A 1,056,349-nucleotide genomic window follows, 5' to 3' on the forward strand; every position below is an offset into this window, starting at 1 on the left:
AATGTATATGATCCGGCCCTGGCTTAAAATGACACTGTTAGAACGAGAAAACAAGGAAATCTTTTGTAAGTAACCAAGAATTTCCAATTCTTTCCTCTTTATATTCATCTATACTCCCAAAGAAGGCGACCTAATGTATACGATCCGGCACTGGCTTAAAATGACACTGTTGGAACGAGAAAATAAGGAAATCTTTTGTAAGTAACCAAGAATTTCCAAATCTTTCCTCTTTTATTCATCTATACTACCAAAAGAAGGCGACCTAATGTATACGATCCGACCCTGGCTTAAACTCACACTGTTAGAACGAGAAAATAAGGAAATCTTTTGTAAGTAACCAAGAATTTCCAATTCCTTCCTCTTTTTATACATCTATACTCCAAAAAGAAGGCGACCTAACGTATACGATCCGGCCCTGCCTTAAAATGACACTGTTAGAACGAGAAAATAAGGAAATCTTTTGTAAGTAACCAAGAATTTCCAATTATTTCCTCTTTTTATTCATCTATACTGCCAAAAGAAGGCGACCTAATGTATACGATCCGGCCCTGGCTTAAACTCACACTGTTAGAACGAGAAAATAAGGAAATCTTTTGTAAGTAACCAAGAATTTCCAATTCTTTCCTCTTTTTATTCATCTATACTCCCAAAAGAAGGCCACCTAATGTATACGATCCGGCCCTGGCTTAAAATTACACTGTTGGAACGAGAAAATAAGGAAATCTTTTGTAAGTAACCAAGAATTTCCAATTCTTTCCTCTTTTTATTCATCTATACTCCCAAAAGAAGGCGACCTAATGTATACGATCCGGCCCTGGCTTAAACTCACACTGTTAGAACGAGAAAATAAGGAAATCTTTTGTAAGTAACCAAGAATTTCCAATTCTTTCCTCTTTTTATTCATCTATACTGCCAAAAGAAGGCGACCTTATGTATACGATCCGGCCCTGGCTTAAACTCACACTGTTGGAACGAGAAAATAAGGAAATATTTTCTAAGAAACTAAGAATTTCCAATTCTTTCCCCATTTTATTCATCTATACTCCCAAAAGAAGGCGACCTAATGTATACGATCCGGCACTGGCTTAAAATTACACTGTTAGAACGAGAAAATAAGGAAATCTTTTGTAATTAACTGAGAATTTCCAAATCTTTCCTCTTTTTATTAATCTATACTCCCAAAAGAAGGCGACCTAACGTATACGATCCGGCACTGGCTTAAAATTACACTGTTAGAACAAGAAAATAAGGAAATCTTTTCGAAGTAACCAAGAATTTCCAATTCCTTCCTCTTTTAATACATCTATACTCCCAAAAGAAGGCGACCTAATGTATACGATCCGGCCCTGGCTTAAAATTACACTGTTAGAACGAGAAAATAAGGAAATCTTTTGGAAGTAACCAAGAATTTCCAATTCTTTCCTCTTTTTATTCATCTATACTCCCAAAAGAAGGCGACCTAATGTATACGATCCGGCCCTGGCTTAAACTCACACTGTTAGAATGAGAAAATAAGGAAATCTTTTGTAAGTAACCAAGAATTTCCAATTCCTTCCTCTTTTTATACATCTATACTCCCAAAAGAAGGCGACCTAATGTATACGATCCGGCCCTGGCTTAAAATTACACTGTTAGAACGAGAAAATAAGGAAATCTTTTGTAAGTAACCAAGAATTTCCAATTCTTTCCTCTTTTTATTCATCTATACTCCCAAAAGAAGGCCACCTAATGTATACAATCCGGCCCTGGCTTAAAATTACACTGTTAGAACGAGAAAATAAGGAAATCTTTTGTAAGTAACCAAGAATTTCCAATTCTTTTTCCTTTTTATTCATCTATACTCACAAAAGAAGGCGACCTAATGTATACGATCCGGCCCTGGCTTAAACTCACACTGTTAGGACGAGAAAATAAGGAAATCTTTTCTATGAAACTAAGAATTTCCAATTCTTTCCCCTTTTTATTCATCTATACTCCCAAAAGAAGGCGACCTAATGTATACGATCCGGCCCTGGCTTAAAATTACACTGTTAGAACGAGAAAATAAGGAAATATTTTCTAAGAAACTAAGAATTTCCAATTCTTTCCCCATTTTATTCATCTATACTCCCAAAAGAAGGCGACCTAATGTATACGATCCGGCACTGGCTTAAAATTACACTGTTAGAACGAGAAAATAAGGAAATCTTTTGTAATTAACTGAGAATTTCCAAATCTTTCCTCTTTTTATTAATCTATACTCCCAAAAGAAGGCGACCTAACGTATACGATCCGGCACTGGCTTAAAATTACACTGTTAGAACAAGAAAATAAGGAAATCTTTTCGAAGTAACCAAGAATTTCCAATTCCTTCCTCTTTTAATACATCTATACTCCCAAAAGAAGGCGACCTAATGTATACGATCCGGCCCTGGCTTAAAATTACACTGTTAGAACGAGAAAATAAGGAAATCTTTTGTAAGTAACCAAGAATTTCCAATTCTTTCCTCTTTTTATTCATCTATACTCCTAGAAGAAGGCGACCTAATGTATACGATCCAGCTCTGGCTTAAACTCACACTGTTAGAACGAGAAAATAAGGAAATCTTTTGTAAGTAACCAAGAATTTCCAATTCTTTCCTCTTTTTATTCATCTATATTCCCAAAAGAAGGCGACCTAATGTATACGATCCGGCACTGGCTTAAACTCACACTGTTAGAACGAGAAAATAAGGAAATCTTTTGTAATTAACTAAGAATTTCCAATTCTTTCCACTTTTTATTAATCAATACTCCCAAAAGAAGGCGACCTAATGTATACGATTCGGACCTGGCTTAAACTCACACTGTTAGAACGAGAAAATAAGGAAATCTAGTTTTCTCTTCTTTGAGGACCACTCTATTTATAAATAGCAGACTTAGAAAGACCTTCTACATCTTACTCATTGTCAGTAACCAAGGATATCTTTGGAACAGCTTTTTTTGCTGCATGAACGATTTTTTTTTTTTTAATGAGAATGGTGCTTCTTGCCAGTTAGTATTATTAGATCTTTTGTTCTTAATAGACTCTTTTCTTCTTTATGTCTTAAAACAAAGGAAAACTTCAGAACTATCAGCTATTTTGTCCTAAAATTGGGTGTTAGTTGGTATGGACTGCTGCTTAAATCTCCAAATAATATTTGAACGACGGTGGACCTTCCTCTTAGCGCACATTGCAATACACCTTTTTCCTGGACAAAATAGTTAATATTTCCTAAGATTCTATTCGATTTTAATGAGTAGTAAGAAGACGGTCGGTAATGTAGAATAAAAGATAAGAATGTTAAATAAAGGTAAAACATCTTTAATAGAACTTAATGGACGTTTCATTTTTAGCAGGTACCGTACTTTTATCTGAGCTACATCGAGACGTCATTAAATAAAGTATTGTGAATAAAGTTCTAATATTAGCTAACATTTCTAAAGTTTTCCTTCGTTTTTCACTATGAGTGGAAATAATATAGTCCAGTCTAGTTCTAATATTTGGTACTGGACTTGGATGCTCTTCCCTAGTTCTAATATTTTGCACACTTCAAAACATCGGTTCTCATTACCGAAGAACACCCTTTTCCTGTTTTCCTTCGTCTTTTGCAGTGAATTAAAAGAAAAAAGGAACCATAGGCATTAATTTAATAAACAGTATATTGTTTACAGAAAAAAAAGATAAACAACAATGCTCTCTCTCAATGAAGCTTTTTATTGTAAAACTATTGTAAATTACGACTGGACACAATTAATGAAAATAATTAATATAACAGGCAAATCGGTAACACTTTATTAATAATACATGGTATTTATATAAAAAGGTATATTACTTCAACTAGACAATACCTGAAAATGGAACTAGCAACAACGTTTACTAGTTATGTAGTTCCTATATACAAGACTATTTGGATTTTATACATAGTCTACAAAGTAAATGTAACAAAAAAGTACATAGTAATTTAAGAATAATGTAAACTAGAAAATAATTAAACGAAAAAAGAATAAAAAAGTGAAACCATCTTACATCTTCATTCTTCTTTTTAATTAATAAATTATGAAAAAAATATAGGGCAGGAATGTAAAATAAAGATAAAAATCTTCAATGGAACTTAATGCATGTAGTTAAACTTCATTTTCAACAGGTACTGCACTTTTACCTGAGCAACATCGTATACGATGTATCTGAAGAGGTGTGATTAAAGAAAATATTGCGAATAAAGCATTAAATGTGAATATACAAATATAGATTAGATTAACAGGACGAGACCTATGCCCCAAGGCACCGCAACCAAAAGAGACTTATTGTACCCTCCCCTTAGCAATAAGTTAACGAAACCTCTCCCAACTATTACTTGCATAATAGAGAACAATTGTAAAATAATCGGAATTTGTAAAATTTTGAATAAATTTTATTTTAATCACACAGCATTATCATGTGTCTGAGAAAAATAGTAGTAAAATTATATTTACAGAGCTTCCTTAAGATCCAAACGAGATATACTTGAGGAAGGACGTTGATCTACTACGAAAAAATAATATTTAAACATTTCAGAATGTATTTTCCAATTGGAGGGGAAAAAAGCTGTAATTTCTTAATCTACTTTTGTCAGTTGGGGAATAGTCATTAATGATGAAACTGCCTCATAGATCTCTTAGCATATACAGTCGACTCTCGATAATTCGAATTTTTCGATAATTCAAATTCTACAGCTGCCAACTTCGGTAAATCGAAAAAATTCAGTGTATTTCGATACGCTCGATAATTCGAAATCCTTTTCTTAAGAACAGAGGGAGAGAAGGCTCTAAAATTCGAACGAGGCCGCTTCCCCTCTTTATAATTCGAATTTTCCCTAGTAATGTTTACTTCTCATTTTCCGCTTATTGTTCATTTTCCCTTCTTTCAGCCCAGTTTAACTTTCCAATTCTCTTTCTTTGTTTGTCACGATGGGAAGTTCGTCTCCCTAACTGTGTCCGACAAAAAAGAAAAATTATCGCGGCCGTGAAAAGTGGTTCGAAAGAAAAAGATATCGCCAAAACTTTCAATATTCCACCATCAACGCTTTCTACAATTCTAAGTCATTTGACTAAGTCAAGCCACATTGAAACAAAAAACTGTTCTTCATTTTTTTAATTAGGTACATATGTATATTATTATTTATTGAAATGTTAATATATATGTAATTTTTTTGTTCTTTTTTGTCGTTTTCATTATTTTTACTTTTTTACTTGAGGCTATATATGTCTAAAACTTAGGTAAGCTCATACGTATTTTCAATATACGTATGTACATACCTACATACATAATAAAAACTCTTAATAATTCGATTTTTTTCCCCCTTCTTGATAATTCGAATTTTTCTTGTAGTCCCTTGGATTTCGATTTATCGAGAGTCGACTGTATATAGAAGTAATATTCATCAATAAACATTATGGCACTTTGTTTTTAAATTATAACAAAATTCAAAGGATACTCGTTATACAGCAATGTACCGTGGTTTATGGAAGAAGTTCCTTTGCCTAAAGGAATCTCTACACCTTCAGAAGTTATGACTGCCTGTTTTGGGTCAGGAGTTGTTGACCCAACACCTTTTGTACTGTGTTTTCCGGGAGGAAGTTTTTCAATATAATCAGCTTTTGTTCTTTCATACCTAGAAATTAAAACGTGACAGTTTTCCTACGTTTTTATTTGTAAAAATAAATAATATCACTTAGTTCACTGATATAAAGGTCAATTTCACATAGATAATTTTTAAACGTTTATGTTAAAACCAGCACTTACATATCTCCTAAAGCTACTTCACAAAGCAAAAGCAATCCGTACGGATTTAAAGTTGATGTCATACAGTAATTTGCTGACTTAGACACCATATCTGCAAAGTAAATGCCCTTACCAAACATATAACCAGTAACTGGTGCTTCTGGTGGTGCTATCCGCAAACCCTTAAAAAGAAAACAAAATCTATTTTTTACTGTCTAAAGGGCAACAGTCTTTCAGATAGAAATATACAAGTACTGCAGAACAAGATGCTCAGATTATAAAAAAAAGGATAATGAATTCCCAAGGAATAATTTTTTCAGATATCCTGGCCCCTCTATGGTTCACGCTACAGGTAATGAGACGACAGCCTGGTTGGTGTACTCTAAAGGAACTTAAACCATTTAACTTGATTACGAAATGCTGCACACATGCTTCGCTAGGTTCTTTTAATGGTTAGCCTGTGAAGGTTAATCCGAAAGAAGGGAAAACGGTATTTAACGTAACGAGTATCTATTTACAGGGTGAGTATAGCTAGGAGTTCGACTCTTTGGGAAAGAAAATTCGTCCCTTTAAGTTTTTCTAAAAGTCCCTCGCAATAATTAAGCTATCTACTAATAATTTAAATTATGTAAGAAAATGTGAGCAGAAATCTGTGAAGATTTCTGTGGTTAACTGTTGGGTAACAATGTTTAGCCTCAAGAATAGTGGACTTCTAATTCACATACTTAGTGCACTTTTTTTCCCTTTTACTTATATAAACTATACCTGCGATAAAATTCCAGCAAAATTGGTAATTCTAGATCCGTGCCACAATAATTTTCTATTGTGTAATTTCTTAAATGGTTTAAACCGCTTTTCTTCTCCATTTCTCTTAGCTTTAAATACCTAGAAAAAAAAAAAGTATTCAGTCATTTCTCATGTCCCTTAATCACTCAAGTATCATTAAATTGAAATATCATGAGAGATCATTCATCAAAATAATAAATTGTTATAGCCTATGAATGTTATTTTCTTTTATAACTTTTACAAAACTTCGGCTGACAAAAATTTCGTTAGTCAAATAGTTTCGATAGTTTAAATCCGTAGTTGTCTTGTTCTGATTAAACGTATAACTAAAATTAATTTAAAGTGCGCGCAAACATACTTGGCACTACTTTCGAGAAAAAGGAATATAAAATCGTTCTTTAAGATAGGCTTCCAATAAACTGATTTTACTAATAAAAAGTATCTAACTCAAAAATTAAACTTTCTTCATCCTAAATCTTTCTTAAGATCTACATCTAAGAACAATACAAACCTCAATTATTTCCAAAGTATAATTAGAATGAGTTGCTGCATGGGTATTTTTAACATATTCTTGAATTAATTTGAATTCTTCTGACGTTCTATCTAATACTTCAATATCAGTATTCAATTTAGCATAATGGGCGTCAATAGGATTCAGGCTTTCGTCTCCTTCATTATTGGTCTCTTTTAGTAATGAATATGCTACCTCCATCTCTAAAAGACTCTCTAGCATTTCTAATTTTGTCTTAATAACAAGAAATAGTTCAAGATTACAATAGGAACTTCAATTAAGTAAAAGTCTGTTAATAGTAAAATTAGCATTGCTGAAAATAAGCAAAACTCAACGTAACAAAAAAGACTTAATATTTATGGAACCCTTTTATAAGTAGCTAATTCAATCTATAGTTACTTGTATAATATTTTGGTTATCCAAAAGTGGAGGACTTCGCACTCCAAAATCATGTGGAATCAGAGTATAGAACCTATTTGATGCATCAACAACCATCATTGGTTTAATGTCTCCATCACTTTTCTGAAGTTCAGACAATACGCTATAAGCTTTCTGTATCTGTTTTTTACTCAGTTTTCCTAAAGGCATTTTTTCCAAATCGAGCTGGAAAACAAAAGTGAATATATTATACAAACTGATCATTTAATAAATAAAAGCTTAATAATGAAAGGATACCATAATACCTTTGGCATCAAATTATTTTTTTTTTTGTACAAAATATTTACCTCGAATTCCATCATTACTTTCTGCATTATATCTACATCAAACAACATCTTTACCAGATCTTGAATTGGCTGAGCCAACTTTGATTGTATTTTAGATTCAGAAGTCAGTTTAATTAGACTATCCGACTGTAAAATGCAAAATCACAAAGTGAAGGCAGATAATAAACAGAGGCCATTAAAAAAATTAAGCTCATACGCTCATTTCTATATAAACTCATAAAATATTAGTGTAGATGAAAAATAAGTGAATATGTTTTTATTACTTGTCCATAATCAATATCAATTGGGTACATGTGATCAGGCATTTTAACAAATTCATCTCTATTTCTAAAATCATTTCCAGTTTTTTCCAAATAAAGGGCTCTAAACTCAGCCTTTGCTTGATGTAAATCAGACATTACGTCTAATTTAGATCCACCAATTTTCGTACCTATACGTCCCCATGATCTGAACAACCAAGTTCTGCAAAGAATTACATTTAATATGTAAATAATTCCCATTATCTGCAACTACCTAAAATCATTTTTTAAAAATACCAAAAAATCTACGACTTACTGTTTAGTGTTGTCTGAGACAAGTATCTGCAATTTATAAAAACTATTCTTGTTAGACTTCACATCTGTATAGCCTAATACAGAAGAATAAATATCTTTTCCATTAACATATACATGTGCAATATCTTCTAATCCTGATTCTGGATCGACGGCTAAACCTCCTTTCAGTTTCACTGTGACTTTTGACGCCCCACTTTTTTCAAATCTACCTATAATTTGCAAGAATCTTAATTAGCCTTTTAAATCTAAGCAAAGTGATGAAAAATATAAGATAAGTTTTACTTACTTTTGGTGTGAGCCGATTTACTTTGAGCAACAGACTTATTAACCATACTCTGTATTCTATCTTTGGGCTGGTAAAGATTAATTATTAAAAACTTAAAAGAAATACGAATTCAAATTTAAAGTAAAAAATGTAAAAGACTTACATTCAATCCCCAGGTACTAATAGCCAATTCGCTAATTTTATCAATAGCATTGCCGGTAGAACATTCCTCTATATAACTTTCAGGAACAACGGGAATATCGAGTTTTTGGGCTAATACCATTTTTGAATCATTTTTCTCCATTTCAGCTAAAAAAGCAGATAAATCAAAATTATTTTTATCAAATGGTTGTTTTAGATTTGAATTATTTTGTTAAAACTAAAACATTAAAAAAAAAATACCTTTGGAAGAAATAATAACAGCTACATTAGACACAACTTTACTGGCAACACTTCCGCCCCATGTCTCGATTTTTTTTTTTAGATTAGATTTCTTTTCTGTAGTTTTTCCAAGAATAAAAAATGACATACCACGAAATGGTGCAAAACGTTCAACTTTGGTGCTGAAACAAAATATTAATAATAATACAACGGATTTTTAGTGTTGTCGTAAAATTATTAAAATAAGAGTACGCTAGTGAACTATATGCTGGATGATGGTATCAACGCTAAGGGCACATTACAGTAAAAACAAAACATTTTCACTATTTATAATTACGATTGCTTTTATTAATGTTGTTATTCTACTCTCTTTCCATATAAACGTTCTTACTAACACTATACGATACATGTGTTTACAAAAAAAAAAACTTTTATGTAAATTTAAATAAAAAACTGACAGCCAAATGCTGCCTAATATGCTAATTTTAAAGAAAAATTATAATGAGGAAATCCGAATAAAGATTTACTTGAATCATTTTTGCTAGATGAAAATTTTCAATTTTAAACTAAACTCCAATTAAAAATAGTTACTTTTACAAACCTTGTACTTGGACCATCAGAATTCTGGGATGCACTACTCTTCACTGCAGGAATAAGACGTACGCCAACTTTACTTTTATACTTGGCTCTGAAACCATGTTTCTATATTACACAAGACCATTACTTTTAACATTTTAAATCAACTTAATTTGGAAAATTAATTAAAAAGATAATTAAAGTATGCAAACAAGGAAATTAACAACTCACTGCATTGATTTTATCTGTCATATCACGCATGCATTTCTATCAATAATTTGTTTTTAAGAAATCATTATTACATCCCTTAATACTCCGTAAACAACACTACAACTTCTTCAAGGAATTTCTGGGTAATCAGGCACATTGATTAGGATCAAATCTAGAGGGATGTTTACATGTTTAAGGATTGATCCATCTTCCTACAGTACTTTTATGGTATAAAATTCTCAACTCAAGAAACATAAGAAAACAAATAGATTCGTATTAAGTTGACTAATTGTACTGAACAATATAAATGATTTTGTCGAGAACTAGCGAGAAAAAAGAGAGACAAACATGTTTATTTAGGGTCAGCTAAATATATAAAAAAAAGCATTTATACGTAGTTCGACCCTGTTAACAGAAGAATGGCTGTGACGTTACAATTTCGGAATTTTCTCTTTGAAAGTGTGAAACTCTGGAGTGAGAAAAGAATCATCTTCACTTCTGACCTAGAATTAAGCCTTCTTTGGGAAAATAACCAATGATTGTAGCCTTCGACATTTAACAGTCACTAACAAATTTACCGTTCCAACTGATTTCATGGTAGACTAGGTATAGACTATAAAAACCGGATTTCTTTCTAACACAGCTACGATGGCCAGGATTGTTATAGAATAAGAATAACTTACAAAAATGAAAATTCTTCTTGAAGTGATTCTGGTATCTTAAACTTGGTTCTTTTAGGTTCTTTTTCAATATTCGGGCATTTAGTCCATTCAGTTAGGTCACCGGTACATTGGTATCCAATTCCCGTATGATAAACAAATTGGCCTGTTTTGCACTGTGTACAGGGCAGAAGTGCGCCAAATGTCATGACATCTGCTAATCGGTCGAGTTTCTAAATTAAAAAATATGAGAATACTGTAAATATTTATTTATTTTTAAGAAACTATAAGGAACTATAGTTAATAAAATTGTATTTTACAAACTTGTAGAAGCTTAAATGAACAATTATAACTTACTCTATCCACACCAACTGGATCTTCTTGATCATTGTGCCTGAGTAGTTCCGTTAACTGTGTCCTAGTCAACTGAGTTAAAGAATCCCGGTATTTAAACATCTTATCATTTTGTTTCTTCAATTCGATATCATCGATCTGGTTTTCTTCATTTTCTTCTTTTTTTATTTTCTTTTCAATAGGAGCTCCATCTACTTCATCTTTCTTGCTAAATAAAAGAAGGAAACTAACTAGTAAAATAAGATCAGATATTATTTGCATATAAGAGAAATTACTTGGGAATTGTTATTTTAATTTTTAAACAAAAAACGAATACTGATCAACACTAAATTCCGCCCTGTTAAAATGTTCTACAAAACACAATTTACCCTCAAATTCTTCACTGACAACTTTTACAGAGTTGAACCATTTAAAGTCATTTTAAAGAACTAAATATTTTTTTTTGCCATTTTTAGGAAGTTCGCACCTAAAAGCATTCTCTTAAATGACAATAACATTTAACACATTAGACTAGTAGGCAAAAAGGCTTATTGACTCGGAACTGAAACATCCCTTTAGAAGCAAACTCCCTTACCATATTCAGGCAACAGAATTTTCTGTTATTCCTACTTAATTTAAATGTCTTGCCATCCAAAGTATCCTTTAAAACACCTGCCAAAAATATTCAAGCATCACACTCAAGGAAAGTGGATAACCGTATCTCCTTGTCAAATCCTTCGGTCAATCTTTTAGCATGGAGTCAGCCACAGTCCCTTTATTGATGCTCTAGTTTCCAATTTCTCTATCACTAAGCGGAAACACAAGTCTCAGGGCAACCACCATTTTGGTGGACTCAACCTCAATTAAACCAACCGTTCCCTGGTTGCCGAAACCAATTAGCTAAAACACTGAAAATATCTAACATACCCATCAACTTTTGGCAATGCTTTCTTCACGATTTCTTTATCCTCATTTTTTAAATGATCATAGCCTGGTAAATTTTCCCCAGATTCGAAAAAAGCTAACTCATCTCGGAGTTTGGTAAAACACTCCACATGGTGCCAACGATCTTGACCTCCATACATACGAGCTCCTTCACTTTCATAATCTTTCTTTGAAATTCTTATCTCTCCCTAAAACGAACAAGTAATTGATTTATTTATACTAAGTTTTTACTTTTTTTAAGGAATAATTTGCTAAATAAATAAATAATAATAATAATAATAATAATAATTATTATTATTATTATTATATGTATGTATACAGTGATTCAAGGAGGAGCAACAATAATAATTAAAACTTAGAGAACTAGGAGATAAATCGGCTGTCTATAATTTCACCTTAGAAATTTTAACTTCACAGCCACGACACATAGCTCTGGATGATTTAGCATACTCTACACTAAAATCTTTTAACAAAGACTTCACAGCTTTGTCAATTGCCCGCTTTGATGCTTTTTTATCGCCACTTTTTAGAGCTTTCAATACTGTCTCAGGATTTTGACCTGAAACACGAATTTAAACGTTAACTACACTTAGGACTCACACAAAATTAACAAACAATAAACTTAAATTAAATTGTATGGAACAGTATAAGAAATAAATTGAAATAAGTTTTCCGAAATAATTAAATTAAAAGCAAGAATCAAGTTTGTGTTGGACTTTACATCTAACTTTAGAGAGCTGTTTATCAAAAACTATTCAAGCAACACAGGCGAATTGGTATTTACTGCTTTGATCAAAATTTTCCAAATCTATAAAAGCTAAATTAATTTACAATCTACTCTTTGGAACTAGTTTTAAATGCTAGCTTAACTGCTGCACTGTAAAATAATAAAACTAAAACTAGTTAGATTTACAAACTCGTCAGCTCCACATTGATGTCAAAATTATTTCACTGTTACTTTCAATTATTATTTTTTATAAATTACCTATTTTTCCTTTTATTTTTTCTTGATCTTCCCACCTCAATGAATCAAAATGTGCGATATCACCAACTGTTTTAGGCCTCTGTTTTCCGAAAAAACATTCAAAGTGATACCAATTTGGCACCTTCCCATCAAAAACTGGCGACTATATAAAAAGAACAAAAAAATACACTAATTTATCTTGATAAGCTGAATGGAATATAAGCGATAAGCTAAATAGGAACAGAACGGCTTTGTTTAGGAATAACTTTGTTAGATCTCGAATAGATATCTCTTTAGGAGGGATTAGGATTATACTTAAATTGTTATCTTGAATAAAATGTTTTTATTACAACTTAGTTTCTGGAGTAACTAATTATACTGAAGTAGAATTTTAATTCGATAAAACCTAAAAATCAGCATTTTCTAGTTTACTAATTCCGAAGGACCAGTAAACCAGTCTAGTCTTAATGTTGAGTAATTAAGAAAAACGTTTTATTATTTCGCTATCTTACTTGAAATTCACTTTTTGAAACAATCTTTCTCTTGAAACTGATTTCATTGCCCTAACCAAAAGCTATCAAACATGAGGAGAGAATCAGCTAAATTTTGCAATGAGATTGCTCACCAATCCGCTTTCGTTTTTTGTTAGAATTCCAACCATAACATTAATAACACATTAAATCTCCAATAATTACTCAACATTCACGGGGTCCAAGAATTAAACTGATATGTAAATACATAGTTTAGCATACCGTCAAGCACACTCCACTTTACTAAATAAAACTTGCTAGATACACCTTAAATAAACACCTAAGTACAAAGAAACACGATTGAAATTTTGAGCATTCTACATATCCATAATCCTTAAAAAATCAAAGACAGCTCATCAATGATCGATAATAATAAATAGGAACAAAACGGCTTAGTAAAGGTATAACTTGGTTAGATCTCGAACAGATCATGTCAACGCGCAAATGACTATGACAGACTACACGTAAATCTATTTTAAGGACAATTTGCCTGTATCCTTTTGCTTAAAAGCACAAATAAAATCGACAACAAAGTTATTCACTGACAAATATTTTATTACTTTACTTGTTATGAGACGTTTACCGTCATGGAAATGTAAATTAGTTATGATTAATTATTTTTTATCGGTTATAATTAAATTTTGTGCGAGAAATTTACATCAAAACTAATCTCAAGCAGTATGTATAACTGATTCATCACGAAAGCGCCCTTCGCAAGGACCATTCATTAATATCCTTTGCGAAATGATTTCTTTACACAACAAAAGTGTAAAAAAAAGCTTTCTTCAACAAAAGAAACAGATAGCAGTTATTGTCATCAATAAAGTTTAAAAAATTCTGAATATACCTGAACTAATACCGCAAGCCTTAATGAGTCCTTTATAATTTGGGTTTTACAAGCTTTGCAGCTAGACCTATTACTTTTGGCATACTCTGCTCTAAACGGCAATTCATCACTCTGATCGTCTTCCATTATAAATTACTAATAAGAAACCAATATTAAATTTAAAACCTTCAGTAATACAATGTTATTGAGGCGATGTATTTACCGGTTAACTAAAATACAACTTAACTCACAAGCGCTCTCATACGTCACGACTAACTACATTTTCCCTCGTAAGAGTTTAAAATTCGAAAACCTAAGCCATTTTTTTATACTCATTCAAAATTATTATTATTTTAATTTATACTAAGCGCCAAAAATATGGATGTAATTAATAAATGGAGAGCTATATCTAAATTTTATTTTTGCTTAATACATTCACGTTAAATATAATTAGAAGTAAAAAATTAGGCACTAGGTATTAAGTTCAGTTCAATGTATTGAGTATGTTTAGAGATAAAAGTTGATAGAAAAGTGATTCTGAAACTACTGAGATCTGTAGAATAGTGAGCATATTAGATTGTTAATAATAAAAATTAATAGTGCGGAGTGGCTCAATTACAGATTGATTTTTAGTGTTTGAAATCTTCTTTTTGTTATAAAGATATGATTTCGATTCCTTCTATTAAAAAACGGGCTATTCCAACCCTATAAAAATTTGCTAATTAAACTTGTAATAAGTAAACTTTTCATCTGAACCTCATATCTTATTTCGTATCACTAGAAGTTACTGCTGCTTGGGTCATCCCAAGCTATAACTCTTAAGTTTAGTTCCAGCACAGGGGAAACTGAAGGACGTCTTTCGTTTCGAATTATTTTATTCTATAGCCTTGGTTGCCCGAACGACACTTCTGTGGCAAATTGGATTGTAAACAGCCAAGGTAAGCGTACAACAAAGCAGAATCTTGTATCCAACCTAATATGGCAGACATTCTCACCTTTGCAAAATTGACCAATGTTAATTGTTTCTACATTAAGTGCAGAACAAAAAAAAAATCATCTATTATTTCTTGCCACCTTTATTGAACTCTACAACTTAGCGCCCAAAGATAGGAGTTTGGGCGCTAAGTTGTAGAGTTCAATAAATCGTTTCCAACTTTAAAGATTAAAAAATCACTTCAATCGAAATTTCTTATATAATGTTAAGAAAGTATAAAATTGTATAGAAGTTCCACACACAATGGTGGTTACAAATCAGTGAGAATTAGAATAATAATAATTAATTAATTAATAAAACATTAAGTTTTTAAAAGAAAATTTTCTGCAGAAAAAATTGTTTTATGCCTAAAACAAATAACACATTTCTTGAAACGTTGGCAATTATAATGTGGGTCTTTCAAATTAATTATTTATTTGAAGACCACTACAAATTAAAAAAAAATGTAATTAATAAATAACTGGTAAATGAAATTAGGAAAATATGTAAACAAAAAGTGTAAAACGAAACAAAACGCATTAACTTTTATTTGTGTTACATTGTTCTTGAAAATGGTATTTTGCGAAGGTTTCTCCCACAAGAAGTGGAAATACAAGCGTGGCATCCGCATAAACCTGAAATTCATAAGGGTTAATACAAATTTAAAAATAATTTCAGAATTCAAGTTAATGGTTTTTTTCTCTCCCTCTCTCTCTTATGCCAAAAGTAGCCTAAATATCATAATAATTCACCTTGACAGGGGAAGCAGACTTTTTTATTTTACCCCAAGAAACAGCTTCATCTGGTCGAGCTCCGCTATCGCTGCCATCAAACTCGGAAGATGTATTAATAAAAACTGAGAAATCAGCTCCATTTCTCTATTAAACAAATAACAAAATAAATTACTTATAAAGCAGAAAAATATTTTTATTTGAGAGAAATTCATCGTTTACTAATTAACAAGAAAGTGAGATTTTTTTTTCGGTCATCTCAATGTTCAGTAACACCAAACCAACTCCATTTTCTATTTCAAAATATTTTTCGGCAATCTATTGTCAATAGTCCTTTACGACACTTCCGGGACGAATTGGATTCCTAACAGTGAAAGTGAGTGTTCAACAAAGCAGTATCTTGTACCCAACCTAATAAAAAGTACAGTAATCGCTTATTTTTTCAGGTGAGGCTTAACATCCACTACCATTTAGGTGTCGAGGACCTCACTTTACTATAAACAATTTTTCCAACAAATAAAAAGCAAACTTTTTTTTTTCTTTATATTGAAAGTTTCTGCGCTACCAGGTGATATTTAGATAGTTTATAGCGTTCACCGTTTTTCATTATGAGAGCAATAGCCAGGATATGTGAGATATTAATTTTTTTACTGATTTATTTATCAATATGGTAAATAATAATATAGTGAATTACAGCAACTGTAAATTATTGACTAAATCCAGTTTTGTATATATATATCTTACACGCGGCGGAGCCACTTGCAAGCAAGGAAATAAATTCTTAAATTACATTCAATCTGTAGGTGAGTTATTCTGAAACCTGGGGAGCAGCATCTATAATTACCGCAAAACGTGCTTCTTCTCTCGTTTGTCTGTAATTATTGGCTTTCAAATATCGCTGTATGTTTCGAAACCAGGTATTTTTCTGCCTTCTACTAATTTCTATCGAACCATTTTCTTATTATTTTAGAGCTAGGGTTTCCGTCTTTTTCCCCAGCATCATACACTAGGACCTCAAAAATATATAATGAAGAGCAAACCGAAGAGGAATAGATTAAAAAATCTGGTACTCTCACGAGCAATTTGCGTATTTGTGTAAATTATTTGGGCGTTAAATAAATATTACTATTATTATTTCTCACCATCAAATTAGCATTGCATATGTGATGCTTAACAACGCCACCTCCAATAATTATCATACCACTATTAACTGCTTTCACCGCCATTGAATTCAATCTTCGTAAATCTGTATCAAATACAAAGAATGTTAAAAATTCTAAAATTAAGTTAATAGAGAGAAAAAAAAAAATGGGAACAATTAAATCTTGAGAAGTGGTCAAACTTAAATTTCCCATAAACGTTACAAAAAGAATAGAAATTTGCTCTTCAACCAACGGACAAAGTGAATGAAAAGTTCTAAATGCAGAATTATATCAGCAGCACTTCAACGCTTTTGCTGATATAAGCGCGAAAAATAAAAGTATTGCAAACAAATAAGATCGTAAAACAAATATTCTAAAGTTAGTCTTGCGGAAAATAGGATTGATATATTAAAATTAAATAAAAATAAATAAATCAGATGTGGTTACAAATCAATCAAAAAATAATTAATCTATAAATGTGAATAAATTATCTTATTCTGGCAGAAAAAACTTAAAAGTAAACCTTGCAAAATATCCACGATGAATCCAGGATTAGCGTAGGAATGGAAATACATCATATCGCCTAGACTGCCATCTGTAAGAGCAGGGCTAAAAATAGGTATCTCATTCTTTGCGGCCCAGTAACATATAGAATTAACATCATTTATTTCATGGCCTAATCTTGCAATTATCTTTGAAGGACTCCAGACTATACCCTAAGACAAACATTAATGAAAAAAATTTGAAAACATGTGCTAATCAATTCATAACCACCAATCTCTACTAATTTACCTTAGTAACTTGTTCCTGTAGCATATCATTAAGCTTAGGTGTTACCCAATTTTCAAATTTACAGTAATTATCATTGGGTACAAGAAGATTTCCGATTCTATTGATTCCTTTATCTCTTAAAGTCGCTCCGGAAAGAGAAAAGTCACCTATGTAAGTTGGCGCTAAGCATTTGATAAGGTCTTCCTCTACTCCACCTGCAGTAGTAACTATACAATCAACTAGTTTATGTTGTACTAAGAAACGAATAGAGTCTCGTATACCACATGAAGCCATGTTCGATGTATAACCAAGAAAAATTGTACAGTTACTTTTCCGACGTATAAATGGATCATCCTCTAAGCGATCTTCTTGATCAGATGTAAGTGGTTTTTTGCGCAACTTCAACTATTCAAATTTTCAAATTAAGAATAAGTGAATGAAAGGTTAAAAAAAGGAGAAGAAAATAACAACTATAGAAATACCTATACGGTCTCAGCGGCTCACCATTTTCAAGATTTCTTCAACTGCCAAGCCAAAAGATGTAGCTTGGAAGCCACTATGTTTATAGGTTTCAAGTAGTGCATAATAATTAATGCCTAGGTTCCAATCATAACCTGCAAAGTTACGGTGTTACTTAAGGAAATTTGGCCAACAAGTAGGAAAGAACTGTAAAATACCTTTCACTGTTGGTGTATCCTTTGGTAATGGTGTACTTTCAAGCAATACAGCTTCCTTAGCAATATTAGGTGTTGCACTTTTGGTTGCTTCTTTATGACACTCCTGATCTTTTGATTCGTAAGAAGTCATACTAAAACAATGATAAAATGAACTAAACCTCTGAACGCAATTCTGATCTCGCAAATACAAAACACACCAAACGAGGACGTAACCCTCACTATAACCTACCTAATTTAAAATGGCTATTCTAAAATCCAGTGCTTCAGGACACACTTCGAAATGGGATGTAATATATGATTATAGAATGATAAATATTTAATAGATTCTGAGTACAACTGTAGATACTAGCACAATGATCTAACATTAAGTGTTTTGGGTCCAGCTTACATAATAACATTTCATTTAACTCTAGAATATTTTTCTTTCAAAAAACGGACCTTTTCTTACTTTCATGCTTGTACTTGTGTCTATATTCTGAAGACTTTTGCAACTCTATATTTTCTATGTATTTACCTCAAAGTAACAATTGGTAGGTGTTAAATTACTGAGTTTCCAAAAACAGTAATTTGGATAAGGCAAATGGGCTCCTCCCCAGTAAAATCAACTTTCACAAAAAAAGTTGAAGGTAAAATTGTCCTCACTTAGTATGAACTTGTTTAAAAAGTTCAGCTTGCTTGGTTTTCGTGGCTTGGAGTAGCGAAATATTCACCAAATTCTTCTACTTGAAAATATAATACTTTTGGAAACGCCTTTCTTCAGTCAGAATTAATACCCTCATTCTCCATTAATCCTCCATAACTTTGGAACATATGTCATGTCGATAAAATTGCACTGTACATGGAACAGACCTCCTACCCTAGAAGTGATATAAATCTGATTTTCCTTGAAAACATTCCAAAATAAGATTTCAACTTGGATGTGTGTAAAAAGAGTGCCTAGTTTAAAGAAAATCATTTTCTAGTTGCAGGATTTTTCAGCGCTATACGAGCAAGTTTACTCACTTATGTTCAATGTTAGTAAAATAAGCCTCTTAGCTGCGGGGGCTTAAGAAACTAGATCGATCTCCCTTGTCCCAATAATTGTGTTAGTACAAGATAATTTTCTAAAACTATTATAAACTCAGGGAACCTTAAAAACATATTTCTTGTGAAAACTCAATTACGAAAATTTCAATACTTCCCTTACTAGAAGTAACCAAGTAAAAAAGATCGATTAAGATGTTAAATATAACTCAAATAGTGCCCAATTTTTCTTTACACTAATTACAAAATAATAATAATAATTGTCAAGGTAGAGTAGTTCTCAATTATTATAGACTTAATACTTTAATAATTTTTATAACTTTTCCCTTGGGATTTATAATAAATAGCTTATATAACAGATGTTTCAAATAAAAAAGAAAATAAGATTCAGTTTGTGCAAGTTAAATATATTAATTCAATTGAAATACTTAAAAAGAGTTAGTACATATGCAAGAAGGCAACTGACAATTGTAAGTAACATATACACATCTCTCTTAACTTGAGGCAACTTGTGTGATTGAAGTTGCTTTAAGTTATTGAAATTAAAAATGACCAAATTAACCATTACTGAGAGTAATTTAAGGAGGATACAAAAAATATTAAAATGAAAACATCAATCTTTAATGAGCTCATAATACATGACGGAAAAAAAGAGTAAAGTTCTTTTAAAAGAAACCATTATTAAATTACAACTGTCTATATTTCGCGATCTTATTTTGATTATATGAACGCACCGTTTTTGTATATCTACAGAATATCACATTATCCACTTAAATTACTTTAAATGCATAATGCAAGTGAAGGAAAAATGAGACTTCCTACAAAACAACTGAACATGAACCTTCTACTGAAGAGCAGCAGCTCCAGAGATGATTTCAATCAATTCTCTGGTGATGACGGCTTGACGAGTCCTGTTGAATGTTAGTGTCAGCTTATCAATCATTTCACCGGCATTTTTAGAAGCATTGTCCATAGCAGTCATTCTTGAAGATTGTTCACTGCATGCTCCTTCTTTTAAAGCATAAAATAACAATGCAGCGGTTGAAAATTCCATATAGCTTTGAATAACATCATTATCAAGTGAATCATACACAGTTAATTTGGGAGCTGCAGCAACTGCACTCTGACTAAAAAGTGGTAGTTCGGTCGTTGTATAAGATACAACAGATTTAAATCTATTGTATATAATCTTTCCAAAAGTGAAATCGAATTTACTTGCTTCTTCTGCAATTTTGGCAGCATCTAGAAAAGTAGGTGGTCTTCTGCCTACTTCATTCGCCACTAAAATGATATGCTTACCAAAGAGCCTCTGGAGAATAGCTCGAGATTTATCACCAATACATATTACTTTTGTTGACTCGGGATTTTCAGTTATTTCGGTTCGTATCTGTCTTGCAACCTGAGTGTGTACTGCTCCGCACAAACCTCTGTCAGAGGTCACTGCGACTATCAGTTTTTCAGGTTTTTCAGTAGGAGCTGATACTTCTGCTTTTTCGTAAAACGTTTTTGCTCCAACTCCGATTGGTCTGGCTTGCCTCAAGTCCCTTTCTGCTCTAGAATATTTAGCCGCAGAAACCATCTTCATGGACTGAGTGATTTTCTGAATATTTTTTACGGATTTAAGCCGTAAAGAAATAGCTTTAAGAGTGGCCATACCACGTACCTGCTGCTGCTGGTTTCCATGATGTAAAAAAACAGTTCCTGCTCTTCCCAACATTCTTGAAAAAAAATCTTCAAACTACAAAGTATCACTATTCTAACCCAACCTTGCAGACAGCTGAGAGCTGTGACCTTCTTTGGTTCTTCCGACTATTATAGGATGCCATGATGGCCAATAACAAATACCTTGACTTGACTATTTCTCTTCTGCTTCAAATAAATTTATTGTAAATCATAGAAAATGCAATATTATTTGAATTTCTCAACGGGAATTTCTTTGAAAAAATTTTAAATTTAATACGCCCCCTCCTATATTAAAGGCATTTATGCTAAAGTAAGCTTTGAGCTGAGCAGTAGTTAGAAACATTAAAATTCCTTTTTATCTCCTTAAAATTAAATTTGGTTCTTATTAATTGTTCACTTCAAGTAAAGTAGGTATTTGACTATTGTTGATTATCATCTTCACTATTTTTTTTCTTATTGTAGATTTGCTTTATTTTTAATAAATACTGCTTATGAGATATATTTTATGAATTAAATGGGATGCTTTATTTATATATTTCGTAGAAAATGGGGGTAAAAAAAGTAATTAAAGGAAAATAAGGCCAATAATTTCAACTGGGCAGCTGTCACGTACTGCTATCTGTCGATTTGTCTTCGAACTTTAGGTATAAACAGTTTACTTTTGGCTTATATTTAGTGCTCGTATCTGTGTTTGTGCCAATTGTCCAGTTGTAGTGAAGTGATGTCTCCGTGTTTTTGAATAGAGTAATAATTATATGTTTTTATTTTCATTTAGTGAATTGATTGTTATTTTATAAATTCTTAGTTTACGAATGATGCATGACTTAGTTCAGAATGGTAGAAAGTTTATCAATCCCCACTTTAGTTAGTGAAAAAAATTCAAGGCAACGTATTTCTGCACTACTGAAGATGAAGTGAAGGAGGAATGGCACGTGCGAGACGCACGGAAGAAAAATTATGGCTCTTTGGAAGTCTGTATCACTGCTAGGCCCTATCCACAGCTACTGCTTCAAATATTTTGCATCGTAAGATAATTTGTCCTTTGTACATTTTCGCAATTTAGAAATTTTTCAAAATTTTTATTGTCTCATAAACCATATTTGTTTTTGCTTTAAAATTTATGACGTCTTAGTTAGTTGTATTTTACTGAAATGAATCAATGAAAACTGAGCTCGATTAAAATCAAAATAATCGTAAAAATGTTGCAGGATACAATGGATGAACGAGAGAGCAACTTCAGACAAAGCTTACGTTCCGACTTCTGCGGAACATATCGCAAATATGATAACCCATGGGGTAAGAAAAGAGAAATTTATATTTGTATACATCTATTTTTGTATGTAAAAAAATTTGATCTAGTTTTTTGATCTAAATTTTTATATATATATGTACAGATGTGGGTACTTCCTAGTGCGTACGGGAGCTTCCATTTAGTGACCAGGTCGACTAGTTGGGCACATTTTTGGGCAGCTTTTGTTTACGGCCTCTCACTTATCCTATGCTTTACAGTATCAACAGTGTTCCATTCAGTATTTTATTGTGGAAGAAATTGGTTTGTGTTCAATCTTCTTTCAAGTATGCCGTAATCAAACTTTTTTTTGTTATGATCCTGTTGTAATTTAAATTTTCTTACAAAAGGCCATTAAAAGAAATGCTTCATCGTGGAGATCGTGCCATGATCTATGTGTTCATAGCTGCTTCCTATTTTCCGTGGTTAGTGCTAAAGCCTCCGCCTTCGGATACATGGCCTTCTCATCTCTGGTGGTTAATATGGGTAAGATATTATATATAATAGTATATAATATAATATGTATAAGATATAATAATTTTATACCAAAATTAGTTCTTAATGAAGGGAAGTTTAACAAAAACTAAGAGTAAGATTTGAAATTCTCTCGACAGTGCTATTTCTGTGGTTTTAAGATTTAAAGTCTGTATATCAATGTGAAATTCGCTTAAATTGTAACCATGGAATCCTAGAGTTGGCTTTCAGATATCAGCCATTCGTACGTGCTTTGCTTAATCGATTTTCATTTTTTTTATCGTAAACGGCTACTAAGATTGTCTTTAAAAACATTAATTACTTATTTTTGAATCTGTATTCATTCAATTGAAACAGTTTTCTAAAAAATAAAAATAAAATTTAAGATCACATCTGTAGGAGACGTCCTGGAAACTTTCCCCGAAAATGTCGGATTGTACAAATTTATTAACTGTACATTGTTAGACTTTAATAAAATACTATAACTAATACTTTAATACAACTTATAAATTAGAAATGTGAAAAGTCGTGTCAATTTTTTTATTATATTTATTTATTTATTTATTCATTAATTAAAATTTGTAATTTAATATTATAATCTTCAGTATTGCTTATTCATGCATGAGAAATTGAGCAAAACTTTGTACTCAGTTATAAACGCCTGTTCAGTTTCTTACCTCCAAATTCATGCTTAGTTCCACTTTAATTTATTTCCAAAGAAAAAAACGCTTCTTAATGTTTAATACAGTAATTTATTGGATAAACTCAATAATTTATTATTTAAGAAAAGTAAAGATGAAACCAAAAGTACTCATGTGAAATAAATTTAAGATTTTTTTTTTTTTTTTTGTAGATTCAGTTCTATTTGTTAGAATTGTTTGTCGGATTTAAAAGTCGGAAAAAAAGAAAAGATAGTAGGAGGTCAATAATACATTGTCAGATTAGAATTGATGTCTGGAGCATTTATTAATTACACAAATCAAACAAAGAATTTGAAGAGCCTTTTTATAATTTAAATACACTTGATTAATTCAAAAGAGATATATATATTGTTCACTGTCCAAGAAGTTAGATTGTATTGCTGAAATCAAGTATGATTAAAATTTCTCGACTGGGATTATCTCTTAACTCTCCGTGGATGAGATTTTCACTTCCTTGATAATGGTTCTTAGCTTTTATTTAAACTTCGTATTTAAACATTATACACATAAATTTATAATTTTTTCTTCTATCATTTTTGTGGAAAAATCGTTTTTAAAATCGTTAAAAATAGTTTAAAGTTAGTTATAGATACAGTTTTATAAACTTTATGATTTTATGAGAATTAAATGTGGCTTAATTCTTCCAAGTCTGAAGATTATTTATGAGTAACCTTCAAATTAGAGAAAGTTGTGTGACTGCTCACACATGTTTTTTATTACGTTATGGCCCAGTTAAATAAATATTCACAAGTTGCGAAAAGTTATTATTGCAATTGAATAATTTTTTTTTTTTACTTTCTCTTATACCTCCTAAGACAAAATATTTTCATTCTGCAGATTTTTTATTTTGAGATTTATGCCAGAAATACACACGGGTGTCTTTTTTACAAATCATACAAGCAAGTAAATTTTATGTTAATAAACGATTAAGATGTATTGAAGAAATTTAATAATAATTATTCCCAAAAAAAATGTTGTAGAATGTGGTGTAGTTTTATTTTGCAGTGTCGTTCATTTATAATTTAAATTTATTGCAAATAATTTATAAAGGATAAGGTGTTTTCTCTTCATGCCATATTAAATTCATCCATCCTCTTCTGGTTCTTTTTGTAGATATCGTGATAAAAGGCCAAAACTATATAGATTTTTTGTGTTAGATGTTTTGTTTGACTATAATTTCTATTATTTTACAGGTTTTGGCCTTCTTCGGCATTGCTTATCAACAGGTGTTCCATGAAAAGTACAAATCATTAGAAACATTTTTTTACATATTAGTTGGCGTCGGTCCTTCAATAGTCGTAATACATTACAAGGTTTGTAAATAAATTTTCATTATAGACTAACTTAATTTGAAAAAATGGGAACTAGGCTAACAAAAATGAAAGTTAATTCTAGTTCTGGTATATTAAAGAATTTTACAATAATCTACACGATTAATATTTCCTAGATGAATAAATCTACGAATACACTTTTTACATGGATCGAAGAAAAAAAAAATTGTGCAATTAAATTAAAATAATTTAAAAATAATTGATTTCTTTTAATTTATTGAGGAATTCATAAATGATATCTAGGGTTATTATGTGTAGATCAGTATTATTCAATCGTCTTCTTCTAGTTTACCAGTTCGTAATTTACTAACTGAGTAGTTTTTATTCAATATTAAAACAATATTCTGGTGAAAACTCAACACTACTTTCGTGTTACCAAAAATTAGGTAATGAACTTTTCTCTAAACTATTGATGCAACCAAAAAAAAAAAGGTAATCAAAAAAATTTATTTAGTAAAATGATACTTCCGTGACACAAAATCTCTTTCTAAGAATGTGTATTATCGGAGAAATTATAACAAAAAATTGTATGTGACCGCAATACTTCTTATAGCAAGGTGCAAGAGAAAGTATTACATGAAAATTACCGAATTGAACTTTGAAATATTTAATAGATCTCAAATTTTTATTTGATAAACATTTTTTAAGATTAACATTAATCTCTCACCTTATCAAAGTAACTAAGAAGCCTTTGTATGATTATTAATTGACACGTTTAAAGTTATTATTTTATTAAATTTATCAGGTTCCCTTTGTTATAATGTTATCAGTATTTTAGGATATGAAGATAACTTATGATGAGTTTTTATTTACGATAGAATATGTTGCAGTGCTAAACTGGGTCCATTTTCTTATCGTAAAAGCAAAATAGCCTAGATGTTCAGCCATTCAAAAGCTCTGCATTGTGACATGATTTATGTAATGATAGTCTTCTATTGTTGGTCTCTGAACAGGTCATTCATTCTACGTACATACATATGTTGCTGTACGCACAGAATATTATTTTCGGCTTTTCATTTGTTTGTTTTTTTAATAGTTTTAGCCAGGTGCTTTATCGTTTTCTAATTTTCATAATTTCCTGTGATGACATAATTTCGTAAAGCTGTAGTGCTGATAAGATATCTACTATGAATGAACCACTCAAGAAACAAAGAAAGATAGTTCAAGAAATAAGCCATATTTCTTTTATTGTAATTATCTTATCTAATTTCTTCTCGTGACCTCTAGAATTCACTTTTCAAATAAGAAAAAATAAATAAATGTTTCTGAGTTGTATTTATTTAATCTTTAAATGAAGATTCTTAAGAGTTAGGTATCTGTTCTAATTATCTGGTTTTTTGTTTTTTATTTACTGGAATTTAATACCTTGAAAGAAGAAGAATTGCTATATGTTAATTTTTTGACGCGTTTCCTCATCGGAAATACATGTTTTAATACATCTTTTTCTTACTCTGAGGACTTCGAAACGGATATAGATTCTCAAAATCGAACTCTGAATGATTACAATTTCCTTTTTTAAAAGTTGAGTAGGAGAAGAAAAATTTATATATTCATCGCTTGGTTTGTAGGGTATGATCGTGCAAAAGTAGATATGAAATGTAAATTATGCTTTGCCTTAAGGTGTAATTTCTAAGCTGTAATTTACTTTTTTCATCAAATCAACTACAAATACTATCCATTCTTCTATTAGCATTCCGTTAAAGCAATGTTATTTTTGCTCATGGCTTTGACAACGGTTTTACAAAGTATGTGTTTACTCAGAATGGAATAGTTTTGAATAAAATGGTTAGGCTGAGTACTTGAGATTAGTGTAAGAAAAGTTAGTATGTTTTCCTATTTCTTTTTTTTTTTTTTTTAATTCGAAAAAGTGCAATGACATGATTAATTACACTAGACAACAATTTTTTAGTTATTTCTTTCAGTAGAATTTTGTTAATATAATAATTATGTTTACAACTTTCTGAAAATATGTTTACTTATTCCTTTTTTTAATTTTCAGGCATTAGGAGCAGGCGAAGAACAATTAAAACTTGGCGGATTGTTCTACATGATAGGTGTATTCTTTTTTAAAAGTGATGGTAAAATTCCTTGCGCTCATGCCATATGGCATCTTTTTGTAGCTGGTGCCGCATTTATACATTATTTTGCAATTCTAAACCATCTTTATAGCTAAAAAAAAATACAAAGAGCAATAATTTTCTCTTCCTATATAGGACAAAATAATTATTATTTTTTTGTTATTTTGTAACATTTTTTCAATTTTTTTTTTCGCAAGGTCATTTATTTAATTGACGTGTAATTTACGAGGGTAATTTTACCCTTTCCTTCCACGGACATTTTTTTTTTTTATCCTTCCTATTTTTGTTTGTGATTGAGTAAAATATCTTCCTAATATATTCTCTCTAATATTCTGTATACCCTCTTTAAATTTAATTATATTTAACAATATTTTAATTACATATCTTCCTATTCGTGATTCCAGTTCATTATTTTGTCAGTTTTTTTCCATTTTTAAGTGTGAGTATTAGATTTTTTATTACTATTAGAAAATAAAAAGATTTCACAGCTGCACGTAATAAATTTTATCGTTGATTTTATCAACACGTGTATTTATTTTATCTTCTATCTTGTTTTGAACTTTAATCTATCATTAGAGGTCTATTAATCAGTATGGCATAGAGATTACGACTAAGCATGAAATCTCTATAACAAACCGATAAATCTATCTCTGATGGTGAATGAAAGTCCGAAACATGTCAGAGATATAATAAACGTGCTTACTATGTCGGATAAAATCAACGATATTATTCAGAACTGCTTACCTAATCACATTTTTCATAATATGTTTCGAGTTTTATGGGAAACATTTTATCTTATTATAAATTAATTTCACAACTCACTTAGGTACAAAAATGACTTAGAATTTTATTCATCTTATACAAAAAAAAAAAAAGTAAAGTTTTTTATTAAATGTATAAATAAAAAATATACTCTTGTAGGTACGTGTGCTTTAAAATTTTCTTGTATAAAGTGTTACTCTGTACATTATTATTATCAATTACGGCAAAATTAACATCCTTCTTATTCTATTAAATTTAGCTTTGTTATAAAAAATAGATTTAATAGCAATCGCGAAGAGTTTAGATGAGTGGAAGCACTTAGATCAAAGGCTCTTTTTCCTACTTGCTCTTAGATTTTTTTCTCTTCCCTAGCCTCCACAGCTTGCTGTCTCTGAAACGAGAGAATACTGTCCTTACATCGGCAATGCTTTGGAAAGGCTCTGGGTGCCTATCGATCTTAGATGTTGACTCATCATAAAACTAGAAAAAAATAATAATCTATATGGAATTGATTACATTTTAGCGCTATATAAGCTTAATTTTTTTAATGTGTACTATGATTTTGTAAGTTACTGATATTTCGTTTCCTCTGAACGACATAAAAAAAAAGAAGACTTTTTACCTTTATTTGCCCACCCCCTCACAAGAGAAGCTGTAGTTAGTTTTTGTGCTCTAACTTGTGTTGCTTAACATCATGAATATATCCACTTCCTTAAGCTCTCACTCCATCATCGTGGGTTAATTAATGTTTGTACCAATGTTGCCTCTATACCTCTCGTAATCTATTCCAGAGTTTCTGTAATGATTTCCAAACTTTTTACGGAGGAATCATTGTACCACACACTTTTGTCAACACAACGGTTTCCGTCATCAGCCCTTTTAGTTTATTATATTAATAAATTATCTATTCGAGTCTGCAGTGAAGTTCATTCTCGTTATAGCGTTATTTTTGGGCATAGATCTGTTTCACGGGCTTTCACTTTTCTTCAAATTAAGCTGAGTTAATACCTTGTGAATCCTGCAATTAGATACAATAATAATGTTTACAATCACACAGTTTATCGTGGAAAAACATCTCTGATAATTTCTTGTTTGTTAACGCTAGTTTGTTGAAAGTTTACCGAGTAAATAAGAATATTAACATAACTTCCATGTGTTCTTTTCATCTTGCGACGAATTGTAGTCTTAAAATTGTTTAGGAGCTTCTAAACAGATCTAGATGTTCCAGTTTTCTTATTTTTCACATAGTGGAAAGTTATGAGGAATACTGGCACATAAAAAAAGAGAAATTTCAAAACACACTTTTTAATTTGAATTTTGTTTAATTTGAAAATTTTTAGATGGTTTTTTATATTATTTGTAATCAACTTAAACAGTTTGACTTTATATCCAAAACAAAGACATTAGCACCATACGTCCTTAAAAAATATTAAATAACCTATTAGGAAATAAAATCTATTCATTGGTATATAATTCATTATATATATTTTACACAGTACATCAAACATTTTATTTATTAATTCATATATATAATCTTCCAAAGAAATATTTGTTATCTTCACTCTCTTTAAATATTGTTAAAAATTATTTATTGTATGATAGGCTACTGTTTAAACACATTCTTCCTTCATAGCTACTTCACTGCCCTTCCTAACATCAAAACTGGTTTCTTAAAATTGGCACATAACTGTTCTCCTTAAGTATCACAATCTATACGTGTCTCTAACATCGATGTGGCAATTATTTTAAAAAAAGAGAAAAGAAATCGATAAAAGTAATAAGGATATTTCATTAGCGACTTGATTGTATGCTAAATAATATATAATTATTAATATTTGGAAGATTTATTATTACGTTATTATTAATATAGCAAAATGAATACCCAGTGATAATCTAAAATTTTTAATAATAATTATAAAAATAATGCTCAAGGAAATATTTTTATTTTAAAGATTATACAGAATATATGTTTATTAATATTCATAATTTTCTTTTCTAAATTTTATGCGAATTATAGTTCATAATAATCTAGTTTAGATTTTACTCCAATTCAGTATTCATGTTTTTCTTTTAAGTTATTATACGAAGTACTTTATTTATTGATGACAACTTTTTGTAAGGAATATTTGAATACTTAATCTTAGATTTTGAATTATTTATTAGTATATTGTATCTAGGGCCTTAGATGTGTAATTAAAATGAAGACTTTATTTGGACAAAGATTAATATAAATATTAATTTTATTTATTTCATGAAAATAGCTAAAGAGAAAAGACCAATTTATTTACTTATTTTTATTTTTGTAAAAAATACAAACAAAATAACTATAAAATGCCGAAGGCAGTAATTAAAAATTAGTGCTTCCATCCATTATTTTTGTCAATAGCTCTCTCTAATTTTCCGCTCAATTTTATTGTATAAAAACTCCCAGAAAATAGAAATAAGTTATTTTTTTTTTAATGTGATATGATTAAATTTTAAATTTATTTTTTTTACTTCAGTTTTAATTTAATGTTTCAAGAGCGGGATATTGCTGCAAGTTGGCTTTTCATTTTCATTCATTAAAATTTATTTAAAAGTATGCTTCTTTTTTTTTTAATTAATCAGTTTTTATCTGTGATTGTTAGATTTTGTTTTATTTTATGTTTATTTTTTATAATCTTTATCTCAAGGGTTGTTTCAAGAATTATTTTATTTTATGAATGCTGGAGGGTCCAGAATACAAGTAATACGAAATGAAAGTTAACCTATCCGGTACACTGATTTATTATAATAAATTATATTTATTAAATTTACAGGCCAGAGCAAAATGATTCGGAGTGCTCGTAGTTGTAGCTGTAAGTTTGGTAGCGATTTTAGAGATGGTGAACGAATAACGTATCTTTTTTTTTTTTATGTGTTCGATAAGTTCGCGAGCGGTTAGAAAGTCGGTTGAAGACTATGTAAGGTGAATGTAGACGTAAGAATTGTTTTTACGAATGGCTCCAGCATTTACCTTTTCTTTGCTTTATCTAACCCCTCCACTTTCCTCCCCCCCTTAACGAGTGTTAAGGCACTGCAGTTGTGGACCCTCCGACCACTGGCGTCAGGAAAGTCGCATTCACACAGCTTTCCTAGGCGATGACACCAATCACCCCGAGGTACTTAAGGAAAGTGCCAGGAAGAGCCGGGACTATGGATAACCACTCCTTGTGCAACCAATCCTCCCAAATATTCTGAAAAAGACTTCTCTTTGATTTGCTTTAAGAGAGTTTTGCGGAGATAACCCTGTTCCCTGTCTCATGTATTAGAGATAAGCCTTTAATTTTTGTCGTTTTTCTCTTCCGTAAGTTTGCTACTTCTGATAACCACTTATTCTTCGGAAGTTTTTAAGTCTCTGTTTACTGTGACGCTGTGTATTTAAGTAATAAAAATTATCAGTGGATGTTCTTCGTTGATTTTTATGTATGTTTTAAAAAGTATTAGGATAGTGCCAATAGTTAATATTAACCCTTTATCTGACTTAGTGAAGCCAAACACGTAATTTCGTCAAAACAATGTTACTATCTCGTTAATAAAAATGTTGCATTTAACAAAATATATAAATATATGTATGGATTATATAAAGTCTGAATGAACAGAAACTATATCGCTCTAAATATTAAATTACTTTTCTAAATTTTGTCCCCAACATAAATTAAGCCAATTAGATTAATAAAAATGTACGCTGAAAATAAAACATTTTTATATACAATCATTCACACATACATGAAATCAACTCAGTACTCGGAGTGTTTATGAAACCTTGAAAATACGCGTAGACGTTTACGTTTCAATATATTTGTCATATATATATATATATGTGAAAAGTTAATAGGTCAATGCCTAACGTTGAACATTTTAATAAATTTTGCCCAATTCTTTAGTCACTATTACAATTATTAATTAAAAATACCAAAGATTTTTCTTATCACGGTTGACAATGTCAAGTTAACATGACTGAACTATATTGATTGGGCTACTTGTATTTTATTAATTGACACATTACAAAAAAGAATTCTTACATTCATATTTTAAAATTAAAAAAGAAGAGAATTTTAAACGTAACCAGTGTATGTAACTAGTCAGTTTCTTTTTAACTTCTCAAAAACAAAAAATCCTTTGTTAAAATAGTTATGAAACAAAAATAATAAACGGGATTGTCTATTCGACTCTTTCCTCTTCTTTTTAAATTTGAAAAAAGAACGCAAGTCTATTAATGCTCCAAAAATAAATGTTTATGGAAGTTATGTCAAAGGATGGTTAATAGCTATATTAATTGAAAGTAATGGAAAAAAGTACTAAGAAAAAGTGTCAAATTTTTACTAAATATATTATTATTTTACGTAATAAATAAGATAGAAATGTAATTAATTATAAAACCTTAAAGAATATTAGCGGAATGTGCAATGAAAACTTTATTGTGTGTTTATCTAAATGTAGAGTTGTAGCAACATGTAATTACTGTTCATCTTCCCAGAAAGAAAGTATTTTACTGAATGTACTGCGCTATTACACCCATCTCCCGATTTATAGGGAAGATAGGTTGTCTGAAAACTGTGTGTATAAATCAATGTGACTTAGGGAACGAAAAATTTAGCCAAATTTAATAAAAACAAAATAAATAAATAATGTGACTAATTCCTTCACTCTACAATGTGTGAGGAGCCCCCTGAGTTTATCGTCCGGCCCGTTTAATTTAGGGCTAGTTTGGAAGAAATTTTGTACTCAATTTTCGTACAATTCAAGCACCTAGCGGATGAAAAATTGCTGTACTAATGGTTTTTCTGAACCAGACCCCTTATTATTCTCAAAATCTTCATACAGTTAACGATGTTGGTTGAAGAACTAGATTCTTATTGTTCTACAGTCTTCCTGGCTGAGTTTTCTAAACCTTCTCCTGCAGAGTGGATCATCTGAACTATCTGAGGGTATTTTTTTTTTATTCAATTACCTGTACGAAGAAGGTATGATGACTTACAAATATGTACGAATAAATATTCTACTAGTAAAAAATTGAATCGGACGATGGGTATAATAATTGAACTTTTTAATAAAGAAAAGAAAAAAAAAATTGATATAAACGATAGTAGTTAATGATGAGTGTTTTTGAAATTGCTTTTCTTTTTTTCTTATCGCCTTATGCAATCTTGTGAATTTTTTTATTTTTACCGTTGGTTTATCTTGTCCTTTTCGTAGATTAGTTGAATAAAAAAATTAAAATAAGATGCATTTGAATTATTTTTTTGTATTCATAAGAACATTTGAAAAAAAATTAAGAAATATTTGATATTATATAATTAGTATCGTTAAAATGTTACTGAAGAAAATTCTTAAAATTTTAATATTTGTTTTTATTTATGTATCATCATAATAGTTATTTTAACTACAATTTCTTTGTTAAAGGTTTTTTTTTAAATAATAAAAATATAGATTTATATAAAAAAAAAAGTCTTTCACAATATTCATAGAAACTATAAAATGTAGACTTTTAGGATTTAGAAAACTTAATATAAAAGATGATTATGTGTATTTGTGGATAATATATTAGATGTGGAAAATTGAAAAAAAAAAATTGCTTCATTTGTCTTTGTTTGAGTATCATATATTATCTAACTAGCAAACGGAACGCCAAGTTTAAGCTTCCTGCGATTTTTGGTTGCAATTCCAAATAAGGTTTCGTTCTTCCCCACGAACAAATAAATCACAGTAACAAAAAATAACATACGTCTGGAGGTTATATTACTTATTATAATCCGTTCAGAACAGAATTTACTGAGAACAATTTTAAATGAATAACTTTGACAGAACAAAGAGGATAAAATCGTCTGGGAGTTCAGCTGATGATTATCATTTATATTTATGATTTAAATAGAAGATTCGTATTCAAAAACAAATTTTACAGCCCATGATATTAATTATGTAAATATATATATATTTTTTAAATTAAAATACAGCATTTTTTTTTTTTATCGTGAATTGTGTGTCCATAATTACAGTATTACAATTGTTTTTTTACTTTTTTTTATTCCGTTTACAAATTGGCCGAAACAGAGTTTTTTATTTTCAAAATTTGATTCATGGCCATTTATCCATTTATTTATTTTGTTAATACTTTTACTTGTTCCTTCCTTAAACATTAATCATAAATATTTTTCCATTGCAACATATTTGCAAGAATAGAAAAGTGAATATAATAAACTATACAGATCACAAGAATATATATAAATAATACAATATTCTATTGTTTTGTTGTGCAAAATTCAAGCCTTCCGATAGGAACGTAAGATTTTTTTATTTTTTTTTTATGATGAACAAAAATTTTATTTTGTCATAGAATACGTCTATCAAATAGAATGAACATATCCATGGTAAACATAAATGCCGCTCAGTTCCTCTTTGTTTTTTGTTAGAGTGATAACTGCATTAGAGTTAAACCTACAATCCTCTAGAGAGCATGAGTATTCTCTAGACGCAATCCTTGGGGTGAAAACGGTCTATCTAAGGCAGATATTTTAGTATATTAGAGCGGATAAGGTACTGCACAAAAAAAAAAAAAATAAATAAAGATAAAATCGTAAACGATTAGGAGATTGTACCAATTGTCATCTTGATCAGCACAAATCATTTGCAAACTGGAAAATAATATTCTAAAGTTTTGTGATGAACAGTCCCTCAATTATATAAAGAACGTCTACCTCACCATGAGAAGGGCTTCAAGAATCTGTCAGATCCGAAACTGACACTAATTCGTCCGTCACTAAAACCGAATTGTCTCACCGTTGAATAATGAAGGTGAAATCCCAAAAAAAAATCAGGTAGGAAAGATTTATATTGTATTATGGTAGTAACTTTCGTTTTTTACTAAATTTATTATTATTAATTCTGTAATTCTAAAGTATAAAATGAATTACATGAGGTTGATGAAGAAGATATAATATAAACAGTATTGCTGGACGAAACGAAACAAAAAAATCACTGAATACGACTAAAATATTTGTTTAAAAAATAACAAGTAAACGAAGCATATCAGAGAGAGAGAGAGAGAGAGCCTTACCCCGTTTTTATAAGGGGATATTTTGGGGGAGTTGAGGGGGTAATTAATTTTGAGTTCTATTCGCGTCGACGTACTCTATGCCTTTAACAATAATTACCACTGTAGTTCTCCGCTGTCTACTTCTATGTTTTAAGTCGGCGTAAGAACATATTATTTTTTTTGAAAAATTAAAATGAAAAGAATATTAATTAATTTATTTGTATAGTAGTTTTGTTCTTATTTATAAAAAGTTTACCTAGACAAAAAATAGTCATCAATTAATCACAGAACAAAATATTCCGCTAAATCATTAAATTATTTGGACTACACTATTATTATATTATACATACAATAAAATAAAATTATACTTTAAGAATATTATTTTAATATTGTATATATATATATTATATATATCTATATTGCGTTTTTTAAATTACATATTATTGAAGATTGTTCCTTTTATTTTTGTATACATTTTTAAAATATATTTGACATTTTTGTTCTCTATTAACATTTTTACAATAACGATTTAAAAAAAAAGAAAGTTACATCGAGAGAGAGTCTAACCAACACCGACCAGGTATTTTTAAGCTTCCTACCATTAAGATATTTTTATACAAATATTGTTTATTTAAAATTTAATGTTGAAAATTTTTGTTTTTGTTTTTTAATTTTTGAAAACAGAACTCCTTTCAAAAAAGAGAACAACTTGCATATTGTAGGAAAAAGAATTAATTAAAATATACTGAATAAAAAAAGGGCTCATTATTATACATTTGATTTTAAATATATGCTGATGTGCAATATAAACTTTCTATTTACATTTTTAATTTATTTACAAAATCAAACATGAAAAATTAATTAAAGAAATTAAGGGAGATATAATTTATAAAAAAAAATATAATTGTATATTTTTTTTAGCTTTTTTTTTCCTAAAAATATTATTCATAAATTTTGGAATTTTAATAATTTAAATAAACTTAGGTCTTTGAGCGCCCAAGACCGTGGGTAGATGGAGTTGAGGTTGCACGATTTAGCCTCCGTCTGTGTAAAACAAAATATCAGCAAAAAAAAATGAAAATAAAATAATTTTAACTGACTTTAAAAGAAAAGAATATTTTATTTCAAACTTAATCACAAAAAATTAAATAATAAAAATAAAATAAAACTTATAGAATCGCCTGAGTTTGGACAAAAATTTGTACTTTTCAATTATGAGGGGAAAACAAAATAGCGGAATAATGAAAGCCCATTTATACAGATTGTACAAATTTTCTGAACTTTTTTAAATAAAGTACAACTTTCAGGGATAAATTAATAACATTTCAAGGCAGTTATATTTTAAGGGATTTGACAAAATATCTTTTTTATTTATATTGAACCGTTCCTTAATTGATGGATGTTTTACAGATAGAAATAGACATTAAATTCTATGAGATAAATATCAATTATTAACAAAATTTTTACTCAAGCATTTTTATAATTTGTATATATTTATTTTAATCTGCCATATATATATATTTTTAAACATTACAGAAGAAGTATTATAAAACGTCTTCCTTTTTAAGACGAAGCTCACTTTCTCTCAAGATACTGTGTGATCACGCAGAGAAAACTAGAGTGTGATGCTTGAACTGTGCAAAACCAAAAGTATATACAACTTACTTTCTCTAAATTCAAGAGATCTCCTTGGATAATCTATCGAAAAAGATAAGTTAATCAAAAAATCATATAAAACTGCATAATTACGCAGAAATGAGTATACGTTATTAATTATAAATAATGAGAATGATGAATGTGTACTTAATTAGACGAGGAAAAAACAAAAATCATATATTACTTATTTTTGTATAGTAATGCTTGGAACGAGATTCTAAGGTAAATAATTTGACGATTCTATAGCAAATACCGTGGTGAAGATGCCAGCTGAGAGAATCCCCAAAAAATTATTGGAAGGTAAGTAAGCCTGTGCAGGACGTAGAAACCGAGGACGCCCACGGTGTAAGACTTGGTGTGAGGCGATGAAGGAGAGGTAGTGGAGGAGGATCGTAGCGCCAAGGGGCAGGTTGGTAGGGCAAATTAAAAGAAAGAATAAAAAAAAGGAGGTTATTGAAATTCTTATTAGATTGCTTTCTTTTAAAAAGAGAAGTATCTTAATCTAATCTAATTCTATTCAAAACTATATTCTTTCCAATTTTCGCTTACTAGTCCTGGATCCTAAACATTTAGACCTCTTAAATGCATTATCTTCACCAGCAAGAGTGAAATAAAAGAAAAAATGCAAATGAGAATCTAGCAACTTCTCTAAAAAAAACAATCAAATACAATGTACCTTCGAAGAAAAGAAATTAAAAGTGGTTTTTCCATTTATTTAGAAAGCAAGAGGGCCATATTTGAAAAAAATGTTTTCATAGAAACGGAGTGGGGAAGTCCCAGTATAAACATGTCAAGAAAGAATGATGGTAGCCTCGAGAAAACAAATATTGGAGTAGGTAAGCAGAAAGAAACTACCAACGGATAAGGCATGTTGTCCTTCTTTGTAGATACGCACCTCATGATGTCTAGGAATTATCCTTTATGATGAACAAGTTCACTTTCATTAACTTAAATTTAAAGAAATTTAATTAGTAAAAAATTACCAATCACTTCTAACATAATGGTTATGTACTGGTTTAAAAAGTATCAGAAGTGGTACCAACGTTCTGCACATATAGGAACTATTGTGACAATCTTAAGAGTTAAAAAAGCACTTCCAATAAAGTGATAATTATTTTTAATGTGGTTTTTCATGTTAGGAAATTTCTGCCTCTTAGTGATAGGAACTAGAAATGAAATTTGTCCGATGATTTTTTTTTTTTTTTTAATGTACTTAATGCTTAAACTGCTAACCTGTAATAACCATCTCCTGGTGACAGACTTAAATCTCTGTAACTGTTCGTTTGTAGATCTCGTGGACTTGTTCGACATGAAGCAATATTTGTTTCCAATACCTGTACAAAATGAAAACGAATAATAAATATGGAATTAATATTGGAGAATATTTTAAATGCAAGAAGATAAGTTTAGATGGACTCATATTTTGACGCATGACGTGGAGGAACTGCACATTTTCGAGGATACCTAAAACTTATAGCCGAATGCAGGTAAAATTAAAACTAATCTTTTAATAAAAACATTATGTGAGGGGGAAAAATGAGTTCAAATAATCAAGGCAATATTATTTTTATTACAATTATTAAAATAAAGATATTAACTAGAGAGAACTTATCCAGTTTTAAAAATTATAAAACAACAATAAGTAATCATCATCATTATTTTAAAATTTGTACATTGAAAGATTGCTCTCCCATTATTATAAAATTCCAGCCAGCTGATTTGATCTTATAAATTTACAATCCAGTATATGATATGGGTATTCAATAAGTACTCCATAATTTTCTGTCGTTATTAAGAGTATGAATTTGTATTATTTTTTTAGTAACCGTAAACTATAGCGTGAATTCAGTAAAATAAAAATAAAAAAATAGCAACTCAGTCTTAATGCCAACGTTTCAACAAATTTATTGTCTTTCTCTAGGCTTGTTATATGAGTTACAGAAAAAAAAATTATTTTTTAATAAATTTAAAAATTAATAATAGCGAGTTGCAAATGATCATTGAATATATTTTGTGCTTTGTTATCTATTATTTTATGCTCTTTGAATTTATCCCTTATACTACTTAAATAAATTGCCAGGAGTGCAATCTTCTTTGCAGCTAATGACAACACCGGTGGAAAGAAAAACTGTAAAAATATTATTAACGCTTGGTTTTTCCCTTCCAACAATTAATATCTTTGTCAATTTATACTTCTTATAAAGTTGTTATTATTATTAGATAATGCTGGTCTTTTTAAGGCCTTAATTGGGGACCAAGAAGGCAATTGGTATTGGTTACATTCTCCATGTAAAGTCACTAAGTTATCAATCTTTATAGGAAAAGAATATATATCTGTACCTCGGAAGGAAAAGGCACCATGTCACAAAAAGTAAATTTTCCAGGGGAGCCAAATGAAGATATTTTTCCAAATTCATTTTTTGTTCCACTTTTCCGGTTATACTCTTTCCTGTACTTCTCACCGTAATTATTATAGTTGATATGGCCACTTTAACTCCCATATTTTAAAATATTTTACTTTCATCTCCATTGTGAAAAAATTTATGCCCATGTAGTGCCTTTTACCCTTAAGTAATGAAGTATCATAGCGCTTTTTAAATATACATAAATCGCTTAATAGTAAACATAGGACATAGTGCTTTACACCTGTAGAAAGAGCAACAAAAAATGTGTAAAATGATGCCAAAATCTGAAAATCGAAAAAAATGGACATGGTGCCTTTTCCCTCCGAGGTACAGATATATATCAGGAAGGATTTTTGGAACACGAAGAAGAATATATGCTTGTTATTTCTATTTCTAGAAGCTCAAAAACATTTCAAAGACTAATTACTGCGAATAAAAGAAGCATTAATTTTAGAATGTTAAAAAAAACAAATTAATTAGTATTAGGATTAATGAAATTACTAAACACTATCATACAAAGCAAATAGGTGTTATTAATCTATTTATAATGAGACTAGAACAAAATATTATTTCAAGTGTTACAAATTTATGCTTAATCTTTCACCCAAAAAGTGGTTAAAAAAAAAAAAATAATAATAATACATATTTGATTTATTATAACACAAAAATAATGACAAATAAAAACGGACCTGGATAATAGCAACGAGGAATATAAGTCCAGAATCTTCATAGCATCCCCCAAATCCTTTTGGAAAAAAAAGGAACAGAAAGGAGGGTACAAATATAAAGGGAAACAATTAAAGGATATAAAAAAAAAAAAAGTTTCATGCTAGTTTAATTTTTATGATTAAAGAGATTGCATCAAGTCAGAATGCAGTTTTCCTGCAGATAAAAAGGAGAATATACATTCAATGTACGTTTGGAAAAAATGATAGTCCAAAATTACTGAAATATTTTTTCAATATAGTACTTTCGAATGAAATCATCAGTCAGTATTTTTCATGAACAGCACTTTAGGTGAACACAATATTATCTTAAATATATTTCTAATTGTAAGTTCAGATTTTTTTTTTAATTTATGGAATTGCACAAAAGTATTAAGTTTAAAAGAGCATTTTTTTTAGAATTATAGACTGAAAATTGAAAGAAGGCACTTTAAAAATTAGAAAAGAACCGTAGCTAAAAAGCAATTCTTGCTAAGCCCGGTGAATGCAGCTGCCAATGTCGAAACTGAAGACGTATAGGATTCGAAATCCAGGCCCTAAATCTTTGGAGCTCAGTTACTACTAAGTATATACAATATATAATTTTTTTTCCCCATGAGTTCATTTCCCAATATTAGGCAAGTCGTGAAATAGGGTTAAACGAAAAAAAAAACACAAACAGGTTATGATAAACTGTAGTAGGAGAATTTAATAAGGAAGAGAAATTCGCGGACGTGTTTAACTTATTAGTTAATATTTAATTATTATTTTTCATTAAAAAAAAGAAAAAACACGGAGTGTATTAGAATTACAATTTTAGTAATACAGTTGCCTGTTAAAAGAGGAAAAAATATTAATAGTTTAAAGCTTGCTGTAAAGATTAAAACAATACATAAAGAGCGATATTAAATATATTAAAATTAAAGCAGCCAACTCCCAAAAACGTTCTATGATTTCAGATCAAAAAAAGGAAAACATAGCTAATGTTCTGGCTAAAATAAATGTTTCAGCCTAAAATGGGCAGACTGAGAATTTGGTCCTCGGCTTTAAAAAGGATAAAAAGTAAATGTGAAAAAACTTTTTGAAAGTTTATCGTTTTAAATTAAATCTTATCAAGTTTTATGTAAAAGAAGAAGAAGGAGAAGAAGAAATGAAAATAAACATGCAGAAGAAAATGACTAAATTACTTGCTAAATAGAAAACAATTTTTCCCCTAATTTCATTCAGGTACACTCAATAAGAATAGTATTAGTAGTTCTTAAATCACCATTAACAGATTAAAAACTTTTTTTACAAATATAAAACACACTGACTTTACATTTATCATTGAATTAACGTTAGATTAGTTTTAATTATTACTGGAATAAGAAGTTCATACTAAAAAAGAGATGAAATAATAATTTAAAGAGAGAGAGAGAGAAAAAAAAACAAATTGGTTAATGGCTAGATTGCTTTGTATGAATGTAATTAATAACTACTTGTTTTTTTAAATATATATAAATAGTCGTCAAATAAATAATAAATGGCATCATATCACAGCAATGGATTTCTCTTGGAAAAACTAAAAGTAGTTGGCTCATAATGGATCAAGGATACTGAAGAGGCAAAGGATGGATGTCAATCGTAGGATGCAAGGATTGGGGTGGAGCAGATGCACCTGATCCTCTCGCAACGTGCACACAGCAACCTTTCAAGCTGCGCATCAATATAACCCAATTTTACATTTATACATGCATGGTGCATATAAAAAAAAAAGTAAAAATAATATTAACAAAAATATAAACTAACCAACTTAAAATACAAACTGAAAATAAAAAATAACTGAAACAAAGATTTCAAACCACTTATTCCATTTACTAAGAGTAGGTCTTCCTAAATAAAATAACAAATACTGGTAATATTGGTCTGAAATTGGGACTGCGAATAAAACTTTCAGACATATTTCAGTACTACACCTGTTGTTGCTCTAATTTTCAGCTTTTCTTTTGATATTGAATTTTACTGCACTTATCTAGTTGAACTGTTTTTTTTTTTTGTTTTACTTGACTTCTTTTATAGACTCAATTAATATAAGCCTGCTAGATATTATACTCTCGAATCTTATGACGTACCAAGTAATTGTATTAGGATGGTTGAATTGCATAGCCACTAGTTGTTTTAAACGCTTCCAATTTTTAAATCTACAGCCTCTAAAAACCCGTATTTAGAATATCAAATTTGAGATTCTTTCTTATTCGCTAAACATACTTGCCGTACAGAAGTATCTCAAAACACGCATTGAAAAATTAATTCTAAATGCAATATTTGTTCTCTTCAATTTATAGCAATAACAGAAACGAGTGCATAATTTACAAATTGTATACTACAAAAATAAATAAATAAATAAGCAAGAGCCTAGAAGCATTTAAAAGTAAACAAAATAAATAAGAGTACTTACTCCAACTCTCCTTAAAAGATCGTTCACAATATTAGTTGCAGAGATCCTAGTTGGAGAAGTCATGCCATTGGTTAGAGTATGATTCATATCTAAAACAATATTTTATAAAATTTAATTACTTTATTACTTATAATAATTAACTAAAATTTAAAGTAAACTGTAATTGAAATACTGACGATTAAAGTGGGTAGTAAATCTCAAATAGATAAAACCGTATTTAATAAGGTATAATACTATTTTAATTTCGAAAGGCAAACAACTAAATTTCGCTACTCGTACATAGCAAAAGGTAAATTTAAAATTATTGAATAAACCTTATTCTTTTTGCTGAAAAGTTTTAAAATTTCTTTTGAAAATCAATTTTAATTTTGGGTGAATTTAATGTTCCGACTTCATGGCGAGAAGTAGCTGCTCCAAGCCCAAGTTTCTCCTTTTATTTGCTTTGATTTTAGTAGAGTAGCAAAACGGTAGCAAGGACTAGGTTTTGGAACATGGTTTCTGGACTGGAAGGCCTGGTCTGAGTGGAGTTCAATTTTGATATTTAGTTTAATTACCGGATAGGTCCCAATAATAAGCTTAGGAATTATATTTAAGACCAATTTTTAAAGCAAACCTAGTCAGAAATTTCCGAATTCAGGAAATAAGGGCTACGAAAATCTAAAAAAGATAAGAACAAAAAATCATTAATACGGTTTGGATGGGAAAACTCCCAAATGCAATCTTTGTATGAGGTCTAGAAAGAGGGAGAGGTAGCAGAAAATCCAGTACACAGTGGATATAAATGAAGTACGGATAGTTAACGCGCAACTTTTGGGTTTAGATAACTCTAATTCAGCATCCACTGACTCCCTGCAATAATGCATAAAGACGTTGTTAGCAAAGAGCAAATCAGCCCTCCTCTGAATCTCACAATCTCAGAATAATAAAAATAATGAAAAAAAAAAGCTAAAGCTAAACATTGTAAAATCATAATTAACTTCTTTTTTGCCCTAATCTTGAGTAAAACATTCAGTAATTTGTTGCTCAACTAATGGTTTTGGACCCAACAAATTTTCTGAATCCACCTTATGTCTTAAAAAGATTTGTAATTGCACAACTGTATCATTCAAATTTTTGTAGCCTTGTGGTACTTCATTTTATATAAATTACATAAAATGTAGAATGCAGAGTGAAACGAAACCAAATTCAATGAGACTTAAGTAACCGCTCTAATTGGTCATTGAATAGAATTAATTTGCATTGTACATAGCCACTCTAAAGAACATGGTACACTAAACAGTGGAAAGCTCACACTTCTAATGCTAAGATTTCGTCAAAAATTCATCAATCAGAAACGCAGTCAACATTTGAAAAGTGGTGACTTAACATAGGGTTCTGAAGAGCCAACGTTACGCACCTCTTATATTCATTCATCATGCTCAAGAAAATTTGTTTACATGCATGATTGTTTTTTTTTTGGAAGGAGTGGGAGAAATTGAGTGATGAACTTATTTTCATTAATCTAAATAAGCCAAGGCCAAGATAGAGAGGCTGCTATCCACCAATTAACTAGCCGCTGACTACCTACAAACAGACTTGTACCGCATCGCAATCACCAACTCGCTATCTGTTCTCTGTGTCTGCCATGACGTAGAATGAACGCTGATCATCTCTATATTCATACAACCCACTCGTTGTTACATGGGCAGCAACCGAACACTGCGACAAAATAAAGCAGTAATGTAAACCTTTATTGAGGTAATGATCGATTTGCAAAGGGCACGTATTGTAAAATTGTTCTTCAACTTTAATAGCGTACACAAATTTTGCATAAATTTATATTTCATCATAATTCCATACATCGCCAATTTACACAGTTGGCTTGTGAATGAATTTTACTTATAAAATCAACTAGCAAAAATTATTTTCCGAGAATATAAAATTTTTAATGTGCCACGATTATTTGTTCTCAAGTTATAAACATTTTTAAACAGCAAATCCGCAATAATAATATAAAGGAAAACCCAGTTCGTGTGCAGTATTAATTCTATTTCACTATATGGCCTGGGTTCAATAAATTATTTTCCGATACAAGTATAGTCACAAGTATTCTTTAAATACTCTTATGGTTAGCAAGTTCAACTGTAACAAAACCCAAGATATTAATAAATTAATACCACTTAGACTCTACAACGCCCAAAAGAATCTGTTTGTTACCAGCCTAACATAAAATAAAATTGCACAAAACCCCTCAGTTTTTTTTCAAAGTGCTATGTTATAAAAACATAGATAACTTTTTAACAGAATTAAAGAATTAAAAATGTTAAATTCTTAATTCTTGTATGGTGCATTTTATTGATGTATTAAAATTAATGTAGCATTCATGTTCTTGGTAAATTGATAGCTTTATTGACCATTAATTGCATTTAATTTATTGTGCAGTTTATATATATGTACATATATAAAGAGTAAATTTACAACAATCACCAGATAAAATCTATCACCAGTCACCAATACTATGATAGAAGAATTTGTTGCAAAGAATTCCCAAAAATGAAGTAGAAAAGACCTTTTTTTTAAATAAATTTTTCCCATTAAAAAAAAAATAAATAAATAGAAGAGTATGAAGCCCAATTCATGCATGTTAGATAGCGTTTCATCTCGGACACCCAGTTTAATCCGTATAAGGAAATAAAAAGGCATTCCATTAAAGAAAATAATGAAGATAGTAAACAAGATTTTTTATTAGGAATTTTATATTACAATGTTATAAATTTTGGAATTTATGAAATAAACAATTTGAAGAAATATGAAAGCAAATAGTAATACAAAAAATATAAGTTAGTTATTTGAAAATTATTCTTCTAGTATAAAAACATTTTTATTCAAGAAGAAGAAAAAAAAAAATACAATCAGAATTTGAAGTAAATTAGCAGAATTAGATTAGCGGAAGGATTAAATGATATGTAATCATTTATTTTTAAACATTAATTTGAACTATAGGAAGACTGATATAAGCAGTTAGTTATATTTTATCAATAACTATATTTTTCTCTGTGTCAAAATTTTTTACACATTTCTAGAAAATAGATGTGTTAATATATCGTCATTATTTTCTCTAAAAAATAGTTATATAAAAGACAATTAAAAATAAATAACATGACCAAAAAAAACAATCATGCAATGGAACATTTTAGCCAATAAAGATTTCTATTTAAGATCATGAACTGCTTTTTTTTTTTTCTTCTTTTTTTTTAATCTTAAAAATATACTAAATCTAAGGCGATATTAATATTTACTATTTATTAAGCTCACATTTTGAAAAAAAAAAAAATTGAATGAATTTTTCCAAAATATAGTTTTAAGTCCAAAAACAACAAATTTTGTAGATAAAATATTTAATATTGCATAATTTATTAGCATCTATTTATGATATATAACGGTGGATTCATCGATTATGGTCAGTCTTATTATAATTTACCTGAGTCTAGTTTCTTTTTAACTAACAGATCTAAACTTTTTTTTTCATTAACAAAATTTTGAAGACAAAATAACTAATATTGCTATGTAAATGTATTAATAAAAATAATATTACTCTTTTTTTTTTCATTCATTAAAAAGTAAAATTCAGTAGATTCGATTGCCAACAAAATTTTTAGGCAAGTAAATCATTTGTAAAATAGATTTCTCTAAAGAATGCACTTTAAAAAAATTATCAAATAAATAAAAGTAATTATTGAAAAAAAAAGAAGAAGAAAAAGAAAATTCTAGATAATAAAAGAAAATTTACAACGGAAAATATTAGAAAAAAAAAGAAGTATCTAAAAAGGGGAAAAAAAATTAAGTTCAAATGCTAGATCTACATTAAAATATTACTGGTATTTTCTTTCATTGAAAGGAAGCGTGCACAACTTAAGGAATTCGGTCTCATTTGATATTTTATAAAATCTTTAATCAAAATTTCCTGAATTATTTGAGACACTACAAACTGTCGTGACAAATTTAGTTAAAGAAGCCACAGAAAAAACAAAAAAATCTTCAAGTCTAATTAATTAGCCAGTGTAAAAGACATAAAAGTGAAAAAAAATAATAGACTTTTAAGGATAGTTTTCTAAAGGTGAATTATAGCACTCATAAATGCTAGATAAACTCTGTATTTTCTCCTGAGTGGCTGCAAAGGTACCCGATAATGGTTCGGCATAGATAACCTACTGTAGTAATTTAAAGAATGGCAAAGAACTGCGAGTTTTAGGCCCTCTTGGTTTCAATACTATAAATTTTGAAGGAGAAGTTAAAACTATTGCATTGATTTTACGAATAAAAAGAAATACACGATTCTTGGGTTATGATAGAGGACTAGAACAGTGAAAAGATTTAAATGCTTTTGGAAAAGCATGTAACGTACTTCTGTGTACTATAAGAACGAGCAGGCTGACGAAGTAGGCTCTAAGATAACAGTGATGCCACAACCGTACCTGCCACCACACGCTTCAGCAAAATCCATTATAAATTAACTCTCCAAGACGCTAAGCTAATGGTTGGAGCTGTGGTTATCTTTTATCATCCACGTGTAGCTGAACTGAGATTGCGGGCTGTATACAGAGTTCTAAATTGCCCTCTCAGTCTGTAGAAACGCCCAAACTCACGAAGTTAAGTGATTTGTAGTGTCTCAAATTATTAGGAAATAAAAACAATCAATTTTGCAGGTGCACTCTACCTCTTATTGCGAAAGAAGGATAAAAAAAAACAAAAAAAATAGGTAAAGACTACAATTAACGCGAAAATCAAGTCAGTTCTATCAATTTTTCGCTAACAAACAATAAAAGGCATCAAATTTACTGAAACTGCATGAAAGTGGACGAATAATTTACTTGTGCTTTTGCAAAGTTGAAAAGAGGTTATTACTATGCAATATAAATTAAGAATTCTATTTATTTTAAGTTTTTTTAAGCCTTAACTCCTTCTAATTGAAAAAAAAGAAAATTTTATTAAGTGAAATGTTATGGTTTTCTGCTTTCTGATTTACTTCATAAAATGAATAAAAATACTAATACTTAAAAGAAAAAAAAAATACGAATTATTATTTGGAATGCTAAAACAAATATGGCTTTTTTTGGAAAATAATTTTACTACTACAATAATTTATATGAATGAAAAGGAATGTTTTATTGACTAGAACAGAATATAAATAAATGGAAGCCAATGGAAAGTTAATAATGCCCAAAATAAATTAATAACTCATGCTTGCTACATGCTATTTTATAAATTATAAAATTGGAAAATAAAATAAAAAGAAAAACATGCAAGAAAAGCAGTGAAAAAGTAATTTAGATTTTCTTCGCTTCTTAGTATCTATTTAAATCTTGAAGGCCATTGTTAGTAAAGACAAACCGGTTGGCTGAGAAGGACACAAATTAATCCTGGGATGTTCAAAACTCGCAAAAACTACATAAAATATTCTTGGACGATTCCTGGTTGTGATCCTTTCCCTTGTAACTTTATTACCAGAACTTGTAGTAAGACAGGGGGGAAAAAACTTTACAGAACTTCTAATCTTGGCGTTAGTTCTTGTAGCAGTAAACAGAAGAATACCATTGAAAATACATTCATTATAAATTTCAGCTTTTCCATTTGATATTCCATCTTCTGTTTACTGCAACAATGTAATCGTTGAAGTTGCAATGTTCTCTATAAATTTCACCGGTAATTTAGTCAGTAAAATAAAATAATCGCCTATTTTTTTAGAACAACGCTTAGCGTTTACCAATTATTTAATTTAAACAGTAGTAAAACGCTGTACTCGAATTGGAAATCTCCCTCTTACCAGCCCGAATTTATAATCACTGTACCAACCAGTTCCCTTAATATGATTAGTATTTAAAAGATATTCTTAACAAACTTTGTTTGTTATATCGTCCACTCATATTATATTAAAGTCGAACATCTGTTCTTGACAAATGACATTGTTAATTGAGATTAATTTGTTCGACTTCAAATTTAAAATTATTCAAATATAGACTTATCGTACTTGATCTGGAAAATAATGCATGTAAAGCAGAATGAAATCTCAAAATATGTGATACGTTTAACTTTTTGTTTGTGAAGTCATTTGTAATGTCGAATCTAAAATAAGTTACAATTGATAAGAACATATCCTCAGAACTGTCCTTATCTTACTTGATTACCCCATCAATAAGTAAGACTCTAATACCATGGTACTTTTATCAGTGTCCATCCCAGGCTAACCGGCTTATCTTCCTAACAAGGACAATGAATAAAAAAATATCTTCCCATCAGTTAAAAGAATGGAAAAAGTGAAAGAAAGCATATTTGAACTTTCAAAAAATATATTTAAAATTTAAATTTTTTATAAAAGAAGCGTAAATATATGTATATTTACTTTTTGGGGCTAAACTGTTGCTGAAGACATTGAAAAAGCTGATAAGGGATAATTAGGATCCAACGAAATATATTTTCGTCTTCTTTTATTTTAATTTAAAATTTTTTTTTTTTTGTCAGAGAAAGTTCGATATTTTTACCTTTTTTTAAAAAGTTGTTAAAACAAAATAAAAATAAACATATAATTTCGTTTTTTCGTTCCTTTGAAAAAATATTGTAAATGCTGAACTAAAGGCTGCTAAAACAGGTTGATGATATTTTACAAGATAATTGGAAATATCGAATTAGCTCGGATGTTTTATTAAAAAATTATTTAGAAATTTTCTGGTGTCTGACAAAAGTTTAATCTAAAAAATATAGATTTAATTTTTTTAATGAATTTTTAAATTATTCTTTTAACTTTTAATTAAATAATAATAATAATAATAGATGTTGCCTCTAAATAAGCGGACAAAAAATTCAAATGATATATCTCAGTCTAGTCTTTGAAAGCAAAAGATTACTGCTCTTAAGACATATTACCTAGAAAAATAGGCCATCAATAAGAACCATTTCGTTAAGAAATTCTTTTCTGTGGACGGAAAGTTTTGTGCAAGTCTCTTCGATTTACCCTGAGATGTACATTTTATTATTTATTATTTAGTAGTGATTTATTACTTATATTATTATAATCGGTTAATTTCCTAAAATTCACAATTCTAAACATTATAATGATTAATATTGATAATATTTACGCAAAATGAATTAAATTTAACTTAAGATCTAGGTATAAAATAAAAAGATGGGAACTAAAATTTCTTACCAAGGCATATATATAATCTCGAAGAAAATTGCGTCTTAGTATGAAAGGGAAAAGTGAATATGCTTAAAATTGTAAGAAGTATATCTCCTTCTTTAGAAAAAAAAGAAGATTTAAGTATATAAATTTACTAAATATATGTACAGAAAATAACATGAATCATTTTTTAAAAAATGACAATAACTATGTTTCTTAAGTATATAGGAAAATAAATTATGACCACATTTTCTTTTTGTTAGTCAAAACCCCCAAAAAAGTGAAATTGAAATATTAAAAAATGAGAAACTTCGTCAGTTTATGTATATTAATCTCTTCACTTTTTTGAAGGTTTTGAACGACCACTTTTATTACCGTGCAGGCGCATGCCAATACAGCTTAATGCAAGAGACAAACTGCGTGATTTACTGTTAATTGTCTTACTTTTAAGAGGCGGTTGTAGTGCAGACGGTGATTGTGAACAAGACAGTGCTATATCTCCACTACCTTCTTTTTCACACATTTCCATTTTGTTTGAATCCACAAGGCGTAGTTTATCGTTTTCCGTTGTATGTCGACACTTTTCTCTTACTTGTATTTCCTGCTTCAAATCTGTTAAAGAAACAAAAATAAATTGAAAATAGATATCAATTTCTATGAAATTATAAGTTGAAAACAAAATTCAACTGCCACGTTAAACCAATTTCCCTTACCTCTTGCTTCATCTTTCAACCTCTGTACCATTGTTTTTAATGACTCTTTCTCATCAAGTTCGGATTCCAAGAGAACGTTTCTCTCAAGAGCGTAATTCAATTTTGATTCAAATTCGCCTAATGATGTGTACATAGCCCTAAAAAAATTATCATTAAATTAAAATCATAACAAAAAAAAACATTTGTTTCCAAAATTCTAGTATGATGGGAAGTTTCGTGTTAGTATTTTAGTTTAGAAATTAGGTTTTTACCAGACCACGAAAAAAAATTGTACAAGTGAATAACTTGTGTTAAATATCAAACTTATTAATATGTTTTGTACTGTTATCCCTTCCATTTCTAACAATAACGTTTACTGAAACTGACGCGAATTTTTAACACTATTTTCTCAACGATTTTCCATAAACTTTATATGTATCTGATCAAGCACCATCATTTGAAATATCTCCCTTCGAAAATTAGAAAATTTAAGGAATTGGCATGTCAGGATTTCCACTAAAAGGCCTTCAGTACAACTTCAGCTATGCCCGCAAATTAAGAAAATTAGAAGCATTGCGGGAGTTATGAGTTTGAGGAATAAAAAAAAAAAAACTAACCGACTGGGCGATTAAACAAGATAGAGTTTTAGAATATTTAGATTTTTGAATTTTCTCTAAACTTGATGAACTAAAGCACACGCGTAACTCTATCATTTTATTTGAAACTTTATTCTAGAATAACTTGTGGAGTTCTGGAGAAATCTGAAAGCACGGTTTGTTTCTCTACTGGACAGTAATAAGGTGGAAGAACTTAGGGCATTTTTTGTTCTTAAATAAGTTAACCATTCCGATTAATAGAGTTCGTCACCTAAAGATAATAAATTGAAGGAGAAAAATGTTTGTTTTTAAAAAAATCTTCAAACCAAATACTAATTTAAACTATAATTAAGCAACTTCATATTAAGTTTTAAAAGAAGTTTTCTCTTATAGTAAACACACCATCCATCCGAGCATTATTTCAACAAAAGAAAATATCAACATTGAATCCATTAAAAAACCTCTCAAAATGTGAGAATTACAATATCACCTCCTGTGTAAGTGTGAATGATTTAAGTGTTAAAAAAATCTACTGGAAATAATGCAACGGAAATATTTAGTACATCACAAAGCTATTAGGACCTTAAAGAAGCAAATTTAATTTCATTACCTTTGTGATCTTTCAAGGTCATCATTCTTTTGTTCAAGTTCCCTGATATATTTGACATAATCCTCTTCTCTTTTGTGACCCTGAGTGATTTCATCAGCTAGTTCTGCCAACTGATTTTCTGTCGCTCTCTGAACTTCCTGTACAAGTATAACTTAATTGCAATATTATTCAAGTAGAAAAACAAAATCTGTTGTATAACACTCCCACGACTTGATCTTATCCCAATTGTCGTAGTTTTGGTAAACGTTTGCGTATCTTCTTTTAGGGCATATAAAATCGCCAATTTTTTTTTTTAGGTGGGGCTTAACGTCCAACTGCCAATTAGATGCTGTGGACGTGGGCGGAAGCTAATACTTTACTATAAACAATTTTTTCTACCAAATAAAAAGTTAGTTATACGTGGGATTCGAACTGGGAATGTCCCACTTACAAAGCCAGAATCAACTAACCCCAAACCCTCCTATTATTATTGTAAAATCTCAATATTTGACACGATCACAACTCTTTTTCTACTAGAGTAGAATTAAAAAACAAAAAATCTACGGCTACTATTTAATTTACTAAAATGGTAGTAAAATAGCTACTAGATTAATTTGAAGTCCAAAATTAATAAACATCTAATTACTTTAATTCTATCATTTTCTAATTGTAGAGTGTTACACTTGAGGCTTAATTCTTTTATTGTCTTATCAGCCTGTTCCAGTGAAATTTCCATCTCCCTTTCCAGCATCTGCGAATTTTCACGGAAATCTTCAAATTCTTTTTCAATTTCCTCTGCTCTATTACGCCAAAAAGAGACATCTTGCTTAATGTTGTTCATTTCTTTATCTATGAAAAAGATTAACATAAAATTATTAGCAAGTAAACACTAACTATGAACACTAGAAGATATATCCTAATTGAAGAGCTAAGTTTTTTTTATTAATTATCACTTTATTTTGATTTACCACAAATGGTTAGGACCAAACCCAATCCAAAGGAAAAAACGGGATGAATAATTATTGTTACATAAAGCTCTAAATAAAACAGGACTAAATCTGAGAAAAAACAGAAACTAAAACTCACAAAAACAGACTTTCATTTTAGAATATGTAAAGTTTTTCGGAATCATAAAATTTTAAGAAAAGAAACTCATAATTAAGTGAACGTTAAAATCATCAGAGACCTGTGTAATATCTGTTAACCCCAATGTAGTATGGACTTTAAACTTTAAGGTTAATAACTTTTCATTTATTTATAATTACATAATATTAATGAATGGCAAGTCCACAAAAAAAATAAAATGAAAAACCAGTGGCCAAAGCACAAACTTAGGTAAGTTACATCAGAAAAGGAAAGTACCTACAGTTCCATTTATGAAAACAAGAAAATTCTTACTTTAAAGACGCCTTTACTATCACTAACTTCTTTTCAGCAAGTCCAATTTTGGCACTACTCTTAAATATTCAAAAAGACAATTTAAAAAAACAATCAATATATTTTTCTATAAAAATGGGAGATTATAAGAATTACAGAACTTAATTAGAAGACTAAGCAAACAATATTTTACATCATCACAAAATAAATTCTAAGTATTAAGATTGATTCCAGCTACATAGTAGTAAATTTTTTAACGTTAATACCAAAAATGACTACGGGACGTAAGCAACTATGAAAACTCAAAACGGGAAATTTGCCTTCATTCTGAAGTGGTTTATTGAAATCGATGGTTAATTAGGAAATATGGAATGTCAATACATATAATAATGATACTAAAAACGTAACTTACCTTTAGAAAGTTTTTTTTTATTTTACATAAAACGAATAAAACAGGGTGACATATAACAGTAGTTGTTTTCTTTTAAACCTATTACCCCAAATCCAATATGGCGGAACAACTGATCTGACAGTTGTTCACATTAGTGCTGCTATCTAGAATCGATATCCCTGTGTTGATTGGTTTTTTTAACTGTGGGGTGCAATTTAAATGTGTGTCATTTATTTAAAGTTAACATTTGCTTCAACAAACGTTTTTAGCATTAATTTAAAATATCTGCCTAGTTAAGACAGCATGTTTTTCGTTAGGCTCACTATTAGCAGCTTACAAAATTTGAAAGTGAAAGACATTTGAATTTGTTTGACCCTGACTTTTTTAGTCAGTTGAGAAATAACGAACGACCTGTTAGTTTTCAAAGTAAAATTTAAAAAAAATTCAAACAGGTATTAACCTTCTAAGGACTGATTTATTTAAAGTTAAGCTAATTATTTAAAACTATTTGCTGACAAACAAGAGAATAGTATTACTTTTAAGTTCCATTCTTCCTTTGTACTCAAAACATCAGTAATTTAAAATTGCTTGTTTTTTAACTCACAATTAAAATCTGTATGTAACTTAAAAAGTTGATCATTGATTCTGGTAAAAATTTCAGTTTTCTTGTTGCAGATGGTGACGATGGAAGTAAGGCAAACGAATTTTTTTTCCAGAAAATGTACTATCTTAAGAATGTCTCAAGAATTTATCTTTATAGAAGCAATTAGATCATAATGAAGACTACATTCTCTAGTTAAGCATTCATATGGTAAGTTGTTATTTAAATTAAGAAATAGGCTAATAAACTTTAATTATCAACCCAGGAAATATGATTTTCACTGTTAATGCTCAACATGTAACTTAAAAGCTATAAAAAAATTTTTTTTTGCGGGGGTTTGAATTCTTATATTACTTAACATCTTCCTGATCCGTAAAAGAATTTGGTCATTCATAATTGGAAAAATTAGATTATTCATATATAAAAATATTTAAAATCAATATCTCTTTCTCGTGATTATAACTGCATGTTGTACTGGCATTTTTATGAGTCAATTTTCTGAACAGACTTATTGTTCAATGTCTATTATAAATTAATATTAACTATTTCTATACATCATCTCTGTTATTGTATAGCATTAATATTGGGTAAACAATACGTCTCTAACAGTCATTAAAAACCCTTTAGATGAATAACGGAATTTCATTTCAAATTTTGTTTGTCTTTAGAATTCCATTACAAGAGAATATATAAAAGATTTTAAGTATATTAAACATAAATTAACTAATAAAAATCAAAACCAAAACATTATTCGAACCATCTGGCGCTGTGTGTATTGATTGTGTGTTTAGGGAGTTACTTTAAGCATTTTTCATGTTACATCAGCTTGTATACAAGGTATACTGGTATAACAGCAGAAATGCCAAATGCTCTGAAGAAGTGGCTAGTCCTATTCCCTTAAATGATAAAATTAAATGTCTTATTCAAAAAAAAAATTGTTTTGAACAAATTGGATGAGTTATGCCGTCGTTACAGTACCAACTACAATAGTTGGCTGGGGCAAAAAAAAATTATACTCGGCGTTTTGGACACCAAAGGTGTTTTGTTTTGTTTTTTTTAATCAATAAATTATTATTATTTCCTTTGGAATACATGATTGTTCTCAGTTTATTTACAAAAACTAGAATCTAAATCTGAAACAACCTTAATGTAGTAAAGAGTTTCACAACTTATTATAATTTTGATTATCAAAGCGTTCCTCGAAAGCAATTGAACTTGAGATTCAATTTATTGGTAGGTGTTTGTAAAATTTTAACAAGTATTAAATATTATTCCACGGATAACTCCTTATTTGGGCAATATTACTGCTTTTGAAAGCTAAATTTGTCATTCAATACTTCTGTTTTTTAAGCTCTATGTCACAGCTTTTGATCCCAACAACCGTTTTTCATTCCTTACATTATTTTTATTTTGTTCTAGCATATTGATTTTACTAATACCATTATAAATAAGTAACACTCGCAAAAATTAATCAGATATTATTAAAAAAGAACAAAAATTATCACTACTATGAATTAACATTAATCATTTTTAGACATATAAAACCTTTTCCTGAAATAAGTAGTAAATCATTTTTCATTTAAATTATTTTTAACTTTTTTCATCTTCTATTGAATCGCTCTCCTCACAAATTTAATCTTTTTTAAATTATTGAATTAAATTTTAAACAAATTTTTACTTGCTTCTTTAGTTTCCTGAAATTACTTCAATTGAATGATTTATTTATTTATTTTTAAACAAAATTTGAACCACTTTTACTCAAATTTAATGTTTTCTCTGATGCTTTTATTGAAAGTTAATGCATTTTTGACTCAAATTAAACGTTCCTTTAGTATGAGTCTACTTTCTCTCATTAATTTTTTGAACAATGAGTAATTTATTTTATTTGAATAATATTAAATTTTTCTCAAAATAATTCATTACATTTAAAATAATTTATTAGCTTGATTTAAACTTCATGACCTAAGTTTTACTAAATATATACCATTTAAACTGTCTTTTCAACTTATTTTGAATAGTATTTTGTCAATGAGAAATAAAATAAGATGATGAAAGTTAATTCATTTTAAATTATGTAATTAATTTTAAAAACTGTTTTAGTTTGAGTGAAAAGCTTTTCGTAATGTTCAAAGCGCAATATTTATAAAAAGTATTAATTCAAAAGCCAAATTTGAAAATATTCTCAGTCACACTGAAAAATAATAAATTAGTTAAAATAAAATTATTTTTATGGAAAAAAGATAATATTGTTTAAAGTGTGGTGATAAGATGATTAAAAATGTATCACTCCAAACAATTCACCTGTTCAAAATTTCATTAATAAAATAAAAATATCAGTAAAGGTGTAATTTCAGGAAAATTGTTTCTAACATGTCAAAATAAGATATTGTTCAAAACTCATGTAATGAAATGTATTTTAATTGTTTAATTATAAATATTTATATTTTAAATGTACTTTTCAAAGAAATAATGATGGAAAAGGTAATAATTTGGTGGGGAAAATATTCAGTTTCATTGAAAAAATGAAGTCAAAAAAACTTCAATCATAGCACTGTAAGAATTCAAACCACTTGGCAATAGCAACAAAAACAAAGAAAGTTTTTTTTTTTGTTATTATTTTCAATTTTAAATTAATGTAATTATTCATTTTCTGGGTAAATTTCGTCTAATGATACTTTTTGATATAATCTGTTTGTAATTTCTTTGAAAATTTCTGATAATGCTTCTTCAAAACTTGGTTTCAATTCTTTCAACACTTCTTCCCAGTTGTCATTTAAAATTTTATTCATTCCATCACCTGTAACAAAATGAAATAAATTAGATACGTAACTGAAGAACATATTTTCTATTACAAGAAAAGAAAATTTTTGATAATTTACATAATTGAAAAAATAAATAAATGGAATTATCATTAAAAAAGTTATAAATTTTTAAAAATATAATTTAGGATTGTTCTTCAACTTCTAAAATTGTTGAATGTTTTCAATTGAACATATATATGTATATATAATGTTTAAATAAAGACGAGTTAGTGATTCTCTTTTGTGATTATCAAGGACGACAAGATTATCAAGACTGCAACTTTCATCAAAAAACAAGTTAATTTCTTTGAAAGGATTGTAACTTAAAAATAAATTAATTTAGCTATTCCTATCATGTTAATTTCTTTGAACGGATTGTAACTTTAAAAGCCAGAAAAAAAACTTTAAAAGAGATTATTTTAGCTGTAACTTCAATTTTACCAAAAAAACAAGATGTTATATCAATTTTTCGTTGATAAATATGTTTAAATTATTTAACAAAAAATTTGTGTACAACCTTAAAAGGGTTTGTATAAATGAGAGATGAATCTTGCTGATGATATGAAATAATTCTCTTATATTAAACTTTACTTTAGTAAGCCTTATAAAAAGAAGAACGTTTTGGCTAGGCAATTTAGAGCAAAGAGAAAACTAGAGAATAATCAAAGGAGTGTTTCTAGGTGTCCAGGCGGAGATACAGGGATGAAAAGGACTGAATGCTTTTACGGTGAGAAGATGAAGAAGAGCCGCCCAAGAGCGAAATGATTGAGTTATATTCAATGATGGACCAAAATCTTCTTGGCCCCTTAGCACAAGCAATTTGTAACTGATAAAAGGCCCTCTTACATGTTTCGCTTTCATAGCTTGTTTCGTTGTTATAAAAATAGCTAGCAACAAACCGGCAATAGCAAGCTGCAATTTGTAACTGATATTTAGAAACTGTTTTTATATGCTGATTTGTTTTTTCGTGAATTACTTAAACCCAATTAGACTGTTAGTTAAGTCTTTTATTCAGTAGACCAGCTATCTTTGTTAAAAAAGTGTCCTACTCCAAAACATCTCTTTGGAATTATTGAATTCCTTGGTTCTTTTTTAGGAGGAGTGGGGCTATATGTTTCCTATAATGATTTTGGTTTTCCTGAGGGTTCTTAAGTGAAAAATAAGAAGCTCTCATTAACTCCCTTTTTCTTAAAATACCAACGGAGGGCGACTATAATACTACCAACTATTAGGCAACTCTACAGAGATCTACATTACCACCAAAGACATAAAATGTACATTACAACAGATTTATTTTAGATCGAGAGTTTTATTGATTATTAGGTGAAGATCGTTTAATCTAATTACTAGATGTGATCCACTTACTTAATGCTTTTTCACCATTAAATAAATTATCTAACTGAAGAGTCATTTTTGATGGTTGAAATTTATAATCATATTTTTTCACTTCCAAAAACTGTTTACTTCGTTTTGTTTTAGTCTCTCCCGTAATAATGCTATAACCATCCACATTGTCTGTAAAATAAAAGCAACATTTTTTGTTTTTAATGATTAATCCAAGGATTATTATTCAATATTTTGTGTGATACTTAATTTCAAAAACAAAAACTCACCCAGTACAATATGAGCTTTGCCTTTACCCCTAATTGGCAACAATAATATTTTCCCATCTGTCTCATAATCACCCTCTAGAACCAATTTTTTATTCACACTGCGACATTCTAAGCGGATCTCTTTTAGATTAGTCCTGTGGAAAATTGTGAAAATTGTATCTTAAAGTACTTTTATTTTCATTAATTAGTTCCATTTGAAAATGCATTTGCGTATATATTAAATTAATTAATTACTTTTGATCCATTATTTTCACGTTTGTAACGCCATGAATTTTTAAATTTTTGAATGTTAAATCCAAACTAATTGGCCCTCTCCCTTTTCCAATGCTTAACTGTGTAATAGACAATGGCTCCAACGCTAATAATCCTAGTTTAGGTATGCCTAAATTAAAATATAAAAATTATCTTTTTATAAGAAAAAAATTATTAGTATTTATAATATATAATTTAATGTCTAACCATTCGCTAGTTTTTTAATAGCATCTTCTACAGCATTATTTAGACAAGTATCGAATAGTGGATCTGTTCTAGTGCATCTGTGAAATGTGGTCGCTGAAACATTTATTAGTTAATCCTAATTTTTTATTTATATAATCTAATTAAAAATTTATCGCTATCTTTTCTTAAAAGTTTAATAAACTACAAGTTAACACAATTGAATACTATTGTATATGGAAATTTATTGATATATTTCTCTTCTTTGTGGAAATTATGGTCGGTAAATTACACAGAGGTTTGAAACTAGTCCTGATCACAACTTGAGGGTATAAAGAGGTGAAATGCTGTAAAAAAGAAAAAGGATTTTAAAAAAAAAAGGGGAAGAATTAAAAAAAAAGTAAATTTTTTTTAAAGAATTATTAAAAGGGCAAAGGACATTGTTGTTGTTTCCTTTAAATAAGCAAAAGATATTATTAAAAAACAGAAAATGTCTGTTGCGAAATAAATCATCTTTCTCCTACTGCAATTTTCACAATATTGAGGAAACTTTTTTAAAAAAATCTGAAACGTTCAGTTCCTTTATTTCTCTCATGTGTTAAAACAGTTGTGAGTATTGAATTTGTTTATTGAAAACAGACCCTAAATGTATTGAACTTTTCAGAATTCCCTCAATTAATTTTATCAGATTTTTCGTTTAATTATTACTTATAAGTTTTTGTATTTGCACTAAATATGCCAAGTTCAAAGAAAATCTTTTGGGTACGTTTCATTAAATTCACTAAATAACTAACCGATTTTGAAAATTTACATCTCTTCATAACTCTTTAAAGCTTATAAAAATGGTACTGCATTTTTGATAACAAAATTTCAGATAGATTTTTTTTTTGCAAGTTTTAATAAAAGATTAATTAACAAAAATAATTCTTTTTTTCAGGAATTTATTCAGAATAACAATCATAATTTTAAATTATGTTTGTACGGCTACCAGGATGCGATTAAGAAGTACCAGACGAACGTTCATCGGACCTTATATTTTGCTCTAGCTGTAAGAAAGATAGCAAGCTTGGATTTGACAGATATCGTGTAGTCCACGAAGTAGGAATTGGCAACAGGTAAGATATTTGCACTTTCATGCATTACTTAAATGTTTAAATGTGGGTAGTGTAATTTAAATTCCCTAACTAAATACAGAAATTTTAATACAGTTTAGTTCTTCTTAATTCTGTCATAACGTAAAAACACATTCAAATAAGATTCACCACCGAAATTAGCAGTGAAACAATATACTGTATCTTTAATTATTTTTTGAAATATATTATTTATTTTTTAGTTATTCAAAAAAATTTTTCCAATATATTAAAATTAATATTAATCATTACCCAAATTTGGAAATAAATACATTCTGTAGAGGAACATAAATACAAGAAATATACGTTAAGTTTTACAAACAGAAGTTATTCTAAGAGCGATGTTTCTATAATTCGTGTGAAATATTACAATTAAAAAATTACAAATTTCAATCGTATAAGAATTTAATAGATTTTTGTTCAATTTAAGTAAAAATATTTACTTATATTAAGACATCTTTATATGTAATTTTTTGTGTGTAAGAGAATTGCATAATATCACTTTCTACTCTTCATCCAATATATGAAGTTTAATTTTTATGGTGTTTTTAGGTTTTGAAAAATATCGGTTTGGTCAGAATTCTCAATATGTTTACATTATTCTATTTATAGATTATTTTTTTTCTAAAATTTATATTTGGTACTTTCTAGAAAGCATGTTTTTTGCTTCTTTGATGAATAGGTTGTTTAAAGTATGATTATATGTGTTTTTCCCCTCACTATTAAAAGAATATTAAAGAAAAATATATTTTTAAAAAAAATTCTAAAACTTTTTGAAGTAAATTTACGATGATTGTTAATTTGTACTTTTTAATTGGTGGGTACTAGTACCATGTACTAGTTTTACTTTTATAAACGCGACCTAGGAGTGGATTTCTTAATCCAGGAAGTGGCGAAATATTTAATTAATAGAAATACAATTTTAACAAAAAAATTACAAAGTTTTGTATAAATGAAAATTTAGAAAATAATAAATAGTCTCATGCATATAAAACTTAAATAAGGTAAAATAGATTGATCATAATAAAAAAAATTAATTAATAATAAAATACAAATAAAAATCTATGTAAAATTACGCAATTTAGCTCCATAATATGAAGATGGCAGCAGAAAAATGATCGCAAAATAAATCACAGATAACATTTTTTTAGCATTTAATAAAAAACTTGTATTATTAATATCTTTATCGTTAAACTTATCTTCAACTTTACTTGGCAGCACCAATCTAGACACATGGGGTCAAACGCACAAACTGAAAGACTTCCACATTAGTCTACAACTTGTTGTACTGCATCCCCCTTTCTATTTGATCCAAATATATAATGAATTTCATGTTACCTCTTTTTTACTTTATAAGAAGCAATTTTCATGAAATCAGAAATTTTCCAAATCAAGTTCCTAAATGTACTAATTTTTTTTTTATTTAAATTTGCACAAATTTTGAAAAAAATACTTATTTTCATTCTTCACTTTTAGCCTATATTTTTATTTAAGCAAGATATGAAATCTAATCCTTATTTTAAGACCTTGGCACAGATAAATGCTATCTTCGGAAGAGTACGTTAAGAGTAGTTTCTACTTAATTTAAAGTGGAATATTCACCCCCACTTTCCGAACCAGGTAAAATAACCAAGTCGCTAATATTAAGTACGAGTAGTCCTGGTTCATCTAGAGCCAAAGAGACCATTCACCCTTCTGCATCACCCTGCTTTATTAGGATATCGAGAAACATCAGAATCTGGGCGCCTCTAGGCATGAAATAACTACCCCAGGTTCTGGGTGAAGATTTCAAAACAAAGAGCCAGTAATCAGGGATATACTTTATCCTAGATAATCCGAGGATGGTTCCCTTCGCTCATCTTTCATCGTAGGTAGGAGAGTGTAGGATTGAGGTTTTCCTCAACCTTGGCTGTAGGACAAGTGTTTTCTAATTTCTATTAACCAGCTCCTGCGAACAGTTCCTCACAGCCTCACAATATAATATCAGAATAAAATTTATTTCCGAAATTTCAAGTTTGCAGGCAACTGCGCATAAGCCCTATCTTTATGCACAGTTTGTGTGAGAACGCAAAAAAAAAAACACCGTGAGTTGGTAAACAAAATTGAATACTTTTATATTCCGAACTTGAAATTATTAATTATAGTTTCTATAAAACCATTTTTTTCTTAATACATAATTGCCAACCAGAGAAACATTATCAATTATTTTTCAAGGTCTAGGTAAAACAAAAATTAGGCTCAAAGGATCCGACACTCTTATATTTGTTTATTTGTACCACTGTTTTGATACTTATTTCTAAATAATATTAAACGTGATTTCCTTTAAGCAGACTATTGCTGCCATTCTGAGCGGCCTGCGGCACTCTTTTTGACAAATGACTATAGCAATTCAATACATTTTTTTAAAGATATTTTTTGTGATTCTATCAAGAGCCAAGTATTACTTATTAATAGGTGGGGCAAACTCCCCTCCTTATGAGGCACGGCGTTGAGACTTTTAAAGTGCAAATCTGTACAAAATTTCGATTCGAATGACACTTCATTCATGAAAATCGGTTCACGTGTCGATAATTTGAAACGATTGCTATACTTCCCCTTAACAAGTGTAAGAGCAGATCGCCGCTTTAATGTTACATAGGGGAGCCCTAACTCTATCATCCTACCAAAATTTTATCAAAATCGGGGCAAGATTTACAGAGTAATTAGTAATAATAATTTTGGAGGGGGCCTTACATAAAAGGGGGTAACTCCTCTCCCATTCGATGTACAGCGTCGAGACCCCCAAAAGGCACATCTACATAAAATTCCGAATCGAATGACACCTCATTCATGAAAATCGGTTCGCGCGTTTAGGCGCTACGTTGTTTACAAAAAAGGTAACAACAACAACAACAACAACAAGAAGAAGAAGAAGAACAAGAACATTTTTTGAAAAAGTCGTTTTTGCTCATTTTTGGCAACTTTTTTCTCGAAACCTATTAGATATGGGTTGTTGCAAAAAAATTGCAGTCATAAAGGAGGGTTTGCCCTATATTTTAAAGAAAATTTGGGAATTTTATCTTTTATAGAAAAAGAGAAAAAGAGAGTTTTTCAACGTTACGCTTTTTCGTGCACTTTTTGACGATCAACCCTTATACAACTGTCCTACCGAACAGTTTTAATCTTCTTTTTTTAAATTAAAACTGTGTCAATGATATTTTTATTGAATATTCATTCAAACAGCTTATTTTATGCACTTGAAATTTCATTTAAACATGAAATGGTGTCAAATTTTGTTTTTACCTGTTTTGTTTTCGGTTTCTTTATTATTAAAAAAATATGAAGTAATTAAAATATATATATAATAAAAAGAAATAAAACATGAATGGAAAATACGAAGATGAATCCATTAAATAATTACTGCAATATAGAGAGTGTACATTGTTATATAAGCCAATGTGTAGAATTCGCAGTTGTATAATATGCAAGTTTCGTTGAACAGGTTTGTTAGCTGATTAATCACTATTGATCCTTAGTAGAATGCTCTGATGCTGTAAAATTAAAAAAAAATACTTCCGTCTTAAAATAAATATAAGAACCTTCAAATGATAAATTAAAAACAAGTCAGTTAGTACAATTTTAAAATTGATTAATTACTTTATAATTACCAAAGTAAAATATAAAGTAATGTTGATTTCCTCCTTTGAAAGCTGTAACTAAAATCCTTGTAGCTGTTCTCTAAAAAATGTTTCTGTAAAACAGGTTTCAAGGAAAGAATAGAACAGATTATTAAAAGTCATCACCGCGACCTAGTAATCTGATCGAGAGATCATTGATGGGACCCTTAACAATTTTTTTTTTTTTTTTTTCTAAGGGACTTCTCAAGTCCATTTCCCGCAACTCAATTTGGAAACTGTCGCAAATTTTGCACGTTGAGCACACAATGAAAGTAAAAAAGAAATCAGACATAGTAGTTTTGAATTACCACTTCATTTGATTATTGGCGTCCAATTGTGCGGTCACACCCATTGTCATTAGAGTGCCGCCCAAAAAAGGGGGTGTCTGCTCTTAGTTTACAAGTGATTTGCATACAATTTATAGCCAGATATGTTAAGGATAATTTTTATTTGTGATTTGCATCAATGAACTCCGTTATTTTCGTTTCGTAATTATTCAACCTGAATTGATTCAACCCTTAACTCATTACGGCCAAATAAGAAGGCCCCAGTCTGATTATACAGATTGACTGAGGTTTGCGGGAAGATGGAAGAGGTGGTACGTCCATTCTTTTTAAATATCACTATATGTAATAACAAAGCCCTTTCATGGTGATAAGTGACGGCTCAACTAAAACGTTTGGTGGAGAAAGAGAGACTCACTAGATAGGAATGTCTATTCTAAGTAGTAGTAAAGATAATTACTCTAAGAATGAGACACGTCTCGGTTGCAGTAAAGAAAGAGGATGTGACAAAAGAAATGAAGGGTAAAGGCTTGAGAAAAGAGATTTGTGTTAACAACTAGCAAGATGGATCGAAAGCAAAGAGAAAAGTACCCATAATTATGTAAATATAAGTTTACAAGAAATATTGATGTATCAAGTATTAATTAGGCTCATGCGCTTATTAAACAAAAACAAAACAAAAAAAAATATCAATTTTATTTGCGCTCTTAGGAGGTTATCAATTTACGTTCCGTACGCACACCCTTGAAAACGGATTTAAAGATTACTCAATATGTGGGAGAGAAAAATCCTCCGAAAGGTATGTGCACCGATTAAGGTTGATAGCTTCTGGAAAAGGGAGATTAATGCCAAACTTACGAGACTGTAATATAGCACAGCCAAATCAAGATGGCCTTAGATAGCCAGACCATTTAAAGAGAATGTCATGTGCACGTAGCTCCAGGAGGCGAAAAGATAGAAAAAGAAGCATAAGACCGTAATAGATGGATGGATTATGCAGAAGTTGATTCCGAAAAACCATATGGTAGAAGGTGTGTTTGTTCATAAGAATACATGAAATCATTTTGCAATGAATTCCACTTTCATCATATACCACAATTTTTGAAACAAATAACAAACTTCTTTAAGAGAGTTTATTAAGTGATAATTGTAGTAACTTTAAAAAAAAAAAAAGTGCACACGAAAGCAATTTTCTCTTTAACGAGTAATGAGAGAAATTGAAAAAGTACTGTCTTAAAGAGAAATGAAGTATGTTTTTAAAAAAAAACGGTGTAAAAGTAAAAAAAATCATTGGAAATTACTTCTTTTTTGTAATTAACTTTAATTAATAAAATAATATCAACTAAATGAGAAAAGAGGAAATCATTACACATTAAATTTTTAATGTAAATATAATTACAGTAACAGAATTGAAATAAATATTTCTCTGAACAAAATGTCTTTAACATTAAGAAACTGCTTATTTGGGTGAGCTTATTTGGCTGAACATATCACAGAACCGTTACCTAAGGCTGTTTTTAAATTTGTATCTAAAGCACTCTGAATTTGGCCTTTTATTACTGTTTCCGTGTAATAAATCAATGTGTTAGTCACACTTGCAATAATATAACTTCCAACCGAACTCATTCCCTCATAGTTTACTGTAATACCTTGAAATTCATTAATTGTTACATTTTCTATTCTAACTACACAAGTTGAATCCATTCCTACACGTAACGTGATAGTTAAACTATTGTTTGCAATATTTATAGTAAAACTTCCAGAAATTAGATAAGAAACCGTCACATTCTTATAACCGACTTCCATTTGCTGAAATCTCATTGGAACTTCAATTAAAGCTGAATTTGAATCTACAATGGTGACTTTTATTTTCGCACTTTTTTCTAACGATGATAAAGATCTGAAGTACCCACCTGTGGCTGATATACTGTAAAATCGACCTGGAGAATCTATATCAGGTAGAGGTATTTCATTTCCTACACCCGTAGTTCTGGCTATAAGTTTGTATTGTAGAAGTAGTAGATCTACCCCAACATTTGCCGATGTTTCCATTGTGAATCTTTTCAGTTCAGAAACTGCGTATCTGGTACCAGTTATAACTGATACAACGGTATTCTTCACAATACTTATCATATTGGTCATATAATGGCCTAAGGTTCCTTCCGTAAATGTTGGTAAAGATTGAGCTTGTTTTGTGCTTTTGTCTTGTAACTCTTTTCGCTTCTCTTCCAATTGTTCATTGGTTCTTGAATAGACTTCAGGAAATACATTACTAGAAGATGGAATGAAATAGCTAAACCAATTTGCTTCTGCTAAATTCACATAAACTAATGTAAAACTTAATAAAATGATGAATTTCATTATAATTAAAAAAAAAAAAAAACTTAGAAAAATAAGCTTTTAAAAAGCGCACTAGATTCAAACAAATATTGTTCAAAATGAAATAAGAACGTCTACTTTAATGTGAAATAAAATTTACCTATAAATTACTACCTAACGATTCAGCTTAATGTAGTCTATTTACTCAGTTGTTTCTGAAAGATTTTATTTAAATATTTGTAAAAATAATAAAATTTAAAAAATATGATGTGAACACAGCAATTAACGTTATAAAGATTTGTTTTCCAACTACTTGCTACGTGAAAAAATAAAAATAAAAAAATTATTCGGCAAACAGGAACTTTCGCTTCCAACGATTTCCTTAAACTTGAAACTTTCCTACAAATTAATATAACTACGTGATGAGGTTGCTCATTATGACACTTTTGCTTAACTCACCTCTTTCCCTGAACTGTCTTGTGAAGCATTTTTCTTGCAAAATTAGGGTATATCGTCATTAGCTGAGTTCAAAAGTAGACTTATTACTTTAATTTGAATCTTTTCCGAGTGAAATGGGCGCAGCCAATGCCCCATTAGAAATTTTATTGTTCTGACACTTACAATATGTTACATCAAGACATGTTAAAGCGCTGCTATAATTATTTGTAGAAAATTGATTGAGTGAAATTGCGTTTTGTAAATAATAATTATCTGAATTCCTAAATTTAAGTTGATTGAGTAGTTATTAAAAGAAAATCTACTCTTTATCTACTATTTATGTGAGTACATGTAATGCTGTCTAGAATGAGTATGCAACAGCTTTATGAGGAAAAGTTAAAAGATTAGGGAAGGAGTTAAGATGGTATGGATGGATACCATAGAAAGAATCTTCGGATATTGTTCAGAGAAGGAAGAAACTGCATTCCCCAGAAATTGCCAGAAGAGGAGATGACTGCTTGAGCTTGAAAACTGTTAAGGTACCTTTTTTTTGAGAGAGTTGTCTTGAATGGTAACCCGGAGCGGAAAAATCGAAAGTAAAGTTCTGTGTTTTTGAAAATTTATGGAAACGTTTCGATAAACATGTCACACTTAATGCACAGTAATAAATAAAGCTGCTAAATAAAATATAACCCGTTGCCTACACGTTGAGAAATTAAAATAAATACAAATTTAATTAACATTATTATTTCTTTTATTTTTAATTAATAATAAAAAAAAAAACTTTGTGAAATGAATTAGATGAAAGACAAAAATTGCTAATATTCAGCTATTTAGGTCCTTAATCTAAATTTGACTGGAAAAACTCAATGAATAGTTTTGACAAAAGTTCAGAAGAGAACGTGTTGAAATTTTTACTTTGTGCCCTGACTTTTGGTCGAAATCGGTACTATCGAATAAGCACTACTAAAAATACTTACAAATATTATGTAAATTGATTTTTAATTCTTTAATAAAAGTTGCATGTATTGTTTAGTGTGAATTAAGCCACACTTAAAATGTAATTATTACCTTACACATGTATTTAATTTGAAGTTACGCTAACTTTTGTTGTATTTTAATATATTAGGCTTCTTTTTCTTGAAAAATAATTTTTGGGGAATCTAAGTGCTCGAATTATTTTTGATATGTAAGGAAAGGGGTTGTTTGTATAAGTTCTTAGAGGAAATTAGTCTGATAATAGCTACCTCATTTCGAAACCTTATTTAAAAATATGGCTAGAAAATTTCCAACCAACTATAATTATGTGATTGTTTAATTTTTGTAACTTTTTTTAGAATTAGAATTATTTTGAATTTATTTTATGATCATCGTACAATAATTGAATACCTAATAGATATTCTAATTAAAAAAAAAACACTAACTCCAAAACAGTTTAAAATATTATTCAAAAGTGACACAAAAAATTTAAACTAAAAACATTGCAACATTCAAGATAAAACCTCTCTACAGATTCATCTTTCGTTGTAATCTGCATTCTCTAATTCTAATTTTATCAGAGGCAACATTCCTCACTGGTTATTTCGAAATAAGTGGTGAAGCTAGATTTAGTAGACCCCACTTTGTTATTTTCTATCAATTATTTCCTATTTTTAAAAAGCAATATAATATTGATTTCGTATTAACAAACTAAATTTCTTTTTAATGTTTTTTTAATTATTTATAGAACAGTTTATAGAAGTTTAACTATTTATCATTTATTCAAAATTTATGTAGGAAAAACTGGTTAATTAATTTAAAGTGGTTTTATTTTTAGCTGCTTTAAATAAAAGTTAACATTAATTAATAAAGTTAATAGTAAAATTAACTAAACATAGAATTTCAAATATGCAGTAACTTATGTCTACTGGTACTAGATTATAAATTCTAGAAAGCGGAAAAAGTTAATTTCATAAATTGATAATTTTTTTATTTATTTAATATCTTAATACCTACCTTTCAGGCGGCCTTGCGTCTAACTACGTTCAAGTGCCGTAGACAGAGGCAAAAAGTAAAAATACTTTACATTATTTTTATTAAACATTAGATAAAGTCCATGACCTAGAAGGGGAATCGAATCCAGTACCACCAAAATACAACATTAGATAAAATCCATGACCTAGAAGGGGAATCGAATCCAGTACCACCAAAATACAACTAGATTTGTGATTCCTCCAACCGCTCGGCCACTGCGGCGCCTTAACTCAGTAAATAACTCTTCGAGTTTTTGTGTTAACACATAGCGGAAAAAAAGAAGAAGTATAAATTAGATATTTGTTATAAAGCAGTGTTCTGCAAAACTGGTAATCAAATTCTTGGTTGAAAGTGTAGCGCCGATTTTAAAATAATTATTTAAAAAAAAAAAAAAATCTCGTCAATGTATGTAAATATCAGAAAACGACCACTTAATTTCTTGTGCGTCAAAGGAGAGATTTCCGAAGCAATATAACATTTCTGCTTTAGTCGAATAGCAAAACATGGTAAAAATGAAGTGTTTTAGTATATGAAAATTTCTTCCTGAATTAGTGAAAATGAATGTTCTTGTAATACGCTTACAAAACAGCGATGCGCCAGACGCATCAATTCAAATCTATATATATAAAAATGAATGTGTGTCTGTTTGTTTGTACGCGATAGATTCAAAAACCATACATCCAATCGCAGTGAAAATTTGGGAAATTATTAGGTATATCCCCGGGTAGGTTTTTGCAATTTTTTTTAAAAATCAGAGTTGGGGTTCTAGGTGCTCCCGAACAAATATCCCAAAAATATCAAAATAACATTTAATTAGTAATATTTGTTAAAAGTGTAACCATGAAAAACAGTTTTTTGTAATTATTAATACGAGAATAAATTATACCGAAGATGGTGGAAAATCCATTAAACTAAAAGAACTCAACAATACTATTGATGTTGATAATCGTTGGGTAGTACCATATTCTCCATTACTACTAAAAACGTATAACGCACACATAAATGCTGAGTACTGCAATTCAATGAAAGCGATAAAATATATTTGCAAATATATGAACAAAGGAAGCGATATGGCAGTGTTTGGAATGGAAAATACAACTGCATCTAACGATGAAGTCACCCAATATCAACTGGGACGCTACATAAGTAGCAATGAGGCCGTATGGCGTATTTTATCATTTTCCATTCATGAGCGATATCCAACGGTTGTTCATTTAGCAGAAAATGGACATCGTGTGCACTTTACATCAGAAAATGTACGTGCAAGAGCAATGTCACCACCTCCAACAACATTAACTGAATTTTTCACATTATGTAGAAATGCTACCTTTGCAAGGACACTACTGTACTCTGAAGTAGGGATAATTTTATTGTTAATTTTCATTTCGATGTATTGTATACATTTGATCATTAATAAATTATGTTTGAGGTATCAAAACTGCCTTTTTGTTAAACACAGCAACGTGTGAACGGGTACAGCTAGTTAAATATAAAAGTTGGTGTGTCATGGTTGGAAAAAATTACTATTTAACTTTCATTATTTTTTTTTTTGACTTTCTTCGTAGCTACCACCTTCATTTACAGTCCACGTTAATTACAATTCTAAACTATTGGTCTACCAAACACTCAAGGTAAAATAAGCAGATAAATAAAATGCTTAACTTTTAAGAAAATATATTTCGCAGTTCATTTTTTTTTTGACAAATTTTTCAACTTTGTTTTTGTCATCCTTTTTGTTTTGTTTTTTCTTTCCACAGTTGTTGCACAGTATCATCTGTACTTACAAAGTAATGTCAACTATCACGAAGTGATATATATTTATTTTTTTTTAAATATAATTTAATAAAGAAATAATAATAAAACAACATACATTATTTAAAAAAAAAAATGTAATAGTCATAAAGCAATAATAATAAAATCATTAATAATCTTGATATAATATAGATCACATCAACATTTTATAGGAAAGTATTATTAATTACAATAATTTACATTACTAATGAAACAAAAACGAAACATTTTTATTATTTTTTATTTGATAAATATTATAAAAAAAATCATAATTGAGTTCTTTAAAATAGGTTTTAAAAAAAATTGATTATAGTTTTTTTAAATTGTTAAAGAGCAAAATTGAAGATACCAACCAGCTGGGACTACATAAATAGGAATGTATTAAATGCGATATACTAAAAATTGGAAAAAAAAAAAAATCCTGTTAAGGCATGACAAATGTAACATATTTAATATATTTATTAAACTATTTAAAAATAGACATAAACAGAAAAAACTAACCTACGGTAGGACTTTTTTTTTCAAGTTTTAGTGAAAAATAGTAATTTTTATTAATTTTTTTTATATAAAGGCATTTATTTCTTTTTTCTTAATTATAAATTTAATCAATATAAAACTTTTTTCTTTAATTATATTTACAAATTTGTTTTATTTTTAAGAATTGATTTTTCTTTTCTTTTTATAATAGTGTTCCCTATCTTAATATATAATAATGTTATCTCACATTACACGGATAAATATTTAAATAATATGCGATTTAATCATCTGAAAAAAACAAAAAAAAAAATGTAGGCTCGTGCTACTCGCGAAACTAACTAAACATTCGTGCGAAGGGAAAGAGAAAAATCAAAACAATCCAAAAAAAACTGAGGCTTTGACTTTATAAACTGTAAAATCTGTGCAATTAAAACAAATTATTTGATAATAACTGACTAATTGCAATTAGGTATAAATATGGACTGCATAAAGAAATGTTTTAATCCATTCTTTACTTTTTTTTTTTATTCTGCGTATGTTATGTATTTTTCTTTAAGAAAAATCCATGTACAGATGAGATCTTATAAAGATGAACATCGATAATTCCGGATCTATGGAAGTTATTTTTATCATAATGGAATGTTCTTTTTTTCTATAATGGCTAGTAACAATTTCTATTGTTACCAAAATACGATCAGCCAGTCTTTTTTTTACTTGTTCTATATCCTTAGATGTCAATTGGTTTGGAGCTTGATCCATCATCGGAAAGGTCAACTTGTACAACTTCAACCATATTGTCTTCGCACATATATGCCTCAATAGCTTTTACTTCTTTCTGATCTTCTGTTATAGATCTTGCTCCTTCTTCATCATCTACTTCCTCTTCAACATCGCCATCATCGTTTTCATCTTCCTCTTCTACTTCCATTTCTTCACCTTCTTCTCCATCATTTTCGCCATCCTCAATGTCACCGTCATCCACTTCGCCATCTTCTTCTCCTTCAGCATCTTCTGCTTCAGCTTCTTCAGTTTCAACCTCATTTTCCCCATCCATTTCTTCACCGTCCCCATCCATTTCTTCTCCATCACCATCCAATTCTTCTCCATCCACATCCACTTCTTCACCATCCCCATCCATTTCTTCTCCATCACCATCCACTTCTTCTCCATCACCATCCACTTCTTCACCATCCCCATCCACGTCTTCACCGTCCCCATCAACTTCTTCACCGTCTCCATCAACTTCTTCGTCTTCATCTACGTCGGCTACCTCATCTTCAACAACTTCGTCATCTTCAACATCTTCATTTTCTTCATCCTCCTCTTCCTCTTCGTCGCCAGATTTAGTTTCATCAATTTCCTCGGTTTCACCTTCAAGAGATGATTCTACATCTTTAGATTTATCATCAATATCAGAATTATCTTCTTCGTCCTCATCTTCTTCAACTTCTTCTTCTGCGTCTACTTCTTCTTCAGCGTCTACTTCTTCCTCGTCCTCATCAACTTCTTCTTCATCATCATTTTCACCGTCTTCTTCTTCTTCAGCGGATACCATCAGATCAGAAGTTTCAGAAAGTTGTTGCCTACCTTTTGCCTTACATATTCTATTATGTTCTGTTAACTGGGAGTAGGTTGAAAATTGAGCTTTACAATCAACACATACAAATTCAGCGCCTTGATGACGTTGCAATTTATGCGAAGAGAGAGCATCAGCTGAAGAACACACTTCACCACATTGGCCGCACTTGAATCGATCAGAATGTTCATGTATACGTCTATGGTTGGCCAGTCCTATTCCAGAAGCGAACACCAGTGAACATATTTCACAAGAAAAGAAAGGCAATTTTTCTGTTCCTTTGGGTGGTAGAGGTGGTTTCCGTATCTTTTCTTGAACCATCTAAAAAAATTAAATAATATTAAAGATAATTAAAATTTAGAGAAATATGTAAATCATATTATTTCATTTGACCATGAAACTTCTCTATAACACATAATCGGGATTACTGTCTATTTTCGCAATGCGGGGAACAAATTAAGTACTTTAAGTGCCACTATTACTTTCTTTCTGTTATATAAGGAAATATTTTATTTGAGTCAGCCATGTCTTTACTTTACAGTTGGAACATTTTTAAGTTTTATGAAATACGGGTTTGGAAAAATTAATTTTAAAAATCTGAGAGCAAAAATTAGGTAACTAAGAAAAGTTACGTGGTAAATACGTTTTGACTACCATTTATTAAATTACCTCCTTCTTATGTTCTACTTCCATGTGACTCCCCAGTTGTGGGAAAGTATGGAATGTTGATTCACAAATTAGACAGCAATGATACGACGACTGAGCTCTTTCTTCATCTGAATCGTGCACCGTCGCATGGTTCAACAGTTTGGACCTAGCGTTATGGTATTTTCCGCAAACTTTGCAAGACAAATTAGTACCATCACCTTCGAATATATCTGGATGTTCCATTACTAAATGAACACTTAATTTTGCAAAAGTAGAACAATATCTTAAGCAAACTCCACAAGTTGTACTAGCTTCTTTACGATGGTACCTAGAAATAAAGAAAAAGACAAGTGCTATTAATTACAAACAAAATATTGTTAATAAATAATACATATGAGCAAGGATGGATTAACCATTAAGTGAAATAATCATGCGCATAGGACTTCAAGTGAAGGTCACATCACAGAAACCATGGTCTATAGTTCATGTGATGTAATACTTCAAATAGAGCAGTAGAAGTAGGATATATGCGCATAAATAAAGAAATAACATCAATAATTAATGCAGAATTTACCTAATGAGATGTTGCCAAAGATGTCTCTTTGCAGGCCATTCTTTACCGCACATTTCACATTTACTAGGTGTATCATCATTTATATACACTTTTCTTACAATTTTTAATTTCGAAATCGATGATGGCGTTAATGATGATTTATCAGTGGTGTCAGGCATCAGTCCCAGCTGATGCATGAAATTCCTATCTGATTCAGTCTTTATATTACTACTGGATACCCCGTTTTCTTTTCGATTTTCCGTAATTTCCTCATCTTCTGATTTTACACGTTTGCCTTCCGATAAAACAGATTCTAGAATACTTGTTTTATTTGTATCATCTTTGTGCTCAGATTGACAATGTTCTCTCAATTCTGTATCAGTTGTAAACGAAGCTTCACATTTGTCACAAGAATATTCAACTTTAATCTTTTTAATTGGAGGTTCGTTTTCACTTTTTTTCTCTTCTTCATCTTCATCTTCAATGTTTCGTTTTACTTTAACGTCAGTCTTAAAAAAAAAAGGAATATTAATTAAATTTTTACTTTTTACTAGCACTAGTAAATAAAAATAACGAATTCATTTATATCAAAATAGGCTACTAACTGGAGCTCCAATTATGTCCATTATACTATCTGGATCTAGGGCAGCTTCATCAATCTGGAGGTCATCTTCATCCGCAGAATCGGTTGGATGATTATTCAAATGTGCTTCCAGATCAGCTTTTGATGGCAAAATTTTCAAACAGATACGACATGGATGGAACGTTGGACCGTGATACTTTATATGCTCCATCATTTTTGATTTATTGGAACAAGGTTTTGCACATATCGGGCAGGTATTGGGCCTCTCTAGAGCTACTGCGTGCGCACTTACTATATGTGCCCTGGAAAAAAACAAAAAAATTAAGAAATTAAATTGACATTTCTTAAATTTAAACGCAACATAATGATAATAAGGAAATTTAGAGAAATAAAAAAGGTTTTACTTCTACTTAATCTTCTAGAGATAAATTATCACTATTAAGATTTCTCGGAAATATAAGTTGGCTTTGAAAAAGATCCATGTGGTATAGACCACTAGATCAAAAAAAGAAATTATGATAACCCTATATCGGATTTTTTTTTTCACTTTTTTGCAAGATCTCGAAAACGACTAAAATGAGTTAACTTCTAAATGCCATTTTAGTCTTAGCATGAGGATTAAATGGGCAGTTAAAATTTCGCTATTGAAGAAAATGTCATTTCAATTACTGATTTAAAGTGGCTGTACGGGGAGAGAAACTTTAGTCTAAATGTTTTAACACTCACCTCAAATCCTCGAAACTAGCAAGTGGTTTTAGACAAAGGAAACATAAGAACTTCGATTCCTGGGCGTGAATGGATTTAAGATGGCGTTTTAATTTAAATTTGCTAGTAACCAACTCTGCACAGAATTTGCAAATATGTAGCTGGGAATTTTGTCTATGATCTCTTACATGTCGATCAAGATCAGCTTTACATCTCAAAATCTGTGTACAATCTCTAATTGCACATCTAACATTTGGATGATCGCCGTGCTCTTCTTTAACATGATTGTACAGATCTGCTTTAGAGCTTTTCTTAGCTTGGCATAATTCACATTTATACATTATATGAGAACTTCGCATGTGTTTATAAAGTAAATTCTCTGCGGCGAAAGTTTTGTTGCACCTAAAAAGTAAAATAGTGTAAACAGTACTTTTTTTCTCAATTTTGTTTGGTAAAGGTCATAGTTTTTAACTGACCTTTCGCAAGTATACATTCCATCAACCGGTGGTGGTAAGGCCATTGGTTCAGGGCGTGGACCTTTACAATGTTTCACATGTTTTCGAACTAAAGACTCTTTTCTAAATACTTTTTTACATTTGCTACACTTTGTTACACCGTTTTCTCCTCTCTCGTAGCAATCAGAGTCTGCAGAAGATTTGTGATGTTTAGCAATATGAGTAGCAAGATGAGATTTAGACGCTGAAGTACGATGACAAACAGGGCACGTTACATCTGGATGACCCTTATGAATTTTATTTACGTGTTTCCAAAGATGAGATGTTCGACCTGCAATAAAAAAATAGGAATGTTGAATTCTAAAATCAATGAAATTAATTAAATATAAAACTAATGCTTCGTTAAAATATTACCATAATATTTCGGACAAAGATCACAAGGCATAACATTATGCTTTTCAAATCTATGTTTGCCTAATTCTTCTAGATTAGCAAATTCTACACGTTCTTCAACGTTTTGACAAAGATCACAACAAAGTGCTGAAAAATCATTTTGTAAAAAGTGCCTATCGTTGCCCACTTTAATTGATCCAGCAACTCCTTCAATCTTGGGATTATCTAAGATAGCCCTCATCTCTGGACAGTTCGTTGGCACATAATGAACCTTTCGATGGCGAGTCATCTTCGAGACTTTAGAATATGGACGGCCGCAGATGTCACAACAAAAATCGCCTCCCAATAAGGGCCAATGTGTACTTCTTACATGGTTGACAAGTGGAGACAATTCAGTAAACACCTAAAAATATTAATGTTAAATTAACTAATTACAGATCTTTGGATAAAAAACAAAACTATTGTTGTAATAACTTGTTATTTGTAAATCCTATTAATAGCAGAAGATTAATAGCAGAGGGAAGGGATTAGCTATGAGGTTAGCATACTGGACTCCCACGCGGAGGTCCCGGGTTCGAATCCAGCAGCTGACCCTTAGATTTTCTCTTCCTAGGAGCTTCTTACAGCTCACTGTCCGGTGATGGACAGTGTTGTCTGTAACGAGAGAACACTGTCCGGAGGCCGGCAGTGCACTGGAAAAAGCTCCGGGCGCTAATGACCTCAGCTGTTGATGCGCCAAAAAAAAAAAAAAAAAAAAAAAAAAAAAAAAAAAAAATAGCAGAAGATAATTTCATGATAAAGGTTTTAATATTTTTAATGAACCCAAAATGTATAAGGAATAAACATTTATCAATGAATAGTAAAGTAACATTTACAACAATCCCACTAACTGCTCAATCTTCAAGTTTAGAGCTGTAGAAAATAAAAAAGTGCAAATCTGGTCTTATAAAACAATTTATGATAAAAAGAACTGTTCACGAATAGGCACAAATTTAATTGAGCAGTTTTAGTTTGTTCAATATAATTAGTTCAAATTATTTCAGATTATTCCTTATTCTTGGAAAACATGTTCAAGAAATTAGAATTAAAATAATAACTTATAAAAGGCGCCAATAACCTTAGATGTTGACGCGCCTTAAATCATTAAAAAAAAAACTTATAAAAACTTTAAAGTTCTAATTTGAACATTGACTTTTTGCATTTGTAATTTCAGAAACTTCGGGTCGTATCAACACGAGAGCAGTTCAATTCAATTCAAAACAAACCTTTAAACAAACTCCACAAACAAAAGGTAAATAATCTGGATGGACGCCCATCATATGCTTCCAATATTCTACTCTTGTTTTCCACATCTTTCCGCAAACTTCGCAAGTATTTGGATACTGGCCCTGAGTAGCATGATGTGTTTCTTCATGTTCACGTTTCACAGCAGATGTTGGAAATACTTTCCCACATTCTTGTTGTTGACATGTTACCGCTGGATCTCCAGAATGTAACAGCACCATATGGCGCCACCGTTCCGAACGAGATAGATGTGATAATCCACATAATTCACAAGCGAAAAAGAAATGATATGGACTGGCATTATTTGATGAATTAAGATCTTTATGAGCCGTACGCTTATGTTTACTTAACTTCGCTTCATTTTCAAACACTTTAAAACATATCTGTAAAGTGAAAATGGAAACGTTTGAATAACAAAATATGAAAATAAAATATTTATATTGTGGTAAGACAAAGTACATTTAATTGAAACTTGAAATAAATAAAATAGAGCTTATTACTTCGCAACTGGATAGGAAGTTGTTATCATCTGTTTGCATTGGAGGCATCCCCGATTGGCTAACAACCATGTCATGTGGATAGTAGTCACTATTGAGCACCACCACTGATTCTGGATCAACTAAATTGCCATGATTGTCAGTTAACTTATGGATTTTAGCATGAGTTACCAGTTTTTTCCTAGAATCATGCTGCCTGGCGCAAACTTGACAGCTATACCTAAACAAATTGATTATTTCTTTATTTAAGTACTGCACAAAAAAAACCTCTTAAGCAAAAAAGGAAAGAGCAAAATAATAATTGAAAATCTCATTTAGATGTTATCCCTGTAGTAAACCTCAGAAGAGGAAAGAGATGAATTATTAAAGCCGTAAGGTGCCACGGTTTGGCTACCGTGGCTTGGGCCTGACCGATAGTTAGATATTAGAAAAACATGCATTACTTCTTTAACTTTTTATTAAAGCAGCTTACCTTCGTTGATCGGTCTTGTTTCTCGGATGACATGTTTCAACATGTTGTGCCAAATTTTCTGTATCGTCACATATTTTTAAACATATGCCACAAGCCTTGGAAGCCTCCTCTCTGGAAATTTGAGGTTTATGAAATGGAATAAAATTGAATGGCTAATTAAGTGAGATTCTATAATATACTCATTTTATAAAATTTAAAGCACCGAGAAAACTGCCAAAGTTTAAGCGGAGTTTCATTCCACAAATGGAAAAATTATCACTTTCTTGTAAGTACTATACTGCATTTAATAGTAATAAAAGAATATACCTGTGAGAATAAAGCATATGAAGCCAGAGTGAAGCACGGTCATTAAATTCTCGTATACATATTTCGCAACAAAAAACCGTTTCAGCTTCCATCATACTGTCAACATATTCATTTTCACCGTAGTCTCTAAGATTATCAAAATCTAAAGGTCCTTCATAGCCATGAGCAGAATGAAGATGTTCATTCAATTTCACATGTTCAGCAAACCTGTTCAAAGGAAATTAATTAATTTATGAAATAAATATTACAAGTACAAGATTTTGTCCAAGGATATTTGAATTAATTATGATCGCAATAAAATAAAAACAGGTACTAAATTACAAGTAACATCTATACCTTTCTCCGCACACAAGACATGAATAACATACTGGTCCATCTTGATTCACCCTTTGTGGCTCACTTTCACCGTCACATACTGGAGCTCCTGTGGAATCCCTTTCGATTTTTCTCGGCTTCGTGCTTTTCCTTTTGTTAGATGTAATATTTTCGTCTTGATTTTTTATCTCACTGGAATCCTCTCCAGCTATGGTGACGGTAAGTTCATTGGGTATTCTAACATTCTCAAGCTTTGGATGTGATGGAAGTGGATTGACCTAAATCAGAAATAATTTTGTCAGATCTTCTAGTAAGACTTTAAAACATGAATTAATTTTAGTTGTTAATTGTTTTATTATTATTTACACTACTATTTTATTATTTTTCGAAGATCAATTTTCCAATAAACAAAACTAACATAATTGCTTTATAAGAAATCACTAAAGCAATCAAGAATAAAATTTTAAAAACTTATTTTAAACATGAAAATAAGTAGCGACCAAAAAAAATCCTGGTAGATCATCACTATTCTTTGAAGTATTATAATAACTTGTTAAAGTCGTATAGTAGATTCAATTTATTTTCAGTTACTTAATTTCTGATAATACAATGGTTTTATCTGCACATAAACGACTCTAAAGTTCCAAGTAAATCAGAACAGTTTTCAGAAGCATTTTTTGTTTATTAGGTGTGAGCAAATCAATTTCGAAAAACAATTTATTCTGCTAAAAAAAAAATAAATAAAATAAAAAACTAACTGTTCGTTCAATGATTTCGTCCTTGTGTTTCACCTTTCGATGGTCTTCAAGGTTGGATATTGATGAAAATGTTCGCATACAAAGTGCACATGTAACTAACGGGTCACCCTTATGACATGTACTTACATGACCCCATAGATGCTTAGCCATTGAATATGATTTACTGCATAAGTCACATCGATACAGTCTGAAATAAAGTAATAAATACTTCAAAGACTTTATAATAAAAAGATATTAATATTGAAATATTTTCCTCTTTTCAAGACCTTGAAACACTTTTGGAAGCTATGAAAATTTATCTAATGCTAAATTTATTTATAATGTCCGAAAAAAAAATATGCAAAATTATTTTTACTATGTGAATTTAAAAATATAATGCCGAAAACCTTTTGCTTTCTTCTTTATAAGTCAGGTATTTACTAGTAGTAATTGCAATGAAATAAGAATATTTTACATTTTCGAAACCAGACTTATAAATAAGTAGATTACATTAGCTCTAGAAACGGCATCAAAGCCAAAACTATGATCACCTAGAAGATCTATTTTGGTTCCCTCTACAGGCTACGTTTGTTTATAGAATGGAGAGGCCTGCTTTTTACATTTTTCGGAGTCCCTTTACTTACGATAGCAACATTTATGGCAATGAGAAATGGGGGATTCCTTAAATAATCAAATTGGAAAAATATTTATATACACTTTAAACTTAAGTATCACTAGAAAATAGCTAAATAATAATAATTGTTTTAGTATTAGTACATATTCTTTTTATTACATATGTACACGTTCCACCCAAATAAACATGGGACTTGGTGAGTCAGTGCCGCTTTAACTTAAGCATCGCTGATGGTTGCAGTGGGTGGGGGTGGTAAGAATTCTAACAACCTAGATTAGGGAAGGATATACCCAAAAATAAAAGTGTAAAAAAAACGGACCTTCAACAAGTACTGTGCTGTACTGTTTCTAATGTGATGTAGGGAGAGAAGGAGATGAAATAGAGCAATGGCGAGAGGATATAATAGAAAACATGCACGGTCGAGACTTAAGAAGTGAAATAGGAGTAGGATAAGGTAGATGAATAAAGCCTAGAATCAAGGAAAAAAAGGAAGAATTTACATTAATAGTGCACTAACTTGATTTGAGGGCTTGGTCCTCTAGTGATTGTGAGCGCTGGTGTATTTGTTTCACCAATATGAACTCTTGAATGTAATGCCAAATGACCTTTGCTTGAAAATACTTTTTCACAAACAAAACAAGAAAAAACCTCTCTTTCAGCATCGCTCTTTTCTTGATGAAATCTATCAAAAAATAGAAAGAAATTAATCACTTTCAAGCAAAAAAATTAAAGAATTTATATTATTGCTCTTAGGGTTTAAGAACCATGCCTACTTAATTTTTGGAGCCGAACAAATTAGAAAATCAAGAAGTTTCGAATGAATTTTATTTTTTTGGCGAAAAAAATTGCCAACTGACTTGTAATTTATATTTTTATAAAGAAGCCTGGATTTGATTTATTTTTTTAAATTACAAACTTACGAAAGATAGGTGTAGATAAGAAAAGTCCAAACATATGTACTTTCAAATCCTCTACAAAACTGAAATATATTCTTCCATAGTGATAAAACGAGATTTTTGTTAAGGCTAGAAGTTTTTATGTTTTTAAATTATTCATTATTTATTTCTGCTGTCAAAGAACCCTTGTTAATCTTTTTTTTTTTTTGTACTTACAAGATAACAGGGTCTCACTAAGTGATTGGAAATTCTGTTTGTTATTTTTTGTATGAAATCTTTTGACCAAAAGTAATGAAAATATGAGGGTATTCTGATTATATGTAGGTAGTTAATATAGGAAATAACGATTTAAAAATTTACTTAGCGTGAATAGTGAGAGCGCTTCTTGAATTGAACATACGCCCACAAGTCTTACAACAAAATGGCCCCCATTCCTCATCTTGCTTCGTTCCCAAGGAATGATGTGGTGATTCGCCCTATAATCGTATGATTATAAAAATTAATCTCGAATAAACACTATATATAGGTCGTAAAAGTACTTTGAAAGATAAAAAAATTACGAAAACTCTAACCAAACAAGCTTCAAGAAAGTCGGCTGGGTTAGGTTGCTGTTCGTCATCTGACACTATAATTCCTTCTTCATTTTCCTGTTCAAAATTTAAGTAATACGTATCATCCATTAAAACATAAAATTCGAGGACAAACACTTAGTATAAATACTGGATTTCACAGGCCGACTCCACCACTTTGAAAACCCAGATGTAACCACAAGCAATGTTATTAAAGTGTTATTAAACAAAAGAAAAAAGATAAAAACCTGAAGATGATTAGCAGAAAACCCACGCATTTTTCCCAATAAATCATTTGATGTCACTTTATCCCTTATAATCTAAAAAAAAAACAACAAAATTTTCGTTCAGTTTTTATTTAAATTAATTATAATCTGAAACTACATAGCACCAGTCAGTTACCTTTTCATTAGCTCGTTTAATCACGGTTTCCAGCTTGGCCTTTGCAGCTATACAGCCTCGACGAAAGTCATAGAATGTTTCCAGATTATATATACAACGATAACATAATGATTTAGGATACACATCGTCTTCTGAAACCTGTGATTAGGCACAAATTTATGCTCATTAAGCAGCACACTTATCAAAATGTATACAACTACGTATTTAACAGTGAGAAGTAACTGAATAATTAGTAACAGGTATTTCAACACATACCTCAAAAGGAAGACAAGTTGTTATTTTATCCACAAGCCTTCTCTTTTTTCCCTTGTCGCTGAAAATATCCATTTTAATTGCATCATAAGATGCACACAACCTACACAATTCTTCATAATTCTCTACTTCTGGATTGGCCATGGTTGCTCTACTTAAATTTAAATTATTAACACTACGAGAAAGTCTAGAGAGAACTTGCAAAACAAAATAGAAATACTTTTACCCTGAACGACAGTAATATCACTTAAAATGAAATAAAAAGTCAATAAATTCATGTATATCTAATTCTGGTCACATGGAACATTCCACTCTCCGTAAGGAAGGACATCCTATAAGCACACCCAGTAAACGCCATTTTGGATATCTCAATCTCCGATGTAGTAAAACAGCTTTTCCTAAGTTTGTTGCTATAGCTACAAATGTTAAAGAGACTCTTTTAAAAAGCGTTCATTCCATAAGTGAAATCACCTTATTACCTTCGCAAGATCATAAAAGAACGAAATAGGCAAACACTGGGTACGGGAATGTAGGACAGCACCGCCTACGTTACACAACGAATACCTTGCATGACGAGAGGTTGGCGTCGAACTGGGAGTGGAGATGGAGCTAGGGGGTATCCCCTTGTGGCTTGATAGCCCCAGGAAGCAGAAAATGGCGTCACGATACTCGACTTTACGATGTACGTTCACAGCCATTAGGTGCCGCTATTTCTACTGCAAGTCGAAAAAAATCCTCCGGCACTAGTTCTTAATTAAAAACACACTTTTATTAACGAGAGTTTTCATAATTGTTGATTCTACATGTATCATGTCTTAAACAAATTTTCTAATTCCAAAAAAGAAATTGGATTAAAAGCGACAGGTGTCAGCTTAATGAGTACCAAAATTCAGCAACATAAAGTGCAACTGTTTAGAAGCATTACTAATACTTTTGAAAGAATTTTAATGATTAATAGTTATTAAATTCAGATTGGAGAACTCAGGATTAGGGTATACCGAATTGATTTGAATGATACATCCTCTCACTGCTAATGACACCAATTTTTTTGTTTTATCATTTTTTTTTTAGTATTTAGGATTAGAAAGTAGAATGTTTTAATGTGCCACGTTGCGTTCGTGATTTCTTTGCCCTTTGTTTCACCAACAGGTTCACTGCACGTTGTTACATGATTGACATGATTATATCTACAATGTCTAGCATCGACTGCCCCTCACTAATGAACGAGGAGATTTTTAGTACCAAAAATAAATTAATACAAAAAATTGAAAAATAAGTGACGTCACGTATTACATCATAAATTGTCAGTTTGTCTATACTATAACCTTTCGAGTTGTTTATTCATTATTCTGTTATCGTGTAAATTGGTTTGGTTGGTTTCCTCTTCTTGAAAATTCACTATCCAAAGTTTTTTTCAACTATTTTGTGCAGAATGCTGGTCAGGCGAAGTCTACAAACATTTTTAGAGAAAAAATAATTTTCAAGATCTCTACGTACAAGATTTGAGATTCATTGATTATTTTACTCCTACTCCTACGGCAAGAATAGTTCTAGTTTCTTGTGTAACTATCCTATTCTTATAAACATGTTTGTAATCCAAAGTAAGTTATAAAAAAAACACTAAACATTTTAATGAAGTAAAAATTTAATTTGTGAAAAATTAATGAATGTGTTTAAAAAATGTTGGTTTAAAATGTTTTTTTCTAGAATCGTAGACTCGATTACTCTTTAAAGTAACAAAAAATGTCAGGGTATAGAAGAGTTAATTATTATGAATTGTGTCGCCTTTGTACCTCTAATGAAGGTACTAAAATTCATATATTTAAAGAAGAAGGCAAAAGGAGACAGATAGCATCTAAGATACAAAATTGTTTACGTCTGCAGGTAGATTCTGCCTAATACTACTACACCATGAAGAAATATTTATTTCTCGCAATCATGTGTTATGGTTGTAGGTGAATGAGCAAGATTCTTTGCCAAAACTCATTTGTAACATATGTCTGGAAAAGCTGGAGAATTATTTTGACTTTAGAACAAACTGTGTAAACGCTGAGGCTATGCTTGAAAGCTATGCCAGAAACCTGCCTCTAAATAACGATTTTATAATGGATGGGAAGGTAAGTTAAATTTCATTTAATCTTCCAATAGTTTATATTATGTGTTTAAAAAGAATGGATTTTTATTTTAGGTATATATCAAGGAGAATAAGCTAAATGTTGATGAAGGAAATCACAAAGAAGGCTTATTAAATAATATAACACAAAGAGGCACTATGCAATTGAAAGAAAGTGAGATAAAAATTTCTAGTCAACAAAATGAAATCGTAACATTACCTGTAGGCCTTAATAATCTTGGTCGATTGGTACAAGCTGCTACAATTCATTTTTTCCCCGAAAAAGAACTTGCCAAGATACAGAATAATATTAAAAATACAATACAGGTAAATTTATTAATATGAATGTTTAAAGTTTTTAGCTCTTAGACGTAAACAGAAAAATTATTAGTAAACAAAATACCATCTTAACAAGAAATAGACACTCGTAATTTTGATAGCCAGCAGTTCATTGTACATTGTTATTCCTAGGTACATCAAAATGCTGAAAGAATTACTGGGGAACACAGTTATTGTTATGGAATTCAAGGATCAGTCGTTGATGACAGTGGAGATCAGAATGAAAATAAGAGTATAAACTCTTGTACACAAATGGTAAGTAATTAGGAATAATAATAGAGAGTGGGGTAATGTCCATTTGCATAATAGGAATTATCTTTTTCATTGGGTAATGTTCATATTTTGTTTTACTTCATTTAGAGCTCGAGTTTATTTTCAGGAGAAAAATGACTTTGTAACACATTCTACTGACATTGACACTGATGAGTCGCAAGAGAAGTGTAGGTAAGTAATAAATCTAACATTATTTGTTCTTACTTTGCTTATAATATACTTATAAATACATTGTATGGATTTATAAACTGGAAATTGTTTAATGGAAATAGGACATGCCCTAAATTAGTAAGCATAACATCTAATAGTGGAAGCATTATGTTTTTATAAATCTCTCATTGTTATTCGGTGGGTAAGGGTCAACCTCTCCGATACCCTCGTTCCTTTGCCACACTTAGTTAAATTAATTAAATGTTTGATTTAAAAACAATTCAAGCTAATCTAGGACAATATTTTAGACCTGGCTTGACTTTACATTCTTATGAATCAAGCAGATAGTAACCTTAAAGTATGGACAACCTTGCGAGCGATTAATATCGAGAATTTATGGGGAACGATGAAGAAGCAAGCGACAATTGAAAATTAATATTTATTCTGCAAAACGCTGCTGTCCAGTTTCCAGAGTCCGATTGTGTTTTTCTCGATCGATTGGAACCTATATCTCTCAGTGATCAAAATTTATTAAAAACAACGTTCCTTGCTTTAAAAATAATTATTATTGTACTTATTCAAGTGTAATATGTTCCAATCCCTTTTTTTTTTTTATTACTCCTATTTTGTTTATTTTCTCTTGAATTATTTTTCTTCCTCTGCGTGTCAGCAAAATATTTGCATCATCTGTGTCCTGTTCTACCAATATTAGTAATGTCTTTCTGTTTATTACTAGTACTTTTTTGTTCCTTTTTTGTTTTAATTTACTTTTTCTTTTTTTTTAAATGACAAATATGGAAACTGAATTGTAATTTACAGATTTATATATCTGTATTTTATATTCCTTAGCTTTAGGTTATTGTTTGTATTTTATAATCCGATTAATTTATCCAACATATAATCCAATTATTTATTATATTCGTTAATATTATTGTTTCTCTCCCAGCAATAACTCAATTAATCAAATTGGCGAATTTCTAAAATTGAAGAATGATTCTGTTAATGAAGAATCTGAGGAGTATCGCTGTGAAAGCTGTGGTCTAATATTTTCTTCGATACTTGAAAAAACTTCGCACAGAGAATCGTGTAATAATATTGACGATCCATTGAAAATAAGTGAACCTGTAGTCATGGTAGATGTTGAAGAAGATAAAACTGTTGCAAATTGTGGCCCGTTTAATTGTGAAGAATGTAGAAAAGTTTTTAAACGAAAGGAACACCTTCATCAGCATAGACGGTTGCATACAGGTAAGCTTGCCCATTGGTATAATATTTTGTTATTGCAAGTTACATGGAAGATATTTATTGTATATTTGTTGTACCATTTTTAAAAATATAGAAAGGTGTAAGTTATTTTTTATTTAATATTGATTCTCTATAGATTTTATATTGTTGAGCCATTTTTAATTTTCTTTTTAAAGGAGAGCGGCCATTTCGATGTTCCCAATGTCCGAGTGCTTTTTCTCGAAAAGAACATCTAGCTCGTCATATACTTTGTCACACAGGTGAAAAACATTATTCCTGTGGAGTTTGTGGCAAATTGTTTGGACGTAAAGACAATGTTGGAAAACATATGCGTACACATCAATTCAAAACTACGTGCATTGCAGCTGACAGGTGAGCGTTTCATTTCTAAAGAATCACATTGCGTGATTCATCTTACAAATTTAACTTTTAAGTATTACAATTTGATTTTGTTTTTTAATTTTTTTAGTATTTTGTAAAAAAGAACTTTAATAAGATTTATATGTTATTGCTTAAAGTTTTAATCCGCAAAGTACTTTGTACTTAACAAAATTCCTTCATTACTCTGGTCCACAGAATAAAGAGTTTGGCATTTCTGTCCCTAATGTAATACTATTTTTGTTTAGCAATACTGTTAAAACAACTTGTGATACTGAGGGTACTTCAGCAGTGCGTCATAAATGTGTTTTATGTGGTAACGATTTTCCAACTGAAGAATGTCTGAAGATGCACATATCATTGAATCATACAGAAACTTCAGATAAATGTGATGGTATTGTTATGGTATTAAACGCTGAGCAACCAGTAAGTCTTTTGGAAAAAGCTTTGAAACAAATACCAGGTTAAATTTTTTTTTCGCATTTTTAATACAATAATAATTTAAGTTTTATTGGGCAGTATTATTAAATAAATATGACAAGGAGTCCATGGTTGCTTAATGTGTACCTGATTTTTTTTTTAAATTTTATTTAAAATAATTGAGTGGAAAATGAATTAGATTATCGAATTTTAAGTAAGAAAAAAAGAAATATCTCTCTAAATTTTAGGGAGTTGTAAGATCATTAAAAATCTCTTAAGTGTTCATGATAAGTTTTTTGTTAATATTAAAAAAAAAGGCTCACAATGTGAAAGAAATACACATTGTTGACGTGCTTTTGAAGAATGCCATTGAATACTTTAATAAAAGGAAAATTTATTTTCACTAGTCTTTTAAGAATAATGTTTTTTTTTTTTTTTTTCAATGATAAAATCATTAATATTGTTTTATTGGTCATTGCTTTTAATGAAATTTATAGTCTGCAAAGCCTTTTTATAAGTAGTAATATTCTTAGATAGTGATATATGTAAGCAAATTATGTGCAATGCATTCTTTTTTTTTTAATTTTTCAATAATTACCGCAAAGAATTGATAGAGTTTCATAGTAGATAGATTGAAAATGTTGCTAAAAATCTTGAAACTTTAACCATAGAATAATTTTTTTTAGGAAGGCTAGGTATGAAATGAAAAATATGTCCACTTTTTAAAAGTTTTATACAAATATGTCCACTTATAATTGTCATCCAGGATAATCAACTATTTTATCTAATGTTGCACTCACACGAATTGGTAAAATGAAGATTTCGTATTTTATCATGGTATTTTACTGTTCTTAACTAAGTGTTGATCTAGTGTTTATATTATTATTATTATTATATCCTACTTTAAACTTTAACATATCCTTATCGCATTCAACTTGTCTTTTGGATTTTCTCTCTCTCTCAATGACGCCTGTATCGTTGAATCAAAGGTGGGGTGAAGTGACTACTTCTAAACGCTCCCTGTTTGGTATATTTTTGCATTCAGTTGCATACAAAAAGTGGTAAGCAAGTTATATTTTGTGAGTGTCTGTTTGTATATAAACTTATATACTTTATTGATGGGTTGAATATGTTGTCAGTACAATTTTTTCAAAATATAATTTTTACGTTAATCACTTATCGAGGAAATTTCGTTTTAAGGCGGTTTTTAGAGAGTGCTTCTTTGTTAGATGAATTTTTAGTTTAATATACGGTTTAATAACTTTAGATATCATTCCAATATCCGGATTTAGAAGAAAATATATTGTTTTAATCCTTGAGAATAGTGATAAGGGTAAGCCGTGTGAGTGTAATCATTTTAAATTATGATTTAGGATTCCATATTTTTGACGTTCATTCGATAAAACCAAGTTAACAGTTGAAATCCCAACTTTAAACTCAATTAAACTCTTGCTGCATTCCGTTTCCCTTCTCTCTCTTTGCCATAATAAGCAATTAATTGTGAAAAAAATAATTAAGAAACTTTTTGGCAGAAGGTGGATTGATTCCTTTCTAAATTGTTATTTCTGTTTAATTTTAACTTGTTCTTTAAGATGTTAAAGTGGGTTAAATGTGTTGCCGAAAATCTATTAAATGAACAAGATACTGAAATCGTACCGGTACAAGTTCAGATAACTAACAAACGGCACGATATTGGAAAAGAGAGTAGACCTCGGAAATATGTGAATGTAACTTCACAGTCTCTAATGGGAAAATATATAAGTTTTTACAGCATTAATAAACACCTTAGACATTGCATTTAAACACAAGGTAAAAAAATAACCTGTACTAGTACTTTTAGGAGCTTATTAACAAAAGATCAAATTTGCTTGTAAATTTTTCCCAAATATTTTGGCATTAAAGTTACACATTTGTCCGCAGCCTCTAAACTAAAACGGGTAGTGCGTTGCCATATCTCTTATCCAAGTAGTTGAATGATAAGAAACTCGATGCCAACGGTATTTCGTGAATTACAGTTGAATTATTTGAGTGGCAACTACCATTTCGTTTACGTTTGTGTATTTATCCCATGTAAACAGGCGTGGGATTATTATTTTTATTGTACATCAAAATGAATCCTAAAATAAATGAAAAAAAATTATTTTGAAGTGTAATGATGCCCAACTCATTATACAATTTTTGACATTCTACTGAAAGTATTCTTCCATTTTGAAAGAGAATATCTCTTTATAAAATTTTCTGAAATGCATAAAATAGAAAAATAAATCATCAATTACAATTGTGAGGTAATAGCAAATTTAAATATATTTGGGCATTGTTTATGTCTGTTGGAAGGGAGGGCTAAAAATATTTTTAGTTTACTTCACTGCTTCTAGTCATTAGTGCAAATTTTTTCATTTTTAAGCAACGACAATAACGATGGTTTTACTAGGTGAAATCATTTATTATAAATAAATAAAATTGAAACGATTATATCGTATACTATAGTCATCGTGTGCATTGTAGTCAAAAAAGTAAAAGAAAATTTATTTTATTTTATATTTTAGCACTTCGTACATTTTGAATAAATGTTCACAGTTTACCAATTTTAGGTAGTTATTATTTCTCATGTTAATAATAATAATTTTTTAAAAATGAAAGTTGCCAAATAAAATCTTTTATAAAAGAAAACTGCTTATGTAAACTGGCTGTTTAGATCAAAAACTCTTGGTATAATAAAATGCTTATGAGTTTTAATTAGAAGTGTGCTTATTATTTATAAGATGTGAAATTATATTTGAATATAAATATGACATTATATTTGTCATATCTCTAAATGTCAGAGTTATATTGTTTGCAATGTTATTTTTCTTTCCATTAGCATAAATTTGTTTTCCAAGGCCAAAAAGCAATCTTAAACTAGCATTTCTACTTATTGTCATGTAAAACTATTGTACTTTATGCAGACTAGAGATCAGAGTTTAAACTTTAAATGCTTTCGAATTTAATTCGTGATCATCCACGGCAAACTAAAATGATGAAATTGAATAGTATTAATTTGAAAAAAAAAATAATCCATAAATCAGTTCTGAAGCTTTGATCTCAATTATTGTTTTTTTTTTGTTCTCTCTTCGAGACATCTGTGAATTCTACTTACTTTTCTACGGCTCAGAACATAATATTTTTTGCCATTCGGTTCTCCCTCCGTATGAGAGCTCCATCGTCTGACTCCTAGTTGCCTCGTCTCACATTCATCCACCTCTATCATGGACGTCCTTTTCATTCAATCATTTTACTGTTCTTTTTGCATTTCTTCTTTGCATTAATTTTTTTTTTTTAGATGTGACATTGCTTAATTCATTAAATGTATGCATGCATCCTTTCGTATCTGCTCTTTATTGAAACAATTTTATTTTTGTTTGATGTTATTATTCATGAGCACTTCATTTTTTTTATTCTGATATTTGGTGGCATTGCAGAGAAAAGGTTAAGTGCTTATCTTATCAGAGTGTTTGGTGGTAGTTTAGTGCCATCAATGAGTTTTTTAATTTGAAATTATTTCAATAATTACTGAATTTATTGTTTAAAATGCACTTATCAGTTATATGGTCGGAATACAATGTTGTGTAATGCATTTACTTATATACTTAATTAATACATTTTTACATTGAATTAAATTTTCCTGGTATTTAAAAAAAAATATTTTTCAGTAAGAATTTCCTATTTTTATTATTACTTTTATAATGGCCGCCCTTGGCGAATTAACCATTCAGTCGCCGTGTGTCATATTAAGGGCGAATTGCTGCTTCCTTACTCCGTGCTCGGTGTACCCTTACGTACAAAGGCTTGCTAAGTAAGAAGTTAGAATCTGTTGGAAGGGAGGGCTAAAAATATTTTTAGTGTACTTCACTGCTTCTAGTCTGGACAGATTTCTAGAAGTGGGTGCATCACAAAACGTTTGCATTGTTTTTTTCTCCCATTTATGGTAATGTGTGATTGACTAAATTGAGTTAATTAATCAGATTTATTTTAGAGATAGAGACACAAACGGCGGCAGGAGTAATACTTTCACTTAGGTCTATAAGTCCGCCCTACCGTTTACCGGAATCCCTACTTGGTCAGAATCCACTGAGTAAAGAGTCATTCTTCACAAACCCAGACAGTTTTCTTTTGCAAAACGGAAAGTTGATTACCATAGACACCCTGGAGCCCACCTGGAAATTACCTCCAAAGGTTGAGGATCAAACTACCGCTTTACAGTTGCTGTATTAGCTGATATTTCTCCATTCACGGCATCAAAATCATCATATATTCCAACGCCAGTCTCTCTATTTCAGGATATAAGACTGACGTACTATGAAATATGAAGTCACTTTTCCTGGATATCTTTCGTACATTTTCAACAAGTACATGAATCTCTTTTTCTTCTAAAAAAAAAAATAGAAAAGAGACAATCCAGCCCTTCAATATTTCAGTATCTACGGTTACCATGTTTTATTAATTTTCTTACATTCTTCACAATAAGTACAAAATGGTACCTACATGTATTTTAAGTTACTATTTCTAATTACTAAGTGGCAGTATTTAGTACTAACATAAGTGCTTACTTAGTGAGAAAAGTTGGAAGGTCAAATCTGTTTAAAATTAAAATCTACAGTCTGACTAATTCCACAGATTACAGATTTTATTCGTTTAATTCTTTCGTATATTTTTATCGGGAGTTTCAAGATGTTGAAACTTCTCACTTTCAGTTCGTAATGTTCGTACGAAAGTTGTAAGAATAAACATTTTTCTCTCAATGTACGAGTACTTGCTCTGGACAATCTCGGTTTTCGTAGGCTTTGTTGAGAAAAACCTAAAAAAAAAAATAATAATAATTGTACATTATCTTTAGTTATTGTATTAATTATATTATAATTATTTTTTCTTTCCTATCATTTGTGATAAAAATGAAACATGTAGTAACCCTAACTTCAGAGTTGGTCACCTTTAACATATTTGTTATTTACATTTATTCTTAATTCATTTCGGGATAAGTAAAAAAAATATAGCGCATTCCTTTAATTTTATTAATTAAAAAAGTTTAAATATTTTATTCCCATTTTATTTGAATCAAATAAGTAATATGTTTCTTTTTATTAATGTAAATAGAAATAATATTGTAACATATAATTGAAACTGAATGTTCACTTAATTAGCAAACACTAAATTAAGCAAAATAAATACGTAATAAATTTTTATTTTTTAAAAGTTTATTATTTCTTTTATTTTTAAATTACGGAACGTAAATGACTCAAAGGAAATTACGTTATTGCAATTATTTTTGTTTTCGACTTTTTACAGAATGAGTCCATCAGTTTTTGTCTTTACTTTTTTATTTTTCACGATAAATGTTTAGTTACCTTTTTCTTTGTTACCACTTCACATTAAATCATTTTGTTGTGAAAGAACTCGTTCTTTATAAATGTATATATATAATTTTTTTTTAAATTTAAGAATAGCCAAAATGAATTTATATTGTGAACTTTAAAAAAAATACATTGTTGCTTTAAGATAAGAAATTTATAAAATAAGTTTTAGAAGAAGACGTAGAGTTTTTTTTTTTATTCTCCACAATTCGAAATCTTTTAGGACCCAAAATGCACTTTTGCAAATGAGTAGCGTTACATTATTAGTTTCTAGCAACAATGTAAATATTCTTGTTATATATTTTTGTAATAAATTCACAAACAATATATTTGTATTCATTTCAAAGTTTTTATTTTTCTTGTGCTATATTTGTTCGTGTGCTTTTATTTCCTATATTTTTAGTATAATTTTGAAGATTAGGCGGTACGAGGGTTGACAAAAAAGTCTACACCACTGCAATCCAGAGATTCTATTTTAATTTTGTAAGTGGAACTAAAGTTGCTCTTCTCTCTTTCTATGTGTGCAGATGGGCTGATTAGCAAGCCTTGACATATTTAAAAAAAGTACTAAACGAAAAAACTTTATATAAAGTTAGAATAGCCAAATTTTCTTTTAACTTATTCAAAATTTATATTATTTGCATTAGCCTCAACATTATATTTTAGTTTCAATTTTATAAAATAATACTTTTGAAGGGAGGGTGAATTCTCTTTCACCCAGAACCCTTCTGAAATCAAACTTTGCTTTAAAGTTTAAACTTTTGATTAAATAGGTGATTAAAAGTGTACGAGGTAACTCACCTGTAGGTGTATAAGAAGAAAGAGTTCGGGTATGTTATTATGAAGTATGAGAAACCTTGTGGAATATGACTGCCTCAGTTTCAAAATGCAGACAAAAAAAAAATTCGCAGCGATTTCTGAACAGTTTTTAAAAACATTCTAGTAATTTTGTACCTTAATAGTTACAGGGCTTAAGAAGTAGACCACTAATCAAAGCAGTGGGTCGATTTCATCTTCCTGAAATTTTACGGCCAAAGGTTTTTAGGTTGCAAAACAAACTCCCACTAGGACAATGCACCTATCCACAGAGGCGTTTTGGCATTGCGAAAGCTGAAGGATTTAAAGTACGAATTGTTTGTTCATCCACCACATTTTTTGGATTTGATTGACTCTGACTTTCAACAATTCCCAAATTTAATGAAATTTGTAGAAAAATATGGTGTTAAATGAAGAGGTGTTGACTGCCGTAGATGTAGTATTAATGAGCTTATTTTAAAAGAGTTTTAGATACTACATTGCGTCGAAGAGGTGTATAAAAAGATTGGCCACTCGCCAAATCCGTTGTTCTACGAGATATAATGTTGTGGCTTGCTTGTTTGTTTGTGTTTGCGTATTGTGTGTAGCGTAGAGTACCAGAAATGCTGAATGCTTCAAAGAAGAGCATAATAATGGTGCAATTCTGAAGTGTGGCGTTGTGTGACACACATATGGGTTCGATAAACCCTATCAGTTTTATATCTGTCCATCGGTATCGATTCGCGTTAGGTCAGTCACCGTTTTACTGCAGTACCATCACCTCATTAGAAAAGCTAATAAAACTACAAAGTGATTATGAAATAAATGGTATACAAGTCGTGTCGATTTGTTACATTATTAGTTTGGCCTATAGTCACAAGATGGCATTATATACCTTTAATATGAAAATAATTGCTGCAATTGATGCGAGGAATTTCGTACTAGCGACAGATCAGTAGAATTGAAATATACATTTTTTTTTAATCGTTGATTTTATCCAGCTCTGCGGCCCTAACTACATTTTCAATACTTTTTTCTATCCATTTTACAAACTTAGGAATACCTAACACAATTCCTATATTGTATCTAATAACATGTTTTATATTGTTCAAGGCAGCATTTTATATGTGGAGTTTTTCCATTTTTATATAGAAGAACTGTTTATATAAATATTTTAGTCCACATGCAAGAAGAGAGAAGAAAATCTAAAAAAGTCAGAAAAAAAGGTATTCAAAGTGTACTCCTGTTGGGGGATTTCCATCCTTAAATTATTGACAGGACCAATAGAACTACCGAAATGTAATTAATTTAAAATTCCCTGCTATTTTTTGTTTTTGAACTTAAGTCATGCATGCATCCATACATTTTCTTATTACTTTTTTTTTCGACACAGGTGACTTCAAAATGGTGTGTTTACGATAAAAACTGGATATCAAAAATTTGGCTAAGTCGCAATATTTTATTTCCATTTGTAATATGAGGAATTAAACAAGGTTTTGCTGTAATATTTTATTATCAAAGAACATTCAAATAACATTGATAGTTACAATTAAACGTAAATTAAGCAAGTTTCACTAAATATCCTTATTTCACAAAAATAAAAGTAAACCATTGGTAAAAAAAATGTCCAAATGTGTTTCTGTTGAAATCTGACTCGTGGGAAAGAAAAGGACTTTCTGTTTAAAGAAATATCTTTAATCATTTGAAATTCAGAAGAATTGAATAAACTTAAATCAATTTAGTGATCTGAATTGGAAATCTGATAAATTGATTGCAGTAATTAAGGTGATTAATTAAAAATACTTTATATTCACCTTTAACTTATGTTAAAAATAAAATAAAATTGATTACAAGATGAACAATAACTTTCCTCACACCTAAAATAGTGATGCACTTGCGCTGTTTTTTTGGGTATAATTATTCGTTAAATAAAAAAAAAAGGTGAGCTGAGCAAAATTGTAACGCCCCAACCTTGGAGGTGTTTCCTCCCCCCCCCAGTTCTTGACCCCGTACTACTCAAATTCACCTAGTCGCGTACAGCTCACAATAACTTCAGTAACATGCCAGCGGTCGTGCTGTAAACTGTTAAAAAGCGCTGTTGAATGTCTTACGCTTGATAAAAAAAAAAATTCGCCGACTTTTTAAACGGTCAAGTGAGAAATTTAGAGTGTTCTTTATTTTTTGTGAGTGATTTTTCTTTTTCTTTGGGACATTGTTTAAAAAGTATTCTTGATGAATTAAATGCAGAGAAGGTCAGTAAAGATTAAATTTAATTGAATCATTTTTTTAATTTGTATATTTTTAAAATTAAAATTGTTTGTCTTTTATGCATATATGTATTAAAATTGATGGTATACAGTGGAATGTGTATTATTTTGTAGACACAGTAAGAGGAGACAATAATTATAAACGTATTTTTAAACAATTCTGTGTTAGAAACATTACTATAATAAGAAATAATAAAAAGAATCTATCTTAAATTTGTTCGACACTAACAGCACATCTAAATTTTTGTACAAAAAAGTTTTCTTTTAAAGAACTACAATGTTTTGGATTTTTACAGTGTGATTACTCATATTCATTATTTGTTTTAAAAATACTGCCTTATCTTGTTTATAATTCAGAGATTTTTATTACAGAAATCGAAGTATTGAATGAATAATGCTTCATAATTGCGTTGTTCCATTATTATAATCTTGAGAATTTTTTTTTTTGCCCAACACCCCTTTCTGGGCTGTCCCAAAGCAAATTGATCACGTTATGCCCTCTAAGCACTTCATCTTCCGCATGACATTTTTAGCTTTCATCTAAAATACGAAAGACCTTGAAAATTTTAAAGAGTACTTTATTTAGGTAGATATCTTTTACTTTTTTTTAAAAAAAATGAAAACTATTTATTTATTTATTAATACTTTAAATAGTAGATATTTGAGTTTTTAATTCTTCTCTTTAAGAAAAAAGTTTTCAGTTTCCAACATGGTGTTTTTTTTTTATAGAAAATAGCAAAAAAGTTGCTTTACAAAAATATGTTATTTAAGGGTTGAGTGTTTTTAGGTAATATGTACCTAAAAAACGATTGAAATCGCATATTGATAGATTACTTTCTGATTCCGCTTGTAAGAGGAATTATTGCGTTCGGGGTTAATTGATGAAATTGAGTTTTCGCTGGTAATTTATCATGTATGTGGAAAAAGTTCATCTTAACAACAAAAAGTAACAGAAAGCTTGACATTTTTATCCTGTTTGGAATTATTGTCATTTCTTACACTAAGGGTTTGGCTAAAATCGTCAAGCAAAAATCGCAAGAAGTGATTTTCAAGTTTGTCGAGATTTTCTTTAACTTGGTACACTATTTTCCCATATAACTATCAGTTTTGTTTAAAGCATTTTCTCTAGATTTTTTTTTTCTAGAGGGAATCTGCAACTTTAGGCTTCTTTTTTCTTTTTTTTTAAATCGCCAAAGCGAGTTTAACTTTAATTAACTGGAGGAAAGCATTGATAAAGAAGGCTGAATATAAAAAGAAATTAACCATAGAGTAGCAAGTTGTAGCGCTGTAGTCCACAAAAATACTATATGGCAACTGTTAATACTCCCGCAAACTCGTCATCATAATTTGTAGCTATCTTGCCCATGACAATTAATGACTGAAAGACTTCCTGATAAACTTAACCACCCGAGGTGCATGTCTTGCATCTTGAACTAAGCCAAACTGGGAGCCTTTACGATGATGGGCACCGATATAAGAATCATTTTCCAAAATGACGAAATCAAATTTCTCCACACAAATCTGATTATTCAAATAACAAGTAACGACAAAAAAACAAGCAAAGCCAGGTACAAGGAATGAAATGTGGAAATTAAATTTGCAATTGAAGTGAATATTTAAAGTTCCTTGAATATGAAAACAGTGATTTTATCGCATGCATGTATGTGTATGTGAGGATTGGTCCTAGAGCAAACGGAATATCTCTTGAAAACTAAATGACAAGTTTCATTAAATTTGGTAAACTCATTGCACACATGTGGATTTACAACAATTATTTGTAATATTTCTCTAATAGTCGTCAATTGAAGGAACTTCTTGAAATAGGGAGTCGCTAGACTTCCTTCTAAAGTATAATTACAGTGTATTGTCTGGTCCTACATCTTATTATCAGTGTAATGGCCGATCTTTAAAAGGTGTAAATAAAATAATAAGAATAAATATGTTTCAAAAATTCAAAATCTAAGTTATAACCTTACAATCATGTAAGAGAACAATAATTTATTATTATTAATGTTACAATAAGTTAGAAAATTGCAAATAATTGTGGTATTATTTACAAGTGGAATGAGGAAATATAGCGAAATTTACTGACACGTAAAGTTTCAAAGCTCTCAAAATACATCTGCCATGACTCCTTTTTTGGGCTCTTTGCCAGCTGCTGCTGCATACCACTTGCACGTGCCTTCCCGTCCACTTCCTTAAAGTACCACACTGTTCTCTCGTCTGGTTTCCGTGCTCCACATAACAATATGCTAACTACCATTGTCTCATACAATCACACACTATTTAAAAAGAAGAAGATTGTTGTGTGTGAAGGGATGGCTTACAGAAGAACATCAACTATGGACGACAGAGAGACTAGAATGAATGAAATACAAACAGTATCATTTCTTTCTTTTATATTGACAGGACATTGTCTCCTGGTACTTGGTGCCAGTGAAATTATCACATTTAAAATGTTGGTCTCTTTCTTCCTTACACTTACCTGCCTAACTTGTGGACAATGTCGTAAACATCAGCATTCAAGAAGTGTTTCATAAATGACACTTTTTCATTGACACTTCATACCTTTCTCATTATAGTAACTATTAAAAATGTGAGTCATCCATCCCTAAAACGAAAATAAATGAAAGAAAAATTAAATGAAATATCTTATATGAATACAATTATGGCTTACTCTAGCATCGTCCAAAAATATTACTGATGTGAATGAATTAGTTGAAATTATTCGAAGTTTGTAGAACATAACTTGACAGCAAAGGTGAATTTCTTAAAAGATTATTTAAAGATTCCTTTTATCGTTATTGGTTAAAGACGTATTGATTTTACGTGAAATTCATTTCATAACGTTCACTTTATGAGTATTTCCGAACTGTAAAGCTAGCTAACATATATTTATTTCGGAGAAAATATACAACTCAGAGAATATTGAAAATTGCAGTCTCAGAAAGTAATGTAAGTTTTCCACAGTAGACTTATTAAATTTTTGTAGTTGATAAACTATAAAGCACAGCAATAAACATTCATGTTAAATAATAGAAAACTTGTTAAAAATTATGTGCTATAAGCGTGGTTTATAATTTTTGGAACGGATGTAAATTCATTGTGCTTTACTAATTGTTCAACTTAACTCAAATATGGTATTTAATTGTTTCTTAATATTCTTTCTCGTATTTTGAATAAAATGCTATCTGTGAATGTATTCCTTGGTTTTGTTTCAGCTTTGGTTTTGTATCAGTAACATGTAAAAACATTTATAATTATTGATCATTTTGTATTTTAGGTCTTAGGTTAACTAAGAATTCGTAAAGTCTATTTTTTTTCAGGACTTAAGGGACTCCCAAAACTTTTAATTTCGGTGGAAATTTATTCAGAAATTTGACCAGAAAATGAAAGTATTAGATTCTCTCATAAATGATTGCTTTTTTAGACCATTTTAATTAAAGTTTTATTAATTTTTTTTTAATGACTATTTAATTTAATCTCACAGCCGATTCGATTTTGTAGTCAAGAAATTGATTGATTTTCCAGCTTGACGGTAGGAGTATTCTAAAATACTCTTCTTCAATGGGTGGTATAGCTAGCAATGACTTTTGTGAATCTGACAGCAAAAATATATTTATATCCGCGCAGCCAATGAGTCTAAAATGCTCATAAAATATTTATGGTACACATAAGAGTAAACACATTTATATGTAGGTTGAATATATAAGTAGAGTGGACAGTTATTTCTTTTTTCCCCTCTAAAGATTGTGATGTGCGACTTTCGAAATTGAATTCTCAACATAATTCACGTTTTTAGATCCGCTGAATCCGAAAAAATGTGGAGCAAAATAATTCAAAAATGAAAAATCAACAATTGGTTACCTTCATTAGCCCAAACTGCACTCTAGTGAGGCAATTCATTATTCAAATAATTGATGGGATTACATGCTAAGTATTCAACGAATTCCCTGAATGCTTTCCAATCCCTGAAATCACGGTATTGTATTGACCGTGTATTGATTGCGTCTTGTTCCTGGAGGAGTAATACCGAATGCCCAAGCATTTTAAATACCGTTCGCTTAAACCGACTTTTAAGAAGACCAAATATTAGTCAATTCAGCCCAAGCTTCTATTCTAAATATAATCACAGATGAGGTATTTCAAATCATTCCAGGAGGCGCGGGTAATTTGTCGGTCATCGCAAAGATATTTGAGGGACTAATCAATATTTATTGAAGTAAATGTTTGAGCAAAAATGGACAAATAGTATTTGGTGGACGTAACAGATACATATTTCCTTATCAAAAAGCTAGCAACACATTAAAAAGATATTTTGTTAGTTAAAACTACTTAACGAGGAAGTTATTGTTAAAACTAAAGGAGAATAGTGATGGAAGTTGTTTGACATGGATAGCTCCTTTGGCAGTTCTGTTGGGTGAACAGAAGCAAGCTTCTGACGAAATACCTTAAAACAGGGTCTGACTTTGTCCTAAATACCACAGACCTTACATTATTCTATAAACTTAAACAGTGCTCCAGCACCCTAAAATGTTCTTGCAAAACTGAAAATCCCCTACATTGATTTGTATGAGCAAATATTGAATTGAAGAAAAGAGGGCTAGAAATTATGATTTTATTACTTTTTTCTAAATCGTCACACAGAATTAAAAAAGTATTTAATCAGACAGTTGATATTATATGTGATTGAGTATGATTTTTTTGGGGCTCTGTGCAAATCATAAAAGGGAAATCGCAGGAAGTTACAGTTCCTTTAAGTGCGGACCAAACAATAAATTTAATAAAATAAATAAAAATTTTACAATTTGTTTTCATTACATTCTCCCTTTTGTAATTTCTAAGTAATTATATGAGAACATTCTTAAGATGATAATTATGTGGTTTAGAAATTAATTATATGAAAATTCATTTCAGGGGGTTGCTACTTTTAAAAGTACTGTTGATTCAAAAAGCACTTTGGAACTAGACAATAAAAAATTAGACACCCATAACTTGTTTATACATTCCTATAAGAGCTTCTATTCTCTACAAGGCAGAGTTGATCAGCTGTTTTTCTAAAAGGACCCCGAGCTCACTAGGATTAGAAATAATTTCAATGGCAGAGCAATGCAATACCACTTTATTGATAATGATGAATTACAATAGTTTTTTAATCTGACTTGGAGGTAATACTTTATACAAGGATGATTCTCAGAGATATGAATACAAGCTTTTGGTGGCTTCGAGATAAAGGGCACTCCTCTAACTGGTTCCGTCTTTAACTCAATATCGCCTTGTAGCTTATTTCAGGGAACTGTGGGATTAGACAAAATTCTTTACCTGACTTTAGGTCTATTGTCTCAGTGTTTCTGGGCAGATTATGCCAGGTTGAAATGGTTTTCTTACAATCTTTTTTATTGTTTGGCAGTCATTAGTTCGTGATATGAAAGAATGCTAATAGCGTAAAGCCTGTTAGTAGAGAGATTTCTCCTTCTAGACCTTTCATAAGTGACACTATAAACTTCATCTGGCTGCAACGAGTGGAATACAAGATCCATACCATGACCGAATTCATCTATCCAATTTTTTTTTCAATCATAACAATAAAATATTGCTTCATCATTTATTTAGCGTATAATTTCCGATATAAATAGTCGCCAGAAAGAAAGTATGTTGCTAGCAATAAAGAAAACGATGTACAAATATTTCTACACCAGTTAAAACTATTTGCAAATGTAGTTTATTGATTTCATTATCACTTTAAATGATAATAATGGATCGTAATAAAATTTACGTTAAGATAATAAATGCCAGTCATGAGGTGGTGATCCAGTAAAGATATTCTATTCAGATTGTTGTTTCATTGATAAATATCTTTTGCTAGTCCTCATTTACATACAGCTTTTAGTTCTTCATTGCTTTCTAGAACGTATCTAGCTCATTTGCATTTTTTTAAGCTATCAATGTTTTGATATATTTCAAGTTACTTTGATGGTGTTTAAGTTGCAGCTGAACAAATATTACCTAATTACTGTAAAAAAAGTGTCTACAGCCATGAGATTTGCTCCCACTGCAACTATGCGATGTTGATGGTGGAAGTAGACTATAATCCTCAATATATATTTATTTTTTAACCCAACAAGATTAAAAATAATAACAAATTTGGTTAAATATTCCATTTCTGATATTGTAAAACTTCCTCTTACAGAAAATTTGTAAATTTAGATCGCTTGCAATAGTTACATATAGTCCACATCTAAGCTTCTTGATTTCACTTTCGGAAAGTACATAAAGAGGAAAAAGTAATTTAAAAAAATGGCCATTTTCGGCAAACTTCAATTGAAAAAAGTTACACGAAGGTACCAAATTTATTATTTTTAACTTAGATAAAAATCATTTTGACTTTTTATTTTTATTTTTTAAGAAAGTAATTCAACAGCATTCCAAGGTGACCAGTCGGTGACGGCAGAATGGGTTAAACTAAGAATGAGATTTGTGTCCGGTGAAAGGCGAAACTCAGAAAAATGTGAATCATAGCGAAGCATTTAGCGATCAGCCCCCAGGGCAACTATCCTTATTTTGTGTCCATTCAAGAACTGTTTTTAAACATGCTTTTATACGTTTGTTTGAAAAATAATTTTTTACTTTTATTTAGTAAATCGCATTGTTTAAAAGGTGGATTTCCTTGCTTGATGAAAGGAATTTGTCTACATATATTCCATCTATTTTAGTTAATTTCTCGATCTGCTAGAGATCGCTCCCATCAATTTTCTGGTTGGTTTCTTCATACGTCATAGTATTCATTTCAGATTGTTACTTCGAGACGAGCATATAACACAGTCTTCAAGCAGCAAGCAATAAATTTGGGAGTAGGTTATATTGTTTACTTGTACTCATAAATATTTGCAAAGTATAATTAAAGTTAAAGTTATAATTCCTAAATAGGTTGTCATGAAAGGAAATCCCATACAAAAGCGAAAAGCCCTAACATCTATCATTTCCACACGTGAATAGGATCTCTTATTTTGTAAATGCGAGAGATGAATACTAAGTGCCTGAGATATACCACAATTATTCTCTGATTGAAAATAAATAACCGTCGGACTTTCTTCATAAGGATGTAATAAGATTGTAAGTACACTTTACAGTAAAAGTTCTATTTGAACTACATACGTATAAGAGGGTTGCTATGCAAAATCATAAAAGCTATTTAGTCAGCTTCTTTTTTTTCTTATATACCGTAACCAGGGGTTTCATAAGGTACTCGATGAAATCAGAATTGGAATATTAGCTTTTAAATCAATAATAACCACATAAGCATCGTAAAAAGGGAGGGATAAGCGAAGACAACGAAAGTAACTAAATAGACTTTCGGACTAAGGAGGTGCTTTAGAGCCAGATACGAGATCAATTGTTAATAACTCATACTTGAAAGTAGATATACGGGAACAGATCTGTGTACGCTCCGTAAAATCTTGCGTGTACAATCGATATAATGTACAATCTAAAAGTCCAAAATTGCCTCTAAACTTTTGCCTTATACTACGTAGTCAATAATTTGTTAATTAATTAGTCTTTTCCTGCTAATTTACTTTTGTGACGACTCTATTTTTCGTCATGTGTCCATGTTTTCCTGTTTCTCTAGTCGCAAACCCGCAGGCCTCTGTTAATCATTTTTTCTGAAGGGACCTTCTTCAGCATGCCTCCCCTTTCTCTTTGACCTGACTGGATCATTCTTCTTCCTTCATCTTCTTGACAATTTTTTTTTTAACACATCTCCATTTGGATTGTTACTACTTCAATTTAATTGTACAGCCTTTGTGACATTGACGAGGTGGCAATCGCATAGAATGAAAGGCTTCTTAAATTAGGTGAAAGGATGTTTATTTATTATAACCAAATGTAGAGTTGAAACTGCCTTCCTTCTCTGTTTCTAGGACTTAACATTTCCCTGTACCTTATTTATTAGAGCGTCGGTTTAAACATGTATAAACGGATATTTATGCAATCTCTTCCAACTCTCCCCTTATGTACTTGGTTTTATCATAATTTGTATCTATTCCCATTCCTAGAATTCATCTTTTTATTGAGTTGAATTAACATTAGTAGAAATAGAGTGAGAGAGGGCAGATTTAAAGTTCATTTTGCTCGTTAACATTTGAAAAATTTATATGATCGCAATTTTCTTTTGGCAATAAGTGAAAATAGAAATATTCGATTACAAACGTCATTTTAATATTTTAAGTTGCTAAAAAGTATCTATAGCTTCATTATCAAATTATTTTATTAAGATGCGACCAAAAAGCGAGATGTATACCCGATTAAACCCTTAATGACTTGTTTCTCTACTCTTAATATTAAGAGTGGAAAAGTTTCTTTAGCTTTGTAATAAAAAAATTCAATAAGAATATCTAAAATTTTGTTTAAAAATCTCTAAAATCTTGATTGTTTATGTTGAATAACTTGACATACAAAAGTTTTTGAGTTTGCTAGTTTTTTTTTTCTGATTTATAAATTTAATGATTATGCTATGTTGATTTGTTATGCTGCTTGAACCAACACAGAATTAGAAAAATAAATAAATTTAAAATAAACAAGTTTCCGAGTGCATGTTTTCTACCAAAATTAGGATCTTATATAAATATTTTTTCATTCTTTCGTTTACTAATTGCTTGTTTACTAGTGTTATTCTGGATATCTGTTTTATTTCTAGGCTGTTTGTGTAAGTGGATAGCTCTTCGTAGAATGAAGTATTACTTGTTAGTTCTTTAATAATATGAAATAGTAATTTATTTACTCACATATTTCTTGTAGAAATAATATGACAATTGTGACAAAAAAGGGCGATAATAAAAATTGTTGCAAGGTGAAATTTTATGTATAAGTTTAAGAAAAAGATAAAATTTAATAATAAAAATATTGGTGAGTCATATGATTTTTCTCTAACTATAATTTGACTTGCTCACTAGTCAGTGCGAGACGGTAAAGTAATTGAAGTTCAAATCTCTATTAACTGATTAATCTACCTCTGACCATGGATAAAAGTCCAAATCCGGTTTAGGGATAATCATGCGTGCAACGATGGATATTGCACTTATATAATTAATAGTATGTATTCAGTTCTCGACAAACTGAGTCGATCATTGTCTGTATGTTGTGAATTGTACCCAAGTCATATTTCGATTTATTAGAACGGAGTGCAAAATTAGCTTTCACTTACTTCGAACCGTTTTATAAAATGTCCCTGCAATGCCGCAGTAAGAACGAGAAGCTGCATCAGGAAATGCAGCTAGTACAGAACCTTGGAAGGTATCGCTTCTGAGGGTATTGGCTGATCTCGCTGTGAGAAAATTATATTTTTTTTATACACAACATAACACCATTCTTTTGTGTATACTCTGCATATTTTCCAGAATATCAGTTCCACATGCATGTATGAGGTAGGAAATATTGATGAATATAAACTGAAGAATTTTTTTTTTCACAGCCTTCAGGAGGCGGTGCGTGCAGCGGAAGACCGTCGGCGCTCACTAGCCCAGAGAGAATGTCAAAGAGTGCAAACGACTGGCTACAGATATGGACCTGACCAACAACGGAACAGCCAACTCGACAATGATGTCCAACAGCAACAACGGTACCACACATACCCTACCACGAAGATGTGTCCGCCTGCGAGAAGAACGCCCACACAGCCTATACGACAATCTCGGCGACGAGGTAGGCCGATCGGGCGCCGGAGGTGGCAACATGAACACTGCTGGTACGTTGAGCGATGACCAAACAGGGCAGCAACATTCATTGACGGCTGGCATGGTCACCACCGTACCGCAAAATGTGGCAGCTCCTAAAATTGAAGGCAGGCATGTGCCTACCAGATCTTCTTTGAGGCATAGTCGTATGATTGTGCTGAATAAGCAAGGAAAAGGTACTGAACTTTTATTAATTATCTTATTCTTCTTCTTTAACTAAAATTCTATTTCGTAAGCATCGTGATGACACTCACCTCCGTCGATCAATCATCATATTATCTTTATATTTCGCCATTGTTACAAAGAATGATCACGAAGTGACGCTTTCTTTTGTATCAGTCCCAAATAACTCGGCTTACGTCTTGGTATGCGGCCTTCCGATTTTTATCTCTCCAAACTATTTCAACTGTTCATTCTCCAGCTTAGATCCAAAGGATTGAATTTTCCATCTATTCCTTGTCGTTCTAGTTGCACTCTTTTTCCCCCTTCGATGCGAAAGAGAAGTTTCATTTAGGCAGTCGTAACATGACTCGTACGTTTATCAAGATCCACGATGCTGCTTCATTATTACTGACCACATTGACTGACTTATTAAAAACTTATAATGTAACAAATATAAGTTTTAAAAAACAGATCTTCCTTAAAAATTCCTATTATTTCTTGAAGAATAGAAATCTAATAACTGATATACCCTAACATAATAAAATATCAGCTTCAATATATAAAAATTTTCTGTCAGAATAGCAAATTATCTGTCAATAGTTTTTTATTTTTATTTTTAGAAATTATAAAAAATGATGAAGTTTAAATTCTGCAATAATGTATTGTTCTTTTCTTTCTTTGTTTTTTCAAATATTTTTTTATGTTATCGTCTTTTTATTTTTGAAAAAGATTAATTGTAGGAGAAAATGTAGGTACAATCTTGACATTTTATTTGATAAAGTGGCACTGCCGATTTTGGTCTATTTTGGAAATTCAGTTATTTTGAAATTACTTAAATTTGATTAGTAGTATACAGGTGGCAAGTGAGTTCAATAAACAGTAACGTCTAACAATGAACCCCTTTAAAGGAAGACTAATCACTCACTTTCCTAAGAAAACACGAAGTCGAAAAGCAGCACGGTTAGAAAAACGAGATTAAATAGAAAACTTTGATTTTTTTTCCTAATCCTTTCTCATAAAATATGAAAAACTTGAATAATTGAAAATTAGGCAAGAAGAGGTGCTTATGAGTTTTTGAGATGTTCTTTCACCCTCTCTCTCATTAGTGTTTTTGTTTGTGAGATTGTTTAGTAATAGAGGTGCGTTGAGTTGGAGTATACATATGGAGGGAGAGAAATGTTTGATCTGCAAAAGGGAATATTTTACCAGCTACCGTAAAGACTCTTTAAGGCTTCTTGTTATATTCTGTATGGATGAAGATGTATACGTACTTCTTTCTTCAAATGTAAGACTAGGACATTTTCAGGGACATGACTTCTTGAAAGAAGTTATGACCGGTTTTCTTGTTACTAAGTTTCTGTGAAATTGTCACCAGCAGATTGGATGGGTAAAGCCGATACCCACACAGTCAGTTAGTTTCTTGTGTGGCAGAAACTTTTAAAGTGGCAAACAATTGTCCAGAATAACTAACTTTCTTAACAATAGAAGAAAATCTTGAACTGGTCAGAATTAAAGAAATATTGCTAGTTACAACAATTTTTTTTATAAATTTTTTTTTTTTTTACTTTTTCTTATTTTTTGTTGCGGTCTTGTCTTTTATTTCTGTATGTGAATAGTGTTCAGAACATTGCAAAAATGAAAAGGCCCAAAAGAAGTTTTCACCGAAGTGGCGATATTTCTGTTTTATGTGTTTATCTTGTAAATAGCTCCATCACTTGTCCTTGACTTCAGTTTTACTTATTGAGTCTTTTATTTTTATTTACAATATTTTTTAGAAAAAAATTACTTTTTGTGGGGCGTGTATGAGCTTTTCCACTAAAATGTCGCCATAGAACATTATATTGTTTCAGCAGCTATTGTTAAAAGCGTTGATTGAAAAAAAAACTAACACAATTTGTGAAGAAAGTTAGTTTATTTTGATTGGTAGTATGATGTTACAAATTAGATTTCCCAACTTTACATTTATTTTCACCTGCTTAACTAAACTGCAAAAGTTTTATTTGAAATAACTGACGCTTCGGTACAAGCTGCTGGTGAGATGGGAAGGAAGTAGACAAAGAGCACTTGCTACCTGACATAGACCCTTCCTTAAAAAACAAAGTAACGAATTAAGCAGGAAGACATGTAACTTTTTGTTCAGTTTTAAAAAAATTTGGTTAACTCGAACTGTAACGGCTGTAAAAGAGAAAGTCCGTTTCACATCAGATTCTTTCTCAAGTTCTGCCTGAACGTATATATAAATATATGAATATGTATAAAAGTAGATTATTGATAGATTAGCCACTATATAACAGAAAAAAAAATTATTTTCTCCAACTTCTCGGTCATCACAATCGATTTAACAACACTATAAAGACCTTGAGCAAGGTTCGTGACCTCTTAAACGCTAAGATGTGTCCATAGATTTCACAGGTAGAGGTTGTCCTAGTTAATGTTAAAAGAATTCATGTTGTTCAAACACCAAAGTAAAAAGAAATAAAATCAACTTTTTACGTTTGTTTCTCTACAAGTTGTGATTGTTACCAAGTTTACCTTGAAGATTATTTTATACAAATCTATGAGTATACCATGTAATCAAAAATTTAATTAAAATCTTTAATCGAAAAAGAAGTTAGTAATGATATTGAAAATATTTTGAACCTCATCTGAAATTGTCAACTATCTCTTATAGAATAGACAATTTTCTGAAAATGCTTTTAAGATTTAGTTAATTCAATTAATCTTGGTGTATAACTTTTCTTATTACAGCCAAATCTTTTTTTAAAAACATTTTAAATAAAAAATTAGATTAAGAGTGTACTAAGCGAATTGCGTTTTTTATCTCTAAAATTGAAAGTAAACTTCCCAGATCGATGATGTTAACTTAATTTATGATAGGACTGCTATACCTACAAGTACAAGTGTACGTTTAGCAAAATTCAAAAAAGAAGTTTGTCAATTAAATTGTAATTGCTGCTATAAGAGGAAGTGGTGAGAACGTGTCTGGCAAACTGGCTCACCAATAATCATTCACCCTACACATTACATTTTTTAGATGAATATGTATTCTGAGAGAAAATTGGTTCTCACCTTTTGCGGGTTGCTTACTTTTTATAGGTATAGGTCCTTGTATATTTTTTGTTTTAAAAAGTGTTCTTAGATCTTGATTTTTATTTTTTGTAAAGTTGAAAAAAATAAAGTTTTGAAAAAAAAAAACTAATTCTATCTAAAGCAATAAGTAAAAGTATTAGTTAATTGTCCATTTGGCATTGAAAGCTTTTATTGTTATTTGATAACCCTAGTAATTTCTAGTTTGTAAACTTTTAAACTGTTGGAATTTTAAACTCATTAATATGGCAAAATAATTACTCCAGTTATGTACGGCTTAAAGATGACGATATTATGAACTTTATTTCTACAAAGGTCGAACTATATCACGTATCACAATGTTATAACATGGACAAAATACTAAAGTGTAACATTACAAAAAAAAAAAAAAATACGCAATTTTTCCACCCAATAATTAACAATATTTTCGTTTCATACTTGTCCAAATGTCCAAAAAGACTTATTAATGAAAAGATGAAACTATTTCTCGAATGACCTTTAAAACAATTAATAAATGTCCTTGGAGAACGACCTTGGAATAAATTATGAATCCTAACTCACTTTTACTTCCATTTATGATACTTATTCATTAGGTATTTTTACCTTGTGAGGAAAAGTTCCCACTTGCTCTTTGTAACTGCTGAACAGCTCTTGTTGCCTTCCTTTTTTCTTTTTTACTCGTTCAAGTTTTATATATTCCTTGCCTTGTTTTTATTAGTACTTCAAAGAGGCAGTAGATGAAAGAACGTTGAGAGCTCCTTGTAATAGAGAAGAACCTTGACATTGTTTATTGTGATGTAAAATGTGGGCAACAAGAAAAACACTTATTATAAATAAATTGCGTTTAAGCTAAGAGTTAGAGTTTTAATGACTATTTTTTCAACAATATCTACTTCAGTAAGCAAGTGAAAGAGTAAAAATTCTTTTCAAAAGTTTATTTCAATAGTATTATTTTGCAGTCGATGCGCTAAAAATAAATAAATAATAAAAATTAACAGTATTATTTGAGGTAACGATAAATAAATTGTATTTTTTCAGAAGTTGAATTAATAGGTATAATGTGGTAAACAGGTTGTATTGTATCCTTGGATCAAGTTGGATAGCCACTTCTTTAGAAGCTCAGCCTAACACGGACTTGGGAGAGTATGAGTCTCTTAGGAATGTCTGTTCAGTAATGAGGATATAGTTTTGTAGATACCTGGAAGTAATTGTCCTATCTCTTCCTGGGGCTTTTCTGGAGAACATGGATATTTACCGAGTTTGGAGAACAGTACATCTACCAAGCATCATCTGCCCTTTTTAATTCGAAGAAGTCTTCTGCAGAATATCTATGGTTTGTATTGTAATAGTAGGGTGATTTATTATCAAGGAATATTACGCCGGACGCTGCTTCAAATCGTAAATTTCTTTTATGGTGGCTTTTTGTTTCGAGATTATGACCAGCATGTCTGTATGTTTGGTACGGTTATTTAAGTTATCTTTTACTGTGCTAGGGTTCGATTTGAATTAGTTGATTGAGTCACGCCTAAATAGATTATCTATCCGATTCTTGTTTTTATGTTCACTTTAGATTATTACTATTTCAGACAAACACTTTCACAGACAGGGAAAGAAAATAAAGTTGATTAGTCAGTGTTACTCGCAAAGCGGGGTACATACGAGGTACTAGGTTGAAAGAGTCAACAAAAGTACTTATTGTTATTCCTTCAGAAACGGGAAATTAATTCAAAATATTTACATTTTAGATAACAAAAATCCTCCAAAATGTCCCTGTGGTTACGGATTCGTGAAGAGCTAACCAATTGAAATTGTAACCGATTGAAAAGAAGAAACGAATGTAACCCATTTCATCATTGTGCTTATTGCGTTCAAAGCACAATGATAACGATAAATGATATTAGAACCTAAAGTTACAAATATTATTGAGAAAATGATTTATTTCATGGCAGTTATTTAAATCATCTTTAAAAAATAATTATTTGTAACTTGGTTATTTGAAATATTATTTACCTGCTTCACATGACGATTGGGTTATTGTAGTCATGCCAGAATTAATTCGCAAAACACATTATCTATAAAACTTTAGGAGAATTTATGACTAGATGTAACGACAACTAGGGCTATTTTTACTAATTGCAAAATGTGAAAGCTGCTAATTATATATGAATATGAATAATATGTATATATATATATGAATGACTCAATTTAATATATAAAATTATTTATTTATATATAAAACTTTCATAATATATTTATAAACATCTCTTAAACTCTCTTGTATCCAAGTAGTAAGTTAGATGGCCAAAAATCTAAGGTGGTTTGTTCTCTCATTGGAAGGAACAGCTTCTCCTTTCTCAGAAATTAGATGGGAAGAACTGCAGCTGCATTTTACAAACATTTTCACCTGCTGGGGCCCAGGTGCAACTAACTCTAACAGTGGTTAGTTGACCTTGCCGTGTTCAGCAGTAGTGAAATTAGGAAGCTCCATAATCAGGGAGGGACTAGTTGGACCAGCAGAAAGACATGTCGTCCCATCTTTGATTCTTTAACTCTATACCTTGCCGAATAAATTGCTCTTTAAAAAAATTAATAAATAAAAATTAAGTAATTTTTTAACAATACATATAAAGAGCAAACCATCTTACGCTAAGGGGTTTTGCAAGAATGTTTATTTCATGGCATTTATGGGATTTCGTGAGGAAACCCTTCCAAAATGGACGTTTGTTATAGAGAACTGTATTGAAGCTAATATTTTTTTAAAAATTGAAGTATGGAGAAAACCTTGATGAAAAACGTGTGAGTTTTCATTGTATTTGTAGTTTAGAAAGAAGCTATCCATGTTAAAATAGAAATATTAATTTCAATTTTGAAACGCCAAAGTAAGATTCATAATAATGTTAGCAATAATAATGAAAGTTACGTTAAATATTAATAAATATTAATGTAAAAGCATTTAAAACGTACTCAGTTGGGTTTAGTATAGTTATGAAACAGACCATATAATGTGTACACAGATAAGAAATGTACCTAAAGACAAAGGAATAATTTTATAAAGTTAGTACCAAGTATAAAGCTTTACAAACAATCCTCTAACAACATAACACAGACTCCAAAAAAGACTCTGATGATGTGAAAATTCATTTATCCACCATCCGTCTACTCGTTTTCTCATCTTCTTTTTTGATTTTCATAAAACTTTTACTCTCTGATATTTCTTTTAGAAATCTATTTGGGAATGGTAAACTTAATTATATTCTTTTATAACTGATTAATCATTTTTCTTCTCCCTGCAATCTCTTAATATGGACCATTGTACTAAATTTAGTAAAGGAAATTCAGTTTTCAAAATCTAATGGTTTTGAACACTTCACTATGTATGCTTGACAAGTTTTAATTTTTACACAGAAAATAATGTATTATTATAAATTTATTTGTTCACTCAAATATTTTTATTTTTTCTTTGCTACAAATTCGTTTAGAAAAGAGTAAAATTGAAAACAAAATACTGCAATGAAAATGTGTAATATACGAGTACAAGTTGAATTTTTCTGTCATATCTACAGATGAATGAGATTGAAAAGAAAAACTGAATAAGTTATCCACACTTTCCCTTTTAGCCATAATATTTTGTATTAGACACGTTCTACAAATAAAGAAAAATAGAACACCTATGATGCGGTTAGAAAGATGTGATTTCTGCTATATTTATTTACTTTTGTGCTCATATTGTATACATTGAAAAAATAAGCAAACATATTTCTTAAGTTCAATTAAAATTATGTTTTAATAGAAAATACAAACTATTCAGGGCTCAGAATTAGAGAGAAAGAGGTAGTTATATGTCTGAATAAATAGAAAAAATCCTAGTGTGAACATTCACTAAACAGTTTCATACGGCAAAAATTTCAATTTTAATTGACAGATTTTCTTCTAGCATCCAGTTTTAGCGGTCGTTCATTGCCCTTCGATACTAAACTAAGTGATGTAGCAAACCTGCCATTAATCAACATTTGACATAATAGCTGAGTGGGTCAGGCATGGTTTTATAAACATGTTAATGTAAGAATCAATTCTGAAATTATGGATTAAATTTTAGAGTTAACTATTATGTATTATAGAACACTCTAAAACCATTTGTTTAGGAAATACCTATGGAAAACACTCACAAGTCTTTCTCTTTGCGATTTATGTAATGGAAATTCCTTAAAACATAGAATGGTGTAAATATATAATAAATATCACAAAACTTCAGTAGAGTAAAACTGCCTGTTTACAGATTACTTTCAATTTGTTTTAATTTTTTATTTTACTTATTTATTGAACTCTTTATAGTTTTAAATAGATAATAAGTCCTATACTGAACTGTTTAGGAAAGCTAAACCCTAACTTAAAACATGATTCATTTAAGTGGCCCTTCCGGTTTTTCCGTACTCAAAGTTAAGGTGACCACAGCTTAGTACTGAGTCGCTGAGAGAGCGAGATCAATTTGTATTAAAGCTATGCTAGTGAATATGAATTAGTAATTGATTTAGTTTACACATTGTAACGCTTATATGTAAATAATTGTAATTAATTACGTGTTGATAGACAGCAGTACGTGATCAAGAAGTTAGTGTACATATAAAAAGCAGCACTCTTCTTGTTCTAGTTTCAGTTATGTAGATACAACAGCAGATGGGGACAGATTAATTAAATTAAATGCTGTCAAAATTTGCCCTCTAATTAATTCATTTTTATTAAAATTTATCTTTCTTTTTAACACGTACATAAATACAATCAAAGCTAATTATAAAATAAATAAAAAAAAAAATGAATTTCATGTTCAATATAAAATTAATTAAATTGTAAGGTATACAAATTACTAGTCTATCATCTTTTAATTAAAAAAGTAATTTAGACTGCCAGAGACGAGAGTTTCCTTAGTGTATCTCTTCTTACCTATAAGCAGAGATGATTAAATCCCAACGACTTAACTGGAAAAGGCTTTGAAAATTTCTCAGTAAAGAAGTTAAAGATTGTATTTTGAGAAAAGAAAGTGATGGTTGATGGCTTTACCCAAATGAATTTGCCCGTTCCCATAACGGTTCAGGTTTAAGATTATTTTTTTTTACTTTTTCTTATTCCTTATAAAATCCAACAAGATCCCACATACAAACTACTAGTCAACATTGTCAGAAAGACTAACTTAACAACGTAAAAGATTGACTTTAATGACTAAATAGTCACGTATGATGGGCAGACTTCACAGCATTTTGAGAAAAGAATGAAAGATCAACAAATGAAAGAGAAATAAGGATAACAGAAAAAAAAAAATTAATTATATGTTTAGTATTCCACGCCGAAACACTCAACCATATTCTCTATACCAATTACTGGGTCTGTTTCTGATGATCGGACTCGTACTTTCCTGGTAAAATGGGTTCGCATCCGTTCGGACAATCGGCTCCATTGGAGATGATAAGCTCTCGTGTTTTCACCTCCTGATTGGTGTTGGAATGAAAGAGCTTCTTTTAAATATGGTCTTCTAGATTGGTTGCCTAATCATAAGGGGATTTCGGAAATCAATTAGGGGGCAAATTAGTCAGATTTTTATTCTGGAGCCTTACCCCCTCATTAATCCCGAACTACTATTAGCGATATGATTCTCTTTAAGAATTCATGCATTTGGGATTTTCAGGCGTTGACAGCCTCGAAGTATTCATCCTTATGGATGAGCTCTGCGAACTGTCGACTTTCCATTATGTTGATTAGAGGGCCGTCCAAAGTCGTTACTGAGATGCTGTGGGGCCTAGCTCGAACCCCTCTCGATTGCTTTTGTAAATTAAGGAAACATCTCTGTGAAATGGGGCTCATGACGGTTTAATTAAGGAGGGTAGGTTTAGGATCTTAAATCGAAATAGGTTGATAGTGGAGGAGCCAAGTAGTTTCCCATTAAATTGTAGCTCGATTATTTTCTGACAGTTAAGAATCTTATATGGATCAGGCGCCGGATTGGATTTTTAGCCCAGAATTGGTTGCTCGGTTTGATGCTGTTCTTTTTTTCGTTAGGATAGCTGTATGTGCCCAAATTGGCTTTGAATAGCGTAGGGTTTCCCCCTCTCAATTGACAAATAATAATATCATCTTATAGGCTTATGAACGAATAAAATAGCAAAAGAAATATTTGAAGTTATACACACAGTTAAAGATCCTATCTCAAATAACAGAAAGACAAAATTAACAACTCAATTAAGAAGGCAGTGACAATAGTCGCCATTACTGTACCTAATTGTAACCAAATCGTAGCATACGAGTATCTTCCACGGGAAACATAGAATCATGCCCAATCGACACAAGTCTCAAGTAACACCGCACAGTTTCATTCATGACAATTGAGACCACATTTGACAAATATAAAAATTCAAGTTGTCAAGACACGCCCAGCAAACCAAAGCTCAAACATGGGGAAAATAAAAGATCTAAACGTAAGCAAAAAAACATATTTAAATTTGCATGTCATGTAGGATAATAATAAGATTGGTGTAAAAACTAAAGTAAAGTGGCATAGTGGATGAAGTGATATTCGACTAGAAGCAATTGTCATGGGCTGGTGGTTTTATTGTTGTTTCTACCCCTTTCTAATTGTAGTCCCTTGGGAAAACAGAGTTGCTAGAGGGTTGTTATAATAGTTTGCAGTTTGAACTTACTGTTTCACTAAGTATTTTTTCTATGATGAGAAATTCGTTATAGTTTCCTTTTCTTTTTTTGAAGTTCTTCCCAGTCAATTCCACTATTCTTCAAAATGAATGAACGCAGGGGAAAAATTATTATTAAAAATGATTTGAAGACTGTTAAATGTTAGTAATTTTTCCACAGAAATTGGTTTTACGGATTGTAAGAAATCATAGAATTTACTTTACAAGTTAAGGCAAGGAATCCAGGAGATCCAATTTATGTTTAAAAGTGCTCATTAAAGACCTACTAAGATTATGTACCCACCTACATTTGTGTTGATGTTATCAAATGTTGGACTTAACGAAAGAAACCAGTCAGTGCTATCAATAATAATCGCAGTAAGAAAAGTTTTATATGTTTTACTCTTTATACTAGTTTAATTATTTCACAATAATTTTCTGATAGTGCATGAATTCGAGAGTTTTCCATTTTCTGTGTTTGTTCATGGAAAACAGTTAACCCTTCTCGCTAAAGCGATTTAATTTATGAAGCATATTGTCCTGTAAAAATATAAGGATAGAAATGGTAGTTCTTACCATTTCTTAGCCCCTAGAGTTAAAGGTTGTCGAAGATTACTAGGGAGTGCTACTGCATTTCATAACTGTAGGTCCCCAAAGAGATGGAACATATACACTATACGATAGATTGAAATTTACTGTGAATGACTCACAGCGATCCGTTAAGTTCTCTTAAAAGATATAAATGTCGTATGTTCCCTGATTAATGGGTGGGTCGTATGGATTCGTGGAGATTAGGTTTTGTATGATTCACATTTTGTCTGGTATTTTCTCAACATTTTCACGTTTCTGGTGCCCTAATAGTGTTATCAATTTCCAAAGTTTTCCATTATAAGATTACGTGTTATTAAAGTTGTAAAAACTAAGGTTGTGCATTAATGTCGGTTTGAAACAACATCTTAGTCTTCAGTGAAACAACCGTAGCAAGTTTTTTTTCTGAATTGTTAATATGTCTCCCAAAGAGCATTTCTTTTCTCCATTCTTTGTTCATTTTCTAGATAATGACTCCAGTTTATTTTATTTTATTTTTTTATTATTTTTTTAAATTAATGGCTTTAGGGAGCAGTCTGAGTTATTAGCATTTCTCCCTTCACTTAATAATATTCTTACGGTTCCTTTAGCATAGTTTCACACTCTGACTGCTTTTTCTGTTAATCTTCGCCAATCAACACTTAAATTCATTACATTTTATTAATAATTTAGACGACAAATGGGTCATTAAAAGTAAATTGCAAAATACAGTAATCATCCATCACTGTAACATTACCATTTTTTTTAAAATTACTTTTGTATTAGAAACGTTTACTTCCAAAATCGTGTACTTCCAGCAAATATTATACTTATACAAATTTATAAGGGCTTCTAATTTTCTCTTGTGAAGAACGATCCATTTAATATTTATAATGTACAGAGATAAAGGTATTACAGCAGAAAAATTAACTGAATAAACTAGTGACTAAGGGAAGGTCCAAACTGGACAGGCCTAACATATTGTAGTCCTTCATTGGTCAGAACGACCCCTCAAATATAGGACCCCCTCAATAAAAACCAGGGTGAGCCATGGCTAGTTAACGAGCTCTTCAGGACATTAAGTTACGCAAGTCTGCAACCCAAAAGTACTTCAATAACAATTATTTCCCTTTATTTATTTTTTTTTTCATTATTACATGATTTGTCACTTAATTGTAATAATAGTTTGGGATTGACTATTTTTAAGTAAAAATTAAATAAAAATAATTAACACTAATAAATACTTCGTCAGTATACGATTATAATAAAATTTATTACGCATAGAACTCGTAGCTTATCTGCATTACAACTTAGAAGTAGTTCTGTGAGTGTGGAATATGAGGGGAGCAATTACAATGGGAATGCCGGTATCTACGAGAGGACTGTGATGCTGTAATATCTGCCGTTCCTGGGAGAGTATATTTATGAACTTGTTCACTCTCTTTCTCTGGTCGGCCGGTACTTTTAAGTGTTCGTGTGGGTCTTATCTCTCCTTTCTCATATTATTGTCACATATGTCTAATATCTCAGTTCACATTCTTATTCTCCTCTTATCTACTATTAAACTGATTTATTTCTGTTTCTCTTTCTGTACACAAAAGTAATAATTGTTTTTATGCTTAACAATATTCTATTGTTATGGGAATTACGACTTATACTTCATGGATCAATTATTATTGTTTATTTTATTTTATAGTATTTTTTTTTTACAAATTCTTTATTTGAAAAATTCATTTGTGTCCAACAACTTTTTTTTTTATAGTTTCAGTTGAAGATGTCTGTTAATAATTGGTCTACGAATATAAAAACATAGTAAACCACTGAAATTTCAAGATGAGTACTCACTTTTCCAGTAACTTCCTTGCAAGACATGGTTAATACAAATGTTCATAGTACATTTTTTGGGATTTAGTGCGTACGTAAGTTCTTGTTTATGTTTAATATTTTAAACTAGATGAAAATAGATAAGAATAGAGCTAAGTGTACACCATTTGAATTTATAATAGTGACGCTTTGCCTTTAGTAGTTGGTTTTCCTAGAGGTGACTGACTTCAAGCTTAGTTAACACTCCCTTCCAAGGCAAAATTTGTTTACATTATTAATATGTTGGTGGGAGAAAGAATTATCGCGTTTTTCATTTGTTCAGGGAAACAAATTATTTTTTAAATTGACACTTCGTACAGATATTTCTGAAAACTATTTACTAGTAATAATGTAGTTCCGAAAAGAAAGAGTTTCTTTGTTTTTTATTCATTCTACGAAAAGGTAATTAATGAAAACTAACACTACTGTAGACTTCGAATTTTTATTATATTTTTCTAATATAATTTCATTAGGAACATCCCAGCAAAACAATAATGAAAAGAATTTATAGATAAATTATCTGAGAAATACAAAGTTATAGAAGATGGTGGTTTTTAGTTTTGACCTGCTGAAGACTCTGCACTCCGGTGTGTTCCCTTGTTACACCCACGTGGATTTCAGACACTCCTAGCATTCTGGTCTCCTTTTTTTTAAAAAAAATGCGCATCTTTAGAACATCAACAGTCTATAGCGTGTTCCCGAATGATTTGCTGTTTTGTTTTCAGTACCGTTATGCTTTTTTTTTTCTCTCGTTTATTAGTCGCATAAATTTTAGAGGCTAAAGTATTTAAAAAAAATAATAATTGCTCGCTCTATGATGTGTTGATAAAGAAGAAAAAAACTTATTCCAAGCTTATAACACTAAGCTTTTTTAAGCCTGTTCCTTACCTTTACACCGATGAGTAGACGTGACATAAAAATTATTACAAAATTTATTAATTAAAGTGTTAAATGAGTATTTGAATGTTGCTAAAACGAGCTATGATAGTTTTGGTTTCACTCATTGGTCTATGGAGTTGATGATATTGTCCCCAGCTTCCGTAATTCGTAGGTTAGCTAGGAATGTCTGTGATGTCCTGTTGCAGTCTGTCTCCCCCTACAACAACTGTGTATCGTATTATTTCTTTAGTATGACAGGGGGGGGGAGGAACAAGTCATGGACCAATCCGGACCGTTACATTGCTTTGTATCATTCCTGCGCTGATGACGCTGATCCATTGATGATCCAATAATAAGAAATTGGGGATATGATATGTCTATTCGTTAAAAATGGATTTGTGACTTAAGGCAGCGACGACTAAGTTCATTTGGAAGCCACAGGCGATTGAAAAAATGTCAGCACTGGAGATTTAAACTCACTGGTATTGAATCATTCATTCAATCAAATTTTAAACTCAAAATTTTAAATTTCCTTAAATATTAAATGAAATTTTTGATTTCTAACTTCGTGACTAACTTTAGGCGTTATTTATGAATATTTTGCTTAAATTAAATAAATTGTTGAAAACTTATAGACAACTTACTTGCTATTAAAATGATTAGTTTCATAAGGATTTTGAAATAGTCTGAAGAAATATACTATCTAATAAATACAATTGGCAATAATTCAATGTTTTCAAGATTCTAATTGCTACAAAATAAACTGTTATTACGACTAAAAATAATAAAATAATGTCTTGCTAAATGGATACACATTCTTTTAATGAAATTTCTAAATGCAAGTACGTTTATTTATTTATAGTAAACTATGTATGATGCAACATAAGTTTATATCGTTATTTTTTAAGAGATTATTGAATGTTAGGGTTTGTTGGAAATTAAATGACCAAATCTGCTAAATTCATTTTATTTTATTTCTTTTCTTTTAAGTTTTCGAATGAATCAAAAATAATGTTTATTCTAGCGTATAGTAGGATCTAGTAATGAAGCTGGTAGAAATGATTCAGTAACTCTTGAGTTATGTTTTCAGTGCAGATTTTCCACTTACAAAAACTTTTACTGTCGGGTTATAAAAACTTTTAACAGCTTCCATTAAGAGTTTTCTCTTTTTTTTTTCTTTTTTTTTTTGTTATTACTTACCTATCCTTCTTAAGCCCAAATACTCTGCAGATTATTTAGGGAAAATCTCCTGTTGTATTCTGGATACAGTATTTAAAAGAGAAACCGGGCCTGGAGTACTCACCTCTAGGAGTGTTGATGGTAGGTTTTCTTCGAAGTAGCCATTCAGTTTATTGTACTATAAGCTGAATTATATTGGCTATAATTAAATAGATTCCAAAAAAATTCGGCAATGAGAGAAAATTTAAAAGAAGCTGATAATTATAATGAGAAAAAGGCGTATTCGGAATAGAATTTTTAAATTTAATGAGATGTTCCGCGGAGAATGTTTTTCTAAAAACCGAACAAAAAACATTGATTATCTAAGAAATATTGTCTTAATTGACTACTGCATGTTTTGCTATAAAACAAAAGCCTGTAGCTCCACATCCTTAGGAAGAGTATCCAGTCTGGGGGAAACTGTTCTTTCAATCCTTCTCTGGACGGACAGGATTGTGCCCAGTTACTAGGGTATCTATACTACCCTCTTCAAACACACTTTACCCACTCTTTGGCTCTTATATATGTAGGTTGCACGTCACAAATTTAATTAACTCTGCCGCCAGTGATAGTAGTGAACGCTGTACCTGTAATTTAGCTTCCCAGGTGTGGGTGAAGTGCGGTTATTGTACTACAGGAGATAACGTTAGCTGCAGCCCTTCCGTGTAATGTACTTGGTCACCACTTCTAACCTGTGATTGCTCTTTTCCATTTACCAGTTACTGTCAGTCACTTTTTAAGTGATTTTTTTTTTTGCAAGGTTAATTTTTTAAATAACCTTTCAGTTTATATATTTTTTTTAAAAAAGTTTGAATTTCTGTATCATTACTACTTTTTTCCTTCTCTTTTTTTCAAATTTTGAAATTGTATTATCCAGCCAACAAATGCGGACCGCTTAATAAGAGTCCTTGTTATGTGGTAATGTTAAAAAACACCACCAAAAACTGAAATCGCTGACATCACTCTCTTTAATATGAGTACAATTTCCTCAAAAATTACTCTAAAACAAATATTGTGATGTCTACTTTGATTGACTTATTCCCCTAAAGAAAAACTAAAAAATGTAATGTTATGAATAGCTTGTTCGTGAATTTTATTGTTTGTAAGATTACTGACGTATTAAAATGTTTGCAAAACTTTGTTAAACAGTGGCTTAATTAAACTAGGCGAATATCTATTCCAGGAAGTTTCTATTAATCAAGGTAACTTAGACCATGAGGGCCAATTGTACTAAGTTCACTTGTTATCATTACCAGACTTCTTAGATTCTAGTAGTGTAGAGATATCTGAGATTTCAAATTAAATAACCAGAGAAGCGTTTATTTTTTAAAACTCTGGATTCTGGTTCACGGAGTAAGAGGTTCGAAACCACCGAAAATGACACTCTTTTTTTTTTTAGCCCTGTGTTGGCCGATGTTAAATCTTTACATCAGCTGTTCTTAGAACTCAGGACACAGAGTCCAGCCTTGTCCCTTATATTTTCTCTTAGGGTAGCCCCTGCAGCTCGTCGTCTGAATAGAGAAAATGTAGTTTTACAACCTAGAAAATAATCCAAACTAATTCTCAAGAACCCTTTGGTGTTGACGAATACCAATAATAATATAATTCTTATCATTTAGCGGTGCGTAAGCAGTTTCTGATCGGGGATACACTATTTTTGCTCCGCTACTAACACCAGCAGTCCACTTTACTCACCGTGCTTGTCAGTAAAATTGGAAACCCTCACTGGGAACATATTCCGAGCTCAGGTAATGATAATATAAAATAATAATGATAGTGTTTATTTTTAGAAAAGTTACAATAATTTTGGATGTAGGTAATAATAAAAGATTTACAAAAAATATTGATAAATTAATTTCTAATCTCATAATGCGGAAAAATTAACAGATTTATTTGTAGTAGAAAACATATTTTTCTTTTTTTTTATAAATCTCTATTTTTTGTTTTGCAATAAATGCTGCACTTATGTTTTTTTAATAAACATTCTCTTATTGTCAGAATTTATTATAAGGATTAAATAACAAATTCAATTGTTCAATAAATCAATAGACCACCTGTCCACATATTTTGTGGTCTAAATTCCAAACTGATGATAGGACAGCATCCATGGTTGTACAGTCACTCGCATAGACAGTGTTCAAACATTTATTGAATATTGCCGACATTGGATTATACATAGTTGGTAATCTTAGTTACATTATTGTTCTCTAACGGTTATGAGTAGCTTGAATTTCTTGCGATATTAATGCTCAGCTGGAGATTTTTTTTTTTAATATTTGTATTCGTTCAGTGTAACCTAATCCATATTTTCTACGCGAATCTGAATATTTAAGTGGAAAAAATGAATGTCACTCCTAGAGATATACGATATTAAGTCTTTAAATTATACGAACAAATTTTATCCTGTCTTAACTTTGCAGTTTAATCCTTCAGTGGCGCCCCTAGTAGGGAGCTTTTAGTAATTTAAAACTCCTTAAAAAAAAAGATTTCTTTTCAATAATACGCTATAAAAAATTTAATTGTTTTGGAAAATTCTCACAAATACGTGATTTTAAATTCCCCAAATCTATTAGAAACTTGAATTCTGTATTCAAAATACAATTTCATAATTAAAAAATTGTTGGAAAGTCTACAGTTAGATTAGGTTCCATAACTGTAATAATTGGAGAAAGAAAAAGTCGTCTGAGTGTTCACAGAAAGGTTTACTGTTTATATTTTTAATTGTAAACAATCAGGTTATAAGTTCCACTATTAACCAGAACTAGGTGTGCACTAATCCGGTGATATTGCTGCTGAAAACTAGTACACAATCAGTATTGCAAGCATGTAATCACAATCGAACTATTTATGGCAGTCATATGTACGACCTTTCAGTACACATATACTGTTCGCCATCACCAGGAGGTCAGATAACAACACATACCTGTGTCCAAATATGTACCTCCTCTACAGCCAAGTTCCGCTAGATTGTGTTTGTTCAGCCTACATATTCTTCTAAGTCGTTCTTCTTTTGGAGGAGTTCTACAGTGTTTAGTACCGTATATACGAGGGTCGTTTGAAAAGTCCGTGCAAAAATAAAAACTACTTAATTTTTTGGGGTAAACTTTTTTTATTTTTCAACATAGTCTCCTTTTAGGCACTATATACACTTCGTCCAACGCTGCTCTAGTTTGTTGATCCCTTCCGAATAATAGGATTTGTCCAAGTCTGAAAAATAGCCATTCGTTTCTGCAATCACCTCCTCGTTTGAATAAAATCTTTTTCCCGCCAGCCATTTCTTCATATTGGGGAACAAATAGTAGTCCGAGGGAGCCAAGTCTGGAGAATAGGGTGGATGTGAAACGAGTTGGAACCCTATTTCCATTAATTTTGCGACCACAACTGCTGAGGTGTGAGCTGGTGCGTTGTCGTGATGGAAAAGGACTTTTTTGTGGGCCAATCGTGGGCGTTTTTCTTGCAGCTCGGTTTTCAAACGGTCCAATAACGATGAATAATATGCACCTGTAATAGTTTTACCCTTTTCCAGATAGTCGATGAGGATTATTCCTTGCGAATCCCAAAAGACAGTCGCCATAATCTTTCCGGCCGAAGGAACGGTCTTCGCATTTTTTTGGCGCAGATTCCCCCCTTGGTAACCCATTGTTTAGATTGTTCTTTGGTCTCAGGAGTGTAGTGATGTATCCATGTTTCATGCACAGTGACGAAACGACGCTTAAAGTCGTGCGGATTCTTCTGGAACAGCTGCAAACCGTCCTTGCAACACTTCACACGATTTCGTTTTTGGTCAAGCGTGAGCAATCGCGGCACCCATCTTGCGGATAGCTTTGTCATGTCCAAATGTTGATGCAAAATATTATGTACCCGTTCATTCGAGATGCCCACAGCACTAGCAATCTCACGCACCTTCACTCTTCTGTCATCCATCACCATATCATGGATTTTATCAATGATTTCTGGAGTAGTGACCTCAACAGGGCGTCCAGAAAGTTCAGCGTCACTTGTGCCCATATGGCCACTCCGAAAATTTTGAAACCACTTATAAACTGTTCTAATCGAAGGTGCAGAGTCACCATAATGTTTATCAAGCTTCTCTTTAGTCTCCTGAGGCGTTTTGCCTTTCATAAAGTAGTGTTTAATCAACACACGAAATTCTTTTTCGTCCATTTATTGAAAATCACTCGACTTCCTCGATTCAAACGAATGCCAAACACAAAGAAATAGACCGATCTGGCTGAAACTTGGTGTTTGTTCTTCCAAGAGATGCTACTAACTAAACGAAACCTCGATACGCGCCAGTAGTGCTATCTCTCTGACTTTGCACGGACTTTTCAAACGACCCTCGTAGAGGAAGGTGCTCTCCACTAAGTGTCGTTCATTCATTGTATTGAACGGTTTTCATCATCAGTATGGTATTTATGAATTTCAAATTTATATCCATAATTCCAAGTTAGAAGAATTTCAGGCCAACGAAAAGAACATTTTAAGTTTTATATTATAATAGAAACAGAAGAATTTGAAATGTATTAAAAAGTAAAAAAAAAATAAGTGCTATTTCTGTTTATTGAAAGGTTCTAAATCTTGTGGAATATTAATAAAAACCAAATTTTAAATCTCTCGTAATTCCAGTAGTTCTTCCTTTTCGAAATCATGTGGAATATACTCTTTCATAAACTACTCGTTATTTCTCTAACTTAATATATTATTTCATTCCAGAGGTTCTGAGAAATTTTATACATATTTCGATGGATGACTTATTCAAGCAACTTGAGATAAACGCAAATTGGATACTGACAAAGAGGCGAAAGAGTCACGCCTAGCTTGCCCGGTTCCTCGATTTTCTGCGGTCCGCCCACACTAACTCAGAATGTACTGACGTTATCTGGTCTCATTAGTAGCGAGACAAGGAAAGTCTCTTGCAGTTTGGAATCAATATAAGATCAGTCAAACATGTTTCTTGTTTTTTTTTTCATTACTGACTGATTGAGCAAAAAGAAATCTGAAGTGCATTTAACGATCATTAAAGGGAATTCGTCTGTACTTTTTGTAAGCTTCATTTTTTTCAATAGTTTCTAATTTTAATTTACGCAGTAAGGATTGGGTTTTTAAGATTTAAAAAAAATATTTCAAATAAATTTCATTTTTTATTTCTTAATTCTACTCATAAGAGGAAGTTTCTTTACTAATGAACATGCAAAAGGCTCAATATTTACGTAGTACGTTTAACCAAAAGAATATTTTATCTCTTCACATGCCAGTCGAAGTGGTTGACGCATCATTCTTACAATTCTCTATTTTGCTTAAAACTGGAGTCATTTTCTTATTTCTTATTTATAGTTTTCGACCCATCTGGATCCAGAAACGGTATTGTTTAACACTATACTTCCATTATATAAATTACCAGAGAATTTGCTATCCGTGTAATGATGAATATTCATAGTTTGACATCTATTGGAATCGCATAAGTAGTCCATAATTCCAGATTTAAAGGAAATCTGTTGATTGGAACACAATCATGAAGTTTTTTGCCATATATATGTATATATATTTTTTGTTCTACAATAATATAGCTTGTACAAACACCACATAACTTTTAATTGAATCATTTTTACCGGAAATTTTATGGTTTAATATTTAATATGAATGAATTGAATGAGTATGAAATATCTAACCAAAATTTCTGGTTGGAAGAATATAGCTGGTGGATGTATACAGAAAAGCTTTTACAAGTTTTTTTCATTTCTTAAGACAATTGCTAAACTGTTTAATTTAGTCAATAGTTTAGTCTTAATGTATAATCCCTGGAGTTTGAAAGTATTTCTCCTGTAATATTGCTTTCACTGTAATCTGTGAGAATTATGATGTCACGTACCCTTTAACAGTTTCTTTTTATCATACTGAACATTGAAGTCAATTATCATTTTATTACAGATTTTAAATTTAAAGAAAAATTTAATTATTAAATAAATTGTATAGTGAGAAAGTCTTGAAAGTATTCAGACGAGATTTCCTTTATATCTTCAAAATACATCAGGTTTTTTCAAATTGATATAGAATTTCATTAATTTAATCCTAAATATTTAATTATTAAAAGAAAGAATTTCATGAAAATTAGTTTTTCAACTTTTAAATCCTTAAAACTGCTTTTAAAACTAAGGAAACTCTTTTCAAAGAGTTTATAATTTTTTTTTTTTATATTTAATATTTTGTTATGAGTTTTTATCAAAAGGCTTGTTGGCAAAAATACTTTTCTAGTTTAGGGCATACTTCTGGAAACAAAGTTGTATTTCTTTTAATCATTTGCTCAGTATTGTTAGCGAAGTTTAAGAGTTGTTGATCTTTTTAAAACTTTTCATCATTATTATTCTTTTATTTTTAAATTATTTCGTTTTTAGTTAATTTATTGGATCCTGAATGTTCTTTTAGAAAGTCGAATTTTTGAGTTGAGTACTTTTAGTTTTTTTAAAGTTATTTTGTTGTGGTATTCTGTTCACCAGCACAAACTCATTCAGTTGCTTACTCGCAAGGCTTGTGCTAAAAACTTTTCTCGAGCTAGGAGACGTCAAAACATCTTTCAACTTCGTCAAAAACAAATTCGTCGTCGCGAACATTTGACGCAAATACTAAAATTAACAGTAAGAGGAACACAAGTGAAGAAAGGTGGAACATATAATGAGTTCTTAAAATCTGCCCATTTTTACCGCTGATGATTACAACTCTCCTGTTTCTATTCTGTTCAGCTTATTTCAGATTGCCTCATCATCTTTTCTGAGTTTTAAACTTTTAAAGTAATTGTAGAGTTCGCTTAATTTTGTAATAAAAGATATTTTACCAAAACTGTACTTAATTTTTTTAACAAATATTTTATTCATGTTCTTAAGTATTAAAGCACATATTTCAGTGGAACTTAATTTTACCTTATTCCACAAAAATATTTTTTTTCTTTAGTTTTTCGGCAAGCTTCCTAAACTAAGCTACTATTAAGAACGTCCCAAAAAGAAGCATTTGCTCTTTCGTACCTTTCGCGAGGAAAGAAATATCTTCACCGAATTTCACATATTTTCATTTGACTTTTCCCCATTATTATTTCCTTGATAATAGTATTAGAACGCCCATTATAAAAGGGTGGATGGTAGAGAAATCATGATAATAATCAGCACTTGTTACTGTCTTTCGCTCGACACTCCGAGTTCACCTCATTCTGTTTGCTATACCTGAAGTTTTGACAGGAATTAATTCCAACCATATCCTCCAATTAATTAGCTTTTTAATTGAAAAGAAAAAAAAATCAAATACTTTAAAATTAATCTGCAAACACTAATCATAACCTTAACTGCCAAAAGTATGGAAAGTTTGTATGGACTACTTGGACATCTACCCGTGTGTGAACGTCAAACCTAAGATTAAATAATATTTTAATCAAATATTGATTAAACAATTAATTTTGTCTTTGGTTTCTTAGAAAATTGTGTAAAGCCAAATTTATCAAGAGACCTTTCTTCATTCCTGTACTTTGAAATGATACTCAGGAGTTTATGTTTAATGACGGAATCCAATTCTCTGTTTGAGAATTGTGTCTACGTGCAAATGGTCGCATTACTTTACGATTATATCTTCTATTTACTTTTCAGGATACTTCAATACGCGATACTGTTACTTCAATTTAGGTCTCAGCTCTAAAACTCATCTAAAACTATTTCGCTTTTCAGCTTGCTGTTCTTGGTAAAAAAAAAACTTCTACTTTTATTTAATTTTTTTACCAGTTGTTTCGTATTTTTTTTTTTTTTTGGTCGAGGTGTGTAAAAAACAAAAAATGCAATTGTAAATTAAATTATTGGAACTTTTTTCTAATTTATTTATAGTTTTTGCTGGAAAATAAAAATCTTCTAAGATTTAACAATATAATCCATACTTTCTTGCCTTCCGATATCTCACTTGTCTTTGCAAATACTTGCGGTAAGTTATCTTAAAATCATAAAAGTTACGTTTGTTTTCGTTAAGTAGTGTGGGCTTTTTATCTAGTCACTGAATAAAGATACTTCTGCAAAAAGTTTAGAATGTACTGTACGGCTTTAAAAAAAGTACCTAAATTAAATCTTAATAAAATTTATAATATAATGAATCGTATATAGTAAATATAGTGTGATAGATGCAAATAAATACTCATTTATGAGTCAACACAAATGGCAAATGTAAATTTGTTTTTTCGTAATACTGAATAATTCAAGGATGTATACGGTTGACTGCTTCTTGAAAATAGATACCATTAACTTTTTTTAAACAATTCTATTTAATTATTATTTCAATGAAAATACAAAATTAAATTCTACATTGAAATATGTATCATGGCAATCGATATTTTCATCGTATTACAGTTTTACATTACTATTTCTTATCATCCCGCTTCTATTATTTATCTAAACTATTTTTAGTGAGAGGAGAAAATAGAGAAATTTGCTCCCAAAACTGTTTTGTTTTCTCAAGGATGACGATCATTACCTATTGGTTTGTTTTTTGTTTTTTAAGTAAGCTTTCAATTTCCTCATGTCAGGAATTTGCTATATCTCCTCCATCAATAGATCCAGAGATATTAATTATAAAATTCTATGCAGCATGTGGGTTGTGCCATGAACTGGGTCACATTTGTTGGCTGTTCTGTTCTTGTGGAGAGGTAGTATATAGTGGAGAGATAGGTTTGGGTTGATGATGTGAACGTTCGTGAGCAATGAACTGTAAGATCAAAACGAAGCTTACTGAAGCGACATCGCTCACATCTTACTCTCGTGCGCATCAACTCCTACACATACTGTCAATCTTCTAAACACAGTTCCACAAATACTACGACAACCATCTTTTTCTATTCTACTCCACATTGTCGTCATCATCTTTATCTGGTCCTTTTTCATTGTCGTCATCGTTCTCCAATAAAGTCAATATCCATCATCCCTTGAGTTGGAACAGGGACAAGAAATACTCCAGATCGTTTCTTTTTCTAGTCTATTTATAGACTCATTTACCTGTTAATCAGTATAAAATAAAATTCTAGGACATCCAAAAATAATTGTTACTTTCTTTGAAGATAGATAATGTCTTTACTTTCTTTGTATTTTATTATTTAAAAAAAAAACAATTTAAATGAGTCTCGTTGCAAACAGGTCAACTAGAAATTTAATGCATTATTAAGAAGTATTAAATTTGATTTTAAAATAGTGTGAACAGTAAGGTTACGATTGAGGCATCAATGATCGCCTTGTCCCAGATGTTTTGTCATTGAATGGGTACCTCTCTGAGGTTATAACAAAATGGCTTACATAAGTGTAAGTGGTAGAGCTTTGAAGAACAATGAGTTGCAGGATTTTTAGCTAGAAACCGTCGAAAAAGCTCATCACTCAACAACAGCATCCTTCTCAGACGTGGAGAAGCAAATACATAGTGCTCAGAATTATAGTATCATGATGGACTCAAGGTTTGTGGAATCATAGATAGATTGCCCAACTTCTACGGAATCTAATGGCAGCTTCATTTACTCGAAGCCCAGAAGCTTTGGCCTGGATCAATAGAAAGGTATTCCTATAAAGAAATCATTGTCTGTCACGTACGTACACTTTTTAGACGTTTTGTCTTTTATCGAGAAAACTATAGTAAATACATTTAGTAAATAAATACAATTAAAGGAGAGTAAAATTGATAAGAAATAAAAAACTAGAACAATAAATTGTACGTAATCTTTAAATGCCGAAAATGATGCTATCAAAATAGGCACAAAGAAAATTCTAAAGTAAAGTTTTAGCACGAAATGAATGAAACTTTAAACTAATTTTTTTAGTTAAGAAAAAAGATAAAGAATTACTGCTTAATAGTAGAACAATGCCGCTTTGGGAATAATAGTAGACATCACAAAATGAATTGTTTCACTGAAAAGCCATCACTAATTTTAGTAATTCCCTAGCATTTGTGGTGAATGCAACCAATGTGTCGAGAAATGTCTCAAAACCTAACCGTTGGCCAGAAAAAATTCAATGAACAAAAATTGCAAAATTAATAAAATGCCCAGCTGAGATCATGGAAAAGTTAAGATTTGCTACGAGGAATACAAGAGCTTTCTATGCATCAATACTGAGGTATGCTTGTACGTTTCCTCTTCTACTTACTTCTGGCGGGCATGTGATAATAGTCTAGAAATCGGATTACACTTTCAGTTTGTCTTTTATAGGGTAAGCTGCTTAACTTTTCTTTCTTTCCTTTCAAAAGAAAAACTTAGAAGTAAGTAAAACTTATTTTTACTTATCTTGTCGTGCATCCTTTCATATATGTGTGTATGCTTTTATCAGTATTACGTCAAGAGATTATAACTTGATCGATTTTCTTTTATTTCTCTGATAAGTATAATTTTTTTTAGTTTATTTAAAAAATGTATAATATATATTTCTATTGTAGAAGCTTTATAACCTTTTCAAAAATTTATGTAACATTTTTAAACTTAAATCTGACCAGTAATATGATCAGTAAATTTTAGATATTAAGTAGTTGCGGACTCTAAGCTGAATCGTGACTAATTTAGAAGACCTACCTTTTTAAATCTATATTAGTATCAACAATATTTGACACTAAGCTGACTTATCGTTTTTAAATTTCCTTCTGAAATGAGGGATCTACTTTGTAATGTCTCTTGAGTTGATAGGAGAGCCGACATTAATTAATGTCGACAGGAATATCTCTAGTTTTCTTAATTATTTAAATAACATTAGATACAATAATCAAGTATTACAACTCTACCAAAGATTATATTCATAAGAAAACATTGATAGAATCAAACCATTACAGGTCTTTTTTTTTGTACGATTAATAAGTAGATTTTAACTTCTACTTTAAAAATTATTGTGCTACAGAAAATTTGAATGATTATCTATTCAGGTATCTGATGCTTTAATTTATGAAGTCCGTCCGTCTAAAATAAATAAATAAAAAAAAACAAAAACATGACAGATTAACAGAACTTGTGCTTTGAGTACATTAGTTTAAAAAAATATAATTTCAACTGTTTTCTTATTGAAGATGAAGATGTAAGAGTTAGATTGTATGTTTCATAATCTATCGGCAGGAATAATCTCGATATGATGATCTAACAGTCATTCTTACAAGTACATCATCTGGTGTGAAATACACCCACTCTCTCTCTGAAAGCGATTCCCACAGTTCTAAGTGACAGCCCAAGAAGAATGTAAATTAAATACTTATAAGGCCTTAAAAAAGTGTTGATAACTTCTAGCTTCTGTATTAAAATAGTATTGGGACAAAATTCATTTAGATTTTATTCAGATTCGAAAGTTAGCAAAGTACGATCGTACTAATTGTCCTCTGAAGAATCCCAGCTAGTAGTTTTTTTAAATAATTTAAAAAAAAAAAGCAATTAGAAATTGCAATCGTAAAATAGAAACCATCATAGAGCTCCCACTCTTAAAGTAAATTAAACAAATCTGATATGAAACTCACATTACCTTCCTTCACTTGACAACAGTGAGCTTAACAATTCAAGCGTTTCATTGGGTTAAAACATTATTTATTATTATTATTATTTTTAATTAAAGCTATTTTCAGCTATGGAACTGGCCATAATTTCTGAGATTAAATTAGTAGACTTGTTTGGTTGTACTGAACACCACACTTGCAGCGCCAATAAACTTAGGAATTACGGTTTTAATTTAGTGTTGAATCTGTGGTTGAAGAATCCAATAGAAGCAATTTTACAAATATAAGTGATTGTTTAACGTATAAAGTGTTAGTATATTATATTTAAAAACTATTATTGCAATCATTTCGAACCAAACAAAAATACACAGAAACTTGTAAAAGCTCAGCTTCTTAGCTGATTTTCTTCAACTTTGGAATTCCAGCAATGCTTTTAGAGAGTCTTCATTTATATAGATGGTAGAACAGTATGTAGTCCATGACGTGGCTCTTTAGTAGATCTTATTCAAGGAGAAATTGTTCCGATATAGTATCAAAACGGAATTCCTCGTGTAAGTTTCAGCGACTTTCTTCGTCTATGAATTATAACAAGTCCATGCCCAATTTTTTAATCTTATTTCTTTATTTTTGTTTGCGGTAATTAATAAAGTGGTAGTTTGGTGGTAACTCAGTTTCGAAAACCTTATATAATCGCAATACTTCCTTTTTTTTTCAGAGTAGGAGAAAGCTTAAATGTAAAATCTGACAGGTCAGCTATCTGTATGTATATATAAAAAATGAAGTCTACTTTATTCGATGAATATGGTAAATCTTGTGGCATTCAATAAGTTTACTTTTCAACGTCACCCACTTGGATATATATGTTGAGATGGAGTATGTACGAGTAAATGTAAAATTGGATCAGCTGGATTGCACAAAAGATCCATCATCGGGACTTTCCTAGTTTTTATTTTATTTTATTTTTTGAAAGCCACTCATCCTTCTCCTGTTGGATGAATTTCATTCAATTCCTTCTATCGCTCTCAGTATCATATATAGAGTGCTATGTATTCATGTTGAAATGTTCAAAGAAGTATGGTATTGAATATAGAGGATGAAATTGAATTAATTTTACAATATACAGTTTTACATTTTTGAAAAAAAAAGTATAATTTGCTTCACTTCCATTTGATCAAATATCTGAGAATTACTAATTTTCCTTTAAACCTTAGAATTATTTCCTCTGTAAGGTGTGTAATCGATATAGCTTTTTTTTGTGACATTCTACACTTACATTAAATTTCCCCAATATTAGATTGAACCTGGAAGAGTCTTCCTCAGGTATTATTTTGTTTTTCGGCTTATTGAGCCGACCTCTTGATCGTCTAGATCAGGGGTGAGCAACCTTTTTAATCAATGGGCCAATTTAAATTTAAATTTTTTTTTGCGGGCCGCACATAGATTAACTCTTACTAATAATTTACGAAACGTCCGTATTGCATGTTTGAACAAGTCACCGACAAGTGTGTATCTCGTCACAAAAAAATCGCGCAGACGCGGCGCGTTCGTATTGCATGTTTAAAAACGTCGTCGACAAGTAACTCGCCATAAAAAAATATTTCGGTTTAGTATGTACTACCATTTTATTATAATTAATTTTATAACAATATATTGATGGGAGAAAGTCGATAAAATAAATTCAATTTTAGAAATGCTTGGCGGGCCGCTTGTTGCTCATCCCTGGTCTAGATGGATCCTTTCCTGTTTACAAAGCTTTCGCAAACAATTGATTGCAACATACTCAAACAGGATATTTCTATTGCTGAAGAAGGCAAAACATTTTTAATTCTATGAAAACCACTTTTACCTAAGTAGAAATAATAGAAAGAAAATGAATTTAAAAGTTTAAAAATTTCTTTCTCTCTCATTTCGAGCTAAGATAAGATTAGTTTAGTTTAACCGGACATTCGTGTTAAATATTTCCATCGTGAAAAGTAAAGAAAACTAAATTCATTAATTTCGGACAATAGGATATTAATCATTTCCCCTAAACGTGACACTTAACTTCACCGGTAGTAACCTTATGTGACATCCATTTCCAACAGGATAATACATGTAGGTGTGGCTGGCCATTCAGCCGGATATGGGTGGGCCCACTTTGAAGGGATCTATTGATATGTACGTAGTTCATGCAAGTCCTATATCAGTCATTCTATCTTTTGGTTGTCAGAAGGTGGTCTTCCTTTTCTTTTCTTTTTTAATTTTCTCTTCAGGATTATTTTACGAATTTCTTATTTCTGTGTCTTATAAGAACTTTTTTAAAGCAATGAAGGTATTTAGTAATGCTACATAATGCAGGTGAAACTATTATGCTAGGCAAAATTACTTTTCAACCATAACCTTTATTTTCAGGAACCATGGATTTTTTTTTCTGCAGATAAAAACGATGATGGATTTCTTTGTGTTTCAGTGCCCCGAAAGTACCTCCCACACGTGGTGCACCGACACAAGTTAGCGACTAGCGTTTTAATACTACAAATACTAGTAGGCATTGCAATTACTACTTTGGCAGCTTGGCTACTTCTTTGGGCTCCAAACCTACCACTTTCAGACATTCCATATTGGAGCGGTCTTCCGGTAATTTTTTATTTTTTTTACAATAATAACTTTACCTGTTTTGATAATTTATAACTTTTACCTAATAATAACATGAATAACCTATTATTTTTTTCTCCCTCTTTCTTTCTTTTTAGGTCCTCTTTTCTGCTTTCATCGGCCTGATGCTTCTTTGTTGGTGCCGAAGAGAATATCCAGGAATGCCGGTGAAATATCACGTTTGTGCATTTCGGGTAAGAATAATTTTAACTAATTTAAATGAATGAAGTAATTCCAGATAAGTTTAATATGATCAAGTTATTAGTAATCTGATCGAATTTGGCCAACACTATAAAATTATTAAACATTATATTTAAATTTTTGATGTTCCTGGAGTGCGAAATGTTTTTGCTAATGAACTGTAAAGCCCGTACAACACCGGTTAGACAAGAGCATACCTTTCCCTTCACCAAGAACAACGGTGAAGTATATTTTCCTAGAAAAATGGTTTAATTAAAAGTAATCGGCACCTTAAATGTATATAATGTGACTGCAAAGTTTAAAGAAAAAAAGCATTAACACCATTTTAGAGTAAAAATCACTAAAAAGTGAAAAATATTCAGTAAATCTCCCACTACTGGTAGATGTTCTTCAAATTTGATGTTTCGGTTACATGTTTAATTCTTAACAATATTATTCATAAAGGTAATAAGAGTATACATTACTCTGCGATTGCACTTAAAGAGTTTGAATGAAAGTTAAAAGATTCTGTATGGCAAAAAGTATGGCAGTTTAAAAGAAAATCGTTGAAGTGAATTTTGAGAATATATAGTCCCAAAAACTGAAAACCTATTCAGTTATAAATAGTATTTCTGGTTAGCAGATATTTTAAACAAGGTTTCAAACCTTATTTGGAGCCTGAAAAATCAATGGTGCAACAAAACCTAGCTGTTAAGCCGTACATGGTTTTTCATGACTACGAGATCTGCTGTACAAAACTAGAAGACGTTGCATGGCATAAAATTACATAGTATAATAGAAATGTATAATATTTCTATAAAATGATGAGCTTAGCCGAGGAAGTTTATCAATGAGATTAAAGCTGACGGAAGTATCCTGGTCTTAACTTGGGTACTCCATTTTCAGATTATAACAAATTAGAATTCGTTAGTTGCATGCATTTATTTTTGCTTGCTAATTTTCAGTCAATAATGAACCCATTTTATAAATAGATGAAATTAATTTTGCATTTGCTTTATTTTGAAGGTATTTAGCGTATTGGCTTCATTACTGGCCGGGATTTCAAGTTTTTGTGCTGGTGGGTTTGCCCTGTCACATCTGATCAGACTGTACAATGGAATTTCCAGCTGTCAGCCGGCTCATAGCCTGGATTCTACTTGCGTTTGTAGGACGCATCAGCACCACAATATTACATATACAGATCTCAGTTGTCCTGAAGTAAGATCTTAAATGTGTTTAAGCTGCATTTCTCATTGATATTTTTTTGAAACGTGTGATATAGGGCACTGTTTTCAACGTAGGCCCTATTGGGCTCCATCCTCAGGTGTCAGATGGGACCATTTTTGCTAGAGCATTTCATTCAGTGTTGAGAACACTCATCAAGGCCCACTCCTTAGCACCCACTCTAGGATGGTACATTCTCGTTCAAGTTTCATATAATCTCAGACTCTCTAGGGACGTCCAAAGAAGAACAAAGGGCTGAAAGTTAGGGTTTACCACTTTCTTAACCCAAAACTCCCATTTACAGTTGTTCTAAGGTCAGTCCTCTAAAGAAGTAAGACACAGGGGGGGGGGGGGGGTCAGTAGTAGTGCTCTCTAGTACTAAATACACACCTGGCCTCCAACGCATTCCCTTGATAGATGTGTGATGGTAGCTTGTCGAAGATCAATGAATCTGAGAAAGTAGTAGGTAGCGTATACTTCTCAATACTTTGTAACGACTCAGACTCTCTAGGGTATCCCCGGAAGAGCGGAGTATTAAGAATCGGGATTACCGCTTTCAGTTCCCGATTCTTCCTCTCCTTTTTCGGATTCCTCCTCCCATATCTCAGTCAATAAGTGTAGCATAAAGAACTACCCTAGTCACGGTTGTGAAACAAGCCATGTTGTTTTTAGAAGCGAAACCATGGGAACTACCATTAGAAGGTAGAGTTTAGATTTTACCCATTCCCGCTTGACATAACATCAATTTGAAGGCATCCCTGGGGAACCTAGCGATTAGATGCAAGATCTACAAAGCAAAGGAGAAATGTGTTAAGTTCGTTTCCTGATATTGGTTTTTTTATTTTAAGTGTTAATGTGAGAAATTTAAGTATGCTATCTGTCCTCCATCCTTTACATTACATCCTTTTTTTAGTGGACCTTTTGATAATTAGGCATTTCATAATTTTACTTTACTTTGCATCGTAGTTGATCTTTGAATCTACGTATGAATTTTCTTTTCATTTTCAGGTATGGAATATTTTGACAGTACTTTTGATAGCGTCTACAGCAGCTAACTTTTTAGCTGGAGTACTGACCAGCACTTACATTTACTTACACTGGTCAACAGGCCGTGGTGGACACGTCTACACCAGAGTAAATCAGCCATTATTTGTTACTAATAAATTATAAACAGGATGTGTTTTTTTGATTAATTTGCATTAAAAAATAGTGAAATCGGAACCTCTATTTTTTTAAGTGACAATACTGTTTATCTTTTTGTGTTTTGGAGGGATTGACGTGAATATGAACTTGAATGGATAAAGAAACCGCCCAAATTTATATATATATAATAGTGAGTATTAATTAGTAAGTGTTATCATGATGCAACTATTTTCAAGTGCATTTCAGACTTCCTTTTATTAATATGTATCATGTTCTTTTATGTGGCCTACAGTTCCCATCTGATCTTACTGTTAGTCATTGGTCTTAGTTACAATGATAAACTAAGTCATTAAATATTTGTAAACATGTCTTACAATGTTTACAAAACGTTTTAATTTGTAATTTAATTTAACGTTTTGATTTCTGATTTTTTTTGTTCCACGAACTGCATCACACTAGTTGTGCATACAGCCAGTATTATAATATACAGAAATAAGTTATCTATTAGTATAATCACACAATAATTACTGTGGTTGATCTATATTTAATTAATAAGCTTCCCAATAATAACAATTAAAAAACTAAATTTAAAATAAAAGCCGTCAGAAAATTAAAAAAAAATAATTTGTTTTTAAAGTGTTGTACAAATATTTGGATATAGAAAACATGTATATGTATAATTTATAAAACCAACAACAAATTAGGAACGATTTGCTGTCATTTTACGGAATTTAGTGTTTTTTTGAGTATTTATAGTATTATTATTTATTGATTCTTTCTCAAAGAACTATCAGAGAGAGAGAAAAAAAAGAATCATGTATATTCTACAATATATTTGTATTAATTTTATTGAATTTCATTATTTTATACCTGATTTTAATTTTTCTTATCAGAGTTAATTCACTTCGGAAATAAACTATTAACTCATGAATCCAATTTGATTACATCTGAATTTTTTCAGCATCGTATGCATTTATTAGTTCATTAAATGTTATTTTGTGATCTTTAAATTATTTTATCATCCTGAATGAAAAAATGTATCATCTTCATTCTCCAGATAGGTAAAAAAAAAAAAAAAAAAAAAAAAAAAAAAAACGAAATTGTAGTTTTAACAGAAAAAAGTAATTTATATTGATTAAATCATTTTACAGGAAGAGTGTTCCTCACAAGAAGTATTAAGGTAGCTTGAATCTATATACCGAAAACCTGTGCGGACTAAAAGTGGCTTAATTTTGAGTTTGTATTATATTCTAAATGGACGACTCTCTATCCAGTTATCTTAATAATTACTTAATCTTAAATCGACTTTAAATAAGCCATTCCTAACTTAACACCCTCGGAAGCAGCCTTCCAGTCTGCCTGAAATATCTATACACCTACAAGTGAAATATCAAGTGTCTCCTGTTGTTTGTTGCCTTCATAGACCCTATGAATATTCTCTTGTTTTGTAACAAGGTTTCTTTAGCAATTTATATTTTATTTTATTTTAAATAAAGGACTTATAATCCAAGAACTATGCACATTCCAAGGATTTCTTGATGTCACTCCCTCTTCCGAAGAGTGATGGATCCAGAACGTCGTTGAGAAAAGCTGAAAGGAATAATCTATAAGGAAATAAGGTAGTCTAGGGACGGTAAGCGGACACCACGCCATACATATTATTGCCAACATCTTTTCATGACATTAATATATCAGGAATTGGATCTATATTTAGGGTGAATTTGCATTATGGAATGGAGGTTCGAAATTAAGGATACTATTCTGAATATAGAAGGAATGAACGGCGTGTAAATGAAAATGTTTATTATCAGTGTTAAGTCTATAATTATCACAAGGTCAAAGACACTCTATCGTCTTTATTTAAACCACTGATGAGACTTGCAAATCCTAAGCAAACGGCTTTGAGAAACTATTCATTGGCATAGGAGCAGAGCCCATGGAGCCCCCGAGGCGAGCATTAATACTAGATAGATAGAATAGCGACTAGTGAGGTAAGCTTCCCTCTATTGTGCCATTTCAATTTAACTTAAGGTCTTATTATACAATATTGCATAGCTGAAATATTTCTATGATTAAGAAATTGGCTTGTCCAAGAATTATCTTGAACGTTTTTTTCTAATTTTCTGCGATTTTCTTGAAAATCACTCTGTAAATTTTTACTAAATCATTAAATAAATTTAACGTACAAAAAAAGCAGCTCAACAATAATACTTTATCAAATTAAATTCTGTAAGTTATTCTTAATTTCTACCAGAATTGTTTGTAAGTACAGACTGCAGATGTCGCAAGTGCATCAAAGATGTCCAATTTAGTTATCAACTTAGCCAATAGATGCCTACAAGTGAATCTATTTGCAGAGCAAAGGTTCATTAGTAGGTTATATTTATAACCTGCACTTTAACCGACCGAAGTAAGAAAGTTGTCAACAAGAAACAGTTTTATCCGTCAAGAAACGAATTTGATTTCAATATGTCCGGAAAACTTACAGTGAGTCAAGCTGGATCATTTTTGCTTTAAAATAATTATTACTATTCATTAATATTATATATTATAGTCATTAAAGTTTTGACTCCATCCAAATTTCATAAAATTGTAAATAAGTAGTACTTATGATAAGTACATACATACATTATTTAAAAAACACATAGGGCGATATATACATTAAAGTTTGAAATTTCTTATTACTGTGGTTTCCGATTGAAGTAATTTCTGCTATACTGCTAATCTTTGATCAAAGATAAGCTGACCTTACCTTCCATACTTATAAGGTAAATTAATTATACTTTATTAATCTTAATTTTAGCAAGAACAAATTGCGAGACAGTTCGAACTTCCTGAGAGGAAATCAAAAATTGCAACTCTACTTAAACAAGATGGACAAGCTTACTGTATTTGCAGATCTTCCGATTCATCCAGATTTATGATGTAAGTAAAATCTAAAATTTTTGGTAATGGAAATATTTTACTTTAAACTGTTTTTTGATGGCTTTAGCAGCGTAATTTACGATTTTGGTAGTTTCTCTCCAAAATTAGTGTTGGGTGTTAAAAGGAAACACATGTCAATTTTGTTTTTTACTTTCATTTCATATTCATTCACAAAAAAATAGAATGTCCAAATAATTTTGAAAAAAAGTATTAATTTTTGTTATTGTTTTTAACGTGTTCAGTATTCAAAACTGTACGTACTCCTTTTCAGAGGTTGCGATGCATGTGAAGAATGGTATCACGGCGATTGTATCGGCATAAATCAAAAAGAGGCAAAACACATTAAAAGATATTTTTGTGATGTAAGAAAATTTTTAACTAGTTTAGTTTAATTTAACTAGTCTAGATAATCATTTAGGGTGGAAAGGCTGCTAACTTACTCCTCCAATTTGTTTAACATACTATTTTGGATACAGAGATGCCACGAGGAAGATCCATCTTTAGTTACGGTGTTTAAATCTTCAAGCAAAAATGTGGATTCCGATTATGAACCACCGAGAGTTGGAAGAAAAGCTGATGTAAACTACGAGCCACCAAAAGTGGGAAGGAAAGCTGACAGTTCACGCCATCATATTTCAAGTATTAATTTTATTGTTATTTAGTGGTTTATTGTTAAAATTAGCATTAAAAGTCATGGTGCATCTGCTGACCGGATACTGTAGATAGGGTAGAAGCCTGCTTGGTCGACATAAAGAAAATTTTGCTTGACTAAGAAACAGTTATAAGACCTCAGCCTATCCAGACACAGACTGGGGTCTACTTTTAAGCGTTAGGTTTGGGTAAGTTCTGTAAGCCATTGGTTTGTCCACCGAAAGTTGTTTTAGAGCATGAAAGGCCACCTTCCTCTATTTTATTGCTTTCTTTTAAGAGTTTAGGAGTAAATATACTTCAGGAAGTAAATATTTTCAAAATTGTGGATTGATCTGAATACTGGTATCTGAATATTTCTTTGTATGTTTTCGTTTATGGATGCAAGTGTTTTTCTCTTCAGATCAAATCTGTTTTCTATTATTTTCAGGGTTTATGCAGGGATATTAACTGCCATTATCATAAGACAGAAACATAGCAAAAATGAAAGTATAGTCACTGCAATTGTGATGAATCTATCTTCAAAGAGGGAGAATCCTCTTGCTGGTTTATAACTTTCATGTTTAATACTCAGTGCTCAAGTATTTGTATAGGTTTTTTTATTCGTTATTTGCTACATAAAGTAATGAGATGTGTCTATCTATCTAGGGTACTTTTCGTTTTGAATGAGACTTGAAGTATTAATATATTTGCTTTACACTCTACGTAGGCATTAATAATTTGAATTTTAAGAGTCAAAGTTGATAATGATTAGTACAATAACTTCCATATCTCTTAATTAAGCGCCTCAAAAACAGAGATGATTGGACAGAATAATGCCGGCCTCGAGACCTGTCTATTGTAGTAACTGTTATATATTATATATTTGAATTTCATGTTGAAATATTGTAAATTTTTATTAAGATAAAGGTTACAACGTTACCAAACCACGCTGCGCAATGTTATGAATTGTTAGAAAGTAATAACTGCTCTTTAATGTTGTTCAAATTTCTGAAATATATATTTTTTCGTAAATTTTTTAAAAGGAAAAAAATTTTGATCAATGGTTGGACTCTCAGTGTTAGACAATATTCATGATTTTATCTTCCCAGTGTGCTTTCCTTCCATTCTGATCGGTTTTGGATTTTCATCCATATTTAGAGATTGTTTCAACAGGTTAGTGTATATCGGTAACTTTTTGAGACGGAGTCATTGTATTAACGTCAAAAATGATCTAGAATGTATAAAATTAAGAAACCGCAATCTCTAATCAATTTCATTCATAATGTATTTTATTGATTATGCCTAAAAAAGTTTCCACTCTTAGGAGAATTTGTTTTATTCATTTCAATGTAATGAAAAGTTTCTTCAACTGATAAAGCTAATAAGCATTTTATCGTGAAAAAATTTTGAGAGTTCACTCAAGATTTTTATTTTAGATAATATATCTAAAAAAGTCAAAAAAGCAGGAATTCAGCCAGATTGTGGGCATTGCACGGCATGCATCAGGACCAGTGATTGTGGTTCTTGCAGAACTTGTAGACAAGCTGGTAAACATTCACGAAATAAATGTCTCTACAGAATTTGCAAAAAGAAGGTGAGAGTAAATGCAAGGAAATTCAAACTCATTATAATTCCAAATTGTACATTATGGAAATTTATTTCCAGAAAAATAGCAGCAGTGGAGGGAGTGGTCGTTACAAACAGTCGTCTACAGCTGATATGCACAGCAGTTGTGAAAGTGAAGAAGGTGCTTCAGCTGCTCCAGTAGATACAAATATTCCTCAAGTTCTAGGAACTACAGTTAAACCTGGCATGCAGTGTTATGGTCCAGGTTGTGTCCAAGTTGCCAGGCCAAATAGTAAATATTGTAGTGATAAGTGTGGCCTTGCATTAGCAACTTGTAGAATACTTCAGGTATATTAGATCTTCTTGTTCTTGGAAAACTATTAGATAATTGAATTTTTTACATCTTAAACGAATTTTTATCATATAGGTATTACCACAACGTGTTCAAGAATGGTCAATGACCCCTACTCATGCTGAAGAAATGAATAAAAAAGAATTAGAAATCATTAGAAAGAAACAAGAGGAAGCCAGAGCTGCTTTACAAGAATTAGACAAAAAATATCAGGTATTCAAATAAAAACAATCCAATGCTATTTTAGTAAAATTTGGAAAACGTTTTACTTAAAATCGAAACATCTGACACAAATCTTTATCTAACATAAAAATGAAACTTCCAGATAAATAAAACTCAGCCGTTTCTATCCTTCGTTTGTTATTAATGAAAGTGGGAAATTTGGCAATTTTACCTACTTTATGGAAAGGAAGAATAATAGTCTTTCGGGAATAAACAACCAAAGATGCCAAGTGGAAGCGAAATTTGGCATGTCATCAGCATAGAAAATCATTATTTAATCTTTATATTCATTGATACCACTAATCTCATTTGCAACAAAGTATTCTAAAATACATCCGAGATGAATAATTAAAATAAAGCAGGACTTAAATTTCCGCCTTGCTGTACATCTTGAGTGACTAGAATTTTCTGAGAGAGAGAGAGGATACGCTACATATTTCAAAGGAAGGTCACAGAATACATCTTACTAAGAAACCTAATGACTTAAACAATGTGTACCTCGAGTATAAAAATACTGTTCTACCCATAGTATATGTTTTATTCAGTTTTAAAGAAATACCATAAAATCGGTTTAAAAGCGGGTAATAACTTTAAAAAGCCTTTTAACGAATGGTAACCCAAAATTGAGACAAGCTTTACAAAGCAAATTCTCGAATCACTATTTCTATGTAGAGTAGCATTTTTCCGAAGTACTTGTTGTAAAAGTGAATACTATGTGTAACGAATTGTAAAAACAGTTTACTTTAAAATTAATTAAGATAAAAAATTGTCTCCCAAAGCGGAATAGCTTAACGCGCTAGGGCGGGTGGGAACGTCAATATATTATTTACAGTTTTGTAATTAATATATTATTATTCTTTAATTTCTGTATTTTCTGGTAAACTAGGAACTGGATGCATTAGTAGAACGAGCCAAAAGAACTACAGTTCCCGAAGAATATGGAGAAGAAGTGGAAAAACCCAAACTTCCTAAAGGACGTCGAAGAGCTGAAGAAGGACGTGCAGACGATGAGTCTAGCATTTATTGTGTAACTTGTGGTCATGAAATACATACCAGTACAGCTATTAAACATTTGGAAAAATGTTTTAATAAGGTTAGAGCTGATTCTTCCAGTCATAGATCTAAATTATTTTTCTGTAATTGCTACTAAGAAAATTTCTCAACTTTTTAAAATTATTTATTCAGTTTCTATTAAAGCTAGAAAGTTATGGCAGTACAATCTAGGAATTATTGCAATCTTATCCAAATTTACGAAATTGATTTTTACTGGAATTACATCCTTTAAGGTCCTAAAATATAAATTAAAATGTTTTAGGACATGTTCATGAAGGAACGCGAGAACAGAATATCTCAAATTCAAAAATTAAGAAAGCTCAAACTTGGTACTCCGTTTTGGTTAAACTGTCTCTTCTGATACCGAGTTTTTGCCCAGAATTTCAGTCGTAAGGCGACTTAAATTAAAAAATCTTTGTATTCATTAAAATTTTATGAATTTTTCAGTTTCCTTTTTTGTCATTACTAGAATATTTGAATAAGTAAATGGACCGATCTGCTTTCAAATCTGCAATTATTTGCTCTCAACAATTATTTGTTTTCTATATTAGGCTGTGCCATTATTATGGCAAACCACATATTTTATCCTGCTGATTTTAGAAATGATTGTACATTGATGAACAGTTCTAGTTTATTTATTTGATTGTTGTAGTATGAAAGTCAAACATCGTTTGGTTCAATATATAAGACAAGGATTGAAGGTAACAACATGTTTTGTGATTTCTACAATCCAGCAAACAAAACTTACTGTAAACGATTGAAAGTACTATGCCCTGAACATAACAAGGAACCGAAGATTAGTCCAACTGAGGTAATTTGTATTTAGATATGTATTATTATTAATTTGATCGGATATACCACTTCAGAGCAAATCATTATTGAAAATATGTGGTTAGGTCCACCGTGCTAGATTATATCTTTAATTTTATCCATCATAAACCCATGTATATTATATCCCTGTCCGGTTTTAGACTTCTATCCACCATCAGAGGTTGTTTAATCAGTTTGGTAAAGAGAATTTGACTATGCGCGCCCCCTCATATGAAATACAACTGCAATTTTACAATTATAAATTTTACTAATTCCCAGAACATAGAGAAAACGTAAATACATACTGCGTTTATTAATTTTATTTCAATGTTTTGACAAAAAAAAATCTTTGTATTCATTAAAATTTTAAATGACATTAACCTCCACGTAACCTCCTTCACTCAGTCAGCAAGAGTAGTGTGAGGTGGGAACGTAATGAAGTCGAAACTTCTAAACCAAACTGATAAGTAAAGATCTAATGATGGATGCTAGTCCGAAACCAGTCAGGAATACGATCTACATGCTTTCGAAGACTGAGATAATAAAAAAAAATCAATTCATATATCAAGTAAATAATAAATCAATTCACATATTGGCAGATTTTTTCAGGTGAGAACAGCTAACTACCAATTTATTGATTCTCATGTTATTTCAGTTATTGTAAAGAATGTAAATAAACTACAATCAAACCTATTTTTGCGGACTTTTTTAATGCGATTAATTTTTTTGGGCGGTTTTTTGATGCGTTATGTGAATATGGATCGAGGTTCTACATATTGCATCAGCCAATTTCATTAGGCATGCTCAATGTATAAACGACGCTACTGCAGCAATTTCTCAAATGAAACAGTACTCTTTAAATTCGTGCTGGAAAGCCTGGATGTGTCATCGATAGGAATGTAACCGAAACCACATCCACATTATCAGAAATCGTCGCGCTAGCATATAACATCTGCGAAGAAGGTTTTGACACTTATAGCGAGAATAATCTTATTGAAATGATTAAAGTCGAAACAGTGAATGATCGTGATATTATTGATAGTTTGTACGATAAAAAAATTAATATTTTCTTTATTCAAGGTTTGTGGATTCCCATTTGTAAAGAACGTATTCGAAGAAACAGGAGAAATTTGTAAATATCCTAAGAAATCTTGTTCTCGTCATCATTGTTGGGAGAAGCTGAGAAGGGCAGAAATTGATATGGAACGGGTTCGACAGGTAGAGTACATTTTTGGTATAATTAAATTAGCGAAGTGATCTGCAAGCCGATGATTTGGAATCGAGTAAAAATTTTTCGGTGGCCAGCTCGAGTGTTCTCTTTCCTGAGGATGGTCTCAGCGTAAAGCAAACTAGTGAGAAAGTTTTATACTCAAACCTCAGGTGTTTCCCGCCGTATTTCCATAGTTACTTGCGATTTTTTGGATTTGTGGGCTCTCTTGTTTTTTTTTTTTTTCCAGTGCACTGCCGGCCTCCGGACAGTGGGCTCTCTTGTAAAATATTACTACTAAATAACTTCAAAAATAAATTTTATTTTACACTTGTTATCTAAAAATGAGTAATGTTCTCGTGTTTGTACATTTTATATACTGTTTATCATGGTTTCGTAATCAAATTTCCCCGTCGCTACCTCTCTTTATTCGGTGGAGTCTTTCTTTATTCTAGTCATTGCTGGTTAGCATTGTGACTAATGTTTCCTTTCAACACTGAAATTGTGGTTGGGTCCGCATTACTCCGCTGTTTCTATCCGTCTCAGCAGGCAAGTTATTTTGAAACCATGATCGTTTCGGACTTTCATCTATCATCAGAGGTTGATTATTCAAACTTGATTATTAAATCAAATTTGGTCTAAGAATTTGACTTCAACTATGTTTACATACATTATCCAAACCAAGATCAAAACAATAACACACCCAACATATTCTAAGAATTTACTTTACTTTTACTTATGTTTTATAGAAATTAACACTAAATATCGCGTTTAGGTTCAACCACAAACTGGGAAACAGAGTGCCCAAACAATCCTCACGACAAACTAGTTTGTCCAGACTATGGCCGTACCTATATCGGCCAGAGTCGAAAAAAATCAAAGACAAATACAATATAACAACTCCTCACGAACAAAAACAACAAAACAGACTCCACTTACGCTAACAACCTTAGCAAACACAATCACCAACCGGTAGGTATAAACATCACATTGCCGTTGTTACATATAAGAAGGAAAGAAGGACTAAGACATAATTGTAAAATTACAAAGCTATTCACAAAAACATTATGAACAATCAAATTAACTATAACCCTAACTCGCCAGATTTTACTTATTTACGCATTATTTATTGAGTGAATAGAATTAATATTTCATTTAACAATGATTATTTCCCAGTACAAATGAATTAAGTAATTCAGTGATTTCTGCTTAAATACGCGCGCCCCCTCATGTAAAATATACATAAATGCAATTTTACAATTGTAAAATTATACCTATGCACAAAACAAAGTTGAATACATATGTACCAGGTTTCATTAATTTTATTTAACTATTTTTACAAAATATATTACTATTCGTTAACATTTTAAATACACATGTAACCTGTATGTTACCTCCCCGTCAGCAGTTCTAGACAGAAATTGGTCCTTTCAACGTGTTCTTTAGTTTAAATTATTTTTTTTAGTTTCCTTTCTCTCAGATGTTGAGTTTGAATGATAAAGAGTTTCGTGGGTACTATTGTCGGAAACTTTCAGCTTCGTCTGGCCAATTATTGCAAAGGTGCTTATATTTTCAATATTGTAGATGTGTTTGTTTTAAAAATTTAAATCATACAGGGTGTGGCAAAAGGTATGAACCGGTTTTAAAGGGATGTAAAACAAAAACAATTCAACTTACAGAAATTATGTTTATATTGTTTAATTCAGTACAGAATCTAGTTTTTTACATTAAGTTTGAAAGATGATATCACGTAGGTGGCGGCCGTCAGCCGCGATGCACTCTTGAAGGCGAATTCTGAAGTTTTCAACCGCTCTTCTGCACATTTCGATGGGTAATGAAAACCCAAGGGAAATTCACCAGAGGCCACTTCACTCCCCTAAAGTGACTGTATGGTGTGCAGTATCCCAATTTGATATTATTGGTCCTTACTTTTTCGAGGATAATGGGCGAACCGTCACTGTCACCGCTGAGCGCTATGTGATAATGTTGGAAGAGTTTTTTGAACCTGAGCTGGCAGAATTGATTGAAGCAACTGATCTGGGAGACATCTGGTTCCAACAGGACGGGGCTACATCCCACACTGCTAGGATTTCAATGGCGAGATTGAGGCAAGTGTTCCCCCGCGCTTCGTGTCTTTGAGAGGTGACGTGGAGTGGCCTGCGTGCTCACCAGATTTGATCATTTGTGATTTTTTTTTTGGGGGGTACAAAAAAGGAAAAAGTTTTTAAACATCGTCCACATACCCAGGAAGAACTTAAGGACAGAATCAGAGAGGAAGTTTCGGCAATACCCATCGAAATGTGCAGAAGAGCGGTTGAAAACTTCAGAATTCGCCTTCAAGAGTGCATCGCGGCTGACGGCCGCCACCTACGTGATATCATCTTTCAAACTTAATGTAAAAAACTAGATTCTGTACTGAATTAAACAATATAAACATAATTTCTGTAAGTTGAATTGTTTTTGTTTTACATCCCTTTAAAACCAGTTCATACCTTTTGCCCCACCCTGTACTATTAATTTCGTATTTTCTTTTGTTGCTTTGAAACGAGAGCGTTCATTTTTATTTTTAATTATTTAATTGAAGGCGTGTTAACATCTGAGATCATTGGGGTCCAAAGCCTTTTTCGGTGCATTCTGGCCTTCGAACAACTTTCTCGTTAAGTCATTTCCGGCTTTTTGCGATTAAGGAGATAAATGTCTGTTGTAAATGCTTTTTTTTTTCATGTTAGTGCATTGCAATGTCTTTTCAATGCACTCTCTAATTCATGGATAAGTTAGCTAAGAAAATTTATTCTCAATCAAAACATATAAGTGCATTTTTATTCTTCTAGTCTTTTGTTTTCTATTTCTTTGCAGTGGTTAAAAATTGACGAATTACTAGAGCAAGAGCGTCAAATAAGAGCAATAATGTCGTCTAGAGCTGGCGTAGTAGCGTTGATGTTGCACTCTACTTTCGATCATGAAGCAATGGTCAGTTTATCTGAAGCACAACAACACGGTCAACCAGAAAGCGGCCAGGTAAGTGCTGATGGAGGTGCTAATATAGCTAACAGTCGTCACCTTTCTAGTATGTATAATCAAGCTGGCTAAATTAACTTTTATTAATTAATGTCTATTATACGCCTTAGTATTATTCAATCCTATTTGAATTATCTCAAATTTATTTAAAATTGTGTAAATAAAAACATTTTTTATTTCGTAATAAACTATATTTTATTTAAGTACTGATGAATAAATTTAATACGAATAACATTTTTTCTTTTACTGGAAGCGAGTTTAATGTCTATGGTAACCCCAAGCTAAATCATTTTTACCAATAAAACGTACTCATCAAGCTGTTTATTTCTCGATTACAGAAGAGGGTTCTTAATTAACAGAAGTTTATTTTATTTAAATAACCGTTTAGTTTTTAAGGATAACTTTCAAAACCGTGTACTTCAACTCTTCATTGCTCCTTTAGTGATATAATACCATATTCTTGGCTACCTGGTTGCTGTTAACAAAAATCTTTTGAATGATGAATGTACATTTCACAATAGTATTTTTATCCTAAACATTCATACCAAACCAAGATTTTATAACCTTTATTTCTCGTGCCCTCTTTGCTATCTTTTATCAAAGTAAAACTTTTTTTTTATATTTTTTATCTACTTCGTTGATTCAATACTGATCATTTGCTGAAAGTTCGCTGTTATATCGTACACTTATTTTTTGTAAGTGGAAGTCGTATTGCGTATAAACGCTTGATGACCTGAGAAGTGTAACCGATTAAAATTATTTTGTTGAAGGGAATTGTAACATTTCCATTTTACTTAACCCTAAGCTCATTCATTTACTGATATGAAGGTAGATAGAAAGAATTTCGTATTGGTTTAGGTGGTAATATAATTTAAGTATTATCATTTGATTTAACTGATAAACATTATGGGATAATTGTAAATTTCCTATATATTTATGGACTTACGCGAAAACTTCCATATGTGCTTAAATTAAGTATTGGATTATAAATGGGGTGAGGTAAGGTGAACCTATCTATACAGGGTGAACCAGTAAGTATTGTCCATAGGCCTACTGTGTGTAGTACATCTAAAGTGGAGTTCAATGACTTATTGGCCAACTTCATATTTTCCACTGTTCTTGAGTGACGTCACTTTAATTTTTTTTTCTAAAATCATTACTTTTTTCCAATAAAAATGTTATTACTCAGAACGTTTTAGTCCGAATTCGATTCTGATGACACGGCTAGAAAGACAGATAAATTTTCTAAAAATTGACACTATTTCGAAGCATAAGTCATTCTCCAAGCAGCCTCAATCTTCTTCCGAATGCTGGAAAAATAAAAGTAAAAAAGTGGAGTCACAGTAAAATAAGTAACCAACGTCGGGACAAAGGGTACTTGCAAAGACACTACCTGAGAGAGAATAATGAAGCTAATATCCTACAAAAATAAGGAAAACTTTAAGTGCAAAATTGGTTGAAAAACAAGTAAGTTCTTAATCTTAATCTAAATTGCATGTGCATGGCTGGAACACCTCCAACTTCACTGGTTTTCAGAACTCATTATTTCTATGCAATATAAAGTACAATGATATACTTTTAGCTCCTACGTTTTCCTCTTTATCTATCTCCCCTTCCTCTACAGTCTTAAAGTTTATTTATTATTTTACAGAAATATTAAGATGTTTAAAACAATTTTTCTCCTTAGGTATTTGATAAATTATCAGATTATGCAATTAAAATTATATATAAAAGTGATAATATGTTCGGTTTGTCTTATATATGATCAAGGGAAGTGTGCTAAATTACTTTTGTCCTGGCTTTACATTATGTAATACGAACCTGTAACGTAATATTAATTATGAAGCTTACTCAGATAGATTAAATCTCAGATTGACAGATTTTCGCCAAAAGGAGCCATTTAACTAAATATCAAAATTTACCAATCAAAAATCTTTAGAAAAATAGTATCGTAAATGCTCTTCGGTTCGCATTGATCTTACCTTCATAATGACATAATGGTGAAGGAATGAATGAATGGTTTTTACATACAATAAGTACTTTACCTTCTATTAACAATAAGAGTTTTTACATACAATAAGTACTTTACCTTCTATTAAGAATAAGAGTTTACGTACAATAAGTACTTTACCTTCAATTAATTATAAGAGTTTTTACATACAATAAGTACCTTAGCTTCTATTAAGAAAAAGAGTTTACTTAAAATTAGTATTATAAAAAAGAATTGCTTAACACTGTGAAGTATTAAATAAATTGAGTGTAACCTAACCTAACCTTTCTCTGCAATTGAATGTTTTAAATTAAAAATGTTTAAAAAAAGTAGTGATTATTGTTTGTGTAATGTGAGAAAAGATAAAGTATGAAGTTGGTATTAGTTTTAAAAGTGTCCACTGTGCAGAACTGTAATACTTGATGGAGGGGGGCAGAGCGATGTGTTCACGACAAAGGTTCTCCCCACCCTGCCGCGCCATTTTAACACAGTTAGGCAAGATGGCGGCGTAGCATATTGTAAAGTTTTTCTCTTGTCCTTTTACTAAGAAAGAACTTTACTTACACAACTAGTGCCTGCCACTAGTTACGTTAAATATGTGGGTTTGATTAAATAATAAAACTCGCTAAAGTTTGTAAGTAATAACCTGATTTATTAACACATTACCTTTACTCACATTAACATTTACTAGCAATTAACGCTATTCATTACAGTCACCATTTACAACAGTCACAACAGTTTACTGTTACTCACTACGTAACGCCACAAAACTGTTCCCCGACTGACCACTGGTCCGCACTGCACCGAATTGCACTAGTCTCTGCTACACAAACAAAGCTCTACTCACTAACTGACTAACCGCCTGACTAGCTAACTTTGAAGCACTCCGCAACACTGACTCTCTCCAAACTAACTCATAAACTTGACTAATAACTCTAAACTCTAATAACTCCTTAAAACTGATAACAACTGACTGAGAACTGACTTCTCCAGCTGTGTCTGCCTCCTTTTAACTGCGTGCCACCCTCCAACTGGGACTGCTCTCCTCCAACTCTCTGAACATAAGTTTCCACGCCCTCCTGACGTTCATTGGCTGGAGAAAACATACTGCCACCACTCAAATGTGAGCCGCCTCCTCCCATTCTCTGTTTCTCTCCAACTCCGTCTGTCTCACTCTCACCTGTCAATCACTGGCTGGGAAACACATATGCCACCACCCCAACTGAGGCCTTTCTCTTAGTTGGCTTTTACACAGGTCACAAACTCCTTGAACAATCTAGCCCTTTCCTTTCTAGTTCAGGTAGAGACCGGCCCTTTTTGTCTACACAGTGGTGGCCTGTTACCGGCTTTGGTCGCTTAACCCCTAGAACAATCTAGGCCTTTCTTCTCTGCCCAGGTCAACTTCGTTACAATATCATTCAGTACATGTGTTCACCTGATCACCTGATTCATTGGATGAATCGCTTGTTGCGCTGGGCTCTCATTGACCGGATTCAGCAGGACTTCTGGAAGCGCTGGCGGTTGGAGTATCTCCATACGCTTCAACAACGCTCCAAATGGTTACTCCCCGACACTGAGATACCCCGGGCCTACTCGTCATCATCAACCAGGAGCACCTCCCTCCACGCCAATGGCCTCTCGGACGAATTACCGCGGTGCATCCGGTCGTGTGGCCGACGTGCGCACCGCTACGGGGGTCAGTCGGCGACCGTTGGTCAAGCTCTGCCCCCTCCTCACGCAGTAACCGCTGAAGCCAAGTCTTCAGGGCGGGCGGGATGTTCGGTCGTAAACGAGAATAGATCTGGCAACACCGGGGAGTGCCTGGGTGGATGTGTGTGTTTGTGTGTGTGTGTGTGTGTGTGTGTGTGTGTGACCCCTCGCCGAGCTGGGCGCTTGTACGAAAGTCGGGGCTCTCCGCCTTGGCTCGCTCGGCCTACTAGCTGGGCAACTAGAAGCCAGTCAGTCTGCTCTCTGCTGTAATAGAGACAACCTGCGCTGCTTCGTTTGTGCATTCGACGCCCACGCTGTGGTTACAACGCAACTGCTGCCTTTCGCTTCCGCTGTCGCTACGCTGTTGGTAGTTAGCTTCCCGCATCCAGCGAACATCAGAGAAGTGCCCCCAGCTAATTTACATCTGAAAACACCCCGCTCTGCTTCAGAGACGCTGTCTCCGTACCCACTTCCGGATCCTTGCTTTCCCTTTTCTCTACGCTTTTCCTGTGCCCGTGCCTTTGTTCCCCGCTACGCTTGCCACTTAACTGGCCCCCCCTTTCTCATTGGCCCCCTATACCTTCCTTACTCCGCTTTTCCCCCTCTCCTCTAGCTACCTCCCTCGCTCTTCCGCCGCTTTCGATCTGACCTCCCTCTTTGGGCTCTGCTAGTGCTCTTCCTCACCCCCTGCCCTTCCCTTTCCTCTTCCTGGCGATTTCGCTGCCCCCCTCCCCCGCTACGCTTCAGGAACACCACTTCCGGCTACTCACCTGTCAGATTCAATTTCAGTGTGGGGGGGTTTTGTGTGCTTGAGGTGAGGGAGCCCTCGCCCTTCGCAAGGTGAAGACTAAGTCAACACTTCCGCTTCGCTATCAGCGTATTCCGCGCTCTCCCCGCTTCGCTAAGGAGTGATTACGGTTCAACTAAATTTTCTGCAAACATTTTTACATAACTTGACTGACTCAGAAAATACCATCTCACTAATTTGGGTTCAGGTCAAAGTATTTGTCAATAAGTTGAACAAATAACTGAATAAATCGTGCATAAAGTAGATAACAGTAAGTACACAGCAGCCATATTTCTTTATTTAGCTGATATATTTGACAATTTTGGCATATTGGACTGCTATACAAAATTAGGTAGACTTATATGCTATTAATTACATTATTCAAATCATACGATCTTTTTTAGAAGACCTAACTTTTGTAAATAAGAATAATAAAATTTTAATTTATTAATTACATTTTATTGTGGTAGATTACCATATGTATGAAAATAAATAAATAAAAAAAAAACCAGCTGGAATCAGCTGCTTAGATAACCTTCACTTACCAGCTGATCAGCCTGGCCAGTTACCGTCGGCCATCTTTAACACGTACGTGGTGTCTCTTTATTAACATGATTTTTTAAGTGAATATTAGTGCGTGGCAAAGTGAAGTTCGATTTTATAAATTGAATTTAAGTTATACTTAGTGCGTGATATACAGTTTTAGTGTAAATAGTATTGTGAATTATTTTAAAAAGTGACAAGTGCTGTTGGACTGGTGATCTATTGAGATGCTGATGAACTTGGATATTCTTTAAACAAGGTAAGACTTTATTATCAATTATTTAATGATATTTTTATTATTCTTGCATGAAAACAGCATGTCACTTAAATACTGCTTCATCTTGCTTCGTTCAGTTTTGGTTAATTCTTTAATTTTTTGAACACTACAAAAAGTATTTAAATTGATTTCTAAACCTTTTTGATGAATTCTTTGATCTTTTTTTTTTTTAATCGACTATGAGTTCAAAATTATTATTCTTGGTTTACACTGGGTCAAAATAGACTGTAAATTTTATTACTTTTATCTTGGTAGAAACTTCTTTTTTTTCTCGCTCAAATGAAATTATACTATTCGCTAGAGAGAAACCAGGGTTTTTTATTTTATATAAAATCTTTTTTTTGTCAATAGGAATACCATAATGAAACGTTAAACAAAACAACACCACACACAAATGTAAAAAAAGTCTGTGAACACCATGAACATAATAAATTACATATTCCTTCACATTGTACATGTATTATAAATTTTAAAAACTTGTAGGACCTTCTTTGTTTCTAATCACTTCCAACTAGCGAGCTTTTATCGATCCTACTAATTTTGTAGTCGTCAACGTTTGTATTTTTTCCCAGTCTTCTAAAATAACATTTTTTAATTGTTCACAGTTTCTTAGTTCTCTTTTATTTATTTGGCGACTGTTTAAATGTTCGATTGAGTTTGGGAGGGGGTGTTTATTTTGGTATTGGCTTTCGCCATACAGCCAGCATCGTCTAGGTGCTAATTCGATTAAGTTAAGGTGTTGGTGCGTCGGGTTGTATCACGTAAAAGCCGTTCTTATGTTTTTAGTTCGGTGTTTCGGGCCGTTTTCTTGTTGGAAGGCAAACGTTCCATCCAACCCTATTTTTTTTAACTTTCACGTAAATTGTATCTTAACATTTTTTTTGAGCACTTGTGTTGGGTTCTTGTCGAACAGTCTTCAGAATTTCCCGTTTATGAACGGAATTAAGTTTTGGTGGATGTGCACTGCGTGTCCTACTAGTCACACTTCCGAATTTTTCGCACTTGTTAATTATGTTCTGTTAAGATTTTTTTTTTTTTTTAACTATCTTCTAATTTAAACAGTCTTTGCGAATAACGGAATAGGTCTTTTAGAATTACGGAATTAGAATAGTTAAGTAGTAATAAGAGATTCATCAATCTTTAAATTATGTATTTTTTTCCTGATTAGTGGAAAGTTTATCAACTTATTTGTGTACCAAAATTTTAGGAAGCAGAGACCCAGCTAGAAATTCCGTACTTTATTTAAAACTTCAGAGTGTTTTCTAAGCAGTGAGGTTCCATTCCAGTTCGATCAACTATTATTATCGTGTTGTTTGAAAATTACTTACTTTATTGCTTGATTAGGATTAAGCATCGACTGTAGTGTTGATGTTTATCTTATCGACATCACTAATGCATTTCATTAAGTCAACTTACTAGTTCATAAGACTAGACATTATAGATGTACGTAATAGAAACCTTTTAAACTGAATTTTCGATTGCCTAATGAATATAACGATTTTAAAAGTAAATACTTACACTGGGCCAAAAAAGTCTGTGAACACTTGGCAGACAATAAGTCATTCTTACACATCGTACGTGTATTATAAATTTTAAAAACTTGTAGGACCTCCTTTGTTCCTAATCACTTCCAACAAGCGAGCTTTCATCGATCCTACTAATTTTGTGGTCGTCAACGTTGAAATTTTATCCCATTCTTCTAAAATAGCGTTTTTTAATTGTTCAGAGTTTCTTATTTCTCTTTTATTTATTTGGCGGCTGATTTCATCCGACAAATGTTCAATTGGGTTTAGGTCTGGCGATTGTGGAGGGGTGTGTAGGCGCCGGGGTGTATTATATAAAAGGCATTCCCGAGTTTTTAGTGCGGTATGTTTCGGGTCATTGTCTTGTTGGAAGACAAACGTTCCCTCCCCAACCATAATTTTTTTGAACTTAAATTAGGTAGACTTATATGCTATTAATTACTTTATTCAAATCATACGATCTTTTTTAGAAGAACTAACTTTTGTATGTAAGAATAATAAAATTTTAATTTATTAATTACATTTTATTGTGGTAGATTACCATATGTTTGAAAATAAATAAATAAAAAAAAACAGCTGGAATCAGCTGCTTAGATAACCTTCACTTACCAGCTGATCAGCCTGGCCAGTTACCGTCGGCCATCTTTAACACGTTCGTGGTGTCTCTTTATTAACGTGATTTTTTAAGTGAATATTAGTGCGTGGCAAAGTGAAGTTCGATTTTATAAATTGAATTTAAGTTATACTTAGTGCGTGATATACAGTTTTAGTGTAAATAGTATTGTGAATTATTTTAAAAAGTGACAAGTGCTGTTGGACTGGTGATCTATTGAGATGCTGATGAACTTGGATATTCTTTAAACAAGGTAAGACTTTATTATCAATTATTTAATGATATTTTTATTATTCTTGCATGAAAACAGCACGTCACTTAAATACTATACAAATATTATTGCTTCATCTTGCTTCGTTCAGTTTTGGTTAATTCTTTAATTTTTTGAACACTACAAAAAGTATTTAAATTGATTTCTAAACCTTTTTGATGCATTCTTTGATCTTTTTTTTTTTTTTTTTTAATCGACTATGAGTTCAAAATTATTTTTTTTTTTTTTTTTTAATGATTTAAGGCGCGTCAACATCCAAGGTTATTAGCGCCCGGAGCTTTTTCCAGTGCACTGCCGGCCTCCGGACAGTGTTCTCTCGTTACAGACAACACTGTCCATCACCGGACAGTGAGCTGTAAGAAGCTCCTAGGAAGAGAAAATCTAAGGGTCAGCTGCTGGATTCGAACCCGGGACCTCCGCGTGGGAGTCCAGTATGCTAACCTCATAGCTAATCCCTTCCCTCAAAATTATTATTCTTGGTTTACACTGGGTCAAAATAGTCTGTAAATTTTATTATTTTTATCTTGGTAGAAACTTCTTTTTTTCTCGCTCAAATGAAATTATACTATTCGCTAGAGAGAAACCATGGTTTTTTTATTTTATATAAAATCTTTTTTTTTTTGTCAATAGGAATACCATAATGAAACGTTAAACAAAACAACACCACACACAAATGTAAAAAAAGTCTGTGAACACCATGAACATAATAAATTACATATTCCTTCACATTGTACATGTATTATAAATTTTAAAAACTTGTAGGACCTTCTTTGTTTCTAATCACTTCCAACAAGCGAGCTTTCATCGATCCTACTAATTTTGTAGTCGTCAACGTTTGTATTTTTTCCCAGTCTTCTAAAATAACATTTTTTAATTGTTCACAGTTTCTTAGTTCTCTTTTATTTGTTTGGCGACTGATTTCATCCGACAAATGTTCGATTGGGTTAAGGTCTGGCGATTGAGGAAAGGTGTTTAGGCGCCGGGTTGTATAATGTAAAAACCATTCCTAAGTTTTTAGTGCGGTATGTTTCGAGCCGTTTTCTTGTTGGAAGACAAACGTTCCATCCTACCCTTTTTTTTTGAACTTTCACTTAAATTGTACCTTAATATTTTTTTGAGCACTTGTGTTGGGTTCTTGTCGAACAGTCTTCAGAATTTCCCGGAATTAAGTTTTGGTGCATTGCGTGACCTACTAGTCACACTTCCGTATTTTTTTTTTTTTTTTAAATTTATAAATCTATCTACTCTATTTCACGAATACTTTTTCTATCATTTCACAACTACACAATAAGTTCACGAACTAGGAACTAGGTCTAGGAAGTTCCATATTAGTGGTTAAATAATACAAATTAGATTATTTATTCTCTAAACTGACTGATATGATTTTTACAATTCAATAGGGTTTTTTGGAACTATATTCATCTGTTTTTCTGATTTTTATCTGTGTAAAAATTTCGATTTGTGCACATTTATTCGCTTGTTCACAGACTTTGCATTCGTGTGTGGTGTTGTTTTGTTAACGTTTCATTATGATATTCCTGTTAAAAAAATAAAATAAAAGATTTTATATAAAATAAACAACTCTAGTTTCTCTCTACCAAATAGTATAATTTAATTTGAAAAAAAAAAGAAGACGTTTCTACTAAGATAATAAAAATAGTAATAAAATTTAGGTAAGTGTTCAGACTTTTTTGGCCCAGTGTACCTATGTTGTTTTATGGATTGATTTGTAAAGATTCCTGTTCTCAAGGGTCTTGATTTTAATAATTCATTTTATAGGACTTTAAGTAGAATATTTAAATCCAATCTCAGAAACTCCACATCGTAACTCGCCCCTTATTAATTAAATCCTTGGGGTAGATTCAAAAATAAATAATTGATACCTACGTTAACTTTCGTTAAGAACAAACGAAGGTCTTCCCCTTTCGGTGAATGTTCAGACGGTTTTTCTGTTGGGTAAAAATATTACGAGCACTAAAGCTTGAATCTCCTAGACATGAGTAATAACTTCCGATGTTTTCAAAATGTAGTATCTTTCCACAATTTGGGTATAATGTATTTCTTTTGTTTTATTCTATCACAGGTTTTCTTTAATATTCACCACTATCAAATCAGACAAAAACCCCACAGCATATCATGAAAGCTTGAATCTCCCAATAGTTTTAGTACTGAATCTCTGCTAGGACACGATGAAGCCCCTGGGCTGGTTCTAGGTTCAAACCTAGTGATTGAGGCTATTCTATTAATGTAACTTCCAAATACTTCCCTAACCTGTTGGTAAGTAAATTTACTAATTCTCCATTAATGTAAATTATAAAATAAGCGTTGGTTTTTTTGTTAACTCATTATAAAAAAAAAAAAAATTTCTCCGAGTCAAGAAAATTCATTTGCTTTAAGAAAATGAATTCGTTAATGAAATTTTTCTACTCCCAATGCTACTTTGTTTAAAATGTTTTATTGGCAATCTATTTCATTATACAAGGAAACTAACTTGAAAAGCAAATAAATTAGAGTTGACGCGGAAAAAATAATTAGAATGTAATGAGTATCTGAAATATAAATAAATAATAACATACATAACGTGCAAATATTACTTCATTTAAAAAAGAAAAAGGCCAACTCATACTTAAAACATCAAGATTGCCAAGAAAAATGTATTAGGAAAGGATGGGAGCAATTTATTGAAGTGCTCAAGATTTCAGTTTACTCAATTTTTTTTTTGTGCTAGCTAATGGTAATTAAAAAAAAATGGAAATTGAAAATTGCAGCCCGTATAGTAGAAAAAAATTCATTTATTTTTTAATTATTTATTTTTTTAAATAAAGTAACTTAATCAGTAGGTGTAGGGAAACAAACAGTAAGAACGAAGTATTAGTTCATTATAGATTTTATTATAACTTTTTTAACTACAATAAATTACAATTAGTTTTACATTATCATTTTTCGTATAGTTAAAAAAATGGAAACTAATTTATTGTTGTTTGATTATTCATAATGTTCCTGAAGACAAGACACCGAACATGGATCAGGGTAGAAACTGATGTAGAACTGGATCCAACTAATTCCTTGAAACAGAAGAGCACAATTGGCCTATTATGCACCGTTACAGGTATGATAAAGTATCTAAAGTAATGTAATTGGTTAATCTTTTAACCAGTTAAACTAGCTAACTGTTTCACAGGTTAAACTGGTTGTACTTGTTACACTGTTCTGGTGTACTGAATAAAGAATCAAATCGGTTATACTGGATCACTGCTTTTACTAATAAACTAGTTAAAACAGTAACACCAGTGTAACCAGTTATAACAGTTATGCTCGTTTAACTGGTTAAACTAACTACTTAATCGGTTTTCGGTTGATACTGATTAATCGGTTAAAATGGTTTTACTGGTTGACTGGTTAATCACTTAAACTTGTTACTAGTTTAATTGGTTACCATTGTCACTTCGCTTCGCCTAGCAACTTATTTTCTTCTCCTTATAATTTATTTTCTTCATTTATCCACTTATTTTACCTATCCACTTATATATGCTGGTAGGTAGATCTACACGTAGATAGATGAATACAGTAAGTTAATAGGTGAAGAAAATAAATGATGGGTGAAGAGAAATAATTTGATAAATGGCAAAGGTAACCAGTTGAACTAGATTAACCAGTTTAACGGAATAACTAGTTAAACTAGTTAGCCTGTTAAACCGTTAAACCGATTAAGTACTTAAGCAGTTAAACTGGTTAACAAAGTAACTAGCCGATTAACTAGTTGACTAGATAAACTAGTCTGTTACCAGTAAAAACGATTACCAAGCTAACCAATTTAATTAACTGAACCTGTTAGGAAGGTTAACCGATAAACTGATCTAGTTCACCCAATGAACTATTTAAACAGTATAACTTATTTAACGTAGTTATCAGGTTTAATCGGCTAATGGGTTAACCAGTCAACCTAGTTGACTAGTAATCAGTTAAACTAGTTTAACTAGCTTATTGGTTTTACTGGGTGATCAGTTAAACTGGCTAAGTGGTCAAGGGTATACCTGGGTAACTAGTTTATCGGTCAAACTAGCAACTGGTTAACTGACAACTGGTTAAACTAGTTCAATTGGTTACCTTTGTCATTTATTAAATTGTATTTTTTTCACCTATCAATTGATTCTTTTAACTGTCCACTTCTTGATCCTCCGCTTATCCTTCTATGTTAGAGAGGTAAGTGGATTGGTAAGAGAATAACTGGACAAATTAAGAAAGTAAGTTGTAATGTGAAACGAAATGACAAAGGTAACCATTTGAATTAGTTTACCAAGTTTAGCCAGTTAACCAATTGGCTAGTTTGACCGATGAACAGTTAACAAGTTTAACCGATTAACTTCCTACCCAGTTATATCCTTAACCAGTTAGCCTATTTAACCGATTAACTAGTTAAACCAGTAAGCTAGTTAAACTAGTTTAATCAATTAACTAGTAAATCAGGTCGACTAGTTAAACCCATTAGCCGATTAAACCATTTAACTAGTTGTTAGATAATACTGGTTAATTTGTTAATTGGTTAAACTGGTTAATTAGTTTATCGGTTAACCTGGCTAACTGGTTCCATTAGTTAAATTGGTTAACTAGGTAACTTGTTTTACTGGCTGGCTAGTTTAACTGGTAAATTAGTAAATCGGCAAAACTGGCCGGCTGCTTTGTTAACCAGTTTAACTGGATAGGTTAGTGTAGGATAGGTTAGATTAGGCTAGGTAAGTTAGGTTAGGGTAGGGTAGGTTAGATTAAGTTAGGATAGGTTAATTAGGCTAGAGTAGGTTAGGTTAAGTTAAGTCTAGATTAATTAAGCTAGGGTAGGTTAGGTTATGTTAAGTTAATCTAATGTAACCTAACCTACCCCCCCCTTTTACATAGGTTAAGTTAGGCTAGGCTAACCTAACCTAACTTAACCATACTGATTTACTAGTTAACCAGTTAAACCAGGTTCCAGTTTAACCGGTCAACTATTATTCAGCTAAACCGGTTACGCAGTTCAACCGATTTACTAGTTAACCAGTTAAACTAGTCTACCAGCTTAACCAGTTAACTAGTTAATCAGCTGAACCAGTTACCCAGTTCAACCGATTAACTAGTTAACCAGTCTGCCAGTTTAACCGGTTAACCAGTTAATCACCTCAACCAGTTAGCCAGTTCAACCGATCAACTAGTAAACCAGTTTAACCAGTCTGTCAGCTTAACCAGTTAACTAGTTAATCAGCTGAACCAGTTTCCCAGTTCAATAGATTACCTAGTTAACCAGTTTAACTAGTCAACCAGTTAACTGTTAATCAGTTTATCTGATTTACCGGCTAAGAGGTTAAAGTATTCAATCCGGTTAACTAGTTGATTGGTTAACCTGACAACTGGTTTAACTACTTAAATTGGGTAACCAGTTAATCGGTTTTATTGGCTAACTAATACAAGCCAAGGTAACGTATTACCTAGTTATCCTGTCAACCAGATAAACCATTAAACCGATTAGCTAGTTATCTATCCAGTTCAACGGTAAACTATTTTACTAGTTAAACCAGTTAGCCAGTTTAACCCAATAAACTAGTTAGCCGCAAAGCCGAATAACGAATTAACCAGTTATGCAGTTTAACAAATTAACTATTAACAAGTTTAACAGATTAACTAGTTTAATTGATTAACTAGGTAACCACGTAGCCAGTTTAGCTGATTACATGCAACATGCAAAATAATTTTAAAGAACTTACATGAAAGGTGGAAGTAAATATTTAGTGCAACGTCCTGAGAGGAATCCCTCTTTTTTACTCCCAGTACAGTTCTCAAATGTAATGGTTTTCCTCTTGCTACCTAAACCAAAATTTTTTATTTACTGTTACATGAACTATTTGAATAAATTGAATAATAAGTATAATAAAATGTACTGCTTTTTACTTTATTTAATATTTATAATAATTTCTATTTCTTTTTTAGTCTCTGTTCCTTCTTGTTTTCGTTTTTTATTTTATTTTATTTATTTATTTTTGATAAACGAAACATTTCCTAATAAGTGATGCATTTTCAATTGATCTGTTCTTACTAAGATACATGGAAAATTTAAATAAAGTGGAAAAATAAAGAAAACAAATATAAAGAGACTGATCATGCATGATTTTTATCTCATTGTGCAAATTTGAAAAAGAGATTACAAACGTTTAAGAAAATTTAAAAAAAAAAAACTGATTTTAAAAATAAAATTTCACTAACCTTTGTCAATTGACTGATCATGCATGGTTTTTATCTCATTGCGCAAATTTGAAAAAGAGATTACAAACGTTTAAGAAAATTTAAAAAAAAAAAACTGATTTTAAAAATAAAATTCCACTAACCTTTGTCAATTATCTTTACAGGTATTGCCATCAACGTAAGTGGAGTCAATTCCCATCCAGAAATCAATGCTGTGCAAAGTGTTGCAATGAAAGAGATAGTTGTTATCAACACGAGCACCTCTATCTAAAACCAGCAGCCTGAAATAATGTAATATTTACTTATGTAATTCAAATTACTAATGATTATTCTTAAATTTTGTTAACTTCTTAAACTGTAGAATGTATTATAATCATTTAATCTAAAATAAAAATATTTATTTCCTAAGAACTTAATCAGCTCTGTTTTCTTCTCCTTTCCCTTAATTTACAGTAACCTATAATTAAAATCCCAACATTGGGTATGTTTTTATATCAGCTGATTCTCAATTATCGATGTTAAATAAATAAATGCATTATCCATATTAAATCTACAATAATTGAATCTTTATAATTTAATAATTGAATCAGCTAAATTAAAAACATTCAAGCATATTGGACATAGATAAAGAGTTAAGTGTACTATTAACAGGATGCAGGGAGACACTACATAGTACCCAATAATAAAATCTAGTTAGGATATCCTGACGAGTTATACATTTATTTAAGGTAGAAACTATAGCGTAGGTAAGAAAAGTTCAGAGAATATAGAAACAACACTGCTAATGAACAAAAAGTAAGAAATGTTCCAAGGTGTCAAACCACAGGAACACCTGAAACAACTTCATTACTGCAATAACTATACAGGGTGTTCAGCATAAGACTACGGTAACTTCGGGAGGCGATTCTGGGCATCATTTGCAACAAAAAATTCCATATAAACTATGGCTCGATTCGGCTCCGTTTTATAGATATTTTTAATTTTATGTTTTTTCAAGGTGTTACTACTTTTTAGCAAAATGTTGTCTATATTTCTCAAACTATTAAAGCTACAGTTATTTTAATAAACTCATTAGAAAGAAGGTTAAATTTCCTTTTAAATAAGCTAATTTGTATTTCAAAATAATAATATCAAGTATTTCACTTTGTGGCCCAAACATAAGAAATAGCAAGTTTCTAATTTTTTCCAAAAACTTTGACTTCATTTTTCTCAAAAACTTTTTATATGAAAAAACCGTGCACTATTTAGGAAAAACATCTACATACGATCACCTTTCGAACGGTATACAATAATTGGGGTTATGTTAAAAATTGATGCAGAAATCTGTGATTAATTGCAAAAAGGTAGGCCTCAAAACAGTGTCGGCATTATGAAAGGAACTTACTTATCGCTCTAATCTCCAAGTTAAAAACTGATATGTTTTATCCTAATACGGCTTATAAAAACAAATAAATACGGAAGTGTGACTAGTAGGTCACGCAATGCACCAAAACTTAATTCCGATCATAAGCGGGAAATTCTGAAGACTGTTTGACAAGAACCCAACACAAGTGCTCAAAAAAATATTAAGGTACAATTTAAGTGAAAGTTCAAAAAAAAAGGGGTAGGATGGAACGTTTGTCTTCCAACAAGAAAACGGCTCGAAACATACCGCACTAAAAACTTAGGAATGGTTTTTACATTATACAACCCGGCGCCTAAACACCTTTCCTCAATCGCCAGACCTTAACCCAATCGAACATTTGTCGGATGAAATCAGTCGCCAAACAAATAAAAGAGAACTAAGAAACTGTGAACAATTAAAAAATGTTATTTTAGAAGACTGGGAAAAAATACAAACGTTGACGACTACAAAATTAGTAGGATCGATGAAAGCTCGCTTGTTGGAAGTGATTAGAAACAAAGAAGGTCCTACAAGTTTTTAAAATTTATAATACATGTACAATGTGAAGGAATATGTAATTTATTATGTTCATGGTGTTCACAGACTTTTTTTACATTTGTGTGTGGTGTTGTTTTGTTTAACGTTTCATTATGGTATTCCTATTGACAAAAAAAAGATTTTATATAAAATAAAAAGCCATGGTTTCTCTCTAGCGAATAGTATAATTTCATTTGAGCGAGAAAAAAAGAAGTTTCTACCAAGATAAAAGTAATAAAATTTACAGACTATTTTGACCCAGTGTAAACCAAGAATAATAATTTTGAACTCATAGTCGATTAAAAAAAAAAAAAAAAAAGATCAAAGAATGCATCAAAAAGGTTTAGAAATCAATTTAAATACTTTTTGTAGTGTTCAAAAAATTAAAGAATTAACCAAAACTGAACGAAGCAAGATGAAGCAATAATATTTGTATAGTATTTAAGTGACGTGCTGTTTTCATGCAAGAATAATAAAAATATCATTAAATAATTGATAATAAAGTCTTACCTTGTTTAAAGAATATCCAAGTTCATCAGCATCTCAATAGATCACCAGTCCAACAGCACTTGTCACTTTTTAAAATAATTCACAATACTATTTACACTAAAACTGTATATCACGCACTAAGTATAACTTAAATTCAATTTATAAAATCGAACTTCACTTTGCCACGCACTAATATTCACTTAAAAAATCACGTTAATAAAGAGACACCACGAACGTGTTAAAGATGGCCGACGGTAACTGGCCAGGCTGATCAGCTGGTAAGTGAAGGTTATCTAAGCAGCTGATTCCAGCTGTTTTTTTTTATTTATTTATTTTCAAACATATGGTAATCTACCACAATAAAATGTAATTAATAAATTAAAATTTTATTATTCTTACATACAAAAGTTAGTTCTTCTAAAAAAGATCGTATGATTTGAATAAAGTAATTAATAGCATATAAGTCTACCTAATTTAAGTTCAAAAAAATTATGGTTGGGGAGGGAACGTTTGTCTTCCAACAAGACAATGACCCGAAACATACCGCACTAAAAACTCGGGAATGCCTTTTATATAATACACCCCGGCGCCTACACACCCCTCCACAATCGCCAGACCTAAACCCAATTGAACATTTGTCGGATGAAATCAGCCGCCAAATAAATAAAAGAGAAATAAGAAACCCTGAACAATTAAAAAACGCTATTTTAGAAGAATGGGATAAAATTTCAACGTTGACGACCACAAAATTAGTAGGATCGATGAAAGCTCGCTTGTTGGAAGTGATTAGGAACAAAGGAGGTCCTACAAGTTTTTAAAATTTATAATACACGTACGATGTGTAAGAATGACTTATTATCTGCCAAGTGTTCACAGACTTTTTTGGCCCAGTGTAAGTATTTACTTTTAAAATCGTTATATTCATTAGGCAATCGAAAATTCAGTTTAAAAGGTTTCTATTACGTACATCTATAATGTTTAGTCTTATGAACTAGTAAGTTGACTTAATGAAATGCATTAGTGATGTCGATAAGATAAACATCAACACTACAGTCGATGCTTAATCGTAATCAAGCAATAAAGTAAGTAATTTTCAAACAACACGATAATAATAGTTGATCGACCTGGAATGGAACCTCACTGCTTAGAAAACACTCTGAAGTTTTAAATAAAGTACGGAATTTCTAGCTGGGTCTCTGCTTCCTAAAATTTTGGTACACAAATAAGTTGATAAACTTTCCACTAATCAGGAAAAAAATACATAATTTAAAGATTGATGAATCCCTTATTACTACTTAACTATTCTAATTCCGTAATTCTAAAAGACCTATTCCGTTATTAGCAAAGACTGTTTAAATTAGAAGATAGTTAAAAAAAAAAAAAAAATCTTAACAGAACATAATTAACAAGTGCGAAAAATTCGGAAGTGTGACTAGTAGGACACGCAGTGCACATCCACCAAAACTTAATTCCGTTCATAAACGGGAAATTCTGAAGACTGTTCGACAAGAACCCAACACAAGTGCTCAAAAAAAATGTTAAGATACAATTTACGTGAAAGTTAAAAAAAATAAGGTTGGATGGAACGTTTGCCTTCCAACAAGAAAACGGCCCGAAACACCGAACTAAAAACATAAGAACGGCTTTTACGTGATACAACCCGACGCACCAACACCTTAACTCAATCGAATTAGCACCTAGACGATGCTGGCTGTATGGCGAAAGCCAATACCAAAATAAACACCCCCTCCCAAACTCAATCGAACATTTAAACAGTCGCCAAATAAATAAAAGAGAACTAAGAAACTGTGAACAATTAAAAAATGTTATTTTAGAAGACTGGGAAAAAATACAAACGTTGACGACTACAAAATTAGTAGGATCGATGAAAGCTCGCCTGTTGGAAGTGATTAGAAACAAAGAAGGTCCTACAAGTTTTTAAAATTTATAATACATGTACAATGTGAAGGAATATGTAATTTATTATGTTCATGGTGTTCACAGACTTTTTTTACATTTGTGTGTGGTGTTGTTTTGTTTAACGTTTCATTATGGTATTCCTATTGACAAAAAAAAGATTTTATATAAAATAAAAAACCCTGGTTTCTCTCTAGCGAATAGTATAATTTCATTTGAGCGAGAAAAAAAAAGAAGTTTCTACCAAGATAAAAGTAATAAAATTTACAGTCTATTTTGACCCAGTGTAAACCAAGAATACTAATTTTGAACTCATAGTCGATTAAAAAAAAAAAGATCAAAGAATTCATCAAAAAGATTTAGAAATCAATTTAAATACTTTTTGTAGTGTTCAAAAAATTAAAGAATTAACCAAAACTGAACGAAGCAAGATGAAGCAATAATATTTGTATAGTATTTAAGTGACGTGCTGTTTTCATGCAAGAATAATAAAAATATCATTAAATAATTGATAATAATGTCTTACCTTGTTTAAAGAATATCCAAGTTCATCAGCATCTCAATAGATCACCAGTCCAACAGCACTTGTCACTTTTTAAAATAATTCACAATACTATTTACACTAAAACTGTATATCACGCACTAAGTATAACTTAAATTCAATTTATAAAATCGAACTTCACTTTGCCACGCACTAATATTCACTTAAAAAATCACGTTAATAAAGAGACACCACGTACGTGTTAAAGATGGCCGACGGTAACTGGCCAGGCTGATCAGCTGGTAAGTGAAGGTTATCTAAGCAGCTGATTCCAGCTGGTTTTTTTTTTATTTATTTATTTTCATACATATGGTAATCTACCACAATAAAATGTAATTAATAAATTAAAATTTTATTATTCTTATTTACAAAAGTTAGGTCTTCTAAAAAAGATCGTATGATTTGAATAATGTAATTAATAGCATATAAGTCTACCTAATTTTGTATAGCAGTCCAATATGCCAAAATTGTCAAATATATCAGCTAAATAAAGAAATATGGCTGCTGTGTACTTACTGTTATCTACTTTATGCACGATTTATTCAGTTATTTGTTCAACTTATTGACAAATACTTTGACCTGAACCCAAATTAGTGAGATGGTATTTTCTGAGTCAGTCAAGTTATGTAATAGATGTTAGCAGAAAAATTAGTTGAACCGTAATCACCTAAATTAATAAATAAGTAGATTTTTTTGTTAGATTTAAAATGGCGGGGCGGAACCCTATCCCCACGGCACCGCAGCCACAAGAGGCTTATTGTGCCTTTCCCTTAAGTTTAATAGGTGAAACCTCCCCTTCTAAAAAGGTCAAGAGCTTTCCCTACTAGTTCCTTCTACGCTATTATCTCCTTTGGCCTCAAAGTTCCAAAGATGTCGTAGCGCACTCTCTCAATTGCAACGCAATCGAACAACAGGTGAGAGGCCGTTTCCTCCTCCTCCTGGCACAATCTGCACAATGGTTTCGAGCTTATAAACCCTATCTTGTTCAGGTGCTTTCTGAACCTTCCGTGCCCTGTGAATAGGCCTGTAATCAGAGTAATCTGATTCCTGCCCAAACCTAGAGTCACTTGTTCTTTGTTTGCACAACAAGGGCATGATTCTCTGCTGTGTTTGACCCCAGGAAACATCACCCAGTACCTTTCATGTTCTCTACAGATCCAATCTCTGAGAGCCTCACGAACTGCAACCCTAGTGATCCCCAGGTCTGGTTCCGGACCAGTGAAAGGAGTACTAGCTCCCTTCCTGGCCAACTGATCAGCTATTTCATTCCCCTTAATCCCCACATGGCCCGGCACCCATTCCAATCGGACTTTGTTGTGCCGAGCCAGTTGATCTAGTCTTCCAGCAACAGTTCTGCACAGTGGACACTTTTAAAACTAATACCAACTTCACACTTTATCTTTTCTCACATTAAACAAACAATAATCACTACTTTTTTTAAACATTTTTAATTTAAAACATTCAATTGCAGAGAAAGGTTAGGAATACTTCACAGTGTTAAGCAATTGTTTTTTATAATACTAATTTTAAGTAAACTCTTATTCTTAATAGAAGGTAAAGTACTTATTGTATGTAAAAACTCTTATTGTTAATTGAAGGTAAAGTACTTATTGTACGTAAACTCTTATTCTTAATAGAAGGTAAAGTACTTATTGTATGTAAAAACTCTTATTGTTAATAGAAGGTAAAGTACTTATTGTACGTAAACTCTTATTCTTAATAGAAGGTAAAGTACTAATTTTATGTAAATTCTTATTCTTATTAGAAGGTAAAATACTAATTTTGTGTAAAAACAAAATTAGTAAGCAAAAAACAAAATTAGTAAGCAAATCAATATTTTTCTCTACAAAATTAAAGGTTTTTATTTATTCTCCTAATTTGATGAAGTTTTATGAGTTCATGTTGCAATATTTATAAACTATAAAATAGTAGATAACATTACCTTAAAAACAATCCTACACAAGTAGAGATTTCCTTGGCTTCTTCATTCTCCAGAATAGACTTAATGAGGATCTGCTAATATTTTCGGTTGTTGGATGAGGCAGAGCCCACAGAGATAATCATTTCCTAAACAACACTACACAAGTAGAGATTTCCACCATGCATTTGCTTACATGTAGAGGAATGTTACAGTCAGGTTATACTAAATTTCTAAATCACTTCATACTTTTAAACAGTTCTTATTTATAATAGGAGGTAAAGTATTAATTTTTTGTGAATTCCTATTCTTAAAAAAACGTTAGTTAAAATGAAATATCAAAGGGAATTTCAAAGTATTTTATTCAAATATAACTACCTAGATAATAAGGATTTTGAAAGTTTTTTTTAAATGTACCAGTTTATTGATTATTTAGTTAAAATATTCCTTGTATTTTTTTATTTTTATTTTTATATCACCGTATTAAGCATCAAATTAGGTACTTTTGCAGAACTTGTACCTTTTCATATATTTTGTTATTCTTATTCTTGATTATAAGATATTGAATGCATTTATGAAATAAATATTGACAACTTGAAGACAGCAAGTGAAAGTGGTATTAATTACTCTATTGTCAAATCCTTCATAATTTAATTGACAAATATAAATGTATATACATTTACCTAAAATTGGGGAGAATAATTGCTTTCCGACCGTCGAAGCGACTTCTCCCTAACCATCAAGATTCTTTAGGAGAGAGGTGATGAGACTAGTCTAGATAACATATGTTTGGAGCGACAGAGCAACCTACTCAATTACTCAAATCTTACTGAATGAAAATGGCTCTTGCACCAACCAGTATATACATATAGGGAGCGTTCCACTAAGCAACCACTACGACCACGCTCACGACCGCGGTTTTGGCCGTTCCAATAATAATAATAATTATAATTATAATAATACGTGGCCTAAGTTTTCGCTTTTTATCATTGCGATTTTGTAAAATTGCATTCCACTCTTCATCGGAACTAGATAAAGAACATTCTAAAGCATTATTAATAAATATCCAACTGTTGCCACAAAAGACATTTTAATTTTATTTAAACGTAAATTTTATAAATACTCCACTAAAATGTAATATAAAAAAATAAATACCTAATTTAAAAAAATATTGACTACAGTTACGAAACAAATATTGACCACTGAAGACAGCGAGTGAAAATGGTATTAATCAAATCGTTGTGTCAAATGATTCATTAACTTAATAGTCATTTAATACGTATATAAATTTATATATATTTATCAAAAATTGTTTGATTGGTTCGGTCACTCTTTGTTGAAGAAAATTTACTGACTGAATAAGTAAGTCATGAAAGATAAAAGATAGGAATGAAACTGTCACTTTCATCACAAGAAATGTTCAAATGTATTGAAACATTTTATTTTCAAAGATTTAATGAATTAAATGGTAATTAACCTGTTTCCAGTCATTTAGTTCGTGTATAAAAGTGTTTCTGAGAATATGAAACTTCTAAGGTTTTTGTAAAAGTATTTACTACCTAACAATTTAGTAATGGTATGTTCACGCACCTAGAAATATAGGCCATCATTTTGTTTTAGAGAAAAACTCAAAATGTAGATCTTGGGTTACAGAAGACGTTAGTTGTGTCATGGAATCGAAGAATTAAAAAATATTAGACCGACCGATTAAAAATGGTTTTGTGTGATTAGAAAATGATACAGAATAACATGCACATTTAATGTTAAACTTAAAAAAAAAGAAAGGAAAGATTTTATTTATATGAAAAATAGTTACTATATGATGTATTACTTTGAACGTATTAAATAATAGATAAGATTACCTGAAAAACATTTCCACAGATGGAGTGTAGATAGATTCCCTTGATTAGTTTATTATCGGAAATGGAGAGTGGATGCCAATCAACTCATTCAGTCGTGCTGCTGGAAGTATAGAGGGACCTTAGGATAACCATTTCATGTGAAAGCTGAGTTTAACGGGGCTGCAAGTTGACAAGAGTTCGAAATGGCCGAAGGATGAAAGCACTGGATAAAAGGAAAAAATACTACTTTAAACCTTCGGTCCCAGAATAACTTCAGTTGATAATTCGAATTTAATTTACATTATTGTAATCCGATTACAAACGAAGGATTTTTCTGTTAAAGTAAACCTTTTTTCAAGAAGATTAAACCATTCTACTATCATTTTTTAAAAAAATAAAGATTCTAAAAATTTACCTATAATCAGATAAGATAGACAGATCACACGAAATTCTGTAATAAACTAATTGGAACGTGGTTAAAAAATTCTACTGAATATTAGTAGTACAATTAAATCAATTTTCAACAACTTTTTGTTTATCAATAAAATCGAATTAAATTTTCAAAAATTGTGTTGGTACATCTAGTATTAATAATGAACCAAAACAAACAAATGTAAACGATTTAAAAAAAAGTTTACTTCCCTAAAACCACTCTAAAATTTTGAGGAGTTTGTTTATAATAAAAGAAAGTATTTTTTCTAAAATAATACCTTAAAACAAGCTTATTTTAAAATATCACTAAGCATTAACATTTGTTATTTGAACGTAAAATGTATCGTTGACTTTTTCTATCGAAGAGCACAGTTTGTTGAATCCCTAACAGGTTTTGGAATTTTATCCATTATAAGACGATGTCAGTTTAAAAATAAATTGGTTGGTGTATTCTAAATCAATATGTTGGCAATCACACTACACTTGATGACCGAGTGTGGGAGGTTACATACCTGTTATAAGATATCACATGGAATGTTGATACTTAAAAATTAATCAGCTGTTAAACATTTTTTGTAAAATACAATAGTAATGAATTTCACGATGCGTATTATATATTTGTGTATTTTTGTTTCATAAAAAATGTTTTAGAAATGGATTTTACATGAGGGAGCGCGCTTTATGTAAGCAGAAAACCCTGAATTATTCATGAATTTAATGTAATGAATTTAATTACTAAGAATATAATCCGATTTTATTGTCAGTTCGTTGTATTTGTTTACATTACAATTTTTATTTACTTTTCATATCACCGTTCTTTTAATTATTTTGGAGACACCATAATTATTTGAGAAACAAAATTCATTGGATGATAACAGTTTCATACATTAAACGGGGATACTACAAGTAAAATCTACTGCGAATTAAAATACCTATTGCGACTAATCGCCTAAAGTCTCTGTGTCTGCAGATCCGAATGAATGTAATGTGTAAATCCCAATGAATTTGTGTGAGATGTGCAAGATGAGATGAGTTTGCAAGGGGGTTCGATAATCCCAAATATGTAGATGCAAGCAAACATCAACTGCTCACTGAAGGCATAAAGGTATAATTTGAGTATTTGTGATGTCGATGGATGGTGATAGTGAAAGATTAGATAGTATTAGATTTATTTGAAAAATAAGAAATTATTCTGTTAAATTATTAATATACCTTTAAACCTAAAAAAAGGGAATCTTATTTATCCCAATTCAGATACGTACCTCAGTAATTTATTAAAAACAAAAACCTGCTGAAACTAATTGAAAGTTATTAATGTTAATATTAATACTGTTGATTTTCAGAATTAAAACAGCTAATACTGGAGTAGTGCTTGCAAAACGTCTCATCAAATTTTGCCAAAATTAAAATTACAGTGGAGTACATCTATCCAATAGAAAAATACAAAACGTTTATTTAATAAATAAGTTATAAAAACAAATACATAAAATGTAGTTGTATTGCAATTTCGAATCTAATCCAATTAGTTGTATATTTTATTTTAAGTTTGCTGACGACTATAAAGTGAAAACTCATTAATTCAGAAAAGTCTTCCTTTATTTACCTATTTTTTAGTAATCTTTTAGTTTTAAATTATATTTGTATAAAAAAAAAATTAAAAATATTAAGTGATTAAAACGCCAAAATAGAAAAAACAAAAATCAATAATAATGAAGTTGGAAAGAAATATAAATAGAATTAAAAAATAAATTAAAAATAGTTTTAAAAATGGTCACTAGGTAACAGCACTTACTGGAAAAGTAATAATTAGTACTTTTTAATAGCGCCACTAGGTAGCAGCACTTGCTGGACTTCTATATATAGAACTAAATAAACATTTTTCGTCAGTATCATCTAGGTAATAAAGGGGAGAGGATTCTCTGTCAGTCTCTAAAAATAGTAGTTCTAAAAAGCGTCACCAGAGGGCAACAATAATTGGACTTTTAAAGGTAACTAAACATTTTTCATCAGTATCATCTGAGTTATCGAAGGGAGAGGATGCTCCTCTCGGTCTCCAAAAATAGTAGTTCTAAAAAACGTCACTAGAGGGCAATACTAACTGGACTTTTAAATCTAAAACTGTAATAAATTTTCTTCAGTATCATCTGAGACATGAAGGAGGGAGGACGCTCTGTCGTCGGTCTCTTCAAATATGTCTAAAATATTTAAAAATAAATTTGTTATAAACGAAAAATGATTCATCTAGAAGATGGAGGAGACCACAACTGCTCTTGTAGTCGAACTCTCCAAATATCTCAAACTTATTTGTAAATATGATAAATGTTTTGTTGAAGAAAAGTATATATTATGTGTTGAAAGAATCTCCTAAAATGTCCAAAATAATATTTTATGTTGGTTAAGGTTAAGTAAAGGTTATAATATGAAACTGTGGTAGATAAGATGTACTAAAAGAATAACCAGGTTGGTTATAGAGAAGGTACAGAAAACGAAACTAAAAACGCCCCACCCTCCACACCCTGCGGATTTAACTTAGCTATATACAAGCCAAGTCAAAATGGCCACTATCGAAGGAACTTTCATTTATTGCTTTTTTTCAGCGAATACAATTTATTATAACTTCTTGTTAATAAAATCTATTAATAATAACATAAAACCACCTAATTATAATTTTTTCTAATTAAAAAAAGTTTAGGAAGTAAATTAATTAAAAAAAAACAATAAAGTACAAAACAGTTCTAGATTAGTTTTTGTGATTGGCTCCAGATAGCAGCACCTGTTCTAAAAAAAGTAGTTTTTAGCTTGTACAACAGCTTCTATTTTTAAATTAAAATAAATCCGTTACCTACTACTTTTTTCACAAAATTAATAAAAATATCAAATTAATATAAAATATAGGTAATTTAATAGACAAATGTTTAAAATTTATGTTTATTTAAGTTTTTCTTCATTGTATTATTATAAATTATGCAAAAGACAAAATTTGCAACTTTCTAGCATAAATCTTACAATTAACTAAATAAAGGAATAGAATGCATGCATTTTTTAAAAATAATTGATTCACAATTGTAACTATTTGTTTCTTTACAGTGAGAATAATTTTTTTTTTTCTATCATCATGTAAGTCTCTCATATTACATATCGAGCTATACTTCTCTCTGTTGAACTTTTTAATATTAACTCTAACATCCCGGTATAATTAAACAGAAGTACAGCTTAAAGGTGTCACGCTATCAGATGCCTCAGATAAAATTTCAGACGATCAATGCCAACTTCTTTACTAAACTACAGTTTCAAACTACTTCGGTTTCACCACAAGCAAAATAACAAAGATCATTAAACTTTTTCTCCGGGATTACTCAATTGGAACTTTCATTAGTATATAATTTTCTAATTTAGAGATACATTCAGATGACTATCTAAGTCAGGAATCAGGCAGTCAATAGCGAAACTATTTTAAGATTTTTTTGGAAATACATCTATCGAAAAAAGTACCCCAATATCAAAAATTTAGCGAATAATTCATTCTTGTTTGGGATCAACATACATTTTTGGAGCGGTTTTTTCATATTTTAAGCTCGCGAATCTAAATATCGTTCTCATTAGGCATTATCAATTATTTTTGCCCAGATCAACACGAAATTATGAATGATCGGTTAGTTACGTGCAGAAGCACACTTGCGGTTATTTCTTTGAAATCTTTTATAGACCCAAATTTAGGTCTTAGGCGGCTATTCACAAGCTAATACTGATCTGGAATTCCCAAAAACTTGTAATAATGCATGTAAAGCATTACAATTTAACAAAAATTAGTATGTATTTGGTTAGCGTCTTCTTGTCAATTAATAAAAATTATTTCTATAACATTGTGTTGGTTTAATCCCTCTACTGTCTTATGAGACAAATGCAATAAGTCTACATTTACTTGACTTCCACGTATAACACAATTATGAATATCAATTTTGGAAGGCGAAAACAAACATACGAATATCTCTTTTTCATCTCTTGTACATTTACATACAAAATAAACATAGTAAAATAAATTTTTAGTTTTACTTGAAGTTCCTATTAGAATAATCATTTGAAATATAATTTAACAGCTGATTGGGCTCTTCCAAAGTCAAAGGCAGTTCTAGAATTCTCAAAAATTCAGAAAGAAAGACACCTGTGCATTAATGCTACAATGTTTATTCAGAAAAATATCCATCTTTCTAAGCAAGATCTTTCAAGTCACAGAATGGTGTACACTACAAAGCCCTCTCCTTTCTTTTCCTCTTTTCTCATTATATATGGTAAATACTTTATGAGAAGAGGTGCAAAGGGCATTCATGATTACAGTCATCTACGAAACTCTGTGCAGATGATACGTCTTACTTTTAAGCAACTTAATGCTTACAGTTTTCAGGCGCACAGTTTTTTTTTGTTAGAACCTATTATTAATAGTGCTTTATTTAGTTTTAAAGCCGTTCCAATCAACTTCTAAAAATCGATCAGTTGCTCCTCATTATTGGTTTATTGTGACTAAACTTAAATCGCCTGCTAAAGGACAATATTAATTACTTAAAGTTAAACAAGATCTTTAACAAAACTATAAAATTTTGGCTGAAGCTTTTACAGATGGATTACAGTTCACTTTTGAAGATATGTTACAGGAGACTTATGAGCTTGTCGGATAATCCAGACATCCCTTATAACTGGGTGGTTTTCATTAAAGATATGCTTTCTCTATAGGGGCAGAGGATGTCTGGGAGCTACAGAGTGTTGAATTTCTATTTTGTAACCTGAAAAATCTCAACTCTAAATTTTATAATAACTGTTTATCTAAAGACATTAGTGAGGTACTCAATTCTACATTTAATACCAATTATAGATTAATATGTCCTTTGGCCAATGGCAAGTCATATGTTAATCTCAAGTGTAATATTTCAAAAATCAGACTGATAGCTCAGTTTAGGGTAGCCAGTACTAAGTATCCTAGGATTTTTCACAAAGGAATAAACCATGTATTTGTCCATGAAAGGGTTTGTTTTACTTGTGCTGAAAGAAAAAGAGACAATACTATTCACTTCATGCTGGAATGTCCTTTCTACAATTCACTTAGAAAAGATTGTTAAATAGGTACATAAGCTCTATTAACTCTGAGGTTTACACTAATCTACTCGATATCGACAGCAAAGATAAATTAAACAGTCTGTTTTATTTTATTTCTGGTGCTCTAGATGAGAGGTACAGATTTGTAAAACTTATATTCAACAGCTATAAAGAAATTCCGCCGCCGAATCAAACTTGAGTTAATTTTTGTAAATATACCGTTTTCATTATTTTTTCTTTGTTTTTTTAAAGAAATAATTGTAACAAGGGGTGATCTTAATTTTGTTTCATACTTTTAGTTTGTATTTATCTTTTTAGTGGAAGTTGCTATTTCTTTTTATTGTTATCACTAGCAGAGGCTAAACTCTTGCTATAGAAATGTAAATATATTTCTTATAAGCAATAAAACAAATAAATAAATAAATACTTAAAGTTAAACGCTAGTAATCTAAAGTTGGACCATGAATTGCTAAAAGATTTGACAAGAAATGCACAAAAAAAGAAAGATTCTTGAAGAATTATAGAATAGTTGGTCCATTATCTCCTAGTATGTCTCATAACTTAGGAGATTCACAGAAATGTAAACTGAAATGATCCTCATTAATTTTATAAAAATTTCAACAATTTGATTTTCTAAATAATTACCTCATAAATAAAAATTGTTAAATTTCATAGTAAATAACGATAATTAAATTTAAAGTCATGTTAAAACTACATATATTCCAAGAACAAAACTAAAAAAACCGTTTAATAGAAATTTATACTAATGTACAACTAATGATAGTTGGCCATAATTTATAAGAAAAGTTTACACAAGTACGACGTCTTCAGATTAAGCAGCAACATTTCAGATGGACTTCATTAATAAAGCCATTAATCCTCTTAAATACTTCCTTCCTTCGAGAATTGGGAAAGTTTACAATATTAAACTCAAGAGTGAAATGTTGGCTAAGATTCAGAGTACTAGGTCATATCTAATTACATCCGGATCACATTAATGGACAGCTATTTAATTGTTTCATCAATATTAGCGATGATACTGCAGTTATATACAGTATATAAGAGGATATTAATCCTCTTAAATACTGCGATGATAATAGTATTACCAGTTATTTCTTTCAAACATCTGGGTTTGGATTCGCAACTTGTGACAACGTAAAACGACAGATAGTTGGCAATAATAATTTGCTCAACTTACAAAAAAAAAAAAAAATTAGTAGCTAAAAAAGTTAAAGTACTAAATTCAAAATCTCCAGCTACCAATTTTTAATTTTATTTTTCTTCCCTCGTAAAAGGAGATGTAGCAATTGTATCAAATTTTGGAAAATGAAGTTCTCACCTGGAAAAACTTGTTGTCTAAAGTCGCATTATAATGAAAAATTCTGATATTAATCATAGTTTCATCCTACAATTGACACGATGACAATATATCCGTCATTATCGTAGTATGTAAAAAGTATTGAAATACTTTTAAACTGAAGTTCCCAACAAAAATGTCTAGTGCCTAAAGTTAATGAAAGTAAAATGCGGAATTTATTGAGTTCAGTATTAATTTAATAAACAAACCAAGATCTAATTTGGTTTGTTGTAAAATTTTATTTAAACGATTAAATTAATATTACAACTGTAGAACCCCTTAGATGGCTGCTGATGTGGTTTATTTACACTTTACTCGAGGGAAATCTGTAGGTAATTAAGATGCCCGGCACGGTGAAGTAAATTTGGTGGAGTTTCTGACTGTCCAAGAATAATGAGCCACTCTATCAGACGTCTGTCTGGCAGATTAGCGGTATTCCGAGAGGGTATTCTACTACCTACGTGAGGATTAACAAGTTCAGGCTAAAACACATTTCTGCAGCTATTGTTTATAATTTTAAAGAAATTATTTTTATTGATTACCTACTTTAACTGATGTTCCTGCTTTCAGATGTTCAATTTTGAACAACAAAGACCAACTAAGTTCAGTCATCAATTTGTCACAGAACAAATTTTAAACGTTACTGTTATTTTATTAGTACATTTAACTAATACTAAAGCATTATTAAGGCTTAGTTTAACGCTAGAACAGTTCATGTTCAAAATGATATCCCCAATGCAATATGATCTCGACAATTTAATATTTTGAAGTTAATCACATACTTTGGACAAAGCCTAATCTCCTGGGGCCTTGTTGTTTCCATGAAAAAAACATTTTAAACATGTTTATCATTTCTTAAGGGCTAAGGTCTACTTCTCCAAAATAGTACTAATTAACGTCTTTTCCTTAAGATGTAATAAAATTCTGTTAAACCTATTACACATGAAACGTTCAGAATCATACGTCGCGGCTGAAGTCTTGCAATTCTTTGTCAGAAGATCCAAAATATGTTGGTGGTTAAATGTACAATGTACCATCAAGTTAAATTTATAGTGTATCTTTCTTAGACTGTAAGTGTTCCACAAATGCCTTAACAACATCTTTAAAAAAGGTGTAAGATTATTGTCATCGTGATTCCCAAATCATTAGATATTGAACGCCTTGTAGACCTAACTGGTTTAACAAGCGAACGATTTTCTCTTGTATCTTTTTCGCTGTTTCTTTTGCTTCCAGCACATATACTTCATAAAACTGGTGCCAAATGATCCATTTTTGTGCTAGTTTGTGTTGTCACAGGCTGGTGGTGCCCTCACATCTGAGACGTTCGAATTGGTTCAAATAACATTCTTGCACCATAAGTTTTTGAATCCTAATTTTATTATGAATTATTAAATATAAGATTAAATTTTTTTTTTTACGTTCTAGAAATGAAAGCATCTGGGAAACATGAAGGAGATGAGCATGAGATAGGCGTAATAGGAGGAGATATAATTATTCAACGCCTTACGAAGAAGATATGAAAGTTCATATCAATTCACCAGATTGTTTCGCTTCTAATTCTTCTTAAGAGGTTGAGGGAACTTCAGCTTTCTACTCACCACGTTTGTATTGATTTCGAACAAAATTACGTCTACGACTATGTAAACCAAGAAAATGTACTATATATATAGACACGTTTGAAACCTCTTAAAGTACGTCCTTCTTTAAGAGTAGACCACGAACAGTTTGAGATATAATATGGCTAAAGTATTAAGTAGCCAAATTGTGTTTTAATATTTATACAATGTTTTGATGTGTCTAATTCAAATTATTTATTTGATGGAAATACTGAGAGTAAACCATTTATAATTAATTTTATTTCGTTTTGTATTATTCAGATACCTTCAATAAAAGAGGCTTTCTTTATTTACTGCTTTTTACTTTTTTGATAAAGAATTCAATATCTGAAGATGAAATCTAATTTAATTTTCTTATTTCTTCTTTCTATTCCCATCTACATTCGTAAATATTATTCTTAACATTTCCCTTCTTTTTTGTTTTTAAGAAATTACAAGAAAAAAAATTGTATAATTCCTTCAACATTACCTTGTTGAGAAAAATTATTTTCCTTCTATGTTATATTCAGTACACAGAGACCTTTATACTACGAGTATTAAACCTTTTAAAGCTGATAAAACGTTTAGCACCAAAGAGTGACTGTTGAGTTTCAAGATTTCATTAAATATTATTTAATGGATTTTCTTAAAAAAAGAATTTAGAGTTTTCATCAATTTTATTTCACTATTTTAAAAAAAAACAAAACTTACACTGTCCATTAGCATTTTAAAAAGCACATCTTCAAAATTTACTCAGAGAGGAGAAATGTAGCGTGAATCGGAAACTTAATAGCAGTCAAATCTTCTACACTAAACTGATCTACAATCTGTAAGAAATAGAAAAAAAAAACAAACATGCATAATGGATAAAATCAGCTACACTATTATCTAGCACTGCGGAACTAACCACATTTTCAATAAAACGAACGAAAAATGCTCATACACACTTTTATCAATCTAATTTTCTAAGAACTGAATTCAAGCAATATTCCTCAAGTCATACTTGATTTGAATTTCAAAATAATACTTACAGAAAAGTTGGCAAACGTTGTGGGTACACTTCATTTAAAAGGGAAGCATAAGATTAATATGTAAGATAGCCTACAAAAACAAAAATTTATTGGGAGAAAAGTTTCGTATAAAAGTTATTAGCCTTAAAAACTAGGCTTAAAGGCAATCATTGGAGAAATTGTCGGGGAAGATCGCATAGTAAAACTTACGTTTTCAGTGGCCGTATTTCGACCAGAACAATAGTATTGGAAGTGTTAAACGCAAAAGAAACATACAAGTTTAGCCTTCTTTTAATCTTCATTTTCAAGATAATAGAAATATAATTTTTTACAATTTTTGATTGAAATAGGATTCAATGAAGCGTGACAACATCAGATCACAGGTTTGTTACAGCTCTAGGTTAGATACATAAAGAGTTGCGTTAGGCTTTTAGATTAACTGAATGCATTTATTTATTGGCATGCAACATCTATTGATATGAATATAGTAGTAGCTTCGGGATGTGTGAAGAATAATTGAATTCCTCAAACAAATACTAAATAAATCAATAAGAACAAATTTTCATTCCCTGCAGAGACTCCAAACAAAAACTTCAACCGTTTACTGCTTCTGATGGCTGCTCAACTATTATAATGAATTTTCTTTTTAATTAAGACTAAGCAACTTTCTTAGGTTCCATTATTTCTACCATGATAACGGTAATAATTTGTAGCAATCCTCTAAATAATTTCATTACTTACTCAATAGTTTACTTGAGACAAAAATGTTTGTAATCAAGCATAAGTTCCAAGAAGTCAAAGTAAAAAACGAATTCTATTTATTGGTCAAAGAATGCTAATGAAGGGCATTAAAAGAAGAAGAAGAAAGAAAAGAAACATTTTTATACATTCCTGCTCACTATCTGAAGTATAACAGTTCAATTATTTATTTTTAGTAAGTAATTACCCAATTAAGTGGTAATTTCCAGTAAAACTGAAAATATCTGGAACAAAAATAAAAAAGTAATAAGAAAATTGGTGGATTCTTAACAATTGCAGAGATTAAGTATGAAGATTTGTAAAAAGTAACATCATCCAGAAATGGCATGGTATTTAGCTTTTATCTTAAATCTTAATTACAGTTTAAGATGTTCAAGCTTTAACAGCATCATTATTTAAGGTCCAAACAATTTAAAACAACCCCTCCCACCCCTCCACCAAAACCGACTTCGTTCTCTGGTTAAAACATTAATTTGAAATGTCTTACTTTAAAAACATGCAACGCCCCTTCGTCCAGTTTTGCCACTTCGGCTAATTATTAAATTTTAATTAGATAAATGGAAGATTTTATTATTAAATTTATTATAGGGGAATAATTCAGCAGATTTGTAGTCTTGTCTCGAGCTTTTTTTTTCTACAACTTTAGGCTGTGAACCACAAACAACCACTTACCACTATTTTCAAAGTTAAACATACTTTTTTTTTGTAAATTCTAAATCTCAAAATTGTTAATTCTTTATAAACATTATGCAGTTTTCGTTCATTGCTTCATTAATCCAATAGGCAGAAAGAATCATGCCAATTTCAGTCATTATTTTTTAATTTTGCCAAGCTTTCGACCTTGAGACAAGGTCATCTTCAGACAATATAATATTTTTACATTGTTATTATAAAAGTAGGTGTATCTTCTTTCCTGTCTGCTTACGATCTCCTAAAAATAAAAACGTATTTGAGAAAGATACTGCCAAAAGGGCAAAACAAGACAAAGGTTACATTTTGATTAAAATAAAGTTTAAAGTACACTAAGAAGAAGTAAAAATACTTCCATATTAGGTAACTTGTGTTTGTTGGTATGTGTGGATGTAATAAGTAGAATTAGTTCACACAAAATGTATGGAGCCACTTTCGAAAGAATATAAAAAACAAACTGAAAAATTTGATACTTCTGCTGGGGTGATTTTAGTCGAACCTTGTTGCTGCGTCCCCTAAAAAAAGGCACCTAAACTAAATTAAACCTGCGCTTTTCCATTTTTGATTTATGGTGGAATTCAGTAAAACACACACACAAACACACCGGACGGTTTTATGTGTAAAAACTATTTCTTCTTTTTCAGGAAACCTCAAAGAGTACATTTCCAAAATCCAAAAAGATAACCGATCGAATATACCTCTCTAACAAGGAAACCTCTCAAACGAGGATTACAGAAAGTCAAAACTGATGAAAATTGCAGGATATTTAACATTAAAAGGAAAACAAAAAAAAAAGAAGTTATTCCTTATTAAGAGGAAAATTCATAAGATAAAGTTTCTACTTTGTATGTTTGTCGAGGCTAAATATAGTAGGAGACAAATGGAGGATGTTTACCACCTCTAATCTCCAGCACGCTTCACGCTTCTTCTTAGCGCTTAACTCACATCCTGGGGATCTGGCTCATGGGCTTTAGGTTAGGACTGATGGATGGGCATACGTCAAGCCCAGCACCTTCCCACGAGATTTTCTCGTACTTCCTCATGCTGGCATTCTCTACCAAGAGTTCATCTTCCTTCCTAGCTGCCATGGTCGTCTACACTAAGCTATGGCACCGTGTATTCACCTTCCAAATTACCTTTCTTACCGCAACCTAACACAATGTACACATTTCCTCCATTCTCTTCAGGCTCTTTAAAACTTTATCCTTCCTGCATCATCTTAAAACAAAAGAGATTAGGTAAATATTTGACGACCCTAATAAGCAATAAATATTTAATTGCATAATTAAATAGGATATATTACGTACCACTATGACAGTTTTTATGAAAACTATTCCATATTTTTTATAGTTACAATGTCTATGGCAAAGTGAGAAGCTCTCGGTCATCTTTCAGTTGGTGTTGCTATCAATGAAATACGCTATTGGTACACGTATTGCATTAACGTAATACAATGGTCAACTTGATATGTTTCCAATATACAGACTTGTTGGGTAAATTCTGTAGATAAACTGGAATATCGTGCTGTAATAAAATTCTTCGTTTCGGACGGTTTCTAACCAATGAAAAATCACCCCATATTGGTGAAAGTTTCATGAAGAATCGATTACTTAATTTTCACAGTTGAAGTATTTCATTATTCTTTCATTTTCCATAAAAAAATATTATTGTATAAAATGCAATGAAAAACAAAAGCGGACTATGTAAAATAAATATAAGCTTGAAAAACAGTCTTTTAGTGCCAAGCTGAGCAAAACCCTACGAATATTCAAAAAAAATGTAGAAACTGTAACGAAATAAAAATGAATCCGTAAATGAAAACATAACCTTCAGGAAATGTATGGGTTTACAATTTACATGAAAGGGGCTTAAACGGCTGAAATTAGAATCTTAAATTGAGTGGTACATCAAGTTTGGTTATCGTAGTAAACACCAAGTTACAATAACGTTCTCAATATCCTATAAGTAGACTTATTTGTTATTTAACTGCTCATGTTGCTTACAACATCTTGATAAAAAATAACTAACTAAAAATATAACTAAATAACGACTAACAATAGAAGTATTGTGTTCTAGACCCTTTACTTGAATAGTTTTAGATGAAACTCCTACAGGATGGTTAGTAAAAACAATCTAGAACGACGACGGTGCTGTAGATTCCTCCCTGGAGGTTTCTACCCAAACTGGAATGTCTATAACATGAAACCAGTCGATTAGAATCGATCAACTTGACATATACCACTTTGCCAAAGTGTTTTTATAAGGATGTTTCGATGGTGGAGGAAGACGATAAGTAAATATTCTCCCAGAAATGGCATCACCTATATACTACACTATATAAACGTAGGTAAATTTATAATGCTAAAAAAAGATTTCATGTTTTATAGAAATATCTAATAACACCATCAGAATTTAAATGAGAAGAAGACTTGTAGCAACGTTGCGTAGTGTAGTGTTACCATCTTTTGCTTTAAATTATTACTACTTTTTAGTATTGAACCAATTTAAAAAAACATCTGCCTGTAATTGTAAAAAAGATTTGGGAATTTGAATACCTTATTGAATTGTTGCCTGAAGTTAAGATAAGTTTGTAACTTGGGTTTTATAAGTAGTTCTGCTGGTTCTAAATAACTCGAATTCTAGTATATAATTGATACATAAATATACGTGCGTAACTTACTTGTTCCTTCCTTTAATTTCAATCTTTCGTTTTGAATTCTAGATTGTAGTGTTCAGTCTTGAAATCTTAAAGTACTGTTGCAGAAGAGTACCATGATTGTAGAAGTACTATCCGTGCACTACCAATCTACGTTGTGATTACAATCAGGTGGCTGCAATGGCTCCATATTGCCGCTGCCTTCTGGAATAAGTTTTGATTATTATATTTAGTTTAATTATTTGTTTCTTTTATTTTAATGTGATTCGAGTTTATGAAAATGTTTCTTTGGTTTTTATTATTCTGAAATTTTTGGTGTTGGTGTGGTTGAGTACAGAGCAAAGCTGAATCTTTGGGGGGGGGAACTTATTTTGAGCCTGCTACAACAACATTAGATTAACGGAATAAGAGCCCTAAACAAATATATACGAAAATCGAAGAAAGGACCTCAAAAAACCAACAGACTAACTTAATACCCAAGATTAACTGCAACGACTGCAAAGCCACTTACAACAGACAGACTTCGCAGCGTTTGCAACAAAAAAAAAATGAAACATGAGAGAGCAAGAGTTTGAGTAATTGCTCGCAACTGCACTGGCACACGCACCAACAAACTCTAAGGTTATGGAAAAAAAACAAATCAAGTTATAATAAAAACAAAATAAAACTTACGGTTCAATCATTAGAAGAAGCTTTATTATTGAAACAATTAGTGAGCCCAGGCAAAATAAGCTACGCTACTCAAAAGCACCTACGGGGTGGTTAAGTGTAATTTGATCAAGTACTGTGCTTTAGTGCCGTAGGTTTGGCTTGCCCGCTGACAAAGGGTGTGTATTGGTACGCTGTATATGAACGAATCCAAACTAGGCCACTCTTTAAATTTAGAATAATAAACTATTCGAATCCTAATCATCATCATCATCATCATTAGAAATAAGACTTCCGGTCAAATTAATTTCGTAAAGAGCCAAAGAAATTAAAATAAAACATTCCCATCCTTCCAATCAATGGGGGGGTGGCGGCACTGTTTAAGGGTGGATATTATTTGCGCAAGCGTATTTTCAGAGGCGGCTATATCTTTCCCCCTCGAGCGGAGGTGGGTGAACACTACTACATAGTCGAAAACTTCTTAACCACCAGTCACCCTTCGGTCTTTGTATATATCACGTGACTCATTCAAACGTAGTCCTTTTTACAGAATATAACCTAGACGATACGCGAGATCGACAATATAAAGTTAAGATTACGGTTATTTATTTTTTATTTTATCTTAATTTTATAAAGACGAATGAAATAAAATTTAAAAATAATTTCAAGACAAGAAGGTGAGTACTATTCTTTCTGTTTATGTTCATTAAGCATTTTTTTTTTTAATGAAAAAATATATGTTAGTCTAACTTAATCGTAGTATTTCGTCTGGCAACACTTCAATAAGGTACTCAAATTCCCAAATCTTTTTTACAATTACAGACTTATATAATTCTATTAGATAATATCTTTATTTAAATCTTTATAAACGTCATTCTACTTAAGACTTTTCGACTAATGACTATAATTCTGAGAAACAAAACCAAACCATTTGACGAGGTAACAATATTAGTATTGTTTCTGTAAACGGAAAATTTTGTTCCCAATAATTTTACACGTTACTTAAAGAGTTTCAACAGAATTTATATAATAATCGTAATAAACTCACCAAATTATTGTTCGTAAAGTTTTAATGCTAATTAAGGTAGTATTAATTTCTTTAAACAAATTTTAAATATTTAACTTTAATTATGAAACAAAAAGTTTTAATAATAATTATTGTATTAAAATACAGTCTTAACATAATAACACCTGAAGTTTGTTAAAGTAAGCACTTCGTGCAAGCTTTAATTACAAAGGAAAATTCATTTGGAATGGTATTTTGTTTTTTTTCACGTTCTTTTATTCCTCTGTAACATTTTCGAAGTGAGAGTTTTCAGTGGTAATACACGTACGAGATTCACTGAATCAGATAAAAAGGTTTTTAAAAAATAGCTCTAAAAAAAAAAGAAAAGCAAAATGGCAAAAAGCTGAAAGTTTATATTACATTTAGGTACTAAAATGGGACCTCTACTGTAACTTAGCCAGTAAAATCTCTCAACTGTAAATACCAATTTATAAAATTTTTATTTGTTTCGAGATTTTCTCTTTCAACATTTTAATTGAATTTATTCCACAAGGAAAATCCATTTAATGTACATCTTATCACTTACAAGAAATTACCGATGACAATGAGTCGACTCTGAGAGCAAATTTCCCATTTTTATTTATTTTTCCGACTAGTTTCTCATAAAACCAACTGAACTGAACTCTTTAATTGAGGAAAAACTATTCATAAAAAGAAATTATTAGTTTTGTTTAAAACATTTTTTTTACGGATATCAATTTACGGAGGTTTCCAGTAAGCAATATCATAAGCTCTTGTTTGTTAGCAAGTGTAGTGAGTGACAAAATCATTTTGTACAAAATTTTCGTACCAACCTATGATGATGGATGAAAATCCGATACCGGCCAGAAATAAGCAAAATGTCCGTGTTATGACCGGTTATAAGATATTCAAGTTGATATTACTATACGTAAAATTTTTGCCAACCTGATCAACGCCTCTGATTGAAAGATTTTGGTTAAAATCTATCAATGGATTTTCGTCCGAATAGAAAACTACGCATCTTCAATTCCATCAATTCAGAGAAACCTTGGACGTCTTCTCCTCGGACGAGTGCCAAGTAGGTTTCTTTTTTAATAAAAATATTTACTTATTTTGTTGCATTCCCATAATTACGGGAATAACTTCAAATTGCACCCCATCCTCCAATCCTGATCAATTCTCTAAGACCCAAATTTACTACTAAAACATTTTTCTTTCATAAATTGAAAGACTGCTTATCTGGTACTGAACTAGGGCTTGTTTCGGACTCTTTCATGAATATTGGACGCAATAAGATTCTATACAGCACCAACTTCCTCATTATTTGCCTTGATCAGATGATATTATAGGCAGATAGGTAAATACACTCACCAATTAAAAAATCGGTAAGAGCCAAAGCTGACTTTTTCACCTCTCCTTCAGAGATTAAAGGCCTCTTCCACTACCGCTTTAGAACTTCTTATGGTATTCAGATCATCAGCGTAGTCGAGAAACTAAACAAGGCAATTAAACATAGAGCTATTATTATCTTTTTTTTTTTTTTTTTTTTTAAGAAAAATGGTTCAACCAGTATTATATTAAATTAAAATTTTAAATATTAAATTATTATTAAATATTTCATACAGCTCTTTATCTCTGACAATTCACTTAAAAGTTGACGTTGGTAAAAGAATAGGTCATGAAGATATTTTTCTACTGAGTATTTAAGGTGTTTTATAAAGAGCACACATGCATTAAGGCAGCAAATCGTCTAGTGTAGTCTAAACAGTTCCTAGGAATCTAATTAGACCTTAACTTTTTAGCGTTTAGCTAGCTGCCTTGTGCAGCCATTAAGTGGGTAACTTGCAGGCAACTTCAGGCTAAGTAGGTAAGCTTAAGATATCTTTTTACCTCCTTCAGGGCAATGCAGATTTAGAAAGTACATGCATCTTTAGAGGCTTAGCAATGGAAACAGGTGTTTTTAGTAACTGTCCAAAAAGATGATGACGCGACAGCCAAGTACCGGGTCAGCTGAAAGAGCTGATCTCTACGGAGCTTCCTCAAGGAGAAGTAAAACTGGCGACATCTAGCCAGAAATGGAAGCGCCTATTACATTAGTCCAATATAAATTCATAGGATTACTAGATTATCATTAACTAGTCAAAATGGATCTTGAACTTCTCTTGATGCACTTCACAACTTATAATCGACATACTTCAAATTGGAATCCCACAAGCAGGAAGATATGATAAAATTATTAATAGTGTACTTGGTTGCACAAAAGTTTTCCATTAGTCAGTTAGGAGCTTGATTTCCTTCTAAAACGTTTACTAATAAACAGCTCGATGAACATTAATACGAGTCTTCCGTACAAATAATAAACATTAAAAAAATGGTTAAATCAAGTTACAATCATGGAGATATCAGTCATGTTTGAATCTCTTAAAACAGTGGGAAATAGGTGAAAAAGGTTGGAAATCCTTTTAACCAACTGTTCGATAACTTCAGCCGGAAAGCGAATTTTGGCCACTTCAACAAAGGAGAGAACTTCTTCCCGAGAAGAAACTGGATTATAATATCTGAAATCGTTAAATGCTGCAAGCCTACCTCGCTTAGAATTTATCAGACTTCCTTTTTTAATGCGAACAGTGATTAGAGTTAATTCAAAACGTTCCAATGACAACAGAGTTCCAGCGAATTGTTCTATTATGGCACACTAGCAAGATGTCTTGTCTTAGTCTTTTTCTTATACCTAAAATCTTCGCTGAATAGTCTGAACTTGGGATCTAGTAAACATGCATCCTCTTCCATGGCAGAATCACCATGAATCTCTTCCATTTCTAGAATAATTGTCTAGTTTTGAACTCTTCGCCACTTTTTCCTTCCTGATAAAATTTCATACAGCGAATACATTAATTTGAATTTAAAAATCATTTTAGAGCCTACTGAGAGATTCAATTTGCATCCCTTTTTTAAAGGTCTAAGCACCGGCATGAGATCCAAGCTTTTTATCCACTCTCAATAACTTGTGGAGTTATAGACTAGATCAATAATTACAATACCAAAAAAAAAAGTGACAAGGGGACCGACCGTTCGGCAAGAAGAGAATTAGAGAGACGGTGTGGCCAATTTTCAATTTCAGAAATGAGAGTATGTGATAGAGCAAAAGGGCGAGCGAGAGAAGCTGAACTTGGTTTCCACACCAGCTATAGCAGATTGATTTACCGTCAGTTACCAGTGTGGTAACTATATAGTAGCAACCCATGGGATGGCCGGTGATGTCAGCAAGAGCATTGCTATTTTATTTCTTCTTTTTTTTTCGCGGGGTGACAGCTAAAAAGCGAGGGATATATGAGAGGGGGGAGAGTAAATGTCGGCTGAAAATATAGTTTGAGTGAAAATAGCACTATTTTAACGCTGACGGTTTTTCCATCTATATGGTACAGTTTTGCCAACAGTAAAATATAAAACACTTCTCCCATGGGGGCTTTTTTTTTTTTTTAAAGAAAAGTCTAGAGTGAATTTTTCTTTTTCAACGTGCGAATATTCAAGAACATTTTTTTTTTTGTTATTGTATTGTAATTCATTATTATTTTCATTCAACTATGTTTTTTTGAAAGTGATGAAAGATTTATGAGGTGGGTTAGGAGTTAAGATTTGATTAGAACTCGGAGCGAGAGTCCTGTTCCCCAAAGTGGGCTTATCGTACCTGAATCTCGTAGTAGGTAAAGCCTTCTCTCTTAACAAGATCCAGGAACGTATTCACAAGACGATAAATGTTAAACCAGTTTTCATTTTAATATAAAGGGAATAAGCAAAGAGATTAGTAGATAGGAAAAAAGTGCATTAAAATAGGAATTTAGAAAAATCTGGAGTTCGTACAAGTTAAGCTCCTAACATAGTTCGGACATGTGAATAGAGTGTGAAACCTGGAAAGAATACCCAAATTGATGGTCGTACAAAAAGCGGAAAACCTGAGGGAAATGGAGGGAATACTAGGCGAATAGGGGAAGATGAAGAGGGACTTGGAGGCAAGGAGTACATAAGGCAATTAAGGGTAGTTCAAGCACAAAAGCTGAATGATACTCTTCAATAGCGGATATCTTGAATAATAATAATAGGGATTACCTCAGTGGTTGGTGGTATACCTGATTCCAATGCGGAGATCCCCGGTTCGTATCTAGCTGTAGACCCTTAGATCTTCCTAGGTGTTCTCTTACAGCTCCGGTGATGGACAGTGTTGCCCGTAATCTCTCGAGATACTGTCCGGAGGCCGGCAATACACTAATAAAGCTCCGGGCGCCAATGATCTCAGATGTTTATCGCGCCTTTAATTAAAAAAAAAAAAAGAAAAATAAATAAATTGAATAATAACTGTTTTTCTTATTTAAATTTTTATATTAATTATGCCTCAAGCTTCGTTGTGTTAACCTAATTTTCTTAAAGCGAAGCTTTTCTCAACTACTAATCTCTTTGCATGCATCCTTTCCTTAAAGTGAAAACTGGTATTATATAAGTTCAATTTTTAATGGGACATCCCTGCTGTACATTATTTAAGACCGCATTTACCTCAGCAAACTTCTTCTGCTTAATTAAATATTGATCAGGGCTTCTCTTAGTTTTCTAGCTGGAATTTTAATGGAGAAAACCAAGGGATTTAATGTGATGGATTAAAACTTTTTAAAATTTACAGAATTAACTAAGAATACTTATTCTTAAAAAAAAAATCTGATGCCGAGGTCTATTTTCTATTTCTGTTACGAATTTCATGATGATCTAGGTGCTGATAGATTATATTTTCCTAACACGCCCATACGCTATCAACCTATCACTTCAAAGACATTTCCTGAATGTTATATATAGTTTCGCTTACCATACAAGAATGTTGGAATTCCTTCCAATGGTAACTAGCTTCTTCAGTTCTCTTGAGTTAGTCAAACCTCCCTTTAAGTAATCCTAGTAACTTTGGTAAATTTAGTTCCGTTCAGACCCACGCTATCCTCACGAGAATTACCAATAATTCAGTAGCAAATAAGTAATGGCTTACCACCATTCATTTATTAGTTCTATTTGTAAAGTCGGGTTTCAGTTTTCGGAATTGGGTAGTGGTATTTGAGAGTGGTTTTATTTAACTCTCGGTAATCAACTGCCATTCGGATATTTCCGTCTTTCTTACAATCGGGCCTTCAAATTGAGAATTGCTTGGTCGAATTATAACTCTGTTTAGTAAGTCATTAATAATATTAGCAGTTTTCCGCATAGGAAAGTCTAAATGTGTTATGGGCTCTTTAGATTTTACTACGTCATTATAATTTTCTTTAATAATATTTCTAACTTTATTGTGAATTGCCTATGATAATTTATAATTTATACCTAATCAGTTTCGTTAAGTTTTACGTTATTTGAAATAATACTTAAAATATCAACAATACATTCACTTATCGGTCCTTTATCTAATGTACTTTTAACATTAATATAAACATTATTACCCTAAAACCTAACCTGCATTCCATAATATGATAGAAAATTCCCGACCTAACAAGCAGACAGAATTCATAGTATTTTCTGGAATAACATAGAATGTAATTGGAATGAGTGGATGAGAAGCCATCAGTAAAACTGTAACGGTAGTATGTGAATCTACTAGGCTAACTTATGCTGGCTAGATAGATGTCTCCTTCTAACATAACAAAGGAAAGCACTGATTAGGGTAGAGGAGACATGTTGCAAATCGTCCCATAGACAAAGGAATATAGAATTATAGTTGTCACTCAGTCTACATAATGGAAACTAATGATTTACTCTCAATAATTATTCACTCTAGCGCCATGGCTAAGCAGCGTACAGGTTACTTCCCGAAATGGTTGAACGATCTGAGTTGTAAAGTCAAATGACAATCAGAGTTAACAGTTAAATATCCCTTCTAGTTTAATCAATTAGATTAAAAACAAAAAGGCACGGGAATGGGTGAATAAAATGAAGCATACAATTGTCAGTTCTCTAACGATGGTGAAAATAGAATACCACTCTGTACCTGATGCATCAGCTAGACACAATAAAACTATCTCTATAAATCTTTAGCCCACACCTTTGTCCATTATTACAACAAAAAATGTCTGAAAAAATTAAAGCTAGTGTTTTTACTTTCAACTACCCTCTTCACATCAATCATGGTCTTTCATGCAGCTTTCATTTTGAGTTTTCAAACATGTTTTAGGAATCACCATTTACTACCCTCTCCTCTATCACTCGTTACATCAGCATAAATAAATAATAGCAAATAGCAAAAAGTATTTAATAACTACTGCTAAGTAAAAATTATTCAATGTTTTGTAGATAAATGTTAGCAAGAACTTGAGATCCTCCCCCCTCCCTACGAAATGTTACTTCCACATTCATTCTAATGAAAAGTTTAAACGTAGTGCATCAAAAATGTTTCAAGCTTTCTCATGGCAGCAGATAGACTTCCTTGTGCTATTTTTTTTATTTTTAAATCTATTTTCAATTTGACGTGTGCGATGTAAAGAAACTTTTACTATTTTTTACTTTACCGATCAAATAACTTGTTCAGGAAGTCTCTTGCAGTTACTTCTCTTCTCTTTTTTTTTGATGATGTAAAACTTTATTGAAATATTTAATAACCTTGGGGCTTGATAACTTTTATTCTTAGGGTTCACTCACGCCTGAAAAATTTATAAAGTTCAGTCACGCGAGAAGAAAACTTACTTCCTTTTTTCGATAATGATAATATAAATATTTTTTTAAACTTTTTTTTTTTTACATAGATAAATATTAAGATAAAGATATTTGTCTTTTGAGGGAAAAAGTATGTCAATCGGTTTTGAATTCTTATCTAGTTGAGGGGATGTAGCCCCCTGCTAGCGGTAAATACGTGTGAAAACAAAGAAATCGATTCACAAAAAAAGTGGCACGTGTACTGCGTGTATTAGGTTGTTATTAGACTCGAGTTTATACATTAGTTTTCTCCCATCATGGTGGACTATAACAAAACGTACTCGAAACCCAAAGCACCCTTCATCTAATGGTGATGAAGCGTGTAACTTGTAAAGGCAAGATCTACTGTTAAGAGTTTCAACATTTAACTAATTTTTATTTGTTATATAAAATTTTAATAGTTAAGTACTTGCTACCGCTCTGAATAAATTTGTTTATTTTACTTAATATAACGACTGCACTGCTACGGAGAATTGGTCTAAATTCATAGCAGTTAGAAAAGTAAAGAAAAACTTGTAAGGAACATGAAAAACAACAGTGTGCTTAACACTCATGTACACAACAGCATTCTTAGAATTAAAAACTAAGTAAATACAATAATAATAACTAAAGAAAAGTTCTATACACTGTAAAGGATCCTAACTTAATTAAATACAGGTAGTCCTCGACTTGCGACGTTGATCCGTTCCTACGCGGCGTCGTAAACCGTTTTTTCGATGTAAGTCGGAACGTACGTAAACTGTATCATATGCAGTACAGTAGAGTACTGTATTACCATAATAACAGTACAGTACTGTAAGCACTTAGCCTATTCTAACACAGTACCCACCATAATTATCAAAAAACACATAAAATACTGTACAGTACGTTTAATAATGAAATGAAACAGTAATAAAAAACAGTAGTGTACTGTAATAAAAAAAGAGAGAACAATTCCTTACCTTTATTTCTATGGTTGGCTTGCACACTGCCATCAGAAGAGTCTGCCTTATGTTTGGAAGCCCTAATGAAAAGGCAAAAAGTGATCGTGACAACGATGTTAATGGCGTACTGGGATGCTGGTGACGCCGACTTCCTTGGTCCCGTGGCCGCTGTACACCAAATCACGTACAGTAGTTCGCGGGCTTTTCATTGTACAGTACTGTACTGTAAATGGGAGTCGTAACTCGAGCCCGTCGTAACCTGAGGACTACCTGTATAATACAGAAACAAATAATTCAAATAAAATGGCTAGCATATTATCAAACTCAGTCAGATGACAATGAAAACTGGCCACCAATGAAGCCACTTATAATATAATAACAATAAATGATAACCTACGTATATATACACCATCGAATTTTAGCGAAAACGTTTGCCAGCTATAACATAATAGCGATTTTTAAAAGCTCTTAATCTAACAAAACGGAGATCAAAACTCACTTTACTGAACGTTCGCGACTTTTGACAGATGTAAAATATAAAATGCCTGAATGCAAATACTCACTCTTGCAAAAGACAAGAGAAAGTAAAAAAACTGGATAAAAAATACTTCATTAATAAAGTAAAACTAAATATTTATAATTTCTAATGAATTGATCTTTAAATACCTTAATTTTAGAAAAAAAAGGATGCTGTAAATCAGAATTACAGTTGAAGAAAATGAATTCCTTCTTGAACTACCACAGTCGAGGGCATTTCACCGTGTCTGCTTCACCAGAAAAATTAAACAGTAAATGTTACGTTAAGTGCAATGTTAAAACAATCCTTATCTTTTTTGTCCCAGTTATAAAATTGCCAAAAAAAAAAGTTATAAAAATGAAAAAAGAAAGGATGATATATGAAGACATATTTACAATAAATCAGATATGTGCTAAAGCAATTATTCGTGGCGTTCAAAGTGGTTTGAATTGTATGAACCAACTAACAATACATATAACTGAAAGGTTCGTTCTTTTTTTGCTCATTTCTGACATAATAAATTAATGTAATGTGATGGTAGAATGTACTTCTTTTTTTTCCCTCCCAGAAAATAGATTAAGGACTTGCGGGCTGATGAGTAAGATGTACGGTTCTATGTACTTCACATTCTAAAGAGAAATTAAGATCTTGCTAAAATTCCAAATATTAAAAAATAAAACCCGCTTGAAAAATAAAATACATTTACAAATAGTATTTGGGGCCGAAATTTAGGCTTCAGAGACCATCGTGGAATATCTCTTTTTCTCCATTTAGGAGAAAGTGAAAGAGGGTAAGTTAACTATACATAACCAAAAAAAATTAAAAGGGAATAAAAAAACATGGACAGAAAACAGAAAAGTTTATTAAGGCTTCTTAAGATATTCATTGGTGGAGGAATAGAGACCGTGGATGAAGAGGGAAAACTGCTGGCATTTCCGTCTATAACAACGAAGAGACTGGGAGTTTTTTTTTGAAGAATAAGAAGTCTTGGAAGAAGTTTATTTTTTTTTTTCTTCTCCTCTCTAGAAGGCCGCACTCTACGACATCCGTCTCAAGCATTCAAGCTGTTCTCGCTGGCCTTTTTCTTTTATCATCTTTGTAAATTTTTTCATATCCTCATTTTTCTTCCATTGACTTTTGTTTTCGGTTGTCCACTTGGGATACAGAGTTTTTTTTCTTTTAACTTGTTCTCCTAACTTCTCTTTTTCTCCTTATTTATTATTTCTTTATTTGATTTGATTTACCAAGAGTGAAAATGGTTATAAAGCTGCAGCTCTTTCACTGAAAATGAAAATATAATGGACCAATTCTTTCTTTCAGTACTTTTTTTATTCCCTCCTTGTGAAACCGCTATTTTGTGGACCAAAGATAAGGCAAAACAAAGGAACTTTTATAATGAAAAAAGCTTCATGAAAGACAATAGATGTATCTTAGTCCTCTTTCTCTAACACACATTCTCTCTCTCTCTCTTTTTTTTTTTTTAAATATTGCGTACATTTAGTAGTATTTTCTTGGACTATCCCACGGTTACATCTCCTTTTGCAAGTAATAATGAAATTAAAAAATTTAATTGAAAAAATTCCATTATTGTTATCTAAGTTTTGATATGAAGTTGGTTTAGTTTTTAATTTTTGGAACTTATGTTGAATCTTTAATTCATTTATCTAAAAATCTGGTGTAAATTCACATACAAACACGAAATGTTCTTTTTCCAATAATTATAGTTCTTACTGAAGAATTTTGTTCTAATATTGGCTGATATTAAGCATGTTTATTTAGCTGTTTTAAATGATTTTTTTTCCAGAAAAATGTCTCAAATAAAAGTGATTGTTTATAAAAACAAGCAACTGCAACAATTTAATGAAAATTGTTCGCCATTTCGAGGAATTGCCAACAACTTGAAAATTGTTCTTTTAAAACCTGATTTCTTGCATTAAACGCCTCTTAATTGTTAATGTTTTGTAGTTGGTGAAATCAACTTTAAGTTGCATTTCACTGAGAACCACGACTCAGTAGAAATATTTAGAGTACCCTTGGGACAAATGCATATAAGACTAATTTGGTTGGCTTCCATAAAAATGCTTCCTCACCTCTTTGCCCTTATATGGGTTAAATAAAACCATTTGCTTTAGCAGCCACAGTTCGATCTCTCGCCACCTTGTTCACCACAGGCCGTCACGCCAAGGATTCTGCAGCTCGTTGGCCAACAATAATGGATCCAGATGACGCTGCCGTCCTGAACGCATGTGCACGACATTCGTGGGGTTTATGGTGCATGACTTGGCTGAGTTGTTGCTAGGTTGACATGATAACGATTAATCTGAAATTTAGTGCAAATTGATTTTTATGTATCATAATTTTTTAAATAAAATTATAAATTTTTACACCACCATCGCAAACCGCATCATCACAAGCGATAGGACTATAAATACTTCCCTAATGCATGAAATTGATAAAAAATAGATTTAACATCTATTAAATATCTTTCTGAACCTCTACTATAATAGATAGTGGAATCCAATGAGTTAAATAGCAACATTTTATACTACAAGAAGTTTAAAAATAATCGCATGAGTAATATATCGAATTAGGTTGAAAGATTACATAGTTTATCAAAATCGAATTTAAAGTTAAGCTTTCTTACAATTTTTGTTTTTGAAATATTCTGAAACAACCAAATACACATCACGCCAAAATATTACAAGAAAAATTCAGCATGAGTTAAGGTAAAAACAAAAAATAAACAGTTTACAGCCGACAGACAATTAATATGTACTGCCCAGTTTTATTTAATAAAGGGCCAACAAAGCAAACCCTAGTTATGATATTACAATGGTATAGGGCGAGTCCCTCTAGACTGGTTGAATAACTAGCCGTTCATCCACTATGTAAGGGGGATCAGCGTTACATTTTCTTATGATGAATTTCCAGACATCAATCATTTATTTAAACAGAACATAATGTATGCTTGAATACTATACATTATATATTATGATAACAAAGGTAACAATTTTATTAAATATTTTGCGGAAAATAAGAATGAAAATTATTTATAAATAACCTTAGTTCACTGGACACATGTATGACCCAGGAATCTTTTGAAAACGCCCAGGGGCCTCGTGAGTACGAAAACAATGATTTTTGGAAATTTTTCTTTAGTTTTGAGATGTATCTTTAATCAAGGTATCTGTGAGCAATCAACCCCTCAAGAAACTCAAACAAATATCTCAAAGAAAAAGTAAAACAGCAACACAAGCCCAGTCTTAAGTACCAGACTTGGGTCTTACCAGCTGTGTGTACAACAAATAGGACCACAACGTTTCAAGGCTAATATCCTCAGGATATTAATGACTGTTTCCTCTTCAACCACACAAATTCTATAGGGTAACATAACTTAGCATCATAACATGACATAACTTAGCTCAAAATTGTTTCTACCTCAAGAAGTCTGATTGTGCGAGCTATTTTTTTCCAGTTCGGTCAGGATATTCTACTTTTTAGTATATTTTGATTATAACTCTTTCAATGTTACAAAAGGCTTGATAAAGATTTACCATTTTATTAGAGTAAGTTTTTTTTTGTACTGTATTCTAATCCTTAATCTTCAATTCGGTAGCAGTAGGGTAAACATTTCATTCAATGACTCTTTCATTTCAAGTAATCTGGACTGTTAAAGTAGTATTTTCAGCAATCCAGAATGTATCTTCGATCCATATCACCCAAAAAAGTTTTCTCACACTTTCTGCACTAAAACAAAAATAAATAAATAAAATAATAATAAATTTTAATAATTCTTGTTTCCTATAAACACCTTTTCTAAAATAAATTATTTAAAATTTGGGGACATTTTACTAGGACCGATTTAACAATTAAACTTGCGAAAACATGATACGTACAAGAAAAAGTGAGGTACAAAAATATAAACAATGAGCTGAGGATTTCGCACCGTTCACTCCCAAAGGGATAACTTAGTTTTCCAGGTCGGTAAAGCAAAAATGCAGGGGCAAAAGTTGGCGCAGATATATAAAATGCATCAGCCGGTAAATATGTATGTAACACTGACACCCTAGGGGCGGTTTATTCACAAAAGAATGAAAGAAGTAATTCTACAATATTTCTCCCTCGATGGGATAACGAAAAGAGTTGAAGATGATGAAAAAATAAGTTACCATTTTTAAATAAACAATGTAAAAACAAGGTAGGTTTTACTACAGGTTATACTCGTACTAGCAAAATATCCCGGATTGGTATCCCTTTTTACTAACTTACTTGCTCTACTGACAATTCCATTGAATATGCTAAGAAGGTTTAGACTGAAAAATGTTTTTTTTCTTCAGTTCTTTTCTTAATACTTCACAAAGTATGTTCTCATGCATGTAATATCAACTATCAAAAAAAAAATTTATTTTTTTAAAAAGGATAGTTCAACCATGAATTACGAGTATGTAGTTGAACGATGGATTAAGGTATTGAGAATGCCAAAACGATCGCTCGGTATGCTGGGGGACTGAAGCTCATACTATACTATTAATAATCTTTCTAGAAAAAAAAAAAAAAATAACCACACGCGGGATTCGAACTGGGGATCTCCCACACGTTTCATTACTACTAAACATACTTAATTCTCTGAAAAACAGCTAGCTGTCAAAGCTTTAGAAAATTCTACAAAAGGTAAATTTAACTTAAGTTGTATCGTTTGATTTTTGAGATCATAAAGAAAAGACACCTATACTATGAAAGAACACTAAGTTGTGCAAGGCAAACTGTCCATAAATACAATCTTTTGTCCAAACGCTAGAATAACGCTAGTCCCTTATCTTTTTTGCGAAGGGTAGAGTTCGATTCCCGTGGAGATATGAATGGTATTGTCCTTCATCTAATGGGGATTTAATCTTAGTAGCAAGCCAGACAACAAAGAGGAAAACTAAACTGTGATGGGAAAGAAGGCATATCCTCCAGAATAATCACCATCAGGTTGTTGCACCAAGTTTTCTTTTTTTGGTAGATAAATCTTCATTAAATGATATTATCATTCATATAAAATCATGCACACAATTTCCTCTACAGTATGCAAGAGGAGAACATCTGGATATGATGTTAAACTGGCGGATATAAATTTTGTTGATATCTCTGGAGTTGCAAGAGTCGTGGAGAAGAGAGGAACTACTGTCAGAACAGTTTTTAATTAACACCATAAATCCATCTAAACCACCAAGAACATTAAAAGGTATCATTTTTCCCGTCCTACACTTTTTTAAATATTTTAAAAACATCCATTTTTCGTTTCTCCCTTTAACCCTCATGTAGACAAACACACAAGAGAAATATTATTTACAAAAAAAAAAGAAAAATTCATATAAGATATATGTACAACTACAGTTACATCCCCTTTTTATGAATACAGATTAGTTAACGGCAGTAGCGACTGAAGCGGTAATGGTGGTATATACAGGACCAACAACAGCTCTTCCGGCGGGATGAATAGGGGAGGAGTAAGGGAACCAGAGAGACAACAACGCAATCCTTCAACTTTTCCTTTTTGTAATGCAACACTCTTGTCAGGGGGCTATTCACAGTTGACACAAGTGTTTGTGGGACCTTCGTAGTTGCATTAATTATTTGTACCGTACCAAGAGCAGGAAATAGGAGAGAATAAAAACATGCCCTTAGAGAAAATATTTTTATTTTTTTTCTTTCATCTAAGAAAAAGAAAAAAAGTTCAAATATAAGAACATTTTTCTTAAGCTACCTATAAATAAATCTATGTCAAAAAAGATTAATACAACTTTGCCTCGGATTTTTACGAGTTTAATTTTGCATTTAAATATCTCTTTTTTGTTAAGATGGGGTTCCTATTCAACAAATACTGTTTTGTTCAGTTTGCGAAGTCCAAAAAAGAAAACTAAAATCGCCGGCAGCTCATAAACTTGAGTCAATCAATTAAATGTTTTATTGCACGCAATTATAATTAACAGCTGTTTAATTTACAAGAGAAAATCAAATTATAATAAGGTTACTATTTACATTTTGTTTCCTCCCAACAAATAAAAAGCTACATCACGCTGGATTCGAACTGGGGATCTTCAACTTCTCCAAAAAAAAAAAAACACGTTTTGTAACCACTACACCAACACACTGTCCAATAATAATCCCAGTTTTGAGCTGTTGCAGTCTCGATTATAATCGATCCACTTTTCATTAAAAAAGAACTCGATTAATAAAAATGATTTCCACAGTTCTTGAAATGAAATTAAACTTTTCCTGAAATCTATTTATGAAAAACGTATCTACTTGCCAATTTTGGACATTATACCGAGATTGGTTGATGCAGTTTTGTAGTAGAATGAGATAGTTCCAATCCGTATGACGGTACTCGGGTATAGATTTCACGATTCAGCCGGGGTACACAAGAATAACCTACCCTCTTTCTTTCCAAGCAAGAATATTCCCAAGCCAAAATTGAGTACAACGTACATCTTTCACCTTTTCACATATTTTCCAGGTAGTTTCGATCGCAGAACGTCCCTTTTCTCAAATAGTTCCATAGAATCACTTAAATTTCGAATTTCACAGTTAATTGAACAAAAGAATAAGGACAAGACAAGAAAAGAATTGATAAAAATTAACCATTTTTTTAGAGTAAGTTTTTATTTGTACTGCATTCTAAACGTCCCATAATATTCAATTCGGCAGCAGTAGGGTAAATATTTTTCTATTTCATTCAATGACTCTTTCATTTCAAGTAATCTGGACTGTTCAAATAGTATTTTCAGCAATCCAGAATGTATCTTCGATCCATATCACCCAAAAAAGTTTTCTCACATTTCCAATCAGAATTTCATGTCTGTTTTAATGAAACTTGGAAAATAGATTAAGCTCACAGATAAATTAAATAGAACAAATTACTCTTCCTATAATTTTGGTTGTTTTTTTTCCGGCATTTCCTTGCTCACTTTCATTTTTGGAATCACTTTTCCTTTCACATACAAACCCAATCAGGTTCTCACAGTAACCCGTACTAATTCATCACCTTCTCAGGTTTATTTCCTCTCTCTTGTAAAGAGATTTTGAAGTCTTACAAGCAGCAGAAAAACGGTTTAGCAGGTAACATGATCTTTAGGAGATTAAAACAAGTATTTTGAGTTGAGCGGTAATCTTTCTGTAATCGATAATATCCTTTATCCCTGTAAACAATACCAAGACATGTTCATTTAGCAGAAAAGATTTCCTACATTTAAATTTTTTCTCTCGTAGGTTGTCGAAATTAGGTGCTTTTTTTTTTATTGTGCAGTTTTTGACGACCAACCCTTATACAACAATCCTGCCGGACAGTTTAATACCGAGGGCATCAGAGTATGATGGTAGCTTCCAAGCGTGTTGAAATATCGTGGAATCTATTGACCTCTTGACTTTTGCTATTCATCAAATTGAATACTGAAAGTCCCAAGACAAAATAGCAAAGATTAGATCCCTACTGAGAGCTGGCCTTGAGACTAAGGGTACGTTTACAACGGAGCTGTGAGTATAGATGATAGCAGAGATGATAACTGATAGAGTAAAATATAATCGCTGATTAGTGTGCACAACGGAGCTGTGATACATGCAACATGTCGAGTAGTGAAGAAGAGTTTTCATGTTCACCAGCAACGAAATGGTATATTTAAAAAAAAAGATGTAGAAAATATCATGTACATACCATAAATAGAAAACGAAGTACTTTGGGCGAATTTCACTATTTATATAAGGAACTTAGAAATTATCCGGATCGTTTTTTTGAATATGTGAGGATGGGTCCACCCACATTCGACAATATTTTAGAAAAAATAAGGTCAAAATTAAGAAAACTGGAAAAATTGTCATGGAAATCCTATAACCATAGAAGAAAAACTAGTGATTACTCTTAGGTTAGTAATGATTTTATTGAAAAAAAAAAAACAAATAAATACACATGAAAATAATGTAAGCACGATTTAAAAAACAAAATATTGTTTAAAAGTAAATAATAAAATAATAACCAAAAATAATGAGTAAAGACAGCACTAATTAATTTTTCTACCTCCATTTTGAAGCTCCGATACTGGAGTTCAGCTAGCAGAAAAATGAAAAATTCAATTCTATCATCTATGCTCGTTTATACCAGCGAGTATGAGTCACTAGTCGAAGCTTCGTTGTGCACGCTCACATAAGAATGTACTAGGTTATTCTATAAGCGCTGATGCATCACTGCTATCATCTCCGCTATCATCTATGCTCACAGCTCCGTTGTGAACGTACCCTAAGATTGATGAAAGCATCTCCTCACCACAGTTCAATAGAGAGATTGGTCTACATTAATTTCAATTTTGTATTTAAAGAAATCTTTTATCAACTGTTTGCAAACGTCTTCACAAAAATACAAAATCTTATTTATTATCCGCCAAGATGCACAATTTTTAATAGGCTTTCCGTTAATGAATCAGGTGAAGAATACCGGAACAAGGGACCGAATCCTGGGTTCTGGGAATATTATTTACCTCAAAATTCAGATAAATAGATATACATTCATTGATTTCAAATAATTGCCGACAAAGAGAAAGACTGCTAATTATTACCTGAGTAATCAGTCAATATTAGGCTTTCTAAAGAAATCGTTGATCTCCGGAAAATTCAAGTACACAAAATTTTCTCAAAACTTTATGATCCTAGCCTAGCACAGCAAAAAACATGGATCGATTATTTAGAAGAAAGTCTTGCATCCAACTCCGCATTCCTCAAATAATATCAGTGCTTTTACATCTTGGCCCAAAAAAGGTGCTAAGGCAAATCGGCAACAAATTAATTTTTGGGATAACTTTTTATTTTGTTTCTTTTGTCTAAACTAAAAGTTAATTACTAATAAAGGAGTTAATTAAATCTTAATTACCAAGCATCTTCTATAAAACCCGCTCTCCTAATTGGAAGTTTACTTTGTCCTAAGCCGTAAGAAGAATTACAGCACACTTATGAATATTTTTAGAGTTTTGCAGGAAATACATTTTTGAAGCCCTAGAACAGTGGTTCTTAACCTTTTCATAGACGCGGAACACAACGTATATATTTTTCTCGCGGAACACAATTATATGTGAATATTTTTCTCGCGGAACACTAACATTAAATAATTTGAAATTCGGTATTTAGCAAGAACTTAAAATTAAATTCAAATTAAAAAAAAAGGAACAATTTTTTGTTTTCGTATCTTTCCTAAGTTTCTAAATTTCAATACATTTAAAATTGAAATTTCGCGGAACACTTGGACCATATTCGCGGAACACCGGTTAAGAACCACTGCTTTATATCTTTTAAAATCATAGATCTGTGCACAAATTAACTATAGTTTATAATTGAGAAAAACAAAGTGTACAAGAGAACAAAATTCCATATCAATACGTGCTTCACAGTGGGAGATATAGAACGGCCATAATTTTACAGAATTTCATGACCCAAAAAATTTTCAACCCTTTATATCTTCTACCTTTTTAGGTCTGTGCACAAAATAACTATAGTTTATAATTGAGAAAAACAAAGTGTACAAGAGAACAAAATTCCATACCAATACGTGGTTCACAGTGGGAGATATAGAACGGCCATAATTTTACAGAATTTCATGACCCAAAAAATTTTCAACCCTTTATATCTTCTACCTTTTTAGGTCTGTGCACAAAATAACTATAGTTTATAATTGAGAAAAACAAAGTGTACAAGAGAACAAAATTCCATACCAATACGAGGTTCACAGTGGGAGATATAGAACGGCCATAATTTTACAGAATTTCATGACCCAAAAAATTTTCAACCCTTTATATCTTCTACCTTTTTAGGTCTGAGCACAAAATAACTATAGTTTATAATTGAGAAAAACAAAGTATATAAGAGAACAAAATTCCATACCAATACGTGGTTCACAGTGGGAGATATAGAACGGCCATAATTTTACAGAATTTTATGACCCAAAAAATTTTCAACCCTTTATATCTTATACCTTTTTACATGTGTGCACAAAATAACTATACTTTATATTTGAGAAAAACAAAGTGTACAAGAGAAAAAAAATCCATATCAATACGTGCTTCACAGTGGGAGATATAGAAAGGCCATAATTTTACAGAATTTCATGACCCAAAAAATTTTCAACCATTTATATCTTCTACCTTTTTAGGTCTGTGCACAAAATAACTATAGTTTATAATTGAGAAAAACAATGTGTACAAGAGAACAAAATTCCATATCAATACGTGCTTCACAGTGGGAGATATAGAACGGCCATAATTTTACAGAATTTCATGACCCAAAAAATTTTCAACCCTTTATATCTTATACCTTTTTACATGTGTGCACAAAATAACTATAGTTTATATTTGAGAAAAACAAAGTGTACAAGAGAACAAAATTCCATACCAATACGTGGTTCACAGTGGGAGATATAGAACGGCCATAATTTTACAGAATTTCATGACCCAAAAAATTTTCAACCCTTTATATCTTCTACCTTTTTAGGTCTGTGCACAAAATAACTATAGTTTATAATTGAGAAAAACAAAGTATACAAGAGAACAAAATTCCATACCAATACGTGGTTCACAGTGGGAGATATAGAACGGCCATAATTTTACAGAATTTCATGACCCAAAAAATTTTCAACCCTTTATATCTTATACCTTTTTACATGTGTGCACAAAATAACTACAGTTTATATTTGAGAAAAACAAAGTGTACAAGAGGAAAAAAATCCATATCAATACGTGCTTCACAGTGGGAGATATAGATAGGCCATAATTTTACAGAATTTTATGACCCAAAAAATTTTCAACCCTTTATATCTTCTACCTTTTTAGGTCTGTGCACAAAATAACTATAGTTTATAATTGAGAAAAACAAAGTGTATAAGTGAACGAAATTCCATACCAATACGTGGTTCACAGTGGGAGATATAGAACGGCCATAAATTTACAGAATTTCATGACCCAAAAAATTTTCAACCCTTTATATCTTATACCTTTTTACATGTGTGCACAAAATAACTATAGTTTATATTTGAGAAAAACAAAGTGTACAAGAGAGAAAAAATCCATATCAATACGTGCTTCACAGTGGGAGATATAGAAAGGCCATAATTTTACAGAATTTCATGACCCAAAAAATTTTCAACCCTTTATATCTTCTACCTTTTTAGGTCTGTGCACAAAATAACTATAGTTTATAATTGAGAAAAACAAAGTGTACAAGAGAACAAAATTCCATATCAATACGTGCTTCACAGTGGGAGATATAAAACGGCCATAATTTTATAGAATTTCATGACCCAAAAAATTTTCAACCCTTTATATCTTCTACCTTTTTAGGTCTGTGCACAAAATAACTATAGTTTATATTTGAGAAAAACAAAGTGTACAAGAGAACAAACTTCCATACCAATACGTGCTTCACAGTGGGAGATATAGAACGGCCATAATTTTACAGAATTTCATGACCCAAAAAATTTTCAACCCTTTATATCTTATACCTTTTTAGGTCTGTGCACAAAATAACTATAGTTTATATTTGAGAAAAACAAAGTGTACAAGAGAACAAAATTCCATACCAACACGTGGTTCACAGTGGGAGATATAGAACGGCCATAATTTTACAGAATTTCATGACCCAAAAAATTTTCAACCCTTTATATCTTCTACCTTTTTAGGTCTGTGCACAAAATAACTATAGTTTATAATTGAGAAAAACAAAGTGTATAAGAGAACAAAATTCCATACCAATACGTGGTTCACAGTGGGAGATATAGAACGGCCATAATTTTACAGAATTTCATGACCCAAAAAATTTTCAACCCTTTATATCAGTGGTTCTTAACCTTTTCATAGACGCGGAACACAATTATATGTAGATATTTTTCTCGCGGAACACTAACATTGAATCATTTGAAATTCGGTATTTAGCAAGAACATAAAATTAAATTCAAATTAAAAAAAAAAAGGAACAATTTTTTGTTTTCGTATCTTTCCTAAGTTTCTAAATTTCAATACATTTAAAATTGAAATTTCGCGGAACACTTGGACCATATTCGCGGAACACCGGTTAAGAACCACTGCCCTAGAAGATAAAAAATATTAAAGTGTCTAAAAAATAATCTCTAAATGGGAATGCGAACAGAAAGCTCAAACGTGAAAAATTATTTCATCAGGGTTATATACCTGATGATGAAACTTTCACCCAAATGCCATGGAACAAAAACAGCAAGTTTTCACTTTAGTTAAATTAAAATAGACGTTTGTTTAAATATGCAGTAACTATCATGAAAAGTTAAGATCAGGTTGAAAGATATTATCATTACGATTAACTTACTGAAAGGAACAGTACGCTATTCTGCACGAACAACACATCCAGTGTCCCTTTTAACTACCTATTTTCTGTATTATTCCATCCGACGGGCCGGGCTTAGTGTACATACTGAGAGGAGCAGCAAACAACAACTGCAGCAAAATCACACTATTAGGCAATTTCCGGTCTCTTATCTGTGCGCCTACCACAACGAACCATTTCCACAACCTCTGGCCACAGATACCTTACCTTTCCTCTTTCAGAATACATTCACTTCCCACCAGCTACCTACTTCCTACCACCAACCTGCCGACAATATAACCGCAATTTCTTTCACTATGTTAATAAAGTTTCCAAGTATATTCACAAATGGAATGGGGTAAAATTGTTTTTCTGAAAAATGTTTCCAATAAAATTAAGCTTACCTATTTAAGAATTGGAAATTCCATTAACTATTAGTATTATAGTTCAACAAGAACTCTGCCTCACAATATCATTTGCAGATCTGTTGAAGTCTTGGATGTAAAGGTGTCTTCTATCACCTTCTGTCACCTTCTATAAAAAGAACCTCTGCCAAAGATATACCTGACAAACAAATCGGATTAGATACTTGTTTCAATATGTCACTTTTGAAAACTATTTCATATCACAAGCTTAAAGTTTACTATGAGCTGGATCATAATTGGCGACAAACTACGATATTAACTATTAGTATTATGGTTCAACAAGAACTCTGCCTCACAATATCATTTGCAGATATGTTGAAGTCTTGGATGTAAAGGCGTCTATCTATGTCTATAAAGACTAATCTCTATCGAATATCTTTATTTTTTCGCCTTCTATACGCACAGACTAGACATTATTACGGTGTGAGAGGGGGTAATCTTCTTAAGTGGTTGTAATAAACAAAATATTAGAAACAAAACAATAAATAGAATTCCTCCCCAAATTTGTAGAATTGATCACAAATATATTTCTAATTTGATAGTTTTAATATTAATTCTTATAATTAAGAAAACTTGTCAGAACAAGAATTAGCTTTTAACGTTTTACTAATTAAATTGACGATTAAGATACAGGGTTAAGGCAAAAATTAAATCATCTTTCGAAACACGATCTTTCAATAGACGTTTGTTTCTGATCTGAGACCAAATACTTAAAATTTGGGCCACATCTTATAATTTTATTCGCATTCAATCAATAACTTGCTCAATATCTAACTTGGAAATCAATAAATAAAAAATCAATTTTAGGAAACAAAACTCTTAAAATAATTGAAAAATTACACGTCAGTTTTGTTTTTAATAAAACAACGATTATATTACTTCTCACTTGTGCTAGCAAGAAGTAAACAAAAAATAAATACACACACAATTGCAAAAGATATTTCTCTTGTACAAAAAAAGGCCTTATATTGCGATAAAAAAACTCTCCAAACGCTGCATATTGGTTATTAAGCCGGACCAGACTTTTTTATTTAGAAATCAGAAACAATAGAAGTTTGGTTTTTTGTTGCGAGAGAGAAGTGAGAGACAAGAAAGAACAAACAAATGAAGATAATTACTCTCGGTTAACAGGAAAACAGAAATCTAAAACTGAACATTTTTTTATTTTTTTTTGTTGGCCTCCAAGAGCTCAACTACGAACTTTATCCTAATAAATCCAATTATTGATCTCTACAAATCAACGACCACTATTCTCCAGCTAATTTGGCTCTCTTGTTTAAAAAAACAAGAACAATCAACCATTATTAGGCTCTCCAGCGATAGAAATGAAATTCAGTGCTCGTGAGTGGGTGAAAGGAATAGATGGACTACTGGTTTATTTTGTGGTTTTGAATATTTGTCTGTTTATACGCTGGTTACCACCAACCATATGAGGGGGTGTATATTGGTTGTACACAATCTCAATACTTTCCATAGGCAAACATGGTCACACAGAAAACAAGTAAATATAAATATGGTGTTGTGTAGCAACTGGCTGGTATTTGGTTTGTGAAAATGACGTTTTATTGTGTCAAAAACCAACACCATAAAAGAGGTTAGGAACAGTTATGAATGTGTGCTGCTGCTACGCGTGTACGTAGCATGGATTGTGGCGGACAAAGCGTAAAGCATTATGCTATATGATTGTGACAATCCTATACTCCACAGTCCAATCAATTAGAATCAAATAAACAGAGTGAAAGAGAGTAAAAAAAAAAGCCGATCAGAAGTTTCTAGAGTGTGAAGCACTTGTAAAATGAAATAGGGGGAGAGATGTTAACTGGATTCCCAACATGTTATCGCTAGAAAAGCTGGGATTGGATCAAAAAAACAAACATATGCTTTCATTAGTTAGCAAAAAACGTAGCTCTGAAAACTAAGCTTCACTTTTTTCTTTTTTAAATAACAGAGTGAATATTTATTTAAAGGTGCTCGTGAAGCCACTGAAAAATGGTTAACGCGAAAACAAACACTCCACTGGAGAAATAGATACATGGATGAGACACTCCAAAAATCTTTCTGAAAAGACCTGGCGAAAACCCGTTCTCAATGAAGTAGAGCTAAGGAAAACTTCTGCTAAGTTACAGAGCATTAATTAATAGGAAGCATTAATCTTAAGGAAGCATCTGTATAGGCTGCAGAACCGCTGAAGTTGGAAGTGTAGTCCAGGAGAATGGAACTCCCGTATAACTACTCTTTGCACGTTAATTTGTATTCCAGCAATACTTATAGTTCCTAAATCTACAGCTGAGATAACCATACATGGTACCCATTTTCAAGAAAATCACAATAAGTGAACATTGCAATAGTAAAGTATCATCTGCGAATCGAATTAATTTGATAACAGAGAGAGAGAGATGAGGACTATAGCTAAGAGGTTAAGCACTGAACCTTAAGATTCCAGCAATGCGTCACTCACCTTTCAATCTAACAACTTACTGTCTGGTGATGGAGGACAATAACACGAGATCACTGTTCAAAGCCGCGGTTCAATGCACTGGAAAAAGTCTCCCTCTGAATGCCTATGCCCTAAGTTGACGCACTTCAAAAATTAAAAAGTGACACAGTATCGAAACCAAACACTGTTTGAACTTGCTACTTGTTCTTAAAAAAATAAAGTGCTACATCAGAACTTTTTATCCCAACGACGAACCAAAAAAAAAAAATACAACTTTGTTGCAACTAAAATTGCAAATACCCCACCCAGTGCAAAAACTACCAATTTGCTGATTTATATATTTACTGCTGAAGTTAGGTAAAATAAAAAAAAAAGTCATAGAATCCAGAAAAGGATAATCCTATTAAAAACATAAGGTACAATAGTACTAATATGAATATTTGATATCCCCAGCCTACTGAATTACCCATGCTGCGCAGTATTAATAGAAAATGCGCTAGTATAAACATGCTAAGAAAGTAGTAATGCATAATTATAACATTATTAATGCATTAAGATCGTTCAGATTTTCCAATTTGAGTTTCCGAAAATATCCATTTTGAGATACATGAATAAAGAAAAGAAAAAAACTTTACAAAGTACAGTCGACTCTCGATAATTCGAATTTTTCGATAATTCGAACTCTACAGCTGCTAACTTCGGTAAATCGAAAAAATGCAGTGTATTTAGATACGCTCGATAATTCGAAATCCTTTTCTTAACAACAGGGGGAGAGAAGGCTCTATAATTCGAACGAGGCCGCATGCCCCTCTTTATAATTCGAATTTTCCCTAGTAATGTTTACTTCTCATTTTCCTCTTAAAGTTCATTTCCTGCGTAATGTTTCCCTCCTTTCAGCCCACTTTAACTATCCAGTTCTCTTTCTTAGTTTGTCACGATGGGAAGAACGTCTTCCTTCGAAAACAGTATCGCGGCCGTGGAAAGTGGTTCGAAAAAAGAAGATATCGCCAAAACTTTCAATATTCCACCATCAACGCTTTCTACAATTCTAAGTCACTTGACTAAGTCAAACCACATTTAAAAAAAACTGTTCTTTATTTTCTTAATTAGGTACATATGTATATTATTATTTATTTTATTGAAATGTTAATACATATGTAATTTTTTTTGTTCTTTTTTGTCGTTTTCATTATTTTTACTTGAGGCTATATATGTCTAAAACTTAGGTAAGCTCATACGTATTTTCAATATACGTATGTACATACATATATACATAATAAAAACTCTTAATAATTCGAATTTTTTTCCCCCTTCTTGATAATTCAAACTTCTTGATAATTCGAAATCTCGATAATTCGAATTTTTCTTGTAGTCCCTTGGATTTCGATTTATCGAGAGTCGACTGTACTAGTATTTTTTTGCCACCTAAACTTGAAACCAGCAGCTAAACCTGGTTGATCTCGGTTTCATCATAAAACGCTAATTGTCGATTAATCCATCATTAATAAAGTAAAACAGAAAATGTCAAAAATGTAAACTGAACTCCTTTTTTTTTTTAATCGAAAAACGGCAGCATACTGAAATTAGTTTATTAAAATTCATTCTAGAAAGTGAAGTGCCGCCATTTTTTTTTGGTAAAACCCTGACCGGGTATGAAGTAGGGACTCAATCAATCTACTGCGATTGAACATCGAATCTATCAATCTACTAAATGGCTCGTCAAAACCTAATTCTCAGCTCTCTCTCATAATTCAAATATTTGTACCATTAAACACCAATCATTTCATAAAAGCCATCGCATCGAATTAATTTCAGAATTAGATTAACTCGTTTAGTGCAATTAAGTTAAAATGATATTTCCAACAGAACTGCCATCTGAAAAAAAAAAAGAAAAACAAAGTTGTACTAAAGTGGTTCTAAAGTATGCGAAATTTTTAACGTAAAAAACAAGAACTGCTATACACACAGAAAATTAACTTTCCTGATTAATATTACCGTCAAAACTATTTACTTGAAAATTACTCACTTGATGCAGTAAAAAAAAAAAAAATATATACTTCGAAAAAAATTCAGGAACAGATTACCACTCAAATACACGAGATAAAAAAAGCATATAGCCTAAAAAAAGTATCTCTTTCTAAAAAAAAGTAATAAGAATGCACAGTTCATTCAAACCAAGTCAATTAAGCAAATTTCAACATTATTAAGTGGCTACTCTGGTAAAACCGGCAGCAAATCTGCTTTCGCCTACACAAACCTCATCTTAGGCGCTTTTGAATTTATTATCATACATAATCAAATTTCAACTGCTGCATATTAATAAATTCACATAAATATTCATATTAAGATTTTTTTTTTTCATATGAAATATTTTTGAGTTATCAATCATTTTTGGGAGATACTGAAATTATTGCTTCCATTGTAGAGGCAAAAAAAAAGTGGCTTTCTAATTCCAATTTAATGAAAATCGTTAAAACCGTCATTAAATAATCAATAATCGATTAATTAAAAAACTATATTTCATGTTAAGAACCCATAAAAAGAATAATGTTTGCACGCTTTACAAATAAGATAATTCTTATCAATTAAGTGAAATGACTCAACTGATCTTTTACCAAATATTAGTAGGCAACAATAAATGTTCCGTTATAAAAAGGGCTATTTATTTTTAGCGAAAAACATGTTGTCCCTGAACTCTAGTGAAAAATCAATATTCAGTAAAAGAATTTCCAATAAATGCGACAGACAAGTTTATATAAGGAAACTACTTTCGAAACCTAAAAAGAAATCGTTTAAAAAATAATCACTAATATTTGATGTGACGAAGGCACTCTTGGCTAAATCGAATACTGATGCTGATCAAGTGTAAGAATATATTTTAAATATACAGTTCTTCAGTCCACAACAACATTGGAGAATAACTGAATAAAATGTGCCGAATAAAAATTATTTTTAGAAGCACTGACTAAAAAACAGCATGGCCATAAATTTCAAAATTAAAACAACTCAAGAGATACAATGTTCTCCCAATTTTGTATTACGACAGACTATGGGGTTTGGAACTAAAGAAATGTGAGTGAATATGGGCAAGGCAAGGCATATCTTGCCCTGAACGTTCAAACATTGCCACAAAAACAGCAGCTATTTTAAGGACGAAAATGAAATTAAGTCAAGGCAAGTCTTTAAGCCGTAAAGGAAAGACAGCTGTTACGTGCATAATTGAACACCAGTTGCCCACCACTTAAAACAATTTAAGACGAGATACACCTTAGTACACCTAGGTTTGATCGAAATCTCTTTTTCAGATGTTAAATAAAGGATTATCCTGGGTATTCCTAGAACTAAATAACTACATTAAGTTCGCTGAAGTGTACAGATGGGAATAAAACAATTTTATTTCCATTAATCAAGGTTCAGAAGCTTTTTGAACTTTTCATTCCACATTACATTAATACTTTTTACTAATATTCATAATTTTCTGATTAAAGGAACTCTTTTCAAAAAAAAAAAAAAACTAAGCTTAGTGAAGTAGTCAGTCAATTTCCTTCAAATAGAATTTTAGTTACACGTTTAATTTACTAGGTTATAAATCTAACACATTACACGAAATAGCACTTAAATAAAAATCCTAACATCGCACTTCCCTTCAATCTAATTTTTACGACGAAATTTTTCAAATAAAAGGTTCATTACCTGCTTAAGAATACAAAAATAATAAGAAAATTGTAGAGGCAACTTTCGGATGGATGATTTTGTACTAAAGCTTAATGTTGGGTCCGAAATCTGGCTATTAATTTACAATTTCCTCTGATTTTTCGTCTTTGAATTATGAAAACACCTTACAGAGAAAAAAAAATAAAAAATTACAAACAACTATTCAATGAAGTCGTGCTTAATTATATCCGGTAATTTCTCGACCATTTAGACTCTCTTTAATTAAGAGAAAGTAAAAATAAAAACTTAATAACATAAGAAATAGAACTGGTTAAAGGCTTTGCCAAAAATGTTTGTTTTGATTTGTTCTTATTAAGCGTTGGGCTGTGTTTTTATAATTGATAAATAACTCGTATGAAGTGCTTGTGGAAATGAGGATCAACTTGAAAAATGCCTGACAAAGTACATTCAACCTATTTTACATCTTCAGTTTAATATCCCGGACTTCTATTTAAGATGGTACTCGGGGAGAGCACTTACAAAATTCAGGATTTTTTTTTTTAACTGATCATTTGGCTTGTAATATGTAAACATTGGGGGTGTACATCATTTTGTCTCAGAGTCAGAAGGTCAATCGTACGTTACTTAGTCTCAGAGAAAGTACGAAGGAGAGGTAAGAGAGTGTAATAAACAGTACCCGCTAACCTGGTTGGTCTCACGAGGTAGAATGAGTTTTACACTTTGGTCCAATAGTAAAACTATGTGCAACAAGAATTTTCGAACAAGAGATGCTTGGGTGGGTTCTTCTAAATGGAAGCTAAACGGGATTATTTTAAATGGTGCACAAAAATACTGATTAACATTCTTTCAATGGTAAAAAGACATGGTGACTCCCCACCTAACCAGTTAAAACGTGCTAACAAACCCAGAAATACCTACCTAAACCTTGTAACACCCATTTAAAATCCATCTACACTTGAAATAGCAATAGAGTTCAAAGTTTGATATGAAACCAATCGTTTTACCCTAATTTCTATTAGACTGTATTTGATGCTCGTAATTTCTTTACATCTATTATCGCTCAGTAAACTAAGCTCAGTCTGCAAACATTAAGCGTGCCTTCTGGGAAATCGAATGATTGATAGAAGAGTAAGAAATACAAATATCAAATGAAACATTTGAGAAAAAACAATTTTGAAAATTTGACATCAAATTCTAAAATATATGAACAAAAAAGACTTACTTAAAAGAAAATTACACTCTTCCTCAAAAGAAGTCTTTTTCAGCCACTCCTAATCTGACGTCCAACACTGAAAAAATAAAATAAGCAGTTAATTAGACTGTGTTGATCTAAACAGGTAGAAAAAGCAAAATTAAAACTAAAGGTTATATTAAACTGTTCTTTTAGATTAGTTTTGTACGAAAACGATACTTTAAAACTAAAGATATTTACTTAAAAATATTAATTAGAGAAAATACAAACAAAAAAAATTAAAACTTTGCCTAAAATGTACATTTGTAAAAATAAAAATATAAAAAAGGTAGTTTAGTAAAATTACTTAGGAGCCCATTTTATTTACAGTAAGAAAAGTTTTGTAGAACTTTTCAACGCTAGTGGGAATACTTTAGTAAAATTCTTTCCACAAACACAAAAGTCACACTTAGTTTTCGTGAAAAAAGAAACATTCTTTGAATAATTTTTTTTGCTGCAAAGTAAGTTATTTTCTTCTAATTTATATTGACGGTAACGTTTATATACTAATATGACGAAGCGTTACACACCTTCTAAACAAGTATACATATACATGTATAAAAATATGTTAATAATCCGCCACGTAAATAACTAGTTTATTTTTGGAAATGTTTCAATTTTTAATTATAATTGTAACTCATCACTGACTTTCCATGTATTGATCTTATTTCGTCTCGCTTCTGTCGAAAGAGTACTGCGGGGTACTTTCTTAGTATAAAATTATACATTATATAATAAATTAGTACGGCAGATGAAAATACTCTGAACGTAAGAAACGATAAGTAGTGGAGTAAACTAACATTTCAGGAACCTATCCAATTGTGGGTTAGATTCGCCCTGCACAAGAATTTCCAGTTCTTTATTACCTGATTTTACCTGATAAAATATGCAAACACTACTAAGTAGAAATTAAGAGGGCGTTAATGATACTATGATTATTCAATTTTGTATAAAAGCAGAAATACGTAAGTATTTCATTAAGACCAAAGAGGGACTAAAACAAATTCGAGCAGAAATCTTGACTACAAAGTTAAATTTAATGTAACGTGTTTCTTTTGACATTTATAATTAGAATTTTAAGTAATCATATGTCACTTAATGGAATCATACTTCAAATGAATGTTACATTTTCAATGTTGAAATTTAAGTAAGAGAATAAATAATTTTAAATAATAACTGTAAGTGTACTCAAACGCAATAAAACCCATTTTCTTTATAGAATATATCTCGGGTCGGCAGACTAAAGCCCATAAGTCATCTTATGTAAATTAGTACATCATCCTTAAGTGTTAAACATTATGGAAAGTGATAAAGAACATTTGTGGTTTCGGTGACACATACAATGGAGCTGAGTTATTGTGAGTTAAAGTTATTTCAACAATAAAAATTAAATTCCATTACTTGACAAATGTGCCGTCCCTGTATGTAGTTTTTATTATGATTATTAACTAGAAAATTAATTTTTTTCAATCATATTCTTGTTTTAAATTGAGTCAATAAGGAGAAGCCATAAAACCTATCGTATCCACTACTAAAGAGTCAACATTTCTTTGAGAGAGAAAAGCGATGGTTAGTAAGATCAGCGGGACTCAAGTTAGGGAACTTAAGGTCATACCAAAGAAATGAATTATTGTATATTAATGAATATATTCTACTAACTGATGAGTTTTCTGATTATACATTTTGTTAAGTTTGCTACCATTACACGGTTGCCAGAATTCAGGTGAAAATATTTAGGTGAATTGATGAAACTTTGAAGGAAATACTAAACGATCGCAATTGGTCCCCTCTCCGAATACACTGTTAATAATTTTAAAACTATTAAATTATTCCGACTTCAACTGTGACACTGTCATGTTTACTCATTTGCTAAGTAATTTTCGACGACCTATAAATAACATGCATGAATAAGAGAAATGAATAAGAACATTCTGTAAAATTCAGCGCAAATAGAAAATGAAAGATGAGTGCGTTTTCACCGCGTTGCTTAGGAGCTACATAACATATACGTACGGTAATCAGTTAGGCAAAAATAAGACAGATCTAATTGAATCTATGTAAGCGTAAACAATTTTCGACAAATTTAAATACAAATCAATGCAATAACATTAACTAATCAAAAAAGTTATGTCTATTATTTAAAGTTGAATAAATTTCGATTATATTCGTTAACTCTTTCAAGAACCTTGTAATTAGAAACTTTGTGTTAAACGAGAAAGAGAAAACTGGAAAGAGAGTTAATATACCCAACTTAACTAAATTTCTCCAGTTTGCTTCTAATTTACTGATAACTGGTTACTCACTTCTCTTTTTATTCAAGCCCTTTCTTCATTTTATCTAATTTAACTACTTTTTTTTTATTTAATGAAAAGCACTATGTAATATTCAACCGATTAATTCTTTTATAAATAAGTTTAGAACAATTCATGAGAATTTTATCACTAAAATCTTTGTTTTGTTCATTTCTACTTAAGATAAGAATTAAAGAATATTTTTAATTTACCTGAGATGTGCGTAGGCTATTTATTGCTTCGAACTTCGATTTTCTATCACTCCAATTAATGCCAACCTAATTTGAATTAAAAAGTTACATTTTTTAGGCATAACTTCATAAACGCTGAGAGTTCCATCCTTGCCACTTGCGAATTCCACATGGGAACCTAATGAACAAAATGGTGCACGAGGAAGGTTACAGTGTGCTGCAAGGTTAATAAGATCTTGATTTAGAGAAACTGCCTCCCCCTCTACGAAACTTGTATTCGATGTTGCATTTGCTTCAATTCAAGGATAAGATAATTAGGTATTTGTAAAATTGGAACCTATGAAATTTAATTGGAACCTACATGAGAAGATAACCCTGATTATCTTCTTAAAGATAAGAGGACCCTGCTTTGTTTTAGAAATACTTTAATTAAAGGCTGCCTGTTTTGTCGAACAAAGGTTTTCGTGTCTATACTGACTGAGCCTGTATGTGAATTACTTAACTGAGAGGATCCATCTTATTTCTATCAATAACAGTTATCATTTATGCTCAATTTAATTTATTAAACCTTTTTTTTTTCCAAGCGGTGTGTGCTTTAAAAAACACGCTTGGGGACAGAAATGTCTTTGAAGAAAATTTGTCAGAATGGATGTCTCACAGTAATCTTCAGAACCAATTCAAGAATAAAGGGGGAAACGTGTCTTTCTATTTTTAATCCCACTCAAGTGAATATTCTTGCAAGATATCTGATTGTTCCAGAAATGTAGCGAGCCATTTTCGCTGCAATGTACCCATCCAACAAGCACCTGGCTGATCCCACTAGAAATGTACGTTTTGAGATATAAATATTAAGAGAGCGTTTGTTTTTATGTAGAGACTTATCGAATCTCAAGGTTGTTGGCCTTCGAGTGCATTGCCATCCTCCGAACAGAGTTTTCTTACTACAGACAACACTGTCCATCCCTGAACAATGAGCTGTATAGGTCCCTAGAAAAAGAAAATCTAAAGGTATATTTTTTTAGGAGAGCGGGTGACTGAAGCTGGCAGAGTTAAGCCCATGACAAAGCCGGGGATAGGTTTGGAAGCAGATTGAAGAAACATCCGTAGACTGAGAAGAGAATTCTGTCACCAATTTATGTCAAATATAATTCAATAATATTGCATCTTGTTTAAAAAAAAAAGTAATTTCCATGTAAATAAACTAAATAAGCAACTTCAAAGGATTTCGCCTTATTTCTCACATATACACTTAAGTACTGGCGTTCTGGTTTATAAGTTTTCCTATCTATTTTATTATTAATTTTTTTTCTTTTACTTGCTTTCAAAAACCAAAGCTATTTCTTTTATTACCTGTTACATATTATAATATGAATAATGTAATAAGTTCGTAAGTAGTCAGTCATACACTGCGTATGAAAGAAAAGTAAATAAAGAAATGCATCACTCAAGTTAATAGAAGTCTTAAAATCATTCATTATTAACTGACATTTACCAAAATCGTAAATTATTTTAATAGAGGAGAATAAAAACAGAGATAGATAAATAATGCTTTACAACAATTCCTTCTCGAGAAGGGACGTGCTTCGTACGAAAGATCAATGCGCTTCTGAGTTATCTCATCCAAGTCTTCTTTACAGATACAGATGAGGGTTGTTATCTGAAGAACAACTTTCACTTTTTACTTTCCTTCTTTTTTTTTACTGGGACGAAAAGTATTGTGATATAGTCAAATGATCGGTATCGAGTTCTCACTAGATATACAAAGCTAGCTACAAGCCCTTGGATGTGTAGTTTATGTGCCTTGGTATGCTTGTTTACGTGAATGTAGCGTAAGAGTATTGGGTCCCTTTTGTACAGTAGAAGTGCATGGAGTATTATGCTATGAACCCTTAGAGATTGCAACACCCAGACAGGTACATGCAACAGCAGGAGAATCGTTATTTTTACAAAATAAATAAATAAATAAAAATAAAAATTTAAAATTTTCATGATAGCAAATGCCATAATAAGTATAAGATTATACATGGCAATATCAAATGTAAAAAAGAAAAGATAAACAAAATATTTAAATATATTTTAAAATAAATTTACAAGCAGAATAAAACTGTAGCAGCAAAACATTTCCACTAAAGGACCTTGAGGTTATTAAATATATAAAATTTATGGGACGGGGCGCTAAGAGAGAAGAGGCTTGGTAAATTAGATTTCTGCGGTGTCCTTTCTAGTCCTGGCTGTACGACTGTAATAACTACCTCCAGTCAAACACTTTTCTGTTTGACAACACTGCACTTTCTAATCTAACTGTACAAGAGAAGAGATTTTTATACATAAAATTATTTTTTTTTTAAGTGAAATCATTATTATATGACTTTAACAGAAAATTAATATATAACTTTGGCATTTACTTTCTTAAATACAATTAATAGCTATTTACCTCTGATTACTCCAGTCAGAGCTTTTCATGCAAAAAAGCTTTCAATCAATATTGATTCCATAGAATATTCAAAGCTGGAATTAGGCCAATTTCGATACACATATAAATGTCCGCTGCTTTCTGGTACAGCTTGATTAATCACCATCTACGTTCTGGTTGACTTCTTGGATGCGAATCCATTTTTTATTTCTGCAAAAGAATTTACTACTATTATTTATTAACTATTGAGAAGATGTAAAAAGGCTAAAATTTAACCATTTTGGACGAAATATTAAACCTTTTCAAGATCAGAACAAAATACGTTCATGTATGAATATTCTTAACCCATAGAACTAATTTTTTTTTATAGGACGTTACATCTGGAGGAATGATTCCTAATGAATGTTTTGTATGGAAAATTAAAGTTTAGGTTTGGTATAATGGTCAGATGTTATCGCTGTGAGGATGCAAAAATCGAGCATATTATTTGGCTCATTCGTATTTAGTAGGTCCACGGTAGCGCCGAGCGTTAAGAGGCGATGCCCGCAAAGCTAAGATGTATGGTGGTTCTGAGTTCGATTCTCGATCTGGGCCTTGGATTTTGTTTAATTCTTAATATATTTGCTTGTGTCCTCCGTCCAAGACATCTAATTTCGGTAGTAGAACATTAAATCCACCTGAAAAAATAGGCATTACTTTATTCATTAGTATATACACCTGTAGGACACTCTTATGGGAGGATGTAGAGCTATCATACTGAATGCCTTCCCCTTCTTGGTTGAAAATGAGACAATTTACGGTGCTTGGGGTATCCCTGTTAACGGCAATCTGGTAATGCAAGACATTTAGTCCTGTTATGATAATGACCCCTCACTGAAACTAACTATATTTAGCCAAAATAAATAAGTTTTATAAAAAAAGAAAGTCTAGTGAAGTCTTTTTTTTTTTTTAAATAAGTTTTTGAAACTGTTACGCTGCAAACTTCCTTAACCTATGTAGATTTTCTTAAAAAAAAGATGGCACTGTGCTGAATGAAAGATGTTGCGAAACTTGCGTTGCAAAAAAATGTAAAGCTTGCGCAGGTGAGAGGGTGAACTGTTTCATATTTCCAACGCCAACTCTTTATTAGTTCACATGAAGGGTAGGCGAACATTTCAAACACTTTCAATCTGGAGCCAAGTTTTCCTAAGAAAGATTCTCAGCGGCTTAGATAATTAAGTAAGTTTATCCAAGGAGAAATGTACAGAGAAGTTAGGAGACTAAGTGTAGCCTGGCCTCTTGTCTCCTTAGTTACCGGCTGCTCATCATTCCTCTCCGTATTTGCGGCTCGCTCCTCTCAGACTGCAGCTTCCATCTATAAACTCCTTTAACACCACTACTCGGCTACACTCTTACTTCCTTTTCTAACAAGAAATTACCTGCGTCCAGCCACTTTTATGACTACCCTTGCCAACTCACAAGTATTAACAACTACTCACTAGTTTAACTGGACGATAACTTCTTTCAGAATGTACAAACGCAAACATTTTACACCTTGTATTTCTTACTATGACTTGGAGTTCTGAATATTACCTGTATCAGATTAATACTTAACAGTTTTTCTTCAATTATTTCTTAGTTACGGTACAATGTTGACGACTCAGATTGACTAACTAGGTTGTTAACTATCTTCAAATTTAGTTCTTTTCTGCTGTTGCAACTCTTCGATGTGGTCAGGCTTTCCACAAATTCTCGCTTCTTTTAAATTACACAAATTCTGGAAAAATAAAAAACAAAAAATATATTATCAAATAGAAACAAAAATAATAAAAGTAATCTATTAAGGGGAAAAAGACGAGTTCCAAACTGGTACTAACTTATTCAAAAAATCAAGCTGAAGGTGGGTAAGAAAGGCCGAAATATCTTGAAAATGAAAATGGAAAACTTAAAACTACAAAAAAAGAAAGTTTGGAAAAGGCTTTTTTTTTTATCCGACAACCAATAATATTACACAAAACATTGCCAAATCAAACCAGCTTATATTGGCTAAAAATATGATTTATATTTATGAAAGGTAAGAGATTATAAGTGATTTGTAGTGTGTTTGTGCAACAAACGATTCGTGATTTTGTTATATTTTTCAGTTCATTCTACTATGAAAATAAAGTTTTGTAAATTAGAATTTATTTTGTGCAATAAAGTATTGTTATTTCTACACTCTATTGTGTATTGAAATGAGATCACCTTTATGTATTATTTTTATACTTTTTGGTTAAACAAAAAAGAAGAAACACCCACTGTTTTATTGCTTCTTGCCCGGTAAGGTTATGACATATAGCACACAAGATCAGCAGTAGTACGACCTGACGCTTAAGGGAGGACTTGTTCGTAGAACAAGCCGTAGAAGAGGTGTATGTTGTTTAACTTACCGCCCATTTGCTGTTGGCAGGAGATGTATGATGGGCTAGAGAGGGTATATAACCGTGGGGGGATTGGAAGGGAAAGGGCCTTGAGAAAAACCTCTAGAGGAATGTTTCCGTCTCAATATATAAAATATTGCCACAGTAAATGGAGTTGTATGGTCCATATGGTGGGAAGGACAAAGCTTGGCCCTTATAAGAAAGTGTATACACCCACATTACTTATGTGCGCTTCTTCTTCCATAATATAACCTCTTCCCTTCCTTCATATTCCACATCTGGAGACACTAGCTACATAGAGTGCATCGTTAGGTGCACTATAAGTCTTTTATCTCTTTATTCTAAATATTATTCTGAAAACATAACATTACCTTTCTTTTGGTTATTTACAGTTCAAGGAAACAGTCAGGTTATCATACTGTATATCTCCTTTTTATCCTCAATAACCTCGTCTCATCGGCATTTCCAAAAAAGGAGTTATGTACAGAGTGCATCTTATTACTTAATCTCAAACCTACTCCTTTAATCTCATTTTTTCATTGTAATACGTAAAAATAATAAATTTCTTTTAGTTGCTCGTAGTTCAAAGGTATAGTTTACCAAGCCTTTTGATATTAATATGTTAAATCTTATCCTGAGTGGACAATTCCTAATAAAAACAATCCTAATCCTAATAAATTTATTAATTTATTAATTTATCCTAATAAAAACTATTAAGCAACGCTAACCACTTTTGTTATGCCAATTTTTATTTTACATTTTTTACGAGTATGTCCACCATTATTATTTTTCGCGTACCAACAATGGTGAGTGGCTAATGAGCCACTCGCGTAACACAGGTTGAGAAACGTTGCTCTAGAACATCGCAATTTGTACCAGTTATACACCTAACTGTTCCATACATTTTGGAAAAGAAATCATAGAATTCTGATAAATATGAAAAGAGATATAAATGTTTGAAAGTTCACCGAATTCGAAACGAATTTGAAGACGCCCAAAATTTAATCCTTAATATCTCATGAACTATTAACACTAAAACATTGCCAATCATATCACATATAAAGCTAACGTTTCTCTATATATCAGTAAAAAAATAATAGAAATCTAACAAATACAAAAAGAGATATAAACGTTTGAATTTTCAAGGAATTTGAAAACCCCCAAAATTTAACCTTCAATATCTCGTTAACTATTATCTCCCGAACATTGCAATTCGTGCCAGTTATACACCTATGTTTTCTCTACAATCCGGTAAAGAATTCATTAAAATCTGATAAACACGAAAAAAGATATAAACGTTTGAAATTTGAACGAATTCGAAACGAATTTGAAAACGTCAAAAATTTAATCTTTAATATCTCATGAACTATTATCACTAAAACATTGCCATTCATACCACATATAAAGCTAACTTTTTTCTATATATCAGTAAAAGAAATCATTTATCTCTGGCATATACAAGAACAGATATAAACGTTGGAAATTTGAATGAATTTGAAAACCTCCAAAATTTAACCTTCAATATCTCGTTAACTATTTTCTCGTGAACATTTCAATTTGTGCAAGTTATATAACTATGTTTTCTCTACAATTCGGGAAAGAAATCATAGAATTCTGATAAATATGAATAGAGTTATAAACGTTTGAAATTTGAATGAATTTGAAAAACCTCCAAAATTTAACCTTCAATATCTCGTTAACTATTATCTCCCGAATATTGCAATTCGTGCCAGTTATACACCTGGGTTTTCTCTAAAATTCGGTAAAGAATTCATTAAAATCTGATAAACACGAAAAAAGATATAAACGTTTGAAATTTGAATGAATTTGAAAAACCTCCAAAATTTAACCTTCAATATCTCGTTAACTATTATCTCCCGAACATTGCAATTCGTGCCAGTTATACACCTGGGTTTTCTCTAAAATTCGGTAAAGAATTCATTAAAATCTGATAAACACGAAAAAAGATATAAACGTTTGAAATTTGAACGAATTCGAAACGAATTTGAAAACGTCCAAAATTTAATCTTTAATATCTCATGAACTGATATCATTAAAACATTGCCATTCATACCACACATAAAGCTAACTTTTCTCTATATATCAGTAAAGAAATCATTTAGATCTGACAAAAACAAGAAGAGATATAAACGTTTGAAATCTGAATCAATGAGAAAACCTCCAAAATTTAACCTTTAATATCTCTTTAACTAATATCTTTACAACATTGCAATTTGTGCCAGTTATACACCTATGTTTTCTCTAAAATTCGGTAAAGAATTCATTAAAATCTGATAAACACGAAAAAAGATATAAACGTTTGAAATTTGAACGAATTCGAAACGAATTTGAAAACGTCCAAAATTTAATCTTTAATATCTCATGAACTATTATCACTAAAACATTGCCATTCATACCACATATAAAGCTAACTTTTCTCTATATATCAGTAAAGAAATCATTTAGATCTGACAAAAACAAGAAGAGATATACATAAACGTTTGAAATTTGAATGAATTTGAAAATCTGGATAATTTAACCTTGAATATCTCGTTAACTAATATCTCTAGAACATTGCAATTTGTGCCAGTTATACACCTAAGTTTTCTCTACTTTTCGGTACTGAAATCAGAGAATTGTGATAATTCACATCTGTGATAAGGTGAAAAGAAATATAATTACGTAATATAATTAATATAAGAAATATTACTTAATTTCAACTATTCTGATCGAACTGCTGTTACTTTTAATGCCTTTAAATCTGTAAATTGAATTTATGATCAATATTGACTAAATTTTTCTTTGGTTAAAATATGAAGACCAGTCTTAGCTTATAACTGATCAGAATGTTTATTTACCCATGTTTTCAGTTTGCTAAATAAATAACATAGGAAGGCGGGAAAAAAAAGTTAAAAGGATTAGCGCTGGCAGCTTAGTTAAAGGATTAAAATGTCCAACTTATCCTGGAGGGACGAGATGTTAATAATGTTTACAATAACACACACACCCACAAAAAAAGAGAAACATTAATCCCATAATCTCTTAAGAGTTCTCATTGAATATTTTATTATTTTGCGCATCGACTGCTACAAAATATTATTAAGTACGCACGAGGAGGGTTGGTAACAACAATAAGTAACAGAGTTAGTTAGTGACAACAAATATTATACTCACCAAATTTGCTGTAGATAAAATAATATCATAGGTGCCACGGTAGTCGAGGCGAGACCTGCGAAGCTAATATGTATTGTGGTACTAGATTCAATTCCCGGTCTTAGGCCTTGGATTTTATTTAATGTTTATTATGAGAAATCTACAGTAAAGTAAGTTTGATAATCGCCTCCGTCCACGTCACCTAATTAGGTAGTTGACGTAAAGCCCGACCTGAAAAAAAAAATAAAACAATATCATAACATAACTTCATAAAGATTAATCTTTTCTACGAGTTATGAAAACGTAATTTATATATTTTAAAAAATTTCACCAGAAATTGGACTTAAATGCCTACTCAATTCATCCTTGTAGTTGAGTTCATTGAGTAGTTGAATAAATCAAAATACTAAATAAATGAATACTTCTAGTTTCTAGCTCATGTACAAAATTGATAAAAAGACACAACCAGGAAGCAACTCTGAATTCAATAAATACGGGAAGAAAATCCATGTATAAATCCATTTACAAATTTATTTACGTGATTTAGATCGACAATGTCAATTGTATGTTTAGCCCCTCCTACAGATCGATTTTAGAACCCTTTAATTTGGTTATCCTCTTTTAATGCCTTCATCCATTTTCCATCTTTCTCAAATCCATTTTAAGATCCTTCCTCTTTACATTATTTTCTGTCCTATTTACGTGTTTCTTTCAAAACTACTCCAGAAAGAGATACGAGTATGTATTTGTCTTCCACTTCCAATTCCATGAAATGTCTAAGTAAAAAACAAAACAAAAAAAACAGAAATATTATTTCTTTGTTCTCGCCCGTTTGGAGATAACCTTTTTTAACCTTAGAGTGCAGAAAGTACTCATATCTTGTAATATTTTTTTAAAAATAAATTTTCTAATTTTAGCGTAAGTTATTATCATGTAATTGTGTATAATAGCTCTCTCTGAATAGCATAATTTAGGTACTAACCATAATGAAGTTATTATACAATTTTTTCCCCTTTTTTTTCCTTCATTGCTTGTGCATGAATCCATTATAGCGTTCATGCAAATTTACATCAGCACAAAAAACAAAAATGTTTTTATTAGTGCCAAGCTGTTCTTTCGTGGTTGAAAAAAAAAAACGCTATCTCAGAATTAATTAAAAAGCAAAAAAAAAGGTAGGGTAGCAAAAATGCGTACGTATAACCTAAAACCGGTTAAAATGAAGAGGATAAACGGGGCGGTTGGTAGAACTAGACAGTCGGCATAAGTCTTCAGTTTAGTGTAAAAAAAATCCACTCATATTAAAAGCTCTACAGAGAAATGCCAAGTATAAATTTCATACTAGACACAAGTATGAACAATTTTTGTTTCATTTCTCTCTCTCTCTTTTTTGTATAGCCAGTAGTATCTTTTATAATACTTTTTTCTCTTGTAGAGTGTGCATGCGTTGGAAAGATTAACAGACCTAGTGGGATAATCCACTCGGGTTTGCTAGCATTCGCTTCTTTACATTCTTTTGTGTGAATAGAAAAAAAAGTATTATGAGTAATATATATTTTCAAAAACATTTTTATAAACTCTTAATGAATTAAATATAGTAAAACAAAACTCCAACTTCTTACGTATAACTTTTTTTTTTTTTTAAACCGAAATATAATATTTTACATTTCATATTGTTCTACCAACTTTGGAAATCATTAGATTAAATACATGGACGTGCTAGAAAGCTTTCAGGCACAAGCAAGAAATGAAAGCAAAGAACTAACCTTAGATCTTTTCAGGATTCGTTCTCTCTTTATTAAGACGCTTTTCACCCATGAGCAGCAAGTATGTGGCTATGGTTAGGTAATGTTTACACCTAGAACCTTGTGAGAAACATTACGTTACAACGAAATAAAATATGAATGAAATAATTCAGGAATTATAAATTCTTTCAGTTCAAAAACATTAAGATAAGCTGTACGGATTAAAATCCTAATTAAGTTAAAAAGCTACAAATTGAAATTCCTCTATTATACAATAAAGTATTAACAAATATTGCACTTACAAGTAGATAAATGTTGTTTTCTTGTATGATAAGAAGTTAGTGACTGTAGATACATAATGAATGTAATTTTAGTTCAACACACTTTGGTAAGATGAGCACAGTTAAATGCTATACTGTTACAAGGTAATCTTCACTTCTTGGGCTGCTAATGCTCTAGCTGTCTGTTAAGCTATGCTATTAGTACAGTTGTAATAAGTAAACTATATTCAAAGGTACAAGGTCACTTGACGTTACATCTATATATCACTAATATATAACTGAGAAACCTCTTCATTAAGGGTAATTATACTCACTCATTAGTAAAGTTAACCAGAGACCTGAAATAAATGACATTGTTAATGCTAGTCACCTCCTTTGAGGAGTTGATGCACTACACAATATGTGCCAATGAACGCTACTTAACCTTTACCCTCGTAACCTACACTTGTAACAATATGGTACCTACATATATAAGATTAATGAAGTTACTTTAAAATATTTAATTGTTTAATTGAGAAGTCTAGTCAAATGTGATACTAGAGGTAACTGATTTTCCTAAAATTTGGTATTATTGTATGTTTGTATAAATAGCCCTTTATAATAAAGCAGTTAATAATCCGTTGACAGCTGTGTTGCCTAGAATGTTTATACCTATTAGGTACTTGTATTTACACTGAAATTTTAGATATCCCGTTAGTGCTGCTCCTTTTAGACTTTGCTAGGGACATTTTTTTTATTTAAAAAAAATAAAATAATAGACGAACTTCAACATTTTGAATACGAACATGTTGTTACGGTCTTTAACAAATTTATTTGTTCCTATTATTGCTGCATAATAAAATTTTTGACCCATTGAAAGTATTTATTTTATATTTTCATCTTTCTTATGTAACCTTTTTAACATACTCTGTTTTTACAACGATATTCAGTATACCTCTTGGAGTACGCCAATTTTTTATTTCGGATATTTGTAGAATTTTGTTTTTATCTTCTTTGGTATAAGGTTTGCCCTTATTTCCCAAGAAAACTCAATTTCGAAACTTTGAAGCATTCTTTATATGTACTTCCTTCTTCAAGCAGCTAGCAACAGTGCAAAGAGAAGAAGAAAGAAAAAATTCAAAGAATGAAAGTGGATTTCACAGTATTGCTAGCACACCGAATTGCCCAAAGTATTGTGCTGTAGATTTCATTACCTATTGTGACAACATGTCAGTATAAAGTCGTGTTTTGTGGACTAAAATTAACTCTTTCTTCACTTACCTTATATAGTTCTCTGCCAGAGTGCTATCCGTTCAAAGGGAGAGAAAGTGCGGGAATTACTGTTCCTGAGTTACCCATTCAAAGAGAAGAAAAGCGGAAGTAAAAGAGCGAAGTAAGAGAGAATGAGAAAGACTTATTTCCACATGTTCCCACTTGCCTATTTTTTTTTTCTCGAGATTGAAGCACAACAAAACACGTAAGGTTTGTTTTCTTTGCGAACTGAGTCTCGTAAAATAAAAAGAGAGAAGAGAAGAGCTATTGGAAAAAGAGAGATAGAATGGATAACAAGCTGGGAGGGTGGCTCCAGCAACTCTATTGTAAAAGAGAGCCAGCTTATTCTTTCTTGTATTCTATTTCTTTGTCAGTTTTGTCTGTGAGTCTATCTGCTTATGTGAAGTTATAGTAGCACAACCCCCGTACAGGGCAACCACTTCCGTTTCTACCGGTATATGTTAGGTCATCCTTTTCTTCATGTATTCCTTCTACTCATTCTTCCTCTAACATCCCTGCACATTTCACAATTTCCTCACTACATGCCCTAAAAAAAAGCCCACATACTGTAACTCCTAACACACTCGGACATTTCCTACTTTATTCCTGCATTTCCCCTTTCAATTTGAGATACTGCCACACTACTTCTTCCTCTTTAGCGTCAGGAATTCTTTATGACTATAATTTTACTCTTTATTTTTAAAACAAACTTTTTTTTCCAATTCTTATTCATTTATTTATTTTATTTTTTTTTTACTCTGAATTGTCTTCAGTCTTTCAGTCTTTTACAAAGGAAATTCATTAAGATCCAAGAAGGAAATTCTCGCAGAGAAGTGGATTAGACGTTTACTTCAGAAATCTTGGCCGGTATCTCGGTCTAACACAAACAAAACACCATACCGACATTCATAGAACTTACAAAACATACGTAGGATCTTCTGAGATAGTTGATACCGACAAATATCTGGATCTGGCGAACCCACCCAGGTAAACTCTAGCTAGCCCAATTTAAACTGTTAGAAGGATAGGTGGCTGCGACAAGAATGGAGCCTCCTAAGGTGCCAGGAGCCTCCTTGGAGGTAAGTATTTTTCCTAACTAACGCGGGTTTGGAGTGGCATCGTGGCTTCTTCTCTTTTCCAGGGCTTTTCTAGAAAGCCTGGGTAGTTTCCAGGTGATGAAACGGGATGTATCAGCCCGGCAAGTGTTGGAGTAGGAGATATCAGTAAGTCGGCTTTCTGGTTGGTTCCAGGACTTTTTTGTTTTTTTAGACAGCCTGACCACCGGCTCCTCTCTCTTCCGAAGACTTCCCTGGTCCTGGTCTCCAAACATATATGGGCATTGGTTTGAGGTATTGGAAGGAATTATACTCTACCTAGAATTCTCGTATCTTTAATTTAGACGAGCTTTGTTCAGAATATTTAAGGATGGCCAATGAGTTGGTACCATGGAGCGGTTATCCTTGACTGCCAGCACGCACCCCACTTCCTAGAACTTTCCAAGAAAACTTGGATGAATAGTTTCATCACCAAGTCTCTTGGGATTGGTTGGAATCAAGATAGATCTATTTGATCGCGTAGCAGAATGACTAGTCAACAAGAAACCTCTGTTTACACAGATTGGTTTCTTTTACTTTACAGTAAAATCTATATTTTATAACTAATTTAATCTCTAGACATGGAGTTTTCTCTGGAAACTCTTGATTCGAGATCCCCTGAACCTAAACAATTTGTATTTATGGCTACAAAAACTGATAACAACTAATATCTGAACATGTCAGATTGTGTTCCAAGATGGTATACATTCAGTGCGAAATGCGCACGCCTGACCTTGAAAAAATCGAATGTGTTGTGTGCGTATGTCTTCACTAGAGGTTGGTACCCCTGGGTGGGAGTATTTTAAGCTTTATAGTATCCCCTCTTTTTTTAGTTGAGTTCAAGCCTTTGCATAGAGCGGATCGTTATTAATTGAAGTTTTCTAGCTTTTTTTTTTATGGGGTAAAAGCTTTTTTAATAGCTCATACATATTGGCCGATTATAAATAATTTCATTGTTACAGTTATTTCAAAAACTCAATACCCATAACAGTTAGTAAAAGCGTATAAATGAGGTAAATTTGAATTTTAGTGAAGAGAAAATTTATAAATTTTAAATCTATATTGTGCAAAGGCATTTATCGGCTGATTATAGTTTTGCAAAGACGAAACTTCATTCATAAAGAAATTAATCTTGATTTAGAAATTAAAGAACAAATCGGTCATCATCCTCCAAATTATAATTTTGATTTTAGAAAATGGATAGCAAGTCCCATTCATCAGGACTGCAGGGGTCAGGTGGTTCGCAATTAACGGAGGCTGACATTTCTGGTAAGAAAACCCAATTTATTTCAAATGTTTCATTTGCATTAATAGTTATATTATTAATGTATTATACTTTATCGCAGATAACGAGAACCTATATCTGAGATTGGATAACCCAATAAAAGTGGAAAAGTTCGAAGAAGATCAAGTCCCATTTTTAGTAGAAGCTTGTCTATCTTCTGAAGATGAATTTCTTTTCTCATCATTCTCATCTGAAGATGAGGAAGAGGTTGTAATTTACGGTCAGAATCCCTCAGATAGCTCTGACAATATTACACAAGCGTGGCCGTTCCCTCAATTACGCGGTAGAGGACAATTAAAGTGGCAACCCCAGCCAACAAGTCATCCGTCTATACCCTTCACGGCCAAGACTGAACTGAAAGTACGCCCCCTAGAAGAATCGCCAAGAGCTTACTTTGATCTGATTGCCAATAATGAATTTTATGAACTCATCAGATACCAATCGCCAAGCACAAAATGTTCTCCAGAGCGATAACGTGACGCCTAGATCTAGGGCAAACAGCTGGAAAGCACTTCAAGTGGAAGAATTTCAAATTTGGCTGGCTCTTCTGTACCACATGGGTCATGTACAGATGAACAATTTGCAACACTATTGGAAAACGGATCAACTTTTTAAAAATGAAATCTTCTCACAATTCATGAGTCGAGATCGTTTTCTCGGTATACTGCAAGCTTTACACTTGTCAGAATATACGACAGAAAATGTCAGGACTTCAGGTGATCGTATGTACAGGATAAGACCTTTGATTGATTGGTTCAACGCTCGTATGTCAACAATTTATTATCCTGACAGGGTACTTATTGTAGACGAGCCAATAATGTTGCATCGAGGAAGACTTGTTTTCCGACAATATGGTGAAAACGTAGGTCATAAGTCAAATGTAAAACTGTGTGTACTCCATGATACTAAAGGAGTTGCTCTTAGAATGGTAATTCATGCCGGTGATGTTGCTGGAGGCGGCCATAGAAGTAAAGTGGTCAAACAATTGTTGCGGGATTTTCTAAATCATGGCCATTCGATCTTCATGAGTCCTTACTACAATAGTGTCCAGCTGACACATGAGTTACTGCTACTTAAGACTTATTCCACGGGCACTCTTCGGCCAAACTACAAGATGGACATACCCAGCGATGTATTAAAAAAAAGTTTAAAAAGTGGAGAAATCGTGTCTCGATACAATGGCTCGATCTGTGTTGCCAATTGGAAACACAAAAGAGATGTGCTGTTCGTAAGTTCACAATTTGAAGATGACTTAGTTGGAATTCCTACCGGTAAATCTATAACATTCAAACCAAGAGCTTTGGTTGAATACCACAACCACTTAGAGGGTGTTGATCACGACCAACTATTTGCCTATTATTCTTGCGAAAAGTTAACCCTAAAATGGTTTAAGAAAATAGGTATCCATATTTTTCAGATCATACTATCGAACAGTTACTTATTGTATAAAAGTAACTGTCCTTCAGGACTTAACACTACATTTTTCGACTTCCGTATGGAAGTGATAAAGTCATTACTAGAGCCTTTGATAAATAGAAAACGCCGACGATCTGAAGTGCTAGCAAGTTATGGCTCCCATTTCCCTGATTTAAGTACTTTACCGGAAAATTCTTCACGGAGAATTCAGAAACGATGCCGAAATTGCCAAAAGAAAGGAATTAGAAAACAAGTTACCTTCATCTGTCCGGATTGCCCTGACGAGCCTGGACTATGTCTACGGCCTTGCTTTCAAGAATATCACAAAATTCTGTAGCAATTTTTGCTAGATTCTTTCTACAAAGCGTGATATTAGGAATTGAAATGACAATTTAAACAGTTATTTTAAATCTACCGTTTAAATCGACATCATGGTGACATTTGGTGGAATTATCACTTCATTTAAACATAGAGAGATGCACTTCGCTGGAATTTCGCCATGTGAACGAACAATCGAGTGGTATGGTTGGTATATCAAGGACAGCCCATCTGATGACTCTCCAATTGCAATACTCGTAACACTTCTGGTCGATCATTTCAAAAGGGCGAACCCATTTAACCGATTTCCGGGCAGAAATGCGTGGGAAAATTTAGTCTCTAAAATTTATAAATTTCCCATCAAGAGAGAATAGAAGATCTTCTTGATTTAATTTTCACTTTTCCTCACAATTTTTTTCCTCGCGTGAAGGAAGTCGGAGATTATACGTATTTCCATTTTCGTTTAATTGTATTTTTCAATTAAAGTCATAATCTCTAACGGGTTTTTTAATTATTGAACTTTTTATAGGTTGTAGAAAAAAATTTAATTATCTTTTTCTGTATGAGAAACTGTTAAAATTCATTCAAACAATATAATAGTTACCCGGAAAAACAAATAGGTATAAAAGCAAGTGTAGCGCGAGTTGGTAAAGTAAAGGAAGTAGAAATCTCTACACCAAATTGATTAGTCTACCTCTGACGCTGGATGAATGTCTGAAATGCGTGTTACGACAGGATAAAATCAAAGATATTTAAACATGGTTTATAAGATAATGTAAAAGATTTATAATAAATTAATAGCAGATTAGATTATCGTAATGCTACTGTAATTTTGAATTACAACGCTGTATTTATATTTTTTTTGGGTTTATGTAATCTGTTTATATGTAAATAAATACTTTCATAATGTTATTTTCCTTTGCTAATGCCTCAAAAAATGGAACAAAACAAATATTCTACTCTTTGATTCTAAAAAAAGATATGATTATTACTCTAGAACAATGGAACGGGTTCTGTGATTTAAGTTACTGGAGTTTTTTCGTCTTACTCGATATCCTCTAAGAGTAGAAATGAGATAACTAAAAACAGTGTTGGACATTAACTTGGAGACCCCAGGGTATACAAACCCAGAGCAAGTAAAAGAAATGCGGAAGAAGCTGCCCAAAATCCTGTAGAATGAGCTTTGTGCAATGCAGTATGACCAGAATTGTTAGGATTGCTGAATATAAAGAAACAGTTAATGTTTTATACAGTTTTTAAAAAAAAATTAGGTTTGTAATTTTATAAAACTACGAAATTTTATATATTTTGCTTTTTTACCTCATGACGTTGAAGTCAGTATCAATGGATACGTCATCCCTATACCGGAGAACTTTCTGTAATATAGACGTTTTATTATACGTCATATTAGGCTCCGCTCATATCAACGATAATATTTAAGATTTATATCCTGTTCCTGCTGGTAAAAAAAATCTTTATACATTTCCTGCAGCGGCACCAAGTTGATGACGTAATACTTCTTGGCTGATATACCCTACCACTTTGGTTGCTGCCCATTTCTTTCAGCTGTTACCACCTTCTTTTGGTATTCCACTTCATTTCTCCAGCAAATCGTTTGCCTTTATTCAATCCACCATCCCTTTAACTTACAATATTCAGTTTTTTCATTTCGCCTGTTTAAAATTTTAAATGAACTTTACCATTGAAACATGTAAATGGGAGAGTTCATTCTCTTACACTTTTCTGTTTCCGCTTAGGGATGTGCATAATTCCCTCCCCTCTACCAAATTACTTTTTATGATATCACAATGTATTCTGGGTAAAGGAAGTAGGACATTCTAACTTTCTCTAGTAAGAGAATAAGGCAAACTCGTTTTGACACAATCGTAATAGTTATTGTTACTAGTTAGTAGTAGTAGTGGTCAGAATAATAACAGAAGTAATTAAAATGATTTAAAAAAAATAAATAAATCTGCTTTAGAGGAGGCAATCCAAAAAACCTAATGATAACAAAATCGGGGGATACAGTTTGGCATTATAGTTTCGAATCTATCGTCTACATCCAAAATTAAATTAGACCACTGGTTAGCTAAAGGATCAAAGAATTCATTACGATAAGCGAGGACTGTGGAGGGGGAAGCGCCGCCATTTTGAGATCATTTTGCTGCGTATCGAGATTTGCATTTAGTATAACTAGCTACGATGTTCTAAGTTTTAATCGTCAGCTGTCGTCACAATCTATCGATTGTATATAATACATTAGTGTAAAATAGTGACAGTGAATATAATAAGGTGTTAGAATAAAAAAATATTATCAAAAATATACGTATAATGTCGGCCTTTACGCGTCGAAAAGCCAAAACCAAATATAGAGATCGTATACGGTTGGAAAGAGCTTCTCAAGAACAATCAAATGGTAATAATAAAACACCATATGACCGGGAACGTAAAACAATGAATGCAGCCGAGCGGATCAACGACGGTGTCAGTACATCTGCAGCTGGGGCGGTTGAAATTATGGAAGTGGATGATGAAATTGCTTCTACATCGACAACGGACTGTATAGGCATAGGTTGCGTTCGATCGTCGATTTGTTTCCTTGATTTCATTCTAAATACATAAATAAAAATATTTTATATAAAAAATATAACTCGTTACGTAAACGTATTCACGTACAACACACGGCCGTGTCCATGTCACAGCCACAGTATTTTTGTTTTCAATATTTTTGGGAGTCACAGCCTTGAATTTTGAAGTGTATTTATTGGATTAATATTTTGAGTGCTAATGAGACCAAAAAGGAAAAAAGAAATGTTTTTGTGATGTCATCAAGTATGGTGGAGAAATGGTGTTTGGTCCAGTTTTATGAGAGTCCAGAATGAAGAATTGCGACGGTCTGGCAAAACGAAGTGTTCACCCAGCTAAAAGGGTGGACATGGAGAGAGAGAACACCATTGTTGTGAAGGCTGGGTGAAGGAAGTGGAGTGAAAACCCAGCGGCGTAGTTGTGGAGGTCTTAGAGCGAACAACACACAGCCTAGAATGCCATCTATCTTGTCTTGTCAACGTCTAATCCGTAATAAAGAACAATCCCCTTTCTGGCGCTCGCCATACTCCTTAGAAATATTACTCTTCTTCTTCTTCTTCTTCTTCGGCTGGTTAACGTTTTCTCCTAAACTCTCCACTACAATGCTCCATCCAAGCAGTGGGAGGATGGCTCAATGCTGGGCTACACATTTTCCCCGCCCGCCTCAGAGTAGCGGTGGTGAAGATGCTATAGTTGACAGTGTAAGACTTCTATCCTGGCGGGCTGCAAATGCGGCGGCTAAAAACTTTTAACGAACATCCATTTAACCAGATCTTCATCGTCATCATCCCATTAAGAACATTTTTCTTACAATTAATTTTCATTAGATGTCTTGAGGGGTGATCATTAAATCTTTCAAGCGATAATTAAAGTTGTATTAATTGTATGGATACGTAATACCGCAGTAAACACAAATTTAATACTGTTTAGCTGTAATTTTAACTATCTATCCAAGATTGCATTTATGTACTAAATTGCCTATCACTTTCATTTCAAACTTTTTCTTAGAAAAAAATGTATTTTGAGGAAGAAAATGCAACTGATTCATACCGTTATATGTTTATAAAAGGCCCTACGCCTTATTAGTAATGACTTTATTATAAATGCAAGAGATAGGCAGCGTTGCAGTTTCTTATTCTCGTCTAGCACGAAGGAATTGCAAAAAACGATAAGTTACGGCTGTAATTTTATCAACTGTTAGTTGAACTGGAGGATAACATACTCCATTATACTTTAAATTTAGTTAGTACTTAAATTTATTTTTATTTATGGCGTTTTATGGTTGAAGTCTGCGAAAATTAAAATTTTATTTTTCAGTGTCACATGCGGTACGCGACCACAGGCCTGCGTTTTTTAACTTTTGAAAAACTGTTTTAAATTTAATACTTGATTTTTGTGTATTTTTGTGTGCTAATTTCCAAATATGAACTCCATTTTCCACCATCACGTAAGAATTTTTCACAAAGTCGCTTCACATTTTACAAATATACAGTAAAATACTACTTAATTCTTTAAAAGTCCTTTTAGAATCTTTTCCTTTTCATTTCCATGCTCCTTTTGGTGCTTTGTCTTCGGTGGCCTCGAAGCAGATCGACCCTTTTCAATATCCAACAGTAGTGAGCTATCATGCTATCTTCCTTGGTATCTTCTCTCCATTTCTTTTATATCTTGATGGAATCTTTCCCCCCTGCTCCTCACTTACTGCACCAAGATTTGCTGGGAAGTAGTCAAGGTGCGAATGTAAAAAAAATGCACCTTTAAACTCATGTTACAGCCTAAATTTTTAAATTTTTCTAACATATTCTTTACAATATTTTTTATAATCTTCATCCTTTTTTGTTGCCAAGAAACTTAGTAACTACTTCCTTGAAGGCTTTTCATGCTTGTTTTTCTGCTTCCTCCATTTTAAATTCAAAATTTTCTTTGTTGGTTTTTTTAACCGTAAAGTTACCACAAAAATATAATAAAAAGAGTCAGGCGCGTTGACACAACCTTATTGAAGCCATTGCAATTTAATTTAATGAACACTTGTACAACAAAGAAATAAATAAAATTATGGTGGCGGGAGGAAGATGCGCAGTAACAGGATCAGACGTGTCTTGACGTGTCAGAGGTTGTATTTATAGTTATAACTATGGAACGGATTCGTATGTATTTACATATTTTTTTCTAGGCAATTTACAGACGTTTTTCAACTAGAAGTATTCATACTGACACTCTTTAAGCCGTTTGAGCCTACTTTTATTTCACATATTTCCAAATATTTGGATGTTATCGCATATTTATATATATTTGATTATAATAAATAAATATTTCTACATATTTAATCAAAATATGCACATATTTTTCATTTTGGGCATATTTTCATAATTGGAAGGTGGTTGACAGGAACTGTGAACCACAGACTGTGAATCACAGTGGTTAAAAAAGTGTTTTTAAAAGCACCAAGTCGCATTAAAATGCTAAAAGATCTCTATCCAGACTTGTGCCTTCCACCAGAACCAATATTGACAAGATGGGGTACTTGGCTGGAAGCAGCTCAGTATTACTATGTAAACTACAATAAAATCAAGAATGTCCTTTCACATCTCGAAGACGAAGCAGTAGCGATAAATACAGCCAAGTCCTTATTCGAGAAACCTAATTTAAGGAACGACCTTGCATTCATTTCTGACAATTGCGTATTTCTTGCACAAGCCATTACCCAACTAGAGTCCCAAAATGTTCGACTGACAGAAAACGTGTCCAACGTTAAAAAAGTCATCGAAAAGGTGGAAGGAATACCTGGGAGTAAGGGAGATCTGATCAGATCAAAACTGGTAGAAAGTACTGAGCAAGAACAAAGGGTGGGAGACCATCTGCCAGATTTCTGATATTATCAGTGGAACAGAAGTCACCTCAGAACATCGTGTACCCCTTTTACAACCAACGAGATAACTTCTTTCAGCAAGGCACCTATAACATCTGTAGATGTTGAATGATCTTTTAGTCGTTACAAGTCCATCTTACGCCCAGATCGTCCGTCACTTTACGTTCCAACATTTGAAATTTCATGTGGTTGCAAACAATTTCGAAGAGTGAAGTTTTCAAAATTGAAAATTTAACACATCTTTTTATAAATAGTAAAAATGTTCTTTGTTGTATAAATCATTATAACTTGTAAAAACAGATTATTTTGTTCCTAATAAATTATTATAAATTGTAAAAATGTTCTTTTCTTGTATAAATAATTATAACTTGCCCCCTCCAAAAAAAATTCCATTTTCATAAAAAAAAAAATGTCCATTTTACTTAAAAATTCCAGAAAATATTTTAAGAAAATCACATATTTTCCACATAATTGACGAAAATAAATGCATATTTTAATTAAATATTTGGCATTTTTAAATACATAAAAATCCGTTCCTTAGTTATACAGGGTGGAACCGGATAAGTGACGAAAATTTTTTTCCGTTAAACTACATTCAAAATGTAGTACAACGCCGTCTGAACGAGTGTCCTATCTCTATCTATTAGAGAGTTATGATTTTTTCAGGTTTTTTTCGACTAAACCCAACCTTACGTCATAAAAACACTATTTCTCATCTTGTGCCTCACTTATTTACATTTTTCAACTCATTTTCGGATTCAGCATTAAATTTCCTATAATAATAGATCATTTTCGTAGTTATTTAACTTTAATCAGATTCATTTATTACAATAAGAACGTTAATTTTTTTAGGAATTTAGAATTTTCATGAATTTTCAAAAATTATCCTCTTCGACAAAATTGGTCTTTTCGCATTGCTCCCACTGTTGTTGAATCTTTCTCACGTTAGCAGAAATTTAATTTATCAACAAGACGGAGATCCACCTCATTATTCGTTGAACGTTTTCAGCAACAGTGGGAGCAATGCGAAAACGCGCTCGGTTATGCGTCAAGAATCGAGGTCGGCATTTTGAGAACATGATACATCAATAATTACTAAGTAATTATGTATTTTACATGCTTAAAGAAATGATTTTGTTAATAAATAATAATTTTGATATGCGAGTACGCTTCATCCAGTCCCCTTTGCTTCCTTCGCTAACACCGTGTTTTTCAGCACTTTCTCAGTAATAGACCAAAGAAAACAGCTATTATTCAAACTGATTATTATACCATTGGAAAGAGTATTAAAAGGAGCAGTTTTTGAAAAATTTGACAGCCTCTAAGACCAACTTTGTCGAAGAGGCTAATTTTTGAAAATTCATGAAAATTCTAAATTCCTAAAAAAATTAACGTTCTTATTGTAATAAATGAATCTGATTAAAGTTAAATAACTACGAAAATGATCTATTATTATAGGAAATTTAATGCTGAATCCGAAAATGAGTTGAAAAATGAAATTAGTGAGACACAAGTTGAGAAATAGTGTGTTTATTACGTAAGGTCGGGTTTAGTCTAAAAAAAACCTGAAAAAATCATAACTTTCTAACAGATAGAGATAGGACACTCGTTCAGGCGGCGTTGTACTACATTTTGAATGTAGTTTAACAGAAAAAAATTTTCGTCACTTATCCGGTTCCACCCTGTATAACTATAGTTAGCGATCGTTGCATTCAAAGTATTGAACATAAAAATCGATACACCGAATGTGCACTACAAGAAAATAGGTTTTCAGAGATTTCTTAATTTTTTTTTTTATTGCATTTTCTCAAAAAATGGTTTACGCGAATTTAATTAAAATTTGATTACTACCATAGAGTAATAAAACTTCTCAAACTTGGTAAAAAGAATAATAGATAAATAAATTAAATACATAATTCTTTTAAAAAAAATCAGTTCCAAATATCTGTACAATCTATAATTTAAACTTTCACATAAAATTTATAGGCAATCAACAATCATGTGCGAGGATTCAATAGCAAAACAACGAATAGAAAACGTGATTTATGATTGCGAATGTTGGTTGCCAGTTGAGTTTCATGGGCACAGATGGCACCACACCCAGACAACTAAATTTGCCCTTATAGTTTACAACCTCAAGGAATTCATTATTGTTTAATAATTCTGTTCTGTATTATTTATTATGTATGATACAATAAATATTATAACTTTTTTATTGTTACTGTTCAGTTTTATTCATTTTTTTTTTTTAAAAAAAACGAGGAATTGTGCTTATTATTTTTTTGTCTTCCACAATTTTTTGTTTTTATCTATTTGAAACTAATAGCAATTATTTTTCAATGGGTTACCAAATATTAAAGACAAACTAAAATTTCATTTTTTTGGGGCACAAAATTTGAAATGATTTAAAAGAAAAATTCATTGGAGGCAGCAGCTATTTTCCATCAAATCCACAAAGTACTTTAATTAAGCAGTGAACCAATTTAAGCATTTTTTTTTTTTTTAAATATTGACAACCCGAACATATACAGGGTGTACACAGAGGAGAGGTCGCGAAACTTCAGGAGGTGATTCAACAGCTCAAATGCAACAAAAAATATTGACAACCCGAACATATACAGGGTGTACACGGAGGAGTGGTCGAAACTTCAGGAGGTGATTCAGCAGCTCAAATGCAAAAAAAAATATTGACAACCCGAACATATACAGGGTGTACACGGAGGAGAGGTCGCGAAACTTCAGGAGGTGATTCAGCAGCTCAAATGCAACAAAAAATATTGACAACCCGAACATATACAGGGTGTACACAGAGGAGAGGTCGCGAAACTTCAGGAGGTGATTCAACAGCTCAAATGCAACAAAAAATATTGACAACCCGAACATATACAGGGTGTACACGGAGGAGTGGTCGAAACTTCAGGAGGTGATTCAGCAGCTCAAATGCAAAAAAAAATATTGACAACCCGAACATATACAGGGTGTACACGGAAGAGAGGTCGCGAAACTTCAGGAGGTGATTCAGCAGCTCAAATGCAACAAAAAATATTGACAACCCGAACATATACAGGGTGTATACGGAGGAGTGGTCCAAACTTCAGGAGGTGATTCAGCAGCTCAAATGCAACAAAAAATATTCTCTTCCCTTTGGCCCGATTCTCAATACTGTCCAAGATATTTGTATTTTTAACTTTTCCATCGATATTCGCGTTTTTCACCATTCCTATTTTATTTTTTACTTAAGTTTTATTAAATAATGATTGTTAAAAACCAAAATGGTTACTTTTCTTTTTGTTCCTTCTCCAAAAATTGACATTTGAGTAAATTAGTAGTGAAAAGTCGGTTACGCAACATCCTCAGTTTTCTGCATTTACAACCCTCTGTTCGGGGTAGGGTTTTATTAAAAACCAAAAAAATCCATATGGACTTGAAGCTCAATAAATGCGCAACTTTTTCTGCAATTGGGTGTGACTCCTTGATTGAAAAAATGTAGTTGAAAATTTTAATAAGAAATCATCGAGAACAAATTTTTTAGACATTAAAGTAAAACTTTCCTTGTTATAAGAAACGTTTTGAGGTTCCGTATTGGGCAAATTTATAGGAAATTTAATGCTCTTTCATTTGGAATAAACAGATTTGTTGTAGGATAAAGGGTAGAAAAGTTACGGCCGTTTTTATGGTAAAAAAACGCGAATGTCGACGGAAAAGTTAAAAAATGTAAATATCTTGGCGACACTATTGAGAATCGGGCCAAAGTGAATAAAATATTTTTTGTTGCATTTGAGCTGCTGAATCACCTCCTGAAGTTTCGCGACCTCTCCTCTGTGTACACCCTGTATATGTGGCCTCCAGTGTGCAAGCTCTCCTATGAAGGTTGTTCTATCTCATAATGACGATTTTAACAAATGGAGGGAGATGGTTGTAACAATCTATGAGGTGTGTGGCTATATAAGAAAATGTATTCTTTTTTATATTTTGTTTTATTTATGTAGTTAAAGTTTGTTTAAAAAAAATATATTCATTTTCGTCTGAGCAAATTATATACATGTGGTTAATGGTATGAACCACATATATTAAACACACTTAAACGCACTGAGCTAGGCTTAGCAACTCGGATACGTGATGGAAGGATACCACAGCCAGAGCTTAAGGATGAGATTGGGGAGGGTGCGGAATTAGACCTCGTCAGGATGTGCCAAAAGACTATGCCAGTGGATTAGGATGATCCTTTCGGTTGGTATGGACATTTTTGGGAAGAAGGAGGGGAATGGATTAATTTGATAGACTAGATAGATATTAAGAGCGCGGTTTAAGGATATAATAGGGTGCATTTAACTATTCTGCGGAGGTCTTTGGATGGAAGGATTTTATGATGAGATTTATTTCTAGAGGATTTTGACAGAGCCCTAAAATTCTGCTCCATTATCTATAACAGTCTGAGTAGGTTTTCTAGAGTCAGTTAGTTATGAACTACAAATGGTTGATTTAGATCCTCAGAGTCTCTGGAGAAATTCAGTTTTCTTGAAAAGCAAGTTTTGTTCTTTTTTTCTTGAGATTTGTGTGGGGGGGTTCCGCGTTGGTTGGCAGTCTTAAGTAAAACCCGTGGTAAGAGACCTGTGCAGAAGTCCTTACTTGTATCCAATCTTTCATTTTATCCCTCGCATCATCAGAGGTAGATTTAATCAGTTTGATGCTGAGAACTTGTCTTAAACTATATTATCGTCTCACACCTATACCTGTTGTCTTGCTGAATCAGCCCTTGATCTTTATTAGTCAGTGAAAAAAAAGTTACAACTCTGGAGTTTAATTATTCTTCTTTTAAAACCTCAGCCGCAAGCACAGATCTATTGCAGCTAGCTCTAGCTGGAAAAAGACTGCCCCCTAGCTTGCCGTTATAATTGCCGCATCAAGATTAGCGCCGTTCACCCCCGGCTATACTTTCTTAAATCTTGAAACAACCGAAAACCTCAAAGAGCCAAAAGGTTAAACAAATTACTGGATTCTTTTGAATAAATGTTTATTTATTGTTTAAAGTAATTCTGATGATTTTGGTTTTTTTGCTTATTTTCTCCTATATTTATTTTCACAATTGCAGTATATATTTCTGCAATAAGTGAAGCTGATACAACATGATACATTGTATAAAACACGACTAGCATGAGAGATGAATTCATCCAATGGTGAAACCTCCCAAAGAAAAACAGTTCACTATCGTCCACTGGTCCTTACTTCATAGAGAAGATCGCGTGGCCACCTGCGCTTCCGTCTTGGAGTATTTCCAGGCAATGCAGTAAGTTGGGGATACTTAGAGCATTAGGATGTGAGGTAATTGAAGCTTGGAATTTCATGTAACAGGATCTTGCAGCTTCTGAAACATAAAGAACAAGGGAAATCTCAGTGCAAGGTAGAGTTTGATACAAAGTAAGAAAAGCATTTGCGATTAGACAGAGCCTTTTTAGACTGGAAAGATTAGATTCTTGTAGATATTCGAAGCTTTAGCTGAGCCCCAAAAGCTTCCATTCCCGTAAGTCCAGACAGGTTTCAGTATCATTGTGGTAGATAAGTCGTTTATTGTTTAGTGGTAAACTTAGATCGTTTGTCAAGAAGTCTAGAGAAAAGTTTGAATCGTCTGTTTAGTTTGAGTCTAGTTTCTGGATTCCAGGTTTGACGTTCTGATGTTAAAATTAGAAAAAGTAATGGATTTAATTCTCAAATCAAAATCCCTTCTGAGTGTTCCCATTTTTGGCAAGATTCTTTTATCGATTTAATCGAAAATATCTCCAACAGTTTAAATTTACATTTCTTACATCAAATACACATGCCTACGTTTGGTGTGTTATCTACGAGGGTCGTTTGAAAAGTCCGTGCAAAAATAAAAACTACTTAATTTTTTGGGGTAAACCTTTTTTATTTTTCAACTTAGTCTCCTTTTAGGCTTATACACTTCGTCCAACGCTGCTCTAGTTTGTTGATCCCTTCCGAATAATAGGATTTGTCCAAGTCTGAAAAATAGCCATTCGTTTCTGCAATCACCTCCTCGTTTGAATAAAATATTTTTCCCGCCAGCCATTTCTTCATATTGGGCAACAAATAGTAGTCCGAGGGAGCCAAGTCTGGAGAATAGGGGGGGATGTGAAACGAGTTGGAACCCTATTTCCATTAATTTTGCGACCACAACTGCTGAGGTGTGAGCTGGTGCGTTGTCGTGATGGAAAAGAACTTTTTTTGTGGGCCAATCGTGGGCGTTTTTCTTGCAGCTCGGTTTTCAAACGGTCCAATAACGATGAATAATATGCACCTGTAATAGTTTTACCCTTTTCCAGATAGTCGATGAGGATTATTCCTTGCGAATCCCAAAAGACAGTCGCCATAATCTTTCCGGCCGAAGGAACGGTCTTCGCCTTTTTTGGCGCAGATTCTCCCCTTGGTAACCCATTGTTTAGATTGTTCTTTGGTCTCAGGAGTGTAGTGATGTATCCATGTTTCATCCACAGTGACGAAACGACGCTTAAAGTCCTGCGGATTCTTCTGGAACAGCTGCAAACCGTCCTTGCAACACTTCACACGATTTCGTTTTTGGTCAAGCGTGAGCAATCGCGGCACCCATCTTGCGGATAGCTTTGTCATGTCCAAATGTTGATGCAAAATATTATGTACCCGTTCATTCGAGATGCCCACAGCACTTTTTTTATACTCAATGACAATTTGATTTTACAAAAAAAATCTGTCAGAAAAACCGATTAATTTTCTCGCCTAATTAAATACAGAAAAAGTAGCAAAGTAGATATTATTTGTCAGACAATAATAAATCACTTTCAAACTCTAAAAGTCAGATCTGATCAGAAGTAGGTAATCAACTAATTCTTTTCAAAAAAATACTTTGCGCATTTTATTGGATGAGGAGTCATCAATCATACTAAGAAAATCAATCAACTTGGCCTTATTTGTGTTGAAGTTTACTGCAGCTGATTCATCCATTCACCCCCAAGTTTTTAACTCAATAATAAATATATTGGTATTCTTTAAGAAAGTTGAAATTTTAAAGAAAAAGTTGTATTAATTTTGATTTTTATACTTCATTTTCATATTTTTTTATACTAAAAAAAGACTTTATGAGAGTCCTTTTTTTTAACCTAACTAGGCAGTTAAGGATAGCTTTTCCAATGCGTTGTGAAAACGGAAGTGGCTCTTATTATAGGTAAACAATTTTCTTCTAAAAGAAAACAGACTTTAATTACCAAAACAAGTTAAAGAAAGTAAAGTAACCACCAAATTATGTATCGCAGGAATGACGTAGGCGACTAGCAATCTTACTTTACTATGAATTTTCCATATAATACCATTAAAAGGCGCCACGATAGCCGAGAGGTTAGAGGCTAGGCCTGCGAAGCAAATATGTATTGTGGTACTGGGTTCGATTCCCCGGTCTTAGGCCTTGGATAGTGCTGCACGAGACCGAGACGAGGCGAGACTTTATGCAGTATCGATCTCGGTCTCGGTCGCTCAAGTCTCGATCTCGGTCTCGGTCTCGTCGAGATATCTCGGTCTCGGTTTTTTGAATTTTTGTTTAAGTATTAAAAGCGGTTTGCTATTAATAATCTTTTCAAAAAATGTTATTATTTTCTAATAATTATTTTAATTTATATATTGGTAATGAAAATGTGTGTAAAAGAAGACAACTACTTACACTTCAATGCATCATATATTACTATTACTGTTATATATCTATATATAATTTCAAGAAGATGTTAAAAACGCGCCAAATAAAAGACCCAAATAACATATCTGCCTGCTATAACAAGTCGATTCGTGAAATAAAAAATACACCTCCCAACAAACTTCCCGCTCCATTAGTTATGGCTGTTGGTGAAGATAAAGAATCTGATGATTCACCTTTTGACGACGACGACGACGACTGCATCAATATTTTTGCACCATTTGCTCAAAAATCAGCAAATATCACCGAAGCATGGAAGACAGAAATAATTAATTACACCAAATTAGACCAAGCACCAGTAGACGTTGACATTTTAGAATGGTGGAAAACACTTGAGAATTCCTTCAAAAATTTGTCTAGAATGGCGAAAGATATTTTTAGTATCTGTGCAACTTCAGTGCCATCGGAAAGATTATTTTCGCAAGCTGCGATTGCTTGGGGGGCAAAGTGTATCTTAAAAACGAAAATTTGTGGCAATATTTTTTAGGTGCATAGATAGTCTTTTTTTTCAAATTCACTAATTCCAAAATTCTAAAATATAATTCAAATAATATCAAAGTTCAAAGTATTAGATTATTAATAGTGAAATTTATGAAATTGAATGAATGAATGATATGAATAGTGAAATTTAGTGAATTTATGTAAAAATTATGTAATTCGAAGGGAGCCGCCACGGTAGCCGAGCGGTGCGAGACCTGCGAAGCTAATGTGTATTGTGGTACTGGGTTCGATTCCCGGTCTTAGGCCTTGGATTTTATTTAATGGTTAATATGAGAAATTTACAGTAAAGTATGTTTGCTAGCCGCCTCCGTCTGCGACACCTAATTGGTATTTGGACGTAAAGCCCCGCCTGAAAAAATAGGCGATTACTTTACTTTGCTTACTTATGTAATTCGAAGTCAAATAGATGTAGTAATATTGAACATATATAATAAAATCGTATCTTTTAATAATTAATTCAATACCCGTAATGATTATTTATTAATAAAGAACACAATTTTATAATTTTGTAGCTAAAAATTAATATTTCAAAAACCGAGACGAGACCGAGATTTCTCGACGAGATATATATCATGTCTCGATCTCGGTCTGGGTTGCTCAAGTCTCGTCTCGTTGTCTCGTGCAGCACTAGCCTTGGATTTTATTTAATGGTTAATATGAGAAATTTATAGTAAAGTATGTATGTTAGTCGCCTCCGTTCACGACACTTAATTGTGGTAGTTGGACGTAAAGCTCGCCTGAAAAAATAGGCAATTACTTTACTTATAAACCATTAAATAAAATCCTAGGTCTAGGCCGGGAATCGACCCGGGTGCTACAAGACATCTTAGTTCTTCAAGCATCGCCACTAACCGCACGGCTACCGAGGCGCCTAATTAGGCAATAAAATTTGAAGGAACTTTTCTTTTTATAATTAGTAGTCGAAGGATCATTAAAGATGTATTTCCGGGGCATACTCAAGTTTGGAAACTTCATCTGAACCGCATTATTATTAAGAAAATATTCTTATTTGTAGCAGGAAAGATTAGAGCGAAGAACCAACTACGAAATTCCAGAAATTTGTAAACGACAACTTAGATTCTTATAGATATTAGATTAAAACATTTTTTCAGTGATCCTCCTCAAAAAAAGAGGAAGGAAAATGCTCAGGGGCAGAGGGCAATAGACTGAGAATATAAACCTGCAAGGGTCACCTCGATTGGGAAAGCGTATGGTTGCGCGCGTATGCAGATATCGGGGTCCATTTGCAATTCAGTAATCATCTTCATATGCATATTTACTCTAACGAGGACCAGTGAGAGAGAGAGAGAGAGATAGATAGAGAGATCCAATCTGGGCAGGAGAGTTTGACGGGCTCTGGGCTATATCTAGTAATCCTGGCAACTCATCAACCAGGATATAGGGGAACGCGTTGACCTGGCTGTGGACTGGCCTTCCATTTTAGAATCATTACAGACCGAGTGACCGCATAACCATTTTGCTTTGTAACTTAGTCACTCTCCCACCCCTAATGCAATGTCCACTGGACTTAGATAAACTCATGAACTTATCAATGAATGCACCAACAACTTGGAACTGAATCCCCATAGTTTTTCCCCTTCAAATTAAAGTAACAAATAATTTTCAAAGTTTCGAGAGATGAATTGTAATTTCTCTTCACCGGAAGGGCATAAATTGATTCGATTTTTGTCCAGATTTAACATCACGTATTTTTTTAATGACCAAAATTCTTGCTGATTGACTAATTATAAAAAAGAAAAGTTCCTTCAAATTTTATTGCCTAATTAGGCGCCTCGGTAAACAATCGCCTGCAGGAACATGAAGAGTGAACATTTTTCGAAATTAAGTTCTGGCCGGAAACATATGTCCTGATAGTTCCGGTAAAATATTTTAGCAGGTGATATAATATAAATATTGATGTGTTTTTTCTTCTTCTATCAGGTATTTAACATCTATTAGAGCGAAAAGCCGCAGGCATAACTCAAACTTGATATTCTGTTCAATACTACTGTCGCTTTAGATACTACAAAACCGGATATCTTGCAACTAACTGGTCATACGTACGGTCGTATGTCAATATTGAAGCAACAAAAGCAAATGCTGTTCATGTTCTCTATCCATTCTTATCTTAGACCCACTTTAGTCATATTTTTATTTGTAGGGATTGCCAGTTTTCTTTAGGCGATCTCGAAGCCTAACTACCAAATTAGGTATCCGTGGATGGAGGGAACTAGCAGGCAGAACTAACGAGGTGTGGCTATTAAATAAAGAGACTATTGCTGTAAAACATTATAATTTTAAATTTATACATATTTAGTTATTATCACCTTCAATATACACCCCTCCCCTATCCCTACAACGCTCCATGCGAATTTACCATTGTTCGGAACAGTGCTGGAAGTCTTTTTCTGTCAGCTCCTGCATGACGCGTGCCGCTTTTTCTTTCACAGCTTCAACGGACTGAAATCGTGTTTCTTTTAATGCAGATTTGACTTTAGGGAACAGATAAAAGAAGTCACATGGGGGCCAGGTCAGGCGAATAATGCGGTTGGCCTAAAACTGGGATGTTGTACTTGGCTAGAAACGTCGTCTTGACAGACAATGCAGTGTCTTGATGGAGAACACCGTGACTTGTTCTTCCACACAAATCGGGGCGTTTTTTTCCTTACTCTTTCACGGAGTTGAGCAAGCACCTCACGGTAGTAATGTTGATTAATTATAATCGATATTTTCATCCGTTTTGGTCGTGGAAGGGCGCGACCCAGGCGGTCATCATCTTCGAAGTCTTCTCGGCCATCTTGGAAACCACTTAAACCACTCAAAAACTTGCGTACGTAATTAACATTCATCGCCATAAACTTCTTTTAATAAAATATAAGTTTCAGTAGCGGTTTTACCAAATTTCATGTGAAATTTCACGACAATGTGAAAACCAGGAATACTAATTTTGAACTAAAGTGATTAAAAAGAAAAGATTAAAGAATTCATCAAAAAGGTTTAGATATCAATTTAAATACTTTTTATAGGGTTCAAAATTAAAGAAATAACCAACACTGAACTTAGTTAAGACGAAGCATTAATATTTATTTGTAAGTAACAATTAAATGATAACATGCGGTTTCATGCGAGAATAATAAAAATATAATTTAATAATTGATAATAAAGTTTTACCTTGCTTAAAGAATATCCAAGTCCATCAGCATCACAAGTAGATCACCAGCCCAATAGCACTTGTCACTTGACACAATTTAAAATAATTCACTATTCGCACTAAAACTTGTATATCACGCACTAAGTATAACTTAAACACAGTTTATAAAACCGTACTTCACTTTGCCACGCACTAATATTCTCTTAAAAAAACACGTTAATAAAGAGACACGAGTAACGAGTTAAAGATGGCCGCTGGTTACTGGCCAGGCAGATCAGCTGGTAAGTGAAGGTTATCTAAACAGCTGATTCCAGCTGATACTACATGTAGTAGTATCATGTTTTCGGCAAAACAAAACTAACACCTCTTACACAAACGACGGTTCCGGTCAGACAGATTTCTCTATAAAAACACGTGAGACGCTGCAATCGAAAGAGAAGGCTTTACCGCTGCACAGCTGTCGCGGTCGTTAGGATTAGTTCTTCTGTAGCAGTATCTCAGTCTCGTTATTTAATAGCAACACCTCGTATTTACTATTTAGTTATCAAAGAAAGCATTAAATAAAAACCCAAGTCCTAGACCGGAAATAGTACGCAGTACCACATTTGAGCAGTGCGGACCTTGCCTAGAACCACCACCCCTAGGCTATCGTGACGCCTAAAGCCACTTAACTGTTCAAGATTTTCCTAGAATATAGCTTTTAGTGTTTCTACTTAAAATTTTGTATACTAAATACAAAATACAGTATTTTAATAACTTCTGCACTTTGCGCCACCCTCCGGCTGTCTGGCGAACCAACATTGAGTCTATCTCTGGGGCTTTATTTTTACACAGATATTTCGTTGGATGAAAGTCTCCCCCTTTATCCTCTATCTCTCTCCCATTTCCCAGCATCACTTTAAGTATACAGGGATGTTATTCTAGCGGAAAATAGAGCATGGCTGGGATAAAAGAGTTCTTACATTTAAAATGATAAATATTAAAGTTAGTCTTCCAGAGCCTTGACTGCTACATCCTTCTTTATTCTCTTTTGGCAAACTTCACTTGTGTGTGTGTGTGTGTGTGTGTGAAGTAAGAACAATGAAGAATATATCTAAAGTTCTATATATAAATATATGAATATAATACATAAGTATAGTGTATCTTTTAAGATGATCTCAAAGTGTAATGTGGTAGTGCCCCAGTATATAGGAAAAACAGTAAATATAGGCTAACCTGAGCATGTAAAGTGGAAGTCTTCTAAGTTTGAGTGCTATTCTAAAGAAATCTAGTGATACCACTCATAAGACTTCCTCTTAGTACTAGTCTCATGGTTCGAACTCAATAATATACCCTCAAACTCGAAATATTTTATTAATTTTAAATTTAATTTTATTTATTTAATTAATTTTATTAAATTAATTAATCTATTAATGCTCACCAACATTTGTAGTTAGTAAAAACCGTACATTACACTGAAATTTAGCCTTACAAATTGTGCCTATCTAAATACGAAGTTTACAGAATAGCCTAGGTGCCTTTTTTTTCAATAAATGGAGTCTTCCGGTAGGGGTACAGCCTTCTCTTACTATAGTAGAATTAGATAAAGAAATAATCGATTACTAATGATGGTGATTCAACAAAATTTAGACGCGGTACCTACCAAAAATAAAACTTCACATTAATTTTGATAATGTCAATAATTTGATGCCAAAATTTGAGTTTTTATTGAACAGAATAGGTTTTCCCTTGACTGAAATTGACATTAGCTAGTTTAGACAAGATAAGTTTAAAGTGGACTGGAATTTTGTTGATTTCCTAAGTTTTGGAACAAAAAGACTTTTTCTGCGAACAACGATAGATTCTGAGGAATCAAATATTGTTGACCAATTGGTCAATCTCCCCATTTTTCCATATTTTAATCTTATTAATATTTGAACTAATTCCAAAAAATTTTTTCTTTTCAGTTAGAAAAGCTGCCAGTGTCCTTTGAAGACGACCTTTCTGCTGCTGAATAGTTTTAGGCATGCGATTTTGAAGGTAACATACAAAAAATCAGGTTTCTTTGTTTGCTTTTACAAATAATAATAATAATAATTATACAATAATATAAAACAATAATAATATAATGTAGCATTTTGCCACAATAGTAATCTGTATATGATTTATTAATAATTATTGGAAAATTATCACTTTAGTTGGCCTGCGAGTGAATTGAAGAAGTATTGTGCACAGTATCCCGTCTAGTTTGGATTAATCCATTCGTCATCATCAAAGTATCATCAGTATCCGGTTAGGAAGAGAGAGAGAGAGATTGATTAGGATACTGTTACCGACGGTTTGGTTGTTGAATCGTCCAACAGAATGGAACCGTTACTGCTCTTTATTCAACGACAATAATTCTGCCAGAACTGTCTGTATATAACCTATACAGAGATAATGTGTATAGATGTTGCGCCTGATACAGCCATATATATGTATATAAGATTCTCTTCCTATTCTATCGAATCACTAGATATAATTTCCCATAAATTGTCTTTGCTACGCATATTATTTGGAATCGATCATAAATGGTGTATTGTTATGCTAAAAAAAGATTGCCTAGTGCACGCAACCTCAACTTATTGTCTCTCTTAACACTCCTCCTTAATTCCATCCCATTTCTTAGGAATATTGTGTCTTCACTAAAAACTTCTCGTAGATTATATTATAAAAAGGATAAATTTAGGCCAGCAATGAATCACAAAATTTTATAACCTTTAAATCATAAATGTGACCTGGAAAATTATTTTATAGGTTTAGCCCATCGTTTAAGATCCTAATCAATACAGAATTATGGTTTGCAAATTTTTCCAGGATCTTGAAAAAAAAAGTTAAGCAGAAAAACGAGGAAAATCTAGCCAATATCTCGCATGATTTTCTCTTATTGCAGTTTTTGTAATTAGTAAAGAATGCATATTTTTTAGGCAGACTTTACGTCCGCTACCAAATTAGGTGTCGTGGACGGAGGCGATTAGAAAACACTACTATAAATTTCTCATATTAACCATTAAATAAAATCCAAGGCCCTAGACCGGGGGAATCGAACCCACTAAACCAGCAATACATCTCAGCATTGCGGGTCTAGTCTCTTAACCGCCTAACATACTTTACTGCAAATTTCTCATATTAAACCATTAAATAAAATCCAAGGCCTAGAGACCTGGGGAATCGAACCCACTAAACCAGCAATACATCTCAGCATTGCGGGTCTAGTCTCTTAACCGCCTAACATACTTTACTATAAATTTCTCATATTAAACCATTAAATAAAATCCAAGGCCTAGAGACCTGGGGAATCGAACCCACTAAACCAACAATACATCTTAGCATTGCGGGTCTAATCTCTTAACCGCTCGGCTATCGTCGCATATTTTTTAATTAATTAATTTAATTAATTTTTTTTTCAATAATTTATATGTTCACTTTAAATGGAACATTTTCGAAAATAAATCGCTAAAAAATTATATTCTGTCCAATGGCTTTCTCAAAAGTCTTTTTTTAACAATAGTAAAATTGAAGTAGTTACTTCGTCATCACTTCGGAAAATTCATGTGTGTCCCAACACTTACCCATTCTTTACTAACTTACTTCTTCAATTTAACAAACAAGAAAAGGTAGATAAAATTCAAATTATCTAGAAGATTGTAGCATTGGGAAAAATACAGAATTTTTTCAGTACAATAAAAGAGGAAGAATGCCCAAACAAATATGGTAGGGGCGAACCAGAATGAAAATGGGAAAGGAGAAAAAGGTCGACGACCTATAGGATCGATGGTTTAGACAAAGTGCAGACTGCAGTCGATGGGCGTCTAACTGGAAAGCTTCAGAACTGGACCGTACGCACGTTGTCTAGGGAAACTGAAGTCCACCCAGTCCATTGTGTAATGAACTTGTTGGTAATAGTAGCATGGATGTACAATTGTACATATTTGTCATGATTTCGCTTTGTTGTGGAAATTAACTCATGATTTCCTCTCTCCCCCACACCCACCCCACTCCAAAAACTTGTCGCATCAAGTAAACTTTTCAGTTTGAGTTATAATACATTCATTAAACAAGTTTTGCGGTTTTGTTCTTGTGGCTTTTACACAAATACATAATGTAATATGTACATTAACATCATCTATATGTTTTGTCACTTTTGTGGCTTCATGTATGGTAGCTTACATTTTGTTTTGTTTTATTTAAATTTATGCTTACAGTCTCATTCATAAAAATATTTACAAGAAAATTAATGGCTGTTTTTAATGTAATTTTTCAAATTGTATCATCATATTTTGCTCTCTCAGAGATGCTCTCAATGTGAGCATGCCCTCTCTCTCACACACCCTCTCTCTCTTAATGTGATTTATGCCCCCTACAAGGGAGTGCCAAAAATTTTGTCATTACAATAAATTTAAATCTATATTATTTTTATTATTGGCTAAAGGAAATATTGGGCAATATCATTTATTGTTAAGCGAAGGCAAATACCAATCTTGGTTAGGAAGGAATCCAAATAAACACCAAACATTCATGATCATGACGATTCTGGAAATGATCAATGGATGTCAAAATGATCAAACAACAGCTGAGTATGTAGAAAAATAACTTTTACCAAATTTGTGAAACCTGGGATTTCCTATTATGACAATCACAAGATTTGAGTACAAAAAAAATTGAGTCTTTCCTCTAATATCTAGCCTCTATTCTACCTAGAGGACGTATAAATAGATGCAGATGGGCAACAGGTAAAAAAAAGAAAAAAAGGAATGTATTTAGGAGCTTCTTTTCTTCCCCTCAACAGATAATCCCCAATAAGAGCCTGGAAAAGTATAGTTAACTGTTGATCCTTTGAAATCCTTATATTTTATAACTTCTATTAAGGATTTACTACTGGTTTAGTTTCTTTTCCTTTTTTTTAGATCCTTCTTCTAGATCGTTTGGCTTTCTTCCAAACTGTTGTGAGAAATTATTTTTACCGCTAACTGTATCTCCGTTCTGTTTTATGTACATCTTTACTAACAGATTTCTTTCTTACTGATGGTAAGGAGAGAATTGAGTTCATCTCAAATTTTTTGGTAGTTCCCATCACCAGTTTTGAACGAAAATATCCGTTTCATGGTTTTCCGGAGTATATATATAAAGGGTTATTTTATTTATTTATTATTAATACTTTAATTCGTTTTATTATATTTAAAAATTTTCTTTGCAGCGAACCAGAAAATTCTTCTTTACTGATTTTTTTCCCCCAACGTTTTCTTAAAAAACAGTCCTTCTAATTTTTCTTTTAACTAGGAAAATTCTTTGCATTTGAAACATTTTTTTAAAAAAAGGAAAATTAGCTTAAATATTTAATGGCATGATAGTGAAAATATTCTGTGACAGATAATGAAGACACTTCTCTGCCATTTCCGGTCTTAAATATGAACTTAAACGGAAGAAGATCTTCTTCACTAAAAGAATATTTTATTTCTACAAGATTTTCTTAGTGCTTGGTATTTCCATAGCACGTAGTATGCGTATAATTTCTATTTGAAAAGTGGTTCTAAGAAAATTCGTCTTAAGCTAGTTCGGACGCGGGAGAAAGAAAACTAGTTTTCTTTATAAAGTATCATATAGGTTACAATCATATTACTAAGAATTAAGTATATTCCTTAAACTCAAATGTATTTAAAGAAAATGTTTCAAGTTAGAAGCTTGAGAATATAAATAAGGCGCTCATGATAGGCTAAAACCGCAACACAGAGGAGTGTTGCGTGTTAGTGAAATCTCATATACTTTGTAGTTTGAAGATAAAAATAAAATATAAATAAGGCGCTCATGATAGGCTAAAACCGCAAGACAGAGGAGTGTTGCGTGTTAGTGGACCTCTATTGAGACTTGAGTGTACACCTTTTGGTCAATGTAAAAATGGAATTAAGTATATAGCCGCTCAAAGACCGACTATTTGGTAGTAAAGGAGATTCTATCTGTTGAACACTTTTTCTCACAAATAGTAGAAAATACTTTCTTTGGTAAGAAGCGTATGTCTCCTAAAACAGTACAAGAGAATCAAAGTCAGGACCCGAAAAAACCATTAGACTAATACACAAGATTAACTGAAACGACTGCACAATTAACTTATGGAGGACAGATTTACCAAAAATTTTGGAATAGAGAATAAAACAACATGGCAGGGAGAACAAAACACAAAACAATACGTAGCCTTAGCATTTGTACATGCTATAACGCTGCATCATACATTCCAAGGAAGTTATGGACATTGAAAATAACAGAAAAACCAAAAGAAATTGGCGGAAGCTGTAAAGTGCACCAATTTTTAAGGATTCAGAAAGTGAGAATCATGATTACTATTGTCTAATGATACCTATAAGGCATTACTTCACTTTATATCATGTATGATGAATCTATGATTAATATGATATTACGTAGTAGATGCCAAGTGTGGAGTTGTGGCTTGAATTGCGATCGCTTGATCACTGATTTCTTGAAGAATACTGTGGCCGTTCTTTTTTTACATGATTTCTAGAAGTCGGGGGGAAGAGGAAGAAAAATCTTCCTCTTCTGATTGCGAGATGTTTCTCACAGTCGTAAAAAAAAATTTCTTACCATTGTAAGAACATTGCCTGCTCTGTACCTACTACTACTAGATTTGATTATTTATTTTAATTCTTGGATCGAAAGTTCGTGGAGCCTTCTCAGTGATTTCAGGTAGAGCGTTCTCTCGTCGACACTATGTATGTGGGTGTGTGTAGAAAGGATAATATGTTTTGGGCGTGCTATGTATCTGTATGCTGAAGAGCAGACAAAGAGAGAGATGATTGGTACGTATGTATCCACGGTGTACATGTTTTAGCTGGTGTAAATACAGGACATGTATCAACAGGAATAATCCCCACTCTCAACATGATCACAGCTGCTGGCATCCTCCAGCGCCATGTATTGTAGTTCCCTCCACATCACCTCCGCTAGTGTTGCTAACACTCTCTCTCTCTCTATATATATATATCTAAATCATTGTTTATTACCTTAACAGTTATCCTGATACTCCAATATCACTATATACGCATGCGTAAATATATATATAACTGTAGGTACCGCTTTACTCCTATCATACAATGCACAGATTGACAAAGCACTAGCACTTGAATTTTTAAAAGTACAAAATCCATAATATCTCACTCGAAATTTTCCGTTCCGTTGTTTTTTAGAGCAGTTTTTCACTGGAATTACATAAATGTGGAAATGGGGTACAAAAGATATGGCAACAATGATCAAGAGGCGCGTTTTGGATAACCTTACAGCAATATAACAATAATAAATAATAATAAATAAATAAATAAAATATAAATACAGTATTTGATTTAAAGAGGGTTTTTTAAAAATTATTTTTAAAATTGAAATAAGAGGCCTAATTTTTGTTCTAAAGGAGCTAATATGGAGTTAGACTAACATGGAGCTAATGCAGGACTCTTCTAAGTTAAGGGAGTTGTTTCAAAATACATAAATGAAATCAACCAGACAAGCTGAACTGTTGAAAATCTGTGGTAAGATCCTGTTTCGGTTGATTGATTTTAACCAAAGAATTTTTGTGATATTTGCTGTTAGCACATTTATTGAAGGTTGTTGCAAAAAAAAAAAAATTTACAGTTATAAAGGAGGATTTGCCCTATAATTTAAAGAAAATTTGGGAATTTTATCTTTTATAGAAGACGAGAAAAAAAATTGTCAAAGTTGGGTGTTTTTGAACGTTACACTATTTTCGTGCACTTTTTTTGACGAACAACCTTTATACAACTGTCCTACCGGACAGTTTTAATATTAAATTTGAATTTGAAGTAAGAGAGAGGGAGGTAGTGAAAGAGAGAGAGAGAAATGAAATATCTTTTTCTAAAAATATTGTTATAGAAATAGTTCTAATTGTTCTAAAGTTAAATAATATATGGATTAATTTCACGTTGACACCTCAAAATAGTATTTCTGGGGGTTGAGGGATCTGCCCACAAATTAACGAGGGACAGAGGCATTTAAATATAATGGTTCCTTGATGAAAGGGCCTAGTTCTGGAAGACAGGCCGCGAGAGACAGAGAATAAAGGCCAAGGATAGTTGGTATATACCTCTGGTACAAACTAGAGGTATATACCAACAGGTTTAATGTTACTCCACGAATTATGTAAAGTACACCATAAATTAGCTGTCTCCAGTTCCACAATGTTTGAGGTTGAGCTTGTGTTAAATATCTTAGAAAGTGTTAAATACAATCCAGTGGTGTTATTCTCCAGTAATAGCGGAAGTTTAATAAATTTTAAACATTTAACAAAGTTTATTTTATTGAATTAACTAATAAAATAAAAGACCAGATATCCGGTATAAACATTCCCATGACTTCCTCTCATTGTAATTCTCAAGCTTCTTGGCATTTTCAAACATGTGTAATTTTTTTTTTTTATGATTTAAGGCGCGTCAACATCTATGGTTATTGGCGCCCGGAGCTTTTTTCAGTGCACTGCCGGCCTCCGGACAGTGTTCTCTCGTTACAGACAACACTGTCCATCACCGGACTGTGAGCTGTAAGAAGCTCCTAGGAAGAGAAAATCTAAGGGTCAGCAGCTGGATTCAAACCCGGGACCTCTGCGTGGAAGTCCAGTTCGCTAACCACTCAGCTAATCCCACCCCTAACATGTGTAATTGTTATACAGTTTGTAAAATCAAAACACTATACAGGAATGGTACTTGAAAATGGAAATCTAGCCCTAAATCTGTCCTAAAACATATAATTCTCCTAAACAAATAATTCAAATCATGATTATAGGAATAAATGCTTGAAATAGATAAAGTTTAGAAAAACTAACAGTGGAAAAGTATCAAAAAATTGAGATTTTTGAACACTCGATGTTGGTCTAGTACCAAGGGGACCTAAAAACCTAAAGAGACACTCAGGAAGAAAGAAAGATTAGGGGACGGAGAGAGAGATTGGGGGATGGAGAGAGAAAGAGATGGGAGAACGGAGAGAGATATTGGGGACGGGGAAAGAGATTGGGGGTCGGAGAGAGAGATTAGGGGATGGAGAGAGAGATTGGGGGATGGAGAGAGAGATGGGAGAACGGAGAGAGAGATGGGAGAACGGAGAGAGATATTGGTGACGGGGAAAGAGATTGGGGGACCGAGAGAGAGTGATAGGGGGTTGGAGAGAGAAAGAGATGGGAGAACGAAGAGAGAGATTGGGGGATTAAGAGAGAAGAAGAGAGATCTGGAAGGAGAGAGAGAGAGACCTCCACAATTTCTAAAAAATAAACTACTTTTTCTAAAAGGGGGAGATCTGCAGAAGTTTACCACCGATGATTATCACTTCCGGAATATTTGGCAAGATCTAAATAAAACTAAGCAACTCAAATCCGGTATTTTTTTTTTTTATTATTATTTGAAATCTACTTCGCATAAAATATTTAACAAAATTAAACATACCTTGTTCTTATAGAGAAACTAATACAAGAGGCTGAGAGTTGTACCTAAAAACTCCCTTTTTACGCTCTTGGGTTTTTAAGAACTTGGATGTTTTTGGGCTGTCGCAACTTACCTGGAACAAAAACAAATATATCAATCAATAATTTGATAAACATTAGTTCTCAAATTACGAACTAATAAAGGGTCATTGGTAATTAATAAAACTATAAATAGGTTCATGGATCCATTGGGTCTTTTTAATGGTAAAACTTATGAACTATATAATAATTTATATAAACTGAAGGCTTATTTTCAAAAATATAAAGATTTTTATTTATTGAAAACGTAGTCAAAAACTTTTCAGACTTTCCAATAAATTAACAATTAACTCTTCTGGTCTCAAAGTGCCAATTGTTAAAGTTCTCTCGTAACGCAAACTGGCAATTGCAACGCAATCAAAATGGTTATAAGTGGCGCTTTAAAAGTTTGGCTTTTCCCCAATACTTCCTAACATAAGTAAAGTAAGTTAAGTAGTCGGCTATTTTTTTCAGACGGGGCTTAACGTCCAACTACCAATTAGGTATCGTGGAAGTAAAAAATTAGTTTTTTTTTTCTAGCAAACAAAAAGTAGCTTCACGTGGGATTCGAACGGGGGATCTCCCACTTTCAAAGCCACGCTTATAACCACAAGACTAACACCCGCCGCTTTCTTAGAACCTCCTTAAAAGAAAGTTAAGCTTGTTAAAATGAGGCTATTGAAAGCCATTAAAAAAAGAGTAAATATGTACATCATGACTACTCGACAAACGATTTAAACTTACTTTATAGAAAACTTCGCTGCGACCTGCGAATTAGAGGAGTAGGGGGTACCGCTATGGATTCTAAACTTTACCGAATCCAAACCAATCAATCCAAAATCCATTGAAATTTCACCAATACTCCTTATTATGGTCTCCAATAAAACCCTTTTCAATCAATAATGATCTATCCATTTCCTTCGTTTCCGAAAAATCCGCAATCAAAGATTCCACAACTCCTTATCCTATCATCATAGCTTTCAAGCCTAACCTTACCCACAATGATGTCTGTGAAGTGCCAGTGGCTTCGTGATCATGATCTTCTTCAAAAGCCATTTTATTCTAGGATTTTATTCGCTCGTTGTAAATAGATAAAATTTGCTTGTTGTAACTTGCGAATAAATGAATGAATGATATAAAAAAATAAATGGATACCGCGTTTGTGCGACACAAACGAGACAATAGAGAATTTAACTAGTTTAAGAGTAGAAAATTGTAGGTACTTTAAAATAATCACTAAAGAACAAAGACAATAAACAGATAATGGGGAATTAGGTGAATAGCGATACAAGTTACACTAAAAGTACCTATAATTTCACAATATAGAGGAGGTTATGTTTTAGTGGGCAGTGAGAGAGAGAGAGAGCTAGTGATCTAATCAAGAAAGATATTAGGGAGGCTGTGGACTCTACGACCCTGCCGCCATGTGTATGTGTGCAATAAGCCCCCCCCCCTGTGGGCTTCCATTCTGGCCAGCAGTTTTAATAGCCTGGGATTTAGTCCTGGGCGCTCGGCCAGGCACAGGCACAGGTCGCTCTCTCCTGTTCATTTTCATCATCACCAGTGTGCTGCTATTCATTTCAACACGATTCACTTGTCGCCCCCCCTCTTCGCTTTGCCACCAGGCTTTTCTCCGCCCCTCATTTTAGTCCCAGCGGGAGGGGATTTAGTAAAAACTAAATTGAGGCGAATCTCTGAATGGTATTTGTTGGCACTCGGAGATAATTATAGTTGCTAGATATAAGCTATTATCTACTAGATACTGAGTGATGCTGATGAATTTAAGTAAAAGACACGAAACTAAATTGGGTCCAAATTTAGTCTGCAGCTTCCAGCTGACGTTTCATTGTGTAGTTACTACAATTCAAAGAATTGTATATTTAATTTTACTTTCTTTTTCTTTTGACGTGAATACGTCTTTAAATTTGAATCATATGGTGGCAATCCAAAAAAACCTAATGATAACAAAATCGGGGGATACAGTTTGGCATTATAGTTTCGAATCTATCGTCTACATCCAAAATTAAATTAGACCACTGGATAGCTAAAGGATCAAAGAATTCATTACGATAAGCGAGGACTGTGACGCATCGCGCGCGGTGGAGGGGGAAACGCCACCCATTTTGAGATCATTTTGCTGCGTATCGAGATTTGCAATTAGTATAACTTTTGACTCGGAGAAGCTACGATGTTCGTTTAAGTTTTAATCATCAGCTGTAGTCACAATCTATCGATTGTATATAAAACATTAGTGTAAAATAGTAACAGTGAATATAATAAGGTGTTAGAATAAAAAAATATATACTGTCGGCCCTAGACGCGTCGAAAAGCCAAAACCAAATACAGAGATCGTATACGGTTGGAAAGGGCTTCTCAAGAACAATCGAATGGTAATAATAAAACACCATTTGACCGAGTCAAGCTGTGCCGGAAACGTAAAAGAATGAATGCGGCCGAGCGGATCAACGACGGTGTCTCAGTACATCTGCAACTGGGGCGGTTGAAATTATGGAAGTGGATGATGAAATCGCTTCTACATCGACAACAGACTGTATAGGCATAGATTGTGATCGATCGTCGATTTGTTTCCTTGATTTCTTCCTAAATACATAAATAAAAATATTTTATATAAAAAATATAACCCGTTACGTACAACGTATTCACGTACAACAAACGGCCGTGTCCATGACACAGCCACACGTTAATTTTTTTAATTTAAGGTGTGTAACATCTGAGATTATTAGGAACTCAAGTTTTTTACTGTGAAATGCCTGTTTCTGGAGATCGTTCTCTCGTCACAGACCATCAGCCCATTGCAGTGGGCTGTAAGAAGCTCCTAGAAAGAGAAAATGGAAAATGGTCCATTGAGAGGTAATCACCCACCCTCTCTCTAGAAGTACTCTTAATAATTCGCTCCTCCCGAAATGCTCAAGAAATGGACTCACTTATCTAAAAAAAATTTGTGCACATTCAGTGTACAAAGTTTAAAGAACATTTTTCGAAGTTATTTTCGTGAAAAGCTTAAAAAAAAAAAGGAAATCCATTCAGCGGAGGAGTACTTCCGCTCCAGGGATTCTGCTCGCTAAGTTAGCTGTGTCAGGTCTCATTGAGTTACTCAAGCGAAATTAAAGTCTGAACTTCTATTAAGTTTTGGTATGATTTTTTAGCTGACACACGTATAAATAGAACATTTTTCTTAACATCACATTTCCGGCTTTTGAGGATCTCAAAATGGTTATTTCCGTGAAAACTAGACGGCGACAATTTGACATAATCGAAATACAAATTTTGTTAGAGGTTGAATTTAATTTTTGTCACAATTTCAATTACAAGTTTTTAATACACAATTTACAAAAGTCTCTGAAAAGAGACGATTGCAAATTTGTTAATAAAGTTCACATTTAAATATTTTAGTTCCCATGTACATTATAATGATTGGCTAAAACCAAGAAAAACAAATTTTCTTGTTCAACGTTTCGAATTCCAAAGTTGTTTAAACCAAGTGGCGAAAAGTAGGAAGAAGTACAAAGCCTCGTGTAGTTCGATGAAGCGACGTAGAAAATGGTGCCACCGTAGTCAAGTATAACAAATAGAGAAGGTATTTGTGCTAATCATTTTTTTTTTTTTTTTTTTTTGGTGGTCCCTGAGCGCTAGCTTACACCCGCCCCACGCTTACACTTCAACCGTTACAAGGTTCAAAATTTCAAAAATTCAAACAATTTCAAAAATTTTCAAACAATTGCCAAAAACACGATAAAAAGAATAAAATAAAATATCAACAATTAACAATTAACAAATATAAATAGATAAATAATTAAATAAATAAAATACAAACACAACCCCGTAGCCACACACACAACAACATTCCTTCAAAAACATCATCCGCTCACTATCGAGGCCATCCGTCTATCAAAGGCGTCCCACGCAAAATCACGGAGGGCCGAATACGCAGAAGTGTTCTCTAATAACAGGGGGAAAACTTCCCCGTCCACGCTGAACGGGAACCCCATCTTCCTCCACATAACAGAGCGTAAATCATCGTAAAGGTCACATCGCAAGATAACGTGCTCCGCCGTCTCCGGCTCTCCGCACGCGCAATATGGATCTGTAGCTATGCCTATTTCAAACATTTTAGCGCGCAATATGCCGTGCCCCGTGACCAGTCGCGCAACCGCATATGGCATATCCGTAGGAACCAGTCTTCTACCTCCGACAGCGTGGTTCTGCCCTTCGATGAAACTCGCCATCTATTCCTCCATGCTCGGTTCACCTCCTCTTCCACCTCACCATACATTCTTTCCCTTAACCGTACCCAATAATCGTTACCGACATATCAGTCACCGATACTCGTATGGCTCTAACCAGGGGGACCCTCACCTCTATACCCCTGCGCAACCCATAGCGCACCGCGGCCTTAACCACCTCCAGGTCCATTGGTAAGCACCCCGTGAGCACCTGCAAAGCCTCCGTAGATGTGGTCCGGCTATAATGCCCCATCAGCAACAGAATAGAGCGCTGCATGGCCACAAGGTGCGTCCTCACTATCACGGTCCCCACCCGATGGGCCCAAACCGACGCGCAATAGATGACCTGAGCGACCAAAACCCCACGGTATAGAGTACTCACACTCTCCTTTTTAATCCCCACTCCCTCCTTGTTACCGTACTCAACTGTCCGACAAAAGAACCAACCTTCCTTCTTAAGTCCCTGACATGTGGCACAAAGTTTAATTTTGTGTCCAAAATCATCCCCAAGTATCTCACCTGTGATACCCAACGCAGCCTATCGCCACAGTATCTGACTACTGGCTGACGAGTAGGGGCAAGCGACCCCGTCAACAACATCGCCACCGTCTTATTTGGAGCAATCCTTAGTTTATTATGTTTACACCATGTGCAAACATAATTCAATGCTGACGTCGCATTAGCCTCCAACTGCACCCTACTGTTACCTCCTACCACAAGAACTAAATCGTCCGCAAATGCGACCTTACCCAGCAATCCCGGAATGTCACCAGCCAACAGATCGTCGAAGACGACATTCCACAAGACTGGCCCCGAAATAGAGCCCTGCGGACAACCCCGCGTAACGACTCGAGAGACCCGTTGATAATCTGATCGCACAAAAACCTCCCTGTCTCGCAAAAATGACGCCACCATACGAAAGATATACATCGGACAGTTCATCTCCCTTAGTCTTTCCAGGATTCCCTCCCCCCATAAACAATCAAAAGCATCAGAGATATCCGTAAAAATACCCGCGATATATTTATACTCCGGGATTGGTGCTAATCATAGAGATAATTAGAAAACGCTTGAAAGAAGGTTATTTCCTAATAGGTCTGATGAGTTTTTGCAGTATAGTGACCCTAAGGGGGCAGCCATTAACTAAAAAAGGGTTGCGCAAGGATTAAAAGTAAACTAACAAAGTATTGCCTAATTTTTCAGGCACGCTTTACGTCCAACTACCAAATTAGGTGTCGTGGACGGAGGCGACTAGCAAACATACTTTACTCTCATATTAACTCATTTACTCTCATATAAATTTCTCATATTAACCATTAAACAAAAATCCAAAGCCTAGACCTGGGGGAATCTAACCCACTGAACCAACAATACACCTTAGCTTTGCGGGCACTCGACTATAGTTGTGCACGGAATTAGGTTTGCGTACAAAAAAAATTAGCCTCTAAACTTCACTTTCTACAAGCCACTTTCTGTTCACCTCTCCGGCAATGGACAGTGCTGTCTAAGAATAGTAGCAGTTGACCTCCGGCCAAGAAGTCGCCTCTATGGAACTTAATTTAAAATAAAAAAGTTAAATATAAATCCAGAGTTCAGTTATTGGAAAAATAAAGTATATTTTATATCATATTTAAGTTTATATAAAACCTTTTTATTATTTCTTGAGAAAAACTGCGACACACTATCTTTCAGATAAAACTATCTTTGCATGATTTTCACACTGTAGACTAATATTTTCCCTGTTATATATTTTTCCGAAGGGAAAACGACACACTATGATCAAATTTCAGACCTTATTTTCCACCTATTCCCACAAGTAATCAATAATTTAACGTTAACCCTTAGTATGTTAGACTAGAAATATATTTTATAAGTCCAGCAGAGGAGAGGAAGAGAGACACTGCTCAGAGGTGGTAGGCCGAGGGATAACCTGGGCCCTTAATTCAGCACTGGACCTTTGATTAATGTTCAACATAAATAACACTTACCACTACCAGAAAAAATAAACCCACACTACTTCTTACTAAGTGCCCATAGTGTCAAATAAATAATAAACAACAAAATTTAGCTTAAAAACAAAAAAAAAAAGAAGCTAATTTATAATAAAGCCACACTTTCGAGTTTTATCGTCAATTCAACATGGGTAGAATAATGCGGAAGTTGAAACACACAGAAGGAATAAGTGGGCAGAATTTAGTAGAAATCGAAATCTTTGTGGATCCAAAAGAATACAAAATTTGGCCACTGTACGTCCATCTGTCAGTCTATGTGCAGATTTTGAGATTGGAATAACTTGAAAAACGTGAATGCGCAGTAAGTTTAAATTGGCATCTAGTTTATTTGCCACAATAGGTCCCTACAATCAGGTTTTGGGACAAATCAGCTGACCGAATAGAGTAGAATAAATCTTTATTACACTAAATAAATAATAAATACACGAAATATCAATGTACAAAACATTGTAACCTTCATCAGCCAACTGTAAGTACCACTAAACTGAACATATGTTTTTTGTCTAGTACTTCGCGATAGTTAAGTCAACCAATTTTGAATAAAAAGTTCTAGTTTCAAGAAAATTTAATTCTGTAAATGGCAATGTGTAATAACATAAATTGCGATATGTGTTTAATTACATAAATGTTCGATTTAAAAAATTAAATAAAATCCAAGGCCTAGAACGGAGAAATCGAACCCATTAAACCAACAATACATCTAAGCATTGCGGGTCTACTCTCTTAACTGCCTAACATACTTTACTATAAATTTCTCATATTAACTTTTAAAAAAATCCAAAGCCTGGACCAGGGGAATCGAACCCACTAAACCAACAATACATCTAAGCATTGCGGGTCTAGTCTATTAACCGCCTAACATACTTTACTATAAATTTCTCATATTAACTTTTAAAAAAATCCAAAGCCTGGACCAGGGGAATTGAACCCACTAAACCAACAATACATCTTAGCATTGCGGGTCTAGTCTCTTAACCGCCTAACATACTTTACTATAAATTTCTCATATTAACTTTTAAAAAAATCCAAAGCCTGGACCAGGGGAATTGAACCCACTAAACCAACAATACATCTAAGCATTGCGGGTCTAGTCTCTTAACCGTTCGGCTATCGTGGTGTATGGACTAAGTTTTGCGTGCAGAGCAATTGGTCTCTAAACTACTCTTCGTATGAACCACTTTCGTTTTGAGAGAAATCTTTTGCTTTATTGTTGCCAATTTTAGATTTCTTTGTGATTATTGGTGCCCCGGCCATTTTCCAGTGCATTCTTCACGGACAATATACTGTTCATCCCCGGAAACTGGGCAGTTAGAGGTTTCCGTGGAGCGAAAAATCCTAAAATCAGCCTCTTTATTTGAACCTGGAATCTCCGCTCAGGAATGCTGTGCGGTTAATCACACAGCTAACCCTCACCTAATGAATTACTAGTATTGTTTCAATTCAATGACTACTAATTATGAGCTTATATTCACATTTAAGTTTACCAAACCCCGAATCTTGTATTGCTCGACCACTTCATGCCCTCTTCTAGGTCAGAGACGACTTACTACCTTGGGACCTCTGCATTATTGGAGGCAATACTGTGTTTAATCTTACAACATTAAAAAAAATCCATCATTAATCACTTTACATGCACTCAAAATTAGATTATTTCAGAATGTCAAACTGTAGCCTTTTAGGAGCTCTAAAACGATTCTATCGTTATTAGTTAAAACACTTCCCTAGCATTACAGACAAGTCCATTAGCGACAGTATTATAACTGAGGTGAATAGCCAAATGGATGTTGACTGCTTGACATCTACAACATGTTGCTTACAAGTTTAGCCGAGTGAACACAACCAGGGAATTTACTGGACCTGTGGGAATGTACCTAAGGCACTGTCACCATGATAATGGATGACAACCAGTTTTGGTTATTCGTACGAAGTAACCCTTACGACCTCTCTTTTATTGGCCTGATGGTAACCAATGAAGTTAATTTAAATTTTGGTCATTTGGTTGGTAGAGAATTGTAATTAAATTAAAATTTACAGCCTATTAGAATTCATTTAGATTATCTGTCTTCGATAAGGTAAATTGTGAGCTTTACAAATGGTGAGCAAGAACTGTTATTTAATAAAGGGTTTGTGGGCGTCTACCCTTATTACAAGATGTCAGGAATAGAGACGTGACGTACCTAGGTAACAGGTAATGTCACGTGATTTGCCCTTCAATGACATTGGTAATAAAGAAAGCCAAGAATTCTCATCTCCTAATCCCTTTCTTCTTTCTAGGGCTTCTTAAAAGAAAAGCCGAAATACCGCCTTTATTCTGATAATCTTTCATTTTCAGAGGTAGATTGAAGAAGGATTAGTTTAATAAAATACAAATCCTTTGCGAGTTAAAAAATCTTTAGTGATTTACTTTATTGTCAGCTTTAGGAGTCTTAACAATGTTAATACCAAAAATGTGAAGTAAATCCCAAAATTTAGAAGTAAATCCCAAAATTTATTTATTTTATGGCGCATCTACTGCCACCGGTCTTTTATAGTTATTATTTGTAAATGTACTCTTTGTATCCCCTGATTGTATCCGTATGTATAATACGAATATGTACATATACAGAACATATAATATAAATTGTGTGACCGAGCTCAACGGAAGAACCGGATGAGAGAAACCGCAGCCAGCGTTCTGGCTCTCTATAGCCAGCAGAAAAAGAGCTTGAGGTCACCAGAACCAATGTCATTTAAAAACACGATATTGCAAATTATCAGGATCGGAGTTCGTCATTATCATTTTGGACGAGAGGAATCGGGTGAATCACTGAATTGGGTGTGGTTCGCCAAATTGCAAAATACAGGTTACCATGCCCAGTTCAAAGAGTACTGTTTGGGCTCATCTACGATATAAAGACCCAACTTGCGGCCAATCAAAATTTCTTCAAAATTTTGAACTATAGCAATTCTTTTATTGCTTCTAATATATATAGTGAAACGGTGAGTAATATTAAGTGACACTTCAGTCGCGATTCAATCAATCAATTTCTCTGGAACAAATACTCTGAATATTTATATTAGAAGACAGGTATTTAGACAGAGAAATAGTAAAAAGACGTTATGAGAAAGTCGTTGGCACATTTTCAAGAAAAAAAATCGTAAAAAACTAAAAAAAATCATTTGAGAAAAAATCGCATTTCCGTTTGACGGAGTTTGAGAAAACCTTAGCTGGAAAGTCTAATAAGAATCATAACAGAAATGCGGTAAGACGCAGTTCGTCATGATCACCATACTTCTTAATTGGGATAAGAAAAATTTTTAAAAAAAAGTAGATTGAAGAAGGAAAGAAATATCCCGGAAATATAAGAGCTTCACCAGGAGGAATCCGTAGAAACTAGGTATCTTCCATACACATATAACTGGGTCCAGTTAACTGAATGAGAAAAATTGAAGAAGAAGAAGAAGAAGCAGTAAAAGGGATGGGAATAAAAAAAAGAAAATAAATAAGGGAACGAACTGTCATAATATAAATGGGGAATGGTCAGCAAAGATCGGTCAGAGTACAAACGACCGGAAGTAATACAGTCTGGAGGGGGTGGAGCGGAGCGGAGCGATAACATTACATTGTCTAAAGTTTTCTCCACTGCCTCCTAGTTCGGTGTTGGCTGACCTCTTTTCTCTGGTCTACCACTTCCTTGTTTTCTTTTCTTTCCCTACATAACAGGAGGCGGTCCAGAGTTTTTCTTAAAAACTCTTCCTCGTTCAAATCCCCGTTATTCGCTTAATGTAATGGACTTATTAATCGGGAACATTTCTTACAGCAATTCTTTATTTTTATAATCATATAAACTGTAACATTTTACCTTATTTCATTAAATTTAATGAGTAATGATGATGTATTATGAAGCTAAGCTTAAGCGCCTCATGAACTGCTTCATAAGATTTATTTTCAGCATTTCCAGAGACTCTCGCATTTCGCACTGCTACGATGAGTTGAAGTGGCTTTTTCCTGTCTATCACCGCCAATATTTTTTGGCTTCTTTCCTTTTTCAAGTCATCCAGTCTCAAAGGCCTTCCTATATTTTTCAACTCCTTAATTTTAAATCCTCCATCCATTCCCGTAACACTAAGCCTACATGAGCCTACAACTTGAGCTTCACGGCTCCAGCTTCGAGGGCTATAAGGTTCGAGCTCTGAAGCCTTAAGCCGTAAAGGCTCGAGTCGAAGCTCGACTCGGTTGAGCCTTCAGTTCGAACCTCAACTGAACAACACTAATTGGACCTGCCTTCTAAAGCACCACTGCAGAACAATGTACGGTCTTGTTCTTACATAGAGGAAGGGTTAAACAGGTTGCTGAAATTCTAAGCTTGAAGAACATTCTACCACCGGATATACCACTTTACTGAAAGAATTATTCATCCCCCCCCCACCTAAAGCTGGAGGTAGAGAGTCGCGTAACAATTTCCGGCCATAGAATGTTCTATTCAGGGTTTACCTGAAAAGTATAAACTAGCTTTATTATTATTTCAAAAGAAAACCCAAATGAAAAGACTCGTAGCATTTAATTTTCTAGTTTTCCTACAATGCATGCTCATAAACCATAAAAAATACGTGTATTAAAACAATAAAAATAAAATAAACGTAAATTTTTCTGAGCGCTAGTAATTGCGTGCCGACAAACTGTAGAGTATATTACTCAGAAAAAAAAAATGTTCAGCTCACGTGTGTGCTGCGGAAGTTCATTTTGGTCTGGTAGGATTTGTATTTTTCTTCCTTTTTTTGAGGAAATGGCGCATGTAAGGTTATCCTCTATACGAGTTTGCCAACCTCTATATATGTTCACATAACTGACTCATAAAAAGTTGTAACCACGCTATTTACCTCATAAAGAGAGAATGAGAGGGGGGAAAAGGTTTTTTGTTCCACTACGTTTATTGGAGGTTACATTTAGTGGTTTCTATGGAAATATTTACAGATTATTATCCGTGGCTATTTACAAAAAAAAAAAAAATTATGGTAGACAATCTAGAAAGTTCCTATTCCTGAGAGCGTTATAAAAAAAGTAAATTACGAAATATCAATTTGCCTCTTCCCAATAGAAGAAATCCTCGTGCAGATCCTTTACGTGAGGTATGAATATAGAGTAAGGAAGATAATAGCAAAAAGAGAAGTATAAACCTATAATTGGATTGGCACAGATTTCAACTGATTCCTTAGGCTGCTTGGAAGGGACAATAATATGTGATATCATGTATCAGCTTCCTGTGGAGATTTGATTTTGAAAAATCCTGTCTAAACAGAAAAACTAATCTAGATGGGTTAGATGTAAGGGTTTAAAAATTTGATCGTATTTGCAAACCACCAAAATTTAACCTTTAACATCTCATTAACTATTACTACTAAAAATATTGCAACTCATACCAGCTATAGAGCTCACTTAACTCTAAATTTCGGTAACGAATTCATTGAATTCTCAACAATACGAAGAGAGATATAAACGTTTGAAATTTGAACGTAAATGCAAACCACTAAACTTTAACCTTCAATATCTCCATAACTATTATCACTAAAACATTGCGACTTATACCAGTTTTAGAGCTAACCTTTCTCAATAATTTGATAAAGAATTCATTGAAATCTGACCAATATCAAGAGAGATATAAAGGTTTGAATTTTGAACCTATTTGCAAACCACCAAAATTTAAACTTTAATATCTCATTATCAGTAAAACATTGCGTTTTATTCCAGCTATAGGCTAACTATTCTCTACAATTCGGCATGGAATTCATTAATATCTGAACAATACAAAGAGAGATATCAAGGTTTGAATTTTGAACCTATTTGCAAACCACCAAAATTTAAACTTTAATATCTCATTAACTGTTATCACTAAAACATTGCGACTTATACGATTTATAGGGCTAACTTTTTGCTACAATTCTGTAAAGATTTCATTAAAATCTGATCAATACGAAGAGAGATATAAACGTTTGAAATTTCAACGTATTTGCAAACCTCCAAAATTTAACCTTTAATATCTCATTATCAGTAAAACATTGCGTTTTATTCCAGCTATAGGCTAACTATTCTCTACAATTCGGCATGGAATTCATTAATATCTGAACAATACAAAGAGAGATATCAAGGTTTGAATTTTGAACCTATTTGCAAACCACCAAAATTTAAACTTTAATATCTCATTAACTGTTATCACTAAAACATTGCGACTTATACCATTTATAGGGCTAACTTTTTGCTACAATTCTGTAAAGATTTCATTAAAATCTGATCAATACGAAGAGAGATATAAACGTTTGAAATTTCAACGTATTTGCAAACCTCCAAAATTTAACCTTTAATATCTCATTATCAGTAAAACATTGCGTTTTATTCCAGCTATAGGCTAACTATTCTCTACAATTCGGCATGGAATTCATTAATATCTGAACAATACAAAGAGAGATATCAAGGTTTGAATTTTGAACCTATTTGCAAACCACCAAAATTTAAACTTTAATATCTCATTAACTGTTATCACTAAAACATTGCGACTTATACCATTTATAGGGCTAACTTTTTGCTACAATTCTGTAAAGATTTCATTAAAATCTGATCAATACGAAGAGAGATATAAACGTTTGAAATTTCAACGTATTTGCAAACCTCCAAAATTTAACCTTTAATATCTCATTATCAGTAAACATTGCGTTTTATTCCAGCTATAGGCTAACTATTCTCTACAATTCGGCATGGAATTCATTAATATCTGAACAATACAAAGAGAGATATCAAGGTTTGAATTTTGAACCTATTTCCAAACCACCAAAATTTAACCTTCAATATCTCATTAACTGTTATCACTAAAACATTGTGATTTATACCAGTTATAGAGCTAACCTTTCTCTATAATTTGATAAAGAATTCATTGAAATCTAACCAATACGAAGGGAGATATAAAGGTTTGAATTTTGAACGTATATGGAAATACCTCTTGGGAAACTCAAGCACTATCCTCCTGCTATCAAGAAGTCGTAGCATAATTAACCACTGGTATTTGAATATTTTCAAAATACGATGAAAATCATCACCTAAAGGTGCAGGTGAAACATAATTTAAAGATTTTTGTTTGTATTCAGTGGCCTCTAGAAGACGTTAATCTCATGAACTCCATTTCGAAAATTTTAACCCGATCACAGTCTAGAAGAATAGAATTCTTATCGTTAAAGCTCGTACATATAAAATTGGTAAAAGCGATAACTTTATCGAGAGTGTTCTTAAAATTATCTCGATTTTTTTTTTCAATCGATAAAAAAAAAAGGAAAAGACTACCTACAGATAGTGTATTCAATGTAAATTCATTAAGTGTGAATATTTTATGAAAGGCGTAAAGAGTAGTCTAAAAAGAAACTAGAAGAAGCCAAGTGTAAAGAAGAATGGGAGGAGGAGGAGACAAGAGGAGGAGGTTTGCGGATCGATGCCTGTCAGGCCGAATACAAGAAAAAGGCAAACATTCACCTGCCCCCTCCACTCATCTTTCTCAGGCTGTTGTACTCTGCAATAAACAGCCTTACAGGCTATTGCTTTAATGTTATCATTATTGTGAGGCTTTCTATTGGATATTATCAAAGAGAAAAACTAAGATTATTTTTTTCTATAATCTCATATCCAACCTATCCAAGTAGAGATTTTCAATTTTAAGTTTTCTTCTAGTTTTCAACACGAAAAAGCGGTTTTCAAAAAAAAAAAATTCTCTTTGCCTGTTCTTTTGTATCTCTTTGGAAGAAGGTTCTAATTAGGTTTTATGTATATTTTAGGTTAAATCCATTAGACCCGTCAATAAGCTTCTAGTCAAAATAGATCAGCCTCTTAACTGAATATATTTTTATTTTTATCTAATCTTAGGGTTCAAGATTGGCAAGGAATCGGTCAAATAAAACAACTCGTCTTTTTGCCAACGTTTCGACAAATATTTTGTCCTCTTCAGGGCGTGGCTATGCGGGTTGGTTGAGTTACAGAACTGATCAGTGTGATCTATGACTCTAAGATGGTTTATCTTGTGAAATATTTAACTAAAACTTCGAACCTTGGTTAGAAAACTGGCGTATAAAAATTAACCCAACTAAGTCTAAATACATAGTCTTCACACTCAAACGACAAACTCCACCCACCTGTCTTCTTACATCATACACCTATCCCACCAGCCGACCATGTGCGGTACCTTGGAATGTACCTAGAACAAGAGACTTACCTGGAACCCCCATACGAGACTTAAACGTACCGAACTAATACAAACGATACAAACTTCTAGCCAGACAACTTGACAAACGCTCAAAACTCTCACTACAGAACAAACGACGACTCTATACAGTTCTTCTCACCACCAATATGGACTTACGGACTCGGAACTTTACGGAACAGCTAAAAAAATCCAACATCAATAGACTGCAAACAACTCCAATCCAAAATACTCCGCCGCATAGTAGACGCTCCCATTCTATGTTAGCAACCACACAATACATACAGATCTCCAAATTCCATTTATCTCCGAACTTGCCAAAATCCGATATAAAAATTTTCATTAAAAAACTCTCACTTCATCGCAACCCTTTAGCTGCAAACTTGTCTTCAACTACACTGCCCTCCAATCCTCCTCGAAGACGGCTGAGGCGCCGTTGGCCCCGTGACCAGCTGGGTGACTAATGGCGGCCATCATTGGATGACCATCATTCACTGCTGACACGTTACTATATACATTTATTTCATTTACTTATTGTACCCGGTACAGGTGTAAATTTCAATAAAAGGATTATACAAAAAATATATATATATATATATATATATTTTTTATTTTTATCTTGTACTTATATTCTGGGAAATGTATCCTGTTTTATTTGCCACTCAACTCTGTTTTTATGAGGGATTCCTTAAAACAAATAAATAAATAATAAATAATTAAATAATTAATAATGGTTTTTAAAAAAAATCTATCGTTATAAGGGAAGGAATCAGCGTGTACACTGGAGATCCCGGGTTCGAATCCACCTGTTGGCGCTGAGATTTACTCTTACTAGAAGCTTTTTAACAGTTCACTGTCCAGTGATAGACTGTAACGGGTGAATACTATCAGGAGGCCGATATTGCACTGAAGAAAGCTCCGGGTACTTATTAAAAAAGGTGTTAAGGCGATTTTAGTTGGAAGAGTCAAAGGACTAATTTGGGGCTGAGATAAGAAAGAGAAAATAAAGATAAAAAAATCTAATCAACCCAACAGGTGTTCATTCAGAAAAGTCACTCTTTTGAAAACTAGATAAGTAAGAACCCATAAAATTTTACTTCCAATCTTTTATACCAAAATAATATGCACCATAAATTATAATAAAATGTAAATGCATTTATAATTTACAATATAAATGCGTACAACAATAAATGCCATCGTAAATTTTCTATGCAACACTATTATTCGTAGAACGTAATCATCCATAAAGTGGGGGTATGCATGGGTGAATTTGATGGATAGCGAGAGATTGCTTTTGGGTTCGCTGAATCCTAATAATAATTGAAGATGGCTACCTTTTCAGGTGTTGGAAACAGCGGCCTTAAAATGTTATTAGTGTATTTAACTATCCTAGCCCTTAAAATCAAAGACAGCAAAGAAATGTAAATAAAATTAGAAGTTCTGTCTAAAGGGTTAGTAACTAACTAGTTAGTTTCCTGTTAGCTGAAAAAAATCAGCTAAAATTAAATAAATTAAAACTCTGAATTTTGTTTTTCTCTTGCGCGTTTTGCTGGAAAAAGACTTCGCACACACTGGAATATCTCAATGTTTACTTCAAGTAGTAATTTCTAATTTAATAACAATGCAGGAAGCATTGATGTCGTTGATTCTAAACGACAAGAATATATTGACGTCAGAGACAGAAAGAGAGAGAGAATATGCTTTAATATTTCGTAATAAGGACGCAGATTGAATAATGAATACGTAAGGCTCGGGTATGTTTCCGCCAATTTCCGTCATTATTATAACTATAGCATGTCACAATTGTGCAGGTAATATCTAGCACAATGGCGCCGTTCTATGGAACAGACAAGGGTATCCAAATTTGTTCTCTCTAATGAGAGCCGTTCATTCATCGTGTTATTGGAGAATTTCGTTCTGTGTATATTACCACTTGTGCGAACAAAATTATTTCTTTCTTTTGCTACAACAGATCCTTCAGATATTCGCATCTCGCTAACAACTACAATGGTTCTTTTATAATGATGTACTTTAATTTTATTTTTTATAATTTTATTTTTTAATTTTTAACTTATTACACTAAGTAAGAGACCAGCAATGAGATCGTTTTTTTAAAAATTTTGGACATCAAGTCAGCACCGGAAATATCTTTTAGGCCTAGTTTACGGGGGCTAAGCCCATTCCTTGTGCTGCTTCATATGAATGTTAAGGAACCATATTTGCGTCACCATGTTTGCGTCCATGAGTTAAGCGGTGAAGAGCAAGCAAAAAGAAGGAGCTGTCGAAAATGCTCATTTTTCTAAACTTGACGTACCATTTTAATGATCTGAATATTAACATACATTAACTCGAACCATAAAAACAATAGGTTCTGGTGAAACAAAACATTTTTGACTGATTCAAAACATTATGTTAAAATTTTAAAAAAACAATGGGAACTTAGTTGCCAACCTAATATTTAGACCGTCGACCCACCAGGAATCCTTCCTCACATCAGACTCGCATCATTGCCCAGTTGGCAGAACTGGAGAAGAGGAAGGAGAGGGGGCTCCAGCTTGTGCCTGGGAGTTCGAGCCGAGTTGCCTGGGGGCTTCTCATGGGGAAAATCGCTCTTTGGGCTACTCAACGGAACTGTAGTCTGGGTCACCTTGTATGTCATATTGCCGCCAAGTCCAGCCATGATCAAGATGTCGTCCTGCTACACCAGCGTGTAGGACCCCTGTCATGTATCTCTTTAAAGACTTTAATATAATTATTTAATGGTCATTAATATCGCGAAATCTATGTCTATTGTGTCAAGGTGTGAATCAATGTTTTAATAACGAGGGAACATAAATTGTAATAAGAAGCACATACTAATTGTAATTGTATGACTCGTAAGGTACCAAATTGTAAGTCTTTTTAATATATATTTTGTAAGGTCTAAACCACATTAAGTGTATTTTTGTACAACTGAATTATCTAAAAATAAATGATCATTTTCTATCCAATCTCTGTTAGTATTCTGAGTGTTGGTGGCGCCCCCTACCTTTCCCAATATTTTATGCTATTTTACTTTAATTTTAAGTCTTGTCAATTGCTCTCCCAAGTTGTCCAGGAAGAACCATATTAGTCCTTATTTTCAAAATTTTTTCAGCTTTACGTGGAAAAAAACAACTCCAAACTAACGCTACAAAACAAAAGACTGATTTACTCGACTTATCAGGACGTACGGAATTTAACTATGGGTTTAAATCAAATCTTCCTATTCGCATCGTCGCATCCAGACAATCCCAATTCCAAATGCTTCGCCGAATCACAGACGCTTCATCTTATGTTCTCCAATCTAACCATTCGTAATAACCTCAATATCCCTTTTGTTCCCAATTAAATGACCCGGAAAATTCCAGCCTAGAAGGTACTAAGATTTTCCTCTTACCTGGCTTTTCCAGTCAAAAAAAATAATGAAATTTTTCTCCTCGGCCAGACCAGATGAGGAAGGGAGGGATCCCTTATAAGTGCACCAAAAATCACTCTAATTTTTCCATAAGCTATATGTATTGAAGGCAATTTCAGAGATATGTAATACAGTATGTGCAATAGTTTACTATAAGAGATAATAATAATAGAGACAATAATTTGCTATACTAAGAGAGGAGATACTCGTACATACACAGGGAGCGGAGTGCTCCACCTTGCTCTCCGCGGGTAGCTTTATTTTGACGGACTTTACCCTGTCGGATTAAATCTACCAATCTACCCGGTGTTAATGCTATATTCTTTGATATTTTTAAGCTACCCTGATTACAATATTTATAAAGAAAACTCCATTCCAGCCTTATCATATCATCAATCACCACTAATATCATCTACCACTCTTCCAGATAACCCTAGATGTTGCTTGAACTGCAAGTTTTATTTCTGCGATCTAATTTACATGTTGCACACTATACAAAGTGGCAAAGAAATAGACAAGAAAACAAAATATTTATAATATAATTTGAAATTTAGTAAATTTATAATGATATTGTTATATTGTTATTAGTTTGTACGAGGAACAGCGACTGCAAGAAAAATACTGTAAGTCGATCTTCTATAACCCAGAGTTCAGTATAATTGGCTCATTATTTGATGTTTACTTTTTTCTCCCTTTTCTTAAATAATTCTCTCAGAAATTTTCGCAGTAACAAAACGATTGTGTTACAGAGAAATTTGATTTCTTTTATCTTTACACCACTAATGAAATAAGGCATTTTGTCTTTAAAGCGTCAAAGAAGAGGGGTGGTTAAACAAATTCTCCATTTTTGATAGGCCCAAATGAGTTACAAATTTGATTCTATTATGTAGTGAGTGAGATAAAAGTGGAAGTCTTTTTTTTTAGAAAAGGAAAGCTTGGAAAAAGAGATTAAAGGGAAAAAAGGAAAACGTTGTGAAAAAAGGTGATCCATCTCGTTATTCAAATTGGATGCAACGCTTAAACTTCTACTTCTTAGCTGGCTGATAGCGGAGGACTTAAAGGAAGAGATGACAGGTACTGAGTGGTGAATGGTAAAAGGTAATGAGAAAAGGAGTGGGATGGGAATCAACTCCCAGCCGATCAGGTTTTAAGAACTAAAAGGGAGCTCTAAATCCACTTGGAGGCGGAAGTTTTGAAAATGTACTAATACTAGAGTAGTGGAAGGAGGATTTAATGAGTTTATCGAGGAGAAAGAATGAAATCAAGCGAGAGAGGAAGTGTCAGGAAATCAACCGAACGAAGGCGGGGCGAGAGGCGGCCAGCCGAAGGCAGCATCTCAAGGTCGTATATACTTCTCTCTAGAGACTGCAGTGGCGGCGGCAAAAACTTGGATCAACTTATAGCCAAAAAACCTAAAAAGTTTTATGGCTGAGTTCCGTTCTAATAAGATGAAGAAAGGTCCTTGGGTGATCTAAATCTTGCCGGGGGGCATTGTTACGCGACGGAAGTGGAGGAGGCAGAACGCAGAGTGGTGAGATGGAGAATGAAATCTGAGAACGCCAGCTTCGTTATATTTCTACAGTAATGATGTTAATGAGATATAATCTAATTGGTTGGCGCAAAAAGTTATTTAATAATTTTTACAAAAAAAAAGAAGAGTAGTTTGTTAGTTTATTTTGCAAATTGCGGCCAGTCTTACCTCTCCTCCTCCTCCTCATAATCGCTGACAACGTTCTCAAGTACGGCCAACTGCTTCGGATGATTTGGCTTCCAAATTTTAGGACATTACTGAAAACGTAATTAGCTTAAAAAGCCAGTTTTGACTTCTTCTGAAGAAATATATACATACATCGCCTCAAATATTATCTTTGGCTCTTTATTTACACAGCCTAGTCTTGCTAGACTACCCAGGACGCATCTCCCAGTTCTTTTCATGCTCTTTCTCCAGATCCAAACTCTGGAGAGCCACACGAACGGCACCCTTGGTGACTGGTTCCAGGCCAATGAAAGGAGAGTGTTAGCTCTATTCCTGGCCAGTTGATCAGCTCTTTTCATTCCTCTTAATCCCCCCCCGGCCCCCATTCCATCCGAACTTTATCGTGCTGAGCTAGTAGTTCCAGGACATTTTTACACACCCAAATCAGGGAAGAGGTAGTTCTCAAGGAAGTAAGGGCCTTCAGTGCAGCTTGGCTGTCCGAAAAGATGCAAATCTCCCTATTTCTATGCACCAAATAAATTTTGTACACCGGCAAAATTAGAATGTGCACTGGTCATGTAAAAACGTTAGGGGATCTTTGCAGTAAGAGAAGTTGCGTAATCAATACATAAATGTATTTAATTTTGCTCGTTTAAAAATGCAATTTAATATTAACATATCCTGGGTTTAGGTCTGTACTTTCTCTTTTAATATTGTGTCTTCTTCTTTACCAAAACAATAAGTAAAGTAAAAAGTAAAAGTAAAGTAAAGTAATCGCCTATTTTTTCAGGCGGGGCTTAACGTCCAACTACCAATTAGGTGTCGTGGACAGAGGCGACTAGCAAACATACTTTACTGTAAATTTCTCACATATTAACCATTAAATAAAATCCAAGGCCTAGACACCGGGGAATCGAACCCACTAAGCCAACAATACATCTTAGCTTTGCAGGTCTCGCCTCTAATCGCTCGGCTACCGTGGCGCCTACCAAAACAATATTAAAATCTAAAGAACCATTATGAGTTTTAAGCAGCAGTCTTTTTATTTATAAAGAGTTTGTAAGCGAGATAATTTTAGACTACTTTGCGGGATTTCAGTTGGTACATTTTTGGATTTTATGAATGAACTTTACTAATATGGCGATGTTTTATTAAAAGTGAATGAACTTGAGCATTGTAACAGAACAGGAGAACATGAAAAGAGACAGTTGAAAAGTGAATTAATATCACGAACTAGAGGTTAAAGGGTGACCACTGACTGGAAACGCGAGTGAGGGGGATGCGAATCCACAAATACAATCCCAGCATCCAAGTTGACTCTTCCACGACTAAATACCGCGCCATTGCTACACTGTTGAGCTGTATAATACAGTTTACGTTCTGTTAATGTACTATCTAGGACGACAGTTTCCACTGTATATGTTAGTTTCGGTGATGTAGATCTGTATGCTGTGTGTTTGGACGGAGAGGTGAGTGCTAAGTGTGCAAAACTGGTCGAACTGAGCGAGAGTGGAGTTTCTGGTCGGAACATTAGTAACATCCCTTCTCCTAGAGGAGGTTACGCCCAAACAACCTCCGCCTCCAATGGGTAGCAGTAGTCTTGCCGCCCGTAGCCGTTCCAACATGTTCATGGGGATTAGTACCATAACAATACCAAAACCATTTTGGTAATACTCTCGTAGGAAGGGGATTAATGGGCTTTAAAGTGGCACATAACCTGTACGCCTCTATATCTGCTACTAGTAGTTCCTCATATCCTTATATAGTTATATAACTTTATAGGAGCTATTTAATGTATATAGCAGAACATAAATGGAGTACATGCAATCCTAATATCAAGAGCAATGTCCTGATAGCTTTAATATTTATCAAATGGTGAGTGAAGTAATGCTTTGTTGCACTTGAGTGCAGCAATGATTTGGGCTATTGAACGTGATTGTAAAAATACTTTATGCACTTTATTGACTAGTATATTTTTACTTTGTTTTTAATCCCCGTAAGAAGAATGTATTTTAATCTGGGATAATTTTGGATGTTACGTTATGTCCCGAATTATCCTTTTTTTTGTATATTGCTGAAGAATGGTGGGCAAAGAGATGGTGCGGAAACTCTACAGACGGATATTAATGTGTACCCTTAATTAATGTGAGGATGCTGCAAAATGACATCTCAAGAAACGCATATTTAAAGAAAGCCCGATTGGACTGAGCCGTGTATAGGCTTGAAATAGCTTGAACATAATTTGAAAGAAATTTAAAGTGAGTGGTTGACGAAGAAAAAGCTCAGGTAAAAGAGCAAAATTGGTAAACATTGATTTGAGGCGACTAAGATCCCTTGCAGGACTGTAGCGCCAAGGGGTAACTATGTCTGAATATAGCCCCGATTTTAAATGGTTTTGTGCAATATTGTAACCTTCAGACGGTTACAAAAACGGTCTTTATCGATTTGCCTTGAATTGCAAAAACCGCAGAAACGTAACGATTCGATATTTCGCTTAAGTGCCGCAATTATATTCGCAGGGTACAAGCTTTTCATTAAAAACGGACATCAGAAGAACCATTTTACTAAATCTTTTTTGTTTTTTTTCTTGAGATTTTCACCATTTCCTTCTTAAACAAGGAGTGCTTACTAATACCCACAATTAGTTCTATAATTTTTTTGTGAAACGATCTCTAGGAAACTTCAATTAAGGGTTTTCTGAGTGAGAAGAGCCGGCAACACTGTGGTATTTTGAGAGAAAAATATATTTTTTTTTTTGCGCTACAATCAGCGCGTTAGCGCTATAAGTAACAATGATAACAGTGAACAGTAAATCAGTGGTAACTCAGAAGTAAATGAGTGGAGAAGTTACCTCCAGTGGTAAAACTCAAAAACATTAGGCTGTTTAGTCACTCTCTTCACTGGAGAGGAGATCACGAGGCCACACTGTCTTTTAAGACGTCTTGTCCGGGTTATCAGGAAGGGTTCCAGAAGAAAGAATTTGAGCTAGGGGATTTATATGAGATTGCAGGCTGAAGTGGAGTTTTCTGTATCGTGTTTTCAGCGACTTCGGTGACAAAAGGAATGGTTAAGGTCAGTGTGTATAGTCCAGGTTGGGAGACATAAAATGGAGCGTTTACGATAGTTCGAAGTATTTTAGATTGTATTATTATTATTGTGTTCTTTTTAAAGGTGCTTAACAACTAAGGTCCTTCGCACCTGACAATGTTGCTGTAAGACACTACACTAGCTCATTCTAATCTAAAACTATCATTCTAACAAAAAACACTCATGCATATAAATACATTCACCCAAATAAATACAATCACACACATTAAATCTAATCGCGATTTGTGATGGAGTACTTGATATTCCTCGCATCACATTAATAACCTAATCTAAGATAAAAACATATTTACATACTTTCATAATTAGAGACTAGCATAGTGTCATATGAGACTATATAAATCTATATCTTTAAGGTATTGCAAGGCTTTCCTTGCATTGTCTTCATTATCGTCCAGGATCTCTTTCATGCTATTACCCATGTTTAACTTCCGCCTAGCCCACGTATATCTGGTACATTCTACGAAAATATGATGGACGGATAGCATTACATTGCAGGTTCCACATATGGGTTGCTGCTCACCTCTAAAGATATAGCCATGGGTTAGCATCGTATGGCCTATTCTTAGTCTTGCAAGTATGACTTCTTCGTGGCGGGACTGTCTACTTGAAGTCATCCATTTTAATGGTGTGGATTTAATACTTCTCAGCTTATTCATTAATGGAAGTGTTTCCCATTCCCGTTTCCATAGCAATAAGGCTTGGGTGCGCAGATAAGCCCTCCAATCCAACGGCAGAACATTAGATTGTAGCGATTGAATCCTTTGGAGATTGGAGCGTTTGGTTGAACCCTACAGCTCCGTTCCATACGCCCAGATGGGTTTCAAAGTAGAAGTATAAATCAGTCTTTTGTTGTACAGAGAAAGTTTTGATCTATCGTCTAAGAATCTTTTAAGTAGTCGATAGCGTCTGTTTAGTTCTGTTCTTTTAAGTCTAGTGTAGGGTAAAAATAAATTGAAGTCAAATTCTCTACACCCCTGATGATGGGTGAAAATCCAAAACCAGTTCTGGAATATAAAAACACGAATAACATCAATGATATTTCAACCACTTACACTTCATTCTATCGTTTTGTAAAGTTCTCAATTTTATTTTTAAAGAACTAAAGATAGCAAAATTTGTTCATGTTGTAAACAGTAATTTAGGTTATTGTCTTGAGCTGTACAAAAAAGAAAAACCCCGGGATAATTAGATTAACTTCTTCATTGTCCAGTTATAATAGAAAATTTTAAACAAAGAAGAAAAAGAAACCTATAAGAGTATAAAAGAAACGGAAATAAAAGCTAGTGTTCAGGGACGATGCTTTCATTATCCTTTTATTGATGAAGGGTGCGGCTGTAATGTTGGCTATAACAGGAAGGAAAGGAGACCAAAAAAGAAAAGTGTAATAAAGTGAGAAAAGTAGAAGAAAAGCTTTATTGTAATTGGTGGACAATATCTAAATTCAAGGTACGCTGAAGCCATTACCAGTTTAAAGCTTTTATATACCAAATACGAGCTCTTTAACGTTTAATGAAGGGTTACTTTTTTTTGAAGGGGAGGTTACGAGAGGAAAGGGTGGGAGAAAAAAAGATACTTTTATGTGTAGCATCACTAACCCTCACTTAGACACCAACCAAAATCTACCATTCGGGATGGAAAACACTTTTTCGTACTTGGAAGAATTTAAAGAGCAGAAGATCTGAAGTCAAGGTAGATTTCTTTCTTTTTTTTATCTTTCTTGGAGTATATCCTGAAGGAAGTGGGAGAGGCAGTGATGAGAGTAAAAAAATTCACTGAACACTTTTCCATCCTAAAAAGAGATTATAAAGAGAAAAAGACGGGAGGGACTTAAGTAACCCCGTACTTTGTACAGATAAAGATGGACCTTAACTCTGGTGAAGTAAATAAAAGTTTGATATAAATAAAGAATGAATGTCCAAAGCGGAAAGATACCAAAGAAATAATAAAAAAACCTTGACGACTCCAGAGGCTCTCCAGTAAACTATGATAACATATCTTTGTACGCAGAAATAAGAAATCATGGAGAAAAAGATGCTGCGCTCAATAGAGTAAAAGATTATTTGTAACCCTTCCCAAAAATGGCCCAGAAAATAAACGGATTTTAAGATATCTCTTTTTTTTTTTTGCATTCATTCGTATTTTTGCTCTAATCTCTTTGGTTAATGTAAAAACGGAAGCAGCTTCTTTTGGCTCTTGAGAGAGGGAGAGAGAGAGAGAGAGAGTACACTCTCGAAGAGAAGAGAAATCTGATGTGAACGTCCTGTTATGACTTCCTGTATAGATCCTCACAGATCTTTTTTAATTCACAATATTTCCAGCAAAACTCCGACCGTTATAATTATAATTATTACCAAAATTTGTACAACCGCAAGGGGGGGGAGTTTCATGTTTAGTTTTCAGGGAGTATTTGTGGAAATACATTTTTAATAAGTATGGGGCTAGATAGATGAACACCCACAGTCTTCAACCATTGGACCGTTCCTTCTTTTTAAATCACTTAACGAAAGCACATCAAATTGTTAAGAACAAATCCTGGCGAAAAAATTAAACAAAGTACCGTTTCAGAGTTACTGGGATAAAGAATACCCCCAAAAGCTGTTCGTACGGATATCGTCCATAAACGGCTTTAAAATCTACAGGATTGTGGACATGTCTTTCAGGAATGAAGACTTCTCTGCTTCAATAACGAGGACTCATTGTCCAAATACCAACTCCAGAAGAGAGAATATTGAAACTGCAAAAACTCTGAAAGTCCCGTCTGCCGACCCACTTCCATCGACCTCTAGGATCTACACACCTACACAAGTCGGAACAAATACAGGGAAATTGTTAAACTTGTTGTCGATATCATTGTCTCAGATTCAGTCTCCAACTTATCACGTCAAGACTTCAAGAGAATTAATGGCATATTTGAATTTGCTGGCTCCAGTTCTAAGTCCAAATATATTTATTTGAAAATAAACCATACATTTATTTAATTTTAGCTTGAGATAAAACATAAGCAGTAGGCGGTACGACTTAAAGTACTGGTTTCCTTAGTCTTATCGATTTCAATTGCTTTAATTTTAGGATTTTAAGGAAAATGTGCGCACACTATTTACTCTTTTGTGCAATAAATAAGAGCAGGGCTTACTAAAGTTTCTAATGAGACCCATAAGTATGTTATTTACTAATATATTCTCTAATTTTTGAGGACACTTTTTTAATGGGTACAATTTGAGCAACCTTACCCTATTGCCCCTCCCCAAATATTTAAAAAAATTCTGGCTAGAACATTCTCATGAATTCTAGGCTTACTTAGGCGCCACGGTAGCCGAACATTTAAGAGACTAGACCCGCAATGCTTAGATGTATTGTTGGTTTAGTGGGTTCGATTCCCCTGGTCTAGGCCTTGGATTTTATTTAATGGTTAATATGAGAAATTTATAGTGAAGTATGTTAGGCGGTTAAGAGACTAGACCCGCAATGCTAAGATGTATTGCGGTTTAGTGGGTTCGATTCCCGGTCTTTAGGCCTTGGATTTTATTTAATGGTTAATAAAAGAAATTTACAGTAAAGTATGTCTGCTAGTCGCCTCCGTCCACGACACCTAATTGGTAGTTGGACGTTAAGTCCCGCCTGAAAAAATAGGCAACTACTTTACTTTACTCTCATGACTTCTATTTACAGTTTTTTTTTTTTTTTTTTTGGCATTGGCTTTCGCCCATACAGCCAGCATCGTCTAGGTGCTTCTCAAGGTACTGTATAATCCATCATCAAATTTGTAATGATTGTTCCCTGAGCTATTATACTGTAAGTTATTTGGCTTCACTCTCGGTTCGTTGTAATAAAAGGAATTCTTAGAGCAGCGAGACCACTCCCTTGACCACTTTTCTTGAAAACCAATTCTCTCTCTCTCTTGAAAAGAATTTCAAACCAAAAGCAGCGGAAAGATCTTTAACTGAGCAGACATGTAAGAATGCAACTGAAGAAAAAAATCGTATAAGATGTTTCCCCCTCATTTTAAATCTTTTCTTTTTATTATTAAATACAAAAAAAAATGTAGTAATTTTAATAATACTCGGAATAGATTTACTCATTTCAATGGTATTTACCCCAAACAATCCTGTGAAATAACCTTTGTCTTCCGAGATAGTCACATCAAGAACTTGATGACACATCAAGATGTCTTCCGACATCTAAAAATCAAGAACCATTTGAAATCGGTGCACCCCAGCAGGAGTTCTGTGGATTGCCGAGGTTAGAACCCAATTTTTTTTTTTTAAGGAGTTCCTTAAAAGTTCTAGGACATCATTCTCTCCCTTAAGATACTACCATTTTATTCCTTTAACCATTATAATACTGAATCTTCTAGATTCCAATTTTAGGCAAAATGTAGATTGATTAGATTTTGGATGTTTTGTTGGTTCAGTTTTTTGATGATGAAAATCTAGATGCAAGATTTTTATTATGTACTTTTTTTTTTTTTTTTTTTAAGTATTATAAACTTGATGAATATATGAACTGTATTAAACAACATTTACATATATATCCCATCCATTTTTAGCGTCACAATTCCCTGTTTTCCTGTTCATTAAATAAAAATGTAAATTTAAAACCGGGAGGAAAAAATAATCCCCGTTTTCCTAATTTTATTTTATTTTTATTTTTTATTATTTTTTTTTTATCGAATTGAATTTAAATTAATCGATTTTTTAATTTTTTATTTAGTAAGTTCAGCTCACTTCTCTAGGGTGGTTAAACAAGATTAGAAAAACATTGCATTTTTATTAAATTCAAAGATGCGACAATTGGTTTGCGAGCAAACTATTATTAAACCAGTTAAGTGGGAAAATTTAAAATATTTTTTTTCCCGAAATCGATGGCAACATCACCAACCTTAAAACTCTTAAAACTGTCACTTCCTGTTCAAAGAAGAAAGTATTAGGACCGTGTAAATATTTCTGTATTGAGTTTTCAGAGTATATCCGTTCTTGTGCGAGAGAGAGAGAGAGAGAGGTGGAACCTCAAAAATGGGGGAAAAAAATTACAAAAAGTCCATATTTCACAAGAGGTTTAGATGCCATAATCGAACGTCAATCACAAGTGGTTAAACAATATCTGTCACTGAATCGATTTCTATTTCCCCCCCCCCCCAAAAGTCTCCTTCGATTTTCTTTGAATACGCCCAAGTAGTTTGACTTTATTTAAAACATTTTTCCAGCGGCAATTTTATTAAGGATAATTCTGGATTAGGAGTCAGGTTGGTTTTTCGTTTAAAGTAAGATTTCAGTGCAATTTATAGATCTATGGACCAGTTAAAATTTTTATAAGAAATAAATTTGTAAACAGAATGAAGAAAATTGGAAGGACCGGAAATAACAGTTTACAGAATAAAAATTTTTTAGTTAAAGAAAAAAGCTGTAGGGTTTAACCAAACGCTCCAATCTCCAAAGGATCGCTACAATCTAAAATACTTCGAACTATCGTAAACCCTCCAACCTGGACTATACACACTGACCTTAACATTCCTCTATTATCGCTGAAGTCGCTTAAAACAAGATACAGAAAACTCCACTTCAACCTGCAATCACATGCAAATCCTCTTTCTCCAAAATCTTTCTTCAAGAACTCTTCCTGATAACCCGCGGACAAGACGCCTTAAAAGACAGTGTGGCCTCGTGATCTCTCCTCTCAAGTGAAGAGAGTGACTAACCATCTAATATTTGGGAGTTTTACCACTGCAGTAACTTCTCCACTCGTTACCTTATCATTTGTTACTCTGTTATCACTGTTACTTATAGCGCTAACGCGCTAATTGTAGCATAAATAAACGCAAAAAAAAAAAATTAAGAAAGATTTCTAGTTCGCTAGGAAGCCACCAGGAAGAGCTAGCATAGGAGGAGGCCTAGAAGGAACTAGTAAGAACTGGGATGCCTACAATATACTGCAAGCTTCTAACTGATTCTATAGGAATATAAAAAAGCGAAAGAACGGCTCCAGACAGTCAGTTCACTCAGAGGAAAAATACAACGCCAATGGGTCTGAACTTATTCACATTCCGGAATTTTGACATAAAATTGAGGAGGGTTTCTTCCCTCATGTTTGGCAGTTTCTAGTTCCTGATCTCCATTACCTCTCCCCCACCATCATACCTGAATGTACACCCTCGAAAGCAGTACTTGCTGTCGTGGGATATCCATCGCCTAGTTAAAAGGGCGGATACTTGGGATTGCCGTACTTTCCCGTGACTTTCCACTCGCAGTACAGTGCAGTAGTCGAAACAGTCTTTATTAGTAGTCTTTATTGTGAATTTATGCAATAAGTGTTTATTACAGTGAACTATTTTGACTTTTAATGAATTAGTTCAGTAAATAGTCGTGCTGTTAGTAAAGGTTTATTCATGTGTTCTGTAGTAAATCAGGTCTGCTTTCAAGTTTAGCGTGTTTTTTCATTTACGAAGCTACTTATTAACTAGTTGTAGTTTTTCAAATAAAATGGAGGAAGAATTTTACAGTAACATTAAAGAGTAAAGCGGAAATACTTTCTATGAAGGACCTAATAAGTATTTGTCAAGTATTCTCTATTTTCGAATTGATTGATTATCAAAATTTTACTTAATTTTTTTATATCCATTCAATATCCTAATTTATTTTTAGCCTTTTCTTGGACTTAAATTAAAATAGCCTAAAGAAAGGATAATAGGAAGGAAGTGGCTGCTTGATGTGAATGGAGGGGCGCAAGTTAACTGTCAGTTGCAAAAACATGTCCGACGCAGGCTTGGAGAGGGGACAGTTGACCAATTCTAAACCAGTTTACAGCAATGTTCAAATAGCTAGAAAATAAAAGATTCCCTTTTATTCTCCTTTATTCCTTCTTCCCTTTTCCTTAGTTTTTTGGCTGGGCTGTTCCTTAACTTGAAAACATTTTATTCAGATTTCATTTTATAAAATAATTTGCCTTCTGAGAGAATTTTATTATTATTATATAGTCACGAGAAAGTACGGCAATCCCAAGTATCCGCCTTTTTAACTAGGCGATGGATATCCCACGACAGCAAGTACTGCTTTCGAGGGTGTACATTCAGGTATGATGGGGGAAGGGAGAGGTAATGGAGATCAAGAACTAGAAACTGCCAATCATGGGGGGAAGAAACCCTCCTCAATTTTATGTCAAAATTCCGGAATGTGAATAAGTTCAGACCCGTTGGCGTTGTATTTTTCCTCTTAGGTTGTTGTCAGCTTTTGATAGGATCCAGAATTAGTTTCCTATTTTGAAAGATTATCAAATTAAAGAAGAACAAACAAGATGAATACGTACTACCCCACAGGACTTCAGATACACTTGGATCCCCATCATTAGAGCGAGACTATCGCCATTAATAAGCGCTCACTGTAGATTAGATTAGATTCAACTAGGGCGGCCTCAAGGCCTACGCCACTGCGAACCCCTTTGGATCTATTGTGGTTCCCACTACTCTAGAGCTCGTCCTTTTGATCAGACTCTTAATTCTGGGAGAGTGACACTTGAGTAAAGCTCACCAGGCCTTGGGTTCACTGTAAAAATGCCTTCAAATGAAATAAATTTTTGGAACAATTTGGCATTAGTACGAGGAATAAAACGCTAAGGAAGAGATAGGATTACCACGCGGAGATCTCGGGTTTGAATCTAGGGCCCTTAGATTTAGTCTACTCAGGAGGAGCTTCTCACAGCTTACAGTCCAATGATGGTCAGTGTTGTCTGTAACAAGTGAAGGTTCTCCGGATGCCAGCAGGGCACGAAATAAAGCTTCTTACACCAATAACCTTAGAAGTTGACACGTCTTAAATTAAAAAGAAAAAGATGTAAAGTTACAATGGAGTACTGCAGCTTCATAATTTTTAATAAACTGGGCTGACTGTAGACTGGGTGAATTTTCAAAAATCCATCAGTAAATCTTTTGACATTATTCTTCTGATTGATCTGCATCAAGATCATAAAAAAATACAGGAACTTGACTGAGGTGGCTTTAGATAGAGTAACTCTCTGTTAAAAATTTTAATTTAGCTGAGAAATCTAAATAATATGATTTCTATTCTTGACAGAAATGCAGAAAACTGTTTGTACACAGAGAAACGGTTTCTGGAAATGGCCAGTAAATTTTCCTGAAAAATAGATTGCTAGATCTTTTAGTAATAGTAATAGATCTTTTGTTATCAGTTAGTGGTGGGGGAAAGATGAGAGGAAGCCGGAAGTGCTATTAAAGTATCCGTAAATTTCTCTTTTTTAATTAAAGCAACGATCTGTGCCAGAATTATTATACTAATTCAGCGAAATGTTAAAATAATTAGATAATAATTAAAATGATTAGTTTCACGATCAGTTACTAAAAGAAGACGAGAATTTCAAATGCAAATTTATCTTTGAAAAACTTGGTAACAATACCAAAGTTACTTACAAATTTAATGGGTCTAAAATCTGAGGAGTACGTAGTACGACTCACTTAATAAATTACTCCATAATTGGACTAGTTATGAATGATTCACACGTATTGGCAAGAATCCTATTCGTAGCCAGGATTAAAGGAGAGAGAGAAGAGGTCACGTTCACGTTTCGATCTAGTCGAATAGATCATCCTGCACTCTTAGTGGAGCTCATGATGTGTACGTGTTTCTATTCGTACCTTTAGAATTACATAGAAGTATGCCAGTTGGAAATGCATTGAAATACACTTTGACTTTGACGCCCAAAAAATTACGATAAAAAAAAAAAATCTATGGCTGTGTCATGGACACGGCCGTGTGTTGTACGTGAATACGTTTACGTAACGGGTTATATTTTTTATATAAAATATTTATTTAGGATGAAATCAAGGAAACAAATCGTCGATCGAACACAATCTATGCCTATACAGTCCGTTGTCAATGTAGAAGCGATTTCATCATCCACTTGCATAATTTCAACCGTCTCCAGCTGCAGATGTACTGAGACACCGTCGTTGATCCGCTCGGCCGCATTCATTCTTTTACGTTCCCGGCACAGCTCAAATGGCGTTTTATTATTACCATTCGATTGTTCCTGAGAAGCCCTTTCCAATCGTATACGATCTCTGTATTTGGTTTTTTGGCTTTTCGACGCGTATAGGGCGGACATTATATATTTTTGATAATATTTTTTTATTCTAACACCTTATTAAGTATATTCACTAATTTACACTAACGTTTTATATAAAATCGATAGATTGTGACGGCAACTGACGATTAAAACTTAAACGAACATCTTAGCTAGTTATACTAAATGCAAATCTCGATACGCAGCAAAATGATCTCAAAATGGGGGCGCTTCCCCCTCCACCGGGCGCGATGCGTCACAGTTCTCGCTTATCGTAATGAATTCTTTGATCCTTTAGCTATCCAATGGTCTAATTTAATTTTGGATGTATGTAGATGATAGATTCGAAATTATAATGCCAAACTGTATTCCCCCGCTGTTGTTATCATTAGGTTTTTTGGATTGCCTCCAAATCTTTTCTACTATTTCCTGTAATACGTCGAAATCACCACACCTAACTCTACACTACCTCTGATGATAGACGAAAGCACGAATCCGATCTTGGTTACAATTAAATAGTTTGTAAACAAATTGTTTACTTTTCATCATTTATTATTTTTATTGCCATTATCCCCAACTTAATTAACTCAATTTTTTCAAACATACAGTAATTAAAACTGTTTGTGTAGAATTAATCATTAAATTAAAAATCAATTAATTAGTAAAAGTAATTTTAAGATTTTATTACTAATAAAAAAAGTATCAGAACGATTGATTGTGTAAATTTATTAGATCAGCTCTCCGATTGGCAGTAATAAAACTGCATGCCAACAGAATTTAAATTGGTTAATTTATGTCCAGTACTTTTTTATTTTTTTTAAATTTTATTATTGGCTATTAAAACGATTTTGATTTTATTTATTGCAATCAGCTGTAAAAAAAAAGCTATGAATATTTTTTAATCATAGAATTTAAACTAAATTTTGGCTCCATGTTTATTTACGATTAGAAAACGGTGTAAACAACCGTTGATATGATTCAAACCTCTCACTTGGAAAATTTCTTTCAAAGAAAAACGAAAATCGCTAAAAATCACAAAATTTAATAAATTGTAGACTTCCGTTAAACAGATATTATTATTTTCATTTATTTACTATTCAAAATTTCCTATTTGATGTAAATTTTCTTGGCCGGAACAATCGGATTGGCAATAACTTCTCGCTGGAGTTGAAGGCAACATTTTAAACCATAGAGTAAAGTGCAGGAAAGAAGTTGGTCGAAGAGTATTCAATATCTGAATTTCGATGCTCCAGTTAGAATTGAAATTTTCAGAGGGTAGCCTCGGGGACACATTAAATGGAGCATCCGTAATCTAAGTAAAGATTTCGTAACAATTTGACAGATTTTAACTTAACTTATTGAATTCCTATAAAGGTAATAGTGCTGCACGAGAAACGAGACAAATCTCGGTCTCGGTCTCGGTTTTTCAAATATTAATTTTTAGCTACAAAATTATAAAATTGTGTTCTTTATTAATAAATAATCATTACGGGTATTGAATTAATTATTAAAAGATACGATTTTATTATATATGTTCAATATTACTACATCTATTTGACTTCGAATTATATAAGTAAAGTAAGCAAAGTAAAGTAATCGCCTATTTTTTCAGGCGGGGCTTTACGTCCAACTACCAATTAGGTGTCGCAGACGGAGGCGACTAGCAAACATACTTTACTGTAAATTTCTCATATTAACCATTAAATAAAATCCAAGGCCTAAGACCGGAAATCGAACCCAGTACCACAATACACATTAGCTTCGCAGGTCTCGCACCGCTCGGCTACCGTGGCGGCCCCCTTCGAATTACCTAATTTTTACATAAATTTGCTAAATTTCACTATTCATATCATTCAATTTCATAAATTTCACTATTAATAATCTAATACTTTGAACTTAGATATTATTTGAATTATATTTTAGAATTTTAGAATTAGTGAATTTGAAAAAAAAGACTATCTATGCACCTAAAAAATATTGCCACAAATTTTCGTTTTTAAGATACACTTTGCCCAAGCATTGATACATAAAAGAGCTTTTACTGAGTCAGAAGTTAGAGAAGATCTTCTATTGGTCATTATCATCGCAGCTTGCGAAAATAATCTTTCCGATGGCACTGAAGTTGCACAGATACTAAAAATATCTCTCGCCATTCTAGACAAATTTTTGAAGGAATTCTCAAGTGTTTTCCACCATTCTAAAATGTCAACGTCTACTGGTGCTTGGTCTAATTTGGTATAATTAATTATTTCTGTCTTCCATGCTTCGGTGATATTTGCTGATTTTTGAGCAAATGGTGCAAAAATATTGATGCAGTCGTCGTCGTCGTCAAAAGGTGAATCATCAGATTCTTTATCTTCACCAACAGCCATAACTAATGGAGCGGGAAGTTTGTTGGGAGGTGTATTTTTTATTTCACGAATCGACTTGATATAGGAGGCAGATATGTTATTTGGGTCTTTCATATGGCGCGTTTTTAACATCTTTTTGAAATTATATAAAGATATATAACAGTAATAGTAATATATGATGCATTGAAGTGTAAGTAGTTGTCTTCTTTTACACACATTTTCATTACCAATATATAAATTAAAATAATTATTAGAAAATAATAACATTTTTTGAAAAGATTATTAATAGCAAACCGCTTTTAATACTTAAACAAAAATTAAAAAAACCGAGACCGAGATATCTCGACGAGACCGAGACCGAGACCGAGACTTGAGCGACCGAGACCGAGACCGAGATCGAGACTGCATAAAGTCTCGCTTTGTCTCGGTCTCGTGCAGCACTAAAAGGTAATGAGGCTGTAAATGACATTTTAAATGACACACGCCTCTACCTTTCCTTCAGCACTAATTTATCTAAGAAAGCTCTTAAAATAAAAGTTACCCACAGATACACGTTAAAGAAGATCATTTCTTACATACAGACAGACAGACAGACCAATTTGTAAAACCCAATTTTCCGCACTTACAAGACCCTATTAAATAGTATTTATTCTGTTAAAGGATAAGTAAAAACGTCAAATAATATTATTTAATTGAAGACTAGATTTGAACCGATATGTATATACGTACGTCCTTAAATTTATAGGCTTATATACACACATATACCTTAAGAAATAAGAGGATGATATATGCTAGGGATAAATGCAAGGAACTACAGTAAATACTGACAGACATACATAGATGCAAATTCTAGCGTGAAATTCAATTTTACACCAAGATGAACCCTTATATAAAAGAAAAGTGTGGCAGTGAGAGATAGAGTGAAGCGGGGGTAGGTGGAAAAGTAGCCTGCATTTTCTTTTATTTCCCCTATAATTTTCATTCAAACAAGGTAAAGTAAGAAAAAAAAAAAATTAAATTGTGAAAGTGAAAATTACATTTCTTTAAAGGCTTAAGATGTTTTCCATTATAGGCTGTTTAAGTGTTACTTAAATTCACAGTTTGGAGGGTTGTTTTTCCATTTTGAAACAATGACTAAGCTCCTCCAATCACGTGTCGAGAACCCTTTTTTTTTTTATTTAAATTTAGGGCGCGAGAAGAAGTTCAAAATGGCTCCCAACTGCCAATTTCGAATCAGAAACAAACAAAAAATTGCGATTTTTAAAAACAAAATAGATCTTGAGAGGCAGTAGTAAAAGCTAAATTTTCCATTTCGCTAAATTTAAGATGAATTTCATTCAAATCTTTTACAATAAGCTTTTAAGAATTTAAACCGCTAAACTATCGTATTATTTGGGCAAGAAACATGAATAAACCAAAATTTCAAATCAAAAGTCTGAAAAGAAATGGATTTACTGGTAAATAAATTTCAGAAAGTTTAATCTTAAAACGGAAGTCGCCGAAGATTATACGGATGAGGTAACTTGCAAATCATCATCATCTGAAAATCTACTTAGAATAATTGCGTAAAGGACTAATTTGACAATTTGAATTACCACTATCACGAGTTTCCTTGGTCGCAGAACAGATTTAAGTACAGAACTAGATGTCCCGAAGAAAGCGTACAGAACTCCAAAGTAACCGGCAGGAGCACATAGTTCCTCCATTTTTGGGACTGCAGATTTTATTTATTGCAGAGTGGAGAGAAACGTCCTGGAGATTAGAGAGGCTAAGGCAGCCACTTGGTATGGACATGTATGGAGGATGGGTCCAGAGAGATTGTCTCTAAGGTGGTAATGAACAGCGAGGTGGATGGCCGGAGGAAGAGAGGAAGACTCAAAAGTGGGTGGAGGGACCAGGTGAAGGAGATGATGGCGGAATATGGTCTGACAGAGGTACAGGCAGAGGATCGTGTCATTAGGAAGAAGGCATTTACTCGCGATGACTGAAGGGAATCACAAGTTCTGGAGTACTTCTTTACTAATAAAAAAAAAAGAAGATTTTATTTAGGTATTAAATGTAAATTATTGTTTACAGTTAGTTCTGGGTGCTGTCTAAATATCAGAATGTAACTGCCACTTACGATTAAGATTAGATTATCGGGGGTGGGACCTACGCCCCACGGCACCGCAGCCAAAAGAGGCTTATTGTGCCCTTCCCTTTTGGATCTAGTAGACGAAACCGCCCCTTACTAAAAAGGTTGAGGACTTTCCCTACCAGTTCCTTCAGCGCTAAAATCTCCTTTGGTCTCGCAAGATCCAAAGGTTTCATAGCACAATCAGAAGTTTTAATAGCGAAGACTTCGGCCTGGAAAACGGTGGAGTATCTATCCTAAAAATCTCTCAGTGAGTCCGAAAAACCACACGCCTCCCTTCCGGCACTGTTCTGTCCACAGTTTTTACGCTTCATTCTATCCTCGGATCTGAGGAACACCCTTTAATGGATCTCCAAACTGTTTCTGTGACAGATACTGTCCCTCCAGCCATAAACCGTCCCAGGGTCACCCTAACTGCCACACACTATTACATTACAGGAATGGATACAGACAGGCACTAGCACAACCTATGAACGCCAAAACGCGAGCGCACTGTGTGATCTGTTATCATTTCTACATTAATTATCGCTATCTTCATATCGCCTCATTAAATATCTATACCATAATTCTATCTCCGCCCTTTCGTAGGGACCTGACTCACCAATAGTTTCTTACCCCTCTCAGGATCACTGTTTTGCCAAATAGGAAGGTTTTACTTTCTGACACTACACTAGTTCAAGGAAATGATTGGTGATCGTATCGACGTAAGTCCAAAAAAGTGGTTTTTAGTGAAAATTGGTCTGTATGTGCGTTTGTATTCCATAGAAGTATAGTTTAAATTTTATATCTAGATTCCCATCAACAGGCCCGAAGCTTATAAAAGGAAATCAGATAGCCGGAAGTGTCATATTACTGATTGATTAAATTATTTTTGAAATTTCCTTAAAAATAGATTTCGAGGAAAAAGTTGCTGAAAATGAGCAAAATCAGCATTTTCAAAAAATTACCCTTTTTTTTTGTAAACAACGTAGCGCCTAAACGCGTGGATCGATTTTCATGAATGAGGTGTCATTCGATTGGGAATTTTATTTAGATGCGACTAAAGGGGGGCAGGACGCTTTACATCGAATGGGAGAGGAGTTAGCCCCATGTATGTGAGGCTTCTTCCAAAATTATTATTACTAATAACTCTGTAAATCTTAGTCGATTTTAAATGTAAGCAGTATTCGAATATCAGTTAAAGTTCCATTATACTAAACCAATTTTTGTGATTTTTGGAGTATTTTTTAAGAGAAATTCGAGCGTTTTAAAATAATTTTTTTAAATTTTTTACTGTGGGGAACCTCAAATATGGTAGAAGTTCAATTGAATTTGCAATATATAAGTATATAAAGTTAGACAACTTAACTAGAGATGCTTTATATGAGCTTAATGTTTTTTCTTTTTCTTTTTTATAACTAAGTATCATTTTGACATTGTTCTGTTACAATAAGAGTAGATTGCAAACAACCATTGGATACATAAGGATTGAATGAGAGATTTATATTTCCAAATAAATAAACAAGGCTCTTCTCCCCCCCTCTCTCTTTGTGTATCTTCTAACCCTGACAACAACCAGAAGGACATGGTAAAACAAAGGATATAAAAAGGGTAAAACCAGAAGAAAAGAAATCCCAGGATTTACAGCAACATTCATTCATCTTGTCCTTTAGGTATGCCTTTTTTCTATTTGTTCCACACTGTTAGACTTAGGGATTTTGGGGGGGGGGGGAGGAGGTTATATTGACCTCAGTTGAAACAAGGGAAACCAAACACGCCTAAATGGTAGGCGTGAAGATCTGCTCATCCTGCTTTGCACAAATATGCATATAAAATATAAATACGCTTACCGCGGCATATATAATGTTAATATTTCACGTAGAATGTATTTTTCTTTTTTACTGAAACGGAAGATTTACTTGAATTCTGATTTATTAGCACCAACAAACGCTTTAGCGTACTTCGCTGAAACTACCTGCCTGTGCAAACGGCTCTTCTCCTATTTTCATATTATATAGATGTATATGTATTTTTAAATGTTTGATTTATATTTCCGCTTTCTATGACGTTTGCTTATGATTAATTTCAGTTACCACAGTGTGCCTTAGAAGTCTGTTAATTTCCTTAAAATGTTATATTTATTTTTTTATTTCTTTCGTAAAAGTATGGTAAAGAAATGCAGCGGGGCATTTTTACTTTATACCGGTTTGATACTGTTTAGAACTGTACCACAAAACTAGGTCGAATCTATCCTTGTTAAAGATTGTTAGACTGACAGACAAAGTGGTTGGGAATACTTCTTTTGTAAATTAGATCTTTGGTTTGCTTTCTTCCTCTTCACTTCTTAAAATTCTTATTGTTTCCTGATTTAAGGAGTAAACTGCTCTGGTAATTGAACCTGTCATGAAAACTGACGTCACAAAGAGAGCAGTGATGTCATTATGGAAATAGTTCATATGAGTTGAATGAATAAATATTTATGACTATAAATATGTACATAAAATAAATACAGTTGTATAAATATATTATGCATTTTAATCTTCTTATTTAGTGAAGAAAGAGAAAAGTTAGGTGAGGAGGATTGGATTGCAGGGAAAAAAGGGGAGGAAAAACCTGCAGCTAGTGCAGAGAGTTAGAGTAGGATATGCTTTAGTCTTCTGTGTCTGTATGTTGTAGAAGGCTAAGTGGCGGCAGAATGGATTTAGGATGGCAGTCTAGAATGGAAAGGAGTTTGAACAGACGATTTTGGATCGTAGGAGTGTACGGGGGGATAATGGACGCAGTCTCCGGTGGAGTGAGTCAATTCTAGTGCGAGTCTGCGTGGTGAGTCTGTTGCGAGTCTTAAGACATTTGTTTTGCGTTATCTGGAGTTTCTTGATGTTGCTACTACAAGACAGATGGAACAGGCGTAGAGCAACATCTGCCGTCATGTGAGAATAGAGGAAATAATAGTCTTGTAGTCCAGTTTGCCTGAGTTTACTTTGTCCTGAACGTAATTGAAGGGGTTTTCAAGATCTGTTTCTGCTAGAAGTCACACAGATATAGGGTGGGGATTCTTTTAATAAGTACCACTTAATTAACCAGAAAATTAAGTCTTTGAAAATTGAATTTATCAACACTGCGGGTATCTATCCAGTCTAACAACATGAACATGAGCAACATATACTGTTACTACACCCCAATACATTTATACAGTACACATAGGGGGCATAGTCATCTGTACAAGGTGGGGGGGGGCTTATTAGCTCGGAACCGTTGTGCAGATTGTTGTGTTCAGGATGAGGAGGAGGAAACGGCCTCTCTCACTGGTTGTTCGAGTGATTGCGCTATGAAACCTTTGGAATTCTCTGAGAACAAGTAGAGATAGTAGCGCAAAAAGAACTAGTAGAGAGGAAGTCCTCCACCTCTTTAGCAGGGGAGGTTTCGTCTACTAGATCCAAAGGGGATGATAGAATAAGCCTCTTTTGGCTGCGGTCTCGCCCCGATAATCTAATCTAATTGATTGTATTATAAATTAACATGTTAATTAATCTTTTTGATTACTTTTTCTAATCACTCGTAAAAGTATTGTAATCGTGTTAGAGGTTCCTATTTCGAATTTATCTATCTATCTATAAGTATTTATCCACTAATACACAAAAAATGGAAATCTCAAGAGGATTCAAATTTGATACTTCGCTCTGGTGATACCACAACACTTGACAATGAGCTTTTAGATAGATAAATATCAGAAAACCGGAACTGTCGTATGATCGAAGAGATTATTAATTAATAATAAGAGATATTATTTTTGCGTTTTTACAGCTTCAACGATTTATTTATTTATTTTTAAATTCAATTGCGCCTTCCAGTTTTCCTCTGGATATTGATTCTTATCGCAATTTTCGGTGGGAAGAGAGAGATGGGATTGAGCATCCCACTAATGTGCTATCTAAGTGTTATGTACGAGCTCATGACTTACCGCAAAAAAAAAGGGTCTTTTCTTACGAGACCAGGAAAAAGAAGTTCAATTCAATTTTTGTAACATACATTAAGTCAGACAACTTAACTAGGGATTCTTTTATATGAACTTCAAAGTTTCAAAGAAATTAGCAGCAGAACTTTGTAGTAGCGTGTCATAAATATGAATGTATAGGTGTGCAAATTCATGGTACAATCTTGCCATATTGAAAGGTACAGAGTATGCGAGGTAGTTGGGTAATAGTATGTCTCCGGTACAGACAGCCTGGTAGGATGTGGCGGCAGATGATGTATTCGGCATAAGATGTAACTCCTATCATCTTCCCATGTCTTCTACATATATGCGCGTGACCTCCTCTCACTCTTTCACGCACAACCTCCTTCTATTGGACTAACATCACGTGACCTGGCTGCATGATTTCCACGAAACCTAGGCTGAGGTTTTATGTAAACGGCAGGGACTGGGAAGAATAAAGAAGAAGAAGAAGAAGAAGAAAAAAAAAACAGGTGGTGTTTTCTAAGCCACCCCGGAGCGACAGGAGGGACTTTGCTTCATTCTGCAGGAAGATAGTACTAGTGGTGGGGATGAGAAGGGTAGTAGAATCCTGCAGGGCAAAGATCCTGGAGTTCAGGAACTTCTCTTACCACAAACTCTTAAGTCACACATGCATAGTTTGGGGGCGGAAAAAAATACTAATGTACATCTTTTTCTTCCACTCAAGACAGCCCCTGGGCTCTTCTTCTTTTATACAGCTTCAGGGGGGGGGGGATGGTAAGTATCACTCGTATCGTTGTCAAGGTGAAAGCTACTCAAGAGGAAATGATGTATGAAGATAGCAGTTAGCAAGCTCGTTTTAAAAAAATAAGTTATACGTACGTATTTGAGCGTTTCCAGAGAACTCAGAAATGTAAAATTCAAAGGAAGTAAAGGTTTTGAGCCCATGAGTGTTTTTAGAAAATGGCGATGTAAGCATGAAAGCGATCAAACAATCGCAGGAAGCTAAAACTATCGATTAAAAAATCCCTGAACAGGAAATGACAATTTGTAGATATTTGTCTCCTTTTTAAACTATTAAAGAAAATGATTCCAAGGTTTTTCTTTAAATTCACCGCATTCATGGTGCCCATGGGTATCTAGGAGGATCTTTAATTAAAACATTTCCCTTTTTCTTTCCTTTTTTTTGCTCTTTTGCAATAAAATTTCATTAAGGACATTCCTGTGGGTTAGTGGGTGTGGTTAGGGACTTCCTTTGGTGAAGTGGTAAGTGATTCGTAAGTTGGATAATCCTCAGTTTGAAAAATTTAGATTAGATTCTTGTAAAGATTAAGTCCGTTCAGGAAAACTTAATTAGTTTAGACTAAAACTTGATTACCCTTTTTTACTTTTCTTGCTTTTTAAACTTAGACGAATATCAAAATTTTTTACCAATATTCAAACAATATTAAAATAAGCCGTTCAATTTTAGGACAGCGTAAAAAAAATTAAAAATACCCACATTGAATCATCATACTAAACTTCTAAAACTTCTCCCACCTAATAAATAAATTTACCCCCCCAACTCTGGAATATTTATATTTTCATTTTTGAATGGCCTCTTGAGAAATAACGGTTCACTAGAAATTTAATTCTATCAAGTGAGTGCGCAGAGTTGAATTGGTGCGTTGAATACATTCCCCATTCGTAGTACAAATACATATTTCACGTCAATTTTTTTGTTATTTTTTTTTTAATTCAATTTTATATTCTCGCCATTTTCTTTTTTGTTTTAAATTATTATCTCTTTTTGTGGAAAAAAAAAGTTTACCTTTTGCAATATTTAAATTAATCTCTTTTTTTTATTATCATTATTTAAATATTATTAACTGTATGTAATTTTTGCTATCGTGTTCTTTTACAATACGAATTCATTGCCAAAACAACGTGATTCAAATTACGTCAGCAATAGGCTAATTCTACTTTCTCTTTTAGGCTGGAAACATAGTGGAGCGGCGAGCAAAGCGGCGATGATAGCGAAGAGCAAAGCGGCGAAATCAAACACAAGTAAGGCTGGAAACATAGTGGAGCGGCGGGCAAAGCGGCGATGATAGCTGCTTCAGATCAAAGAGAGCGCGACTAGCAGCGAGCAAAGATTCGCATGCACACAGTGACGAGCTTAGTCGCGTTCTCCTTTTGACAAAACAAGATGGAGGAACTATTTTTATATGAAAATTCTTCGTTGAAACTTTGGTATTTGCAGCAGCTTAGTAGTAGGAGCTGCAGTGTACATGACATAAATAAGTTTAGAAATGAACTTGGTGAATTTCATCACTTGTACCAACAACTTCGGGAGCATCCTGCCAAGTTTCATGCGTATTTTCGAATGTCTATATCAACATTTGATTACATACTAGCCCAGTGTAACCCCATTAATCAAAATCAAATTTTATTGTTTTTGAGTAATACAGCTCATAACATGAGTTAGGCACAATATAGAAAAATTAACTATGTAGGTTATTTACTAAATACTAATCTGTGTAACCCCATTAATCCTAGCAGTTACTTTAAGATAAGAAAATCAAAATAAATAAAAATAAAATAGAAATATATGCAGATAAAAAGAAATTAGTCAAGCTCTATCTTCGCTTTGCTCGCCACTATGCGCGGTCCCGTATGTTTACTTGTGTTTGATTTCGCCGCTTTGCTCTTCGCTATCATCGCCGCTTTGCCCGCCGCTCCACTATGTTTCCAGCCTAAACATATGGGACCGCGCATAGTGGCGAGCAAAGCGAAGATAGAGCAACGCTATCTCTAGAGAGTAGAGCAAAGCGTTATGACATGTTTGATTTCTTCGCTCTCATCGCGCTCAATTTGTAAAGGTTATTTTTCAAAGGTTATGGATATTGATACATTTATTGGTTTAGTTTGTTTAAAGAAACCTCTGTGGGGCCATAGTATTTGTGAAGCTACAATAGTTTTTAATAATTAATAGTTTAAATTAATTAACAATTAGTAGTTAATGGAGAATTCAGGTAATTTTCGCTACATTTAATTTGGTTCTCAATCCCTTAATGCTAACTTTCATCTAAATACTAGGCAAAATTAAATTACATTTTCACGTCCTACTACTTCTGATCAGGACGAATTCTCCAATCCTTCTTCTGTAGCGTCCTACTACTCCAGTTTTTCAGATGAACAACATTAATTTACGACAAATCATGGTGTAGTGATTTAATAAAATTATTGTGTTTTTTTAATTGACTAATTTCTTTTTATCTGCATATATTTCTATTTTATTTTTATTTATTTTGATTTTCTTATCTTAAAGTAACTGCTAGGATTAATGGGGTTACACAGATTTGTATTTAGTTAATTTTTCTATATTGTGCCTAACTCATGTTATGAGCTGTATTACTCAAAAACAATAAAATTTGATTTTGATTAATGGGGTTACACTGGGCTAGTATGTAATCAAATGTTGATATAGACATTCGAAAATACGCATGAAACTTGGCAGGATGCTCCCGAAGTTGTTGGTACAAGTGATGAAATTCACCAAGTTCATTTCTAAACTTATTTATGTCATGTACACTGCAGTTCCTACTACTAAGCTGCTGCAAATACCAAAGTTTCAACGAAGAATTTTCATATAAAAATAGTTCCTCCATCTTGTTTTGTCAAAAGGAGAACGCGACTAAGCTCGTCACTATGTGCATGCGAATCTTTGCTCGCTGATCGTCGCTCTCTTTGATCTGAAGTAGCTATCATCGCCGCTTTGCCCGCCGCTCCACTATGTTTCCAGCCTTAGGCGCCACGATAGCCGAGCAGTTTAGAGGCTAGACCCGCAATGCTAAGATGTATTGTTGGTTTAGTGGGTTCGATTCCCTGTGACTAGGTCTTGGAATTTATTTAATGGTTAATACGAGAATTAAACAGTAAAGTATGTTTGCTAGTCGCCTCCGTCTAGGGCTCCTAATTGGTAGTTGGACGTAAAATTTGACTTAGATCATAGCACTGCATGAAGAAAACAAAATTAAAAATTGAGGAAATCGCCTCAGATTGTGCGTTTAAATAACAAGATATGCTTTTTTTTTCTTTTAGGGCTGAACTAAATTTCAGATAAAGGGTGGAGATGTGTATAAGCATCATCAACATCTTCAGGATTAGCCGCCAGATCTTAGCCTAGGCTAAAGTCACAAGCTATTTGGGGAGGAGGGGGGTTAACGCATTATTATTTTTTTTTTTTAAGTTAAATTTATGGATTTTAATAAAGATTTTTGCAAAACTGTTAAGCAATATTTGCAAATTTAAAATTGGACCAGTAAAAACTAAATTAATATTCTTGTGGCAATAACCTTCTTAATATCAACGAGACAAGTTTTAGTTGGAAGACTGGAGCGACTGGAGTGGACTGGGTGGCGGTAGGGGGTAAGTTAATTTTGGAAATGGCTGCAATATTCTCGAACAGTTTTCCATTACTTGGAAAATAGGCTATAATAAAAAGGTTACATTTTCTCAGCATACAAGATGTTATCCACATAAAAAAATAGTTCACCACTTTTTTTTTTACTTCTTAATTAAAAGAGGAAATTATTATGATCGGAGTAGATTTTCGAAATCATCGGATTTTTACCGGAAGTCCATATTTTGAGGTACAAAGTTTGCCCGGAAGTCATGTGCTTGGTAATGTGTGCGTTCTGTACTTAATAAATATTTTGAGAAATTATCTTCTTTTTTTTTTTTTTTTTTTTTTTTTTAAATTGTAGTTAGAGACCGGAATTCCTGAAGTTCCCGCAGAATAATGGAACCTTTAGGTAGAGATTAACATCGGCTACTACGTTTCAAATCATATTTTTCGCACAATGATTTTAATTTAATACTTCTTTCATTGATCTATCTAATTATCTCTAGATTTAGGAAATTCAATTCCAGCTTTATTACAAACATACCAATCCCCTGATATCTCTTCATTACCAGCTACAAGTCTCCTCCCATAAAGCCCAAAGCGTTGCCCCTTAAGTATCCTTAATCGAATATTCCTGCAAAAAGAATATGTTTCAAATGAAAGGTATAGGCCTACTTAGTCCACTTTCTTTGACTCAGAGAGTCTTGAGACCCATTTTTCCGGTGTATATTCAAAATATGAAATCTGCACGATAACAGTACTTCTCTCACTAGTCAGAAAATTCTCTTGACTATATTGATTTCCCGATTTCCAATCTTAGTTCATCCTTTGATCGCCGATTATCCCAGATATACTACAAATAGAAAATAGTATTTCTTTCTTTATTATCTATTACTATTAGAACTCCAATCGTGTGCAGGTAAAAAAAAAATAAAGACATTAAATGAAAGCACAGATAGTGATGCCAACCTATTTTCTGAGAAAAAAGGTGGGAAAAGAAAATGAGTATAGGAAGTTTTTCGTTTTTTTCCGAGTCGTGTATGGGTAATTTTCTAGAGTATGTATATTAAGTTGGTTTCAGTTGGTGTGTATATATCTCTGTGTGTGTGTGTGTCTGTATTAGGGCAAAAATTCCCATTCAGAGCACGTACTGGAGAATACCTTATGATTTCAGCGGAGAGGTTTTTTCCCTTTTTTTTCTCTCTCTCTTTTATGAATGGACGTCCTTGACGGGATTTCGCTCGGTGACAAGAAGTATTATTGTTATCCCGATTATTGATATGATTGTCACGAGAATCAAGGCATCTCTAGAGATTCGAGGAGATCTGAAAAACTCTTTTATGAAATTTACATTTCCGGTCTCGCTATTTCCTTTAAAGCTGGAACTTTTTTTTTTTTTTTTTTTTTTTTAAATGCATTTCATTCTTATTTATATTGTGAAAGTAATAGATGGATAAATTATGTTCAAGTTTTACTTTAGAGAAAATACACTTTAAACTTTATCCTTTAAGTGACCTAATATGAATTTTAATGTAAAAAGATTATTAATTAATGTCATAATCAGTGCAAGTTGGAAAAATAAAATAAAATGGCTAAATGTTGCAGGCGCCACGGTAGCCGAGCGGTTAAGAGACTAGACCCGCAATACTAAGATGTATTGTTGGTTAGTGGGTTCGATTCCCGGTCTCTTAACCTTGTATTTTATTTAATAGTTAATATGAGAAATTTACAGTAAAGTATGTTAGGCGGTTAAGAGACTAGACCCGCAATACTAAGATGTATTGTTGGTTAATGGGTTCGATTCCCGGTCTCTTAACCTTGTATTTTATTTAATGTTTAATATGAGTTTACAGAAAAGTATCTTTGCTAGTCGCTTCTTTCCACGAGTCCTAATTGGTAGGCTAACGTAAAGCCCACCTGAAACAATAGGCAATTACTTTAATTTACTTTTTTTAGTTAAATATCGTAGATAGGAATCGATAGACTTGATTTGGAGTGGAAACCAAAAAACGAATCCAAGATGAATGTTAACGACCATTTTTTTCAGACTAATACGAAACTTCTTTACAGGCTACTTGGACGACGCTCAAAATCGCGCCTGTAGGACTCAAACGATTGATATACTCGTATAATACGAGTATAATATTCGTACTATCGTATAATACTCGTACTATCCTCAAAGCTATGTGGACTAGAGCTATGGGATTTCAGTTAAACCTACAAACATACGGACTGTACAGTGGTACTCCAATCAAAAACTCCTCCGACAGATAGTTGACACTCCTTTCTACATCAGTCTTCATAACGACCTCAACATCCTATTCGTACAAACAATTCGCCTACACAACAAATCACCAGTTCTCTCTTTAATTGCTCTAATCTCTTCGTCTCCCCTACTACTCTCCGAATACCATTCATGCCCATTTGTTGAATGATTTAGAAATGAACTATGTGATAAAGCGTTAACCGTTGAAGACAGTCTGTGAGACAGACCGACAAATATAGAACTAGGCGAATCATGTGGAACGTCTAAAGCATTGTCATCTAGATCGCGTTGAAATTGATGAGATGTCACTTCCAATGGAAATATGTGTTTCTTTATTTAGGCCAGCTCTGAGGAAGCAGTGAGACTTCTTTTGGAAGTGTCATTTCAGTATGACGTAGCTGATTACAGACTGAATAATTTGGTGAGCTTCAGAATGTGGGTAGTATTTCTCCAATTAACAAGGGAATAAAATTAGCTTAATTTATCCAAAACTCCTAGAATATAACCGCCAATCGTTGAAACAAAGATTTAATTAAGTCTTTGTTGTATGTTAATACAGAGCGTTCATTAGAAATTTAAAAGCACATTCGTGTGCACAATAAATGTTTGTTCTGGTAAATGGAGAAGTTAAGGAGTTAAAATTTTGTTTACGTTTTACATCGAATGAGAAATACAATCTAAGATCTTCTAACAACTTACTTCGGATTGCCCAAATAGTGGGGGGCGAGTGAAGCGCAACAAAATATTGTCTTTATCTTCACCACAAATTCGAATACAATATCAAGTCCCCATTTGTACAAAGTGTACACAAAGCAAGTCAGTGTTGTTCGTCCTTCTGTCATGTCTATCCTGGGGGATTCTCACCCCTGGCGTCCCACCACAAACACTCAGTCAACTTAGTTCGGCTAAGTTTCTCTATTCCTTTGTACAACACCATCGTACTTCCCCTTTAGGCTCCTCCACGGCTTTAGAAAGTAAAGTTCCGCCTTCCCAGTGTATAGCCTCTCCGTCCCTAACAAGAAGATGATAGATATATATATGTATACCATCGTTTTCCCCTTTTGCTTTAGCGTTGTTCCTTATCCCTAGTGTTGTCTACATTTGCGTGGGCGATTCACCCCCCCCACAATCTTCTGAGGCTGTTTTCTCAAAGGTAAAGCCTTTCAGCTGTTGGTTGTGCTTTGCACATTACCTTACTGCTAGTTTCTACTGTAGCCATAGTCAAAGCTTATCTACGTTTTCAAGCATTAGCTACAGGAATAAATAAATACTCTAGTCTCCCCCACCACTATACTATTTCTTTGCATAGAAAATAGTGCTAATAAGTAACACCAGATAGTTTGGTTGTATAGGTAGGTCATTATCACTTGGAGCACGGGAATGTTTTTGATGTGGAGCTTTGTTCTAGTAAGTGCTTAAATTAAATAAGTTAACAAGAGAAAAAGGAAGATTTAATCTTTTTGCTGAAGTTTTGACATTTATTTTTCCACAGCATTGAAGTTGAACAACAATAATACCATCAAAGAAGAAGAAGAACAGATTGAAGAACAAATTGATTAACCTAAACGAGATTCAGTTCTTGTTTCTGGTGTAGAATTTTTGGTTAGACTAACTTTACAATTTTCACCAAGGATTGTGCAATGAGCTTCTTTTGAGTGTGATAGTTCACAGTGCCGGCACTACCAATTTTTGTAGTAAAGTAAAAGCAGACTGTAATTTGTCACCCAGTTTTTGTGGGAGAAAAAGATAAAAACCAGTCATACTTTTACCGCTATTTACGTAATTAAATTCTCTTTGACGTCATACCCAATTAATGTAATGGAAGAGGGCGGCCGCACCCCTAGAATAGGAAAAAAAAAATTGAGGGGGAAAAACCGACATTAGGGAAACAAGAACTTGGGTACTGGTGATTTGAAGTTTAGAATTTTGGAGTATTGAGAAATACAATAAACATGCAAGTTAAGACGGATAAAATCAACGACTTACAGACTAATTTGTAAGAAAACACCTTTTTGTACTTAGATCGAGTATTTCCGGTGTAAGTCACGATCACAATACTTCCTTTTAGCTAGAGTAAGAAAAGGAAGTCAAGAATACAAGATGAACTATTCAGCCGAGTCAATATTTCATATTTACATTTCATATTTATATAACTAGTTACATTCAAATATCCTTGTCAACAGAGATGTGCGGATTTAGTTGCGGTGGGAGGGGGGAATACATTTGATGACGTGAAGGAAGTAAGGGTGGGTGAAGTTCGTCCAGCACAAACGGAAGTATGTGCCAGCCGATGAAGCTGGACAAAGCAACAGGTGAAGTTGTCGTAGGGATTTAAAGGCTGAATACTTTCCAGAGGGTATTGCCGTACACTTGGAGAGCCTGTTAAGTAAAAGGGAGGACATTTCTATCCTGCTAGGTAATCACAATGCTCCAGAAACCTTAATTCAATTAATCTTCTTCAAGTTTAAAGCTGGATAGCGCAAGAGTATGGGCCTTTGTTCAGAGATCGAAAGCCTCTGTCTTAGATCTTCAGGTTTGTCTTAAAGTAGGGATGAGCAACCCGCGGCTCACCACACTTTATTTTGTGGCCCATTAAGAGTTTCATAAAATATTATAGTAATTTGTAACTTTTTAACATAAATATCTCAGTGGGAGATTTTGACCAAAATACAAAACTTACTTAAGAAATTTGAATCGCGATTTTAAATATTCAGATCGGAAAAAATAAGTTCTTAGTTTCAAAATTTTTTCTACACCATTTAATGAAGAGGTAGAAACAGTTTGAGATGATTTGCAAATGGAATTAATTGATATTCAAAATGACAGAGCTCCCAAAAATAGAAAAATTTCAAAATGTTAAACATTCATCAATTTTTACCAAAATTACGTCAATACAGAAAAATTCCCAAGATTAATCGCACATATACAGCAATAGATGACACTTTTTGAGGAGCCCATATGTTTGCGAATAATTATTCTCCTCAATGAAAATAATTAAAAGCTATTGCCGATCCTAGATTAAGCGATGTTCGTTTAGAAAGCTGTTTGCGAGTTACTGTATCGTCTATATCACCAAATATAATTAGTTGCAAAAAAATCAATGTCAAACTTCCCATTAAATATGTAATAACGTAATCTTTTACGTAAATCTTTTTCAACATAGTAAAGTAATGCCTATTTTTTCATCAACGTACAACTACTAATTAGGTGTTGTGGACGGAGGCGACTAGCAAACGTACTTTACTATAAATTTCTCATATTAACCATTAAATAAAATCCAAGGCCTAGACCTGGGGGAATCGAACCCACTAAACCAACAATACATCTTAGCATTTCGGGTCTAGTCTCTTAACCGCCTAACATACTTTACTACAAATTTCTCATATTAACCATTAAATAAAATCCAAGGCCTAGACCTGGGAGAATCGAACCCACTAAACCAACAATTCATCTTTGCATTTCGGGTCTAGTCTCTTAACCGCCTAACATACTTTACTATAAATTTCTCATATTAACCATTAAATAAAATCCAAGGCCTAGACACCGGGGGTATCGAACCCACTAAACCAACAACACATCTTAGCATTGCGGGTCTAGTCTCTTAACCGCCTAACATACTTTACTATAAATTTCTCATATTAACCATTAAATAAAATCCACCTCTAACCGCTCGGCTACCGTGGCGCCTATTTCTACCATATTCCTATATATAGGTTATAGATAGGTTGCTCATCCCTGCCTTAAAGGTGTAGTGTGTCTTCTGATCTTACTATTGAGGTACTTGAGTACTGAAGTTGATCTAGCCCTTAGATCTAAAATCTTGGTCTTAAAACAGAAAAAGAAGAAGGCAACAATCTTTCTTTTCCCTTAAATATAATCACTATCACAGCTACAAAACTGTTTAATTTCAGAATTAAATATTTCCCACTAACATTTCGTTCACATTCACAATACTTCTTCAATTGCCAGTAAAACAATGAATTTTTTTCCAGTACATTTGAACCGATAGCATTATTATATAAATATCCCATTTAGTTAAAGAAAGCTTGGGTTTGAATTGATGTTAAAAAGCATTTGGGAGAAAAATTCCGCTCCAAGGACGCCGGTTGCTGTTGCATTTAGCAATCTTTTAAAACTTGTTTTCAGTTCCCCTATTTATATGGGTGTTGTTAGGGAGTAAAGAAGTAATTGTGTTGGAATTTGGTCTCTGGTTTCTCCTAAATACATAATAAATTACATGCAGATTGCTTTTACTCTTCCCCCCTTCCTCCTCCTTTTTCACAGATCCCCTTTTTAGTTTACTTGGTTTTCCTCCATCGCCAAAGAGGATTTCTCTCTGATTCCTTCCACTGGAACCACTTCTCTTCTCTTTTTCTCTTGTTAACTTCTCTTCTCTTCTCTTGCCACCCTTCGCTTTTTATCCATACCCTCAGCCATACCCTCCACCCACACGCACAAGACTTCTCTATTTAAGACTACGACGTGATGGATCCTTTCCTTGACAGTTTCCCTTTAGTTACTTCATTATTACGTAAAGAGGCCAAAAGAAGAAAGTAATAGACGACTGTACTCATTACTAAAGGAAATTACTTTGTAACTTGCCTCCTACCAACTTTGTTTTTTTGCCTACCAAATATCCCCTCTAAAATTATAAAGTTTATTAATAATAATTTTCTAAATAAAAGACACTTTTCTCCGTAAAAGTGACGAAGCTTCTACCATAATTTTTCCCAAGATTTGATCAAATAAGAAAATTAATTTTCTTAATTAATTAAGCGCAGAACTTATAATTGAGTGGACTTTTCAATGTTAACAAGTACAAAGGTAGTTGTTGTTCATCTGGTAAGTCTTCTTAGAAGGGAAAAAGAGATGAAACACGTGGACCAATCATTTTTGCAAGATAATCTTCGTGTTTTCTGCCACAGGACTAATTGTGCTGTCTACTACAAATCTCTGATTGTTATAAAATTGTTTATCAAGAAAAGATTGGCATAGGTATTGGAGTCATGGGTTGCCTTGATTATGAAATAGAACTGAACATTCTAGGCCAGTGATGGCGAACCTATGAACCGCGCAAGCTTTTTTAACTGACCCACAATTGCTAGGCAACCATTTGTTTCTTTACGCGGGTTTGATTTAGATTTTTCTAATTGTGGTGGATAATTTATATTCTATCTGTATTTTTTTCAATCACGCATTGACACAAAAGCAATTTAAAATGCTATCTATAACCTTTAGTTTGATCATTACAGTTCTAAAACGTAAATGACGGCAAATGCTTTTGTAGTATTTGAAATAAAGCAAAAGTGTTTACAAAATATCAAATAAAACGTATTTAATTTTACTCATATTTTGTTTGGTTAAAAAAAATCGGACAACCCAAAGCAAATAACCATATTTAGATTTTTGTCTTCAGATAAAACACACTTTTGTTCAGGTTTTGTTCAGTTATGTTTGTAAAAAAAGAGACTTCCATAGCCCACTTGTTTCGTCCCGTTTTACCCCCGTTAAGCCAACTGAATTTTTAAAGATGTTTAGTTTTGAAAATATTCAGTTTAAAATTTTTAAACTTAACTCTTGTGCAAATGGGCATTAGTGACCCAAGAGCTATGTACTAAAAAAAAAAAAAAATTAACGTGTGGCTGAGTCATTGACACGGCCGTGTGTTGTACGTGAATACGTTTACGTAACCGGTTATATTTTTTATATAAAATATTTTTATTTATGTATTTAGAATGAAATCAAGGAAACAAATCGACGATCGAACGCAACCTATGCCTATACAGTCCGTTGTCGATGTAGAAGAGATTTCATCATCCACTTCCATAATTTCAACCGCCCCAGCTGCAGATGTACTGAGACACCGTCGTTGATCCGCTCGGCCGCATTCATTCTTTTACGTACCCGGCAAATGGTGTTTTATTATTACCATTCGATTGTTCTTGAAAAGCCCTTTTCAACCGTATATGATCTCTGTATTTCGTTTTGGCTTTTCGACGCGTATAGGGCCGGACATTATATATTTTTGATAATATTTTTTTTATTCTAACACCTTATTATATTCACTGTCACTATTTTACACTAATGTTTTATATGCAATCGATAGATTGTGACGACAGCTGATGATTAAAACTTAAACTAACATCGTAGCTTCTCTGAGTCAAAAGTTGCAAATCTCGATACGCAGCAAAATGATCTCAAAATGGGCGGCGCTTCCCCCTCCACCGCGCGCGATGCGTCACAGTCCTCGCTTGTCGTAATGAATTCTTTGATCCTTTAGCTATCCAGTGGTCTAATTTAATTTTGGATGTAGACGATAGATTTGAAACTATAAAGCCAAACTGTATCCCCCGATTTTGTTATCATTAGGTTTTTTGGATTGCCACCATATGATTCAAATTTAAAGACGTATTCACGTCAAAAAAAAAAAAAAAAAAAAAATGAACAAAATATAATATAAAAATAAAAGAAAAAAACAAATCAAATAAAAGCAATCCGAGAAAAGATACTTATAACGCGAAATCTGAAAAAAAAATTACCCTTCTTCCCGTCTTTTTAAAGTAATAGACATAATTGTAGGCAATATAACGAGATACCAATAAAATAAATAAAAATAAATAAATAAATAAATCAGCCCTACCTTTATTGCTGCCACCTTTTGATGAACATCTCTTGATGGCAGGATGATCCTTCTATTCACACCGTTTAAGAAATACGAGTAAATGCGCACCAAATTTTTTCTTAACGAATACTTTTTTGAAAAACTAATTTTTAGCGCGCACTGGTTTATGTATAAAATTATATCTTGCATTTTTTTTTTTAAATTTTTTTATGCACGTTAAGGAAAACACACTTCCGGGACAAAACACTACCGGAACTTTAACACTTTCACACCAGTACCTGCAAAGTTAAAAGGGAAAAATTTTAATAAATTAAAAATAATTAAAAAAATTTTCCATCTCTAATTAGTTAAGTTTTCTTCATGAAAAATAAAATTAATAATAAAAGACGGCGCTATGGAGTAATTCAATAAATTCAATAAATTATAAAGTTGATAAATGACAAAAAGTTAATGCAAAATTCTTGTTCAATATACGAGGGTCGTTTGAAAAGTCCGTGCAAAGTCAGAGAGATAGCACTACTGGCGCGTATCGAGGTTATGTTTAGTTAGTAGCATCTCTTGGAAGAACACCCACCAAGTTTCAGCCAGATCGGTCTATTTCTTTGTGTTTGGCATTCGTTTGAATCGAGGAAGTCGAGTGATTTTCAGAAAATGGACGAAAAAGAATTTCCTGTGTTGATTAAACACTACTTTATGAAAGGCAAAACGCCTCAGGAGACTAAAGAGAAGCTTGATAAACATTATGGTGACACCGCACCTTCGATTAGAACAGTTTATAAGTGGTTTCAAAATTTTCTGGAGTGGCCATATGGGCACAAGTGACGCTGAACGTTCTGGACGCCCTGTTCGAGGTTACTACTCCAGAAATCATTGATAAAATCCATGATATGGTGATGGATGACAGAAGAGTGAAGGTGCGTGAGATTGCTAGTGCTGTGGGCATCTCGAATGAACGGGTACATAATATTTTGCATCAACATTTGGACCATGACAAAGCTATCCGCAAGATGGGTGCGAGCGATTGCTCACGCTTGACCAAAAACGAAATCGTGTGAAGTGTTGCAAGGACGGTTTGCAGCTGTTCCAGAAGAATCCGCAGGACTTTAAGCGTCGTTTCGTCACTGTGGATGAAACATGGATACATCACTACACTCCTGAGACCAAAGAACAATCTAAACAATGGGTTACCAAGGGGGAATCTGCGCCAAAAAAGGCGAAGACCGTTCCTTCGGCCGGAAAGATTATGGCGACTGTCTTTTGGGATTCGCAAGGAATAATCCTCATCGTCTATTTGGAAAAGGGTAAAACTATTACAGGTGCATATTATTCATCGTTATTGGACCGTTTGAAAACCCAGCTGCAAGAAAAATGCCCACGATTGGCCCACAAAAAAGTCCTTTTCCATCACGACAACGCACCAGCTCACACCTCAGCAGTTGTGGTCGCAAAATTAATGGAAATAGGGTTCCAACTCGTTTCACATCCCCCCCCTATTCTCCAGACTTGGCTCCTTCGGACTACTATTTGTTCCCCAATATGAAGAAATGGCTGGCGGGAAAAAGATTTTATTCAAACGAGGAGGTGATTGCAGAAACGAATGGCTATTTTTCAGACTTGGACAAATCCTATTATTCGGAAGTGATCAACAAACGAAGTGTATAAGCCTAAAAGGAGACTATGTTGAAAAATAAAAAAGGTTTACCCCAAAAAATGAAGTAGTTTTTATTTTTGCACGGACTTTTCAAACGACCCTCGTACGAGTACTTTTCTTTTTTCTGCATCGGTAAATAATGAGATCGTTATAAATAATTAAGTTTAATGAACCCTCACAGGAGACTTAAACGAATTAACCTCAATCTGGGATACAAAATGTTTTAAAAAGGCTACTCGACAAACGTTCAACACTGATCGCCCTACTTGTCCCAATTTCAAGATTAGGGAATAACATCCAATCGAGTCCATCGATGCCCACATCTTTTTCCAATCACAAGAAAGTTCAACAGTAAAAAGCTCCTCTAGGAAGGAGAAAAATTTAAAGTGCCACCAGCTGGATTCGAACTCACAATCTGCGCGTCGGAAATCGCGTACGATAACCACAGAGCTATTCCCTAGCAATGCCATATAATTTGTACGTCAAAAAAAACAAAAAAAAAAAACAAGGTAGAGAAACCCTACCCCATTATTGAGGTTTAATTCTGGCTTAAATTATGAAGGTAAGCACGGGCCAATAGCCTGCTTCTGAAATCTCCACAGGTGTAATTAATGACACCACCTCGGCACTTCTCCCAACCCCCTTATTACCGTGCTATCGATTACATTAAATGAGTACCAGATGTTTTCGTAAAGCCATTAATCATTTCTTGACTGTTATTTATAATGAAAAAATTTCATTTTAACTTCCGACATCTTATTAATTATTAAACGATTATAATTGTAATACACTTAAATTGTTTTTATACAAAACCAGAAAAAAGGAAAAATCCCTTTGAAATCCTGTGCTAAAGTATCTGCGATTTAGGGCTGATTTTAAACCTTAGTTCTAATGGAAGAAAAGCGTAGCCTTTTGCGGCCATTAGAGCTTAGTTATGGTTATCTAATGGACTTGGATTTTCTTCGTAAAAGTGTGAGCTACAACATTTAGCCCTTTTTCGTGAAAAACTTCAACAGAAGCTGCGCTCGATTCAAATACTTCAACAAATAAGGAGAAAGAGATAATCTGAAGTATTATTTGATCTAAGTTATGAAATAAATAACATTTTGAATACGATTTAACTTTGAATTTGAATAAATAAATGTTCATCTGATTAGATCGAGTCACCTCACATTTAATGTTATTCGTATTTATAACTTAAAATGACATCATATATTCAATAATAATAATAATAATTATTATTATTATTATTTCTTTTTTTTTTTTGGCGCATCAACAGCTGAGGTTATTAACGCCCGGAGCTTTTTCCAGTGCACTGCCGGCCTCCGGATAGTGTTCTCTCGTTACAGACAACACTGTCCATCACCGGACAGTGAGCTGTAAGAAGCTCCTAGGAAGAGAAAATGTAAGGGTCAGCTGCTGGATTCGAACCCGGAACCTCCGCGTGGGAGTCCAGTATGCTAACCTCATAGCTAATCCCTTCCCTTTCAATTATTATTATTATTTTATTTTTTATCGCTATGGGCCATGGAGATCCCTTAGGCTTCCTCGACCAAAACCTCCCTGTCTTGCGCCTTAACTCGCCATCTCCTAATACCCAATCTGTTCGTCCTTCACATCCTCCAACTATCTCATACTCGGTCTGCCTCTCAATCCTCTACCATCCATTGCTTTCTTGGGCATTCTCTCTTTTCCCATTCTTCCTACATGCCCAGGAGACCCTTGGCTTCCTCGACAATCTCCTTCCAAACCTCTCTGCCTTGCGCCTTATTTCACCATCTCCTAATACCCAATCTTCGGATATCCTCCTCCACATCCTCCAACTATCTCAGCCTCAATCTTCTACCACCTGGGTGACCATCCATTGCTTTCTTGGGCATTCTCTCTTTTCCCATTCTTTCTACATGCCCAATTCACCTCAGTCTCATTGGCTTTTACCACTCCCACTATATCCGGTTCATGGTATAGCTCCCTCTCTATTCAGAGTTGGATCTCATTTTCCGTCCAGCACCACTTCTTACAGGACCACATATTTTTCTTAAAACCTATCTTTCCCAGGTATTTAATCTTTTCTCCTGCTCTCTCGTTAACACCCAGGTTTCTGCTGCCAGGGTTTTGTAAATATTTATTTTTGTTTTCACTCAAAACCTTCTTGCTTTTTAAAACATTATGAAGTGCTGCATAGACACCTTATTTCCTGCCATCAACCTTGCTCCAATCTCCTGAAACACTCTCCTCGGGGGGGAGCTTATATCCCTCTAAAGGACGCAAATGGGGAAAGACCTCTCAGATATGAGAGGTAGGAAGTAAATCAAGTAGTTCTCGCGGACTAAATAGACTGGGCAGAATAGGCTCATTAGTTATGGTAGGTACAACTGTTCTAGGGGAAGGTAACCCTGAAGTAACATCCCTGGTCCTCCAGGTTGGGGGTTGGGCGTAGGGCTAACAACGCCAGCTTTAAAAAATGCAATATTTATAATCCAGACAATGAAAGAAACCGGTCTGTCTGGAAAACGACTTAGGCGATCTAATGGACTAAAAGCAGAAAAAAAAAACTGTACATTCAATACTGACGCTTAAAATATGTATCTATATAATAAATAAGAGTTTATTTTATATAATATAATATCTGTACAAAATAATGATATTATGAGAAATACAACTCCCAATGTTGGAGTAACATTATACCAGTGTTTGTAATGGCCCAGTGTGCTACAGTTGGAATGTAATTGTCCCTGAGTGTGTACTTCAAATTACATACACTACTGTAATCTACATTGTTAAACTAACTCTATGCATACATACAATTACACATACACTGCATGCGTAGTCATTGCTAAATATGACCTTTCAACAAAAGGCTGATGTACTATCTGTCTACAATCGGTTACCGTAGTGGTGTTACATAGTTACATATGAAGTGTTCATGTCTTTAACTATTACATCATGAATCTCTCTCTCTCAATTATGAGCAAATGGTTGGGTAAAGGGTGGTAACTGTTTTCGAAAATATGGTGATAATCCCCGGACATTTATGGATACCGATTCAGTTCTGAAGTTACGTTCGAATGCTAAGTTGTGATGTTTTAAGAGGCTAATCACCTGGTGTACAGATTATAACGCTTTCTTTTCCCGAAGAAGATCGTGGGTTCGAATCCAACTGCTGGCCCTAAGATTTTTTTTCTTCCTAGGAGCTACTTGCAGCTCACTGTGCGGTGATGATGTACAGCGCTGGAGGATCTGGGAGCGCCAATGATCTCAATATGGTATCTGGCGTTGGTTTTAATGATTCTAACAAGCACATTCTTTTGATCAACGATCTGAAGCGGTAGATGAGTAGAAATTGGTGCTTAAGATTTCATGGGCAAACTGCACTATAATGGTGCTAACGTGAAACAAAAGTTTTTGACTATCCGGAGGCGATTTGATGGAACTAATATAACAGACTAGTCCACGTTATTGACCTAGGCTGATATTAACAGGCTCATGTTATTGCCTAGAAGAAAAACAACTGGATTTATGATCATTTGAAATATTTATTTGTTATGCTTTGCGGATAATTGATAATTTTTTAAATTTTGTTCGCGTTTACTTTTTCGTACAATCAGCGCTTTGGCGATATAAGTAATAGAGATAGAAGTGAATGGTAGTGGATACAAACGAGTGGAGAAGTTACCGTAGTGTAACACTCCCAAAACATTAGACTACTGTCTAATGACAGTAGACTGTTAGTCCCACTCTCTTCACTTGAGAGGAGATCACGAGGCCACTGTCTCTTAAGGCATGTTGTATCGGGTTATCAGGAAGAGTTCTTGAAGAAAGATTTTGGAGCTAGAGGATTTATATGAGATTGCAGGCTGAAGTGGAGTTTCTGCATCGTGTTTTCAGCAACTTGTGTGACAAAAGGAATGTTAAGGTCACAGTGTGTATAGTCCAGGTTGGGAGACATAAAATGGAGCGTTAACAATAGTTCAAAGTATTCTAGATTGAAGAGATTGGAGCGTTTGGTTGAACCCCACAGTTCTGTTCCATACGCCCAGATGGGTTCCAAAATACAAAGTCTTTTGTTGCCTAGAGAGAGTTTTGATCTATCGTCTAAGAGTCTTTTAAGTAATCGATAGCGTCTGTTAAGTTCTATTCTTTTAAGAATACCCAAATTTTTTAATTGAAACATAGTCACTAGAATAGATTTTGAATTGTTATTTGGCGCACAACTTTGGTTAACATGTTTACAAAATTTTCTGTTATTCCATTAAGACTTGCCTCAGAGTTATTGGTAATCAATAATAATATTATTAGAATCAATATTTGCTAGAAATAATCAGATTTCGTGTTAACATTTCGTGAATAGTTAGGTGAAAGTTGGTGTGTTTGTTAGTTTATATGCTGTTAGTGGAATACAATATGGATAGTTCTCGCGTTGTTAGTAATTAGCATCTGGATTGGTTGGCCAACTGGCAGACTCCATTTCTGTCTCTGTCTCTCTCTCCCCAGCTATTGGCTAGACACAATTATCCATAGCACTCATACTAACTCATTAGTAAGCAATATATTGTAGCCTAACCAACAAATCTATTTATCTGCCACATACGACGGCTCCACTCTGTTCCTTCCAATTTATAGACGCTAACTTTAAACATAATCGAGTTATCGTGCTTTAATCATAATAATTAGATCAGTTTCAGTAAAAATACAGAATCTTCAACAAGAAAAAGTGACAATTAGGCTTCAGAATGGTTGAAACACATCTAGACAAGACCGAACGTAACTAGACATCTAGGAGAAATTAATAGAACCACATACAAACTAATAAATATGCTAAGTTTACAGATAATCGTAGAAAGCATTTTTGAGCAAATCTATTAAAAGATCGATCGAAAGAACTAAAAAAAAAATCGATTCCGGTTGGCTAATTTAATACAAAACAATCGAGTCGGATCCGATAATTGAATTTAAATTAAATATTAATTACTTTGTTTAAAGTTCATGCAATTATTAGACAGACGTACATTTTTACAATTTGAGTAACTAATTTTTTATTAGTAAGAATAAAATGAAAGAGAAAAATTATTTTTTTTCACTCTTTTATAACAGACAGCACAAAAAGAAAGAAGACAACAATTCAGGTATACTATAATAATATATTTCCAATAAGTAATAATATGATATAATAAAGTATTAACGGTCAATTACCTACTATAATAACACCAAAAGTCCAGCTTAGCCGGCCTTAGAGAAACAATAATATAGCAGGCACCCCCAAAGCTACCCTGATCTCTTTCTCTCGATATCCATGGCAACCCACAGCTTACTATTTCTATACAGTATCTATCTCTCTTACTAATCTGACCTCACCCTCACATACGATCCACAAATCCATATATATATTTTCTTTTCTTGAATCCACTTCCGTTTTCTTACGTTTCACATCCGTTTCCTTTTTTTTTTTTTTTTTAGGTCTTTAGAGTTTTAATTTTACACATTATAGAAAGCATTATTAAATAGCTTTTTTATTGGAGCCGTAGAATTTATTTTAATTTTCAGACCGATTCAATATTAAAAATAATCCATATTACTAGTAATTATTAAAAATAAATAATTAAAAATTTTACTTTCACTTAATGGGAAATTGTTGCAATCGGTTATCTAATCGATTTTCAATTTTTACCGGAAGTACACGTTCTATAGTCTCCTGAGTACGGAAAAAAAAAAAAATGTTATTTTAGAAGTTGATCTGTGTGTAAGTCTGTAACATAAAAGTAAAACCTTGAAAATCGCAGCAAGTTCAAGTAAAATGAGGGGAATCTGTTCTGATTATTCTTGGATTTATAATAAAGAACGCTTGATGAACAAAATCAAGGAGTTGCAGCAGGATCTGCGTAGGTTGTAATCTAGTTTTTCTGGATAGGTGGTGGAATATGAGCGACGAAAACCGTGTATAAGACTGGAGTATTGAAGTTAACAATTTATTTTAACACTCATAATAAAAAGGTTATTACTTAAACTGTAATTTAAAATCTTGTGAATCTAATTCACATAAAATTAGAATATATATTCTGATAAGTATATTCTGTTCGAAATGGAAACTGACTGGCTAGAATACAAAAAAATGGGGACCAATAATTCAGCTTTTATTTTTTATTTTTAGTCCTTGCAGACTAAAATTCTTCGCTCTATAGTCTTTCTACGTCACCAATCAAACCATTCACACAGACTTGAACATTCCTTTCGTGCAAACACAAGTTGCTGAAAACACGATACAGAAAATTCCATCTTAACATTCAATCACATCACAATCCACTTGTACAACATCTATCTTCCAGAACATTTCCAGACAACACTTCTAGGACAGTCTTAAAAGACAATCAGCCTCGTGATCTCCTCTCTGATGAAGAGAGTCAGTAGAATTTAGAATGTTTTTTGGGAGTGTTACCGTTGGATTTTTTTTTTTTAAATTAATTAATTTCCACGATTTTCCGCTGATTATTAGTATTTGTACCGCCGAATCGAGTACTCCACTGATTATAACTTTTGATTTTTCCGCTCTACTCAGAAATCGATCTTCTAGGAGTCGAATCAATCCTAGGAATTAAAACAAACAATTTGGTAAAACTTGACAAGTACAAAAATTCTAATTTACACCTGAAAACGGAAGTTATTATTAAAATAAATAAGAAAAGGAAACAGTTTGTTATAAATACTTGAGTGTAAAAAAAAAACAACTTCAGATTTAGCGATAGCGGCCAAGCTGCTGGCCAGCTATCACCATGGAAACGTCCCAGCAGAACTAAAGAGAATGAAATCCGGATAGAGATTATAAGCCCAAAAGGGAAACGAGGCGAAAATCCTGTAATAGTAAGCAGAAATTTCTCCTGCTTTTGTATCAATAACAAACAGGCTAATATTATGGCCTGAACCATTGGTTTTATTTTTTAAAGTTTTATAAAATAGTAAAAAGTGTTTATAATTTTTTTAAAAATTAAATATTTAATTGAAAATTTGATTTAGATTCGCAATGTTGGATAATATCTTTGATTTTTGGACTTCCTTCCAAGACCAGAGAAATATCAATTAGTTTGGTGTGGAAAATTTTGACTTCACTTATGTTTCCATCTCATTCTTGCTGACTCCGTTTAATATACCTCAGATTAATGAATGAAAATCCATTCCGGAATACAATAAACATACGTATAACGACAGATAAAATTAAAAACCTATTTAATTATTAATAAAACTGCTTTTAATAATGTCTATTTCTACGAAAAAATGACGAAGACTGAGCGGACCCCAAAACATCGATAATTCCATCGAAAACTCAAAAATCGGAAATCTGTCCGATCACAAACACTTTCTCTTATAGTACGAGGGTCGTTTGAAAAGTCCGTGCAAAAATAAAAACTACTTAATTTTTTGGGGTAAACCTTTTTTATTTTTCAACATAGTCTCCTTTTAGTCTTATACACTTCGTCCAACACTGCTCTAGTTTGTTGATCCCTTCCGAATAATAGGATTTGTCCAAGTCTGAAAAATAGCCATTCGTTTCTGCAATCACCTCCTCGTTTGAATAAAATCTTTTTCCCGCCAGCCATTTCTTCATATTGGGGAACAAATAGAAGTCCGAGGGAGCCAAGTCTGGAGAATAGGGGGGATGTGAAACGAGTTGGAACCCTATTTCCATTAATTTTGCGACCACAACTGCTGAGGTGTGAGCTGGTGCGATGTCGTGATGGAAAAGGACTTTTTTGTGGGCCAATCGTGGGCGTTTTTCTTGCAGCTCGGTTTTCAAACGGTCCAATAACGATGAATAATATGCACCTGTAATAGTTTTACCCTTTTCCAGATAGTCGATGAGGATTATTCCTTGCGAATCCCAAAAGACAGTCGCCATAATCTTTCCGGCCGAAGGAACGGTCTTCGCCTTTTTTTGGCGCAGATTCCCCCCTTGGTAACCCATTGTTTAGATTGTTCTTTGGCCTCAGGAGTGTAGTGATGTATCCATGTTTCATCCACAGTGACGAAACGACGCTTAAAGTCCTGCGAATTCTTCTGGAACAGCTGCAAACCGTCCTTGCAACACTTCACACGATTTCGTTTTTGGTCAAGCGTGAGCAATCGCGGCACCCATCTTGCGGATAGCTTTGTCATGTCCAAATGTTGATGCAAAATATTATGTACTAGTTCATTCGAGATGCCCACAGCACTAGCAATCTCACGCACCTTCACTCTTCTGTCATCCATCACCATATCATGGATTTTATCAATGATTTCTGGAGTAGTAACCTCAACAGGGCGTCCAGAACGTTCAGCGTCACTTGTGCCCATATGGCCACTCCGAAAATTTTGAAACCACTTATAAACTGTTCTAATCGAAGGTGCGGTGTCACCATAATGTTTATCAAGCTTCTCTTTAGTCTCCTGAGGCGTTTTGCCTTTCATAAAGTAGTGTTTAATCAACACACGAAATTCTTTTTCGTCCATTTTTTGAAAATCACTCGACTTCCTCGATTCAAACGAATGCCAAACACAAAGTAATAGACCGATCTGGCTGAAACTTGGTGTGTGTTCTTCCAAGAGATGCTACTAACTAAACATAACCTCGATACGCGCCAGTGGTGCTATCTCTCTGACTTTGCACGGACTTTTCAAACGACCCTCGTACAGTGACAGAAAGTGAACTATAGTTATTTATCGTAAGTCAAAGCACGCATATAAATTTAGACAAGGGAAGATCAGTGAAATTACCCTCTAGAAAGAATTATATTGCCCGCTATTAATTCTATGATGCATCACTTTCCAACAATAGTTGTCTGAAGGAATTGCACTGAAATTATTTGTTCACCAGTATTTATGCATGTAATGGAGGAGTTTGTTTATTAAGTTTCATTGATAGTTCTTTTGGGTTGTAAAAGCCTGTGTTGGCATAATATAATTACCAAACTATTAATAAAGTTGGGTGATTTTGTATGTTTATGGAAATAATTGTTTAATTTGAATTATAAAATAAAAGTATGGAACTCGCCTGACGATCATTCGATCAAGGCGCCAAATGTATGAAGAAAAATAACAAAAACATTATTTTCAAATAAAACATTTATAATAATAATAAATAATTTATCGTAAGTCAATCGAAAGCTCCTATCGATAAATAATGCATAGATAACGATACACAGTAATAGTGAAGGCAAATATTATTTTTTTCTTATTTAATCAATCGAATGTATGATTGTGTTACAAACTTTTTTCGATCTTTCTGTGATTTTCAAAAGCGAAAGTTTCATTTAAATCGTAGTATTTTGATTTGAAACTTCTCTGAGAATTTATTGGGGGGGGGGGGTTCTGGGAGATTCTGGTTATGATTTGCTTTCATTATCGATTTTATTACAGATGATCTTATACGATATTGAAGCTAATTATTTTTTTTATTAAGTTTAAGTTAAAACAAATAATTAATTACCAAAAATTTAGGTAAGAAAATCTCATGTCAGTTTTCACGAGAATTTTTTTTCTGAACTTTCTCTTTGAGGTAGTTGTGCTTCATCAACATTTTGTACTGTTAATCAAAGAACAGCAAGAGTAAAGCGCATATTGTTAATTAAGCAATAAATTACAACTTTATTAGCATTTATAATATGAAAGTGTCCCTCATGTTTTGGGGGGGGCAAAGATTTTGTGCTCGTTGTCGTCCATGCAAAATGTAATTAGAATTTGATAAAGGCAAAGGGCCCCCCATGGGCAAGAATGAGAGCCGTCAGTGTAGGCTGTTGCTTTGCCAGCCCTTGGGGTAAAAGAGTCTTATACAACCAAGGGTAGTAACTTTAAGTACGCCTATTGAATTCCAGATGAGTGACCAGGTTTGGAACCATGGTTTCACCAAACCAAAACTCTGCCCTTACAACATCCCTTTGCCATTAATGGCGTCAAACTCCTTCCTGTAGCCACTCTTTCATCCTGGGCCCGGCTACACACTGTTTTCCTATCCTACCCTGTATGTTGTGGGGGGAAAGCCAGGAAGTAGCAAGCAACCTTGATAAAATATGCAACATTCTAACTCCACCCTGTGAACAGTGAGCCCTTCCTTCACGCTGTGCAACCTAGTTAGCAAGAGGGTAAGTATCAGCTGACGTGATGGATTTTTGTCGGGTAGCCTAGCAACAAGACAGGTAAATGCATCAACCAAGTCCAACGGCCAGAATGGACCAATCCCATATCTCTCTTTTCAATTATGCATCTCCTAGCTTAGGTACATTAAACTTTTACGCCTTATCAATCGTAAAATTTCCCCCATATCAAAAGATTAAAAATTTAATTAATTTCTGAAGTTTCCTTAGTCGATTTGGCACATTAGAGAAATGGAAAATGTCATGAAAACTGTTGGAAAGAAAATTTTACTACCTTAAAGCTGGGAGCTAATTTGGTTAGTGATCAGCGCATCTGGATTCCCCAGATCTTAGGTTAGAAATCCATCAGCTAGCTCTTAGATCTTCTCTTCTGTCCAGAGTCTGTAACCAGAGAACACTGACCAGAGGCCGGCATGCGCTGAAAAAAGCTCACAGTACCAATGACCTAAGAATCCAAAAAATTACGTAAATTGCGATCAGAGAGAGAGAGTCAGTAAATGTTTCACATACACACGCGCGCCTTATTTTTAATTATAAACAATTTCAATTTAATTAAATTTTAGGCTGAAATTAATAAAATTTCAGCAATATGATGGTGAAAAATGTAATTACTAATTTTTTGTTTTAATTAACCGTACTATCTTTATTTTCATTTACAAAACAAAACAAAAAAAGACGCGAATATACGTGATATTAATTAAGCTAATTGTGTGATTCATCATGTTGTTTTATTAAAAATCGAGATACGGGTAAATGAATCGATAATATTTTCGATGGTTTATTGGTGTTGACTTTGGCTTTTTATTTGTTTGGCTTCTTTTTAGACTTGTGGTATCCGTTTCCACATCTTTAGCTAAATAAATAATAGTGAAGGGATTAACTCAGTGATTAGTGAGCTGAACTACCCAATTGGAAGTATCGAATTCGAGCTACTTGACCTTACATGTTTCTTAGACTTAGGCTAGTTCAATTAATGTTCGATTAATTACAGCAAATCGTTATTGGGACATTTTGCTCGCAATTGTACTGTCACAGAATTAGGAAAATTAAAAGTTTTAAAAAGTGGTTGTGAAAGGTTTGAAGGGTTTAAGCCAGGGTAAGCTCAGAACAATGGAAGCTACCTAAGCCTCAGAGTATAGAGAACATAAAAGAACACTGCTTAGAACATAAAATTACTGACTAAGAGTAGAATGACTAGCATTAACACTAACCTAGGAACTAGCGTAAATTGCAATAACTAACTGGGGTTAAACTAGGTATAAACTATTTCTAAAAGAATTGGTCTAAACTGGATGACGAGTAGAGTGACGTCGTGAAGAGAGTGTGAGAATGAATCCACAGCGAGTAAATGCAATGGCTGAATGCGATTGACTTGGAAACGAGAGTAAATTGCAATAATTAACTGAGGTAAACTAAATACAAACTATTTCTGAAAGAATTGGTCTAAACTGAATGTCGAATAGAGTGACGTCGTGAAGAGAGTGTAATATAAGAATGAATCCTCAGTGAGTGAATGCAATGGCTGAATGCGATTGACTTGGAAACGAGAGTAAATTGCAATAATTAACTGAGGTAAACTAAATACAAACTATTTCTAAAAGAATTGATCTAAACTGAATGTCGAATAGAGTGACGTCTTGAAGAGAGTGTAACATAAGAATGAATCCTCAGCGAGTGAATGCAATGGCTGAATGCGATTGACTTGGAAACGAGCGTAAATTGCAATAATTAACTGAGATAAACTAAATACTAAATATTTCTAAAAGAATTGTTCTAAACTGAATGTCATGTAGAGTAATGTCGTGAAGAGAGTCTAAGAATGAATCCTCAGTGAGTGAATGCAATGCCCTGAATGCGATTGAGTGTCCCGAAGCGGTATATACTCTGATGGCTTTGGGCAGCTTCTACTGTTCTCTGAGCCCTACCTGGGCTTTAACCCTTCTAAAAGACTTGGCCTAAACTGAATGACGAGTAGAGTAACGCTGTGGAAGAGAGTCTAATGAATGCAATGCCCTGAATGCGATTGATTGTCTGGCGCCCTTAGGTGGTTGTTCTGAGCCTACCTGGACTTTAGCCCTTTAAATCTTTCATAGCCACTTTTTCCATCATTTAAAATTTTCCTAATTCTGTGATTACACTAATAGCGGTGTTTGCACTAAATATCAAATTTGAGCTCTTTATGGTTTCAATTCATGGCAGAGTGTTCAAGTAAACTATCCTATCATACGCCACTCAAATCATTTAAGAAGAAAATGCCGCAGAAAACACGATATGAAAAATTGGACATGATCATAATACGTACTTTTACTTGTCAGTTAGAGGAATCTTAAGAATTACGAATAAGAGTGTGAAATCTGAGAGTTTGAAACTAGATTTTCCAGTTGAAAGTTCAAATACTATTTCCTGTTTTTGGGTGAAAAAAAAAACAAAAACCTGATAAATAATAAATGAATTCTTGTGTCATAGACTTGATGATGAAAATGAATGAAAGATTTGTATGTTGTGATAAAGTGGCGCTAGTGAGGGAGGAGGTAAAGTGGTATAAGAGGCGTAATATTAGTAGCAGTGTTGTTACTGGTGGTGGTGGAAACTATAAGGTTGGCAACATTGCCGGAGATTGAATATGAAAATTTAATAGCATACGTATGTGTGTGGAAGCGGAGTAAATCACTTGCCACAGCCGAGTTATGAGTTATATAAGTTACGCTAACGTGAAACTTAGCAGAAACTCCGCTATATCAAATATACCAGAATTATTACATCGATATCGTATGCATTTGTCTTAATATTGTTTTAATTACAATCTGTGATACGATATTTTCAAATTTTTTTGTTAACTTAAGGCGCCCGAAGACACAGACGCCCGAAGCTGTTTTCCGTGCCAGGGAGAGAAAAACCGATAATTTTTCTTTAAAAATAAAAATAAATAAATAAAATAAACAAAAATAATTGCTATTGGTTGGTGAAAGAATTTTTTTTAAAAAGTTTTTGAATTTTTTAGCCCCCCCATTACTTTCTTGATTTTTTTGTAACGTCTTTCTCTTTAACCTGTGATTAATAGTTTGATTATTATAGATAAATAGATATTAAAGTCAATCTAAGTTAAATGGTGGGCTACTTGAACAAAACGTTTGTAGATGAAAACAGTCAGCAGCATAAGGATTGTGACAACTAATAAATTCTAAAAAATATTAGAATGGAATAGAATAGAAAAGAAATTTATTATTCTGGGACAATTGTCCCCTAAGAATAAATACAGGTACAAATAGAGGCCTTAATAGTTTGGCCTGTGATTAAACAGAAAATAAATAAATAAATAAGTATTTACAAAAAAGTGAAAATAAAAATAACAGCAGAAATTAAGGGAATAAATTAAAACGATTAGAATTTCGGAGGAAGCTGAATAGAAAGGAGATAACTGAATAGACGGGATTGAAAGATGGATAGGGTAGGAGCATGGCGGACAGATGAAGGTAAGGAGTTCCAGAGAGAGGTAGCACGTATTAGGAAGGACTTGTCAAAGGATGAGGTACGGTGTGAGGGAATATAGAGATCGGATGAGCGAGATCTGGTATCGAGGGTTTAAACATAAGAAGTTGAAAAATATAGGAAGGCCTTTGAGACTGGATGACTTGAAAAAGGAAAGAAGCCAAATGATATTGGCGGCGATAGTCAGGAGAAAATTCACTTCAACTCATCGTAGCAGTGCGAAATGCGAGAGTCTCTGGAAATGCTAAAAATAAATCTTATGAAGCAGTTTATGAGGCGCTTGGGCTTAGCTACAATATCACCAGAAAGACTGGCCATACACTAAGCAACCATAGTCGAAAGAAATGGGGGAATATTAATAAAAATTTAAAGCATAAAAATTACTTAAATGATACCAATAAATTATTAATGAAATGTTGGGTACTCGCTGATGTGTGAACCTTTTGGCGTTTAATCAACCCTTATACTTAACTTTTTAAACTGTAAGTTTTCGGTTAAGGTATTTTCTACCCATTCAATGCGAAAAATGAAAGAAATATAAGGAAATGTGTGCTACTTAGGCTAAAAAAAAAAATCCGGGTCACTTCCGGTAAGTAGAACGACTAAATCGGCCAGCAGTAGATGTTACAACTAAAGGAGATTTTTTTATTTCTTCAACTTCAATGTCTATAACAGGGGGAATTAAAAGGAAATGTGGGAGAAATAGTCCAAGGTAAAGGGTGCTTTCCGGCAATGAAAACAACTATGGCGCCTAGAAAAGATGTTACAATTAATGTTGATCTACTCGTATTTCTACACAATAAATGCCTAAATCAAAGGAAATATAACAGAAATGTGAGCTACTTTGGACAGAAAAAGTTTTTCTTCTGGGGTTGGAGAATCACGATTCAAGCCAGCAATAGATTTTGGGTAACCAGCAACTACTACAACCAAAGAAGGGACTTTTCATTTCACACATTCCGGAAATTGTAAGGAATGGAGGAATTATCAGGAAGTATAAAGACAAAAAAGACAATATGAATACCAGTAGTATATCTTAACAGTTGTAGACCTAATTCAGTTCACCTATTACGAAAAACTAGTGAATACTAGGGACTATCAGCTAGTTTTAACAGGGAATAGTGCGCTTTGTGGCAGAAACAACACCTATTTAGGGCAGCACTAAATATTATAACATATGTTGTCCTTTTTCGCTTCATTCATTGCGAAAAATGAAGGAATAATTAAAAACTATCAGCTAGCTTGGACAGGAAATTAGTGTAAGACGGCGGAATTTAAATCAAGCACGTTTCAAATATATTTTAACACCTAAGCATTTAATAATTGAATCATATATTTTCTTTTACCGTCAGAAAAACCACAATACATCTTAAATATACTCTATGCTTAAGTTGTTTTTATTCAAACATTCAGATTTCTTAACATTGGTTAATATTAACACCGATCTATGCTAAATAACATTTTGTCGATTTTAAACAAACGCCAAAGAATAGTCTAGTAGATGAAAATCTTTACGAAAGTTTGTTGCTTTTCTTGATATATCTTTGGTCTTACTTGTAATACAATTTTTTTTGGGAGAATTTTGAAAGATAGGGAGGGTACAATCTGGCTACATTCAGTCGAATCATAGTCGAAGGAGAAGATCTACTCTTGGTTAATAAGGTGACGGCATGATCTCCTTAACGGCTTTAAAAACCTTTAGAAAAGGCTACAAAGATACCTTAGAAAAATTGAGAAGATTTAGGTACTGGCTCTGTTAGCCTGCTCAGAGGAGCAGTTGCCCGGGGGGCACCACGTGGAGGTAGAGCTCAGAATTTGGCCCCCCAATATAATACCATTCTTGCCTTTATAAAACCGCATTCCAGCCAGTTTTGACCCCCTTATAAAGCAGGCTTATTAGCAAATGTCAATATTATATTGGCATCCATCGCCTGCGAAGGCAACGGGGTGAAAACCAGTGATTTTGGAATGCGGTTAGCCGCGAAAAAAATTTGGCATGAATGGCGGAAAAAAGATTTTTCGCGTTTTGGGGGAAACAAAAGAAAATAGAACAATGAAAACCAACAATACAACCAACAACAACAACAGCAACAACAACAACAACAACAACAAACAACTGAAAATCGAAAAACGAGAGGAATGAAACAACAAAACAACTGAAACAAAACCAACCAACAAAAACAAAAAAAACAATATAAAACCTGAAAATACATAGTAAAAATACATAGTTTATATAAATACATAATATATAAATAATATAAATATGAATAAATATTTAAAATAATCATGCAGAGAAAGAAAGCATGCTTAGTAACAAAAGAAACAAACCTTTGCTGCTCTACTTGGACTTGAAGTTCCGAAGAAGGATATTAGTAGTGGCCATATAAATGAATAATTATGATTCTATTTATTTATAAAATGACTAGTGTCATTTTGTCATGCACTAAATATATATCATGCACTAAAGAGTGGCTGGTTGATGTGTAGCTGAAAACCCTAACTTAAAAGCAAATTATAAACTTTAATTTTGAAATTACTTTAACTATCTAATATGTTGTATTGGTCCACCTGAAAACCCTAACTAAAAAGCAAATTCTAAACTTTAATTTTCAAATTACTTTAACTATCTAATATGTTGTGTCATCCTTCTTCTTGAAGTCCTTAACATGCCCTAATAAATGGAATCATAATTATGGATAAACTCGAAGTATTTATCGTTGACGGAAAAGATAGTTCGCAAATAAAATTTGGCCAAGTGTAAAAAAATAAATTTTGATGAGGAGATTTTAGAGTGCCACTCGCTGTAGGCGAGCCTAGAGCGAGTGACACGCTACTAATCGCGCCCGAACGTCATCGATATAACCACTATAATTCCCCAGTCTACCTTTTTTTGCTGTAGGTTGGGATATGTAACAATATCTTGCAGTTACATATCCATCGATGTTGCTTCTTCTTCTTCTGCACCGCATCAGAGTAACGCAAAAATATAACGCAAAAAATGATAGCGCATTACATTGCGGAATTTAGAAAAATATAAATAAATAAATATGAAAGAAATGAAAATGAAAAAGTTGAAAGCAATCTCCGATAAAAGCACTCCCGGAATTTTAACACTCCCGGAACTTTAACACTCCCGAGCTGAAACAGAGAAAAGAAAAAAAAAAAAACATCCTCCCTTTGGAGGAGGCAAGTGGTTTTTGTTACGTCTGCATGTGTTTATTGCTTGTGTTTTAAAGAGTGCATGGTATTTTGAGCTGGGGTAACCGTGGGGTCGCTACTCCCCAGGTAGCTGCATGCATCAGCTACCCCTTGCGGCGTTTATTGGCAATGTTACCGGAACCACTAAAAAACTGCCGGAAAACCGCTTTCTGAATAAAAGAAAAACTAGTCGCAAATGAAGAATACATGCTTTTTTTTTATCCACTATTTTACCGAAGAACAAATAGTAATGTTTTTCGACCTAAGGATGGAAGAAAATACGAAATTAATATTAAAGGAAGTCTATTCTACTATTTCCGGTCTGCAATAGTTGGTTTAAAACAGCATAGTGGACAATATAAGTATGAACCTGGAAAGCTGGAGTGAAGTATGTCCTTTGTCTATTTACAGCTCTTCCGTTTGCAGTCTAGGTTGAAATTCCAGGACCAGGACTTCAGGACTGTACCCGGTTAAAAAAATATAAACCATTCCATTAACCCATTTCACCAGAACCACCTAATTCAGATCATCATCCTAAGTAACCCATTACTTAGTAAAGTAATCTATTTACGATCTCACAACTGAACTCTCCGCTTTGAAAAACACAAGATACTAACAATGAAATTCCTAACAAGTTAAATATCAATGAAATAATAATAGAACATATATTTTTTTTTTTTTCATTTGTAAGGTAATTAAAATTATAATGTAATTTTTTGTTTATAACAACTTCTAAATTATACATTTACTTTTAATTGCAAATTTAGGGTACACGTCGAACAATTATGGGTTTAACTGCTAAATGTTTAATCTTAGTTTGAAATGTGAAAAGTGAAAACGGCTTTTAGTTTGATACCAAAGCATCAAGATGTTAAATGGTAGTAAAATGAAATAAAATAGTAGTAAAAAAGTGTTTCAGGAAATCTGTTACAAAAAGTGTAAAAGAATTGGATAGAATTCAGCTTCCTCTAGAGTTAAGTTCAAAAGAAGAAAAGAGGCACCAAGTAAAAAATAAATGAGGTACCATTTTTGTACTACTACAAACACAACGATTGAACGATTATTACTATCCTATCTAATCCGGTTCCTTTATCCCATCAAATCCAGTTCATATATCCCATCAAATCCAGTTCATATATCCCATCTAATCCAGCTCATCTATCCCATCTAATCCATCCCATGTAATCCAGTACATCTATCCTCTCTAATCAAATACATCTATTCCATCCAGTTCATCTATCCCATCTAACCCAGTTCGTATATCCCATTTAGTCCTTCATCTATCCTACAAATCCGGTACATCTATCCCATCTAAACCAAGGCTTCTATCCCATCTAATTGAGTACATCTATACCACCTAATCCAATACATCTATCCCATCTAACCCAGTTTATCTATTTCTGTACGATCTCTAATCTCTAATCATCGTATACTTCAAAATAAAATTTACCAGACGTAACAAATGATTATTCCAAATTACTTGCAACTTGAATTTAATATTTAGCCTATTAGGATGCAAATCTTCAGCCTTAAATGTGTGCTCTAATAAAGCTTTCTTTGTAAAAGTCAATAATGATTAGGTATAGCACAATTAGGTCTTGCTTTTCAAAATTAATGAAGGTAAAATTAAATGAACTCAAATTCCAAATTGGAATGCACTTTCGTAAATTATGAGACTATCACAAAACCATAAATAGTATATTTAGTTACAGCATATTTATATTTATGTATATATTTATGGTTATAGTATATTTCCGGAACAGTGTTCGAGAGTTTTCTGTTTGAATGTGTAAAAATTAATAACGACAGAATTTGTAGGACAATTTTTGCATAGATATCTTTTATTGACGTGATCTTTTATTTCATATATAAACCAAAATTTATGATTGCTACCAGATAGAAACTTGTATTTCTTTTAAATAAAAAACTTTATAGAATTCTCCTAATATGCCTTCTAATTAGGCCGGGTCTAAATGAACAAGAACTAACGCTACCAATTCAATACGGAACGGAAGAGCGCAGAACGCCGTATAACGGTAGCATGCTACCTTAGAAGAATTACGAAACCAATAAAGCGACTAAATACGTGTAAATCGAGCGGCCCCTATTCACGAGCGACGCGCTTTTCTCCGACGAGCAAAAAGCCGACGCGATTTAAATTCGTCGTTGTTTTAAAAGTATCGACGCGCGCAAGCAACAAATCACAAAGTACGCGCCGTATCTCGTCGAACGATAGACCCAGCTTTAAGTTTACAGAGATTTCTCAATTTCATTATCTTTGAATTCGATCTCAAAAAATAAGATTCTCAGAGTCTTATTGGAACCTACAGAACGGGTAAATCAGATCATATGTGAAGTTTTAAGACATAGTTTTTCTAAAAGTTACTGCTTCCATCCCACCTTTTTGAAAAACTTCAGTGTATAACAAATTCATCAATTCAGAACCACATTTTTAAAGGAACACAGCTTATGAACAAGATGATACAAAGCACAATTTTATCTTTTAACTATTTTCCCATTTAGAGCCTTAAAAAATTATCCATTTATTTTTACTCGCAAAAGGAGTAACAAACAGCTCGCGAGTAAATCTGTTTCAGCAGATTTTCCGAATAGAAAAACCTTTTTGAGCGAACTTTCAGCCCAAGAAATAAAACTGATTGAAAATTACCATAGATACGGTAGCTAGACTATTATAGTTAATAACTATTATTGTTAAATTATTCCTTCCTATTCTCGATTCTAGATACGAATAAGATTAAATTCACCAAGATTACAATTCCCGTTCATTAATATGCACCTTTTGTACTAAGTGCAATACTTCATACATAAAATATAGTACTTAATGGTGGTTGTCCTTAGATGGAAAAACTACTTGTCGAATTCAACAAAATATTTGTTTCCATAATCAGGACTAAAATAAACAGTTCAAAGATCAAAATACTGAGCAAGTGATACATTACTTCAGAAAATATTATTTTGAAATAGTTTCTTTTAAATTAAAATATTTGTCTCAATTTTATTAACTTAAACCACAATAGTTTTTTTTTAATTTAAACTTGAAAGTTTATTTTTCGAAGTTATATTGCAAACTATACTAATGCCGACTTCTAATAGCTTTTCGAAGAATGGCAATTCTAGTAGACTGACTTTAAGATTAGAATAAAGTGATCTTTATTTTATTGAAAAGTAGAATAATATTCAATAAAAATTAATAAGAAAAATGAAATTTAGCATCATTGAAAGAAGAGTTTGCTTATAAGCCAAATAAAGATAATATAATATAGCATTTTGAGATACAAAATTAAACTTAAATTCAGTTAAGTTTCATAAAACAGAAAAGTAAATGATAGTAATGAATTTTAATAAAATAAATTGAGCTCATTTCATTGGCATAAAACTTAAAATACAAAATTAAATAAATAATTGCATTTTATCAAGAGAGCTTTGTTTAAAGTAAGGGATTATAACTTAATCTTGAATGAGCAAATAATGGATGGATTTTACAAAAAGTGAAGGTACAAGCATGAGCCATCTTATTCCGGTAAACTGTTAAATGATTGGCTCAATGTTTTGTATTATTTTAGATCAAGTCGAGTAAATTCTACTGGATATGTCCCAATGACTTGTTTAGTTTTTTTTTTAAGAATTTACTATTTGGATAAATTGTTTACCACTGTTTTATTGGTGTAGTCTTGAGTTCATTCAGAATTATAGATTTATCGGAAGTGAAATTGCGTGCCCAAAAGGTTATTTTAAATCACAAATTTTGTGTTTGAATATTCTAATTTTTAAATGTTGTGACATCTTACCAACGTATACTGTGAACAATCAACAGATCCTTTTATTCAACAATCCTGATCAACTCAATCGTACTGCTTTGATTTCATGTTACTAAAGTCAAATATAATACATATTCCTTATTTCTAAACTCCTAACAACAAACATCACCACAATCTGTCTTTTAGCTAACAATATCCATAATTCACTTTCTTTTTTTTAAACAAAACCTCGTATCTGAGATGACTCAGGGCTGGCTGCAGTCCAGCTTCTGCAGTTACCTCGATACAGGTCTTTTGTTTTGTTAGCAGATAAAAAAAAGTGATATTAGATTTTTATAGCGTAGACTATAATTTGTGATGCTTGCTGTTTAAGTTAAGTTAAAGAAATTTCTCATTAAGTAACATGAAATAAAGAAGTCCAATCGTGTGAGGAAGTTAACATGTTATATCCTGATTGTTCTAAAATATACAAAGGTCACAAATAATATCTATTTAAAAATAGAATATGTGATCACAAAATTTGACTTAAAAATAAATAAATAAACCTTCTATGAAAGCCACAACTTACTTTCCCTAAAATCTGTATCTTAATGAACTCAAAACTAGGATATACGTGTCAAAGCAATGGTGAACAATAACCAAACAGAAACACAAAACAAGACAAAGACAATCATCTCAGCAGAATGTATTAATCGACTATTTCCCATTTAAGTAAGACAAAACATAAATCCACACTTTTTCAGATATATAATCTCTCGTTGCTTGCACATTCCTTTATCAAAAACCCGAAATATACCATTATTAATTTTGCTCGAGCAAAGATTAAGCAAAACTCTTTACCTAAATCACAGTTCTCCTCTTTAAAATGTAATTTTTGTAATTTCAATTTAGTATTTATAGTTTTTACCCAATCTAAATGAACTCTTTTTTTTTCAATTTCATTTTATTAAAATTTATTTTTGTTGCGTCATTTAGTTTAATGTAATTTTGTAATTTAACTATATTATCAAAACATTTTTACAGATATGTTATCTCAATTTCTCGAAGCATATTTTTCTTCCATGCTAAATATATTAATTTATTGAATGTAAATAAAATATCTACTTGACATAAATGTAAGATCATCTAATTTTAATCTACTGCCAAGTCAGAAGAACTGACAGTCTGTACTTAAAAGTCTATAGCTGTGTAGTTCAAAGCAATAACCTCAAGTAATAAACTTTTACGTTAAAAAAAAAGTTATTAAGTTAACAACGTTGACAAAAATTATTTTAATTTCAAAATAAATTATTCAAAAAATTATTATTGCCTCATCATTCACTGCACCGCCGAATAAAGTACTAAATAATGTAGGAAGTAATTAAACGGAAACTAAACCATTAGTGAAATTAATCAAAGGCGATCTAAATATTAATTTGATTACAAGTATGGAATCGAATAACGACAGAAAACTAATAGTAATACTGCAGTGTATCAGCTGGAAACTATGCAATATTTTATAATCAGTCTTGATTGAAAATTTCTAGCAACCTAAACTATGGAAACCAAATTCTAATCATTTGGGCAACATTTGGAATTGAAAGTGCCGCTTTTTATTCAAGAAATACTATTTTGTATCAGTAGAACTAGTGAATATAAAGCAGTTGGTTACGATTTGAAGCAAACTAAATGCAAAGCTCTAAATGTGAAATGTTGAGAGACAAAATTATTCATCTCACTTCACTAGGCTGGTTGTTGGACCTCTGATAGGGCCTCTATGTCATAGAAATGAGTTTATGAATTGAGAAAATCGACTTTATACTTTAAATACCGTAGAATTGGAAAAGACTAAGCTAAGATCAGTTATAAATTCAATCTTTAAGTGTGGATGAAAAACAAAGAGATAAATTATCCCCACAAATAATCTGATTTACCATTCTGTTAGTTCACGTAAGTCTATGAACCTTTCTACGATTAAAAGTATAGTGAAATTAAGATTTCTTCCTGCAAATTAAGAAGGCAAATAGAAATTCTATGTTTATTATTTAAAACTGAAGTTTCAGTCTGTAAACGATTTTAAAGTTTGGTTTACTGCTGAAAAAGATCACATACTAAATACGCAATAAGGCCTACTCACAACTTAGAAATTTTAACACATAAAAATAGAACATCTCATGCAAAACAAGACCAGCTGATTTAGATAGTAGTAACGGAGCTCTAACTGACAAGTTGAACAGATAATAAATTTGTACTTAGTTTGTAAGAACATAAGCGCAAGGTTTGAAATATTAGTCAGTATGTGTTCAACTTTTTTTTATTCCTGTGTAGCCATTAAGTTATTTATTGTGTAAGTTTGTTAAAAGTTCTGTTCAAAGGAAATAATATTGTTCAAATCAGAGAATGAAGGTTGCATTCCTAATTGGTTAAATATAAATTTAAAACTTACCCCAGTTTTGGAATAATCCTTTAAAATTTACCAATTTGCCACACGTACTAAAGAAAACTTCACTTGAAACTTGTTGATTCGGGGGTCCAAAAGTGGCATTGAAATTGATTGAAGAAGTTGGCTTAAGAAAACTGGATCTTCTAAGGAAGTTGTTAATGATAGAGGCAAGTTGTAGTGCAGCCATTTGGATCTTGCTTTCTTGATCACTTCAAAATTGGTAAGATTATGGCATCGAAAATAATCCTCTCTGATTGAAGAAGTAGCCTTGAAGATAGTTGGATCGTGTAAAGATGGTATTAATGAACTGAGAAAGGTTGCAGTACAGCCATTTGGATCTTGCTTTCTTGATCACTTCAAAATTGGAAAGTAAGATTACAGCTGAAAAATGAAAGTTCTCTAGGAGAGCAAACAAGCTTTAGAAAAGATGAATCTTGACGGGATGACCTTAATTTGTTGAGTGGGGTGCGGATAAACAATAGAATAAAATAGCATGTAAAAAGTGTTTCTCAGAAATCTGTTATAAAAAGTGTCGAACAATTGAAAAGAATTCAATTCCGACAAGAGCTGAGCTCAAAAGGAGGCAAATATATCAATTCAATCAAATTTAATAAAAGAAGCTTTCTTGTAATACGTCGAACAAACGATAGTCTAACGAATATTACCTATCTAACAGAGTACGTTTATCCCATCTAATCCAGTACATCTATCCCATCTTATCTAACACATCTGTCACATCTTACCCAATTCAGATGTCCTATCTTATCCAATTCATCTATCCCATCTTATGCAAGTCAGCTATCCCATTTTGTCCACTTCATCTATCTTTTCTTCATCAGTTCTTCTAACCCATCTACTCCAGTTCATCTATCCCATCAATCCAGTTCATCTATCCCATCAATCCAGTATAACTCTCCCCGTCCTATCCAATTCAACTATCCCATCTTATCCAAGTCAGCTATCCAATCCACTCCAGTTCATCTATCCCATCAATCCAGTATAACTCTCCCCGTCCTATCCAATTCAACTATCCCATCTTATCCAAGTCAGCTATCCAATCCACTCCAGTTCATCTATCCCATCAATCCAGTTCATCTATCCCTTCAATCCAGTATAACTATCCCCGTCTTATCCAAGTCAGCTATCCCTTCTTTTCTAATTCATCTACCTTTTCTACATCAGTTCTTCTAACCCATCTACTCCAGTTCATCTATCCCATCAATCCAGTATAACTCTTCCCGTCTTATCCAATTCAACTATCCCATCTTATCCAAGTCAGCTATCCAATCCACTCCAGTTCATCTATCCCATCAATCCAGTTCATCTATCCCATCAATCCAGTATAACTATCCCCGTCTTATCCAAGTCAGCTATCCCATCTTGTCTAATTCATCTATCCTTTCTTCATCAGTTCTTCTAACCCATCCACTCCAGTTCATCATTCCCAACAATCCAGTTCATCTATCCCATCAATCCAGTTTATCTATCCCATCAATCCAGTATAACTATCCCCGTCTTATCCAATTCAACTGTCCCATCTTATCCAAGTCAGCTATCCCATCCACTCCAGTTCATCTATCCCATCAATCCAGTTCATCTATCCCATCAATCCAGTATAACTATCCCCGTCTTATCCAATTCAACTATCCCATCTCATCCAAGTCAGCTATCCCATCCGCTCCAGTTCATCTATCCCATCAATCCAGTATAACTATCCCCGTCTTATCCAAGTCAGCTATCCCATCCACTCCAGTTCATTTATCCCATCAATCCAGTATAACTATCCCCGTCTTATCTAATTCAACTATCCCATCTTATCCAATTCATCTATCCTATCTTATCCAAGACAGCTATTCCATCTTGTCTAATTCATCTATCCTTTCTACATCAGTTCTTCTAACCCATCCACTCCAGTTCATCATTCCCATCAATCCAGTTAATCTATCCCATCAATCCAGTATAACTATCCCCGTCTTATACAATTCAGCTATCCCATCTTTTCCAATTCATCTATCCTTCTACATCGGTTCGCCCATCCAATCTAATCCAGTTCATCTATTCCATTTAATCCAGTTCATCTATCCCCAATCCAGTACAACTACTCCATCTTATCCAATTCATCAATCCCTTGTACTCCTGTTAGTCTATTCCTTTTTATCCTGTTCGTCTATTCCATCCTAATCCAGTACACCTAACCCATCTTATCCAATTCATCCGTCTCAAGTAATCCAGTTCATCTATGCCCACCGACCTAACATCTAATCATTATATACTATAATACAGGATTCGCCATTTAAATAAGATACAATTATCCCTAACTACTTGCAGTTAGATGTAATTTTTAGCCTTGAAAGTGTACATTAAGAAAGCTCCTTTACACAAGACAAAGCATGAACTTTAACAACAAAATCTTGCTGCATAAAAATAATAAAGAAAGAATTCAATGAACTCAAATTCCAGACCAGATATCCTTAAATAATGTGAAGTTCAGGAAAACAAAATACTACTACATTGCAACAGGTAGTCTTGGGTGTTTGTGGAATTTCAGTTCAAATGTCTAAAATTTTCTACTGACTGTAAATGTAGGGTAATGTTTACATAAATACTAGTCGTGATCTTGTTATTTAAACCAAACCTTATGATTGCTATCAGACTAAAACATGCATTTTGTTCTCTTAAATAAAAACTTTACAGAATTTTTCCAATATGTCTACTTGTTAGGCCAGGTCTATAAGAACACGAACTAACGCGATCAATTCGGTAAGGAACAGAAGATCGCAGAACGACGTATAACGGTAGCATGCTACCCTAGAAGAATTACGAAACCGATACAGCGACTAATACCGTGTAAATCGACCGCCGAAGAGCGAAAAGACAACGCGGATTATTTTCGACGTTCTAAACCATCGCCGCGCGCGGCAAATTACAAAATACGCTCCGTACTCGTCGAACGATAGACCCAGCTTTAAGTTTACAGAGATTTCTCAATTTCATTATCTTTAAATTCAGTCTCAGAAAACAAGATTCTCAAAGTCTTATGAGAACTTTTAGAACGGTTAAATCAGATCATATGTGAAGCTTTGTCTTTATTTTTTTTTTAAGTTATTACTGTTCAAGATTTAGTGATGTCCAACCCACCTTTAAGAGAAACCTAGCTGTATAAAACGTTTCTCAATTCAAAATATTTTCAAAATTTTAGAACAACTTTATCTCTCACCGATTTTCCCATTTAGGGCTTAAAAAAAATTATCTATTTATCATTTCTCACAACCTAAAGTAAAAAACAGCTCTTGTGTAAATGTAAATCCATCTATTTTTACCATTGTTCTATTGTATAGTCTTGAGTTCATTCAGAATTATATATTTATCGGAAGTGAAATTGCGTGCCCAAAAGGGTATTTTAAATCACCAATTTTGTGTTTGAATATTCTAATTTTTAAATGTTGTTACATCTTACCAACGTATACTGTGAACAATTATCAGAACCTTTTATTCAACAATCCTGATCAACTCAATCGTACTGCTTTGATTTCATGTTACTAAAGTCAAATATAATACATATTCCTTATTTCTAAACTCCTAACAACAAACATCACCACAATCTGCCTTTTAGCTAACAATATCTATAATTCACTTTCTTTTTTTTAAACAAAACCTCGTATCTGAGATGACTCAGGGCTGGCTGCAGTCCAGCTTCTGCAGTTACCTCGATACAGGTCTTTTGTTTTGTTAGCAGATGAAAAAAGTGATATTAGATTTATATAACATAGACTATAATTTGTGATGCTTGCTGTTTAAGTTAAGTTAAAGAAATTTCTCATTAAGTAACATGAAATAAAGAAGTCCAACCGTGTGAGGAAGTTAACATTTTATATCCTGATTGTTCTTCTAAAATATACAGCGGTTATTCATAGTTGTATTTAAAAATAGAATATACAGTCACAAAATTTGATGTTAAAATAGATTAACATTTTGTGAAAACCACAATTTTAATGTCCCCAAGTAATGAACTCAAAACTACACAGGAAGTACAGAACAATGGTGAACAATAACCAAACAGAAACACAAGGCAAAACAAAGACACTTGAACGTCTCAGCTGATTTTTTTTTCAACACTTTCCCATTTATGTTTCTTACGTTTAGAAGTGATTAGAGTAAAGCTCTAAATGTGCAATGTTGAGAGATGAAATTGGTCATCTGACTCTATTGAGTTTTTTACAAATTGTTGGACTTCCGGTAGAGCCCATTTCTATGTCATAGAAGTGGGTTTATGAATTGAAAAAGTCGGCTATAAACTTCAGTTTCTCCCAAACAACGTTCTGCTGGAAACAATTAAACTAAGAACAGTAATAAATTTAAACATTGCCTCGATTAAACTTCACATATTTGATTTACCGTTCTGTTAGTTCACGTAAGTCTATGAACCTTTCTACGATTAAAAATATAATGAAATTAAGATTTCTTCCTCCAACTTAAGATGACAAATAGAAATTCTGTAATGTTTATTATTTACAACTGAAGATTTAGTCTGTAAACAATTTTAAAGTTTGGTATATTGCTAAAACAAGATCATGTACTATTTATGCAATAAGTCCTGCTCAGAACTTAGAAATTTAAACAAATTTAAGAAGAACATCCAATGGAAAACAAGACCAGCTGACTTAGACATAGCAACGGAACTGACAAGTTGAAAGATTCACTTTTTTATGCATTATATGTGCAGTTGTTAGAATATGTATGTACAAGATAACTATTTCTTATTCCTATTTAGTAATTTTGTCATTTAAGTAAGTTCGTTAAATGTTTAGTCTTTTTTTGTAGGGTAAAAATATTTCTCAAATCCCAGGGTGAAGGTTATCTTCCTTACTACAAACATACAGAGCTAACTACGAAGTTTCAGAATACTCGATTAAAAATTGACAATTTGCCTTTTACCACACATAGAACAAGGAAAACTGAATTGGAACTTGTTGATTGGGGCGGTTCAAAAAATTGAATTGAAATTGATTGAAGAAGTAGACTTGAAAGTGGTTGGTTCTTGAACGAATGTTGTTATGAGTTGAGGGTAGAGGAGAGCGGTCATTTGATTCTTGCTTTCTTGATCTCTTCAATATTTGCATGGAAGTTGAAATGAATCGTCTCTGATTGAAGAAGTAGACTTGAGAAAAGTTGGATCAGGTACGGATGTTGTTAATGAGCTGAGGCAAATTGTAGAGCGGTCATTTGAATCTTGCTTTCTTGATCTCCTCAATATTTGCATGGAAGTTGAAATGAATCGTCTCTGATTGAAGAAGTAGACTTGAGAAAAGTTGGATCAGGTACGGATGTTGTTAATGAGCTGAGGCAAGTTGTAGAGCGGTCATTTGAATCTTGCTTCCTTGATCTCCTCAATAGTTGCATCGAAGTTGAAATGAATAGTCTCTGATTGAAGAAGTAGACTTGAGAAAAGTTGGATCAGGTACGGATGTTGTTAATGAGCTGAGGCAAGTTGTAGAGCGGTCATTTAAATCTTGCTTCCTTGATCTCCTCAATAGTTGCATCGAAATTGAAATGAATCGTCTCTGATTGAAGAAGTAGACTTGAGAAAAGTTGGATCAGGTACGGATGTTGTTAATGAACTGAGGCAAGTTGTAGAGCGGTCATTTGAATCTTGCTTCCTTGATCTCCTCAATAGTTGCATCGAAGTTGAAATGAATCGTCTCTGATTGAAGAAGTAGACTTGAGAAAAGTTGGATCAGGTACGGATGTTGTTAATGAGCTGAGGCAAGTTGTAGAGCGGTCATTTAAATCTTGCTTCCTTGATCTCCTCAATAGTTGCATCGAAGTTGAAATGAATCGTCTCGGTTTGAAGAAGTAGACTTGAGAAAAGTTGGATCAGGTACGGATGTTGTTAATGAGCTGAGGCAAGTTGTAGAGCAGTCATTTAAATCTTGCTTCCTTGATCTCCTCAATAGTTGCATCGAAGTTGAAATGAATCGTCTCGGTTTGAAGAAATAGACTTGAGAAAAGTTGGATCTTGTACGGATGTTGTTGATGATAGAGGCAAGTTGTAGAGAGGTCATTTGAATCTTGCTTCCTTGATCTCTTCGTAATTGGTGATGAAGATTATCGCGTCGAAATTAATCTTCACTGATTGAACTTGAGAAAAGTTGGATCTGGTACGGATGTTCCTTAATTTGTTGAATGTGGAGAGGATAATTTTTGCGATATGATATTTGAGTATAACAAGGATTGCAAAAAAGAAGCATAGGAATACTTTGAAAACGATGGAAATCACTGCCATACTACTTCTTGATGAAGCGTTGTGGACAAACTAACTGGAGTTTAGAAGCAGAAAAACCACACTTGCTTGTATGCCTTGTTTTGGATTTTTACAGCTGGAATCGCACTAACATCCTTGGATCGCAATAAATAACTAATCTATGTACATCTTCCCATAGATTAAAGAGAAACACTAGTTTAAAATATTATTTTATCGCAACTTTACGTTGGCAAGATTTATTATTATATAAGTTTTTAGACCAACATTCAAACTATGAAAAACAACAAACACCTAAAACCTAGTCATTTCAACATGTGCCCTAAATTTACTGGAATTTAATGTACAATTTGAAAAGTATTAATTATTAAAAAAAATACTTTAATAACTTTCTGTCCTTTATATTTTTAAAAATTCTATTTATAGTACAGTGATATAAACAAATGTTACTAATTTCAATGAATGTGTATGCAGCATAGAAGGCTCAACAAATTTCGATGAAATCCTCTGAACTTCTCAAAAAAGAATCCTGACACAATCTGCACAACAGTTCCGAGAAAATAAGCCCCTCCTTGTACAAATGACTATGCCCTATGTGTACTGTGTAAATGTATTGGGGTGTAACAGTATATATTGCTCATGTTCATGTTGTTAGGCTGGGATACCCGCAGGGACGCCAAGTTCCCTGAAGAAGTGGCTAATCCACTTCCCCCTACGGGGATCGGATTAGGAACTGGCAAAGAACTCTTTTCTCCCACTGAAAATATTTTGTCAGAAACCAACTTTGCAATAATTTAGAAAAAAAAAATCGCATTATCACAAAGAAGCTGTTAAAGTCGCCAAAAACACTGAATGTTATTCAATGAGCTTCGACCAATACACGTGACGTACTGCCAGAAGACACTACCAACATCCTTTTAACTCGGCACTTAATACTATTTCGTATAATCCTAACACACCACGGAAAGTACCACTACGTTAAACAGTGAGTTTTATAACAGCCACGAAAAAGAAAGAGAAAAAAAGAGTTACAACTAAAAATCAAATGAAATCTTAAAATGGATTTATATTGGAATGCAGAGTTGTTTAGTGTAATGTTGTCACACTGTGTGATTGTTGATTTGGTGTCAGTGTATGAGTGTTGTTTGTGTAAAACAGCTAAAGCCTGGGAACCTGAAAACCCTAACTAAAAAACAAATTCTAAACTTTAATTTTGTAATAACTTTAATTATCTAACTAATATATTGTATTTATCCACCTGAAAACCCTAACTAAAAAGCAAATTCTTAACTTTAATTTTGAAATTACTTTAAATATCTAACTAAAATATTGACCATTTCCAAAGTAGCGGTTTGATGTGTACCTGAAAACCCTAACTAAAAAGCAAACTCTGAACTTTAATTTTGAAATTAATTTAACTGTCTAACTAATATATTGTATTTGTCCACCTGAAAACCCTAACTAAAAAGCAAATTCCAAACTTTAATTTTGAAATTACTTTAACTGTCTAACTAATATATTGTATTTGTCCACCTGAAAACCCTAACTAAAAAGCAAATTCTAAACTTTAATTTTGAATTACATTAAATATCTAACTAATATATTGTATTTATCCACCTGAAAAGCCCTAACTAAAAAGCAAATTCTAAACTTCAATTTTGATATGACTTTAAAAATCTATCTAAAAATATTTTCTGCTGTAAATAGAAAAATAATCAAGCAAAGAAAGCGAAGATGCTTAGTAACATGCAGAATTGACTTACCCCTCTGCTCTACTTGGACTTGAAGTTCCGAAGAAGGATATTAGTAGTAGCCATATAAATGAATAATTATGATTCTATTTATTTATAAAATGACTAATGTCATTTTGTCATGCACTAAATATGTATCATGCACTAAAGAGTGGCTGGTTGATGTGTAGCTGAAAACCTTAACTAAAAAGCAAAATATAAACTTTAATTTTGAAATTACTTTAACTATATAATATGTTGTATTGGTCCACCTGAAAACCCTAACTAAAAAGCAAAATCTAAACTTTAATTTTAAAAATACTTTAACTATTTAATATGTTGTTCCTTTCCAAAGTAGCTGGTTGATGTGTAGCTGAAAACCCTAATTAAAAAGCAAATTCTAAACTTTAATTTTGACATTAATTTAACTATTTAATTCATTGTATTGGTCCACCTGAAAACCCTAACTAAAAAGTAAATTCTAAACTTTAATTTTGAAATTACTTTAACTATCTAATATGTTGTGTCATCCTACTTCTTGAAGTTCCTAACATGCCCTAATAAATGGAATCATAATTATGGATAAACTCGAAGTATTTATCGTTGACGGAAAAGATAGTTCGCAAATAAAATTTGGCCAAGTATAAAAAAATTAATTTTGATAAAGAGAGTTTAGAGTGCCACTCGCTGTAGGCGAGCCTAGAGCGAGTGGCACGCTACTAATCGCGCCCGAACGTCATCGATATAACCACTATAATTCCCCAATCTACCTTTTTTTGCTGTAGGTTGGGATATGTAACAATATCTTGCAGTTACATATCCATCGATGTAGTCCTTTGCGTCTTCGTCTTGGTGGAGGGAGAAGAGCAGGAGTCCTCGTCAATTGGCACTGGACACTTGACACTAGTTAAAAATATATCGCACACAAATACTTCGCAGGCTTTACTTTAGCGGAATTTGGAAAAATCCGAAGCAATTACTTTGTTAAATACGCACAGTTTAAAATATCAATGATAATAGTTAATAAAAGGTAAAAAAAGTCCCGAAGCAATCACTCCCGGGGAGTTTAACACGAACTCGGTTCCTGTAACAATAAGGAAAAAAGATAAGTACAAATATAACTTAAATGAACACATTTTTTTGAACTAAATTTTGACCAAAATAATCAAAAAATAAAACTCATTCTTGTTCGTGAATTCATCAAATACTTTTGATACAATTTACAGGCATCTGTATTAATTTGTTTCTTCAGCTAAACGGACCAATAGGCCCAAAATTAATTTAGAAAAGTTTAATTCAAACCTCATCAAAACGTTCATACTAGTTGATATTAAAATATATTTATATTCCAGGCATTTAGTAAAAGAGTTTAGAACTTATCTGTACAGCTTAATTTTTCACCGAAGTCAAAAACATTGGACTTAGTCTGAATTCATTCTTACTAATTGTAGTGGTATAAATCATTCAAAAATCAACATTATTTAAATTAATTAACGCTAAAAATGTAAAAAAAGTAATTTTCAGTTAATACCTAGCACAGATTCATTAAATACCTACCTATACTTCAATTCATCAACTACCTAATGTCTTAAAGTTCACCTATTTACTTAAATTTTTTTAAAGAAAAGTTGAATTACAAATTTACTCAACTATTGAAGATAGTTTTATTCAACAAAATCTACTTTTACCATGCATTCAATAGAATGTGAGTTCAGACATGTCTGAACTGGTCAATTCTATTTCTTCTTAATTTCTTTAAATTAAATTATGAATAACTATAAATATTTATGTATTCTTCTTTCTTTCTAATACTCTATTAATAAATAAAAAAAGTTGATGGAATATTAATTTAAATTAAGAAAATGTACTTACTGCGTAGAAGTGATGTTACCTCTACCAGAACACGAGTTGAAATGATAACCTACTTGTAAAGGTTATAATGGCCGTTACAGATGCTTAGTGTTAACATATGGTACCTTTTTTTTTTATAATTATTGGAAATAATTAATTATATGTAGATTAAAAAAAAAAAATTCTAGTATGTTGAATCAAAAATCAGTTTTCTACGGTTGAATTATTTTTTAAATAATATTAATATATATAATCAAGTTGGGAAAACTTTTATGACGTCACACGCAGATGGTTACTACGTGGTATTTAGAAAATAAAATAGAATTAATAAATTCTCCAATAATTATAGTTTTTTTTTCTACTTAAATTAAAAGATTAAAGTAATCAAAATTTTTAAGACGAAGTTAAACAGCTGATTCTTACAACCTCCTTTTAATATTTTGTTAAAACCAGCTGGAAAGATTTTCTAAAATTATGGAATTTTTTAATTAATATTAAATAAATAGGTATATTTAATATTTTACCAATAGTTTAACCGTAATTTATGGTTAAGGGTCTAGAGATAATAATTCACTAGAATGCAGCTTTTTCTGCATTTCATAGTTAATATTAAGGGCAATGATAGATTGTACATCTTAGATCGATCTATTTAAAAACAAAAAACAAAAAGCAAAAACAATTTGAAAAAAGGTGGAAATAGTCTCCTGATTTCACTGCAATACACCTTCCTCATCATTTGATAGTTGATATTAAAAGCAATACTACGTTGTAACTCTGAAGACGATAAATTTTGGAAAATGAGAAGTAAAAACCAATGGAAAATGTGGAATTTGTTCCCTTAATTTCCAAAGAACCTTTTTTAAAAATTGCTTCCACCACCATACATCAATGATTTGGTTTATTTTCCTTAAAGTCGGTTCGCTATACCAGGTGATCCTCCAAGGAGATTGAAGAGAAGATGGCCCCGCGATCTACTCTCGTCGTAAGAGCAGTATAGCAAGAGCACGTTAATGGAGTGTCGCCACTAGGTGCCTTCTCCAATCTTCATTCGCGACATTATATTATATCACATTTGCTTGTTGCAACAATTGTTGCAGCTGCAAATTTCAATAAAAGATTTAAAAAAAATAAATAGAAATAGAAATAGAAAAGAGATTTATTATTCTGGGACAATTGTCCCCTAAGAATAAATACAGGAACAAATAGAGGCCTTAACAGTTTGGCCTGTGATCATACAGAAAATAAATAAATATATAAGTAATTACAAAAAGTGAAAATAAAAATAACAGCAGAAATTAAGGAAATAAATTAAAACAATTAGAATTTCGGAGGAAGCTGGATAGAAAGGAGATAACTGAATAGACGGGATTTAAAGATGGATAGGGTAGGAGCATGGCGGACAGATGAAGGCAAGGAGTTCCAGAGAGAGGTAGCACGCATTAGGAAGGACTTGTCAAAAGGATGAGGTACGGTGAGAGGGAATATAGAGATCAGATGAGCGAGATCTACTGTTACGGGAGTGGATGGAGGATTTAAACTTAAGGAGTTGAAAAATATAGGAAGGCCTTTGAGACTGGATGACTTGAAAAAGGAAAGAAGCCAAAAAATATTGGCGGCGATAGACAGGAAAAAGCCACTTCAACTCATCGTAGCAGTACGAAATGCGAGAGTCTCTGGGGAATGCTGAAAATAAATCTTATAAAGCAGTTCATGAGGCGCTTGAGCTTAGCTTCAATATCACCAGAAAGACCGCCATACACTAAACAACCATAGTCGAAATAGGGGAATGTAAGAGAGGAAACTAGGAGTTGCCGGGTCTTAACTGGAAAAAGATGACGGGAACTATTAAACTGCTTAAAGATATTGATGGAACGACGAGAGATTTGGGAAACATGGTTATTATTATATAATTATACATATATTATATATATATAATATATGTATAATTATATAATATGCGACGGGCCGGATTTTGAACCTTTCACCGGAATGCAGTTTGCCCATCAATGGTGTAGACTAATATTTTTTTTAAAAAAAGGATATCTAAGTTTACTGGAGCCTAAGGCTTTTTCCAGTAAACTATCGGCTTTCGGGCAATGTTCTCTTGTTGCAGACAATACAGTCCATCACCGCACTAAGCATGAACAAACCTCGTAAGCATTGTCGAGTGACTCTACTGGAAGCCGGAAGTTATGATCTGTATTACTTATTCAGTTTTTAATAATTTAGAAACATCCCTTTTACAGTCTAAGGGCGCCCACTTCTTTTATTACAATCAATTCACCATCAGACATCACCATAAATATTTACAGTTTACTAATACCACCTCGTATATGGTGCTATGAATGATTTATATGTAATAGCCTAAAAATAAACGGATGAGCTAAAAAGAAAAAGCTAAACATTGTGAAGTGAATTAAAGGAAAAACCAGAAAAGGGAAGATAGTATAAATCATAATGAAATAGTGGCCCTTTAAATGCCCTAGGAAACACAATACATCTTGCTAAAAGTACATACATACACTGGTGTAATCTCCTACCACATACCTAAACCCATTCATCTATAATGGAGGAAGGCTAGTTGAGGTAATATAACTGATCTTCCATTGAATCACAAATAAGATAGTAGAATTATACCTAACGTTAGAACGGCTTTTCTTTTTGTTTTTCTTTTCTTTTAACTTATTTATGTGGAGGAAAACTTGCAGATCTATACAGTTTTCCTTTCACCTTTCTGAAGAAAATAAATTTTCATTATTACGCATTCAGTTGATTTCACGTAATGAAAGTCTTAATTTTTAAGTAAATTAAATTAAAAGACGACTAAAGATGATTCTTTGTATTAATTTTTCAAGGTTTCATGTTTTGGATACAGTTTTGTTAGTTACAGGTCCTTTAATGATCGTTCTTTGAAGTATAATAATAGAATATTATGTGCTTTCTTCATTAGATCTTGGAAAAGAAAAGTGTACTTCGAGGAATATTTGGACCCTATCTGCGAAAAAGGGCGCTAGTTGAATTAGGGGAAAAAAATGAAGAGCTTCGGCAGGAGTTAATGGGAGACCCAGAACTGGTATCTTTTTGTAAGAAAGAGCCAACGTTAAGGTTTTGGCTTTGGACATGTTGAAAGAATGTGCCAGAAAATAGGAGCCAGGAGGAGGAAGCCGTAGCAGAGGGGAGGCCTCGTATGAGATGGTTAGATGGTGTGGAGGGGAGTTTTGATGAGTGGGATGGGTGGTGTTAGAAGAAGATGGCCGAGGTACGCCTATGATAAAGACGAATGGCCAAAAAAATACCTGGAGGAGGCCCCAGATCCTTATTGGCCCGTAGCGCCATGGGTTATGTAGGTAGGTTCTTCATTAGCTCTTACTGCGACAGAAAGATGTGCAGTGTATGGGGGAGGTTGTACTCTAGAAACGATTTTCTTTAGACTTGGTCAACCAAAACGTCAGTGGTAGATGAATCAGTTTGGTGCAGAGATTTCGCCTTCACTTGAGTTACCATCTTGCATTTACTCTTGCTGACTGGGTTATGGAGATAACATGATGTTTATGTGAGTTAGTTAAAAAGTTAAATAATGAAATATTTCATTATTTAAAAGTTTTAAATAATGAAATAAAAAATAAATGAAAACTAGTAATTATATAAGAATTCTGCACATTTAGTGCTTGTGTTCTGTTAACATTACACATTATTATGACAATACGGTAGCCGTGTGGTTAAGATACTAGACCAGCAAAGCTAAGATGTATTGTTGGTTTAGTGGGTTCAATTCCCGCTGTCTAGCCCTTGGAATTTTTTTAATGGTTAATATGAGAAATTTATAGTACGAGTACAGTATGTTAGGCGGTTAAGAGACTAGACCCGCAATGCTAAGATGTATTGTTGGTTTAATGGGTTCAATTCCCGCTGTCTAGCCCTTGGAATTTTTTTAATGGTTAATATGAGAAATTTATAGTACGAGTACAGTATGTTAGGCGGTTAAGGGACTAGACCCGCAATGCTAAGATGTGTTGGTTTAATGGGTTCAATTCCCGCTGTCTAGCCCTTGGAATTTTTTTAATGGTTAATATGAGAAATTTATAGTACGAGTACAGTATGTTAGGCGGTTAAGAGACTAGACCCGCAATGCTAAGATGTATTGTTGGTTTAATGGGTTCAATTCCCGCTGTCTAGCCCTTGGAATTTTTTTAATGGTTAATATGAGAAATTTATAGTACGAGTACAGTATGTTAGGCGGTTAAGAGACTAGACCCGCAATGCTAAGATGTATTGTTGGTTTAATGGGTTCAATTCCCGCTGTCTAGCCCTTGGAATTTTTTTAATGGTTAATATGAGAAATTTATAGTACGAGTACAGTATGTTAGGCGGTTAAGAGACTAGACCCGCAATGCTAAGATGTATTGTTGGTTTAATGGGTTCAATTCCCGCTGTCTAGCCCTTGGAATTTTTTTAATGGTTAATATGAGAAATTTATAGTACGAGTACAGTATGTTAGGCGGTTAAGAGACTAGACCCGCAATGCTAAGATGTATTGTTGGTTTAATGGGTTCAATTCCCGCTGTCTAGCCCTTGGAATTTTTTTAATGGTTAATATGAGAAATTTATAGTACGAGTACAGTATGTTAGGCGGTTAAGAGACTAGACCCGCAATGCTAAGATGTATTGTTGGTTTAATGGGTTCAATTCCCGCTGTCTAGCCCTTGGAATTTTTTTAATGGTTAATATGAGAAATTTATAGTACGAGTACAGTATGTTAGGCGGTTAAGAGACTAGACCCGCAATGCTAAGATGTATTGTTGGTTTAATGGGTTCAATTCCCGCTGTCTAGCCCTTGGAATTTTTTTAATGGTTAATATGAGAAATTTATAGTAAAGTATGTTAGGCGGTTAAGAGACTAGACCCGCAATGCTAAGATGTATTGTTGGTTTAATGGGTTCGATACTCCGGTGTCTATGCCTTGGATTTTATTTAATGGTTAATATTAGAAATTTACGGTAAAGTATGTTTGCTCCGTCCACGACACCTAGACGTAAAGCTCGCTAGACAAAATAGGCATTACTTTACTTTTGTTACACATGACTAACACAACATTACAAATGCACTAAACGTACCAATTCAGGTTATGACACTCACCATCACTGACCAGCTGAAAGGAGCTCAGAGAGAGAGAGAGAGAGAAAACAATCTAAGGCCACTCTGAACTCGAAACCAAGTTATTATTTACCATTTAATAACAATAAATTCTGTAAAGACTAGTTTAAATAACTGCGGCCATTTCACATGTGGAATAAATTTACGAACTGTTTACTGTACAATTTAATGTAATAAATTTAAATGTAATTTACGTTTGTGAACACATTGCATACATTACATATATTCTAGCGAGAGGGCAGCGTCAGCTCTATGTGGGTTATACTCGTATAATACTAAATGGGTGTTAAATTGTAAGCACGATCTGTCGGCATTTAATTTCTCTACAATCCATTAACTTAAATGTACTATTCAAGTTTATACGATCTTTTAACTTGGAGAATTTAGGTAGCCATCTTTTTTTTTTCGGTAGTATTTCTAGGGTTATTTCGTGGGAAAAGAGGATCTTATCGATAAGTGAAAATGTACATATATTGTACCATTTAAAGGGAGTTCCGATTTTTTCTTTTAAGATTTTGGCTATGGACATTTAAGGTATTGCAGTTACTTCTAGATTTACTTAAAGGCAGTTCATAAGTCGTCCGTAATAAATGGTGTGTTCAAGAACAATCTAAAAGCTTCATTCTTTGATTTTTATTCGTCTTGGCACTCATATTTAATGTATTTCTGATAGATTTCCGGATTTCCTCTACTATCAGAGGTACAGTGGTCAAAAAAGGTAATCATACACTAAGTTTTCTTACTTTATCTACTGAACTTTTGTTTCTAGGATGACTATTTCTTCAGCACTGAAATCGAAGATAGTAACAATGAATTTAATGCACTCATTTTCTTTTATAAACATAAAGAATTGATTAAAAAGCAGAAAAACAATTGTATGTAAAATAAGTATTCATACGAGGGTCGTTTGAAAAGTCCGTGCAAAGTCAGAGAGATAGCACCACTGGCGCGTATCGAGGTTATGTTTAGTTAGTAGCATCTCTTGGAAGAACACACACCAAGTTTCCGCCAGATCGGTCTATTTCTTTGTGTTTGGCATTCGTTTGAATCGAGGAAGTCGAGTGATTTTCAAATAAATGGACGAAAAAGAATTTCGTGTGTTGATTAAACACTACTTTATGAAAGGCAAAACGCCTCAGGAGACTAAAGAGAAACTTGATAAACATTATGGTGACTCTGCACCTTCGATTAGAACAGTTTATAAGTGGTTTCAAAATTTTCGGAGTGGCCATATGGGCACAAGTGACGCTGAACGTTCTGGACGCCCTGTCGAATGTCTTTTGGGATTCGCAAGGAATAATCCTCATCGACTATCTGGAAAAAGGGTAAAACTATAACAGGTGTAGCTCGAATCACTTACTTTACCAACATGAAGATGTGTAGTAGATAAATTGACAAAAAAATAGACTAATTCATAAATAGGTTACATGTAATAGGGTAAAAACTAAGTTAAATGTGAGTGTAAGATAGACCCATACGAGTCTGGTGAGTCGTCAACACGGTTAAATGTGAGTGTAAGATAGTACTATATGAGGCTAGTGTGTTTTCAACAAGGTTAAATATGAGTGTAAGTTGGTCTAATATAAGTCTAGTGAGTCGTCAACAAGGTTAAATATGAGTGTAAGATAGAAGTCTAGTGAGTCGCCAATATGGTTAAATGTGAGAGTAAGGTAGACCTATAAAAGTCTAGTGAGTCACCAACATGGTTAAATGTGAGTGTAAGGTAGACCTATATAAGTCTAGTGAGTTTTCAACAAGGTTTAATGTGAGTGTAAGGTAGACCTATATAAGTTTAGTGAGTCGCCAACATGGTTAAATGTGAGAGTAAGGTAGAACTATAAAAGTCTAGTGAGTTGCCAACATGGTTAAATGTGAGTGTAAGATAGCCCCTATATAAGTCTAGTGAATCGTCAACATGGTTAAATGTGAGTGTAAGATAGCCCTATATTAGTCTACTGAATCGTCAGCATGGTTAAATGTGAGTGTAAGGTAGACCTATATAAGTCTAGTGAGTTTTCAACAAGGTTTAATGTGAGTGTAAGGTAGACCTATATAAGTCTAGTGAGTTTTCAACAAGGTTTAATGTGAGTGTAAGGTAGACCTATATAAGTTTAGTGAGTCGCCAACATGGTTAAATGTGAGAGTAAGGTAGAACTATAAAAGTCTAGTGAGTTGCCAACATGGTTAAATGTGAGTGTAAGATAGCCCCTATATAAGTCTAGTGAATCGTCAACATGGTTAAATGTGAGTGTAAGATAGCCCTATATTAGTCTACTGAATCGTCAGCATGGTTAAATGTGAGTGTAAGGTAGTCCTATATAAGTCTTGTGAGTCGTTAACACGGTTAAATGTCAGTGTGTGGTGGTCTTATATAGGTCTAGTGAGTCGTCAACATGGTTAATTATGAGTGTAAGATAATCCTATTTAAGTCTAGGGAGTTTTCAACAAGGTTATATGTGAATGTAAAAACTGCATTTATGTTTACAGAAATTGCCACTAGAGTTCTCCACCGGATGGAGTATTAAGTTGTGCTTACAGCCTATTTAATGGCGGCTCACTAGCCTATTTCTCTTTTATCTATTTCACGATTAAACAATACAAATTATCAACTTTTTGATTTCTGTTAGCGATAATTGTATAAAACATGAAGTATTATTCCAAAAGAAACATTATTTATCTTATTTTTAAGGAGAAATTTTTTTTCTTGCTTTATTCGAAAGTTTATCAAATACCTATGGGAGAAATGTCGAGAAAAAATTTTTAAATTAATTATTTCATTGAAATTATAACGTTCAAAGTAGTGGCCAATCACAATGCAGTACGGTTGCAGACTGTGGGCGGGCCATGCCCACCTCTAGTGTAGTCACGCCCCGTCCAATGGAAACCAGTTATGGGCTGGTCAAAGCGTATTAACAATGGTGATTCAATACGTTTTACTTATTTTCCTAAATCTTTTATTATTTTCTCATCTTTTATTTACTTATTTTGGTGATTTTAGAAATAATATTAATCTTATCGTAGATATTGAGAAATATTATTCGAAAATAAAAAATAATTCTTAATTTTCAAGAAATTTTACATAAGTTAAGATTATTTTCGAATAGTTTTCGCCAATATTCGATAGTTTCACTTTACTTTCTCATGAAAAGAATCTCTTACGGACACTCACATGACTTTTTCTAACCATAATTTACGAATATAATTGAATTTACTTGTAACTTAGAATTGCTTAAAAGAAAAATCCGTTTAATAATAATGTTGATAGAATGCGACACATTCCCTCTGCACCAAACTATTAATTAAGAAAAAATGACAAGTCAAACTGACATTTAAGCTTAAGTACGCCATTAGAACAGCTTCAAATGAATCCGTTTGGGAAATTCAAAGTAAATTACTGAGAACGTGAAAAAGTTTTTCTTTAAAACTTCACTTGCGGTATATTGATTTTCTTTCTTCTTGGAAGTTTGGTTAGAAATTTAATAATCAAATACTTAAGAGGTAGTAAAACTCTAAAATATCTAAAATGAAAGTTTAGAAAACCCCTTATTTAATCCCTAGTGAGAGCATAAGGAGGTCCTACGTAGCTCTAGTGTGTCACAAACATGGTTAAATGTCTGAAAGCCGTCTGTGTATAAATATTCTTAATAAAGACAAATAGGGGAAGGGATTAGCTACTGAGGTTAGCATACTGGACTCCCACGCGGAGGTCCCGGGTTCGAATCCAGCAGCTGACCCTTAGATTTTCTCTTCCTAGAAGCTTCTTACAGCTCACTGTCCGGTGATAGGGACAGTGTTGTCTGTAACGAGAGAACACTGTCCGGAGGCCGGCAGTGTACTGGAAAAAGCTCCGGGCGCTAATGACCTCAGCTGTTGATGCGCCAAAAAAAAAAAGAAAAATTTATTAATTTATAGGTGGAAATCCGATTTCTAAAATGTTAATGAAAATTTAACATTTTCTTTCATTTTTCATTAATAAGAGTTGCGCTTTTTACCATATTTAATATTAACAAACTTAATAAAGAAGTTTTCCTTCTAGAAATAAAGAAAATCCAAGAACAAACATGCTCTTAAGGCTTACAATTCTTAAACTGAAAGATTTTTCATGATCAAAGAACTTGACTAGAAAAATAATTTGGAATCTTCTTAAAAAACAGGCATATGGTGGTAAAATCTAAGCAGAATCCAAAAAAAGATTTAGCAAAATCCATATTCCCTTTTAACTTTTAATAACCTAAAGTAGTGGGACACAACCAAATTTTCAGGGAGGATTACATCATAGCATAAAAAAGGTAAAAGTTAAAAAGGGATTTCGGGACTTCTTTTTTTTTTTGAAGGGGATTTTCTTGATCTTAGTTGGATAAAGCTCTCTCTCTCTCAACTAGAGTAAGGAAAGGGTTAATGTATAAGATCTGTTTCTTGCTAAAAAAAATTAATCACTAATAAACTCATGCATTAATAATGTGAATTGGCGTTAATAAATTGCCAAAGAACAAAATTTCATTTATAATAATTATAAATTTGCATCAAACTTCAACAAATCATGAACTAATGTTAACACAATTATTTTTTATTTTATTTTTATAACTTGTTTTTGGTAAAATTTGTGTGTTTAGGTCGTGATGATTGGCGGAGAGAGATCTGTATGATATCAGCCAATTGGTGGTGGACGTTGGGTTGATAGGAATCAACCCATTGGATTAAATATAAGGTAGAATGAAATATTCATTTCAGTAGAATGTATGTTTGTAATGTTACAGTAATGTAATCCAATTTTTTCGTACAGTATTATTTAATTTCAGTAATTTATTAATGAATATTAAATGTATTATTAGTTACGTATTTATTGAACCGAAGAAATTAATTAACTCTTTTTAGCATACGAGGGTCGTTTGAAAAGTCCGTGCAAAGTCAGAGAGATAGCACTACTGGCGCGTATCGAGGTTATGTTTAGTTAGTAGCATCTCTTGGAAGAACACACACCAAGTTTCAGCCAGATCGGTCTATTTCTTTGTGTTTGGCGTTCGTTTGAATCGAGGAAGTCGAGTGATTTTCAAAAAATGGACGAAAAAGAATTTCGTGTGTTGATTAAACACTACTTTATGAAAGGCAAAACGCCTCAGGAGACTAAAGAGAAGCTTGATAAACATTATGGTGACTCTGACACCTTCGATTAGAACAGTTTATAAGTGGTTTCAAAATTTTCTGGAGTGGCCATATGGGCACAAGTGACGCTGAGAACGTTCTGGACGCCCTGTTGAAGTTACTACTCCAGAAATCAATTGATAAAATCCATGATATGGTGATGGATGACAGAAGAGTGAAGGTGCGTAAGATTGCTTAGTGCTGTGGGCATCTCGAATGAACGGGTACATAATATTATGCATCAACATTTGGACCATGACAAAGCTATCCGCAAGATGGGTGCCGCGATTGCTCACGCTTGACCAAAAACGAAATCGTGTGAAGTGTTGCAAGGACGACGGTTTGCAGCTGTTCCAGAAGAATTCGCAGGACTTTAAGCGTCGTTTCGTCACTGTGGATGAAACATGGATACATCACTACACTCCTGAGACCAAAGAACAATCTAAACAATGGGTTACCAAGGAGGGAATCTGCGCCAAAAAAAGGCGAAGACCGTTCCTTCGGCCGGAAAGATTATGGCGACTGTCTTTTGGGATTCGCAAGGAATAATCCTCATCGACTATCTGGAAAAGGGTAAAACTATTACAGGTGCATATTATTCATCGTTATTGGACCGTTTGAAAAACCGAGCTGCAAGAAAAACGCCCACGATTGGCCCACAAAAAAAGTCCTTTTCCATCACGACAACGCACCAGCTCACACCTCAGCAGTTGTGGTCGCAAAATTAATGGAAATAGGGTTCCTACTCGTTTCACATCCCCCCCTATTCTCCAGACTTGGCTCCCTCGGACTACTATTTCTTCCCCAATATGAAGAAATGGCTGGCGGGAAAAAGATTTTATTCAAACGAGGAGGTGATTGCAGAAACGAATGGCTATTTTTCAGACTCGGACAAATCCTATTATTCGGAAGGGATCAACAAACTAGAGCAGCGTTGGACGAAGTGTATAAGCCTAAAAGGAGACTATGTTGAAAAATAAAAAAGGTTTACCCCAAAAAATTAAGTAGTTTTTATTTTTGCACGGACTTTTCAAACGACCCTCATACACTAAGTCTGAATGTTACAATTAACACTAAACTAAAGACCTAATATTTTGTAAGCAATCCCTTTGCATTTTTTATTGCCTGAAGCCTCCTTGGCATAGATTCCACCAGGTTTAGTGTCTCTTGAGATGTGATTTCTGCCCATGATTTCTTTAAATTGGTTATGAGCTCTTCTCTGGAAGAACAATTTTCAATTTTCGAATTTTCCGCTCCAAAGAAGACCATAAATTTTCAATAGGGTTTTATTTTTCTGCTTTTTAATCAATTCTTGTATGTTTATAAAAGAAAATGAGTGCATTAAATTCATTGTTACTATCTTCTATTTCAGTGCTGAACAAGTAGTCATCCTAGAAACAAAAGCTCAGTAGATAAAGTAAGAAAACTTAGTGTATGATTACTTTTTTTGACCACTGTTTATTAAACAGTTTTGGTGAAAAGATTTCGACTACAATTTTGTCTCCGTGAATAGGCTCAGTGAATATAATAGAGTAAATAGATGAAGAACTGTTTTTTCATTCTTCATTTATGGCGCCTCAACGTCTAAGATCATTAGCGCCCTGGATTTTTTTTTTGTTTAACGAACTGCCTCTCAGCTAGTTTAGAGCGAGACGGGAACCTAAGTGATGATGGCTGTAAGTCCGAAATCGGTCAGGGATACAATAAACATGGCTGCCAAGGCTAATAAAATCAAAGATATTATCCAGTAAGGGTGAATCTAACCACATTTTCAGTAAAATCTTTTACACTGCCGTAAAACTTCTACGTATTTATCCATGCGACGAGAACTGGTATCTTAAAAATTCTAATCAGATGTGCGCTAGCCACTTTTCCAGAAATCTTGATAACTTCGCCGAAATCTAGTACCCAAATAAGAAAGCTGAAGACAAATAAAAAAAAATTCTCTCTTCAGATAGTACAAAATGAGGTCATATCCTTAGCTCCTACCAAACGTCTTTACGAGTCACCCTCAAGAGGTATGAGCAAACAAACGTATGACGTAAAAACAGAGCAAGATGTACCCTCTAACAATCCCACTGGCAGCAAAAGAATTTTCCTCCAACGGAACTTAAAACATATCTCATCTGGACATTTTCCTTTCTAGAAACATTCATCCCAGGTATTTACTACCCCTTAGGATTCCTGAAATACCTCATCGCTTTCCTAGAAATAGACTTACATACTTTCACTTAATTACATAAATCATTGCTTAGTATTTACACATTGTTTTACTAATCTCTTACTCTTATATAATTGGAAGAAGTATTGTGATTGTCCGATTTAAGATTTAAGAGCCTATTATACAAGAGATATCTTTTTTTTGAAGGCCGATCAGTGCACTGTGAAAAAGCTCCGGGCGCCAATAACCTCAGATGTTTGGCGCGCCTTAAATCATTGAAAATAATAATAATATACATAAAAACTGTGTAGATTTTAATTTGCTACAAGTAACGAACTATTTAATTTTATATTAAAACCTCTTATTTTATATAATATTATAGGCACATATGTGCGTATATTACAATTTACTTACATACAAACTAATTACCTGTCACCATCAGGTGTTTCGTTGAATGCAATTATACAAATATGAAATTGTTGGTGGAAAACCCCGGTTGGTGGAAATTCAACATCTCTATTTCGGTTACATTGACGGGAAATATTTCAATTTGTTTTCTTTTTTTTAAAACCGTTTTACTGTGTATTTTTTAATGAAACATTTATTAAACAAAATTTAATTCAAAGCAACACACAGTTTCGAATCCAGCTGATGGCCTCTTAGATTTTTCTTTTCTCTCTCGAGCTTCTTTATAGCTAACTACTATCCGGTGGATGGGCAGTGTTGTCTGAAGCGAAAGAACACTGTCCAAAGGCCGGCAGTGCGTTGGAAAAGCACCTTAAAATAATTTTTTTTTTAAAAAAAAAAAGAAGAAGTAATTGTACGCCCACTGGCAGCCCAAATAGGTAAATTAAAAGGAAAAAGGAAAGAATAGGAGAATTGTTCCACGTTTTTTGGTGACCGATTCAGTGATCCAACAGGAAGAAAGATTATGGCCAATTTCAGCCATTAATTTTGTTATTTCATTTTTGCCAAGCCTTCGATCTAGGGATTAGGTCATCTTCAGGGCTATGGGAAATATTTTACAGTAATAGATTATTATAATACGTATGTAACAGATTATATTATGTTACTGAACGAGGTGTGGCTATTAAATTACGAGTCTGATGCTGCTACAGAAGAAATAATCCTAACGACCGACAGCTGTGCAGCGTAAAGCCTTCTCTTTCGATTACAGCGTCTCACGTGTTTGTAGAGAAATCTGTCTGACCGGAACCGTTGTTTGTGTAAGAGGTGTTTCGTTTTGCTGAAAACATGATACTACACATGCAGTAGAGCAACGAATTGTCGTGAAATTTCACATCAAAACTTGGTAAAACCGCTACTGAAACTTATCTTTTATTAAAAGAAGTTTATGGCGCTGAATGTTTATCACGTGCGCGAGTTTTTGAGTGTTTTAAGCGTCCGGGTCGCCCTTCCACGTCCAAAACGGTTGAAAATATCGATTATAATTAATCAACATTACTACCGTGAGGTGCTTGCTTAATTCCATGAAAGAGTAAGGAAAAAAACGACCCGATTTTGAGGAAGAACAAGTCACGGGGTTCTCCATCAAGACAACGCGCCGGCTCACACTGCATTGTCTGTCAAGACGACCCTCGTATAACCGCTAATAGAAATAAGTTACAATATTGTGTGCATCGATAAGGAAACCTTACGACGAAAAAATGGTCAGGAAATATTATTGACCGAGTACACTAAATACGACATTGTCGACACCGCTCAAAAATCAAACTAAATAACCGAAGCCTTTTTATATCTACCATAATCTGTTTGGTCATTTGACATCGAAATATGGTGAATCGATTTACCGTTCTACGCTTTACAGTCATTAAGTCATTATAGTCAACAAAAATTTCTTTTAAATTTTTCTTTGTATCTAGACAATAATGACTTCAAAATCCCTTTTGTCATTGATCTGGTGAAAACTATTATTTATGTGAAGCGAATGTATTTATAAGTAAGAATGGAGAGTGAGTGATATTCTAGTGAAAAGCACCTAGACAATGCTGGCTGTATGGCGAAAGCCAATGTCACAAAAAAAAGGCAAAAAAAAAATAGTTATACAAATCAATAAATATGTATGTAGAATAAGAAGGAAAAATGACAAAACAAACATTTAGTTAAGCACGCAGAGATGGGCGAATAAAATATAATCGAATATTACAATATTCACACGATATGATGAATTATTTAATTTGGGACATTTTCCAGGACATATATTAATACGGGACTCGGGGGATTTTAACCCCGAGACTGCCCTAGAAAATCCAGGACGAATGGTTACCCTAACTGGTCAGAAGTTGTCAAAGTGGTCTATATAGACCCCTAGGGATCTATTTAACAAAACTGGGGGGTCGATCTTTGCCAGGGGGGGGTCGAAGGAAAAAACAATTTCAAACCCAATATAGCGAAACCTTGCAAAGAAACACCAGGAGCACACCCATCTCATTAATTAAGAAACAATACTGTAGTTACTTTACTTATTATAAGGTATTTAAATTTCAACAGTAAGATATTTTTCATAAAACTATTTGTAACAAAACGTAAAATTACTTTAATAAATGTTTAAAACCATAAAATAAATGTACAAACACAGTACCTAATAGATAAGTTTTATTTTAATTAACTGAAAATTACTTTTATGTGGGGGTCAATAGAGGTTTCGAAAAATTATACAGGGGTCCATGATCAAAAAACGTTTGGCGATCCCTGCCCTAAGTATATTGTACATGTTCACGATAATGGTGCGACACAAATAATCCTTATACTTATCATTTAACACTTGATACTTGTTCCAACAACTATTCTTGCAGTTTTGCAAATTTACATTAAAGTACTTTAATGTAAAAAACATATTAATACATTAAATTATTAAGATTGAATAGTCAAAATTGAAACTATGGACCCGCAAGAAACTAGCCAAAGATAATGGTGGGCTGAAAACTGCTATGAAAATTTCTACGATAGTTGGTCAAAAAAGCTTCGACTTAGTATCTACTTCTTCTTCTTCTTCTTAATCATTCCTCGTATAACTTTCAGTGTCGAGGTCTTTCTTGTTTTGTTTTTTCCTTCCAAGTTCCTAATCCGTTTTCCTCGCCTAAAGACTGAACACTAACCGCGGAAATTATACACTGAAGAAAATTTGAGATCGTATTAACCCCACACCCAAAACTGTCGTCTCTGCAAGAAAACTAGTCAAGTCTGTTGTCACTTTATTAACTTCTCTCGAGCACATTGCTGTTGTGAAAAACAGAGTTGCAAAGAAATCCAAAACAACAAGAAATACCATCCCCAAAGAGAGACAATTCTGAAAGAAAGGATTGTCCGAAAAAGAAAACGCTCACCTTCCCCAAGTTCCGATGAAGAGGACGAAACAGGAATCGAATTTGAAGAGGAAAAGTGATGCCATTTTAGAAATCGATTGAAACTGGAATGTACAGGATATGGGGAAAACTACAACAAGACCAGAAAAAAAAGGGATTGGAATGGAATGTATAATATGCCGGAAGTGGTTCCACGAAAATTGCTCTTCTTTTGCAAACGCTTGCCAAAATTGTAGTAAAAGCGCATTTAAAAAGAAGAATAATAAGTAAATATTAAGTAACCATTCATTTCTTTCTGATATTTTTACGTTTTACTGGTGCAATTTCATTTACAATATGTGGCCATCTCTCCCAAGTTGCATTGGCCAACTCACCCAACCCAGTGGGGATAGATGGCCAATTGCTAATTTTTTTTTTTTGTAAGAATAAGAAAATGTTTCCCTCAGCATTTTTTCTGAAAGTTTTTCCTTATCTTATGTTTGTGAGCGTATGAGGTTTCCAAAAATAATAATAAAGTAAGCCTAGCCCTTACCAAAAATTTGCAGGCACCCTCCAAATAAAATGGTGGCCATCTCATCCTATTTTACCCTACTGTCTGTACCTTGTCTGTAGTGTAGGGAGTGTTTTTTGGATATGTTTAGTTTACTGTTCTGGTGAGTGTGCATGATGTACTGTGAGCTCAGGTTACCCGTCAGGTTGCTACTCCTTGCTGGATAGAATCCATTTGAAACCCATAATTAGTTCTCCCAATCCAATGGCTATACTTTGGAGTCCATAAATAAGCGAATAACCTTGAAAAAATGTTTTTCTATTTATTTATTTTTTTAAATAAATTTTGAAGCCTCAATAAAATGGTGCCTTTTTGGAGGGGTTTCTAGGTTTCGAGTTTTATTTTGGTTGTAAATTAGAAGTTTACTACAAACAACTGAGGGGGGTATAAATATTTTAAAGGGGAGCAAATGTTTATTTATTTTGATTTTTTTTTTTTTTCTTTTAGCTAGAAAGCTTTTATATCACTTTGAGAGAATTTCTCCGAGAATAAGTAATATCCAAACTCTCGTACAAACCGAGGAGAGCCGCCTAAAAGAGCAAGAGAATTGTGGAAATGGTACAGAGAACTCCTTTTGAGTAGTTTTAAGTTGCGGAGGTGGGCACAGTATGTTTCATGGATTAATACTGTATATATAGAGTGGGCTGAAGAAGGGATGGAGTGGATTGGTTGGCAGGTACAAGATGGGGGTAGCAAAGGTAAGTGGCAAGTTTGGAGTTCGTCCAGAGACTGAGAGAGAAGTGAACTTAGTGTTAGAGCTCCTCTCTTCAGAGCTCTTTCTATTTCATACACTACACAGACGACTTCCTTCCTTTTACATTTCTCAAATTCTCTTCAAACTTACCTGTACACTTCTCTTTCTCTCGCTATAGGATCTATACTATCTCTCACTTACCATACGGCTGAGCAAAGAGCTGTCTGTTGCCGACATTCAACTCAAACCAAACACGCACCCACGTACGTACATGCGACTTCTCAACTTCACCATAAACTCTCTCATCTTTACACCTCTTTCTCTTATATACACACACACACACACTCACACACTGAACCATATTTTAAGTGAATGAATGAATAATAATTAAAAACGCACAAAGTTATGGTGTATATATATGGGCGTGCCACCAACTATCCTCTAATTGCAATTATGGCCAATTATAAAGGAAAATTTCTCGTCTATATATACTCGCAGGACTTCCTATTTGTACTGTTTACGTAATTGAAATTTACTAGAAAGGCAAGCAATTCGCACTTGAAAGTTAATTGGCTTCAGTGTAATAATAGATTCAGTACAGGATATGAGCCACCAGAATATTGATTTCCTCTCAACCTACTTACTGAGGCAACGATTTTTTTTTTTTACTCACAGTTATTTTGACAAATTTATACAATATCTGTTAATGACTTAACCATAATTGGCTTTTTTGAAATAACAAAAAAAAATGATGCAAATATGTAATCTTATTACAATTTACGTATTCAAGTTTTCTAGAAACACTTTTGTACCAAAACATTTCACTGAAAACACAACATTTATTCAGTAAAATGGAAGAATTAGGTGTCATAGCAACTAGCAAACACTTAACTAATAAATAGGATGAAAAAATAATTGCCATTTCAGTCGTGATACATTTATTCTGCCCAGGGACTAGGGTCATCTTCAGGGGCTAGTTTACAAAGTAATATTTTTACATTACAGGGTTGGTGTGCCCTTCTGTCTTGTCTGTTCATGGACTGAGTGTGATCGGTCTGTGTTAGGTTGTGTGGAAATCAGTGTTGCCAATTGTCAAGTATTTTGTCGTAAGTTTGCGTATATGTTCTTTAAATTGTTCGTGTCTGTTTTGAAATTTAAACTGTTTTCTGTCTTAGATATGTATATCATTTCTAGACAGAAGACACACCAACCCTGTAATGAAAAATATTACTTTGTAAAATAGCCCTGAAGATGACCCTAGTCCCTTAGGTCGAAAGCTTGGCAGAATAAATTTATCACGACTGAAATGGCAATTATTTTTTCATCCTATTGAAAACTATGAATCAATCCGTAAATGTGGGTCAATCCCACTGTCACATACATGTTTGTATCAAAACAGTGTATTAAACTCCTTAACAAAAACTTACAGTTTAAAAAGTTAAGTATAAGGGTTGATTAAACGCCAAAAGGTACACAAATCAGCAAGTACCCAACATTTCATTCAAGCTTAGTTGATATAATTTAAGTAATTTTGCTGCATTAACTTTTCCTTCACATTTTTTAGAATTTATTAGATGTCACAGACCCATATGCTGGCCAGTTCGTTCATAATATTATTTGGTTATAATTATGATAAAATGTATATTATATCTTCGTTTTTAAATAGGTACTTTATTTTAACTCTATTCCAAAATATTCTTCTGATTTATCTTTAATATGCCCTTTATTCTGAAGTTGTCACATCTTATACATGCATGTTAAAGTAGAAAAAGACAAAGTTAGAGTCGGCTACTGTTTAATTTTGAATCACGGAGGATTTAAAACAATATTTCAGACTTGAATTCGTCTTACCGAAATATTCGTGAGCACAAATAACACACAGTTAATACCAAGTAGATTATTCAACAACAATTATTCATTTCTCAATTGTAATTTAATTTTACTTACAGTAAAATACTGGAATAATTAGCTGTCCTAAAAGTATGCAATACTTATTTATTTTATATTACATAACATATATATAACATTGTGAGAAGAACAGCTACATTGAGAGTGTGATTGAAGAAAACTATATTATTTGCGATAAAGCCAGATAATTATTACCTATTATTATAAACGTTTGACTACTACATAAAATAACAATTACTTTAATCGAAGAATAAACTTAAACAGACGATTTTTATTAAAAATAAAATAATCGAAATCATTGATGTATGTTGGTGTAAGCATTTTTTTTAAAAAGTTTTTAAATTTTGTAGCCTCGTATTTTTTTTTATTTTTTATAACGTTTTCTTTTTAACCTGTAATTAATAGTTTGATTATTATAGATTAATAGATATTACAGTCAATCTACAGTGCTACTTGAACAAATTTTTTGTAGATGAAAATGGCCAGCATAAGGGTCTGTGACATCTAATAAATTCTAAAAAATGTGAAGGAAAAGTTAATGCAGCAAAATTACTTAAATTATATCAACTAAGCTTGAATGAAATGTTGGGTACTTGCTGATTTGTGTACCTTTTGGCGTTTAATCAACCCTTATACTTAACTTTTTAAACTGTAAGTTTTTGTTAAGGAGATTTTTGTACCTTTTGGATAGATTTTCATTTTTGTCTATTTTGCTAAGTTACATATCTGCTTTACTGTTTTTTTTAAATTTGGAATAAGAAATTCTATCATTATAACCTGATAAGGTGTTAAGTAGGAACCGTAACTACCACTGGAGAGATCTTTTTAAAGAATGATTATAGTTGCGGTCCCCAAACCATCCTCAATAACAATTTTTTTGAGAAAGCCTTTTTATATAAAATAGGAAGGTATTTGTACGTAAAAAGCAAATTTAAACTGCGATTTCAGACCTTCCTTTTAAGAGGAGTAAGAAAAATAAACGGGCGATTACAGTACTTCTCCCTAAAAGGCAAAGAGGCAAAGATTTTGAATCGAACGACAATTCATTAATGTAAATAGTTTCACCCATTGATAATTTTAACGATTTCAGTACTTCCTCTTAGTAGGTGTAAGAGCATGATGGCACTTCACAGCCACGTAGAGGAGCTTTAATCACTTCTTCGTGCTAAATTTTATCAAAATCGGACAAAGCGTTATAGAAATATTGGTAATAATAGTTTTAGAAACGGCCTTACTTGGGTGGGGCAAACTCCCCTCCATATAAGGCGTAGCGACGAGACTTTTAAAGTGCAAATCTGTACAAAATTTCGATTCGAATGACACTTCATTCATGAAAATCAGTTCACTTGTCGATAATTTGAAACGATTGCTATACTTCCCCTTAACTAGTGTAAGAGCAGATCGCCGCTTTAATGTTACGTAGGGGAGCCCTAACTCTATCATCCTACCAAATTTTATCAAAATCGGGCTAAGATTTACAGAGTAATTAGTAATAATAATTTTGAAGGGGGCCTTACATACAGGGGGCTAACTCCTCTCTAATTCGGTGTACAGCGTCGAGACCCCCAAAAGGCACATCTACATAAAATTCCGAATCGAATGTCACCTCATTCATGAAAATCGGTTCTTGCGTTTAGGCGCTACGTAGTTTACAAAAAAGGTAACAACAACAAGAAGAAGAAGAAGAAGAAGAAGAAGAAGAACAAGAACAACAACAATTTCTGAAAATGCCGTTTTTGCTCATTTTCGGCGACTTTTTTCTCGAAATCTATTAGGTCTGGGGGGTTGCAAAAAAATTACAGTTATAAAGGAGGGTTTGCCCTATATTTTAAAGAAAATTTGGGAATTTTATCTTTTATAGAAAAAGAGAAAAAAATTGTCAAAGTTGGGTGTTTTTTAACGTTACGCTTTTTCGTGCACTTTTTGACGATCAATCCTTATACAACTGTCCTACCGGACAGTTTTAATAAGTAAAATAAAAAGATAAAATAAAAGAAACTATGAATCAGTCACCAAAAATAATGATCAGCAAATAACTAATTTTCTTATATTAACCATTAAATAAAATCCAAAGCCTAGACACCGGGGAATCGAACCCACTAAACCAAAAATACATCTTAGCATTGCGGGTCTAGCCTAACATACTTTACTATACATTTCTTTTATTAACCATTAAATAAAATCCAAAGCCTAGACACCGGGGAATCGAACCCACTAAACCAACAATACATCTTAGCATTGCGGGTCTTGCCTATAAATGCTCGGCTTCTAATTTGGAATTAAAACTGTCCGGCAGGACAGTTGTATAAGGGTTGATCGTTAAAGACACGAAAAAGCGTAACGTTGAAAAACACCCAACTTTAATCATTTTTTTCTCTTTTTCTATAAAAGATAAAATTCCCAAATTTTCTTTAAAAATATTGGGCCAATCCTTCTTTATAACTCTAATTTTTTTTGAACAACATAGCCTTAATAGATTTCGAAAAATACGTTGCTGAAAATGGGTAAAAACGGTATTTTCAGAAAATGTTCTTGTTCTTGTAAACCTTTTTTTGTAAACAACGTAGCACCTTAACGCGTGAACCGATTTTCATGAATGAGGTGTCATTCGATTCAGAATTTCATGTAGATGTGCATTTTGGGGGGGATCTCAAAGCTGTACATCGAATGGGAGAGGAGTTAGCCCCCTTGTATGTGGGACCTTTTAAATAAATATTGAATTTCTGATCTTACAAAAAATGAAATATTGCAAAAAATTACATTTAGAAGGACATTTTAGAGAAAAGCTTAACCCACCTGTTGCTAGAAGTCTCGGAAAACTAAAAAAAAAAAAGTAGCGGTACTTTTGATTCGAAATATATCAAATTGGAGCATTCTGAGATTTTCCGTTTTTTTTTTGTTAATAATGCAGCTCACAGTGAAAATCAAAATGGATATTTGCGGGTAAACCACTCAAAGTAATAAAAATTAAATAATGGGGGGGTTTTCTACAGATGAGAGCGTTTCAATATGTTTTGTGAAATTTAAGGAGACAGGTAGCAAATTATGATAACAGTTTCTCTTGTTTCGAAACTATAAGACGTTTTGGATTCATCATCAATTATCGAAAACAGTTCCTGAGAAGAACAGATGTACATAATTACGAAAAATGTTTCACATTTAATTTAAGACGTAAGGCCAAAAAACAAGCAGTTAAGACTTTAGTTTTTCATTCCGCCCTATAAAAACTTATTGGGAACAAGTCCCAGAAACAGATAATTTTGTGATTTTCTTTTTATAATAAATTTTATAAAATTTATTATAAAATTTAAATCAAATCATAAATTTGATTAGTTTTTTATCCACAAAAGTGGTAATATTGCAGTTTTATTGCCTCGTGGTGTTTTTGTAAGAACATCTAGACCTCCCATTCTCTTCCCGGGCCGTGCAAAATTACTGCCATTCTTGCCCTTTTAAGTTAGAACACCTCCTGTATTTTATATCATCCCCTACCTGTACATTACTCAATGTCCCAGCTAGAGCTACCATCTTATGTAATTAGAACCGGCTGTCTCCTGAGTAGTTTAGGGCAATGTTCCACCAACTATTTAATATAGTCTATTAACGTAGAAGCTTGACATATTTTATGTAACAAATTTATTATTTATTCATAATAAGTTTTATTAATAATAATTAAATTCCCTAAATATTATTATTTTTTGGTTTTTGTTTTTGATTAAGAACTTTACTGTTCATCACGAGCATAATTTTAAATGGACCAATATTCTTTTTTTAAAAGAATAAGAATTACCCTGTTAGTGCTTTGGTAGGATCCCCAAAACAACATCTTGGACCTCTGTCAATCCAAAGTTTTCATCTATAAGGATGTAGCCTGTCCTAGGCCAGGAAACCCGTCTTACTTAGTACACAGGGTGATCCAGTAAGTATTGTCCATAGGCACTATTGTGTGTAGTACATCTAAAGTGGAGTACAAAGACGTATTGGCCAACTTCATATTTTCCACTGTTCTTGAGTGACGTCGCTTTAATTTTTTTTTTTCTAAAATCATTACTTTTTTCCAATAAAAAGGTTATAACTCAGAAAGTTTTAGTCCGAATTCGATTCTGATGACACTGTTAGAAAGGCAGATAAATTCTCTAAAAATTGATACCATTTTGAAGCATAAGTTATTCTCTAAACAGCTTCAATCTTCCACCGAATGCTGGACAAATAAAAGTAATTGAAATTTTTAAGAAAACTCATTAGGTGATCATTATCAGACCTAGGTGCTGGCACTTTTTTAAAAAAAGTTTCCTTGTTTAATGGGCTTTCTAACGGTATATCATTTTCCAGGATTCCTTTTATCTTCGTATGAGAAATTACGTTTGTTTTACAAGAAAACGTGTTCACGAGCACTCAACAGTGTTAGTTTATCAAGTTGTTTAATTCATTGAAAACTCTTTTAGATGGACCGGTAGTCAATTTTTAAAGTAGGCTGTCTTAAAATAAGGAAGTTGAAGGTTACAAATTGCACTTTAAAAAAGAAAAAGAAAAAAAAAGTTAAGGTTTATTCACATTTATTTCTTTTTCAACACTTTAGTTGTGTGTGAAATTGTAATTTGGAGTAAATACAAACTGTATGAATTTTTTTTTATATAAATAGTAATTGTTTAAAATATTTCCCAACATTTTCTCACAAATTTCAGAGAGATCAGAAGTAACTTTCTTTCTTTTTTGCAATTTTATTAAGTGTAAATTTTTAGAAAATTTATCTGTCTTTCTAACCGTTTCATCAGAATCGAATTCGGACTAAAACTTTCTGAGTAATAACATTTTTATTGGAAAAAAGTAATGATTTTAGGAAAAAAAAAAATTAAAGTGACGTCACTCAAGAACAGTGGAAAATATGAAGTTGGCCAATACGTCATTGAACTCCACTTTAGATGTACTACACACAGTAGGCCTACGGACCATACTTACTGGTTCACCCTGTATACACCATAAGACACTCGCAGCAGATGGTTCAGGATCATTAAATAGGAGTAAAGCTTCCGATTTACTGGCCCATCTACTAACTAACCCTAAATCCTCCAAAGACGCCCCCCCCCTCGCACCCAGTCTTGAGAAAGTCTTTAATCGAAGCCTAAATCTTTAGTCAGCAGAAAAGATGTTTTACATTAATCTTTTTTTATTTTATTTTCTTTAAATCTAATTTAATTGCTCTTATCCTACCAAGAATCTTGTCAAGTTTTACGACCATATTATAAATCCTCTGTCTATCCACTTCGTGCCTCCTCGATCACAATCTTTCTCTCTCTCTTACACACGCACAAAATCACAATAACATTTTTTTTATTTATTGCCAACGATTTATTACCGCTATCATAGTTTCCATCGACTTCATTGCTAACCCATTATCGATTTGTTACCTTTGTTTCCATTGTTTGGACCTAGTGCTATTTGCCGAACTCATAAATCGCCATATTTCATCAGAAATGATAAAACGAGCAAAATAAAAGTAACTGAAGCCTACTGAACATTACTGTTTCTTTTTAAATTTCTCTTTTCTCGTGATAGATGCAGCATTTCGCTACGAAGACATAATATTCTCCACCCAACATCTATGTGCTTAAATCTATAGCAGAGCTAGCAATGGAATATGAATGTATTTAAAAGTTATAGAATGAATGCAAGAAAATGATTAGAGAAGGATTACGTGATTTTAATTTTGGTTAAGCTATAAGGATGGCAGGAGCACAGAGTGCTGCTCCATCCATTAGCAGTAGTTTATGTAAATAGCAGTATATAGTAGAATGATGAATGTGTGAAGCGAATGTATTTGTAGGTAAGAATGGAGAGTGAGTGATATTCTAGTGATAAGCACCTAGACGATGCTGGCTGTATGGCGGAAGCAAATGCCCCCCAAAAAAAGTTCATAATTGTGTTAAATTTTCTAAATATTGAAAATAACATTTCCGGTTTTACGAATAAACAAAATTGCTTCAAGAAATTGATCGTTCTAGATTAGAAAAGAAATTTAGCAGCTCTCAGAGAATAAAATTAATAATTGTATAATTCAACTAATTATTTGCACAAATTTAATGGAAACTGGAATTCATTAGAATCAGCCCATCTTTACCAACAAGGAAACAAGTCAATTTATGCCATCATTGTGAAAATTAGGCCTTGCTGATTTGACGAATGCCGTGGGACCTCAGGAAAAATCAACAAGAAGGTTATCTATTCTCTTGAAAAGATGGTTTAATCCTTTGACGAGTGTTCTGGAAAGAGAGGCGATCTACAAGTCACACAATTTTTGGACGTCGATTTGAATGAAACTCAATGAAATGGAGGGTCATTCATGAATGTCCTTCAATCATGATTACCACTCTTCTTTTTTTTTGACTGAGTTCGATAAATGATTCTATGGTATTGGAGGGGATGTTGGGGGAGAATAGAATGTCTGTCTGTCTGTCTTGCATAAGTAGATAAAGTAAGTAAAGTAAGTAAGTAAGTAATCGCCTATTTTTTCAGGCGGGGCTTAACGTCCAACTACCAATTAGGTGTCGTGCACGGAGGCGACTAGCAAACGTACTTTACTATTTCTCATTTAACCATTAAATAAAATCCAAGGCCAAGACCGGCAATCGAACCCAGTACCACAATGCATATTAGCTTTGCAGGTCTCGCCTCTTAACCCGCTTGGCTACCGTGGCGCCTGCATAAGTAGATAATGTCGCTATGCTAGCATAGTCTAGGTCAGAACAAACTGTGTTTCTTAAGAGACATACAGGCTCCATAAACGTAGACTAAATATAGCGATCAGGCTTTAAGATGAAACTGCTCTTCTGATTTGTGAATGAGGACGTGGAGTGTGTTCATGGATAAGTGGGTGCACCAATCATCGGCTTCTGATTGCCCAACTTTTGGACTATTTGGATTTCTTCTTGTAAAAAATTTAGTGGTGAAATATTAGAATTCAATATCAACAATACAGTATCCGATTTATTTTCCAAAAAAATTATCATATTCTGGCCATGCTAGGGTACTCTATTTTTGGTATCATTCCAAATTGAACGAGTTGAAAAAGTGAGGTGGTCATTCGAGAGTTCTTTTCTCTTTTTCGCAGGGATGCTATAAAAAATGACACTTGTTGGAAGACCGGAAGCACTAGAGTAGAAGATACGTGCTGGTGTACTCTGGAATGACTGAATTATTAGGTTGGGGAATGTACGATTAAAAGAAGTGCCGAAGGCAATGTGTTTTGTAAGCCTAACGACAGAGTAATCCAAAGGCATACGCTTGAGTGCGTTTATACATATATACATACATATGTTGTGTGTACTGTTCCAGTGTGTACTGTGTGTAGGCTATAAGTTATCTCACTGTGTGGGTGCTTAGCTTTTTGACTCTCACAATAACTATGGCAGGGTGTAGTAGAAATGGAAAGGGTTTGGCCCATAGGGAGGCCAAATGGGTTTCCAATAGTGACAGACAGTGGCCAGAGTAAAGGGAGTTTGACTTTCTGTAAGGCCAAATATCCAATATCCAAACTAGACCCACCAACACAAGAAGAGGAAGAATCTATGGGTTGCCTCTGGGGCGGGGATCTCTCTTTTCCTCTCTCTCTCTCCCACTCCCACTCTCTCCTTACTACACACGATCTTTTGTCCCTTCTTCTGTAAGCACAAACCAACCCATCGTTAGCTGGAAAGCAACTGGAGAACTGGACTATTTTATTTTGGGGGAGAAGGATGATCCCTCTCTATTATAAATATTCCATAACAGACCCTTGTATAATCTAACCCCGTCCCCATACCGGAACATCTCCCATACACACAGCCCAAACTACGCACTTATTTTGATGGAGAAGATTTGTTTGGCCAGCGGAAGTAAGGGGACCACCCACTTTCTCTTTACTTCCTAGTTCTTTGTACCGCTTTGTGTTTGAAGAGGATACTTATCAGTAAATCGAATCTAGATTGCTCTAAGTGTGTAGACCTATTTTACATATAAAACATCCTACATATAATATATCTATTATGATAACAAATTATTATGTAACTTTTTAAATGACAGTAGAAAGATTTATAATATTTTTATAATAATTTGCGTAAATAATTCAAGTTTTTATATTAACACAACTTAATAAAAAATCCGCGTGAGAGATCAGGAAAGCTTTCAAGCTCTCATTCCAGCGCTTTTATTAAAGCGTACGTGTTAACGAGAGGACCAAAAAGAGTTATGACGCAAACAGTTTGACTGAATGAAAACAGAACTTTATTCTCGCATATAAATGATTATGGATGTTAATGTAATTAAAATATTATTAAAAAATTTATGACGCCCAAATTAACATACTCACTCTGAAATATGTGAACAACAAAGGACTGAATAGGAATTAAGACTGGCAAGAAGAGTTGGTGGAAGAGATGGAAGAAGAGGATTAAACAAAAAAATCCGGAAGTGAAGAAATGTGAGAAATGGATAACAGTAAATACGTCAGTCACAATTGAAGGTCTTCCACTCCTCTGATCATAATGCACAGACGTAAGACCGTTTTTAAACTCGCTTGACACCACTTGAACACACTCGTACGATTCATAGCTTTATCCACCATATGCAGTTTTTACTTCATTATAAATCTCAACCGGACTTTTACCCTTCCAAACGAAATAACGGATGACGCCCACGTATTTCCCGCACTTGGCGGGAGATTGGATTGACATTTTTCACGAAACCTATTATCGCGTCGACAGTTCTCAACGTACTGGACCTCGTACCGGTCTCGTTGCGGAGGGGAGGAATCAGGCTACACGGCAGTGTAGCCAACATGTCGAAAAAAAAATCCCTCCGGCCGTGAGAGCCTCAGTACACTTACTTTATGGACATGCCTCGTAGTTCCAAAAAACAGTAGTATGCTGGCAGGAATGCATAAAGGAGTTGAATTGAGAAGCTGAAGGATGTAAGGGAGTTTGGGGGAGAATTTAACCGTATTGAAAAGGATAGCTTCAAGTAAATGTTGACAACGACTCCAAGGAAAATGCTAGATTATGACTGGGGTGATGTAAGAATCCCTGGGGAGCCTAAAAATATATCTTAATAAATTACTGTTCATCAAACGCTTTCGTGTCAATTTTGGGAAACCTTTAAAGATGCCCCCAAAATTGAGGCACCCATAATTAAGAAATGTGGGGGATGGGAAATTAGAGAGGAAGTTAGCAGATTTTCCATCTAAACCAGGCGATTTAGATTAGACTAGATTAAGGATAGACCACTTGAAGATTTGTGCAACATTTGAAGCTTCCGAGATAGGGGACAATCTAATACAACTCGCAAGATTATTGTCCGAAACTATTTCAAACGAAATTAGCATCTAATTAACTATTAATGATATTAAGTAGAGGAGAGTGTAGGACTATTAACTGGCCATTGCAGGCTCAGAAAACATATGCATCGCATGGGTTTGGCCGATGATAGCCTCTGTTGGATGTGAATAGAGTCATTAAGGGAGAAGCTTCCCTTTAGGAGTTAATGGAGTACTACAGTAATGGCACACTCTGCTGTTATCCTGATGGATCCGGACAGAGTGAAATTGGCCTTACTGGAACTGTGAGGCTTAGTTAAGTGGGATTGTTCCACCAATAGGAGGAGACAGAGACTATGGCACTTTCTCGAGAAGGTGATCATCAAAATTGCCTGATAAATGGGTGACTGGAATGGGGTAGTAGAGGTGAGAAACCTTCGGTTATTCAAGTTGAACTCAAGGCTGGTTCCGCTGTGGGTTGGTTCTCCCCTGGTGGAGACTACTAGAAGGAGGAAAACTTTCCTTCACCCAGCCAGACATCCTGCAATCACTAATTTGCTAAAGAAGAAACCATTATCACTTGGAGAACCCAGAAGACTATTTGCAAGAAACAACAGAGAAAACCCTGTAGATACAGAAAGATTTTTTGCCACTTTAAGATTTCCACCAATCATACATGTGGTCTCAGGTGTGGTGGCTCGCCACTACTGGGCAGAGACAGGCGAAGGAGTTCATTAGAGGCTATTCGCCGAGGCTGACTGCAGAATTAATCCGTCAAGGCCGTGGGGCTGTAAGGATAATTGTAGGACTATTAACTGTGGTCACTGCAGGCTCAGAAAACACATGCATCGCATGGGGCCTGGCAGATGACCAGGCTTTGTAGGTTCTGTCAGGAGGAGGAGGAGGAAACGGCACTGCACGTGTTGTGCCAGTGTGAGGGGCTTGTCTTGGCTAAGGATGTTACTTCTCGGGGAGGAAAAACTAAGGCCTGTGAGCTTTACTCAAGAGTCGCTCTCCAGAATTAAGAGTCTGATTAGAAGGACGAGCTCTAGAGTAGTGGGAACCACAATAGATCCAAAGGGGTCACAGTGGCGTAGGCCTTGAGGCCGCCCTAGCTGAATCTAATCTAATCTAAGTAGAGAAGAGATGAAAAATACGAAATTTTAGACACAAATGAACCAAAATTTTATAGCTAAATCTTAGGAACTTAATAAAAATTCTGCTTCATAGATTTCTACACGCTCCGTCCAATTAATTATAAGGGGAAGCCAATTGTGTGATAAACTTATTCCTGATGGAATAACATTAAAATGTTATTTATTGAAAATTAGGCGAGTAAAAAAATAATTGCCAATTAAATTCAAGTTTAGAGTTGAAAAAAAATGCTCTCATTATAGAATGAATACAATTTGAATAGAAAGCGGTGCTAAAAAGCTAGAAATACAATATTTTAGAAGCATAATAAACAGTAATAACTCACGAGTAATTAGACGTTCGGCGATATATTTTTTGAAAGCCTTTCACTCACCTGTAACAAAAAAGAATACAATTAAAATTTGACATCGAATAAAATTAGTTCGTTTAATTATACAGTGATTAAACGAACAAAAGTTTTGTAAATATATGTTAAAGTGCTGTATAATACAGCTGATTTTTTACTCTAGTAGCATGCATGGTTTTGACAACGGAAGTCTGTGAGTGTAGTATGAAACGGAACTTCTAAACCAAACTGATTAATTAACTAACCTCTGATGGTGGAAGAAAGTTCGAACCGGGGTGAGATACAAAAGAAAAACAAATTTTATTAATATGCTCACTCATTTCTATACGATATATTAAATATTATATTTTGTAAATAACGAATAGTATTATTTCAATTTTACACCAACCAAAGCGCAGTCCTTAAGTAATTGTTAGCAAACAGCTGAGATATTTATTGCACGCATCAAATTGATGCAAGACATATCTCGAGCCCAATCAGGAAAGAATGATAGTCTTATTTATTCAGCCATAGGACTTAAAGCCGTGGCACTTTTTAAGTTAAAGAAAACCCCAATTTCTTCACAGTATTATAAGCTTTCAGGTGACCCCCAGATAAAGAGTTGATGCCCTAAGAAGTTATTCATGCATTTCCACAAAGATAGATCACTTAAACAATAAAATTCTATAACAAGACTTAGCAGCATCTATTCTCCCCAGAAGTGATCTTAATCTAGGAACTTGTAAATTGAAGTAATTGAGAGAAAAACCTTTAAAAAGTGGCCCTGTTAAAGTCAGGTTCTTTGGGTACACTCAAATCAAAAAATAAATTTCAGTTTCCTTTTGTGAATATATAAGTTTCGTGACCGTAAATTGTTAAACTTAGAATTCTAGGTTAGCGAGGATAGCCACGTAAGTTTTCAATAATTATAAAGAATTTATTGTATTGTATTTGATTTATATTTTATTGTATTTTTATTTTTATATTACTGTTTTTTTTACTGATTTTCTGTATTACTGAATTGTTTGTATTTGTAATATCCAGGCCCTGAAGAGGACAATATACAGTCGACTCTCGATAAATCGAAATCCAAGGGACTACAAGAAAAATTCGAATTATCGAGACTTCGAATTATCATGAAGGGGGAAAAAATTCGAATTATTAAGAGTTTTTATTATGTATATATATGTATGTACATACGTATATTGAAAATACGTATGAGCTTACCTAAGTTTTAGACATATATAGCCTCAAGTAAAAAAGTAAAAATAATGAAAACGACAAAAAAGAACAAAAAAATTACATATGTATTAACATTTCATTAAATAATAATATACATATGTACCTAATTTAAAAAATGAAGAACAGTTTTTTGTTACAATGTGGCTTAGAATTTGTCAAGTGACTTAGAATTGTAGAAAGCGTTGATGGTGGAATATTGAAAGTTTTGGCGATATCTTCTTTTTTTCGAACCACTTTCCACGGCCGCGATACTGTTTTCTTTGTGGGACACAGTAAGGGAGACGTACTTCCCATCGTGACAAACTAAGAAAGAGAACTGGAAAGTTAAACTGGGCTGGAAGGAGGAAAACATTACGCAGGAAATGAACAATGAGCGGAAAATGAGAAGTAAACATTACTAGGGAAAATTCGAATTATAAAGAGGGGCATGCGGCCTCGTTCGAATTATAGAGCCTTCTCCTCCCCCTGTTGTTAAGAAAAGGATTTCGAATTATCGAGCGTATCGAAATACACTGCATTTTTTCGATTTACCGAAGTTAGCAGCTGTAGAGTTCGAATTATCGAAAAATTCGAATTATCGAGTTTCGAATTATCGAGAGCCGACTGTATTTGTCGAAACGTTGGCAAGAAGACGAGTTTATTTTTTATTTTGACTGATTTCTCGCTAACCTAGAATTCTAAGTTTCCTTTTGTTTTAGATATTTTGTAAACATACACACACACACCCACACACGACTAGCCATTTTCCAAAACTACTTTTCCGAACTCAAAGGACCACTAAATTTCCGAGAGGCGGTAAAAAGCTCGATACGTACAATTTGGACACGATTACTATACTGCCTCTAACCAAGTAAAGAGGAAATGAATGATAAAGGAATCTCTCTAAAAAAGGGAGCGCACTTTTTTTAATAAGCATTTAATATTGAAGTTTATTTTAATGCATTTTCTTTGCTGAATGGCGTTGAGATTAGATTTAAAATTGCAAATTAAACTTTGAACAATAAATAGCCTGCATACATTTTCCAATCCTCAAGATCTCTTCCCAAGAAACAGCAACAAACTTTCCCTTTAGTTTTCTTATCTATCATTCTCCTTATCTTCAAGAAATGGTAGAATGTAATTTCAAGTTCGTTTTTTTTGCTTACATTTGAAATGAATAATAAATTCAAAACAAAGAGATAAGAAGAAAGAGAAGAATGAAACAGCCCTTTCAAGTAAAGGGTGGGGATGAAACAATATCTTTGTTGGTCCAATCATTTTCTTGGCAGAATGAATAATTGCAATATTAAGCTTTAGGCGTACGTAAATCATAATACGTAATTCCGGTAAACTTCTATTTCTAAAATTATGGTAAAATCTTTTATCAAAGTCTTTGTCTTTTTTCAAAGGCGTGTCAGGCAGGACATTGGCACCCGAAGTAATTTTCATTGCACTGTATAGGTCTACGGATAGTATGTTCTCTTGTTATCAACACCGTTCACTGGGACTGGCAGATGATAACCTCTGTAGGTTCTGTCAGGAGGAGAAGGAGGAAACGGCACTGCACTGTGTTGTGTCAGTGTGAGGGGCTCTCGTGTGGCTAAGGATGTTACTCCTCGGGGAGGAAAAAACCAAGGCCTGGTGAGCTTTATACCCAAGAGTCGCTCTCCAGCATTAAGAGTCTGACTAAAAGGACAGGTCTGGAGGGTGAGCTTTAGAGTGAGAGGAGCCACAATAGATTGAAAGGGGTCGCAGTGGCGTAGGCCTTAAGGGCCGCCCTATTAGAATCTTCTCTTAACACTGTTCATCAGCGGACAGTTTGCTGAACAGAAATTCCTAAGAAGAGAAAATCTAAGGGCGATCCAGATGGATTCGAATCTGGATTCACCGCGTGGGAGAATTAGAACCCACTAAGCTTCCTTCCAATGAAGAATGTTTATTGACATTTTTACGAAATAATTCATAGCGGAAGCAATAAAAAGATTGTAAAATAGTCGGGAAATAAATACATAGTTTTTTCCCACTTAGAGATTAGATTTACACGGCGGGACGGGACCCATGCCCCACGGCACCGCAGCCACCAAGAGGCTTATTGTGCCTTCCCTCTAAGTCTAGTAGATGAAACCTCCTCCTTCTATGAAGGTTGAGGGCTTTCCCTAACAGTTCCTTCTGCGCTACAATCTCCTCTGGTCTCAAGGTACCAAAGATATCGTAGCGCAGTCTCTCCATTGCAAAGCAATCGAATAACAGGTGAGAGGCCGTTTCTTCCTCTTCCTGGCACAATCTGCACATCGGTTCCAAGCTAATAAGCCCTACCTTGCGCAGGTGCTTCCTGAACCTTCCGTGCCCTGTGAATATTTGTCCCACCTTAAAGGAAGCGTTTTTAGTTTTAAATATGTGGCCTGATACTAAAAGATCAAGTCAGAGGCAGATAATTATATCTGTAGATGATTTCGGCAGAACCAAGTCGCGGTCAATCAATAAATTCGAACACAAATTTTGTACCATCTCACCAAAGTTTCAGTAAATCTATTACCATCTTCAGGGCAGTGTAAAATTAGTGGATTTTAACTTTAAGCTACATCATCATAACTGACCGCACCTCGATACTCCCAAAATCATCTATTAACCACGGTCAAAATCCAAAACTATCATATCTGTTAAATGTTGTCCTTTCTAAGAGATGAATCAACTTAAAACTGAATGACTTCTTTAGGCTAGGGCATGTTCCTGAATCGCTAGACGAGAAAATCCCCAAAAAAATCTTGATGGATCAGGACGTGCCTGGTGCAATCACGAATTAGATTGATTGACAGCATGACAGTAGAGGACAGGGAAAAAAAGTTGCAGAGATTTTGTTCTGGTGTTGCAATTCACGTAAAAGCAGTAGATTTTTTAGCAAAGTTCATCATAAACTGAGTCCTCATTCTGACTGAGTCAGAGCGCCTGAAGCTCCTTACAATTTCATCAACTGATTGAATTAATTTTCAAATAGCTCAGCAACCGAAAAAGGATTTCCCCTCAGGAAATAATTATTGGAAATGGATATGAAACTTTCCAATCAATTAAGCAACGGGATAAAATGACACATCAATAAATATCTGATGTAAAATCACTCACGCGACTATTTCTTTAAAAAATTTTTTTGAAGAATGAGATTTTTAACTTACAAATCAATTCAGACATTTCAATCTAAAATACGATCAATAGATTGGTGGCACAGATCAGAGCCCTGTGCACCTGACAATACACAACGATCCTGCTAACTTTCCTTTCGTAAAGCGGCTAGCCGAGGAAAAACTACCAGAAATACCAACACGACTCTTTCTCATTATCCTAATCCTTTAGTAAAGGAGCTAGCCTAGGAAGAAGTACCAGAAATATCAACACTACTTCTTCTCATTGCCCTAATCCTTTAGTAAAGGAGCTAGCCAAGAAAAACTACCAGAAATACCAACACTACTCCTTTTCATTATCCTAATCCTTTAGTAAAGGAGCTAGCCAAGGAAAACTACCAGAAATACCAACACTACTCCTTTTCATTATCCTAATCCTTTAGTAAAGGAGCTAACCAAGGAAGAAGTACCAGAAATACCAACACTACTCCTTCTCAAAGCCCTAATCCTTTAGTAAAGGAGCTAGCCAAGGAAGAAGTACCAGAAATACCAACACTACTCCTTTTCATTATCCTAATCCTTTAGTAAAGGAGCTAGCCAAGGAAAACTACCAGAAATACCAACACTACTCCTTTTCATTATCCTAATCCTTTAGTAAAGGAGCTAGCCAAGGAAAACTACCAGAAATACCAACACTACTCCTTTTCATTCTCCTAATCCTTTAGTAAAGGAGCTAGCCAAGGAAGAAGTACCAGAAATACCAACACTACTCCTTTTCATTATCCTAATCCTTTAGTAAAGAAGCTAGCCAAGGAAAACTACCAGAAATACCAACACTACTCCTTTTCATTATCCTAATCCTTTAGTAAAGGAGCTAGCCAAGGAAAACTACCAGAAATACCAAAACTATCTTTCTCATCATCCTAATTCTTTCGTAAAACAGCTAGCCGAGGAAAACTACCAGAAATACCAACACTACTCCTTTTCATAGGATCCTAATCTTTTCGTACTGTCACTCGCCTCTCCTACCATTCCTACAATCCTCGCTGTGGCTCCGAGATCTCCATCGGGAAATAAGTATATGGATATAATATCAAGAGTGCTACCAATGTATCTGCTATTCACGACTAACAGATTCCTACTGTTCATTTGCTTCACTCATGGTTTTCTTAACTTCATTAATAATGAATTTCTAAGTAAACTAAAAAATTAAACAAACTTCAATACTTTGATTATTTTCACTAAAATATAATGACAATAATTGAAGGAATTGATGAACCAGCTCAGCCAGAACCCAAAATAACAAAAATACCACAAATATTTGTCAAATAAAAAGGCTGTATAAACTCCAAGAATTATGAAATATGTTCTTCTTCATTCTTTCATACTTAGAAAATATTCTAGATTTCCTTAAAGTTTTGTCATGGTTACTTCAAGATATGAAACGTTGGTTGCTAGGCGGATGATCGCTAAGGTTTAGAGAGGAACTAAAAATAATGAATAAAAAACAAAAAAACACGAGTTTCTGTCCCCCCCCTACTGTGATGAGTGAAGCGGTAACTCACCCTATAAAGCTTTGTACCGGAAGTAACTCACCAGTTCAATCACTCTTATGTTCCGAACCAACAACTTATCTATCTAAAGACCACTGAAGAGAGTAGATTCGAATAGTATGAGAAGCGGAAGCGGAAAATGCTTTTCATTCTCGTAACAATCACTTTCAATTTTGCTCTTCTTATCAACATTGCCAGTTTTTTTTTAGGTGTTTCAATCCGGAAACGATCCAGATCTTCGTAGAAGTGTAGTTTGGAAACAAAATTCTAACCTATAGTAATTGCTCATTAGTAATTCATCACTGTTTCTATGAATAATTATCTCAATTTTTATTAAATCAATTTAACTATGATCATTTCTGCTTCGGTCTAAATGTCTATAATGGACGTTGAGTTGTTTGGCTTCCAAAACGTCGGATCCTTCTAATGAACGGTTTTCCCATATTGGTGGGAATTTAGTGGAACTAAATATTAATCAGAAATAATATAACAGAAGGGAAAAGACAAACCAATCACTACGACCTGTATAATTCTATTGTAGCATCCTCTGATTAACCAAAATTAAACCACGACTCAAACCGAACACGAAAGCCCAATGCGCTAAAAAGTAGTAATAGAATAGGTAAACGCTGTAGGAGTTTTTACGCTCAATGTGAGGAACCTTATTGCTCTTACCAAACTCGCAAGGGCTAAAAAAGTGAAGCGGTATCAATCAACAATGACCACCATCGACCCCAGAACATAATACTAACTTTAAACTGTCGGTCCCTTATTGGATCTGGTCTGTAACGTCCAGTTTTGGCTAAATTAATGGTATTTACTTTAAATCTAGGAATTGAAAAAGTGATTTGATCGCTTCAGCCATGTAGAATTCCAGCAGAAGCATCAAGGAACCATAAAAGTTCGCAAGAACCTAACCGATCCAATCCGATCAGCCTTCTCATGCTCCTAATGACTCGTACGACTTTATTAGAGCCACCTATCCAAAGAGAGAGACTAAATACAAACTATTATCTAAACTTGGCAGTCCTTGCTAGCCTTAAACTTATCTTAAAAATCTCCATGACTCAGTAAGTAGTCATTGCCTCAAACTCGACAGTAAACCAGGAAGAAGATACATCATCCTGCAAGGGTACCATCTACACCACCCACCATTTTACTGTTATGAGTTTTCGGTTATAACAGCAATACTGGAAAATATCAAATTATCCGTGCTTATTTTGTCTAATATCCTGATGCTTCCGGATATTTCAACTATCTTCAAAGATTAATGCATCAGTTTTCAATAGAGAATTTTGATTTGACACTATTTCTGTTCCAAATCACTACACTATCCGACTGTCAGAAACTTAGTTGTATGAGAGTTCAAACCAAATTTGACCAAGTAGATGGGAAAACAATGGCGAATTATACAGGGTGATCCATTTAAAACATACCAATCGCTAATAACTTTTTAGGAAAGCGAAATTCCGAAAAAAACCCACGAAGTAAACTATAAGTTTTTTTTTGGTCTAGTTTTCAAATTTTTCACCCCCGATGCTGTATCTTCATTTTCTTCTGGATGCTGGATCTTTCACTTACCAAGCCACGCTCTTGACCACTAGACCTTCCTTGGGAAGATATTCTTACCGTAATCAAAGGTCAAGAAGTCTTGCATACAGGGTACATTAAAATGATGTGATGATGGCTTTTATTTGATGTTAAAACAAATTTATCCTGATTCACCCAAAACCGTCAAATTACACTACATTCTTTAAAATCTTCAATTATCATTAATTTTTTCTTCTTTGCGTCACAAATAACATTTCTTTGCAGCCAGAGGACCTCCCAAAACGTGTATTTCTGGTGGAAAATTAATATTGAAAACTGATCAGGAATATAGAAAATTGTAACTTTGATCTTAAATATCTCCACAAATATTAGGGATATCGAAACCAGATCAACGTCATTTTATATGAAGTTTTCATAATCATTGTCAAAACCAGTGGTCCTTATGAAACCTTATGTTTTTGGGGGTTTAACTCCGCCAAAAATAAAGATACAGCATCGGGGGTGGAAAATTTGAAAACTAGACTAAAAAAAAACATATAGTTTACTTCGTGAGTTTTTTCGGAATTCCGCTTTCCTAAAAAGTTATTAGCGATTGGTGCGTTTTAAATGGATCACCCTGTATACAGAAACATTCATGCTTTTTGAAACCGCAATTAAATTGACTATTTGGCGGGGTTATATTTCTCCCCCCCTCCAAAAATACTCCTAACCATCTTAATATATTGTGTTCTTAAAGAATCATTAGTTTGCATGCTGGGTTTTAGCCAATCACAAACGAAGGGACTTCCGTCGTTAGTAAACCTTAATTAGACCACCCGCCTCAGTCACCTAAGACATTCACTCGATGCATAAAAATTACTTTACATTTAATAAAGTAGAAAATAAAATTAAAACTTGGACCTATTAAAAAATATAATTAACTCTTTTAATCAATAAATATAATCAAATTATAAACTAGACGACAACATTGTCATTTTATTTCATTTTTTAAATAATTGCATCGAAGCAGCTGGATAAAACGGGACTAGAAGAAGAAGAAAAACCTGAGATCGAAGAAGTTACCGTAACTAGTTTAGAAAAGATTCGCTTTAAAACTTTATCCATTTTCAAGAAGTTTCCACTCATTATATTTCCCTTCAGTTAGCCTTTACTTTTTCTCTTTCTTTCTTTTCCAGATTAAGAACTTTTCTGTGCTCCTTTCGTTAACTAGGTTCGATTAGCACAAGGAGAGAGAGAAGAAATTGAATAAGACAGCGAGAAAAAACTAATGCACTTTTACAGAGAGAGTGAGAATTAGAATTATTAGATCTTAAATTCTATTGCGTATTCATGCAAGTAGATTCACCAAGGATTTCTCATTCTATTTCTTTTTTTAGAATAGAATAAATATTTATTATAATAAATATATATGTTATATAAAATAATTTTAATTATTATTAAAATATGTGCTGAGGAAAACCTGCGGATGGAACCTAGAAATAGGGTGATTCGTATCTTTTCGGACAGCCAGGCTGTACTGAAGGCTCTCGTATCCTTCAGAATGACCTCTTCCCTGGTTTGGGAATGCAGGAAGGCCCTAGAACTACTGGCGCGGCACAACAAAGTTCGGTTTGGAATGGGTGACGGGTCATGTGGGTATTGAAGGGAATGAAAAAGCGGATTATCTGGCTAGGAATGGAGCTAACACTCCTTTCATCGGTCCAGAGCCTGTCCTGGGGATCACTAGGGGGGGTCGGTTCGTGCGGCTCTCAGAGAGTGGATCTGGAGGGAGCACGAAAAGAACTGGGTGATGTGTCCTTGGGTTAAACACAGCAAGACCTTGATGCCTTGGCTGTGTAAGCAAAGAACCAAAGAGACCCTGTGTTTGGGTAGAAATCAGATTACTCTGATTACAGGCCTATTCACGGGGCACCGTAGATTTAAGAAGCATCTGCGCAAGGTGGGGCTTATCAGCTCGGAGCCGTTGTGCAGATTATGTCAGGAAGAGGAGGAAATGGCCTCTCACCTGTTGTTCGATTGCGTTGCAATCGAACGTTTGCGCTATGAAACCTTTGGAACGTTGAGGCCGAAGGAGATAGTAGCGCAAAAAGAACTAGTAGGGAAAGTCCTCAACCTCTTTAGGAGGGGAGGGTTCGCTTACTAGAACTAAGAAGGGGCTGGCACAATAAGTCTTTTGTGGCTGCGGTGCCATGGGGCATAGGTCCCGTCCCATCTACTATCTTAATCTTAATCTTACATAAAATAAATATAGAAGTATAAATGTATAAAACATTTCAACCTTCTTAACTAAGTGAACTAAGAGAAAAGTTAGGTGAGGAGGATTGGAATGCAAGGAAAAAAGGAGAGGAAAAACCTGCAGCTAGTGTAGAGAGTTAGAGTAGGATATGTTTTAGTCTTCTGTGTCCTGTATGTTGTAGAAGGATCTGTAGGAGGCTATGTCTCGGCATAGTGGATTGAGATGGCGTCTAGGATGGAAAGGAGTTTGAGTAGACGATTTTGGATATAGGAGTGTACCAGGGATAATGGACGCAGTCTCTGTGGAGTGAGTCAATTCTAGTGCGTCGTGGAGAGTCTGTTGCTAAGTCTGAGAAATGTGTTCTGCGTTGTCCTGGAGTTTCTTGATGTTGCTATACTACAAGTCAGGGGTTCCAGGCGGAGCAGGCGTAGAGCAAAATCAGCCTAATGACTACTTTGTAAAGAAGTAGTTTGTTAGTCACAGTCATTTTGGAGTCACTTGGAGAGTAGAGGAAATAATAGTCGTGTAGACCAGTTTGCCTGCGTTTACTTTGTCCTGAACGTGCGTAGTGAAAGTCAGTTTGTTGTATAAAGTTAGCCCCAAGTACTTCCCGTGGGTAGACCACGGAATGAGAATGGAATTCTATAAGAAAAAATAAGTTTAGGTGAAACAAAAATTGGTGTGTGTGTGTGTGTGTGTGTGTGTGTGTGTGTGTGTGTGTGGGTGGGTGGGTGCAAGATGACTTTCTAGCACTCAATACTGATAAATAGGCTCCACGGTAGCCGAGTGGTTAAGAGACTAGACCCGCAATGCTTAGATGTATTGTTGGTTTAGTGGGTTCGATTCCCTGTGTCTAGACCTTGGATTTTATTTAATGGGTTAATATGAGAATTTAACAGTAAAGTATGTTTGCTAGTCGCCTCCGTCCACGACACCTAATTAGGTTAGTTCGATTTCAGTATAATTTGACCTCGTTTACTTCTTATTCTCCGCACACAACTTGTTCTAAACTATTCTGTCTCGGTATCACTAGATCGCAGGATAGAAAAAGCGTATCCTTCGAATTCACTTTATCCTTATCCTACATTGGATGGTCCTTATTCAATTCTTTCAATTTATTATCCTTTGCTAATTAATTATGGCTTTTAATTATTAATAGGCAGCCATAAATTAAGTAGACTAAAAAAAATTTTTTTTTTATATCTTAACAAAAAAAATTCTTGGCAAAAACGGGTCCTATTTTCATAATTTATGGATGCCTAAAATAGGCATAACTTTTACTCATAAATTGACTTTCATCGAATTCAGAATTTTCAGCAACTAAATAATTTTGAAGATAGATTCTATTTGTGATAGTAAAACCGAAGATTGGAGAAGAAGTCTCCAATAACTCACTCCCACGTAAACCCATCAAAATCCTACGTAAATAGTCGTAAAGTTGGACCCAAAAGTACCCAGAATACATTCAAAGTAAGTCTTGAAAGGTCTAAGTCAGTGAGAGTGATAGACTTAACAAAGAATAGAAAGTAGATATTTGTCAGAAGTCGATAAAGTTAAAGACAATGTACAGTACTGAAGGACAGGTTTAGATGTTAAGTCCCACTTGACTATTTGCCTACTAAAAAAAAAAAGCAGTAGTACTTCTTTAGGGACTTAACAGCCTTCATTCTTCTACCTTGTCTAGTACTTCTCCAGATGTTTGTCCTTTTTGCTCCTGTTTCTCATCATCCTTTTTGTTCCTATCTTTTTTTCTTCGTAAATAAAATAAACAACGAACTTTTACTTTTTTAGTTTTCTTCATCTTCTGTTATATGTTTGTGTTTCTTGTACTATTCTTTCTGTTCTATTTGTCGTGATAATGTAAAAGAACTAAAACTATATCATTATCTTCACCGAATTAGGATAAAGGTATTAAAATCAGTCATAATTTCAGACCTAGGTCTAAATTCCTTCAATTAAAAAAAAAACTTATTTTACGTGTGAGTACACCACGATACCTGCACAAAACATGGCGGCCAGAAAAATAATTATCTTTACAATCAATACCAGGTTATGATTTCTGAATTGGAAGTTATATAGGTCTCTCTATATAACTCTCCTAATCAAATACCTAGAGATCAATAACTTAATACAAAGTTATCTCCTTTCAACACCGACAGAAATTACCAATCAAAATAAACTAACGATATTTAAGATCTTTTACACAGCATCTTCTAGGCGGAAATTCACATACAATGAGAAGATGCGTCTAATTTAACCAGATATTATCATTTTTATGAAAAAAAAAAAAAATCAGACTCATGGGGGCCTCAAGAACTCAAAGCTCGATATAAGCTTGAGTATAATATTTTCCTATCTAGGATTTAGAGAAAGTACAAATTATGAAACTAGAACGTTTTACTAACTTTTAAGATCAAGCTAAAAAAGAGTTGTATCTCAGACAGACATACACTACCCAAATCTTTCTTTATCAAATCTATCTTTTTCGCATTCATTGATGAAAACGGAAAATCAAAAAACAACACAATTGCAGTATTTCGTCTCTTACGGCAGGCGGAAATAGAGTCAACAATTTTCCAGTATAAATAAAATGAAAAACAAAGCAATTTCCTTTTTATTAAATCATTTGAGTGGAACAGAATGTTTTCTTTTAATGTGAAAAAAAGAAAAAGATCTTATTATCGGATATAATGATGTTATAGTGGAAGCGATCGGATACCATCAAAGAAGATACAATACAATGTCAACATCAATCTTCCAGCGCACCGACTCCGTTTGATAAAATCCGCCATGGGGATATACTCTTATCTCGATCTAAACATAGGTATCTTTCATCTTTCTAATCCACAAATATTTGTATTTGTATTATTATTATTATTATTATTATTTTTAAACACATTTTGTTTTTACTTAATACTTGTTGATCTCTTTCTCTTACTAATTGCAACAAAAAAAAGAAGTATTGCAACCATACCGGATGTGCAACTTTAAATTTACTCAGGAAATAGTCCTGGCTAAAAACATTATTTTAAACATTTTTATGGCGTTTCTAAAGGAGAAATAGTACAGGCTTTTCTTTGAGGAGTCATTTTACTGATTTGAATGGTATTACCACTTTCTGTGTTATACTTTAGTGAGAATTATAAATTTTTTCTAAATATTTGTAGCATTTTAAACGGAAAATCAAAATTACTGGCAGGACAAAAGTGACCATACAGCCGTAGCTTTCAAGACAAAAAAAAGTACAAGAAACGAACTTTGAGATTCACTGGTAAAGAATTAATTCTTTTTAAAATAGTTAATATAATTTTTTTTAATTAATGTAATATAGGCATACATAGATTACGAAAATAGGACCCGTTTTTGCCAAGAAATTTTGTTGCTAAGATTAAAAATTAGTTATTTTTTTAGTCTATTTAATTTATGGTTGCTTATTGACAGCAGCAAAGGATAATTAATTAAAAGAATTGAATGAGGACCATCCAACATAGGATAAGTGAATTCGAAGGATGCGCTTTTTTTATCCTACGATCTGGTGACACTGAGGCAGAATAGTTTAGAACAAGTTGTGTATGGAGAATAAGAGGTAAAAGAGGCCAAATTATACTGCCATAACCACTTAACCTTAATCATATAAAGTAATGCCTATTTTTTCGGGCCGGCTTTACGTCCAACTACCAAATTAGGTGACGTGGACGGAGGCAATTAGCAAACATACTTTACTGTTAAATTCTCATATTCACCATTAAATAAAATCCAAGGCATAGACACCGGAGTATCGAACCCACTAAACCAACAATACAACTTAGCATTGCGGGTCTAGTCTCATAACCGCCTAACATACTTTACTGTAAATTTCTCATATTAACCATTAAATGAAATCCAAGACCTAGACCTGGAGAATCGAACCCACTAAACCAACAATACATCTTAGCATTGCGGGTCTAGTCTTTTAACCGCCTAACATACTTTACTGTAAATTTCTCATATTAACCATTAAATGAAATCCAAGACCTAGACCTGGAGAATCGAACCCACTAAACCAACAATACACTTTAGCATTGCGGGTCTAGTATCTAACCGCCTAACATACTTTACTGTAAATTTCTCATATTAACCATTAAATAAAATCCAAGACCTAGACATTGGGAAAGGAACTTCTAAACAGCCCTCTAATAGCCCCAATTTGCACATACGGACTTGGAATAACTGGAGAGGTACTGCTGAAAAACTCAACAAATTTTCAACGATTTAAGCACGTTTTAGGATTTTTTATTTATTCAGCACGATGTTTTTACTATAAAATATTAACCAAAATGGCCAAAAAAATATAGTTCGTGTTACAAATTAAAGTATTTCTTTTCTGGGTCTCTAGGAAGACCACTAAACGTCACGCCTAACTCCCCCCACAACTCGGGACCCTTTCCTTGTAACTGAATTCAATTAAATTTTCACGGCTTTTCTGACCTCTCAGCATTTATTCCTCTGTTTTCCCACAATTCATAATAATGGGAGGAAAAAAGCAAATCAATCAAATCAGTAAACCAGTTCATATTGAACAATACGTTTTATTCAAGTAATTTCGTTCAAGCCTCACACCATACTTGAGACAGCTGAAAGGTTTCATTCCCTTTCACGACCCAATAATGAACCAAGGCCTTCTAAATGGTTTTCCGTCTCCGGTTTTGGTATTTTATTCCTATTTCTACCTTCTTTATATTGCTTCTATACAATTTTCTAATTTCACTTATTCAAAAGATGACATTGAAATTGTATTTGTCATTCATTATAACATTGATTTAGAACTCTAAAGAAAAGTAAAATCTCGTATCTTTCTCTGAAATAAACTTTAAAATAAGCCTGATCGCGTTGAATAAAGGTGAAACGTTTTAAACCACATTTACCGAAAATCATGCTTTTAAAAAATTGTGTTTAAGGTAGAAAGGCTAATACTTGGGGGGGCCATATTATTCCATAATAAAAGAACAGGATCCCAATTACATATTTCAGAAGTAATAATAATAATAATAATAATAATAATATGCTTTATTAATTTTTTTTTTATTTTTAATTTACAAAAACACACATCTTTATTTCAGAAGTACAGGTGTCCTTGGGTGACCACCCTGAGCCTAAATCTTTAACTCTGAGACAAATGTGGCTTTATAAGAAACTATGAAAGTAGTATTCCGCCCTGCCTACAATATCTTAGGATATTACTGAGCTCCTAGCTTCCCAAGATACCCTGAAGAATATGCTTCTTCTGATCGCAGTAAATCTAGCATTGACGAAAAGTGGTGATAGTTATTACATCATAAACATGTTCATATATTAATACACATTTTAGACATAGGCAATACAGACATAGGCAGTAGTAATCTTCATCCCTGCTAGACAACTGAGATGCTGGCAAAATAACTTCTTTTTTTTTGGCGTTTATTTATGCTACAATCAGCGCGTTGGCGCTATAAGTAACAATGATAACAAAACTATCAATAACAGAAGTATACGAGTGGAGAAGTTACCTACTGGTAACACTCCAAAACATTAGGCTATTAGTCACTCTCTTCACTTGAGAAGAGCTCACGAGGCCACACTGTCTCTTAAGGCGTCTTATCAGGAAGAGTTCTTGAAGAAAGATTTTGAGCTAGAGGATTTATATGAGATTGCAGGTTGAAGTGGAGTTTTCTGTGTCTTGTTTTGGCAAATTGTGTGACAAAAAGGAATGTTAAGGTCAGTGTGTATAGTCAGGTTGGAGACATAAAATGGAGCGTTTACTTATAGTTCAAAGTATTTTAGATTGAAGGGACTGAATCCTTTGGAGATTGGAGCGTTTGGTTGAACCCCACAGCTCTATTCCATACGCCGAGATGGGTTTTAAAATAGTAGTATAATTCAGTCTTTTGTTGTCCAGAGAGAGTTTTGATCTATCGTCTAAGAGTCTTTTAAGTAGTCGATAGCGTCTGTTTAGTTCTATTCTTTTAAGTCTAGTGGGGGGGACAAAATAAATGAAACTAGACAACCTCGCTGAAATTTTAAAGAAGTAACGAAGAAAGAAAACTAGTGGGTGAAAAAAAGCAACAAGAATTTTCGGCAGAGCTAACCAGTTTGTCTAGGAGCTACAAGTCTCAGTTCTAATAACCACCAAAATAGATATGTAAGCTAAAATTGAGCAAAAGCAGGACTAAGCAGGCCCCTGAACCAATATAAGAACTCAGGTTAGCCTTGAGTAAATGGCCTTGCTTGCTGGTTCACGGAGCACCTCTACTAATTGGGTTTAACTAAAAATTGGGCTCCCGGACTGATTATGGCAGAAAATACAATCGCTGGGTACCTTTAAGAATTTTTTTTTTATCCCTTCAAGAACAGAGGAGATGGTTACAAGGTGAAGTAATTCTCATTAAGCCGTATTTTAGCTCCAGCTGCCATGGGTAACCAGTCCATGTTTAAATCTTCTCTTATCCAGAAACCTTGTTCCCTAATCAATTAAAATATCCCCTATTTAAATAAATACAAGCGTATTTACAGCCATAATTTTTTACATAGTCCAGAAAATTCAGTAATTAGCTTATTACTTAAACTAATTACGTAACCGATTGATCAAACTCTCTGAATTAGAGCAATCTGAATGGCTTTTAACTCAACTCTAGGATGTAGTTGAAGGTTTTACTGGTAACAGTGGCCAGGAGTGTACTGGAGATTATGAGCTCTTAGTAAATTGAATTTTAATCTGGTCTTAAGGAGGACAAGAGGACAAGAGCAATGGTCAGGAGTTATAAGGACCAAGAGGCTGTGAATGATATGGTCTCTATCCCCCTCCCCCACTGTGAAGAAGGGTTTGTGTTCCCATCCTGTATTACATCCTGTGGTCCATTTTGTATACTAAACAAGATTCACGCTTCCACCAACTTAATTTATAATCAATCCTAAATTCGTACTTGCCCTAAATAGAAAACTATTTACAACAGTCTTCATTAATTAAAATTATTGCTCATTACTTCCGGTTTTATTTTCTCCTTTCTCATAAGAGGAAGGAAGGGCGATCATGTTTTCATTTTCAATTTTCACCGGATGTAAACGTTTTGAGGTTTTTTTTTTTTTAATTACAAATAAAAGAAAAATCCAATTTCACTTTTCCCTAAATGTTTTTTTAGTCATTATAATTCAAAAATTGAAAATTGCCAAAAATGTTCGCTGTTGATATTAAAGTTTAGGTACCCCACAATTAGCTTTTCAACGAAGTTGATCTTTCGAAGTGTAACTTTGCTGAATTGAGTTTCCATTTTGTTTGTTTGTCGTACTAACCACATTTTCAAAAATAACACAAAATCTTACACTATTCTGATATTACCTTTTCCAAACACTCAGTAAAAAATCAGGAAAAATCAGTAATTTTGTTAAAATCACTAGCAGTAAAGAAAATACTTTGATCATGTAAAATTTTCTATTTAGAGTTTCCCAGAAAAATATACATGTTTGAGGCTTTTCCTGAGTTCGGAAAAGTGTTTGTTAAAGAAAAATTGCTGTGCGTATTAATTACATAATATTAAAAAAATTAAAATCCCAGGAAAGCTAAAATTTTCTATTTTTTTTTTAGATTGAGAACTACCCCCCCCCCCCACACACACACTAGACTTAAAAGAACAGAACTGAACCGACGCTATCGACTACTTAAAAGACTCTTAGACAGTAGATCAAAACTCTCTCTGGACAACAAAAGACTGATTTATTTTGAAGCCCATCTGGGCGTATGGAATAGAGCTGTGGGGTTCAAACCAAATGCACAAATCTCGAAAGGATTCAGTCCCTTCAATCAAAAATACTTCGAACCATTGCTCCATTTTATGTCTCTAACCTGGACTATACACACTGGACCTTAACCATTCTTTTTATCGCACAAGTTGCTGAACACAAGATACAGAAAACTCCACTTCAACCTGCAATCTCATATAAATCCACTAGCTCAAAAATCTTTCTTCTAGAACTCTTCCTGATAACCCGTGGAAAAGACGTCTTAAAAGACAGTGGCCTCGTGATCTCCTCTCCAGTGAAGAGAGTGACTAACCATATTAATGTTTTGGAGAGTTACCACTGGGGTAATTTCTCCACTCGTTACCTTATCATTTATTGCTCTATTGTATCATTGTTACTTATAGCGCTAACGCGCTGATTGTAGCGCAATAAACGCAAAAAAAAAATATTGATAACTATTTTTAGTTTAATTTTTTTAGAATTAATTTTTCACTTTTTTCTTGCAAATGTCTCTTAGGATTTTTTTATTCAGGAATTCAGGAAATAATCCTTGATGTTAAAAGATAGTTTTATAAAGGTAAAATTGTTAAGAGATCAGTCGGTACTCTAAAGATGACCTAGCAGACCCTGGATAAAAAGCTTGGCAAAGATAAAAAATAGAAAATAGGTCCTAAAATAGGCAATTATTTCTATTCCCTTTGGGATGATTCAATCATTAATCAATAAAAGATAAAAACCATTCAAAATTTTAAGTTTATCAAAAAATAAAGAAGTTAAAACCATGTGAATTATAAATAGAACGAGTGAATGTTTCACACGAGCTATTATATTATTAAATTATCTTTAACACTAAACCTATCACGACCGGTCAATTGACTGTTTTTTAAATTTGATTTAAATTTTCTAATTACAGCGTCATCATACCGCCATTAAACTTCACGACTTTTCCTAAAATATGTATACAATTGTTTTTTTAATATTCACTTCTTTTCCTAATATTTGATTTTTGAGAAAAATTTGTAGTCCGTCTTAACTACCGCGACCGGTCATTTGACCGGCTGAATATTTTCATTTTATTTACTTATTTTAATATTTTATTTAATTTATTTATTTATTTATTTTTGTAACAGAATTCTCTCAAAAACTCAATTTGATAATGCATTTATCGGATTATTGTTTGCATGTGGTGCATATGAGGCGAAAAATGTACGATTTTGCCCTTTTCACTGGAACAAAAATAGGGACGAGCATTCTTCTCAAACACTGTGAGCAGAAACGTATAGACGGAAATTTTCGAGGCTTATTCGAGTGGATCAAAGATATAATCGTTTACAAACCGATAAATTTGCTTTGATTTCTAAATTTTGGAACAAATTCGTAGAGAACAGTCAAAACTGTTCTAACCAAGAGCATATATCTCTTCCAAGGACATTTGTTCCCAACAAAGTCAAGATGCAGATTTACTCAGTGCATGCCAAATAAACCGGATAAATTTGGTATCAAATCTTGGCTAGCGTTCGATGCAATAAAAGGCTTTCCATTTTTGGAAAAACGTGAAAGCAGAGAACCTATAGTTCCGCTTGGGGAGTTTGTCGCTCTGAAATTAGCCAGAAATGTATACAGCTCGTGGAAGAAATAAAACCGTAGAAAATTTCGGAGATGGCCTCAACAAATAGTTTTCAATATCCTAGACTTAGCCCGGGTTAAATGCATGGATTTTGTATCAAAAACTACCGGAAGTGAAATTTCAAGGCAAAATTTGTGTTACCATTGCAAAAGCATGACAAATACTAGTACAAGAACAAATGGTCGGAAAATAGCCAAATAAGATACTGCAAAGGCAATAAGACTAAAAAATGCTGTCTAAAATGTAAAAAGTAAGTATGCGAGAAATTTGCAATTGAGAAGCCTGTAATTTATAAAAAATGATGCAAAAAAGAGTAAAATCTACGAGATTTATTTTTAAACAAAAGAAACTATGCTTTTTCATTGTTAACTAATTATCATCTTCATTCTAAAATAAGAAATTTAAGTGATTTTAAAGTGCGGTCATTTGACCGGTCACGGTAGGAATAGTTATGCATAAATGTCGGTAGGTTTAGTGTTAAACAAATATAATTGATAATAGCATTAATAATTACAATCATAATAACTAAATAGCAAATAATTATAAATAAGCAAAGGATCCAATAAATTAGTATGCGTAGTTTATATAAACGGGTAGTAGTAGTTCAATTCAATTACAGTAACAGCTGACCTAATTAATGAAATTTAAGCTTTAGAAATTCCACAGACCTAACTAATTTCTATATAACCTCGCCTGGCCCTAAATGGCCGCGACCTTTTACCTCTAAACTTTAGAAGAAAAAATTCTCACAGGTGTTATAATTTAAATAAATAAATAAATTAATTAATTAATAAAAATTATTTCAAATAATTGTTTTTTAATTTATTTAGTAATTTACAATCTGCATACAGTTGTATACCATCCGCAAATATGGAGAGAGTGATGAACTGGTGTGGGAGGAGAGCAGGAGGAGAGCAGAAGGAGAGAAACTACCCAGCGGTAGCACTCTCTATAGGAGAGAGGAAAGTGTGAGGAGGAGAATACGAGGAGGAGAAGGAGAAATAAGAGAATAATGGCGTTTAGGTCTTCAGCCTATAAGGAAGTCGCGGGGCCTCTGGCGGTTCACTCGGCGAGGATTGTTAGGGATGTCAGAGGAATCGAGAGACAGTACAAGAGGATTAGAGCTAGTCGAGAGAGTAGTGTGGAATTTTTGGTATTTAGTCTTGACGAGTTGGTCTGTGAAGGGAATGTTGAGGTCGTTGTGAAGAGTGAGATTAGTCACCGTAAAAAGGAGCGTCAGTTATCTGTCGGCAGTAGTTTTGACTGAAATGTCCTGCACTGTCCTGTATGTTTGTAGGTTTGGCTGAACCCCACAGCTCTAGTCCATAAGTCCACATATGCAGGTTTGAGGATAGTAGTGTATATCAAGCGTTTGAGTTCAATGGGTAATTTGGAGCGTCGTCCAAGAAGTCTGTAAAGCAGTTTCGCACGTTTTGTCATTGCTTGTCTTATACAATAAGTAAATAGGAATATAAGGAATAAATTGAAGCGTGAGAGCAGGAGGAGAGAAACTACCCTACGGTAGCACTCTCTACAGGATATGAATGATGTTTATGGTCCTCAGACTGCAAGGAAGTCTCAGGGCCACTGGCAATTCAGTCGGCGAGGAGTATTAGGGATGTCAGAAGAAGTGAGAGACAGTGCAAGAGGATTAGAGCTAGTCGAGAGAGTAGTATGGAATTTTTGATATTTAGACTTGGCGAGTTGGTCTATGAAGGGAATGTTGAGGTCGTTGTGAAGAGTGAGGTTAGTCACCGTAGAAAGGTTGCGTCAACTATCTGTCGGCAGTAGTTTTGACTGAAATGTCTTGTACTGTCCGTATGTTTGTAGGTTTTGGCTGAACCTCACAGCTCTAGTACCGTAGTCCAATTAGGTTTGAGAATAGTGTTGTATATAAAACTTTTCAGTTCTATGGACAATTTGGAGAGTCGTCCAAGTAGTCTGTAAAGCAGTTTCGCACGTTTTGTCATGGCTTGTCTTTGAAGTCTAGTGTGTGGGGTTCCACGCGAGTCGTTTGTCTATAAAGAGCTCAAGGTAGCTAGCAACAGATTTGTACAAGGAAAAGGATTGCTGTTGAAGGTGGACAGGTGGACAGGAGACCCACCGGAGAATAAACGTGGCATGCTGGCATTTCTGTGAGTTCATTTTAATCCGCCACTTCTTTGCCCAGGATTCTATTTTATGTAAGTGTGGCTGTAACTTGTATGAAGCTGATGAAGGATGTGTACTTGTGGCTAGTATAGCTGTGTCGTCTGCATATGTACAGAGTAGTGTAGAGGGTTGTACAGGTATGTCAGATGTGTATACTGTGTAGAGAACGGGGCCAAGAATACTCCCCTGCGGCACTCCCGCCCCCCACTATGGAGAAATTGAAACCAAATTAGGTAGGCAATGAAAAGACGCTTTTGAGAAATTATGTGCAGTTGGTCATGAGAGTGTTTAAAGCAGTGTTTTTGGTCTCTAAATCTCAATATTTTGAGGCTATTTTTTTGCACGCATTTGCCTTTATTGGTTGGAAAATTGTGAATCAACTAAAAAATAAAATAATGATTAAAAAAATTGAGGAGAAAAAGTTTAACACAATGGGGGATTAATAATTAAGAGGGTTAATAATTAATAATTATAATTAATAACTTAATTAATTAGTAATATTAACAATTGGCTCGTTTTAAACACCAATCAATGAGAACGATTATACTGAAACTACGCATCTAAAATTTTTAAAAAAACTCAGCAAAATGCCTTTATATAAAAGTTCAACAATATAACAGTCTCGAGTAAAATGATTAATTACAGAAATAGATTTTTATTTGGAACAAACTTTGGGCATAAAACACCTGTTGACTGTTAGGAAAAAATTATGTAGCTTTAGATTCGGTTAGGGTTTTTTTCCCCCCTAAATTATTAGTCTACAATTTTACTGTTAACAACATCACTGGTTAGGCTAGATCAGAGGTCGCCAAACTTTTTTGATCATGGACCCCTATATAAGTTTTGGAAATATCCATCGACCCCCAATAAAAGTAATTTTCAGTTAATTAAAATACAGTACAGCCTCGATTAACCGGCCCTCGGTTAACCGGGATTCGGATTAACCGGAATCATGTTGAGTCCTTCATAAGAACACCTCAGATCGGCGCCGAAACAAAAGTTAATTTTCGGTGGCGACAGGAAAAATTTTTTCCATTTCTTCCGACTAAAAGACATTTTAGAATGGTTCGCTTGTGATAGAGATGCACCACAGTTTGCATGCCTTAGTCCTGAAGAAATCGTCCAGAACATCCGAGAAGACGAACCGGAAGAAGGAAATGAAATCGACGAAGAAGAGAATGGTCACCCAGGAATATCCCTGGATGCAGCATCGAATTCAGTTGCTGAATTGATTGTCGACCCCTACTTTTGTTAAATAAACCTCTGGTGGTCTATATAGACCACTTTGGCGACCTCTGGGATAGACAGATTGATGGTAATAAATCAAAAAAAGTATGGATAGATGCAATTATGTGGTTGGGAGGTGATACTTGCAAAATGGGGGGGGGCTTACGTAATATTTTCTGATTTTAAAAAAAAGTAAAGTAATTGCCTATCAGGCAGTATACCTTTTCAGGCAGGCTTTAAGTGGCGATTATCAAATATACTTTACTGTTCAATTCTCATATTAACCATGAAATAAAATCCAAGACCGAGACCAGGAGAGTCGAACCCACTAAACCAACAATACATCTTAGCATTGCGGGTCTAGTCTCTAACCGCCTAACATACTTTACTGTAAATTTCTCATATGAACCATTAAATAAAATCTAAAGCCTAGACACCGGGGAATCAAAACCACTAAACCAACAATACATAATTTCATTGCGGGTCTAGTCTCTAACCGCCTAACATACTTTACTGTAAATTTCTCATATTAACCATGAAATAAAATTCAAGACCGAGACTAGGGGAGTCGAACCCACTAAACCAACAATACATCTTAGCATTGCGGGTCTAGTCTCTAACCGCCTAACCTACTTTACTGTAAATTTCTCATATGAACCATTAAATAAAATCTAAAGCCTAGACACCGGGGAATCAAACCCACTAAACCAACAATACATAATTTCATTGCGGGTCTAGTCTATAATCGCCTAACATACTTTACTGTAAATTTCTCATATTAACCATTAAATAAAATCCAAGGCCGAGAACAGGGGGAATCAAACCCACTAAACCAACAATACATAATTTCATTGCGGGTCTAGTCTCTTAACCGCCTAACATACTTTACTATAAATTTCTCATATTAACCATGAAATAAAATCCAAGACCGAGACCAGGAGAGTCGAACCCACTAAACCAACAATACATCTTAGCATTGCGGGTCTAGTCTCTAACCGCCTAACATACTTTACTGTAAATTTCTCATATGAACCATTAAATAAAATCTAAAGCCTAGACACCGGGGAATCAAAACCACTAAACCAACAATACATAATTTCATTGCGGGTCTAGTCTCTAACCGCCTAACATACTTTACTGTAAATTTCTCATATTAACCATGAAATAAAATTCAAGACCGAGACTAGGGGAGTCGAACCCACTAAACCAACAATACATCTTAGCATTGCGGGTCTAGTCTCTAACCGCCTAACCTACTTTACTGTAAATTTCTCATATGAACCATTAAATAAAATCTAAAGCCTAGACACCGGGGAATCAAACCCACTAAACCAACAATACATAATTTCATTGCGGGTCTAGTCTATAATCGCCTAACATACTTTACTGTAAATTTCTCATATTAACCATTAAATAAAATCCAAGGCCGAGAACAGGGGGAATCAAACCCACTAAACCAACAATACATAATTTCATTGCGGGTCTAGTCTCTTAACCGCCTAACATACTTTACTATAAATTTCTCATATTAACCATGAAATAAAATCCAAGACCGTGACCAGGGGAGTCGAACCCACTAAACCAACAATACATCTTAGTATTGCGGGTCTAGTCTCTTAACCGCCTAACATACTTTACTGTAAATTTCTTTGATTAACCATTAAATAAAATCTAAAGCCTAGACACCGGGGAATCAAACCCACTAAACCAACAATACATAATTTCATTGCGGGTCTAGTCTATAATCGCCTAACATACTTTACTGTAAATTTCTCATATTAACCATTAAATAAAATCCAAGGCCGAGAACAGGGGGAATCAAACCCACTAAACCAACAATACATAATTTCATTGCGGGTCTAGTCTCTTAACCGCCTAACATACTTTACTATAAATTTTTCATATTAACCATGAAATAAAATCCAAGACCGTGACCAGGGGAGTCGAACCCACTAAACCAACAATACATCTTAGTATTGCGGGTCTAGTCTCTTAACCGCCTAACATACTTTACTGTAAATTTCTTTGATTAACCATTAAATAAAATCCAAGACCTAGACACCGAGAATCGAACCCACTAAACCAACAATACATCTAAGCATTGCGGGGTCTAGTCTCTTAACCGCTCGGGCTACCGTGGCCCCTTTTTGTGAATTTTTATTTGAGTGGCTTTCAAGTCTTTATGAATTATAAATTCGACGGCTTCATTTATTTCAGCTTTTATTATCCATCAATGGGCACAGGATTTCGGTGGTAACAAATTCCGTGTACTTTTAATGCCGTCTTCTATACACATGGTGCAAGCAATGAATAGGCTTTCAATTTCGGAATTTGAAAAGATTTGTAAGAGTTAAAAACTTTGGGGAATAACAGTAAGAGAATGTGGTGTCAGTATTTTCATTTTGTTAAAAAAATAAATAAATATAAAAAGTTTCAAAGTCATAATGTTCAATTTTTTTTTTCATAGACCTAAAAAAAAAAACAAAATAAAATGAAGTTTTATTCCAAGAAAAAAATAAAGGGGCCCCAAAAAAAAGATGACATATACAATGATAAAGACAAACCGAAAAAGTTTAGGAATTTATTTATTTATTTATTTCCACCTCCCCTTAACCCCCACCAACATAGCTTCTTTTTACATTCCACCGAGAGGCCATTATATGGTGAAAGAAAGTAGGAAAAGCTTTAGGAAAACCTTTATAAGAGGATTTATGCCAATTGAAAAAATTTTTCCCTTAACAATTTCACAAGTATTTTTGTAGTCACTCTCTCTCTCTCTCTCGCCGCTTTCTCTTTATTTTCCTTCCTCGCAGCAAAAAAAATAAATAAATATATATATTTATATTTTGCCAGAAATTTTTCTCTCAGTTCATTTTTTTCCCCCCGTTTATTTAATTAATTAATTTCCTGTAGCCCGGATGTGGTAAAAACGATGTTTCCTCTCTTTGGCCCAAATAAGAGAGATAAAAAAAAGTCATGCAAACTAGGGAATTCTGTGGATGAGTTAGTTAGGCCTTCCCTCTAGCGGCCATTATAGTTATTAATTTATTGCATTACTAAATGAGAATGAAATAAATTGCAAAAACTTAAAAGAAAGTAATCCGGAAGTGTGAATTGCCAGTAAGGTTTATCAAGTTTTCCACTGATTCACGAAATGTCAGAACTTAACATTTATCCTAATCAAAGAAGCGTTTTTTCTTTCTGGTTTTATTAAAAACTCCTCCCGTTCCGGTAAAGATAGATGGCTGGATGCAATTAACCAAGCAAGGAATTTAAATATCTTGGGTACTGGCAGTCATCTGCAGGAACAAATGAGACAGACATTAAAAGTAGATTGTAGATTGTATTAGAAGGGCAGTTCCATCAAAAAGGGAAAGGAAGGCAGGCAATCCAAAAAGCCCATTGTTTCCCGCCTAAATAAAAAATAAGAAGTAAAAAAGAAGTTCTAGCTGATGTCCCTAGATTGGGCTAATGTTGAGAAACCATTGCACTTTTTTTTTAATAGTGGGATTTTCTGGCGCAATATGAGGTTAAAGTGAGTTTGCAGGTTATTTGCTCTATAAGTAGTGAAGTGTTTTTGAATTTGTTTGTTAATTGAATATTAAAAATATATTAATCATAAGCATTCAGTGCCTTAAACGAACGTGATAACATCTTAGACATTGTGAAATCAATCTTAAAATGTAATTCAGGCAAACTAATTTGTAAATTTGAAATGAAGAGTTAACCTTAAAGAGGTAACAGCACGTTTCTTTTAAAGTTTAATAATTAATTTTGGCTGCAAAAATGTCAATAATTACATGAAAAATGTTTTTTTTTAATTATTAATTACCTTCAGTTTTATGGAGAAAAGTGGATACCGTTGCAAATTTGAAGAAAACTTTTACTGAGAACACTTTTGACACTCATCTGTAAATAAGAAGAATTTTATTAATTAAATTTCTGGCATTTATTAAGAAATAAAAATCTATTAAGACAATTTTAAGAGACAAGGTATGCTTTCAGTTATGAAATGTTAATTTGCGATGTAATTGTTCTTTCATATTAAGGAAGAAATCTTGTAATTAATATGCAATTTGTTTTCCATGCATTTTAGGGGTTTAAAAAGAAACTGGAAGAGAGTTAGTTGGTCTTTATTTTACAGACTAAATAGCTGTGCTTTTATCACAACTCAGACTTAAGAAGGTTATTGTGAATTAACTCGTAATCTAATAACAAAGAATTCTAATCAATTTATAATATTCTTTACAATGAAAGACTGCATTTAAATCCAAAAATAAGGACTAGCCCAAAGTGGCGAGGTGATTCAAATACTACAAAAGAAATTGTTCAGGTAATTGAATACTACTTTTGTGTGCATCTACAGCAATTGTTGGAATAGAAATTCTGTAAAATCTAGTATTTATCTTTTACATCAAAGCATGTTTTGTTTTCTCTAGAGTCTGACCTGTTTCGTTTTCTCAGACTTGTGCTTAATAAAAGGTTAAATAAAACGCAACACACTGACTGTGAAGTTACGATTAACATATAATCATTTCAAGTCAAACTTAAACACAAAACTTCAAGTCAATGAAGTTGAATAATAATATCTGAAAATTGATATTTGAAGTATTTAGAATCATGTACAGATAAAAAAAAAAAAAATGTTATTTAAGATGTTAATCTCGTAGCTTTGCTGGAAGTGAAATGAAGAGTAATTAGTTTGTTTTAACTAAGACCAAACGTTAGAATCTTGGTAAAGTGGATTAAGCTCTTTATTTTTAACAAAGTACTATGTAAAAGAGAAGTTAGTTTCAATATAAGTGTTGGATTCATTCTCAAAATATTCTGATTCATACTCAAATCATATGTGAATCCATCACCAGTCTCTGAATTCAATATCTAAAATACCGAATGTAAAACGTAAAGATTTAAAATTTATTAGAATAACCATTTACTCGAATTATAATTATTCTTAATTCCAAAATTACAATTTATAATTACCATTCTATCACTTTTGAAAGTAACTTTTCTTGTTACAATTTAGGAGCAAATGGTTACCCAAATTATATTGTGAATAATCTTGTTATTTAAAATAATATAGAACACGTCCTAATCAATTTATAGTTAGGAGCATTAAAATTTCTAATAGTTAACACTGATATAATTACCTAAATATGCCATTTTGTATTTAAACAGTAGCTTAAAATCGAACAGTACAATCTTAACAGGAGATTGTTATAATCGAAACGATTTTCGCACACACGAAACAATATGTTATTTTTGTGAAAACACCATAAAATTTACACCTTAATCAATAATTTACATTAAAAGTACCTTAGTGAATTGAGATTGATTTCCCAGCATCCCACCGGTTTAGTAAAGGGCAACTAAATGTCATGATCTAATTAGTTTAAACCACTGTATTAATAATGAAAGATGCAAAATATATTTATTTGTTTAAAATTAATTAAAACAGGATTGTTTTATTATTTTCTAACATTAATTTAAATTATTATTTAATTTTGTATTATTTTTTAATTATGATTTAGAAAAAAAATTGGTCATACAATTTTAATGACGTCATTCTTTGTCTAGATCCAAAAATTTCTGACCAGTGCTGCCATTATGAGGGAATTATTTTATTTGATTACGAGATTTTGAACCAGTGAGCCATTCCTTTTCTTATTATTCTTTTATTTATTTATTATTATTTTACAAAAATTGCATTACGGAAGTAATTATTATTTGATTTTTACCAGTGTCCATTGATTTCCTTCAGTTTTTAATTTATTTATTTGCAACTGTACAAAATATAAATTTAGCAAAAGTGTTATACGATCGTATGTGGCTCAGTGCCACAACCAGGATGACGGGATGAGAGAAACCAGCCAGCGCTGGAACTGTCTAGGAACTTATTGAGGTTAAGGAGGCAACGAGGTCACGTGGCCAGCGCCGTTTTAAGCTACATGGAGGATTGTCAGGATCGCGACGATGTGGATAGTGATTGAGCCAGAGGATTTTGGGTGATCAGAGAGAGTTTGCTGTGGAAATTTGTCAGTTTTAAGAGTCTGTTTTGGAGGAAAATCGGTCAGTTTTTATTAGTTTGCTTCTTTTATCAAAGATTCCTTTACTGTTCTCTGTTCCTGCCAGCATATCCTCTTTTCCTTATTAATCAGTATCGCTCTTGGAATATCTCACTTCTTCACTGTTCCTAAGAAAACTTTCCAAGCCCATCCTCTTCACATTGGTCTACCATCTTACAGTTTGATTTCTTTTGTCTTCAGTACGTTCCTCTCTCCTTGGCTCAACAATTATAGTGGTCGTAAGTAAAGTAATAGCCTATTTTTTCAGGCGAGCTTTACGTCAAACTATCAATTAGGTGTCATGGACGAAGGCGACTAGCAAACATACTTTACTGTACATTTCTTTTATTAACCATTAAATAAAATCCAAGGCCTAAGACCGGGAATCGAACCCACTAACCAACCATACATATTAGCTTTACAGGTCTCGCCTCTAACCGCTCTGCTACCGTGGCGCCTGGTTCAACAATTATAAATTTTCTCTTCTGCTAATCTCCACCAAAATTTAAATTCTTCTTTCTTGAAGGATCCATCCTATTCTGGTTTGTTGTTACAACTATTCTATTCTATTATTATTTTAAAGGTTTTCATCCTTCACTATTGATTTGTTTACTTCAGACTTTACTCTATATTATTCTCTGAAAGTTGGGCATCTTGGGAACTGTTAATTTAAAATATATCCATCAAAGATTGATAGAATCAATCACAATTGAGTATTGGAATCGTTTCTCTCATATTTGAATCCTTTCTTGAGTCACTACCCCAACTAGAAATCTGTTATCGACATTTTTTTGTAAAAATGTTTTAGACAGATTCTGCGCACATTTATTATAGATGCATTCTATTATTATTTTTAGTAAATTATTTTGAAGAGGTACTTTCGAAAGAAAGCTTATCAAAGCTTATCCGCTGGGTTTTCTAAAAACTTTCAAATATGTAATGGTACATCTTTGTTTGATCTGCTCTCTTTCTATTTCTATTTCTCTCTCTCTCTCTCTCTCATACACACAGAACATACGAAGCACTAAGAGGATCTCGAAAACATATATTTAAGATGAACGACTCAGTTTCAAAACTCATTCCTGTGGACAATTGGAAGTGAAAATTGTCTAGGAATGCTTTACAACAATAGATGCAGCTTGAATAAAATTGTAAAGTTGTGACAAAACAATGTTCTGTCAATTCGTGCTACACCGTACAGATTAAAAAATTCCAGGGAATGCGTCCGATCCCTTGACACTACTAAAAGCTGTTACAACTTTAGCTCAAACCGTGTTTCAAAACTTATACGAGGGTTAGGCACTGGTATTGATAAATTAAACAGCATGTCTTAAAAAAGTAAAATAGCCAAAAACGGAATCACGTTGGTTTAAGTATACCCCGTGTGGGGTTGCTAAAGCCTTCATCGGGCACCTCCTTAGATGGCGGACAAGGGAATGCCTCCTCTCTGGATGGGATACCCTGAGCGGACCAAAATCTAGCACAAACAGAAAACTTCACTGTACTTCGAAGAAGCGACTTCGAACGGTCTGTTTTTTATGTTAAGGGCGGTCTAGAACTAGAAAGAAAACTTTTTTTTTTTTTTTTCTAATGCCAAGTCATGATTGGCGTTCAGCCATTCGACTTCGAGCAGTCCAATATAAAATAGATTGATACTTATAGTTATCAGTCTGCCTAATTGGCAGTTGTTGAATGTCTAAAAGAGCTTGGCACTCATCTAGGTGAGAGCCAGTCATGCTCCCAACGCCACACAACACACAGGTAGGGCTGTTCACGACTCCAATTCGGGCAAGATGAGCCTGCAGGTAATCGTGTCCAGTGGCTAGTCTGAAACAGGCAACTAATTCGTTTCTGGGGAGGTTATGGGGAATTCGTCCTCCCTGTTCAAGCAGAACCCTCCACTTTTTCCCTTCTGCCTGCCTTTCAAAACTCTCTATCGCCTCGGATTTAAATTTATGACGTAGGAGTCTTTTCGTTGTCGCGTAATCCAGGGGAGCTTGCGGTTGATCTTTTAGCAATCCAGTTTTTGCAAGACGGTCTGCTTCTTCGTTACCCTGGATACCACTATGGCTGGGTATCCACTGCAGGCATATTTCCCAACCCAAGGACAAAAGTTCTCCTATAAGCATTTGTGCTTCTAAAACATCGTACGACTCACTACTCACAAGGCTGGTTAAAGCCTGAATGGCTGCTTGTGAGTCAACGAACAAAACTGCTTTCTTTACTGCCTCATTTTGGAGCGTTCTTAGTGCTAATAGAACAGCTTTTACTTCTCCGTCAAAATTAGAACAAAAACGTCCCACCGGTTCGGCGATCTGGAAGTCAGAAGTAAAAACACCTGCGCCAGCATTCCCACGTGCATCCAAGGCAGAGCCATCAGTATAAACGTGCTTCCAGGGTGGTGTTGGGAAACGAGTATGTATCGTTTCGAGAGCAGCGGCCTTCAGCTCCAATGTTGTTGTTTCATTCTTGCGCACCATATGTAAGAGGTGAAGATATCCCTTGGCTCTATAGAGAGAGTAGGTGTTTGTTGTTTGTTTGGGGAAGCGAAGCCTTTTTTAGTGAAGTCCAGGCAGGACCTGGTGATTAATTCCTCTGCTTTGAAGGTGAAACATTTCTGTGTCTTTAATCTCTGACAGGCCGGCCAGTATACTATTCCCAAACGTTTCACTCTCTCATAAAGATCAATGGCAGCTTCCTCTCTTCTCACAGACAACGGGAGCACGCCAGTCTGGATTTGCATTGCCGCTATAGGGGTGGAACGGGGTCCACGGGTAATAAGCCTCAACGCATGATTCTGAGTCCTTTCTATTTGTTTCAAGCTAGCCTCAGAGGCTGTGATAGTTAATTCTCCTCCATATTCAATCACTGATCGTACATAGGATGTGAACGCCTGTGTCAGAACATCCTGCGTAGCACCCCAAGTCGTACCAGCCAATCTCCTGAGTAAGCCTAATTTTCTTTCGCCTTTAGTTTTTTGCTGGTTTGTCCACAACAGCTTTGTATCAAGAAATACTCCCAAATATGTGGTACAGGTAGATCTCGGCAGTGGATGTGCGTTGTAATTGAGTGACAAAGAGTGCTGCTTAGTTGAGAGGGTAAATAACTGGAATTCTGACTTTTCAGGGTTAACCATCATCTCAAAGATGAAAGAAAACTCAACAATTATAAATTTTCTCTTCTGCTAATCTCCACCAAAATTTAACTTCTTCTTTCTTGTAGGATCCATCCTAATCTGGTTTGTTGTTACAACTATTCTATTCTATTATTATTTTAAATGTTTTCATCCTTCACTATTGATTTGTTTACTTCAGACTTTACTCTATATTATTCTCTGAAAGTTGGGCATCTTGGGAACTGTTAATTTAAAATATGTCCATCAAAGATTGATAGAATCAATCACAATTGAGTATTAGAATCGTTTCTCTCGTATTTGAATCCTTCTTTTTTGAGTCACTACCAAAACTAGAAATCTGTTGTCCGACATTTTTTTTGTAAAAATGTTTCAGACAGATTCTGCGCACATTTATTGTAGATACGTTCTATTATCATTACTAAAATTTAACTTTAATCCGGCTATGCCTTTTTATTATATTTTAGACGACTAGCGCTTAGAGACATAAAGAAGCCAGCTTCACACAAAAGAGGGGCGCCTTGTAAACGAGAGACTTAACTGGGTAAATTGCTTTAAAATAAATAAGTAAATAAATAACAAAATAATTGTAAATCAACAAATGTTTCCCCAGTCAGAGTTAATATTTACCCAGAGATAAAAGCTTTTACCACCTCCGGGGGCTGTAAAAGGCCCCGAGAAAATTGGAACTGAGTCTCGTGATTTGTAAACCGGTTTATCTGTGCCTTTTTTAATTAGTACTTTTAACGATTGTTTCCGCGTTATTAGAACTGGCACTGTCGCTGTCGGTTTTATTTCATCAGAACTTTTACCACCTCCATATATACCCCCTTTCACATGCTGTACACTTTCATTAATTTAAGAGATTGGGTGCTTTTCTGTGGCCTAGTGTGTGTTCGAAGAACATTTGTTTGTGGGCCTGGTCTGGATTTGTTTGTTTCACTTTGGAAATTCTATTAATAGATTTAGTAGCTATTTAATTTAAATGAAGTTCATGTTCATGTTCTGAAATTGCTTAAACAAAATAGCTACAAAATTTTAATCAGTTGGAACCGGGGAATCAATAGTTAAGGGCACAGGATAGAGATGAATGAAATTTTAAAAAAATCATTTTCAAATTAACTTCCGTCAAATTACTTTCATCTCGATTGTAGTACTCATTGTTGCATTGATGCATTGTTGTACTCCAACGCTTACAAAAGGTCGTTCAAAATCATTAAGTTTGCTCACATTTAGCCCTACCATACGAGGTGTGGCTATTAAATAACCAGACTATTGCTGTAAAACATTTTATTTTAAATTTATACATATTTAGTTATTATCACCTTCAATATACACCCCTCCCCTATCCCTACAACGCTGCATGCAAATTTACCATTGTTCCAAAACAGTGCTGGAAGTCGTTTTCTGTGAGCATCTGCATGACGCGTGCCGCTTTTTCTTTCACAGCTTCACAGCGGACTGAAATCGTGTTCCTTTTAATGCAGATTTGACTTTTTGGGAACAGATATAAGTCACATGACGGTCAGGCGAATAAGGCGGATGGCCTAAAAGCTGGGATGTCTTCTTGACAGACAATGCAGTGTGAGCCGGCGCCGGTTGTCTTGATGGAGAACCCCGTGACTTGTTCTTCCCACAAATCGGGTCGTTTTTTCCCTTACTCTTTTCACGGAGTTGATCAAGCACCTCACGGTAGTAATGTTGATTAATTATAATCGATATTTTCATCCGTTTTGGATGTGGAAGGGCGACCCAGGTGGTCATCATCTCCGACGCCTTCTCGGCAATCATCTTGGAAACGCTTGAATCACTCAAAAACTCGCGCACATGATTAATATTCATCGCCATAAACTTCTTTTAATAAAAGATCAAGTTTCAGTAGCGGTTTCACGATGTTTCATGTGAAATTACACGACAATTCGTTGCTCTATTACATGTCTAGTAGTATCATGTTTTCGGCAAAACGAAACTAACAGCTCTTACACAAACGACGGTTCCGGTCAGACAGATTTCTCTACAAACACGTGAGACGCTGCAATTTGAAAGAGAAGGCTTTACGCTGTACAGCTGTCGGTCGTTAGGATTTGGCGCATGCATAGTACTTCTGTAGCAGCATCAGTCTCGTTTTTTAATAGCATGCACCTCGTACATTCTTTACTCCTTTATACATCCCAATAATTTTGAAAAAATAGGGAAACAAAAATAGCTAGTTTGAAACGCACACATCAAAGTGTGACAACATTTGAGGGCATTGGTGGTACCTGGGAGCTTTTTCTAAATGGTATGGCCAGCTTTGGACAGTTTTCCACCGTTACAGACAACACCGGACAGTGAACTAGAGAACAACTATGGGCCAACAGCTGGATTCGAACCCGGGATCTTCGTGTGGAAATCCAGGACGCTGACTAACCACTCAGCTAATCTCTTTCAGACCTATTGAATCACAGTTTTTGATCAGAAATTTATTGCTGTACCACTCCATTCTTGGTAAAAATATCGAAAAATCAAATTTGAATTTCAAATTATCTGTTACAGGCAAACATACACACACACAACTGTTCGAAAAAACCACAAACTGCCCGATACTTCCGCTAACGAGAGATTACGAGCAAGTAAAGATATTTAAACAAAAATTTATGAATACATTTTATCATGAATGTAATAATCGATAAATTTGTCAATCATTTACATTGAGACCAGTCTTGATCATTTTTTTTATATATAAATATTCTTTTATCAGAAGGTTATTTCTGTCAGGTCTATTTTTCCAAACAGACAAATGATTCATTTTTTTCTTTCCAATCATCTTTCATTTCCGGCATGTCTTTACTATCACCAATTTTCTCCTATAGGTATTCTTATTTCCTTTTCTGTTCCGTATACAACTCATCATTTCCTATTCTTAAAAAAAAAAAAAGAATTTATTATTTGTGTCATATCAAGAAGAAAGGGAAAAGAAGAATGGTCAGAATGAAGATGACTGGAGACGTATTGGTAGAAATAGAACCGGAAGTATGGGTAAAAAAAAAGTGGAAGAAGATGAATAGAGTTGAAAGAAGGTGAGGGATAAATAAGTAGAAGATGATAAGATTGATTGGAGAATATACAGTTTGAGGTAAAGGCGTAAAATATTGATGGATGTTGGTTTGGAAAAGCTGTCAGGGCGGACAAAAAGAAAATAGAAAATTAGAAGGACTAAGTAAGGAAGGAAGTAAAGGATACGATAAGCAAGGAAGAAACAAATTTGGTGATTTTTTTGAATCGCCTTTGACTTGTATTGCGAAATCTCACTCATAGCAAAAATCCTTTTACCGCGTTATTATACAATTAATTGTTTTTAATTTAATGAATTTAAAATCTGTCTAGTTAACAGTATAATGAGTAAATCATATGAACAGTGGAATCTGTTAGACGTGAGTAAAAAAGTCAAAACAAGCACAGAGATATCACTTTCCAAATAAAAAAAGCAAAAATACACTTTAGGCAAAGATGGTTTGAAAGATACGCAAGAGTTTAATTTTTTGTATGTTGTAGGTTGACAATGCTGTGGGTAAATAGTCTGTGGGCATGGAATCATCGTAAGTTTAAAGTCATGGAACTAATGGGAGAATAAAACATTTCCGTTTTTTTAGTGGAGGTTGACGAAATCATCTATTAAAGCCGTTACTAAATTGAACGGGAGATCTACATCTTTTCGGACAGCCAAGCTGCACTGAAGATTCTTACATCCTTCAGCACTATCTCTTCCCTGATTTGGGAATTTAAAAAGATCCTGGAACTGTCTAGCTCGCCACAATATGTAAAATTCGGCTGGAATGGGCGCCGGGTCATTTGGGGGGGAATGAAACAGCCGATCGACTGGCCAGGAATGGAGCTAATACTCCTTTCATTGGCCCGGAACCAGTCCTGGAGAGCACCAAGGGTGCGGTTCGAGTGGATCTGGAGAGAGAGCATGAAAAGAACTGGGTGAGTAAATGAATGTATGTAAGAATATGATTGGTAATTTACATCTTTAGAATTATAGAATTGTTCGCGTCAGTGTGTTTAATTTTTGCTCTTTAAACTATTAATTATTTTGAAGTGTTTTAAGTGACTAATTAATGTTAAATTGTTTTTGTTTTATTTACTGTTATTGGATCTTTTGTTTGACATTGAAGTGAGATGAAAATTTGACAATTTTGTAAATAGTTTAGCTTTAATTAATTTAATTTTTTCTTAGGTTAGGTAAGTTATTTTGAATTTAAAAAAAAAAATTTTTTTTTTTTTTGTTAAACACCTACTCTTGCAGAAGAGGGAAAGAAAGTGATTACAGTAGAGCTTAGACTATGGGTCTAAGTGATACTGATATGGCAGGGTTTTCTACCTCAGGAGACGAATCCACCGCTTCCTCTCTTAATAAAACTAAAAGATCGTCACAAATGGCGAATTTATCTCCTGGGAAAGTTAAATCAAAAAAGCAGGGTAAGAAGAGCTCTCTAGTAGCTTCAACGGCTCAAACTCGTCTGCGAAGCTCACACCCCTCTCAGGCTTCAACTTCGCAGCAACAATTAGTACCACCACAACAAGAACAACATCTTCAGTTACAGCATCAGCACCAACAGGTTCAGCAACAACAAAACCCCCTACAACATCAACAACAAGGCCAGCCCCAACCACAGGAAGTAGAATTTGTCTCCGATTTCGCTACCCATAATAAGTTCAGTGTTTTGCCTGAGGTTGGTGACTCATCTATGAGTGACCACAAGCCACCGCCCTTATATATCTATAAAATCAATAATTATATTGGTCTGAACAACGACCTCAGAAACCTAATAGGTTCTGAAAATTACTCTTGCAAATCGAGGCTTGAAAACATTTTGGTATCGACAAATACATCTGAAGCCTACAGGGCAGTTGTTCACTATCTGAACCAAAATAACATAGAATATCACACCTACCAATTAAAGAAAGACAAAGCATTCAGAGTAGTCCTGCGACATATTCACCATTCTGTTCCCCCACAGGAAATTCAACAAGAACTACAATACATAGGATTTAAGGTTAGGAACATCACCAACGTTCGTCACCCCTTAAATAAAAATCCATTACCTTTATTCTTTGTTGACTTGGAGCCAGACTCCAACAACAAAAATATATTTAATGTCACCAGGCTGCTCAACACCGTGGTTAAAGTAGAAGAACCGCACAAAACGAAGGAGATAGTACAATGCAAAAGGTGCCAGCAGTACGGGCACACGCGGGCTTACTGCCATGTGGCGCCCAGATGCGTTAAGTGTGCAGGACCTCACCTCTGGGATCAATGCAACAAGCCACCAGATACCGCTCCAACATGCGCTCTCTGCTTTGGGCCGCACTCCGCTAGCTTTCGTGGTTGTGAGGTACACAAAGAACTCCAACGAATCCAGCGAGAAAGGCAGATTGCTCGTGGCCAAAGGACTCCCTCAAGGGCACCTGCTCCGATCTCGAAAATACCAACACAAAGGGATTTTCCTACACTCCAGCAGACTACAGTGCAAGGGCCACCCCTACAACAACAGCTACCTCAGCAGCGCCGTTCTTACCAACCTACTACTCGAGGACTACCCTACTCGGAGGTCGTGAGGTCACATCCTTCACATCAACATTCACTTCATACTCATCAAAATTCACTTCCTTCTCAACTTCCAAACTCACAGCCTGACAACATAACAACAGTGCTAAACTCATTTTTCCAAAGGTTTGAATCACTTCTTACTCCTCTAGTTAGCTTACTAAACACTCTTATAACTCAACTTCTACCATGCCTCAAACCTTAAATATCCTTTCTCAACATTCATTAACTATTCTTCTCTGGAACGCCAATGGCTTGAACTCCCACAGAGACGAACTAGACACTCTACTACACGACAAACGTATTGACATAGCTTTACTCACAGAAACTCACTTCACTAGTAGATCTCACTTTTACATCACTGACTACAAAACGTACAGGACTGACCATCCGGACGACACAGCCCACGGAGGTGCGGCGATCCTAATTCGCAACAGCCTTTCACACTACAGCCTTCCTTCAACAGCAACTGACTACCTCCAATCCTCTGTAATTTCCTTAACTGCTCTTCCATACAAGTTCAGTATTGCAGCTGTATACTGCCCACCAAACAAATCAATATCCCGAGAGCAATTTGCTTCCTATTTTGGCACCATCGGTCCAAGGTTTCTCTCCGGGGGAGATTACAATGCAAAGCACCAGCAGTGGGGATGTCGCACTACGAATCCAAGAGGTCAGGTACTTCTTAATGTCCTATTATCCAAAAACTACAGCAGCATCTCACCTAATCAACCTACATATTGGCCGACATCTTTATCTAAACTTCCTGATATTCTCGATTTCTTCGTAATTTCTCACATATCTCATCACTTTGACATCTCTACACTTTCTGAACTCTCCTCAGACCACAGTCCTGTTCTTCTTACACTTAACATAAGGCCATTTCCTACCATACCTAAGCCTTCTCTTATATGTGGACAAGTAGATTGGGAGCAATTCCAATCAAAACTGGAAGACAAGTTGAACTTACGGATTTCTCTTAAAACGACTGAAGAGTTGGACAATGCAGTAGAACATTTAACCACTTCTATACAGACTTCTATCTGGGAATCCTCGACTCATTCTGTAGCACAACGAACTCACATGACTAACATACCATTATACATTCGGACACTCATCACGGATAAAAGGCGTGCGAGAGCGAAATGGCAACGCACCCGCTATCCATCTGACAAACGAGAATTCAACAGACTGACTCACCTACTTAGAAACCAACTTAGACAACTAAGAGAAGAACGCTTTGAAGAATACACTTCATCTCTATCGACTGAAGACAAGTCTCTATGGACAGCCACAAAAAGGATCCTTTCATACAAGTCAGTAGCATCTCCACTTCGTCGTGATGACGGCTCGTGGGCCTCCTCTGACGAAGATAAAGCTTCCCTATTTGCATCTTATCTAACTTCTGTCTTTACTCCTCACTCTGAATTAGTCAATCCTCAGTTCCAAGAATCGCTCTTAAAAGATCTTGATACTCCTCTTCCTCTCTCGCTTCCTCCAAAGCCATTCACCCCTTCAGAGGTTAAACATATTATTAGATACCTTCCTTTAAAAAAAGCACCCGGTTTTGATCTCGTTACTCCAACCATCCTTCGAAAACTTCCTAAAAAAGCTCTAGTTTTACTCACCTCAATCTACAACGCCACTCTCCGCACCACCTACTTTCCGCTACTATGGAAATTTTCCATTATACTTCCGATACCTAAGCCAAATAAACCTTCACAACTCCCGACGTCACATCGTCCCATTAGCTTACTGTCAGGGCTAGGAAAAATTCTTGAAAAACTCCTGCTAAAACGTATTCTTCCAATAATTGAATCTAATGACATTCTCCCGGATCACCAATTTGGATTCAGGCGACAGCACTCCACCATACAGCAGTGCCATCGAGTTGTAGATGTAATCTCCACCTCCCTTGAGAAGAAGGAGTGTTGTTCTGGGGTGTTCCTTGATGTGAAGCAGGCTTTCGATCGGGTGTGGCACACTGGACTTCTCTGGAAGCTCAAGACCATCCTTCCAGCCACCTATTTCCTCATTTTGAAATCTTACTTGACTGACAGACATTTTAGAGTGAAGGTAGGAACTATTCTTTCTCCATTCAGCCATGCTGACGCTGGAGTTCCGCAAGGCAGCATACTAGGCCCCATTCTGTACACAATCTACTCCTCAGACATACCTACTCATCCTCAAACTACTCTTCTCACCTATGCTGACGATACTGCCATCTTATCTACTGACAAAGACCCAATAATAGCTCATAGAAACCTTCAGACTCACCTCACCTCCTTAGAAAATTGGTTCAAAAAATGGGCTGTCAAACTGAACGAAACTAAATCTCAAAATATCACCTTCACTCTTCGACGCATCACTCTTCCTCCTGTCTTTTACAATCTTATTCCTTTACCAGTAGTAAATGTAGTCCGCTACCTTGGGCTTTACCTTGACAGAAGACTCACATGGAACCCTCATACTCGACTTAAGAGAACAGAACTTAACAGACGCTTCCGACAACTGAAAAGACTACTCGACAACAGATCAAAACTCACTCTGGACAACAAAAGACTAATATATGTAAGTATACTAAAGCCAGTCTGGGCTTACGGCATCGAACTGTGGGGTTCAACCAAACGCTCAAATCTGCAAAGGATCCAGTCCTTGCAATCTAAAATTCTTCGCTCTATAGTAAACGCTCCTTTCTACGTCACCAATCAAACCATTCACACAGACTTGAACATTCCTTTCGTCACACAAGTTGCAAAAACACGATACAGAAAATTCCATCTTAACATTCAAACACATCACAATCCACTGGTACAACATCTATCTTCAAGAACATTTCCAGACAACACTTCCAGACGTCTTAAAAGACAGTGGCCTCGCGATCTCCTCTCTGATGAAGAGAGTCAGTAGAAAGTAAATTGTTTTTTGGAGTGTTACCGCTGGGTAACTTCTCCACTCTTTTATTCTGTTATTTATAGTTATCATTGTTGCTTATAACGCAAAATGCGTTGATTGTAACTAAATAAATGATTAAAAAAAAAAAAAAAAAAGAATTATAGAAGAAAAAAAATTCCGTCAGATTCTATTGCTGAGAATGAAGATGCAAACAGTTTGCAATAATTTCTCATAAAATAATGAACAGCAATTTTTGTATTTGAATAGAGGTAATTGAAACAGCTGTGAGTAATACCTACAGACATGTTCTTACTCATAAAAAGTAAAGTAAAGTAATCGCCTATTTTTTCAGGCGGGGTCTAACGTCCAACTACCAATTAGGTGTCGTGGACGGAGGCGACTAGCAAACGTACTTTACTTTAAATTTCTTTTATTAACCATTAAATAGAATCGAAGACCTAGACCAGGGGAATCGAACCCACTAAACCAACAATACATCTTAGCATTGCGGGTCTAGTCTCTTAACCGCCTAACATACTTTATTATAAATTTCTCATATTAACCATTAAATAAAATCCAAGGCCTTAGACACAGGGAATCGATCCCACTAAACCAAAAATACATCTTAGCATTGCGGGTCTAGTCTCTTAACCGCTTAACATACTTCACTATAAATTTCTTTTATTAACCATTAAATAGAATCGAAGACCTAGACCAGGGGAATCGAACCCACTAAACCAACAATACATCTTAGCATTGCGGGTCTAGTCTCTTAACCGCCTAACATACTTTATTATAAATTTCTCATATTAACCATTAAATAAAATCCAAGGCCTTAGACACAGGGAATCGATCCCACTAAACCAAAAATACATCTTAGCATTGCGGGTCTAGTCTCTTAACCGCTTAACATACTTCACTATAAATTTCTTTTATTAACCATTAAATAGAATCGAAGACCTAGACTAGGGAATCGAACCCACTTAACCAACAATACATCTTAGCATTGCGGGTCTAGTCTCTTAACCGCCTAACATACTTCACTATAAATTTCTTTTATTAACCATTAAATAGAATCGAAGACCTAGACCAGGGGAATCGAACCCACTAAACCAACAATACATCTTAGCATTGCGGGTCTAGTCTCTTAACCGCCTAACATACTTTACTATAAATTTCTCATATTAACCATTAAATAAAATCCAAGGCCTAGACCAGGGGAATCGAACCCACTAAACCAACAATACATCTTAGCATTGCGGGTCTAGTCTCTTAACCTCCAAACATACTTTACCATAAATTTCTCATATTAACCATTAAATAAAATACAAGGCCTAGACACCGGGAATCGAACCCACTAAACCAAAAATACATCTTAGCATTGCGGGTCTAGTCTCTTAACCGCCTAACATACTTCACTATAAATTTCTTTTATTAACCATTAAATAGAATCGAAGACCTAGACTAGGGAATCGAACCCACTTAACCAACAATACATCTTAGCTTTACAGGTCTCGCCTTATACTGATAATATAATTTTATTTTTATTTAAAAAATTTTAGGAGAAATAAAAATACGCTAGTAGAAAGTTGCAGAAGACTATCTTTCTTAGGGCTTTGCTAAGTTTACTGTGAGGGCTGCCAGATGGGCAGTTGTGGCGCAGTACGGAAATGGTAGGAGGGAATTTTGGTGTTTGTGGTTACCATGGCAATGTGATTGCGTGCAACACGAATCATCCTGTGTTCAGCTCATCATCATCATCATCATCACCACCACCAACTTCTCCACCCAACTCCTCATCCAAACATCAAGGAACTACCAAGAACTCTGCAAGTTTTTCCCCCCCTATCCTAACTAAAACGCAGGCGTTGTATTCACATGTCCCCAGTATATTTTCTAGGCCATGAATTAGAAAAAAGAAAAAAAAGTTTCACCAACTTAGGACAGGATTACAGACTGCAGACCAACTGTTTGAGAATTGTGGGTTTGGGGATAGACACGGATAGGACATGGACATGATAGCCCTGCTCGTTGAATACAAGACACCGCATTGCGGCCTAGATACTATGCTGTTCGTCTAGGCCACAATGTTTACTAACTCGGTGCAGGTTATTCAAATAGAAAAGCTAAAGTAAATCTCACTAGTGAATCAATATGGATTGCATTTCCAACTGCCATATATTCTTATCAAGTTTATGTGACCACTCTCAGATCAACTCTGTAGTTCTTAAACTTCTAACCCGTAGATTTTTTTTTTATTTTATTTTCGTACTCCGAATGTATTTAATATACAATTTTTAAAACTGAACATTAAAACTAAAACGAGCAGTAGTTCATAACTTGGAGAGAAGTGCAAGAAGCTTCATCAATGGTTGCAAGACGTTTCGGTAAGTTTCATTGGAAACAGAAATATATTTAAATTCGGTAATTTAAATTAAAATTAAATTCTTATTTTCGCTTCTCATTATTTAAAAAAAAAAAAAAAACAAAGAAAACAGTACTTCTTATTTTACAAAATCTCTTAGCAATATTTACATGTATTACTTTGTGGTCTCTGCATTAAAAATTAGAGAATATATTATTAATATTGAAAATTAAAGAGCATTTTGTTATTTTTCTTTAAATTTTAGTTCTTTTAGTTGTCTTTTATTTTATTATGTCTTTTATTTTATTATGTCTTTTATTTTATTATGTCATTTGTTTTTTATCTTTTATAAGAAATATTCAATTTCATTTTTAGTTTTCAGTTATTTTATGTTATGTAATAATTTTGTACCAATACTCCATTTGTATTAGTTTAGGGTAGAGCCCTGAGAACAAATAAATATTATACTTATCAATATTTACTAAGGGTCCTTTGTAATAAATGCAACACAAAGTCGGCAGCAAGCACTACAGTGTTGAAAAACACCCAACTTCGACTAATTTAATGCGAAAAGAAAAGCCGATTAAATAGATTTCGAAAGAAACGTAACCAAAAATGGGTGTATCACACACTATATAATAAAATTAGAGAACCTGGAACAACTGGCTCGGTTCAATAAAGTTCGGCTGGAATGGGTGCCAGGTCATGTGGGGTTCAAGGGGAATGAAATAGCTGATCAACTGGCCAGGAACGGAGCTAGTACTCCTTTCATTGGCCTGGAACCTGTCCTGGGGATCACCAAGGATGCGGTTCTTGCTCTCGGAGACTGGTTCTGGAGAGAGCATGAAAAGAACTGGGTGATGTGTCCTAGAGTCAAACACGGCAAGACCATGATGCCCTCCTTTTGGCTGTGAAACAAAAAACTAAAGAGACTCGACTCTTTGCTTGGGTTTGAAATCAGATTACTCTGTTTACAGGCCTATTCACGAGTTATGGTGGGTTCATCTTAGATTGTGACAAAGAGAGGTTGCTCCAAAAGGGGGGGGGAAGGAACACAGGAAATCCAAAATGCCCATTGTTCCCCGCCCACCCCTCATCTCATTAGAGGCACCGGGGCTTCAAAACCAACGAATCCGGCTAAAAATTACCGGATAGCATTACAATAAACTTATAAAGTACTGACAGGACATCAGGGAGCATGGCATCTCTATCGCCTCAGTGCACTGAATAAACCTAGAGAGTTCTGGTAAAGCTTACCAGATGTCACAATCTCCGAGAGGGAAACATTTAACCTCCCCGAAGGCAAGGAATCTAGTTCAGGAAGCTCCTGTACAAGGTGGGGGCTTATTAGCTCGCAACTGTTGTGCAGATTGTGCCAGTAAGAGGAGGAAACGGTCTCTCACCTGCGGTTGCAATCGAGTGATTTGCTATGAAACCTTTGGAACGTTGAGACCTAAGGAGATAGTAGCGCAAAAAGAACTAGTAGGGAAAGTCCTCAACCTCCTTAGTAGGGGAAGTTTCATCTACTAGATCCAAAGGGGAAGGCACAATAAGCCTCTTTTGGCTGGGTTGCCGTGGGGCATAGGACCCGCCCCTCTAAGTTAAAGCTAGAGATCATAAATTTTTTCTCTTTATCTCAGAAATTTAAAACGGAAGAAGTTTCACTATAAATAATTCAAAATTATATTCATATAATATAGGTATATGAGTAGAATTCTTAAATTGATAATTTTTTTGAATCAAATATTGACGACTTGCTTCCCAGCAAAACTAAGCAAAATATAGACCTTTTGTAATTTGTACTACAAAAACAAATTTCTAATATACAATTGGTTTCGATTCAGTAAAACCTTTAAAAACAGATATTATCGGTTTTAAAACTCTTGAAGGAAAAACTGCACAAATAGAAAAATTAAAGAAAATAAATTACTAGAGAAGAAAATTATTAAAAGTAACTTTCAAGTACTAACGAGATGCACTTTCTATTTATGTAAATTTAGCTCGGAATTAATTTAAATTTTTCATTAAATACTTAGTTTGCAAGTTTTAAAATAAATAAAGCAGCTACTTCTTTACTTTGGTTTCAAGTGTAAACTTGCCCTAGATTTTCTTTAAAGGGCTTGAAGATAATTAGGATGCTGTTTGGCGAGGAATCTGGCTTAGTATATTATGCTAAAATGAGCAAGTACTTCGAGCATAAATTTGTCTAAGTTTTGAGATTTCGCTAAAAAAAAGAAAATTAAAATGCTTTCGAATTCACTAAATTGGAAATAAAATCTGGCATGAACCCTAACATTGGCTTCATCTTAAGATAAACTTTACGCTTCGTTGATTGTCTGATAAGAGAAAGCGGGTGAGTGATTGCCCTTGACATTCTCACAATCATCCCAATCATTTCTCTCAAGGCTAAGATTTGTATTGATTGACTTATTTATGGGATACTACTATTATTGGATTGCAACTTTTTTTATAACCTTTGACCTTTTTTTTTAGTAACCGATCATGTCTGAACAGGAAAAAAACTTCGAATTTGCAACAGTTTTTCTTCCCCTCTTTGATTACCATTATTGCCATCTTGTTCTGAAGAGTTGTTATCACGAAAACGTTGCAGGGAAGTTATGTTTCCAGTCTAGGGATATCTGCTACGTAGGATTGGGGCAATGTAGGGGTGGGGTGGGCCTCTTAAATTAATTCTTAAATCAAATTTTAGTTTTTAAACTCTTAAGTTGAGCGGGTTTTCTCCCCAAGGACTTCTAGTTTTGGCTAATATTTTTGGATGAATCGAAGTCAAAATTATTTTACGTCCTAATTTAACTCACAACAGATTCAGGAAGTCAAACTAAGTGGGAATTCTTGAATTTAAAACAATCAAAAAACAAGTTTTTTTAAATTAAAAAAATAATAAATTTCCACGGACCACCTAATAACAACGGGAAAAATCCTCTTAAAAATAGGAAAGAGATTATAATCCTGACACATGCAATAACATCCCCCTTTTTTTTCATTTCCCCCCCACACCAACCAATTTAAATTAAATTTCCTTCCTCCATATTTGGGATTGGCCAGCGCTGCATATCCACAAATTGCAAACTAAAACAATTTGTTCATGAGAAATTATTATTTTCCTCTTGCTAACGGAAATACTGGAATCAATTTAATAAAAATAATACATCCTTTATATCTCAAAAATTATTTAACATCCTTGAAGCAAAAAATATTTAGTTCCTGTGAATTATTATTTGTAGATTAAGTTTTCAAAGTAAGAATAAAGAATCACGTAGTTTTTGTGATAATGGTGTTACGATATTCTCTAAGAATAAATGGATTATGAATGAATTGGAAATTATAAAAACCAAATCATGGGAATCCATTAAGCAAACAATACATTCTAGTAATTACAGATTACAGTAATGGTAATAAAGGGAGATTCCATAAAACTATGGCAGATCAGTTACCTAGACAACCATAGTTTAAGGGGAACTGTCACTAATAAATGGGTAGTTTACGACAATAAGCAGGCTGAGAGCGAACCACGCGGTGTGCGGATCGTATCTTCATAGGATCAACAAAAGGTCCTCTCTCCTCTTTGCGTAGATTGCAATGAGGAGGAGGATTTCAAGACAATATAATAATGATATGTCCACGTTATGTACGTATAGTAGAAAGGAAACGAATGTTTGACGACTTATACAGGTGATTTAGATGCACCATTTCGCTACGCAGACATAATATTCTCCACCAACATCTATGTGCTTAAATCTGTAGCGTAGCTAGCAATGAAATATGAATTTATTTAAAAGTTATAGCCGATTAGAAGGAATGCAAGAAAATGATTAGAGAAGGATTACGTGATTTTAATTTCGGTTAAGCTATAAGGATGGCAGGAATATAGAGTACTGATCCATCCATTAGCTGTAAGTTTGTATGTAAATAGTTGTATATAGTAGAGGGATGAATGTGTGAAGCGAATGTATTTATAAGTAAGAATGGAGAGTAAGTGATATTCTAGTGATAAGCACCTGATGCTGGCTGTATGGCGGAAGCCAATGCCAAAAAAAAGGGGGGGAAAAAAAATAAAAATACGATCCCATTCATTATAAATTTTTAAATTTTATGCTGGCCTATTTTTAAGTAATACTTAAACAACCCAAAACGTTATAAAGTCACAGCAAAAAGAAAAATCAATTTAATGTAGATTATCAATTAATGTAAAAAATAGTAACACAAAGTGACACTTTAAAATTAAAGAAAAGCGGCCATTTTCTGAAAAAAAAAAATATCAGAAAAACGAAAAACCATGTTCAGTAAAGAGGTGCTTTTCTGAATACATCGAAAACGGAAGTTGGTTTTCCCCATTTAACGCAACTTGGAAGAGCATTTGATCGTAAATGTAGCATTCAAGAGAGGAGAGAATGTACTCTCTCTCTTGAAGGGAAACGGTGTTAAGGGTTTTTTTTTTTTTTTAAAGAAAATACTCATCCCAATCTACCTGTTTTCCCTCTCTTCTTGGGGAAAACCCAGTAAACGTGGTTAATCAGGTGTTGTGGCGAGTTAGTTCTCCCTCCACCACCACCAACACCGCTTGAAGGGTTTCTACCGCCAAGAAAATGATTATCCCAATCTCCGACCGGCTCCTCCGTGCGCTCTTTCTGAAGAAAACCCAGAAAACTTGAGAAATCAACAGGTGTTTGGAGAATTATATTCTCACTGAGGGAATTATAATATATAAAGGGGGTCTGGAGTTAAGGAAAAGCCTGGGTCTGCTAACAGGCTTGGAGAGGTGTATTATCCTCTTTAGAACAACTCCTAGGCCTTTAATTTGGAATCGATTTTGGAATATCTAGGAAGGATTTTATATGAAGGGCAGCATGAGATATCAAGGAGATTGTACAGATTCCATATTCTTCCTAGCACTTCACTAGGATTACTTGGTTCCTTTTATATAACAAAACTTTATATGGATTACTTAACTTTTATTTCATCCTATCTAATTTTATCAAAATCGGGCCAAGATTAACAGAGTTTATTAGCAATAATAATTTTGGGGGGGGCCTTACATATATGGGGCTAACTCATCTCCCATTCGATGTACAGCATCGAGACCCCCAAAAGCACATCTACATAAAATTCCAAATCAAATGACATCTCATTCATGAAAATCGGTTCACGCGTTTAGGCGCTAAGTTGTTTACAAAAAAGGTAACAAAAACAAGACCAATTTTTGAATATGCCGTTTTTGCTCACTTTCAGCAACATTTTTTCTCGAAATCTATTAGATCTGGGTTGTTGGAAAAAAAATTATTGCAGTTATAAAGGAGGATTTGCCCTATATTATAAAGAAAATTTGGGAATTTTCTCTTTTATAGAAAAAGAGAAAAAAATTGTCAAAGTTGGGTGTTTTTCAACGTTGCTCTTTTTCATGCACTTTTTGATAATTAAATCCTTATGCAACTGTCCTATCAGGCAGTTTTAATTTTAAAGATTTTTCAAGTATTATTTATTTATTTATTATTTTAATTCTTGCAGATAAATGGGAATACGCTTCGCCCTAGTATCATTTCAAAATAATGATCTGTTTTTAAGAACTGCATAGTTTTAGTAAAAAGTAAATATGTTCCATGAATTCCAAGTTAAAAAGGAAGTGTAAGTAAGAACTTCCAGTGTTCTAGTAAGAGGAAGTGGAGACAGTGTTCACTCAGGTGTTCTTTAGATCTAACCAGCAACAAGGGAAGAATAATAATAAATATTTACTATGATAAATATATACAATACATAAAATAAATATAGAAGTATAAATGTATAATACATTTCAACCTTCTTAACTGAGTGAAGAAAGAGAAAAGTTAGGTGAGGAGGATTGGAATGCAGAGAAAAAAGGAGGGGAAAAACCTGCAGCTAGTGTAGAGAGTTAGAGTAGGATATGTTTAAGTCTTCTGTGTCTGTATGTTGTAGAAGGATCTGTAGGAGGCTATGTCGCGGCAGAATGGATTAGGGTGGACTGTCTAGGATGGAAAGGAGTTTGAGCAGACGATTTTGGATCGTAGGAGTGTACGGGGGTTAATGGATGCAGTCAATTCTAGTGCGTCTTGGAGAGTCTGTTGCGAGTCTCCAGAAATTTGTTCTGTGTTGTCCTGGAGTTTCTTGATTTTGCTACTACAAGTCAGGCTCCGCAACAAGGGGAAAAATCAATCAGTCTAATTAGATCTTCTACATGCATGAATATGCTGTCTCACAAATGAGGTCCCAAAATAGAACTAATTGATGTCCAGAACATCCGAAACACCCTCTATGGGACATTTATAGAATCCTAAGGAATCATGTTTAACTTTTCCTGCTTCCTTCTAATGTAACTAATTTTTATTTTTTGCCTTGACATTGACGGGTATTACGGCTGCTAGAGTGGAGAAAAATCTAAAGACTGCTGCTGATATCACTGACAGATAAGTAATAGAATAAAGGAATTTTAGGAAACTAAACCTTTTCCTTTTTAAAAGATAGAACAGTATGAAAATAAAAATATATATAAGAGGAAACCCTCACAATCCTTCTCTCATTATTTCAGCAAGTTATAATGGTGGCGGGTGTTGGTCTAGTGACTAGGGATGGCGAACCTTTTTTTGAGACGTGGGTCAAATTTTGTTCATTTTTTTTTTAGTACTAGCTCTTGGGTCACTAATGCCCATTTGCACAAGAGTTAAGTTTAAAAATTTTAAACTGAATATTTTCAAAACTAAACATCTTTAAAATTCAGTTGGCTTAACTGGGTAAAACGGGACGAAACAAGTGGCTATGGAAGTCTCTTTTTACAAACATAACTGAACAAAACCTTACAAAAGTGTGTTTTATCTGAAGACAAAAATCTAAATATGGTTATTTACTTTGGGTGGTCGATTTTTTTAGCAAACAAAATATGAGTAAAATTATACATTTTATTTGATATTTTGTAAACACTTTTGCTTTATTTCAAATACTACAAAAAGCAATTGTCGTCATTTGCGTTTTAGAACTGTAATGATCAAACTATGAAGGTTATAGATAGCATTTAAATTGCTTTTGTGTCCAATGTGTGATATGAAAAAAAATACAGATAGAATATAAATTATCCACACAATTAGAAAATCTATATCAACTCGCGTAAACAAACAAATGGTTGCCTAGCAATTGTGGGTCAGTGTCTGACCCGCGGGTCATAGGTTGCACTGGCTCTAGTGGCTTTGTAAGTGGGAGATGACCGGTTCGAATCCCGTGTACGACTACTTTTTATTTGTTAAAAAAAAAATTGTTTAATAGTAAAGTATGAGCTTCCGTCTCTCGTTAGTTGCAGAAAAGAAATTGTATTAACTAAAATGATGCCCCACAGTAATCTTAATGGAAATAACTTCATAAACAATACTGTAGAGAAACAAAGTAATAATAATGATGTGGATAAACCAAGAAAAAAATAAATAAAAAAGAATATATGATAATTAAGAGCGAGAAAGAGGAAAAAAGACTACTAGTCTACTGTAAAGACTTTCCTTGGTGGTAGATTTAACTTAACCAGTAAGTAATGTTTTAGTGACTTCAGTGTTACTAAGAAAGCCTGAAGTAAAGTTACCAGTGTAGTAAGTAGTGAGAATTCAACCGTTTGAATGAGAAAATTCTTCTATACTTGGGATAAAGTTGACTTTAAGAAAGTTTATTTTCTAGTATTCTATTACTGCCCGAGTTTCAACTACACTTATTTGACCGGGAAAAACTGCTAAAGCGTTTTCCTTTTTTTGATAATCTCATTACCCTCTCACAGCTGTATGAAAAGCAGCTAACTTCTATCATTTGTTGATTTTCTTTAGCTAACAGTTGTTTTCGAAAGTTATTTACATTTACATTTCTAGAATGTTGTAAATTTTATCACAATTTTTATTTTCTACTTTCTCTTAGCTCCCAGCTAGGAACTCCATTTGTGTGACAACTTTCTGTCACAGATTGATGGCCTCCAAGACTTAGTCAGGATTGGGAGCAGGAGTATGGATGGCGCAGTGAACGGTAATAATGTCTTAATTAAAAATCAGAAAAATATCCACCAAAATATTATCTCGTACAACTTGTTTCTTCTACTTCATCTGCCTATCCACACCATTGGATGTTGGCGATCACATTTCCAAATGTTTCATGGTCTACTGCTTGTATGTACCAGGCCTCCGATAGTTCTTAAACCTGTCCATGTGATTTTCCATGGGAGAAATAGTTCAGGTGGTTTCCCCGTTGCCTTCTTGAAGAGTTAAGCAGTTTTCTTTCTAGTTCTAGACCGCCCTTAACATAAAAAACAGACATCGTTCGAAGTCGCTTCTTCGAAGTACAGTGAAGTTTTCTGTTTGTGCTAGATTTTGGTCCGCTCAGGGTATTCCATCCAGAGAGGAGGCATTCCCTTGTCCGTCATCCAAGGAGGTGCCCGATGAAGGCTTTAGCAACCCCACACGGGGTATACTTGAACCAACGTGATTCCGTTTATAGCTATTTTACTTTTATAAGACATGCTGTTTAATTTATCAATACCAGTGCCTAACCCTCGTATAAGTTTTGAAACACGGTTTGAGCTAAAGTTGCAACAGCTTTTAATAGTGTCAAGGGATCGGACGCATTCCCTGGAATTTTTTAATCTGTACGGTGTAGCACGAATTGACAGAACATTGTTTTGTCACAACTTTACAATTTTATTCAAGCTGCATCTATTGTTGTAAAGCATTCCTAGGCAATTTTCACTTCCAATTGTCCACAGGAGTAAGTTTTGAAACTGAGTCGTTCATCTTAAATATATTTTTTCGAGATCCTCTTAGTGCTTCGTATGTTCTGTGTGTATGAGAGAGAGAGAGAGAAATAGAAAGAGAGCAGATCAAACAAAGATGTACCATTACATATTTGAAAGTTTTTAGAAAACCCAGCGGATAAGCTTTGATAAGCTTTCTTTCGAAAGTACCTCTTCAAAATAATTTACTAAAAATAATAATAGAATGCATCTATAATAAATGTGCGCAGAATCTGTCTAAAACATTTTTACAAAAAAAATTGTCGACAACAGATTTCTAGTTTTGGTAGTGACTCTAAAAAGAAGGATACAAATATGAGAGAAACGATTCTAATACTCAATTGTGATTGATTCTATCAATCTTTGATGGATATATTTTAAATTAACAGTTCCCAAGATGCTCAACTTTCAGAGAATAATATAGAGTAAAGTCTGAAGTAAACAAATCAATAGTGAAGGATGAAAACCTTTAAAATAATAATAGAATAGAATAGTTATAACAACAAAGCAGAATAGGATGGATCCTTCAAGAAAGAAGAATTTAAATTTTGGTGGAGATTAGCAGAAGAGAAAATTTATAATTGTTGAGCCAAGAAGGAGGATGTTAGGAACGTACTGAAGACAAAAGAAATCAAACTGTAAGTTGGTAGACCAATGTGGAGAGGATGGGCTTGGAAAGATTACTTAGGAACAGTGAAGAAGAGAGATACCATATACCAAGAGGGACATTGTGTAATAAGAAAAAGAGGATATGGGTTCGGGAGAATAGAAAAAGGAATCTATAAAGCCTGCCTGGAAAAATAGGCGTCTAGTTACATTAACGAAGTAATATTATTGCACTTGAACTACATTGCTATAGTTCTAACTTTGTGGCAAATCTTTTAAGAAATGCGCATTTCTTAGAATAGATTGTGTGAGATTTTTGGAAATTTATCCGCAAAGGTTTGTAGGGATTTCCCGATAAAAAGGAAAACCTCCCCCTCTACCTTGGCAATAGCTTAGCATGAGCTCTATTCGTCCTAAAAGGGGCATTGAATCCTTGATTGAATGAATTGAATTGAAGTACATATGTATTTAAGCACTAATCGTGTGCAGAACTAGACTTTTTCCCTTGCGTCTGAACAATCAATCATCATCTTGAGACCAGATGCTTTAAGTCCACGGTAATCAGTGGACCACTAAAGTGTTTCCACAAAGAGGTAGGGTACATAACAGAACTAAATTTTTGCAATTTATGTAGGTACTGTTTTAAAATAGAATTAATTTATGTTTAGCTGTATGTAAATTAAAAGGATTAGATTAATACTTTTATTCTAGTTGAAAACTCCTTGATTCCAATTAATTAAATATTAAAATAATTCTCCTTTAATTAATTAACCTCCAGGTAATTGCCAGGAAGTTATGAAATTCCTTTGAGTATAACTCTGGAACTCCTGGCAACAACTCCAGTTCAGCCATCTAACGCCCAGTTCAGTTATTATCTAATAAAATTTGCCCCCAACACAATAAATTAAATGAAAAACTTTTCCCTCATTTTCCTCCCTTGTTTTAATAGTTACTAAATCCGTCGTTCCTTGATGATGTACTTTTTTCTTCTTATCAAGACAATCATCCAACAACCTTCGTTCTATATTCTTCTTCTCTCTTCTCCCCTTTCACTCTTTACATAATCATCATCTGCATAGTCATGTTATCTCTCTTTCCACTTTTGGGTTTTTTTCATTGTTTCTCTAATTGGGCTCACTCTGTTTCAAGTGTAATGAACTTGTTAGGGTGAGGGGGCATAAAGTTCATTGAGATAAATCTTAATTCTAAATGTTGTATCTAAAAACTTTTGAATTCACAGTTTCAAATTGGACTCATTTTAGAGCCTTCTAAACTAAGGGCCATTTTATTATGTCATTTTTAGGGATCCTATCTCTTATGTTCCTCTTTTTAAAGGTATTAAATGTATTAGCTAAAAATCTGAATATCTAGAAAATTCCCGAACTAAAAGTACTAATATCTAGTGAGGATTTTTTTTTTTTGGTTACGTAAGTTTGTCGAAGTGTGTTAAGTCTACGGCCATTAACCTATGGGTGCAGAGGAGGTCTCAGGAAGGTCTCAGGAGTGGTGGTGAGCCACCACTGGGCAGAGACAGGCGAAGGAGTTCATTAAAGGCTACTCACCGAGGCTGACTGCAAAATTAATCCGTCAAAGCCGTGGGGCTATAAGGATAAGTGTAGGACTATTAACTGGCCACTGCAGGCTCGGAAAACACATGCATCGCATGGGCCTGGCAGATGATAGCCTCTGTAGGTTCTGTCAAGAGGAGGAGGAAACGGCACTGCACATGTTGTGTCTGTCAGTGTGAGGGGCTTGTATGGGATGGGGCTAAGGATGTTACTTCTCGGGGAGGAAAAACCAAGGCCGGTGAGCTTTACTCAGGAGTCGCTCTCCGGAATTAAGAATCTTATCAAACGGACAGGTCTAGAGGGCGAGCTTTAAAGTTGAGGAGCCACAATAGATCCAAAGAGGTCGCAGTGGCGAAGGCCTTGAGGCCGCCCTAATCTAACCTAATCTACATCTTGTCAGATTGCACTGCTTTCGTTAGCTTACGTTTGTGAAGTCTATGGCACATAAAGACCACCTGTACCTTACTTAAGTTTACTTGAGTAATTCGAGCAACTAGTTCCATCTGTATTTTTGAATCTATTTGAGAATACATTGTTAGCTTCTAGAAATCTGTCGTATAGTTTTCTAAGAAAGACGGGTTTTATTCAGATAGGTTTTAGACCATTCATCATCATCTAATACACCTGAAAACTCTTTTTACCCTGCCATAATTGTGACTTGCTTCCTCTGAGTTCATTACCAGTCACCGCTCGAGAAGCGGGTATTCAAAGAAATACAAATCTAGAAGTCGGCATAATACATTTTTAGAGGAGCTACACAAATAGTGAAGGGACCAAAACGATCAGTAAGTCTAGTTCGTTGTGTTTTTATAGTTCCCAAAAATTCATAGAATTTTGGCCACTTTCTATGTTATGTATAAGGGGAGAGGGTGATTTCATTTAAATAATTTAAATTTAACGACTAAAACTTGTATTTTTTAAAATTTACCGCCTAAACTTTGTCACTTGTGATAGTCATCATTTCAGAAAACTGTAAATAATATTTAGTAATAATATAATCTGGTTGTTTCTGACTACAGAACTGTTAGTATTATTAAAAACAAAGCCAATTCTCTACCAAATGTTTCACTCCTAAGTATGAGTAAGTCCTAATTCGATTTCAATTCAAACTCATTTCTTTTAACCTAACCAAGTCGGTAGAGAGGAAAAAGTATATTTTTGTTAATTTCTCAGCCAACATCGGCGCTGTTATCAGTGAAGCTATTCAATTAGGGCACGACAAGTGAGGTTAGGTTTCAAACTAGGTTGCACGTGTATTTATGGTTCACATCTATGCTGTAAGTAGAAACATATTACTCTCTGAAATAAAAACTAATTAGTATTCATCTAGTAATTTCGTAAAAAAATAAAGTGCATGAATAAAAATAATGATTATTGTTGTTACGTCAGTTTCTCATTTGTAACTTATGAAGCAAGGTTACTAATTGTTATTCGTTTTTTTGACATATTTATAAACGATTTTGATCTATTTCAAAACTTTCAACAGTTTATGAAATTTGTTCAACAGTTAATATATTAATTGTTAACCTAAATTACATTTTAGCAAATTTTATTTTATATGTATAATCTATTCCTACCTGTATGTTTTCTGGAGCAAAGACTGTGAAGATTTTGAATTCCCTCGGGCACTGGACACTAATCACTCGCGTACCTGTAATTGACAACAAAACTGAATGAATATAGGTAGGTGAAACAGGAAATTAAAAAAAAGTGAGTAAAAATAAGATTGAAAGAATCTAGGTATGTAATAGAAATATTTACTTATTTATTTAATTTACTTCCACTTTTTTTTTTTTTATAAAAATTGTGTGTAAATAGCACTTTTTACTACTTTTAGGCAGTGCACACTAATAATGGCCAATGGTTTAATGGATTTTTAAACCCAGTAGTCCCTGTTGTCTTTACCCAGAATCACTACTTGGAACAGATAGTTTTTTATTAATGTGAAAATCATTGACATCGTTTGCTGCATAGGGTTCTATTTTCCAAAGGAATTTTCTATTGAATAGTGAACGCAAGTAAAACCAGGTATGGCTTTTTTCTTATTGAAAAATGAATGCTAGAACTAATAATGATTATTCAAACCTTGTTTTCCCTAGTACTGGAAGTCCCAATTCTTATACTAATTTAGAATTTAGATTCCCGTACATCCTAAGTGAAATCTCAAAAGTACTTAAAATTCAATGAACATAATTTTTAGTCTTACAATTATAATGGTTGAAGAAGTGAAAAAGAAAACAAACTTATAATCACCAAAAGACTTAATTAACACACTTCGCCATATTTGAATTCTGTAAATCCCATTAATCCTGATCTTCTTTAGCAAACCAATTAATTTCAATAAATAAAGTTGTAGTTTCTTTTAAGTGATAATTTCTTGTTTAACTAACGCTTAAAACAAAGATTCTATGTTCTACCCGATGAATTATTAGAATTATTTCTTCAGTAATTTGTAATTAAAAATCACTTACGTGTTCAATCTGAGTTGGGCAGCAGGCATCACTGATTAGATTGATCATGCAGGCGAAGGAAGTAATTATATTACCCTAATTAATTATATTTTAATTAAACAAGAAAAATAGAATTAATTTTATTTTTATTTTTTAAATTCAATTTAAAAAAGATTTTTGAACTTTAAAAAATTAACATTCTCATGAAAAAGATGGTCTCTAAAAAAAGTTATAATTAATAATAAAATTAAAAAGTGTTTAATTAATTCTTAGTTATTATTAATGATTTTTAAAGATATATATTTTTTTATTTGAGTAATAAATATTTATTTTTTAAAATAACTTATATAGATTAACCAAAGGTAATCTCATTAGAAAGAGGCCATCTTGTTTCTCGGTTATGACGTGGAATGTGCCAATTTGTGAATTCTTATCTTTATAAGATTATTAAGTGTAATTTGTTCTTTGTGAATCGTTTTAATTGTGTATAATTTTTATCTTAATGTGTCGTATTAATTGTGTATTACTTTCCGCAAATAGATTTAACTAAGTTTCTGTGCAAATAAATAAATAATCGTTGGGAAAGCTGTGATGCATTCTAGGCCTTCATCGAATGTGGTATGTTGAATTTTAAATTAAATTTTATAAGTAATTCATATATTTTATTAAATTGCCTAGAATTAACAATCAATTTTCATTTTTGAGAAATATAAGATTTTGTTATGATAACCAAATTTGGTTGTAGAACATTATGCAATAATTAATCGTTGGGCTACAAGTGGATGTCGATTGAATTAGTTTCATCTTTTTTATTTGATTGATATTTCGCCAAAGCTATTGTGAAGGGCATTTCCAAGTTTGTGGTGTGATACTTAATCTTTATTCTATAAGATGTTCTATTTGTTGGAATAATTTTTAATATTCATTCATCATGTACAGTTAGGTGTGAACGGTTGAAATAATTACAAAGTTTTAAACGTTCTTTACAACTGTAATATGATTTTAATTCGATCTGTTTTTTCAATTTAGTTTTGATTTTCATAAATTAAACATGTTTATAATTTGTTCGCCATTCAATTAATGGAAAACAAAATTACTGGAACAAATTGCAGCTGCAAAATCAATTATTTAAGTTCTGGAAATTCTGTACTTTTAAAACATAGTACCTGTTCTAAATGTTTTTTTATTTGCATATTTTGATGTAATTACCTCAGCACAATAACAAATTTAATATTATTGCTAAGAATTCTTGTAAATAAAAACTACTTAATTTTTTGGGGTAAACCTTTTTTATTTTTCAACATAGTCTCCTTTTAGGCTTATACACTTCGTCCAACACTGCTCTAGTTTGTTGATCCCTTCCGAATAATAGGATTTGTCCAAGTCTGAAAAATAGCCATTCGTTTCTGCAATCACCTCCTCGTTTGAATAAAATCTTTTTCCCGCCAGCCATTTCTTCATATTGGGCAACAAATAGTAGTCCGAGGGAGCCAAGTCTGGAGAATAGGGGGGAGGTGAAACGAGTTGGAACCCTATTTCCATTAATTTTGCGACCACAACTACTGAGGTGTGAGCTGGTGCGTTGTCGTGATGGAAAAGGACTTTTTTTGTGGGCCAATCGTGGGCGTTTTTCTTGCAGCTCGGTTTTCAAACGGTCCAATAACGATGAATAATATGCGCCTGTAATAGTTTTACCCTTTTCCAGATAGTCGATGAGGATTATTCCTTGCGAATCCCAAAAGACAGTCGCCATAATCTTTCCGGCCGAAGGAACGGTCTTCGCCTTTTTTTTTGGCGCAGATTCCCCCCCTTGGTAACCCATTGTTTAGATTGTTCTTTGGTCTCAGGAGTGTAGTGATGTATCCATGTTTCATCCACAGTGACGAAACGACGCTTAAAGTCCTGCGGATTCTTCTGGAACAGCTGCAAACCGTCCTTACACGATTTCGTTTTTGGTCAAGCGTGAGCAATCGCGGCACCCATCTTGCGGATAGCTTTGTCATGTCCAAATGTTGATGCAAAATATTATGTACCCGTTCATTCGAGATGCCCACAGCACTAGCAATCTTACGCACCTTCACTCTTCTGTCATCCATCACCATATCATGGATTTTATCAATGATTTCTGGTGTAGTAACCTCAACAGGGCGTCCAGAACGTTCAGTGTTACTTGTGCCCATATGGCCACTCCGAAAATTTTGAAACCACTTATAAACTGTTCTAATCGAAGGTGCAGAGTCACCATAATGTTTATCAAGCTTCTCTTTAGTTTCCTGAGGCGTTTTGCCTTTCATAAAGTAGTGTTTAATCAACACACGAAATTCTTTTTCGTCCATTTTTTGAAAATCACTCGACTTCCTCGATTCAAACGAATGCCAAACACAAAGAAATAGACCGATCTGGCTGAAACTTGGTGTGTGTTCTTCCAAGAGATGCTACTAACTAAACATAACCTCGATACGCGCCAGTAGTGCTATTTCTCTGACTTTGCACGGACTTTTCAAACGACCCTCGTATACTATATTAATACATACATATTAATTACAATATCTGTATCATCCACAGCTGTGGCCACAACTCACTCAAAATTAGACCTGAAAATTCTTACAATACTCTTAATGTACTTTAGTTATAGTTTAATAGTTTTCGGGGGCTGGTCCTACCCTCAGGAACTGCTGAGCCATAAAAAGGTTTATTATCCCGTTCCCGTGTAGTACTAGAAAGTTTTCTTTTAGTAGACTTTTTGCTTTATAATCTCCAATGTTCTCAAAACTGCCAATGGACTTATATCGCTAAGTAGTGATTGCAATTTACGTCAGACAGAATACAAGAGACGTGCATGAGATATGTACACTATGCAGGACCCACTCTCTTGAGGAAGTTCATGTTGAGATATCTTCTGAGCGTGTTGTGTCTTACATAAAGGATTTAAAGCCAGCAAAAGGCGGCATGGGCATATCCTAAATGTGTGTTGATTCCCGAGACAACAGAGATTAATAGGATGGATTGAATGTTGCTGGTTCTAAGTAACTAGTTCTCCAACTTAAATTCTGTCATGTGGTGTGTTGAGAATAGTCTGATGTTCATGTTACTAACCTGATGTCTCCGCCACTAAAATCGAAGCATGTCCTTACCCTAGTACTGGGTAATTAACGATCGTCCATCTCCTCACCCCAACATCGGCCCAGTATTTAGTTAGCAGCCATCCCAGACTGGAAACCTAGCTCTAAAACCCTGTTACGTTTTCCTGCCTGTACTATTAGTGTCTGGAAATGAAGGGATAAACTTGGACAAGGAGAAAACTGCTACCTCCTTCCGCCCTTTACTAAACTAGGTAGTTATAGCTCTGCCACACAATCATAGAGCGGATTCAAAAAATCAGAAACCTGTACTTAAAATTTGGGCATTCATTTTCACCAAATTTGAAATTCTAGCAATGCTTACCCTAACATGCTTTACATTTTATTGGGTTGAAGCCTGTATAATGGAAGGGACCAGTTGATTGACTTTGTCAATGGCTCCTATTTAATAAATCGATTCCGTACCACATATTTATAAAACTCCCGAAGATCAACTGTAATAAATCATTCAAACCCTAATAGTTATTGCTTTTCTTTACTGGCTAAATAGGCGATTCGATTGTTTGGCGTCACCGAACTAATGGACGCTGGTAATTCAGGCCCGTTGAGTGACAGTCTGCAGCCGTCAGATGCACACCTTCGTCAATTAATTCTACAGTGCAGCATTAACCATTGTCATGAGTTTAGTGTTTTGGCGTACTATCTCTCTGTCTCTCTCCGCGACTGTTATGGTTGATGCTGCAGTTTCACGGTCGCGTCACATTGTAACATGTTACTCTGTCGTCTAGGTTATCTCTCCTTCTAAAGTCTGCTGGAGCTTTATTGTCCACTCACGATGTAGACACATACATAGATGTAGACGTAAGCGTGTAGTATGTACCTCGGAGGGAAAAGGCACCATGACACAAAAAGTAAATTTTACAGGGGAGCCAAATAAAGATATTTTTCCAAATTCATTTTTTGATCCACTTTTCCGGTTATACTCTTTCCTGTACTTCTCACCATAATTATTATAGTTGGTATGGCCACTTTAACTCCCATATTTTAAAATATTTTACTTTCATCTCCATTGTAAAAAAATTTATGTCCATGTAGTGCCTTTTAACCTTAAGCAATGAAGTATCATAGCGCTTTTTAAAAACACATATATCGCTTAATAGTAAACATAGGACATAGTGCTTTACACCTGTAGAAAGAGCAACAAAAAATTTGTAAAATGATGCCAAAATCTGAAAATCGAAAAAAATGGACATGGTGCCTTTTCCCTCCGAGGTACTATTTTAACAAAATTCTGGTAGGAATTCTGGCGAAGCTTCATATGCATTCAATGAATTTCCTACAGATAACTTGCATGCTTCTTTAACTCGGTGTTCAGGCAAGATATCACATGAACAGTCTAATTGTATAGATTGGTTTCCTTATACCAAACTGATGTTTTAAGCAGGTTTCTTGTCTACAACCTGCACTTGCTGATTTAGTGCTCTGTTACTAGTCACTGTCGTGTAGTGTTGTCGGCTTCATCGTTATCCATCTTTTAGTTCTTATTTTAATTTTTTTAAAATGATATTTCTTTGACATTGCCAGGCACAAGAACTAGTTGGGAAATTTGAGTGGTGATTGAATCTTTTCCCATGGGATTTGGGAATTAGTTTTTCCACTCCCTAAAGTTTGAAGTTAATATTTTTCTTACTATATTTTTAATATATTAGGTATTACTTTGAAGACCTGTAAATTATTATATAGTTTTATTAATAATTTGTTAAAAATCCATTTATATCTTTGTTAGGAACTTGATCCTTGCTTTTTGGGCTTACTTAAAATTGTGAGTTGGCCATCTCAGTTGGGGAATAAAACCCCACCAGCATGTTCTGTACGTACATATTTTATTTTTTGAGCTTTTAAACTGAATAGTTCATGGACCAAAATCAAGCTTTAAGTTGTTAGTTTTCCTATTTGCCATTTTTACCAACTTTTCTATTTTCCGATGATGGAAAAAAATGCTTTTTTCTTTTCTTTTTTTTTCCAGAAAATAATGGACTGTAGCAAACTTCGTTTTTGCTTTAAACCTTTGACATCCTGAACGGGCCTGAATGGTTTTACTTCTTTGTATAATCCGAACTTTTTATTAGTAGAATCCTCTTCAGTTGTTAACCGGTACTTTTTATTCGGCGTTTTTTGTTTTCTTCGCCCAGGAAGAACTCAGCTCATTTTAGTAAGGGGATTTAGTAGGAGCAATGAGGAAGTAAGTTCAAGGATATTTGTGCCATCAGTCTACAAGAGGTAAATACTTTAAACCCATTGCAGTCTCCGAATCCATTGTGAATTTTGTACGAGTAATTTCTATTTTTTGGAATTAAGTTCTAATGATTTGGGTTTAAAGCTAGTTTAACACTGTGCTAAACTAGACATGCTTATACTATTTTAAGCACCTTTTCCTTGGTTAATACCTTAAGCTAATACATCCAAGAATTTGGAATGATATTTATAGATTGAAAGACAGAATATTTCTTCTAAGATCTTGTTAGGAAGGTGAAAACTGTCTGGACGGCAGCATCGCAATTTGTCAGTAAATGTATTAGCTGTCCGTGAGGCTCCTTAAAGGATTCTGTATGTACCTAGACGTTCTAGGTCCTACTTTCCCAGCTGCTTACGATTCTACAATGCCATTGATTTAATCGCTACTGCTGTCTGATAAAAAGAAAACTCCTTTTTCTGTCGAAACTGTCCCTCTATTATTGTCTTATCCTGTTTCAGCCTCCAGAGCTCCTCCATTCTATCATTTAGGGAATAACGATTAATTTTGCACATTTTCCATCATAATTAAGTTTACTTGAGTGTAAAGCTTTACACCCATCATTTGATCATAAGGTTCAAAATTGTTATACATACATTGCAATCTCATTATAAACAGCATCAAATAGAATCAATGATGCAGCAATTAATTGTTGCATGACTAGTATACAATTTTAGATACAATCAACAATAGCCATTCTTTGTAAATTGTGATCCTATTGTGCAAACAATTGTAAAATTCATAGTAGCACTACGCTTTAATGTGAGGTTATTGTTTTGCTGGAATTGCAAACAATAATTTACTCCTTTCATTGTTTAACGTTGACTGAAGTGAATTTGAAGTGAACTTTCCATTTTACCATCATTTTGAAAGCTTACTGAATGGAATATTTTTACATTTTCCGCTTGGGACTCAAAATTGCATCAAGTAAATAATATATTTTTTTTTTGGGGGGGGGGGGAACTTGCTTATTTAAGGAAGAAGTAAAAAGAGCTGTTCCAAAGCTGTGGGGTTCAGCCAAACCTACAAACATGTACGGACTGTGCAGGACATTTCAGGTCAAAACTACTGCCAACAGATAGTTGACGCTCCCTTTCTACGCTGACTAACCTCACTCTTCACAATGACCTCAACATTCCCTTCACAGACCAATTCGCCAAGACTAAATATCAAAAATTCCATACTGCTCTCTCTATGTTACTTGCTCAAATCCTCTTGTACAGTCTCTCGCCTCCTCTGACATCCCTAACAATACTCCTCGCCGACTGAATCGCCAGTGGCCCCGCCGCGACTTCCTCGCAGTCTGAAGGCCTAAACGTCATAATTCTTCTCCTATAGAGAGTGCTACCGCTGGGTAGTTTCTCTCCTCCTGCTCTTTTCCCGCACCAGTTCATCACTTTCTCCATATTAACTGATTGTATATGTGTAAAAAAAATTAAAGTAATCGCCTATTTTTTCAGGCGGGGCTTAACGTCCATCTACCATTTACTAGGTGTCCTGTACGGAGGCGACTAGCAAACGTTCTTTACTATTTCTCATTTAACCATTAAATAAAATCCAAGCCCAAGACTGGGAATCGAACCCATATTCGCTTTGCAGGTCTCGAGAGCCAAAGTAGTGCTTAGAGCAAGGGAGGAAATCTACGTTTCAAACTCATCGAAAACTTTAATGCTTCTGTTTTTGAACTCAAAGAGAAGATGATTACGAATCATGAAATATAAAATCCAGCCCTAATAATTGAATTTATTTGGAAAAAAGTGTTCTATAACCATTCACTGGGGAAATCCATTTCCCTATCTGATTTTTTATTTTATTTTTTTATTTATAATGGAAAATTGAGAAAAAAATGGTGGAAAAAAAACTGAAGTATAAAACAATTTTCTGCATGAAAATTGAGGGCTGTTTTTTTATATTTTTAAATACCACAATACTCCTGATAATCAGGATTCAAGTAATAAATCCACCTGTAATCGTGTTGCCGTAAAATTGTTCACTCAGGAGTGAAACTTTAACAAGGGATTGTGTTGATTTTTCTTTTTTTGCTTCCCAGTCCAAATAATATTGAGTTTCATTTTTCTGAGTAAATATTACGTGATGTTTTCTTAGAAGGAAAAATAAAAAATAAAAATGTTTTATGTAAAATATTATTGACTTTTGAAGGTGATTCTGATCTCATTTATTTTTTGTTATTGTATTTTATTCTCTTTTGCCATCATCAGTTGCCTTATTGGAAGTAGCGAGCTCAGACTTTCTGGAAATCTTGGTCGAACTTAAAGGTCACATTAACTTCGAGAGAGACGGAGACTGGGGATGACTAAATCAAACCTTTCTATCTCTACCCAGTGTGGGGACCCCCTAATCAACATTTTAGATTGCCGGACAACCCACTGAGCTCATCCATAGGGATGAATTGCTGAGGATGTTGTCCATTCCTGGAAACTAGATAGACACAGACCAGATTCCTGGACCAATATAGGAGTGAGGCGTGCGTAATTTAGTCCAAAACTATCTCCTGTAATACTCACATGACCTAGGGGCGCCACGGTAGTCGAGCGGTCAAGTGACTAGATCACTCGCAATGCTAAGATGTATTGTTGGTTTAGTGGGTTCGATTCCTGGTGTCAAAGGCCTTTGATTTTATTTAAAGGTTAATTTGAGAAAGTTAACAGTTAAGTATGTTATGTTTACTATCAGCTTCAGTCCACTACACCTAATTTGGTAGTTGGACGTTAAGCCAGCCTGAAAAAATAGACATTACTTCCGTTTGAGAGATTTAATTGCTAGTATCCGGTTCCATGATGGAACTCAAATTAAAATTATAAAAGCTTTAGTTTCCTGCGATTTTTAGTTTCACTCTTACTAAATTATTAGGCGTCATGGTAGCTGAGCGGTTAAGAGACTAGACCCGCAATGCTAAGATGTATTGTTGGTTTAGTGGGTTCGATTCCTCAGTGTCTAGGCCTTGGATTTCATTTAATGGTTAATAAAAGAAATTTACAGTAAAGAATGTTAGGCGGTTAAGAGACTAGACCCGCAATGCTAAGATGTATTGCTGGTTTAGTGGGTTCGATTACCAGTGATTTTATTTAATGGTTAATATGAGAAATTTATAGTAGGGTGAAGGGACCAGTAATTGACTGCTTAAGAAAAAATTCGAGTTTAAGATAGAATAACTTCCGTTATTTTGGCTCCAGGTGTAGGTTGTAAAATTGTACCGCTCCAGTAGGATGTACTTTATTTTATTAATATTTTAAATGCAGTAAATTCGATCTTTATGTCAACCAAAAATGACTTTTTTTGTAAGTATGTCAATGACCCAGTAATTGACATAGCGAATTTTCGGTGGAACCAGTGTTTGACATGGAGTGGGACCAGTAATTGACATACAAATATGCATTCAGAATCACTTTTAAATCTAAATAAATCACTTAAATCACTTTTTCAATTGGATTTATAACAAAAATCAGTCTATTCATAATTAATTACAATCAGTTCTTAAATAGGCAAACCTAAATAATCTAATATTTTTTCATCGTTACTCTTTTTTATGCAGTTTTTGACGATCAACCCTTACACAACTGTCCTACCGGACAGTTTTAATTAAATCTAAACCAAGACAGGTAATTTGAAGAACAGCCCTTACTTTCAATAGTACCAAGGAGATATTAGCTAACATGCTTGTTAGATCGTACACAATGTCTGTCGGCTCGCTTTTATCTCTTTCTCTCAACCCTTCCGCTTTCTTATCCTTTCAAGTTTCCGCTAAATATTTTGTTACTTAAACCTTTTTTTTTTTGGTTCTCACTGTACCAAACTCTACTTCCGATTGGACTATGTGGTCACATCCTTGTTTTATTCATTCCGCCTATAACGCTGCTACCGATCGCAACTACGCGACTTTGTGTTCGAGTTGTTGGTGCTTTCTAGTGAACCAAATTTCTCCTACGCTTCCCTTCTTTTGGAGCGCTTCGCTAATATTTTCCACAATCTGTGCTGCCAGTGTCATTTGCTTCGAAACCAAACTATCTGAATGTAATTCATTCTTACTTTCTGCATCTATTCAGTATTTTATTGTTTATTATTACTGAGTTACCTCTTGGGCACATGTCTATATACATTGTGTGCACGTTCATCGCGTCCCGCCACAGGTTGCAAGCATTCGCATTTGTAACAGTAATAAATAAATGAAACGTCAATGAAAAAAAAACTAGATTAAAAAATATATATCTGTTATTGACTCTTTAACTTGGAAAGGATAGGTATTAAAATACACATACCTACAAATAAACCACTGATATTCACATAACTAGGTAACCAATTGACAAAAATATGTGTTATTAAAATAGGCACACCAAGAAAAAATGAATAAAAAAACAATATATTCTTTCGGAATACATAGGAAATGAACATCATAATATATCTTATGTAATTGATAATTAGCCACTTGAAATCACAAGCCATTTGAAAACCTCACACATCAACGGTTTTATTAAATTGGTATCGTTCTCCATAAAGTAGTATAGGGCGATCCAACCTTCACGTGTTTAGGAATTAAAAATGGTTTTCATACCGATTTCATTTTTTTTTAATACAGTTTAGCCTATTTAGCCTTTGGGATGCTATATATTCGTCTTCGGACAACATAACATGTCTGTCAATTGGTAAATACAATAGATCTTACAATCTTTTTTATGTTATTAATGTGTAACATCACAAAGTCACCAACTTCTCCACGTATGTTTGATTTCGCACCTGGTACTTCTCTTGAGGAAGCTTCACTTTTCCTCTGGCAGTTTTCTTTGATGGAATTCTATGGTTCAGCCATTTCCTCGCTTTCTTCTTTGCCATGTGGCGAGGACCCAAAACTGAGGGAGAATGAGAGATTTTCCAACTCCGATAAGTGGGCGTCGTTTTTATTAGTCACGTAGGCCTCGTGAAGCTGTTCGGCGATCACGATTATTCCAGTTTGTTGTTCATACATTGTTGTTCTCTACAGAATAATCATTCTGCATGCCCTCTTGAAATAAGGCGTACATTTGCTAATTCATTAATTTAAACATATTTTGTTGGAAGTTTTACTATTTATTTTGCCGATTTTTATCAATGATTTTATTTTACAATGTATTGAATTTTTAATTATAATAAAATTTATCAACCTATCTTACCATTTTCCCAGGAAGTCAATCACTGGTCTCAAACAAAAAAGCTGTAGGACTAGTAATTGACATACATGTCACTTACTGGGCAGATTGCCGTTTCACGGACCAGTGATTGACAGCCCCATTTTAATCCTCAGCGCTTCTTATAATTAAAAAAAAAACTACATAAATGAAATCTACAAGTAATACTAATTATAACAGAACATTGATAACCACACGAATATATGAACAAATAAACGAAAAATAAGAAAAAAGAAAAATTATTTTCTTATCAATCCTCCTTAGCAACGGCTTGATTTTTCCTTGATTTTGAACTTTTAACACAAATAACCTTCCACTGATACCAAGGAACCTTCCAATAATTAATATTTTTCTGGAACTGCTGCCCAAAAGCTTCTCAATAACGAAATTGAAAGAATCACCACTAAAAACGGCTCATATTCCTTATAATACCACTTTATTTCTGGTATGTCAATTACTGGTGCCCAGTCAATTACTGGTCCCTTCACCCTAAATTATTTTAGGCGGTTATAGACTAGACCCGCAATGCTAAGATGTATTGCGGTATAGTGGGTTCGATTCCCCAGGTCTAGGCTTTGGATTTTATTTAATGGTTAATGTGAGAAATTTACAGTAAAGTATGTTTGCTAGTCGCCTCCGTTCACGTCACCTAATTTGGTAGTTGGACGTAAAGCCCTCCTGATATAATAGGCTATTACTTTACTTTTACTCACAAGACCTGGTACCCAGACTCTTGAATTACTGCTTTGTTGGTCCTAGCAGATTCAAATATGCACAAACCTGAGACTGGAACACACTAGTCTGATTAACCAAGAATGGGTCTGAACCCATTCACTCGCATTTCTTTTCTGCGATAATGACCATGCACTAAAGTTAACGTTTCGTCTAAACTGAGCCCATAAACATGAAAAAAAGATGTTTCTCTATTTTAATTCGTGGTTTTTACGATAAAAACCATTTCAAAGATGGCTTTTTTTTCATCATGAGATCCATTTTCTCTGTCTTTCTCTCTCGCTCTCAGTTTTAGCTTTCTTTTATATCTTGTTTTAGAGATCCCCTAGGGCTTCTCAGCCTTGCATAGCTCTCTTTACTATTGAAGCGCCAACGTTAGACGTACATCCTCACCAGTACTATATAGTCTGCAGAGACATTGGAGGGTAACATTTACACACTTGGATCGAGTAAACCCTGAGGCAAAGTATAACTTCACGCGCACACCTTCTTTCTTGGTCCACCTGTAGTTTCCACAACATTCTCCCCAGAAGAGTGTAACGTACCACGCCCTGGGACTGAAAACGGTTCTTTTTTTCTTTTTTTTTCTAGACAGCTTACGATATAGACGCTCGTGTTTCTTCACAGCTTAACTTTGCAAACCTCTGTTTCACACTTCAGTTCATTAATGTTAATTGTTGAAAAAAAGTGGTAGGTTCGTACTACTGGATAATATCCGTTCATTTTATCCGTTGTAGCAATCAAATTTATTGAATCCCAGACCCATTTTGGGATTTTCATCCATCATTAGAGATAACACCAATCAGTTTGGGCTAGAGAATTCGACTTCACTTATTTTCACTACACTAAACTGATACATCTAGCCCTGATGGCGGGTCAAAGTTCGAATCCGGTCAGAAATACAATAAACATGCGGTATTACGACGAATAAAATTAATATCAGCAATAATGTGAATTTTATTCGACTCATGTATCCGGTGACATTGATATTCTTTTCCGTAATTAGGGAACAGTTATCAGTAAGGAGGTTGTTTTCTTATTCGTACTTTATATTCCCTCAAACGAAAAAATATTTTAACATAGGTATAGTCTAAAATACAGTCTAAAGCATAGTACATAGTACAGTCTAAAATCCTACGGAAAATCCTGAATACTCCATACTGCATTTCTAACCTTACCATACATAGAATAGAATAGAAAAGAGATTTATTATTCTGGGACAATTGTCCCCTAAGAATAAACACAGGTACAAATAATGGCCTTAATAGTTTGGCCTGTGCTTGTAAGAAAATAAATATTTACAAAAAGTGAAAATCAAAATAACAATAGAAATTAAGGAAATAAATTAAAACAATTAAAATTTCGGAGGAAGCTGGATAGAAAGGAGATAACTGAATACATGGGATTTAAAGATAGATAGGGTAGAAGCATGGCGGGACAGATGATGGCAAGGAGTTCCAGAGAGAGGTAGCACACATAAGGAAGGACTTGTCAAAGGATGAGGTACGGTGTGAGGGAATATAGAGATCAGATGAGCGAGATCTGGTATTACGGGAATGTATCGAGGATTTAAACTTAAAGAGTTGAAAAATATAGGAAGGCCTTTGAGACTGGGTGACTTGAAAAAGGAAAGAAGCCAAAAAATATTGGCGGCGATAGACAGGAAAAAGCCACTTCAACTCATCGTAGCAGTGCGAAATGCGAGAGTCTCTGGAAATGCTGAAAATAAATCTTATGAAGCAGTTCATGGAGGCGCTTGAGCTTAGCTTCAATATCACCAGAAAGACCGCCATACACTAAACAACCATAGTTGAAATGGGGGATTATAAGAGAGGAAACAAGGAGTTGCCGGATCTTAATTGGAAAAAGGTGACGGGAACTATTAAACTGCTTTAGGATATGGATGGAACGACGAGAGATTTGGGAAACATGGTTTTTTCCAAGATACATACACACTGGACCTTCACATCCCTTTTGTCACTGACCTAATAAAGTCTCGCTACCAGCAACTTTCACAGTCTCCTAGTTCTCCATCCTAATCCTCTTATCCAAACAACTCTCCTCTCCTCACCTTCCAGACAATCCTTCTCGTCGTTTGAAGCGGAAGTGGCCTAGAGATCTATTGCTGTGATTAAATCATTGTGAAAGAGTTTCACCACTGGGTGATTGCTCTAACCATGACATTACAAGTGAATTGAACCAGTAAGATCAAATCTACTTGATGCAACATTTGCTGCAGTTGTAAATGTGGCAAATAAAGTGTTAAAAAACAACATAAATTTTCAAATATACATTAAATATGAAGTTTTTATTATTTGAGATAATAAAATTTATTTAATAATAATAAAAAAATATCAGGTAGATCTTGATTTAATAAAAATTTCGTTCTTCAATTATTTTTATTTAAAAGAAGAGGTTCGAGGAAATTCTGGACAGGATGTCCTGTTCAGTTTGTTAGTGGGGAATTTGGAAATAACCAATTATTATTTCTTTCTTCCATTCTATTTACTTTCTCTGGAACAGGAAGTCTTGCATCAGTGTTAGATTTTCATAATACAATCTTCACCGGATATACATCTTAGTTTTGTTGACGTCAGTATTGAAATGGGAATATCGTAGTATTTTTGACCATCGGCACCGTCTTCCTTTTATTTATTACCCTTCGCTCAAACACTGTTTTTAATTAACGTTTTAAACGTCTTAATTGTGGTACTGGGTTCAATTCCCGGTCTTAGGCCTTGGATTTTATTTAATGGTTAATAAAAGAAATTTATAGTAAAGTACATGTGTTAGGCGGTTAGAGACTAGACCCGCAATGCTAAGATGTATTGTTGGTTTAGTGGGTTCGATTCCCGGTGTCTAGGCCTTGGATTTTATTTAATGGTTAATATGAGAAATTTACAGTAAAGTATGTTTGCTAGTCGCCTCCGTCCACGACACCTAATTTGGTAGTTGGACGTTAAGCCCCGCCTGAAAAAATAGGCGATTACTTTACTTTAACGTCTTAAAATAATATGTTGTTAAAATTTCGAGTTTTCAAAAATTCCTAAGAATTTATTATTATTATTATTTTTTTCAATTGCTATTATGGGAGGTTTAGGCAAAAAAAGTTGTGTGAATATTTAAAGATCATCTAAAAAAAAATTCAAAACAGTTTCGATTTTCTGATCGATTCCTCTAACGAAAAACTTATTTTCATCTCATTCTATATTTCTGTTGAGTGTAATAATAAAAATTGAAGATTATATGGTATTCGATGATTCTAAAATAAACAAGAGAATCTACAATCGATTTTTTTTTTACTGTTGAAAGGTTCCGTTTTTATTGGTTGAGATAGTGGGTATTGGCTGGCTGGCAATACTCTGGGAACTAGATTTTTTTTCATTGGTCGTTTGCATTTATATTGCATATAAAAATATGTGTTCGCATGAAAATTGTACTTTCAGTTTGACTATAATGGGGGGAGAGAGAGAGAGAGCGAATGTCAGTGTGCCGCCTCCGTAAAAGGTTTTGGACAACATTGTCAAACAGAACTCTGGGTATAATCGTCTAGTCCTGGCTCTGGAATGGAACACTGGTGTATTGTTCATTGTGATATTCGACCCTTTGAGAAGATTGTACAATCATGCAAACTATAAGGTGGTATTCAAAATAGAAGCGGTGGAAATAGACGATGCTTCCTTGTCTAGTATTTGAAGTACAAAGATTCTGTGGCAGGGGAGTATTATCCCAAAGAAACATTAAGATCTTTCTAGATATTGGGATCAGTTTTTTGTTATTCCAGGATTGGGAGAAGGGAAAAAATTTTTAGTGTCACACAGCTTCTTTTAAGGCAATTTTTATTGATTTCTTCAACTAATAAATAATTAAAATGATTCTTTAATTTTTTAATTTGCATCATATTTTAAGTTTCCATTCCTTGTACAGATCTGGGTGCGCTACCTTGGGCTCTTTATAGGACAAAGGACTCACGAGGAACCCACACACTAGACTTGAAAGACAAACAATGACACAGACGTGCGATACTGCTTTACAGACTACTTGGATGACGCTCTAAATTGCAGCTATAGAACTCAAACGCTTAATATACATTCTCAAACCTATGCGGACTTTTTAGGACTAGAACTGAGGGATTCAGCCGAACCTACAAACATACGGACAGTACAAACATTTCAATCAAAACTACCGCCGTCAGATAGTTGACGCTACTTTCTACGGTGACTAACCTCACTCTTTACAACGACCTCATCATCCCCCTTCATGCAACCAACTAGCCAAGACGAAATACCAAATATTCCATACTACTCTCTCGACTAGCTCTAATCCTCTTGTACTGTCTCTCGCCTCCTCTGACATTCCTAATACTCCTCGCCGACTGAATTGCCGATGGCATAAACACCATTAATATCTTGTAAAGAGTGCTACCACTGGGTAGTTTCTCTCCTCCTGCTTATCACGCATTCATTTATCGTATATATTCCTATTTACTTATTGTATACATGTATATACAGATTTAGTAAAAGGTACAAGTCTGGAACAATCTGTCCCATGTGTCACTCAATCAAGTCTTTAATGTCATCTTGCTGGGATGTTTCTATTTCGAGAACTTGAGATAAAGTACCTATTACTAGTCAGTTCTCCTCTTAACCCATCTGGCCCAGGTTATTCTCACCAAATGGTTAGCCCATATTGTCACTTTAATTCTATAGTACAGCCATTTTGAAGGATATTTCGTGCTCTTGACATCCTGCGCAGATCTACATTTTAGATTTTGTCCATAGAATTTTTTTTTTTTTAGTGATAACAATGCTAAGTAACAACAACTTCTATTTTTATCTAATTGGCTTGTTAATTTTGAAAAATTGATTGAGAATATCTTAGCTTAATTATCCGGCTCTTTTCTTGCAAGCGTTTTATTTCAAACTTGGGCTCTTTACTAAATAAATCAAGGTTGTTCTAGTGATACTAAAACAGTCCGGTAGGGCAGTTGGTATAAGGGTTGATCGTCAAAAAGTGCACGAAAAAACGTAACGGTTGAAAAACACCCAACTTTGACAATTTTTTCCTCTTTTTCTGTAAAAGATAAAAAATTCCCAAATTTTCTTTATAATATAGGGAAAATCCTCCTTTGTAACTGTAATTTTTTTTTGCAACAACCCAGAACTGATAGATTTTGAGAAAAAAAAGTTGCTGAAAATGAGCAAAATAGGCATTTTCAAAAATTTTTCTTGTTCTTCTTGTAAACCTTTTTTTGTAAACATCGTAGCGCCTAAACGCGCGAACGGATTTTCATTAATGAGGTGTCGTACGATTCGGAATTTTATGTAGATGTGCCTTTTTGGGGTATCGACGCTGTATACATCAAATGGGGAAGCAGTTAACCCCCATCTATGTAAGGCCCCCTCCAAAATTATTATTACTATTAACTCTGTAATTATTGTACGACAATTAATTCAAACTATATTTAATTCTTACAACTGTTACATTGATGATAAATGTGACGATTTGTTGAAGTGGCACTTTAGAGAGAACTTTTCTCTAAATTTTCCCTGAAAATAAAAGAAGAAAATGTAAGTAAATCAGCCAAAGTGGGTTGGCCTTTGGCGCTCGGAGCTTTTTCCCGTGCAATTGCTGGCCTGAGGAAAATAAGCTATAATAAGCTTCTAGTAAGGGAAATTCCAAGAGCCACAGCTCGATTCGAACCTGGGATTTCACGATGGAACCCTGCACCGCTAACCACTTAGCCAACCCCCTTCTAAAAAAGTCTCAATCCATTTAGTAAAATAGCTATTTTTAAGGAATTTTGAACACGTAAGTTGTAGTCAGGTAACAGATTTTTAAAAAGCTTGTTGGATTTTTTTTTGGTTTTTGTGATATTTAGTTCATACAGGATGTACCCTGTCTGTTTTTCCTGAAAAACTACTTCTTTGTTCTTGTTCTTGGACAGAGTTGACCTTAAACTACGAGGGTCGTTTGAAAAGTCCGTGCAAAAATAAAAACTACTTAATTTTTTGGGGTAAACCTTTTTTATTTTTCAACATAGTCTCCTTTTAGGCTTATACACTTGGTCCAACGCTGCTCTAGTTTGTTGATCCCTTCCGAATAATAGGATTTGTCCAAGTCTGAAAAATAGCCATTCGTTTCTGCAATCACCTCCTCGTTTGAATAAAATCTTTTTCCCGCCAGCCATTTCTTCTTATTGGGGAACAAATAGTAGTCCGAGGGAGCCAAGTCTGGAGAATAGGGGGGATGTGAAACGAGTTGGAACCCTATTTCCATTAATTTTGCGACCACAACTGCTGAGGTGTGAGCTGGTGCGTTGTCGTGATGGAAAAGGACTTTTTTGTGGGCCAATCGTGGGCGTTTTTCTTGGAGCTCGGTTTTTCAAACGGTCCAATAACGATGAATAATATGCACCTGTAATAGTTTTACCCTTTTCCAGATAGTCGATGAGGATTATTCCTTGCGAATCCCAAAAGACAGTCCGGCCGAAGGAACGGTCTTCGCCTTTTTTGGCGCAGATTCTCCCTTGGTAACCCATTGTTTAGATTGTTCTTTGGTCTCAGGAGTGTAGTGATGTATCCATGTTTCATCCACAGTGACGAAACGACGCTTAAAGTCCTGTGGATTCTTCTGGAACAGCTGCAAACCGTTCTTGCAACACTTCACACGATTTCATTTTTGGTCAAGCGTGAGCAATTGCGGCACCCATCTTGCGGATAGCTTTGTCATGTCCAAATGTTGATGAAAAATATTATGTACCCGTTCATTCGAGATGCCCACAGCACTAGCAATCTCATGCACCTTCACTCTTCTGTCATCCATCACCATATCATGGATTTTATCAATGATTTCTGGAGTAGTAACCTCAACAGGGCGTCCAGAACGTTCAGCGTCACTTGTGCCCATATGGCCACTCCGAAAATTTTGAAACCTCTTATAAACTGTTGTAATCGAAGGTGCAGAGTCACCATAATGTTTATCAAGCTTCTCTTTAGTCTCCTGAGGCGTTTTGCCTTTCATAAAGTAGTGTTTAATCAACACACAAAATTCTTGTTCGTCCATTTTTTTGAAAATCACTCGACTTCCTCGATTCAAACGAATGCCAAACACAAAGAAATAGACCGATCTGGCTAAAACTTGGTGTGTGTTCTTCCAAGAGATGCTACTAACTAAACATAACCTCGATACGCGCGCCAGTAGTGCTATCTCTCTGACTTTGCACGGACTTCTCAAACGACCCTCGTATATTTCCCGGTGTTAACGTAATACATTTTTAAAATTTCTGTGTTACTTCTATGTTCTCCTCCTCATACTAAGAGGAGTAAGTGAAGGTAAAAAGCAACTGGAGGAGGGTTACACGAAATGAATGTGTAACATACAAGGGCCGACTCTCGAAACGGCTTCTCATAAAAGCGGCTTAGTAAAAAATAGATGCTCCAAAATGGAGACGTAGACATTATTGATGGTAAAAGTAGACATCAATACCAGCCACTTTTAATATCACTTCCTCATTGAGATGTGCTCTCCTTGCCGCCCTTATTGCCTTTCCTACTTCCGTTTTATATTTTATTCGCACATATCCACCAACGTCTATGTAAATATTATCATCTCACTTCCTGTACTGCCACATGCCTGACTATATATATACATATATCTGGATCTTTTATTACTCTTCGGGGCTGTATTACTTTTCAAAGTCATTGTCACGGAGCTTCAGAGAAACTTAACAATTTTATTGGGAAGTCTTTGCTTTCGGCTACCATTTATTGTTGATCAAAAAATTTACTTTAATCATTCTGATTTTATTGATTAACCTTTAATACATATATATATATTGAAATTTTTTTTATTGAAATTTGCGTCTGCAACGGTGGTTGCAACAAGCATAAGTGATACAATATAACAATGTCTTGAATGAAGATTGGAGAAGGCACCCAGTGGCGACACTCCATTAACGTGAATAGATGCACTATACTATTCTTAGGAAGAGAGTAGATCGCTAGGTCATCTTCTCTTCAATCTCCTTGGAGGATTACCTGGTAATGTGGAAGAAGATAGATGTGTTCTATGAGAGGGTTAAGATGAGCTGCTGTAAAGGAATGAAATTTTTAAGAAACGAGTTTTAGTAAGGTCTTTAATGAAAGGGATGTTGAGATGATTCTGGATGGTGAGGTTAGAAATAAAATTAGAGTGGAGCGTTAAGTAGTTTTCGAAGTATTTTTGACTGTAATGTCTGGGAGGCGTAGAGGGTTGGAACGTTTAGTCGATCCCTAATACTTCGATGCCGTATGACCAAATAGGTCGCAGTAACAACCGGTATAAGAGCCTTTTGTTTTGTAGGTTAAGTTTCGAACGTTTGCCTCAAGTAGTCTGGCGAGAAGTTTTATAGCGTTGGTTAGTTATCCTTTAATATGAACTTAAAAATTAAAATTTCATTAAATAAAATAAAATTTTTGCGAACAAACAACTAAAAGACAGAACAATTAACATATATATTTTAGAATATTTGCACAGTTTAACTCCACTTAACCATGAATTATTCTATTGCTTACGTCAGTTAATTTTTAAAGTGGCCGAAGCGTAGCGCTGTTTAAAAATTTTATACTTTAAAAATGGTGTCCTCATATGTAACCCAGTTAAATTCATTCTGTCCTGAATTATACCATATGTGGAATCCACCATAACTGGTTGTCAATTTTAAATGCATTAAACTTTGTTTTTAAATTTCTGAAAACCTCTTTCCACCTTTTTTCCAAAATTAAGATTAGTCATGCCCCCCTACCTAGAGAAATAGAATCGTGTACAAGTTTTTTTGAAAAGAAGATTCTAAGTTTGTAACCAAAATAGCAGTTTTGAGAAAAAAAATCTATGAACACTAGGCTGGAAATTGAAACAATAGGCTAAAAAATTTGTATTTCGTTTGTGAACTTCTATAGTCACCGGATGTAAGTTAACGTTGTACAATCCTTCAAAGGGAAGTAAGGATTTAAAAAAAAAAAAAAAAAATTCCTATTTCCCTTCACACTAACAAATCATTAAAAGAATGTTATCATTCAAATATTGATGGATTTATTTTTTTTAGTAGTGATATGATTATATCAGATGCAGGGCCGGATTTAGATGAAAAGAGGTCCTAGGCTATTCCACTTATGAGGCCCTTTCACCTCCCATTTTTAAGTTTGTAAAATACATGAGAGATAATAAAATAAATCACTACTGTGATATATATACGAGGGTCGTTTGAAAAGTCCGTGCAAAGTCAGAGAGATAGCACTACTGGCGCGTATCGAGGTTATGTTTAGTTAGTAGCATCTCTTGGAAGAACACACACCAAGTTTCAGCCAGATCGGTCTATTTCTTTGTGTTTGGCACTCGTTTGAATCGAGGAAGTCGAGTGATTTTCAAAAAATGGACGAAAAAGAATTTCGTGTGTTGATTAAACACTACTTTATGAAAGGCAAAACGCCTCAGGAGACTAAAGAGAAGCTTGATAAACATTACGGTGACTCTACACCTTCGATTAGAACAGTTTATAAGTGGTTTCAAAATTTTCGGAGTGGCCATATGGGCACAAGTGACGCTGAACGTTCTGGACGCCCTGTTGAGGTTACTACACCAGAAATCATTGATAAAATCCATGATATGGTGATGGATGACAGAAGAGTGAAGGTGCGTGAGATTTCTAGTGCTGTGGTTCATCTCGAATGAACGGGTACATAATATTTTTCATCAACATTTGGACATTACAAAGCTATCCGCAAGATGGGTGCCGCGATTGCTCACGCTTGACCAAAAACGAAATCGTGTGAATTGTTGCTGCAAGGACGGTTTGCAGCTGTTCCAGAAGAATCCGCAGGACTTTAAGCGTCGTTTCGTCACTGTGGATGAAACATGAATACATCACTACACTCCTGAGACCAAAGAACAATCTAAACAATGGGTTACCAAGGGGGGAATCTGCGCCAAAAAAAAAAAAGGCGAAGACCGTTCCTTCGGCCGGAAAGATTATGGCGACTGTCTTTTGGGATTCGCAAGGAATAATCCTCATCGACTATCTGGAAAAGGGTAAAACTATTACAGGTGCATATTATTCATCGTTATTGGACCGTTTGAAAAACCGAGCTGCAAGAAAAACGCCCACGATTGGCCCACAAAAAAAGTCCTTTTCCATCACGACAACGCACCAGCTCACACCTCAGCAGTTGTGGTCGCAAAATTAATGGAAATAGGGTTCCAACTCGTTTCACATCCCCCCTATTCTCCAGACTTGGCTCCCTCGGACTACTATTTGTTCCCCAATAAGAAGAAATGGCTGGCGGGAAAAAGATTTTATTCAAAGGAGGAGGTGATTGCAGAAACGAATGGCTATTTTTCAGACTTGGACAAATCCTATTATTCGGAAGGGATCAACAAACTAGAGCAGCGTTGGACCAAGTGTATAAACCTAAAAGGAGACTATGTTGAAAAATAAAAAAGGTTTACCCCAAAAAATTAAGTAGTTTTTATTTTTGCACGGACTTTTCAAACGACCCTCGTATGTATATCAATATGTTAAATGTTAATATATAATATGTTATGTTTTTAGAATAGTGTAATTTTAATTTTGCTAACAATTTGAATGTAGATCAAACCTCTTGATCTTGAGGCTGTAGGCTGAAGCCTAGTTAGCCTATAGGAAAATCCGGCCCTGATCAGATGGCTTGAAAGACAAATCACTGGAGCCATTGCTTCCTTCTTACAGAGATTGGGGGCTGTAGAGCACCGTGGCCCACAGAAAGGAAATAACATCATATACTTACGTGTTTCACTTCCGCTACCGCGAATTATCAAATAGAAATATAACTATTTCAACTGGTCGCACAGTGTTTTCAGCATCATTTGTTGGACATCTTGACAGTTGATGTTAGTAGGGGTACATGCCAGTAGAAGAGACTGGCATCAGATATAATGATCTCTCTCTCTAAGACAGCGCCTACGTCTTCACGTTGTGAATGTTTTCCATGTCATTATAGAAATGACAAGTCTATAAACAGTATTATTGTATTACCAGGCAACTCTATTAAAGGGTTGATGGTGTAATAGTTGCCTCTTGCTGGTGTCGACAGATCAGTCAAGAGATCAACGCTTAGATCTTAGATGAAGTTCGTTCAGCTAATTAAAACCGCCCGGAATGGGTTCACTAAATTTTAGAATTTATCATTTCCTTTATTATTTTGAAGATAGATCCACCTGTCAATTAATTGTTTTATTCAATAAAATCCAATCTTAAACTAAAAGGCCAATCATATTTCGCTAATTTATGATTTCAGCCAATACTGTGAATATTACAGAGTTTATATACATGTATGATTAGATTAGATTAGGGCGGCCTCTAGGCCTGCGCCAATGCGATCGCTTTGGATGTATTGTGGCTCTCCTCACTCTAAAGCTCCCCCTGCAGACCCCGTCCGTTTAATCAGACTCTTAATTCCGGAGAGCGACTCCTGGGTAAAGCTCACAAGCCTTGGTTTATCCTCCCCGAGAAGTGACATGCTTAGCCAGACAAGCCCCTCACACTGACACAACACGTACAGTGCAGTTTCCTTCTTCTCCTTTTGACAGAACCTACAAAGGCTATCATCAGGAGTAGATTAGATTAGATTCCAGTAGGGCGGCCTTAAAGGCCTACGCCACCGCGACCCCCATGGATCTATTGTGACTCCCCCCACTCTTAGGCCTTGGTTTTTTCCTCCTCGAGGAGTAATATCCTTAGCCACACAAGCACAACACGTGCAGTGCCGTTTCGTTCTCTTTCTGTCCTTTTAATCAGACTCTTAATTCTGAAGAGCGACTCTTGGGTAAAGCTCCTCAGGCCTTGGGTTTTTCCTCCCCGAGAAGTAACATCCTTAGCCCAGACAAGCACAACACGTGCAGTGCCGTTTCCTTCTCTTTCTGTCCGTTTAATCAGACTCTTAATTCTGGGAGAACGACTCTTGGGTAAGACACAACACTGACACAACTCGTGCAGTGCCGTTTCCTCCTCTTCCTCCTCCTGACCAATCCTACAAAGGCTATCATCTACCAGGCCCATGCAGTGCATGTGTTTTCTGAGCCTGCAGTGGCCTGGTTAATAGGCCTACAATTATCCTTATAGCCCCACGCGGCCTTGACGGATTAATTCTGCAGTCAGCCTCGGCGAATAGCCTCTAATGAACTCCTTCGCCTGTCTCTGCCAAGTAGTGGCGAGTCACCACTCCTGAGACCACATGTATGATTGGTGGAAATCTTAAGGTGGCAAACATTTTTTTATATCTACAGAGTTTTCTCTTGTGTTTCTTGCAAATAGTCTTCTGGGTTCTCCAAATGACAATGGTTTCTTCTTTAGGAAATTAGTGATTGCAGGATGTCTGGCTGGGTGTAAGAAACGTTTTTCCTCCTCCTCCTCCTCCTGTCATAGTCTCCACCAGGGGAGAACCAACCCACAGTGGAACCGGCCTTGAGTTCAACTTGAATAACCGAAGGTTTCCCACCTCTACTACCCCATTCCAGTCACCCATTTATTAGGCAATTTTGATGATCACCTTCTCGAGAAAGAGCCATAGTCTCTGTTTCCCCCCTTTTGGTGTAGCAATCCCACTTACCTCAGCCTCAGTTTCACTCTGTCCGGAACCATCAGGATAACAGCAGAGTGTGCCATAACGGTAGTACTCCATTAACTCCTAAAGGGAAGCTTCTCCCTTAATGACTCTGTTCACAACTATACATCAGCGTATGGGGACTAGACCACAGATGACTCACCGTGAGGGTGTGATTCAGTTCTTTATCCCTTTTTTATTATTATTTTAATTTTTTTTGCCTTTTTTTGGAATTGGCTTTCGCCATACAGCCAGCATCGTCTAGGTGCTTATCACTAGAATATCACTCACTCTCCATTCTTACTTATAAATACATTCGCTTCACACATTCATCCCTCTACTATATACAACTATTTACATACAAACTTACAACTAATGGATGGATCAGTACTCCTATATTCCTGCCATCCTTATAGCTTAACCGAAATTAAAATCACCGTAATCCTTTTCTAATCATTTTCTTGATTCATTCTATAACTTTTAAATACATTCATATTTCATTGCTAGCTCTGCTACAGATTTAAGCACACAGATGTTGGTGGAGAATATTAGAATATTAGAGAAACCCCCGGCAAAACTAATGTTTGGAAGAGAGCTTCTTGCGCGTTTGGGATGCTTTGTAAGCACACAAACAAGAAGCATCCCAGTACAATTTTTTTTAATTTCCTTCCAATGAAACTTGCATGAATGTGCTTATTTATTTTTTTTTACAAATTTTTTTAATTTTTTTTTCTGTAAATTATTGCAAAATAAATTTCGTATTTATAACAAGGTATTTTCGATCTATGTTAGAAAATAGCCGTACTGTCGATTTTGGTCAACTACAAAATTATTCCATTGAGTTTCCTTATTTATTTTACCCCCTTTTAAAGTTAATCACTTAATTTGATTTAAACACTTCTGTCTCTTCTTGAATTCAACTAATGCTTAACACGACCCCCATGTTAATGCTCCTCCTGTATATTTAATGTTTGAATAAGTATTAACAGAATCAGCTACTGGCCTTTTCCACTAAGTTAAAATGGATTAATCCCTTTTACCAGTTGATAGAGTAAGGGTTCTGCTGCCTGGCTACCTGGACACCCGGGGGTAGTTTGGTTTGAAATGGAAGAATTGTGTCCTAGCATCAGAGAATTGGCTCTCCTGAGGGAGCTTTAGTCGAAGTGAGAGGGAAGAAGAGAGATGCTTATTTGGTGAAAGTGGTACTCAGATCTCTCTCTCTCTCACTCACTCTCTCTTTGTGTATACATATATACATCAGCATCTCCCATTGTTGGTGAGAGAAGTCCACGAGTTTGTACCCAGGGCCATTTAAATAACAATATCTACCAACCTGGCGGGGTTCTCAATCCCTCTTGTCTACCCTCTCTCTCTCTTTCCCGCTTCCATCTTATCTGTCCCCCATGGTTTTCCTGGACCACCCTGTCTTTTCACGCTGTACAACGATCAATGTATAGGCAACAACTACGGTTAAAATGAAAACACTCAAGTGAAAGTCAAGGAAAAATAAACAACTTTTCTTTTTCTTTTCTTCTTTTGGAGGTGGAGAAACATTTTGTTTATTGGGTACTACACTATTGTTTTTCCGTTCCAATTTTTCCTAAGGTTCCTTCCCAATTTTCCTTAGAATTTCTATTTTCCGATTCAATAATTGTGAATTGACCTAGGTATCAAATTCTCTTATTCTCAGTTTTGTATCAAAGCTGTAGACCCCCATCTTTGAACTTTGAACTTTCCCAGCTGTCGTAGAATTATTACCGTTTTATCTACTTCATTCCTATTTGGCCTAAATCTCAGAATAGTCCCTGTATTTTATTTTACTTTTCTTTTAGTCTACAGTACCCTTCAATTGTTTAGTCAGATCTCGCTGTTGGGCAGTGGCTAGGCCCCATTATCTTGAGCACTATTATTGCAGTACTTAATCAAAAATGTGGTCTTGATTGCGGTTTTAAGGATCTTGGCACAAATTATCTTCCGTTCATTGAACAGAGGCTTGGCTAGATTTGTGACAATAAACTTTTGAGTTGATCTTTCTGGTGATCTCAAAGCTAAGCTCTCAAGCGTCTCTCATGAACTGCTTCATACGAGATTTATTGCCAGCATTCCCAGAGATTCTCGCAGTTCACGCTACTACGATGAGGTGAAGTGGCTTTTTCCCTTTCTACGGCCGCCATTTTTTTGGGGGGGGCCTTCATTCCTTTTCCAAGTTATCCAATCAAATCCTCGATCCATTCTCTCGTAATACAAGATCTCGTTCCTCTGATCTCTACCCTCACACCGTACTTCATCCTTCGACAAATCAATCCTAATACGTGCTACCTCTCTCTGGAACTCCTTACCATCATCTGTCCGCCATGCTCCTACCCTATCTTTAAATCCCGTCTATTCAGTTATCTCCTTTCTATCCAGCTTCCACCGAAATAATAATTGATTGCATTTATTTCCCTAATTTTAATTCTTATTTTTTGTAAATACTTACTAAATTTTTGTATATAAATATATTTAAAATGCAGGCCAAACCAATAGCCTCCAAGCTGTACATGTATTTATTCTAAGGGGGCCAATAGTCCCAGGATAATAAATTAATTTTCATTCACTCATTCAATATTTATTTTACTAATCGATTCTGATTGAATTTCAAATTGAAATAAAGAAATAAATTCTATCAATGAAACCTTACTAAATATGTAATTACTACTGTGTAAAATTATAAAGGATGCTGTGCTTGCATCCTTGGGGAGAATATGTCCCAGCACCATTTGCGGTCACCATTAAACTGTAATTAATACTTCATATTCGATTCCTAAATTTGGAATTTCTATCGTTTTCACACATATAACATCTTTGATGTTCTGGTGATAACTTGAAAAGTTTCTTAATAAAACTGCGGTAATTTACGATCTAGTTAGCGCCTTACAATAACTACACTGCTATGTTAATTTTGTTTTGTTATGGAAGCAATATTCCATCTATAATGAATCTATAATGAAAATCAGAAACCCTAAACAGGATAACAGGAGTTATTGCCTGCAGTTATGATGATAAGTAACATATCTGTATGTGGATATGGCCTAAAAGTTAATGATAATCGTGTAAAACATTACTTGAAGGGGAGAACTTATATATTACGTAATTTGGTCAGGTTACCCATCTTTTAACCTTTCTTCCCTCATAAATAGATTTACCCATCGTACCATCCTGCACTCCTGTCCATTATGAAGAAGAGTTAACGATGAAAGTTTATTAGCTGAACTCCATCCATCTTTTAAGAGTGCTTGTAAAATCCTGCTTATCCTGTTACACCATCCGCTAACTCCATAATCTTTTCCCACAGTTATGCAGTTTATCAAGATTTTTTTTTACCAATATTGGGGTAGAAAGTCTCTCTCTCTCTCTCTCTCTCTCTCTTGGGGTTAACGTATCCCATTCTAATATGAGTTCATTACTATCTGGGACAGAAAATATTTATGCCGCGTCCATTCATATTTATTGTTTTCATTCAGATCTGTAAGTTTTGTAAGTTTTTCAGCTTTCATTGTAAATCTTCCTTTTTCAGTATTTCCTGCTAAAATCATTTTATTTCTTGTAAAATCCATCACTTTTCTGGTGCTATTTTTTCGCTGTGTTAACGAATTTGAAAGGGTGTTAAAACAAAACACTTTTCTTGGATAGCAAAGTTTAGATGGATGGACTTATATGTCCGAAGCTGTGACTCTAATTAGGTATACCTCCAACTTAAATTGAACGCATAAGGCTTCCACCCGCATCGGCCCAAATTTAGGCTATAGACACCCCAGCCTGGCAATCTAACTAAAAATTAGTACCACCAAGGGTGATAGATATGGAATAGGAAATCAAACAGGTAGAAGAGCAGCTATTTCTTCTTACCATTATCTGATTGTCTGGTAAACTTCTGGGTAATAAATGTGGTTAGATCCGGAGGCTGGATAATATCTTTGATTGTATCGGCCATAGCACGCTAGTTTATTGTATCTCTGACCGGTTTCGAACTCTCGTCGGATTAATCAGTGTAGTGCGGAGATTTCGATTTCATTTACGTTACCATCTCGTACTACACTTGCTGTCTCAGTCAGCAAGATGGTAATATTTTATTTAAAATAATACTTATTGTTTTAAAGCCCTGCTGGGATCCGATGGTTCGGCCCAGTTGATTGACTTAATTTGCTGTCAATAGATCTTAATTAATTTTGGTTTCTAAAGATTATTAGTGGTTATCACCTGAGTACCTTCCTAATATCTAATACAGTATCGGAGTATTCCATTCATATCCTCACCATTATTGCTTTTCTTTACTCGTTAAATAGGCGATTCAATTATCTAGCGTCATCGAACCAATAGACGCTGGTAATTCAGCCCCGTTTGAGTGACATACCGTATCCGTCTTCTGCACACCTTTGTCAATTAATTCTGCTCTTCAGCATCAACTATTGTCATGGTGAGTATTGTGTTTGGCGCCGTCAGCTCCCTCTCTTTCCCTTGTTTCTGTTGTGGTTACGTGAGAGAATAGGGCCATGGTTGAGGCTATAGTTCACATTTGTCACATTGTGCCCATTCATCTAACTCCCTGTAATCTAGGCTATTTCCTAATCAAGTCTTGAGGGGTTAGGGGGGTCTTCACCCTTTAGACATTGTATGATATGTCTATAAAGGTATGAGGTAGCAATGTATGATCAAAAAATCGGTTCAGGCTTTCTCTTCAGGCTTTCAGATTTTACAATTTAGGCTTTAATAAATAAAAAGTAATTATAAATTGTACAAGTCAATGGCAGATCAATAAATTTGGAAAAGTAATTAAATTAATAAAGTGCCAGAATGATTAGTTTAATCATTAACATTAATTAAAAAATTAACAATAGAAAATCTATCTGTACAAATATAAAACAATTTCTTTTCTTAAAAACATAAAAAATTATGTCTTTGGTCTTTATTTTTCAGATTTCTGCTAATCCAGAACCTATAAAAGTCCTCAATTCATTAGTAAGATGAGCAGCAGAAGTTTTCTGGGCCACCTTAATAGATTACCTAATCGAGCCAATAGTTGATGCTTCATTCTCGCTTATAGTTGACTTGATTAGGCATTGATGGTCCTAATTTTGCGCCCGAATACGGATTTCTTCGTCTTCCGGTCGATTAGAAAGATTAGAAGCGGACGTAACCCACGCCTCACGGCACTGCAGCCACAAGAGGCTTATTGTGCCTTCCCTTTTTTGTGTCTATTAGATGAAACCTCATCTCTAAGAAGGTTGAAGACTTTCCCTACCAGTTCCTTCTGCGTTACAATCTCCTTTGGCCTCGAGAGTTCCAAAGATATCGTAGCGCAGCCGCTCGATTGCAACGCAATTGAATAACAAGTGAGAGGACCGTTTCCTCCTCTTCCTGACACAGTCCGCACAACGGTTCCGAGCTGATAAGCCCTACTTTGTGCAGGTGCTTCCTGAACCTGCCATGCCCCATGTGAATAGGCACTTCCGGTCAAAGTACAGACTCATAAAATAATCCTGTGCTTTTGTGATTCTTCTTTTTTAAAACTTTAAGAGTAAATACAAGAAACAAACCAAAATCTATTTTGTATTTGGATCACAGCTTGAAAGTGATAAAATAAACCACATCTATTAACAATACAACGTCGGCCATTGATTTTTATTTGTTTGTTATAGTACTTCCCTTGGAGAGATCGGGGTATTCCTTACACTGCTCCTAGAAATGTAGTAAAAATAACAACATGGGATGGGAGGAAGCAAGCTCCGAAGAGTCTGCTTCACTGAATACAACATGTACATCACGTTTTGCTATGTCACCAATCATTCCCTTCCACGCTTACTAAACGTGAAGGATAAATTCAACTTTCAGCTTTTAGTGCTAGTCTTAAAGTAACCATTGGTAACGAGTCCAGCGGGGATTGGAAAGCGGTGGTCGATCCCTCCTGTTAAAGGATATGATGATGTTGGTGAAAAAGTTCTATCCTTCCATATCCCTGGATGACAATAGGCTTGTTCTTCTTCATCCTATTCTTCAGCTTTCCCTTTTTTTCCCAGATTTCTTCTACAGTGCCTATACCAAGTATCCGCAACTTTCAAGTAACTTCCGCCGAAGAAAACGAAAACTTTAAATTCCTACAACTATCATCGTTCTCCATAAAATTAAATTCTGTTTTAAATGTTGGTCAACTTATTAAAGTAATCATTAACTACTGTTCATTATTTTTGGTGACTGAATAATAGTTTCAATAGGATGAAAAAAATTAATGCCATTTTCAGTCATGACAAAATTTATTATGCCGAGCTTTCGACCTAGGGCAGTGATGGCGAACCTATGACCCGCGGGTCAGACACTGACCCGCGCAAGCTTTTTCATTAACCCATAATTGCTAGGCAACCATTTGTTTGTTTACACGGGTTGATTTAGATTTTCTAATTGTTGAGGATAATTTATATTCTATCTGTATTTTTTTCAATCACGCATTGACACAAAAGCAATTTAAAATGCTTTCTATAACCTTTAGTTTAATCATTACAGTTCTATAACGCAAATGACAACAAATGCTTTTTTAGTATTTGAAATAAAGCAAAAGTGCTTACAAAATATCAAATAAAATGTCTAATTTTACTCATATTTTTTTTTTTTTTTTTTTTTTTTAATTTTTATTTTTTGGCATTGGCTTCCGCCATACAGCCAGCATCGTCTAGGTGCTTATCACTAGAATATCACTCACTCTCCATTCTTACTTATAGATACATTCGCTTCACACATTCATCATTCTACTATATACCGCTATTTACATAAACTACTGCTAATGGATGGAGCAGCACTCTGTGCTCCTACCATCCTTCTACGAGCTTAACCAAAATTAAAATCACGTAATCCTTCTCTAAGCATTTTCTTCCATTCATACTAATTCGGCTATCGCTTTTAAATACATTCATATTTCATTGCTAGCTCTGCTATCGACTTAAGCACATAAATGTTGGTGGAGAATATAATGTCTTCGTAGCGAAATGGTGCATCTAAATACCTGTATATATCGTCAAACATGCGTTTCCTTTCTACCCCATAACGTGGACATATCATTATTACATGTTTGAAATCCTCCTCCTCATTGCAATCTACGCAAAGAGGAGAGGACCTTTTGTTGATCCTGTGTAGATACGATCCGCACACCGCGTGGTTCGCTCTCAGCCTGCTTATTGTCGTAACAACCCATTTATTAGTGACAGTTCCCTTAAACCATGGGTGTCTAGGTAACTGATCTGCCATAGTTTTATAGAATCTACCTTTATCACCATTATTGTAATCTGTCTGCCATTTTTGTAGTGCTGCTTTTGCAATTATACCCTTGATATCGGTGTGTGGTAATTTATAATTAGCCATTTCCCCACTATTGGTGGCTTCCTTTGCAAGTGTATCAACAATTTCATTCTCTTTTATACCACAATGACCCCTTACCCACAAAAAATTAATGCAGACTCCCTTCTCTTTAAAAATGGCAATAGTTTCTACAATCTCTGCGATAATGTGATTCATTCCTGCAGACTGGTTGTGTATATGTGATAATTTACACAACGCACTCTGGCTGTCACTAATAATGGTATATTTTTTCTCCGACAACGAATAAATATATTTTAAAGCCGTTAAAATAGCAATTAGCTCCGCTGTATAGATGGATGCCTCATCTTCTAATTTAATTATCGTAAAATAGTTCCGAACCGGATCATACACAGCACTTCCGACTTTATAATTGATTTTGGACCCATCTGTAAATAAACGATATGAGCCCGGATAATGGGAAGAAATGTAATCTTCGAAGGCCGCGGTTCTCCTCTTTTCCGGTACCTTTATCAAGTCGAAGGAAGTGTTAACACTTAATTCGCTCAATAAATGTTCGTATTTTAAGTTGTACACATCTAACTTATTATTAGAATATACCTTATCTCTAAAGGTAGAGATTCTAATAAAACTTTCTGTGTAAATGGGGCCTTTCTTTTTTGTCCAATATTTGTGAGTGAGGACTTCGGTATTTAATTGGCTTATTTTGTTATAAATTATTCGGTTCGTGGCTAATTTTTTTAAGACGTATCGATCGGACAGTACTTCTATTCTATAAGCGAGCGGTAATTCGCCAGCCTCTGCGTACATTACGTCCACAGGTGTGCTGTTCAAGAATCCGAGACACATTCTGATACATTTATTTTGTAGTACGTGAAGGGGTCGCATAACATACTTGCAGGCCTGACCATACAGAAAACACCCGTAATCCAGTACCGCTCTTATTGTGGCCCTGTAGAACATTAGGCCCTGTTCATGGACCTGAAGATGACCTAGTCACCCCAGGTCAAAAGCTCGGCAGAATGAATTTTATAATGACTGAAACTGGCATTAATTTTTTTGTAATCATTAATTTTAAAGGAAGCTGTGACCCTATGTATCTCCAGTTTGAAATGAACGCTCATTACCCCCCAAAAATGGCTCTTTGGATCCAGTCTACCGTCACCATACTTTTCCAAGTGCTCTTAAATCAATTTTCCGGAGAAAATGATTCAAATAAGAGTAATAGATCTTCATGTGTGCAATAATTTATGTAAAATGTTTAAAACAATTAGGAACCACTTAAGTAAAAATATAAAAATATCCCAATAATTTTCACTTTTTCTTATTGTCCTGAGAACAATATGCAAAAACAACTTGTTTCATACTGAAGGACTTAACAAAACGTGCATTTCCGTCTATACTTAAAAATCTACATTCTTCACGAATGCGTAGTATACTTCCGTGTTGCAAGAGGAAGTGAAAAATTCAAGTATGCTTGGTACTTAAGAGAAAAAGAAATACTCCTCAGCGGGATGGATGATAAATTCTAATTATTGTTACCATATACTGCAAAGCCTCGTTACTATGCTAATGACTTAAGTCCAAAGGAGTGGAGGGAGGGATACATTGTGTGGTTATTAAGAGAAATGGGTCACGTGATTCCAGGTTTGTGTTTTCTCATTAGTGCTAATGATATGATGTTTTCGTCACAAATTATCACTTCTCGGTCAAGTTTATTTTATTTTTTTATTTCTGGTTTTCCTACGTTCATTTCTTCCTGTGATAATCTATAATTATTCTCCTCCTAGATTAGATTAGATTAAATTAGGGTGGCCTCAAGGCCTGCGCCACCGCGACCCCTATGGATCTATTGTGGCTCCCCGGCTTTAGAGCTCACCCTCCAGACCCGTCCGTTTAATCAGACTCTTAATTCTGGAGAGTGGCTCCTGGGTAAAGCTCTCAGGCCTTGGTTTTTCCTCCCCGAGAAGTAACATCCTTAGCCATACGAGCCCCTCACACTGACACAACACGTGCAGTGCCGTTTCCTCCTCTTCCTGACAGAACCTACAAAGGCTACCATCTGCCAGGCCCATGCGATGCATGTGCTTTCTGAGCCTGCAGTGGCCCGTTAATAGGCCTACAATTATCCTTATGGCCCCACGGCCTTGACGGATTAATTCTGCGGTCAGTCTCGGCGAATAGCCTCTGATTAACTCCTTCGCCTGTCTCAGCCCAGTGGTGGCAAGCCACCACTCCTGAGCCTTACTCTGCACCCATACATTGATGGCCGCAGACTTAACACATTTCGAAACCCCAAAGCAGGGCTCCGGGCCGACGAAGTGTCCCGCAGGGCCTTCCCGGGCCAATAAATCTGCCACTTCGTTCCCCTTGTGTCCTGAATGACCAGGTACCAAAACTAGAAAGACCTTATTCTGGTCACTAATTTCCTTCAGGGCACCCAGACAGTCCCAAACCAGCCTTGAATTGACCTGGTAGGAACTAATTGCCCGTAGTGCAGCCTGACTATCCGAGAAAATTACGACCTTAGAGTTAATAATTCTTCGCCCTTTAATCTCGGTAGCACAGAACCTAATTGCAGCTAGCTCAGCCTGAAAAACTGTAGCTAGTTTTCCTAGGCTAACCGAAAAGCTACATTTCGGTTTCGCCCCGTACACTCCCGCTCCTACTCCCTCCTCCATCTTGGAGCCATCTGTGTACCATTCTCCTCCTAACTGATAATTGAGTTGTAAAAAAGCCAATCGTCTATCAAGTAGCCAGGCTACTTCAAATGATTTAGACGAAGCATTTTTTTAAATAATAATTTTAAACTCCAGGAATTCACGACTTAAGAGAACAGAACTCATCAGATGCTTCGGAAAACTACTAGACAACAGATCAGATCTCTCTCCAATACTTTTATGGCATCGAACTGTCGGGGATTCAACCAAATGCTCATAATTCCAAAGAATGTATCCCCCTTTTTTGCTGTCTAAAATTCTAACGCTCTTGCCTAAGTGTCCACCAATCAAACCATTCAAACCAGACTTGGAATATTCCTTTCTTAACATAGGTTGCCGTTGCCCAAATTCGTTACAGGAAGTTCCACCTAAACTTAGAATCTTATCACAATCCCCAAAGGTATACCCCAGCTTTCCCTAGAAGACAGTGGACCTCGCGATTTCCTCTTTGACGATGAGAGAACTAGGTAGTGGAGTTTGGTTGAACTGTTTCATTGAATTGTTTATAACTTCTTTACTCTCAAGTGCATTTAAAATATTCCACATTATCTTTGTTGCTTATAGTGCAATGATGCGCTCATTGTAAATAGATAAATAATTAAAAATTAATAATAGGATTTTTTTATCGGTAGGTATAAGAAGGTGAAAATGAAAACCTTCCCTTTTTTGCCTTCATCAAATCTATTTTAATTTTTTTCAATTAAAAATTCGATCTCGGAGAAAATCTTTGAGAATTCTAGAAAGGGAAAGCCAAAATTTTTTTTAAATTAATTTCCAGCATTTCCAGAGACTCTCGCATTTCCCACTAGTACGATGAGTTGAAGTGGCTTTTCCCTTGTCTACTGCCGCCAGTATTTTTTTGGGCTTCATTCCTTTTCCAAGTTATCCAATCTCAAAGAGACCATCTTATATTTTCCAAATCTTCAAGTTCAAATCCTCGATCCATTCTCATAAAACTAGATCTCTGATTCTCTGATCTCTATATTCCCGTCACACCGTACTTCATCCTTTGACAAATCCTTCCTAATACGCGCTACCTTTTTCTGGAACTCCTTTAACTTCATCTGTCCGCCATGCTCCTACCCGTTAATCGTGTTTGACGTGTGTACACGTCAAACCAAATCTCTATTACGTTGCGTTCAACGTGTATACTCGTTGTGAAAAATATAAAATTGCCATTAACTATAAAAACTCGAAATTTTAATAAAATACAATAAGAATATTATTTGGTGGGGATGTTTCCTTTATCTTACCAATAGAACTGCTGAGTATTTTATACGGAGGAAGGTGGAGGGAGTCAGCCAAATGATAAGTGGTTGGTACATGTTTGGGTCTCCGCATTAGAGATTGGGGAATTACGCACACAAATAGAAGCTCACAACCCTTGTGCAATGGCCGTTTTTTACCTTAGATAGAGGTTCAGACTTCTCAGTACGAGCATGATTTCATTTTGCACACAATTCAAAGCTCTCTTTTCTTCCTTGAAAAAGCTCTTGCGCGTCTCTAGTTAACTGGGAAATGCATACGTGAAGAAGCGGTGCAAGATTTTTGAATGAGCACAGAATGCTCTTGTAATCTCAAGCCCCCCAGAGATTGCAGAAAAAGTCGCTTGCAGTGACTATTACGACTATTGCCCTGCCTGCGTTCGACGTTTATACACGTCATTGTCTGATTTTAATTCCGCACACTGTGGGTTCTTTTTTATAAACTAAATTCCACGCTTAACTGGTTAAATCCCTTCTGCTCAGTTATCTCCTTTCTACCCAGCTTCCTCAGATATAATAATTGAATTCATTTATTTCCATATTTTTAATTCTTATTTTCTGTTAAATACTAGCATATTTTTGTGTACATAAATATCTAAAATACAGTCCAAACTAATAGGGCCCCCAAACTGTACATGTATTTATTCTAAGGGGACAATAGTCCCAGGATAATAACTTTATTTTCTTTCTTTCAAAAATAGGGAACCTAGCGGCGTATGAAATTAATAAAACAGTAGAGTATTTTCCTTAATAATACGTCACTACTTAATGCTAAAGGAAAAAGCGGTTTGAATAAATGGTTCAACTTTTCTCACTTAGGCCTCTTGCTTTATCTTCTCTCTCTCTTTATATATCTATACATACAGAACATGGTTAAATTGTAAGTGACATTCTCTTGGGCGTTCTGTAATAAATCAGACATTTTCTCCATCGTAGCCCCTTTTTCTTTCTTTTTGTAGGGCTTTATCACTCCTTGGAGTTTTATCTCCCAAATACGCGCATTTGTGCGCGGTGTTACAACAAGTAGATTGTTTCTGTCCAATAATATAACTTGCCATTCAACAAGTTATCTGTCTGTAGTTATTTTTTTTTATCCTCGCATTATGTAAAATCTAGTATTTGTTTGAATATTAACTTTTATATATATGTATACGTACACTATGTTGTAATCTTATGCTTAAAGAAAATATTTAGTTTGAAATAATCACATGAATTTTTTCATCATAACAGATTTTAAGGTTTTTGCAACCACACCTAGTAAGACGGAATCGTAGTTGAAGTTGAATTCTCTACGCTACACTGATTAATCCACATCTGAGGGAACCGACAAATCAGATGTTAAAACGCTCTCATTCCGTGGTCTACCCACGTGAAGTACTTAGGGCTAACTTTAGCCAACAATCTTACTTTCACTACGCACGTACAGGACAAAGTAAACACATGCAAACTGGACTACACGACTATTATTTCCTCTACTCTCACGTGACTCAAAAATGACTGTGACTAACAAACTCCTCCTCTACAAAGTGGCCATTAGGCCGATGTTGCTCTAAGCCTGCTCCGTCTGGAGCCCCTGACTTGTAGTAGCAACATCAAGAAACTCCAGGACAACGCAAAACAAATTACTCTGACTCGTAACAGACCCTCCACGACGTACTAGAATTGACTCACTCCACGGAGTCTGCATTCATTATCCCCCGGTACACTCAAAACTCCTTTCCATCCTAGACTGCCATCCTAATCCACTATGCCGCTACTTAGCCTCCTACAGATCCTTCTACAACATACAGGACACAGAAGACTAAAACATATCCTACTCTCTCTCTACACTAGCAGCAGGTTTTTCCTCTCCTTTTTTCCCTGCATTCTAATTCTCCTCAACTAACTTTTCTCTTACTTCACTTAGTTAAGAAGGTTGAAATGTTTTATACATTTATACTTCTATATTTATTTTATGTATATATTTATTATAATAAATATTTATTCTATTTCTAAAAAAACATCTGAGGGTGCCTGAAAGTCTGATGCCGTTCAGAGCTTGATAAGATAAGATTCTAACAGGACGGCCTTAAAGACCCACGGCACTGCGACCCCTTTGGATCTATTGTGGGCTCCCCTCACACTAAAGCTCGCCCTCCAGACCCCGTTCTTATAATCAGACTCTTAATGCGGCTCTTGGATGAAGCTCCTCAGGCCTTGGTTTTTTCCTCCTCGAGGAGTAATATCCTTAGCCTCACAAGCACAACACGTGCAGTGCCGTTTCGTTCTCTTTCTGTCCTTTTAATCAGACTCTTAATTCTGGAGAGCGACTCTTGGGTAAAGCTCCTCAGGCCTTGGGTTTTTTCCTCACCGAGAAGTAACATCCTTTGCCCCAGATAAGCCCCTCACACTGACACTACACACGCAGTGGCCGTTTCCTCCTCCTCCTCTTCCTGACAGACAGAATCTACAAAGGCTGCCTCATCTGCCAGGCCCATGCGATGCAAGTGTTTCCTGAGTCGGCAGTGGCCCAGTTAATAGGCCTACAATTATCCCCTTATAGCCTCACGGCCTTGACGTGATTAATTCTGCAGTCAGCCTTGCGTACTTGATAACTTCATTTATCTTTACTTCATTTAACAACCGACAAAAATTAAGTACGATTTTTCATTCATGATAATGATTCAATGTCAGATGGTGGAGTTCTGGTTTTTTAAACAATATTCACAGTAGGTCTGCATTTTTAGAACTAGGAATTAGCATTTTTAGAACTTACTAAAACTTCTTAATTGTTTTTAAAAAGACAGGAAATAAAAGTGAAAAATCCTAAGAGAGAAAGAAAATAACTGGACATAAAAAACTTAGGGTTAGAAAAGAGATCCCTCATTTGTAAAACATGTATCAGCTTGCTGCGAGACGTGCGTTAGCTTAAATTCCTAAATCGTTTGTTTTTTTTCCTTTTAATTAAAAAAAAAGGGTCACAGCTGTTGTTTTTCCAGTCGATAACCAGAATAGAGGCGATTGTGTTGGTCGTGGACACGAAAAAAGTCGAAAAAACCGCCCCCATCCCCCTACGGAGGAAAAAAAAAACAAAAAAAGAACACCATCGTTTCATGCTCAGCATTAATTAAGCAGAAATTTATGTTTTGTGTACATAGTGGCCACCGAGAGTGAGATAGAGAATCAACAGAGTTAAAATGAAACTCGCCAAATGAGTTAAACCAGGACGAACCCAGGAGGACAGATGCTGCGGGATATGGTGTAACTTTGGTTGGTTGTAGATTCCTCTTTAGTTTTTGTGTTTGCACTTTGACCAACCTTCCAATACTCTGACGGGTTTTTTATTCTCTCCTTTTTCTTTGTTCACTCTCGCTTCCTCCCCCGGTTTTTCCGGATGTGAAACGCCAGTTTAGGTTTGGGGCTACAAAAGAGAGAGAAATTGATTCTCACTGTTTGGACTTTTGGGAAGCCTGCGTTGTTTTAGAGTTACTTGTGTCGCAAACCATGAATTACAACTCATTTAATTATAATTATAATCAAATACTTTTACACCAACACACTCCAACTTGCATTCATAAAAGCAAGCTTTGTAAGGAATTGTGTTTGTATTAAAGCCCTATCGGCTTTCTAGAATTTAGTACCATTCTTGAGCTCAGTTGAATTTATTATTTTTATCTTTTTACAGTATTTTTTCTCTAGAGAGGTGGAGGTACCTTGACCATGTAAAATTTTCTATTTCATTTTTGAAATCTATAAGTGAGCTAGCTCGTTGAAAATTCTAGTAACAATTATAGTAGACGTTAAATAATGGGGCCCAATATTGTACTAAAATTATTATAAAATTAATAATTTTTTTTAATTTATCCTTTTATTTAAATTTACACCTGTACCTACCTGCAGGGTACAATAGGTAAATGCGATTAGTGTACATAAATAAATAACGTGGCAGAATGACGGTCATCCACTGATGGCCGCCATTATTCACCCAGTTGGCCTCAGCCGTCTTCGAGGATTGGAGGGTAGCGTAATTGAAGACAAGTTTGCAGCTAAAGGGTTGGAATGAAATGAAAGTTTTTGATGAAAATTTGTATATCGGATTTTGGCAAGTTCGGAGATGAGTGGGGATTTGGAGATGTAAGTATTGTGTGGTTTGCTAACATAGAATGGAGCGTCAACTATGCGGCGGAGTATTTTGGATTGGAGTGTTTGCCCAGTCTATTGATATTGGATTTTTTTTAGCTGTTCCGTAAAGTTCGAGTCCGTAAGTCCATATTGGTGGTGAGAAGAGCTGTATAGAGTCGTCGTTTGTTCTGTAGTGAGAGTTTTGAGCGTTTGTCAAGTAGTCTGGCTAGAAGTTTGTAATCGTTTGTTTAGTTCGGTACGTTTAAGCCTCGTATGGGGGGTTCCAGGTAAGACTCTTGTCTAAGTACATTCCAAGGTACTGCACATGGTCGGCTGGTGGGATAGGTGTATGATGTAAGAAGACAGGTGGTGGAGTTTGTCGTTTGAGTGTGAAGACTTTGTATTTAGACTTAGTTGGGTTAATTTTTATACGCCAGTTTTCTAACCAAGGTTCCATTGAGTAAAGTTGGGACTGTAGAGAGCGTACTGCGAGGATAAAGTCAGAGTGTGTGGAGAGAATGGAAGAGTCGTCAGCGAAGGTGTAAATAATAAAAGTTCTAAATTTATATTAATAAAATAATATAATAAATTTAATAGATTATTAGAGGAATTGGTGGAAATGTGGAACCCAATAATATTTAGGCAGCAAGTGATCTTGTGTTAACAGTATCCGGCTCAAACAGTAGCTAGATAACGGTAGTGTGCAAAGCAGGTGGTTGGCTCAAATTGCTACTGTAAGTTCATCTTGAAATTTTCAATTTTGTTCTTATCGATTCTTGAAAACTTTAAGAAGGCAAGTTCAAACTGTTATTTTTTTGTTTTATCAAAATAGTGGTAGTTTTACGCACTATACAGGGTGAACCAGTAAATATTGTCCATAGGCCTACTGTGTGTAGTACATCTAAAGTGGAGTTCAAAGACGTATTGGCCAACTTCATATTTTCCACTGTTCTTGAGTGACGTCACTTTAATTTTTTTTTTTTCTAAAATCATTACTTCTTTTCCAATAAAAATGTTATTACTCAGAAAGTTTTAGTCTGAATTCGATTCTGATGACACGGTTAGAAAGACAGATAAATTTTCTAAAAATTGATACCATTTCGAAGCATAAGTTATTCTCCAAATAGCCTCAATTTTCCTTAATTCTCATAATCCTTCTTGATTTCTCATACGAAGATAAAAGGAATCCTGGAAAATGAATACCGTTAGAAAGCCCATTAGACAAGGAAACTTTTCTAAAAAGTGTCAGCACCTAGGTCTGATAATGATCAGATAAGGACCTAATGAGTTTTCTTCAAAAATTTCGATTACTTTTATTTTTCCCAGTATCCAGGAGGAAGATTGAGGCTATTTGGAGAATAACTTATGCTTCGAAATGGTATCAAATTTTAGAAAATGTATCTACCTTTCTAACCGTGTCATCAGAATCGAATTCGGACTAAAACTTTCTGAGTAATAACATTTTTATTGCAAAAAAAGGTAATGATTTTAGAAAAAAAAATTAAAGTGACGTCACTCAAGAACAGTTGGAAAATATGAAGTTGGCCAATACGTCATTGAACTCCACTTTAGATGTACTACACACAGTAGGCTTATGGACAATACTTACTGGTTCACCCTGTATAAATTTCGGTGAGTAGCGTTTTTCATCTTAGTGTAGAATTGATTTTCTTTAATTATTGGAACGATTGCACCAAAAAAAATTTAATATTGAACCTAAACTGACATTTAGGATTAACACCCACATTGTAAAACAAACTGTAATTGTTCACACGTAACAAGTATAATGGAATTAATAAAAAAAAGTATGAAAAGTGGCAATAATCTTTCCTCTGCTTGAAAAATTTAATAATAGGAGGGATTGTTTTTCACATTTCCACTTGTAGAAATGACTGCTTTTATTACAAAATGAATAATGAAAAAAAACATATGTACTTTGGTTTTATTATTTTTTACGTCATAACATTTGTGACGTATCCATCATAACGATGACTTAATAACTAGGCTCAAGACTTACTGTGTCAGCTTAATTTCACATTGAATTTATAAAAAGCATTAATATCAGTAATATTAGCATTAGTGTCGCTTATATTTAATTCGGATTAACTAATAATTTGGATTTCGCATGGAAATGTTGATTCGAACGATTGACATTAATAACAGTTCATGTACCTCATTAATGGAATACATTCATAGTGGTTTACGGGTGAAGAGGGACGCTTTAATCCATGATGTGTGACGTAATAATGAAAAGCCTATCATTGTAATGGTCAAGTATCTCTCGAATAACATTGGAGTGGTGCGTAGCGTGGGAGATAATACATTGTTTCTCACCTGACAGGGTTCAAATTGACCAAAAATTAAATTAACTTTTAAATTTATTTGAATTTATATTAGCTGGTTTAAATAATTTTTTAAAAAAAATCATTTATTTAATTAAAATCAACGCATTGCGTTATAAGTAGGGAACGGATTCGTATGTATTTACATATTTTTTTCTAGGCAATTTACAGACGTTTTTCAACTAGAAGTATTCATACTGACACTTTTTAAGCCGTTTGAGTCTACTTTTATTTCACATATTTCCACATATTTGGATGTTATCGCATATTTATACATATTTGATTAAAATAAATAAATATTTCTACATATTTAATCAAAATATGTACATATTTTTTCATATTTTTCATTTTGGGCATATTTTCATAATTGGGAGGTGGTTGACAGGAACTGTGAACCACAGACTGTAGGGCTGTGAATCACAGTGGGTTATTGTAATTTATACAGAATGCTGCTAAACAGTGACGGGCACTTGTTAGTTCTTTGAAGTTGTCTGACGTTGTCTGTTCTTTCAGCTCGTTCGTTGAAGTGTCCAATTCATTTCGTTCGGTCACTTTCTTTTTTGGGTGAAATGCCACGAACATCGGCCTTAAACAAACAACTGGTTGCTAAATATCTTCGCGAGTTTCCAGCAGAACTTTTTCGAAGTGGGAGACATTTTGTACTGTACAGCTTGTGACAAGCGCGTTTCTTGCTCTCAACGTTCCCAAGTCACCCAACATATTGCCACCGGATCGCACATAGAGAATAAAAACAGAAAGAAAGAGAGGACGTCCTATCAAGCCTTCCTTACATCTCCATCATCAAGTAAGTCTACTCTGAGTACAGATCTGTGACGGGCTTTGGTTAGAGCAGATATCCCTTTCCACAAACTTAAAAATCCTCATTTCAAAGGATTCTTAGAGACCTACTCGTATATTGGGGAAAAAATGCCTGACGAGAGCGCTCTGAGGAAAAACTACCTGGAAGATATCTATAAAGATACACTAATCAAAATTCGAGAACATATAAAAGATGGACAGATTTGGGTGTCAATTGATGAAACCACTGACGTTGAGGGCAGGTAATATTGCCAATGCAGTTATTGGAAAACTTGACAGTGATGCTGATGTGGATTCAAAGCCATTCCTTTTGAACTGTGAGGTTCTCGAAAAATGCAATCATTCCACCATTTCACGATTTTCATAAAAAAAAATGTCCATTTTACTTAAATATTCCAGAAAATATTTTAAGAAAATCACATATTTTCCACATAATTGACGAAAATAGATGCATATTTTAATTAAATATTTGGCATTTTTAAATACATAAAAATCCGTTCCTTAGTTCTAAGCAACAAGGGTAACAATAATAAGCAACATATCAGAGTGGAGAAGTTACCCAGAGCGGTAACTCTCCAAAAACATTCTAAATTCTACTGACTCTCTACATCAGAGAGGAGATCACGAGGCCACTGTCTTTTAAGACGTCTGGAAGTGTTGCCTGGAAATGTTCTTGAAGATATAGATGTACAAGTGGATTGTGATGTGATTGAATGTTAAGATGGAATTTTCTGTAACGTGTTTTAGCCACTTGTGTTTGCACGAAAGGAATGTTCAAGTCTGTGTGAATGTGTTTGATTGGTGGACGTAGAAAGGAGCGTTTACTATAGAGCGAAGAATTATAGACTGCAAGAGGACTGGATCCTTTGCAGATTTGAGCGTTTGGTTGAATCCCCCACAGTTCGATGCCATAGGCCCAGACTGGCTTTAATATAATTACATATGTTCAAATAATTAAAATGGAAAATTTAATTTTTTCCTTTTAGTATGAAAACTCTGTCCTTCAGCGGATGAGTTTTTGGATAATCAGGCCTTGCAACAATTGTTTCCAATTTTCTCATAGCTTGGATGATTCTTGCTAGGAATGACTTAGGATGATCTCTCTTCAGTGCTTAATCACTCAATGTACCCCAGATTGCATCATATATTCTCGGTCTACTCCTAAGGTATTCCAGGTTAGAACTTCATCAAGTGTCACAGTTCATCTTTTTCTTCAGGCGGTTAATATCCTTTTTACCGGACCTACAGTGCTCCTGATCAGAGTTTAATCTTTCTTGATCAACTCTATCCTCTGGCTAATCACAACTTCCTAGTAGTTCTGAACTCCTTCACCTGTCCCATTAATGTCGCTTGCCATTCTATCTGATAAGATTCCAGTGATCTGCATTGTTTTATGTTTGCTGATGTTTAACGCTTTAAAAATACCATTTTATTCCATTCAGTAATCGAATTCTGTGTTGCTTTTTGCAGTAAGGTATTAGGATCTCATCCGCTTATTTGCGTACCAAAGCGTTAAGGCCTAAACTAGTCTCATTTTAGAATCATAACTTTTTTAATTTTGCAGTTGTTCTTTTGCAAATTTAACTTTTTCTTTTTGACATTGGCTTTCGCCATACAGCGAGCATCGTCTAGGTGCTTATCACTAGAATATCACTCACTCTCCATTCTTACTAACAAATTCATTCGCTTCACACATTCGTCCCTCTACTATATACAACTATTTACATAAGCTACAGCTAATGGATGGTTCAGTACTCTATATTGCTTGCCATCCTTATACGTAGCTTGAACCGAAATTAAAATCACGTAATCCTTCTCTAATCATTTTCTTGCATTCATTCTATAACTTTTAAATACATTCAAATTTCATTGCTAGCTCTGCTATAATAGATATAACCACATAGATGTTGGTGGAGAATATTATGTCTTCGTAGCGAAATGGTGCATCTAAATACCTGTATATGTCGTCAAACATTCTTTTCCTTTCTACCACATAACGTGCACATATTATTATATGTTTGAAATCCTCCTCCTCATTGCAATCTACGCAAAGAGGAGAGGACCTAATTTAACTTACTTTTTCTTTAAGTTTATTGAAAGCATGTGCTTTATTTAGAAGTTTAAACGGATTCGCTACTTCCCTTTATTCAGAAGAACTACTGACATGGTATCTTTGTTAACTGACTTTAATAGCCCTTATTAGGTATGTAGTTGGAGATAAGCCCTTCCTTCCTACCCAGAGTTATCTTCATAGTATTTGATCGTGAATAAGTTTCGCTGGTTCCCCTAGCTCGTCCAGCAAGTTCGCTTCTATAAGTTGACTAGAAAGGGTATATACCCCGGGAGTATAAGGGGGTCACCATAGCTTTTTATACTGGGCAATATCATCAGAGAAGTGTATAATAAACTTACACTCTATCATTCTAGGACGACTATATGAGACACTTCAAGTTAGAGCACCCATCTTTTTTTTGAGAAAAATTAGGTAGAAAAAGATTTATACCTGTTGATAAACCTTTTCTGCTGCCTCTAATGCTGGAAACATAGTGGAGCGGCGAGCAAAGCGGCGAAAACAAACACATAAGTTAACATATGGGACCGCGCATAGTGGAGAGCAAAGCGAAGATAGAGCAAAGCTACCAAGAGAGAGAGAGTGGAGCAACGCGTTGTGACGTGTTTGATTTCTTCGCTCTCATCGCGCTCAATTTTCAAAGGTTAAAATGGGATATTGCTGCATTTATTGGGGTAGTTTTTGTTAAAGAAACCTCTGTGGGACCAAAAGGATCTTCTACGTCTCAACCGATTTGTGTTGGATAAGGAATGGGACAGGATTAATGGGGTTAACATTGAAATTCGTCCTTTTTCTTGATTAACATGCCTTCAACTCTGGTTAGTATAATCAAATGTTGGAATAGACATTCGAAAATACGCAGGAAACTTGCCTGGATGCTCCCGAAGTTGTTGCCTACTAGTGATGGAATTCACCACGGTTCATGTCTAGTCCTGTTTATATCAAGGAACACTGCAGCTCCTGCTGCTAAGCTGCTGTAAATACCAAATTATCAAGGAAGAATTTTCATATAGAAATAATTCCTCCATCATGTCTAGTCGAAAGGAGAAACGCGACTAAACTCGTCACTATGTGCATGCGACTCTTTGCTCGCCGCTCCACTATGTTTCCAGCCTAAGGCGGAATGATTAATCTCCTGATTATGATTAAAAATTGATTATATTAATCTTCATGAACATTCAGTGAGTGAGTCACTGTCAAACTTATTTTATTAAAGTGCACATTCATAAAATTGAGGTCAACTTATTAGTATAAATTTTCTTTTCGAGAAAATCTAATTTTGATAAATTGTTGCAAAGTCGTGAGAGTGTTATTGTTAGATTATTTATTTATTTAAAAAAACGGCCGACTGCCATAAAAGTTATTGTTAAATAATAAGAACAGTCTTTATGCCATAGAGGAGAAATCCATACACGTTTATGCTAGTGATTGCGTGAACACGTTTATTTGGTTAATTATAAATTCGCATACACAATGAGTACAAACATTTACTTTTGCAGACAACCTAGAAATAGTATGTCGGTCCCCCAGGTTGTGATCATGCAAAAAGGAGTTATCTGCATTTTTTCAGAAAATGTGTCCCTATTGTATGTTCAATTCTACATCTTTTAGTGCATAAACGAGTCTTTATGCAGACTCGTTTATTATTACTTATTCTCTAACCTAGGTTAGATTGGGAGCAAAAATGAGTTTTCTGCTGCAGATAACTATCTTTTACATTCTTTACATTCCTTGGGGGAAAAAAAATTATTAGGTTTATTTAATGTTTATATTAGGTAGATATTATTATTTTCTTTTTGACAGGCATAATAATAATATATCTAACATTCGCTTCGACAAGACACAAAATGCCACTTAAAAGTTCAAAAAAAAACAAGAAATCTGTGGACTAAAGTACTTAATATGTACTCAAGTTTTACTGAAAATTATGATTTTGGTGCAAAAAAGAGTTAGCTACAAAATAACTTTTGCTTATAGCAAGCTTAAAAAAATGCCCTAGAAAGTTCAAATTGAGCCCTAAATGACCCCATCACAATATATTAACTAAACCTTACAGCAGACACAACATAACGAATACATCTTGAAGCGTATTTAGTTTTTTGTCCCTATTAAAAATTTTAAAAAACTGTAGATAACTCCTTTTTGCACCAAGCTCTTCAGTTGAAAATTTTAAAAAATGTGTCATGTAATGGTTGTGGGTGAATCAGGATAAATCTATTTTATAATAAAAGCAACCATCACATCATGTTAATCTACCGCGTACGCAAGACTTCTGATTAGGGTAAGAATATCTTGCCAGGGTATTGGTCTAGTGGGTCAAGAGCGTGGCTTTGTAAGTGGGAGATTTCCAGTTCGAATCCCGCGAATACAGTCGTTCATAATACTTAATACATCATTATACATTTTTAAAAAAATAAAATGTAGCCATACGATTGGTGCGTTTCAAATGGATCACCCTGTATAAAAACGCAAAATGTTCATGACCAGGTAAAAAAAAAAAGAAGTGACAACTACGGGGGGGTTTTCCTCGGAAGTTATGGGTAGTTAAGTTTTATTAAATTTTTATCTGCCCAAAAGTGCCTCGCAGAACATTTATGGGAATGATGGGGATACTATTTCCGGGCTGGTAACTGGGTAAGATGGTACCATTTGTTTTTTTTTTTTTTTTTTTTCTTTTACCAACTATTTCCCAACTTCCTGACCATAACCAACTATCCACAGCCTTCCGTATTTAAGGAGAATGTGCTTGTAGACGGAAGTATAAACGATTATGTTACGACTGCTTTTACCATTTAACAAGTCTTGAAATAAAATATCGTATATATAATATATAATGGCGTTTCTCTAGTTGGAGATATGTTAGTGTTAAAGTACATCTGCAATAGTACCACCGGATATTGCATTTTATCTTGTCAGTTTATATCTTTGCACGAGGTGGTAATGAAATATTTTCTCTTGATCAAAATTTTATTCTATCGTAAACCCCTCACCCTCTCAAAAAGAACTTTTCAGACTTTAGTTAATGGTTTTCCTCCTGAGGCTAGGACTATTTGTGTGAATAAGGGTGCGCACACAGGATTTCGCCAGTTATTACTATAATTGAGAGATTTTCATATGAAATATCCGGTTTGCGAGGTCCTCTGTGGTAGAAATGGTCGTGATTGTTTGTGTTAACAAAGCCCTCTCTTAGAAGAGTTGAACATAGGATGCTTGTAAACAGGAAACTGTAAATTTCGATCAGTTCACTGATTGGTAAATTGAGCTCTCTTACTGACTCACCCGGAAGTACCAATTAGTTGAGTTTTGATCTAATTTTGGGCCACTTCTGGGACAGGATAGTGGATTAGGGTTCTCTTTTTTTTAAAAGTACCATATAAACGTTTGGACTACTACATAAAATAACAATTACTTTAATCGAAGAATGAACTTAAACCGACGATTTTTATTTAAAAATAAAAATAAATAAATGAAATAAACAAAATCATTGGTGTAAGTTTTTTATAAAAAAAAGTTTTGAATTTTTTAGCCTCATAATTTTTTTTTATTTTTTATAAGGTTTTTCTTTTTAACCTGTAATTAATAGTTTGATTATTATAAATAACTAGATATTACAGTCAATCTACAGTGCTACTTGAACATATATTTTGTAGACGAAAATGGCCAGCATAAGGGTCTGTGACATCTAATAAATTCTGAAAAATAACATTAATGAAAATTAATGCAGTAGAATTACTTAAATATTAATGAAGTATTAATGAAATGTTGGGTACTCGCTGATTTGTGTACCTTTTGGCGTTTAATCAACCCTTATACTTAACATTTTAAACTGTAAGTTTTTGTTAAAGATTAATAATAATTATGAGCAGTGGTTCAAGAGATGGGCTATTTTAGCTTAATGAAACCAAGTCTCAAAACATCACCTTCACTCTTCGTTGCATTACTCTTTCTCCAGTCTTCTATAACCTCTACCAGTAATGCCCGCTACCTTGGGCTTTACTTAGACCGAAGACTTTCTTGGAATAACCCACACACTAGACTTCAAAGAAAAGATCTAAACAGACGCTATCGATTACTTAAAAGACTCTTAGAGGATAGTTCTAAATTCTCTCTGGACAACAAAAGACTAATTTATACTTCTATTTTGAAACCTGTCTGGGCGTATGGAATAGAGCTGTGGGGTTCAACCAAAAGCCTCCAATCTCCAAAGGATTCAATCTCTTCAATCTACAGAAAAACGCTCCATTTTATGTCTCCAACCTGGACAATACATACTGACCTTAACATTCCTTTTATAGTTGCTGAAAACAAGATAAAGGAAACTCCACTTCAGCCTGCAATCACACGTAAATTCCTCTAGCTCCAAAATCTTTCTTCAAGAACTCTTCCTGATAACCCGGACAAGACGCCTTAAGAGACAGTGTGGCCTCGTGATCTCCTCTCAAGTGAAGAGAGTGACTAACCATCTAATGTTTGGGAGTGTTACCACTGCGGTAACTTCTCCACTCGTTACTTATCATTTCGCTGGCTCAATGTTACAAGGTTGTATGTTACATTTTCAGTATCAAAGTTATATGATGAAACATATTTAATTAAATCTAATCTAAATAAGATGAAATGGGGATTATTCAGTTTTGTTTTTTAGTTTACACATTCGTAAGTAACAGTTAGACTCAATTTAGCAGCGCTAACTTATCTAAAAATTGTAGAATAAAAATTATAAATTTGATTTTCTCTAAACCTGCCTCTGGTCACATAGAACCTTGTAATATTGAGCCAGCGATTTGTTACTCTTTTATCACTGTTACTTATAGCGCCAACGCGCTGATTGCAGCAAAAATAAACGTTTAAAAAAATAAATAATTAATTATCATAAAATCAATGACAATAAATTGTTAGGATGAAATTTGAGAGCTAATTTAAATTGCATAATAGTGAATGGCTATCGAAAATCGTTGAACAATCGACCACGATCCAGGATACATTGCGCCTAATTAATCGATATAGTGTTAGTGTAGTTGGCAAGGTAAATGATCAGAAAATAAAAAATCAGACATCGCCCCCCTCTAAACCGTTTCAACAACCCCCAAATTTTCTCTGGACCTTTTACCGCCCCCCCCGTGTAGGGCCTCCGTCAGATCATCCGTAGATCTTGTTTAGAATGTCAGATGCTTCCCTTAAATTTATTCGTTCACATATCAAACTTTAGCTTGCACAAGCGTCCCATATTTGTAATTTTAATTCTTCCTGGTTTAGTCATCATCCGGTTTTAGTCAGCGCCGTGAGGAGAGCTAACACTGATAAATAAATACAAACAAATTTAGAAAGACCAATTTCCCATTGGAGTAAATCTAGCTGTAAGTCAATTTGGTTACCCAGCAAACTTATGTATATTATTATGCTCTTATATGTATATGGAATATGCAAACAAATACAATGTACAATAATGGGGATATACATAACACTTGGTGGTATTGTAGAACCTAGAAAGTTACACAATGAATATACAAACTCTCGCGCTCATGTTGGGGGGAGCTTTTTGTACTTAAAAGTCTACTAGTAACTTTAATATTGAACTTAGTGGGTAAGTTTAAGTAAGTTTTACTGGTTTATAGCATTCTTCCCTTCAACTTGAAATTTTGTCTCATCTTGAATAAAGTTCTAATAAAAAACTTATTTATACATATTTATATTTTGTTATATATACATATTTGAATTGGTTATGTGTGGTAACTTCTGGCCAAGAAGTTGTATATGGATATTATAACAAAGTTTTAGTTAATTTAAGATGGACGTGTACCATTGGTATACTCAGGGATATTTCCCCATTCTGCAGACCAAAGGGTTTATTCTTATATATCTTCTCTTCTTGTATGATCCCAGGATCTGGTCCGAATGACCCTGGTTCTCCAGATAGCCGAATAACTCATAAAGCTAAGTCACAGTAGCCAAGACAATTGAACTGGAAATGGGTATGCCTCTGACAGAATCATTGAGGTTGTTTATTGTACTTTAATTTGCCCTGAAAGAGGCCAAGAACCAGAACCTGAAGTTTGAACCTTTAATGGTTCTGAGAATATGAGCTGGATAAAGGTCTTAGTAGGATGAAAAAATTAATTGCCATTTCAGTCGTGAGACATTTATTCTGCCGAGCTTTCGTCCTAGGGACTAGGTCATCTTCAGGGGCTAGTTTACAAAGTAATACTATTACATTTCAGGGTTGGTGTGTCTTCTGTCTTGTCTGTTCATGGACTGAGTGTGATCGGTCTATACGATGTGTTAGGTTGTGTGGAAATCAGTGTTGCCAATTGTCAGGTATTTTGTAGTAAGCTTGCGTATATGTTGTTTAAATTGTTCGTGTCTGTTTTGAAATTTAAACTGTTTTCTGTCTTAGATATGTACATCATTTCTAGACAGAAGACACACCAACCCTATAATGTAAAATATTACTTTGTAAACTAGCCCTGAAGATGACCTAGTCCCTAGGTCGAATGCTCTGCAGAATAAATGTATCACGACTGAAATGGCAATTATTTTTTCATCCTATTGAAACTATGATTCAGTCACTAAAAAGAATGAACAACAATAAAGATGTTAGGTTTTCTTTCAAAGTTCTGTACCATTGAAAAGATTGGTTTTATTACCTTCCAATGTAATACTGAAGATATTTTGCTAGCATTTTGTAAATCTCTGGTATGGACCAACTAATACCTCTAATAATGAGTAGTAATTCCAAGTTGGAAGCAAAAACCAAAATATTTGCAGTTTGCAAAAGGCAGGTGAATGTCACAACAGATGTTTTTAAAACCGTGAAAGTTTCGTTAGTTCATATCGTGTAATTTTTAAGCCGAGCTGAACTAGACTAAGCTATTAAAAATAATAAATGAATAGGAATAATTATAGTTATAATTTGTAACAAGAATTAATATGAATTACCTGATTTTTATCAATGAATAAACTTTATAACTATTAGAGGAGGACTTATTATTCCAAACAAAACATTTAAAAGCTGATTTTTAAAGCTGAAGTTGATCTTTAGCATAACTCCTCAAAAATACTTCAATATGATGTCATTTCGGTAATCATAGCTCGCTTCTGCAATTTCTAACTTTGACTTATTTTGAGAAGCATCACTCCCTTTACAGTAAATAACTTTGGCCATCTACGGGTAGCATAAACACCTCTATAATATTTAAACTATTGATTGTAAAAATAAATGATTTAAATATTATCATTTAAAAACAAATTGATTATCTTTTCATAAAAATCAGCTGTTTCAATGAAGTAATAAACGATATAGTCAACCAACCTCTCTATTAAGTGAGAGAATAAAGTGATTGGCCATAAGAGAATGAGGAGAGTGGGTGAGGTCAATTCTCTCACAACGTGCAAACGGGATAAAGGTCCCAGGACCTTTGGGAATTCCTCTAATAGTTTCCTTTCAATCAAGGAACCAAATACCTTTTGAAGCAGTGGGTAACGGGGTGGAGTATCCTGCTATCCAGTCGGATGATATATTGTCATCATCTGAATAGTTTATTGGGTCGCTCAGGAGCGGATATCCTGAATTAGTGGTTTTAATGGAGATTAGTTTCGCATCCTGGAATGTTGCTTCCTTAAATAAGGTTTTTTTTTTAATAATTAGTTTTACTTTTACTATTTGTAAAAAAAAGTTAACAATAATACGTCAATTAAAGTAAAAAGTAAAGTAATCGTCTGCGGGACTTAACTAACGTTCAACTACCAATTAGGTGTCGTGGACGAAGGCGACTAGCAAATATACTTTACTGTAATTTCTTTTATTAACAATTAAATAAAATCCAAGGCCTAAGACCGGGAATCGAACCCACTAAACCAACAATACATCTTAGCATTGCGGGTCTAGTCTCTTAACAATTGACACCTTACAGAAAGAAATAACATAAGGGGCCGTACTTAAATTACGTAACGCAATTTAAAGAGCTTTTTAATCCCTCCCCCCCCCCGATGTAACAGATCGTAACAAAATGTCAACCTCCCCTCCCCCCCTAGCCAAATGTACGTAATTATTATTTTCGTACACTCTGAATCAAAATATATTCGTTCAAAGACCACCAACTGTAAGCTCACTTTTTTACCGACCTTATAAACTTGTACCATAAGTTAAATGATATAATACCAATAACTACCGTATAGCGCTAGTATCAAGATGTATGAAGGTTGGCTATAGTAGAATTTGGCGCGAAAAATATCGTTAGTATTTTTCCATTAATGACCAAAAAATTATAGATTCAATTGGAAAAATTACGTACAAGCATTAAAAAAACCCCTCCCCCGAACCATAACGAATGGTAACAATCGAGCCTTACCCCCCTCCCCCCTTGCGTTCGTTACGTAATTTAAGTACGGCCCCTTATGTTAATATGATATACTCTATTGTTACATTTCGTAACACTTATAATGATTTTTAAATCATTTGTCTCTTAAGTTGCTGTTGCTCCTATAAGTTGAAATGGTAGGATACATGGTTTAAGGTTAGACTGAGTAACATAGAATTAGATTTGTGTTCCTGATAATATTAATACCCGTTTAATCCAGTGTTGGCTCACCCAAGTCCATGGATTTCACACACACTAATTACTCTCCATGGGCACACATCCGGTGGACCGTTTGAATCAAGATGAGGAGCTCTCTCTATTGATTCATGAAATTCATTACCCTAATCTGGAGAACATTTTGATTTGGATGTTCTTGCAAATGAAGGGGAGCGTGAATGGTTAGTCGATTGTGTAGGTCAAGTGGACCTCCTCGTGTCCATATTCCATCTGATTGATCGGCTGCCAATTTTTTTTTTAGCTCCAAACGGTTAAAAATTATCGATTAGTTTGGCTATTGTATAATAAATAATTTATTTCGGGAGCCATGTTGATTAACTTCAGTATTCTAATGTACTAAATAGTTGCATTTAATTCAACTCAAATTCACTAATTGATCCCTCTAAATTTATTTGAATTTACCAATCAACCGCAATACTAACTGTGGGCAAAGTGCGCTACCCTTGGACTGTACCTGGACAAACGGTTCACATGGAATCCCCCAGACTAGACTGGAAAAGACAAGAAACTAACCAAACGCTACAAAACTTCTCGCCAGACTACTTGATAAACGATCTAAACTCAATTTACAAAACAAAATACTCTTATACCTGTTGTTACTGCGTCCTATTTGGTCATACAGCGTCTATGTTTTCTAACCTCCACCTCCATAATGATCTCAAAATCTCTTTCGTTAAAGATCTCTTGCTAAAATTCGTTTCTTCCAAAAATTCATTCCTCTACCGCAGTTCATCCTAAAACCTCTCATAGAACACCTATCTTCTTCCACATTACCAGGTAGTGTCCTCCAAGGAGGTTGAAGAGAAGATGGTCCCGCAATCTACTCTCATCATAAGATCAGTATAGCAAGAGCACGTTAATGGAGTGACACTACTGGGTGCCTTCTTCTATCTTCATTCGCGACATTACACCAAGTGTCACTCCATTAACGTGCTCTTGCTATGAGAGTAGATCGCGAGGCCATCTTCTCTTCAATCTTCTTACCTGGTAATGTGGAGGAAGGTAGGTGTTCTATGAGAGGTTTTAGGATGAACTGTGGTAGAGGAATGCAATTTTAAGAAACTGGGTGCCTTCTCTTATCTTCATTAACGACATTGTTAAATTATATCACATTTGCTTGTTGCAGTTGCAAATTTCAATAAAACATTGAAAAATTAATAATAATTTATATTATAAACGAATTTAAAAGAAAAGTGCATTATTTCATCGCATGTCTCCATTTTTTTGGATTTTGTTTTATGAAGTTATTCGTGTTGCGCAGTGATCGTCAACTACTTAGCGACCCGTTGCACTGCCATCGATGATGGTTTTCTTTAAAAATGGCATTTTTACTCCAAATATCTTGCCTATTCCATTACCTATGTTCGTCCTGCTGCCAAGAACGTAGTTGTTGAAAGTTTGACTTCAACAACCCCCATACACACCCAACTTGATTTGCCATCTTGTATCCAAGTTAGCTATTAATAATAATAGATTTATTAATTAGGAGTCAGCTAGCTTCTCCTTGACTTGACTAGTTCCTCCCCACCCTCTTCTCCTACTCTAGCTAAAGTTTAAACTTGATGGCTGTTCGGTGAACTTTAGCCAAGAGCTAATAGTTACTAGATGTGTACAAGATAATAATAACCCAGTAGAAACACTCTAGTTTCTCCGCAGAGGCTGTGAGGAGGTCTTCGTACTCCCCTCCGTTGTGTCTGTGTTTGCTTTAATATCTTCAGCTCCTATTACCTCTACATCTCCTCCTACCCACTTCGAGCTCCTTCTACCAACCACCACCTGCATCTACGGTGCTGTTTTATATGCATAAATCTAATAAACGGTACTGTTTTAGTAGTGCTTATATACTTAGTAAGTTTAATTTGGTTATTGCTGTGTATGAGTGTCCTCTAGGGGTGGCGGAGAGGAAGGAAGGGTGGCCAGATGTTCATGCTTGAATACATTCGCCTAAAATTTCTTGCTGTTATTTTGAATTTCTAAATGGAATAATAGTCATTTATCTCCACTTAATTTTAGTGGATGTGGCTTGAATTCAAAATTAGTTGCGCCAATAAGACTGAAGGCTTACAAATTTTATTTTTTAAACTTTTAACGACATTCTTGTTATTATTATCTTTAATCTATGGGACATTTAGAGTTCATGGCGATTCCGCTTATATGGGACGTTTTAAAAATCGACTTTTATGGGAGACTTATACGACTACAGAACCCAAGAATATAACCAAAATTTTATTTTTCTTAACCGGTAAAAGTAAAAGTAATTTAGACTTCAAATAGCTACTTAATCCTTCACTATCCACTTCTTCAAGGTACTTGGTGTCCCTGCGGGTATCACCAGTCTAACAACATGAACATGAGCAACATATATTGTTACACCTCAACACATTTACACAGTACACCTAGGGGGCATAGTCTTCTGTTCTAGGTGGGGGAGGCTTATTAGCTCGGAACCATTGTGCAGATTTTGTCAGTAAGAGGAGGAAACGGCCTCTCTCACTGGCTGTTCGAGTGATTGCGTTGTGAAACCTTTGGACCTTTCGAGACCAAAGGAGATAGTAGCACAAAAAGAACTAGTAGGGAAAGTCCTCAACCTCTTTAGTAGGGGAGGTTTCGTCTACTAGATCCAAAAAAAAGGGGAAGGCATAATAAGCCTCTTTTGGCTGCGGTGCCTTAGGGCGAAGATCCCACCCCGATAATCTAATCTTAATCCTTCACCGACAAACCAGTGCTCCATCTTATGCCCTTAATACCAGCCATTCATAACGACCAATCCAGGATTTCATCTCATTACCTCTCTCCTTTTTTTATCCAATATAAACAAATCGATTTGACATCTACATCGGTGCTGGTCACAACGTGATATCCTCAACGATGGAGGTCAGTGTAAATACTGTAATTTGGAAATTCATCCATCACTAGGTGATAATTTGGGAGATGATTCTTCTGACGACACTCTTCTTGGCACTATTTATTCATTACATTAGTCTGCAGCTGTACATTTCAAGTAAATTGGGGGAAAACATTTGATTTTGATGAAATTTAGTGAAACTACCTGGATTTTTTCTTTAAAAGAAAAGCACTAGTTTTTTTTATGTGTTATCACTTTTCTTGCATGTAAAACGGAAAAGGCTTACTTTATTTTCCACCAAATTTTCATTTAAAAAAAAGAAAGAAAACTTTTACAGCTGTCGATGGTACACGAACTCTGCTGGTTTACACCTGGTTATATTGCAATTCTCAGCGTTTATATAGTTGTAGGTTGAAAATCCTGCCACTTGTTGAATAGCTAGGGCATTTTCTACAGTTTTTGGGGAATTTGTTTTACTGTTCGGCTAAATAAAGAGGGCGCTGCATTCCCACTGTTAACCTTTACTTTTTGGGGAATTTTTAAGAAAAAGTAATGAATAATTTGTATTTTTTTACTCGACAGACTTCGTCTTTACAGCGTTTTCATGGAGAAATAGTTTTGCTTTCTCGTTTTTTTGTTTTATATTAGAAAGTTTGTACGTATATGTTTCGATTGCCTTTATTTGTGTGATTTAGATTTAGAAACGGGATGGGACCTACGCCCCACGGCACCGCAGACACAAGAGGCTAATTGTGCCACCTCCCTTTTGGATCTAGTGTACGAAACATCCCCTACTTAGGGGACCTAGGTTGAGGACTTTCCCTAGTAGTTCTTTTTGCGCTACTATCTCCTTTGGTCTCAACGTTCCAAAGGTTTCATAGCGCTACCGTTTGATTGTGTCCGTTCGATAGCAACACAATCGAACAACAGGTGAGAGGCCGTTTCCTCCTCTTCCTGACCATAATCTGCACAACGGTTCCTAGCTAATAAGCCCCCCCCACCTTGTACAGGATGCTTCCTGAACCTACCATGCCTTGTAAATAGGCCTGTGATCAGAGTAATCTGATTCTTATCCAAACACAGGATCTCTTTAGCTCCGCTTACACAGCCAAGGCATCATAGTCTTGCTGTGTTCAACCCCAGGACACATCACCCAGTTCTTCTCGTGCTCCCTCCAGATCCCAGATCTCTGTCCTCACGAACTGCACCCTTGGTGATCCCCAGGCCAATGAAAGGAGAGGGTTAGCTCCATTCCCCTTAATCCCCACATGACCCGGCACCCATTCTAGCCGAACTATGTGCAAGATAATAATACATATAATAATTAAAAATATTTGAATAATAATAATATCCTATTATTTACCTGGACTTTTCTCGTACCCCCTGGAATATCGTCGAACATCGTGCGAACACCCCAGATTTGGGGAACCCCTACACTAGCTCATCATTTCGAGTAACCATGGTTTATTATTTATTACCTTCCATTCACTAATAGTTATTAATTAAGTTAGCTCGATTAATGAAAATATATATTTGAATACAGTTTTGTTAATATTTTATAAGAGATCATTATTTATTATATTCATCGTATCATCAACACAATTTCACAAATCATCATATAGATTCCCACTACAGTTATAGTTAACTGAAAAGTGCGAATTTTATTGAACAGTTTTCTGCATTTTCAGAAATTTTCTCTAAAACGACTTTTAACAATTTTCATTACGCACACTAACTAGTTAAATTATATTCAATTTTATTGGAACAATTCCCCCCCCCCCAAAAAAAAGGTTAATTGTGGTTGTGTCCCACCAAAAGTTATACGAAATACTAAATTTTCTATGTAATATGGTTTTTTTAAAATAATAAATAGAACATTGTATGTAATAAATGGTGTACTATAAATCATTTAATAAATTTTCCATGTATTTATCTATAACATACACTTCCTCCTCCTTGTCCTATTGATGACGTAGTAGAGAAACTATACATTCCTTTAGGAGCGGAAGTTCCTGTACCAGTTTGGTATAATATACGATATAAAGAGCTGTATGACATCATAGCGCATTCCTATTGTTTGTTACAGGATGATGGAGGGTAGCTGGTGGATCCTGGCAGTTTTACTACCTGGAGTACTCAGAGGACAACAAAGTCCGCCATGTCTGAACTGTGAATCCTATGTTCAAGATAATCAGGATAATATTATTGTCGATGAATTTAATCAACAGGTCGGTGCAGAGAAAATTTTTATATTGATTTATTTATTTATTTATTTTAAATATTTAATTTTAATAAATTATTTATGAAGATAAATTCAAATTTAAACATGTGTACTTCTTAAATTGCGTGGGATATAAAACTGGAAATTAGTTGAAATTTGAAATTTGAAAATAATTTGAAAACAAAGAAAATGAAAAAGATAATTTGAAAATAATTTCAAATTTCAAATTATCTTTTTCATTTTCTTTGTTTTTTTCTATAGAATTTTTTCTTTTTATGTTCACTGCGCTCGGGCGGTTTACCTGAAAGGTAACCGATACACCCGTAATCCTGAGAAATAAGTATCTAAAAAAAACAAACTTTATCTAAAATTTTTGCCTGGAATACTGATAAAACTCTTTAAAATTATTTATCACCTTCATGAGAGCTTCTTTCATGAAGAGTTTCGAGTTCATTTCCCCCCCAAAATATATATATACGAGGGTCGTTTGAAAAGTCCGTGCAAAGTCAGAGAGATAGCACTACTGGCGCGTATCGAGGTTATGTTTAGTTAGTAGCATCTCTTGGAAGAACACACACCAAGTTTCAGCCAGATCGGTCTATTTCTTTGTGTTTAGCATTCGTTTGAATCGAGGAACTCGAGTGATTTTCAAAAAATGGACGAAAAAGAATTTCGTGTGTTGTTTAAACACTACTTTATGAAAGGCAAAACGCCTCAGGAGACTAAAGAGAAGCTTGATAAACATTATGGTGACTCTGCACCTTCGATTAGAACATTTTATAAGTGGTTTCAAAATTTTCGGAGTGGCCATATGTGCACAAGTGACGCTGAACGTTCTGGACGCCCTGTTGAGGTTACTACTCCAGAAATCATTGATAAAATCCATGATATGGTGATGGATGACAGAAGAGTGAAGGTGCGTGAAATTGCTAGTGCTGTGGGCATCTCGAATGAACGGGTACATAATATTTTGCATCAACATTTGGACATGACAAAGCTATCCGCAAGATGGGTGCCGCGATTGCTCACGCTTGACCAAAAACGAAATCGTGTGAAGTGTTGCAAGGACGGTTTGCAGCTGTTCCAGAAGAATCCGCAGGACTTTAAGCGTCGTTTCGTCATTGTGGATGAAACATGGATACATCACTACACTCCTGAGACCAAAGAACAATCTAAACAATGGGTTACCAAGGGGGAATCTGCACCAAAAAAGGCGAAGACCGTTCCTTCGGCCGGAAAGATTATGGCGACTGTCTTTTGGGATTCGCAAGGAATAAACCTCATCGACTATCTGGAAAAGTTGTAAAACTATTACAGGTGCATATTATTCATCGTTATTGGACCGTTTGAAAACTAAACTGAGCTGCAAGAAAAACGCCCACGATTGGCAAAAAAGTCCTTTTCCATTACGACAACGCACCAGCTCACACCTCAGTAGTTGTGGTCGCAAAATTAATGGAAATAGGGTTCCAACTCGTTTCACATCCCCCCCTATTCTCCAGACTTGGCTCCCTCGGACTACTATTTGTTGCCCAATATGAAGAAATGGCTGGCGGGAAAAAGATTTTATTCAAACGAGGAGGTGATTGCAGAAACGAATGGCTATTTTTCAGACTTGGACAAATCCTATTATTCGGAAGGGATCAACAAACTAGAGCAGCGTTAGACGAAGTGTATAAGCCTAAAAGGAGACTATGTTGAAAAATAAAAAAGGTTTACACCAAAAAATTAAGTAGTTTTTATTTTTGCACGGACTTTTCAAACGACCCTCGTATATATATATTATTTACAAAAAGTGTTTAAAAAAAATACATCATTTAATAATAAATTAATGGATTTTAATTCATAACTGCAACATTTGTGAGGTTTATTAGTGGTGGCCATTCTAACGAACTAAAGCCCAGGTCTGTTTATAACCATAGTTAGGTCTAAAACGGTCGTTTTGTGGTTTTGTTTATGTATTCCATCGTTTGATATTGTTTTGATAATACCAGCCAATTACTGTTTTACTAATTATCATACAAAAACATTCTCTCTCTCTCTCGCTCTCTCTCTCTCTCTAATAAATGCAATGTACGTTTACCAAAACATAGTCTAGTTTAATGAAGATGAATATATTTGGTTTCAAATAATCTGTATTCATCATCCAAATATTTCGACTTTCTCTTAAGAAGTAAAGTGCTATTTTGTTTATTGAAGTATTACGATCGCCTCTCGACTATTTAAGTTATAGATTATAACTTTAATAAGAAATAAATAAAAAAGATCAGAATTTAGAACATTTTGCGGGAAAACAATTTCATTCGGATTAAGTTTTTTTAAATTTTTTGATGTATTTAGTTATTTACAATCTGTATATATAAATATACAGTAAGTAAATAGGAAGAATGTAAGATAAATGAATGCGTGAATGGCAGGAGGAGAGAAACTACCCAGCGGTAGCACTCTCTACAGGATATGGATGATGTTTATGGTCTTCAGACTGCAAGGATGTCTAGGGGCCAGTGGCGATTCAGTCGGCGAGGAGTATTAGGGATGTCAGAGGAAGCGAGAGACAGTACAAGAGGATTAGAGCTAGTCGACAGAGTAGTATGGAATTTTTGGTATTTAGTCTTGGCGTGTTGGTCTATGAAGGGAATGTTGAGGTCGTTATGAAGGGTGAGGTTAGTCACCGTAGAAAGGAGCGTCAACTATCTGTCGGCAGTAGTTTTCACTGAGTCCATATGTTTGTTGGTTTGGCTGAACCCCACAGCTCTAGTCCGTAAGTCCACATAGGTTTGAGAATAGTGTTGTATATTAAAAGTTTTGAGTTCTATGGTTAATTTGGAGAGTCGTCCAAGTAGTCTGTAAAGCAGTATCGCACGTCTGTGTCATTGCTTGTCTTTGAAGTCTAGTGAGTGGGTTTCCACGTGAGTCACTTGTCTATGTAGAGCCCAAGGTAGCGCACCAGATCTGTACAAGGAAGAGGATTGCTGTTGAAGGTGAACAGCAGCTCCGCCGGAGAGTAAACGTGGCATGCTGGCAGCATTTCTGTGGGTTCATTTTAATTCGCCACCGTCTTTCCCCAGGATTCTATTTTATGCAAGTGTGTCCGTAACGTGTATGAAGCTGTAACTTGAAGTTAATTATTCGGATTAAGTAAAATTGCACAGAAAAGAACTGAGTACTATAATATTAATAAAGTAGTAGAACAAAGTTTAACCTACCCATCTCCCTGGGGAGATCGTTAAATGTTTCCCCTTTTAACGCACAGACAAATTATGGGAAATTTTATTAGTGATGATCCTAACTGGTTGATACAGTGTAAAATAGATGTAAGTCATTGAAACAACAGCATGGAAACTCAGTTTCCATAGCACTAGTTACATCTAGCTAGCAGGAAAGAAAATATGGTTACCTTTAAAGGAGATTGAATAACAATAACTTATAGTAAGAATGATGTTATAGTACGTAATAAAAATTAGGTTTCAACCAGCATGAAATGCCACGCTATAATGGGATTTTGGAGGGAGGAATAAGATTCTATAGTTGGTAGAGAAGTGGGAGCTGGTAGTAACTGTATTTCTGCAGCTACTGTAACTCGCGATGGGTTCCGGAGAGACTTATAAAGTAGATCTCAATTCTCGATATAAGAAGAATAATAGAGAATGATATATATATATTCTATTGGGAAGAGCGAAGGAAGTTTCAAGCAGAAGGCGAAGGTGTACATAACGAGTAAGGAGTATGGAGAATCAAACCAAAGAAAGGAGTTGGAGGCTGTTGTCTCTCTATACCCAGGAATAGAATAGTGCAAAACCACCCAGTTTACACCGTACCATCATATCAGGCAGCATGTTCCACACCCTCTGATAATCAGACTCTTGTGGGGAGATAACAAGATTTACCGTTCTTTCCCAGACCGGAGGACGTCTCATCCTCAACCATCTTCTTAAGTATATATCTTCTTGTACGTTGAGTTCATTCCTTCCCCCCCCCCCACCTAGCTTCGCTTCCTGGGTTATGTGTGTGATAATGGTTGAAGAGGGTTCATTCACCGTTTCCTTCTATTAGCTTAGGAACTCTGGAGCTGGAACAGCTAGATAAATGCGCAGCTTCTTTTCCAAGATTTTTTACGTTAAATTCTGTAAATGTCTTGTTTAGTTTCATGTCAATTTAGAGCCTCTTCCGTTTAAAGTAATTAAAAAAAAAGTAGTCCCAGTAAAACTACTGACACCCCCCCAAAAAAATATAGATTTGATAATTAACGGAGGAGGATATAAATTTTGTAAAGGAATAAGTAAGAAAGTTGCGGACTTTGTATAATTTATGTGTTTAGCCAACTTAAGAGGACTTTTTAAATTTTAAAAATTACAGTGGCCGTGGTTTGTTTTTTATTAGCTTGTCTTAAGTAATTACTTCGTTTTACATTCATTCGCCTTAACTTTGTAAATAGAATTTTGAATAAATAAATAATTCAAGCTAATTTTCATAACGTAAGGGAAATTATTTTAAAATTTTATTTTCCTTTTTTAAAGTGGGAAAACGTTCAAAAAAAAAAAAAAAAATTGTGTGGCGACATTTATAAATATTTAAAAATATAATTTTAAATTCAAACTTCTATTTATTATTTGTGTAAACATTGTTGTTTATATAAAGATTTATGACAGTTTAATTACTAGTATAAGGGTAATAAAATGGTTTAATTAATTAATTTTTTTTATTAGGCTTTGATTTGAGAACAATTAAAAAAAAAAGTGAAAAGAACCCATTCAGTTTAGAGTAGTACTTCCGGCACTTCTTTGGTAATCAAAATGTAAACTTCCAATTTCCTGCGTTTTGGGAGGGAGAGGATATTTGGTAACCACTCGAACACATACACACTCACACACTTAAAGAAAACAAATAACCTTTTTTTTTCTGTTAAATTCCACTTTTTCTAATTCAGGACTCCTGAAAAGTAAAATTACTGTTGAAATCCAAGCCAGTCAGAACATTCAAATCCATTTAAATTTTTTCGAAACCTGGTTCCGAAAATGGAAAATAAAAAGTAATGAGCAAAAAATCAGTGCACATTACTTTTAGTTTACGAAAATCTGCGAGTTCACCAGTTTACAACTGAACGGTGTAACGATTCCTCCAGCTGAAGTAGTACGGATACTTAGGACTGTACATTGACAAGAGACTTACCTGGTGGAACCCTCATACTCGACTGAAACGACAAGACGTGAACAGACGCTACAAGCTACTTAATACACTACAAAGTTGACTTGACTCACAAAACTAACAATCTACAAGACACTATTAAGACCGATATGGATATACGGAGCAGAAGTGTGGGGTCACAATCACAAACCCTTTAACTCCAAAACGCCTGCAGACACTGCCGTCCAAAATCTTACGGTATATCCTTAATGCTCCATATTACATTTTCAACCTTAACATACTACGAGGGTCGTTTGAAAAGTCCGTGCAAAAGTAAAAACTATTTAATTTTTTGGGGTAAACCTTTTTTATTTTTCAACATAGTCTCCTTTTAGGCTTATACACTTCGTCCAACGCTGCTCTAGTTTGTTGATCCCTTCCGAATAATAGGATTTGTCCAAGTCTGAAAAATAGCCATTCGTTTCTGCAATCACCTCCTCGTTTGAATAAAATCTTTTTCCCGCCAGCCATTTCTTCATATTGGGGAACAAATAGTAGTCCGAGGGAGCCAAGTCTGGAGAATAGGGGGGGATGTGAAACGAGTTGGAACCCTATTTCCATTAATTTTGCGACCACAACTGCTGAGGTGTGAGCTGGTGCGTTGTCGTGATGGAAAAGGACTTTTTTGTGGGCCAATCGTGGGCGTTTTTCTTGCAGCTCGGTTTTTCAAACGGTCCAATAACGATGAATAATATGCACCTGTAATAGTTTTACCCCTTTTCCAGATAGTCGATGAGGATTATTCCTTGCGAATCCCAAAAGACAGTCGCCATAATCTTTCCGGCCGAAGGAACGGTCTTCGCCTTTTTTTGGCGCAGATTCCTCCTTGGTAACCCATTGTTTAGATTGTACTTTGGTCTCAGGAGTGTAGTGATGTATCCATGTTTCATCCACAGTGACGAAGCGACGCTTAAAGTCCTGCGGATTCTTCTGGAACAGCTGCAAACCGTCCTTGCAACACTTCACACGATTTGAAAAATCACTCGACTTCCTCGATTCAAACGAATGCCAAACACAAAGAAATAGACCGATCTGGCTGGAACTTGGTGTGTGTTCTTCCAAGAGATGCTACTAACTAAACATAACCTCGATACGCGCCAGTAGTGCTATCTCTCTGACTTTGCACGGACTTTTCCAACGACCCTCGTATACACACTGACCTTCACATCCATTTTGTAACCGACCTAATAAAGTCTCGCTACCGCAACTTGTACAGCATCCTAGAGCTCTCCATCCTAATCCTCTTGTCCAACAACTCTCCTCTCCTCATCTTCCCGACAATCCTCCTCGTCGTGATTAATCCTCCGTATGTCCATATAGATTTTAACGTGTGATTAAATCACTGTGAAAGAGTTTCACCTGTGGGTGATTGCTCTAACCATGATATTACAAGTGAACTGAACCAGTAAGATCAAATTTACTTGATGCAGCAATTGTTGCAATATTAAAGTACAATTTTGGGGCAAATCAATTTTTTTTTGAGCACGAATAGCCTATAGTGCCTGTATATTCCCAAAAACGTCATTCTTATTATTTATTTTATTGAGTTCAACTTTTGATCGATTCTTTTGTCATTCCTGATTTTTTTTAATGACTGAAAAGATTATTTAGTTCGATTTTTTTTTTGCGAGCATTCAATTGTGATTAAATGGTTTATACTTAAAGAATTATCGATTTTATCTATTTTATTCCTTGAGTTAATACTACTAGAATAAATAGAAAGAGAATTACTCGCTTCCGAAATAAATATTTTTCTTTGTGTCAAGAAAAGTATAGTTAAGGAATTAAAATTGGACTCGGATTCATTGTTATTTCCTTTTTTCTTTTTTCAATTTTCTTTCGCTCCTCCTCCATATCTGGCTCTCCGGAGTGATTCCATTTGAATCGAATTGTTCTTAAAGAAAAGAGAATTACACACGCATTAGTAAGAGGGCGGTATTTCCAATTCTCCTCTCACGCTTCCTTTTCCCAGGTTTGCCTCTTTTATTTTATTTTCATTTCCACTTTATTTTTCTCCTTCTTTTCTAATTCAAACCATTTTCCAGCCTTCAATTGACCGAATCTACTTTTATTGTTATGGCTGTTTTCAAAGTTTTAATTATTGGATGTAATTGGTGGTGAGCTTAAGCGGTAATTGTTAGTTTATAGTGCACTAAAGTCTGCGAAGAACTGTTATTGACCATTGTTGTTGGGGGATGAATACAAATAAGGTTATTTTCATCTTAGCTGCTCTTTATATAGAGTAATCAGAGCAAGCACCCAAAATTTATCTAGTTTTATCAGCTTCAAATTTTTTTATTTACCTGTTAATGAGGTTGCTAGGGTGGGGATCAGCCAAGTATGTACAGAATAAGTTAACTCCATACAAGACACTGTTAAGACCCATCTGGACCTACGAAGCTGAGCAGTGGGGCTCTGCGAATCCATCCAACATCCACAGAATCCAATCCTTTCAATCTAAAGTCCTTCGGCATATCGTCAACTCTCTCCTTATTATGTATCCAATTTAACCCTCCATACAGACCTCAATATCCCTCCTGTCAATAACCTTAATACATTTTCGACTTCCTTAATTTCCATAATAGCCTAACCATACATCCTAACCCCATAGAACAAGCCTTCTCCACAACACCCCATCCCGACAGTCCTCCACGTCGATGCAACTTACAGAGAGTTCTAGCATTGGCTGGCCCCTCTCAACATGTCTCCCCGATTATGGCGCTGGATCCACCAGGATCAGTGGTTAACTCGAGATAGATTACTTTGCATGCTGTAGATTATAAAGGTTGTAAATAAATTATTAATAATAATAAATTATTAATGAATATTAGTATAACTCTGCTATCTAGTTATATCGCGACAAAGTCAAATACGTACAATAGATCCATTTTAATACAGAAGGCATATTTAATAAGACATTTATATACAGGGTGATCCATTTAAATCGCACCAATGGCTTATAATTTTTTAGTAAAGTGGAATTTCGAAAAAAACCCACGAAGTAAACTATGTTTAGGCAAGATATTTTTTTACCGTAATCATAGGTCCAAGAAGTCTTGCATACTGGGTGCATTAAAATGTTGTGATGATTGCTTTTATTTGATGATTAAACAAATTTATCCTGATTGACCCATAACCATTTACATTCTCTACATTCTTTAAAATCTTCAGTTATTATTATTTTTGTTCTTTGCGGCAAAAATAATATTTTTTGTAGTCACAGGACCTCCCCAAACGTGTATTTGTGGTGGAAAATTATTATTGAAAACCGATCACGAATATGATAAAATTGTAACTTAGACCTTAAATATCTCAACTAATATTAGGGATGTCGAAACGTGGTTGTCGTCATTTTTCTCAGTTTTTTATGTAGTTTTCATAATCATCGTCAAAACCAGTGGTCCTTATGAAACCCCAATCGGGTTTTTGGCCGTAACTCCGCCAAAAATAAAGATACAGCATCGGGGATGGAAAATTTGAAAACTAGATCAAAAAAAAAAAAAGTATAGTTTACTTCGTGGGTTTTTTTGAAATTCCGTTTTCCTGAAAAGGTTATTAGCGATTGGTGCGTTTTAAATGGATCACCCTGTATATATCTGTCTTTTTGTCTGTCTGTGACTCAAAAACAAATTAATAGCAGGAAGTTCAAAATTTCATGTCCGGTTTTGTTTGTTACCTTCTTCGGAACTAACAGGAAGTGCCACTTGTAGTGAACCAATGAGGGAGTAGAATAAAATAAAAAAATGGCTAAACGAATGGGTTTTCTATTTTCCATTTAAAGAAAAAGTATGTTGTTGGTTCCTGTTCTGGACAAAAGGGCAGAAAACGAGACTTCACCTGCACTCCTCAAAATGTGATTTAAAAAAAAGCGCTCCCTATTATATAACCCTACACTTGGAAAACATCTCTCTTAACAACGGAACAAAGAATGAATGAATGTGCGTCCCTCTCAATTGAATCTGATAAAAGTTCCAAAGTACTCAAGTGGGGGAAATGCGTTCACACAAACATACAAACTTAATTTCTCTTTCTGGTTAGTCTTGGTAAATAGGTTCTTGGTCTTTACCAAACACATATACGCCGGAACACTAGCCGAGAGTAGGGCGAGTAAAACTGCCTTTAATTTCTTTACAAAACTTCCAGGTTGCCGCCTCCACCAACTTCCGCACCACCACTTTTACTACCTTTTCTTTCAGTTTCCACTGAAACCGTTTCCAAACATTAGCATCACGCCTCCCATTCTCTCTAGGTGCCTCTTTCCAGCATCCTTATTGCACCCTACTCCAGAATCCTAACGACTGATTAGAGATGTTAAACCACCACCCCATTGGCTACTCCTATTTCTTCCAGACATCTTCTTTTCTCCAACTCCAATAGGGAGGAAGTATTCGCTGTTGGAGAGTGGCCGCTACGTGATCCGCACTACTGATTAAACCTGTGATTATCTCACTATTTCTCCTTTCTCTTCGCCTTCGTCTTTATCTTACTTCTACCCTCCTTCTTACTAGGTTTGTGGTATTTTATTTTTGTTGTAAATCTTTAAGCCGTGTCTAAGGGTGTCTTATAGAAGTAAATGAGTGATTTGTGTTCTTTAATTTCTCTTGTTTTTCTTTCTATTCTCTGTCTTTCATGTCTTTCAATGGCATAATTATCAAAAAACCTTTTTTCTCTTAAATTTCTTCCCTCTTATGTTACAACGTCTTACAAGAAGCCTCCAGATATTTTTATACAAGAAAGCCACTGCCTTTTTAAATAAATAAGTCACCTTCTTTGGATTGATCAATTTTGATTAAAAGTTTATTTTCCACGGGATAGGTCGAAATTTCAAATTTTGAACTTTTTTTTTCACATTAATTCCCCCATACGCACACAAGGGAGAGTTTGTAGAAACCACAATTTTTGCGTTCCCGAGACTTAGGAGAGAGGAAAAACAAAAAAAGTCTGCTAGTTCTGCAAGTCTTTCACTTAATCTGGTGGTAGAAGAAAGAAAACTTGTAATTTCTTATAAAACTCACCACCACCCTCAAACACTAAAAGAAAAGTTTTCCAGAAAGGAAAGAAGGAAATTAAAAAAGAAGAAGAAGAAGAAGAAGAGTAGATATTGAAGACGATAGATGAAGTTGAAGGAGGAGGTAACTAACTCCGATTGAGAGAACTGATTATGGCAAGAGCCAAAGAGGGAAGATAACAGCCAGAGTTGAACGGTAGCCAAAATCTTGTCGCTGGTCCAGCCGAGGATCTCTAAAAATAGCCTTAGTCAAGCCAACCAACCAACTTCCAGTTATCTGATAGTAGGCCTCTGGCCTCTTCCCTCCCTACTTGGAAGAAAAGATTTTATAAAATGATAAAAAAGAATAAGTGAAAAGGAAATTAGAATTTTAAAAGTCTTATGCTTATTTTTATTTTTTTTAAATCTAATAGATAAAAAAGAAGTGAAAATATATAGGCAAAACCAAATTCAAAAAATTGTTTTTCATTGTCCATTATTCATTATTAACACAATTGGGAAAATAAATTATGTTTGTCTGCGGAAAAAATTAAAGAACTTCTTCAAAACTCAGTAATTTTGATTAATAATTTACTTTTAGCAAGTAAAAGTTTCCAATTAGTAATTATTTATTAAAAAAATTAAATTAGCTAGGCGCCACGATAGCTGAGCGGTTAAGATACTAAACCCGCAATGCTAAGATGTATTGCTGGTTTAGTAGGTTCGATTCCCCAGTGTCTAGGCTTTGGATTTTTATTTAATGGTTAATATGAGAAATTTAGCAGTTAAGTATGTTTGCTAAAGCCTGCCTAAAAAATTAGGTATTTCTTTTTTTACTTTTAGCCGGTATTAAACTGTGAGCAGGATCTTTTCTTCTTCAATTAATCTTATATTTGATGGTCTCAATTTTCATTCTCCAATATCCTATTTCCAACTAATCGTAAACCTCCACCTTCATCATTTAACTACCTTGTAACTACCTTGGGAGCTGGCTATTTTGGGGCCTACTAGTCTCGGTCCGCGATTCGTTTCTCTTTGTCTGTCAGTCTAGCTTCATACGGTGTAGATATCCCAACCACTAGATCCTAGCTAGCAATATCCTCTTTCACCACAGATCATCCTCTTTTAATGTACTCTTTCATACACACTTCAAACTCCCTTTAAGTATTTCTGCAACAGTTAGGATTTATGTCTCAGATGGATCAATTGTTTTGTAAATAATTAGTTGAATTAGCGCTTCGGGTATCATTTCTATTGACTTCTTTTACACATCAAATTAAGCCATATTATGAGGGATTTTTATCTATTGAAATCTATTTAATACAATTTTTTTAAAGGTCCTCCTCTCCTCTTTGCGTAGATTGCAATGAGGAGGAGGATTTCAAACATATAATAATGATATGTCCACGCTATGTAGTAGAAAGGAAACGAATTTTTGACGATTTTTGCACCCTTTCGCTACGTAGATTTAATATTCTCCACCAACATCTATGTGCTTAAATCTGTAGCAGAGCTAGCAAAGAAATATGAATGTATTTAAAAGTTATAGCCGATTAGAATGAATGCAAGAAAATGATTAGAGAAGGATTACGTGATTTTAATTTCGGTTAAGCTATAAGGATGGCAGGAATATAGAGTAATGATCCATCCATTAGTTGTAAGTTTGTATGTATATAGTAGAGAGATGAATGTGTGAAGCGAATGTATTTGTAGGTAAGAACGGAGAGTAAGTGATATTCTAGTGATAAGCACCTAGACGATGCTGGCTGTATGGCGGAAGCCAATGCCAAAAAGAAAAAACTTTTTTGATGTTTAGAATATCTTTAATTTCATTAACATCCATGCGTTAATCTAGTTGCTCTTTATAAAGATGTATACTCCAGGTAGAGGTCGATGTCATCGTGAGCAAGGATGAAGGTCTAATAAGTTATTGAAATGCTCTATACTAGCGCGTTATAGATATCTATTACGGGGGCAAGACTCGATAAATGATCGTAAATAAATGTGTAAATCGTCCACCAGAATGAATGGATGATGATGGAGACAAACAAGACATTTGTGGGTAACTTATTACCCGATTCGGCTAATTATTTCGAACTAGAAATGTTGCTGCTACTTGTTCAGATACCACAATGTTTACTCGGCGCAGAAACCATAAAGATTCTCCTTCCCACTCTCTCTCTTCACCGAAATAACTGTTAAACCACATTTCCAGTAATTTCCAACATTATCCCACAATCGTAGCCCTGGAAAATTTAAATTTTCATTTATTTGATTAATTGTTGGTAATTAAATACAATTTTAGATTGGATTTTCTAATATTTAAGAGTTACATTTATTTGTAGCTGCCAATTATCCATATAATTATCTTAGTCTAATAACTTGACCTGCAAAGCTACGAAAGTTTTGAGATGTTGGGTTCGATTCCCCAGGTCTAGGCCTTGGATTTTATTTAGTGGTTAATATAAGAACTTTGTAGTAAAGTATGTTGTTACTAGTCTCCTTCAACCGCGATACCTAATTTGATAGATGGGCGTACAGCCTGCCTGAAAAAATAGGTATCAAATAACTTTACTTTTACAATCTGATTTAGGTAAAGTAATGCCTATTTTTACTGTTAAATTTCTCATATTAACCATTTAAATAAAATCCGAGGTCTAGATACCGGGAATTGAACCCACTAAACCAGCAATACATTTTAGCTTTGCGGGTCTAGTCTAACCGCCTAACATACTTTACTATAAATTTCTCATGTTAACAACCATTAAATAAAATCCAAGGTCTAGACACCAGGAGTCGAACCCACTAAACCAGCAACACATTAGTTTTGCGGGTCTAGTATCTTAACCGCTCGGCTACCGTGGCTTCTAATCAAACTGTAAATCAGGCAATTAGGTGTGACTTGTTGGTAGCCTTCCCTAGTAATTCTAAAAATGGCTCCCTTCACTCTCAACCTATTCGCAAAGAGTTCTAAGATCTAGTATCTCCAGCATCCCGGCTGTTGACCTAAACTCATTGTACCCATTACCGAAAAAAACAAATTAGCTTTAAACATAATTTTGGCGGTTATATAATTTATTTTTTCAATTTTTTTTCTCTCTGTACCGTAAAGAACGTAGTAAAAAACAAGAATGAGTAAGAAAATGAATCTATTTAGAAGCCTAAACCTTTTTTTTTTTACAGCCCATAAAGTCTGAGCTGTGTAGAGCTTAATTTTAAACTCAACTTTCTCTGGTAAAAGCTATAAAGTTCAAGCTGATGCTATTCTGCCAGGAAGATCTCCTTCTTTATATTTAGCTCTCCTCCAAAAATTTTGTTTCTTTTAATAATGTTCTGGTTGAATTTTTGATTTTATCTTATAAATTCTAAACGGATCTTGCGAAGCTCAGTTCCTTAAAAGAGGATTAAAATAAATTTTTAATATACGATATATTTGCTTTGGATTCGTTCTCATAAAAATTGAATAATTTTTTTAGCATTGAAGAAACAATAACTCTTCGAAGATCAAGAAAAGAACGCCTGATAAATATATCGTGTAAATTTGAGACCAATGAAAGATATATGTCCTCTCTGTTGTGAGGAAAAATAAAGAAAAAGTAACTTGCTGTTTTCTGTTGTAAACAGCATCAATATACTGTTAGATTTAGTGTGAGAAGGCACATATTTTCCAGGCCTTTATCTAAGCATTATCTTTAGTTTTGTATAGTCCATTTATTTCTTATTCAACCGGACGGGCTCCTCTCTATTCTATCGTAAGTGAGGTGATGTCCTTATAGATAGATATAAGCTGTGAGAAAGCTTTACTTCCGTTGTCATGTTGAGAAATCTGTACAAGAGATTGGGGGAGCTTGCAGCTTTCTCTCCCCCCTACCCATGCATAGAGTGAGAGAGATGTTACCTCTCCCAGGGTATCCCCTCTATTCAGTATGTACAGGCGCGAAGAGTTTCTGGTATAGAAAAAAAAAATAGAGAAAGTGAAGAACTTGGCGGGAATAAGTGGGATGGAGAGTGCGATAATATTAACAACGCGCGATGGATGCCAGCGGAAGTGGCAGTAAGCAGCACAGTGATGCCGTCGCGTGCTTTTTTTTGCTCTTCTTCCGGCGTTTTGTTGTTGCTGTTGTTAAGTAAAGCTGCACAGCTCTGGGTTTTGGCTGGAGGTGGTTGGACGGGAACGGGGAATTTATTGGATTTAGTGCTGTTTGAATAAAGTCTCTATCCGTTAGCCAAGACTGGAATAGTAAAGTGCGATGAAGAGGATGATGCTCCTTTTTCTCCTGTTTTACTCTTCATCCTTCAGCATCTTCCACTTCTTCCGACCTATGTATCTTCCACTTTCTATCTGGCACTTTTCATAGCAGCTACATGGGGAGCTATAGTTTCTACTTTCTTTCTGCTTCCCATCATCTTTATCCGTTGCTTTCCAATCACCTGTGTCAATTCTCTTCAGCATTTTATATATTTATATACAACTTTGTTTTTCACATTCTAATTTATCTTTATGGTGCTTATTTTATTTATTTACTTTTGTATACAAAATATATTATACATAAGGCTTTTCTTGATTCAATATTCCAAATAAATAGAAACAAAATAAAACCTAATATATTTTTCCGTTTACTTCTGTTTATTGGAAGCATTTTAGTTTATTTCCATTCAATCTTAGTTTTATGCTTTCATAAATCATGGATGTATCATATCTAGTGTCACCGCCTTCTAAAGGGGCGAGAGGAACTTTTCGGCTCCGCTTTTGAGGACGATGATAACCCTGTTTTTATGGTGCCAAATAGCAGGAGCTTATCCGCGTACGAGTAGTCCTCTTAGCCAGTTCCAAATTCAAAATACTCTTAAGGGTGTCTCAGATGGAATAACTTTACGGCGAGGAGGGCGGGGTCACCTGTATCTGGAAACGTTGGCGGAAGGAAGGCTATAGTAAGGAAGATTTTTATAGGATGAAAAAATAAATGTCAGTTTCAGTCATGATAAACTTTATTATGCCGAGCATTCGACCTACGGACTATAGGGACTAACAGTCCATGAACTGACTAAGAGAGAAGACACACCAACCCTCTAATGAAATATTACATTTCATCAATTAGCCCTGAAGATGACCTAATCCCTAAGTGGAAAGCTCGGCATAATAAAAATATATTACGACTGAAATGGCAATTATTTTTTCATCCTATTGAAACTATGAATCAGTCACCAAAAATAATGAACAGAACATTTTGTGTGTTCATGCTTCTTATATAATTTACAATTTGGAGTTTGATTTGATTTAATGTCATTATATTTATGGATTATTTTTTTTAAAATAAGATTTATGAAATCCATCAACATTTAGGTAGATTACTTATATAGCCATTCAGCAAATACAGTATAACCTCGATTAACCGGCCCTCGGTTAACCGGGATTCGGATTAACCGGGATCATGTAGAGTCATCATAAGAACACCTCAGATCGGCGCCGAAACAAAAGTTAATTTTCGGTGGCGACAGGAAAAATTGTTTTGTGTTCCGATGTAACATAATTGTAGGCGTAGGGCAGCAACTCTTTTATACCTGATTTTCTTGAGAGTCATTAAATAAAATAAAAAGGATTGCCGTCTAAGATAGGAGTTGATCTCTGGGACGAAACGGCATTTTAATTTATAGATTTTCACATAGGCCCTTCTGAAGCCTCCACATATGTCCAAGAACACCCTGACCTCATTTCCTCTTGGTGCAAAAAATGGAAAATTAGACTAAACGAAGACAAATGCCAACAGATAACATTCACCTTACGTAGACAAACTTGCCCCCCACTACTCATACACAACTGAGAAATACCGACCTCCACACAAGTACGGCTACATAAGACTGTATTTAGACAGTCGACTTACATGGACCCCACACACTAGACTGAAAAGACAAGAACTCAATAGACGATACGGACAGCTACGAAGACTGCTAGGGAGGAGATCAGCCATGAACGTACAGAACAAACTGACTCCTACACAAGACACTACTAAGACTCACCTGGACCTACGGAGCTGAGCTGTTAGGGCTCTGCGAAATCTTCCAACATCCAAAGAATCCAATCCTTTCTAATCCTAAAGTCCTTCAGCATATCGTCAACGCTCCTTATTATGTATCCAACTTAACCCTCCATACAGACCTCAATATCCCTTTTTATCAATGACCTAATCCATTCTCGGGTTCCTTAATTTCCACAATAGCCTACATCCTAATCCCACAGCACAAGCCTTATCCACAACAACCCATTTCGACAGTCCTCCACGACGCCTGAAACGACGTTGGCCCCGGCGACCTTTTACCAATTTCTGCGTTCCAGCAATGGCTGGCCCCTCTCAGCATGCCTTCCCGATTGTGGCGCTGGATCTTCGGATTCAGCCTACAATCTGTGCATAACTACATGAAGATCATATTTACTTGATGTAAATGTATATGTACAGGCTGTAAATAAATTAATAAATAACTAAAAATTCACATAGGCATCTTACTTACTGATGAGTCTACCTAGGCACCCGTATAATACATACATACTTATATACATATGTACATTCATAGGTAATAATGTACCATGTAATACTGGGTATTCGATTTAACCGGGATTTCAGTTTTCCAGGGTGGGTATAGCCCGGTTAATCGAGGTTGTACTGTAAATAAAACAAAGGGTACCTAGATCTAGCCTATAAAGTGAAGAAATGATTACCATTCGACTATAATGTTCTTTGACCTTTATTTAAATCCAGAATAAATAACACACAACAATCTCGACTAGCGCTTAACTTGAATGTTAATCTCAATAAAGGAGGGGGAAAATCGTAAATTTCCCTGATGGAAAATTGGAAGGGATGTAAGTGGAGCCGAAGGGCAACGGGGAAGAAAAGAAGTAACCATTTTTATTGCATTATATTTAGCTGATATGGTTTTAGAAAGGAGATTAGACAGTACTGGAAGCAATGTCGTGCCTCGGTTATACAAGAGTTCTCTCCGGATATTCTTAGCCTCGCTACTGCTTCTTCTCATTGTGGGGGAGATGCTGGGAAGGAGATATAGCTGGACCTTCTTAATGGAATTGAAACTCCACCCTCCTGCTATCTGCGCTCCACCACAATACTTACTCTTCTTCTTCTTCTTCTCCTTTACTGAGGGGCGGTGGTGGTGCTGCTATTTCACTTCCTAAATGTACATCACTTTGGTGAAAACGTTGGGAGGCGACAAAGAGTTACATTTAGTAAAACATCTGGTACCCATTGTTTTAGCAATCTCCATAAATTGTCAAATAAGTTGATTTTATTGGCCATTGCATTATTAGAATACACTTTTCCGTTTGATTGCTTTCTTTTATGTCTTACAATAAATTATTGTGGTAGTTGAAAATATGGTTAGTTCCCGCTGAACTGGATAATATCGTTGATTTCCTCATCCGTTGCATGTTACGCATGTTACTTTGTATCTCTGATCAGTATCGGACTTCATCGATCGTTCAGAGGTTGATTAATGAATTTGGTCTAAGACCAAAGTGGGCGATAAAGCTTCCCCTGTAGGTGCTGGAGGTCTACATGGGGGCGGTAAAGGGTCCAGAGAAAATTGGAGGGGTATTAAAGCGGTTTAGGGGGGGGGTAGATGGCTGATTTGTGTTTTTCTAATATTTTAAACTAAAATCAAAACCTTGCCTACTACACTACTTCCGTTTATTTCGTTTTTTCGTTAATTTATGGGACCAAAAAGCGTTGCCCAAAAAATCTACGGCCCCTTTGTAAATGAACGGTGAATGGAGGATCCGAAAGAACGAAGAACTCAAGAGACTATACGGAGAACCCGGACATAGTTTCTTGTATCACAAAAAAGGCAGGCTGAAGTGGCTCGGCCATGCCTCATCATCCAGTTCCAAGAAAAGTATTAAATGAACGCCCGGAAGGGGGGGCCCAAGACGTAGAGGTCGTCTCAGAATAAGATGGTTGGATGACGCAGAAAGTGATCTGAGAAAGACGGGTGTTAGAAGATGAGGTCTCTCTTGAATGAGATCCAAGTCTTACTATAGGACTGTAGTAGCACCAGGGAAAGAAGAAGAAATTAATTTTGACCAATCCCGCAACTGTATCCTGGATTGTGGGTCAATTGTTCACCGAATTTTGGTAGCATTCCCAAATTTAGTGCTGAGACAACGCTGCTCAACTAGAAAGAGAAATCGGTTTGCATGTTACCTAACGTGGGTGACTTACGGCTGTTTTTTTTAAAAGTAAATTCGAGCCTGATATTAAACAAACTTGTTAAAAATCATCAGATTCATCCCTTCACATTAGATTAGTTTAATTTTTTTTTTTTTGCGTTTATTTATGCTACAATCAGCGCGTTGACGCTATAAGTAACAGTGATAACAGAACTATGAATTACAGAGGTGTACAAGTGGTAAGGTAACACTCCAAAACATTAGGCTATTAGTCGCTCTCTTCACTTGAGAGATTATGAGGCCACAGTCTCTTAAGGCGTCAGGGTCATTCGGGTTAACAGGAAGAGTTCTCGAAGAAAGATTTTGAACTAGAGGATTTATATGAAATTGCAGGAGTTTTAAATTATTATAATTTTTTTTTTTTAATCTTTTATTGGAATTTACCACTGCAACAGTTGTTGCAACAAGCAAATATGGTCACGAGGCCATCTTCTCTTCCATCTCCTTAGAGGATTACCTGGTAATGTGGAGGAAGAAAGGTGTTCTATGAGAGAGGGTTAGGATGAGCTGCGGTAGAGTGGAATGAAATTTGAGAAAACTAGTGTTAGCAAGATCCTGTAATGAAAGGGATTTTGAGATCATTATGGATAGTGAGGTTAGATACATAGAACGGAGCGTTAAGAAGTTTTCGAAGTATTTTTTTTTGTGGACTGTAATGCCTGGAGGCGTAGTGAGTTGGAACGTTTTTAGTCGGATCCCCCGTACTTCGATGACACCAAACAGGTCGCAGTAACAGTAGATATACGAGGGTCGTTTGAAAAGTCCGTGCAAAAATAAAAACTACTTAATTTTTTGGGGTAAACCTTTTTTATTTTTCAACATAGTCTCCTTTTAGGCTTATACACTTCGTCCAACGCTGCTCTAGTTTGTTGATCCCTTCCGAATAATAGGATTTGTCCAAGTCTGAAAAATAGCCATTCGTTTCTGCAATCACCTCCTCGTTTGAATAAAATCTTTTTCCCGCCAGCCATTTCTACATATTGGGGAACAAATAGTAGTCCGAGGGAGCCAAGTCTGGAGAATAGGAGGGGATGTGAAACGAGTTGGAACCCTATTTCCATTAATTTTGCGACCACAACTGCTGAGGTGTGAGCTGGTGCGTTGTCGTGATGGAAAAGGACTTTTTTGTGGGCCAATCGTGGGCGTTTTTCTTGCAGCTCGGTTTTCAAACGGTCCAATAACGATGAATAATATGCACCTGTAATAGTTTTACCCTTTTTCAGATAGTCGATGAGGATTATTCCTTGCGAATCCCAAAAGACAGTCGGTCTTCGCCTTTTTTGGCGCAGATTCCCCCTTGGTAACCCATTGTTTAGATTGTTCTTTGGTCTCAGGCGTGTAGTGATGTATCCATGTTTCATCCACAGTGACGAAACAACGCTTAAAGTCCTGCGGATTCTTCTGGAACAGCTGCAAACCGTCCTTGCAACACTTCACACGATTTCGTTTTTGGTCAAGCGTGAGCAATCGCGGCACCCATCTTGCGGATAGCTTTGTCATGTCCAAATGTTGATGCAAAATATTATGTACCCGTTCATTCGAGATGCCCACAGCACTAGCAATCTCACACACCTTCACTCTTCTGTCATCCATCACCATATCATGGATTTTATCAATGATTTCTGGAGTAGTAACCTCAACAGGGCGTCCAGAACGTTCAGCGTCACTTGTGCCCATATGGCCACTCCGAAAATTTTGAAACCACTTATAAACTGTTCTAATCGAAGGTGCAGAGTCACCATAATGTTTATCAAGCTTCTCTTTAGTCTCCTGAGGCGTTTTGCCTTTCATAAAGTAGTGTTTAATCAACATACGAAATTCTTTTTTGTCCATTTTTTGAAAATCACTCGACTTCCTCGATTCAAACGAATGCCAAACACAAAGAAATAGACCGATCTGGCTGAAACTTGGTGTGTGTTCTTCCAAGAGATGCTACTAACTAAACATAACCTCGATACGCGCCAGTAGTGCTATCTCTCTGACTTTGCACGGACTTTTCAAACGACCCTCGTAAGAGTCTTTTCGTTATGTAGGTTAAGTTTCGAACGTTTGTCCAGTAGTCTGGCAAGATATTTTGTAGCGTTTGGTTAGTTTCTTGCCTTTTCCAGTCTAGTATGGGGGGATTCCATATCAAACGTTTGTCCCAGGTGCAGTCCATGGTAGCGTACTTTGTCCACAGTTGGTATAGGAGTTTGGTTCAAGATGGTAGAAAATAGGATTTAACGTCTGAGAGTAAATACTATAAACTTTGACTTCGTAACGTTAGTTTTGACTCTCCATTTGAAAAGCCAGTCCTGTAAGTGGTTGATGTGTGTTTGTAGAGCTCGTGTAGCGATAAGAGGATCGAAATGAAGAGATAATATTAAATTGAAATGTTTGTTTTAATTATGAATAAAAGTTTTTCTAAATATTATTTATAAAATTGCAATTTATTGCTCTAATTAGAACAGTCTCATTTAAGATGTACGTCTGAACTTAGAAACAGGATAAGACTCATTTAGCACGTTATAATTAAATTAAAGTAATGATTGCGATTATGATTTTTAAGATTTGGTAAAGTTAAAAATTTTTGGGGGGCCGCGAGGAAATAATTGGTTCTCAAAGTGGGGCGGTAGACGAAATGAGTTCTAAGAGAATTCTACATCAACTATCACTGTTTTTACCGTAGAAAATGGAGCCCCATTAAAAAGAATACTGATTTAAATAAACGTTAAGTACTAAAAATAAATCCACATTCATCCAGAAAAAGATCCAAAGTCACCAGCAAGCAATTCGCGCAAATGGTAAAGTTAAAACGCGCAAATGCGGTTGCATGTTCAACCGCAAATCTATGTCAATAAATCAAGCGGTTATTGCCGCCGGTCACGCATTGGTTGACATACATCTCCTCCATTCTAATATGTCCTTCAAATATATATCACTCACACAATGTTCTAGCCGTGTGCGGGCGGGTGGTGACAGAAGGGGCTACCTCCCCCGGGGACAGGATGAGAAGAAGGGGTAATTGTATTAGCATGAGCATGCTATGGCCATTACGATTTCTGGCTTGCTGTTTTCCTAACAAGAGGGGGATTTCTCCTACCACGGTTCTGGTGTGAACACTCACAAAAACCTTGCAGTTCTAACTTGTACATTTTTTTAAAAAATACTCAGAATTTTAAAACGTATATTTAATTCTTACCGATTGAAAAGCTGCACATTTCACCGAAATGAGTCGTAAAATCCATCTCCAACCTTCTCTTCACACGAATTCCCCCCCAAAAAATATATACAGGGTGTTCATTTTAAGACGGCTCAAATGCATTTCATGCTTTAACGGTTAATCTAATCAAAAAATGGTAGAGGAAAAATTTGTTGCCCGACACCTCTAGTTTCAGAATATGTGACTTCATTTTAGATTCCTGCTCGCATACGCGGCTGACGTGCGACCAAAAGTGAGGGTTCGCAGTTGACCCCCATTTTCATATAACCGTTTTAAAGAGTATAAAAGTTATGAAAGAAACCGGAAACCGCAATTCGATATCTTCAAAATTAAAGGTGCTAGGCCATTTCAAAATCTGGTATTTATTAATCATATTTCAATTTTTTTAATTTGCTATCAAAGAGAAAGAAGAGCACGCGATAGGTCATTTTTATGTATTTTTTCATCCCCTTTCTACTAAAAATATTGGCAAAGCAGTAAAGGTAGTATTTTTCTTAATATCGGGAAATAAGTCGTTTTCCGAGTGATTTTTCTAAGAAAAATCAAATATTAAGAGCTTTAGATGTTCTCAAGCGTACACAAAATGGCTAAAAATTAATTTTACATCTGTTACAAACAAGAAGGTTTAATAATTATTTGGTGATTTCGGGAGGGTTGCGTTTAATTACCAAAAAAAATGGAAACCACCTGCCCCATATTTAAGTGATCAATGTCTTTCAATTAAAGGATCAAACTTATTCCCTAATTAATCAAATAATGCACTTTACTCAACTTGTGAAGCATTTACTATGCCTTCAAAGGTGCCTCCTCAGGCTCGCAAGCCAGGTTAGCCTTGCTTAGCGTTGTCTTGCTGTCCTCGCTTTGCCCTCTTTCTATTTAATTTCGTGGCGTCTTTTGAAGTTTGTCGCAGTTTCTGAAGACGAGTTGTTGTTTACAACCTCAAGTTATTTACATACATACCACAAGTGGTATACGATGTGATAGCTATCTAAAACAAAAGAACTACTTATCGATTGATGATGTAATGAATGATTGTGTGATAATATATCAACATTTAGTCAAAATATCAAATGGCCTGAACTACAAGTCAGGCAAAAATGGCTTGGCACAGAACGTGTTAATAATCACAATAATTCCAGATTATGTGTAAAATTATGTGGCTGATTTTTTGAATGGTAACACTCATGGTTACTGCATGTCCGACCGGTTTCAAAACCTTTATCCATTATCAGAGGTACATTAATTAGTTTGTTGTTGAGATTTCAACTTCCCTTATGTTTTCTTCTAATAATCTACTTCTGGTGATGGCTGCAAGTCCGAAACCAGTTAAGTGTATAGATAAACCTGCATGCTACGACGGAGAAAATCGAAATAGATTCATTTCCGTTTAGTTTTACAATCAATACAATGCCATTCTAAAAGCCCGATCTTTGGTGGTGGGTTGAGAATAATAACTACCGGAAGTCAAGTGAGTTGTTCACACCAGATATTTGCCTCAATTTTTTTTTTTTTTACTTTTTTCCGGTTTAATCAAAACTACCTTTTCTCTTCTTTACACCGGAAAGTTCAGCCGTCGGCCACGCCCCCTATCATCATGATAACCGTTCTTGATTATAAATCTTTCTTGGAGGCCCCCGTCTATACAATACTTTATTCATGAGCGGCCACAATATTTCATCTTCATCTTTAGGAATAACCATCAGGTTATTGTGTATAACCCTCTACGTATACACGAGTATATGATGGTATATTTGATGGATATCAAGGCGCCATATTTTATGTTAAACTTCAAATAATGTATTACATTATGGATTATGTTTCTAATATTAAACATATTTGAGTCTAAATATAACCTTTCAATATTGATGTTAGTGAATGCATATCTTGATTATATTCAAATACATTGTATTGAGGAGCTATTGAATTCATGATTTCTATCTTTATCGTACAGTAAGTGTATTGATTTGTTATTAGGCTGGGGTTGAAAGAGGTAAATTTTAATATTTTTCCTATTTTCCTATCCTTGAATTCGTGTCCTTCTTTGACTTAGTTTATAATTAATTTAATTTAGTTGTGCTGATTTCTTTATTTATGCTAACAGCCCTCATTTCCGTTGGTCTTTCGCAAGAGGTACTGTTTATTCCCTTTGTACTAGCTAAGGGATGATTTAAGTAACCTTTTTTTGATGTAACAGCAAATTAACCTGGCCAACATTGTCACTAGACTGGTCAATTACTCGATCCGAAAAATGTCTGTACCCAAATCCTAATTCGTGACTTTTGTGATCAGTGCTGCTTTTTATTATTATTATTTTTAAATAATCTAAGGTTATTGGCACCCGAAGTATTTTTCCTTGCACTGTCGGTCTCCAGACAATACTCCCAAGGAGCGGGTTGAGATCACGCTCAACCAGTGTATGGGACTAACATTAGTTGGCCACCACTACCAGATCGTAGAGAATGTTACTCAACTTTAGCTCTGGTCGGCCGCACCACCTAGCGAAGGGCGATAGCGGAGTACTCACTTATATTGCGGTGTTCCCTTCCGCTCAGCTCATGTCCGGCCACTACGAGTTCTACCTCAATCGCAATCGCAATTGGGCTTGCGGCCGTAGTTCAGTACTTCGCAATTTTATCAATAGCAGTGTGACTGATCGCACGCCCGATGGTCCTACCACTTACCATCTACTGATTTGACCCCTAGCCTCAGGGGGATCGGGAATACAGTATCCCAGGAACCAAGAATCAACAGAAACTGTTAGTCCTTGGGGGGATGGAAAGGAATAGAAGGAAAGGATGTGGGAGGGGATAGGTGGTGTCTCCCTGATCTGGGGAACCAGCGGCTGATTGTATCTCACTGAGATGGGCGATGTTATCGCCACACACCTACGCCAGAAAAGAAAGTGAGCTGTGAGAAGCTCCTAGAAAGAGAAAACTCTAATGGCCGGAATTCAAACCCGGGGTCTCCGCGTAGGAATCCGAATCCAAAATGTTAACCATTTTTCTAATCCAGTCCCTATTATTAATATTTTATTTATATTTGTGCCAAAATTTGATAATACAATTGTCGATTTTCTTGACTAGTTTTTTGCTAACATGCAAAAAAAATTTCTGAAATGGGATTTTCATTTGTAAATATTCATTTTGGGGTCCCTCGGGACTCTGTTTGAGTATATATTTGAGAAGTGTCTCAAAAACAAAAATAAAAACAGAAGATTTACCTTTAAATTTTATTTGATCCCAACTTTAACTTAACTATCTCAATTTCTCTACCGGAAGAAATTATTATATTGGTAGTGTGTACGGAAATGTTAGAATTCGTTACATTGGTATAACTTTTACTTCCTCAGATCCCCTGGTGACATCTGATCAGAAATAGGTATCAAATTTTAATAGTACGCTGAACACAGGATATTATACGAGTATATGGTAAAAATATATGGGAACATATCGAACTATATTTGGTACTGATATACGAGTATGATATACCAAGTTCCCTGGACTAATATTATTTAGTATAATTAATTTCATTAGCCAATCATAACGCTGATATTAATTTGGTTATATAACCTGCAGACATCTAATTGTGTCACACATATCCTGGAAATTGGTCGACCGAATCCACAATGGATCAGCAATTCTGCCCAGTTTCTCCACTCCCCCACACATTCTATTTCTCCAATCCTTGCTGATGAATCCAATCTACTCGTTCACCATTATGAACTAATCACTGACCTATTTATCCAGGTGATAAACTGAATAGGCATTATTTGTATGATGATTTATACCCTTAGGCAGGTATTTTGTTTATTGTGACAGTTCCTGCATCAGTATACTGACTCATTTGGGAGGTATAATTTAGTCATCTCCACATTGCAATTCCATTTTTCAGTTATCACCTTCAAGGGAAACCTTTAAGGATAGGAAATTTAATTTGGGGTAACGCGTCTGTAGAAGCGCATAATTGTGAGAAACGGCACGTTAGAGGATAGCTTGAATACTTCACTTTCTGCAAGGCACTGGAGAAAAAGTTGTAGAACCTAAAGTTGTAAATCTACTCGTGGTCTTCCACTTCCGTTTGAGAAATTTTATTGCTAGTATCCGGTTCCATGATGGAACTCAAATCAAAATTATAAAAGCTTTAGTTTCCTGGATTTTTAGTTTCCTGCGAATTAGGACTAAATGTGACTAAATTATTTATTAAACCCCATTTTTTCTGACTCATGGCAACATTAAACGAATATTTTCCGTGTGGAACTCTAAACATTTAAAATAATAGAACAAATTTTCTTCCAAAATAAAGAAAAAGAGAATTTATCGATAAAACAATTTAATCAGAATAAAATATACTCGTAAATTTAATTTTTTTTTAGATTGGCCAATTTCTCTTTGTGGTTAATAGTGTAATAAGTGAATGATCGATATAAAGAGAAAGAGTAATGACTTTTATAGTCGATCGATAATTTCTATCTAAGAGTAACTCGTCGGTAAGTTTGCGTGTCCAAACGCTTTAAATCGAAATTACTATTACCCCCTCCACACGCTCACCAATATTGACTTGGTGGCCATTGTTGTTATTACTTTGTACAGCATTTATAGTTGGCTGGGCCAGGAGAATGAACGATGGTAGTGCTTATAAAAGCATAGTTTGTTAATGAAGAAATTCCATTGTACGTACTTGAAACGTTTTATTGAAATAATTTCAATTATTTAATTTAATATCATTTATTATTTTTTTATTGCGTTGTTTTTAATTTAATTAATAACGTGTTGATTCTTTACCATTACTTCTTTTGTCTACCTACATCTAGGCGCCATGGTAGCCGAGCGGTTAAGATACTAGACCCGCAAAGCTAAGATGTATTGTTGGTTTAGTAGGTTCGATTCCCGGTGTCTAGGTCTTGGATTTTAATTAATGGTTAATATGAGAAATTTATAGTAAAGTATGTTAGGCGGTAAGATATTAGACCCGCAAAGCTGAGATGTATTGTTGGTTAGTATTAGTCTGTGAAATAGAAAAATAAAGGGACGATTCAAATTTTATATTTCATCTAGATTTCCCCTAATCCAATAAAGTATCGTTTCTAGGACGCTGCAATAAATTGTCAGAACATATGACGGAACTATACGCAACAGGAACCAAAAATACTCTTCTTCGTACCATTAACTCTGGTGCACCCTATTATCTGAGCAACCACATCAGCCACACGCACTTACCGGCGAATCTCATTTATTCCTCAACTCTCTCCCTGACAAATTGCACACCATAATCTCCTTAATCCGCTACTTGTCCCATACTAAACTCTCGTCAAATCCTTCTTGTTGGCTGAATCGCCTATTGGCCTCGTGACCAATCTTGTCGAACTAAAAACTGAGCATCCATCGAATTCAATTCATTCGGTTGTCGACTTTCATTTTTAATTTCTTTAAATGATATTGTTTTATTATCATATATATTTTAGCCTCCGTCCACGACACCTAATTCGTAGTTGGACGTTAAGCTCTGCCTGAAAAAATAGGCGATTACTTTACTTTACTACATTTTAGCCTGGAGCTTTTATCAGGTGCACTTCCGGCCTGTGTAAAACCCAGTTTTTGTTTAAAATAAAAGGTCACAGTTCCGGTGTAAGCACCAATTGTAGAAGATGCACTTTCGTAATACTTCCTCTTATGCGAGAAATAAATTAAAAATCGATAAAATAATTTCGATTAATTTTGAGCATATTTTCAATCATATTTAATTCTCAAAAAAAAAAAAATCACAAACCTTTTTAGTCTGATAATATTTCATTAAATATAATGAGCCCATTTAGCAAACCAATTTTGGTCCCTCTCCCCAATGTAAGGTAGTTACAGTTTTCGTCTTATTTGGTCGGCTGAAAATCCACCCACCACATGTCTTACATATAAAAGGTGAGCACCAGGTGTTCCGTCTATAACAAGCTGTGCCATCTATTTTGGGGAGCTTTAAAGGAAACAAGCATAAAGCTCAGCTTTTATATTTATTTATGAGATTAAATGGGTTATTTGTTCTGCCAAATTGGTTCTTCATCCATTTTTTTCTTGGTTTCTATTTAGCACTATCTATTGTGAACTAAATGAACTAAAAAGAAAATGTTGCCGGAAAGTGTAATTAAAAAAAAATTGAATTGTCACCGTCAAAAGAAATTTTTCTAATAACTTGTAATGGAAATCTTTAGAAGTTTAGCGCTATAAGATTTTTAAAAACATCTTTTATTGATATTTGCAACTGCAACGGTTGTTGTAAACAAGCAAATGCGATATTATATAAAAATCTCGTGAATAAAGATAGGAGAAGGCACCCAGTGGCGACTCTCCATTAACGTGAATACGTAGGTGTGGCTATTAAATAACGAAACTATTGCTATAAAACATTTTATTTTAAATTTATAGATATTTAGTTATTATCACCTTCAATATACACCCCTCCCCTATCCCTACAACGCTCCATGCGATTTTACCATTGTTCGAAACAGTGCTGGAAGTCTTTTTCTGTCAGCAGTCTGCATGACGAGTGCCGCTTTTTCTTTCACAGCTTCAACGGACTGTAATCGTGTTCCTTTTAATGCAGATTTGACTTTGGGGAACATATAAAAGTCACATGTGGGGCCAGGTCAGGAGAATAACGCGGATGGTCTAAAACTGGGATGTTGTAGTTGGCTAGAAACGTCTTGGCAGACAATGCAGTGTGAGCCGGCGGCGCGTTGTCTTGATGGAGAACCACGTGACTTGTTCTTTCACTAATCGGGTCGTTTTTCCCTTACTCTTTCACGGAGTTGAGCAAGCACCTCACGGTAGTAATGTTGATTAATTATAATCGATATTTTCATCCGTTTTGGACGTGGAAGAGCGACCCGGGCGGTCATCATCTCCGACGTCTTCTTGGCAATCATCTTGGAAACGCTTGAACCACTCAAAAACTCGCGCACATGATAAACATTCATCGCCATAAACTTCTTTTAATAAAAGATTAGTTTCAGTAGCGGTTTTACCAAGTTTCACGTGAAATTTCACGTCAATTCGTTGCTCTACTACATGTGTGTAGTATCGATGTTTTTGGCAAAACGAAACTAACACCTCTTCACTAACGACGGTTCCGGTCAGACAGATTTCTCTACAAACACATGAGACGCTGCAATCGAAAGAGAAGGCTTTACGCTGCACAGCTGTCGGTCGTTAGGATTTAGCGCATGCATAGTTCTTCTTTAGCAGCAAAAGATCTATATTATTTAATAGCCACACCTCACACCTCATAGATGCACAATACTGCTTTTATGAGGAGTGTAGATCACGAGGCCATCTTCTCTTCAATCTCCTTAGAGGATTACCTGGTAATGTGGAAGAAGATAGATGTTTGTTCTATGAGAGGGTTTAGGTTGAGCTGCTGTAGAAGAATGAAATTTTGGAGAAACTAGTTTTAGCAAGAGTTCTTTAACGAAAGGGAATAAGGATAGAAACATAAAAGAAGAAGTTCAACAGTTTCCGTAGTAGTTTTTGACTGTAAAGTCTGGATGCGTAGAGAGGTTGGAACGTTTTTAGTCGATCCGCCATACTTCGATGCCGCATTACTAAATAGGCTGCAGTAAACAGAAGTTATAAGTCTTTTGTCATTTAGGTTGAGTTTCGATCGTTTGTCAAGTAGACTGGCGAGAAGTATTGTAGCGTTGGTTAGTTTCTTGTCTTTTTTCAGTCTAGTCTGGGGGATTCCATGTCAACCGTTTGTTTCTAGGTATAGTCCAAGGAGAGTGTACTTTGTCCACCAGTTGGTCCACAGGAGTTTGGTTCAAGATGATGGGAGGTAGGATTTTTCGTCTAAGGGTAACGTTAATTTTGATTCGCCATTTGATAAGCGCTATAAGAAGAATACATTTTCAGAATTTTATTTATTTATTTATTTAAAAAATAAATATTTTAAATTGTAAATACGAACATCCGTTTTCGATTTCATGTAGTAGCATTTCCGTCCTCGATTTCCTGTTGTAGCTGAATGCTTCTTTAAAACCTGAAGGATTAATTAATTTGGTTTTAGCTTATATTTTAATATAAAAATGACAAAAAATTCAATGGCAGGAATATTAACATATATACGCAGTACCTAAATGAGACGAGAGATTAACATTTCTCATGTTGGCATAATAATATTCAGATATATATTTACATAAATACTCGTGCGGACATAGCATTTACATGTTAATTTGGTGAATGAAACGGAAGCAGCGACTACGTTCTACCCTCCGTGGTCACTTTTCAAAATCATCATTAATTTTTAGTAAATATGCTAATTTGGTTCTTTTTTTTCTTTTTTTGGTGTGGAGTTTTCACTTTTTAGCCACCATTTCCTGTTTCATGAGCTTTATGTCCTCTATTTTGTTCATCATCATCTTTTTTTCCACTTTCTCATGCTCATTATTTCTGAGAGAATTAATTTTTGTCTCGAGATACTCTGGACTGTGATTCTTTAGAGTTTTTATGTTTTGAAAATCACAAATACTTTACGCTTGAGGAAAAGTGTTTTTCAATTTCTCTCGTATAAGCTCGAGCAAACTGGACTTGATGAATGAAATGTCAACTTTCCACACACTTTTTTACAATAAATATCCTTTTGACTTGGAATCCATGCTCTACATGCGCAGATATTAGCCATGTACTACAACAAGGCCCTCCATTGCGACCTTTATAACTTATTCATCCGAGGGGGGAGGAAAATTGGTGGCAAATTTCATTAATTTTAATTTTATTTTTGCTCCCAACTTTCGGACATTGATTTGGGCCACCATATTTAAAATTGTACTTTGACCTTTTGACTGTTTATTGATAGAAATTTGCTCGTTAAAAAATCTGTATTAATCTCTCCTCCCTTCTATTGCAGTACCCTATAAATCAATCCAATATTTCGAGAAAACTTTTTTTTAATTAAAAATCTTTAAAGTGGGTGTAGAAATTGTAGATTGTATTAAAAGGGCGGTCCCTCCGATAAGGGGAAGGAACGCAGGCAATCCAAAATGCCCATTGTTCCCCGCCCACCCGTCATCTCATGAGAGATACCGGGGTTTAAAAACAACAAATCCGGCTAAAGATTGCCAGATGCCAATACAATAAACTAAATAAAGTAGCAACAGGACACTAGAGAGCATGGCGATTTAAACGCCTCAGTGCACTGAATAAACCTAGAAAGTTCTGGTAAAGATTAACAGACGATGACACAATCTGCGGGAGAGAAACATTTAACCTTCCGAAGACGAAGAATCTAGTTAGTTTTAGAATAAACGGGACGTACCTCTACAAAGTGCCGCACAGTCTCATTGGACTCCATCAAAGCCAGCGCAGATTGGCGAGACTGGGTAAGGCCACATTTGAAAAGATGGTACGCTAAATTCGCATGTCCACTCAACCAAAACCTGAACCAACTGGCGGATCCGGAACCTGCTAGTAAAACCAACTATAGCCGTTTTTGACAGGCCAAGAATTTCTTTAGCCTGACGGCAGTCAGCTCGGGATCTCCACCGTTTCTGATGTTCCTTCAAAATTCACTGCTCCACTTCGGTTCTACAACGTCAATAGGATATATAGGGATAATGGGCTGAGGAGTCATTGCTTTCATCGCAGCTCCTTCCTTTGCTGTTTCACTAGCACGTTCGTTACCCGGAATCCCGGAGTGACCGTGAGGACCAAGCAACCGAAACAGTATTTAAAGCTCCCAACAAATTGAGAGCAGGGTGAAGAAATTAGAAAAATTGAGTCATTTTTTAGAAAATCTACCCAAAAAAATCAGTACTTCCGGTTAAGGAAGGGATTAACTGTGTGGTCAGCGTATTGGATTCCCACGCGGAGATCACGGATTCGAATCCAGCTGCTAGCCCTTAGATTTTCTCTCTTCCTAGGAGCTTCTTACAGCTCACTGTCTAGGTGATCGACACCTAATGGACACAGGAGTCACTGAAGAAAGCTCCAGGCGCCAATAACTTCAGATGTTGACGCGCCTTAAATCATAAAAAAAATTGACTTCCGGTTGAAGGATTTAAAACGCTGATCAGTTCCCATTAGAGTCTTGTTCCCGGGTTTTCGTTTTTGAGGTTATTTGGGACACGACCCCCAATAATTTCGTAATACTGGGGAGCTGAAGACGTTCTAAAAAAAGAAGCTATTTGATTACATCTCAAGTCAATGTAATATTACCCAGTGTATTTTGTCGTCTAGAGCATATCACATTCAAGAACAACTCAACAATGGGCTTCACCTGTATTCTATTAAATATTGATATGAGAAAATTGATTTTCCGCTGAAGCATTTCCTTTTTATCTCCCTTTAGTTCAATTCAATACAATCACTTCAATTTTTCATATTAGAAGTAGTGGAAAAAATAATAGAGAAATGGGAAAACTGTGCACTTGAAGTCAAGGAAAGCTCCTTTTCTTTTTTTAACACAACTGAGCGTACTCCACGTCTAGGGAAAAAATTTTTCTTGAAAGGTACTTTTTAGATTTAGAAGCAAATCCATCTCTTGTCCTATTTCTTGATCTTTTTTTTCTTGTTAATCTTTCGAGGCACTCAGGTTGTACAAATATTAGGAAAGTTTTTCTTAACATTGTGGATGTTAAGGAAAACTATCAACTAGAGTATTTTGATTTACAAGGAAATTCAATTGGTTCTTATCTTGATCTCTAGATTATATTTTATTTTTAAACGGAAAAAAGGCTTTTTAAGTTTCTGTCAAGAAACATTAGGCCAAGGAATAAAGAAATAACATTAATAACTAACTTTAGGGCAGGAAGAATTTGGAAGTATTTTATAAATTTAAATTTTTACCAAAAGTATCGTGTTTTAGAAAACGGAAAATTGGAATTTATGTACTTTTTCCCTACAGTTCCGGAAGTGCGGTCGAGAACCGAAACAATTTATCCCATAAGAAATAATGTAAACTATGTAGTTTATTTCGTTTCTAAGCCCCAGAAATATGCTGTTTTACTGGCCTAATTTATATATTTTATGTAAAATCATAAAATGCATTTCATATTTGGTAATTATTTCTTTATTGAGTTCAATACTTCTTCTCGCAGCTTCTCTCTTAACCTCTTTACTATCACTGCTGGCTTTCTTTGGTCCCCATGTCTAAGGGTTATAATACCTTAGTGTAATGTAAAGGTAAACACTAGGCGTGAATCTTCCTCCGATCGGAGATTGACTCGTGCTGATGCTGCGGCCGAGGCGCGCCGGGTCATACGAACGCCATTCGGCTCATCAGAGGTTTTGGAGTTCCGAATTTTTTTTCGGATTTCAGGACAATATTTCTTAGTCGAACACCGATTTGTTCGAAAGTCAAGTCGTTCGAAAACCGAGGTACCACTGTACTTGTATATGTTTTCAGTTACGTCAAAAACGAAAAATAAAAATCTCATGCAATTAAAGTTTAATATTTCGGATTAGGTGCAACCGAAAATATTGTGAATTAAAATAGTTAAATAGTTTTTTGGATTAATTCTAATTTGATAAAACAATTAATTAAACAGTAGCTTGTCTTAGCAAACGGAAAAGCCTTTTTTCTTTTAAACTTCCGCCTAGCTTACTTTATCTGTTAAAGTTAAATTAGATTGAAAGTAAATCCATGATTCACAGGACTTCATTTAAGTTCTTAATTAGTGCACCCTTGAATTAAGAACGACTATTGTTCTACTGTCCGAATTGATTAATTATTGTATAATACACAACTATTGTTACAACTTGGTTGGTTAGTTTTATCCACTCTTCTTCTTTTGTTGTATTTTTTTTTTTTTTTTAATTGAAACTCATTACGCTTATTGTCATCAATCTTAGGTGACACGATAGCCGAGCGGTTAAGAGACTAGACCCGCAATACTGAGATGTATTGCTGGTTTAGTGGGTTCAATTCCTGGTGTCTAGGCCTTGGATTTTATTTAATGGTTACTATGAGAAATTTATAGTAAAGTATGTTAGGCGGTTAAGAGACTAGACCCGCAATACTAAGATGTATTGTTGGTTTAGTGGATTCGATTCCCAGTGTCTAGGCCTTGGATTTTATTTAATGGTTAATATGAGAAATTTATAGTAAAGTATGTTTGCTAATCGCCACCGTCCGCGACACCTAATTGGTAGTTGGACGTAAAGCCTGCCTGAAATAGGCAATTACTTTACTTTCTTTTCATCAGCTATCTCTCAGGCCCTATCTGTGTTTTATATTTCAGCAGTATTACTAACAATGCTGAATAATTCTCATTTTTTGATGATTTTTTGTTTATTTTTAAGCAATCGATAATAAATGGGCCGGCCCTTATTATTTATACTTAATTTAATAAAAAATATTTAGAATTTTATTCACTCAATAAAGGTTTTTTTGCACTATTGCTGTTTGTTGCTTAATTAAAACTGTCCGGTAGGACAGTTGTATAAGGATTGGTCGTCAAAAACTGCAGGAAAAAGTGTAACGTTGAAAAACACCCAACTTTGACAATTTTTTTCTCTTTTATTATAGTAAGTACCCATTTAAAAAAATCAATCATTAAAAACTTAAATTACAACCTTTTCCTCTAAGTTTGAAGTTTGTTCTCTGATTGAGGATTTCTCCGATCCCGGTTATGGAATAAAGATCTCTGATAGTCTGTTTCTGTTCACACTTGTACTAAAGAAAGCGCGTACAGGTTTGGCCGCTATTTAAGAAGTAATATTGTTCATTATCTCTTAAATGAACTATTTTCCTCTTGTTCAAATTAATGGTTAACAATTAAAAAATGGTAGCAAGTATGCAAATATAAAAAAATAAATACAGCAATTAGTGCAGCAGACAAAAAAAAACTTAAGTGCAACGAAGTATAAAGTTTAGTTTTAGCATGTGCAACAGAAAAAAAAATGGTAAAAGTGTACGTGTGTTTGTGTTCATGTTTCAAAGGATGTGTAGTAACATTTTCCTAATAGTAGGAGAGAAGGTGATCATCATGCATACATGCATGCATGCATGCAGTAACCATGGTGATAGCATGAAGTGTAGGAAGGTGGTACGGTGATGATGGGGAGGAAGTTTGTTGTAAAAGATATAAGTTGTGTTGGTAACAAGCACCACCGACAACATCAACAACAACAACAACAAGAGCAGTGTAACTAGATAGTGTTAGAGTGTTTGTGTGCTTAAAGCGTAAAACTATGCTCGTGAGCGTAAACGTGAACGTATGAGCAGAGAGTGTGTTTAAAAGTGTATTGTGGCGTTAAATAAATCAGCGTAGAAGTGAGAGAGAGACTGGTTAAGTGTCAAGCTGTGGATATCGTTGTACGAGCCGGTGTATTTGGCGCACTCTAACCAACAACTTCACTCACAACTACATCACTCCTACATCCTGGGCACTTCCTGTTCCTCCTTCTCCTCCCGGGTGCGCGTGTGAAGAGGAATAACCCTTTACCAACTGACCCATACCTGGAGGGTTACATCCACTCTCCTCTCTGGCTGTTTCTCCTCGCATCTATTGACCATTGACCCCTACTAACTATAAAAGTTTTTCTTTCCTCTCTGTGCTGCTCCCTGCTCAGGACGGTTTCGCCTTTCCAAAACACTAATTCTCTGCCGAGAAACAACTTCCAAGTGTGTGAAGCGTAAACTTCCTTCTCTGTACATGGGGCTTTGACAGAAGTGCTCTACCATTCCTACTTGTACTTTGGATAGAAGAAAATCAATATTGATTCAATTTTATTTTCTGGTTTCCGGCAAGACTCCATTAAAGAGAAAGAAATGATTACCACCGTTACTTGCCACTGATCAATTTTAATTTCCGTCCCAAATTTGCCTCAAAATGTTGGTAAGCTGAGAAAGGAAATATATACACTTCATTTTAAAAATAATTTTGACGTCATTCTACTGGCCCTTCCGCTAGGGCTAACTCCGTTCGTAATACTGACGACATGTTGAAGAGTTTGGAGTAGAAGGAAATGTCGCTAAATATTTTATTAAAAAAAGTAAATTTAATGCAAATAAGTAGCATCCACGACGCATGACGAGTTCGTGGGACCAGATGGAAAACTACTTGAGCGTTTTCATTGGCCAAGATGGCAGGATAGACCAGATTATACTTCTTAAATTGGTACTCTTCAAGTGTATTTAAAAGAAATGATTTCTTAAAATACTTTTAGAGTTTTTAGCTTTGGTGTTTACGTCTAATAACGGTAGCCGAACGGTTGAGCTACTAAACCCGCAATGCTAAAATGTATTGTTGGTTTAGTGGGTTCGATTCCCGGTCTCTTGGTTTTGGTTTTTATTTAATCGTTATTGTGAGTTTATAGTAATGTTTTTGGCGGTTAATATACTAGACCCGCAATGCTAGGATGTATTGTTGGTTAGTGGGTTCGATTCCCGGACTAAAGGCCTTGTATTTTAGTTAATGTTTAATATATGAGAAATTTATAGCAAAGTATGTTAGGCGATTATAGGCTAGACCCGCAATGCTAAGATGTATTGTTGGTTTAGTGGGTTCGATTACCCCGGTTTAGCCCTTGGATTTTATTGAATGGTTAATATGAGTAATTTTCAGTAAAGTTTGTTTGCTAGTCGTCTCCGTCCACGACACCTAATTGGTAGTTGGACGTAAATTCTGACAGAAATAGGGAATTACTTTACTTTCTTTCCATCAGCTAACTCTCAGGCCCTGTCAAATCAAAATCAAATCAAGGATCAAAATAAAAAAATCAAAAATCAAAGACGTATCCATTTCGCCGTAACGCTTGCTATAAAAAGTTCTAGCCTAAAGTATGGAAAATAAAATTTTTCATTGAAAGAAGTGGCCACTCCACAAAACTATATAAAGTACAGTTGATATCCATCTATCTTCACATCATGCTCGTTTCTACTTATTTCTGATTGGTTTTGGATTTTCATCCATCATCAGAGTTTGACTTCCATTTATAATAATGCTTCTGTGAGTGATGGTTTACTAATAATAGAGCTGATCAGCTGAGTATGATAACAGATCTTTGATATCCAATTTTATTTTATTCTTAATAAAGCACTACCTATTTGAAAATCCGTTAAAGGAAGAATTCCCCAACAGTCATCCTTTTAGGTCATCCTTTTTTTAAAATGTAATAATAGGGGGAATTCTTTATTTTCATTTGGGACAAAAGAACGTGTGCAAAAAACAGTGAATGAAAGACTAGGTTTTGGAAGGGGTTGCGGAGGGGAAGGAGGCAAAATTTAACCTTGGTGCCGGAATTCTCTATGTTCTTCCAGCAATGGTGAAATAGGCTCAAAATTAATGGATGAAGTGTGGTGGAGAATAGAGGATCTACCTCTGGTTTGATTGATAACCATTTAAACGGTAGCGGATGAGGTAGAGCCCCATGATGTCATTGCTTCTGTCTGCTCTCTTTCTCTCTCTCTGCAGAGTCTTTTGGTGTTCAGTCAGTCAATTCCTCATCGAAGCCAGGAATTTTTTTTGAGGGAAAAAAAGGAAAAAATTACAGTTTGGCCGAGAAAGTCCTGAATCTCTTTTTGATATCGTTCCATCAGTAGTTCATCCTATCGCAAAGTCTTGTAACCCTTTTATTTTGGCTTTTTGTTTCTTTTTTAATCACACAGTCACTGATGACAGTTGATGAAAAGTTCTATGACGTTTCCCCACAATCTTTCATCTCTGTATGATGTGGAATTTGTCCGTGTGTGTGTGTGTGTGTGTGTGTGTGTGTGTGGAGTCAGATGTTCGCTTAAATTTACAAATAATAGGTCTTTCCATTAACATCAAAGAGTTCAATTACAGTTTTTAAAAAAATAAAAAATAAATAAATAAAACGAGAGAAAAGAAAGAAAAAAACAAAACGGAAGAGAAAAAGTGGATTAAACGGAAAACAAAAAAATAATTGGTGGTCTTTTGGGGGTGGGGAGGAAGTCTATTTCGTTAAAAATAATTACAAAAGTCAATTTCCGGTCTGCTAGTGATGTTGATAAGAGAATACGTTTTAGCTATATATATTTTTTTTGAAAAAAAGGTTTTTTAACTTCCGCTTCAAATCGATATTCTTTAAATAAATCTTTTTGATATAAAGAGAAATCTTTCTCTTACTGTGAGAAATACGCTCATGATTTTCTCATACAATAATAATACCATTTAATTTTTATTGAATGAATTAAGGAGTTTTAAGGAGTAAATCGGCAATAAATTACGTCTCTACCATTTTCTGAACGACTTCCGCTTTGAAGAACCCTTTGAGCGAATTTTTTTTTTGAAGTGATTTATACTTCGCGGAAGGGTAACTTATTTTATTTAAATATTTAAATTAGCCCTTTAAAGATGTTGAAGGCATGGAAGAGCTTTCCGTAAAGCCCTTATACCTTAAGGCTCATTTTAAAAGCCTCATTATCAATTTAATATTATTAGGAATTAAGTATATTATTAAAATTACAAATTTGATGAAAACCACTTTAGCGGAAGTACTTATTACGTCCGTTCCTATAAGGCGAGGAAGTCAGGTGACTTTTCGCGCAAGATACGTATTTTTGTTTAACGTTTCCATGATTTTGAGTGCTCTTCAGTCACTTAAACACAATTATTATTACTATTTTTTTTTTTTTTGTTAAATAGTAAGTCGCGCCCAGCATCTGAGGGTGCCCGTAGCTTTTTCTTTACAGTACAGTGCCGGCTTCCAGAGATTTGGTTCTCTCGTAACAGACAAGTTTTAGCAAGGGACAGTGAGCTGTAAGAAGCTCTTATAGAAAAAGGAAATCTTAGGGGGCAGCAGCTAACCACGGAGCTAATTTCTCCGCTCAAATTAAATTATTTATGAATTTTTGTTTAAATTTATTTTTTATTTATATTTTACTGATGATGAAGAATATTTTTTAAAAAGAATTACGTTCCTAGGTCTTAGGTCCTAGGTCCTCTTCTTTAATCCTTACAACACCCAAATACCATCCACTCCACCTTTGCTGACGATACTGCTATCTTATCTCCTCATTTCGATCCTCTTATCGCTACACATAGCTCTACAAACATATTATACATCCACCACTTACAGGACTGGCTTTTCAAATGGCGAATCAAAACTAACGTTACGAAATCAAAATACGTATATAGTATTTACTCTTGTAGACAGAAAATCCTATCTCCTATCATCTTGGACCAAACTCCTGTACCAACGGTGGACAATGTACGCTACCTTGGACTGTACCTAGAAGCAAACGGTTGACATGGGATCCCCTATACTATACTGGAAAAGACAAGTAACTAACCAAACGCGAAAAAACTTTTCGCCAAACTATTTACTTGACAATCGATCTAAACTTAACCTACAAAACAAAAGACTGCTATATCTACTGTTACTGCGACCTATTTGGTCGTCGAAGTATGGGGATCGACTAAAAACGTTCCACCTGTCTACGCCTCCAGGCATTACAGTAAAAAAAAAAAGAAAATACTTCGAAAACTTCTTAACGCTCAGGTTCTATGTATCTATCCATAATGACCTCAAAATCCTATTTCATTACAGATCTCTTGCTAACACTCGTTTTCTCAAATTCATCATTCCACTCTACAGCAGCTCATCCTAACCCTCTCTCATAGAACAACCTATCTTCCTCCACATTACCAGGTAATCCTCTAAGGAGATTGAAGAGTAGATGGCCTCGTGATCTACTCTTATCGTGAGAGCAAGAGCACATTACTGGAGTGACACTGGGTGCCTTCTCCACTCCTGATTTTCTTTTATTTTTTGCTATCAGGTACCACATTTTCTTGTTGCAGCAATCGTTGCAGTAGTAAATTCCAATAAAAGATTAAAAATATATATATATTACGTAATTATTTTAAAAATAATAATAATAATAATACAAAATAAAATTTTCAAAACTGAATAAAAGTTCAAAAGAAATATTTTAAAAAAAATAATATTCTTGTTAACAAGTCCTCTGATAAGCCTAACATATACGACAAAAATTTGTCCAAACTTGGTCTTCTAGTCACGTACTTGGTACTTTACTAAAGGGTACTAATTGCGTGGTTTCATAAAAAGAACCCCGCAGGCGGCCCCAGCTTTTCCCCCGTGGTGGTCGAAATCATATTCGTCTTTTAATGGTTCCCCCCCCAAAAAAAAATAAAAAGTTTTTATTTATTGGCGTCTAAAAAACGGGTCTTAAAACGCGAACTGGCATGTTGGGTGCTCTTTTTTGCCTAATATTCTTTTCATATTGCTCCTCATTATTACGATTTACAACGTGCAGTAACTTTAGCAAAGTCATTTATTTAGTTATTTAGCTCGGATTCATTTTTTCAAGGAAGAAAAAGGAGCTCTAGTCTGGAGGTAACCATAAAAATGGGATTAATCAAATTTAAAAAAAAAAAATGAATAGGGAAGGATTCTAGAGAAATCGTTCCCCTGGTAATAATCTAGGCTCTACAGTGAAGAAGCCTAGCGAAAGTAATGTGGTTAGAGCACTAGATTTCAACGCGGAGATCCCGGTTTCGAATCCAGCTGTGGCCCCCTTAGATTTTCTCTCTTCCTAGGAGCTTCTTACAGCTCACTGTTCACATGATAGACCATTGATGTTTGTACCGAGAAAACACTGTCCAGAGGCCGGCAGTGCTTTGGAAAAAAGCTCTGGGCGCCCAAGAATCTCAGATGTTGAAGCACCTAAGTCATTCTCAGTACCTTTGAACTAGATTTCAGTGGTTTAAAAGAGAAAGTAACTTAGTAGTGAGAGAGAAATAACTAATAGAAGGTAGATTCAGAGTAAAGTAATATCATTTTTTACTGTTTTATATTGGGTTTAAAGGTACCCCAACCAGTGGGGCAGATATTAACATTTTGATATATTAATATTAATTATTGAAATATTATGAAGCCTGCAAAGTATTGTATTTCTTGTAAAAAGAAGTCCTTTAAACAAAAACAACAAAATTGTCAGTTGTAATTTCTCTTACTTTGAGGCTTAAGTAATTAACAGTCAAGAGAATGGCAGCGCATACAGGGATGACAGTTAGACAAAGACTGTTTGAAGTTTTCAAGTAAATTTAATTATTTGATGAAAACTTAAGTTTTAGCCTCAAGTAACTTTTCTGCATAATATTGTTTACAAAGTTTACAAATCAGGTGGTTGTAATTTAGTTCAGGCACTTTTTAAAAATTGTTCTACAAAAAATCTTACGTTGAAGTTAATTCAGCCCTGATGTTGTGTATGTCTCTTGTGAAATTGGAAAAAGGGGGGAGAAGTGTATTATATATACGGTGTTGTACGTGTATTATATAATAATATATGCGCCTGATGTTTATTTAATAAGTTCTCTGGATGGAGCAAGTGGATATGGCCTTAAATATTTGATTACTGCCTAGCCTGGCCACCCACACATGTCCGGTCTATGGGCTAACCTTCCCATTTTGAAGGTTTATCCCTAATACCGGATATTAAAAGTAAAACCATGTGGTTCCCTACCTTTAACTTCTACCAACATTCTTTCATTTAATATGCACAACTAAATCGTAAGATAATGTTAGAATTTCCCATCTTTTATCAATTATCAGGTGAAGCTGTTACATACTTTCATTGCTTCGAAGATCAAGTATTGTCCAGTAAAAATTAAGTGGCATTTTCTGCAATTACTCGTTTATGAATTAGGGGAGAGGGGACCACATTTGAACAGAATTTACATTTTCTGTTGCAGAGTGCACAGAATCGTATTATTGAACCTTTTTATTTTGTTTTCTACAACTTTCAAGTCTTCTTAACAGATCTATATCAATAAACAGTTGGTACTTTACCTAAATATCTACATTTTTTATTTAAAAATGTTGTGTCAAATGTTAATATCTGCTCCACTGGTGAGGTACATAGCTTTGAACACAATATAAAATAGAAAGTAATGATATTACTTTACTCTGAATCTACGTTCTATCAGTTATTTCTCTCGACTACCACATTACTTTCTCTTTTAAACCACTGAAATCTAGTTCAAAAAATCAAGAATGACTCAGTTCGAGATGTTGTACCCGAAGTATGATGGGTTTAGGAAGTTTGAACAAAATATTCGGGTTTGTTGCGCTCCTTAATGTAGTTTCGGACCACTTTCCCCTTTCTCTGCGAATAAAGTCACAAACTTGCAGATCGGTAGGGCGGCACATTTTAACTGGTGATGTTGAAATGTCTGCCCCCCTCTCCTTCCATAAAAGAAAATATAATATCCAACAAATAGTCTTTTGTAAATACTAGGTTTTTAAAAATATGAATTCTAAAATGTTAATATGGGCTCTAACAATACCCTACACCTTGTCCACTACAAAATCTTCACCTATACACTTCTAAAGCTACAACAAAAATTTTACTTCCATCTTACAAACTTAGAACATTCCTCAATTCTAGACTTTACCAAACAAATGAAAACGAAGGGAAACTCTGTCAATTATACAACTGGTGTACCACAAAGATATGGAGAAAATTACCAATCATAAATGCTTTTAAATATTTGGCGAGAAATTAAAACTGTACAAAGGTGCCCCCTTCTCCCCCACATTAGATTCATGCTCAAAATAGAAAATCCGCTCGATTACAATACCTCCTCTTACTGCAGTAAGAGAAAACTATAAATTACAGTGTCCTGTAATTGCGTAATTGAAACTCGGGTTTAATTCTAGTTTTATGATTTCAACGAATTTCTACATTTCTAATGCATTTTTTGATGAAAAAATAAAATATGCAATAATTCCACGTAAAGTCATCAGAAAATTAAGAAAACTCTTTCTTAATTAACATATCGTTGCACGCAATGTTTTTTCTTTTTATATATATATAAAAAAAAAAAAAATAATAATAATAATAATAATAATTCAACCAATTATTTTAACTACGACTTGATCTGATGTTTATTCCAAGTCCATTACAGAGTCACGCAATGCCCCTAGAATACGTCTAACATTGATTTTCTAACGTTCAAACAAAACTTTTAGATTTATATATGAGAATTAAGACCATAAAACGTTTGTTATAGTAAATATTATAGTTATTTAAAAGAAAAAAAATCTTATTAACATTACCACTATATTGTAAAACAGCACATCACTCTAAAATTGTATTTCGAAACAGTTCTGTCCGGTGAATATCCAATGAGTCAGCTAGTACGAGGGGGTACCCAAAAAAAAACGGAATTATTTTTTAAAAGCTATTTATTTACAAATTTTTTACAGAACAACCTTATCCCCTTCAAAATACTCTCCATTACAACTAATACATTTCTCCCACCGGTGCTTCCACTGTTCGAAACATTTTTTGTAGTCATCTTTAGAAATGGCTGACAGCTCCTTCTTCGTTTTTTTCTTGACCTCTTCAATGTTGTCAAATCGGTGACCTTTCATGCCCTTTTTCATGCGTGGAAATAAGAAAAAGTCGCACGGAGCCAGGTCAGGCGAGTAAGGTGCGTGGGGCAGCGGAACCATACCATTTTTAGCCAAAAACTGTGTAACAGAGATGGCTGTGTGTGCAGGTGCATTGTCGTGGTGGAAGAACCAGTCTCCTGTTTGCCACAAAACGGGTCTTTTTTGGCGAACACTATTGCGCAATCTTTTCAAAACTTCCAAATACAAGGTTTGATTGACGGTCTGACCTGGGGGGGGGGACAAACTCTGAATGGACTACGCCTTTGGCATCAAAAAAGCAAATCAGCATTGTTTTGATGTTTGACTTGACTTGACGACATTTTTTTGGTCGGAGTGAAGATGACGTCTTCCATTGGCTTGACTGTTGCTTTGTTTCTGGGTCATAACCATAGCACCATGACTCATCACCAGTAATGACCTTTGACAGAAAGTCTGGATCAGTTTCAAGCTGTTGTTTCAAAGCACGACATGTTTCAACTCGATGTTCTTTTTGATTGTCAGTCAGAACTCGAGGAACAAACTTGGCAGCAACCCTTTTCATCCCCAAATCTTCCGTTAAAATTCGCTGAACCGAGCTCCAAGATAACCCACTGCTCTCTGACAATTGATCAATTGTCTGTCGACGGTCTGTGAACACCAGCTCTCGAATTTTTTCAACATTTTCGTCGATTCGGGCAGTTGATGGACGTCCAGAACGAGGTTTGTCATCAATCGACATGTCGCCATTTTTAAACCGAGTAAACCACTCGTATACTTGAGTTTTTCCCATAGCGTCATCTTTGTAAGCTGTTTTCAACATTAAAACACTTTCAGCAGCATTTTTGCCGAGTAGAAAACAAAATTTCAGAGCTGCACGTTGTTCACTTAAACTTGCCATCATAAAAAACGAAAAAAGAACAAAACAGCGCTGGTAAAAACAATCACTGCAGATGAACAGAACAAGCCAGGCAGACAACACAGGCAGGACTGAACTGGCAAGGAATTGCGCTATACACGTCTAGCGGCAGAAATGCGTACTACATAAGCTCCATGCGCGGTAACGCAATTCCGGTTATTTTTGGGTACCCCCTCGTATAGTGCGAGACCGGAAACATAAATGAAGACGAATCTCTACACCAAACTGTTTAATTACCTCTGACGGTGGATGTAAGTACGAAAACCAATCAGGGATATAAAAAAAAATAGTGATTTTAGGTAGACACCTACCTATTGTATTTTAATTCTATTGGGTTTTATTGCTATTGTATTTTTTACTTCCGTTTTAATAATTGTTAAAAACTAAAATGGTTACTTTTCTTTTTGTTTCTGCTACAAAAAATTGACAAACGAGTAAATTAATAATTTGATATCAGTGAAAAGTCTTTTCACAACATCCTAGTTTTCTGCATTTACACTCCTCTGTTCGGGGTAGGGTTTTATTAAAAACCAAAAACAGCCATGAAGCTCAATAAATGCACAACTTTTTGTGTGGGTGACTCCTTGATTCATTAATCATTGAAAAAATACAGATGAAAATTTAAAACAGAAATCTTAGAGAACGAATGTTTTAGACATTAAAGTAAAAATTTCATTATTAAAAGAAACGTTTTGAGGCTCTGTATTGAGCAAATTTATAGGAAATTTAATGCTCTTTCGTTTGGAATAAGCAGATTTGTTGTAGGATAAAGGATAGAAAAGTTACGGCCGTTTTTAAACGCGAATATCGACGAAAAAGTTAAAAATGTTAAATATCTTGGACACTATTGAGAATCTGGCAAAAGTGAAGAGAATATTTTTTGTTGCATTTGAGCTGCAGAATCACTTGCCGAAGTTTTGACCTGTCATCCGTGTACACCCTGTACATGTTATGGCTGTTAGCTCAAAGTACGCTAAGTATCTTAGCAGTAATTTGAAGGTACTTGGTTATACCATGTTCTGCTCGTAAAGTTAACTTCTACATGATAAAAAAAACTTAAACTCTATAAGCGGGTCTTGTTAATAATAATAATAAAAAATGGTTTATATTAAAAAATACTGACAAGAACAGTGTAGTCACCAGAGGAACTTCTGAGATTTGATTTTTTATGAGTAATATATGAACAACTTTGCTCATGTGGTGGGCTTACATTAGGACGTTGGAATGGGGATGGGTCTCAGAGTGGAATTAGTGGCTACCGTCACAGACTGTAACAATAAAAGTTCCCCTGTGCGTGTGTGTATGTATGTAGTGAAAGTTGTTAGGACTTTTGAATAAAACTTGAAAACTGTTCAACTTTGGCTAGTGCCTAAAGTTATTGCACTTGTTTATAGCTCATGTTTAAAGTTTATTATAACTTTAAAGTAATTTATTTTAAGGTTTTTTTTGGGTGGTGGGGGGATATGGATAAGGTCTAAGTTTAAATTGTTCTTAAAAAGCTCTCCGCTTTAGGATCTCCCAAGTTATGGGTAGGATCTTAATTTGGAAATCTGAAGAGTTGTTGGCATACAAAGTCTTTTAGGGATCATCGAGTGAATGGCTCCTTGTAAGAGGTCTTTTAAAAAAAGGGGATTGAGAAGTGTTCTGATTTGGGGCATTCGGGATAGGGTTCCTTAGGGATTGCCCCAATCTTTTCTTCTAAATATAATACTGTAAAGTTACAAAAAAACATTATCCATCACCGGACAGTGAGCTGTAAGTAGCTCTTAGAAAAAGTAAAAGGGTCAGCAGCTAGATTCGAACCCAGGATCACCGCGTGGGGGAATAGTTGCATCTCTTTCTGGGTGACTGATTCATTAATCCAAGGGGATAAAAGATTTTATCTATTTCCAATTTCAGGTATAATTATTTGATTTTATTTATTTATTTGGTCATCTTCAGGGCTTATACTTTAAAGGTTGGTAGGTATGTCATCTGTTCTGACTCTAAATAGTCAAGTTAACAATGTAAAGCAAATTATAATTGTTAGTAAGTACTATAAACCCTGAAGATGATTTAGTCCCTAGCTTGGTACAGATAGAACAAATTTTGACTCAGAATAGATTATAATAAGAGATGGGACAGGATCAAAGCCCCACGGCACCGCAGCCACAAGAGGCTTATTGTGCCAGTCCCTTTTTTTGGACCTAGTAGACGAAACCTCCCCCTGCTATAGAGTTGGAGGACTTTCCCTACTAGTTCTTTTTGCGCTAGTATCTGCTTTGGTCTCCAGAGATGTTTCATAGCGCAACCACTCGATTGCAACGCAATCGAATAACAAGTGGGAGGTCGTTTCCTCCTCTTCCTGACATAATCTGCACAACGGCTCCGAGCTAATAAGCCCCCACTTTGTACAGATGCTTCCTGAACCTACCAAACCTTGTGAATAGGCCTGTAATCAGAGTAATCTGATTTCTAACCAAACACAGAGTCACTTTGGCTCTTTGCTTGCACAGCATCATACACTTACTGTATTAGACCCCAAAACACATCACCCAGTTCTTCTCTTGCTCCCTCCAGATCCAATCTCTGGAGAGCCGCACGAACCGAGCCCCTGATGTGATCCCCAGGACAGGGCCGATGAAAATTTTGATTTAAATGGGCAAATCTTATTTCCTTCTGTAAAATATTATTTTAAAGTTGCATTTATAATAAAAATTGGATTTTCTAACTGATAACGAATTTATTAACTTTAAATAAATTGAGCTGTTAAAAAAGAATTATTTGGGGGACCGCCGTACCTCACTGCTTATCACCAATAAAATTGATCTTGCCAGTTAAGGGATTAATGCACTTCATTTCACGCCCTAAGGGTGATTCATTTTGTATCATAACTTACATTTAATAAGTTCTTAGGCTTGGTAGGATCATTTTGAACGTCAGTATTATATCAAAGTAAGTCCATCTTGACCACCAGAACTGCTGGTAGTAATAGTTCCCTTTTCTTTTTTTGTTCCAATGATTTGGAAGAACCAGAAAGTAGCTTTGGTATAAACCACACATACACCCAGTCCTAACTACAATCTACTTTCTGTAGCTAGCCCGCAACCAGAGGAGCGGCCCACGTTTTAGAGACAAGGTGTAGTGTGGTGGTTGATTAACGCCCGCTTGTCACTCTAACTGACAGATTACCTGTACACAGTGGCAGACCACGACCGCCGAGCTCACCTCTCTCCCCCTCTCCCCGCCAACCCTTTTACACAGATTACATTCTAGGCTTTCTATTCCCAGCATTGTGTACACCCAGAATAACCCGAGATGGACATGCTCCGTAATTTCCAGGATTCTTTTTTCCTTTTTTGTGCCTCCTGGCCAAGGAATCCTTCCGGTAATTGCTTCCCTTTTTCATCCTCACTCTGTCTCTCTCATTTCCTCTTCACCTCCTGTTGTGTACTGAGATTCTGGACCCTAAATATTTATGAGATGTAAATTTTTTTTGTTCCATATATATATATATATCACTAATTAACAAGCTAATTTCACTTAATAATTAACTTTATAACCTAATGCATTATGCAGAAGCTCATAATCTAGTTCGTTCAGTTTGAATCATTAAAATTAAATTTAATAGTAAAATAAATCCAGTGCGCACGACCTTCCACCTTTTAATATATTTTTCTTACAAAGTTTATAAGTATTTGGAAGTAGGTTCGATTCCCGGCCTAGTTCTTTACAATTTATTTAATGGTTAATATGAGAAATTTATAGTAAAGTATGTTAGGCGGTTAAGAGACTAGACCCGCAATGCTAAGATGTATTGTTGGTTTAGTGGGTTCGATTCTCCTGGTCTAGACCTTGGATTTTATTTGATAGTTGAACTAGTTATAGTAATGTTTGCTAGTCGCCTCCGTCCCACGACACCTAATTAGGTATTACTTTTTCTGCCGGTATATGAAGATAGTGTGCTGACGCAAAAAGCCATGAAGCATGTATTCAACTCTCTTTCCACTTGAATCCACGAATTCACTCCCATGGTTAGACAATCAATGGAAGTAAGAAAGCCAGAGCGGGTGTTCTTACTTCACCAATTTAGATCAACGTGCTCAGCTAACGTGGCTCCTCATATTCATGAGGATTGCTCATAAATAGGATATATCCTCAATTGAACTTCAGGCGACTTTCAAGTAAGAGTGGTGAATGGCATCGAATCCTTTCATTGGTGACAAATGAGTGGTGGACCAATATGTTACAGTTTTTATTTAAACAATAAGATTACATCTATCTTCAAACGACTAAGCACTAGTAGTAGTTCCTACAGTCACTAGTGTTGTTGATATGGCAGAACTCTTAGCGGTCGACATGACGGAACGTGTGAGACAAGGAAGAGCAACGTGCTTCCCTATTAAGTGAGAAAAGTTAACTTAACCAAAAGGGGAAGCCTTTAATTAAGTCAACTTGAGTTTCACAGTATGAGGAGGAAATTTGGATTGATGTTGATAGAACAAGACTGACTGAGGAAGTGAGTAGTTTAGGTACAATTTCTTCTTCAGGGCGCTCTTGAAGTTATATCCGTAAAAGGTTTTACGCGGGATTCATGTATGTACGGTTGTTATATGCTTGAATTTGTGTTCACGTGAGTAACTGTTAGTAAGTTTGCCTGTAACCCCTATGGTAGGAATGCTGAAGGATTAGTTTTAGAGAATTGGAAGCGTGTGAGGAAGTAGACGGTCAAAAGGGTACGAAGAAAGGCGTGGGACTTGAGTTAAGTCTGTTGGTTAAGCTAGTACAGTGTGGCGTTAAACTTGGCGATGAAGTAAGTGTAAAGGTAGGTAGGTGAACTGTAAGTTAAGTGACGGGGTATTTGAGGAGGGTGTGTCTGCTCGAATTACTGTGTTGGGAGAGAAGTGGCAGAGTTGCCTAGAAGAGAAGGAAGATAAGAACAAAGGAGTTAACCCTACAGTACTGAACCTGTCTCTCTGTCTAGAGAGTGGCTAAAGGTAGGAAAGCCCTTTTAAACCACTACTTGGAGGAGGTGGTACCCACTGGAAGGGCCAAAACCAGTGGAATTATGCAGTGACAAACTATACAGTAAAGAACATGGGGCCCCCCCTTAGTTCACGCCTCGGTTACATTCCACTTCCTTGCCGTGGTATGTATTTAGCCACTAAGCCACTTCTCTCTCTACCTTAGTAACAGTATCACCAACCTGTAAAGCTGGATGCAATAATACTTGAATTATTATCGGAACTTATTTAATCCTTCATAGCTCACATAGCTTTAGGCGAGAAATATCTTTATTCATTTGCTTAACATGAAGGGGACAGTAGCTCATAATGCTTGTAAACTTTGCAAGAAAAGTATATTACAATTTTTAAGGCAGCACGGTAGCCCGTGCGGTTAAAAGACTAGACCCGCAATGCTAAGATGTATTGTTGGTTTAGAGGGTTCGATTCCCCCCGGTCTAGGCCATGGATTTTATTTAATGGTTAATATGAGAAATTTACAGTAAAGTATGTTAGGCGGTAAGATACTAGACCCGCAAAGCTAAGATGTATTGTTGGTTTAGTGGGTTCGATTCCCGGTCTTAGGCCTTGGATTTTATTTAATGGTTAATATGAGAAATTTATAGTAAAGTATGTTGATGCTAGGCGCCTCCGTCCACGACACCTAATTCGTGATAGTTGGATGTAAAGCTTGCCTTTAAAAGTAGGCAATTACTTCACTTAAAATTTGTATAAACTTGGTCACGTCTGAACTGAGAAAGGGCGAAGTAACCGAGAGAGAGAAAGTAGCATTAAGCCGCATCAAAGCTTTCCGGTGTTGATTTGAAGAACAAGAAAGTTGAAACAAAGCGCCGGCCATCTGTCAACATTGAGCCGGATGTTTCCCTCCGTGGAAGATGCCTAGCCCACCCACCCAGCCAGCGCTGGTTCTTCCCAACTTTTAAACGTTGGTACGGCCATCACTTCCGCCAGACCCTTCTCCCAACCCCTCTATCCGCAATGGACGATGTTTTATTCATAATGAATTTTTACCGTTTTCTCCTATTTCCCTTCATTCCCCTCCCGCTAGATTCTTCCAACTACAAGCACTCGTGTCTTCTTTCTTCCTTTCACTGTGATGTTCTTGGGTTTCTTTTTCTTTTTTCTTTTTAAAACACTTTTGATTTCTCTTTTGTTTTTGAAGTTTCCATTATTTCATTTTTTGTTTCACACAAAATTTAATATCACTAATGTAATCTCTATTTGGTGACGACATTCATCGCTTCCCCTCTCTACAGAATAGGGGAACTATGATTCTTTGAAACGTATGAATATGATATAGACCTACATCATCTCTTCATAGATATTAAGCAGGCATACGACTCGGTTGATAGGAATGAACTAGTCAAAGTTCTGGTTAATCTGGGTATTCCTAAAAAGTTAGTACGACTCATAAGAATGACGCTAAATAATAGTAAGTGCAAAGTTAAGATACAAGGGAGGCTGTCTGAAAAGTTGGCCTAAGACAAGGAGATCCACTGTCACCTATACTTTTCAATCTTGTATTGGAGTCTGCGGTAAGAGCCAATCCGAATGGTACGATTCTAAATAGATTGACGCAACATTTAGCCTACGCGGATGATGTTGTGATCACAGCAAGGAGTAAAGCGGCACTAGCAGGATCCTTTCAGGAATATGAAAGAGCAGCCAAAAAATTGGAACTTCGAATTAATTTCGAGAAAACTTTGTACATGAAGTCGTCTGGATCTCCATTAAATAGGGAGAATATCCAACTGGGAGATTATTCCTTTAGAGCAGCAACTCAGTTCAAATATTTGGAGACCATTTTGACTGAGAAAAATGAAATAGAACAAGATATAAAAGCTAGAATTGCTACAGGAAATAGATGTTATATCTCCCTACGGAAAACTATCTTGTCCAAATTGATGTCACGAAGAGCTAAATTGCTAGTTTACAAGACCATTATCCGACCGGTAATTACCTTAGTTATATTTGGAAAAGAAAGATTTTAAGAAGAATATTTGGTCCCGTAAAAGTAAATAATATTTGGAAGATCAGGACTAATAATGAGCTTCGTGACATATATGGCAAACCAGATCTGGTTTGTTTCATTAAAGCCGCCAGATTAAGATGGTTAGGGCACGTAGAAAGGATGCCCGAAACAAGAATGCCCAAGAAATTGTTATATGGTAATCCAGGGGGCAGAAGAAAAAGAGCACGTCCTCGCTTAAGATGGCTGGACGATGTCGAAACCGACATCAGAAGGCTAGGAGTCAGAAGATGGACACTCCGTGCTTTGGATAGGGACGAGTGGAATGCTGTGCTGAAGGAGGCCAAGGTCCTTACAGGACCGTAGCGCCCTATAGTAAGTAAGTATGATTCTTTTTTTCTTTCATTCAGGATTACACTTATACAGGTCCCGCGCATGCCTAGTAATTGCAATACTACTTATAATTATATTCGTGATTAACGAGTGTGAATCAGGACGTGGAGACAACGATGCATTTGTTTTATCTTCTTCCTGTAAAAAATGAGAGAAAATAAAACAAAAAACATAAACAATAATTATATACGTTGAATACTTAAGGGTGAATTAAACACAAATCTAACATAAGTTTAGTTTATTCACTTAATACATAAGGCATAACATAACATACATAACATAAGGAGCGTCACTTACTGCAACTCTTACCACCCCAAAACGGTCATCCCTTCTCATATACCCTCATCAGTTTTGCCACTCTTATACCAATACACTTAAATTTACCTACAATCCAGAGGATGAAATAAACCAACAACTGATCTTAACAGAATCCAAACTTTCCAAACGAAAAGCTTGGCTTCTTATTAGATATCAAACAGGGATAATGTTCTATACTCAAAATTCTATTCACCCAGAACTTAGCAAAATCTCAGTGTATTGTTGGTTTAGTCGGTTCGATTCCCTTTTGAATTCTTCTTCCAGACAAACCTATGGAATGTAATTGCTGTTCATTATTTTTGGTGACTGATTAATAGTTTCAATAGGATGAAAAAATAATTGCCATTTCAGTCGGGATACATTTATTCTGTCGAGCTTTCGACCTAGGGACTAGGTCATCTACAGGGCTGTGGAACATATTTACAGATTGTTAAAAATTGTTGCCAATTGGCAACACTGACTTCCACACAACCTAACACATATCACACTCAGAACGATCACACTCAAGTCCATGAACAGACAAGACAGAAGACACACCAACCCTGTAATGTAAAAATATTACTTTGTAAACTAGGTAAATAATTTTTGTAAATTTCGTTACATTATACATATTCATTTTAATAGAATCATTGTTAACAATCTGTAAATATGTTCCACAGCCCTGAAGATGACCTAGTCCCTAGGTCGAAAGCTCGGCAGAATAAATGTATCCCGACTGAAAGGGCAATTATTTTTTTCATCCTATTGAAACTATGAATCAGTCACTAAAAATAATGAACAGTAATTACGAGGGTCGTTTGAAAAGTCCGTGCAAAGTCAGAGAGATAGCACTACTGGCGCGTATCGAGGTTATGTTTAGTTAGTTCAGGGGTCGGCAACCCGCGGCCGCGAGCCGCATGCGGCTCTTCAGCCTGTACAAAATAAATTGTATATTTCAATTTTATTGAAACAAATGAAAATTTCATTTATTAAAGTAAAGATATTTTCTCAAAAAGAATTTTAAATGTGATAGGTTTGAAATTGAATAGAATTGTATTAAAATACAGTACGTAATATATAGGACTGCCGTCATTTTCATTCCAATACAGGTTTAGTTATTATTTATTCGTTTATTTACTTTGCAATATGTGAAAATAAATATATAAAACATTTAAATGTTATTGAATATCATAAAATAATAATTTGTGAATACAAATAATCTATTAGAACTTTTTACTCTATCATCCTTGCGACTCTTGGTAAGATTTATTAAAATTATTTAAGGAGAAATGGCTCTCTACTTGAAATAGGTTGCCGACCCCTGAGTTAGTAGCATCTCTTGGAAGAACACACGCCAAGTTTCAGCCAGATCGGTCTATTTCTTTGTGTTTGGCATTCGTTTGAATCGAGGAAGTCGAGTGATTTTCTCACGCTTGACCAAAAACGAAATCGTGTGAAGTGTTGCAAGGACGGTTCCAGAAGAATCCGCAGGACTTTAAGCGTCGTTTCGTCACTGAGGATGAAACATGGATACATCACTAACTCCTGAGACCAAAGAACAATCTAAACAACGGGTTACCAAGGGGGCATCTGCGCGAAAAAAGGCGAAGACCGTTCCTTCGGCCGGAAAGATTATGGCGACTGTCTTTTGGGATTTGCAAGGAATAATCCTCATCGACTATCTGGAAAAGGGTAAAACTATTACAGGTGCATATTATTCATCGTTATTGGACCGTTTGAAAACCGAGCTGCAAGAAAAACGCCCACGATTGGCCCACAAAAAAGTCCTTTTCCATCACGACAACGCACCAGCTCACACCTCAGCAGTTGTGGTCGCAAAATTAATGGAAATAGGGTTCCAACTCGTTTCACATCCCCCCTATTCTCCAGACTTGGCTCCCTCGGACTACTATTTGTTCCCCAATATGAAGAAATGGCTGGCGGGAAAAAGATTTTATTCAAACGAGGAGGTGATTGCAGAAACGAATGGCTATTTTTCAGACTTGGATAAATCCTATTATTCGGAAGGGATCAACAAACTAGAGCAGCGTTGGACGAAATGTATAATCCTAAAAGGAGACTATGTTGAAAAATAAAAAAGGTTTACCCCAAAAAATTAAGTAGTTTTTATTTTTGCACGGACTTTTCAAACGACCCTCGTACATTACAGAGGTTTGTCTAGAAGAAGAATTCAAAAGGTAGGGTGGGTACCAGTGTGGATTTAGGGAGGAGAGAGAGTATGATTTATTACACTGAGATTTTGCTAAGTTCTGGGTGAATGGAATTCTGTGTATAGAACATTATCCCTGTTTGATATCTAATGAAAAGCCAAGATCTTCGATTGGAAAGTTTGGATTCTGTTTAGATCAGTTAGTTTTGAAGGCTGTTAAAGTATTTAGTTTTAAATTTGTTGGAAAATGCCAGCTGTAAATAGCTTTTTGTATTCTAATTAAAAAAAAGTTGGCCCTAGAAGTCTGAAGCTTTGATTAAAGAAGTTAGTTTCGAGTCTAGAAGGAGATTTCTATGTCAGAACGTTTGGTCTCTTTCGTAAACTTTGAGGTAACGAACTTGGTCACTGTAGATAATGATTTTATAACAGAATCTTACTGACGAAATAACTTTTTTTTTCTATTCACGGTAAAATTTTATACATTTGAATTGGTTCGTCTGTTCTTTAACTACATTTGAGTCTAGGATGTGGATTCCAGGTTAGACGTTTGTCCTAATGAAGAGTCCTAGGTACTGAACACAATCTGTTGTGGAAAGAGGAGTGAGGTCTAGGTAAACGGCTGGAAGGATAGTTCGCCTTAGTAATTACATTTGTTTTCATTAATTTTAATTCTCCATTTCCTTAGCCAAGGCTCAAGGTGGTATCCTGAATGGGATTGAAGGGAGCGATAGGCAATGACCGGGTCTTAATGAGAAGAGAGGATTTTTTTATTTAAAAAAAAAAAATATATGTCCAATATATAAAAGAACTATTCATGGTTTTACTGAAAAATTTTATACCCAACAAATGCAGAGAAATTAAGACAATACGACCAGGTGATGTCTAGTCAAAGCAACAGGTTAGCCAGAGAGAGAATAATATAGTTGGGAAACTTTTATTTACGATCCTACGTCTTCTTTTTTTTACTTTACTCACTAGTGAGGTGTGGGGTATTTCATCACTAACATCATAAAGGCACAGTAAATAGTCTTAATTTAATCTTTTGAAATCACAACTCTGATCTATAAGCTCGTAAATTGGCATTTATTTATGAGATTTGGGTCATAAAAGTTATGGATCTGTCTTCATTTTACACACTCTCTTGTTGTCGGTTCGTATAATGAAGATGTCTCTTGGAAAAAACTTTTGAAAGGTTGGTAACTTGCATCTGCCTCCATCATCTGAGACTATTAAAAGATTGTCAATGAAGTGTCTATGCAACACGGGCAGCATTTCCTATCTCCATTGTTCATAATAAGTCCAACTTCCTCCTAAATTCAGTTTATCGTCTTTTTTGAGGTACATTATAATTGCAATTTCCGATAGTCTCTTGATTGTTGAGACTCATACGAGGTGTGTTCAAAAAGTAACGGGAATTTTTAAATTTCGCGGGTTTGGAGAGTCTGATTGTAAATTTTTTTTTTTATTATGTTGGTACACATGCCCCTGAAGTACGATAAAATTTTCAGTAATATTCATTGTTTACTTCTTAAGTGGCAGCCGTTAAGGTTAGACGTGTTTTTCGAGCTTGGCGATTTTTGTTTGTTAAAAAAAATGGATCAAAGAATTTGTATTAAATTTTGCGTAAAAAATGAAATAAAGTGTAATAAAGTGTGTGAAATGTTAATAAAGGCATATGGTGAGTCTGCTATGAGTAAAACAAGGATTTACGAGTGGTATAAGCGTTTCCAAGATGGCCGCGAAAACGTTGAAGATGACGAACGACCTGGACGTCCAAGCACATCAACAACCGATGAAAACGTGAAAAAAGTGAAAGAAATGGTTATGAACGATCGCCGAATCACAATCAGAGAAGTCGCTGATGATGTTGCCATATCAATTGGCTCATGCCATGAAATTTTTTCGGATGTTTTGGATATGAAACGTGTGGCAGCAAAATTTGTTCCAAAATTGTTGAATTTCGAACAAAAACAGCGGAGAATGGAAGTTGCTCAAGAGTCACTCAATGAAGTCGACAACGATGCGTATCTACTGAAACGTGTTATAACAGGTGACGAAACATGGGTTTACGGATATGATGTCGAAACTAAGGCTCAATCGTCCCAGTGGAGGCATTCTGGATCGCCAAGACCGAAAAAGGCTCGACAAGTGCGGTCGAATGTGAAGGTTATGCTCACTGTGTTCTTCGATTTTAATGGCATAGTGCATCATGAATTCTTGCCACAAGGTCAAACAATCAATAAGGAGTACTACCTACAAGTTCAACGCCGTTTGCGTGAAGCAATCCGAAAAAAACGCCCGGATTTGTGGCAAAACAATTCATGGATTTTGCACCACGATAATGCACCTGCTCACACTTCATTGCTTGTTCGTGAATTTTTGGCCAAAAACAAAACTTTAACGATGCCCCAGTCTCCATATTCGCCAGACATGGCTCCATGTGACTTTTTTCTATTTCCAAACATAAAGAGAACATTAAAAGGCCGTCGTTTTACAAGCATAGATGACATTAAAAGCGAATCGCTGAAAGAGCTGAAAGCTATCACAAAGATCGAGTTTCAGAAGTGTTTCGAGGATTGGAAAAAGCGCTGGCACAAGTGTATTGTATGCGAAGGGGACTACTTTGAAGGCGACAATATTAATGTAGATGAATAAATAAATATTTTTTTCAAAAAACGAAAATTCCCGTTACTTTTTGAACACACCTCGTATATGCTCGTCGGCATATATAATAATACATGTTGGACTAACATTGTGTGCACAATTAGTAAACTGCGCTCTTGAAAGCTTTGAATAAGTTCTCTTGTTCATTGTATAGAGAAGTTGCGCAATTACTTAACAGAATAAGAGAAAGTTTCTGCCTAATTTTCCTCTTTACTGGTAAAGGATGATATCGCTATCATATCCCAAATTTTTGAAATTAAGTATAAACAGGAAATAACTGTTTTTGTTTTGTTTTTGTCTAAGCCCCCCCCCTGTCTTCGTAAAAGTATGAATGTGCGAGAGCATGCGCGCGCTTTGTTTTTCACTAAGTACATAGAAAACGAAAAATCCCTATAAAATCAAACATATTCGGATTTAATCCATATATAGGGCATCGTTAGAACGGATGGGTGTAGGTTTTTCCTGTAGGGACAGGTTAAGATAAGATTTTATTAGGGTGGCCTTAAGGCCTATGCTCCTGCTACCCCTTTGAATCTGCTGTGGTTCCCCCCACACTAGAGCTCACTCTCCAGACCTGTCCTGTTAATCAGACTCTTAATTCTGGAGAGCGGCTACTGGGTAAAGCTCTCAGGTCTTGGTTTACCCTCCCAAAGGAGTAACATCCTTAGCCCAGACAATTCAGTGCCGTTTCCTCCTCCTTCTGCTGACAGAACCTACAAAAAACTGCCTCATCTGCCAGGCTCAAGCGATGCATGTGCTTTCAGAGCCTACAGTGGCCAGTTAATAGGCCTACAATTATCCTAATAACCTCACAGCCTTAACGGATTAAATCTACAGTCAGCCTTGGCCGAATAGCCCCACAATGAACTCCTTCGCCTGTCTCTCTCTGCCCAATGGTGGCCAACCTCCACCCACTCTTGAGACCTCCTCAGGCACCCATAATTTAATGGCCACCAATCTTAAGGCACTTGGAAACTCACAAAATAGGGTTCCGGGCCAACGAAGTCTCTTGCAGCACCTTCACGAAGCCAGCAAATCTGCTGCTTTGTTTACTTTACGAGGTCTGTAAATTAAGTAATGAGACTGATTTTTTTAAAAAAAATGTATTCAAAACGAATTAAATTCTATATTGTCACCTTCAAAATACCTTCCTTCTGAAGCCACACAGCGCTACAGACGTTTCTTCCACTCCTCATAGCAGTGCTCGAACTCCGATACTGGAATAGCCTTCAGCTGGTCGGTTACACAGCCGTTTGAATGTTTTCGACTGTCCCAAAATGAGTTCACTTGAGGTGATTTTTCAACTTTGGGAAGAGAAAAAAGTCACAAGGACTCATGTCAGGCGAATAAGGAGGCTGAGGAGCCACAGGAATGTTTTTACTGGCCAAAAACTCTGGTTTATTGAAATTGCTGTGTGACAAGGAGCATTATCGTGATGCAACACCCACTTGTTCTTGATGTTTGGTCCCACACGAATGACCCTTTTTCGAAGTTTTTCAAAAACATCTCGGTAAAAGTGTTGATTGACCGTTTGACCTTGAGGTAGAAACTCTTTGTGGACGATTCCGTGGATCGAAAAAAAAACCTCCTATATCCTGAATGACGACCAGGTAACCCACATCCAGAAAGACCTTATTTTGGTCACTGATTTCCGCCAGGGCACCCAGACAGTCCCATACCAGCTTTGAATTGACCTGGTTAGGCACCAAGAGCAGCCTGGTCTGTCCGAGAATAATCACAATCCTAGACTTAATTATTCCTCGTCTAATAATCTCGGCAGCACAGAGCAGGGACAGAATAATTGCGCAAGTTTTATAATCGAAAAATATTAGGTAAAGAATAATATTTGAAAATAGGAAAGAAAAATATTGACCAAGAAATACGCAGAATAATTTGGCCATAGAAAGGATTGATAAAACAATTTCCTAATCTGACAGGTGATATTTATTAAGGATTGAATTTGGTTATTCCTTGATAGGATTTTGATAACAGCTTTTCTCTTTCCATCTCATTTTATTTCTCATTTTTTAAAAAATGAGCTTCAACTGTTTTTTTCTCTTTATTTCCTTGGCAATAATAAAAATTTATTTTATTTCTATGTTTTCCGCGCTCCGGAAAATGTTTTTATCAGAAAAATAAATAAATATAGTATAAATTTCAATTAAATTAATGAAAAGTGCACTTTGAAAAGGAAATCGGGATATTTCCCAGTTTAAAGTAAACAATCAGAGGAAATTATATATCTCTATTTTTCATTATTTTGTGGAGAGATTCAAATTTCATTTCCTAAAATCAATAAACCAAAAAAAGAAGGAGGCTGCCAGTTTGGTATTTGAAATTTAATGATGGGGCTGTAGCTCCGGCCAATCACAATAATTGATGTTATCATTAAAAATCGTATTGGAAAACGGTACATGCAAAACTGGGTTTGTGCAGATTGCATAAAATGTGCACACAGAATGAAGTTTATTGATTAAATGATTTACTTCATCTCTCTCTCTGTCTCTCTTTCTCGTCATTTTTCCTGTCTCTCTCTCTCTCTCTCTCCTTCTAAGAAAATCGTCACATCCTGGAAACTAAAATAAATTATTTTTCCGGAAATCATGGTGATATGATTTTCTTTTTACATTTTACTAAATTTTCAATTTACCGACCTCCACACAAGTACGGCTACCTAGGACTGTATTTAGACAGTCAACTTACATCAATAGACGCTACGGACAACTACGAAGACTGCTAAGGGCGGAGATCAGCCATGAACGTACAGAATAAACTGACTCTATACAAGACACTACTAAGACCCATCTGGACCTACGGAGCTGAGCTGTGGGGCTCTGCGAAATCTTCCAACATCCAAAGAATCCAATCCTTTCAATCTAAAGACCTTCGGCATATCGTCAACGCTCCTTATTATGTATCCAATTTAACCCTCCACACAGACCTCAATATCCCTTTTTATCAATGACCTAACCCAGGGGTCGGCAACCTATTTCAAGTAGAGAGCCATTTCTCCTTAAATAATTTTAATAAATCTTACCAAGAGCCGCAAGGATGATAGTGTGAAAAACCTCTCTAGATCAATTGTATTCACAAATTATTATTTTATGACATTCAATAACATTTAAATGTTTTAAAACTGTCCGGTAGGACCAGTTGTATAAGGGGTTGATCGTCAAAAACTGCACGAAAAAGCGTAACGTTGAAAAACACCCAACTTTGACAATTTTATATACTTATTTTCACTTATTACAAAGTAAATAAACGAATAAATAATAGCTAAACCTGTATTTGAATGAAAATGGTGGCCTATATAATTACGTTCTGTATTTTAATATAATTCTATTCAATTTCAAACCTATCACATTTAAAATTCTTTTTGAAAAAAATATCTTAACTTTAATAAATGAAATTTTCATTTGTTTCAATAAAATTGAAATGTACAATATATTTTGGACAGGCTGAAGAGCCACACAATTTGGATAAAAGAGCCGCATGCGGCTCGCGAGCCGCGGGTTGCCGACCCCTGACCTAATCCATTCTCGGCTTCCTTAATTTCCATAATAGCCTAAACCATACATCCTAATCCCCACATCACAAGCCTTATCCAGAACAACCCATCCCGACAGTCCTCCACGACGCCTGAAACGACGTTGGTCCCGCGACCTTTTACCAATTTCCTAAACTTCCTTCCAACCTCTAGAGAGTTCCAACATTGGCTGGCCCCTCTCAGCATGCCTTCCCTATTGTGGCGCTGGATCCTCCAGGATTCAGCCTACTATCTGTGATTAACTAAATGAAGATCACATTTACTTGATGTACGATATATAGTATATATGTACAGGCTGTAAATAAATAAAAAATAAGTATATACGAGGGTCGTTTGAAAAGTCCGTCAGAGAGATAGCACCACTGGCGCGTATCGAGGTTATGTTTAGTTAGTAGCATCTCTTGGAAGAACACACACCAAGTTTCAGCCAGATCGGTCTATTTCTTTGTGTTTGGCATTCGTTTGAATCGAGGAAGTCGAGTGATTTTCAAAAAATGGACGAAAGAGAATTTCGTGTGTTGATTAAACACTACTTTATGAAAGGCAAAACGCCTCAGGAGACTAAAGAGAAGCTTGATAAACATTATGGTGACTCTGCGCCTTCGATTAGAACAATTTATAAGTGGTTTCAAAATTTTCGGAGTGGCCATATGGGCACAAGTGACGCTGAACGTTCTGGACGCCCTGTTGAGGTTACTACTCCAGAAATCATTGATAAAATCCATGATATGGTGATGGATGACAGAAGAGTGAAGGTGCATGAGATTGCTAGTGCTGTGGGCATCTCGAATGAACGGGTACATAATATTTTGCATCAACATTTGGACATGACAAAGCTATCCGCAAGATGGGTGCCGCGATTGCTCACGCTTGACCAAAAACGAAATCGTGTGAAGTGTTGCAAGGACGGTTTGCAGCTGTTCCAGAAGAATCCGCAGGACTTTAAGCGTTGTTTCGCCACTGTGGATGAAACATGGATACATCTCTACACTCCTGAGCCTAAAGAACAATCTAAACAATGGGTTACCAAGGGGGAATCTGCGCCAAAAAAGGCGAAGACCGTTCCTTCGGCCGGAAAGATTATGGCGACTGTCTTTTGGGATTCGCAAGGAATAATCCTCATCGACTATCTGGAAAAGGGTAAAACTATTACAGGCGCATATTATTCATCGTTATTGGACCGTTTGAAAACCGAGCTGCAAGAAAAACGCCCACGATTGGCCCACAAAAAAAGTCCTTTTCCATCACGACAACGCACCAGCTCACACCTCAGTAGTTGTGGTCGCAAAATTAATGGAAATAGGGTTCCAACTCGTTTCACCTCCCCCCTATTCTCCAGACTTGGCTCCCTCGGACTACTATTTGTTGCCCAATATGAAGAAATGGCTGGCGGGAAAAAGATTTTATTCAAACGAGGAGGTGATTGCAGAAACGAATGGCTATTTTTCAGACTTGGACAAATCCTATTATTCGGAAGGGATCAACAAACTAGAGCAGCGTTGGACGAAGTGTATAAGCCTAAAAGGAGACTATGTTGAAAAATAAAAAAGGTTTACCCCCAAAAATTAAGTAGTTTTTATTTTTGCACGGACTTTTCAAACGACCCTCGTATATTTATTTTCATTTTTCTTTGTTTTATTAAAAGTTTCGTTTATTATCATACACATTTGTTAATAATTTTTGGGAATGATCTTCCGTTTTACGATACTTTTGTTTAACAAATATCAGAAGCTAAGTAATTTTAAATATTTTTCATTTTTTAGGTAAACTCCGACTGGGAATGTTCTGACGAAGGTTGCCGACGTCAAGAAGGTGAACCTTGCGATTCGAATACACTTTGCGATCACGGACTTAGCTGTCAGTACAATTCAGCTTTGGCACAAACTGGTGTTTGTAAAGGTTTGTGATCTTTTTTTATTACTTTATCAAGTCCCTATTTTTTTTTTTAAATTGTTGTTAAGGTACACGAAAAAAGCATATCATTACGAGTGAATTTGAAAGGAAATTTTGTATTGATTTTGATGATTTTCCTGTTAGGAAAACTGTTGTGAAAAGTATGTCAACTTTACAGTATCGTTTTTTCCATTAGCTTTAATATTATTAAACGATGATAGTGAACAAAGACATTAGCAAATAAGAGCGCTTTACAAACCATAAGCTACACTCGATTTAACTGGATAGATAAAAATTCAGCCTAAAGTGTGTGCCATGAATAAGAGTATAAGAGGTATGAGGTGAATTAGGCGTACCCCACTGAATCGTGAACCCTAGAATGAGGGAACCTTAGTGAGGGTCTATTGTTCAAGCATTAGATTTTTGATTTATAGGAATCTCGAAACAATTAGTGGCAAGTTCTAGTCCCAGCCGTTCTGCGCTCAAAGCCGGGGCCCTCCTATGCCCAAAGCGTGGTGAACGTTGTTTATATTCTATAGACTATTAATTGGCAGCCCTGCATTGAGGCTACAAAACTCGAAACATTAAATGGGGGGAGGACACAGCTTATCGGCCACTTTTGGCGTTAACAGCAGAGTATGTGGTAAATACATAGGCTACAGCGCCATATGGTTTCCGTTCTAGTGGCTTTAGCACGTTGTATGTATGTGTAACCTAATATTTTTGCCTACTTATCCACACCTTTACGTTTATGAGTAAAGTAAATGCTCAATTTTTCAGGCGGGCTTTACGTCCAACTACCAATTAGGTGTCGTGGACGGAGGCTATTAGCAAACATACTTTACTATAAATTTCTCATATTAACAATTAAATAAAATCCAAGGCCTAAGACTGGGAATCGAACCCACTAAACCAACAATACATCTTAGCATTGCGGGTCTAGTCTCTTAACCGCCTAACATACTTTACTGTAAATTTCTCATATTAAACATTAAATAAAATCCAAGGCCTAGACCGGGGGAATCGAACCCACTAAACCAACAATACATCTTAGCATTGCGGGTCTAGTCTCTTAACCGCCCGGCTATCGTGGCACCTACTTTTATGAGTATATAATGTGTATATAACATATACATCACGGGAGTTATATCCACAAAACCTCTAGACTCAGCGCATACTTTTTCTCTTTGATAACAGCCATCTTCTAACATTTAAATACCTGTACCCTAATCAGGCCAGCCAGTTCTGTCCCATCATCGGGCCTAAGTTCTGCTCAGCCCATCATCAGTTCCGCATCAGTTTTACGTAGTCGTGAAGTTCCCTTCCCTCCCATATCTATTTGTAACTGTTTTATGAACTATTAATATTCAATAAAAACTTGTACTTTTGAATAAATATTTCTTTTTAAAAAGCCCCTAACGGTTGCAAAGGATATAACTCGAGGAGAGGCAGAAAAGCTGTGATTTGGTTGGCTCTGGTGCCCTTATTAGGAATACTTTAAATGACGCACTAGCAAACCTTTAGTGGCCTAACAGTCCGATTTAGGCGCCTTAGAAAAAGACCCAAAACTCTCAGTGACGAGCAGTCTCTCTATTTTAAGATTATATAGAACAGCCAATGCTCTCCGCGTTTTTGTCCAGTTTTTCCTCAATCAATCCCTAAATCTCCTCAATTATGAAAACTTTTCTTCTTGACATTTTTTTTATATAAATAAACGCGTAATCAACCATCATCATCTTAAATTTGAGGTGGTAATAAAAATAACGTTAATTTTAATAGTAAACTATACTTTTACGAGTTTATTACTGTTATAAAAATGCCATTAACTTGATGTTGGAGGACAAACTCAGATTTTAGGACATGTTGTTGCTCTCGGGATCTCACAACTTTACTTTTCCTTGCTAGATCCTTCAGTTTTTCTGTATTTTTCTTATATTCTTTTTCTTATTTTTCATTTAAAAATAGTCTCGAAAGTAATGGAGTGGAAAATAAGGATGTTAATTTTGAATATTCCCATTACGTGCATATTAAGGAAGGGATTCTAGAAGGGGAAGGAATCTATAAAAAGAGAACGATAATCACAAACCACCGAAGTTTTTACATTAACATAGAAATTCTAGTTAATGGTAGGTGGTATAGCGGAAGTAATGTGAGGCGGCAGATCACCAGAGATTAGAAAGTTAGATTCAGCAGACAGGCCCCGTTATGTGGCAAAGCAAATGTCTCTTAGGTTTACAGTCTTCAATTTTGTTTTATTACTATACTTGGAACAAGTTTAATAGAGTCAAAAAGTGACTTGTTCAACGTATAATCTTCATTTCCGTTTACATACTTGTAAGCTAATTACGTGTTCTCCAATAATTGGTCTTATTAATTAAATTGAAGGTTATTATTCGCTTTATTTGTACGAATTCCAAGGAATATTGCATTCACGAAAAGTAGATGTCAATTTTGATCCATTAAATTGTGAAGTGATCACTTATTAACATTTTAGTAACAATTAAGTAGAAAAAAAAACAAGTTTACTTCAGTAACTTGCGAACGATCAGCAAGTAGTGAGGTAGTAATATATGTTGTAGTGATCCTAGCAAAAGATACCATGCAAATGAAGTATAAGTTTGTGGTTGTGTGGCAGTACACTTTTCAATGGAGTTTAGGTTTCGGCCAATTGCACAGTGTCCATAAATCTTTCAAATACATGGTAAATGTTAATGGCTATAAAGTTCTACGTTTCATAAAAATTAAAAACATCCTTACTTATTTACCGATTGATTTTTAGTTGAATTTGAACTGTAAAATGGATAAGTGGCTAAGATATGTGAATCCAAAAAAGAAGAAACCAAAACGACTTCGAGTACATCGGAGAATAAGTCGAAAATACAAGAAAAGAGCCAGATTTGTTCCCCCTCAAAAAAGAACATACAATGAATCATTTCTACAATACGAGTTAAATTTTAATAATTATCACGATAAACAGCAACCGCTTTGTTTAATCTGCAACCAGAACTTTGGCTGATGAAAGCAACAAGCCCACCAAAATTAATTAAAAAATGTATTTTGAAACGAAGCATCCTACCCACTTAAATAAAGTAGTCGAATATTTTGAAAGGCATTTGAGAGATTCAGAAAAAGAAAGAAAAACTAAGTTTTGAAAATATGCTTCTTTTTTTTGGGGGCTTTCTTTGGCATCGGCTTTCGCCATACAGCCAGCATCGTCTAGGTGCTTATCACTAGAATATCACTCACTCTCCATTCTTACTTATATATACATTCGCTTCACTCATTCATCCCTCTACTGTATACAACTATTTACATAAACTACAGCTAATGGATGGATCAGTACTCTAATATACCTGCCATCCTTATAGCTTAACCGAAATTAAAATCACCGTAATCCTTCTCTAATTCATTCTAATCGGCTATAACTTTTAAATACATTCATATTTCATTGCTAGCTCAGCTATAGATTTAAGCACATAGATGTTGGTGGAGAATATTATGTCTTCGTAGCGAAATGGTGCATCTAAATACCTGTATATGTCGTCAATCATACGTGGACATATCATTATTATACGATATGTTTGAAATCCTCCTCCTCATTGCAATCTACGCAAAGAGGAGAGGAGAACCTTTTGTTGATCTTGTGAAGATACGATCCGCACACAGCGTGGTTCGTTCTCAGCCTGCTTATTGTCGTAACAACCTATTTATTAATGACAGCTCCCTTATGCTACTGTCCAGGAAAAATAATTATCCTACGAAGCATCGTTTTTTAACAGCAGAAAACGAAAAAACCTCTTACAATTGGTGAGGAACTTGTTATTGCCCGCAGCAGTTAAAAGTTACTGAGCTGATTCATGGGAAAAAAAAGTGTACAGATGAACTGCGTAAGATTTCATTATCAAATGATAAAGTTTTGTAAAAGGATTATAGAAATTACTGATGGACTTTTTTCAACAAATAATGGAAAACAAAGCCCAAAATTTGCCATACAGCTTGATGAGTCTACAGATATTCAAGAGTCAGCTCAATTGTCTGTATTTTGAGGATATTGTCAAGATAGTAATGTACTATGAAGATTTGCTATTTTGCTGTGCATTGGAAGGTCGTACAATACGGAAAGACATATTCTTAAAAGTGGATGATTTTTTTTTTTGTAAACAAAAGGGATTGGAATGGGGGTAACTGCGTGGGTGTTTTGTACTGATGGTGGTGCAGCCATGACAGGAAAAGGATGTTGGATTTATAGAGCGACCTAAAGCAGAAGGTATTTACCATATCCAATATAATAAAGATTCAACAAGCAATACAAATTTTTAACTAAAATACTTTAATCCCTTTAGTTCCACCATTTTTTTTTTAAATTATTGATCGAAACCGGAAGTATAAAGGTTGAAGAGTTGACAGGAAACGTGCAAAGGAACAGAAGAGAAGCTGACAGCAGATAGAGAGAAAAGTTGATTAACAGACAGACAGAGAGAGAATGAGCCCTGAAGCTGTTGATATATATACCGGATGGTGGATTTAGTGGCACTATAGTTAGCAAACTAGAGAGTATAGTGCGTCATTCGGGAGGAGAGAAGGGGATGTGGCCCTGACTTCCTTTTACTGGTGATTCTCCTGGCTCTGTCAATGTAATCATCACTGTGGGTTGATCACTGCATGTAGACAAGACTATAAACAGTTCTAGTTTATCTGGAAATGCAAAGTGTACAGATAATGTTCAGGATGATTGGGACCAAGTTGAAAGGTTCCGTCGGGAGTAGCTGGGAACCAACCAGTACTAATTAGGTTTCACTATTTCCTCTTAAGAGGAAATAGTGTATAAAACAGAACACAGAGATCGTATCGAATTGAAGAACAGCAACTTCCTGCAACTTCCTTTTACTTGGGGGTAATTTTCTTTTCAAGTTCTTCCAAACATTACGTAGTAGAGGATCAATATCTTGATTTAAGAACAATTTTACAAAAGGACACCCCCAGGAGCGTGTTCGTCTTGCGCTCTGTTCAAACATTCTCTACAGATACAGCTGGAAACAGAAGAAAGTACATAAAAAATAAAGAACATAAAAGTTGCTATGGTTCATTTAATGACAGCCACTTCATATTGGAGAAACGAAATAATACAAAGAACATCAAATAAAGTATGAGAATATAAAACATAAAAATGCCAAAATTACTTTAAGTTTGGAGTGTAGAAGATATTTCTGAACGTATGCTAGCTGAAAATACATCTCTTGACACGTCAATTATATTATGTATTCTTGAAAGTACGTGTGTCTTTATAAAATAAAAAGTACCAAAATGTGATGCTGCCTTAAGTGACATGCAGTAGTTGTACCAGTTTGACATCTTGTGTCCTCTTCTCCCTAACGCGTCATCGACTTCACCACCATTCTCTAAAGCTGCTGGCTGTCTATCCTACCATAAATTTGATGTATTGTATTGGCTGGTTTGCTTTTGGACAGTGCCAAAGAAACTGAACGTTTCTTCTATTGAAATGTTCATCCAGTCAACTCCTGCATGTCTTTAGTTAGGTTTACCTTGTCTCTACAAGCCCCTGCTGATCTTTCACTTCATATCCTTCTTGCATTAAGTCGCTCACTCCTCATAACTGACAATTTCTAGTTCGCACAAGAGGAGGAGGCTGTAGGCGCGAGCTTTGTCACATCAAACCTTGTTCGAACTTATAACTTATCTACATTCGTTTTCTCTCAGTATTGTGTTGTAATGTCACTTTTTGGTCCTGTGTCTTTCCTTTTCCGTAAATGTAAATTGGTAAAAACAAGTTTCGTCAAGTTTCCTGTGGGCATTCTTAAAGTTCTGCAAGTTTCCGGTTTCCAAAAACGTATTTTCATAGTGTTTTTTGTTTCCCATTTTTCCTTTCTGATATTTCTCGTTAGCAACAGCATTGTGATCGATGGTTTTTAAGTCCCCAAGTAGTACATTGGTTTTTATAAAATGATCTACGAGATGTGGCTATTAAATAACGAGACTGATGCTGCTACAGAACTATGCATGCGCCAAATCTTAACGACCGACAGCTGTGCAGCGTAAAGCCTTCTCTTTCGATTGAAGCGTCTCACGTGTTTGTAGACAAAATCTGTCTGACCGGTATGTAAGAGGTGTTACTTTCGTTTTGCCGAAAACATGATACTATACATGTAGTAGAACAACAAATTGTCGTGAAATTTCACATGAAACTTGGTAAAACCGCGACTGAAACTTATCTTTTATTAAAAAAAGATTATGGCGATGAATGTTAATCACGTGCGCGAGTTTTTTGAGTGGTTCAAGCGTTTCCAAGATGGACGACGAGAAGACGTCGGAGATGATGACCGCCCGGGTCGCCCTTTCACGCCCAAAACGGATGAAAATATCGATTATAATTGATCAACATTACTTCCGGGTGGTCCTTGCTTAACTCCATGAAAGAATAAAGAAAAAACGACCCGATTTGTGGAAGAACAAGTCACGGGGTGGTTCTCCATCAAGACAACCTCACACTGCATTGTCTGTCAAGACGACGTTTCTAGCCAAGTACAACAACCCAGTTTTAGGCCATCCGCCTTATTCGCCTGAACTAGCGGCCCCATGTGACTTTTTATATGATCTCCAAAGTCAAATCTGCATTAAAAGGAACACGATTTCAGTCCGTTTTGAAGCTGTGAAAGAAAAAGCGGCCCGCGTCTTGCTGGAGTTCACATAAAAAGACTTCCAGCACTGTTTTGGAACAATGGTAAATTCGCATGGAGCGTTGTAGGGATAGGGGAGGGGTGTATATTGAAGGTGATAATAACTAAATATGTATAAATTTAAAATAAATTGTTTTACAGCAATAGTCTCGTTATTTAATAGCCACACCTCGTATTATGCATGTATTTAAGACATAATTACAACATAAAATAACGTTTTCCTCCACAGGAAGTGAATTGATTACGATTTTATTTAAAAGGCTTATTTTAATAAAAACTCATTGCAGTAATTGAAACTGTATAAATTACGGATTCAGATTTACTCATTACGCAATTTCTATTTTTTGTCTTACATGAAAAAGACCTCCTAACGGAAAAGTAATATTATATAAAAGTTATTTATATTCAGTAATATTCAGTTAAGTCAGCTAAATTAAAGCTAATTTGATTGTCATTCCGAGAGTCTAAACTTCCTTAAAAATGAAGGAAATTACTTTTCAGATAATGCTAATGATAACAGTGGAAACATTTTCTTTTAGATTGTAATCAAAATCTTACCTTAAACGAGTTTTTAATACATTTTCTAATTTAGTTTCCATTTAATATTTTCCAGATTATTATATTTTCTTTTAAGGGGTGGAGGTGATGGAGCATTTTTGGAAAATATTAAACTACTTATGATTCTTTAAATTTTGCTCTGTAAAATTTTGTGAGTTTTGAATCCTAGAAGTGTGGAGCATTCACATGAATTGCTTTATCAGTGAATAGAGGTCCTAATAGGAATTCAGGCAAACTGGACTATAAGACTATTATTTCCTCTTCTCTCACGTAACTCCAAAATGACTGTGACTAACAAATTACTCCTCTGCAAAGCAGTCATTAGGCCGATGTTGCTCTACGCCTGCTCCGTCTGGAGCCTGGACTTGTAGTAGCAACATCAAGAAACTTCAGATAACCGAGAACAAATTTCTCAGACTCGCAACAGACTCTCCATGACGCACTAGAATTGACTTACTCCACAGAGACTGCATCCATTATTCCACCGTACACTCCTACGATCCAAAATCGTCTGCTCAAAACTCCTTTCCATCCTAGACTGCCATCCCAATCCACTATGCCGCGACATAGCCTCCTACAGATCCTTCTACAACATACAGGACACAGAAGACTAAAACAGATACTCCTCTAACTCTCTACACTAGCTGCAGGTTTTTCCTCCTTTTTCCCTGCATTCCAATCCTCCACACCTAACTTTTCTCTTACTTCACTTAGCTAAGAAGGTTGAAATGTTTTTATACATTTATACTTCTTTATTTATTTTATATATTTATTATAATAAATATTTATTCTTCTTCTTCTAATAAGAATTGAGTATGTCGGTGTTACGAGTGAAAATTTAAAAGGCATCCCCTTGTAGGGAATTTTTCAAAGCAATTCGCGCAAAAGCCTAGGTTATTTTAGGATTTACGTGATAAAGAAAGGGGATTACATATTTAGGGTCCGATTAAGAGCCTTCTGAAATTAAAGGAAACGGAAACGAGGTTTAAATAAATTTTTCTTATCATTGATTCATCCATGCTAATATTTATTGCGCCCATCACTTGACTTAGGTTTCCATCTCGGCCTGCACTTGCTGTGGTGATTAGTCAAAGGGGAACCCTTTTTGCCGGTCGCTCAGCAAGATGAAGGGAAGAACATCTGAGGATTCCCTAAAAATCCCCGGCTAAAGGATATCAACTCCTATTTTCCATGTGTCCCTGTTAGTGGAGTGGGTACCACTTGCATCGTGGATATCTACAACATTTTGTCGTCCCCCCCGTTTAATACTTTTAGCTCCAAAGTGTTTATTGTGTTCCTTTGTGGTCATCGTGCTCCGTTTAGATCAGCACAATGTTCTCTGATTGTTCTTTTTTATTAATTACAGTATTTTGTACACACAATTTCCATTCTCTGTGCCCACTTTTGCAATTTGTAACTCCTAGGAGGTATTTGTACGTCGTAAGCAATTCAAATTGATTGCTTACGAATACAACTTTAATGTCTCACATATTACTTCGATTTAAATTAAACAGTAATGCACTTTGCAATAATAATTAAGGTAGTTATAATGTATGAATGAAAACCATTATTAATAATTAATTCAATAGTTCAGGATTCTATTTAAATAGTTGCAACTATTACAAATCTTATCACCTGGTGAACTTGTCGCCATGGTAATGGTGATAAGGTATATAATCTAGATCAAACTCATCTTCTCACACCCTTATCCCTTAGTTAAACGGATGTCACTCGATGTTCATGATGTTCCTCTAATAATTCACACTATCCTTATCACAATGAAAGCTGGAGTCTCCATACTTACCAGCAAATTGGTTGAACAACAATATCTGGAATCTGGAACGTGCTGGAAATTATATCTTTATTGGAATTGCCACTATCAATAATTGTAGTTATAGATTTTTTAGTAAAATTAATTCAATTTTAGAGTGATTAAAGATTTGATGTGCAAATTGTGCCACTCTCTTCTTGAACTGTTTTTTTGAGAACTATTTCATTCCATTAAACTTAGGTTTAGGGTTTAGATCTACACCAAGTACCAGGACAAAGTTGAAGTATTATTCAGATATCTTTTTAAGTTGGGTGTTGGGTTAAGTTGGGGTGGTTTTTCTTTTGATTATTGATTATGAAGCGTAGTATGTGTATAAGTAGGAGATCCCCAGTTCGAATCCCGCTTGTAACTATTTTTTTTATTTGTTAGAAACAATGTTAATATTAGAGGATAAACTTCCGCGCGCCCCCCCCCCCACAATCCACGACATAACAAATAAAAATATTTTGTAACACCTTTTTTAAGAAAATTTATATGATCGACCAATAAAAGCAGCCCTGGGTCTCCATTCTATTTTTAGCAACAAATCCGTTTCCGAATTTTCGCTGCAATGTTAAGAAAATCAATTAAATTACATTTTTCTGAAATTGGTAAATAATGGTACAATTATTATCCTAAATTTAGTGGATTAAGTTCAAATTTTAATCTGTTTTTGTGCGCCATTGCTATTTGCGTTTAATTAGTAAATTCACATTTTTTTACATTAATCTATATTATAAATAAAATAATGTATATTTTAAATTTAACAGATTATTAAATTCAGTAAAAATATGTATATAATTTAAAATTATAAAGTAACAGTTCTTCGAAAATATGTATACATATATTTTGGGTAACCCTGTATTGTAACCTTGGAGAAACCTTCGCTCATACTGGCTGTTCTAACATGTCGGTGTGTTACGTGTGTAATAAGTTTTACGCGAAAGTGTTCAATACTTAGTGTCTAATGAAGTTTACGCGATAGTGTTCAATACTTAGTGTCTAATGAAGTTTACGCGATAGTGTTCAATACTTAGTGTCTAATGAAGTTTACGCGATAGTGTTCAATACTTAGTGTCTAATAAAGTTTACGCGATAGTGTTCAATACTTAGTGTCTAATAAAGTTTACGCGATAGTGTTCAATACTTAGTGTCTAATAAAGTTTACGCGATAGTGTTCAATACTTAGTGTCTAATAAAGTTTACGCGATAGTGTTCAATACTTAGTGTCTAATAAAGTTTACGCGATAGTGTTCAATACTTAGTGTCTAATAAAGTTTACGCGATAGTGTTCAATACTTAGTGTCTAATAAAGTTTACGCGATAGTGTTCAATACTTAGTGTCTAATAAAGTTTACGCGATAGTGTTCAATACTTAGTGTCTAATAAAGTTTACGCGATAGTGTTCAATACTTAGTGTCTAATAAAGTTTACGCGATAGTGTTCAATACTTAGTGTCTAATAAAGTTTACGCGATAGTGTTCAATACTTAGTGTCTAATAAAGTTTACGCGATAGTGTTCAATACTTAGTGTCTAATAAAGTTTACGCGATAGTGTTCAATACTTAGTGTCTAATAAAGTTTACGCGATAGTGTTCAATACTTAGTGTCTAATAAAGTTTACGCGATAGTGTTCAATACTTAGTGTCTAATAAAGTTTACGCGATAGTGTTCAATACTTAGTGTCTAATAAAGTTTACGCGATAGTGTTCAATACTTAGTGTCTAATAAAGTTTACGCGATAGTGTTGAATATTTTTCTGGAAAATTCTACTTCTAAGGTTAAATCAAAGTAATGGATTAAAACTTACAAGCATTCAAAGTAGCTACAACAAGGTTGCCTACCATTTCACTACTATTTATGGGAACAAATTTGTAAGTACAATAAAAATCAATATAACAATCAATTAATAAAGCTTTATCAAAGCTTTTGGAATTCGTTTCTTAATGATTTGGTTCTAAAGCTCAAATTAATACATTGTTCCAATCTCAAGAGCTTAGACTAACCTTTCTAGCAGGTAACCTTTTCGTCGTAGTAATCTGTAATTAATCTTTTTACATTATTGGAATTATTGTAGAATTAATATTGAATGCCGGAGACTGTTTACTTGATATTATTTCCTCATTATTACTTGTTTACTTACTTACCTATCCGGCGCTACAGTTCGATATGTGCTTTGGCCTCCCGTACAATCCTGTACCAGATATCCCGATCTAACGCCTTCGTCTTCCTAAGTCCTGCTGCACGTTTCCCAACCAGCTCGTTCTGGGGACGCCCTCTTCTTCTTTTCCCATCAAAACTTCTGCTTTATTATTTTTCTTGTCGTCAGTCCATCTGGTAATCTCCTCTATATGCCCAGAAGCCAACTTATTCTTCTCAACTTGACACACCTAACTATTGTATATTCTCATGCCCCATGGGTTCATCAAGTTCTCTCTATTCTTCCTAATTCGCCATGTGCCGTGTACTCAAACTGGGGCAAATATGCGTCTGAGTATCTTTCTTTCAAAGACTCTTGGGGTCAACTTTTCTTCATTATTATGATTATTAAAATTGTTTTTTTTTTTTTCTTTTTTGCCATCTTATTGAATTGAAGAAGTTTATTTTTTAGAGTTTAAAATAGAAATACTATTACAAATAGATATACAAAAGGAGGTTTCAGGCTGCAGTGCCTATATACACTTCACAACTTTAATATTTACATCGGTAAATCTGTCCAAGCTTACATACTGAGGCAAAAAAAAAAAACCCAATACTTACAATGGAATTGAAAGAATAACTGCCATTTCAGTCGAGAAAAATTTATTTTGCCGAGCTTTCGACCTAGGGACTAGGTCATCTTCAGGGCTAGTTTAGAAAGTAATACATTTCAGGGCTACATTAAAAAATGGCTATATAACACTACAGTCCCATTGAAACTATGAATCAGTCACCAAAAAGAATGAACAACAAGTAATACGTACAGTTAATTAGAGCAAGATATGCTTTAGCCTTTTTTGCTTATATTTTTTTTTATAACTAAGAGAACTTAAGTTATAGTCAAAATTATGTAAAAAATAATCTTAATTTCAATATTATATAGTTAGTCACTCTCTTCACTTGAGAGGAGATCACGAGGCCACACTGTCTGGCCACAGGGAAGTGTCTTAGCTCCACTACTTTACACAATCTACACTGCCGACTTACCTTCTAACCTTAATACCTCTATTTACACCTTCGCTGATGACACTGCCATTCTCTCCACACACTCTGACCCTATCCTCGCAGTACGCTCTCTACAGTCTCACCTTCACTCAATAGAACCTTGGTTAGAAAACTGGCGTATAAAAATTAACCCAACTAAATCTAAATACATAGTCTTCACACTCAAACGTCAAACTCCACCACCTGTCTTCTTACATCATACACCTATCCCACCAGCCGACCATGTGCGGTACCTTGGAATGTACCTAGAAAAGAGACTTACCTAGAACCCCCATACGAGACTTAAACGTACCGAACTAAACAAACGATACAAACTTCTAGCCAGACTACTCGACAAACGCTCAAAACTCTCACTACAGAACAAAACGACGACTCTATACAGCTCTTCTCACCACCAATATGGACTTACGGACTCGAACTTTACGGAACAGCTAACAAAAAAATCTAACATCAATAGACACTGCAAACAACTCCAATCCAAAATACTCCGCCGCATAGTAGACGCTCCCATTCTATGTTAGCAAACCACACAATACATACAGATCTCCAAATTCCACTCATCTCTGAACTAGCCAAAATCCGATATAAAAATTTTCACCAAAATCTCTCATTTCATCCCAACCCTTTAGCTGCAAACCTGTCTACAACTACGCTACCCTCCAATCCTCGAAGACGGCTGAGGCGCCGGATGGCCCGGTGACCAACTGGGTGACTAATGGCGGCCATCACTGGATGGCCGTCATTCACGTTTGACACGTTAATTGTTTATGCATTTATCGCATTTACCTATTGTACCCTGTAGATACAGGTGTAAATTACATTAAAAGGATAAATAAAAAAAAAAAAAATTCAATATTATTATTAGCTAATAATTTAAAATCGACCACTTTAAATTGAGTAAAATTGAAATATGAGTCTAGACAGGCAAAAAAATTATAAAAATCTTTGAATATAAGTTGTCTTATTGTTACACTATTTGACTCAGAACTCAGTTCTCAGTCAATACCACTGTTCAGATCGTCTATTTTGGAATATCCAGCCTAAAATTTTGAGTTTGATTCCTGGAGCAAAATAAGATCGTCTTTCTTGGGACGTTTTTGATGATTTTGCAGCGTTGCTGTAAAGCTATCTGCTTTATAATAGTGTCAGATGGGCTAGCCTTTCCCTTGTTTACATTTCCTTGCTATGACGGAGAAAACGTCTTAACATAGTCTTACCTCCATCTTATTAATTTGCTAACAAGAGTTTTAAGTTTTATTTTGTTCAATATTTTGAATGTTTCTTTATTATTATTTATTTTGTTTTCATTTTTCTGCCATTAGCAAGGTAATTTTTAGAGTATATCAATTGTTAATAAATTACGTTTTGATACAAATACATTTAAAACTTTATGGCCAAAAGTGACGTTCTTTTATTATTATTTGGAATGAAATAATGAGGCTTGAAAGAAGTAGAAGTGATATTAGAGTGGATGTTGGTATGAATAGATGAGGCCTAGCTGTTTCCGGTGGTATTCTAATGGGAGTACTTCCGGGGTAACTGTGTGTACAAACTGTTAGTCGGATTAGGTGGGAAGGGCGAAACTTTTTTGCTTTAAAAAATGAAACACTTTATTTTAAGGTTGATTTAAAAAATAAAAGTAAAAATCAACAAGGGCTAAAGTAAGCAAGCTAAGCAGGAGCAAGTTTTTTTTTTCCTCCCCTCTTCCGCCGCACAGCTTGTTAGTTCCTGCCGAATCCTTGGGTTTTTTTGGTCTTCCTTCCTCCCTCTCATCTTCACATGGCCTTTACTTCTCTTTGCTTAGTTAGAGCTGTCAAATCTAACTTGTGTACAAGAATGGGGGGAAGTTAATTTGGACAGAGTTGTTGTAAAGTGGTGGGGGCTAAGTCTTGAGATGATGTAGCGGAAACTGGCTGGCGAGGAGGGAGAAGTAAGAGAGTGAACAGAGTGTGCTAACATCAGTAAGTTTAAGAAAAGACAAGACGTTAACGGTGAACTTGGTCTTTCTCCGACTTCCGCTTTCCCCGCCACGGATACTCCACAGTTCACCGCCGTGTGCTCCCATCTACACCTTACACTTTGGTGAAAAGGTGAAATTAAATTAGTCTCTGTTAAATCTACTTGTATATACCCAGTGCCTCCTCAATCTTATTTAATTGATGGAAAACTTGTTATAGTTGTAAAATCACTTAAAATAACAATAATAAAAAAAGTTGTCTTAAGGGGAAAATCTAATTAATAGAAAATGTTTTAAACAATTTCTCTGTTTGATTGAAAAGGAGTAGGACTGTGATCGTGCAATTTTCATAGGAAGTATCTATTTTGAAGTCCGTTGAGTTCGAAAAAGTGATTTAATTAAAAAAAAAAAAAAAAATTGTGTCTACTGCGACCCCTTTTTGCATCTAAAAATCTAAAACAGAGAATATTTCTGCATGTTGCATAATCAAAGTATATATAATAAGTGCAAACGATCGAATCTTAATCTACATAACAAAAGGCTCTTATACCTTCAGTTACTGCGACCTGTTTGGTCATACGGCATCGAAGTATTGGGATTGACTAAGCGTTCTTTATACTCGTATATAATAAATAAGTACAAGTATTTATTTATTTTTAATCTTTTATTGAAATTTGTGACTGCAACGATTGTTGCAACAAGCAAATGTGATGTAATGCAATGTCTTGATTATTAATGAAGATTGGAGAAGGCGCCCAGTGGCGACACTCCATTACGTGCTCTTACTAGACTGCTCTTATGATGAGAGTAGATCGCGGGGCCATCTTCTCTTCCAATCTCCTTGCAGGATTACCTGGTAATGTGGAAGAAGATAGGCGTTCTATTAGAGGGTTAGGAATGAGCTGTTGTAAAGGAATGAAATTTTTAAGAAACTAGTTTTACTAAGGTCCGTTAATGAAAGGGATTTTGAGGTCATTATGAATGGTGAGGTTAGATACATAGAACGGAGCTTTAAGTAGTTTTCATAGTATTTTTGACTGTAAGGTCCTGGAGGCGTAGAGAGTTTGTACGGTTTAGTCGATCCCCATACTTCGATGCCGTATGACCAAATAGGTCGCAGTAACAGTAGATATAAGAGTCTTTTGTTTTGGAACATTTGTTAAGTAGTCTGGCGAGAAGTTTTGTAGCGTTTGGTTAGTTTCTTGTCTTTTTCAGTCTAGTCTGGGGGGATTCCATGTCAACCGTTTGCTTCTAGGTGCAGTCCATGGTAGCCTACTTTGTCCACAGTTGGTACAGGTGTTTGGTTCAAGATGATGGGAGGTAGGATTTTTCGTCTTACGAGTAAATACTATATATTTTGATTTCGTAACGTTAGTTTTGATTCGCCATTTGTTAAGCCAGTCCTGTAAAGTGGTTGATGTGCGTTTGAAGAGTTCGTGTAATCAAGTACTTAACTTAGTAAATTATGTACAAAGTAATCTCAATTTCAATTATAATTTAAAATCGACCACTTTTAAATTGAGTCAAAATGAGACATGACAGAGTCTAGAGAGGTGAAAAATTCTCTAAAAATCTTTGAATATAAGTTGTCTTATTGTTACACTATTTGGCTCAGAACTCAGTTCTCAGTCAATACCCCTGTTCAGATCGTCTATTTTGGAATATCCAGCATAAAATTTTGGGTCTGAATGCTTCCTGAAACAAAATCTGATCGTCTTTCTTCGGACGTTTTTGATGATTTTTGCAGCGTTGCTATAATAAGATAAGATAATAGATGGGACGGGACCTTACGCCCCACGGCACCGCAGCCACAGAAGACTTATTGTGCCAGCCCCTTCTTAGTTCTAGTAAGCGAACCCTCCCCTACTAAAGAGGTTGAGGACCTTCCCTACTAGTTCTTTTTGCGCTACTATCTCCTTCGGCCTCAGCGTTCCAAAGGTTTCATAGCGCAAACGCTCGATTGCAACGCAATCGAACAGCAGGTGAGAGGCCGTTTCCTCCTCTTCCTGACATAATCTGCACAATGGTTCCGAGCTAATAAGCCCTACCTTGCGTAGATGCTTCCTGAACCTACCGTGCCCCGTGAATAGGGCTGTAATCAGAGTAATCTGATTTCTACCCAAACACAGGGTCTCTTTGGTTCTTTGCTTACACAGCCAAGGCATCATGGTCTTGCTGTGTTTAACCCCTGGACACATCACCCAGTTCTTTTCGTGCTCCCTCCAGATCCAGTCTCTGAGGGCCGCACGAATCGAACCCCTGGTGATCCCAAGGACAGGCTCCGGACCGATAAAAGGAGTGTTAGATCCATTCCTGGCCAGATGATCAGCTTTTTCATTCCCCACAATCCCCACATGACCCGGCACCCATTCCAACCGAACTTTGTTGTGCCGCGCCAGTAGTTCTAGGGCCTTCCTGCATTCCCAAACCAGGGAAGAGGTCATTCTGAAGGATACAAGAGCCTTCAGTGCAGCCTGGTTGTCCGAAAAGATGCGAATCTCCCTAATCCTAGGTTCCTTCCGCAGGTTTTCCTCAGCACATATTTAAGCGTTGCTGTAAAGCTATCTGCTTTATAATAGTGTCAGATGGGCTAGCTAGCCTTTCCCTTGTTTACACTTCCTTGCTATGACGGGGAAAACGTCTAAACCTAGTCTTGGAGCTATCTTCCATGTGGCTATCCATTCCCCCCCCCCCTCATAATGCAGGAACCAAATGTGGATAGAAATCTTCTTCTATAGGAAGTTTGGTAAGTCGCTGAACTTGTCTTTAGATCAACTAGCTCGTTTCCAGCGTTGCCTGCAACGTCTTTTTTTTTTTAATCCATTGAAAACACGTTTCAATCTTGAACTGTTGGTGTTAATTCTTTCGGATCTACTCCATTAATGGTTGTGGTTAGTCTTTTCCTATAAAGGATAAAAATTCCCAAATTTGCCGTACTAAAAATAGGGAGCAAGATATTTTAGTATTTTTTTTTTTAATGTTCGCAATAATAATTATTATTATTATTGCTACGGTAAATCCAAATATAAACGGTAATTTTGTTATTCTTCTTAGGTCCTACCTAGATAATGTTGTGTGGAGTAGATGTTTGGTTTATGAGGATTGGGGAAACCGGTCTGGTTAGCGCTCAGTACACTGTCAGAATGTCTCAGAATCGTGTGTTTGCGTGGGCGATCACCTTCAATAAGCTCTCGAACGGCACGAATATTGTCAGGACTGTAAGGCTTGTCCTTGGGCGTCGATCATTACTTTCGTTTTCAATCCGTTCTCGTCCGCCCCATAAATTCTCTCGCCCACGCAAACACACGATTCTGAGACAGTGTACTGTCCCCCCAAACTGTGCCCGCAAACGAGTTAAAATTTCCTAACGTTTTAACGCCTTCATTGATTAAAAACTTTTTTGATAATCCGCTGCGCCTCGATTATGGCTGTACTGACGGCAATGGCGGACCTTGAACGCTAACCAGACCGGTTCCCCCACTCCTCATAAACCAAACATCTACTCCACACAACATTATCTCTAGGTAGGACCTGCACTCTAAGAAGAATAGCAAAATTATCGTTTATATTTGATTTACCTCGTATTAAAAAATAAATATTTTTAGAAATTGCACTTGATTGCATTATCCAAAATTTTATTTTAGTCAGACAGACATTATATTTAAATATTACAATTTGCCCCCCAATATTTTTGACGAAACATGATATAAAAATATATTTTGGATCAAAAGAAAAAGCCACAAGCCAAACTTTGCTATAGTTATTTTTTATAAACTAAGCAAGAAGGTTTGGCGGTGGATTTCTTGGTGAAGTTTAGCGGAGACTTTGGATGGTACTTTACATGTCTCATGCTCATCTTGCTCTTCTACTCTCCCCAAATTGGAAAATATATTTGTAAGCTGGTTGTGTAACAAAGAGATAAAGTTTTTTTTTATCTTTCATTTTAGAATTTTCCTCTATTTCCTTTCATGTTAACAACTTTTTCCTTTTTTCTTTTTCTATTTCTACTAAAAGAATAGTATCACTCTTCAAGAAAATACAGGGAAAGTTTTTTCTTATATAAAAGCTAGTTTTTCCAATTTATAGTGACCCTGCTTGAAACTCGAAAGTACTTTTGTCCTAGGTAAAGGTATATAGGCACTTCTAAGGAACACTATTTTGTTGTAGGACGATATTTTATATTATACAGGGTGTTCATTTTCAGACGGCTCAAATGCATTTCATGCTTAAACGGTTGATCTGAGCAAATAAATGGTAGAGGAAAAACTTTGTTGCCCTTCACCTTTAGTTTCAGAATATGTGACTTGATCTTAGATTCCTGCCCGCATACGCGGCAGAGGCGCGACCAAAAGTAAGGGTTCGCAGTTGACCCCCCCATTTTCATATACACAGTTTTAAAGAGTATACAACGTTTCGAAAGAAACCGGGAAACTGCAGTTCGATATCTTGAACCCTGGCTCAGATCGGCCCCCTACTTTTTGTTAAATAGACCCCTGGGGGGGGGGGGTCTATATAGCTATATAGACCACTTTGGGCGACCTCTGGGCTAGGTAATCATCTCAGGGCTTATGCTATTGCAATATTTTTGTACAGGGTTTATTAAAACTGTCCGGTAGGACAGTTGTATAAGGGTTGACCATCAAAAACTGCACGAAAAAGCGTAACGTTGAAAAACACCCAACTTTGACAATTTTTTTCTCTTTTTCTATAAAAGATAAAATTCCCAAATTTTCTTTAAATCTTACTCCAAACCCTCCTTTATAACTGTAATTTTTTTGCAACCACCCAGATCTAATAGGTTTCGAGAAAAAAGTTGCCGAAAATGAGCAAAAAATGTTCTTGTTCTTGTTGTTGTTCTTGTTGTTGTTGTTACCTTTTTTGTAAACAACGTAGCGCCTAAACGCGAGAACCGATTTTCATGAATGAGGTGTCATTCGATTCGGAATTTTATGTAGATGTGCCTTTTGGGGGTCTCGATGCTGTACATCGAATGGGAGAGGAGTTAGCCCCCTTTATGTAAGGCCCCCTCCAAAATTATTATTACTAATTACTCTGTAAATCTTGGCCCGATTTTGATAAAATTTGGTAGGGTGATAGGGTAAGGGCTCCCCTACGTAACATTAAAGCGACGATCAGCTCTTACACTTTTTAAGGGGAAGTATAGCAATCGTTGCAAATTATCGACACGTGATCCGATTTTCATGAATGAAGTGTCATTCGAATCGAAATTTTGTACAGATTTGCACTTTAAAAGTCTCTAACTGATAGACTGATAGACACTTCCAAGTATCCTATGGAACCCACAATTCCTCTATTTATCCTATCCTTGCTGGTGTTCCACAAGGAAGCATCCTCGCCCCATTCCTCTACACCATTTACACGGCTGACCTACCAACTCATCCTTCTACTTCCTTGTACACCTTTGCCGATGATACGGCAATTCTATCCTCTGGTACTGATCCTGTCTTCACTACCCGTACACTTCAAACCCATCTCAATTCCATAGAAACATGGTTAACCGACTGGAGAATTAAAATAAATCCCTCTAAATCCAAAAACATAGTCTTCACACTTAACCGCAAAATCCCTCCTCCTGTTTATATGTATAACACCCCTATACCACCTGCAGATCACGTGAGATACCTCGGACTATTCCTCGACAAAAGACTTACTTGGAATCCTCATACTCGACTAAAAAGAAAAGACCTCAACACAAGATATCGACTTCTCGCCAGACTACTTGACAAACGATCGAAAATTACTTTACGAAACAAAAGAAGACTATACATCTCTCTCCTCATGCCAATATGGACTTACGGACTGGAACTCTATGGCGCTGCCAAAAAATCCAACCTTAACCGCATACAAATCCTTCAGTCTAAAATCCTCCGCCGCATCACGAACGCTCCTTTCTATGTGTCAAACCTCACCCTTCATACCGACCTCAATATTCCATTTGTAACCAACCTCGCTAAATCCCGCTACACTAAATTCCATAAACTCCTCAGATCCCATCCCAACCCACTCGCACAACTCCTTTCATCCCAATCACTTCCCGGAAACCCCGTACGACGGCTCAGGCGTCGCTGGCCCCGAGATCACCTGAGGAGCTAACGATGGTCACCACTGGGTGACTGTCATTCACGACAATCACGCCATGTCTATACTTATTTAGCACATTTACTTGTTGCATATATATTTGTGCAGTTGTAAAATTCTAATAAAAAAAAAAAAAAAAAAAAAAAAAGTCTCGACGCCGAGCCTCATAAGGAGGGGAGTTCGCCCCACCCAAATAAGACCCTTTCTAAAACTATTATTACCAATATTTCTATAACGCTTAGTCCGATTTTGATAAAATTCAGCCCGAATAAGTGGTTAAAGCTCCTCTACGTGGCTGTGTAGTGCCATCTTGCTCTTACACCTACTAAGAGGAAGTACTGCAATCGTTTAAATTATCAATGAGTGAACCGATTTAAATCAATGAATTGTCGTTCGATTAAAAAATCTTTCCTCTTTGCCTTTTAGGGAGAAGTAATGCAATCGTAGTTTATTTTTCTAACTCCTCTTAAAAGGAAGTACTGAAATCGCAGTTTAATTTTGCTATTTACGCACAAATACCTTCCTATGTTATTCAAAACGCTTTTTCAAAAAAATTGTTATTGAGGATGGTTTGGGGGAACGCAACTATAATCTTTCTATAAAAAGATCTCTCCAGTGGTAGTTACGGTTCCGACTTAACACCTTATCAGATTATAATGATAGCATTGCTTATTCCAAATTTTAAAAAAATCTGTAAAGAAGATATGTAACTTTCTAAAATAGACAAAAAGGAAAATCTATCCAAAAGGTACAAAAATCTCCTTAACAAAAACTTACAGTTTAAAATGTTAAGTATAAGGGTTGATTAAACGCCAAAAGGTACACAAATCAGCGAGTACCCAACATTTCATTAATACTTCATTAATAGTCAAGTAATTCTACTGCATTAATTTTCATTAATAAGTTATTTTTTAGAATTTATTAGATGTCACAGACCCTTATGCTGGCCACTTCATTTATAATATTTTTTGTTATATTTATGATAAATCACATATATGTACATGCATGTTAAAGTAGAAAAAGACAAAGTTAGAGTCGGCTACTGTCTTGAATTCGTCTTACCGAAATATTCGTGAGCACAAATAACACACAGTTAGTAACAAGTAGATTATTCAACAATAATTATTCATTTCTCAATTGTAATTTAATTTAGACCCCCTTATTTTACTTACGATATAGTAAAAAATACAGGAATAATTAGATGTCCTAAAAATATGCATATCTTATTTACTTTATATTACATATATACAACATTGTGGAATGAATACCTAGATGGAGAATGTAATTGAAGAAAACTATATTATTTGCGATAAAGCCAGATAATTATTACCTATTATTATAAACGTTTGGACTACTACATAAAATAACAATTACTTTAATCGAAGAATGAACTTAAACCGACGATTTTTATTTAAAAATAAAAATAAATAAATAAAATAAACAAAATCATTGATGTATGTTGGTGTAAGCATTTTTTTAAACAAGGTTTTGAATTTTTTAGCCTCATAATTTTTTTTTATTTTTTATAAGGTTTTTCTTTTTAACCTGTGATTAATAGTTTGATTATTATAGATAAATAGATATTACAGTCAATCTACAGTGCTACTTGAACATATATTTTGTAGATGAAAATGGCCAGCATAAGGTCTGTGACATCTAATAAATTCTAAAAAATAACTTATTAATGAAAATTAATGCAGTAGAATTACTTGACTATTAATGAAGTATTAATGAAATGTTGGGTACTCGCTGATTTGTGTACCTTTTGGCGTTTAATCAACCCTTATACTTAACATTTTAAACTGTAAGTTTTTGTTAAGGATATCTAAGGTTGGTTTGTCTTCTGTCCAGTTATGGTGCTACATTAACGTGGACAGTGACATCGCTAGAAGTTGGTGTGTCTGTGAGTCACCTTCAGCTTGCTGTACAGTTACGCTGAAGCACTTCCTCGTCCTCTTTCTCCACACACTCACTCGTACCCACCCACATCCACGTAGTAAACCCACAAAATGTGAACAAGACTATTTTCTCCTTCTCTCTCACTCTTGATGATCCTTGCGCCCTGCTAGGAGAAGGACAGAGAGAGCGACAAACGCAGAGAATGTTGATGGCCAAGTTCAGTCGCTTTGTCCTCTCCTACATGGAGAGGTTTTCGAGATAATGAACGCGGCCACCGCTAGACCATTCTCTCTCCTACTCTTTCTTACTATCTCTTCATTCTCAAGGCACCTCTCTCCACAACAAGATGGCCTCTTGCTAGGTTGCTTTGTTGGTTTACTGTGGTGGCCGCTACAGCGCGCCTGTTAGCGCTGACAACATTGTTGTTCTTATTACCCTCCTTGACGACACCCAGCCGTCATACAACTTTAATAATGTCCCAACTCTTCCATATCTTCTTCTAGATCATATGAACCACTCTTACTTTACTTTTCATCTGTGTTTGTCTTTCCTTTTCCTCTTTTTTCCTGCAGCCCGTTAATTATTAAGGAAACTTGATGAGAAAACCTTTCCATGGCTTTTTTTTAGACTTCCGCTTTTACCATTTTGAAGCTTAGTTTTTTTTTAAAATAGCATTGTTTTCTCTACTATATTTTCTGTTCATGCTAGGTCTTCTAATGACCGATGAAACGCCGTAATTATTGTATGCCAATATAGAGCAAAATGTTTGATGCAAATTGCAAATTTTTGGAAACGTTGGTACCTTTACTTTATCCTCTTCTCTACAAAACGATCCAAATTTACTCTAGAGAACAAAAAAAGAATCTCTATACAGCCCAATTAGCCCCAATTTGGACTTAGGGACTTTACGGTATAGCTAAGCGCTCCAATCTTAACCGCATATAATCCCTAACCGAATCGAAAATCCTGCGCACCATCCTTTACACACGTTAGCTATCCGGCTATTCACACTGACCTAAAAAATCCCTTTTTTTTTCTTGTGAGCCCACCCAAATCCCGTTATACCAAAATTTCACCCCTCATCCCGTGGTCTACCCACGTTAAATACCTAGGCCTAACTCTAGACTACAAACTCACTTTCACTACACGCGCGTAGGACAAAGTAAGCTCAGGCAAACTTGACTACACGACTATTATTTTCTCTAGTCTCAAAGTGACCCCAAAATGACTGTGACCAACAAACTCCTCCTTTAAAAAGTAGTCAATAGGCTGATGTTGCTCTAAGCCTGCTCATCAAGAAACTCCAGGACAACACAGAACAAATTTGTCAGACTTGCGAGACAGACTCTCCACGACGCACTAGAATTGACTCACTCCACAGAGACTGCATCCATTATCCCCTGTACACTCCTATATCCAAAATCGACTGCTCAAAACTCCTTTTTATCCTAGACTGCCATCCTAAACCACTCTGCCACGACAAAGCCTCCTACAGATCCTGATATCCTCCTACAGACACAAAATACCTAGCCATTGACTCACATCACGGAGACTGCATCCATTATCCCCCGTACACTCCTACGATCCAAAATCGTCTGCTCAAAACTCATTTCCATCCTAAACTGTCATCCTAATCCATTCTGACATTGCCTCCTACAGATCCTGCTATCCCCCTACAGCCACAGAAGACTAAAACACATCCTTCTCTAACTTTCCACAGTAGCTGCAGATTTTTCCTTCCTTTTCCTCTGCATTCTGTATCCTATACCTCAACCACTTTTGTTATCCTCACTTGTTATGAAGTTTACAATTTTTTGTTCATTGACACTTCGAATATTTATTTTTTTTTGTACATATTTAGTGTAATAAAGATTTATTATATTCAAAAAATTCGTTCCAGGCTTATTTAATCTGTATTGTAACAAAAAAATTACACAGATAAACATGGAACATACTCTTTATTTTAAAGAAAATTTGGGAATTTAATTTTTTATAGAAAATATAAAAAAGTTTTCCTACATTATGCTTTTTCGGTGCAGTTTTTCACGAATATCCCACTGTACAACTGCAGTTCCAATATATTGAGTCCTATTTAATATTTATTACAATGAGGTATTGATTGATATATACATTTTTTTTTTTTTTATTGATCTCAAGATTTTAGGAAATCTGAACTGCCTTTACAATTTTGTTGAAGGTTTTTAAGTTTTCTTTTTCTTTTCTATTCTTGGTTGTCATTTATTAAAAGTAGGCGTACTATTTATAAAATGGATATGAAAACTTTATTCCTAAAGAAAAATACACGAATACACTCGTCCACAGTTTCCCGCTCCCCTCAAAAGGGCTGAGAAATGGGAAAAAGAAATTGTAGGCAATCGGTGCTGACGTGGAATGCTGACGGCAGGCGGCAGGGTGGGGGTGGTTTTCAATTTATTAATGGAAATCTGTGAGCAATTCATTTTTATGAATGAAAAAAAAAAAGAAGATCATTCAGGAAAACTCATTAATAATGTAGCGCGCGGTATAGCGGGGGCTCTCCCAACAACAGCTCTAGGCTCTTCTTCCCTCTCTTTCATACGAGCATATAGAGAGGTTTGCAGCATTAAGTAAATTCCAACCAAAGCTACCTTTACCAGATATAGAATTTCTATCTAACACCTTCCGAAGGGTGAGTAGAATGTACCGCAGGTGGAATGGCGATAATACATCTGTCTGAATGTGTTGCTCCGTCTATTCCTTCCTGATGGTGGTAAGAATTCTTTATTCCTCTCCCTGTTCCACTCAATCCTCCATTATGATGTCTTTTTAATAAAATTACTTATTACCTACATACTACATTAATTATACCCAAATATTCCAATTTTACCAAAACCTCGTACCACGTACCACCAACACGCTAAATTTTAGAAAATAAATTACCCACCGGAAGTATTAGTTTTAATATCGCCTCCCTCTTGTCCAAATTAGTCGCTCTGTGTGTGTGTGTATTTTTTGTTTTACCCCCTCTCAATTGTAACCCAAATGAGAGCGTATTAATTTTTTAATTTTTTTTTTATTAATTATTTTTTTAATTGGTTCCGTACATAATAAATTATACGTTTTCTTAAAACTGTTTTTATATTAATTACGTAAAATTTTATAACTGCATATAATTTAATTTACTTGTTAGTTGGAACCCGCACACACGACTTAAACGAACTGAAGTTAATAGGCGTTATTGTCTACTTAAAAGACGTACTAGACCAACGTTCAAAACTTTCACTTAATAACAAACGACTGATTCACAATTCTATACTACTAAAACCCGTCTGGACGTACGCTATTGAACTGTGGGGGTTCAACGAAACGCTCCAATCTTCACCGAATTCATACACTTCAGTCTAAAATTACGTTTTCAAATCTAACCATCCACACAGGCCTGGAAATTCCTGGTTTGTTGGTCCAGGTTGCTGGAACTCGCTATAAAAGTTTTCATCCAGAACTTGCACTCTCATTCCAATCCTCTTGTCCGCCATTTATCATCTCATCACCATCCAGATCATCCTCCCAGACGATTGAAACGCCAGTGGACTCGCGATTTTCTCTCTTCTGAGGAGAGTAGCTAATCCTAGAGACGACTTAGGGAGTGTTATCTATCACTAGGTAACTTCTCCCCTCAATTAGTGAGTTTGTAGTGGTCAGTTATTGTCATGCTACTTATGGCGTGTCTAGGCGCTGGTGTAACTTAACAAATAAATTACAAAAAAAAAAAAAAACGTAAGTCAGAATTGCCTAAATCAATTTAATAACAATGTTGATTGAATGCAACACATTCTCTCTGCACCAAACTACTAATTGAGAGAAAATTACAAGCCAAAATGATATTTAAGCTTAAGCACGCCATTAGATCAACTTCAAATGAATCCGTTTGTCAAATTCTTAGTAAATTTCAGAAAACTTGAAAAAGTCTTTCTTTAATTACTCATTCATTATTTACTGATTCAAAGTTTCAATAGGATGAAAAAATAACTGCCAGTTTCAGTCATGATATATTTTTATTATACCGAGCTTTCGACCTAGGGACTAGGTCATCTTCAGGGCTAACAGTCCCTAGGTTGAAAGTTCGGCATAATAAAGTTTATCATGACTGAAACTGGCATTTAGTCTTTCTTTAAATTGTAAAATTAAATTATATTGTTAGTGGCTAATCTCTGATCTTTGAGAAACCGAGTGCATTTGATGAAAATCTGATTAGAACTAATCTGATTGGCTAATAATATTGGCTTCCATTTTCTAATTGATTTAAATTTGCAATTAAAAAAAAAAGAAAAAGGAATATTGAGAAGTGAACTTGCTCTGCGTATCCAGCAAAGTGGAGAAGTGAGTGGAGGGAGCCCTTATGTAGCAAAACCCAAAGGGTCAAGTTTATGTAGATGAATCCAGGGATGAAGTTTGCTCGGCTGCATAGAGAATTGGCGGAACTGCACTGCTAACTGTAATCAGAAGTGATAGTTAGATGAACTAGCCCGTCCCCCACCCACCACAGCAGCAGCAGCTTTGTGTAACTAAAGTACAGCTAGTTTGTGGGGAAAGCTCTGGTTCTGCAGATTTGCTCTGCCATGTTAAAGCTCCTTCCATTCTCTGATCAAATGACATGCAGCAGGGTGAGAAAATTGTGGGGTCTAAAAGTTAAACTTGGAGTTCCTTTCTACTGATGACGGTGGGTGGAGCTGTTCCAAGATGTTAATAGAATGTATCCACCTCCCCTTCAGGGTATCCAAGACATGGAAAGCAAGGGTAGTTTTTCTTTTGTTGGCCCAGATCATGCAGATCATGTATTTTCCGATTAAGGGGGGAAAAGAAAAAAGAAGTTGCAGTTAAAAAACGCAGAGACTAATGGTGAGTCGGAGGCGACTAGCAAACATACTTTACTGCTTCTCGTATTAACCATTAAATAAATTCCAAGGCCTAGACCTGGGGAATCGAACCCACTAAACCAACAATACATCTTAGCATTGCGGGTCTAGTCTCTTAACCGCTCAGCTATCGCGCTGCCTTAAACTAATGGAGTAAGGAAAATATAAAGAGCCTTGTTAACTCTGCTTGTAGTATGTATTAAGTATGTACTCCTAGCGGAAACAAATCCTCTTTAGGTCCCTACTAGCTCCTGGGAGCAGTTGTCTCCTCCTTCAAGGGGTGAGCGAATTAGCCGAAGAAAGAGGAACAGGAAGCCCTCTCTCACGCCAGTAAGTTCCGTCTTCTTACTGTAAGTGTCAGGCCTTAAGACTGTGTGCTTTCAATGTATGTATACACATGGATTCTCAGACAGATGAGTGCCTATGTAGGTTACATATTCAGGTTATAAGGTTGGATATTATTGTTCTATGTATGGTGTATGTATTCTAGTAAGCGAAACATGTTCACTCAATGTAGGTTTACGTGTAACTTATGTAAACATAGACGATTGTAATACTACCCGCTGAACAAGTGCTACCAACCATCTTATGCTAGGAATCTAGAGACGGGACAGAGTAGACTGTTGACTATGCCGGAACACACATACGTGTATGTACCTACATGTGTAATACACCTGTATATGGCCACGTGTTAATATGTATTTTACTGTTATCAGTTTGTTGTCGCCATCGTCATACTCTACTTCTTCTTCATCTTCTTTGTCCTTCCCGCAAACGCACACCCATACAATCGTCCAATATTGAATGCGTACAAATATTTACTTTTCCCCAGCTGGATTGGCAATGCTAGCAAGTTTGCATTATTTCCGCAATACCTATCTTTGTTCAAACTTCCGTTCCCTTGAAACTCTTTGCAATAAGCTGGTGGTATTTGCTACGAATATTGTACCACGGATATTGCATGGTACCGTTCTCTCTCTCTCTCTCTCGCTTCGACAAGTTAGGCTCTTCCATTCCAAGGGATGTTCACAAATGGATGCCAAATAATCTATGTACTTAGAGGGACAGTCGGCTATGTCGGTTATTTGTTTGTGTTTTTATTTATACACCTTTTTTCTACCCAATATTTAGTTTGTCAGTAAAAGTAGACACGCTATTATTAGAGTAACATTGGAAGGATACAATAATGGAAACATTACGTGAAAGTTTGAATCATTGGTTTCTGCGACGAGTAAATTCGAACAAATTTAAGCAATTTACTCGTAAATTCTTTACGAAGAAAGGGTACAAAAGACTGTGGCTACTGAGAAGCATTCCTCATCATCACTGGGCAGTACTCGAAGGATACTCTTCAAGAGGTTTGAGACTAATAATGCAGGAGTTCACAAAGGGTGTGTCTTCTGCCAGCTCTACGAGGGTCGTTTGAAAAGTCCGTGCAAAGTCAGAGAGATAGCACTACTGGCGCGTATCGAGGTTATGTTTAGTTAGTAGCATCTCCTGGAAGAACACACATCAAGTTTCAGCCAGATCGGTCTATTTCTTTATGTTTGGCATTCGTTTGAATCGAGGAAGTCGAGTGATTTTCAAAAAATGGACGAAAAAGAATTTCGTGTGTTGATTAAACACTACTTTATGAAAGGCAAAACGCCTCAGGAGACTAAAGAGAAGCTTGATAAACATTATGGTGACTCTGCACCTTCGATTAGAACAGTTTATAAGTGGTTTTAAAATTTTCGGAGTGGCCATATGGGCACAAGTGACGCTGAACGTTCTGGACGCCCTGTTGAGGTTACTACTCCAGAAATCATTGATAAAATCCATGATATGGTGATGGATGACCGAAGAGTGAAGGTGCGTGAGATTGCTAGTGCTGTGGGCATCTCGAATGAACGGGTACATAATATTTTGCATCAACATTTGGACACGACAAAGCTATCCACAAGATGGGTGCCGCGATTGCTCACGTTTGACCAAAAACGAAATTGTGTGAAGTGTTGCAAGGACGGTTTGCAGCTGTTCTAGAAGAATCCGCAGGACTTTAAGCGTCGTTTCGTCACTGTGGATGAAACATGGATACATCACTACACTCCTGAGACCAAAGAACAATCTAAACAATGGGTTACCAAGGGGGAATCTGCGCCAAAAAAGGCGAAGACCGTTCCTTCGGCCGGAAAGATTATCGCGACTGTCTTTTGGGATTCGCAAGGAATAATCCTCATCGACTATCTGGAAAAGGGTAAAACTATTACAGGTGCATATTATTCATCTTTATTGGACCGTTTGAAAATCGAGCTGCAAGAAAAACGCCCACGATTGGCCCACAAAAAAGTCTTTTTCCATCACGACAACGCACCAGCTCACACATCAGCAGTTGTGGTCGCAAAATTAATGGAAACAGGGTTCCAACTCGTTTCACATCCCCCCTATTCTCCAGACTTGGCTCCCTCGGACTACTATTTGTTCCCCAATATGAAGAAATGGCTGGCGGGAAAAAGATTTTATTCATACGAGGAGGTGATTGCAGAAACGAATGGCTATTTTTCAGACTTGGACAAATCCTATTATTCGGAAGGGATCAACAAACTAGAGCAGCGTTGGACGAAGTGTATAAGCCTAAAAGGAGACTATGTTGAAAAATAAAAAAGGTTTACCCCAAAAAATTAAGTAGTTTTTATTTTTGCACGGACTTTTCAAACGACCCTCGTATGTTTAATAGACTTTGTGAGTTTCTTGGTTTTGTTATCCTCCGAGGAGATACCAAAAAATGGATGTTCAACTAGGGCAGCGTTTCCCAACCAGCAACTCGCGTACCACTGCGAAAAATAATCAATAATGGCGGACATAAAAAATTTAAAAAAAAAATTAAATAATAAAAATGTCATAGAAACGTTGTATAATACATAAAAATTCTTTTAATTAATAATATTATACAGTACAGTTGTTAATAATGTACAGTAATAAGATTAGTCTGCCTCAAGATATATGAGAAAATATAATAGCGCATTTAACGGGATTAAAATTGTCTTTCATAGAGTAGATGAACATAATTGAATTTCAAACCCCTTCTATAAAATAAATTTAGGAATAGCTACATCATTATCGATAAAAGATAAAGAAAAGTTGATAGAATTATCATGTGACAGAACTTAAATGATAACTATGTAAAGATCTGCTTAAAGAGAATGGATTGTAATGAGTAAGCTCCATCCAAGCAACATTAAATTTAATTGGTACTTAACAGGTAGTTGAAGGCTTAAAATAAATATGTAAGCAAGCAATATAAACAATTTTTAATTGTTTAAAAAACTTTTAAAACTAACATCTTACACTTACAAAGTTTATAAAGTGAACATGAACTTAGAACTCCTTTGTAAAAGATATATTGGTGTATCTCTATACAAATAAAGATAATAATATTAACACTCGGAGTAACAAAGTTCGCGAAATACAATCATTTTTACGAAGTGGTACAATTTAGCATGATGTACTACCAAGTTTTAAGGTGAGCCAAAAAAGGTTGGGAAACGCTGAACTATGGGATTGGATTTTCTACTATCAAACCATCATCATCTGTGATTCTAAAGCCCCACTGTTAGAGTTCGGTCACTACTTTCCAAAAGTCTTTCTCCGGTTTTTTAAAGTTCTGCTTACCAGTTCCTGAATTCCAAGTAAGAAGCTGCAGCTTTATTTACACCCTCTCCTAGCTGTGGCATCCTCCACTCTCATTCTTTCCTTATAAACTCCCTATTTCAAGTTTCCCCTATACTTCTATCTTCCTCTAGTCTTATCATTTAGCCTCCTGCTCCGAGTAATCTGTTCAGTCATATCTATACTCCATGCTGCTAACCACAACCTGTAGTGCTTCTCTTTCTATCGTTTTACTAATTGAACTCTGGATATTTCCTAACAGAAATCGAATCCTGAAGTCTCTTAAACTAGGCAGCAGCTGTGCTCACTGAGGAAAACAAAATAAGAGTGTAAATTTCCCTACGCTGGAACATAAATATAAAAAGTAGCAAGCAAAGTTTATTGTTCGTAGATGCGATCCTCTAACATCAAGCTCCAGATTCACATTTATTTTCCCTTTCTTTTCCAAAGCAAAAAGTAGAGAGATAAAAGTATGCGTTTTACAAACAATGACAGAGCCACAAAATAAGATTGTCGTTAGCAAGCCAGGCTTAAGATTGGAGTTATGAAACGCCAGTTACCTCATGCTTGCCTACAATGTAATGATATTTTAATGGATGCCTGAATTTTGACGTCATTATTTTTACAAATATATTTTTCCCCGTAGTCTTCTTCTTTGAACTGGAAATATCTGGAACCAAAATTCTAGAATTCCTATTTTCAAAACTGTATCTGTCTTATAAATTTAATAAAAATTGCCACTTCTAAATCTTTTACTGTGCTAGAATATTGATCATTAAAATTTAATGACGCCATAAAGAAAAATGTAATAAAATTAGTATTTTGATAGCTTGAATTTTCTTCCCACGAGTTTATTTTCAAAGTTAATTTCCAAGTTTTTCACCTTCATTACCCTTTTCACCATTATGCTTCAATATTTCCAAACCATTAGTTAGTTTAATTTACTTTAGTTTTATTCATTCAACTGGAAAATTTTGGACGTAGATATTTTCCCAAACTGTTTCTGTGCTGTTCCATTTTTACCACCTTTTATTGTTGTTTGAAGAAGTTCTCCAAGTTTTCTTTCATTTTCCTACTTCAAAGATTTTCCTAACTGTTAATTGGCACCCTATACTAAAAAAATTCAATTTGAACGAAATTCGAGAAGCCCGCAGGAAAACTGAAAATCCCTCTTCATATTTTCCTATTTTATTTTTTCAGTTTTCCATCAATAACTGCACAAAAAAAAAAAATCGAATGTTGAAAAACACTGAAATGGTTTCCTCTATAAAATTTTGTTTTCCTCAGGGGTCCTCAGGGGAGACAGCAATCTTAAGGACATCTCTATCCCGTTCTACACCCCTTTGAGCGTAAGTCAAATTTAAAGAAAGTCTGGTTATCTTTAAGCGCAATTTATGGTTCAAGATTAGCGAGGAATCGGTGTCAAAAAAAAAAAAAAAAAACTCGTCTTCTGGCCAACGTTTCGACAAATATATAGTCCTCTTCAGGGCAAGAAGACGAGTTTGTTTTCTATTTGACCGATTTTTCGCCAATCTTGTATCCAAAGTTTAACAATTTACGGTCACGAAACCTATATATTCATTTAAGTGGAATGTTGTATTCCGCTGGAAATGAAATAGCAAACAAATAGTCTGGAAGCCTGGAAATATTAGTGCCAAAATTAGGCGCCTCAACTTCCGTGGTTATTGAAGCTCGGGAGCTTTTTTTCAGCGCATTGGCCGCCGGCCCTCCGAACAGTATTTTTCTTGTTACGAGCAACACTGTTCAACAATAACTGTTGAAGCTGTAAGTAGCTCCTAGGAAGAGAAAATCTAAGGGACAACATCTGGAGTCAAACTCGTGATCTCCGCGTTCCGATTCTTCTTATTTTGATAAGTTTGTAATAAAAAGCCATTTCTACGCAATTCTTTTGGAAGTAGGACCAGTCCAAAAGGTTTTTTTTTGCGGGGAGATGGAACATCTAACTGTACGAATTGATTATAAACGAAAATTTCATGTCATGATTCGCAATTGACATGACTTCCGGAATTTCCTCCAACATCATAATTAATATAAACTAAAAAGAAAACTTGATGAATAACAGTAAAACAAAACATTATAGCGGAAGAATTCGAAAAACTTGTAACTGAAGATTTTTCATGTACAGGCTGAAAAGAGATTTACTAGATTTCCTGTTCTCTCTCTTTCTCTCTTATTCTCGCAATTCTCTTGAAGCGGAATATAATATTTACTTACCGGAAATTAATCTTATCTTCGCTAAAAAATATTTATTCTATGAAAGTAATGCGTATTTCCGGATGGATATTGAATTAGCATTATTTACTCTTTTTTTAAATAATTTATTGATTAATGATTGTTTAACAAGCATGTTTCCTGCCCTTGCTGCTATTTTAATAAAAAGGTATAAAATAATGGAAAAGATGTAAAGATAGAACCATTTTGTATTTTTACTGTTTTGATGATGTCTCTTGTGTCCAAAACGTAAAATTTGTTTCTGCAAATTAGTGTGTACAGCATTAAAAAAAAAATTAATAAAAATATCATTATTATGTCTCGGTTTCACCCATCACCGGAAATGCCACTTGAAGGAATAGTTTTTTCATTATGTTAAGGAATTAACTAAAAGTTTGCTCCAAAAACTTCGTTGTTCGGATTGCAATTACTTTAACCGTGTCAAAGTGGCCTCAAAACTATAGAAACTAAACAGATATTCGGCAATAATTCATGTAATAGATTTGTCTTTTGCACAATTACTCGAGTAATTACGCATTGCCGGGAATCTTATAATAATAATAATCATCATCATCTTCAGAGCGCCAGTTTTGTTAATGATGCTTACGTAATTGTGTTGTTCTAGAAATGACTGAGGAGGTTGTTGAAAGCGATAGAATTCAACGATCCCATTCTTGGCAGCGCCGCTAGATCTGTGTGGGGGTTTTGGTGGCTAGTATTGTCGGTTAGTCAGTAGTTCCCGTGAAGATATATGTATATACCCCTGTGGATTGTACACGGACTGACAGACCGTGGGATAGAATGTCCTAATAGTGAGGTGGGAAATTTGAGGTCTATTGTGTTGGCTGGGATATTGTTTGTCTGGCTGCCAAGTGGGCGGAGTCCAATTGTAAGAAATGAAGCCAAGTAAGGGAATCCAAGAAGACTATGCGAACGATTAAAAAAAAAAAAAATAATAAAACTTTTTTCATTTTCTTCATTCTACTCGCAGTCTATTTGTTAAATTTAATTAAAATTTAAAATTTGGTGGGTGGGAGGGAAATGCCGTGATTTTCTAGCTTTACAGGGAAATATATTTTTTAATTTTACCCGTTTATTTGGTTACAACTCTTCATCGCGTCTTGAGCTACCTACCCAGTGGTAACAAACATTCTAATAACACTTCATTTCTATTGGACTGCCTCTCTGACTCACACGTCTTCAGAGAGGAGATCGCGAGGCCACTATCTTTTAAGATGTCTAGGAGGCTTATCTGGAAATATCCAGGAAGATAGGTGTTGTATTAATGGATTATGATGAAATTCTAAGATGTAATTTCCGGTAACAGTGTTTGGTGAGCAAACTTGTGATAAAATGAATGGTTTATGCCTGTGTAAATGGTTTAATTGGTGGAAATAAGATTTTAATAGGGCGGCCTTAAAGGCCTACGACCACTTTGGATCTATTGTGGCTCCCACTACTCTAGAGCTCATCCTCCAGACCTTGTCCGCTTAATCAGACTCTTAACTCTGGAGAGTGACTCTTAGGCCTTGGTTTTTCCTCCCCGAGGAGTTACATCCTTAGCCCAGACAAGCTCCTCGCACTGACACAACACGTGCAGTGCCGTTTCCTCCTCTTCCTGACAGAACGTGCAAAGGCTATCATCTGCCAGGCTCATGAGATGCATTTGCTTCCTGAGCCTGTTAATAGGCCTACCACCCTAGTAACCACACAGCCTTAGCGGATTAAATCTGCAGTCAGCTTTGGCGAGTAGCTCTTAATGAACTCCTTCGCCTGTCTCTGCCCATTGGTGGACATAGAAAAGAACCATCTTAACCTATAGAGCAAAGAATGTTAGGCTGCCAAGGTTTCTTTGGCGTTTTTGTTGAACTCCTCAGAAATGCACTTACTTAAATAAGTCTTTTGTTGTCCAGAATGAGTTTTATTCTGTTGTCGAGTAGTCTTTTCAATAAATGCGTTGATTAGAGCTCCAAGATCTTTAATAAGAGCAAGTCATGTGAGGCGTTTGCCCTATTTTTTTTCATTTCATCAAAACATAACCAAAAAATCGAACTGTTAAATTGAACATAGAAATTATTACCTATATTCAGATAATAACTAACACGCTAAAGATTTATTATTATAGAAGCTTGTTCACAATTTGAATGTATTACCTAATGCATTATTTGAAGTTCAGATCTATAGGGATGTTCATCTTGACTCAACGTTCCAGAATCACTAACTCCAGCCAGCCAGCTAGACTCTCTCTGGTTTATATAACATTTAGCTATGCTGCATGCAAAATAGGTTAATTTGCATTCTACCATTGATTTAATGAATATATCTGGTTTAATCAATTAAGTAGCAAATATATTTGATTGGAGAACATATAGGTTCGATATATATACGCATAGTTTTAATGGTCTTTGTTGTGGAACTAGATATCTCTTTTGGGAGTGGCAAAGCCTCAGGAGAAGTAAGAGGAATGGTTCTAATTCGTGATTCCTGCAATAGTAATGTAGATCAGTTGAATTTGATAGGCTTCTAGGCTTCTTCTGGTCATAACAGGCAATCGATTGAAAATGTGATTACATTTTTTATTTTATCCACTTATGAAAACAGTCGACGGAACTATGTCTACAGACCTGGAAGCTCTTTTACGCCTATTCCTAAACGTAGATTGAAGTTTCTGATCACCTACGCGAATCTTTCTCTCCCTCTACTCACAGTTCAGCGTAATTACTTTTCATAAAATTTACAATTTATAATAAAAAAGTAATTGGACTACAAAATTTTAAACATATTGCTCTTTTAAAGGTACCATTTCCCCTAACAAAAATCGGCAATTTTACTAAAAAAAAATTCTATTTAGTAAAAATGTTCTTGTATGCAGCCTAGTTTTCTTTAAATTACATATTCTTAATACTTATAATATAATATAATTAGTGATAAGAATGTACATCATACTGCAATAGCACTTTAGAGAAAAAATATAACACAATCCGCATCGCCCTGAAAATAGTCTGAGTCAAATTTTCTTGGAAAATAATTACAGATAAAAGTTACTTTTTAAAAGAGATATTTCCATCTTTATATGCCGATTATAAGTTACAAATAAAAACTTTAAATGTTCCAAATTATTCAAACAAAAATTGCTTGCTATGATGGTAGAAAAATGTGAATATGAAACGCTTGAGGAGGGAACCTTCCCTTTCCTTCTGTTAAGATGCACTTTTGCCCCACTACATGTAGACAACATCTGAATTCGTGAGGAAAATCTATACATCCTTCCCTTGAACAATAGATAACAATATTATTATTTAATACAAAGACGCCACATAAGACGAGCGGTTAAGAGATTAGACCCGCAATGCTAAGATGTACGATGTAAGATGTACTCGTATTGTTGGTTTAGTGGGTTCGATTCCCAGTGTCTAGACCTTGGATTTTATGTAATGGTTAATAAAAGAAATTTACAGTAAAGTATGTTAGGCGGTTAGAGACTAGACCCGCAATGCTGAGAAGTATTGTTGGTTTAGTGGGTTCGATTCCCAGTGTCTAGGCCTTGGATTTTATTTAATGGTTAATAAAAGAAATTTACAGTAAAGTATGTTTGCTAGTCGCCTCCGTCCACGACACCTAATTTGGTAGTTAGACGTAAAGTCTGCCTGAAAAAATAGGCAATTACTTTACTTTATTTAGAACAAATGAATTATAAAATAATATTAATTATTTTTTCTATATTTAAAAGAAAAAATTTTGCTCCTAAAGTTTTATGTTTTTCTGGTTGAAGTTTTCCCTTGGTTAGGTTTTATTTTGGGCGGAAAAGAAAGACTGCCCTATAGTCTGGGAAAACTGAGGCCAAGTATTTTTCTCTTTTTTTTCCTCTCTCTCTCTATATATATATCTTTTTCCTCTTGTCTCAGTTCAGAACACAACTCGTTCCCTCTTCTCAACACAGTAGTTTCATTGGCTGTTGAAGACAATTGGATCTATAAAAACCTCACTCTGATCCAGTGTTCTCCACTTACTTCCCCCTTTGCTCTTTTGATAATACTTTTCATTCTACTTTATTCCTTTTCCTCTACGCTGCCTTCTTGTTCCTGTTAAAGAGCAGTTTATGTTTCGATGATGGTGACCATTTTGAAGATGACATCCACACTCAACTCTTTTTTTGTGTTAAAAAAACCTACTTTCTCCCGGAAATGTATTATTAGTTCACTAGTTGCTTCTTTTTTATATTTTTCTTGTCATTCAGTCCAATGAGGAAAAGCGGAAGTTCGCTTAAATAAGTAAAATCACAGCCAGTTTCCTTTTTAGGCTCTTAATAGGCAATTAGATTTCCACCATATTAAACCAAACTAGCCAATTAGCTGCTTAATTGGAGACCTGGAGAAGTGTTTGCACAATTTCGTCAGCGAATTATGGGTTTCCCAAAGTTATTGATTATTTGCGATTGTATGGGCTTTGTGTTGCTGCCTAAAGTGATGTGCAATTGTGCATAATTGCAATTTCCTAGCTGTATTTACAAAGAAGATAAGTATATGGCGATAAAGTTTGGGTGTTTTGTATTTCCTTCAAATTTCGAATTGCTGTATCTCCTGTCTTATTGGTGTTATCTCGGCGAAACTATGCACAATTATAGTACTCGTTTACCTCTACAATTGTGTATAATTGCAGCTTTCTATCTGTATTTATAGAGGAGATATAAGGTGATAAAGTTTGGGTGTTTTGTATTTCCTTCAAATTTCGAATTGCTGTATCTCCTGTCTTATTGGTGTTATCTCGGCGAAACTATGCACAATTATAGTACTCGTTTACCTCTACAATTGTGTATAATTGCAGCTTTCTATCTGTATTTATAGAGGAGATATAAGGTGATAAAGTTTGGGTGTTTTGTATTTCCTTCAAATTTCGAATTGCTGTATCTCCTGTCTTATTGGTGTTATCTCGGCGAAACTATGCACAATTATAGTACTCGTTTACCTCTACAATTGTGTATAATTGCAGCTTTCTATCTGTATTTATAGAGGAGATATAAGGTGATAAAGTTTGGGTGTTTTGTATTTCCTTCAAATTTCGAATTGCTGTATCTCCTGTCTTATTGGTGTTATCTCGGCGAAACTATGCACAATTATAGTACTCGTTTACCTCTACAATTGTGTATAATTGCAGCTTTCTATCTGTATTTATAGAGGAGATATAAGGTGATAAAGTTTGGGTGTTTTGTATTTCCTTCAAATTTCGAATTGCTGTATCTCCTGTCTTATTGGTGTTATCTCGGCGAAACTATGCACAATTATAGTACTCGTTTACCTCTACAATTGTGTATAATTGCAGCTTTCTATCTGTATTTATAGAGGAGATATAAGGTGATAAAGTTTAGGTGTTTTGCATTTCCTTCAAATTTCAAATTGCTGTATCTCCTGTCTTTGTAGGGTAAATCCTGCGAAACTATGTACAATTATAGTACTCGTTTACCTCTACAATTGTGTATAATTGCAGCTTTCTATCTGTATTTATAGAGGAGATATAAGGTGATAAAGTTTAGGTGTTTTGCATTTCCTTCAAATTTCAAATTGCTGTATCTTCTGTCTTATTGCTGTTATCTCGGCGAAACTATGCACAATTATAGTACTCGTTTACCTCTACAATTGTGTATAATTGCAGCTTTCTATCTGTATTTATAGAGGAGATATAAGGTGATAAAGTTTAGGTGTTTTGCATTTCCTTCAAATTTCAAATTGCTGTATCTCCTGTCTTTGTAGGGTAAATCCTGCGAAACTATGTACAATTATAGTACTCGTTTACCTCTACAATTGTGTATAATTGCAATTTCCTAGCTGTATTTACAAAGAAGATAAGTATATGGCGATAAAGTTTGGGTGTTTTGTATTTCCTTCAAATTTCAAATTGCTGTATCTCCTGTCTTTGTAGGGTAAATCCTGCGAAACTATGTACAATTATAGTACTCGTTTACCTCTACAATTGTGTATAATTGCAGCTTTCTATCTGTATTTATAGAGGAGATATAAGGTGATAAAGTTTAGGTGTTTTGCATTTCCTTCAAATTTCAAATTGCTGTATCTTCTGTCTTATTGCTGTTATCTCGGCGAAACTATGCACAATTATAGTACTCGTTTACCTCTACAATTGTGTATAATTGCAGCTTTCTATCTGTATTTATAGAGGAGATATAAGGTGATAAAGTTTAGGTGTTTTGCATTTCCTTCAAATTTCAAATTGCTGTATCTCCTGTCTTTGTAGGGTAAATCCTGCGAAACTATGTACAATTATAGTACTCGTTTACCTCTACAATTGTGTATAATTGCAGCTTTCTATCTGTATTTATAGAGGAGATATAAGGTGATAAAGTTTAGGTGTTTTGCATTTCCTTCAAATTTCAAATTGCTGTATCTTCTGTCTTATTGCTGTTATCTCGGCGAAACTATGCACAATTATAGTACTCGTTTACCTCTACAATTGTGTATAATTGCAGCTTTCTATCTGTATTTATAGAGGAGATATAAGGTGATAAAGTTTAGGTGTTTTGCATTTCCTTCAAATTTCAAATTGCTGTATCTCCTGTCTTTGTAGGGTAAATCCTGCGAAACTATGTACAATTATAGTACTCGTTTACCTCTACAATTGTGTATAATTGCAGCTTTCTATCTGTATTTATAGAGGAGATATAAGGTGATAAAGTTTAGGTGTTTTGCATTTCCTTCAAATTTCAAATTGCTGTATCTCCTGTCTTTGTAGGGTAAATCCTGCGAAACTATGTACAATTATAGTACTCGTTTACCTCTACAATTGTGTATAATTGCAGCTTTCTATCTGTATTTATAGAGGAGATATAAGGTGATAAAGTTTAGGTGTTTTGCATTTCCTTCAAATTTCAAATTGCTGTATCTTCTGTCTTATTGCTGTTATCTCGGCGAAACTATGCACAATTATAGTACTCGTTTACCTCTACAATTGTGTATAATTGCAGCTTTCTATCTGTATTTATAGAGGAGATATAAGGTGATAAAGTTTAGGTGTTTTGCATTTCCTTCAAATTTCAAATTGCTGTATCTCCTGTCTTTGTAGGGTAAATCCTGCGAAACTATGTACAATTATAGTACTCGTTTACCTCTACAATTGTGTATAATTGCAGCTTTCTATCTGTATTTATAGAGGAGATATAAGGTGATAAAGTTTAGGTGTTTTGCATTTCCTTCAAATTTCAAATTGCTGTATCTTCTGTCTTATTGCTGTTATCTCGGCGAAACTATGCACAATTATAGTACTCGTTTACCTCTACAATTGTGTATAATTGCAGCTTTCTATCTGTATTTATAGAGGAGATATAAGGTGATAAAGTTTAGGTGTTTTGCATTTCCTTCAAATTTCAAATTGCTGTATCTCCTGTCTTTGTAGGGTAAATCCTGCGAAACTATGTACAATTATAGTACTCGTTTACCTCTACAATTGTGTATAATTGCAGCTTTCTATCTGTATTTATAGAGGAGATATAAGGTGATAAAGTTTAGGTGTTTTGCATTTCCTTCAAATTTCAAATTGCTGTATCTTCTGTCTTATTGCTGTTATCTCGGCGAAACTATGCACAATTATAGTACTCGTTTACCTCTACAATTGTGTATAATTGCAGCTTTCTATCTGTATTTATAGAGGAGATATAAGGTGATAAAGTTTAGGTGTTTTGCATTTCCTTCAAATTTCAAATTGCTGTATCTCCTGTCTTTGTAGGGTAAATCCTGCGAAACTATGTACAATTATAGTACTCGTTTACCTCTACAATTGTGTATAATTGCAGCTTTCTATCTGTATTTATAGAGGAGATATAAGGTGATAAAGTTTAGGTGTTTTGCATTTCCTTCAAATTTCAAATTGCTGTATCTTCTGTCTTATTGCTGTTATCTCGGCGAAACTATGCACAATTATAGTACTCGTTTACCTCTACAATTGTGTATAATTGCAGCTTTCTATCTGTATTTATAGAGGAGATATAAGGTGATAAAGTTTAGGTGTTTTGCATTTCCTTCAAATTTCAAATTGCTGTATCTCCTGTCTTTGTAGGGTAAATCCTGCGAAACTATGTACAATTATAGTACTCGTTTACCTCTACAATTGTGTATAATTGCAGCTTTCTATCTGTATTTATAGAGGAGATATAAGGTGATAAAGTTTAGGTGTTTTGCATTTCCTTCAAATTTCAAATTGCTGTATCTTCTGTCTTATTGCTGTTATCTCGGCGAAACTATGCACAATTATAGTACTCGTTTACCTCTACAATTGTGTATAATTGCAGCTTTCTATCTGTATTTATAGAGGAGATATAAGGTGATAAAGTTTAGGTGTTTTGCATTTCCTTCAAATTTCAAATTGCTGTATCTCCTGTCTTTGTAGGGTAAATCCTGCGAAACTATGTACAATTATAGTACTCGTTTACCTCTACAATTGTGTATAATTGCAGCTTTCTATCTGTATTTATAGAGGAGATATAAGGTGATAAAGTTTAGGTGTTTTGCATTTCCTTCAAATTTCAAATTGCTGTATCTCCTGTCTTTGTAGGGTAAATCCTGCGAAACTATGTACAATTATAGTACTCGTTTACCTCTACAATTGTGTATAATTGCAGCTTTCTATCTGTATTTATAGAGGAGATATAAGGTGATAAAGTTTAGGTGTTTTGCATTTCCTTCAAATTTCAAATTGCTGTATCTCCTGTCTTTGTAGGGTAAATCCTGCGAAACTATGTACAATTATAGTACTCGTTTACCTCTACAATTGTGTATAATTGCAGCTTTCTATCTGTATTTATAGAGGAGATATAAGGTGATAAAGTTTAGGTGTTTTGCATTTCCTTCAAATTTCAAATTGCTGTATCTTCTGTCTTATTGCTGTTATCTCGGCGAAACTATGCACAATTATAGTACTCGTTTACCTCTACAATTGTGTATAATTGCAGCTTTCTATCTGTATTTATAGAGGAGATATAAGGTGATAAAGTTTAGGTGTTTTGCATTTCCTTCAAATTTCAAATTGCTGTATCTCCTGTCTTTGTAGGGTAAATCCTGCGAAACTATGTACAATTATAGTACTCGTTTACCTCTACAATTGTGTATAATTGCAGCTTTCTATCTGTATTTATAGAGGAGATATAAGGTGATAAAGTTTAGGTGTTTTGCATTTCCTTCAAATTTCAAATTGCTGTATCTTCTGTCTTATTGCTGTTATCTCGGCGAAACTATGCACAATTATAGTACTCGTTTACCTCTACAATTGTGTATAATTGCAGCTTTCTATCTGTATTTATAGAGGAGATATAAGGTGATAAAGTTTAGGTGTTTTGCATTTCCTTCAAATTTCAAATTGCTGTATCTTCTGTCTTATTGGTTTTATCTCAGCGAAACTATGCACAATTATAGTACTCGTTTACCTCTACAATTGTGTATAATTGCAGCTTTCTATCTGTATTTATAGAAGAGATAAGGTGATAAATTTTGGGGTTTTGTATTTCCTTCAAATTTCAAATTGCTGTATCTCCTGTCTTATTGGTGTTATCTCGGCGAAACTATGCACAATTATAGTACTCGTTTACCTCTATAATTTAGCACGATTGCGGCTTTCTATCTGTATTGATAAAGGAGATACAAGCTCATAAAGTTTGCATTTCTTTCAACTTTACATTTCCTTCATTTCCTTCTTTTTGATTTGTTGCATCTCCTCTTTGTCAACTAAGTAAGGTAGCCCACGTGCAATAATTTTTTTGGCCTGGCAAATTCATCCTAATTTTATAAAATTTGTTTATTGTCTCCAAAATGGAACTGATTGACTTACAATGTAATAATGAACTAAAACAGATTTTTGGAAAAAAAAAAAAAATTATAAACAAAATAGATCTTTATAACTGTAAAGTAACTTTATAACAAAATAAAATCTTTCTAATTTGAGAAACCTGGCACGAAACGTGAGCGTATTTGTGCCAACTTTCACCTGGAATTTTTTAGTTCGAAAAAGGTTAACTTTGTATAGGTATATTTACTGTAAACAGCTGAATTTTAAAAGTAACTTTTATAATTCTCTACATTGATGAATGTAGAAAATACTATTTATAGAAAATTGATCGACAAAAATAAAGATATATTTGTCTATAATTTTCTACAACCTGATAAAAATAGAAGGAGATCCCCCCCAAAATATATAAATCGTATCCCCAATATATTATCCTTTCTTAACAATATAACACAAAAGCTACCGTCCCCCCCACTATACCTCTACCCATATTGTATTTTCCTTTCGCCATAAACATGGTGGAAATAATGGAACATTAAATTTCTATTGCTGAATTTCCTTTAACTTTTTTTTCTTTTATTTTTCCCCATCTTTAGATTTCCTGAAACCAATGATGAGAATTTCTCTGGGTACGAATGATAGACAGACAGTAAGCTAGCTAACAGGATTTCCGGAAATTTATCAGTTGATTGCTACGATCCCCCCAATCATGTTCGCTCGAGCTTTGCCATACGACCAATGAAATGTACGATAATTTGTTTTTCTTTTGCTCTATTTGTAAAGTTTATATTTTATTTAAGTAAAAAATTTAATTATTATCTTTTGCAAAGAAAAATATTTGAAGATAATTACAATTCGTTGAAAATAATTTTAATGGAGAAAGGGCGATGTCACTTCCATTTTACATTTTAACATATTTAAATCTTTATAACCCAGCATATTTTATTTGATTATTTTTGCTTTCACTTACGGACTAAGTAAAGTAAAGTAATTGCCTATTTTTTCAGGCGGGCTTTACGTCCAACAACCAATTAGGTGTCATAGACGGAGGCGACTAACAAACATACTTTACAATAAATTTCTTATCTTAACCATTAAATAAAATCCAAGGCTTAGACCTATGTAGAATCGAACCCACTAAACCAACAATACACCTTAGCATTGCGGGTCTAGTCTCTTAACCGCCTAACATAGCTTACTGTAAATTTCTCATTTCAACCATTAAATAAAATTCAAGGCCTAGACTAGGGAATCGAACCCACTAAACCAACAATACACCTTAGCATTGCGGGTCTAGTCTCTTAACCGCCTAACATACTTTACTGTAAATTTCTCATATCAACCATTAAATAAAATTCAAGGCCTAGACTAGGGAATCGAACCCACTAAACCAACCTTAGCATTGCGGGTCTAGTCTCTTAACCGCCTAACATACTTTACTGTAAATTTCTCATATCAACCATTAAATAAAATTCAAGGCCTAGACTAGGGAATCGAACCCACTAAACCAACAATACACCTTAGCATTGCGGGTCTAGTCTCTTAACCGCCTAACATACTTTACTGTAAATTTCTCATATCAACCATTAAATAAAATTCAAGGCCTAGACTAGGGAATCGAACCCACTAAACCAACAATACACCTTAGCATTGCGGGTCTAGTCTCTAACCGCCTAACATACCTTACTGTAAATTCCTCATATTAACCATTAAATAAAATCCAAGGCCTAGACCTGGGGAATTGAACCCACTAAACCAACAATACGAGGTGCATTCAAGTTATAACGCCTCCGAATTTTTTTCTCAGAACTGTTTCCAGATAAAAACATGCGGTTTGTTTTAAAATAAGCGGGCACTCTTTGTTAATGCGTGACAGAGATGGCAGCACTGTACGGCACACAGAACCCTAGCAGCAGCGTCGAGATTAAGGACTGTTTTTTATACTAAAAATGGCGACGTTTTCATTACACGATCAGCGTGTAATCATTCGATTTCTCCATTTGCGCGGTGTTACACCAATTAAAATTCATCGCCAGTTGAGTGAGACATGTGGTGATGGTGCCATGGATGTGTCAAATGTGCGTTCCTGGGTGCAACAGTTTATAGAAAGAAGAACGTCGTGTGAAAACAAACCAAGACAATCTCGGCCTCGCACCAGTCGGTCTGTTGACACGATCGACCGAGTGGAAAAAGTTCTTTTGGAGGATCGCCGAAAGAGTGTGCAACACAGATCGCTTCCGAAGTTGGCATTTCCGTGGGATCTGCGCACACAATCCTTCATGATGACCTGAAAATGCGAAAAGTGTCCTCCAGGTGGGTGCCACGAATGAAGACTTTGAAGTGATTGCTCATGCTCCCTACTCGCCTGATCTTGCTCCTAGCGACTTTTGGTTCTTTCCAACAATGAAAGACACTCTCCGTGGCCGCACAATTACCAGCCTGGCCGCTATTGCATCAGCGATTTTCCAGTGGTCAAAACAGACTCCCAAAGAAGCGTTCGCAGCCGGCCATGGAAACATGGCGGCGACGTTGTGAAAAATGTGTGAGGCTACATGGAGATTACGTCGAGAAGTGACAAAAGTTTAAAATTTTTGGTGTGATTGGTTAGTGAGAAAAAAATTCGGAGGCGTTATAACTTGAATGCACCTCGTACATCTTAGCTTTGCGGGTCTGCACTTACAGACTAATTGCACTCACTAATTTTTTAAAGAGACAATTTTTGTTATTTTTCGACCCACGGATGATACACTTCTAGACATTAAAATTTTTTTTTGTAAATTTGATTAGAAGTAAAGTATTAGGAACTAGAAAATAAAATTTTATACAATTTTTACATTATTTTACGATGCAAATCATACAATATTTTCATCCTAAAGAAGCTTTGTTTGTTAAACTGGGTTTATTTTTTTTTTTTTTCAAAACAATAAATTATCACTTTTTACAAAAATATGCTAATTAAGCCCAAGGAAAAAAGTTAATTAGAAACTACATAATAAAGTATAAAATAACAATTTCATTCGTTAACATTTTAATGTTTTTTATTTTTAAGTTTTGAGTTGATCCCTCTCTTTGCAGAAAAGTAAGTTGGACTAAGTTCCTCCTCTCCTTCTGCTCCTGCAGCATCATCCTCTCTCAGTCTGTAGAGATGGATTGCTAGTGAATAAATTACTTCACTTTCTTATTGTTGAATGAATGAGTGTCTTAATTAAGAAAACTCATTTTAATTATTTATGACTTTATGAGAAATGTCGTATTATTATAAGATCTAATTTTTAAAATTTTTACTTACATCTAATGTAAGTTATTTGCAAAATTTGTTTTTTTAAAAGAAAGATGAAGAAACTCAATTTTTAAAAATGGTTCACTTTAAATATGGCACCATTTCTTTAATATAAAATTAAATATACAGGGTGTTCAGCATAAGACTACCGTAACTTCGGGAGGTAATTCTGGGCATCATTTGCAACAAAAAATTCCATATAAACTATGGCTCGATTCGGCTCCGTTTTGTAGATATTTTTAATTTAATGTTTTTTCAAGGTATCACTACTTTTTAGCAATTAATAAGCAATTTCTGTATCGATTTTTAAAATAACCACTATTCTTGGTATACCTTTCGTAAGGTGTATGTATGTAGATGTTTTTCAAGAGTAGTGCATGTTTTTAACATATTTTTAAGAAAAAATGAAGTCAAAGTTTTTGGAAAAAATTAAGAAACTTGCTATTTCTTATGTTTGGGCCACAAAGTGAAATACTTAATATTATTATTTTGAAATTCCAATTAGCTTATTTAAAAGGAAATTTAACCTTCTTTCTAATGAGCTTATTAAAATTGCTGTAGCTTTAATAGTTTGAGAAATATAGGCAACTGTTTGCTAAAAAGTAGTAGTACCTTGAAAAAACATAAAATTAAAAATAACTATAAAACGGAGCCGAATCGAGCCATAGTTTATATAGAATTTTTTGTTGCAAATGATGCCTAGAATCGCCTCCCGAAGTAACAGTAATCTATGCTGAACACCCTGTATATTAAAAAGAGCAACGGAGTTTCAAAGATTTACTTCATCTAGCGTTCAGCCGGTACAGATTTTCGGTAGAGACTTCGGTAACTTGAAATGATAACAATACTTCCTTTTATGAAAGTAAAGAGTATGTCCATTAAATTAAATTAGAAATAATATCATTAAAATTGTTTACATAGCTCGTGTATGAAATCCCTGGATTCAGTTATCAAATATAACAAATTAAGGTTTTGAATGTATGCATATATTTCATGGATATGTAGTGCCACATACATAACCACCTCCATATCTTTATGTTATTCAAATATTCTCTCATCTCTTGCAAATACCATAGTATTTCATGGTGACTCTCAAATTTATGTAACTAGGAATATCGCATTATTTTCATGGTTCCATATTTATACATATGCAAAACAATATTATGTCACAGTTAATATATTTTAAAACATAAATTCGATACCTTTTAATAATTATGTAATTCGCTTCAAATCTTGACCCATATTGCTGTTGCACTTGTAGCTGGACAAAGTAACTTCAGCGGTAGATGTTATTGTTTAGGATTTTGTTGAATAGTTAGTAGCAGTTCATAGAAGCGATCATTCCTTGGCCAAGTTGCAGAAGTATGAGGGAATGCCCTAAGGAACTTGGAGAGAGAATGAGAGGGCTCTAGATGACTGGAACTATAAGATCCTTGATCTTGCTAGGCCAATATTTGGGTTTAGGGTATCCAATAGCAAATTCTACCTCATCATATCATCCGATCAAATTATATTTGTAAATTCCAAATACAAGCCGGACTACATTCTGCAATAAAAATTATTAGGCCTTATGTAAAGTAACTTCTTTTCAAACATGAAGCAACTGTTTTTTTGATATTAGCCGTCGTAGCAAGCATGGATTATTGAATCCATGTCCGGTTTCAGATTTTCGGTCATCATCAGATTAATTTGTTTTTTTTTAATCCAACTTTTTAACGGAAATATCTGTTTTGTCACTCTCTGAATCTACAAAATGGTTTTTCTAGATAATGGTTTAGAATGCGAATACTTTCAACTCAAAACTTAAACCTCTTAACCATATATATCTCGTGTTAAGTCTGCCGCCATTAACCTATGGGTGCAGAGTAGGTCTCAAGAGTGGTAGCTTGCCAAGAGTTCATTAGGGGCTATTCGGCCAAGGTTGACTGCAGAATTAATCCGTCAAGGCCGTAGGGGCTGTAAGGGGTAATTGTAGGGCCTATTAAGCGGCCCTAACTCTAAGCTCTGGAAGCACATGCAACGCTCTCTGATGATAGCCTTTGTAGGTTCTGTCAGGAAGAGGAGGAGGAGGAAACGGAACTGCACTTTGTTGTGTGTCAGTGTGAGGGGCTTGTCTGGGGCTAAGAATGTTATTTCTCGGGGGAGGAAAAAACCAAGGCCTGAGGAGCTTTACTCTCAAGAGTCGCTCTCCAGAATTAAGAGTCTAATTAAAAGAACGAGGTCTGGACGGCGAGCTCCTAGAGTAGTGGGAGCCACAATAGATCCAAAGGGGTCGCAGTGGCCGTAGGCCTTGAGGCGCCCTAGTTGAATCTAATCTAATCTAACTATATATCTCTCTGGTTTAAGCACTCCTGCTAGACCCAATCTTACACTTTTTTTGGGGGTTTGAACCTTGAGAATGGAGCGAGAGGAAGTCTTCTGGGTGTTCATGCCAGATTTTTATTATTATTTTAAAGGAACTAAAAAAAAAAAAATTTGTGTTCACAAAAAGCTTCTTATTTCCTAATACGTCGTTTTTTACTCTGTTTATTATAAGAAATACAGCATCCGGTAACGAGATGGCTAGCGTTTTTTTCTGTTTTCTTGGTCTGCTAGTTTTTAATGTTACTAGTACCTTGACGCTGGTTCATCCACTTGGGAAAACTACTAACAGTCCAGAATTAAGACTAAAGAGCGGAGGTTATTTATTATATCCAGGACCTTCGTAGAAATAGGATACATCCAACTCTTGACCAGCTGGTCTGCTAACTTCTCTGGAAAAAAAAAAATAAAAGATTTCTGGGAACACTGTAGTAAACTGGATGGCCAGATTCTTGTAATGAGAAACTCCCCTGGGTGTTTTGTATTATGTGAAGGACTGTTTGCAGTCGTCCTGTCTACAACAGGGAAAATAGAAGTTCTACATTTAAAAAAGAAGAAACTTTATTTATTTTTCAACCCTTTTTTATCCAACTCTTCTCTGTCCAGTTTTGCTGAGATATTACTTTTGTAATTTGTTTTGAGATACCCCAGGCTGGAGTGGCGGGAAGAATGTAAAAAAAGGGATAAAAAATTGTTTTTCTCCCCTCTCTCTCTAAATTGTACGTCAATATTTTACCCTCCTATTATTACTAAGAATTTAAATTGAAAAACCATGATTTAGCTGCTGAAAGATAAAAAAAAAAAAGGTCACTAAGTTTATATGAAAAACATATCCGGTCTAGAGGAATATAAGTTTTGATTGTAAAGCGCATCCAGAAAATTAAAGTCTGGATTGAACTCGAACTCTCTTACTACAATTCTCAAGGTTAAAAAGCACTTTAATATTCTTTAAACTCGATACCTTTGACCCCGTATTAATTCTCAGCCACATTTATGGTTATTAAAAACCGTACATAGAAAAGAAACTTTACAGAATCATAATTTCGAGACAATTCTCGAGAAAGTAGATTGAATAAAACATTTATTTAAAATAAAGAAAACAACATATCGTCTTCAACATTACACGCCACATTTCTCTACATTAACAACACTAGAATTATATACACTCAACAAATAGCACAAAAGAAAATATATTCGATATAATAAACATAGTTAAAGATTATACCTCAATTAATTACAGAAAACAAAACCAAAAAAAAATGCCGAAACCAAATTTAAATATACGAGGCAGTGGCAACAGGGGCGCCATTACTGCCATCTGATTGCAATCATAACCTAGTATAACCTTCGCCATAGTTAGTGCTCGTTTCGCCGTATCACACACCATCACGTTATTAGGGAGCCACACGTTCAAGGGTACCCTGTCGAAACAGTCTAACCAAACTTCCTAATCATTCTAGGTGATTTTTCAAGGTAAGATACTTGATCTAATTTACTATTAATCGTAAATTTTAAAAATTACTTTCTTCCCTTCTGTACAAAGTTGTGAAATAGTATGACGTATTTCCGTGTCAAACTAGTAGTTTACAAACATTTTTATCAGATTCAATTCATAATCTTATTACGATTTTTCTCGATTTGAGTAGAGAAGTACCTGGATTCCAGGCTTCGAAACTACAATACTCCATAACAGAGAAGCTTAAAGATTTTCTGTTTTCTTTTCTGTGATCTAAATAATTGTTAAGTCTTAACATATATGTATATACGTTAGGTTTTCAAAACTTAATGGTACCAACTTAAGCTCGAACATATCAGAAGACTTTTATTTCGACAGTTCTCGGCAGGCTTTTTTTTTTCTCTGTTTATTGTACTTCATATTTCGATCTGTCCAACTTAATCTACCCATGTTTTGGAATTTTGTGTCTTTTGATAGTTTCATTTAGTAATAGTATAACTCTTTTAGCAATAGTTACTATTGTAATTGTTGTTCATTATTTTTGGTGACTGATTCATAGTTTCAGCAGGATGAAAAAATAATTGCCAGTTTCAGTCATTATGAAATGTATTTTGCCGAGCTTTCGACCTAGAGACTAGGGTCATCTTCAGGGCTAGTTTAGAAAGTAATACTATTACATTTCAGAGTTGGTGTGCCTTCTGTCTTGTCTGTTCATGGACTGAACAGTTGTTCATTTTACTATTGTAGTTAGAATTGATTCAGCTTATTTCTTTTTGCCTTAAAACACTGTCAGAAAATATAATGTTTGTAACGTTTAATAGATCATCTGTGCTTTTTTTTATTATTACTTTTCAATTTCTTCTTTTTTACTTTAATTGAACAAACTCTGTGTTCAGTTTAAGAAAATTATTTTACAATTTGATTAAGGCCAACATTTCCATACAGTGCAAATTTGTCTTTTTCTAAACAATAGAGTTATGCAGAAATATATTATAACTTAGCCCACCAGATTTTGTATGTGCTATAGTTAGGTTTAGGTTTTATAACTGAATGTCTCTTAATTTTATTACTGCCTATGTGACTTACTGCATGTTTATTATTTCCCATGTTTTACTTTGTGTGGTTCTTCGTACAGGCAAAATTTTTGTCAGGTTTAAATTGAATTGATACCTGTTTGCTTTCTTTATTTGCTCTTTTTTCTTTTCTGTCGTCTGTTCATAGTTTCAGTATGTAGTTTGTTCATCTATAATCTCATATCTTTTACTTAGTTTTAAGAATGTCCAGTGACGTCTTACTATTTAAATCCATACTATGTTTCATATGGAGAGTTGCTTGTTATATTGTGTGTGGTACTTTTATTGTGTCCAATGTCTAAATAACAGATTAGACCCAAAATTTTATTATCATCATTCAATAAAACTCCCGAATTTGTTTCCTAAATCTTTAATCCAAACTCATTTTTATCACATTTGATTCTGCATGCATGACAGTGTAGTAAATCTTGATACCCTTAACTCTGCCATGAAGTTCTTCACATGCTCTTCCATGTAAACATTGTACACCTACCTCTTTCTATAGTATAATGATAATAATATCGCCTTGGGTTGTCCCGATCTCTTAACAGTATATTCTTTTTATTAAACACATTTAACAGCAGAGTTCGTCATTAAGGGGGGCGGCATACATTTTACTAAATTTAAAAAAAATTTATCTACAATTGCAAAAATATGTTTTACCCCTACCTTGTATTTATATTTTTGGCAGTATTACTTGCTAGATTGTAGATTATATTCTCAGTGAATTGTCTAGTTTTGATAATAATCTATTTGAAAAGTTAAGTCTGTTTTCATCTAGTAGCCCTTATCTTTTAATCACTTGAGGGCATACTTACTTTAATCTATTATTAAAATTATAATATTTTAGTCATATTTACCGGAAGTATGGGCGGTCCCTTTTAAGTTGTTAGTTTTGGGTTCAGCAGTACGTTTTATTTTTAATGTTTCTTGATTCTTTTTTCTGCCCACCGTCCAGTGACTAATGTGTTTATCCTGTGTATATAAAATTAATTTTTTTAAATTGTCAATTGATTTATTTTGGTAATAACTGTTTTGTATAAGTTTTGCTTAATTTAAAACTAATTCTTTTTGTTTATCTGTTTCACATTAAAAGTTCTGTACGTTGCATGTTCTTTTTCTGACAATTTTTTGACCATATCTGGGCTGAATTACCCATTTATTTGTTTTAAAGATCTACTCTGTCTGTATTACGGTATTTGTTTTTTTTTTTGGCATTGGCTTCCGCCATACAGCCAGCATCGTCTAGGTGCTTATCACTAGAATATCACTCACTCTCCATTCTTACCTACAAATACATTCGCTTCACACATTCATCATTCTACTATATACTGCTAATGGATGGAGCAGCACTCCGTGCTCCTGCCATCCTTATAGCGTAACCAAAATTAAAATCACGTAATCCTTCTCTAAGCATTTTCTCCCATTCATTCTAATTCGGCTATAGCTTTTAAATACATTCATATTTCATTGCTAGCTCTGCTATCGACTTAAGCACATAAATGTTGGTGGAGAATATAATGTCTTCGTAGCGAAATGGTGCATCTAAATACCTGTATATATCGTCAAAACATTCGTTTCCTTTCTACCACATAACGTGGACATATCATTATTACATGTTTGAAATCCTCCTCCTCATTGCAATCTACGCAAAGAGGAGAGGACCTTTTGTTGATCCTGTGTAGATACGATCCGCACACCGCGTGGTTCGCTCTCAGCCTGCTTATTGTCGTAACAACCCATTTATTAGTGACAGTTCCCTTAAACCATGGTTGTCTAGGTAACTGATCTGCCATAGTTTGTCATTTACTTTCTGTTCATGTCATCTGTTATTGTTATTGGTTTTTCTCTGCAAATAAGTATGTTCTCAGTGTTTCTGCTATTAGCTGTGTAATTTTGTAGTCTTGTAAATCAAGAAGCCAAAATGTTAGATTCTACTCCTTCTTAATATTGTCCAAAATGTAATTTCTCCAAATATTTTTATTTAATATCAGCATCCCAAAATATAAATTTAGGAATTTAATTTTGAATACTTGGTATGTTTTGCTACATATTTAGCAAATTGACTGCTTGTCCCACTAAATCACTGTCTAGCAATCTATTTAAGATGTCCATTTTGTTTAGTCGAATAATGCTTTTATAATAATATATTTTATGTCTTCATAAGATTCTGTGTGGGTATTGTTTTTTTCATGTTCAAATTAAAATAGTGGTTTTTACCTACCTACTGTTTTATTTACTGTTCACAATCAGTTGATTTTAAAATTCGTTTCGAGTTGAGTTGTAATGTGTTTCGTTTGTTGAATCGAGAAGCCAAAATGTTAGGTTCTACTCTGTCTAGACTCCTTCTTAATATTGTCCAAAATGTAATTTCTCCAAATGTTTCTATTTAATATTGTAAAGTTTTCTTGCCCTTTTTACTAAAAACTAGTGACTGCCACTAGTTAATTGAATATGTGGGTTCGATAAATAATAAAACTCGCTAAACTTATAAGTAGTCTGATTTATTAACACATTAACATTACTAACATAAACATTTACTAGCAACTAACGCTATTCATTACAGTTACCATTTACAACAGTCACAGCAGTTTACTGTTATTTACTCACTACGTAACGCCACAAAACTGTTCCACGACTGACTACTGGTCCGCACTACACCGAATTGCACTAGACTCAACAGCACTAACAAAGCTCTACTCACTAACTAATTAACTGCCCAACTGGCCATCTCTGAAGCACTCCGCAACACTGACTCTCTTCAACTGTGTCTGCCTCCAGCTGCCACTGCCCCACTCGCAACTCCGACTGTCTCACTCCCACCTGCCTCTCACTGACTGGGGAAAACACACACTGCCCCCACCCAAACTGGGGCCGCTTCCTTAGCTTTCTTTTACCCAGTGGTGGACCGTTATAGGTTACGGTCACTAAACTCCTAGAACAATCTAGCCCTTTCTTCTCCGGCTCAGGTCAACTTTCTTACAATATCTACCTACTTAATTTTTATTGCAACGCTTTATATAAGTTTCTATGTTGTAATGTGACTAAATTATCCTTCATATTTTCTCGTCTAATATTCTTTTATTTACTATAAATTTTGTCTCATTTTTAGCCGTTTTCAGCCTGTCTGTTTTGAACTTCTTTATCTACTTCTTCCATACGTTTACTTCTTTTCTTAATAACTGAATTTCTTGTGTCGTATTTTCTTTTTTAATTTCCAGTATTTTTTCCCCCTTAACTCTCTATCCGAAGTTGTTTGCTGACTGGCTGGCTGTGTTTATGTAATTCTGGATGCTATTGTTGTTTACTTTCTTTTAGAAGTAAACTCATCCAAAGAAAAAGTCCCAAAATGAATTTTTCTTTAAGATTAAATGATGGTTATGATTTTTTCGACCGTTGTTGATGGATGATTTTTTTTGGTGAATATCGAGGTGCGGTCTTAAATAAAAGCAACTTTTTTGCTTTATACCAACGTTTCGGTAATTTTTACTACCTTCTTCAGAGTACATCAACAGTTATGATGATATACTCGTAGCTCTACATTAAACTTCACAACCTTTTTTATAATATCCTGAAGAAGGTAGTAAAAATTACCGAAAGGTTGGTATAAAACAAAAAAGTTGCTTTTATTTAAGACCGCACCTCGATATTCACCAAAAATCATTTAAGATTAAAGTTTAAAACATCAGCAGTGATTGGTCTTTTTTGATGGGTGTGTGAATAGTGTTGTACCAGGATAATCCGATAGTGAGGTACTTATTTCTGGGATGAGAAAAATTAGTAAATGATCAACTGTTTTGTGTCCATTTTCTTAGGGACCTTCAGCCTCTTTCAGCTGAATCTTCCCAGCCACCTTAAAAGCTGCTTTCATGCAGAGTTTTAAGATAACCTTTCCGCATCTTCTAACTGCTTCTAGCTTGTGATCATCAACCTCTCCTAGATTATGCTCTTTCAGAGACTGTGGGGGGGGGGCTCCTTTTATCTTATTCATTCTGTGAAAGTTGTTCCTCATCAAGAGCCAATATTCCCTGCTTTATTTTGGCAATTAGTTTAGTATTCCTTAAAGGATAATGCTTGATATAATTTTTAACAACGTACTTAATTTTTATAAGTTTCTAAAAAACACTTGAACTGGTTACAGCAGTTTAAGATTGTTAGAGCAAAGTTTTTGATCTATATAATATTAACGAATAGTAAATACCACCTTACTAAGATAAAACTTCAAGTATCACCAAATATTACAACTTCTTTATAGTTGTAAAAAAAATACTAAAATGAAGTTCTAATCTTTGACGATAAAAAAAATATATATATATTTAGAGGATATAAAATAGGGAATAAGTTTTAAAACATTAAATGATAGCATCAAGTTTCGACAAGTTTAGTGCCAGACTGCATGTGTACTGACAGAAGTACAGTTTGAGGTAATTGTATTTTTTCCCCCTGGTTTGTGGTCGTCAACAAGAGGGGATGGTTGGAGGCGATAGGTAGAAGCGCCACTTTGCCCGCCATCAGTTCATGGTATCACTTTAATTTCCGATCTCTCGTTCGTCTACACTTCCCGCGCCTGATAACCGCGTGCAATCGTTAATTGAAACGATAAACCTGTCTGCTATCTCAGCACGATAACTGAAATTACGCTACTGGAATTTTATACCATTTTTTTATTTTTGTCGCTTACATTCTATTCACATGTACATCTGTCTGTGTGTTTGTTTTGCGTAAATATAGTTTTTTATCCACGATATGTTAGCCATCCATTTGTAGCGTTAGAAATCGTGTCACCAATCACAGGTTCTCCCCGCATTTATCGAGATCTTTTTATTTTCTATCTTTATAAATAAATCTGTTGCGTTTTTTAGCGGTATGTTCTTAGCGGTTTATTCCGCTCACCGAATTAGATCTATATCCGTTCTATTTATATTATTAAATGTAAAAGAAAGATAGTAATGTTTTTAATTTGTTATGGGGTCTACGAGGGTCGTTTGAAAAGTCCGTGCAAAGACAGAGAGATAGCACCACTGGCGCGTATCGAGGTTATGTTTAGTTAGTAGCATCTCTTGGAAGAACACACACCAAGTTTCAGCCAGATCGGTCTATTTCTTTGTGTTTGGCATTCGTTTGAATCGAGGAAGTCGAGTGATTTTCAAAAATGGACGAAAAAGAATTTCGTGTGTTTATTAAACACTACTTTATGAAAAGCAAAACGCCTCAGGAGACTAAAGAGAAGCTTGATAAACATTATGGTGACTCTGACACCTTCGATTAGAACAGTTTATAAGTGATTTCAAAATTTTCGGAGTGGCCATATGGGCACTAGTGATGCTGAACGTTCTGGACGCCCTGTTGAGGTTACTACTCCAGAAATCATTGATAAAATCCATGATATTGTGATGGATGACAGAAGAGTGAAGGTGCGTGAAATTGCTAGTGCTGTGGGCATCTCGAATGAACGGGTACATAATATTTTGCATCAACATTTGGACATGACAAAGCTATCCGCAAGATGGGTGCCGCGATTGCTCACGCTTGACCAAAAACGAAATCGTGTGAAGTGTTGCAAGGACGGTTTGCAGCTGTTCCAGAAGAATCCGCAGGACTTTAAGCGTCGTTTCGTCACTGTGGATGAAACATGGATACATCACTACACTCCTGAGACCAAAGAACAATCTAAACAATGGGTTACCAAGGGGGGAATCTGCGCCAAAAAAAGGCGAAGACCGTTCCTTCGGCCGGAAAGATTATGGCGACCGTCTTTTGGGATTCGCAAGGAATAATCCTCATCGACTATCTGGAAAAGGGTAAAACTATTACAGGTGAATATTATTTATCGTTATTGGACCGTTTGAAAACCGAGCTGCAAGAAAAACGCCCACGATTGGCCCACAAAAAAGTCCTTTTCCATCACGACAACGCACCAGCTCACATCTCAGCAGTTGTGGTCGCAAAATTAATGGAAATAGGGTTCCAACTCGTTTCACATCCCCCCCTATTCTCCAGAATTGGCTCCCTCGGACTACTATTTGTTCCCCAATATGAAGAAATGGCTGGCGGGAAAAAGATTTTATTCAAACGAGGAGGTGATTGCAGAAACGAATGGCTATTTTTCAGACTTGGACAAATCCTATTATTCGGAAGGGATCAACAAACTAGAGCAGCGTTGGACGAAGTGTATAAGCCTGAAAGGAGACTATGTTGAAAAATAAAAAAGGTTTACCCCAAAAAATTAAGTAGTTTTTATTTTTGCACGGACTTTTCAAACGACCCTCGTAATTATGACTAGAATTATTATTTTCTGATATTGAAAGTTGGTAGTCCAGTTTAGATCTTTCTGTTCAGTTTCAGTCTTTTATGTATCTTATATTTTGTTTTTGTATACATACGTTCTGTAATGTTTATTGTATACATACCAACCTTTTGTATAAGATAATATCTTCTAATTTGCTTTCGATTTATTTTCATTTTTTTAATCATCTTTAATTTGTACTTTTTTTAAAAAAAAAAAAATTTTGAGTGATAATCACCAATTTGAGCGTTTTACAGCTGGGTTTTATATTGTGTAGCGTTAAATGTAAGCTAAATTTTATTTAACGTAAATAAATTTCCAAATTCGAAGAAAATAATAAATTTTAGAAAACTTTATTAATCAAGTCAGGTGCGTATTTCACTGTCATAAGGATGTGACAAATATCCACTAACTTTTTCTGCTGCTGTTTTCAATTAAAAACTCATTTCCTTTTATTTCAGATTTTTTTAAAGGGTTTTCTTTATTTCTTGGTGATCGAGTGGTCTGTCTATTGGGAAAAAGGGTTTTCTTTTTCCTTCTTTTTGAGAATCTTCGAATTCTCTTTGAATTATCTCTTGTTATATAATGAATCCATCCCTTTTCAGAAACAAAAGTTGGATTGATATTTTAGGTATTAAACAATTCTTTATTAATAATAATTTAAAAAAATATCAAAACTTGGTCCAATGATGTACTACTTGAGAAACAATACTAATCAGGCTGGAGTAAGTTTATTGTTACAATTAAAACTGATTTTCTCCAGTAATGAATAGAGCCCATCAAGAAGATCTTTTCATAAGTTTTCAAAATTATTCGCTTCAGTGATTTCGAATAATTACAATTATTATTTTGCTTTACTTATATTTGTTTTGTGGGATCATAAAGGACTTCCATCCCTCACAGGCCCCTGATTCCCTGTGAAACCATAATACTCCATTAAGTGATCATTTACTGGAGATAAGCTCTCTGGAGCTCTGGTGATCTTTTAGGAAAAGCAGGCTGAAGTGGAGCCTGTATGAGTGCTTATTTGTGCTTAAAGGTTTGATTGCAAATATCAGCTTCGGCTACTCGACCCACTTCCTGTAACTTTCCAGGACAGTCTGGGGTATCTTAATTAAGGATTAGCTATTTCTATTTTTTTTCAGAATATCTGGGCCGAATTGGGGGAGAGGTTGGAAGTGAGGTGCATTAGAGGAAAGGGCAAACTACTCGCTCTAAAAAGTAAAGTAAAGTAATTGCCTATTTTTTCAGGCGGGGCTTTACGTCCAACTATCACAAATTAGGTGTCGTGGACGGAGGCAACTAGCAAACATACTTTACTATAAATTCCTTTTTATTAACCATTAAATAAAATCCGAGGCCTAAGACCGGAAATCGAACCCAGTACCACAATACATATTAGCTTTTCAGGTCTCGCCTCCTAACCGCTTGGCTGCAGTAAGTGATCGATTGCAAAAATGACTATTCGCTCTACCTGAAGTGGTTGCACAGACGCTACGAGGTTTTACAGGAAGATATGTCCTTCTTAGACTCCTCTGATGGATAGGAAATAGGGTGGATGTTGGAGTAAAGAGGGATGAACTATCATCGGATAGTAGGGAATGTTGTTCATATAGCTTCTGAGTACATCCGTTGGTTAAAGGTCTAAGTTATCTAAAAGTTCGATGCTGAAAGGCATGAAGTTGCCTAGAAAGATGCTCATATATGCTCATTCGGTTTGATCATGGGGCACAGTAGATCTTCTTAGATGTAGTGAAAATACCACCGTTAAATTGAAAAACAGAGCGTCTTTTGGCGTCGAATGCGATTTCAAATTATTCTTTAAAACATGCTTCTAATTATGCATAAATGAGGTTTTTAATTTTTTTTACTTTCAAAATCATTGCATACACCTAGAATCAAAATAAGTGAAGGTGATAAAAAACAAGAACAAGACAAAGAAAGAAACATTAACGTCATGAGGATACCTGAAGAAGGAAATGAAGAATTGCTCTTTGGGGGAGGTTGAAGGAAAGAGGTAAATGTGTGGCATTGGGAAATGACGGGCGGACTCTGGACAGAAATCGCTCCCTGGAGAGGCGGCAGACCTAACTTCATTTCCCTCGGCTGTATTTCACCACTCTTCCCTCTCACTCCGTAACACTTACAAACCATCGACCATAATAATTAAGCTGGCTCATAGTTTTTCTTTTCTTTTCTTTTTTTTTTGCCTCGCTCCTCTTTCATCGTCACATTTACGTCTTTTTCTGCCTAATAATGGACGAAGGGCCGCGGTAAGAGGAGACCCCATTAGTGGTTTAACATTATGATGTCAACATTCTTTAATGTCAAATATCGTTATATACATGTAGTCCTTGGTAATCACACGATGTTTATCGATTGTTATTAGAGACTGTAATCTATTTAAAAGTGGCAGGGTCATTCAATATGCTCAAGAGATAAATGATACATTATTTTAAGAAGACCAAAGCGACACTTGCAAATGTATTGGCTCTTTTGTGCTTCAGTTCTCCGTTTTTTTAAACTCCGTTTTGCAAACAGCTGAATTCTGTTTCAATTCGTCTGCCGCCCATCACAGCACCCTGGTACCTAGTCCATGGATGGATTATCTCTGTTCCTAATACCCTTGTAGATCTCTCCAGATTTATAAATTAGTCGTAATTTGTAACCACCACTAATTAATTCTGTGGCTTGGCGTAAGAAGTGCCAATGTCAGGTTTTGGTAAAAATGAGTAAAAAATCTGTTTTGATATATTAACCATCAGAATTTTTCTTGCAAGAAGTGCCGAAGTCAATTTCCGAAGTAGTAACTGAGTTACGAAAACTTACCAGTGCCAATGTCAAAATTTAGCATCAGTATTTCCCCCCCTCCAGGTAAACCAAAGAGCTTTTTTATTAATGATTCTCTGTTCATACTGCAGTTAGTCATTTTATTAATAGCAAATGTGTGTTTAGCTCCCGTAGGGGGAAAGTGGATTAGCCACTTCTTCAAGGTACTTGGCGTCCCTGCGGGTATCCCCAGTCTAACAACATGAACATGAGCAACATATACTGTTACACACACACCAATACATTTACACAGCACACATAGGAGGCATAGTCATCCGTACAAGGTGGGGGGCTTGTGTCAGGAAGAAGAGGCAACGTCCTCTCATCTGTTATTCGATTGTGTCGCAATCGAGCAGTTGCGCTATGAAACCTTTGGAACTCTAAGACCAAAGGAGATTGTAGCGCAAAAATAACTAGTAAGGAAAGTCTTCAACCTCTTTAGTAGGGAAGGTTTCGTCTACTAGATCCAAAAAGGGAAGGTACAATAAGCCTGTTTTGGCTGCGATGCCATGGGGCATAGGACCACCCTGATAAATAAATAAATAAATAAGCTAGTTATTAAGCTATACATACACAAATGCAATAAATGAATACACAAATTAACAAACAATAATAAATTAGCTCAAATCAGCCGGACAGGGCTGAGGCCTTTTCATGAAGAAGGTAAACCGGGTACATCTCTGAGTCCACCCTGTGTCAGGAAGAGGAGGAAACGGCCTCTCACTGGCTGTTCGATAGCGTTGCAAAAAGAGTGATTGTGCTATGAAACCTTTGGATCGTTGAGACCAAAGGAGGTAGTAGCGCAAAAAGAACTAGTAGGGAAAGTCCTCAACCTCTTTAGTAGGGGAGCTTTCGTCTACTTGATCCAAAAAGGGGTAGCTACAATAAACTTCTTTTGGCTACGATGCCATGGGGCATAGGTCCCACCCCGATATTCTAATCTAAACTGTGTATTTAATCATTTATTATTCTCAAACTCCAGTAATTAAATTTTTTTTATTGATTATTACAAAAAAACCGACAAGCTAAGCTTTATTTTAATTATCCAGCGGAAATAACCCACTCATCCATAAATTCTGCATCCCCTTTATTATTGCCTAACTGGAGAATTCTCTTCTTCTTTGTTTTAAATTGATCCTAAATAATGTTAATTAAGCATAAGCGTACAATATATGTATATATATATATATATATGGTTAGAATCACAATTGTAAATACAGCGGAGAAAATGCTCCTTAAGTCAGCAAACTTGTAGAGGTCGAACGGAACGGATAATATTTTTAGCGCTGGGTAAACCCAAAATTTTAGGGCAGTTTTATATAAATATGTGTGAGCTTTTCCTAGTTTTCCACATTCAGTTATGGCGGCTCAATAAAGCTTTAAAGCAATATGTCTGCCAAACAAATCAACTCTAATAAGTATTAGAGTCGTGAATCGAACTTACTCCACCGTCAGAGCATGCTTCTGGGGTAGTTTATAAAATTGATTACGAAAATAGTACAATAGAACAATGCATACATTAAAATTTTAAACAATTTTAATTATTACACATAGACACTCATTGTAAAAATTTAGAATAGCATCAATTTTGATCCTTTTCAGTAGAATTTATTTCTATTCATAGCGCCGGTTTGTGCTTAAAGAAGTCATTAAGTTCCATACAGTTCATTTGGAAGTTACATTTGACCGAAATACTACACCCACCCCATGTCGCTACGGTCCTACAAGGATCTGGGGCCTCCTCCAGGTATTTTTTTGGCCATTCGGCTTTACCATAGGCGTACCTCCGGCCATCTTCCTCTAACACCACCCATCCCTCTCAAAACTCCCCTCCATACCATCGCATCCAACCATCTCATACGAGGCCTCCCTCTGCTATGGCTTCCTCCTCCTGGCTGTCCCTCCATAGGATTCCTTGGAATCCTATTTTCTGGCACGTTCTTTCAACACATGTCCAAAGCCAAAACCTTAACATTGGCTCTTTCTTACAAAAAGATACCAGTTCTGGGTTTCCCGAAGCTCTTCATTTTGTTTCCTAATTCAACTAGCGCCCATTTTCGCAGCCAGGATCCAAATATTCCTCGAAGTACTTTTCTTTCGCATATATTGGAGAAGTTTTCGGGTGGCTTTTGTAAGTACCCAAGTAAGTAGTGTATTACGAATCCTCACATTTGACCGAAATACATGCTTATAATGTGCTTACCTTTAGCTGTTTTTTTTTTTTTTTCATGTGTCCACATACTATTCACCAATAAAAATATTCGAATTTTCTTAAACTTTGCGTCGCCTTTACAAAATAATAAGGACAATAGGCCTATTTTAGAAAATACATGAAGTTAAAGGACAGAGCAGTGAAATAAAGGACTGCCCTTTTAAAAAATAAAGGACATATGATCACCTTGTATGTATTAGTGATGTTTAACCGAGATATCCACGGGGGTTGCCAAGATCCTCCCTGGAGAAGAGGGATACTTTCTCCTGGAAGGTACATCTTTAAACATTTTAAGAGAAAATCAATTGTAGAAAAGGTTATTTTGCTGAGGATTGCTGTATTTAGAATTGATGAAAGGTCAGTTCTTTTTTTCGCTCTAATTTCTCGCACAATCTTTTTTTGTGACAAAGATTTGCAAAGTACCAGGGAGGCTTTGTCTTTATCTTTATCTTCGCAAAGTACCTAATAAAGAGTTTTTGACAGCCATTATTTGTCATTTAGGCGAAAGTTTCATTTAAACGTAACAAAATTACTCATTATCTTCACATCCAGTCTTTCTCCTGCTGAAAAGTAGATTGTGTATACTTATCCACCCAAGTATACATCATGTTTTGTATTATTTGTACATTTATTTAGTGCTGATGAAGTTGTGAACTCTTGTCTACCAAAGTATTAGGTACCAGCAGATCTTGTTCGCTTTGTTCTTTATGTTATACATTGCTCGGAGATATGTAAATATGTATATACTCGTGTGTACATAGCGAGTATTTAGTGTTCAGTATCTGGTGCAATATATCCTCTAATTCTCTGTCAAACAGTTGTGTCTGGGTTGTTGTTGATATTTGGTTTGTACGTGTTTTTGTTTTACTTGTAATGTTTACTTCCTTTGCAAAGAAATTTGTAATTGCGTCTTACCTTCTTTCTTTAAATCACCACAATAACGGAAGACTAATTTTGTTCCTTTACAAAACAAAAATTCTTACAGTTTCTACACATTAAATTACATTAAAATATATAGTTTCCGTTGTTTTAGTTTTAAGTTATAAAATTAAGTGACAAAATTTTCAAACTTTACTTTTAATTAATTACAAAAGTTTAGGGAGTTTGGTAAGTAGAGGGGGTTAGAGGAAAATTGCTAATTAGTAAAGGAAATTATACATAAAGTTGAAGACATGCTGGTTTAATATGGAAATACTTTAAATTAAAAAAGAAAAAAGATGGAAATATATTTTTTTTAAATTTTCTCGTGAAATTGAGTTTTCCACAGGGAGTGGTTGTTTGTGGTTCATTTCCACAAGAGTTGAAACAGCGCCCGGGAAAGTTATGGTCCTCGAATTTCTCTTCTGACCCCTGCAGTGGGGGGAAGATCAAGCGTATAAAAAAGGGTTAACATTTTGGAGCCAGATCATTATTATAGTTTTAGAATCAATCAACCCCGTAGGGGGAAGTGGATTAGCCCTTCTTCAGGATACTTGGCGTCCCTGCGGATATCCCCAGTCTAACAACATGAACATGAGCAATATATACTGTTACTACACCCATTGGGGTGTAAATGTATTGACATTTACACAGTACACATAGGGGGCATAGTCATCTGTACAAGGTGGGTGAGGCTTATTAGCTCGGAACCGTTGTGCAGATTGTTGTGTTCGGGATGAGGAGTAGAAAGCGGCCTCTCACTGGCTGTTCGATAGCGTTGCAAATCGAGTGATAGCGCCATGCAACCTTTGGAACATTGAGACCAAAGGAGTTAGTAGCACAAAAAGAACTAGTAGGGAAAGTCCTCAACCTCCTTAGTAGGGGAGGTTTCGTCTACTAGATCCCAAAAAAAGGGGAAGGCACAATAAGCCTGTTTTGTCAGCGGTGCCGTGGGGCATAGGTCCCGACCCGCTATTTAATCTTCTTCTGTAAAAGCGGTGCCCTTTTTGAATACCCTAACGTTAATCTAGGCTTATTAGCTCGGAACCGTTGTGCAGATTGTGTCAGGAAGCTGCAATCGAGCGGTTACGCTATGAAACCTTTGAAACTCCTAAGTAGCAGAGGTTTCCTCTACTAGATCCGAAGTGGAAGGAGCACAATAAGCCTTTTTTGGCTGTGGCGCCGTGGGGCATAGATCCCACCTCGATAATCTAATCTAATCTTTTAGAATCAATGTTATTAAGCCTTCTAGATTATTTTATTTCTTTTTATGCGTTGGATTGCTTTAAGTAGTTATAAAGCATGGATTTATCTGTAATTAGGAGATCTCCTACAGATACTGGCGTGTAGTTACATTTTATTTGTTCGATTTGTTCGACAAAAATGATATGAACACCCCCTTACCACGCGACACCTAATTTCATAGGAGGACGAACTCGTGGTCAGTCATTAGCGTCCCCACTAAGAGTAACTTCCACAAGCTGGTATGGTTCTATTGATGTTCCATCTCATTGACATATCACAGTAACTTGTCTAGACCAGATAATTTGCTGTACCAAGTGATGTGTAGAAACAGGTTCCACACACTTTCTTCCTCTTTCATAGACCATCACTCCAGCCAAGAGGTATGTTAGAACCAAGAACCCTTGTTGATGCCATCCTCGAAAGTGATAAATTATTATTTTTGGATGAAATAATTGATCTTTCAAAATTTCTTTGAATTACCCTCCTTGCAGCAAATTTATTTATCCACGATGTACGAGGGTCGTTTGAAAAGTCAGAGAGATAGCACCACTGGCGCGTATCGAGGTTATGTTTAGTTAGTAGCATCTCTTGGAAGAACACACACCAAGTTTCAGCCAGATCGGTCTATTTCTTTGTGTTTGGCATTCGTTTGAATCGAGGAAGTCGAGTGATTTTCAAAAAATGGACGAAAAAGAATTTCGTGTGTTGATTAAACACTACTTTATGAAAAGCAAAACGCCACAGGAGACTAAAGAGAAGCTTGATAAACATTATGGTGACTCTGCACCTTTGATTAGAACAGTTTATAAGTGGTTTCAAAATTTTTGGAGTGGCCATATGGGCACAAGTGACGCTGAACGTTCTGGACGCCCTGTTGAGGTTACTACTCCAGAAATCATTGATAAAATCCATGATATGGTGATGGATGACAGAAGAGTGAAGGTGCGTGAGATTGCAAGTGCTGTGGGCATCTCGAATGAACGGGTACATAATATTTTGCATCAACATTTGGACATGACAAAGCTATCCGCAAGATGGGTGCCGCGGATTGCTCACGCTTGACCAAAAACGAAATCGTGTGAAGTGTTGCAAGGACGACGGTTTGCAGCTGTTCCAGAAGAATCCGCAGGACTTTAAGCGTCGTTTCGTCACTGTGGATGAAACATGGATACATCACTACACTCTTGAGACCAAAGAACAATCTAAACACAATGGGTTACCAAGGGGGGAATCTGCGCCAAAAAAAGGCGAAGACCGTTCCTTGTCTTTTGGGATTCGCAAGGAATAATCCTCATCGACTATCTGGAAAAGAGTAAAACTAATACAGGTGCATATTATTCATAGTTATTGGACCGTTTGAAAACCGAGCTGCAAGAAAAACGCCCACGATTGGCCCACAAAAAAGTCCTTTTCCATCACGACAACGCACCAGCTCACACCTCAGCAGTTGTGGTCGCAAAATTAATGAAAATAGGGTTCCAACTCGTTTCACATCCCCCCTATTCTCCAGACTTGACTCCCTCGGACTACTATTTGTTCCCCAATATGAAGAAATGGCTGGCGGGAAAAAGATTTTATTCTAACGAGGAGGTGATTGCAGAAACGAATGGCTATTTTTCAGACTTGTACAAATCCTATTATTCGGAAGGGATCAACAAACTAGAACAGCGTTGGACGAAGTGTATAAGCCTAAAAGGAGACTATGTTGAAAAATAAAAAAGGTTTACCCCAAAAAATTAAGTAGTTTTTATTTTTGCACGGACTTTTCAAACGACCCTCGTATGTAGTAACATCATTGACAGTAGTTCCGAGCTTGGTATTATAAGGACTTACTTATTAAATTTGTTTCATTTATTATCTTAGTATTGGGGTAGAAATTCTACTGTAATCTGTACTAATCCTATAAAACTGTTGGTTCTAGGGCGTTCGTTCTTATATCCTTAAAATAAAGTAATTCTAAAAACAGTTTACTCATTCATACGTTTATTGCTTCACTACATTATTCTCCATTAGTACAGCCAGTATTCCAAACGTGCTAGCCTGTCAGAATAATTCTATAAAATGTTCTAAATCATCTTCCTATCTAGCATTAAGCTCTGCTTTAAATAACATTCATTCATAATCTTAATGGTATATTTTAGTTGAATATTTTATATTTATTAATCAAGTTTATCTAGTCAGTCGGTTTAAGCTCGGAATATTTCTGTTTTTATTGTATAAATTCTAATTATTATAAAAAAAAAAAAAATGTGTGCTTGGCCTGTGTGAAGTTATGACAGGAAGTGAAGGTATCGCCGGCAATTGCGTCAACCGGTAGTAGAGTGACCTCATTGATGTGCTTTTTCTTGTATACAGGGTGATCCATTTAAAACGTATCAATCGCTAATAACTTTTTTAGGAAAGCGGAAATCCGGTAAAACCCCATTAAATAAACTACGTGTTTTTTTTTATCTAGTTTTAAAATTTTCCACCCCCGCAATTCTGTATCTTCATTTTTGGCGGAGTTACAGCCCCCCCCCCCAAAAAAAATGATCGGGGTTTCATTAAGACCCACTGGTTTTGACCATGATTATGAAAACTATATAATTGTGAAAAATGACGTTTGGATCCTTAATATTTGTCGAGATATTTAAGATCAAAGTTACAATTTTATCTTATTCGTAAAATTTCTCAAAAAACCACATCAAAGAGTTTTTTTTTGAGGACTATTCTAGACTATTTACGTATTCCTTCAAATGCCTATCACTGGAGAGGATAGCGCCAGAAAGTTCCTTTCTAAGGCAGGAAATGGTTTGGCTATCAAAATTAATTTTTAGCCGTACAAAATATAATATTAACCGAGACCATTCGAGCGGGCTGCATCATGAAGTCGAAAAATTGTAACATATATTGTATCGACTTCTGTTGATTGTCAAATGTGGTTGGCTGTTAATTTTTGTTTATTTTATACGAGGTGATAAATGCATCATGGACAGCTGGTTAAACTGTTTTTGATGATGTTCTATTTCAACTACTACTAATGTTATTTAAGAACAAGTGTACGAGTAGAATAACGTGTTTGATGAGAATCCAATAAGCACGAAGGAATCTCGAGGGAAAATGTGGTAGCTATAGTCAATCCCTCACCACCCACATATATAACGAAATTTTGAATTAGCATTGCAATAAGAGCAGTTCAGTTGAAAGTTATGTTAATGTTTCACAATAACTTTTAAATTTAACAAATCTAGAATAATAGATCTTTATCCTGCTTCATTCCCCTACATCGGGTTTAAATACATCCGAAGTTAGCAATCACACATAAATCTAGTAAATACACACCTAAAAAGGCACCCCAGTAGCCGAGCGGTTAAGATTCTAGACCCGCAAAGCTTTGGTGTATTGTTGGTTTAGTGGGTTCGATTCACGGTCTAGGCTTTGCATTTTATTTAATGGTTAATATAAGAAATTTATAGTAAAGTACGAGGGTCGTTTGAAAAGTCCGTGCAAAAATAAAAACTACTTAATTTTTTGGGGTAAACCTTTTTTATTTTTCAACATAGTCTCCTTTTAGGCTTATACACTTCGTCCAACACTGCTCTAGTTTGTTGATCCCTTCCGAATAATAGGATTGGTCCAAGTCTGAAAAATAGCCATTCGTTTCTGCAATCACCTCCTCGTTTGAATAAAATCTTTTTCCCGCCAGCCATTTCTTCATATTGGGGAACAAATAGTAGTCCGAGGGAGCCAAGTCTGGAGAATAGGAGGGGTATGTGAAACGAGTTGGAACCCTATTTCCATTAATTTTGCGACCACAACTGCTGAGGTGTGAGCTGGTGCGTTGCCGTGATGGAAAAGGACTTTTTTTTGTGGGCCAATCGTGGGCGTTTTTCTTGCAGCTCGGTTTTCAAACGGTCCAATAACGATGAATAATATGCACCTGTAATAGTTTTACCCTTTTCCAGATAGTCGATGAGGATTATTCCTTGCGAATCCCAAAAGACAGTCGCCATAATCTTTCCGGCCGAAGGAACGGTCTTCGCCTTTTTTGGCGCAGATTCCCCCTTAGTAACACATTGTTTAGATTGTTCTTTGGTCTCAGGAGTGTAGTGATGTATCCATGTTTCATCCACAGTGACGAAACGACGCTTAAAGTCCTGCGGATTCTTCTGGAACAGCTGCAAACCGTCCTTGCAACACTTCACACGATTTCGTATTTGGTCAAGCGTGAGCAATCGCGGCACCCATCTTGCGGATAGCTTTGTCATGTCCAAATGTTGATGCAAAATATTATGTACCCGTTCATTCGAGATGCCCACAGCACTAGCAATCTCACGCACCTTCACTCTTCTGTCATCCATCACCATATCATGGATTTTATCAATGATTTCTGGAGTAGTAATCTCAACAGGGCGTCCAGAACGTTCAGCGTCACTTGTGCCCATATGGCCACTCCGAAAATTTTGAAACCACTTATAAACTGTTCTAATCGAAGGTGCAGAGTCACCATAATGTTTATCAAGCTTCTCTTTAGTCTCCTGAGGCGTTTTGCCTTTCCTAAAGTAGTGTTTAATCAACACACGAAATTCTTTTTCGTCCATTTTTTGAAAATCACTCGACTTCCTCGATTCAAACGAATGCCAAACACAAAGAAATAGACCGATCTGGCTGAAACTTGGTGTGTGTTCTTCCAAGAGATGCTACTAACTAAACATAACCTCGATACGCGCCAGTAGTGCTATCTCTCTGACTTTGCACCGACTTTTCAAACGACCCTCGTATGTTTGGCTGTTAGGATACTAGACCCGCAATACTAAGATGTATTGTTGGTTTAGTGGGTTCGATTCCCATTCTCTTGGCTTTGAATTTTATTTAATGGTTAATATGAGAAAGCTAATAATTGCGATCTTCTGCGCTAATGAGCAGTCCCTAGCTCGGATGCAGTTGCAAATTACCTTTGAAAGTGCATCTTTACTGACAGGTACCACTACCATTGATACAAAAAAAAAATAAAAAAAAAACCTCATTCTACTCACTGATTTATTAAATTGCGAAATAGTGTTGAATTGAATTCACTATTGTTATGTAAGGAATACTGTAAAACTTACATAATGTGTGTATTACAGTATATAATGGCCGGGAACATGTTGTATCGATCCATTGACTTCACCATTGCGCTCACTGCTAAAACAATAATGTCGAGCCTTGGTGATGTATATTTTACATAAGCGTAAATATGAAACGAGGTCACATTTTCATGTTGTATTCATTATTTAAATTTCTTTTCTTTTGTTTTTCCTCCTCCATTTTCCTACAAAGAAAAACTCTTACAGTAAGAAGAACACAGCGTTATTTATGCCCCCTTTTTTTAATGCATCTTTTAGAAATGCAATTTTTAGCATGATTTCTTTCTTTACTAATAAGAAGAAGCCTATACTAACTACTGCTGCACCAATTACTTGCACACAAGTGCAATGAGTTTTGTTACTTTTATTTAAAAGATATTTTGAAATTTGTTTTTAAGGGGGAGGGGTATTTTAGGCGAAATTTGAATCGAATATATTCTATTTCATCGTAAATTCGGCGTGATCGTCTGTTCGACACTGGTAGCGCTTCAGTAGCTTGTCCTACACTTCCGGCCTTACGACTTCCGGCTATCTACGGCATTCTTCGCTTGGTTTTTTGGGGCTTTAGTTGATTGACTGATCGAAGCTTTCTGTGTCTTTCAAGCTCTTTCTGTTGCTTTCACTCTCTTGTGTCAATTCTGTCATCTATTGTACTTCATCGTAAATTCGGCGTGATCGTCTGTTCGATACTGGTAGCGCTTCAGTAGCTTGTTCTATTCCGCCTTATACCACTTCCGACTATCGCATTCTTCGCTTGGTTTTTTGGGGGCTTTAGTTGATTGACATATCGAAGCTTTCTGTGTCTTTCAAGCTCTTTCTGTTGCTTTCACTCTCTTGTGTCAATTCTGTCAAACTAATTTACTTATGGCGTTCAGTTTCACTAACGATATGATCTATCAAAAGTTGTTCAGAGTTTGTAAGCCAAATTTTGTCTCTTTTGAGAGGTAAAAGGTAGTCTTATGAGTGGTTCATAACTGATTTTAAAAGTTTTTTTTTACTTTTAAAATTTAAAGTCTTTCTCAGTGATAAATCTCCCCCAGAATTGCACTTTTCATCGGGCCAAATGCACTGGGAGTGGATTGGCTCTGATCCTGACGCTTAGAAACATCCGTGCCTAAGTACCAGTATCCTCCCCAAACACACGAAACTGGAACAATGCTAACAAGAGAACGTTTAACTACAGAGAGAGAAATAATCACTTCCGGTATTTTGTAACATTCACACTTTCAGTAGGAATTACTTCCTGCATTGTAGCTGAATGGGAAAAGTCTATTTGCAAAATGAAGAGCATGGTGGTTTTTAGCCAGGAGTATTTCCAAACTATTTGAGAATAACAAATGCTGGAAAAAGAAAAGCCAAAAAAAGGAGAGGATGTATTTTGCAATAGGCTATTATTTGGGCCTGGAACATGTTCAGTCCAGGATCATTAGCAAGAGTTCTCTGACAGCCCCAGAGGGTAGTTGAAACCCCCTTCGTACGCCCACCACTGTGAAGAGTAATTATTGTCAGTCGGACTTCCGCTCTTCCTAAAGTCCACCTGTCACAACACTCTTCCGCTATTTAGTGTGGTTCCGCCAGAAAAAAAAAATTTCTACACATACCTTTTTTGCTTTCTTTTACACTCCAGGGTAATTGATATGAGTTTTTTTAAATTGAATATTTAACGGAAACTCCGTGTGTATCGATAGCCGCAAACGGAAAGTTCAAAGTGGTGTACCCGTAAGACATCGATATCCTTTTAATCGGATGCCAATTTTTCTTGTTGCATTATTTCCGTAAAACACACGCATACGATGCTTTTGATATATCTATGAATAAGAACAGCAAGATACCTTAATTTCCCTCATTTTGCAATAATGCCAAAGATCTTGCACCTCCCCCCCCCCAAAAAAAAAGTGCAGTTCATTACGACGACATACACTTTAAAAGAAAAATTTTCTTTTTAAGAGAAATTTTGGAACTCATTTTTCAAAATTTTCCATCATTCTGTTCGTAAAACTACACTTCCGATTGAATATTTTTCATATATTAAGCGTGTGCTTTCAATAAGGGTTTCCTAGAAGAAAAGAAGAAAAAAATCTAAGAGCTGGATTCGAACCCAGGATCTCTGCGTGGAAGTCTTCCAGCAATCTAACCACTTAGATAATCCCTTGCCAAATGCCTGTATTATTGATAAGGAATTGAATTGTTTGATTAATAATAAACACAATCAGCGCAGTGAGAGGGATTAGCTATACGGTTAGCATATTGGATTCTCACACGGAGTTCCCGGGTTCGAATCCCAGCTGCTGACCCTTAGATTTTCTCGAACTAAAAAGTTCCGGGCGCCAATAACCTCGGAGGTTGACGCGCCTTAAATCATTAAAAATAAATAAATTTTTAAAAAATAAATAATAACAATAATCATGATCATGAGGTCTTACTTTTATATAAAGCAAGGTGGCACAGGTATTTATATTAATAAATTTGAGAATAAAGAAAATGTTAGTTAGGGTAGAGAGGTGAGGCTTGCAAAGAAAGTGAAACGGATGATCATTGGCTCAGTACAGGTGATAAATAATGGAGAGCTATGTAAAAGAGCCGGTGGCTTTAGCAATCATTAGCAGGCAATATAGCCTATAATATAGCTCTAGGTGTTGGTATATCGAATGTGTATTTTCTTTTTTTGTGTGTGTGTGTTAGTTGATGGTAGCTCTTTTATCTCTCTCTCTCTCTCTCTCTCGCTAACAAGCTCTCTCCTATTCCAGTATATTCCCACACATCTAGGCTATATTATATAATCAAGCAACAAGCTATATACACATAGCTTAATTATAAATACTCCAGGAATAATTAATATTGATAAATATTTATTTAAATTTGCTGGCCAATTTATTGTGATCCCTATTTCCTGCCAAATTATTACCCACCTCTCCCCTTTAACTATTCTCGGTTCCCAGGGAATGATTATATTTCATTTATGCATTATATATTAAACTGATTGCCTGTATATTATTTAAACTTAATGACACATACTTAAAATTTAACCTAAATATTTGTTTTTAATTGTTAGTTCGCTGAAATTAGTTTAATTTTCTTTGTAAGACTGGAAGAAAAAGTTTTTCCAAATTTTTGAAATAGTAAAAAGTGTTTTAACACCTTCTTCAAGGGAATTTTCTTCGTACTAACAGTACGCCATTTTTTGTAATTTTTTTTTTCATTCAAACTTCAGACGAAACACCACTGAGATGGCTTTAAAAAAAATGAATGCTGTTTCGGGGCAACAATAAATAGTTAAAAGTATTGATCAAACGTTAGATACAGAAAATTTTGGTCTATAGATTTCGACAACCTCCGAAGTTGGACCAAATAATCGAAAAAGATTTGATATACTTTAAGAACACTTTCAAGACCGTTTTCTAGCGGGCCAGAGGATAGCAGTGTACAATTAATTCCCTGTGTTATAGGCAATATTTTTAGATATTGTCTCCCTATTAGGGTTATTGAAGAAGAAGAAGAAAATAGATTTATTATTCTGGGACTATTGTCCCCTAAGAATAAATACATGTACAGTTGGAGGGCCCCTATTAGTATGGCCTAACTTTTAAATATTTATAAATAAAAATAAGTATTTACAAAAATGAATAATTAAAATTAATGAAATAAAAGAATACAATTATAGTTTCGGAGGAAGCTGAGTAATTGAACAGAAGGCATTTAAAGATGGAAAGGGTAGGAGCATGGCGGACAGATGAAGGTAAGGAGTTCTAGAAAGAGGTAGCGCGTATTAGGAAGGATTTGTCGAAGGATGAAGTTCGGTGTGACAGGAATATAGAGAGATCGGAGGAACGAGATCTAGTATTACGTGGGAATGGATCGAGGATTTGAACTTGAAGAGTTGAAAAACATAAGATGGTCTCTTTGAGATTGGATAACTTGGAAAAAAGAATGAAGCCCCAAAAAAATACTGGCAGCGGTAGACCGGGGAAAAGTTAATTGCATTGGAGGCTTTCCTTGGTCGAATTGGACACGACTACGATATATATTTTTCCTCATAAGGCATCATTGGAAAAACAGAACAAGGAAACAAAGGAGATGAAGCCAAGAATAAAAAAGTGGAGTGATTGAGGTTCTGATCATTTTCTCTTTTTGTCTCAGCTGAAAAGCTAGCCCAAGATTTTTCCTTAATTTCCACCGATCATGGGAGTTTCTCAACTCTTTTGTTTTCCTACTTTTTTCTTTTTTTAATTTCCCATTGGAGAAAAGAGAAAATATTAGTGTTAGATTTTGATTTAAAAACAACAAAAAAATGTATATCTAAAAAGAAAATTTTTTTAAAAAAAAGTACGAGTATTAAGTGAAGTCTGAGTGAATTTTCAGGAGCTTAGCGGTGGGTAAGTTGGAAAGGTTTTTCCCCACTTGTGTTGTGGAGTATTATAAGTAAAGCTTTTCTGCTGTGGATGTTGCTCAAGTGGGAGCTGTACCTCTGCAGCTAATTAAAAGCTGAACAAGTCATAGTCGGTGCTTAAAGCTCTCTCCCTTCCACTATCTATATTCTTGTCCTCATGTCGCTTTGTTTCATTTGTCTCTCACTTTTTCTGCTTTAATGTAAAATTTATTTATTTATTTTTGGGACTAGAGGTAAGAAAATGATTGGAATAATAAAGAATTTCTAAAATCGAGTCCCTACCCCAAAAATAATTGTTTGAAAAAACGCTGAAAGATTAAATTGGATATTTCGATTTGTTCTCATAATTTTAGTTGAATAATTAGCAAAGATTTACGAGAGAACACGGAGTTAAATAAAAATGACTTTTAAAAATAATTTTTTTATTATTTAATGGCCCCCCCCCAAAAAAAAAACTTTGTTGTTTAATGATGTAAAATAGTTATTTATTTAACAAGTGTGGAAAGTAGTACTTTTCCTCACACGAGGCAGGGTTTGCACGAACGAGCGAAGCGAGGCGAGTGCAAGTGCAAATTGCCGAGTGTGAGGAAAATACTTTACACTCGAGTTAAATATTATATTTTTTCTGCAACCATTAGGGTTATTAACTAAAAAAAAAAAAACTAAACAGGAATCATTAGAATCCATTTTAAATTTCTATAAGGTAACACTATAACCTATTTAACTGTTATAATTGAAAATATCTAATTATTTATTAAAGTATTATTTTTATTTCTATATTCCTTTCAATTTTTATTTTATTTTTTTAATATTCGTTTTTTAATTATTTAAATAAAATAAATTTAAATAAGCTTATTAAAGTTTTACAGAAAATATTTAATAACAAAACGTCTTATATCAAGGAAGCACAATAAAGTTTTTTCACTCACTAGTGAGGTAAAGTTGGGCATTACACAGCTGATTTTAATTGAGTAATGAGAACATTCCTACATGGTTGCAGAAAAAAGTTTTCTACCTAATATTAACTATGAAACCAATTTAGAAAATCATCGTACTTAATTTTTGTTATTAGAGCTACGGATAGAACTATTAAATAAATAGCAAATTAAAAATATTAATTACAATGTGCATTAAAATAAATTCTGAACTCATTCCTCTAAAAATAGTTCAACGTACTAAAGTACCTAAAGTATGTATAAACTAAAGGAGGCTACAGTAAATAATGGTTAGATAATTAGGACAGGAGGCGAAGTGTACATCATGCAAGCAAGGGCTTATTATGGAGGCGCCTAACACCTCTCCAGGATGTAGGGATGCGATCTGGGTTTAAGTTTGCCTACCACAATACAGTTTGCGGTCCGTTTTACTGTCGGTGTGGCTTTCTTCTACTTTGTATAGTGCTCACACAAATAAAAAGATCTAAACGGTACGTAACAAATGTTTGGTAAGATTTTGAATCTTCTAATTTGGTGAACCGAAATTGCTTCTTTTTTTAGGCAACTTTTTATAATTGAGAGCGCAAAATTTTGTTCTTTGCCTTTGTTCTATTAATTAGTTTTAAGAACAGAACAAAATTACTTTAATGAGTTGTACCGTTGGAAGAATTACATTTTCTGTTTCCGTCATGGTCCAAGATGGTTTTTTGCAAGTCTGTCGTCATCAATTAGAATCAGTTATTGAACATTTCACTATTCTATGACGTTCACTTCCTCCAGCCACCAAAGATACTTCCCTTTTATTGAAAAAGAAATAAAAAATGCCAAAGAGTTTTTCGGTTTTTAGTAAAAATGACTTCAGAGCTTTACACTAAAGTTCAAAGCTTGTAGTAAACATAAAATCCATTCTATTTTGGCACCTTATTCCAAATCATCCAAAGCTTCTGTTAAGTGTTCTGTACTGATTCAAAAACATCTAGGTCTAAATCAATTGTGTCTCGATCAATACTTATTCTATCCTCGTGGAAAACCATTTCCTTCCTTAGGCAACAATTTTAATACGTACATTTAATGAAACGGCAATTTTGTTTCAGTGCAATCGATAAGGCAACTGAACTCGATTCTTTTCAATCTCCTCCAACCTTAAGTTCCCAAAGTGCAGCAACAAGGATAATATGAAAAAAGCGAATTCTGTTCGATTCAGCAAAGAGTCTATGATTAATTAGATAGATAGATAAAAAAATTTATTTCAAATACAAAATACATACATACATTTACAATGGAGTGCCAGTTAAGTACTATAACCTCCAGACATAGTTTTTGTACAAACTAATTTATTAAATTACATTATATACTAAGGAGAAAATATACAGGGTGTATACGGAGGAGTGGTCGAAACTTGGGGAGGTGATTCTACAGCTCAAATGCTACAAAAAATATTCTCTTCACTTTGGCCCGATTCTCAATAGTGTCCAAGATATTTGCATTTTTAACTTTTCCGTCGATATTCGCGTTTTTCGTCATAAAAACGGCCGTAACTTTTCTATCCTTTATCCTAAAACAAATCTGCTTGTTCCAAACGAAAGAGCATTAAATTTCCTATAAATGTGCTTAATATAGAGCCTCAAAACTATTCTTATAACAATGAAATTTTCACTTGAATGTCTAAAAATTTCGTTCTCGATGATTTTTGTTAAAATTTTCAACTGCATTTTTTCAATGATTAATGAATCAAGGAGTCACATAATTTCAGAAAAAGTTGCGCATTTATTGAGCTTCAAGATCATATGGATTTTTTGGTTTTTAATAAAACCCTACTCCGAACAGAGGGGTGTAAATGCAGAAAACTGGGATTTTGCGTACTTACTTTTCATTACTAAATTACTCAAATATCAATTTTTACCATTTTAGTAACCATTTTAGTTTAGAACAATTATTATTTTATAAAACAGAAGTAAAAAATAAAGTAGCAATAAAACACAGAAGTGAAAAAGTACAATAGGCAGGTGCCTAGTTAAAATTGCTACTAAAATCGTTCGAACTATTCAAACAAGGAAGTGGGAAAGAATTGTGGCAAATTTTTAGTTTCTTGACTAGAATTGTTTGTGCAACATATTTTAACGACATAATGGAGGATTTTTTCCTTAAAGTTAATTAATAATAATTCAAAACTAATCGATTTTTGGAGAAGGAACAAAAAGCATATAACCATTTTATTTTTGAATTATTATTAATTAACTTGGATAAAAAAAACCTTAATTATGTCATTCAAATAAGTTGCACCAACAATTGTAGTCAACTACTGCGATTTATTGCTACTTTATTTTTTATTTAATGCTCTTTCGTTTGGAACAAGCAGATTTGTTGTAGGATAAAGGATAGAAAAGTTACGGCCGTTTTTATGGTGAAAAACGCGAGTATGGTCGGAAAAGTTAAAAATGCAAATATCTTGGACACTATTGAGAATCGGGCCAAAGTGAAGAGAATATTTTTTGTTGCATTTGAGCTGCTGAATCACCTTCCCAAGTTTCGACCATTCCTCCGTATACACCCTGTATACTAAGCTTATAATGATTATATATTAAGCTTATAATGTATTATATAATGCATTATATACTAAGTTTATATTGATTAATTAGAATAGAATAGCTTTATTGGACAAAATATTTATACAATTTTATATTAAATAAAAGGCTACAGAAAAACAAAAAGCATTTTCGGCTTGGTAAATTACCGTCAACCTAGAGTTGCTGGAAAATTTACATAACTGAAAAATAAAAAAAATAGTCAAAATTCAACTAAAAAATAATATTTCTTCTGATTTACAATTTATATGTTTTTAGCTGTTGAATTCAGCTATGAGAAAAGCCTGATACTTGTAAGCGGTAATGTGGAAATAACTGTTTCCATCCTCCAACATATGACTTCAGAAAGAGTTAGATACTTTTTCCCAGCCTCTTTACTCTATATTCGGTCAGGACTAGACAGACACCTACATAGTGATACAAATCCTCCTCCTTCTTTATTACACAGGGCACATAGTCTCTGTTGCTAAATATGATGAATTATTCAATCCCAAGAATCAAAACTCTTTTGCATAGTTATTAACTTACAAACATAATCCACTTGATCTGTGTTCCAACTTTGTGGACCCTAAATTGCAAGGCCTCCCCCTCTGCAAAGCCGCTGAACTGCAACATTTCGTTAAAAAAACATATTTTACTGTAAAATTTACTCAAATGTAAAAACAAATCCCAAAAAATATTATTATTGGGCAATTACCTTAATCTCTGCATAGCTTTTGTTGATAAAAGAAAGGGAATCTGTTCAAATATTGGATCTTAGATCGTCTTTTTCATTAGTCTGAACATCACGATTCTTCACATCTCAAAAAAGAAATACACTAATCATTCTACTAACTTCTTGTCATAGTTTTTTTGCATTTCAAAACTCTTTGATCCGAAAATTTGCTATAAATTTTGGAAATATTCGTTATTTTTGGTAAATTTTCAAAAAGAAAACTTTCTGTTTTACTTATTTAGCAACTTATGTTCGATTCTTGAATTTATATGGACAAATAATTGTACCAAATATGCATTTATATTGAAATACTGGATTATGCAAACATTGATATAGTTAACTATGAAAGCACGTTAAGGGGCTAGAAGGAGATAGAAGAGATCTTTGTAAGGGTTATGTATTTAGGACTGTTTGGCTGGCCGAGTAGCCCTAGCTAAAGGTTGATCTTTGATTTCCTATTGTAGGATTTGACTGCTAAGCCGTCTTTCCCCTTTCCAGATCTCTCTCTTCTGCCAGATTGAGAATGGGGGTAGAGCAGCTGGGTGAGCAGGATCAGGACAATATATGAGAGAGGAAAGGTCAATCCTTAAAGCTTTGCATATCCCTTGTATCCTAGCCAGAAGGGCCACTGGGAGAGGTTTACTTTGAATTTCTATATGAATATTTTGTAGGAGAAGTTAAATAATTTATGTTTACCTAATTTGGATAGTAATACCCTTAAGAAAACACATGTCATAAAGAATTCAGTACCGAGAAATTTGAGGTACAGCGAGAAAGATGTCTGATTTTTTTAAACTATAGTTTAAAACTATAGTAAAAAGATGAAAGGATGCTGCAAGTGTTCGAGAGAAAAGTTCTTCGACGAATTTTTGGCCCTATTAAAGAGGGCGCGATTTTGAGATAAAAAGAAAGAATCCAGGAACTACTGCATCTAAAAATAATTAGACTTGGCTGGCTCAGATGGGCGGGCCATGTGGCAAGGAAGGTCCTTAGTTGGAAACACCCAGACGGCTTCTGCAAGAAGATGTACACAGGGTCAGGAGAGTGGGTAGACCTAGATTAAGATGGAATGATGGGGTAGGGCGTGGATGCCAAAAACCAGCGAGGAGTGAGGAATTGGTAGGTTGCTGCAATGGATAGGGAGGACTGGCGGAAGCGGATTGAGGAAGCCAAGGCCCAGTAATGGGCTGTAGCGCCAATAGTAGTAGTAGTAGTATAGTTTTCACAAGAAATACATAGGTATGGTATTTTCCTGTACTGGAAACAATAGAAAACCTAAGATCGAACACTTTTTCTCTCTGTCTCTCTCTCTCTCTTCTGTGAATTTGGATTTTTTCTTAGAGAAAATAATGACCCAAGGAGCTAACCCTCGTGAGTATTAGACGTGCTCCGGTATTACATATTCAAGCTATCCAGAAGGCAGATACCATAATCAGTTATTTCCTCAGTATGCTTGCGCTGGATGAAGTAAGATGGCGGCTAAAAGGCAGTTAATATGCTATTAACAAGATCTACAATTAAGAGGAGCTTAAACAAAGAACCAAAGAAGTCGAGAAAGCCTTGATCTGAAGCCGTACAGGGCTAAAATCTGTGTAGGCTGTTAGGCCCTTGAAAAAGTTCTCAGCCTTCCAATTTTTCTTAGCAAAAATATGGAGATTAGACTAACGACTTTCTCAAGAAGCATTATAGGACTCAACAGGGCAAACTGGTGGTCGTAGAACTAGATAACCTTCAGATTCTCTGGGAGGGGGGGGAGAGATAGCGGAGACTCTAGTGAATCCATCTAAAAGTCGGTGGATGCAATCATTAGAGGACGTGTTGAAAACTTAGTGGGTAACACTACAGGAGAGAATATCCTCCTAGGATTTAGAGACCTGGAAATGAACCCCAGTTTGCTGTTTCTCCCCAAAAAAACCTCTTTCAAAGGCAAAATTGGGGGAGACTAATTCATATTCAGTCCATGGATCAACTTGGGGTTTCTGCGAAATTCCATTAAAATCCAGGAAGACATTTTCATTCCTAAATTCCATTGGTTAATGTGGGTTATTTTTTTTAGATGGGGAAAAAATATAGTACGGGTTGTCACGTGTTTTTTTTAACCCTCGGTGATGACGTGCATTTCCTTTCTCCTGATATGAATGGAAACCAGCTTTTTCATGCAAACAGGAAATCTGATCTGTCAATCTTTGGTAATAAATGCGTTTTTGTGGTCTGGAAATGTCTCTTATCAAAAAGTGATCTGTCATTCTGCTGGAAAGGTTTTCTTCTACTTCTTTCCTGGTTTTCTTTTTCAGTGACAATAATCGGAGTAAGCGAGTAATATGGTCGCTGATAGATAAAAGAGTTCGCTGCGATAGTTCTCAGGAGTAAAGGATAAATTACAGTTGTACTGGGCGCGACAGTAGCAGAGCATTTAGAGGATAGACCCGGAGGCTAGGATGTGTTGCGGTACTGGGTTCTGTTCATGGTCTTAGCCTTTTAAGTTGTTGATGTGTTACTAATATGAGAACTTAGTTGGTTACCCGCCTCCATCAGAGCGGTAGTTATTGATTGTCTTATTATAGAAATCACTCTCCATAAGCGGAAATTGAACTGAACGCTCCTAGAAGTTCCGAGTTAGAATAGTCCCAAGGTATCTCTTGCCTGCCTTAGAAGGCGATTTACTAGGGATATTGTTGTACAGAAAAAGATCTTCACCTGAAATGGTGAAGTCAGCCCAAGATGACATCAGGAGGATGCGGAGAAACCGTAGAGGTCTATGATTGCTTGCATTGTCAGGCCTGCGAACATTCTTCATGCCTGTAAGTAGTACATTTTGCCTCGCTGCAAAAATGGTGCCACGGGGTCGTGAACTTTCCAGGTTCACGATGAAAGTAATCGTTTCTTGATTGATGATCATAGCATCGGCCATCTTCCCTTCTACACCTAATAACAACTGGTAGGCTGCTAGGAAGAGAAACAAATCTAAGGGTAGCAGTCTGGACTTGAACTCAGGATTTTCGGACTTGACAAGTACACTAACTTCTCTAGTTAATCCTCTTTATGTACGTATTAATATTGTTTGAATATCTGAACAGCACAGGTTAAGGCCTAAACTGTAGCTAATCGCTCGTCACAAATCTTCACAGTGGAGTTCATCCTGGAGCTCTCTCTCGTTGTCTTGAACCACCCCGGCTGTCCAGCACCCTGAAGGGCTTACTCTGAGCAATACCATCAAATTAATCAACACTGCTTATGCTAAGCCTTGTCCAAAAATGATTCACATCTCCTCTCCACTAAACAGCATCAGTCCAAAAGATTCCAAAGTGTTGCATCTGTGAGTCTTAACAATGCGGGTACTTTTCTCTCGGAACAGTTCCATCATCACCACTGCAAAGCGATTTATCTTTAACCTCGCCGGTCTCTCGTTAAGTAGGCCGTTAAAGAGTTTTGTGGTTTGTTTCGCTGTTGAATAATACATTATTATTTTTTTTTGTATTTATTCAGCGATTTGTCTTGCTCATAAATAATGTAACAGCCTTCTGTCTACAATAATCTGAATGTTATTTCTATATTTATTGAATATGTCATAAAAAAAATGGCTTTATTCTTGGAAATATAAGTTATTATTAATCAATATTTTAATATCTTTGTTACAGAGGTCAAAGGTCTTGCGTGTACAGTCTACAACCATACGTACGGTAACGGAGACACTTTCATGCTTGACTGTAGGACTCAGTGTACTTGTCAAGTGAGTAGTATTAATATTTAACAATATTATTAGCTGTTTCGTCTCAGTTTTAACTCCTTTCTGTCCCCCAATGTATGCTAATCGCATCGACCTCGGCAGTTGTCGTGCTTACGACAACCTCCGACGGCTCATTGCTCCGTTTCAACCGCCAGTCCAAGTTTTGTCATCCGAATCGCTCTCCGCAGTCTGTTCGTAACGTTTGTTCTCTGGCACTCGTACGGAAGTGTTTTCCGCTATTTTCGCTACACCGCACGTTCACCGCTAGTGTACGAGTGTTCAGTTTACTACTCTTTCTGTCACACCGCAATTTCAAGTGTTAACCCGTGTTCACTTCTATTCGTTACACCGCATGTTCACGGGTACGCAGTTTTCCGCTATTCTCGCTACACCGCATGTTCACCGCTCTAAAGAATATTTACGCCTATTTGGCCTTCAATCAGCTCGCCTTTAGTCAAGAGGACATAATCTACGCTCATAAAGGTATCTGTGGCCAGGGGGTGGGGGAAGTCGACTCTCTTTTCCCTTTGGGGTTTCCGTTTCCTTAGAGCTTTGTCACGCCAGTGTCCACATCTTGGAAGGTAAGCTTTATTATTTCATTTTATTTGTATAATTTCATTTGATTGCCCGCATTAAGAACTACACCCTATTCTATACAGTCCACTTACCGCGTTTGTTTGCAAAGACCAAACATTAGCTATACGGTTAGCGTATTGGAATGCCCACGCGGAAGTCCCGGGTTCTAATCTCTTAAACCCGCAACTTTAACACAGATTTTCTTAATAAAAAAAAACTAATCTATTATCTCTACATCCGTTCAGAAGTCTTATTTGTAGCTCCTGTGTGGTACAATACTTGTCGCACCAACTACGGGAAGTTACTAAGAGTCCAAAATAATTTTTTAAGGCTAGCAAACATTTTTACACCAAACAGAACATTTATTATAGTAATCAAAAATAATTAATCTAGTTGAACATTATGTTTACATTTTTCTGTCGCTTTTCTATGAAAAGCCTGATATACGAGTACTTGAAAGTAGTTAAAAGAAAAGTCATTTTAAAGAAAATTTCTGCATAGAAAATTCTAACCCAATAAATAATTTATTCATTCCAAAATTTTTGAATTGATATTAATATTGATTAGTCCAATAATTATTATTAAATAATGATTTTTAATGTACTGCTTTTTGTGTGTTAACTAAATACGTATTCTTACGCTGGAGAAATTGAGGCCATCCATAGTAAATTCTAACCCAATAAATAATTTATTCATTCCAAAATTTTTGAATTGATATTAATATTGATTAGTCCAATAATTATTATTAAATAATGATTTTTAATGTACTGCTTTTTGTGTGTTAACTAAATACGTATTATTACGCTGGAGAAATTGAGGCCATCCATAGTAAATTCTAACCCAATAAATAATTTATTCATTCCAAAATTTTTGAATTGATATTAATATTGATTAGTCCAATAATTATTATTAAATAATGATTTTTAATGTACTGCTTTTTGTGTGTTAACTAAATACGTATTATTACGCTGGAGAAATTGAGGCCATCCATAGAAAATTCTAACCCAATAAATAATTTATTCATTCCAAAATTTTTGAATTGATATTAATATTGATTAGTCCAATAATTATTATTAAATAATGATTTTTAATGTACTGCTTTTTGTGTGTTAACTAAATACGTATTATTACGCTGGAGAAATTGAGGCCATCCATAGTAAATTCTAACCCAATAAATAATTTATTCATTCCAAAATTTTTGAATTGATATTAATATTGATTAGTCCAATAATTATTATTAAATAATGATTTTTAATGTACTGCTTTTTGTGTGTTAACTAAATACGTATTATTACGCTGGAGAAATTGAGGCCATCCATAGAAAATTCTAACCCAATAAATAATTTATTCATTCCAAAATTTTTGAATTGATATTAATATTGATTAGTCCAATAATTATTATTAAATAATGATTTTTAATGTACTGCTTTTTGTGTGTTAACTAAATACGTATTATTACGCTGGAGAAATTGAGGCCATCCATAGTAAATTCTAACCCAATAAATAATTTATTCATTCCAAAATTTTTGAATTGATATTAATATTGATTAGTCCAATAATTATTATTAAATAATGATTTTTAATGTACTGCTTTTTGTGTGTTAACTAAATACGTATTATTACGCTGGAGAAATTGAGGCCATCCATAGAAAATTCTAACCCAATAAATAATTTATTCATTCCAAAATTTTTGAATTGATATTAATATTGATTAGTCCAATAATTATTATTAAATAATGATTTTTAATGTGGTACTGCTTTTTGTGTGTTAACTAAATACGTATTATTACGCTGGAGAAATTGAGGCCATCCATAGTAAATTCTAACCCAATAAATAATTTATTCATTCCAAAATTTTTGAATTGATATTAATATTGATTAGTCCAATAATTATTATTAAATAATGATTTTTAATGTGGTACTGCTTTTTGTGTGTTAACTAAATACGTATTATTACGCTGGAGAAATTGAGGCCATCCATAGTAAATTCTAACCCAATAAATAATTTATTCATTCCAAAATTTTTGAATTGATATTAATATTGATTAGTCCAATAATTATTATTAAATAATGATTTTTAATGTGGTACTGCTTTTTGTGTGTTAACTAAATACGTATTATTACGCTGGAGAAATTGAGGCCATCCATAGTAAATTCTAACCCAATAAATAATTTATTCATTCCAAAATTTTTGAATTGATATTAATATTGATTAGTCCAATAATTATTATTAAATAATGATTTTTAATGTGGTACTGCTTTTTGTGTGTTAACTAAATACGTATTATTACGCTGGAGAAATTGAGGCCATCCATAGTAAATTCTAACCCAATAAATAATTTATTCATTCCAAAATTTTTGAATTGATATTAATATTGATTAGTCCAATAATTATTATTAAATAATGATTTTTAATGTGGTACTGCTTTTTGTGTGTTAACTAAATACGTATTATTACGCTGGAGAAATTGAGGCCATCCATAGTAAATTCTAACCCAATAAATAATTTATTCATTCCAAAATTTTTGAATTGATATTAATATTGATTAGTCCAATAATTATTATTAAATAATGATTTTTAATGTGGTACTGCTTTTTGTGTGTTAACTAAATACGTATTATTACGCTGGAGAAATTGAGGCCATCCATAGTAAATTCTAACCCAATAAATAATTTATTCATTCCAAAATTTTTGAATTGATATTAATATTGATTAGTCCAATAATTATTATTAAATAATGATTTTTAATGTGGTACTGCTTTTTGTGTGTTAACTAAATACGTATTATTACGCTGGAGAAATTGAGGCCATCCATAGTAAAAGCCTGCCGTCTTTTATGTTCAATATTTGGCAAGATTCCATCTGGAGAACTGGAGAGATCATTTTATTATCTCAGCACGTTTTCCAGGCTTGCCTAAATAAGCAGTTTAGAAAATAACACATGCCATGTTTTTTTTTCCTATCTTCAAAGATTTATCAACAATAGATTTATTGTTTTAAATATTTAAATAATAATGAACGGAAGTAGTAACATATTCAATTGAACTTTTAATAATTAATTTAATTTTTATTATAACTAAGAGTAATTATTCAATAACATATCAATTCATAATAATTCAGCAGTTTTTGGCGATCATCTCTTCCTCATTTGCAGAAAATACTTTAAAAAAAATGTTTAATAGATTTATTTTACTTCCTTTTATCTCTCTCACGATCTGCCATCTTACAGACTTCCGATTGGTAAATATCCTCCCGCAAAAGCACGGTTTTTTTTTTTGGTTTCCGAATTACGAAAAATGGTTTATTCCTGTTCAGAGGCTGCCAATTTTCTTCTTACTTAGTCTTCTTCTGCATTTGCGCATATTTCTGGTTTCAGAATCTTGATTACATAAATGTTTGCCTTCGACAATCTCTAGAAGTCGCCGAAGAAATAGACATTTATGCCCATTTAGTTGAACTGCATTTGATAAAAAGCTATTAAATTAAATTCATTGTTGTCCTATTCTAATTGTTCTAATCGTCGCCGGATTAGCATATTTTTTGCATTACTGCTGCCCTAGTGTGATGATGTTCAAATTTAAGAGTTATTAATGGGGGATACGGCGAATTCCAGTTAATTCTAATGAGTCAACTTCTCCTCTAATTTTTTTTTCAGTCGTTTTTGCGTATCATCTCGGTTCTTATTCGCAAAAATACGAGGTGTGGCTATTAAATAACGAGACTGATGCTGCTACAGAAGAACTATGCATGCGCCAAATCCTAACGACCGACAGCTGTGCAGCGTAAAGCCTTCTCTTTAGATTGCAGCGCCGCCTCACGTGTTTTTAGAGAAATCTGTCTGACCGGAACCGTCGTTTTGTCTAAGAGGTGTTAGTTTCGCTTTGCCGAAAACATGATACTACACGTGTAGTGGAGCAACGAATTGTTGTGAAACTTGGTAAAACCGCTACTGAAACTTAACTTTTATTAAAAGAAGTTTATGGCGATGAATGCTAATCACGCGCGCAAGTTTTTGAGTGGTTCAAGCGTTTCCAAGATGACCGATTAGACGTCGGAGATGATGACCGCCCGGGTCGCCCTTCCATTTCCAAAACGGATGAAAATATCTATTATAATTAATCAACATCACTACCGTGAGGTGCTTGCTCAACTCCGTGAAAGAGTAAGGAAAAAAACGACCCGATTTGTGGAAGAACAAGTCACGAGGTTCTCCATCAAGACAATGCGCCGCCGGCTTACACGGCATTGTCTGTCAAGACGACGTTTCTAGCCAAGTACAACATACCAGTTTTAGGCCATCCGCCTTATGGGGCCTGACCTGGCCCCATGTGACTTTTATCTGTTCCGCCAAAATCAAATCTGCATTAAAAGGAACACGATTTCAGTCCGCTGTGAAGCTGTGTAAGAAAAAGCGGTACGCGTCATGCAGGAGCTCACAGAAAAAGACTTCCAGCACTGTTTCAAACAATGGTAAATTCGCATGGAGCGTTGTAGGGATAGTGGATGGGGGGAATTAAAATTATTGGAACTACAGTATACGAAGGAAGTTGAGCCTTAATTGAAAACGAATATTTAACATTAAATGAGATTTCCACCTTTATTCACTCAATTAATAACTTAACCCTTTGTAAATTGAATTCGAGATCGCTTTCTCTCTCCCTCTCTCTCTCTAATCTAAGATCCTTTAAGGAAACTTACATGTCATTTCCTATGTAAAGTAATCGTCTATTTTTTTTTTTTTTCTCCTGGCGGCCTTAACGGACCAATCAGGTGTCGTGGCCGAGGGCAGAAGTTCATACTTTACAATAAACAATTTTTTTTTCTAACAAATAAAAATTTAGTCATACGCGGGATTCGAACTGGGGATCTCCCGCATATAAAGCCACTATCTTGACCACTAGACCACAAATACCCGGCCCGACTAATTCCAATGTATTTCTGTCCCAAAATGTTATTTTCGATTTTTTTTTTTTTGCCTCTAAAATTAAATGAATTATGTTCGTCTCCCATTTTGGTTCGTTGGCCATTTTCTCTCTGTCACTCTCAACCACTCAGGGTGACAAATTGCCTTCCGGGGTAATGTAACCAATTACGCTATTGCACAGTATGTGCATTGCATTACTTAAAAAATAAAAAAATAGAAAAAAAATTTCATTTCCCGAGTGAGAATTTCCCGAATATATCCTCTACTTTTCCGCAATTTTCTCTAATACAACTTCAGCTCACTTCTTTACCCTGATTTTTCACTTTTCCCTATTCACTTTTTTCTTTTTTTTTGAAACGTTTTTCCAGTAAACCAGTTCTGGGGTAATTAGGTTAGGAGGTTTTTCCTGTAAAGTACCATTTTACTGGTTAGAATTGTTGCTTAAAAATTATTTTTTTTTAAATTACCAAAGCCAAAGTTTGAATCTCTTAGACGACTTCTTTTCTAGAGTATACACAATCCGTGGAATTTAGTAAAAAGTGTAAGAATAGGATGAAAAAATAATTACCATTTCAGTCGTGATACATTTATTCTGCCGAGACTAGGGTCATGTTCAGGGCTAGTTTACAGAGTAATATTTTTACATTACAGGGTTGGTGTGTCTTCTGTCTTGTTGAGTCCATGAACAGACAAGACAGAAGACCCACCAACCCTGTAATGTAAAAATATTACTCTGTAAACTAGCCCTGAACATGACCCTAGTCTCGGCAGAATAAATGTATCACGACTGAAATGGCAATTATTTTTTTCATCCTATTGAAACTATGAATCAGTCACCAAAAAGAATGAAAAAAAAGTGTAAGTTTAAAGAAAAAAAGAAAAACTAAAAGAGATAGTCGTGTGAGTGTTCAAATCATTTTTTAACATAAATTTGTTAATATTAAAATAATTAAATAGAATTAGAATCGCTAAAAATAAATCTTCACTACAGATATTCAATTACGTTCACTTTAATACACTACACTGGCAAACCAGGATACTGAAACTGGTTCGTGTTTTGTCATATATATATATATATATATATCTAATTAACACAAAGTTCCTCTGGTTAACCTCCGAGTATTTGAAATTAACCAGAGGTTTTATACGTCTGGTAAAGCATTCATTTGTTTAATACAAACTGTTACTGAATTGGGAGATACTATTTGGGGGTTTAGTTCTGGATTCCCCCCAGAGTTAGTTAGCCATTTTGTGGATCAGTGGTTTATACAATTTCTGTGTGGATCCCAAATTATCAACCTGTACTGGTTGGTTTATTGAATTTAAATCGCCTCTCTTCCCCTACCTCCTATACAACAAAATTGATTTATTCATTTTGTAAATTTTGTTATCAAGTTTATTTCATTTCTTAATCTTTTATTGGAATTTACCTTGTGCATGGTAAAAGAAAAAAGAAATAGAAGAAAATCATGAGTAGAGAAGGCACCCAGTGGTGTCACTCCAGTAACGTGCTTTGCTCTCACGATAAGAGTAGATCACGAGAGGCCAACTTCTCTTCAATCTCCTTAGAGGATTACCTGGTAATGTGGAGGGAAGATAGGTGTTCTATGAGAGAGGGTTAGGATGAGCTGCTGTAGAGTGGAATGAAATTTGAAGAAACGAGTGTTAGCAAGATTCTGTAATGAAATAGGATTTTGAGGTCATTATGGATATAGTGAGGTTAGATACACATAGAACGGAGCGTTAAGAAGTTTTCGAAGTATTTTTGGTCTGTAATGTCAGGAGGCGTAGAACGTTGGAACGGTTTAGTCGATCCCCCATACTTCGATACCGTATGACCAAATACGAGGGTCGTTTGAAAAGTCCGTGCAAAGTCAGAGAGATAGCACCACAGGCGCGTATCGAGGTTATGTTTAGTTAGTAGCATCTCTTGGAAGAACACACACCAAGTTTCAGCCAGATCGGTCTATTTCTATTTGTGTTTGGCATTCGTTTGAATCGAGGAAGTCGAGTGATTTTCAAAAAATGGACGAAAAAGAATTTCGTGTGTTGATTAAACACTACTTTATGAAAGGCAAAACGCCTCAGGAGACTAAAGAGAAGCTTGATAAACATTATGGTGACACTGCACCTTCGATTAGAACAGTTTATAAGTGGTTTCAAAATTTTCGGAGTGGCCATATGGGCACAAGTGACGCTGAACGTTCTGGACGCCCTGTTGAGGTTACTACTCCAGAAATCATTGATAAAATCCATGATATGGTGATGGATGACAGAAGAGTGAAGGTGCGTGAGATTGCTAGTGCTGTGGGCATCTCGAATGAACGGGTACATAATATTTTGCATCAACATTTGGACATGACAAAGCTATCCGCAAGATGGGTGCCGCGATTGCTCACGCTTGACTAAAAACGAAATCGTGTGAAGTGTTGCAAGGACGGTTTGCAGCTGTTCCAGAAGAATCCGCAGGACTTTAAGCGTCGTTTCGTCACTGTGGATGAAACATGGATACATCACTACACGCCTGAGACCAAAGAACAATCTAAACAATGGGTTACCAAGGGGGAATCTGCGCCAAAAAAGGCGAAGACCGACTGTCTTTTGGGATTCGCAAGGAATAATCCTCATCGACTATCTGGAAAAGGGTAAAACTATTACAGGTGCATATTATTCATAGTTATTGGACCGTTTGAAAAACCGAGCTGCAAGAAAAACGCCCATGATTGGCCCACAAAAAAGTCCTTTTCCATCACGACAACGCACCAGCTCACACCTCAGCAGTTGTGGTCGCAAAATTAATGGAAATAGGGTTCCAACTCGTTTCACATCCCCCCCCCTATTCTCCAGACTTGGCTCCCTCGTACTACTATTTGTTCCCCAATATGAAGAAATGGCTGGCGGGAAAAAGATTTTATTCAAACGAGAAGGTGATTGCAGAAACGAATGGCTATTTTTCAGACTTGGACAAATCCTATTATTCGGAAGGGATCAACAAACTAGAGCAGCGTTGGAGGAAGTGTATAAGCCTAAAAGGAGACTATGTTGAAAAATAAAAAAGGTTTACCCCAAAAAATTAAGAAGTTTTTATTTTTGCACGGACTTTTCAAACGACCCTCGTAGGTGCAGTAACAGTAGATATAGGAGTCTTTTGTTTTGTAGGTTAAGTTTCGAACGTTTGTCAAGTACTCTGGCGAGAAGTATTGTAGCGCAAGTTTATTTAAAAAAATTTTTAAAAAAATAAAATAAGCGAGTTTTGAAACACAGGAGTTTTGGAGAAAAATCTGATAACTGGACAAATTTCTCTTACTTCGATTCTCGGAAACCTAACTTTTAAATTCTGAATTTGAGAACTTATTTGTAGCGTACTAAAAAATTTCCAGTTTCTAAAATTTAACAATATAACAAATAAAAAATGACACTAAAGAGATTTTAACACCCATTCTCTCCTCAGATTTTCCTCTCCAAAAAATGAATTTTTCTTGTAAATTATTCATGAAAAACTAAATTTATTTACTGCAGTTCAGAGAAAATAATTTAAGTCATTTCTAAATACATTCTCAGAAAAATGAAAAATTCTTTTTAGTAAAATGATCCAACGTTACGAAGTCTAAGTTTATAGTATTTACTCTCAGACGGAAAATACTAACTCCTATCATCTTGAACCAAACTCCTATACCAGCTGTGGACAAAGTACGTTACCTTGGACTGCACCTAGACAAACGGTTGACATGGAATCCCCATACTAGACTGAAAAGACAAGAAACTAACCAACGCTACAAACTTCTCGCCAGACTACTTGACAAACGTTCGACACTTAACCTACATAACAAAAGACTCTTATATCTAATGTTACTGCGACCCATTTGGTCATACGGCATCGAAGTATGGGGATCGACTAAGCGTTCCAACTCACTACGCCTCCAGACATTACAGTCAAAAATACTTCGAAAACTTCTTAACTCGTTCTATGTATCTAACCTCACTATCCATAATGACCTCAAAATTCCTTTCATTACAGATCTTGCTAACACTCGTTTCTTCAAATTTCATTCCTCTACAGCAGCTCATCCTAACCCTCTCATAGATCACCTATCTTCCTCCACATTACCAGGTAATCCTCTAAGGAGATTGAAGAGAAGATGGCCTCGTGATCTTCTCTTATCTTAAGCACGTTACTGGAGTGGCACCACTGGGTGCCTTCTCCAATCATGATTTCCCGTTATTTCTTTTCCCTTTCACCGTATTTGCTTGTTGCAACAACTGTTGCAGTGGTAAATTGCAATAAAAGATTTAAAAAAAAAAAGAAAAGTAAAATGATAATTTCTGTGAGAAATTTTCTTCAGACATAGAACTTTACTACTAACATCTTTATATTTAATTTTGAAAAAAAAAAAAGAATTAAACGCAAGACCGTACATTATACTGAAATGCATTTTAAGATATAAGTTATACCAGGACACCTGCTTTGTTTCTTAAACAAATATTTTGTTCACAAACACATATTTTCTAAAGACTACCTTTTTTTTTTTTAAGTTTTATGGAGATTTCAAAACAAAATACTTCCGGTGACAAGAGGAAATTGAAAATTTGAGATGATAGAATATATTCTATCATTAAAAAATAATAATAATAATGGGGCCTCCCCCATTTAAGGTTGAATTTCGATACTTTTATTACATCACATCGATACACATCGATAAGCGTTTGTCGTTTTACTCTTAGATAATTTTTCTTTTCCAGATTGTCTTTTATATATTAGGAAGAAGTTTTAATGGTACTAAGACATAATCAACAACCAATAAAAACCTTAGGAGTATTAAATCTGTAATGTAATACGTAGTAGTAGTAGCAGTTTTATTTTTATTTTATTACTGACATAAAATTCTCTCTCCATTATCGATATTTTAAATCCAATATCTGATAATCTTTTCTTTTTTATATGTTAAGGCAACCAATCTTAATGCCCTATTCACTGGAGTAATTGTATTTGTTTTATTATTATTCACTCTTGGCTAAATGAATCAGAAAAAAAGACGAGTTCAAAATGGCGACACTAACATTCCAGACAAATATGGTTGATTGTTTGACGCGGCGGCAGTCTTTTATTAAACACTAAGGGAACATTACTGTACATGAGTTTCTGTGTTACTTTAAATAGGTTAGGTTTGGTTCGGTTCGGTTCTTTTCGGTACGGTTCGGTTCAGTTCGGTACGGTTCGATTCGGTTCGGTTCGATTCGGTTTGGTTCTGAGTCAATAATTTTTCTAATACACCAAAATTAGCGGCTTATTGTGCGGCGAATTCCAGTTCATTCTAATGAGTCAACTTCTCCTCTAATTTTTTTTTCAGTCGTTTTTGCGTATCATCTCTTATTCGCAAAAATACGAGGTGTGGCTATTAAATAACGAGACTGATGCTGCTACAGAAGAACTATGCATGCGCCAAATCCTAACGACCGACAGCTGTGCAGCGTAAAGCCTTCTCTTTAGATTGCAGCGCCGCCTCACGTGTTTGTAGAGAAATCTGTCTGACCGGAACCGTCGTTTTGTCTAAGAGGTGTTAGTTTCGTTTTGCCGAAAACATGATACTACACGTGTAGTGGAGCAACGAATTGTTGTGAAACTTGGTAAAACCGCTACTGAAACTTAACTTTTATTAAAAGAAGTTTATGGCGATGAATGCTAATCACGCGCGCGAGTTTTTGAGTGGTTCAAGCGTTTCCAAGATAACCGATTAGACGTCGGAGATAATGACCGCCCGGGTTGCCCTTCCATTTCCAAAACGGATGAAAATATCTATTATAATTAATCAACATCACTACCGTGAGGTGCTTGCTGCACTCCGTGAAAGAGTAAGGAAAAAAACGACCCGATTTGTGGAAGAACAAGTCACGGGGTTCTCCATCAAGACAATGCGCCGCCGGCTCACACGGCATTGTCTGTCAAGACGACGTTTCTAGCCAAGTACAACATACCAGTTTTAGGCCATCCGCCTTATGGGGCCTGACCTGGCCCCATGTGACTTTTATCTGTTCCGCCAAAATCAAATCTGCATTAAAAGGAACACGATTTCAGTCCGCTGTGAAGCTGTGTAAGAAAAAGCGGCACGCGTCATGCAGGAGCTCATAGAAAAAGACTTCCAGCACTGTTTCAGAACGATGGTAAATTCGCATGGAGCGTTGTAGGGATAGTGGAGGGGTGTATATTGAAGGTGATAATAACTAAATATGTATAAATTTAAAATGAAATGTTTTACAGCAATAATCTGGTTATTTAATAGCCACACCTCGTATTAGCTCAATAATTTTCTCTTGAGGCGCATAGAGTTTCTCACCAGTCTCTTGCAGTTCAGGGCATAACAATACAAAAATTAGCAAGGCAGAAGAAGACTGTCGATTTTGATTTTACTGCTACTGCTCTCAAAATTATTGAACACCCTCATTTTTTTCGCCGTACTGGGGCTACTAATGTACTAAATTCAGTTCGAAATTAATTGGTCCTGTAAATATCATTTGTAACAAGAAATCAATTCCATTTTTATGAGTTTTTTACGAAAGCTTTTCTTTACGAACAAAGTGTAACAAAAATTTTCCGGAAGTACGCATTACGCATTTATCTTAAAGTCTCTTATTCGTCAAACTTCCTGAATGCTCTTTATTAGAAGTTCGATTTTATTAAATTTAAACTTTGTTGCTTTTATTCGATTTAAATTTAACCCAGCTGTCCAAATCCAGGTGGGTGTTTTTGAAGTCACTACTAGTGGGTATCTGTGGGAACTGAGGACATTTGAGAATGAACGCAGATGAGGGAATGTAATAAGAAGGTATAGGAGTGGCGCTCCTTGGTAAGAGAGGATCGTGTACAACAGTCAAGCGTCATTCACTCTGGCGTTTCCTTCCTCTCTTAAGTTAGGGCTAGATTATTCGGTTGGTTGGCTGGCCTATAGTTACCCCGTAGAAGTGGTACTTTGGTGGTCTACACCCCTAGACAGTTCACTGCTTACACTTAACTCCTGGCGAGTGGTTCGCTCTACTTCCATCAACATCGCCGACACATTACCACAGTTCTCTCTCTCTCTCTCCACCATTTTACTTAGTATCCTAAGCAAGCGTACAGTAGGCTTCTAGGTAAAGTGCTCATTTCTGTCAAGTACCGCTCTTCACCCTTCTATAAATGCTTTTTCTACATTATTGTCCAACCTTTAGGGAGAGGGCTCGCATATTCAAGTGGTTAATGTTCTAACCCAAGCCCAAACCACCATCAAGATTGGAGTATGATTCTTTTCCACTTCCCTTGCCTTATTTCGGCGAGCGGCATTGTGGACAATGGGTGTGTTTTAACCAGAAATAAAAATGTGAATTAAGTTCTTGCAATTTTGTATTAACCTTAAATTACTTGTATTTCTGTAACTTTATTAGCAGAAAATTAGTTATATCTTTTGAGAATTCTGTCACAGCTTTGAATCAGGCTGGAAACATAGTGAAGCGGCGAGCAAATCGGCGAAAACAAACTCACAAGTTAACGTATTAGCATAGTAGGAGCAAAGCGTAGGTAGAGCATCGCTACCAAGAGAGAGAGTAGAGCAACGCGTTGTGACATGTTTGATTTCTTCGCTCTCATAGCGCTCAATTTGCAAAGGTTAAAATGGGATATTGCTGCACTTATTGGTGTAGTTCTTTTAAAGAAACCTCTGTGGGACCAAAAGGATCTTCTATATCACAACCGATTTGTGTTGGATAAGAAATGGGACAGAATTAATGGGGTTTACATTGAAATTTGTCCTTTTTCTTGATTAACAAGCCTTCAACTCTGGTTAGTATGTAATCAAATGTTGAAATAGACATTCGAAAATACGAATGAAAATTGCCAAGATGCTTCCCCAAAGTTGTTGGTACAAGTGATGGAATTCACCACATGTTCACGTCTTGTCGTGTTTATATCATGAACACTGCAGCTCCTGCTGCTAAGCTGTTTGTAAATACCAAATTTTCAAGGAAGTATTTTCATATAGAAATAATTCCTCCATCATGTCTCGGTGGAAAGGAGAAACGCGACTAAACTCGGCCACTATGTGCATGCGACTCTTTGCTCGTTGCTCTTCAGTCTCTTTGATTTGAAGCACCTATCATCGCCGCTTTGCTCGCCGTTCCAATATATTTCCAGCTTCAGGAGGATGGAAGCACACGCCCAATGATATTTGAGAAAACATTTATGCTTCTGCGTTCCATCAAAACTGAACACAGATAAGCTGGGGCGATCGAGAATACGGAAATAGTTGCAGATGGGCAAAAAGTAGATCGGAGACGATCGATTTTCTTTCTAAGAAATGGGTTTTTTACAGATTCAGAGCTCACAAGTTCGTAAGCCGCTCTCTGGGACCAACTCCCCTTTGCTTCCTTGCCCGTTCTAAACATTTCTGAAGACAGTTTCTTCTAAGGGAATTCTAAGTAGAACATATTCCCTTTTTAAAGTTCCACTTTTGCTGGTCAGCAACCAGGTTGTCCAAAAAGTGGTGGGAGCCTTACCATCCATTCCTTGCTCTCCATATGTTCTATAGATGGTATAACGTAATTTTGTGTAAACTAGAACTATCGATTCTGTAAAGTGACTCAGTAGATCCGTTCCATTATTCTTTGTTTTTTATTTTGTTTTTTCTTTAAATCGCCGGTGATGGCCATAATCGGCTAGAATAATTTATTTTTACGGAAGTAAATAAATGAAGGCGGCAACAAGATCAGACAAAATGTGATGACAGTGATGGAGTTGTTAATACAATACTAGGACCTCTCTCTCTCTCTTGCCGCCTCCACTTACCCTAAATAAACCTATTCATCTTTACCTCAAAATTTACATGCCATCAGCTATTCTCCTTCGGAGGCTGTCCCGCCTCCAGCTGTTATTTCCTCTTCAGCTGTTGCTACTACCACCACCACCACCGCAGTCTTTGTTGCTACACCCACACAGCCGCCCAGTTCCTGTTTGAGAGCTGCTGCTGCTGCACTCTCTTGAGTAAAGCCTTTAAAACCACCGCTTCACCCCCCACTTCGGTTGTTCCGTTAGAATACTTACGAGTAAGTGGTGTCACACCGCTTTATATTCAACTAGCGACGAATAAAAATTAGAGATTAATTTTTCCATTTCAATTATTATATCTCTTAGTTTCGCTCGTTCTTTCTCGCTCGTTTTAAAATTAATTTATTCTATTATTCAGATTTTTCTATTTTTAATGAAGAGTAAATAAGAGGGATGCTGCTTGGTTTTCGTTTACTTAAAGAAAACCCAATTTCTTTCTCTTTGTCAGTAAAAAGCACTGGCGTGAAAGATTCACCGTGCTTTCTACATATAATCAGTGGATAAAACATTATCCTGTAATCTCATAGTGGAAAGCTTCTTCAGGGAACTTGGAACATCCCTGTGGATATCCCAGTCTAATACCACGAAAATCCAGTCACACTGTGACACGCCACTCTCTAACATAGACCCCCCAGACTAATCTGCATACTGCATATGTATGTAGTAGATGCGTAGAACTATTTTGGATAAAGGAAACCCAGAGGCAAACTCTAGTTTCAACTTCAAACACACTATCTGGGACACATTGCTAGTGCACACTATCAGATTATATAGTGTAGCACATGGGGCAGTTCCCCTGCTTCTGAAGGATGTCAGCTCTCACAAGGCAGTACTGCAAGATAAATTTTTACCTTGAAGTTTAGTAGGTTATTGATTGTTTTGGGTTATCAACTTGTTTTCGGTCATTCATTAGATTTTACCCTAGGATTGTAAAGATAGTTGGCTAATTTGCCACATGAATTGAATCAACAAAAAGAATAACTCTAAATTACTACTTTAATTATTACAAATCCGCGACATTTTGACATTTAGATTTTTATTTATTACATGATAACAAATACATACATATGTACATTGGAGTACCAGTACGAAAACCTCCAGCATAATAATTACATAAATTGTTCAAAATATAAAATATAAAATTGAATAATGAGGCAAAAACCTCATGAAAAAAACCTCAGCTGATAGGAAAGTTCTACCTCAAGGAGTCCTTAAGTCTCCTGTGCATGTGCACCGTGTCCAAACTATAGTCATCTATTTGTCTGCATTGGTGGATTCACACTTGATGAAAAAAAAAAAACCAGTAGCGAGGTACTTGATGTAGTGTTCCTACATAGTCCATGTTGGTGTTAGAGTGTAGGTCTATAATACGCGTGTAGCGGGTGGAAGTTGTCACAAGCCTGAGGAATTTATTTTGGATGATCTGCAGCGAGGCGATATTGGATCGACATGCCCAGACTCCAGGAGGGATAAGCATAAAGTAACATGGGCCTAACCACTACCTTGTACAGGTGGAGTTTGTTCTCTCGGGACAGTTTAGAGTCCCTGCGGAACAGCGGGAATAGTACTCGAATGGCTGCCTTACCTTTATTAACTTTGGTCCTTTATGTGAGCCCATGATTCAGTAATACCCCCAAGATACTTGATAGTGGCAGCCCACGGTACAATCCGTCCCCCGAAGTGGACATGTCGATACAAGATCGGCCTGCGCTTAGTGAAAAGGATAGCCTCTGTTTTTAAGGGGTTAATAGGCGCCACGGTAGCCGAGCGGGTTAGAGGCGAGACCTGCGACGCTAATATGTATTGTGGTACTGGGTTCGATTCCCGGTCTTAGGCCTTGGATTTTATTTAATGGTTAATAAAAGAAATTTACAGTAAAGTATGTTTGCTATTCCTCCGTCCACGACACCTAATTGGTAGTTAGACGTTAAGCCCCGCCTGAAAAAATAGGCGATTACTTTACTTTACTACTTTTTAAGGGGTTAATTTTTATTTTCCACTTCGTGAAAAATCGGTCCATACATGACATGGCCCTAGTAAGCCTGTTGACTGTCGTGTCCAATCTCCAGGACGAAGCACAAATCCCCTCGGCTTCCTTGCAGTCTGTAGACCATAAACACCATTAATATCCAATAGAGAGTGCTACCGCTGGGTAGTTTCTCTCTTCCTGCCTTTCACGCATCCATTTATCTTTTAATCGCCCTATTTACTTATTGTATATATGTAGATACAGATTGTAAATAACTAAATAAATAAATAAATAATTACAAATACACTTGAAGGAAACGGTACCGGTTGATTGTGGGTGAGTTGTCCTTGTTTGAATACCTGCAGGGACAAGAAGAAGATTGGCTAGTAAAACCGGAAGTGATAAGTACCAAAACCGGATTCCAAGTAGTAATTTTCAACAACTTTTCGCACACAGTGGGCACGCCTTGACCCCCAATTCATAATTTGAAACGATCGTAAAAACCTTTTTCTTTTTTGGGGGGGGCTGTCAAAGGAAGTGACGTATGAATTGCTTAAGTAGATAAACCAGTCTCCAGTAAAATAAAGGTTGGTAAACCTTAACGACTTTTAATAAATTAAAGGATAGTTTGAAAGAGTGCAATGATAATAAAAAGTATATTATTATTAAGGACCAGGAAGAAAGAGCAGGAGATTACAGGACAAAGTTAATGAGTAACACTTTGGGGTTATTTCCTGTATTTTTTCTGAATTCTCCCTGATGGGTGTGGTTGACCTGGTTCAAGATCGCGTAGTAACTGAAGCAAGAAGTTAATTTTAAGCTTTTGTTTCTTTTCCCTCCCCCTCTTTCGTTCTACGTCATTTTATTATACTTGGGCTTTTTATTGTGCTTTCTCTAGTTTACTAACAAAGTCTACAGCCAACAGACTTTATTGCACTTTACTTTTAATGTCTTCTTCCACCTCCTCCTCCACTCACGCGACTCTTTTCTCCTTCAACTTTCATTTCTTCATTGTCTAATCTTTATTGTTTATTTATTTTTTCAAACTCTTTAATTTATTTTTGCATTCATTAATCTTAAGACGTTTGTCGTAAGGTTTAGGTATGTTTTTGTCTCTCTTGTTATATTTATTTAGTCAATTAACTTTACACCTGTTTTAGCTCGTAATGTACGCTAAACTTTTTATTAACTTTAATATGGACAATAACATTATATTTTATTATTATTATATAATAAATTATAATAAAATAAATATTATAATAAGTACCTCGGAGGTACACAACACTAAGTCCATTTTTTCAAAATTTATTTAACCTATTTTAACCAATTTTTTCAGGCGGGGCTTAACGTCCAACTACCAACCAGGTGTCGTGGACGGAGGCGACTAGCAAACATACTTTACTGTAAATTTCTCATATTAACCATTAAATAAAATCCAAGGCCTAGACACCGGGAATCGAACCCACTAAACCAACAATACATCTTAGCATTGCGGGCCTAGTCTCTTAATCGTCTAACATACTTTACTATAAGTTTCTCATATTAGCCATTAAATAAAATCCAAGGCCTAGACACAGGGAATCGAACCCACTAAACCAACAATACATCTTAGCATTGTGGGCCTAGTCTCTTAATCGTCTAACATACTTTACTGAATTTCTTTTATTAACCATTAAATAAAATCCAAGGCCTAGACCAGGGGAATCGAACCCACTAAACCAACAATACATCTTAGCATTGCGGGTCTAGTCTCTTAATCGTCTGTAAATTTCTTTTATTAACCATTAAATAAAATCCAAGGCCTAAGTCCGGGAATCGAACCCAGTACCACAACCTATATTTGCTTTACTGGTCTCACCTCTAACCGCTCGGCTACCGTGGCGCCTTACAAAATTATTATTTTTGTATTACCCAACCATCTGTTAAAGTGCATCTATTTGACTTATTATCCACCAAAGATTTAAGCAAAATAACTCCTGCGGGCTTACAAGTAAGAAAAAACCGCGCAAAAATCTTACATTTGCTCTCTTGTAAAAAGTTAAAAATGTGATATAGTGTTGTGTACCTTCGAGGTATTATTAAGATAACTGAAAAAATTTAAATACTGCTTCTTATTTGTAACTTTTTCTGTTAACAAAATTATTCATTTGTAGATGAGTTAGGTTTAAATTTAAACTGTCGTTAACAGGTTTTGTGGGGGTCCCAGGATTGAGGGATCTATCTTAAAACTTTTTACAAAATAAAAGAAAAAAAAAATAGTTAGAAAAAAATAAGTTAACTTCAGCAAAGACCCTGTAAATTAACCGAGGCACTGATTTCCGTCTTCTTCTTCTTCTTCATTTTCCAAAATTTCCATTAACAAACCTAAAATGACTAAAAAACCAGAGGTAAGAAACAAATTAGAACTGGAGTTTTTGTATATTTGTGCAAACAATACTCTGGGCAAAGTTTTCGCAACGGAAGAGTAACTTCTACTAAAAGTAGAATTTCTATTGGACGAGGCTGAAGAAGGCGTGGCTGGGTGCCGTGGTAAATGCTTAGCGGTGTGTTTTAATTAAGTTTTGTGTATTATCGATACAAACAAGTCTTAAGGGGAGTTCTTCATCTAAAACTCCGCATAGAAAGTTCTTATTTGTACAAAATGTCAACTCCATTGAAGGAAAGGAAAGTTAATGGTTTCTGTGGGAGGCGGCTAAGAAAATCTCTCTCTCTCTCTGTAATTATTTAATTTTCTATTTCTTTTCAAGGTACACTAATCATTAGTTTCCATTTCCTTTCTGTTTTTCTTTGATTAAGTTCTAGTGAACGTTTCTCTAAGTAATAAAGCTTGGTAGACTGAGATGGGCAGGACACGTAGCTAGAATGAGTGAAGATGAGATTCCTAAGAAAATGCTGGAAGGAAACATGCAAGGATCCAGGAGGGTAGCCAGGCCAAAGCTGCGCTTAGGGAGGATGGGGTGGCAAAGGATGCTGCATATATGTTAGGATTCCGAAACTGGAGGGCGGCTGCGCTGAGGAAAGAGACGCCTGGCGGGCACATCTTGAGGAAGCCTAGACTCTGCATGAGTTGTAGCGCCATTTAAGAAGAAGAAGAAGAAGGTTTCTCTAGACCCGTTGAATGGAGACTACTCAAGCAGTGCCAGCACCTTCACAGTGTTCTCTCGTTAGCTATAGGCTGACAGCTGCAAGAATCTTTTAGGTAGAAGAAAATCGTAAGAGACGTTGCTCATCTCCTGCCTTTTTTTTATCCTTAATAATTCTGTCTTGTTAATGTTTAAAGTTTGGATTAGAGGTGTAAGTATAACCTCGAAGTATCTGGATCACTTTTGCTTGAGCGAGGATGGTTCCATGTTCTCTGCTATTTCAACGGTATGGCAGGAGCAAGATTCCTCAAACTGGGTGTTAAAACGCCCCCGGTGAAGAGCTGTAGACGACTTTAAGCATTGGGCTAGCGAGCTCTCAGCCATTGTTTAGTGCTGGCTAATTGTAGGATGTTATAAAAGATCTTTATGGGTCACGCCCATTTCCTTGGGCGCGATCCACCTTCTCTGTTTTATATAACCGCGACAATTTCCTTTAAAAAAAAGTCAGAAGATTTTTATGTCGAAGCATCCATTCATCAAGTCAAGTTTTTCATTCTCAAGTTACAACTCCCAACTCTTTCTGGGATTACTTGGCAGCTTGAATATTCTAAGCAGAAATAGTAGAGGGGCATCCTCTTTTTGAAGGTCTGAACCTAATTTACTTACAAGATAATAAGAATTTCGACACAAGGACTTTTTTGAGAAAGGCACAGCAACTCTGTTTTTTTTGGGCGCCAGGGAAAGTATTTTGGGATTTTAAGAAGGGACATTTCAAGAAGTGATCCTGTGCCTTAAACTAATGAGTAAGGAAAATATAGAGTCTTGTTAACTCTGGGTTCAGCTAGGCGACACGGTAGCCGAGCGGTTAAGAGGTTAAGAGGCCTGCAAAGCTAATATCGATCGACTGGGTTCGATACCCAGTCTTAGGCCTTGGATTTTATTTAATGGTTAATATGAGAAATTTATAGTAAAGTATGTTTGGCGGTTAAGAGACTAGACCCGCAATGCTAAGATGTATTGTTGGTTTAGTGGGTTCGATTTCTCCGGTCTAGGCCTTGGATTTTATTTAATGGTTAATATGAGAAATTTACAGTAAAGTATGTTTGCTAGTCGCCTCGACACCTAATTGGTAGTTGGATGTAAAGTTTGCCTGAAAAAATAGGCAATTACTTTACTTTACTTTTACTTTTTTTAAGAAGTGATCCAGATGTTTCGAAGAAATAAAACCAGAGCACTGCTCTGGTAGAACATAAGATATAACATATCCTGAGGGATAAGGATCACTTTGTATCTGTAATAATAAAGTAGGCTCCCCCTTACGTGATACTGGTGACCTAAAGAGAGGACATCTATGGAAAACTGGCCATAAACGCAGAAATGATTTTGGCAGATTCCGTGAGAAGATAGAGACTTGTAAGGGCCTGTAACGCTTCCAGAAGGTTTAAGGTCTTTATTTGAGAATCAGGCAATGGTCAAACAGAAAAACAGAGAATGGCCATTAAGAATAGACAAGAAAGATCATCTCTGAAGGTTCTCTTCAGCATCTTTCCCAGAAAAAGACCAAAGTCTCGTAGAAAAGAAGGTTTTTCTTTGTGAGATGTAAGATTTGGAAGACCCACTCTTGGCCACAGAAGTTGGTTTTTTGGTAAGGCTTAACTTGAGTGCGGTACCTGCGGATTCTCTCAACTAAATATTCAACTGATTGGGAAGTATGTTTTGGTTTTACTCCTCTGGGCAGTTTAGGATTGTGAAACGATGATTGTAACGATTTTTAAAATGATTGAATCAAAATGTGCCATGTTTATTTTTGTAACACAATGCTAAGGCTAATCTACAGATTCTACGTTTTAAAGGAATTAAATTCCTCTACAATTTTGGTTTTTATTATTATTTATGAACAAGCTCGATCATAGAGGTTTTTCACTTTCCATAGAGGTTTCCATCTACATGTTTGTGTAAGTTATGAAGTGGAAATATGCTACCCAGTTTCTTGATTAGATTTCTAGTTTCTATTCTTTTTTTTACAGAACACAAAGTCTCGAGTTCAAACAAGAAAGCTTTTCCATCACTTTAATATCCTAATGGACCATCTTCTTGTGACAAATATGCCTCTAGACTTAATTTCCTTCATTTATAACAGTATCCCGTTTTGTGTAGTCTTGTTCTCCTGTTCCTCAATCCATTAGCTGACTTAAAACTCTATGGTGTCAGTTTTTAGTCACAATCACAATCGCTCCCTGAAATGTTACTGTACTTTAAAAAAGTACAATGAAAAACTCTTTTTATTACATTTTTTTTTGTTCTTAATGAATGAAAATACGTATTTTGGTAAACTCGTGGCTTATCTTATTCAAACTCAAAAAGGACTTAAATAAAATAGTTGATTCAAGATTAATTTAAGGTTTTTTTCTTTTTTGTATTTTATAATTTTGAACTCAGTTCTTTGTTTCGAAAATAATCTTTTATAATCAAAATTTGATTGAACATTTAAACGACTTAAACGCAAGGTACCGACAAAATTTCTTTTAAACTCCAAAATTTAAGACCTATTTTTAATTCTTCCCTAAAATCTAAGACGATCCATTTTTGATAATTTAAACGACATTTTTTGTTTGTTTCTTTTGCCTTTTTTTGTGGCATTGGCTTCCGCCATACAGCCAGCATCGTCTAGGTGCTTATCACTAGAATATCACTCACTCTCCATTCTTACTTATAAATACATTCGCTTCACTCATTCATCCCTTCTACTATATACAACTATTTACATACAAACTTACAACTAATGGATGGATCTGTACTCTATATTCCTGCCATCCTTACAGCTTGAACTGAAATTAAAATCACCGTAATCCTTCTCTAATCATTTTCTTGCATTCATTCTAATCGGCTATAACTTTTAAATACATTCATATTTCATTGCTAGCTCTGCTATAGACTTAAGCACATATATGTTGGTGGAGAATGTTATGTCTTCGTAGCGAAATGGTGCATCTAAATACCTGTATATGTCGTCAAACATTAGTTTCCTTTCTACTTCAAAACGTGGACATATCCATTATTATATTGTCTTGAAATCCTCCTCCTCATTGCAATCTACGCAAAGAGGAGAGAGTACCTTTTTGTTGATCCTGTGAAGATACGATCCACACACCGCGTGGTTCGCTCTCAGCCTGCTTATTGTCTCCTAACAACCCAGTTATTAGTGGTAGTTCCCTTAAACCGTGGTTGTCTAAGGTAACTGATCAGCGATAGTTTTATAGAATCCTCCCTTTATTACCATTACTGTTATCTGTCTGCCATTTAATTGTTGTAGATAATTTTAAGAAGAATTTTTATTTTATTTTGTCGTAAGACATCAAATCACCGAAACCTGGGTCTAAAACGTGAATTTCCATTTGTTCTTACTGTTTCAAAAGTTGTTCAAATTACCAGAAAGAGGAATTAAAAAGTATAATACTTTTTATTAGTTTTGAATTACTAATCATACTGCTATAATTATTAAATCTTTCCTCATTTATTCTCATTAAATTTAATGATAATGGTTAGGAGGAAAAAAGAAAAAGGAAATTGGAAACGAATTCTTCTTCCGGTCCCCTATATTGTAGTAGGCTACGTGGGCAGTGTTGTGCAGAATGGGTGCTGTAGAGAGAATGAACTTAGGGGAGAGTAGCTCGCCCTGTAGGGCTATGGTGGTGTTAGCCGAGTGGTATAACGATGGCTCATTAGTGTCCAGTTGGTTTATTAAAGCCATATGATTGGTTTGTATAATCAACCTAAATATAGAGTAGCCTGTATTAGGCAAATTAATTTTAAAAAAAAAAGTTGATCGAAAATGACAACTTATCGTGTAAATTGGCACTCCCAATCTAATAATATCTTTAGATTATGCTTTTAATTTACAAATTATTTATTACAAATAAGAAATTAGCAAGATATTTTATACAGAACAGAATTCTGCACAATGGAGCCCTTTTTTTCCTACGCACAACTGATAATAATTGCAAGATTTGGAAAAGAAAAAAAAGAAAGAGAACATATTGTAATGATAAGAAGAGATAATGTGGAATGAAGACAACAGCATTGTGGGGACATAGACACGTAGACTGGCTAGACGACGTACAATGGAAAAGGGCTTCCTCAACAATATTGGGAAGTCTCCAAGAAATCAAAACTGTCGATGTACAGATCTCTAAGTTCTTGCTTTAGATATCCAGAATCTTCTATTGGCTAGCTTCTGCATATTGCTTGATACAGGTCGTCTGGACACTTCGGACCCCTATGACACACAGGACGCGATATCTTTGCTACCTTGAGACCAAAGGAAATTATAGCGTAGAAGGAACTGGTAGGGAAAACCCTTAAACTTCTTAGAAGGGGAGGTTTCATCTACTAGACTTAATGGGGAAGGCACAATAAGCCTCTGGGGGCTGCGGTGCCGTGGGGCGTTGGTCCCGGTCCCGCCTTTCAAAAATCTAAAATCTATCCAGAATCTTGGGCACATCCAGAACAATTACAGTAGGAGAAAGATCGTGTTAGTGTTTCGTTCTCTTCACGTATTGTTTTTGAATTCTTGACCATTAAATTGTAGTAAATTTTTAATTATTTACCTATAAAGGGCAATTTTTGGGAAGTTTTACATTGCCACAAATTTTTACAAGATAAGTAAATCTAAAAGTTGATAATTCGGTGGCCTCTTCATGTCTCTTGTTAACTTTACAGGAGGCAACAAAGTTTGTTAAAATTGGGATGATGTTGGATAAAGGATGGTATAAAACCAAAGTTAACAGGCTCGAGTTTGCCGTAGAAGACCCACAAAGGGCGGAGAGACAGACTTTAAACTGACGTATTCTACTGGAAATAATTTCAATTCTTTTGTTGCACACAATGAAAATATTGAAGGTTATATCTCCATCTTCCTCGTTTCATCATTGTCTCGATTATCATCCATCTTTCTGGTAAAGACTTGAAACAAAGTGTTACAAACTCGATGTCTGGTTCTTCTTTCTTCTTCAGCTTGTACTTCTTTGTGGAAACATGGTACATCTCAAATTAAGTTTTGTTTTTTTTTAATTCTGCAAAGATATCATCTGCCACAGCAAAATTTTAGTCTTTTGGTGGAAGTGATTTTTATTGGTTTTTACTTAAAAGAAAAAAAGAATCTTTGAAATTGTGATAAAAGTGCAGTAATATTGCACAAAATGAGAATTAGTTTTATAAATAACATTTTAAGTGGATGTAAGGATTTAGATAAACACTTATGCAAGGATAAAGAATTCACCTTTCCCAACCTTACCAACAACTTACATTTAGAATATTTTTAAGTTTGATTATATCGAAGTTTAGATTTTCATGAAGTGTGATAGGTGAAAATACGACTAACGGGAGATTGGATGAAAAGACTGGCGTGGTAATTCGGTAATTAGATAGAAAACGATACTGACATTGATGCGCCACGGTAGCCGAGCGGTTAAGAGACTAGACCCTGTTGGTTTAGTGGGTTCGATTCCCGGTCTTAGGCCTTGAATTTTATTTAATGGTTTCTATGAGAAATTTATAGTAAAGTATTGTAGGTTTGCTCCTTCACCTCCATCCATGACACAATTACGAAAGGTTGGAGCCATAATTGGAAGCAAATAAATTGCTAAGAACTGACAGATCGTTTAGGCTTCTGAAGAAGTCCATGGTGCTTTCTTATGGCTCCTTTGTGTTCACGGAGTATTTTGATCCTAACAGACCCATTAAGTGGAAATTTATCCAGCTAGGAGTATCAGTAAATTTGACGACGTTGGATTTTGGATTGGGATAAGAATTTTTGGGGACAACTCCTAACCGCTTGGCTAACGTGAAGCCTGAGAGGAAGTATTGCCAATCTTGTTACTAACCAAATATTTCCATTTCAATGAAAGGGCCTGCCTTGCCTCATTTCCTGTCTGAATTAGTTTTGAATGCGATCGGTTCACACTTCCGTACTAAACAAAATGTTGGCGATTTATTCTGTTGCAGTGTTGTTTTCACTTTAAAAAAATTCGAAACGTTCGTATTTTTGTTTTTTTTTGTTTTGAAACCTAAAAACCAATTTAGAAAAATTGAGAAAAAAAATACTGAAATTTCCATGAACTTGCAGTTTATTGTTTGCTTGGGGATGAGTTTGGTTATTGTTCAGTGTACAGTGTACAGTTTGTTTGTAAGTACTGATGACGAACAGATGTAGTTTTGTTCGTCTGAGTTTTGTTCACCCACACACACACACACACACACACACACACACAGATTCACTTTGTTTGGTAACAACAATACCACACAACCTTAAAATAAAAAAAAATAAATAAAAAGTTTATTTGTCCAAGAGAATGTCCATTGTTGCTGGTTTTATAGTGGGGGAAGAGACCGCAACAGAGAGCGCTAGATATTGTTACAAGAAGTATGCAACAACAGTTGCAAAGCTAGAAGAAGCGAGGCACGGTTTATGAGGAGCAAGAGGCTCGGCCTCGTGTTCCCTGTAGAGCACGTCAACTTGTCAACACGTCAACAGGCCGTCCAACATAACTTTCTGACCCGGTTCCTCTCTTCTATTATTATTACTACCACAACTACAATCACCTCTCTTCTACACAGACATACATAGAGTGTCTCTTCTTTCTCAGGAACTAGACATAGACTGGTGATGTCACACGGAAGTAATATTTGTGTGTTACTCCGCAGTGTTCTTTTTTTTTTATTATTATTAAAGCTCTCTTTTAATGAGAACGAATGCAGCCTGGAGTTTAAAAAACATCATAAAGACTAAATAAACTTCTTTTTAAAAGATGTATGAAATATAAAAAGGAAATTTAAGATTTCCTTTCTGCTATTCCGATGTTTATTTCTTGGTTGTCTTGTTTATTTAATATCTTCTTTTAACTATTAGTGGTTAATCTCGGTATGCTTTTAATACTTCTTCTTTTTTGTATCGCTCTTAATCTGGTAAAAGGAAATAATAGTACCCGTAACTGTCTTTCACTGTAATTTTTCACCGAAAATACACATTTTGAGTCACTCAAAAAAAAATTATAACTGAAAATAGGGAAGGGATTAGCTTTGCGGTCAGGATTCCCACTCGGAGATCCCGGGTTTTTTGAATCCATCTGCTGACCCTTAGATTTTCTCTTCCTAGGAGCTTCCAGTGATGGACAGTGTTGTCTGTAACGACAGAACACTGTCCGGAGGCCAGCAGTGTACTGAAAAGAAAAAAGCTCCGGGCGCCAATAACCTCAGATGTTGTTGCGCTTTAAATCACTTAAAATAATATAACTGGAAAAAAAGATCGAACTCAATCTTATTACATTTTGATGATACTGATGCTGTTTCCAATATGTGGTTCGAAATTCGTCAGCTACAAATAAAATTTTTCTTTAATAATGATAATTTTCTTTTAAATTTTTAAATTAAACTTTTTTTTATTGTAAACAATTTTCTTTAAATTTAAAAAAAATTTGGATTCATAAAAACGCTTAAACATTTTTATTACTAAATTTTTTACTCAGAAAAATTACTAAATTAGATTTCAGGGATGGGAGACGAATGCACATTAATATTTTACTAATTAATTAAAATAAAAAGTAGCTACACCTTGATTCGAACACTGGATCATCTCCCACTTATAGTCTGAAGTCTGAATTCATAAATCCCGCCTTAAATATTGTATACCAATAATATAACCACAATCAAGAAGGTAGCGGCAATGGCCGCTGTTAAAGTCATTTGATTGTAACCACAACAGAGTTTAACCTCCAAACTACAGCATTCATTGTGGGACCATCACGCGCCAAAATATTTGCCGAATTGAGAAGATTGTATTTTCTATAGTTACACCTCAAGAAGCATGTTTCTTGGAATATAAATCAATACGTAAGCAACAACATATTACTTCTTATTGTGTTTTTTGAGTTTATTTTTTTGAAATTAGCTTAAACTATGTTTATCGAATGTTGAGTGTTATACGTTTAAAAACTATTTTTGATTCGGAAAAAAGATTGAGTTAAAAGGGTTTCTGAGAGAATATATATGTAACCCTAAAATGAAACCTTATTTCCTTGTGTTTGTGCACGTTTATAAGTCATTCACTTATTCTTGACTTGAATGTTTTTGGACTTAGAAGAATCTCATTTTACTTATCCAAGTGTATTTTTCGACTTATATGTCTGGTAAAAAAAAAGCTCGATTTTCTTTCTGAACACTATAGATAAGAGAAAAATAAAAGTGAAAAGAGTGAACAAAAATAAATAACTGCTTGCTAAGAAACGCTTGTGACATTTTTTTTCTCATTTTACAAAAGAGGGTATTGTTGTAATATTACGCCACTTTTTTAATCCTTAAAAAAAAAAAAAAGGCATGGAAAAGATAATTAATTACAGCAAGTTGTAGCACACCATAGTAGTAGTTATATGTATAAAGTACATACATGTAATGTATAAAGTATCATGTATACTGTACATATATTCCACTCAGGCACATCTAAAATTTCTACCCTCAAATATTACAGCAGAACATGAGTTTAGCTAATTAATTTGTAACCGGAACTTTTTGAACGTAGTTTCGTACTACGTCCCAGCAAAGTAAAACCCCCACGAGTAACCCCGGTCCTTCTTCCGTTTACAAACCACCGCTGCCTTGTATGGATGGTATAAATATCATGTCGGTGTGAGCAATATATATCATAAGGAGTGCTGATACATATAATGATTAAACATATACATATAGTAGGATATAAGCAATGTTTTGAACATGGTGAGAGGCAATTTTACACTTTAAAACCTCAAGTCATGTCAAGCGAATACCTAATTTTGTTTAACTAGGTGTCTAAAATTGTAAATCATTAGTAATTAAAATAAATTAAATCTATTTCATTTGAATTTGCCGTCATGTCATTTGTATTATTTTAATATGTGCATATTCCTTGCCGTAATATTTATGCAATATTGGTAGATTTAGATAAAATTGGGTTTTCAATAGTCAATGTGTTAGCTTTTATTGAATTTTTATAATATGGGGGCGTACAGATCCGAACTTAATGGAATTGACAGACATTTCTAACTTTACTGAAAATGTGGTTATTGCTGAATAATTGATTTTATTGATCATAGTACGTATGTTTATTGTATCCCTGACCGTTTTATTTTTTAACCTCCGATAATGGATGAAAGTTTGCCTTCCAATCCCTAATTACCAAGCACCATTGTTCCTCTAGTACATCTCTATTCCCACTGTGATCACAAAATTACCTCCGTATAGGCAAAATTCGTTAACTAAAAATTACATTTTCAGTTATCATCTTAAGAACAAATCTTGAAACCCATTTTAAAAATTTAAAATCAACCTCGGTGACTAAAGCCTTCGCTCTCAAACTGCAAAAACGCGGCTGCACAGTATAACTCTTGCTTTATGACGGTTAATTGCAATTGCCATAGCTGGAGTTTTTGCCAATCAAGGCAGCTTCTTCTTGCTGGCCTTAGTGAATCTGTACATATGATAATGCTATCTTTAGTAGCTATAACTGCCGCCTGTGAGCGCCAGCCTCTTTTGGCCTGCAATTTTTAGTTAACCTGTAAAATACTGTCCCCAAAATGGAACCCTTGTAAAGCAATCTCAGAGCTTAATTGCAAGCTGGACAATGTGGGATATGTACCAACATAAAAAAGGTAAGCGTAAGAATGAGAGGAAGTCCAGGCTCCGTTAATGGGCTAGGTTTTTAATAATTAAGAGATGTGTAGATTCATTACTTTTTATTAATGTTTAAACTGAAAAATATGTTTTATTCTGTTATAAAGAGTTATTTATGAACAAATGGTAATTACTTTTTGCTTTCAGAAATATGTTTATTATCTAAATGAAATGAGGTAGATGTAGACGGTTGGACAAGACAAATATTTGCACACTCTAGTATCATTATTTCGTTTGAAATACCCTCCTGCACATATATACTTTACTGTAAATTAAAAATAGCGTTTAATTACTTTCATTAATTAATTAAAAATTAATTTAATGTGTTAATAAAAAAAAATTCTCACACCAAATTTCTGTTCTTTTGTTCTAGGATGGCCGGTATGCCTGTGCCTCATTGTGCCCTAAAGAGAACATCTCACCATTGGGTATATCTTGTAGACATCCCAGATTGGTGGACATTCCTGGACAATGTTGCCGAGAATGGATGTGCGATAGCCATTCAGGTTTGTAAAATGGTTCATATTATTTCTTCATTTATAATTAAATGTTTGATAAAGTGTTGTGTCTAAAGACACGATTTCATAATTGCTAGAGATGTTTGGATCCATATTAATGATGTAGAACTTTCATAATATCGTGTAAAAATACCAAGAAAAAATATTGGAAAAATTGCAGAAATCTATAAAAACTAAATTCTTTTAAATAAAAATTAAAGTGAAAATAACAATTAAAATTTATTTTCAATTATTTATAAATTAAATTGCTTTTGTACTTTAGTAACGCTATCTATAAAACAAAAAACTAATATCCTGGATAACGAAAAATAAAAAATAAAAAAGAAATTCTTATTCATTCTTCTTTAAGTAGGAAACAGATCTTATCAGGGCATGGTTGCTATCACCGTTGTATATCTTCAAGTTTAATAACTTTTTCTACCAAGAAAGTGGAATAAAAAGTTATCTCACTTGAATTAAAAGTGGAAGTAAAGCCAGGTAGCTCTTTGGGAAAATATCTTTGCTTTAAATTTTCTTGTGTCATCTCTCTTGTGACTATTATTTGAATCTTGAGTATTTTCAATGTGTTTTCGAGAAGTCGGGTTTTGCAACTGCTGTTTTTAATAACGCTACACCTTTTTCCTTATTATTTCCATTTTATTTGTTAAAACTAAAATTTATAGTAGATTGTAGATTGACAATCAGTTCTGTCTTATTGTACCATCCTCTTGGGTGTCCAGTCAGTTCTACGTCTAAACATTTCTTCTTTGAAGTTACTAGTGCTAGGAAAGCTGCTCGAGAAGCAAAATTAAGGCTATTAGAGTCTCTACTATTTTAATTGTGGCCGAAAGAGATTTCCTTTTAACAAGGATCAATATTCAATATTATTTACTTACTTACTTCGATGGCTCTACAACTCGTGGTGAGTCCTGGCCTCCCCTATGAGCGTCCGCCAACCAGCTCTGTCCTGTGCTGCCGCCCTCCACTCAGAGACTCGCAACAGGCTCCCAGCGTCCGCCCTCACACCGTCTGCCCACCTCAGTCTCGGCCTATCAGCTCTCCGAGTTCGGAACTAGATCTCATCCAGAGTTTTCCTAGGCATCTCGAACTCGTCCATTCTTGCTAGGTGGCCCGCCCAGCTAAGCCTACTTAATTTAATTATTTTTACTACATCTGCCTCCGCATATAGCTCGCTAAGCTCTCTATTTTTTTCGGATCCTCCAGACCTCTCCATCTTTGACTGGTCCAAATATCATGCGGAGAATCGTTCTTTCGCAAATTAATAGCTCCCTCTCATCCTACTTGCTTATTGTCCAGGTCTGTGATGCATATGTTAATACTGGGCGTATAAGAGTCTTATACAGCCTGGATTTGGTCTGACGAGTTAGGAGTTTGCTTCTCATATACTTAGCGAGTCCGAAATAGCACCTATTAGCTGCTGCTATTCGTTTCTGTATTTCAGCGGATGCGCCGTTGATGAGCTAACTAAGGATCCGAGGTATGTAAACTCTTTCACCTTCTCAAACCTAGATGCGCCCACGCAGACATCCGTACCAGGGGGCCCTCCGCCATCTCCAAAATACATGTACTTTCACTTTGCCTCGTTTATTACAAGGCCCATGCAAGACGCAGCTCTTTGCAAATTCTGGAAGGCTGCCATTAACGAATTAAGAGATCATGCTATAATATCGATATCATCCGCATATCCATCGCCTCATAAAGTTTGGGGTGCGCGATGCTATCATAGGCACTTTTAAAATCAACAAAGAGGTGATATTCAATATTCTCGTTTAAAAGCCTTAGCACTATTTGGCAGTAGTGGAGGTTACCATTAATTGTCGGTTATGGTATTCGTATTTTTCTCCAAGTTTGATGACGAAAAAGTGACATTAAGTTAATATCTAGCCTATTTTCTCTGGTCTGGGATAAGAGTATTCTGAACATGGTGCCACTGTAGCCGAGCGGTTAGAAGCGCCAGTACCCGAAGCTAGGTGGGAATCTAAGCTAAGTATGTTGGCTATTCACCTACGACATCTGAACGGATCTCTTGGGTCGTAAAGTCTGCCTTGAAAAAATTTGGTTTTTCTTTTTATTATTATTGCGGTAAGTAGAATGGAATCAATTTAAGATATTTGATATGGTTAATATTTATGGTCTATATATTTCTTTAAAAAAGAAGGGAATCCATATACTTAAACCCTGTTTACTGTCGTTGAAGAAATGTTTGATTCAAAACCTTGTTGAATGATAAGAGTTTTGCAATAAAACAAATATTACCTATAAATGATCTAATAAACCTTGCTACTTTTTTTTTTGCACTTAATATAACTCCCTTTTAATACTAGCCACTTTACACGCAAGCAATAGTACGAGGGTCGTTTGAAAAGTCCGTGCAAAGTCTGAGAGATAGCACCACTGGCGCGTATCGAGGTTATGTTTAGTTAGTAGCATCTCTTGGAAGAACACGTACCAAGTTTCAGCCAGATCGGTCTATTACTTTGTGTTTGGCATTCGTTTGAATCGAGGAAGTCGAGTGATTTTCAGAAAATGGACGAAAAAGAATTTCGTGTGTTGATTAAACACTACTTTATGAAAGGCAAAACGCCTCAGGAGACTAAACAGAAGCTTGATAAACATTATGGTGACTCTGCACCTTCGATTAGAACAGTTTATAAGTGGTTTCAAAATTTTCGGAGTGGCCATATGGGCACAAGTGACGCTGAACGTTCTGCACGCCCTGTTGAGGTTACTACTCCAGAAATCATTGATAAAATCCATGATATGGTGATGGATGACAGAAGAGTGAAGGTGCGTGAGATTGCTAGTAGTGCTGTGGGCATCTCGAATGAACGGGTACATAATATTTTGCATAAACATTTGGACATGACAAAGCTATCCGCAAGATGGGTGCCGCGATTGCTCACGCTTGACCAAAAACGAAATCGTGTAAGGACGGTTTGCAGCTGTTCCAGAAGAATCCGCAGGACTTTAAGCGTCGTTTCGTCACTGTGGATGAAACATGGATACATCACTACACTCCTGAGACCAAAGAACAATCTAAACAATGGGTTACCAAGGGGGAATCTGCGCCAAAAAATGCGAAGACCGTTCCTTCGGCCGGAAAGATTATGACGACTGTCTTTTGGGATTCGCAAGGAATAATCCTCATCGACTATCTGGAAAAGGGTAAAACTATTACAGGTGCATATTATTCATCGTTATTGGACCGTTTGAAAACCGAGCTGCAAGAAAAACGCCCACGATTGGCCCACAAAAAAGTCCTTTTCCATCACGACAACGCACCAGCTCACACCTCAGCAGTTGTGGTCGCAAAATTAATGGAAATAGGGTTCCAACTCGTTTCACATCCCCCCTATTCGCCAGACTTGGCTCCCTCGGACTACTATTTGTTCCCCAATATGAAGAAATGGCTGGCGGGAAAAAGATTTTATTCAAACGAGGAGGTGATTGCAGAAACGAATGGCTATTTTTCAGACTTGGACAAATCCTATTATTCGGAAGGGATCAACAAACTAGAGCAGCGTTGGACGAAGTGTAAAAGCCTAAAAGGAGACTATGTTGAAAAATAAAAAAGGTTTACCCCAAAAAATTAAGTAGTTTTTATTTTTGCACGGACTTTTCAAACGACCCTCGTATATGAATGCACAGCATTAAATAACAAAATACGATACATGGAAGCATGCTGTTTTTGTTTTGTCTCCAATTGATGGCTGTTCTTAATGTGCTCGTAGAACATAACTAACTACGTCTCCGTTCTGTTACAAAAGATTAACCACAATACCAAGTTTAAACAGTGTTGCAATGTTATTTTAAATCAGAATAATAAATATAACCTACACATTTTATCGTATTTAAATATTATGTTATTTTCTGGCCTTAACCCAGAGAATAATTTTGTTTTTTTTACATTTTGATTATCAAGAACAGTGATCAAATAAGAAAGCCTTGAATTTCCATTGTTTTTTTTTTAAATAAAAATTGAGATTTATTTTTGACTGTTTTCGGTGAAACAAATTGTGCCCATCTTATTTCAATCATCAATGTTTTAAATTAATAAACAATACTTGGTTATTATTAAGCTTTTCAAGTTAAAGCTTTTTATTAAGATTGGTTCCTTTCAATACTTGTCTTTCTTGGTTATTACTTTCTGTCTGTATTTATTGTTTTCATTTATCTCTTATTTTTAGAGGATATTTTCATTTCATTCAATTATTGGATTATATTTTTTGTTCAGTTCATTCATTTATTGATCATTGACTTTCCAGCAAATTATGTTTTCTCATTTTGTAATATTACTGTAATGTTGTGGTATATTATCATGAATACAATACACTTGTCAATAGAGGGTCCTGTAAATAAAATGAAATTTATTTTTTCAGGCCAGCTTTACGTCCAACTACGTACCAATTAGATGTCGTGGATATAGCCGAATTACTTCTATTATCGCAAATCCAAGAACTTAAATCGTGAACCAAACCCAGGACCTTCACATTGCAACTTTGCGGCTATAATAGAGCTTAGAAGAAGCTCTACAATTTTTGTAAAAACATTAGCAGCGTTACTTTTATTGCGTTTTTTTTTCCCGCCGCCATACATTTGCATGATTTACTATACTGTCATTGCTTGATGTTCATTTGATTGAGTTATGTACCTGTTACTGATTTTTAGAGAGTATTCTAGGAAAATGTAAATATCAAGAGAACAATAATTAATTGGACACTATGCTACATTTTATTATTTTCAACACTAAGTAAGCTGTACTAGATTGATTAAGATTGACTAGATTGAGTTGTACTAGAACTACAAAAAATACAAAAATTACAGAAAATGTTAGTCGGAGTAGTGTTAATGAGCAGTAACTTAGTTAAGTCGTTGATAGGTGACTATTAAATTCTAGAGATTGAATCGCTGAGAGAGGAGTTGATCACAGGTTGCTGTAGAAGATTCGAGTTCATTAAGAGTTTACATCTCTTGGCGAATCCATAGACTTTGTTTTCCATAGGGTAGAGAGCAGAAGGAGCTTCTGTTAGAGGATATTAGAGAGTGGTTTTCTCTTCTTCAGCTTCTTCTTTTCATTTCACTGTGTTTCTGTTTAACTTGACTGTTTAGACTTGTCATGTCTGTACCGTTTTTCAGCTACGAGTTAAGCGAACGGTTAACGGTATGCAAGTTGTAGTCGTTTGTTTTACCATGTGCTTTATTAAAGAATTATTAAAGTTATTCAGATATTATTATTTTTTTCTTTTTTGAATTAAATTTCTATTTATAAAGAACTCGAGGTAGATTAGAAACTTATGAACACCTGTTACCTTTGTCCTCTCATAAAATCAATGCCAAGGCTCCTTGTTGTCCCTAATTTCCTTGAATTTCCTAAACTCTGCACCTTATTGAGCTTCTTAGAGGAACCAATTGACAATAGAATCATTTACTGGAGCTTAGCAAACTACTTATTAACAGAACATGAGATATTATATATTGCCTAAATTTCACTAACCCAAGAGACCCAAGTTTGTTAAATCCGCCATTCAGAGTATTTATAACTTACATTTGAATAATATCGAATAATTGAATTCTTTCATTTCATTTTAAAAAAAAAGATTACCAGCAGTAAATTTAATCAGTTTCTGATTATTTGAATAGGCCAGATCGATTCCAGACTGTTTGGAATTGCATTTAATAATAGAGGGCATATTGTTTTCCCCGTCTGATAAATTGCACTTAGAAGAAATTAATTCTGCTCACAAATCGATTCTTCACCTTCACAAGTTGTAAATTTTAACAACAAAATCTATTGCAATCTCAATTTTGATTTTGCAAGTATTGCGTAATTATATAGTTGGTAGGATTATTATTTAATTTTTCTGTGGAGTAATTGGTGTTGTATTTGGGTTGTTTTTACTTGGCTTTTGGGTAGCGAAGGGTTTCTGTTCATCCAACTAAAGACGAAAAATAATAATTGTTTTTTAGGTAACCTATATGTTGTCCAACTTAACCAGATGTCGCATACAAAGAATGCTTGGTTAACATTTTTTTACAATTAATTTCTCCTATTAACCTTATTAAATTAAAAACCAAGGCCAAGACGAGGAATTGAATTCAATAAAAAAATTCTTGAATCTTCTCTAACCGCTTTGCTGTTTTGGCGCCTTCTGGTTCTCCTTTAAGTGGATTATTTCCCCCCCCCCCCCATGAGTTAGCTTAAACTTTATCTGCTGAAATAAGATCTGGTGTAGGGAAAACAAAAAACTATTAGACAAAGATTCAGTGAACTTTGTCTTCTGTCTTTTTTTTTTTTGTTTGAAATATCCTAGAGTCTAGGATGTTTTTTTTTTGGAGGATAATTATTTTTCTATCTTCCAGTGTTTACATGTGCCCTTAACCCGTTGCCGCAAATGACGGCTATAGCCGTCCGATCTTTGTTGATATGTAGGCAAACGATGACTATAGCCGTCGTGCACATTTTAATTAATAAAAAAAAGTACAGCGTTAGTACGAAGTGTACTAACGCATACACTTGTTAATTATTGAATAATACATTTAAAATAAAAAAAGGGTGCAGCATGCCTGACAGCATATCAATTGTTTTTTTATGCGTTTTCGCATGCCTTATCGCTCCGAAATATTTGTGCATCTAAAGAGAAATGACGGGTATAACAGTCTCTCGAGTTTTTTTGTTGGAAAAACTGTGGCCAAATGTGATAATTTTTACTTCCAAACATACAACTTACACTTGATTCCATCTGGCAGTCATAAACAATTGAGGAAAAAAAAAGTGTGTTTCTGAGCACGATCATCAAATTAAAAGTATGCGGCAACGGGTTAACTGTCTCTACAAGACCCCCATTATCTTCAGATGTCCGTTAAGACTTCAGTGTATCACGTTGATAGCCTGTTGGTAGGTCATTTGTTGGTAGTTTTCCTTCTGAGATTGAATGGACTTAGTCAATTTTCCAGACACAGTTGGCTAGATGACCTCTCTCTAAATCCCTGCTTCGACCTTGAAAGAGTTTTCCAGTAGGATATCCTCTTGTATTTCACCTTTTTCCGAGTAGCTTAACCCGCAAAAGGGTTTCCACTTCTAGTGAACCTAAGCTAGGTAGTTTTTTTTCATTACTGGTGCTACATAATTAAGTCGGATCATGTTTTAAATGATAACCATTTAGAAGGAACACGAGAAGTGCCCGCCCCCCAAAAAGTCTGCCAGTTCAATTCAAATTTAAATTTATCATTTGTTAAAATATGTTCCTTTCTAATTCTTACCATTATCATATTTACATGATCAAAGCATAATTCCAAAAAATAGTAAAATGCTTTTTCCTTTTTTCTAAACATGAAAGAATAATAACAGATAGGGAAGGGATTAGCTATGAGGTTAGCATACTGGACTCCCACGCGGAGGTCCCGGGTTCGAATCCAGCTGCTGACCCTTAGATTTTTTCTACCTAGGAGCTTCTTACAGCTCACTGTCCGGTGATGGACAGTGTTGTCTGTAAAGAGAGAACACTGTCCGGAGGCCGGCAGTGCACTGGAAAAAGCTCCGGGCGCCAATAACCTTAGATGTTGACGCGCCTTAAATCATTAAAAAAAAATAATAATAATAATAACAGATTTTCTTTTAGCTTTAAAGCCGGTCCCCCATTACAAGTTTTCCTTTGCTGAAGTTCCGTTTCAAGTTTTATTTGAATCATTAATTTTTCTTTTTGTTCCGCTCAGCACTTTCCACGGTTAATTGAAAACTAATTACTCTTTTAATAGAGTTTTCTTTCGGGGAAAAAAGAAATAAGAAAGAAAATAGAACTTCATAAAATCAATATTTAATTCTAAAAATAAGGGAAAATAATTTCTTTTAATTTTGTGTTAACTCTATAAGAACTTTTGTAGTATAAATTAATTAGTTGATCTAAATTTTGCTATATAGTGCAAAATTATCAGTAAGTTTTCCTTGTTGAGCGAAATGTAAACTAAGTTCTTTGCGGGTTTCTAGAAGACGTCACTGGTGGTTGTTTCAACAACTACAAAACCAAGAACACTGATCCTTTCCATCTTGAAATATTACTCATGGTTGGGCTGCTGCAAAGATATTGATGTTTGAAATTACAAAGGTCTAGTGTGGTAAGAGACCCAAGTTCGCCTCTACAAAGATAAAGTTATGAATTTGCCCTAAAAGGGCTAGTAGATCTTCCATAGTGAAACCAAGGACGGCATAACCATCTTCATCTTTTGGGAGAAAAGTCATCTGGCGTTTACTAGACAACTTGAAATCTTCTTCTGTAGAAAGATAAAACTTCCATCTGTCTACCTTTTTGAAGAGAGAAATTCTTACGAGTTTAGATTTTGGTTTGATGGCTCCTAAACCAGTGATGACATCCTACCGGTTCGCACGAACCGTTTTTTTTTAAATTATGAAAACCTTAGAGGAACCGGTTATTAATAATAAATAAATGAATTACTCTGAATTCAGTTTTGAATGGTGCGCTAAGCCCTGCAGTGTTGCAACTGTAGACTGCTGCCTAAGTTCAGGAGCCGCACAGAATCTGTTTCGCAACAGTGAAAAAAAAAAATTGGTATTTTTAATGCAAAGTGAGGCCTAGGTAAGTGATTTGTTTTCACTATTATAAAAATAAAGAATCGATTCCCCTAGATATCACTTGACTTTATGGAATCGGTTCCCAAAAACATTTAGGTTACCATCACTGGTTAGGAGCCTAGCTCCTGCGCATTACGTCTCTCATTTTAAATAATACTTTAAAGCATTGTGGGGTACATCAACACTTCCACCAGCAATTTTGTTAAAGTACTTCTTTGGTTTTCTTAATTTCCTTTTCTAATTTGATTCTACAGCACATTGATTGGTTTAATTTTATTTAATAAATTTGTTTCTTCTTACCAGTAAATTATTAAAAATTAAATCTGCTACATATATGTACATACATATTTATAAATACAGTGGTACCTCGGTTTTCGAACGACTTGACTTTCGAACAAATCGGTATTCGGCCAAGCAATTCGAGAAAATATTGTCCTGAAATTCGAACAAACATTTGGAGGAACTCGAACACCCGAGATGAGTCGAGTTGTTTTTATATTTACACTTTTAGATCTTATTTCTTGTTTAGTTACATGTTTTTACATAAAATATAAAAATTAGGCCAGTAAAATGGCATATTTCTGGGGCTTAGAAACTAAATAAACTAAATAGTTTACATTATTTCTTACAGGATAAATTGTTTCGGTTCTCGACCGCACGAATTGTGGTCGAGAACCAAGGTACCACTGTACTATAATTGTTCTTGACAGTTCAAATCAGCGAATCATTTAAAATTATAATTCTTACAGTCAAAATTATAGTTCAGATTATTTAAACTATTTTTCATGAATTTTACTAAATTCTATTTACATGTTCACTGTTGTACCATGCTCAATTTGTTTACCCTCATTTTGAGGACCTTTTTAGGCCAGTCAAGGCCATTTTCAACAAGACATGAGCTGGTTCAACTGCATAAATCGATTTACTCCACTTTTTTTATAGATAGATCTTAAATTTAAGTGTTAAAGCAATTGGGACCCAGAATTTTTTTTTTATTGTAGTCAAACCTCTTGAAAGTGTGAAATCGATTATTTCTGTAGATACGTTTCAACAAGACATTTTCACTGCACAAATCGATTAACTCTACTTTTTTTTTAGAGAGATCTTAAATTTAAGTATCTGTTGTGGCCAAACAACAAAATTAAAATTAAAAGAATATAGTTTTATGTAAACAATTGCAAGGGAGGGGGGCGAAGTCTGTTAAGAGCAAACGAGTGGTTGGGGTGTGCGTGCGTCTGGGAGTAGCCGCGCTATAACCTCAGAGGACACTTATTATATATGGCTGGAAAGGGTTAGTTTGAACACCCGTTGTGCGACCAGTTTTCACTTCTATGAATTATTCTACTTCATTGGGACCATCATTGGATTTTTTAGAGCTGCAACAGCCAAAACCAAAGAAGAATAACCACAACCACGTAAGTGCACTTACTATCGTCACAACAGAGCGACTCCGGCCAGGCCAAGTACACAAGTTTAATTCACCTCAACGGGCACATACATTTTAACCTCTTATCGCCCTCACATATTTAATTCAAATAATTATTATCATTATTCAATAACTTTATTCATGATGGATTCATTTACTTTCATAAGGGAATTCATTAAATACTTTCTTGCTGTATGTGCATTTTAGTTATATGTTGTACTCTATTAAGTGTCGTGGTTTTCCACAGATGTTTGTTTATTTCTTGTTTGTTAGTTATTTAACAGGATATCCTTTTATATTATGTATTAATTTAGCTACAATTTTATTTCGGGTTTATCATATAGCAATTCATTTATGTCCTTTTTATTGCAAATACATGCAATTCATCACAGAACGCACTATTGAATTTCTGTTCCTTCAGTCAGCTCAGGTAACCCAATAAGCTAAATAGCTTATTGTGGGTGTTTACTTTTATACCAGAACATTTAGGCGGAGGAGTAGGAAAGGCCTCTTAGGACCTCTATCCGCCGTCGCAACAGTATCAAAGCACTTGGTTTTAGAATTTGTTGTTATTGTTAGAGTCTAATGTAATAAATCAACCTCTTGAAAGTCTAAAATCCTTGATTTCTGTAGATATGTATCAGGAAAACATGTGTGTTATGAAGGATAAAATTAACTATACTATCCAGCATTGCGGACCCTACTAAATAATACATTTTCAACAATCTTAATTACTTTATTTAAATTAACAAAACCTTTTTTTTAAAAAAATGAATTATGTCTCCTTGCTCATACCTCTTTGTAATAGAAGTTGCTTATTATAATAGATTCATCTTTTCTAAAAAGATCTTGCCTCATTTTCTTCTGTTTTTATCCCTATCAAGGTACCAGCCCTTAGCAATTAACCTTGCTGTTTCTTTACTTTGAACTAATTAGCGTGACGGTATGGGCCAGTAACCATCCATTCAGCAATACGATCCCTTGGAAGCCGCCCTTTACCTTGGTAACTGCAACAAAGCTGGATGGCATAACCTCTCTGGGCTGTAGATTTCTTCTTCATTTAACCAACTACATTATATCTTACTCTTCAACCCCATTTTGTACAGCCTCGTCGACCTACTAATGAACTTTGGGCATAAAGATATCTCTCTCTCTTCTTTTTATACCCACCCCCATCTACTCGTTACGCTTATTAAATGAAATGTTGCTCGTTACTTCCGCTTTTAACAAGGAAATGGATTAAAGGTTTTAAAAAAAAAAAGAAGAGGAAAAGCCGGAGATTTGTTTTTTTTTTTTACTTCCTCTTATTTCAAGATGAAGTTGGAAAAACATTTTTCCGGAAATATTGTTTTTAATATAGGTTTCTGGGAAATGTAAAGGAAATGGTGTGAGATAGATGGATTTGTAGGGATTTTGGCATCCCTGCGTGTGTCTCAGCCTTTCACATACAGTAATACTGGATCAGGATAACAAGTATAGGCTTAGCGAATACTCCATGAGCTAACACTTTCACTGAGCTCTAATCCAAAAAAATGGGTTTTGAATGCCTCGGTTGACGTGGGAAGAGCTACTACATCCCACTAAGTTACTCAGCAACTTCTTCGCAGGCTCCACAGATCTTTCCATTTTATTGTACCAAGAATCCACCCATTCACGTTAACCTCCAGGATTCTTTTTATGTTTTTTTTTTTTTTTATTTTGTCCTGATTATGTCGCTCCATAGCACAGAACTTCGCAGCTTAATTACTCCTCTGATTTGATTTAATCCTTTGGACTAATTACCTCTTAGTAGATTCAAAGAGCTTATGCACTTGAAGTACTTCTCAGCAAGAATTGTTTGAAGATTAATTATAACAATATAATAGGATGGATGACTTCTAGAGGATGGTTAGTCATTTTGCTTTCCACAAAACAGTAAGCTTATTTTGTTTACCTTCATTTTGAGTGTCTTGAAGACATACTTCTGGATGGCGAAGAAGTGATTATGTTTAAAGGTGTATAAAAATAGAGACAGGTAAATATCAAGCATTAGCCTGCAGTTATTTCCAATGCTATTCACAAAATTTCGTAAATAATAAAATAAACTTTTAACTGAAGAAAAGTCAAAAAAAATGAGATGCTAAAAACTGCAGAAGTTATTTTAAAAATAGTATTAATGCAAATGAAAAGTGTTGAGATTTCGGCCCAAAATAAATAAAAGAAGCTGTAGGACCGACCGGAAATTACAGGTGCTTATGAGCTTGAAAGGGGGTGCATTTAAATTGGACATTTAGACTGTCTGAAGAAATAGCTTTCCACTAACCGCCCAGATTGAAAGTGAAAGCAGTCTTTCATTTACATATTTGTTAATTCCAGCGTTAAGATTTTAAGGATATCACTATTTATTTTAGAATTGATTGTAGCTAATTCAGATTGTAAAAAAAGGAAAGCTATGCAATTTCAATTTGCTGGTATATTTACATAACTGAAAAATAAAAAATATAGTCAAAATTCAACTAAAAAATAATATTTCTTCTGATTTACAATTTATATGTTTTTAGCTGTTGAATTCAGCTATGAGAAAAGCCTGATACTTGTAAGCGGTAATGTGGAAATAACAGTTTCCATCCTCCACCATATGACTTCAGAAAGAGTTAGATACTTTTTCCCAGCCTCTTTACTCTACGAAAAGAGTAACTCGTAGTTTCAAACACTTCATGTATATACGAAGTTTAGAGGCAAGCGTAGCCTGGATTACAGACATTCAAAGGAGCTCCAGAAAAGAGAGAAGAGTCCATTTCAGTGGAATGTGGTATTTCTGGTTTTAATAATTTCATTCTGGTATCCTGGTGGGAACCAGAAATCGAAATATAAAGTTCCTTCTTCTTGCGGAAAAAAAAAAAGATATGTACCATTTTATAAATAACCACTTCAGGAGACCCCCCAAAAATTTGTACTTCCAGTAGAGGAAACCTCATTCCATAGATTTAGTGTGATCGCGCAGTGCTTTTTCTGACCACAATAGAAAGTATAAGAATAATTCTCTAGCAGGATAGTTTACGGAATCTTAGTACACAAGATTGGCTGCGAAAACCTAACGTTACAGCAGTTTTGGTAAAATAGAAGAATGCGCTTTTCGACCAAGATTATTGACTGACTTCATTACATAAACTTAATTTTAAAAATGCCAGCTACTCAGAAAAAAAGAGGGGGGCCCCGCCAAAGAGAATGGCTGGTGAATTAGACGAGGAAATTGCTGAACTTCAGTTCAGGGTTCAACCATCACCTTTACAGTTATTTAATAATACAATTTATTCGAATTCTCTCTCTCTTAGGAATAGCGGAATATAAAGACATTATTCATCAGAACCGAGCACTTAAAAAGGGAACCTAAATTCTATCGGTAAATATATCTCAAGGGTGCTGTTTTAAACTTTGTTGAGTTAAGGCTTTACCATTGTTATGCTTTCTTTTTTCTTTCTTGCAGTAATAATTCTTAAAAATGATTATAGAGTAGTGTAGACACTTTAGAAGAGAGAAAATAAGTTGTTGCAAGTTAAGAAGTTGTGCCCAAAAAAAGAGTTAAATAACATCTAATTTAGTTTGGACTAAAAACACAGGTAGTTTAAGCTGTGGGAAGGAGAGATATTTCTCTCTTCTCACTGACTCAGTGAGAAAATATTGGGTAGAATTCTTTAGGAGAGATGTTGTTTACTCTCTTTAATTCAAAAGTCTGAGAACATTTTATTACTTCTTATACGCCGTAGTTTTGGAGGCGCTCTCTTCATTTACAGAGTGAATAAATGTAAGAGAGAGAGAGAGAGAGTTCTGTGAACAAATGAGAAAGTATTGCCTACGACTAAGAAAGTTTTACCCCCATAGTCTCGTCTCTCTCCCTCCCAGAGCAACCATCTTGTGTTGTGAATTATCGCCTGCGAAGTCGCGCTACAGTTCCACCCTCGCTAGCGGCAACATAAGGTACAAGAAGGCAGAGGAGTGTTGTGTATACACCTAAGCAGCATTAAGTAGCGTTCCCAGAAGGAACACAGCTTTTCGTCAGAACTCATCAGCATGCTTTACGAGTTTAGTACATAACTTCTTCTTTTTTCTTTTTTAACAATCCAATCCACTAGCACCATGGCACATGCTTCTAATTTCCATTCTACTGGTAGACCCAGAGGAGTGCTAAGAATGTCAGGGAAAGCCGAATTTGTTGCTTTCTAGCGAGAAATTAAAAACTACTTTTATGAATCAATACTGTTCCATAAATTTGTCTTCTTAGTGTTATTCCAAAGAAGAAAACAAAACCATCGAAAACTTCTTTTAAGTCAACACTACTACTACTACTACTGCTGGCGCTACGGCCCATTACTGAGCCTTGGCCTCCTCAATTCACTTCCGCCAGTCACTCCTATCCATTGCAGCAACCTTCCAATTCCTCACTCCAAGCAGGTCTCTGGCATCCACGCCTACCCCATCATTCCATCTCAATTTAGGCCTGCCCACTCTCCTGATCCTATGTACTTCTTCTTGCAGAAGCCGTCTAGGTGTTTCCAACTCAGACATCCTTGCCACATGGCCTGCCCATCTGAGCCTGATGCTACAGTTCCCGATTCTTCCTTCTCCAAATCGCGCCCTTTTTAATAGGGCCAAAAATTAGTCGAAGAACTTTTCTATCGAAAACTTGCAGCATCCCCCCCATTTTTTTTTTTTAAATCACCCAAGCTTCGGAGCCATATGTTAACACAGGACGGATCAGGGTCTTATAGAGAAGCACTTTTGTATTTTTTGATATTAAGTTGCTTCTCATATGCTTATTCCATCCATAATAGCACCTATTGGCCAACATACTCCTTCTTTTTATTTCTAGGGATACATCGTTATCCCTAGAGATTAAGGTTCCGAGGTATATGAATGATGAATCAACTTGTTCAATCATATAATTGCCAAGTGTTACGTGCGCGGGATGATCTGCAGGTCCTTCGGCTCTTAGATATTTGGTCTTGGCAGCATTTATTTGTAGGCCCACTTTTCCAATCACTCTAACCAGATTAAGGAAGGCCCTTTCCATATCTTGGAAGGATCTTCCAATTATGTCCACGTCATTTGCGTAAGTCAACACTAGTTCTCCAAAACTTTTAACTCCAATGTTTGCCTAGATCTGTGTTGGCAAACCTATGATACACGCATCGGGCAAAGACAAAAAATTATTATATCATTTTAAAGAATACTTGAGCGATTTGTAGGAGTACTTTGAAGAAATTACGATAAGAATGTGGTAAACTTTCCTGCAGATCAAGAATCATAAAGTGGGGTCATTTAATAAATATTTTTGGAATGATAGTTTTGATTTTCGACCGTTGTTGATTCGATGATTTTGGGGAATATTGGGAGGTGCAGTCAATAAATTTAAACCCAAAATTTTGTTTCTTCATAACAACCTTCTTCAGGGTATTGTAAAATTTGTGGAGTTTAATGTTAAGCTATATCATCATCATAACACTGTTGAAGAATATAGGATGAAAAAAATAAATGCCAGTTTTCAGTCGTGATACATTTATTCTGCTGAGCTTTCGACCTAGGGACTAGGTCATCTTCAGGGCTAGTATACAAAGTAATATTTTACATTACGGGTTGGTGTGTCTTTTGTCTTGTCTGTTCATGGACATTGAAACTATGAATCAGTCACCAAAAATAATGAACAACTGTTGAAGAAGGTATATATTTATATATATAAGAAGGTTGAAGAGGAATATATTTACGGAAACGTTATGTAGAAACAAATTTTGTGTTTAAATTTAATAACCACACCTCAATATTCCCCAAAATCATTTCTACTATGGTTGCAAATATAAAAAAAAAATTATAAATATTTCTATATGTTAATTTAGGCACCAATGTTAATTTAGGGTTTTTTACCAAATTTTGACACGCCAAGCTCTAAAGGTTCCCCCATCTCTGGTCTAGATATTCATGGTTTTTTATGCTTATCATTCTAATTGATTATAGCAAAAACCCTTAGGGATTCTATCTGCCTTGGTGAAGTCAATAACTTCTCTCAACTATTTACCTAAAATGGTTGCATGAGATGCGGCAATTCTCCACCAATTGTTGAACAACTCATCCTATAACTGCATTTATAGTATCCATTTCTCTCAGTTCAAGTTGAAGTGAAGGCTAGCCTTTGGGAATAACAAGGTCAACCTGTCCTTCCCCCAGAAACCTCTTGTCAACACATCACTTTATAGTCCCAGTAACTCTCTGGAGGATGAGCTACATTATATTTTCCAGCAACCCCAAGATGAACTTTATTGATCACGGCCTTAAAGGCCAAAAAAAAATCCTTTCATAGATAAAAAAAAAAAAAAAAAAAATTAATGAAATCTGATGTGAATGAGACATAGTTTAAAAAAAACATTTTGGCTGGGTTCAATAGAATAGAATGACTTTTGAGGGAAACGTCATGACCTGGAACCTTAAAAATTAATTGTCTCTGATAAATTTTGAACAAAACCGGATAAGTGTTTATCTGATAAGACTGTTTAAGAAAATCAATTTCGTTAAGTGGCACATCCAGTTGTTCGATAAGGGTCCAAAACGTTTTTGAGCAGAGTTCCCTTTAACAGTAACTTTCAGAAATGGTCTGCGATTTAATGTTTCTGATTATTTGTTGACCACAGACTGACTTGACAACCTATTCTGAGCAGAGAACCTCATAAAGCGTATTTTCAGCGAAAATGCAAACTATAACATGATTGCATTTCCTCTCTTGAGGTGTAAAAAGAAAGTAAAATGGAACCACCAGATGTTAGTAAATGTGACAAGACATAAATTAAGGAAAAAAAGTAAATTCGCCCAGATAAGAAATAAAGCAAGATAAGAGTTAAAAAAAAAAAAAACTAACAAATAAGGTGGAAGCAAACAGAAACTGAAATGATGATTATGATGATGGAAGTCTGCAGACATTCTACTAAGGTAATGTACTTGTGAATTTCCATTTTGTTGATGGAAAATGATGATACATCATGGCCGTCCACATAAGTGAGTAAATATGAGAGAACATTTTTATCTCGAAACTCGTTGCGACAAAATACCATTTATACTTGATGTCTGATGATAAGCAGCACTAGTTTTCGTTTTTCTTTTCATTTTTGTATTTTTCTTCTTCGCATTTTTCGCCTTTTTATACCATTAATGGTGATAATTACCTAAAGTTGATATTAGCAGAAAGACAGTTTATAAATTGAAATGCCTCATCTAACTTCTATTAAAATTTTGGTAGAGTGAAGGTTAACAAATGAAACACTATTTGTACTGAGCGACACTTAGCATTATATGGTTCTGAAATCATTGAACGAGACTTAGCATGAAGTTAGGCGAGCAGTGAGCGGCAAAGCACTGTACGAGTATTTACTGTGAAGCATTTCTACTATACTTGATCACTGGTATCTTATAAGTCTTCTTTGAATTCACTTTTAAGTGACTAAAGAAACTTGCTGTAATTAAAATTACTCGTGTTTAATTAAAATATTTACAAAGCAATGTACGGTCTTATACACTTTTGGCCACTAAATTTTCTCTCTTAGATTTCTATTAAAATCTTCAAAATTTGTGCACAAATATTTGAGGACAATTTAAGAGAAAAATTGTCTGATAAAAAAATATATAAGTACAGCGCTAACATTCAGTATTTGGGTAAAAAGAAAAATCAATGCACATATATTGACTGCATTTTTATATTTGTCGATTTTATTTTTATTGTATATAATCAATACAAATAAGTATAATCTTATTTTTAGTAAAAGTTGTTAACAACAAATCAATCCAATGTTTTTGTTGTTGTTGTTGTTGTTGTTGCAACAAAAGTGAAAACAAAAATTGGATTATACTTTTTGGGAACGAATTTACCCAAGGGTGATGCTTGTTAACATTGTGCAAAACATTACCGATAATTCGGTCTTATTTTGCTATAACTAATAACAGAAATATACTTTCTATTTAAATCTTACCACTTATTACTTTTTGTCCTCTAATACTTTGTTTCCAAATGCTTAATATCTTACCAACTTATTGTTTTTATTATTACAGCAGAATTACCGCCTCCAGACTGCCGTTACAGCCCATGGACTGCTTGTCCAGACGATTGTGGAGCGGGTCTCTCTAGAAGACAACAGTCAAGCCCTCAGTGTGCCCAGTACAATGAGACTAGATTGTGCCAATTGAGGCCATGTCCCGAGCCAGGACCTATGTTACATCTGCAGTCTGGTTTCTATCATTCAACACATAGGCTTCGAGTACGTATTAATTGTGATGTCTTTATAGTTATATTTAAATCGAACCATTTCAAGTTACTCCCATCTTATTTGGTAACAGTTACAATGTTTGTAATACTCTCTATAACTTCCTAAAAAAAAAAAAGAAGTTGAAGAGAGAATCATGAAAATAAATTTCCAAATTACAAAATTTGTGAAGATTATGTTACCTGACGAATTGTGTGATTTGGAAATGAATAAAAGACTGGTTGGAAAAGAAATCGCCCTCTAAATATCTCGTCTTAAATTTAGAGAGCGTTGAAAGGAAGTTAATTGTGTCCAAAGAATAGTCATAGCAACGCCAAAGCGGATTTGGTGCTACCTAGAGGAGTTTGCTTTTAAACGAGAGCAACCAGAAATAATATTTTGTGATTGACGTGACGGAGAATACGATAGTGAGTAACACTGATGTGGTGACTTCGTAAGTTGTTACAAAATCTAAAAGTAAATGGTAACTTCGATTTGGCAAAATTTTATCCAAAAACTTATTGTCTCCAAGTCGAATGCTCCAAGTTTGATCGAACCACAATTTTATGTTTTGTTGTTAATGCTGAATATCCAATTTTTGTAATGCCCACTTTTCCGGAATCTGGGGATTACAAAGCGGATATTTATGGTGAAAAGCTAAAATCTACATAAATCTGCAAGATTTTAAGATTGGAAGTTAGGGAGTAGGAAAAAAAAACTAAGCAGTTTTCAATGCATATCAATTTTTTTTCATAGAAGTTCCCGTGGCCAGTGAGTGGGTTGGCTGTTAAGTAACTTAAAAATTGTATTAAGCATAGTTGAAGAAAAAAAGCTTCACTATTCACTAAAGCTTTACTGGATAATGGTGCCTTTAAGAATGCCATTAAGAAAACATGGGTTCTTGTTGTTATTGCCAGAAGGGAAATTCATATTACAGATAATCTAACGTTCACTCTTCCCCACTTGTAAAAGGACGCCTGTAGGGCTGCAGGGCTTTTATAGTAGAAATATTATATTATAGATAAGCATAAGCTTTAGTAGTCTGGGTATAAATATATAAGGGTTTTTTTTTTCAACTTGTTTGGAAAAATGAAAGTAAGGAAAGTGAAAATTCACTTGAACTTGACATTTTCCTTTTTTCTAAGTAAGCCACCAGCCAAGTTAAATTTATTGTGGTACTGGTTTTGATTCACGGTCTAGGTCTTAGATTTAATTTGATAATATCAAAAATTTAGTTGTATTATTTTGAATGATTAAAAAGTATGTTCACTGTCCACTTCATTTAATTCGTAGAACAAAAAGCCTCGCCTGACATAATAGGTTTGCTATTTTGTTTTTATACATCTCAATCAAAATCATAAAAAAAAAAAATCAAATACAACAAGTATGAGAAATAGCCATCCCTTGGAACTTTAATTGTCTATCTTAATCATCATCATCATCATCATAATCCATCCTCTTCTAGCGCCTAGGCAGTGTTGAGGCCTTACATAATCTTCTCCATTCACTCCTATCCCTGGCAAGCTCCTTCCCCTTCCTCCATTCTACTTCCTTCTCCAACAGGTTCTCTCTTATCTCTTCTTCCCGTGTCCTTCGAGGGCGGCCGCGTCGTCTTCTTCCTTCTGTACGTGCTTATTCGTACACTTCCCTAGAAATTCTATTATCTGCCAATCTCATTACATGACCGAACCATCTGAGTTGATTCCTTTTAATAATCTCTGTCCAGGTCCCTTCTCACTGTTACATTCCTGGATTCTATCTCTCTTCGTTTTCCCTAAAATCTTTCTTAAATAGTGTCTATCTTAATAAACAAATTAAAATAAAAATACAAATTTCAAACTGATCTCGTCAGCAGTGGCTCATCATATGGTCTCTTAAAAATAATATTTATTACCAATCGCTAGAAAAATATTAGCCAGGTCGTAGGTTACATTGAAGTAACTTACATTTATTATGTCCCTGCTTTTTCCTTAGTTTACCAAATAGTAACTGTTCAAGTAAAACTATCCGTCTGTTTTCGTTAAGAAAAAAAAGATAAGCACTAAGAATGGATTGAAAAACAAAAAATAAAAGGACATGCCTTAAAAAGATATACGGTCAAGTTTATTTTTGATATTGAGTTGGCTTATGTGCTTCGTAAATACGTAGTGCCGCCGACTCGCTGTGTTTAGAAATGTGTTGGTAACTGTCAGGTTATATACAGTACCAAGAGAATGTGTATTTTGCTTAATAAATTCTTGATGTTTATTAATTGGAATCAGTGCAGAAAGAAAATTAGGCTGAAACTGCGTGTTTAAAGAAGAATCTGGAACATAAAGGAAATCCCAGTATAAATATAGGTATGCTCTAACCTTGAGATCAGTAAACTCATTATTATCTATGTGTTCATCGTAAAGGTGCAATTTTTGTTATTGTCATTCTAAAACAAAACTTTAATTATAGTCTTCATATACAATATAAAAGTATTGGGAAAGATTGATATTTCTATTTGGATTCATAAAAAAATTAAACGTTTAAGCTTGTAATCAAATTCGTTCTGTCAGAACTACCACTTTACAAAAACTATTGTCAATTTTTATATGTGTTTTCATAGAAAGGGATCTAACCATTTTTAAACTTTATTTTTTGTTTAACAATGCATTCTTTGAAATAACTTAAAAAAAAGTTATTCTTATTTTAACCATTTTTACGGTTATAGTTATAAGTGTTATTTTTTTATAACTTATAGTTACGAGTTTATAGGTGTCTTTTTAAAGCCATAGTTAAGGCCGCCTTAAGGAATTCATGACTCTTTTTTTTTTTTTTTTGTAAAAGAGTGAACTATAAGATTGACTTGAGCCGGGTTTCTTTCCAGACAGGATTAAATTTTTCTGCCTTTTTTAAGTGCACTTATACTCTCGTCTGGAAATCACTTATATTTTTTATACCCTTTATCCACTTATATTGTTATTCTTCCCCATTGCATATTTCTTCTTCTAAAATATTTCTATTGAATTTTAAGGATGACGAAATTATGATATTTCCATTTTTTTTATTTCTAATATTAATTTCCAGTTTTCTTAGATTGCCTAAGCCCTAAAGAGTTCTCTCCCAATAGTTAGGTGTGCAGCCTAGAAAAAGATGAATCAGCTGTTGAAGAAATGATGGAAATTTTCGCTGACGTCTCAGAATATACTTGCTGAATTGAATTGGTTATTACTGTGTTAGAAAAGTGTTAAGATTACAGTATATCTGGGGAGTAGTTCAACTTCGATGCTGAGATCGAGGCAATCCGATAAAACTGCTCGAAAATTGCATGAGGAAGATGTCAGTAGACTGATGAAAGTGGACTATCGTCCTGGAGTGTTTGTTTGGTCCCATCGTAAAGACCGAAATTAATGCAGGAAACGATGAAACATTATTTGAATAAGTACATAGAAAAGAAAAAAATAATCATTGGTAACATTTTTTGTTCTGAAAAAAAAATGTTTATTGTTTCAGAAAGGACATGAATGCAAGGCGACAAGACGGGCGAACCGAGCTGTTAGACTCAGATTCGCCAGTTGTCTGTCAATAAAACGCTATCGACCCAAATGGTGTGGTGATTGTATTTCATTATATTGTGCACCAGAATTAAGCACTACTCTTAAAGTAATGTCTGAGTATATTATTTTTAATTTAATAAATAATATTTCATTAAATTGTAAATATGTTTTCTAATAACATTATTAACAGATTAAAAATTATTTTTATTCAAGGTGAAAATGTTGTGTCGCCAGCCAGAGGACACTGTAGAAGATGTAACCCAAGGCAGTGACCTATGGGGTCCAGAAGGTTCAGCCGAAAGGCGTTTAACATCTTCATATGCGCATCCAATAACAGTGATGGTAGAATGGATTACAAAATGCAAATGCTCTACAAGACAAGAGCATACTGCCTCTACTACCAGGCTGCCAGAAATACTGTTGCATCGAGTTCATAGAACGGCCGCACCCTAGTGATGATTCATACTGAATGGAGGAGTAAAAAATGCGGCCGTTGTGAAGTCGTAAAAAATTATGGCTGGCTAGAAAGAAGGTGACGGGGTCAGGATTCCATAGGTTTTTTTTTTAAATTGCATAAAAATGAGTAAGTAATAATTTTGTTTTTACTTTATATGTACTTAATTGCAGATTAAGCTGTACCAAATACGTGCAACATTTCATCAGCTAAACTATCCTCTCTCAAAATTACGTTTACATGTCTCAAATTTCATTCACGTGAGTTTATCTTGGACAAACAATTTCTTATTCAATGTAGATAGCTTTACAGCCGCCTTTTTAAACCTAAAAAACATTATTGCTATTCCCAAAGCAAAATTTGAGTAAATAAACAGAACTATAATTGAATAATTTTTGTTTTACCTTACAATTAACTGGACATTTTAGAATGCAAATAACATCAGTCAAAAAAAAAACCGTCACTTTCTGTCGCCAGCCTTTACTAAAAATCCTAAAAGAAATTCATCTTTATATTTTTCATAGAAAGGTTAGAAATAATAATAATAAAGGACAGCATAATGTGCGCTTTAAATGCCGCGATAAAATGTAAAATTGAACTCCTCCAGATAAGGTAACAGGTTAAGTGAATACTCGAAGAGGCCTAATTCTAAATTTTTTTATACCAATTATATAAATGTATGTATATGTATAAGTATGCATAATTAATATAAAAACCAAAAAAATGTAATTTGCAGATAAAAAAAAAAAATTAAAAGGACTGCCAAGTTTTTATTGATTTAACTTATTTTGAAAAATTAAGTTGTTAAGTTGTTCTAAAAGTAATACAAAAAAGAAAATTGAAGGATTAACAAAAGTTGGGGAAACAGCCTTCTTTTATAGGTAAACATTGTGCTATAATATCGTGGGCAAAAAATATTTAAGTAAGTATATATTTAAATTTATCTTTTTAACGTGAGTGTGAATCAAGTTAAGTTTTTTAATATTGCTAGATGTTTGGTACAAATTTAAAGATGTTGAATGTGTTCATGGAAGGTTATCTTATCATCTAAAGATGCTGTGCCAGATGATTTTCTACATCTTCACTTCAATATAGTATATTACTTTTACATTTTTTAGACATCTTTTAATGTTAGTTTGTTCTCTTTCTTTGACCAGTTTTTCCATTATTTTGTCGACTGTATTTCATACATTTCCTGGATTCAATACAGTTATGAAACTCCTACACCAGGGATGGCGAAGCTTTTTGAGACGTGGGACAAATTTTGTTCATTTTTTTTAGTACATATTTCTTGGGTCACTAATGCCCATTTGTACAAGAGTTAAGTTTAAAAATTTTTAACTGAATATATTCAAAAACTAAACATCTTTAAAATTCAGTTGGCTTAACTGGGTAAAACGGGGACGAAACAAGTGGACTATGGAAGTATCTTTTTTTACAAACATAACTGAACAAAACCTTGACAAAAAGTGTATTTTATCTGAAGACAAAAATCTAAATATGGTTATTTGCTTTGGGTTGTCGATTTTTTTTAACAAACAAAATATGAGTAAAATTATAAATTTTATTTGATATTTTGTAAACACTTTTTGCTTTATTTCAAATACTCCAAAAGCATTTGTCGTCATTTGCGTTTTAGAACTGGTAATGATCAAACTAAAGGTTATAGATAGCATTTAAATTGCTTTTGTGTCAAAGCGTGGTTGAAAAAAATATAGGTAGAATATACGTAAATTATCCACCACAATTAGAAAATCTAAATCAACCCTCGTAAACAAACAAATGGTTGCCTAGCAATTGTGGGTCAGTGTCTGATTTAACAGGTACCACCAAGACATTCCTCCTTGAAAAATATCCCTGAAACGATAAGACTCTTTATCCCTCTTCTGTTCTTTAATCTAGCGTTGGAGTTGGGCTATTAAGTCCACTTTAAAACCTATCATGACGGCAGTAGCTTCACTAAAAATATCGTTTAGTAACCGGTATATTCTGACGATATTTTAATAATCAGATGGGAGTGAAGTGACACTGGGAAGAGTTCCGAGTGGTCGCTAAAAACTATATGTTTGTGCATGAATGAAGAGACATTCTTTCTAGTCGGCTGTACACTCCATCAATATTATACCTTGGCCTTCTCGAACTACTTCTGGGATCAAGAATAAGTCGCTTTAATACTACTATAGAGGGCATTTATCAATTTTTTCCCGTAAGAAGCTAAATTTTTTTCACTTATTAGACAAATAAATTAATAAAATACAGATATTTGTGCAGATTCAAAGAATGCTAACCTTCCATGAACGCATTAAATACTTGCAATTTGTTTTAATAAATATGTGTTTGTTCGTAATAATTATATTTCTATTATTATGGTTATTTGGAGCACTAATATTTTAATTAAATATGCATAACTTGATGAAAGATTTTTTAAAAAAAAAAGGCTGGCACCTTGCACCCCACACGCTGATGTGAGTGCACCCCTCGAAAAAATTAAACATATCTTGAATATATTTATCAAAAATATATAATTAAATATATTTTTAAGTGAGCTTTTTTATTTGCACAATAAAATGAAATTTTAATTAATTTTATTGGTTGAATAATTTCTTAATTAAGGAGTTGTATTTGAAAAGAAATTTAAAAAATAAAATAATTTTGTCTACTATAAACATTTAAGAGCCTAGTTTATAGCAGTGGTGACCGCCATCATTTATCTGGGTCGAAGATTAAGGTTTCATGGTTTTTAGGGTTTTTAAAGATAAAAAAATGGAATAATAAAGTAGTTAAAGTTTGACAAAAAGGTGTTGTTATTAATGTATAAACTAACATACACAATAATAATAATAATAATAATAATAGTAATCTTCATTACTAATATTATTTTATGGACATTAATATTTTTGTACTATACATAAATTAACGTATAAATTTTTAAAAAAATAAAAAAGTTCATTTCCGTGGTATTGTGCATTAAAACAATTAATATAATATTAACAGCTGTATAAAGTATGTATAAAAATCAGTAGAATTACATAGTGAAATCCCCCACTTCCTAAAATATATCATTAAACCATAATAATTGTGTCATTGTATTCAGATTATTAGTTAAAGAATAAAAGAAATGTAAAACCTGGTTTTCTTATTATTATAATTATTATTTTTGTCAACATAAATAACGAAAATACAAATCAGATTACAAAGTTCTAACAAAACAAAAAAAAGAAACTTAAGAAGTTTATGTAAATAAAGAGTGAAAAAGTTCATCATGTTTTATCATGAATCTTGAAGGAAATGATAACTTGAGTTATTGTTTTCCCAATAATATTGTTCATTAATAGAAGTTATTGCATGTTTATGAAACTGGGATAGAGCATTTAGGATAGTCTCTCATATTTTCATTACTAAAATATATGTTGGGACGAGTGTGGATAAATGTGGATGAGAGGTTTATGAAATGTAGAAACTTTTATATTAATAAAGAACAATTTGATTCAGGATTCAGGCGTTCTCCTGGTGAGTAGGATTTCGTTAATAATTCGAGGACACGAAACAACTACGAACCGGTGGTCCCAGTTTGTCTTCAGCCAGAGCAAATGGCCGTAGTCTTCTATCCAAAGTATTATTTTGAAAAAAAAAAAAAAAAATTGGATTCATCTTGGATTTTATAATGATTTTTTCCAAAACAAAAATGCAGCTTTTATGGTATAAATAAATTTTTGGATTGCTCGCTGCATGTCCACAAAGAAAAATAATAAAAGATCTTTACTGATCCAGCCTCCGGTTACAGTTCTCTCTATACAATTAGCATTGTTGCATCACCGGACCATCCCAGGATGTTTCTTTTGTTTCCCCCCCCCATCCTCATCGTTTGTCATCCCTTAAAAATAATACCACCAACCTAAGCATTGGAAAACTAAAAGAAAAAAAAGGTAAACATAATTGTTTTATAAATATATTGGTTTCGTGACCGTAAATTATTAAAATAAGGATTCAAGATTGGCGAGGAATCGGTCAAATAAAAAAAAATAACTCGTCTTTTTTTTGCCAACGTTTCGACAAAATATCTTTCAGGGCGTGGCTATGCGGGTTGGTTGAGCTATAGAAACTGCTACAGTTGTGAGTTGTGACGAGTTGTTTTTATTTGACCGATTTCTCGCCAATCTTGAATCTTTATTTTAATAATTGTTTTATAGTAATACATATCTTAAAATTCAAATTAGTGATTTGAGAAAGAAATGAATGATCAGTGATATTATGGGACATAATTGAGATAATAATAATGTACCCACCAATTACTAATTATAACCCTCGATCGATTTTTTTTTAGATATATATTAATTTTTTTGTTTTTCATTGTTTAAATCGTATTGCAAAGTATAGTAAAATATTTATTTAAAAATCGATTTCCTTATAAAAAAAAAAATAAATTATTATTAATTAAAAAAAAACATATCATCCGTATATGGAGAGAAAAAATAATTCAATCTATAAAAATTAAAAAATGACGAATTATGGTAATTATTATCTGAAACAAAAAAAATGGAGGCTTGGCAAGAATATATTTGATTAGGTGTAAGATGAATAAATTATTGTCAATATTTGTATAATATAAGTAATGTACTTTTCATCACTGTCTGTGATTATCCATCTGTGTAGTTTGAAATGATTGCTTTGTTTATGTAATCAAAAGAAAATTAATAACAAGCGTCTTAAATAAAGGGTTAAAATTTATTTGCAATAAAAGTTATGTAGTATTGGTAATAATAATTGAATAAAAGAGAGAAATTTATTTCAATAATAATAAATTACTCATATATTTTCTTTTTTGTATTTTCAATTTTATAAGGTATTTCAATTTTTATTGAAATTTAGGCGCCACGGTAGCCGAGCGGGTTAAGAGGCGAGACCTGCAAAGCTAATATGCATTGTGGTACTGGGTTCGATTCCCGGTCTTGGCCTTGGATTTTATTTAATAGTTAATAAAAGAAATTCACAGTAAAGTATGTTTGCTAGTCGCCTCCGTCCACGACACCTAATTGGTAGTTGGACGTTAAGCCCCGCCTGAAAAATTTTTAATGAAATTTTTTAATATTCATTATACTTTTTGGCTGTTGAAGTTTTACTTTGGATATATAAGCGGTGAAAGCAAAAAATAAGAAAAAAAAAGGCTTAGGGTACGTTTACAACGGAGCTGTGAGTATAGATGATAGCAGAGATGATAACTGATAGAGTAAAATATAATCGCTGATTAGTGTGCACAACAGAGCTGTGATAAATGCAACATGTCCGAGTAGTGAAGAAGAGTTTTTATGTTCAGCAGCAACAAAATGGTATATTTTAAAGAAAAAACGCTTTAGAAAATATCATGTACATCCCATAAATAAAAAACGAAGTACTTTGGGCGAATTTCACTATTTATATATGGAACTTAGAAATTATCCGGATCGTTTTTTTTTTTTTGAATATGTGAGGATGGGTCCACCCACATTCGACTATATTTTAGAAAAAATAAGGTCAAAATTAAGAAAACTTTGGAAAAATTGTCGTGGAAATCCTATAACTATAGAAGAAAAACTAGTGATTACTCTTAGGTAAGTAATGATTTTATTGAAAAAAAAAAAAAAAAACAAATAAATACACATGAAAATAAATGTAAGCACAATTTAAAAAACAAAATATTGTTTAAAAGTAAATAATAAAATAATAAGTAAAGACTGCACTAAATAATTTTTCGACGTCCATTTTGAAGCTCCGATACTGGGAGTTCAGCTAGCAGAAAAATGAAAAATTCAATTCTATCATCTATGCTCGTTTATAGCAGCGCGTATGAGTCACTAGTCAAAGCTTCGTTGTGCACGCTCACATAAGAATGTACTAGGTTATTCTATAAGCGCTGATGCATCACTGCTATCATCTCCGCTATCATCTATGCTCACAGCTCCGTTGTGAACGTACCCTTAGGCTGGAAACATAGTGGAACGGCGAAAACAAAACACAAGTTAACATATGGGACCGCGCATAGCAAAGCGAAGATAGAGCAACTCTATCTAGAGAGTGTTTGTTTTCGCCGCTTGGCTCGCCGCCTCCACTATGTTTCCAGCCTAAATCACCTTTAATAAGGTAAAATAAAAACCAGTATTAAGGTTTATTGTAGAGGTAGGTTGTTAGATTGACAACTATTTATCTCATTACGAGGAGATTAGGTTCTTAGGATATTTGGACGGAACTGGTTGACAATAGAAGAGCTTTTTGTCGGTTCTTTACAAAGATTATTGGCCGATTTATTTGGTAGAATGTGAAAACATAACAGGCCCAATGGTAAAATCATTTTGTTACAACTTAATCAATAAAAGAGTCAAATAATTTATTAAAGAAAAGATACAAAAATAATTCCTTTATTAAAAATGAATAAATAATAAAAATAAAAAGTAATTATCAGCCAGAAAGGTAATAGACATTCAAAATTTTACATTAAAAAGTAATAATAATGGTTGACGCCAACTAGAGTAACAAATATAACAAAGATTTTTTTAAATATTGTATTTGAATTTGTTATATATACATTTAAAAACTAAAATCAAGAAATTATAATTAAAAATGGCCTTTGTAATAGGACCAAACGTTATTAGAATATTATGAAAAAAAAAAATTGATGGGTACACAGTTTTATTATGTGATGTCCAGCGCCTCATGTACCTCATTTTATTGGAAACACTGAAAATTGATTATAACGAGAAATGATTAACCAAAAAAAAAGAAGTCTCTCTTTATTGTTTTTATAAAATCATTTTCATTAATTGGATATTATTTTCAAAATTATTAAGAAAACAAAAAATTGTGCAAAATAAAACAGTTCTAAAAAAGAAAAAAAGTATATGTATAAATATACATTTGTTCAATTTATTTAGTAGAAGTACCATTTTTCTTTAAATTCCTTTTATAAATAAAAATTAATCGTAAAGAACGAATTCAGTCAGGTGCAGACAGTGTTGAACAAATCGCTTTAACCTAAAGTAAATCCGAAATCGAAATGAACATCCTGATACAAATATTTTACTACTCACGAATCGATGGTAAGTATTAACCTCAAAGTGATAGCTTTCCAACATAGAAGTGTAGAAACAAGTTGAAGTGGTTTGGAAAGGTTAAAAGAGAACATCAACCAATCAGAAAGCAGTAGAACAGTGTTTATTTTGTACAGTAAGATAGTTGTTCCCATTGGCTAAAATAGAAAGTTTATTGCATTGTGATTGGCTAACTTTTCGGCCACTCATGTTATACTTGTCCCACGTAGGTTCTACTATGGAGCTCCTTTGCTATCATGTCCTACTGTTACCTCTCTTTTTTTTCGACAAATTGAGTAATTTTTTAGAATTTTTTGAGTTTTTACAATTATTTACTTCATGAATATAACTTTTATACCTTAAACTGCGTATTAAATATTTTGTTTAGTTTTAAGTTTAAAGATATGCCAATTTTTTAGGTATGATAAACGTTTATTTAATAAACAATTTAACAACTAGGTCTCACAATTTGAGATCACTATTGGTAATGGTTGGTGCTGATAATTTATGGAAACAATGAGCACCGTTCAGTCTAACCTTTCTGACTTGGTGCTGAGAATGAGAAATCATTGTATTTCATTGGATATAAATCGTGCCTTTAATTCTCAGTACAACACAATATACAGGACTGCGAATGTGCTTGGCAAAACACAGATATCTTCGACTTGGATCTAATTTAAAAAAAATTAAATTTGCCCAATTCCGATTTATAACCTGTGTTCGTTTAAGTAACTCGGTCATCATGGACTAAAAAATGCACCCTTTGTGGGCAATAGTGTAGTCTGCCTTCCATTCCTACAAGGCTTGCTTTATAATCTTAGATCTTACGTCGTAATTATCATTAAAGTAATCTTAACATTTCGCCAATGTGGGCCTGTATTTGCTAGCTTGTCTACCTCTACCATTTCGTGACCTCTAACAAAGTCCGCAAAAAATTAATTTGATTTCTTTGAGAGTGTCTGTAAGCCCTGTTATTAATGTAAGACCACTCTAACTTTCACTAAACGTAAAATACTTTTTCTCGGAAAGGGTTCGTTTATATCTGAATGACAATCGATTCGACTTATATACTGATGTTTTTTTTTTAATAATGTGCTGAAATTACGCCGCGGATTATACACAGCACTACACAAATTATTATTCAATTTTTAACCGCCCTTAAATAAGTGTTGTGTGTTAAATAAGTGGGTAAGGAAGATTAATTTTGGATAAGAAGAAGTAAAAATGCACTGGAAAATGCAGAAATAGTCATCTGAATAGAATTCTTCGTTCTCTGTCTTTGAACATTAATTATAAGGCCAATGCTAGATTGTGCATCCTAGGTCGATCTATTTTGGATAAGAAAAAGTAAAAAAAAGCACTGGAAGATGCAGAAATATTCACCTAGTTTAAATGGAATTCTTCTTTTTGTGTCTTTGAACATTAATTATAAGGCCAATGCTAGATTGTGCATCCTAGGTCGATCTATTTTGGATAAGAAGTAGTAAAAAAGCACTGGAAGATGCAGAAATAGTCACCTAGTTTGAATAGAATTCTTCTTTTTGTGTCTTTGAACATTAATTATAAGGCCAATGCTAGATTGTGCATCCTAGGTCGATCTATTTTGGATAAGAAGTAGTAAAAAAGCACTGGAAGATGCAGAAATAGTCACCTAGTTTGAATAGAATTCTTCTTTTTGTGTCTTTGAACATTAATTATAAGGCCAATGCTAGATTGTGCATCCTAGGTCGATCTATTTTGGATAAGAAGTAGTAAAAAAGCACTGGAAGATGCAGAAATAGTTACCTAGTTTGAATAGAATTCTTCTTTTTGTGTCTTTGAACATTAATTATAAGGTCAATGCTAGATTGTGCATCCTAGGTCGATCTATTTTGGATAAGAAGTAGTAAAAAAGCACTGGAAGATGCAGAAATAGTCACCTAGTTTAAATAGAATTCTTCTTTTTGTGTCTTTGAACATTAATTATAAGGCCAATGCTAGATTGTGCATCCTAGGTCGATCTATTTTGGATAAGAAGTAGTAAAAAAGCACTGGAAGATGCAGAAATAGTCACCTAGTTTAACTAGAATTCTTCGTATTGTGTCTTTGAACATTAATTATAAGGTCAATGCTAGATTGTGCATCCTAGGTCGATCTATTTTGGATAAGAAGTAGTAAAAAAGCACTGGAAGATGCAGAAATAGTCACCTAGTTTGAATAGAATTCTTCTTTTTGTGTCTTTGAACATTAATTATAAGGCCAATGCTAGATTGTGCATCCTAGGTCGATCTATTTTGGATAAGAAGTAGTAAAAAAGCACTGGAAGATGCAGAAATAGTCACCTAGTTTGAATAGAATTCTTCTTTTTGTGTCTTTGAACATTAATTATAAGGCCAATGCTAGATTGTGCATCCTAGGTCGATCTATTTTGGATAAGAAGTAGTAAAAAAGCACTGGAAGATGCAGAAATAGTCACCTAGTTTAACTAGAATTCTTCTTTTTGTGTCTTTGAACATTAATTATAAGGCCAATGCTAGATTGTCCATCTTAGGTCGATCTATTTTGGATAAGAAGTAGTAAAAAAGCACTGGAAGATGCAGAAATAGTCACCTAGTTTGAATAGAATTCTTCTTTTTGTGTCTTTGAACATTAATTATAAGGTCAATGCTAGATTGTGCATCCTAGGTCGATCTATTTTGGATAAGAAGTAGTAAAAAAGCACTGGAAGATGCAGAAATAGTCACCTAGTTTGAATAGAATTCTTCTTTTTGTGTCTTTGAACATTAATTATAAGGCCAATGCTAGATTGTGCATCCTAGGTCGATCTATTTTGGATAAGAAGTAGTAAAAAAGCACTGGAAGATGCAGAAATAGTCACCTAGTTTAACTAGAATTCTTCGTATTGTGTCTTTGAACATTAATTATAAGGTCAATGCTAGATTGTGCATCCTAGGTCGATCTATTTTGGATAAGAAGTAGTAAAAAAGCACTGGAAGATGCAGAAATAGTCACCTAGTTTGAATAGAATTCTTCTTTTTGTGTCTTTGAACATTAATTATAAGGCCAATGCTAGATTGTGCATCCTAGGTCGATCTATTTTGGATAAGAGGTAGTAAAAAAGCACTGGAAGATGCAGAAATAGTCACCTAGTTTGAATAGAATTCTTCTTTTTGTGTCTTTGAACATTAATTATAAGGCCAATGCTAGATTGTGCATCCTAGGTCGATCTATTTTGGATAAGAAGTAGTAAAAAAGCACTGGAAGATGCAGAAATAGTCACCTAGTTTAACTAGAATTCTTCTTTTTGTGTCTTTGAACATTAATTATAAGGCCAATGCTAGATTGTCCATCTTAGGTCGATCTATTTTGGATAAGAAGTAGTAAAAAAGCACTGGAAGATGCAGAAATAGTCACCTAGTTTGAATAGAATTCTTCTTTTTGTGTCTTTGAACATTAATTATAAGGTCAATGCTAGATTGTGCATCCTAGGTCGATCTATTTTGGATAAGAAGTAGTAAAAAAGCACTGGAAGATGCAGAAATAGTCACCTAGTTTGAATAGAATTCTTCTTTTTGTGTCTTTGAACATTAATTATAAGGCCAATGCTAGATTGTGCATCCTACGTCGATCTATTTTGGATAAGAAGTAGTAAAAAAGCACTGGAAGATGCAGAAATAGTCACCTAGTTTGAATAGAATTCTTCTTTTTGTGTCTTTGAACATTAATTATAAGGCCAATGCTAGATTGTGCATCCTAGGTCGATCTATTTTGGATAAGAAGTAGTAAAAAAGCACTGGAAGATGCAGAAATAGTCACCTAGTTTAACTAGAATTCTTCTTTTTGTGTCTTTGAACATTAATTATAAGGTCAATGCTAGATTGTGCATCCTAAGTCGATCTATTTTGGATAAGAAGTAGTAAAAAAGCACTGGAAGATGCAGAAATAGTCACCTAGTTTAACTAGAATTCTTCGTATTGTGTCTATGAACATTAATTATAAGGTCAATACTAGATTGTGCATCCTAGGTCGATCTATTTTGGATAAGAAGTAGTAAAAAAGCACTGGAAGATGCAGAAATAGTCACCTAGTTTAACTAGAATTCTTCGTATTGTGTCTTTGAACATTAATTATAAGGTCAATGCTAGATTGTGCATCCTAGGTCGATCTATTTTGGATAAGAAGTAGTAAAAAAGCACTGGAAGATGCAGAAATAGTCACCTAGTTTGAATAGAATTCTTCTTTTTGTGTCTTTGAACATTAATTATAAGGCCAATGCTAGATTGTGCATCCTAGGTCGATCTATTTTGGATAAGAAGTAGTAAAAAAGCACTGGAAGATGCAGAAATAGTCACCTAGTTTGAATAGAATTCTTCTTTTTGTGTTTTTGAACATTAATTATAAGGTCAATGCTAGATTGTGCATCTTAGGTCGATATAGTTTGTATTAGAGGAAGTAAAAATGCACTGGAAGATGCAGAAATAGTCACCTAGTTTGAATAGAATTCTTTTTTTTGTGTCTTTGAACATTAATTATAAGGCCAATGCTAGATTGTGCATCCTAGGTCGATCTATTTTGGATAAGAAGTAGTAAAAAAGCACTGGAAGATGCAGAAATAGTCACCTAGTTTGAATAGAATTCTTCTTTTTGTGTCTTTGAACATTAATTATAAGGCCAATGCTAGATTGTGCATCCTAGGTCGATCTATTTTGGATAAGAAGTAGTAAAAAAGCACTGGAAGATGCAGAAATAGTCACCTAGTTTGAATAGAATTCTTCTTTTTGTGTCTTTGAACATTAATTATAAGGCCAATGCTAGATTGTGCATCCTAGGTCGATCTATTTTGGATAAGAAGTAGTAAAAAAGCACTGGAAGATGCAGAAATAGTCACCTAGTTTGAATAGAATTCTTCTTTTTGTGTCTTTGAACATTAATTATAAGGTCAATGCTAGATTGTGCATCCTAGGTCGATCTATTTTGGATAAGAAGTAGTAAAAAAGCACTGGAAGATGCAGAAATAGTCACCTAGTTTGAATAGAATTCTTCTTTTTGTGTCTTTGAACATTAATTATAAGGCCAATGCTAGATTGTGCATCCTAGGTCGATCTATTTTGGATAAGAAGTAGTAAAAAAGCACTGGAAGATGCAGAAATAGTCACCTAGTTTGAATAGAATTCTTCTTTTTGTGTCTTTGAACATTAATTATAAGGCCAATGCTAGATTGTGCATCCTAGGTCGATCTATTTTGGATAAGAAGTAAAAAAGCACAGGAAAATACAGAAATAGTCACCTAGTTTGAATAGAATTCTTCTTTTTGTGTCTTTGAACATTAATTATAAGGTCAATGCTAGATTGTGCATCCTAGGTCGATCTATTTTGGATAAGAAGTAGTAAAAAAGCACTGGAAGATGCAGAAATAGTCACCTAGTTTGAATAGAATTCTTCTTTTTGTGTCTTTGAACATTAATTATAAGGCCAATGCTAGATTGTGCATCCTAGGTCGATCTATTTTGGACAAGAAGTAAAAAAGCACAGGAAAATACAGAAATAGTCACCTAGTTTAACTAGAATTCTTCGTATTGTGTCTTTGAACATTAATTATAAGGTCAATGCTAGATTGTGCATCTTAGGTCGATCTATTTTGGAAAAGAAGAAGTAAAAATGCACTGGAAAATGCAGAAATAGTCACCTAGTTTGAATAGAATTCTTCTTTTTGTGTCTTTGAACATTAATTATAAAGCAAATGCTAGATTGTGCATCCTAGGTCGATCTATTTTGGATAAGAAGTAGTAAAAAAGCACTGGAAGATGCAGAAATAGTCACCTAGTTTGAATAGAATTCTTCTTTTTCTGGCTATCTAAGTTAATAATAAGGCCAATGCTAGATTGTGCATCTTAGGTCGATATAGTTTGTATTAGAGGAAGTAAAAATGCACTGGAAAATGCAGAAATAGTCACCTAGTTTGAATAGAATTCTTCTTTTTGTGTCTTTGAACATTAATTATAAGGCCAATGCTAGATTGTGCATCCTAGGTCGATATATTTTGGATAAGAAGTAGTAAAAAAGCACTGGAAGATGCAGAAATAGTCACCTAGTTTGAATAGAATTCTTCTTTTTGTGTCTTTGAACATTAATTATAAGGCAAATGCTAGATTGTGCATCCTAGGTCGATCTATTTTGGATAAGAAGTAGTAAAAAAGCACTGGAAGATGCAGAAATAGTCACCTAGTTTGAATAGAATTCTTCTTTTTGTGTCTTTGAACATTAATTATAAGGCCAATGCTAGATTGTGCATCCTAGGTCGATCTATTTTGGATAAGAAGTAGTAAAAAAGCACTGGAAGATGCAGAAATAGTCACCTAGTTTGAATAGAATTCTTCTTTTTGTGTCTTTGAACATTAATTATAAGTTCAATGCTAGATTGTGCATCCTAGGTCGATCTATTTTGGATAAGAAGTAGTAAAAAAGCACTGGAAGATGCAGAAATAGTCACCTAGTTTGAATAGAATTCTTCTTTTTGTGTCTTTGAACATTAATTATAAGGCCAATGCTACATTGTGCATCCTAGGTCGATCTATTTTGAATAAGAAGTAGTAAAAAAGCACTGGAAGATGCAGAAATAGTCACCTAGCTTGAATAGAATTCTTCTTTTTGTGTCTTTGAACATTAATTATAAGGTCAATGCTAGATTGTGCATCCTAGGTCGATCTATTTTGGATAAGAAGTAGTAAAAAAGCACTGGAAGATGCAGAAATAGTCACCTAGTTTGAATAGAATTCTTCTTTTTGTGTCTTTGAACATTAATTATAAGGCCAATGCTAGATTGTGCATCCTAGGTCGATCTATTTCGGATAAGAAGTAAAAAAGCACAGGAAAATACAGAAATAGTCACCTAGTTTAACTAGAATTCTTCGTATTGTGTCTTTGAACATTAATTATAAGGTCAATGCTAGATTGTGCATCTTAGGTCGATCTATTTTGGAAAAGAAGAAGTAAAAATGCACTGGAAAATGCAGAAATAGTCACCTAGTTTGAATAGAATTCTTCTTTTTGTGTCTTTGAACATTAATTATAAAGCAAATGCTAGATTGTGCATCCTAGGTCGATCTATTTTGGATAAGAAGTAGTAAAAAAGCACTGGAAGATGCAGAAATAGTCACCTAGTTTGAATAGAATTCTTCTTTTTCTGGCTATCTAAGTTAATAATAAGGCCAATACTAGATTGTGCATCTTAGGTCGATATAGTTTGTATTAGAGGAAGTAAAAATGCACTGGAAAATGCAGAAATAGTCACCTAGTTTGAATAGAATTCTTCTTTTTGTGTCTTTGAACATTAATTATAAGGCCAATGCTAGATTGTGCATCCTAGGTCGATCTATTTTGGATAAGAAGTAGTAAAAAAGCACTGGAAGATGCAGAAATAGTCACCTAGTTTGAATAGAATTCTTCTTTTTGTGTCTTTGAACATTAATTATAAGGCCAATGCTAGATTGTGCATCCTAGGTCGGTCTATTTTGGATAAGAAGAAGTAAAAAAGCACTGGAAGATGCAGAAATAGTCACCTAGTTTGAATAGAATTCTTCTTTTTGTGTCTTTGAACATTAATTATAAGGCCAATGCTAGATTGTGCATCCTAGGTCGATCTATTTTGGATAAGAAGTAGTAAAAAAGCACTGGAAGATGCAGAAATAGTCACCTAGTTTGAATAGAATTCTTCTTTTTGTGTCTTTGAACATTAATTATAAGGCCAATGCTAGATTGTGCATCCTAGGTCGATCTATTTTGGATAAGAAGTAGTAAAAAAGCACTGGAAGATGCAGAAATAGTCACCTAGCTTGAATAGAATTCTTCTTTTTGTGTCTTTGAACATTAATTATAAGGTCAATGCTAGATTGTGCATCCTAGGTCGATCTATTTTGGATAAGAAGTAGTAAAAAAGCACTGGAAGATGCAGAAATAGTCACCTAGTTTGAATAGAATTCTTCTTTTTGTGTCTTTGAACATTAATTATAAGGCCAATGCTAGATTGTGCATCCTAGGTCGATCTATTTTGGATAAGAAGTAAAAAAGCACAGGAAAATACAGAAATAGTCACCTAGTTTAACTAGAATTCTTCGTATTGTGTCTTTGAACATTAATTATAAGGTCAATGCTAGATTGTGCATCTTAGGTCGATCTATTTTGGAAAAGAAGAAGTAAAAATGCACTGGAAAATGCAGAAATAGTCACCTAGTTTGAATAGAATTCTTCTTTTTGTGTCTTTGAACATTAATTATAAAGCAAATGCTAGATTGTGCATCCTAGGTCGATCTATTTTGGATAAGAAGTAGTAAAAAAGCACTGGAAGTTGCAGAAATAGTCACCTAGTTTGAATAGAATTCTTCTTTTTCTGGCTATCTAAGTTAATAATAAGGCCAATACTAGATTGTGCATCTTAGGTCGATATAGTTTGTATTAGAGGAAGTAAAAATGCACTGGAAAATGCAGAAATAGTCACCTAGTTTAAATAGAATTCTTCTTTTTGTGTCTTTGAACATTAATTATAAGGCCAATGCTAGATTGTGCATCCTAGGTCGATCTATTTTGGATAAGAAGTAGTAAAAAAGCACTGGAAGATGCAGAAATAGTCACCTAGTTTGAATAGAATTCTTCTTTTTGTGTCTTTGAACATTAATTATAAGGCCAATGCTAGATTGTGCATCCTAGGCCGATCTATTTTGGATAAGATGTAGTAAAAAAGCACTGGAAGATGCAGAAATAGTCACCTAGTTTGAATAGAATTCTTCTTTTTGTGTCTTTGAACATTAATTATAAGGCCAATGCTAGATTGTGCATCCTAGGTCGATCTATTTTGGATAAGAAGTAGTAAAAAAGCACTGGAAAATGCAGAAATAGTCACCTAGTTTAAATAGAATTCTTCTTTTTCTGGCTATTTAAATTAATAATAAGGCCAATGCTAGATTGTGCATACTATGTCGATCTATTTTGGATAAGAAGAAGTAAAAATGCACTGGAAATTACAGAAATAGTCACCTAGTTTGAATAGAATTCTTCTTTTTCTGGCTATGTAAGTTAATAATAAGGCCAATTCTAGATTATCCATCTTAGGTCGATCTATTTTGGATAAGAAGTAAAAATGCACTGAAAAATCGAAAAATATTCACCTAGTTTAACTAGAATTCTTCTTTTTGTGTCTTTGAACATTAATTATAAGGCCAATGCTAGATTGTGCATGCTACGTCGATCTATTTTGGATAAGAAGATGTAAAAATGCACTGGAAAATGCAGGAATAGTCACCTAGTTTAAATAGAATTCTTCTTCTTCTGTCTTTGAACATTAATGATAAGGCCAATGCTAGATTGTGCATGCTAGGTCGATCTATTTTGGATAAGAAGAAGTAAAAATGCACTGGAAAATGCAGGAATAGTCACCTAGTTTAAATAGTATTCGTCTTTTTCTGTCTTTGAACGTTAATTACATGGCCAATGCTAGATTGTGCATGCTAGGTCGATCTATTTTGGATAAGAAGAAGCAAAAATGCACTGGAAAATGCAGAAATAGTCACCTAGTTTAAATTATATTCGTCTTTTTCTGTCTTTGAACGTTAATTATAAGGCCAATGCTAGATTTGCATCTTGAGTAGATCTTTTTTGAATAATTAGAAGTTAATAGGTACTGGAAACAGATGTTGTGATGAAAATTCATAGTAAGTTCCAATTTTTCATCCTTTTTTCTCTGCATTCCAATCCTACTCACCTAACTTCTCTTTTACTTCATTTAGTTAAGAAGGTTGAAATGTTTTCATACATTTATACTTCTACGTATATTTATTCTATGTTATGTATATTTATTATAATAAATATTTATTCTATTCTATTCTAATTTTTTTATTTAATAGCGTTTTTTATTAAATCATTACGATCTAGAACTTGTATTAAACTGGTTTTTTGTCGCCTTCTTGCGCTTCCTTAAGCGGTACCTTTGTGATTGCCCCAGATATTACAAAGGTGTCTGGATGTGGTAGGAGTAAGAAATCAGAGTTGGTGAAGTAAGGATCAAGAACAACTTTATATTTTATTTTAGTAAAAATAGTATATTTAATGAAAATTAAATAAGTACATAAGTTGTGACGAGAGAAATTTGTGAATGCTCCCACCAGAATTCGTTGGTGCATCCACTAAACTAAATTAATTTCTGGTTATTTTATTGTAATCTGGAGCATCTTAATTATTTCTTTGTAAAAGCTGTTTTCTTTCAATGATGTGTTTGCAGTTATTCTAGTCTTCAATGAGAGCAATGCTTCAAGAGGTGAAAAAAGCAAAATTTAGTTTGAGACTTCTTCTTTGCTTACTTTAATTACTGCTGGTTTTGATAGAATATTGGACACATTTACTATAATAAATAAATGTAAAACGCTATATTGAATAATCTAAAAGATGGGTTGAGACGCTTTGTTGTAGGAAGGATTACGATGTCTTCTTGTGGTAATGGTAAGACAAAATTAATAGTAAAACTAAAATTTTCGGTATCAAGCTGAGTGAAGTTTTAGTAAGTAGTGATATTGTCATCCGATAAAAGTTTAACTGCAGTGCATTTAAGTACGAAGTCACCTTTGATACAATCTATTATCACCTTCAATGTATTTTCATATTAGCATAAAGTGATTGCAGAAGATGAAGTCTTACTGTTGATTGATGGATACAATGGATTAGCATGGCTGAGGAACAACATTAGATACCTTTTATTCCACATCTTCTTATGAAAATCGTTAGTTACTTATTGATTTACTTATGGAAATTTTAGTTACGTTACTTGTAAATAGTGAAATATGAATGAATGAATGAATGAATAAATGCTTTTATTCGCAAATTACATAAATAAAATTGCTTTTACAAAAAAGAAGCGTATAAGACAATGGCTTTTGCCGTCTGTCGAGTTGCCTACTTTAATTTTTTTTTTAAATTTAATTCATTCTTACCTTCTAATTACAGAATTTATTATCATACATATATTAATTTAATTGCTATATTGGAAATGCTCAACCAGGAACTTCCGATATTTTATAACCGTGTTTAAATATTTGGCGAGTGTTACCCAGTTAGTACCATTCAATAAATTGACCACCTCCTCTTGACTTAATTTAGTTTTACCAAAATGTGCCTTTCTAAATTCCCCTAGAATTGGGCATATTCCTAGGAAGTGAACAGTATCTTCAGGGACATTTAGATTGCACAAGGAACACATAAACACCCTATTCTTATTCCATGGTTGGTAGTTCAGGTCTAACAGTTCGCCTCTAGCTTTTAATATGAGAGATTTACTATATAAATTTATTGCGTCATTGTGGATATAAAATTCTGCTTGGTGTGGATCTAATTTTGAATATAATTTGTGAAACTCACTTTTATCAGCTCTGGTTAGCATTGCCATTTTACTATTTAATTCCAGTTTATTTATTAGGTTTTCAGGCTGGAATGTTTTGAGAATTTCTTTGTTAATTTCTATTTGAAACTGATCACCTAAATCTTTAATGTGCTTGAACCAGGATATTTTCTTTTCTATTATTACATTGGCTAAAAAATTAGTGAGTCTGTTTGGTGGTTGATTTAGTACTTTACGGATGTAGTCTATGTGCATTTTAAGAGTGTAGCCATACAATGGTGGGATTGAAGTTTCCAGGTATAGGACATAATCGGGTGTGTTTGGAGGCAGATAAAATAACCTCTTTAGGAAGTATTTCTGTAGCTTCTCAACTTCTTGTAAATTTAAGTAGCCCCAAACCTGTGCGCCATAGCATAATACCGCTCTTATTGCACTATTAAAGACTTTAATTTTGTTATCTAATGCGATATTTTTATTCATTATTACTTTACGCCAAACACTATTCACAGCAGATTTAGCTTTGGCTACTTTTTCTTTACTGTTTTGTTTGAAATTAAATGATGGATTAACTATAATACCCAAATATTTATAGGAATTAACACACTGTAGTCTGTCTCCCTCAAAGAACCACTTCTCATTTTGTTTCAATCTCCCCCTCGCCTTCCCGCAGACCATGATCTGGGATTTATCTAAGTTTACTTTTAAATTCCATTTCTTACAGTGGTCTTCCAAATCCCCTATCATGATCCTCAGAGAAGCAGGAGAAGAGGCAAGCAGCACAATATCATCGGCAAACATCAAAGTTTTTATTTTACACCCATCTATAATCACACCCCCAGTTAGATCATCCTCCAGGTCGTTTAGAAAAATCGAGAAGAGTATAGGGCTGAGCAAACATCCCTGTTTAACCCCCATTTGGGAAGCAAAGGCAGTTGAAAGTCCATTTTTGGTCCATATTTTTGTGTAAGAATCTTCATAATAACTTTTCAATATTTTAATTATTTTTGTCGAAATGCCGTTAACAGATAATTTATAAAATAAGGCTCTCCTATCTATGCTATCAAAGGCCGCATGAAAATCCACAAAAAATAAATATACTTTCTCTTGTTGGCTAAATTTGATATTAACTATATTATATAAATTAAAAATGTTATCTATTGTGCTATAACCTTCTCTGAATCCCGCTTGAGTTTCTTTTATGATACCACGTTGGTTTTGATAGAATATTGGACACATTTACTATAATAAATAAATGTAAAACGCTATATTGAATAATCTAAAAGATGGGTTGAGACGCTTTGTTGTAGGAAGGATTACGATGTCTTCTTGTGGTAATGGTAAGACAAAATTAATAGTAAAACTAAAATTTTCGGTATCAAGCTGAGTGAAGTTTTAGTAAGTAGTGATATTGTCATCCGATAAAAGTTTAACTGCAGTGCATTTAAGTACGAAGTCACCTTTGATACAATCTATTATCACCTTCAATGTATTTTCATATTAGCATAAAGTGATTGCAGAAGATGAAGTCTTACTGTTGATTGATGGATACAATGGATTAGCATGGCTGAGGAACAACATTAGATACCTTTTATTCCACATCTTCTTATGAAAATCGTTAGTTACTTATTGATTTACTTATGGAAATTTTAGTTACGTTACTTGTAAATAGTGAAATATCAACACATCTTATGGAGATTTATTAAGAATTTTCCTCGCTTGTTGTACCAATATTATGTCCCATAATTATTAAAATAGTTTCATAAGATTGGTTGGTTCTGTTATACATACCTAGTGAAGAGAGAAGAATTTATAAATATACTATTTTGGTATTTGCTCCATTTAAATCAAAGATAAATCAGAAATTGAAGTCCTTTTATTTAAATTAAAGAAATTAGAAAATTTTATTAGAAATTCTATACATTCTGTTCTTACTTTAAAATTAGGAATGGAAAAAAAATAGACGTATTAAGGTCATGCCAATGCTTTCTAGCGGCAATAGCTTGAACTAGAAAACTGTAATTACATAGGAACTAGTTCCATTGATCGCCGCTAGGTAGCATGAACATGTACTTTTACACTATTAAAATAAACATTTAATAACCTCCTAACGAAACAGCTGTCCAGCAAGAAAGTGGAGTTAAAAAGGTTATTCGGTTTTGTCTAATTATCATGTAGCAATAGTAAAATTTGCTTTATTTATTAAATGTTCTTCACCCACGTTGATAAGTCAGCATTTTAAATAGAAGGTTTCCTCTAAAAAAAATTCCATGTTTTAAATTCACTGTTAACCTCATAATTAGATGTTTTTTTTATTTATGATTGATAGTATTAAGTTGATGCTCCTGTAACTAAGTCAGTGAGAACTTTACATACCTTAGAAACTGATTGTATTATCTATTTGCATTAAGCGATAATTTCCTAGGAAATAAACAAAACTTGTTTTTGCATCGTTACTTCGTTAAGGACTTCTTGCAGGTAAACAACATTTTTTGTGTATAATTTTATATTTAATCGCGAGTTGATATGAAATGTTAATGAAATTAACATGTTTCCAGACATAGTAGATACAGTAGATAGTAGAAGTGTACGCTTGTAATTTTAAAAAGTTGATTTTAGTCTTCATTATTTTGTTTCTTAAAAATGTTTCAACAGCCATAAGTAGGTAGATTTAGTTCGTAACATATTAATAATTTTTGGTCGTCATTATTACTGTAAAAGTAAATTGCTGATTAAAATTGTGTTTGGGAATTGTGAACTTCCAAGTAAATATTCACGTTTCTCTCATTTAAAGGGGAAAGTAATCTCCATGAAATTTAAATTAATAATGAAAAGTTTAATAACGTCCTTGCGGCAGGTGCAAAACGCGGATGGATTTAAAAAACCTAAATTTAAAATTTTCTAATAATTTTAGCAGGGATATGGTAATTAACTCAACAAATAATCCAAATTACCGATTATTATGTGCTCTAGGGCAGAATAATGTGCTTATTAATCTTAATTTTAATTTTGTTAGGACCAAAGTAATTGTTCAAAGTATGTTTTTTGAAAATATATTTCATTTTCTTTGGTTCGGTTCTTTAAAATATGATTTAAACTTTCATTTATTCACATTTATTTAATTTTAATGAATACATAATCAGTTATTAAACTTTTTTTTCTAGGTTCTTAATTCAAGCACAACAATTAATTATTTTAAGCACATAAATATTGTTGATAGTACGTAATGTTGATTTTCAGATTAAATATCTCAGATACTGAAGTACTGCCTGCAAAACTGTTCATCAATAGAAGCCCAAGTGAAATAGACGTAAATCATCTATCCTAGGACATTTTTGTGAAGAATCAATTAATAAAACAAGTATTATGTAGTTACTATCCGTAATATGCACATTAATTTCACAATGTAATGTTAGAATTTTTGTTTCAAATTGCATCTTCTTTGTTTTTAATGAGATTTGTTTGCTGTAACAAAAAAATTATAAATTTAAAGAATCTTATTTATTTTCCTTTTCTTCTCAAAAAAAAGAAGGAAAAGTTCAAAAAATTTCGATATCAAACAGATAATAGGATGAAAGAATAAATGAAGAAATAAAAATAAACTGTTAAAGATGTTTGTACAGATTTATTGTTAAAATGCGTTTAATTAAAAAAAAAATAATAAAAAGGAAAACCTGAAAATAGGTTAGAAATAGCTGCGAGAGTGGAAGGAATAAAAAAGAAAACCTTTGGAAAAAGTGAAAATAGTTCCTTATTTTCTCTGTAATGCTGCTGTTTCTGCAATTGGATGGTTAATATTGAAGGCAATCCTAGATTGTGTATGTTGGGTTGATTTGTTATGAAAATCAAGAAGTGAAAACCATTGAAAAAAGTAAAATATTAAAAAAGAAAAATTAGTTTTAAAAATGGCCGTAAGGTAGCAGCACTTATTGGACTTGTCAACTATTTGAACACATTTTAGTTTACATATTTGCCACCAGGCAGCACTAAATCTCTATATACACAGCTGTCAAACTAGATTTCTCTTCAGTACGACTTGAGTATTGAAGGGGAGTAGATCGCTCTGTCGCTCATCACCTTAAACATATCTCTTCTCATCAAACATGAAAGAGGTATGATATACATATGCCTGTCTAGTCAAAAATGAGAATTATAATAAAAATTATTCGAATCAATACGAAAAAGGTATGATAACAAATTGTCTGTCTAGTCTAAAAATCACTATCATAAACACATGAAAGTTCTTCTATAAGCATTATAAAAAATGAAATAAAAGTAATATATAAAAAAAATATTCCCAACAAAACATGAAATTGGCATTACATAATATATAATTGCCCCACCCTCACCACCCAGCAAAAACACTTACCTATATAGTCTGGCAGTACTATTGCACACTCGACAAGCAAGAAACATTTTATGCATTTTTCTCAGCATAAAACAATTTATTTTAGCTTACTTCCGGTATCAATAATTAACACTTTTATAATGCCATCTAACCATAATATTTCCTAATTAAAAAAGCTTGGGCTACATAATAATTTATAAAAACAATGGAGTTAATAACAAATAAACTGTAGTTTGTACTGTCACTCCTAGGTAGCAGAACAATCACTGTTTTAACCATTAGAATCTCTTTCTAGACTTTGGAGGCCTTTTTCAACTATGCTGAACTATATTTTATGTTTTCTTTTTTCGTATTTTTTTCATTAAATTTAATTTCTTATTGTTTAAGGAATTGAAAGGAAAAATAAATACAATATGGTTAATGACATTTTTTTTTATTATTTAAAAATAATTTTTAAACTTTTTTACAATAAGTTTAATAAAATCAGAGTTTGGGAAAACTTCACTTATAAGCTTCAATCGAGTAGTCACTCACGAGACTTGTATAGGACCTCCCACTTCACTCACATTTAACCAATTAAGTTAAAAAATTGTAAATAAAAGCAGTAGACAATATGATTAAATTTGAGTGAAAGGAAGTCCTATATAAGTCTAGTGGTGGTGTGTCTAGAAATGTTGCCCAAATCTGACTGTAAACATGCCACGTACTTGCTTAGTTAACTGATTCCTAATCAAATCTGTAGGTGTATTTTCTTAGATAGATGATTTAATCTTTTCCACCTGGTCTTCAATTGATGAACAGAAATATGCAAAAAGAAAGCCATTCACAAAGCTTGAATGTACCAGCAAACTGCATGTTCTATACTGATTAAAAGTTTTTCTTTAAAGATTTTACTGATTTACGCATTTTTTAAATGATTAGAATCGCATATTCATTCATATTTTACTTAACAATAATTATTTCGCAGTGAAAAGGCAACAATGTCCGTTTTTTAAACTTAAATTCTCGCGCCTCCCTCTTATAAAATACATTTCCAACTTCTCAGTTCTAAAATATTTCTCGCACAGGATTTAAAAAAAAAAAATCCTTTCAACATGTTCTAGATTTCAATTATTTTAGTTTATAATTTTTACAAATGTTTGACAATTTGTTAATAATTTGGATAACACTACGTAACCTCCCTTATACAGTCTTCTAAATCAATAAGTGTAGTGCGGCATCAGAATGTAAGTGAAGTAGAAATCACTTATAAAATAATAAAAAGGAATCTTATTTAGTGATATTAAGTAACCAATGTACGTATTACATACAATTTTGTATGTATTTTGGTAGAATCGTTTCATGTTTTTGTTACTGTTGTACTTCGTGTAATATAGCCAGTGTAAGAAAAGGTAAGAAGATGGCTATATGCATATATCATAAATTTTAGGGCTTTAAAAACGTGTGAAATATATTGAAACTTTGGTACTTATACATGATGGTGAGTTCGGCAATTCAGAAATGAAAAATTAAATGGCTTCTGGACTGTTAAGAAGTTACTAGCTCTGTATTTCGCTGGTAATGGTTTTTGACTATTAACAACAATGAAGAGGCTAGTAGTGCCCACAAGCAGGAGTAGAATGAGAAGTACTTGCTGGAGCAAGTGTGTGAACCAGCCCTTTCCATTTGTATCGTCATCATAAGGTATTATGTTTATTTTTTGTCACTTGACTCTTTAATTTATCACCTTTACTTTAATATCCACCAAGCACTCGTTACAATTCAATTACTTTTTCTAACCCATAATAACTACATGGTGTTACGATCAAGTAAAATGTTATTCAGGTTTCAACGGATATATTTGTTTTCGATAACTTTCTTTTACGAATCGTCAAGATTCCGAAAATCTGTCAATCTAACTACAAATTTACTGAATCTGATTTTCGTATTTTCTCACTAATGATTTAAATTTATAGCGGAGTGTAACTTGGCTAAAACAAGTTTAGTGTATGTTGGGTAATGGTAAGGGAGTTGTAGTCGCTTCGATTGGAACCTTCTCTAGGTTAGAGAGGTAAACTGGAGTCACAGTAAAATAAGTAGTAACTAACGTCGAGTCAAAGAATAGCCAGTTATTCTTAACTTCCAAAGACACTACCTGAGAGGGAATAATGAAGCTAATATTCCTCAAAAATAAGGAAACTCAAAGTGCAAAATTGGTTGAAAAAACAAGTAAGTTCTTAATCTTAATCTAAATTGCATGTGCATGGCTAGAACACCATCTCCACTACTCATTATTTCTATGCAATATAAAGTATAAATGATAAATCCCTTTTAGCTCCTACTTTTTACTCTTCATTTATCTCCTCTTCCTCTGCAGTGTTTAAGTTTAATTATTTATTATTTCACAGAAAAAGTAAGATGTTTATAACAATTTTCCCTGTAGGTATTTGATAAATGATCAGATTATGCTATTAAAAATATATATGAAAGTGATATGTTCGGTTTGTATTATACATGCTCAAGGGAAGTGTGCTCAGTTAGTTTTGTTCTGGCTCTACATTACGTAATACCAACTTCTAACGTAGTATAATTATGAAGCTAACTCAGATTAAACCTCCTTTACAATATTTCAACTTCTACGTGATAAATATATCTTCAAAATTGGTTATTCTTTTGCAATGTTAATTTTTTAGTTAATAGATGAGGTGATTCACATCTAATTTCTACATGTAAAGTATTAAGGAAATTGAGTGTAACCTGACCGTAACCTTTCTCTATATGCACGCAAATTATTATTTAAAAGTAGAAATATTTTTAAAACAGTATTGTTTATTGTTTATTTAATACGAGAAAAGATAAAGTATGAAGTTGGCATTAGTTTTAAAAGTGGCCACTGTGCAGTACTGTAATACTTGATGGTGGGGGGCAGAGCGATGTGTTCACGAAAAAGGTTTCCCCCACCCTGCCCCGCCCTTTTAAGACAGTTGGGCAAGATGGCGGCGTACCAGATCATATGTTCACCTGATCACCTGATCAACTGTCTTAAAAGGGCGGGGCAGGGTGGGGGAAACCTTTTTCGTGAACACATCGCTCTGCCCCCCACCATCAAGTATTACAGTACTGCACAGTGGCTCTAATGCCAAACTAACGCCAACTTCATACTTTATCTTTTCTCGCATTAAATAAACAATAATCACTACTTTTTTTAAACATTTTTTATTTTAAACATTCATTGCAGAGAAAGGTTAGGTTAGGTAACACTCAATTTATTTAATACATCACATTTTTTAGCAATTCTTAATAGAAGGTAAAGTACTAATTTTATGTAAATTCTTATTCTTAAACTAGATAAGATATAAAGATGGTAAAATACTAATTTTAACGAAATATAGGAATTAGATGTGAATCACCTCAACTTATAGGGGTGTGCTACTGGATTTAAAGAAATTTAATCTGAGTAAGCTTCATAATCAAACTCATAATTATATTACGTTAGAGGCTGGCATTACATAATGTAAAGCCAAAACAAAAGTCACTTAGCACACTTCCCTTGAGCATATATTATAAGACAAACCGAACATATCACTTTCATTTATATTTTTAACAGCATAATCTGATCATTTATCAAATACCTACAGGGAAAATTATTTTAAACATCTTAATTTTTCTGTGAAATAATAAATAATTAAACTTAAACACTGCAGAGGAAGAGGAGATAAATGAAGAGTAAAAAGTAGGAGCTAAAAGGGATTTATCATTTATACTTTATATTGCATAGAAATAATGAGTAGTGGAGTTGGTGTTCTAGCCATGCACATGCAATTTAGATTAAGAACTTACTTGTTATTCAACCAATTTAGCACTAAAAGTTTCCTTATTTTCGTAGAATATTAACTTCATTATTCTCTCTCAGATAGTGTCTTTGGAAATTAAGAATAACTGACTCGACGTTGGTTACTACTTATTTTACTGTGACTCCAGTTTACCTCTGTAACCTAGAGAATAGTTGTTCTCCGACCTTCGAAGCAACAACCTCTCCCTTACCATTACCTAACATCATGATTCTTTGGGAGAGAGGTGATGAATGTTATTAGATTAGACTAGGTAAGATATGTTTGGAGCGACAGTACAACCTACGATACTCAAGTCGAACTGACGAGAATTTGTGCTGTTTACGTATATATAGAGGAAGGTTACGGCACTCTTACCTACCTGGTGGCTATTTCTGGAACTACTTTACTCCTATGTGATAAGGGGCGGTCTCTGACGAATTTTTTTCTAACTAATTTTTTATTTCTCTATTTTTTCAAAAAAATTTAACCATTCTGCTTTAATTTTTATTGAATAAAAAAATAATAAGGTTCAAAAATTATTGGAAAAGATAGACAAATTACACGTTATAAACTAATTGAATACGGTTGACATAATCCTAGTGCATTGACTTGTATTATGAATAAAATTGAATTACATCTTCAAAAAAACTTTATTTTCAATTACGTTTGTCTGAAATATAAAATGAAAATATGAAATTCTTCAAATATTTCAAGTTTTCTTTAACTTCAACCTTTTACCTACGAAAGTCACTTGTTACGATACAAAGTGAAAGATTAATCAAAAATAGATTACCTGAAGAACGAGAATAATATTAGATGAGAACATTAGATGAGGGAAACGTAGAGGTAAACGTAAAGTATGAAATTGGTATTGGTTTTAAAAGTGACCACTATGCAGTACTGTAATACTTGATGGAGGGGGGCAGAGCGATGTGTTCACAACAAAGGTTTCCCCCACCCTACCCCGCCCTTTTAAGACAGTTGGGCAAGATGGCGGTGTACCACATCATATGTTCACCTGATCACCTGTTCGCCGCCATCTTGCCCAACTGTCTTAAAAGGGTGGGGCAGGGTGGGGGAAACCTTTGTTGTGAAAACATCGCTCTGCCCCCCTCCATCAAGTATTACAGTACTGCACAGTGGCCACTTTTAAAACTAATGCCAACTTCATACTTTATCTTTTCTCGTATTAAATAAACAATAAACAATACTGTTTTAAAAATATTTCTACTTTTAAATAATAATATGCGTGCATATAGAGAAAGGTTACGGTCAGGTTACACTCAATTTTTTTAATACTTTAAGCTATTCTTTTTTTAGATGTGAAATTAGATGTGAATCACCTCATCTATTAACAAAAAAATTAACATTGCAACAGAATAACCAATTTTGAAGATATATGTTCACGTAGAAGTTGAAATATTGTAAAGGAGGTTTAAACTGAGTAAGCTTCATATTATACTACGTTAGAGGTTGGTATTACGTAATGTAGAGCCAGAACAAAACTAACTTAGCACACTTCTCTTGAGCATATATAAGACAAACCGAACATATCACTTTCATATATATTTTTAATAGCATAATCTGATACTTTATCAAATACCTACAGGGAAAATTGTTATAAACATCTTACTTTTTCTGTGAAATAATAAATAATTAAACTTAAACACTGCAGAGTAAGAGGAGATAAATGAAGAGTAAAAAGTAGGAGCTAAAAGGGATTTATCATTTATACTTTATATTGCATAGAAATAATGAGTAGTGAAGTTGGTGTTCTAGCCATGCACATGCAATTTAGATTAAGATTAAGAACTTACTTGTTTTTACATCCAATTTTGCACTTTGAGTTTCCTTATTTTTGAGGAATATTAGCATCATTATTCCCTCTCAGGTAGTGTCTTTGGAAGTTAAGAATAACTGGCTACTCTTTGACTCGACGTTGGTTACTACTTATTTTACTGTGACTCCAGTTTACCTCTGTAACCTAGAGAAGGTTCCAATCGAAGCGACTACATCTCCCTTACCATTACCCAACATCATGATTCTTTGTGAGAGAGGTTATGAATGAAGACTAGACTAGGTATGATATGTTATGAGCGATAGAACGACCTACGATACTCAAGTCGAACTGACGAGAATTTGTGCTGTTCACGTATATATAGAGGAAGGTTACGGCACTGCTACCCACCTGGTGGCTATTTCTTGAACTATTTTACTCTTATGTGATAAGTGGCGCCTTCTGACGGATTTTTTTTTGAACTAATCTTTTATTTTTGTTTTTTACTCTTTGTTTGTTTCATTAAGTTTCTCTGTTACTTTTAAACGTTTTTTTGCACTTATTTTTGTATTTTATTAAATTATAATGTATATTTTCTTATCATAGGAAGTAAAATACTAAGTTTATGTAACAAAAAATAAATATATATATTTTTATATTAAACGTTTTTCTTTATTCTCCTACTAAATAATGCATATAATTAATAAGATTTTAGTATATTAATGAAATTATTTAAATTCTTGATCTCTATAAAGGATATATGTTACTCTTATTCTTAATTAATGGTAAAATACTAATTTTATGTAGAAACAAAATACGAATGCAAATAAATATTTTTCTCTACAAAAATAAAGCTTTTTATTTATTCTCCTAATTTTATGAAGGTTTATGAGTTCATGTTGCAATATTTATACCGTATAAAATAATAAATTACCTTATAAACAATTCTACACAAGTAGAGATTTCCTAGACGTCTTCATTCTCCAGAATAGACTTAATGAGGATCTGCTAATATTTTCGGTTGCTGGATGTGAAGCAGAGCCCACAGAGATAATGATTTCCTAAACAGTCCTACACAAGTAGAGATTTCCTAGACGTCTTCATTCTCCAGAATAGACTTAATGAGGATCTGCTAATATTTTCGGTTGCTGGATGTGAAGCAGAGCCCATAGAGATAATCATTTCCTAAACAATCCTACACAAGTAGGACTCAATACCTCCCTTACCATTACCCTTATCTAAACTAGATAAGATATGTTTGGAGAAACAGAGCGACCTACCTACCCGCATTACTCAAGTCGTACTGACGAGAATTTGTGCTGTTCACGTATATATAGAGGAAGGTTACGGCACTGCTACCTACCTGGTGGCTATTTCTTGAACTATTTTCACACCTGTGTGATAAGTGGCGCCTTCTGACAAATTTGTCTTGAACTAATCTTTTATTTTTGTTTTTTTACTCAAATTTATTGGTTTCATTAAGTTTCTCTGTTGCTTTTAAACGTTTTTTTGCACTAATTTTTGTATTTTATTAAATTATAATGTATATTTTCTTATCATAGGAAGTATAATACTAAGTTTATGGAACAAAAAATAAATATATATATATATATATATTATTAAATTAAACGTTTATTCTCCCACTAAATAATGCAAGATTGTAGTATATTAATGAAATATTTAAATTCTTAATCTCTTAAAAGGATATATGTTTATTAATTATAATACATAGGATTGTGAAAAGTAAATTCTTTGATCCTCATTAACAATGCTAAGTTAATGTTTTTAACATTATTATTAATAAAGTATTTTATTGTTGAACTGAACCTTTTTTAAAGCAAATTCAACATTTAATCCAGAATTATGTTTTATTTTTTTGTTTCAACCAATATACATTCAATTTTCTTTACAAAAATATAGTATGATATAGAATTTTCCATTAAAAATGAAACAACTATGATTGAAAATAGCTATTTATAAATAATTTTAAGTTTCTCTGTTAGGTTTAAATGTTTCTTAGCAATACTTTTTGTATTTTATTGAGTATATTTATTAAGTATATTTTTTGTATATAGTGGAATGTAAAATATGAAGTCTATGTAAAAACAAAATAGGTATGCAAATAAATAATTTGTTTTTTCTAAATTAAAGAGTTTTATTTATTCTCCTACTAAATAATACTTTTTATTTTCACTTTAACTCAAAAAATCATTTATTAAATAAGATTGCAATACGAACATGCAAATTACATATACCTAAACAATATATATCAATATTTTTAGCAATTGATTCATAACAAAAGTTGTTTGTACATACTCATTTGATCGATGTTTTCTCACCGTCCTTTTCATTTCCACTTCAGTTGATGGACAGTTTTGCAGTTATTGGCTGTTTTGTGAAAATCATTATTCAATGAAATATACAGTTTATAAATTTAACCTTTAATTAAAAAGCATTCTATTCAATGATACTGCAAAATAAAACGGAACCATTTGTTTAAGATAAATTTGTATCTTGTAGGAATTTAAGAAATAAATAAAACATGAATACAGAAATCTTAGTTTATATCTTTTAAACAGATCAATCTTTTAGAACGTATTCGTAGCATTGTAAAACATTAAATTATCTTAACATCAATTACTCCTACGTTGCAATTTAAAGTTGTACTAAACTTGTTTTAGCCAAGTTATACTCTGCCATAAATTTAAATCATTAGTGAGAAAATACGAAAATCAGATTCAGTACTTTATTACGTTTGTCAACCAAAATAAACGATTTTTCTAGTTCAACTTTGTTCAAAATTATTTCATTAATTTCATAAAAGCTAAAGAAACACATTAAATACCTTTAACTACTGATGAATTAGTATTCATAAAATTAAATAAATGTGAATGTAATTTAACTAAAATAAAGATTTGTACATAACAATAATTTTGCAAAGAAAGAATTTCGCTAGATGGAGGATAAAAGATTTTGAGGTCATTTTAATTATAATAGAATGGACATTATAATGGTAGGATAAATGCCAACTGAAGAGCAGTTACTATTTTTCTAAAGATTTTTGATTGGGGAGACTGAATTCGGTGACAATTCGAAAGGTAGTAGTTGTAATGGTTTGATTTCTGTCAAAGTTCAGATTGCTCCATACCAGCTGCTATGGCAGTCTTTTATTTATCACAGAGAGTTTTTAGTTTTAATTAATTTTTCAAAAGAAATGTTTCAATACATTCTCTAGATCATAATAACATAATGAAAGTACGTTGTTTACATGAAATCGAAAATGCTGTTCAAGAGATTCAAGAAAATCAGATTCAGTTAATTTGTAGTTAGATTGACAAATTTTCGCCAAAAGGAGCCATTAAACTAAATATCAAAATTTAAATTTTCCATTATTGACTTTCACCACACACGAATCTTGACGATTCGTAAAAGGAAGTTATCGAAAACAAATATATCCGTTGAAACCTGAATAACATTCTACTTGATCGTAACACCATGTAGTTATTATGGGTTAGAAAAAGTAATTGAATTGTAACGAGTGCTTGGTGGATATTAAAGTAAAGGTGATAAAGGATCAAGTGACAAAAGATAAACATAATACCTTATGAAGACGATACAAATGGAAAGTTCTTGTTCACACACTTGCTCCAGCAAGTACTTCTCATTCTACTCCTGCTTGTAGGCAGTACTAGCCTCATTCTTGTTACGAAATAGTCAAAAACCATTACCAGCGAAAAACAGAGCTAGTAACTTCTTAACAGTCCTATCTAGAAGCCGAACTCACCATCATGTATAAATACCAAAGTTTGTCATCTTCTTATTATTTCTTACACTGGCTATATTACACGAAGTACAATAACAAAAACATGTAACGATTCTGCCAAAATACTTAAACAATTATATGTAACACGTACCTAGGTTACTAAATATATCATTAAATAAGGTTCCATTTTATTAAATCTATATCTGTTGATTTAATGACTCCTCAGTAGTCAAATGTCATGTTCAGGTCTAACTCGTTCTATAAGCGAATTAAGCTTATCGTACTCATCTTGGAATCTGGTCTTGTGATTTTCGTTACTTCACTTCGATACAGAGCTAACACTTCTCGAACTTTTCTTTTTACAGGTCTTTGTAAAGGCTTAAGAATTTACTAATCTGATGAGGATCAGATTATGTCCGAAGTACTAATATTTGTAATTTTGTCCGTAGTAGGATGCATTTTTATATCCCTTATCGGTTTCGTTCTTTCAACCATCTCAGAGATAAAATAACCCGATCAGAGTAGGGATTTCGACTTCACTCACACTCTCGTGCCGCACTAGACTTATTGACTGAGTAGTGTAAGGGAGGTTACGTAGTGTTATCCAAAATATTAATGAATTGTCAAACATTTGTAAAAATAATGAATTAAAATAATTGAAATCTAGTACATGTTAAAAGAATTTTTTTTTTTGTTTAATCCTATGCGAGAAATAGTTTAGAACTGAGAAGTTGGGAATGTATTTCATACGAGGGAGGCGCGAGAATTTAAGTTTAAAAAACGGACATTGTTGCCTTTTCACTACGAAATAATTACTGTTAATAAAAAAAAGAATGAATATGCAATTTTAATAATTTAAAAAATGCGTAAATTAGTGAAATCTTTATTGAAAAACTTTTAATTTTGTGACCAAGTAATAGCTCTAAGTAAAACTACCTGTCAAACAAAACTACTTCAGATTATCTTTCATTTTTCTCCTAATTACACTGGAACGCTCCGGTTTCTTTATTTGATAATAATTATTAAGACCAGGGCTAGATTTGTGTAAGCTAGATCGATCTATTTTAAAAAACCTGAAGTAAAAACGATTAGAAAAGGTGAACATTACTCATAATTTCACTAGTATAATCATGTTTCCATATAAGGGCAATACTAGATTGTATACGCTAGATCAATCTATTTCGAGAAACAAAAAAGATAAACTATTGGAAAAAGAGGATCTTTTCATCTAACTGTATAGGAATGATGCTGCTCCTGGATTTAGTAGTTAGTACTGAAGCCAATGCTAGATAGTACCAATTAGTTCGAACTATTTTGAAACACAAGAAATAAAAACCATTGGAAATAGGAGAAATTGTTTCCTAATTTTACTGGAAGACTGCTGCATCAGTATTTGATGGTTAATATTAAGGCCAATGCTAGATGGTACTTGGGTAGATATATTTTGAAAAACCAGAAGAAAAAACATATTTGAGAACGTAAACCTTACTTAAAATTTCACTTGAATACTAATCCAAATTTAATCAAAATCGAGAGAAGATTATTGATAATACGAGGGTCGTTTGAAAAGTCCGTGCAAAAATAAAAACCACTTAATTTTTTGGGGTAAACCTTTTTTATTTTTCAACATAGTCTCCTTTTAGGCTTATACACTTCGTCCAACGCTGCTCTAGTTTGTTGATCCCTTCCGAATAATAGGATTTGTCCAAGTCTGAAAAATAGCCATTCGTTTCTGCAATCACCTCCTCGTTTGAATAAAATCTTTTTCCCGCCAGCCATTTCTTCATATTGGGGAACAAATAGCAGTCCGAGGGAGCCAAGTCTGGAGAATAGGGGGGATGTGAAACGAGTTGGAACCCTACTTCCCTTAATTTTGCGACCACAACTGCTGCTGAGGTGTGAGCTGGAGCGTTGTCGTGATGGAAAAGGACTTTTTTGTGGGCCAATCGTGGGCGTTTTTCTTGCAGCTCGGTTTTCAAACGGTCCAATAACGATGAATAATATGCACCTGTAATAGTTTTACCCTTTTCCAGATAGTCGATGAGGATTATTCCTTGCGAATCCCAAAAGACAGTCGCCATAATCTTTCCGGCCGAAGGAACGGTCTTCGCCTTTTTTGGCGCAGATTCCCCCTTGGTAACCCATTGTTTAGATTGTTCTTTGGTCTCAGGAGTGTAGTGATATATCCATGTTTCATCCACAGTGACGAAACGACGCTTAAAGTCCTGCGGATTCTTCTGGAACAGCTGCAAACCGTCCTTGCAACACTTCACACGATTTCGTTTTTGGTCAAGCGTGAGCAATCGCGGCACCCATCTTGCGGATAGCTTTGTCATGTCCAAATATTGATGCAAAATATTATGTACCCGTTCATTCGAGATGCCCACAGCACTAGCAATCTCACGCACCTTCACTCTTCTGTCATCCATCACCATATCATGGATTTTATCAATGATTTCTAGAGTAATAACCTCAACAGGGCCTCCAGAACGTTCAGCGTCACTTGTGCCCATATGGCCACTCCGAAAATTTTGAAACCACTTATAAACTGTTCAAATCGAAGGTGCAGAGTCACCATAATGTTTATCAAGCTTCTCTTTAGTCTCCTGAGGCGTTTTGCCTTTCAGAAAGTAGTGTTTAATCAACACACGAAATTCTTTTTCGTCCATTTTTTGAAAATCACTCGACTTCCTCGATTCAAACGAATGCCTAACACAAAGAAATAGACCGATCTGGCTGAAACTTCGTGTGTGTTCTTCCAAGAGATGCTTCTAACTAAACATAACCTCGATACGCGCCAGTGGTGCTATCTCTCTGACTTTGCACGGACTTTTTCAAACAACCCTCGTAGTTTAAAAGGGGGCTTACATAAGTGAGGCAAACACCCTTTCTAATGGTCTAGACATTAAGATCTACGAAAGCTATAATCCATTGAAATCTGAACAATACGAAGAGATATGCAAAGGTTTGAAATTAGAACGAATTTAAAAACCACCAAAATTCATCCTTCTTTATTAACCCTTTATACCCTTATCTAGAAAGATCTTTTTAAAGAATGCTTTTAGTTGCGGTCCTCAAAGTATCCTCAAAAACGATTTTTTGAAAAAAGCCTAAAAAGCAAAATTAAACGGCGATTACAATACTTCTGCTTAAGAGAATCTATTAGATCTGGGTTGTTGCAAATAATTTGCATTTATAAAGGAGGATTTGCCCAATATTTTAATGAAAATTTGGGAATTTTATCTTTATAGAAAAAGAGAAAAAAAAAGTTGTCAAACTTGTGTTTTTCAACGTTACTCTTTTACGTGCACTTTTTGACGATGAACCCTTGTACAACTGTCCTACCAGACAGTTTTAATGTAAAGGACAGGACCGCACATTATCCGGTAATAGAACGTTAAAGTGGAGCTTATCCAATCTTTAAGTAGCCCTTAACCGAATTTTCAAATTTACGTTGTAGATCAACTTCAGTACGCTGTAGCTGCTTGGAAAGTTTAAAGAAAAACGTTTATGCTTTGTTCGAAAAAACGTGAAAATAAGGAGAAATCAATTTGGTAAAAGATACTTCTGGTGAATACCATTTTGATCGCTAAGTTCAAGTTGGGTAACCTGTCAGAATCAAATCGTAAAGAAAAGTTTAGTTTCCGCCTATTTTTACATTTTTGAGATAATTTGTGACGTCCTCATGGTTTCATGCAAATTTTTCTGGTTTACATTAATTTTTGCATGATCTAAATACCTTTCTTATTAAGTAAGAGAAAATGAAAAATACTAATAGGAAATAAAAGAATACATATATCTTTATCCTAAATGCTATCAAGGACAGACAAAAATGTTTTTACAGATGTTATAAAAATTTTCGGGGGACAATTTTGACAAACTGCCTAAACGCAGCTAAACCCCCTGCTGAATGAGGGGCTATTAAATAGTTATAGGTATTAAATCCTCGTGTATCACAAACCATATGCTGCTTATGCTAAAATTTGAGGTTATTTCGGTACTGGCTCTGTTTGCCTGCTCATAAGAGCAGTTTACCAGGGGGCACCACGAGGAGGTAGAGCTCAGGTTTCTGCCCCCCAAAAAGAAAACCATTCTTGCCTAACCGTATTCCAGCCAGTTTTGACCCTGTATAGTGCAACGTCGCAGATGCCAACATTGTGACATGCATTACTTGCGAAGGGTCAGGGTGAAAACCAGCGATTAAGGAATACGATTTACCAGGGATAACCTCGAAATTATTGAGGGGATTTTGGCATGAATGGCTGAATAAGGGATAAGTCACGTTTGGGAATTTATATAAGAGGAGGACAACAACAAACCAATGAAAAGACAAAACAACCAAAGTATTAAAGTATTAAATATATACATACATAATATAAAGAGATATTTAAAATAATCATTCCTATAATCAAGTTCATCTATCCATTATTTATCATTCTAATCTAGGTCATCAATCCCTCTAATCCAGGTTATCAATCCTCCTAATCGAGGTCAAATCCAGTTCCTCTCTCCATCATCTATCCCTCCAATCTATTCATCATTCTTTTCGCTACGCCTATCCATGTATTCCAGTTCATCATTATTCTGTCTTAAACTTCATCTCAATTTAACTATCCATTAATGAATATGCATATTTCTCCCATTAGCAGCAATAAATAACAAGAGTTAATTAATAACAAGAGTTTTTATTCAATAATCCGTAACTGATGAACATGTTTTAATGTTCAAATCTCAAATTTAAATTAATGCAATGTATTGTGTGACTAAATGTCTGCTTCAATATTGAACACTAACACACTGAGCTGGAATTCAATTTGCACTGAAAAACATTCCAAATTAAATATCGCTTCGACAATTACACTGAGTTTTGTCTATGAACTCCCACTTTATTAGAAGACTTATAGGAAGTGACAAATCATTGAAATGTGAAACGATTATCCCTACAAAACGCGCAGTTATAGAGGAATATTTACCAAACAGGGATTTAAATCTACAGCCTTGAATTCTGGAATTAAAAAAACTTTCTTTATGTAGTACCAAATATGAACTTTCAGAATAAAAGTAACCAATAAAGAAACCATAAGAGTAAAAGATTATATAAACTTAATTTCCAAACCTAAACACATTATGTACACTTCAAGTAACAACAACAATTACGTATTGCTAATTTCTAGAGCAGCTAGTCTTGCGAGTGTATGCGCGAAGAGGCTTTCAGTTGGAATATGTAGAAACAAAGATATTAGGAGTGATCTTTTTTTAACATTTAAAAACCAAAATCGATTATCACAGTCAGACTAAAGCATCTGCCAATTCTTTTAAATAAAATCTTCACAGCATTTTCTCCTATATGCCTTCATAAGAAGGTATAAACCGGGTCTATAAGAACACGAACTTACGCGGAATACGGAACGGAACAACGTAGTAAGGCATAAACGATTCTGTTGTCGGCTGCCGTACTATTTTTGAAATGTACGATCGACGCGCTTGCGTTTGAAAACCGACGGTAATCGTATTCGAAATTATTTGAAGCGTCACGACGATATCGAAACCGACAGTAACTATTCGAACGTTAGGGAACCGCCGTTTTCCCTGAAGACCCAGTTTTAGAGAGAGACTTCTTTTTTTTCATTATTTTATAATCAATCTCAGACAAGGTTCTCACAGATTTATCAGAAGTTATAAAACGGTAATCAGATCACGATAAGTTAATAAAAGACTTCGTTTTTGTAAACTTATCATTACTGTTAACGCTTCATTCTTAACCCACCTTTGAGAGAAACCTAAGTAAAACGCAAGATTTCTCAATTTAGAAGCCCAGTTTACTTCATTTCCTAAATAGAGTCTGCATAGATCCTTTTTCACATTTTTACACAGCATTGGAGCAAGCTATTCATCTCTCACCATATTTCTCAATAAAGCTTGTAAAACTTATTTAGTATCCCACCCGCAAACCATAGTGACAAAAGCAAACGAATAAATAAAGATCTATTTTGGGGAATTAAATCATTTAAAGCACCTTGAAAAATGAATACACCCTATAGTATTCCAAAAAAAAGTCAATTAAAAAAAAGTTAAGAAAGGTGACTATAACTTCTCATAGATTCAAGTTATTATTAGATAATTTTCGGAGAACGCTGACACCCAAAAAACAAAAAAATGGCCCTGATATTTTCAAATATATTTTACCCACACCACCAAACTGAATCACTTTGTTCAAGACTTTGAATTCAAAATCTTCCACTGAATCAACAAATACGATTCCAAATAGAATTTCTTTAGGCCTTGAATCGAATCAAAGGTAATACATATATTTTTTCTAAATTCCTAACAACAAACAACTTCTATTTCTGTCTTTTAGCTAATAATCCAACTTCAATTTTTTTTTACTTCTAACAAACTTGAAGTCCCTGTAACGAGGTGACTCAGGTTGGCTGCAGTCCAACTTCTGCAGTTACCCCATTACAGGTCTGTTGTTTTGTTAGCAGCTTTGAAAAATGCTATTGGAATTTCGTAGCGTAGACTATGAAATGAGGTAGATTGTTGTTGCGGTGTAGTTTAAGAAAAATGTATTTGCAACCTTTTTAGGCAATACGCTAGCAACATATAATACATATTAAAAATAATATATTTATCTGGTCGCCATAAGTTTGCTTATTCAATTCAATTAAAAACCTAAAGGAAAATGGAATCATGTTTTCGAATTAATGGAAGAGATTCGGAATCCTCAGCCTGACAATGTTTATTTGATGGAGAGTGTAAATTAGATAACATTTCTGAAATTATCTGAGCACCTTTCTGCCGCCAGTGATCTACAAAAACTATCTAGTTATCCGTTACCACTGGAGTGCTGCAAGGAGTAATAGTCACGCCGTTATCTTTTTTTTTTTTATCTAACAATTCTGGAATATTGTATTTAACTTCTACAAGGAACTAAACTTATTAACGTCCTAAAATTATTTTCTTATGTTTATCGGTAGATATCGGATTAAATTACTAGTAATATTTTACTTCGATATTATAGAAATAGATATCAATTTACTTGTAAGCTATTTGTTACGTGCAGAAAGCGATGGATACAAAGCTCTTAAGTCGAATGATGAGAGATGGAATCAAATTTGCTCAAATGAGCTGTTTAAAATAAAGTCGGACCTCTAGCTGGCTCGATATCATAGAACTGGGTTTGAAATTGAGTAAATCTTTTACATACCTTGGTTCCTGCTCAAAACTGCCAGGTAAGAACGGCTAAAGTACTATTCTATTATTTCTCATAAGTCAATGAACCTTTATTAGATGGAATAATGAAATTAAAGACTTCTTCCTCCAATTTAAGATGACTAATAGAAAAAAAAATGCTGTAGAGTTTTATATTTAAAAGAAATGATTGATCTTTTACTCTGAAAGCAATTATAAGTTTGAGTTAATGCTGAAAAAGATCACATCCTACATTTCATGTATTGTAAAGCCTACTAAGAACTTAGAAATTTAAACACATTCACTTAGAACAAGCCGCAAAAAATAAGCTATCTGATCCAGATATTAACAACGGTCCCAACTAACAAGTTGATCGATTTAGTTTTTTTACATATTGTGCACATAATAAGACTATGAGTGCAAAGGTTTGGGGATTTAGTTTTATATAAGCTTAACCATTTCGATTCCTTTGTAACCATTATGTTTTTTGTGAAACTCCGTTTTATATTCTGCACAAAGGTAAATTTGATAATGCTCAAATTCTTGTATCCACATAGCATTCCTTGTAATCTAAAAATTGTCCCCTCCCGTATGTGCGTGAGTATTGGAATAATCATTTACATTTTCACAATTTACCACTTATAACAAACTGCACTAAGATTGGCGGTCATTGTGAGTAGAGCACCTTATCTGCAGTTCAAGCTGACTAATGTTCAGTGCAATCGAGTGTTGCCATAGTTAATTTTGATTTTAAAAAAAAACCACTGAATTACAGATTCTAAAGTAAAGCATTAATTTCGAAACAAATCACAGAACACATTAAAAGTATTGTTTAGAAGGTGAGGTTCACAAACTTAGAACACGTTAAATGATCCCATATTGTTGAAGAAAAATCGTAATTTTACCACTAATGGAGATTTATGCAAAAATATCAAACTTGAATTATCCCTGGCCAGCAATGAGAGCCTCTCCAGAGAAGTAGAAAATAGTTTCGAAGATTCATATGTTTTTTAAGCGACAGAGGAAATTGGTATCGAGGATTATCGATGTCAAAATTAGCACTGACCTGATGGAAGAAGAAGACTTCAGAATGGTTTAGATCATGTTACGGAAGCTGTTGATGTTTACTATTTAGTGTCTGCCTACCTGTTGACTTCCTCTTGAGTGGCTTCGGAAGGAACAAAATGGGCTTCAAAATGAATTCCAATATCCGCAAATCTAAACTAATTCCTGTATACGTATAGAGTTAAGATATGAGTCGGATAGTTAATCAATCACTATAACCTTTTCAACACTTATATATCTAATTATTATATCTAAATTGTCATTTATTTTGGTCCTGTTTTTGCTTCCCAAATTTTGGGTATAATTTCTTGCTTGGGGAGGATAGCTCCTTATCTGTTGACTTTCTCCTTTTGATACCAACAAAAATATATCTGCTTCGACCCAACAAATCAAAATGCCATCAAAGAATTTAACTTTATTTCTAATTGTAAAGAGAATTCATCCTAGAATGTAGTTATGTGAAATGTTGTTACATTGTGTGATCGTGGAAGACTGAAATGGTGTCAAGAGTAACAGCAATAAGCTGGTTGTTTGGCACCTGAAAACCCTAACTAAAAAGCTAATTGTAAACTTTAATTTTGACATTGTTTTAAAATCTAGCTAACATGTTGTCCAGCAAAAAACCTTGGGATAATTGTTTTTTTTATCAACACGATTGGCAACAGTTGGTTTAAAAACAGTACAGTGATTGAAAGAGCCTGGATCCCTCTGAAGTGTTCTTAGCAACAGTTCTGGTAAACTTCCAGGTCAGGACTTCCGGCCAGTAAAAGGTCAAATCCATATAAAACATTTACCTTCTAACCATGCCCTCTATCAACCTAATTTCAATTAACTACCCTGCCATTCCAAGTGTGTAACCATCTAACACTATTCTCCTATTCCAGCTCAGTTTGAGCTGCTAGATGTCACTCGCGTTTTACGACCGAATATCGCGCTTTGAATTATGGAATTGAAAAAAAAAAATCGAAACAATAATTCGTAACAAGTTAAATTAATAACATAATAAAAGTAAAACTTTTTTTTACTAAAATAGGAAAATTAGAAATTAATAATTTAAATTCGGTTTCATAAGGCCATTCAAATTATTCAATAAATTTAGTAGCAATTTAGGGATCAGGTCGAACATAAATAGGTTTAATTTTCACCTATTCAGCGTTAGTTTGAAAAAAGAAGAGCTATTAAAAGCGATTTGATAATAAATCACCAAGGCTATCACAAAATGAAGTAAAATTGAACAATAAAAAGAAGTTGCTCAGTATTCTAGTGTAGAAAGTATGGTTGAGCTATTTAGACTTCAGCTTCGTCTTGAGTTGGGCTCAATATCAAAAAAATTGACTTCAATTCTTAAAGGAATAAATTTAGCCTGATTGTAATGCATTCTATATACTACATATGGTACGAGTATGAGTATAATATGGTACTCATATAACATTAAACAAGATATAAGAGCGAACTGTTAATTTTATACTAATTTACGAGAATATATATATAAAAAAAAGTCATCTAATCCAGTTCATCTATCCCTCTAATCCAAGTCATCTATCCATTATTAATCCAGTTCAACTATCCTTCTAATCCAAGTCATCTATCCATTATAATCCAGTTCATCTATCCATTATGAATCCAGGTCATCAATCCCTCTAAACCAGTTCATCTATCCATCTATCCCTCTAACCCAAGTCATCTATCCCTCAAATCCAGGTCATTTATCCATCATCAATTCCTCATCAAACGTTATACACCAGGTCATCTAACTCTCATCAATCCAGTTCATCTAACCATAGTCTTTCCTTCCAATACAGTTCATCTATCCAACATCAATCCCTCTGATCCAAGACATCTATCCATCATCAATCCCTCTAATCCAAGCCATCTATCCATCATCAATCCCTCTAATCCAGTTCATCTATCCATTATTAATCCAGTTCATCTATCCCTCTAACCCAAGTCATCTATCCCTCAAATCCAGGTCATTTATCCATCATCAATTCCTCATCAAACGCTATACACCAATCCAGTTCATCTAACCATCGTCTTCCAATTCAGTTCATCTATCCAACATCAATTTCTCTGATCCAGGCCATCAATCCATCATCAATCCCTCTAATCCAGGTCAACAATTCCTCAAAAAACTCAGTAAACCAAAACATCAACCCCTCATAAATTCATCATCAAATCCTATAAACCAGGTCATCACACCCTCATTAACTCTTATAAGGCCGTTCATCTATCCATCTAATCTAGGTCATCAATCCCTCTAATCCAGGTCATCAATCCCCCTAATTGAGGTCAAATCCAGTTCCTTTCCCTTTCCGCTATGCCTATCCGTGAATTCCAGTTCATCATTATTCTGTCTTAAACTTCATCAAAATTTAGCTATCCATTAATGAAGTATGCATATTTCTCCCATTAGCAGCAATAAATATCTCTTGAGTATTTTTATTCAATAATCCGGAGCTAATAAATATGTTCTAATGTTCAAACCTCAAATTTAAATTAATTTAATGTAATGTCTGCTTCAATATTTCACACTAACACACTGAGCTGGAAATCAATATGCATTGAAAAAAATTCCAAACTAAATATCGCTTCGACAATTACAATGAGTTTTGTCTATGAACACCCAAATATCTCTCTAATACCCACTAACCCCTAATCATGGCACTCTCCATTAGAAGACTTACAGGAAGTGACAAATCATTGAAATGTGAACCGATTATCACTACAAAACGCGCGGTTAGAGAGCAATATTTAGCTAACAGGGACATAAATCTGCAGCCTTGAATTTGGGCATTAAAAAAGCTTTCTTTATGGAGGATAAAATACGGACTTTCACAATAAAATCAAGCAATACAGAAACCATAAGAGTAAAAAGATTATATAAACTTACTCGTAATGTCCAAACCTGAACACATTATGTACACTTCAAGAAATAACAACAATTACGTATTGCTAATTTCTGGAGCAGCTAGTCTTGCGAGTGTATGCGCGAAGAGGCTTTCAGTTGGAATATGTAGAAATTTCTGCAGACTGAGTAAAAGGGCCAATCTAACATGAAAATGTTAGGAGTGATCTTTTTTTTTACATTTAAAAACCAAAATCGATTATCACAATCAGACTAAAGCATCTGCCAATTCTTTTAAATAAAATTTTTACAGCATTTTCTCCTATATGCCTTCTTTTACCGGGTCTATAAAAACACGAACTTACGCGGAATACGGAACGGAACATCGTAGTAAGGCATAAACGATTTTGTTGCCGGCTGCCGTACTATTTTTGAAATGTACGATCGACGCGCTTGGGTTTGAAAACCGACGGTAATCGTATTCGAAATTATTTGAAGCGTCACGACGATATCGAAACCGACAGTAACTATTCGAACGTTAGGGAACCGCCGTTTTCCCTGAAGACCCAGTTTTAGAGAGAGACTTCTTTTTTTTCATTATTTTATAATCAATCTCAGACAAGGTTCTCACAGACTTATCAGAAGTTATAAAACGGTAATAAGATCACGATAAGTTAAAAAAAAGACTTCGTTTTTGTAAACTTATCATTACTGTTAACGCTTCATTCTTAACCCACCTTTGAGTGAAACCTAAGTTAAACACAAGATTTCTCAATTTACTTCATTTCCTAAATAGAGTCTGCATAGATTCTATTTCTCATTTTTACACAGCATTGGAGCAAGATGATCCATCTCTCACCATATTTCTCAATAAAGCTTGTAAAACTTATTTAGTTCCCATCCTCTACCATAGTAACAAAAGCAAACGAATAAATAAATATCTATTTAGGGGAAGTTCAATTGATTCACTTAAATTCCCGGATAGATAAAAGAAGATTTTAAGGCAAAATCAATATTTGCAAAGAAACTAGATTTGTGTGGGCATCAGCCCATGATTGAGCTACAGTAACCGCGAATAATTAAAACATTTAAATCACCTTGAAAAATGAACACCCCGTATTCCAAAAAAAAAAAAGTAATCAAAGGTAACACATATATTTTTTCTAAATACCTAACAACAAACAACTTCTATTTCTATCTTTTAGCTAATAATCTAACTTTTCACTTCACCACATTTCATAGTCTACGCTACGAAATTCCAATAGCATTTTTTTTTACTTCTAACAAACTTAAAGTCCCTGTAACGAGGTGACTCAGGTTGGCTGCAGTCCAACTTCTGCAGTTACCTCATTTCAGGCCTGTTGTTTTGTTAGCAGCTTTAAAAAATGCAATTGGAATTTCGTAGCATAAACTATGAAATGTGTTACGACGGTTGTTGCGTTGTAGTTTAAAAAAAAGTATTTGCAACCTTTTTAGGCAATACGTTAGCAACACATAATACATATTACAAATTTTTAACGATATTATAGAAATAGATCTTAATTTACTCGTAAGCTATTTGTAACGTGTAGAAAGAAGGATAGAAAGCTCTAAAGTCGAATGATGAGAGATGGAATCAAACTTCCTCAATTGAGCTGTTTAAAAAAAAGTTGGACCTCTAGCTGGCTCGATATCATAGAACTGGGTTTGAAATTGAGCAAACTTTTATATACCTTGGTTCCTGCTCAATACTCCCAGCTAAGAACGGCTAAAGTACCATTCTATTATTTCTCATAAGTCAATGAACCTTTATTAGATTGAATAATGAAATTAAAGACTTCTTCCTCCAATTTAAGATGACAAATAGAAAAAAAAATGCTGTAGAGTTTTATATTTAAAATAAATGATTGATCTTTTACTCTGAAAGCAATTATAAGTTTGACTTAATGCTGAAAAAGATCACATCCTACATTTCATGTATTGTAAAGCCTACTAAGAACTTAGAAATTTAAACACATTCACTTAGAACAAGCCATACAAAACAATCTATCTGATCCAGATGTTAACAACGGTCCCAACTAACAAGTTGAACTATTTTGTTTTTTTACATATTGTGTAAATAATAAGACTATGAGTGCAAAGGTTTGGGGATTTAGTTTTATATAAGCTTAACCATTTTGACTCCTAATAACCATTATGTTTTTTGTGAAAGTTCGTTCTACATTCTGCACAAAGGTAACTTTCTAGTACCTTATCTGCAGTTCTAGCTGACTAATGTTCAGTGCATTCGAGTGTTGCCATAGTTAATTTTGATTTAAAAAAAAAACTGAATTACAGATTCTAAAGTAAAGCATTAATTTCGAAACAAATCACAGAACACATTAAAAGTATTGTTTAGAAGGTGAGGTTCACAAACTTAGAACACGTTAAATGATCCCATATTGTTGAAGAAAAATCGTAATTTTACCACTAATGGAGATTTATGCAAAAACATCAAACTTGAATTATCCCTGGCCAGCAATGGGAGCCCCTCCAGAGTAGTAGAAAATAGTTTCAAAGATTCATATGTTTTTTAAGCGACAGAGGAAATTGGTTTCGAGGATTGTCGATGTCAAAATTAGCACTGACCTGATGGAAGAAGAATACTTCAGAATGGTTTAGATCATGTTACGGAAGCTGCTTATGAGTAGAGGCTAGTTCTAGAGCTATCCTTTGAAGTGCGGTTGTTTTTTTGGCAAGATTCTTTTAGAATAAAAAAAGAGCCCTAAGGTCCTATGCAAAAATGCTTGACAGTGAAGATGGATAGCAAAAGAATTTATGAGTGTGCTTAGTGGGAGCGAAGTATAGTCGCAAATGGTGGTAAAAGAAAAGATCGATGTTCTTTCATGGAAAATAGATGTAAAGGTTGAGTTGGAAGCCTGCACTAAACCAGGAAAACCTCAGCAAAGAGTGGCTTGATGAAGGGGTGATGGATGACTGAAAAGCCTAGTGACGGAATCCAGAAGTAAGAACTAACTGGTGGTTTACATCTCGTTTTTGGTTTCGGTCTTTTGAGAACAGGAAATCGCTGAATCGTTAGGTCTAGATGAGTAGTGTCTACTATCTGTTGACTTCTTCTTGAGTGGCTCCGGAAGGAAAAGTGGAGGCTTCAAAGTGAATTCCAATGTCCACAAAATCGCTTTCGGAAGACACTCCAAATATATTTTTTTTATTGATAGTTTAATATATTCATAATTCGCTCAGATATCTTAGATTAACATCATTAAAATAACATAAGTTTAGTACAACAACTTAGTTATGACACCTCAGATGCATCAGTCTCTTTGAGGATGACGCCTCGAAAGAGCCATAACTAAGTTGTAAGCCTAATAAAAATTACAAAAAGCCTAAATCCACCCGTAGAATTCAAGTCAGCTTACCTACTGTTGAACCCAAACTTTTGAAATTGAATTCTGTAAATAATTAAACCATACCCTCTCCATAACAAAATAAAGAGAAAAACTTTTCAAATGTATTATTTGATCGCAGCTTTGTGATAGCAATTTTCATTAATAACAAAGCCTGTAGCTCGATTCTAATTTCAAACTAAAAATTGAATAAATAACACAAACTCCACTTATTTCGATTTGAACAATAAATTTGCTAAAATAGATTATGCGCAATTTAAAAAGCGATATCATTAAGTAAAACTACATTAATAATTTTCTAGTTTTCCATTTTTTGTTAATATTTTATTTTTATTAAAGCGATCTTTTAAAATTTAAAGTGAACTTAAAGCAATTTAAACATTTGCAATTAGATCTAGATTGTCATTTTCTTTGATCCAGTTGTTGCTTTATAAATTATCGGAATAATGTCTTGCTTGGGCACTATATTACTTCATCAAATACATTATTGTATCTACGAATTCTTCCTCTTGATACCAACAAAAATGTATCTGTTTCAAACCAACTGCACCTCAATTTAGTAATAAAAAGTGGTATTATTCAAGATTCATTAAACAACACTTTTTGATTATTCTAATGCCATCGAATGTTTAAGTGTAGTGATTTTATTCTAGAATGTAGTTATGAGACATGTTACATTGTGTGATTGTTGATATCTGATATGGTGTCAGTATAAGAGTGTTGTTTGGTAAAGCAGCCAGCTCTTTTTTTTCGATTTTAATAAAATAAAATTTTGCAAAGTAATAAAGTTTTATATAACCTTATTGCTTTTGCATTATTATATTATTAATAATAGAAATTTGATGGAATATTTCCAGTTTTAATTAAGAAAATGAATTTACTTTGCTACTATTGTATTATCTGGCTGAGATCACGTGTAAAACTGGCAAAATGGCTGTTAATTACATGTACATATGAGCTGCTATATTAAAATTTTTTTCAATCAACTTATATTGAATTTCATGAAATTATGGCTAAAAAAAAGTTTTCTAAATTTCAAATATTTTTTAATTAATTTATTCATTAATTTATTAGGGACTACTTTATGACGTCACATGCGGATGGTGACGATGCGGTACTTTTGATTTTTTACTTTATTTAGACTTGTTTTAGTCTAACTAATTTTTGGAATTGAGTTTTTAAATGTAATTTAAGTTTTAAAGTAGAAAATAGAAAGCTATTACATACAACTTCATTTTGGCGATTCTCGAAAATTGACTCGATAGATTGTCTTTAAAATTGAAATTTGGGTTGATTAATAAACTATCTTTAATATTTAATCAGTGGTTGAACCGTAACATAAGTTAATGAAAATAGGACCGTACGCCCCTATCTTAAGTAGCTTAACTTAGGGTGAAGGTGCTGAGTTGGACTTCCACTCAAAAAACCCCTTTGAAATCATATCTCAGATAATAGTTTCAATAAAAATAATAGAATATGATATATTCAGTAATTGTACAAAGTTTAACGTAAATTGCTGTAGTCGTTTTCTAAGAAATCATAAAATAAACCAGACAACTTTGGTATCCATCAACCAAACAGATCAGAGTTGAAATTTAAGTAGGAATTTAATGGTGCATCGTTAAAACGTACGTTAGATAGCAAATTTACGCAATTAAGACAAAACATTTCTTAAAAAATGTTTAGAAATTCTTTAACCAGCAGTTTCTTTGTGTCAGATAAGAGTCAAGGTCCTGAAGATATTGTACACTGGATGTTTTCTTAACATATTTTTCATTTTTTCTTCATTTGATGGACAGTATTGCAGGTAGTTCTCCCAGTATTGGCTGTTTTCAATCTGGAAATCATCATAATTAAATGAGTCAAGTTAATCTCGAATAAATAAACTTTCTATTCAAGATACTACAAATAAAAATCAAGTGTTTTAATTAGATGTATTAAATGATTGATTAGGCTACCTGATAAACAGCTCCACTAGTTAGCATGGTGGGTGCATAGATTTCCTTATTTGTTTGTTGACCAGATTGTAGAAATAGATCCGAATCACCTCAACTTTTGTGTGACGTACAGAAAGGCCACATGATTGTTACTGCGAGCTAGAGCATGGTGACAGGGCCCTAAGAACAAAGACACTGGATAAAGAATACAAAATATACATTAGTAACACTTGGAGCTAACAAATTAATATTAGTGTTTACTAATATTTTGATACTTTTTATTGAACTTTTGATATTAATAAAGATGCGGCTTGTTCTCTTAACAGTCCAATTTAACAGAACACATTTCAATTAATATTAAATATTCATTAACAAGGTAACAAAAATACCAACTTTAAACAAAAACTGATCACAAAAGTTGATATGCAATGAAGGAGATTCAAATTAAGTGAGGTTCGTTTACCGATTTAACAGGTTTAAGTAATTTATCTTATAGTAATTTCCTTAACAGAAACTTCCAATTTTAAAAGTTAAGTTATTGGGTTGATTAAACAACAAAAGGGTCACAAATCAACTATCATCCAACATTTCATTCATACTTCAGCTCATAACTTCACAAGCTATTAAAAAGCTTATGAGTTTTATTAAATTTTTATAACAATAATAACATATAAACAATTTTACTGCTATAAATTTTCATTAATTTTGTTTAGAATTTATTAAATATCACAGACTCATGCTGGCCATTTTCATATACAAAATAATTGTTCAGTAAAGTGTAGCACACCATTTAACTTGGATTGACTATAATAGGAGGTATCAAACTATTAGTAATTAAATGTTTAAAAATTGTTACATTACAGCCCTATTTAAAAGAACATACCAAAAGAACCGAATCGAGTGACACCTAATTCATGAATATCGGTTTACGCGTTTTGGTGCTACGTTGTTTATAAAAAAGTTAACAAGAAGACGATTTTTTGAAAGTACCGTTTTTGCAACTTTTTTTTCTTACAACCTATGTAGATGTACAAGTTTACACTTGCAAAAGAGGATATGCCCTGTATTTTACAGAAAGTTTGCGAATTTTATCTTTTATAGAATAAAACTGGTCAAAGTTGGGTATTTTTAATTAAACGTACGCTTTTTCGTGCACTTTCTGGCGATCAACCCTTACACTATAGTCTTGCCGAAGTTTTAACATAACGCACATCAACCCAGAATAAAGTAATAAATTTAAAACTTACTTTAATTTCTATAAGACATTTTCTTCAATTGTGCAGAATGAATTAAATCTTTTTCTTCTGATCAAAACGAAAAAATAAATACAATAGAAAATAAATTTTCAAGTGTATGTTAAGCGACTTAATTTTAGGAGTAATTACTACTTGTTTACTTAATTACAAAAATATCATTTTAAATTTATTGTTTTGTTTTAGCATTCACATCTTACCATTTAGCCAAAATACCACTTTAAATTGGATGCATAATTTAACATTTTTTTGCCATCGTATTGAGTAATTAATCTATTTAAACGTGTACTTACTGAATAAATTAACTTTCAGTTTGTAGCAATATCATTTTTCTCCCTTTTTTCTTTGTTCGCAGTTTTCACTAAGTTTCCTTGTTTGTAATGGTTGCAAATTTGTACAATTGGATACAAATCTTTTATAATATTTCTTGCTGCAAACCGTAAAATGTTTGCAGGAATAAAAGTGAACACAATTGAAGTAACTGAGGAATAAACAGACCACACCTCCGTTGGCTATTGTAAAGATTACCATTAGAAGTATCGAAACTTTTCTTTCGTTTCAATTCTGATATTGACAGATTCGGTTTAACAATTGCAATTTACAATGCTTTTGTACATATCAATGTATACTAGTGATGGGCTATTAGAGCGGACTCGTTCCACGTGGAACGAGTCCGATGGTGGAACGAGTTGATTCAAATCCCTATTTTAAAAAAAAGTGATTCCGCCCCGCCCCAAAAAATTGAGGCAAATTAAAATGAAAATAATTAATACTGTAGTCGTTTACACTAAAATAAAACTGACTTAAGGCTACTATGTAGAAGTTCACTGACACATTCCAACTTGTAAGAGGAATCCACACCAAAATACAAAACCTGGCGAGCTTAAATACTGATGCTTGAAGAATAAAATAAGTTCGAAGGTTTTTTTAGAATATCAATTCTAAAATAATATTCATTTTATTATTTTGTTAATTTCTAAACAAAAGTAGGGGTCGATCTAAGACAGGGAGTCGAAGGAAAAATAATTTCGTACCCAATATAGCGAACCTTGCAAAGAAACACCAGGCACACCCATCTCATTAATTAAAAAGCAATGCTGTAGTTACTTTACTTATTATTTAATATTTTATTTTACATATAGAAAATACTGTATGCCAAATCTTTAACTTAGCGGCTGGACGCTCTTTCTCTTATCTTCATTGGCGAAAGTTAAATCGTGTACATGTCATGACGACGATCAAAGTAATACTGAGCTAAAAAATAGTATTACCTAACTGGATTACTTACTGCTGTATGCCTCCCACTCTATCACCTACTTCACAAACATTCGTCGATTGGAAATGGGTTGTAGTTTAATATTCGTTTCATTTGAAAACAAAAAATATTATAACGCTTTCTCAAGATGTTTTTAATTTTTAAAAATTTGTTTTTGTCCATTACTCTTATAATATACGAAGAATTTCGAATAAAATATAATATACAAACACAGAATGATCTAGAGTGCAGGTGGAGTCAGTCGTCGTTGTCATGGTGATGGAACCGTTTAACGACTCCGGCCCAATACCAGCAATTTCATTGGTTAAATCCACTGGAATTGGTGGAGTCAAATCCGGAGTTATTTAAATCCTTTTGAAACCGGACTCGTTCCATTTTTTCGTTCACTGAATCTAGCCAATAGAAAATGCTGGAGCTGGAACCGGAGTCGTTAAACGGTTCCATCACCATGACAACGACGACTGACTCCACCTGCATTCTAGATCATTTGTGTTTGTACATTATATTTTATTTGAAATTCTTCGTATTTTACAAGAGTAATGGACAAAAACAAATTTTTAAAACTTAAAAACATCTTGAGAAAGCGTTATAATGTTTTTTGTTTTCAAATGAAACAAATATTTAACTAAAACCTACTTCCAATCGACGAATGTTTGTGAAATAGGTGATAGAGTGGGAGGGATACAGCAGTAAGTAAACCAGTTAGGTAATACTATTTTTTAGCTCAGTATTACTTTGATCGTCGTCACGACATGTACACGATTTAACTTTCGCCAATGAAGATAAGAGAAAGAGCGTCCAGCCGCTAAGTTAAAGATTTGGCACACAGCTTTTTCTTTTTGTAAAATAATAAGCTATTTTAAAAGCTTGATATTAATTCATAGTAAATAAATATTTCTTTCTTTATGAGTAATTATCATTTTGTTTGAAGGGTTATAATTTTTTTTTTGGGAATAATTTCCTACCCATTTGCGTTTTTCTTCTTGAATCAAGTTAACTCCGGTGGTCAAGCTAGATAACGACAAAACTGCAGTTGCTTTAATTTTTATATTTGACTAGCCTATTTTTGTTAATATTTGGTTACGTTGTTAATTTTATATTTATCAGATCAATTGGAAATTAGGGAACTACTTAATGTGTGTTAAAGAAATATAGTTTTGTTATTAACTGGAAAAGCTAACTTTTAATGATTTATTTAATTACAATGCGTGACATTTGTACTAATGCATAGGGTAAGTACAGACTGGAATCAGTGAACGAGTTGTTGGAATCGATTCCAACCCTGGAACCGATTCAAATCCAACGACTCCAAACGCGGACTCGTTCTGCCCATCACTAATGTATACTTTCACAGGTAACGCTCACCCCTAAGTTTAGCTTCTTTTAGTTTGAGGCGCACGAACATGGTACGGTCAAAAGTGCTTCGATAATCACATTTATTTAAATAAAGTTCAAATTGAGTATATTTAATATAGTTTACAACACATTTCTTATTTAATTATTATCAATTTGTCTTAATTTTTACTTTCATTATTAGTAAATTGATCCCATCAGATGTGAATAAATCTAATCAGCATTGGAATATCAATTTGTTCATCTCAGGGTTATAGGCTTCTGTGCCTTAAAGCTTGGGTGTCGTTTGTTGAGCGTCCATCTTGTTAGCTAATGATCGTTTGAATGTTTGGGTGCAGCTTGATTATTGCTTTGATTTGTTAAAATATATCAAGTGCATAAAAGTGGATCTAAATGCTTAATTTATTTTATATTAAAGTTGTTAGTTTCAACTGATTAGTTTTTCTTACTTGCGGTATTAATGGACGCTTGTATTTAGTGATTCATTATTAAGAAAGTGCTTTGAATTAGTGTGAAAATTGATCATGAGCTATTATAAAGGGTATGTATATTCATGTTATCTATTTATTTGCTTTTAATTACTTTTATTCAAGTTTAAAGCAGTTATATTGTACTTAGACATTAGTGTTAGTGTTTGGCCAATTTAACATTTGACGAACTGCGTTTTTTACAAGCAAAAAAATGTATGGTTGTAAAAGCTCATAATGGTATTAAAATTATAATAAATTGATGATGTCAAGTTTATGAAATAGATTTTTTGCTGCAAACTTAATAAGTTAATTTTCAGTTTTGAATTTAGTAATAATAACATCTGCAATTAATGCAATGCTTCGCAAATTGGTTATTGGGTTTCGTGGGCCTTAATATTAAGGACAACTGTCGTAGCGTTTCACAGATGATACATCAAATGGAAATCCAATCATCCCCTCTAAGTCCCTCTAAGAAGTGCCCTTCATCGAAAGGAAAATGCTTCTGCAAAACTATTTTTATGCCATAAGTGTAGCAAGTTATGAAAAATCGTAAGAACGGACTTTGCTTAAATATTGCTACATCTGGTTAGCTGATATTGACTTAAATCTCAAGAGTTATGTATCCTGGTGTCAGCTCAAAATATCAAATTTGTTAATTCAGCGATTTTAGTATGGGGAATGCACCAATATGTAAAAGAAAAACCTTTTCAATCTCAGTGTACCTCATAAAGTAGATATCGTAAAAACTCGAACTCGAGAATCAGTCCAATACAATACTTACGAGCTCTAATAGAAAGTAAAAAAAAGGATTATTGTTCATGTTTGTGAAGTTGCGAAAAATGAACAAAAAATAATGCTCTTCAGCTCTGGTTATGGAGGATCTCGAGGTGGATATCGTGGTGGAAGCTCAAGCTATCGTGGAGGAGGAGGTGTTGATTCGTCCTGGAGAGGAGGTCGCGGAGGAAGCTCTTTCAGCAGTTCGCGGGCCGTAAGTAGTTCGAGCGGAGGTGGCGGTGGCAGCAGCCGATACTATCCTTCTTCTCCGCCGTCATCTTCTTATGAGTCAAGATCGAGATCATCCTATGTTGGTACGTTATAATTTCTAGTATGTTTTACAAAAACTTATTAGGAGTTCACACTTTTTTAAAATTTCATTTGGGTATTTTTTAAGGTAGTAATAGCGCTACTGAAAGATACTCCAGCAGAAGAGAAGATTCCTATAATCGATATCCTGTAAGTAATTTTTAAATTGTTTAAGAATAATAATGCGAAAAAGAAAGTTATCTATGTGATTCTATAATAGTAAAAAGTTGTTTAAAAAATTTGACGATAAAAATTATGACAATTCTATATATTTTATTCATAAATTGTCAAAATTTGATGTAAAGTTATCAATACACACTGTAACTATCTTAAGTTTATTTTGAAATGTGAACTCCTCAAAGTTCACTTGTAAAGGCTTTAAAAGAAAAAGAAAGCTCATTAATTTTTTATTTTAATTTTTTTTATCAGTAATTAAAGAAGGCAGACTAGAGAAGTTTGTACGAGCTAGGTTAGGGAATTTTAAAGCACTTAGTTTAACTTAAAACTTAATTTCTTTCATTAAGTGTTGATGGGCTGTACTAATTATTGGTGATCCAGTTTTGTTAATGCAAGAAATTTGAATATTTTTTTCCTGCCCATCGAAAAGTATATTTTATCTTTCTATATATTTACACTCTCTTTTAATTTTAATAATAGTTTCGAAATGGGAGTTCCTTTGGGGAGATCTAACATTCAGTACCCCTCAAGGTTCTGTATCAGTAAGTTGTATGTAATTTCAATAAGTATCACATTAATATAAACCTACCAATTTGAAGAAATGGGGTTGATCGGATGTTTATGGAATCAAAGCGACAAATTTATCGGAGAATTTAGCTTTTGTTTATTTATCTATCCGTTATACTCTTAATGATTATGTATTTATTCTACAGATACTGTTTAAAAACACCAAATGTTACAATTTTTTCCTCTCTTTCTATGAGTGAATAGGCGTTTGTTTTGAAAATTGTATGCATATGTTTTTTATTTTCTTTGGCCCATTCTAGAATGGCCAGGTTCACTGTTAAAAAATAGTAGCGTAGGTTTACATTAATTAAATTTTAAATTAAACTTGTAATTTGCTACAAATAATTTCAAATTTATTTTTTGTTTGGAAGGAAATGAGTTCATATAGCAGTAGAGAGTATGGAAGAGGTAGCTCTCCAGAGCCTCCACGTAAGAGAGTCAGAGGAGATTCACCTTCTTATATTGTAAGTTTTTTTTGTTTTTGTTTGCATTTCTGTTTCTTTTTTAGCGCAATTAAAACGATTTGCGAGGTATAATGTTCAACTCCATTGAATTAGAACTCATCGCTAAGAAATATAATCTTAAAGAAGATGCTAGAAGCCATTGGGAGCGAAATAATTATTTAGTAACGACACATTTTGCAATTCTTTTGTGTTATTATATATTAACTAGCCACCGCTCTCCGATAAGGAAAGGTTAAACACCAGAACAAATTTAACTTTTCACTCAAGGTTGATGCCAGTAATGAATCAAAAACTCTAATGAAAGTAATGAATCTTGCTTAATTTTCCTTAATCGCAAAAAAAAAATAACTAATTAACTGAGTCATGTTAGTTCGATGAAACACGGCCAGTTTGTTAGTTTAGAAGGTGCTAGTGAAAAGCATTTATCTTCGGAACCTAGTTATTACTCGTCAGCATCTTAACAAAGAATTATTTAACAGAAAGTTTGTTGAAAGTGCCTCTAATAGGGAAAAGGTAGAATCAATTTCAATAGCCCTAAATTATTTCAAAAATGAAAATAATCTTAGCAAGATTCTTTGACCACGTCTAACCCATCTCGAAGGACCTTTTAAACAGGATAATAAAAAACTTTTACAAGTTCGGCTGGTGGTTTTTGTTCTAGAAAGTTTAGAAGTAAAGCAGAAAATGCTAGAAACATTTGGCAAACATAATTGGAGTTATGGATAGGTTTATTAAAGCTTGGATACAAATTTTATCAAAAAAAGATGATAAATCATAACTGGAGAGTTGAAGAATTTAATCGTATAATTAAAATCTTTGAAGCTTTTTCATTAAACGAAATTAATAGCTTGGTATCCATTTTTTTTCTATATTATTTGTTATTTCTTACAACTGTTGTAGCTTCGCTTAGTTTCATGATTTTTTAGGAGTAAGCATGCGCGTTAATAATAAATATGAAATTATTTTCTAGTGAAGTTTCATGTTAAATCCCTTCATTGTTCGATAGCCATTTATTTAAATACACTCCTTTCAATTCATTCTACCAGGGATTGGAGAATATTATGTAAATGGAGGAATTTTGTCCATGAAGTGAAAGAGGAAATCTAAACACCAGTAAAAAAATATTGAACGTTTCCTTCTCTTTTTTCGTTACAAAGTCGTCCTATCATTCCTACTGTGGTCGAGCTGTTCGATGCCCTTCCGAAACTAGCAGCTCTCTTAGGTGGCAATTAAGCTCCGATATAATTCGCAGGTTTATATGAACAGATAAGCCTTCGTAAGATATAATAGATAAATTTTGGAGCAAATAATATGTCTTTAAATCGAATGTCGTCCATTCGTCAAGGGTCGGGTATAACTAATTGTTATTCCTAATTTTAATCATTTGTGCTCACTTTTTTGTTATTTTAATTAGGAATAACTATTTTGTGATTACTTGACTTTTGTCCTATATTTTTGCTCTTTTATCTTGAAACGAAATCCAAAGGTAACTATTTTTTATGACTAAACATATTGCTTATAATCTATAGTAAATTGCATTGTTTATTTAAATTGTATTCGTTAATAACTTCAAAGTTTTCACAGTTTCAAATAATAATTATATCATTGTAAGGTTTTGAATTACTCTATAAGTTTGAACATTAATTTATTGTTTTGTTGCCGCTACGGTGGTTTCAAAAGGCAATTGCAATTAAAAAATGAGTAATATATTTTTTAAGTCAATCAAACATAATGAAGAAATAAGAATGAAAGATATGGTAACGTGATATGGTGATATGGTAAGAGCTACTGTTAAAGTAATGATCACAATGATGGGATACTTCAAATATTATGAAGTTATTAAGAATCACTTATTTGAAATGACCACTTTTAATAGTGCGAAGTTATTGGATGTCCGTCGCAACCAGTAGAAGAAAAAGAGCTCCAATGAATGCGATGAACCCTAATTTTCAGAAGCTACATACCTTTCAATTGATCACTACATAAGGTGGCACTTCAGAGGTGGTCTAAATTGCATTGTTTACAAGCATTGTCGCGACCACAAAATCTTTCGATTATCTTTTAGATCTTTTATGAAAGCCTAAAACTGAATCATATAACTGAGCCGTGCTACATTGAACTGTGCTTTGCAAGTGCACACTTAGTTCCAAACTTTTTTTTGTATATCACAAATGAAATGCTGCTCCACTTGACGTAAATTATCTGAAAATGAAGCAAGTGATGTTCATAGTATGGACTTATCAAGACATTTTAGTAAATTGTTTGTCAAACAATTAATGCTTTTGTAAAAGAGATTAATGATTTGTCCTTCAGATGTACGCCAAATTTAATTGATAGTTTAATATGATAGTGTGCAGTATCTGTGGTGTTTAGTGAAAGAGAATAAGTTTACCTTAGTTGTCGTGGAGTTAGGAGTTCGAGCTTGAATTCAGCTTCCTTCCAAGCAGCTTCTACTGTTCAGAATATCTTTGATGGATAGTGCTACCTTAATGAGAGAATAATGTCTGTAGGGCACAAAGCTCCTCGTATGACCTCATCTTGATGAACTCAAAACCTAATATGTTTTGTGTCCTAACGTCTGACCTTGGCAATTGGTTTATAACACATCCTAAGACAGCAGTTTCTTCTTCAGGTGTTTTTGGCTTTGTTATTTTCAATGTTCTGCCACTGTTTTTTTTCAAATATATGTATATGTTAGTGAAAAAAAAGAAGGAACAAAATGTTGTTTTATTTAATCCATAGTTTTACTACTATTATGACGTAATTTTTTCCCAAGAAAATGTTTTTATTTAATACTGTTTATTAGAAATAAGCATCAACAAGAATTTTACTGCGGAGCCGCTATTTTAACTCCTGTAAGTAGCAAAACTTGCCAGGATTCATTAAAAGACTGTAAAATTTAAGTGCAATTTTTTTGTGATCCACCGAAATAATATTTCTTGTTTTATGGTTAAAAAATAAAAATAAATATTAACTAAAAGGTCAGCTTAGGATTTTTATATTGTAATCGCTTCAGCGATACATAAACTTAAATTTAATGTTTATAGTTAATATTGATATCGATTTTATGAACACTGCATGCTTTGGAAAACAAAATAGCTTTATTATTTTGTGTTTTGTTTGCCAGAAACGAAACGTATGGAAGCAGTACATTTCGGTTGGTTCCTTCAGTAGAGATTCGGATATTGTTTACCATAAAATTGATCAATTGCACATTTGTATGACATAATTAACTGCACGTTTCTAAAATAGTATCCTGGTATCCATTTTTTATTATATTTGCACTAAAGATTACCTTCGAATGCAACTGAATATTACTATATTCTCCTTCCCGTAGGGGGTCGCTGTTGCTGCATGTAGCTTCTTGGGTGTTGCAATTCCACGGGGTACCTAGCACAGTACATCATGCACTTTCACTATACAATACACTTACATTCACGTAAACAAGCACACCAAGGCACATACATTACCCACCCAAGGGCAACCTTTCCTTGGAAATAGTTTCGGCAAAGGGAGTAAACCAATTAAATCCAAGGTCATTCATTGTATCAGGGTTTCGCATATAGACAACAATCCTACCCTGCAAAACCTTTATACGTCTCAAAACCTCAATTGTGTAGGTTAGGTGCCTGCCGTGGGATGTTATTCCAAGAAAGAAAATATTCTCCTACGCTGACTATGCGACATCCTTTCTGCCCATGGCCCATTTCGATCCTACCTTCACCATGCTCTTCTTTTAAAAAAAAAAAAAAAAACATCGTAAATTCTGGTCGATGATTGGAGGATAAAAATCAATCTAAACATATCCTTCAGACTGTAAACTTTAAAAAAAAAAGAACAGTGCTTACTTCAGTATATTTGCTCACTAGCATCCCCAACTCCTGCACATCACATTCATTACTGGGATTGTTCCTTGACAAAAGACAACATGTAACTCTCATACAAGATATTATTAACAGGGCATTCTTTTAACATCGCTTCAGACTCCTTCATTTCTTTAAAATTTCTTTAAACTAACACTTCTCAAAAAAGTAAACCTATTTGAATTGTTTCGTCTTAAAAACGCTTGTATTCTTGCTTTAATTCTGTCCAGTTTGGAATGAAAAACCATTAACATGAAAACAGGTGTGCTTATGACGATTGAAATCAACGATGTCTAGCTTTGACTACCAATTCATCATTGATTTAATATCTGCTGGTGGACAAAACATTTTCGGTACCCAGCGCGAACACAACGTTCGATAATTTAAAGTTGAATCAATGACAATCAAACAATCATAAGATTCTGTTTAGAATATTTAAGAGGGACTAAGAGGTTAAATATATTTCTATTCCAACACCACTCTTGAACAGTACCGTTGTTTTTCCTTAGATGCCCATTTTAATACAAACCATACGATTAGGATTGTGATGACTGTGTCATTTCAAAATATACGTACCTTCTCTATAAGTTCCGCGTATTCGTATGTCTTAATTTTCAAGTAACATTTATGACATTTTTCTGTTTCCCATAAAAATTTTTAAGTCGAATCTCTTACCTGTCACACTGCATTCCACAAATCACTTATTTCTTTTAAGCAAACGACATTAATCTTCTCTCTTTTCACATTCTATCCTTTTACACTAAATTGGCAGTTTTTGAAGCATTATTTTCCATTAATACTTGTCAGATGAATTACTAAATAAATCAAAATCAAAATAAATAAATCAATAACTACAAATTTCTCATACAAACTTTAAATTCCAAGCCAAGTTCGAAAATGGAACCTTTAAAAAAAAAAAGAAACTCGAGTCAGTCTTAAGTCATGGACTATTTTGGCATCTAAATCACTAGATATTTTACTTTAATAAGTACCAACATCTCCTGAATTTTATATCAATGCGTTGTACTTAGTTTATAAATTCAATTATTTAGAGCTCGTATCTTAATTTGTTCTAGCTTTTCAGGGATTTATTTGTTTCATTTAACACTTTGATTAAAAAGTAGACAAATTCTATTATTTTTGTCATATTCACTGAAATTTGTGCCTTAGTTTAGAAACCATAGTTTTCCCACAATTAAAAAAAAAATTAGAATGAAATATGTATAGTTTTATTGTAATAGAAAGAAGAAATTGGCCATTAAAACCTAGAAAGGAGAAAATATACCCTACGAAGTAAACGCAAACTTACCCTTAATAAAATAAGATTGAGAAATGCATTGCATTTTTTACGAACAGAATTAATGAACAATATATTAATGAAAATTTTTAATTATCTTTGATAATAATTTCGAATTTCATCTTTCAAAGCTGATTTACCAGAAAGCATGAAGAAGAATTTTATGGAATAGCAATTGAAATTGGCGGTCCTACGAATGCCAGTTTTTTTATATCTTTTAAAAGGGAATAAGCCTTCTTTTTGTTGTTAATAGATGACTATTTATTAAGAGAATTCCAATTTTGTTTACGTAGTGATCGTATTATAATACTATGATATTAATCACAAGAGTAATTATGATTGATTTTTATAGGTGACAGTACAAAAGGATATTGTTGAATTTTAGCAGATTATATACTCTAAAGAATTTACGTACGAATGCGTAATTAAAAACTGACTGGTTGATAAAATACAAAAATAATGAGAAAGATAATTTAATGCAAATTATGCTGCTGATAATGTGAAATTTTCAATATTTTAATTTGTGTCCAATGATATGTATTTTAATGTGTTGTTCAGAACAATAATCCATTAATATTGGAACATGATTCCTAAATGAATATGATTGGATGTGATGAGGAACAACAATTCTTGGCGAATATTTGAGATAAGATTATGTGACGACAGGGAGGACGCCGATCGCACGATAGGACCTTTTCAGCTAGCAGTGGGGCCGACTACCCTTCTTCTAGAGTTGGAGGAGGAAGTGGCAGCTTTTACGATAAGAGTAACAGTGGCGGAGGAGCGCTTGGTGGTGGATACCTTTCTGAGAAAGGAACGTACCGTGAGGTACGGGAATCCAGGCCTCCGCATCATGCGCCTCCCTCTTCAAATGATTACCCAACGTTTCGCAAGCCATCTTTCTCATCCCCTCGTGGAGGCGGTGGTGGGTTCAGAGCTAGTAGAAGGGGTCTTCGATCTTCAAGGGGTGCCGGGGCCGCTTTTAGGCACTCCTCATCAGCCTCATATCTGTCGAGAAAAAGACTACTAGCAGACTCGGCGTACCATCTAAGGCGAAGAGGATTAACCACTCGCACCAGCTACCTTAGGAGACTCAAGCAGTACAGGCTTCTTAAGAGGTAAATTAATATTTAAAAAACAAAAACAAAAAAGCTTATGGAACAATAAGAAGGAATGAAAGCCGAATTTATTTTAAATCACTTCCTATGAGATACATATTTACTTCTCGAGTAAACAATGAGGAGACGGCCGAATGAATTGTTTCTCTCTAATTTCTGTAGCGATGTTGAAAGATAATAACAGAGACATGGTCATACTCTTCACGTTCTCCAAATACAAGGAGAATTAGTTTCCAAAATGAACTCCATTTTATTTTTTATTTCTTTTTTTGAGCCAATTTCTAAAATAACTAAACCTGTACCGAAAAAAACTTTAAAGAAGCATGAGGGTTGTAAAATAATTTTCTTGATGAAATAGATACTTCATTGATTTCGAAGCTCAATCAAGTTTCTAATTTTACCTGGAGCTTAAACGCTAATGAGCAATAAATAGCATTAGCTTTTCTTATTTTCTTTTAAGACCATTTTCTAGAAAACTATATCCATGAACTATTATAACTAAATTTGTATAATAATGAAAGAATATTCAGGAAAAAATGTAAAAAGAAGAAGTTATTTAGTCCCTTAAATGACAGCCTTCAAAAATTTAATAGAAACAGAATCCTTCAAAGAAAGGGGAACTAAATAAACGTATTAAATTTAATAAATGTGGAAAAATAATTAATTACTTCCCTTAGCCATTCAAATCGAATGATTAAGCTGTTAAAAATGCTGGTACGGAGTACAAATTTTTATCATTCTCTTGGTGTAGGTGTCGTGGGACTGCTAAAATGAAGCTTTGAAATGAAGCCAATGTGCAAATCATGCTTTAAATATAATTATTATAAAAAAAAACTAAAGGTTTTCATTTTTCTTTTGTTTGGATAAAAATTAACTAGAAAAGAACGAAGTACGATGAATTTTCTTGCAAGAAAAGCATATTGCAATTACAAAAATAAATAAATGAATCTAGTGTAAAAGAATTTTGAACGTCAGGATCACTACGGGATAAAATCAAATTATAAGTTGAATAAATAAAGATAAAGAAAACCACCAGCTCGCTCATTTTAGGGTTGATGATGCTGGGCAAAGAGTAAAATTGAAAACATGCAGCCAGCTGAGAAATTTTATCTCACTGAAAGGGTTATGAAAACGATTTGACTGCCTACACCTAAAAATCAGTTTTTAAAAGTCTGTTTCCGTCCTTATGTGTTTTTATTTTTCTTTGTCTTTTGAGAATTTTTGTTATTTTGCCTTAATTTGACCGAGCTGCTGATCAAACGTCTCATTTTTTTTAAAAAAAACAATATGATCAAATGAAGGTTGGTTTTTGATAATTATTACCCTCTATGATTGTGGTGAGTAAAAAAACAAAGGGAAATTTTGCGAATATCTATCGAATAGAATTACTAGTTGCAAAATTTATGTGGGAAATAATTTTCATTAACCTTTAGATTTTTGTTGCTTTATTTTCTTCCATCAGGTAATATTTTTGAACTTATTTTCTTTCACTAAAAAAGCTTTTCCAGAAAAGAATGTTCACTTATAGTAAAAAAAAAAAAAAATGTACATGCGTTTATGATTCTCAGTAGGTATTCAGGGAGAACTTCTGAAAGGAAGAAGAGAGACTCGGATGATAATCAGGATGGAGATGAAGAGGACGATAAGGTATTTATTTATTTTTAAATTTCACATATATATAAGTAAAACATTAGAAAAGCTTCCTTATGATTTTCGGGCGACGTGGAGGTAATAATGTGTGGGATACCAGGTTTATTAGTGTGACAGGGTAATTAGGTACCCACAGTCGGTTGGAAGAGAAACTAGCAGTTTTTAATACGGTAACATCCTCTGATGTGTCCCAGATAAATGGTGGATATTTTTCTTAGAGAGGAACGTACCATAGTTGTGCCCGAATCTAGGACTTCCAAATCATCCCAGTCTTCTTATACTTGTAGCAATCCACTTTTCTCAGCCCTTCGCTGAAGTCTTTAAGAGTTTTAAAAAATTTAAGTGGGTTACTTTAGGAGTGAAATCTAAACTTTCTTTCGATTCCAATGAGGAGAGTCCCCCGAACTTCATATTTCGTAGAGTTCCAAATTCTTCCTAGTTTTTTTGTTTGTGAGCTAGTGTGTCTAATCCGACAGACAATTTTTGTCGGATCTGTGTTCTTAGTCAAATGTAGAATTTAAAAATGTCAATTTGTTTCCTTTACTGAGAGATTTTTTTCCCCAATTTGGACTAGGATGCTGAAGAAGGTGATGAAGAAGATGAAGAAATAATTGAAGTTGAAACCAGTGAAGAAGGTGAAGAAGAAGAGGAGGAGGAAGAAGACGAAGAAGAGGATGAGGGGGAAGAAAAGAAAGCATCCGATGGAGCGGAATCTAAAGAATTAGAAATTTCTAAAGAACCTGTTGAATTTGAAGAAGGGGAAGTTGAAGGTATTGCTTTAAATCTCTCGCTTCTTTTTTTGTTTAAATGATTTTTAAGAAAGTGAGTAAATCCATATTAGAGTTCAAATTCCCGAAGCATTTTTAAGGCAAGCCATCGTTGTGAAATGTCATTGATGATCTTTTAAAAACTCATTTCATTTCCCCCTCCGTCCTGGATTTATTGTTATATCCAGAAAATAATGAAGATAAGCACAAATAAATGTTCTAAAAGTAAAAATAAAAGGAGCGGTCGACCAATTCTTCATTTGGATTTTGCCTAAATTAAGAAATGAAATCGCAATGTATTTTTGGATATGCGTAACACTTTTCTCCACTTGGTATTCAGTGTTGAATAGGATTTAGAAGTAATTTCTGTCAAATTTAAAATTTACTCGACATCGTTAAGATAAGTAATTAATGGCCAATTACATAGCGAGATTTAACGTCCAGTTAACTAGTTGGATCTTGTTGATTGTAGAAGTGAGATATCCTCAGAACTAGCTGCTTGTTGAGTTATCAACCTATCTTCTTCAATATGAAATTTAAATTTGTTTTAGCGACATTCTCCAAATGTTACTAAGCCTGTACAGTCATTGTACTCGTAGTTGAGTGTAAGTCGTTCTACATTAAGTTAGATTAGTACTTTACGTTGGGTTCTGTCTTTGATTTTCGGGTAAATAGTTTCTCTTTGTGTTGTAATATGTCGTGTACCTGAAGTTCTTACAGAAACTAAATAATTTGTTGGCCATTTCTGCAAGGCTTTGTTATGAAAGAAATAGATTTGGCAGAGGATGGTTGAGCCAGGTTGGGCACGTGAGTTGCGTTGTTTTCTGGGTGATTTTGGTTATAAGATATTTTGATATCAGTTAAAGTCACTGCTGTTGTATTTTAAAAAAATTGGGACAAATGATTACCATATAGTCAAATCTTAATCAAGAAGGCAGACAGACCATGTGGTGCCTTACAGTCAGTCAGCTGACTGTGATCACAACAAATGTAACCTCTTCGCCGATTATACTTCTCTCACGTAGCACACCTCCGGATAGTGCTACTTCAATTCATTTAAGTGAATAGGAGTAGATTTTTGAAAAAAAAAAAACCAGTTGCTGCTATTCTACATTAGTTTCATTTTTAGAAAGAGCAAAAAGTTTAGCTTACCTTTCAAGTGGACTTTCCTGTCTGAAAAATAAAGTATCGCCAACAGAGACAGAGAGGGCTTCGAATGTTCATTTCATGCCGGCTGAACTCTTAAGTGAGAAGTCTGGGTTTGAAGCAGCCCCCAGTACGACTTGATTAATACATGTCAGAACATGTAAATAGATCATCATACTGTACATTAGCGAGCAATGAAGTATTAACTTGGTGAATGGTAGTGGGTGCATATTTGCATAAAAATACAAATGTTGGGATGAATCACAAAACACTGTGGTAGAACTTTTATTTTTTGTCGTATTTTATTTACTCCAATTTATAAAATAAAAACTCCTTTGGGGCGATACCAATTGCTGCTATATTCAATTCTCTTTAAATTACGTTCCAAAAAGCTGTAAATGTATTAATATAAGCCTCTTTGGGATAAAGATTTTTGTCTTTGAATCTGTGAATTCGAAAAATCAGTTAAAATTTTGTATTATTATGTAACTGCTAAAGGTGGAGAAGATGAAGGAGGAGAAAAAGCAGCTGATGATGAAGGTGCCGCTGAAGATGGAGAAGATAAAGAGGGTAAGGAGAAAAATGAGAAAGAAAGTACCAAGGACGACCCTGCAACCAGTCCTAAAAAGGTTATCAAGAAAAAGAAAAAAGTGATGGTCAAGAAAACCGTGAAAAAGAGTAAAACTAAGACAGTTTCATCAGAGTCCAAGGAAGCTAAAAAAAACGAAGTAAGATTGGAATAAAATTACCTAACTTTTGAATTTATTGAAAGGTTCTTGATTAATTTCAATACCTGATTTGTAATTTCAATAAAAGATTTAAGCTTAAAAGTTTTCTCTTTTCTCAGGATGGCAAAGAAGAATCTGGAGGCGAAGATAAAGAAGATAGTGAACAAAAAACCACTCTAACGAACTTCTTAGGACAACCATACATTAAACTAAAATGCCCACATTGTCATTTTGCTTGTGTCACATTTAAGGTAAATAAAAAAGAGATTACAATAAGTTAATGGCAATTGACACTATATAATTTAATACTTTTTTAAATAAATTGTCGATTTTAATACAACAGGAATATTCTCGTCATTTGGGTAGTACAAAACATTTAACAGCGATGAGTACTTTATCTATAAAATTGCGCAAAACTTTTGCAACGATGAGACTAGAACAACGAAAGATGCAGAAAGTTCTAGATGAAGAAGCAAAATCATTAAACATGCGTTTGCGAACTGTTTTCTGTAATGTTTGTAAATTAAATTACAGAACATTAAAATCTCAACATCAGAATTCAGCTTCACATAAGGTATTTTTTATTTATTTATTTATTATTGTGATAATTCTTTCATGTAAATTTTTGTTCTAAAGATTTGTTTTTGTTATTTAGAAAATGAGAGAATTTCAAGCCCCTTACTGTCGTGTGTGTAGAGTTGGTTACAAATCGTCGTGGGCGTATGAAGTACATCTTTGTGAATTACAACATATAAAGGTGTGTAGAATTAAGTTAATGAATATAGTAAATAAATTTCATGTGCGAGTTTCTCACTAAGTGAAGTAATAGAAGGCGAAAGAAAGCAAATTTATTTGTTCTGAAAGACTACTTGTTAAAGCGTAGAAGTAACAAAAGTAGAATTTACAAAAACAAATTAAAGACGTAATTTAAGATGTTTGACCGAAGGCGGTAGTGATAATTAGCTGTAGACGGTAAGTGTTGTACTTGTTACTCAGCAATGTGGCTTGTCGATGGAGTCGAAATAACTAATTCGAATTTCGTCGATCTTCCAATTTTGAGTTATCATTTTATAAATTATCTTTATTCTTTTTTTCATGGAATTTCAAGAAGGTTATTTACAGTGAAAAGTTATAACTAAAAATCTGCGAAAACGCAATTACTTCTTGTTACGAGTAGCAAGAAGAAGTCTAATTCAAAACTAGATTCACATGATAATAGAATGAAACAGTTATGTCGCAGAGATTCCTGTTTACTTCCAATGATTGTATTGGGTATACAATATTTGGAGGCGTAAATTTCTTATTATAATTTTTTTTTTATTTCATTTTTATAGCGTAAGGCTCGCATGGAAAGGCTTTCCAAACCTCCTGGAGCTAAGGATCTTGATGAAGATATCAATTTGGATACGAATAACTTCATGGTATTAGATGCTGTTGGTTCAGGAGACGGTATGTAACTAATATGTGTTGTTACTAATATTATCTCTTTGATTAATGAAACGAATAATAGTTTTTTTTAAGTAAGGTAAGGGAATTTTCTCAAGTTTTCATGCCTCTTGTTACAGATTCTGAAGTAGAAAAATCTGATAATGAAGCCGCGGAAGATAAGACAGATGAAGTGAAGGAGAAAAGTAAAGATGGATCCAAAGAAAAAAAGAAAGAAAAGAAGGAGATTAAGTTAGGTAAGTTGGGAGTTGATTACTTCGATTTACTCTAGTAAGTGGAACTTATTGCTAACGTATCAAATTTTTACCGAAATACACGTTTTGAGTTCCGCCCTTTTTATATTTAAAAAAAAGATTATTTTTTTAATTTCATAATTATGTTATATCCGTAAGAAAGTTAGTTATCCAGTTGCATGAAAAAGTAATATTCAGTTGGCGAAAAATTTGGAAAATCAGGTAGGTGAGCCAGAATTTCGATCTCCAATTCATTTGATTTTAGGATGGTATTATGTGAATAGTGTGGGCAAGGGTTGTCATATTATGTAGGTTTGCTCTCCTTCTTGCTGAAATGCTGAATGTAGTTGGGTTAATTTCTGACACATTTCCTCGATTTATTCCTTCTAATAATAAATTTTATATACTTAATTCATACCTATTTTCACTGAAACTTATGTATTCTCAAATGGATTTGAACTCATTCAATCACAGGATAAGTTTGCAATGTAATTCTCTTACAGCAATTGGTTTTGTAAAGATATTGATGATCATTTTTGTGTTTAAAGGTTCAGAATTTTGTAAGCTGATGGAAGTATATTTCTGTGAATTGTGCAAAATATACTTGCCACGCCTGGATGATAAGGAAAGAGCGCTTACTGTTCATTGTCGCTCAAGGACGCATCTTCAAAGATATATCAGAAGCAGGGATGACCGTAACTTGCGAAGAAAGGCTGTGAAATTGCATAAAGAAAGGGAAAAGCTCAGGGTAACATCATTAAAATTTAGTCATTTATTCTTTCCTATATTCGATGCTCTCTTCTACCTTCAGATAGTAGTCAACAGGTGATTGTATTCTAATCTGAATTTTCACCTGTAATACCTGTTTTGATTTTCCCTGAATCAAAAAAAGTTAGCCATGAATTTTGGAAATGTTTTTTTTCCCCATTCTTTTCATATGTTGAAGATAAATGAAGAAATTCGTCATAATTTATTAACGTGAAAATTTTTCGGGACTGCTATGTAAGAAATTTAAATAACTTCAGGGGAATTCCAGATGTTTCCTGCTAGGCACGGTCGGATGTTGTTCTTTCTAATTGCATTTTCACCTTTTTCTAATTTAATATCTTAAGATAGTTTTTATTTTTTTATTTTTACAGGAGAAAGAGAAGAAAACCACAAGTAAAGATGAAAGCTCAGTTAAAGACGATACGGAAGATAGTGCAGGAATAAAGGCAGAGGAAAAGGAAGAAGATAAATCAGTAACGGAAGCGTCTACTAAAAAAGAAGCTGAAGATAAGTCTTGGTCAGCGGTAAGTTTTTAATCTTTATTTTATTTTTATGTTAAAAATCTTGAGTAGGTAAGAAGGTTTGGTCTCGTCTTATTTCTGAGAAGTAAACAGTTTAAGGGGTTATAGGCAGTCAGAGAACGCCAAAAAAGTCATTTTTTCAATTTTTTTTGGGGGGGAAAAACGTGTTTACTTTTTTATTCGGGAACTTTTGCGTCATATCAGTCCATGTTTAAAGAACTTATTGTAATTTTTTCGTTACAAATTAATAATAATTGTACTAATGGCGAAAATTTTAATGCAACACGTCAAAAAAATGCAACCCTCTCGTGGACATGATATCTTGAGACTGGGTCATCTGAAATCAAAATTTCGAAAAGATTTCGTTAGTAGATGACTTTATCTCGTACTTGACCGAAGGATTTAGAAAAAAATTGAATTTTTGGGACAACTTTTAAGTTTGATTCACGATTTTCACTTAAAAAAATTGACCATTTTATGTTTGTAAAACAAGTTCTATTCATTGAAAAAAAAAATCCTTCGTCCAAGTACGATTTTAATATGTGTAAAAGAAATACGTAAAATTTCAAAAAGTTCGGTGCAGTAGATTTTGAGATATCGTGTCCACCGACTTTGAAAACGTAGTTTTGAAAAAAACGCGTTTAAAGTTTTCAGCGGTTAAAGGTTTGCGAATAAAACTTGGATAATCTTTTTTTCAACTTACACAGTGTCATCGATTCCAGGCCCATAAAATAAGTCCTCCATGTCTTCCAAAATGTCCAAGTTTTCCGATTTCTGCTGACTACGTAGGATTCTTGCCTCCCGCGTAGCAAGTTGAGCTCGGTGCTCAGCGATGGTAATTCGAACGGTCGGGGCTTGTAAACACTTTCACTCTTACAATTTTGCTCGGATCGACTTGAAATTTTAGGACAACATTCCTGAGATACTATACTTTAATATAAAAAATAAAAAAATAAAAACGATTTTTTCAAATTTCTGACTGCCTATAACCCCTTAAAACTGATTTATGGTGAAATTTATTTTATTAAAATGAAGTGCGTGAGAAATGCCCAACTTTTTTATTAAATTATTAAATTTGGAAGTCAGTGAATGAAATAATGGATTCTAAAATTTAGAATAAAACGTCTTCCCTCAGAATACTGTTCCTGGTTCCTACCTTCCTCTCTTCGTACCCTTAAGTTCGCTGTCTACTTTCTTCTCTGCCTTCATGTCTTTCTTCCTTCTCGGGGTACGAATATAAGAGCCTTTTAAGGCCATCTATCTATCACCAAACCACTGAAGTCGACGGCTGTCTAGATTTTTGAGAAAGGTATTCATTTTTTCCCCTCCTGATTCCAAATTTCTTCCTTACAAACTCTGTAGCCAGGAGAGTCTACAACTTCTCCAGAAATCAGTGTCTGTGGATAACAGTTTTTGTGCTGAATGTGCGACTCTTTTTTTAAAGTTCGAAAACAAAGATCCGTTGAGTTCGGAAGTATAGAATTTAACATTTTGGACTTAACTTAACTTAACTTTTTTCCCTTGTTTTTTTTATCTGTGACTCCTTCTAAGCATCAGATATTTGAGCGACTACTCTGGCTAAATACACATCTTTCATCTTCAACCCATATAGAAAGACACTTTTTTTTTAATTTTTTGCCGATAACTAGTACCTTAGCATAACGCTTCAAGAATTTTCGCAACATGTACGAAATACCTTTTTCATCCGAAGCGATCTCACACCTTGGCTAATATAACTCCGCTAATCGCTATAGGTTTTCCTGGTCTTAAATCTTTCTTAACTACCTTCGGTTACAAAGAACTTTAGAAGGAACATTTCTATGGTTTATACAGTATATTCACTGACACCTGCTTGTTCCAAGGCAAGTAATATTTTTCAGAGGTTGGGATTAATAATTCTGCAGATGGTAACCTTTTTTTTAATTATTTATTTTTTGATCATTTTGGGAGTTGTTCTGAATGCAAAATTTTCATTTCACTTTGTGACGAGAGAGTAGTTCGTTTAAGTTGCTTGGGTGGGAAAAATCCAAGCTAGAACAACTAACTATTGATGAACTCTGGCATAAATAGTTGACCCCAGTGTAAATAATTAGAGTTTTAAGAAAATATATACACATACTATATTTCAACTTTCTATCCAGTTATTTTAGCTGATGGTATGTATAAAGCATATTTTCTTTTTTTTTTTTTTTTTTGAACAAGGAGGAAGAGGATGGTATGAAAAATTTGGATGATGACGACGATGAGGAATCAAAGGAAGGTGAACGCTACGATAGATTCAAGCATAGCGACAAAGAAGGTGGCGCTACTAACCCTGGCAATGCTAATGCAAACAACGATGAAGGATCACCAGAAAGTCCTGTTGAAGAAAAGCAAACAGTAGCTAAAGGAAAAGGTGGTAGTGCAACTAAGGATACGTCTGCAGCGGCTGCTGAAAACACCGCCAACGGAAATATAACATCAGCTGAAAAGAAGAAAATAGAAGCTGCTGAGTAGAATGATACTTGCTTCCAAAAAAGAAAAATTATCCCCACCTTCCACTAAAACCCACACAAATCAACCCTTGATAATCTTATCGTCTAGTACTAGTTCAGTAAATATACTAATTACAGCCTAGCTATCTTATGCAATGTTTAGACGGCAGTAATATTATAATAAATCTATATTATTCGTAAAGTTTATTAATTATTATTTGCTTCTGGTAAGTATAACAGTCACTTGACGGCTCGAGAGCAAAGGAAGTACTTCGCTAAATTTATTATTATTTTATTAAATCATTTTCTTCTTTTTTTATTTTTTATTTTTTTATTGTAACTAACACTGCTGACTGTATACAAAAGAAAAAAAGTCCTACTTTCGTTTGTATATTATGACATATATTATATATATATGAAAAAGCTTTTTTAAAAATTGAAAAAAATAACCAAAATGTAGGTAATTTGTTCTTATAATATTTAACAAGAACATTATTGAGGGAATGTTTACATAATAAAGCAAATATGGAAAAGAACTAGTTATTTTATAAATCTGTTAAAATTATGATTTTTTTGCTTTGTTTTTTGGCTGTAGGAGGAATTACTGGTTTAATTTGTCCGGTTAACTTTAGTCAAAAATGGCTCAAATAATAAGCTTTTAAAATGATTTTTTTTAAAAAAAAAGTGGAATGGTGGGTTTTTTTAAGCATTTGTGTGTGTGTATGTATTATCTGATAAAAAACAAATTGCCTTTTGCAGAAATTTAGGAGAATTAAAGAAGTGCTAATTACGAATCTACTAACTTTCGTTGTATACATAGGATCTGTAAAACTTCTTTCTGATGCCCTTTATTTAGGAATACCTCATTGAAGTTCGTCTAAACAATAGTGCTAAAGTAGCCAGTTAAACCCAAGATGAAGCTTGAAGGGATATTTCTCATTTTCTAACGATAATACTATTCACCCCAAAATTAATGTTAATTTTGTCATAACGTAATCATTTTTTTTTTTAGATACTTGCACATTCTGATACAATTCAATCCAATTTAGATACCCCCCCCCCCCTAAGATCGCCATTCCTCCATAGATGTCCAGGATTCAAATTGAAAAATTGTTCACTTTAAAACAAGTAGAAATGGTTCAGGTCCACCATATCCTTGCAAAGCTGTCAAGGTGGTGATTGATGGCTTAAGTCCGTCGACAAAGCAGGGAACTTAGTTACTGTGGCTAGTAGGCAGCAAAAAGGTTGGCCACAATGTACAAACCGACGGAATTTTCCTTTTAAAGGAGGCTTTTTCCTGACTTGAATCAGCCGTGTTTTCGTTGCTCAGTTTTCTGCCACCACAGTTGCACATTCTCGAGACTTGTTGGCAATTCACTTCCTCCAGTTCCCCCCTATAAGGATAGTCCTTTACCCCTTCGTTGTTTTGTCCAACAGTTAGAAACTGAAGTCCATGAGTAGATACCATCTTGAGATATTTATTCAATAACGGAAAACATTAAGATTCTATTCATAGTTCATGCTGTAGTGATTTTTCTCCCAAATTTAATGCCAGTGTGACTATATGAAGTTGCTGTTGATAGAAATGACATAAATGGCGCTCGAGTTAATTTTTTTCGTTTCAACCGAAATCATAGAAATGTAAATTGATAGCAGTTTAACTTGAATGCTTCCGTTAAATTCTTGAATTTCCGCAAGATGCTTTTTTTTCATATAAAATGACCATTCGAAATAATAATTTATTTAATCTAAATCCTGTAATTACAGAGCGAACTGTACTAAAGATATTCGCTGATAAAATAAAAGTCCTATAAAATAATCAAATAGAATTCTTATTTTGTTTCAAAATTTTAATTTTATTCACTAAATTGCCAATAATTAAATTATGTAAACATACCATTATGTAAATATGATTTTGAATGTAATTTTATAGAAAATAATTTATAAATAATTTTTATATATACTTGAAAATTTACTCACTGCAAGTGAGTTTTATTTTTCAGAGACCTCAATCTTTCTTATATCTCTAACGAATTGATAAATTAATTAATATTGTTACAAGTATATGGAAAAATATTCCCTTTATCCTATCAAACATAAAACAAAATTATTGCTTAGTAAAATTGTAAAGGAATACACAAAATTTAATCTAGTTTTAAAAGAAAAATTCAAATATTCAATTCATTAATCCTTATATTATACAAATATCGTATGAGACGAAATTAAAATTTTTGACGTTTTTAAAATATAAGAATGGAATAATTGTGGTAGGGAACAACCACTATTTATTATTTACGGGATGTCATTTGGACATTTTTTTTTTGTAAAATTAATGGATTGTAGTTATATTAAGAAAATTAGGGGGACGGGTGTTGGAGTAGTGGTCACGAACGTGGATTTGTAAGTGGGAGATGCTCAGTTCAAGTCCTGCGAGTAGCGATTTTTTTATTTGATAGAAAAAAAATAAAATTAGTAATGAAGTATGTATTTCCGCCCCGTCCAAAACACCTAATCGGATGTTGGACGTTAAGTCCTGCTTGAAAAAATAGGTAATCACTTTTCTTTATTTAAAAAGAAAATTTATAGTTAATCTACCATTGTCGATATATTCTAAATAATTTTTTTTTATGTTCGTTTTAATTTTATAATAATCTTAATTCGAAATTTAGGTATTAGAATTGATAAAATTTGATGTAAATTCCATTTATTCTTTGTGTGTACAAAAAGTAAGTACATTTATATAATTGATAAAACAAAATCTGGTGTTCTATGTTTATTTAACTTTCCTGGTTTATAGTTACATCTAGTTGATTAAGTTATAAATCCTTTTTGTAAAGTAGAATTTCCAGCAATTTTTTAAATTGAGATTTTTTTTGTAGATTTTCCACAGACTATTTTATAGAAACTGCTCTCTTCTTTTTTTTTTTTGCCTCAACAGGGCCTCAAAATTGAAAATCTATATGGTCTCAACGTAATGGAGGGCAGGCAAAAGTAAAATTAATAGACAAATAAACGGAAAGTACCATATTTTTCCTAAAGATTAGTGTAAACAAATAACTTTCTTGGAACTGCTGGATTTTTTTTTTGCAAAGTGTTGCAAAATAAATTATTCATAAAAGTGGTAATAAAATCGTTATTGATCCATAAATTAATTAAGATAATTAAATTGAATGCAAATTTGCAATTTTATCGCGACTTCCACCATTTCTTGAGTATTTCTTTAATTATTAAGAGCGATTTGTTCATTGTAACCACTTTTTAATCTCGTCAATACCTTCTTTGGAATATGAGCTGGCTTGGATTATAGCAATATCTTGCGCTACCTGCAAGGTACAAAATTATATCGAGTAGAAGTTTAAGCTCTTTTTATAAAGTTCAAATATAAGATAGGTTCCAAAGTAACTTTTTCTCCTAGCTAATTTAGCGAGAATTCATGTCCGATTGATGAATCCAAAATCGGAACCAACCAATGATTGGATTCAACCAAATTGTTCAGTTTCTCCGGATAAAAAGCTAAGAAGGAAGATTGTTGGGCAATAGTTAGATCCCTGTAAACCCTTATTTACTGTTTAATAGCACACCTCTTTCTTAAGTCTTTTCATTTGCAACATAAGTAGTGCTTCATTCCTCATCTGCCTGTAGGAGGCATCCATTTTGGCTAGTACGATAAGAATCTAAAAAATAACTTGTAAATAGGTCATTGGAAAATGTTGCCCTCAAAGCAATTATATCGTCAAAGGAGTAAATTAAGGTTCCCAAATATGATTATATTTTCAAATTTGCCATACCTTGGAATTTCTTAATTGTGGTTCAGAAAGTAGTGAATAAAGTAAGACGCCTGCTGCTGAAATCTGACACAAGTTGCTGGTATCCACAACGAACATTAATTTTTTCACTCCACGATAGAAATGGTTCCATAACGGTGCCATACCACCTCCAACTTCACAAATTGTCTTTGGTCTTATATCAGTCAAATTTGTTAATTAATTATGTGAGCATAAGTAATAGTTAAATAATTTAATTAAATTTAAAAATATAATTTTCAAAAATGAAAACTGATTCCATAAAAACTGTTAAGAATTAGCATTTAAGAATTTTTAACTATAATAAAAACGAATTATCGTTTAGTAAATATTTAAAACCATGCTGTTAGAAATCAGAAAACAAAACCTGCATTAAATTAATTGGTTAAATCATGAAAATACAACTGGAAACAATAGAAACTAGTTTCGCGTAAGATGATATTACAGAAAACATTTCTATAAAAAGTAGAGAAACGAAAGAATTAATTTGACTGAAGAAAAATTTAAGAATTAGGAAAATGCAATAAGCAAATAGAACTCGTTTGCATAATTCATCATAGGTGTTAAAAATACTTTTCTTTTTTTAAAACATTCATCCATTTCTTTGTTTTATATCTTGCAAAATTAAAAGTTATAGATAAACAAAAAATGATTAAAATATGTTAGTAATCTATGGTTACTTTTATGCAGAAGTGTATAATAATCGTAAAAAACAAATCACTTATCTCCTATAAATATCCTTTTAATACTTGTACCGCAAGTAGGACCAGAACTCGTGTTATAATCTACCGAACCCCTAGACTGTAGGGTTCTAATTAGCAATGTCTTTCCTGATCCTGGAGGTCCTACACAGAGGCAGTCATACTGTAAGCCAGGGTAATATTCTTCTGTCATTTCCAAGTTAAATCGAATACATATTCAGAACACTCTGCTTCCTGATTGAAACGTAAGTACAAGTTACGAAAACATTGCTTGGAGTAAACAAAAGCTAAGTATATTTTTAAAAAATTATTTAATCAATTGTCAAAAATTTACTAGAAATTCATTATTTTTTGTTTCTAAGATTTCTTACGTTAGGGCTTGACCATACACATTAGTTTGTTTGTTTTCGAAGCTGAACTTCTGAAAAAAAGGTAAAATTGAAAATCTTCCCTTGTTTTACTGGAAATTCCTTAGTTTTTCTTTCTAACATTCTATGTCTATGCCTGGATTGAAAGATACACCTTTTATCTCCTAGTTTAGAATGTGGAGGTTCTGAAAAAAGTGAAAAATTAGAATGTAATCTCTAGATTTACTATGAATTCCTTATTTCTTCATTCTATTATTACGCAAAACATGGATAATGCATTACGAGGTTTGTGAGCATTGAGTTTAGACGTTCAGAAAAAAATGGGAAAATAGAAAATACCACATTTACTGAAATTAGCCAATTTGCTGCCACTGACATTCTATTGTTATGTCTGGGCTAGATTCTGCACACTTGGTCAGATAGTTATGGATGTTGAAGTTCTTAAAAAAGGGTAAAGTGGAAAAATGTTCATTAGTTTTACGAAAAAGTCCTTCTTTTTTAGTTCTAGAATTCTGTTTTTCAGCCTGGGATTGGTCATACATATCACTAGGTCGATAAGTTTTGAAAATAGAAGTTCAGAAAAATGAAAAAATGGAAAATCATTGCTAGTTTTACATGAATTACTTTTTTTTCTCCTTCTAACATTCTCTTTATATGCCTGGAGTGGATTACGTCTAATAGTTTTGGTTGTAGAGGCCTAAACTAAAGGAAATATGGAAATTTTGTACTAGTTTTTCCAGATAATCATTATTTTATATCTCTAGAATTCTATTCTAATGCCAGGGCTGGATAAAACCTAATAGTTCGGCTATTTTGCGATGTAGAACTGCAGAAAAAAAGAGAAAAATGGCAAATCTTGGCTAGTTTCGCTGAAAGTTCTGTACTATTAGTTTTACCATTCTAATTTTCATGCCAGGACTTGATCATAAACATTAGGTCGGCTTCTTTTGGAATTAGCTGTTAATAATAAACAAGAAAAAATGGAAAATCTCGGTAGCTTCACTAAAAGTTCTTTATTATTAGGTTCTAACATACAAATTTCATGCAGGGGTTGATAATACTCATTAGGCCAGCTTGTATTAGGGAAGTAGCAGTTCATAGAAAAGGGAAGAAATGTAAAATCATTGCCAGTTTTACCAAAAGTTAAGTAATTTTTTGTGCTAACATTCTAATTTCTACCAGGACTTAATCATACAAATTAGTTCGGGTTGTTTTTGAAAAAGCCCCGCATAATAAAGGTAAGAAATGGAAAATCTAGGATAGTTTCACTAAAAGTTCTGAATTTTTGGTTCTATCTTTCGAAGATAATGCCAGGGCATTAGGTCGGCTTGTTTTGGAGGAAGCAGTTCCTAAAAAAGAAGTGAATGTAAAATCTTTGTTAGTTTTACTAAAAGCTCCGTACTTTTAGTTCAAACATTCTTATATCCAGCCAGGACTTGATGATACACATTTGAGCCGCCTTGTTTTGGATGTACACTTTCTTAAATATAATATAAGAAATCGAAAACCTAGGCCAGTTTTACTAAAAGTTACCTATTTGTTCATTCTAACGCTAATTTCATGACAGGGCTGATCATACATATTAGGTCGGCTTGTTTAGGAAGTAGCAGTTCATAAAAAAGGAAAGAAATGAAAAATCATTGCCAGTTTTATCAGAAGTTAAGTGAATTTACTTATTCTTACGATCTAAGACTTTATTTCTATGCCAGGGCTCGATCATACACACTAGATTGACTAGTTTTGGATATAGCAATTCATAAAAAAGGGAAGTATTCGACATCTTTGCTAGATTCTTTATTAAGATATAATTCTTAGGTAAAGACTAGATAAAAGTTCTTTATTTTTATGTTCATATACTATAATTTCATGACGTGCTTGATCTTACTCATTGTCTGCTAGTTTTGGAAGTACTCTTTAACCAGGCGCCACGATAGCCGAGACCTGCGATGCTGATATGAATTGTAGTACTGGGTTCGATTCCCGGTCTTAGGCCTTGGATTTTAATTAAAGATTAATAAAAGAAATTTACAGTAAAGTATGTTTGCTAGTCGCCTCCGAGGTCCACGACACCTAATTGGTAGTTGGACGTAAAGTCCGCCTGAAAAAATAGGCAATTTACTTTACTTTACTTTATGTCCGGACTTGATCAGACATATTAGTACGGCTATTTTTGGAAGTAGTAGTACACAAAAAAGACAACAAATGGGAAAACATTGCTAGTTTCACTAATAGTTCCGTAGTTTTAGATCTAAAATTCTAATTTTATGCCAGGGCTATGATCATACACATGTTATGGGCTAGTTTTGAAAGTAGCAGTTCATAAAAACGATAGAAATTGGAAAATCTTTACTAAAAGTTCTCTATTTTTAGGTTCTCACACTGTAATTTCATACTAGAGCTTGAACATATTCATTTGGTCTGCTAGTTTTCGATCTAGCAGTTCATAAGACAAGAAAGAATCGTTAGTTTAAAAAAAAGTTCCGTATTTGTTGGTTGTAACGTTCTAATTTCATGCCAGTACTTGATTATACACATTTGGTCGGCTTGTTTTATATGTACCCTTTCATAGAAAAGAGAAGAAATCGAAAATCTTCGTTAGATCACCATAAGTTCCATATTTTTTTCTTCTAACAGTTTAGTTACATGTCAGGGCTTGATCATGCTCATTAGATCAGCTAGTTTTGGATATTGACGTGTATAAAAGAGAGATCTTGGCTAGTTTTACAAAGAGTTCCATTCTTTTACTTTTAACATTCTAATTTTCTGCCAGGGCTAGATCATACAGATTAGGTCGGCTAGATTTGGAAGTAGCAGTTCGTAAAAAAGAGAAGAAATGGAAGAACTTGCTAAAAGTTCCGTACTTTTTGGTTATAACATTCTAATTTCATATCTGAGATGAATCATACACATTAGGTCGGTTATTTAGGAAGTAGCAGTTCCGAAAAAAATTAAAATCTTAGCTATTTTTACTAAAAGTTTCGTACATTTAGTTCTAACAAACTAACTTCATGCCAGTACTTGATTGGACATATTTGTTCGGCTTGTTTTAGATGTACCCTTCCATAAAAAAGAGTAGAAATGGAAAATCTTGGCTACTTGTACTAGAAGTAACTTATTATCATGATCTAAGATTTTATTTCTATGCCAGGGCTTGAGCATACACACTAGATTGGCTAGTTTTGTATGGAGCAATCCATATAAAATAGATGTATTCGAAAATCTGGGCTAGTTCCGCTAAAAGTTCCATATTTTTTGGTTCTATCATTCAAAGATCATGCCAGGGCATATCGTACACTTAAGGTCCGCTTGTTTAAGAAGTAGCAGTCCATAAAAACGAGAGAAATTTGAAAATCTAGGGTGGCTTCTCTAAAAGTTCTTTATTATTAGATTTAAACACTGTAATTTCATACCAGGGCTTGATCATACACATTTGGTCGGCTTGTTATAGAAGTACCCGTTCATAAAAAAGAGAAGAAATTGAAAATCTTGCTACTTTTACTTGAAGTTACTTACCATCGCGATCTAAGATTTTATTTCTATGATAGGGCTTGATCATACGCACTAGATTGGCTAGTTTTATATGTAGCAATCCATATAAAATAGATATATTCGAAAATCTTGGCTAGTTTCGCTAAAAGTTCCTTATTTATTGGTTGTATCACTCAAAGATCATGCCAGGGAATATTGTACACATTAGGTCGGGTTATTTAGGAAGTAGCAGTTCATAAAAAAAAGAAAAAATGGAAAATCTTAGCCAGTTTTACTAAAAGTTCCATAATTTTAGGTACTAACATGCTGACTTCATGACAGGGATGATCATACATATTAGGTTGGCTAGGATTGGAAGTACCAGTTCATAAAAAAGAGTAGAAATGACAAATCATTGATAGTTTCACGAATAGTTCCGTTTATTTTAGTTCTATCATTTTAATTTCATGTCAGGGCTTGATCATATGAATTGGTAATTGAATTGGCACTCCTTTTTAAAGAAGTGCAGATTTTGAAAAACAATTTTTGCGAAGTTTAAGAATTTGAAAGGCAGACAAGATAATCTTATATCTTACCGTTTTTCTCTTGTTAAATAATAACGTCTTCGCTTACTTTTTCTCACTAGAAGAAATGATTCTTGTTGCTATGGTTGCCATTCAAACAGCCTTGTCTTCATTACAATTACGATCGAATTGCTGCTGCACTTTTAATACGGATCACTTATGTTCTAAACTTTTAGGTTTTTCGTGACTTTGCAAAAGGGCCTTACACGAAATTCAAGCCCATTGTAATATCAATGAAAAAATTTTTTTGGGGGGGTACTGTTATGTTATCCTCTCGTAAAATGTTTTACTATTCTGCCTCATACCAGCATGAGAGATAGATAGGATCCAAATAGATAGGGTAGATGCTAGGATCCAGTAATTGGGAAGCAAAGCAACTTTTTAGATCTGATTATTTTAAGATGGATCTGGATTCCGGAAATTCTCATCGCGCGGTTTAAGATATTTTGATGCAAACTAATTTTAACTAGAAATTTATGTCATACCCAATTAAAAAAATTTTAAAAGGTGTTTACTTTTAAGAAAAACTTGTAAATAAGAACATTTAATGATAGCTACACGAAAAAGTGGGTGAAATTGTTTGAATCAGTTTAAAAAGAATTTTATAAGTGAACCTTGTATGTTAAATAATGACAAGTATTCCATTCGAATATTTGATGAAGGTTTTTAATCTACGAAATACTCTCTTTCTCAAAAAAAACATGTAACTTGGCCACCAGCAGAGCAGCCGAGGAACTCTGTAAAAACTACAATTAAAATAATAATTTTGACAACATACTTCAACTAATGTCCAATTTTTGTTGGAGTCTCGTAAAAGGAAAAACCTTTAATTTCAGATACAAGGTAATGATAAAAAAAAACAGCACTAAATTTTAGGGCAAAAGATTTTTTTTTTCTTTTTTAATATAATTATATTTCCAAAAACACATCTCTTTATTTTTAAAACTCATTTAAATCAATCATACATGGCATGGTTAGACTAAATTTAATTTTTAAATTATTTTATTTTCTGTTTTACCATTCTTTATTAGCTTACTTGATAAAATAGATGATATTGGATAAAATTAATAAGCTTAATTTATGCTTTTTTTTTTAATCTATTTACCTTAAATGATTATAATTTTCAAGTGAATATTTAATTATTTATTTTTTTCTTCAAAATTCCTTTATTTAAACATTGAACTTTAGCTTTCAAGCGTTTGTATCAGATTTTTCGTTTGTTTGTTTGCTATTACTCGTATTTGCTAAAATTATAAGCTATTTACATTTTCTAAGAGAAAAATGCCCAGAATAGAAAAAAAAAAAGGAAAGAAAATCTATCCATAATATGATATATGTAAATGCAACCAAAATTTGAAAAATATATACCTTTATTCATTTTTTATTTTTTTAATTTAAATTAACATCAATTAATTTTAGTAGCGTGAACTATACATTTTACACTGTTCGTCATAACTGCGATATTACAAAATTGAATTCGAAAAGATCTTTTTTCAAAAAAATTTTAAATGGCACCCTTACATTTTTGTTTTCCTTAAAATAAAAAGCCAAACAAAATATTCCTTAATTAAAAGAATAAAAAAATACATGCAATTTAAAATCTTAATTTAACTTAATTTTAATTTTAGGATATTTTTTTTGTTTGTTTTACTATAAAAATGTCCATTAAATATCAAATTAATACATTTTGCTCAACTAAATGACAAAAATGGACATTTTTTTCATCATTTTCTTGCTTAATTTTCTTATTTTCTTAAAAATAAATCATTATCCTAATAAAGAGCAAATAATAATTAAAGAGTATTCTGGCGAGCCTGTATAAAAATGTTAGGAAGAAATAAAATTAAAAATTAATTGCCCACGTCGGTTTTAACATTTTTAAATATTTTTTGTTGTAATAAATAAATGGTCGTTTCCTCAAATTGAGAAAACCATAATTTTTCGTTAGCATTTTTCGTCCTAATCATAACAACTTTTTCATCTCCTCATATATTTAATAATTTGATCCTAAACAAGCAGGAACAAATTAACAAATCTTAGCTTTGTTTAACTAAATTGCTGGAGGAAACGTTGGTTCCCAGTGCAGTTTGGAATAATTTCGTTTTATTTTCAAAAATTTCGGTAACACTCATACATCCACAACTCAGTAAGCGTACAGTCTCTGTTTATCACCAAAAGGATCTCACATATTGCTATGTCTACCAAGGTTCATAAATCCAAATACGTTTATGGATTTGTTTGTCACTCTGGAAATGATTTCTTGATCAGAAAAAAAAAAAAAAAATTATAGCGAGCATTGAGGACAGAAATCGTAAACAGTTGGGAAAAGCGTCTTATCTGCAAATAGTGATGAGAAATAATGGCATCTTTAAGACCAGATAAGGGCAGCAATTCCAGGGTAACGATGGAACAAGTTGCGTTATCATTTAAACAGGTTAATCATAGAGCTTTGGACTCCCTTTTGTGAAAATTAAGATTCCTCTAGAGTTGGTCGAGACAAATGTTGATTTTAGGAAATACAGTTTTTACAGCTTTTATTTCCCTATTGTTACTAAATGCCAGAATAACTTGGAAGAAATGTTTGCGACCTTGTTGCCCTATATCCGGGACGACTGCAGAGTGCCCAGGCCTATTCTTTTTTACTTTATGATTTTTTTGAATAACGGTTACATGAAAAAAGTGTTTTCAGCACAATTTCTGTTTTTTTGAAATTTATTATGTAATTAATTATTTATTACGTTATTTGAATCACTAACAATTTGAATAAAAAGCTTGTCTTAGGCAAGAAATGTTTAATTTTTCACAAATCCTTTTTCAAGATTAAAACTATCAACAGAAAACACATGTCACAATAAAAATGAATGATTTCAAAATATTAGATAAAAATACCTTATTTCAAACATTGCTTACATTACGTGTTTTCTCTCATTAAACTAAGACAAATTGGTTTATACTTGTATATTTATTTTTAAAAAAGATGTAAACCCACAGTGTGATTCTTTGAATTTTATTTAACTTCGCAACAAATAATTTAGAGAGCTAACTTGGTACATAGGATAAATAATTCATTGTGACGTTACCCGAAATACGCTTATCTGAGCTGACAAGTTTTTAAAATGCCAACCATCTGCATCCTAGAAACAATAACAACAAAAAAGGGAGCGTTGAGAGCTGTTACATTAGATCAATGTTTCGTTTGTTACTGGAATATCTTGGAAGATCGTACAATTTTCATTTTTTTTTCTTCTACATCTAGCATCAATAAAAATCCTTTAATATTTTCTTATATTTTGATGTTAACGCTCTGTTATGAGAAGGATATTTTAATTAAATAGTAAATAAATAATTAAAAAATATTCCAAGTAGGTTATAATACTTGGATTTATTTGTTAATCATAATTTACTGTCGGTATATTTCTATTGAAAATTAATCAAAAAATGCAAAATATTAGAAGCCAAAATTCTATCCCATGCGTGATAAACCTACACTCAAAATCGTATTCTTTTTTCCTCCAATTTACGATAGTCCTCCCATTTAATCTGGTTTGGTTTAATTTACTTCATTTCTTTCTTTTTTTCTTCTATTAACATTAAAATGTGGGCAAGAAAAGTATCCCACGAAAATACAGAAACATAATTATACTTTAATTATAAACAAATTGTTATGGCTTGTTTTTTTTTTAAATATAATGTTAGATGTACTACAAAAAAGCATTTCAAATTAATGCCTAAGACATGAAGTTTTGTAATTATCAATCCAATATTTTCTTTACAAACATCTTCTCTCTGTCATAAACATTAATCCATCCTTTTGCCAGTCGATAACTTAAATATGTCCAAGGAAATAACACTTCTATAAAAGACTATATACCTGATTCTTAAAAAAATACATGTAATTCTTCTTTTTTCCTTTCTTTCCTTAAAAACAACTTAATCATTTTTGTTTAATTTATAAGCTCTCTAGATGTTACTAATATGATTTACTTAAACTCATTGTTAAAACTTAAGACATAATGTAAAAAATAATAATGTAGAATGAGAAAAATACATCTAATAATAGTAATAATATAAAAATATTATTATAATCTAATAAAACCAAACCAGAATTATTACACACATACATATATCATTAGAACATATATAATAAACTAGTCTGCAGACATTGTCTTGTCACAGTGGTGGATCATCTTCATGATCTTCTGGAGGAACGCATGCCGTTACAGTTGTTGTATCGACTAGAAGTTGTAAGTTTTGCATTTGCGGTGAACCTCCTAAGTAACATGTGAAAAAAAAAGAAGGAAAACATTAATTTTGTAAAAAATAAAATAGAAGTGTGAATTCACAGTTTCTCTTTTTACAACTTTTTGCAAGTAAGGTTTTTCTTTAAACTTCATACTTTTCACTCTCTCCCTTTCTAAGTTGAAGGAAGTTTTGCAGCAATCGTGTCAAATTTTCAAAAATTATCTGTTTAAGATCTCTTTAGTCAAGAAAAAGAAAAAGAGTGTTGGTCTTTCACGTATTGGTAGTCTGCATAACCCCCCCCCAAAAAAAAAAAATTGCTGAATAGTTTACACGCATTGTTACACGGAGTAAAGAAACGAACTAGCCACGTCTTCAGAGATCTTGGCATCCCCGAAGATATTCCAGCCTAGCAATTCGAAAAATATTTCCACTGACAGTCCTAACACTTGAAACAATTCTCATTACAGCCTGCAGAAGTAGTTGATGTGTGCAACTCTTTGGGTTTAGCGACCCCAGAGGCAGACTCGAGCTCATTACACAGTTTACAGACGATTACATTTCTGCACAAACAAAATATTAGCGGAGCCTTTAATAGGTTCTTTTAGACTGCGATGAATTAGGCTACAGCCATCTTATTATAATTGTCGGTGAAATTATTTTAACTCAAAATTTTACACCATATTTCGATTCTCATTAATTTCAATTCCACAATCTCAAATATTTACATTAGTCCGCCAATGCATAGTCCATAATGCTTCAACTTAATTTGTATTCACGGAATTAAGTATTTGTTTTATTTCTCACTAATATTATAAAGGAATGAATTTTTTTGGTAAAAGATTTCAATTTAAAATTGTAAATTCTTATAGAGATTAAAGTTTTTGCTTTTTTTGGATGTTTCAGTTTAAAAGAGAATTAAATCAAAATAAATTACAACACTCAAATGTCTATTTATGGTAAATACCTAAATAACTCCACGTTATCTCGTGTTCGTTTAAGGTTTAGCTTTTTAAAATACAATAGTTAGGTCACCGGATTTCCTGACTTTGCTTGAACCATCTTTTTTGGGGGAAAATTTTTAAAACAATATTATGTAGCACGCATTATTCAATCATTTGCTCCCTCATAAAAATTACAGTGTCTATGATTTATTGTTTTTTGAAAGCTCAATACAGAAAATTTTGTTTCAAGAACGTATTATTACTTATTAGTTCTTACTATTTAAAAATCACCTACCAGAGCTTAAAGATGCCGACAAAGGTGGCGATCCACCAACAGCAGAATCTTGCACTTGTGGTATATTGGCAGCAGTGGCTGATGCAACTGTTTTCATTCTGGCCATTCTTCTTTCCATCATCTCCAGCTGATGATTAAGTTCAAGTATTTTCTCCTCACTTAGATTGTTTAGCTCACGTAACTGACGGCATTTTTCTTCATGTTTCTAAAATACGTGATCACTGTCAATGTGTGGGACTAAACAATTTTTTAATGGAAATGTATTTTATGTCTATTTTGTAATATACCTCAATCTGTTTTGTACAATCATCTCGAATTGACTGTATAAGACGAGCATGCTCGGAATTAAATTGCTCCTGTTTAGAGATCATTGCTTGGTATTGGTTTGCTTTGGCTTCAGCTGCTTCTAACGCAACTCCCTTCATATTTAGAGTAGCCAATAATCCTAAAAATACTTGTGTTAATTTTTATATTCTAATACAAAGTTACCTGATCTTCTATATCTGCTATGTTACAATTCTAATCCACATTGTAATAATTAATTTTCTTAAACGAAAAGAAGCTTATAGAAATACAGATATTTTTTTTTTTTTTTTTTTTTTAAACAAAGAACAAACCAGAAACTGTGGATGAATAAGATTCTAAAGCGCCAGTGTCGTGAGCTCTAAGAGTTAGTGCATCTATTTTGGCCCTTAATCTAGTCTCAACTTCACCGGCACACGTCAGTCGGTGTTGCAATATGGCCAATTCAGTCCTAGTCTCTCTGCCTGCATTTGCCGCAGCTTTCGCACCTTCTAATGTATTTTCTAATTCAAACATTGCAGCCTGAGAGCAAGTATATTCCTTAAAAACAAAAAGATTGGATTAATTGCACTTGTTTTAAAAGATGAATCAGGTAAATAGCTGCTGGAAACATTAAAGAAGCTATAATTTTATTTTCTAAGAAAAAAAAAAAAATGAATGCCTTTGCCCAATACAAGATCTAACTGCGGAAAACTCATCTAATTTGTTTTAAACCATCATCACAGGCTATGATATTTTTACAGGCCCATATTTATTATCCCACTGGTATGTTTTATACCTAATTAGCCACCTTTGCGGAAGTGGTGCTATACTTACAAGACCCTTTGTTTTGGGCACTTTTATACATAGACAACTGCCGGGCAACTAGTATTCCCAAGTATTTGCCTTTTTATTTATTTAATTATTTTTAGGCGGAATTTAACGTCCAACTTACAGCCCCTCGGGGCTACAAACCCCCGTAGATGTCGTGGACGGCCGCCGGAAGCACATTACTTATCAGACATTCTAACAAACAACAAGTACACATTAACACGGGATTCGAATAGGGGATCTCCCGCTTAACATTGTAACATTTCAACCAAAACGCTGTAATACGTTTTTAAAATATTTTCATTTCTTTACATAATAACGAAACAATATAACGTCATTAATAGCGTTAATATTGAAATTGAGAGAACAATAACAATAATTAATATTTTAAGTATTATTATAATTTATTTATTGCTTTCAGGGCTCAGATATAACGTCAGTAATAACATCAATACTAACTCTAGCAATAGTCTTGGTTCTTCGTTCTTCTTCTTTTAAGCTTTCCTCTAATAAATTAATTTTTCCTTCTGCTTCTTTAAATTTCCTTTGTAACGTAGCGCTCTATTAAAGAAAGCATCAACAACTTATTTAACGTCAAGCAATATTTACTCAATAGTAAAGTTTAAGTAATAGTTTAACCTGTTCCTGCCAATAATTCAGGTTTTTCTGCAATTCATCTGAATTTATTTTTGCTTCTCTCTTGCAACGATCTAGCTCCTTATGCAAACTTTCTATTTCCTTTTGCAACAATGCGACTTGGTCCCGCTAAATATTAATATAAACTTGATCAGAAAACTTATAATGAAAAAAAAAAAATTAAAGTTGAAAAAAATGATTTACAACTTCGATACTTTTTTCAAAATAAGAATGTCCACTAACCAAAGCTGAATTATGCTCCTCTAATGCCCTGTTATTTCTGGATTTACCCAACAGCCTTCTATTTCTTTCAGCATGAACCTCTCTCCTGTGCTTTTCAAATTGTAAATGAAGCATCAATAAGCTCAGCTGATCTTTCAAATTTTTTATTTCAGACGCTTCATCTGCATAATGAATGAAACCGTAGTAAATATCATATAACTTATTTTTAAAAAAACTAAAGATTTAAAAGAATTAAAGAAATTACAAGGCTCACTTGTAGGTTTGTTCTTTCTTTCACTGAGATTCTTAATGGTGGCTTCTATGTATGACTCCAGAGCAGTGCGAGGTGAGAAGAAGGGCACACCAAAGTGTGGAGGTTTAGTAAGTTCTAAAAATAAATAAATAAATTTAAACGGTTTTAACCATAGATTTGTACATGAACGCTTGCTCAAAACGTCATCTATATTATTATTATAATACCTGGAGGAGCTGAACGTTGCTGTATCTGGTCCCATGGAGGAAATATTAACTCGAATAGATGTTCATAGTCATAATGTTGCAGTTCGTCAGTCTGAGTAGAGCTTGAGGCTACTTCAGGTTGTGGAAAATGTTCTTTGCTACCTTCCTATTAGAAAAATATTCAGTGTAACATACTCTTACTACTACATGAAGAAAAGAAGGGGTCTAGCATTTCAAATCTTCTTCACAGGAAGAAAGTATTTAATAATCATTGCCTCGATAAATAATTTTTGCAAGTTATATAATTCTCACTAATGTTATATAGTTTCTAAAACCGTAAAATTAAAACTAAACAAAAATCCCTCCCAAAAAAATGAACTGAATAATCGATTCAGTAAAGTGTTATAGCTGATCGACTTTGTCCAAAACTTCAATCCCGGAACCCCTAAAAAAAAAGAAAGAAATTTAAATGCACTGCAATATTCAGTTTGTTGTTATGATGGTTACATAGTAGTTATGTGTACGTATATCTGATGAAAAAACAATCTTCATAACATCCAAAACTAAATTATTATTAACGCCTTCAATTCGAGATTATTGACAATTGAATCTGGCTTCTCAAAGAAATCTAATCTAAAATAACTTATGGATTCTGAAACTTAAAGCCTTACGGTTTTATTGATATTATGCTTTTCTGCCAAGCTTTTAAATCTATCGACAAACAGTATTAGAATCAAATCTATTCTTTCTACTTAATTTACGATTTGGGCTTCTTCTTTATAGTCGGTTCGGACCTTACGTTAGATGACCTAATATTTCTTTCTGCACTTAATCCAAAAGATTTCATTCCACTAAATAATTGTATTACCATTCTTCAAGGTGCGACAAAAAAAATATTATGATAAGAACTGAAATTAATGTTTTGTTCTTACTTGTTTTCGTAAAGGTATTAACTTTCTTATTCCAATTACAATATTTAAAACAATTTATTGGTAAGATTATATGCTACTAAAGATCTTGATGGAGTCTCATAAATTGTACTCCACATTGGATCAATATGCAAAAAAGTCTTTAAATTTCTGGGATTTTTATAGAGATCCTCCGTGATTTTACAGACGACTCCATTAATACATCTACTAATACGCTAGCAGCGATTGATCTCCACGCACAATTTCAAATATTAATAGCTTTCATAGAATCAATTTCATTTCACGTATTAGAATAACATTCCTTTAATTGGATCACTTTACGCGAAAGAAAAAACCCTAATTTAACTGCTCTTACATGTATTTCTATAATTTATATGTATATTTTTTGGATGGTAAATCAGGAAAGAATAGGATTTTTTTTTAGTTTCCCGATATTTCGATTATTTTATTTTATCATCTTCAGGTCTATAAAGACGATTACAATTTAACAATATTTAGAATCATACATTCATCAATGTTTAATTTAATAATAATTTTTTCCTAATTCAAATAAAAGTGATATATTTCCGTGTTTTCTCGCTCCCTCCCCTCCTTTAAAATTAAACTTTACAATTCTAAAACTTACAGTTGCATTAAACATACAGGACCCTTAAACAATTACTAGGTGTCATTAATTTTAATTTCATTACTTTTGCATAATTCTTTACGATTCATTAACATTTTGAGTAACATATGTTAACACACTGTGTAACCTCCCTCACTCAGTCAGTCAGCCAGTGTAGTGCGAGAAGGTAAGTAGAAATCTGTACTCCAACTGGTTAATCTACCCTCTGAAGACCAAATTCGGTCAGGGATAATAAATAAGATGTAAGACGATAAAATAAAGATATTATCCAGCACTATGGCTATGGACCTAACCACATTTTCATCAATAATTAGTAAGGTACAGAACTAAGGGTTTTACTGTGTAAGGGGTAATTACAAGAATGTTTATTCTTTCCTAAACAGTTAAGTTAGATGATACATCGCTTTAAAACATCAGGGTTTTCAATAGATTCCAAGATTATTTTTCTTTTTTTTTTACCTTATCTTCATCGGCTTCTTCAAGAGTTGGAGCTGCCTCTATATCTTGTATAGTTACTGTTTCCTTCTTCATCTCTGGGCAGGATACAGCCCGGCGTACTGCAGGAGGAAATAATCCTTCATCTTGTGTTGTGATACCAGAACTTGCACCTGTAATATTTAAAAAAATAATAATAATAACTTATACAAAACTTCAATGAAAGGCTGGAGCCAAAGTGTATTGAAACAACGGCCAAACATTCAACTTATTCATCCAATTGAATTATTATTATTATTTTTTGTAACGGAAGAATGGGGGTGCAATTGCTTTCGTTCAACATCACCACTTTATCATAGGGAACTTGCACAATAATCTGTCATCTTTTCTAGAATATATCTTTTCCAGAATATATCAAATATCTAGACCAGAATTTTCTTCTATTATTATCACAAATAAGTAAACTATTCAACTATATATACCTTTTGATATGAACCTCCTAAAGTCAATACTTGTAAATCTTAATGATCTGTCTATCTATCTACTCACCAATTTGTGCTAGCTGAAATGGACTTGATGTGTCACTCTGTTGACACTGAGAATGGAATCTCATTCTGACACGATTTGTAAACTGTGCCATCGAATTGGAGTCTGGCATGTGCAACCCACCATGGCTACAACTACGTGAATCACTTGTCTCATCCAAAAAATCCTGTTCAGATGATGACCTCCGCACTTCAGACGACGATGCATCGCCACATCTTACCTACGAAAATATTAAAACCATTCTTTAGAATTAAAGGTCTTGGTCAAATGTATCGGACAGTGTGAATAATTTCATTGATTTTATCTGTCATAAAAAGGGGCATATTTTTGCTATTTCAGACCGTTTTCGTATTTTCTTTCAGCATAAGAAATTGATTCATTTCAATAGAGAGTCAAATAATATTTGAGTTCCATTGAATGCTAACAGATAACGATGAGGATAGATAGATACCTTTGACTGTACAGGTTGTTCCTGTGATGTTCTATATTCTGATATTACTATACGTACCGAATTCAATCTAACGATAGAAATATACCATCTTTTTCTCTGATCCAGACAGCATTTTTCTTAGCTCAGTTTTATTAAAAACGGTCCTCAAGGAGGTTCTGGTGACTTTCTAATTCTAAATGTTCTTAATTCTTATGTATACATGATTATCACTTTTTTACTTTTAACTTGTAGACCTTTTGTGAATGAATGAAACATTTGCCACGAAGATGTCTTGTCGTTTTCCTACTTATAAACATATTTAGAGGATTAAGACTTGATACATAAATTGATATTAGTTGTGAATCGTTCCGCTATACGCTTCTGACTAATTCGGAAAGAACTTACTGTTTTATTTTATAAACGTAATACATTTCAAAGTAATTATAAGATTATTAAACCACTTTTCTTACCATAGAAGTACCAGTAGTGGAGGAAGCAGTTAACGTGCATTCCACTTCTCTATCTTCATCTGTTCTTTCTGGTAGGTGAGGACTGCTGAAAGCAGCACTTCTATCAGAAGGGCTTGGTGCAGACTGAATTATCCGAAGAGGACTGCCTGGAGAATAACCTCCACTGTTGGTAGATTTAGGTTTTGCGGCTGGAGGATCAGTATTTTCCATCTAAAGTTTTCAACATATTTTGTATATTTTATACAGACTTAAAACAGAAGAAGAATTCTGACAGAAGGGAGGATGAAGCTCTGACCGTGAGTTTGTGAATTTCATCTCTTTTTCTGAGAGGCATGGATTGGCCACTTCTTTAGTGGCTCTCTCTCTCCTTCTCATCCTTCTCATTTCGGAATCTCAGCCTTGGCAAAAGAACATTTACACTGTCCCCCTACACTATAAATAATGACTGTAAAGGTCTTCTTATACGGAATTACTTGTATATAAAGAAGACACGCATCCCGATTATATATTTTCAACGTTACGCTTTTTCGTGCAATTTTTGACGATCAACCCTTATGCAATTGACCTACCGCACAGTATAATACCCATTTTTAAACACACATGCACACGAATTCACACAAAATATAGTTTCCACATCAATATTTGGTGCCATACATTTTCAATAAAAGAAAACCTATTACTTCTTTTTGGAAGTAATGCATTTAATGTTACTGGGCCTATTGTAACAACAAGGACATGAGATTTCAGAGGAGCCATAATACTCGCAAAAAAATTTGGTAATCCATTTTTTCCCTCTTGACTAAAAAACTGTCCAAGAATTGGTATTTTAAGATAGTTTTAAATACGTTTTTATTATATTCTATACAAAATTTATTAATATCATACTTGTATCCTATCTATGACGACTCTTTGTACACATCTGGTATTATTCGTAACAGCTGAATCGGATTGTGCTCTTGACACAGCTGGACCAGGTGCAGGTGAACTTTCCTTAGTCTGGTAAGAACCATCTTGGACAGGAGTAGCAACAAATGAGGTTAACGAACGAGCTACAGAAGATGAAGGTCGAATCACTTGTGTCTGTCTTAAGTCCTGTAAGTAATGAATTACTTTTTACTAAATCCAACAAAATATTGTATAAAATACTAAATGAATTTTAGAGTGATTTTATAAAATGAAAATTTACAATGTTTAAAATTACATTCAGACTAAATTTAATAATTTACAAAGGACTGAATAATTTAGAACATTTATTGTATAACCTTAACTGGAGTAGACTCAGGAGTTGCTTCGATGGCTGCTTCAGGAGGAGAGTTGCCTTCCTGCGCTGCGTATGCACCAGATGACAGAACTACGTAGCTCTAGGATATTAATACTTACTTTGTAAAAGTCTTAGAACATACTCAAGAAAAAATACATCATCTATGCTCTCCAATGACATACTTACACCGACTTGAGCGATTGGTGTGTGAGGAATGGATGTTGATTCTTGAGGTGGAGTACTTGCTCCAGTGAATATAGTAGGACTCCAAATCTCACAATCTTTAGGCAGTTCGGCTGAGTAAGTACTAACAGCAGGCATGGTCACAGGACCTGATTTCCCACTGCTTGCTCGTCGAGTGGCTTCTACAACACAGTTTAGATATAAGATTTAAAACTACTATATTTTTAATTAGTCAATTATTGATTAAAAAGAAAACTACTTCTTCGTTTGAACGTCGTTGATAAAGATCTTTTCTTTCGCGCGTAATGGTACTTAATCTTCAACCTTCCTTGTACTTAGTACTTGTAAGGCCTTTCACAATAATTGTAATTTTCGATTTCACTTTAATCCAGGATTAACTGACCATGAGGTGAAAGACTTGAGATCTAACTGTGCTCTTTAATAACTAAATATATTTAGATTGTTGTTTCCATTGTTAGGTAGAGATATCCGCAGAGATTAGAAAGCAGTAATTGTTTTCGATGCATCATGCAATAAATATTTCTTTTTAATAGTGCTTTAGGGAAAGGATTAGCTATGAGGTTAGCATACTGGACTCCCACGCGGAGGTCCCGGGTTCGAATCCAGCAGCTGACCCTTAGATTTTCTCTTCCTAGGAGCTTCTTACAGCTCACTGCCCGGTGATGGACAGTGTTGTCTGTAACGAGAGAACACTGTCCGGAGGCCGGCAGTGCACTGGAAAAAGCTCCGGGCGCTAATGATCTCAGCTGTTGATGCGCCAAAAAAAAAAAATAGTGCTTTAAAAGTTTGGACGTACAAAGTTTGTACTCCTGCAGGCAACATCAATAGAAATCTTTCTAATTCAGGTATTTAGTTAATAGATTTACAACTGATAGATTCACTACTGCCTATGGACGGAGCAGAAATTTACCTAAACTAAAGAATAACTTAATTTTTTAAAACTTCAACCTAAATTATTTATTGTAATGCAAACAACATATATATATATATATATAAATATAATATAGAAACCTAGCATTGCAGCAGCATAATCTTTCTGTGGTCCTTTTAATCTAAAAGAAGCACCTCTATTCCTGAACCAGCAATCTTCTCGAGATTTTTCCGTTGATTCCACCGAAAAATTGGCACATTCCATTATTACGTCATTAGCTTCCATTTTCTTCCACCTTTTATAAAAGAATATATCAGTAAATTGAATCTGTATTAAAAAAAAAATTATGATTTTATGGAATTATACTTTTTTTACGCTTTCCTTTCTGCACTAAAAGATAGTAAAGGCTGTGTACTCTTTTAAGCTTTATCGTCAGCAGAATCCCGGAAATAAATGTTTTAAGTATCTTGAATTAGAATTTTTTCTTTGCTCAATAACTTTAGAAGTTAAGAACAAACAAAGTACTGCAAGTCAAACTATAGTTTTCCAATTTTAGGACACCAAGATCCAAAACAAAGATATTTCATTAAGAAATCCACAAATTCGTAAACCGGATGTTTCACTTTTATTTTTCATTTTCAAAATTTCGTAATTTCTTCAAAAGCGGTACATTTAGTAAAATCAAAGATTTTTTTATTTGAATAAATTATCACATATTTTGAAAACGTTTGATAAAGTATTTTAGAGAAACGAATGTACAATAGTTCTAATGAAATAATTGGGAAAATGTTGAATTATCTATCAGTTGCAATTTCCAATGCATTGAAAGAAAGGACTCGTTTGATAAAAAAAATAAAATTGTCATAATACCTGGCTGGAGCAATTTCTATCTCAGGCGAAGCAGTCACAAGTAGCGGATGCATCTTCACTGTATCCAGCATTGGCTGAAAAAGTAAAGCATATATCAAGAATGACAATAAGCTAAAGTTTTCTATATATTCAAAGAATATTGAATAAAAGTAATATCTAAATATGAGAGGAAGAGAAAAATGGTATTAAATAACTTCACTCATTAAATTAAATACCTTGATGGTATGAGTGAAAATTGGAATGTTCTGCTTAATTGTGTACTCCTGCTTGAGATAGGAGAGAAAGTTGCATGGATACATTCCATACAATCTATTGAAGAGTACATACAACCCTATTTGTAAATGTAGTAGATGTCCTTCAGGTACTTTATTCGGATTGTTTGTATTCCATGAGGCAAGATGACTGAAATGATATAAGATCAATTGAAATTTAGAAAAAAAAACATAAATTATTTGAAGAACAAACTAATGATCAAGAAATATAATGAATTCAATAGAAATCATAAAATAATATCTCATTTTTATTTACCTAAATACTTCAAATAAGTCTACTAGGTGCGGTGCGAATAGGCCAGCAATAATCGGCAGTAAGATGATTACAGTTAGAAGAGCGTTCATCAATGAGATAACTTCTTTTTCTGTCTGTGGAATAAAAAATTTCAAAAACAAAATTATTACTGGTCATAATTCTCGGGGTAAACTTAGGTGAACGGACTAGAACTGTGGGGTTGAGCCAAACCTACAAACGTTCAGATTTTACAAACATTTCAGTCAAAACAACACCGATAGATAGTTGACGCTCTTTTCTACGTCACTAACCTCAGGAATAAGTTGAGTATAAGATTTTGGGATGAATATGTGGCCAATGAACTAATGACCTCGCACCCAAATTCTCTGACACCGAAATCTTGACATTTTTCGCTAAGAAAGCGTCACAACTTTCATATACTTTTTTTTTCCTTCGTCCACTTTTTCTGATAGTTGTAGTCATCCTAAATCAAATCCTACTGTTGTAAGAAGAACCATAACTGAGCTGATGCGATCAAAAACTGGATCAACAAATTTTGTTTTCTTTTTAGCACTGGTTTAATAAAGGATTATTTCAGATATCTGCTACATATTTCGGAATTTTTCAACACTTTTATGATATTTGTAAACTTGTGTTCAGTTTGTTGCGCTTACACATCACGCCTTAAGTTTGGTAGTTATATAAATCTTTGATGACCGTTTACTCGATATATTCTTTTTTTCGATATATTTTGACGAATAAAACTCGAAAGTATTATTAGTCAATTTTCAAAAATTAAATTTAAACAAATTTGAATAAATGATAAATTAAAAATAGATAAATAAATAATGATCTGTCTTTACCTTTAAAAGTCTTAGCAATTCTTTTAATAGGGGATGATTCGCAATTTTGTACAGCCAAGTTGGATTCTTTCTTACAACATGTCCGAGAAGAGTTAAGGCTTGCAGTTTCAAGGGACCTCTTAATGACTCCAGTATCCTTTGGAAACATTAAACAAACTGATTTATAAGATATTTTTAGGCTACACAGTTATCTTTTTTGATAATGCAGTGTATTAGCAACGACCAATAATGTACTAACACAAACAAATAACAATATTATACTAAACTAACTTATAACAAATGGGCGAGACATATTTTTTATGTACAGACAACCGTTCAATGTATTTAATTTTTTTTTGTAATATGTGGAAATATTTGAATGAATATATGATTTACTAGATATATTTTTTTTCACAGATCTTTAATAGAATAATTAATTGAAAAGCAGAAAGAAGTCTCAATTGAAGAGAGACCAAATACATTATACAAAAATACATTATAAATAGGAAACATAGTCAATTAAATGGTTCTAATAAAAAAAAAAGCACAAGAAAACGCATAAAAAATAAATTGGTTAAAAAAAAGCAAGGAATGTGAACAGGGCTACTGATGGAAATTTCGAGCTATATTTAATTTAAAAGAATAAAATGAAATCTAGGAAAAGGATATCAGAATTAGCCTTCGCTTATTTTTTCAGACTAGGAAAGTATGTATTTGCAAGAACTTGGAAGAAAAGAACCCGGAGTGTCAAAATTAATTTTACTTCCAACAATTATACAAACCTATCAAAGAAATGTCGTTCATGAGGTTCTCTGACTCCAACGATAATATCCACAGATCTGAGAGATCCTGTACTAATGTAGTATTCAAATATCCCATTTAATAACCAGGACTCTTTGGCTGAAATAAAAATAAGTCAAAATAAATTTTACTAAAATTAAAAATTATGTGGATAGTATTTGTTCTTATCTAATTAGTTTGCTTTAACAATTCTCAACATTAATTCGCTTTAGCATTAACTTAACTTTTAAAAATACATTTTTTCAACTTTATACAATATTTCACCATCGAAACCAACTACTTTTTTTTTGTAAGTTTGCTGAAGACTTTCGGATGTTAAGTTTAGCTTCACTCCTTGTAATTCATATCTGCATTTCTATGCTACTAAACGAGCAAATAAACAGGCTAAGTTGAAGAATAACGCGAACTTGCCCAGTAACTGGGGCCCAATCCCAGACTCAATATTAGAGGCAACATTCTAACGTGGAGATCTGCGTTCGAATCCAGCTGCTGGCCCTTAGATTTTCTATTCGTAAGAGCTCCTTATAGTTGACTGTCCGGGGATAGAAGTGTTGCCTGTAATAAGAGAACACTCTCCGGAAGCCGGCAGTGCAATTGAAAAAAGCTCCAAGCGCCAATGACCTCAGATGTTGAAAAAAAAAAAAAAAATGGATCAGCACAATTGAACAAATTTTTTCCTCCAATTACAGGAGTTAGCAAAGTTTGTAACGAATTGTGAGATAATGCTCATACGAATAAATTATATTCACTAAATAAAACATTAAATTTAGAAAATATTCTTATTACTTTCTTCTTAAAAATAATGTATACAAAAGAAAGCACGCTCTTAATAACAAGTTACAATTGAAAAATGTTACCATGCAATATTTTTATCATAGAGATCAGATTTTTCTTAACACTTTGAAAATGTAGGTGTGAGCAATTAAAAACTAACGAAACCTTGGTATTTTGCATTCAACTTTTAAGGCAATACCGTAGCAATAATAAAATACGAATATTAACTTTCAAGAAAATAGGATATATAAATTATTCAAATAAAATAATTAAAATGCAACCAGCGACAAAGAATCCCAGTCTTCATTTTCATCTAGGTCGAAAAAACCTTAATAATAAATTTTCTGATAATCTACTGTACATAAAAAATAATAACTAACAATAAAAAATAACTAACAATTAACATAGATATTGTCCTTAGAGTGAAACATTCATTACTCATTTTATTCATACAAATTATGAAATAAAAAAATTGAAATTATATTATTGTCAAAATTCACTACGTCAATTTATTTCATAAACGTGTTTTTATTTTAAAAATGAAATGCACGTAAGTATTAAGAAAAAAAGGGACTTACTAGAATTGAAATACTCATGAAACTGCTTTTTTGCATCTTCTGCAACTTGCGGATTATTCGATTCCAACGAATTAAAAAGTTCTAGTACAGTTTCCATATCTTAATTAGAAATTAATTTTATGAAAGGTGTGGTGCGTTATTAAATTGGCACGTTCATGTTATAAGTTCCAAAAACTGTGGTAACTGCTGTTATGATGAGTCTAAAAAATGTAATAAAGACTAAAATTATAAAAACGAAATGAATGTAAAAATTATTTTGTAATTTTTTTAAAAAGCTTCAACAGAATGGTAATTACAGGCCGCACAAAATAACACGAATAACAAGAAAAAAAAATCTAGACCTCAGAAGAATAAATTTATATTGGAAAGTCTAAAGGGCAAAATTTAACATACAAGATTTTTGAACAATAAACATAGCAGAACAATTAAACTTGTACAGAAGAAAAGAAACGAATGTTATACGCAAGTACCAACCCGCAAAGCAAAAATACAAAGATGGTTAGAGCATAAACACAAGTTTAAGTTTTGATAAGGCGCTAATGTCACATAATTATAGAAGTTTAAATGTAAAAATTATAACGGATAAATATTATAATTGATTACTTTTATAGATAGCATTTTTTCTATAACCACGGAATGGCCGGCAGAGATCTGCAATTACAATAATAACGTAAACTTCATCACCGTCAACTCAACCTTCATAAGAGTTTATATTGGGCTGTCCCCTACCCAACCATCTCCATCTTCTTCTGAAGCTGTAGCAGTTATACTGTGCCCACTAAATTACTTGAATTGACTACATCTAGTTCTAGTTCACTATGGTTTTTCAACTCAGATGAACTGTTGTTGATAAATTAACACTGCCCTTTCGATTAGAGTCCTTAGGATCCTTTTTTAATATTATTTAGATGGATAATAAATAATTGATTTATTTTTTCAAAAGCATTCTTTAATTTTATCGCCGTGAAAGGAAATGTCTAAAATTTTAAGTATTTTGTCTCTAACTTTATTGTGCACTTCGAGTAGCATATGATATAGAAAAGTTTTAAAATGGCGTTCTTTTCGTTTACGAGGTGAAGGAAGCTTTGTGTGTTGTATTGCTGCAGTAATTTGTGTGGATTCAGAAGTAGTTTGCTCCTTTGAAATTTATAAAATGGGGTATGTGTTTACAATTATTATTCTTGCATATATTTATGTTACAAGTATTTAAAAGAAATCTTGAAATTTATATTAATAGAGTGAGGATAGTAATGATGGTTTTACTCACATTAAAAATTCTATTTTCGTTTATCAAAATTCCTTGGTTCTAATTTGGTCTCCGATCAATGAGTTCAGAGCTAATTAGAATAAAGAAAACGTTCAAGTGGTATTTTAGTAATACATTTTAAAAGATAGGTTATTACTAAACTGATCCTAAGTTATTCTAACAACTCAATTCATTTCAAAACGTTCATAATAATTCGTATTCAATATAAACGCGCTTCTAAAAATAATGACATTGGAATTAAAAGTTAATGGCTCGAAACGGAATTTTGCATCATGTTCGCCCCTTATTTGCATCAAATTTTCTAACAAACAATAGTTACGTGTATACAAAGTAGATTTAGTAAATTATAGCTAAAATGTGTTTTCATTCAATAACGAATTCTTAATATTTAAAAGCTATGGCAGCTTTCTGCATTTGTGTGATAAGAGCGTTAAAAACCTATTTTAAAAAGTTCTCAGTTTTGACAAAAGCCAGAAGATAAGCAAAAAATTGTCTTATCGGGGTCATGTATTTGTATAATAGCTGACATGTGAGTAAAATATTTCCAAGTAATTACAAATTAGTTATCTTTGTATTGAAATGACCTTAACTAATTACTATGGTTTATAGATTAATTAATGATAATGGTTTGTATTTAAGTAGATATTAACAATTACTAACAGGTTTTACCACCTTTTCGGAATGGAAATTTTTAGTGATCAACTTTCGTTGGCTAAAGAACAATGCAATCTCGATTTGGGTACAAAAATATCCGGACAGTTAAACGAACGCCCTCTTCTACTTTTAATTTTTATATTTTGTCAAAAAGATTGTATATTCATTAAAAAATAATTTCCTAAACTGTTCAACAAATGCTCTGAAAGTGAGATGTATTTTCACTAATCATTTACTTACATGTGAATTTCAAATATGTTAAAAGAATAGGCCTCCATTCACGCTATTTATCATTAATCATTATTCTCTTTTCTTCCCCTTCGCCTAATTTTGTCATTTGTGCTACATAAAACATTCACATCGTCTAAGGTATCTGAGACACTCAGATTCTGGTGAGGTTCTAGAGGACATGTATACTTTAATGTTAACCATCCAGGTTTCCAAATCTTCTTAGCATGATTGCGCAGTCTGTTCGGTATTGTATCTATTCTGTCTCTTTGCTAAATCTTTAAGTGATCTAGGCCCAGTTTATCAGGAGTTAGCCCATTCTTACTGCAACTAAATCACGCTTCAGATCTCTCTAGTTTTAGTTGCCGAGAAGAATAGTCGCTTACTTCAGTCCTGAGAGGTACTTCAGCGATTAGATGTGTTAACTTATTATTTCTCTTAATTTCCTAACTAGAGTTGGAGATTCTTTTTTGGATTAATGAGATCTATTGTTTAGAAGAGATTGGATTGCTGAAGCTGAAAGGCTGAACATATTTCTCTAATTTTTGTCGGCCATATTTTTTGAGAACCTTAGTTTGAGAGGGATTTTCTATATGTCATGAAGATTGGCCAATAAGTAGCTGTATGTTTCGCGATTCAGGTCTATTCTGGCTAAACCATCTTTTGTTTTCAAAAATACTATTTAATATGTTTTTCCAAGAAAGACCTTTATTGAAGTCGTGTATGGCAAGACTTTTTTGTATGTTACAATTAATAACATAAATGCAGTTGAAGATTAGATGTTTTAGTCAAATTCGATTAAAGCTCTAATTGAAAATACTTTATCTGGAATAAGTAAACGTTGTAGTAATATGTATATTGTAAAATGTGTCGTTATCACCTTTTTTACACCTCTGTTAAGTAAACACCGCTATTGTTATATTGTTTTTCAATAATTTTACTGAAACATTCATTACTGTTTTCCAAGCTTAAAAGTGGTCATTTATTGTTAACACTACTTGATCAATTGCTGTCGATTTGTATTCAAATCTCACATAGCTCCTCAGAATCGTATGTTTTAGTTTAAAGTTTCCTATTTTTTTGTTGCCAAAAACTGTTTTCACTATACTTAGTTCCTTTTTTTTTTTAACTTAAAAAGTGAATAACCTTTCTTTCAATAGAGGAAGCGACAGTGAAGAAGATCATGGTGACGTTGTTGTGGAGAATGATATCGATGACGCATCAAAAGCTTCAAAGAAGCACAAAAAGAAGAAACATAAGCATCACAGTAAACACAAAAAACATACCGGAGAAAAACATGAAAAGTAATTGTAATTTTTATGAAGTTTTGTAGTTTTGCTTATTTGAAGGATTTTTTTTTTGTTACTATCTTACAGACCTTTAGAAGTAAAATTTTAAGCTCCCAAAATCTTGTAGTTATTGATCCTTTACTTGAATGGATTAACTTAAATTTTGAAAATTATTATATATTATAATCAATTGATTTCCGTTTTTGACTAGGAAACATAAACATAATAAACATAAAAAGAAATCCACTCGTTCAGGAGAGAATGGGGAAACTAGTGTTGAGAAAATTAAGAAAATTAAACCTAAAAAAGAAGATCGTAAACGGAGGTTGAGTAAGTCTGATAAAGATTATGGAAAATCTAATGGCACAAAGTCAGAATTAGATGGGGAGGATGAAGTGGATGGCGCACAAGTTGTGATTAACGGCAGTAAAACTCATTCAGTGGAATCTATCAGTTCGGCATCGCCAGATCAACCAATCAAAGATGTTGATTCAGACTGTGTTGATATGACTGCATTGGAAGAAGATATGAACCTTGACGAACTTATGCGACAGAAGGTACGTCTTTCCTTACAGCAGATTTGTTTTAATTCATTGCAATACTTCCTTGCTTAGTTATTATGTGTTTAAGAACATAATCATCTTCATCTTAATTGAGATCTTAATTTTTTTTTTTTTTTTATTAGGCACTTCTGCAAGCTCGATTAGGTGCTTACATGACAGATACAGATTCTAGTGCAGCAGAAGCTTCTGAAGTAATAAATTTGGTGGATGAAGAAAGTGATAAAGAAGTTAAGTCTAAACATTCGAAAAGAAAAAGACTTCATTCCAGGTTAGTGATTTTTAAGTTATAGGTATGTGAATCAGTTGAAAACCTTAATATTCATTATTAGGAAATACATAATTGGCTCTAAATTGCTCTAAAAAACTGTATTGAACATTTCATCCTAAAGAGGTTTTCTACTCTTTAAAGAAATAGTCATCTGTACATAAGAGCTCGTGTGATAGGGAAATGATGAATTTACATTGTTTTAGTTCGTAATGTTTAATACTGAAGTAAAGTAAGTTTTATTTATTAAATTAGAAGAATTGGACAGATATCATTGTTCAACCTAGTTCCCTTGATGTGCAATACTTCATACCTTTGAAAGTGCAAAGATAACTCTTTGCAAGTATAGCCTTTAGTGCACTGGGTTTTCTTCACTTCACCTTTTGGAGCCGCCAAATACTTGAAATAGGTCAAAGAATGAGATGGGGATAATCAAATTTTGTCTTAGATTCTCACAACTACTGTTTAAGGGACAGTATGGGTTCGGAGGATGTAATTTTATGATGGTAACAATAACCTGAAGATAAATGATCCTTTTCGTTTATTCCGTGTAGAATGGCGAAAGTGGTTTGGTGGCGATTTAGCGTAAATGCTAGTCTCTGATTCTTTCCTGTCCATTAAGCATTCCAAAATTAACGCATCCTTCCAATGTAGGTAAGATTTTTCTTTAAGGGTGTGAAGTATATTTGATTTTAGACTTGCTCTTTGCAATTCTAGTTAGTGCTAGTGCCAATTTGTATCTCCTGTGATAACTCTTTCCAGAAATTAGACACTTTCGAACTGGAAACGACATACAAATTCGACAAAGTCTTCAGAACAAAGTAGAAATCAGCACTCATCTCGCGTATTAGTAATTGAATCGCAACACATCACAGACACATATTTTGTGCTGAATTAACCCTAATACGCAAATAGCAATTATTTCTTGAGAAGAACATCTGTTTCTCGAGGTTGTGCAACGGTTTAGGTATGACTGGCCTGGTCCTTCACAGCAGTTACGCTGCTTTAAAGTTTCTAATACTCTCGAACACTCCTTAAAGGCGGACACGAATCACCACACTACTCTTTCATCCTGAGATGAATCGCTTGTTTAATATCCTTATTATTTAAGAAGCGAAGAATGGGGTGGTCATCTTTGCACTGGCATTGCTGCCTTCTGTAAATCCCTGTTGGTCATTCAATAAACCCCAATAATTCAACTACTAAATCAATCGTATAATTTATTGTACTTTAAAGGTTTCAGTTTGGATCAATCTTAAATTACTTTTCTACTAATTTTTTTTCTATAAAAACATAGAGTTTTAATAAATCACTGGTTTGAATAGAAGTCGGAGTAGAGAAAAGAAGAGTGTAAAAGAAGTTCGAAGGGAAGTACAAGAGAAATCTAAGGAAAAAGATAAGAAAGCTCAAAGGAATAGTATGACTAGGAGAGACGATGAAATGAGAAGGCGAAGAGAAGATGATGATCGGAGAAGGAGAGAAGAAGAAAGAAGAAGAGAGGATGAGAGGAGAAGAGAAGATGAAAGAAGAAGGGAAGAGGAGAGGCGACGGGAAGATAGCAGACGAAGAGATGAAGAAAGGAAACGTGAAGAAAGGTAACGTATTCATATTTTAAAAATCCAAATGATACCACCTTATCAGTAATCAAATCTTGTTTTACACTTCAGGAGAAGGTCAGAACAAAGATATAATTCAAGTAGAGACAGATCTGGAAGAGATGACAGAAGGTGGAGTTCGGATTCACTTTCGAAAAATAAGCGAAGTGGCAATGATAAGAGAGACAGAAGCCGAGGAAGAGAAGGTCGATCTAGTAGAGATCGCAGTAGTCCAAGAAGAAGAGACGCAGGAAGAAGATCAGATTCTCGAAGCAATAGAATCGATCGAGGTAGTAGAGATCGTTCTAGAAGGGATCGTTCGAGATCGCCATACGGTTAGTAATAAATTCGTATTTAAATTTTTCGTGATAATAAAATATAATGGCCTTAAAATTCAAATATGGTTTGTTTACACAATTCGAAATATGGCCATATTTTGTTTTTATCACTGGTAGAATTCAAAGGTAATTGACAGTGAGGAGCATACCTTTTTTCTATTTCTAAGAAAGTGGTTTCTATGTTTTTCTCTAAACATCGTATTTACAGTAGACACATTTAACAATTAAAAGTTCTTTTTTTAAGAGAGATTCTGGCGTAATTTACGATTTTATGAACTGTATAATGTAAAAATGTTTCGAAGTACCGGATTTTACAAAATTATTAGCTAGAATCTCAACTATTTTTAGTAAGCGAATATTGTTTATTTTTTTTAATCTAGCAAAGCGACATTGTCCAAATTTGTAGGCTCTATCTGGTCATTTGTTTTAAACGTTTAATATGTGGTCCTGATTACGAAGAAAACAAAGGAGCTTAAACTTTCATTGCATATTTTATGAATTTATTTGAATACATACATTTGTATATTTAAATATTTTTCCAAAAATACCAAAAAAAAATTATTTTTACTGCAGGAAGAAGAAACAACGATCGTAGAGGTGATTCAAAACGTTCACGCAGTCGTGATAGAAATCACCATCATACTTCCAGGTAAGGGAATAAACACTCCGTCTGTAATGCTTTTTTGTTTGTTAGTTTTTGTTTTTGTGTTTTTTTATTTGACATGGATTCTACGTAATTATTTTATCCTCTTAGGTCACACAACAAAAGTAAAACTGTAAAAGATAAATACAAAGACAGTCTTTCTGAAGGTTTGAAAGAAGATGATAAATCGTCATCCTCTGCTGATGAGTGAGTTTTTAAAAGATTATTTAAGACTTATTTGCTCTAGTTCTATTCATAGGAACAAATATTGCAATTTGAAGTGGTAGATTCTTTTTTTATTTTATTTTTTTAAATACTCGCACGATTTTAACTGCATTTCTCAACATGATGAGTGGGGCGGGTGGTTTTGGTGCTTTAGAGAATACGATGTGATTAGTTCCATTGGGAATTAGTTAAATTTTTAAAACTAATTTTAATTTAAACTTTTGGAGGGGGGGGGCAGGTTACTGGAATCAGAGGTTGGTTAATCAGTTTCATGTAGAAAATTCGGCATTTGCTATGTTTCTCTCATATATGTACATTTCGGTAAACTGCTCGTAGAAATGTTAGTTGTTTACTCAAGTAGCTAGTGAAGGGCGATATTCATTGGCTGGAATTGTTAATCGCTTTGATTACGTCTTAGGAAATCCTAAGGAAGTTTAGTGTATGGTAGAAAAGCAATGTAAGTTTGATTCAATACTCCAAACTTATGAGTCAGCCTCTGAAAGTGGATGCAAATCCACTTGCGTGCTAAGGCTGACGTAATTAGCGAAATTATCCAACACTGCGAATCCAACCATATTTATTACTTTTTTTGTTAATTTACTTTTTGAAGTTTTGGTTCATATTACACAATATTGTTATACTAAGATTTTATCCTTAGTAGGGTATTCAATTTTTTGAATTCAGGCTGGTTTCGGGAATTCTTCTGTCGCCAAGTTTGTGAGAGGAGTTGTATTCCTATACTTTAAAAATGGAGGCAATAACTCAGCAACTTGAAGGGCCAAATTCTTTGCAAGGAGAAGAGCTGTAAACCAGAGAAAATTAAAGAAAATAAATCTCTACCAGATAAATATGTCTATAACAGTACGGATCTAACTAAATCTATTCAACAGTTTTAACTTATAAAATTACTTAATGTATTTAACAAATCTTTTCTGGACAGAAACTTTAAAAGTGGAAGTTCAACGACTCTACCCAACGAACTTGATGTAGTCCACTCTGAATGAGGGAAGAAAATCCAAAATCTATCAGAAATAAAAGAAAAGAAGCGCTCGCTATGACGGATAACGTCTCACATATTATCCAGCAATGCGGATTCGAGCAACTGTTCATAATATCCGTAGCATCACGTATGTAATATTTAAGGACAATTAAATTTATGGTAAAAATTACGACTTGAAGAATTATTTTTTTATCTGATTGTTGAGAAATGCAGAAATAATAACCGTGGAGTACATCACGCTCAAAAATCTATTATAAATAACTAAAATGAATTCATTAATGCAAAAATTGAAGTATTTTTTAATTCATTTATTACAGATTAGCCGATTATAATATTATTGAAGATGAAGAAGATGAGGAGCAGATCATTGAAAAAAGAAGAAAACAAAGAGAAGAATTGTTGAAGGTAAATTGATTTTTTTAAAAAAAAAAAAAACAAATACCTTAGTCGAGTGTATTCGTGAAATTCTAATTACTTGAGTGAAATTTTGTTTCTTCTTTCTACAGAGATTAGGAGCAGTTAGCGAAGACTCTAATATGACTGCCAACAGTCCGGTTGTTGTAAGTAAACAAAATTCTGAATCTACAAGTCGATCAGAAACGAAAAAAATTAACGAGAACGAGGTGATTGCACCAAGAGATTTATCACTTTCGAGCACGTACAATAAAACTGCCGTACCAACGACACCTTCCAGCGCTCAATCATCTACCGGAAGAAAAAGAAAATCTAGATTTGAACCAGAAGAACCTACCAGCGCAGACGGTGATACATCGCCCAGTCAACAAGCTAACAACAGTCTTAATAATTCTTTGAACAATAAGAAACAGAACAGATGGGATATGTTCGCAGAGGCCGACACACCAGCTGATAATTATAATGTAAGTTTCTATTAGTAAAAAAAAAGTGTCTAGTGTGGACACTCCTACGCATTTCTCAAGTTAAAAAGTATAAAAGACGTAATTGTACCAATCTTCTTAAGTAGGAACTAACTACTCACTGCGCTCTCCATAAGCAATAGTGTTTAACTAGCTCTTTTGGAAAAGTCTCACGGAATTTTAGTTACATTTAATCTATAATTTTTAGTTACATTTAATTTATAATAAACATTTTTGGTAAAACGAAGTGGAAGGACACTGTTAAGTGAAGCCTACCACAGAAGGGTCTTAAAATTAATTTTCCTTTTAAACCTACATTCATGTAGGTAGTGAGTTACGAAATTTAAAATTGTGGGAAGTAGTGGGAGACATTTTTGAAAAAATCTCAAAAAATTCCTTCATAAATGAAGTGGAAATTAAGTCACATTAAACAGTTTTTCATCATTGTTAGGGTAACGATAGAAAATGGAAAGTTACTATTTCTGTTACCATTCTTGTTGAAAAATATTTTCTTTCTATTTGTGGGATTTCAGTTTAATGATTTGACAGTATTTGAAAATTGATTCTAGTTCGATGGCTGAGGAATGTAAAGTAAGCCAGAGGTGTAAGATGTATTATTATCTGAGAAAATTATTCACATTCAGTTCTTTATCCACCATAAGTTGTTCAATATTTGCCTCCTATAAAAATTCCTAGTAACTTATTGCAGCATCTGTGACATAACGCTGCTGCGCAGTGTCTAATATTAAGTGAATTTCTAAAATTTTTAGGTTTGATGCCAATGGTCTGTTACGGCGATACCAAAAAAAAATACTGAACAAAAATTTACTCACAGTATGTTTTAGCGCGTTAGATAGGAATTATATTAAACAAAATTAAAAAATATTTGCTAACTCTTCTGTAAAGATCAAGAGAAAATAATGTTTAAAAATTACCTAATCAGAATAAATTCAGTCAATTTTTTTATTTTTTTAGAGTCCAGGAGTCGTGGAAAAAGGAGGGATAGGAGCTGAAAATCCATCTCTCACAGATAATTGGGATGATGCTGAAGGATATTACAGGGTCAGAATTGGAGAAGTGCTCGATTCTAGGTAAATTTTGGATGACACTATTATGGAATATGAACAGGAACTTACGAGGTGTTCCTGTAAAACTTAGGTTTTAATTAGCGAAACAAAAGACTTGTACTTTTAGCAGAAAATTATTGATCTTTTTGTTTTCGTATTACAGGTATGTGGTGTATGGATATACTGGACAGGGTGTATTTTCAAATGTAGTTAGAGCTAGAGATGGTGCAAGAGGCAATAGAGATGTTGCCGTTAAAATCATTAGGAACAATGAAGTGATGTACGTATGAAATAATAAGTATAGATCTGAAACAAATTAATACATACATATATTTCCTTTTTCGCATAAGCTTCTTTTCAAGATATTAAAAATGTGTTTAATTTGTTTATTAGGCATAAAACGGGGCTAAGGGAATTAGATGTACTAAAGAGGTTAAATGATGCTGACCCAGATGATAAATTCCATTGTTTGCGATTGTTCAGACACTTTTTCCATAAGCAGCATCTTTGTCTTGTTTTTGAGCCGCTTAGCATGAATCTTAGAGAGGTAAGGTTTTTTTTTTTTAATCAATTAGATTAGCTGAGGTTGATTGTTTAATGCTATGTTTGTAAAGCACAATCCATTATTATCCACTTGGTTGGTACGCTATTAGATAAAATTTTAAAAACAATATTCTTTTCTTCCTTCTTGAAGTGTGTAGAATTAGTTTTTTTCCCCAATGCCGTTCGTCGTTGGCGCTCTGACATTAGACATCCCATAAAAGCAAAAAAAAAAAATCATCCCACTAAAGTGGTACTTACGAAATTTTCAAAGCTAATTTAGTGTAGACCATGGATGTACCCAAAAAGTTAAAGTTACGAGCTTGCTATTTTTCGTTTTGGAGCTAAAGTGTTAGCTTGTATAAATAAACATTTTCAAATTCATGTTTTGTAAACCACTTTTTGCGGGGAGACTCAAGCAACTTAAGTGAAAATCAATTCTGAAAATTTGACTCGATTAGAATACTCCAGTTAATGAGAGGATAAAAAAAAAGTAGCTGCAAATTTTTTAAAAGAAAAAATAGCATTTCTAGCCAGAAAGTCATTAGCTTACTAAAATATGTTGCGCTCTGCGCCTTACGAAATCTGAGTCATTTTAACCTGTGTTTTTTTTTTTATGTGCTAGGTATTGAAGAAATATGGTAAAGATGTTGGGCTTCATGTTAAAGCTGTCAGATCTTATAGTCAGCAACTCTTTTTTGCGTTGAAACTGCTGAAAAAGGCAAACATTTTACATGCTGACATTAAACCAGATAACATCCTTGTAAGAATGCTTCCTACATTATTTCACTTGATGCATGATATTGTTATAATTGTTATTGTTATCTTTAGGTGAACGAAAGTAAATTAGTATTGAAGTTATGTGACTTTGGTTCGGCATCCCATGTAGCGGACAATGAAATTACTCCATATCTTGTGAGCCGTTTCTACAGAGCTCCAGAAATTAGTAAGTTTAGTTAATTTTTTTATATCTCATTATATGTACTATCATTATATGTGTATTTGCTGAAGATGATGAAACTATATTAGTACTTCAAATCTAAAGAGCTCATCTTCAGCGAAGCTCAACAACACACTAAATTGGTATATTGTCGACAAAAGTCCAGACTGAAGTCTTTGGTCAAAGAAAGTGAAAAATATATCATACCATACTATATAATCACTTTATAAAGACTACATTTTTGGACATAGTGGAAAAATTCAAATAAATATTTCACCAGTGAAGGGAAAATGAAAATACATTAGAAAAAGAATTGTGAAACTAAAAAATAAGTTTGGGTCCTCATTGCGGATGGATAATGTCGATGATTTTATCCATCCGCAACATGATTGTTTTTTTTTTTTGTTTTTTTTAATTCTAAACGTTTTTTTATTTTTCACCTATCAAAAATCATTTTCATTCAACATTTGTAAAGAGAATTTCATTTCCACTTAAAAAAACCTTTGACAAATAACTACAATGTGGAAGATGAGTATGTTTCACATGATGAATATGCGACTAAAAAGTTTTGTTGTTGAAAGTGAACTATTATTCCACGAATTCTTATCTACTACTGATATAACCTATCGCATACATGGTCGGTGTAGTTTGTGATAAAGTGGAAAGTTAGTGGAAAACAAATTTGTACATGTGGAACTGTCACAGTTACAGAATTCAAAAGAGCTATGGCCGATAAAATCAGCGACATAAGATTATTAATGATGTAAACTTCATTAAAGATATTTTGTTACAGTTTTGGGAATACCTTACGATTTTGGAATAGATATGTGGTCGGCTGGGTGCACCATTTATGAACTCTATACTGGAAAAATTATGTTTCCTGGAAAATCTAATAATCAGGTAAAAGTTATTTTTCTTCAAAGATCCAATAAATTCTGTTAATTTCTCACTTTTTGAACAAACTTTTAATAATCTTTACTAGCTTTACGTAATGGTTCTTAAAACTATTTATTAACATTCTCCAGTCTAACTATTGGGTTCAAATTTGGGTTTATAACTCAAAGCTTTAATATTTATTTTTGGAATGGTCAAATTACCATGTACGAGGGTCGTTTGAAAAGTCCATGCAAAAATAAAAACTACTTAATTTTTTGGGGTAAACCTTTTTTATTTTTCAACATAGTCTCCTTTTAGGCTTATACACTTCGTCCAACGCTGCTCTAGTTTGTTGTCCAAGTCTGAAAAAAAGCCATTCGTTTCTGCAATCACCTCCTCGTTTAAATAAAATCTTTTTCCCGCCAGCCATTTCTTCATATTGGGGAACAAATAGTAGTCCGAGGGAGCCAAGTCTGGAGAATAGGGGGGATGTGAAACGAGTTGGAACCCTGTTTCCATTAATTTTGCGACCACAACTGCTGAGGTGTGAGCTGGTGCGTTGTCGTGATGGAAAAGGACTTTTTTGTGGGCCAATCGTGGGCCTTTTTCTAGCAGCTCGATTTTCAAACGGTCCAATAACGATGAATAATATGCACCTGTAATAGTTTTACCCTTTTCCAGATAGTCGATGAGGATTATTCCTTGCGAATCCCAAAAGACAGTCGCCATAATCTTTCCGGCCGAAGGAACGGTCTTCGCCTTTTTTGGCGCAGATTCCCCCTTGGTAACCCATTGTTTAGATTGTTCTTTGGTCTCAGGAGTGTAGTGATGTATCATGCACAGTGACGAAACGACGCTTAAAGTCCTGCGGATTCTTCTGGAACAGCTGCAAACCGTCCTTGCAACACTTCACACGATTTCGTTTTTGGTCAAGCGTGAGCAATCGCGGCACCCATCTTGCGGATAGCTTTGTCATGTCCAAATGTTGATGCAAAATATTATGTACCCGTTCATTCGAGATGCCCACAGCACTAGCAATCTCACGCACCTTCACTCTTCTGTCATCCATCACCATATCATGGATTTTATCAATGATTTCTGGCGTAGTAATCTCAACAGGGCGTCCAGAACGTTCAGTGTCACTTGTGCCCATATGGCCACTCCGAAAATTTTGAAACCACTTATAAACTGTTCTAATCGAAGGTGCAGAGTCACCATAATGTTTATCAAGCTTCTCTTTAGTCTCCTGAGGCGTTTTGCTTTTCATAAAGTAGTGTTTAATCAACACACGAAATTCTTTTTCGTCCATTTTTTTGAAAATCACTCGACTTCCTCGATTCAAACGAATGCCAAACACAAAGAAATAGACCGATCTGGCTGAAACTTGGTGTGTGTTCTTCCAAGAGATGCTACTAACTAAACATAACCTCGATACCTCGATAGTAGTGCTATCTCTCTGACTATGCACGGACTTTTCAAACGACCCTCGTATAGATAGCCAATAAGAATTGATAAAATTAATGGTCAGAATCAGAACTACAATATTTTGGGTAGCCAGGGCGTTAGGGCATAGAAGAGAATGAGATGATGAGAGAAGTCGGTTATTCTCTCGACTATGTAGTCTAGGAAAAGTTTAAAAATAAAAGAGATGAAGAAAAAAAGTAAAAGTATCTTATCTGAAAGACTCTTCTGGGATTGGAGCACGCTAAAGAAAGTCTACTATCTAAGTAGAAGTAGTCTCCTAGGTAGATGGGTTTTCTTTTGAGTCAGGGACTACAGATTTTGTGGGAAATAGTTCCCCCAAATTTTTCTTATGGACTAGAATGTAGCCAGCCGCTATCGGAAAACCGCTATCGACCTGGGAAGGTTTAGAAACTTGGAAGATAATGTCTTATCATTGAATTAATTACGAAAGAGTTGAATGAAGAAGTTATAAAAATTAGAATTGTCGGGAGGAAATTGTTGTAAAAATGAAGCAAGATTGAAGTTGCTGTCTTATAAGAAATTTTAGAATGTAGTTACCGAACAGCTTAGGAGCAACAATTGTAATTGTTTATGCAGGTCAAGATTTAGCTGTTGAAAGCTGAATAAGAGGTAAGTATACTCGACTGGCGATGAAAGCTCGTCGCTTGTGTATCAATTAATGTACACAAGTATTTTGTGATTCACAAAAAGTGAAAAGAAAGCCCAAAACTTGGCGAACATAGGTTTTTTTAAACTTTATTTTTGTACCTTCAGTTGTGTTGCTTGTTCACCTGGGCTAAGCCCAATCACTCTGCCGCCTAGAAGTGCCTTTAATTCCACTATTCAAATAAAAGTTGTAGATCTTTCTACTTGTACTTTAATGTGTATACTAAGTTTAGAGAAAATAGTCGTAGCAGCTATTTTCTTCGATAAAATCTCATCAAAACTGGAAAATAGATTCAATAGAGTGGCCACTTCTGGTAGGCTTATTTGTCCATGACGATGTTGACACTTTTTCAACGCGAATTCCATACTTGAACTTCTTCATTGGCTGATGTTAACACTTTTGAAGTGTTCTACAAAAAAACTTAGGTTTTCATATACTGAAATGTTATAATTATGGTGAACTAAGTTCTCTTGATCCACTTTTGAAAAAAAAGATTAAAAGTAGTTTATTTATTTAATAGTTATTAATTATTAGTTGTAGAAAATAACTTGTGATCATATTGCAAAGAGTAGATTATTCAAAAAACTTTAATTACGACACAAAGTACTTTCAACCTTTATACTTTGTTATTTATGATTACATGTGTTTAATAAAATTGTGTACGGTGATATTTTTCTAGATGTTGAAATTATTCATGGATCTGAAAGGTAAGATGCCGAATAAATTAATCAGAAAAGGAGCGTTCAAGGATCAACATTTTGATAGTAACTGCAATTTCTTGTCGCACGAGGTTGATAAAGTCACCGAAAGGGTAAGTTATTGTTTTTTCTGATTTCTAGAAATATATATTTTTTCATAAAGAAATAGAAGCTGAAATGGAACTAGTGGATTTCTCAGTGTAGAACTGAATCATGGCCGCAGTTTAAAGTATAAGTCGGTGAAAAAACATCAATTGACCATAAACTCCTCATATAAAGTTCTGAGTGCAATGGTGGATTTAATTTTTGTTAGTTAAATTGAAGTGGCATTTCTTTAGAAATGAATAGCAATGTGGTCAAAAGAATGGTGGTAAAAGAACTGATAATTATAGTTTTCTGAGCAGTGAGATTTGATTGCATGTGAGGAATACGTTGGTTTCCTCCTTATGTGTGGTTCCTTTGTTTTCTCATTCAGAAGTTTCTTTCAAGTCAAGAAAGTTGCGCGAAATAAAGGAGTTTTGGAATATACATTTACAATGGAGTTGCTCGATTTGATTTATCCCTGGATCTTCGCATTGGAATCCAGTATACACTTGCCAATGGTTTAAATTTCCAGAGTTCTGTGAGCCTTAAGACAAATCCTAAATTACCAACGATTTTTCGAATTGAAAATAGCATTTTCTTGTTTTTTTCCTCATTTCAAACAGTTCCAAAACTTCGTAATCTTTGGAATTCATCTAATGTTTCTCATTTCAGTAACAATATGTCTTTGGAATGGCAATCTTTCGGAACAGTCTTTGTTTTGAAAATTACCATTAAAGTTGTCGGGCAGCCATAGTCCTCTGCTACTTAGCGCCACGCGCGTTATCTACACATTCAAGTGAAGGAAAATAAATTTTGGAGCGCGTGGGGAATATTTGTGGTTGGTTTTTCATAAATAAGTTGATGCGAAGAGATGAACACGATTGTCTCCAAATCGCCTTGTTTATGTGACACGAATTCATTCAATTCACCTTCTTCTCGCCAATCTGAAACTCGTTACTTTCTTTCCATGTATATTATTTATTTTCTTTTTATAGGACGGTATTGAATGTTCTCAGTTTCTAATCATTCGCGCAAGCTGCGCCACCGACTGTTATAAATTATATTCTCTTAGTTTGCTGTTAACATATTTGTTTGTACTCTCTGATCGATCTGTCAGTACCAGGATTCTAACAGCGTGACTCTTCGCAGTCATTAGCTTTTATAAACCTTTTATTAATCTAAAAAGGATAACTGATCAAAAAAGTTTGATTACTTTATCTAATCTGCAAACAGATTTGTCTCTCAACAAACATTTTCAGCATTTGGTTAGGGTTCGTTTCAACTTAACACATACTAGCGACCTTAACTTAAACTTTAAATTGCGACCTAACTTGGTTTATATGCTAGATTTTTCTAAGTTTTAAAATTAGCTTCTTTTAAATTTGTTAAATAAAATAATAAATATTTTTTGTGCTTACGTGAATAGTTAAGTAGTGAAGTTTATGTTTCGGAAAATGGAGTTTTCTTGTTGATTGAATTAAAAATGAATAACATTACATTTCAATAACTTTCCCTTGAATTTATATGAGGTTCAATAGAAATCAGTAGCAAAAAAAAAACTCGTCTTAATGTTTGGGTTAAAAACTGCTTTTAATATTAGTAGAGATTTTAATGTCCAGCTGACACATTAGTGACTTCAGAGTAGTTATATTTTTTTAAAGGTTGAATATAATTCATTTAGACATTTAATGTTATCATATTTTATTTAGCGTTAGTTGCGAAATTAAAATGAAACTAGCAGGTTAAGAAAACATGTATATGTTAAAATATTCCTTCCTAAGATGTTTTATATGCTCACCTCAGCCATTATGGGACTGCTCTGTTATGTTTCGCTTATAGGAGAAGGTGGTTGTGATGTCAACAATAAGTACATCAAGGGATCTGCACGCTGAACTAGTTGGCAATCAACATCTACCAGACGATCAGGCCAGAAAGGTTAACCAATTACGTGATTTATTGGATCGAGTATTGGCACTTGATTCAGCCAAGAGAATACCATTAAATCAAGCATTAACACATCCATTCATACATGATAAGATTTAAGTCAGCGTGTGTGTATGTGTGTGTCTACATATTATCTATCGGTGGCCTTGTGGTTGGTGTTCTTTTTTTTTGGTGCTATTGATGAAGGAAACCCAGAACAGTATTTTTTTTCTTTGCTGGTGGATTTAGAAAGATAAAAGAACGAGATAAACTTGTGCACTTCTTCCACTCGCTGTAACCACCAACCAGTTCGTCCATCAGTTCATCTTGCCACATTTATTGTGGCCATCTCCTTCGGGGAGGTAACCAACACAACAAATTAAAAGCAAAAAACCAAAAAGAATATTATATATATTTTTTTTTTATTATTCAAACCCGGGGACCATTTGTGTTTTTATTATAATTTTTCCTAAATGGTCATTTTTTTTTTTTTTTTTTTGGATGTGTAAATAATAATTATGGTATAATACTTTATGGTATAATTCTTGTTTTCCAGATTTAGTGCTAAATTTATGTAAATATTGGTTTTTGTATATACATAAAAAACAAACACACTTAATTAGGTTCTTAACCGTACTCTTTACTTTTCTTTTTTCATTTATTTTTTTTTCTTTTTTTCCTCAGCTATTATTATAACACAATGCAAATAAATTTAAAAAAGTAGTTTTTATGTAAATAAATTAACGTTATTATATTGTATTCTATTACTTAAGGTAGTGTTGTTTCAATGGTAATAATTTTTAAAAACACAAATCTTAGAAATTTCAATTTACAAAAAAAATAAAAATGTTTTTTATTAAATTAAACAAAAAGTATATATATATATATATTTAGATGGAAATAAAAATTTTAAAACAATAAAAAAGTACACCCAAAATAATTTCATATTTCTCCACTTTATGTAAAAGAAGGAAATAAACATGTCATTTGAAAATAATTACAATAAAAAGAGTTGGTTGGGTAATCCTTAAGGGTTAAGGATATGTTCTTTTGGATCTTGCAGGGCTTCGGGGCTATCTCTAAACATGTGGAGGCGACCGAAGTTTCGCTCACATTGCTATAGGTTTCTTCGGCCCAGTTGCATTTGAAAAAGTTTTTAAACTTAATATCTTTTAAATTGAAAAAAAAAAAAAAATTGTTTCAAGTCTGAACTAACTGAACACTTTAAAGAATTTCACCGAAAGTGGCTTTGATTGCCATACTGTGAGTATCTTTAAAAACTTTCAAGATTAAGTTTTTTTGTTTTTTCCGCCTAAGCCTGAGTTATCTTCAGTTGTTTTTGTTTTTATCGAAATTTCATTAAAAGCAAACAAAAACACTAGCGAGCGTGTCTTTGCTATAAATAGATACGTGGCCATTGCTCAAATTAACCCATCAGACAGATAGTTGCTTAAACTTCTTGTTATTAACAGGAACAATATATAAGATGATCTTATGTCAATCAGGTGTTTGATTTTGAATCCTGATAGTTTTTTAAAAATATTGTATTTCTTGATCAGTGTACGTGAAGTAAAAATTGAAAAAGACTTCGTATTATGGAATGTGAAAAATGAATAAAATAAAATTATCTACTTAAACTCGATGGCTAAAACAAAATAAATTATTCGAAAAGAATCGATTGGGACTGTGCAAAATTCTGAATTTTTGGATCCCAACCATCTTATTTATTATTTGTTCTAATTTATTTGAAATGTTTCTTCTTCTTTTTTTTTTTCTAGTGTAAATAATTAAGCAATTAATAATTACATCGATATAAGCATCCAATTCATTTCTAAATGAATTTACAATTTTTGAAAAGTTTTTTTTCGGCCACGATCAGAAAAATTTGAAAAAATATCACTTTTGCTTCAGTTTTCGGGTACCATTCAGTCCTAAAGATACTCTCGGTAGTCACCAATGGGTGCCCGAAACATGGAGCAACAAGTAAGACGTTTTAAATCATGAACATTTCCGAAAAAAAATCTTGTAAGAACTGACAATTTAGGAACAAAATTTAGAATTCTTTTCTATGAAGTCACTTAGGGAAAAAAAGAAAGAGTGCAAGGTAATCTTCTAGACGGGAGGATGAAAATTGTAGAATCAAAATTTGTTCTCGTTTAGTATAATAAAATTGAAATTGAAGTACCAAGTAAAAAATTTTAGTTCAGTTTAAAAGTTTCTTATACAACTGAATCCTTTAAAACAGCAATTAAGATATGAATTAATAATTTAAATATGTTTAAGATTGGTCTTTTAAGTTTATTTTGCATTAAAGCCCATAACTTGTAACAGTTAGCATTGTTATCTTTTAAGATTTGTTGTCTCTTCTCAAAGCAGACGTAATTTTAATCTAAAACTATGTTTAATGAATGAATAGCTGCCGTTATGTGTACTTTTAGCTAATAATTGTAGAACTTCTAATAACTGTTCACAAATAGAATTTTAGATGTCACTTATAAAAGATTACAGATACGGCATTTCTTAATGCATCTTCCAGGCCTAGACACGACATTTAACCATTCATTAATAAGTGAAGAGACTAGAGGATAATATCCAAACACCTTCTGGTGTCTACGACCAACTTGATTGATGTGTGATGCATTAAGAAATGATGGCCGCGATATATCGGGTATTCATTTGAACTGAAGTCGAAACGATCCGCAAATGAAAAGAAAACATAACTAGTGTAATTACCTTAACCAGAGATTTCTTTACTTTGAGAATCTGTTCGTGTCAGGAGCTTTCGATCCTGCGAATCTGTGACAGCCAACTCCCCTTCATATTTCTATCATTCTTCCCCAATTTCTTGGGAAGAGAAGGACTAAGACGCATTTAGCTTCAGAGTGAACACTTACATAAACTCCTAGTCAACTTATTTTCTCTGACTTCCTGTTCTTTGTAAATGTAATAACCTTTTTTTTTCTTTTTACTATAAATTGTGTTGATGAGAGTTAAGTTCACATAGCTTGATAATCTCAGCTCCCTTTATCTATGAAGGGCTAACAATTTGAAATTAACTGTTGCAATTTTGCTAGGAATGCGATCTAGGTCCCTTCTTCAGTGGCTGATACAGGTCAATAAGCGTGTCACGTCTGGAGAACGTTGTGCGTAAATTTAAATTTACTGCCTTGGAAGAAGATTAACATTTTTTTTTCAAGATATTCCAAAAATTTAATAAAATTAAAACATTATTTAGACCAAACTTAACATATTTAAAGGCAAATCTAGAGACAGACCAGTTGTCAAGAAAAACTATTTACAGAATTAGCCTACAAAAAAAAAAAGTTGCAAAACTACTCAAGAAAATTAACAAAATCTAGTTTGTTTTAAAAGTTAAAAAGGGGGAAAAACATGAGTGACGCTTCATTTGGAGTTTTTCCCCCTCTTTATACGCAACAATTAATAAATTTTTGTACTTGGAACAACTATTATGATGATTGTTTCTGTTTCAGAAGTAAAAGTGTGTAATTATTGAGATGGAGGTTGTTGCGCTTACAAAGCGCACCTATGGTGATGGTCCCAGTGAAAACCGGATTCATGAAATCGAGTTTCCTGTGTGCCAATCCAATAAGGTTTTCCGAAAAATTATTGGGGGCGTTTGAAGGTTATAATCCAGACCCAAATATGCTCCTTTACTTTTATTTAATTTAAATAATTTTCTATATTTTTGAAGAACATATTTATATTTCTTTATTTTTATGAGAAAAGAAAAATTCTAGTCATTTTAAAATTCTTTTTTTTTTTATTTTTCTTTTTATTTAGAAACCGAAGGTGAAAAAAAAAAATCATATATGAGTAGAAATTTCAGTTGCATGTAAAATCAAAATAAAAAATCTATTTTTTATTTAATCACATAAGCTTCTCCCTTTCAGTATCGTAGATTTTTTTATATTTTTTTCTTTTAAATAATTAAACGAAGCAATTTTTGTTATGTAAATTAGTTTAACTTAAATAATTATAAACAAAAATAATAACCTTTGTTTACAATTGCTACGACTAAACAACATGTTTCTGCTTGTGGGTTTCACAGGAGTGCGGTTGGTCTATATTTACACCTTTGAGCCACCGCTACCCAAAATCGTGCCCAAGTTCCTCTCACACTCTCGTCAAGTTGTGTGTGCAAATTAGGCTGTGTTGTACACGTACAGTAGGTATATTAAAAGCTTCGCTACACCAAAAATTAATGATTGTGTAAGTTAACTTCAGAAAACTTCTTTTCATTTTTTTTTTATTTCCTTTTCTTTTTTTCTTTTTTGTTGTTTGGTTTTTAAGTTAAAAATGAATAACTAAATAAGTCTGGTGTGAAAGACACATGACTTTCTCTTACTCCACAATTCTTATTGTGACAAATTTTCTTTTGATTTTCAGTTGATTCGAAATTTAGGCTACGTACATCTTGTCGCAGTCCCATTACGTATACACGGAAGTAGAGTACACGAAAATGGCACTAAGTGAGAAGCCCCAAATAATCGTCTCCCCAGAAATTCTCCTCAATCGAGTTTCAAATAAAACTAATAATTCAGTTTATAAATAGTTATTACTTATTTGTTATAATAGGTTTTGTACCAACAGATTTCATAACGACTTCCAATTTTTTTTTTTTTTTCGGCTAATCCGTCAAATCAACTTTTAACAGTAGTAGGCCGTACATTTTGTCTACTGTATTTTCAAAAATATTTCTTTACACTTTTTTCGGGGCGTAGGCAAAACATCAGAATCTAAATACTAATCAAATTCAAACCAGTAAATATGCCTACTAAATAAATTACCAGATGGATCACCAGCTGGTGATGTATCACAGACCTGTTTTAGATCGTACGTGGGAAGGGACTGAGATCCTACTCTAACCAAAGCCTGTCTGGAACTGTATAGCGACCACAAAGTTAAGTAATAACTTTAATATTCCGAGAAAACAGTGCAGATTTGAGTTTACTGTAGTCTGAACGAATCGAGCAAAGACCTTAATAAGACCATTATTCTGAACCTTACCTCTTCTCATAACTAAGCAACCAAACATAATGAGCAACTTCTAGAAAAGGTGACTTTTAACGAACCTCATTTTGTTCAGGTGTGTCTCCATCAAACGGCAATTTCCTGAGAAGGAATCTACTAGACGCCTGAAGGGAGGCAGTCCACTAAGATTTGTCGCTTACAGCTCTGGACGGACTTTGAATCTTCTCTGCCCACAGTTCGCAGTGCTCATCCATAAAGATGTTGAACGCTGCGAGACTATTCACGCCAACAGCTGTCTCGGGATTGATTAAGGAAAGTAAGACTTTCGATTTAGCCAGTCCGATTACACCTCGATTACCCAAAAGTTCGATGGAATTGTATTCGAAAAAAATCAAAAAACGTACAATGAAATTATAATTAAATAGTGTTTATAACAACATTCTATCACAACAGATTGAATACCTAAAGCTTTTTCTTACCCAATGAAACTTAAAGCTTCAAATTTCGGGAGAAAAACTCGTTATCGAAAATTTGACACAACCGTAGTTGTGTTTCTCTTTTCTCTTTTACAAGGAGTAAGAGAAAGTTAGAGATAACTGTTTTTACAATTTTTTTCTTTCTTTAATTAAATCATACAGAGACAAACACAAAAGAAGTAATATTTTTATTAATGAGTTTCCATTGTTAGGTTTTGCGGCAAAAAAAAATAAAATAAAATAAAAAAATACAAATACAAACCTAAGAAATTAGTAGTTCGTGTCCACTAAAGGAACAATGCGAAGAACGTTGGTGTGCCTACAACGTTACGATCTGTGAATCTCAGGAGTTCAGGTTGTATCGGCTCAATGATAAATTTTCTTTTTAATTTTATGCATTTTTTTTTTTAAATTTTCAGTTGGAAAAACAAAAAAGAAAAGAGCATCTATCCGTTTTTGGTTTATTTCTTTTTTCTATCTCGGAACAGTTATAGCAAGTTTTTTTGGGGTTATATTTTCCCACTTATTTATTTAACCACAGATTCTCTAAATTATGTTTTCTTTCTTTTTGTAAGTTACTAAATCTTATGGAGAAAAAATAAATAAATCCACTTTGGCTCACTATTTCTTTTTTAAAAAAAGGGAAGATTTGTAATACCTAGTAACTTTTTTTTTTTGCGCGTCACAGAGACATTAGGGATATGTGTCAATTGAGACGCAAGACTATCTCTTAAACTTATGATAGATAGCTTATACAAAATAGCCAATTTCATTCTGAAATGCTACGTCATTTTTCCTTTAATTTTCTTAAACACGCATTATTGACCCATAACAAGTAATTTTGGTGTAGAGCTGGACCACCTTTATATCTCCGTAAAATAAATTTCATTAGAAAAACTCACGATATAATTTAAAATCAAATTCTGTTAACCTGAAAAGCAATTGTGTCACAATATAGGACTCTTAGTATTATATTCTTAGTTCTGCTTTGCAGAAATTTGTATACTCTGATGACGAAGGATTCGTAGTGGTCAAAAACTGTTTGATTGGAATTGCTTCTCTTTTATTTGGATCTTTAATTCTTTCAATTTCAAGCAGTAACCCAAAATCCTATCTTGTCATTCTTGTCAAAATTTTGAACATATTCATTGTCTTTCCTTATTTCATGATGCATTTATTAGCATGTACGTCTCTCGTAAGTAATTCGATGGCCCGACTTCTTGAAATTATTATAGATGTGACCGTTTTGGCAGCTAAATTTTGAACTTTTTTTTTTTAATGGACGTTAAATCGAAAGTAATTGTACTGCTTGCACACTTTCAAGAGTCGTGCATGTAAATAAAAGGGGCACGTTGCAGAATTTGTCCATTTGCTCTTAAGACGCCTGCCTCACTGCAAAGCGTCATTTGCAAAAATTGAGGCGGGAAGAAAGGTGTTGTCAGAAAGAGGCTTACAGTACAAACCTCTGGAGCCATGTTAATGATCCATCCAAACTCCAATATATTGATTCTGGTGAAAACTTTATGTATATTTTTCTGTTCAAACTGTTTTTAACTAAATTCAGAATCGAATAGAAATTTTTTGTTTTTAATCTTGATTCTCTTGAAAAAAAATCATCATAAAAGGAATATGTTATGCAATCATTATTGATACCCACTTTGATGCATATTTTTCTAGTAAACAATCAGAATTTGCTCCAACAATGCAAGCAGATGATAAAATAGCAGGAGAGGATTTTGGGATTTTATTTTCATTAAGGTATGATTTCTTTTTATTAAATTTTTATTTATTATTATTAAAAATTGCATGATAATTGTTATTACAAAACATCTTGTAATTAGTACGTAACAGATTCTTTGTGCAAACTCAAGGCAGTTTGTGATCAGAGTAACTTCTGTTTTCTGATCGTTCCTCTGAGCAGTCCATGATTGATTTCTGTCAAATATGAATTTGATTTTTATTGGAATACTTTAATTAGGTAAATGTTGTTAAACGAAAGAAAGTTATTGATTCCAATTCATTTAGAAAGTTTTAAAAGAATTTTAAACTATTTTTAAATCAGTTGAATCTATTATGAAATGTAGAGTTCATTCATTCGTTGGCACAAATATTTCGGTTCTTTTAATTATTATTTAGATTAAATTTGTCGAGTTTTTAACTAAAGTTGACTGAAGGAGCCGATAAAAAAAACAACATAATTTTTGATTTACTAAAACTATAACGACCTAGTGTTAAATTCGTAGCTTTTATTTGTCGTTGATTTTTTATTTAGATTAATCAGCTTGACTAAGAGAATCAGCGAGTGTAGTGAGAGATGGTAACATAAGTAAAATTAAATTCTGTTTCCAAACTAATGGTGGAAGTCTGGAACCGGTCAAGAATACATTTAAAAAAATGCATGAAGGATAAATTCAACGATGTTTACCAGACTATTCTGCAGATCTCACAAAATTTTTAATATTCATAGTTTGTCTTGCAATTCATTCATTATGTCTACTTATATATTTTTATTTCATTGTTACAGATCCTCTTCATTTTGACAGGTGATAACAGAACTCACAGAAATTGTTTTATTTATATTTACAATGTTATTATATGATTATATACTGTTAATTTTCCTGATGTTTTTTTCTTTTTTATCCATTCCTTAAATCCAAGCTAGTATTGGTATTAAAAACTATTTTGAAAACAAGAGAGAAAATTTTAAATCACAAATAAAAATGATTCATTGGAATGATGTGAAGAAAGTAGCACAAATTCGTAAATGGCTAAGTGTCTAAGTTTGATTCTATTAATTAATGGCAAAATTTCTTATCGCAAAAATCCTAAATTAAATGTTAAATATTCTTTAAAAATTTTAAGAGCTACAAAGCAAGTATTTATTGAATCGTATGAAAAAGCATAAAGTTGACTTTATTTTAGCAACTATCTAGTGGAATAAGGATTTACATAAACAATCATTATAAAGACAGTGTATCATTGATTTTATTTTAATATATACAATACATTCTACGAGCAAAAAGTAAAAATGCCTGCCGCTTGTTTTTTTTTTTTTTTTTTTTGTAAAAGTAACTTGATTACAATCAATGAGAAGTTCTACCAGCAAAGTATTTCATGATATAACCGCATGTAAAAAAGTACTTCTACAAATCCAAATTTAGTAAAATCAGTATCAAAAATTAGAATTTATGGAAATATCAATTTACTCAATATTTAAAAAATAAATTATCAAGGTATTTATCTATTCAATTTTTTTTTTCACTATAAAAGATGAAATTCCCAAATTTTCTTTAGTAGCTAGGGCATATTCTCATTTATAAGTGTAATTTTTTTTTTTTTTTTAATAATTTACATTTAATTTCCACGAAAATAGAGCGCCTTAACGCGTGAACGAGGTGTCAATCGATTTGGAATTTCATGTAGATATGCTTTTATCTACGCTGTGCATCTTAAAATAGGGAATTTTGACCCGCAAAAGAATATGTGTGAATGTAATGTCCTCGTACCCAAAGGTTGCCTCTATATATTTCTGTAAATTATCAAGCATTTCCTTCCTATCTCTTGTCCAGCGAGGGCATATCTTTTATGTTTTGAGATCTTTTTCATCATTGCATTATGTATATAGCTTTGAAAATCTCTTATTACCTTAGTTCTGAAATGAGCAGTTTAAGATTTTTGTAAAACATATCAATGGGACAATACATACATCCTATAGAAGATTGGTAACTCACAAGCCTGCGCATATATTACTTCTAGCGGGGAGATAACTTAAAGCCTATTTAAAGGATAGACTCTCAAAAGGCGAAGGTAAAGATCGCCCGAATGGAGGCTCTGTAAATCATGAAACACCTCGGGCTTCACGCCCCACTACCTGTGGGAGAACATTCTCAAGGTATTGATTCCACGTATCCAAGTGGCCTTTCCAAATTAGTACTCTATCCAAACTTACACTTGATAACTTGGCAGAATTTTTGCATGGAAATTTAAAGTTAGCTATTGCTAATTCCATCGCAGACTCCAGTTTCTCCTTTAGGAAGATGGGCAGAGACTGATTTAGATGCTTATAGCGATAGGCAATTTGAATCACACCAATCGTGTGTACCAATCCGTCATTATCTAAGTAAAAGTTATTGTTAAATCTGAAGTAGTTTTTTTTGACAGGTAGTTTCACTTGAAGCTATTACTTGGTCAATGTACTATTGTGCATTTAAATCGATTATTTTCTGTCTTATTACACTCATTGAAGTGTTTCTGCTACGGATAGAAATGTATTAGAAATATGCAAACAAAAAGCCATTCTCAAAGCTTGAATATACCAGCATATTGCATATTCTATGCAATATACCAGCATATTGCATATTCTATGCTGATTAATGATTTCTATGACTAATGATTAGAATCGCATATTCATTCATATTTTACTTAACAATAATTATTTCGCAGCGAAAATGCAACAATGTCCGTGTTTTAAACTTAAATTCTCGCGCTTCCCTTGTATAAAATACATTTCCAACTTCTCAGTTCTAAAATTTTACTCGCACAGAATTTTTTAAAAAAATCTTATAACATGTACTAAATTTCAATTAGTTTAATTCATAATTTTTACAGATGTTTGAAATGCGTTAATATTTTGGATAACACCACGTAACCTCCCTTACTCAGTCTGCGTAGTTAGTAAGTGTAATGCGGCCCGGGGCGAGCAGTGAAGTCCAAATCCCAGATCTGGTAATTTTACCTCTGAGATGGATGAAAGACCGAAACCGTTAAGGGGTATAAAAGTACATCCTACTACGGACAAAATTACAAATATTATTATGTACTGCGGACTTAACCTGATCCTCATCAGATTAGTAAATTCTTAAGCGTTTACTAAGACCTGTAAAAAGTAAAGTTCGAGAAGTGTTAGCGCTGTATCGAAGTGAAGTAACGAAAACCACAAGAAGAGAAAGATGAGTACGATAAGCTTAATTCGCTTGTAGAACGAGTTAGACCTGAACATGACATTGATTTCTTATATTTCATTAACACTATAACTGAGAAGTCATTAAAATAACAGATATGGATTTAATAAAAAGAATCCTTATTTAGTGATGTAGATAAAACTGTTGAGAAGTTACAAGCTCTGTATTTCGCTGGTAATGGTTTTTGACTATTTCTTAACAAGAATGAAGAGGGTAGTAGTGCCTACCAGCAGGAGTAGAATGAGAAGTACATTCTGGAGCAAGTGTGTGAACAAGACCTTTCCTTTTGTATCGTCTACATAAGGTATTATGTATCTTTTGTCACTTGACCCGTTAATTTATCACCTTTACTTTAATATCCACCAAGCACTCATTACAATTCAACCCATAATAATTACATGGTGTTACGATCAAGTAGAATGTTATTCAGGTTTCAACGGATGATGTATTTGTTTTTGATAACTTTTTTTTACGAATCGTCAAGTTTCGTGAATGATGGAAGTCAATAATGGAAAATTCAAATTTTGATATTTAGTTTAATGGCTCCTTTTGGCGAAAATCTGTCAATCTAACTACAAATTTACTGAATCTGATTTTCGTATTTCCTCACTTAATGATTTAAAATTATGGCAGAGTGTAACTTGACTAAAACAAGTTTAGAACAACGTAAAAATTGCAACTTAATGAAAATGTTAAAATAATTTAATATTTTACAATGCAACGAATACGTTCTAAAAGATTGATCTGTTTAAAAGATTTAAACCAAGATTTTTGTATTCATGTTTTATTTATTTCTTAAATTCCTAAAAGATACAAATTTATTTTAAACAAATGATTCCGTTTTATTTTGCAGTATCAGTGAATAGAATACTTTTTAATTAAAGGTAGCCGAAATTCTATCGGCCTCGCTATAACTGATGTAAAAGATCTACATAAATGATACACTATTATATGCAGACGATATGGTGCTACTCTCACCTACCTGGATCGGGGCTCAAAGAAATCTTAATATACTTCACGATTATTGTACTGAAAATAGTTTAACTGTGAACATTAATAAAACTTTTGCAATGATTTTTACTAAGGTGGTAACTTTTCTAATATTTAACGTTTAATGTATAACCTACAATCTATTGAATTTTGTAGTCAGTTCTCCTACTTTTTCACCCGTTTTTCGTTCTGCTAAATTTATTAGAACAAGTGAACACTTTCTAGCTAGGAACAGTACTTCTACAGCTGTAGTTCGATCCTTGTTGCAATCTAAATGTGATGATTGGAAAGCCAGAATCCATCTGTATGACGCCAAGTCTGAGAGCGTGTTATTATATCTATCGGAAGTTTCGGGTCCTTGTTATTCTCATGTTTTGGAGAGGGGCCAATTAAGATTTTTAAAATTATTATTACACCTTTCAAGAACCACTCCTGACTCATACATTAGACTGGAAACTGGTAGATGTCACACTCAGTTTAAAATTTTTAAACGTATGTTAAATTGGTGGCAATCTTTACTTGTAATACCAAATTCACGATTGCCTAAAATATGCTATTCTAGACTGTTAGAACTGTGTAATTTTACCGTGCCATATAATTGGGCGGCTGAAATGAGAAGATATTTAATTTCTATTGGAGCAGATCATATTTGGCAGTATCATGATTCCCTATTATGTCATGATAACTACCATAATTTGTTAGTCTCCTTCAAAAACAATTTGTTCAGTAAGGATACAGATTTTGTTTTAAACAGCCGTTATAGTATCATTAACTGATTTTTTTGTAACTTCTCTTACTCTTGTGGACTGTATCTTACTTTCAATGCTCACATTAACAAATTGAGGCTAATCGCACAACTACATTTATCTCATAAAAAATGTTTTAATATTTATATAAGTAAAGAGAAATTTCAATCTGTCACCACTCAATTTTATATATTTTGTAATCTGAATCAGTCTGATGATTTAGTTCATAACTTTATAGTCTGTCCAGCATTTGATGCAATAAGAAATAAATTTATAATTAAACATTTTCTGCCTTCTATTAGTAATGAGCAACAATTAATAAATTTATTGACCTTCTTGGAGGCAGTGAATTTTTCTAAGTTAAATGACATTTTCTTTTTTTTTACTAACTTTTTGAAATACAGAAAATTGCTTATTTTGTTTAATTATTTGTCGATATTCACTACGATATCACTGACAAGTTATTGTTTTTCCGTACTTATATTTGCACATTTATTTTATTGACTTATTTTTTATTGCCGCATTGTACAATGATTATTAATATTAATTTTTTTAATTTATGGTAGATTATGTTTATTTGCAAAATGCTCTATGATTTTTAATTTGTTATTGTCAGTATTACTATTATTTTTCTTTTCTTACACATTTTGTAATTTTTTTTTTTTTTTTAATGATTTAAGGCGCGTCAGCATCTAAGGTTATTGGCGCCCGGAGCTTTTTTCAGTGCACTGCCGGCCTCCGGACAGTGTTCTCTCGTTACAGACAACACTGTCCATCACCGGACAGTGACCTATAAGAAGCTCCTAGGAAGAGAAAATCTAAGGGTCAGCAGCTGGATTCGAACCCGGACCTCCGCGTGGGAGTCCAGTATGCTAACCTCATTGCTAATCCCTTCCCTTACATTTTGTATTACACTTTTTATTATTATTATTATTGTTAATATTTTTATTTCACTTCATTTTTATTATTTTTATTTCTTTGAAGTCTTTACTTTTAATTTAGAAAATTTTCAATTTACTTCCTATAGTGTGCTAATTTGTAAATATTATGTTTGATTCTTATTTGATGAATGATTATTTTTATTTATTATTATTACTCTTTAGTTTACTTTTTATTTATTTTCTTTTGATTATAACTCTTTTATGTTACTTTACGTTTATATCATTTATAAATTTTTATATCACATTTATAATTTTTAACTGGGCCGTTCTGTATGTCTCTGACTGTAACGGAATAAAATAAAATAAATAATTAAAGGTTAAATCTATAAACTATGTATCTCATTGAATAATGATTTTCAGATTGAAAACAGCCAATAACTGCAAAACTGTCTATCAACTGAAGTGGAAATGAAAAGGACGATGAAAAAACATGGATCAAATGAGTATGTACAAACAACTGTTGTTATGAACCAATTACTAAAAAAATGTATTATTTAGGTATATGTAATTTGCATGTTCGTTTCGCAATCTTATTTATTAAATGATTTTTTGAGTTAAAGTGAAAATAAAAAGTATTATTTAGTAGGAGAATAAATAAAAATCTTTAATTTGAAAAAAGAAATTATTTATTTGCATACCTATTTTGTTTTTACATAGACTTCACATTTTACATTCTACCATACAAAAAATATACATATAAATCAATAAAATGCAAAAAAGTATTGCTAAGAAACATTTAAACCTAACAGAGAAACTTAAAATAATTAATAAATAGCTATTTTCAATCATAGTTGTTGAAACCGTAACCTTCCTCTATATATACGTGAACAGCACAAATTCTCGTCAGTTAGTTGTGTAGGACTGTTTAGGAAATGATTATCTCTATGGGCTCTACTTCACATCCAACAACCGAAAATATTAGCAGATCCTCATTAAGTTTATTCTGGAGAATGAAGAAGCCAAGGAAATCTCTACTTGTGTAGGATTGTTTATAAGGTAATGTTATCTTTTATTTTATACGATATAAATATTGCAACATGAACTCATAAAATTAAGAGAATAAATAAAAACCTTTAATTTTGTAGAGAAAAATATTGATTTGCATTCGTATTTTGTTTCTACATAAAATTAGTATTTTACCATTAATTAAGAATAAGAGTTTACATAAAATTAGTATCTTACCTTCTATTAAGAATAAGAGTGACATATATCCTTTTAAGAGATCAAGAATTTAAATAATTTCATTAATATACTAAAATCTTATTAATTATATGCATTATTTAGTGGGAGAATAAAGAAAAACGTTTAATATAAAAATATATATATTTATTTTTTGTTACATAAACTTAGTTTTTTACTTCCTATGATAAGAAAATATACATTATAATTTAATAAAATACAAAAATAAGTGCAAGAAACGTTTAAAAGTAACAGAGAAACTTAATGAAACAAATAAATTTGAGTAAAAAACAAAAATAAAAGATTAGTTAAAAAAAAATCCGTCAGAAGGCGCCACTTATCACATAGGAGTAAAATAGTTCAAGAAATAGCCACCAGGTGGGTAGCAGTGCCGTAACCTTCCTCTATATATACGTGAACAGCACAAATTCTCGTCAGTTCGACTTGAGTATCGTAGGTTGTACTGTCGCTCCAAACATATCTTACCTAGTCTAGTCTTACATTCATAACCTCTCTCACAAAGAATCATGATGTTGGGTAATGGTAAGGGAGATGTGGTCGCTTCGATTGGAACCTTCTCTAGGTTAGAGAGGTAAACTGGAGTCACAGTAAAATAAGTAGTAACCAACGTCGAGTCAAAGAGTAGCCAGTTATTCTTAACTTCCAAAGACACTACCTGAGAGGGAATAATGAAGCTAATATTCCTCAAAAATAAGGAAACTTTAAGTGCAAAATTGGTTGAAAAACAAGTAAGTTCTTAATCTAAATTGCATGTGCATGGCTGGAACACCTCCAACTTCACTGGTTTTCAGTACTCATTATTTCTATGCAATATAAAATACAATGATATACTTTTAGCTCCTACGTTTTCCTCTTTATCTAGCTCCCCTTCCTCTACAGTCTTAAAGTTTATTTATTATTTTACAGAAATATTAAGATGTTTTAAACAATTTTTCTCCATAGATATTTGATAAATTATCAGATTATGCAATTAAAATTATATATAAAAGTGATAATATGTTCGTTTGTCTTTTATATGATCAAGGGAAGTGTGCTAAATCACTTTTGTAGTAAATGCTCTTCGGTTCGCATTGATCTTACCTTCATAATGACATAATGGAGAAGTATTAAATAAATAGAGTGTAACCTAACCTAACCTTTCTCTACAATGAATGTTTAAAATAAAAAATGTTTAAAAAAAGTAGTGATTATTGTTTATTTAATGCGAGAAAAGATAAAGTATGAAGTTGGCGTTAGTTTGGCATTAGGGCCACTGTGCAGTACTGTAATTCTTGATGAAGGGGGGCAGAGCGATGTGTTCACGAAAAAGGTTTCCCCCACCCTGCCCCGCCCTTTTAAGACAGTTGGGCAAGATGGCGGCGAACCAGATCATATGTTCACCTGATCACCTGATCAACTGTCTTAAAAGGGCGGGGCAGGGTGGGGGAAACCTTTTTCGTGAACACATCGCTCTGCCCCCCACCATCAAGTATTACAGTACTGCACAGTGGCTCTAATGCCAAACTAACGCCAACTTCATACTTTATCTTTTCTCGCATTAAATAAACAATAATCACTACTTTTTTTAAACATTTTTTATTTTAAACATTCATTGCAGAGAAAGGTTAGGTTAGGTAACACTCAATTTATTTAATACATCACATTTTTTAGCAATTCTTAATAGAAGGTAAAGTACTAATTTTATGTAAATTCTTATTCTTAAACTAGATAAGATATAAAGATGGTAAAATACTAATTTTAACGAAATATAGGAATTAGATGTGAATCACCTCAACTTATAGGGGTGTGCTACTGGATTTAAAGAAATTTAATCTGAGTAAGCTTCATAATCAAACTCATAATTATATTACGTTAGAGGCTGGCATTACATAATGTAAAGCCAAAACAAAAGTCACTTAGCACACTTCCCTTGAGCATATATTATAAGACAAACCGAACATATCACTTTCATTTATATTTTTAACAGCATAATCTGATCATTTATCAAATACCTACAGGGAAAATTATTTTAAACATCTTAATTTTTCTGTGAAATGATAAATAATTAAACTTAAACACTGCAGAGGAAGAGGAGATAAATGAAGAGTAAAAAGTAGGAGCTAAAAGGGATTTATCATTTATACTTTATATTGCATAGAAATAATGAGTAGTGGAGTTGGTGTTCTAGCCATGCACATGCAATTTAGATTAAGAACTTACTTGTTTTTCAACCAATTTAGCACTAAAAGTTATCTTATTTTCGTAGAATATTAACTTCATTATTCTCTCTCAGATAGTGTCTTTGGAAATTAAGAATAACTGACTCGACGTTGGTTACTACTTATTTTACTGTGACTCCAGTTTACCTCTGTAACCTAGAGAATAGTTGTTCTCCGACCTTCGAAGCAACAACATCTCCCTTACCATTACCATCATGATTCTTTGGGAGAGAGGTGATGAATGTTATTAGATTAGACTAGGTAAGATATGTTTGGAGCGACAGTACAACCTACGATACTCAAGTCGAACTGACGAGAATTTGTGCTGTTTACGTATATATAGAGGAAGGTTACGGCACTCTTACCTACCTGGTGGCTATTTCTGGAACTACTTTACTCCTATGTGATAAGGGGCGGTCTCTGACGAATTTTTTTCTAACTAATTTTTTATTTCTCTATTTTTTCAAAAATTTTAACCATTCTGCTTTAATTTTTATTGAATAAAAAAATAATAAGGTTCAAAAATTATTGGAAAAGATAGACAAATTACACGTTATAAACTAATTGAATACGGTTGACATAATCCTAGTGCATTGACTTGTATTATGAATAAAATTGAATTACATCTTCAAAAAAACTTTATTTTCAATTACGTTTGTCTGAAATATAAAATGAAAATATGAAATTCTTCAAATATTTCAAGTTTTCTTTAACTTCAACCTTTTACCTACGAAAGTCACTTGTTACGATACAAAGTGAAAGATTAATCAAAAATAGATTACCTGAAGAACGAGAATAATATTAGATGAGAACATTAGATGAGGGAAACGTAGAGGTAAACGTAAAGTATGAAATTGGTATTGGTTTTAAAAGTGACCACTATGCAGTATTGGAACACTTGATGGAGGGGGTAGAGCGATGTGTTCATGACAAATTTGCTAACTGATGAGGAAGCATTTGAAATTTATTAAGAATGCTGCATTAACTAAGTTTTTGTATAAGTATATTTAAAGGAAATAAAAATTAAAAAAAAATATGTAAGTTTTAATTAAATTCACACCTTGTGTAAGACTACAGAAATCGTAGTAGTTTTTCAAAATTGGGTTTAATAGATGGACTCGAACAAACCTATACATTTGTAATTATCAGAATGTAAAATGTATCGTTGATTTTGCCCATCGTAGTACACTGTTGAATCCCTAACAGGTTTGACAGTTACATCCATTATTTAACGATGTATTCAGTTTAAAATAAATTGGTGAATTGGACTGGTTTTGGGAGGTTACATAAAGTAAAGTAAAGTAATCGCCTATTTTTTCAGGCGGGGTTTAACGTCCAACTACCAATTAGATGTCGTGGACGGTAGCGATGTATTAAATAAATTGAGTATGACCTAACCTAACCTTTCTCTGCAATGAACGTTTTAAAATAAAAAATGTTTAAAAAAAGTAGTGTTTATTATTTATTTAATGCGAGAAAAGATAAAGTATGAAGTTGGCGTTAGTTTGGCATTAGGGCCACTGTGCAGTACTGTTAACTATTCTCTAGGTTACAGAGGTAAACTGGAGTCACAGTAAAATAAGTAGTAACCAACGTCGAGTCAGTTATTCTTAATTTCCAAAGACACTACCTGAGAGGGAATAATGAAGTTAATATTCTACGAAAATAAGGAAACTTTAAGTGCTAAATGGGTTGAAAAACAGGTAAGTTCTTAATCTAAATTGCATGTGCATGGCTAGAACCCCAACTTCACTACTCATTATTTCTATGCAATATAAAGTATAAATGATAAATCCCTTTTAGCTTCTACTTTTTACTCTTCATTTATCTCCTCTTCCTCTGCAGTGTTTAAGTTTAATTATTTACCATTTCACAGAACAATTAAGATATTAAGATAAGAAAAAATTAAGATTAAGATCTCGATATTATTTTTTATCTAGTTTAAGAATAAGAATTTACATAAAATTAGTACTTTACCTTCTATTAAGAATTGCTAAAAAATGTGATGTATTAAATAAATTGAGTGTTACCTAACCTAACCTTTCTCTGCAATGAATGTTTAAAATAAAAAATGTTTAAAAAAAGTAGTGATTATTGTTTATTTAATGCGAGAAAAGATAAAGTATGAAGTTGGCGTTAGTTTGGCATTAGAGCCACTGTGCAGTACTGTAATACTTGATGGTGGGGGGCAGAGCGATGTGTTCACGAAAAAGGTTTCCCCCACCCTGCCCCGCCCTTTTAAGACAGTTGATCAGGTGATCAGGTGAACATATGATCTGGTACGCCGCCATCTTGCCCAACTGTCTTAAAAGGGCGGGGCAGGGTGGGGGAAACCTTTTTCGTGAACACATCGCTCTGCCCCCCACCATCAAGTATTACAGTACTGCACAGTGGCCACTTTTAAAACTAATGCCAACTTCATACTCTATCTTTTCTCGCATTAAATAAACAATAAACAATACTGTTTTAAAAATATTTCTACTTTTAAATAATAATTTGCGTGCATATAGAGAAAGGTTACGGTCAGGTTACACTCAATTTCCTTAATACTTTACATGTAGAAATTAGATGTGAATCACCTCATCTATTAACTAAAAAATTAACATTGCAACAGAATAACCAATTTTGAAGATATATTTATCACGTAGAAGTTGAAATATTGTAAAGGAGGTTTAATCTGAGTTAGCTTCATAATTATACTACGTTAGAAGTTGGTTATTACGTAATGTAGAGCCAGAACAAAACTAACTGAGCACACTTCCCTTGAGCATGTATAATACAAACCGAACATATCACTTTCATATATATTTTAATAGCATAATCTGATAATTTATCAAATACCTACAGGGAAAATTGTTATAAACATCTTACTTTTTCTGTGAAACTTAAACACTGCAGAGGAAGAGGAGATAAATGAAGAGTAAAAAGTAGGAGCTAAAAGGGATTTATCATTTATACTTTATATTGCATAGAAATAATGAGTAGTGGAGTTGGTGTTCTAGCCATGCACATGCAATTTAGATTAAGATTAAGAACTTACTTGTTTTTTCAACCAATTTTGCACTTTGAGTTTCCTTATTTTTGAGGAATATTAGCTTCATTATTCCCTCTCAGGTAGTGTCTTTGGAAGTTAAGAATAACTGGCTATTCTTTGACTCGACGTTAGTTACTACTTATTTTACTGTGACTCCAGTTTACCTCTCTAACCTAGAGAAGGTTCCAATCGAAGCGACTACAACTCCCTTACCATTACCCAACATCATGATTCTTTGTGAGAGAGGTTATGAATGAAGACTAGACTAGGTAAGATATGTTTGAAGCGACAGAACGACCTACGATACTCAAGTCGAACTGACGAGAATTTGTGCTGTTCACGTATATATATAGAGGAAGGTTACGGCACTGCTACCCACCTGGTGGCTATTTCTTAAACTATTTTGTGATAAGTGGCGCCTTCTGACGGATTTCTTTGAACTAATCTTTTATTTTTGTTTTTTACTCAAAAATTATACTTGATATAGAATTTTCTGTTAAAAAAAAACAACTATGATTGAAAATAGCTATTTATTAATTATTTTAAGTTTCTTTGTTAGGTTTAAATGTTTCTTGGCAATACCTTTTTGCATTTTATTGATTTATATGTATATTTTTTGTATAGTAGAATGTAACATGGCCGTAAATTCTTCAATATCACTTTTGTGCAAATGTATAATGCATTCATGGGAAGCTCACTCTACAATATATGAATCCTTAGTGAGAAGTGTACTTATGTACTGCGCCTCGGTGTGGAGTCTGCGCTACGAAATTTAAATAGAGTCCAGGCATCATATTTTAAAAGACTGTTAGGGATTGTCCGCTCGACGCCGGCTTTTGCTGTTAGACAGGAAACAGGAAAATATTCGATGGCAAGAGATGTGCTGAAGGCAGTTCTACTCTGGTTGAGACGTTGGGAAATGATGGATAACACAAGACTGCCAAAAAATGTTTTAAGAAATTATTAGAAATTCACAACCGCGCTAATTGTGAAATAAAATATAATTGGGTAACTCAGGCCGCGGAGCTCTTTAATATCACAGGTTGTTCCCAACTCATAGACCTAAACTGTCTGGAGTCTTTGAGAAAGAACAAAATCTTATCAATTGTCAAGGTGGCAGAATCCCATTTAAGGGAGAATGATCTGCAACTTCTCTCGCAGTCTGGCTTCAGCCTGTTTTATAGTGGCGGCATGTTGAATGAGGGCCCTCAACCATATTTGTTATTAAAAGATCTCTCTTTCAGGGTAATCCGCTTGTTTGCTCAAATAAGGCTGGCCGGAAAACACAATGAAATTTTCAATGAAGGAAAATAGTGTAGTAATTTTCAGTGATCGAAAATGCCCAGCTTGCGAACTTGATGCCCCAGAGGATGTAGTGCATCTACTACTGCAGTGCCCTAAATACAATGTAAATAATAAACAACTTTCCATCCCATTGACCGGTCCTAACTGTGAAAAAATAAGAATAATTTTATCCAGAAAAAATACACAAGATGTCTATAAAATATATAACATATTTTCTGGCATGCTCACTTTAAGAGACCAGCATGTGAATGAACAAATGGATGAGGTATGATGTGTAATTAACGACTGATACTGGTAATTATTACTATTATATACTCCACAATACAACAACAATAATTTGTTTTTCAAATAAGAGTAATAGAGTAATATTTGTAATATGTTATAGCTCATATCTGAATTATACTTGATTGTTATAGTTTTTACTATTTCTCTATGTAATACTTATATAAACACTACTCTTGTAACCAACTGTAGCTGAATACAATAAATAAATATTGATCGATTGATTGTATAGTAGAATGTAAAATATGAAGTCTATGTAAAAACAAAATAGGTATGCAAATAAATAACTTCTTTTTTCAAATTAAAGATTTTTATTTATTCTCCTACAAAATAATACTTTTTATTTTCACTTTAACTCAAAAAATCATTTAATAAATAAGATTGCGATAGGAACATGCAAATTACATATACCTAAATAATACATTTTTTTAGCAATTGATTCATAGCAAAAGTTGTTTGTACATACTCATTTGATCGATGTTTTTTCATCGTCCTTTTCATTTCCACTTCAGTTGATGGACAGTTTTGCAGTTATTGGCTGTTTTGTGAAAATCATTATTCAATGAAATATACAGTTAATAGATTTAACCTTTAATTAAAAAGCATTCTATTCAAAGATACTGCAAAATAAAACGGAACCATTTGTTTAAAATAAATTTGTATCTTGTAGGGATTTAAGAAATAAATAAAACATGAATACAGAAATCTTAGTTTAAATCTTTTAAACAAATCAATCTTTTAGAACGTATTCGTATTTCGCCAAAAGGAGCCATTAAACTAAATATCAAAATTTGAATTTTCCATTATTGACTTCCATCATACACGAAACTTGACAAAAAAAGTTATCAAAAACAAATATATCCATTGAAACCTGAATAATATTCTACTTGATCGTAACACCATGTAATTATTATGGGTTGAATTGTAATGAGTGCTTGGTGGATATTAAAGTAAAGGTGATAAATTAAAGGGTCAATTGACAAAAGATACATAATACCTTATGTAGACGATACAAAAGGAAAGGTCTTGTTCACACACTTGCTCCAGAAAGTACTTCTCATTCTACTCCTGCAGGTAGGCACTACTAGCCTCATTCTTGTTACGAAATAGTCAAAAACCATTACCAGCGAAATACAGAGCTAGTAACTTCTTGACAGTCCTATCTACGAAGCCATTTAATTTTTCATCTGAATTGCCGAAATCACCATCATGTATAAATACCAAAGTTTCGATATATTTCACACCTTTTTAAAACCCTAAAATTTATGATGTATGCACATTGCCACCTTCTTACCTTTTCTAACACTGGCTATATTATACGAAGTACAACAATAGCAAAAACGTGAAACGATTCTACCAAAATACATAAAAAATTGTATGTAATAAGTACATTGGTTACTTAATATCACTAAATAAGGATCCTTTTTATTAAACCTATATCTGTTATTTTAATGATTTCTCAGTTCAGGTCTAACTCGTTCTACAAGCGAATTAAGCTTATCGTACTCATCTTTCTCGTCTTGTGGTCTTCGTTACTTCATTTCGTGACTTCACTTCGATACAGCAATAACACTTCTCGAACTTTACTTTTTACAGGTCTTAGTAAACGCTTAAGAATTTACTAATCTGATGAGGATCAGGTTAAGTCCGCAGTAAATAATAATATTTGTAATTTTGTCCGTAGTAGGATGTACTTTTATATCCCTTAACGGTTTCGGTCTTTCATCCATCTCAGAGGTAAAATAACCAGATCTGGGATTTGGACTTCACTGCTCACCCCGGGACGTATTACACTTACTACGCAGACTAAGGGAGGTTACGTGGTGTTATCCAAAATATTAACGAATTTCAAACATCTTTAAAAATTATGAATTAAAATAATTGAAATCTAGCCTACATGTTATAAGGATTTTTTTTTAAAATTCTGAGCAAGTAAAAGTTTAGAACTGAGAAGTTGGAAATGTATTTTATACGAGGGAGGCGCGAGAATTTAAGTTTAAAACACGGACATTGTTGCATTTTCACTGCGAAATAATTATTGTTAAGTAAAATATGAATAAATATGCGATTCTAATAATTTAAAAAATGCGTAAATTAGTAAAATCTTTAAAGGAAAATTTTTAATCAGTATAGACCATGCAATATGCTGGTATATTCAAGCTTTGTGAATGGCTTTCTGTTTGCATATTTCTAATACATTTCTATCCGTAGCAGAAGCACTTCCAGTGTTATAAGACAGAAATTAATCGTGCATTTAAATGCACACATTACATTGACTAAGTAATAGCTCTAAGTGAAACTACCTGTCAACAAAACTACTTCAGATTATCTTTCGTTTTTCTCCTAATTACACTGGAACGCTCCGATTTCTGTATTTGATAATAATTATTAAGACCAGGGTTAGATTGTGTAAGCTAGATCGATTTATTCTAAAAAGCTGAAGTAAAAGGTGAACATTACTCGTTATTTCACTAGAATACTCATGTTTCCTTATAAGGCAGTAAATACTAAGCGCAATGCTAGATTGTATACGCTAGGTCAATCTATTTTGCGAAACTAAAAAGATAAACTATTGGAAAAAGATGATCTTTTCAACTAACTTTACAGGAATGATGCTGCTCCTGGATTTAATAGTTAACACTAAAGCCAATGCTAGATTGTACCAATTAGGTCGATCTATTTTGAAACACAAGAAATAAAAACCATTGGAATTGGGAGAAATTGTTTCCTAATTTCACTGGAAGACTGCTGCATCAGTATTTGATGGTTAATATTAAGGCCAATGCTAGATGGTACATGTTCTGATTAAACACTGCTGAAACTACAGTATTGCCTGCAAATAGACTTATATAGGAATTCTTTACACTCACATTTATTCATATTGATGACTGCTTTTATTTACAATTTTTTAACTTAATTGGTTGAATGTGAGTGAAGTGCGAGGTCCTACATAAGTCTCGTGAGTCACCACTGGATTGAAGTTTTCCCAAACTCTGTAACCATTTTATTAAAATTATTGTAAACAAGTTTATAAATTATTTTTAAATAATAAAAAAAAAAAATTATAATATTGTATTTATTTTTCCTTTTAATCTCTTAAATAATAAGAAATTAAATTTAATGCAAAAAATACGGAAAAAGAAAACAAAAAACTTAGTTGTAAAAGGCCTCTAATGTCTAGAAAGAGATTCTAATGGTAAAAACAGTGATTATTCTGCTACCTAGGAGTGACAGTACAAACTGCAGTTCATTTGTTATTAACTCCATTGTTTTTGTAAATTATTATGTAGCAAAAACTTTTTTAATTAGCAAATATTATATAGTTAGATGGCATTATGAATTTTTTAATTATTGATACCGGAAGTAAGCTAAAATAAATTGTTTTTTGTTGAGAAAAATGCATAAAATGTTTCTTGCTTGTCGAGTGTGCAATAGTACTGCCAGACTATATAAGTAATGTTTTTTGCTGGGTGGTGAGGGTGGGGCAATTATAATTTATGTAATGCTAATTACAGGTGTTGTTGGGAATATTTTTTTTATATATTACTTTTATTTTATTTTTGACTAGAACAGAAATATGTCATGATAGCTTTTTCATATTTTACGTTTCGAATATTTCTTTTTAATTCTTATAGAAGAACTTTCATGTGTTTATGATAGTGATTTTTAGACTAGACAGACATAATTTGCCATCATACCTTTCTCGTATTTGATTCGAATATTTTTTGTTATAATTCTTATTTTTGTCTAGACAGAGATATGTACATCGTACATACCTCTCTCATATTTGATGTGAGACTAGAGTAGATATGTTTAAGGTGATGAGCGACAGAGCGATCTACTCCCCTTCAATACTCAAGTCGTACTGAAGAGAAACCTTAGCAGTTGTATAGTTTTAGTGCTACCTAGTGGCAAATATGTAAACTAAAATGTGTTTATTTAGTTGACAAGTCCAGTAAGTGCTGCTACCTTGTGGCCATTTTTGTAACTAATTTTTCTTTTTTAATTTTTTACTTTTTTTAATGGTTTTCATTTCTTGATTTTCAAAAAAAATCAACCCAACATACACAATCTAGGATTGCCTTCATTATTAACCATCCAATTGCAGAAACAGCAGCATTACAGTGAAATTAAGAGACTATTTTCACTTTTTCCAAAGTTTTCCTTTTTATTCTTTTTTATTAATTAAACGCTTTTTAACAATAAATCTTGACAGTTTATTTTTATTTTTGGAAATTATTTCTTTCATCCCGTTGACTGTTCGCTATCGAAATTTTTTGAACTTTTTTTTTTTTTTGAGAAGAAAAGGAGAATAAATAAGATTCTTTAAATTTATATTTTTTTTGTTACAGCAAACAAATCTTATTAAAAACAAAGAAGATGCAATTTGAAGCAAAAATTCTATCATTACATTGTGAAATTAATGTGCATATTACGGATAGTAACTACATAATACTTGTTTTATTAATTGATTCTTCACAAAAATGTCCTAGGATAGATGACTTACTTCTATTTCACTTGGGCTTCTATTGATGAACAGTTTTGCAGACAGTACTTCAGTGTCTGAGATATTTAATCTGAAAATCAACATTTGTACAATCAACAATATTTATGTACTTAAAATAATTAGTTTTTACTGAGTTTAGCTTGAATTAAGAACCTAGAAAAAAAGAAGAAGTTTAATAACTGATTATGTATTCATTAGAATTAAATAAATGTGAATAAATGTAAGTTTAAATCATATATCAAAGAACCTACATAACCCTTACTTCCAAAGAAAATGAAATATATTTTCAAAAAACATACTTATTATTTATGAAAAAGATTACTCTGATTGAACAATACAACAACCAACACGCTTTCTAATATTGTAAACTAATATTCTAATTTTTAATTTATTTTTTTTATACAGAATAGAAATAGTTCTGTGATTGGAAAATATAATATAATAGAATTTCAATCAAATTAAAACTTTCTTTCAGCTACAAAGATAAAAATTTATATGTAAAAAGTTTTAGTTTACGTAGTATTACTCTGAACGTAGTAAATAATAGATAAGGAAACTTGAACAGTGCCACAGTTAAAGAATCTAGTTTAGTTTATTATCGAAATAGAATGGATGCGAATTACCTCACAAATAAGGTCGTACTTGCTGGAAGTATAGAAGGATCCTTCAAAATAATGAAATGGGTTATAGTAGCAGAAGACAACACGCCCCATCTGCCTATTTGAGATACTTGACTTAATTGTTGCAAAAAGTTGAGTTTGAAATTCAAATTATATAATTAAATATTCTGTATGTGGAATCTGTACAGCACTAATGTTAATGACTTAATAATTCACAAAAAAATACATTTCAATTTTGAATTGTCATCAAAATCAAATAGAGAGAGGAAAGGATCAGAACCGGCAATTAAATACTTGTGGAGTCATTTCTCCCTTAACTTTCTACAATAAGAGCAGCTTAGGACAAAATGTGAAACCATCTGATTACTAAAACGAGTAAAACAGGTTTTATCAGGATAGAAAAGGTGTTTCACACCATTGTATAGAACAGTTGGATACTTATTACTAATTACTCTAAATCGAACAATTACTTTGGTCATAACAAAATTACAATTTAGATTAATAAGCACATTATTCTGCCCTAGAGCACATAATAATCGGTAATTTGGATTGTATGTTGAGTTAATTACCATGTCGATATCCCTGCTAAAACTAAATATTATTAGACATTTTTAAATTTAGGTCTTTTAAATTACAACTATCCGCGTTTTGCACCTACCACAAGGACGTAATTAAACTTTACATTATTAATTTAAATGCCCCTTTAAATGAGAGAAATGCGAATATTTACGTGGAAGTTCCTAATTCCCAAACACATAATCGTAATCAGCAATTTACTTTTACAGGAATAAAGACGACCAAAAATTATTAACATGTTACGAACTAAATCTACCTAAGTACTTATGACTGTTGAAACATTTTTATGAAACAAAATAATGAAGACTAAAATCAACTTTTTAAAATTTCATGCGTATACTTAAAATGCATCTACTATCAACTGTCTTGGAAACATGTCAATTTCATTAACACTTCTAATCATATCAACTCGCAATTAAAGTATAAAAGATAAAGTTGCTTACCTGTCAGAAGTCCTTAACGAAGTAATGATGCAAAAACAAGTTTTTTAATTTCCTAGGAAGTTATCACTTAATGCAAATAGATAATACAATCATTTTTCTAAGGTATATAAAGTTCTCACAGACTTATGAAGTTACAGCAGCATCAACTAAAAACTATCAATCATAAATTTAAAAAAAACATCTAATTATGAGGTTAACAGTGAATTTAAAACATGGAATTTTTTTTAGAGGAAAACTTCTTTTTAAAATACTGACTTATCAACTGGGTGAAGAACATTTAAAAAAATAAAGCAAATTATTACTGTTGCTACTTGTTATAGAGAATACTTGGACAAAACTGAATAACCTTTTTATCTCACCGCCTTAGCGGACAGTTGTTTTGTTAGGAGGTTATTTAATGTTTATTTTAGTAGTGTCAAAGTACATGTTCATGCTACCTAGCGATGATCACTGGAACTAGTTCCTATAAAATTACATCTTTTTAGTTCAAGCTATTGCCGCTAGATAGCATTGGCATGACCTTAATACGTCTATTTTTTTTCCATTCCTAATTTTAAAGTAAGAACAGAATGCATAGAATTTCTAATAAAATTTTCTAATTTCTTTAATTTAAATAAAAAGACTTCAATTTCTGATTTATCTTTGATTTAAATGGAGCAAATACCAAAATAATATATTTATAAATTCATCTCTCTTCACAAGCTATGAACCAATCTTATGAAACTAATTTAATAATTATTGGACAATAATAGTGGTACAACAAGCGAGGAAAATTCTTAATAAATCTCCATAAGATGTATTGATATTTCACTATTTACAAGTAACGTAACTAAAATTTTCATAAGTAAATCAATAAGTAACTAACGATTTTCAGAAGAAGTTGAAGATGTGGAATAAAAAGGTTGTCAACAAATTTAACGATAGTTCCTCAGCCATGCTAATCCATTGTATCCATCAATCAACAGTAAGACTTCAATCTTCTGCAAAATCACTTTATGCTTACATGAAAATACATTGAAGGTGATTATAGTTTGGCTCAAAGGTGACTTCGTACTTAAATGCACTGCAGTTAAACTTTTATCGGATGACAATATCACTACTTACTAAAACCTTTGTGATAAAATTTTAGTTTTACAATTAATTTTATCTTACCATTACCACAGGAAGACTTTGCAATCCTTTCTAGAACAACCTATCTTATAGATTATTCAATATAGCGTTATAACGTTTCTTTTGACTTAAAGAAAGTACCCCAAAGACATTACCCACACACACACAACACTTATTGAATTGAAATTGAATAATAATTTGAGTAGTGCTGCGCATGATCCGCGGCGTAATTTCAGCACATTAGTAATAATAAAAAAAAAAATCAGTATACAAGCCAAATCGATCGTCATTCAGATATGAACTAACGCTTTCCGAGAAAAAGTATATCACGATTAGTGAAAGTTAGAGTGGTCTACATAAATTATCAAATTTATGCATTTACCGTACAGGCATTAATCACAGGGCTTACAGACACTCTCAAAGAACCCAAATTAATTTTTTACAGTAAGGAGTGACTTTGTTAGAGGCCACGAAATTGTAGACAAACTAGCAAATGCAGGCCCACATAGGCGAAATGATGGATTACTTTAATCATAATTACCAGATAACGATGTATGTAAGGTCTAAAATTATGAAGGAAGCCTTGCAGGAATGGAAGGCAGACTACACTATTGCCCACAAAAGGGTGCATTTTTTAGTCCATGATGACCGAGTTACCTAAACGAACACAGTTTATAAGTCAGGCTCAAGTTTATTACGGCAATAAGTTGGTTGAGATGTAATCACTGCTCATTTCAGAACTAAGTCAATAAGAGATTTTCAAAGCTATGTGCATAATGCAATGATGAAAGAGTTCTCAAACATAAAAGATAAGCCCACGCTGCACAAGAGATAGGAAGGAAATGCTTGATAATTTACAGATATATTTAGAGGCAACCTTTGGGCACGAGAACATAACATTCACCAAATATTCTTTTGCGGGTCAAAATTCCCCATTTTAAGATGCACAGAGTCGATAAAGGCACATCTACATGAAATTCCAAATCTAATGACACCTCGTTCTTAAAAATCGGTTCACGCGTTAAGGCGCTCCATTGTTGACAAACACACTTTCGTCGTTTTTGCTTAATTTTGGCAACTTTTTTCGTGGAAATTATTAAATGTAAGTCGTTTAAAAAAAAATTACACTTATGTGAACCAGAAAGTAATGTCCATAGGCCTACTGTGTGTAGTACATCTGAAGTGGAGTTCAATGTTGTATTGGCCAACTTCATACTTTCCACTGTTCTTGATTGACGTCACTTTAATTTTTTTTTTCTTTCTAAAAACATTACTTTTTCCAATAAAAATGTTATTACTCAGAAAGTTTTAGTCCCAATTCGATTCTGATGGCACGGTTAGAAAGGCAGATAAATTTTCTAAAAATTGACACCATTTCGAAGCACAAGTTATTCTCCAAACAGCCTCAATCTTCCTCCGATTACTGGAAAAACAAAGTAATTGAAATTTTTAAGATTAGATTATTTTTAAGATTAATTAACTTATTAGGTCCTTATGTGATCATTATCAGACCTAGGTGCTGGCACTTTTTACAAAAGTTTCCTTGTTTAATGGGCTTTCAAACGGTATATCATTTTCCAGGATTCCTTTTATCTTCGTAAGAGAAATTACGTTTGTTTTGCAAGAAAACGAGTTAACGAGTTAGTTTATCAAATTGTTAAGTCATTGAAAACTCTTTTAGACGGGGCCAGTAGTCAATTTTTAAAGTAGATTGTCTTAAAATAAGGAAGCCAAAGTTAACAAACTGCACTTTAAACATTTACTTCTGATCTCACTGAAATATTTGAGAAAATGTTAGGAAATATCTCAAACAAGTGCCATTTAACTATATATCTTTTTCAAGGATAGTTTAATATTTTATTGTTTCCTAAGGAAGAAAAAGTGCTCCATAGTTTCTAAATTATTCAACTGGAAATAAGAATTTATTGAAGCAATTTTGCAATAATTTTAGACTAAGATTCAAAGAACTAGGATGAACTCTAAATTAGTAATATTGAAGAACCTTTTTATTTAGTAACGAAATACTGACTTGGATTGCTGAAAAGTATCTCCAGTCATTGACATGACAGAACGGAGGTGGGTCAATCCTATCAAGAAGAAAAAAACTTTTGCAGATATCAAAAACCAAATAAGTGATCAATTTAAAATATTAAACATTTTATTGTATTTATAATTGATTTAAGAGTAAGAGCAAATTTTAATTATAAAAAGTATAAATAAAATTCTAAACTTTAGGTGTTTTTTCTTTCTTTAATGCTGCAGCTTCGGCTTCAGATTTCTCGTAGGCATCAATAAGTTCTTGTACAGCTTCAACAGGCAGTATGCTTGTCACACATTTATCATTAATTCGTTGAAGAGTTGCAACTTCCACTAAAAATGTTAATAAATTAATTATCTTTAATTAATTCTCGAATATATTTTTATATAAAAGACTATTTCTTTTTCTAAGCAGTGCGAGATGTAAACATCTACCTCTATCTACGGTTAATTTGGCAGTATCTAATGTTTTGCAGAGCACTCTGATACCAAGAGCCAGAGCATTTTTAACTGTCATCTCACCTTCATTGTATTCTGATTTCAAACTAGAAACAGCTGCCTGGAATTGAAATATTTTTTTTAAATAAATATTGAATTGTAATTGGAAAAATAGAACTACTAACGTAATTTTGGATATGATTTTATTATATGAACTTCTTCGGAATGTGAAAAACCAAAAGAATATCTTAAATAGTCAGGCCAACAAAGTCAAGACAATCTGATTGACCTCGTAAAATCGATAAACCATGAATGAGACAAACTGATCTAGGTATTTTTTTTACATTTTGGAGAAGTTAATCTGTAGCGTCTGCTACATTTTTTAATTTCTGTTTTTGTTTGATTTTAATTGGAAAAAAACCTGGACCAATAGGTAAACTCTAGAATTGTAGATTTTACAACATTATGAAGCACAGTCAACGTTCTCGAGGACTCACAGTAGTCCAGGTTACTAACCATACTTTAGCTCTTTTGAATGACATCATTACACAAAAAGTTAGATGGTATCAATACAAATAAGCTTTGCGTTTTAAAAATAATAAGATTGATATAATACCATAAGTATTAGGGAGTAGTAGCGCAATGATGTTCAGATAAGTGAACATTTACATTTTTCAACATATTTTTCTCTATAAATTGTACTTGTAATAAATTAAAATAAAGCAAATCCTGAAATTACTGAGAAAAAAGCATTGAAGGACAAACTTTGCGCTCATGAAGAGAAAACAGAGAAAAACCTGCAAAGAAACAATTTTTTAACGAGACCCACGCATGGGAGTTCAGTTCACTAACCACGAGATAAACTCTTTGTAAAGCAATAGCTTTCTATTACTATAAAGCAAGCTTAATTTTATTTAAATTTAGTAGAAATATTCTTTAATCGAAAATTAAAATTATGGGTTACACCGTCATTTGTCCAAATACCTTGTTAAAAAATAAACATTAAATTCCAATTTCTAATTTTTCAAACTAATTTTAAGGTGCCTCAGATTAATTTGTATTTTCGCAATCTCGCCTACAGTAAATCTTCAAAGAACTACTAGGCCTAGAAGCCGAATACTCAGATTTGGCTAAATTTCATCAATGACACCTTCAAAATATTAAAATAATTTAATATTTAAGAAATAACTCAAGAAACTGACACCTGCAGTTCGTACCCATAGTTATACCTTACTTGTTTACTTTGAAAAAAAAAAAAAGAAGACAAAAAATGGATAATGAAAGCAATATTCAAGGACCCAGAGAAAACACTGAGAAGGCAAAGAGTTTTTTAAATTACTATAAGAAATTGGAAATAATTTTAAGTTTTATAATGTCACTGACTCCTGAATTATGGCCAATACAGGTAGCTTTCCAGCCGGAATAATTTCCACTCGGATCCGATTGGTACAATTGGTATCCATAATGCTTATCCCAGCCCATATATAGTATGGAGACTCCGAATGGTCTTTTACCTGCGAAAAATAAATTGGTAATTATTTTCAACAAATAAAAATGATGATCATAATGTAGGCAATTTACGAAATTTTAAATCAGTGGATTAAAATGGCAACCTTCAAGTTCTTTGGATCCAAAATACTTTAAGGTAATTAATAGCATACAATCTAAATTCCAAAACATTCATTCTTTCCTTTGCAGTTCCGATATCAATTGCTTTTTAAGTCCAGTTTTCCAAAGAAAATCCATGAAGGAAGTAGAATATATCCATGGATATACTTTCTTTTTTAATTTCCGAGTCCCTTCTAATCCAACCCTTGAAAATCCTTTAATCTATCCAAACTTCTCCAATAAAAATTATATCTAACATTCCTGTATGAACAGAATGATGTATGCACCTTGCAAATATTCTTACATAATATTGATCTATTAAAGAAATCGCCTCTTTTTTCAGACGGGGCTTAATGTCCAACAACTACTTAGGTGTTGTAGACGGGGACGGAAGCTCATACTTTACTAATAACAAGCATATTACTCCCAAACATCTTTTTTTTAGTTTTGAAAATGGGCTTTGCCACCAAATAAATGTACTGAAAGACATCCTTAATCTTATAAAAACTTGGCGAAATAAGCTTTTGCAATTTCATAAATTAAAATAAGTAAATTTTTGTGTATTAACTAATTATGATCTATCTGGCATCATGGACGGAGGTGGAAAGCATACATATTTATAAGAAACTTCCCCTAAACACCTTGAGATCTGACCCAGAATCAAGATCTATCCTAGCCATTCGCACCTCTAATCATTCAGCTAATGAGGCGTCTCTCGCATAATTACATGATCGTATAGGTACATAAATTAAACTCACATAAAGTAGTTTGTCACCCCTCCTTTAACATTGACATTGTATATGTCAACAATGCTTTTATAGCTTAAAATACAAAATTCTCTAAAAATAAAATATTAAAGATAATAACTTAGGAAGAATTTTTAAATGCCAGCTAATCTAATATTAACGCGAACTCTTAAACTACATTGAAACAAGGAAGAAATATAATTGAGTAATTTAAATTATGTATCACCTCCATATTGTGTATAAGCCTGTTTTATGTCGCACAACCATGACACTAGCTGCTCACATGGAATTGTTTCTCCATACTGTATTAAATAACGCTGCGATATTAAACGTAATTCATTTGTAAGGACATTAGCATCTGCAGTGATTCCCGCAAGACTACATATCATATTTCTTAAAAACAGAATAAATTAAAAAGCAGATAAATAACCATTCCAAATTAACTACATACTACAGATACATTATAGTGCAAAAAACGGGCCATCCTTGATTATTTGAGAAATAGATTTAGTAATTTTCTCTTAATCTTTTTTATTTAACACTCTCATCGTCCAGTACCATACAATTAGTCGCACAAGAGTGGATAAACTGGAGGCAATTGAACAACAGGAGCTAATTGTTGACATTCAATACGGTATAATCTAACATGGTTGTAGGTTTCTTGTAAGGCAACTGAGAAAACATATGCAACCGTATGGGCTTGCATCAGATAGCCTGTGTAGGTTTAGTCAAGAACAGAAGAAAAGGTTTCAATGCGAAGGGCTTGTATGGTTTAAAGAAAAAACCTCATATCATCAAATTTTGTTCAGGATAAGCTCTCAAGACTCTTCAAATATTATAGAAAGACAAATGAAGGAGGTGTTCTAACTAGTATGCAACGCAAAAGGAACTCTAATATTATATTTTTATTGGCCAAACATCACGGAAGCCAATTTAACAGCTGAAACCCCCTGCTAAACAAAGGACAAGTAACAAACAAGGTCAAGATTTTTCCTTGCTCTTCAACTTTCTTTGCCATGATTGTACAACCTCTAAGAATACAAAAAGTAACAAGAAGGAGAAATAACAAACTTAGTTCTAATAATGAAAAAGCTTGGAGATCTTACTGAACTTCGTGAACCTCGCAATGAAGATGAAATGACCCTACACAATTTGAAAGTTCTCCCCAAATGCCTCTGGCATTAGGACAAAATCATGTACCTTTCTTGTTTGTTTTGTTACTCTCGTTTTTATCCAGATCTTATGCTTACTTCCCACAGAGTTGCACAATTATTAGTGAGCTACATTTGATTTTTAAAATCAGTGTAAACAGCTCTTCAAAGGGATGAAACCAACTTCTAATGGTTGCCTCATTACTTAACTCAAACAGTACAAAAAATAGATACTTGTCAAAAAGTAGTACTAGTCTAAGCAAGGGCTTAAAAAAATAAGAGAAAGAAAAGTAGAAAGAAGAGAAAGTCATCAAACCAATATCTCAAATAATAAAGATTACCAGTAAGTTGATCAATTATAGCAATTGAAACGAAAAACTTACTCATTTAATTTGTAAATTTTTTCGGAATAAACTGATTCATCAAGAAGTTTGTTTGTATTTCGTTTTTCAGCAACAAGAATTATCCCATCATTTGCGAGTATTCCAAGGCAAGTACCAGCGTGGCTAATCGCTTCCATCGCATATTCTACCTGGTACAACCGGCCTAAAAAATATAAATCAAATATTACGAACCGTCGATTTCATCCACCTCTAAGGATCATAGAATAATCACATTTTGAAAATTATATACACTTTTATACCAAAAATATCAAAATCACACTCAAAAGTACCTTCTGGAGAAAAGATTGTTGTTCTTGAATCATATCGGCGTGCCTACAAAGAACAACCAAAATTATTTTAATCAACCAACCTAAGATGAGCAAGAACAATTATACCCACAATACAATTAATTCACATAAAAATGAGAAAAAAAAAGAACGAAAAAGATGTTTTTCTGCAATGCAAGAATGGAATTTCGTAAAAATGTTAAATTAATTAAAAATAATATTTATATTACAAATTTGTGGAAAGCTATGAGAAAATATATAAATAAAACTTCTACTTACCATACTGAAAACTTAAAAAATAAGAAATATTGACGAATCACTCTTCTTCAAAGAACTATAACAGTGCATATAGCAGCAAATAATTACAAGCAAGTTTGAAAGGTTCTAATAATAAAACAACATTGCCAACATTGCAATCTTATACATAAATTAACTTTTTTAAAATTAATAATTCTAGGTAATAGCCGATTTATTGTATATACAAGCTTTAAGTGTAAAATCACAAAATTACAAGCAAAAGAATCTTTTACTCATATGTTTTTATCATATGGGTTTCACTGGTAGCTGTTACAAATAGTGGCACTGCAGGAATACTTAAAATGTCTGCGATGAAGGGACGGAATTGCGTTTGCTTCACAATATGACTCTCAAATTCAAGACGTAATTAATAAATCATCATGGCCCACCGACTTTTACTGACATCGAGGAAATTAGAAAGACTGGTTCTTTCAGGACTAAGGCAGGGATTTTTTGATACCCACTCAGTAAGCATGATTGTTCAGGTTATTTTGCTTTTGTAGTTGTAGAATATTATGTCTAAATATTTATATTTGCACAACGATGCCGAATGGAGGTTTAAAAATATGAAGAGGTTGCTTTAGTTTTTGTACCGTTCACTTATCTTTTCCTGTTAAATCCAAATTGAAGTTGAATTTAAAGACCTGTGTTACAATTTTATCCGGCATTTTATGATTACTCGAATTACCGTATTTCACTTGTCATTAAGTAATCTCGTTTTCCCCTACATTTCTAACGTATTTTGGTTTTTGATTTTGTTTAAGGCAGGAATAAATAAAACAATTTCTTTATGCCTAAGCACTAATGCTATGCAGATTACCTAGCATAATGTGAGTTAAAGAAAGTAGCTATATCTTACCTTCGAGATTTGATCTTAAAACTTATTAAACCTATAAAGACGCAGATTTAAAAAGATTAATTTCATACTGCCAACCTTAACCCATTTTCAATAATTGCATAATAATTTGAAATATATTCATGTGCTCATTCTTTGTATGACATCAATATAGAAAATATTTAGACATAAATATCTGAAGCATTGGAATGGAAATGATCAAATCATTAAATTTTATTCCAGTTTGTAAGATCTCAAAGGTGCAATTGGAGGTTTTATCTTACCTTAATGCAGGCAAACTTCACATGTTACTTGTAGAAATAAAGTGCTATTGCTTTTACGCTGTTGAGCTATAAAAGCTTAATTAACAAAAGAACTTATTCAACGTTTTATTACTCACTTTTGTGTAAAATTCTTATTTTTCTTGTAACGAATTTGCCTGTATTCTGCACTAATATCAAAATTTTCCATCAAGAGAATGATAGAATTTCTCAAACAATAATTAGTTACGATTTCCATTTCTTATCCTTAGCAATCACAATTAATTTTTCATTTATGCAGCTGAATAGAAGTTTGTCACAATTAGCGAGAACACCTGGAGTCCTCAGTTTTAAAACACTATGGCAAGAATGGAGGGTGTTCTGTGAAAATCCGCCTAAAGGTTTTGAGAAATATTTTAAAAATAAGAAATCTGGTGAAATTAAATTAGAAAAAAAGAGTAAAAACGTTGAAGAAACAACAACACCATCAAAGTCGGCTCCTTCATCATCATCATCATCTTCTTCTACTACGCCGCCTTCCTCTCAGAAACCATCTTCGCAGCAATGGTCTTTTGGAATGTTTGGAGGGACAAGGTACCATTACAAAATAGTTTTTATCCTCTTTAGGTGTATAAAATTAAAGGATTCAGTGGTGGCAATGATTTTTCATTCTTTATAATTATTATTAGAGAATATTATGCAATATAGCAATCCACTTTTTTAGAACCTCCACTTAAGTAGAAACTTTTATTTTTAAAGCTTCTAAAATCTTTCATTTTGGATAAAAAAAACTAACATTTAAATTTTTGATTTTGTCTAGCATGGCCACCCAAATCCTGTGGTCCAATCTGTGTCCCAAAGAAAAAGTAAAAAGAAATAACTGCATTTTAATCAAGCTGATTTACAGAATCTCCCTTTTCATTGGAACAAAAGTTTTATAGTATCATTAAATTATTTTTTCAGAGGATCTGCTGGTGGAGGAAAGCAGTTAGGAGAATCGGAAAAAGAAAAGTGGCTCCTATTTGGTCTGGTAGGCGTTGCAGGTTTAATTGCGATGTTAGCCTATTATGAAATGGGTTACAAAGAAATAACTTGGAAGGAATTTCTAAACAAGTATGGTTTCATTTTTTAAACCAATTTTTTTTTAATTAAATTTTTTGATATATATTTAATCCTAAGACAATATGTTTGTTCGTTTTAGTTTTCTTTCAAAAGGCATTGTTGAGAAACTAGAAGTAGTCAACAAAAAATGGGTGAGAGTAAAGTTAGCGACTGGAAATTCTTATGACGGTTCTGTAAGTTTAACTTAACTTATTTTTTATTCGTTAATTTATTATTGTTCACTTGTTCGTATTATTGTTCAATTATTCGTAGTTTTATTGATTTATTTATTAATTACTTCCCCGGGATGAGTACTACATTTATCAATGAGAGTGACGTCCTAGTGCTCTAACTTATAGTTAATGTCACACGGAATAGTTCATTTTTCGAACCATTGACAAAATATCACCTTTCTACTTTGCTTTTAGAGTTATTTCTCCACTTTAAATATTTTAAGAACTACAATTTTTGAAACAGAATAATACCTTTAAGAATATATCAGTATGACGGATTATTCACTTTAACCCATACCTTTTTTTACTTTTTTATTCTTACTTCTGTTTAAAACTTATAATTTAGTCATTAGTTTCTGAAGTTAGAATACTGTCTCAAGAAGAACGTATATTCTTGTCAAAACGTTAGCCAAAAAGATATAACTATTAGTTTAGTTTCTTTATTATTGATATAATTTATTTTAGGCTAAATTAATCAAATTTTACGGTCAACAAATTCAATTTCTGTGAATAACATTTTTCAGAGTTATTCCAGGTTTCAAGGCACCAACCATTTTTATTTTAATATCCCTAAATATTTTTAAATTTTGTATCCTCATATATTGTACAATCGTTCAACAATTTTAATAGATCAATAAAGTAAATAAATTTAATTATTATTTTTTTATGCTCCAACATAAATAAAAATATCAGTTGTTAATAAGACTCATGAAAAAGTATTTCAATAACAAAAAAAAAAAAACAAATAATAATAATAATAATTTTCTTTTCTTTTATTTCTAGTAGTATTGTAGTAAGAAGAGGTAAGATCTTACCATATTTTCGAAATTGGATTTTTACAGAAAAGATTCGTTTTGTGGTTCCACGAGCTTAAAGTAGTTTTTTAGGAAATCGTCTGTATATGTAAATATATATGAGTGAATACTACTCAGAGAAGAAACATCGCTAAACAGCGATGTTAAATCAATAAATAGAAATCTCGAAACACGTTTTTAGTTAGTATAGCAATTCTGTCTAAAATCATAAATTAACGTGAGCTCAATATATGTTGGAAAATTAAAACAACAATAATAATTTACCTGAATGATTTATAAAAAATTGTCGCTTAAGATAGGCCTTAATGCGATCAAAACCTCCGCGTCATTAAAAAAATTAAATAATATTGGATACTCAAGCCCCCGAAATAACTTTGAAAAAAAAAAAAAAAAAAAAGTCTTTTGCAAAATTTAAATAAAAAAAACTCATCATATGTTAGTTTAAATTATCAGCCCTCAGTAATTTTACAGACATAACTTGAACAAATCAAAATAAGTGGCTCTCAAAATTATTCAAAATAAGTGGTTATCAAAATTATGTTCGTACCTGAATATAAGAAATGAATTGTAAACGATAGATTTAAAATGATGATACGACCAAACAATTTTATGCTTCACTTTTTTAATAGTCTCCGTTCTTCAAATTTTCTATTAACTTTATTTTATACGAGGAAGTGTTTCTGCATTGTTTAAGTGCTGCGAGTGTTAATTTTTTTTTTATAAATAAATTATACCTTAGTTTTTTTTAAAATCTAAATGGAACCCTTGGAGGGAATTACTTAGTTTAGATTCTGCCCATGCTACAGGTATTTATACATCAATTTGTCTTTCGAATGAGACTGAATATTTGTAACTAAACAGTATAAAATTTTGTTGTATGTATATATATTTTTTTAATTCAGAAGTAAATACGAAAAGTTTCAATTTGAGGATTTGTGTTCATGTATTAACTATGAAATATTTCATTGGATATGCTTCTCTGATATGTGTAAGTTATCTTTCAAATAATGATAATTAGAATTTTAATGGATTTTTTTTTTAGGAGTCTTTCTTGATGATTAAATTCTAAATTTCTATGATAAGTTTTACACTTTTCACGGAAATGAAAAGTGTTACTTCGATTGTAAATTCTGTGAAAAAAAAAAGAAAAAAAAAGCACAAGGAAGTAGAAGTAAAGTTTACAGACATAAACATTTCTCACCTTACTAATAAGGGATTTCAAAAGGGCAAAATGGCAATAATTAAAGAAAATTAATGCGTTTGATCACCACTGTTAAACGCTATATCTTCTAAGATGCTTTGAATGAGGTGAAATGGCCCAGATTTGCTAAAGGTGACAACTAAACTTCCCTAAATTGTTAAGCTGATTGAGCATGTCTTAAGATTCCACCCTTTATATCCATCACATATTTTTTTCTACAATATTTATGCGGGAGAACAAGGTGGCTAAAGCAAAAATTTCTTGTAGAAAGCTTGTGAGATAAATTCTTGCATGTTCAAAATTGTTAAAATTGGTCATCTTCAACTTCCATGTAAGAAGAGCGTTGAATCTACTTATGATAAGAACCACGAGATGTAATCTCTGAACCTTATTTCTATGGCATGCCCAAACCATACACCTGAAGTATCGCTGCTAGTAACAAAACTCAGCATTGAACCTTTCATTCCGTTGAATATTTTCTCCTATTAAAGATTTTGCCTAGATTATTGTAAGTAAAAGGAAAAATTTTCAAGACTTTACTATTGGGTGCAGTTTTTTTCTTTTTTTTTTATGGTTACTGGTTTATGCTAAAGATTGTAGCATTCAGTTTATGCTCTTAGGGAAGTAAAGTGAGTATTAGAATAACGTAGGTTAACTAGTTTATAAGATACTTTAAAAGTGCTGACTGAATGTGTATTGAATAATCACAATTCAAAGTTAATCCTAATATACAGTGTTATTTTCTAAATTACTGTGAATTAAATGTTATAGAGTGTGCTCTGGTTCAACATCGGAAGTGTAGATTCATTTGAAAGAAATCTGGAGAATGCACAAATAGATCTGAATGTAGAACCGCCGAACTATGTCCCAGTCGTCTATAAATCTGAAATTGAAGCTAGCAACCTTACTGGCTTCCTCCCAACTATTTTAATTATAGGTAAATAATAGATTTTAAAAAACTAAAATATATGAATTTTATTACATATTTCAGTTTAAAATGTTAAGTATAAGGGTTGATTAAACGCCAAAAGGTACACAAATCAGCGAGTACCCAACATTTCATTAATACTTCATTGATATTATTTAAGTAATTCTACTGCATTAATTTTCATTAATAAGTTATTTTTTAGAATTTATTAGATATCACAGACCCTTGTGCTGGCCATTTTCGTCTACAAAATATATGTTCAAGTAGCACTGTAGATTGACTGTAATATCTAGTTATTTATAATAAACTATTAATTACAGGTTAAAAAGAAAAACGTTATAAAAAATGAAATAAAAATATGAGGCTAAAAAATTCAAAACCTTGTTTAAAAAAATGCTTACACCAACTTACATCAATGATTTTGTTTATTTTATTTATTTATTTTTATTTTTTAAATAAAAATCGTCGGTTTAAGTTCATTCTTCCATTACAGTAATTGTTATTGTATGAAGTAGTCAAACGTTTATAATAATAGGTAATAATTATCTGGCTTTATCGCGAATAATATAGTTTTCTTCAAATACATTCTCAATCTAGGTATTCATCCCACAATGTTGTATATGTGTAATATAAAGTAAATAGGATATGCATATATTTAGGACAGCTAATTATTCCAGTATTTTACTATAAGTAAAATTAGGGGGACTAAATTAAATTACAATAGAGAAATGAATAATTATTGTTTAATAATCTACTTGTTATTAACTGTGTGTTAATTGTGCTCACGAATATTTCGGTAAGACGAATTCAAGACAGTAGCCTACTCTAACTTTATCTTTACTTTAACATGCATGTACGTATATGTGATTTATCATAATTATAACAAAAAAATAATATAAATGAAGTGGCCAGCATAAGGGTCTGTGACATCTAATAAATTCTAAAAAATAACTTATTAATGAAAATTAATGCAGTAGAATTACTTAAATAATATCAATGAAGTATTAATGAAATGTTGGGTACTCGCTGATTTGTGTACCTTTTGGCGTTTAATCAACCCTTATACTTAACATTTTAAACTGAAAGTTTTTGTTAAGGAGATTTTTGTACCTTTTGGATAGATTTTCCTTTTTGTCTATTTTACAAAGTTACATATCTGCTTTACAGATTTTTTTTAAAATTTGGAATAAGCTATTCTATCATTATAACCTGATAAGGTGTTAAGTCGGAACCGTAACTATCACTGGAGAGATCTTTTTAAAAAATAATTGTAGTTGCGGCTCCCAAACCATCCTCAATAACAATTTTTTTGAAAAAGCGTTTTGAATAACATAGGAAGGTATTTGTACGTAAATAGCAAAATTAAACTGCGATTTCAGTACTTCCTTTTAAGAGGAGTAAGAAAAATAAACTAGGATTGCAGTACTTCTCCCTAAAAGGCAAAGAGGCAAAGATTTTTTAATCGAACAATTCATTGATTTAATTCGGTTCACTCATTGATAATTTAAACGATTGCAGTACTTCCTCTTAGTAGGAGCAAGAGAATCAGCAACGTAGAGGAGCTTTAACCACTTATTCGAGCTGAATTTTATCAAAATCGGACTAAGCGTTATAGAAATATTGGTAATAATAGTTTTAGAAAGGGCCTTATTTGGGTGGGGCAAACTCCCCTCCTTATGAGGCACGGTGCCGAGACTTTTAAAGTGCAAATCTGTATAAAATTTCGATTCGAATGACACTTCATTCATAAAAATCGGTTCACGTGTCGATAATTTGAAACGATTGCTATACTTCCCCTTAACAAGTGTAAGAGCAGATCGTCGCTTTATTGTTAGGTAGGGGAGCCCTAACCCTATCATCCTACCAAATTTTATCAAAATCGGGCCAAGATTTACAGAGTAATTAGTAATAATAATTTTGGAGGGGGCCTTACATAAAGGGGGCTAACTCCTCTCCCATTCGATGTACAGCGTCGGGGCCCCCAAAAGGCACATCTACATAAAATATTGAATCGAATGACACCTCATTCATGAAAATCGGTTCGCGCGTTTAGGCGCTACGTTGTTTACAAAAAAGGTAACAACAAGAACAACAAGAACAACAAGAACAACAACAACAAGAAGAACAAGAACAAGAACATTTTTTGAAAAAGCCGTTTTTGCTCATTTTCGGCAACTTTTTTCTCGAAACCTATTAGATCTGGGTGGTTGCAAAAAAATTACAGTTATAAAGGAGGGTTTGGAGTAAGATTTAAAGAAAATTTGGGAATTTTATCTTTTATAGAAAAAGAGAAAAAAATTGTCAAAGTTGGGTGTTTTTCAACGTTACGCTTTTTCGTGCAGTTTTTGATGGTCAACCCTTATACAACTGTCCTACCGGACAGTTTTAATTTTATGATGAATAAGAAATTGGATTATTTTTTTGTTTTTAAAGGTTTCTTAATTTATATGATGAGACGTTCGGCGGACGTAATGGGAGGACGTGGTAAAAGAGGTGGAGGTCTGTTTGGCGTTATGGAATCTACGGCTAAACTAATCAATTCTAATGAAATAGGAGTAAAATTCAAGTAAGTATTATGTTTCTTAAGTATTAAGAAAGCTATTTGATTTATCTTGTGAACCAAAAAAAAATAAAAGAAAAAATGAAAACAATTGTATGTTATATTTAGAGATGTAGCTGGTTGTGAAGAGGCAAAATTAGAGATTATGGAATTTGTGAACTTCTTAAAAAACCCTAGCCAGTACATGGAATTAGGCGCTAAAATACCAAAGGGTGCTATGTTAACTGGTAAGTGTTTACAAGTAAATAAACCTGAAAAGCGTTTATTTTCCTTAGGTAAGTTGATTTAGTGAGATTTGGTTCCTCTGGAGGTGCCAGAGGTTGTACTTTTTAAGAACAACTTGCGGTTATTTAAGGAATAAGATTATGTTACTAAGAGGCTTAACCATCTATCCAATTTTAAAAATAAGATACAATTTTTAACCCAACAGTAAAAAGTAGTAATTTTATGTTCGTAGGTCCTCCAGGTACTGGCAAAACTATGCTAGCAAAGGCAACAGCTGGTGAGGCGAATGTGCCTTTCATTTCTGTATCAGGTTCCGAATTTTTGGAAATGTTCGTTGGTGTTGGCCCTTCAAGGGTAAGTTACAGTGTTTTAAAGTTTAAGAAATTTAGGTTTTCCTTCGATAATTGAATATCCTTAGACAGGAGGATGAAATTAAAAACCTAAGTTTTCTGACAACTGATTTTTTTTTTTTGTAGAAATAATTCTTGAAAATTTTAAATTTCAGGTGCGAGACATGTTTGCAATGGCAAGAAAGCATGCTCCTTGTATTCTTTTCATTGATGAAATCGACGCCGTTGGTAGAAAACGAGGCGGCAGAAGTTTTGGAGGACATTCAGAACAAGAGAATACCCTGAATCAACTTCTTGTTGAAATGGATGGTAAGGATATTAAATAAAATATCTCGAAACTTTAAATATAATCCTTAATATTTAAGTATTATTATTAGTACTTAAGAATCATGGCCTAGAAAGCACAAGTTTTTTCGCGCCTAAAGTGTTAGTTGACAACATTATAATGCAAATGTGGAATGCGACAATACAAATCTACATACACCAAAATGCATCTTAGCTTTACGGACCTCGCCTCTAGCCGTGTCCTTACATTAAGGAGCGTAGTTATATCAAAATTTCCTACAGGAATCTGGACCTGGACCAACCTCTTAAGATGGGTGGTCAGATGACGGAATAAAGAGTTTATTCCCTATCCCTTTCATCTCTCAAATAAATAAATTATTTATATTATGTTATTTAGAATGTACACGACAAAATTAAGCAAAACATATAGCTTTTGTTTTTAAAATTATTTGTTTTTTAAGTAGCCGTTCATAATAGTCTTATAATTCATTTAAGGTTTCAACACAAACATGAACGTAGTTGTATTAGCTGCTACTAATCGTGTAGACATCCTGGACAAGGCACTGATGAGACCTGGTAGATTTGACCGACAGATATTTGTACCAGCTCCAGATATCAAAGGCAGAGCTTCCATTTTTAAAGTTCATCTTAAGCCATTGAAATCTCTGCTTGACAAAGACAGTCTTGCTAGAAAGCTAGCTGCACTTACACCAGGCTTTACAGGTTTGTTTTGTTTAATGACAAATATTGATTTTTTTTTTCCTATACAATAGGATTTTTTTGGTGATCTCAGGAAAGTTGAACTTATAACCGTTTCGCCACCATAATTTATATATTGCACTAAAAGGAAATAACATTTTTATGTTAAAAATTGTTCTGGAGAAATTAATTTTAGAGCATTCTGTAGGAATCTGAGAGATCAGTTTGTTTAACTGATCTATATAAATTAAATAAGAGCCCGTTTGTAGATAGCCCAAAAAACCACGAAGTTTGAAAATAAGTCTGGATTAGTTTATATTCTAGAGGAGTGAGTCAGTTAAAAATTTACGATACTGCTAGTATTTTACAAGAGGTTCATAAAATTCTAAGAAACTATTCTCTATGAACAACCAATAATTTAATGAACTTTCACAGGAGCTGATATAGCAAACGTCTGCAACGAAGCCGCTCTTATAGCAGCCCGAGATCTAAACGCCTCCATCATTATGAAACATTTCGAACAGGCCATTGAGAGAGTTGTTGCTGGCATGGAAAAGAAAACTAACGTGTTACAACCAGATGAAAAGAGAACGGTAGCTTATCATGAAGCTGGCCATGCTGTTGCGGGCTGGTTTCTGCAGCATGCTGATCCTTTATTGAAGGTATCTATTTCCAGATTTATACTTCTAAGCCACTTGTCTTTATCTTAATTTTCTTCAGATGTTCAATGTTCTTGTAATAAAAAGTTTCTATACTAAATATATTTTACTCTATACTAAATATATTTCTGCATTTCATTTTTTAGGTTTCTATAATACCCAGGGGTAAAGGTCTTGGTTATGCTCAGTATCTTCCCAAAGAACAATATTTATACAGTAAAGAACAGTTATTTGATCGGATGTGCATGACTCTGGGAGGAAGAGTCTCTGAGGAATTATTCTTTGGAAGAATAACTACTGGAGCTCAAGATGATCTTAAAAAAGTTACACAATCTGCTTATGCGCAGGTATTTAGATTAGTTATTTTAATTTATTTTTCTTTAATTTAATAAATTCTTAAACCTAAAGCATTACCAAAGTGAATATACTGAACCTCAGTCAGATTTAGAATAATATCTCTAAAAGATTTTTAATAAGCTCCATAGTTTTTCAGCATTTAATTATTTTTTCTCATTTCATTTGAACGAAACTCGTTGAAGAAAACATTCTCATTTAATACGTTCTATAGCATCCAGTAGTAAAGTATAGCATTTTTAATAGCTAAAGCATTTTTATGGTAATGAATTTAACATGAATTCTATAAGATTCAAACTTGAAAGTTGCATTATCGATATTCAATTCTAAGATAAGGAATTTAGATTTGTTTTGTTTAAATATTGATGGATGAAGAAGATTTAAACTGAAACTATTCATTGAATGCTTGCGGCTTACTTGTCTTGGTTGAGAAACTGTTCTGTACCGAATGCTATAGCTTAATTGTACGTAGGTGGTAAAATAGGACATTTTGAGAATTTGGAAAAAAAAGTGTCTAATGAAAATTTAGTAATAATGTATAAATGATTGTCTTTATTTGCAGCAAAATAAAATTTGTATTGTCGGCAAACGTTTTTTAATTAAGAAATTATTTTTTACTGTTTTCTTAGGTGGTCCATTACGGTATGAATGAAAAAGTTGGAAATGTAAGTTTTGATATGCCAAAACCAGGTGAAATGGTCTTTGAAAAACCATACTCTGAAAATACTGCTCAGATAATTGATTCAGAAGTGAGACTTCTCGTAGACTCTGCACATAAGCATACTACAAAACTTCTAAATGAGCATAAAAATGATATTGAAAAGGTAAACTACGTTCTGTATTTGTTTATTATGATTATGATTATTGTTAATAGGATAGACTAAATGCTTGCGTCAAAATGAGAGATTCAATTTTATCTTCTTTTTTTTTCGGGCACATCGACTTTTGCGGTCATTAGCGCTACTAATCGTTTACTCTAATCTCTTTCCGTTTCCACTTTAGCTGGGACGTCACGTGCAACCTTCTAGCGTCCACACACAACACCTTGCCCAGCAAAGTAGTGTGGGTGGAGCCTTGGTCTACAATGTTTCTTCACACATCCCCAATTATCTCATTGATTCTAGGCGACGAAGGGAAGTGCAGAATATTTCTGTGCTGTCCCATTAATAAACTAAGCGGTTTTATAAAAATAGACAAGTTCAGAGAGTATTTGTGCTCTTGAAATCATTCTAAATCCATTAAGAATCTATTATCCCTTATCTATGAATAATCTGTCCATTAAGTAAGTCTATTAAATGGAAGCTATTTATTAAAAAAAAGCTAGAGTGTGCCAATTCTTTAAACATTGCATTCCCTAAAATAAGTAAATGCGAAGAAAGTTTGTTGCAACTAAAAGAGGGTTGTAAGAAAGTCGCTATTTTTCACAACATATTGTTTTTGTTTAAAACTATAGTTCCCTCAGAGCTTTTTTTTTTTAGCTCTCCTCTAGCTTCTGGTACTTAAAGAATGTTCACTTTGCTGGTACTATTCTTGAAGAAATTAATAGCAAATAATCATAAGCATTTAATTTGGATTATAGGTTGCCGAACGACTATTAAAACATGAAATCTTGAGCCGTGAAGATATGGTCGAACTGCTCGGACCAAGACCATTCCCAGAGAAATCTACTTACGAAGATTTTGTAGAAGGTACTGGATCATTTGAAGAAGATACCACTTTGCCAGCCGGACTAAAAGAATGGAATAAAGAACGCGGCAGTGAAACGGAAGGTAGTTCTCAACAGCCACCTTCATCTTCCTCTTCGCAAGAGGCATCTCCACCGTCTACAACTCCGCCACCGCCTCCGCCAGACAAATCAACCAAACCTACTACTTCTCGACCTTCAGCGTTATAGTCAGCGTTATAAAACACCATTTTAATCATTAATAATAAATAACAGTATAACATCTGCGTTTTACTACATTTGTCACAACAATATATAAAAGTTTATAAAAAGAAAAATATAAACCCCCCAAAAAAACAAAGTATATGAAATAAAAATATTTCTTTTTTTTTTTCTACAAAAGAAATTTAATAAAATTTAGAATAATGTTTAATTTATTAGATTAAATTTGTAAATATTTGTAGAGAAGATTGTTTTATTGTATTAAACTATCAGTGAAAAAAAAAAAGGAGTTAATCTGTGTTTATATTGTTTTGATTTACTTAAAAAAAAATTCAAACAAACAACTGTAAAGTTCTTTCTAATAGTCACTACAGAAATAGGAGGAAATGGAAGATAGTTATGGCAATGTGCAAAAAAGCGAAGCTTATGGCGAACTATTCTATGTATAAGTTAGTAATTAATTATAGCTTTGTAAAATTCATTTGAATTACAAATTTTTTTTTACAAAAACAAATATATAGTTATATTATATATATTTAATAAGGGTGTAGTAATTGTTGACAGAAGTCACAGAGCCTTCTCTTTCAGAAAGTTAATAAAATAAACAGCTTTTACACACACACACACACACACACACACATATTTATACAACAAAAACAAGAAAAGAAGATTCTATTCAAAAATTTGTAAACTTCATTCTTTTTAACGATTATAAAACGAATCAGTTCTGTTCAAAAAAAATTCATAAGAATCAGTGAAACTGTTTATTAAAATACGATAAGTTTAATAACAAAAACATCAACCAAATTTTATGGCCCCAAATCAGTTATTTCTGAATCGTTAGTTAAAATTCTTGATCAAAAAAATTGATTGATTGATCAAGTTAAAAGTTAATTGAAAGGAAAAATCATATTTTTAGCTGCTGTAAGTTGTCATTATTATCGATTTCGTATCACAACATAAAAAAAAAAAAACAAATCGAAAGGGTCGAACAAAAATCAAAAGGAAATAACCAGAAGTGTTATCTGCTTAAGATGTGGGTAAAATAATGGCAGTGAAAAAAGAAAAATGCCCTGCTATAAGGGTCAAACTTGCAGCAGAATCAAAAAAGTAATTCTGTTATGTCTGTACCCGAAACGCTTAAAACATCGTTTCCCTCTAAACCAGGGGTGAGCAACCTTTTTAATCAATGGGTCAATTTAAATTTAATTTTTTTTTTTGCGGGCCGCACATAGATTAACTCTTACTAATAATTTACGAAACGTCCGTATTGCATGTTTGAACAAATCACCGACAAGTGTGTATCTCGTCACAAAAAAAATCGCGCAGACGCGGCGCGTTCGTATTGCATGTTTAAAAACGTCGTCGACAAGTAACTCGCCATAAAAAAATATGTAGGTTTAGTATGTACGACCATTTTATTATAATTAATTTTATAACAATATATTGATGGGAGAAAGTCGATAAAATAAATTCAATTTTAGAAATGCTTGGCGGGCCGCGTGTTGCTCATCCCTGCTCTAAACGAATGTACATCAGAAAGTGTTAAGAAAATTATTCATTTATGAATATTTAATTTCACAGAAATAACTACTCCTTCCGGTTCACTATAAAAAATTCGTACATTTGCAAATATAGTTTTTTTTAAAATCATTTATTGGAATTTACCACTGCAACGGTTGTTGCAACAAGCAAATATGGTACCCGATAAAAAAATAAAATTGAAGAAAATCACGAGTGGAGAAGGCACCCAGTGGTGTCACTCTCCAGTAACGTGCTCTTGCTATACTGCTCTCACTATAAGAGTAGATCACCCATCTTCTCTTCAATCTCATCAGAGGATTACCTGGTGATGTGGAGGAAGATAGCTTGTTCTATGAGAGGGTTAGGATGAGCTGCTGTAGAATGGAATGAAATTTGAGAAAACGAGTGTTAGCTTTGATCCTGTAATGAAAGGGATTTTGAGAAGTTTTCGAAGTATTTTTGATTGTAATGTCTGGAGGCGCAGAGAGTTGGAACGTTTAGTCGATCCCCATACTTCGATGCCAAATATATAGTTAATTAAAAAAAAATCATTTTATTATTGGTTATTTAAAAAAAATAAAAAACTACAGTAATGCAAAGCAGAAAATTACATTAATCGCATCCAAAGTTACATTCTCATCTAATTATAAGAAAACGATAACCCATTCCCCCCTCCAATTATTACCGGCCAGCCGTATAAAGACAGATAAGATAAGAAAGTGTTGGCCATTAAAGTTAGTGCTGAAAGGACCCGCCAAGGCATGAAGACAAAAGGGCAATGAATAATTGTGGAGAAGATAATCAGTAGTGGGAGGACGGGGGTGCCTTGAAACAATTGGCAACCCCAGGCAGCCATCCTGGGCACAAACAATGGGCATTTGAATAGCGCTGCCTATATTGCCAACTGGGCTTCGAAGGACCGTTGAATTCATTATTAGATTTAATCCAATAATTGCTCTTTCTAACAACCTAACTGCAAAATTACTCAGAATAACTTTTCCTCCATGCTTTAGCTTATGGACAATTGTAAATTATTTCTCTAATGAATGGAGCAACTTATTTGAGGAAAAATACGGAGATTACCAACTTATTATTGGAAAAGTCTCGTGCGTTTTCGGCTGTTTCATTTTAGTGCGCATTAAAAAAAAGAAGAGCTACTAGATTTTTCTTTGAATTATTTTTCCATTGTCCTTAGTTACTTCATACCCCATCTTCGATCTATCATTTAGTTCCACTGGGTAGTGCGAGATTCTTTGGAACCAAATTATTCAATACAACCTGCTTTCTAGACCCCTTTTCCATTGTAAACTCTATATGAACCATGAGTTCGAACAAGTGCAATATTCCAAAGAAAGGAAGAGGGCTGTAAGCAGGTTGTGGAAGGAGCTCAAACTTCTCCAGCACAATAAATTTTTGACGTATATTGATGCTAAATCGTTATTAATTAATAGAGTTCAGATATGATAGCTAGCCCACCTGTATTAACTCGATAGCAATAGTTCTTCAAAGTTTTACGCTTCGCAGTTCATTCTCTTTTTCGCAAAATTTCCTATTATAGAGACAGAAAGAGCCGACTAGCAAGGCCGAACCTACGTTTTTACATGTTGATTATTCGATTGTAAAAGTGCACCCACTGCCCTTCTCATGTGTATTGCTAAATATTGTGGGGATATCCTATAGAAAATGTAGTACAACGTGGTTTCTGTTGGGGGCATCTCACAAAAAATGGAAATGAAATAAATTTAGGGAACTATTTCGAGAGGATGCAGAGGCTAATGCTGCGCACAATGCATTTTGTCTGGACAGGAAACTTATTGCGGTGAGCTTCAGTTTTCCGGCTGTCCACTGGCCCAACCATTTACAGCGTCACGAAGGTGGCGCAGAATCTCTAGTAGTACTCGCTTGTGATGCATGCTCGCCAATTTTCTTAGCTAATGTACCCTTGAAAGGGACTAGATTTCTGTCCAGAGAATACCTCAAGCAGACTGCTACAGAATAGTAATGCGTCGTCTCAAAAGAAGTGTTTCACAGCCGACTGTGAAAGTACCGTTCAGAGACGTACTTTGTTAACCAAGGAAACTACTAGAAAAGAGGATAAGTCTGTTGTATCGAAATTTTTGTATTAATAAAAGTCAGATATTTTTTGAACACATCTCATATCTGCAGATGGTGTACCAGTAGATCGCATATCACTTCATTACTTTCTCGATTTAAAAATTTGTCTAAGGAGTGACATTTGGACATTTTTATCTTATAATTTGTGTTAAACATGAAGTACTCGTTTGTAGCTGTCAAATTAAATACCTAAATTGTTTGTATATATAAAAGAAGTTACTATGTTAAAGCCATATCTACTGCGCTCTGAGAGAAGTGGTTCGCTAATTGTTTCATCGAGTTTGTGTAAAGTATGTGGTCATTTGTGACGTGTTAAATTTTTACGTATAGTGTGCATGAAGTTGATGAGCTAGACTAGACCTGTTTGTAGACAAAACCAAAGTAATTGTACGTTCTGATTAACTCTGTAGGCCATAAGTGTAAATTTTTGGGTGTCCAGTATGAGTATTGCTTGTGTTGTTAGACTGGGGTAACCGCAGGGTCGCCAAGATCCCTGAAGAAGTGGCTAGTCCACTTCCCCCCTACGGGAATATACCTATTTAATCAACTTTTCTTTCATTATCTAACTGCAACTATTTAAATTGAGGTCCTGATGATTATTATTTATGCTAGAATTTTAAAAATTTCGATTTACCAACAAAATCAACAAACGTGTCATGATTTCTGATATTTTCATTTAAGAAAAAATAAATAAATAATTGAATTTATTTGCATTAAATATCTCAAAAAACGTTCATCAGAAGAATGGTTTTAATTTAAACACTTCTTTTCAGTAAGAAAGCAATTTATAAAAACTCAAAATGATACAGCAGTTTCAGGTGCAAATAATTGAACCTAAATTCAGTTTTGATTTTAATTAGTTCTTCCTATACTTTCTCTCTTATTTTACCCCACACAAGAAGATCGGTCTTTTTCTAATTAAGATTGATCTAATTTGAAAAATCAGATTTGGCTCGGCGGACAGAGGCCAGAGTAAGGTTACGCAGGAGCATATACAGAGAGTAGTCATGAGAAGAACCTCCTCCTGGCTGCCTCTCTTCTCCTCATCATGTCCTTGAGCTCCGGTGTAAGCCAGGGTGCAGGAGGACGTCGAACATGACAGGTTTTAATGGGAGCATGGGAGTCTAAGATATTAAGGAGGTGATGTGTTAGGATTTCAACCTTGGTATCAATAGAGTCGGTATAAAATAAAGTTTCGAAAGGAAGGGTTTCAAGGTCAGTTTTTAATGGTTAATATTATGGTCAATGCTAGATTGTACATCATGGGTCGATCTATTTTGAAAAGTAAGAAGTAAAAACTACTGGAAAAAGTGGAACTATTGTGTTAATTTCGCAGGAAAGCTGTTAGTTTGGTGTTTGATAGTTAATATTAAGGGCAATGCTAGATTGTACATCATGGGTCGATCTATTTTGAAAAGTAAGAAGTAAAAACTACTGGAAAAAGTGGAACTATTGTGTTAATTGCGCAGGAAAGCTGTTAGTTTGGTGTTTGATAGTTAATATTATGGGCAATGCTAGATTGTACATCATGGGTCGATCTATTTTGAAAAGTAAGAAGTAAAAACTACTGGAAAAAGTGGAACTATTGTGTTAATTTCGCAGGAAAGCTGTTAGTTTGGTGTTTGATAGTTAATATTATGGGCAATGCTAGATTGTACATCATGGGTCGATCTATTTTGAAAAGTAAGAAGTAAAAACTACTGGAAAAAGTGGAACTATTGTGTTAATTTCGCAGGAAAGCTGTTAGTTTGGTGTTTGATAGTTAATATTAAGGGCAATGCTAGATTGTACACCATGGGTCGATCTATTTTGAAAAGTAAGAAGTAAAAACTACTGGAAAAAGTGGAACTATTGTGTTAATTTCGCAGGAAAGCTGTTAGTTTGGTGTTTGATAGTTAATATTATGGGCAATGCTAGATTGTACATCATGGGTCGATCTATTTTGAAAAGTAAGAAGTAAAAACTACTGGAAAAAGTGGAACAAATTGTGTTAATTTCGCAGGAAAGCTGTTAGTTTGGTGTTTGATAGTTAATATTAAGGGCAATGCTAGATTGTACATCATGGGTCGATCTATTTTGAAAAGTAAGAAGTAAAAACTACTGGAAAAAGTGGAACTATTGTGTTAATTTCGCAGGAAAGCTGTTAGTTTGGTGTTTGATAGTTAATATTATGGGCAATGCTAGATTGTACATCATGGGTCGATCTATTTTGAAAAGTAAGAAGTAAAAACTACTGGAAAAAGTGGAACTATTGTGTTAATTTCGCAGGAAAGCTGTTAGTTTGGAGTTTGATAGTTAATATTATGGGCAATGCTAGATTGTACATCATGGGTCGATCTATTTTGAAAAGTAAGAGGTAAAAACTACTGGAAAAAGTGGAACTATTGTGCTGATTTCACAGTAAAGCAGTTAGTTTGGTGTTTGAAAGTTAATATTAAGGGCAATGCTGGATTGTACATCATGGGTCGATCTATTTTGAAAAATCAGAAGTAAAACCATTAGAAAAAGTGGAAGTTTTCTCCTTATTACACCGGAAAGCAGCTAGTTTTATATTTCATATTTCATCTTAAAGACACGGCGATCTATTTTGAAAAACCATTAGAAAAAGTAAAACATTTCTCTTAATTGCTTTAGAAAGCTGCTGTTTACGTATTTGATTGTCAATATTTAGGCAAAAGCTACGAGATATTGCATATTCAGGGTCGATCTTTATTAAAAAACAAGAAGTAAAAACCGCTGGAAAAAATTGAACTTTTTTACTGATTACAGTTGATTGCTACTGTTTCTGTATATGATACTCCGCAAGCTTAGTTTACATCAGCAGATAAGTCAACTTTTTATTCACATCTTAAAGCTCATTCAAGGTCTTTCTAGAAAGAACCTTTCGTTTAGATTTTAATGATCCATTTGTTCATTACTTTTTCATACTTTTATTTCTTTAAAAGAAAATACAGAATAAGTGTTCAATTTTCGAAGTTTTTTTTTAAAGATATTATGAAAAGAAAAAATTTGTTTCAATAAAGATACATAAGTGAACAAGTGTTCATGGTTGACTCAAGGGCAGTTTCCTAAAAGCAACAAACCGTCAATATTACTTCTGCATATTTATGCATCAAACTGGAGGTAAATTTATTTATAATTACAAAGAAGTATTTTAGGTGGTAGTTTACAAGGTTTTTTCTTCTTTTTTTTTTAAACGTAGCTAGTTTATGTGATCGTAAAAATGTCTAGCAGCAGAATGGGAAAGAAAAGTCACTAATGGACTATGGCTAGCAGTTGAACTTGGCAGATACATAGGTACTTCACTAGCCAATGCCTCTCTTACACATTTCCCACTCTCACCAACGTATCCGCAAGCTGTACCTAGCTTAGAAACCACCACCTTCTAAAACTTTTAACCGCTTTATAGCTAGTACAAGCAGTTTGTACGTGCAGAGTATGCTTGTGCACATCGCCCGCATTGCTTTCTAACTAGATGGGCGTTTACATCCTCCTCGTTATCTAACAGCCACATATACACACACTCTCTACATCTCTAAGGAAGAGTCTTATTTAAATCTGTTAGTCTCTGTTAATAGCTCTCTCTCACCATCTATTCACAAGTTATTTGACGACAGCTGAACGTTTAAAAGCGCGCTAACGAACACATTCAAACATTATTTGTGTCAGCAGATTCACCAACCGATTTTATTTTATTTTTTTTCTACAGTACATGCCCTTTTCAGAGGCAAATAAGAGAAAACTGCTTAAATTAAAGACAATAGTTCCACTTTTTCCAGTAGTTTTTACTTTTTACTTTTAGAAATAGAACGACCCATGTGTATAATCTAGTATTGACCTTAATATTAACTATCAAACACAAAACTAACTACTTTCTTTTGAAATTGAGACAACAGTTCCACTTTTTCCAGTAGTTTTTACTTCTTACTTTTCAAAATAGATTGACCCATGTTGTACAATCTAGCATTGACCTTAATATTAAGTATCAAACACAAAACTAACTGCTTTCTTGTGAAATTGGGACAAGAGATCCGCTTTTTCCAGTAGTTTTTACTTCTTACTTTTCAAAATAGAACGACCCATGATGTACAATCTAGTATTGACCTTAATATTAAGTATCAAGCACAAAACCAACTGATTTCCTGTGAAATTAAGACTATAGTTCCACTTTTTCCAGTAGTTTTTACTTCTTACTTTTCAAAATAGATTGACCCATGTTGTACAATCTAGCATTGACCTTAATATTAAGTATCAAACACAAAACCAACTGATTTCCTGTGAAATTAAGACTATAGTTCCACTTTTTCCAGTAGTTTTTACTTCTTACTTTTCAAAATAGAACAACCCATGATGTACAATCTAGTATTGACCTTAATATTAAGTATCAAGCACAAAACCAACTGATTTCCTGTGAAATTAAGACTATAGTTCCACTTTTTCCAGTAGTTTTTACTTCTTACTTTTCAAAATAGAACGACCCATGATGTACAATCTAGTATTGACCTTAATATTAAGTATCAAGCACAAAACCAACTGATTTCCTGTGAAATTAAGACTATAGTTCCACTTTTTCCAGTAGTTTTTACTTTTTACGTTTAGAAATAGAACGACCCATGATGTACAATTTAGTATTGACCTTAATATTAAGTATGAAACACAAAACTAACTACTTTCTTGTGAAATTGAGACAAGGGATCCGCTTTTTCCAGTAGTTTTTACTTCTTACTTTTCAAAATAGATAGACCCATGTTGTACAATCTAGCATTGACCTTAATATTAAGTATCAAACACAAAACCAACCGATTTCCTGTGAAATTAACACAATAGTTCCACTTTTTCCAGTAGTTTTTACTTTTTACGTTTAGAAATAGAACGACCCATGATGTACAATCTAGCATTGACCTTAATATTAACTGACAAACACAAAACCAACTGATTTCCTGTGAAATTAAGACTATAGTTCCACTTTTTCCAGTAGTTTTTACTTTTTACTTTTAGAAATAAAACGACCCATGATGTACAATCTAGTATTGACCTTAATAGTAACTATCAAACACAAAACTAACTACTTTCTTGTGAAATTGAGACAATAGTTCCACTTCTTCCATCAGTTTTTACAGTTGTTGAATTTTGTAGAATATGTTGTATGAAACCTTTGTCTTTTTGAGATCTAAGGAGATAGTAGCGTAAATGTAGAGAAAGTCCTCAACTTCTATTGTAGGGGAAGTGTCGTCTACTAGATCCAAAGGGGAAGGCACAATAAGCCTCTTTTGGCTGCGGTACCGTGGGGCATAGGTCAGTCTAGTCTCTTTCCTAATCTACATATCTATCATGTAGAGCTGGTTTTCTACACGCTATGACGTATAAACCTTAATAAATATTAAACAAAAGCAAAGTGAAAATAAGTTGAATTTTGTTGACCCTTACAAGTATTTTGATAGCCCTATTCTAAAAATGAAAAAGCTTCTTTATGTGCTTATTTAAAATTTAAGAACCTATTAAGTAATTACTTAGTATTACTAAACTAGCTACAATTTTTCTTTTCTCTATATTGGATATTGAAATTTTGGTATTTATAAATTATACCAGACGTATTTTCGTGACAAAGTATTTTCTGACTTGAGATAAATATTCAGAAGGAAGTAAGTGAAGTGCCAATCGCTTAAGATGATAGATGGTTCCGGGCTGAAAGTAGTCTCATCTTCCCAAAAAGTTTTTTTTAGAGGTATTTTCTTTTTTTCTTTAATATTGATGATATTTTCTAAACGAATATTCATCTACTTGTCTACTTTGAACCATCCCTGTGTCTTAACATGTGGGTAGGTTCCATAATAATATATAATTTTAATCTTGATTGAACTTGTATTTATTATTTCTCATAATAATAATAATTATTATTGCTTGATCTCCATTATCTTTTATTTTTTACTGATTACTCGGTTATCTAATATATCATATTTACAGACAAAGTAGGTGGGCTTGTAAAAAAGTAATTGGATGAGTGACCCGAGATGAGTGTGAAAGATGGTTGGTAGAACAACATGTTGGGGAAGTTAGACCCATGTATGGGTTTGATTAGAGTGGCCAGGACGTCCAATCTCTCCCGTCCCCGCCCCACAACAGCTCCTGTAGAAATGCCTCTGACCAACACAGTCGTCCCTTGCTGACCCAATTGGACAATTTGTCTTCTCATCCTTAAACACACAGCCTGGCCCCTAGGGACATTTCACCTGCTTCACCACTTCAACAAATTCACTACTACCATAATCTCCAAACTACGAATAGTATTTTATGTCTGGTCAAATTCAAACAAAATATGTGTGGTTTTAAAAAGGTCTTATATACAGGGTGTTCAGCATAAGACTACGGTAACTTCGGGAGGCGATGCTGGGCATCATTTGCAACAAAAAATTCCATATAAACTATGGCTCGATTCGGCTCCGTTTTATAGATATTTTTAATTTTATGTTTTTTCAAGGTGTTACTACTTTTTAGCAAAAAGATGTCTATATTTCTCAAACTATTAAAGCTACAGCTATTTTAATAAGCTCATTAGAAAGAAGGTTAAATTTCCTTTTAAATAAGCTAATTTGTATTCCAAAATAATAATATTAAGTATTTTACTTTGTGGCCCAAACTTAAGGAATAAATAGCAAGATTCTAATTTTTTACAAAAACTTTGACTTCATTTTTCTCAAAAACATTTCATATGAAAAAAACCGTGCACTATTCAGGAAAAACATCTACATACGATCACCTTTCGAACGGTATACAATAATTGGGATTATGTTAAAAATTGACGCAGAAATCTGTTATTAATTGCAAAAAAAGTAGGCCTCAAAACAGCGTCGGCATTATGAAATGAATTCACCTACCATAAGAATATAACTGATCAGGAAATTACGCCAACAACAACCGGCATCGTTCAAAAGCAGTGGGGGGATCTGATTCAATTGCATGACAGCATTCGCCCACATATTTCATAAATCACCGTCCAAAAATTGAATTAGTTGGTGATTTAAGTTTTACGTCGTACTCTTCAAACCATTCGCCAGGAGGTTATCATTTTTTTTTAAACAACTGGATAACGTAGTGTAATAAAATAATGCCTATTTCTTTCCCCCAGACGGGCTTTAACCCCTTAACGAGTTAACTCGAGCGCGCTAAACTGGCCAAACTGTGCACACTCGAGATAATTCGAGCGGCGTTGTACTTTATGCTGCTATAATTTTTCACACTCAAATATAATCGAGAATTGAAAATATTGTCAATGCAAAGAAAAACGATCGTTTTATTGATATTTATCATTTACTTGGGATTGCAAGCTATAACACTTACTTATTCAAGTATAAAATATAGCGGTCTTTTTCAAAAAAACTGTGCATTAAGGGGTTAATTAGGTGTCGTGGACGGACGCAACTAGCAAACATACTTTACTGTAAATTTCTTTTATTAACCATTAAATAAAATCCAAGGCTTAGACACCGGTAATCGAACCCATTAAACCAACAATACATCTTAGCATTGCGGGTCTAGCCTATAACTGCCTAATATAGAATTTAAATGTCATAACTTCGGGAGCGTGTAGGGGATCGATAAACTAAAAGAAAAAGTGGTATAGAGATATGCTCGTTTTTGCTTCGTTTTGGAGAAAATCGCAAAAAACATAAAACGTAGTTTTTATTTCTGTACTTATTTATTACTTTTTAATTCATATTTATTTGTTCGCGTTGTCACTTGCCTAATGTAAATATTGTTCAAAATGTTGCCCTCTTGCAGCAATGCAAGCATTGCATCTAGTACGGACAGCTCGTGTTGCAGCCAAACACTGATTTGGTGATATTTGGTGTACTGCAGCCACGATTCGGTCTTGTAATTGCTCTCTTGAGTTGATTGGTAACGAATAAACTTCCTGCTTCAGGAGACCCCATGCAAAAAAGTCCAGTGGTGTCAGATCAGGCGATCGGGGTGGCCAAGATACTACTCCTCCACGTCCAATCCATCTTCGTGGATAATGGTTGTCTAGCCAAGCTCGAGTAGCTCTGCCATAATGAGCTGGACACCCATCGAGCTGGAACCACATTTCGATGCGTTGCTGCAGGTTGATATCTTCTAAATAATTAAGCAACTCGTTCTCCAAAAAGTCTGTATATCTGGCTGCATTTAATCTGCGGGGTAAAAAAAATGGTCCCACTACAGACTCGTTCAAAATTCCGAGCCAAACGTTAACAGCAAATTCATGCTGGAACCTCCATTCCCTAACAGCCCGTGGATTTTCATCAGCCCATATATGACAATTTCTTTGATTCATAATTCCTCTTCTTGTAAACGTAGCTTCATCCGTCCACATTATTTTTGATGGAAAGGAATTATCATTATTAAATTGCTCAAGATACCAATTACTAAAATTCAACCTCTTAAAATAATCCTCAGGTAATAAATTCTGCACCCTTTGAATGTGATACGGGTGGCGGTTATCATCTTTCAAAGTTCGCCAGATTGTCTGCCGCGGCACTTGTAATGCAGCTGATGCTCTCCGAACGCTGGTCTCAGGGTTGTTATCAAAATGGTGCAGAATACAATTTTCTTGCAAATTGGCTCTTAACGGATCTTGATGAATTGAAAATGAGCCGGTCTCTCGCAGCCTATTAAAAGTCATCGTAATGACTCGCCGATCCGGCACTCTTCTATTTGGAAATCGGCGCGCATACTCTCGCACCGCCTCCACAGCATTACCGTCGCAGAAACCATACACGAAAACCAAATCAGCATATTCAACGTTAGAATATGTACGCGGCATATTGTAACAGAAGTAATTCACTCGATGGCTTCTGATGAGTAACTGACGAATTTATAGGAGAAAGGCAGAAATGTAAACAAACAAAAAAGCTTTTACCAAAAAACGGAATATTATTGTTTCCGTGTACGATTTCAATGAATGCCAGAACGATGAGTCATTGCTGCAAGAGGGCAAAATATTTTGAACAAAACAATATTTACATTAGGCAAGTGACAACGCGAACAAATAAATATGAATTAAAAAGTAATAAATAAGTACAGAAATAAAAACTACGTTTTATGTTTTTTGCGATTTTCTCCAAAACGAAGCAAAAACGAGCATATCTTTATACCACTTTTTCTTTTAGTTTATCGATCCCCTACACGCTCCCGAAGTTATGACATTTAAATTCGGGACACCCTGTATTTAACTGTAAATTTCTCATATTAACCATTAAATAAAATACAAGACCAAGACCAAGAATCGAACCCACTAAACCAACAATACAACTTAGCATTGCGGGTCTAGCCTCTAATCTCGCTCGGCTATCGTGGCCGCCTATAACTTGACAACTTTCTCACAGGTTAGAATCTTTACAATTGAGGAATAGTCAATTTTTTTTTTTTAAATTCCTTAATTCCCCAGGACCCATTTGTTTTTTCAGTGATGGGATAAATCGACTAGTGGCTAGCTGATATAGATGTGCTCATAATAAATCTATTCTTCTAAAATCTAATAATTTAAAGCGTCTAAAAAATTTTTCTATTTACAATAGAAAAAATAATATTAATATAGAATCATGTTGAACAATCAGCTATATAACCTATATTAGGATATCATATCCCTAAATATCATGGATTATTAAATTTAAAAAATAATAAAAATAACTATAATACGTAGTTTAACATCGTGCTATTTAGGTATTTTGCCATTAATAGTAATACTCCTTCAGCAATCTATATGTGATAAGAAATATAACAAGGAAAAGTATTTGCAACTGAAATTATTATAACTGGCAGGCATTGGCACAGTCATTTATATTCTTGGCCGGTTTTCTGTAGAAGGCCAGAAATACCGCAAGTAAGCGCCTGTATTCATGCAATGTGCGCCTTCCTAGCTATGGCTCCCAGTGGTCCAATCTCCTGACATTACCAAGTCTCGGATCCAGCTCCACTAGTATGTACCCACTAACTTCTTCTTCCCTTGTACCCACCATGTGCACTATAACAATATCGACTGTATAATGTATTCAGTCAATATATCTTAGAAAATTTCTTTAAATGTATTTTTGGTATCGCTTTTATAAGTGTGTGCAGAAAAGGAAATCTTGTGTTTTTTTATCTTTTTGGGCGGAAATTAGTAGTAGATTTTTTTCCAGGTTATGTTTACTTCCTTTGATTGCTAGCTAGAGGAAATACGGTGATTGTGTGGTGTTTCAATTTTGATTTGTTTACTAGGAATGCAAGTTTTGAGACCTAGCATTACGAAAAAGTGGACTTTTACTGGATAGACTTCTCCCTGTGTGCAATTAAAGTTGAAATTTTGATAATAATAAGGTTCTGATCAAATTGCGTCACGAAGGACGTCCAAATAACCAGGATCACAGTACAGCAACAGCATGCCATCCGAGATTCGACTTGAGAGATGTGGCCACTGATCAGAAGAGCGCCAAGTGTTAGCAACAGATGAGTTTTCAAGACCAGGGTAAGCAAGTTCTGGGAGATAGTGACTCTGGTAAGGAGCAGCCAACGCAACCAGGAAGCGCTAGGCCAAGACTGGCCCAGGTAATAAATCCCTCTCTTTACTCCCCATAATAATGTGATAGCCTGACGTCAAAAAAAATAATAAAATTGGAAAAATATTCCTTTTAATGCAATAAAATTTTGTTTATATTTTATCCCCTTTTTTTTTTTAATGATTTAAGGCGCGTCAACATCTAAGGTTATTGGCGCCCAGAGCTTTTCTCAATGCACTGCCGGCCTCCGGACCGTGTTCTCTCGTTACAGACAACACTGGACAGTGTTGTCTGTAAGAAGCTTCTAGGAAGAGAGAAAATCTAAGGGTCACCAGCTGAATTCGAACCCGGGGGACCTCCGCGTGGGAATCCAATACAGCTAATCCCTTCCCTTTATTCCCACTTCTAGGAGGGAAAAGTTTGGGTAAGTGGTTAAAAACCGCACTGAGCTCAGATCGCACAAGTTCCGGGTTCCACCAAGTCCAGGCTGCCCTTAGTTTTCTTCTTCCTTTTCCTTTGAAATCTCTTAGAATTCATCGTCCAGTTCAACGGATAATGTCTGTAACCTAGTGAACAATGGACCCTGGAGTCCAATAGTGTTTCAAGAAGAGCTCTCCCGGGCGTTATTTGAGCCACAGATAATTGAAATACCTTTAATTAATATTATCTTAGACGAGCTTCAACCTGAAGGAGTGTGGTCTGCCAGTACAAATATCTAGCCAGAAATCAACAGAGTTAATATTAAATAGTAGTTGTCATAAATCAATCATCAAGAATATAATTATCTCGCATAGAACTTTTCCTTGTCGTAAAGTATAGGAAAAGCCACTTTCTGAATTGATTTTTCGAGTTTTTTTTTAAAAGAATTTTCTCATAAATCTTTCAATTTTCTTTAAACATTTATTGTCTTTAATGTTCATCTAAAATCTGGTATATTTTCCAAGGAGGTTGGCTTAAGCTTTTCTCTAATGAATTATTTAAGTGTAATATGCGAACTCATTACTTTAATAAGATAAATAAGAAAAAAAAAGTAAAAGTAATCGCCTATTTTTTCAGGCGGGGCTTAACGTCCAACTACCAATTAGGGTCACGTGGACGGAGGCGACTAGCAAACATACTTTACTATAAATTTCTCATATTAACCATTAAATAAAATCCAAGGCCTAGACACCGGGAATCGAACCCACTAAACCAACAATACATCTTAGCATTGCGGGTCTAGTCTCTTAACCGCCAATCATACTTTACTGTAAATTCTCTAATTAACCATTAAATAAAATCCAAGGTTTAGACCGGGGGAATCGAACCCACTAAATCAACAATACATCTTAGCATTGCGGGTCTAGTCTCTTAACCGCGTAACATACTTTACTATAAATTTCTCATATTAACCATTAAATAAAATCCAAGGTCTAGACACCGGGAATCGAACCCACTAAATCAACAATACATCTTAGCATTGCGGGTCTAGTATCTTAACCGCCAATCATACTTTACTGTAAATTCTCTAATTAACCATTAAATAAAATCCAAGGTTTAGACCGGGGGAATCGAACCCACTAAATCAACAATACATCTTAGCATTGCGGGTCTAGTCTCTTATCCGCCAATCATACTTTACTGTAAATTCTCTAATTAACCATTAAATAAAATCCAAGGTTTAGACCGGGGGAATCGAACCCACTAAATCAACAATACATCTTAGCATTGCGGGTCTAGTCTCTTAACCGCCTAACATACTTTACTATAAATTTCTCATATTAAACCATTAAATAAAATCCAAGACTTAGAGATAGGGAATCGAACTCACTAAACCAACAATACATCTTAGCATTGCGGGTCTAGTCTCTTAACCGCCTAACATACTTTACTATAAATTTCTCATATTAACCACTAAATAAAATCCAAGGCCTAGACACCGGGAATCGAACCCACTAAACCAACAATACATCTTAGCATTGCGGGTCTAGTATCTTAACCGCCAATCATACTTTACTGTAAATTCTCTAATTAACCATTAAATAAAATTCAAAGCTGAGAGACCGGGAATCGAACCCAGTACCACAATGCACATTAGCTTCGCTGGTCTCGCCTTTAACCGCTCGACTAGCTTGGCGCTTATAAGATAAATAGGTTTTCAATGAGTAAGGAAAATTCCAAATTTAAATAAAATAGGAATTTCCCTTTTTTTACTTGTTTTGTTTCAAATAGTTACATGAAAAATTCTTTACTAAAATTACAACAAATGAAAATAATGTGTTTTTGCTCTAGATTTTTGTTTGTTTGTTTAATGATAATAAATTTCATTGGAACAATAAATAAAACTACAGGAATAATTCCCCAAAATAAAGGTAATTACAATTATGTTAGGATGAAATAATAAACCGTTATCTTTCTCCCATGAGTAAAAGCTGGTATTAAAGAAAAAGGCGGGAGCAAAAAAAAATAAGGGAGGATATTTTCCAATTTCCACCTTAGAACATTTTTCTTCATCTAATAAACGTAACCGAGATTTAATTCCCAACACATTTCACTGGTAAGAGGTAGTTATCAAGGGGCTTATCCTCTAGGTCCCACTTAACAGCAGCTCCTATTTATTACTGTGGGGGGCAGTAAAGGGCAGAAGCTCGCCCCTAAGGGCAAGCACTACATTTTAATTTTAACAGGGCTGCCATCCTCTGCCCTTCCACATTCCCCTCCGCCGGGCTGACTGTTATTTAAGTCTAATCCATCCTACTTATAACTATTCTAACAAATTTTATTTCATTTTTCTTAGATTAGTTTTAATTTTACTTCTTTATTTTATTGTTTAGTTAAATTACTTCTGAATTTACCAGTTATATTATCAATTGAGGTTTCAGAATTGGCGAGGAATCGGTCCAAATAAAAACCAACAACTCGGTCTTTTTGCCAACGTTTCGACAAATATATTGCCTTCTTCAGGGCTACTCTGCTACAAGTTGACGACAAGCTTCTCCTCATCCAGCCCCTTCCGGGAATTCCCTCTTCTGTTCCTTGATGCATTTGAGGACTAAAGGAATAATGAAAATGTCAGTTCGCTATCAGACTTGACTCTTCTCTCGTCTAGCCAGAAACTAACCTTAATTTAATAATTTACGGTCACGAAACCTATATATTATTATATTTTCAATAGGATGAAAAATTAATGCTATTTGCAGTTATGACAAACTTTATTATGCCGAACTTTCGACTAGGTCATCTTCAGGGCTAATTTACAAAGTTTACAATGTTTTACATCATTGGTTGGTGTGACTTCTGTCTTGTCTGTTCTATTGCCTGCACAGAAAAAATTAGCCCTGAAGATGACCCTAGTCCCTAGGTCGAAAGTTCGGCATAATAAAGTTTATAATGACTGAAAATGGCATTAATTTTTCATCCTATTGAAACTATTATTCAGTCACCAAAAATAATGAACAGTATATTTTCAATATTATTTCTAGAATATCTGTCAATAAATTTTATTTTTTCAGTTCTTATTTCTTTTAGATGATCAATGATATTTTAATTTTAAAATAACATAACTTTTTATTGAATATTTACAACTACACTAACGTTCACAACTGTGATGAGTGAAATGCATTAATAGTTGATGAGGTTAATCCCGTTTCGATATCCCTAATATTTGTTGAGATATTTAAGATCAAAATTACAATTTTACCTATTCGTGAACGGTTTTCAATATTAATTTTCCACCAGAAATACAAGTTTAGGGCGGTCCTCTGACTGCAAAAATGTTATTTGCGACGCAAAGAGCAAAAGTAATAATAATTGAAGATTTTAAAACATTTAGTGCAATGTAATGGTTGTGGATGAATCAGGATAAATTTGTTTTATCATCAAATAAAAGCAACCATCACATCATTTTAATGTACCCCGTATGCAAGACTTCTTTACCTATGATTGCGGTAAAAATATCTTACAAGGTGAAGGTTTAGTGGTCACGAGCGTGGCTTTGTAAGTGAGAGTACCCAGTTCGAATCCCGCGTTTGACTACATTTTATTTAAAAAAGTATTATGATTTTTTAAGTAATAAGAATGACTGCATAAGCGGGATTCGAACTGGGGATTTCTGTATACTTCCAGTTGATGGAATTTGATCTTTGAAACGGAAATCCTGTAGAGACCCAATCTAAATACAAAATTTCCAATTTTCAGCGTTTTTTTTTTAGCTGTTTTGAGTTCAACACACATTTAAATAAACGTTTTTCTAAACATTTTTTCAGAGGAGCTAAAAATAGTAATAGAAAGTACAAAAAAAAAAAACTAAAAAATATCTGAACACTTATAAAATTGTAAAACATGAATTTTTAGAAGGTAAATTGAGCAGACTGCGGTTAAGTGCTATAAATCCTGGCTAGAGCAGAGAAGTGCTGCTACACTATCAGCATCCATTACAGTAGCACATGTCACAACAACAACTAGAGGCCACACAGATATGACTGTTATATATTATGTTGTTTGCAACGTTTGGGTACGTAGGTACGCCCTGTGCACAGCCGAGTGAGGAAGGGTATGTATGCATGATATCCTGTGTACTAAACAGAACAGTCTCTCCTTGCTTCTCTATCATGCTATACACTGTAAGCACTGTTGCAGGCATGTAAGCATAATATTGTGGATGCCGTTAATAGCACCATATCCAGTTACCATATATATATGTATATTGAAATAGATCTGCAAAGGAATATTACCATTATTTCTATATTAGAATTAACTAATGACTTATGTTATGTTAAAATGGTTTTAATGTATTAAATTTGAATTTGTAAAAGTTCCAAGATTTCCATACAGCAAGTAAATAAGATTATTTCAAATTTTTTGAAAATTATAGTTTCTTTTCTTTGTCTTACAAAGCTAGGCAAGAAAAAGCATTAAGATCGTGTTTCAGAGTTCGGTTTCTTTTTACAAAATGGACTTTGTATGTGCGTATGTATGGATTGTGGGTAAAACGGAAATTATTAGTTCAAATTTGATATTTCGAATCATAGGAAATGATAAAACATATTTTGGATCAAATTAGCCAATCTGAAAAGCCATTTTACTGAATGATTTCTTTTTTTGAATAGCTTTTTAGCACTTTAAGCTTCAGAAAAGACTTCAACAACTTTGAAACGTTGACAGAATAGAAGTAAAAAAGTCTCTATAAAAAAACTGATGAATCAATCCTCTGATTAATGAATGAAAACTTGAAATCGGTCAGGATTATAAAAATATAAAACAATGAAATTGTTTGTACAAAGAGTTAGTTATAGATTTGGGTCAAAATAATTACATTAAAGATGAAAACTATAATGAAATTGAGGGGGGGCAGCTAATAAATTTAAATTATAGAGTGTTGGTCGTACAAGCGAGGAGAGTTCAATGTGTAATCTACAAAGTAGTTGAAGATTTATTTCATTGGTGTAACTCAGGGGGTCGCCAAACTTTTTTTGATCATGGACACACCCTATATAATTTTTCGAAATCTCCATCGTCCCCCCATAAAAGTAATTTTTAGTTAATTAAAATAAAATTGAACCTATTAGGTACTGTGTTTTGTACAATTTGTTTTATGATTTTGAAACATTTATTAAAGTAATTTTACATTGTGTAACAAATAGTTTTATGAAAAATATCTTAATGTTGAAATTTAAATACCTTAATATTGTAACGAAGTTGACCTGGGCAGAGAAGAAAGGCCTAGATTGTTCTAGGGGTTGAGCGACCAAAGTCGGTAACAGGCCACCACTGTGTGAACAAAAGGGCGGTCTCTACCTGAGGAGAAAAGAAAGGCCTAGATTGTTCTAGGGGTTAAGCGACCAAAGCCGGTAACAGTCCACCACTGTGTAGACAAAAGGGCCGGTCTCTACCTGAACTAGAAAGGAAAGGGCTAGATTGTTCAAGGAGTTAGTGACCTGTGTAAAAGCCAGCCAAGAGAAAGGCCTCAGTTGGGGTGGTGGCATATGTGTTTCCCAGCCAGTGATTGACAGGTGAGAGTGAGACAGACAGAGAATGGGAGGAGGCGGCTCACAGCTGAGGTGGTGGCAGTATGTTTTCTCCAGCCAATGAACGTCAGGAGGGCGTGGAAACTTATGCTCAGAGAGTTGGAGGAGGGCAGTCCCAGTTGGAGGGAGGCACGCAATTAAAAGGAAGCAGACACAGCTGGAGAAGTCAGTTTTTTAGAGTTCTTAATGAGTTGTTAATCAGTTTTAAAGAGTTATTAGAGTTTAGAGTTATCAGTCAAGTTTATGAGTTAGTTTTGAGAGAGTCAGTGTTGCGGAGTGCTTCAAAGTGGTAGCTAGTCAGGCGGTTAGTCAGTTAGTGAGTAGAGCTTTGTTTGTGTAGCAGAGACTAGTGCAATTCGGTGCAGTGCGGACCAGTGGTCAGTCGTGGAACAGTTTTGTGGCGTTACGTAGTGAGTAAGTAACAGAAAACTGTTGTGACTGTTGTAAATGGTGACTGTAATGAATAGCGTTAGTTGCTAGTAAATGTTAATGTGAGTAAAGGTAATGTGTTAATAAATCAGGTTATTACTTACAACTTTAGCGAGTTTTATTATTTATCAAACCCACATATTATTTAAGTGGCAGGCATTAGTTGTGTAAGTAAAGTTCTTTCTTAGTAAAAGGACAAGAAAAACTTTACAATATTTATTAAATAATAAGTAATTATAAATAAGTAGAGTAACTAACAGTATTGCTTCTTAATTAATGAGATGGGTGTGCTCTTGGTGTTTCTTTGCAAGATTCGTTATATTGGTTTCGAAACTGTTTTCTCCTTCGACACCCTAGCTCAGATCGACCCCTTAGTATTGTTAAATAGACCCCTGGGGGGCTATATAGACCACTTTGGCGGCCTCCTGATGTAACTGAATGTTCCAATTCTTAAGGAATTTAGAATCCGGTGGTTTAAATAAGAAAAAAAAATTAACTAAAACTGAAATAATTTGTTACTTAAATGGGCAGAATAAATTCAGTTTGTAAGTACCTTTAAAGTGCACCAATTAGAGGCTGCTAATTACAGACAGTTTTTTTATTTCTAATTTTGCAATTTTTTAATTTACTTTATGTAAAGGTTTTAATTAAATTTTGCGCTATTAAATAATTAATTTAAATTTAGTTAATATTATTTTTGCAGTTGCTATTTTAATTTTCTGTAATTACATAGTTGAAAAATATTTGTATTAATGTATGTATATTGGTAATTGTGGTCAACCTTTGCAGACAGACCCGACCCAATAATGTCCATGCTTTGTGTTGTTTTTCTTAGTTTTCTCTTCATTATGTTTTGTATTATTTTGTATCGTTATTTAATAAACAAACATTATTATTGTTATTATTATAAAAAAATAAATCGTTCGTATTATAACGGATAAAATTAACGATATTTTCCAGCACTGGTGGAACCAATCATATTTTCAATTGTATAAATAATTGAATAATTGTTTAGATAATAGATATTTAAGGAATGTATATTGTCTTGAGAAAAAAAAACGCAGACAAAACGGGGAAAAATAACGAGAGAGGAACTGTCTTGAAAAGATAAAAAAAGAGGAAATGACCCAGTAATGTGAGAGAGAAAGATTGAGTAGAAAAAGGAGAGGAGAAAATATTTCCATAAAACTTATTGGAATGAAGCCCAAAAAAATGGCCGAGTGGTTAGATGCTGTAAACTTAAGATATATTACAATATACTGGGGGTCGATTCCCGGGCCTTCGTCTTTGATTTTTATTAAATAGTTTAGAAATTGAATTAGCAATGTCCTTAAATTTGGTAATTAGATGGGTAAAGTTTGAAAGACAAAAATAGTCTCTGCTCTACGATAATTATTAAAAATAAGACTGTCAGTTTAAATCGTGCAAGGTGATTAATACAAACAAAGAACCCCAGAATTTGTTTTTCTGTTTATGTCAAGAAGTGTCTGACACTACTTTGTCGAAACACAGTGTCCAACACAATCCTCTAATAGCCAACCGATAAAAACCACCAAAAACACTTTAAAAATCAAGAGAGCAAAAAGTACATGTGTACAGCATGAAAGCTGGAACTGAACTGCCACATCCATTCCATATAAATAAATATAACAATCCTAAAGAAGAATTTTGCAAATTAATTAATTATTTTGGAGAAAAAAATATGTATGCAATTTTTAATTATTTAAAAAAAGTTTTAAAATTAAGATCTTATAGTCTACAAGGTTTATAAAGTAAAGATGAACTTAAAACTCCTTTGTAACAGGTACATTGTATTTTTATACAAATAAAGTTTGAATTGAATAATTGTAATAGCCTATTTTTTCAGGCGGACTTTACGTTCATCTACCAATTAGGTGAGACGGAGGAGACTAGGAGACATAGGAGGAGACAGAGGAGACATACTTTATATTAAATTTCTTTTATTAACCATTAAATAAAATCCAAAGTCTAGACATGGGGAATCGAACCTACTAAACCAACAATACATCTTAGCATTGCGGGTCTAGTCTTTTAACCGCTCGGCTATCGTGGAGCCTAAATCCTCTAATAGTATATGCACAGCTGATTTTTTAATGACAAAAAAAAAATGTATCTCACATGATCCTAGTTTTGTGTTTACACTGTGAAAACAGAAATAGGAGATAAACAGGTGGTAATCACTATGCATAATTTGTGGATAGGCTATATTGACGTCAACACCTCTGGCGGCTACAACTAGAAAAAGACCCATACATTGGTCTAAACCACTAACCAATACAAGACCAGCTTATTCTCTGGAGATAGTTTTACCATACGTCAAAGTAATGGGATTAGCGATCGACTGACAGCCGTTTATCTGTGTTCTTTTGCATGTGAAATGAAACCCTCCCCCCCATTTCTGTAAATTTATATAACACCGAGGTATTTTATTTGCTAGCAGCAAGTCCCCAGGAGTTCTTACCCCCCAGAGGTTGATACACATCTGCATGTGTGCGCTCTAGCGGCAAAAAGAATTATTTAGAATGTTTCTAATTTCCATTTATTGAACTAATAGCAGATATTGTGTTGGACAGGCTGCAGAAGTAGAAGGAAAACGTAGGAAAGTTCCAGATCTCTTTTTCTATTTTACAAATTTAAAAGGCTCCAAAAGTTGGAAAATTTGTTCAGGATATACAGATATATATCTGCTGGAGAAAGAAAATGAAAGATGCATTTCAATTTTCTTACAAACTGATGCAATTCCTTGAATCAGTCTTTTCTTTCAGATATTTTTAATATAGTAATTACCTATTTTTTCTAGGCAGGCTTTACGTCCAACTAACAATTAGGTGTCGTGGACGGAGGCGACTAGCAAACATACTTTACTATAAATTTCTCATAATAACCATTAAATAAAATCCAAGGCCCAGACCTGGGGAATCGAACCCACTAAACCAACAATACATCTTAGCATTGCGGGTCTAGTCTCTAACTGCCTAACATACTTTACTGTAAAATTTCTCATATTAACCATTAAATAAAATCCCAAGCCCTTAGACACCGGGAAAACGAACCCACTAAACCAACAATACATCTTAGCTTTGCGGGTCTAGTCTCTTAACCGCCTAACACACTTTACTATAAAGTTCTCATATTAACCATTAAATAAAATCCAAGGTCTAGACCAGGAAATCGAACCCACTAAACCAACAATACATCTTAGCATTGCGGGTCTAGTCTCTAACTGCCTAACATACTTTACTATAAAATTTCTTTTATTAACCATTAAATAAAATCCAAGGCTTACAGCGAGAATCAAACCTAGTACCACAATACATATTAGCTTTGCACGTATCAGATATTGTTTTATTTTGTATTTTATTTTAGAAATTAGGAATCATAACAGCGATGACATCATTTTCGGGAATAAACCCCCTAAGTTAGGGAGAACACCTGTTGTCTTATTGTATAGCAAACCACCACCTGTTGAACTAATAAAAAGGAAAATTGTTTATTGTGCTACTACATTTTTATTACTAACTTCTGTGATGTGTTTGTTTGTTAGTTAAAAATGAAACATTTGTATGGTTAGCAGTTGGGGTTTCTGTATGGTTATTTGTGATCATAGGTCGAAAGTTGGTATTAATATAAATAAATAAAAACAAATTATGTCTGGAATTTGCCATAATCTTTTTTCCCCTGGGATTAATGAATTGGTCACCCAAAAAAAATATGTACAGTATTCTACAGTGGTAGTTTTGGTCGTGCCTGAAATAAAGTAAAAAACTTGCACGATTACAATACTTCCTCTTTGTATAGGAAAGAGTAACTAAAAATGCAATCTTCTTGGAACACCAAACTTCATCCAATTTACTTTCCGTTCAACTTTATTCACTAGTTTTTTCTCTCTCTCTCTTTTCCGTGATCATGTACCTACGTACGCGCCATGTCCTCCCTTCGCAGACAAGGTAGGCATCTTTCCAGAGATTACTTCCTATTCCAGCTTGATGTAAGTAGTAGAAGAGAGCAAGATAAAAAAAAAAATATCAGTTTCACCAAGTTATTGAGGAAGAATGGGATAAAGCGATGTTGTTTGGTAAGGTGGGTACCCCGACAAGAATGAAGAAGATTGGACAGGTCGGCGGAGCAAGGACGGGAACAACTAGAATAGGTTCTGCAACATTGTAGGACGATGAGAGAGTATGGGGTAATCGGATTTCTTTGCCCCCGCACCCGGCCCCTCCCAGACTTTATACAGCATCCTCTGGGTTGGTGAATAGCTTCTTCTTCTTCTTCCAAGCGCTGCTGCGACAGAATTGGGTAACGGTAAGGCACTAAGGGGCATGACATGGTAACTTTTCGTGGTTTGGTCTTCTGTTAAGCCTCAGCCAAGTCCCTTTATTCTTATACTTCCAGACCACTTTTCAGACCAAAAGTTAGCTTCGCAGAGGATGAGTGAAACACAGAGAATTGGTTGTAATCCATGTGGATGGGGTCAAGCTAGGGCCGACTGTAATATCCACAAAACTAACAACCTACTCTTTCTACTTCATATTGTATAGCAGAACAACGACCATTTACTTAGATTATACTGTGGACATTCTCGTCCCTTTTCTCAGTAAATCGGCAGAGGTTTTTCTTAGTGAGAGACTCTGTACCAATCACGGAGAGAATTTTATCTATTTCAGGGAGATTACATGAGCTTTATTGTATGTAGTCCTATTTTCTATTACTCCTCTTAAGAGCAAGAGTATTGTCTTATGACCACGCAGATATTCAATTTTGTGTTTTGGGTTTCTTTAAACTGAAAATGCATGCAGTAATAATATTGTACTAAAAAACGAGACAAAACATCTCGGCTAAATTCCAGAACGATTTTATCTTATTGGAAGCCCGAAGTTCTAAGCCAATACACCTGATTCAAACTTGGTTTTATAAAATATTTAACTCTTACTTCCACTATACAGTTTGTAAAACCGCAATTTATTCTTAAGTGAAAGAAGATCAGAAATAATAATTAAGTAATTGTTAATATACCTAGTACTTGTTCAAAATATTTCCTAACATTTTCTCAAATATTTCAGAGAGATCAGAAGTAAATGTTTAAAGTGCAATTTGAAACCTTTGACTTCCTTATTTTAAGACAGCCTACTTTAAAAATTGACTACTGGTCCATCTAAAAGAGTTTTCAATGAATTAAACAACTTGATAAACTAACACTGTTGTGTGCTCTTGAACAAGTTATCTTGCCAAAACAAACGTAATTTCTCATACGAAGATAAAAGGAATCCTGGAAAATGATATACCGTTAGAAAGCTCATTAGGCAAGGAAACTTTTATAAAAAGTGCCAGCACCTAGGTCTGATAATGGATCACATAAGGGCCTAATGAGTTTTCTTAAAAATTTCGATTACTTTTATTTTTCCAGTATCCAGGAGGAAGATTTAAGGCTGTTTGGAGAATAACTTATGCTTCGAAATGGTGTCAATTTTTAGAAAATTTATCTGTCTTTTTATGCCGTGTCATCAAAATCAAATTCGGACTAAAACTTTCTGAGTAATAACATTTTTATTGCAAAAAAGTACGTCACTCAACAACGGTGGAAAATATGAAGTTGGCCAATACGTCATTGAACTCCACTTTACGAGTAGATGTACTACACACAGTAGTGCCTATGGACATTACTTACTGATTCACCCTGTATAGAAGGAACATGCAAATTTGCAAGAGATTATGAATCCTAATTGAAATCAACTACAGCAAACTAATCAACATTTAATATGATCGGTAACCGGCAAGGATTATGATAAAGCAAGCGCTTTCTACGATATATTATGTGAAATCAACCGACTGAATTAGCTTAAGCCGTCCTGGCCACAAATTTAGTTCTAAACTTACAGCAGATTGTTTTAATGCAATAGCCTATAAATGCAAAACGATAAGTTGCGTTCTTAAAATTTATTTTTAGCATTCACTTTCATCCGGTTAATCTAACTCTTAATTTGACAACAAAAGGGCCGAGCGATGAAGTTGATCCACAAATGTCACTCTGTTATTATCCCTTTACAGTATAAAATCTAAAGACAATTTCAGTAAAAAAAATAAAAACCATTTATTTTGTATCCAAATTAGTAAGATTTTTTGCTTTTCTTAAAAAAAAAATCAGGGCTTCCAAGAGTGCACATCCTCAGGTGCAGAAACAATCCTCTTCAATTGGCAAAGCCAAGCTATCTGCCAATTAAGGCAAACATCAAACCACACCTCAATAGCTTAGATGCTTAATCAAGACAGTTATAATCTTGTTCCAACAGAAGAAGATCATCTTGTGCGCTATAAAATTCTTCCATATCCATACCCTCCTTAAGATACCAATGGATGAATGCTCTTTTTTTAAGCATTCCATGGTACTTTACATTTAAATTACTCCATGCTTCTTTTATCGCCGTTGTATTACATAACATACAGCATGCTCTTGTAGTGCTGGCCATCTTTCCTTTAGGATCTACGGCGGGCGGTTGTTCGTTCATGCCGATCTTGAAACCAGTAGGCGACCACTGTACAAACTGGACATTTTTCTTTTGTTTTATTAAAGCAATGGCTCCGTTGATGTCCTTCGGCGTGACATCACCTCTGTACAGTAAACAACAGGAAATGTAGCGACCATATTCACTTTCACAACGGACTAGCCTGGAAAAATAAAACAAAATAAGAGAATTTCATTTTCAATATTATTTTCAAACTGCTGGTTATTAAATTTCAATGTCGACCTCTTTCTTTAGAGTGGATTTCTCCAGTTTCTGGAAAAACCTCTCACTCAGGTTCTCTAAAAGAGTTCTATGAAGAGAAGTGAGGACCAGTATTTTGGGGATAACCACTGAACGGTGCCAACTGCGGGTTGCCCTATTCATCCCTTTTTAAATATTCAGAAGAAATTCTCCCAAGAAGATGTTGGTTAAGGTAATTATTCCCCTCCAACATCTCGCGAAGCCAACAGTTAGAGATAACCAGAGAAGTTCTACGATGAGAGCGAAGCCGGTATAACAACACCTTTCCCAGATATCCACAATTAAAATGTTATTACCAACCACGAACCTCTCCATCCTCCTTGTATCAGGCCTTCTATGGAAAACTGTCACAGAGAGCCAACAGTTTCTCTCCTGGTTCTTGGAAGAATGGGTTACCGGAAGACAGGAAGAATCCTGACCTATAAAACCACTCTCAAGACACTCTTTCTCCAAATTTGACGGAGTTTGGTAAAAAAAAAAAAAACTATCGCCCAGAAGCAAGCAGCTCTATGTCGTCTAAGGACATTAAAAAAACCAAGTTCTTTTCATATCTGTGTTTGTGTACTTCGTACATTTAAACTTTTGACTTCACGGGAAGTAACAATAAGTTTTGGTTGTTAAAATCCGAAAGCTCTTAACCAAATTTTTTTTTCAGATTTCGTTTCAATATTTTCGTTAGAAAATGGTTGTAACGATTCTCTTTAACTTGCTGGCAAGTAGTTCGCCGAAATTTGAAACTATTCCCTGGGAAAAGTCGATTAAGGGCTCAGCTGGGCTGTATTAAGGGGCACCGATTACTAGTTTTTAAAAAGGGATTAATTATGTAATCAAAATTCCGAACAGGAAGAATATTGGATTAGCGGAAGTCCAATTTTGTTCAAAATACTTTTTTTTTTGTTTAGATTTAATGGAACACAACAAAGGGAACTTATATTAAATGTCTTTTAATACAAGATTTTTAATACAAGAAACAGGGTCTGGTCCAAATTTATTTCAAATAACAACATCCCATTAAATGCTAAAATACAAGTTTTTAAGAGTGTCTCACGCGCAGTAGTCTGCTATGGCTCCCAAGTATGGGGCTTTCAATCTTATGAAATCTTAGAAAAATTTCAAAGATTTTTTATAAAGAAGTTGTATGGTTTACCATTAGTATCACCTTCTTACATGCTAGCCATAGAGACTGAGTTGCCTCCTTTTGAATCCTATACCCTTCATTTGCACATAAAATATTTAATTAAAGTTCTTTCTTTGCCTGATCACCGCCTATCTAAAATTGTTGCCCTCCAGATTATTAATAATAAGGTCTATTGGCTTAAACATTGGCTCACTCTCTCCAGCTGTTACCAATATGATTTTCATTCTCTTTGGTTGACCCTTCTGATTGTCCTAAACAACTTCTGCAACTTCCAGATGCTATTAATAAGTCTCGTCTGGTGGAGTCTGTAAATTGTGCAGTAGCATCCGACCGGTTTTTATTGTATAGAGTCTTGATTTCGGACCATCGAGAAAAGGTTACGGTCTCTTTCTCCGAGAATCTAAGCCACTCTGAACTTCGCTGGCTATTTAAGCTGAGGGGAGAGTTACTATATTTAAATTGTAGACCTTGGCTTGAGAGAGATTCCGACCTAGAAATGTGTTCTCTTTGTAACTTCAATACCCGCGAAGAGATATATCATTTTCTGGGTGTGTGTCCTCTATTGGCGGAATTTCGAGTTCTTTATTTCAATAAGCGAACTCTTGCAAGGGATGAAATTGTTGCTTATTTATCCGGCCAAGTAAATCCTCGCCCATTGATCCGCTATGCTCGTCATGCTTGGAGAGTTCGGTATATCTGGATTGTGGATTCTTCTTAGAATTTCTTTTCATGTACATTTCATTTATTTTTTGTATCATTTATTTTGAACTTTTTTTCGTTTTTGTACTTTCTTATTTAATTTGTTATAAATGTTGATCTCTTCTTTTTGCTCTGTAGCAGTTCACTATTATTATTTTATGTTTATACTTTTTATTTATTTATTTTATTCATTTTTATTTCATGTCTTTTTAGGTCTAGCTTTCTTTGTTTTATTGAGAAAGAGTATTTTCATTTAAACATTGGTAAACTCTGGCAGACGGCTGCATGTAGCCATGCCTATTATACTTTTGTACTAAAAATTTAATGTACTTATATACTTTTAAAAATAAAGTATTATTATTATTATTATTATTATTATTACAAGATTTTCTATTTTAATTTTATTTTAAATAAAATTAAATATTAAATTACCTGTGGGAGTAATCGAAACAATTACTCGTAATCGTCTGAACAGATAAACATTCGTGAGTAATCATATCAGAGTTAATTATGGGTGCATAACTCATCACTGGAAAATGTATTCTTGGGTACGGCACCAGATTTGTTTGAAAATCCACAAAATCAGCGTTCAAACTGCCTTTAAATCTTTCAAAAAAAATAAAAAATAAATTATTCACATGACTTTGGTTCAGTGGCGTATCCTAAATTTTAAACCTAGGCTAGCGATTTTTTTTGCAATCGTGTATTTTAAAATCTTTAAAAATAAAAGATTTCGATAGAAGTCGTTTGATTGGTAGCTGGTAGAAGTATCTGTCGTTATGCTTATACAAAGTCTTTTTATCAGTGGTACTTCTTATTCGGTAAAGATTTGCTCGTTGCTGACGATTCATGGTACTCTAAGGGCGATGCGTAGTACTTTTCTTTTTTAGTTTTTGAATTGGCGTATGCTTAGTAAAGGTCTAAGTATTGTAGTATAGAGATTGTCTAGAACATTATGGTTTCAGAAGGATCCGTCTGTTAATTAGAGCCTAGGATCGCTGTCTAAATAAAGAATAGGCATGCCCTAATCTTAGGAGTCATGTTAGGCGAGGATTGAGTTGTTTATCGAGATTGTGTTGAGCGCCTTTCCAGTTTTACGGCATTGCTGTAAATTTTTTTAAAGGTCTTACAGCGGTCTGCGAACATTTAAGTTTAGATTAGATTAGGGCGGCCTCAAGGCCTACACCACTGCGACCCCTTTGGATCTATTGTGGCTCCCCTCACTCTAAAGCTCGCCCGCCAGACCCGTCCGTTTAATCAGACTCTTAATTCTGGAGAGCGACTCCTGGGTAAAGCTCCTCAAGGCCTTGGTTTTTCCTCCCCGAGAAGTAACATCCTTAGCCCAGACTAGTCCCTCACACTGACACAACACGTGCAGTGCCGTTTCCTCCTCCTCTTCCTGACAGAACCTACAAAGGCTGTAGTGCGATGCATGTGCTTTCAGAGCCTGCAGTGGCCAGTTAATAAGCCTACAATTATCCTTATAGCTCCACACGGCCTTGACGGATTAATGCTACAATCAGCCTCGGCGAATAGCCTCTAATGAATTCCTTCACCTGTCTCTGCCGAGTGGTGTTGAGCTCCTTAGACCTACTCAGCACCCATAAGTTTAGATGCCACATACATTCGTTAAAGTCACTTATTTCGTCGTGAGAGTTTTGTACGTAATCTATGATATCATTGAGATTGTGATGACTAAAAACAAGAAAAAGAAGGAAAGACTGCCTGTTGTCACGAGAACAGGAAATAAATGTGGGAACGTCGTAGGTGTAGATTGTGAAGGGAATGAAAAGCACCAACGTAAAATATTCATCTCTACTGATGTCTACACCTCATAATGACCCCATAATCTTTATTGTCACTGTCCTCATAAATGTTTGTAGATAATTAATAAATTAGCAATATAATACTGAAACTTGTATTTTTTATTTTTTTACCACTGACATTTTAATTCAGACATCTGTATTTTAAAAATGTAAATATTGTATATATATTTTGGTAAATAAAATAAATGTGAATCCGAAATCTAATTAACTTCAGATTTAAAAAGCTTTTAATCGAAGCAAATTGGTGGTACTTAGCAAAATAAATAATTACTTACTAAATTTGTCACAAATTACTAAAAAAAAGGACAACAAAAATGAAAAAAATAAAGACTGTCTTTGTATTCTTCTTGAAGAATACGCCAATGTTATTACAAGATTATAATAAATAAATATCTAATAAATTATTGATATACCTGAGGCTAGCTGTAATTGAGCTGACAGCCTGTGCCAGCAATCTATTTAATGTACTATAAGTGGGCCGGTCTGCTCTCAACATTCTCTGACAGATATCGTACATTGCTTCATTATCAGCTAAAAATGTACAGTTTGTATAATCGATTGAGTGATGTACAGCCAGTACTGCATTGTATGGTTCAACTACGGCGGTTGATAACTGAAAAAAAAATAAAATGCTCCTTAATTGAATGCAACTTTTTTTAAATTATTCTTTTAAGTAAAGCAATTCAAATAAACTTACCGTTGGGGAAGGAAATATTGCTATTTCTAACTTGCTAATTTTCGGAAATTCATCGTGTATCTCTTCCAGCAATGCTGAATGGAATCCAGAACCAGTGCCTCCGCCAATTGAGTGGAAGAATAGGAAGCCTTGAAGTCTTTCACAGTTTTCAGTGATATTCATTAATGTTTCTAACACCTGAATAAATTTGTTTTTTTCTTAATTAACACTTTTAATTAAGACTAATAATTCAGGAAACGAAGATTGTAGACGTACAATGAGCTAGATTTCTTTTATAACGCTCATATTTTAAGATTATTTTGTGCTTAAATCTTCCATTTCAGTGTTCCATGTACAGATGTGAGTATTGGTTAAAGAGAATAGTCAAAAAAGGAGGCTCCACGCTAGCCGACCGGTTAAGATATTAGACCCGCAATGCTATGATGTATTGTTGGTTTAGTGGGTTCGATTCTTATGGTCAAGACCTTGGATTTTATTTAATGGTTAATATGGGAAATTTATAGTAAAGTATGTTAGACGGTTAAGAGACTACACCCGCAAAGCTAAGATGTATTGTTGGTTTAGTGGGTTCGATTCTCGGTCAAGACCTTGGATTTTATTTAATGGTTAATATGGGAAATTTATAGTAAAGTATGTTAGGCGGTTATGAGACTACACCCGCAAAGCTAAGATGTATTGTTGGTTTAGTGGGTTCGATTCATAGTGTATAGGTCTCGGATTTTATTTAATGTTTAATATGAGGAATTTATAGTAAAGTATGTTTGCTAGTCGCCTCCGTCCACGACAACTAATTGGTAGTTAGACGTAAAGCGTGCATGCAAAAATAGGCAATTACTTTACTAATAGTAAAATAGATTAGGACACTGGGTTCGATTCCCCAAGGTTGTAGCTAAATAGGGTTACATCTAGCCTACGCTCTTCCAGAGTTCCAGGGTTTTCTTCAGTAAGTTCTATTTGGTAGTTTTTCTTCACATCTCTGCGTGGCAAAAATCTCCATGTCACAACCGAGAGATTGGTACGACGTCAAACAAAAAGTGAGGCTTCTGAACTTCTTCACAGGATTCCAAGTTAATCATCTCTATCCTGAGAAGTAAAGAAAGTTTACATGACAATCCCCCCTAATAGTTGAAGAAGGAAAAACCTCATCTTTTTCTTTTAAGAGATCTAGGGTTATCTACATCTCTTTACGTTTTATCTTCCTTTATCACCAGAGACCAAGCTGTCTAAGAATAGTGGAAGTTGACGAAAAAAGAGTCCTCCGTTGAGACACTTAAATTTACGTTGTGTTTTTGTTTTTTTAATTTAAAAACTAAATCTAAATTAATCTAATTTTAGCTAAAAATAATAAAGGATTTACCTCCTCTAACTGTAGTTTTCCATTTGTATAAAAACCTCTTGCAAAATTATTTGCAGCATCCTCAGAAGAAGATATGAGTGTATTCGGTAAATACAAATCTCTGTATGGACCAGTTTTGATAACGTCTGAAAGTAAGTAAAGAAAAAACTTAATAATGGTAGAGGAGAGTTTCTTTCTAACGGGAAGATACTGTGTTGGACGTTTAATTTTTATTAGCAAGAAGCTGTGTATGATTTAATCAGTAATTTCTACTTTGTTGTTGAAATTCTTAAGGAGTGGAGATCTTAAGATCTTAAACTATTCATTGTAATGATTATTTAAAGTGTGGGAAAGAAAGTGACTCATTGTAGAATCTACTTCATTAGCGCAGTAACCCATCATTGGGCAGTAGCTTCCAGCATCTATTTCCGCCTGTTATCTCTGCCTAGGCTGTGGATTCAGCCTTCTGGCTTCTGAATTCTGCACCGTCTTATTAACTTCGAACCTTAGATTTGCTTTATTCCAAACGGTCGTTCTTTCATATTTCTGTAAGGTACTTCAGCCTCAGCCGACCCAGATTAAAGGTAGTGATCACTAAGTTCGGTTCCTTATACAGAACCTAGATCTCTTGGTAGGACCTTCTCCTAAGCCTCATGTCTAACCTGAACTAATCCCGTAACTGCAGAATTTCTTCCTTTAAGCAATCAATAATTTTTTCAATCCAATTCAGAAGTGCTCCACTTCTAAGCCGTAAATCAATACTGGACGGATCAGTTTATGTTTTTGTATACAGTGCGAAACTGGAACTGGAGACTCCAGGTAGAAACCTAGACTTTAGCAACACCAAGTCTTTAGCTAAAATTATTCTGTCATCAGCTGGAAATGTGATATAAGAGTAGACCTTAGAGCCCAGGTAAATGTATTCTTTTAAGGACTCAAAGGCATAAGGACCGATCGCTAATGGAATTACGGATGGACTATCACATCTCCAACACCTTGAAAACTAGTTTTATTCTCGAATATGAGGGGTCCAATATCTAGAATACCGACCGGGGGATTTTTACTAGCACACAATACAAAACAACCCAAACACTCCTCACTCCAAAAATATAAATAGATCGTGCCGAGATTACTTTAGGTTTATTTTGAAAACCAACCCGACGATATCAATTGCCCTACTCCAGTTCAAATCTAGTAGGTGTTAGGCGGACCCTTGTCGAAAGATGAATGGTATAGAGGTGAATATGTAAAGAACAGAACCTTGCTCTGATTAACGCCTTGGACCAAGTCTTTCCTTGTTTTAACTTGGTGTTTACTTTTCCGGCAATAAAGTGAATAAGAGGATGCCACCCACCGATATCAAGTGTATAATTGCAAAAACAGCACTACAAAAATGGCAGACAGATTACAGTAATGGTAATAAAGGGAGATTCTATAAAACTATGGCAGATCAGTTACCTAGACAACCATGGTTTAAGGGGAACTGTCACTAATAAATGGGTTGTTACGACAATAAGCAGGCAGAGCGAACCACGCGGTGTGCGGATCGTATCTTCCACAGGATCAACAAAAGGTCCTCTCCTCTTTGCGTAGATTGCAATCATGTAATAATGATATGTCCACGTTATGTGGTAGAAAGGAAACGAATGTTTGACGACATATACAGGTATTTAGATGCACCATTTCGCTACGAAGACATAATATTCTCCACCAACATCTATGTGCTTAAATCTGTAGCAGAGCTAGCAATGAAATATGAATGTATTTAAAAGACATAGCCGATTAGAAAAAAAATGGAAGAAAATGATTAGAGAAGGATTACGTGATTTTAATTTCGGTAAAGCTATAAGGATGGCAGGAATATAGAGTACTGATCCATCCATTAGTTGTTAAGTTTGTATGTAATTAGTTGTATATAGTAGAGGGATGAATGTGTGAAGCGAATGTATTTATAAGTAAGAATGGAGAGTGAGTGATATTTTAGTGATAAGCACCTAGACGATGCTGGCTGTATGGCGGAAGCCAATGCCATAAAAAAAAAGGCAAAAAAAAGGATGCGGATATTCCGTTCCAAATTAATGAGGTAGCTTGCCTTGAATCCTAGATTGCATATCTGCAAACATTCTAGATAATTTTATACAAAACTGGAACATTTTTAACCAATTAAAATTTTTAAAAAATAAAAATAAACAAATCATAAATACCTACGACTGTAGGTTCTAAGTCGATCATCAGATTACGCGGAGAGAAACTACCATTTGATGATTCCATAAAAAATGATTGCATACCATCAATCATGTTAAGCCTAAGCTCATCATTATCAACAAACTTTGTTTGGCTGCTGTTTTCAATCAAACTTTCCTTTTTAGATAAGTTCGAATTTTCACTGTGTACATCATCGTCCTTTAAACTTGTTATCGATTCTTCTTCAACATCAGTCTTTCGAAAAACAAAAATAAATAAATAAGTACACAAAATAAAATATGATTTAATCCGTAGCTTTCGGATCATAATTCGAGAACATCTTGATACAAGAATCCAGTTGCTGATTTTCATTCCGAAAATTTACTATACAGGGTGTATTCGGAGGAATGGTCTGATGTCATGGGCGCGCATAAACCTTATTTTTTTTTAATACTCTCCATGAGGAAAAAAAAATCAAGCGGTTTCAAATCAGGAGAGTCCCTGGCACGAGATCAGACGAGGGGAAGAATATCTGAGGTCTGCAGAGCCATTTCACCAGATCAGATACAGAGAGGCCATTTGAGAATGCAGATGTGCTTGCGAGCCAAAGGAGGCACCTTTTGAAGACAAAAAGTACATGCTGCACTAGATTAGAGCGACAAGTAAGTTCTCGGCTTATTCAATAGTTCTTCACAACCTCCTGGTTCCAAAAGTTTATTGTCTTGTTCAAGAAAATCTGTGTTTTATTCACATATTTAGCATATTTTTCCACTAAGAAAGTTCTACGCAAAAAGGAGAGGACCTTTTGTTGATCCTGTGAAGATACGATCCGCACACCGCGTGGTTCGCTCTCAGCCTGCTTATTGTCGTAACAACCCATTTATTAGTGACAGTTCCCCTTATACTATGGTTGTCTAGGTAACTGATCTGCCATAGTTTTATAGAATCTCCCTTTATCACCATTATTGTAATCTGTCTGCCATTTTTGTAGTGCTGTTTTTGCAATTATACACTTGATATCGGTGGGTGGCATCCTCTTATTCACTTTATTGCCGGAAAAGTAAACACCAAGTTAAAACAAGGAAAGACTTGGTCCAAGGCGTTAATCAGAGCAAGGTTCTGTTCTTTACATATTCACCTCTATACCATTCATCTTTCGACAAGGGTCCGCCTAACACCTACTTTTCTAACTAAAGAATAACACACAGATCTAAACTCTTTTAACGAAAATCCTTTCTTTCGAAATTGCTACCTAACACTCATTTAAAACTCATACACCATTTTCTTCTTTTTATTTTATTATTTATAATGTAAATTTTATATTTTTGAATATAGTTCTTAAATTATTAATCATTAAATTACACGTTTTTAAAAAATGGTACTGGATTTGATGTTTCTGATCAATTATATTCTTACGGTAGGTGAATTCCTTTCATAATGCCGACGCTGTTTTGGGGCCTACTTTTCTGCAATTAATCACAGATTTCTGCATCAATTTTTAAAATAACCCCTACTCATGATATACCTTTCGAAAGGTGTTTGTATGTAGATGTTTTTCCTGAATAGTGCACGGTTTTTTCATATATAATATTTTTGAGAAAAATGAAGTCAAAGTTTTTGGAGAAAATTAGAAACTTGCTATTACTTATGTTTGGGCCACAAAGTAAAATACTTAATATTATTATTTTGAAATATAAATTAGCTTATTTAAAAGGAAATTTAACCTTCTTTCTAATGAGCTTATTGAAATCGCTTTAGCTATAATAGTTTGAGAAATATAGACAACTGTTTGCTAAAAAGTAGTAATACCTTGAAAAAACATAAAAATTAAAAATATCTATAAAATGGAGCCGAATCGAGCCATAGTTTATATAGAATTTTTTGTTGCAAATTATGCCCAGAATCACCTCCCGAAGTTTCGACCATTCCTCAGTATACATCCTGTATTATGTAGCTTAACATAGATAATAAATTTATAACAAATCAACTTCTTTTATACTCACATATTTATCTATAAAACCTCTTACATCCATATTGTGTTCTATACAATATAATTCCCAACATGTGTTCCCAATTTGTACTCCAGCTTGTCCAGAATTCAAAGAAATTATTTCCCTCTGAAATGTATAAACAGAAGCGAGTATAAATTTACAAATAAACATTTAATACATTATATAAAAGGCTTAATATTTCCACTTGACGATCATAAATTACTGATTAATATGGCAGGATAGGCAAGCGTATATTAATAACGCTAAAGTTACAAGGCAAATCTATTTAATTGGAATTAATAAATCCAGGAAAAAAAAGAGGAGCATCTAAATTGTAAAAATAATAGAATTTAATTGCTTACCATTATGGCCAATATTTTTTAAAAATAAATTTCAATTTTCTAAAAAAATAAAAAGAGCCCTAATTTTGTTAAAAAAAAAAAATTATTAAATTTAGAGCAAAATGTGCAGATAATAAAATAATCAGTGATCATATGATTCATGATATTCGATATGACCAACTTGATACTACAAAATTTTTAACTGTAGGTAGAATAAAATTAAAATTATTTTTCGACGAATTTTAACGTAGGGAAGTAAATGATAGCTCTGACGAGTTCGTACTTAAGTTTCCAGGGTAGCTGCTCTACTTCAGCTAAAACGAGTTACGAGGTGTGGCTATTAAATAACGAGACTGATGCTGCTACAGAAAAAACTATGTAACGACCGAGACAGCTGTGCAGCGTAATGCCTTCTCTTTCGATTGCAGAGTCTCACGTTTTTGTAGACAAAATCTGTCTGACCGGAACCGTCGTTTATGTAAGAGGTGTTAGTTTCGTTTTGCCGAAAACATGATACTACACAACGTAGTAGAGCAACGAATTGTCGTGAAATTTCACATCAAAACTTGGTAAAACCGCTACTGAAACTTGATCTTTTATTAAAAGAAGTTTATGGTGATGAATGTTTTTGAGTGGTTCATGCGTTTCCAAGTTGGCCGAGAAGACGTCGGAGATGATGACCGCCTTTGGGTCGCCCTTCCATGTCCCAAACGGATGAAAATATCGATTATAATTAATCAACATTAACTACCGGTGAGGTGCTTGCTCAACTGCGTAAGGAACAAGTCACGGGGTTCTCCATCAAGACAACCGGCGCCGGCTCACACTGCATTGCCTGTCAAGACGTTTCTAGCCAAGAACAACATTCTAGTTTTAGGCCATCCGCCTTATTTGCCTGAACTGGCCCCATGTGACTTTTATCTGTTCCCTAAAGTCAAATCTGCATTAAAAGGAACACGATTTCAGTCTGTTTTGAAGCTGTAAAAGAAAAAGCGGCACGCGTCATGCAGGGGCTCACAGAAAAAGACTTCCAGCACTGTTTCAGAACAATGGTAAATTCGCATGGAGCGTTGTAGGGATAGGGGAGGGGTGTATATTGAAGGTGATAATAACTAATTATGTATAAATTTAAAATAAAATGTTTTACAGTTATTTAATAGCCACACCTCGTATTGAAGGAAAGGACGCAGCAATAAGGTTTTGGCCAAAACTCATTCAATCAAAAGTAACCACTTAAAGGTGAATCGTATTTTTTGGAAACGAACCAAAACTCAGCAAAGTATAGTACGAAACGGAAACAGTAAGTGACGTCGAAACCTCTAATAATAGATCAGGGATACAATAAACATGCATGATATGATATTATTTAGGCAATTTAGACCTAACCAAATTTTTGGTTAAAACAAAACATATTTTTAAATTTAAGGCTCTACATCTGAAGCTTCATTCATTGGCAACCGGAGCTTTATTCAGGGCACTGCTGTGCTCCGTTCAATGTTCCCTCGTTACAGACGAGATAATGAGCTGTGAGAGGCTCCTAGGAAGAGAAAAATTTAAGCTTCAGCAACAGCTGGATTCGAATCCGGGAGATTTCCAGTACGCTAACCCTGAACTACTCCCTTTCCTCAAATGTATCCTTACTATTCCTAACTCAATTTCACACAGAAGTCTAATCCTGCCATCCCAATTCACAACAACCCATAACATTTTCCTCATCAACCCTTATCCTGATAGGAAATCCTGCACCACGACGTCTAAAATGACGTTGCCCTCGTGATCTCCTATCTTCTAGACCTTTCCAGCAACTAAAAAATTCCCAAGAGTGTCCAGCACTGGCCGATTTCTCACTTCCTGTGTCCGTACTTGTTGCGGAGTGCATCGGCTATGCCGGGCAGCTTTAGTATCATGTATTGTACTTATTGTATTTACACTTTGCCTGATGTATATGTATTTCTATACAAGGTCCCAAATTAAACAAAAAAATATAACTTCCGGGTAACTGGATTCATTTTAGAGGTTTCATTTTCACACGGCTTTTTGCCCCCTTCCCAAGTTCTAAAGGTTGTACTCTAAGGCTGTATATTAGTGGAGAATATTGTGGTAAATATAATACCAAAGTACCGTGGTATAACGAAGAGCCAGAGTGTTTGTAAAGTTGGCTTAAGATTGCCTGCCCTTGGTAGCTCTCTGGCCTTATATAAGGTTGTTCCATATATTAACTAAAGCGCTCAACTTGTTCACTTTACCTTGGATGAACGCGAAGGGCGGAGAGAATGAAGGTTTACTTAAGGGTTTGTGGTAAGGGCTGCTGCTGCTGCTTCTACTTCTTCTTCTGGCGTCTTCAATCTAGCCCCCTTATATGAAACTAGTTGTAAGAGACAGCCAGCCACGTTTTGTAACACATACAGAACTATATACATACATTCATCTATTATATACATATATACAGACTGATGAGCGGGACAAAGAGGGAAAGTTATTTTCCACTTACTTGAGAAAGAGAGTGAGAGGGTGTAACTCTGGTGCCACGACTAGAAGACAGATCAATCTAGGAAGCAAGCTGTCAGCCAAGCGTATTTCTACACTCGCGGAGGATTATTTACCCTTCTCGGTCCTTGAAGTGTCTGTAGAGAACAGACAGACGTACGCACCACCACCATCATATACCACAACTTCCATCACTTATCCAAAACCCACTCTGCTGTTATATTTACCATTCTGAGTGCTTTCAAATCTGTTTGATTGTTATATTGTTTGCGGTTAAAGGCGGGTTAGCTTTAAACAAAATTAGTGTTTCACATTTAACCAAAGCACATATTAACTCTGAACTGTTTAATTTTTCCGCAGAATTCCAGTTTACTTTCTTCTCTTCCAGAAAAGTTCTGGTACTGGCAATAGTTGGGAGCCAGCCTAGTTCAGAAAATTCCATGATTTTGTATTTTTCCCTGTTTTCTGAACTACTGGATCCAAAAATAGCCGACCTAATGTGAATAATGTACGATTGGCATTAAAGTACAACGTTAGAAGCAGAAATTATGGACATTCCAGCAAAAATAAGGAAGATTTTGTGTTTTTCCGTATTTTCTGAACTACTGGATCCAAAACCAGTCGACCTAATGTGTGTAAAACACGCTTGGCATTAAAGTACAACGTTAGAAACAGAAATTATGGAAATTCCAGCAAAACTAAGAAAGATTTTGTATTTTTCCGTATTTTCTGAACTACTGGATCCAAAAATAGCCGACCTAATGTGAATAATGTACGCTTGGCATTAAAGTACAACGTTAGAAACAGAAATTATGGACATTCCAGCAAAACTAAGGAAGATTTTGTATTTTTCCCTGTTTTCTGAACTACTGGATCCAAAAATAGCCGACCTAATGTGTATAAAACACGCTTGGCATTAAAGTACAACGTTAGAAACAGAAATTATGGAAATTCCAGCAAAACTAAGGAAGATTTTGTATTTTTCCCTGTTTTCTGAACTACTGGATCCAAAAATAGCCGACCTAATGTGTATAAAACACGCTTGGCATTAAAGTACAACGTTAGAAACAGAAATTAAGGAAATTCCAGCAAAACTAAGGAAGATTTTGTATTTTCATTTTTTTTTTTTTTACACCTCTACTGGGCGTATCTAGCCGGCCTAGACATTGTGTATACATTGTACACGTAGACCTAGTGTCTGTTTCTTACATTTTATTTTTTATTATAATACACGCTTGTCCAAATTCTCAATTACTGGAAGACGTAGGACCACTAAATGACCATTTAATGTCATTTAGAGCAAAGGAAACAAGATATTTACAAAAAAAAGAGAAGATTTTCGCGACCTTTGACCACTGATTTCCGGTGACGCGTACACGAGATTCTATGAGACTTTTTGTGCCAACTTATAAAATGCCAAAACAAAGATTTAGTTTATAGCTATTATCTACCCTTCCAAAGTTGAAATCTTAATTAAACTCGGTTATGACTTATTGTTACTGAAATTAGTAAATAAACCAGTTATATTTGTTTTGAAATAACTTGGCGTTATTTCCTCATTATCTGGTTTGTTTTCTTAGTTGATATTTTACTTAGAAATCGTTATTAAATGAAATGAATAGTTCTGTTTAGCGCGATATTAGAAAGAAATGTTTGTGTTTATGTTATCATTTCCTGTTTTATATAGTTATAAAACTCACAAAAACAAATGCTGGCACATCTTTTCTCCCTAAATATGTGACTTCTCAATCAACGGATTACTCATTTATTCTTTTTCGCTTCCTTCCTCATCAACATAATCTATTTCTTCCGCTTCTTCCCCTCAATCCTAAAGCCACCAACCCATCCTGGTTTAAGACTTCATTACCAATAACAATGTCCTCTCTTTGCTTTTCCTCTCCTCCTCATTTCCGCGCGCTCTCTCTCTCTCTACATCTTGATTTACCTTTTTGAAATCACTTAATAGAATTTAATGTTGCCAACATCTTACCAAACCTTATGTTTACTTTCTTACTGGTGTCTACAATTGTTCACATTCTACAATCATCAGCCGTCAACCGCTTCCTCCCTACTCTACCAAACTTTATCTTAATTTAATTAGAAAATCCCCAGATTGAGAGAAACATCTACTCTTGATTACTAGTAGATAGAAAGCATTTGATTTTACTGTTACGTATTATTACTAATAGAATAAATAACAGATGTTTGCAGCATTATTATATTGAAACAGAGGGAACATTTATAATGCATATATGTATTCATTTCAAGTGAATAATCTATTGAAATCGTATTTTCGTTTTCAACAATTTTATTTAAGTAAAGTAATTGCCTATTTTTCTAGGCGGGCTTTACGTCCAACTACCAATTAGGTGTCGTGGACGGAGGCGACTAATCCAAGGGGCTAGACCGGGGTAATCGAACCCACTAAACCAACAATACATCTTAGCATTGCGGGTCTAGTCTCTTAACCGCCTAACATACTATACTACAAATTTCTCATATTAACCAATAAATAAAATCCAAGGCCTAGACCGGGGTAATCGAACCCACTAAACCAACAATACATCTTAGCATTGCGGGTCTCGCCTCTAACCACGTGGCGCCTTTGTTTTTTTATGTTTCATGCAATTATTACGATTATTGTAACAGAAGTCTGAGCCTTTTTTTTTTAATAAGAATTTTCACAAAAAAAAATCTCTTTTATTAACTATTAAATAAAATCCAAGGCCTAAGACCGGGAATCGAACCCAGTACCACAATGCATCTTAGCTTTGTAGGTCTGTATGTTTGTAAAGTATGTTTGCTAGTCGCCTCCGTCCACGACACCTAATTGGTAGTTGGACGTTAAGCCCCGCCTGAAAAAATAGGCGATTACTTTACTTTACTTCACAAAAAAATAAATAAAATAACTGATTTGAGGTCCCTTAAGTCTAAAAAATAGTTATTTTGAGTAATTACTCAAACTAAATAGTTTGTGTTTATAAAATGCCTCAAAAAATGCATAGTAGTGTGAAGATAAAACTACAATTTTTGCGCAAGTTCCAAACAATAGCGGACCTGATTTGTAACTTAGCCATTGGAATTCCTCACTTTACAGCACGGATTCTTTATTATCTTTTAAATGAGATTTTCTTGAAGATGGTGTTGTCTATGCTTTTTCCAGTGTACTGACGGCCTGCTGGCAGTGTTCTCTCGTCACAGGCAACACTAGTTGAGCTGTAAGAAGCTCCTAAGAAGAGGAAATCAAAGTATCAAAGCAGCTGGATTTGAATCCGGGATCTTCGCGTTGGAATTCAGTACGGCAAACCCCACTTGGCCTATTCCAGCGCTATATTGTAAAAATATTTTTTAACATTCTGAGTTTGGAACAAATGTTTAATACAGAAACTTGAGAAATACAATCAGAAAGAATCGAATCAGAAATCGTACTAATTATTTTCTTTTAGCTTCGTAACTCTCAACCGTACATTTTTACTTAAAACTAACTAAGTTAGTTTAAAACTAGTTTATTTATAAAAGTCTTCTTATTGGAGGCGGCACAAATTCCTTTAATCATTTCACTGCAAGATTTCGAGTCGATAAAAAAAAAAATCTAAGCGCTTTAAAAATCATTAAAACAAACTGTATGAACGCTCATTATAAAATTGAATCTAGAAATTTCAGTGATTCCTGCGACAGTACTTAGAAAAGGATAGTGAATTCGCTTAGAGCTTGTTTCGTTTGAATCTTACACAATTTAAATTTTATAGTCATCTTAAATTAGTTTTGAAACGTCAGGCCCCCCTTCAAAGCAGGATGAAAAAAAGAACTTTGTAGGAAAATTCCTGAAGGATTCTTCTGTATTGATATTCATGGACCTTACATCCCAAATAAATGTACAACAGACGAAATAACAAATCCATATTAAGGAACATAACCAATTACACAAAGGCGTCTTACCTTTATTGGTGTTCCACAATAAACAAATAGAAAATGTACACACAACAGTTATTATTCTCTAACACCCAATCAAAAATAGTTAAGTAACTGTCCAGTCAAACCTTAGCTGATCCACTAAACACAATGCTTGCATGTTAACTGTCCAGCTGACAGAATTATAACGCACTTTCAGACTGACTCTATTCTAACTACACAGCCCTGCAATAAGGCAAATTATCAGAGTGATCTGATTCCTAGTTTTTTCTTCTTTTTTTTTGCCTTTTTTTTGGCATTGGTTTTCGCCATACAGCCAGCATCGTCTAGGTGCTTATCACTAGAATATCACTCACTCTCCATTCTTACTTATAAATACATTCGCTTCACACATTCATCCCTCTACTATATACAACTATTTACATACAAACTTACAACTAATGGATGGATCAGTACTCTATATTCCTGCCATCCTTATAGCTTAATCGAAATTAAAATCACGTAATCCTTCTCTAATCATTTTCTTGCATTCATTCTAATCGGCTATAACTTTTAACTACATTCATATTTCTTTGTTAGCTCTGCTACAGATTTAAGCACATAGATGTTGGTGGAGAATATTATGTCTTCGTAGCGAAATGGTGCATCTAAATACCTGTATATGTCGTCAAATATTCGTTTCCTTTCTACCACATAACGTGGATATATCCATTATTATATGTTTGAAATCCTCCTCCTCATCGCATTCTACGCAAAGAGGAGAGAGGACCTTTTGTTGATCCTGTGAAGATACGATCCGCATACACCGCGTGGTTTGCTCTCAGCCTCCTTATTGTCGTAACAACCCATTTATTAGTGATAGTTCCCTTAAACCATGGTTGTCTAGGTAACTGATCTGCCATAGTTTTACAGAATCTCCCTTTATTTCCATTACTGTAATCTGTCAGGCCTGCTTTTGCAATTATACACTTGATATCGGTGTGTGGTAATTTATAATTAGCCTAGTTAGCTCCTACGGAATCTCCTAGATTCTGATTTTATTCAGATCGGGCATAATCTCACGATGTTTATTACCAGCAACAGATTTCCAGAGTTTTTTCCCCCTTATCTCCTAGGCATTACTAGGATTGTTGTCTGTAACAAAGATGACACTGTCCTTATTATCCAGGCGCCAACAGCCTCAAAAAAAAAAAAGGCGTACCTTCAAAATAGAATAAAAATTAAGGCTAAACTGTTTTAAAGCACAAACATATCTAAAGGATGTACATATACATTCCTCAGTTAGGTCACTTGTTAAAGGTTAAATCAAACAAAGCTAAATGCCACGGCATTTCATACTATGCCTAAATGTGAGGCTCCGACAGCTTTGCTATTCGCCGGAGTTACTAGGGTTTACACCATAAATTTTATCTATTTTACTATAAACTATTTACTATCGAGTTTAGTGAATAAGAATTTCTCATCATTTTTTGTTCTTCAACTTTATTCTTTCCATTGCTTCTTTTCTATTCCGTTCTAAAGCAGAGAATAGAGTTCCAGTCCAACAAGAACTTCATGAAAACCTCCTAGTCTATAGACGAGCCAGTACTATTGAAGTGAATTTATTTCCATTAGCTTATAAATTATAAATATTGTAACTTACGTCAATTTTAGTGAATACTATTCTTTCTTTTTAGTCATGAAATGGTATAGAAAAGTCCACTAAGTTTTGCTTGAACTTATCTAAACTTTATACTCGTATATATAGTTTGAAACACACTATAACATACTATATGAATCACATATTTCTACGTCCAAACAAATAAAGCACGTATACCCTGTCGGCGGAGGTTGTTTTACAATAACTTGGTCATATCTTGGTCAACAACCAACCAAATAAAAAAAGATCAACAAAATGCATAATAAATATCAAGATGGACAAAATATGTATTATACAAATAATATAATAAAAATACTATATTTCTTTAACTTTTTTATTTGCAAATTACGCCAAACTTCATGTTAGACCTTGAAACATCTTAGCTTTGCGGGTCTAGTTTCTTACCGCCTAACATACTTTACTATAAATTTCTCATATTAAACCATTAAATAAAATCTAAAGACCTAGACCGGAGGAATCGAACCCTCTAAACCAACAATACATGTTAGCATTGCGGGTCTAGTCTCTTAACCGCCTAACATACTTTACTGTAAATTTCTCATATTAAACCATTAAATAAAATCTAAAGACCTAGACCGGAGGAATCGAACCCTCTAAACCAACAATACATGTTAGCATTGCGGGTCTAGTCTCTTAACCGCCTAACATACTTTACTGTAAATTTCTCATATTAAACCATTAAATAAAATCTAAAGACCTAGACCGGAGGAATCGAACCCTCTAAACCAACAATACATGTTAGCATTGCGGGTCTAGTCTCTTAACCGCCTAACATACTTTACTGTAAATTTCTCATATTAAACCATTAAATAAAATCTAAAGACCTAGACCGGAGGAATCGAACCCTCTAAACCAACAATACATGTTAGCATTGCGGGTCTAGTCTCTTAACCGCCTAACATACTTTACTGTAAATTTCTCATATTAAACCATTAAATAAAATCTAAAGACCTAGACCGGAGGAATCGAACCCACTAAACCAACAATAAATCTTAGCATTGCGGGTCTAGTCTCTTAACCACCTAACATACTTTACTATGAATTTCTCATATTAGCCATTAAATAAAATCCAAGGCCTAGACACCGGGAATCGAACCCACTAAACCAACAATTTACCTTAGCATTGCGGGTCTAGTCTCTTAATTGCCTAACATACTTTACTATGAATTTCTCATATTAGCCATTAAATAAAATCCAACGAAACTCGAACCCAGTATTCACAACAGATTTTAGCTTGCGGGCCTTGGCTCTATCCGGGGCCTTTTTCTTGTGCACTCTCTATCTCCCATCTTCTTCGTGGACACTTCCTTATTTGTTCTCCTCCAGCATCCTTATATTCGATTTCACTTCATATTAGTTTTAACTTTATTCTCTAGGTTAACTTTCCATTTCTTCGAGTTATTCCTACTTAACTTTGATTCACGTCGAATTCAACTTTTAGCTGTACTTTCAAACCGTCTATAACTTTACTAGTCACTTCACGTTCTTTCGCGAAAGCTCGGTAACTTAGCCCTAGTAAGTATCCTAGCCGCCAAAGATATTGTTCACTTACTTAGTTGATCAATTTCAAGGCATTGGAAATAGGAAAACTGCAAGAACCAACAGGTTTTTAATTTTCCAAATTTATATTCTTTTAGCAAATATAATGTGTAAGGTAAGTAATGTATATTGAAGAAAGCTGACTGTAAAGATCTAGAAGCTTTGTTTCCTTTTCCTTGGTAGAAGATACAACGAAATGGTTGGAAGCTTTAAGACACTTCTTCACATAACATATATATACTCAATGCATATATATATATATATATATATATATATATACGTATATACACAAAGTGTGAGGTTGAGAAAACACTCTTCTACACTCTAGAATAACACAAAATACATACAACACTTTATATACTCTTTATATATGTATATAAAAGCACAACTTTACTTTGCCAATAAATCCTGTGAAAGGCAAACCCGTCCTAAAACATTTTACATGAGAGAAAATTCTTAATGGGAAACTGCCAGCAATGCTCCAGAATTTCCCTCTTATGTCATCATTCCTACTTACCTTTATGTCTCTTTTTTCTCTCTCTTTTTCTACATATATACATTTAAACAGATGGTATGGTAGATATATAATTTTAACATTTACAAGACAATTGTAAAATTTGAAAAGTAGGTATTTCAATTTTACTTGTTTATCTTCCATTACAGGTGGCACTTTTCTACATATTATTCTTTAGGACTCAAAAGCTTGAGCTTATATTATGTTTGTTCTAAATTTTGTTCCTAATTCTCCTTAAGCTCTATGTCATCTAAAGTAAAGAAGGAGTATTCTTGACGAGTATTGTCGGTTCACTTCTTCTTGTTCAGTGGCGGCTTTAGGTTGGTTAAGTAGAAAAACTTTTCCCTCTTCCTTGAAGCTAAGGGGGGTGAAACAAAATATCTGGTGTGGACACTCACACGACTTCCTGTTACTAATATTCTCAAGGTTCCAACCCTATTAATATTCTTTAAACCCATATTAATTCTCACCAACATTTGCAGTTTATAAAAACCGTACATTACACTATAAAACCTTACTGTAAAGCCTATCCCCGAATAATACGAAGTATAGGGAAATAGTTTAGGAGCTATTTTCAAGAAAAAAGACCATCCAATGAATAATGGGGCACTTCCGGTACAGGCATGTTCTTTTATTTTTATTTATCCTTTTAATGAAATTTACACCTGTACCTACAGGGTACAATAAGTAAATGCGATAAGTGTATAAATAAATAACGTGGCAGACGTGAATGACGGTCATCCAGTGATGGCCACCATTAGTCACCCAGCTGGTCACGGGGCCAACGGCGCCTCAGCCGTCTTCGAGGAGGATTGGAGCTAAAGATAAGTTTGCAGCTAAAGGGTTGGGGGATGAAATGAGAGTTTTTGGTGAAAATTTTTATATCGAATTTTGGCAAGTTCGGAGATGAATGGAATTTGGAGATCTGTATGTATTGTGTGGTTGCTAACATAGAATGGGAGCGTCTACTATGCGGCGGAGTATTTTGGATAGGAGTGTTTGCAGTCTATTGATGTTGAATTTTTTAGCCGTTCCGTAAAGTTCGAGTCCGTAAGTCCATATTGGTGGTGAGAAGAGCTGTATAGAGTCGTCGTTTTGTTCTGGAGTGAGAGTTTTGAGCGTTTGTCTAGTAGCCTGGCTAGAAGTTTATATCGTTTGTTTAGTTCGGTACGTTTGGGGGTTCCAGGTAAGTCTCTTGTCTAGGTACATTCCAAGGTACAGCACATGGGCTGGTGGGATAGGTGTATGATGTAAGAAGACATGTTCTTTAAACTTGATTTAACTTCCTTGTCAAGTACACAAAAAGATAAGGTCCGTCCCTTAAAAAGAAAAAAAATGTGCATTTTAGGAGGGAAACTAACCATCCGGTCTACCAGAAATACTCTGCAGAATTTTTCGAATAAAAATGGTTCAAAAATACATTTTTGGTATTCAGATTCTTCAATTATGCAATGACAAAACGTGCGAAACTTCTTTTCAGACTACTTAGACGATGCTCCAAATTGCCCGTAGAACTCAAACGTTTAATATACAACACTATTCTCAAACCTTTGTGGACCTGCGGGACTAGAACTGTGGGGTTCAGCTCAAAAAGCCATTTAAATCTAAACTACTGTCGACAGATAGTTGACGCTCCTTTCTACGGTGACAAACCTCACTCTTCACAACGATCTCAATATCCAATTCGTACACCAATTCGCCAAGACGAGCTGCAGGTTTTTCCTCTCCTTTTTTTCCCTGCATTCTAATCCTCCTCACCTAACTTTTCTGTTATTTTACTTAGTTAAGAAGGTTGAAATGTATTATACATTTATACTTCTATATTTATTATAATAAATATTTCTTCTTCTTCTTCTTCTTCGCCAAGACTAAATACCAAAAGTTCCATACTACTCTCTCGACTAGCTCTAATCCTCTTGTACAGTCTCTCGCCTCCTCTGACATCCCTAATACTCCTCGCCGACTGAATCGCCAGTGGCCCCGCGACCTCCTTGTAAATAACTACATCAATTTAAAAAAAATGATTCTTCAATTATATAATTTTGTTTCCGATTCTTCTTTTTTGAGGATTCTTTCTCTCTATTCGATCATCTTTATTCGATTTCTCTTCATTTTAGTCTTTAACATTATACTCATGGTTAATTCTTTCCTTTTTCCTAGAATCGAGTCTTGCAAAATGTGTATTTTTGACCGGAGGAGAAAATACGCGAAAACGACTGATGGAAAAGCTTAATTCTTTTCCGGTTTTCTCATCTAAGGTATAAGGTGACTCTTTTCGCTGCAGTAGCTGGTTGGTGCTCTATGATATTAACCTAGGAGGAAGTCGAGAATGTGTACAGTATTTTTAGAAAACTTTACTCATATTGATATAAAAATGGAAACTGAATCGAGATTAAAGTGACAAGAAAAGAAGGAATCCAAATTGAAAATAAAAGAATCTACTTCCATTAGATTTGTTAATATATTGTCCCTGTCTATTGTGAAAATATCTGCACTTATATTGGAATAAGAATATAAGAGAAATGTGCATAGGTTTTCATATTCAAAACATGAAGTAGAGTTTCCCAAGATAAAAGTGAAGGGTCCTGAGGGAGAGAGAATGCGGATGGCAGAAACACGGGTGCGGCGGCTTGTGACTCTTGTTCTCTCATCGCCTGCGGGGTACGAGAGTGTCGGGCAGAACAGAGGCGTACCCAGTATCACTGCAGTGGTTCACCCTTCCGTTCTACCCGTTCTACCAAAGTCTCTCTCACACACACACACATAGGATATAACCTTTCCCTATCTGACAGGCAGTCTGTGCGCGTCTAGGGCAACCAGGTGATCTAATCTGCTTCCGGTTGCCAGGAAAAGAGAGAGTGGGGTGAGAAAAGAAATAAAGTGAGCTAGAGGAAAAACGCCAAATTTTTTTTTTTTTTTGCATATATTAAAAACCAAAAAGTTGTAAACTCAAATGAAGTTGGTGCTAACTTATTTTTTTCTTTCTTTTTTTGATAAGTTGTTTGTCTTAAGAATTGATAAGACGAAGAAAGGAGTGCCAATTATATCATCTGTCGAAATAGTTTTGACTGAAATGTTTTGTACAGTCCGTATTTTTGTAGGTCTAGCTAAACTCTCGCAGCTCTATTCCGTAAGATCACATTGGTTTGGGGGATAGTATTATATGAAGACTATACGGAAAAAAAAAGGGTTCAATCTTGACGAAAATGAGATCATTATGCAGTTCATCACACAAACTTTCATATGGGGTCAACTTAGTTGAATGTAATGGTTTTTAGTCTTAAGAGTTATAGCCAGATGGTATACACTGAGAAAACGGGTGAAGTCCCATCCATAACACAGACAGAAAGAGTGGAAGTCCTGCAGGTGTGGATTTCTAAGATGTATTAATTTTTTTGTCTGGTTTTTTGATACAAGAGGAAGAAGATGGAATATTGCAAGTTTCAGTCTTATTATTATTATTTTTGTTATTGTTTTCAAGCCCAACTTTTGACCTAGAGACTAGTCTATCTTGAGCTTTTACAGCCCTGAAGATGACCTAGTCCCTACGTTGAAAGCTTCGCATCCAAAATAAAATAAAATAAAATTCATGACTGAAACTGACAATAATCTATCTTAGCCCATATATTTTATATTTATTCATTCATTGGATATTATTTTTGTATATTCTGAAACCGTTCCAATGGGATAGATAATTTTATAATTTATATGCATTTGAATAAAAAACGAAAATAGTAGTTCATACAATGCCGTTCAGAGCGCTAGTTATATTGCGTTGATATAAATCTCTCTTAGACTGGTTATTCAGAAAACATACAAACCTACCCAGCCAGTAACCCATGTACCACATCCTTTATCCTCGGCTATATATAGTGACTATATTTTCAGATCTAGGCAGTGACGATAAATTTACTCCACTTCACTCTCTTCAACTGAGAAGCAACTCTAAACTAGTCCTGTATATCATTCTCTCTCTCTCTCTCACACATACACCCACCCTAAGCACAACAACGTGTTATAAACAAGGAGTCTGTTTACTATGATTACATCCAGATTTAATGGTCAATTGTTTAAACATAAAAAAGAGCAACTTAGTTGGTTGCAGGAACAATCGACAGAAATTGTGCGCAATGATCGATATTAAACTTTTTTTTAGTGTGATCTTATGAAGAATTGGAATCGAAGAAGTCCAGTTTATTCTTACATCGAACAAGAGTTCTGTTGTATTCACCATGAGAAGGAAACTGCTAAAACTGCGATCAAGAGGTCTTTAAGACTGCTCCAGAATGTCCAAGAGCAGTGTGAAAACATTTAAGTTGCAAAAAAAAAAACATTTAACAACTTAAAACATTTAAGTCATTGTTGACTAGCAAGCAATATAACTACAGTCTTTGTTCATTCATTCATAGACAGTCACGAAAATGATTTCACCACTTAGAAACAAGCAAACTCAAGGGGACGACCTATACCTCTTTAAAAAATTTACATTTGCTAACTTGGTAGCTGAACCCAGAGTTAACAAGGCTCTATATTTTCCTTACTCATTAGTCCGGAAGGGAGGCATTCGGTTTACCGATGGCTCCAAGATGGACTGTGGGACTGGGTCTGGAGTGTATGGGGTTAAACCCGAGGTACTCATTGAGAGATCTCTTGGGAGATACGCCACAGTCTTCCAGGCCGAGGTTTTTGCTATTAAAATATGCGCTGAGGAAAACCTGCGGATGGAACCTAGAAATAGGGAGATTCGCATCTTTTCGGACAGCCAGGCTGCACTGAAGGCTCTCGTATCCTTCAGAATCACCTCTTCCCTGGTCTGAGAATGCAGGAAGGCCCTAGAACTACTGGCGCGGCACAACAAAGTTCGGTTGGAATGGGTGCCGGGTCATGTGGGTATTGAAGGGAATGAAAAAGCTGATTATCTGGCCAGGAATGGGGCTAACACTCCTTTCATCGGTCCAGAGCCTGTCCTGGGGATCACCAGGGGTTCGGTTCGCGCGGCTCTCAGAGATTGGATCTGGAGGGAGCACGAAAAGAACTGGGTGATGTGTCCTGGGGTTAAACATAGCAAGACCTTGATGCCTTGGCTGTGTAAGCAAAGATCCAAAGAGACCCTGTGTTTGGGCAGAAATCAGATTACTCTGATTACAGGCCTATTTACAGGGGCACGGTAGGTTCAAGAAGCATCTGCGCAAGGTGGGGCTTATCAGCTCGGAGCCGTTGTGCAGATTATGTCAGGAAGAGGAGGAAACGGCCTCTCACCTGTTGTTCGATTGCGTTGCAATCGAACGTTTGCGCTATGAAACCTTTGGAACGTTGAGGCCGAAGGAGATAGTAGCGCAAAAAGAACTAGTAGGGAAAGTCCTTGACCTCTTTAGGAGGGGAGGGGAGGGTTCGCCTACTAGAACTAAGAAGGGACTGGCACAATAAGTCTTCTGTGGCTGCGGTGCCTTGGGGCATAGGTCCCGTCCCATCTACTATCTTAATCTTAATCTTAGAAACAAGCAATTATCGTCCGAACAAGAGCAAGATCTGGACTATAACCGTGATGAAAATAGTTCAAACTTTTTGAACATCATTGCTGTAAAAAAAACTTATTTTCTCAGTTTTGGAAAATTTTTGGAAGCCTCTTTTCGCTCAAATTTTTCGCCCAAAAATGAAAATCTTGTCTGAACATTTCTCGTGGCTTTTCTTTACTACAATATTCTCAAAATTTGAAATTGTACAGAATATATTTTTAATTGCTACTAACATTGCACTGTTTTTCGTTGTGGAAGCCGAACAATACGGTAAAATGTATTTAAAAACTATAGAGATAAACCTACATAATCTCTCCTCTTTATAAAAACTATTACATTAAAAGAAAAATCAATTTTCATAGTAAAAAAAAAAATAGTTTAAATAAAAACTATAAATGAAAATTAACACATAAAAGAAGTGTACAGAGAAAATAATAAAATGCCATTTTCCATAAAATTCCGAGAGTGTGAAAAATCCATTCAGAACATAAATATCGATCACTATCGTGTGAAACTATCATACCATATCATGGATGTTGGTCCAGAGTGATTAATCTCTTAAGAGTAAGAAAGAACTATGCCTAAAATGCTGATTTTATTTTGTTTTTGTTTTTGATATCTGATTTAATGCAAGTTTAGCGCAGCAGAAGGAAGTAAAAATCGTCAGTTTAAGTTCATTGTTCAATTAAACTGATTGGTACTTTACTTTATGATGTTGTTAAGCATTATTAATAATATTTAATTAATAATTAATCTATTTTATTAATATTAAATGTTTAATGTTAATTATATTGTTAATCTAGGCGTTCTCCCTCAATATTATAGGTAAGTATGTAATATAAAATAGATATGCTTATTTTTAGCTGGTTATAAAACCACTTTACAACAAGTACTCAATAAAAGGGCTTCATTAAAGTTTGAAAATGAATGAATTATAATTACAAGTATTATTTATTTGTTATTAAACTGTGTGTTATTTGTGTTCTCGTTTTCTGCTGTGAAATTTCGTTTTTAACTCTAGGATTCAGCATCACTCTTCCTTCTATCTTTTACAATTCAATTCCTTTACCAGAAGTCAACGTAGTCCGCTACCTTGGTGCTTTACCTTGACAGAAGACTTACATGGAATCCTCATACTCACGACTTAAGAGAACAGAACCTCAACAGACGCTTCCGACAACTGAAAAGACTACTCGACAACAGATCAAAACTTACTTTGGACAACAAAAGACAACAAATGTAAGTATATTAAAGCCAGTCTGGGCTTATGGCATCGAACTGTGGGGGTTCAACCAAACGTTAAAATCTGCAAAGGATCCAGTCCTTGCAGTCTAAAATTCTTCGCTCTATAGTAAAAGCTCCTTTCTACGTCCACCAATCAAACCATTCACAGACTTGAACATTCCTTTCGTGCAACACAAGTGGCTGAAACACGATACAGAAATTTCCATCTTAACATTCAAACACATCACAATCCACTGGTACAACATCTATCTTCCAGAACATTTCCAGACAACACTTCTAGGACAGTCTTAAAAAGACAGTGGCCTCGCGATCTCCTCTCTGATGTAGAGAGTCAGTAGAATGTAGAATGTTATTGGAGTGTTACCGCTAGGTAACTTCTCCACTCTGATATGTGTGATGTTGCTTATTGTTACCCTTGTTGCTTATAACGCAAAATGCATTGATTGTAACTAAATAAATGATTTAAAAAAAAAATAACTCTAGGATTCAAATCACGACAGTAAAAGACCAACTCCAACTTTCCCTTTTCCTTCCTTAAAGTGCGAGTGAATGTGATGATTATTCAGAATTAAGATAAATCACAAGAATAATTTGGAACAGATAGTTAAAGTGAAGTGCCTTTTTAATACTAACTGTGATGATGAGATACATCTTTTATTATTCTAACAGGAAAATATTTATAGGTGATAAAAGGCCAGTATAAGGGTCTGTGATATCTAATACATCCTAAACAATATGATACTACAAGTATTAGTGAAATGTTGGGTACTAGCTGATTTGTGTACCTTTTGGCGTTTAATCAACACTTATAAACTGCTCCACAAAAAAAGTGGCGCACTTTGAAAAAAGCGTTTATTTTTTGTTTTATCACATTTTGGGGAAAGATTATTAGTTTTAATTATTTTCATAAACTGTCTGGGAACAATTAATCGAATCAAGGTCCAAAGTTTCTTGAAAATAGTGAAGCAATTCCTCGATTAATCCCCTTCGGTCTTTTTGTGTAAACAACAACGTGAACTTCACCTCAACAGTAAATAAATTTATTGACCTCTACAGTTGCGTTTCGACTTTTTTCAAGCTGAAAGCATTGCAAACTCTCAATTACAGCAGAGCAAGTGGCCCGTATTATTGCATTAGTTGAGGATGGACGGAGTCAGCGGTACGCAGCACGAACGTTAGGGTTGCCTGAGACCACCGTCCGTAGAGCCATCCATCGTTACCGGGAGACAGGCCTCTGCACTCGCAGACAAGGTTCGGGTCGACCAAGAGCTACAGAAGCACTTGATGACCGATTTATTAGAATTCACACTCTGAGAAATCGTACATAAGCTGCTTCTGAAACAGCTCAAACATTGCTTACTGTTCGTGGAGTTTCAGTCAGTGCCGAAACTGTACGAAGAAGGTTCGCTGAAATGAATTTACGCTCTAGGAAGCAAGCCATAGGACCATTGCTCACCGTAGATCATCGGAGAGCCCGTCTAGAGTTCGCAAGGGAACACCGCAACTGGTCTGAGAACGATTGGAGAAACGTTCTCTCTTCAGACGAGTCCCGTTTTGCTCTCTATGCACCTGATGGGAGGCGACGAGTTTACCAAAGGCCTGGGAAGTGCTACGCTCCGTGCAATATTTCTGGTAGATTACCATTCGGAGGTGGTTCAGAGATGGTGTGGGCTGGGATTTCTATGGAGGCTAAGACTGAGCCCCACGTGTTCAACAGGGCAATCTTGAATGCAGATTTGTATGTGAGGGAAATTTTGCAGCAATATGTGATACCCTATGCACCATTTATTGGGGAGAATTTTATTTTTATGCGAGATAATGCCCGACCACACACTGCCGCCTGTGTTGTTCAATATCTACAGGACACTAGCATTCGTGTTTTGAGGTGGCCAGCACGCAGCCCGGATTTAAATCCAATTGGACATCTTTGGGATGAGCAGGGTAGGCGATTAAGATGGAGAAATAATCCTCCCAGGAGCTTAGAAGAGTTGCGAGGTGCTCTGGTGGAGATATGGGAGGAATTAACACAAGATTTCGTGAGAAATTTAATAAGGAGTATGCCGAGGAGGTTGGATGCAGTAATGCGAGCAATACACGTTACTAAAATTCTTTTCCTCTTTTTTAATCGGAAGAAATACATTTTTTTTTCAAACTCATATTTTGCCGAGAAGTACTTTTTTGTTAAATTAAAGGTTTTCATTTCTTTTAGATCATTTTTTATTTTATTTTAGCCCTTCCGTAACTTTATACTTCTTATATTTGCTAACTAAAATAAAATTTAGAATAAAAAAGTTACAGAGGAAAAAAAATAACGCATTTTTAAAGTGCGCAACTTTTTTTGTGGAGCAGTGTACTTAACTTTTAAAACTGTAAGTTTTTTGTTAAGGAAATTTAGTATAATATTTAACAAGTAATTGTCTTACAGGTAACTGTGAAATTAGTGGAATGAAATGATGTTAAATAATTCCCGTAAGGAATTTGTTTATCGTTTTTCTAAAGAATATTATTATAAGAAGCCTGACAACTGTTCAACTAAAAGAAAAGAAGACTTAGGCAAGATTGTAAAGCTTCCTTCACTTTAGAAGATATGTAAAATGAGAATGGATGAATAAAAAAAGAGGAAAGTACGGTGTTGAAAAGTCACTGGTGGACGAGGATAGAAGAAGAGGTAAAGGAAGTGAGGAGAGAGTAGCGAAGGCCTGTTTGAGAGAGTATTACAATAACAACAACAACAACAACAACAAAGCAGACCAGTGTTGTTGATTAAATGTACCTCATCACCCCCACGCCAAACCAAACAAAACGAAGAGGAAGAAGGCAAAAAAACAAAGATAGGAATCAAGTAAAATTCAGGATGGTCGGATGAGGAGTATGGTGGACAATGTTTTGCATCTCGAGAGCTAGGCTAACTTGCAGCAACCACCGGGCACTGGACCTCTAAACTTGTATTTCTAACCAACAACCGCAGATCTCCACCATAAATAACTAAGATAACCACATGAGAAAAAAGGGGAACGAGGCTCCTCATTCTCCAACACCAGCCCAACCAGGATTGTCCCTAGAATTACTTCCAGCTTTATCTTCTATTTTTACATACCGATAGTTGTATTCCATTGTATATGCTGGTTTTAGTGTCTAATTTTATAAAAATAATTCTTCCCATTTTGATATATTAATACTGTAAAGCTGGAAAATGTGGAAAAAAGAAGAAGAAAACGTTGCGCTTATATAAAATATTCCATTTCGTATACAGGTCACATCAAATATGGAAATTTAATTTAAAAAAGTAAGAATGAAGTACAACAGATTATAACAGGATATATTTGACTACCAGAAACAAGGAAAATGTTCAAGTTTACATATCAGAGCTCCCCAAATACAGAAATAAAAGTTACACAATAATGAGAAAATAAGGAAAGAGTTCCTCAGATAGAACCGAAGGAAATGTTTTAAATAAGGTAGACCTTATTCTTTTCTTTAATAGCGAAAAGCGATGGGAAAAAAATAAGTAACTGGAGCCAGTTCAAGGAAAAGCAAGGCTGTTTTCCGGTATGTACAAGGGACTATAAGGCAATAAGTAAACCTTACAAATCATGCAGTGGATTTTCTAGTCATTCTTTGTGAAAAACGCAGGAAAAGTAAGAAAAACTGTTAGTTTGTTTTAGAGACAAAAAGTGTGTTTTCCGGTTACTACCTTGATGTATAGGAAAACAGTAAATGTTAAAAATGGAGTAGACTTTATTCTCTTTATTAATTGCAAGAATAAAGATAAAGTATATTCAGATTGAATATTAAATGGTAATCTTACTTCTAAAACTCAAAACAGTGAGTCAGGGACCAAGTATTCACAACACAGCACCCCAAAACGGAAATAATGGTTAAAAAATAATGGAAAATTAAAAAGAGAGCACCGAAGATTGAACAGTGAAGAGTACTTTCATTTCTAAAACTCAATAGAATCATGAGTACATCTATTTGAATATCAAAAGGGTAATTTTTTGTGTAAACTTCTTATAAAACAAAGATCTGATGCACACAATGTGGGACGCAAATATTCAAGTTGATGGTAAAATGAATCGTAAACTAAGGAGGTAGTACCTGAGATTGATCATTAAAGGGTAATTTCAATCACAAACTTCTAATAACCAAGACGGTGATTAAGTATACGCAACAGGACACCAAAATGCGGTAACAAAGGTGTAAAATTGATGTAATAATAAAGGGTTGAGTAATACGAAAAAAGCAATTAACAATATTAATGGACAAATAAAAAGAGAATACCTCAGATTGAGCAACAATTGGTTGTTTGATTCACTAACTTTCAGAAACAATGTCAACGACGAAGTATTTACAATAGGTCACCGAAATTCAGAAATATTGGCCCAGCGGTTCAAATATAATGCAAAAATATAGTGTGAATCTTTTAGATTAATCTACTCTTCTTCTTTCAATATACATGGATTATTAAATTTCTGCTAGCTCTATTTAAAGATAAAATAGAAGCATATTTTTTCGATAACGAAAAACCAACTTCAACAAAGGGAATATGAAACTACTAATAAGAACGGAAATAGGGTTCTCTATGCATTTGTTAATGATGAAGTTAATTACGGAGAACAATATCTATTCTAAACGGAAATAGAAAATAATATATAGGCAATACTGCTAATGAGTACGGAAATAAGTTCTGCAAGTCCAAATTAATGATTTAACTAAAACATAACTATTTGAAATTGAATCAGACTAACTATCCATGGAGTATTAAACGATTAACAAGAACGGAAATAGTTTCTGCAAAGCGCTTACTAATGACAAAACTAATCAAACAGAACCATACTGATTCGAAACTGAAACATAGAAAACCATTCATCGAATATTATACTTCTAATATAAACGGAACTAGATTTTTGTAAGCCTAAAATAATTGTATACCTAATCAAACAGAATCATTTATGTTCGAAACCGAATCAGAAACTATAAATAAGAACGAAATTAGCATTCAGCAAGTTCTAATTAATGATTAAACTAAACAAACTAAAACATAACTATTTGAAATTGAATCAGACTAACTATCCGTAGAGTATTAAACGATTAACAAGAACGGAAATAGTTTCTGCAAAGCGCTTAGTAATGACAAAACTAATCAAACAGAACCATACTGATTCGAAACTGAAACATAGAAAACCATTCATCGAATATTAAACTACTAATTAAACGGTACTAGTTATCTGTAAGCCTAAATTAATGATAAAACTAACCAAAAACCACAAACAATACCTATTTGAAACCGAAACAGAACCCTAATAAATCTAATAAATTAAAACCATAGCTAGAGACTATAACTAACCAAAAACCATAGCTAGAGACTATAACTAACCAAAAACACAAACAATACCTATTTGAAACCGAAACAGAACCCTAATAAATCTAATAAATTAGAACCATAGCTAGAGACTATAACTAACCAAAAACCACAAACAATACCTATTTGAAACCGAAACAGAACCCTAATAAATCTAATAAATTAAAACCATAGCTAGAGACTATAACTAACCAAAAACCATAGCTAGAGACTATAACTAACCAAAAACACAAACAATACCTATTTGAAACCGAAACAGAACCCTAATAAATCTAATAAATTAGAACCATAGCTAGAGACTATAACTAACCAAAAACCACAAACAATACCTATTTGAAACCGAAACAGAACCCTAATAAATTAGAACCATAGCTAGAGACTATAACTAACCAAAAACCACAAACAATACCTATTTGAAACCGAAACAGAACCCTAATAAATCTAATAAAACAGAACCAAAGCTAGAGACTTCAGCCAGCCAAACTTTTGGATTTCTTTAAAAAATAAAAGACCATTCAACAACATACATTAATAAAAAGAAATAAATGAAAAAAGATGAAGTAGAGAATCGAGAGCAAGAACAAAACTAGAGTTCTTTTGGCCAAACCTTATGATATCATCAAACTGAAGAGAACATTAGGAGAACAAAACTCGAAATAAAACCCAATATGAAAACCGTACCACTAGGGAGAACGACAAAAGACATCTTCAAACCCAAATTAATGAAATCTTAAAAAAAATATAACTGTTCTACGACCAATATTATTAAATAATGAATATATAGTTTTCGTGACCGTAAATTATTAAACTAAGGATTCAAGATTGGCGAGGAATCGGTCCAAATAAAAACAACAACTCGTCTTTTTGCCAACGTTTCGACAAATATATTGTCTTCTTCAGGGACTGGATATTACAAATACCAAAAATACAAACAATTTAGAGAATCAGTAACATAGAAAATCAGTAAACAATATATAGGTTTCTCTATACCTACTACTAAACTACTATCAAACAAAACTGAAACTTGCAAATACAAAACTATTAGAAAAAAAAACACAATAAGAACCTAAGCACTTGAAAAAAACAATAAGAGACTTCAGCAAGCCTAACTTGATGAAATTCCTAAACAAAACAGGATCCTAATTAGGAAATACACAAATAGGAAACCGCACCACTGGAGTGAACGGAAAAAAGACTTCTTTAATCCCAACTAAGTCGTATCATTAAACAAAACAGTATCCTACTAGAACGAAACCTATTAGAAAAAACAACTGCTAGAAAAGGGACTTCAGTAAGCCCAAAGTAACTATATCGTTACTCAAGAAACCTATTAGAATAAAACACAAAAAGGAAACCGAACCACTAGCAAGATCGGAGCAACTTAACTTGATGATATCTCTAGGCGAAATAGAAATTATTCCGTACAAAACTAGTTTATAAAAAAGACCAACATTTTAGGGATATCGAACTACTAACAAGAACGACACTACACTTTTTTAAGAATAAGTTAATAAGATCTCCTACAAAATTGAATCCTATTACCTATGAAACCGGATACGAAAAGTGAATCATAATGGAAATATATCAAAAAACTAAAACAATGGAAATAGACTTCTGAACAAGCCTAACTTAATGATATCTACAAACTACAGCAAACGCTGTTACTTGAAATTGAATAGAAGAAGCAAATTTAAATATTATCGAATAACTAGGAAGAACGGAACTACACTCTTGCAACTATAACTTATTGCAGAAAACCGAAACTAAACTTTTGCAAATCTTTTTCTTTTTGATATTCCCAAACAAAATCGAACGCTATTGGGAGGAATAGGAGATCATGTAGGTTGAACGAGAGCTAGCAAAGTCTAAGATTTATATTGAATAGGGAGGCAATTGAGTTCATATCAAGTAAAAAGACTAAGTTTTATATATATTGGTTATCTAAGTACTTAGCAATTAATAATAATAAAAGATATCAATATTTAAAATTTATTTACTCCAGCCTTCATCTTACTTAGAGCAAAAGAAAGATGACAAAGGCTTTACGAGTATTATGAAAATTCTAAGGGACAGGGAGGACCATGTGGCTTCATCAAACCACGGAAGGGTGGATCTGCCCTATAAAGGAGCTGTCGGTATAGACGCCCTCATTACTTCCCAGACCATTGGACTGCTACCAGATCCAAAGGCTGACAAAGCTTTTAAAAACTGAGGAGTTTTGGGTACTGGCTCTGTTAGCCTGCTCAGAGGAGCAGTTTCCCGGGGGGCACCTCGGGGAGGTAGAGCTCAGGTTTCTGCCCCCCAAAAAAATAAACCATTCTCGCCTTTATCAAACCGTATCCCAGCCAGTTTTGACCCTGTATAAAGCGGGCTAATTAGCAGATGTCAACGACATGCTAACCTGCGAAGGTTACAGGGTGAAAACCAGCAACCCGAATAAGGAATACGGTTTGCCGCGAAATAAATTTGGGAATTTAGGCATGAATGGCGGAATACGTGTTAATAACGTTTTAGGGGGAAAATGTTTACAGAAAATAGAAATAAGAACAACAACAACAACAACAACAACAACAACAACAACAACAACAACAACAACAACAACAACAACGACAACAACAAAACAACAAACGACAACAACAACCAACAACTGAAATGAAACAACGAAACAACAACCCAAACAAAACCTACTAAAAAAATCAGCAAAATAAAATACAATATAAATACCTGAAAATGTGTAAAAAAACATAACATATACATAATAAATGATAAAAATTGATAATATATATGTATAAAAAATAGAATAAATAATTGAAATAATCATGTAGAGAAATAAAACATGCTTAGTAACATGCAGAATTGACTTACCCCTCTGCTCTACTTGGACTTGAAGTTCCGAAGAAGGATATTAATAGTGACCATACTAATGAATAATTATAATTCCAATTACTTTAATAAAATGACTAGTGTCATTTTGTCATGCACTAAATATGTATCATGCACTAAAGAGTGGCTGGTTGATGTGTAGCTGAAAACCCTAACTAAAAAGCAAATTCAAAAACTTTAATTTTGATATTTATTTAAAAAAAAACTAACTAATATATTGGTCCACCTGAAAACCCTAACTTAAAAGCAAATTCCAAAAGATTTAATTTTGATAATTACTTTAATTTAACTAATGTGTTGTTCCTCTCCACCTGGAAAAAGCTGGTTGATGTGTAGCTGAAAACCCTAAATAAAAAGCAAATTCTAAACTTTAATTTTGGTATTTATTTATAAAAAAACTAACTAATATGTTGGTCCACCTGAAAACCCTAACTAAAAAGCAAATTCCAAACTTTAATTTTGATAATTACTTTAATCTATCTAATGTGTTGTTCGTCTTCTTCCTTCTGGATCCCTAACATGCCCTAATAATTGGAATTATAATTATTTTCTACTTACCGGTGTCGTTGACGAAAGACGAATTAATTATAAATGTTTTGGACGGAATTTGGAGCAATATTAAAATTATATACCATTTTTGATAAGGAGATTTTAATGCCTCACACTCCTAGGAGAGTGACACACTAATAATAATAATATTAAGCGCGCCCGAACGTCATCAGCATGGCCACTATAATTCCCCAGCATACCTTTTTTGCTGTAGGTTGGGATATGTAACAATATCTTGCAGTTACATATCCATCGATGTGGCCTGCGGCGTCCTCGTCGGTCAGGCAGGAGTAGAAGCATCTTCTTCTTCTGCACCGCATCGTAATAGGCGGTAAACAAATTGTAACGCAAAAAGTTGTAAGCGCACTAAATGGCGGAATTTAGAAAAATTTTACAAGAAAACAAAAAATAAATGAAAAAAAATAATAAAATTAAGTTCTAAAATATAAAGACACGGAATTTTAACACTCGCGGAATTTTAACACTTCCGGAACTTTAACACTTCCGGAACTTTAACACTCCCGCCCTGAAAACACAAACAAATTTATATAAAGCTCCCCCATAGGAGGAGCAAGTGGTTTGTGTTATGTCTGTATTTGTGTAATTGTTACTGTTATGTTGTGTGCATGGTGTTTTGAGCTGGGGTAACCGTGGGGTCGCTACTCCCCAAGTGACCGCATGCATCGATCACTCCTTGCGGTAGCACTGCAGGGTAATATTACCATAATTACAATAAAACATATGAATCAAAAAAGAACACCAGGTACAACTATTTTAGAAATTCATTAGAGGACAAGTCATAAGAGGAACTAAACGTAAGACACAAACGCAAACACGTGGGCAACAGTTGGTTTGAAACAGTTGATGAAATGAGACTGGAAAGAAGCCCTAAAGTGAAGTTTATCCTTTAGATTCAGCACTTCCATCCATATATTCCAGATCATGTAATCCAGTATGTAATCACTTAATCCAGTTCATCTAGCATCCATTCCAAGGTCTTCTACTATTCTAATCCAATTCTTCTGCCTATCTAATCCAGTTTATCAATTTAATTAATCCGAAAAGTACCATAAGTACCATAAACAAGTATTTTTCAGTATTCTAGTATTAAAAGTATCGTATGTTATTCAGGAAATAGAACTAGCACAAAAGTAGCATTATTATTATCAAGATATAAGATATCTGAGCGAGTTATTAAGATTAAGGGCTAAACTCTAAAAGCGAGACTCACATTAGACATTTTTCTGATATAGTTTGACTTACTCGAAATATTCCAGTTCACCTACCGATCTAGTCCAATACCTCTATTCATTTAATTCGGTTCATCTATTCCTTTGATACTGTTGAACTATCCTTCTAATCCAGTGCATCTATTCCTTCTAATCCGATACATCAATATTCAGTTCATCTAACCTTGTAATCCACTTCATCTTACGTTTAATCCAATTCATTTATCCCTTCTAATCCAGACCCTCTTTTTCTCTAATCCAGTCCCTCTTTTCCTCTAATACAGTTCCTCTTTTCCTTTAATCCAATTCATCTATCCTTCTATTCCACTGCCTCTTTTCCTCTGATCCACTTCATCAATCCTTCCAATCCATAAAATCCTACTCATCTAACTCATCTAATCCATTATATTTAACTTCCTAACTAAATCATCTATCCCTCTAATCCAGTGCATCTATCTCTTTTGCCAGTTCAACTGTCCCACTAATCCAAAACATCTATCTTGCTTATCCAGTTAGTCCATTTATCCATTTCAGTTCGTTTTTATTTTGATGTTAACTCCATTTGAAATCGCATATTTTTGTTTATAATCTCTTTAATTAGCAGTAAATCTCTCACTTAATAAGTAAAAAAAAATTGATGTAGAATAAAATGTTCTATTGTTCACACCTCGCGTTTAAAAGCATGCAATTTAATGTGTTAGTCTTACTTCTAAAGGTCTACTTCAAAATTACATATTTAATCATATCTTATTGATTTTAATTTAATATGGTTCTATAAAATTCCAAATTAAGTATCGCTACGATAACTGCTCTGAGCATTGTCTTTGGACTCCCAAACATTTCTTTAATACCGACTAAATCCTTCATCATTACGTAATTTAATATAAGACTTACTAATAAGAAACATATCTTAAACTACATTCGGGTAGAGGGCAATATTTAGCTTAATGGATGCAAATCTTACGTCTTAAATGTAAACATTAACTGAGCTGTCTTTGCTCAGAACAAAACATGAACTTACACAATCTATACTCGAAATATAGAAACAATAAGGCTATAAATATATAAACTTAAACTCCAAACCAAAATACACGTTCTTAAATTATGTACAATTGAATGTGTAGACATTTCTACTGACTGAGTAGGTAGGACCAGTTTCACATAAATATGTTGGATGTGATCTTTTTCTTACATTTAAACTAAATTGGGAATTTGTATCAGACTGAAACATTATCATTTCCCTTAAATAAAAACTTTACAGCATTTTTTCATGTATGTCTTCTTGTACCGGGTCTATAATGAGAACCGAACTAACGCGATCAGCTGATACGGACGGGGAAAAAAAACCGAACGATGTAACCCGGAGAACCGGATAAAGCGGAATGATTCTGTGCCGGCACTCACCGACCGCCCACGAACGACACGCTTTTCTTCTCGACGGATCCGTATCGACCGTTATTTGAAGTTGTCGCCGCGAGAAATTCTTCGAAAGTAAGGGGAACCCGCCGTATTCCCTTCGAGACCCCCGGCTTTTTATGCTTTAACAGATTTCTTAATTACATTATCTTTCTATTCAATTCTCAGACAAGGTTTTCACAAGACTTTTGAGAACTTATATATTCAGTAAATCAGACTATAGCAGAAGTTTAAGACTTTGTTTTTTTGTAAACTCATTATTACTGTTCTAATTTTTACCTAAGTTTACTTAATAAAGTTAGAAACTAAACAGCTTTGAACTTCTTTCACAGATGCAATATAAGCACTCATGTTCAGAAAACAAAAGTGCTACAAAACCTATAGAATAACTGCTTATCAATTTCTTTATAAAGTTTATTTTCAAAATATTACTTGAATTATTTAAAAATTTTGTCGGATAATCTTCAAAGAGGACATAAATAATGGATATGGGTTAGAAAAATTGAAGATGCAAGCTATGAACTATTGTAGATTTGAATGTTTAGCATTATGTATGTATTATTTTGTATTAAGTTAAGTAAATTCTGCTGAAATTGTCCAGTATTTGCAACTGTAAGTTTTCTGTTTAGATAAGATGTTTACCATTGTTTTGAAAAGAATATTGAACAGAGTTCATTATCCAGAGTTTTTGGTTACATAGAAAGTGAAATTGCAGAAGGACTTTTTAAATTTTGATTAAATATTCTAATTTTTAAACAATGTGATAGCCTATCATCATATATGGTACATATAAACAAACATCAGAACTATATACATCAAAGTTCCTCAACTCATCCAACTGCTAAAGACAAAGTTAATAAGATATTTCTTTTTCTCAACTCTTAACAACATACAACATCACCATCTATCTAATATCCACTTTTCTTAGCTTCTAACAAAGACTTAAGCACCCTGTATCTTAGATGACACAGGTTGGCTGCAGTCCAACTTCTGCAGTTATCACAATACAGGTCACTGTTGTATTGTTAGCGCTTTAAAAAAAAAAGTGCTATTGGATTTTTATAGAATGGACTATAATTGTGATGATGCAACGTTGTTTTGATTTACTTTAAGAAAAATGTATCTACTATCAAGTGTTTAGGCAATATTAATTAAAAAATAAAAATCCGATTGAGTTAAGGAGCTAAGATTCTAAGTATATTCTGATGGTTCTAAAATATACAGGGATCACACATAATATATATTTAAAAATCGAATATATGGTCACAAAAATTTGAAGTTGAAATAAAAATAAATCCTTCTTAAAAAAAAGCTACAATTTTGCTTTCCACAAACTCAATACTTGTAACGAACTCAAAACTCTGCACAAAACAGACAATACAAAACAATGGTGAACAATATCCAAAAAGCCAACAAAACAAGAAGAAACATGATCATCTCAGCAGATTTTATTCATCAACCATCATTTTCCACTTGAATAATACAAACTACACACATTTAAATTTACATAATCAATTATTACTTGCTTATTCCTTCTTTCTAAAAACCCTAAAATACACCATTATTAATTTCCCTCATTTGAATAGATTAAGCCCGATCCGTCACATTAAACAAAGCAGTCTTTTCTTAAAATGTAATTTGTTATATTAGTATTGTATTTATGTATTTTACATTAATAAATAACTTCTAATTATTTATTATTAATTTTGGCTGTAATAAATAGATTTGTTAATTTTGAATCTATTATTGCATCGTTTAGATTATTTTTTTTAATTCGAGCAAATTATTTTTATCTCAAAATACGATTTGTTCAAGATTAAAAAATAAATACAAGATCAACTAAAATATTAACGTGGACAAAAACTATCAATCTGTACTTAGAAGTCTACAGCTGAGCAGTTGCAATAACCTCAAATAATAAACTCTTAAGTTTAAATAGAAAACTTAAGCAAAAATAAAAGATCAGTAATAGAGATTACAAAAAAAAACACTTAAGTCTCAATAAAAATGAAGTGATAAACCCTTACAAATAATCTGATCTACTGTTCTGTTAGTTCACATAAGTTTGAAACTTGATTGAAAATATAATGATATTAAGAATTCTTTTTGCAAACTTAAGATGACAAATAGAAAAATGCATAAAGTTTATGTTTAAATCAAAGGATCAAAGTTTCAGTCTGAAAACAATTTTAACTTAGGCTTAATGCTTAATAAGATACATCCTACATTTTAAGTGTAATGAGTTCAGTACTTAGAAATTTAAACTCACTAATACAGTACAACCTGTGTTCTAAAATATCTAGCTGATCTAACTAAATACTGGAACAAGTTGAATCGTTTTAGTATTTATAAATTGTGTACATAACATTAGAATATAAACTTAAGGTTTGGGAGGTTCAATTTATAGTCGTTTAACCTTTATTATTTCTAAATATAGTAGCTAGTTTATGATTTGTGTAAGTTCCATTATTATTGTTCTGCGCATAAGCAATTTTGATAATGCTCAAATTCAAGGATATAGAACATCTTAAAGCTCAAAAAATTTGCCCTCTATAATCGTGAGTTTTGGAATAATCGTTTATATTTTTGGCAATAAGTTGCTAACAATATATGCAAAACATTAGCAGACAAATGTTCAGCTATTGCACTTTGCGATACTTAATTTTGGATTTTGATAAAGAAAAAAAAGAAGCTTCTTCCGTATATCATGCAATTTTGAAGCAGATCACCCACACAACAAATTAATTATTTTAAAGTTAAGGTGTGAATCGTAGAACATATTAAACAGACCAAATTTTTTTTTAGTGGAAAAGAGATTTAACTACTAATAGAGATTATTGTAAAAATATTTGACTTACATGATCCTTAGTCGGCAAAGAATCCTGGATATGTGGAGAGTGGATTTCTATCCTGAAGGAAGTAGGCTGCAGAATAGTTCATGGATGGAAGCAAGTCAGCGAATTATTATGGCCGATTCGGTAACGGAAGTGGAAGCTCTGGTTAGTTTGGTTTCCATTGTGAGTGGCAATAAGTGACCTTATAGCAAGGCAAGATATTTTCAAGCACAGAGCTGTATTCTGAGTGAAATTGCTTGATGTTAACGTCTGAGGTATTGAGAGCGTTGTGGAGCTTGGTTATTGGCGAACTATCTGATAGATATCGAATCACTAAGTCAAGAACATCTCTATTGTTTCTTGTTGAGTATTTTGAGGACGGGAATTGTACTAAAATCGACGTTGGTGTCTTCAAAACATAAACTTAGATATAGTAAGTGTGAAGATCTCCTTTCCTGTTGTATTTCTTGAGAAAGATTGGATTCAGGAAGCAGTATTTTAAAGTGCAGGAAGTTCATCATTTTCCTTTTTCCTTTTCTCGCAAAATTTTCTTCTTAAGACTTTAAAGATTTTTTTTTGGAGGTAATCATTTAATATTTTAATAATTTGCTCAGATATCTAGGACTAATGTCTTTAGAGTAACATGTGTAAGACTGAAAAATTAGTTATGTCACCCTATATTGCATTACTAAATTCTTAGTTCTTGAGGAATCTGTGGTCTGTATTTGATTTACAAATGTTGGTGATAACTATCTTGCTTAGACAGGATGATAACTTATCACGAACTGCTGAGTATGAACAGAGATCTCTGATTGGCCCAGAATCTTCTTTTTCCAAATGTTACCCATAGAAGATAAACTTTTCAAACCAACTGTGCCACAGTTTTAAAACCAAATATTTTATTACAAAAAGCCTAGATATTAAAGAATCGTTACAAAACCTTTTTGTGTATTCAACGATCTTCATATCTCGCGTTACAATGTGACACTACCGACATCACTCTTCTTAAGGCGATAAATACTTTTTTTTTTACTACTAATTAAACAACCAAACAGAAAAGTAACAAAGGGAATTGTGAGTTTTTTAACGTTTTGCTAACAAATCGTTATCGCTAAGAATAAAATTAACTTTAAAAAAAAAATTGAGTGAATTCGTGTTGGATTTCATGTCACCCGATTTCATGTCACCCGATTAAAAAAATCTTTCTTCATGCTGGTGTGGAAAAATTTCAAAGATTTTACAATAGATATTTTCCATAGAAACATTGAAAAGCCAAAAAAAATCAGTGCGGTCTAAAGCATCTATTTATATCTATAAATAGATATAAATATATTACAAGTATTCAGAGTATTCATAGTGGAATGTGGTTACGTATGATGATGTTATATTGTGTGATTGTTGATATGATGTCAGTGTTAGTGTTTGTGTTGTACCTGAAATCTTAAACTAAAAAGCAAAATCTAAACTTACAATTTTGATATTACTTTAAAATCTAACTAATATGTTGATGCACCTGAAAACCCTAACTAAAAGCAAATTCTGAACATAAATTTTGAAATTACTTCAAAAAATTTAAATAATATACTGTTGATTTCCATCTGAAAAACACAGCAGCTGGTTGATGTGTAGCTGAAAACCCTATCTAAAAAGCAAATACTAAACTTTAATTTTGATATTTATTTTTTAAAAAAAACTAACTAATATGTTGTTCCACCTGAAAACCCTAACTAAAAAAGCAAACTCTAAACTTTAATTTTAATAATTACTGTAAAAATCTAACTAATATGTTGTTCCACCTGAAAACCCTAACTAAAAAGCAAATTCTAAACTTTAATTTTGAACTACATTAAATATCTACCTAATATATTGTATTTATCCACCTGAAAAGCCCTAACTAAAAAGCAAATTCTAAACTTCAATTTTGGACATGACTTTAAAAATCTATCTAAAAATATTTTGTACTGTAAATAGAAAAATAATCATGCAGAGAAATAAAACATGCTTAGTAACATGCAGAATTGACTTACCCCTCTGCTCTACTTGGACTTGAAGTTCCGAAGAAGGATATTAATAGTGACCATACTAATGAATAATTATAATTCCAATTACTTTAATAAAATGACTAGTGTCATTTTGTCATGCACTAAATATGTATCATGCACTAAAGAGTGGCTGGTTGATGTGTAGCTGAAAACCCTAACTAAAAAGCAAATTCTAAAACTTTAATTTTGATATTTATTTAAAAAAAATAACTAATATGTTGGTCCACCTGAAAACCCTAACTTAAAAGCAAATTCCAAAAAAATTAATTTTGATAATTACTTTAATTTAACTAATGTGTTGTTCCTCTCCACCTGGAAAAAGCTGGTTGATGTGTAGCTGAAAACCCTAAATAAAAAGCAAATTCTAAACTTTAATTTTGATATTTATTTATAAAAAACTAACTAATATGTTGGTCCACCTGAAAACCCTAGCTTAAAAGCAAATTCCAAACTTTAATTTTGATAATTACTTTAATCTATCTAATGTGTTGTTCGTCTTCTTCCTTCTGGATCCCTAACATGCCCTAATAATTGGAATTATTATTATTTTCTACTTTCCGGTTATTTGTCGTTGACGAAAGACGAATTAATTATAAATGTTTTGGACGGAATTTGGAGCAATATTAAAATATATACCATTTTTGATAAGGAGATTTTAATGCCTCACACTCCTAGGAGAGTGACACACTAATAATAATAATATTAAGCGCGCCCGAACGTCATCAGCATGGCCACTATAATTCCCCAGCATACCTTTTTTGCTGTAGGTTGGGATATGTAACAATATCTTGCAGTTACATATCCATCGATGTGGCCTGCGGCGTTCTCGTCTGTCAGGCTGGAGTCCTGGTCCTTGATAGTTGTCAGAAATACCCTTTTGGCACTTGACACTTTTTAAAAATATGCATGCATAATGCAAAAAATACTTTTTAACGCATTACTAGAACGGAATTTGGAAGAACCCGAAGCAATTTTTATTTCTTAATACGCACTGGTTAAAATCAATTGTAATTTTACTAAAAGGTGAAAAAAGTTCTCGAGCAATCACTCCCGGGGATTTTAACGCGGTTCCTGTAACAATAGAAGAACAAAAGAAATATTAGTTAAAAATCTTAAGAAGAATGGAAAGGACTATGAACATGATTTTTAAATATTAAACAGATCTTTTGTGATTCTCTAAAAGGGTCAGAGTTTGTGTCTTAGTATTAAGTGTTATTAGAATGGGATACCCTCAGGGACACCAACATCCATGAAGAAGTGACTAAACCACTACTTATAAATGAACTATATAAAAATGTTCTCACTTTTAATAGTTCCAACTCAATTGTAAAAAACTTAACTGTTCAATAGATAAGGTCAAAGTTTAAGTAAAATGCTATTCTATTCAAAAATTCACTAATTTAGTTTTTTTGTGGTTCAACAGATTTGAAGAATTTTATTGTAAAATTAGATCGAATTTCAATAAGACCAATTAGTGATTTCGTGAATTGGACAAAGTTATGTTATTATTTAAAAAATGTTCTGAAAAACTGTGTAAATCTAATATGTCAACAAATTTTAAACAAAGCAATTTGAATAAGTTAATGTTCTTAAATAATAGGATGAAAAAATAACTGCCATTTCAGTCGAGTACAATTTATTTTGGCCGAGCTTTCGACCTAGGGACTAGGTCATCTTCAGGGCTAGTTTAGAAAGTAATATTTTTACATTACAAGGTTGGTGTGTCTTCTGTCTTGTATGTTCATGGACTCTAGATCCAAGATATCTCTAGATCTCAGACAAGACAGAAGATACACCAACCTTGTAATGTAAAAATATTACTTTATAAACTAGCGCTGAAGAAGACCCTAGTCCCTAGGTCGAAAGCTCGGCCAAAATAAATTTTACTCGACTGAAATGGCAATTATTTTTTTCATCCTATTGGAATTATGAATCAGTCACCAAAAAGAATGAACAACAGTTCTTAAATAACTTAGCTGTACAGCCTAATTTTGCTTAATTTGTTCAATGTGGGAATTAATAAAATTTACTTAGTTCAATTTTAAAGTCAACTTGAAACATTTGTGAACAATATCTTAGTAGCATCGAGTGCTTTTCAAATTCAGGAGATATTAATCAAGAAAAGGTTAAGATCTTGGCAGAAAGTTAGTTTAGATATGTGTGTAAACACATATTTTGAACTTATTTCTGCCCAAATTTAATAAAATATACAAAAAAATAATATTCTCACTTACTTTGAATTTCATAAATTCACAAATTACTTTTAAAATAGGTTCTTACTTTTAAATATGTTGCAACTTCACTTTACAAAAGTTCAATTCAAACCTTATTTGAAAAGCCTACTAACTGACTTAGAAAAAACTTACTGTGCACCCTAGTTTTCATCAAAGTTAAAGAAAAATATCTTTATTCCTACTAAGAAAAAGTATAGTTCATTCCAAAGTTCACATTCATTCATGCAATCACTGATCTTATTCACTGTTTAAAAATTATTGAAATTAAGAAAATGTCATTTGTAATAAGTACCATGCAGGGCCGGATTTAGATGAAAAGAGGCCCTAGGCTATTCCACTTAAGAGGCCCATTCACCTCCCATGTTAATTACATGAGAGATAATAAAATACATCACTACTGTGATATATATATCAATATGTTAAATGAAACATGTTATTTGAACATTTTTTTTAGAATAGTGTAATTTTCAATTTTGCTAACAATTTGAATGTAGGCCTCTCTTGATCTTGAGGCCCTAGGCTGAAGCCCAGTTAGCCTATAGGAAAATCCGACCCTGAGTACCTAATATTTTGAATATTTTTGTTTCTTTCACAAAATTCTACTACTAATAATAAAAAATTTGATGGAAAAGTTTCAATTTTAAAATAAGAAAATGTACTTACCAGCCACAGAGATGAGGCCTAGACGAGATCACGAGTGGTACTGACAAAATGGCGTAGGTACTGTGATCATATGGTCCACAATTTTTTTTACTATCATTAAAAATTTTATAATAAAAGTAAATAGTTTTTAAAAATAGTTTTTTAAGGATGAAATAATGTTTAAATTAATTAATTTATTAATAAATATTTTTGGGGACTACTTTATGGCGTCACATGTTACCTGGTGTATGAGTGCTCATGGTGTTTTAAGAATGAAATAGTTCCAAGAAATTATTAAAATTTTTTTTTTTACCGATTATAGACTAAATTAATTTTTGAAATAGGATTTTTTTTACAAGAAATCCAAGTTTGTCAGATGTTGTTAAACAGCTGATCCGCACGATTATACTTGGCAATTCTCGAAAATCTATTCCATAGATTTACTTTATAAAATTATAATTTTTATATTAAATAATAAACTATCTTTAATATTTAATATGTGGCCGAACCGTAAGTTACGTTTACGGAGCAGCTGAAAGTGAAGGTAGAGTTTGGAGGCCCTCCCCCCCCCCAAAAAAAACCATTTTTAAATCACGTCACAAAAAACAATTTGAAATAAATATCATAGAATATTATGTGAGGAATAATTGTAAAAAGTTTGAAGTAAAATTGCTGGAGCCGTCTTCGAGAAATCTTTCAAGAAAGATCACCTCCCATTTCATCAACCTAAAAGTAGTCAGAGACGAAGTTATGGTTTTCACGAATTGATTTAAAAGTAGGATAGAATGCAAATTAAGGTAATTTAGGTTGAACTTGTTAAAAAGTAATCATATTAAATCTTTAATCGAAACAGTTCACCATCCAAAATCAATACCTCACAGGTTCATTCAATATAATCAATTTTCTTTTGTATTTCATCAATTTATTGTTTCATCATAATCAATATCAATTTGAATACATATTTAAATACAAATTAAACGACAATAACTTCAATTTTAATACAGTTCTTATAAAATGATGATAGGTTCTTCCAGAAACGGGTTCTAACTTTACTTGCTACATTTTCCATCTATCAAATTTTCCTTTAGATTAAGCAATGATAATTAAAAATAACTTACAGCACCTAGACAATGGTGCAGGGCTGGATGTTACAGACTGGGTGGTCCTCTCTTCATAATATAAGTTCAAAAAACATGGAAAAAGTCGCAGTTCTGGCCTAGCTTCAAAGAAGAAAGTGATTTTCAATCTCAAATAACCAGAAACTAGAGCAGAGCAGTAAGTTACAGACTGGGTCGTCCTTACTTCATAAGATAAGTTCAAGAAACAATGGAAAAAGTCGGGATTTCGGCCTAGGTTCACAAAACGAAGTGATTTTTTAACTAATATAACCAGTAACTTGAAGAGGGCTGGATGTTACAGACTGGGTCGCCCTTACTCCACAATATAAGTTCAGAAACAGTGGAAAAAGTCGGGATTTTGGCCTAGGTTCACAGAACCGTTTGGAAATAACCAGTAACTAGTGCAGGGCTGGATGTTACAGACTGGGTCGTCCATAATTCATGATATTAGTTTAAAAACAGTGGAAAAATACGGAATTCTGGCCTAGATTCACAGAACGAAGTGATTTTCAATCTCAAATAACCAGTAACTTGGGAAGGGCTGGATGTTACAGACTGGGTCGCCCTTAATTCATAAGTTCCTAAAACAGTGGAAAAATACGGAATTCTGGCCTAGGTTCACAGAACGAAGTGATTTTTAATCTCAAATAACCAGTAACTAGAGCAGGGCTGGATGTTACAGACTGGGTCGCCCTTACTTCACAATATAAGCTCAAAAAACAGTGGAAACATACGGAATTCTGGCCTAGGTTCACAGAACGAAGTGATTTTTAACCTCAAATAACCAGTAACTAGAGCAGGGCTGGATGTTACAGACTGGGTCGCTCTTACTTCGTAATATAAGCTCAAAAAACAGTGGAAAAATACGGTATTCTGGCCTAGGTTCACAGAACGAAGTGATTTTTAAATTGAAATAACCAGTAACTAGAGCAGGGCTGGATGTTACAGACTGGGTAGTCCTTACTTCGTAATATAAGCTCAAAAAACAGTGGAAAAATACGGAATTCTGGCCTAGGTTCACAGAACGAAGTGATTTTTAATCTCAAATAACCAGTAACTAGAGCAGGGCTGGATGTTACAGACTGGGTAGTCCTTACTTCGTAATATAAGCTTAAAAAACAGTGGAAAAATACGGAATTCTGGCCTAGGTTCACAGAACGAAGTGATTTTTAATCTCAAATAACCAGTAACTAGAGCAGGGCTGGATGTTACAGACTGGGTCGCTCTTACTTCGTAATATGAGCTCAAAAAACAGTGGAAAAATACGGAATTCTGGCCTAGGTTCACAGAACGAAGTGATTTTTAATCTCAAATAACCAGTAACTAGAGCAGGGCTGTATGTTACAGACTGGGTAGTCCTTACTTCGTAATATAAGCTCAAAAAACAGTGGAAAAATACGGTATTCTGGCCTAGGTTCACAGAACGAAGTGATTTTTAATCTCAAATAACCAGTAACTAGAGCAGGGCTGGATGTTACAGACTGGGTCGCTCTTACTTCGTAATATAAGCTCAAAAAACAGTGGAAAAATACGGAATTCTGGCCTAGGTTCACAGAACGAAGTGATTTTTAATCTCAAATAACCAGTAACTAGAGCAGGGCTGGATGTTACAGACTGGGTAGTCCTTACTTCGTAATATAAGCTCAAAAAACAGTGGAAAAATACGGAATTCTGGCCTAGGTTCACAGAACGAAGTGATTTTTAATCTCAAATAACCAGTAACTAGAGCAGGGCTGGATGTTACAGACTGGGTAGTCCTTACTTCGTAATATAAGCTCAAAAAACAGTGGAAAAATACGTAATTTGTCCTTCGTTATGCGAGAAAGTAACCATCAATAGGTTACCAACAAGAGAAAAATAGATTTTCCGTTCGTGTTTATGAATGGGCTTTGATACAAGTATTTCCAGTGAAAATTTAATTCAGAAAACTTGCATAATAATCGGTAAATTTTCTTTTACAAGGAGAGAAAATAGAAAGTAAAAAAATTGGAACTATTTTAATGACATTATTTCAATTTACTATTTATTTAATGGAAACATCTGATGGAGAAAAGGGGTCTGAGATGGAAAATAAGGGAGCGATCGTGCTAGTTCAGCGTAATACCTTATTCCATCTCACGCCTTTCGGAAGGAAGCTGTTAGCAAGGCTTTAACACCTCCACTTAACACGAAACCACAGCACTCAGCGCTCTTAACTTCCTATTCTACGGTAGAAACTTAAGCGCTCCTAGTGGTAGCCTTTCATTAAATTGATATCTGTACGGTGATTTTTCATTCAATTGAAACAATGAGAAAAGTATTTCTCTACTCTTTTTAGTGTCTAGAATTACATTATGATTTTTCCGGTTTCCTCTGTTTCAACACGATATCTTTTATCATACATCCTTTTATCGGTTGTTAGACTATTCTTTCTGCTCTAATTATGCTGATGATACTGCTAGCCTTTCCTTTAATGGTGACCCAATAATCTTGCCCAGAAATATGCAGAATTACTCTTAAAATCTTAGAAAATGATTTCTTGGGTGGAGCATAGAAATACATGGAAACAGGTGTCTGCATTTTACTTCCACACTTTAATACATATGACTGCCTCCTGTATCTAATAATTCAACTTCCCTCCGAGCCTCTGAAGTTATCCACTAGCTAGGGGTTTGCACCTATAAAAGACTAACATTTTAACTCTCTCACTGGAAAGCGATAAGAGCGATACACACGATGCAGACAGCTCAAAATACTTAGAGAACCAATATCTCCAATATTATACCACTTTACCAAAACCAACATGGATCTGCAGAATCCAGCTTCTGGGGTTCTGCTAAGCGACCCAACCACCTAACAGTTGAAACCTTATTCAATCAATCAAATTGTGTCAATGCTCCCTTCTGTTCATCCAAACCGAATCATTCATAATATCCTCAACATTCCTTTCCTGTACTACTAACCGAAATCCTGTGCATTATCCAGGCATATAATCTTTCAGTTCGTCGCCTCTTTTCTCGAACAATTCTTCACAATCCTTCTGGAAGTCTTAAGTGGCCAACGCCACCTCATTTCCTTGACCGAATCTATGATCGTTTAACCTCTTATGCAGCAGAGTGCCTACAATTGGGTTGTTCCTCCACTCGTTGATTATCATTAATGCCGAAAATGTTGCAAATTTCTGTCGTGTTGTTATAAGCAAATCCAAATAATAAAAAGAGATTATACGTAGTTGCCCTAGACACGTCGTTTCTCTGTTTATATTGAATTAGATAGAATTAATTCATTGGAGGAAAATCTTTTTGATCATTTGGAAAACCAAATTTTCCGACCTCAAAACTTACATTTCTGAACAAAACAAAACCAATTTAAATTTGTTAAGTTTTATACAACGTGATCTTTTGTGCATTACAATAGTCTATTGTTAGCTTTGACTATAGTCTTAAGATTTGTTCTCGCATTAATTTTTAACTTACAACTCTGCATTTGTCAATACTACTACCATATTTTTTAAATAGTGCAAAATTTGAGATTAACGAGAAATCAACAGAGCTAATCTCTGATATGAATTCATCCATTGTATCCAGTAGGTATACCATAAGAGGTCTGAAGTAAGAAGAGATACATCACAATGTCAGCGTAAGATTGGGCGTCGCATGGTGACAAGTTTCTCTTCAAGGAAGCATTGTCGTTTCAATGTGAGATCCTAGAATAAAGCTGGGCCTAGAAAGAGATGGTTCTCCAACCATGAACTGGAAAAGGAGAGTCCTAAAGCGATGGTATCGTCCAATAGTAACTGAGGCTGCTAGGTAAATGGTCTACTTTTATCTCTAGTTGGAGGCAATGACTTCCGTTATAGAATAGCTGCTGATGTTATAAAATCAGCTGTGCTGATTACATTGCGATTACTTACGAGTAGGTTATGTTAGTTGTAAAAATGAACTTACGGGACTAGTTAGTAAAATAAATCGTACATGCAGGGCTGGATTTTCCTATAGGCTAACTAGGCATCAGCCTAGGCCCTCAAGATCAACAGAGGCATAGATTCAAATTGTTAGCAAAATTAAAAGTACACTATTCTAAAAAACAGTGAACAGTAAAAGCTGTTTTAGTGATGTATCACCGTAGTGATATATTTCATTTTCTCCCATGTAATTTACAAACTTCAAAATGGGAGGTGAAAGGGCCCTCACAAGTGGAATAGCCTAAGGCCTCTTTTCATCTAAATCCGGCCCTGAGGGTAGGCCTTAATATTAACTATGAAGTACAAGAACTGCCGCCATCTTGAGAAATAAGGATAAGTATTTCGACTTTTTCCAGCAGTGTTTACCTCAGACTTCTTAAAATAGATCGACCCATGATGCACAATCTAGGGTAAGCCTTAATCTTAATTATCAAGTGCAAAAAGAGCAGCCTTCTTGTGAAATTAGGAAGAAATTCAGGCTTTTTCCAGTAGTTTTTACTTAGTAGATGTCCAAAGAGATCGACCCATGATGCACAATCTAAGGTAGGCCTTAATCTTAACAATCATGTGCAAAAAGAGCAGCCATCCTATGAAATAAGGAGAAGATTTCGGCTTTTTCCAGTAGTTTTTGCCTCTGACTTCTTAAAATAGATCGACCCATAATGCACAATCTAGACTAGGCCTAAATATTAAATATTAAGAACAAAAAATGCAGTCTATCTGTGAAATTAGGAGAAAATTTCAACTTTTTCCAGTAGTTTTTACTTTTGACTTTTCAAAATACATTGGCTTATAATGCACAATACAGGGTAGGCATTAATCTTAGCTATCAAGTACAAAAACAGTAGCTTTCCTTAGAAATCAAGTATAAATTCCGGCTTTTTCCAGTAGTTCTTACTTCTTAGTAGTCCAAATAGATCGACTCTTGATGTAGAATCTAGGGTAGGCCTTAATATTAACTATCAATTACAAATACAGAAGACTTACTGTGAAATTAGGAAGAAATTCTGGCTTTTTCCAGTAGTTTTTACTTAGTAGATGTCCAAAGAGATCGACCCATGATGCACAATCTAGGGTAGGCCTTAATCTTAACAATCAAGTGCAAAAAGAGCAGCCTTCTTGTGGAATTAGGAAGAAATTCCGGCTTTTTCCAGTAGTTTTTACTACTGAATTTTCAAAATACATTTGCTTATAATGCACAATACAGGGTAGGCCTTAATATTAACTATCAATTACAAAAACAGAAGCCTTACTGTGAAATTAGGAAGAAATTCCGGCTTTTTCCAGCAGTTTTTACTACTGAATTTTCAAAATACATTGGCTTATAATGCACAATACAGGGTAGGCCTTAATATTAACTATCAAGTGCAAAAACAGCAGCCTTCCTGTGAAATTAGGAAGAAATTCCGGCTTTTTCCAGTAGTTTTTACTTAGTAGATGTCCAAAGAGATCGACCCATGATGCACAATCTAAGGTAGGCCTTAATCTTAACAATCATGTGCAAAAAGAGCAGCCATCCTACGAAATAAGGAGAAGATTTCGGCATTTTCCATTAGTTTTTGCCTCTGACTTCTTAAAATAGATCGACCCATAATGCACAATCTAGACTAGGCCTAAATATTAACTATTAAGAACAAAAAATGCAGTCTACCTGTGAAATTAGGAGAAAATTTCAACTTTTTCCAGTAGTTTTTACTTTTGACTTTTCAAAATAGATCGACCGATGATGCACAATCTAGGGTAGGCCTAAATTTTAACTATCAAGTACAAAAATAGCAGCTTTCCTTAAAAATTAATTATAAATTTCGGCTTTTTCCAGTAGTTCTTACTTCTTAGTAGTCCAAATAGATCGACTCTTGATGTAGAATCTAGGGTAAGCCTTAATATTAACTATCAATTACAAAAAAAGCAGCTTTCCTGTGAAATTAGGAATAAATTCCGGCATTTTCCAGTAGTTCTTACTACTGAATTTTCAAAATACATTGCCTTATAATGCACAATACAGGGTAGGCATTAATCTTAGCTATCAAGTGCAAAAACAGCAGCCTTCCTGTGAAATTAGGAAGAAATTCCGGCTTTTTCCAGTAGTTTTTACTTAGTAGATGTCCAAAGAGATCGACCCATGATGCACAATCTAGGGTAAGCCTTAATCTTAACTATCAAGTGCAAAAAGAGCAGCCTTCTTGTGAAATTAGGAAGAAATTCCGGCTTTTTCCAGTAGTTTTTACTTAGTAGATGTCCAAAGAGATCGACCCATGATGCACAATCTAAGGTAGGCCTTAATCTTAACAATCATGTGCAAAAAGAGCCGCCATCCTATGAAATAAGGAGAAGATTTCTGCTTTTTCCAGTAGTTTTTGCCTCTGACTTCTTAAAATAGATCGACCCATAATGCACAATCTAGACTAGGCCTAAATATTAAATATTAAGTACAAAAAATGCAGTCTACCTGTGAAAGTAGAAGAAAATTTCAACTTTTTCCAGTAGTTTTTACTTAGTAGATGTCTAAACAGATCGACCGATGATGCACAATCTAGGGTAGGACATAATATTAACTATCAAGTACAAAAACAGCAGCTTTCCTTAGAAATTAAGTATAAATTCCGGCTTTTTCCAGTAGATTTTACTTCTTAGTTGTCCAAATAGATCGACTCTTAATGTAGAATCTAGGGTAGGCCTTAATATTAACTATCAATTACAAAAACAGAAGCCTTACTGTGAAATTACAAAGAAATTCCGGCTTTTTCCAGTAGTTTTTACTTAGTAGATGTCCAAAGAGATCGACCAATGATGCACAATTTAGGGTAGGCTCTAATATTAACAATCAATTGCAAAAAAAGCAGCCTCCCTGTGAAATTAGGAATAAATTCCGTCATTTTCCAGTAGTTCTTACTACTGAATTTTCAAAATACATTAGCTTATAATGCACAATACAGGGTAGGCATTAATCTTAACTATCAAGTACAAAAACAGCAGCTTTCCTTAGAAATTAAGTATAAATTCCGGCTTTTTCCAGTAGTTCTTACTTCTTAGTTGTCGAAATAGATCGACTCTTGATGTAGAATCTAGGGTAGGCCTTAATATTAACTATCAATTACAAAAACAGAAGCCTTACTGTGAAATTAGGAAGAAATTCCGGCTTTTTCCAGTAGTTTTTACTACTGAATTTTCAAAATACATTGGCTTATAATGCACAATACAGGGTAGGCCTTAATATTAACTATCAAGTGCCAAAACAGCAGCCTTCCTGTGAAATTAGGAAGAAATTCCGGCTTTTTCCAGTAGTTTTTACTTAGTAGATGTCCAAAGAGATCGACCCATGATGCACAATCTAGGGTAAGCCTTAATCTTAACTATCAAGTGCAAAAAGAGCAGCCTTCTTGTGAAATTAGGAAGAAATTCCGGCTTTTTCCAGTAGTTTTTACTTAGTAGATGTCCAAAGAGATCGACCCATGATGTACAATCTAAGGTAGGCCTTAATCTTAACAATCATGTGCAAAAAGAGCAGCCATCCTATGAAATAAGGAGAAGATTTCGGCTTTTTCCAGTAGTTTTTGCCTCTGACATCTTAAAATAGATCGACCCATAATGCACAATCTAGGGTAGGCATAAATCTTAACTATCAAGTACAAAAACAGCAGCTTTCCTTAGAAATTAATTATAAATTTCGGCTTTTTCCAGTAGTTCTTACTTCTTAGTAGTCCAAATAGATCGACTCTTGATGTAGAATCTAGGGTAGGCCTTAACATCAAGTATCAAGTAGAAAAACAGCAGCCTTCCTGTGAAATTAGGAAGAAATTCCGGCTTTTTCCAGTAGCTTTTACTTAGTAGATGTCCAAAGAGATCGACCAATGATGCACAATTTTGGGTAGGCTCTAATATTAACAATCAATTGCAAAAAAAGCAGCCTTCCTGTGAAATTAGGAAGAAATTCCGGCTTTTTCCAGTAGTTTTTACTTAGTAGATGTCCAAAGAGATCGACCAATGATGCACAATTTAGGGTAGGCTCTAATATTAACAATCAATTGCAAAAAAAGCAGCCTCCCTGTGAAATTAGGAATAAATTCCGTCATTTTCCAGAAGTTCTTACTACTGAATTTTCAAAATAGATTAGCTTATAATGCACAATACAGGGTAGGCCTTAATATTAACTATCAAGTGCCAAAACAGCAGCCTTCCTGTGAAATTAGGAAGAAATTCCGGCTTTTTCCAGTAGTTTTTACTTCTTAGTTGTCGAAATAGATCGACTCTTGATGTAGAATCTAGGGTAGCCCTTAATATTAACTATCAATTACAAAAACAGAAGCCTTACTGTGAAATTAGGAAGAAATTCCGGCTTTTTCCAGTAGTTTTTACTACTGAATTTTCAAAATACATTGGCTTATAATGCACAATACAGGGTAGGCCTTAATATTAACTATCAAGTGCAAAAACAGCAGCTTTCCTTAGAAATTAAGTATAAATTCCGGCTTTTTCCAGTAGTTCTTACTTCTTAGTTGTCGAAATAGATCGACTCTTGATGTAGAATCTAGGGTAGCCCTTAATATTAACTATCAATTACAAAAACAGAAGCCTTACTGTGAAATTAGGAAGAAATTCCGGCTTTTTCCAGTAGTTTTTACTACTGAATTTTCAAAATACATTGGCTTATAATGCACAATACAGGGTAGGCCTTAATATTAACTATCAAGTGCCAAAACAGCAGCCTACCTGTGAAATTAGGAAGAAATTCCGGCTTTTTCCAGTAGTTTTTACTTAGTAGATGTCCAAAGAGATCGACCCATGATGCACAATCTAGGGTAAGCCTTAATCTTAACTATCAAGTGCAAAAAGAGCAGCCTTCTTGTGAAATTAGGAAGAAATTCCGGCTTTTTCCAGTAGTTTTTACTTAGTAGATGTCCAAAGAGATCGACCCATGATGTACAATCTAAGGTAGGCCTTAATCTTAACAATCATGTGCAAAAAGAGCAGCCATCCTATGAAATAAGGAGAAGATTTCGGCTTTTTCCAGTAGTTTTTGCCTCTGACTTCTTAAAATAGATCGACCCATAATGCACAATCTAGGGTAGGCCTAAATCTTAACTATCAAGTACAAAAACAGCAGCTTTCCTTAGAAATTAATTATAAATTTCGGCTTTTTCCAGTAGTTCTTACTTCTTAGTAGTCCAAATAGATCGACTCTTGATGTAGAATCTAGGGTAGGCCTTAACATCAAGTATCAAGTAGAAAAACAGCAGCCTTCCTGTGAAATTAGGAAGAAATTTCGGCTTTTTCCAGTAGTTTCTACTTAGTAGATGTCCAAAGAGATCGACCAATGATGCACAATTTAGGGTAGGCTCTAATATTAACAATCAATTGCAAAAAAAGCAGCCTCCCTGTGAAATTAGGAATAAATTCCGTCATTTTCCAGAAGTTCTTACTACTGAATTTTCAAAATAGATTAGCTTATAATGCACAATACAGGGTAGGCATTAATCTTAACTATCAAGTACAAAAACCGCAGCTTTCCTTAGAAATTAAGTATAAATTCCGGCTTTTTCCAGTAGTTCTTACTTCTTAGTTGTCGAAATAGATCGACTCTTGATGTAGAATCTAGGGTAGGCCTTAATATTAACTATCAATTACAAAAACAGAAGCCTTACTGTGAAATTAGGAAGAACTTCCGGCTTTTTCCAGTAGTTTTTACTACTGAATTTTCAAAATAAATTGGCTTATAATGCACAATACAGGGTAGGCCTTAATATTAACTATCAAGTGCCAAAACAGCAGCCTACCTGTGAAATTAGGAAGAAATTCCGGCTTTTTCCAGTAGTTTTTACTTAGTAGATGTCCAAAGAGATCGACCCATGATGCACAATCTAGGGTAAGCCTTAATCTTAACTATCAAGTGCAAAAAGAGCAGCCTTCTTGTGAAATTAGGAAGAAATTCCGGCTTTTTCCAGTAGTTTTTACTTAGTAGATGTCCAAAGAGATCGACCCATGATGTACAATCTAAGGTAGGCCTTAATCTTAACAATCATGTGCAAAAAGAGCAGCCATCCTATGAAATAAGGAGAAGATTTCGGCTTTTTCCAGTAGTTTTTGCCTCTGACTTCTTAAAATAGATCGACCCATAATGCACAATCTAGGGTAGGCCTAAATCTTAACTATCAAGTACAAAAACAGCAGCTTTCCTTAGAAATTAATTATAAATTTCGGCTTTTTCCAGTAGTTCTTACTTCTTAGTAGTCCAAATAGATCGACTCTTGATGTAGAATCTAGGGTAGGCCTTAACATCAAGTATCAAGTAGAAAAACAGCAGCCTTCCTGTGAAATTAGGAAGAAATTCCGGCTTTTTCCAGTAGTTTTTACTTAGTAGATGTCCAAAGAGATCGACCAATGATGCACAATTTTGGGTAGGCTCTAATATTAACAATCAATTGCAAAAAAAGCAGCCTCCCTGTGAAATTAGGAATAAATTCCGTCATTTTCCAGAAGTTCTTACTACTGAATTTTCAAAATAGATTAGCTTATAATGCACAATACAGGGTAGGCATTAATCTTAACTATCAAGTACAAAAACAGCAGCTTTCCTTAGAAATTAAGTATAAATTCCGGCTTTTTCCAGTAGTTCTTACTTCTTAGTTGTCGAAATAGATCGACTCTTGATGTAGAATCTAGGGTAGCCCTTAATATTAACTATCAATTACAAAAACAGAAGCCTTACTGTGAAATTAGGAAGAAATTCCGGCTTTTTCCAGTAGTTTTTACTACTGAATTTTCAAAATACATTGGCTTATAATGCACAATACAGGGTAGGCCTTAATATTAACTATCAAGTGCAAAAACAGCAGCTTTCCTGTGAAATTAGGAAGAAATTCCGGCTTTTTCCAGTAGTTTTTACTTAGTAGATGTCCAAAGAGATCGACCCATGATGCACAATCTAAGGTAGGCCTTAATCTTAACAATCATGTGCAAAAAGAGCCGCCATCCTATGAAATAAGGAGAAGATTTCTGCTTTTTCCAGTAGTTTTTGCCTCTGACTTCTTAAAATAGATCGACCCATAATGCACAATCTAGACTAGGCCTAAATATTAACTATTAAGTACAAAAAATGCAGTCTACCTGTGAAAGTAGAAGAAAATTTCAACTTTTTCCAGTAGTTTTTATTTTTGACTTTTCAAAATAGATCGACCGATTATGCACAATCTAGGGTAGGCCTTAATCTTAACTATCAAGTACAAAAACAGCAGCTTTCCTTAGAAATTAATTATAAATTTCTGCTTTTTCCAGTAGTTCTTACTTCTTAGTAGTCCAAATAGATCGACTCTTGATGTAGAATCTAGGGTAAGCCTTAATCTTAACTATCAAGTGCAAAAAGAGTAGCCTTCTTGTGAAATTAGGAAGAAATTCCGGCTTTTTCCAGTAGTTTTTACTTAGTAGATGTCCAAAGTGATCGACCCATGAGGTACAATCTAAGGTAGGCCTTAATCTTAACAATCATGTGCAAAAAGAGCAGCCATCCTATGAAATAAGGAGAAGATTTCGGCTTTTTCCAGTAGTTTTTGCCTCTGACTTCTTAAAATAGATCGACCCATAATGCACAATCTAGGGTAGGCCTAAATCTTAACTATCAAGTACAAAAACAGCAGCTTTCCTTAGAAATTAATTATAAATTTCGGCTTTTTCCAGTAGTTCTTACTTCTTAGTAGCCCAAATAGATCGACTCTTGATGAAGAATTTAGGGTAGGCTCTAATATTAACAATCAATTGCAAAAAAAGCAGCCTCCCTGTGAAATTAGGAATAAATTCCGTCATTTTCCAGTAGTTCTTACTACTGAATTTTCAAAATACATTAGCTTATAATGCACAATACAGGGTAGGCATTAATCTTAACTATCAAGTACAAAAACAGCAGCTTTCCTTAGATATTAAGTATAAATTCCGGCTTTTTCCAGTAGTTCTTACTTCTTAGTTGTCGAAATAGATCGACTCTTGATGTAGAATCTAGGGTAGCCCTTAATATTAACTATCAATTACAAAAACAGAAGCCTTACTGTGAAATTAGGAAGAAATTCCGGCTTTTTCCAGTAGTTTTTACTACTGAATTTTCAAAATACATTGGCTTATAATGCACAATACAGGGTAGGCCTTAATATTAACTATCAAGTGCAAAAACAGCAGCTTTCCTGTGAAATTAGGAAGAAATTCCGGCTTTTTCCAGTAGTTTTTACTTAGTAGATGTCCAAAGAGATCGACCCATGATGCACAATCTAAGGTAGGCCTTAATCTTAACAATCATGTGCAAAAAGAGCCGCCATCCTATGAAATAAGGAGAAGATTTCTGCTTTTTCCAGTAGTTTTTGCCTCTGACTTCTTAAAATAGATCGACCCATAATGCACAATCTAGACTATGCCTAAATATTAACTATTAAGTACAAAAAATGCAGTCTACCTGTGAAAGTAGAAGAAAATTTCAATTTTTTCCAGTAGTTTTTACTTAGTAGATGTCTAAACAGATCGACCGATGATGCACAATCTAGGGTAGGACATAATATTAACTATCAATTACAAAAACAGCAGCTTTCCTTAGAAATTAAGTATAAATTCCGGCTTTTTCCAGTAGTTTTTACTTCTTAGTTGTCCAAATAGATCGACTCTTGATGTAGAATCTAGGGTAGGCCTTAATATTAACTATCAATTACAAAAACAGAAGCCTTACTGTGAAATTAGAAAGAAATTCCGGCTTTTTCCAGTAGTTTTTACTTAGTAGATGTCCAAAGAGATCGACCAATGATGCACAATTTAGGGTAGGCTCTAATATTAACAATCAATTGCAAAAAAAGCAGCCTCCCTGTGAAATTAGGAATAAATTCCGTCATTTTCCAGTAGTTCTTACTACTGAATTTTCAAAATACATTAGCTTATAATGCACAATACAGGGTAGGCATTAATCTTAACTATCAAGTACAAAAACAGCAGCTTTCCTTAGAAATTTAGTATAAATTCCGGCTTTTTCCAGTAGTTCTTACTTCTTAGTTGTCGAAATAGATCGACTCTTGATGTAGAATCTAGGGTAGGCCTTAATATTAACTATCAATTACAAAAACAGAAGCCTTACTGTGAAATTAGGAAAAAATTCCGGCTTTTTCCAGTAGTTTTTACTACCGAATTTTCAAAATACATTGGCTTATAATGCACAATACAGGGTAGGCCTTAATATTAACTATCAAGTGCCAAAACAGCAGCCTTCCTGTGAAATTAGGAAGAAATTCCGGCTTTTTCCAGTAGTTTTTACTTAGTAGATGTCCAAAGAGATCGACCCATGATGCACAATCTAGGGTAAGCCTTAATCTTAACTATCAAGTGCAAAAAGAGCAGCCTTCTTGTGAAATTAGGAAGAAATTCCGGCTTTTTCCAGTAGTATTTACTTAGTAGATGTCCAAAGAGATCGACCCATGATGTACAATCTAAGGTAGGCCTTAATCTTAACAATCATGTGCAAAAAGAGCAGCCATCCTATGAAATAAGGAGAAGATTTCGGCTTTTTCCAGTAGTTTTTGCCTCTGACTTCTTAAAATAGATCGACCCATAATGCACAATCTAGGGTAGGCCTAAATCTTAACTATCAAGTACAAAAACCGCAGCTTTCCTTAGAAATTAATTATAAATTTCGGCTTTTTCCAGTAGTTCTTACTTCTTAGTAGCCCAAATAGATCGACTCTTGATGTAGAATCTAGGGTAGGCCTTAACATCAAGTATCAAGTAGAAAAACAGCAGCCTTCCTGTGAAATTAGGAAGAAATTCCGGCTTTTTCCAGTAGCTTTTACTTAGTAGATGTCCAAAGAGATCGACCAATGATGCACAATTTTGGGTAGGCTCTAATATTAACAATCAATTGCAAAAAAAGCAGCCTCCCTGTGAAATTAGGAATAAATTCCGTCATTTTCCAGTAGTTCTTACTACTGAATTTTCAAAATACATTAGCTTATAATGCACAATACAGGGTAGGCATTAATCTTAACTATCAAGTACAAAAACAGCAGCTTTCCTTAGAAATTAAGTATAAATTCCGGCTTTTTCCAGTAGTTCTTACTTCTTAGTTGTCGAAATAGATCGACTCTTGATGTAGAATCTAGGGTAGGCCTTAATATTAACTATCAATTACAAAAACAGAAGCCTTACTGTGAAATTAGGAAGAAATTCCGGCTTTTTCCAGTAGTTTTTACTACTGAATTTTCAAAATACATTGGCTTATAATGCACAATACAGGGTAGGCCTTAATATTAACTATCAAGTGCAAAAACAGCAGCTTTCCTGTGAAATTAGGAAGAAATTCCGGCTTTTTCCAGTAGTTTTTACTTAGTAGATGTCCAAAGAGATCGACCCATGATGCACAATCTAAGGTAGGCCTTAATCTTAACAATCATGTGCAAAAAGAGCCGCCATCCTATGAAATAAGGAGAAGATTTCTGCTTTTTCCAGTAGTTTTTGCCTCTGACTTCTTAAAATAGATCGACCCATAATGCACAATCTAGACTAGGCCTAAATATTAACTATTAAGTACAAAAAATGCAGTCTACCTGTGAAAGTAGAAGAAAATTTCAACTTTTTCCAGTAGTTTTTACTTAGTAGATGTCTAAACAGATCGACCGATGATGCACAATCTAGGGTAGGACATAATATTAACTATCAAGTACAAAAACAGCAGCTTTCCTTAGAAATTAAGTATAAATTCCGGCTTTTTCCAGTAGTTTTTACTTAGTAGATGTCCAAAGAGATCGACCAATGATGCACATTTTAGGGTAGGCTCTAATATTAACAATCAATTGCAAAAAAAGCAGCCTCCCTGTGAAATTAGGAATAAATTCCGTCATTTTCCAGTAGTTCTTACTACTGAATTTTCAAAATACATTAGCTTATAATGCACAATACAGGGTAGGCATTAATCTTAACTATCAAGTACAAAAACAGCAGCTTTCCTTAGAAATTAAGTATAAATTCCGGCTTTTTCCAGTAGTTCTTACTTCTTAGTTGTCGAAATAGATCGACTCTTGATGTAGAATCTAGGGTAGGCCTTAATATTAATTATCAATTACAAAAACAGAAGCCTTACTGTGAAATTAGGAAGAAATTCCGGCTTTTTCCAGTAGTTTTTACTACTGAATTTTCAAAATACATTGGCTTATAATGCACAATACAGGGTAGGCCTTAATATTAACTATCAAGTGCCAAAACAGCAGCCTTCCTGTGAAATTAGGAAGAAATTCCGGCTTTTTCCAGTAGTTTTTACTACTGAATTTTCAAAATACATTGGCTTATAATGCACAATACAGGGTAGGCCTTAATATTAACTATCAAGTGCAAAAACAGCAGCTTTCCTGTGAAATTAGGAAGAAATTCCGGCTTTTTCCAGTAGTTTTTACTTAGTAGATGTCCAATGAGATCGACCCATGATGTACAATCTAAGGTAGGCCTTAATCTTAACAATCATGTGCAAAAAGAGCAGCCATCCTATGAAATAAGGAGAAGATTTCGGCTTTTTCCAGTAGTTTTTGCCTCTGACTTCTTAAAATAGATCGACCCATAATGCACAATCTAGGGTAGGCCTAAATCTTAACTATCAAGTACAAAAACAGCAGCTTTCCTTAGAAATTAATTATAAATTTCGGCTTTTTCCAGTAGTTCTTACTTCTTAGTAGCCCAAATAGATCGACTCTTGATGTAGAATCTAGGGTAGGCCTTAACATCAAGTATCAAGTAGAAAAACAGCAGCCTTCCTGTGAAATTAGGAAGAAATTCCGGCTTTTTCCAGTAGTTTTTACTTAGTAGATGTCCAAAGAGATCGACCAATGATGCACAATTTAGGGTAGGCTCTAATATTAACAATCAATTGCAAAAAAAGCAGCCTCCCTGTGAAATTAGGAATAAATTCCGTCATTTTCCAGTAGTTCTTACTACTGAATTTTCAAAATACATTAGCTTATAATGCACAATACAGGGTAGGCATTAATCTTAACTATCAAGTACAAAAACAGCAGCTTTCCTTAGAAATTAAGTATAAATTCCGGCTTTTTCCAGTAGTTCTTACTTCTTAGTTGTCGAAATAGATCGACTCTTGATGTAGAATCTAGGGTAGGCCTTAATATTAACTATCAATTACAAAAACAGAAGCCTTACTGTGAAATTAGGAAGAAATTCCGGCTTTTTCCAGTAGTTTTTACTACTGAATTTTCAAAATACATTGGCTTATAATGCACAATACAGGGTAGGCCTTAATATTAACTATCAAGTGCCAAAACAGCAGCCTACCTGTGAAATTAGGAAGAAATTCCGGCTTTTTCCAGTAGTTTTTACTTAGTAGATGTCCAAAGAGATCGACCCATGATGCACAATCTAGGGTAAGCCTTAATCTTAACTATCAAGTGCAAAAAGAGCAGCCTTCTTGTGAAATTAGGAAGAAATTCCGGCTTTTTCCAGTAGTTTTTACTTAGTAGATGTCCAAAGAGATCGACCCATGATGTACAATCTAAGGTATGCCTTAATCTTAACAATCATGTGCAAAAAGAGCAGCCATCCTATGAAATAAGGAGAAGATTTCGGCTTTTTCCAGTAGTTTTTGCCTCTGACTTCTTAAAATAGATCGACCCATAATGCACAATCTAGGGTAGGCCTAAATCTTAACTATCAAGTACAAAAACAGCAGCTTTCCTTAGAAATTAATTATAAATTTCGGCTTTTTCCAGTAGTTCTTACTTCTTAGTAGTCCAAATAGATCGACTCTTCATGTAGAATCTAGGGTAGGCCTTAACATCAAGTATCAAGTAGAAAAACAGCAGCCTTCCTGTGAAATTAGGAAGAAATTCCGGCTTTTTCCAGTAGTTTTTACTTAGTAGATGTCCAAAGAGATCGACCAATGATGCACAATTTAGGGTAGGCTCTAATATTAACAATCAATTGCAAAAAAGCAGCCTCCCTGTGAAATTAGGAATAAATTCCGTCATTTTCCAGAAGTTCTTACTACTGAATTTTCAAAATAGATTAGCTTATAATGCACAATACAGGGTAGGCATTAATCTTAACTATCAAGTACAAAAACAGCAGCTTTCCTTAGAAATTAAGTATAAATTCCGGCTTTTTCCAGTAGTTCTTACTTCTTAGTTGTCGAAATAGATCGACTCTTGATGTAGAATCTAGGGTAGCCCTTAATATTAACTATCAATTACAAAAACAGAAGCCTTACTGTGAAATTAGGAAGAAATTCCGGCTTTTTCGAGTAGTTTTTACTACTGAATTTTCAAAATACATTGGCTTATAATGCACAATACAGGGTAGGCCTTAATATTAACTATCAAGTGCAAAAACAGCAGCTTTCCTGTGAAATTAGGAAGAAATTCCGGCTTTTTCCAGTAGTTTTTACTTAGTAGATGTCCAAAGAGATCGACCCATGATGCACAATCTAAGGTAGGCCTTAATCTTAACAATCATGTGCAAAAAGAGCCGCCATCCTATGAAATAAGGAGAAGATTTCTGCTTTTTCCAGTAGTTTTTGCCTCTGACTTCTTAAAATAGATCGACCCATAATGCACAATCTAGACTAGGCCTAAATATTAACTATTAAGTACAAAAAATGCAGTCTACCTGTGAAAGTAGAAGAAAATTTCAACTTTTTCCAGTAGTTTTTATTTTTGACTTTTCAAAATAGATCGACCGATTATGCACAATCTAGGGTAGGCCTTAATCTTAACTATCAAGTACAAAAACAGCAGCTTTCCTTAGAAATTAATTATAAATTTCGGCTTTTTCCAGTAGTTCTTACTTCTTAGTAGTCCAAATAGATCGACTCTTGATGTAGAATCTAGGGTAAGCCTTAATCTTAACAATCATGTGCAAAAAGAGGAGCCATCCTATGAAATAAGGAGAAGATTTCGGCTTTTTCCAGTAGTTTTTGCCTCTGACTTCTTAAAATAGATCGACCCATAATGCACAATCTAGACTAGGCCTAAATATTAACTATTAAGTACAAAAAATGCAGTCTACCTGTGAAATTAGGAGAAAATTTCCGCTTTTTCCAGTAGTTTTTACTTAGTAGATGTCTAAACAGATCGACCGATGATGCACAATCTAGGGTAGGACATAATATTAACTATCAAGTACAAAAACTGCAGCTTTCCTTAGAAATTAAGTATAAATTCCGGCTTTTTCCAGTAGTTTTTACTTCTTAGTTGTCCAAATAGATCGACTCTTGATGTAGAATCTAGGGTAGGCCTTAATATTAAATATCAATTACAAAAACAGAAGCCTTACTGTGAAATTAGGAAGAAATTCCGGCTTTTTCCAGTAGTTTTTACTTAGTAGATGTCCAGAGAGATCGACCAATGATGCAAAATTTAGGGTAGGCTCTAATATTAACAATCAATTGCAAAAAAAGCAGCCTCCCTGTGAAATTAGGAATAAATTCCGGCTTTTTCCAGAAGTTTTTACTTAGTAGATGTCCAAAGTGATCGACCCATGATGCACAATCTAGGGTAAGCCTTAATCTTAACTATCAAGTGCAAAAAGAGCAGCCTTCTTGTGAAATTAGGAAGAAATTCCGGCTTTTTCCAGTAGTTTTTACTTAGTAGATGTCCAAAGAGATCGACCCATGATGTACAATCTAAGGTAGGAATAAATCTTAACAATCATGTGCAAAAAGAGCAGCCATCCTATGAAATAAGGAGAAGATTTCGGCTTTTTCCAGTAGTTTTTGCCTCTGACTTCTTAAAATAGATCGACCCATAATGCACAATCTAGGGTAGGCCTAAATCTTAACTATCAAGTACAAAAACAGCAGCTTTCCTTAGAAATTAATTATAAATTTCGGCTTTTTCCATTAGTTCTTACTTCTTAGTAGTCCAAATAGATCGACTCTTGATGTAGAATCTAGGGTAGGCCTTAACATCAAGTATCAAGTAGAAAAACAGCAGCCTTCCTGTGAAATTAGGAAGAAATTCCGGCTTTTTCCAGTAGTTTTTACTTAGTAGATGTCCAAAGAGATCGACCAATGATGCACAATTTAGGGTAGGCTCTAATATTAACAATCAATTGCAAAAAAAGCAGCCACCCTGTGAAATTAGGAATAAATTCCGTCATTTTCCAGTAGTTCTTACTACTGAATTTTCAAAATACATTAGCTTATAATGCACAATACAAGGTAGGCATTAATCTTAACTATCAAGTACAAAAACAGCAGCTTTCCTTAGAAATTAAGTATAAATTCCGGCTTTTTCCAGTAGTTCTTACTTCTTAGTTGTCGAAATAGATCGACTCTTGATGTAGAATCTAGGGTAGGCCTTAATATTAACTATCAATTACAAAAACAGAAGCCTTACTGTGAAATTAGGAAGAAATTCCGGCTTTTTCCAGTAGTTTTTACTACTGAATTTTCAAAATACATTGGCTTATAATGCACAATACAGGGTAGGCCTTAATATTAACTATCAAGTGCCAAAACAGCAGCCTACCTGTGAAATTAATAAGAAATTCCGGCTTTTTCCAGTAGTTATTACTTAGTAGATGTCCAATGAGATCGACCCATGATGCACAATCTAGGGTAAGCCTTAATCTTAACTATCAAGTGCAAAAAGAGCAGCCTTCTTGTGAAATTAGGAAGAAATTCCGGCTTTTTCCAGTAGTTTTTACTTAGTAGATGTCCAAAGAGATCGATCCATGATGTACAATCTAAGGTAGGCCTTAATCTTAACAATCATGTGCAAAAAGAGCAGCCATCCTATGAAATAAGGAGAAGATTTCGGCTTTTTCCAGTAGTTTTTGCCTCTGACTTCTTAAAATAGATCGACCCATAATGCACAATCTAGGGTAGGCCTAAATCTTAACTATCAAGTACAAAAAATGCAGTCTACCTGTGAAAGTAGAAGAAAATTTCAACTTTTTCCAGTAGTTTTTATTTTTGACTTTTCAAAATAGATCGACTGATTATGCACAATCTAGGGTAGGCCTTAATCTTAACTATCAAGTACAAAAACAGCAGCTTTCCTTAGAAATTAATTATAAATTTCGGCTTTTTCCAGTAGTTCTTACTTCTTAGTAGTCCAAATAGATCGACTCTTGATGTAGAATCTAGGGTAAGCCTTAATCTTAACAATCATGTGCAAAAAGAGGAGCCATCCTATGAAATAAGGAGAAGATTTCGGCTTTTTCCAGTAGTTTTTGCCTCTGACTTCTTAAAATAGATCGACCCATAATGCACAATCTAGACTAGGCCTAAATATTAACTATTAAGTACAAAAAATGCAGTCTACCTGTGAAATTAGGAGAAAATTTCCGCTTTTTCCAGTAGTTTTTACTTAGTAGATGTCTAAACAGATCGACCGATGATGCACAATCTAGGGTAGGACATAATATTAACTATCAAGTACAAAAACTGCAGCTTTCCTTAGAAATTAAGTATAAATTCCGGCTTTTTCCAGTAGTTTTTACTTCTTAGTTGTCCAAATAGATCGACTCTTGATGTAGAATCTAGGGTAGGCCTTAATATTAAATATCAATTACAAAAACAGAAGCCTTACTGTGAAATTAGGAAGAAATTCCGGCTTTTTCCAGTAGTTTTTACTACTGAATTTTCAAAATACATTGGCTTATAATGCACAATACAGGGTAGGCCTTAACATCAAGTATCAAGTAGAAAAACAGCAGCCTTCCTGTGAAATTAGGAAGAAATTCCGGCTTTTTCCAGTAGTTTTTACTTAGTAGATGTCCAGAGAGATCGACCAATGATGCAAAATTTAGGGTAGGCTCTAATATTAACAATCAATTGCAAAAAAAGCAGCCTCCCTGTGAAATTAGGAATAAATTCCGTCATTTTCCAGTAGTTCTTACTACTGAATTTTCAAACTACATTAGCTTATAATGCACAATACAGGATAGGCATTAATCTTAACTATCAAGTACAAAAACAGCAGCTTTCCTTAGAAATTACGTATAAATTCCGGCTTTTTCCAGTAGCTCTTACTTCTTAGTTGTCGAAATAGATCGACTCTTGATGTAGAATCTAGGGTAGGCCTTAATATTAACTATCAATTACAAAAACAGAAGCCTTACTGTGAAATTAGGAAGAAATTCCGGCTTTTTCCAGTAGTTTTTACTTAGTAGATGTCCAAAGAGATCGACCCATGATGCACAATCTAAGGTAGGCCTTAATCTTAACAATCATGTGCAAAAAGAGCAGCCATCCTATGAAATAAGGAGAAGATTTCTGCTTTTTCCAGTAGTTTTTGGCTTTGACTTCTTGAAATAGATCGACCCATAATGCACAATCTAGACTAGGCCTATATATTAACTATTAAGTACAAAAAATGCAGTCTACCTGTGAAAGTAGAAGAAAATTTCAACTTTTTCCAGTAGTTTTTACTTTTGACTTTTCAAAATAGATCGACCGATGTTGCACAATCTAGGGTAGGCCTTAATCTTAACTATCAAGTACAAAAACAGCAGCTTTCCTTAGAAACTAATTATAAATTCCGGCTTTTTCCAGTAGTTCTTACTTCTTAGTAGTCCAAATAGATCGACTCTTGATGTAGAATCTAGGGTAGGCCTTAATATTAACTATCAATTACAAAAACAGAAGCCTTACTGTGAAATTAGGAAGAAATTCCGGCTTTTTCCAGTAGTTTTTACTACTGAATTTTCAAAATACATTGGCTTATAATGCACAATACAGGGTAGGCCTTAATATTAACTATCAAGTGCCAAAACAGCAGCCTACCTGTGAAATTAATAAGAAATTCCGGCTTTTTCCAGTAGTTATTACTTAGTAGATGTCCAATGAGATCGACCCATGATGCACAATCTAGGGTAAGCCTTAATCTTAACTATCAAGTGCAAAAAGAGCAGCCTTCTTGTGAAATTAGGAAGAAATTCCGGCTTTTTCCAGTAGTTTTTACTTAGTAGATGTCCAAAGAGATCGATCCATGATGTACAATCTAAGGTAGGCCTTAATCTTAACAATCATGTGCAAAAAGAGCAGCCATCCTATGAAATAAGGAGAAGATTTCGGCTTTTTCCAGTAGTTTTTGCCTCTGACTTCTTAAAATAGATCGACCCATAATGCACAATCTAGGGTAGGCCTAAATCTTAACTATCAAGTACAAAAAATGCAGTCTACCTGTGAAAGTAGAAGAAAATTTCAACTTTTTCCAGTAGTTTTTATTTTTGACTTTTCAAAATAGATCGACTGATTATGCACAATCTAGGGTAGGCCTTAATCTTAACTATCAAGTACAAAAACAGCAGCTTTCCTTAGAAATTAATTATAAATTTCGGCTTTTTCCAGTAGTTCTTACTTCTTAGTAGTCCAAATAGATCGACTCTTGATGTAGAATCTAGGGTAAGCCTTAATCTTAACAATCATGTGCAAAAAGAGGAGCCATCCTATGAAATAAGGAGAAGATTTCGGCTTTTTCCAGTAGTTTTTGCCTCTGACTTCTTAAAATAGATCGACCCATAATGCACAATCTAGACTAGGCCTAAATATTAACTATTAAGTACAAAAAATGCAGTCTACCTGTGAAATTAGGAGAAAATTTCCGCTTTTTCCAGTAGTTTTTACTTAGTAGATGTCTAAACAGATCGACCGATGATGCACAATCTAGGGTAGGACATAATATTAACTATCAAGTACAAAAACTGCAGCTTTCCTTAGAAATTAAGTATAAATTCCGGCTTTTTCCAGTAGTTTTTACTTCTTAGTTGTCCAAATAGATCGACTCTTGATGTAGAATCTAGGGTAGGCCTTAATATTAAATATCAATTACAAAAACAGAAGCCTTACTGTGAAATTAGGAAGAAATTCCGGCTTTTTCCAGTAGTTTTTACTACTGAATTTTCAAAATACATTGGCTTATAATGCACAATACAGGGTAGGCCTTAACATCAAGTATCAAGTAGAAAAACAGCAGCCTTCCTGTGAAATTAGGAAGAAATTCCGGCTTTTTCCAGTAGTTTTTACTTAGTAGATGTCCAGAGAGATCGACCAATGATGCAAAATTTAGGGTAGGCTCTAATATTAACAATCAATTGCAAAAAAAGCAGCCTCCCTGTGAAATTAGGAATAAATTCCGTCATTTTCCAGTAGTTCTTACTACTGAATTTTCAAACTACATTAGCTTATAATGCACAATACAGGATAGGCATTAATCTTAACTATCAAGTACAAAAACAGCAGCTTTCCTTAGAAATTACGTATAAATTCCGGCTTTTTCCAGTAGCTCTTACTTCTTAGTTGTCGAAATAGATCGACTCTTGATGTAGAATCTAGGGTAGGCCTTAATATTAACTATCAATTACAAAAACAGAAGCCTTACTGTGAAATTAGGAAGAAATTCCGGCTTTTTCCAGTAGTTTTTACTTAGTAGATGTCCAAAGAGATCGACCCATGATGCACAATCTAAGGTAGGCCTTAATCTTAACAATCATGTGCAAAAAGAGCAGCCATCCTATGAAATAAGGAGAAGATTTCTGCTTTTTCCAGTAGTTTTTGGCTTTGACTTCTTGAAATAGATCGACCCATAATGCACAATCTAGACTAGGCCTATATATTAACTATTAAGTACAAAAAATGCAGTCTACCTGTGAAAGTAGAAGAAAATTTCAACTTTTTCCAGTAGTTTTTACTTTTGACTTTTCAAAATAGATCGACCGATGTTGCACAATCTAGGGTAGGCCTTAATCTTAACTATCAAGTACAAAAACAGCAGCTTTCCTTAGAAACTAATTATAAATTCCGGCTTTTTCCAGTAGTTCTTACTTCTTAGTAGTCCAAATAGATCGACTCTTGATGTAGAATCTAGGGTAGGCCTTAATATTAACTATCAATTACAAAAACAGAAGCCTTACTGTGAAATTAGGAAGAAATTCCGGCTTTTTCCAGTAGTTTTTACTACTGAATTCTCAAAATACATTGGCTTATAATGCTCAATACAGGGTAGGCCTTAATATTAACTATCAAGTGCAAAAACAGCAGCCTTCCTGTGAAATTAAGAAAAAATTCCGGCATTTTCCAGAAGTTTTTACTTAGTAGATGTCCAAAGAGATCGACCCATGATGCACAATCTAGGGTAAGCCTTAATCTTAACAATCATGTGCAAAAAGAGGAGCCATCCTATGAAATAAGGAGAAGATTTCGGCTTTTTCCAGTAGTTTTTGCCTCTGACTTCTTAAAATAGATCGACCCATAATGCACAATCTAGACTAGGCCTAAATATTAACTATTAAGTACAAAAAATGCAGTCTACCTGTGAAATTAGGAGAAAATTTCCGCTTTTTCCAGTAGTTTTTACTTAGTAGATGTCTAAACAGATCGACCGATGATGCACAATCTAGGGTAGGACATAATATTAACTATCAAGTACAAAAACTGCAGCTTTCCTTAGAAATTAAGTATAAATTCCGGCTTTTTCCAGTAGTTTTTACTTCTTAGTTGTCCAAATAGATCGACTCTTGATGTAGAATCTAGGGTAGGACTTAATATTAACTATCAATTACAAAAACAGAAGCCTTACTGTGAAATTAGGAAGAAATTCCGGCTTTTTCCAGTAGTTTTTACTACTGAATTTTCAAAATACATTGGCTTATAATGCACAATACAGGGTAGGCCTTAACATCAAGTATCAAGTAGAAAAACAGCAGCCTTCCTGTGAAATTAGGAAGAAATTCCGGCTTTTTCCAGTAGTTTTTACTTAGTAGATGTCCAGAGAGATCGACCAATGATGCAAAATTTAGGGTAGGCTCTAATATTAACAATCAATTGCAAAAAAAGCAGCCTCCCTGTGAAATTAGGAATAAATTCCGTCATTTTCCAGTAGTTCTTACTACTGAATTTTCAAACTACATTAACTTATAATGCACAATACAGGGTAGGCATTAATCTTAACTATCAAGTACAAAAACAGCAGCTTTCCTTAGAAATTACGTATAAATTGCGGCTTTTTCCAGTAGCTCTTACTTCTTAGTTGTCGAAATAGATCGACTCTTGATGTAGAATCTAGGGTAGGCCTTAATATTAACTATCAATTACAAAAACAGAAGCCTTACTGTGAAATTAGGAAGAAATTCCGGCTTTTTCCAGTAGTTTTTACTTAGTAGATGTCCAAAGAGATCGACCCATGATGCACAATCTAGGGTAAGCCTTAATCTTAACAATCATGTGCAAAAAGAGGAGCCATCCTATGAAATAAGGAGAAGATTTCGGCTTTTTCCAGTAGTTTTTGGCTCTGACTTCTTGAAAAAGATCGACCCATAATGCACAATCTAGACTAGGCCTATATATTAACTATTAAGTACAAAAAATGCAGTCTACCTGTGAAAGTAGAAGAAAATTTCAACTTTTTCCAGTAGTTTTTACTTTTGACTTTTCAAAATAGATCGACCGATGATGCACAATCTAGGGTAGGCCTTAATCTTAACTATCAAGTACAAAAACAGCAGCTTTCCTTAGAAATTAATTATAAATTCCGGCTTTTTCCAGTAGTTCTTACTTCTTAGTAGTCCAAATAGATCGACTCTTGATGTAGAATCTAGGGTAGGCCTTAATATTAACTATCAATTACAAAAACAGAAGCCTTACTGTGAAAATAGGAAGAAATTCCGGCTTTTTCCAGTAGTTTTTACTACTGAATTTTCAAAATACATTGGCTCATAATGCACAATACAGGGTAGGCCTTAATATTAACTATCAAGTGCAAAAACAGCAGCCTTCCTGTGAAATAAGGAAGAAATTCCGGCATTTTCCAGTAGTTTTTACTTAGTAGATGTCCAATGAGATCGACCTATGATGCACAATCTAGGGTAAGCCTTAATCTTAACTATCAAGTGCAAAAAGAGCAGCCTTCTTGTGAAATTAGGAAGAAATTCTGGCTTTTTCCAGTAGTTTTTACTTAGTAGATGTCCAAAGAGATCGACCGATGATGCACAATCTAGGGTAAGCCTTAATCTTAACTATCAAGTGCAAAAAAAGCAGCCTCCCTGTGAAATTAGGAATAAATTCCGTCATTTTCCAGAAGTTCTTACTACTGAATTTTCAAAATAGATTAGCTTATAATGCACAATACAGGGTAGGCATTAATCTTAACTATCAAGTACAAAAACAGCAGCTTTCCTTAGAAATTAAGTATAAATTCCGGCTTTTTCCAGTAGTTCTTACTTCTTAGTTGTCGAAATAGATCGACTCTTGATGTAGAATCTAGGGTAGGCCTTAATATTAACTATCAATTACAAAAACAGAAGCCTTACTGTGAAATTAGGAAGAACTTCCGGCTTTTTCCAGTAGTTTTTACTACTGAATTTTCAAAATACATTGGCTTATAATGCACAATACAGGGTAGGCCTTAATATTAACTATCAAGTGCCAAAACAGCAGCCTACCTGTGAAATTAGGAAGAAATTCCGGCTTTTTCCAGTAGTTTTTACTTAGTAGATGTCCAAAGAGATCGACCCATGATGCACAATCTAGGGTAAGCCTTAATCTTAACTATCAAGTGCAAAAAGAGCAGCCTTCTTGTGAAATTAGGAAGAAATTCCGGCTTTTTCCAGTAGTTTTTACTTAGTAGATGTCCAAAGAGATCGACCCATGATGTACAATCTAAGGTAGGCCTTAATCTTAACAATCATGTGCAAAAAGAGCAGCCATCCTATGAAATAAGGAGAAGATTTCGGCTTTTTCCAGTAGTTTTTGCCTCTGACTTCTTAAAATAGATCGACCCATAATGCACAATCTAGGGTAGGCCTAAATCTTAACTATCAAGTACAAAAACAGCAGCTTTCCTTAGAAATTAATTATAAATTTCGGCTTTTTCCAGTAGTTCTTACTTCTTAGTAGTCCAAATAGATCGACTCTTGATGTAGAATCTAGGGTAGGCCTTAACATCAAGTATCAAGTAGAAAAACAGCAGCCTTCCTGTGAAATTAGGAAGAAATTCCGGCTTTTTCCAGTAGTTTTTACTTAGTAGATGTCCAAAGAGATCGACCAATGATGCACAATTTTGGGTAGGCTCTAATATTAACAATCAATTGCAAAAAAAGCAGCCTCCCTGTGAAATTAGGAATAAATTCCGTCATTTTCCAGAAGTTCTTACTACTGAATTTTCAAAATAGATTAGCTTATAATGCACAATACAGGGTAGGCATTAATCTTAACTATCAAGTACAAAAACAGCAGCTTTCCTTAGAAATTAAGTATAAATTCCGGCTTTTTCCAGTAGTTCTTACTTCTTAGTTGTCGAAATAGATCGACTCTTGATGTAGAATCTAGGGTAGCCCTTAATATTAACTATCAATTACAAAAACAGAAGCCTTACTGTGAAATTAGGAAGAAATTCCGGCTTTTTCCAGTAGTTTTTACTACTGAATTTTCAAAATACATTGGCTTATAATGCACAATACAGGGTAGGCCTTAATATTAACTATCAAGTGCAAAAACAGCAGCTTTCCTGTGAAATTAGGAAGAAATTCCGGCTTTTTCCAGTAGTTTTTACTTAGTAGATGTCCAAAGAGATCGACCCATGATGCACAATCTAAGGTAGGCCTTAATCTTAACAATCATGTGCAAAAAGAGCCGCCATCCTATGAAATAAGGAGAAGATTTCTGCTTTTTCCAGTAGTTTTTGCCTCTGACTTCTTAAAATAGATCGACCCATAATGCACAATCTAGACTAGGCCTAAATATTAACTATTAAGTACAAAAAATGCAGTCTACCTGTGAAAGTAGAAGAAAATTTCAACTTTTTCCAGTAGTTTTTATTTTTGACTTTTCAAAATAGATCGACCGATTATGCACAATCTAGGGTAGGCCTTAATCTTAACTATCAAGTACAAAAACAGCAGCTTTCCTTAGAAATTAATTATAAATTTCGGCTTTTTCCAGTAGTTCTTACTTCTTAGTAGTCCAAATAGATCGACTCTTGATGTAGAATCTAGGGTAAGCCTTAATCTTAACAATCATGTGCAAAAAGAGGAGCCATCCTATGAAATAAGGAGAAGATTTCGGCTTTTTCCAGTAGTTTTTGCCTCTGACTTCTTAAAATAGATCGACCCATAATGCACAATCTAGACTAGGCCTAAATATTAACTATTAAGTACAAAAAATGCAGTCTACCTGTGAAATTAGGAGAAAATTTCCGCTTTTTCCAGTAGTTTTTACTTAGTAGATGTCTAAACAGATCGACCGATGATGCACAATCTAGGGTAGGACATAATATTAACTATCAAGTACAAAAACTGCAGCTTTCCTTAGAAATTAAGTATAAATTCCGGCTTTTTCCAGTAGTTTTTACTTCTTAGTTGTCCAAATAGATCGACTCTTGATGTAGAATCTAGGGTAGGCCTTAATATTAAATATCAATTACAAAAACAGAAGCCTTACTGTGAAATTAGGAAGAAATTCCGGCTTTTTCCAGTAGTTTTTACTTAGTAGATGTCCAGAGAGATCGACCAATGATGCAAAATTTAGGGTAGGCTCTAATATTAACAATCAATTGCAAAAAAAGCAGCCTCCCTGTGAAATTAGGAATAAATTCCGGCTTTTTCCAGAAGTTTTTACTTAGTAGATGTCCAAAGTGATCGACCCATGATGCACAATCTAGGGTAAGCCTTAATCTTAACAATCATGTGCAAAAAGAGCAGCCATCCTATGAAATAAGGAGAAGATTTCTGCTTTTTCCAGTAGTTTTTGGCTTTGACTTCTTGAAATAGATCGACCCATAATGCACAATCTAGACTAGGCCTATATATTAACTATTAAGTACAAAAAATGCAGTCTACCTGTGAAAGTAGAAGAAAATTTCAACTTTTTCCAGTAGTTTTTACTTTTGACTTTTCAAAATAGATCGACCGATGTTGCACAATCTAGGGTAGGCCTTAATCTTAACTATCAAGTACAAAAACAGCAGCTTTCCTTAGAAACTAATTATAAATTCCGGCTTTTTCCAGTAGTTCTTACTTCTTAGTAGTCCAAATAGATCGACTCTTGATGTAGAATCTAGGGTAGGCCTTAATATTAACTATCAATTACAAAAACAGAAGCCTTACTGTGAAATTAGGAAGAAATTCCGGCTTTTTCCAGTAGTTTTTACTACTGAATTTTCAAAATACATTGGCTTATAATGCACAATACAGGGTAGGCCTTAATATTAACTATCAAGTGCCAAAACAGCAGCCTACCTGTGAAATTAATAAGAAATTCCGGCTTTTTCCAGTAGTTATTACTTAGTAGATGTCCAATGAGATCGACCCATGATGCACAATCTAGGGTAAGCCTTAATCTTAACTATCAAGTGCAAAAAGAGCAGCCTTCTTGTGAAATTAGGAAGAAATTCCGGCTTTTTCCAGTAGTTTTTACTTAGTAGATGTCCAAAGAGATCGATCCATGATGTACAATCTAAGGTAGGCCTTAATCTTAACAATCATGTGCAAAAAGAGCAGCCATCCTATGAAATAAGGAGAAGATTTCGGCTTTTTCCAGTAGTTTTTGCCTCTGACTTCTTAAAATAGATCGACCCATAATGCACAATCTAGGGTAGGCCTAAATCTTAACTATCAAGTACAAAAAATGCAGTCTACCTGTGAAAGTAGAAGAAAATTTCAACTTTTTCCAGTAGTTTTTATTTTTGACTTTTCAAAATAGATCGACTGATTATGCACAATCTAGGGTAGGCCTTAATCTTAACTATCAAGTACAAAAACAGCAGCTTTCCTTAGAAATTAATTATAAATTTCGGCTTTTTCCAGTAGTTCTTACTTCTTAGTAGTCCAAATAGATCGACTCTTGATGTAGAATCTAGGGTAAGCCTTAATCTTAACAATCATGTGCAAAAAGAGGAGCCATCCTATGAAATAAGGAGAAGATTTCGGCTTTTTCCAGTAGTTTTTGCCTCTGACTTCTTAAAATAGATCGACCCATAATGCACAATCTAGACTAGGCCTAAATATTAACTATTAAGTACAAAAAATGCAGTCTACCTGTGAAATTAGGAGAAAATTTCCGCTTTTTCCAGTAGTTTTTACTTAGTAGATGTCTAAACAGATCGACCGATGATGCACAATCTAGGGTAGGACATAATATTAACTATCAAGTACAAAAACTGCAGCTTTCCTTAGAAATTAAGTATAAATTCCGGCTTTTTCCAGTAGTTTTTACTTCTTAGTTGTCCAAATAGATCGACTCTTGATGTAGAATCTAGGGAAGGCCTTAATATTAAATATCAATTACAAAAACAGAAGCCTTACTGTGAAATTAGGAAGAAATTCCGGCTTTTTCCAGTAGTTTTTACTACTGAATTTTCAAAATACATTGGCTTATAATGCACAATACAGGGTAGGCCTTAACATCAAGTATCAAGTAGAAAAACAGCAGCCTTCCTGTGAAATTAGGAAGAAATTCCGGCTTTTTCCAGTAGTTTTTACTTAGTAGATGTCCAGAGAGATCGACCAATGATGCAAAATTTAGGGTAGGCTCTAATATTAACAATCAATTGCAAAAAAAGCAGCCTCCCTGTGAAATTAGGAATAAATTCCGTCATTTTCCAGTAGTTCTTACTACTGAATTTTCAAACTACATTAGCTTATAATGCACAATACAGGATAGGCATTAATCTTAACTATCAAGTACAAAAACAGCAGCTTTCCTTAGAAATTACGTATAAATTCCGGCTTTTTCCAGTAGCTCTTACTTCTTAGTTGTCGAAATAGATCGACTCTTGATGTAGAATCTAGGGTAGGCCTTAATATTAACTATCAATTACAAAAACAGAAGCCTTACTGTGAAATTAGGAAGAAATTCCGGCTTTTTCCAGTAGTTTTTACTTAGTAGATGTCCAAAGAGATCGACCCATGATGCACAATCTAAGGTAGGCCTTAATCTTAACAATCATGTGCAAAAAGAGCAGCCATCCTATGAAATAAGGAGAAGATTTCTGCTTTTTCCAGTAGTTTTTGGCTTTGACTTCTTGAAATAGATCGACCCATAATGCACAATCTAGACTAGGCCTATATATTAACTATTAAGTACAAAAAATGCAGTCTACCTGTGAAAGTAGAAGAAAATTTCAACTTTTTCCAGTAGTTTTTACTTTTGACTTTTCAAAATAGATCGACCGATGTTGCACAATCTAGGGTAGGCCTTAATCTTAACTATCAAGTACAAAAACAGCAGCTTTCCTTAGAAACTAATTATAAATTCCGGCTTTTTCCAGTAGTTCTTACTTCTTAGTAGTCCAAATAGATCGACTCTTGATGTAGAATCTAGGGTAGGCCTTAATATTAACTATCAATTACAAAAACAGAAGCCTTACTGTGAAATTAGGAAGAAATTCCGGCTTTTTCCAGTAGTTTTTACTACTGAATTCTCAAAATACATTGGCTTATAATGCTCAATACAGGGTAGGCCTTAATATTAACTATCAAGTGCAAAAACAGCAGCCTTCCTGTGAAATTAAGAAAAAATTCCGGCATTTTCCAGAAGTTTTTACTTAGTAGATGTCCAAAGAGATCGACCCATGATGCACAATCTAGGGTAAGCCTTAATCTTAACAATCATGTGCAAAAAGAGGAGCCATCCTATGAAATAAGGAGAAGATTTCGGCTTTTTCCAGTAGTTTTTGCCTCTGACTTCTTAAAATAGATCGACCCATAATGCACAATCTACACTAGGCCTAAATATTAACTATTAAGTACAAAAAATGCAGTCTACCTGTGAAATTAGGAGAAAATTTCCGCTTTTTCCAGTAGTTTTTACTTAGTAGATGTCTAAACAGATCGACCGATGATGCACAATCTAGGGTAGGACATAATATTAACTATCAAGTACAAAAACTGCAGCTTTCCTTAGAAATTAAGTATAAATTCCGGCTTTTTCCAGTAGTTTTTACTTCTTAGTTGTCCAAATAGATCGACTCTTGATGTAGAATCTAGGGTAGGACTTAATATTAACTATCAATTACAAAAACAGAAGCCTTACTGTGAAATTAGGAAGAAATTCCGGCTTTTTCCAGTAGTTTTTACTACTGAATTTTCAAAATACATTGGCTTATAATGCACAATACAGGGTAGGCCTTAACATCAAGTATCAAGTAGAAAAACAGCAGCCTTCCTGTGAAATTAGGAAGAAATTCCGGCTTTTTCCAGTAGTTTTTACTTAGTAGATGTCCAGAGAGATCGACCAATGATGCAAAATTTAGGGTAGGCTCTAATATTAACAATCAATTGCAAAAAAAGCAGCCTCCCTGTGAAATTAGGAATAAATTCCGTCATTTTCCAGTAGTTCTTACTACTGAATTTTCAAACTACATTAACTTATAATGCACAATACAGGGTAGGCATTAATCTTAACTATCAAGTACAAAAACAGCAGCTTTCCTTAGAAATTACGTATAAATTGCGGCTTTTTCCAGTAGCTCTTACTTCTTAGTTGTCGAAATAGATCGACTCTTGATGTAGAATCTAGGGTAGGCCTTAATATTAACTATCAATTACAAAAACAGAAGCCTTACTGTGAAATTAGGAAGAAATTCCGGCTTTTTCCAGTAGTTTTTACTTAGTAGATGTCCAAAGAGATCGACCCATGATGCACAATCTAGGGTAAGCCTTAATCTTAACAATCATGTGCAAAAAGAGGAGCCATCCTATGAAATAAGGAGAAGATTTCGGCTTTTTCCAGTAGTTTTTGGCTCTGACTTCTTGAAAAAGATCGACCCATAATGCACAATCTAGACTAGGCCTATATATTAACTATTAAGTACAAAAAATGCAGTCTACCTGTGAAAGTAGAAGAAAATTTCAACTTTTTCCAGTAGTTTTTACTTTTGACTTTTCAAAATAGATCGACCGATGATGCACAATCTAGGGTAGGCCTTAATCTTAACTATCAAGTACAAAAACAGCAGCTTTCCTTAGAAATTAATTATAAATTCCGGCTTTTTCCAGTAGTTCTTACTTCTTAGTAGTCCAAATAGATCGACTCTTGATGTAGAATCTAGGGTAGGCCTTAATATTAACTATCAATTACAAAAACAGAAGCCTTACTGTGAAAATAGGAAGAAATTCCGGCTTTTTCCAGTAGTTTTTACTACTGAATTTTCAAAATACATTGGCTCATAATGCACAATACAGGGTAGGCCTTAATATTAACTATCAAGTGCAAAAACAGCAGCCTTCCTGTGAAATAAGGAAGAAATTCCGGCATTTTCCAGTAGTTTTTACTTAGTAGATGTCCAATGAGATCGACCTATGATGCACAATCTAGGGTAAGCCTTAATCTTAACTATCAAGTGCAAAAAGAGCAGCCTTCTTGTGAAATTAGGAAGAAATTCTGGCTTTTTCCAGTAGTTTTTACTTAGTAGATGTCCAAAGAGATCGACCGATGATGCACAATCTAGGGTAAGCCTTAATCTTAACTATCAAGTACAAAAACAGCAGCTTTCCTTAGAAATTACGTATAAATTCCGGCTTTTTCCAGTAGCTCTTACTTCTTAGTTGTCGAAATAGATCGACTCTTGATGTAGAATCTAGGGTAGCCCTTAATATTAACTATCAATTACAAAAACAGAAGCCTTACTGTGAAATTAGGAAGAAATTCCGGCTTTTTCCAGTAGTTTTTACTACTGAATTTTCAAAATACATTGGCTTATAATGCACAATACAGGGTAGGCCTTAATATTAACTATCAAGTGCCAAAACAGCAGCCTACCTGTGAAATTAGGAAGAAATTCCGGCTTTTTCCAGTAGTTTTTACTTAGTAGATGTCCAAAGAGATCGACCCATGATGCACAATCTAGGGTAAGCCTTAATCTTAACTATCAAGTGCAAAAAGAGCAGCCTTCTTGTGAAATTAGGAAGAAATTCCGGCTTTTTCCAGTAGTTTTTACTTAGTAGATGTCCAAAGAGATCGACCCATGATGTACAATCTAAGGTAGGCCTTAATCTTAACAATCATGTGCAAAAAGAGCAGCCATCCTATGAAATAAGGAGAAGATTTCGGCTTTTTCCAGTAGTTTTTGCCTCTGACTTCTTAAAATAGATCGACCCATAATGCACAATCTAGGGTAGGCCTAAATCTTAACTATCAAGTACAAAAACAGCAGCTTTCCTTAGAAATTAATTATAAATTTCGGCTTTTTCCAGTAGTTCTTACTTCTTAGTAGTCCAAATAGATCGACTCTTGATGTAGAATCTAGGGTAGGCCTTAACATCAAGTATCAAGTAGAAAAACAGCAGCCTTCCTGTGAAATTAGGAAGAAATTTCGGCTTTTTCCAGTAGTTTTTACTTAGTAGATGTCCAAAGAGATCGACCAATGATGCACAATTTAGGGTAGGCTCTAATATTAACAATCAATTGCAAAAAAAGCAGCCTCCCTGTGAAATTAGGAATAAATTCCGTCATTTTCCAGAAGTTCTTACTACTGAATTTTCAAAATAGATTAGCTTATAATGCACAATACAGGGTAGGCATTAATCTTAACTATCAAGTACAAAAACAGCAGCTTTCCTTAGAAATTAAGTATAAATTCCGGCTTTTTCCAGTAGTTCTTACTTCTTAGTTGTCGAAATAGATCGACTCTTGATGTAGAATCTAGGGTAGGCCTTAATATTAACTATCAATTACAAAAACAGAAGCCTTACTGTGAAATTAGGAAGAACTTCCGGCTTTTTCCAGTAGTTTTTACTACTGAATTTTCAAAATACATTGGCTTATAATGCACAATACAGGGTAGGCCTTAATATTAACTATCAAGTGCCAAAACAGCAGCCTACCTGTGAAATTAGGAAGAAATTCCGGCTTTTTCCAGTAGTTTTTACTTAGTAGATGTCCAAAGAGATCGACCCATGATGCACAATCTAGGGTAAGCCTTAATCTTAACTATCAAGTGCAAAAAGAGCAGCCTTCTTGTGAAATTAGGAAGAAATTCCGGCTTTTTCCAGTAGTTTTTACTTAGTAGATGTCCAAAGAGATCGACCCATGATGTACAATCTAAGGTAGGCCTTAATCTTAACAATCATGTGCAAAAAGAGCAGCCATCCTATGAAATAAGGAGAAGATTTCGGCTTTTTCCAGTAGTTTTTGCCTCTGACTTCTTAAAATAGATCGACCCATAATGCACAATCTAGGGTAGGCCTAAATCTTAACTATCAAGTACAAAAACAGCAGCTTTCCTTAGAAATTAATTATAAATTTCGGCTTTTTCCAGTAGTTCTTACTTCTTAGTAGTCCAAATAGATCGACTCTTGATGTAGAATCTAGGGTAGGCCTTAACATCAAGTATCAAGTAGAAAAACAGCAGCCTTCCTGTGAAATTAGGAAGAAATTCCGGCTTTTTCCAGTAGTTTTTACTTAGTAGATGTCCAAAGAGATCGACCAATGATGCACAATTTTGGGTAGGCTCTAATATTAACAATCAATTGCAAAAAAAGCAGCCTCCCTGTGAAATTAGGAATAAATTCCGTCATTTTCCAGAAGTTCTTACTACTGAATTTTCAAAATAGATTAGCTTATAATGCACAATACAGGGTAGGCATTAATCTTAACTATCAAGTACAAAAACAGCAGCTTTCCTTAGAAATTAAGTATAAATTCCGGCTTTTTCCAGTAGTTCTTACTTCTTAGTTGTCGAAATAGATCGACTCTTGATGTAGAATCTAGGGTAGCCCTTAATATTAACTATCAATTACAAAAACAGAAGCCTTACTGTGAAATTAGGAAGAAATTCCGGCTTTTTCCAGTAGTTTTTACTACTGAATTTTCAAAATACATTGGCTTATAATGCACAATACAGGGTAGGCCTTAATATTAACTATCAAGTGCAAAAACAGCAGCTTTCCTGTGAAATTAGGAAGAAATTCCGGCTTTTTCCAGTAGTTTTTACTTAGTAGATGTCCAAAGAGATCGACCCATGATGCACAATCTAAGGTAGGCCTTAATCTTAACAATCATGTGCAAAAAGAGCCGCCATCCTATGAAATAAGGAGAAGATTTCTGCTTTTTCCAGTAGTTTTTGCCTCTGACTTCTTAAAATAGATCGACCCATAATGCACAATCTAGACTAGGCCTAAATATTAACTATTAAGTACAAAAAATGCAGTCTACCTGTGAAAGTAGAAGAAAATTTCAACTTTTTCCAGTAGTTTTTATTTTTGACTTTTCAAAATAGATCGACCGATTATGCACAATCTAGGGTAGGCCTTAATCTTAACTATCAAGTACAAAAACAGCAGCTTTCCTTAGAAATTAATTATAAATTTCGGCTTTTTCCAGTAGTTCTTACTTCTTAGTAGTCCAAATAGATCGACTCTTGATGTAGAATCTAGGGTAAGCCTTAATCTTAACAATCATGTGCAAAAAGAGGAGCCATCCTATGAAATAAGGAGAAGATTTCGGCTTTTTCCAGTAGTTTTTGCCTCTGACTTCTTAAAATAGATCGACCCATAATGCACAATCTAGACTAGGCCTAAATATTAACTATTAAGTACAAAAAATGCAGTCTACCTGTGAAATTAGGAGAAAATTTCCGCTTTTTCCAGTAGTTTTTACTTAGTAGATGTCTAAACAGATCGACCGATGATGCACAATCTAGGGTAGGACATAATATTAACTATCAAGTACAAAAACTGCAGCTTTCCTTAGAAATTAAGTATAAATTCCGGCTTTTTCCAGTAGTTTTTACTTCTTAGTTGTCCAAATAGATCGACTCTTGATGTAGAATCTAGGGTAGGCCTTAATATTAAATATCAATTACAAAAACAGAAGCCTTACTGTGAAATTAGGAAGAAATTCCGGCTTTTTCCAGTAGTTTTTACTTAGTAGATGTCCAGAGAGATCGACCAATGATGCAAAATTTAGGGTAGGCTCTAATATTAACAATCAATTGCAAAAAAAGCAGCCTCCCTGTGAAATTAGGAATAAATTCCGGCTTTTTCCAGAAGTTTTTACTTAGTAGATGTCCAAAGTGATCGACCCATGATGCACAATCTAGGGTAAGCCTTAATCTTAACTATCAAGTGCAAAAAGAGCAGCCTTCTTGTGAAATTAGGAAGAAATTCCGGCTTTTTCCAGTAGTTTTTACTTAGTAGATGTCCAAAGAGATCGACCCATGATGTACAATCTAAGGTAGGAATAAATCTTAACAATCATGTGCAAAAAGAGCAGCCATCCTATGAAATAAGGAGAAGATTTCGGCTTTTTCCAGTAGTTTTTGCCTCTGACTTCTTAAAATAGATCGACCCATAATGCACAATCTAGGGTAGGCCTAAATCTTAACTATCAAGTACAAAAACAGCAGCTTTCCTTAGAAATTAATTATAAATTTCGGCTTTTTCCATTAGTTCTTACTTCTTAGTAGTCCAAATAGATCGACTCTTGATGTAGAATCTAGGGTAGGCCTTAACATCAAGTATCAAGTAGAAAAACAGCAGCCTTCCTGTGAAATTAGGAAGAAATTCCGGCTTTTTCCAGTAGTTTTTACTTAGTAGATGTCCAAAGAGATCGACCAATGATGCACAATTTAGGGTAGGCTCTAATATTAACAATCAATTGCAAAAAAAGCAGCCACCCTGTGAAATTAGGAATAAATTCCGTCATTTTCCAGTAGTTCTTACTACTGAATTTTCAAAATACATTAGCTTATAATGCACAATACAAGGTAGGCATTAATCTTAACTATCAAGTACAAAAACAGCAGCTTTCCTTAGAAATTAAGTATAAATTCCGGCTTTTTCCAGTAGTTCTTACTTCTTAGTTGTCGAAATAGATCGACTCTTGATGTAGAATCTAGGGTAGGCCTTAATATTAACTATCAATTACAAAAACAGAAGCCTTACTGTGAAATTAGGAAGAAATTCCGGCTTTTTCCAGTAGTTTTTACTACTGAATTTTCAAAATACATTGGCTTATAATGCACAATACAGGGTAGGCCTTAATATTAACTATCAAGTGCCAAAACAGCAGCCTACCTGTGAAATTAATAAGAAATTCCGGCTTTTTCCAGTAGTTATTACTTAGTAGATGTCCAATGAGATCGACCCATGATGCACAATCTAGGGTAAGCCTTAATCTTAACTATCAAGTGCAAAAAGAGCAGCCTTCTTGTGAAATTAGGAAGAAATTCCGGCTTTTTCCAGTAGTTTTTACTTAGTAGATGTCCAAAGAGATCGATCCATGATGTACAATCTAAGGTAGGCCTTAATCTTAACAATCATGTGCAAAAAGAGCAGCCATCCTATGAAATAAGGAGAAGATTTCGGCTTTTTCCAGTAGTTTTTGCCTCTGACTTCTTAAAATAGATCGACCCATAATGCACAATCTAGGGTAGGCCTAAATCTTAACTATCAAGTACAAAAAATGCAGTCTACCTGTGAAAGTAGAAGAAAATTTCAACTTTTTCCAGTAGTTTTTATTTTTGACTTTTCAAAATAGATCGACTGATTATGCACAATCTAGGGTAGGCCTTAATCTTAACTATCAAGTACAAAAACAGCAGCTTTCCTTAGAAATTAATTATAAATTTCGGCTTTTTCCAGTAGTTCTTACTTCTTAGTAGTCCAAATAGATCGACTCTTGATGTAGAATCTAGGGTAAGCCTTAATCTTAACAATCATGTGCAAAAAGAGGAGCCATCCTATGAAATAAGGAGAAGATTTCGGCTTTTTCCAGTAGTTTTTGCCTCTGACTTCTTAAAATAGATCGACCCATAATGCACAATCTAGACTAGGCCTAAATATTAACTATTAAGTACAAAAAATGCAGTCTACCTGTGAAATTAGGAGAAAATTTCCGCTTTTTCCAGTAGTTTTTACTTAGTAGATGTCTAAACAGATCGACCGATGATGCACAATCTAGGGTAGGACATAATATTAACTATCAAGTACAAAAACTGCAGCTTTCCTTAGAAATTAAGTATAAATTCCGGCTTTTTCCAGTAGTTTTTACTTCTTAGTTGTCCAAATAGATCGACTCTTGATGTAGAATCTAGGGTAGGCCTTAATATTAAATATCAATTACAAAAACAGAAGCCTTACTGTGAAATTAGGAAGAAATTCCGGCTTTTTCCAGTAGTTTTTACTACTGAATTTTCAAAATACATTGGCTTATAATGCACAATACAGGGTAGGCCTTAACATCAAGTATCAAGTAGAAAAACAGCAGCCTTCCTGTGAAATTAGGAAGAAATTCCGGCTTTTTCCAGTAGTTTTTACTTAGTAGATGTCCAGAGAGATCGACCAATGATGCAAAATTTAGGGTAGGCTCTAATATTAACAATCAATTGCAAAAAAAGCAGCCTCCCTGTGAAATTAGGAATAAATTCCGTCATTTTCCAGTAGTTCTTACTACTGAATTTTCAAACTACATTAGCTTATAATGCACAATACAGGATAGGCATTAATCTTAACTATCAAGTACAAAAACAGCAGCTTTCCTTAGAAATTACGTATAAATTCCGGCTTTTTCCAGTAGCTCTTACTTCTTAGTTGTCGAAATAGATCGACTCTTGATGTAGAATCTAGGGTAGGCCTTAATATTAACTATCAATTACAAAAACAGAAGCCTTACTGTGAAATTAGGAAGAAATTCCGGCTTTTTCCAGTAGTTTTTACTTAGTAGATGTCCAAAGAGATCGACCCATGATGCACAATCTAAGGTAGGCCTTAATCTTAACAATCATGTGCAAAAAGAGCAGCCATCCTATGAAATAAGGAGAAGATTTCTGCTTTTTCCAGTAGTTTTTGGCTTTGACTTCTTGAAATAGATCGACCCATAATGCACAATCTAGACTAGGCCTATATATTAACTATTAAGTACAAAAAATGCAGTCTACCTGTGAAAGTAGAAGAAAATTTCAACTTTTTCCAGTAGTTTTTACTTTTGACTTTTCAAAATAGATCGACCGATGTTGCACAATCTAGGGTAGGCCTTAATCTTAACTATCAAGTACAAAAACAGCAGCTTTCCTTAGAAACTAATTATAAATTCCGGCTTTTTCCAGTAGTTCTTACTTCTTAGTAGTCCAAATAGATCGACTCTTGATGTAGAATCTAGGGTAGGCCTTAATATTAACTATCAATTACAAAAACAGAAGCCTTACTGTGAAATTAGGAAGAAATTCCGGCTTTTTCCAGTAGTTTTTACTACTGAATTCTCAAAATACATTGGCTTATAATGCTCAATACAGGGTAGGCCTTAATATTAACTATCAAGTGCAAAAACAGCAGCCTTCCTGTGAAATTAAGAAAAAATTCCGGCATTTTCCAGAAGTTTTTACTTAGTAGATGTCCAAAGAGATCGACCCATGATGCACAATCTAGGGTAAGCCTTAATCTTAACAATCATGTGCAAAAAGAGGAGCCATCCTATGAAATAAGGAGAAGATTTCGGCTTTTTCCAGTAGTTTTTGCCTCTGACTTCTTAAAATAGATCGACCCATAATGCACAATCTAGACTAGGCCTAAATATTAACTATTAAGTACAAAAAATGCAGTCTACCTGTGAAATTAGGAGAAAATTTCCGCTTTTTCCAGTAGTTTTTACTTAGTAGATGTCTAAACAGATCGACCGATGATGCACAATCTAGGGTAGGACATAATATTAACTATCAAGTACAAAAACTGCAGCTTTCCTTAGAAATTAAGTATAAATTCCGGCTTTTTCCAGTAGTTTTTACTTCTTAGTTGTCCAAATAGATCGACTCTTGATGTAGAATCTAGGGTAGGACTTAATATTAACTATCAATTACAAAAACAGAAGCCTTACTGTGAAATTAGGAAGAAATTCCGGCTTTTTCCAGTAGTTTTTACTACTGAATTTTCAAAATACATTGGCTTATAATGCACAATACAGGGTAGGCCTTAACATCAAGTATCAAGTAGAAAAACAGCAGCCTTCCTGTGAAATTAGGAAGAAATTCCGGCTTTTTCCAGTAGTTTTTACTTAGTAGATGTCCAGAGAGATCGACCAATGATGCAAAATTTAGGGTAGGCTCTAATATTAACAATCAATTGCAAAAAAAGCAGCCTCCCTGTGAAATTAGGAATAAATTCCGTCATTTTCCAGTAGTTCTTACTACTGAATTTTCAAACTACATTAACTTATAATGCACAATACAGGGTAGGCATTAATCTTAACTATCAAGTACAAAAACAGCAGCTTTCCTTAGAAATTACGTATAAATTGCGGCTTTTTCCAGTAGCTCTTACTTCTTAGTTGTCGAAATAGATCGACTCTTGATGTAGAATCTAGGGTAGGCCTTAATATTAACTATCAATTACAAAAACAGAAGCCTTACTGTGAAATTAGGAAGAAATTCCGGCTTTTTCCAGTAGTTTTTACTTAGTAGATGTCCAAAGAGATCGACCCATGATGCACAATCTAGGGTAAGCCTTAATCTTAACAATCATGTGCAAAAAGAGGAGCCATCCTATGAAATAAGGAGAAGATTTCGGCTTTTTCCAGTAGTTTTTGGCTCTGACTTCTTGAAAAAGATCGACCCATAATGCACAATCTAGACTAGGCCTATATATTAACTATTAAGTACAAAAAATGCAGTCTACCTGTGAAAGTAGAAGAAAATTTCAACTTTTTCCAGTAGTTTTTACTTTTGACTTTTCAAAATAGATCGACCGATGATGCACAATCTAGGGTAGGCCTTAATCTTAACTATCAAGTACAAAAACAGCAGCTTTCCTTAGAAATTAATTATAAATTCCGGCTTTTTCCAGTAGTTCTTACTTCTTAGTAGTCCAAATAGATCGACTCTTGATGTAGAATCTAGGGTAGGCCTTAATATTAACTATCAATTACAAAAACAGAAGCCTTACTGTGAAAATAGGAAGAAATTCCGGCTTTTTCCAGTAGTTTTTACTACTGAATTTTCAAAATACATTGGCTCATAATGCACAATACAGGGTAGGCCTTAATATTAACTATCAAGTGCAAAAACAGCAGCCTTCCTGTGAAATAAGGAAGAAATTCCGGCATTTTCCAGTAGTTTTTACTTAGTAGATGTCCAATGAGATCGACCTATGATGCACAATCTAGGGTAAGCCTTAATCTTAACTATCAAGTGCAAAAAGAGCAGCCTTCTTGTGAAATTAGGAAGAAATTCTGGCTTTTTCCAGTAGTTTTTACTTAGTAGATGTCCAAAGAGATCGACCGATGATGCACAATCTAGGGTAAGCCTTAATCTTAACTATCAAGTGCAAAAAGAGCAGCCTTCTTGTGAAATTAGGAAGAAATTCTGGCTTTTTCCAGTAGTTTTTACTTAGTAGATGTCCAATGAGATCGACCGATGATGCACAATCTAGGGTAAGCCTTAATCTTAACTATCAAGTGCAAAAACAGCAGCCTTCCTGTGAAATTAGGAAGAAATTCCGGCATTTTCCAGTAGTTTTTACTTAGTAGATGTCCAATGAGATCGACCTATGATGCACAATCTAGGGTAAGCCTTAATCTTAACTATCAAGTGCAAAAAGAGCAGCCTTCTTGTGAAATTAGGAAGAAATTCTTGCTTTTTCCAGTAGTTTATACTTAGTAGATGTCCAAAGAGATCCACCTATGATGCACAATCTAAGGTAGGCCTTAATCTTAACAATCCCGTGCAAAAAGAGGAGCCATCCTAGGAAATAAGGAGAAGATTTCGGCTTTTTCCAGTAGTTTTTGCCTCTGACTTCTTAAAATAGATCGACCAATAATGCACAATATAGACTAGGCCTAAATATTAACTATTAAGTACATAAAATGCAGTCTACCTGTAAAATTAGGAGAAAATTTCCACTTTTTCCAGTAGTTTTTACTTAGTAGATGTCTAAACAGATCGACCGATGATGCACAATCTAGGGTAGGACATAATATTAACTATCAAGTACAAAAACAGCAGCTTTCCTTAGAAATTAAGTATAAATTCCGGCTTTTTCCAGTAGTTTTTACTTCTTAGTTGTCCAAATAGATCGACTCTTGATGTAGAATCTAGGGTAGGCCTTAATATTAAATATCAATTACAAAAACAGAAGCCTTACTGTGAAATTAGGAAGAAATTCCGGCTTTTTCCAGTAGTTTTTACTACTGAATTTTCAAAATACATTGGCTTATAATGCACAATACAGGGTAGGCCTTAACATCAAGTATCAAGTAGAAAAACAGCAGCCTTCCTGTGAAATTAGGAAGAAATTCCGGCTTTTTCCAGTAGTTTTTACTTAGTAGATGTCCAGAGAGATCGACCAATGATGCAAAATTTAGGGTAGGCTCTAATATTAACAATCAATTGCAAAAAAAGCAGCCTCCCTGTGAAATTAGGAATAAATTCCGTCATTTTCCAGTAGTTCTTACTACTGAATTTTCAAACTACATTAGCTTATAATGCACAATACAGGGTAGGCATTAATCTTAACTATCAAGTACAAAAACAGCAGCTTTCCTTAGAAATTACGTATAAATTCCGGCTTTTTCCAGTAGCTCTTACTTCTTAGTTGTCGAAATAGATCGACTCTTGATGTAGAATCTAGGGTAGGCCTTAATATTAACTATCAATTACAAAAACAGAAGCCTTACTGTGAAATTAGGAAGAAATTCCGGCTTTTTCCAGTAGTTTTTACTTAGTAGATGTCCAAAGAGATCGACCCATGATGTACAATCTAAGGTAGGCCTTAATCTTAACAATCATGTGCAAAAAGAGCAGCCATCCTATGAAATAAGGAGAAGATTTCGGCTTTTTCCAGTAGTTTTTGCCTCTGACTTCTTAAAATAGATCGACCCATAATGCACAATCTAGGGTAGGCCTAAATCTTAACTATCAAGTACAAAAACAGCAGCTTTCTTTAGAAATTAATTATAAATTTCGGCTTTTTCCAGTAGTTCTTACTTCTTAGTAGTCCAAATAGATCGACTCTTGATGTAGAATCTAGGGTAGGCCTTAACATCAAGTATCAAGTAGAAAAACAGCAGCCTTCCTGTGAAATTAGGAAGAAATTCCGGCTTTTTCCAGTAGTTTTTACTTAGTAGATGTCCAAAGAGATCGACCAATGATGCACAATTTAGGGTAGGCTCTAATATTAACAATCAATTGCAAAAAAAGCAGCCACCCTGTGAAATTAGGAATAAATTCCGTCATTTTCCAGTAGTTCTTACTACTGAATTTTCAAAATACATTAGCTTATAATGCACAATACAGGGTAGGCATTAATCTTAACTATCAAGTACAAAAACAGCAGCTTTCCTTAGAAATTAAGTATAAATTCCGGCTTTTTCCAGTAGTTCTTTCTTCTTAGTTGTCGAAATAGATCGACTCTTGATGTAGAATCTAGGGTAGGCCTTAATATTAACTATCAATTACAAAAACAGAAGCCTTACTGTGAAATTAGGAAGAAATTCCGGCTTTTTCCAGTAGTTTTTACTACTGAATTTTCAAAATACATTGGCTTATAATGCACAATACAGGGTAGGCCTTAATATTAACTATCAAGTGCCAAAACAGCAGCCTACCTGTGAAATTAGGAAGAAATTCCGGCTTTTTCCAGTAGTTTTTACTTAGTAGATGTCCAATGAGATCGACCCATGATGCACAATCTAGGGTAAGCCTTAATCTTAACTATCGAGTGCAAAAAGAGCAGCCTTCTTGTGAAATTAGGAAGAAATTCCGGCTTTTTCCAGTAGTTTTTACTTAGTAGATGTCCAAAGAGATCGACCCATGATGTACAATCTAAGGTAGGCCTTAATCTCAACAATCATGTGCAAAAAGAGCAGCCATCCTATGAAATAAGGAGAAGATTTCGGCTTTTTCCAGTAGTTTTTGCCTCTGACTTCTTAAAATAGATCGACCCATAATGCACAATCTAGGGTAGGCCTAAATCTTAACTATCAAGTACAAAAACAGCAGCTTTCCTTAGAAATTAATTATAAATTTCGGCTTTTTCCAGTAGTTCTTACTTCTTAGTAGTCCAAATAGATCGACTCTTGATGTAGAATCTAGGGTAGGCCTTAACATCAAGTATCAAGTAGAAAAACAGCAGCCTTCCTGTGAAATTAGGAAGAAATTCCGGCTTTTTCCAGTAGTTTTTACTTAGTAGATGTCCAAAGAGATCGACCAATGATGCACAATTTAGGGTAGGCTCTAATATTAACAATCAATTGCAAAAAAGCAGCCTCCCTGTGAAATTAGGAATAAATTCCGTCATTTTCCAGAAGTTCTTACTACTGAATTTTCAAAATAGATTAGCTTATAATGCACAATACAGGGTAGGCATTAATCTTAACTATCAAGTACAAAAACAGCAGCTTTCCTTAGAAATTAAGTATAAATTCCGGCTTTTTCCAGTAGTTCTTTCTTCTTAGTTGTCGAAATAGATCGACTCTTGATGTAGAATCTAGGGTAGCCCTTAATATTAACTATCAATTACAAAAAAAGAAGCCTTACTGTGAAATTAGGAAGAAATTCCGGCTTTTTCGAGTAGTTTTTACTACTGAATTTTCAAAATACATTGGCTTATAATGCACAATACAGGGTAGGCCTTAATATTAACTATCAAGTGCAAAAACAGCAGCTTTCCTGTGAAATTAGGAAGAAATTCCGGCTTTTTCCAGTAGTTTTTACTTAGTAGATGTCCAAAGAGATCGACCCATGATGCACAATCTAAGGTAGGCCTTAATCTTAACAATCATGTGCAAAAAGAGCCGCCATCCTATGAAATAAGGAGAAGATTTCTGCTTTTTCCAGTAGTTTTTGCCTCTGACTTCTTAAAATAGATCGACCCATAATGCACAATCTAGACTAGGCCTAAATATTAACTATTAAGTACAAAAAATGCAGTCTACCTGTGAAAGTAGAAGAAAATTTCAACTTTTTCCAGTAGTTTTTATTTTTGACTTTTCAAAATAGATCGACCGATTATGCACAATCTAGGGTAGGCCTTAATCTTAACTATCAAGTACAAAAACAGCAGCTTTCCTTAGAAATTAATTATAAATTTCGGCTTTTTCCAGTAGTTCTTACTTCTTAGTAGTCCAAATAGATCGACTCTTGATGTAGAATCTAGGGTAAGCCTTAATCTTAACAATCATGTGCAAAAAGAGGAGCCATCCTATGAAATAAGGAGAAGATTTCGGCTTTTTCCAGTAGTTTTTGCCTCTGACTTCTTAAAATAGATCGACCCATAATGCACAATCTAGACTAGGCCTAAATATTAACTATTAAGTACAAAAAATGCAGTCTACCTGTGAAATTAGGAGAAAATTTCCGCTTTTTCCAGTAGTTTTTACTTAGTAGATGTCTAAACAGATCGACCGATGATGCACAATCTAGGGTAGGACATAATATTAACTATCAAGTACAAAAACTGCAGCTTTCCTTAGAAATTAAGTATAAATTCCGGCTTTTTCCAGTAGTTTTTACTTCTTAGTTGTCCAAATAGATCGACTCTTGATGTAGAATCTAGGGTAGGCCTTAATATTAAATATCAATTACAAAAACAGAAGCCTTACTGTGAAATTAGGAAGAAATTCCGGCTTTTTCCAGTAGTTTTTACTACTGAATTTTCAAAATACATTGGCTTATAATGCACAATACAGGGTAGGCCTTAACATCAAGTATCAAGTAGAAAAACAGCAGCCTTCCTGTGAAATTAGGAAGAAATTCCGGCTTTTTCCAGTAGTTTTTACTTAGTAGATGTCCAGAGAGATCGACCAATGATGCAAAATTTAGGGTAGGCTCTAATATTAACAATCAATTGCAAAAAAAGCAGCCTCCCTGTGAAATTAGGAATAAATTCCGTCATTTTCCAGTAGTTCTTACTACTGAATTTTCAAACTACATTAGCTTATAATGCACAATACAGGGTAGGCATTAATCTTAACTATCAAGTACAAAAACAGCAGCTTTCCTTAGAAATTACGTATAAATTCCGGCTTTTTCCAGTAGCTCTTACTTCTTAGTTGTCGAAATAGATCGACTCTTGATGTAGAATCTAGGGTAGGCCTTAATATTAACTATCAATTACAAAAACAGAAGCCTTACTGTGAAATTAGGAAGAAATTCCGGCTTTTTCCAGTAGTTTTTACTTAGTAGATGTCCAAAGAGATCGACCCATGATGCACAATCTAAGGTAGGCCTTAATCTTAACAATCATGTGCAAAAAGAGCAGCCATCCTATGAAATAAGGAGAAGATTTCTGCTTTTTCCAGTAGTTTTTGGCTTTGACTTCTTGAAATAGATCGACCCATAATGCACAATCTAGACTAGGCCTATATATTAACTATTAAGTACAAAAAATGCAGTCTACCTGTGAAAGTAGAAGAAAATTTCAACTTTTTCCAGTAGTTTTTACTTTTGACTTTTCAAAATAGATCGACCGATGTTGCACAATCTAGGGTAGGCCTTAATCTTAACTATCAAGTACAAAAACAGCAGCTTTCCTTAGAAATTAATTATAAATTCCGGCTTTTTCCAGTAGTTCTTACTTCTTAGTAGTCCAAATAGATCGACTCTTGATGTAGAATCTAGGGTAGGCCTTAATATTAACTATCAATTACAAAAACAGAAGCCTTACTGTGAAATTAGGAAGAAATTCCGGCTTTTTCCAGTAGTTTTTACTACTGAATTCTCAAAATACATTGGCTTATAATGCTCAATACAGGGTAGGCCTTAATATTAACTATCAAGTGCAAAAACAGCAGCCTTCCTGTGAAATTAAGAAAAAATTCCGGCATTTTCCAGAAGTTTTTACTTAGTAGATGTCCAAAGAGATCGACCCATGATGCACAATCTAGGGTAAGCCTTAATCTTAACAATCATGTGCAAAAAGAGGAGCCATCCTATGAAATAAGGAGAAGATTTCGGCTTTTTCCAGTAGTTTTTGCCTCTGACTTCTTAAAATAGATCGACCCATAATGCACAATCTAGACTAGGCCTAAATATTAACTATTAAGTACAAAAAATGCAGTCTACCTGTGAAATTAGGAGAAAATTTCCGCTTTTTCCAGTAGTTTTTACTTAGTAGATGTCTAAACAGATCGACCGATGATGCACAATCTAGGGTAGGACATAATATTAACTATCAAGTACAAAAACTGCAGCTTTCCTTAGAAATTAAGTATAAATTCCGGCTTTTTCCAGTAGTTTTTACTTCTTAGTTGTCCAAATAGATCGACTCTTGATGTAGAATCTAGGGTAGGACTTAATATTAACTATCAATTACAAAAACAGAAGCCTTACTGTGAAATTAGGAAGAAATAACGGCTATTTCCAGTAGTTTTTACTACTGAATTTTCAAAATACATTGGCTTATAATGCACAATACAGGGTAGGCCTTAACATCAAGTATCAAGTAGAAAAACAGCAGCCTTCCTGTGAAATTAGGAAGAAATTCCGGCTTTTTCCAGTAGTTTTTACTTAGTAGATGTCCAGAGAGATCGACCAATGATGCAAAATTTAGGGTAGGCTCTAATATTAACAATCAATTGCAAAAAAAGCAGCCTCCCTGTGAAATTAGGAATAAATTCCGTCATTTTCCAGTAGTTCTTACTACTGCATTTTCAAACTACATTAACTTATAATGCACAATACAGGGTAGGCATTAATCTTAACTATCAAGTACAAAAACAGCAGCTTTCCTTAGAAATTACGTATAAATTCCGGCTTTTTCCAGTAGCTCTTACTTCTTAGTTGTCGAAATAGATCGACTCTTGATGTAGAATCTAGGGTAGGCCTTAATATTAACTATCAATTACAAAAACAGAAGCCTTACTGTGAAATTAGGAAGAAATTCCGGCTTTTTCCAGTAGTTTTTACTTAGTAGATCTCCAAAGAGATCGACCCATGATGCACAATCTAGGGTAAGCCTTAATCTTAACAATCATGTGCAAAAAGAGGAGCCATCCTATGAAATAAGGAGAAGATTTCGGCTTTTTCCAGTAGTTTTTGGCTCTGACTTCTTGAAAAAGATCGACCCATAATGCACAATCTAGACTAGGCCTATATATTAACTATTAAGTACAAAAAATGCAGTCTACCTGTGAAAGTAGAAGAAAATTTCAACTTTTTCCAGTAGTTTTTACTTTTGACTTTTCAAAATAGATCGACCGATGATGCACAATCTAGGGTAGGCCTTAATCTTAACTATCAAGTACAAAAACAGCAGCTTTCCTTAGAAATTAATTATAAATTCCGGCTTTTTCCAGTAGTTCTTACTTCTTAGTAGTCCAAATAGATCGACTCTTGATGTAGAATCTAGGGTAGGCCTTAATATTAACTATCAATTACAAAAACAGAAGCCTTACTGTGAAAATAGGAAGAAATTCCGGCTTTTTCCAGTAGTTTTTACTACTGAATTTTCAAAATACATTGGCTCATAATGCACAATACAGGGTAGGCCTTAATATTAACTATCAAGTGCAAAAACAGCAGCCTTCCTGTGAAATAAGGAAGAAATTCCGGCATTTTCCAGTAGTTTTTACTTAGTAGATGTCCAATGAGATCGACCTATGATGCACAATCTAGGGTAAGCCTTAATCTTAACTATCAAGTGCAAAAAGAGCAGCCTTCTTGTGAAATTAGGAAGAAATTCTGGCTTTTTCCAGTAGTTTTTACTTAGTAGATGTCCAAAGAGATCGACCGATGATGCACAATCTAGGGTAAGCCTTAATCTTAACTATCAAGTGCAAAAAGAGCAGCCTTCTTGTGAAATTAGGAAGAAATTCTGGCTTTTTCCAGTAGTTTTTACTTAGTAGATGTCCAATGAGATCGACCGATGATGCACAATCTAGGGTAAGCCTTAATCTTAACTATCAAGTGCAAAAACAGCGCCTTCCTGTGAAATTAGGAAGAAATTCCGGCATTTTCCAGTAGTTTTTACTTAGTAGATGTCCAATGAGATCGACCTATGATGCACAATCTAGGGTAAGCCTTAATCTTAACTATCAAGTGCAAAAAGAGCAGCCTTCTTGTGAAATTAGGAAGAAATTCTGGCTTTTTCCAGTAGTTTTTACTTAGTAGATGTCCAAAGAGATCGACCGATGATGCACAATCTAGGGTAGGCCTAAATCATAACTATCAAATACAAAAACAGCAGCTTTCCTTAGAAATTAATTATAAATTTCGGCTTTTTCCAGTAGTTCTTACTTCTTAGTAGTCCAAATAGATCGACTCTTGATGTAGAATCTAGGGTAGGCCTTAATATTAACTATCAAGTGCAAAAACAGCAGCCTTCCTGTGAAATTAGGAAGAAATTCTTGCTTTTTCCAGTAGTTTATACTTAGTAGATGTCCAAAGAGATCCACCTATGATGCACAATCTAAGGTAGGCCTTAATCTTAACAATCCCGTGCAAAAAGAGGAGCCATCCTATGAAATAAGGAGAAGATTTCGGCTTTTTCCAGTAGTTTTTGCCTCTGACTTCTTAAAATAGATCGACCAATAATGCACAATATAGACTAGGCCTAAATATTAACTATTAAGTACATAAAATGCAGTCTACCTGTAAAATTAGGAGAAAATTTCCACTTTTTCCAGTAGTTTTTACTTAGTAGATGTCTAAACAGATCGACCGATGATGCACAATCTAGGGTAGGACATAATATTAACTATCAAGTACAAAAACAGCAGCTTTCCTTAGAAATTAAGTATAAATTCCGGCTTTTTCCAGTAGTTTTTACTTCTTAGTTGTCCAAATAGATCGACTCTTGATGTAGAATCTAGGGTAGGCCTTAATATTAAATATCAATTACAAAAACAGAAGCCTTACTGTGAAATTAGGAAGAAATTCCGGCTTTTTCCAGTAGTTTTTACTACTGAATTTTCAAAATACATTGGCTTATAATGCACAATACAGGGTAGGCCTTAACATCAAGTATCAAGTAGAAAAACAGCAGCCTTCCTGTGAAATTAGGAAGAAATTCCGGCTTTTTCCAGTAGTTTTTACTTAGTAGATGTCCAGAGAGATCGACCAATGATGCAAAATTTAGGGTAGGCTCTAATATTAACAATCAATTGCAAAAAAAGCAGCCTCCCTGTGAAATTAGGAATAAATTCCGTCATTTTCCAGTAGTTCTTACTACTGAATTTTCAAACTACATTAGCTTATAATGCACAATACAGGGTAGGCATTAATCTTAACTATCAAGTACAAAAACAGCAGCTTTCCTTAGAAATTACGTATAAATTCCGGCTTTTTCCAGTAGCTCTTACTTCTTAGTTGTCGAAATAGATCGACTCTTGATGTAGAATCTAGGGTAGGCCTTAATATTAACTATCAATTACAAAAACAGAAGCCTTACTGTGAAATTAGGAAGAAATTCCGGCTTTTTCCAGTAGTTTTTACTTAGTAGATGTCCAAAGAGATCGACCCATGATGCACAATCTAAGGTAGGCCTTAATCTTAACAATCATGTGCAAAAAGAGCAGCCATCCTATGAAATAAGGAGAAGATTTCTGCTTTTTCCAGTAGTTTTTGGCTTTGACTTCTTGAAATAGATCGACCCATAATGCACAATCTAGACTAGGCCTATATATTAACTATTAAGTACAAAAAATGCAGTCTACCTGTGAAAGTAGAAGAAAATTTCAACTTTTTCCAGTAGTTTTTACTTTTGACTTTTCAAAATAGATCGACCGATGTTGCACAATCTAGGGTAGGCCTTAATCTTAACTATCAAGTACAAAAACAGCAGCTTTCCTTAGAAATTAATTATAAATTCCGGCTTTTTCCAGTAGTTCTTACTTCTTAGTAGTCCAAATAGATCGACTCTTGATGTAGAATCTAGGGTAGGCCTTAATATTAACTATCAATTACAAAAACAGAAGCCTTACTGTGAAATTAGGAAGAAATTCCGGCTTTTTCCAGTAGTTTTTACTACTGAATTCTCAAAATACATTGGCTTATAATGCTCAATACAGGGTAGGCCTTAATATTAACTATCAAGTGCAAAAACAGCAGCCTTCCTGTGAAATTAAGAAAAAATTCCGGCATTTTCCAGAAGTTTTTACTTAGTAGATGTCCAAAGAGATCGACCCATGATGCACAATCTAGGGTAAGCCTTAATCTTAACAATCATGTGCAAAAAGAGGAGCCATCCTATGAAATAAGGAGAAGATTTCGGCTTTTTCCAGTAGTTTTTGCCTCTGACTTCTTAAAATAGATCGACCCATAATGCACAATCTAGACTAGGCCTAAATATTAACTATTAAGTACAAAAAATGCAGTCTACCTGTGAAATTAGGAGAAAATTTCCGCTTTTTCCAGTAGTTTTTACTTAGTAGATGTCTAAACAGATCGACCGATGATGCACAATCTAGGGTAGGACATAATATTAACTATCAAGTACAAAAACTGCAGCTTTCCTTAGAAATTAAGTATAAATTCCGGCTTTTTCCAGTAGTTTTTACTTCTTAGTTGTATAAATAGATCGACTCTTGATGTAGAATCTAGGGTAGGACTTAATATTAACTATCAATTACAAAAACAGAAGCCTTACTGTGAAATTAGGAAGAAATTCCGGCTTTTTCCAGTAGTTTTTACTACTGAATTTTCAAAATACATTGGCTTATAATGCACAATACAGGGTAGGCCTTAACATCAAGTATCAAGTAGAAAAACAGCAGCCTTCCTGTGAAATTAGGAAGAAATTCCGGCTTTTTCCAGTAGTTTTTACTTAGTAGATGTCCAGAGAGATCGACCAATGATGCAAAATTTAGGGTAGGCTCTAATATTAACAATCAATTGCAAAAAAAGCAGCCTCCCTGTGAAATTAGGAATAAATTCCGTCATTTTCCAGTAGTTCTTACTACTGAATTTTCAAACTACATTAACTTATAATGCACAATACAGGGTAGGCATTAATCTTAACTATCAAGTACAAAAACAGCAGCTTTCCTTAGAAATTACGTATAAATTCCGGCTTTTTCCAGTAGCTCTTACTTCTTAGTTGTCGAAATAGATCGACTCTTGATGTAGAATCTAGGGTAGGCCTTAATATTAACTATCAATTACAAAAACAGAAGCCTTACTGTGAAATTAGGAAGAAATTCCGGCTTTTTCCAGTAGTTTTTACTTAGTAGATGTCCAAAGAGATCGACCCATGATGCACAATCTAGGGTAAGCCTTAATCTTAACAATCATGTGCAAAAAGAGGAGCCATCCTATGAAATAAGGAGAAGATTTCGGCTTTTTCCAGTAGTTTTTGGCTCTGACTTCTTGAAAAAGATCGACCCATAATGCACAATCTAGACTAGGCCTATATATTAACTATTAAGTACAAAAAATGCAGTCTACCTGTGAAAGTAGAAGAAAATTTCAACTTTTTCCAGTAGTTTTTACTTTTGACTTTTCAAAATAGATCGACCGATGATGCACAATCTAGGGTAGGCCTTAATCTTAACTATCAAGTACAAAAACAGCAGCTTTCCTTAGAAATTAATTATAAATTCCGGCTTTTTCCAGTAGTTCTTACTTCTTAGTAGTCCAAATAGATCGACTCTTGATGTAGAATCTAGGGTAGGCCTTAATATTAACTATCAATTACAAAAACAGAAGCCTTACTGTGAAAATAGGAAGAAATTCCGGCTTTTTCCAGTAGTTTTTACTACTGAATTTTCAAAATACATTGGCTCATAATGCACAATACAGGGTAGGCCTTAATATTAACTATCAAGTGCAAAAACAGCAGCCTTCCTGTGAAATAAGGAAGAAATTCCGGCATTTTCCAGTAGTTTTTACTTAGTAGATGTCCAATGAGATCGACCTATGATGCACAATCTAGGGTAAGCCTTAATCTTAACTATCAAGTGCAAAAAGAGCAGCCTTCTTGTGAAATTAGGAAGAAATTCTGGCTTTTTCCAGTAGTTTTTACTTAGTAGATGTCCAAAGAGATCGACCGATGATGCACAATCTAGGGTAAGCCTTAGTCTTAACTATCAAGTGCAAAAAGAGCAGCCTTCTTGTGAAATTAGGAAGAAATTCTGGCTTTTTCCAGTAGTTTTTACTTAGTAGATGTCCAATGAGATCGACCGATGATGCACAATCTAGGGTAAGCCTTAATCTTAACTATCAAGTGCAAAAACAGCAGCCTTCCTGTGAAATTAGGAAGAAATTCCGGCATTTTCCAGTAGTTTTTACTTAGTAGATGTCCAATGAGATCGACCTATGATGCACAATCTAGGGTAAGCCTTAATCTTAACTATCAAGTGCAAAAAGAGCAGCCTTCTTGTGAAATTAGGAAGAAATTCTGGCTTTTTCCAGTAGTTTTTACTTAGTAGATGTCCAAAGAGATCGACCGATGATGCACAATCTAGGGTAGGCCTAAATCATAACTATCAAGTACAAAAACAGCAGCTTTCTTTAGAAATTAATTATAAATTTCGGCTTTTTCCAGTAGTTCTTACTTCTTAGTAGTCCAAATAGATCGACTCTTGATGTAGAATCTAGGGTAGGCCTTAATATTAACTATCAAGTGCAAAAACAGCAGCCTTCCTGTGAAATTAGGAAGAAATTCTTGCTTTTTCCAGTAGTTTATACTTAGTAGATGTCCAAAGAGATCCACCTATGATGCACAATCTAAGGTAGGCCTTAATCTTAACAATCCCGTGCAAAAAGAGGAGCCATCCTATGAAATAAGGAGAAGATTTCGGCTTTTTCCAGTAGTTTTTGCCTCTGACTTCTTAAAATAGATCGACCAATAATGCACAATATAGACTAGGCCTAAATATTAACTATTAAGTACATAAAATGCAGTCTACCTGTAAAATTAGGAGAAAATTTCCACTTTTTCCAGTAGTTTTTACTTAGTAGATGTCTAAACAGATCGACCGATGATGCACAATCTAGGGTAGGACATAATATTAACTATCAAGTACAAAAACAGCAGCTTTCCTTAGAAATTAAGTATAAATTCCGGCTTTTTCCAGTAGTTTTTACTTCTTAGTTGTCCAAATAGATCGACTCTTGATGTAGAATCTAGGGTAGGCCTTAATATTAACTATCAATTACAAAAACAGAAGCCTTACTGTGAAATTAGAAAGAAATTCCGGCTTTTTCCAGTAGTTTTTACTTAGTAGATGTCCAAAGAGATCGACCAATGATGCACAATTTAGGGTAGGCTCAAATATTAACAATCAATTGCAAAAAAAGCAGCCTCCCTGTGAAATTAGGAATAAATTCCGTCATTTTCCAGTAGTTCTTACTACTGAATTTTCAAAATACATTAGCTTATAATGCACAATACAGGGTAGGCATTAATCTTAACTATCAAGTACAAAAACAGCAGCTTTCCTTAGAAATTAAGTATAAATTCCGGCTTTTTCCAGTAGTTCTTACTTCTTAGTTGTCGAAATAGATCGACTCTTGATGTAGAATCTAGGGTAGGCCTTAATATTAACTATCAATTACAAAAACAGAAGCCTTACTGTGAAATTAGGAAGAAATTCCGGCTTTTTCCAGTAGTTTTTACTACTGAATTTTCAAAATACATTGGCTTATAATGCACAATACAGGGTAGGCCTTAATATTAACTATCAAGTGCAAAAACAGCAGCCTTCCTGTGAAATTAGGAAGAAATTCCGGCTTTTTCCAGTAGTTTTTACTTAGTAGATGTCCAAAGTGATCGACCCATGATGCACAATCTAGGGTAAGCCTTAATCTTAACTATCAAGTGCAAAAAGAGCAGCCTTCTTGTGAAATTAGGAAGAAATTCCGGCTTTTTCCAGTAGTTTTTACTTAGTAGATGTCCAAAGAGATCGACCCATGATGTACAATCTAAGGTAGGCCTTAATCTTAACAATCATGTGCAAAAAGAGCAGCCATCCTATGAAATAAGGAGAAGATTTCGGCTTTTTCCAGTAGTTTTTGCCTCTGACTTCTTAAAATAGATCGACCCATAATGCACAATCTAGACTAGGCCTAAATATTGACTATTAAGTACAAAAAATGCAGTCTACCTGTGAAAGTAGAAGAAAATTTCAACTTTTTCCAGTAGTTTTTATTTTTGACTTTTCAAAATAGATCGACCGATTATGCACAATCTAGGGTAGGCCTTAATCTTAACTATCAAGTACAAAAACAGCAGCTTTCCTTAGAAATTAATTATAAATTTCGGTTTTTTCCAGTAGTTCTTACTTCTTAGTAGTCCAAATAGATCGACTCTTGATGTAGAATCTAGGGTAAGCCTTAATCTTAACAATCATGTGCAAAAAGAGGAGCCATCCTATGAAATAAGGAGAAGATTTCGGCTTTTTCCAGTAGTTTTTGCCTCTGACTTCTTAAAATAGATCGACCCATAATGCACAATCTAGACTAGGCCTAAATATTAACTATTAAGTACAAAAAATGCAGTCTACCTGTGAAATTAGGAGAAAATTTCCGCTTTTTCCAGTAGTTTTTACTTAGTAGATGTCTAAACAGATCGACCGATGATGCACAATCTAGGGTAGGACATAATATTAACTATCAAGTACAAAAACTGTAGCTTTCCTTAGAAATTAAGTATAAATTCCGGCTTTTTCCAGTAGTTTTTACTACTGAATTTTCAAAATACATTGGCTTATAATGCACAATACAGGGTAGGCCTTAACATCAAGTATCAAGTAGAAAAACAGCAGCCTTCCTGTGAAATTAGGAAGAAATTCCGGCTTTTTCCAGTAGTTTTTACTTAGTAGATGTCCAGAGAGATCGACCAATGATGCAAAATTTAGGGTAGGCTCTAATATTAACAATCAATTGCAAAAAAAGCAGCCTCCCTGTGAAATTATGAATAAATTCCGTCATTTTCCAGTAGTTCTTACTACTGAATTTTCAAACTACATTAGCTTATAATGCACAATACAGGGTAGGCATTAATCTTAACTATCAAGTACAAAAACAGCAGCATTCCTTAGAAATTACGTATAAATTCCGGCTTTTTCCAGTAGCTCTTACTTCTTAGTTGTCGAAATAGATCGACTCTTGATGTAGAATCTAGGGTAGGCCTTAATCTTAACTATCAAGTGCAAAAACAGCAGCCTTCCTGTGAAATTAGGAAGAAATTCTGGCTTTTTCCAGTAGTTTTTACTTAGTAGATGTCCAAAGAGATCGACCGATGATGCACAATCTAGGGTAGGCCTAAATCATAACTATCAAGTACAAAAACAGCAGCTTTCCTTAGAAATTAATTATAAATTTCGGCTTTTTCCAGTAGTTCTTACTTCTTAGTAGTCCAAATAGATCGACTCTTGATGTAGAATCTAGGGTAGGCCTTAATATTAACTATCAAGTGCAAAAACAGCAGCCTTCCTGTGAAATTAGGAAGAAATTCTGGCTTTTTCCAGTAGTTTATACTTAGTAGATGTCCAAAGAGATCCACCTATGATGCACAATCTAAGGTAGGCCTTAATCTTAACAATCCCGTGCAAAAAGAGGAGCCATCCTATGAAATAAGGAGAAGATTTCGGCTTTTTCCAGTAGTTTTTGCCTCTGACTTCTTAAAATAGATCGACCCATAATGCACAATCTAGGGTAGGCCTAAATCTTAACTATCAAGTACAAAAACAGCAGCTTTCCTTAGAAATTAATTATAAATTTCGGCTTTTTCCAGTAGTTCTTACTTCTTAGTAGTCCAAATAGATCGACTCTTGATGTAGAATCTAGGGTAGGCCTTAACATCAAGTATCAAGTAGAAAAACAGCAGCCTTCCTGTGAAATTAGGAAGAAATTCCGGCTTTTTCCAGTAGTTTTTACTTAGTAGATGTCCAAAGAGATCGACCAATGATGCACAATTTAGGGTAGGCTCTAATATTAACAATCAATTGCAAAAAAAGCAGCCACCCTGTGAAATTAGGAATAAATTCCGTCATTTTCCAGTAGTTCTTACTACTGAATTTTCAAAATACATTAGCTTATAATGCACAATACAGGGTAGGCATTAATCTTAACTATCAAGTACAAAAACAGCAGCTTTCCTTAGAAATTAAGTATAAATTCCGGCTTTTTCCAGTAGTTCTTACTTCTTAGTTGTCGAAATAGATCGACTCTTGATGTAGAATCTAGGGTAGGCCTTAATATTAACTATCAATTACAAAAACAGAAGCCTTACTGTGAAATTAGGAAGAAATTCCGGCTTTTTCCAGTAGTTTTTACTACTGAATTTTCAAAATACATTGGCTTATAATGCACAATACAGGGTAGGCCTTAATATTAACTATCAAGTGCCAAAACAGCAGCCTTCCTGTGAAATTAGGAAGAAATTCCGGCTTTTTCCAGTAGTTTTTACTTAGTAGATGTCCAAAGAGATCGACCCATGATGCACAATCTAGGGTAAGCCTTAATCTTAACTATCAAGTGCAAAAAGAGCAGCCTTCTTGTGAAATTAGGAAGAAATTCCGGCTTTTTCCAGTAGTTTTTACTTAGTAGATGTCCAAAGAGATCGACCCATGATGCACAATCTAAGGTAGGCCTTAATCTTAACAATCATGTGCAAAAAGAGCCGCCATCCTATGAAATAAGGAGAAGATTTCTGCTTTTTCCAGTAGTTTTTGCCTCTGACTTCTTAAAATAGATCGACCCATAATGCACAATCTAGACTAGGCCTAAGTATTAACTATTAAGTACAAAAAATGCAGTCTACCTCTGAAAGTAGAAGAAAATTTCAACTTTTTCCAGTAGTTTTTATTTTTGACTTTTCAAAATAGATCGACCGATTATGCACAATCTAGGGTAGGCCTTAATCTTAACTATCAAGTACAAAAACAGCAGCTTTCCTTAGAAATTAATTATAAATTTCGTCTTTTTCCAGTAGTTCTTACTTCTTAGTAGTCCAAATAGATCGACTCTTGATGTAGAATCTAGGGTAAGCCTTAATCTTAACAATCATGTGCAAAAAGAGGAGCCATCCTATGAAATAAGGAGAAGATTTCGGCTTTTTCCAGTAGTTTTTGCCTCTGACTTCTTAAAATAGATCGACCCATAATGCACAATCTAGACTAGGCCTAAATATTAACTATTAAGTACAAAAAATGCAGTCTACCTGTGAAATTAGGAGAAAATTTCCGCTTTTTCCAGTAGTTTTTACTTAGTAGATGTCTAAACAGATCGACCGATGATGCACAATCTAGGGTAGGACATAATATTAACTATCAATTACAAAAACAGAAGCCTTACTGTGAAATTAGGAAGAAATTCCGGCTTTTTCCAGTAGTTTTTACTTCTTAGTTGTCCAAATAGATCGACTCTTGATGTAGAATCTAGGGTAGGCCTTAATATTAAATATCAATTACAAAAACAGAAGCCTTACTGTGAAATTAGGAAGAAATTCCGGCTTTTTCCAGTAGTTTTTACTACTGAATTTTCAAAATACATTGGCTTATAATGCACAATAAAGGGTAGGCCTTAACATCAAGTATGAAGTAGAAAAACAGCAGCCTTCCTGTGAAATTAGGAAGAAATTCCGGCTTTTTCCAGTAGTTTTTACTTAGTAGATGTCCAGAGAGATCGACCAATGATGCAAAATTTAGGGTAGGCTCTAATATTAACAATCAATTGCAAAAAAAGCAGCCTCCCTGTGAAATTAGGAAGAAATTCCGTCATTTTCCAGTAGTTCTTACTACTGAATTTTCAAACTACATTAGCTTATAATGCACAATACAGGGTAGGCATTAATCTTAACTATCAAGTACAAAAACAGCAGCTTTCCTTAGAAATTACGTATAAATTCCGGCTTTTTCCAGTAGCTCTTACTTCTTAGTTGTCGAAATAGATCGACTCTTGATGTAGAATCTAGGGTAGGCCTTAATATTAACTATCAATTACAAAAACAGAAGCCTTAGTGTGAAATTAGGAAGAAATTCCGGCTTTTTCCAGTAGTTTTTACTTAGTAGATGTCCAAAGAGATCGACCCATGATGCACAATCTAAGGTAGGCCTATATATTAACTATTAAGTACAAAAAATGCAGTCTACCTGTGAAAGTAGAAGAAAATTTCAACTTTTTCCACTAGTTTTTACTTTTGACTTTTCAAAATAGATCGACCGATGATGCACAATCTAGGGTAGGCCTTAATCTTAACTATCAAGTACAAAAACAGCAGCTTTCCTTAGAAATTAATTATAAATTCCGGCTTTTTCCAGTAGTTCTTACTTCTTAGTAGTCCAAATAGATCGACTCTTGATGTAGAATCTAGGGTAGGCCTTAATATTAACTATCAATTACAAAAACAGAAGCCTTACTGTGAAAATAGGAAGAAATTCCGGCTTTTTCCAGTAGTTTTTACTACTGAATTTTCAAAATACATTGGCTCATAATGCACAATACAGGGTAGGCCTTAATATTAACTATCAAGTGCAAAAACAGCAGCCTTCTTGTGAAATTAAGAAAAAATTCCGGCATTTTCCAGTAGTTTTTACTTAGTAGATGTCCAAAGAGATCGACCGATGATGCACAATCTAGGGTAGGCCTTAATCTTAACTATCAAGTACAAAAACAGCAGCTTTCCTTAGAAATTAATTATAAATTCCGGCTTTTTCCAGTAGTTCTTACTTCTTAGTAGTCCAAATAGATCGACTCTTGATGTAGAATCTAGGGTAGGCCTTAATATTAACTATCAATTACAAAAACAGAAGCCTTACTGTGAAAATAGGAAGAAATTCCGGCTTTTTCCAGTAGTTTTTACTACTGAATTTTCAAAATACATTGGCTCATAATGCACAATACAGGGTAGGCCTTAATATTAACTATCAAGTGCAAAAACAGCAGCCTTCCTGTGAAATTAGGAAGAAATTCCGGCATTTTCCAGTAGTTTTTACTTAGTAGATGTCCAAAGAGATCGACCGATGATGCACAATCTAGGGTAAGCCTTAATCTTAACTATCAAGTGCAAAAAGAGCAGCCTTCTTGTGAAATTAGGAATAAATTCTGGCTTTTTCCAGTAGTTTTTACTTAGTAGATGTCCAAAGAGATCGACCGATGATGCACAATCTAGGGTAACCCTTAATCTTAACTATCAAGTGCAAAAAGAGCAGCCTTCTTGTGAAATTAGGAAGAAATTCCGGCATTTTCCAGTAGTTTTTACTTAGTAGATGTCCAAAGAGATCGACCGATGATGCACAATCTAGGGTAAGCCTTAATCTTAACTATCAAGTGCAAAAAGAGCAGCTTTCCTTAGAAATTAATTATAAATTTCGGCTTTTTCCAGTAGTTCTTACTTCTTAGTAGTCCAAATAGATCGACTCTTGATGTAGAATCTAGGGTAGGCCTTAATATTAACTATCAAGTGCAAAAACAGCAGCCTTCCTGTGAAATTAGGAAGAAATTCTGGCTTTTTGCAGTAGTTTATACTTAGTAGATGTCCAAAGAGATCCACCTATGATGCACAATCTAAGGTAGGCCTTAATCTTAACAATCCCGTGCAAAAAGAGGAGCCATCCTATGAAATAAGGAGAAGATTTCGGCTTTTTCCAGTAGTTTTTGCCTCTGACTTCTTAAAATAGATCGACCCATAATGCACAATATAGACTAGGCCTAAATATTAACTATTAAGTACATAAAATGCAGTCTACCTGTAAAATTAGGAGAAGATTTCCACTTTTTCCAGTAGTTTTTACTTAGTAGATGTCTAAACAGATCGACCGATGATGCACAATCTAGGGTAGGACATAATATTAACTATCAAGTACAAAAACAGCAGCTTTCCTTAGAAATTAAGTATAAATTCCGGCTTTTTCCAGTAGTTTTTACTTCTTAGTTGTCCAAATAGATCGACTCTTGATGTAGAATCTAGGGTAGGCCTTAATATTAACTATTAATTACAAAAACAGAAGCCTTACTGTGAAATTAGGAAGAAATTCCGGCTTTTTCCAGTAGTTTTTACTACTGAATTTTCAAAATACATTGGCTTATAATGCACAATACAGGGTAGGCCTTAATATTAACTATCAATTACAAAAACAGTAGCCTTACTGTGAAATTAGGAAGAAATTCCGGCTTTTTCCAGTATTTTTTACTTAATAGATGTCCAAAGAGATCGACCCATGATGCACAATCTAAGGTAGGCCTTAATCTTAACAATCATGTGCAAAAAGAGCAGCCATCCTATGAAATAAGGAGAAGATTTCTGCTTTTTCCAGTAGTTTTTGCCTCTGACTTCTTAAAATAGATCGACCTATAATGCACAATCTAGACTAGGCCTAAATATTAAATATTAAGTACAAAAAATGCAGTCTACCTGTGAAATTAGAAGAAAATTTAAACTTTTTCCAGTAGTTTTTACTTTTGACTTTTCAAAATAGATCGACCGATGATGCACAATCTAGGGTAGGCCTTAATATTAACTATCAATTACAAAAACAGAAGCCTTACTGTGAAATTAGGAAGAAATTCCGGCTTTTTCCAGTAGTTTTTACTACTGAATTTTCAAAATACATTGGCTTATAATGCACAATACAGGGTAGGCCTTAATATTAACTATCAATTACAAAAACAGTAGTCTTACTGTGAAATTAGGAAGAAATTCCGGCTTTTTCCAGTAGTTTTTACTTAATAGATGTCCAAAGAGATCGACCCATGATGCACAATCTAAGGTAGGCCTTAATCTTAACAATCATGAGCAAAAAGAGCAGCCATCCTATGAAATAAGGAGAAGATTTCTGCTTTTTCCAGTAGTTTTTGCCTCTGACTTCTTAAAATAGATCGACCCATAATGCACAATCTAGACTAGGCCTAAATATTAAATATTAAGTACAAAAAATGCAGTCTACCTGTGAAATTAGAAGAAAATTTAAACTTTTTCCAGTAGTTTTTACTTTTGACTTTTCAAAATAGATCGACCGATGATGCACAATCTAGGGTAGGCCTTAATATTAACTATCAAGTGCAAAAAGAGCAGCCTTCCTGTGAAATTAGGAAGAAATTCCGGCATTTTCCAATAGTTTTTACTTAGTAGATGTCCAAAGAGATCGACCCATGATGCACAATCTAGGGTAAGCCTTAATCTTAACAATCATGTGCAAAAAGAGGAGCCATCCTATGAAATAAGGAGAAGATTTCGGCTTTTTCCAGTAGTTTTTGCCTCTGACTTCTTAAAATAGATCGACCCATAATGCACAATCTAGACTAGGCCTAAATATTAACTACTAAGTACAAAAAATGCAGTCTACCTGTGAAATTAGGAGAAAATTTCCGCTTTTTCCAGTAGTTTTTACTTAGTAGATGTCTAAACAGATCGACCGATGATGCAAAATCTAGGGTAGGACATAATATTAACTATCAAGTACAAAAACAGCAGCTTTCCTTAGAAATTAAGTATAAATTCCGGCTTTTTCCAGTAGTTTTTACTTCTTAGTTTGTCCAAATAGATCGACTCTTGATGTAGAATCTAGGGTAGGCCTTAATATTAACTATCAATTACAAAAACAGAAGCCTTACTGTGAAATTAGGAAGAAATTCCGTCATTTTCCAGTTGTTCTTACTACTGAATTTTCAAACTACATTAGCTTATAATGCACAATACAGGGTAGGCATTAATCTTAACTATCAAGTACAAAAACAGCAGCTTTCCTTAGAAATTACGTATAAATTCCGGCTTTTTCCAGTAGCTCTTACTTCTTAGTTGTCGAAATAGATCGACTCTTGATGTAGAATCTAGGGTAGGACATAATATTAACTATCAAGTACAAAAACAGCAGCTTTCCTTAGAAATTAAGAATAAATTCCAGCTTTTTCCAGTAGTTTTTACTTCTTAGTTGTCCAAATAGATCGACTCTTGATGTAGAATCTAGGGTAGGCCTTAATAATAACTATCAATTACAAAAACAGCAGCTTTCCTGTGAAATTAGGAATAAATTCCGGCATTTTCCTGTAGTTCTTACAACTGAATTTTCAAAATACATTGGCTTATATTGTACAATTCAGGTTAGGCCTTAATCTTAACTATCAAGTACAAAAACAGCAGCTTTCCTTAGAAATTAAGAATAAATTCCAGCTTTTTCCAGTAGTTTTTACTTCTTAGTTGTCCAAATAGATCGACTCTTGATGAAGAATCTAGGGTAGGCCTTAATAATAACTATCAATTACAAAAACAGAAGCCTCCCTGTGAAATTAGGAATAAATTCCGGCTTTTTCCAGTAGTTTTTACTACTGAATTTTCAAAATACATTGGCTTATAATGCACAATACAGGGTAGGCGTTAATATTAACTATCAATTACAAAAACAGTAGCCTTACCGTGAAATTAGGAAAAAATTCCGGCTTTTTCCAGTAGTTTTTACTTAGTAGATGTCCAAAGATATCGACCCATGATGCACAATCTAAGGTAGGCCTTAATCTTAACAATCCCGTGCAAAAAGAGGAACCATCCTATGAAATAAGGAGAAGATTTCTGCTTTTTCCAGTAGTTTTTGCCTCTGACTTCTTAAAATAGATCGACCCATAATGCACAATCTAGACTAGGCCTAAATATTAAATATTAAGTACAAAAAATGCAGTCTACCTGTGAAATTAGAAGAAAATTTAAACTTTTTCCAGTAGTTTTTACTTTTGACTTTTCAAAATAGATCGACCGATGATGCACAATCTAGGGTAGGCCTTAATATTAACTATCAATTACAAAAAATGCAGTCTACCTGTAAAATTAGGAGAAAATTTCCGCTTTTTCCAGTAGTTTTTACTTAGTAGATGTCTAAACAGATCGACCGATGATGCACAATCTAGGGTAGGACATAATATTAACTATCAAGTACAAAAACAGCAGCTTTCCTTAGAAATTAAGTATAAATTCCGGCTTTTTCCAGTAGTTTTTACTTCTTAGTTGTCCAAATAGATCGACTCTTGATGTAGAATCTAGGGTAGGCCTTAATATTAACTATCAATTACAAAAACAGAAGCCTTACTGTGAAATTAGGAAGAAATTCCGGCTTTTTCCAGTAGTTTTTACTTAGTAGATGTCCAGAGAGATCGACCAATGATGCAAAATTTAGGGTAGGCTCTAATATTAACAATCAATTGCAAAAAAAGCAGCCTCCCTGTGAAATTAGGAATAAATTCCGTCATTTTCCAGTTGTTCTTACTACTGAATTTTCAAACTACATTAGCTTATAATGCACAATACAGGGTAGGCATTAATCTTAACTATCAAGTACAAAAACAGCAGCTTTCCTTAGAAATTACGTATAAATTCCGGCTTTTTCCAGTAGCTCTTACTTCTTAGTTGTCGAAATAGATCGACTCTTGATGTAGAATCTAGGGTAGGCCTTAATATTAACTATCAATTACAAAAACAGAAGCCTTACTGTGAAATTAGGAAGAAATTCCGGCTTTTTCCAGTAGTTTTTACTTAGTAGATGTCCAAAGAGATCGACCCATGATGCACAATCTAAGGTAGGCCTTAATCTTAACAATCATGTGCAAAAAGAGCAGCCATCCTATGAAATAAGGAGAAGATTTCTGCTTATTCCAGTAGTTTTTGGCTCTGACTTCTTGAAATAGATCGACCCATGATGCACAATCTAGGGTAAGCCTTAATCTTAACTATCAAGTGCAAAAAGAGCAGCCTTCTTGTGAAATTAGGAAGAAATTCTGGCTTTTTCCAGTAGTTTTTACTTAGTAGATGTCCAAAGAGATCGACCGATGATGCACAATCTAGGGTAGGCCTAAATCATAACTATCAAGTACAAAAACAGCAGCTTTCCTTAGAAATTAATTATAAATTCCGGCTTTTTCCAGTAGTTCTTACTTCTTAGTGGACGAAATAGATTGACTCTTGATGTAGAATCTAGGGTAGGCCTTAATATTAACTATCAATTACAAAAACAGAAGCCTTACTGTGAAATTAGGAAGAAATTCCGGCTTTTTCCAGTAGTTTTTACTACTGAATTTTCAAAATACATTGGCTTATAATGCACAATACAGGGTAGGCGTTAATATTAACTATCAAGTACAAAAACAGCAGCTTTCCTTAGAAATTAATTATAAATTTCGGCTTTTTCCAGTAGTTCTTACTTCTTAGTGGACGAAATAGATTGACTCTTGATGTAGAATCTAGGGTAGGCCTTAATATTAACTATCAATTACAAAAACAGAAGCCTTACTGTGAAATTAGGAAGAAATTCCGGCTTTTTCCAGTAGTTTTTACTACAGAATTTCCAAAATACATTGGCTTATAATGCACAATACAGGGTAGGCGTTAATATTAACTATCAATTACAAAAACAGTAGCCTTACCGTGAAATTAGGAAAAAATTCCGGCTTTTTCCAGTAGTTTTTACTTAGTAGATGTCCAAAGATATCGACCCATGATGCACAATCTAAGGTAGGCCTTAATCTTAACAATCATGTGCAAAAAGAGCAGCCATCCTATGAAATAAGGAGAAGATTTCTGCTTATTCCAGTAGTTTTTGGCTCTGACTTCTTGAAATAGATCGACCCATGATGCACAATCTAGGGTAAGCCTTAATCTTAACTATCAAGTGCAAAAAGAGCAGCCTTCTTGTGAAATTAGGAAGAAATTCTGGCTTTTTCCAGTAGTTTTTACTTAGTAGATGTCCAAAGAGATCGACCGATGATGCACAATCTAGGGTAGGCCTAAATCATAACTATCAAGTACAAAAACAGCAGCTTTCCTTAGAAATTAATTATAAATTCCGGCTTTTTCCAGTAGTTCTTACTTCTTAGTGGACGAAATAGATTGACTCTTGATGTAGAATCTAGGGTAGGCCTTAATATTAACTATCAATTACAAAAACAGAAGCCTTACTGTGAAATTAGGAAGAAATTCCGGCTTTTTCCAGTAGTTTTTACTACTGAATTTTCAAAATACATTGGCTTATAATGCACAATACAGGGTAGGCGTTAATATTAACTATCAAGTACAAAAACAGCAGCTTTCCTTAGAAATTAATTATAAATTTCGGCTTTTTCCAGTAGTTCTTACTTCTTAGTGGACGAAATAGATTGACTCTTGATGTAGAATCTAGGGTAGGCCTTAATATTAACTATCAATTACAAAAACAGAAGCCTTACTGTGAAATTAGGAAGAAATTCCGGCTTTTTCCAGTAGTTTTTACTACAGAATTTCCAAAATACATTGGCTTATAATGCACAATACAGGGTAGGCGTTAATATTAACTATCAATTACAAAAACAGTAGCCTTACCGTGAAATTAGGAAAAAATTCCGGCTTTTTCCAGTAGTTTTTACTTAGTAGATGTCCAAAGATATCGACCCATGATGCACAATCTAAGGTAGGCCTTAATCTTAACAATCATGTGCAAAAAGAGCAGCCATCCTATGAAATAAGGAAAGATTTCTGCTTTTTCCAGTAGTTTTTGGCTCTGACTTCTTGAAATAGATCGACCCATAATGCACAATCTAGACTAGGCCTATATATTAACTATTAAGTACAAAAAATGCAGTCTACCTGTGAAATTAGGAGAAAATTTCCACTTTTTCCAGTAGTTTTTACTTTTGACTTTTCAAAATAGATCGACCGATGATGCACAATCTAGGGTAGGCCTAAATCATAACTATCAAGTACAAAAACAGCAGCTTTCCTTAGAAATTAATTATAAATTTCGGCTTTTTCCAGTAGTTCTTACTTCTTAGTGGACGAAATAGATTGACTCTTGATGTAGAATCTAGGGTAGGCCTTAATATTAACTATCAATTACAAAAACAGAAGCCTTACTGTGAAATTAGGAAGAAATTCCGGCTTTTTCCAGTAGTTTTTACTACTGAATTTTCAAAATACATTGGCTTATAATGCACAATACAGGGTAGGCCTTAATATTAACTATCAAGTGCCAAAACAGCAGCCTTCCTGTGAAATTAGGAAGAAATTCCGGCTTTTTCCAGTAGTTTTTACTTAGTAGATGTCCAAAGAGATCGACCCATGATGCACAATCTAGGGTAAGCCTTAATCTTAACTATCAAGTGCAAAAAGAGCAGCCTTCTTGTGAAATTAGGAAGAAATTCCGGCTTTTTCCAGTAGTTTTTACTTAGTAGATGTCCAAAGAGATCGACCCATGATGCACAATCTAAGGTAGGCCTTAATCTTAACAATCATGTGCAAAAAGAGCCGCCATCCTATGAAATAAGGAGAAGATTTCTGCTTTTTCCAGTAGTTTTTGCCTCTGACTTCTTAAAATAGATCGACCCATAATGCACAATCTAGACTAGGCCTAAATATTAACTATTAAGTACAAAAAATGCAGTCTACCTGTGAAAGTAGAAGAAAATTTCAACTTTTTCAGTAGTTTTTATTTTTGACTTTTCAAAATAGATCGACCGATTATGCACAATCTAGGGTAGGCCTTAATCTTAACTATCAAGTACAAAAACAGCAGCTTTCCTTAGAAATTAATTATAAATTTCGTCTTTTTCCAGTAGTTCTTACTTCTTAGTAGTCCAAATAGATCGACTCTTGATGTAGAATCTAGGGTAAGCCTTAATCTTAACAATCATGTGCAAAAAGAGGAGCCATCCTATGAAATAAGGAGAAGATTTCGGCTTTTTCCAGTAGTTTTTGCCTCTGACTTCTTAAAATAGATCGACCCATAATGCACAATCTAGACTAGGCCTAAATATTAACTATTAAGTACAAAAAATGCAGTCTACCTGTGAAATTAGGAGAAAATTTCCGCTTTTTCCAGTAGTTTTTACTTAGTAGATGTCTAAACAGATCGACCGATGATGCACAATCTAGGGTAGGACATAATATTAACTATCAATTACAAAAACAGAAGCCTTACTGTGAAATTAGGAAGAAATTCCGGCTTTTTCCAGTAGTTTTTACTTCTTAGTTGTCCAAATAGATCGACTCTTGATGTAGAATCTAGGGTAGGCCTTAATATTAAATATCAATTACAAAAACAGAAGCCTTACTGTGAAATTAGGAAGAAATTCCGGCTTTTTCCAGTAGTTTTTACTACTGAATTTTCAAAATACATTGGCTTATAATGCACAATAAAGGGTAGGCCTTAACATCAAGTATGAAGTAGAAAAACAGCAGCCTTCCTGTGAAATTAGGAAGAAATTCCGGCTTTTTCCAGTAGTTTTTACTTAGTAGATGTCCAGAGAGATCGACCAATGATGCAAAATTTAGGGTAGGCTCTAATATTAACAATCAATTGCAAAAAAAGCAGCCTCCCTGTGAAATTAGGAAGAAATTCCGTCATTTTCCAGTAGTTCTTACTACTGAATTTTCAAACTACATTAGCTTATAATGCACAATACAGGGTAGGCATTAATCTTAACTATCAAGTACAAAAACAGCAGCTTTCCTTAGAAATTACGTATAAATTCCGGCTTTTTCCAGTAGCTCTTACTTCTTAGTTGTCGAAATAGATCGACTCTTGATGTAGAATCTAGGGTAGGCCTTAATATTAACTATCAATTACAAAAACAGAAGCCTTACTGTGAAATTAGGAAGAAATTCCGGCTTTTTCCAGTAGTTTTTACTTAGTAGATGTCCAAAGAGATCGACCCATGATGCACAATCTAAGGTAGGCCTATATATTAACTATTAAGTACAAAAAATGCAGTCTACCTGTGAAAGTAGAAGAAAATTTCAACTTTTTCCACTAGTTTTTACTTTTGACTTTTCAAAATAGATCGACCGATGATGCACAATCTAGGGTAGGCCTTAATCTTAACTATCAAGTACAAAAACAGCAGCTTTCCTTAGAAATTAATTATAAATTCCGGCTTTTTCCAGTAGTTCTTACTTCTTAGTAGTCCAAATAGATCGACTCTTGATGTAGAATCTAGGGTAGGCCTTAATATTAACTATCAATTACAAAAACAGAAGCCTTACTGTGAAAATAGGAAGAAATTCCGGCTTTTTCCAGTAGTTTTTACTACTGAATTTTCAAAATACATTGGCTCATAATGCACAATACAGGGTAGGCCTTAATATTAACTATCAAGTACAAAAACAGCAGCTTTCCTTAGAAATTAATTATAAATTCCGGCTTTTTCCAGTAGTTCTTACTTCTTAGTAGTCCAAATAGATCGACTCTTGATGTAGAATCTAGGGTAGGCCTTAATATTAACTATCAATTACAAAAACAGAAGCCTTACTGTGAAAATAGGAAGAAATTCCGGCTTTTTCCAGTAGTTTTTACTACTGAATTTTCAAAATACATTGGCTCATAATGCACAATACAGGGTAGGCCTTAATATTAACTATCAAGTGCAAAAACAGCAGCCTTCCTGTGAAATTAGGAAGAAATTCCGGCATTTTCCAGTAGTTTTTACTTAGTAGATGTCCAAAGAGATCGACCGATGATGCACAATCTAGGGTAAGCCTTAATCTTAACTATCAAGTGCAAAAAGAGCAGCCTTCTTGTGAAATTAGGAAGAAATTCCGGCATTTTCCAGTAGTTTTTACTTAGTAGATGTCCAAAGAGATCGACCGATGATGCACAATCTAGGGTAAGCCTTAATCTTAACTATCAAGTGCAAAAAGAGCAGCCTTCTTGTGAAATTAGGAATAAATTCTGGCTTTTTCCAGTAGTTTTTACTTAGTAGATGTCCAAAGAGATCGACCGATGATGCACAATCTAGGGTAAGCCTTAATCTTAACTATCAAGTGCAAAAAGAGCAGCCTTCTTGTGAAATTAGGAAGAAATTCCGGCATTTTCCAGTAGTTTTTACTTAGTAGATGTCCAAAGAGATCGACCGATGATGCACAATCTAGGGTAGGCCTTAATCTTAACTATCAAGTACAAAAACAGCAGCTTTCCTTAGAAATTAATTATAAATTCCGGCTTTTTCCAGTAGTTCTTACTTCTTAGTAGTCCAAATAGATCGACTCTTGATGTAGAATCTAGGGTAGGCCTTAATATTAACTATCAATTACAAAAACAGAAGCCTTACTGTGAAAATAGGAAGAAATTCCGGCTTTTTCCAGTAGTTTTTACTTAGTAGATGTCCAAAGAGATCGACCGATGATGCACAATCTAGGGTAAGCCTTAATCTTAACTATCAAGTGCAAAAAGAGCAGCTTTCCTTAGAAATTAATTATAAATTTCGGCTTTTTCCAGTAGTTCTTACTTCTTAGTAGTCCAAATAGATCGACTCTTGATGTAGAATCTAGGGTAGGCCTTAATATTAACTATCAAGTGCAAAAACAGCAGCCTTCCTGTGAAATTAGGAAGAAATTCTGGCTTTTTCCAGTAGTTTATACTTAGTAGATGTCCAAAGAGATCCACCTATGATGCACAATCTAAGGTAGGCCTTAATCTTAACAATCCCGTGCAAAAAGAGGAGCCATCCTATGAAATAAGGAGAAGATTTCGGCTTTTTCCAGTAGTTTTTGCCTCTGACTTCTTAAAATAGATCGACCCATAATGCACAATATAGACTAGGCCTAAATATTAACTATTAAGTACATAAAATGCAGTCTACCTGTAAAATTAGGAGAAGATTTCCACTTTTTCCAGTAGTTTTTACTTAGTAGATGTCTAAACAGATCGACCGATGATGCACAATCTAGGGTAGGACATAATATTAACTATCAAGTACAAAAACAGCAGCTTTCCTTAGAAATTAAGTATAAATTCCGGCTTTTTCCAGTAGTTTTTACTTCTTAGTTGTCCAAATAGATCGACTCTTGATGTAGAATCTAGGGTAGGCCTTAATATTAACTATTAATTACAAAAACAGAAGCCTTACTGTGAAATTAGGAAGAAATTCCGGCTTTTTCCAGTAGTTTTTACTACTGAATTTTCAAAATACATTGGCTTATAATGCACAATACAGGGTAGGCCTTAATATTAACTATCAATTACAAAAACAGTAGCCTTACTGTGAAATTAGGAAGAAATTCCGGCTTTTTCCAGTATTTTTTACTTAATAGATGTCCAAAGAGATCGACCCATGATGCACAATCTAAGGTAGGCCTTAATCTTAACAATCATGTGCAAAAAGAGCAGCCATCCTATGAAATAAGGAGAAGATTTCTGCTTTTTCCAGTAGTTTTTGCCTCTGACTTCTTAAAATAGATCGACCCATAATGCACAATCTAGACTAGGCCTAAATATTAAATATTAAGTACAAAAAATGCAGTCTACCTGTGAAATTAGAAGAAAATTTAAACTTTTTCCAGTAGTTTTTACTTTTGACTTTTCAAAATAGATCGACCGATGATGCACAATCTAGGGTAGGCCTTAATATTAACTATCAATTACAAAAACAGAAGCCTTACTGTGAAATTATGAAGAAATTCCGGCTTTTTCCAGTAGTTTTTACTACTGAATTTTCAAAATACATTGGCTTATAATGCACAATACAGGGTAGGCCTTAATATTAACTATCAAGTGCAAAAACAGCAGCCTTCCTGTGAAATTAGGAAGAAATTCTGGCTTTTTCCAGTAGTTTATACTTAGTAGATGTCCAAAGAGATCCACCTATGATGCACAATCTAAGGTAGGCCTTAATCTTAACAATCCCGTGCAAAAAGAGGAGCCATCCTATGAAATAAGGAGAAGATTTCGGCTTTTTCCAGTAGTTTTTGCCTCTGACTTCTTAAAATAGATCGACCCATAATGCACAATATAGACTAGGCCTAAATATTAACTATTAAGTACATAAAATGCAGTCTACCTGTAAAATTAGGAGAAGATTTCCACTTTTTCCAGTAGTTTTTACTTAGTAGATGTCTAAACAGATCGACCGATGATGCACAATCTAGGGTAGGACATAATATTAACTATCAAGTACAAAAACAGCAGCTTTCCTTAGAAATTAAGTATAAATTCCGGCTTTTTCCAGTAGTTTTTACTTCTTAGTTGTCCAAATAGATCGACTCTTGATGTAGAATCTAGGGTAGGCCTTAATATTAACTATTAATTACAAAAACAGAAGCCTTACTGTGAAATTAGGAAGAAATTCCGGCTTTTTCCAGTAGTTTTTACTACTGAATTTTCAAAATACATTGGCTTATAATGCACAATACAGGGTAGGCCTTAATATTAACTATCAATTACAAAAACAGTAGCCTTACTGTGAAATTAGGAAGAAATTCCGGCTTTTTCCAGTATTTTTTACTTAATAGATGTCCAAAGAGATCGACCCATGATGCACAATCTAAGGTAGGCCTTAATCTTAACAATCATGTGCAAAAAGAGCAGCCATCCTATGAAATAAGGAGAAGATTTCTGCTTTTTCCAGTAGTTTTTGCCTCTGACTTCTTAAAATAGATCGACCCATAATGCACAATCTAGACTAGGCCTAAATATTAAATATTAAGTACAAAAAATGCAGTCTACCTGTGAAATTAGAAGAAAATTTAAACTTTTTCCAGTAGTTTTTACTTTTGACTTTTCAAAATAGATCGACCGATGATGCACAATCTAGGGTAGGCCTTAATATTAACTATCAATTACAAAAACAGAAGCCTTACTGTGAAATTAGGAAGAAATTCCGGCTTTTTCCAGTAGTTTTTACTACTGAATTTTCAAAATACATTGGCTTATAATGCACAATACAGGGTAGGCCTTAATATTAACTATCAATTACAAAAACAGTAGTCTTACTGTGAAATTAGGAAGAAATTCCGGCTTTTTCCAGTAGTTTTTACTTAATAGATGTCCAAAGAGATCGACCCATGATGCACAATCTAAGGTAGGCCTTAATCTTAACAATCATGAGCAAAAAGAGCAGCCATCCTATGAAATAAGGAGAAGATTTCTGCTTTTTCCAGTAGTTTTTGCCTCTGACTTCTTAAAATAGATCGACCCATAATGCACAATCTAGACTAGGCCTAAATATTAAATATTAAGTACAAAAAATGCAGTCTACCTGTGAAATTAGAAGAAAATTTAAACTTTTTCCAGTAGTTTTTACTTTTGACTTTTCAAAATAGATCGACCGATGATGCACAATCTAGGGTAGGCCTTAATATTAACTATCAAGTGCAAAAAGAGCAGCCTTCCTGTGAAATTAGGAAGAAATTCCGGCATTTTCCAATAGTTTTTACTTAGTAGATGTCCAAAGAGATCGACCCATGATGCACAATCTAGGGTAAGCCTTAATCTTAACAATCATGTGCAAAAAGAGGAGCCATCCTATGAAATAAGGAGAAGATTTCGGCTTTTTCCAGTAGTTTTTGCCTCTGACTTCTTAAAATAGATCGACCCATAATGCACAATCTAGACTAGGCCTAAATATTAACTACTAAGTACAAAAAATGCAGTCTACCTGTGAAATTAGGAGAAAATTTCCGCTTTTTCCAGTAGTTTTTACTTAGTAGATGTCTAAACAGATCGACCGATGATGCAAAATCTAGGGTAGGACATAATATTAACTATCAAGTACAAAAACAGCAGCTTTCCTTAGAAATTAAGTATAAATTCCGGCTTTTTCCAGTAGTTTTTACTTCTTAGTTTGTCCAAATAGATCGACTCTTGATGTAGAATCTAGGGTAGGCCTTAATATTAACTATCAATTACAAAAACAGAAGCCTTACTGTGAAATTAGGAAGAAATTCCGTCATTTTCCAGTTGTTCTTACTACTGAATTTTCAAACTACATTAGCTTATAATGCACAATACAGGGTAGGCATTAATCTTAACTATCAAGTACAAAAACAGCAGCTTTCCTTAGAAATTACGTATAAATTCCGGCTTTTTCCAGTAGCTCTTACTTCTTAGTTGTCGAAATAGATCGACTCTTGATGTAGAATCTAGGGTAGGACATAATATTAACTATCAAGTACAAAAACAGCAGCTTTCCTTAGAAATTAAGAATAAATTCCAGCTTTTTCCAGTAGTTTTTACTTCTTAGTTGTCCAAATAGATCGACTCTTGATGTAGAATCTAGGGTAGGCCTTAATAATAACTATCAATTACAAAAACAGCAGCTTTCCTGTGAAATTAGGAATAAATTCCGGCATTTTCCAGTAGTTCTTACAACTGAATTTTCAAAATACATTGGCTTATATTGTACAATTCAGGTTAGGCCTTAATCTTAACTATCAAGTACAAAAACAGCAGCTTTCCTTAGAAATTAAGAATAAATTCCAGCTTTTTCCAGTAGTTTTTACTTCTTAGTTGTCCAAATAGATCGACTCTTGATGAAGAATCTAGGGTAGGCCTTAATAATAACTATCAATTACAAAAACAGAAGCCTCCCTGTGAAATTAGGAATAAATTCCGGCTTTTTCCAGTAGTTTTTACTACTGAATTTTCAAAATACATTGGCTTATAATGCACAATACAGGGTAGGCGTTAATATTAACTATCAATTACAAAAACAGTAGCCTTACCGTGAAATTAGGAAAAAATTCCGGCTTTTTCCAGTAGTTTTTACTTAGTAGATGTCCAAAGATATCGACCCATGATGCACAATCTAAGGTAGGCCTTAATCTTAACAATCCCGTGCAAAAAGAGGAACCATCCTATGAAATAAGGAGAAGATTTCTGCTTTTTCCAGTAGTTTTTGCCTCTGACTTCTTAAAATAGATCGACCCATAATGCACAATCTAGACTAGGCCTAAATATTAAATATTAAGTACAAAAAATGCAGTCTACCTGTGAAATTAGAAGAAAATTTAAACTTTTTCCAGTAGTTTTTACTTTTGACTTTTCAAAATAGATCGACCGATGATGCACAATCTAGGGTAGGCCTTAATATTAACTATCAATTACAAAAAATGCAGTCTACCTGTAAAATTAGGAGAAAATTTCCGCTTTTTCCAGTAGTTTTTACTTAGTAGATGTCTAAACAGATCGACCGATGATGCACAATCTAGGGTAGGACATAATATTAACTATCAAGTACAAAAACAGCAGCTTTCCTTAGAAATTAAGTATAAATTCCGGCTTTTTCCAGTAGTTTTTACTTCTTAGTTGTCCAAATAGATCGACTCTTGATGTAGAATCTAGGGTAGGCCTTAATATTAACTATCAATTACAAAAACAGAAGCCTTACTGTGAAATTAGGAAGAAATTCCGGCTTTTTCCAGTAGTTTTTACTACTGAATTTTCAAAATACATTGGCTTATAATGCACAATACAGGGTAGGCCTTAACATCAAGTATCAAGTAGAAAAACAGCAGCCTTCCTGTGAAATTAGGAAGAAATTCCGGCTTTTTCCAGTAGTTTTTACTTAGTAGATGTCCAGAGAGATCGACCAATGATGCAAAATTTAGGGTAGGCTCTAATATTAACAATCAATTGCAAAAAAAGCAGCCTCCCTGTGAAATTAGGAATAAATTCCGTCATTTTCCAGTTGTTCTTACTACTGAATTTTCAAACTACATTAGCTTATAATGCACAATACAGGGTAGGCATTAATCTTAACTATCAAGTACAAAAACAGCAGCTTTCCTTAGAAATTACGTATAAATTCCGGCTTTTTCCAGTAGCTCTTACTTCTTAGTTGTCGAAATAGATCGACTCTTGATGTAGAATCTAGGGTAGGCCTTAATATTAACTATCAATTACAAAAACAGAAGCCTTACTGTGAAATTAGGAAGAAATTCCGGCTTTTTCCAGTAGTTTTTACTTAGTAGATGTCCAAAGAGATCGACCCATGATGCACAATCTAAGGTAGGCCTTAATCTTAACAATCATGTGCAAAAAGAGCAGCCATCCTATGAAATAAGGAGAAGATTTCTGCTTATTCCAGTAGTTTTTGGCTCTGACTTCTTGAAATAGATCGACCCATGATGCACAATCTAGGGTAAGCCTTAATCTTAACTATCAAGTGCAAAAAGAGCAGCCTTCTTGTGAAATTAGGAAGAAATTCTGGCTTTTTCCAGTAGTTTTTACTTAGTAGATGTCCAAAGAGATCGACCGATGATGCACAATCTAGGGTAGGCCTAAATCATAACTATCAAGTACAAAAACAGCAGCTTTCCTTAGAAATTAATTATAAATTTCGGCTTTTTCCAGTAGTTCTTACTTCTTAGTGGACGAAATAGATTGACTCTTGATGTAGAATCTAGGGTAGGCCTTAATATTAACTATCAATTACAAAAACAGAAGCCTTACTGTGAAATTAGGAAGAAATTCCGGCTTTTTCCAGTAGTTTTTACTACTGAATTTTCAAAATACTTTGGCTTATAATGCACAATACAGGGTAGGCGTTAATATTAACTATCAAGTACAAAAACAGCAGCTTTCCTTAGAAATTAATTATAAATTTCGGCTTTTTCCAGTAGTTCTTACTTCTTAGTGGACGAAATAGATTGACTCTTGATGTAGAATCTAGGGTAGGCCTTAATATTAACTATCAATTACAAAAACAGAAGCCTTACTGTGAAATTAGGAAGAAATTCCGGCTTTTTCCAGTAGTTTTTACTACAGAATTTCCAAAATACATTGGCTTATAATGCACAATACAGGGTAGGCGTTAATATTAACTATCAATTACAAAAACAGTAGCCTTACCGTGAAATTAGGAAAAAATTCCGGCTTTTTCCAGTAGTTTTTACTTAGTAGATGTCCAAAGATATCGACCCATGATGCACAATCTAAGGTAGGCCTTAATCTTAACAATCATGTGCAAAAAGAGCAGCCATCCTATGAAATAAGGAAAGATTTCTGCTTTTTCCAGTAGTTTTTGGCTCTGACTTCTTGAAATAGATCGACCCATAATGCACAATCTAGACTAGGCCTATATATTAACTATTAAGTACAAAAAATGCAGTCTACCTGTGAAATTAGGAGAAAATTTCCACTTTTTCCAGTAGTTTTTACTTTTGACTTTTCAAAATAGATCGACCGATGATGCACAATCTAGGGTAGGCCTAAATCATAACTATCAAGTACAAAAACAGCAGCTTTCCTTAGAAATTAATTATAAATTTCGGCTTTTTCCAGTAGTTCTTACTTCTTAGTGGACGAAATAGATTGACTCTTGATGTAGAATCTAGGGTAGGCCTTAATATTAACTATCAATTACAAAAACAGAAGCCTTACTGTGAAATTAGGAAGAAATTCCGGCTTTTTCCAGTAGTTTTTACTACTCAATTTTCAAAATACATTGGCTTATATTGTACAATTCAGGTTAGGCCTTAATCTTAACTATCAAGTACAAAAACAGCAGCTTTCCTTAGAAATTAAGAATAAATTCCAGCTTTTTCCAGTAGTTTTTACTTCTTAGTTGTCCAAATAGATCGACTCTTGATGAAGAATCTAGGGTAGGCCTTAATATTAACTATCAATTACAAAAACAGCAGCTTTCCTGTGAAATTAGGAAGAAATTCCGCCTTTTGACAGTAGTTTTTACTACTCAATTTTCAAAATACATTGGCTTATAATGCACAATACAGGGTAGGCCTTAATATTAACTATCAATTACAAAAACAGCAGCTTTCCTGTGAAATTAGGAAGAAATTCCGCCTTTTGACAGTAGTTTTTACTTAGTAGATGTCCAAAGAGATCGACCAATGATGCACAATTTAGGGTAGGCTCTAATATTAACAATCAAGTGCAAAAAAAGAAGCCTTCCTGTGAAATTAGGAAGAAATATCGACTTTTTCCAGTAGTTTTTACTCAGTTGATGTTCACAGAGATCGACCGATGATACACAATCTTGGGTAGGGCTTAATTTTAACTATCAAGTGCAAAAAGAGCAGCCTTTCTATGAAATAAGAAGAAGATTTCGGCTTTTCCCAGTAGTTTTTACTTTTGATATTGCAAATTAGTTTTGCCCATGATGCACAATTTAGGGTAAAGCTTAATATTAACTATCAATTACAAAAACAGAAGCCTTACTGTGAAATTAGGAAGAAATTCCGGCTTTTTCCAGTAGTTTTTACTTCTTAGTTGTCCAAATAGATCGACTCTTGATGTAGAATCTAGGGTAGGCCTTAATATTAACTATCAATTACAAAAACAGACGCCTTCCTGTGAAATAAGGAGAGGATTTCGGTTTTTTCCAGTAGTTTTTACTACTGAATTTTTAAAATAGATTGGCTTATAATGCACAATACAGGGTAGGCCTTAATATTAACTATCAAGTACAAAAACAGCAGCTTTCCTTAGAAATTAAGAATAAATTCCGGCTTTTTCCAGTAGTTTTTACTTCTTAGTTGTCCAAATAGATCGACTCTTGATGTAGAATCTAGGGTAGGCCTTAATATTAACTATCAATTACAAAAACAGAAGCCTTACTGTGAAATTAGGAAGAAATTCCGGATTTTTCCAGTAGTTCTTACTTCTTAGTAGTCCAAATAGATCGACTCTTGATGTAGAATCTAGGGTAGGCCTTAATATTAACTATCAATTACAAAAACAGAAGCCTTACTGTGAAATTAGGAAGAAATACCGGTTTTTTCCAGTAGTTTTTACTACTGAATTTTCAAAATACATTGGCTTATAATGCACAATACAGGGTAGGCCTTAATATTAACTATCAAGTGCAAAAACAGCAGCCTTCCTGTGAAATTAGGAATAAATTCCGGCTTTTTCCAGTAGTTTTTACTACTGAATTTTCAAAATACATTGGCTTTTAATGCACAATACAGGGTAGGCCTTAATATTAACTATTAAGTGCAAAAACAGTAGCCTTCCTGTGAAATTAGGAAGAAATTCCGGCTTTTTCCAGTAGTTTTTACTTAGTAGATGTCCAAAGAGATCGACCCAAGATGCACAATCTAGGGTAGGCCTTAATATTAACTATCAAGTACAAAATCAGCAGCTTTCCTGTGAAATTAGGAATAAATTCCGCCTTTTTTCCAGTAGTTTTTGCCTTAAAATAGATCGTCCCATAACGCACAATCTAGAGTAGGCCTAAATATTAACTATTAAGTACAAAAAATGCAGTCTACCTGTGAAATTAGGAGAAAAGTTCCACTTTTTCCAGTAGTTTTTAGTTTTGACTTTTCAAAATTGATCGGCCTATAATGTAGAATTTAGGATAGGACATAATATTAACTATGAAGTACAAGAACTGCAGCCTTCCAGTGAAAGAAGGAGAAGATTTCCACTTATTTCACCAGTTTTTACTTCTGGCTTTTCAAAATAAATCGGCCTATAATATACAATGTAGTGTAGCGCAGGGCCAGATTTTCCTATAGGCTAACTAGGCTTTAGCCAAGGGCCTCAAGATGAAAAGAGTCCTACATTCATATTGTTAGCAAATCTAAAAATAAAATATTCTAAAAGCAATGAACACTAAAAAGCTGTATTAGTGATGTATGATTGTAGTGATGTATTTCATTTTCTCCCATGTAATTTACAAACTTAAAAATGGGAGGTGAAAGGGCCTCACAAGTGGAATAGCCTAGGGCCTCTTTTCATCTAAGTCCGGCCCTGATCGTATTTATACAAACTTTAGATGAGAATTTTTCTAATAAAAGAAGAAATATTCAGTAACTTTTTAGTAACCAATTTAGTAACTTTAATTTTGGGGAGGTGGAATTTAATTTTGATCCCCAAATCTCCATATTGATCACAACATTTCTACTTAACTTTGAGCGTTAGTTCAAGATTTTTTTGTTTGTTTTTCATTTTCCAATTTCCCTAACAACCTGTCCAATCTTTTCACTTCCGTTCTGCCTTCTAAATCCTCTTTTCCAAAAAAGAAGCCTCACTTATGTCCTAAACTGAGCATAACGAACGACTCCAAGATTTATCCTAACTTTTGTTTTACAGAATGTCAAAAATAATTGTGCTTTATTTTGCCAGTCTTATAATGAAGAAGTTTTCGCTTTAAATTGTCGTCTTGCTAAGTTCTAATTTTTTGAATGTCTCTGAAGTTGATTTTTAGAATAGGAACTTCAAACTTCACTAGTTCAGTTTTGTTCAGTGTTGACTGTAACGAGAAAAAAATCTATCCGATAGCCGGCAGTTCACTGAAAAAGCTTCAGATATTGTCATTCCTTAGAATATAAAAAATAGGAATTGTTTTAAATCAGGTGTCCCTAAACTTTTTACCCAGTGGGGCCAGTTCACTGTCCCTCAGACCGTTGGAGGGCCGGACTATAAAACAAACTATTTTAAAGTAAAAAGAGCAAAACGGGAACAAATACAATATTTAAAATAAAGAACAAGTAAATTTAAATCACCAAACTGCCCCAATTTCTGTGGGAATTATGGACCTGCTTTTGGCTAATGAGATGATCCTATGTCCGGTTTAGATATAGTGCTTTGCCTTTCTTCCTACTACTGCTGTTATTTTACATTTGATTTCAGAGCCGTCACGCGTCCGTCCTGCGTCATCGGAAGTAGTACTGTAAATGAGCGACGCAGCGCTTTGCGGCGGCACCGCCACACATAGTGCTCCTCTCTCTCTCTCTGACCACCTAGTGAAAGAGATGCCCCTTCCATAAATGTCCTCAGGGGGCCGCATGTGGCCCGTGGGCTGTAGTTTGGGGACCCTGGTTTAAATGTACTTAACTATTAAAAAAAAAAGAAGATTTAGTAACTATTTATTTTGCTGATTTGTTTTCCAAGAGTTTGTTCAGTGTTCAGTAATGTTCAGTGTTGACTGTAATGAGAAAAAACTATCCGAAAGCCGGCAGTGCACTGTTGCCAGATCAACTTTTATTCATTTCCTAGATCAGGGGTGTCAAACTGGCAGCCCCCGAAGTAAATTCTTTGTGGCCCACGTTGTTCTGAAATAAAATGAAGAATAGTAAAAAAAAATAGCGCCTAGGAAAGATCAAGGCAATACCTCCCTCGTTAACCCTTTTTAGCTATTAAAGATGAGTACACACGTGGCCCAGGTGGTTTACCTGGAGGCTTACGGGCGTATATAAACACCACTGACTCAGTTCCTGGCAATATGTGTGCCACTCTAAGTGGAATTCCAGAATGATGAGGTTTTAAAAGACAAAAAGAAGTAGGAATTCCCAAAATATATTCTTAAGTTCTCGAGTCTTTGAATCCAGATATAGCAAAACTTGTACGAGGAAGTCGCTGGCCAAGTTTCGAGGTAAAAAAAGTAATAATTTTCTTTTTATAAATACTACGGTAAATCAAATATAAACGGTAATTTTGCTATTCTTCTTAGAGTGAACATTCTCTAGATAATGTTGTGTGGACTAGATGTTTGGTTCATGAGGAGTGGGGGAACCGGTCTGGTTAGCGTTCAAAGTCGCCATTGACGTCAAGAGGTCCCTTCGTCTGTTGCGCAGCGGATTATCTTAAAGTTTTTAATCAATGATGGCGTTTAACCGTCGGAAATTTTAACTCGTTTGCGGGCACAGGTTGGGGACAGTACACTGTCTCAGAATTGTCATTTAAGGGCGGACGAGAACGGGTTGAAAACGAAAGTCATGATCGTCGCCCAAAGACAAGCCTTACAGATGACAATATTCGTGCCGTTCGAGAGCTTATTGAATGTGATCGCCTGGTTAACCGTGATACTCAGAAGTGAGTATCAGCTATGGAAGTGTTCAATCCATAATCACTGATCAACTCGGTTTCAGAAAAATTAGTGCTCGATGGGTTTCGAAGTTGTTGACTGAAAACCAAAAACAGGTCAGGTCGCCCACGCAAACGCACGATTCTGAGAAATTCTGAGGCAGTGTACTGTCACAAACCTGTGCCCGCAAACGAGTTAAAATTTCCGACGGTTTAACGCCTTCATTGATTAAGAACTTTATGATAATCCGCTGCGCAACAGACGAAAGGACCTCTTGCTCGGTTATGGCTTTACTGACGGCAATGGCGAACCAGACCGGTTCCCCCACTCCTCATGAACCAAACATCTAGTCCACACAACATTATCTAGGTAGGACCTGCACTCTTAAGAAGAATAGCAAAATTACCGTTTATATTTGATTTACCCTCGATTATCAACCAAACTTACCCTAGATCACTTTTGCATTATAGGTATCATCAAAAACAAATTGATTTTTCAAACCATGTATTTATTAACAAACTAATAAATAACGATTTATCAATAGGATGAAAAATTAATGCCAGTTTCAGGCATGATAAACTTTATTATGCCGGAGCTTTCGACCTAGGAACTAGGGTCATCTTCAGGGCTAAAGCTCGGCATAATAGAGTTTATGATAAATTAGCCCTGAAGATGACCTAGTCCCTAGGTCGAAAGCTCCGGCAGAATAAAGTTTACAATGACTGAAACTGGCATTAATTTTTCATCCTATTGAAACTATTATTCAGTCACCAAAAATAATGAACAGTAATAACGATTTATCACAAAACATAATATCGATTGTACCAAAACAAAAAAAACAAAAAACAAAAATGAACAATTTAAAATTTTTTACAAAAATTACTTAATTTAAAAACTTTATTTGGCTACAATCTACGATAAGTACAAAATAAGGGGCGTTTTACAATTAAAAATCATAGGACTTAATTAATATTTGCTTCCATTTCAAATTTATTGAGAAATAAAGAACTTTTTTATTACTTTTAGGGGGGCGCGAGAATGCCAATAAATAATAGAGAAATGTTTACAAAAATCGATAATATTTTTAGTCAAAAATTTATATTCACTGAGTAACACATGTTACACAAATGAACTGTATCTCAAAAATTTCTTATCTTTATTTCGATCAAACACCACTGATACAAAGTAATATTTAAATTATTTCTGTGCTTTTTTGTAATTATTTAAAATGGCAGATTTTCTATCTTCTTTGTCGCATTCTGCAATCATGTTGCATACTGGCTTTACTTCCTTCATTAACGGCCAGTGGACGCTGTAAAAAGATCAAAAATTACAAACATGAATTTTGAAATGATACAGTTAAGAAGAAGAAGAAGAAAATAGATTTATTATCCTGGGACTATTGTCTCCTAAGAATAAATACATGTACAGTTGGAGGGCCCCTATTAGTATGGCCTAACTTTTAAATATTTATAAATAAAAATAAGTATTTACAAAAATGAATAATTAAAATTAATAAAATAAAAGAATACAATTATAGTTTCGGAGGAAGCTGAGTAATTGAGCAGAAGGGATTTAAAGATGGAAAGGGTAGGAGCATGGCGGACAGATGAAGGGAAGGAGTTCTAGAAAGAGGTAGCGCGTATTAGGAAGGATTTGTCGAAGGATGAAGTTCGGTGTGACAGGAATATAGAGAGATCGGAGGAACGAGATCTAGTATTACGTGGGAATGGATCGAGGATTTGAACTTGAAGAGTTGGAAAATATAAGATGGTCTCTTTGAGATTGGATAACTTGGAAAAGGAATGAAGCCCAAAAAAATACTGGCGGCAGTAGACAGGTGAAAAGCCACTTCAACTCATTGTAGTAGTGGGAAATGCGAGGGTCTCTGAGAATGCTGAAAATAAATCTTATGAAGCACACCATGAGATTGAGCTTAGCTTCAATATCACCAGAAAGACCGGCCATATACTAAGCAACCATAGTCGAAATAGGGTAGAAAACAAGAGAGGAAACTAGAAGTTGGGGGGTCTTAATTGGGAAAACAGTGTCAGGGAACTATTAAACTGTTTTAGGATGTGGATGGAGCGACGAGAGATTTGGGAAACATTGCTTCTGCCAGGAGAGGTTTTGGCCAAAAGTGTTATCCCAGGTTCTTCACAGAGGAGCTATATTTTATTGGGTTATTATAGAGGAAAAGATTAGGAAGAGGAGCCAATGATTTAAGGAATGAGTTGGAGCCAATAACAATTGCTTAACAGTTACTCTTTTCTTAAATTTTTATTTAGGATGCTATCCCCTTTTTTTGATTTTTCCCTAGAAATTTTATTGCATTTGGGAGTATGGGATTAGCTCAGGAGTTAGCGTACTGGATTCCCACGGGTCCGAGTCTAGCTTAGATTTACTGTTATTCGAAGCTTCTTACAGCTCCACTGTCCGGTGATGGACAATGTTGCCTTTAACGAGAAAGAACAATGGACAGGAGGCCGTTTTATTGCATGGAAAAAAGCTTCTGGGTCACATTGAACCTAGGATGTTGACGCGCTTTTACCGAAGTTAATTGTATCTCTGACTGGTTTTCGGTCTTTTAGCCATCATCAGTACAAAATTTATTAGTTTGATGTAGAGACTAGTTTTTTATTAATATTATTTCATTATTTTAAAAAAATTGTTTTAATTACGATTCTTCCAACATTTTGAGTAACACAAATACGAACCTCCATCACTCAGTCAGCAAGTGTAGTACGAGACGGTAACATAAATGAAGTAGAAATCTTTACACCAAACTGATCTAGCTCTGATGATGGCTGTAAGACCGAAAACCAATCAGGGTTACAGTAAACATGCGTTCTAACAACTGATAAAATTGGAAAAAATAAAAGGTAAATTAGACCTAAACCTGGCAACTTTGTAAGAGACGGTGGCACGATCTGGAAGTTAAAATTTGAACTATTGTGCTGACCTCACACTGCAGATACACAGAGCAATTCAAAAATACTACTTTTTCAGAACGGATGTCAAAACAAATATTTCCGGCGAAAAACCTTCTTCACTTTAGTACAGTGAGAGAAAATGAAAAGGATAAAGTAATATTTTCTTTCTTTTTCCATTTACCGAAACAGGAAAATCAACTAAAGTAAGAAAGAAAAACTAAAAATAAAAAAGAAAGGTATAAAAGTAAAATCTAAAATAATAGGAATGTATTAAATAACGAGTAAAGGAGTTTTTGTTCAAAACAAAACCCACACAATGCTGGGAGTCGAAGTAAAATACTGGGATTAAGGTCAACAATGGCGGTAGTAAGGAGAGACGATAAGGGTGAGAGAGAAAGATAGATGATGCAGGAAAGAGAGACAGTGTGAGGTGACAGGAAATACTTTCGGATTTTCTACATGCACTAGTTTCCTTTCTTTTTTAGCCGTTAGCAGAGTAACCAATCTTTTAGTAGAAGGATGAGACCTCACTTAGAAATCTGTGAGATGCAAATGCAGTCTCTCCTTTCTGCACAATGAGGAAGGATTTCACTTGATTTATTCACAGGATTTCTTGGCTAAGAAAGTTACGCTTAAAGTTCGTTTTATTTTATTCGTCTTAATTTGTTTTGTCTTTTTTTTTTCTCTCTTTCTATTTTTAGAGAGCAAGAATTGGAGAGAAAGAGAGTAGAAGAGAGCTTTAAATTGTATGAAAGTATGAGAGAAGGAATATTATTATTTATTTTGCTAATACAAAATACTAATCATTCATTAGGAATATTACAATGATGGCATTTTTAAAGTAAAAATCCATCATCTGCCAGTGGAGCTGTAAATAGCTTTAAGAATGAGAAAAATCTAAGGATCATACAGCTGGATTCGAACCCACAACCTCCGTGTTTGAATCCAGTATTCGCTAACCACTCAGCTAATCCGTTCTCTTACTACACACATTCAGAACTAGAATTTTTACTCCAACTATTTTACCAATAAAATTTAACTATACTTTAAAATTCGATATTTGAAGAAATAGTGGTTTGATCGTTTAAATGCACAACTTAAATTATCTGTAGAAAAATGTTTTAATGATTGATTTCTTGATTAATGATTGATTGATTGATTGCCATCAAGGGTATTTGTGTTTGTCGATGGCTTTTCATCCAAATAAAAATTATTATTCCATTATTTATTGACTATTTATTTTTTTGACTTTACAAAATATTTCCAAAATTTAGAATCTTGATACACTCAAATTTACGAGTAATATTACTTTTTAAAAATAAAGAGACTTTTTTATAAATATTATTGATTATATATAGGTAACTTTTGGGTATTTTTGACGTAATAAACGACGGTACCTTTAATCCTTCCACTTCCCCCACAAACACAGCATCCTGCAATAAAGTTATAAACCAGTAGCCCCTTTTAATTAAAGCATTAATTTAATCGACCTATAATATGGTCCAGAGTCTGCATCTCTCTGCAGTTAATTGGTGCACAAAAGTTTTACAAAGGGCAAACGCGTTGGCGGTGTACTTAATTGATCTCGAGCAATTAAACATAAAATAATTTGTGTTTTAATTGTTAAACGCTTTGTAGTTTATATATTCTAGGAAACTGCTGGCCTCCGGACAGTGTTCTCTTGTTACAACAATACTGTGTCCATCACCGGACAATATGCTTCATAGGAGCTCCTAGAAAGAGAGAAAAAAAAAAATCTAAGGGCCAGCAGCTGGATTCGAACCCTGGATCTCGCTTCTTTAGTATGAATTATTTAGACATTGGATTCCAAAGCGGAGACACTTGGGTTCGGAATTCAGTTGTTGGCCCTTAGATTTTCTCTTCCTCGTAGTAGCATATTGTCCGGTGATTAACAGTGTTCTTTGTAAAGAACGAACACTGTCCGCAGGCTGGCTGTTACACTGAAAAAAAAAGCTCTGGGCGCCAATTACCACAGATGTTAAAGCGCCTTAAATTTTAAATAAAATTGATTTAGCGGAATAATCACTCTATTGAATCAATTCTTGCGGTTCCTAGCCATTTTTTCACTCACATTGTTGCTGGAAAATTTCATTAGGGACATTGCGGTAAGAAAAAGTCATGTGGGTGTTCGAACTAAATTTTGTTTGTGTTTTCTTCCGTCCTGGGGGGGCCAAACACAGCAAGACTATGATGCTTTGGGCTGTATAAACAATGGCCCAAAGAGATTCTGTGCTTGGGTTTGAAATCAGATTACTCTGATCATAGGCCTATTCTCAGGGGCATTGAAGGTTCAGGAAGCATCCTGTGCAAGATAGGGGGCTTATTAGCTTGGAACCGTTGTTGCAAATTGTGTCAGGATGGGGAGGAGACGGCCTCTCACCTGCTGTTCGATTGCGCTACAATCGAGCGGTTACGCTATGAAACATTTGGCTCTTTGAGACCAAAGCAGATAGCGCAAAAAGAACTAGTAGGGAAAGTTCTCAACCTCTTTAGGAGGGGAGGGTTCACTTACTAGATCCAAAAAGGGAAGGGCACAATAAGCCTCTTTTGGCAGCGGAGCCATTGGGCATAGATCCCGACCCGATATTTAATCTTTATTAATCTTCTTCAGCTAAAGCGGTGCCTTTATGAATACGCTAACGTTAATCTGGTCTCACAAAGTTTTTTTAATTTTTTTTTTTGCGTTTATTTTTGCTACAATTAGCGCATTGGCGCTATAAGTAACAGTGATAAAAGTAACAATAAACAACAGAAGTTTACGAGTGGAGAAGTTACCCAGTGGTAACACTCCAAAATATTAGGCTATTAGTCGCTCTCTTCACTTGAGAAGAGATCACGAGGCCACTGTCTCTTAAGGCGTCTTGTCCGGGTTGTCAGGAAGAGTTCTAGAAGAAAGATTTTTAGCTAGAGGATTTATAAGAGATTGAAGGTTGAAGTGGAGTTTTCTGTATCTTGTTTTCAGACAAAAGGAATGTTAAGGTCAGTGTGTATAGTCCAGGTTGTAGACATAAAAAGGAGCGTGTATAATAGTTCGAAGTATTTTAGATTATAGAGATTGAATCCTTTGGAGATTGGAGCGTTTGGTTCAACCCCACAGCTCTATTCCATACGCCCAGATGGGTTTTAAAATAGATATATAAATTAGTCTTTTGTTGTCCAGAGAGAGTTTTGACATGTCGTCGTAAGAGTCGATAGCGTCTGTTCAGTTCTGTTCTTTTAAGTCTAGTGTGGGGGGGTTTCCAAGAAAGTCTTCTAAGTAAAGCCCAAGGTTGCGGGCAACGTCCACTACTTGTAGAGGTGTTAGGTAATAGATGACTGGAGGAAGAGAAATGCGACGAAGAGTGAAGGTGATGTTTTGAGACTTGCTCTCATTAAGTTTAATAGCCCATCTCTTGAGCCACTGCTCTAAGGAGGAGAGATGTGACTGCAGATTTCTGTGATAAATTTTAAAATTAATTTTTGATCTTTATTTATTTTCTTAAACATTATAGCCCTTAATTATTTTTAATCATAATTAGACGATTTTATAATGAAGTGATCAAACGTCTTATTTTACACCCTCTCGTGTTTTTTTCTTTCATTTTTATTTTTTGGGGATGGAATTCATGAAACAAGAATCCTTTGACAAAGGGGTTGTTGGTTAGTTGTTGAGGTTCCAGAGCCTGCGGGAGCTGATTGCTGCCTGCTCCCCACTTCATCTTCATTATCATCCAATAAATAATTCAACGCACTTGCTTACACTTCTTTAATAATAATATTAATAATTAATTTAAAAAAAAAACAATTTTACATATACATTTTTATATTTCATGTATTATAAATATAAAAATATTTTATTGAATTCATTTATAATTCTGATGGCATCTCTATTTACATATTGTAACGAAAGAATAAATATATATACCCTTTTTTCAACCTGTTACAACCTGCAGGTTGTATTGTAATAACAAATAATGTTAAAAGGTGCACCTTGGTATTTTTTAAATAATACATGAAATCTACACAATGTTTGTTAATGACAAAGAAAGAAGCTCTTTCTAATTTAACCAAAATCTAGCGTGAACACCCACATGACTTCCTTTTGTACTTTTTTTTCAATTGTCAATAATACGCGTCTATAAAGTTAAAATAAAATGGTTGAAGTGAAAGTAAAGCAATGCCTTTTTCTTTTTTTTTTATAGGCGGGTTGATTGATTGACTTTACAAAAAGATGGACGGTACCAAAAATGGGATACAGGAGCGTTATGTAAGGATTATTATGCCGAAAGATGCTGGATGATTGCAGATTACAGGATAATAATGATTATAGAAATTGCAAATTAAGAAACAAGCAGGACTGTACGCGTTGTTTTGTAAGAAGAATAACGTTTAGTCGCAAGATTAGTTCGCTAGTTCATTCGGTTATTTGTTTAATAGTAAGCATTGTATCCTAGACTAGTGCTGCACGAGACCGAGACGAGGCGAGACTTTATGCAGTCTCGGTCTCGGTCTCGTCGAGATATCTCGGTCTCGGTTTTTTTGAATTTTTGTTTAAGTATTAAAAGCGGTTTGCTATTAATAATCTTTTCAAAAAATGTTATTATTTTCTAATAATTATTTTAATTTATATATTGGTAATGAAAATGTGTGTAAAAGAAGACAACTACTTACACTTCAATGCATCATATATTACTATTACTGTTATATATCTTTATATAATTTCAAAAAGATGTTAAAAACGCGCCAAATGAAAGACCCAAATAACATATCTGCCTGCTATAACAAGTCGATTCGTGAAATAAAAAATACACCTCCCAACAAACTTCCCGCTCCATTAGTTATGGCTGTTGGTGAAGATAAAGAATCTGATGATTCACTATTTTGACGACGACGACGACTGCATCAATATTTTTGCACCATTTGCTCAAAAATCAGCAAATATCACCGAAGCATGGAAGACAGAAATAATTAATTACACCAAATTAGACCAAGCACCAGTAGACGTTGAGATTTTAGAATGGTGGAAAACACTTGAGAATTCCTTCAAAAATTTGTCTAGAATGGCAAAAGATATTTTTAGTATCTGTGCAACTTCAGTGCCATCGGAAAGATTATTTTCGCAAGCTGCGATGATAATGACCAATAGAAGATCTTCTCTAACTTCTGACTCAGTAAAAGCTCTTTTATGTATCAATGCTTGGGGCAAAGTGTATCTTAAAAACGAAAATTTGTGGCAATATTTTTTAGGTGCATAGATAGTCTTTTTTTTCAAATTCACTAATTCCAAAATTCTAAAATATAATTCAAATAATATCAAAGTTCAAAGTATTAGATTATTAATAGTGAAATTTATGTAATTGAATGAATGAATGATATGAATAGTGAAATTTAGTGAATTTATGTAAAAATTATGTAATTCGAAGGGGGCCGCCACGGTAGCCGAGCGGTGCGAAACCTGCGAAGCTAATGTGTATTGTGGTACTGGGTTCGATTCCCGGTCTTAGGCCTTGGATTTTATTCAATGGTTAATATGAGAAATTTACAGTAAAGTATGTTTGCTAGTCACCTCCGTCCGCGACACCTAATTGGTAGTTGGACGTAAAGCCCCGCCTGAAAAAATAGGCGATTACTTTACTTTGCTTACTTATGTAATTCGAAGTCAAATAGATGTAGTAATATTGAACATATATAATAAAATCGTATCTTTTAATAATTAATTCAATACCCGTAATGATTATTTATTAATAAAGAACACAATTTTATAATTTTGTAGCTAAAAATTAATATTTGAAAAACCGAGACGAGACCGAGATTTCTCGACGAGATATATATCATGTCTTGATCTCGGTCTCGGTTGTTCAAATATTAATTTTTAGCTATAAAATTATAAAAGATTTGTCTCGTTTCTCGTGCAGCACTATCCTAGACTGGTTTTTGATGTTTCCAAACTCACATTAAATTCACTGAATGACCCAGGTTTGTACAATAAATGTGCGTGCTTCGACGGATAAAGTCAACGATGTTATCCAGCACTGTGAGAAGTTAATCATATTTTCTATCTAATTTATATATTTTTAGGTGCGAAGTGGGCGATGCATTTCCAAAAACCCTCTAGAGCTTAGTTTACACTGGATCTTAGTGACACAACCATAAAATCAACAATTTATCTATCCTGGTTGAATGGATCAATAAAGAAAGCATCTTGTTTTTTCATTTTTACAATGACAAGACTCTTGTATTTACAAGATTTTTTTTTTTGAATTCTATTTCCGAACACAGAATAAAATATATTAGATATTAATAAAAATATTTATCCACCAAACATTTATTCCCAAGTTCAGCGAAGGGACTTTATTTTTATAACCCGGAAGTGGTCACATAGACCCTTAGGTCTGATTTCCTTCCCCCTTCCTCCTTTTCTTTTTATGATTATTGCAAAGGGAGTAACACGGAAAAAGGGATAGCACATATTTATTTATCAGGACATTCCTAAGCATCACATGCTGAGGCTATGGGGATCAGATATATTGGACCACAAAAGCACTTTTGACCCTAGCACGTAGCTTTCAGTCTTGTGTTGTTATATCTGTGCAAAATACCATTCTATTACTATTTTAACTCTCTCTAGAGAATGAACTTCTATTTCATGTTACTTACTACAAAGTATAACATAGCAATGCCTTGTTTTTTTTTGTTGAATACAGCAAACCATTTGTTGGTTGAATATAATGTTAAAAGGGAAGGGATTACCTCAGTGGATTTGCGCTGAATGGATTCCAACGCGGAGATCCCTCGTTCGAATCCAGCTTTTGACCCCTCTTAGAGTTTCTCTTCCTGTGAGGATGGCGCAAGAACCAGATACTTACGCTTCAGCAGTTTCATTATTCAGCCTACGGATGAAATCTTGAAGAATGGCTAGCAAGAGAGAAGACCTGTGAAAAATAAATAATAAATACAGAATTAGTTATTGTTTATATAAGTTTGATTACTACTGTACAGTGATTTTATTTATTTATTTAAGGAGAGTGAACATCTGAGATTATTGGTCCCCGAAGCTGTCTTCTACTTTCGGATCTCTCGTTACAAACAACACAGATAATAATCGATTTTTTTTTTCCAACTCCGAATCATGAAACATACATTTAAAGTTCACTAACTATATGGAATTTTTAAAAAAAGCTGCACGTCAGAATCGAAATGGCAGTGGGAAGCCCTTCCATCCCTTGCCCCGCCCACAGGACTGCTCTAATTTTCTCCCCCGAAAAATGATTCTAATTGATTCTATAGATCTACCATGAGGAACGTATGTAATAAGTGCAGAATTTGGGGGAAAAAAGAAAAATTAAAATGAAAAATCCCATGTATAATGTGTTACTTTCGGTTCTTTACTTCATAGCTTGGGATTTCAGCCATCCTTAATGTCTTCCTTAATAATATTTAAGAATTTAAGGAGGGCACCACGATAGTTGAGCGGTTAAGAGACTAGACCCGCAATGCTAAGATGTATTGTTGGTTTAGTGGGTTCGATTCCCCAGGTCTAGACCTTGGATTTTATTTAATGGTTAATATGAGGAATTTTTATAGTAAAGTATGTTAGGCGGTTAAGAGACTAGACCCGCAATGCTAAGATGTATTGTTGGTTTAGTGGGTTCGATTCCCCAGGTCTAGACCTTGGATTTTATTTAATGGTTTAATATGAGGAATTTTTATAGTAAAGTATGTTAGGCGGTTAAGAGACTAGACCCGCAATGCTAAGATGTATTGTTGGTTTAGTGGGTTCGATTCCCCAGGTCTAGACCTTGGATTTTATTTAATGGTTAATATGAGGAATTTTTATAGTAAAGTATGTTAGGCGGTTAAGAGACTAGACCCGCAATGCTAAGATGTATTGTTGGTTTAGTGGGTTCGATTCCCCAGGTCTAGACCTTGGATTTTATTTAATGGTTTAATATGAGGAATTTTTATAGTAAAGTATGTTAGGCGGTTAAGAGACTAGACCCGCAATGCTAAGATGTATTGTTGGTTTAGTGGGTTCGATTCCCCAGGTTTAGGCCTTGGATTTTATTTAATGGTTTAATATGAGGAATTTTTATAGTAAAGTATGTTAGGCGGTTAAGAGGCTAGACCCGCAAAGCTAAGATGTATTCTTGGTTTAAAGGGTTCGGTGGTTCCCTGGTCTCTAAGCCTTGGATTTTATTTAATGGTTTAATATGAGGAATTTTTATAGTAAAGTATGTTAGGCGGTTAAGAGGCTAGACCCGCAAAGCTAAGATGTATTGTTGGTTTAGTGGGTTCGATTCCCCCGGTCTAGGCCTTGGATTTTATTTAATGGTTTAATATGAGGAATTTTTATAGTAAAGTATGTTAGGCGGTTAGAGACCAGACCCGCAATGCTAAGATGTATTGTTGGTTTAAAGGGTTCGGTGGTTCCCTGGTCTCTAAGCCTTGGATTTTATTTAATGGTTAATTATGAGAAATTTACAGTAAAGTATGTTTGCTAGTTCGCCTCCGTTCACGATACCTAATTTGGTAGATGGATGTAAAGCCTGCCTGAAACAGTAGGCATTACTTTATCAAAGTTAGGCCCTAAATTCTATTAAAAATGTTTTTCAGAAGAGGGGAATCTTTAATAGAATTTTCTTAGAAAATGTTTCAAATTAAAAAATCGGATCAATTTTCGGTATGAATGAAGTGGATCTTCTTTACTTGAAGGAGCCATATTTTTAGCACTGTATTTAACTATTTCCTAAAACTATTTACTGTCACCTGTTGACTGGCCTTCCTACCTGTTGATAGGCGAAATCTAAGCAACAGACACTCCAGCTCAGCTACAGGTAATTTGTGAAAATAATTCTTCTTTATGTTAGTGTAGTTTAACGTTCTTAATGTTAGTATTAGGATCGATTAGTTTTATTAAATAATATTTGAAGCACAATTTTAGAATCGATAGTTTTATTAAAGATTTTTTCAGGCGGGCTTAACGTCCAACTACCAATTAGGTGTCGTAGACAGAGGCGACTAGCAAACATACTTTACTGTAAATTTCTCATATTAACCAGTAAATAAAATCCAAGGGCTAGATACAGGGAATCGAACCCACTAAACCAACAATACATCTTAGCATTGCGGGTCTAGTCTCTTAACCTCTCGGCTACCGCCACGGTAGTTGGAGCTCAATTTTAGGATCGATAGTGCTAATAAAGAACTTTTGGATCTCAATTTTAGGATCGATAATTTTATTAAAGAATAGTAAGCTACTTAAAAATTAGGTATGAGACAACTGCCTCATATTTTTAATAAATAAGTTGGTAAATAAATAAATTGTATTCACTCTTTTATAAAACTCCAACTAGAACCCTCATCGCAGGCGCTCAGCTGACATTGGCCTCATGATCTTGTAAATACGTAACGGCTAAGCCGCTTGCTTGGTCTCCAGTAGCTGACAAGGTCAACCAACATTGGCCATGCGCACGTTCATGACATTACTATACGTCTGTAAGTCCACATACGTGAGCATGTACATTGCACATGCAAATGCAGTCTTCATCATATCACTTTTCATTATTGCAATTTACAGCTGGTAAAGTAAAAAATTAATAATTGGAGACCCAAATTGAACCATATTATTATAAGCGCAGAACTTTGATTGGGCTTCTTCATTAATGCTACCCGCAGTAAAGTATAAATTACACTCTATGTCGGATAGAGAGAAAGAGATTAAAGTAAATGCTTAAGAGAAGTTAAGTAATGCTTATTTATTTAGATGGATTTAAAGTTCAACGATTTGCCGGCGTCTGCGCTACCCAAAGTACTTACTAATTAATTTCCATACAGACCGAATAAATTGCAAAGTCCAGACAGGGGGAATGGGAAGGATTAAGTCCAATACTTCTTGCTCTGTCTGGGTAAGCTAAGCACTCTTTAAAGGCTTTGGGGATATCTCTTAATGTTTCTTCTTCCCCCTTAATAATGCTTGTTACCTTACTGCTTATCGAATGGCATTACACCGGTAATGGCGCTTGCTACGATCTGTACTACGTACATTAAGATGGCCGTTGTGAGGCGCCACGGTAGCCGAGCGGTTAGAGGCGAGACCTGCAAAGCTTATATGTATTGTGGTACTGGGTTCGATTCCCTGTCTTAGGCCTTGGATTTTATTTAATGGTTAAATATGAGAAATTTACAGTAAAGTATGTTTGCTAGTCGCCTCCGACCACGACACCTAATTGGTTAGTTGGACGTTAAGCCCCGCCTGAAAAAATAGGCGATTACTTTACTTGAGCAGTTGATTACTCCTAGTTTTAGATAACCGCTTGGGAAAAACGGTGGATACGTATCGATTTTCATCACAATGTCATTTATATTGAAAAACTTAATTAAACCAGTCAGAAATTCGATTATAAGTTTCGAATCATTGTATTAGTTGTAGTTTTTGTTTAATTACTGTGTAAGATATGCTCAACAAATCTTTTTCAAAAGCGGTTCCCTGCGAGCCCTTATAATATTACGTCACACGAAAAGCAACCAGTAAGAACTTAGTATGAACAAGTGATAGATGCAATACAACAACACCAAAAACAAATCTTAACGATAAAAGATTTTGCAACAACAAATCATTTAATTCGCGGCGTACAAATGCTTAAAGAAGACAATACAATCAAAAATCATGAATCAGAGAAGCCCTTACTCTAGAACCAATCTTCTAAGTCTGAGGAAGGCAAAGATCTGTCAGGAGAGATCTGAGGATGATACCGGTCTGCTAGAGACAAAAAAATAAATAGATTAGCGAGCTGACAGGTACTTTTTGGAGCACCAGACTCAGTTGGGTCTGGCTTTGATAAGTTCCTGCAGATTTACCAATAATATACTTTAGCTGCAGATTTTTCCTTCCTTTTTCCGCTGCCATTCTGTATCCTTCACATCTTAAGCTTTAGATTTTTTTTTATAGATTTTGAAAAGACGGGACGGATCCCTGCGTGCCCCACAGCCCCGCAGCCACAAGAGGCTTATTGTGCCTTCCCCCTTTAAGTCTAGTAGATGAAACCTCCTCTTCTAAAAAGGTTGAAGACTTTCCCTACCAGTTCCTTCTATGCTACAATCTCCTTTGGTCTCAAAGTTCCCAAAGATATTGTAGCGCAGTCTCTCGATTGCATTGTTATGTAGGTTATAATGTATTTTTCATTAGCATTTCAAGTGCTTATTTATTTTACATACTTGTAATAAAGATTATTTCCCATAACTACTATTTGAGCACTCAAAAAATCGAATTAATTGGTCATCCGCCGTACAGTCCTGATTTAGCACTAAATGACTTCTTTTTGTTTCCGAACGTCAAGAAAAAATTACGTGGACAACGATTTTCGTCGGCAGAAGAAGCCGTTGATGCATTCAAAAACCATGTTTTGGAGGTGTCTCAAGCGGAATGGAAAAAATGCTTTGACAAGTGGTTCGAACGCATGCAGAAGTGTATAGATCATAAAAGAGAATATTTTGAGAAACAATAAAGTCATTTTCAATGACAAATTACTGTTTTTTTTATTATTAGGCTCAAAATATAAATAGTGCCCCTCGTACCAATATACTTTGCGATCTTGTCCATTATTCTGGGAAGATTCTGTAGCCTGGGAAATGACTTGGTTAAGGATATCTCCCTAGAAACTTTCCCAAAGTCTGGGTCTTTTCAGATACCTTTAATTGAAGAGGAGGGTAATCTAAGGGTTCATATCTAGCAGTACAAAAAAGGGTTCAATAGATTCTTGAATCAGCTGATTCTTTACTCCTTTTATAGAGATGGTGCATCCAGTTTAGGAGCTTAATTAATAACAAAACAGTTGATTATCTAAGTACATAATCAACACACTCATTCAAGAAGATAGCCGACATTTCAATCACCTGGCTTGTAAGAGCAACAAAGTACATACAATAACCTCTCACTTAAGCTGTCTTCATAACCTAGCCAACCCATTGATGAGGGCCCACATTCGTGTTGAAACATTTGGCAAAATGAGGGACTACACAATGGTTTAACTTTTTTTTTTACTGAGCAAATGCTTGATTAATGAAGGTAAATATCCATGAAAATGAAACATAACTGGATCAATGTCTGCAATTTAATCAAGCAATTTACTGCCAGCGGTTAACATTCCTAGAAAATACTGAAAGGTATTAATGCTTCAAGTTTTCTAGCAAATGATAGGTGGATGCTCTGGTTAAACGAGAGGATTGTTGATATTTAACATCAACACATGCTCCTAAAGGGTGGGAGTGGGAGTGAGAGGAAGAGGTTGACATCATCAGAAAGCGGAGGATATAGGAGCTGGCAATTTAATGAAGGCGAGGACCTAGCCTAGTCGGGCCCTTCCCTTCTCTCTCTATCATACAAATCTCATTAACTGTGTCGTAGTGGACGAGGTGGAGTAGGAGTTTGGAGGACGACGAGTCCTGCAGTTCCACAGCTAATGAGTGCCGAAGGTCCTTCAGTTCGCTAATGAGTTAGAGCGGAGCTGTGAGTTGACCCGCAACTACCCAGTTCCAACTTCTATAGCCCCACTCTATAGAATCCCTTGTTCCCATTTACCAACTCTCCTGAGGTTTTTTTTTTTTTTTTTTCAGCTCTCTGTAGAATCATGTAGCCATATCCATACACTCATTATCACAAGGTACACTTATGAATGTTGATATACTAGGTATAAAAGTGTTAAATTATTATCAAGGAAGTTGAGAGCGTTTTTCTCAAACAGAAACAGAATTAAATGCAGCAAACGAAAAATATGGTGCAACATGCACTTATCACAGTTCACGTAATTAATTTTTCTTGAAATTTATAATTTTTACTGAAAGGCAGTTTACTTCTATACTGGAATTAGAATTAGAAAAGGGACGGAACCTATACTCCACGGCACCGCAGCCAAAAGAGGCTTATTGTGCCTTCTCCTTTGGATTTAGTAGACGAAACCTCCCCTACTAAGAAGGTACAAAAGGTTTCATAGCGTAACCGCTCCATTGCAGCTTGCTGACATAATCTGCACAACGGTTCTGAGCTAATAAGCTTATATTAACGTTAGTGTATTCAAAAAGGGCAACGCTTTGACAGAAGAAGTTTAAAAAAAAATTAAACAGCAGGACAGGACCTATGCCCCAAGGCACCACTGCCAAAAGAGGCTTATTATGCCCTCTCCTTAGGGTCTAGCAGTCGAAACCTTCCCTGCTATGCTTGAGGACTTTCCCTACTATTTCTTTTTGCGCTACTATCTCCTTTGGTCTCAAAGGGCCAAAGGTTTCATAGCGCAACCAACTCGAATAACAAGTGGCGAGGCCGTTTCCTCCTCTTCCTGACACAAACTGCACAACAGTTTCGAGCTAATAAACCTCCATTTTGTGCAGGATGCTTCCTGAACCTACCGTGCCCCGTGAATAGGCATGTAATCAGTGCTATCTGATTTCTGCCCAAGCCCAAGAGTCTCTAGTACATATCCACAGTAAAGATACCAAAAAATATATTCAGTGAAATGTCACTTCCGGTTCGCCATATTTTTTTTAAATAAATTTAATACATATTTAATCTTCGTGACTCTAGGTTTGGGCAGAAATCAGATTGCCCTGGTTATTCACAGGGCATGGTAAGTACAGGAAGTACCTGCACAAAGAGGGGGGCTTATTACCTCGGAACCGTAGTGCAGACTATGTCAGGAAAAGGAGGAGACGGCCTCTCACCTGTTGTTCGATTGCGTTGCAATTGAGAGACTGCGCTACGACATCTTTGGAACTTTGAGGCCAAAGGAGATCGTAGCGCAGAAGGAACTAGTAGGGAAAGCTCTCGACCTTTTCACGTATTAGACTTAAGGGGAAGGCACAATAAGCCACTTGTGGCTGCGGTGCCGTGGGGATAGGGTCCCGCCCCGTCATTTTAAATCTAAAAAAAAAAAAAATCTAATCTTCATGAATATTTAATAGGTTACAATTTCATTGAAAGCACCTTGAAATAGCAGAAAGTCCTAGCAACCTCTTGTCCAGAAGTGCCCAGGAATCAATTTAAATCAAATCTTTCCAGTAATGATAAGTTTTGAAAAGAATCGTATGAGCGGTTTTTGTGAAAATCTCTCGAAAAAAAAACCCAAAAAATCTCAACACAGTGTCATTTCCGTTTGGCTGCTATTGTCCAAAAAAGAAAAAAAAACTATCACCAACAAAGAAGGCAAACATCGTGTAAGTAGCCTGCTTCGTGCGCGTTCGTGTGTCGGTGTTGGCCTGCAGACAGGAAATTGGAGAGAGTGTAGATGACAATAAAACTTCCTTAATGATCGTAACCTCCTTGTTCATTGGTTGGTCGATTGTCAGCGCTTTTATATTCCACCAATCCAAACACGGGGACCCACGCGATCTCTATGCGAACAAAAGTATGGGTCTGAAGTTCCCATTGTTATGACAACATTGAACGTCAATTAATCACCTATAATGGATGACATATTTTATTTATTATTAATTTATTTTTTTTTGTAAAATACTAAGTAGTGGATCGAAGTATAAAGGAGATAATACTGAAAAGAAGATTTATTGCAACTGGAGCAAGGTGGCGTTAACTTATAAAGATTTAGGGAACATTGTTTTCAAAATGCAACTGTATTCAATGTACAATAAGCAACAGAGATGAGAGATCGAGAAATTGTGCAAATAAATACATAGATTTTTTTTTTTAGATTTTAGATTTTGAAAAGCGGGACCGGATCCAAGCACCACGGCACCGCAGCCACCAGAGGCTTATTGTGCCTTCCCCATTTTGAGTCTAGTAGATGAAACCTCCCCTTCTAAAGAGGTTGATGACTTTCCCTACCAGTTCCTTCTGCGCTACAATCTCCTTTGGTCTCAAAGTTCCCAAAGATATCGTAGCGCATTCTCTCGATTGCAACGCAATCGAATAACAGGTGAGAGGCCGTTTCTTCCTCTTCCTGGCACTATCTGCTGCACATCGGTTCCGAGCTAATAAGTCCTATCTTGGGCAGATGCTTACTGAACCTTCCGTGCCCCTTTGGAATAGGCCTGTAATCAGAGTAATCTGATTTCTGCCCAAGCCCAGAGTCACTTTGGTTCTTTGTTTACACACCAAGGGCATAACTCTCTTGCTGGGTTTGAGACCCCAGGAAACATCACCCAGTACTTTTCATGTTCTCTCCAGATAATTAAATTTAATACATAACTATTTAGGCATATGCATGTGCGCCAAGTAATGGAGTGTAATGCAAGACGACCATCCAGTGATAGAGAAGCCGTTAGCTCGTCTAGGTTGACAAACTTAAACAGCAACCATCCTAGGAGGTCGGCGTACAGATGGACTCTTCGCCAGCGCCACTTTAGTCTGCGATGTGGATTTGGAAGGAAGTGTTTTGTAGTAGACATGTTGTGGATCGGAGGGTTTACAATGACTGTTCTAGATTTGTAGTGGAGTTTTGTGTACCGAGATTTGGGGCTATTTCCAGAGACGAGAGGAATATTTAGATCAGAGTGTATAGTATGATTGGAGACGTAGAAGAGAGCGGTAACTATTGTTCTCTTAGAATTCTAGACTGTAAGGTTTTGAAGTCAGTTGATGTTCGATTTTTTGGCCCGTACGTTTGAATTGTATTCCGTACGTCCTTATTGGGGCAAGTAGGGCGGTACATAGTTTTCTTTTGTTCGTCAGGGCCAGTTTAGAACGCTGGTGGAGTAACATTTTGTACCTGAGATTGTGCTCAATTAGTTTGAGTCTCGTGTGGGAATTTCTGTTTTCAAAATTACTTAAAGGACAGTTGTATTTAAGGGTTGATCGTCAAAAACTGCACGAAAAAGCATAACGTTGAAAAACACCCAACTTTGACAATTTTTTTTCTCTTTTACTATAAAAGATAAAATTCCCAAATTTTCTTTATATTATAGGGCAAATCCTCCTTTATAAATATAATTTTTTTTTTGGAAATACGTTGCTGAAAATGGGCAAAAACGGCTTTTTTAAAAAATTGGTCTTGTTGTTACTTTTTGTAAACAACGTAGCGCCTAAATGCGTAAACCGATTTTCATAAATGAGGTGTCGTTCGATTCGGAATTTTATGTAGATGTACCTTTTGGGAGTCTCGACGCTGTACACTGAATGGGAGAGGAGTTAGCCTTATATATGTGAGGCCTCCTCCAAAATTATTATTACTAATAACTCTGTAAATCTTAGCCTGATTTTGATAAAATTTGTTTTCTTCTAAGTAATGTACTTTTCAAGTATATATATTTATGTATATTTTTATATTTTGCAACTGTTATTTAATCAAAAAAGAATCTGATGTTATACTAAAAATATCTTGAGGCAGAAATTATAGACAACAAACTCTTCGTTTTTAGCTCCAATGCAACGGCTTGAAGAGCTTAATAAATAATACTATCAACGACCAGGAACAACAGCTTAATGCTTAGTCCAAGAACAGTTAAGAGCTAACTGTCAGCCGGACTTGAAAAGTGGCCGCAGGGTAGAGTACTCAAAGTGGAAGCCAAGTTAGCCGTTGAAAAGGATCTGGCTAAGAAGTCAACAAATCAAGAAATAGCTTGAAAAGGAGGGGAGGCCAGTATTTAACTGGGCAGCCTAAGTGGTAGAGGAAAAGAGTTGGACATTTCAAGGACAAACCATCAACCCCCTCGCTGGTGGCTATTTCTAATCCCTACAGCTTCACTGATATTGTCCCTTCTCATCAGCAAGAGAAGACACAGAGGGGGTGAGTGAAAGAGAAGCTGTAACCCAAAAAAATCGCACAAAAAGTTGGAATCGGAATGACGCCATAAGTTTATGGAAAATACCAGCCAACCGGAAATGGAATTCCACTATGACTGATTCGATTTTTCAGTTTTTTCGAAAACATATCTCGATTTTCTTTTTAAGATCTAGTAGTAATTGTAAAGGATATTAACATGTTAAAATTCGATTCGCGTAACCTGAAGCGCAACAATCAGTAGGAGAATAAAATAAAACTTGGTTATTAATTACTCTCTAAATCACAGTTCTAAATAATTGCGACCATGCGAATAGAATTTCAAATTAAAAAAGACTCAATTTGGTGATTAAATACAATTAAATAAAATAGGATTTTCCAGGCAGTGAAAGGTGTGAAAATTCAATTAACGATTTGAAACCTGCATCAAAGAGGAGCGATAGAGATCATGCCAGAAAGAGAGAGTGAATGATCCCATTGATATTCACCAATATCTCACTCTCCCTATTAATTGAACAGAGTAATTAACGGATATAATTCTGTTTGTTACAAATTTGAGTTTAACAGTTAAACTTAACAGTTAGGTGGGCGCGGGGTGTTGGTCTAGTGGTCAAGATAGTGGCTTTGTAACTGTGAGTTTGCCAGTTCAAATCCCGCGAATGACTACTTTTTATTTGGTGGAAAAAATTTGTTTAAAGTAAAGTGTGAGCTTCCAAGCTGGTCCATGGACACGTAATTGGTAGTTGGACGTTAAGCCCCGCCTGATAAAGTTGGAAGATTACTACTTAACAGTTAGGAGGGATTACCGATTATCTCTTATCTCTTGGACTAAGTTATCCAAAAGAGCGTATAAAGTGGTTTTCACTAAGCAGAAGTTACCTGGCCGGGAGTAGACTATTCAGCCCAGGTCACAAAGGTGGTCTAACAAAGAGGCGCCAGGAACTAGTGTTTTCTAATTGGATGCCTCCTACTGAAATTTCTGCTAATGTGAGGAGGTAGATAGGTGGTCGTAAGTCATCCAGCAATGGGCAGTTCCACGCCCCCTTTTTTTTTTGGTCTTATAGAAGAGCTGGGAGGTCTTCCAGGTTGTTATTCACTTGCCAAGAAGGCTTGTTTTATACCAGCTGCTTGATTGGTCTATACTAAAGAAAGCTTTCTTTCTGTTTTAAGTACAGAATTCTACATTCCGCATGATCTGGGGGAGGCCCTTTTCTTTCCGATAAAATCTGCAAGAGGCTCTCTAGACTAATCAACCCTAATCTGTGAATAAAAAAGACTTATTGTGTAAACTATTTGCAGTTTCAATATCCAGGGTTTCCCAAGTAGCCAGGACGTGAACTAGCAATTGCAGAGCTGATCTGACAGGGGATAAATAGACTTTTCCTCTCCTCCTGTCACAATCTCCACAGAGCTGACTCACTCACTGATGGAGCAGAGAAGTTCTCTGAACTATTGTGGCTTGTAAAGCCAGATTAGGACGGCATAAGAATTCAGCTTAGTCCGGTTCACTGCTAAGGCGAGTCAGCTTGGACTTGAGCCGTTTAGGCGGATGATCTTGTATGACGACTTCCTATTCAGCTCTAAAGTAGGGTTTCCTACTTGGAAAGACACATACCATCGCCCAATGCAGGCTACCGAACGATCTATCTAAAGATTTCTTACATCGATTAAACTTTAGTAGCAAATATTCCCGATAAAAAGCCTATCTACTCTATATACTAGTCCTTGCTACCTACATCTGAGATCGTCAAAGCCCCGAAAGAAGGGAGAAAGACGTCTTTATGAAACAGTACTTCCTCTGCCTTCCACTATGAGTTATTAACTGAAGAGGAAGTTACGTAGAACTTGAATGCAACGTACCTGTACATCCTATACGCTCTGCAAACGGTGCACCACCAACAGATCTCGCTGGTAACTTGTTGCAGGACTTCATCCGAGCCTGGCCGAGCGAAAACCTAATCTGGTATACCCTTTTACTGGGGCAGAAAGACTCAAAACCATCACAGGGCTTCCCAGGATGGGTGAGGAGGCATTCCCAAAGTTGTTCTGGACATTACGACCTTTAAAATAATAATTAAACAAAACTATATTTACACTTTTAATGAAATGGGCTATAGTTTTCCAAATAAATAAAGAAAATGCACGAAAAAGACGATAATTACATATCAAAAAACCTAATTAAAAGTTTTCACCTAATTTCCACACACAGACACACAGAACTACATTTACACATTTAATTAAAGGATTAAAATACAACTTTCAACAAAAACATAAAGTTAGAGTAAAGGACCAAAACGCTGTACTTCGGATTCATTTCCGAAATAATGACCGACCAGTTTCTAGGACTTGGTTAAATTCTAGCCAGCGCTACAGGAAATGAGAAAAACACTTAATGGAATATCCTGAGGAAATATATATATATGTACTGAAGCAAAGGAAATTGTGGGGTGCTACAGTTTGCGGAAAATGGTCGTTATTTTCTTTATTTATTTTTTTCTTTTTTTTTTATGAACAAGTAAAGTAATCGCCTATTTTTTTAGGCGGAGCTTAACATCAAACTACCAATTAGGTATCGTGGACGGAGGCGATTAGCAAACGTACTTTACTGTAAATTTCTTTTATTAACCATTAAATAAAATCCAAGGCTTTTACCAGGGGAATCGAATCTACTAAACCAACAACACATCTTAGCATTGCGGGTCTAGTCTCTAACCGCATGACATACTTAAATCCTAAGCAGCACTGTACTCTTTTTAATCTCCTAGAAAATGAAGATTTATATCATTTATTTATTACCTGTCCGCTTTAAGAATACATGAGAATAAAATGACTAATATAAGTTATAATGCAGTCTACAGAAAAGACTTAACACAGACAAAGTTTTTACACCATCTGTGGAGCTCTTTCTCGCCAACTCATAGGTACATAGTTTGATCCAAAGTAGAAAGTAAATTAAAGTAATAATGCCTATTTTTTATGGCGGCCTTTACTTCTAACAACAGTCAAATTTGGTGTGGTGAACGGAGGCAACTAACAAACATAGATTACTATAAATTTCTCATATTAACCATTAAATAAAATCCAAGGCCTAAGACCGGGAGTCGAACCCACTAAACCAACAATACATCTTAGCATTGCGGGTCTAGACTCTTAACCGCCTAACATACTTTATTATAAATTTCTCATATTAACTATTAAATAAAATCCAAGGCCTAAGACCGGGAGTAGAACCCACTAAACCAACAATACATCTTAGCATTGCGGGTCTAGCCTATAACCGCTCGGCTACCGTGGCATCTTTATGAACTAGAATAATAATAATAATATCATTCCCATCATTATATTACTGCTGTTATAACAGTCAGCTGATATTTTCTTCCGGATGAATTCCCACTTTTTAAGTTGAATTTCCATATTGTTCTACCGTTTTTTCTAGATTTTCTCAAAAAAACTATTGCAGCTAATTTCTCCAATCGTGGTTTATCAACTCTCAAAAACAGCTATAACTACTTGCGACTTTTATTTGAGATCTAAGGAACAGCTTGGGAAAGCAGGCAGCGCTTTTAATGGTGAAGATTTGTATTATTCGATGTTTTTTGATTGGTATTTCCTATTCCTAAACGCCACAGGAAGTAAATAATTGAATAAATGGATAGATTTTTATTTTTTGTTCACATCCACTTTGATGGAGCGTTGAGAACTAAAAAGAAGAAGTCAGGAGCGAAAGAAGAAAGGTTAGAGAATAGAGAAGCAAAAAACACACAGTTACCGCTAACAAACTATATCAGTATTACTGGATCTTTCTCACGTGAGAACCCCCTCGCTAGAGGCGTCTAGGATGAGGGTTTGTAAGAAAGTACACGGTTGGTTGGATTGCTGGCAACGTGCCCGTTCAGTAATGCTGGAAAACAAGGATGAGAATGGTAGTAAAGCCTGGAAGGTGGAAGGATCTGCTTCCCCCTGTCGGCTTACTATTCCTGCCTCCTAGATCCTACCACCCGGCAATGAGGAGGAATGTTTTGTGGAGAAACAAGCGCCGGCTGTATTTCATTGCGTCCGACACCAGGGTGAGTGAGATAGTGTGGCCTAGAGGAAGACAGGAAATACAGGGAATAGCAGGAAGTAAGAGAGAGAGAGAGAGAGAAAGAGAAAGGAGAAGAAACTGAAGCAAACCAACTCCCAAGGAAACACACTTCCCGTATATCCGATGGCGGTTGTCTCGTTAGAAACGCAACGTTTCCCACGTTTTTTTTTTGTTATTAAGAAAATGCGAACACTTAGAGAGGGAATGCGGTGAGAGAAAGTGGAGTTTTTCTTTCTATTTTCTCCTGGCATTTTCTCATTGTTTTTACCTACTTTTCTTTTTTTCGTAGAGTAATCCAAGACTGCTTGATGCATGACGTACAGGTGGAAAAACAAAAATAAAATTTTCTATTTTATTGTACACTGGTCAAAAAAAATATTCATACACTAAGTTTTTTTACTTTATTTACTGAACTTTTGTTTCTAGGATGACTATTTCTTCAGCACTGAAATCGAAGATAGTAACAATGAATTTAATGCTCTCATTTTCTTTTATAAACATAAAGAATTGATTAAAAAGCAGAAAAATAATTTCAATTCAGTGCTAGTAAATTGGGGATCAAGAGCACATATTTCTTTCAACAGGATAACGATCCCAAACATCCAGCCAAGAAAACTAAGGAATGGCTGCTTTTTAATGCCCGGAAACAACTTCTCACCCATCCACAGTCTCCGGGTATAAACCCTATTGAAAATTTATGGTCTTCTTTGGAGCGGAAAATTCGAAAATTGTTCTTCCAGAAAAGAGCACATGACCAATTTAAAGAAATCATGGGCAGAAATCACATCTCAAGAGACACTAAACCTGGTGGAATCTATGCCAAGGAGGCTTCAAGGCAATAACAAATGCAAAGGGATTGCTTACAAAATATTAGGTCTTTAGTTTTGCCTTAATTATAACATTCAGACTGAGTGTATGAATACTTATTTTGCATACAATAAATTATTTTTCTGCTTTTTACTCAATTCTTTATGTTTATAAAAGAAAATGAGAGCATTAAATTCATTGTTACTATCTTCGATTTCAGTGCTGAAGAAATAGTCATCCTAGAAACAAAAGTTCAGTAGTTAAAGTAAAAAAACTTAGTGTATGAATACTTTTTTTGACCAGTGTAAATTTAATTACGAGGGTTGTCTGAAAAGTTTTCGACCTAAACTTGAAGATGGCAGCACTTTTCATCTAAAGTTGGCGCATGTTTTGAAAAGTACTCATTGAAATTTCAGCCATTTTTGCATGCTCAGTTTTTGTTTGACAATCATTTGAGTGAGTCGTTGTAAGGATTTTCACGAAATTCAGAAAAAAATTGAGTACCGAGCTGAACATTAAATATTTTTGTTTTTCAAAGGCAACACGCCCACGCAAATCAAAGATGAGTTGATAAGGAGACTTTGTACCATCATTTACGACAGTGAAATTTTGGGTAGCTGAATTTAAACGTGGTCTTACCAGCATGAACGTTCAGGAAGGCCAAAAACTGTGACAATCACCGATAACGTCGAAAAAGTTCACAAAATGGTACTTCGACGACCGTCGAATTAAGGTAACGTATTTGTTCAAAAATAATAATAAATTACGATAGGAAAACTATTTTACTACTTAAAGTTACAACTTTAAATCCAAAATTAAAGTTGGATTGAAGTTGAATCCAACTTCAAGTTGGACAAGATGGGCTTGATCATAAATTACATAAATTGTAATGTGGTTGAGACGTGGAGCACCTGAATATATATTCCAGACAGTCAGACAGAATACTCTAGATAAGACTTAACAACAAGGACAGTAGTCAACTTCCCGTGGAACAATCATTAGTTGCCCCCCATTGTTCAACCTCTACCGGAACCTTCCACTATGACTTTACTTTTTTTGGGGCTTTTTTTTATGGCATTGGCTGTCGTCATACAGCCACCATCGTCTAGGTGCTTATCACTAGAATATCACTCACTCTCCATTCTTACCTACAAATACATTCGCTTCACACATTCATCCCTCTACTATATACAACTATTTACATAAACTACAGCTAATGGATGGATCAGTACTCTGTGCTCCTGCCATCCTTATAGCTTGTACCGAAATTAAAATCACCGTAATCCTTCTCTAATCATTTTCTTGCATTCATTCTAATCGGCTATAACTTTTAAATACATTCACATGTCATCGCTAGCTCTGCTATAGATTTAAGCACATAGATGTTGGTGGAGAATATTATGACTTCACTTACATACACAAACAGTGCTATAGCTTCCCTAACCAATGCTTTTACGGACTTACTATCATCTGCATAACACACACACACACACATAACTTAATTAAAGGACAAGTTCTTCTTCCTCAACCTTCACATATAACAAAATATCTACATCAAGAAGACTGAAACCGACTTCATAAAGATCTAAGGAGGATTTAATACGGAACGAGATCCGTTAAACTTTCAAATAGTCAATCGCAGGTAAAGTTAAGAGTACACCTGTTCTAGAGATTCATTGACTCTTGCGAGGTGAAAATTGGAAGTCATATGCACTATATCATAAATCAATCTTTTGCTGATGAATAAACATCTGAAACAGGTAAGAAGTAAAGAAAACAGTGCTTATTTGATGGCACTCTATTTGACTGATCGATCACTATAGAGTCGATAGTTTACACAGTATCTCCGAAAATCGATTTCTTTTTTTTTTTAGTATCAGAGGGCTAAATCGGCTATCAGATAAGTAGCAATAGCATTTAGATCGAACATGCTGGAGTCCAACTTGGTACTATGTTCTTAACTAGTTCGCCCACCTCCTCAGCAAGACCAGTATGTTTTCCACCGCCATCAGAACTTTGTTACAGACTGGTCTCCAGCTGAGATCAATCAGGGCCGTTGCTAACGTTTTCTCAACAGGGCGTTGTATACAATTTAGTCGTTTAGAGTTCCTTCCTCCAAGATTACTTCGTCCACAGTGTAGAACAGCTAGAGCACTACTCCACTATCCACACCGCTCACTTCAGCTTAAGGGGAGAGCAGCTAGTTAATTTGTTTTCTACCCCTACTTCGTCAACACTCTCTCTTCAACAACATCCTATTTCTACGTTCAAACACACTTCAACAACCTCTCTCTCTAACCCTTACATCCGAACTAACACAGAGCCCCCGGGAGTGTAACAGCCGGTCGACTTGGTAAAGTGACGATGTTTAAAGTCGTTCCCTTTTGATAAAGTGCCAGTAATTAAATGTACATTACTAGGCAGTTAGAAGGTGGATAGATCGGGGGACGGATGGACGCTAACAGCACAGAGTGCTGTTGATGTTGGGTACGCTGTTCTACTACAAGGAGACAAGAAATTTGTGTAAAACTGTGAGAAAGAACGGCAGGGTGATGCTGCGGCGCCGAAGAGCACTCTCCGACAAGAGCAAACGTTACATTCATTAATGGATGCTCTCATTTAGCCTGGGAGCGTGGAGAGGACGGTAGCGAAGGACAAGAACACAGGCAGTGGAGTTTACAGACAGATAATTGTATTCATAATTAAATATTAAAATGGACTTTTCCAATAAAATGAAAAAAACATTTTCATAGGATGAAGAAAATTATCTTTAATTATTCAAACAGTTAAAATTTAATCAGACCTTTTTCTTTCTTCTCGTGCAGATTTGTTCCCATTTCTTACTATGCAACATCAAATCAGCAAGGCTTACTTCGCAATAAAAAACTTCTTGAGAACACAAAGACAAAAAGTTCTCTACTTTGCGCTAACAGACTTATTTTTTTAATTTAAGGCGCGTCAACATCTGAGGTTATTGGCACCCAGCGTTCCTCCCTCCCAGAGCTCTGCTGGCCTCCGGACAGTACTTTACGTCACAGAAACACTGTCCATCTCCAGACACAGTAAGAAGCTCCTCCTTGGAAGTAAAAAAATCTAAGGACCAGTACCTGGATTCGAACCCGGAACCTCTGCGTTCGAAACCAGAGTACGCTAACTATTTAGTGAATGCCTTCCCTTTTTAGTCCAGTTTTTTGTTGAATTGATTTTCTCTATTCCTAAAGAGCATCAATGGAAAGCGTATAAAATAGCCGTCAAGAGCTGCAATAAATACTTCATTTTCTCTACGCCTGGAGCCCTGACTTGTAGTATAGCAACATCAAGAAACTCCCGGACAACACAGAACAAATTTCTCTGACTTGCGTCAGACTCTCTTCGACGCACTAGAATTGACTCATTCCACAGAGACTGCATTCATTATCCCCCGTAGTAAACCTATATCCAAAATCGCCTGCTCAAAACGCTTTTCCATCCTAACCAACACTGCCGCGACATAGCCTTCCTACGATCTTTCTATACCCTACAGCCACAAAAGAATAAAACAGGATACTCCTCTAACTCTCTTCGCTAGCTGCAGATTTTTCCTTCTTTTTTCCATGCATTCTTATCCTACATCTTAACCTTTCTCCTAGCACTCGTTATGGAGGTTATAATGTTTTGTACATTGACACTTCGTATATTAATTATTATTAATATTTTTTTTAAGTAATTGTTTATTTTTTTGAGGCGGGGCTTAACGTCCAACTACCAATTAGGTGTCGAGGACGGAGGCGACTAGCAAACATACTTTACTGTAAATTTCTTTTATTAACCATTAAATAAAATCCAAGGGGTAGTAGACACCGGGAATCGAACCCAGTACCACAATACATATTAGCTTTACAGGTCTCGCTTCTGACCGCTCGGCTACCGTGGCGCCTTTTTATATTTTTATATTATAATTAAGATTTATTCTATTCTACTCCTTCAGTTAACTAAACAGTTTGGATGTTCCAACATTTCGTACTTCATATCCCATTTTTACTGGAGCATTGTTCTTCTGAAAGAGGAGTTTTTTGTTTTGTTTACTTTTGCAATCCAGGTGACTTCTCTTGAAGTTTATTTGTCTTAAGTTGGTCCAAAGACTTGCGTGATACTTGCCAGTTATTGTTTTACTCTTGGCAAAAGTAATCAATAATGAGAACCTTTTTTTATTGGATTCTCTAGAGAGCAGACTTTCCTTTCTTTTGCAGAGCCGTCGGGTTCATCCACTTTGCTTTCATGGAGGTTCCCTATCTGATTAGGAATGGAACCGAAACGTGGCAACTTCAGTAGGAAGTCAGCACTAAACGCTTTTGTTTACTGACAACGTCAGCACATTTACTTATGTCGTGCTTCCGATTCTGCTTCCGAATTTTTAATGACTAAGTAAAGCTTGTAATTCTGTAGTGCTACCGAAAGCAGATAAATTTATTTTATGTATTACATTTTTTAGTTTTATAAATACTATTTAAATTTTATTTACTAAACAAACTAGAACAGCTACTTCTAAAAATAAAGCTTAAGTAGAACAGAGTAAATATTATGGCCAGAATTATGGGCGCAGTAATTACTTATAATTTAATGACAAAATAATAAACAAACTTCTAGCATTCTCTCAGTTCAACTATTCAGTGTTCTAATACTACATTATTAAGTCAACAGGTGGGCTGTCTACCCAGACGAACCAAACAGGACAACAGGTGTCAAAGTCTCGTCTTATTGTTGTTGTTGTTAAGAGTAACAGTATTTGTGATCCAAGAGACAATAATTCAAACTGTAAAAATTAAACTGTTTCATGTAGAATGTTTGATTGGTTTCTCAATGCTGGTTAGTCTACAAATCTACAGCGGATTTTTGTACTAAAATTATTTTGTTTTTACCTTCTTCTAACTGTGAATCTCATTAGAGTCTTCTAATGAGGCTAAAAGTATTTGTAATATTTATTTTTTGGTGAAGTATTTTATTTTAGTTGTAGAAAAGTTCCCCGCAAGTATATAATACAAGTTTTTTGTTTATTGCTTTCGCTTAGCTGCATTGCGATAAGACTAACGTGGTAGCTGAACTAAGAGTTAATAAAGACTATATTTTATTAGTTTAATGCACCATGAGACGCCACGTTGGCCGAGCGGTTAAGAGACTAGACCCGCAATGCTAAGATGTATTGTTGGTTTAGTGGGTTCTATTCACTGTGTTTAGTAGGCCTTGGATTTTATTTAATGGTTAATATGAGAAATTTACAGTAAAGTATGTTTGGCGGTTAAGAGACTAGACCCGCAAAGCTAAGATGTATTGTTGGTTTAGTAGGTTCGATTCCCCAGGTCTTGGCCTTGGATTTTATTTAATGGTTAATATGAGAAATTTATAGTAAAGTATGTTTGCTAGTCGCCTCTATCCACGACACTTAATTTGTGATAGTTGGATGTAAAGCCCGCCTGAAAAAATTGACGTAACTTTTACTTTATTACAATCATGCTAAATTTAGATATTTACTTAGCTCTTTCCAGAAGTATTCATTTTGTGGTGTCCTGAGACAGAAAAAAGGGGTCTTTTACAAACTGGTGTGTGTGTGGTTACATATGTCTATCTACCGTAACGCAAAAACGAAAACAAAAATTGATTTTCTATAAACGTGGTTTACTAATTGGTAACATTTGCCTCTAAAGTGCTATTACTGTTTATTACTCTGTCTTGCTAGCTAAATAATTATAAAAAAATTAAATATGGAACTAAACCACAAAAACTAAAGAAACTATGACTCAAATGTTGTGAAAGCGCCCCCCCCCAAAAAAAAACGTGAACTCAATTCTAGGCACCAGTGATCTAGTCACCTCGTTTTTTTCTGAAAAGGAAGTATTACAAAACTTATCTGGAATTACTGCAATAAGGTGTGAGGTTAACACCAATGGCACCTTATTTACAAAACACATGTTACATTCACTGAACACTTTGGAAGATCGCTTGCAGATTGTTTAATCAAATTAACGGACAAAACTTCGGTTCCATTTCGCTCAGTTGAACTTCTGACGTATTTTAATCAATTCATTTCCACCTAATTAATTTATTAATTTTCTCTCCTTTGATCTGAATATTTTAGTAACTCAATTAATATTAATAATTTAAAACCCTTTTTTTCTTTAAAAAAAAAAGAGAAAGTTTCGGTTTTGTTACGTCATTAAGTTATAACTTATTCATACTTTATTTTTTTTTTGCTATTCACAATCTACAGCAAAATCTAAACAGTGAATATGATGTAAATAGTTTTCTTGGTTGGATCAACTGAAGATGCCCTAACTGGCAACACTGGAGTTTGTCGCATTATTATTTTAGTTGGTCACAAATGAAGCAAACGAGTGGAGAAGTTACACCCAGTGGTAACACTCCAAAACATTAGGCTGTTTAGTCACCACTCTCTTCACTTGAGAGGAGATCACAAAGACCACTGTCTCTTGCAGACGTCTTGCGCGGGTTATCAGGAAGAGTTCTTGAAGAAAGAGGCTTTACATGTGATTGCAGGTTGTAGTGGAGTTTTCTGTATCGTGTTTTCAGCAACTTGTGCGATAAAAGGAATGTTAAGATCAGTGTGTATAGTCAGAGTTGGAGACATAAAATGGAGCGTTTAGAATGGTTCGAATTATTCTAGATTGAAGAGATTGAATCCTTTGGTGATTGGAGGCGTTTGGTTGAACCCCACAGCTCTATTCCATACGCCCAGATGGGTTTCAAAATAGAAGTATAGATCAGTCTTTTGTTGTCCAGAGAGAATTTTGATCAATCGCCCAAGAGTCTTTTAAGTAGTCGACAGCGTCTGTTAAGTCCAATGTGGGTAGGATTGCCAACTCTATAAAGTTCCAAAAAAGGACACCTCAAAAAGAATTAGGTACAGTCAGGGCCATCAACAGGATTTTGGGACTCGGGAATATATGTCATTCGTTTTCCTTTTTCTTTTTTTTAGGTGTACATGCAGAGACTCCAGCTCCGGGCCCCGGGGGAAAAGTCCCCTCTCCTCCTGACTGCAATCTGGATTGGACACATTTATATCTTACATACTTATTCATGAAAAGTTCCTAGTTACATCAACAACCTGTTGACTTATTCAGTTCAGTTAGAACAGTAAAACAACACGCTAACTGAAGAAGACTCGGAAGTCAGAATCAAAAATACAGTAAAATAAATTAGATTTGTGTGAACAATATCTGAAAAAAGGACAAAAGGCGTCCTTTCCTAATTTAAGAAAGGACAAGGACAACCAGATGTTAAAAAAGAACTGTCCTTTCCAAAAAAAAAGGGCAGTTGGCAACCCTAAGTGTGGAGGTTCTAAGAAAGTCTTCGGTCCTAAGTAAAACCCAAGGTAGCGGGCAACGTTCCCTACTGGTAGAGGTAGTAAGAATGAGAAAAGACAAAAGATTCGATTTTGAGATATAGATTAAAAGACTATACAAGCGTACCATTACCATAAATTCCATTATCCTCCCTCTCTCTCTCTATCGATTTTTTTGGAAGTCATCTTAATAACAATATTAATCAATTAAGCTTAATGAATCTTTCAGAGATATCGATTATTCTCGCTAGAAATTACCGAGCCTCCAGGCCCTTTTCTCTCTCGTTTTAAAATTTGATATCCAACTTGAGCTATAATAAGATTATTTAATTCATTTGCAAAAGATTCTACTACTTTATGAAAATCGTCTTCCCCCCCAAAAATCTGATTATAAATTTATGAATCTTAAGTCCAAGTGAAATGTTTGGTGGAAACGGCAGGCGAAGAACTGGGATGATGAGAAGGAAAATGCTTCTCTATTATTTGTTTTGTAAAGTACAAAACTTCCATTTGGGAAAAGTTTTGCTTTAAGTTAGCCAAGTGAGGGAAATTATCGTTGTTAATTCCTTTCTTATCCAGAAAGCATTCTAAACATCGTTTACAAGCAGATCCAATATCTTTGACAAAACACAAAAAAACTTTGCTGTTAAAGTTCAAGGTCTTATATTGATTATTATTGCGAGAAAGAGCTGTCCGTGGCGCAGCGCGTGGTAAGGGGAAACGGATATTCATTACAGTTTTAAATACAACAGAAAGGAAGTAGACTTATCATCTCTTCATTTCTCCTTTCGTTTCCCTAATTTGATTAGAGTCAAGAAAAAATGGTTTCTAGAATTAGCTTACCTAGAATGCCCTTATTGTTGACGATGATGCCCTTAATGCCACAATCTGCAGATACTGAAAATGGCTGGCCAAAAATGGAATGCTGAATCTGCAGTGTAGGAGCTGAAAATTAAGGAAAGAGAAAAACTAATTACATGTTGACCAATTGAAGATCAATACGGTTATGAAATTTTCAGTTCAAGTAAGTAAGTTTGGATGAGCTAAAAACATTTTCAAATATCCTGGATCTATTTTTACAAGATATTCGAAACAGAATCCCGCCTGGAGACCAGATGCACCGCAAAAAGTATGGCTAATACCTAGGAACAAAAAAAAAAATCTACCCAGAAAAGAGTCACTAAGGGGACAAAATATCATGAAATCAAAAGGAATTTTTGGACCCTCACTTCGGCAGATGAATTGCAACTTTAGGTGTTCTTGGAAGAGAAAGATATATATATACGGTGGATTGTGTACACCATATCTTGAAGAAAGTAGAGCTACAGAAGCTCTTTAAGAGGATATGGTAACTGTGATTAAGATTTAAAAGACTTTGGGGTGTTAGGGCCCCCGCTCTTATGGGTCAGCATGACCATAGAGAAGAGTAAGAAGAGCAACCTGGAAAGAGAGCGCGAGAGAAGAACACTGCATGGAAGGCCTAGATTTAGCTGAAGAATTTGAAGGACGACCTCGTTAAGATGAATGCGAGGCCAAAAAAAGACGTATGATTCAGATGGCTGGTATATTTTAAGGCTCAAAAAACCCACTTGAAAAACACCTTGAGAAAAACTTGGCAAAATATTATTTTGAGTAAGCTGGAAATTGGTTAAAGATTCATTTCCTTTGACAACTCACAACTTATGTCAAATTTTAAAAATGTCGATTACAAAAAAAAATCTGAATTTGTGCTTATAAAATTTCTAGGTTAGAAGATATTCAGTACAAAAAAAATTGATGAAAGTGAACATTAATTTCATTAATATCTAAGTTTCGAAATTAGGACGAGAACGTTTAATTTTTTCTTACCTAGTGAAAAAACGAACTATTTATTGGTCATCTGTATTTCCGTAGTTGAGTGTTATCTAAATTTGGGCTGCAGTATAACAAAATTAAGAATTGTAACTCAGATCCGTCTCTGCAGAGTAAAAGTAGCGAAACTCCGTATTAATGGTCATAGTAGCTATTAAATAACGAGACTGATGCTGTAAAACATTTTATTTTAAATTTATACATATTTAGTTATTATCACCTTCAATATACACCCCTCCCCTATCACTACAACGCTCCATGCGAATTTACCATTGTTCTGAAACAGTGCTGGAAGTCTTTTTCTGTGAGCTCCTGCCATGACACGTGCCGCTTTTTCTGTCACCAGCTTCAACGTACTGAAATCGTGTTTTCCTTTTAATGGTAAATGAATAAGGCAGATGGCCTAAAACTGCGATGTTGTACTTGGCTAGAAACGTCTTGACAGACAATGCAGTGTGAGCCGGCGCCGGTTGTCTTGATGGAAAACCCCGTGACTTGTTCTTCCACAAATCGGGTCGTTTTATCCATACTCTTTCACGGAGTAGAGCAAGCATATCACGTGGTAGTAATGTTGATATTAATTATAATCGATATTTTCATCCGTTTTTTGGATGTGGAAGGGCGAACCCGGGCGGTCATCATCTCCGACGTCTTCTCGGCCATACCACTTGAACCACTCAAAAACTCGCGCACGTGATAAAACATTCATCGCCATAAACTTCTTTTAATAAAAGATCAAGTATCAGTAGCGGTTTTACCAAGTTTTGATGTGAAATTTCACGACAATTCGTTGTTCTACGTATCATGTTTTCGGCAAAACGAAACTAACACCTCTTACACAAAACGACGGTTCCGGTCAGACAGATTTTTGTCTACAAACACGTGAGACGCTGCAATCGAAAGAGAAGGCTTTACGCTGCACAGTTGTCTCGGTCGTTAGGATTTGGCGGCATGCATAGCAGCATCAGTCTTGTAAATACAATTTTTGACAATAATAATATATAGTCTAGTTTGTAAGACATTAAGTAGCGATTCCATACTGTATTTCTAGGTCTGAGTGTAAAACCTTTTTTACCGATTAGGTCTTTTTTTCATCACAAAATATTATTGTACAACCTCTTACACAAAACTTGAGCAGAAATTTGAGCAATTGCTTACAACAATAAATTCAAAAGAACAGTTAAACTCCATATTTAATTTCTGTAAACAGGCTACCAAAATTAGAAGTTTTGTTCTAGGAGAATGATATTTGCTTTTTTGTTTCATCTTCTCTTTTGTCAGTACTTATTAAGAATATTTATATTTTAAATTGATTTAGTTTCAGTATCAGTATTTGTATATTTTGTAAAAGTATTTGTCTTATGTTCATTATACTGCTATATTAAGGATACTGTTTGTTTTAGTATTTTTCCTTAAGATAATTTCTATTTCTTTGTGTATGTAATTATTAAAATTAAATGATTGGCCATCTCCATTGCTTAGGCAATTAGCTATGTAGCAATAAATAAATAAAATAAAATAAAAATAAATATTTCCTTAGAAATACGAGGGTCGTTTGAAAAGTCCGTGCAAAGTCAGAGAGATAGCACTACTGGCGCGTATCGAGGTGATGTTTAGTTAGTAGCATCTCTTGGAAGAACACACACCAAGTTTCAGCCAGATCGGTCTATTTCTTTGTGTTTGGCATTCGTTTGAATCAAGGAAGTCGAGTGATTTTCAAAAAATGGACGAAAAAGAATTTCGTGTGTTGATTAAACACTACTTTATGAAAGGCAAAACGCCTCAGGAGACTAAAGAGAAGCTTGATAAACATTATGGTGACTCTGCACCTTCGATTAGAACAGTTTATAAGTGGTTTCAAAATTTTCTGGAGTGGCCATATGGGCACAAGTGACGCTGAACGTTCTGGACGCCCTGTTGAGGTTACTACGCCAGAAATCATTGATAAAATCCATGATATGGTGATGGATGACAGAAGAGTGAAGGTGCGTGAGACTGCTAGTGCTGTGGGCATCTCGAATTAACGGGTACATAATATTTTGCATCAACATTTGGACATGACAATGCTATCCGCAAGATGGGTGCCGCGATTGCTCACGCTTGACCAAAAACGAAATCGTGTAAGGACGGTTTGCAGCTGTTCCAGAAGAATCCGCAGGACTTTAAGCGTCGTTTCGTCACTGTGGATGAAACATGGATACATCACTACACTCCTTTGAGACCAAAGAACAATCTAAACAATGGGTTACCAAGGGGGAATCTGCGCCAAAAAAGGCGAAGACCGTTCCTTCGGCCGGAAAGATTATGGCGACTGTCTTTTGGGATTCGCAAGGAATAATCCTCATCGACTATCTGGAAAAGGGTAAAACTATTACAGGTGCATATTATTCATCGTTATTGGACCGTTTGAAAAACTGAGCTGCAAGAAAAACGCCCACGATTGGCCCACAAAAAAGTTCTTTTCCATCACGACAACGCACCAGCTCACACCTCAGCAGTTGTGGTCGCAAAATTAATGGAAATAGGGTTCAAACTCGCTTCACATCCCCCCTATTCTCCAGACTTGGCTCCCTCGGACTACTATTTGTTCCCCAATATGAAGAAATGGCTGGCGGGGAAAAAAATGTATTCAAACGAGAAGGTGATTGCAGAAACGAATGGCTATTTTTCAGACTTGGACAAATCCTATTATTCGGAAGGGATCAACAAACTAGAGCAGCGTTGGGCGAAGTGTATAAGCCCAAAAGGAGACTATGTTGAAAAATAAAAAAGGTTTACCCCAAAAAATTAAGTAGTTTTTATTTTTGCACGGACTTTTCAAACGACCCTCGTAAGTTACGAAGAACGGGGTAAGAAAATTAGTAAAATAAAACAAAACGTTTTAAGGAATAAATGTTTATATCTAAGAGAAATTACTGGCAGAAATATAAATGAAACACCACCAGGTACTTGTTGATATTATGTTTACCATTGTCCTTTTATCAAACACTTATAGTTAACTTTTAAACGGAAAGTTTCTTCTTTTCTTTGTGTGTTGAGGAGCGTTTTGTGTTTACTTTTCACACAGAAAAGTTTTATTTACTGACACATGGTCGTATTGTAAACAATATTTACAAATCAAACACAACAAATATGAAAACATACGTAAATGCTGGTAATAATACGAATAATTGGCTGCTTGCCAAGAAAATGTTTTGTTCTTGTCCTTTGGTTTTTGTTGCGTACACAAAACAATTGAATATTATAGATTTTCTGTGGATTGACGTCATTGATTTTCTATTATTCAAGATAATTTTTCTTTTTTTTATTGATTCAAACGTTGAAAGTTAATATATATTTTTCTATAATTATTTTTCTAACTTTAAAAATAATAAAACTGCTCTACGGCGAAACTGCTTTACAGACTACTTGGACGACGCTTCAAATTACCCATTGAACTCAAACGATTACTATACAATACTATCCTCTATCGTCCATCTATACAGCGGAGCTAATTGCTATTTTAACGGCTTTAAAATATATTTATTCGTTGTCGGAGAAAAAATATACCATTATTAGTGACAGCCAGAGTGCGTTGTGTAAATTATCACATATACACAACCAGTCTACAGGTATGAATCACATTATCGCAGAGATTCTAGAAACTATTGCCATTTTTAAAGAGAAGGGAGTCTGCATTAATTTTTTGTGGGTAAGGGGTCATTGTGGTATAAAAGAGAATGAAATTGTTGATACACTTGCAAAGGAAGCCACCAATAGTGGGGAAATGGCTAATTATAAATTACCACACACCGATATCAAGGGTATAATTGCAAAAGCAGCACTACAAAAATGGTAGACAGATTACAATAATGGTGATAAAGGTAGATTCTATAAAACTATGGCAGATCAGTTACCTAGACACCCATGGTTTAAGGGAACTGTCACTAATAAATGGGTTGTTACGACAATAAGCAGGCTGAGAGCGAACCACGCGGTATGCGGATCGTATCTACACAGGATCAACAAAAGGTCCTCTCCTCTTTGCGTAGATTGCAATGAGGAGGAGGATTTCAAACATGTAATAATGATATGTCCACGTTATGTGGTAGAAAGGAAACGAATGTTTGACGATATATACAGGTATTTAGATGCACCATTTCGCTACGAAGACATTATATTCTCCACCAACATTTATGTGCTTAAGTCGATAGCAGAGCTAGCAATGAAATATGAATGTATTTAAAAGTTATAGCCGAATTAGAAAGAATGGAAGAAAATGCTTAGAGAAGGATTACGTGATTTTAATTTTGGTTAAGCTATAAGGATGGCAGGAGCACAGAGTACTGATCCATCCATTAGTTGTATGTAAATAGTTGTATATAGTAGAGGGATGAATGTGTGAAGCGAATGTATTTATAAGTAAGAATGGAGAGTGAGTGATATTCTAGTGATAAGCACCTAGACGATGCTGGCTGTATGGCGGAAGTCAATGCCAAAAAAAAGGCAAAAAAAAAATACTATCCTCAAACCTAAGTGGACTTACAGGACTAGAGGTGTGGGGTTCAGCCAAACCAACAAACGTACGGACAGTACAGGACATTTCTGTCAAAACTACTGCCGACAGATAGCTGACACAACCTTTCTACGGTGACTAACCTCACTATTCACAACCACCTCAATATTCCCTTTATAGACCAGCTCGCCAAGAGTAAATACCAAAAATTCCATACTACTCTCTCGACTAGCTCTAATCCTCTTGTACAGTCTCTGACAATCCTCCTAATAACCAACCTCGCCGACTGAAACGCCAGTGGCCACGCGACTTCCTTGCAGTCTGAAGAACTAAACGCCATTATTCTCCTATCTCTCCTCTCTCCTCCTCACATTCTCCTCTCTCCTATAGAGAGTGCTACCGCTGGGTAGCTTCTCTCCTCCTGCTCTTCCCGCACCAGTTCATCTTATTTACATCCTATTTACTTATTGTATATATTTATACAGATTGTAAATTACAAAATTAATTAAAAAAAAATTAATAATAATAATAAGATAATTTCAGAAAATTTCAGGACCCTCTTCTAAAGTATATTTTGTAACAATGTAGCGATCGACTGAACGTATTCGACTTAATTTTTTATTGCCGTCTCAAGCTATGCTTGCTGAAAGTTCGAAACCGGTCAATACGCATGCGTGCTATTACGGATAAAATCCAGCATTGCCAACCTAATCACTGAAAAGAACTTTAGAATATGGAGATTATTTTCTATATTTAATTATTTTTTTTTAAATTGAATAAATTAAGTTGGATTTTTCTTACTTTATTTCATTTTTTTCCCCGCAATTCTGTATTAATTCCTGAGCCAGAAGAGTAAACTTGGTGAGGTAAATAAATTTTTGTAGGGGGGCGTTGAATTAGATTTGGGTTAGACGCTCTCTGGCGGCTGCCGCATGGAACTACAAACTGTTACACATTTTCATACAGTATGATTGGATGCGACAGTTTCACATACAACGTCCTCCACTATTGCAGTAGACCCTTGTCAAGTACATCACTGAAAGCTACACAGTTGCTAACCAAGTTTGGCACTATCTCCCTTGAGAGGGTGGGTGGGGTATGGCAAAGCTTTGCTTACTTTGCCTTTTTAGCACACTTGTGCAGGTTTGTGCCTGTCTATGTATGTTCCATATAGTTTGTTCTGGTGTCGCCTTATCTTCCGATAGATCTGCTTTCACATTTCATTCCTGTTTTTTTTACTCCACCAAGTGAGAGAAGATACTGTAATCGTGCAGATTTTTTATTTTCACCGTAAGTTTAACCATTTTGATTGCAAAAAAAAAAATAGTCTTTACAAATTGTTCTGTCTGTCTGTATGTTTATTTCGTAATTCAAGGACAAAAAGTGCAGAAAATTTTAGCACCATTTTACTGAAACAAGTTTCCCGTTTTTGGGAGGATTTTCTTTCCCCCAAAAAAGATTCCTACGATTTTCTTTTAAACTCGATGAACTAGTTGCAAATTTTTAGATCTTAAAATGGTAACATGGGAAGGACCAAATTTTCTGTATAACTTATTTTGTGTTTTTTTTCCGCACTAAGTATTTTCAATCCCCAGACTAGACTGAAATGACAAGAAACTAACCAAACGCTACAAAACTTCTCGCCAGACTGCTGGACAAACGTTCGAAACTAAACCTACAGAACAAAAGACTCTTATACCTACTGTTACTGCGACCTATTTGGTCATACGGCATCGAAGTATGGAGGATCGACTAAACGTTCCAACTCACTACGCCTCCAGACATTACAGTCAGAATATAGAATAGAATAGAATAGAAAAGTGTTTTATTAAATATAGGTACATTAAAAATATAATAATACAAAAAAATAACACTTATAGGACAATGGACATTCTGTCCGTCTGTCAAGTTAGCCAATAACATACATACAAACCTAAAATGCTCTCCTTACTTATCATCATTATTATTATTATTGTTATTATTATTAACCAAAGATAAACTAAATTAACTCCATTAAAGCACATGAACAAAGAAAACTAATGTACAAAATGAAAATGAAAATCCAATCAATTAATAAACACACCAAATTTATAATAAACCATTTCTGGGGTATTAAACTCTAAATAACTAAAAAATGAACTTAACTAATTTCCTTATTCATTATCAATTAAAAATTTCCTATATACCGCCGCCCTGGTCACAAACTGAAATACTGCGTACCAGTTTCCGCCGTTTAAAAGGTCGACCACTTCCCCTTCAGAGCACCGCACTCTCCCAAACCATCTCAGTCTGTACTCCCTCAGGATAGGGCACACTCCCAAGAAGTGGTACCCATCCTCTTGCTCTCGCAAATTACAAAGTGTGCACAGTTCATCGGCAGCATCTCCGAACGGCTCATGCTTTAAACTCAACAGCTAACATCGCGCACGAAACACCACTCTCATAAAGTAGACTAAATACGTTCCAACTCACTACGCCACCAGACATTACAGTCAGAGAATACTTCGAAAACTTCTTAACGCTCCGTTCTATGTGTATCTAACCTCACAATCCATAAAGACCTCAAAATACCTTTCATTACAGGATCAAAGCTAACACTCGTTTTCTCAAATTTCATTCCCCCTACAGCAGCTCATCCTAACCCTCTCATAGAACACCTATCTTCCTCCACGTTACCAGGTAATCCTCTGAGGAGATTGAAGAGAAGATGGCCACGCGATCTACTCTTATCGTGAGAGCAAAGCACGTTACTGGAGTGACACCACTGGGTGCCTTCTCCACTCATGATCTCTTCTATTTCTTTTTTCTTTTACCACATTTGCTTGTTGCAACAACTGTTGCAGTGGTAAATTCCAATAAAAGATTAAGAAATAAATAAAAAAAAGTTTTTTCAAAATATTATTAAGAAGTGTAGGTTAGGTGATTGTTTTGTAGATTGTTAGATTGTATTAAAAAGGGCGGATCCACCAAAAAGTGGAAGGAACGGAGGCAATCCAAAATGCTCATTGTTTCTCGCCTATTCCTCACCAAATAAGAGTCACTAGGGTTTCAAAACCAACAAATCCGGCTAAAGATTGCTGGATATCAGGACAATAAACTAATAAAGTAGCGACAAGACACTAGGGAGCATGGCAACTCAAATCGCCACAGTGCACTGGAATAAACCTAGGGAGTTCTGCTGAAGATTACCAGATGATGCCACAATCTCCGGCAGGGAAACATTTAACCTTCCCGAAGGCGAGGAATCTAGCTTTCAGAATAAACAGGGAAACATCTCTAGAAAGTGCCTCACTCATAGTCTCATTGGACTCATATCAGCGACTGAGTAAGGCCGCATTTGAAAAGATGGTACGCTAAATTCGCATGTCCACTCAAGCAACCTGAACCAAAATGGCTGAGTGTTTTACTACAGATGTATTTAAAAAAATAAATAAATAAAAACACACCCACAAAACAAAATAAACCAACAGAAATTAGTACTAAGCGGATCGATTAAAAGAAATCGATTACAAATTTTGTAAGAGATCGATAAAGTAAAAAAAAGCCGCCCCCCCTTGGCTCCCGAAATTATTATAATTATTGGAAAATAGAATTAATTTTTCTTTGCTTAGATAAATGAACATTTAAATTAGAAAACGAGGCAAAAGTTTTAATTGTTCAAATAAAATTTGTTATTAAAATTTCAAAAGCCTATAAAAGGTAAATTATATTTATATTTACATAGGTGGTGAACATTGCGCATGTTTTAACATGTTCAAAATTTAATGATTCGTTGAAATTTAATACATGAAATTGAACTAAAGTTTACCTAACTTCAATAGTTACTAAAAAGGTAAACATTCTGATATGAAAATTGCAAATGGACTTTTTTCTCTTTCAGTAATTTTTATTAAATTTTGAATTGAAAAATTTCCTTATTCATTTTCTTTCTCTTTCTTTAGAAAGGAAAAGTATTAAGATCTTTGGGATGGAATTAGCTAAGTGGTTAGGGCAATAGATTCTCTCTCGGAGATCCTGGTTTCGAAGCCAGCTAATGGTCTCGAAGAGTGTCAGTGGATACATATATACACACAGGGATTAATTTGGAACAACCAGTTTTTCGCAGGCAACACCGATATTTCGGGTGAAATCTCTGAATGGAAACATTTATTGATCCAAATTTATGTATTTTGTATTCGTAAAGCATTAAAATCATCGACTGGTTTCACCATTTCGCTTCCTTAGTCCAATGGTTTCCCTTAAATAGACTATTGTTAAAATTTGAATTCCAGAAAAGCAACCACTCCTTTACAAGAGGAAAACTCCCCTCTCTCGCCACTCTCAGCGTGCAGTAAAGGTCGGATTTCCTTTTAACTTCCGTACACTGGAATGGGGAAAAATAGAATTGTGGAGAGATTGCTGGAGATGAGAGAGCAAGAGAGAGAGCAAGAGAGAGAGAGAGAGAGAGAGAGAGAAAAGAGCAGAGAATTCCAGACATGCCAGAGTAGTATGTGACTGGAGGAGGAAGTTAGGATAAGGAGTGTGGTGGAAAAGAGGAGAGCAACTCTAGTTCTTTGGGCAATACTGAAGGAGTATAGTACGTGTGCTGAACGCGCACGTGTGTATGCTGTAAGGATGAGCGCATGCTTGCAAGGAGAATCGGGGACTTTGTAATCTAGTGGGTATCCATTATAGGGAAGTGAAAAGATTCTGGGTATACAACGAACACATCTTGTAACCAAAATCTTGAGACATTCTTTAACAGTTTACTTAAATATTTATTAAATTTTCTGAAATAATCGTTTAATCAATACAGGAACTGATAGAATTTATTAAATATTCACTAATGCCTTGGGTTATAACCTTCACTCCTAGTGTAGGCAGCATAAGAAAAAAGATGTCCCGTTATGCTACGAAGGCATTCAATAAATCTAATCATATAAACAAGAAACTATTTCCTTTTTTTGTTAAAACTGCAAATACGAGTATTTGAAGTAGAATCAAACAAAGCTAAGGTTGGCAGCACTGGATAATATCCTTGATCGTAGCACACATGGTTGTGATAACCCTGGCCGGTTTCGTACTTTAAACCATCATCAGATGTAGTTCTATCGATTTGGTGTAGAGATTTCTCGTCTTCACTTAACTGCATTTGCTGACTGTATAAAAAAAAGGTTACGTATCGTGCATGTGTGTTATTCAAAATTGTCAAAATGAGTCTCATAAAACATTTTCTAAAAATTATCAAATAAAAATTAATTGTTTAAGGGAAGGAAGGGATTAGCTATGCGGTTCGAATCCAGCTGCTGACCCTTAGATTTTCTCTTCCTAGAATTTTCGAATGGCTCACTGTCCGGTGATGAAAATTGGGGTAGCTAAGAAATTAATGTTCCTTAAATTGAAAAATGAAATGAAGTAAATATTTAGTCAGTGATGCTTTATGAATGCGACAATAATCTAAAATCAATATAATCTAATATCACTTATGGAAAGATGGCGCACAGATCGATTTAATATTATTATTTATTAAAATGAAAATACGATACAAAGACAATAAAAAAATAAAATAAAAATAAAAAAGAATCTTTAAACATAGTCCAAAGAACCCCGTTAAAGTTGATATGAAAAGTAATTTCTCCTACGTCATGGATTTTCTTAGAGAATATTTTGATAGGGTATTCGAGGCATGTACTGAATATTATTATAGAATGTGGAAGGCGTGATGTTGGAAACGCTGGACCAAGATGGGGCAGGACGGCTGGGTAGATGCTGTACGGGAATTGTAGGCGGGTAGTCCTGGAGCTTGGAAACTGGGTAGTAGAGATTGTAGAATATACCCTATAAATCTAGAAGCTAGGTATTATATACCTTTCCGATATAGGTATATCAAGATGGCAGCCAGAACGAGTAGAGGTAGACCCTGGTATATGCTGTAGATCTAACACACACACACACACACACACACACACACACACACACACACACACACAGCTACCCGCTAATGTAACTTTTACTAACACGCTTGCCAACCTTACTGCTTCTCCAAAAGAAACCTTTGCCCATCCTTGACCAAAAACCTTTCCCTCTCATGGGGCGTCCACAAACCTGGGCTAGTTAGTACGCCCTATGCTCGTAGATACCATGTTTTTACCATGTCCCTTATTAAAACATGTCAGCAACATAAGGCGTCGTGAGTGTTAGTAATGATGATAATAATAATAATAATAATGGTACGGTGTGCGTGTGTTAGTGTGTAAACTGTGCGAAGATTTAGTGAGAGATACAGAGACGTTAGGTCTTCCATGTATGCTCTGGATTGCTGTAACTTCCTCACGTCGTCACACCAAAGCACGCACTCAGCCTCAGCGCCCCCACCCCCAACCACCAATATTACTTTCATTTCAAGGCCATTCATACAACCTGGATGAAAAAATGTTGCTACTCTAACACATCCCTATGCCTACCAGATATTTTATACACCAGACATGCGTCACCTACTATAGTCAGTCGCTCATCAACTTACTACAGGCTTTATGTATGTATTTACATTTGACCCCCTCCCCCGTTATGCTGACTCAACAATCAATATTGTATCAACAGTTCTGTCCAAGGGTCCTGAAAAGTAAGCTGAATCTTGGTTCGAAGATGTTTTCATTCAACAACGTTAAGTAACATTATCTAAAATAAAAGGTAAAGGAGCTATTCCGTCACAGCTGAAAGACGCAAGAAGACTCAAGTATTTACGCAGATGGTTGTAGAATAGATAGCAAAATTAGAAGGTTGTGTATATTTAGCTCCTGATAGACGCCAGGAGACTCAAGTGTTTACGGAGATGGTTGTGGAACAGTAGCAGAATTAGAAGGTTCTGTATATTTAGTTCCTGATAGACAGTTTAGGACGGCTCTTGATAGATGGTTTTGTCCACTATCGATTCAGTAAACTAGCACATTTCGAGTCCCCATAAAAAGACACCACAAATCGTGAATATCCCTTTTTTTGGACTCAGGAGGTTCCCAAAACGGACCTTACCGGCGAAAATGCAAAACTCAAAAATCTGCACAAAGTATGCGTTCCGAACTAAAGTATCGGAAGTACCAATAATGAACAGGTACTCATTCTAATTTCTCTATTTTCAAACCGATGATTGGTTCAGTTTTAGTTTAGAAGCAACATTATATCATAAAAATATAACTGAAATTGTTATTATATTATTTTGATTGAAATATTGCCGCTATTACTAGATAATAATAGATTTTACAATGTTATAGCACTTGTTATAGGCAAACACATATTATAAAAGCACCAGACCACCAAATAGCGCTTAGAATAGTACGAGGAATATAAGACCAAATTCAGCCAGCCAGGCAGAGAAAACAGAAGAGGAGGAAGTGGCAACAACTCATTCCTGTGACGGTGGGGTCCAGTGTGTAAGTGAGCTGTATGTTTGTGTGGGTGTGTTAGTCTGTCAGTGTGACACATACACTCAAAGAGAGAGAGAGAGAAAAGGCTTTTGCCGCAGTAAGATATACAACGTCCGACACAGCCTCCTGTAATATAAACTCCTTCCCTAGCCGGCTGAGTAAAATGGCGGCAACTAACCCAGCCATCTCTTCGCCCATGTGGCCATGACGTATTTATTCCGGCAGTTGAACTAGACAGTAGTAGATACTACGTAATTTCCAACACAGTATTTCAGCTTTAAGTAGAAGGAAAAGGAATCGCTGTCTTCCACTTCCGGAAGTGTGTGTGTGTGTGAGAGAGAGAAAGAGAGAGGATATTACCAGTTGCAGAACTATGTTAATCTTCAGTAAGATAAATAGCATTCAATTTGACACCACTTTTCCAGCTATAGCATTGGCACTGCAACCTCAAATTGATTTTCCGTAAAATATGGCTGTAGGAGGAATAGAAAGAAGAAATTCAAAAAAGTAAAGAAGCCAAAGAGGTTAGCGTTGTAGTTGGACAAAGAGAATGGATGCGATTAGCAAGCGAGATCAAGAACGATAACTAGAGAAAGATCCATCTCTAGGAACAGCTGTATCTCCAAAGAGAATCTACTTCTTCGAAATCTACACACTGTAGAATGTTCTTTTTTTCAAGTTCCACCTAATGGAACGCTGCTGATTTCATCGCTTCCCCCTAATTCTGATCCACCCTTAAACGCCCTTTTACACGTGGAAAGAGTCCAAGAGATCGGAAGTGACTAGAGCACTAAGGTAATTTCTAAATTTAGAAAAGCCACAAATCTCTCACCCTAGATTTCATTTCTTTATTTAAACCAAAAACCGTTTAGCAAACAATATTCTCCAAAGAAAATTTTATTGAGAATTTTCACCTCAGTCCTGCAAGCTGCAACCAGTATTAGTTACCTCAGAAAATGTTATTTTAAATGTGAAGTCAGGTGCTGAGCTGGATTTCAGGAGCATTTGTAAATTAGAACTGATCTAACGAAGTATGGAGACTTAACGAGAGTACGAGAGTGCAGATAAGAAAAAAAGGTCAGATAGAATTGCGTTAAAGAGATCTCCCGATATCCCGAAGTTGATATCTCCAAGTGTAAACTGAAGAAGGTAATTTTGATGAGACAACTAATTCTCTAGCTAAAACATAAGGCGATAGCATCCCAGTTCTCTGAAGAGAGGGAGAGAGAGAGAGAGAGAGAGAGAGAAATAGGGTTGGACTCCTTTAAAAGAGGCACATCCAATGAAGAGCACGCGTATGCTTCCAAAGACCGAGAAGAATGGACTACAGTCAAATTCAGAACTAAATTTAAATTATAAAACAAAAGAATTTAGAATTGAAAATCTTGAAGGCTAATCCAAGAGTTCCCTGGGACTATCGACAAACGATATTCACCCAAAACTATTCCTCAATGGTATTGGAAATTTTGCAAATTAATATTAGAACCAACTTAACACTTTCCGTGCCCAGCCATTTGTGCCAGACTTGTTGTCCAGGCCATTTAATATGTATTTTGACTAAAGGTAGATATGTTATCGCCAGGGCCGGATTTTCCTATAGGCTAACTAGGCTTCAGCCTTGGGCCTCAAGATGAAGAGGGCCTACATTCAAATTGTTAGGAAAATTAAAATTACACTATTATGAAAACAGTGAACAATAAAACACTGTTTTAGGGATGTATCAATGTAGTGATGTATTTTATTATCTTTCATGTAATTTACAAACTTAAAAATGGGAGGACTAAATTCGGCCCTGATTATCGCACAATCTTTCATTACATTATCAACCGATAAGTAGTTCTCTTGTTTAGGAGTAGCACATCGTGTATCACTTGTGGTATGTAAATAACTTGAGGATGTAAAAAAACAATTCGTCTTCAAAAACTGCGACAAACTCTAGCAGACGAAGCCACGAAATTAAAAAGAAAGAGGGCAACGCGAGGACTGCAAGACTGAAGTAGCCAGAGAAGAACCTATAAGAGTGATGACGTTTTGCAGCGATTGCCCCGAAATAGCCGTCTTTATGCCTCCCTTGCTTTAACAAAATCCATTATTAAATGTAATTATTAATTATTGCATAAATAACAATTAAATAAACTTATGTGTTTTGTCCTATACTCCATTTTGTATAATGCCTCACTTTTTTTGGGTAGAAATATATTTTACAGAATTACATTTGTCATAAAATATATGTTTTCAACGCCTTAAATAAATACAACAGCATGTACCACCGGTGGTACACGTGACCTGAAGATCAAGTTTAAAGTGTACCACCTTTTGGTACAAAACAGTCTTGATGTTCTGCTGCGCGAGAAGCGATGTACCACTATTAAACGGAGCAGGGTTTAAACCTAATCTAAAATTAGGGAGTTGCTAAGAAATTAGAAACGAACTTGAGGCTGGATATGGAGAAAGTGTCCACATGCTCATCAATAAAAAGTTGCTTTTCGTCCCAATCGTGCTGAATAATCCATTAAAGGGCAGATTTCAGATATGTGGGGCTAAAAACTCTGTTTAGAGTCGTTAAAAATTTTTCATTTTGAACATTGAGGGTTAAAAATTACGAGTTAAAAGAAAATTGCAGAATAAAAGGAGGCTTATAGCTAGAAAATGGAGTTTATTGTAGCAAGCAAGTCGCGCGGGTGTTCACTCGACTTTTTTATTATTTTAATCACTGTTTCCTTAGATTTCCATTTCCTGTTAATAAGCACTCGCGAAAGGAAATGTAAAAAATAAAAAGACGAAATTAATTCGCACTTAAATTCACAGTTAGTAAATCATAGAAATGTATTTAGGAAGGAAATTTGCATTCATTAAATTGCAAATTCAATATAGTGAGCATTGCAGCCAGCTCAGCCTCCTCTAATAAGGCGCATTTAAATAATGGTATGCGCATACATATAACATATAAATGTAAATTGTAAGTAATAAATAATAGGATTGGTCTTGGCTATAATGGCGAGTGGCGAGCGTATCAAGGAAAGACGTAGAGGTAATCCCACACCAATAGAAAAGAATTGCAGAAGTGAGGGTGTTTTGGCTCGAAATATATATATAAGTAGATATGGGTTGTCCTAAGCGGCCGCCGCCAGAAATGGTTATAAAACGAAGACGAAGAGAGGATATAGGAAGGGAAGAAGAAGAAGTAGTTTGAACTGGACTGTTCTGGAGGTGGAGTGGCCGACAAGATTAGTGGGGAAGAAAAGTAGGGTCTAGTCGGAGATTGACTCTCTGGACCCTACTTAAAAGAAGGGAAGGGCAACTCACTTGGCCCCAGGACTGGACTTGTTAGATAGACACTGTGTAATGGTATCCTTTCCTACTTTAGGGCACTGATCAGGGATTAAATATGGCCAAGGAGTGCCCTTCTCTACTTTACCACTTATTTCAAGCACGGTTAACTTAGTTCACTCAGACTTTTCAATAATATTTTGCCCACAATTTTGATCAGACCAATCATTACCTAAATATTTGTAAATATTATACAGGGTGCACCAACAAGTATGGTCCATAAGCCTACTGTGTGTAGTACATCTAAAGTGGAGTTCAATGACGTATTGGCCACCTTCATATTTTCCTTTGTTCTTGAGTGACGTCACTTTAATTTTTTTTCTAAAATCATTACTTTTTTTTTGCAATAAAAATGTTATTACTCAGAAAGTTTTAGTCCGAATTCGATTCTGATGACACGGCTAGAAAGGTAGATAAATTTTTCTAAAAATTGACACCATTTTGAAGCATAAGTTATTCTCCAAACAGCCTCAATCTTCCTCCTGGATACTGGGAAAATAAAAGTAATCGATTTTTTTAAGAAAACTCATTAGGCCTTTATGTGATCATTATGAGACCTAGGTGCTACTGACTATTGGTCCATCTAAAAGAGTTTTCAATGAATTAAACAACTTGATAAACTAACACTGTTGGTGTGCTCGTGAACACGTTTTCTTGCTAAAACAAACGTAATTTCTCATACGAAGAGAAAAGGAATCCTGGAAAATGATATACCGTTTGAAAGTCCATTAAACAAGGAAACTTTTACTAAAAAGTGCCAGCACCTAGGTCTGATAATGATCACATAAGGGCCTAATGAGTTTTCTTCAAAAATTTTCGATTACTTTTATTTTCCCAGTATCCAGGAGGAAGATTGAGGCTGTTTGGAGAATAACTTATGCTTCAAAATGGTATCAATTTTTAGAAAAATTTATCTACCTTTCTAGCCGTGTCATCAGAATCGAATTCGGACTAAAACTTTCTTAGTAATAACATTTTTATTGCAAAAAAAGAAATGGTTTTAGAAAAAAAATAATTAAAGTGACGTCACTCAAGAATAATGGAAAATATGAAGTTGGCCAGTACATCATTGAACTCCACTTCAGCTGTACTACACACAGTAAGCTTATGGACAATACTTACTGGTTCACCCATGTATATTCTTTAACTTTAGAGAAATTTATTTAATTTTATAAAGCTTTTTTTAAAGCACACACCGGGCAGTGTACTGCAAGAAGCTCCTAGGAAGAGAATCCAAGGGGGCTAGCAGCAGGATTCCAATTCACTCCGTATTTAGATTAAGAATTTTCATTTGGATAATTTTTATAAGAAATTTTTTAGGAAGTAAGTTAAAATGTTTCCGGAAATCAGAAAGTCGTTTGAGTATGCATACCATATATTTTTAATGAAGGAAGATAAACCTTTTTTCCTGATTGGGGATAACTATTTTTTTAATAAAAAAAAAAAGAAAGAATATTATGCAAATATTGGTGAAAATAGAAAGCTCTTGGTAATAACCGACTGAAATGTAGATGTCACCAGCAGACGACATGCAGAGACGAAAACTTTTCTCAGGGACTGGGTTTAGTTAGAAAGTTTGGCTTTCATTACATCAACCGCACAACCCTTTAAAGCCATACCATGCCATGCACTCACATACAAAAGGTTGTTTAGAAAGGCATAAGCCAGTATAAAGCTTAAAACCTTTTGGGCTGGTTTAATCATAGAAAATTTTACTCTTAAAGAGATTCAATCACAAATTGTTGGGGGGGGATACATACAGCCTAGAAACAAGTCATTACTTCAATGAAAAATTTCACTCTAAGCTTATAGGTACCTAAGAGAATTATAAAATTTAAATATACTTACTCATGATCAGTTTCAATTCACAACTACGCTGTAAAAGAGTAAGAATTTAATATGCTATATTTTAGTAGTTTAGTCTATAAATTTTGCAAACATTTTAGTAAACTACCCAATGTTCCATCAATTTAAAAAGCTTTCAATGCCAATTACATGATTAATTTTATTGGACAAACGGAAAATTTAGCATTGCTGCTTTCTATTAACTCCTTAAACTTAAAATGTTATTGGAAACTCCAAATCTGGACCAAATTTCCTCTTACAAGCGTAATAATTGACAGAATTACAATAAGAAAAACTCTTGTTAAGCTAATAAACCAGATTTTTAGAAGAAATAT

The 1,056,349-nt window shown here is 34.1% G+C and overlaps 19 protein-coding genes and 8 long non-coding RNA genes across 77 annotated transcripts; 11 read left to right on the forward strand and 16 right to left on the reverse strand.

The window, feature by feature from the left end:
• Positions 1-3,694: 3,694 nt before the first annotated feature.
• Parp1 (Poly-(ADP-ribose) polymerase) lies at positions 3,695-14,292 on the reverse strand. Its single transcript, XM_074119990.1, has 19 exons — positions 14,048-14,292; positions 12,692-12,833; positions 12,102-12,265; positions 11,689-11,894; positions 10,786-10,990; positions 10,453-10,661; positions 9,585-9,671; positions 9,005-9,165; positions 8,766-8,911; positions 8,624-8,690; positions 8,339-8,546; positions 8,047-8,245; positions 7,784-7,909; positions 7,458-7,661; positions 7,059-7,292; positions 6,527-6,646; positions 5,783-5,943; positions 5,475-5,651; positions 3,695-4,185 (listed from the first exon to the last, which is right to left on the reverse strand). The coding sequence occupies exons 1-19, from the start codon at positions 14,171-14,173 to the stop codon at positions 4,113-4,115; spliced, it is 3,015 nt and encodes a 1,004-aa protein (XP_073976091.1). The 5' UTR covers positions 14,174-14,292; the 3' UTR covers positions 3,695-4,112.
• A 1,227-nt stretch (positions 14,293-15,519) lies between these two features.
• On the reverse strand, positions 15,520-18,586 carry Dhps (Deoxyhypusine synthase). The gene is made up of 7 exons (XM_074120000.1): positions 18,321-18,586; positions 18,148-18,257; positions 17,665-18,048; positions 17,396-17,588; positions 16,873-16,976; positions 15,752-15,877; positions 15,520-15,634 (listed from the first exon to the last, which is right to left on the reverse strand). The coding sequence occupies exons 1-7, from the start codon at positions 18,448-18,450 to the stop codon at positions 15,539-15,541; spliced, it is 1,143 nt and encodes a 380-aa protein (XP_073976101.1). The 5' UTR covers positions 18,451-18,586; the 3' UTR covers positions 15,520-15,538.
• A 1,079-nt stretch (positions 18,587-19,665) lies between these two features.
• LOC141450016 (monocyte to macrophage differentiation factor 2) lies at positions 19,666-34,242 on the forward strand. Of its 2 annotated transcripts, XM_074120016.1 has the most exons (7): positions 19,666-19,813; positions 21,832-22,051; positions 22,235-22,322; positions 22,421-22,578; positions 22,665-22,800; positions 24,683-24,802; positions 26,820-34,242. In XM_074120016.1, the coding sequence occupies exons 2-7, from the start codon at positions 21,984-21,986 to the stop codon at positions 26,991-26,993; spliced, it is 744 nt and encodes a 247-aa protein (XP_073976117.1). In that variant the 5' UTR covers positions 19,666-19,813; positions 21,832-21,983; the 3' UTR covers positions 26,994-34,242. The 2 variants fall into 2 exon arrangements, with proteins under 2 accessions (XP_073976117.1, XP_073976118.1); XM_074120017.1 differs by lacking the exon at positions 21,832-22,051.
• On the reverse strand, positions 19,943-21,155 carry ATPsyngamma (ATP synthase, gamma subunit). Its single transcript, XM_074120014.1, has one exon. It carries the CDS (start codon positions 21,058-21,060, stop codon positions 20,188-20,190), a length of 873 nt encoding a protein of 290 aa, XP_073976115.1. The 5' UTR covers positions 21,061-21,155; the 3' UTR covers positions 19,943-20,187.
• On the reverse strand, positions 30,245-52,863 carry LOC141450013 (nuclear distribution protein nudE-like 1). 6 transcript variants are annotated; one of them, XR_012455861.1, is made up of 9 exons: positions 52,033-52,175; positions 51,593-51,795; positions 50,968-51,104; positions 49,783-49,919; positions 49,514-49,681; positions 41,917-42,005; positions 39,465-41,174; positions 37,604-37,704; positions 35,656-35,758 (listed from the first exon to the last, which is right to left on the reverse strand). XR_012455861.1 is itself a non-coding variant. In XM_074120012.1 (8 exons), the coding sequence occupies exons 2-8, from the start codon at positions 51,785-51,787 to the stop codon at positions 35,695-35,697; spliced, it is 891 nt and encodes a 296-aa protein (XP_073976113.1). In that variant the 5' UTR covers positions 51,788-51,795; positions 52,736-52,863; the 3' UTR covers positions 30,245-35,694. The 6 variants fall into 6 exon arrangements, 5 of the variants coding, with proteins under 5 accessions (XP_073976113.1, XP_073976110.1, XP_073976114.1 ...); XM_074120012.1 differs by lacking the exons at positions 39,465-41,174; positions 52,033-52,175 and adding an exon at positions 52,736-52,863 and having other exon boundaries at positions 30,245-35,758; XM_074120009.1 differs by lacking the exon at positions 39,465-41,174 and having other exon boundaries at positions 30,245-35,758; positions 52,033-52,174.
• Positions 52,864-53,025: 162 nt separating this feature from the next.
• On the forward strand, positions 53,026-56,466 carry LOC141450022 (uncharacterized). The gene is made up of 3 exons (XR_012455886.1): positions 53,026-53,166; positions 53,390-53,525; positions 56,372-56,466. It is a non-coding gene; the product is annotated as an uncharacterized lncRNA (long non-coding RNA).
• LOC141450015 (protein takeout-like) lies at positions 54,777-60,566 on the reverse strand. The gene is made up of 6 exons (XM_074120015.1): positions 60,371-60,566; positions 58,189-58,281; positions 57,964-58,111; positions 57,730-57,863; positions 57,482-57,631; positions 54,777-56,112 (listed from the first exon to the last, which is right to left on the reverse strand). Exons 1-6 carry the CDS (start codon positions 60,435-60,437, stop codon positions 55,955-55,957), a joined length of 750 nt encoding a protein of 249 aa, XP_073976116.1. The 5' UTR covers positions 60,438-60,566; the 3' UTR covers positions 54,777-55,954.
• Positions 58,770-78,283, forward strand: LOC141450019 (uncharacterized). The gene is made up of 3 exons (XR_012455882.1): positions 58,770-58,926; positions 59,102-59,279; positions 76,399-78,283. It is a non-coding gene; the product is annotated as an uncharacterized lncRNA (long non-coding RNA).
• Positions 69,662-82,118, reverse strand: LOC141450005 (uncharacterized). The gene is made up of 20 exons (XM_074119989.1): positions 81,776-82,118; positions 81,553-81,700; positions 81,298-81,435; positions 81,144-81,215; positions 80,899-80,973; positions 80,687-80,802; positions 79,948-80,112; positions 78,818-79,004; positions 78,081-78,337; positions 77,745-77,951; positions 77,439-77,549; positions 76,970-77,186; positions 76,451-76,852; positions 75,207-75,588; positions 74,814-75,123; positions 74,359-74,739; positions 73,655-73,934; positions 73,071-73,558; positions 72,518-72,824; positions 69,662-72,169 (listed from the first exon to the last, which is right to left on the reverse strand). Exons 2-20 carry the CDS (start codon positions 81,691-81,693, stop codon positions 71,000-71,002), a joined length of 5,406 nt encoding a protein of 1,801 aa, XP_073976090.1. The 5' UTR covers positions 81,694-81,700; positions 81,776-82,118; the 3' UTR covers positions 69,662-70,999.
• A 718-nt stretch (positions 82,119-82,836) lies between these two features.
• LOC141450008 (uncharacterized) lies at positions 82,837-94,564 on the forward strand. Of its 5 annotated transcripts, XM_074119995.1 has the most exons (11): positions 82,837-83,150; positions 83,257-83,433; positions 83,505-83,666; positions 83,738-83,989; positions 84,134-84,256; positions 84,381-84,445; positions 85,371-85,672; positions 85,846-86,041; positions 86,296-86,510; positions 93,828-93,948; positions 94,043-94,564. In XM_074119995.1, the coding sequence occupies exons 2-10, from the start codon at positions 83,293-83,295 to the stop codon at positions 93,914-93,916; spliced, it is 1,545 nt and encodes a 514-aa protein (XP_073976096.1). In that variant the 5' UTR covers positions 82,837-83,150; positions 83,257-83,292; the 3' UTR covers positions 93,917-93,948; positions 94,043-94,564. The 5 variants fall into 5 exon arrangements, with proteins under 5 accessions (XP_073976096.1, XP_073976097.1, XP_073976098.1 ...); XM_074119996.1 differs by lacking the exon at positions 94,043-94,564 and having other exon boundaries at positions 93,763-93,901; XM_074119997.1 differs by lacking the exon at positions 94,043-94,564 and having other exon boundaries at positions 93,767-93,899.
• LOC141450023 (uncharacterized) lies at positions 90,934-103,916 on the reverse strand. Of its 4 annotated transcripts, none has more exons than XR_012455889.1 (4): positions 103,700-103,916; positions 97,402-97,527; positions 97,009-97,274; positions 90,934-91,301 (listed from the first exon to the last, which is right to left on the reverse strand). It is a non-coding gene; the product is annotated as an uncharacterized lncRNA (long non-coding RNA). The 4 variants fall into 4 exon arrangements; XR_012455888.1 differs by lacking the exon at positions 90,934-91,301 and adding an exon at positions 95,063-95,456; XR_012455887.1 differs by lacking the exon at positions 97,009-97,274 and having other exon boundaries at positions 103,700-103,910.
• LOC141450012 (uncharacterized) lies at positions 94,715-136,593 on the forward strand. 3 transcript variants are annotated; one of them, XM_074120007.1, is made up of 7 exons: positions 101,708-101,767; positions 101,844-102,029; positions 104,386-104,823; positions 133,013-133,179; positions 133,296-133,391; positions 134,404-134,595; positions 135,610-136,593. In XM_074120007.1, the coding sequence occupies exons 3-7, from the start codon at positions 104,475-104,477 to the stop codon at positions 135,769-135,771; spliced, it is 966 nt and encodes a 321-aa protein (XP_073976108.1). In that variant the 5' UTR covers positions 101,708-101,767; positions 101,844-102,029; positions 104,386-104,474; the 3' UTR covers positions 135,772-136,593. The 3 variants fall into 3 exon arrangements, with proteins under 3 accessions (XP_073976107.1, XP_073976109.1, XP_073976108.1); XM_074120006.1 differs by lacking the exons at positions 101,708-101,767; positions 101,844-102,029 and adding an exon at positions 94,715-94,901; XM_074120008.1 differs by having other exon boundaries at positions 101,706-102,029.
• On the forward strand, positions 125,828-133,006 carry LOC141450021 (uncharacterized). The gene is made up of 3 exons (XR_012455885.1): positions 125,828-128,658; positions 129,044-129,215; positions 130,693-133,006. It is a non-coding gene; the product is annotated as an uncharacterized lncRNA (long non-coding RNA).
• Positions 136,594-138,085: 1,492 nt separating the features above from the next.
• On the forward strand, positions 138,086-178,844 carry LOC141450007 (CXXC-type zinc finger protein 1-like). 5 transcript variants are annotated; one of them, XR_012455855.1, is made up of 15 exons: positions 138,086-138,231; positions 138,548-138,669; positions 138,941-139,031; positions 139,146-139,308; positions 140,736-140,893; positions 140,965-141,213; positions 141,293-141,430; positions 142,326-142,532; positions 143,145-143,303; positions 144,383-144,520; positions 147,366-147,527; positions 148,717-148,994; positions 157,325-157,518; positions 158,248-158,350; positions 161,616-161,867. XR_012455855.1 is itself a non-coding variant. In XM_074119994.1 (12 exons), the coding sequence occupies exons 1-12, from the start codon at positions 138,214-138,216 to the stop codon at positions 178,384-178,386; spliced, it is 1,611 nt and encodes a 536-aa protein (XP_073976095.1). In that variant the 5' UTR covers positions 138,086-138,213; the 3' UTR covers positions 178,387-178,844. The 5 variants fall into 5 exon arrangements, 3 of the variants coding, with proteins under 3 accessions (XP_073976095.1, XP_073976094.1, XP_073976093.1); XR_012455854.1 differs by lacking the exon at positions 148,717-148,994; XM_074119994.1 differs by lacking the exons at positions 148,717-148,994; positions 157,325-157,518; positions 158,248-158,350; positions 161,616-161,867 and adding an exon at positions 178,381-178,844.
• LOC141450018 (uncharacterized) lies at positions 158,113-171,007 on the reverse strand. Of its 2 annotated transcripts, none has more exons than XR_012455880.1 (6): positions 170,789-171,007; positions 170,100-170,301; positions 168,262-168,386; positions 161,595-161,732; positions 160,977-161,076; positions 158,113-158,306 (listed from the first exon to the last, which is right to left on the reverse strand). It is a non-coding gene; the product is annotated as an uncharacterized lncRNA (long non-coding RNA). The 2 variants fall into 2 exon arrangements; XR_012455881.1 differs by having other exon boundaries at positions 168,262-168,396.
• Positions 178,845-179,125: 281 nt separating the features above from the next.
• Positions 179,126-216,405, reverse strand: LOC141450017 (uncharacterized). Of its 15 annotated transcripts, none has more exons than XR_012455879.1 (12): positions 214,414-214,675; positions 213,605-213,671; positions 212,401-212,545; positions 210,473-210,582; positions 206,250-206,409; positions 197,049-197,241; positions 195,585-195,814; positions 193,644-193,741; positions 192,996-193,247; positions 189,468-189,647; positions 186,712-186,833; positions 179,126-183,869 (listed from the first exon to the last, which is right to left on the reverse strand). It is a non-coding gene; the product is annotated as an uncharacterized lncRNA (long non-coding RNA). The 15 variants fall into 15 exon arrangements; XR_012455874.1 differs by lacking the exon at positions 214,414-214,675 and adding an exon at positions 216,117-216,405 and having other exon boundaries at positions 179,127-183,869; XR_012455870.1 differs by lacking the exons at positions 210,473-210,582; positions 212,401-212,545; positions 214,414-214,675 and adding exons at positions 191,871-192,002; positions 216,117-216,405 and having other exon boundaries at positions 179,127-183,869.
• On the forward strand, positions 184,431-690,783 carry Ccn (cellular communication network factor protein Ccn). 6 transcript variants are annotated; one of them, XR_012455857.1, is made up of 12 exons: positions 430,077-430,185; positions 430,508-430,591; positions 430,746-430,936; positions 431,899-431,976; positions 489,445-489,586; positions 551,261-551,396; positions 633,193-633,284; positions 662,758-662,890; positions 680,983-681,188; positions 684,654-684,803; positions 684,911-685,280; positions 685,888-690,783. XR_012455857.1 is itself a non-coding variant. In XM_074120002.1 (11 exons), exons 4-11 carry the CDS (start codon positions 431,972-431,974, stop codon positions 685,148-685,150), a joined length of 1,101 nt encoding a protein of 366 aa, XP_073976103.1. In that variant the 5' UTR covers positions 430,075-430,185; positions 430,508-430,591; positions 430,746-430,936; positions 431,899-431,971; the 3' UTR covers positions 685,151-690,783. The 6 variants fall into 6 exon arrangements, 5 of the variants coding, with proteins under 5 accessions (XP_073976104.1, XP_073976103.1, XP_073976102.1 ...); XM_074120002.1 differs by having other exon boundaries at positions 430,075-430,185; positions 680,986-681,188; positions 684,911-690,783; XM_074120001.1 differs by having other exon boundaries at positions 684,911-690,783.
• LOC141450020 (uncharacterized) lies at positions 241,900-328,341 on the reverse strand. The gene is made up of 3 exons (XR_012455883.1): positions 323,313-328,341; positions 311,288-311,547; positions 241,900-242,267 (listed from the first exon to the last, which is right to left on the reverse strand). It is a non-coding gene; the product is annotated as an uncharacterized lncRNA (long non-coding RNA).
• On the reverse strand, positions 405,565-406,446 carry LOC141448490 (uncharacterized). Its single transcript, XM_074116869.1, has one exon. The coding sequence runs from the start codon at positions 406,444-406,446 to the stop codon at positions 405,565-405,567; it is 882 nt and encodes a 293-aa protein (XP_073972970.1).
• A 42,424-nt stretch (positions 690,784-733,207) lies between the features above and the next one.
• Positions 733,208-735,464, reverse strand: LOC141450032 (uncharacterized). Its single transcript, XR_012455898.1, has 3 exons — positions 735,239-735,464; positions 733,714-733,872; positions 733,208-733,592 (listed from the first exon to the last, which is right to left on the reverse strand). It is a non-coding gene; the product is annotated as an uncharacterized lncRNA (long non-coding RNA).
• A 2,363-nt stretch (positions 735,465-737,827) lies between these two features.
• LOC141450026 (uncharacterized) lies at positions 737,828-757,683 on the forward strand. 2 transcript variants are annotated; one of them, XM_074120024.1, is made up of 16 exons: positions 737,828-738,115; positions 738,909-739,132; positions 739,216-739,277; positions 740,243-740,335; positions 746,162-746,613; positions 748,182-748,260; positions 748,838-749,033; positions 750,675-750,904; positions 751,024-751,155; positions 751,248-751,478; positions 751,560-751,661; positions 752,239-752,353; positions 752,470-752,586; positions 753,132-753,331; positions 753,723-753,875; positions 756,075-757,683. In XM_074120024.1, the coding sequence occupies exons 1-16, from the start codon at positions 738,099-738,101 to the stop codon at positions 756,366-756,368; spliced, it is 2,697 nt and encodes an 898-aa protein (XP_073976125.1). In that variant the 5' UTR covers positions 737,828-738,098; the 3' UTR covers positions 756,369-757,683. The 2 variants fall into 2 exon arrangements, with proteins under 2 accessions (XP_073976125.1, XP_073976126.1); XM_074120025.1 differs by having other exon boundaries at positions 748,185-748,260.
• A 1,774-nt stretch (positions 757,684-759,457) lies between these two features.
• Positions 759,458-761,358, reverse strand: LOC141450031 (ADP-ribosylation factor-like protein 16). The gene is made up of 5 exons (XM_074120031.1): positions 761,222-761,358; positions 760,886-761,084; positions 760,135-760,324; positions 759,928-760,020; positions 759,458-759,669 (listed from the first exon to the last, which is right to left on the reverse strand). Exons 2-5 carry the CDS (start codon positions 761,041-761,043, stop codon positions 759,589-759,591), a joined length of 522 nt encoding a protein of 173 aa, XP_073976132.1. The 5' UTR covers positions 761,044-761,084; positions 761,222-761,358; the 3' UTR covers positions 759,458-759,588.
• An 8,035-nt stretch (positions 761,359-769,393) lies between these two features.
• Tsc1 (tuberous sclerosis 1 protein hamartin) lies at positions 769,394-784,126 on the reverse strand. Of its 5 annotated transcripts, none has more exons than XM_074120021.1 (23): positions 784,018-784,126; positions 783,322-783,521; positions 781,951-782,068; positions 781,190-781,325; positions 780,348-780,460; positions 780,035-780,221; positions 779,820-779,893; positions 779,090-779,244; positions 778,061-778,239; positions 777,876-777,974; positions 777,499-777,705; positions 776,614-776,823; positions 775,717-775,933; positions 775,192-775,340; positions 773,200-773,344; positions 772,985-773,107; positions 772,741-772,901; positions 772,501-772,626; positions 772,321-772,422; positions 771,366-771,591; positions 771,036-771,193; positions 770,749-770,953; positions 769,394-769,541 (listed from the first exon to the last, which is right to left on the reverse strand). In XM_074120021.1, the coding sequence occupies exons 2-23, from the start codon at positions 783,416-783,418 to the stop codon at positions 769,441-769,443; spliced, it is 3,288 nt and encodes a 1,095-aa protein (XP_073976122.1). In that variant the 5' UTR covers positions 783,419-783,521; positions 784,018-784,126; the 3' UTR covers positions 769,394-769,440. The 5 variants fall into 5 exon arrangements, with proteins under 5 accessions (XP_073976122.1, XP_073976123.1, XP_073976119.1 ...); XM_074120022.1 differs by having other exon boundaries at positions 772,994-773,107; positions 783,925-784,120; XM_074120018.1 differs by having other exon boundaries at positions 783,925-784,120.
• A 211-nt stretch (positions 784,127-784,337) lies between these two features.
• Prp4k (Pre-mRNA processing factor 4 kinase) lies at positions 784,338-808,608 on the forward strand. 6 transcript variants are annotated; one of them, XR_012455894.1, is made up of 23 exons: positions 784,338-784,479; positions 786,631-786,774; positions 786,971-787,316; positions 787,445-787,590; positions 788,913-789,182; positions 789,255-789,517; positions 790,094-790,169; positions 790,275-790,370; positions 791,706-791,793; positions 791,895-792,266; positions 793,239-793,354; positions 793,494-793,610; positions 793,724-793,877; positions 794,496-794,633; positions 794,702-794,816; positions 795,604-795,710; positions 798,497-798,628; positions 800,439-800,534; positions 804,014-804,165; positions 804,592-804,752; positions 805,630-805,830; positions 807,668-807,748; positions 808,515-808,608. XR_012455894.1 is itself a non-coding variant. In XM_074120023.1 (18 exons), exons 1-18 carry the CDS (start codon positions 784,475-784,477, stop codon positions 800,640-800,642), a joined length of 2,889 nt encoding a protein of 962 aa, XP_073976124.1. In that variant the 5' UTR covers positions 784,338-784,474; the 3' UTR covers positions 800,643-800,888. The 6 variants fall into 6 exon arrangements, 1 of the variants encoding a protein (XP_073976124.1); XR_012455897.1 differs by lacking the exon at positions 800,439-800,534; XR_012455895.1 differs by lacking the exons at positions 805,630-805,830; positions 807,668-807,748; positions 808,515-808,608 and adding an exon at positions 806,203-806,343.
• Positions 808,609-831,032: 22,424 nt separating this feature from the next.
• Positions 831,033-835,973, reverse strand: Prosalpha3 (proteasome alpha3 subunit). Its single transcript, XM_074120030.1, has 7 exons — positions 835,833-835,973; positions 835,557-835,599; positions 835,267-835,429; positions 833,959-834,125; positions 832,762-832,892; positions 831,376-831,499; positions 831,033-831,273 (listed from the first exon to the last, which is right to left on the reverse strand). The coding sequence occupies exons 1-7, from the start codon at positions 835,833-835,835 to the stop codon at positions 831,128-831,130; spliced, it is 777 nt and encodes a 258-aa protein (XP_073976131.1). The 5' UTR covers positions 835,836-835,973; the 3' UTR covers positions 831,033-831,127.
• Afg3l2 (AFG3 like matrix AAA peptidase subunit 2) lies at positions 835,957-848,412 on the forward strand. Of its 2 annotated transcripts, XM_074120026.1 has the most exons (14): positions 835,957-836,317; positions 837,247-837,539; positions 837,909-838,058; positions 838,147-838,240; positions 841,067-841,232; positions 843,657-843,789; positions 843,892-844,010; positions 844,241-844,362; positions 844,514-844,667; positions 845,139-845,366; positions 845,778-846,004; positions 846,148-846,348; positions 846,985-847,179; positions 847,935-848,412. In XM_074120026.1, exons 1-14 carry the CDS (start codon positions 836,231-836,233, stop codon positions 848,247-848,249), a joined length of 2,484 nt encoding a protein of 827 aa, XP_073976127.1. In that variant the 5' UTR covers positions 835,957-836,230; the 3' UTR covers positions 848,250-848,412. The 2 variants fall into 2 exon arrangements, with proteins under 2 accessions (XP_073976127.1, XP_073976128.1); XM_074120027.1 differs by lacking the exons at positions 835,957-836,317; positions 837,247-837,539; positions 837,909-838,058; positions 838,147-838,240 and adding exons at positions 839,851-839,900; positions 839,997-840,082.
• A 26,502-nt stretch (positions 848,413-874,914) lies between these two features.
• On the reverse strand, positions 874,915-885,979 carry LOC141450029 (tubulin alpha-8 chain-like). Its single transcript, XM_074120028.1, has 8 exons — positions 885,846-885,979; positions 885,496-885,609; positions 883,513-883,747; positions 881,330-881,454; positions 879,973-880,149; positions 879,689-879,888; positions 877,882-878,055; positions 874,915-875,514 (listed from the first exon to the last, which is right to left on the reverse strand). Exons 1-8 carry the CDS (start codon positions 885,846-885,848, stop codon positions 875,106-875,108), a joined length of 1,437 nt encoding a protein of 478 aa, XP_073976129.1. The 5' UTR covers positions 885,849-885,979; the 3' UTR covers positions 874,915-875,105.
• Between the last annotated feature and the right edge of the window lie 170,370 nt (positions 885,980-1,056,349).

This window comes from Rhodnius prolixus, unplaced genomic scaffold (assembly GCF_049639745.1).
Source record: "Rhodnius prolixus isolate KJV_2025 unplaced genomic scaffold, Rpr scaffold_2, whole genome shotgun sequence".
NCBI lineage: Eukaryota > Metazoa > Arthropoda > Insecta > Hemiptera > Reduviidae > Rhodnius > Rhodnius prolixus.

What these genes read in the sequence shown, in the direction of transcription:
- LOC141450008 (XM_074119995.1), top strand. Translation starts at nt 83,293, where the DNA reads ATGTCAGGGTATAGAAGAGTTAATTATTATGAATTGTGTCGCCTTTGT. An exon ending in GCATAGACGGTTGCATACAG is followed by an intron (nt 85,673 to 85,845) that starts GTAAGCTTGCCC and finishes TTCTTTTTAAAG; the next exon opens with GAGAGCGGCCATTTCGATGT. An exon ending in ACGTGCATTGCAGCTGACAG is followed by an intron (nt 86,042 to 86,295) that starts GTGAGCGTTTCA and finishes ATTTTTGTTTAG; the next exon opens with CAATACTGTTAAAACAACTT.
- LOC141450015 (XM_074120015.1), bottom strand. Translation starts at nt 60,437, where the DNA reads ATGTTATCTGTGATTTATTTTGCGATCATTTTTCTGCTGCCATCTTCA. An exon ending in TATTAAAAAACTAGCGAATG is followed by an intron (nt 58,112 to 58,188) that starts GTTAGACATTAA and finishes ATTTTAATTTAG; the next exon opens with GCATACCTAAACTAGGATTA. An exon ending in TAATGGTGAAAAAGCATTAA is followed by an intron (nt 56,113 to 57,481) that starts GTAAGTGGATCA and finishes ATTTTGTTACAG; the next exon opens with GTGATGGAATGAATAAAATT.
- LOC141450031 (XM_074120031.1), bottom strand. Translation starts at nt 761,043, where the DNA reads ATGACAGAAGAATATTACCCTGGCTTACAGTATGACTGCCTCTGTGTA. An exon ending in GGTACAAGTATTAAAAGGAT is followed by an intron (nt 760,325 to 760,885) that starts ATTTATAGGAGA and finishes TAATTAATTAAC; the next exon opens with AAATTTGACTGATATAAGAC. An exon ending in TGAAAAGACTTAAGAAAGAG is followed by an intron (nt 759,670 to 759,927) that starts GTGTGCTATTAA and finishes TGTACCTTGCAG; the next exon opens with GTAGCGCAAGATATTGCTAT.
- LOC141448490 (XM_074116869.1), bottom strand. Translation starts at nt 406,446, where the DNA reads ATGGTGCGCAAGAATGAAACAACAACATTGGAGCTGAAGGCCGCTGCT.
- Prp4k (XM_074120023.1), top strand. An exon ending in ACCGGAGAAAAACATGAAAA is followed by an intron (nt 786,775 to 786,970) that starts GTAATTGTAATT and finishes GTTTTTGACTAG; the next exon opens with GAAACATAAACATAATAAAC. An exon ending in ATTAGGAACAATGAAGTGAT is followed by an intron (nt 793,611 to 793,723) that starts GTACGTATGAAA and finishes TTTGTTTATTAG; the next exon opens with GCATAAAACGGGGCTAAGGG.
- LOC141450012 (XM_074120006.1), top strand. Translation starts at nt 104,475, where the DNA reads ATGGACCTGACCAACAACGGAACAGCCAACTCGACAATGATGTCCAAC. An exon ending in CATATTGGAGCGGTCTTCCG is followed by an intron (nt 133,180 to 133,295) that starts GTAATTTTTTAT and finishes CTTTCTTTTTAG; the next exon opens with GTCCTCTTTTCTGCTTTCAT. An exon ending in CAGATCTCAGTTGTCCTGAA is followed by an intron (nt 134,596 to 135,609) that starts GTAAGATCTTAA and finishes TTTCATTTTCAG; the next exon opens with GTATGGAATATTTTGACAGT.
- Tsc1 (XM_074120021.1), bottom strand. Translation starts at nt 783,418, where the DNA reads ATGGAAACTGTACTAGAACTTTTTAATTCGTTGGAATCGAATAATCCG. An exon ending in GACTTATTTGAAGTATTTAG is followed by an intron (nt 780,222 to 780,347) that starts GTAAATAAAAAT and finishes ATATCATTTCAG; the next exon opens with TCATCTTGCCTCATGGAATA. An exon ending in GCAACGTTCAGCTCCTCCAG is followed by an intron (nt 773,108 to 773,199) that starts GTATTATAATAA and finishes ATTTATTTTTAG; the next exon opens with AACTTACTAAACCTCCACAC.
- Prosalpha3 (XM_074120030.1), bottom strand. An exon ending in AACAATCTTTTCTCCAGAAG is followed by an intron (nt 835,430 to 835,556) that starts GTACTTTTGAGT and finishes TATATTTTTTAG; the next exon opens with GCCGGTTGTACCAGGTAGAA. An exon ending in AAAATTTACAAATTAAATGA is followed by an intron (nt 834,126 to 835,266) that starts GTAAGTTTTTCG and finishes TCTGTTTTTAAG; the next exon opens with AAATATGATATGTAGTCTTG.
- Afg3l2 (XM_074120026.1), top strand. Translation starts at nt 836,231, where the DNA reads ATGGCCCACCGACTTTTACTGACATCGAGGAAATTAGAAAGACTGGTT. An exon ending in AAAGGGTGCTATGTTAACTG is followed by an intron (nt 844,011 to 844,240) that starts GTAAGTGTTTAC and finishes TTATGTTCGTAG; the next exon opens with GTCCTCCAGGTACTGGCAAA. An exon ending in ATAAAAATGATATTGAAAAG is followed by an intron (nt 847,180 to 847,934) that starts GTAAACTACGTT and finishes TTTGGATTATAG; the next exon opens with GTTGCCGAACGACTATTAAA.
- Dhps (XM_074120000.1), bottom strand. Translation starts at nt 18,450, where the DNA reads ATGACTTCTTACGAATCAAAAGATCAGGAGTGTCATAAAGAAGCAACC. An exon ending in TTGAAGAAATCTTGAAAATG is followed by an intron (nt 18,049 to 18,147) that starts GTGAGCCGCTGA and finishes AAATTTGAATAG; the next exon opens with TTGAAGTTGCGCAAAAAACC. An exon ending in AGTCTGCTTCCCCTGTCAAG is followed by an intron (nt 15,635 to 15,751) that starts GTGAATTATTAT and finishes TATGAATTTCAG; the next exon opens with GTTTATGCGGATGCCACGCT.
- ATPsyngamma (XM_074120014.1), bottom strand. Translation starts at nt 21,060, where the DNA reads ATGTTGGGAAGAGCAGGAACTGTTTTTTTACATCATGGAAACCAGCAG.
- LOC141450007 (XM_074119992.1), top strand. An exon ending in AATTAGACAAAAAATATCAG is followed by an intron (nt 141,431 to 142,325) that starts GTATTCAAATAA and finishes CTGGTAAACTAG; the next exon opens with GAACTGGATGCATTAGTAGA. An exon ending in ATATGGAACGGGTTCGACAG is followed by an intron (nt 144,521 to 147,365) that starts GTAGAGTACATT and finishes ATTTCTTTGCAG; the next exon opens with TGGTTAAAAATTGACGAATT.
- LOC141450026 (XM_074120024.1), top strand. An exon ending in CAGTACAGGCTTCTTAAGAG is followed by an intron (nt 746,614 to 748,181) that starts GTAAATTAATAT and finishes TATGATTCTCAG; the next exon opens with TAGGTATTCAGGGAGAACTT. An exon ending in GTGAATTACAACATATAAAG is followed by an intron (nt 751,662 to 752,238) that starts GTGTGTAGAATT and finishes TCATTTTTATAG; the next exon opens with CGTAAGGCTCGCATGGAAAG.
- LOC141450013 (XM_074120009.1), bottom strand. Translation starts at nt 52,078, where the DNA reads ATGATTCCGAAAAACTTTACATATTCTAAAATGAAAGTCTGTTTTT. An exon ending in GTTGAAAGATGAAGCAAGAG is followed by an intron (nt 49,682 to 49,782) that starts GTAAGGGAAATT and finishes TTTCTTTAACAG; the next exon opens with ATTTGAAGCAGGAAATACAA. An exon ending in CCAGGAGATGGTTATTACAG is followed by an intron (nt 35,759 to 37,603) that starts GTTAGCAGTTTA and finishes TGTTTTACACAG; the next exon opens with ACGGAGGCTAAATCGTGCAA.
- Ccn (XM_074120001.1), top strand. An exon ending in TCGATGAATTTAATCAACAG is followed by an intron (nt 489,587 to 551,260) that starts GTCGGTGCAGAG and finishes TTCATTTTTTAG; the next exon opens with GTAAACTCCGACTGGGAATG. An exon ending in ATTCAACACATAGGCTTCGA is followed by an intron (nt 681,189 to 684,653) that starts GTACGTATTAAT and finishes TTATTGTTTCAG; the next exon opens with AAAGGACATGAATGCAAGGC.
- Parp1 (XM_074119990.1), bottom strand. Translation starts at nt 14,173, where the DNA reads ATGGAAGACGATCAGAGTGATGAATTGCCGTTTAGAGCAGAGTATGCC. An exon ending in TGTTATTATTTCTTCCAAAG is followed by an intron (nt 8,912 to 9,004) that starts GTATTTTTTTTT and finishes CTGCTTTTTTAG; the next exon opens with CTGAAATGGAGAAAAATGAT. An exon ending in ATAACCAAAATATTATACAA is followed by an intron (nt 7,293 to 7,457) that starts GTAACTATAGAT and finishes CTTGTTATTAAG; the next exon opens with ACAAAATTAGAAATGCTAGA.
- LOC141450029 (XM_074120028.1), bottom strand. An exon ending in GAAAACTACAGTTAGAGGAG is followed by an intron (nt 880,150 to 881,329) that starts GTAAATCCTTTA and finishes AAATTTATTCAG; the next exon opens with GTGTTAGAAACATTAATGAA. An exon ending in TGTTTCGATTACTCCCACAG is followed by an intron (nt 875,515 to 877,881) that starts GTAATTTAATAT and finishes TTATTTTTCCAG; the next exon opens with GCTAGTCCGTTGTGAAAGTG.
- LOC141450016 (XM_074120016.1), top strand. Translation starts at nt 21,984, where the DNA reads ATGGCTCTTTGGAAGTCTGTATCACTGCTAGGCCCTATCCACAGCTAC. An exon ending in CAAATATGATAACCCATGGG is followed by an intron (nt 22,323 to 22,420) that starts GTAAGAAAAGAG and finishes ATATATGTACAG; the next exon opens with ATGTGGGTACTTCCTAGTGC. An exon ending in ATCTCTGGTGGTTAATATGG is followed by an intron (nt 22,801 to 24,682) that starts GTAAGATATTAT and finishes ATTATTTTACAG; the next exon opens with GTTTTGGCCTTCTTCGGCAT.
- LOC141450005 (XM_074119989.1), bottom strand. Translation starts at nt 81,693, where the DNA reads ATGGCCAATCCAGAAGTAGAGAATTATGAAGAATTGTGTAGGTTGTGT. An exon ending in TTAAACGAGCTAATGAAAAG is followed by an intron (nt 81,216 to 81,297) that starts GTAACTGACTGG and finishes TTTTTTTTTTAG; the next exon opens with ATTATAAGGGATAAAGTGAC. An exon ending in GGACCAAGCCCTCAAATCAA is followed by an intron (nt 79,005 to 79,947) that starts GTTAGTGCACTA and finishes ACTTTATTTCAG; the next exon opens with ACTGTATCGATGTGACTTAT.